This window comes from Mauremys mutica, chromosome 1 (genome assembly GCF_020497125.1).
Source record: "Mauremys mutica isolate MM-2020 ecotype Southern chromosome 1, ASM2049712v1, whole genome shotgun sequence".
Classification (NCBI taxonomy): Eukaryota; Metazoa; Chordata; order Testudines; family Geoemydidae; genus Mauremys; species Mauremys mutica.
The window spans coordinates 86,138,309-87,252,373 of record NC_059072.1 but is presented as its reverse complement, the minus strand read 5'-3'; the positions used below and the strand labels follow the sequence as shown (position 1 = coordinate 87,252,373).

The 1,114,065-nt window shown below is 42.8% G+C and overlaps 6 protein-coding genes and 2 long non-coding RNA genes across 24 annotated transcripts; 3 read left to right on the top strand and 5 right to left on the bottom strand.

Annotated features, from left to right (window-relative positions):
* Nucleotides 1-31,577: 31,577 nt before the first annotated feature.
* SLC17A8 (solute carrier family 17 member 8) lies at nucleotides 31,578-71,053 on the bottom strand. Of its 2 annotated transcripts, XM_044983660.1 has the most exons (12): nucleotides 70,953-71,053; nucleotides 57,881-58,133; nucleotides 54,051-54,169; nucleotides 45,994-46,108; nucleotides 45,346-45,433; nucleotides 40,641-40,727; nucleotides 39,713-39,852; nucleotides 37,183-37,332; nucleotides 35,969-36,101; nucleotides 34,260-34,370; nucleotides 32,692-32,819; nucleotides 31,578-32,101 (listed from the first exon to the last, which is right to left on the bottom strand). In XM_044983660.1, exons 1-12 carry the CDS (start codon nucleotides 71,051-71,053, stop codon nucleotides 31,763-31,765), a joined length of 1,764 nt encoding a protein of 587 aa, XP_044839595.1. In that variant the 3' UTR covers nucleotides 31,578-31,762. The 2 variants fall into 2 exon arrangements, with proteins under 2 accessions (XP_044839595.1, XP_044839600.1); XM_044983665.1 differs by lacking the exon at nucleotides 37,183-37,332.
* A 23,099-nt stretch (nucleotides 71,054-94,152) lies between these two features.
* SCYL2 (SCY1 like pseudokinase 2) lies at nucleotides 94,153-153,646 on the bottom strand. Its single transcript, XM_044981922.1, has 18 exons — nucleotides 153,427-153,646; nucleotides 147,938-148,142; nucleotides 136,764-136,921; nucleotides 132,656-132,800; nucleotides 129,669-129,818; nucleotides 128,513-128,734; nucleotides 126,977-127,093; nucleotides 126,247-126,372; nucleotides 124,230-124,406; nucleotides 122,862-122,984; nucleotides 121,559-121,672; nucleotides 116,150-116,282; nucleotides 108,327-108,445; nucleotides 106,615-106,715; nucleotides 105,209-105,275; nucleotides 104,986-105,075; nucleotides 103,285-103,404; nucleotides 94,153-100,093 (listed from the first exon to the last, which is right to left on the bottom strand). Exons 2-18 carry the CDS (start codon nucleotides 148,112-148,114, stop codon nucleotides 99,443-99,445), a joined length of 2,790 nt encoding a protein of 929 aa, XP_044837857.1. The 5' UTR covers nucleotides 148,115-148,142; nucleotides 153,427-153,646; the 3' UTR covers nucleotides 94,153-99,442.
* Nucleotides 153,558-175,974, top strand: DEPDC4 (DEP domain containing 4). 2 transcript variants are annotated; one of them, XM_044981935.1, is made up of 9 exons: nucleotides 153,558-153,715; nucleotides 155,788-156,208; nucleotides 158,744-158,889; nucleotides 161,325-161,511; nucleotides 164,281-164,507; nucleotides 166,975-167,117; nucleotides 167,364-167,489; nucleotides 170,711-170,789; nucleotides 173,611-175,974. In XM_044981935.1, exons 1-9 carry the CDS (start codon nucleotides 153,637-153,639, stop codon nucleotides 173,784-173,786), a joined length of 1,584 nt encoding a protein of 527 aa, XP_044837870.1. In that variant the 5' UTR covers nucleotides 153,558-153,636; the 3' UTR covers nucleotides 173,787-175,974. The 2 variants fall into 2 exon arrangements, with proteins under 2 accessions (XP_044837870.1, XP_044837879.1); XM_044981944.1 differs by lacking the exon at nucleotides 153,558-153,715 and adding an exon at nucleotides 154,422-154,561.
* A 7,293-nt stretch (nucleotides 175,975-183,267) lies between these two features.
* Nucleotides 183,268-204,534, bottom strand: ACTR6 (actin related protein 6). 3 transcript variants are annotated; one of them, XM_044981956.1, is made up of 11 exons: nucleotides 204,420-204,534; nucleotides 201,043-201,160; nucleotides 199,490-199,558; nucleotides 197,615-197,738; nucleotides 192,375-192,510; nucleotides 192,236-192,292; nucleotides 190,913-191,011; nucleotides 190,359-190,437; nucleotides 187,048-187,219; nucleotides 185,804-185,942; nucleotides 183,268-184,318 (listed from the first exon to the last, which is right to left on the bottom strand). In XM_044981956.1, the coding sequence occupies exons 1-11, from the start codon at nucleotides 204,485-204,487 to the stop codon at nucleotides 184,189-184,191; spliced, it is 1,191 nt and encodes a 396-aa protein (XP_044837891.1). In that variant the 5' UTR covers nucleotides 204,488-204,534; the 3' UTR covers nucleotides 183,268-184,188. The 3 variants fall into 3 exon arrangements, 2 of the variants coding, with proteins under 2 accessions (XP_044837891.1, XP_044837899.1); XR_006572760.1 differs by lacking the exon at nucleotides 183,268-184,318 and adding an exon at nucleotides 186,515-186,649 and having other exon boundaries at nucleotides 185,811-185,942; XM_044981964.1 differs by lacking the exon at nucleotides 183,268-184,318 and having other exon boundaries at nucleotides 185,810-186,649.
* Nucleotides 204,535-216,897: 12,363 nt separating this feature from the next.
* UHRF1BP1L (UHRF1 binding protein 1 like) lies at nucleotides 216,898-293,584 on the top strand. Of its 4 annotated transcripts, none has more exons than XM_044981788.1 (22): nucleotides 216,898-216,912; nucleotides 224,252-224,398; nucleotides 239,783-239,945; nucleotides 241,345-241,383; nucleotides 245,591-245,682; nucleotides 251,637-251,826; nucleotides 253,662-253,802; nucleotides 255,124-255,294; nucleotides 256,943-257,123; nucleotides 257,591-257,674; nucleotides 259,959-260,141; nucleotides 260,253-260,371; nucleotides 262,503-262,644; nucleotides 264,273-264,466; nucleotides 267,874-269,378; nucleotides 270,444-270,619; nucleotides 272,269-272,405; nucleotides 274,117-274,267; nucleotides 279,839-280,095; nucleotides 288,422-288,530; nucleotides 291,268-291,449; nucleotides 292,349-293,584. In XM_044981788.1, exons 3-22 carry the CDS (start codon nucleotides 239,883-239,885, stop codon nucleotides 292,475-292,477), a joined length of 4,245 nt encoding a protein of 1,414 aa, XP_044837723.1. In that variant the 5' UTR covers nucleotides 216,898-216,912; nucleotides 224,252-224,398; nucleotides 239,783-239,882; the 3' UTR covers nucleotides 292,478-293,584. The 4 variants fall into 4 exon arrangements, with proteins under 4 accessions (XP_044837723.1, XP_044837700.1, XP_044837710.1 ...); XM_044981775.1 differs by lacking the exon at nucleotides 216,898-216,912 and adding an exon at nucleotides 220,473-220,605; XM_044981781.1 differs by lacking the exon at nucleotides 216,898-216,912 and adding an exon at nucleotides 223,187-223,287.
* LOC123345173 lies at nucleotides 272,850-279,117 on the bottom strand. Of its 3 annotated transcripts, none has more exons than XR_006572743.1 (4): nucleotides 278,398-279,117; nucleotides 277,597-277,686; nucleotides 275,073-275,263; nucleotides 272,850-273,079 (listed from the first exon to the last, which is right to left on the bottom strand). It is a non-coding gene; the product is annotated as an uncharacterized LOC123345173 (long non-coding RNA). The 3 variants fall into 3 exon arrangements; XR_006572742.1 differs by lacking the exon at nucleotides 275,073-275,263 and having other exon boundaries at nucleotides 278,398-278,518; nucleotides 278,699-279,117; XR_006572741.1 differs by lacking the exon at nucleotides 275,073-275,263.
* Nucleotides 293,585-333,233: 39,649 nt separating the features above from the next.
* ANKS1B (ankyrin repeat and sterile alpha motif domain containing 1B) lies at nucleotides 333,234-1,097,472 on the top strand. 7 transcript variants are annotated; one of them, XM_044981810.1, is made up of 27 exons: nucleotides 333,234-334,134; nucleotides 440,658-440,738; nucleotides 451,292-451,448; nucleotides 464,241-464,537; nucleotides 470,861-470,936; nucleotides 472,321-472,422; nucleotides 489,460-489,576; nucleotides 492,821-492,993; nucleotides 535,400-535,540; nucleotides 604,575-604,740; nucleotides 605,939-605,983; nucleotides 637,647-637,783; nucleotides 656,877-657,045; nucleotides 749,487-750,067; nucleotides 753,229-753,301; nucleotides 789,038-789,144; nucleotides 815,821-815,919; nucleotides 835,367-835,519; nucleotides 1,019,037-1,019,144; nucleotides 1,022,762-1,022,941; nucleotides 1,037,316-1,037,390; nucleotides 1,043,227-1,043,355; nucleotides 1,046,202-1,046,273; nucleotides 1,068,455-1,068,541; nucleotides 1,071,814-1,071,951; nucleotides 1,088,764-1,088,931; nucleotides 1,095,649-1,097,472. In XM_044981810.1, the coding sequence occupies exons 1-27, from the start codon at nucleotides 334,001-334,003 to the stop codon at nucleotides 1,095,754-1,095,756; spliced, it is 3,873 nt and encodes a 1,290-aa protein (XP_044837745.1). In that variant the 5' UTR covers nucleotides 333,234-334,000; the 3' UTR covers nucleotides 1,095,757-1,097,472. The 7 variants fall into 7 exon arrangements, with proteins under 7 accessions (XP_044837745.1, XP_044837736.1, XP_044837753.1 ...); XM_044981801.1 differs by having other exon boundaries at nucleotides 333,235-334,134; nucleotides 1,095,646-1,097,472; XM_044981818.1 differs by lacking the exons at nucleotides 333,234-334,134; nucleotides 440,658-440,738; nucleotides 451,292-451,448; ... (3 more) ...; nucleotides 489,460-489,576; nucleotides 492,821-492,993 and adding an exon at nucleotides 528,502-528,588 and having other exon boundaries at nucleotides 1,095,646-1,097,472.
* Nucleotides 645,706-670,577, bottom strand: LOC123345161. Of its 2 annotated transcripts, XR_006572738.1 has the most exons (5): nucleotides 670,446-670,577; nucleotides 664,043-664,163; nucleotides 661,097-661,173; nucleotides 659,038-660,138; nucleotides 645,706-646,919 (listed from the first exon to the last, which is right to left on the bottom strand). It is a non-coding gene; the product is annotated as an uncharacterized LOC123345161 (long non-coding RNA). The 2 variants fall into 2 exon arrangements; XR_006572736.1 differs by lacking the exon at nucleotides 645,706-646,919 and having other exon boundaries at nucleotides 658,073-660,138.
* Nucleotides 1,097,473-1,114,065: the final 16,593 nt, after the last annotated feature.

Genomic DNA, 1,114,065 nt, shown 5'->3' with positions numbered 1-1,114,065 from the left:
ACTTTCCTTCAGTACCTCAGTTATTTTTACATTGCTCAGGAAAGAACGAACATTTCAGAGTGTTACTGCGCTTTAAGGAAAGGTTGGTGGGGAACAGTAGTTACAGCCCTGGACTGAGACTCAAGCAATCTGGGTTTAGTTCCCAGGTCTGCCAAAGACTTCCTTGATGACCTTGATGTCACTCAAATGCTTTGTGCATCAGTTCCCCCATCCCTACCGTGTGATGATAAAGTCAATCTTTAAAGTCTGTGAGGAGTTCAGATACTTTGGCCACAGTGGGGGCCATTTAAGTACTTAGATAGAAGAGCTAGAAGGCAGCTGTCAGCCCTGAGAGGTGATCTCACTTTGATTTGCTCCTTCTGCCCTCCTCCTTACAGCATTTGCTCTGTCCAGTCCAATTCAGGAAGCAATGGCAGGAAGGCAGAGCCTCACAAGGAAAGTTTCTTGCTGGAGAAAGGAGGAGAGGAGAGCTCATGCTTTGCTACAAGAGGGAGCTGGCCTTGAATTCAGTGACAAAACTCCCCCCACCTCTTCTCCAGGCCCCAGCGTAGCTATTTATTTAAAGGGGGAGAGGGAAGTTCTTCTCCCCGCATCTGGCAAGCTACCAGATACTGCCTGTGGCAGAGAAGGAAACAGGGGTTCCTTCCCGCCATCACTCTCCAAGTACATCTGAAGCATTGGAAACAGCTTGCTGTGTTCTCTGCTCAGGCAGCTTCTTCTGCTCTCTCTGGTGCTCCTGGTGGCTATGCTGCCTACAGATGACACAGATCTCAATGCTCAGCAGGGGCTGAGGCTTCGGGGGAGGGGCAGGTAGCAGGGCCTTTGGGCCCCCCCAAAGTTCCCCAGACTCTAAAACAACCATTAAAAGAAAAAAATATTTTATTCATCCTGATCCTCATTCTTATGGAATTTGGAGTTTTGATGTCTCTCCCTGACTCTCTATGACTGTAAATAATAATAACCAATCAGCATCATTTGTATTTCCTAGCAAATGCACCCAATAGCAAGCCATATGCAGAAGAGGTCATCATAACTTGTAGAAAGATCAATAGGGGACCAACGTCATGAGGCTAATACTGAACCTTGGAGTTTCTGACTCTGCAACCAATAAGCCCCAGGTGAGCAACAAATGAGTGACTGGAGTCAATGTGGGTCTGATAACAGTGCTATCACGCCAGCATGCACTTCTTGTGCACTAAGTATATTTTAAAACTGGTTTATATTTAGATATTCATTGCTCACTTTCTAAAATACGTCTCCACTGCAGTCTTTGTGACTGGTGCCTTTACAAAATTCTGAAAGCTTCACTAAAATTATGGATTTAACAAAGCCGATACATTGCTTTTGAAGAAGATAGTTCTTCCAACAATCCTTCTCCACAAGGGATACTCACTTTCCTCCAGTGTCTTACTCAGGATTAGCCATCGAAATAGCCACTCAAGGGGCCTTGGGAGAAGGGCATGACACAAGGAGCCCCTCAAAAATTTTCACAAGAGTATAGCATAGGGGGTGGAATTTGTCTCCCACGCCACAGGAGGAGCAGCAGTGCTGCTGCAGGAAGCCACAGATATCTCAGGAGGCCACGCTCACAGACACAACTTTGCCTTGTGAGGCCTCATGCTTCAGTGCAAGTTTTGGAGCCCTCCAATTCCCCAGTCTTGTACCCATAACCTTGCAGGATTGGGCCCAAACGTCTGGTGTCACAGAATATCTGTAATTTAGAGATAGATAGCAGCTAACTCTTTAAAAAGGTCTAGTATTTAAAAAGGCCTTCTCCACAAAGTCATGCACTTGGAAGCTGCTTTACAGCCAATAGCAAAGGAGCTGGATTTTATAGGGACAGTCCCGATATTTGGGAATTTTTCTTATATAGGTACCTATTACACCCCCCCCCCATCCCAATTTTTCACAGTTTCTATCTGGTCACCCTGGGCCACATTCACTTATAACTGTTTCATTAAATTATTTTTCTTCTCTCTAGAAACATGAAGAGGCCAATGACAAAGTTTGCTTCACCAACCAATCAATATTTATACTGCATTATTGAGGAGAACAATGCAAGCATCTACGGGATCAAAGGAAAAGACTGTTGCCTATAGCAACAATATGTGGAATTACTAGTTCCCTGAGCCAGGTGTTCATATTTTATTGTGGCTAGATGTGCAAATGAAAAATCAAGCAGAAAAGAGAATTAGATCAAATCAAGTGAGTCATCTATAATGAGACGAAGCTCTTTACAAAATGTTAAGGGAGTAAATTCAAGTCCATCTATTCACCAGTAGGATATCTTAATTAAAATAGTATTGTGCACTAATAAAATGTACCTCACTAAACAATAGTGGAAATAGATGTATAACTGAAGATAGCTTCTGTTCTAAAAGTCTCTTCAGATCGTTAACAGTGAGAATACATCTACAGGGCATCCAGGTGATGAATATTGGATCTCAAAAACTAGCTGTGATACTGAACTCCTCTCTCAAGTTTGTTTTCAACAAGAAAGGTCAAGTGAAGAAATGAGGAAGACCTTGTAAAATAAGTTCATGAAGGAGAGATGAAAATTCAAACTCTCTTTGTGATTTTAAGCCTTTGTATAAATAGGACAAGTTAAGAGACAACAGTTCAGCCATGCAGAGATGTAACATCTATGATAAGAGTCATCTTCAAAAAGGGTTAGTCCTTTAAAGAGGTAAGTGAAACAAAACACAAAATGGGACTAACTTGGTTCTGTACTCATATGCTTTCCCCAATACAGAACTCCCATATGTCAGTTTAAGAACCCTAGGAAAGTAAAGAATTAGTAACTTATATCTTGAGAACTGGTTAAAGGACAGGGAACAAAGGGTAGGAATTAATGGTAAATTCTCAGAATGGCGAGGGGTAATTAGTGGTGTTCCCCAAGGGTCAGTCCTAGGACCAATCCTATTCAATTTATTCATAAATGATCTGGAGAAAGGGGTAAACAGTGAGGTGGCAAAGTTTGCAGATGATACTAAACTACTCAAGATAGTTAAGACCAAAGCAGATTGTGAAGAACTTCAAAAAGATCTCACAAAACTAAGTGATTGGGCAACAAAATGGCAAATGAAATTTAATGTGGATAAATGTAAAGTAATGCACATTGGAAAAAATAACCCCAACTATACATACAACATGATGGGGGCTAATTTAGCTACAACGAGTCAGGAAAAAGATCTTGGAGTTATCGTGGATAGTTCTCTGAAGATGTCCACGCAGTGTGCAGAGGCGGTCAAAAAAGCAAACAGGATGTTAGGAATCATTAAAAAGGGGATAGAGAATCAGACTGAGAATATATTATTGCCCTTATATAAATCCATGGTACGCCCACATCTCGAATACTGTGTACAGATGTGGTCTCCTCACCTCAAAAAAGATATTCTAGCACTAGAAAAGGTTCAGAAAAGAGCAACTAAAATGATTAGGGGTTTAGAGAGGGTCCCATATGAGGAAAGATTAAAGAGGCTGGGACTCTTCAGTTTGGAAAAGAGAAGACTATGGGGGGACATGATAGAGGTATATAAAATCATGAGTGATGTTGAGAAAGTGGATAAGGAAAAGTTATTTACTTATTCCCATAATACAAGAACTAGGGGTCACCAAATGAAATTAATAGGCAGCAGGTTTAAAACAAATAAAAGGAAGTTCTTCTTCACGCAGCGCACAGTCAACTTGTGGAACTCCTTACCTGAGGAGGTTGTGAAGGCTAGGACTATAACAATGTTTAAAAGGGGACTGGATAAATTCATGGTGGCTAAGTCCATAAATGGCTATTAGCCAGGATGGGTAAGAATGGTGTCCCTAGCCTCTGTTCGTCAGAGGATGGAGATGGATGGCAGGAGAGAGATCACTTGATCATTGCCTGTTAGGTTCACTCCCTCAGGGGCACCTGGCATTGGCTACTGTCGGTAGACAGATACTGGGGTAGATGGACCTTTGGTCTGACCCGGTACGGCCTTTCTTATGTTCTTATCTAGCTCTAACTATGGTTCATTTAAATGGCTAATGCTCTGCAAATGTGCTTTTTTTTTTTTTTTTTTTTTTTTTTTTTTTAAAGATATCAGGGTGAATTCTTGGTCCCATTTAAGTCACTGGCAAAACTCCTCCTCTGGGGTCAGAATTTCATCCCAGCTCTTCATGTAGCTTATTTTACTCTGAGATTTTTGGGATCATATCTCACTGGTCCAAAGTAGATGAAGAATACAGATAGCCTGTAAAAAAGTATTCAAATATGAAGATGTGGATATATATGTATAATACTTGAAAATAAGTAACATCCTGTGCTAAAAGTCAGCATGTATAGAAAATACTGCTTCATAAAATCCACACTCCATGAAAGGAGAGGGACAAGATTAGCTGTGATTTGTGTTTTCCCATTCTCCCATCTCCTTCCATTAAACTTCTTCTACTCTCAAATAATCCCAGTCCCATTTTTGCTGATGTTCCCAGTGCAAAGGTCTGCCACATGCTGCAGCCACCTCCCCACAGACAGGATATGTCTACATTGCAGTGCAAACCCAGGGTTAGTGGGACTCAAGTCAGCAGATCCTGGGTTAGCGTCTACACTGATTGTCAATGCTAGGTTAAGAATTTTTTAGCCTGGGCCTCAACCCGGGGCACTGATGTCCACACTGCAGCACGCAGATCTGAGTCAAACCAACTATGTCCAGACCCTTTGTACCCTCCCGAAATGTGGCTGCTCTAGCCCTTTGGCCATGATGCAGTTTGGGAAAACTTGACTGTCCACTCTGCATGTCACATGAAGTTTGAACAGCCCAACAGCAGAGCCTCCCAAACAGTCATTTTGGACTGCATGTTGCCAGCAATCAGCGCCAACAATATGGTGGAAGCGCCATTTTCAGAACTTCTCTCGGTTGCGCTTTCACTCCTGTTTTAGGGAAAGGGAAGACATTCCATGAGACACTGTGGACGTTTTAGCAGCGTTTTCTGACCCATCGAAGACAGCTGACTGAGCAGGAGGAGATAGAGGAGGACACAGACATGGCAGACTCACACTGGTGGATGCTGCTCAGGATAGCCTCTGATGCCTGCTATGTACACCAGCACTGCTGGAACAGGGCCACAAGCACAGATTGATGAGATCACAGCACCTTGCAGACCTAGGATGACCAGCAGTGAGTCCAGAAATGTCTCATGAAGAAAGCTACATTTCTGGAGCTTTGTGAGCAGTTTGTCTTGTCCCTAAGGGTAAAGACACCCACATGGGGGTGGCCATGCTGGTCCAGTAAGATGGTGTTGGAGGTTTCTGAGGCAATCAGGCGTGTGGTTTACCCCAAGGTGGTAGACATAAAAGATATCCCTGAAATAGCTGCTGGCTTTGAGAGAATTGGGTTTCCAGACTGCACCGGTGGCCATTGATAGAACTCATATGACCATAGTTTATCCTCCTCAAGGAGCTCGTGTGGCTTGCTATGCTCTTCTCAATCTTTGTGAAGCCAGAGGTGAGTCATTTCCCTGTGAATGGACCTCTGACAATGAGGGGCCACTGAACCAGTACCCTCAGCCAGAAAGTACAGCTATCCCAGCTGGCGCTGGATGCACCCAGGCAACAGAAGTCAGGGATGCTTTGTGTTCCCAGTTTATGGGCTTGCATGGGCCAATGGAAGAGGGAGAATAGTACATCTGTGAACATACTTGTGTTGGAAGAAGGGGCTGATTGCTTGTGGAGGGTTTCAGTGCTTAGAGATGATGTTGGGGGTGGATTGCCATGCAATGTACTTATGAATGATCTGACCACTTATTAAATGTGGGGGGGGAGTGGGAGTTGAGTCATAATATGGATTAATGTAATGAAGTGATCGATGCATGGATCAATGTGGCTAACTGTGCTGAGGAATACAGTTACTTGCATACAAATTCCCAATTGTCCCTGAACATGTGTTTACTTTTATTAATTGAAATATGCATTGTATGATATGATGCAATGATAGCACTACACTTTCTTGATAAAATATAAAAAGTTTTATTGATTAACATGTATTAGAAAAATACAGCATCTACCCAATGCCAGGCAGGCCAGCTGCCATTACTACACCCAAACACCAGTAACAACAAAACCTTTTAAAAAAAAGTGCATGAACAAGTCCAAACAGTAATATACAAGACCAAAAAAAACAAAAAAACCTACTGTTGCATGTTCCCTCCCACCCTCCTCTCCATTCTGTTACAATGAGGAGGGAGAAAAATTGTTCTTGTTAATCTCTGAGGATAGGACAAGAAGCAATGGGCTTAAATTGCAGCTAGGGCAGTTTAGGTTGGTGTGGTGGGGCATCTGCCCCACACTGGCAGAAGAGGGGTTAAAGCAGTCCGGGGGAGACTGCACAGGAGACAGCCAATTAGGAAAGGGCTTGTAGAGTCAGCCAATTGGGAGAAGGTTTAGAGAGACAGCCAATCAGGGCCAGGCTGGGCCATATAAGAAAGGCTGCTGAACACAGCAGTTTCAGTCACGCCCTGGAGTTTGAGGAGGGAGGACTGACTGCCCTCAAGGAGGGAGAAGAGACAGCACCATGGTCAGAGTAGTGCTTGGTTTGTCAGGGGAGCATGAGTGAGCTTCCTGCTGACTGCTGCCAAACTGAGGCCCTGATACAAAGATGGAGAAGGTGCTAGGGCTGTGGGGAAGTGGCCCAGGAGAATAGATGGCGGAGGTTGGAGGTGATGCAGTATGTGACTGATGCCTCCCCCACTTTGACGCCATTTGCCAGGTGGCTAGACCTTGGACTGCAGCCTACCACTGAGGCAAGTGGCTGGACAGACGACTGCTGGCCCCCCTGGAAGGGGAGCGGGGAAGAACTGTGTGGGGCACAGCTGGAGGGCTGTGTCCAAAAGAGGACACCGTGGTCCTAAGAGCAGTGCAAGTCCTGACGACAGAAATGGTGGTGGTGAGATGCCATTAGATGAGGGTGCACCAGTGAACCAGAGCTAATTCCCAGGATGGCCAGCAGGAGGCACTCTAATAGTAAGTCACACCCTATCACAGTTGGACACTAGAAAAAACTTCCTAACTGTCAGAGTGGTTAAGCACTGGAATAAATTGCCCAGGGAGGTTGTGGAATCTCAATCATTGGAGATTTTTAAGAGCAGGTTAGACAAACACCTGTCAGGGATGGTCTAGATAATACTTAGTCCTGCCCTGAGTGCAGGGGACTGGACTAGAAGTCATCTTGAGGTCCCTTGCAGTCCTATGAGTCTCCTTTCCCTTCCTTCCACTTTTCTCACACACTTGGTACTGGGGGGAAGTGGGTAGAGGCATCCACAGTGAAGGGGTCAGTTTGGAGGACTGCATGCAGAAAAGTTGCCCTGTCCAGCCACTCATAAGCTCAATTGCATGGACCACAGAGTTGTCCAAGCTGTTTCTGGACTGCAGCACAGGGTACTGTGGAGAGGACTCTGGCCATGGCATGATACGGCAGGAGCCAGTACTCTTGCAGCCATCAGTGATAGTAGCTACTCAAGCAGTTCTTTCTGGTGAGCTCTGTCACACTGACTTTGCTACCATTTCTGTTCCAGGAACTGTGAAGCTTGTGCCTGCTCTCAAGGCTGTGCAGCCAGCCTGAGCCTTTCCTCTTGCTTCTCTCCATGCCTTTCCTGTTGCTGTAAGTCCCTTGGTTTTTGGTACTGAGCCTGCTTGTTGGATCTCTCCAGAACTTCAACCATAAGTTCACCATGGAAATACTTCCTCTTGGAGCAGTCTGTGAAGGTACATTAGCCCAGGTTTCTCCTGCAGCATGGGTGAGTTGTGGAGGTACTGCAGCTCATAGAGATCAAGGGGCCTGGAACAGGAAAAGACACAGAGGGTTATTGTCTTAAATAGCTCAGTGCAGGAGCACAGAAAAAATCCTTGTGGAATTTCAAGGACATAAAATTTTACTCTTCCAAACTGAATTTCAATATATTGTGAGAGGATGCTTTAGAACACAGAAGCTCCCTGGACACATACAGGTTAATTGCAGTGAAAGAAGTGCAAAGAAAATGGTACATTTAAAAAAAATCAAAGCCGTTGGTTTTTTTCCTAAAAATTGCAACAACTTGGATTTGGGGGGCAGTCAGTGGCCATGCTACAAAAGGTTTTCCTATCATTTCAGGCCTTCCACATTTTGGAGGCTATAACAGTTCTAGTGGTGCCTGACTAGCAAAGGGAGATGTTAGTCCAAGCTGCCAGAGGGAAACCAGCAGTGTATGCAACTAAAGTATTCAAACATAGAGTGACTGAACAGTACATCTACGAGTGGAGTGGACTGGTCAGCTAAGTGAGGTGGCCATAGAAAAATACGCCCTTCCCTGAAATGTTACTATCTTCTGGAGTTCCTGTTATAGGGAACGATTGCAACTATCAGCACCCGGGATTAGGTCAGAATTCATGAGGGACTCAACTGGATGCTACATTAGCTTCCACATGGATTACCCCGTTACACCTGTACGTAAACATACACAACTCCACAGCCTTCCTCCTCCCCATCCCTGGCACATTTCGGCACAAAAATTCAAATCTCCGTCGTATTTGGAACAAATAATGTTGTCACCTATGGACTGCATGTACTACATTTGGCTAAAATGGATTAGATCCGTAAATGGACCACACTTCCACTTCCACCTCCACCCCACCCTGACAGTTCTCTACTTCCATGCAGCTCGTTACATCACTGAGTGGTTACAGGGCCACATACTTACAGAGAGAGCAATGAAAGGTTATTATTTTTAAGAAAGGAATGCCCCAGCAAAAGTCTGCCCCTTTCCAGTAAAAATTTGCTTTCATGGTGTTTTTATTGTTTGCATTTCCCAGTTGCCATTTTGAATTTCACATGGTGGGGAGGAGGGGTGGGGCACCAAAGCACTGGCATACAAACTGCCATTAATAGACATATGCTCTAGCCAGGGCTTCTAATAACTTCTGCATTGGTTCATAGAGTGTAAATCTATCCCATTCCTATATTCAGTGGTGCAAATGGAATCCATTTCTTACCGGTACGGAGGGAGAAGGGAGGGCAGCAGCTAACAGGAGGCAGTGACCCTCCATGTGACTCCTCCTCACCCCCAACCCGGGGCCCCCACGCTTTCCCCGTCCCCTCCCCATGATCCACCCCCCTTACCTGGAGAGAGTGGGGGGCTCTGTCCTCCTCCTGCTGCACCGGAGACTTCAGAACTGCAGTGGGGAAAGGAAAAGAACGTCGGGCCGCTGGGCGGCCCCATACTTGCAGCTCCTCCGGTGCGGCTCTGCTGCCCCAGCCCTTCCATGCAGGGTCTCTTCTGTCTGTACAGCAGCCCCGTCAGAGGGCGGGTGCAGGTTCTGCTCCTCCTGTGTCTTTCCGGTACACCGTACCGGCTATAAATATCTTGCCATTACGGCGTATCGCCCTACTTGCACTGCTGCCTATATTAACAAACATTAAAATGGAGCCAGAAACTTACAATGCTCTGGGTGGCTTCTGTCCCTTCCATGTCTGTTGCCAGTTCTGAAGAGGGGCATCAACAAGTTCCTCTGAGGACAGACCCAGCATGTGCTGCAGCTGCTTCTGTGGCAAAGCCTCCTCTGGGACCAGTTTCAGCCCCACAGTTACCTTGCTGGCTTCTCTTGGCGCCTGCTGCTGGCTCCCATCAGTGCCTATGCTGGATTCTGGGGCCAGCAGGGCACCATCCTGGCTGATCTGAACATCATGCACCACCACTGGCTTCATTCTTGGCACAGTACCCAGTCAAACACCCTCGTGTGATGTCAGAGAGTTGCACGAGGTTCACTTCTGCTCCCTGGTTTTCCAGTATTTGGTCTTGAACCACTTAACCCACTCCCTGCACTGGTCTGGTAAATTTCCAACACTGTCATCTTCTCTATTTTCTGATATGGGTGATCATTCCTGGTACTTTTACTGAAACCCAATGTTTTGCTGGCCTTGCAGCAGAAATTAACCAAAATCTGGCTGTGCTTCCCTGACCATGAAGCAGCATGCTTTGCAAAGGACTTCTTCTGGTCAGTCTTCATTGCAAATGCAGAAGGTGTCTTTGCAGCGTGGTGGTCAGAAAACAATGGAAAGTTAAATGCTGCTGCAGTACAACAAGGGGGCTTGCTTCCATTTCCCTAGAGTCACTTGGAGAGTCTTGGGATAGAGAGACAAAGGAAGTCAGCCCATGAAATTGTGGGATACCTTTGGTGGACTCCCAGGATGGGCTGCGTCTACACTGAAAAGCAATAGGGATTGAACCCAGGGTTCTGGCTTGACTCAGACTCAAAATTTTCACCCGCACAGGGTCCTAGGACCCTAGGTCTGAGCCAGAGTCTGAGAGATCTGTGTGTAGACAGAAGTGGGAGTTTGGCCTCAAGCCTGAGCCTGGGCTTATCTTGCAGCATAGACATTGCCATACTAATCTTGGCAATCTGCAATCCCTAGTCCTCAGAGTTTCCCCTATATATGCAATGTGTTCTACGTGGGATAAGACATATCTCATGGAGCTCAAAATCTCTGTGGTGCTAAATGTAAGATTCACAATAGCCATTGCTTAGCCATGATGAGGCAGGAGGCAAATCATGGCATCAGAAATAGTTTTTCAATCAAAGTATGAATAGGACAACCTGGTAAAGGAAGAGGAAGGGAAAAAAGATTAACTCTCAGTATTGAACTGTGTTTCTCCTCTCCAAACCACCCTCATTGGCAATACACACCACAACAGCCATCCAGACCACTACAGACCAATTATATTTCACTCTGCATAGCAACATCACCTTGTGCTATTCACATTTCAATGTGCAGCCTTCTGAAAACTTCATGGATTGGTGTTTGGAGCACTAGCACAATACTCGTACAAATTACAAACCAGTCACTGCTAGAGACCAAACCTGAAGTTGGACTCTGATGATAGACTGAGGGATTCTTTCAGACTTGTTCAAGGAGCACGTCCACCCAATTCTGCAGTCCCCAAAGTTATGGATAGTGCAGATTTTTGGGTGCCTGTCCAAATGGAACCTTTTGACATTTTTCCAGGGCCCTGGATTAAACCACTGAACACAACCCAAACATACATGGAGATAATATCTTAGGTGCTGAGGTAGTACCGTTATCTGCCTCCTGCCATTTTTACACCCCTGCATTATTATTAATAATCTGTATTGGAGTGAGTAGATCTATTATTTAGCTCACTATGAAAATCCCTAGTTAGGGCCTTGAACTGATTTTTCTTGAATCTCAGGATGTCAGAAATGAGGACTTGCAGCTATGCCTGCCCAGTCTGTTGGCAGCCAATGAGCACAGCTGAGACACAGTAGGGCTCCCTGATTGACCACTCCATCTGATTGGCCGAGGAAGACAACAAGCCTGCTTTTAAGCCCAATGGCAACAACTGTTCTGTGGCTGCTCAATAAACGTACTTGCAGCTTTGATCTCTCCTGTGCCTGCTCTGCTCCTAGCCTTGTTCCTTTCCTGCCCAGTCCACTCCAGCCCTGTTCAGTTCCTGACTTTGGCTATGAGCCTTGGCTTGACTTGTTGCCCCTTATGCTGTCCTTGACCATTGGCTCTGACTCTGGTCCCTGACTCTGGCACTGATGTTTGTCACTGTTCCTGGCCTTTGACTCCAGCCCCGAACACTAGGCCTGACAACCTCTGCTCTGACCATTACGCCAGATCGCACGTCCCAGTTTGCGACAAGGGCCCTACTTACATTACCATTATCTACCACTTTAGTGAAGAAAGGAAAGATTTTTTTTTAATTATGGCCAAAATTATCACCAACTTACAATAAATTTTATCAAGCTAAGATAGTCAAGTAATCTTCATAGATAAGGCTGCTTCTGTAGGAATAAATAAAAGACCAATGTGCAAAGTATCAGTTTATTCCGGTAGACATTCCTTTGCCCTGAATTTTGGAAGTGGAGAGAAGACTATAATAAACTCAATGTTTAAGATTTATTTACCTCATTGAATAATATTTTCATTAAGCCATATAAAATCTGTATAATAATTGATAAACCTCCTATTATAAGCATTTTCTTCTCCTAACTTGATCTCTTATGTTTATCCTGTCTCAGAGATGGGATACTGGATCACTGCAGATAAGAAAAGAGGATTGTTGGATGACAGGATGCATGCAACAATCCTCTTTTCTTCTCTGAACTGATCTAATATCCCATCTCTGAGAGTGTCCAGTTCAGATTCTTCGGAGGAAAGGTCAAGAAAACCTATAATGGTCAATTATGGAATAACTTGCCCAGCGCGGAAATTTCTTCCTAACCATAGACCAGTGGCGTTGGAACATTTTTAATAGAGGAGGTGCTGAAAACTAGCCCCTTCTCCCCTCCCCCCAAGAGCTGAGGCTGAGAGCAAAGCCCCAGGTGTGCGGGGCTGGCAGCCAGGAGCCCAGGGGTGTTGCAGCACCCTCAGCACCCCTAGTTCCCACGCCTATGCCAAAGGCAGTTAATGGTCAGCCAATGCCCCGTAGCAAGTAGAAATATATTCCTTACAAGCCCCAGTCTTGCAATGGAAGCAGTGCAGAAAGAACAATGGGCCCATGTAAAATCAGTTGCAGGATTGGGGGCCTAAATTTGTATCTATTTAAGCATTTAGGACCTGAGCCAGTTCCCATTGATTTCAACTGGAGCTTTATATATAAGTAATTTTTGGATATTTCGATATCATTATACTATGTCCCATTTATTTTAAGTATTGTTCTTTTAGATAGCAATTCTCTGGCATTATTGTTCAGGAAATTATTTTGTTTCTAAAAGGTTACAAGTTTACAAGCTATTGGAGGAATAATTGCTTTGAGCTAAATATGTTATCACTATATTACTGATAAACAGTTATACCAGAGTCCTCAATGTAAATATATATTTAACTGTTTCACATTTTCCCCACTGACATTTTGATGTTAGACAGCTTGGTAGTGAATGATTTCAATAAAGGTTATCCTTAGTTTATGTAAATATTTGGAGAGCTACAAATATTGTGAAATGTTGTTATTCCAGTAAATTAATTTGCTTTCCTTTTATTTAATAAATAGCTGTTTGAAACTAAATGTCAAAAGTGATCCGTGAAGTATTATACAGTAGAACCTCAGAGTTACGAACAACAGAGTTACAAACTGGCTGGTCAACCACACACCTCTCATCTGGAACCAGAAGTACACAATCAGGCAGCAACAGAGACACACACAAATAAAGCAAATACAGTTCAGTACTGTGCTGAACATAAGCTACTAAAAAAAATAAAGGGAAACTTTAAAAAAAGATTTTACAAGGTAAGGAAACTGTTTCTGTGCTTGTTTCACTGAAATTAAGATGGTTAAAAGTAGCATTTTCCTTCTGCATAGAAAAGTTTCAAAGCTGAATTAAGTCAATATTCAGTGGCAAACTTTTGAAAGAACCATAACATTTTGTACAGTTACAAACGACCTCCATGCCTGAGATGTTCAGAACTTTGAGGTTCTACTGTAAATAAATCATAGGATTTTTTAGATAGATTTTGAATCTACGGCTAAAATTTCCAAACTTAGGAGATCATTTCAGCAAAGCACTTATGCATATGCTTTACTTTAATCATGTCCTTAAGCCCCAATTATTTAAATGGGGTCTGTGTGTGAGTGCCAATGTGTTTGAGCATGCAAGACAAGGCAAATGGTAGCATGGTGGCAGCCAAAAATTGTAAGCCACATCCTGCAGTCCTTATTCAGGCAATGAGGACTGCAGGATGTACACACATGATCTTGGAACTTGATAGAGCACTTATTGCTGGAGCTGGTCAAAAATAGGAATCCCTGTTCCCCTAGAAGTTCTGAAATGTTTAAAAGAAATAATTCCATTTTGGAATGAAAAGTAGAAATTTCAAAATCTCTCAAGTCAGGGAAAATTCCAAAAAAGTTCATTCTGAAATAATCAAAATGGTTTGTCTCAAAAATTTCAAAACACAATTCCTCCTGGGAGTCCAATCTCTAAAGCTCAGGCTTATAGGGAGCTGGGAGCCTAGAATCCCTGGGAGCCATAGCTGAGCTCAAAGCCTGGGAACCAGAGTTCACATGGCTTGCAGGCTCCCATTTTGGCTGACTCTGCAGGCTGCTGAGGAACCGGGGGGCAAGCTGGCAGGAAATCAGGCAGATTTCCATAGATGACCTCTCAGGCAAGTGTAGAAAACTGCCTGACAGGCAGGGTTCCATCAAAATGCTGCCCCTGTTCTGTGGGACAATCAGTTGAAAACAAAAGTTTTCTGTTTCAATCAATCAGCATGTCCTGGGATAACTTTTTCCTGTCAGAAAATTTCAGACTAGCTTTACTAGTTGCCAGTCAGCTGCATTCTTCCTCTGGAAGTGGGATCAGTGAGAGGGAGACCACTGTCGGTTATTGGTGAGAGGAGTAGAAAGAAACATTTTCCTATTGAAAATAGAGACTTGTTCTGGAGCAAAAAAAAATCTGAAGTTCCTATCCCTGGCACCTCTGGGCTTGCTGCATCAGTTATGAATGTAAAAAAATGTCTAAAGCCCTGGCACATCTTTCATTACAAATTAAGCACTGCCCACCCTTGCCCGGTATGACCAGGAGGCCTGGGCCTGGCTGTCAAGGAAAGGGTAGGAGATTTAACTGTAAAGAGCGTCATTCCACAGCCCTGAAGTTTCATTTGGTGGATAGGGGTTGTGTTGGGCTTTTCCTTCTTCAAAGCACAAATGTAAGGCTCCGGTTGTGCTTCCATAAACACCTAGTGGCTCTGTCTCTGTTTCTTTTCAGACTATCATCAGGGAGTGAAGGTTATTTCTGGTCCCTGTTTCAGCTGAGCAGAGGAGTCGCAGCAGCAGAATTAGAACTCGAACCTCCTACTTAGGGCTCACACAGACTTTCTGTTGGCGACTGCATTGGGGTGCATCTCTAATCAGCTTGCGCGGAAAATGGATGCAGTGAGTCAAATGAAGACAGTCTATGAATTAGACCAGGGCTGAGAGGACACAGAACGGGGCTGGAGATGAGACAATGATGATTCTTGCTTCAAGACAGCTGGGGCACTGCCACACTCAGAAAAATAAGGGAAAAAATCAGAGGGTTTTTAAAAAAAAAAAATACCTTCATCCTAATTCTATGCACTATGTCCTTCCATCTTGTGCAGGAGAGCTCTGGTTAGGATAAGTGCTCCCTGGGCCAGCGTGGTGTATTGAACATGTGGATATTCCAGCAAAGAGCTCCAAAGCTGCAGCAGTCTTCTAAGACAGACAAGCAACCACAGCTGAGAATGGAAGGACATTTAAAAAATGCTCTATGTAATGAGTGCATGTGTACCTAAGAGGTTTATGGTGCCCCACTGACAGTGTTGACTTATAGCTCCTGCTGGGTTGAGAGAAAGGTTTGAAGGCCTTGGATAGAAAGAATGGGAGTTGGGGAGCTGAGGAGAGTTAGGGCAGAATGAATGAGGGGACTGAGAGGATTAAATTTCTTCTTTCTTTACCTTTTTCTTTCTCCCCTTAGCCTCCCTTTACAGCTTTCCTTTTAAAGAACAAATTAGTTCCCTTTAAAAAAAAGACATGTAATATCAAGCTTATTAAATTTAAGCTAAACAAGTCCAGAAATGCAGACATTAAGTATCTCATAGTATTATTAATGAAGAACCTTCTTATCTGAAAATCTTATTATTCAAAATTGGGTCATAGCCTAAAATATGTCTCCTTTGCACTGGCAAATCCCTCATTTAAAGTCCTGCAAAGTCCGTTGTTGTTCGGCCTGCCAAGCCAGCAAAGCTTGCCTCTCCAGCTGGTGGGACTGCTGAAAGGCCTGCAGTGTTTTCTACATCTCCCCATGATGCTCTGTGAGCCACTGCAGAGTGCCCTCCATCTCTAGGTCACCAAACTGTGTGTCTGGCAAAGGATCCCAGACAAGCCCCCACTTGTAAGAGGGTCCACGACCTGCCCCTCTTCCTGGGGTCTGCTTGCTGCCCCCAATAAGACTCAGAGAGGCTTCAGGGTTGTGCAACACCCATGTCTTTATTTACTGACAGTTATCCCACCACCAGTGTCTATCTATTTACAAGCTTTATAGGATTATTCAACCTCTTTTACAGGCAGAGTCAGCTTTCAGAGAGGCAGCTGTTGGTTGGTTGACTTCTCCCTGACTGCCCCGCAACCTTCTAGCTCCCTCCCAGCCTTTATAGCCCTTGGCTTGTCAGGCCAGCAGGTGTTGCCAATCCTCAGGCCAACATCAGGCCTTTTCCATCAGCCCCAATCTGTTTCCCCTGATTGGAGCTGACCAGGCAGGGGCTAATTAGGTGCTTTTGCACCAGCACCCTGCTACAGGCCCACTATTTACATTTTTTCACAAGTTGTTTTTTTAAATATCTGAGTGCTCAGTTTTGTGCACTTTCTTCTGAGTTGATTGTTATTGTAGATAGGTGAGTGACTGGATACAGGAATTGGTGTGGGAGTGTCCAGTTAGAGTTCATCTAGGTTTACATGGAGGCAATAATATTTAAACAGAAGAAGGGTGGGGCAAACTTTGGCTATCACACATTACATGTCCCTTTTACCAGGTAATATCCATTCAGTGATTATTGAGAAACATCTGTGCTCTCCACCTGTTCAGACACTGTGCTCTTTTCAAGAAAAGAAATGAGATCTCATCCCACAATCAGCTGGAAAGCCAGGAGATCTAAAGTCATCATATCTTCTTCCTCTTATGCAAACTCTGAAGTCATCTTGGTTTTTATGTCTACAAATGGTGAATTATTCAGAAATTTATCCCTCGGGGCAACTTCTTGAGGGAATACTGGTAGTTTCGATAAAGAAAACACCAACAGAAGAAAACATATTGACTCGTTTCTTTCTATCACCTCCTCTGAGCAATCTCTGTATTTTTTTGTCTTGTGTTTAGTGATCTGTTGCACCTTTCATGCCATCTCCTGGGCACAGAAACTGATTATTTTAGGACAAAGGAGGTAACAAAAGGCACGTTATAAATTACTGATAAATATTGAAATTCTCCATAGAAAGATCTAGACATAGGGGAGTTCCTGCCCAGATGGTGAGTAGCCAGCTCCAAAGGACACTGGATATAGACAAACATGTTTGACATTCCTTTGTTTTGTAGAATTGCTGGACAAAAGGGGTGCCTAGGCCCACATGAACTAGCTCGGGCTTTGTGCTGAGAATGCTGAGGCCCATATGACTTAGGCCAGAGGGGGGTCCAGTTTGAGATCTCATAAGGAAGGCTTAACAGGAGCAGACAGTGTGCTGGAAGCAGGACAGAGAGACAAAGGGTCAGAAAACAGGGACTTTCTTTCTGGTTCCAGCATCGGCTCTAGCGGTTGGTATAAGTGGAATGCCTGTAGGTGGGGTTTTGCTCTTGTTTTTTCAATTTCTGTTCATGGTAAACAGGACCTTTGTGTAAATTTCGGGAAGAAATTAATTACCCTAGAGCAGGCCCTGAACCTGTCGTTAATTTCTCGAAGTGGGAAACTGACACACTGCAAAACCACAATATCTGCTCGTGGTCAGCAGAAAATTGCACCCTTTGCATTCGGCTTTTCCCAGCAACATCAACTGATGGCAGAAATGTGAAAGCAAAAGTTTTATACTGCATCAAAAGCGGAAAACACAGGAGTAGTAGCATGATTATTGGATGCAAATGAGACTGCTCTACGTTTATTAAACTAAGGAATTCCTGGGTGTACAGGAGATTGTAAGGAGAGTTTTTGTCACATGGGATATGTCTACACTGCAATTAGACACTCGCAGCTGGCCTGTGCCAGCTAACTTGGGCACGCAGGGCTCAGGCTAAGGGGCTGTTTAATTGTGGTGTAGACATTTGGGCTCAGATTGCAGTCTAAACTCTGGGACCCTCCCACCTTGTAGGTTCCTAGAGCCCAGGCTCCAGCCCAAGCCTGAAAGTCTACAAAGCAATTAAACAGCTTCTTAGTCCGAGCCCCACAACCCCAAGTAAGCCGGCATGGGCCAACCAGGGGTTTTTAATTGCAGCATAGACATAACCCCAAACACAAGAAAGGGGGATTCCTTTTCACATGCCTGTACTGAAATAACCCCCTAGAGACATTAGCACATGGCTTTGTACTTCAGATAGTCTATCTACTGTATGATGTGAAGCCAACAAATATACATCCTGTCAAATAAAAGACTGATGGTGAAAAAAAGAATTCAGAAAACAGTTATTTGAAAACAGAATCCAGCCCCTGTTGAATATAGAATATTGATTTGGAATTACATGTAAACCACATAATTGCATTCTGTTTTCTACACATCAGATTCATTTAGCAGAGAGTTAAAGAAAAGAGTAACTAGTTCTTAGCACTTTCCGTTGAATCAAGGAAAGAAAATAACTCAATTCAGAAAAGCCTGACTAGAGTGTTGATTAATTAGATACTTAAAAGTAATGTAACTTTGATTTGTGCTGAACCTTAATACCACTAACACACTACCATGCACTCTGAAGATATATATAAATTGTTTAAAACACAACACCTCAATCATTTTAGGAAAGTGCCAAAGAGCTACCCACCTCTGCTGTAAAGATTATCTAAAATGAAATTTATGGAACATATGTTTCTACTTCATTAAAATCTAGAAATACTTTATACAAACAATAGTTGTCTGAAGAAAATAGTAGTTTAGAAACAACAGAGTCTGTAAATAGGTATTAGGAACTGAAAAACATGTATTGCAATAGCAAATTTTACTGGCTCAGCCTCTTTGCAACAGAGATTTTATATTTTTTTATAGTTGTAGCATAAAAGCTCTTTAAACTCTTTAAATGAGTACTGTTCATACTTATTGTATCCGTTTAATAATTGACTAGTTGTTGCTTAATCTGTCTCTAGTACTTAGGCCTTTAAAAGTCAACAGATAACGTGAAATAAATAAAACCTTTGTCACTCACTGCTACATCAGGTTTTACGTAACTGTCCTAAAAATGAGTTGCAACAGAAACCTTTGAACAGCATGCCAGTAAAATGTACTGTATTCCAAAGAAGCTGATAACATCTTGTTTGGAATTCTGTCAATTTATTCCAGGAATTTAACAGTAATTAACCCAACACTTTAAGCCTCTTGGCTGTTTTATATGTTTATGATGTAAATAATACCACTCTTTTGTTCATCAAGTGACAAAACTTGATGATGTGGTGGGTCAGTCAGCTCTATTTCTGGTTTTCATTTTGAAAGGCAGATGGAGTGTGTTCCCAAGGCTTCTCTTCTGCAATTACAATAAGAGTCCTCACTGGAGGAATGATGGTTGTAAAATGGGTGCCTCTCAAAAAAGGCACTAAAAGAAATTAAGTTGCTTAGCCAACCAAACAGTCATCTACATTGGTTCACACAACTGATCTTAGGTTACTTAAAGCCAGCAATGGAGTTGTGATAAGCTCTCCACTCCCTTACCAGTCCCCAGATCCATCTAGTTGCTTTCCTGATGTAACAAATTGACTGCATTTAGCAATATTCATCATGGCCAAGATTTTCAGAAGTGACTAGTGATTTGGGGTGCCTCAATTTTGGGGGTTTCAACTTGAAACACCTTAAAAGAGCTGCCTTTTCAGAGGGTGGGTGCTCAGCACTCTCTGACAATCAGGTCTCTCTGAATTGCCTTAAGTTGAGAACCCCAAATCACTAAGCAGGTTAGAAAATCTTGTCCATAAACATATTCCTTAGGCACCTATTTGTTCATCAGCGATAGTCTAGGTGCCTTGCAAACAATACAGGTGGGCATTTACTGAGTCATCATGAGTCCTAAAAGTTATTGATCATGGCAAGTCTCATGTTGACAGTCTGGTTTTATTAACGGTCATATAAAAATAAAGTCATATGTTGCGATAAAAAAGTGTCAATTCTTTAGATTGTTTTGCTGACAGAAGTGTCCTTGATTATATGAGCAGGTCCTTGAGCATTTGGCCTTTTCAGCTCAGATGAAGCTATTCAACATTCTAAACCCCAGATAGTTTCAGTTGGTTCATTGGCCTTTTTTCCATAGTGGTGTATATTGAATTATAGATACATCGTGTACTAAATTCCAGAGCAATTTTCATTTAATCATGGAAACCCTGTATATAGAATTGCAGACATACAAGAATTTTGTAAATGGCCAAATCACCAGAAACTCTTATATAATCATTAAATATTTTCCATCCTTACCCCGCCCCCACATAAACTCTGAGGAACAGAGGGAGAAAAAAATTTCTAGCAATATTTTTGTTCCCAAAAAACTGAGTTCCATGGTTTGCTCAGCACTATCCAAACATATTGAACAGCACATTGATCTGCTCCAAGGAGCTTGTAGTCTATAGTGCAGATGGTCAAAACCAAATCAAACATGTATAGAAGAACAGCTGCCAGCACTAGCCAGGTATGTTATGTTGTAAGAATTTGTACACTTAATTTTAAACTCAGTGGGTTAAAAAATACTCATAATTATACACTAACAAAATGTAGTCTATTGACTGTTCCAGATATTCCATACACAAATGAAAGCCGTTTGCAAACAATTCAGCTGAGCTGACAGTTCGTATGCCAGATTGTATCATGTTGGAAAATTAAAATGCCGGCATTATAAGTTTTTAAGTTCTTGGGAGAAAGCATGTTCAAAATCGGCTCTTTAACTACACTGTTTCAAAGGCAACTTTGTACAGATAAACTAGTCAATCAAATATTACTGCATTTCTAACAGTAACATGTGAAGCTATTTCTTTATGTAATCTAGCAGATACAGAAGCTTTAAAAACACCATATGCTAAATAACATAAACACTCCAGAGAACATGTTGTGAAAAATGCTGTGATTAATAAAAAACAGAATGAATTTCTTGCCCTGTCTAAGCATCATTATCAGATAAAAGTTAAGAAATAATTAGTTTCAGTATGTCAGTAATTCTAGACCGCTTTAAAAAGGAAAAGTTTAGCTGGAATTTCTACTACTTAGCCCTGGTCTATACTATGAGGTTAGGTCGAATTTAGCCACATTAGGTCGATTTTAAAATGAATGCGTCCACACAACCAACCCCGTTCCGTTGACTTAAAGGGCTCTTAAAATTGACTTCTGTACTCCTCCCCGGCGAGGGGAGTAGTGCTAAAATCGACCTTGCTGGGTCGAATTTGGGGTAGTGCAGATGCGAATCAATGGTATTGGCTATCTCAGAGTGCTCCATTCTGACCGCTCTGGACAGCACTTTGAACTCCGCTGTACTAGCCAGGTACACAGGAAAAGCCCAGGAACTTTTGAATTTCATTTCCGGTTTGGTCAGCGTGGCGAACTCAGCAGCACAGGTGACCATGCAGTCCCCCCAGAATCGTAGAGCGTAGAATATTCTACACTACCCCATCATCTCCATCCCTGAGGTTATTGCAGATTAGAAGGCAAAAAAACCCCACACTCGCAATGACATGTTTTCCAAGCTCGTGCAGTCCTCCCGCACTGATAGGGCACAGCTTAATGCATGGAGGCATTCAGTGGCAGAGGTCAAGAAAGAATTAAGTGAGCATGAAGAATGGAGGCAGGATGTGATGCTGAGGCTAATGGAGGAGCAAACGGACATGATGAAGCATCTGTTGCAGCTGCAGGAAAGCCAACAAGAGCACAGACCCCCCTGCATCCACTGTATAACTGCCTACCCTCCTCTCCATGTTCCATAGCCTCCTCACCCAGATGCCCAAGAATGCGGTGGGGGGGGGGAGGCTCCGGGCACCCACCCACTCCACTCCAGAGGATGGCCCAAGCAACAGAAGGCTGTCATTCAAACAGTTTGATTTTTAGTGTGGCTACAATAAGCAATGTGGCCTTGTCCTTCCCTCCTTCCCCACCCGACCCAGGTTACCTTGTTCGTTATCTCATTTTTTTTTAATTAATAAAGACAGAATGCATGGTTTCAAAACAATAGTTACTTTATTTTGAAGTGGGGAGGGTGCTTGGCTTACAGGGAATTAAAATCAACAAAGAGGAAGGGTTTGCATCAAGGAGAAACACCAATAACTGTCACACCGAAGCCTGGCCAGTCATGAAACTGGTTTTCAAAGCCTCTCTGATGTGCAGCGTGCCTTGCTATGCTCTTCTAATCGCCCTGGTATCTGGCTGCTCAAAATCAGATGCCAGGCGATTTGCCTCAACCTCCCACCCCACCATAAATGTCTCCCCCTTACTCTCACAGATGTTATGGAGCACACAGCAAGCAGCAATAACAATGGGAATGTTGGTTGTGCTGAGGTCTGACCTAGTCAGTAAACAGCACCAACAAGCTTTTAAATGTCCAAATGCACATTCTACCCCATACTGCACTTGCTCAGCCTATAGTTGAACTGCTCCTTACTACTGTCCAGGCTGCCTGTAGATGGTTTCATGAGCTATGGGAGCAAGGGGTAGACTGGGGTAGGTGCTACCGCGCGGTGCTGCCGGCTGGGAGAGCAGCCTGAGGGAGAAGTCTCTAGCTCACATGATATTCCAGGCAGGATTGAATCTCCATGAGATAAAATTTAAAGAAGAGAAAGACCTCGAGTCTCTGGCTCCCATTTGGTGCTCTAAGAGGAGGATAGCCATGTCTGTCCAGGCGCCCCTGTTCGACCTCACCCAGGAGACATATGATGGTTGTCAGTCCTACTGCACCATCTGCCACGAAGGCAAGGAGCTGCTGCTGTGTAGCAATGCAGTACCACATCTGCCAGCAGCACCCAGCAGATGTACGGTGATGGTGAGCTGAGCAGGCTCCATGCTTGCCATGGTATGGTGTCTGCACGGGTAACCCAGGAAAAAAGGTGAGAAACTGCCGTTGCTTTCATGGAGGGAGGGAGGGGGGCCTGACGTCGTACCCAAAACCACCCGGGACAATATCAGACACTGGGGGCTTTACCCAGAATTCCAATGAATCTGTTTTGCCAATATTCCCTGCTACAACTTGTTTTTAAACTGATAACTAACCTTCCAGCATCTCTGTAACCAGTTGACAGTAAGATCAGAGTAAAGCCTGGTCTACAGTAAAAAGTTAGGTCAACCCAGCTACGCCGCTGAGGTGTCAGAAAAATCCACGCCCCTGAGTAACATAGTTAAGCCAGCCTAATCCCCAGGGTAGACAGCTAAGAATTTATGCATGCAGCACAGCATCTGAGTTGAAGGACACACTCTGCATGACCCTTAATTAGTTTTACCTTGCTAATTTCAATTCAAGTTATGTTACATTCATGGAACCATATGAGACCCCTCTGGGCAGCTCAGTTAACATCTGGTTGCTTTTGCTATTTTTTGACCAAAATTCAGTGTATCTCTTTAGACAAGGAGGTTATTTCTGTGGGTTCCATTCCTACTCAGCTGATGTTTCCATTCTTTCATCTTTAATCCATGTTTTTCCTCTCAGTGCGAGTGAAATCTCATTTAACTCCCACTTTTAGTTGTTTCCAAGCATAAGAAGAGGGAATATTTGATTGCATTAAACTTCTACCACATAATAGCTAGAAAACATCAGTTGCACAGGGAAGCAATATCAGCTATTCCAAAAATAACCAGTTTAGTAAAGAGATAATCAATGAATTGTTAAACAGGGCTAACCCTCTCTTTCCCTCATCACCCCCGTTATTCGTTAAGCTGTGCATGGATGAGGTAATGGATAATTATCCTTCCCAATTTTCACTATGGAGAGATGATAGCCATCTATAGCTAAGTTTAAGAATTGCTTCCATTATAACCCAATTTAGGTTCTCACTTCTTCTTCTAAAATCTTCAACAACAAAATCATTTCCTGTTCAAATTCTGCATGTGTGGCTGACAGTCACTACTTTGCCAAATGCGAAGACATTGAGATAGAGGACAAAAAAATACTGAAAAAATAAGAGTTAATCAAAAATAAAAATTTTCACTGGAAAAAGTTTGATTCAAATTTTCAATGGGAAGTTTTGAAGTGAAATGAACATTTTCATGTCATTTCACTTTGAATTGAAATTTTCATTTCTTTTTAGTTTTCAAAAATTGAAACAAGGCTAATTTAGAATCAAAATGAAAAATTCAGTTGGACTCAAAATGAAAATTTTAATTTGAATCAAAACTAAAAGTAAATTTTGTTACAGTTTGTTTCAAAATTTCCCCTCATAAGAGTCTTTTTTTATTCAGGGAACCATAAATGGGTTTTACAACCAGCTCGTGTTTTGATTGCATCATGAAAATTCTTTTTGTGGTTGTTTGTTTCCTTACATTTTAGCTCAAAACCAACTTGTACTAGAAGCTTTCCAGGAGTTTATTTAAAAAGCCTCATTATGTCTAACCAGGTGGATACATTCGTCCTAGCAGGGCTTGAGCTAGTGTGCTAAAAATAGCAGTGTGGACGTTTCAGCTCAGGATCTCAAGGCCACTCAACCCCCTGGATCGGAGATCACATAGCTAACCCAAGTCTCCAATGGAACAGCAAAATTCACAGAACCAGTTTTGAGATGAAGAAAGGCATATTTGACGAGATATTTACTAGAAATCAGGTATGGTTCATTTGACAGATAGTTATGTTTAGTTTCTTAGACTGTGCCAGCAGTATCCCAGAGAGAAACTGTTGCTGTCCCTTCATGCGTACCTGAGCCAAAGTAGTTTCCCTAGAGAAATGAAGTCCTTGTTAGTAGCACGGTGAAGGACGAGTCTCCTGCCAGTGGTGGCTCCAGCCACCAGCGCTCCAAGCGCCTGCCTGGGGCGGCAAGCCGTGGGGGGCGGCCTGCCAGTCCCTGCGAGGGCGGCAGTCAGGTAGCCTTCAGCGGCATGCCTGCGGGTGGTCCGCCGGCCCGGCGGCTTTGGTGGCAATTCGGCAGCGGGTACGCCGAAGCCGTGGGACCAGCAAACCTCCTGCAGGCAAGCTGCCGAAGGCTGCCTGACTGCCGTGCTTGGGGCGGCAAAAAAGCTAGAGCCGCCCCTGTCTCCTGCAGGCATTTCTTGGTGCTGAGACAGAAATAAGGTCCTGGAAATAAACATCTGCCTCACATTGGAAGTTTTGTCTATTTGTTTAATTTGGCAGCATACGGGTGGATAGAAGCAAAATTTCTAATTTCCTGCCCAGGTGCTGAGCTGGTTGCAGAAAGCATGTGCCAGCCTAAGCCCCTAGCAGGCATGAAATACTGCTAGCTGCCACAATAACTGAATGATTTTAACCATGTGGTATGTCATCTGTGTTGAGATCCAATCATCTTAGTAACTAATGACACAAATTTAGTTGTAAGTTATAGTGTGGACAGAGACTAAAGATCAGCCTGCCTTTTTTACTGATAAGCAATTGGATCGCAAACCCACCTGAAGTGATGATCTTATTGCCAAGATTCAGTGAATAGGTATATGGCTTCTACAGCTAATTAAATCTGTTAATTATAATCTAAAATTCACTGGGCTAGGCAATAATGTTTCACATTTATACTCTGCCTCAGATGGGCATGATTTGATGTTTGCCGTACTAAAGGGAACAAAAACCAGCTGAATCACTTCAGAACAAGTATGTATGAAAAACCCTGAATGCTGTGAGTTTGCAATAAAATGTATATTCACAGGACATATAGTGTCAGGTTTTTATTTTGTCAAAATGACTGCCTAAACTCACTGTTCTAAGAAAATTGATTTAATAAAAGGCAGTTCTAGGGTCATGAACCACATGGCTAATTCAAGTTATTTGCATCTTGTGACTGAGTCGGCTGTTTCTCACCACGAGGAACTTCTGAATAATTGTGCTCAAATCCAATTCAAGAGATCTATAGCCAATATGACAGAACCATGTCTTGTAGAAACAAATGCATAGTCCTCTTGTCAATGTTCTAGAGGTATTAAGACAGCAATGGACTATGACCTGTGGGTTAGAGCCATGCCTCTCTTAGCTACTGGGGATCTGATGGGGCTGTTCCTGGAGTTGGTTGTAAGTGCACCAAAGGCTGACTTCTATTAAAGAAAGAACAGGAGTACTTGTGGCGCCTTAGAGACTAACAATTTTATTTCAGCATGAGCTTTCGTGAGCTACAGCCCACTTCATCAGATGCACAGGATGGAACACACAGAAGTGAGCTGTAGCTCACGAAAGCTTATGCTGAAATAAATTTGTTAGTCTCTAAGGTGCCACAAGTACTCCTGTTCTTTTTGCGGATACAGACTAACACGGCTGCTACTCTGAAACCTGTCTATTAAAGAAGAAATTGTTAGAAGAAACACTCTTTACACTGACACCCTCTGCAATCATTTCTCTGTCTTGAGTCTTGTGATAAGATAGTTGAAAAGGTTGGGTCCAAATAGCTCTGGAGTTCTCAAGACTGCTTGAGCCCAGTGAGTTTGGTTTTAGGCTTGAGCATACAATCATACAGAGACACACTGGCTGTGCTGGTCAATGATCTCCTCGTAGTGATAGATAGAGGTCAGGTGTCCATGCCAAGGCTTTTACTGGCAAAAACATTTCAATGCTTGGGATTTCTTTCACTCCCTCTTCACTACTATCTGATGGTATTGCTCAAGGCAGAAACTTCAGCAGATGCTAAAAGTTATTTGCCTTCTTGGGAAATTTTGCCTTTCAGCTGCAATATATGATTTTGATATGATTAAACTACTGAGTATGGGGACTTACATGAAGTGCCACAGTTCTGAGCTTGTAAGGATTATCATACCATCCCCTGCCCCCGCCAACATGTGCACAACATTAAACAAAGTTAGCAATAGCATAGTGGTTAGTTTGGGTTTTATACCAGAGAAGTTTGATTCAAGCGAACCTTCAGGTATAAACACTGTTCCCTGCCCTGTATCCGTCTCCGCCTTTCTCTTGCTGCCCCACCTCCCCACCCACACACCCCTATAATTGAATGGTCTTTAAGGAGCTCAGTCCTATTCTTTTTGGCTATCGGGCCTTATTTGAGGAACAGAGGAGTGGCCATAACACATTAGATCATTGAGCCTTGTATTTTGCCTGTGACAACCATTAGAACTTCCAGAGGAAGGTGAAAAGACTCAGTTGCACCTAACAGCTAAACCTGAAAGGGACTGACCCACTGTGTTTGAGGTGCTGACAAAGGCTCAGCTCCCACTGAAGTCATCTTGAATGGATTTTCCATGGAGTCAGTGCAATCTATTTCCCAGTTAGGATGGAGTTCCTAGCCAAATGTGTAATAGTGTACAAGGAGAAGAAAAGGATTTCTAGGATGATCAGTCTATAACAATAAAAATAATAATAATCATTAGAGATGGCCCTGAGCTACGAAGTTCAGATATGTTGGTTCCCAAACTGAGGAGTGTGTCTCTCTCTTTATTAATAATAATTTGCACTTAATGTCTGTGCCCTGTAGATAAGGATTACCCTTAGCATGCAGAAGTGTAACTATTACAGTTCATAAAGTAGTTTATCCCAGTGATTTTCAAATTATGGAATGCTGGCTGGCTGTCTGCCTTGTTCCTCCCTACCAAGTTACATTAAAAAGACAGATATATATATATATATATATATATATATATATATATATATATATATATATATGTGTGTGTGTGTGTGTATATATGTATAACTGTTCCATGCTGTTCCAGGTTGTCTGTGCAGTTGTGAATATGAAGGGAGATAATGCTCTCTCTCTCTTTCTCTCTCTCAAGTAAGATATGATGGACACAAAGGAATAATTTGAGAATTGTTGATGCAACCCTTTTCGTAATCTAATCGCAATATTTGACTCTACCTCCTGTGACGCTAAATCCCCAAAGGTTGACTATACACCATAAGAAAAACCTCTCTTGTAGCTATTCCAAATTTAATCAAATAAGTAGCCAACTAACCCTTTTAGAATTTAGTGGAAAGGACCCTAAAAGAGCAAAAATAGAACAGGAATTACTTGTGGTATTTTTAAATGTATAGGAATTTTTGAGAAGGGTTTTGTATGATTTGGATAATAAAATTAATATATGACCATTGCTTTTTAATGGACCATATTGTGTAAAAGGAGGTCTATATTTTTGCTGTAGCAGTAAAGATACTAGATCAAATTCTCTGCATTTATTTACATCAGCAGAGAATTTGGTCCATTCTATTTGGTTTTATCTATATATTCTAGACTGGATTTTGCTGTACATGAAAGCGATTATAGTCAGGGAAAGAAGATTGGCTGACTTCCTTGTCTCTCTTGTTTAATTATGCGTGTGGAAGATAAGCCATCTGTGGATTCAAATGATTATGTCTCAGGGTGCATCTACACTGGAGCTGGAAGGTGTAATTTCAGCTTGCTGAAACATAGGCTGACCGGATAGCAAGTGTGAAAAATAAGGAGAGAGGGTGGAGGGCAATAACCACCTATAAAAGACAAAGCCCCAAATATTGGGACCATCCCTATAAAATCAGAAAACCTGGTCACCCTACTGAGACATACCTGCACTCTCTCTGATCCAGCTAGTGCACTAGAAATAGAAGCGCCGCTGCAGCAGCGTGAGTGGCAGGGTGGGCTAGCCAATCTGAGACCCTTGGGCAGCGATCCTGTCCTGCTTCTGCCACCACACTTATTTTTAGCCTGGGTATGTCTACTTTAGCTGAAATTCAGACCTCCCACCTTCAGTGTACACATACCCTAAGGATAGTTCCACCTATACACTCAATTGCACTTCAGTAACATAAGAACATAAGAACAGCCGTACTGGGTCAGACCAAAGGTCCATCTAGCCCAGTATTCTGTCTACTGACAGTGACCAATGCCAGGTGCCCCAGAGGGAGTGAACCTAACAGGCAATGATCAAATGATCTCTCTCCTGCCATCCATCTCCATCCTCTGACAAACAGAGGCTAGGGACACCCTTCCTTACCCATCCTGGCTAATATCCATTAATGGACTTAACCTCCATTAATTTATCCAGTTCTCTTTTAAATGCTGTTTTAGTCCTAGCCTTCACAACCTCCTCAGGCAAGGAGTTCCGCTAGTTGACTGTGCACTGTGTGAAGAAGAATTTCCTTTTATTTGTTTTAAACCTGTTGCCCATTAATTTCATTTGGTGGCCCCCCTAGTTCTTGTATTATGGGAACAAGTAAATAACTTTTCCTTATTTACTTTCTCCACCTCACTCATGATTTTATATACCTCTATCATATCCCCCCTTAGTCTCCTCTTTTCCAAGCTGAAAAGTCCTAGCCTCTTTAATCTCTCCTCATATGGGACCCATTGCAAACCCCTAATCATTTTAGTTGCTCTTCTCTGAACCTTTTCTAATGCCAGTATATCTTTTTTCGAGATGAGAACACATCTGTATGCAGTATTCAAGATGTGGGCATACCATGGATTTATACAAGGGCAATAAGATACTCTCTGTCTTATTTTCTGTCCCCTATTTAATGATTCCTAACATCCTGTTTGCTTTTTTGACTGCCGCTGCACACTGCATGAACGTCTTCAGAGAACTATCCACGATGACGCCAAGATCTTTTTCCTGATTCGTTGTAGCTAAATTAGCCCCCATCACATTGTATGTATAGTTGGGATTATTTCTTCCAATGTGCATTACTTTACATTTATCCACATTAAATTTCATTTGCCATTTTGTTGCCCAATCACATAGTTTTGTGAGATCTTTTTGAAGTTCTTCACAGTCTGCTTTGGTCTTAATTATCTTGAGCAGTTTAGTATCATATGCAAACTTTGCCACCTCACTTTTTACCCCTTTCTCCAGATCAAAGGCTTTCTGGAAATCTAAGTACACTATGTCCACTGGATCCCTCTTGTCCACATGTTTGTTGTCCCATTCAAAGAACTCTTATAGATTAGTAAGACATGATTTCCCTTTACAGAAACCATGTTGACTTTTGCCCAACAATTTATGTTCTTCTAGGTGTCTGACAATTTTATTCTTTATTATTGCTTCAACTAATTTGCCCAGTACTGATGTTAGACTTACCGGTCTGTAATTGCCGGGATCACCTCTAGAGCTCTTTTTAAATATTGGCGTTACATTAGCTATCTTCCGGTCACTGGGTACAGAAGCCTATTTAAAGGACAGGTTACAAACCATGGTTGATAGTTGCGCAACTTCACATTTGAGTTCTTTCAGAACTCTTGGGTGAATTCCATCTGGTCCCGGTTACTTCTTACTGTTAAGTATATCAATTAATTCCATAATCTCCTCTAGTGATACCTCAATCTGTGACAATTCCTCCGATTTGTCACCTAGAAAAGCCGGCTCAGGTTTGGGAATCTCCCTAACATCCTCAGCTGTGAAGACTGAAGACACAGCCAGATTAGTGTCTATAACATGTTTTAAATTTCTAATCTTATCATGCACTTTACATTGGCTATAAATGATGCATCATAAACCGAAATAACAAGATTGAGATATGACATAAAACATCACAAAGTAGATGGGGTCATTTTACTTGATTTTACTAAGACATTTATCATAATGTAAAACAAACAGTTTACTGAAATTCTTCATTAAGAAAATATTATTATTGCCACAATGAGCTTTCGACTGCAGCTAATGGTTTAAGATGATATAGCACGCTCCATTGTAATCTTGGTAGCTTCCAAAGATGGTAGAAAAAATCTAAAGCCATTTTATGATATCGAACATATACTGATGGCAGAGAGACAGTAAGATTAGAATATCTGAGAATCAGGTCATTTCTTTAAATAGAAACCCTTTCCCCCCCAAAAATATACTGTACCTCATTCACAGCAATGGAGAGATTGCAGCAATATGTAAAAGGAAAGAGTTATAGGCCGAAAACTATAGACTTTACTCACATAAGTGATCTCATTCACATAAACAAAGGCTGCTAGGCTGAGGCCTATAGTTTTACCCAAATTTTACCCTAGAAAAATATATTTAAAGCGCTTTACGATAATGAACTGAGTGAAAATCTTATCTTTATGGGACTATGATGAATGGGAAGATGATTTTTGTTTCAAAATTATTTTTTCATGCCAACACAAAATCAGGGGTGGGGGAGGTTGAGGGAAATAATCTCTACAGTAGCCATTATATTGCTTTATCCAACCTGGGTGCATCATGTATAAAGAAAAAAGTTTCTCTCCTGGAATGAAAGCATTGTTGGAATAATAGTTTCAGCAATCTTGGTTACACATTCCCCTCCTGCTGTTCAGTGACCACATTTTAATTTAATAATTTTAAATTTCCTTCACTCTCATCTCTCAGCAGGAACCTAAAACTTGACCTAACTTTTGTACTGGTGACCCCTTTCACACAGCAAGCCTCTGAGTGCGACCTCCCTTATAAATGTAAAAAATGTGTTGTTAATTTAACACTATTATAAATGCTGGAGGCAAAGCGGGGCTTGGGAGGGAGGCTGACAGCTCGTGACCTCCATGTAATAACCTCGCAACCCCTGGAGAGGTCACGACCCCCAGTTTGAGACCCCCTGTCCTACATGGACAATCATGGCCAGACTTCTGTGTCTATGGGCTTCCTAGTAAACACACATTGTGGTAGGGGGAATGTCATTAAATTACCATGAATCCCACAACCTATTATGGCCTTTTCCTTACTTGAAGGGCCCTGCTCCCACAATCATAGCCAAGCAGACAGACCCATTACACCAATGTGGAACTCTGCTAAATTCCGTAAGGCTGCACAGGGAGCCCTCAGTCCATCCTACACAGATCTGATTGAAAGCCAGACTTAGGTTTGCCACTTATATTTCTATTAGCTCTTTTTCTGTGCTACAAGGAGAGAATTACCTTACTACATCTTACATCTAGCCATTTGGCAGGATTTTCCATGAATGAATAAGCAAGTACATATGGATACTGTCTGATTAGGAAGCGGTTGGGCAGGAGAGGATGGGGGCACTTGCCACACGATCACACATTTTCAGATATTATGACCTATCTTGAAAATTTCCATTTTCATAATGGTAGGAAGTCTGTTCCTCTATATCCTGCGTTACTCCCTTTTGCTTTCTCCATGCCTTTTTCCGCACATCGTTGTTTTGACTGGTAGCGCCGTACGTTTTCTTTGGACTAACAAAAGTTTCACTGTTCAGTTCCGTTTCTTCAGCCAGTTCATCTTGGTCAATTATGCCACATTTCTCTTCGCTGAGGCTTTCAGGGTCAGCCCATTCTTGCTTCTCACCAGAAGCAAAGATAGCATAGAATATCACTCCACTGTAGTGCACGAGAGCTGCTATCAGAAAGACATTTTGCCACTCTTCCCGGGTCTGAAAGAATGATATAGGACTCATTAGGTTTGCAGTAAATGGAAATACTAACCTCTGGATTAGACCAGGAGTTAGCACACATTGTACATTGATTGATTGTCGGATTCCTAGTTTTATAAATAAAACATTTGAAGAAAATAATTGTAAAGAATATTTCTTTTTCCTCCATAATGATAGCTAATAAAATACTAATGGGATTTCCCCATGGGTTGTAGGACACTCATGAAGTTAGAAGGCCATGGCCCTTTCTAAACGTGAGAAGTCAAACCCCATTTCAGAGCGATGATTGCTCAGGAACCTCAGCAGTCTTACACTGCAGTTTTCCAAGTAACTCTTGCGGGTTTTTCTGCAGGAGAGCATGATACCACCCTAAGACAGAATCCTAGTGAAATTTCAGGGCAAGATGCTTAGCAGGTGTAAACTGTATCCCTCTTCCATTGATACCAGCTGAGGATATAGCACCTAGTATTTTGGTAAGGGGAAAAAAAAACACACAGCTGAAAAAAATTAGAGATCCAATAACCTTTGAAATGATCTTAATCTTGCATGTAATTTAATCCTCATTCTAGAACCAGGTAAGGAAACATTACCTTGTGTTTAGTCATCGCACCAACAATGAGTGGGCACACCATTCCCGACAGTGTCCCCACACCATTGGAGATCCCCATCAGAATGCTGGCGTACCGGGGTGCAATATCCAAATGGTTGACATTAAATCCTGTAACAGCAGCAGCAACAATCAACTGCACAGTCAGTTTCACGCCACGGGGCTAATATGATTTGCTTAACAGTGGTTAAAGGAGATTGAAAAAGGAGAGGGAATCCACAGTGCATTAACCAGGGAGAATGGGGAGCTATCCCTCTGCTTTTAGCAAAGGAAGGGGAGCTGCACCCCTTTATCCTGCTTCCCCCTTCTTTTAACCCCTGCAGCTCCACTTTTAGGACATAACAGGAGATATTGCTTATTTTTACGATTTAATCCTTTAAGGCTTCAGTGCCTGCAGTCACCTAGCATCTGAAGTGATCCACCCAACATTGAATTTTTAATTAAAGAATTAACAACTCATTAATTTGGGTCTCTTTAATTCTTCAACTCAGTTTCATGCTTTAATTTAGGAAGCGTTTTCAGAAAAAAAAATTCCCTGTAGTTTTAGTGACAATTTACCAGACAGCCAGAACATATAGTAGAAAGTTTAATTACATTTCCTGTAGATTTCTAGTGGATAAATATTTTATTAGAAAAGATAAAAAGCAATTTAAGTGATTGTCAAGCAGTGTAATACTGTAGGTAACAAAAGCTGTGCGTATCAGCTGTGGATACCTGCAAGGAAAAGCCAAATTGTATTTTCTCAAGAGTTCGAGGGAACTGAAAGCACTAGAAAGGCTGGGTATTGGTAAAATTGGAATCAGAAATAAAAACTCCTCTCTGCTGAGAAAAATCCTGATATTTCTGCAGTGGAACACAAGTTTCCTCTTTATCAGGATATCTCTGTGGTCAGCTTTCCATGCTCATTAACAGGAATTCCTGATGAACAGAAATCACCATTTGAAAAACAATGGTGTCCAAGGAACTGCAGAGCCCAGCATGTTGCTGGATAAGCCCATGGAGTTGAAAGGAACTACCTGCACCGGGGCAGAAACAGTTATAAAGACACACAGCTTGATGACCCAGCAGGTGCAGCTGGCAGGGGAAAAGCAAACTGACAACTAGGGTACAGCAGTAGAGAGGTAATTCATACACTTTCTGCAAGTATCAGAGGTATAGAAGGACTGGGGTGGGGGGCTGTTAGAGGAGCAAACAGACAGAACCACATGATTACAGTCTGAAAATTATACTGGCTGTTTAAACCACATTTCAAATCTTCTCATCTTACATTTGAATTTCAGAATAGTTAGCTCTATATCCTATTAGGTTTAATGTTTTGAATGATAACAGCCTAATCTGAGGTAAATGTGCATTGCAATCTGAAGAGCATGGAGGTATTGTAAACCCTAGAGTGGTAAAGACTCAGATTCTCACAAACTCCACTCTCTCTCTCTCTATAAATAAATAAAATGCGGGTACTGCAGTAATCATTCTGTTGCAGCAGGAAACAGGTCTTTCCCATAAGCAGCCAGGTAAGTAGCTAATATGATGATTAATGAGATGAAGCTTTACCTGAAATAGCAAATCCACTAAATCCTACTGCCAGCACCAAGAAGGAAATAGCCACACCTCTTGTATGAGAGTAACCAACCACCAAAAGCAAAGTTGCTTCCATGCCAAAACCTGCAAAGGAAACACAGGACTAGATTAAGTTCTATAAAATATACTGGTTAAAAAGACACCAATAAGGACTAATCAACCTAGTGAGTTTTAAAATACGAGTTAAGGCACTTTGGGGCGTTACAGTTCCCACTGAACCCAGTTGCCAATTTTTTGTGGGTCACAATAACATTTTACTGTTTGTATGTTTATTTATTTTAATAGTTCTTCTTTTCCCTGTTGCTGTGTGAGAGACCCAGACAAAACAACCAGGGAAACTGACACACTGACACACAGGGGAAACAGTGGAAGTAATTACAGTATATGCAAGGTGCTGTCAAATGCCTAAAGTAAACAAACTTGGAAAAAAGAGAAATATTTCTCTCTTCTAATTCATTTCAACTCTAGTGATCTGAGATGGCCTTTGTAATAATAGTAAATGGAGATTTTCTCAAACAGCAGTGAGACATTAATATTATAAATCGTCAAGCACCACATACCCTGCCATGTATAGGGACATAAGAACAAAGGAACTGACAAACTAGAGTAGTTCCAGGGTCCATCTAGCTTAGTAACTTTTCTCTGACTGTGATTAGTACCAGATGTTTCAGAGGAAGGTGTAAACCCCCAGCTGAGCAATTACACAATAACTAAGGCTACAATTTTGTCATGGAGGTCACGGATTCTGTGACTTTAAGAGATGCCCGTGAGTTCGGGTTTCAGCCCTGTGTGGTGGGGCTCGGGGATGGAGTACCACCTCCACCCCTTGACTCACGCCGGTGGTCACCCAGCCTGTGGGTCAGCGTCAATGCCTCCAAATTACACTGTAATACTTTATTGTTAAATTGTTACCCATTTTTGTTGCCTTGACTGTACTCTGATTTTGTACATTTTTATGACTGTACCATGAATTTTGCCTAATTTTACTACGACAAAACTGTATCCGTAGCAAGAACATATCTGTGATGGGATGTTCATACCATACCACCCCATAGGGGGGCATGGAGGGCCAAGTGTCCCTCCCCTGGAAATATGCTGGGATGGAGGGCGGTAGTGGTTCTGGGAGGGGCTAAACATACCCAGGGTAGAGGTGCAATGGAGAAGGACAGAGCCCCTCTCTTCCTTCCTCCCCACTGCTCGGCCCCTCCCAGAACCACTACCACCATCCATCCCAGCATATTTCCGGCTTGCCTCGCCCCTCTCCTCAGTAGCCAGGTCTTGGCAGGGAGCAGAGGGGGTGGGACACTGCTGCCTCCCCAGCAAGGCTCTCTCTCAGGCAGTTGCTGCACTGGACAGAGGAGTCAGCTTCAGCCGGTGTGAGAAGTGGTTCCATCCCGCTCCCTGCCCAGGCCCAGCTGCCAGGGAGAGCAGCCAAACATGCCATGGGGTAGACGCAGCAGAAGGACAGATCCCCCAGCGGGTAACTCTGGCAGGGTGGGGAGAGCATGGCTAAGATATAAAGCCAGGAATTTTGCAGCAGAAAGGAGCTGCCGTGTGGAAGTTGGCAGTCACTCTCTGGGCGTAGAGTGGGAAAAATAGGAAACCCGTGGAGAGAGAAGTTGTGATTTGTGCAGAAATTGCAACACATGACTATATGTTTTATCTGTAAAAGCCAACAGTACCTCCACAATTCATTATTTTTCTTACAGTGGTAGTGGTTAAAATCTTTCTGCTTCGTAAAAAGTCAGCTAATTGCCCACCAATGGGAACAATAATTGTCATGACCATGTGTGGAACTGCAGACAAAAGGCCAACCTGAAATTAAACAAAATATATGTAAGCCCATGTATTCTCTCGTTCTATTTTTATCCTTTGTTCAGCAATATTTTTTCTTCTGGAATGTATTTGTTTAAACAGACGCTAAGGCAGAGGATTCTGGGCTGCACCTCTTACAGAATTTTAAGCCCAGGGAGAAGAGGGTTATGGAATCTTTAAGCCACCTTTGTGACATCCCAGTTTTGTGCTGTTCTAGGAGCTGGAGCAGCCTTGGCATAATTTAGACAGCCCAGGAGCCCTAAGTTATGGCAGCCTCCTTTGGCTGGCCAGTAGGCCACAGCACTGCCAGAAATCTATGGCCCCATCCTGCCTTTGGGGGGTCCCCTACACCAGGGCTTGTGAGGGGGACCTTGGTTGGCAGCTTTATGGCTCTCTCCATAGCTTCTGCACCAGGGGAATTCTCCCTCAGCCTGAAATGGGGATTTTAGGGCCCTTTTATGCCACTCTGTCCCTCTCTGTCAGCTTAGAGGAGCCAGAGAAAGTTTGGGAATCTCATCCTAGTATTTTCATACATTTTTCTGGTTCTTATAGTTACTCTTGCCTAGGAATTAATTAGAAGAAAGTTTAAATTCCACTTATCCCTGCACTTGTTATAAATAGGCTTAGAAGGATTAGATTGTTATTGGTAAATGTCAGTAAACGTTGTTTTCACCATATACACAGCAACCAACAAACATAATTCCATCTATAATAATTGAAATTTACGGCTAGGCAGAGAAAGAAAAATGCTACTTGAGAACTTATTAGGGTTTGATTTAAGGATATTTACTTTGTATATTTTGACAGGTGATGTTGACAATTTGTGTTTTAATGGTTATAAAAGCTTTAAAATTTTCAATCTCAATATCTGCTGTCATTCAGTAATTATTGTCTGGACCCCCTCCCCCCCCACAATAATTTCCCACAACTGTGAAAATTTAAATAGATAAAAATAAGGGGAAAAAAGCTTTAAAATAAATATTGATATCATCAGCTATAACTGGCATTGGAGGGAGTTGAGGTCTCTCAGCACCTTGCAGGACGAGGTCCAAAGTGCAAGAGCTGGAATTAAGAAACTTACCTTACTAATTGCAAAGCCAAAGACCTCTTCAAAGTAAGCAGGCTGACTTATAAGCAGCAAATAGAAGGTCCAGCTTCTACAAAAGTTTGCCACAATGATTGCATACACCGGCATTGAAGTGAAAAACTTCTTCCAAGGGGTACTAAATTTCTAGAACAGACAAATTGAAGACTTTTTGTATAGGTAAAAGCAAGGCAGAGACAGATTTTCCTTTCATATTGGTTGTATCCCCCAGTGCAACTTTACTGATTTACACTGGTCTAAGCAAGTGGAGAATCAGCTCCTAGGTTTGTGGCTGGGAGCAAGAAAGAGCTTCTTTCTTTGAAGGGTTAGGACTCTAGAGATACTGTGTAGAACAGTGGTTTTCAAACTGCAGGTTGCGACCCAGTACTGGGTCACGGAATAGAAGGCACTGGGGTGTGCTAGCTCTGGTCAGCACCGCCAACCGGGCCATTAAAAGTCCCGGCGGCGGTGCTGCCTGGCTATGGCAGGTTAGTCCCTCCCTTTTCTCACACCGCACTGTGCCCCGGAAGTGGCCAGCAGCAGGTCTGGCTCCTAGGTTGGGAGGCCACAGGGCTCCACGTGCTGCCCCCGCCCCGAGCACTGGCTCTGCACTCCCATTGGCCAGTTTCCAGACAATGGGAGCTGGGGGGGGCAGTGCCTGCAGTCGAGAGCCACACGCGCGCCTTCCCCTAGGAGCTGGACCTGTTGCTGGCCGCTTCCAGGGCCCAGCATGGTCCACGGTGCCAGGACAGGCAGAAAGCCTGCTTTAGCAACCCACTGGGCTACTGACCGGCAGATGCCAGAGTTAAGCCCACACCTCAACCCTGTGCCCCAATCCCCTGCCCCAGCCCTGAGCCCCCCAAACCCAGCGCCATTTCCTGTACCCCAAACCCCTCATTCCCAGCCCTACCCCAGAGCCTGCACCCCCTGCCAAGAGTCCTGACCCTCTCGCACACTCCAACCCCCTGTCCGAGCCCTGAACCCCCGCCCCCAACCCAGAGCCAACTCCTGCATCCCAACCCCCTCAGCCCCAACCCCAGCCCCAGCCCAGAGCCAGGACCCAGAGTCCTGACCCCTTCCTGCACCCCAACCCCCTGCCCCACCCGAGATCCCCTTCCCACACCCTGAACCCCACATTACCAGCCACAGCCCTCACCTCCACACCCCAACCCTCTGCCCCAGCCCTGAGCCCATCCCACACCCCAAATCCCTCATCCCCAGCTCCATTGGGTCGTGGGCATCAACAATTTTCTTCAACTGGGTCACCAGAAAAAAAAGTTTGAAAACCACTGGTATAGAGCAACAGTGGTACAGACGTAAGAAGAATTATAAAGTAAATTGCAGGGAAGCATTGATATGTTCCTCACTGTCTTCTGGTGTGATTCAATCTGATAAATTCCATATTGTAAATATGCAGTAACTAAGTGACAGGCAGATATCAGTTTTAGTCTAAATTGGGACTTGAACTAAAGTCCTTGGGATCAAATAGAATTTATGCAATTCACTCTTCTCACTTTGAGTTTCCATTTATGCTTCAGTAATCTGTTCAGCAGGAAGAAAATTATGTCAGAACCACACTTATTGACAACAGAACTCCTAAAAGAAACAATTTGTAATGATGGCAAGGTGGATATTTTTTTTTCCTTCTCTTAAAAATGGATCATTATGTACACAGTGTGGTATGAACTCCACATGGATGTATATATGTTGATCCAATTAATATTAAGGGTGCAGTGGTGACCTTGGATGTGCATGTGTGTCTCCAGCCAAGGTCTGATTGATTTCAATGAATGCATCAGGTGTGCATCCAAGGGTAGAATTTGACACATTATCCAATCACCACGATTGTTAGCCAAATAATCCATAATCAAAAGAGGATTTGGGGTATTTTGTTACAGAACGTTGACGAATGTAAGCCAGGAAGGAATAGGTTATCAAGAAACAGCTTTTGTTTTTACAAACAATAGCAAAACCAAGTTCCATAAATGGAGGAAGACAAGTTTGATTGGAAAATATATTTTGGGATTAGGTTTCCAGGATGCTACTGGTAACAAAGCTAAGAAAAGGTCTGGGGAGTGGGAGAAGGGGGCAAAAACAAAAAACTTAGGCTGTTTTAAGACCAAGAGTGTCAGCGAACCCTGACTGTGCATCCAGAACTTCCACTAACACGAGTTGTAGGCAGCTTCTGATCTAGGCAGCAACATTGACTTCATTTTTTCTGACCTCAGTTGGATTACTCATAAGCGAGATCAGAATCTGGCTCCTTACGTTTAGACAGGAGTAGAAACCTTGAGCTGAAAGGACATTGAGTTGTGTAGATTGATTAGATGTTTATATTTTTATGCATGGGCCGGATTCTGTAGTCTTTAAGAAAAGAAAAGCTGCCCTTCTGCACGCTGAAGTCCTACACTGTATCCCTATCCACACACTGATATAATGCAAAGTCTTAACATGTTTGTTTGCCATAAATGACAATGGCCACCAAAACCCAGGCATTTTCTGTCTATGACCATTAAATTATACTTACACTTGCACTAACTAGGCTGGATCCTTCTCCTATACTTGTTTCTATGTATGTTCTTTCTTCACTGGTTATTGTTGGATGTGCAGCAGGGCTCTCATAGGCATGAAACAACCAGAATATGTACCAAACAATTCCAAACATTCCTGCACAGGTGGAAGGAAAACAGATTGGTTTCAAACGCCATTGGGTAATGGTAAAGTATCTGTAATGCCTAACGTTTCAATTATTTATCTGAGGACCAAATCAAATCAAAGTCCGGCAGGAAGTCTGCACAAATTCACACGGAAAAATTATAGCTGCCTATTTATACTGTCCCCATCACAGTGGTATCTGAGCAGCTATTCAGCACACTGCACTTATGTGCCTAGGGAGGATGGGGGAAGGCAGAAGCACATATCTGCATGGGATGTGGGTGAGGGGGAGGGAATCATGGTTAATCCAAACTAAAAAATATATTGGTATGGGCTATGTAAAGACATAGTAAGCAGATCCCGATTGGCAAACCTTGCAGCACACTCTGTGCAAAGGATCAAAGTGAATTATGCCACCTCTGAAACAGACAAACAAACATGCATGGGTGAGCTTCCCCACTGTGTGTGGCTTTTGGAGCCCCTACTGTTTTGTGAATGGGTAAGTGTTTAGGCACAAATAAGAGGCAACTTCAGGGATGTATCAGCATGCTTGGGGCATCGCTGGGTGGTTAAGTGGGCTTTCACAAGGACTCGCCAGTATGTAGCCCTGCACTATATGTTGAAATCATTACAGTTGAAAAGCATTTTACAATATGTTACCATAGTATCTTTTAATACTTCACAGAAAGCTGACAATAAGACTGTACAATTTTGATCAGTACCACTTTTAAAATAGATTTGTACTACACTGTCTAACAGTGCTGATCCAACTGTGTGCCATTTTACAGTAAACAACTCACCATAAATGTAAAAGACTGATGGCCATCCTATATACTGCACCAATACCCCTGCCAAGGGCATGGCAACCACTGCCCCAGCATAAGAACCTGAAGATCAAAAGGATTGAGAAACCATGTCAGCTATGTTACCCAATTCCTCCAACTCATTTCGTATAGGTATTAGAACAACTACACAGGGAGGCTGGAATAATTTATGTACCAAACTGTAAACCCTGTATATGATGGAAACCACGTCAGCCAGCACCCCTAGTTCCAGCACCCAGCAACTACAGTGTGCACTTAAGACCAGCATCACAAAGTCCAAGTGGTACCTTTATCATGCAGCAGCATATGTTGAGGTAGGTAAGCTGTATTACGCATATGGATTAATTGTGCTACAGAGAAGTTAACAGCCTGATTTTCAGAAGCACTGAGCAGTCACAGTTCTAGACTGAGAATTTAAATACATTCTCCCATCTTTATGCTAGCACCTGTGAAACTCCACCAATGCTAGTAACAGTGGATTGCTCATCTAGACCTGCCATCAGTATGTTAAACAATATGTTGACTATAGCTGTGTTTCTCAAACTGGGGTCCATGGACCCCTGGGGCTCCTTGGGAACCCCCAGGGGGTCTGCGAGCCCCACTGATCAACTCCTCCCCCACCTCCTCCCTCCCAGCACCTCCTGCATGCCAAAAGTCCAGCGGCACAGTGGGGCTAAGGCAGGCATCCTACCTCCCCTGGCCCCGTGCCACTCCCGGAAGCTGCTCTGCTGACCCGGGGAGGGGGAGCAGGGGCAGTGCCTGCAGGCAGGGGTGGTGCCTGCAGGCAGGGGCAGCGTGTGGAGACCCCCTGGCACCCCTGCCTAGGAACCACTGCCAGAGGAACGTGCACCAAAACTCCCTCCCAGAGCCACACCCCTCACCCCCTCCCACACCCAAACTGCCTCCCACAGCTGCACCCCCACACACCCCTCAACCCCTCCTGCACCCAATCTCCCTCTCAGAGCCCAGAGTCTGCACCCAAACTCCCTCTCAGAGCACAGAACCCACACCCAAATTCCCTCCCACAGCCCTCACCCCTCCTGCACCCAAACTCCCTGCCCCAGCCTGGTGAAAGTGAGTGAGGGTGGAGGAGACAAAGTGATGGAGGGAGGATGGAGGAAGTGGGGGCGGGGCCTCAGGGAAGAAGGCAGGACAAGGATTGAGCATGGGACTTGGGGGTGCCTGAAAATTTGTAAATCAAAATGGGTGTCCTCAAGTTGCTAAAGTTTGAGAACCACTGGACTATACCATTAGTATGAAGAAACAGTCAAAATAAAGTCAATTTTCAACCTGGCAACAGGTTAAGAAGTCTGATTTCCAGACCAGAAGAGGTATGTGATGTATTGGTTAGGGATATGGAAAAGGACATGAGCATTTAAGTGTCTGAAAAAGGAATTTCCACCTAGAACTTATATAGACTAATGATGAAACTCTAGCTTAGCACTGACAACTGGGTATCTGATATGTTCTGGGCAGGATACCTAGAACTGTGAACCACTGGGTTACCCCTCTGCCTTAGCAAGAGTGAGAGCTTTGCTGCTGCTAAGATGTGGGTCAGCTCCCTGACACACCAGCCTGTCTGCCTCACCAGCAAAGTCTTCAATTCTCTGCCAGTCTAAATTTTGCCTTGCAGGTAACAATCAGCAAAACCTGGTTCCCCAGAGATGTCTCCTTTCAGTGTCCAGTCCCTCTTACTGTACCCTCACAGAAATTATTAGGATCGCTGCCTCCAAAGAATAGAGCATACACACGCCTGGTAGATTAGCTGGAGTCTTGCACTTCACTGTAATACACAGCACTGAGATCGTTTTGTAATAAAACAAGAATAAGTTTATTAACAAAGACCAGAGATTTAAGTGACACTAAGCAAGAACAAGAGAGACAGGTATGGTTACAAACAAAACAAACCGGGATTTCTAGTGACTAGAAAACTTAATCCTCGCAAGTTACAGTCTTCACCTAAGCAGTTTTGTTACTCACATCAGGTTACCAGCAACTCCAGGCCAAGGCACCCAGAGCTGAGAGAATCAAAAGGTGCTGCTCCCTAAGTGGTAGATCACTAAAAAGCCTGTTTGCTCCCCTTGTATTACCCAAAGTCCATTGTCTTTGCCTCAAGAGCCAGGAAGGATTCCTGGGGTGCAGACTCTGTCCCCCAGTGTGCTCTCTAAATTGCTGTTTGACAGCTTCGTTTACCCTATATGTACCTTTACTTTCTTGGTCCTCTGCCTCTAACCAAGCTTGCCTAGGGCAAGCTGGGTTTTTGCTCTGCCTCCCAAACACATTTTAAGAACGTATTTCCAGCACACACACATCATTCTTTGAACACAACCTGTACACCCATTACAAATGATATTCGGGACCAGCGTGTCACCAGTTTATGTACGATTAAGGCTAAGATTTTGTCACACATATTTTTAGTAAAAGTCACAGGCAGGTCATGGGCTTCAATGAATTTTTCTTTATTGCCCATGAACTATCCCTGAGTTTTACTAAAAACATCCATGACAAAATGGGGAGCTGCTGGGCAGCTGTGGGGGCTGGCCAGGAGCTGCGGGGTCCCCTGGTGGTGGCTCAGAGCCCTGCGGTGCCTGCGGCAGCCCAGAGCTCCAGGGTCCTCCCACACCCAGGAGTTGTGGCTTGGAGCCCCCCACCGCCCACAGTGGCCGGGAACTCCAGGGTCACCCCACCGTCCATGGTGGCCGGGAGCTGTGTGGGGACCCCACCAGCTGCTGCAGCTCCCAGCCACTGTGGGCTGAAGTCACGGAGGTCTTTGGAAGTCATGGCTTCCATGACTTCTGCAGTCTCTGTGACAAAATCGTAACCTTACATATGATGCCTTACATGGCACCTTTTAGATACATATTATGACAACAGCATGTGGGGGGCAATGGGTGTCCGGCCTGATTGAGTTATCGTACAGTGGGCTGTCTGCCAGTTGGCTCTGAGGTCTTCCTGGATTAACTCTGCCATAGGTGAGAAGTGTTGCTAATGAATTATTCTGAGGAAGGAGCACACTCAGGTCTTCACTGTTTGTTTGACATTAGTTCATACTTTGTTAATGAACACGTTTGACCTAAGTACAAACTATTGTCAGACATGCAGAGAACACCTCACTCTACTAGTTTCTTGGAATAACTCATTAGCAAATACTTTTCACTGATGACTATTCAGACTGGAGTTTCATATCTAGTCTACATCCCAGTTACTCCTGCAGGATTAACTAAACTGAATGCAAGGATTTGGTGTGACAAAGTGGGAAATTTTTTAACATTTTTATGAAGCCCATGTGTGCCTCAGTTTCCCCTACATGCAGCATTGTTACAGAGTGGGTGCAAAGAGATTGTGTGCTCTCAGGGCAGGCTAAGACACAAGTGCAAATGGTGCCTAGCTGTCTGGGCTCTTAGGTCCCAGGTCAATGGAGCTCTTGAAAAGAAAGTGGCAAATTCACTTGCCTGAACATGGACACCAAGCAACCAATGATGCAGAGAGATATGGACGTCCCTTGCCTCTCATCTCCCCAGCTTGGGAACAAAGAACTATGTCGGGAGGGGGGGAAGAGATGGAAGGTAGGTGTTGGCTGGGGGAAGCAGTGGGGAGCACACACCTGGGAGTCTGACAAAGGAGATCAGATGGACAGGGTGACAGAGTTTCAACAATAGGGTTCACTGCAGCTTGGCTGGGCTCTGGCTACCCAGAATAGACTGTGCTTTAACCTTCATTTCCCTGTGCTAACCAAGGACTTTTATGCTGTGCTCCAGGTGACTAATAGACCCTACTGTTTGACAACGCTGGCTGAGTGTCACTGCAGATGCTTGCAGAGGTGCATTGCTCCCTAAGATTGTACAAGTCTCCCTCAGGGGTCTGTCTCATTGGCACTGGTCAAACAGGGCTCACAGTGTGAAGCAGCAGAACTGAAGGCCCAGAGGTCCAGTCTAAGGAGGCAGTGAAGCTGTGTGGCTTACCCAAGAGGAAAAGTGAGACTCCTAGTGGGGCCTAACATATTGAAGGGATCCTCCCAGAGACTGTTCCAAAGCTGGAGCCATAGCACCAATCCTGTGGATCTGTGATGCTTACCAGTTCCCTTTTCAAAAATAAAATGGGGGTGACCCATAGCATCCAAGGTGGTTGGGGGTCTGAGGGAGGTTGCCAGGGTTTTCCCATCCATTAAATTGTAGATTAAACATGTATACAGCAAAATTCCTGTACATTCTTTAAAAAAAATCTCCCTTTTTTGCACTTCTTTGCCTTTTCCTAGTCTCCCTCTTTTCATCCTGTGTTGATATTACAGTCCCCTGGTCCCTCAATGCCTGCATTTGCTAGCAGACTATTTTTTTCGGTGATTTTTCTATCTTTTCAAATTTTTTGTTGAATTTTCTCTCTTTATCACGTCTCCATCTTCTTCCTAGTTTTTTCCCCCACTGTCCACTTTTACCTTCACTGCTTTCACTTTCCTCTTCACCTCTCTGTCCCAGCATCTCTGCAGCATTCTCTCCCCACCCACTGACCCACCAGTTCTACATCTTCTTCATCCTCTCTCCTCCCCATCACTATCCTCCCTCCTTCTAATGAGGAGGATCATATTTCACTTGCAAACCAATATGACTAAGTACAATAAAGAATTTCTAAATGGAAACACCAATACATCAGAAACACAGAAAAATCTAGAAATCACTAAACTTACCACAGAAAGACGTGGTTGCCAGCCTGCTTCTCTCCAGTGGGGGAGCCCATTTGCTCCACATCCCATGGCACGCTGGATAGGTCACGCCCTAGCAAATATTTCATACACACACATCACATCATTTTGCTTTTACTGTAGACAGTTGCAGTTATTTTCAACTGGTATAATTGCTCTTCAATAATAAGCAGTACGGGAGGGGCTGAGGAGAGCTATGAAGAACTTTGTTGGTTGCTTATGAAGATTGTGAATGGCTTTGAACAAGAATTTAAGTGGTAAATGCTCTGGTGGAAATGTTTATATATATAGTGCAGGCAGTGAATGATCCTATTAAAATGTGGTAGATCTACTTTCCTTTCCATAATCCTGGTCTTTTGAATTTATAGTTTAGACTAACTGAAATATGTAAATGGGTATAATTAAAATTTAATCATCTTACAAAGCATAAAGAAATGTTATAAAGATGGGGCTTTTCCCAGTAGTAATACTTGGCAGGAGTAAAACAAACTAACACCGCTGAATAAAAATGAACAATAAGGAGCAACGTGGATTATTTAGAAAACTTGAGCAAATCTTTTTCTGACATTATAAAACTGGACCCCCCCCAAAATGAGTGAAATATAATCAGGCCAAAATGCTGAGTGCTCCTACCTCTACGAGACCTTGCAAAATTCTTACAAACATAACACAGCCATAATGTACTCTTGCAGCAGACGGGATGAACATATTCAATGTAGATGTTAGGAAAATAGCTGCTCCAAATACCCTGTGGAAAGAAACAGAATAAGGGGAGATATTTATTGTTCGCTGGGCAGAAAAGACATTGGCCCATACTTTGTGCCATTTCACCTGCAAAGGACTTGCACAATGAGCCAAAGTCAATCCTGATTATGAAGTCAACAGAGTTGCAGCTACAGACACCAGAGCTGAATCTATCCCTGGTATGAGTCCTCTACCTAAAATAAGAGTTTTGCATAAACTCAAAAATTGGTACAGGAAAGTCTACTGGATTTTTTTCTTCTTCTCAAACTGGGGTCCTTGGAGCACTTTCTGGAAGTTCATGGTGAACTGATTGGTTCCATGAGTCCTGATTCAGGAAAGCATCCCTGTTTAGGAAAGTGCTTAAGCCCAGGCTTAAATCCTACTGAATTCAAGGGAATCTAAGCACATGCTTAATTTGAAGCACTGGCTCAAGTGCTTTCCTGAGCTATGTTGCTGGTTCTGCTAGTTTCCAGCAGCTAATCTGAATTAGAAAACAGTTTAAAAGATACTACTTTCCTAATATTACTTTTCCATATCAGCAATTGCCATAAAGATTTTATGTGATAGTAACTGGGAGGGAAGGTGTCTAAAAGGCAGCATCTTTAGTAAGATATGATGCACCCTACAAAAAAAATTAAGAATCCCTACTCTTGAATTCTTAATTAGGCCGGGCACAGCTATGTTCAAATTTTTCAAGAATCTGAATTCACATAGGTCTAGATGAGTTCTGAAAATGATTTATGTTGGCTGCAGTCACCCAACCTATATATTCAATTTCAGACACAAAGAAAAGAGTAGCAGAAAGGTCTGTGGCTATAGGCAACATTCTTGTGTGCCCAACATAGTTGGAGTTGAAGGACAGGACAACCCAACTTTCCAGCGCAGGTTTATCTAGAATACCTGAGTCTGACTGTGAATCCTTTCAGGCAGGGGACCCTGGAGTTTTTTGAGTGTAAATAGAGAGCAGTGCAACACTTACTGCACCATAAAAACAGTAACAATAGAAGTGACAGAAAAAGTGTCTGAAACTGAATCACTGACAGTCATTTTCTATCAGGCATAAACTGGATGCTTGCCAGCAATGCTTAATTTATAATGAAAGAGGTGCCATGGTTCAATCAATTAGGTGCCAATGCTCAAGCAATTGTTTTACTTTCATAACTGATGCAGCAAGCCTAGAGGTGCCGGAGCTCTGAACTGCCGAGCCCAGAGGTGCCGGGGCTGAGCCCTGGCACAAATTAAGCCCTCCAGGGCCATGGCATAGATGAAGCATCTGCTTGCCTGTCTGAGTCCTCATATATGGCATTTGGATGCCCTCTTAAAGAATTCATTTAAAAACTGGACCTACAATGCCACAGGGAAGAAAACAGAAAAAACAGATAGTGGGAATAATAAGGTGGAAAGAAGGTCCCTGACCAAAAATGGGAATCTTTATTTAGTTAGTATTATTAATATAAGAATTAACTAAAACTTACTGTATTTATTATATTTTCATACCTTGTTGACAAAAATCTATGAATTTCATTTCTATACAACAAATCAGTTCTGTGGATTGCATTACATATGCTATGCATCTCCTAGGTTCACTAATCCAATGTCTCTGGAAATTATTAAACTTCATATCACCAAGAACCAGCTTAATGATCATGTCACAGTAGCGATCCCTGATAAGATGTCTACAGTAGTAAGAGGACATTTGCAAACCACCTTTTTAAATTTAATGAGCCAGATTCTTGGCTGGGTTCTGTCCCCATTGCACTGCCGGAGTCTCTAATCAACCAGATCCAGCTCAATGAGAATTATCCTAGTCCGGGGGAGCTCTCACCTGGTGCAAAGTTGAAGCATCAGGCCCCTGTGACACGATCCACTCATGCACATATTTGGCCCTGATGCACAGGGACCATAGCCAGTTGGCAGACATTAAAGCAGCCCCCCCAGGCTACTGCCTTAGAATCACAGAAATGTGGGGCTGAAAGGGACCTCAAGAGGTCCTCTAGTCCCTCCCCCTCATGCCAGAGCTAGATTTATACCGAGCATGTCTTCACCGCTCTCTGGGTAGAACCACAAGTTCTACCACTCTCAGACTGGATCTGAGGGGCACCCCCCCACACCCATTTACCAACCCCGTTAATCTGACAGGCCCAACTGTCTTTAGCACCTGTCAGCCCTTTTCATTCTGTGACAGCAGCTGATTAAAGTGACTCAAAAACAACTTCTTCCAAACAAAGCTTTATGTATTCACCCAAATGCACAGAGCACACAAAGCAAAGGGATTAAAAAAAAAAGGGGGGGGGGTGTTATCTGACTGGGGTCTTACCTACACTCTATTGTTTCCTTGCCAGCTTTTGTAAGTTCCCCTCAGTCCAGCCCCTGCCCCCTCACCCCCTCTGTCCAAGAAAGTCAGCCCACTTGCTGCCATTTCTCCCTCTCTCAGTGTCTGTCAGTTGCTGTCCCAGGGCACTCAACTCCCTCTCCCCTTCTTTGCCAGACCAGCATCATTAAGGTTTTAGCATCCCATCTGGTCCTAGATTCAAGTCTGGGAAAATAAACCTTGCCAGCCTAACCGTAACTACACAGTGGGTATTGCCCAGTTAATAACTTCCCCATTGTTTCCTCAAGGACCTTTGCTATTACCTGGACTGTACTTATCTTTGCCATTGTTTTGTTTCTTGTTTGTCTCCAAACAGACTCCTTTGATTTAGCTCCTTGTAGTCTGGCCTGATAACAGGTAAATTGCAGTGCACCTAGTCTTCATTAAATTAAAACACATCACTCCCTCATTCTCCACAATCACAGTAGTGCCTACGAACCCAAGGTCCCTTTGGGTGCTGAGTGTTGTACAGACATCAGCAAAGAAGACAGTCTCGGCCTTTGACAGCTCCCGTGACAAGCAGGACTCAGCTGAGGGACACAACAGACAAATGGGCTGGGAGGGCACAACGACAATAAAATGAACAGAGTCAATATGAAAAGTGTTCTAAGAATCACAATGCCAAAAAATGGCGGTGGAAGCAAATGGTCACCCACGGACATTTAAGGGACCATTTTCAAAGCTGAGTGAATATTTAGTTGTGCAAAGGTAATAATTGGAGATATACCAATCTCCTAGAACTGGAAGGGACCTTGAAAGGTCATCAAGTCCAGCCCCCTGCCTTCACTAGCAGGACCAATTTTTGCCCCAGATCCCTAAGCGGCCCCCTCAAGGATTGAACTCACAACCCTGGGTTTAGCAGGCCAATGCTCAAACCACTGAGCTATCCCTCCCCCCTACATCTGTTATCACCAAAGGAGGTGAGGGGTTTGGCTACACTGGCCACTCCTTGCCATCAAGAGAAATGTATTCTTTATCAGACTACTGTAGGAGTCCTCACACTTCAGGGAATTACAGTGCATTCAGAGGTGAAAGTAAGCCAGTACGCCCCAGTACAGCATACCGGCAAGAGCTGGTGCGCCGTACCGGGGTGGATCGGCTTCTCCTGGTGACAATTGCCACCAGAGCCCTGCTGCCGGAGCCCTGGGGAAGTGGCAGCAGAGCTCGGGCAGTGATTTAAAGGGCCCAGGGCACCTGGTGCAGCTACCACCCTAGGCCCTTTAAATCATCCCTGGAGCCTGCCAGAGCCCTGGGGTAGCAGCGGCGGGGCTCCGGTGGCTATTTAAAGGATCCTGGGCTGCAGCTGCCACTACCACCCCAGTCCTTAAAATAGCCGCCAGAGCCCTGCTGCCACCTCCCCAGGGGTCCAGCAGCAGGGCTCCAGGGATGATTTAAAGCACCCAGGGTGGTAGCGGCAGCCAGAGCCCTGGGTCCTTTAAATCACCACCTGAGCCCCCGTCTGCCGCTGCTACCCCGGTGCTCTGGCAGCACGGCTCGGGTGGCAATTTAAAGGGCTCAGGGCTCCCACTGCCGCTACCCTCCGGGGCCCTTTAAATTGACACCTGAGCCCCGCTGCTGGAGCCCTGGGGTAGCGGTAGTGGGACTCTGGTGGTGATTTAAAGGGCCGGGGCTCCTGGTGGCCACTACTGCAGCGGAGCCCCTGGCCCTTTAAAGCTCTGCCAGAGGCCGGGGCCCCCTCCGATGGTGATTTAAAGTGTATAAGGCTCTGCTGCAGTAGCAGCAGCTGGAGCCCTGGGCCCTTTAAATCATCCCCGGGGATCCCAGCCACCTCTGCAGCTGGTAGCTCTGGGGGTGATTTAGAGGGCCTGGGGCTCCCAGCTGCTGCTACCACAGCCCCAGCCCTGGGCCCTTTAAATCCTGATTTAAAGTGACTGGAGATTTATAGGCCCCGCCTCTTCCGGTTGAGGCCCCGCCCCCTTCTACAGACTCTGGAGTACTGATAAGTCCTTTAAGTTACTTTCACCCGAGTGCATTCCATAGGAATGTAGATAAAAAAGCGAGGGAAAGAATGATCCGCAGGGAAAGAGTAGGATTTATTTTCCACTTGCACAATTCTAATAACTGAATTCACGTTATGTATTGTTTCATTCCATATAATTTCTTTGTATGCCAAAGAGCTAAATAAGAGTGGCTGAGCTAGAATTAGCTAGTGTTTTGCTACTATTTATGAGGGTGAGGAACGTTTGCAAAAACAGCCATCATCTTGCCAGCAGTGCAGTACCTTGTATCTAAGATAAACTGGTCTCTTCCTTGGCTAAAAATAGCCCCGTGTTTCTAATTCATTCATGTATTCTTTTCTCCTCACCATTCAGGGCCCTGGCAAGCTGCCAGTGTGAAATCAGAACAGAGTTCTTAAATGATGGACTCTGCTAACCAATGGTGTTCTATTCCTGAAAGCCAATATCGGGATGCGCCTCAGGTTCAGTGTCTCTTTATTAGTAAATAACAATGGACAAGTTAAAATGGTACTTTACAGTAGTCATATTTTGTAATGGTGAGCAGTAAGTTAAGGGGACACTGTTATTAAATGGTTGATGAACTTTTCAAGTCAATGTGGATCTGTGGAAACATTGGGTAATTTATGATTTCACATCAAATTGAAGGGAAATTTGTGGGTTTGGGTGGTTTTGAATTACTTCCAGTGCAAAACCAGGTTACCCAGTGTGTTTTCAGCTCAGCTTTGCACTGAGAATTGAAATTATTATTATACATTATTTGTATTATAGTAGGGTTTAGAGTTCAGCTGAGTTTGAGGTTCCATGGTGCTACACTCAGTACAAACATGTGGTGAGACAGTCCTTGTCCCGACCAACAAAGGATAGGGGAAAAGAAATAAATACTATCACCATTTATAGAAGGGGCACAGGGAGATCAAACAACCTCCCCAAGTTCATAAAGAGAGTCTGTAGCAGAGTCAGGAACTGAGCCCAGATCTCCTACATACTATCCAGGTCCTTAACAACAAGACCATCCTTCCTCTTCGAAAAGAGAAACTTGGATGGGTGGTGAACCCACCTGGACTAAATCTGGAAAAAATGGTTCCATGAACACAAGCGAAAACAAGGGAGTTTGGAGTATCTCTGGATATAAACCTTAATACTACTACTGCAAATAGAAATTCTCTTGTAGGGAATTTTCAGGGACCTAGTCTGTCTCAAGAAGTCCTGAGTTCTAAACATAGTTATCATGTCAAGTCCTTGAGGCCACAGTATACTGCATAGATGACAACTATGAAAGTCATGTGGCTGCAGAAGTATTATATTGTGTGCATCAATAGCATCATATGTGCCTAGGGATGGATATAATAAATGCAGTTAGGTCACAATTACCTAAGATTTTGTTATTTACAAGAAAATAGAGGAAACAGAACCAAATTAATTTGACCAAAGAGCAAAGTACAAAGTATTGCAATTTTAAAAAGTCAATAAAAGCTGGAGAAAATTGTAACATCGGTATCTTTTTCTCTGATAATCTATTCTGCAACTTAGAAACAGGATATGGAGGCTCTGATGCAAAGTGAACATGGTAAACAAGTAGTATAATTAATGCTAGAAACTGTAACAGTAGCTTGCCACTTACTGTATAAAACCTAACTCACTTCTTGCCTGTGAGGTCTGGAAAGTGATACACCCATTTAAGGTTCCCATCCCAGCACCAATTTCTCTGTTGAATTGGTAGAGTTTGGTTATTAGAGTTCAAATAGGCATATTGAGACCATAAATTAGAATCACGAGTCACAGAATTACATACACCAGCTGATGTGGACATATTCTGTACTTTTTCAATACAAGTACATGGAAACCCCTACCAAAATGTCACAAAAGTGTTTTTGATGCTGTTTGTTGTTGTTGTTTTTTAATATTACAAGCAATAACTTTATGTTGTTTAAAATAGGGACATTTGATACACTATAAATTTCACTACAGAAATAATGCTCTGCATTGATTTCACATTTCCATTAGATTGTGTGTAATTTGCAGCATATTTGGATTGTAGAAATGGATACATGTATTTTAAATCAGCTGTAAGGTCTCACAGATTTATCTCCCCACCAAGAGTGCTATTTCTCAGACTTTAAAAAAAAAAAGATTTCTTCAGCTTTACTCAATAAAATATTGGTAAGTTTGTGGAAGTTTGAGTTGGTCCATTCTGTGGGTAGCTCAGAGAGATCAAGAGACTGGTGATACAGCTATGGTCGGGCTAGCTGGTTTGTGGACTGAGTGAATAAGATAAACACTGCACTCAGGCAATTTTGTCTGGTGGAGGAATCAAGAGTGGAGGATGCTAACTTTGTAGAAGGAATAATGCAAACTAAACCCAGAGTACATTTTGGAAGAGGCAATCTTTGGAGAGGGGTTGGAGCCCCGCCCCTTTTCTTACATATATATAGTTTAAAAAACCTGGTTAACAATATTAGAGATAGCGCCACCCTAAAAACCACCAGACATTTTGAGACAACCTTATCCATCCATCACCTATGTTGATGCTCCAAATCCTGGAAACTCTTCAAAGAAATGTTTGAAGATACTTTTTACTTTAATAAAACTAGCTATTTTTCATTAAGTTCATTCTGAAAACAATTGTAGGGGGGTTTTTTAACTTAAATTTTATTAAAAATCAGCAAGCTTGGAAAATGGCTGCACAAATTCGTAAAGTCTGATGAAGTTACAAGAAACTGAAAACAGAGGTTTTAATGCAAAGTGCTAGGCAGCCTTAGCCATAGATATTACTACTAGCTCAGACCATAATACAGGTATGTAAGTGAAGGTCTATCTGTATTTTTGTGCGTGCGTTCGCTTTCAGGATAGCATCTTTAAATAGCTCCACAATTCCAACATGCACCTCTTCAAAACCTATGCAAGGCATCTCTATACATTAGGGACCCTTGAAGAGAAAAAGCTAAAGTTTCTTTGTGAATCTATTTCAGAGATAAGTTGAGCCAAAACAGCCTTAGGAAAATCTTTGAAAAGCAAATGACAGGGACATGTTTAAATCCCCTGGTGTGATTTGCCCAAAACTTTTCAGAACCCATTTTCTGGGATGACATGATACACATAAAAAATTCAGATAGACTAAGTGGTTTGGGTTATATTAAGAGTGCATTTCTCTGACCTTGCCTACTCTAACACAAATACAAAGTGATATGTATATTAAACACCTGCAAACCCACTCCCACCCCCAACAAAAACCCTACCAAAACAAGACACTCCATTGCACATATTTCTGTCCCCTGGGGAGAGGATGAGAGAACAAACAACATGTGATAGATGTTAGTCACCTCACATAATTTGTACTGGAATGCACTCAGGTACTATGGTGATGAGCGCAATGTAGTAACCTATTAGAACAGAGTCGGAAATCAAGTTTAGACTGGGAAGCTAGCTCCAACTTTAGCTACATAGGGAGTAGCACCACTCGGTAATAGATATAAGTAACACATATTGATTTCCACCCATAATATCCCTGAAATACATTTATCACAATAAAATGTTAAGTTAAATGATGTAACAGTGATCATGAAAAATTATTTATATGCCCCATTATTTTATCTTACCTGTTAGCAGCTAGTTTGTTTGAGATAAACCCTCCTGGAATTTGTGTCACAATGTAACCCCAGAAAAATGAGCCATGTATAAGTCCTACTGTCTCTGGATCCCAGCTGAACTGAGCTTTCTGCAAATGAAACAGCATTTTAATGATAAGGTGAATATTTAACATCTTGATTCCAGGATAAATCCTGTTTGGAAGTTGTTTAAAAGTCACCATTTGAGCCACACTTCTCATAGTACTATGGATACCATACACTGGACATGTACAGACTTCTTCTCAACCGGTTACAGCAGGGGTATGACAATTAGCTCACTAAATAGTGCCTCAAAACACATTTGAGATAATCTCTTTAGAAGTCAAGTTCTGATTCTGAGGTTCAACCAGGATAAAGCCAAGGACAGGCCTTCCTCAATCAAGTCTTTGTGCAACTACCTCCTGGTACTGATCTGCCTTGACCATTTTTGAGGCCCTAATAGCAATCCCCTTTTTTATTCCTTTTCTTTGCATTAACAGGGAACTGATCTCTTTCATCTGCTGAGTTAGGTCCCTGGCAGTTATGTTTGCCCCGTGCCACATCCTTTGTGTTGGGTGGGATGCATATTTGGACCATTTGGTTCTTTTTAATTTGATGGCAGTGTTTTTACTGTTGAGCCCGTAGATTCCTAGCATGAAGCGCGCGTGTGTGTGTGTGGAGGGAGGGAGATGGGGATGAAACACCCAAAGAGGAGACACTCTGCTGGCTAGTGGGGACAGATGGCTCCTTAAAACAAACCTGGAGAAAATTAGCTAGCTAGGTATTTTATATTAGATTAAATGTGATAAGAATTATATTAGTTTTAAATTAGGGTACCAGTGCAATCAACACAGATGATCCGTAGCCTACAAATGTTTGATGAACAGATACATGCCTGAACTGTCCCTTTTTAATGTAATTGCATTAGGAGATATTTTCAGTCTGCTTCCCAAAGTTCTCCCTACAAGGGGCTGTTACCGTTCTTTATGAGCATGCTTAAATGAGCCTGTGTGACATCCTTTGTTTGGATCAACTTTCTATTGCTGGGCAGAGGAGAAGTGTAACATTCTGTTTCGCGGTCATCCTCATAGTATGGAAACAGAGAGGAGGGTTGATTAGCCTTCAAATGAATCTTTTGAAGACGGCACTGCCATTTATATTGTGAATCAGGAAGCCTCACTAAAACACTACCCAAAAAATGGAAACTAGAGTCTTTAGCAGTGACATTTGGGTTTATGTTTGTGCCTTTCTGCATGCTACAAGGCAGACTCAGTTCGCCCGGTTAGATTTTTTCAAACAAACAAAATGCAAAACAGTTTCTCATTTTGATCAGACACTTTAATTAGCCAGTCACTCTAACAAAGAGCTGAAAACATTGCTCTCAGGCATCAATACAAAACTCAGATGAGATCATGCTAGTGGGCTGGGGTATTTTTTATGGTTATTTTTTCCAAGTGCATTAATTAACTTTGCAGAATGTCCCCATGTTCTATTAATGATTTCTAGTTTAAAGCTTAAAATAATGGTCAGTCCTGAAAGCAAAAAGGACTAACCAGTGTCTTGGTGTTTGAAAGACCTATAAGGGGCACCTTGTCGAGGGGATGGAAGGATTTGTGCCCAGAGCAGAGTAAGGAGTAAATCAAGACTTGTGGGCACAGGCAGTCCCATCTCAACCTGCCTCTTCTCATCTGGGCACTCCTGCTCTCCCCTGGCCAGTGTAGGAGATATATTCTGCTTCTTACCAAGTCCTGCCTCATTGGGAGAAGCAGCATAGGCTGGCTGGATCCTAGAAATCAGGAATTAGACAGAATAAGCACACGTCCAGCATGCAGCCCCCGGTTCAGGGCCTGGCCAATGGTGACTACCAGTGGGGAAGAAGTAGTAGGCTTTCCATCCACTTTTGTGGGGCTCATTTGGTGCTCGCAGAGTCTGATCAGTTTGTTTAGCAGATGGGAGGAGGGAGAACAGGAAAGGTTGTGGAGCCACAGCATGATGGGAAGGGTTTATCCAGCTGCCATCTTCCACTTAGAACCATAAGAAAGAAGCTTCTTGTCTTTAGAGCCATGGGGGTGGGAAGGTCCCTGTGATCACAAGTAGAACTGATCAGCATTGTTTAGTCTTGAAAAATACTATGGGCCCTTTTTAAATTTCTAAAAACTGGTGGAAATTTTGAAAAAAATTCATGAAGATTTTGACTTTTTTCAAGCAACTCTAATAACAAACTGTTTGGTAGCAGCAAGAAAGTGCCTGCTTCCCATTAGAGCTGAGTTGATGACTTGGAAAAGTGCATTCAATGGCAAAACAAAGGCTATCCTTAGGCAGGCAGGTAAGACTATGTTGCCCTGCCACATCTGGAAGTAATATGATGCTTTGCACTTCCATAGTGAATGGCCTTTGTCCAAGGAGCAAAAAGCACATTAAAAATGTAAGTTAAAGCTTAATACTCCTGTGAAGTAGGTTATTATCCCCATTTTAGAAATCAGTCAAAAGACACAGAAAAGGTAAGTAACACAGTCAAGTTCACACCAGGAGCCAGTAGCAGAGCCAGGCATCGGACCCAAAAGTCTTATGGCAAAATTTTCACAGGAATTTAGGTGCCTAGTGAGATTTTTCAAAGCATCTCGATGCTTAATTCAGATTGAAATGAATAGAAGTTGGGCAGCTAAGTGGTTTTGAAAATCCCACTAGGCATCTGTCTGCACCTGTAGGCAAATCTCTTTAAAAATCTGGCCCTAAGGTACCAGTCACATGCTCTAAGGACTTGAAAAACTCTCACTGATGTTAATGGAGCGGAATCAAACCCTGACTACTGGACTTCATTATTTCTCCAATAAAAGCAACAGAACAACCTGAGAAAGGATTATTTTTCTACTTAAATAAAGACACTCCTTTAAGACCTCACATCAGTCACTCTGGTTGTGGGACCAGCAGCTTTGATTCTGGGGTACTTGATGACAACAAACTATTTTTTCCCCTCACTGCAGTTAAGTTAAAGACCCAGCCACTGATGGAATGATGGAAGACATCAAAAGTAAAGAATAATTGTAGGCTTTAAAAAAATAAATCAGACATTGCTGATCAAAATTTTTTTAAAATTAATTTTTGTAAAGTTAGGCCCCTAAAACCAAACTGAGGCAGTAGCCTGATTCTCAAAAGTACTGGGCACTCTATTGCCACAGTTGCCAACTTTCACGTGGTAAATAAGCACCCCGACTTTCTCAATAAAGACAAAACAACCCCCAAAAAAATGTCAATTGTACCTTGCATGGAAAAGCTAAAAATCTTTGCATGTCAATTTCTTGGCTTAATCTAATGTTAAACTAAGCAGTTTGGAACTCAGAAACAGCCCACTGGACTCGGAACAAGCACTGTACAGGCCACAGCAAGGCAACCTTGTCTATATGCTGCTCCATGGTGTGCTCAACCCTGACCCAGAGGGACCAAACCCCGACCCACATGGGGACCACCTCTGGGACTCAAAGGCAATTTTGGGGGAAGCCATTATAAGTAGAGGGTGTTCAGCACCTTCTTTGGACCAGTGTATGCCCATGGCATTGTGTGAAAGATGTAGGTTTCTATAAGTAGGCCCAGCTTGTGGTTAAGATATTGGACTGAGACACACAAGACCTAAATTCAATTTATGTCTCTGCCACAGACTTCCTGTGTGATCTTGGGTTAGTCTCTCTGTGTCTCCATTTTCCCATCTGCAGTAGCACTTCCCTACCTCACTGGGGTGTTGTGAAGGTAAGTATTTGTGAGGTACTTGGATGGTGCGGTAATGGGGGCCAGATAAGAACAAAGACCAATAGCTGCTTCTTTACCTGAAGCTCTGGTTTTCCATTCACATAGACGGTGCTGTTGTTAACCATTTCCACTATGGCAACACCCAGATTGCACCTAATTCCAAAAGAAATGCAAAAGCCCAGACCACTCATCATGGCGATGATGTAGCGCTTGGGTAGTCCACAGCAATAGCAGTCACATAGGGGAGGTTTGTGAGTGGTTGCCAACACAGGCCTTCCCTCTTCAGTCAATTCAATGTGGTCGTCTTCTGTGTTGGTTCCATCAATTTTTCTAAAAGGATAAGAAGGAGAAAAGGAAAATCTATTATTCTGTCAGTAAAACTCTTTCATATGTGCCTGGCAGCAACACACTCTAATCGGACACTACAGCTATATCCTTATAAGAGATTTAATTCTTGCTATAATGCAGTGAATTAAAAATCAGTTATACTTTTAAAGGGCTCTATCTTCAAAAGCTGCCTGAAATTTTTGCATGTGCAACCTTCCAAGTCCATAGACCCACATCAGGTAGTTGGACATCTAACCGGCCAGATGCTGATGCAAATGCTGTTTGCAAGCACAAATATGGAAGCTGTGTTGAGGTTATCAGAAATGACGAACTTCACAAAGGAAAATAAAACACATTGCTAATGTTCTCCATGTTAACCATAATTACCAAATGTTGTAAATTATACCGGAAGCGCACACGAAGCTCTTTTTATCTGTAGATCTCAAAGTACTATACAAAAAGAGGGAGTTATTAGCCACATTTTACAGATGGTTTTGTAACTGTAGGGGTCCTGACCCAAAAAGCAGCTGTGGGGGTGGTCGCGAGGTTACTGTAGGAGGGGCTGCGGTACTGCTACCCTTACTCCTCAGCGGCTGCTGGTGGTGGCACTGCCTTCAAAGCTGGGCAGCTAGACAGCGGCAGCTGCAGGCTGGGAGCTCAGTTCTGAAGGCAGAGCTGCAGCCAGAAGCAGTGGAAAAGTAAGGATGGTATGGTATGGTATTGCCATAGGCGGCTGGTGAACTGCCAGGTGGGGAACACTAGCCCCCAACCGGTCCCTCCCCCCGCACCTGAGGACTCGCCCTCCTTCCCCCAGCCACCGGCCCCTGCCTCAGCCCCAGAGTGCCGGGCAGGTGGGCCAGCAGTGCAGTCACTGAGAACAGGGCAGGCGGATAGTGCGTGGCCCCCCCCAACCCCAGCCCCGGAGCACAGGGCAGGCAGGTGATGCGTGGCCCGCCCCCAAGCATGAGCCAGTGGTGCGGCCCCCAAAAGCAGGGCGGGTGGGCAGGCATCTTGCGGCCCCATCCCCTGGCCTGCTGAGCACAGAGTGGGTCAGGCGTGGGCCCCTCTGGCTCCCAGAGTGCAGAGTGTGTGGGCCCCCCTTTCCAGCCCCAGTGCCTCCAGCCCTCCCCCCCCAAGCGCCAAGCGACACGGCCTCAGCACCCTGGGGCCCCCAGCCACCCCAAGTCCCGGACACCCCAGCCTCAGCAGACTTCCCTGAAGAGGAGCAGCCTGTCTGGGCTGGGCAGGGGGAAGGACAAGCAGGATGTGGCTCACTCAGGGAGGCATGTGGGTGGGGCCATGCTGGGCTGTTTGGAAAGGCAAAGCCACCCCAGCCGCCCATGGGTATTGCCACCCTTACTTCTGCGCTGCTGCCTGCAGAGCGGGGCCCTCCGTTAGCAGCTGCCACTCTCCATCCACCCAGCTCGGAAGGCAGCAGCGCACAAGTAAGGGTGGCCTGGTATGGTATTGCCACCCTTACTTCTGTGCTGCCGCTGCTGGCGGGGCGCTGCCTTCAGAGATTGTCCCCTGGCCAACAGTCGCTGGTCTCCAGCTGCCCAGCTCTGAAGGCAGAGCAGAAGTAAGGATGGCAATACCGTGACCACCCCCTGCAACTCTCCTTTGGGTCAGGACCCCCAGTTTGACAAACGTTGGTCTCCTCTTGTGAAATCTGTATAGTATAGGGTAAAAGCACACAAAAGACCAGATTTCATGGCGGGAGACCAGATTTCACAGTCCATGATGCATTTTTCATGGCCATGAATTTGGTAGGGCCCTACTCATTATAGAACACACCACCCGCTTTGGGTGTCTGCCCTGTTTTCTGACAGTCGTCCCTGAGATTGGCACTCACAAACAGAATGACAGAGCATTACTCAGCTCTCTAGACCTGTTTCAGTTTCAAATAATTTTTTTTTTGGAAAGAAGGCATGAAGAGTATTCAGGTTACACTATTATACAAATATCTGGATACCATTTACAAAAACTTCCCAATACATGTGGCGCATAATTTGTCTAATACAAAAATGGTGTAACACCTCTTAACAACAACCTTTCTGGGCACTCTCAGATTGCTCTAATACAGTGTGTCTCAGCGTTTTCAGATGGGCAACCCCCTTATTCAATATCAAAAATGTTCGTGCCATCCTTGCATGTATTATAAAAGTAAGAGTAAAAAGTGTATCAATACTAACAATTTATTTGTGTGCGTGTTTTCAGAGGTTGACGGAATACTAGAACCTGAAGGGTAAGGATGTGCAGGGAGTGGGGAAGCAAGATTTTCTTTGCTTTCAATTGTTATCAAACCCTCCTGAGCCCTCGAGGGTCATGACCAAACAGTGGAGAGACACTGCTCTAAGACATTCTTCTCCCCCTATTTGTTCAGACAAAACAACTTTGCTTTATTTAGTGCATCATCTCTTCTGATGAATTCATAGCTATCAGAAGTATTAATTCTTCTGGGCAATGACTGCAACAGCTTACAGCACTTAACACCATAAGGGCCCTGTCTTGATGGAGGCTCTGGGTTCTTCAGTAATGTAAGCAGGGGTTAACTTAAAGGACTTACAGATATGCAGGGCGGCCAGAGTCCTGGGCAAGGTGGGGGGGCAGCTCTGGGCCCTCGGAAGGAGCATGGCCTCAGGCAGAAGGGGCAGAGTTAGGGCCAGACTCCCTCAGCCAGGCCTTCAGCGCTGCCCAGCCTATGCCGCCAGGGGCTCTGGTGATGATTTAAAGGGTCTGGGGCTCTGGCTGCAGCCGGGAGCCCCAGGCCTTTTTAAATCACTGGGCCCCGGGGCAGCTGCCCCTTTTGCACCCTCCCCCGCGTCAGCGACCCTGCTGGTATGTTGCTTAAAGCACTAACGCTGGCTGCGTACCAGCCCATACCAGCAGCCACTTTCTAACCAGTATGCCGTACCAGCACGTACTGGCTTACATTCACCTCTGAATGTAAGTATTAGAAAACAACAACAACTTGTGGGGGATATTTTTCCCCACTTCCTGTGAACTCAGTGCTGGTGAAAAGTGCCAAACTGGCAGCCTGGAGCTCCCAAGCCCTCTGTTCAGCCACATGAAAGATCCAGTGTCTGCAGTGACACTGCAAACTGTTCCTATATCATGCCTTGAGCGTGCTTTGAAGGGTAAGAAAATAATTTAATCTCCTGGACCTAGCCTCTCTGCTGAGATTGCCTGTTGTGCGGATACATTTTGTGATGTACACACCTGTCCACTGCAACCAGCTTGAAACTTAATTCACAGTCGGCAATAAACCACCATTAAATAATAACAATTTATTGTCCCGGGCTGGATTTGACCCAGTGAGCTAGTGGTGACAGGTCCACTTCCACAGCTCACTTAAAATTCCCCTTAAATCCAGTGGTTCCCAGCCTTCTCCTGGAGGAGCCCCCATCGTGCTGGCATGATTGGCAGATGTGCCTCCCTCCACTGTGCTTCCTCACACTGTGCCCTGGCACCATTCCTGCAATCTCATTTTCTGTCTCCTGGCCTTTAGTCCTTTCTTTTTCCTTTGCATCTTTTACATGTGTGTGTGTTGTGTGCATGTGCATTCTAATTCTTCTTCCTCTGCTCGGTTGCTTTGTCTCTCCCTCCTGGATCCCCATTCACTAGAAGGCACTATGCTATCTGGGTTGGAGGCAGCTATTGGTGGCTGCATGGGGCCGGACTATATGTGCTCCCTTGGGCCAGGGAGAGATTAGTACTCTACGTGCAAACTATTCCTGTGGCTGGTTGCTTTAGGGGTCATTGTGGAAGCAGGGCCGCCCAGAGGATTCCGGGGGCCCGGGGTCTTGGGCGGTGGGGGGCCCCCGCTTCAGCGGTAAGTCGGCGCGAGGGGGGGTCCTTCCGTTCCGGGACCCACCGCCAAAGTGCCCCAAAGACCCACGGCGGGGACCCCCCGCCGCCGAATTACCGCCAAAGCGGGACCCATCGCCAAAGTGCAGCCCCCACCGCGGGTCTTCGGGGCACTTCGGCGGCGGGTCCCGGAACGGAAGGACCCCCCCAGCCGCCGAATTACTGCCAAAGACCTGGCTGCACTCCGGTGGCGGGACCTGCTTCGGCAATAATTCGGCGGCAGGGGGGGTCCTTCTGTCCCGGAGAGGAAGGACCCCCCGCCAGCGAAGACCGGGAGCGAAGAAGCTCCGGGGGCCCGGGCCTGGGCCCCATGAGAGTTTTCTGGGGCCCCCGGAACTAGTGAAGGACCCCGCTCCAGGGGCCCCGAAAAACTCTCATGGGGGCCCCTGCTGGGCCCGGGGCCTGGGGCAAATTGCCCCTCCCTCTGGGCGGCCCTGTGTGGAAGTAGGGAAGGAAGCTGAGTGACTTTCAGGGAGCCAACTGCTGCTTCAACTATCATCACATGAGCACATTTGCAATGAGAGTTGGAGCTGATCTGGGGTTATTCAGCTTTCTCCCCCTCCTTTGCTCTTCTCCTAGGTCCTGAGCCCCATGGCTAAACCTTCCTCTTCCCCAAGGTGGCCTGTCCTCCATTGCTGGGAAGCACAACCCTAAGCCACCCCCCGATCAGAAATCATTAAGCCAAGAGAGCATTTTCTGTTCAGCTTAAACTATTGATAAAAGAAACGTCTTTAAAACCAAACCTCATTTGGCTCATGATTGTATTTACATTAACTATTGTTAGTATTATTCCTTTCAAAGCACTCTTCTATTTCAGATAATACTCCTGACCCTAGCATAAGTGCGTCAAATCTCTTACATTTAGACAATGCTGTTATATAGGACATTGCTTTCCAATCCAACCAGAAGCAGGAATTTTTAGAAATATTGAAAAAAAAATACCGTTAGTGTGAGATTTCCAACCACATTTTGCAGACCGAAGAGGTGTGAATAAGTTTTGGAAAAGCATCTTTACTTTGGGGGATTCATCAGAGCTCCGCACCTCTTGCTATTCACCCAACATAAAACTATACATAGCAAAATTGAATCTTAAAATCTAGCTAAGCAAGGATTTTCATGTTTAGCCAAACTAAAAAGTTGCAAAACCAACTCACATAACATTCTAGTACTTGTCTTTTCAACAGCAAGTTCATTTTTCTGTGGTCATGCAGCTCATATTCCTCACGCCCAACCTATAAGAATATCGGTGGTAGAACTGCTAGTAACGTTAAGAGGAGAATGAACTTTAAGTGCACTCTCTATACGTAAGCTAAATTTTTCCTTTCCCAACATTAACTTTTTATTCATTGCTTTAAAATGGTGGATTTGGGCCTTAGGGCCCCAATCCATCAAAACACTTAAATGCACGATTAACTTTGAACATATGAAGCAGCAAAGAGTCCTGTGGCACCTTATAGACTAACAGATGTTTTGCAGCATGAGCTTTCGTGGGTGAATACCCACTTCTTCGGATGCAAGTCTTGCATCCAAAGAAGTGGGTATTCACCCACGAAAGCTCATGCTGCAAAACGTCTGTTAGTCTATAAGGTGCCACAGGACTCTTTGCTGCTTCTACAGAACCAGACTAACATGGCTACCCCTCTGATATTTGAACATTTTATGTTATTTTGTCACCTGGAAATTGGCTCTGAAATGAGACTCAGAATATGACTCTCTTTGCATCTGCTGAGGAGTTACTATTGAAGGATTTTATCACTGTGAAATGAGGAGCAGAATTACTTATAAACTCCGAGGTGCTTTGCAAGATTATGAAATGGTTTAACTCTTTCTGATAAGAGCTAGTTATTTCCTTCTTCCAGGTACCCGGTCTGTAGCATATTTGCAGTACATCACTCTTCTATTTTCCCTTGTTAATATCTCCTGCTGTATAGCCAGTTCAGAGACAGGAAGTGAATAGCCAGCCAACAACAATGTGCTGAGGCTAAGAAAAAGCCTTTAAAGCCTGGAGCTTCACAGCTCAGAAGACCCTGGGGAAGGAAACATTCAGGGTGAAGATAAGGAAGTAGCTCCTGGCAGAGAGAGGTATCACCTTTGGCTGATGTTCATTCATATAAAACAGTAAAAAAAAGTATTTGATATTTCGCATAATTCTCAGATAAGATGTCACAGTGATCTTGGTCTGGTTGCTTAAGAAATGGCTAATTTACACCATTCCATAGGCTTTAGGGGCTTGTCAGAACTGTTTACTCACAGTCCAAATAACCTCTGTAATTACGGGAAATGATTAAAACAGAACTAATTTCATACACAAAACTGTGCTGAGGGCCATCCTGCTGGCACAAGGCAACTTCAACTTAACTGTAGCTTGCTACATTTTTTTAAATAATCAATTCTTCTCAAAACTAACTAAACTTGCTCGTCAGAAGTAGGCATGTCCCGTTCCCCCCCCCCCCAGCCCCCGCTTTCAATAGACACAAGAGTAGAATTCAGAGTTTGAAAAAGTGGAGATTCCTGAACAAAAAGCCATAGCAGATCTTACATATTTTGTATTTAAATGATGAGTTTGTTTCCTGATTATTTTGGGCTCATGTAAAAGAAATGGTTGTGTCACTTATGTGAACAATATGAAGTTGCTTTTTCAACACTCAGCATTAAAATATAGCTGTCTGCCGGTGGAACCTCCATAGCATCTCTTAGCTGGGTGTGTGGCAGAGAAGCTGTTCTAGAGACAACACATTTAAATCTTGGAGAAATTCAAGGGCCCTTTTGAACCTTCAGTCCTGCCAAAGCTTTAACAGCACCATAGCTGTAACCGTACCGATTGCTTCTATTCCGTTACCACACTGAAATCAGATACAGAGAAATCTTGCAACAACACATGCAGGTGGGCTGTCTCCAGCTGATCTACCTGTAGCTAGTTGAAGCATCCTGGGAGAGCTGTAATGCCTTAAGCATAACATCCTCCTGACCACTATAACTTTAACCTACCATCCCTCCCTAACCAGCATGAAGTGTCCCACGCAAAAGACTGTGCAAATCCATAATGCAAAAATAGCTTTAGCAGTTTCCTATTGATTTTACCATATCCTTTAAAACATGAGATTTCATTTAAAAACTCTGAAGTCTCTACCCTTTGCAATGATGTATCATCACACACTGTATGGCTCATGTTCTCACTGTAACACAAAATTTTAACTCCAGCCTCAGACTTACCCATGTCATAAACAACGTGTCAATGTCCACCATTGCATGGATTTCTAAGAGATCGTGATAAGGTTGGAGTTAAAAAATTGTTGTATAGTGCTATCACAAAGAATGTAGGATGTGTAAATGTTGGAGTTGTTTAGACTTCTAGACAAAGGATCAGAGTTTGTCAGTAAAAGTAGTGTGTGCAAATTAAGATATATTCTAGGAGGACACATTCAATGGACAGTTTCTTGCTTTTAAGGGATTGTGTGGGTTGGTTTGCCCCTTAAGCAACTGGTTTTAATTACTTTTTTCCTTTTGGGGGAATTGTATGTAAAAGTGAAATTGATCAGTCTGGTTTCATTGTCCAAGCTGAGTGAAACGCCAAAAGTAAACAACCACAGAAAGTGAAAAGGTTAAATTATTAAGACTGCTGTGATGTAAAAGTAGTTATTAGTAAGTCAAAGTATGTATCAGAGGGGTAGCCGTGTTAGTCTGGATCTGTAAAAGCAGCAAAGAGTCTTGTGGCACCTTATAGACTAACAGACGTTTTGGAGCATGAGCTTTTGTGGGTGAATACCCTCTTCGTCAGATGCAAGACGATGTCACAGTGACCTTGGTCTGGTTGCTTAAGAAATGGCTAATTTACACCATTCCATAGGCTTTGCATCTTGCACTTGCATCCGACGAAGTGGGTATTCACCCACGAAAGCTCATGCTCCAATACGTCTGTTAGTCTATAAGGTGCCACAAGACTCTTTGCTGCTTTCAAAGTATGTAATTATCTTCTTTTGACAATCTAGGTCAGAAGTTATTGATCAATAAAGTAAATATTTCAAGGAATTTTCTTTTGCCTGCCTCTCACTCTACTTTCTTGGAAGAGATAAGATTTTAAGTAACAGCAGTATTTTGGGCAGCTGGCATAGATGAGATGTGCAAAGCTGAACCATCTGTTCACACCTATATCTTTTCAGCTGACTGACATAGACATGAAAACATTCCTTTGACCCAAGACTCAGTGTTAAAAGTAGTGCTTAGTGAACCAGGAAAACTAGGACCTTGGTGCTTCCACTTTTACTATGGACTTTAATGAGAGCCTGACTGGGCCCTGAGAAGATATAGGTAGAATATTCAGAACTCCCTTATAGCAAAGTAGCCCAATTTAAAAATATGTGTATGCCTTACATCTGAGGTATATTGCAAGATGCTTCAGAATACATGCAATGCCCTATTTTGTCTAGTTTAATTTGAAGAGTGTGCTGTAGGATGTTGTTCCACCTGGGCTCATACTGTCCATGATCACCCCATATATCACTCCATTTCTTTGCCCTTCACACTATTTTTTTTTTCTTTTTGGGATTAAGTTCTGAAAAATAAAATATGAGAATGAACATTTGGACATCGAGCCTGGATGGGCATATTTCCACAAGGCATGGTCTCGCACACTTACTAGCCCTTTGTACGCTGGTACTTCCTAAAATTCAGAAACAAAATGGTGGTTACAACAATAATTTAAAATAGGGCTTTGTTTAAAACACATTTGTGGCCACCTGGCATGCATGACCTCTCTCTCTACACAGCCCCTGGATTTTAAGGCTATTCCCAGTTGTGCATTGTAAATTATTCATCTTCAGATCTGATCATGTTTCTTCTTGAGGGACTGCCAAGCTTTCACCCCTTCAGTCTTATCTTGCCTTGTCTTCTGCCCTACCTCCCTGCATGCAGAGCCTTGGGCCTTAGGCTTTACTCACTTGTTCCATATAGGTGGATAGTCCCATTCGGGAAGAGGAGCAAGCAAAGAACACTCCACATCTCCTCTCCAGTGGGAAGGTTCCACTCCTCTCAACTGGGACTACACGTGGGTCCAAGCCAGAAGAGGGCTTAATGCTGCATGCTGGGATGCATTTGCCAGTATAGGTCAGACTTACTATACAAAAGTCTCTTGGGTTTTCTTACAAGCCTTCTTAAAGATTGATTTTCATCATTTATGAAGGATTATTTTCAGATGTTCAGAAATGTCCCCTTTTAGAATGTGTACACTTCTCAGGGGCATTATCCACAGACTTTCAGATTTATTACACATTCATCTACCCTATAGATAGCCATCTAAACTTTTGGACACAATCCACCTGAGAATTTTAAGGATATATGTATCCCAATCTTAAAGTTCATACACAAAATATTTGAAAATCTATTCAAAACAGAACATCAGTATAGCTCCAATATTTAGTGTTCATAGACACTGTACTCATTTATCCATTGCTGCTTTCTCTAGTCATTTTCTTTCATCTTGAACAAGGTCTCTTGATTTTTCATACTTAAAACTACTGATTAAACAGCTTGAATGAACTTTTAACAAGTCCCAAAACTACTAAGAAAAAAATAATTTTTAGAGCAAGTGCACCTTCACCTTGTTGTATTTATTTTGGTGTAGAAACTAAACCACATTTGGCAAAGATAGGCAATCACATAAAAGGAGCAGAATTTAAAGTTTCATTTTTTTAATTATTTAAAATTGCATAGATGCTGTAGTGATGGGAAAATTATAAATACCTACAATAAATTAGATCAGATTGATACATTTCAGAATAACCTTTACATGATACAAGGGGGCTGTAGCAATATGAGACAATTACACAACATTCAAATCTCACATCTTCCTCTTTAACATCATTAACCATCCTCAACACACTCATCAGTTTCATCATGGCAGCAAGAATTAGCAGATTCAGTGTAACCTCAAGCATTCAAATATCAATCAACTGAAACCCTCATTTATCCAAAGGTGAACACAACTTCTGAGGTCTTGTTAGATCACGTGGTATTTGTCCAGGTTCTAGCCATTGATTGCCAACTCTTGGTATAGCAGCACCAGTGCAAAAACCTTAGTGTAGATAGGCAAACCCTATGCAAACTGATTTGCACCACAGCAGCTTACCCCTGTTTCAAGCAGGGGTAAACTACACTGAGTAGCACTATAGCAGATTTGGTTGTCTAAACTAGGGGTGCAGCTATACCAGTGGCTGGTCAAAGATCGCTGAGATCCTCATGGTAGACAAAGCCTGAGATTGTGCTGTAGTATATAACGTTTTCTACTCGGAAAATTTAATACACTGAAGTCCTTAAGTGCATACGTCTGCAGAGTTTAGAAGCTTTGCAGAAGAAAGCCTGTTTTCCTGTGAAATGTAGAAAAGCCTGCAGACTCCTGGCCCCAACACCCATTAATCCAAATCCAGAATCAGCTGAATGAATTTCAGGTGCCCCATTATATTAGGCTAATCAAGAATGTGCTATTATTGCACTTTAAGCTCGTTCTAAATTGGAATGGTTAACGCCATTTCTAAAACCTCTAGCAAAGTTATTCCAACTGACAACAAGCCAACAGCAACTTGAGCTTCCATAAGATCACATAGGAGGAAATTATTTGTGTCAATGGATCTTAAATCGCTAGGATCATTTTAAAATATTTAAATGGAAAGTAGAAGAATACTATTTATACAATTATTTTGAGAAAAAAAATCACACCTTTAACCCATCCTATTTTCCAATGCCCGTAATTTTCTTTACAGGTTGCTAGATAGCAACCTGTAATCAATCATCAACCAAATATTAGAAAATGTATAATATTCTGTGCTGATTTACATACTGTTGAAGTCAGTGTGGTTGGATGGGGAACAAAGTCAAGGCTGAATCTGACCCAGCAAATTACCATAATAAAAGCAAATTTCATATTTTTAGTTTGTGTTTTAAGTAGCAGAGTGTGAAGCTCAAGCTAAACAGCTACATGTTTTAATAGTTTACAGAAGTTTTTCAAACAAACAAACTAGTTTGGGCTCCAGCTATCCCAAGAATAGGCTTTGTCATTAAACTTTCAATGCTTCTTGGTTTGGACCTGGTTATAGACATGGTGAAAATAGCCTTGCATTGTATTTCTCTATTTCCTTTCTCTCCCTTGGCACTAAAATTGGGAAGGACAGAAGCATGTGAACATTTAAAAAGAAAAAGTTTAACAGATTTTTCTCTCTGTCAAATATGGCTTGGTTTGGCTCACTACAAGTTTTGGGCAAAGCTTGGGGCCAGTTCTTACTGATGGATATTTGAACCAGTTTGCCAGCTCTTGTTAGAGTTCAGCAACATTTGGGTAACAAAGACAATTCAAAGCTTGCATGAGTTTTCCACATGGCAACCAAATGCACTGCCAACAAGCCACATGGATATGCCACCTGAATGTTAGACTATAAACCATAAGTACATTTGTTCATATGGATCAGCAGGATTCACAGCAAAATGCCTTGTGATTTAGTTGTATAGCCATGCTCCTTGGTTGTGTGTGTGTGTGTGTGTGTGTGTACGGTTTATATAATTTGCAAGTCAAAAAGCAAATGCCTGGCTTTGTATAAAAGATTGTAAATGGAAAAAAGTTAAGGAGAAACTATACAGGGAATAAATACTGAGTATGCTTCAATGTGTTTACAAGGTGTAGAAGTCCTCACAATAGCAAAAGATATATGAATTCATATTAGTGACTCCTTAAAAAAAAAGCATTCTCTCCCACTCTTCTGCATATATATACACACACACCACAGTGTAATATATAAATTAATTCTATTTTCTTTCTTTCTCTGAATAGAAGACAAGCACAGATGCACCAAGAATTATACCTGGACCAGCACTCCCAACAGAAAAAGCAGAAATTTGATCTTTGTATGTAAAAGCACATACAAACTGAATAGAATAAAATAAATTAAAAATAAATTAAATTGCAAACAGTGGCCTGATCTTGTAAACATTTAAGCATGTGATTAACATTAAGCATGTGAGTAGCACTATTAAAGTTATTGGCACTTTATTATGCATAAAATATGTAAATAAATGAAGTCAATGGAATTATCCATGTCTTTAAAGTTAGCGTGTGTGTAAAGGTTTGCAGGATAGAGGCCTTTACTGATAATGTTACTATTTTGTACTGATATCCATGTTTCTCCTTTACTTATCAATTTGATTCCTTTGTGTGTATAGTTTTTTTGGGGGGGGGGTGTAATTATTATTCAAAAGTAAAAATGTTCAAGCTTTTGTTTTATTTTAAACTTCCAAATTAAGGTGAAAATGGTGAACTTTTTTTCCTGTCCCTAATAAACCCCAGATTCTCTTTTTTCTCTTTCAAACTCCTGTTTGCCCTAGCTAAAATACACACACACACACACACACACACACCCCACATTTTCACTGGATGGCTTTTCTGTTATTGATCAAGGGTAAAATTTTCAGACGTACCTAAGCAATTTAGGAGCCTAAATCTCATTGAAAGTCATTAGGCTTCTAAGTCAATTGGTCATTTTTTAAAATGTTACCCTAAATCTTTTTAAACATCTACCCATAAAGTTTGCATGTCATAATTTGCAATATGACCATCATTTCTCATGCAAGTCAAAAGTAGAAATCACTTCCGTTAAATATTTAAAACTGTGTTTAACTGTGGTCCTTTTTCATGCTCTACATAACACTAGAGTAATGTTTCATAATTTACTTTCAACTCTTGTTCAGCATAACATACTTTATAGTCTATATAGAGTCAATGCTGTAACGTTATTTTATGTACTAATGTTTGTATCTTCTCATGTGCGTGCAGCTATTTTTTCTGCAACCTTAACTCCTATTTTTATTAACAGATTTTTCTTCACATCTTTCCTTTTAATAAACATAACCCCAAAAATTTCTTTAACTAGAACAAAATATGAATCTTTCTTGGATGTTTCCATCAGATTTTACCTTTGCAGATTCCCCAGAGAGTCACTAACAGTGGTCTTCACGTCTTCCTTCCCTGGTTTCAAAAATCTGTCTTTCAGTGAACTAAACCCTTCAAAAGGCATCTTGTCTGTCTTCTAAATAAATCCTTTCGGTTAACAGTTATTCACTGCTGCAGTCATATTTGCTGTTTTCAGACTTGTGGGTCCCTGTTAGTCACCTCGATGATCTCTGGGACAACAACCAGTTGCGCTAGAAAGTAGCCCAGAAGGAAAAATTCAATGCAGATCCTCCAGAACAAGAAAGTCAGGCAGGCAGAGCTCCAGTGTGAAATCTTCTAAGAAGTAAGGGCTCAGCAGCACAACTGCTGCAGCTTCACTGTGTATGTGCTATAGGGGCTGGCACCTGGCAAGGAGGCGGCTAGTCCAAAGGGCTGCAGCTGGAGGAGCTGGAGATGCTGAGGTTCGTATTCCTGGACCTGGTGTCATTGCCTGCACCTCATGCTGACTTGCTCAGTCTCATTCTCCCTCCCTCCTCTCGCTGCCTCTCTCATGCTGAGATCCTATGCAAGGTGATGCTATAGTAACGGACACAAAACCTGTCCTCAAGCCACTCAAGTTTATTAATAGGATCTCATCCAAAGCAAAGGGAAGAAGCAAAGTTTATTAAACATTTACAAGTTCTCTCTGATGCAGGATGGGAATTACAGGCTACAGTTCCCAGTCACTGTTTATCCCCCTGTCCATATGAGCCCCCTGCCCACATGCACCTGCCTGATCTAGGCTCAGAAATGTCTTCCCAAGACATGTCATTTATTATTGATATCACTAGGACCTCAGGCAGGCAAATGCAGAAGAGTTCTAAAGTGCTGCTCTTTGAACAGGCAATAAAAGATTGGCTGTAAATTGGGTTAATTTGTTGTTTTTATTTTAACACAAAGAGGGTGAGGGAAGATGACCCTTTCCCACTCAGCATGGCTTTGCTATGACAACATGTCTTTTCTAGCATTGAGTTCAGACTTTTAACAAAAGCTCTTGTAAAAACGCAACTACCTGGCAAACCCCTAACGCCTGCATGCTACAGGCATTGAGCTGGGGTGACCTGAGACAGCCTGGCTTTTGGCAATGCCTCAGTTGTCAAGCTTTGGTTATGGAAACAAAGGCAAAAATGTTGCCCCTTTTTAGTTGGTGTTGGGATGCTGCATGTTTTGCTTTCCTGGTGATGGTGGGGTGGGGGGACCCAAAACACTCCTGGTTTTGAATTCACAATCAATAGAAAAATAGGTGGATTTATACATTCCAAGATTCCCCTGCTCCCTTGAGATATAAAGTTAAATGAGCAGCCTCTGTGACTGATGGTCGATGCCGCATCAGATGATCAGCAGACAGGGAATTAACTTCCAGATTAGATCTTGCCCAGGTGTAAAGAGTAGCACAAAAGGCAGTGTGGTCAAACGGACAGGGCAATGGGCTAGGACTCAGGAGAACCAGGTTCAACTTCAATTCTCAGCTGTGTCATGGACCTGCTATATGACCTTAAGCAAGTCACCTCACTTCCCCTCCTGTCTTACGTCTGTCTTGTCTATTTAGACGGTAAGCTCTCTCTCTCTTTGTACAATGACTAGCACAATGGGATCCTGATTTCCATTAAAGCCTCTAGGTGCCAAATAATGACTAAAGACCCATAATCTCTGAGGCAAGTCATGGAATGCCTCAAAAGCTGCTCTCGTAGTTGGTGGAGAAGATGCCTCTTGGAAGACAGAGTCTCACTCAGTTGTTAAAAGGCCAGTCAGTAATCTGAGATGAGCTTTTTTGACCTTCATATTCATATAAGGTATTTGCTTCCTTTGCCATCAATTAGACATCTTTTACCTAAAAAAATAAAGCCTCAGGAAGAAGAGATTGTTGGCTGAAAGGTTTTTGTTGCAGAACTAACTGCTTCACTCTTCCTGGTTATAGTCTCCTTCTGCCCTTTAAATAATTATTTTCCTGCTTCTAGGGCAATGACAGGAAACCCCAGGCTCAGAATATCATGTATCAGCCCCCCAAGCAAACATGCAATATAGGAGGGGCCTAGTAGTCAGCCAGCCCCCAGCACATTCCAAATACTTATGCTGTAGGGGATGCAGCAAATCAGCCCCAAAATTGACAAACTACAGGTAGAACCACACAGCAAATGAACATCCCCCATAGCTAAAATTCACAGCATAAATCCATGCAGGTGCTTCCAAATTTCAACTTTTTCCTGCAGACATTTTTCAAGAATCTTTGTAAAACCACAAAATTTGTCACTGGGATTCAAGATCAGGTTTAATACTGAAATTACTTCTAACTCGTTTTATAAAATTGACTAGATTTCAGGATGGCGGGATCCCCTTAAAAATACTGGGCATGGGAATGTCAAAACCACCAATAAGAAATACTGCATTGCTGTATACATACTTTGTACCTTGTTTATAAAGGGAAATCGTGCTTCACCAATCTATTAGAATTCTTTGAGAGTGTCAACAAGTATATGGACAAGGGTGATCCAGTTGACATAGGGTACTTGGACTTTCAGAAAACCATTAACAAGGTGCCTCATCAAAGGCTCTTAAGCAAAGTAATCTGTCAAGGGATAAAAGGGAAGGTTCTCTCATGGATTAGTAACTGGTTAAAAGATAGGAAACAAAGAGTAGGAATAAATGGTCAGTTTTCACAGTGGAGAGAGATAAATAGTGTTTTCCCCAAGGATCTGTGCTGGGACCAGTGCCGTTGCCCATATTCATAATGGATCTGAAAGGGGGTGAACAGTGAGGGGGCAAAATGTGCAGATATACAAAAGTATTTAAGATAGTTAAGTCCAAAGCTGACTGCAATGAGTTATAAAGGGATCTCACAAAACTGGGTGACTGGGCAACATGATTGCATTTATCAACATTGAATTTCAACTGCCAAGTAATGCTGTGACATTTCCAAGGGAACAATCTGGACTGATGGACAGCTGTGTTCCCTCAATTTACCAACCTAGGGTGCCTCTCACACTGCTTCGCTGTGAGAGCAACCACTCCTGGTCTGCTCTCAGAGCCTCCAGCATGTAAATCACTCCTAGCTATATTGTATGAGTGCTATGGCCAGCCACTTATGAATTATACTGCAGAGCCACACCAGCAAATTTCCAGGCCCAGACTTTCCCCCAGAAATGTGCATCTTGTACTGCCCAGTACCCTCCTGGACAATACAAGCTCATATAAAAATCTATCATGTCATTAATATGCACAAATCTTCATATCCCAAATGGAGTTTTAAACACTTCAACCCAACCACATTGGTTTAGATAAAACAATAAAACAAGTTTATTAACTACAGAAAGATAGATTGTAAGTGATTACAAGTAATGAGGCATAAAAGTCAGAATTGGTTACAAAGAAATAAAAAGTAAAATCCAACTAACACCTAATTTAACAAGCTACGTAAATTCAAAGCAAAGTTTCTCTCACCACATGGACTAGTAGTCTTACTGGCTGGAATCCTTTCAGCCAGGATCTTCCCCCAATCTAATGATGCTTCCTTTGTCCTTCATGTGCTGTTGATGCAGTGAGTAGAGATGATTTGGGGCCACTGTTCCTCATTTTGATCCTTTTCCACTTATTTGAGAATTATCTCCAGCTGGGGTTCAGGAGACAGTCTGGGGAGATGGGAAATTCCAGCTGCTTTTTTGCCAAGATGTAAAACAATCACTCACACCCTTTTTCCTGCCAAAGAATAGCTGCTTAATCAGGTGATAGTCCATTGGATTTTGTTGACACCTGGCTGAGGCATCAGTTTGTCTTTTGTCTTCAAGAAACCAGCTTTACTGAACTTTGAATATGTCTCAGTAATGTCATACAGTAAAATCTTATCACTTTACATACAATGTTGCCACACATATTTTACCAGGATAACAAATATTGGCAAATTATTTGTTTTTAAATGATACCTCACAAGTAGGGCCCTACCAAATTCACAGCCATGAAAAATGTGTCACAGACCATGAAATCTGGTCTCCTGCCATTAAATCTGGTCTTTTGTGTGCTTTTAACCTATACTATACAGATTTCACAGGGGAGGCTAGCGTTTGTCAAATTGAGGATCCTAACCCAAAAGGGAGTTGCAGTGGGGGGGTCACAAGGTTGTTTTAGGGGGGTAGCAGTATTGCCATCCTTACTTCTGTGCTGCCTTCAGAGCTGGGTGGCCAGAGAGCGGCAGCTGTTGGCAGGGCGCCCAGATCTGAAGGCAGTGCCCTGCCAGCAACAGCACAGAAGTAAAGGTGGCAATATCATACCATACCATGCCACCTTTACTTCTGCACTGCTGCCTTCAGCACTGGGCGGCCAAAGAGTGGTGGCTGCTGACTGAGGGCCCAGCTCTGCAGGCAGCAGCACAGAAGCAAGGGTGTCAATAACATACCATTCTACCCTTACTTCTGCACTGCTGCTGGCGGCAGCTCTGCCTTCAGAGGTGGGCACCCAGCCAGAGCTACCACTTTCCAGATACCCAGCTCTGAAGGCAGCACTGCTGCCAGCAGCAGCGCAGAAGTAAGGTAGCAATACTGCAACCTCCCCTACAATAACCCTGTGACCACCCTCACAACTCATTTTTGGGTCAGGACCCCTACAATTACAACACCATGAAATTTCAGATTTAAATAGCTGAAATCACAAAAATTAAAAATTTTTAAATCCTATGACTGTGAAATTGACCAAAATGGACTGTGAATTTGGTAGGGCCCTACTAACAAGACATACTTTGTGAAAAATCCAGTATACCTTTATTAAAAGGGTGAGTATAGGGCTACAGACTGTAACAAATGTACATTAGAAAACATAATCCCAACTATACATACAAAATAATGGGGTCTAAATTAGCGGTTACCACTTAGGAAAGAGATTTTGGAGTCATCATGCATAGCTCTCTGAAAACATCTGCCCAATGTGCGGTGGCAGTCAAAAAAGTAAACAGAATGTTAGAAACCATTAGGAAAGGAATAGATAAGACAAAAAAACCCAAAATGCCACTATATAAAGCCATAGTACACTTACATCTTGACTACAGTATGCAGTTCTGGCTGCCCCATCTCAAACAAGATATACTACAATTGGAAAAAGTACAGAGAAGGGAAACAAAATTGATAAGGGGCACGGAACAGCTTCAATTTGAGGAGACATTAAAAAGACAGACTGTTCAGCTTAGAAAAGAGATGACTAAGGGGGGATACGATAGAGGTCTATACAATCATGAATAGTGCAGAGAAAATGAATAAGGAAGTGTTATTTACCCATTCACATAAGACAAGAACCAGGGGTACCCCAATAAAATTAATAGGCAGCAGGTTTTAAACAACTGGAAGGAAGTACTACTTCACATAATGCATAGTCAACTTTTAGAATTCATCGCCAGGGGATGTTGTGACGGCCAAAAGTATAACTGGGTTCAAAAAAGAATTAGATAAGTTTGTGAAGATAGGTTCATCAATGGCTATTAGCCAAGACAGTCAGGGATGTAACCCCATGCTCTGGGTGTCCCTAGTCTCTGACTGACAGAAGCTAGGATTGGACAACAGGGGATGAATCACTCTATAATTGCCCTGCTCTGTTCATTCCTTCTGAAGCCTCTGGCATTGGTGACTGTGGGAAGACAGAATACTGGGCTTGATGGACCATTGGTCCGACCCACTATGGCCATTCTTATGTAATACTTACCTAGAGGCTGGCTACTTTGCTATCGTATTTGTTGCGGGGGAAAAGTGTGTTCATTGAAAGGACTGGAACATTCTTCACACTGAGAGCACTGATTTAAAAAAAAAATCAAATCAAATTCAGACCACGGGTGAAATCCTGGCCCCATTGAGCTCAATGGGAGTTTTTCCATTAACTTCAGTGGAGGTAGGATTTCACCCCAATGTGTAGGTAGGTGCAATTCCATTGACATCCTTTGTTATGTTCACTTTCTATGTTTGTTTGCTGTAGTTTATAATATCTTGAAGGCAGGTACTTTTTTAATCTCTGTAAAATATACAAAGTTCTAGCATTTTATAAATACTTAATTGTAATATCAACCCAAGCACTGACGCTGACTCACAATGAGATTGTGCAAAAGTTACTTCAACTTTTCTGTGCCTCTGTTTCTCCATCTGTAAAATGGAGATAATACTAATCCACTTCATAGAGTGTGATGAGTCTTTTTAATATATATAAAAGGTTTTGAGGGCCTCCAATGGAAAGCGCTGAGTGCTAAGTATTATTCAAATTGTAACAAACATTTAAATTAAGAACAAAATAACTTAACTTTCCTTGATATTTGATTGTTTTAATCTGAATTCTGTGACCAAGCATGTGGTGACATCACCGGTACCTGCAGTTAGATGGCTGCTTGTTGAATCACTCTGCAGTCGCTTTGAGGGAGTACCAATGGCCTATACACCGTACAGCATACACAGATACATGAAAATGAGGGAGTTTGCACACACAGAGAGAGAAATGAGTGTCTTGAACCTAAAGCTGAGGTTCTTGCTTGGGAAGTTCCTACATAAAAATAGTACCTTTTGAATCAGGAGAGCTACTCCTAAGGGATGATGCACCTACACTTTTTGCAGCACACCGTACTGCTACATACTTTACTCAGCCGGAGCACAGCTCCACATCTGCTCAGAACAGAGGCAGCCCTCAGGGCCCCAAGAAAGGAAGGGAAGAGAAGGATATTGGAATCAGTGGATGGAATTGTTGAGGAGCAAAGGGAAAATGTCAAACAGTGGGAAACACAGCAAAACGTGAAAGACTTGAGGGGGAGCAGGCAGAGAAAAGGTAGAAAAAATTATTTGGAAAAAAGGAGAGAAAACATGGAAGGAAAAATTAAATAAACAACACAGAAAGCAAGAAAAGCTGAATTTCACTGATTCAAATTTTCTACATTTATTGTTTTTCCAGTATTGCCAACCAGAAACATTAAAAGAAATCATGAATTAGGTCCCAAGGATTCATTAGGTTGGCTTAAAATTCATGCGGGTTTTTTAACTGTTATTTTGTTTGCCTTTTGGTTTTTGAGCCTTTGGGGGCATTCAGGGCATATTTTCAAGCTTTCCTCAGTAACAAGGCTGACCAGAACCCACCCCCACTTTCTTTCTTTTTTATGTGAAAGCTGGGATTCTCATGAAACCCGCTGGTTTTACCTAAAGCCCCTGCTTCTGAAGACATCAAACACTGCAAGACTCACAGTACAATTTTGAGAGTTGGCAACACTGCATTTTCCTGGCAGACTAAGTCAGGGGAAAGGAGGAAATAGTTGATCTTAAGCTTCTGACCAGTTGCATCTGTAAGCATGAGTTCTCACCTCTAGGTGCCCCTTTCTGCCTGGATGCAGCATTCTGAGGGACTTCATCTCTTCATTGCAGGCCAAGGAACTGGCCACCATGAGTGATCTCTCTAAGCCTGCGTCCTCTCCCAATTCCCCCTGTGGGTGTTCTATGGTTTGGCCCTCCTCCAATCAAGTCACATAAAAGTCTAAAACCCGTCTAGGCATAGCATAAACAAATCCTTAATGAAAATCCAAGTTAATTGTCAAACTAATAGACCTTCTGCCCTTCTCAGGCTTCACTAAAGTTCCCTTACTGGCCCTACCTCCAGGCTTCCCCTACAGGAGCCTATCTTGCTGCTGTAGTGTTTTTTCTCCATTGTATCCAGCCTATTAAACCCTATTCCAGAGCTTTTCTCTGCAAGAGACACCTGCTGTCTCCTCTGTTATCTCCCCCCACTTAGCTCTGTCAGTCTACTTATAAGGTTTAGCTGCACATCCTCTGGCCAGGAGACAATTGGTTAGTCACCTCGCAGGTGCAGAGCATGACTAAGTGGGTTCTTTCCTTTGCCTTGTAGATTATGGGGAATTAAAACCCACTAGAGCATCCTTTTGGATATGAATGGGGGAGCCTTATTTTTCTTCTCAAACCACGTACTTAACAAAAGAAATTCTTAGAAATGGCAGCCATCAATTCCAAGGGAGAAATCTCACAGCTCAACAGCAGAACTCACTAGTATGCCATCAAGAGAGAGAACAGGAGTAAAGACATTAAATGAAATCCCAAGGGGAGGGGGACATCACATGAGAAAGAGCACATATTCAGACCTACTGCATTAGAAGCTGTTTCATAAAAGTAGTATAATGCGAGACACTCAGTCAAGTAGCCTGCCCCACTACTTCTGAGTTTTGAAAGTCAAGCCTAAGTGAAAATATTTCTAACATCACAAACCATATCAGTCTCTGCCTGCTGGAGCTTGCATCAGCAAAACAGCCACTGTAACACAAGCAAAACCACCAGAAATAATAGTAATATTGTTCTTGGACATTAGAGATTAGGATCATAGTTTGTATCTCAGGCTATGTCTACACTACCATGGTAAGTCGACTTATGCTATGCAACTCCAGCTGGTCAAGTTACTGCAGGGTCAATAGGAGAAAATCTCCTGTTGACTTACCTTACTCTTCTCATCGGGGGTAGAGTACAGGAGTCAACTGGAAAGCAATCTGCAGTCAATTTGGTGGGTCTTTACTAGTCCCGCTAAATAGACCACTGGTGGATCGATCTGAGTGTCAATCCCCACTGTAGTGTAGACCTGCCCTCAGTTTCCCCAACTGTAATATGGAGATAATTCTTCCCTACCTCAGAGGAGTTCTATGAGGGCTAGTTTGTTTGTTTTAGTCTTTTGAAGATGTAAAGCTCTATTTATGTGCTAACTATATTTATTATTACATTGTAAGCTCTTTGGGGCAGGAACAGTCTCTTACTATGTGTCTGTACAGCACCCAACACACTGAGCAGGGCCGGCTTTAAGTCGATTCCCCGGAATCAGGCCCCACGCCCACACCTGAGAAGCCCTGCGCCTTAGGCATCTTTTTTTAAATTTTTTTTTACTCACCGGGCAGCGGGGGGGTCCGCTCCGGGTTTTCGGCGGCATTTCGGTGGTGGGGGTCCTTCGGTGCCGCAGAAGACCGAGAGCGGACCCCCCACCGCTGAAGTGCCGCCGAAGACCCAGACTGCCGCCGGGTATTTGAATCGGGCCCCACCATTCATAAAGCCAGCCCTGACACTAAGGGCCCCTATCTCAGTTGCGGGTCCTTTATGTGCAATCACAACATTGATAAATAATCACGTACACAATGGATTCCAAAGTTATTGAGCTTGATGCAAAAATTCTGTTCTCTTGGAACAAATGCTCACTATCTGAAGATGGATTTTAACTGGGATTTGGATCTCTAGGTTACTCTAGTAACTGAGATCAGAATCTAGATCTTTTATTTTTACAACTTGACCAATGCTTCCTGCATGGGTTCAACCCAAGTCACAATTTTAGATGAAATCCCAGCCCCTAAGATTTTACCCCTAGGCTCTAGCATCTGTTTCCTGACCAGATCACAAATATCAGAGATTCAGCCATAGTTATCCAAGGAAAACAGAAAGTGCCATGATATTAACAATAAATTAATAACTACAAATATATAATAAATAGGATATTGACTAACCTACCTGAAGCTACTAATGTAATGCTAAGTTCCTTGCATCTTATATGCTGGTGTGTGAGATGTTTTTAATAAGTATCTCCAAAGGTACTCTTCCAAAGGTATGTGGATGCTATTACATAGACTACTTCAACTTCCTCAAAAATAAAAAAGCTCCCTATCCTGTTTCTAAAGGCAGATAACTTGCAATCACATTTACAGATGCTAAACATGTATGCTAGAAAGACATATTCTTTGTTGTTTTATAGCCGTTTTAAGACCTTGCAATGTAATCAAATATACTGAGCAAATACTGTAAAACAGCTAAAAAGGAGGCAAGCAAATTACCTCTACAGTATATGAAGAAACATGGCCTTCATTTTCAAGTGATGAGATTCATAGTTCCTCAATTTTTGAGTTGTCCAATCTGAGACATTAAAAAAAGAGACTCATTTTCAGAAGGCGGTTACTCAACACTTCTGAAAAATCAAGCCACCTTTAAGGTCTGGCAAGTTCAATATCCAAAATCATTAATCATTCTTGAAAATGTAGACCCACAGCACACTAGAATCTGAGTGTCTGGCTATGTCTACACTGCACACCAGCGTCAGTGGCAGCATTTAGAGTATGTTTAACTACATGAACCAGTGAAAAGCAAAATGCATCCACACTGCAGTGTGTAACTACATGTCAGTGAAGGGTTCTGGTAGGGTGAGGCAGTGGGGAAAGCCTTCTATATCTCCCCTCTCCCAGAGCCTCTCTCTGCTGCTGAAGTCTTTCCCCGCAGTGGGAAAAGGCTCCTGGAGCGGGGAGGCAGACGAGACACTGCCCTGCTAAAAGTAGCAGTATAGATGGAGATGCACTGCTTGGGGGTGTACAAAGCAGTGTAGGGTACACACACGGGTACGTACCCACAGGCTTCAGGCATGTCTTTACTATACTCATCTAAACTGTGCATCACCTTCTAGGCTATTTATAACTATGCTAGGGTGGCTACCCATGTACTTACCCCTTTACATGCTGCCAAAAGAAGTACGCATTCTAGACATACCTTCTGTGTGACTATCTGTAAGTTATATCTGTTTGGCAGTTCCTCACAAGACACTAGACCTGCATGTTAGGTTAGGGTGAAAAGTGACAAAGGTAACAGATCAAAATAGTTCACAAATTCAGATGGATATTTTCTGTATAAATATACACACTTTCTTTCTCCTATGACATTTTAAAACATGGCCTTTTTCAGCCACACAAACAAGACACGGTAGTTGGATAAAATAATTTCTACAAAGTCACTGCACATGATTGAAAATCTCTGCTACATTAGGTTGAGCATCCTCACTTAATTGTTTAGGTTATAGTGACATCTCATGGTAGTTTTATTGTTCTCTATTGAAGTCACAGAACATGTCAGTGTTTCCCAGATTCAATAAATATCATTAAGGAACAGGTCTTTGTGCATTTGAAAAGCTTTTGTTTTTAGATGACTCAAAATGTGGTCTCATTCTGGTTCCTTCAGAATTGCCTACGATTTCTGTTTCACCCTCACCCTGGGGAAATGTTTCAAAGGGAAAATAGTCTTCCATACGGACGTCTGCCCATGATTATTAGAAAATTTATTTTAAGTAATGCAGGTGTAGTCCTCAATTCAAACGCACCCATAGCTGCTATTTGAAAATACAGGAAGTCAATTGAATGATTGACTGGCACACTAAAAGGGTTCCTCCAATCCCAGATCTGGGTCTTTTAAAGTGTATATCATTGCAACAGCTCTTGTAAAGCATCCATGTGCTTTGAATGCTAGAGAAAAGAAAACCGTGATACACTTAAACAAAATCCCAAAACCAGCTATTGCATAAGGAAGTACGGATAGCCCCAGGGTTCGGAAGTTTTATTGCAGTGAGACATTGTGGTTTGAATCCTGAACTGGCACCAAAACATAGTTTATAATGGAGGATTAAGATTCAACGTTTTGCTAACAAATATGCTCTGGTTCACCCACAAATTAAAATTGATAAAGCAATCACTGGGTGAAATTCTGTGCCGGGGGTTTTGCAGGTAATCAGACTAGATCACCATCATGGTCTCATCTAGCCTTAAAGAAAATCTAAGAACCATTGCGGAGTCTTTTGTTTGTGCTGCTCTGAGGCTATACCTGGGCCAGGTTAGAAATGGCACTGACTGGAGTATTAATCTAGTTCTTTTTCATTAAGGGAGTTCACAATAACATGGGCTGAAGGTGAATTTAAAAAAAAATTTTAATCAATGAGTTTTTAAATTTTTAATTTAAATTAAATACATTTTTCTTTTAAAAAATCAGGCTATTGAAAATGATTTTTCAAATTCTGACAACCTATGTTAAGGCCTAAACTTATTATAATCTATCAAAATCATTTAAATTAAACACAAAAAGTGAATATTCATGTGTCACAGAGCCACAGGATCTGTGCATTGCGGCAGCTTTGGAACAGTCTTTTGGAGGAACCCTTTTAGTGTGCCAGATTGCCAAGGGGTCTCACTCTTACTTCAGGGTAGGCCACACAGCCTCACTGCCGCCTACGTTGAGCTACTGCACTCAGACGCTCCTGCTTCACACCATCAGCTCTCCTCAGCAAGTCCAACTGACAGAATCATCTGGTAGAGACTTGTACATTCTTCAGGGACTAATGGTCCCCAGGCAGTATTTGCAGCGACAACTCAAACAGCATTTTCAAAAGAGTAGGATTTATTGGTCAAGTGGAACACAGCAGTGGAAGTCCTTCGGTTAGCCTAGAGTAATAAAGGTTAAGCACAGTCCATTCTGGTCAAGCCACAATTCACCAGACAAGTTGTAATGAACTTATTTTTAGGCTCTAGGCTTCTCTACACTTAAAATGCTGTGGCACAGCTGTAGTGCTTCAGTGAAGGCATTACATATGCCAACAAGAGACAACCTGAAGGCGTAGGTACCCCACCTCTTTGAGAGGCAGTAGCTAAGTTGAAGGGAGAATTATCCTGTAATCTTAGTGCTGTCTACACTGGGGGTTGGGTTGGTTTATTAACTGCATTGCTCAGGAGTGTGGATTTTTCACATCCCTGAGCAATATAGTTATAGTGTAATTACCTAGTGTAGACCAGGCCTCTGTGTCTCTCTGACTTTCTTCCTTAGGCCATGTCTACACTAACACTTATGTCGGCAAAATTTATGTCGCTCAGGAGTGTGAAGAACCCACACCCCTGAGTGACGTAGTGACACTGGCATAAGTGGTAATGTGCACAGCTTCTCCTGCCGACATAGCTACTGCTGCTCATTGGTGATTGTTTAATAATATTGACAGGAGAGTTCTTGGCATATAGCAGCTACATGAGAGATCTTACAGTGGCACAGCTGCATCAGAATAGCTGGCCCACTGTAAGCTCTCTAATGTAGACATAGCCTTAGTCAGTTTCCAGGTGAGAGAGCTCCCGGCTTCTTCCAGAGCTCACACTTTATTCCCCCACCTCACACCTCTCAGGCCCTTTTTCTCAAATTGGTGTCACTGCTCAGCTTCCCTGCTGAGTGTGTCAATCAATGAATCATTAGAGCCTGCATTGTCTCTCTGGACCCCTGGTTAATTGGTTTCAGACAGTTTTATTTATTCTATTCATTCCAACCAGACGGGAAAGTGACACACACATCTGTCTCTTAGACTTTGTCTACACTGTGCACTGTTTAGCAACACACTTGTGCTGCTACAGCCATGCTGCCAAAAGTCGCAGTGTAGCCGCTGTTTGTCGGCAGGAGAGAGCTCTCCCACTGACAAAAATCTTCCACCCCCCAACTAACAGCAGTAGCTTTGTTGGCAAGCGAGCACCCCTGCCGACAAAGCGCTGTTCACACTGGCACTTTTCGTTGGCAAAAACTTGTGTCTTTCAGGGGGATGGAGACAGGGGGCAAGGAGGGTGTTTTATTCACATCTCTGTATGACAAAAGTTTTGTCATTCAGTTGCCAGTGTAGACAAAGCCTTAGTCTGCCTGGAGAGCAAACAAACAATCCTCCACACACACACACACACACACACACACACACAACTGGGTAGCAATGCAAAGAGTAGGGGGAAACTGAAGCAAATGTAGGCCTCAAAAATATTAAAAATTCCCCACTTCATCACATCAAACAGCATATGTTTGCTGCCAAAATTTTAAAGAAAGTCAAACCATTAAACTGATGGAAGTCACTGGCTAAGCACCTAGAACCAGAGTTTGTTGAAGTGCTAAACCAGCTTTTGACAGCAGTAGTCTCTTCTGCAAGTGCAGAGAATATTTTCTTCATTTCAGTTTATTCAATTAGTTCAGTTCAAAGACTAAAGCCATGTCTACACTACAGAGTTAAATCGACTTAAGTTACATCAATGATCATAAACCGCTGTAATTATATCGCTTATGCATGTTCACGCAACGCTCCTTGTGTGGCGGAGTGCGTCCACAGTTGTTGATCTAGCACTGACAGAGAGAGCAGTGCACCATGGGTAGCTATCCCCCTGTGGAAATCATCACCTTCCCCCACTAGGAGTTCTGGGAATGGATCACAATGCATCATGGGGGCAGGATCACTGCCCCATGATGCAGTTTTATCTGACCCATAATTCCAAGAGCCTCTGTGTTTTGTGCCATTTTTCAACTGCCCCTGTAAACTTTTGTGCCTGCTATCGCTACCCAAAAGCATGGCTCTTGCACTGCTCTCCAGTCCTATGAGGAGTGTTATGAACACAATGCAGCTGATCCTGCAGTATTTAATGAGCTGCGAATCTGAACAGGAATCAATGGTGCCTGCCCTGCTGTGTACCATGGAAAGAAACAATGGCTGGCATTCATGGAGCAGCTACATATGGTGGACCATCACTACTGTGCTCAGGAAACAAGCACTGAGTGGTGGGATCAGATTGTGATACAGGTATGGGATGATGAGCAGTGTCTGCAGAACTTTTGTATGTGCGAAGCCACCTTCCTTGAACTCTGTGCGGCGCTCACCCCTGCCCTGTGGTGCAAGGACACCAGAATGAGAGTTGGTCTAATGATGGAGAAGCGAGTGGCGATCACTGTGTGGAAGCTGGCAACTCCAGACTGCTACCGGTCAGTCACAAATCAGTTTGGAGTAGGGAAGTCCACCGGGTGAGTTGCGGTGATGGTCACCAAATGAAATTAATAGGCAGCAGGTTTAAAACAAATAAAAGGAAGTTCTTCTTCACGCAGCGCACAGTCAACTTGTGGAACTCCTTACCTGAGGAGGTTGTGAAGGCTAGGACTATAACAATGTTTAAAAGGGGACTGGATAAATTCATGGTGGCTAAGTCCATAAATGGCTATTAGCCAGGATGGGTAAGAATGGTGTCCCTAGCCTCTGTTCGTCAGAGGATGGAGATGGATGGCAGGAGAGAGATCACTTGATCATTGCCTTTTAGGTTCACTCCCTCAGGGGCACCTGGCATTGGCCACTGTCGGTAGACAGATACTGGGCTAGATGGACCTTTGGTCTGACCCGGTACGGCCTTTCTTATGTTCTTATGTTCTTAAGTGTTCAGGGCCATTAATTGTTTTCTGCTACAAAGGACTGTGACTCTGGGTTATGTGAGGGAACAGTGGATGGCTTTGAGGCACTGGGATTCCTTAACTGCAGTGAGGCGATAGATGGGGTACACATCCCAATTCTGTCCCCAGACCATCTTGCGACGGAGCACATCAACAGAAAGGGTTACTTCATTACAGCATTGCAGGCACTTGTAGATCACTGGGGTCATATTTCACCTACATGAATGCAGGGTAGCCAGGGAAGGTGCATGATGCATGTTCAGGAACACTGGCCTATACAGAAAGCTGCATGCAGGGACTTTCTTTCCAGACCAGAAGATTCCAATAGGGGATGTGGAAATGCCCATAGTGATGCAAGGAGACCAGCCTACCCCTTACTCTCCAAGATCATGAATAAGGCTGCGAGTTTGCCACAGAGGTCACTGAAGTCAAGCACTGGCAGTGCCCCACAAAGTCTTCCCCACAGCACCTCCCGGGCCGCCCACCGAGCATCCCCCCCCCCACACACAGCACCCCTCAGGCCACCCACCCAAGCACCCGCAGCACTCCCAAGATTTAGTCGGGTATAGTACAAGCCATGGACAGGTCACAGGCTGTGATTTTTTGTTTACTGCCCATGACCTGTCCAGACTTTTACTAAAAATACCTGTGACTAAAGCATGAAGCCTTACTCTGGAAACCTTGACAGCAGCAAGGAGCGCTTCAACAATAGGCTCAGCAGGTGCAGAATGACCACAGAATGTGTGTTTGGCAGATTAAAGGGTCACTGGCGCTGCCTTTTTGGCAGGTCAGACCTCAGTGAGGAAAATATTCCCATGGCCATAGCAGCCTGCTGTGCTCTACACAATATTTGTGAAACCAAGGGGAAAAAGTTTCCCCGGGGTGGAGCATTGAGGGCGGTCGCCTGGTGGGAGATTTTGAGCAGCAAGACACCAGTGCTATTAGAGGGGTTCAGTTGGGGGCTTATTCAAATGAGGGAGGTTTTGAAGTAGCATTTTGATAATGAGCCCCAGTAATGTGTCTTTCTGTAATGAATTGAGCCAGGCATTGTTTACTTGCCACACTGAAAGACCACTGTAATGATTCCTGCCTGAGCATTAATTGTAGTCTGCAAATGTGCCAACTGCCACTGTGTATGAATTTCTGTTGCAACCACCCTGTATAGGTCACAAATAAAGATTCACTGTCTTCGTAAGACACAATTTTTATTAAACAGCAATACACAGATTAACATTTCTTACAAGAGATTGACAGTGAGCAGCACTTGCTGAGGTGAGGCTCTCACAGCTGTGTGTAAGTCCAGTTGTTGTTATGGAAAATGTCCCTGGGGTGAGTGCAAAGGGTACTGCGATGGGCCAGGAACATGAGAGGAATGTGGTGGTGGTGGCGGGGGAGTTTGGGAAGGACAAGAAAGAAAGTTCTGTATGGGCTCTAGGGGGAGTCGAGCATGCATGCATTCCGCCTGCAGCGCAGTCAGGGACCTCAGCATCTCTGTTTGGTCTTCCAGGAGCTTTATTATCCACTCATGGCCCTGTCTCCTCTCCTGGCTATCCATTTCTAGTTTTTTGTTTCTCTCTCTCGATGCTCTATGCTCACTAACTGGCCTGATCTGACGATTACAGTAATTGGCAAAACATGTCCTCCTTACTCCTCCTCATTCACTTCCTTACCTGACGGAGGTGCTCTGCTGGTGTACAGGAGCTGGCCCTCAAGGGCACATCTGCAGAAACCAAAGAAACAATACACAGTCAGTATTGTGTGTGTCTTGAATCACGCCTCTTGCTCACTTTCCCTTGGCAAGCACGCAGCACGGCCAGAGCACTAAACATGGTGAGTTTGGCCTGGGGGGTAGGGGAAGGACAGTACAAGACAGGACAAAGGGTCTGGGTGGTTTCAAAAGGGGATCAGTACAAGTGCATAGGGACACTATTCTGAATACTGGCACCATTTTCCACAGTCAGGGGTAATCAAAGCTGAAAACACGCTACTGAGGGTAACTGAAGATGCAAGGGTGCATATCCTGCATGCGTGCGGCTTCAGACCAGGTCCATATGCTGCTCGCTTGTTTGCTGCTTTGGTTCCTGCAGAAGTAATTGCTTATTGGTGGGGCAGTTTCCTACAATAGGGGAAGAAACAAAGCTGCTCTGCCAAGGAACCTTTGGCAGAGGATTGGAGAGTATCTGCAGGAAAGTTTCCTAGAGATCTCTGCAGGATTCTCAGAAGACTTCGGTGTGCATTAACAAACTTTTCCACAGGGCCTCCACTGGGTAGCTGCATGTGAACGTGAAGCAGATGCAAACAGTAACTAGTGTTGTTAATTTCAATCCCTTCTCCGACATGCACCACGCAAACAAAAAGGACGCTGCTACCTTACGCAACCGTGCACTATCAAAGCAAAATGAATACTTACCAGAACTCCCCTCTCCTGCTTCAGTTATGCCAGAGGCAGACTGCTGGCACTGGCTAGACCCCTCCGGAGTTAAAAAGATGTCCTGGCTCACCACACCTCCAGACGAGCCCGTCACCTGTCCCACATCCTCCTTGTCCACCACTTCGTCCTCGGAGTTGACTCTGCTGGCCACTGCCTCCAGACACCCCCCACCTAAAGTATCCACAGGGCTCTTGGCGGTGTAGGTGGGGGTCACTGCTGAGGATGGCGTGCAGCTCCTTGTAGAAGTGGCATGTTTTCAACGCCACACCAGAGCGACAGTTGGCCTCCCTTGCCTTCTGGTACACCTGCCTCAGCTCCTTGATCTTAGCATGGTACTGCTGCGTGTCCCTTTCATGCCCCTTCTCATCCAAGCAATGAGCAATCTGCTCAAAGTTCCTACAGCTAGACTGGCATGGCCAGCTGGGAAGATGTGATGTAAGCGCTCCATGCCAAGCAAACAGGAAGTGGAATTTCAAAAATTCCCAGGGCTTTAAAGGGGGAGGGGCACATGCCTGTGTACCTGGGCTGCAGGGCAGAGGAGTAGAAACTGCTTACCAGAGCCAGCTCCAGCATTTTTGCTGCCCCAAGCTGGGGCGGGGGGGGGAGCCACGATTGGTGGCACTTTGGCAGCAGCTCTACTGCTAACGCTTCATTCTTCGGCGGCAATTCCTTCCCTTCAAGAGGGACTGAGGGACCTGCCGCCGAAGAGCCGGACGTGCTGCCCCTTTCCATTGGCCACCCCAAGCAACTGCTTGCTGCGCTGGTGCCTGGAGCTGGCCCTGCCAGAGCAATCACAATGGGTATTGTGGGACGCCTCCTGGAGACCACTTAGGGCGACATAAGGAAGAGCAGTGTCTACATTGACACTGCATCACTCTGTCCCAAAAAACTCTATGCTGCTTGTTGATGTGGTTTATTATGTAGATTTAGCAGGAGGGTTAAAGCGGCAGGAGGAGTATTGTGTGTACACATCTCCACTGTTTTGTCAATGAAACCTGACTTTTGTCAACAAAACTATGCAGCATAGAGAGGCCTAATTCATTTGAAGTTAAGAAACCAATTGGGAGTTGAAAAGGCAGGAAAGCTTTTCCTCTTTCAATCTATGAATAAAAATGAGGTGGAAACGAAGAGATCTATTAGTTCTAAAATCTTGAATGACAGGGTGATCAGAAACAATTCAGTTTACTAGAGCTAAGCAATGTTTTTCAACAAATAGTACTCAAACTATTCATAAATTCAAGTTAAATATAGCAAATAGTTTCTGCCACAAAGAGCAGAAAACAAAAATTTCAGAAAATGTCAAACTGTTTGTTTTGACATTTTAATTCAATATTTCGGAAATTAAAGGACTGAATTCTCATTTTGAAATGTCAGTTCAAAAGTGACATTCTAAAATGTTCTGTTCAACCTGAACAAAGTGTTTTTGTTTTTCATTTTGTCAAAAGCACACGCGCACCCCACACTAAAAAAAATCAGTTTTGGTTGTAAACTAACCAAATTTTCTCTCAGATTTTTAAAATCAATTATTTGCTTAGCTCTATGAACTACAGTTAATGTTTCCTTTGGTTAATAAATCAATTAATTTTGAATGCAAAACATGGCTTAATAAACTTACTTCTCCCTTATATATCGAGCATATTTGAGATAGTATTTCATAGTTTTATTAAAGAAATCTATGAAATACTGTTTTGTGCATTTTAATTTTAATCCAATTTCTATCCAAATGCAGCTGGACACAAAACATGCATAAAAAATTACTCCTCTAGCAAATAAGAAATGTGTAATTCACCTAACATAATAAATGTAAAAATTTGGAATTTGAATAAATATGTTAAGAAACATAATTGCTTACATAAATAAAGCTATAATGCATCCCTCTGGTGAGCAAAAACTACCAAATTTCGTTTTTATGGTTACCAATCATTAAGAATCAACCGTTCTTCAGAAATCTAACTACAAACAAGATTAAAATTGGCGATTTAAATCAATCCACCCTTCATGGGACATCAATGAAAGAAGTCCTCTATTATTGAGAGCACACAAAACCCAGAAACTGCATTTAATAAGAGTATTCTTCAATTACAAAGATTAAAAAAAACAAAACTCTATTTACCACCCACTAGTGATTCTGATTCAATAGGAATGTCTACACAACAAGCATTACAGAAGCATAGTTGCAGCTATGCCACCATAGAGTAGTAGTGTAGACACAACAGCCGGGAAGGGGCTCCCTCTCTCAGAGACATGCTAGTTAGGTCAATGGAAAAATTCTTCTGTCATCCTAGCTGCACCTACAATGGGGATTAGTTTGACCAAACTCAGTCACACAAGGTGCAAAATTGTTCCACATCCTGAGTAGCTAGGTCGATAAAACAGTTACCTACGTTTTTTTAACTGTTGTTCTTTGAGAAGTGTTGCTCATGTCCATTTCATTCTAGGTGTGCGTGCGCCCATGCGCAGTGTCAGAGATTTTTGCCTTAGCAGTATTCATAGGGTCAGCTGTGGCACCCTCTTGAGTGCCGCGTGTGAAGGGTTGGATCACAGAAACCCCCGGGGAGCTGCCAACTGATGTGCCAAGACTACCTCTGCTCCTGTCTTCCCTGCCAGCTCAGGACTCCAGCACCCTGTGTTGCTGAGCCAGACAGTCCTGTCTGCTCCAGCAAAGACCCAGGGTCTGAATTACTTGCCTCAAAACTGCAGGTTTACCTGAAAAAAGTGTGCTTGTCTTTAGCACTGAGATGCCCAACTCCTAATGGGGTCTAAACCCAAATAAATCCCTTTTACCCTGTATAAGCTTATGCAGGGTAAACTCAAATTGTTCGCCCTCTATGACACTGAGATATGCACAGTTGTTTGCTTCCCCAGGTATTAATACATACTCTGAGTTAATAAGTAAAAAGTGATTTTATTAAATACAGAAAGTAGGATTTAAGTGGTTCCAAGTAGTAACAGACAGAACAAAATCAGTCACCAAGCAAAATAAAATAAAATGCGCAAATCTATGTCTAATCAAACTGAATACACATAATCTCACCCTCAGAGATGCTTCAGTAAGTTTTTTTCCTCAGACTGGACACCTTGCAGGACTGGGCACAATTCTTTCCCCTGGTACAGCTCTTGTTCCAGCTCAGGTGGTAGCTAGGGGATTCTTCATGATGACTCTCCTCCTCTGTTCTATTCCACCCCATTATAGATCTTTTGCATAAGGCGGGAATCCTTTGTCTCTCTCTGGGTACCCCCCCCCCCCGCTCACTGGAAAAGCACCAGGTTAAAGATGGATTTCAGTTCATGTGACATGATCACCTCACTGTAAAACTCCAAGCCTTCATTCCTCCCAGCCTGACTCACAGGAAGGCCTGCAAGCAAACAGAGCCCCAGTCAATTGTCTTGGTTGATGGGAGCCATTAAGATTCCAAACCACCATTAATGGTCCACACTTTACATAATTACAATAGGCCCTCAGAGTTATATTTTATATTTCTAGTCCCAGATGCAAGAGTGGTACATTTATACAAATAGGATGATCACACTCAGTAGATTATAAGCTTTGTAATGATACCTTACAAGAGCCCTTTTGCATGAAGCATATTCCAGTTACATTATATTCACTTATTACCATATTTTTATAAACCCATATAGACTGCACAACGTCACACCATGCTTGTGTGTTGATATAATAGGTGCCACCTGTCCTATACCCTCTCAGTTCCTCCTTGCTGGTAACTCTGACAGAGGGGCAGGAGGGTGGGTAATGGAATGGACATGAGCAACACAAAGAATAACAGTTACAAAAAGTAGGTAACAATTTTTTTCTTCTTCGAGTGCTTGCTCATGTTATTTCCATTGTAGGTGACTCACAAGCAGTATCCCTTGAGGTGTGCTCAGAGTTCACAGTCACACAGCTTGTAACTCTGCTCTACCAAAGCCAGCATCATCTTGGGCCTGCTGGATAAGTGCATAATGAGACAAACTATTTACAAGGTCCTAAGGCTTGAAGACCGAGAAAGAACTGCTAACCCATCTAGGCAAGGTAAAAGGTGCTCCGACTAACCACTACTGGTGGTAAGAAGGACCTGAGAAGGTGGAGGGCCGGCAGTGCCTAATATACTGATGCATGAGCATGGCACTCAAGAGGGCGCCACAAAGGCAAAAAACTCTTACAACTGCACACATGGGTGCACACACACCTAGAATGGAATCGACATGAGCAAGGACTCGAAGAACTAATATTTAGGTGTAGACTAGACCATAGATTCCAAGGCCAGAAGGGGACCATTATGATAATCAATCCAGGGGTTCTCAAACTTCATTGCACTGTGACCCCCTTCTGACAATGAAAATTACTACATGACTCCAGGAGAGGGGATCAAAGCCTGAGCCCTGAGACCCAGGACTGAAGCCCTGGGGTAGTGGTGCTGGGGCTTGAGTCCCTGGCCCCAGCAAGTTTAACACCAGTCTCGGAGACCCCATTAAAATGAGGACACTACCCACAGTTTGAGAACCACTGAGTAGTCTGATTGCCTGCATAACATAGGCCATAGAACTTTTCCAAAATACTTCCTAGAGCATATCCTTTAGAAAAACATCTAATCTCAATTTTAAAACTGTGAATGATGGAGAGTCCACCATGATCCTTGGTAAATTGTTCCAATGGTTAATTACCCACACTTAAAAATTTACAGCTGATTTCCCATCTGAATTTGTCTAGCTTCAACTTCCAGCCATTGGATTGTTATAGACTGAAGACCCCATTATCAAGTAGTTTCCCCCCCGTAGGCACTTAGAGCCTGTAATGAAGTCACCTCATTTCTTTCTCCTTGTTAAGCTAAATAGATTGAATTTACTGAGTCTCTAGAAAGTATGTTTTCTAATCCAATTTATTAACATCCTTCTTGAATTGCGGACATCAGAGTTGAACACAATATATCAGCAGTGGTTGCAGCTGTATGTTTAGGGCTTGTCTACACAACAGGAGGAGAGAGGTTTTTCCTGAGGGCCGATTGAAAAGCCAGGGATTGTATACGTGAGAAGCAGAAAGCCACCAGAAAAAGCCAGGAGACAGCCAGAGAAGCCCTGGGAGGAAGCCACTGAGTGAGATTTTATTGCACAGTGTGCTGGCTGGAAAGAGGCTTGGAACTGTAAGCAAGCAAATGGGCTCGTTTGTTTCTATTGTGTTTAGGGAAATAGGACATTGTTGGTACAATCCTGTTATTTATAAAGAATATACTCAAATACCTGGACTTTCATTAATTTCTCCTGATAACAGAAAGAACCCCCAAGGACCCAAATACTGGCTAACTGCTCAGATCAAAAGGAGCTACAATATCAACAGAAATTTTGCATTGGGAAGACAGATGACAGAATATGGCCCTTATTAATACGCAGTGATGGCGAGAGGAGACAGAAAAATTAAATGCTAATTTTTAGGTTTTAATATTCGTGAATGTTTTCCAAAGATTGGCTGTGATTCTTCAAACTTCTTTTCTGGCTCTTTGCTGAATCTCATGATGTCCATTCTGTGCATGTGTGCAACATGTGCTCCACATCCACAGATGCCTCAGCAGCAACCACGTGAAGGAAAACTGAATCCAGGACTAATCATTCCGTGGTTGAATTATGCCCTTCTTATTGGATCAATGGCAGTGCAAACAGAAACGTGATAATTAAAGTTTTCCACATAGGTTAGCGTTGCTTGCTTTTATGGAATGCTGGGAATAAAAATATTCACTTTTACTTCCAACATGAAAATATGAAAAATTCATTTATTTTAGTACGCAATCTTGTTCAGATTTCAAAACTACACCATTTTAATTCACAGTACAAAGTGGTATGAATTTCTTTAAACTCTCATTGTGCATTTTACATTTTTTAAGATTACTGATCTAAAAGTTGATACAAGAATAAATTTATTGAAGAACTGATATCCAATAAACCAAAATACGTCATGCTATGTCAGTTCTGCTGATCGTGAATTGCAGCTGACACTATAGTAACATCACTTTACACACTTGAGAATTTTAATGCTTTACAGTCTAAACATAAAACTGCCACTAAATACAGACTGTACAATTAGACAAGTAAACAAATACTCTATTAAATATCTTGCCCAAGGCCTGAGTTCCCTATAATACATTAAAGCAGTTTCGATTTACAACTTCAAGCCTGAAGATCTGTACAGTGGTTAGAACAGCCTGAATTTAGCACTTATGAGCACAAACCACTTCCAATTCAATATCGGGGACCCACTTATTCTATTGATTTTTGTTTCCAGGACTGGAATGATAAGGGGACTTGGGGGTATTAATCCTAGTCTCTAATGTCTCATGCGACTTCCTTGTACATCAGTCAAATCCTATTGGAATGAGAGGTACAAAGCAGAATCTCATTGCAAATCAGATAGTTTGGGAGAATTTACCCGGAAAGCTGTTTCAAAAGAGAAATTATCAGTAAATAAAATTAATCTCACACTGCAGAGACAAATATAAAATGGACACCGGATTACACACACACACACACATTTTTACAGGGCATTTCTTTAACCTTGAACTGCACAAGCCAATCAACTCAAAAACACCCACAAAGAAGTTACTTCTGAAGTCCGACTGAGATCAAGTGTTCATAAGCTTATTTTAGGAAGAAACTCTATTCCCTTTCTGCTGCAATTCAGGTAGATATAGACATACTAAACACATTTACACACACAAATCATAACACAAAGAAAATCATCCTTTTTCCACATGGAAGATGGGTGAAATTTGACTTCAATCTAAACTCTCACATTTCATTTTTGTTCTCACTGTGAAATGTAACCAAGACAAGTGGTATCATGGCATCTAAATACACGTACGTACAAAGCATGATACAAAAATCAGCAAATGCATCTTTCCCTTGCCATATTTTTGTTTCTTACTTAAAAAGACAAAGGCAGTATTTAAGAAAGCTCCAAAACAGTAACGTGTCACAACAGTGTAGGTCACTAGGAAGACAAGACTTTAAAGAAAAAACTCTTTCAATGCAGAAATTGAAATATGTGACACCTATTTGTCCAAAGACCAAGCCTGCTGAGCCTCAGTGTAAAGTACCTGTACTGTCAAACCCCTCAAGACCCTGGTACCCCAAGGTCACACCTGTTTTGTTCACGTTACCACATCTTCCCTCCCTCATGATAACCAACTGTGCCCCCAATAGTCAACTGATACCCTACCCACCCCCGCAATGAAATCTGCCCTCCTTTTCAATAATGGATGCTCAGTACCTTTTTGCAAGGCTCTGATGCTACTACCCTTCTGCATATGCAAGAAGTCCTTGGTCTTCCACATAGGCAACTCCACTCCATATCCTCCACCCTTATGGGAAAAGCAGCAGCTCTGTTCCCCTCCTCCACTCTTGGATTCCCGAAAAAGATATCAGCTCAGGAGCTACTCAGCTCCCTCCCTCCCAGGAAAGGAGTTGGCAGTTCCATGGCCCCCCCTCAGCTCACTTGTCCAGGCAAACTTTCTATCAGCCCTAGTCGAGCAGGTTCTTCAAGCCGCTAAATGCTGTGGCCCCATTTAAAAGGCTAATTTGTTTTACTGATTTTGTTTGTTTTTCACAGAATTCTCCAGACTTTAAAGTACAAAAGGGTCTGAACCAGAAGCCTATGAATAGGCTTATAGTCACTAATTTATACTGCATGGCAGAACAGCAGGAGGACAACTAATGCTCGCACACAGAGGAAATGCATCTATATTTCCCCAGTGTTTATATTTTGTCTTTTACACTAAAAAAGTGGCAGTGAAGTGGATCAAAGGGAAACTTGCTCCCTTATCCCTTTTTTGCTTTGATATATTCACTCCAGTTTTCAGTTCTAACAAATACGAGTTACAACACACCTGGACTGCAATCCTCGACTAAGAGCCAGACCCACGCAGAACTCTACTGCAGTCAATGGAGGTCTGATCGCACAGATGTAAGTGCAGGATTGGGGAGTTACATAAACAAATGTACTTGATGCATGCAATGTTTGCACATATTTTTAAAGTTCATTTCAGCGTGAAGGGCAGAAACGTAAAATCTGCATTAATTGTTCAAGACAACACAACACCATTAATTTTACAGTGCATGATTATTTTGGTGATACAAATATAAATATTTTCTACACATTGCCTACAGCTAATATCAATTTCAAAGCAAATTTCCATTCCATTTGAGGGCTAAATGCATGGAGAGAAAAAAAATAGCAGATACAGAAAATAAAGAAGGGGCAGTATAGGTGTGACCCATCTTCCCGACTTACCTCTGAACCCAAGGAATTCCCTCCTTTACTAGGAAAATGGCAGGCCTGAGGCATGGCCATCTTCTGTAACATTGTCTCTGTATTTCTCCCCTATCCTTTCCCTAATACCTCTGCAGATTCCAGATATGTATCTTACTGCTGATCCAGTAGTATTAACTTAGACTGCATGCTATACTACTATCTGCAGTTCAACCCATCATTGTGGCTTGGGGGTGAGCAAAAGCACCTGGAGATAGAGTCATCTTCGTAAACAATCCCTGTTGTTACAGAGCCCAAGAAGCATTGCATAGGCATAGAACTCTGGATTTTGGATGCTATGCCTCATTTCACAGGGAAACAAATTTTGCACCAAAGTGCTGCACAAAAAAAATTCAAAATTATTCAAGCCAGACAGAAACATTTATCCAGTATATTACCTCTTGTACAATCTTTCTCTCTCTCGAAAATAAACCCTTCAGGGCATAAAAATAGTTTACAAAGAACTACCCTATATACTTGGAATTGGAGATTGGCCCAACTAAAACCATGGACACAAAATTCCAAATTTTTCAACTGTCCCCCCTCTCTCTAATAGGCTGAACCAAAATCCTAATGCCCTGAATGCCCCCCAACTCTATGTGTGGGACGGTCACGAGCACAGGAGTGGTCAAAACCCAGATTAGAATTTTTTGGTTTGAGTGCATCTCTTCCATGGATGACAGATTTTACAACAAGCTATATTAACAGTGGTCATTTTTAAACACTGTTTTATTTCCCACATAATTCAGGAGAATGCAGACTCAAGTAATTCTTCAAAATTTTGCCTTAGATTGCCCTAATAAAGTACATCTCACAGAAATCAGATGTGCAAGTTGATTTATATAAAAAAAGACATTAGGATCACCCACAGTATAGAATGTCATTAACCATATATGTATCGAAAACGTTTAGTAGTCCTAGTATCGCATTTAAATTATGCTGCTAATTCAATGTAACCTACAATATCTACCAAAAATATCAACAGCACATACAATGTGCGTTTAAATGTTTTTTTTTCCCCACTGGTCCCAGATATTTTAAAACAAAAGGACTAAGGCAGTAGCTATAATACACAGGTATTTTAAAAAGATTCATTTTAACGTTTTTACTGCTTAAAACTGTGGAAATATAATTTAACAAAATACAAGTCACATTTACAGCATCAGGCCCTTTGGTTTCTTAAGCAGCAACTGAAAGAACAATTTCATCAGCGAAAGGCTTTGAAAAATAAAGTACAAGTTTTCTATAAAAAAAAGTGAACTAGTTCTTTCCTTCTCAAAATAGCCAGTCTTCTAAATAGTCTTCTAAATATTACACAAGAAGGTTCCTGAATTTCCTAGGAAAGAGTTAAAAACAAACTGTAGTAACTGTCAGACAAAAGATTCTATCATGGGCAAGCTGAACATCTACCTGTTTGGAAGCAGAAGAAACTACTGCTTAAATTTCTGGAGAACTTTATTAAATTTGGAGCAATACATTAAAAGGATTTAGTTATCTAGTCACCAAATCTAGTGCTTACAGTTTTGCTTTTGAGAATTCACTTCATATGCATTTGTCCTTCATAAGAGTTTGGCAGAAAAAAAAATCTGAGTAATTGTTTATTTTAAATCAAGGCAATCATGGCAGACTGCTTTTTCACATAACTATACACAGCACTAGTTTTGAGCAGTCCTCTTCAGTCTCCTCTAATATATATAGAAAATGTTAAGTGACCAAAATGTTTCCATGTAACTATGCAAGCTATATCCAATTTTGAGGCAGATCGTCTTAGCCACTAAAACACAGAAATATTTCACTTACAATATACATGATTGACTAAGTTACCCACCATGTTTTAAGCAGGATTTAGAAAGGCTTAACATCAATGGTACATGGCTCTTGCTCTGGTGCTGAAAATCGGGAATCAAAAATCATGAAGCAAGTTATAATCTAGCATGACTATTGGAGCAGTGCTTTTCTGTGTCCTAAACTGGATATTGCTTAGGAGTTAATATCACAATTTCACCCCCCAAAATCTCCATTCTGTTTTAGTGAGAATTAGAAGATCACCATTATCACTTTACTCTTGTTGAACACTACTGCTGTATTAACCCTTCTTACTCTCTAACGAGATAAAGTGAAAGCCAAAACATTTCCCTTCAAAACCTTAGTCTCTTATACATGATTAGAGACATTTTCATTCAACATGGCTAAAAAAAAACTAGACAATTGGATGCAGTGTAATCCCATGGTGTGTCATAGTACAACTCAGGGTCATACCAAATTTATGCTGTCCAAATCAATACCACATCAGGATTTAGCACACATTGAACAGAGACTTGCATATTGTGGGGGCACTAAACAATATAAATTAGCTTATCACAACTTAACCATTTTTGTTCAATTTGTGTAAAACTACACAAATCCAAAAGCTATTTGGAACAAATCTCTGAACAATTATGAAATATTTAGCTTCTGCTTTTGTGCATGGATGTATGCAGATTGATGTATACTGACTTAAAACCCTGAAGTTGGGGGAAAAAGGTCCAAGATTATTTATCACATAAGACAACTTGACAATTATGAGATTCTATTGCATTACCAGGTCAGCCTGAAAACAAAATCTTTTTCCAGTACAAGTCTTTATTTTGCTAGGTGGAAAGTTTCCCCAAGTCAAATTTTTACCAATCATACAAAGATGTTAATCAGCTTACCCATCATTCAAATTGTATCAATCTTTGAAAAAGAAAGCAAAACATTTTACCCAAAAAGATCTTTTAAGTCATTGCTAGCTGAGCTGCTGTTTGTCATGGTGTTTGTTGGCTGTGCAAAGTTCTGAGGGTTAAAGAAAGGATTACCCTGCATACCAAAACCAGGTTGTCCAAGAGTGTTCATCTGTGGTCCCAAAACAGAACTGCTTGCACCCGGGGAACCTTGAGGCGGTACAAATTGAGTAAGCCACTGGTTTGGTTTTTGTTGTGACAATTGGTTCATACTAACTTTGGGTTTTTGAGGACCAAAAAGACTATCTAAAGCAGACATGTCTGGGGATCTGTTGTGTTGTGTCGGCTGTGAGATTCCAGAGGTAGCACTCACAGGGCTGTAGTTTGGCACGTTGGCAGTTGGTACCATGTTCATCTTGGTCATTCCAGTTGCAGCTGGACTACTGAAGAAATTCTGGTTTGTAGTACCTGCCCCAAGGCTGAATCCAGAAGTCTGAAATCCCATATTAGTATTTAGTCCATTTGCTATGTTTCTCTTTGTGCTGTCAACAGGTGATAAAAATCCCATTCCAACACCCATAGATGGGCCAGAAGAGAAGCTACTTGAAGAAGCAACTTTAGGTTTGCTGATGGAATGGCTGGTCAAAGACGACATATTATCTATCAAGGTATCTGTCAAGTCCTTTGTCTGCAAAACATACAAGTGTAGTTACATGCTTTTGATGCTTACAGACACACAAGCAACACTTTATTATATTGCTTCTGCAGTTAAGATACAGGTGGCACTCTTTTAAACCCCAATTTTCAGAAGCTGAAATTAATTCTATTCCATGTTTCACTCAAACTTGGCATAAAAGTTAATTTCTTTACCTTATACAAGGACAATTTGGTTATTTTGGTACTCAGGTGTTTGAGTTGTTCCACAAATTTGGCATCCGAGTCTGGCAAATATTGTTTTTCTAAACTAACACTTTTAAGACTGCTTGAGAAGAATTTTCAGCACAGCTTGAGGGAACTGAACACAATTGATTCCATTAAAGTCAAAGTGAGTCACATGGCTAAATACTCACATACAGTATCATGCTGAAAAATCTCTCTATGAAATATGTGCACTGAGATCCTTTGATATTTTGAAGAAGATGCACTAAGTATATGTTCAGTAAATCAATATTCTATACGATAAATTACACATTTTCTACATATATGGGTCTAAATTTAGCCTTCACATGTATGTACAACTCTTGCTGAGGTCACTGAAAGTTGCATGCTCCTATCTGAGGACAGGCATTTTGTCCTCTTCAAAATGTATTGGGCTGCACCAATATATATATTGGTCTGAAATCATAAAAGTTGCACACAGACTTCAAATATGAAGAATAACTAAGATGTGGTTTTATGGTCTTTAACCATAGGTAAAGGAGCGCTGACACCCATTGCTGTAAATATGGGAGACATTCACTGATCGGCAAAGTGGGTATACTCAGATTAAAGGGTGTAAAAAAACAAGTCCATCCTAGTTTAGTGCTGCACAGAAAGGTTTTCAACAACAACATTATTTTTCATTTTGTAATAGAGTGAGAAGGAAAAAATGATTTTTTTCCCCCACTACCTTCTCCTCCCCACTTGCCCCACAGGAAGGTGTGTGAAGACAGACAGACAGACAATGTCTTCTCCCTTCTTTTCCCCCTCTCTGCGCTCCTTCCCTCCCCCGTTTTAGAAAAAATGGGGAAGGAAACAAGTCCTCCTGCCCCAAGTTTTTCCACGACCAACTCTACTTTGAACAGAGTTTAAATTAATCGGAAAAGCCACGTTTAAGTGAAATTACTGTAATGAGATCTATCAAACTTTTAAAGAAAACTAAGGTACACAAAATATTTACATTAATATGTAAATCATGTTCTGACTATCCCACCAAAGTGAAGAAAAGGTTGCTGTAATATTCTTAAAGCAAGATAGTAGCCAGAAAACATCTTTTGTGTGTATCTACCATCAACAACAGCCACAAACAAATCAATGTAACTTTTTCAAATATCAACACTGCAAGCTCCTCTTGTATCTAAAAATCAAGCTGGATTTTTTCCCTCTGTTGTACATAACCAGACAACAAACTAACTAACTTTCTGGAGTCATGTGAACTGACAGAGGATGAAACAGCACCCCAGAACAGACTCCCCAAGCCAGAACCAGGATGAGACTGGGACCCCAACTCCGGGACCATGAATATTCTTCCAGGAGATACTGAAAGCACCCAGGAACCAGATTTCTGTGCCAGAAAAGGCTTTCACAATCCCTCAGGACATCAGTGATCAGGAGCGGATTTACCATGAAATAAACCATGCGGTGGCATGGGGCCCCCAACGACAAGGTGCTCCCAAAAATGCAGGACAAATATCTGACAACCTGCCCCCAAATCCCAGCTGGCGGTGCAGCAGTGCTCAGGCAGGGAGGTTGCTTGCATGCGGTGGCCGGTGGCCCCACGCCGCTCCTGGAAGCGGACGGCTGCTGGCACGTCTCTGTGCGCCCCTGACCTGGGAGGCAACTCCGCGTGCTGCCCCTGCCCGCGCACAGAGACCCGCAGTCTCCTCCCCGCCAAGGGGCACACAGAGATGTGCCAGGAGCAAGGCTAAGGCAGCTCCCTGCCCGCTCTGCCTCCCTCCCTCTGTGCCACTTCGCTTCACTCCCGTAAGCAGCCAACGTGTGTGTGTGTGTGTGTGTGTGTGTGTGTGTGTGTGTGTGTGTGTGTGTGTGTCCTGCCCCCGCCCCGAGCACCGACTCCGCAGCTCCCAGTGGCTGGGAACTGTGGCCAATGGGAGCTGCGGGGGTGGCACCTGCGAGCAGCAGTGCGCGGAGACCCACTGCCGCCCCCCACCCCTCCCGCCGCCTAGGAGCCGCTGCCGGAGGGATGTGTGTGCTGGTCGCTTTGGGAGCCATGCTTCCCAAGGTCCCTCGTCCCTGTCCCGCACCCCAACCCCCTGCCCCAGCCCAGAGCCTGCACCCTGCACCCGAACTTTCTTCCAGAGCCCACCCCCTACAGCCCCTTCTGCCCAGTCAAGGTACCTCACTTTATTTTCATTTACTTCCCATTACTTATAATATAGGAGGAGTATGAAGAAAAAAAGAATGAAAAATAGGGGGGAGAGAGATGAGAGAATGTTCTTTTTCTTGGCTGAGTCCCAAGGGGTAGGGGGGTGCACCTGAAAATGAAGCTGCGCATAGGGCACCACTAACTCTAAATCTGCCACTGTCAGTGATCTCATCAGGCTTTGCTTCTGTAGGCTCAACTCCAGGAATTCTTTCCTTTACTGAGTGACTATTTGCTCCAATCTCATCTTCATCAGAACCCCTCTGATGCCAGCCTTGCTCTACCTACCCTCCATGCTCCTTGCCCTTCTGTCCTCCCTCTTTCCTAATCACCTTTTTGATCCTTTATCCTTAAATATCCTTAAAAAGTGTAATGAACAGCATGCAAACCACCACTCTGCTTTGCTTATGTGCTGCATTCCTGTCCTCCTCCCTCCCTTTATCTTTATCTATTTAGGCTGTAAGCTCTTTGGAGCAGAGACTGTCTTCCTGCAAGCTTGTATTGTAACTAGAATAATGGGACTCCAAATCATGTTGCCGCCTCTGGACACTACTGTGTCATAAATAATAAATACTATTAATATTGCTATTGAGACACTGGGCAGAAAATAACACAATTTGTTATTATTTAGCTACATTGACTCTATAGTATTGACACCACTGAAAATGGGGAGTGGGGAATGTCAGTAAATCAAGAAGGTACGACAGAAAATGATCACTTTTATAACACATACAGTACTTGCAAGGAGGTAGGGGCAAGGTTACCATGGAAACTGTTCAGTAAAGATCTTTTCTCACCTGTTTGACTGGAGCTGTGATTGTGTGTGACTGAGGCTTAAGTGGTTGCTGGTTTTTCAATTTTTGTGCCTGTTCTTGTTCTTTTGCTAACTTTTGCTTCTCTTCAAGTGTAAGTGACACCTTTAAAACAAAAAGTATTAGCATTAACATTGGATAGTATGTCTCATGACTAGTTACCTAATTTATAATATATTAAATATAAATGACAGTCCTAGCTATTTAATGATACAGTACATACTTTTTATTCCAAAAATAAACTTCATTTCAAAACTGGCTAATGTTGCTAAGTGACAAAAACTTATCACAAAAATGTATCACATTTAGAAAACCCAAGTAGTTAAAAAGCAAGGAAATGAATTGTTAAGGGTATCATAAAATTAACACTGCTCACATAATTTCTTAACGAGTATAAAGAAATGGCTATTTCATTACAACACAGCTGCCTTACCTCTGACCCATAATTTGCTGGGTTTTAAAAAAAATCAACATATTTTATGTAGGTATTCTCATGTATTCGTTGAAATAGAAATATCAGCTAATATAATCTGACAAAAAAAATTTGTGAAGTCATTGTAATTGGTGTTTCTTGGAAGAATTGGTGTTGATGATAAAATCTAAACTACTAATTTACTGTAAAATTATGTTTGTATCTGTGGATTGCAGAGGTGAAAGTAAACCGGTACGGAGTACCGGTAAAAAAAGGTGCAGCAGCGTACCGGCAAATAAGTGGAGCACTGAGTACTGGCTTACTTTCACCTCTTTTGGCTGAATAAAAAACAGTTTAAAAAGCTAATAAAAGCTTGGAAAGGGAAAACTCACTGCCACATTCGTTTCTCTCCTCCCTCCTCCTCCAGTCAGGCTGCCGACATGGCTAGACTCTGTGTTCCCCCAACCCCTCGTACTCAGCAGAGGCTGCAGCGGCTCCCCTCTAAATTGCAGCAGGGAGCAGGGGGACTGGCTGAAGTCCCCAGGATGCCTGCTGCCTGCATAGGAACAGTTTAAACTTAGCTGTTCACTCCCTGGTTCAACCCATGGGATTAGGGGCCATTTCTAGTATCCTTGTTAATTTCACTCACAGTTGGCGGGGTATGAGGGGGTGAGAACAGGCATGGGCAGAATAGAACAGGCATTTGGCTGCACAGCTTAAATCCAGAGCTAATAAAAGCCAGTGGAAGGGGAAAAGTCACTGTCACATTGGTTTCTCTCCTCCCTCCTCCTCTAGCCCCAACAACTATGAGTGAAATTAACAAGGATGCCAGAAATGGCTCCTAATCCCATGGGTTGAACCAGGGAGTGAACAGCTGAGTTTAAACTGTTTCTATGCAGGCAGCAGGCGTCCTGGGCAGTTTTGTTGGCGGTGAAGTAGGAAAGAAACTAGTTGATAATAGAAAGAAACTAGTTGATAATATTACTTGCTGCCTATACTGCTGGTGTCACAATCAATGCCAGTTTTCAGTAAAACTGTTTCAAAGAGACTCAGGAACATAATGAAGAATTTAAACATTTCTCAATGTTCCTCACCATGTGGACATTCAGAGTGCAGTGCTGAGCAAAACTGGTCAGTTATTTTCTTTAAACATTAAAATATATGATAGGTGCTTACATGCATACTTTTTCGTACAACACAGGCCTTTGGCTTCCAACACATTTGCCTTTTACACAAGGTATTTGCATAACAAAACACCTTCAGAAAGAGCTTACCTTTTTCTGTTTTGATGACAATCCATTTTCTTTATTATCTGATCCACTAGTTGGAACGTCATTTCCAGTATTGTTAAACACCTTGTCAATCTGTTTAAATTGAAAAAGATTATCCATGAACAATTTTAAATTTTGTAATTTATGATAAAGATAAACCAAATATTTCAGAGATAATTTCAAATTTGATGCCTGTGTGTAGCCAATGCAAAATGTTGTCTCTTACCTGATTACCTGTACTATTCGATTTTGACTCTTCAGATACGTTCATTTGATTAGTTATATCCAAAGATCTGTAGTACAGAGTACAAATATTACAAAAAGATGGCTCCCAGTCAAAGCAATGACCCTAATTCAGCAACATTCATAATTCTAAAGAGAATTAACTAAGAACACTTTTCTTATCACAACACTGTTGTATTTAGAGTGAGCACGCATGCATGAGACAGATTAGAAAAGGCAGTATTTAAAATTGTAGTGAGTTATTTAATGCCAATTTCAAATACTCTTTGTTTCTCTCCTAAACAGGAGTAGATATGTATAGCTAGTTTAGCTTAATTTGATTTAAACCCATGGTAAATCCCATACAATATCCCTAGAGCAGTGGTCCCCAACGCAGTGCCCGCGGGCGCCATGGTGCCCGCATACTGGCCAGCAGATGAGCATCCGCCGAAATGCCGCCGACAAGCTGCGTCATCCAGAGGCATCGCTGACGAAATCGGCAGCATTTCGGCGGCGACGCCTATTGACATTGCTGCTTGTCAGCGGAATTTCGGCAGATGCTAGTCTGCCGCCATGGTCCTCCGTGGCTTGTCGTCTGGCGCCCGCCAGACGAAAAAGGTTGGGGACCACTGCCCTAGAGTCTTCAGTAAGTTTTGTTTTTGAAAGAACTCAATTTTTCTCCAATGTAATTTTTCAGTCCTCAACAATTACTGAAAACCAACTGTTTAAATATATTTTCATATTCCAGAACTATATTAAATAATGGAGCTCTATAGTGGATTACCATATTGCATGAATAGGCTAAGAAACTGAAGGAAAAAAATCTGACAAAAATGTTTTATTTTTATTACAATACTTTGCAGTAAGTGTACAGTATTATATTTTATAAAACTAATTACTTTTTAGTTACAATACAAGACCTCAATACAGGACTCAAATCTTTGCTGAGAAAGTGGTGGTGGTGGGGGGGGGAGATAAGACTGCCCATTTGTGAGAGAGTGATCAATGATTGTATGACTGAAGGCTCTACTGCAGGGATCGGCAACCTTTGGCACACGACTCGCCAGGGTAAGCACCCTGGAGGGCCGGGCCGGTTTGTTTACCTGCCATGTCCACAGGTTCGGCCGATCGCGGCTCCCACTGGCCGCAGTTCGCCGCTCCAGGTCAATGGGGGCTGCAGGAAGCGGCACGGGCCAAGGGATGTGCTGGCCGTCGCTTTCCGCAGCTCCGTGGCCGAACCTGCAGACGCGGTAGGTAAACAAACCGGCCCGGCCCACCAGAGTGCTTACCCTGGTGAGCCGCATGCCAAAGGTTGCCGATCCCTGCTCTACTGCATGTGCTGCTACAGCTAGAGATGTTTCACATTTGCTCATACAGGTGGAACTGAGATGCATTACAACACACACTTACTTTTGCTGTTCTTGCATAATATGAAGTTGTTCAAGTTTGCTCTTATGTTCAACCTCCAATCTACTAAGCATCTCTTTTATGACAGAAATGAAGGAATTGAACTATAAAGGAAATGGGTGAAAAGTTAAGATTTGCATTGTGATGGTAAATATATAAAAAAATGCATTGTGTTCCAACATCATTTATTGCTAGAAATCCAGTTATATAGAACTTTAAACAACTGTTCAGTATGTTAATAAAACCTATGTTAGGTATGCACAGATACAGTAATTTTTCTAAAAGCCTGTTAAGTTTATCTGGTTTTGCTACTTTGCATGCGGTATACCCCCACTACGAGCAGAGTAATGTGGTGCTGAAACTGAAATACATCACAGCAAGTAGCCAGTGACAGGGTCTCTCCAGCAGCTCCAAGTAAAAGATTGGGTGTTACTTAGCCAAAATTTACTTTCTAAAAGTTTCCTCTTAGGAATTCACCTTTTTTTTTTTTTTACAGCAATATATTTGCATTGCTACACTACTGGCAACACTTGTAAACAAAGCTTAACAAACATTAAGAATGCATTCTAGCTTTTGATTTGTATTGTATTAATATTAGGTGGTTAATTACATTACCAGGACATTTAGAAGACATTGCAATACACCTCTACCCCGACATAACGCGACCCGATATAACACAAATTCGGATATAACACAGTAAAGCAGCGCTCCGGGGGGGATGGAGGGGCTGCGCACTCCGGTGGATCAAAGCAAGTTTGATATAACGTGGTTTCACCTATAACACGGTAAAATTTCTTAGCTCCCGAGGACAGCATTATATCAGGGTAGAGGTGTATTACTCCATGGCCCTTTTGTTTCTGATGCTTTGATTAAATCCCATTACATTTTGTCCTGATTATTTTTGTGGCATATTTGAAAGGTATCATATGTTTGCTAATGTAAAATTTTCCAACAGCCTTGTAAAGTTAATCTTGTTTAAATATTTCCATAGTGTTTATTATAGTCTACATCCATCATCTGCAAACTCAGACAAGTTTTTCGTCAGTCTCTTGATTAAATCATTGTCTATAGTGTAAAAAACAACAGATGAGTAGAAGGAGTATGGATCAGGGAAGTGACATGCTGACTTCAGTTCCTCTATTTTTAGTCCCACAATTTGAAATATTTACTTACTTTTTTGAGTGCTGACATTATGGCTAGAAAACCAGAAATGCTCTAAAATGCCAGAAAGTAAACGTAGGTCTTTTAGATGTTATTCTGAACTACATACTCTCTCATGCGTCTATTAACTATAAGTCAAGACTATCAGCTGACAATTTCTTACATTTGAAGATATGTAATTCAGTTACTAAGCTATACTGGATTTTATTGGCAAATATTAGTGAAAATATTCTAGGATAAACTTTAATTTAAGATAGAGTGAGAGGAAAACTGAAGATCTAGTGATAACTAATGGATGCAACATGTTTAAAGATGAAAACATCACATTTAGAATCTTAAATTAGAATTACTGACCAGATCCACTATACAAACACTGCTCTTTAAGCTGATCAATTCTGACAGGATCACTGGAAGCCTTTATCATTGTTTATAGTCACATTGAAATGCACTAACATATAAACTATTTTGTCAGAGAACTATGTTAATTTTGTATTTCCTTCTAGACCAGCTCATTAGGTAAAAGTGTGCAAAAACAATTAAAACGGTGTTCGTACCTGATTGAGATTAAGATTGTTCTCAATACTAAGAGGAATAAGATGCGGCAATACTTTTCCCGCAAGTTGTTCTTTGGTAATTCCCAACTTCTTATGAGTAAATGTACATTTGTAAATACCTGGTATAGAAGGTCAAAATAGCAAGATCGGTAGTTTAGTAGTTAATATTGTGAATGAGCTCCAAGAAAACTATACATACTATACGTACTGATAATAAAACTGAACACAGGACTCAAAAGTCAGAGTACCAGGGAAAAATCTGTACATAAAGAAACTGATTCATTTGCAACTAAACACAAAACTAGAAAAAACAAAAGGTGAAGGACTGAAGTATTGAAATCCAGTGTAATCTGGGCACAAAAAGACAGGAGCCTGGTCTACACTAGGCGATTAAACCGGTTTTAGGAGCGTAAAACCGATTTAACGCCACACCCGTCCACACTAGGAGGCACCTTATATCGATTTTAATGGCTCTTTAAATCGGTTTCTGTACTCCTCCCCGACGAGAGGAGTAGCGCTAATATCGGGATTAACATATCGGAATAGGGTTAGTGTGGCCGCAAATCGACGGTATTGGCCTCCGGGCGGTATCCCACAGTGCACCACTGACCGCTCTGGACAGCATTCTGAACTCGGATGCACTGGCCAGGTAGACAGGAAAAGCCCCGCGAACTTTTGAAATTCATTTCCTGCTTCCCCAGCGTGCAGAGCTCATCAGCACAGGTGACCACGCACAGCTCATCTGCACAGGTAACAATGCAGTCTCCTGAGAATCGAAAAAGAGCCCCAGCATGGACTGCACGGGAGGTACTGGATCTGATCGCTATATGGGGAGAGGATTCAGTGCTAACAGAACTGCGTTCCAAAAGACGAAATGAAAAAGTATTTGAAAGAATTTCTAAGGCTATGACGGATAAAGGCCACAGCCGGGACTCAGTGCAGTGCAGAGTGAAAGTTAAGGAGCTCAGACAAGCCTACCAGAAAACCAAAGAAGCAAACGGAAGGTCCGGGGCAGGTCGAAAAACATGCCGCTTCTATGCTGAGCTGCATGCAATTTTAGGGGGCTGCGCCACAAGTACCCCACCCCTGACCGTGGATTCCGAGGTGGGGGTTATAATCTCTGCCATGGCTGAGGATTATGCAGACAGGGAAGATGAAGATGAAGAAGAGGACGACGACCTAGCAGAGAGCACACCGCACTCTGTGAGCCCCAGCAGCCAGGAGCTTTTTATCACCCTGACGGAATTACCCTCCTCCCAGCCCTCCCAAGCAACTATCCCAGACAATGACGCCATGGAAGGGACCTCTGGTGAGTGTACCTTTGCAAATAGCAAACATTTTTTTTTAAGCAAGCGTTTTTTAATGATTGATTTGCCCTGAGGACTTGGGATGCATTCGCAGACAGTATAGTTACTTAGAAAAGTTTGTTAACATGTCCGGGGATTGAGAGGAAATCCTCCAGGGACATCTCGATGAAGCGCTCCTGTAGGTACTCCAGAAGCCTTTGCAGAAGGTTTCTGGGCAAGGCAGCTTTGTTCCGCCCACCATGGTAGGACACTTTACCACGCCATGCATGTAGCAAGTAATCAGGTATCATTGCATGGCAAAGCATAGCAGCGTATGGTCCCGGTGATTGCTGGCATTCAAGAAGCATCCGTTCTTTATCTCGCTGTGTTATCCTCAGCAAAGTGATATCGTTCAGGATAACCTGGTTAAAAATCAGGAATTTAAGTAAGAGGGATGGCCATTTTCCTACTGGGTTCGTGGACTGCAGCAGCTTAAAAAAAAATCCTTTCCTGCACGTAGCCAAGCGGGGGGAGGGGAGGAGTGAAATGCCGATGATCTTTTTTGTGTTTGGTCAGCGGGGCTTCCCCAAGCTACCAGCCACGCAGGGGGTGGGGGGGTGGGAGGGAAGGGTGTTGATTAGCAGGGAGCTAGCGTGGTATTAGCCATGCGTTGGGGGGAGGGGTAAATCACTACAGACGCAAAGACAGTGGCTTACCATGGCCGCATGCAAGCTGAATTCTGATGCCCGGACCTGTGTCTGTGAGATCTGTAACTCCAGAGCTGCAGGCACTCAGTATTAAGATGAAAAATGCGACCTTGTAGGGAAATCACATGTGCTATGTAAGGTGAATAGTGCTGTTCACTGTGAAAGAGTATAACCATTGTTCTGTAAAATGTATCTTTTTAAATATTTCTCTCCCTCATGCAGCTGCAAATTTTTCAAGCGTCCCTCCTCCATCCCAAAGGCTAGCACAGATAAGGCGGAGGAAAAAGAAGACGCGAGATGAAATGTTCTCGGATATTATGGAAGTTACACGCAATGAAAGAGCTCATCTGAATGAGTGGAAGGACGTGGTATCAAATTACAGGAAAGATGCCAGTGAACGTGAGGACAGGAGGGACACCCGAGATGAGAGGTGGTAGCAGGAAGATCAGCGGTGGCGGGATGCAACTCTGGGGCTGCTGCGTGATCAAACTGACATGCTCCGGCGTCTGGTGGAGCTTCAGGAACGGCAGCAGGATCACAGAGTGCCGCTGCAGCCCCTGTATAACCACCCTCAACCCTCACCATGTTCCACATCCTCCTCACCCAGACGTGTAAGAACGCGTGGGGGGAGGCTCCGTGCACCCGCGCACTCCACCCCTGTGGACAGCCCAACCAGAAGGCTGTCATTACTGTGAAATTTTTTTAATGGCCTTCTCCATCCCTCCTATCCTCCTCCCAAACCACACCCTTACTTCTCTCCCTCTTTTTATAATGAATCAATAAAGAATTCATGATTTTTAAACAAGAGTGACTTTATTTGCATAAGTAAGCTGTACTCGAAGGGGGAGGGTGAGTTGCTAACAGGGAATGAGTCTATCAAGGGGGTTGGGTGTTCATCAACAAACACAGCAGTCACACTGTACCCTGGCCATTGATGAAGCTCGTTTTCAAAGCTTCTCTGATGCGCACCGCTTCCTGGTGTGCTCTTCTAATCTCCCTGGTGTCTGGCTGCGCGTAATCAGCGGCCAGGTGATTTGCCTCAGCCTCCCACCCCGCCATAAAGGTCTCCCCCTTACTCTCACAGAGATTGTAGAGAATACAGCAAGCAGCAATAACATAGGGGACATTGGTTTGGCTGAGGTCTGAGCGAGTCAGTAATGTGCGCCAGCACGCCTTTAAACGGCCAAATGCACATTCCACCACCATTCTGCACTTGCTCAGCCTGTAATTGAACAGATCCTGACCACTGTCCAGGCTGCCTGTGTATGGCTTCATGAGCCATGGCATCAAGGGGTAGGCTGGGTCCCCCAGGATAACGACAGGCATTTCAACATCCCCAACTGTTATTTTCTGGTCTGGGAAGTAATTCCCTTGCTGCAGCCGTTTAAACAGAGTAGTGCTTCTGAAGACGCGAGCGTCATGAACCCTCCCTGGCCATCCCACGTGGATGTTTGTGAAACGTCCCTTGTGATCCACCAGTGTTTGCAGCACCATTGAAAAGTACCCCTTCCGGTTTACGTACTGGGTGCCCTGGTGCTCCGGTGCCAAGATAGGGATATGGGTTCCATCTATCGCCCCCCCACAGTTAGGGAATCCCAGTGCAGCAAAGCCATCCACTATGGCCTGCACGTTTCCCAGAGTCACAACCTTTCGTAGCAGCAGCTTAGTGATTGCTTTGGCTACTTGCATCACAGCAGCCCCCACAGTAGATTTTCCAACTCCAAATTGATTCCTGACTGACCGGTAGCTGTCTGGCGTTGCAAGCTTCCACAGGGCTATCGCCACTCGCTTCTCAACTGTGAGGGCTGCTCTCATCTTGGTATTATGGCGTTTCAGGGCAGGGGCAAGCAAGTCACAAAGTTCCATGAAAGTGCCCTTATGCATGCGAAAGTTTCGCAGCCACTGGGGATCGTCCCACACCTGCAACACAATGCAGTCCCACCAGTCAGTGCTTGTTTCCCGGGCCCAAAATCGGCGTTCAATGGATAGAATCTGCCCCATTACCATCAGGATCTCCAAAGCGCAGGGGCCCGCGGTTTGAGAGAATTCTGTGTCTATGTCCTCATCACTGTCATCGCCGCGCTGCCGTATCCGCCTCCTCCTCGCCTCGGTTTGAAGGTCCTGGTTAAACATATACTGCACGAGAGTGCGCGAGGTGTTTAAAACATCCACGATTGCGGTATTGAGCTGAGCAGGGTCCATGCTTGCTGTGCTATGACGTCTGCACAGTTCACCAAGCAAAAAAGGCGCGAAACGGTTGTCTGCTGGTTTCAGGGAGGGAGGGGTGAGGCTGTACCCAGAACCACCCGCGACAATGATTTTTGCCCCATCAGGCACTGGGATCTCAACCCGGAAATTCCAAGGGGCGGGGGAGGCTGTGGGAACTATGGGATAGCTACGGGATAGCTACCCACAGTGCAATGCTCCAGAAATCGACGCTAGCCTCGGACCGTGGACGCACACCACCGATTTAATGTGTTTAGTGTGGCCGCGCGCAATCGATTTTATACAATCTGTTCTGCTAAACCGGTTTATGTAAATTCGGAATAATCCCGTAGTGTAGACGTACCCAGGGTTTCCTAACAGGGGCAGCATTTCAGTTTTTGGTGGTGGTGGTGGAGGAGATGGGGACTTTAACCATGATTCCAGGGGCTATTTAGGCACCTGAAAACTCTAGGATTTGTGGGGGGGTTTTGGGCAGATAACTTAGAAGTTAGATACAGTGCTCCTATCAGCTAATTCCTATATATAAAAAAGAGAAATAAATATTAGACCCACTCAGCTCTAATACTAACATGTTCTCACACCTTGTGTCAAGTCACTTAAGAGACACTGGTTAGATTTAAAAAAATTAATATATAGTCTTACTTTGTTACTAACTCTTGAATACAATTGAAACAATTGTGGAAAAAATCTAGATTACTTCCTATCACTTTTTTGCAGTTCACCAAGCTTGGAATAGATCATTTAACTTTGGAAACAACCTACTAGGCCAAGGCCCTACGAGTTTATACTGCACGTGCCTGGGGCTCTAGGGGCTCTACTTCCATTTAAAGGCTAGTTACTTTCCAGAAGGCTCTTAAACACAACACTATATAACACTACCGTGATTGAGTTGCAGTTCTCACAGGAGAATATGTAAAACCAAACACCAAGAAAAATCCACATTTTAAAGTTGAGAAAAAAATTGAGACTTCTGAGGTATATCAGGGCCACTCCAGGCAGGAAAAGAAAATAAACAGGCACAAGAACTCTGGGCAACTCTTCCTCTTGAAAGGAAGTTGGAGAGTCAAACCTTCTAGTCCTCATCCAGTAAAACTTCTATTGCCACCAGTGCCTCCACTCACAGATATTAACATGTGCTTAATAACTATACACTTCATACTTAAATATCTAAGCCATCTTATCCAGGGCTACACATTTAATACACATTGTCTCAGGGACTACGTTTTCTGGCATATTCTGAACACTGCTGAGCACACACATGGTCCCCAGTGAATAATACAAAATCAATGTCATAATAATAGTCAACTTTTTTGACTCTGTGGATGCAATTTCTGTTCTTTGTTCTGGAATTGGCCTGAATACAGCTGAAACCCTAAGAATTTGAGGCATAAACACATCTGATACTTATATGACACTTTTTGATTCCTTCCTTTTCTTGAACTCAGAACAAAAAATGACAAAACAAAATGTTTTTTCTTTAAAATGTAAAACTGCACAGCAGTCATTGCTCTACAACCCAGCATGGGGCAGAACCTGTCACCCCTTGGGAGTTGAGTGATCTCCTCTCATCTGACTCTCATTCTCCATCCTTCCTGACCTCAGTGCTGCTTTTCATGCTGTCAACCATGACATCCATCCCAATCACCTGGGACCATTTGCCTCTTCTGTATAATGGGGATAACAACAGCACTGTTCTACCTCACGAGGGGCTGTGAGGAGAACTAGGCGCTCAGATACTATGGTGATGGGACCACATAAGTACCACAGGTAGAGTGGGAACTTCTCTATACCACTGCTATCCATTCCCTTGGGTTTGGGCCCTTCTTTTCACCTATGCCCCCAAATCTCCCCCCTTTCTGAATGTAACCTTGGCTCCGAGGGCTTGGCTATGTTCTCTCTAAAACAACCCCTCCTCCTTCCCACCCACCCACTTTCCCAGGGACCCTTGTTTTACAGGCTAAACTTCCAGATCCTTAATTTAATCACCAGCCCTTTCTTATCTTTAATCACCCTGCCTCTGTAAATAAAATACTGACTCTCTGCCCCACAGGCACCTCTCCACTGTAGAATTTACATTTCACACTAACTCAGGGGTGAAAGTAACTTAAAAGGCTTACCAGTACAGAGGCCCAGCTCTGGGCCCCCAGAAGGGGCAGGGCCTCGGGCAGAAGGGGCGGGGCAGGGGGGTCAGCCTCCTCCAGCCAGCCCTTCAGTGCTGCCTGGCCCATGCCCCCTGGGGCTCCAGCAGCAATTTAAAGGGTCTGGGGCTCCGGCCACTGCTGCGGTAGCAGTGGCCAGTAGCCCTGGGCCCTTCTAAATCACTGGGCCCTGGGGCAGCTGCCCCTCTTGTCCTTAGGGTCCCTATTGGCAGGGCCACCGACAGCGGGGAGCAAAAGAGGCAGCAACATTAAAGCGCTGTCGTCGGCTGTGTTCTGGTGGCCTGTTCTGGTGGCCACTTCTTACCAGTATGTTGTACTGGCCCACTTTCACCTCTGTTCTAATTGCAGTTAAGAGCTCCACTTGAGAGCTTGCACACCTCCTGTACAAAACTTGGGGGGAAGGGTTCCCAGCCCCCCTCAAATGGTACCTTGACTTCCCAACATTCAGAACAGAAGAAAGGAGTAACTGGGTGGCTCAAGGTAACTTCTTGTGGCTGTTGAACCCAAGTGACACCCATATACTGAGAGTTCATGACCTGCCCTTGGCAACCGTGAAAGTGTTGTGGTCTACTTGCTTTCTGGAGGGGTTCCTTCTGGAAGCTTTGACCTGTATTAATCAAGAGGTCTGACTACATAATCCAAGAGGTCTGCACAGTTTATTTCTGCACACCACTCCAAAATTAAGGAGTTATTCTCCACGGTGTCTGAGCAGAGCTTGGGCACAGTGCAGATGGGATATCAACAGGGAGAGAATTATGACTCCTTTATTCTCAGCCAGCCAAGATCAGTCATAGCTGAGCTTCACTGTATGCCCCTCTAGATATGCCCCTGCTCACTTGCCCCCTCCTCTTGCTGGGGGATATAAGTGGTGGAGCCACCCATGGCAATGGAGATTCCCCTCTGAAGAGGAGGAATTCTCCTGGGACATTTTTCAGTCATTTTCAGCTCATTTTGTGTAACCTAAGTGTCACAAAGTAAACTTGGTGGATCAAAGAACCCAGCCCATTAGCATCCAGAAAGAAACTGCTTAAGAGAAATGCAACTGGGCGGTGTAAGGGGATTCTTTACTGGACAGCAAAGCTATTTGGAAAGTCAGATTTTACAGTTTAACTACTGAAGAGGAAACAGAGGTGGCAGTGATTTATAGTGCTCTCAGGCAGATTCAGATAGCCCCTGCAGCTGTGGAGACCAAAGGACCCATAGAAGCTCCATAGGTCAACAACTGTGGAGAATACTTGTGGCTGAACTGAGCCCATAGACTACAAATACATCTAACAGAGAACAGAGGAGCACTGGGAATACAAAAAAGAAATCTCTGAGAAGTCCAAAACAGCTAATAGGCTTTTACATAAATTGTTAGCTATGAAACACATACAGCACTACCAATATGCCATATAGAGATTACAACAAAACCGTAACAAGAAGGGAAATTAAATATTCATTACCTAAAATTCCCATAAGCACTGCAGGTTCCTTAGATGGAATTTGTTGTAGAAAGGGTAGAATGTCATCAAGTACAAACCACTTATCCAAATATTCCAAAATCTTTCCTAAGCACACTAAGGAGTTCACACGGACCTATTAAATATGTAACAGAAGTTAAGTAACATCTCTAACCTCTAATTTTGACTAAAAATTAACATTTTGAAAGACATGAATTTTAAATCTTTATAAAAACAGATTAAATACAAAAATCTTAAGTTCTATTTTAACAAAAGTGTTAAGATAAAGACTAAAATAACTGGACAAACTACATTTTTACAAGATTGAAACAGACAGAACCCAAAGTCCTCTAATACAGTTATGATTAAACATTATTGTAAAAATAATATCTTGAACCACAGAATCACAGAAACGTAGGGCTAGAAGGGACCTTGAGAAGTCATCAAGTCCAGCCGCCATGCTAGAACGGGACAAAGTAAACCTAGACCATCCCTGATAGGTGTTTGTCCAACCAGTTCTTAAAAGCCTTCCACAACCTCTCTTGGAAGCCTATTCCACTGCTTAACTACTCTTAGAGTTAATATGTTTTCCTAATACGTATCCTAAATCTCCCTTGCTGCAGATTAAGCCCATCACTTCTTGTCCTCCTTTCAGTGGACATGGAGAACAATTGATCACAGTCCTCTTTGTAACAGCCTTTAACGTGTAAGGTTATGCATTTAGGGATGACTAACAGGAATTTTAGTTATAAGCTGGGGACGCACCAGTTGGAAGTAACGGAAGAGGAGAGGGACCTCGGAGTCCTGGTTGATCGCAGGATGACTATGAGTTGGCAATGTGATGTGGTCGTTAAAAAAGCGAATGCGGTCTTGGGATGCATTAGGCGAGGTATTTCTAGTAGAGATAAGGAGGTGCTAGTCCCGTTATACAAGGCGTTGGTGAGACCTCATTTGGAGTACTGTGTGCAGTTTTGGTCTCCCATGTTTAAGAAGGATGAATTCAAACTGGAACGGGTACAAAGAAGGGCCACTAGAATGATCCGAGGAATGGAAAGCCTGTCGTATGAAAGGAGACTTGAGGAGCTCGGTTTGTTTTCCTTAACCAAAAGAAGGTTGAGAGGAGATATGATTGCTTTCTTTAAATATATCAGAGGGATAAATACCAGGGAGGGAGAGGAATTATTTCAGCTCAGTACTAATGTGGACACGAGAACAAATGGATATAAATTGGCAGTCGGGAAGTTTAGGCTTGAAATTAGACAAAGGTTTCTAACCATCAGGGGAGTGAAATTCTGGAACAGCCTACCGAGGGAAACAGTGGGGGCGAAGGACGTCTCTGGCTTTAAGATTAAGCTTGATAAGTTTATGAAGGGAATGGTTTGATAGGATAACGTGACTTAGTCAATAGATCAATAATGTGCGACCACTGGTAATTAGTACCGAGGGTCAATGTTGGGATATTGAAAGTCTTTTTCCTGAGTGTCTGGCTGGAGAGTCTTGCCCGCATGCTCGGGGTTCAGCTGATCGCCATATTTGGGGTCGGGAAGGAATTTTCCTCCAGGGTAGATTGGCAGTGGCCCTGGAGGTTTTTCGCCTTCCTCCGCAGCCTGGGGCAGGGGTCGCTTGCTGGAGGATTATCTGCTACTTGAAGTCTTTAAATCAGGATTTGGGGACTTCAACAGCTGAGTCAAGGGAGAGAATTATTTCAGGAGTGGGTGGGTCAGCTTTTCTGGCCTGCATCTTGCGGGAGGTCAGACTAGATGATCATAATGGTCCCTTCTGATCTTAAGTTCTATGATTCTATGTCTGAAGACAATTATTAAGGTCCCCACTTCAGTCTTCTTTTCTCAAAACTAAACATGCCTGGGTTTTTTTTAACCTTTCCTCATAGGTCAGGTTTTCTAAATCTTCTCACTTTATTGTTCTTCACTGGATTTTCTCCAATTTGTTCACATCTTTCCTAAAGTGTGGCACCCAGAACTGGATGCTATACTCCATCTGAGGCCTCAACAGTGCCAAGCAGAACACAACAGTCACCTCCCATGTCTTACATACAACATTCCTGTTAATATACCTCAAAATATTAGCTTTCATTCCACAACTGCATCACATTGTCGACTCATGGTCAATTTGTGCTCCACTATAACCTCCTCATCCTTTTCAGCAGTCCTATTACCTCACAAATTATTCCCCATTTTGTAGTTGCGCATTTGATATTTCCTTCCTAAGTGAAATACTTGGCACTTGTCTTTATTGAATTTCTTTTTTGAATTGTAGATTTCTGACTAATTCTCCAATTTGTCCATGTTGCATTTTGTAAGCACATATTCTGCTCCATTATCCAAGTCATTAATGAAAATACTGAATAGTACTGGAACCCAGGATTGACTCTCCAGTGGGATTCCCCTACATATCCCCTCCCAGTTTGACAGTGAATCGCTGATAACTACTCTGAGTATGGTCTTTCAAACAGCTGTGCACCCACCATATAGTAATTTCATCTAATCACATTTCCCAAGTTTGCTTCTAAGAATGTAATTTGAGACTGTGTCAAAAACCATACTAAAAATCAAGATACATCATGTCTACTGCTTCTCTCCTGCACCTCAACCCAACCACTAGGTCAGTTACCCTGTCAAAAGAAGAAAGTAGGTTTTTAGCCTGATTTGTTTTTGACAAATCCATTCATCCACCCACCTTATTTTATTCTATGTGCTTACAAACTGATTGTATAATAATTTGTTTCAGTATCTTTCCAGGTATCAAGGTTTGGCTGACTGTATTCCCTGTCCTCTTTACTCCCCCTTTTAAAGATAGGTACTCTCTGTTTGCCCTTCTCCAAGTCTTTTAGGACCTCACCCATCCTCTATGAGTGTTCAAAGATAATTACTAATGGTTCAGAGATTTCTTCAGCTAGTCCCTGAAGTACCTTAAGATTAATTTTATCAGGTCCCGCTGACTTGAATGCATCTAATTTATCTAAATATTCTTTAACCGGTTCATTCCCTATTTTGGCTTGCGTTCCTTCCTGCTTCTTGTTAATATTAATTGTGTTGAGTATCCAGTCAGCATTAAGATAGGCATTAAACAACTCAGCCATCTTGATGTCATCAGTTATTAGCTCTCCTTCCCCGCTAAGTAGAGAACTTACACTTTCCTTCATCTTTCTCTTGCTCCTAATGCATTTCAATAAGCTCTTCTTATTGCCTTTTTTGTCCCTTTCTAGGTGTAACTCATTTTGTGCGGCCTTTCTGATTTTGTTCCTACATCCTTATGCTATTTTTTTGTACTACTTCTTATCAATTCATCCATGTTTCCACATTTTGATTTTCAAGTCATCCAAGAGCTTCTGATGGAGCCATATTGCCTCTTACTATTCTTCCTATCTTTCCTTCGCATTGGGATAACTTGCAGTTGTGCCTTTAATAAAGTCTCCTAGAGAAACTGCGAACTCTTCGGAACTTCTGTATCCCTTAGATTTTCTTCCCTTAGGACCTTACCTACCAATTCTATGAGTTTGTTTGTTAAAGTTTCCTTTTTTGAAGTTCAGTCTTCTTAATCTGTTGCTCTCACTCCTTCCTTTCCTTAGAATCTTGAAATCTATCATTTCATGATCATTTGCACCAAAATTGCCTTTCACCTTCAGATTCATATCCAATTCCTCCTGTTGGTCACAAACAAGTCTAATATGGCTGTCTCCCTCATTACTACTTCCACTTTCTGAAACAAAAACTTGTCCCCAATTCATTCCAAGAACTTGTTGGAAATTGTGTTTTGCCTTATTACTTTTCAATAGATGTGTGGGTGAAGTCCCCCATTACTACCAGGTCTTGTGTTTTGAATATTTTCATGTTCCATGCAGTGTATATTCTCCACAACCCATTTGTTTTGCTGAAATGTCAGAACAAGTTTATTTTAATTTCCAGTACTAAACATAACCTGCTTGGGGAAAAACAACACATTGAAAACATTCCATTTTGCAAGAGACCAATTCTAATATTAGCTCTTTTCCATTATCAAAAATTTAGAGTAGGAACATATAGACTGTACAACTCTTCAGTACAGTTCATCAACTTGTGTTTGATATAGTCTCCCAACAGAAAGTGTATTAGAATTAAACTAATTCTACACTTGATACTATACACTAGACAAACGATGATAGAATTTAGTGTTCTGTTGTGATATTGCCTTTGCAGAGATCATGAACAATACACTCTTGCTGTAGTTTAGTAAATTAAGCAGATGTCACTTAGAGTGATACAGAACCATAAGTGGTGCAACTCACAATGTAGAAACTGGAGGAACCTGCAGTATCCTGCAGGACTCCTTCCCACACATCACACCTTATGTCTTGGATTTCCTCAAAGAATAAGGGTACATCTATACTGCCCGCCGGATGTGTCCGATGCATCGGAGATCGATTTATCGAGTCTCGTCTAGACGCGATAAATCGATCCCCGAATCGACACTCGTACTCCACCTCGGCAGGAGGAGTAAGAGGAGTCGACGGGGGAGCCGCAGCGGTCGACTCGCTGCCATGAGGATGGCCAGGTAAGTCGAACTAAGATACTTCAACTTCAGCTACATGAATAGCATAGCTGAAGTTGCATATCTTAGTTTGAAAACCCCACCCCCCAAAGACATTTCCCATGGTTGCTAAGATGACTTAAACACAGCTGCTTTGCTTCAAAAAACCTTTTCTGAACATAAATAAGGCTCAAATAAATGTTAATAAAGACAGGATTTTTTATAACTGGTGTCTAAAAGTTAGGATCCTAAGTCCATATTTAGGTACTTATGATACTTGATGGGTACTTCATTTTGAAAAATATCTCCATTCTAATCAGAGAATCAAATAAGGCTTAATGCAACTCAGAAAGTATGTGTGAAATCTACTTAACTGAAATGGCATATTACTTTATCAAACAGACTCAACTCTGAATGCAGTATACCTAATCACTCTAATTATTCACATTTTTGACAGGACATATCTAAAATGGGGAATTGGGGGGAGAAACCCAGAAAACTACTTTGAAAAAGTTTATATAATTCATATCAAGGAGCACTAGACAATTACTTTTCACATTAGCTAGAGTTTTCATATAACAAAAAGAAGTATACAAAGGAAAATCCAGAATAGTTCTTTTTAAAAACACAAAAGAAAGTTTTGCATCACTGAAACACAAGTGATTGCATATTGGTTACTGAACAAACGGCAATACTTTTAGAAAAACCTGAAGAGAATGCACAGTATCATGGTAGGGGTTGCTCTGTTTTTTGAACAAGGCTCTTGTTTTCCTGCAGCATGTTGATAATAATTAAAGCAACAACAGAAAAGCCAAAATTACCTGAGCACTATTTTAATGTTTTGGGAGTAGGGGATGGAGAGATCAAGAACATTAGTTTACTTACAGCAAGAGAGGAAGTTTGCAAACAGGCATTTTTAATTCTTGGTATTAATGCATTTTTCATTGATGGGTAGTCTATTAGGTTGGCAAATGTAGGAATTATGTTAAGGCAAAGTTCCTGTAAATAAACAACCATAGGAGTTTTTAAAAACTTCACTTTACAGTAAAATTAGTAATGTGTGTATGTATTTTATAAAAATACACATACACACACGTACTGTTCAGAGCAAAAATACAATATTAGTTAAATTCTCAATACATCCTCTTCAAACAAACAATAAACGTGGTCACCTAATTGATCCATAACTTATTTTTAAAAAGCTAAAACTTCAAATAGTCTGATTTACTAAAAATATGTTTTTATATTATTGATACATCATTCAGTTACTACTACTACATGCTACATTAAAGTAAACCACACTGGTACTACTACTACTAATAATAATAATAAAGCATAATTTGAGGATTCATGCCTGGGAAGTGCTTTGAATGGAAAGAGCTACATTTGTATCATAACTACAAAATATCTGGATCAAAAAATGTCTTATATTTTCACAAAGCAGCACTTTACAGAGAGCTAGTTTTTAAATCACAGAAAATCAAAGAATTAAAATATATTTCACTTGATTTGTTACATGAAAATTAAATTCACATCAACATACGTGACAGCACCTAAAATGCCACCTGACTACTATAAAAAGTGTCTCCGCAGTAAAGAAATATCCAATTATAATAATTACTTAGACTAAATTATGAATAGTAACACTAACCTAAGATATAGACAGGTTAATTTAACTCCAGTTATCCAAAATTCTAGTTAAGCCACAGGTCAGTTACTTTCCCCCATGATTTCTAAGCTTTGCCGGGCTGAAGCCCCCATTTATCCAAGGATTTTGTGGAGACTTCTGGATAACTGGTGTTTGGCAGTACATAAAAAGTAAATTCCAAAAGGCAAAAGACAAAGCAATAAAAGATCCATTAAATACTTATTTAGGCAACAGGCCTGAGCAGAAAGTGTCACTGTGCTTGACAAAATTTTTCATACACTGGAAAACAGTGAATAAACAACATCTGGCATGATTAGGTGAACATCCATGTTTTATTAACTGATCTCTTTCTAGTCAGGAGGGAGAAAGTCCAACAACACACTCTGGAATTAATGCATAATCCTTCAGGTATGTTGCACAAGTTTTAACGTCCTCTTCTACGGAGAGAAAAGTTGTAGGGAATACATAATTTGACAGTATCCCTTCACGGCAAAGAGGAAAGTTTTATACACTATTAAAGAAAAACCATAGTTACTACACCTGAATCTGAATTGAAGGTGCTTCTAAAGCTCTGTAAACCATTGGAAGGACACTATTCTTTATTTCATCTGGTGGAGTCTTGGTTAGGAGCAAGTCCATTTTTTGCAAGAAAATCAACAAAATCTATAAAACAAGATGACAAAATGTTATGAATACCACATATTTTAATTCTGCAACATTACACTTTCAATTTGAAGTTTATTATAGCAATATAGTTTGGAAACATTAAAAAAGCTTTCTTATAACAGAGTCAATGGTATTTACACTCACCATGTTGCTAGCCTGAAGGCATGGAAGATAAAAAGACACTTAGACATGTTATTGCATTTTTGAAACAGCAAATAAAAATTAAAACAAATATACTGACCTTTAAAAAAAAATCACAAGGCTTATGGACTTTTGTTTTATAATTACAAAATAGTCCACTATTAAACTTTAGCTATAAAACATACTCTTGACATACATGCCATTATGGAAATCACTAGAAACCTGGAGTCAAATTCTGCTCTCAGATGTGTATGTGCAATTCCCAATTACTTCAACTGGAGTTGTACTTATGCATCAGAAGGCAGAATTTGGACCTTACTGAAGGAGCACAGCATTACAGTGACAGTATTGGCACAAAATAGGTTTATTCCTAAAGTGAAACCAAACTTGACATAAAAATGTGTAATTCCCCAAGCAAAATACGGTACTTCACCAAGGTAACTTCATTTCTTCTTTTGAAAAGCAACACTAGAACTTGTAATAAAACCCCCAAAACCCAACAGCTTTTCAAGAAGGCAGAAAGGGTTGAGGAAGTATCTGTTTGGACATTTGACATATACCATCGGATTGCCAGACACACTACCACCTAATCATCTGAAAGTTCTTAAGAGGGGGGGAAAAAACCCAACCTTTACCACAGATTCCTATGTTCCCTCTTTGGGCTTGTCAATACCAGCAAAAAATAAAAATAAAAAGTGGTAGCAAATTTATCCAGTATTGTTTAGTTCTCCTCAGAACAGGTCTGATGGTAAATTAGAGATCTGATTTTTGTAACTCTAGACTCACCGTATCAATACAATATTATGCTTAATGAAAGGTCTATTGCTCCCTTAGAGGGGGAATGGTCTGGCATGCTAAAATTGCATTCCAGACCAGTCAAGGGCAGGTGTGCTACAGAGGCAATGGGCTCAGTGCATTTCAGGTGACAAAATGCCTTGCTTCACTCAAGACTGATCTCTCTGGAAAGCTACAGAGCAGAACTGAGGTTTGGAAGTTTGTGTTAGATTGGAACAAGGAAATGAATAGAAAATTGATTAGGATTTTGTCAGGAAAAACCTTGAAGGAAAAAATGAGATTTACTTTTAAACAACATTAATCTACCTGGATTGGTTCTTGCTGTTTAAAAACAGGGCCAAGATCAGGCAGAATAAGCTTGACGTACTCTTCTTTGGTGCACTCTTCAGCAATCAGCAGAACATTAGGCAAAACAAAGGGTACCATATCAGGGTTCACAAACTCTGAGGTCAAGTAAGGCAAAATTCGCTGCACTATAACACGCTGAGAGAGAAAGACAAAGAGGTGTGGTTGCTTTGCATTGCAATAAAATACTATTTTCTAATTTTATTTCAGCAAAGATTTTTTCATAAAAGTCACGTTTATACAATGGTAAACAAATGCAACAATCAGTTCTGAACCTTACTTTAAGAGTAAACTCGAGTTTTATATATTACAGTGCTTTCTTTTCTGTTTGTATTTAAGACACAGTCTGTCCAAATGGACCCTCAATCATCTTATTTTAATGCCACTTAAAAGCTATTATAATTTAATGAGGCTGTATATAGGATTTAAAATGATGAATACAAATTAAGGAAGCCACTTACGATACCGTTTTTCTAAAGACTAGATCAGGGGTCGGCAACTGGTGGCTCGCCAGTGTAAGCACCCTGGTGGGCCGGCCCGGTTTGTTTATCTGCCGCATTGGCAAGTTCGGCCGATCGTGGCTCCCACTGGCCGCGGTTCGCGGTCCCAGGCCAATGCGGGAGGCAGGAAACCGCGGCCAGAACATCCCTCGGCTCGCGCCGCTTCCTGCCTCCCGCATTGGCCTGGGACCGCGAACCGCGGCCAGTGGGAGCCGCGATCGGCCGAACTTGCCGACGCGGCAGATAAACAAACCAGGCCGGCCCGCCAGGGTGCTTACCCTGGCGAGCCGCGAGCCACCGGTTGCCGACCCCTGGACTAGATAAAGTTATTAGCATAAAATTCAGCTTTTGCAGGACTCCAAGGTTCATTAGCTTTGAAGCCTGTAATCCCAATACAAAAGAAAAGTGCTTCCTTCCTACAGCTGACCACCACCTCCAACCTTTGGTTCTACTTCTGCTTGCACGAATCTTGCAGACATACCTAGCCTGGATAAGCATATGATAAATGGCCACTGATGGTGATGATTCTAGAAAGCCTATTCATTGAGATGTATTTAATATTGATATACTACCACCAATGGAAATGGGGGGGAAATAAAAATTTAAGGCTGAATAGCTTCCCTGTGTCTTCCTGACTTCTCTTTCATAACTCTTGGAAACTTTGTCCAACTCTAAAATGTCACAAAAATAATTAATCAAAGGAGAAAACTGATAAGTAAAAAAACAAAACAAAAAACAAACAAAAAAAGACATTACTCAACATTAGATCTTCCTGCAGTAGGATTGTACTTGTATTTGTAAATAGTTCAAAAAGAAAGTTTAATTAAAGATGAAGAAATTTAATCACATGGGTCACAAATGTTATTCTATTATGTGATAAACAAGGATTTTTTCCTTCTTATTTTCTTTGGGACTACAAAAACTAAGATTAACAAAAAAGGGAAGGGGATGGGGCCAGTGTTATCATACCATCTGCCTGCCATACAGGAGAAGAAATTTTGACCGACAGTCTCTAGCTTTCCAGGCTGTCTGTGAGCACGAAAAGCACAATGGGCCAAGTGTCCTTGGGAAAGAAAGCTTTGCATCATTCAACAATAGAGAAGCACCGACTAGCTCTAAAAAAAAGAGTTCAGTCGGTCCAACTGCACTGGAAGGATGGGGACTACTTCACAGAGCCTTGAAAGATGGAGATTGTAAAGCAATGGGAAGGGGGAAACATAGGGCGGAAGAGATCTTCTGTTCCGAGCGGGATGAACCCAGAGGAACTCTTCAAGGAAAATTTCGCTACCATGAGAGTTCCAGGTTGCCATTTTTTCTCATCTCCAGGAGTATCAGCAGCTGCAGGGTATTCCCACATAAAACAAATTTGCTATACTTCATCTTCCTTACTATATTCTACTGCAGCCCAGTATAGAACAGAGGTGCACAGATGCCAATACTCTTCATTTAAAAATATTAAAACATAAAGGAAAACAAACCTTAGGCAGTTTTGGCAGAACCTTTGGTAGCCCTTTAAAAAACTGTGATTTCTGAAGATTATCCCTTTGGAATAAAGAATCAAAATATTGGAGTGTCATTGCCCCAACATCATCAAAGAATGGTATCTAAAAATAAAGGATAAAAAAGTGTGATCTTGGAGAGAAACCACCACCAATGCTATTGTAAATGTAACATGTAAAATAATCTAAATTTACCCTCTCAAATGCATTATAAATCAACAAAACTTTTATAGTTAAGTGGCTACATCTAATAAATAGAAAAGTACATTTTTACACAATAAGTAGTATTGTGACTGACAGGTAAACTTCATCATTAAAACAATTAACTGCTTGAGCCTAGCTTTTTAAAGGAAAACTGATAATATTTATATGGCTGATATGGTCTGTCTAACTTGGTTTATTTTATATGGAAGAGAATTATTTTTTGCATTACAAAAGCTCTAAGAATGAATACAAGTTTTAATAAAAGAGCAAGCTTACCAAGAAGTAATGTATACTTATTACTTCTACATTATTAGGCTACTTCCTAGACTACCCAGCCTCCCTGGGAATTTACAGCCCTGTTTTGATACATCAAGTGAATGTGACAGTCATAAAACAAAAGGAAAAGTAGTACCTTTAAGGACAACTAACAGAAAATAAGCATTTTTTTAAAAGTGCATGTTATTAGCCCTGTTTATTGCAGCTACGGTATTTTCTAGGCACTCACCTTGGTCATTTGATCTGCATCTGGTCTGACTGCAGGAGCTACATTTAATAGTAGTTTTACATGTTCGCGTACTTCCTCTGGTATATTCTGAAGTGTAGTGGAGCCTAAGCGACTCAGCTGTACAAATAATTCAAGGACATGATCCATGAATACAGAAAATTCTGCATACTCATTATTTTAAGACAATTGATTTGATGACTTTTTATTTCTACTTTAATTAGGCAAATTTTATTAAATGTAATTTTTATAAATGCAAGAATCTTAAGCTGTGGTCATTCCTATCTCTTATCTTACAGTGTCACTGCATGCTGGCACTAGTTTAAAACCTGAGTTTACTAAGGCCATGTCTACACGTACAGTGCTGCAGCGGCACAGCTATACTGATACAGCTGCACCACAGCAGTGTGTGTGGTGAAGACTCCCTATGCCGACAGGAGAGAGCTCTTCTGTCAGCATAATGAAACCATCTCTGCGAGCGGCAAAAGCTATGCTGTCAGGAGAAGCTCTCCCACTGATATAGCACCGTGCACACTAGCGCTTATGTTGGTGTAACATGTCACTCAGTGGGGTGGAATATTTATACCCCGGAGGTAGGTAAGCGGTAGTATAGACATAGCCTAGTTCTGTAGCGTTACGGAGCTCAACTATATGGCTCCCTGGCTCTTTAATAGTGCATTGTGATCTGTATGTCATGATAGAGCATTAAACGTGACTAAGGGCTTGTCTACCCTGGCAATTTGCAACACTAACTTTCTTGCTCAGTTTCAGTGCTGTAAAGCGCCAGTGTAAACAGTGCACCAGCGATGGGAGCTACGCCTCTCGTGGAGGTGGTTTTTTAGAGCACTGGGAGAGCTCTCTCCCAGTGCTCTGCCGTGACTATACAAGCTACATTAAAGTGCTGCCACGGCAGCGCTTTAGCGTTGCCACTGTAGACAAGCCCTAAAGAACATCAGTATAACTTAGCATCTCTTTTCTTCCTCCAGCAGACAAGAGGTGGAGAAAGAAAAGTTAATCTCTTTCTCTGAAGGTAAGTGAAGGAGGGCATCTTTCCAACTCAATTGTTGGGATGGGAGGGGAGGGAGGAGTCACCCACAATTTCTCACCTGTGGGTGATTTCATCACCTTTTATTTAAACTCAGCAATTCTCATATGGCTAACACAGTTGTTCATTGTCCTGTGGTTGATATTCTGTTTGCTCTACTCACAGTCAGAGTGGCACATCATATGTCTATCCCATATTAGCAGCATACGAAGGGAGACATAAGAAGCCCCATGTAGAATGTCAGCACTAGTAGTTTATTCAGGCATTTTGAATTATGCATCTATTTTTATTCCAAGTATTTTGTAAAGACTGATTTTAAAGAGGTAGCATGTATGATGTGACCTGTTATTGTAACTACAGTAGCTCTCGATGTTGTGTACTACACTGAGATATCCATTTCTTTTCTTTTTTAAAAGTAGCAATTGCTTTAAAAACTTGAGACATTTAAAAAGTGAAAATCAAATTCAGAACGTATTGCCAAGTATAGCAGATACCTGATCCAGCTGTCTACTGAAACTTTTATAAATATCTTTCTTGTTGACCTCAAAAATAGGTTTCCCTTTATTAAATACTGCATACGTGACAGCTCCTAAAGAGTACATGTCACTGGCAGTCTCGCAGCTCACTGAAAGGATGTATTCTGGTGCCAAATACTCAGGATTTGGAAGACACAAGGATGGCAAGTTTGGGTCCCATTCTTTACATAGGAACTTCAGCTGTAAGAACAACAGTGAAAGAAAATATAGTGGTTGAAGAATTTAAATTGAAATTACTCAATAAGCAGCAAACAGTCAAATTCACCATGAGTAAAACAACAGGGACAGAGTGAAGCAAAACTGACTAAGTGGCTATATAAGCTAAATGGGTATGCTTTGAATGTTGCAGATATCACACCAAGATGATTTAGAATTATGAAACTTGATGAACATTTCAAAGAATGCTTTACATATTTAGGCACAAATTCATCTTTGGAATAAAGAGCTAGAGAAAATATGCTACCCGTTTTACTTTAGGAAATTAAATGTATTTTTGGATAAGAATCATCAGTAATCCCAAGGACACTGCACAGGGAGGGTAGCCCTGTCCACTGGGCTGTTGTTGGTTCATCTTGGTGCCAAGACTGGTTGGTGACCTGCTGCTAGGGAAAAAGGTGGCGTCTTCCTGTACTGACCTACCAGTAGATGTATATGCTGTACTCTACACAAACTCCACATCCAGATACTAATTCCCTGAACTATTTAGTCCTTGTTAATCCACTCTTAAGTTTCTTTTGAGCAACAACTATCAAGCATGTAGTAGTTCTGCAACAAATGTGCATGGGGCTCAAGGATGAAATCACACTCGTTTTCAAAGTACAAGGAATTTTTCACTGACCACTATACTAGGATTAGAACCCAATCCCTAGTCTAAGGAGCCAGCTCAAACTCATTTTCAGTTGTAACCCAAGGCAGAATTTGAACCTAGACCTCCAGAAATAAAGGGTTGATGACCTATCATGTCATATAGCCTCCCCGCTATTTAAAAAAAAAAAAAAAAAAGGTGTAGAGAAATTAGTAGGTGATACAGCACTAGAATTAGTAGATCATGCAGCCTGCTTCAGACACTAACTGCATTTAAAGTAAAAAGCAGACAAAAATAAAACCTTATTACCTCTTGTTCAGATGGATTTGTTGACTGAATACAAAAATCAAATCCCATAATTTTCCATGCTCCACTTTTATTCAAAATTATATTTTCAGGAGTAATGTTTCCATGGACCATTTTCACACTGCTGTGCAGAAAGGACAAACCTTCAGAGACCTGTTAACAAGGAAAGATTATTTTTTGTAAATATTCTTTCAAGACACTTGCAAAAATATTTACATTAATTATCACGTGTCATTTGTCACAGCAAAGTCTCACTTCCCATGCTCAACTGGCATGTGTTAGTTAAGAAACCGTCAAGCCAACCTACCACAAGGGAAGAAAATATTTCAGACTAAAATCTTTGAAAAAATTAAACATGCATCAAGCAAACCAAATTCAGGTTGAGAACTTGCTCATGGAGTTACTAATGCCAAGTTAACCATCACAGGGCTTGAAAAACCCACTTGCCCAAGGATGACTAGAATGTTCACCAGAGGAGTTGGCTGAATGAGGAGCCACTGGCTCCTTCTCTAGAAGAGAAGGAACAAAAAAAGATGCAGAGCAGCATATGTGCTTGTGCTCCTTTAGCAGACGGGAAGGTGGGAACAAAATTGCCTATGCATAGCTAGTTTTTAAGGAGAAGAGGGGACAGAGCAGTTTGCTTTGTTCTTTTCACACACCTGTGTGGGGAGGAGGAGTGTGAAAGACCAGAGTGGTTGGAGGCTGCTTTAAAAAAAAAACAAAAAAAACCCCTAACAAACAGAATGGGAGGATGAAGCAAGGAGTAGTGACCCTCTGTGCCAGGGCTCATTGACAAGGGGAGAGGGAGATAGCAATAGAGTGCTCACAGACAGAAGGGCTCCTGAGCATCTATAAAGGTAGTAGCACAGGGGTGGGCAAACCTTTTGGCCTGAGGGCCACATCGGGGTTGTGAAACTGTATGGAGGGCCGGGCAGGGAAGGCTGTGCCTCCCCAAAAAGCCTGGCCCCCACAACCTATCCACCCCCTCCCACTTCCTGCTCCCTGACTGCCCCCCTCAGACTCCCGACCTATCTACCCTCCCGCTCCTTGTCCCCTGACCTCCCTCTGCCGGGACTCCCCCACCCCTAACCACCCCCCTGGAATCCCTTCCCCACACACACACTCTCCCTGTTCCCTGACTGCCCCGACCCTAAGCCACACCCTCACCCCCAAACAGGCCCCCCGGGACTCCCATGCCTATCCAACCCTCTTTTCCCCATTCCCTGACCCCCCCAACCTCTGCCCCAACCCCTATCCACACCTCCGCCCTCTGACAGCCCCCCCGGGACTCCCACTCCTATTCAATGCCCCCTGCTCCCTGTCCCCTGACTGCCCCCGGGAACCTCTGCCCCTTGCCCCGCTGGAGCCAGCCACTCCGCCCAGCAGGAGAGGCGGGCCAGAGTGCTGACGGCGCAACGCTCTGAAGCTGCAGGGAAGGGGGGAGAGCAGGGGAGGGGCCGGGGACTAGCCTCCCCAGCTGGGAGCTCAGGGGCCGGGCAGGACGGTCCCGCGGGCCGGATGTGGACCATAGGCTGTAGTTTGCCCACCTCTGCAGTAGCAGGAGCAGCATCAGGTTGGGGGATCATCTATTCACTTAAAGACAGAGCACTGATTGAATTATGTGGGTGGCAGTGGTATGACTGGGGAAAGAAAAAGGCAAATTTAAGTTTGCCACCCATTTCAAATTTATTTAAAAAAGACAAGAGGCCACAAAGCTAAGACTCACAGGAACTGACATTACTCTTAATTAAAAAGAAAGGCAGGGGGTGGGGGGCGGACTAGAAGGGAAATGGTGAAATGTGCAGTTCTAAATTCTCTAGTGAGATTGGGCAGAAACAGTAGCAATCCAGAGCATGCCATCAAGCATTCATCCTTTCCGCAACTCTGTTTATAAAAGGGTCTTCAGAGCATTGCAGACTCTCTCCTCATAATTATTTCATTTACTATATGCTCTTTTGAAGCTGGGACCTGCCGTACAGCAAAATATCCATGACTAGTGTTTGCTCCAGTTTCTTTGGTTCATCTCTTACCCCTTCTCAAATATTAATGCAGAGATGGCTCAAAAAATATTTTTTTTATGATCACCATCATTGGTGTTCAGATTACTTGTCAAACGTTATGGCCCACAGGTGATTTTTTTTTTTTAATTTCTATTTCAAAAGGGTAACTCCAGGCTGAAACCTTGTAGAATAGTATTTAACCTAAAATCAACTACTATAAAAATGTACAATCCCCTGAAAAACTGTATGTAATGGAACTGATAGCAAATCCTTGAATACCTCAGTGATAAGCAGCACCACTATAATGTAGTCTGTCCGGAACTAACACAGGGTTCTGTGCCCTCACCTCACCTTTCTCCTCCAAGAGATGGATTTACACTAAACAGTTCTCTCAAGGAGAAAAAAATAGACCAAATTTACCAAGGATGGCAAGAGGAAAAAACAGTATGTGGTTAAGGCATTGGATAGACCCAGACTTAGGCTATCTATGTTCTATTCTCAGCATCACCACAGACTTCCTGAGCAACCTGAAGCACGTTACTTAACTTCTTCATGCCCCAGATCCCTCTCTCTTACATAGGGAAAATAGTTCCCTCCTCAAAGGACTGTTGTAAGGATAGATTCATTAATCTATTTAAGGTGATCAGATACTATGGTGATGGCCATTATAGAAAAACCTATAAATAAATTTTAAAAAAATTAACACTAATATAACTGGGTTTATAGACTTAAATGGAGTTGAATGCACTTACATGAGTGTGATTTTTTTTAAAAATCTTATTAATCCTGAATGCTCTGATAGAAAGGTCTTGTGCTTTTAGATAAATAATTCCAGAATTCCTAAGCAAACTGTTACACACATGTTTATCTTTACCCACAATTACTCACATAGGTAAACATGTGCATAGCTGTTAGCACGATCAGGGCTTAAGTTTGTAAGCCAATACTAGACATATAGAAAAAAATATAAAGATAAAACCATTAACATACCTGAAGCAAGCCATATTTGGTTTCCACATCATAAAGTTTGTATTCCTTAATATCAGATGGTAAAGGAGAGGGTAGATTGTCCCAGTTGCCAAGAACATTAGCTAAACTTGCAAAGACTGGTTCTGTACAAAATGCCAGGCAATCTCTAAAAAGGGAAGAGGTATCCAATATATCCAGTAAATACATTTAATAAGCTCTTAGTCATGATTTTGAATGACAGAAAATAACTTTCACATGATATATCACCACAATAATCACTATTACTTAAACCATGCTGTATGTCAGCTTTTGAAGAATAGATCTCAAATATTTTAATTCTGTAACAAGATGTCTTAGAAGCACTATATAAGTCTGAAGGTGGTATTGGTCAGAGTAAGGCATTTACTACTCTGTATATAGTACTAAAAGCGTGCATAGTGTTTGGTAAAGAATACGAATATTTTCCCTGTACTGAGCCAACACAACAAGGGGAGTAAAGTAGGAATTCACGTACAAGTTGCAGGATCAGGCTTTTAGTTAGGACCAGGATTGATTAGATTCTGAGTAAAGCAGCCTTTGTGTACACCAGTCAGCCATAAACCAGAACATTAGGGTCAAAGCCCATGAGACAAAAGTCAGCACCAAACTAGAGCCTTGTTCATAGTGGAAGGCAGAGAAAATTACTGAAAATAAAAAATTCAGTAGAGCAGAGAACATGTGCTGACCAACAATTAATGAAGCAATTCTTGACTATTTAGTGGCACTACAAAGTATACAATTTTTTTTTATGGCAAAGGTGCTTGAGACACTCATCAGAACGACTGCAAAATAAACAGTGTTACTGCATCTTCCTTACTCTCTCCCTTCATCCCTCACCATGTCCCCATCTCCTCTTTCCCTCTGTGGTTTCACTTCTCCTCTAACATTGTGTTGTAATGTTCACGTACTATCCTCTCAATAAATTAGGTTGCTCCCTGTGACTATGCTCAAAACGGCTCTTCATTTCGCCTCTCCCTTAGTGGCTGTAAGAGGAGTACACATGTATGTGTACACAATTACAAGCCTTCCAGCTACTGTCAAGGAGCAGGGGATCATGGTGACTCTTAACTCTCCATATCAATCTCATGATGCCAGCAAGTTTGCTGTCCACACTGCCTCACAGGTAGAGGCTTCAGGTAGCATAGTCATACTGTTCTTAAGACCCCTGGAACAGCCTAGCAACTTAAGAACCGTGGGTTAAGTCTCAATTGTTCTAAAGTCTACAGGAAAAAGCTTTAGCTAGCTGGTAACACTTGAGCCTGTTGTGAGAAAGAACTAGCAGGTTATATATAAGAAAATACGAATACTGCCTCCACCTGAGCAAGGAAAATTGAAACGTAAGAAAACCAGTCAGAATATATTACTCAGGGTGATGAAGTCTCATGCAAGAAAAGAAACTAAGTATTTGTTGAGTCATTCAAAAATATCACAGGGAACACTATGTAGTAGGATAAAACCTAATGGATTGTACACATCAGAAGCCAACAAAATTGCTCTCTAAAGCACAATAAGGCCAAAGAAACAAAACTAATGAAACATGAAAGATCCTTGCTCATCACCTTCAAAGACTAAAAGTTATAGCTTCAGTTCTCCCTACCACTGCCTTTGTGAAGATGCAAGAATCCTAAAGCAGAATACAAGCATCAGAAAACCCAACTGAAGATGCTCAACCTTGGTGTTAGTTGGCTTCCAATTAAACCAATGCATAGTGGTTCCTCCTGACCCTGCACTTTTTTTTTTTAAATATAAAAAACAACGCCCTCTACAGAAACTCAGTTTTGTACTGACCCACTAGGTAAGACCAGAACAGGGGGATGACAAAGTCACTCAATCTTTTATTCCTATTCATCAACAAAAAACAGATTTAAGTGCCTGGTGATACTTAATACTGTTACAAAACATCAACTTTAGCAAAACTCAAACTTGTATAAACCAGGAAATACAGGAGTTAAGGTACATGCCCATGTAACCTTAACTCTACTCTCGTTGAGCAAAGACCTATAAGCCCATAGCACACATTCTTTCATTGTACTGAACAAGAGCTATCTATACCTGCCTTACACTCGAACACCTAGCTTACTCCACAGAAAACACCATATCTGCTAAATTTTACAACCTTTACTCATATGCACAGGATGCCACCTAATACTATCCTTTCCTCTTATCCTTCATCTCCCACCTAACTGATGACAATGGCCATAGTCAGAAGACACCTGGACCCTGCTACTGACACAATCCACACAATGCAGTGCTGAAATGAGGCATACCGAATCCCTCAGGGTACATAGGCACCTCTTTCCTTAGATCACAGTCAGGGGTCAGGCAAAGGGATTCACACACTTCCAGAAAGTCATGACTCCCACCCCAGATCTCCTATCATTATCACACCTCTGCCAAGCTGCGCCAACATTTAATACACCTACATCTACCCCTACTCTTGTACTCCCTGGCCACCATTTCAAGTTCACCTTCCCCTTCCTGTCCCATTAAGCCACTAGCACTTGGGAAGCCATTAGCATGTAATACGTTGATCCCTGCTGTCTGGTGACCTCTGAGGGTGCATATGTATCACAGGCAGCAGCTTACTGGAGGTATGCATGCTTCCTTGAATTATGTACCCTGTGCTGTACACTGAACCAGGCCCCATACTGCCACTATGAGCCACCACCTAGCTGGAGTCCCCATCTGCTTCAGCCAGTCTTCCCCAGCCATGCCTTTGACCCACCCAGTCTACCTCCCCTGCAAGTCAGCCTTCCCTCCCCTGCAAGATATGGCATATACCTTAACTTTGTATTTTCTGATTTTCAGAGGTTTAGATTTGTTACACCTTAAAATCACAGCACAGTCACAGCAGAGAAGGATGTGGGGCTGACAGGTCCCCCCTCCCCCCACCTTGGCACCCACCCCACATATCACCCTTCCCAGTGTTCCATCCCTCATCTCCATCTTCTCCCGTGACCTGAACCTCCCAACCCCTCTCCCCTACCCCAATTTATCCCCCACGCTGCAAGCCCAAGCCCCTTTCCCCCATTCCTTCTCTTTTCCTCTGCCCCCAACGCCACCTCCCAGCAAGCGTTTTCTTTTCAAAAACTGTCTGAGCACCTTCTGAATTTTCTGCTGTACTCAGATGACATTTCCCCAAAACAACAACAGACCTCTTTGACAAAGGCAGATTGTAGCAACGTGACTATATTTCATTTCCAGATTTCCACAAAGAATGGGTTCCAGATTAAAATGCCTAGGTGTTGCTCATATTCAATAGCCATAGCAGGTCCCATTCAGCCATCCAGATCATGTGAAAACTGGCTGACTAGTAACTCACTTGGGTACCATGCACATACACAAGATAATCAGTTTTGTGCATGAGTGTTAGGCTCAAGCCTGTAGAGATTAATTTTGTTAAACAACACTTTCAATACTGCTTCCCCAAAGGAGGCTACATCTCAGGAACGTTTTGATGAAAACAACCCCAAATTTATATCACTATCTCTACCCCAGCACCCCATGAGGCACACTAACTTCCCAGGGAAAGTGAGTAACTATGCAGATACTTACAAGAACTGACCTCAAACCGTAAAGTTTTCTCAACCTTAACTATCCGGGAGCTGGCACCTGCCTATAATTTTAACTTTTTTAAGCATGGGCAAGGTCTCCTGCTGTAGTTCAGGCAAAGAGAGTGGAAAAGGACTGGGGAAATGATGGTGGAAAAACATGGCTTCTACTTTGTAAAAATTCACAAATAATGCTAAAAAAAAACTAAACCAAACCCAAGAAAAGCTCTTTGCTTTGGCAGTTACCGTGACTTCAGCCCTCTTTCAAGTGAAGTATAATTGCGCAAAACAAGGTTTTAATGAATATTTTAGCAGTTGAAGTAAGTCACATACTGTATCTTCAACATCTGTGAATAATATCAGAAAAAGTGACCATTTGGGCAACAGTGCAACTAGAACACGGTGGCATATGACCTGTTTTTATTTATTTTGTCTAATTGCCAAATCCATATCTTTTATTATTCCACCACGTTTTTCCAAATGCTCCAGACCTCTATCTCCAGCAAAAAAACAATTCTTACAATTTTACTAAAATTTACCTGGATTCTTCTAATGGATGTTGGACAGTAACTAGTCGAGGATGTCGAAGCCTTGTTAGTTGTTGAACTCCTCGCTTTAAAGAATCAATAATCTGATCCTTTTCAAATTTCTGATATTTGTCTATTAACTTTTTATCAAAGACGAAAACAGCAACTTCCTAAAAATAAGCAACAAAACTCAGTCAGTACTACCTATGCCACACAGTAAAGTTAATATGATCCATCAAAGCAGAAAGTAGTTCATTATACATCCATAGCCAAATGCTAGACTAATTTATTTCAGTTACAATCAACATGATTTTTTTTAATCTCAATTCAAGAATATATTTTTCCTGAGCCAGTAAACTACTGCTACATACTTTATACAAAATAATGAATTGACTATTACCACAAGCTTGTGTTAATGGCATAGGCGCCGACTCCATGGGTGCTCTGAGGCTGGAGCACCCACAGGAAAAAAAAAAATGTTGAGTGCTGAGCACCTACCGGCAGCCCACCTATCAGAACCTTCCACTCCCCCCAGCACCTCCTACCCACCCGTGGCCCCACGGTTCAGCACCTTTCCCTCCCTCCCTGTGCCTCTTGTAGATCAGCTGTTTCGTGGCATCAGGAGGCACTGGGGGGGGAAGGGGGAAGGAGCGAGGGTGCAGCGCACTTGGGGGTGGAACTGGGCGGGAAGAGGCATGGTGGGGGCAGGGCAGGGGTGGATAGAAGCAGGGTGGGGGTGGGGTATTGGGGGAAGGGGTGGAGTGGGGGCAGGCCCTGGGCAGAGCCTGGGGAAGCACCCCCTGGCAGATTAGAAACTTGGCACCTATGGTTAATGGTACCAGCACTACTTATGCAATTACTAAGCAGCACATCTGAAGACAGCAACTGGCCTGATTTTAAATAAATGGGAGTTTTGGATACTCAGCACCTCAAAATCAGCTCAGGTATTGGTAATTTAAATAGTTTGAGAATACACTTATTTATCTAAACTCAGGGTTGAGAGTTCAATTCTTGAGGGGGGCCATTTAGGGAACTGGGGTAAAAATCTGTCTGGGGATTGGTCCTGCTTTGAACAGGGGGTTTGACTAGATGACCTCCTGAGGTCCCTTCCAACCCTGATAGTCTATGTTCTATTTGTTGGAATGATGCTTTCTGATATACATTTGTATTTTTTCTTGAGCACATTGTAGAGAATGGAAAGAATAAATTCTTTCCCTAAACAATATTTTCCTCAGTGTTTTTTTCCCCCTCAACTCTTTTTTAAAAAATTACTCAGAAGAGAAAATGCAAATTCTACTGATTTCAGAATGTTTTGCTGTATCTTAAAAATTAATTTGGGGGAGGACTACCTAATTTGGTAGGTCGTATTCAACAAAAAATTAAGGAGTCTGATAATATTCTTAGCAAAAATCCTAATTTAAGGGGAAATAAGGAGAACACGTTATCTCTGGAACTTTTCTTGTGTGATCACGTGGCCTGGACCTTGCTTCCAGTTGTGATGTATTCAGCAATTAAAAGGTGAGGGGGGTACTTAACCCTGAGCCTTTGCTTCCTGACTCCCAATGTCCAAATAAAATAAAAATTCATTAACTGAACTTCTATTTTATATATGTCTGCTCCTTGTACAGAAGGAAATATGTTCATAAAATATAAACTAATATAAAAGCTAGAATTTATATTATTTACCAATATTAATTTGTATCCAAAATGCTAGGTTTCAGCCCAAAGACAAGACAAGGAGGCAACTGTTGGTGTAAATTTGGGCACAAGTGCTATTTTAATGAATATGCATATTCAGCATGTCAGCCTGCTATGCAGCAGGAGGTCACACATGCAAACAGCACAATGCTAATAACAATTTTCACTATGTATATAGACAAAGCAAAAGCAGCAAAATGACCTTTGCAGAAAGTTATGTGAATAAATATTACATTTTATTTATCCATATGGAAGTTATTTATAATGGACCCACCCCAGGTCTGAGGCCTCAAAAAAACCAAACCAAACCAAAAACAGTTTATGCATAATTAAATACTGCAGTAAAGACTTATGTTGCCCCTCCCCCTCCCCTCCAGAAGGGTCAACTTTATTCCAAGGAACTGCAGTGGGAACACAAACTAACCTGAGTTTTAGTGATATTACAGTTCAAGCAATATGTCCTATACTTAAAATGGGAAATACTACTAGAATTGCTAATATTTCTAAAACAAGCATGAACATTTTAGGTGCATCCATTGTTCAGATTATTTCACGCAATCCATTGGGTGAAAGAGCATACAGTGTTGGTTATTTAAGATGAGATAGCCTTTTCCATCTTCCTCCTCCATCCAGCATGATTCTTTGAGATATCTAGTAAATTCATCTCAACAATCTGCCATTATGAGTGCCTGGAAACTGTTACCATTAAACAAGAAAATGCACTCTATATATAGTTCTTTCTAAAGAAAATTGAAACATAGTTGTTTGGTCCCATTACAGTTTCTTCTCTTCATGAAAAGTTCTTATGAAAAAAGTTAGTCAAGCTACAAGACAAAAATAGTGCTATATTTATTTACAAAACTGAGAGTAACATCTTGCAAAGGCTTACATAAGGGTTTAACATTATGGACTCCAAGTAGTCCCTCTGAAACCATGAAGTCTTATTTCTTTTAATACTAAAAGAAATTCAAGAATATCCTTGTCAACTGAAAATCTTTGTATGCTAGCCACTTCTCATCTGCTACAGTATAATTGTTTTTCTGACTAAATCTCCTTTCAGTTTACTTCCACTCAATCATGAAAGATAGCCCTCATTAGAAAACAGCCCTCAGTGTCACCAACGGCTCAGGATTTAAAGCATTTAAAGTAATTCACACATTGTTTGCCGCCTTCAATTTTTACATAGCAGAAGCCTTATATAACATATTAAATCAATACTATTAAATATTGATGCTATGATACCAGTCAAATTTGCCTAAAACTTCCTTTTTCAGAAGTTATTTTGTGTTTGCACTAGGATTTTTCATACCTGTAATTCCCTAACACATACAAGATCCACCTACAGTAATGACAGCAGAAACTGCAGTGTACATAGAGCTTACAAGGTTCTAATCACTGTCAGAAGGAGCAGTAAACACCCCCAAGCTCTGCCTAAACTGCAGATACCACCAGAAGAGTTTGCACACATCTGCTAAGAATTACAGATCCGTAGAAAAGACCTTAGTTACTTTCTGACTGCCTCTCATCTTTTAACCTCATAAAGCAAAGGGACAGAAAACAACTGTGTTCTTCTCTGGAATACAGTTCAATAGCTCAGTGTCATTCACAATGAAGACCAAAGACACTTGATTTTCTCATAGCTGATCAAAGCAATTAACCCCTTCGCAAAAGCGGTACAAGACATTCCTCTAAATCAGGGGTTCCCAAACTGTGGTATGCATACTTGAGACATCTCCCGGGGAAGTGGGGGAAGGGGGTGTTACACAGGAAAAAATGTGCAATGGTGGATTTTATTTTATTTATTGCATTTTTATAATAGGCTACTCAGGTGAAGTTTTAAACTCTATGGAAATTTGTTATATAAAATACAGTAGTTATTTTACTTCAAGATGTATCAATGAGAACACAGATACACAGAGACGCTGACTTATAGAGCCCCCTCACCTCCAATCATCATACAGCACAGGTTCAGTTACCCAGCAACTGTCCAGTCTAATTGAGCTCAGAACTTAGGGGTTGTTTTTTTCAGTTGTATATGTCACACTATAACTCTGTTTGTAAAAATGAAATATGGACAGGTTGTATTAAGAACACCACAATGTATAAGTGATGAGAAGGGCAAGGATATGTGGGCAGTTAGTAGATCTGGAATTATAATAGCAAGTTATTCATATAGTCCTTTTCGCAGACTCAAAATGAAAAGTTAAAAACCAACAGGTGCCTATCATCTTATATATTTGTAAAGTGCCTAACTTAAAGGATTATATCCTATACACATTCAGGGACAATTTCATCCACTACCAACATGCAGTAACCATTGGAAAGGAACCATGATTGCTATACAATAGTTCAGGGATAGGAAGTGAATGGTATATTTTATGCAGTTATAAAATTAGATAAACATGTAGGTAAGCAAAATATAACAGACTTCACTGAAATTTGGTCAGACACTGGGATAACATCAGCTAATCACAAAAGAAATTATAAACTGAATTTTATTTAATGGTCAGCCTAGGCCCCAAATAAAAATACAATTCTTTGTTTATTACTTTCTCTTCCTGTTATAAGAATTTCTGCATTGAGCAAAGGTGAATGGAAGACTTCAATTGGTTATTAAAAATTAAATGAGAAAATATAGGCAACAGGAAATTCAAGTTATGTCTATTATTTAAACATATACTTGACACCATGACACAGAGATGGATGCATTCCTTAAAAGAAGACTCTTCTCTTTAATATAAAATTATGTAATTCACAAAAACTTTCAGTGATTATGGCAGAGTTAAAAAGCAATGCCAATCTTCTTTCCAACCAGCAACAAATAAGAGGCCAGAGTGGGGAAAACAAATGGCTTCAGAAGTTTCCAAGGAGTTCAGATACATATTCCAGGCCCGTCATTCAAATAACTAAAATGTCTGTCTAATCTAGAATGCAAGCCATTAGAGAGAAGGTTTAGGTGCTTGGGAAAGGATATTTAAAGAAAGGAGACAAAATAAACCAACAAAGGGGATGATAATCCAGAAAGATGACCAGCTTTTACCAGAGAACCTTCAGAGAAAAAGAATTTACTGTCAAGCAAAACTGGCAATCTGTCTTTTATTCTTATAACCATATTAGGAAAAGTAATAAAGCAGCCTACAGTCTAGAAGTGAAGAAGCAAAGACAAAAACAACATACAATATAAGATGGATATGTTTTAAGTCCCCACAGAAAGACTCTAATGTAGTTGCCAAATATTTTATAAGGGTCATTTCAAGTTAAATCTCCCCGTGTAGTTGCATGATGACTTAATTTTTAAGAGACAAGCAGTATACAAGCAGTAAATAGAAAAACCCAGTCCAAGACATTAAAAAAATAATTTCTGAAATTTTTTTTTTTGGCTGCTGTATAACTGCTTCAAAAAATTCAGCTTCTACGCCAGATACTCTTCTTCTGGAAGATTTCACTGAAATTTGACAAGTAATTGTCTTGAAAATTGTTCAAGGTGTTTGTTGAGGACTTCACTTTAACAAATTGTAAATACTAGTGTTAAACATTTGTTTTTTCTTTTATGTTGATTTTTACCCAATATTTTTAAATATAAGTAAATACAATAAAATAAATAGGTGTGCCATTTTCCAGCACACAGCCAAGTGTGAACATATATAAGACGACTAGTGACTGACAACCTGGATCTCCACACAAACCAGTACAACATTTCTGGTTTCTTTTTTGCCTGTTTAATGATGCCTTTAACATTATCTGAGCATTAATACTTGGAATTAGTAACAACAAATGTGTTTTAAAAGGTAAAGTCCATAATATTTTGGGTATTCTCTGATTGCCAGAATAAGTCAATACTTGTTGCAGTTTTACATAATTTCTTTGCTGAAATGCTATAGAAAACATTTATCTTTATAGGACTTTACAGGGACATAAAAAAACCAAAACGCACATACAAAGGAGTTCTCTCCTAAACCAATAAGGAAGTTTCTTTACAATAATAAAACTATTACAGTTTTAGATCTGCAACTGTTGTTTCTACCATAGCATGGAGGCAAAGGCAATTGTGAATATTTTAAAGATTCATGGAGATAAAAAACCTGAACTTTATGGCATTTAGATTAAAATGCAAATTGAAAGCAAACCCCTTCATTACACAAAGTGGTATATAACCACATTAATTACAGTCTGCACATGAGCACAGCTTTGTTTATGTCTGGATGCACATTCAAGTGCTACATTTGTTTTTATTAGTTACTTAAAATGAAGCACTCTTTGTCCAGAGTTCTTTAAATTTCATAATGGAAATTGATTTTTCATATCAGCATTGGCACAATGACTCAAGCAAAGTCAACCCCCAAATATTCTAGTAGAGAAGAGGAAATGTTAGGCAAAAATATTTTGCTGAACCACAGGCCTCTAGAAAACACTTCCTTGCACAGACATATTAGTAAGCCCATAGGTGAACTGAAAATATTTTGAAAGAAAGAAAAGAAAATGTAGGATTATGTGACAAATGCACCAATAACCTAGGTAAGAATACAAGATTCTCCCTGCAATTGTAGCTCTGGGCTGCTGCAGGCCTTGCTGGGTCCTAGTTCAGGTCCAGGCACAGGCACCAGAACTGAGAGTAGGAAGCCTCTCTCTCCTGTGCTCTTAAGGATTCCCCTCCTGGTCTCAGGCAGTTTGGAGGAGGAAGCTGCTTGATTCGGATGCAGAGATTACAAGAGCAGGACCTACTGAGTAGACTGGGATGGGGGGGGGGGGAGAAAGGGGCAAGGGGATGGAGATGGTAGATTGAGACTAGAACCCTACTGAGAGGAATTTAAACTGGCTTGGCAAGTAGACTGGGACAAAGAGATGGGTGGATAAATGCTGAGAGTGGATGAGGAGCCCAGGGTGGAAAACGGACAGGAAGCCAGAGGGGATAGGGAACTTGGGGAGAGAGGAGTTGACTGGGGAGATAGACAATCAGATGGAGAGCTGGGAGGAGGGAAAATTAGGACTGGGCGGGCAATGTGCTGGAACTGGGAGGAGGAGTCCAGAGGGGTGAAAGTAGGGACTGATAGGGCAAGAAGACTGGAGTGGGGATGAGAAGCCTGTGGAAAGTGGGCCTGGCTCAGTGAAGAGAATGAGACAGGGAAGAGGAGCCTGGTGTGGGAAAGAGACAGGACTGGGAAATGGACAGGTTCGAAGGGATAGGGCAAAAGAGATGACACTTGGGAAATGGGCAGAAGAATCTGTGCCCACTGGAGCACACATCCCTCCTCCAAAGCCTGGAATGGAACCTAAGTCTCACCATTCTCTTATGCATGTGAAATCCAATGGCAAAGTGTTCTATCCCCCTCTAGACCAGTGGTCTCCCAACTTTTTTGATCGTGCACCCCATCAGTAAAAAAATGTGCTCTTCCTGCCGCACACCCCACTTTGGAGACCCCTGCTCTAGGGCCGCAAGCAGGTTTCAGGGAGTCTGTCAGCGGGGCCAGCAGAAAGCCGAAGCCCCACTGCATGGGCCTGAAGCCTGAGGCCCTGAGCCCCACCACCTGGGGCTAAAGCTGAAGCCTGACCAGCTTAGCTTCACGAGGCTCCCTGTGGCATGGAGCCCCAAGCAATTGGCCTGTTTGCTACCCCCTAATGCTGACCCTGACTTTTATATGCAGAAAATCAACTGTTGTGACACTGGTGAGCCATGGAGGTTTTATAGCATGCTGGGGGAGGGGGGGCACCTCAGAAAGACAAATGTTGAGAACCCCTGGTCTAGAGGTTCATCCACACAGAGGAGAGAACGACTCCTAGGGGAATTCTGTGCCATTGCGCACGCGCAGAAGTCATGTGCTACACACAATTTGTTTTCCTTAGCAGATAATGCATTTTGATGAGAAGTGCTGCAGTTACACCTTTCACTGACCAGGGGCCACTGTGGTGTCAGGACAGAGAGCAGACGATCCCTGGCGGGAGCAGCCCGAGCTGTGAATAGGGAAGAGAAAAGTCTGCGTTCCTCACAGCGCTCTGCCCATAGGGCCAAGTCAAGAGGCAAGGGATATGTGGGGTACATGGGGCTAAACGGGGATACATGGGGCTACCGGGGGGGCACACACGAATGGGAGTGAGGGTGCAGGCACACAAGAGGACGGGGGAGGAGGTGGCTGAGTGGGGGTGCAGAGCCAGATGGGGACAGTGGCAGATGTGTCTGACTCAGAGAGGCTAGGGTCAGCATGGGGAAGGCAATCGATCCCCTCATTCCCCCTGCTCAAAAACAAACAACACCAAAAACGTTCCATACTTCTATCAACCATACACAACCCTCCCAGTTCACACCCAGGCTCCTTCCCAGCAATTGCTTCCCTCTCCCTCAGCTCCTCCCTTACCCCAGACTCCCCCAAGCTTTTGCACTGCTTCTGAGGGGTGCAGGAAATACGTTTCTATATTGTAGTCTAAAGAATTATTACTCAAAGTTCTTTATTAATATACCTAGTAAGGAATCTATTTGTCAAAAAACGTTTCCTGAATCTTTTTTGTCGTCTGTATTGCTACAGACATACTTGCTGACTGGTATTTTGAAATAAATTACCAAAATAATTGAAACTGGCATGTTTATTTTGTGTTATTTTGACTAATAAAATATGCAGAATTTTAAAATATTGTGTGCAGACTTTTTAATTTTTTGGCACAGAATTCCCCCAGCAGTAAACTACTACTGCTATAAATTACTCCTTTTGCTCAAGTGGCAGAGATCTGTGTGGTGGAGCTAAAGGTCCCAACCCTGCTGACGACCCACATGACTGAATTTGTTCCTTCAGTTCGTTTTTTAAAAAACCGTGGAAATTACACATAAAACACTAAATTAAGGTTGCAAAGTCAAGCATTCAAAAGTTAGGAAATGTCAGAATTAAGACTGCCTATGAATATAAAGTGCTTCTAATTTGCCCCCATCCCCAAACTTATGCATGATAGCATGTTATCATGTAATTAAAGGCAGCGGTCTTGTGAGGAAAATATAGTATGTCATAATGTAATTAAAGAATGTATCACAACGCATATGCACATGGTGACCAGATTTCAGTTGTACAGGCAACCTTAATTCTGGCACTTCCTAACTTTTAAGTGCTTGACTTTGCAACTTTAATAATATTCTTTTAATCAATGTACTTTTTTGGGGAGTGTAATAGATATAATTTGGCAAATCATTCCATTCAGTAACTGAACACATACCCAGCATTTGACTACATGATGCGCTACTCAGATTTTCTGGAACCTCAATTAAAGAGAATTCTCTACTTAAGTCACAGGTTAGTATTCCAATAGTCATCTGTTCTTTTTCCAAAAAGAGATGCCCCATTCTCCCATTCTTTCACAAGTCTTTTTTAAAGTAGGAGTCTCTTTTAAATTACATTTCCTTCCAGGTTGTTTTAGTAATAGCCTCATTCAACTGTGATTATTCTGAAACTCATCTCCCTTCCTCACTTGACTTGTTAAATAAATCAATAAATAAATGTTGATTCCAACAAGATTGTGAGAACTAACGGATTCTCTGAACAAGGAACAGAAACTAAGTGTAGCAGGGATTCTAGTGCCCAGATGATTATCTCCTTACACATTTTGCTAACCCTTGAGATGGACGAGGTGGTTTGGTAAGAAAGTTCTCTCAAGTGCCCCCATCCCTATCTGTGCCTTCCTAACTGCATTTTAAGAAGAGGGGAGGGAGGGAACTAGTGCTTCCTTAGGCCAGGAAAAAATATATATATATAAAAAGATGTTCAAGGCAATATGGAGTAAGTAAACAACAAATCTCAAGATGGGCTGAACAACAACAAAAAAATAAAAATGCTGGGGCCTAAATAATTTTTACATATTATATATATAAAATGTGTGTGTGTGTCAGCTACATAGGACGATTCATAATACATATACACAAATATTCATACATGCATATCTATATTATCTCACACATTTATTTGTGTAAACCAGACAGCAAGCAAGCAAAAACCTGATAATCAAATATTAGACTATAAACATCCTTGTAAACCAGGACAGACAGTAGATCCAGGAGGGCAGTAACAAGTTTCCTTCACTTAGAGTTTCAGAGTAGCAGCCGTGTTAGCCTGTATCCGCAAAAAGAACAGGAGTACTTGTGGCACCTTAGAGACTAACAAATTTATTTGAGCATAAGCTTTCGTGGGCTAGTGGAATGCTAATACTACTGACAAAAAAAATTGGAGCTATTTGAAACAGGACACTCATATATCATTTTGGGGAAGTTAGTGATGTCACTGGCACAGATGATAAACAGCCACTCACAAGTTGCCAGAAGGGTGGACTGGCAGAACAAAGGAATAAAATAAATTACTAATGAACAGATAGCATGCAATATAATAACCACAATATATCTTGCAATTCGCTGTATATCTTAGCAATGTTCAGAAGGAGTCTACCAAAGAGTATAACTCCTCACAAACATCTGGAAAAAGACATCCTTCAAGAAATTATTCTTATATGAAAATAATTATTGGAAGCCCTTTCACATACAAAATACTTACCACACTGATTAGTTTTGTTTTGCAGCATCAGACTGATGCTGACGTGATGACTGGCCAAAAAATGGACTAATGATAATCATGTGACTATTAGTCAAATACAACTAATCATCACACAATAAAATGCTGACTCCTTGTAACATGGAACTGGCAGTGTACTTTTAGCCTTATCAGTGACAAAACAGTTTGCAGAAACATTAGTCAGGGTTTGCTTTACCACTTTTGGAGCCAAATCACGCAGACTCTACTGTCAGAAGACCCAATCAAGACTTGAAAAATGTACCTAAGCTTAATTCCCTGTCTGGAGTGGCTTATTAACCAGGTGAAAGATACCCATGGTGCCATAGCTCATGTCCCCACAGCCATACCCATACTGCCTTTCTCCATGCCCCCCACAGCCGCATCCATTGCAACTGAAAGAAACAGAAGAGTTATCCCATCTATTAAGCACTGTTTCCAGTCCGTTTTTACATTATTTAAAAATATATATATATATCGGCTTACAAGGCAGCTGTGGGGGTGTGGCGAGACTTGGACCCATTCTGGGCACCACCAAAAATTATACAAACCTGCCGCCTCTGAGTGAATATAGTGTTTACGGGAATGAGGGGTTAACAGCAATGACCTGAAACAGGCATGGTGACGGCAGTTAGCATGAGGCCATCCCCAGCATACTTTTGGTCAACATACTTCATGTCTAACATTTCTTACTGCTCAATTTCTGCATATCTATTGAACCAGAAATTAAACTGTACCAGTCTGTTGTGATTAAATGAGCAGCGGGAACCTTAAATTAATTAACACATTTGGATACCTTTTCTGTCTTCGTTTGACTTCACAAATTATAACGCTAGGAACAAAATGTTTACCGAACAAAATGTTCTTCTAAACCTTTCCTAACAAAACATGCAATTGTTATCATTCCTCAAGTATGATTTTAATGTAACCACAGGCCTTCACCTGAGATCTCACCTGTTTTGTTGACTTTTTAGTTCCATTAAAGATCTTCCAAGCAAGCCCATTGCCACCACTGGCAATATGTCGGCCAACATCAAATTCCCTGGTAACAGGATTTCCCATGACCGCACTGGTGACATCAGCTGTTACCTTTGTAACGGTACTTTTCAACTTATTCAGCATGGACTCCATTGTCCCAACTATATGCTATCACGTTAGCCTACAAACGTGAAGGGGAAAAAAAATCACAATTCTTTCAATTTCTGTTAATGGAAGGTACTGAAAATGGTTAGTTTACATTAGTTCATATTATTAAAAACACAGAACACAAAGCCAGCTATGGGAAATCTATATTTTAAAAGGGAAGAGTAAAGTTTTATTTTTTTCTTAAAAGAGTAAACCTGCCTAAGATCTCAAATCATCAGCAGTATAAAAGTATATTTAGACTGAAGACATTTTAAAAATGAGTCCTCGCTCTCTCACTGTACCTGCCAAAACCCACACTCAAAATTCAGTGTTTTACCTAAAATAACTGCTGCTGTTACTAACCTTTTCGGTTCTGATGTGTTAATGAGTTCATCAGCTGCTGCAGGGAAAGTGGAGAAACTGCTTTTTCTATGCTTTGCTTTAGAATTAGTGCTTCTACATGGTTATTCAATTTAAGAGATGCAAGTCTGGTTTCCAATAAAGTTCATTTTCACCTGTACTATATTACTGTACTATAATTTCCTCACTTAACTGAGGTAGTTAATACAAACAACTGCTGCCAGAGCCACCAAGAAAGCACTACTGTCCAGCAGCTCAAACCATTAACACGAATATCTTTCTGCTGCTGAGTGTACTATTAGAGGAATAGGACAAGAAACTCATACTGAAACAGGGAGAGAGACATACACACGTCTTGTTCCCTACCTGCAGTAAGAAATGAGGTAAAGATGGAACACAAGGAGAAATTAATTGCTAGTAACAGTTAACATACATAGAACACCCAAAAACAAACACTAAATCAGGGGTAGGCAACCTATGGCACGCGTGTCGAAGGCGGCACGCGAGCTGATTTTCAGTGGCACTCACACTGCCTGGGTCCTGGCCACCGGTCCAGGGGGCTCTGCATTTTAATTTAATTTTAAATTAAACTTCTTAAACATTTAAAAAACCTTATTTACTTTACATACAACAATAGCTTAGTTATATATATTAGACTTATAGAAAGAGACCTTCTAAAAACGTTAAAATGTATTACTAGCACGTGAAAACTTAAATAAATGAAGACTCGGCACACCACTTCTGAAAGGCTGCCGAACCCTGCTCTAAATTAAGACAGTCTCCAACTTCATCTCAAAGAGAGTGTATGGAGGAATATTCATTTCTCCACCAGACAAAGGTGAAACAAACTTGAAAAATAGCGTGCAGACATATTGTTTAAATTTATAGCCTTATCGATCATGTACCTAGGTCACCACAATATTATTCTTACAATAACTAAGTCATTACCTTCTGGCCAACTAGCCTCATAAGGTGGTTTAGTATATTTAGTTCCTACCATCTTCTTTGACATTTAAGACATATTTACATGGATTCGGAGTATCATTTCACCCACCACTCTAAAGAGTACCACTGTGTTTTCCAAATGGAAGAGAGGATATTTTGGGGGTGATACAGCCAATGTTTTCAAAATTATGGAAAACAAGTGATAGAAATAAGCGGGGGACACAATATCTAACTAGGATTAAATTGAAAATTGGAGCTGTTTTATGCAGTTACATTTCATTTCAATCACCTGCAGGTAAGTGAGTTTAAGTAATTTGTTTTCAGAGGTTAGAATTGTGAATGAGGGTACTGTGGGAAAAAACCAACAAAAAACCACCCACACACATCTGGATGACAATACTCCCTATAAAATTCTTATAAATGTATTGTTAAATATATTTATTATTAAAATATATTGTTATATTTGTAATACCTTTCAGTTTTTTAATTTCTGCTGAATACTTCACCCCACTTGTGCTGGTTGGAGAAAACATGTTGTAGAAAGGAAGGGAGTTGCCTACTTAGGTTTCAGTCCTATAAACATTAAGCTTTAAGTTCCTGAGTGTCCCCTGTGGCTTCAATGGGACTAACCACATGCATGAAGTTAGGCATGTGTGTAAGCATTTGCAGGACCAGAGCCTTAATTACTTAGGTATGAAGAGTTAACTATTGGTAAATACATTTCATCTGAAGCAACTGAACTTCATGATATGGAACCACGCCAACAAAACAGAAATTTCTTGTTCAACCAGCTACTAAACAGGAATAGAGAGACCAAGGGATGAGGCAGACAATTATTTCACAGTAATTATGTACTAAACTGTCAAGTATTCATGCTCTGTTGGAGGGGTTAGTGAAAATAAGCTAGAGAAATTTACTTATATATACACACACACACACACACCCACACACCCTTTGTGTATTGAGTTAAGGTAAGATGTTATATAAATTGTAGTTGTGTGTCAGCCAAGATAAAGACTGATTTCTTGTATCTAAACTCCCCAACCTAAGGAAAAGCAGTTGCCTACCCGATAAGTATGGAAAAACTCCATGCCTCATAGATCATAGGACAGCTTGAAATAAAGAGATGCTGGTATCTGTAGTCCTTCAGGACCTTATTCTACAGCCATTCTGCATGGGTGCTCCGCATGCAAAAGGACTACATAATCAGGCCCCAAGCAGATACCAAGATAAAAATATATAGTACTGTATTTGATTTCCTGATATTGCTTTTTCTGTAACTGAAGACTTCATTCAGATAGGCAGAAACAATATATTCCAGTTTAATCCCTTCTAAGTGTCTCCATTTCTGAAATGCCTTTTCAAGTAAATTTGGGCCCAAACATGCAAGGTCCTGAGCGCAGTCTATCCCCACTGGGATCAACAGGGTGGCAGTGCTCAATACCCCACAGAACTTAGCCCTTTACTAGTACAGAAATATGGTAAGAGCTATACTGGTAACTTTTTAGCTGCACCCTGTTGGATTCTCACTGTGGAAGGACAGCATATAGGACTCCCATGTTTACTGGTCTTGGCTCAAAAGCAGAGAAATTGTATCTCCCAAGAATGTGCAACACAGAATCTCAGGGTACAGAATGGGCTTAGTGGGCAAAGGACTGATGTAAAACAAGTCTGTGACACTGGGATTAAATATTAAATGAATACTTATGTGTTACCTCAAGCTTGTTAAAACGACAATAATTTAGGTCTAGTTTCCTTTTTGTCATTTATATTACTTACTTTTGTATTTCATTCAACATGGATAATGAAACTAGAACAGTAAGTTTCTTTTTCTGGTATTAACCCACTAGCACAGGGTCTTTGTGTTTGAAGACACAACATGGGAGGGGCATCTTTAAAAACTTGACTACACTGAAAGTAAACAAGTTCCTGTTCATATTCCCCTTTACATGTTCAAATTCCTTATCTGTGCTTAAGTTTGAAGAAGAGTCTCTCTGTTGAGAGGTGGAAGAATGAATGAAAATGCTTTCAATTAAACTGCAGAAAGCATTCTCTGCTAGAGGTGGCAGTTCCATGTGGTAACTGTATTGAAAAGATTGGAGAAGGCAGTAAGGGAGGATACTAACAAAAAATCATTATCAAAAGAGTGAGAATTTACAAATAGGCCTGATATGTATGATCAAATCTGCTCCTTCCCAACTTGGCTCTGCACAAAGTTAAACCATTGAATAATTCAGCAGAGGAAAGAGATAATGAGCCAATTTTCTCTCTCAGCATGCAGATTGTTTTCATAAATTAATGTCGGTTAATATTGTCAGTATATTTTTATAAATCCTTGTGTAGACAATCTGACTGAAATCTAAAATGGGTTTTGTTCTATAAAAATAGTTTATTACAAATTTCAATTACACCATATTAAATGTCAGTTGAAATAATATATCTAGAAAGACAATCCACATGGAGCAAGTACATAAAAGATTTTAACCTGGGGAGTGACAATTTCAATAACACAAATTACAGTCAAAGCAGTTGTATATAAAATATGAAAGTTAATATCAGCTTCTTCAGCAGTATTTTCAAGTCTAAAATTGAGCTACTATACGTAGAAAAAGTAACACTCAAAAGACAATGATGTAATAATGTCAAGCATCCACAAGGCATAAAGCATTTTACGCTTTTAAATTAAAAATGTAGAAGAGACGAAAAGCAAGAAAACGCCAGTATCTTAGTAACTATAATACTCAAGGGAACAAGGAGTGGGCACTCTAGAAATATTTAAGATAGAACTTTTTTTCTTCCTGTTTGACATTTGAGTACAATATCCATACAAAAACAGACCCCCAATCCTATAAATTGATGGGTGTAGAGGAGCCCTTATGCTTGCATGGAACCCCAATACAGTCAACAAGGGCTCTGTGTAGGCAAACACCAGCACAGATCAGCTTGCAGAACTGGAGCTTTACAATTTTGCTAAGGCAACATGTGAGTAAGTGGCACAAGATAGGGGAACATTAAGAATACTGAAAATAAAAATAAAGCCAAAACAAATAAGCCCCCAACTCCTCCTCAGTTTTCAGTTGAGTAATCACTTTGAGCTAGTTTATTCTCTTTTCTATTGTGGTAATGTAGGGGGGTGTTTGTGTGAAACCCATGCCACCCATCCCCCATGGCTGTATCAGTGCTCTGCTTGGTTTGTGACCCCCCGCGCAAGGCTGATCCCCCTTGCTCACAAATGGAGTAAAAGGGCTGAAAAACCTAACTCCACCCTATCATAAGTGCCATTCCACAGAGCTGGCTAGATACACACAGTGGTGCACCCTACAAAAAGTAGATTACGCCCCAGCAGCTCAACAGTGGAGCACAGGAGAAACTGGGCCTCAGTGAGGTATTTTTGATACCCAGTGGTTCCCAGTATTCTCCTTACCATCAAGCCTTCCTTTACTTGTAAAAACAATTCAAAGCACCTTTTTGAAAAGTATAAATGTTATGGACCATGTACAGTACCAATGATAACAGGGCAAAGCACATCCTGATTTCCATCACGAGTTCTGTACCACAGGGCAAGGCTGAAAACCCCAAACCCTGCAAGCTACCAAGTCGACAGACAACAGACCAAAGTTATTTATTACAGGCCCCCAGCAGGGGGTCGGGAGAGGGCGGGGACAACCTGAACTGTCACACGAGCCACGTGGGCACAAGGGCCCTTCGGGCGTTGGGAGGGAATCAACTAGCCCCTTTAACGGGTCACGTGCTCCTCGCCGGCGTGTCCTGCCCGCCAAGCCACGTATCGCCCCCCGCGGGGAGCTCCTGTCAGTCGCCACCTCGCCTGCACCCCCCGGGCTCCGCCCCCCGCGGGGAGAGGCGCAGTGGAGGGCAGCTCCGCACCCCCGCCCGGCCCGGCGCTCTGGCCCTGCACAAAACGCGGCCCGGCTGCCGGCCCTGCCCGGGAGCGGCTCCTGGGCCAGCGGGCCCCCGGTGTCGCTAGGCCGGAGGCCGCCGCTGCCCCCTCTCACCTGCGCCTACGGGAAGCTGCGGGGGCCGCGTCCCGCCGTGTGTCCGTCCGCGTCGCGCTCTCCAGCCGCGGCTCAGCCCCGTGCCCCCTGCGGCTACTCCATGGCGACCGAACCAGCGCCCGGGCCACCAGCCCCCACCCCAGCGCCACCTCACTTCCGCCGCGGGCCGGAAGTGACGTTGCGGGAGGCGGGGTGGGAAGGTGGCTGGCGATGGCGGCGCATTTGACTCCGCGGTTCAGGAGGATTCACAGCCAGAGCGAGCTGGGCGCGCGGCGGCGGCGGCGCGGAGGTGAGCGAGCCCCGGCGTGGGCCCTGGGGAGGTTGTTGTGCGGCCCAGGCGGGGGCTCCCCCTGCGAACGGCCCGGCCCCGCCCCGCCCCGCCGCGGGCGGCTCAGACCCGCCGGGGTTTGGCTGTTGTCGCCGAGCCCCGGGTCGCGTCCTCGACTAGGGCTGCCGAGTTGCACAAACTGAACAGCCCCGCCCCGCCCCTTCCCTGAGGCCCCGCCCCCGCCCCCTACATTCCCCCTCCTCGGTGGCTCACTCTCCCCTGAGTCCCCTACTCTCACTGGCCTGGGGGCGGGGCAGGGGGTTGGGGTGCGTGGGCTCCGGCTGGGGGTGGGGCCAGGGATGAGGGGGTTGGGGTGCAGGAGAGGGCTCTGGGTTTGGGGGTGCTCAGGGCTGCCGCGTGGGCTCTGGCTGGGGGTGGGGCCAGGGATGAGGGGGTTGGGGTGCAGGAGAGGGCTCTGGGTTTGGGGGTGCTCAGGGCTGCCGCGTGGGCTTACCGCGGGTGGCTCCCAGTCAGTGGTGCAGCAGAGAGGCGAAGGCGGGCTGCCCGCCCTGGCACCACAGTCTTTACAGAAAGTAGCCAGCAGATCTGGGTCCTGTGCGGGGGATCAGGAGACTCCATGTGTTGCTCTCACCTGCAGGCACCAGCTCTCATTGGCTGGGAACCTTGGGGAGGGGGCAGCGCGGAGCCAGGACAAGTAAGGATTAGCCTGTCTTAGTGCCGCAGTACCGCCGACCGGACTTTTAACAGCCTGGTTGGCAGTGCTGACCCGAGCCGCCAGGGTTCTCTTTCAACGGCGTGTTCCAGTCGAAAACCAGCCGCTTGGTCACCCTATCCCTGGCCCAGCCTGTGAGTGAGAGCTCGGACAGCTGAGCCTTTGGGTGTGCACGTGGGGGCGTATGAGCACTGCTCAGGAAAGGGTGCAGGGAGCTTCTGTGAGTCCTGGTCTTGGTCAGGCCTTTTGGTCTCAATGGGATGAGGAGAGACTCTCAGCAATGGGGGGGGGGGGCGGGGAGGTGAAGGCGGCGTCTTTGGAACAGCACTCCTGGGGCAAGGGTACTAGAACTAGGAATGCTGGAGGTGCGGCAGCACCCCTGGCTTGAAGTGGTAATAACATCCAAATACATGGTTTCTGCCTTCAGCACCCTGTCCTGGGGGAAATAATGTACCCATTTCTGAGCTCCCTTTGTAACTCTGGGTGCAGCTGCCTGCTCTTGCAATGTCAGTACCTAGACTGGTATTTTGATACTGTCATAGTAGGTTCTGGAACTAGGGGTGCTGCTGCACCCCTTGGTTTGCAGTGGTTTCCATTATATACAGGGTTTACAGTTTGGTTAAATGGTTCTCAGCACCCCCACTGTAAAAATTGTTCCAGAACCCCTGGATACTGTAGGATATAAAGGGTTAAAATAGTTTAAGAAGAAGAAGAAAAATATTTTTGGAGGCCATATAAGGTGGCTCTGTTAGCAGTTGTGGGAAGGTCTTGAAAGAGTTCATTGCTAATATATGCCTAACCAAGTTGGAGCCAACCAACATGTGTCTAAGCACCCATGGATCTAGTTCTTTCTTGAGTATCTTGATCAAATACTTACAAATGTTTGTTACTGTTTGAATGTAGTAAATGCTTATGATTTAGGCTTTTATACAATTGCTCTAAATGTGTAACTCCCCTTGGGCTTTTAGATTTAATAAAGGAATTTATGGTTAAACTAGTATCTGATGGTGCACTGTCTTACTTTTATCTAGAAGAATAATTCCAGCAGATACATTGAGATTGTTTGGGTAAAATGAAAAGAAATGCAATTTTTTATTTAGCATGTTCTTGTTTTCCTTTCCTGGCATAAGCTTGCCTGTGTATCACCTGGTGTCAAATCATTGCAGGAATTAGTTTGCTATTTTGCTACCACTTATCTCTGGCTGTGCTTTGAAAAGTTAAATTTCACTTCTGGAGAATGCAGCCAATGCACTTTCAAAAGGAAAATTAAAAATAATACACTTAAATGTTACAGTAAGTGTTTACAGTATGCAAACATAAATAATGTTTTAGTAACATGAATGCTTAAATATTTTTGCAGGAGATAGTGGTCCTTTTCAAGCAACTCGGTTATGGAATGGTATTATTCATGCTCTTCAAAGCCAGGTGGAAATAAAAAGAAGACGACAACATCTAAGGACGTACAGAAACTGCTTTACTGGCTCCAATGCTGTTGATGTGGTGCTGAGCTATCTTATGCACAGTATGTATCTAAGTAGTAATGATCTTTCTCGACTGAAAGGAGTCCGTCTCTGCCAGGCTCTGATGGATCACAAGGTTTTTGAACCAGTTGGACCAAAACTATTCAAGAATGAGAGAGAGCTAGAGTTTGAAGACACAAGTAATAGTCTTTATAGATTTCTGGACAGCCATCTTTCTCCTCTTTTACTGAAACGGAACGGATATATTGAGAATTTGTCCTCTGACAAAATACTTGAACTTAAGACGAAAAAACTTTCACGGTTAGTAATGCAGATGTATATATTTAAAGAGTCTTTCAAATGTGGGCCCAATAAATACAACAGAAATGCCGTCTTACACAATCATGAATGGGAAGAGGTGCTCCATGAGACACACTGTTTAGATGTCATTCATGCTATGAAAAAATCTGAGACCCAATTCAAAGGCAGTATATTAATTACGGAAGAATAAAAATATTTCTTGATTGTTACCTTGTGAAAATACTAAGTGACTAAAATATTTACATTAGGACTAGAAAGACCCACTTGTTCAGACCCAGATTGGGGGAGCTGTGATTTTTAGGGACCTAAAAATGTACAAACTAATTCCAATTTTTTTAATTATGTTTTTAGTGCTTTGTCTTCCAAAGAGATCCTTGAATGTGAATACACCAGTTGCGAGTGCCAAACATTCTCTGATGCTTTTTTGTTTCCTATTAAGTTATTAACAATCTCCTCTATAGCCACCCTTGGAATAGACCTTTGAGACCTGTGAAAAGTGCTGTGACACGTTCTTTGACACTTTGGGGAAATGCCACACTTAATTCACAATGATACCACTGAGGATTTTACTGGTAATACTAGAGTCACTTCAAGCTCCCACCCCGTTGACTGCATTCTTCAGTCTTTTCTTCTGAGCAGCCAATATGCCTTCTGGTAGTGGGGCAGTTCAGTAATGCAGAAGGGAGTTGGGGTAGTTGGCTAAGCATGTGACCTGGACTCTTGTGTTCTGACGCAGGCTCTAACACTGACCTCTGGCTTTAGTCAAATTACAGCCTCTCTTCCTCAGTTTCCCCACTTGAAATGTTAGTTGTTAATGTTCACGATGTGTTGTGATTATTTATGTTTATAAAGCATTATGTAGGTAGTAATATTCACCAGGATTCTTCTGCAGCCCCGAGACTCCCATCCCATATACAAAATAATCTCTTGGAAGTGTTTAAAAAAAAAATAAAAAGTTGACACTGATGCATAGACTCCAGCACAAACAGTTGGACTCCTCCCTCTAATCCAGCAGCCACAAGAGAGCATGGAAAGGGAGTCAACTTAACTATCCAGAGGCTAATAAAAATGCAGCCCACAAGCAGGATTCAAAGTAGAGTTTGTCAGGAATTTCTTCATCAAATGTTTTTCATTAAAAAATGCTGAATAGTCAAAACCCAAACTCTTTGCAGAAATGTATTATTTTTTCCTAATTTTCACTAGGAAAGTATTTCAGGTCCAGGGTGGAATGTCTAAAGAGAGACCTAAGAATAGCCAATAGTCCAGTGGTTAGGGTACAAGCAGGTACAAGTCCCTATTCTGCCTGAGTCAGACAGGGACTTGACCCTGTGTCTCCCACATCCCAGGGGAGTACCCTAACACTAGACCAGACCTGCACAACTCGTAAAGTGGCGAGGGCCATATTACTCCAAAGAAAACAGCTGAGGGCTGCAACACAAACACAACACCCCCCGCCAGCGCCGCCTAGCCCCCCTGAAATACCCCTCCCCCGGCACCACCTGCCCCGCGGAAACAAACCTTCCTTCTCCAGCGCTGCCCCACTGAAACAGCGGTATTGAACCTTGGAAATATGTTCTAGCGAGCCCCTAAGGTACTATAATTAAGGTAAAAGAAAAATGTCTTTTTGCTAGTAGAATAAGATCTTCCCCCAACTTTGTAATCAATTGCCCTGTTGAATGAATGAGGTGTGAATGAGGAAGGCATGGAAGGCAGACACCTCCAGACAGCTGCAACCCTTGGAGAGGGGATGGGAGCCAGACCAGATCAGTAGAACAGGTCAGCCACTGACTCCTCGCTCATCTCCTAAGCCCCCGCCACTGCCCACCTGCTCGCCTCCTCAGTCCCCCACTGCCCCAGTTCGCATCCTCACTGCCTGCCCGCCCCTTCAGCCCCCTTCCCTCACCTGCCGCTTGCCTACTCACCCCCCGCGGGCCGCACAGTGAGCCCACGCGGGCCGCATGTTGTGCAGGTCTGCACTAGACTGTTGGCTATGCTGGGTTGGATTTCTGTGTGTCTGATTTTTTTTACCAGAAATTCTGTCCTGGACCTGAGAAAAAGTTTGGTCAGAACCAGTAGAGGAGTTTTAAAAGGGGTGTACTGTCTGATTTGGCACAGGGATTTGAACTTCAGTCTACTGCATTGCAAGTGAGCGTCCTAACTACTGGGCTATTGGCTATTCTCAGGGTAGGGGCAGGGGTATGTCTGCACGTGCGTACCTTGCTCTCATTGTTTCATAAAAAAAACTTGGAAAGGCCTTGGTTTCAGTCTGCAGAAACAAATGTCAAAATTTTGCACAAAATGGAATTCTTGTTTTCCAGCCTGTTCTAATCCAGACAGAGCGTCATTGGTTTTTCCTTGTGCTCCTCCGTCTGTCTGTATCCATCTGTTGTCTCTTGTCTTATACTGAGATAATCCCTGTCCCAAAGAGTTTAGAATCTATGTTCTGTGTCTGTACTGTGCCTAACACAATGAGCACCTAAATGCTATGATAATACTACTAATAATTGCTGTTTATCAATGCTTTTTTCATAACAGAGCAAAATGTGAAACAATTTCAAATCCCTTAGCACTAGAAGCTGTTGATAAAAGGATAGAGGAACTTCTGCAAACTATAAATGTACATCCATCTTTACCTTTAAAGAACATAGTTAATGAACCAGTCTGTCTACTTTCAAAAGAAGGTGATTATATTTTATTTTATGAATATAATATATTTTGTGCTATTTAATATTACCACAAGGTATTTATGAACATTAAACTATAATTTGTTTTGTTGAAACAAGCAATGAATAATAGATGTTTTGAAAATTAGAAATATACCCTTTTCCAGCCTCTTAGAAAGAGAACTGGCATATCTTGCTGAAACATCATTTCCTGGCATTATTATTTGAATTTTGTGTATCTTGCTACTTTTGTAGTTGAAACAAATCTTTTGAGTAGTGCCCAGGATGTTGCAGAAAGTGACTCTTGCACTGAAACCAAGATTTTTTAAAATTACTTGCACAGAATTCAGGGCTCAATCCGTGAGCCCTTACTCACACAGTCCTATTGAAATCAGTGTAGCTATTTATATAACTAGATTACTTCCATAAGAATTTCAGGATTGGGCCCTAGTTTAATAAATTACAAAAGCATTATACACAGTTTTTGTTTGCTTTAAATTAGAAGCATTTAAAATCCATATAACAAAGGCCCATCAAAGTTCTTGCTATATTAGGAAATAAATTATAACACCAACTAGATGTTTGTGAATGGTGGGGAGACCTCAACTATTCATTTAAAAAAGTAGATACTTAATCTATGTTTAATCTGAAGCAACTATAACCACAATGCATGGAGTCTACACTCCTGCTCCCTTATTTTATTGAAGAGAAGTTATCCCTACCAAGTAGATTACATTGTGTAACACACTAAAGCTATCTAGAAATATTTTCCATTGAGGTCAAATGTTTTTGCTCTTCTTTGTTTGAACCAGGCTTTCCCTGGTGAATGTGCTTATGCCCAGTCTTTTTCCGGGTTGTGCTTATTTGATCTCTGAGGTTGTAGCCTAGAACATAAAGGAACTCTGCCAACTAGAACTTTTTAATTGACGAATTTGAAAATCAACACCCTTTCAGTAACAAGTCTAGATGCTTTTGGGAAAAAAAATGGTGGGTTTTTTCACACTTTTCTGATCACACTGCTGTTTCTGAAGGATTTTCAATGGCGGATAATGGACAAACTTGAGAGAGACAACAACAAATGTGGTCAGGAGCTGTCCTCGCAACTCCCTGCAATTGATGCTTGTCAAGCCACTTCCCTTTCAGTGTCCTTGGAGTTAGCAGTAAGCAACTGTCCTCGCGTATTCCTAACATGAAGGAAACTGAGGATCCCTGCTGCTTCTCACTGCTCCTAGATCCTCAGTTTCCTCCATGTTAGGAACACTCGAGGACAGGGGAAGCCAGGCCAGTGGATTCCCACAGCTCCTCCCAGACTCAGTGATTCCTATCTCCTGCCTGGACTGCTATTTCCCTCTTGGCCCCAGGTTGTTCCTACCTCTGAGTAGAGGGTTACAGACAGAGGATGCTGCTATTTTCCTGGTGGTCCTCCTATGTAGGTGATGGAGGATCATCATCACATTTTCCCAGCCTAAATCCAGAGAGAGGGTCTTGTTGGGGAATTTCCTCTGGCTCCTATTCCTACTGTCTCCAGTCTTGGGCGCAAGGGACAAGGTGGGTGCTGTCACTTCCTTCTCCCTGGTCCAGCTGAGGAACCATGTACTCCTGAATCCTGTTGTGTAGTCTGGCTGTGAAAGAGGCTTGCCTGGCCTCCCTGACTGGCTCCCAGCCCCATCCAGAAGTCTTGGGATTGAGGGGAGACTCTCTCTCCTAGTCCCTTCTGCCCTAACAAATGTTGGCTCCATGCACATATCCCAGGCTTCTTTGTGCAGGAGTCCAGGAAGAAAGAGCCCAAGTCACACTCCTAAAGCCACACACCAGCAGTTCTTGCAGAGCCTGGGGAAGAACATTCCTGTGAACTCCTCTCAAAAGCATACAAGACTACAGTGCAACTGTGATCAAAACAGTGAAACTGATTCTATGCAGAGTAGTCCTGCACACAGCAATCAAATTGAAAAAAAACTGAAAAGAATATTCTCTCTAAGCACCTTAGGGACTCATGTAAAATAGCCCATACCAAATTTTCAGATGGATATATGATTTGCAGGCTTACATTGCCCTTCTTAAAAACACAATCTGTTGGGAGTTTTTTTGGTTATAAGGGTCTTTCCTTTTTAAAATGTATTTATTCTCATGTATTTTGTTACTGTATATATTAAATGTTGTTAGAGCAGGTAGTTATAAAAAGTAATAACTTAGAAACAAAAAATATTTAAAAGCTTTTTGCCCAGTTTCCTTAAGACACTCACCCCCTAAAAAACAAAATAACATAATTTACATCTAATGAATATATTATATATGTAAGATGGGCTGATTTTATTTCAAATCAATCAAAAATTCCTCTTTTGGTATTTACATATATGCTATGTGTATCTACTCTTGTTCCCAGTAACCGTGACTTCTGTGTTTTTTTTTTTTGTTTTTTTTTTTTTTTTCCATCTTCCTGTTTGTACTCCTAGTTATAGATGATGTCTGGAAACAACAGACTCTGTTACGGCTACTGCAGTTAATTGATCTTCCAGTCCTGGAAAATATTTTGGAGTTTCCAGACAAGAGGAAAAATGATCATCTTGGCAAAGAGGAAGATCTGATTATCTCAAATACTTTCCTTGACAGAGAGGTCACGTGCAGCCTAAATTTGCCTGAGTTAGTTATAAAAATATATATTTTTATAAAAATGTGAATAATTTAGCATTTCACTGTTTGATCACACATTAATTTCACTCTGGCTTTCAAGACTTCTGCTTTAAGTGGGCAAGGTAGGCTTTGTGGGTGAGGCAACACCTTTAGATTAGAATAGGATGAGCATGGATTTCTCTCTACTGCCTTTCAGAAATAGCAAGGGAATTCACTGAGACTGCAGCTCAGAGCACTCAGAAGCTAAGAGGTGTTTAAATAAGCAAAATTACATTTTTAACTTGAGAGGATGGGTGAACACTTCCCCTTCTTCTAGACTGGATATTTCACAGCTAAATGCTTCTTTCTTATACAAATATGGGGAGTGAAATATGTGAATTTTGGTCTTATTTTAGGGCTTTCGTAACTGAGGTATCTCAAAGGGGTATATACAGTCCTTTTCTTGGTGGTTTTAAGTGGAGGTGCAGTGAGTGTGTAAAGCAAATGGAGCAGCCATTATTACAGATAGCAAGGGAAAGCCCCTGCTGTGACAAAAGGGTCATTGTACCACAGAAAGAAAGATGTGGCGATTTGGTGCCAGCCTGTTTGCTTTTCCAAACCTTCCAGTATTTCTAAACTATTCCTGATGATCACCATCTGGGTTGTTTTACCACATGGCAGTACAGCTGAAGAAAAGTTTCATTTTGTAGCATGGAACGTGCAGCCTCTTGCATGTGGGTAGCCTGAGGTCAATTCATAAGAGGAATTACTCTGCCATTATGCTAGTATTTATCCTGAGCCATGTTTTGAAAAGTTAGTGTGGCTTCACTTCAGAATTCATCCCAGTTTTGATAAATTTTGGTCAGTCTGTGTACCCCCAAAAAAGCATCTGCATTACAATAGTCTGTTCACATGGAAAATGTTTGAGAATCAAAGCAAAATACATTGAGAGTTTAGATAACCAGTGAAGCTCCAGTTGCTGCTAATTTCTAACTGGTATAAGCTGTTCAAATTAGTTTTAGGTGGTTGAAGGTGGCCTGAATTGATTCTAAGAAACACCTCTGGTCTTGAAGCCAGTTTTGTAAAAATGGGTGTCTTCAACCATCTAAAACCCATTAAAGCTGTAGCATAGATCCAGTTTTAAAATCAAATTAAGCCGAGCTATTTTTCTTTCAGCAACAGTTCCATTTGAGAACTCACGGTATATTCAAACAGTTGATTACAGTTCCAGTATCGGTATCTCTGAACCCACTAACCAAGGGTATTTTCCAGATTCATACTGCAATGAAGTGGTGTCTCAGGATATTGGAGAGAATGGACTGAAATCAGGATCTCAGCTGCGCCTTTTCAATTCTGTGGCTCTCTGGGTTGCATGCTTTCTGGCAGCCTACAGTGAGGTTTACTTATGCCTGGAAAAACAATTACTGGTATTCCCTTTGCTTATGCTGCCATGTGGGATGTGTGTACCCATACTTAGCCATGAACTATCTAGAATGGGCTCTCAAACTTCATTGCATCGTGACCCCCTTCTAAAAACAAAAATTACTACACGACCCCAGGAGGGGGGTCTGAAGCCTGAGCCCAAGGGCTTCAGCCCCAGGCAGTGGGACTTGGGCTTCAGTTCTGGGCCCCAGAAAGTCTAAGCCAGCCCTGGTGACCCCATTAAAATGGGGTCGTGACCCACTTTGGGATCCCAATCCACAGTTTGAGAACTGCTGATCTAGAAGAATATTTCCTATTGGAGCCATAAATGTCCGTTTGTGGGACCTAACATTACAAGAAGAGAGTTGCTACCATTCTTACCGCATGCAGTGGTGGTGTAGCTGTGTTAGTACCAAGGTATTAAAGAGACAAGGTGGGTGCGGTAATATCTCTTACTTGACCAACATCTTTTGGTAAGAGATCTTCAGGTCTGGGCTGCAGAAGAGCTCTGTGTAAGCTCAAAAGCTTGTCTCATCAACAGAAGTTGGTCCAATAATAGAGATTACCTTGCCTTGCCTTGTGAGGTAACTCCCTTCTCTTCATGTGTCATTACATTAATGCCTGCATCTGTAATTTTCACTCCATGCATCAGAAGTGGTTTTTTACCCACGAAAGCTTATGCCCAAATACATCTGTTAGTCTTTAAGGTGCCACCAGACTCCTTGTTGTTTTTGTGGATACAGACTAAGATGGCTACCCCTTGATACTTGATACCTCGCCCACCTTAGCTCTCCTTTTGCCCCAGGCAGTTGACAGTCTTGGATCCATCTGTGTGCAGTGCTTTTGCCTGCAGTGGCAATCTTTAGTGCTTATTTCTTGTTCTTTCCTAGTTAGTTGTTGGCTTCCTTTCATTTGTCAGGGTTTTAAGTGTTTGGTTTTTGTTTTTAAATTGAATGTCTAGTTTCTTTGCTCCTTTAAAGTTTCAGCCAGTGTTTGGTTGTGTAGCTGGATAACTATTTTTCCCTTGTGATGGCTGAAACTGACAAGGCAGGACTGTACTGTCACAACTTGCATTTCTGAAGTGTTTGTGACAGACCGCACCATTGTGGCTTCCTTTGTCTGAGGGAAGGCAAACCTCAGCCATATTGTTGTAGTCTAGGGAGGTGAGTTAGTTGTTAATTGCAGTAGTAGTTCAGTGGACTTATAACTACAGCATCCAGCTACATTATTTAATTGCTTATTAAGTAAGTTGTATGATGCAGTTGTTCAAATATGCATGTAGTTGTAGGTGTCTGGTTAATTTTTCTGAATGTTAGTTTAATAAAGTGTTTTACCTAACATTAAATGTAACTACTAAAACTAACTTTCTCTCCCCAGGCTTGACAAATGGCTTTTTGCAGCAATTGAATGCTTGGAGTATTTTCCAGACCAGCTAATAGTGATGGTTGGTCAGCAGTTACTTCAAATCAGTAATGAACCAAGTCACTTGAATATGCATAAGAAGATACTTTTTGATGTGATAGCAAAATATTATAATCAAGTGAGAGACCCCCTTTTCAGCAATCATGATCTTGATATTCATTCAGGAATTGTTGAACTTATAGGTAAGTGCATAATCTTTATTTACACATTAAGGAAATTAAAACTTCTCTTAACTTAATACTAATACAGACATCTTATGAGTAGAATCACTTTATGCTACAGTTTCCCTGTCAACCAAAAGAGGGATTCATAGCTTATGGACTCACGTTTCCATTAATAGAGAATAAACTAACAAGGTAAGGGACCAGAAAAATTCTCTTAATTCTAAGATTCAATTCAGGCTATGATAAGTTCTTCCTGATTCTGAAACCTTTGTGGCAAACAAATCTTCCCAAAACAAAATAACAGCAAGGGTTATCTTAAATTTGGATTTAAATGAAACTCTAGCATGAGTTTGTCTTTTCTGTACACCTTAGGTCTTGCAGAATGTATGGAATGTTACCTGAATGCTCAGTTTTCAGAGATGCTTCACAGAGCTTAGTGCCACATGAGCTCAGTGATGATACGGAAGACATTGAGCATGTTCCTGCCTAGGACTGACACTTGGCAAAGAGACCCTTTTTAATTAAAATAAAGGGAGCATAAAAAGGAATCTGTGGTAAGACTACAGTAAATTCCCAACCCACGATTACTTATTAGAAATAGTTGATTTACTTAAAAAGGAATTCTAGCCTACCATACTTTCACATAAAGGGAGGCGGGGGAAAGGCTCGTGACATAAATCACTGAAAGAACTCCATGCTTTAGCTCCCTCATTATTCCCCATTTATTTAAAATCTCTTCTTAAGCTAAACAGTATGTTCTATGAACATGCCACGCTAATTTGTGCCAGTCCTGTGTCACTTCCCAAACTTTAGTCAGCTAAAATCTGCCTGGGGAACAGTTTCTAATATAGGCCCAGCTTAGTTTCGGACAGGTGGTGGTCCTAACTTCATAATTAATATATTTAGAAGTGGACCTCTGTTTAAGCATTCCAGTTCTTTAGGTTTGATTGTCTCCTGCTGCTCATCAGTCTATACAAGAGGCACAGCTCATGCATACATTAGGAGGAGGTTATACTTATTTTACCACTGGTTGCAAAGTGCAGGCTATAGAGTTGCCTAGGGTTGCCTGTATATTAATCTTTATTCTGCTGGCTGATGCTTTTGAACAAAGGGCCCTGTGCTGTAACCCTTATTCAGGTAAACATGCCATTGATCTTACTTCAGTAGGACTGCAGGACCAGGCCTACTTTAGTTGTTGGCTATTCCAGAGGGCAAATTTGGCCTGGGGCTGGGGAGGGATTGTTACATGCTCACACAGTCACTGTTGCAGCCAATTGAACACAGTCTACTCTTGCTGTGTGTGTACTGCAGATGCTGAAAACTTGTATCTCCATGAACCCACAGCCAGCTTGATTTCAAAAAAAATTTTTCACTGTCAACAGAAAGCTGAAATAATCTGTTTTTAAAAATGAAACTATAACAAACACAAATAAATCAACCCCGCCCCTCACCACCACTACCCCTAAAATAAAAAGGGCACCATGGTTAGTGTGTGCATGCAGGTGCAAGTAGTCAAGTGCATCATAGACTTTAAGACCACAGACTTTAATATCACATGTCCCTTATTGCTTTTAGCACACACGCTCCTTTCACTTTCCTCCAACCCACTTAAAGCATCCCAATAAAGCTTTTACATTTTTTTTTACAGCTCCTCCTGATCTGTGATTAAACCTCTGTGGCAGCTGGAAACTGTCCTTCATCAGTTATCTAATCTGTCAACTTCTCCATATTTTCCTTCACCTTGGTCTTCTGATGCTCTTCTCTTTTCTACATTTGCTCACTCTCTCTGCTTTCTACCTTCATTCATACTTTCTTCTTTTCCAAGTCTCAGTGTGCTTACATATCAATTCTAGTTGCTTTTATTCTTTCAAAGAAAATAATTGGGCCAATCTTCTTTTAATTATAGTTTGCATTTTGCTAGACATAATTATCTGGACCAGTGACTAGAGCAGAGGACTGGGAATCAGAGATTGGTGGCTCTGCCGCTGACCTGCTGTGACTTTAATCTCTCTGCCAGTTTCCCTGTTTGTTAGATGGGGATAAAGATACTTACCTTTGCAAATGCTCTGAGATCTACAGATGAAGAATGCTATATAAGAGTTTGATTCCTGCCTTGTCCCTTTACCACACAAAGGGTGTAGCTTGGTGGTTTAAAAAGCTCATCAGCAATGGGAATGGTGCAACAGTGAGGCACACTGGTCATGTTGCATCACATCATATAATGGAGCAGTTAAGGATTCAGTCAAAGGTAGGGAAACACAAACTGTACGCACATGGTAAAATGGAGGTTCTGCATCTGGTACATGTAAGACTTCATGATATCCAGAGGATGTTGTTTTAAAAATATATTACTTGCCTAGCTCTAAGACAAAGGCTATATGGTTTTAAGCCTAGAATCCGAAACTGACTCCTATTTAATTACATTTTCTTGATTCTGTTCAAACGACTAGACTGCACTATATACAATATTTCACTAACATTGCAGAGAATGGAAAAACAGCACAAGCCCTGGAGGCATCGCAGCTTTACTTAAGATTACTAGTGCCAAACATCCGAGAAGAACTGCGTAGGCTACTGATGTTTATGGCTGTTGCGTCAGAACCTGGGGGCTACAGGTTACAAAAACAAGTAAGTATTGCATTGAAACGTAGTGTATAAATTATCACTCCCCCATAGTAACATTAATAGACTTTTTTTTTAACAGCCATAGAAACTGACCCGTTACAACATTTCAATCTGATGCTTTTAAAACTAACTTAAATGGATTTTTTTCACAGTGTAGATTTTTGTCACCTGTTTATAACGATCATTTAGCTAACGCCTAGAATAACTGCAAGCAAATCTAATCCAGGTCATTATTCTTCTGTTTTATAGTTTGATAATAGATCAGTGATCATCAAGACTTTTACCAAGGCCGTTTTACAAAATAAAGGATTGTCAAAAACACAGACTGAACAGCTAATCCAGTTACTGATGATGTATCATACTGAACTCTTCAAGGTATTTCCTTTTCATCTGACACACTTTGACCGTGTCATTTTAGATATTAATTGTCAAAAAGCAGCTTTATATGAATGTGCTTGTTTGTATATGTCATGGCAACCTGTAAAAGCTACACAGTCTTGTAGGACCAGAAAATGTTCCAGACTAATTCAGTTTTTGTGGACTACAAGGGGAAATCTTCTAAAATCATTGGCCTCTACTTTCATTGTCCCCACCCTCAAATTCTCAGGCTCATTGTAGCCCTTCTCTCTCTAGCAAAGCAGTGTTGGAAACAACTCCCTGCAGAAGCCAGCTAATGTACTTCGAGTGCTAACTAGAGGGAGTCATTCAAAGGTGAACTTCTGCAGAGGCTGAGCACACGCTGGCAGCGTCTCTCGGCCCCAGGAATTAACTTAGTATTTTAAAATCTTTCTTACTTTTGGCAGTTAATATATAAACCCAGTAGGTAAATCATATATTTCCCATTTGTCAATGATAAATCCATTATGAATAAGCAGAAATACTTGTATAGCTTTTTCAGTTACATTCAACTATCTCTTGCATATGAAAAAATGTACTTTTTCTAGCTATTTAATTTAAGTTTTTAGCTAACGCATATTAAAACTACACTATTTGTTTTAGTTATTTTTCCAGTTGCAAAACTAATTAAAAAAGACAACTAGGAAAATGTCTGGTAGTTCAAACTCCATCTCAGCTGCCTGAAAATCAAATGGTAAATATTCTCTGGATAGTGTATATTGGAAAAAAATGCTCATATTAAACCAACGCACTGAGGCACACAAATATTCACATGTCCCTTTTTATTTCGTATCAGCTGGGGTCAGAAATGGAAGCATTAAAATAGCATAGGAAAAGCTGCTATTGCACTATTTCTGGTTCAGTTGAAATTATCAAGTATTAGAAATAGGGAAAGACTCTCTATGTGAGATGTCTGTGTTTCTCAGGTAAATAATTAGATAAACAGTAGAGGTTTGGGATGTTTACTAGAATTTTCAAACCTTGTGAGTTTTGCCAGAAGGGCACAAGCAGGGAATCTATTCCCCCTGAAGGGAAATGCATGTGGATGATCATCAGTACTTATCTCCCAAACCCTCTTTTCTTCCCTCATACATACAGAATCACTTACTTTAGCACATCCCTTGCTTTTCTAGGACGCTGCAATTATGAGAACTTGGCCTCCAGTTCTGCAAAGAGTTGCACACAGATGGACCTTTGCACCCACACAGAGCCCTTTTAAAGTCAAATGGGCCTGCCCCCGTACAATTCATTTAAGTATTGAGGCCTTAAGCAGCTGACTCAATGCTATCTTGAAATGTTGCCAAACTGAATTAGTCTATTTAAAAAACATGAACTTTTTTAGTGTAAGGTTATGTACAGGGAGAGGTTGAAGCTACTTTTCCATGATAAGCTGAGTTAGAAACCACACTTCTCAAGCTTTGACCAAAAAGAACCAACTTGCTTGAAATTTCACTTGCAGGATCTTAGCCCAGGATAGAATATTTCTGGATACCTTGGGAGAAATTTTAAAAAAGCTGCTTGGGAGATAAAATATGTTTCAGTTCTGGGATACTTTCCAGATATTTATTTGGTTTGTCATACCTCCAGAATGGTTTGGCTTAGAAACTTCACCTTTGATTTATTATCTTGGCCTGTGTGGGGGGAAGGGGATTAGCTAGTTTAGACATTTCCACATTTCTTAAAGCTACTGAAGCATAATACAGATGGCCATAATGGAAGTGTGACACTAGCAGGTAGAGTTGGTCTGATCTGACAGTTCCCATCCAGCTTGCTATCTCTAAGGATACCTATCAGCAAACATTTAAATCTTTAATAAAAAAAGATTTTTAGTTTCTCTAACTTAAGTTGTAGATAACACCGAGCAGATGAATTTTAAGAACAGATTTCCTTAAAAGAATCTTACAGTTTTATAATCAGTCTGAACTTTTGACAGTCTGGATATACAAAGTTAATAGTATCTGAACAAAAGAAAGAGGTCACCCAAACAATTTGTATTTTTATCACCACCCCTAAAACAACCATAAATGTAATTAGTGCAATAGGCTCAGTTATTAATGATTCCAACTAACAAGTCGTCTTACTAGGAAACCAAACTCTGAAATTGCTGTTAATTTACAGCTTATGGCCCTGATCCTGAAAACATTTTATGCGCATGCTTAACTTTATAATAAAGAGTAGACCCCTTGAAGCCAGTGAGATAGTGAAGTTAAGCATATGAATGTTTGTAGGATCAGAGCCTAAGGTTTCATTTAAAACAAAACTACGCTGGTCCTTCTGTCACTAATTTTCATGACCTTTACTTTGTTTAAAATACAGTAGAACCTCAGAGTTACGAACCACCTCAGGAATGGAGGTTGTTTGTAACTTTGAACAAAATGTTATGGTGGTTCTTTCAAAAGTTTACAGCTGAACATTGACTAAATACTGCTTTGAAACTTTTCTATGCAGAAGAAAAATACTGCTTTTAACCATCTTAATTTAAATGAAACAAGCACAAAGAGTCCTTACCTTGTCAAATCTTTAAAACTTTCCCTTTATTTTTTTAATAGTTTAACACAGGACTGTGCTGTATAGCAGGGGTTCTCAGCCTTTTTCTTCCTGAGGCCCCACAACATGCTATAAAAACTCCACAGCCCACCTGTGCCACAACTGATTTTCTGCATATAAAAGCCAGGGCCAGCGTTAGGGGGTAGCAAGCAGGGCAATTGCCTGGGACCCAATGCCACAGGGGCCCCTGCAAAGCTCAGGCTTTGGCTTCAGTCCCGGGTGGCAGGACTCAAGGCCCCAGGATCCAGCCCCATCTGGTGGGGCTTTGGCTTTCTGCCCTGGACCCCAGGGAGTCTAACACTGGCCCTGCTTGAAGGACCCCCTGAAACCTGCTCATAGCCTCTCATGGGGCCCTGTACAGTGTTTGCTTTTTTTTGTCTCTGCTGCCTGATTGTGTACTTCTGGTTCCAAATGAGGTGTGTTGGGTTGATTGGTCAGTTCGTAATTCTGAGGTTCTACTGTACATTACTACTTTTTGAATAAAAAAACCACTAACAATTTACTTTGGGTTTTTAACACATGTACCAGGAGTGCCCATTTATATGCTCAACTTTAACTTCATCTTTAAGGGTTTTGCCTATTGTGTAAGTATGCATTTTATAATGAACTGTATGAACACCAACTAAATATCTGAAAATTTTGTTCTTGTGCAGACCCCTTTAATTCTGTTGGAACTAATTAGCAAGAAACTTACGAGCTTGCTGGAAGGACAAGATCCTGATGCCAGTTCAGGTAGAAAGTCTGATATTGTGCATTGTTATATGAGTAGTTGCATGTAAATGAGTTTAATGCACTACATATCAAATTATGGTGAAATGCTTTTTCTGACTGCCTCATCCTCTATTGTTCTGATAGTAGGGCTTTAAGTGGTTTAATTCATTAAATCATTTAATGATTACCCACCTAAAACAAAGCATAAATTAAATGGTGACCGAGGCCATATTCTATCTAACTTCTCTGCAGTCCCGTAACTGATTATGTAATTTCCTTCACAAAGTTAAATTCAGTAAAAAATAGTGTAAAATATGATTTGGCTAAGGACATATAAACTATTACTTTGGTAGAATTTTTTGTTCACTTTTCTACTTAACATACATTATTAAAAGGGAAAATTACTTACTGTAATTTGGTTTCTCTGAACATTTCTTTTGTCTGTGTTCCTGTTGTGCTTCTACCATAAGGCATGCACAAACTACCCTAGCACTCAAAGGTTTTTGGGTTTGTGCTGCAACAGTAGATGTCTTGTGCAAAGACCAGTTGATTCCTTTTTGCTTGCAAGAACATTGTCCTTCAATTTCTTGATGAGCAAGAAGCAAAGAGTTCCTTAATTCCTAAGCATAACTTAGGCTAGAGCAGGGGTAGGCAACCTATGGCACAGGTGCCGAAGGCGGCATGCGGGCTGATTTTCAGTGGCACTCACGCTGCCTGGGTCCTGGCCACCAGTCCAGGGACCCTGCATTTAAAATTAAATTAAAATGAAGCTTCTTAAACATTTTAAAAACCTTATTTACTTTACATACAATAATAGTTTAGTTATATATTATAGACTTATAGAAAGAGACTGTCTAAAAACGTTAAAATGTATTACTGGCACGCAAAACCTTAACTTAGAATGAACAAATGAAGATTTGGCACACCACTGCTGAAAGGTTGCTGACCCCTGGGCTAGAGTATGTATAAAAAATATTTTAATCAATATTTGTCTGGGAATAGATTTTTTTTTCCAGTTAATTCCTTTGCTTCTGGCCCTGCTTCTAAAAATGTCGTCCTCCATAATTGTCCTTTAACCACTTTGCTATTTCTATCATCTGGTTATAAGTGGCCCTATCTTGGTCTATACATTTGTTAGATAGTACAATTTAATAGTTTTAGTAAATAACACTACTAACCAAATCCTCTATGAAGCTGCAATTAAATGGACTTTGTGTAGGGAGAACAAAAGGAACTCTTCTTTTCTGTGGGTCTTAGGCCTCTGAGTATCCACCTAGCAGATCCAGACTCTACTTCAGCCCATGGATTATAACCAGTATCTTGACATAGATGAGCACTGGCCTTATCCTATGCCGGGGTGGGCAAACTATGATCCAAGGGCCGCTTCCGGCCCGTCAGACATTTTTATCTTTCCCCTGAGCTCCCATTGGAGGCTTGTCCTGCTCCGCCCGGCCGGCACTCCCAGCAGGGAGTGTGTTCAGGGGCTTGCCCTGCTCCAGTACTCTAGCTGGGGAACGGTGCCAGAGGTTTGCCCTACTCAGCCCCCGTCTCACAATTCCAGCATCTTCAGGCACATGCAGAGCCACACTGCACAGGCACGACTTCACTACGCTGTTTCCAGGATCAGAACCCCGCCCCTACATGGCAACACCCACCCACCCTCTCCATGGCAGAGTGCCCAATTCCCTCCCGGTCTCCTAAGGCCCCACCCTTGAGAGCCTCAAAACCACCCAGGAGCCGCACCCATCCCAGCTAGGGTGCCTCTGTCCATGGCAGTGCCTGGTACAGCTGCCTTGGTGTCACTGCCAGTAGGTCCCCTAGGAGTCCCTGGCACCCCCCCCCCCGACCCCATGATTCCATCCTCCCTCAACTTTGGTAACATCCTTTATAGAGCTCCCCCATGCTACACCCCATAAAGTCCCCCCACTGGGCATTCATGGTCCGCCATACAATTTCCATACCCAGACGTGGCCCTCAGGCCAAAAAGTTTGTCTACCCCTGTCCTATGCCAAACTCTTCTGTCCAGTGGTGAGGCCAGAATGACCAAGTGAAGAGTTAAGAACTGTCTAGTGTAGCTCTATTCAGCTTTGTACAAATACAAAATGGGAAATAACTGGCTAAGCAGTAATGCTGCAGAAAAGGATCTGGGGGTTATAGTGGGTCATAAATTGAATAAAAGTCAACAGTATGGTGCTGCTACAAAAAAGGCAAATGTCATTCTGGAATGTATTAACAGGAGGGTCATATGTAAGACACACAAGATAATTGTTCAGCTCTGCTTGGCACTGGTGAGGCCTCAGGTGGAGTACTGTGTTCAGTTCTGGGCAGCACACTTTAAGAAAGATGTGAACAAATTGTAAAGAATCCAGAGGAGAGCAACAAAAATAAGAGAAAATATAAGGAACCTCTGAAAGAATTGGGCATGTTTAGTCTAGAGCAGAGAATACTGCGGGCAGGGTGGGAGACATAGGTCTTCAAATATACAAATGGTCGTTATAAAGAGGGTGCTGATCAATTTCTCCATGTCCACCAATGGTTAGGACAAGCAGTAATCAGCTTAGTTTGCAGCAAGGGAGATTCAGGTTTGATTTTAAGAAATACTTTCTAACTATAATGATTAAGCCCTGGAACATACAGGGAGGTTATGGAATTCCGATCACTGGAAGTTTTTAAAAACTGGTTACACAAACACCTATTGGTATACTTAATCCTGCCACAGCATCAGGGGTTGGAGTAGATGATCTCTTGAGGTCCCGTCCAGCCCTACATTTATATGATTCTGCTATTAAATATATAAAGGTGTAATATCCGTAAAATAATCCTAACCTTTTTTCCTATTAAGGCTTCACCTTTTGTCAGCGTTTGACTCCTGAAGAATTTGAAGACCAAAAGCAACAAACAAGGCACCATCTTCTTGAGTTGATTCAAGAGATGGACAGTAATCCCACCATTTCTCTTAAGCAGAAAAAGAAGCTATTCAAAGAATTCCAAAAGCATCATTCTGTAGCACTGTTGTAGTGATTTTGACACCAAATGCGGTTTTGCACTGTAGCAGAATGTTGTAAATGAGCCTTGTCAACTATTGTTTTTATAATGCTGATATCATGCTTATGAAGAGGACTCCTTTTCATAAGCATTCATTGTTAAAGGGTTGTATTTTTTGAACGACCCTAGTATTAGACATTTTTTTCTACAGTAGGTAAGAATGCTGGGCCTCTATTGCTGCTCTAAGTTTAGGGTCTGGTGACATTTCTATTGTGAAAGTTGTCTAGGTTTTATAGTCTGGCTGAAATTCTGCATTCAAAGCACTTTTACTCTGACCTAAGTTAGAGTTACTAAATTTCTGGGTATTTTAAAATTTTGTATGTCTTTAGTTCATAAATTTAGTCTAGTTCTAGGACTTATCTACATGGTGAGTTGGTGTGCATACAGTGCATTAGTTGGGGAGTATGTCAAAGTGGACTATGGAACTTTTAATGCACCGTAGCAGCATCCAAATGGAAAATTAGTGTGCAGCAATCTAGTGTGCTGTATGTTCACATCCTAGCTTGCCACATGGACACGCCTCATGGATCTATAGGGCACAGATAGAACAGTAAGAGTGTGCTGCAGAAAACTGACTTATGTTGGTGTACACTAGAGCCCTGCATGGGACTTTTTTTTTTTTTTTTAAATCCTGCTTTCATCCCTCCCTGCAATTCCCACTCCCTCATTGTTTCTTGCATTTTTATCCGACTCCTACCTTAAAACCCACAAGAGAGACAGATTCCTCTATTCTACTGGGGGAAAAACCTGTCAAATATATTATATAAAAAAAATGGAATTCAGCCAGAATTTTACCACCAAACGAATAAAACAAATATTACTTAAACCATGTAAAAATACTTTAACTCCTGGTATAATAAACATCAAATCTTTCTATCCCTCACGTACATTTAAGCATTAAAAGGTTTAAAGTGTTTTATTGCAAATTACCACAGTTGTGTGGATTTTTGTTTTTTTGCCCACCCAATCTCACCCACAACAAAGCTATTATGACAGCGGGACCCATGGGATCCCAGTCCCACTGCAGAGCTCTGGTCTACCCCATAGATACAGGGATGGGCAGGTTTGTGTAGTAAATGTCTGATACAGAAATATTTGATTCCTGATTATAGCTGTATATGTGTATAGTATGTTACCATAATGGTTCTTTGAGTAATTCTTAAATTATATTGTCCTATTAAGACTTAAATAATTGCCTTAACTGATCTATTTAAAGTGTACATGTACCAGTTAAACACTTTAGTATGAGGCGATAACTCTTACCTGTGGAAATGTCTTACACACCCTTAGTGTTAGATTCTTGTTACCTCAGATTTTTTATCTGTTTAACTTTCTTCAGTTATTTTAGATTTGGCTATGGCAGCTGAGTCCTTAGTATTTGAGGCTGCAAACATAGCCTTGTATGCACAGCTTGTGTTTTGTAAAATCCTGATTTAAAAACTTGCATAATGTTGAGTAAAAGTTGAGGAGTAGATTACTTTATCTATGATGACCTCAGAAGTAGTCTGCGGGGAGGATGAAGTGTGTGTGAGGTATAGCTTCAGTTCTTTATCCTCTATCTGCTACTATAATGCTGTGAAACATCATTTTTTGGAAAGAAATAGGATTTAGACATCAACTTTGAAATATACATAACAATGGCTAAAATTTACTAAGAGACAATCTAACATTTTGAGCTGCAGCACAGATGGTTTTGAGGAAAGTTTTGGAACTTGAGTAGACTGCATATGTGCACTTTTTAAAAATTTTTATCCTTGAATTGGTTGATCTACTGGAATAATCTTGCTTTAGGAATTTAAAAATTAAATGTTAATGTATCGGTTATAAAGATTTGTGTAAGAAGATTGGAAAAAATCAGTGTTTTATATTATGACTTTAATTTCACATTAAATAAGTTGATTTGTACTAGTATTAAGTAGGTAATCATTATCTACAGAGGCTTAACATCTTTCAAGATAGATGACAAATTAAGTACATTGTTTCCAAGATACTCAAACACTGCAAATTCCAAAAGCACATTAAGCTACTTTAAAAAGGGGTTGGAGCATTTAAGTTGCCATTTATTTAAATCACTTACAATTATACAAGCAAGATTACTACTGTATACTAAAGGGTCTATAGTTTACTAATTCAGTAAAATAATAACGCCATGAAATAAATCTCTTCCCTTAAGCTATTGCAGTGGCTTTCCTTTGACACTTAATTTCAAAAGTGTTTGCTTTACCTTAGTAGGAATTTACTGTTTCTACCAGTCGGATGAACAAATCTTATGTAACATCTTGGCCAAGGAGAATGCTATATTAGTGGGGCCTCATTTTTCAGAGGTGTTGAGCTCCTACAGCTCCTGTTTGTTCTTTTATAGTACAGTTTTGGTATTCAGCCTGTGAAACATCAGGCCCTTACCCAGTTAGGTACTTAGAGTCCTACAACATTTGAGTCATGTCCTCTATGAGGGAGGAAAAAGCAGCCTCTCCATGTTAAGCGTGAGGCTTTCTTCTAAATGAAGTATGAAGATGGGTTCTATTGGGGGAAAGGGAGCCTGGCAAAAAATAAGTTACTATACTTTCAGTTTTTCCACCATCAGTTATAATTTCAGCCATACACCAGCATTCAAGGGAACTACATTAGACTTTAAGTGCTTGTTTTTCAACTATCTTTACAAATATTTGTGGCAGAACTACCTAGTTAAGGAATACTGCCTTTGCATCTCTTTATTGAGAATGTACTCCCACCATGGCAGCTACTAAATATGTTAATTAGACTAAAGTAATTATCCTAGGACCTTTCAATTGTCCGCAGTTTTGTGGTGGTGCTAGGGAAAGAATTAGATTGAACTGACCTTAATGCAGAGGAACAGCTTCTCTCAATAGTGATGGATAAGGCTACGATTATGTCATGGAGATCATGGAATCCGTGACTTCCATTGACTTCTGTGACATTTTCTGCCCTGGGCCTGGAGCTCCCAAACAACCCTGCTCTCACCCTGAACTTGGTGGGGGGACCCAGTGCAGCTGCCCAGCTGCAGCAGGACCCAGTTTACCTGCAGCAGCCGGCCGGACCTGGCACAGCTGCCCAGTGGCAGGTGGACCCCCCGCATCTGCCCAGCTACAGCCAGAGCCAGTGGCTGGGGGACTCTGCAGCTACCAACTGCTCAGGCAAGGGGACCCCCCGCAGCATCCCAGCTCCAGGAGCAGGGGGACTCCAGACATACCACGCACCACATCAGTGGGGGACCTGGGAGCCCCAGCAGCAGCAATGGGTGCTGAACTCACCTCTCTCTCATCAGGGACAGGTCACAGGGTGCCATGAATTTTTGTTAATTTCCCATGACCTGTCCATGACTTTTACTAAAAATATCCATGACAAAAACTTAGTGATGGATAATGTTCCGCTGCTAGCAAGAGGGCTGAATACCTATTGCTATGGAAACAGTATCTTTACATTTTTTAAAAGTCTCAGCTAAAACTCATTTCTGCCACTCCTGACATTATCAGCTTACAAATGCAGATCATAACAGATATCCACAAACTTTAAAATTTCAAAAACATGGTAAGTACACTTGATATAAGATCTTAAGTGAGACTGTGTTCTGTAACTACTTGGTATTCTCACATACAGAATTTAACCTTCACCTTGTAACCAAATTTGTTAATTCAGAACTGAATGAAGTCTTAGGCTGCACACAAAATGGAGCTGTGGAAGAGACTTTAAAATGGAAGCTAATGTCCCTGCCTAGATTCCCACTTTCCTTTGGGAAATAGAGGTTTTGCTATTCTTGTCTTGCCATTGTTTTGTCCCCAAGTGCCTGCTCTTAAATAGCATTAGCTACAACTTGTATAAAGTAGCAATTCTGAATGAAGGCACAATGAAACTCTACGGAATATGTAGACACCTAACCCAGATCTTCAGACCCAGCTAGTGGCCCACGAGTTGCTCTGCCATGTCATTTCCATCTTCTAGAGAGCCCTGCCCCTTCCCTTTAAAAGAGGGCCAAAAAACATTTTGCCACTCAGAGGCAGTGCATTAAATGACAAATTCTGGCCTTTGTATCAATACTTAAAGACTTTTTAATTTTGACAGGAAATCACTGTCACTTAACCTTTGCTCCTCTCCCTATGTTATAGTTCTTGGCTGACTCTTCTGGACTTTAAGGTTTGTTTGCCTTGTTAATCCACCTATTTGCAATTGTCTGTCCGTGAGTGGTAGTCTAATTTTTCGAATACTTACATGACCATCTGTGATTCCTACCCATTTGATTTTTTTTGGTAACTGATCTAGTCTCACTGACTAATTATTCATAGTGCCTTGCCCCTTAATTCACTAATCATAGTCTGATGCTACTCAGAGCTCTCTTGAATCACTTAGTTACTTCCCTTTTACCTGCCCAGCAGCCAGTACCGTGGGTGAGAAACGAACAGCAGCTCCCCATGCAGGAGGAGGAGATGGAATAACCGTTCAGGCCTAGCATGGCTGCTGTGGTTCGTACCTCCTGCACCCCACGTGGGTGCTTGGCTGTTTCAGGCTTTGTGAGAAGTAGGGCAAACTGCCCTGGACTTGTTAGTGCTGTGCCTTTCCGGGGTTTGTGTCCAGCATTCATGCTGGTTGCTGCAGCATTAGATCTGGCTCACAACTGCCTAAGCTCTGGCCTCCAATGTCAGTTTATTTCAATGGTAAATACATCTTCAGTTCAAAACAAAACTCTTATCTCCTTCTCACTCTTTACCCTCCACTCCAGTCTGAAAACTCTGCCACCTCATTCCCACCAACAGCCAGCCCACCCTTTCACCACCTCAAATGGACTATATCTCTCTGAAGATCAGAGTCCAGCTTAGTGACATTTATGTTCTTTACACAGAACTAAATCTGTAGAACTCACTCTAAATTATTTAATTCTACCATTACTGGATTGTTCCATAAATCACTTCTAGTATTTTGTTGTAAAGTCACACACACTTTGTTCAGTAACCAACGATTCTCTTCCTTTCCGGTACATACAATACTCGAGAGATGGGGCAAGGAAAGAATGCTACAATATATTGCATGCGAAATGCAAAGGTGTAGCCTAGCCTAGATTATTTTTAAAAAAAAACTAAGGAAACAGGCTATACATTTCAAATTAATTAAATTATTACATGAGAGAGTTAGATTAAGATGTTTTGCAAAGGCCAACTGGAAATATGTTTAATTTTAATGTAGGAATATTAAAGAAGGTTTATATTAGACATGGTTTATATGAAAAATGACTTATTGTTAATTGATGCCTCATAACTAAAGGTTTATGTTAAAAGTAAATTTGTAATTCTAACCTGCAAGCCACCAGCTGTGTCTGTGTGAAGCCTGCTCAAAGAAATACTTTGTATAAAACTTGTTAAACATTAATTAACTCTAAGTAAGCCAAAACAGTGAAATAGATGTGATTAAAATAGAGAATGTATGTGACTGAATGGTTAGGGAGTTACCAGTCTGAAGAATTCAGTGTTGGCTGAAGAAGGTGTCAAGTGGGATCAACCAGATGACCCACCACACCTCAAAGGAAGGAAAAACAAGCATCTGACAGAATGGAGCCAGCCATCTGCTGATTGATTTAGCAACAGCAGAATGAGGCAACTCCTATGAACTAACATAGGGAAAAATCCCTATAAAACTGGACTCTAAAGACTGAGGACTTTGAGTCTATGGTTCTGATACCAACCTCCAGGAGCATCAGATGCATCTGACACAGACTCGGCTCCATCCTCATGACCAAGATACCTGGCCAGTAACTTGGCATGAGCAACATCTAGGCTGGTAACTATAACATCTATACAGAACCTGAATGAATGATTGTGTGAATGAATATGTGTGTGTGTGTATAAGGAATAAGTAGTAATAGAAATAAGTAGGAAAACATTGCCTTTTGTTTTGTTATGGTATTTACAATAAGTGTGGCATCTTTGCCTTATCCCTCTTAATAAGATCCTGCTGGTTTTTATTATATTGGTACAACATTTTGGTGGAGAATAGCGAAAGGGGGATTATGGTATTTTTGCCTCACTTATTGTAAACCAATCTGTGTGCACACAACCGGCTCTACAGAGCACGGTTCTATTATTGGTTAACCAAAACTGCTGGCCCCCGTGTGGGTAGCAGGAAAATAAAGAGCTCATAAAATTGTTAACAAAACCTGCTGGCCCCCGGGTGGGTAGTAGGAAAAGTAAAATTGTTAACAAAACCTGCTGGCCCCCGGGTGGGTAGTAGGAAAAGTAAAATTGTTAACAAAAACTGCTGGCCCCCGGGTGGGTAGTAGGAAAAGTAAAATTGTTAACAAAAACTGCTGGCCCCCGGGTGGGTAGTAGGAAAATTGTTAACTAAATCTGTTGGCCTCCGTGAAGGTAGCAGAAAAAGAAATATATATATATCAGGAGCAACAAGAGGGTCCCAGGGACCAGACAGTGCTGCTCGCTGAACAAAATTTAAAATGTTTAAGAAAAGGCAAGGGAAAACAGTCCCAGAGGAAGAAATGAAGTCAAAAGTAGCTTCTACCTCACCTTTTATTAAAGAGATAATGCCTTTTCAGCAAATTCTCCAAAGATATGGGCACAGTCCTTGGACTGAACAAGCCCTTGCAGATATCTGCACCATTTTGGACCTAGAGGATAGATTGGCCCAATATATCCTCATATGCAAACCCCTAAATGCAGTAAAAAGAGATGCTGCAGGGATCTGGCTGCTGTGGAAGGCTTGTAATGACAGCTACCTCCACCTAGCAGCCTGTAAAGAGGAGAAAATAGCTCAAAGAAAAACTATCCCAATTGGAAAAAGGGGTAGAAAATTGGAAAGTAATGGCTCATTGGGAAAAAGAGGCTTGGGACCCCCGAAAAACATGGGAAGAAAATAAACAACCATTGTAAGCTGCTCTTTTAGGAATTAAGGGTTATAGTGCTTAATATTTATCAGTTTGGTTTTTGTTGTTGTTGTGGTTGGTTGTTGTTCACAACTGTTGGGAAAATGTAAAAAAAAAAAAAAAAAACTGCATTAAGATTTACAAGCCTCTGCTGCAAAAGCAGAGAAATAAAAATGTATGTAGTACCCAAACCCAGTTAAGTGCCCTTAAGGTTGGGTACAGAGAGTTAAAACAGCACTCTCACATCTTACAACAGCAGTAACATCAGAAGAAAAAACATTTAAGACCCCAGAAGGGTCAGGTTTTTGGGACCCCTCTGGAGAGTGGGAAGGGGGATATTTGGGTAGATTCCTCCTTCCAGGGCCAGAATGCCATGGCAAAGTGGCTGGGAATTCCTGCATCTGCCTCAAACCTCCAGGCCATGGCAAAGTGGCTGGGGATTTTAAAATGAAATCTATTTATTTTTTTTGCACCACTTAATTAGCATTTGTGCAGCCCCAAGTACCAAACACACTGTGGCAGAGACTAAGCAGGGTCTGCCATGTGGAAGCACTGTGCTAATTTATTTTTAAGCTTTTATCTTTCAGGCTCTAAAACCAAAACATCAGGAGAGCTGGTACCAGCTGAAGAGTTATAAAATACCATGGTTATAGTGTCGCGACAAAGTCTTTGTTCAGTGTTCTGTGTTGCATGTTCTCTGTTGCATGTTCTGTGTCTGTCTCTAGTGGTGTCCTGTGCTAGCATTGGGTCCAGAAAAAATATACTACACTAGACAGAGCAAATGTCTTTTTCTCTCTCTACTTCCCCCATGTCCATCCAACTTATCAATCACCACTTGTGTCCAAAAGACTTTGGTCCCCAGTGCATCAGGTTTATTTTTTGTTAGGTTTTCCACACTTTTTCTCTATACACTCTGGTTCTACTTCCCCAAGTCCTAAAGGGTAGTTCTTGGGTCCCCATAACCTGTAAGACCTTGGCCCATAATTGCAGGGCCCCATCTTTCAGGTCCCCAAAAACCTCTTAAGTACAACTGTTAAAAATAGGGAATTCTGCAACATTTTAGCAAATAAATGTTAGTTTAAGTCCAAATCAGCTTAATCTTGCATGACAACTGTGGTCCTCCTACAAAATCTTATTTCTTGTGTGTGCTTAAAAACCTCAGAAACTTTTATTGTTTGATGGCTATTGCAGCATCAAACTTAGACCTCATCTTATGTGTCAATGTACCCAATTATTGTAATGGTTATGGTTTTTTTTTGTATTCCCAATTATAATAACTATAATTGTTTGGATTTATGTTTAGGTTATATCTGGTGTTTAGTCAATTGTAATGGTTTTAGTTATATTCACCTGGTTATAATTGTTTGGTTTGTTTACAACAAATCACCTGTGCCCTACCATGACAACAACTACTGTAATGATCATAGATCAAGGGGCAGAGTGTTAGCAGCCCCCAGTAGATAAATGTAAATGCAATATCAGTACTGTTTTTACTAAACAAATAACTTATTACTGGTATAATATATTCTTTGGATGGTCCCCAACCACTACTGGCATCCTATCAGTAATGCTACATCCCTTAATAGTTGTCTTAGTATTAAATTGTATTTGTATTATTAAAATGTTTAGCATGTGCTTTTGGATAAAAAAAATGTACAATAGATTGGAATCACAAACCCATGTTGCCTCACAGTACCTTCTTTTAAACAGGTTACATAGAAAGTGACACTAACGAATATATGTATATCGTAGTGTCAAAAGGGGGATTATGTAGGAATATTAAAGAAGGTTTATATTAGACATGGTTTATATGAAAAATGACTTATTGTTAATTGATGCCTCATAACTAAAGGTTTATGTTAAAAGTAAATTTGTAATTCTAACCTGCAAGCCACCAGCTGTGTCTGTGTGAAGCCTGCTCAAAGAAATACTTTGTATAAAACTTGTTAAACATTAATTAACTCTAAGTAAGCCAAAACAGTGAAATAGATGTGATTAAAATAGAGAATGTATGTGACTGAATGGTTAGGGAGTTACCAGTCTGAAGAATTCAGTGTTGGCTGAAGAAGGTGTCAAGTGGGATCAACCAGATGACCCACCACACCTCAAAGGAAGGAACAACAAGCATCTGACAGAATGGAGCCAGCCATCTGCTGATTGATTTAGCAACAGCAGAATGAGGCAACTCCTATGAACTAACATAGGGAAAAATCCCTATAAAACTGGACTCTAAAGACTGAGGACTTTGAGTCTATGGTTCTGATACCAACCTCCAGGAGCATCAGATGCATCTGACACAGACTCGGCTCCATCCTCATGACCAAGATACCTGGCCAGTAACTTGGCATGAGCAACATCTAGGCTGGTAACTATAACATCTATACAGAACCTGAATGAATGATTGTGTGAATGAATATGTGTGTGTGTGTATAAGGAATAAGTAGTAATAGAAATAAGTAGGAAAACATTGCCTTTTGTTTTGTTATGGTATTTACAATAAGTGTGGCATCTTTGCCTTATCCCTCTTAATAAGATCCTGCTGGTTTTTATTATATTGGTACAACATTTATACATCAATAACAAATATTCATGGCACTTGATGGGTCTATATCAAAGTTTACTATCTAAACTAAGTGCAACAGCAAGGGAGAATAAGGGGGGGGGTATGGAAGGACAAGGATTAAAATAGAGACCTCAGATGGTGGTGTACTCTACATAATTCTAACTTTTTTTTTAAAATCATTTCATATTCAAAGGTGAGTCCAGTACTCAAAATAAAGGGCAGAGTTAGAGTCAGTGCTGGAAGGCTAACAAAGTAGTTAATCTGAAGACTTAATTGTGTTTTGTTTTTTAAACTACAGGTGAGAGCTGTGCAAAGGGGTAATCTCTGTTGTATAGATTTATCCTAAACTTATAAAAAAAAAGAAAATATTCAGAAAGTTGGGGTACATTCCACAGTGGAATAATTACACTTTGAGTTTAACCATTCACTGAGATAATTACAAGAAGTCAGAGTAAGCCTTTCATAGGATTTTTTCTCCCAGGACATGTTAAAATGAGCTCCAGGTTAAAGAGTATTTGATGCAAATTATTCTGCATACTATTTCAGTAAAAAGACAACAGCATTCATGGTGGAAGAGAAAAAGTTTAGACTAGTGCTTCTATACAATTGTTTTACACTAATCTTCAAATATTTTTTTTTCATGCCATTAATAGGTAATTCACTTTTTTAAAGTAAAATAACACAATTATTGAAAAATATTAGTAAGGATGGAATACAATAAGATAAAATGACAAAGCACAATATATAACAGTCTTTAGTGCTAGTTTAAAATCTGTGAAAATAAAGCTATTTACACTAATTCATTGTACATTCCTAATTATAGGAAAGAAAGTTAGAATACAGTTCTAATTTACATAAAATAGTTTGTAGTTCAAATAAGTTCCATTCAAAGTGAAATAGTGGAGTATCACTATCTCCAAATGTGCCTCTTAAATATCAAATTTCTCTTCACAAATACAGTGTCCATTTTCTTCATAATCTTCTCTAGTTACTACCATATCCTCAAAATCATCATTTTCAGAAATCAACTTTCCACCTTCCCAAGAATAAGTAATAGGGCTGGGGGGGAAAAAAAAGTTACCACACACGTTAGTTTTAAATACTTCAAATTATGTAGTATTTTGAAAAAGTGAGACCATCATTTTAGGGCTTTTATTTAGAAATTAGCCACAGCCATTAATAAAATGTAAAACAAGACATTATGCCTATACATTAGGACAATCTGCTGAAAAATTGCATCCCTTAGAAAGATGCAAAGGGGGCCCGGCTCAGAGTATTCCAGATCTTTTTAGTGGGTTTATGAAAATTTTAAATTGGTAACCATGTATTTTTTAGGAATGGTAAGTGAGTCCTGCATTGAGCTTCAGCAACAAATATTTGATGAAAACTTTTACAAGTTCATCGTTGGTGCCATACTTCACCCAAGTTATATTTTCAAAATGACAGTACCCATTTAAGGAAATCAGAACAACTTAATTGGGCTAAAGAATGGTGGTGAATTGGTATCAGAACTCATGAGATGACAACAAGAGCATGATTTCTATTAAACAGAAGAACCTTTATATAGCTATATCACAGATCTATATAGGTTTAGCAGAAATAGAGGCTTTAGTTTAAAACTGTTTTATTATAGCAGGCATGTACCAGTTATTTGATTATCATGTTTTGAGGTTCCTCAAAGAGGCCAAATAACTAATTTCCATGGGTAGAGACTGTTTTCCTCTAAAAATCACACTTCACATTTATAAGGCTAACTAAAATAAATAAATAATTCTGATTAAGTTATTCTTCAAAGGTGAATGGCTTGTACTAACAAAACTGGTTTGGAGCCCGTGGGTATGATACAGTGATCTAAGCATTTGGTTCAAATGAATGTTTCAAACCTAAAGTTCAAATCTGAGCTGGACTGACCAGTCTTCCATCCTTCCACAGTAGATAAAATTCCCATACAATGTATTTATTTGGTGGGGGAGTCTTTAGGATGAGTTTTTGAACCTACATTCTCGCTAGTCTGCACAGACATTAATGATTCCATAATTAATTTTAAGAGAGGGGAATATCTCTCCTGGAACTCCTGTCACTGTCAGTCATCCACCCTGCTGCTACTCTCCAAATCCCAGAAGTGCTGCAGGTATCAGTGATATGGTATGTATAATGTTTATAATACTTGGGAATTCTTCAAAATAAGAGAGATGAAAATAATCCCCCTGATCTTGCAAATTCATAAGCAACTGGTTAACTCTGCTGCTGTGAATGGTTTCGTTAATTTCAATGGAACTACTCACAGAAGTAAACTTAAGCACACGTGTAAGTGTCTGCAGGATTGCAGCAAGCACAATATAGCTCTGCAAATGCACTTTAAGTACTGAGTTACAACATCCTTCCAGTCTAGTTTTGGGCCACTTGAACAGATTATGGAATATAAAGATGACACAGATAAGAATCTTTAATTAGCAGAAGGAATCCTACTTTACAATTTCTATTCTGTTAGGAGAACCAAACAGTAAAATAGATGCATTTTTATTTATACAGTTTAGGACTTACTTTTCTGGCAGAACAACAGAAACATCATAATCAGTTGGAGTGAGGCATCGAACTTCAGAGTAGACTCGATCCCTGAAGCCTGGGAAAAGGGTATTTCCCCCAGTCAGTACAATATTCTTGAAGAAGTGAGGCTGCATTTCTTTAAACAAAACCAAAATAGATGTATTTAGCTTAAGATTCTCCAATTTCTTCATGTACATTAAGTTAAAGTGGACAAGAATTAAAACTAATGTTTTTAACTACACTTTAGATAATGTTCTAAATATATTAAATACATACTGGTTATATTTAGATAAAGGATATTGCATGGATAACTGTAAGCCATAGGATGTGCACATATCAAGAGGCGCCACTAATTAGGTGATAATCACAAGTGTGAAACTAGTTTTCTTGTGTGACAGGTGAATTTGATGAACTGCACCCTTTTTAAATATGAAAACTTTCATTAGTGTCCCTCTGCTTTGTGAGGCTTTCAAAATTTGTCTTTTAGAAATTTGTTATTTAAAAATGTTGGATTTCATGAATGCTCTCAAACAGCCCAGTTTAGGGGAAAGAAATAGTATCAACATACAAGAGATTTTAATTTTCATATTTTTAGAATGAATGTAGTTTTGTGGATCTGATGCTACAGCTGTGAAGTGACACCACATAGTCATGAAAATTTTCCCCTGCAGAAGTTTGACCATATTAATTAGAAATGTATCTACATACCTATTAACACGTGCATTGTCATGTTACAATTGTTGCTTCCACAGAATACAACACAGCCAGAAGGGTGATTAGTTTTCATTTTTAAGATTCAGTGGCCTCATTTGCCAGCATGAATTATTCCCTCCTCTCCCAACACTAAAAGGCATTTTAAAATAAAAATGAAATTAAGTTCAAGTGCAGTCATGAGGATTCCATCCTCAGAGGAAAGAATTCAATGTGGTTGTGTTTTGTACTAGAAAATGAACTCATGAGGTTTCCAGCCATACTGTTATATTTTATCTGAAGCACAAATAGAAACCAATCAGCTTACCAGAGTAAGCAAGTATTTCCATAACAGGAAATATTAAAGAAAACTACAAAAGAGCTCTGGATTAACTAACATTCACAAGGAGTTAAAACTGTTTCACTTTTAATCAATTTTTAGTTCCTTAATTCCTGGCACATAAAGTATGCTAGGCTTCTGATACACTTTGGATTCTAACAAAAATATTCAGACTGCAAGAATACATTTCAAAACATTGCAACCACTATACCTTCAGGCAAATTCTGAATTGAATAAACAATGGCTTCAGGAATTCCCATTTCTTGTATGCCAATATCTGAAGGATGGAAGAGAATTTCTGGAACAGCAAATCTCTCATTTGCTAGACGAAGTATTTGTTCCCCAGTCTTGTATTTTCCACTTAACACCATTTCTTCCCTTGGCTAAATTAGGCAGACATGAATGATAACTATCTCTTAAAAAGGGAAGAACACACACCAGAGTAACAAATTTATCTGATCTCATTGTTTACATATTATTCACCTGTTATGGATGGTTCTGAAGGTAGTATCTTCTATATATCGAGTCACGTATCATGCACAAGTCTTAGGGAGCGGACATCTGTTCCAGAATGCTTTGTAATCCCTTACTCTAGTCTTTAAGCATGAGAATTGTGTCCGATGTTAACTTTTTACTGTCGTACTGAGCAGACAGTGGTGTCAACTTGAATAGCATATGAAAGCATTTTGGTGCTGCATTTTTGAAGGAGCCCCATTCCAGACTCTGCACTGACACCTGCAGTTTTGCCTATGCAAGATTAGTGCGCACTTAGGTACTTCTGAAAATTTTACCCTCTCTCTCTCTAAATTACACATTTACCAATAAGCAATTTTTCAAAGTCTGAGTATTAGATTTGTGTTATTCTAGCAGGAGAATATTTTTTCACCCTCCTAACTCAAAAAAGATATTTGATCCTTGCAAAAAATATATTGCCTTAGGATGGAGTACAGGCATGGAAAATTTCAGCCCTAAAAGGTGAGTTATTAACAAAAGAAACAGGCAACTATAATGGAAGACAGTCTCCCATTCTTAATTATCGCAATTTCTATTGGTAACCATGCTAATACACCTCTACCCCGATATAAAGGGACCCGATATAACACGAATTCGGATATAACGCAGTAAAGCAGCGCTCCGGGGGGCAGGGCTGCGCACTCCAGCAGATCAAAGCAAGTTCAATATAATGCAGTTTCACCTATAACACAGTACGTTTTCTTGGCTCCCGAGGACAGCGTTCTATCAGGGTAGAGGTGTAACATTTATCCACAACACTTACTGACTATAACTTAAGTGTCTGAGTTCCAAGAAGTAGCAAAACTTCTCAGGATAGCATGTGAAACAGTTGAAAGATACCAGAATCAGAATTGTGCCTTATGACTGCACTTTGATATAGAACTTTTAAATTACAGCAAAGGAAGTTATATTTAACTAGTCTTGGCAGCATTCGATCTTAAAATTGATAACTGTCAGCAAACACCATTTCACCTGATACACTGAAATCAACAAAAAAATAATCACTAATAGTTGAGGTGCCTGCAAAGATCAGTTGTCACTAGCCATGAGGAGAGCCTTTTGCAGCTCTGCTGTTATAGGAGTGAGTGAGTGGGTGGGTTCCCTGTGCTGTCTCAAGGCTGGTGACACCTGATTCATGCAGGCACAAGGTGCAGTGGCGAGGCTGCAGTCCTGGCTAGGCAGAGCAGAGGCTCCTAGCGACAACGACTGCAAGGAGGAGGCGGCCAAGGCCACACAGCTGCTGAATGGCTTCTGGGGCAAAGGGAGCCCTCTGCAGCCCCAATGGCACAGACCCCTCTCATTTACAAGCTGGGAGTCTGCTCTGCCCTGCCAGGACTGCAGCCTTCCCCACACTGGACCCACGGTCATGCAGGGAGTCCTCTGCAGCTCCACTATCATGGGAGTGAGGGAGGAGGGCCATGACAGCAGAACTGCAGAGGGTTCCCTGCACTACAGTGGGGCCGGTGAGAACTGATCCCGGCATGCTCAAGGTGCGTGGGAGGGTGCAGTTATCCTGGCTTAAGGGAGCAGAGACCCCTGGCTAGGACTGCAAGGAGTATGATGGAGCTGGCAGCTGCAGGGGAGCAGTTCCTGCCTGGTGAGTTAGTGGGGCCAGTGACACGGGATCCCTGCAGGCACAAGGTTCAGGGAAAACTGTGGTCCTGGCTCTGCAGAGCAGAGATGCCCAGCCAGGACTGCAAGGAGGAGGAGGGAGAGGAGGAGTTGTCATCCCCAGCCACAGGGGAGGGCACCCTGATGCTGAATGGCTCCATCCCCAGGCAGGAGCCATTCAATAGCAGATGGCCTCCCCTGCGGCCAGGACATGTCCTCCTCCTTGCAGCCCTGTCCAAGGGTGACTGCTATGCCCCACTAGGAGCCTTCCCCACACCATGTGCCTGCAGGGATCCAATCTCACTGGCTCCACAGCTGTGCAGCGAGCACTCTGCAGCTCCACTGTCATAGCCCCACCTGCTCACTCACCAGCCAGGAGTGTGGGCAGGAACTACACAGCAGTGGGGTGGTCTCCCACACAGCCAGAGCCTCATCCTCCTGCTTATAGTTCTGGGCAGGGGTCCCTGCTCCATCAGGCCAGGCCAACCACAGCTTCCCCCGCACCTTGCGCTCTGGTGTCTTGGGCCCTTTGGCTGCACAGGGAGCCCCCTGCAGCCCTGCTGTCAGCACTGCCTTAACCCCAGCCCTACCCCCAACTGCAAAAATAAAAAGTTAAAAATTGAAAAGTATCATTAAAAATCATATTTGAAAAAAACTGAAAATCAAATTCTGCCATGCCTAATTATAGCTAAGGCTGCATGTCTTTCCGGGAGGTCACGGAGGTCCTGGGGAAAAAAAATCACAGAATCTGTGACCTCTGCAGTGGCTGGTGTGACTGACCCTGGGGCCACCTGAGCAACCGAGGCAGACCTGGGACCAGCCACACCAGCCACTGGTCAGCTGGCCCCAGACAGCTGGTCCTGGGCCGGGCCCCGGGCTGCCCCACCCGCTCCGAGCACCTAAGTTTTAATTACGGGTATTTATATAGTACAAGTCATGGACAGGTCAGGGGCTGTAACTTTTTGTTTTTGCCCGTGACCTCTCCATGACTCTTACTAAAAATACCCGTGACTAAATCATAGCCTTAAATTATAACCATATAACAAACAACAGGTAAGACAGTTTTGAGAAGGTGATCAAAATTAGGACATAACATACTTCATATTTTACACTGGAATGAGAAATACAGGGCTAGATTGAGATACTGAGCCTATGGTATTCTAGCTGATTTTCAGATGTTGGATAAAATATCTAAGAATACCTATGTGACTTTGAAAATCTGTTAAACTTGAACCCCTCTGTCACTTACTTTTTTTGGAAAATTTTACCAATTAATTCCTAATGCAGAAAATATTCCCAGTCAGTATCATATAAAAAAAAATTCCACCCCTCCTCCCTCACTACCAAGGAAGACGACGAAAAGAGAGTATTCCAGAAAAGGCTGACAGTCATAATTACCTTACAAAACCCTTTTTTGATTGTGCTGAAGTCTGGCAAAACATAGTCTATCATTACTGTATTTTCTTCCCCTTTCAACCTGGAAAAGACAACAAGCTTAGAATAGAACAGAGGTAGGCAACCTGCGGCACGTGAGCTGATTTTCAGTGGCATTCACACCGGGTCCTACCCACTGGTCTGAGGGATTCTGCATTTTAATTTAATTTTAAATGAAGCTTCTTAAACATTTTAAAAACCTTATTTACTTTACATACAATAGTTTAGTTATATATTACAGACTTATAGAAAGAGACCTTCTAAAAACGTTAAAATGTATTACTGGCACGCAAAACTTTAAATTAGAGTGAATAAATGAAGACTCGGCACACCACTTCTGAAAGGTTGCCGGCCCCTGGAATAGCTAAAGTATGCCAAATCCTGGAGGCCGTACTCAGGTAAGAGTCTCTTTCACTTAAGGGGGAGTTTTGCCTGAATAAGGATGGTGTTATTTGGCTCTACACAATTAGATTATTTGGAACTACCTCCTTTCAAATTTGGCAACATAGTAAACTTACTTAGCAATCTCCATATCCTTGTAAAAATCCTGAGACACATAACATACATCTTCTTTCACTTGATTAATTACATGAGTTTCATCCATAACGTGTAGCTGCCTATAAAAAAATTAAAAAGTTAGAAAACAGATCATCCTGAACATACATTTATAATTATTCTTTTTCACTATTGATCAGTTCTTGCAGTTTTCAAATTGCAAGAAGTTGACATTTTAATATGTACATTAACTTATATATAAGCAGTTTTGACATGTAGAAATGAGAGGGTATTTTTACTCTTTAATCCAAACAACGTAAAGCCGTCAACACTAAGAACTGTGGCCACGATCTTGCATCCAGTCTGCTAGCAAAGATGCCTGCACAGGGTCAGTTATAGAGGATCCCAATACAGGATGCGAGCCTTAGTGCAGTGGTTCCCAAACTTTTTACTAAGATGACTCACCAACTGCCTTTTGTCTTTTTTTGTGACTCACCATTACATATAAACACCTCCGCTTCATCACCATAACCCTAATTCCCACCCAGTGCGGAAGGGAGACGCCAAAAGAGGAGAGGTTGGAGAATGAGCCTGCCACACACACTCTGCAGCATCAGCTCCTGCCTTGCGGGACTGTGCTACACTCTGGGTGGCCAGGCCAACTGGTATTTGAGCGAGTGGTATGGATGAGAGACAGCTGAGCCAGACCTGAGTGGCACTGCAACCCCATGCACCTGGTCGCAACACCCAGAACGGGGAGTCAGGCCCAGCCCAGTGGGACAGAAGCCACTACTATGGGGTGACTGCAAGTCAGGCTCACTCTCTGACTGCATCCCTTCCTCCCAGGGCATCTCCTCCACACTGGGCTGGGGAAGTGTATGTTTACTTAGGGCTCCATGACCCATCTAGACCCTTCCTGCAAACACTGGCTTAGTGAGTTCTACTCACTGTTCAGGTGGAATTAAACTGTCAATTTCTCAGAGCTGTGCCATCTTATCGGTCAAGTAGAAATCTGGCTACAGCTTTATTACTATAATGACATCTCAGAAAAAGTCACAGGGCCTGATTCTGTAAGGTACTTAAGCATATGTGTAACTTGAAGCACGCAAGTAATCCCAGTGAATGGGATTACTGACATCCTTAATATTATGCAACTGCTTTTGGTACTTTGCTGAACTAGAGTCTTACGGTGTTAAAATGGTAGCTGAAGCTCAAGATGTCATTTTACAGGCTTTCCTCTTCTTCAAAGAGGGCTTAATCCTAAACTTAATTTAATTAAAAGACATCCATTGACTTTAATTGGCTTCTAACCAGGCCTCAAGTGTCTACAGTTAGCACAATTTTACCTGTAAGAGATTATCTCCTTTAGATGATTGGTTAAGAGCTTTCCTCCAACATTAATCCTAAAAAGAAATAAATATTTTCTGTCATCATTCGCTTCAGACATATCAAAAAAGCCACCTGTAAAGAAATAACGCAGTTTACCTAATAATTGCCTCTTTCTTCTTTTTACTTCTGCAGTAAGGTACAATATGTGTAAAGGAGTAGCCACTGTCCACAATGATACAACATAGCTCGGATGGATTGTCCCGGAAATATCTATGTGCACTGAGAGCCCCGGCTGAAACACAAAAATGCCAACCCATATTTATTTATAAATCTAAAATTCATCTAAATAGATATAGTTCCTATCCCATATTTTAGGTGCCTTTGGCAGAACTTCGGTAACTCAATACAGAATAGCTCCAGCAGCACAATTTCACCCACAGCCAAAGTTAATCAAACATAATACCCCACCTTCTCTCAAAAATAACAGACTTTATTCAGCTTTGTCCTTCCCAAAAGCCCAAGTAGATAGATTTTGCAGTGTGCCCAGGTGATTCATAGATTCCAAGGCCAAAAGGGACCGTTCTGATCATCTAGTTTGACCTCCTGTCAGAACTTCCCCAAAATAATTCCTAGAGCATATCTTTTAGAAAAAGATCACACCTTGATATAAAGGCTGTCCGTGCTGGAGAATCCACCACAACATTTGGTAAATTGTTCTAATAGTTATTACTCACTGTTAAAAATGTATGTCATCTTTCTAGTCTCAATTTGTCTAGCTAGTCAATTTTCAGGTTATTTTTGACCAATTATATAACATCTTTCATTCCCACAGTGCTTTATATAAAGGAGTAACTTAATCAGGCATTGAAATACAGTCACTGCTGGGGTGGAATGTGATAACAATTCTAATAGAAACACTACACAAACTCAAGGGGGATGTTGGAAGGGAAGCATACCTTTTAAAATGCTTGTTGTACAACAATTATACAGCTTTCCACACATACTCCTCGACCAAGAAGCTACACTTTCAGTTAGAGGTAGTATTTGAAGATTATAATTATTTACCTCATTAATCTAAAAAAAATTCTGAAAAAGTTAGATTACAAGTGCTCTTCACTATGTATACAAAAAGATTCTTCTTTGCATTTATTTAAACTAAAAACCATCAAGATAAGGAAATACATCTCTATGCCATCTTTTAATTGTGGTATTCCATTTGGCATTTTAAGATCTTGTATAAAAGCTCTTAACAGTTCCATTGCATTCCCTTGTTAAAATACATGTAAAGAAATCCATTTGAGAGCATGCAAAACAAAATATTATTTTTCCCCACTTGAAAGAACTGACAATCTCAAGATGATATTTTCAAAAAAGGGGAATTAAAAGTGGTTTGAGGAACCACACTGCCCGTCCCCTAAGTCTCCATTGGGTATTTGTGATTTGACAGTCTCAGAGGAATTTAAATACTGGGTAAAACAAACTGGAAAAAGGGAAATAGTTCTCCTTCTCCACCAGCTTTCTAGTTACACTAGTGTGAATATTAACTTTGTGCCCCTTTAATTATCAATTATAGCTATACTGATTTCTTAGTTTTGGCTACAAACATCACAAACAGACACAACGTCCCTGAAAAGAAAGAGAATCCACTCTAATTCTAATTATGCTGGGTATTCTGTAGAACTATAGGATCAAGAAACTTTACAAACTCACAAATGGATTAAAGAAGCTTTTTTTAAAAGACAGCAGAGTGCATCATAACCAGAAGTTATCTTTATGAGAAAGACTGTCTTTTGAACCATAGTTTTCCTTAGTATATATAACTTAAAAAGTACAGTAGAACCATGGGCGCCAACTTATATGGGCTCTTGGAGCTAAAGCCCCAGGAATATTCATAATCAGGGGCTCTGCTCCACCAATATTTGGAGCTAGATTTTTCCCCCTCCCCGGAGCTTCCCTGCCTGAATGTAAAGAGAGCGCACAGCGCGTCTCTCTCTCCTTTGCTGCTGCTGCCGTAGCCTAAGGGCTGCAGCATTAGCATAAGAGGAATGCTAACTACTGCTGAAGCACTCAGGAGGGGGAGGGGAGTGGAGGGGGCCTCCCCTCCCCTCCCCTGCCCCTACCTGGAGGAGACACAAACGGGCCAGGAGACAGACATCATTCACCTTAGCAGCTGCTGGGGCTTCCGTGAGTGTTTGACCCTATGATTCCCCCCCTGCCCCAGCCCCAGCCCCTACTCCTACCCCCAGTGAGGCACAGCAGGCTGCACAGGGGAGGCAGGAAGCCACATGTGAAGGCAATGCCCCCTCCCCCAGCACCCACCAACCCACCCGCCACAGGAGGGATGGGAGAGGGAGGCTTCCTAGACCTGAGCAGCTGGGGCTTGGGTGAATTTTATGACACCCTGCTCCCCCGTCCCATAGCCAGCCACCACCCTGCCTACCCCACTTCTGCCCCATGCTGGGCAAGGGGCAGCCCCATCCCCCATCCACAGTGAAGTTATGGTGAGGGACAGCAACATGGAAGGCCACCTGTGCCCCCCCCCCTGTACCCATCATAGGGGAGGGGAGTGAGCTTTCTGGACCTGAGAGGGGCTCTAGGAGCATGTGCAGAGTGTGTGCCCCGTGGGGGGCAGGAGGGGTCCCTCCCCTGGAGCTTGCTGCTGCCAGTGGTGGTGATGGGGAGTCCTCTCTGGCCCTAGCCCTGGGGCAGCCTGTCTGCACCCCAAGTTCCTCATCCTCAGCCCTGCCTCACCCCAAAGCCTGCACCCCCAGCACCGAGCACGCTCCTGCACTGTGAACCCCTCATCCCCAGCCCCACCCCAGAACCCTCACCTGAGGGGAAAAACATGCAACTTAAATTTGGTGGTCAGTTTGGAGTATCATTGTATTTAGCACAATATTTGATTATTTTACACCCTTCAAAGTATGTAACTGGTCGTATACAGGTGTTTTCTCTGAATACTGTCTGTGTACCTCAGTTTCCCCAATGCATTTCTTAAGGCTCTAGATGGTGGGATAAGCGGGTGTGATTGTTGTAAAGCCCTAGAGGGCCAGTGTGATGCCATCTGCACAGAGAATGGCTGCAACCCTGCCTCCAGGCAACTGATGGCCTGGGCCACTCTCCTGCAAGGTGCCAACTGAAGGTGTTGGAGAACAAAGAGATCAGGTGGCCTCCTAATGCTTGGAAAGGAGACAAAGGCCAGAGGAGGGAGTGTCAGTGCCTGTGCAGACTTCCGGGAAGTGCATGGTGTGGAAGGAGATGCTGGGATGCTTTGGAACAACTCCATACAAAGCCAGTCAGGACTCTGGGGGAGCCTCCTCTCTGAGCATACTGTCTCCAGGGCAAGAAGCTTACACCTTCCTGGGTCTGACCTCGGAGCATTCAGCATGCCCTTCCACACTGTGCACTTTCCGCAGCGAGTCTGCCCAGGCAGGTCCTGGGGCAACCAGAGGTCCCTGCACCCCAACTCCGCAGTCAGATGTGACTCTCAGCCAGACAGTAAAACAGAAGGTTTATTAGATGACAGGGATACAGTCTAAAACAGAGCTTGTAAGTACAGAAAACAGGACCCCTCAGTCAGGTCCATCTTGGGGGGTGGGGAGCCCAGACCCAAGTTCTGGGCCTCTCCCGATTTCCCCAGCCAGCTCCAAACTGACACTCCCTCATCTGGCCTTTGTGTCTCTTCCGGACAAGGAGGCCACCTGATCTCTTTGTCCCCAACACCGTCAGTTGGCACTTTGCAGGGGAAACTGAGGCACCCACACAGTATTCAGAGAAAACATTAAGAACATTCCCACTTTGTCACCACAGGTGCAACAAAATTTAATACCGTATATAAGGTATTAATAGGCAAGTGCTGCTTCTGACTTTCCACTTTTAATTGACCCTTGTAATCTTGTGGTGCTGACGCATTGTAGCTTCATTTTATATCAGCTTACAGGGTGAGAGCGCGGGGGGGGGGGGAGGGACCACCATTTTGGGCCCCACCAAAAATTATACGAACCTGCCGCCTATGAGTAGAACCTCAGAGTTATGAGCACCAGAGTTACAAATGACCAGTCAACCACACAACTTATTTGGAACCAGAAGTATGAAATCAGGCAGCACCAAAGACCACCCCTCACCCCCCAATAAAGGCAAATACAGTGCAGTATTGTGTTAAACATAAACGACTAAAAAAAAGGGGGCAAGTTTAAAAAAAGATTTGATAAGGTAAGAAAACTGTTTCTGTGCTTGTTTCATTTAAATAAAAGGCAGCATTTTTCCTCTGCATAGTAAACTTTCAAAGCTCTATTAAGTCAACGTTCAGTTGAACACTTCTGAAAAAACACCCATAATATTTTGTTCAGAGTTACAAACATTTCACAATTATGAACAACTTCCATTCCCGAGATGTTCGTAATTCTGAGGTTCTACTGTACTTCCAAAGAGGAAACATACAAACACAGAGCCCATTTATATATTCTGCTCCCATTTATATCAATAAAAGCATGATTAGGCCCACAGTGTCCAATGTGTAATAAAAAATTAACATGAATAGTTTATATTAATGTCTATGTTCAGTTACTTGAATTTTTGAAATATTTTTCAAAAACAAAGAAAATTGGGACTATAAAACATTCCCCAGAAAAAAAGGTAAAACATTTATTTTATATGTTCAAGTCTAAGACAGATGACTATTATTTCAAGGCCAGTTTTAAAAAAAGAAACCAACACATCTTTCCTGTAATTTCAGCATAACACTACCAGTACTAAAATTTGTTTAGAATTCATCTAAAACCTGACTGAATAGCTTGCAAAGACCCTCCCCACGTGCACTGACAACTCATCCCTCCCCTACTTTTATAACATCATCAGAAAGGGCACTGTATGATGATTCATGTCACTAATTTCATGTGTTCTGCAGGATAGGAAGTAGTATATAATTGTAGCACTGTATTTCATGGGCCACTTCAAAAAGTGAATGAGAACTGTCAGAAACTCCATACAAATATAGCCAAGAAACAAGTAGTAGTGCAGTCTCTTTCACATACTACCTCATCTCAAGAAGTCTCAAACATTCCTGTCATCAGAAACCAACTTAAAAACAGAACCTTGACAGAAAGGAGCGTCAAGACGAAAGTGACTTTCTGCCTACACTGATTCCCCCCCCATTTCACTTTGTGTTTCTTGCTGTTACATATCAGAATCCTCTCACTTAATTATTATAAATATAGAGAATATAGAAGAAACATTAGATGTGTATGCACAACTGAATATAGGTTAGAGAAATAAAAAGTTAAATACTACTCTATAGAGTCATGGAAACAAATGAAGTAATTTCTTTGGCACATTATTTTTAAATTGGGAAGTTAGCCTGGAGCACATTAATGCAGAGCAACAAAATATATACTCACCATTTACTCTAAGAACTGCTTGAAACTGATATTCTTCAAATAAAATTTCATTCATAGAGTCTTGTATTGAACTGAAGTTAAAATAAGGTTCAGTAATAATAATATTTGTATCTACAAAGTCCACCTAGGGGGAAAAAATAAAGTTCTGTTCCCAAACAACATTTTAGAAACTACTATCCATATTATTTACATTTTGTGGTATGTAACAACCACCATGCTGTATAAAATTTCTCCCAGGCCTATTACAGATATGAGTGCTACCAGCTGCTTGTGGCACATGGGTTTTGGAGAAAAAAAAATTTATAAGAAACACTACGTGCACTGTCACTGCTACACCACACAATGTGTTAACATTTTTCAGGGCAGAATAGAATTATTTCATTTCCCTGTCCTATGCCGCCATTTTTAATGTTGTGGCTCTTAAGAACAACCTATCCCTTTATCTTTCCTCTACACTTCAATGGGTAATAATAAAAGAATATTTAACGTGTATACAAGAAACTTTACCCTAGTCCTACTAACTACAGAACTCTGCCACTTATATAGAAGCTTGATTCTTCTAGTAACCTGGGTAATATCCTGGTCTCAGTGAAGTCAATGGCAAAAATCTCACCGACTTCAGTAAGGCCAGGATTTCTTCCCTGCTCTTTCTACACTTACTCAGTTCTCAGACTTTCTAAAACAGGCCTTCACTAAGGGTACGTCTTCACTACCCGCCGTATTGGCGGGTAGCAATCGATTTTTCGGGGATCGATATATCGCGGCTCATCTAGACGCGATATATCGATCCCCGAACGCGCTCATGTCGACTCCGTAACTCCACCAACGCAAATGGCGGTAGCGGAGTCGACATGGGGAGCCGCAGATGTCAATCCCGCGCCGTGAGGACGGTAAGTAATTCGATATAAGATACTTCGACTTCAGCTACGTTATTCACGTAGCTGAAGTTGCGTATCTTATATCGATTTTCCCCCGTAGTGTAGACCTGCCCTAAGGTGTTTTCACCATAATGGGACTCAATGGGAACTAGAACACACAAGTCAATAGTTCCTTTCTTCAGTGCTCATTCTGCAAACTAGTACAAAACCATGGTAATAATGAGTTTCTTTAATGAACCCAATAGTTTAAAATCTTAAACCAGCCCAATTTCCCCACCCAGATCTATACAAAGAGATATTTTGAGGAGTTATTTTGGCTCCCAACATGTTCCCCTTTAAGTACTGTAAAGACCAGCCTTATAAGTTAGCGTCATCATATTTATTTCTCATAAAAAAAAATTAAGGCTAGAGCCGCCAATGCTCTTTTCATGCTAAACCATGTTGGTGAAGTGAGCAAAATAATATTCTATTAATACACTTTATAAATTCAACTTATTCATCGTAAAAATGAGAAATTCATGCACAGAAAATGACTACTTGATCCCAAAAGACTGTCAATGTAAATCTCAGCCCTTCTTCCACTTTTGTAACTGTCTCCTTCATGCAACAAAACCTGGTTCTTCAAATAAGTTATACTAATTAAGTCTATGAAAACAATTATCAAGTAACTTTTACTAGCTGAAGCGCCAATCTTGCAAACACATGTTTAACTTTACTCGGGTATCTAGTCCTACTCAAGTCACCACAACTACTTGTGTGAGTAATGTTAAACATGGGCTCTAGTTTGCAGAGTCATGGCCTGAATGAACTGAGCTCAAAATCATAGGTAACTCAACTTCCTAAATTTTAGATGTGAGCCCTTGTTGAATACTCCTGCAAAATTCATAAATTGGTGAATTCACCATTATATTCATGATTTGGAATATTTTTGTATTACCTCTAGTAATTGTTTTAAATCTGTATTTATAGATTTTTGTTTCTTAAGTGTTTTAGTTACCTGATACATTTCCTTCCCAAAAAGGTAATCCCAAACTTGTCTCTGAACATCCCAGTTCACCAAGTAACCCTATGGAAGTTTGTGGGGAAAAAAAGACATTCTTTATAAGACAATATTGCATATTTATTAACTATTCCACATCTGCAGAATTTCAGGCTTCCATCAGTAATTGTTAGATGGACTGATAACCTAACAAAACTCAGAAATAAGAGCTTCTTCTTTAAGATAATGGAAGCCCTTCCAAACCTATTTAAAGGGGTAAATGTTGTACAGCTACAAGCAAGAAGATCCAAAGATAAGTGATATTGTACCTCTGTTGTTCCCTATCATTTAGTTTAAATTATTGCATAGTAAGTTTACTAAAATATGAATCATGCTTCCTAAATTAGTATCTGGTGGCAGGTTATGGAAGCCACACTTCAGGCTTGATACTGAAGTTACACTGCTCTATCTGAAGTTTGTTTTATATATTGTTTATGCCTCTACAGTTGTAGCATATTGCATATATTAAACATAAACATTCATAGAATATTAGGGTTGGAAGAGACCTCAGGAGGTCATCTAGTCCAATCCCCTACTCAAAGCAGGACCAACACCAACTAAATCATCCCAGCCAAGGCTTTGTCAAGCAGGGCCTTACAAACCTTGAAGGATGGAGATTCGACCACCTGCCTAGGTTACCCATTCCAGTGTTTCACCGCCCTTCTAATCAAATAATGTTTCCTAATAGCCAACCTAGACCTCCCACACTGCAACTTGAGACCGTTGCTTCTTGTTCTGTCATCTGCCACCATTGAGAACAGCCTAGCTCCATCCTCTTCGGAACCCCTCTTCAGGTAGTTGAAGGCTGCTATCAAATCCCCTCTCACTCTTCTCTTCTGCAGACTAAATAACCCTAGTTCCCTCAGCCTCGCCTCATAAATCATGTGCCCCAGCCCTCTAATCATTTTCGTTGCCCTCCGCTGGACTCTCTCCAATTTGTCCACATCCCTTCTGTAGTGGGGGGACCAAAACTGGATGCAATACTCCAGGTGTGGCCTCACCAGTGCCGAAGAGGGAAATAATCACTTCCCTCAATCTGCTGGCAATGCTCCTGCTAATACAGCCCAATATGCCATTGGCTTTCTTGGCAACGATGGCGCTCTGCTGACTCATATCCAGCTTCTCGTCCAGTTTAATCCCCAGGTCCTTTTCTGCAGAACTGCTGCTTAGGCAGTCAGTCCCCAGCCTGTAGAGGTGCATGTGATTTTTTCTTCCTAAGTGCAGGACTCTGCACTTGTCCTTGTTGAACCTCATCAGCTTTCTTTTGGCCCAATCCTCCAATTTGTCTTGGTCAATTTGGATCCTATCCATACCCTCCAGCATATCTACCTCTTCTCCCATTTTAGTGTCATCTGCAAACTTGCTGAGGGTGCAATTAATCCCATCACCCAGACCATTAATAAAGATGTTGAACAAAACAGGCCCCAGGATCAACCCACAGCCTGTAATAGACCCTTAACCCACAGCCTGTAATAGACTGCATTGCTAAATCTAAAAAGCATCTTAATTACCTTCTGAAAAGGGAGAATGTAAAAGAGTCCGGAGGGATCTTTAATTTCATCCAGTTGATTGGCTGTAAAAGTTTTCAAGCGTGCTGTTTTTGATCTAAACTGGCAGTTGGGAATAACACTGAAAAAAAGTTAAGAATGTTTTCCTGTACATCATATCATATAGTAAAAAAAAAAAAATCATATTGTGCATTTTCACGTCAATTCCATAAATAGTTCCTTTTCCATAATATTCTGTGACTGTATTTTTTAGAAAGTAGCAGTTACCCTGGTTATTGCAAAACCACAAGATTGTTTTATTGTCTTGCCAATGACTCAACATACCGAATCAAACAGTAAAGTGCTAAAAGAAATTACAGAAACTTCCAACCACAGGTTAAGAACATTTTCCTTCCTTAACGATCACATTTTGTGGTTGCAAACTGGCCTGAGACAGTTGTCCAACACTAAATGGTCTGGGCCTAAGATACATGAAAAGATCACTTAAGGCTATAAGATAAAGGACCATAATCAATAACATGAAGTTAAAGCAAGAAAAAAAATCAAATTAGAAATAAATTCCCCCCCCTTTTTTTTTTTTAAAACAGCGTGGGTGATTAACCATTGGAACAAACTGCCAAGGAAATGATGGAATCTCCATCTCCTGATGTCTTCAAGGCTGGAAGATATGTTTTAGTTGGCAAGATACAGGGTTAACTAACTGAAGCTTTGCTGGTGCATCTCTCCAGTACCGGGAGGAGAATGCTGTTGCTACACTTTGTGTGAAATCTAAGCAGAAAGGAGCCCCCGTTTTGAAAATTCCCTGAGCCTTCCCTAGGGTTGCCAACTTTCTATTGGCACAAAACCTAACACCCTAGCCCCGCCTCTTCCCCAAGGCCCCACCCCCCACTCACTACATCCTCCCTGCCTCAGTGGCTCACTCTCCCCCCCACACACTCACTTTCACTGGGCTAGGGCAGGGGGTGGGCTGGGGCCAGAAATGCAGGGTTCAGGGTTTGGGAGGGGGCTCTGGGCTGGGGCAGAGAATTGGGGTGTGGGAGGGGGTGAGAGCTCCAGCTGGGGGTGTGGGCTCTGGAGTGGGGCTGGGGGTGAGGGGTTTGGGGTGTAAGAGGGGGCTCCAGGCTGGGGGTGGGGCTTTGGGATTCGGAATGTGGGAGGGGGCTGTGGGTTGAGGCAGGGGATTGGGATGTGGGAGATGGGAGGGCTCTGGGCTGGGGGTGCTGGCCCTGGGGTGGGGCTGGGGATGAGGAGTTTGGGGCGCAAGAGGGGGCTCCAGGCTAGGGGGTGGGGACGAGCAATACAGAGTGCTGGGGGGATGCTCTGGCCTAGGGGTGTGGGCTCTGGGGTGGGGCCAGGGATGAGGGTTTTGGGGTGTAGGAGGGGGCTCCGGGTTTGGGGCGGCTCAGAGTTGGGGCAGGGGGTTGGGACACAGGCTTACCTCCTGTGGTTCTTGGTCAGCAGTGCAGCAGGGCTAAGGCAAACTGCCTGCCTTTCCTGGGGCATAGCGCTGCGCCCTGGAAGTGGCCAGCAGGTCCGGCTCCTAAGCGGGGTTGGGGGGAAGGGAGGGGGCAGGAGGCTCCACCGTGTGTGCTGCTCTTCCCCGCAGGGACTGCCCCCAGTTCCCGTTGGCCGATCTGGTGCTCAGGGTGGGTGTAGCACGTGGAGCCCTGTGCGCCCCCAGCCTAGGAGCCAGACCTGCTGGCCACTTCCAAGGTGCAACGCGGTGCCCCAGGACAGGTAGGGACTAGCCTGCCTTAGCTCCACAGCACCACCAACCAGATTTTTAGCAGCGTGGTTGGGTGTGCTGACCAGAGCTGCCAGGGTCCCTTTTCGACCAGGTGTTCCGCTCGAAAACCAGACACCTGGTCACCCTAGCCTTCCTGCTCCTGGGCTGCCCCACCTGCAGCCCCAGCACTTGTTCCCCTTGAGATGCAGACAGCAGCGGTATTGCCAACTTCACGAGATCAATAATCATGAGTTGAACCCTCAAAAATAATGAGTTTGACCCAAAAATCATGAGGTTTTTTAAAAAAGAGGGCATTGTGTTTTTAGGTCAGTCTTAAGTCTACCCATCCCCAGGGTGTGTGCATGTGACAATTAGTAGTGTTGCCCACTCTCCCACATGTACTGGATAAGGTGATTTTGGCCCCCGCTACAGGAGCCCAGCTATTAATCTTGTCACCACCCAACCCACCTCATCTCAATTCAACCTCCCAGTCCCCATCATCACCACCCCATTAGATCAGCTCCCTAACTAATCAACCCTCACTGCCCTCAATTCACCCTCCCAGCACTCACCCCACCTGCTCAGAACCCACCATTAATACAGCCCTCCAACCCCATCAGCCCTCATCCTCCTCACTTCAGCCCCCCTGAAGTCACCAGGCCATAATTCAACCGTCCCAGCCTCACCCCTGCTCCTCTTTGGGTTCCTCAGCCTCCCCAGGCCTAGGGAGGCTACAGTGGGGTCCCCTCTCTCACTTCCCAGCTGACATTGGGGAGCCTTGGCTGAGGCTGACAGCAGGGAGCCCCAATCAACCAGGGCTGGTTGACAGCGGGCACCCCGGGGTGACTGTAGCTCCTACTGTTATCCCTAGCACCAACCAGGGCAGGTTGACAGCAGGAGGCTCACCTCACAGGGACTCCATGAGGAGGGATTCCTGCGGTCACCCCCAAGTGGCTGTGGCGCCTGTTGTCATGCTGACAGCAGGCGGTCCGGACACCGGAGATAGACTAAGGACCAGGGCTGGCTGACAGCAGGAGCCCCAGCCGCCACAGCACTTTCTAGGTAAAATTAATCCTGACTAATGACCTGGGGCACAGGCCCAAGCACCCATGGGGAAAAAAACAGGGGTGCTCAGCACCCACCAGCCACAGCTGTTTGGGGGCAGGGTCTCCGATCCGCTGTTTGGCAGCTGGGGAAGGCGCTTGGGGGAGGGCAAAGAGCTGGAAGCGGGAGCGGGGAGCCTCGAGGGAGGGAGGGAGCCACCGGGAAACACAAACGTCAGCGACTGGGACGTGGGGGCAGAACACGGAGCTGGCAGGATTTGTATTTTCAGCCGCGAGTCAGGCCCCGTTTTACTCTATCACGCTTGACTCCGGGGCGGCGGCAGGACCGGGGCGGGGCTGGATCATGTCCCGGGCTCACAGACTCCTCAGGCGGGGCCGAGCAGCAGCCCGCAGCGCAGGGGGCCGGGCCTGCAGCAGGAGCCGCCCCGCCACCTTCCGGAGCTAGAGCCGATAAACCAACGGAGCCTGAGAGGCGCAGGCCGCCTCACGGGCTCTCTCGGGAGCAGGGACCCGGCGGCGGCTCTACCGTGCGCAGCGCCGAGCACCGCAGGGAAGCGGCACGGGGACCGGGCTCTCGGCGGGGGACTCACGTGACGTGCGCGTGGCTGTAGCCGATCTTGGCATTATAGGCGCCGTTATCCAGCACCAGCGTCGCCATCTTCCTTCCAGCCCCGCCTCCACCTCCTCGGCGAGCAACTCATAGCGTCTGAGCGGCGGAACGTGTGCGCGCTGCATGATGGGGACGGGGAGGGCGCGAGAGGGCTGGTCACACGTGGTGCCCAGTCCCGCCCCCAGCTTTCCGCCATGACACTGGAGGCAAAGCCTGGCGGGGGGAGAGGAAGAGCCGCCCCCTCCGGTTCTGATGCGTCTTGCGCGAGGCCGCGGCTCTGCACCTGCGGGATCGTTACCCGGGGGAGGCGGCGCTGCGTCCCCACGGCGGCTCGGGCGGGGAGGCAGGGCCGGGGGCGCAGAGTCTCTCCGCCCCCGCCCGGGTCTCGCCGCCCAGCCCCTGGCAGGTCCGCCCCGCGAGCTGCGCCGCCGCCGCCGCCTGCTGCTTGTGGGCTCTGGCGGGGACTCAATTCTGGGATTTCTGATGGTAGCGAGAACAGCACCGGGTCGCGCCTCTGCCCGCTCCCTTCTTCCCTGGGGGTCCCTGATAGAAACGGGTCTGTGGTGAAATCTCTGTGCTACGCTTCCGGCGTGCTCAGGTGGGGAGAGGCAAATCCCTCTCCGCAGCCGCGAAGAGGAAATTATTGGTTCAGCCACAAAACAGCCTAGGGAAACCCAACCAAGTAACCGCATCCGTTGCATTAAGGAGAAAACAATTGAGAATCGCTGCTCTGTGGTATAGCATCAAAGGTACTAGAGTCACTCAGCCAAGGGTCAGGGTGAGTAAGGTAGCAGGCACTTGAGAAATTCTGAACATAAGATTTAAAAAAAATGCTTCTGCAGCAGTTTAGATACAGGACAGGTGATAGAATTTAATATCTTAAATGAAACTACTGTTATCACTAACTACAAGGTAAGAAATATGTAGTTAAACTTACAAACTAGAATAGCTTTAAAGGAGAGCTGTAGAGGGTAAAGTGAGTTTCTGCTATTATTGCTTCTCTTTTCTTAATGGAAAAAAAGAATGATTGAAAGGTTTCTGTTAATTCCCGGCCCCCCCTTGCTTGGGTTTTTTTTGTTTGTTTGTTTTTTTTACAAGAGAAATTCAAGTCTTGTTTATCCTGGCATATTTTGGCTAGTGATATGTCAATGTCAGTAGCACTCCAAGAGACAAGGATAAGAGCAGTCAAAAGAGAAAGGAACTTTGAGTCAGATTGTTAACAATAAATATGAAGCAAAATTTTAAATACCTATTTAATTCATATTCTGAAGTAACTCATGGGGGGGGGAAGGATTCAATATCTATATGCTTTCAATTACGATCTGATTGCTCATAATATACTTATCCTTTGACAACAAAAAATTATCCAGAAGAACCAGGAAACATCAGTCTTGACTTTCTGAGGTGTGTTGTTTTTTTTTTTAAATGAACATACTCAACTTTAAAGTCCCTTATAGGTTTTCTTTCACTTGAGTGGAAACCTTACTATTGCTGTTTTTTGAGACACTTCTCTTTTTGGTCCATCTGCTATTAAAGTCAGTGAGAATTTTGCCATTTATTACATACAATGGGGTCAAGATTGATCCCTCTGTCTTCCCTCTTGATTTCAACAGAGAGACAAGGTGCGTGAGGTAATATATTTTATTGGACCAGAAGTTGGTCCAGTAAAATATATTATTTCACCCACCTTGTTCTAGTGTCCTGGGACCAACAAGGCTACACTAATATTGCAAACAACATTGATTTTAATGGAAGTTAGGAGCCTAAATATCTTTGAGGATCTGGGCTTTAAAGCCATCCAGGTTATCAAGCTGTTCTGCAGTGGCTCAAGAGTATGGATTCCAACCTCAGAGCAGGCTGTTAAGCAACAGGACACAGACCCCAAATTGGTTATGAGTTCTATACTTAGACTTCACCAACAAATTATCAAGTGTAAATTCTTTAAGCACTATAACAGCCTTAACATGGAGTCACGGATAGTTTCCCCTTGGGTACTCTGATCTATTTTGCCACCCAGGTAAGTTTGTCTTTGTGACAGATGGTCCCTTACACCAAAAATCACAGCAATATTCAGGTTACTCCCAGTCCCAACGAATCAGTCACTTACCCCAGGTCACCTGCACCTGAGATCTCACACTAAAAACAGTGCTTGTAGTTGATTATAGCCAATCCTATCTAAAGCTTTATTAGCTAGGAAAAGAAAATAAGAGAATTTGTTTACAAAGTTAAAGTCGGTAAACATGTATAAACACAAAAAGTAATAGACACTTCCCTAATAAGCAAGCTCTATATGTTCTTTAGGGCTATTCCAGGCCAAGCATTAGGGATCTTTTGCTTATGCTTACTAATCCTGGCTCCTCAGAGTTCAAGCAGCATACAAGATAGTTGCTGCTTGTTACGGCCTTTTATTCTTTCCCTTCTTCTGCTTCACATTGCGAGCTCAGTTGCTGGGAGGATTTCAGTTGCTCTGTCCTTACCTCTTCATTGGGTGGTGGGGGAAATGGGGCAGGGGTTGGGGAAGCAATCAGCAAAGTCTTTTGTCCTCATGTTCCACAATGGTTCATCTGCCGGTGATGGATCTTTTTTTGTTGAATAAGAGATAATGCCTCCTGTGGCAAACTAGTATTTCATATTTTATAATGCTTCTCTTCTGGCTGGTGATTTGCTGTTATGGACAGCAACAGTCATGGAACAAACATTATTACCTAATAACATCGGATACAGATGATATAAGTGAGATAAATACATGCAGCAATTGACAAGTATTCCATAAAGTCTAAACACTAAGCAAATTTGTGTAATTCTAATACTTATTTTAACAATACTAACACACAGGTTCCAGTTATGTATTTTCAGTGTTCAGCTGAGGCCTAGGGGCCTTGACATGATTTGGCACCTGGTCTGCCAGCATTACACAGGCTTTACTTTATCAGGGCTGGATGTGTACAGTTGTTTTCTTTGGCCTCTGCTGCTATAGAACAATCCTTCAACTTGGTTAACATTTAGCCCAGAGCAGCAAAATTAAGATAGCATCAAAGGGGTAAATACTGTGCAGTAATTCAATCCTTGGCACACAGTGTAAATCAGTGGTTCTCAAACTGGGGGTTGGGACCCCTCAGGGGGTCATAAGGTTATTACATGGGGGGGGTTGCGAGCTGTCAACATCCATCCCAAACCCTGCTTTGCCTCCAGCATTTAAAATGGTGTTAAATATGTTAAAAAGTGTTTTTATAAGGAGGGGTCGCACTCAGAGGCTTGCTATGTGAAAGGGGTCACCAGTAAAAAAGTTTGAGAGCCACTGGTGTAAATAATTTTAGGTGAGTTGCAGCTTGCAAAAGGATGACAATTTTAGATTGAAGCAAAATATATTATATATATACATTTTGTGTTCAATATGCTTATGTATGTGAAACTAATAATTACAGTTTCTTGTCTTGAATTCATATTTCTAAAAGTGGTAACCCCAAGAAAACCACTGAGTGTGATGCCATGTTATGGTGCAGGTAGGAGCCAGGAGCACAAAAAGGAAAGTGGTTTCAACAGAGGGAATTAGTATGATAACGATAACAGAAGTGGCACAACAGTCAGCACTGTTTCTGGGTGCAGTCAGATCTGCAATATTAACTCCTTCTAGCACAAGATGGTATGTCTATGCAGCACATTTTACTGAGTGGGAGCTAGCCTACCAGCTGGGGTCAACAGACAGGCTAATGAGACTTCTGCTAGTGCTCTAAAAATAGCTGCTTATACAGTGCTTTCAAGTTGCACCTTGGGCTCTGAAATCTAGGGAGGGGAGATGTGCTTCAGAGCTCGAGCTCAATCTCCAGCCAGAGTCACAACATCAAAGCACCGTCTATGCAGCTATTTTTAGATTGTTAGCACCAGCCCAGTTAGCCTAAATCAGGCCCCACTGAGATTCATAAAACCCCAACTTAGCTGCCACTGAACCCTGTATGTGCCTAAACTTGCTCAGCACCCAAAGTTTTGCAGCAAAAAAGTTAGGCACCTATGGTTATTCCCCTGTACATGTGCACTGCAGGCCCACTGTAGGTGTCCAGATGCCCAAGCCCCAGAGCGATGCATGAACCAAGGGAAGATGGGGTTTTGCCCTCTAACTCATCTGCAGGGCCCAATCCGATAAGCATGCTCAGAGCTTGTCTACCAGATCGGTCCCAGACATGAACTTGCACAAAACGGGGAGGGAAGAGGAGGACCTACCTCAACAGTGTTTAGAGCATTCATCTGGGATGAGGGAGACACCCAGCTGAAGTCCCCACTTGGGAGAAGGGATTTGAACAGTGTTCTGTCACCCCTCAGGTGAGTGCTCTAACCATTGGGCTATAAGATAGTCTCATGTGGGGCTTCCTCAGTCTTTTCTGTTGAAGCTGTTCTACTAAAAATTAACAACTACAAAGCCATTGGAGCAAGGGAACTAGATTGTGGGTCTCCTATGTGAGTGCTCTAATCACCAGGCTACAGAGTCATTCTCCTGCTTGCAGTTTCTCACGCTCTCTCTGGGCCAGTGACTTTTTAAATTATTTATTCACAGTGGAACAGCTTCCACAGAAGAGATAGAGGGAGCCCCCCATCAGAATATCCTATAGGCCAGTGGTTAGAGCACTCACATGTGACACATCCCTTCTCCCCCTGAGGTGGAGGGGGAACATGAACTGGGGGTCTTCCACACTCCAGGTGAGTGTCCTAACCACTGGACTAAGAGTTACAAGGGTGGTGGTCTACCTTCTTCCAGACTTCACTTCGAAAACAGCATAGGCACCTAACACCAAGAGCTCAAGAGAAGACACTTTCCTGGAGCCTGGACTTAGGCCTGGTCTGCCCTACACAGTTAGGTCAACATAAGTTGCTTTGCATTGATCTATTTGTGAGTGTGCCTATGCTCAAATTTGTCTCCAGTCAATGTAAGTGCCCTGTTATGGCCACCCAGTAAAACCAACTCCCTGAATGGCATGGAGCCATGATTGACACTGAGGTGAAGGCAGTGCAAGCATAGACAATATGACCTGTTTTGACCCTAAAAGTCCTCCAGCACCTGTCCCACAATGTCCAAAAGTGACCAATGTGCTCACAATTGTGAACTCCGCTCCCTAGCGGGGTGGGAAGTGGGAGGGAGTGGATGGGGTGGGGCTAGGGCAGGGCTCTCCCCTCCTTTTTGACTGTTGAAATATGGTAACCCTAGGTGAGGGGGAAGCCGGGGGGCGCATGGGGGCTGGCCCACATATATCTACTGCAGCCTGCAGGAGCCCCCAGGGGGGCACCGGGCTGTAGCCTGGGCGGGGAGACACAGCTGCTCCCCGCTAGCGGCGGTGCCGGTGCCTTTGCAGGGCTGCTGCCCCCTGCATCGCGCTGGCTCCTCCATGGCTGGGGCTAGCTGCTGCTGCAAGCAGGACGCTCTGGCTCTCCAGTGTCTCCGGAAGGTGGCTCCTCCCTGCCGAGCTGCTGCAGCGGCCCAAGCCCGGCAAAGCCAGTGGGTGGACTCGGGGCGGGGGCCACCTGGGTGGGGTGGATGGGGAGGGCTCACGGGGGGCTATGCACCCTCTAGGGGAGTTCAGGGGGTGGGGAGAGGGGAACCTGGTCTGGGGAGCAGCCCCTGGGCACGGCTGGCCCCTGGGGTCTATAAAGGCTCATTGGGATTTGTCCCTCAATGAACTGATGTGCAAGGGGCGGGGCGCAAGGTGGAAGTTTCACCTAGGGCGCAAAATATCCTTGCATCAGCCCTGCCCCAGGGGGTGCGTGCACCCCAGGTTAAGAACCACTGCACAAAACTGATAAGATCTGCAGTTTAATTTAATTTTAAATGAAGCTTAAACATTTTAAAAAACTTGTTTACTTTACATACAACAATAGTTTATAGACTTATAGAGAGAGGCCTTCTAGTTAAAATAATAATAAACAATAATAAATGTATTACCGGCATGAGAAACCTTAGAGTGAATAAATGAAGACTCGGCACACCACTTCTGAAAGGTTGCTGACCCCTGGTCTAGCCAGTCCCACCAGCCAAGCATGGAGGAGCCTGATGAAAGGGAAGGAGCCTTAGATAAGGGTGTGCATGCAGTTTTCTTTACAATGCTTACATTTAAAGATGGAGCCCAGCCCAGCCCCAAGTTAACAAGACACAGGTACTGACTTTTCATTGTTTTATGAGAAGAGAGAGAAGTACAACAAACAGAGGTAGAGTTTCAGAGTAGCAGCCGTGTTAGTCTGTATCCGCAAAAAAAACAGGAGTACTTGTGGCACCTTAAAGACTAACAAATTTATTGTAGCATGAGCTTTCGTGAGCTAAAGCTCACTTCTTCGGATGCGTAGAATGGAACACACAGACAGGAGATATTTATACATACAGAGAACATGAAAAGGTGGAAGTATGCATACCAACAGGCAGAGTCTAATCAATTGAGATGAGCTATCATTAGCAGGAGGAAAAAAAAACTTTTTGAAGTGATAATTAAGATGGCCCATAGAAGGTGTGAGGAGAACTTAACATAGGGAAATAGATTCAATTGGTGTAATGACCCAACCATTCCCAGTCTTTATTTAGACCACAGTTAATGGTATCTAGTTTGCATATTAATTCAAGTTCAGCAGTCTCTCTTTGGAGTCTGTTTTTGAAGTTTTTTTGTTGCAAAATTGCCACCTTCAAGTCTGTCACTGAGTGGTTAGGAAGGTTGAAGTGTTCTCCCACTGGTTTTTGAATGTTATGATTCCTGATGTCAGATTTGTGTCCATTTATTCTTTTGCGTAGAGACTGTCCGGTTTGGCCAATGTACATGGCAGAGGGGCATTGCTGGCACATGATGGCATATATCACGTTGGTAGATGTGCAGGTGTACGAGCCCCTGATGGTCTGTCTGATGTGATTAGGTCCTGTGATGGTGTCACTTGAATGGATATGTGGACAGAGCTGGCATCGGGCTTTATTGCAAGGATAGGTTCCTGGGTTAGTGTTTATGTTGTATGGTGTGCGGTTGCTGGTGAGTATTTGCTTCAGGTTGGGAGGCTGTCTATAAGCAAGGACTGGCCTGTCTCCCAAGATCTGTGAGAGTGAGGGATCATCTTTAAGGATAGGTTGTAAATCTTTGATGATGCGCTGGAGAGGTTTTAGTTGGGGGCTGTAGGTGATGGCTAGTGGTGTTCTGTTATTTTCTTTTTTAGGCCTGTCCTGTAGTAGGTGGCTTCTGGGTACTCTTCTGGCTCTGTCAATCTGTTTTTTCACTTCAGCAGGTGGGTATTGTAGGTTTAAGAATGCTTGATAGAGATCTTGTAGGTGTTTATCTCTGTCTGAGGGATTGGAGCAAATACGGTTGTATCTTAGAGCTTGGCTGTAGACAATGGATCGTGTGGTGTGTCCGGGATGGAAGCTGGAGGCATGTAAGTAAGTATAGCGGTCAGTGGGTTTCCGGTATAGGGTGGTATTTATGTGACCATCGTTTATTAGCACAGTAGTGTCTAGGAAATGGACCGCTTGTGTGGATTGGTAGAGTTATCTGTTTTTCATTCCCTTGTTGGGCTAGGTGGATGGGCGGGGCATGCAGATGACTTTGTTTATATACATAGGGAGGTCCCTTTTATCCTCCAGGTGAAAGGCACCTCACTTTACCCAAAGAACTTTCTTTTGGACCCCAGTTTATATACCTTAACAAAGATAAAACAATACAGAAATGAGGATTTCACAATCACAACTGTGATAAGTGTTTTTTTTGTCTGTTACATAGTTAATTTTGCTAGGTGTAAATCAATTAAGGTGGTGGGGTCTGACTAGCTATAAAATTTTGTTACGATATGTTAGGATTGGACAGAAACAATCAAAGAACCAGACAGAGATCATACAGACAAACAATAGGAAAGTGGGGACCAGAAAGATAAAACAATAAAGGAATGAGGATTTCACAACCATAACTGTGATAAGTGATTTTTTTTGCCAGACAGAAAGCTATCAAACTAAGTGTTCTTTAACCATCTTAAGTTCTGTGTCTTTATCTGGTGATAGTGGGTGGTATTAGAACAGGACTGCCTTCTTAGCAGCCTGATATTACATTGGTTTAATGCAGTGATGAGCTGCCAAAATATTAACAACCGGTTCCCTCCTCCTCACCCCACGAGGGGGTCGTGCCCCCCCCGACTCCCGGGACTCCTGCCCCATCCAACCTCCCACGTTCCTTGACACCCCACCCCCAGGACCCCCACCCCATCCACTCCCCTTCCCTGTCCCCTAACTGCCCCCTGCCGCCCCATCCAACTCCTCCTCTTATTCCTGATGGCCCCCCGGGATCCCTGCCCCATTCAACCACCCCTTCTCTCTGTCCCCCTTGCCCCTAACTGCCTTCCACCCCCCATCCAACCCCTGGTCCTTCCTGACTGCCCCCCCCCCAGGACCATTGCCCCCATTCAATTTCCCTGCCCTCTGACCGCTGGGAGTCCCGACCCTAATCCACCCCCCGCCCTCTATCCAACACCCCCTCTCTGTTCCCTGCCCCCCTTACCGCACTGCCTGGAGATGGGGGCCGCGCCACCCAGAGTCGGGGCTGGGAGCTGTGGGCGCCAGGCCAGAGTTGGGGGCCGAGCCAGAGCCGCTGGCCAGCCCGAAATCGGGGGCCGGCCTGCAGTCGGGACCGGGGGCCAGCCCAGAGCTGGGGGCCGGAGTTGGGCACCAGCCCGGAGCCACTGGCCAGGCCAGAGTCGGGGGCCGGGGGCCGGCCCGGAGCCATGCTGCCAGGCCGGCCAGAGTCGGGGCCAGGGGCCGGCCTGGAGCTGCGCCGTCCGGTCGGGGCCGGGGGCTGGAGTCGGGGCCGCGCCGCTCTGCAGGAGTTGGGGTTGGGGCGGGGGCCGGGCTGGAGCCGTCCGGCCGGAGTCGGGGCCGGGGGCCGGCCCGGAGCCGCGCCACTCAGCCGGAGTTGGGGTTGGGGCCGGGGGCCAGCCCGGAGCTGCACCACCTGGCCGGAGTCGGGGCTGGGGGCCGGCCCGCAGTCGCGCCGCCCCGCCGGAGTCAGGGTCAGGGCCGGGGGCTGGCCTGGAGCCGCGCCGGCCAGCGCCGGGGCCAGGGCCGGAGAGGCGTGGCGCCTAGAGCCCTCCTCGTGCCCCCCACCCCAGCTCACCTGCAGGAAGCTGCTGCTTCCTTCTCAGCCCTCCCAGGCTTCCCGCACTAACAGCTGATTGGCGGGAAGCCTGGAGGGGGAGCCTTCAGAGGAGGAGGCAGAGGCAGAGCTGGAGCCAGGTGAGCTGGGACCGGGGGCAGGGCAGGGCAGGGCAGGGAGCTTCTGGAGCTTTTGTTAAATTTAAAAGCCCTTTACAACCGGTTCTAAAAGGGTTTCTAAATTTAACAACCGGTTCTCGCAAACCGGTGGGAACCAGCTCCAGCTCACCACTGGTTTAATGTAATTTAGATGGAATGTGAGGATGTGACTTCCTGCTTCTTAGCTAATGGCTGCTGCTCTTTTAATATGGCTGCAGAAAAAGGCCTTAGGCCTTACAATATGGCTACAGGAAAAGGCCTTATCCTTACAGCACGACATAATTCATAGCTTCAGGAAAACACCTATTCATACTTACAAGTGTTCAGCAAGTACTACACAGTTCCTAGCAGCACCCAAAGCTCCACACCCATAGAACAGCCGTCATTTTGCACCTATTGAGCTGGTAATTGAATCTTCCTTTGGTGCTGTTGAGTTGGCCACAGTATGGCTTCATGAGCTGGGGGAGCACTGAGCAAGTGGTAGGCCAAATCCCCCAGAACCGCTATTGGCTTTTCAATATTCTAATGATAATCTCAGATTATATTGATATCAGTGAAGTGTTCCCGGTGATCTACCAAGGTTTACACAACCACAGAGAAGTAGCCCTTTCTGCTGATGTACTCTGCGGTGAGGTGGACTCATACCAAAATAGACATATGCGTGCCATCTACTGCCCCGCTGCAATTTGGGAACCCCACTGCTACAAATCCATCCACTGTATCCTTCACATTGCCAAGAGACACAATCCTGTGCAGCCTGTCATTGTATGCCAATGGCCCCCATTTTGGATTTTACAACTTCAAAATGATTTTCAACGGATCCAGAATGTGATTGCCACTTCCTTGTACACTGTCAATATAGCTCTCATTCTGTTGTCCCTGCACTGGAAGGCTGGGGCGAGTTTGGCACACAGATCCAGGAATTTGGCCTTTTGCATCTGAAAGTCTGGCAGCCACTGCTTGTTGTCCCAAACCTGCATTATGATGCGATCCCACCAGTCACTACTCATTTCTCAGGCCCAGAAGTGGGACTCCACCATCTGCAGCTGTGCCACGAATGCCATCAACGACCTTGAATTGTTTCTCTCTCTGTCCTGCAGCAAACTGTCTTCAAACAAATTGCCATATCCCACACTGTTGCAGTACTTCCTGAAAATCTGCAAATACAGGAGAATCATGCGTTCCATATTTGCTACATTCATGAGAATAGTGAAGAGATCTGCGGCCTCCATGCTTCTGTCAGAGATGCCCGATACCAAAAAATGCTGCAAGGATTAGTGGGATTTAAAGAAAAAGCACAAAAATTGAAGGATATGGATAGCATTATGGAATGGAGAAAGTTGCATGCTGGGAATTTGATTCTAGCTCCCAGAGATCCCTGAGCAAGTCATTTCTATTAAACACCACATTGCAAAAAGTTCCCAAAAGGCATTGTGCCAGATGGCAATGCGTGGCACCTTGGGATATCTATACTGCACTTTGCATTGACACAAGCACTCCTGGTGAGTACACACTGAGCCAATGCACGCAGCAAAGTATTCACAAGCACAAGAGATATACAAACTTCAGCATCTGTACGCAGACATAACTTGCATTGACCAAAGTTTATAGTATAGACGTGGCCTTAGGTGCTGAACTCTGAGATGGCTGGGGCTAAGGACATGCTCCAGCACCTTGGCATCTCCCTTTGACTAGCTTAGGTTGGGTACCGCCTAGCGTGCTGGTTTCTGTGACTCCCATTCTGAGGGACCTATCTTTCCCCATTCATTGTATAGGGATCCTCGATGCCAAATCTAGTCATTGTGGAGCCCAGTGATTTTCTAGGTGCCTCAGTTTATTTGTCAGTGTGACTGGAGTCCTAGGGGGCCACACTGAGATTGCTCAATTAGGGTAAACTGCAAAGAATGGGTCAGCTGATCCCCAAAACTAGTGGTTATTCTAATACTTAAATTTGCAACAAAACAGCTTCTACAATACTTTACTGGTTACACAGTGCCCTTAAAGCAACCCAGTCTATGGACTTCCTCCCAGATAGCCAAGTCAAATATGATGAAGATTACTGACAATCTTGTTCACTCATATAAAAAAGTTCTCCCAGTTCCAAAATATTGGACACATTACCTCCCAGGTCAATGAATATTTCAGATCTTACCCAAATACATGCTTACAGCCAATTCTTATTAACCAAACCAAGATTTATTTTAAAAAAGAGCGAGAGAGAGTATTGGTTAAAAGATCATTATTCATTCAGACTTGAATATAATTCTTAGATCAGTTTCATAGTTGAGATGGTAGACTTCAGAGTTGCATAGAGTTCTTTCAGAATTAGTCCATAGGTTATAGTCCAATGTCCAAATATTAAATATCAGGGCGGTCCAGGGTGTAACTGGAGACCACAGTCTTGTGACTCAAATTTCCCCTGACTAAGCTTAAGCAGATCTAAGATTAAAAGGATCAAATCCCAAGTGTTTTTATAGAGATTTTCACAGTCTCTTGACAGCACGCAGTCCTTGGGTGAACAATAGGCTTTTGAAGTAACCTATTTCCTAAGCATCACCAGTAATTAGTTGCATTCATTAGTATAAAGTAATTATTCATTAAGCAATTTATATACAGTTTACTACATACTTCAAAGAGAAGTATAGACAATGAAATTATTACACTCAAGTTTTATCTAAATGTTAATATTTCCTTTTTATCTTTGAATTAACAGATATAGTAACAAACAGGAACCATCTGTTTACATGGTTAACATCTAATAAGATATAAATAAACACATACAATTAGTATTTCCTTTAATTCTCTAACAATACAGCTTTGCTTTTCAAAGTCTAGTCTATTTAACAAGGCTATATTAACTATTGATAAGAAATAGCCCTAATTACCATCTATATACTTCTCTAACATGTCTTTAAAGGTTGAATTTGAGTCATTTAGCCTGCAAGGTGCTTAACCCCTTCTGGCCCTGTGTCACAGTGAGTCTAGCCTGAGGTGTCTAACTGTAATTGTAAATTTGGAATTTTGAAAGAAAGTTACAGACATTCTAGACAAGTCATAGGTGGGGTGCATTTTTATAGCTTTGAATCAGCAATACTATATTAGAAATAAACACTTAGAGAATGATAAAAACATAAATTCCATTTTTAATTCTCTGTCTTTTCCTTTTTGTTCTGCTGTGCAGTTGTGAGAAGGACAAAGAGAGGTATATCTAGTTCTAACAGAGGTAAGTGCTTTGTTCTTGGTAACTGACGTTGCACTCCATACGCTTTATGGAAGTATGCTTATGAATATGATGTAACTGGAATATGCTTTATGCTAAATACCCCTTGCATGGTGTCATTAGAAAGCTTTTAATCTACTAAGTGTGTTCATCCTATTTGTTTGCATGTATTATTTCTATGTCTGGAGTTAGGAGAATAAGATATAAACTTGTATCACTGATGTAAACATATTAAATGGAGGCCATTAAGGGTGCCCCAGAAAAAAATCAGTTGTAAATGGCCTTAGTTACTTGAAAGCCTTCCTGTGTACATGTGGGGCCAGCCCATGAGGAATGGAGACTAGGGGTCTTACAGTGACATGTCACCATGGCACCTGGTAATGAAATCCATCTTAAATCTGGTACTTTTCCATTTAGAAGGAGGGGTGGGGACCCAGAGAGACAAAAAAATTCCTGTCTTGTGCCAAAGCTATAAAAGGGGGTGGAGCAGGACAAAGGGTGGCTTCCAGTCATGAGAAAACTCCCTGCTTACCACCTGAGATATCTGCTGGAACTAACAAGGACTGTACCAGGGGAAAGGATTGGGCCTGGACTAGGAAGGAGTCTAGTCTGTGAAAGAAGCTTATTGGAACATCTCTGAGGGTGACATATTACCTGTAATCAGTTTCTTAATGTATTAGGCTTAGACTTGCGTGGTTTTGCTTTATTTTGCTTGGTGACTTACTTTGTTCTGTCTGTTAGTACTTGAAACTATTTAAATCCTACTTTTTATACTTAATTTGGAGTTTGGAGCCCATTGGGAACTGGGTGTCTAGGTGCTGGAGACAGGTAACCTGCTGAGTTGTTTTCAGTTAAGTCTGCAGCTTTGGGGGCATGGACCGGACCCTGGATCTTGTTGCAGCAGGCTAGCGTTTCTGGCTTAACAAGACAGGGTTCTGGAAGTCCCAAGCTTGCAGGGAAAACAGGCTCAGAGGTAATTTCAGCACATCAGGTGACAGTCCCAAGGTGATCTCAGTGATCAAACCCATCACAGTAACCCGAAAGTGACACAGATAGAGACACAGAGCAACAATATTAACCCTTTCATTGCCTACAAGCAGACCATTTACCCCAAATATTGTAAGAACAATGGTAGTGCCATTTCTTGTGGTTGGTGATTGATCAGATCTTGTTTCGCTGCAGTCCATGCCAAACTCCCAGTGAGTACAATCCCAGTATGATGAATTTTATATATTTTTTTCTAGTTTAACATAGTTTTCATTTTTGTTGTTATCCAGTAATGTAAGAAAAGCATTATAATATTCTCATCCCTCTTTAATATAACTGACTTTCTTGCAAATATTGGCCTTAGAAAATGATTGATATAGAATGTTTCAATATGATTCACAAATAGAGGTCTCTTCTCTCAAGCCAGGATTGGCAGCAGAATGCACGACATTCTGTTTTTAGACCAATCCTCTTTATGTGCTCCAGGTCAGTGACTTAATGACAGCATACTTAATCCTTGCTCTAACTGATCTATTTTTTGGTTCTTGAAGGGAGGTCACTGGTATTATCAGAAGTCTATTTTCCAGTTCAGCAGTTTCTGGTTTCCTCTTAACATTAAATGAAGGACACTTTAAAATGTGGGTTCAATTAAGGTGAAAGTGGGCTAGTCTCAACAGTTGACAGGGGTGGAAATCACTTTTGTAGTGCTAATGAGGCCAATGCAATCAAGGTGGCCCATTTCAAACAGTTAACAAGAAGGTGTGAGTAGCCCACTTCCTCGTTAATTGAATTGGCTTGTTAGCACTGACCGTCACTTAGTAAGGCAACTCCAATTTTTTCATATGCTGCCTATTTATACCTCTACTGTATTTTCCATTCCATGCCTCCGATGAAGTGGGTTTTAACCCATGAAAGCTTATGCCCAAATAAATTTGTTAGTCTGTAAGGTGCCACAAGGACTGCTCATTGTTTTTGCTGATTCAGACTAACACAGCTACCACTCTGAAACCTTTTGTACTGAGGTACTCTTATTTAGTTAACTAAGGTGTTTCCCAAGGCCATCGGGATGTTTTTTGTATATTTTTGGGTGGGGAAGCTCTAGAATGAAAAGATGGGTTGTTAGAGAGACAAGGTAGGTGAAGTAATATATTTTATTGCACCAACTTCTGTTGGTGAAAGCTACAAGCTTTGGAGTTTACAAGAGCTCTTTTTCAGGTCATATGGATTGTAGACAGATGGCTTGTTGACAGAGTAAATAAAGCGGTTAGAGATCACCTAGAAATTAACTATAATTTTAGGTGAATTGGTCTCCAAAGAAAGGAAGTAATCTATCTGTGTATTTAATCTCACTGTGTAGAGCCTCAGTAAGATTAAGAGAAGATCTTTTTTAAAAAGTCTGGCACTTGAGTAATTGTTGGGAAATTCAGGTCATCAGAGGCACAAGTATCTATTAGTGTTGAAGTACTGAAGAAGTTTCTCCTTTAGTAGTTCTTATTAGGGCAAAGTTTACAGGTTATATCTATATCTTTCTTTGGGCCTTTGTATATATTTATTTTGCTTTTGGCATGGTGTTCCTGGCATAGATATTTTTTTTTATTTGTATCATTCCAGTTGGAAAGGAGTACTGTTTGTAAATAAAGGGTCTAAAAGCTTCACTTTGGTCCATTACTGAGATAAGATGTATTAAAAACAGAACTGGAGGAGTATGAAGAAATTCCATTCTGCCTTGAAATATAACAAAACTGTGTATTGCTAGTGTGAATGAAATAAAAGAAAGTTTTTCTGCTCCACCCCGACCAATCATTAGGGCATTTGTGGGAGATTACCATGATAATATATATAATTATGGGCATAGACAATTAGAGTCTGGCCAGGGGAGGTTAAAGCCGGGTCCCCAAATTAGGGATTGCAGTAATAAAGAAAGAAAACACTGAGCTTGGACCAGAAGTTAATTTCTTATTATTAAAAGCGGACAAATGTAGTCATTGTACAAAACTACTCATTGAAGTGATAGTCAACAGCTATTATCTTTTAACTCTAGGCCTCCCCCCAAATAAAATAGTTGTCCACATTCAATCATTCTTTTTATCAAGACAAAACTCTTATGTTTGAAAACAGTAGACTCCTAGCTCCCTTGTGATGTCGCTCGCATAGTGCATCTGCCTTAATCTATTGTTTGTATTTCTTATTTTCAACAGAAGTAACAGGAAAAAAATGCAGCGTGATTGATACTCTCCCCCCTCAAAGTCGAGGGATGGAAATATGGGAGGGGGGTTGGGAAAGGGTCCTGGGGGACTAGCTGACACAGCGACGGAGGGAATGGGAAGGGGGCAGGCAGGATGCAGATCTGGGGGAAAGGGAGGGAGGCGCAGGCTGCGGTGACTCCCTTCCTCCGGGATCCCCCAAGCGCCTGCCTCATGCAGCCAGGTACGAGCGGGGTTTCGGCTCCTCCGACAGCCCGGGGGAGGTGGCTCTGCCCGGCACCGCCCCCTCTCCCGCCCCCGGCCTCTGTCACTAGGTGATGGTGCAGCCAAGATGGCGGCGGGAGCGTGAGCGGAGGCGGCTCCGCTCCGTGAGCCCGGGAGGAGGCAGCGCAGGGATGAGCCGCGTTCCCGGCCCCGTTTGGTTCCCGTGAAGCTCGCAGGGAGCGGCCGGCGCCCGGGCCATGGCGGGGATTATCAAGAAGCAGATCCTCAAGCACCTCTCCAGGTGAGCGCGGGCCGGGGGTGCGAGGCCCGCCGGGTTCCCCCTCGCCTCGCCTCGCCGGGACCGGGCTTCGCTCAGCTCCTGGTGGAGATGGGGGCCCACGAACGCCCCCTCCGCGGGAGCCCGGGGGCGCTGGCAGCTGTTTTGTGGGGTGGGTTTAGGGTAAGAAAACCATCTCCTCGCTTGGTGCCAAGGGGCGGGCGGGCTCCTGGGAAACCCCCGCGCGAGCGAACAGCCCCGGGGGCAGAGGGATTCGCGTTGGCTGGCGTAGGAGAGTCGGGGATGAGTCACACTGGCGGGGTTGGTTCCCCTCCAGCGACCCCCAGATCCCTGAAGCGTCCCCGTCCCCTCTCCTGAGTGCTGCAGGGTACGAGGCGGCCTCGCAACCAGCCTGGCCAGTTGCGCAGAGGACAAAGATCAGTCTGTGCCCCTCTGCTCCAGCATCAGTGCGTAGTTGGAAAGGCAGAAAGACAGCGGGTGAGGTAATATTTTTAATTGGACCAACTTCTACAGGTGAGAGAGACAAGCTGTTGAGTTTACACAGAGCTCTTCTGCAGGGCTGGGCACTGTCCTTAGAGTGTCACAGCGAAATACAAGGCGGGGCAGATTGTTTGGCATAAATAAGTTATCGCGGATTTCAAGAGGAGTAGCCAGGAAAGTGACTAACTGAGGGATGTGAGAGGGAGAGCTGAGCTACAGTCACTGGCCAGGAGAAGAGGGAGCAGCTTGGTGGGTTGTAAATTGTACTTGACACGTTGTATGTGGGAGGAGCAAGCAACAGCATGGCTGATGTCATGGAGTCCAGTGCGCACAGTCTTTGCTGCCTATTCCAGACAGCTGCACAGACACACCACATTTGTCTCAGATGACAAGGAATCCAGAACAGTGGTGACATTTTAGTAGGTGCCACAGCTCATGGGGCAAGTGAGTAATCTGGGATAAGAAAATCCCTGACATAGAGAAGGATTACTATACTAGGGAGCTGGCTGAGTGAACAAAAGAGCATTTTGAAATCCAATGTAGTTAAGATGCAAAACACCTTTGCTGGTCTCTTGAACCCTTGACTTATTACAATCTAAACAATACATGTGTAGCCCCACATGGGTGTGAAATCAAATTCTCCTGCACGTTTGCACAGCGCAGGGAGATGCTTTCTAACAATTCATGCCCACTATGCCAGGCAGTCAAAAGGTTACAATTTTTGTACTGTCTCTGTGATTGTTGTTTAATTCACTTCATGGTAAAGACCAACTCTGTTGTAAAATATGCGCTCAGTCCTGGGTGTGTACATGCATATGTACACAAACATGTGTGTGAAAGATAAAAACTGTAACCAGAGGTGCCAGCTGTTATAGAATGTAGTGAGATGATCTGATTAATGGGAGATTTTTTTAAAAAAATTCAATTGAATAATTTGGTTTCACTGTTTTAAAAGGGGGAACCAAAAAGTTTCACTATGTAGTCAGAATCTGTGGTGATGCACAACATTGGCAGCCCTTCAGTGTGCGTGTTTATGATTAGAAAAACTGCTCTGGAAAGATAGCCTTTATTACTCTTCTTAGTTGCTCCTTATGTGTCTTTCAAGTCATATATGATTTACAGAATATGCATTTACTGCTGCCAATAGTAATAAATAGCAAATAAAAAAAAAGGAAAAACAAATACAGCTTTGGATGACAGCTGAATTCTCTTGTGCCATATGCATCAACAACAGATTTGTTAGCTAAACTCTGATGCAAAATCTTGGCTCTGTCTACTCCTTAAAGATTAGTAGTTGTGATGTATGAAGCAGAAATGATACAACTTTATTTTTTTCTGATTTTTATAATTGCATTTATGATTATTGTTTGAGAAATCGTGTTATGACCTGAACATAATAGACCACTTTGAGAATGGAAATGGAATACCAAGATATCATTTGTGCAGAATCAGCTCATTAACCATGAGCATACATGATATTGCAGGCCTTCATTTAGGGCCTGACCCTCTGTGGTGCTTGGCTTCTTCAGTAGGAGCTGATGGAGTTCAACATATCGTAAGATCAACCCCGTCATTTTCCTCAAGACATGGTTGTTCCATATGTAAAGATCAAGAAGTTTGTAATTCAGAAGCTCTAAGTTCCTGTATACAGTAGAGGTTTATTCTTTTCGTAATACAATATTATATCTCCTGTTAGTGATGTGTTAAATTTCATGCACCAGGAAAGGAGAAATAGAACCACAATCTTTGTAGTTTACATTAAGGCATGCCTAAAATCAGCTGTGTGCACAGTAGTTGGTTTTATAATATAAATCCATATCCAAATGTTCGGTCAGAATTGAGCCCTTAGATTTTATTGTTTCATGTATTATAGAGGAAGCTGATAGTGACTTCTATCTATATTTAGCTTGCTTAGCACTTTCCATTTTTACAAAATTGTTATTTTCTTTGAGAAGCTTTTGCAGCAGATCTTTGATATTTGGTAGGAGAATAACCCTCCGGCTACACAAATGCCTTTTCTTTGACCCATAACATTTCTATTCAGCTTTTGCTGTGATATAAATTTTAAGATTGCCATTTTCCGTCTCTCATTTGTGTTCCTCAGGAAAATGTTGCAGAATGTAACAGTAAAAACTGAATGAGCACTCTAAGGCTGGACCATGATGCTGCAACCTAGCAACATAGGCTATTGGGAATGCCTGAGAGGTACTAGAGAAACTATAGAGGGGGAGGGCTGGGAGGAAGAGATCTTGGCACCACATGGGGATGGAGCTCCCTCAGCCCTCTATGTGGGGAGGAGAGCTGATCTGGACCTTCTCTCACCCACCTTCTCTCCCAGGCCACACTACAGACCCAGCATCTAGAGAGAAATCTTTTTGCTTTAAATTCACTTGGCTTGTTAAGTTAGGTATTTGAGTTTTACCTTTTATTTTTTTGTAACCAATTCTGACTTTTATGACTTTCTTGTAATTTAAAATCTATCTTTCTGTAGTTAATACACTTGTTTTATCTAAAACAGCATGTGTTTGGATTGAAGTGTTTGGGAAATTTCACTTGAGATAACTAGATTTGTGCATATCATTTTCTATTAATGAAATGACAGACTTTCTATGAGCTTGTATTGTCAAGGAGGGTACTGACCAGTACAAAACTCACGTTTCTGGGGACAAGTCTGGGACTGGGAATTTGCTGGTGTCTCTCTTCAATATAATTAATGGGTAGCTGGCTAGCTAGCTATAGCACTCATACAGTGTAGCTGGGGGTGATTTACATGCTGGAGGCTGTGCGAGACAGATCAGGAGTGGTTGCTCTCCCAGTGAAGCAGTGTAAAAGGCATCCCAGGTTAGAGAATTGAGGGGACACAGCTGATCAGCCATCCAGATTGTACCCTGGGTAATGTCACACATAGCGTCTGCATTTTTTAAATTCTACATCAGCTGTTTGTTTAAATGTAGTTGAAACTGTGTAGCATCAGTACAGTGATGGATCTTCTCATGACCGTCCTTCCTTTACACTTTATACAAATTTGTCATTTCATTTTACAGAATGTCATAATGTAGAACGCCATAATTATTGTTCTCTTTATTTAAAATTCTCTCATTATTGTATCATTCCTCTTCCCCCTTTAAACTCGCTCCCTTGTGTGTCCCCTGTGTCCCATTCCCTGCAGCGATCCCTGCTTGCTGTGGTGGAGATTGATTTGCTGTGAATATCCTTACTACCAAAATGAGTGCCAGAAGCTCCTAAGAAACCATGGGAACTGACCACTTGCTTTCACCAGGAATAGGGGCCTTTTGCCTGAATTTCTTGCCCTCAGGTAATTCCCCCTTCCCCACCTTTTTAAAATAAATGTTAGAGGTGGTTATACATTTTTTTTTATAGTTTGTTTTGGGGAGAAAACTGTAAGTTACTAGTTGGATGCCTTTTGTGTGAAAAGCAGTAGTTCGTTATGTGTCTAGGTTTCAAAAAAAGATCGTCGGTGGCAGAACGAGCGAGCTGAGGCTGCAGGGAAGGGGGAGCAGCAGGGGAGGGACCAGAGGTAGCCTCCTGGGCCAGGAGCTCAGGGGCCCGGCAGGGCAGTCTGCCCCGCAGGCCGTAGTCTGGTGTCATGCCGTATATGGGGAGACTGCCTCCCCACTTCCTCCAAAAGTGAATTTATTTGAAACTGTCATGCTTTAAGGACCTGAAGACAATGTATAATGGAAACCATAGTGAAACAGATAGTCCTAGTTGCTTAATTACAGTGAAAGAATGGCAGCAGTTTAGAGGGAACACATGCTCACACTCAAACGCATGCCTTTTATTTTTCAGTGTAGAATCACAAGAAGCTAGAATTTTTCATCAGTGAAAGAGAAGAAGAGATGCATCTCGAATACAGCTGGGCAAATTTTTTTTAGCCAAATAGTTCATTCATCAAAAAAATGCAGTATTGGATCCACCAAAACTATTTGTGAATTTGACACAAATTTGCTTAAGAATTTCAGCACACCTCTCTCACCCCTCCCTTCCCCTGCTCCCCAAAAATTCAGGATAGATTCACAAGGGTACTTGGGTGCCTTCCTAAAAAGTCAAGGAGGTGGTGGTGCCCCCTTACATTCTGTAGCCCAAAGGTTAGATACTTGAGATGTGGGAGACATGGGTTCAAGCCCATAACATGCCTGATTTAGAGAAGGAATTTGAGCTTGGGGGTCTCATGTTGTTGGTGAGTGCACTGACCACTGAGCTTTGGGGTATTCTGGGTTAGGGCTCTCTGTCTGTTCTGTTGAAGCTGTTTCACGCTGTATAAATTAAATATGTATGGCAGCAGGGACTGGAGCCCAGGTGAGTGTGCTAACCACCAGGCTATGGGCCAGACAGAAAAAATGACCCTAATGAATATTTAATTATTTATACATAATGGAATAGTTTCAGCTGGAGAGGTTGAGAGACACTCTACTCAGAATACCCTATAGCCTATTAGTTGGGGCATTGACCTGCAACATGGAAGACTGTAACAGTTGGCCCACCTCTCAAGCACCACCTCTGTTTCCCATCTTCAGGGCTCCATAAATAGACTCCACTATTCCTGAATCCTTAAAATAATACTTTTGTTTGTCTTATTTATTTATATATAATTCCAAAATAAAACTCAGTCCTGGGGCTTCTCTCAAAAGAGAATGCTCGTCTCTCCTCAGCCACTCCCAGGCCTTCCCACTTATAGTCTTTTGTCCCTAGTACCTCAGTCAGTCCTGGGGCTTTTCTTCTTTTCCCTGGAGGTGATCTGAGCCTTCCAGCTTCACTTTGGTTCTCTCCTGCTTTTTGCAGGCCAGTCCTAGCCCAACGTGGCTGGAGTCTCATTCCGCTGGTGTCTCAGACTCTCCTGCATCCTTCTGCTTTGGCTATGTCTGTGCTTGTGAGGGCGTGTAGAGTACAGGCACTGCACATGTAGCTTCATGCTATGGTGAAACGCTGGCTGTGTCCAGACTAGACACTAATGTGTAGCTAAAGGCCACAGTGAAAGCACCTCCAGCAGTGCAGGGAGGCAGTGGAACACTACTCTGCTAAAAATAGCAGTGTAAACGTAAGAGGTACTGTGTGGGTCTGTAGAGAGCCATATAGGGTATATAACATGGGGATCAGGAGTATAGGGCACGCTCTCTACTTGCCTAAACTGCGTCTCATTGTCTACACTGCTGTTTATACTAGGGTTAGCTGGGCATGCAGCATCTGAGCTGTACACACTGTTATATGTGTAGGTGTACCTTAAGCCACAGCTTTCTTTCATGTTTCGTGCTGCTGTCTCCTCAGTTATAAGGCCCAGATGCCTTCCCTTAAGCCCATTTGGGTGGCAGGTAATAAATTACAGGTGCTTTGGACCCTGTTCACTCTGTTCTGTGACAGACAGCCAAGTTCAAATCCCTGCTGGCAAAGTGGGAACTTGAATCTGGGTCTTCTGCATCTCAGGGCTATAGGACGTAGGGGCAGCAGCAGCAGCAGCACCACCACCAGTTTCTTCCCTCTCGTCTGATTTTGTGACTGGCATTTCCGTATTTCCTTTGCTTTTAATAAATAAATAATAATTTTAAAAAACCTTAAAATGCCCTGAAAGTAAAATGAAGCATTTAGGGTCAAACGAAACATTTCATTCAATACAAAATGATTTTTGTCTGTTTTTTTTTCGTCAGCGCACCAAAAAAATATTTACTTACACAGGTGTAGTCCAGAATCTATACACAGCCCATCTTCCTCAGATACTGCTGTATCCATCTGAATCACTTCAGCACTGTCTTCATCATGATAGGCAGAGAAGGGGAGAACTAGCGTTGCCAACACTTAGGATTTTATTGTGAGTCTCACAATTTTTGTTGGGGTTCTTTTAAAGCCCCAGCTCTTAGAATCTTCTGGTTACATGAGAATCTTGGCTTTCATTTAAACAAACAAATAAACAAAAAAAAAAGTTTCTGGTCTCCATAGCTATGGAGAAAAGCCTGACAGTGGGAACCGTAAAGCAGTGGCTCTCATCCTTTCCAGACTATTGTACCTCTTTCACAAGTCTGATTTGTCTTGCGTACCCAAAGTTTCACCTAACTTAAAAACTACTTGCTTACAAAATCAGACATAAAAATACAAAAGTGTCCCAGCACACTATTACTGAAAAATTGCTTCTAGTCTCATTTTTACCATATAATTATAAAATAAATCAATGGGAATATAAATTATACTTCTATTTTAGCATATAATATATAGAGTAATATAGAGCAGGGGTCGGCAACCTTTCAGAAGTGGTGTGCCGAGTCTTCATTTATTCACTCTAATTTAAGGTTTCACGTGCCAGTAATACATTTTAAGGTTTTTAGAAGGTCTCTCTCTCTATAAGTCTAAACTATTGTTGTATGTAAAGTAAACAAGTTTTAAAAAATGTTTAAGAAGCTTCATTTAAAATTAAATTAAACTGCAGATCTTATCAGTTTAGTGCAGTGGTTCTTAACCTGGGGTGCACGCACCCCCTGGGGCAGGGCTGATGCAAGGATATTTTGCCACCTAGGTGAAACTTCCTCCTTGCACATCAGTTCATTGAGGGGCAAATCCCCAGTGAGCCTTTATAGACCCCAGGGGCCAGCCGTGCCCAGGGGCTGCTCCCCAGACCAGGTTCCCCCCTCCCCTGGACTCCCCTGGAGGGTGCACAGCCCCTCTGCGAGCCCTCCCAACCCCACCTAGGTGGCCCCTTCCCTGAGTCTACTCACTGGCTTTGCCGGGCTTGGGCCGCTGCAGCAGCTCGGCACGGAGGAGCCACCTTCCGGAGGCACCAGAGAGCCAGAGTGTCCTGCTTGTGGCAGCAGTGAGCCCCAGCCATGGAGGAGCCGGCGTGGTGCAGGGGGGCAGCAGCCCTACAAAGGCAGCGGTGGCACCGCTAGTGGGGAGCAGCTGTGCCCCCCCGCCCCTCCTGCCCAGGTGGCGGCCTGCCATCCCCCATGCGCCCTCTGGCTCCCCCCTTGCCTAGGGTTACCATATTTCAACAGTCAAAAAAGAGGGGAGAGCCCTGCCCTAACCCCCATCCACTCCCTCCCTCCCTCTTCCCACCCCCCACTTGCTCCGGTCAGAACCCCCAACCCACCCCTGCTCCTTGTCCCCTGACTGCCCTCTCCTGGAACCTCTGCCCCTAACTGCCCCCCCGGAACCCCACCCCCTACCTAAGCCTCCCTGCTCCTTATCCCCTGACTGTCCCCTCCTGAGACTCTCCCACCCTAACTGCCCCCCTAGGATCCTACCCCCTACCTGACCCCTGACTGCCCCAACCCTTATGAACACCCCCACCCCCAGACAGACCCCCGGGGACTCCCACGACCCATCCAACCGCTCCCCACCCTCTAACAGGACCTCCAGAACTCCCAACCCATCCAACCCTCCCCCTGCTCTCTGACTGCCCCCTGGGACTCCCCTTACCAGGCCTATGCAGGTGAGACACTGGCTCCACGTGGAGGCAAAACTCCACATGGAGTGCTGAGGCAGCGGGACGGGGGGAGCTGCGGGAGGGGTGGCGGTGGCTCACACTTCCGGGAGCCACAGAACCCGAGCGCGGTGAGGGGGGAGCCGGGAGGGGGCATGCCTGCCCGGGCTGTGGCCCGGTGGGGCCCCCCCCGGAGGGGGGGGCTTCTGCAGTGGATGCATGCAGGCGGCGGGCCTCATGCACCCCCCAGTTCCCCCTTCACTGCGCTTGGGCTCTGCAGCTCCTGAGAGTGTGAGCTTCCTCCGCCGCCCCTTCCGCAGCAGGCTAAGGGCCCCGTGCCCAGGCGGCTCTCACTCCCGGGAGCCGCAGAACCCGAGTGCGGTGAGGGGGGAGCCAAGGGGCGCGCTGGCCGCTGGTCTGGGGTTCTGGCGGCTGGCCACGCTGAGCAGGGCTGGCGGCCAGGACCGCGGCTGGCAGCTGCGTGCCAGGCAAAATTGGCTCGCGTAAGTTGCCGACTCCTGGTATAGACAATAACTTGTTTATGTGAAATTTTAGTTTGTACTGATTTTTTGCTCATGCTGTTGTAAAACTAAACAAATATCTAGATGAGTTGATGTACCCCCTGGAAGACCTTTGCGTACCCCTAGGGGTATGTATATCCCAGATTGAGACCCACTGTCCTAAAGGTTCAAAATCCAGTAGGTAAACAAACCTCCACAAATTTACTATTTCTTAATAACTTGTGATTTTGGGGCAGCAGGGCTGTTGCATTATTTTTGAATACTTAGGGTTGGCAATAATGAAACTTGGACACATGGTGTGGGAACCAGGAAGGAGGAGAAAAGAAATAAGGGTGGAAAAAACTCAAACCTACTGCATATACAAGATAAAAGTGTGTCAGGGAAGAAAAACATCCATCCTGCCAGAGGCATATTTACGTAATAAGATTCCAGGCTTGTCACTATGAAGCCTATAGGCAGCAGGTTTAAAACAAATACAAGGAAGTTCTTCTTTACGCAGCACACATTCAACTAGTGGAACTCCTTACCTGAGGAGGTTGTGAAGATTAGGACTATAACAGCATTTAAAAGAGAACTGGATAAATTCATGGAGGTTAAATCCATTAATGGCTATTAGCCAGAATGGGTAAGGAATGGTGTCCCTAGCCTCTGTTTGTCAGAAGATGGAGACGGATGGCAGGAGAGAGATCACTTGATCATTGCCTGTTAGGTCCACTCCCTCTGGGGCACCTGGCATTGGCCACTGTCAGTAGACAGGATACTGGGCTAGATGGACCTTTGGTCTGACCCGGTACGGCCCTTCTTATGTTCTATTATATCTTTAGAGTCAGTGCGAAGAGATGGAAAAATATGCAAGTGTTGGTGAGTGCTCTCTTTGTTTAGAATATCACCAGATTCAATCATCACTTGCATTTGTGATCTGTTACCATCCAGTTTTTAAGTTCTCAGCCATTTTCAAGTTTTTATACACATGATTTTACGAATTACACCTGTACAATAGCACAGGCTTTCAGCAACTACTTCTCCAGTAAGTCACAGACAAGCTTGCTATCTGCAGAAAAAGCCAGTGCTTCACTGTTATTTCATAATTTTAAATTCTTCAGACTTTCCCCACTATCAATCCTTTTCTGTGTGAAATTGTCTCTTAGCTTGAGTTCAGGAATGTTATATTTTGAGCAGAAGTTAATAAGCCTTCAAGTACAGTCCAATTGTCAAAATGTGATCAGTTTATTATTTTTGCAGTGCTCAAATGTGCTAGCTGTATTACAGAAATTACATAAATTATATGAGTTTGGTAAGGTATCTGTTTTTGTATATAGGAGAAACTTAATGTTCATAGTGTCCTGTAGTCATTGTGTTCATTAAGTTCCTTATCTATAGGACTACTATATTTGTAACAGCCCAGATGGATTTGATAACATCTCTAACAATTTCCAGGCTTTCGTAAGTGAGCTGTGAAAAGATTATTGTGGGATAGGAAGGACAATTAATATGCTTCTGTGAGGACTTCACATTAAACGAAACAGAAAAAGAAGTAGATTGAACAGTGTTTTATATTTTTGAAAAGTGATTCCCATTCTTGTAGTGTAAGTGCCTCATTCGTGTGCAGGCACTGGCTGGTGTCTTGGAGATCTGCAATGTGACAATTAGATTATAGCCATTGGTAACAGCAGCTGTTTCTGCTCCATCTATTTGTATCTGAAGAAGAACCAACATAGTTTTTCAAATACAAACCATTCTACAAATATTACATGGAGAAGTGGGATTTGTTGTAATGGAGGAATTGATATTTGCACCGAAGCCAAAAGATATGGGAGGGAAGTCAGAATATATTAAGCATGGGGACAGGACTCCTTATGCTAGGATGTAAATCTGAGGGCAGTTTGGATTAGTTATGTCTCCAGAAAGTAAGTTGAAGCAGCAATCTACACGGAGGCCTGGTGTGTGGTAATTGAAATGGAAGCGATTATTTGAAAGGGGTCAGTTTCTTTGAATGTAGAAGCAAAGGATGAAACTATGGTCCCATTGACATCAATGTTTTGCAGTTGACTTCAGTGGGGACAGGCTTCATCCAGTGTGTGCAAAATTGAAGCACAAGTTATTTTAAAGGAAAATCATGGAGGTGTAACCCACTGGCTAGCATATGTTACGTATCCACCTGAGCACCTGATTCAGAGCAGATACGATTCTCTTATGGCTCTGGGATGGAGGGACACATACTTTTAGCTGTGGAGGTGCCCAGTTCAATCTCTGGCATGTTAGGATGGCAGCCATCATAAGTGAGACTCAACTGGAATTCAAACTGTTGTGGGCATTAAACTCTTGAGACAAGCTACCTTCTGTCCAGTGTAACCCACCGGTGAGTGTGTTTTATTTCTTTATCTCTGTACCCTGTTCCCAGAGAATGTGTCTCTGTTACAGCTCATGGCTACAGAACTTGGCCCTTGGGATTTTCAACATCTTGAGTTAGCTTTCAGTTCTGGAGGTTCCCTGTTCAGTCCTTGGAGTTGGCCAAGATGGTGGCCATCTCAAAGGCATTTACCCTTATTGACATTCATATAATAAATGTATGTTGCATGACAATATGTGATACATTTATTAATAAATTGGCCTCCAAAGACCTGCCAACATTTGAACTTTATCAACCCCTGTTCCTCTGGGGAATGGAATTTTCTTTCCATTGTCTGTAGACTTTCCCAACTGTACTTGAACGTAATGAGAAACAGGAAGTCTTACTATACCCAAAGCACGTAAATGTGCCATGGTGTACCAAGTACCCTGACACACATGTCCATTGCTGCCACTCTTCCTGATCAGTTTTCTGTAGGGTAGATTTTTTAAATGTAAATTGGATTTTTCAATTACATTAAATAAATTTTTCTTTTAAAAAAAATATGCCTATTTAAAATTAAACTTGAAATTATGACAACCAATGCTAAGGCCTAAACTAAGTAGAATTTATTTTTTTATTTTTTTCTAATGTAAACAACTTCATTTTAAAGGTTTTTTTTCCCCAGCTGTGAAGGATAGGAGTGGGGTTAGGGTCAGGGCAGTGCTGACAGCAGGGCTGAAGGAGGCTCCTTGTGCAGCTGAGATGCCCAGGGGCGTAAAATGCAGGGGTTTCCCTTTTATACAAGGTTTTCCAGTTTGGTGCAATTGCTCTCAGCACCCCGACTCTACAAATTGTTGCACCTCCCCTGGACCGCTCTCTCTCCGGAGTTTCAGTGCACAGTCACAAGGGAAGAAGGAAAAGGTGTGGCACATCTTTGATTTGATATGGGCCCTTAAGATTTGTTTAGACAGCACTGAACATTTGTGTAGAGTGGACTTGTCATTTGTTCTATCTGAGGGATTTAAAAAAGGGTATGTTTTGGTCTATCTGGCCAAATGCATCAGATCATGTATTCAGCAGGTCTTCAGAGTAGAGGAGACTCAGATGCCCAGATGTGATCCAGGCTCACTCCACTTGGGCAGTCTCCTTATTCAATCTGAAAGGTGAAGTTTAAATTGATGAATTATGCAAAGCACCTGGCATTCTCTTTCCAGACTTCCACTAACCACCAAAATCCACAACTCTCTACATCTAAACATCAGTTTTGATGGGTTGGTTGAGGGCTTAAGTTACCACCCCCATTCTTACCTGCTGCAACAGATTGCATGTCTCCTTTGCTTTGGTGACTATCTTGCTCTTTTTCGTCAAAACTCGGAACACATCATTACGGACAAGTGAGTGTTGGAGCTCATTCTACAGGATATTCTATCCATTTTACCTCCCTTTCCACCCTGCTCCCTGTCCCTCTTCAGGGACCATCTCACAAGCACCTTCTGTGACAGGAAAACAACTCTCTACTGAAGCTGGGTTCTACCGAACCTGTTCCCACATAGCACGGAGTGGATTCTACTCCAAGTATTTCATGATAATGAAAAAGAACAGCAGTTGGAGACCCATTCTAGATCTAAGATCACTGAACAAATTTGTAAAGATTCAGCAATTCAAATTGGTAACTCACATAGCAATAATTCCATCTCTGGACCCAGGGGACTGGTTCTGGGCCCTAGATCTACAGCAGTGGTGGGCAACCTGCAGGCCGCATGTGGCCCATCAGGGTAATCTGAATGCTAGCCACGAGACATTTCGCTGATGTTGACCATCTGTAGGTACGGCTCTCTGCAGCTCTCAGAGGCCGCAGTTCGCCGTTCCCAGCCAATGGGAGCTGCGGGAAGCAGCGGCCAGCACATCCCTGCAGCTTACCACTGATCTATAGGATGCTTACTTCGATATTGTGATCCACTCAACCTGCAGAAGGTTACTGTTCATTCTGAATCAGGATCACTTTCAATACAAGGCGCTCCCATTCGATCTATCATCCATTCCCAGAGCATTCTCAAAGGTCCTTTCTGTGGTAGTGGCACATCTTTGCAAACAAAGAATGAATTATGCTCTTCCCATACTTAGCCAATTGCCTGCTTAAAGCATACTCTTTCGGTGAGGGTTTGATGGGCACACAAAAGGCCATGGACCTATTCCTCTGACTGGGACTACAATTGAATGTCCACATTAACTCCAAAGCATTCCTCCCCTCACACAGGTTCAACACTGTGGTAAATTTGACCTGGACTGTCAAGATTGGCCCTCACACAACGGCCAGAAACTGTCTCCAGCTACTGGAGCACGTGACTGTGAGCACCTTTGTAATAAATCACATGAGACTTTACATGCACTGCAGAGTGGCTCAGAACAGTCTACTTATCAAGCAAACCCAGCTTAAATAAACTTCTCTCAATGCCCTTGATAGTCAAAAAGTCCCTCAACTGGTGAAAAGACCCTCACAATGATCGTTCAGGGGTTCCCTTTTCTCAGCCCCCCCCAACATTGGTATTAACATTGGGTGCATTCTTATTGGGATGGGGAGCCCACCTGAGCATCCACGTTATTCAATGCAGGTGATCTCCACTCGAGTCCACTCTACATATCAATTTGCTGGAACTCAGAGCAGTCAGAAATGATTGTACGCATTTCCTCCCACTGATCAGGGGCAAGCATATAAAGAACATGATGGATAATCTCTCATCTATATATTATATAAACCACCAGAGAGGAGAGACATCGCCTTCCTTCTGTGCCAAAGCAGGGAAATTCTGGAATTGGTGCATTCGTCACCACATCAACATCTCAGCAGTTTTACCTTCTGGGTATACAAAACACCGTGGCAGATACTCTCTGCAAACACTTCTCCCAGGATTATGAATGGGAAATAGACCCCTCCATTCTCCACCACACATTTCTATGCTGGAGCGTCCCAAAGAGATGTATTTGCAACAGTCAAAACCAAGATATGCTCCTAGTTCTGCTCCAGGGCCAGTTAGGGTCACCACTCTCCTGGAGATAACTTTCTCCTGCAATGCAACAGATGTCTCTTGTATGCATTTCCACCAATTCCTCTAATACCCAAAGTCCTGATCAAGATAGAGGGAGAAAAGGCCAGGATTATACTGGTAGTTCCCACGTGGTCAAGACAAACATGGTTCTCCTACCATACTTAGCTGGCTGTTTGCCAGCCAGTCACTCTCCAACCTGTTCCTCATCTCCTCTTCTAGGGTGCTGGCCAGGTCCATCATCTCAATCTCCAGGTTTTCCAGCTCAAGACATGGCTGGTCAGTAGTTCGAGGGGTTAGAAATGAGGATGTAAAGGTGGTGCTTTTACATAGCAGAAAACACACTACTTGTGATATACATACATATCCAAAAGTGGAAGAGATTCAAATTCTGGAGTGACTCGAGGCACATTCCTCCAACATCCTTCCCATTGTCATTTGTGCTAGATTATATCCTAGAACTAAAAAGGTCAGGATTATTTCTGAACTCCATAAAGGTGCACCTTGTAGCTGTCATGACCTTCCATCATAAGATAGAGGGTTATTCTTTTTTGCTCATCCCACAACAAGAAGTTTTCTCAAAGGTCTAGGTGGCCTTTTCTCAAAATCAGCTGCCCCACACTGGCAGGGGATCACAACTTTATCCTCAGGTATATTACAAGACCTCCCTTTGAACTCATGGCCACCTGCTCCCTTCTACACCGCATTTCTAGCAGCTATTACTTCTTCTCAAAGAGTGGAAGAGATAAGGGCTCTAATGGTGTACCTCCCTTTTACAATCTTTAAAGACAAGGTCACACTATGACCACCCCCCATATTCCTAACAAAAATATCTTTGGACTTCCACATAAACCAATTAATCCACCTCTCAGTTATCTTTCCGAAGTCACGAGACAAAAGAGATGCAACATTTCACACACTTGATGTCAGGAGAGCATTAGCCTTTTATTTAGATAGGGCTAAGCCCTTCAGGAAATCTCCCAGACAATTTCTCTCCATTGGAGACAGATCTAAGGGATCCTCAATCTCCAAAGAGACTTTAGATGGATATTGAGCTGCATTTCCTACCACTATTGGTCTCACAGGGATATTAGAGGAATTTTCAACCTTCTTCTAGAGTATGAACTCACTCCATGAGATTCCTTGTCACTTACAGAGCCTTACATAGCCTTCCTCCAAAATGTTCCAGTCACAGAAATATGTAGAGCCACGACCTGGACATTTGCTCATACATTTGCTGAACGTTATGCAGTTACTCGCAATTCAGTATCCGATACCATATTTGTCTCTAATGTCTTATCCTCATTTCTTAACTTGACTCTGAAGCCCCACCCCTTCATTAGGGGTACTGCTTCAGAGTCGTGTAGTGTGGAGCATCTATAGGGACACTACTCGAAGAAGAGGAGAAGGTTACTCGCTCTGTGCAGTAACTGTGGTTCTTTGAGGTGTGTTCCCCGTGGGTGCTCCACTACTCGCCCTCCTCCCCTCTGCTTCCAAGTTGATTCCAATGAGCTTCGTGGCAGAAAAGGAACTGCGGGTGGTTTGCCCGTTTCATGCCCTGCACGAGGGTTATATAGCGCTGTAACGGGGACAGTGCATGTGCAAGCCGAACGGACGCTGCTACCTAAAATCTCTGTGCTGAGGCACAGGGGATGCAAGCATGCCTAGAGTGGGGCACCCATAGGGACACATCTCAAAGAACCACAGTTACTGCACAGGGTGAGTAAGCTTCTCTTCATAACCTTGAAAATAATTGTGGTCACCTTTTACAGTAGCTCCAGATTTTGTTTCTTAATGATAGTTATTAAGTAACTAAGAAATAAAATTATAATTGAACCAGAAGCAATTTGTCTAGGTTTATCTACTTTTTAAAAAAAAATGGAGTTGCTAGGTAATAAAAAACTTGACATATTCAGAAAAGAAATCTCTTTAAACAATCTTTAAGGAATGAACAATCTCTCTCTTTAAAAAAAGAAAAAACAAAACCCATCTCTCTAACTAAATGAGTTTCAGTTGGAGCACTGGGGACGTTCCAGAAGACTAGAAAAAACTAATGTTGTTCCAATTTAAAAAAAAGTATAAATGGGACAACCTGTGTAATTAGAGGCCTTTCAGTCTGATATCTATCCCAGGCAAGATAATGGAGTGGCTGATATGGGACTCAGTTAATAAAGAATTAAAGGAAGCTAACGTAATTAATGCAAATAAACATGGGTTTATAGAAAATGAATACTGTCAAACTAACTTGAGATTTTTTTGGGGTTGAGATTACAGGTTTAGTTGATAAAGGTATTAATATTGATATAATGTACAGAGACATCTGTAAGGCATTTGACTTGGTAACACGAGACATTTTGATTAAAAAATTAGAATGATATAAAATGAACATAACACACATTAAATGGAATAAAACCTAGCTAACTGATAGGTCTCAAAATGTAATTGCAAATCTGGAATCATCATCAAGGTGTGTTTCCAGTGGGGTCCCACAGAGATTGGTTCTTGGCCCTATGCTGTTTAACACTTTTATCAATGACCTGGAAGACAACTTAAAATCATCAGTAATAAAGTTCCCAAATTACACAAAAATGGAGGTGTGGAAAATAACAAAGAGGACAAGGATTCCTCAAGGAATCAATTCTGAAGCACTTAGAGGAGAGGAAAGTGATCAGGAACAGTCAGCATGGATTCACCAAGGGCGAAGTCATGCCTGACTAACCTAATTGCCTTCTATGAGGAGATAACTGGCTCTGTGGATGAGGGGAAAGCAGTGGACGTGTTATTTCTTGACTTTAGGAAAGCTTTTGATACGATCTCCCACACTATTCTTGCTGGCAAGTTAAAGTAGTATGGGCTGGATGAATGGACTATAATGTGGATAGAAAACTGGCTAGATCATCAGGCTCAATGGGTAGCGATCAATGGCTCCATGTCTAGTTGGCAGCCAGTATCAAGCGGAGTGCCCCAAAGGTTGGTCCTGGGGCCGGCTTTATTCAGTATCTTCATTAATGATCTAGAGGACAGTGTGGACTGCACCCTCAGCAAGTTTGCAGATGACACTAAACTGAGAGGAGGGGTAGATACACTGGAGGGTAGGGATAGGATACAGAGGGACCTAGGCAAATTAGAGGATTGGTCCAAAAGAAATCTGATGAGGTTCAACAAGGACAAGTGCAGAGTCCTGCACTTAGGACACAAGAATCCCATGCACTGCTACAGACTAGGGACCGAATGGCTAGGAAGCAGTTCTGCAGAAAAGGACCTAGGGGTTACAGTGGACGAGAAGTTGGATATTAGTCAACAGTGTGCCCTTGTTGCCAAGAAGGCTAACGGCATTTTGGGCTGTATAAGTAGGGGCATTGCCAGCAGATCAAGGGACGTGATCATTCCCCTCTATTCGGCATTGGTGAGGCCTCATCTGGAATACTGTGTCTAGTTTTGGGCCCCACACTACAAGAAGGATGTGGAAAAATTGGAAAGAGTCCAGCGGAGGGCAACAAAAATGATTAGGGGGCTGGAGCACATGACCTATGAGGAGAGGCTGAGGGAACTGGGATTGTTTAGTCTGCAGAAGAGAAGAATGAGGGGGGATTTGATAGCTGCTTTCAACTACCTGAAAGGGGATTCCAAAGAGGATGGATCTAGACTGTTCTCAGTGGTAGCAGATGACAGAACAAGGAGTAATGGTCTCAAGTTGCAGTGGGGAAAGTTTAGGTTGGACATTAGGAAAAACGTTTTCACTAGGAGGGTGGTGAAGCACTGGAATGGGTTACCTAGGGAGGTGGTGGAATCTCCTTCCTTAGAGGTTTTTAAGGTCAGGCTTGACAAAGCCCTGGCTGGGATGATTTAGTTGAGAATTGTTCTTGCTTTGAGCAGGGGGTGGACTATATGACCTCCTGAGGTCCCTTCCAACCCTGATATTCTATGATATCCCATGTCCTTAATAGGAAACTTGAAACTGTTGAATGTGTGTTGGGCATTTTGGTTTTTGTTAAGCAGGTTAGTGTGCTTATAAATTTTGATACCCCCAGAACATGATGTAACAATCAAACAGGGAAAGTGACTGCCAGGTATTTTCAGCAGTAATTGGAGATTGATGGGGAAAAAAAGCATGAAAAATAAAAATAAAAACCTAGCTTAACAAGAAACCTGACAGTTTTCTTAGGAACCAGGCTCTCTCAGTTCAGAGAAAACACATGAGCTGTAACTGGCATGGACACGGCAGCAAAGTGGTGATTCCTAGAATGTTTTCCCCATTCTGGCAAAGACCGACAAGTGGCAATCTGCTACTGAGAGGACCCAAACCACATTCAATGGATGTGGTGATGTACTATCTGAAGCTGTAAAATGAGAGTCCAGGTTGTGAATCGAAAACAAACTTCCATGGCAGAAAGTTAGGCACTCAGGCCCTGATCCAGCAAAGCAGATAAAACATGCTACGTGTGATATAAGAACTTAGGTAGATAGGTAAGTTTCGCCAGGCACCCCTCGGCTTTGCTATACATCACTAGGCTGTGCGCTGATTGGCACAATCACATGGACTGTTATGCTGATTTAAGTAAATTATTGTGCCTTTTAATAAAATAGTAATATGTACAGTATGTGTGTCATCTTTGAGATTTCTCAGTTTTAAAAATATATAGAAGACCTTGCAGTGTAGTTGGATCATGACACTTCAAAGTATACTCTGACAAAAAAGCACTTATGGTAGGATTTATAATCCTCTATTTGAATTGTTACATTGTAAATACACTAGAATCCTATGAACAAAACAGTTTCTACCATATGTTTTTGATAAATTCTGAAATTAAACCGTAATGAATGTTTTAAGTATACAAGATTTTATACAAGATTTTTGTCAAGCTTAAAGTGCGAATAAGGTTAGAAAAGCGACTTTGTAAATATAAAACCTTTTTACTCTAAAGATCTGCCACCTGAGTTTATTCATAGTCATATCTGCTTATTTAAGGAAAAAATACATTTTCACTAGTTTTTCTCCTGTTAGCCCTACAGTGCCAAAACAGTTCAAAGGAGAATGAGCTGGATTCTGTTCTGGCTCATACAACGTCAAAAGAATTGTTAGCTAAATTCTAAGTACAGAATCTTTATTCCTGATGACCGACAAACCAGAAAGAACACATCTTAATTGTTGAGTCCATTTGTTTACTTGTAAATGAGCAGATTTGATACGGAAGTCCTTGAGGGACAAATAACAATGAAACCCCCGGGCCATTTTTACCATGTCAGTTTTAAGGTCAAACTGTACTTTGAAGTCTGTTCTTTTCAGATTATTTCTGTGCTGATTATGAGCTATGACATGGATAACTATTTGCTTTTTGTGACATTAACTTAAGCTTTAATGCATATTCTCTTTTAGGTTCACCAAAAACCTGTCACCTGACAAGATCAATCTAAGCACATTAAAGGGGGAAGGTCAGCTGACCAATTTAGAGTTGGATGAAGAGGTGCTTCAGAACATGCTGGATCTTCCAACATGGCTTGCTATAAACAAGGTTTTTTGCAATAAAGCAGCTATTAGGGTGAGCATTTTATTCTGTTGAAACAGTAATTAAGAAAGACTCTCACTTTTTCGTCTTTTCTGCCTTCTTAAAACTTATTTCAAGAAGTCTGAAAATTGCTAATTCTGAATTTCATAATGTTAAACATTTGTTGTAGGTGTTTAACAGTTTCATAAAAAGAAGATGGAGGCATTAGATAGTAGAAAATTTTCTTAATTGTTATCCCTTGTAAGACTATAATCGAAGCAATGAAAATGAACAGTGATTTAATTTATTTTTTCTTTATCCAAGTGGAATTTTCCTCATATGCACTTTGAAATGGAGCAAGGGATTGTATATTTTTGCAGAGAAAGCTACTGGAGTTTCCTTTGGCTATGACATACCATCTGCTTTAATTATTCTTTGTTCTTTTGTGTGTTACAGTAGAACCTCAGTTACGAACACTTCAGGAATGGATGTTGTTCATAATTCTGAAATATTTGTAATTCTGAACAAAACGTTATGGTTGTTCTTTCAAAAGTTTACAACTGAACATTGACTTAATACAGCTTAGAAACTTTGCTATGCAGAAGAAAAATGCTGCATTTAACCATCTTAATTTAAATGAAACAAGCACAACCAGTTTGTCAGATCTTTTTTTTTAAACTTTTCCTTTATTTTTTAGTAGTTTATTTTTAACACAGTGCTGTGCTGTATAGTATTTGCTTTTTATTGCATACTTCTGGTTTCCAATAAGGTGTGTGATTGACCAGTCAGTTTGTAACTCTTGTATTTGTAACTCTGATGTTCTACTGTACTTTTTCTGCCACTTTCTTTCATGTGGTATCACTCCCCCCCCCCCGCCCCCTTCCCATCCCTCAGAGGCCATATATTATGGTCACATACTCTGGCGGAAAACTGGACATAACTCTCTGGAGCCAGTGGACAGTGCTCCTTCAGCCTCTCTTGCTAGGAAGTGATGTGATACACAACCCTACTACTGTCCTTTTTCCTCAGACCATGCTAGAATGGGAATTGAGAAAGCAAGCTATCATGATTTATATCATAACATAGCAAATATGGGTTTTTGTTTTGTTTTTAAGGAAGGAATGTGAAAAACAGTTGGACTTTTCTTATGTCTGGCAACACAGAATTAAAGAGACAGATTAATTTTTTCGATCCTTTTTCTTTTCTGCCACCAGTAGCTCCTAAGCTACCTTTCCCTGTGGCCACATGACTTTGTTATGTGATGTATATTTCTCACATAAAATTATTTATTATTTGTATACTAGCTTCAAAAGATCACATGCAAGTCCAGCAGTTCAATGTAAATTTTATTTTTATATCTAGAAAATAAAAATGACAAACAGATATCTTGATTACTATGCATTTTCTTCGATGTTTATTTTGATTTGCTTTAGCATAATGTTTTCTCTTTCAGATACCATGGACAAAATTGAAAACTCATCCAATCAGTCTGGTAAGTTCTGAAATCAACCCAAAAAGTAGATATATAAGATTCCAGGAATGACATTCTGTATGTCACTCTGAAGCCTAAAATATCTGAGTCATTGTGAAGTGATGGAAACAGCTACAATCATAGTTGAGAACTTCTTTTGTTCAGCACAGCACCAGGCTGAATCATCACTGGGTTCTGTGGTCTTTTATTGTCCAATTTTTAAGTTCTCAGCCACACACCTCTCCCAACATAACACAAATCATATACAAATAAACACAGCCACCTACAGAACAACACAACCAGCATGCACAATAACCTCAGACATCACTCTGAAGACTAGAATGTCTGTTGAGTCAGTGTGAAGTGGTGGAAACAGCTACAAACATGCTTAAGAACTGCTTTTGTTTAGAATATCACCAATCATAAATTATCACTGGAATTTGTAGTCTGTTACAATCCAGTTTTTCAGCCATTTTCAGCTTTTTTTACACATGACTTTGCAAATAATACCTGTCATGCAGTATATGTACCCCACGCGGGCTCAGCAGTCAAAGGGTTAATAGTGGTACTGTCGGACAGTGCTAATTGGTAGCCTCACAGCAGCTGGGAGAATAAAAGGTCTGGGAAGCAGAAGGGCATGGGAGGAGTGAGCAGGCTGGAGAAAGGAACTCCTGTCAGCAAACTGCTAAAGAGCTGCCCAGAGACAACACTCCAACAAGGCATGAACAGACCAGCAGTTGAAGAGCCTGCAGAGGCCCAGGGGAAGGTAGGAAGGAGCTCAGGCCACTGTCAGAGTCTGTGAACCCTGGTCCTGCTTTTCCAGCTTGAGGGCCTTGAGCTGGAACCCAGTGGAGTGGCTGGGTTCTCCTACCAACCCCCTGATGGACCTGAGATCAGAGAGGATTTTCCAGATTCTGGGGTAGCCAGAATCGACTGACAGACCCACTGAGCTGAGTGAGCTGGGGCTATGCCCTGGTTGGCCTAGAAGGGCACTGTTGCACTGGCATACCGACTCTCAATACCTTTTCGATAGCATGGGCTTTCAGATAGTAGTTGTAAATACATTCCTTTTTAAAAAATGCTTTACAGTTTCCCTGAGGTTATTTAGAAATAATTTAAACCTTAGCTGGTGTGTACAGTGTGTCCTTTGTTTTCTCATCTCCATCTGCTGGTATTCATTCTGGCGACTGTATCCCTATCCTATAAACGATGAGGGTCTCTAGGTGTTGCTTGATTCCTATTAGAAAAACTGTTTTTTCCATCATTTCTAATTATTTCAGCTTTACCTGAAATATGGATTTTTGTCTTTTAGTCTCATTGCAAGTTCCTGCCTCCTTCTTGTCTGACTTTATTTTCTAAGGCCCTTTCCACACTATGACTATAACCTAGCCCTGGGACTCAGTGACAGCATGGTTGTCCCCCGACCCAGTTGCAACACAGTTAAAACATGTCCAAGGCTTTAGCCCGGTTTTTAGTTGTAGACAGAACCCAACAAAATTAGGAGATGCATAGAACTGGATTGCTGCCATTTGTCAGTTCTCCTCTCTACAAGCCTCTCAGGAGAGGTTGGAGAAGCCAGAACTAGACTAGCTGACAGTCACTGGTTGTCATTATTCAGTTTCCATCTGAGTTTATTAATAGAGGTACTTATTCATTATTTGTGTAAGTTGCCTGCAAACAGAGTTAGTGAATGGGAATTGGTAGGAAAAGTTAATAATTCAATGATAGAATGTACCAGGAACTCACTGGTTGTTCTAGAAAGCAGTGTATTCACCAGGATGGGACACTTCAGGCTATTGGCTGAATTCTGCCCTCAATTACATCACCACAACCGCATTATCTTTGGTGCATGTGTGTAATTGAAGACGATTGTCACTGGGCAAGGCTCCTCTCTTGCTTTCTCCCCTCAGAAACTGCACAGACTCCTGTGGTTGTGCCTTCTCCGTGTCCTTTTATTTTACGTTCCCTCCATTCTTTTCACAATGATCCCTGTGCAACAGTCTATTTACAGTGTTAACCAAGCTTTTGGCCCTCTTGCCAGGGCCTAAGGGACACAGAGGTATCCCTATTTTGAGCCTCTCTGTGGCTAGGCTTGGCACTTCCTTCTTGTGCCTCTGCTTGTCAGCCAGCCAGCTTGATTGATTACTTAGATATGAATTAGTTCTCCTGGAAAAAGCTGAAGGGGTAATCAGTCAGAGTGCAGGCTCACCTGTTTAAGCAAGGTTGAGCTTAAGTAGCCTTCATTTAGTTGGCATACTCTGTATACATGATTTAGATAGCTCGAATAGTTAGTGGTGCGCTTGCCAGAACTCAATGGTCTTTTGTTAAAAACAAAGGCTTTCAGGAAATCAATCTTTTAATATGGTGGCAAATGTTTTAAGTGCCTTTGCTCACGATTAAATTGCCCTTTCTATTTGTACTTGTTAAGCAAAATAATTTCAAGGAGGACTCTTGCACAGACTTTATGTAGCAGTTTTCTGTTCTAAAATAAAAATGATTACCAGCTCTTTTAGTGGAGAACGGGGAGGAGGCATCAAGCATCTATTTGAGAAAGCCCATAGTCAAGCTGTATTGTTTATTTGTATTACAGTAGCCCAATCAAGTCGGGGCCCCATTGTGCTGTGTACTGTACAGGCATATAGTAAAATGCAGTCCCTGTTTCAAAGATCTTATTACCTTATTTTAAGAAAAGGCCTAAGAGATTAGTGAAACAAACAGAGAGGGCAGGGAGGCTGAGTTAGATAATTATGTTTTTACTTTTTTCATAAAATGATTGTGTGCGCATTAGGCGTTTCTTTTGTTTTTGTAGGGTTTGTTTGTTGTTCATTGAGCTAGGTGAGCAATTAGCTGTAGTTTCAGCTCACCATATCAGCTAGCAGCACACTGTAGGCATCATAGTAAATGAGTCTTAAGGAGGAATCAGGTAATAAGCTTATGAATTTTGGGGGAGGAGGGAAGGCATTCCATGTATAATGGGCAGCATGAAAGAAAAGTGCAAAGGTGTTTATGGGAGAAGTGGACAAGTGGGAGATAGAAGCTGATGTAAGTATGAAGGCAATGGCTGATTGAGATAATAGAGCCATTCGGTACAACAATGCAAAATTGTGAAGGAACCTGAAGTTAAGGGCAAGATGTTTATATTTGTGGTGGAAATGGCAAGCAAGTGGAGAGACTTATAATGAGTGTGGTGATGTCAGAACGATGGGCCAAGAAGATAATCTTAGCAGGAAAGTTTTGAATGGATTTAAGAGGAGGCAAAGTTACAGTAGCCCAGGCCAGAGGGAAAGAGGTTGCAGGAACCGAGTTTTAAAAATAGGGATTCTCCTTAGCCATTATTATAAATTTAAACCATGACCATTTTTAATATCGGGGGCAAAGAGACTGCTTCTGCATTTAGATGGTCTCTTCCTGGGAATAACACATTGTGTGTTTTGTTTTTTTTATCATTTATTAAATTATTTGGCAAGGTGCAATTGTGCTATTTTATTATACCCTTCAATATCAATGGGATTTGAGTGCCTCACTCCTTTAGTCTCCTTTTTGAGAAGTCCAGCCTCAATAATGAAAAATAATGGCAAAGATGACTGTTAATCTTAAATATTTTATTCTCAAAAACTACCCATTATAGCAAATTTATTGACAATTCACCTCTGTCAATTTTCTTATAGATACAAAATGTTTTAAAGATATCAACAAAACATCTAGTGGCCACTGGTGCATTTCAACAATAGACCGGTTTCAAACACTTTCCAATAAAAATGTCTGAAAAGAAAAAACACTATCGAGAAAATTGAAAGGGCATGAAAGCTAATATTATGTGAACCTTCACACTGAAAGACTGACTGTATAGAGAAAATCAAATGTCTTCCTCATTTTATACTCATTCAGAATTCAGCCTTTGAGAAATATACTACAGTGTGATGAATAGACTATTTCCCTGACTAGAAGTCAAGAAGTATACAAAGTTTTTATATATGACCGCAAAAGTCTAGGAGAGTTGCAAAAAATGATATCTGATATAAGCACTGTATAAACAAAAGTCCAAAAATGTAAATGGTTATGTATTCTATTAAAGGTTTTCTAGAAAATGCTATGGCCAGAGAATATTTATGAAAGATTTTTACTTAATGTTCTTACTACTTTTTAATTATGAGGTATCTAAGTTATCTATTAATCTACTGCAGTAAATTGAAATTTGTATCAAATTTCTTTGTGTTTTTTTTTCAAGTCCCTGGATAAGGTAATAATGGAAATGAGTACTTGTGAAGAACCACGTGCCCCGAATGGACCATCACCTATAGCAACTGCATCAGGACAGAGGTCAGTTGCAGTTTTTAAATATTGACATGCACTTGATACAAAACATTTAAAATTATCGGATCTGTTCTCATGAACCAGTGCAGGTTGAAGGATATATGTGCATCCGAAAGCAGGTTAGATCCATTTGTCTAAAGGTAAAGTATAATAACTTTTAAAAATTTAGGGTCAGGGCCTGCTTCCTCGGCACCCCTAAAATCAGGCCACTTATTTAGGTGATTTAATGTAGATTTAGATGTATAATTTTAGGCACCCAAGCTCAAAAATTTATCCTAAATATATATTGCATGTTCTAGTTCATAGGATTGTTTAATCTGCGTAATGCATTTTAGGATGGAGGAATAAATCTCAAGCACCATAAGAACAACATACTTTTGGATAGGCCCAAGGCAAAATCGCTTTAATTATTTGGAAAACAGATATGCTGCTTTCAAAATATTAACTTTTGTCTAATAGCATTAAAGACCAGATTCTCATCTGGTGTGAATGTTCATAGTCCTGTTTTCTTCAAGGACTACATCAGCCAAATCTGGCCTAAGAGATTTGATGTATAATCCAGTCTGACTAAAATATCAGATAATTGGTGGGACAGGGAGCCCCAAACTTGTGGTCTCATAATTTCTAAATCTGCCTGAAAGAGGAGACTGTAGTAGAGCTCATGGAAGTATTCCTTGAGTCTTCATGTTAATATGTCACCATTAGAAGGTAAAATAGAGAGTAATGTTGTAGTTACTAAGCTGCATAGGCAGTTATATTGAGCAGAAAATGTCTTCACTACACAAGGGGGTAGTTCAGGGTCTAATCTGAATATGTTCTGACTGCTGAACATAATTTGAAAAGGGTCAACAGGGTGAAAGTGTTAGAAAATCAATTAAGAGCTAGAACTAGTTAAATCCTGGGAGTACATTCAAATAAAGAAAAATTGAATAACAGTCTGTGAACTCAGCCTAATTGATTTTGACATTGAAGATTCAATCCATGCTAAAAAGAAGGAATGACTAGTAATGGATGTGAAGGGCAGGAACTTAATTGGGACTCTTCAACATCTGTGACAGAATTGTTGCAACTGCCAGGAAAAGAGACCTGTGTTTTGAGAGCAACAGAATAGATTTTAAGGCCAGAAGTAACCATTAACAGCATTAGATTTTAAGGCCAGAAGGAACCATTATGATTGTGACGGGTTCCCCCGGGGTGCCACCTGGAACTGGGGTACTGCTGAGCCTGAGCCCTCTGACCCACCAGTCTGGGCTCCCTTTCACACTGTGCTGCTGTGACAAGCTGCAGACCTGCTCTCGGTCCTACACTTCCATCAGCATTCCCACAGGCAGGGACATACCCAGCTGCAGTTACATGCAAGTTTCCTGACCAGCCACTGCATGAACCAACAACAGAGAGGTTACAGCCAGGATAACCACCAGCTTCCCAGGCATGCACTCCCTTCTGGAGTATAAACCCAAAATTATACCATCTTGCTCTGCAAAGGGAATTGTACAGCATAAGCTCCCAGAGTTCATCCCTCCCTCAATGTGGAGAGGAAATGCAGCAGCTCCTTGAGCTAAGATTCCCAAGCACTTCACTCCAAACTTACTGGTTTAGGTTAAAGCATAAAATAAGATTATTAATTACTTAAGATAAATTTTAAGTGATAGCAAACAGATCAAAGCAGATTACCTAGTAAATAAACAAAAATGCAAACTAATCTAAAAATACTAGAAAGAGAGGATATGAATTAGCAAATTCTCACCCTGGCTGATGATACAAGCAGGCTGGCAGATTCTCAAGGTACAAGCTGCTCTTGCTTTGCAGCTTGGAATCCCCAGGTTTTTCATACGCAGGCTAGAAATCCCTTTAGCCTGGGTCCAATACTTCCCCCAGTTCAGTCTTTTTACTTAGGAGCTTCTCTGAGGTGTTCTGTTGTGGGCGAATGAAGAACAATGGATGATGCCACTCCCTGCCTTATATAGCTTTAGCGTATGGCGGGAACCCTTTATCCCAAACTCAGTTTGTGGAAAAACACTGACATCCCAAGATGGAGTCCACAGTCATGTGGCCTGGCATAACTTGCTGAGTCATAACAGCCCTGGCATAACTTGCTGAGTCATAACAGCCATTACTTATAGGTTGTCTGGGAGGTTTTCAGGAAGGTTAAGTTCTTCGAGGAGCCATTGTCTTTGCTGTTGGCCCATCAGCACTGTCTGGCTTCTTCATTGTTGTACCAGAAAGGCTAGTTGTGGGTGTCACTCAGAGTAAGCATGTTTGAAATACAGTTACATTGTCAGTATTCCTAACTTTAGATACAAAAATTATGCATGCGTACAAATAAGATAATCATATTCAGCAAATCATAACTTTTCCAGTGACATCTCCTGTGACCTGTCTTGTACAAAATGCATCATAATTATGCTATAATATCACTGTGAAGAATATGGGGTGCAGTGATAATCTACTCTGACCACCTAGATCCCACAAGCCATAAAATGTCATAATTAGGAAGAATCTGGGAAAGATAAAATAATCCTTCATATATGAAAATGTGGAAGCCATAGTTTTGTATCTTAGCAACTTCATGTGATGCCAAAAAGGGAAACATCTCTGTTTTGGGACATACTATCGGCTTCCCATTTGCTCAATAAATAGAATATCATCGTCAGGTATCAGGGTCTGTAGCAGAGTCAGTCTGTGGGCAACCTAATGAAAGCAGCTGGGCTATAGTAGGCTGTCTAACTGGCTACACTGTCTGATGGGTTGGAAGAGTCAGCAGACCGGCTCTGAAGCCCAACAGCAGCAGCAGTTCAGCAGCTGCTCAAAGCATTCGCCCATGGCTGAGATAGTTCCTGCTCCTGCCTTGTTCACAGTCCTGCTCCTGCCTTGAACCCCATTCCAGGTAACCTGGTAATGATCTTCAGCTCCAATCCTGACCTCTAACTTCAGCTCTGACTGCTTCTGATCCTGAGCTCTGACCCTGGGCTCTGATGCCTGCGGTAACCACTAGGTCCAATACCTGTGTCAGGGTTCCTTCCCCACTCTGAACTCTGGGGTTCAGATGTGGGGACCTGCATGAAAGACTCCCTAAGCTTATTTTTACCAGCTTAGGTTAAAACTTCCCCAAGGCACAAATTCCTTCCTTGGCTTAGTATCGCTGCCACCACCAAGTGATTTAACCAAACATTCAGGAAGGGCCACTTGGAGCCCAGATATCCCCCCAAATCCCTACACCCCCTTTCCTGGGGAGGCTTGAGAATAATATCCTCACCAATTGGTACAGGTGAACACAGACCCAAACCCTTGGATCTTAAGAACAATGAAAAATCAATCGGGTTCTTAAAAGAAGAATTTTAGTTAAAGAAAAGGTAAAAGAATCACCTCTGTAAAATCAGGATGGTAAGTACTTTACAGAATAACAAAAGACTCAAAACCACAGAGGATTTCCCCTCTAGGCAAAACTTTTTAAAGTTACAGAAACAGGGATAAACCTCCGTCTTAGCACCGGGAAAATTCACAAGCTAAAACAAAAGGTAATCTAACGCATTTCTTTTCTGCCATTACTTACTATTTCTGCAAGACTAGATGCTTAGTTCAGATATAGCTAGGGAGATGTATTTTCCCCTGCCCTGTTTCCTGGCTGGCTCCGAGAGAAACAGACAAAAAACCTTCCCCCACAGATTTGAAAGTATCTTCTCCCCTTATTGGTCCTTTTGGTCAGGTGTCACCCAGGTTATCTGAGCTTCTTAACCCTTTACAGGTAAAAGAGGAATTAACCCTTTACAGGGTAAAGAGGGATTTTATGCTACCTGTAGCTGCATGTTTATGACAGCCTGCTCTAAGCACTAGGCATGACCACCCATGTCCTGGTTATTGACAGTTTGAGCAGCCCCAACACAGACAATAAGAGAACTAGAGCTTGTACCAGGGGTGGGCAAACTTTTTGGCCTGAGGGCCACATCTGCGTATGGAAATTGTATGGCAGGCCATGAATGCTCACGAAATTGGGTTTTGGGGTGTGGGGGAGGGGGTGAGAGCTCCGGCTAGGGATGCGTGTTCTGTGGTGAATCCATAAATGAGAAGTTCAGTGTGCAGGAGAGGGCTCTGGACTGGTACCAAATGGTTCGGAGGGCAGGAGGGGGATCAGGGCTGGGGTTGGGGCATGTGAGTGAGTCGGGTGCAGGCTCCAGGTGGCGCTTACCTCAAGCAGGTCCTAGAAGCAGCGGCATGTCCCCCCTCCACCGAGGTGCAGCCAGGCAGCTCTGCATGCTGCCCCGTCCGCAGGCATCGCCCCTGCAGCTCCTATTGGCCGTGGTTCCCAGCCAATGGGAGCTGCGGGGGCAGTGCTTGGGGCAGGGCAGTGAGGGGCAGCCAAGGGGCTCAGCAATGTGTAGGAGCCAGAGCGGGGACATGCCGCTGCTTCCGGGAGCTGCACGGAGTGGGGCAAGCCCCCAACCCTGCTCCCCGACTGAAGCGCCAGAATGGGGCAAGCCTTGGACTCTGCTTCCCGGGCAGGATCTTGAGGGCCAGATTAAAATGTCTGAATGGCCTGAGGGCCGCACACAGTCCTAGTTTGCCCACCCTGGCTTATACAGTGTGCGTGGATTCTTCAAAGGTCATTATCTCTATGGTGGACATAGTGGGAGCCCTATAGACATTGCAGGCCCAAGTTGCTGCCCTACAGGCATAGATTACAGTCCTGCAAGCTCAAGCTATGGAGCCTTCAGCTCTTACCCCTGCTCCCCACAAGGCCAAAGTCCCCCTGCCTGACAAGTTTAAGGGTGATTGCAACAAATTGTTGGGGTTCCTAAATCAGTGTCAGCTCCTATTTCTGCTATGCCCAGAGTCCTACACCACTAACCATAACTGAGTGAGGTTATCAGCTTTCTTACTGGCACCCCCATTCCCGCAATATGCTGGATGATAAAGTTTTTACTGTATATACAGGTATAATTGTGGTCCCAGTCATTTAATTGGATCTGCTTATGTCAACTCCTTTAGGGTATGGCTACACTGCACCTTGGAATGGGCATCCCAACTTGGGTTGACAGACTTGTTTGAACATAACTCACCTTAGGGTGCTAACACAGGTTGGTGGACCCGGCTTGGGAGGCTCAGTCCCAGAAGCATTAGACATATCCTTAGAAAGCCGGCTCACCTTGACAGAGGATTTGCCTGCATCAATCTAGTTGCAGGGCTGGGACCTACATTAATAACCCTTATAGGTTCTATTTACTATTTAGAGCACTGTAAAAGAATAAAAAGTTGCAAACTACTTTCATTGTCTAAGATGACTGAAAGCTTTTGTATTTAAAAGGAAAAATAGTGGAAAAGTAATTGGATTTTTAAAATTCTTTAACTTTTAGTATACGAGGCATTATTTGTAACACAAATAAGAAAATTTCCTTTAAAAACAAGTTTTAACCAAAGTGTCCCTTTAATCCTGAAATTCAGCTCCTTGAGTATATGCATTTAACCATATATGTTTAAGCACAATTTGCCTATATTATGCCTTCCCATCCTCACCTCACTCAAAAAAGCATAATATATAAAAGTAATTATAGCTTTGTTGTACAGATAAATATTAGCAAGGCTAATATGCTATTGTGGTGGAATAATGTTAATTCATTTGACATTAATTTTTCCTAAAATGTACATAAATAGATGCTAGGTTGGTGAATAATCTGAAGACTACTGTAATATTTAAAATGGAAACTTGCATGTGTTATACCTGATTGACGTTCAACTGCATGAAAAATTGTTTAGTCAATTTTAGATTAGGAACATACAATGTAGATTATACTATATTACAAATTTTTCAGAGTTAAATATTTTTAATGAACATTTATGAATAGTATTGGGTGCACTACAAGTTTTGTATTGTATGGTATGTTTCATGTCTTATTGCTTAATAAGTATCACTTTATGCACTAACATTAGATCTGTAATTTAAATCTTGGCATTTCACTTTCCAGTGAATATGGCTTTGCTGAAAAAGTGGTAGAAGGAATTTCTGTTTCTGTGAACTCCATTATAATCCGGATTGGAGCGAAAGCTTTTAATGCTTCATTTGAACTTTCCCAGTTGAGAATATATAGTGTAAATGCAAACTGGGAACATGGTGATCTAAGATGGACTCGAATACAAGAATCTCAGCGTGGAGAGGTAAAGAATACCTTTTGCTATTTGCTTCTGTCAACTTTGTAGTAAGGAAGGTAATTAAATTGTGACTTTATAATTTTAAACAATCAAAGGAATGTGCCCTGGGTGTGGCTCGAGCGCTTGTGCACTCCAGCTAGTCTCAGCTGCTCCCAGTTGCCCCCAGGACTGTGGGCAACCCATTGTAAACTAGAGCAGCCTCTAATTTATAGGTTGTTTATAGAAGAGTGGAATCTGTCTGTGAAGGTAGGGAATATGAGATTTGGGGGTGTGCTAAAGAAAGATCTCTTAATTGGACATGTCCTTGCTTTTAAGGTTTTGCATGGGTGAATGTTCTTCTTAAGCAACCTTAACTCTTGTCTAACCAAGTTATTTCTTTGTAGGAATTTACTAGTATACTGTACTCTTAATAGTCAAATTAAGCCATTCCAATATCTCCTAATTGCTAGTTCAAGTAACAAGGTATTATAATTTTTAAAAATTATAAGAGTACTAGATTAATGGATACCCTTCTCTTGTTTTCTGCCCAGTACCCAAGATAATAATGTGCAATTGAGCTCAAAGTTAGACTAAGAGTAGCAAGTTTATATTGAAAGATTGTTTCTCTAACATATTTTGTTATAAGTCAAGTGGACTTAATATTTTGAACTTTGACCATATTGTTTTATTTAGAGTTGGTTATTCCAGCTAAAAAACTTTCAGCCAGCGTTAACGTGACTGATGTCTATCATTTACCTAAGGGCAGAAACCCAAAGTGAACATAGTAATGATCTTAAAAACCCAACAAATGTTATCTGAGAAGATCAAAATTAGTCATCCAGACAAATCTTAACTCCCCTTTTTTACTCTTTACCCAGTGTACCTCTTGTAGCTTATATGTAAATTAATTACCTGTTAATGAGAGTTTGTATCTATATGTGTGGATGTTTGAAATACACATTATTTGCTTAAAATGTATGGGGAATTCCTTAGTACATGGCTTTTGTTGTATATGAACCTTATATACACATGTACACTACTTTATAATCCTAGTTTGTAGACTACCTCATTTTTAGTCCAGGCATTAAGATGTTCATACTCCTGAATAGGTTTTGAATGTGTCACTCCTAAGGTAGGAGTAGTTTTCTGCATCTTCATCTGATTCCTTGCCTGCTGTATCCCTCATCAACTCAGAGTTATGGATCCCACTGAGTGTATAATGTATGTAGTAATTCTCTTTAATTAAAAAAAAATTCTGCCATCAAACATCTCCCCTTCCCCAAACTAATCAACAGCACTAGACTTGAACATTCTGAGACCAGTTGAGGAGTCCAGTCCACAGAAGAAACCAGCATAAGACTTTTAAAAAAACTAAATGCTATAGAAGTGAATGAACAGACATTATAATTAAATATACTACGAAAAATATAAAAATAATCCCTGATCTTAGAAGTGACTGTGTTGGTGGGTGCAAGGGAGGGATAGCTCAGTGGTTTGAGCATTGGCCTGTTAAACCCAGGGTTGTGAGCTCAGTCCTTGAGGGGGGCATTTAGGGATCTGGGGCCAAAAAACAAAACAAAACAAAAAAAACCCTGTCAGGGACCGTACTTGGTCTTGCTAGTGAAGGGAGGGGACTGGACTCAATGACCTTTCAAGGTCCCTTCCAGTTCTATGGGATATATATGTATGTTTGGGTTTTTTTGTTTTGGGTTTACTTGAAGGGTCAGAGCTTTAATTACCAACCATTTTAGTCAGAATATGAAACATGTCTTTTCTGTTGCTACTAAAACTCCAGAAAATGTTCTTATTCTTACTGGCTAATAAATTGGCATACTAAATTAACAGGCTTTGTTTTGTTTTAGGTATTAACTTTTAAAGAGATCAACTGGCAAATGATCAGAATAGAAGCAGATGCAATCCAGAGTTCTCAGCATGAAATCATGAGTGCTCCAGTTCGACTGATTACTAACCAATCAAAAATCAGGGTTACACTTAAAAGAAGGGTAAACTTGAAAACTTGTGAATCTGTGATATGTTTATAAATTCTTTCATTTGTTTTTGTATTTGACATTTATTTTTACAAAACACTCTGTATAGGTGTGACAAAGTTCCTCCTCTACCTTGGTGAGTCCTGCGCTTATTTGGCAGATTTGCTCACCTCAGTGATCTTCCCCGCAGTCTGGGTCAACTTCTCCTGTGTCTGATCAGGAGTTGGGAGGTTTGGGGGAAACCTGGGCCTACCCTCAACTCCGGGTTCCAGCCCAGGGCCCTGTGGATTGCAGCTGTCTATAGTGCCTCCTGTAACAGCTACATGACAGCTACAACTCCCTGGGCTACTTCCCCATGGCCTCCTCCAAACACCTTCTTTATCCTCACCACAGGACCTTCCTCCTGGTGTCTGATAACACTTGTACTCCTTAGTCCTCCAGCAGCACACCCTCTCACTTTCAGCTCCTTGCGCCTCTTGCTCCCAGCTCCTCACACACACACTTCCTCTCCTCTGACTCCCCACTCCCTGGCTGGAGTGAGCTCCTTTTTAAACCCTGATTAGCCTGCCTTGATTGGCTGCAGGTGATCTAATCAGCCTGTCTGCCTTAATTGATTCTAGCAGGCTCCTGATTACTCTAGTGCAGCCCCTGCTCTGGTCACTCAGGGAACAGAAAACTACTCACCCAGTGACCAGTATATTTGCCCTCTACCAGACTCCTGTACCCCACTGGCCTGGGTCTGTCACAGTAGGCACACAGCAGAGATTCTGCACTAGGACTACATAAAATATGGCACTCTATATATTTTAAGATATTTCATCTTATTTTTCTGAGGAAGCATCATCAACAGAATAGTTTACCAAGCTCTGATTACAGTAGTTAGACCTATGCAATGGACAAGAAATAGAGCAGGCAAAATGTGAAGAGCATGGAGTTATATAGGTTTAGCTAATGGTCTAATTTGGCCTGTATTGCCTTTATTTGTGTTGATGCATAATGAGGAAAGAATTCAGCTTTACTTCTCAGGGTTTAGGTTGAGTATGCAGGGTAGGCAGGTAGAAAACAGCATCTTTTTATTTGTAAATTGAGCATATTTGATATGAAAATCCTTGAGAGACAAACACAGAACTTCATAATACTATTTTACGGTCATTTTTACTTAGTAGGCAAATCACACTTAACATGAAATATTAATGTAATCTTATGGAAAAAGTGTCACATTTCTTGTGTACCACGTCCTTTGCATTTTAACTGATTTCTTTTCAAATACTCATTTCTTGCATCAACTGCAATATTCCCACTTAATTTTTAAAATTCATTTTCATTTATTCAACAGTTAAAGGATTGCAATGTAGTGGCATCAAAACTGGTTCTAATACTAGATGATTTGCTATGGGTATTAACTGATTCCCAGTTGAAAGCTATGGTACAATATGCCAAATCTCTTAGTGAAGCAATAGAGAAATCAACTGAACAAAGAAAAAGCTTGGCTTCTGAACCCACACAGGTAAGCTAATTGGTTGTCATAGTAAAGTTTTAGTAAATACAGATACTCTAAAACACCATAATAAACAATTAGTTGGTTTAATTTATTTTGGAGAGCTCTTAGGTTATTCATTTTTGATCAAGAGTATCATATTTTGCATCTTAAATCATGCTAAAAGTTATCATAACAGCTGTCAATTCTGAGTATCATGACAAGGAAGTAAATTATACTTATTAAATCATGTATATGGAATATTTAGACTTCTGTATTTATTTCAGCGGTTGATTAAATGTGGTGTATAGTGCTGTGTTTACAATGGGAACCATTTTCTGCGTTTGAATTCCAAAATATGTTTAAAGAGAGACTTGCACACTAGAGCAAATTTTGAGAGAAAGGGAGGATACTTACACAAAATTGAGAAGTACTGGTATAGTTTTATTTCCCTTTAGTGTTACTGAAAAATTGTGTTTTAATACGAGCTTTTCCTCTAGCAACCTAGCCTCTCTTGTTTGAACTTGGAGTGAAATCATAAGTCTGTATTTGATATCATAATCTGTTACCATGGAAGTGATAATGATGTCACAAATAGAATATCGTATTATGCTGAAAACTTCCGCATCCTATAACATACATAGCAAGACAGACTAGCTGGGCTTTTGAAATTTTTTCCCTCCTTTTGCTGTTCATGAGGAAGCAGCGAGACTTCTCTAACACCACTACTGTGGTCTGAGGTTGAAGTAGCCAAAGTGTCCCTCAATGAAGAATAATGGCCAGTGAATCTGCATACTGACAAATCCACTTTCACGTTCTTCCATCCAACCTTACTGCATGGACATGTAGCAGGCTGGCACAGGGACGAGTTGGGGAACACACTCTGTACACCAGCTGCATAAATCATTTATCGCCCTCTCTCACCATCATACAGCAGAAATCCTGCTGAGTTGGGGGCCTTCCCAAACAAAGTAAGATTTGGCCAATCAGATGTGACTGCAAAATCAAGTAGTAGTAGATGTGCTGTAAGGCCTGGTCTACACTGCGGGGGGGTGTCGAACTAAGGTACACAAGTTCAGCTACGCTATTCGCGTACTCGAACTACCTTAGTTCGAACTACTCACCCGTCCAGACGCCGCGGGATTGAAGTCCGCGGCTCCCCCGTCGACTCCGCCACCGCCGTTCGCGATGGTGGAGTTCCGGAGTCGACGGGAGCGCGTTTGGAGTTCGAACTATCGCGTCTAGATTAGACGCGATAGTTCGAACTCCGAGAAGTCAAACTCTACGCGTCGACCCGGCAGGTAAGTATAGACCTACCCTTGGAGAGCAAGCTCTCAAGCATAAGTAGCACTGATAAGTGGTAGACGTGATAAGGAAAAAAAACAAACATAAAAAGATGTTACTATGAAGGCTGACTAAATGAAGTTGCTGGTGTTGAGTACTTGCAGGAAATGCAGTGCCTTAATCAGTAATTAGGGGTGAGATTTTCCAGGGCACATACAACAAACAGTTGGGCATCTATCTCCCATTGACTTTCAGAGGGAGTTGGGAACCTAACTGCTACTTGTGCCTGTGAAAATCTCCCCCTAGAATTGTTTTTACATTTCAGTCTTAAAATGTTTGAAGTTCATGCTTCAATGAAAAGTTTCTCTAAAGTTATGTGACTTAATTTTTTCAGAGTTCCACCCCTGCACCCACCTCTCAGCAAGTGAAAACACACCAGACTTCAGCAGCACCCGATCAGAATGATGCAATTGTAAAACTGTTCAGTGATTTTGATGTTAAGGAAACTTCTCACCACTTAGTAATTTCTCATTTGGACCTGCATATATGTGATGATATTCACTCTAAAGAAAAAGGTAACAAAAATTTCCTTTTCCAAAATTGTTTATATCCTCAAACTTATTGTAAATTGGAAGACAGATTGAGAAGTCTATTAATGTTTGTATAGTCTCTCTTAAATAACCAGAATAAAACTATATACAAATGTACATCCAAAGAGCCACATAGTCATTTTTTCTGTTGCATAGCAGGCTGCTTTATATTTAATAGACATAGAAGAGATTAATAGGAATTAAAGAATCAGGATTTTTCAAAAGTATTTCCTTGATAGTAGCACCAGAGTTTCCAGCTACAAATTTATTGGCCTTATCTTAGGCATTGGGAGCCCATCCTGGCCAGTTAGGCCAGGATACGCTACTGCAAAGTTATTTTTGTGATACCTCATTTTTTGATCCAATACTTTTGGCCATGGTGATTCACTGTAATGAAAAAGTGAAAACTTACTGATGTAGGTCAGGCATCTAAATACTGCCTTCTTTCACAGAATCAAACAGAAGTATTACAGGAGGAGCTATGCAGATTTCCTTTAGCCAATTAGCTGTGGACTACTATCCTTTTCACAAAGCAGGTATGTGATAAATATTTATTAGTATATTTATTAATTGTATTTTGGTTTTAAAGATTAAAAATTAGTCAAATGTACAGAAGACATGGGCAATAATATTTCTACAAACAAGTGTTTGAAATATATACTTTTAAGGTCAGTTCAGTACATTCATATCTATTACATATGAAATAAAAATACTGAGAACTGAACCAAAATTTTATACACTAGCTCTTTAAAGCATAACACTTTTGTTTAGTTAACAAAATACTTTGGACATAAATACAGTTGTGTTGGAACATTGTAATCCATTTCATGTGAAGAAAGACGACACCAAGATTTGAATGTATTAATTTGAAATTTAAGGGAGAGCAAGGTACAATCTACTAGATGAGCAGTTCTCAAACTTTTTGTTGTTGATTCCGTTCTTGATTCTATAAATGTGGTACAGAGATTCCCCAGAATTTCTTTAGTGCTCTTAATTTTGTTAGTGTGCTACTATGGAAATGCAATGAGCATGCCATGCAGCCATCATATTAAGTCATGGAAGAATTGATTGACTGGCACCAGAATTGAAGCTTGACTTGCTAGTAGTAAATTCCAGACTAGGATTTGTTGTAAATCATTTTGGGCTAATAGATTTTTCCAGAAATCTAAACATTAAAAAATCATTTTTTTTAATGTCCATTGTTAAATTTTGGCCAAAAGTTACCTTTAAATTTGGGATTAGCTACAGCTTGATATAGTGGACCTTCTTACATGGACTAGGGCAAGCAGTTCTTTTCTATTGTTTGTCTGAGAGGAGAAGAAATTGAGAAATTTCAGTCTGAGCTACAGTTATATTAAAACAGAAATTCAGTATAAGTTGCTGGATAAGAACTGATACTGTTGTGTTGGAAGGTGTTAATGGCTGCCATCAGTCACAGACCTGGTTAAAGTCAATGGGTACAGTAAGCATCATTCGTTCAGGCTAGATGAAAGAGGAATTAAATGCCCTTACTGAAACAGTAGAAGCCAAGACATTGACCAGCATGGCAAGGCTTGAGCAGAAGCTAAGCCAGAAGTTGGGGCAATTGGTTGGTTGCAGCTGTGTGTCAGAGGTAGAAAGGGACCAGAACAAGCCAAGAGAGAGTAAACCGACAACAAGAGAAGCAGTCGTGAACATGTCCCTGAGAGGGAGCAGCGACAGTGCTCCTTGGGGCACAGGAGTTGCTAGAAAGGCAGGCTGGAAATCAGTGTTCCCTCTAATTTTTTTCCATCCATGTGCGGAATGAATTTTGTTATGTGCACCATATCGAGGTAATGTGTGGATGTGTGCCACCAGTAGAAACAAAAAACCTAGATATAATATGTATTTTTAAAAGTTACCATAGGGATAATTACTCCAGCCAGGACAGGTTAGGCATTTTAGAACTCACTACTCAAAGAATTAAGTTTAAGCATAAGAGAGAAATAAAAATTATGAAATGCATAGACAAGTCAAAAAACTAAATCAAGATACTTTGAAAGAAGTATCAAGTAACAACAGCAATCATGCAAGTATGTGTTGGGAGGTGAGTGTGAAAGAGCGTGTGTGTGTGAGAGAGAGAGAGAGGGACACACTGTTTCTCTGTGTGACACAGAGAGACATGCACTGCCCCTTTAAGTATACTGCTCTTTTAAGTAGACCGGCCCTCAGCAGTCCAGCCTGCTTGCTCAGACACAGCAACAGCTTCCAGCAGGCTCTCTCCGGCCTGAGCCCTGCCATGTCCGTCCGCCCTGCTCTTGGAGATGGAGTACAAGGGAGGGGGACATCCTGACTTCAGCACCCCTCCTCCTACTCTGCACAGCAAGCAGGAGGATCCTGGGAGCAGCTGGCCAGGGGCTCCAAGGCAGAGGGCAGGAGCAGCGCAGCAGTTGGGGGAGAACACCTGAAGTGTACGGCACTTGATAGCCTGTTGGTCGGCTGTGCAGTTTAGAGGGAATTTAGCTGGAAATTGTGATCAAGGAAACAGCACTTTGTGTACAATCTTTGTAGATGGCACTAAAAAAATGCCTGACTCATATTATCAATCTCTTCTCTTAATGGATACAGTCTAGCAAGGCCCTGAATATTGCCTAACCACTCAAGTCAAGGAGCAATTCTGTTCTTGAGGTCAGTGAGGAGTTTGTTAATTAGTGCTATTACTTTCCATAGTCACAAGATTTAGTGCAATCACATTTTGAAGAAAATCTGAAAAGTTTTCAAATGTTTTTTCAGTCTGTTAGAAATATATTTCAAATGGAAACTTTGTATTAGTTTTGGGCCACATACGTCTCTCTCTTGTAGAAGACAACTGCAGTCACTGGATGCATTATAGTGATGCCACCAAAACCAGAAGCGGATGGGCCCAAGAATTATTACACGAGTTCAAAAGCAATGTTGAATTGCTTAAACAGGCTGTGAAGGATCATAATATAGATACTCCTACTAAATCCCCGCCTCATGGTTCTCCTCCAAACATACAAACAGGTACTTTGTCTATGTTCACATGTTTTATTGCTTACATTTAATGTTCACTGGAGACACAGTGTATCCTAACTTAGGTTATTTTAAATGACTTTGCCATTCTGTTTCTTACAGGCAAGGAACACCAGATACCTGTAACTTCTAGGGCTTCTTCTGTATCTCCCCAACAACCAAAGGATAAACTCATGTCCAGTCCTGTTGTTGTTAGACTTGCAGATTTCAATATATACCAGGTATGGTTCCCCACCCCCCACAATTGGTGAATTTGAGGTCGCTTTGTCCCTTGACTGCTTTACCTCTCATGTATATTAGCCATAATTTTTAAGGGCCTGATCCAAAGTTCATTGATGTCAATAGGACTCTCTCCATTGACTATATCAGTTATTGGACTAGACTCTTATGACTTGCTCTTGTTTTATATTAAAATATGAATATCAATGGAATTTTTGTCATTGATTTAATGAGAGTAAGACTTTGGATCTGCGAGGGATCTGCTGTAATATAAAGACATTACCTACAGATGCTGTAGTTTAGAATCTTATCCTTTCATTGTGTCATGCGGCGTACTCAAGGGATTCACTGTTTTAGTATGTCGTTTTAGATTTCTCATTTTTAGGGTTTCATATTCCCTGTTTAAATATATGCTGAATTGATTTTCCAGTGTAGTGTTTAAACTGATTTAACATTTCATTATTAATATTTTACTTCAAGTGATATTTTTTTAATGAACTTTTTGACATTCTTTTTATTTGTTATTTGTTGCTGTTTTAATTACTCTCTCAGGTCCAGATTCACTCTCACAGGCATAGGAAGGGGGCAGCTGCACCAGAAGAGTACTTATTGCCATTGTCTCCTGGAGATGGTATTGGGGCGGTGCTCTGCTTGGGAAGGCAGCTTTAAATTTCAGCTGCCAGCAGAGGATGCCTGAGATGTGTTCCAGCCACCCTAACCTTGCCCCTTCTCAGGCTTTTGGTGCTATGCCCGCGCTAGTCTCCCTGTTAGAGTGGAGGTTGCAGCTTGCTACCAGAATCTCACATTTGGGTTTAAAAATTTTTTTATACACTTCAGTATTTGCATAATTATTTTATGAAATGTTTGTTTGTTAGTTTGATAGACGTTTTACATTTAATTTGCTTCTTTTCAGTTGCTTTACTCTCTCTTTTTGCCCTCTCTCTATTATTACTTCACATTGTTTTTGTAGGACAGCTAGGAAGCTACTTATTTTAAGTTGATGTAATTGTGAAAGTTAAGTTTTGTATTTGTGAAATTATATTTTGCCATAGTATTATTTAGAATTATTATAGGTATTAATACAGACATGTGTGAAATTTAAGTTATCTGAACTGGGTGAGAGGTTTATACAATTTTACTTGTGTATAATTTCCAACTATACTTCTTCAAAATCAATAAAACAGAAACCAACCAGGACTGTACATTTAAACACTTATTTTAAAGCTATTTTGAAGGTAGGAAGCTGACATACAAAAGCACTGGATGCGAGCATTTTTGGTTTGGCAGATATTTCTTAAGTTAGTCCACACTCAAATCTTAAGCCATCAGAAGAGCCAGATAAATTATGTACCAAAAATAACACTTTTTTATTGTTGCATAATTTACTTTGGATGCAATTAATGTAAAGTTTGTGTAACATTTATATTGTTTAAAGCACAAGTGGAGAGATGTCGTTCTACTAGGACTTGATTCTGCTACTCTGTGGCCCTCGGTGTCACTGAGCCCAAAGAATCCTGCAGTAGCATACTGAGCACCCTGCAGAGCAGCATGTGATCCAAAGCTTGTCCCTGGAGAGATGGCGCACAAGCTGCAGTGCACATGGCTCCAGAACAGTGCAGAGAGAGGGGAATTTTGTCTGTAGTCGCCTCTCCAGCTGGCTGAGCTGGGAACACCATGGACTGGCCATCTTTCAGGCAAACCCCTTCTCTGGCAGACCTGCCTGTATTTTGGCAAAGCTGCTGGGTCACTACAGGTCCTTGCCTGAATCTTGTCTGTGTGGATATCCCCTTGTCTGCTGCATGCACCTGCTGCTTCCCATACACGCATGCACAGGGACTATAGTGCCATGCCCTGACTCCATCCATCACCGTGACCCTTCTGTCCTCTGTGCACTCTCTTGGAGATGAGTGCATGCAGACTGCCTCTATTACGTGATAGTCATGTATGCATTGCTCTCTGCGATGGGTGTCATTGGGAATCTACATCAGTGGGGTTACCATGCCAGTGCTCAGTGTGTTGCAGATCCCATATGTGAGGTTGCACTATCTCTTGCACCACTGGCAGAATCAAGCATTTTTAATGACTCACAAAAATAGTTACATATTGAAAAAACTGAACATTTGTCTTTTGCAGGTCTCTACAGCAGACCAATGTCGTTCTTCCCCTAAAACTCTGATTTCTTGCAATAAAAAGTCACTTTATCTTCCACCAGAAATGTCAGCTATTCATATTGAATTCACTGAATACTACTATCCAGATGGAAAAGACTATCCTAGTAAGGTTTTTGTTCTGAAAAATAAATCTCTTGCACTATTTTCCCTTTTGCGAAGCCTAATGGTAGCTTGAGACCTAATGGAAATATTGATTCAAGTTTGACATTCAAAAATGGTGAAAAGCTTTTTGCACTGAATTACTTGTAAAATTACTTTTGTGAACATAACCCTTCACTATTTTACTGATGTTTGTTCCTAGCAACACATTTAAAGCATTGATTTTTGTAAATACTACATTTTAAGTACAAAAATGTGCATGACATTTTTACCAAGAAATAGAATACTGATTCTACAATATATATACATTTTTTGAATGTTTGCACACCTCTGCTCTACAAAAGAAATCAAGCTATTGCAGACCTGCCAAAGATGTAACAAAAGGTCTGCTAGAGTTATTTTAGTAACATGTGACAGGGTTCAACATTCTCTCATGTAAGGAAATCCCAGCAGGCTTCCTGGGGATGATGCTCAGGACAGAGGCTCTTCTGTGGCCCTGCCATTTTCTTTTAACTGTGGTGCCCACCTCCTTTTTATTCTATTTTAATTTAAGTTTTTACATGCAGTGATTGAGACATCAAAGAGAGTTAGGAGTGATACACTTAGGCTCCTTCAGCCTACCCTTTCCCATGGCCAAAGGAGTGGGTTTTCCACTCACTGGTGAGACCTCATCTGGAATACTGTGTGCAGTTCTGGTCTCCCATGTTTAAGAAGGATGAATTCAAACTGGAACAGGTACAGAGAAGGGTTACTAGGATGATCCAAGGAATGGAAAACCTGTCTTATGAAAAGAGGCTCAAAGAGCTTGGCTTGTTTAGCCTAACCAAAAGAGGCTGGGGGGAGATATGATTGCCCTCTATAAATATATCAGAGGAATAAATACCAGGGAGGGAGAGGAATTCTTTAAGCTCAGTACCAATGTGGACACAAGAACAAATGGATATAAACTGACCATCAGGAAGTTTAGACTTGAAATTAGACAAAGATTTCTAACCATCAGAGGAGTGAAGTTCTGGAACAGCCTGCCAAGGGTAGTAGTGGGGGCAAAAGACATATCTGGCTTCAAGACTAAGCTTGATAAGTTTATGGAGGGGATGGTATAATTCTGGCAATTAATTGGTCTTTGACTATTAGCAGTAAATATGCCCAATGGCTTGTGATGGGATGTTAGATGGGGTGGGATCTGAGTTACTACAGAGAATTCTTTCCTGGGTGTCTGGCTGGTGAGTCTTGCCCACATGCTCAGGGTTTAGCTGATCGCCTATTTGGGGTCGGGAAGGAATTCCTCCAGGGCAGATTGGCAGAGGCCTTGGGGGTTTTTCACCTTCCTCTGCAGCGTGGGTCATTTGCTGGAAGATTCTCTGCATCTTGAAGTCTTTAAACCATAATTTGAGGACTTCAGTGGCTCAGACACAGGTTTGATACAGGAGTGGGTGGGTGAGATTCTGTGGCCAGCGTTGTGCAGGAGGTCAGACTAGATGATCATAATGGTCCCTTCTGACCTTAAAGTCTGTAATTCTATGATTCTATGATTTCTTCGATGGAAGAAAGTAGAGGAGATGATATCGCTTTGCATTATTAAGCTAAAAAAAATGTTGTTGTTTGCTGTAATTTTGTTTTGTCTCTTCCTCAGTTCCATGTCCGAACCTTTATGTGCAACTGAATGCTCTGCAGTTCACTCTGGATGAAAGAAGTATTCTTTGGCTAAATCAGTTTGCGTTGGATGTGAAACAAAGTCTCAGTCAGTTCATGGCTATGTATAAATTAAATGACAATTCAAAATCTGATGAGCATGTTGATGTTCGAGTGGATGGACTTATGTTAAAGGTACTGTATGGAAGGAGTATTTGGGGATTTTTTGGAGCAAAACACAGTCTCTTTATCTCTGAAAAGACTTATTAGCCAAGTAATGAAAAAAAGGAGAATATGATGGTCTAAGGAAAGATGTCTGAGCAGAACAGAGGACATGGTGTAGCAGACCACCATCTCTTCTGGACATAGCCCTTCGATGCAAAGTAGTCAGTAGGTTTGGCTAAAAGTCTCATTGGCAACAGGCCATCCTGGCATCGCTGAGAGTGGAAAGTATGCCTGGATCGCATATTTACGGTTCAGATCTCTATGTGTGCAATTGTACCTCTAATATGCAGAGAACAGTAGTAACTTGCCATCGTTTTTTAGTTTGTGAGATCTACAGCTTTTTGAAGGGTGTCATATGTTATAAGAGTGTCTTCTTGACAAGTCTGATCATGCCTTTTTCCTCTCTTTGTAGAACTGCAGCTGTTTGGTGATGATCCTTTAGCATTGTGGCTCTTGAGGGGAGAGTGCAGGTTAAGCAGTTTTGTTATGCACAGTGAAAATTTTTCCTTTTTTGTAGTAAGATGCTACAGACTTCTCCCCTCCGCATCATGAAGCTGTAAAAGCCTTATGAAATTGATGTACTAGAGAGATGCACTCCTGAAATATAAAGATATGATCAGTTATGAGTTTGACTGTGCACTTTTGAAATTAATTTTAGTTGGCTTTCAGCTGAGAAACAAACTATTTCAAAATGCAATTAAATTGTCATAAATGGCACCGCATAATAAGTTTATCCCTGTGAATGGCAAGGAAAACTCAAAGAAAAGGGGAAACAGACTCCATAACTGCCATTTTTACAGATATTGCAATATTTAAGGCTTATCCGAATGAGGAGGTAATGTGCTTTACCACGGTGTGATTTCTAAAGCATGCTAATGTGTTGCACTTTAATTGGTCTGTGTAGACCCTGCTAATGCATTTTAACATACTGCTATTTCAAACAGAATTACATTAAAGTGCTCTAGGGAACCTTTAGTGCACACTAGCAGGGTCTACCCAGACCAATTAATGTGCAACACCTTAGTGCACTTTAGAAATCACACTCCTGTAAAGTACATAACCCCACTATGTAGACAAGCTCTTAGTATGAAAGTGTGATGCTTTAAATGAAACTTCCTAAATATGCATTTGATATGTATATGTAATAATAGATATTGTAAGTTACCCAAATACTGATTATGAAAATATACTTACGGTGTAATGAATACTTACTTACAAATTTGGGATTTTACCCAGCATCCAGTTAATTACATGAGTAACTTTACTCACATGAGTAATTCAATTTAAGATAATAGGACAAAGTTACTTATGTGCTCCACTGTATGATTCCCTAAGCCCTAACGTTGCAAATGGATTCAGCCATGAAGATCCATATACAGTAAAAGCTGTGTTATGTGGCACTTTACCAGCCGGAAAGCTCTGTACACCAGCATTTCTGCTCTTCATTGAAAGTTTGGTTTATAGTCTGGGTGGCGCCAGGTTCCCTACTTGCCTCCACGTCGCTCTCCAGAAGTGGTGACATGTCCCTGCTACTCCTAGGTGGAGGAACAGCCATGAGGGGTTCGGAGTGTGGAAGGGGGTACAGGGCACTGGCTCTGGGAGGGAGTTTGGGTGTGGGAGGGGGCTAGGGGCAGGGGGTTGGGGTTACTGGGTGCTGGATCTGGGCAGCGCTCACCTTGGGCAGCTCCCCGCAAGCGGCAACATGTCCCTGCTACTCCTAGGCAGAAGCGTGGCTAAGTGGCTCTGCACACTGCCTCCACCTGTAGGCGCTGCCCCTGCAGCTCTCATTGGCCACCGTTCCTGGCCAATGGGATCTGTGGAGCCAGCGCTCAGGGTGGAGGCAGCACGCAGAGCTGCCTAATCACACCTCTGCCTAGGGCAGTGGCTCTCAACCAGGGGTCTGGGGTCCCCTGGGGGGCTGCAAGCTGGTTACAGGGTGGCCGCCAAGCAGAGCCAGTGTTAGACTTCCTGGAGTCCAGGGCTGAAAGCTGAAGCCCCACCACATGGGGCTGAAGTCCAGGGCCCTGAGCCCCACTACCCAAGGCTGAAGCCAAAGCCTGAGCAGTGTAGCTTTGTGGGGCCCCTGTGGTATGGGGCCCCAGGCAATTGCCCTGCTTGCTACTCCCTAACGCTGGCCCTGGCTTTTATATGTAGAAAACCAGTTATTGTGGCACAGGTGCATAATGGGGTTTTTGTAGCATGTTGGGGGGCCTCAGAAAGAAAAAGGTTGAGAACCCCTGGCCTAGGGGACATGTCATCTCTTGCGGGGAGCCACCTGAGGTGAGCGCTGCCGAGATATGGCACCCCGTGCCCCAGCCCCCTGTCCTGAGCCCCCTCCTGCACCCAAACTTCCTTCTCCCTTACTTAACCGGAATTTTTCACTTACCAGCACTCCCCACTACCCCAACAGGCCGGATAACAAAGCTTTTACTGTACCTGGGTGGTGTCCCATTGATCCCACTGGGATTATGTGTGGTGTCAGGGATCTGTGTTAGCAGATCCTGATGCAAGATCAGGGTCTAAAATATTATTTCCTTTTACACTTGGACTGTAAAGATGTGGAATTCGAGATTATTCTAGCACACTGTGGAATACTTCAAGGTTTTAAGACTTCTAATAAATTTACTTTTATAATAGCAAAAAAAGTTGTTAATGCAACATTAAGGCTGAGATTTTAATCATACAAAACTTTTGTATTGCACAATACTGAGCAATCATGTAATGAAAGTTCTTTTTGTATGCATGTGGAAGGAGAGTTAAGATTTCATGTTCAGCTCACTCAGGGGTGCTCAAACTGGGGGTTGTGAGGTTATTACATGGGGGGTCGCGAGCTGCCAGCCTCCACCCCTTACTCTGCTTTGCCTCCAGCATTTATAATGGTGTTAAATATATTTAGAAGTGTTTTTAATGTACAAGGGGGGTCGCACTCAGAGGCTTGCTGTGTGAAAGGGGTCACCAGTACAAAAGTCTGAGAACCCCTGAGCTAACTTTCAAACAGTTGACCAGATTTTTCATTAAACTGTCTACAAAATCACTTCTGAGCTGACCTAAAGCATTAGAAACTTCACCCCAGTGTAACCATCCTGCATATTTCAAAAAAGAAAAGCCAGAGGCCCTGTCATGGACATTGAGATTCATGGCAATTTTCTTATGAACAGGTTTGTACGAGGTGGCCTTGGTCAAAATTTGGGGAACCCAGATGAAAAGGTGCAGAATCAGGAGCCTGGCCTCTCCTGTTCTATATTAGTGTACATGTCATCCTACAAAACTTTAGTTTCATTTGTTTATTTTACCTCATATAACTATTGTTTTCTTTAAAACTGTGTGTACCTTTATAATCTATTTTGTAACTAGATGAATATATTTTTCTATTGCAGTTTATCATTCCTTCTGAAAAGAAACCTGAAATCCATAAAGATCAGCCACGTGCAATTTCTATTCAGAGTTCTGAAATGATTGCTACAAACACAAGGCACTCGCCAAACTGTAGACACTCTGACCTGGAAGCCTTGTTCCAGAACTTCAAAGATTGTGAATTTTTCAGTAGAACTTTCACCAGCTTTCCCAAATCTCATGACAGTTTTAATCTTCTGCACCCAATCTTCCAGAGACACGCTCATGAACAAGATACTAAGATGCATGATGTTTATAAAGGTTATGTCACCCCAAAGCTAAATAAATATGCACTAAAAACATCTGCTGCCACTGATGTCTGGGCTGTGCATTTTTCCCAATTTTGGATAGATTATGAAGGAATGAAAAGTGGGAAAGGCCGACCAATAAGCTTTGTGGATTCATTCCCACTCTCCCTTTGGGTTTGCCAGCCAACAAGATTTGCACAGTCACAAAAAGAACTCTTTTCTTATTATCAGACACCTTTTAACATTCCAAGAAGTGACTCTAGTGACCTAGCTAATAGACTTCAGCGCAAAAAACTTTTGAGGGAATATTATAGCACTGAGACAGAGCCCTTGACCAATGGCATTCAAAAGCTTCATCCTTCAGACAGCACTTCAGGAGTTCTGTCTGCAAGTTCTTCCTCTGATGCAGATGTACATGTCCTTGTTCATATTCAAAAACACGTGAGCTTGCAAATCAATCATTACCAGTTCCATTTCTTATTGTTGCTCCATGACTCCCTTGTATTGCTCCTCGAAAACCTAAGGAAAGATGTAGAAGCAGTGACAGGAAAACCCGCACAACAAACAGATGTCTGCATTGGGATCTTACTTGAAAGTGCAGAAATAGCTCTATTGCTCCATCCAGTGGCTAAAGCAAAACCCTGCAAGTCTCCAGTTTTGGAAGAAGAAAGTCTCATGGCAGAAGATCTTTCACCTTTGGAAAATGAGGAAACTCTTGTATCAGAGAGTAAACTAATAACTAATGATATAACACAGACTGGTAGTGTGGATATTAATTATGTAACTGAGTCCGTGAGCACTGAGGTTAACAAAGTCATTTTGATGGACCCCCTTCTTTTAAAATCAGATAGTGATATGGATTTTCAGAAGGGAATATCATTTTCAGATGATGCATTGGATACGTGTTTGGGGAAAACAAATGAAGATGATTGTAGTGGACTTTTTAGTAGGAGTGATTCAGAAGACGTTTGTGTAGCATTAAGTGACAAAAATAGCTTGTATTCTAGGGATTTGGTGAATGTTTTAAATAACAGAGAAGATTCTATTGAGTTATTCACTGATAAAGAGGATGACAAACATATTTTTTCAAATAAGTTAACTGATCAGAAAAGTGGAACTGAAGGCTCTCCTGTTAAAGTGGCAGACTTAGAACCAGAAACAGCCTTACAATCTGAAGAGCTTGAAATCAACAAAGAAAAAGTGTCTACAGTTAGAATGCTTGCAACCCAGTCTACATTAAGGTATAAAAGATTTTATATTTTAAGTAGTGAGTTCACTCTTTGTCCCAGGAAAAGTTAGTTGATAGTACAAGTCAAATAAAATTAATAATTGCCATAGATCAGGGAAAGCCGCTGGTGGGCCGGGATGGTTTGTTTACCTGCAGTGTCCGCAGATTTGGCTGATTGCACCTCCCACTGGCCGCGGTTTGCCGCTCCAGGCCAATGGGGGCTGTGGGAAGCGGCACAGGCCGAGGGATGTGCTGGCCGCTGCTTCCCACAGTCCCCATTGGCCTGGAGCGGCGAACTGTGGCCAGTGGGAGCTTCAGTCAGCCAAATCTGCATATGCTGCAGGTAAACAAACCGTCCCGGCCTACCAGTGGCTTTCCTTGATGGGCTGTGTGCCAAAGGTTGCCGCTCCCTGCCATAGATAATAGAACTGAGAATTTAGTAGTTCAAAAGAGATATCATTTTAAGCATTAATAAATTCTGTAGATATGCAATGACAGTGGAATCCCTCAATAAATTATGGTTAAAAATTGAACATTCTGTTAACTAAACATTTAATTGTTTACAGAATACTGTAATTTCATACTCTTGAATAAATAGTTGTGAAAAATCTAAATAATTGACACGTCTACAACGTAATTTATAGACGACGGTGAATGAATGCTCTACTTTGTTTACCTCTATTTTTTTCCCCCTAAGGCAGTGTTTGCCAAACTTGGGATGCCGCTTGTGTAGGGAAAGCCCTGGGCGGGCCGGGACGGTTTGTTTACTTGCCATGGCCGCAGATTCCGCCGATCGCGGCTCTCACTGGCCACGGTTCGCTGCTCCAGGCCAGTGGGAGCCGCGATCGGCGGAACCTGTGGACAGGGCAGGTAAACAAACCATCCTGGCCCATCAGGAGCTTTCCCTACACAAGCGGCGTCCCAAGTTTGGGAAACACTGCCCTAAGGATTACAGAATTATTTTGGATTACATACCAATGTTTCTTTAATTTTGTTCCTGTGTTGGAGGATTTTGATTTCTTTTCTAGAATTCTTTTCATTTTAAGTAATAATTTCCTAATATCTTTATATTAAAAAGTGGAAAGCCTAAGGAACGCTGCCAGTCCAACCTCCCTGCATTCTCTGTTTCTTATAAGAACATGAAGAGAAGTCCATCACAAGTCTCTTTGGATACTATTTCTATTGATAGTATGATGTTAGAAGAACATTTGCTAGAGAGTGATGGAAGTGACAGCCAAAGCTTTATGGAGAAAGGTAAACAAATTTAACAAAATAATTATATATAATACATGAAAGTATTATGTAATAGTGTGCCAACAGGATATAGCGGGCTAAATCCTGTTTGGTTTACTCAAGCAGTTCTACTTACTGCACCAGTTGGTGGCACCAAATATTTTCCTACTTAGATGAAAGATATAATTTAAAAATAAACTGAAAATTGACTCAGTTATTACCTCTTTCAAGGGTGGTGGTTCTGGTTTATTTTTATTTTTTGGAGGAGGGAACCAGTTTATAGTGCTGTTGTAGGACCAGGAATTCCTTGGAACTACTCCTATTAGTGGACTGTAGGCCAGCAGTAGATGTTTGCAGGATTGGACTCTAAATTATGGTGTTGTTTTACCATTGCAAATGTGTATCAAGATTTTTGGTTTTTAAAAATGAGGGGATGGGTAAGTGGTTTTCTTTGGCATTAACAAAAGCAATTCTAATAACCCAAACAGACACATTTGACTCTCTCCTCATGGTGCAGTTTGTATTTATTGGCTGAATTCTGCTATCAGGTGGATGTCCAGCTTCTGATTATTTCAGCAGGAGCCATTTGTGGGTATCTGAGGGAAAAATTTGGCCTGATGTTGAATATCTTTTAGTTTTAGATAATCTGTAGTACTGTGGGGTTATGTAAATGCGCTTCTAAGAGAAGGCCGATGAAATAATTTAGTTAAAAAGTAACATGTACAGTAGCAAGACTCTAAAAAGGTCAGTTTCCTCTGTACTCCTATCTTCCATCTGAATAGAAAACTATTCTCAGCCCATATGTTCTTAACAAAATAAAGCTTTAACAAAAGAAAATAATATAGCCTGACTGAGTATTTCTATAAACAGAAGAACTGTAGCCATTTACACTAAAGGCTTTGAAAATGTATCTATACATATTTGGCAGTTCAGTGACTTTTAACAAACTTCTCACAGAGTGAAATTCACTTCCGTTGTGGAAGACAAGAGCCAGGGCCCTTCTCACCTCTCCAGAAGTACATGAAATGGCCACACGGGGGCTTGTACATCCCCTCTGCACTGGAAAGATCTCTATGCCAGCCCATGTATACTGGCATGGAAGCCACAATGAATTGGCTGCGGTAGGCAGGAAAGGGGTTACATGTTCATGTGGTTCCAGTATCCTGTGTAAAAGACATGGTAGAGCTATACGTTCTATTCCACCCTACAGGCTGGAATAGCAAGCAGTCCACACCATGGCTGCATAGGTTGAAGGGGTGGATTTCATCTCCCTAATTGCTCCATTGTCATACAGTCTGAATACTTGGACTCTATGTAGATGGAGTGGATTTCACCCAAAGAGAATATTTTGTGTGAGAGAGATTAGGTGTATAGATAGATAGATCAATAAGACCATAGACAAATTAAGACATTTCCTTTTGTGTTGCCAGTGCTAACTAACAATCAGTTTGCCACATGAGCTTAGTGACATAACAAAAATCAGTATACCTATTATTTGGCCAATTTATTTTATTAATTATAAAGTTTTGTTTATTAATAATTATCAAAATAAAAACTTTTTATAAAAGGTTTAAATATTATTACACATAGTATCTTAATATTAATGCATGAACAATTCAGATTATATTATATTGACCTTTCATATTTTTCTGATGATATGCATATGGAAGCTATCACAGGCATGAATTACCAAAGGCCAGCAGAAGGCATGCAAGACGAAGTCACAGGAGTTGACAATTATGGTGGGTCATCTCCAGATGCCATCAGTGCAGCTTCAGAGAGTGCTCAAGAGACTAATGAAGAAATGGTAATGTTAATGAAATTCATTAAAGGGGCGAGTTTAGTAAATTAAACAGTAACTGACATTAAAGTGGTGCTGAAATATTTGTTTTTTTCTTTTAAAGATGACTTGAAAATAGTTTTTAAAATTCATTAGCTATGTAGATTTATATTCTGAATGCTCCAATAACAAGTAAGGGTGAATTAAAACACATAATTTATTTTAGATTTATCTTCTTTTTAGGGTCTCTGAAGTTGAAGATTAACTACTTCTGTTCCAAGTAATGCTCAGTATGTACTATGCTGGTGGCATTACACCCACTTTGGAGACCTGGAGTATGGAGATGTCCTCTTGAAAGGTCAGTTAAGTGGCTTTTTTCTTTTTTAATATATGGCATGGTTTTGTGAATGTTTTAAATATGAATATATATATATATATATAACCCAAAGTATAGAACATATTTACTGTAATCTTTGTATCACCATGCCCTGTAGTAAAAAAAAAAAAAAAAAAAAGCCACTTTTCTAACCATCTCCCCTCCCAAGGCAATCTCCAGGCACTGATAGAGTTCCATGGTGGTTGCATCTCCTCTTTCTCTTTAGCTGTCTATTTATACCATGCTCATCACTGTGGTTATCTGAGTTTCTTGCATAGTAAATTATCATCATAATTGAGCGTAGTAATCTTAGGGTACAGGGCACCTAAAAAAAAAAAAAGAAAAGAAAAACATGCTTTTGAAATCAGTTTTGTGCATACTTCCCTCCTACACTCTCTTTGGAGACATTCAGCATATAACTACAGTTGCTGAGTTTTTAAAAAACACTTGCAAATTATCTTTTTAAAGAAAAGCCCTTACTTAACTAATGATTAGATATATACACTTATGAGTAAGTATCCTTTTGGGTCAGTTTTCAATAATAGTCTTTACATTTGTGCATGTAAATAATAAAGAATGTGTGAAAACAGAATCTGTGTGTGCAAATTAAGTGTGTGCAAATTCCATTTTAACTTGTAGTTTTCTATTTGTAGAAGATGAGTTGAGGCCCCTTAGAAAACTTGGCCCGTAATAATAAAAATAATTAGCATATATTTAAAAAAAGTGGCACCAAGACTTGACGTTTTGCAGCTGTTGACTACATTTGTTGCCTGACAACAAGATATAAAATTTAATAAAATAAGAGGAAAGGGCAGACTAGTAGAAGAGCACAGTGCATGACTGTGCAGTGTCAGAGTTTGGGACTCTAGCTAGGGTTCCTCTCTCTGGCTTTGATTCAGCATTTGAATGGTGTCAGCTACTCACATGCTTAATATAAAGCACATGCTTAAAGTACTATAGGTATGACTAAGGCAGCATATTCAGTGTCTTGGGGGAACCATTTCATGTTGTTGTGACCCTTCTGACTATTTCCAAGTCAGTATTGATGGACTGCAGCGGGGAATAGCATCTGCTTTTCATTGTGCATCAACTAGTTTATTATAGGGTGGAAGGTGAGAAAATAAAGAGAGAAAAATAATTGTTGTTTGGGTCTCTGAGTAGCTCTCTGGTGAGTGGGGGAAAAAGTGGGTGAATAAGGAGCTTGAATTCCAAAATGTTTGTTTGAATTGCATTAATACGAGTTTCCTTTGGTAATATTTGAATGTAAGCTCGTTGCATTGTTTATATTTGCACACTAATAATTGAAAGTTGTAATTTAAAAAAATAATTTATAATCTCAGTTGTATCTTAACTTGTTGATAGATGTCTGTTGTGGTTTTTAAAATCTTTGGCGTTAATGGTGAAATTGACATCAAAGGTGAAGACACAGAAGTATGCCTTCAGGTGAATCAGGTGATACCAAGCCAGTTGGGCAATATCAGTGTTCGACATTATCTTTGCAACAGAACTGTGGGTAAGAATTAACAAGAGATTTCAATTCCACTCTCACTATTGAATTTGAGTTGAAAAAACATTTGTTTTTACTATGAAAGAGTTATTGGAAGTTTTATGGTTGTCTTCCCTCTAATACATAATCATATAAAAATATCTGTATTAGCCTTGTGATTCTGTTCCAATTACCTTCTTTCCTAATTATTAAGCAGTGAGTGGGAGGGGAATAAAAATAGAACTGCTCAGGATGGTGTGAGGAAAAAAACAAAACTAAAACCAAATGAATTACATTGAATTCTGCTGATTCCCTTTTTATCAAATATCCCGCATTAGATTGTTGATATTTGATAAAGCTGGAACTTCATTATTATCACTCTCTAACTTTTTTTAACTTTTGAGTATTTCTTGGTTTGGTGAGCTTTCAATGAGATCAGATCATTCTTTACTTCAAAATAACTTTAAAAATTCTAGTCTATGGAACTACATCTCAACATCCACACTTCTTGTTAATTTTAAATGTCTTATTTAAGGAAAGTTACTATCTAGCCCTGTACCCAGAGGGATGAGGTGCAATTATATGATTTTTTTTTAAAAAGCTTGATAAGATTCTGATGCTTAAATGCTACAGCTATGAATGATTATAGTATTGCATTGCCAGTTAACAGCACATTAATCATGCTGTTGCAATGAATATGTCCACCTGGTCCAGAATCACTTTTACAGTAGGTCCAAATATGTCTCTATATCTGGAGCTCTACATATCAAAATAAGTAGAACTCTGTAGTGGTATGTGTCTCTTGAATGTATCATGTGAACATCATTGGTACCTTATTTCAATTAAATTCATTGCCTCTGTCCATAAATCAGATGCACAATTCCATAGAGATCACTAGTTCCGTGGAGCATGGTTTCGCTTCTTTAGAGGCATCCCAGGGTACATTGCAATGAAGGAAAATCCCATGGAGCTTGGGATGCGTATAAGGGTGTAACCTTGGTAAAAGCAATGTAGCAGAAGGAGCTGGAAGACACTTAGAAAGTTACTTTCCCGGCAAATGCATAGTCAAGTATAGTTGGGGAGGATAAGGGATAGCACAGGGAAAGAAATGAAAATAGAAATAGGAAAAAAAATATGATCCAAAATCTGGTTCCTGGTTAGTCGTACTTGAATGACTTTAAATTAAATCCACCTGTAACTGTTTCTCATTTCCCAGTTTGAAATTGTTGGGAATGTACCTAGAGAACTGGAGAGGTTTAATTGAAAACATCTAAATTAATATTTAAAAATAATCCCTGTGTTGTGAAAAGGATAAATTTGAAGTAAGGGCCAGAATTTCAGCATAGTTCAATTGACTTCACTTGAGTTATATCAGCAAGCATACTTCAATTGCCTACCATCTGAGCGTCTGGGCCAGTAAGTCTACTCTTTAATCATGGTACTCAATATGAATAGTATAGTACAGCTTAAAAATATTTGAGTGCAAGCCTTACAAGTTATAGCTACATAACAATCAGCCAGTAAACTGATTCAAAAGGATTTTAACTATTCTTTTTGGTACTAATTATTTTTAGTGTGTTAAACCTGAAGAGATAATAAGTAGGGAAAGGATCTATTTCTTTTGCATAGCAAATGGATGAATATTGAAATTTTATCTAATATTTCTGACTATCTTCCTCTTATAGAAACGCCCAATTCAGTGCGTCAGTTGCTCTCTAGTGGGTAGAGATATTGAGACTAATAATCAGAAACTGCTGCTCTATTTTATTAGTACACACTCCTGTTCCCATTGAAGTAATGGGAGCAGCATCTAGCCCTTTATTCTAGCTATTAAATTGTTTCAGTTTTCTTAGTACCAGTTACTTTCTTTTTTGCACATTAAGGCTTCGATTCAGGAAAATATCCTTTCTTCAAGTGGTTGAACACTTGTATTCCACTCAGGTTTATTCATGTCCAGCACACCAGAGCCAGAGAGTTTTCTGTAGCAGTACCCGGTGGGGTGGCACACATGCCTGGCACATCCTTGTGGCCTCTCCTGAGGCTATATAAGGGTTCTACTGCCCTGACCCCCTTCAGTTCCTTCTCACCATCTGTGGCCTGAGTCAGAGCTACCTGTGAGGTTTACCTCACATTTTTTTTCTTTTGATGCCTCATAAGTTTATGGTGGCGTTACAGCAATAATGCTGGTGCTGGAACAGTGTCAGCGAATTCTCTTTTCCTGTAAATAGTACCCAGTAGTTATGTTTCCTTTATTGTTTTAACTAGTTATGAATTAGTTTTTGGTGTGATGCACCGATGGCATGCAGCGCTCACCGAGCTTTAAGCGCTGCTTGTCTTGAGAGGTGTCTGTTCGCAGTAGCGACCCCTCCATGCTCTGCCTTTTGTGCCTCAGTAAGGAGCATATTAGAGAGAGTGCAGTGTCTGCCATTCTTTTAAAAAACAGAACACAGATATCCAAAAATCTAGGCCTCAAGCAACGCTTTATGAAGCAAGCACTGAAACCTGCCTCGGAGTCAGGGCCTTCAACTGCACACCCTGCCTCTTACATGTAATCTGTTATGGAGGCTGCAGTGATCTCTGACAGATCCCTGGACTCAGACTCTTTTCCTTGGAAAAAGAGAGGTCAGTTGTCGTCAGGGCTTCCCAGAAAGAGGACCCATAAAACATATTGGAGCCCCTCCAGACTGAAGATATGTGGTGGTGGTTCTTCTTTGAAGAAGGACTGGAAACATTGTCGGGACTCCTTGGGTACTCATGTACAACTGAGCCGTCAACCTGTCTCTCCCCAGCACTGCAGCGGGAAGGTATTGGTACTGTACCATCAACTCTGGTACTGGCTATGGGATAGCTGTTGAGTCTAGTACAAGAGACACAGTTCCAGCACCAGCATTATTGGTGGTACCACCATCACAAGTTTATGTGGCATCAAAAGTCTGTCTGTCTTTCTCTCATGGATTCTTCCTGTGGTACAGGAGTCCTTTGAAGTGAAGGCATCTCCTGCTGCTCCCAGCCCATCTGGATCTTTGGCTACAGTACAGAGATTTAGTGGTAACAGTGCCGGTATCAGCCAAGAAACATGACAAAGACTAAATCCTGGCATCATCTTCAGCACCGATGCATATTGTGTTGGTACCAGTGTGATCTTCGGCTTTGGCATCGGCCCTCAATCAACAAGTCACCTACTTCCATATGTAAGTGTTGACAAGTGACAAGATTCTGAGATTAGTAGTGGCAGGTCAACATTATCAATACACAGTGCTTCTTTTGTCCTGTCCTCAGCCCCACACATATTTATCAAGTACATGGCAGTGGTGGTGGCCTACTGAAGGAGAAAGGGGATTTATGTCTTCCCTTACCTAGATGATGTGTTAGTGCAAGGTAGATCCAAGCCCCAGGTTCTCTGCCATGTCCAGCTTATCTGTCTTTTCCATCGTCTAAGACTCATGCTGCACAAGAGAAAGTCCACATTAATTCCCACACAAAAAATAAAATTAATTAGGCCCTACTCAATTCTACATATTCGATGGCTTTTCTCCCACAGGACAGGTTTCAGACTATTTGCCAGTTATGTGCCTCTCTCAAGTTATACCCTCTCAAGTTATACCCCACCACCACAGTCCAAGCATGTCTAGCGTTACTAGGCCACATGGCCTCATATACTTAAGTGACCCTGCATGCCAGGCTATGCATGTGCATCCCTCAGGGGTGGCTGAAGTTAGTCCATTGACTGAACAGACACTGGTTGTACAAGTTGATCCAGGTTCCTCCTGGGTTCCCAATAATGGTGGATGGATAAGAAAAACATATGCAGAGATGCGGTATTTGCTTGCTGCCACCTGATCAAGACAATCATTACTAATGCCTCTCTGATAGGGTGAGGTTCTTTCAGAGGTGGGTGTAGAACCCAAGCTTCGTGGATAGAGCAAGTAGCAGCTCTGCATTTCAATATCCTCGAGCTTCGAGCATTCATAGTGCTTGCTGTGCTTTTCTCCCTCACATCAAGGGCTCACCAGTCCAGATGCTTATCAACAATACAACTGCAATGTACTGTCTGCACAGACAGGGAGGGGCATGATCTGAACAGCTTTGTCAAGAAGCGATGAAATTCTGGCACTTTTGCATCAGGGAAGACATTGCTCCCATTGCTGCTCACTTACCTGACTCCCAGAATCAATTGGGCGACCATCTCATCAGGACATTCTCCTGGAATCACAAATGATCCTTCAAGAACAGTGGGCTGAGGACCATCTTCAAAGCTTGGGGTATTCAATAGTTGGCCTATTCACAATGAAAGACAATAAGGAGTGCCATCAATTTTTCCCTCAAGTGTGTGAGCTTCAGGCTCTAACAGCAGGACCTCCATGTGTGTTGTTTTCCAAGATAAAGAGCCTTGAGGCCTCAGTCTAAATTTTTAACCAAAATAGTTCCAGCGTTGCATCTTAGCAAACCAATACTTACCTGTTTTTTTTTTCCCCTGAAGCTGCACTCAAGTAGTGATGAAGAGCGACTTCATACTTTGGACATAAGGTGAGCACTGGCCTATTATCTGGACCGAACCAATCCTTTTAGGTTATCTCCTTGGCTTTGTGTCTCATTTGCTGACAGTAGGAAAGGTAAGGCAGTTTCAGCACAGACAGTTTCCACGTGTATTACTTCCATGACGGCATTGAACACCCCTTTCTGGAGAGACTGTTAGCCTGAACCCTCATTGAATGGGCCATCTCAGCAGCCCTGCAAATGTCCAGCATGGGGATGGCCCTAAGAAATACTACCATTTGGTCCCTCTGTGCATACTTTCATGCATCGTTATGTCATCATGACTGCTTCAAGATCTGATGCAAATTTGGGAGAGCAATTCTGCCATCACTACTTAAATAGACTCCGAGCCCTACCTCCTAATAGTACTGTTTGTGAGTCATCTGAGTGAAATACATGTCTGCAACCACTTGAAGGAAAAAACGGTTACTTATCTTTTTTATGACTGTTCTTTAAGATGCCCATCTCAAAGAAAGAGAGCTACAATACAGGTAAGTAATCATTTTGTTCAAGAGAGCACTTAGTTAAATGTATTAAGTACTCTCCTGAACATGGATAGACCTAGTGCTTTCCTGAATCATAGTCTTAAGTAATTTATTAAAAACAAAACAAAACAAAAGCTTTTGATGGGCTTGGTTTTGTATTTACCGTGCATACAGATCTCCCACTGAAGACCACACAAGTTTTGCATGCTGAAGAAGGCAGGATCCTTATATATACATGTATACTGTTATGTCTATTACAAGCTACTTGTATGTACCGTTTATTGCTCCTTGTACTACTTTTAAATTAGAAATTAAGAGATGAGAAAAAAGGTGATAGAAAATTGCTCACAATACATTATGCGTATGTACTATTAAAACTCTGATTTATCTCAACTTTGGGGTTTTCTGAATCAAAAAGTGAAACTGATTAATTTGTTGGAAAACTAGTTATGTTTCTTCTACTCCTGTGATTATGTAACTACAATGCGGGTAGAAATGATTGCATACTGATTGCTTATTGGAGTGCTTTTTGTGTGCTCTAAAGTTTTCATCCAAATTTTGTTTTCTTCTACACTAGGTTCAGATCATAAATCTGTGGCTGGACCAATTAAGTCATCACCTGAAATTAATTTGAGATGGGAAAATGGGCCAAGTGCTGTAGTACACTCTCTGCTGGCTGTAAAAAATGGCTTTCTACAGTGTCACGTGGAGAATTTTAGTGCTGAATTCCTAACGTCTTCCCTCACGAACATTCAGCACTTTCTAGAAGATGAAACTGTTGCAGCAGTAATGCCTATGAAGATTAAAGTTTCTAATACAAGGATTAATTTAAAAGTATGTTAACTAGGAGCCATTTTGCTTCTCTTAACTGTTTAGACTGTATGTCCTTGTGTCTTTTCTGATAAATTAGTAATCTGGATATAGTTAACTTCAAAGAAACTCATATCTTATTCTTTAATGTCTTAATTGGATATTTACGATTAGATAACACTAAAGCAATTTTAAAAATCCATGAACTGGGTTAGCTCAATGGCTTGCCTAGAGGTAAATTTGGTGCATGACCAAACTGGTTATAGGAATTAATGTTTTATACTTTGTGTCTTTTTTTCCTTTACCATGTCACGGTCCCCAGAATAGCAGCAGCTGGGACTGTAACAGATAAGGTGTTCCAATTTCCCAAGGGTAGAGTGAGCCTTTTGTTGCTTTGCACTAGCACCTGCTTTCAAATCAAAATCAGCATTAACAGAGAAGTACACTATAGGCTCATCAGCCCTCCTTCGAGGATAGTTGTGGTGATGAGAGCTTAGCATAGAAGGAGGAAAGAGGTTATGAGGGCTCAAGTTCAATCCAGCTTGCCTACTAACTAGAGCCCAGATTTCATGTTCTACCCTACCTAGAAATATTTACTAAATAATACAAGCCTTTCGCACTAGTGTGGCTTAAAATAGCAACATTAAGAGAATACTGCAGTGCAGTCTCCTAGTTTTTCCCCTAAAACACTTCAAGCAGACAATGATTTCACTGAGGGGCAGCCAGAAAGGCTATGATAAGTGTAAAGAAGGTTTTATTTGTTTGTTTGTTTTTTTAAAAGAGATTTAGGGTTATAGTGTCACTGCTGCCAAAACCAAAAATAAAAAACCCTCAGAGACAAATAGCCTTGGAAAATTTCAAAACAGTGAGAGATGCAAGGGACTCAATTCCCAAATTTGGGACCCAAGATAGGAGATGCCTAAATCTACATTTGGGGCTCAAGCATAAACTGTGCCACACTTAAGCTTAAATTTAAGCGCTGCTTTAAGTTGCACCAGCTAGGGCAGTCTCCATTCTGCCAGCTCAGGGATGCGGCAAAGTTCTGATTCCCTCTCTGTTCCAACAGCTCCTTGTATGGTGGCCTTACACCATTTTAGGATTGTCTGTGCTAGGGAAATTTTCAACTGCTTGCTTAGGCAATTTTTAAGTGCCATTTGTGCCACTGGAGCAGCACAAAGAGCACTTAGTGAAGGTGTTTGCAGCACAAATTGTCACTTAAGCACCAAGCTGAGTGCCCAAATTCAGAAATGAATGCTTTAGCATATATTCCCCTAATTTTGAAAACTTCTTCGAGTGATTGCTCCTATGCATTCCAGTTAGGTGTGCGCGCCGTGCGTGCACGGCTCTTCAGAACATTTTTACCCTAGCAACTCCGGCGGGCCGGCTGGGCGCCCCCTGGAGTGGCGCCGCTATGGCGCTGGATATATACCCCAGCCGGCCCGTCCGCTCCTCAGTTCCTTCTTACCGCCCGTGACGGCCAGTTGGAACAGTGGAGTGCTCTTTTACCTCCACAGCCCTAGCGTTTCTCTGTTTGCTACGTGTATATAGTTGGTTAAGTTAGTTAAGTAGTTAAGTTAGTTGAATAGTTTAGTTAGATATAGTGTAGTAAGGGAATTAGGGGGGTTTACCCCTCTTCTTCCACAACCGGTGCGGGCTCATGCCCAAGGCACCGGGGTTTAAGCCCTGTGCGGCTTGCCAGCGGCACATGCCGATCGGGGACCCGCACGACTCCTGCCTGCGCTGCCTCAGGGAGACCCATCGGCCAGACAAGTGTCCGATCTGCACGGCATTTAAGCCGCGAACTAGGAAGGAGCGGGACTCTCGCCTAAAGCAGCTCCTTATGGAGTCGACACTTCGCCCTCCCGCGCCGACCCCAGCGGCACCGAAGTCGTCCTCGGTGCGCAGCGCACCAGCGGCCCCGAGCCGCTCTGGTACCGAGACTGCTCGAGCTCCGCAGCCGGCACCGGCGTCTCGGCACCGTTCCCTCTCTCCCGCGAGGAAACGGAAGACGGCGCAGACGGCCTCTAAGCCTCATGCTCCGGGACCGCTTGCCCAGCCACCACCGGCACCTCCGGCACCGGCTGTGGTGGTGCACAAGCCGTCCACGGTACCGTCGACTCCGGCGCCGCAAGAGCCGTTGAGTCCGGTACCGCCCTGCTCCCCGGTGCCAAACGCAGTCGAGCTACATCTCCTGTCCACGCCCGAGACCTTCTCGACGGCGAGAGAGCTCATTGAGCTCACAGAGGCACCGAGCCTCCGGCCCCCGGCACCGCCGGTGCGGGCTGTTCAGTCAGCGGGCAAGCCGGCGATGATGCGGCCACCTTCCCCTGACGGACGGGATAGACAGCGCTCCAGGTCCCGGTCCCGCAGACGGTCACCGCCACGCCGATCCAGGTCCCGGCACTGTTCACCATCGCGGTACCGCTCCCCGTCTCGGCGCCGGCCGCAGTCCCGGTACCGCTCGATTTCGAGGTACCGGTCGCACTCCCGGAGACGCTCCCGGTCCCGGACACCCAACCACCGGTACCGCAGGAGGTCCGGCTCCCGGTACCGTTCCTGGCACCGCGACTCCCGAAGCCGCTCCCGACACCGTCGGTCGAGATCGCGGTCGAGCTCCCGGCACCAAGGTGGTCGATGGTCCCGCTCTCCATCCCGGTACCGCGACGACCGGCACCGATCCTCGGCACCATCCAAGGACAGACTGCTGGCATCCACGGCGCAATCTATCAGCGCCTCTGCCCCCCCTTGGCCTTCTCGTCAGCCCTCAGTCGCCTCTCAGGCGGGCAGTGGGAGAGATCTCCGGGCCGACCCCCAAGGCCAGGACATCGGTCCGCAGCAGTGGGGTTTTTGGGTCCCCTGGGCCTACCACGAGCCTCAAGGGCTCCCCTTCCCCCCGCAACCCGCGGGCGCCGAACGCAGGGTGACGGAAGCCACGGTGAGCAGGCCTCCCCCATCACCATCGGGTGAGGCCCCGTCGCCACCTGGTCCCACAGAGCATCCGGGGTCCGAGGCGGCTTCCCACCCCATGGAAGAACCACCTCCAGAAGCGGTGGTCCAGGGTCTGTCCTCGTCATCCTCGCCGGATGAGGCGGTGGCGGGGGCTTCTACGGCGGACCCCCCTCCGATTGACTTGCGGGCCCACCAGGACCTTCTTCGCCGGGTGGCGAAGGCTATTGACCTCCACGTGGCGGAGGTCCCGCAGGATGACGACCCGATGACCAATGTGATTGCAGCTGAGGCCCCGCTGCGGGTGGCCCTCCCATTCATCCATACTATCCAAAGGAATGCCACTACCATCTGGCAGTCACCGGCGTCCGTCCCTCCCACCGCACGTGGAGTCGAACGAAAGTACTCGGTTCCTCCCACTGGCTACGAGTACTTATGCACCCACCCCACTCCGGACTCCCTCGTGGTGCAGTCCGTCAATGACCTAGAGAGACATGGGCAACCAGCCCCGGCGCCAAAGTCTAAAGACGCTAGGCGCATGGATCTGTTGGGCCGGAAGGTCTATTCGGCAGGGGGTCTCCAGTTCCGGATTGCCAACCAGATGGCTCTCCTCGCTCGCTACACCTTTGACATCTTGGTGTCCCTGTCAAAATTTTCGGAGCTAATCCCAACAGCCTCACGTCAGGAGTTCTCGGCCCTCCTCGAGGAGGGCAGGAAAGCCTCCCGGTCCTCCATCCAGGCCACGCTGGAGTCGGCGGACTCAGGAGCCAGAACCCTGGCCTCAGAAGTGACCATGAGGCGCATCTCCTGGCTGCAGTCCTCCATCTTGCCGCCTGAGGTGCAGTACACCCTGCAGGACCTCCCCTTCGACACTCAGGGTCTCTTTTCGGAGAAAACGGACTCCAGGATTCAGACCCTCAAAGATGGTCGAATCGCCATTCGCACCTTGGGTATGCACACACCGGCTACCCAGCGGAGGTCATTCCGGCAGCAGCCCTACCGGCCCTTTACTCAGGCCAGGTCGCGGCCGTATAATAGTCGGCGAGGCAGCCTGAACCGCCGTAGACCATCGGGCAACAGGCGCAACCAAGCCCAGGCACCTTCCAAGGCCCCTCAAGGGCCTAAGCAGGCGTTTTGATGGGACGCCCGAGGACGGCCCATCAGTCTCTTTCCCGGATCCTTCCCCATTATTTTGCAACCGCCTTTCCCACTTCCTCCCGGCGTGGTCCCAAATAACAACGGACAACTGGGTACTTCGTACTATCCAGTATGGTTACCGCCTTCAGTTTGTTTCGCCCCCTCCCTCCCACCCACCTTCCCTGTCCCTCTTCAGGGACCCCTCTCATGAGCAATTCTTCTTACAAGAGGTCGAGACTCTGTTGAGCTTGGGTGCCATAGAGGAGGTGCCGCATGACATGCGGGGCAGGGGATTCTATTCCCGATATTTTCTCATCCCCAAGGCGAAAGGAGGTCTCCGACCTATACTAGACCTCCGGGAGCTCAACAGGTACCTGGTCAAGCTCAAGTTTCGCATGGTAACCCTGGGGACCATCATTCCCTCCCTGGATCCGGGAGACTGGTTTGCCGCCCTCGATATGAAGGACGCGTACTTCCATATCGCGATTTACCCTCCCCATCGACGCTACCTGCGCTTCGTGGTCAACAGCGCGCACTACCAGTTTGCGGTACTACCCTTCGGCCTGTCCACCGCACCGAGGGTCTTTACCAAGTGCATGGCAGTGGTTGCCGCCGCCCTCCGCCGTCGTCGCATACACGTCTACCCGTATCTCGACGACTGGCTGGTTCGCGGGCCATCCCAACAGCTGGTAGCAGATCAAATGGCCGAGATACTATCCCTGTTTCGGTTCCTGGGCCTTCTCATCAATGCCGAGAAGTCCACTTTAACTCCATCACAACGAGTGGAGTTCATCGGAGCGGTCCTCGACTCCAGTTTGGCCAGGGCCTGCCTCCCTTGACCTCGACACCAGACGATGGTCTCCATCATCCGGGACCTGCACACCTTTCCCACGACAACGGTTCGGTCCTGCCTACGCCTCCTGGGCCATATGGCGTCCTGCACGTTCGTGACCACGTACGCGAGGCTGCGCCTTTGCCCATTTCAATCTTGGCTAGCGTCGGTGTACCGCCCGCACCGCGACCTCATAGACATGGTGGTCACAGTCACGAAACCAACCCTCGATTCGCTCAGCTGGTGGCTGGACCCAGAGGTCGTGTGTGCAGGAGTCCCGTTCCGCCCTCCCCGCCCATCCGTCACCCTGACCACGGATGCCTTGGCGTTGGGATGGGGGGCTCACCTGGGAGACCTTCATACCCAGGGTCTCTGGTCGCCCCAAGAGCTCTCCCTCCACATCAACGTCCGGGAGCTGCGAGCGATCCGCTTGGCGTGTCACACCTTCCGCGCCCCTCTGCAAGGCCGCTGCATGGCGGTGTTCACAGACAACACGACGGCGATGTTCTATGTGAACAAGCAGGGCGGAGCCCGCTCCTCCCTGCTCTGCACGGAAGCGATGCTCCTGTGGGACTTCTGCGTGACCCACTCGATTCGCCTGGAAGCGTCCTTTCTTCCAGGAGTGCAGAACACACTGGCCGACCATCTCAGCAGGTCGTTCCTCTCCCACAAGTGGTCTCTTCGTCCAGATGTGGTGCACACGATTTTCCCGAGGTGGGGGTTTCCCCAGATAGACCTGTTTGCCTCCAAGGAGAACAGGAAGTGCCACCAGTTTTGTTCGTACCAGGGTCGCTCTCCTGGCTCCCTGTCGGACGCATTCCTCTGCTCCTGGACGGATCACCTCCTCTACGCCTTCCCTCCGTTCCCGCTCATACACCGGGTGCTGCTCAAGCTTCGCAGGGACAGGGCCCACCTAATACTCGTTGCTCCGGCCTGGCCGAGGCAGCAGTGGTACACCCTGCTGCTCGAGCTCTCCGTTCGGGATCCCATTCCCCTTCCGTTATGGCCGGACCTCATCACGCAGGACTTCGGCAGACTCCGCCACCCGGACCTACAGTCCCTCCATCTTACAGCTTGGTACCTGCGTGGTTGACCCACGTGGAGAGGGACTGTTCGGCGGCGGTACAGCAAGTCCTGCTTGAAAGCAGGAAGCCTTCCACTCGCTCCACCTACCTCGCGAAATGGAAGCGTTTCGCGCTCTGGTGCGATCACAGAGGCCTTAATCCCTTCCTAGTCCCTATCCCTACAATCCTGGACTACCTCTGGTACCTTAAGGAACAAGGACTCGCGGTCTCCTCCTTGAAGGTACACCTGGCAGCCGTGTCTGCCTTTCGTCCATCCATGGGAGGTCGATCCATCTTCTCCAACCAGATGGTTTCCCGCTTCCTTAAGGGCCTGGATTGCTTGTACCCGCCGATACGGCGTCCTACCCCAGCCTGGGATTTAAACCTCATTCTGGCCAAGTTTATGGGAGCGCCCTTCGAGCCCCTGGCCATGTGCTCCCTACTCTATCTCTCCTGGAAAACGGCCTTCCTCGTCGCGATTACGTCGGCAAGACGAGTTTCCGAGCTCCGTGCCCTAACGGTTGGTCCACCATACACCGTCTTCCACGGAGACAAGGTGCAGCTTCGACCACACCTGGCCTTCCTCCCTAAGGAAATCTTCCTTCCGGTCTTCTTCCCGAAGCCGCACGCCTCACCTCGTGAGCAACAGCTTCACACCCTGGACGTCCGCAGGGCCCTCGCTTTTTATATCGAGCGGACGAAGCCCTTCCGGCGTTCGCCACAGCTGTTTGTAGCGGTTGCTGATCGCATGAAAGGCGAGCCGGTCTCCTCTCAACGGATTTCCTCCTGGGTGACGGCATGTATCCGGACATGCTACGAGCTTGCTCGCGTGCCACCATGCTGCCTCACCGCTCACTCGACAAGAGCGCAAGCCTCGTCGGCCGCCTTCCTGGCCCATGTTCCCATCCAGGACATCTGTCGAGCGGCCACCTGGTCTTCTGTCCACACCTTCGCTTCCCACTACGCGTTGGTGCAGCAATCCAGAGAGGATGCAGCCTTCGGCTCAGCAGTCTTATACTCTGCCACGTCCCACTCCGACCCCACCGCCTAGGTAAGGCTTGGGAATCACCTAACTGGAATGCATAGGAGCAATCACTCGAAGAAGAAAAGACGGTTACTCACCGTAGTAACTGTTGTTCTTCGAGATGTGTTGCTCCTATCCATTCCAGACCCGCCCTCCTTCCCCACTGTCGGAGTAGCCGGCAAGAAGGAACTGAGGAGCGGACGGGCCGGCTGGGGTATATATCCAGCGCCATAGCGGCGCCACTCCAGGGGGTGCCCAGCCGGCCCGCCGGAGTTGCTAGGGTAAAAATGTTCCGGAGAGCTGTGCACGCGCAGCGCGCACACCTAACTGGAATGGATAGGAGCAACACATCTCGAAGAACAACAGTTACTACGGTTAATAACCGTCTTTTCTGTATTTTCCTGGCAGGAAGGGCAGGCTCAGGTAAACTTTTTTGACAAAATAGTCAGTTTTGTAGGTAAAGACTGTACATTAAGCTGTTATTAATTAGAGGTTATGGGCAGTGAAGAATTCACTGTATGTGCAACCCTCACCAAGTCACCATGAAGTCAATCAGTTCTTCACTTTATGGCTGGATTGCCCATTTAGTGGGATATTTTCTTTGCATTGAAGTTGGCATACTGCTTCCTGAGTGAGTTTTGAGGGTTGTTTTTTCATACTGTAGTTTTTGCTCTTTGAAAGAGCCGTCACACTTTAACCATTTTTTTTAGTTATTTATCTGCTGATGCTGATAATGCTGTTGATATGTTTTCTTTCTGTTGGCATTAGACACGTTACTCTGCTTGACAGGAACAGTGAACCGTAATTGAGGCGAAACCACCACAAGCAGTTTGTGAGGTGTCTTTTGGCTGCAGTGGTATCGCTGAACTATGACAGCTACCATCCCAATGCAAATTAAAAAAAAAAAAATCTTCCCCCGAAGTATAGTAGGTGCAGCCCTACTGTCTTTAAAGAGTTCAAGGGACAATCAGATGAGAGATTATATAGCACTGGTTTGTTAACTCCATTTCTGGTGAGGACTCCTATCTTGCTTTGCTTTGCTTTGCTTTGTTCTCATTGAGGTATTCTAGTCAAACTATATATGCTGACTTCAGTGGACTTTCATCAGACATAAATTTGGCTCTTTGTGTTTCTGTAGATCATAGTAATTTTAATGGTACTGACGTTTTGTAGATATCTGATTAGCAAATTCTGTCTGAATGCACTTCTAATGAGAGGGGTTTGGGGGTTTCATTAAGTCCGTTCAAATATGTTTAACTGAAGTTTCTAATTAGCTGGTTTGATTTCCTATCATTGATAAAGAGAGACAACATTAAAAATCCTATTTTTATTACTTTTATTCTGTAGGATGACAGCCCACGTGATAATCTCTCAGCTCCTGAACCAGCTCCTGTAACACTGCATATTGACCTACTTTTGTTAGAGAGGAATGACGATGGCTCTTTTTGCATCAGAGGTGTGTATTGATACATTCACCCCAAAATCTACCATGTTAACAATTGAAAGTACATGCTGCTATATTTATGTAATGTTTCTACTTTGCGTGAACATTGTTTTGAACATGTAGCTAATAATTAAAAGTGAGTTACCCCACAGAATTGCTAATCACACTGTGGCTATGTCTATGCTATGAGCTAGGGGTGTGATTCCTAGTTTGTGTACATGTACTGGTACTAGCTCAGAGCTAGTGTGAATATAAGAGGAAACACACCCCTAGTTCATAGCGTAGATATAGCCACAGTGTACATTGTGTATATATAACTGAAACTGAATAAAGTCTAGCCAGGGAAAACAATCCCCAATTGCAGTGTTTTGACTGTGGCCCTGGTCCTGCAAGTCAAACCAATGGATGCATGGTGGTTTATATCACTTCGTAGTACATGTATTCAATTCCAGATTCTTTCAGAGATGACTAAACACAATTTAACTGCCTAAATGTTGCAGAGAAGTGGTGACTTATCTCAGCTATTTCTTGTTCATTATGTAGTTACCTGTAATATATATGTATAACGAATTACTGTTATTTATTACTACCTATTTGCATTGCAGTAGCACCTAGAATCCACAGCCCCATTGTGCCAGATTCTGTACATATAATAAGGAAATAAGTTAAAGCATTGTATGACAGAATGCTGAACCAGCACTCTCATCACTGATTAACCTGTTAGCCCCCTTCCCAGAGGGGTGATTAAGGAAATGAGTCCTTGATTACCAGATCAGTTTGGAGATCACAAACTAATTAGCCCATTAACAAGGAGAGTGGATAGAAGAGCACAGGAAGGAAGTGGAAGACAGAGAGAAGCAGAAGAGAGAGAGGGAGGCTGGGCCTGACAAAATGGGGTTCTCTGGGGGGAGGATAGACACCTTTTCTCCCCCCTCCCTTTTGGAGAAAAGACAGTAAAACTGGATGACGTTGTAACTGCTGTGACTAATCGAATGTGGAAGGTGGTAGAGTAAAACACTAAATAAACTTAACAGTGGTATCTACATGAGGGAAGACCTCTGAGCGATCTGTGTGAAGCAAAGAGGACAGGAACAGTAGATACCTTATCAGATGTAGTTTAAAACAAAAAAAATTCTCTGTCTAGAACAAGTATCTGTTTGTGATTCTGTGCATTATGGAGGTACCATAGCAGATCCATAGGAAGAATTGCATTGAGATTTGCATCTAAAACTGGGATTTAACCCCTCTGTTACATATGAAAAACATACCTGTGTGCATACACTCATTTGTGTGCAAGCACGTAGTTTGTCTGGGTGTGTGGACATACACTATATACACACAAATCATACTGCATAACAACATGTAATAAAGACTTCTGTTTAGAAGATGGGTCTTCACCACTTACCTTGCACAGATACCTAATGAATCCACCTACACTAAGTGAGGATAGCTTGCATATTTTTTTTTGTTATACATCATCTGGTACATTAGAATTATGCTTCTTAGTCATCTTAGATGCTTCAAAACTGAAAGCTGTGAGTGTTTATTATTGTATGTGCAAATATACAATTCTAAGGTCTGTTTTAATCATTTGTATTCTTCTCCCCATTTGGTAAAATGTATTTAAGTTATAAGTTCACTCATGTTTCCCTATTCCTTTGGTATAGACGCCTCAGGTGTAGTGGATGCCAAAGTGGAGGTCAAGTACCTTCAGCAATGAAGAGATGTGTGTATCTGTATACATAGTCATGAACCCTGAAGTATGGGTTTTTTTTTAATACAATGGCAAATTCATGTAGTTTAGAGAGAAATGTTTATGGAGATTTAGTTTACTAAAAAACTGCACCTCTCATTTTGCCCTGCCTGCAAGTACGTTAAACGCACAAGTGTGTCTTTAATCATATTAAATAGGAGAAAGTTACTTTTAATGTTAAACATGGAAATATTTAAAATTTGTCTTGTGTTAAGGACCTGGTCCAGAAGGCTTTTCACACCATGTCTTCATATGTAAGTACAGGCCCCATCCTGACTAGAACCCTTGGGGTATGTCTACACTTCAGTTAAACACCCACAGATGACTTGGGTTCATGGGGCATGGGCTGCGGGGCTGTACAATTCCAATGTAGACACTCAGGCTGGAGGCCAAGCTCTGGGACACCATGAGGCAGGAAGATCTCAGTCTTTAGGCTCCAGCCTGAGCCTGAATGTCAACACCACAACTTTATAGCCCTGAAGCCCAAGCCCCAGGAACCCGAGTCAGCTGAGACAGGCCAGCCGTCGGTGTTTAACTGCAGCCTAGACATACCCTTAGGCACTATTGTAATACTATTATTATTATTATTATTAATAAATGTGTAACAGACAAAACTCCCATTGACTTGAGTGCAAGTTACATGCATGTGACAATCCCAGTCTAAAATATTATTTAGATATACTTTTTGAATAGTTAGTTTCCTTATGTTTAGTTAACTAATCATTTAAAATAATTTTTCCATGATGATTATTTTCGTCATTGTTCATATTTACTATTTCTTTCTTTAAGCTGCCATATATATATATATACACACACACACACACGCCTTTTTTCTCCCTTCTGAAATATATACCTTTTATTTTAATGTGATATTGACAAGAAGATGTAGGTATACTTAATGTTAAAATTGTACTTGTTGGCCGTTTTAATTCAATATTAACAAGATTCAATAAAAACTAAACATTTCAAACTTTCTGCTGTGTGTCTATGAAACAGATAATCAACCACTAAGCAGTGATGTGTTGAACTACAAGAAATCGAGTGCTACAGTGCAGCAAGTGGGTGGCGTTACCAGAAACAGAACGCAGGATTATGTGTCTCAAGCCACACAGACTTCTCCAGAAATCCCCAGACCACCTACATCAAGATGGGCTACAGCTGACTTCCTCAGAGAGGAGGTAATGATAAACCTACGTTAATTTTATTAAATTGCATTGTAGTAATAAGCAATCAAAACTGTTTAATTGTTACAGATTATATATTCTGACTGTTAGAATATCATTTTGCTTGAGAAACTTGTTTTTGGGTGAACTTAGAAACAACAAGGCATAGATACTATACTATGGTTAAATGCAGAGGATGCAACTTTATTTAAACTATTGTCTAATTGGGTTACCCACCCCAAAATAGCCGGCAGAGTTGTTTAAGTGTGGATCTCAAGTGTGGTACCAATGTCCTGGGTATACCACAAATCTTAGGGGGAGTGTGAAGGCCATTGTCCCCTCTATACCCTCAAGCCTGCCCAGAGATTCATCCTTTGCACCAGAGGTATGAAGGTTAAAATGAGATTGTGTGCCCAGGACTCATGCCCAAACAGCTCAGTCACACCTTTCCTAATCCAGCCACACCGGAACCTGCCAAAGTTGAAAATGTGATTTAAACTTCCCAAACCAGACCTCTTGGATGCTTGGTGGCAGGTGAGAACCCACTCAGCAGTTTGCCATATCGTAAAAATCCCTTCTTAGACCCCAAAACTGGCAATCAGCTTAGCCCTTGGCGTCATCAGAGATCCAGCTACTAGATTAAGGGTGGGACTGACACAAGGAGCCCACAGTGGCCACCTTTCCTTGGGAGCAAACTGTTGCATCAACCCCCACCTTGTGCTGCACTATCAGCCAATGTGAGCCAATCACCTAGCTCCAGAACATGTCTCTACTGCATCCTACACCATCACAGTTGCACCTCAGCTAGCAGGGTGAGCATCTGCACCCAGCATTTGTAAATGTTACTGTGATAGTAGTTCTGTGTATTGGCAACTTTCTCCTAATACCTTTCTTTTTCAATTTAATCATTTCAGCTTATTGAAGAAAACGAGTGTCTTAAACAGGAACTAGCCAAGGCTAAAATGGCTCTGGCTGAGGTCCACATGGAAAAAGACACACTGCTTCATCGTATAAAGAGGATGACTATTGAACATCAACAGTAGTGGATGATATGTTCCAAAGATTGTACTGGAGTAAGAAGGGCTGTATTTAAATACTGTTTGTGAATTAGTGGAAGAGTCTTTTGACACGAGCATAGAACAATGTATTTATGGAATAAATACTATTCTGAGAATTTACGAAGGATTAGGATTAGACACTGCAATTGTGTTTTTCTGTTTAGCCCTGTTTAAACTGCAGTGATGCAGGAAAAATCAGTTTATACTGTACTTTACTAATTTTCCTAACAACAAGGATATGTTTCTCTTAATTCTAATAATATTGGAGGAAATGTTATTTGGGGAACAGATCTGATAATAAGATAGTTTGATGGGCAAGGGAAGATGTTTACATGAGTAATTGAGTAAAATGTGTGCCATTCATCATTGATATATGGTATCTTTATTTGCTAAGATTAAATGATTTTACTGTTAACATATTTTAAAGGAGATTACATTTGCACTATAAACTGAATGGATCCCATTCTATGGCCATTAAAACTTAATATAATTGGCCTCAAACTGGCCTAAAGTCAGTGTAACTGGCCCAGGCAGGATCACCAAGTTTAAGAGTAATCTTCCTGTGGCATAGAGACTTACACTGATCTCTTCCACTGCTGGTATACCTGAGTAAAGGATTGGGACCTTAGGACAAGGATCGTAGTATTGGATACCCCTACCAGGTGAGTCCTTGGCTTTATTGTGGGTATTACAGTCTGGTGTAATTCAGATCATCAATTAAACTGTTCTCCCCCATGCAAAAGGACTTGTCATGCACAGAGACAGCAACGGATCAGGGGTCTGTGCAAGATGAGCTTTAGCCATCTTTATACACACCCCTGACCCACATGCTGCATGGATTAGCCATGCCCAATGTATTTAAATATGTAACTGTTCATTTGTTAAAACAAAAACTTACTAGGATTCATAAATTGTATATTACTGTGTTTGAAAAAAACTTTAGAGAATCATTAATTACCCTGTTGAACTTGTGAAGTTACATGAAAGTGTAATTATGCAGTTTAAACTGTGGGTGATTTGTACAAATTGAACTATAATTTTCAGCTAAAAGAACTGATACAAATGTATAAATAAAAAAGCACAGAATACAGACTTTTAGAGTGTGCTTCTATCCGTTTTAGCAACAACAAACAAAAACATGTACATTCCCTTGAGACTTTGTTTTTGCTAGATGTAATTCACAGTGACCTTGTTGCATCTGGCAACTGAAGACATTTTAATTGATACTACACTTGTTGTTTCTGCACCATAGGTTATTTGAGGGAAGTTTTGTTTGCAGCTATGCAAACAAATCTGTCATAGTCTTTAATATCCTATGCTTTCACTTTGCATATTCAGACTATTGAACTGTTTTTAACTAAAATTTAATGTAGGACATCTTGGAGTCACTGGAAACATCCATTCAGTGTACAGTGGCAGTCAAAAAGGCCAGCAGAATGTTCGGAAGCATTAGGAAAGGGATAGATAATAAGAGAGCAAATATCATAATGCCACTATATAAATCCATGGTACGCCCACACCTTGAATACTGCATGCAGTTCTGGTCGCTCCATCTCAAAAAAGATATATTAGAATTGGAAAAGATACAGAGAGAGGCGAGGCAACAAAAATGATTAGGGGTATGGAACTGTTTCCATATGAGGAGAGGATTGTTTAGCCTGGGAAAGAGATGGTTAAGGGGGGGATATGATAGAGGTCTATCAAATTATGAATGGTGTGGAGAAGGTGAATAAGGAAGTGTTATTTACCCCTTCACATAAACAAGAACCAGGGGTCACCCAATAAAATTAACAGGTAACAGGTTTAAAAGTAAAAAAAAAATAAAAAATAAAAAAAAGGAAGTACTTCTTCACACAACGCACAGTCAAGCTGTGTGGAACTTGTTGCCAGGGAATGTTATGAAGACCAAAACTATAACTAGGTTAAAAAAAGAATTAGATAAGTTCATGGAGAATAGGTCCATCAGTGGCTATTAGCCAAGATTGTCAGAGATGCAGTCCCCTGCTCTGGATGTCCCTAAGCCTCTGATTGCCAGATGCTGGGAGCTGCCAAATTTTTAACAACGGGTTCCCTCCTCCCTCCAAAATTTTAACAACGGGTTCCCTCCTTCCCCCTCCTCCGGGGGGGGGTCGTGCCCCATCCAACCCCTCATGTTCCTTGACACACACACTCCGAGACCCCTGACCCATCCCCAACTTCCCTGTCCCCTGACTGCCCCTTGCCGCCCCACCCAACCCCTCCTCTCATTCTCAATGGCCCCCCAGAACCCCTACCCCATACAACTACCCCTTCTCTCTGTCCCTGAGTGCCCCCACCACCTCATCCAACCCTGCTCTTTCCTGACTGCTTCCCCGGACCCTTGCCCCCATTCAATCCCCCTGTTCCCTGCCCTCTGACCCCCCCACCCCCAAACTCCCCTACCCTCTCTCCAACACCCCCTCCCTGCCCCCTTACCGTGCTGCCTGGACGTGGCTGGGCCAGGACAGGAGTCGCGCGGCCGGAGCCGGAGGATGCGTCGGGAGCCCAGCGGCCGGAGCCAGGTGGCTGGCCGGGTGGAGCCAGGGAGGGCTGCGGCCAGAGCTGGAGCCGGGCAGCTGGGGCCGCCGCCACTCCCAGACCCGCGCTGCCGGAGCCCGGCCCCCTGGCAAAACAGCAGGGGCGGCTGGAGCCACGGGGCCAGGCCGGGCTGGAGGTGGGGGGCCGTGTCCAGAGCCGAGCATCCCGGTAGGTGGGGGAACAGCAGGGCCGGGGGGGGGTGCGGCCGGAGCCGGGCGGCCGGGGAGGGGTTCGGGGGGGGGGGTCGGGGACGCGGGGCCGTGCCGCAGCCGGTGAGGGTCGGGCGGGGACCCGGGGACGGGGGGGGGGCCGGGCAGGGCCGCGGGGGGGGGAGGGATGCGGCCAGGGAGGGTCGGGCGGGGACCCGGGGATGGGGGGGGGGGCCGGGCAGGGCCGGGAACGCGGGGCCGGGAACGCGGGGGGGGACGCGGCCAGGGAGGGTCGGGCGGGGACCCGGGGCCGGGGGGGGGCGGGCAGGGCCCCGGGGGGGAGGGTGCGGCCAGGGCGGGTCGGGCGGGGACCCGGGGACGGGGGGGGGGCGGGTAGGGCCGGGAACGCGGGGCCGGGAACGTGGGGGTGGGGGACGCGGCCAGGGAGGGTGGGACGGGGGAGGGGCGGGTGGCCGGGCAGGGTCGCGGCCGGGAACGCGGGGGGGGACGCGGACAGGGAGGCCGGTGAGGGTCGGGCGGGGACCCGGGGCCGCGGTGGGGGCCGGGCAGGGTCGCGGCCGGGAACGCGGGGGGGGGGGGGACCGGGACGCGGCCCGGGAGAGTCGGGCGGGGACCCGGGGACGGTAGGTGGGGGCACGGCAGGGCCGGGGGGGGTGGTGCGGCCGGAGCCGGGCGGCCGGGGAGGGGTTCAGGGGGAGTCGGGGACGCGGGGCCGGGCAGGGTCGCGGCCGGGGAGGCGGGGACGGGCCGCGGCCAGGGACCGGCCGGGGCACACGCCCCCCTAGTTTCCTACCTTAGGGTCGTCTTCCTGGGCCGGGGAAGCCTGCTTGCTTCTCAGCCCTCCCAGGCTTCCCGCGCGAACAGCTGATTCGCGGGAAGCCGTGGGGGAGGAGAAGCAAGGAGGAGCTTCATGGCAGGAGGTGGAGGTAGAATTCGCAACGGTTCGCGCCAACCGTTTGCTAAAATTAGACGCCGGACAGAGAACTTTAGCATCCGGTTCTCTGTCCGGCGTCTAATTTTAGCAAACGGTTCGCGCGAACCGTCTGCAGCTCACCCCTGGCTGGGACTGTATGAAAGGGAATGGATCTCTCAATAATTGCCATGTTATGTTCATTCCCTCTGAAGCTTCTGGCATTGGCCACTGTGAGAAGACAGGATACTGGGCTAGATGGACCATTGGTCTGACCCACTATGGCCATTCTTATGTTCTAATACAGAATTTGCACTGATAAAAATAGTTGGTAAAAATCTATGATTTTTACTAGGAATTTTTAGGAAAGGAGTAGATTGTATGCTATTTAAGAGCCCACATCCTGAAACCCTTACACTGGTGAAGCCTCCACTCTACAGTGGAAGTTTTGCCTGAATAAGAATTTAAAAATGAATTCAAGACTGGACACTAAAGGAGAAACTAAATATAAATCATAGGCTATGTATTAGGACAATGAAGTGTTGATAGTATAGTCTGAGACTCAACTCACCAGCTCCTCAACTGGTATAAATCTGCTTAAAGTTAATGGAGTTAGGCCAGTTAACACCAGCTAAGGATCTGGTCCAAATATCTGAGAGAGAAATGTAGAGTGCTTGCAAATGTGCTGCTGGGTTTTGGAGGAGTACTTTTCTGCTTTAAGGTATTGTTCATTATAAACCATAAGGAATAAACCAGCAATACCAAACACATCCTTGCTAGCATGAGGCAATTTCTCTTTCACTTTAAAAAGCTACTTGTGGCAATACTGAATATTGGCACTCTGGCCCTGTTCCATTTGCATTCCAACACTGAATATTTAGAGCTAGTTCACGGTAATGGGCAGTGTCTGGGAATAATTTAAAAGATACGGGTATTGTTGTTTGTGCTGCCTTCTACAACGTACTTGATGTTACTGGAGAAGGATAACATCCTGCCATTTAAATCCATGTTTTCTACTGAAATCATGTATAGGGAAAGTTAGCTTGCTAATTTTTGAAATGACAAAGTTTAAAAACTAATTCTTAATATGTTAAATTATAAATGGAAATTGATGACCTCAGATTAAGTACAGAACTGTAATTCATGCTCATGCCTCTGCTACCACTCGTAAACCACTGAAGTCCTAGTCTTAAAATTTGTATCAGCAGCAGAGCCTCTTGAGCCTTCTATTCATTGAAGGACCATCTATTATCCTTAATACAGGTGATGAGGGTGTGGGGGGGGAATGAAATTCGCACTGAAAATTGACTCCAGAAGGCTCATGGCTGAAGTGTTGCCGTGACTCTATTTGCTGTTTTTCATGTGAATTTAAATTGGCCTTAAATAAATTTAATGCTAATCCACCATCTTTGAATGCCCAATAACTAGGCTAAGAGTTACAGCTTAACTCACTTTTAGATCCCATGCTAGCTCAAAGAACCATCCCAGCATGTACTATGCTTATGATATTCACATCAACCATGGTGGCAGATCATTGATAAGCAGCGATTTAAAACAAATGAACAAACAAACAAAAAACAAGTCTTGCAGAATTCCTTGTGAAGAGGCACACCAGGAATGCAGCTTCCTGGGTCTACCCACTGCCCCACAGCTCTCCAAGCTAACTCTTTCCTTTACTGTCCCCTGCATACATGCAACAACCCAGCTTGCCCTGCCACCCAACTCCTATGGCTCTTCCAGTCCTCCCTAACATACCCGAACAACTTCCATGACTCTCCCCATAAATCCTGGGTGGTTGGCCCTGCTCCTTAAATCCACACCTGCTGTTTGCTGTAACTATTCCAATCCTTTGCTGAATTTGTAGTGCTAACAAGTAGGTCTAACTTCTGAGGGCCTCATAATTATCTTGGAATCTCATATTTGATCTCTGTTGGCTAATTCCAGATGACAGCAGGTTTCCTCTGGCTGATGTGACATGTCCTTTAAATTTATTCACTATTAGTCTCATTGAAGTCAATGATAATACTCACATGAATAAACATGTCAAGTATTTTCAGGGTTGGGGGCATAGCACATGTGAAGACATTGCAGGAATCAGGAGCAAACAAGCCACAATGTGACTGGATTTGGTGGGAACTAAAGTGAGTAAAAGGACTCTCCCTCTCAGCCTGGTTGTTTAGCACAGAATGCTAAAGAACGACTTTAAGTAAGTTCATTTACAGCCAAGTGCTGATGCATTAACTCTCCCTTTTGAAAACAATGTCTCTTCCCTATTGTACAAGCTGAAAATGGTCTTAGTAACATGTTAACGAATAATGAGCAATCAATCAGCTCTAAGTATTTGCTGAAATCTGTAAATCCATCCACCTCCAGCTGGGGCCATGGTGTGGGACTGTACCACAAGACAGCCTTGCCCTTTCCTACCCCTAACCTTACAATTTGAGTTGGAATAGCAGCCCCAGGTCTTTTGCATCAGTTGTTAGAACCCCTATAGTCACAGAATCATGGACTTCGTAGCAGACCTGTGAGGTGCTGAACTGGAGACACTCTCCAGTCCATTGTATAGAGACTGATCCATCATGAGGATTAATGATGCAGAGCAACTCTGCAGTAGTGTAAATTTCACCCTCTGTGGTTTTGTACCAGTGTAGGGCCTGATTCTGCATTCCTTACTTAAGTATAAAACTCCTGAAGTAAAGAACCAGAGTCCATACACATGATTACCACACAGAGAAGTTCATTTAAATAGGTGCTGTATTTATAAAGAAACATGTAGCCAAAGGCTAAGAAAATTGTTCTCACTTCAGCTGAAGAAGAGGATCACAGGGAATCAAGCCTAATTAAAACATGCCTGAATGTTGATCCTGGAATTAACGAGGAAATACGCTTAAGTTTGAGCTATATATTGCATATATACTCTTATATTCATAAACTGGTATAAATCAGCAGTAACTCCACTGAGGGCAGTGGAGTTACACAAGAGAAAAACTAGTGTAAGAAAGAAAAGGATCAAACCCTGTTTCTTTAATTTCTCTTGGCTGTTAAGTAAATTCTGGGTATCTTAATGGACAAATTATTTGCCAGATTTAATCGAAAATTCACAATAATTTTAATTGTAAAAAGATATTTTTAAAATATTTTAAATGTAAGGATAACTTTTTTTTTTCAACTTTCAGATTCCGCCAATCTTTTAGTGCAAGTTTCAAGAATGTGCTATAGTGTTCTTTTGGGTAAAACAAATGGCAGAGCTAAATTGTTCAAAAACATCCTTCTGTCAGCAGGTGCAGAATCTCCCCAAATAAAGCATTTCAAAAGAAATTAAGGCTATAGACAGGTGTGTGATACCAGATTGTAGAAAGGATGTTTCATAGGGAATAACTAAAAGTTACCCCAAAACATACCCAACCTGATCCAATCACAGCAAACCTGGGCAACAACATAATCCTATCCCTATTTGCTTGTCATCATCCTGCCATATCTCCTGCCTTTCCCTCTGCTTTCACTCATTTTTATATCTAAACTTAGCAAATGTTAAAGCATGTACTTACCACATCCTTACCCAGCAATAATTTCAGTGCTAAATATTGTGTTGGTTAAGAAAACTTCACAGCATCATTTTGGAAGAAAAAAAGGGAAACCCCACAATAGACATTTTAAAATGGTTGGAGTCCATAGACAGAGCATAGCAGTTACTACATATATCTTAGGTGGTGAGGAGCACAGCTGGGCCATCTGTTTGCACAGGAAAATGGTCTTGGCTGGAAAAGAACAAATATGTGAACTGGTTGGTTCATACGTTCACCCAGCACAAAGTACTTTTTGAACCACCATGACCTGATTCAGTCAATTTGTTAGTATCTCATAAATTGACCAGGAGGCCTACTGAAGGAAGTGATACTCTGGTCCAGTAAAAGCTAAATAGGGAATGCCACCTTTAACAATTTGTCCTGGGGAACAAACTTGCAAGTCGTGACATCGTGGTCATATCTCATTACGACGTCATCATGCAATGGTCCAGGGTTACTGTTGTGAAGCAACATCAACACAATGTAATGACATTGTACTGGTCAAGAAGTATGTTTCAGAACATTGGAATGCCCTGTTGAAACTAGAATTATCATGCAAAAATTTAGACACTTTTGAAGGAAAAACACAGCTAGACCAACTAATTCTCAGCAGTAGTAACTGTATTAAAGTATGCTTCTCCCCACATAACACCCCCAAATACACATAAGTACCATAACCTATAAAATATCCTATCTGAAACCCCCACTGGATGGTAGTACAAGAAATCATGTTGTTTTACTGCTTCATTTCCTTATGGTTACCATATACTGTCACTGCTTGACTTCTTGTCTTGTAAGCAGTCTTGTTAAATCCATGAAAATCTTATCATGCACATTTTGAGTTTTTATCTTGTGGCAATGATTAATTTTTATGGCAATATTTAAAGTAAGGACATTTTTTATATATGCTGCTTTTATTTCTACTTTTTATGATATGCTCAGTTTTGCTCTGCTCTTTAAAATATTTTGCCAGTTCATATGGGTTTCTAAGAAAAACTTCAGTTCCTTTGCCTAGATTTATTTTAAAATATATTATCTGTGATACAGCATGGCCAGAGGGCAGCAGGAGAGGGTTTGAAGGGAGCCTTATTCCCTATAAGGAGAAGAAAGTTTGCTATAGATTAATTAGAGCACCTGAAGCCAATTAGAGCAACTGCAGTCAGTCACATGATAAAACCCCCCTGCTTCAATCAGACAGTGTGGGAATTGGAGCAGAAAGAATTGGTGTTGAAGCAGAGGACAGTTTGGAGAAGTGCTGCAGTGGGCTAAGACGTCCTAGACCCTAGGTGAGGGGCACCTGGCTTGTGCAGAGGGAGGGCAGGAGAGGGAAGTAGCCCAGGGGAAGGAACCGTCAGTTCAAGTGGTTCACCACTATCCTCAGGGCCCCTCTGCTGGGACCTGGAGTAGAGGGCGGGCCCGCATCCCTCCCTCTCCATTCCCCTCCTCTAGGACACTAGTGGGGCAATTAATATTCCAATTTAGGGGCAAGAAATGGCACCCTGAACTCCCTCCCCCCAAAGAAGAGAAAGCGCAAGACCCATCATAATAGTGCCGGCAATTTGCCACATATCTTATACATTATATTCTTTCTTACAATAAAATATTCATATTTACAGCACTTCATCATCTCTGCTGTTGAAATGCAAAGTCTTGGAAACTTGTTCTACTTCCTTTATCATTGCATAGATAAGCCACTTTGCTTATACATTTTCAGTTTCTTTGTTTAGCTTTGTAGCTAGCTGGAAAATCTTTGCTTTTCATTCCACTCAATTCTAATGGAAGATATGTGTGTAAATCTCCTATGCTACTTTGAAAATGTCAGACACATTAACTTTATAACTGACTACATTCACCACCACTAGATGGCAATATAATAAGGTATTTTGCTATTAATATTAGCATGAATGGAAAGTTATGTGGGGGTCATTTCTTTCTAGATCATGTTTGGTGTCTCAGGAACTTCCAGAGAGAATGACTAAATAGGAATAAAACCAGCCCTTGGGAATAGTGTCAAACGCAATCTCCATGAAATTTACCAAAAAAGTCATTTCAAATAAAAAAAATAAAATAATTCCCACTCCACCACAACCCTACGCAAGTAGCTGGAGAAAACAGCATAAAACACAGATGCATTTTCATCCAGGTTAGCTCCTTTCCTCTAATCTCTTTAATAACAAAAATATTTTCTGGTCAAGACACACACAACAGTAATAATCTACCTAGTAGCCTTTAAGGTCATAGTAACTGGAGAAACGTCTTGTAGATATCCTTTCCAATATCTTGGGAGACATGACGGGTTTGGTCACAGAGACCCCCTGGGACTGTCACCTGACCTGCTGAATTTACCTCTGAGCCCATTTTCTCTGTCAGTTTGGGCCTCCAGAGTCCTGCCTTGTTGATTCAGACACGCTAGCCTGCTGAAACACAGACCCAGGGTCTGAACCATGCACCCAAATCTACAGACTTAACTGAAAACGGATTTATTTGGGGTTGGACCCAACTAGGCATTTGGGTGTTGGAGACAGGAACACTTCTTAAACTGTTTTCAGTTAAGCCTGCAGCTTTTGGGGGATGTTGTTCAGCCCTGGGTCTGGGTTTGTAGCAGGCTAGCATGTCTGGCTCGAACCAGGCAGGGCACTGAGCCCCCAAAACGGGCTCAAAGGTAGTCTCAGCACATCTGATAGTAGTCCCAAGGGGGGTCTCTGTGATCTAACCTGTCACAGACCTAGACAAGGGCTTACCTACCAGGCCTCTAAAAGTGTAATCTCCAGCTTTTCAGTGCTGAAATGGTGAGTACCACAAGGATTCTGCTGAGTTGACAACTAATTGCTGTGAAAGTCCTCAGAGGAGCATATTAAACCTATTAATTATCCTGAACCCTACTGGCCATGTACCAACCTTTTCACTAACAACTGACAGTTTACAAATTCAAATGAGGACCTGAGTCAAAAGCTTTCAAACCATTTCCATCTGAAGAAATATCTCAAGTGGTGATGACCTGAGAAGTGATGTGAAACTTTCCTCTTGCAATTATCAGAAGCATTTTCAATTTAGATGACAGAAAAGGTGTCCTTCAAAATTATAATGTTAACAAGAATTGAAGAGATTCCTTGAAATGGGAATGGAGAAACTGTTTCAACGGACAAAGACAACAGGGAGTTAATCTCATTGCCTTTTAATTTTACAGCATAACATGCCATATATTTGGCTGTTAGGAGTTAATGCCCTCAGTAAGGGGCATAGGTGGAAAACATAGAAAAGAAGGATTTGAAGTTCTTTCAGTGGCTCCATAAGCCCGCTGATGGGTATTGCGCTGACTTGTGGGGTCTAATGGTAGAACCTTCCTCAAGCAGCATCCATTAGACCATCTGTGCACTCTCGCCTACCTCTCCCCTCAGCATCTCCAAATGTTTTGACTGCTAGGCTTTATAAGGAGGTGCAGCACTCCTGACCAGCTCAGTTCCTTCCAACTGCTGTGTAAGAAAGAAGTGAACTGTTCTGGTCCCCTCAGATCCGTTTTCTTCAGTTCTTAGTGTCTTTATAATTGTTTTAGTATTGTTATTTAGTGATAAGTATAAGTTAGTTAACTTAGTGGGATGTGGGTTATGGCAGAAAAGAAAAAAGAAAGAGGCTGGGTGTAGGTGGATGGGCCAAGTGGGCAAAGCAGTGGATGACCAGGCCTAATGGACACAAATATGGGCAGCCAGGCCTTGTGGTTGGAGCCAAAGTTAGGAAACATGAATCGGAGCCAAGGGTCAGAGATGGGAGTCAGGAACCAGGAGTCAGAGCTAAGGGTCAAACCCAGAGTCAGGAACAAAGCAGGAGCAGGATTAGAGCAAGGTTGGTAACAAGGGAGGCACAAGAGCGATTGCAATTGTGGTAATAAGTATTGAGCAGTTGTTGATTTAATGCTGTTGCTGAGTTTAAAAGCATGTCTGTTGGTTCCTCCAGGCAATCAAGCTATCTGGCCAATCAGGTGATTCTGCTGCAAGCCAACTGTAATTTAGCTGTGAATCCTCTTTTGCTCAATAGTGAGGAAAAGCCAGCTGGTCCCAGGCTCAACTGGAAGCTATACTTCCTTACACCAGGATTCAAGAGATATGCTTCATGTCCATCTGTCTTCCTGGTATTGGACGACCATGTTAGATGCCTGAAGTGCTGGGAAGAGAACTATTCTCCTTCTGGGTGTTCCATCCGTCACACTTTCATACCCAGAACTCACAAGGAGAGGAAGAACATTTTGCAGGTGCTTCTCCTTAAGGAGGCCCTTAAGGCTAAACCTTCCAATTCTGGGCATGCTTCACATCCAAGGTCTAAGAGGCTAGTCTTGGCTCCTGTGATTTCCATCAGAAAGTTGAAGCAGCTTAAAGGTTCAAGGAAACCAGAACCTTTGTCAGGTCCAGCTCTAGATTCTGCTACTCAAGCACACAGGGCTTTGAAATCACCAGTGTTGGAGAAGGGCAGACTGCCTGTTATGGAACCGAGACCCACGTTGTTGGCTCCAGCTGTGTCAGTTCTGAAGAAAATGGCAAGGGAAAACTTGGCCACTGTTAGTAGTGCCAGATCCAGCACATCAGATTTGTTAGATCTGTCTAATTCTGACAGGGTCTCTACAGTTCTGGCTCTGAAACCTGGGCCAGCTCCAGCTTCAGCTTTGAGGATGAAGGGGGTGGATCTGAGTATTTCACTTGATCCTGCGCTGTTCTGATCTTCAGCGCTGGTTTCAACCTCTGCTCCAGTTTTGGGTCTGTTTTCAGACCCAAAGAGGATTATGTTGTACACCATTCAGCTTCTGAGTGTTCCTTGGATCTGAGTGAGGGTCTCAAGGAAGAGATAGGTTTCATTGGTTCCAAGGTTGGCAGCATCTTCATCTGAAAGGAGAACAGGAGATTATTAGTTTTTCCCCTGATCCTTCTTTATCTCCTCCTCCAAAGAATCCTACAGGGTCTCTATAAAAGCTCTCTCTCCATTTCTCTCCACCCTCCATGTCCACTGCTGTCTTCAGTGTACTCCATCATGGATCCGAGGCCAGATCCAGGACTAGAGGAGGACAGAGGAAGAATAAAGAAACTTGTTTCCTCCTGGTTCATGCTCCCTTTTGCTCCTTTTCCTGCAGGTATGTTCCCAGATCCCAGTTGCTGGGGAGACTGGCAGTCCTGGGCTCCATGGCCTTATTAGATGCTGCCCCAGGAATTTTTCAATTGTCCTCCTTATGGATGGAGAGGTGATGTTTCATCTGCAAAGGATCTGGTAATGGAAAAATCCTTGGATCCAGTTCCAGTGGATCTGGTCTGCATCTCAGACAGTGGTGCCTGATAACTGTCAGAAGAGGTAGATGAGGATATAGCTCCACTTTTTGAACAAGAGCATGCTGACACACACTACAATTCTGATTTGTCACCAGATGAGCTTGTGAGAGTGGCTTCTGCCTCTTCCCATTCTGAGGATGCTCTGCAGTTCCATGGCCTGCTGGCTCACATGGCTTCCACACTGAACTTACCTTCAGTAGCTGTGGAGGAAAAATCCTATCTGGTGTTCAACATTCTTGGGGCTATCTCCAAGAGCAGGCTATTGTTACCGATTCTTGGTGGCCTGCTGCAGCCTTAATGGTCTGCAACCTTGATGGTCTACTGCAGCTGCAGCCCACCCCTGCCTCTTGCCAGCCTATTTCCAAGAGGACAGACAAATTATATACCCTTGGAGGGGTTTTCATATTTTCAGAAACATGCTGTACCTAATTCACTGGTAGAGGGGTTTAAGTCTGGACAAGTACCTTTCATCCCTTCTGTTAGAGAAAGGAAGATGTATTCTCTTGGGAGAAAGGTGTTTTCCTCTTCCTCTCTTGATATTAAGGTGCCAAATTATCGAGGAGTTATAACCCACTATCAATTTCATCTATGGGAAAAGATGGCACTGTTTGTTCAGGTTTTGGTGGATTACAAAAAGAAACAGGAAAATGGAATTTTAATGGAGGATCAAAATCTGACAAAGCACACTCTCAGGGTTTTATTTGAAGCCTCAGATTCTTCTTCCAGAGTGTTTACTTCTGCAGTTACTCTCAGACATGCTTGCCTTCGCTACTTGTTTCTGGCTCTGGATACAAGAATTAAAGTGGATGTTTTCCCCTTTGAAAGGGAAAGACAGATGAGTTGCTGGAAAAGCTGAAGGAGAGAAGATCAGTGGCTTGCTCTTTGGTCTTGAGCTCTTCTATCAGGAAAGAAACCACCTACTCTTTCTTTTCATTATCAGAGACAGTATCATCTGCAGTATTCCTTGACTTATTTTTGTCAAATCAAAGACATCAGCAATGACGCCAGCAAGCTATGACTTTCCAGAGCCAACAGAAGAACAGGTCTTTTAAATCAAGGCCTAACTCTAAACAATCTGCTGCTTCTATGTTGTCTTTGTTGAACATAAGGCCTCAAATTTGATGGGAAGATTGAGAGAACTTATCAGCAAGTATCCTTCTCTTTCCCTGTTTGGAGACAGGCTAGTCCATTTTATCAACAAATGGGAGACTTATTACATCAGACAAATGTAGAAATTATAGAAAAGGGCTAAATCATTCAACTGAGAAATGACCCTCTTTCAATTCCCCCTACCAATCCCTTTTCAGAGAACCTTCTTACAAGGCTATTCTACTTTCAGAAGTGCAAAAATTGCTGCTGACAGGTGCTGTTGAGAAGGTATCCCATCACTGGCAGGGTTAGGGGTTTTATTTGAGATACTTTCTGGTATGAAATAAAAGATGGGGTGCAGGTGTTTGTCCAATTTTAGATTTAATGAATCTGGACAAATACATTTGGAAGTTTTGATTCCCTATGTTATCTTTGGCCCCCATAATCCTTTCACTTTCAACTCTGGATTGGTTTGTGACTCCTGTTTAAAGGATGTATATTATCATGTTTCTATTTGACGAAGTCATTGAGAGGACCTTCATTTTGTGGTAGCAGGATGCCATTTCCAGTACCAGGTGTTCCCATTTGGCCTATCCAGAGCACCAAAAGTATTCACAAAGTTTCTCTCTATGGTAGCTGCTCATTTGAGAAAGCAGAGTATTTTTTTGTTTATCCATATTTAGACAATTGGCTGTTGAATGCTATTGTTTGCGACCATCTAGTAAGCCACATTGCCTATACAACCACTCTTTTTTCAGCCCTGGGGCTGCTTATGAATGTCAAAAAGTCAAATCTCTGTCCAACTGAGAGAATTTTATTCATAGATTCCATATTGGACTTGGTAGCAGAAAAAGTCTCTTTTTACCAGAGAACAGATTTTTTAAAATAGTGCAATATGTTTTAAACATTCAAATATGTCAAATTCAGAAAGCAATTTTCTTCTTGGGTCTCATGGCAGCTACTACTTACGTGACTCTATTTGCACATCTCAGAATGGGGCCAGTGCAGCTTTGGATGTCTCAGGTCTACAGGCCAAACCTCAAATATGCTTTGAGATATTCTGGACTTGATGTGCTGGTCAATCAGAGCAAATGTCCTCAGAAGCATCCACTTCAATCCCTCTTCACCATTTGTGAGGGTAAAGCAGATGCATCGAATTGTGGTTGGGGATAGGTGGGCGGTGCATCTGAGTCATCATACAGTTCAAGGTCATTGGGTTTCTTAGGAGAGGGGCTTACATATAAACGTCTTGGAGGTAAGAGCCATTTTTCTGGTCCTCAGATCATTCCTCCCATTCATACACAGGAAGATTGTTGAAGTAGTGATGGACAATACATCCTCTATAGATTACATCAACAAATGGGAGTGCTCACTCTGCTCAGCTATGGTGCAGACAATCAGACTTGGGACTGGTGCATCCTCCCCTACCTTTACGCAGCGGCCCTGCATTTAGCAGGACAGAACAACGTGATTGCAGATCATCTCAGCAGTTCACAAATAAAGGATCAAGTCACCCACTGTGATATGTTCACTATGAGCTTTAACAGGAAATGTCACCTCATTTCTTTGAGAGCAGAAAGAGACAGTCAATCCATCTCGATGCTTTCCTTCTGCACTGGGGAAGGTGCTTTCTGTATGCTTTTTTCCCCTTTCTGTTGATCCAGAAAGTGGCCAGCAAGATTCTTCAAGACAGAGCAAGGATAACTCTGATTGCCTTGGGTGGGCCACATCAGTAGTGTTTTATGGATCTTCTTCAACTGCACAATGGAGTCCTCATTACATCTTTCTCTGTGTCAGTAGCTGGGCAGGATTCTTATCCAGATCTGCAGTCCCTTCACCTGACAGCTCAGGCAATTGGACTTCGACACAGTCTACTCTTGAACACACACATTCCTCCTTGGTGCAGAATGTGCTACTTAATTCTAGAAAACAGTCTACCAGAAAGTGTTGTTTTTTGAAATTGTCCAGTTTTGTGTATTGGATGCAGAGAAAATCCAATTATTGCATAACATGGTTAAAAAGTTTATGAAGGGATTATCTAATATATATATCCCCCTATGATGGCATATTTTCTCAGCATAGGCCCTCAGTGGTAAATCAGATGGAGAAGTAACTATCAGAATTAGACATGATCTGATGAAAAATACTAGCATTTGAAACAAAACAAACTGACTCAGAATCTAGAGCAAGGACAGCAGAACAGAAAAACAATGGCAGCAGGATAGAAAAACAACAGAGTACTATTCTAATTTAGGGGTCTAATTTAGTAGCCAGGGAAGCGTAAAGAACCACTGGGGTGAAGAAGACTCTGGTGTTGCACCCTGAAAGATGGGCAGGATTTGAACTGTCAGGGAGAGAGTTCTGTGGTGGAACATAGTAAGGGAAATAAGAGACTGAAAGATGGGCAGGATTTGAACTGTCAGGGAGAGAGTTCTGTGGTGGAACATAGTAAGGGAAATAAGAGACTTAAAAGGGCAAGCCTGAGGAAGGCGGAAGTTGATTTAAGTTCATACTTTTATGCTAGGACTTGGTTAGGGTTTTCCAGGGGAGTGCCCTAATGTAGGGATAATACCCTCTTTTTCTTTTTTTCAATAAGTTCATTCCCTTGTTTTCCATGAGTTGCCCCATGTAACCTTTGGTTGTCCTATGATATCTATTCTGACTTTTAACAGAGAGAGAGAGACCCAACCCTTTTTGGTGCCATGTGCAGCCCAAGAAGTGGGCTGGGTGCAAAAAGTCAGTTGGCTGTCAGGATACTGTCAGGTCGCAGATCGCTGCTCAGGGACAGCTACGGTGGAGCAATCAAGATGCTGCTGTCTATTCCACCACTTCAGAGGCAGACTAGGCCCTTGAATTGTACTTACCCATACGCATTGCCCGTTATAGCAGTAGCATACTGCACTCACTCTGCCCAACTGGGGTAGTTTGCTCAACCTCTGGAAGAAGAACAGAAGACTAGGAGAAAAACTTACCTTGTGAAGGGATGAGGTCCACCGGAGGAGCCAGAGCCTAGCTGTACCTGGATATTGAGACGTCCAGAACTTGGAAGTTGAGTGATTGTGAAACCTTCTCTCTCCTCTACCCCCTTCTCTTTCTCTTCTCTTTTATCCCTGCCACTATCATTTGCTTGTTAGGGACTTGGTAACCACCAAACGTATTATCTTTGTTATTAAGGTGTTAGTTAATAAATGTTATCTGGTTTACGTTATTTACCTGTCAGTTTTGATTTTAAATACACCCAGTGACAGATACAGAAGAGTTTGATCCTGTAAAAAGGGGTGGGATTTGGGGCCTAGGTTTCATTTCTCCCCTGAATGTTATGAATTTTAAGTGGCCTGTCTGTAACACTATGAGTCCTAACCCTGAAAAAGGATCAATGTAGAGAGGTTGTGGGGAAGAAGCCTGCCAAAGGCTTTGTAAGAAGGAGCCCAGGAAGATAGTGGAGATGTTGACTGCTGTTTATAGGGTCCCTGGGCTGGAACCTGTGTAGTGGGATGGCCCAGGTTTCCCTACCAGCCACTGGCAAGTTGATATGAGTCCAGAGAAGGGTACAAGGATGTTGAAAGCCCTGAGGCAAGAGTGTGAGAACCAAGGGCCCAGAGTTGGGGTCACAGACCATCATGTTGAGGATATTTGACTGTTTTATGTTGGATTTTCTGCTACCCCAGAAAGGATGGACTAAATCATTACATACTCAATGGGCCAAGTTAAGGGAAGAGAGACCAATGCAGTGATGATACAACTGTCAGCAGGAGTGCCAAACAGGGGGAGAGCCACTATGCCACACCTGGCCACAAGGATGCACTCCTCCAGTGAGTGTGCACCTTCACAACCTCTTTGAGGGATCGTGTCCCTCCTTGGGATCTTAATTTGTTGTCATTTACACTCAGAAAGCTGCCTTTTGAACCCTTGGCTAAGTGTTGTTTATATTATTTATTTATTGAGGTAGCTTTCATTATTGCCACAATATCAGCCAGAAGACAAGTGAGTTAAATGGCTTGATGGCTGATCCACCATTTACATCTTTTCATAAAGATAAGGTGGTTCTTAGATCTGATCCAAAGTTTTTGCCAAAAGTAGTTTCTGAATTTCACATCAGACAATTAATTTGCCAGTATTTTTCCCCCAAGGCCACATACTAAAAACATGGAATGTTTTACATATTTTGGATGCAAGAAGAGTTCTTGCATATTATTTAGATAGAACTACAAGTTTTTGAAAATCATCTGGATTATCACTTATGCTAAGAATCACATGGGTCTTACTGTGTTTCTCTAGACTTTCTAGATGGATTAAACAATGTTGAATGTGACACATTAGCAGAAACTCCTGTACCTACAATGGTATGATCTCATTCCACCAGAGCTGTGGTCCTATCTTTTGCTTTCCTTAAGCAAGTCCCTATTGCTGAGATTTGCAGGGCAGCAACCTGGAGTTCTGGGCACATGTTCACTAAACATTACGCTCTCCATTTGGCTTTAAGGACTGATGCTAGATTTGGTATGCAATCTCTAATTGTGTTTCCTCCTCCAGCTCATTTTTGGCACTGCTCCTCAAACTGCCCATAAATGGGAATATGCAGAGCCACTTGAAGAAGAAAGTAAGGTTACTTACTTTTAACCAGAGTTGTTTGAGATGGCTCTGCACATTCACAGTTCCCTCTCTCCTTCCCCTCTCTCTCCAAGTCCTTTTGTTCTTTCTCTGGGTTGGCAGTGGATGGTGAAGGACTCTGTATCCCCTTATATAGTCTTGCCCTGACAACATTCAGAGATGCTGAGGGGAGGCTTAAGAAAGGAGCACAAGCACTCTAATGGATGCTGGTTGGAGGATGTTCTACTGGTAGGCACGTCCAGGTGGTGAAATACCCATAAGTGTGAATATGCAGAGCCATCTCAAAGAACTCCGGTTACAAGTAATATTAATATAATCTTTCAACAAATTTTAAATCACTTTACGCAAACTAGCAAAGGATATTAAACAGCTCAGTCAAAAAGTGCACAAACTGTACACCAAATCTGAGGGCCTCCCTCAGGAAAACACATTTCTATCTATCTGTCTAGATTCATATATGAGCCTCATTATCATTGTATCTGAATGCCATTAAATCTGTGAGAGTTTGCCTGAGTAAGGAATGAGTAAGGGCTTCAAGATTTTACCCAATGACAATAATCAGTGATTTAAAAACAGTGTAATCTCATACCTTATGATGAATGTATGAGACACACACAATCTACAACTTGTATAGCAGGCAGTAGCCCACTCCAGAACAACAAAAGCTTCAGTGAGCATATCACTGCAGTGATCCTCACTTAATTGGCTCTCCAGTCACTTTGTCACCAAATGCAAAGTTCTAGTCCTAGTCATCAAGACCTTAAATGAAGTAGGACCTAAATAAATCAGAGACCACCCCCTATCGGTGAACCCCATCCTCACCAAGCATCCTGCACTTTACAAAGATGGTACAGTTGGAGAAACCCTGGGTCAGACTGTTGGGCACTGGAGGCAGAGCATTCTCATTGATAGAGACCTTGCCTGAACAATAGGCAAGACCCACCTTTTCACTAAACCAGTGTGCTTGATTGAAGTATTTGGGAAATCTCTACTCAGGTCAACAGGGCTGGTTCATATTCATTACCCTTTGTTAGAATGATGGACTAAATTATGAGCTTGTACCAGTCAGTGGGCTACTGAACAGTAAAAGATGCACATTGTTGGGGGGAAAGGCTGGGACTGAGGGATATGCAGGTGTGTCCCTGTATTTATTCATGGATGCCTGGGCATAGCATTCATTTATTCAGCTGGGAGTGACTTTACATGTTGGTGGCTGTGAGTGAACAGATCCAGGAGGGGTTTGCTGTTTTCTAGCAAAGCAATGTAATGGCCATGTGATTATATGCTATGCAGATGTGTACTAGGGACTTTATAGAACAAGTAAAGCCAAGGTGCCTACCCTGAGTAATTTAACATCTACATTTTAGATGTGAAGAGATTAAACTTTCCTCTTACTGGCTAGAACTTCAGGTCAAGATGAAGGCATATTAACATGGTGATGAGGAAAACTTACACTGCTATTGCTTGTGCTGTGTATCTCCTCTGTACATCCATAGCTAACCTTCAGTCTCCATGATAGAAGGCCAGATGCTCAGTCCCATTAGGCTTGCTGCACACTGCTCTTGGGGCCAGATCCTCAGATGGTGTAAACTGTCATAGTTCCAGTGAAAGAAGCTAAGACAATTTTCACCAGCTGAAGATCTGCCCTACTAGCTGTACAAAGCAGACTTAAAATTAGCTTAAGTAGCCAGCTGAGGATTCGCCTTGTGTAGAGGAATCTTCTAGTGATGTAGAGCCATCATAGCCAGCTCTATTCCATTTTCCCAACCATCTTCCAACTATAAGGGCGTGTCATGGGCATGGCTAAAAATCTGGGGGTGTGGCCAAAGTCCATCTGTGATCCAGCAAATGTTTACTTGCCACAACAACAGGACTAAAGCAGTGAAGTGTCACTTAGAGCAGTCCAGCGCCTTTTTTTAAATTAAGGTGCGGGTTGAACTGACCCTAAGATCAGGAGTCATAAAGGTGACTGAGAGTCACACTTCTACACAGGATACCATGCCAAAGAGTGTTTGGCCAGGCCCAGGAATCTACTCCAGATTAGTTAGCTTCTACATTCTTGCTCTTTAAAAAAAAATTGCAGAAATTAGAAAAGATTTATTTGATCATCTAGTTAATTACACAATCTGTGCAGGATGGTTCCTTATTGAATATTTGCTATTGCTTTGCCCATGCTAGTTTTGAATACTTTAGATGATGAGATTTCTACCATTTCCACTGAAAGACTATTCCCAACTCTCACTGACACACCATTTGGAAGTTTTCCTAATTTCATTTTGCATTTTTCCTATTTTAGATTTTTTCCCATTATTCCCAATTATACCACTTTATACCATGTAGAGTGTTATGTCCCTTCCTTAATCAACATTAACCAAAATGTATACTTTTGAATCTTTCTTCATAAATCAACAGTTCCCTCACCTCCAGTTCCTGACTCATTTTGGGTCAAGTGATGCCCATAAGGCACAGTCTTGCATGTAGTGAGGTATCAAGCCACACCCTCTGCAGTGGGGGCTTTAAAAAGATTCTGCCTCAAAGGTTTGTGTACAGAGAAATTTGGTGTACTAACCACCATTTGCTCATCTAAGCACATGTCCAGACATTCAAGTGCACCCAATGGTGATCACTCCACCCTGTGTATTAGACTTGATTTGAGCAAGGCTAATAACCATGTAGTTTTCCACTATCTAGTCTTCACCAGTGGAAAGGCAGTGAGGATGGGAATCACTGGCAAAATAGCCCTAGCTGTGCAAACAGTCCTCTTACTACCATCCCACAGTGCACCAGTTACTGCTTACGTGGCTTGTCTGGTCTCCTTTGAGTACTCTGCTATGCAGGTATCATGTTTGTCCAAATACATTTCTACAAATAGTGCTGCACACACTAAGAATCTCATGTGTGTTTTGTCTTGATGGTAATCTGTTTATTCAGCTCCGTTCTATGCCATTCACTGCTAGCATGTCTCAAGGAAGGCTTTCCTCTGAATGTACATCCAGCTGGCCAAAAGCTGGTGTGTGGCATGGGTGCACAGATTTAAAATGGAAGACAAGCCGGGGGAAAAATGTTTTTAAGTCACATAGAAACTGCAATGTACGAACTGAAAATATAGGAGATTTGTATTGCAATAAGCTACATATTGGGTAAGTTTTTACAGTATACTGTATGTCAGCCCCTGTGCTGTACTGAGGCATTTAATCAGCATGCTGCTCTTTCCTACCAGCAATCACATTTCATTCTGCATTTCCATTTAATGCATGAAAAACAGTCAGGCATATTCTGAGAGCAAAGTGATGTAAAACTAGCACAGCACCTGAGGGCTGTGGGAATAATTATACTGTTCATTCGACCTGCTACAATACACCAAATGCATGTAAAGAAATTTAGTGGATATGCTCATTAATTTTAGCCTTGATTATTTAGGCAAAATTGCACCAGGTACAGCATGGCTGATGGAGACACCATTGGTACTTACGTCAGTGTTACCCCATCGGTTCACTTACCAGTGGTTCAATTCTCTAGTGTAGGCACAACCATGCAGCTCCAGGGCATGCAGGAACAGCAAACTCACTACTATTAGAACCTTATAAGTAATGCAGCACATTCCCCATTGTATGTTTAGCCAGCTCTGCTAGCCAATATCTGAGGAAACAGGGCCCTGACTCTTCCCCTTTGGGGTATCTTGAGCCACAATGGGCACACACAAAGAATAGCCTGCAATTGCATCCTGCTGCTGTGTAGGGTTACGGGGGGAGGAGGGAAATAATTTTCTTACATGCCTTCCTTGCTTGTACACCTGGAGAAGGGCATAATTTGAGCTGTTTGGCTGTTTGTTGAATTCCCTCCACCCTCCTGATAATGAGGTGCCCAGAACTGAATGTGAATTCAAGGCATGGTCTAATCAGAGCTGTATAAACAGAAACTATTATTTCCATGCTCCATTATATAACACTTCTGGGTATACCATCAAAATGGCATTGTTTTTCCCCATATGGTATTGTGAAGGGACACATCCTCACTCTGGTGGAGAGGAGTCTAATGAGCTCTTCTGGGCCTGTTCAGCTCTAAGAAGGCACACCTGCAAGGCTTGTTCTGCCTGGACGGCGGTGAGTTTAAGAATGGAAATTCTGCCAGAAGCAGGCCACACGTATCCTGAAGCCACATAGTGCAACTGCACTGCAGTACTCCCCAAGAGGAGGGGCTGGAGGTATACCCCATTAAAAAACAATAAACCTGCTGATTAAGTAAACCCAAAGGGTGGAATCCAGAAGACTGCCTGATAGCCAGACTTTCTTTGTTTTCATACTGAGCCCCCTCTCTCATAAGGGAGAGGAGAGGAACTCTCTTTTGTCTATTTGTTTTATTCAGAGAAGCCCTTGTGTTCTATGAATCTGGAGGGGGGACATTATAAACAACTGGAAGCAGGGTCTGGAGGGAACCCAGGAAGCCCCGACCCCCATAAATGGCAGAGAATGCTGGCATAAACATGCCTCATACAAAGGGTTAAAATAAAGCCTTAGAGGGGATAGAGCTCAGCTGCTACATGCAAGATGGAACTGGAGTGGTGGTAAGTGATTAGTGGAGATGCAGCAGCAGCAAGCAGTTCAGCAACAACAGTTCCAACAGCAATTCCTGCAACAGTGGACCACCCAGCATTAGATTCAGACCACACAACAACAACAGCTACTGAAGGAACTGATGGCCCAGCAGCAGGAGTTTCAAAAGGAAAGCAAATAGTGCCAGCCCTATGACCTCAGGGTGGCCCAATGGGTCATGCTTCCGCCAAGGGGGTTTTCCCGCCAGTGCCAGTGAAGCTAACCAAGATGGAGACAGATGATGACCCTGAAGCCGCCTTAGTTACATTTGAGAGGGTGGCAGTAGCAGACTGGTAGCCCCCAAAACAATGGTTCTTCTTCGAGTGATTGCTCCAATGCATTCCAGTTAGGTGTGCGCGCCGCGCGTGCACAGCATCTCGGAACTTTTTTCCCTAGCAACCCCGGCGGGCCGGCTGGGCGCCCCCTAGAGTGGCGCCGCTATGGCGCTAAATATATACCCCAGCCGGCCCGTCCGCTCCTCAGTTCCTTCTTACCGCCCGTGACGGCCAGTTGGAACTGTGGAGGGCTCTTCGTTCTCCACAATCCCTAGCGTTTACATCTCTCTTGTATATAGTTAGTTTAGTAGTTACAGTTTTGGATAGTTAGTTAGTGTAGATAAGGTGAAAGGGGGGGGTTTCCCCTTTTACCTGACCCGGTGCGGGCTCATGCCCAAGGCACCGGGCTTTAAGCCCTGCGCGGCGTGCCAGAAGCCGATGCCCATCGGAGACCCGCACGACGCCTGTCTCCGTTGCTTGGGCGAAGGGCATAGAACGGACAAGTGTTCGATCTGCTTAACTTTTAAACCGCGGACCCGGAAGGAGCGGGACATCCGCCTGAAGCAGATCCTAATGGAAGCCTCGCTTCGACCACCGGCACCGTCCGCGCCGGCACCGCGAACTGACTCGGTGCAAAGCGCACCGGCGGCACCGAGCCGCTCCACCTCCGCGGCGCCGCCGACGCAGAAAGCAGCTAAGAAGTCGCGGCACCGCTCGCTTTCGCCTACAGGAAAGCAGAGACTGGCGAAGGCAATAGCGCAGGCTAGCGCTGAGGCCTCGGCGCAAGCAGCGGCGCGCCTGGCAGCTCCTGCGGTGCCCGTACACAAGCCGCGCACAGGACCCTTGACTCCGGCGCCGCAAGGGCCGTCGAGTCCGGCGCCGCCACGCTCCCCGGTACCGTCCGAGGTCGAGCCCCGGCTGCCGTCAACGCCGGAGACATTCGCCTCCGCGCGAGAGCTCATCAAGCTCATAGAGGCACCAGGCCTCCGGCCCCCGGCACCGCCGGTGCGGGCTGTCGTGTCGGCGGGGAAGCCGGCGAGAATGACCCGGCCACCGTCCCTGGACAGGCCGCATGGACGACGCTCCCGGTCCCGGTCCCGGTCCCGCGGCAGATCTCCATCCAGACGCTCGCGATCTCGGCACCGCTCGACTTCGCGGTACCGGTCGCCATCAAAACGCCGGTCGCAGTCCCGGTACCGCTCGTCATCGCGGTACCGGTCGTACTCCCGACGCCGCACGAGATCCAGGTCGCCATCGCGTCGGCGCCATCAAAGATCGCCGTCCCGGCACCGTTCCCGGCACCGCGACTCGCGCGGACGTTCGTGGCACCGTCGTTCTCAAACAAGGTCAAGCTCCCGGCACCGGTCGAGCTCCCGGCACCGGTCGAGCTCCCGGCACCGCGGCGGACGTCACTCCCGGTCGCCGTCCCGGTACCGGCCGGAGCAACCTCGCACTTCTTTGCCTCCCGGGGAAGGTCGGCCCCATTCGGCACCACACTCTGCGAGCGCTTCGGCACCGCCATGGCCTTCTCGACCCGAGTCGGTCGCTTCTGGCGCGGACGGATACGGACTCTTGCCGCCCACCCCACGGCACCATCCTCAAGGGGCACAACCGTGGGGCTTTTGGGTTCCATGGGCCCAGTACGAGGCCCAGGGGGTGCCTTTTCCACCAAGGCCCCCCGCGTCAGAGCGCAGAGTCCCAGAGGCGACGGTATCCAGACCGGCCCCTTCGCCACCGGCGGCGGATGCTGTAGCGTCCGAATCCCAAGGCCATGTGCAGCCCGCGCCCTCCGACGGACAGGTGGCAGGCCCCTCTTCGGAGACGGTCGTCCAAGGGTTGTCCTCCTCGTCCTCGCCTGATGAGGCGGTGGCCGGTGCAGCAACTAAGGAACCTCCACCCATTGACGTGAGAGCTCACCAGGACCTCCTTCGTCGTGTGGCGACGGCAATGGCCTTGCCCATAGAGGAGGTACGCGAGGACGAGGACCCTATCACGAACGTGGTCGAGGCTGACACGCCGGTGCGAGTTGCACTTCCGTTTGTCCGGACGATGCAGAAGAACGCCACCACTATCTGGCAGACGCCAGCGTCCGTGCCCCCTACAGCCCGTGGGGTTGAGCGAAAGTACTCTGTCCCTCCCACGGGGTATGAATACCTGTATATACATCCGACCCCGGACTCCTTGGTAGTCCAGTCGGTTAATGACAGGGAGCGGCACGGTCAACCGGCTTCGGCGCCCAAATCGAAGGACGCGAAACGTATGGACCTGCTAGGCCGGAAGGTCTATTCTGCAGGAGGCCTGCAGATGAGGATTGCCAACCAGATGGTACTCCTCGCCAGGTACGTCTTCGACATCCTGACGTCCCTGGCGAAGTTTACCGAGCTCCTGCCGTCAGCCTCCCGACAGGAGTTCACGGCCATGCTGGAGGAGGGAAGGAGGTCATCTAGATCCTCCATCTCAGCCGCCCTCGACGCTGCGGACTCGGGGGCGAGGACCTTGGCCTCAGGAGTCACGATGCGGCGTATCGCCTGGCTGCAGTCTTCTACCCTGCCGCCGGAGGTCCAATATACGTTGCAGGACCTTCCCTTTGACACTAAAGGGCTGTTCTCTGAGAAGACGGATTCTAGGATCCAGTCTTTAAAGGACGGTCGTATCGCGATACGGACATTAGGCATGCATACGCCAGCGACGCAGCGTAGGCCATTCCGTCCGCAGCCCTCCAGACCGGCCTTCCAGTCCCGGTATCGCCCTTACAACAGCCGACGTCCGGCCCAAAATCGCCGTCGTCCATCCGGCAACCGCCGCAACCAGGGCCAGGCCGCTTCGAAGACCCCTCAGGGGGCCAAACAGGCCTTTTGATGGGACGCTCGAGGACGGCCCATCACTCTCCCTACCGGATCCTTCCCCTCTGTTTTGCAACCGCCTTTCCCATTTCTTTTCGGCGTGGTCCCGCTTAACATCAGACAACTGGGTGCTTCACACAGTCCAGTTGGGATACCGCCTGCAATTTGCTTCGCCCCCGCCTTCCCACCCACCCTCCCTGTCCCTCTTCAGGGACCCCTCTCACGAGCAAGTCCTCTTACGGGAGGTCCAGACTCTGTTGACCGTGGGTGCCATAGAAGCAGTGCCTCAGGACAGACGGGGCAGGGGATTCTACTCCCGTTATTTTCTCATCCCCAAGGCGAAAGGCGGGCTACGTCCTATTCTGGACCTTCGCGAGCTGAACAAGTACCTGCTCAAGCCCAAGTTTCGCATGGTCACTCTGGGGACCATCATTCCCTCTCTGGATCCGGGAGACTGGTTTGCCGCCCTCGACATGAAGGACGCCTACTTCCATGTCGCGATCTATCCTCCACATCGTCGTTACCTTCGGTTTGTGCTCAACGACACCCACTACCAGTTCACGGTGTTACCGTTCGGACTGTCCACCGCCCCGAGGGTGTTTACCAAATGCATGGCGGTGGTCGCCGCAGCCCTCCGACGTCGTCAGATGCACGTTTATCCGTATCTCGACGACTGGCTGGTTCGAGGCCAGTCCCGGCAACTTGTGATGGGCAACATGGCAGAGATCCTGTCTCTCTTTCAGCGGCTCGGTCTTCTCATCAACACAGAGAAGTCCACTTTGATTCCGACGCAGCGGGTGGAGTTCATCGGAGCGGTCCTCGACTCCACGACGGCCAGAGCCTGCCTCCCTCGCGCTCGGCACCAGACGATGGTCTCCATCATCCGGGACCTCGTCGCCTTCCCAACCACGACGGTCCGCTCCTGCCTCCGCCTCCTGGGCCACATGGCTTCGTGCACGTATGTCACAGCATACGCGCGGCTCCACCTCCGCCCGTTCCAGTCTTGGCTCGCGTCGGTGTACCGCCCCCATCGAGACCCCATCGACATGGTGGTCACGGTCACCACGACGACCCTCGAGTCCCTCCGCTGGTGGCTCGACCCGGACGTCGTGTGTGCGGGAGTCCCATTTCACCCTCCTCGGCCGTCCGCTACTTTGACCACGGACGCCTCAGCGCTCGGTTGGGGGGCCCACCTGGGCAATCTCCACACGCAGGGCCTGTGGTCGGTCCAGGAGCTCACACTGCACATCAACGTTCGCGAGCTACGCGCCATCCGCCTGGCCTGTCGCACCTTCTGCGCCCGCCTCCAAGGTCGTTGTGTGACAATATTCACGGACAACACCACCGCGATGTTCTACGTGAACAAGCAAGGCGGAGCCCGCTCCTCCCCCCTCTGCAAGGAAGCGATGCTCCTGTGGGACTTCTGCGTGACCCACTCAATTCACCTGGAAGCATCCTTTCTTCCGGGAGTGCAGAACACGCTGGCCGACCGTCTCAGCAGGTCGTTCCTCTCCCACGAGTGGTCTCTCCGTCCAGATGTCGTCCACACTATCTTCCGGAGGTGGGGGTTTCCCCAAGTAGACCTCTTCGCCTCCAAAGAGAACAGGAAGTGCCACCGGTTTTGCTCATTCCAAGGTCGCTCGCCAGGCTCCCTGACGGACGCCTTCCTTTATCACTGGACGGATCGCCTCCTCTACGCCTTCCCTCCGTTCCCGCTCGTGCACCGAGTGCTCCTGAAGCTTCGGAGGGACAGAGCCCACATCATTCTAGTGGCGCCAGCCTGGCCGAGGCAGCACTGGTACACCCTGCTGCTCGAGCTCTCCGTTCGGGAGCCCATCCCCCTGCCGTTGTGGCCGGACCTCATCACCCAGGACTTCGGCAGACTCCGCCATCCGAACCTGCAATCCCTCCATCTTACAGCTTGGTACCTGAGTGGCTGACCCACGCGGAGAGGGGCTGTTCTGCAGCGGTTCAACAGGTCCTGCTCGAGAGCAGAAAACCTTCCACTCGCTCCACTTACCTGGCAAAGTGGAAGAGGTTTGCACTCTGGTGTGATCACCAAGGTCTTAATCCATTCCTGGTACCGGTCCCTACCATCCTGGACTACCTCTGGCACCTTAAAGAGCAAGGTCTGGCGGTCTCTTCCTTGAGGGTTCATCTATCAGCGGTATCCGCCTTTCGTCCCTCCGTGGAAGGTCGGTCCATCTTCTCGAACCAGATGGTTTCCCGTTTCCTCAAGGGCCTGGACCGCTTGTACCCGCCAGTGCGGCGCCCTGCCCCGACCTGGGACTTGAACCTCGTGTTGGCCAAACTAATGGGTCCTCCGTTCGAGCCTCTGGCCACGTGCTCCCTGCTCTACCTCTCGTGGAAGACGGCCTTCCTTGTTGCCATTACTTCAGCGAGGCGAGTTTCTGAGCTTCGCGCTCTAACGGTTGCTCCGCCATACACGATCTTCCATGGGGACAAGGTACAGCTGCGCCCTCATCCGGCCTTTCTCCCGAAGGTGGTGTCAGCATTCCATCTCAATCAGGAGATCTTCCTTCCGGTGTTCTTCCCGAAGCCGCATGCCTCGCCTCGGGAACAGCAGCTACATACGCTCGACGTCCGTAGGGCGCTCGCCTTCTACATTGAGCGGACTAAGTCCTTCCGGCGTTCGCCCCAGCTGTTCGTCGCGGTGGCTGACCGCATGAAGGGAGATGCGATATCCTCCCAGCGGATTTCCTCCTGGGTCACTGCGTGTATCCGGACCTGCTACGAGCTGGCTCGTGTACCACCAGGCCGTGTCACTGCACACTCGACGAGGGCACACGCCTCATCTCTGGCCTTCCTGGCCAACGTCCCAATCCAGGACATCTGTCGAGCGGCCACCTGGTCTTCGGTGCACACCTTCGCCTCCCACTACGCGTTGGTGCAGCAGTCTCGAGATGACGCAGCCTTCGGCTCTGCGGTATTACACTCCGCCACGTCTCACTCCGACCCCACCGCCTAGGTAAGGCTTGGGAATCACCTAACTGGAATGCATTGGAGCAATCACTCGAAGAAGAAAAGACGGTTACTCACCTGTAGTAACTGTTGTTCTTCGAGATGTGTTGCTCCAATCCATTCCAGACCCGCCCTCCTTCCCCACTGTCGGAGTAGCCGGCAAGAAGGAACTGAGGAGCGGACGGGCCGGCTGGGGTATATATTTAGCGCCATAGCGGCGCCACTCTAGGGGGCGCCCAGCCGGCCCGCCGGGGTTGCTAGGGAAAAAAGTTCCGAGATGCTGTGCACGCGCGGCGCGCACACCTAACTGGAATGGATTGGAGCAACACATCTCGAAGAACAACAGTTACTACAGGTGAGTAACCGTCTTGCTTTGATTCTGGACCCATATTTCATGGGTCCAGTGCACGTGGCCTGTTGTGATTTGGACTTGGAGAGGGAAAACTACTACAAACAAGTAAAGTCTGCCATTTTGGACTATTTGGATATTTCCAAAGAGACCCACCATCAACAGTTTAGGGTTGAGATCTACCCCAAGATGGCAAGACCTCTTTGTAGCACAACTCTTGTGAGAACACTGTTGGAAATGGCTCCATCTGGAAGAACAATCAGGGCCCTAAGTGGCCAAGACCATTGTGACAGAATAATTCCTAAAGATACTACCCACAAAAGGCAGGAAGTGGGTACTATGGCAGCGTTCGGGAATGTTATCAGAAGCAGTAAGACTAATAGAGTATTTTGTAGAAGCCAAAGGATCACTAGAGGCAGAATCACGCAAGCATCAGCAAGGCAGGGGACAGAATGGAAAGTGACCTGGGAGGGTGAGCCAGCATCATTAACAGGGGCCTGACCCTGAAGGAGTCCTTCCAGATGGTCAGACCACCCCTTAAACCAGAAGTAGCCTCAAGGAGGCAAGGCAGTTGGGCACAGATACAACACTGTCAGTGGGCCGGCCAGGCACCTCAAAGGGAGCAGGACTCACAGACCAGGGTCCAGCTCACCCTCACCTAGGAAAGGTGCCAGCAGTGCCAGCCCATTAACGTGCTATTCCTGTGGACAGACAGACACACAAAGTGGGAATGCCCTCTTATGAAATGTGAATATGCTCAGGGATGGATGGCAGAAATCTGGGCATGGAAAAAGACTTTCCCTAAGTTGATGGTACTGGTGAGGGGCCAAGGGAAGATGGTTCAAGGACTCTTGGATTGTGGCTGCAGTCAGACGGTGGTTCAGGCCTCCATTGCATTGGGTGACACCATTCGTAAGAATACAATCCACCTGAAATGTATACATGGTGATGTCAAAACATACCCAAGCCAGCGTCTAAAACTGACAGTGGGAGCCCATGCTGCAGTGGTAGCGGAGTCCTAGCTGAAAAATTGGCCTACCCCATAATCAGAGGCCAGGACTAGCCCTTTTTCTGGCAAGTCATTAATGCACAAGTCTGGGTAGTGAGCGAGAATGCAGGGCCATTGTACAGCCAGTGTCCCAGAGCTTGGTGAGCTTTGGGGAAGCAGACGACCCTGAAGTAATGTCCTGAGCAATGTCACCACTGACTCCCCCAGGGAAAAAAGAGGTAACCAGTCGGGTCTTGGAAACTCTCCTACAGAGTGGGAATTTTGTCCAAGAACAGTGCAACAACCCTACATTAAGCCGTGCATATGAACAACTGGGCTCCATAAAAGATTAGGTAAGAGAGCCTCACTAACGAGCAATATCTGCACTTTTCACTCAAGAAAGAGTGCTTATATCAAATTTAAAATACTGGGGTGGTGAGGGCCAAGTTACTGGTGCCGCATTGGTACCACTGGGCTTTATTGCAGCTTGTGCACAATATCTCATGTGCTGGACACCTGGGGAGAGAGGACATTGTCTTGGATATTAGCCCAATTCTACTGGCTAGGCATGCATCATGAGGTGAGAGAATGTGGTTCCTCCAGCTCAGACTATCACCTAGCCAGAAGCAAAGGGATCCCTAAGGCATCCTTGGTTTCTCTGCCCTTGATTGAAACACCCTTCAAGAGAATGAGAGTGGACATGGCTGGGCCCCTAACATTGGGGCATCAATACATATTAGTGATTGTTGACTATGCAACCAGGTACCTGGAAACTGTGCCTCTGCTCTTCACAAAAGCTACGGTGATAGCTCCAGAGTTCTTGAAGCTCTTCTCACATATGGGATTTCCACGCAAAATATTAACAGATCAAGGGATTAACTTCACCTCCCAGCTGGTAAATGAATTATGCTCCCTTCTGAAGGTCAAGCCCCTGAAAAACTCAGTGTGCCACCCACAGACCGACAGCCTAGTTAAGCAGTTTAATAAGACATTGAGACGCTTTGTCAGTAACAATCCCAAACAGTGGGACTGGGTACTCCCACCACTCCTGTTTGCCATAAGGAAGATCCCATAAGCCTCTACAGGGTTCTTTTCATTTGAGTTGCTTTATGGTGACCAACCATGAGCAATCTCAAACGTGTTGCAAAAAGGCTGGGAGGAACAAGATGTGGGGGCTTTAAGTGCAACCCACTATGTCTTACAATTAAGGGAACAACTCATAAATATATGGCTATTTGCCAGAGAGAATGAGAAAGACCCAACACACACAGGAAAGAAATAATAGAGGAGCACGACTACAGACTTTCCACCTGGCTGATCATATCCTTCAGCTACTACTCTCAGCTGAATCTAAATTAATGGTTCTATGGCAGGGTCCATTTGAAGTGGTGCGGCAGATAGGGCACATGGACTATGAGATAAGACTACCAGGAGGAGAAAGGAAACCAAGATCTATCATGTGAATCTTCTCAAACCTTGGAAGACATGGGAAGCTCTGCTGATAACTTCCTCTCCAACAGGCTCTGAATTAGGGCCCCAAGTACCTAGCAGCCAAGAACCAACAATAGTACCAGGAGGTGAGGGGCTCTCCCCATGCAAAGGAAGGAGCAATTTCAATTGACCAAGGACTTTGCAGCAGTATTCTCCACCTGCTCAGGGAGAACACAGTAGCTCCAACATCACCTAGAAACCACCCCATGCCAGCTAATCAGGGAGAACCCTAGACCACTGCCACAGAGGATGTGGGGTACAGTCTGAGAGGAAGTGTGAGAGATGCTGGAGATGGGAGTAATTGTAAATCCAAAATTGAATGGAGGAGCCCCACCAAATGGTTTGGTTTGGGAACCCTAGACCACTGCCACAGAGGATGTGGGGTACAGTCTGAGAGGAAGTGTGAGAGATGCTGGAGATGGGAGTAATTGTAAATCCAAAATTGAATGGAGGAGCCCCACCAAATGGTTTGGTTTGGTTCTGCATTAGCTTTAGGAAGGTTAATTCCATCTTGAAATTTGACACATACCCAATGCCAATGGTAGATGATTTACTAGAGTGGCTGGGACCAGCAAAATGCCTGAGCTTTGTCAACTTAATAAAAGGTTACTGTCAGAACCCTTTATCCCATTGTTTGAAAAAGAAAACAGCTTTCTTCACTCCTTTCAGACACTTCCAATTCAAGACTATGCCTTTTGACCTGCACAAAGCCGCCAAGACTTTCCAACAGATCATGAATAGGATCCTCAGCCCCCACCATCAGTATGCCACAGCCTACATGGACAACTTTGTCATCTATATTTCTACCTGGGAAGACCACATGCAGCAAGTAAAGGTGGTGTGAAAAGCCCTGAAAGTGGGACTTATGGTCAACTCTGCAAAATGTAAGTTAGCCACAGAGGAAATAATCTATTTGGGGAACTGTGTAGGAGGCACCCATATGAAACCAGTGATCAACAAGGCACAGGCCTTAAATTACATTCCCCACAAGAGGCAAATGAGGCGTTTTCTTGGCCTTGCAGGATATTACTGGAGGTTTATCCCCAATTTCACCTCAATCACAGGCCCTCCTTATGGACCTCATAAAAGGCAACAACTCTAAGGGTATGTCTACACTTACCGGGGACCAACACTGCGGCAATTGATCCACCGGGAGTCAATTTAGCGGGCCTAGTGAAGACCTGCTAAATCAACTTCAGATTGTTCTCCCATCGACTCCAGTACTTCACCGGAATGAGAAGCATAAGGTAAATTGACAGGAGAGTTTCTCCCATCGACCCAGCACAGTGTAGACACCACAATAAATCGACCTAAGTTACGTTGACTCCAACTGTGTTATTCATGTAGCTGGAGTTGCATAACTTAGGTTGACTTAGCCCTGTAGTGTAGATCAGGCTTAAGAAGATCCAATGGGATGAGAAATACAGGGAAGCTTTTAGTAAATTGAAAACATGTGCTCTTCAGCCCTGATTTTTCCTGGGGGTTCATACTGTACACAGATGCCTCGGACGTTGGACTCAGTGCTGTATTCTCACAAGACTTCAGAGGAGGAGAACACTCAGTTAGTCCTGTATGTAAACAGAGTCTGGATGAGCTCCCCCCTGACATCTAGTGGTGAGCTGTGGAAAAAGACTTCAGTAGCTGATCTCTTTTGCATGGACACACCCATGGTGCCTAGGTGCTCAGCATGATGGGACTGCTTGCCCAAATGATCACTTGTAGCTGGTGTTGGATCCCCAGTCTCCTTGTTATTGGGGCAGGAGTAATAAAGGGTTGCTATCCTTTTTGTGTGAACCGAAGGCAGCAGAACTGTACCTGGCATACCACAATGGAGGGACTCACCCTCAACTGAACAGCACTTGCTAGGCAGGGGACATGGGTTTCAAAGCCCAATGAGTTGAGAGAGGCTGCCTGAGATCCCTAAGTGGCCCCCTCAAGGATTGAACTCACAATCCTGGATTTAGCAGGCCAGTGCTCAAACCACTGAGCTATCCCTCCCCCCCAAAAGGTTATTAAAAGGTTTTGCTACACTCAGACTCTGTGCTTGCCTGAGGGGAAGTATTGTCTCTTAGAGGTGCCCAGGGGGTGGTGTGTAATTGTCTCAGGTCACTGGTTGGGGGCTCGAGCTGGTTTTGTGTTGTATTGTTGAAAAGGAACCCTAGATACTGAACCTGGCCCTTGTTGCTGCTGGCTTCATCTGGCAGAAGGGTTACATATACTTGAGTAGGAAGCTGTTTCCTAGAGAAAAGCTTACTCAATTATCGAAAAGGAGGAATTAGCGATTAAATGGGCCTTGGTTTCCCTCAGGTATTACCTGTTCAATAGCCCTTTCTCCCTTGTCACGGATCATGCTCCCTTATACCGGATTCACACCATGAAAGGCATAAACGCACATATAATGCAATGGTAGTTTGCACTACAAGCTTACAATTCCAGAGAACAACACTGGGCAGGAAAGGACCATGCTAATGCTGATTTCTTTTCATGGGAGAATAGGGATGGAGACAAAGCACCCCAGAATTCCCTTTCCAGCTTGAGAGGTGGAGTATGTGAAGGGAAATACGCTCACTCTGGTGGAAAGAATATTAATGAGCTCTTCTGGGCCTGTTTAGCTCTAAGGCACCACCTGCAAGGCTTGTTCTGCCCGGAAGGCTTAAAAACAGAAACCACGCCATAGGAAGGAGAAATGAATGGGAGGAGAGCTGCTCCACCTCAGAGAGTGCTGACAGCAGAGACCCACCAGCCAAGAGGGAGACAGCAGCAGGCCTCACTGCTCCCAAAGCTGTATGGCGCAGCTGCACTACAGTCCAACTCACGAGGAGGAGTTTGAGGTAGACCTCATTAAAAGACAATAAACCCACTGACAGACTTAGCCCAAAGAGTCAAATCCAGGAAGACTGCCTGATAGCCAGCCCCTTTGCCTTTCTTTGTTTTCATGCAGAGCCCCTTATAGAGAGAATTTCTCTTTCATAAGGGAAAGAAAGGGAAGAGGACTTTTCTTTTATCTGTCTGTTTTATTTAGAGAAGCCCTTGTGTACTACAAACTGAGGGGTAGAACATTATAAACAACTGGAGCAGGACCTGGAGGGGACTTGAGGGAGCCCCTACCCCCCATTCTTATCTATGTCTGTTGTACTCAACCACATGCATGGTAGGTCTCTTAAAACTATTGCTTTCTAAGGTCTGGTCCACACTAAGAAGCGGGGTCGAACTAGGGTACGCAAATTCAGCTACGTGAATAGCGTAGCTGAATTCGAAGTACCCTAGTTCGAACTACTCACCCGTCCAGACGCCGCGGAATCGAAGTCCGCGGCTCCAAGGTCGACTCCGCCACCGCCTTTTGCAGTGGTGGAGTACCGGAGTTCGAACTATCGCTTCCGGAGTTCGAACTATCGCGTCCAGATTAGACGCGATAGTTCGAACTCCGAGAAGTCGAACTCACCGCGTCGACCCGGCTCGTAAGTGTAGACTAGCCCTAAGTGTCTCCCTTTCAAAAATGGTTGTGGTTTTTTCTCTAGCTGTATTAGCTGCATTTGTCTAATTTTAATTTAATCTAATTTCTCTAGGGGTCTGATCCAGCAAAGTGCTAGGTGTCTTATCCTGAGAGGTGCTGACCATTTCCATTTATTTTCTCTATGGAAGACAATCCAGCCGTCTCATGGCACTTTCTGTGTTCTGTTTTGAAACCTGCTAGAAGAGCAGGGTGTATACGAAGCTAGGCTTTGCACATTGTGTATGGTGGTCATTTGGACCGTACTGTGCCTGTTTGGTTCCTTCGTAGTATGCTTGTTGTGTAGAGACAAAAACACACAATGCTTTTCAAAATCTTTGGGGTGATACTCCCAGTCCCAAGGTGGTGCATATTTGGGAAGCAGCACCTTTAATACCTTGGGCACAAGGGCAGCAATTGTCCCTGACCTCATCCAGGGTATGCAATGTTGGGGAGAGGGACAACAAGATTTTTTTTTCATTGCCAAAATTAACTTGATGGGTTGTTTCATTATTTGTAGCTGTCTTTCATAATGGCTGCCAGCACTCCTGATTGAGTTCTTTGCATTTCTTTATATAATCTTGTGTTGGAGAATTGATGAGACCTTACCTTTTTAATCATTAGTTTTAGTGATATGCTTATGTATTTTATACAACTGTTTGATTTTGTTATCTATAATTTTGCTTGTATATAAAGGGGGAAAAGGAGGGAGAGAGAGAGAGAACCCAATTTAATCTGCCTTCAAATTCATATATTAAAGGACGAAGGGGAAGTCAAGGAATTATATTCTGTCCTGATGAGATAACAAAACTGTGTAATCGTGGCAGTGTAAAAACAATTAATTTTAAAAAAATGCCCTAACACACTTGTAACAGTGATATCCAGTATTTTGAAGTGACAAACACATTAAGAAGTTTCTAGTTATGGTAACTGCTGTGTCTGCTTTTTTGGCAAATAAAAAAAATGGAATGTAAGGCATCTGTTTCTGCTACAGAGAAATTTTGGAACTCTTTGAATGATGCCACAATGGACATAAGTGAAAAATGCCTGCCCAAATACTAAAATCACATAATCAAAATTCGGCTCAGGTATGGAACAGTATTATTCTAAAAGCATAAAATGGATTGAAACATATTTTGGCTGTTTTACAAATTATCCTTATCTCTTAGAATATATCACCAAGCTGTACTACATTTTAAGTCTCTTGAACCAGTTCATGGTGCATGTAACACCCACAATGCTGTGCTTATACCATAAATAATTAAGAATATAAGAACTTTTAAGAATGGTGAGGCCATCTGATCCAATCTACCTGCATTTCTGGTTCAATTTAATCCCATAATTCTGCTTTTTTTTCACTACACCAGGGCCGCCCAGAGGGGGGGGGGGGCAAGAGGGGCAATTTGCCCCAGGCCCCGGGCCCCACAGGAGCCCCCACGAGAGTTTTTCGGGGCCCCTGGTGCGGGGTCCTTCACTTGCTCCGGGGGGCCTGGAAAACTCTCGCGGGGCCGGGCCCAGGAGCTTCTTCCGCTCCCGGTCTTCGCTGGTGGGGGGTCCTTCCGCTCCGGGGCGGAAGGACCCCCCACTGGCGAATTACCGCCGAAGTTCAGCCCGGTCTTCGGCGGTAATTCGGTGGCGGGGGGCCCTTCTGTTCAGGGACCCGCCGCTGAAGTGCCCCGAAGACCCGAGGTGGGGGCCCTCCGCCGCCGAATTACCGCCGAAGACCAGGCTGCACTTCGGCGGCGGGTCCCGCTTTGGCGGTAATTCGGCGGCGGCGGGGGGGGGGCCCTGCTGCGGGTCCGCAACAGAAGGGCCCCCCGCTGCCGAAGATCCCAGGCCCCCGGAATCCTCTGGGTGGCCCTGCACTACACTCTACTATCCATGTCATCTCTAGAAACAGATCAAGTTGTGTCTTGAATTCTCTGCTTCAGCTGCCCTAGACCAACATTTCTCAAATGTGGCCACCGTGGCTGTATGCAGCCACCAATGGCTTTTCATGTAGCCATGACAGCCCCTGGCACTGATTTCCTGCTCCAGCTGCATGAAAGCAGGCGCCAACTCACAACTCTGTTCCCAGAGTTCTGGCCACACAGTAGTGGGAGCTGGCCCTGGGTGCTGACCCTGGCTTTGGCCGTGCAGCAGTGAGTGCCGGCTCCAGTCATACAGTGGCAAGTGCTGGCTCTTGGCTCCAGCCATGCAGCCCTGGTCTCTGGCATCCAGCTCCGGGCTCTGGCTGTACAGCAGCAGGCACTAGCCTCGGGCACTGACCCGCTGAGTGGCAGTGGGTTCTGATCCCTGGTTCCGGCCACACAGTTCCTGTCCCCAGCTCCAGGCTCTGGCCGCAGGCACTGAGTCCTGGCCCTGGCTGCATGGCAGCAGACACCAGGCCCTGGCTCTGGCCCAGGGGTGGGCCACATTGGGGTTGCAAAATGGTATGGAGGGCCAGGTAGGGAAGGCTGTGCCTCCCCAAGCAGCCTGGCCCCTGCCTCCATCCACCCCCTCCCACTTCCCGCCCCCTGACTGCCTCCCTCAGAACCCTCCACCCATCCCCGCATCCATCCCCCACATTGCCCTGGGCCTCAGCTGCCTCCCCCAGCCCCGCATCCATCTCACCATCGCCTCTGGCCCTGGCTGCCTCCTCCTTCAGCCCCCACATCCAGGGCTTAATGGGTCCTGGGACTTGCTGAGAAAGGTGATATTAACAAACATGCAAGTATCACTTTTCACAGTAGACTTACTAGCTATCTGTGAAAAGTGATACTTGTGTTTATTAATATCACTTATCACTTTTCATAGCCTCCCAGGTAGCTACTAAGTATGCTGTGATATTAACAAATATACAAATATCACTCCTGAAGGGGGAGGCAGCATTATTTTGATTACTGAGTCTGCCAAGACCCCCTACAAATATAAATTTGGATGTGTATATTTCATTGTTTTTCCTAAAGTTAATTAAGTATTTTAGGGAAAATTGTCAGTGCGGCCACCAGTGAGAGTTGATGGCCGCAGTCTAAGGCCACCAAAAGATTTGTTGTGAGAACCCCTTCCATTACATAATTTGGCCCAAATTCCTTATCAACTTTGCTTTCTAATTTTTAGAATAATTATTTTATATTATATCTGCTAACACAACCTAATGCTCTGTTTGGATTTTTTAGTGCTGCTGGACACTGGGCTGATGGCTTTAATGGGGCACATTCTGAACTCAGTTACATCCAAGGCACCACACTGAATTTGCCAGTGTCAATGAGGGACAATTTGGCCCACTGACATTTCCACACTTGTCCTCTATTTTTTTCCTGATCAGTCTCATGGATGGTATTTTCACTTAGCACATAGTCTGGGGAAAATAAAATCTAAGGACTAATTATGTAACATTTGTTTACACTGAGTCATATTTGCCATCTGCTGGTTCAATCACCTAAACAATCCAAATTCTTAAAATCTGGTTGTTCCTTAGTATTTGCTCTGTTTCCAATCTTCTTATCTGCAAACATGCACATTTTGGCCCTGATGTTGCAATGAGCACCACACAGACAGACCTCTGAGCCAGTGTGGAACCCCATTGACTTCAAGAGAGCTCAGCACAGATGGAAGAGCCTGCCAGTGCAGAATTTATTGCATGGTCAGAGCCTCTATTTTCAGTACCTTCATACACATCATGTGCCACATTAGCCACTCAGATAGATGCAATCCCATTATCTGATGGAACTAAAGGCTACATTTGGCCAGCCATGTAATGGACAACAAGCCTAGATTTAGATACTGGAATATGGGGGTTACTCCATTTATAATTACTTTCAATGTTGGAACTGGATGACTCAGGTGTTCAGTAATAAGCTCCGCATTTTATTAGCTCTACTTTAGATTGATGGTTCAAATCTGACCCAGATCAGTTGTGACTAAGGGCTCAAACTGTAAAGCTTAATTCATGTATTTGTTTATTTATACAAAAATAAACTTTAATAGAAACACTGACATGAGTAAAGGCTTGCAAAGTCAGGTCCTAAACTGTATGTTGTTTATATCAAACAATGGTATGTATTCAGTCAGGAAGGCAAGAACTATAGAGAGTCTCCATGCCTAATAATTAGATGCCCTATTAAGTGTTGTACTACTATTCTGGGGGAAAACATCACTCATCATTTCACATCCTAAAAAATTTAAAATATGTAGGATTCATGTTCTGGATAGAAACTAGATTGTATTTGTTTAAATATGCTGCAAACAGCTATTTTTGCAGCATTATGGGTGGGCTGTGATTCCAAATGGTATATTTTTACAGTTACTGGAGAGTTAAGCAAATATATGAACTTAAATTCATTTTTTAAAAGTTCCAATGTAATTAACTAAAACATATGAAATAAAACAGTTATATGCGTTACTATATATGGGGAAAAAACATGGCTTCCTAAAAGAGCAGTATTCCCCACCAAGGACTTAATCCAACTCCTTTTGAAGTCAACAGGTAAATTTCCTTTGACTTTAACAGAAGCTGGATAAGGCCAGGAGTATTTAATATGGCCTCCCTCCCTAACAATCTCTTGCCTACCATGATATGTTATTTTTGGTTGTTAACTAAGGCCTTGATCCTGCAAACACTTACATGCATAAATTTACTCACATGAGTTTACTGGATCAGGGCTTAGTTTATGACCTGATCCTGCACTCATTGTTAATGGGTGTTTTGCCATTGCCTTCAATGAGGCAGGACTTCTAAGGGTGTTGTCTTATTTGCCTGTAACACCTGTGTTGTTACAGAAATAAATAGTAAAGGTAATCTACTAAATCAGTTGGGGGGAAAAGGCTATTAATTGGCTTTTCGTACATAAACAGTATCAAAGAGTGCATTAGACAAGGATGAGCTAATGATTTGGGCAAGAGAGCAAATTTTCCATGTAACTCATAAAACCCACTGGAGTTGTGGAGAAAAATTACCCTAGCTGCCAAGGCAGGAGAAAAATCATCATCATCATCATGATGGAAGAAGCCTCCCATTAAAAACACTCAGTGTCAGCTCCACTAGCACCAGGACAGGGGAAGATCAAGTCTAAAGGGAGCCAGTTCCATCAGCGTTCCCCCCCTCCTTTGCCAAACGTGAGACAAACTCAGTGGACCCCTGCTGACTCAGTGAGAGAAATCCTGACCCCAACGAAGTCAGGGGGAGTTTTGCCATTATTTACCCCCACCCCAGTCTGCTGTGTGGCTCGTAGCTATAGTGTCCCCTCCCGCCCCATGGGCTGATCTGATGTCTGAATCCCACCGACCCCTCCCCCACGGTGTCTGGCAGGGAGCTGGATGTTGCCACCCCAACTCATGCGCTCCTTACTGTCGGTCCCCTTTGCAATCCCGAGCCCCTTGCTCTCTCCCTCTCCCCACACAGGCGAGGCAGCCCCGCCCCACCACGGGGAGGGGGGGAGAGAGAGGGGGTGTCACGCTGCCCTCTGATCCCAGTGTGGGGCTCCTGCCCTGTGCCTCAGCAGCACCCCGCCCCGCAAGCTCCAGGACTCACCCAGCTGCAGTTATCCCGAGGCCACAGCAAGAACCACCGCCCTTCCCCTGCCTGAGCTGCAGCGGGAACACCTGCGTCTATCACCCCCGGGAGCGGTCACCACACAGAGCCACTGCCTACCCCGCCCCCCTTGCACGCGCAGCGCCTTGTCTTCAGCAGCCGGTAACGGTCCCGCCGCGCGGGGAGCTCTCGCTCTTGTTGCTGGGCGGGCCGGGCCGAGCGGCTGAGGGGACACAATCCCCAGCGCATCGCTAGTAGCGGGAGCAGCAAGGCGAGGCGCTGGGACTAGGATCCGGGGAGGGGGTGGGACCAAACCCAGCCAGCCACTCAGAGAGAGAGATCTGTGTCTCCCCAGCAACGGGCCTGGCTGGCCAGGGCTGCGCCTCCTCCCTCCGTCCCTCCCTGCTGGTCATTATCTCGCCCGCCCCCCCCAGGCTCTGAGGCTGAGCCAGCCCCCCTCACTCACCCTGCAGGCTGGGATCTGGTGTGTGTGTGGCAAGGTCTTTTATTGGCCTAATTTCCTCTCCCCTAATCCCTCCTCCCGCTTTCCTGCCACACTCCACCCAGAATTGAGCTAGTGTAACTAGGAGGTGATTCTCCTGCTCCCTCTTGCTGCTGCTCTGTAGGGGCTGCAGGGATCTCCTCACTGCCCCGATTTGAGGCAGGGCTTTCAGGCAAGGAGGAGATTATTTGATCGAGGGAGGGAATTTTTTGAAGGGGTTTAGCTATATCTATAGTATTTTGCGAGGAGGGAGGGAGTGTTTGGTTACTGACCATGGGGAAGGACCAGGAACTGCTGGAAGCTGCTCGCACTGGGAATGTGGCTCTCGTGGAAAAACTCCTGTCGGGGAGGAAAGGAGGGATCCTGGGCAGTGGATCTGGAGCTATTCCCCTATCCAGCTTACTGAGGTAGGGACATGATTCCCCAGCAGCTGCTAGGGATATTAACCTCCTCCTCCTCCTCATCACCATCATCACCTCCCTCATCCTCATGCCTGTATTCTTCATAGTAACCATAAATTGTTCACTCTTGCTAACAAGTACAATGTGTCAGTATTTAAAGTCACAGCCATTCATTATATTAATATAGTAATTTTGAATTCCCTGCTTTCAATGTGTCAGCAGGGTACTTGTTTCTGATATATTACTAGCATTGGTGCAGAATTTATGCATTTATTGGGTGGATTGCTTTGCACAATGGTGTAGTCACTCACATTTTCTTTATATGTTATCTTTTCTTCTTTGAATGCTTTTTTAATATGTGATCCAGTTGTTAATGACAGAGAAGCTATTGTGTGTTTGTAGTTATATGGAAAAAGCCACAACTTCCCCCCACACTCTCACCCATAGTTACTACTGTCACTTGCAGAAGAAATTAACCATGCCATGGTAATGAGTCTATAAAATGAAGAAAGTGAACCGTTTGATGAGAGGTCATCAACACAGAGGAGGTGTAAAACTTATGGAGCAGGTTAGGTAATGGCAGTAGTACTTTCAAGGTATCTGGACTTAGTTGAGTAAAATTGGGATACTGGTCATATCTAGCTGAAAGGAGTCAACTTTCGTCTTTAGTCATATGTCATGCAGTATGTAACAGGGCTTTTGATGTTAAGTTTCATCATGTTGTAAGTGAGAAGTGCATTATCACAAGCATTTGTGACATTTGACATTTTTCAAATAAGAAAAGGTCTGCAGCACACAATCTGCTGCCAGTGCTATACACTACACTAGACACAGCAGAATGAATTGAAACACTATTGACCTAAAACTTGAACTAATCATTAAATGTGCTCTACTGGAAGAAAAGAAGCAGACCCAGATTAATGGAAATTCTTTAAATGAAAGGCAAGAAAGGTTAACTTACTTGAGATTCTATTGCCAGTACATCTCTATTTTCCAGGGCCCAGGCCACTTTATTTATATTACATGTGATATTCTCCATAGTAGGAATTGTAATATTCCTGTCAAATTATAACAATCTAACTCTATTTTAAATTTATTTTAAAATTGTTATGGCAATAAACAACAGTTTACATAACCCACACAATTTATCAAAGTTCTGTGATGCCATAGTGGCCACAGCACAATTAACTTTTATTTAATTACTACTATGTTGGCCAAAGTTAAAATGCATTTGTACAATTACTTTTGGTATTGTAATTGAATAGCCTGCTTAGCAAGAAAAATGTGAGACAATTGGTTGAATTTAAATGATAAGCATCACTTATTAAAATGTGATACATATTTCTTTGTAACAACATCATTTTTACCAGAATGAAGTTCATTTCAGTGCAGTGATTATCCATTTATGAACCACTTCAACTGGATATATTTATGTAGTTAATTTTTTTAGAGCTGTCCCCTCTGCACTGCTGTTGCACTGTTACTTTCTTATTGTAAATCACAAGTCCTATAAATCTCTGCAGGAAAGTGTTTGCTTGTATTTTTCTGATTATAGCAAATGGGTATATTAGGTGCATTTACAAAGTGGTTTTTGTAATGTACAAATGGATATAACAGAAAACTGGTTAATGGGTGATGGTAGTAATTGATTATTAGTGACAAAGTAAACATTTCATACTGTATAAAGTCAGATATGGTCAGATATGTTCTTTCTCTACAGTGGGCACCTTCATTTGTTTTACTGTAATGAAAATAAAACTAGTATATTATTGTGGACTATGAAACGTCTAATGTTATGTCTCAAAACAAAGCAATGGATAAGCTTTTTAAATCTTTAAAAAACAAATAAATGTAAACAGGAAACTTTAAACAATTCCAGAAATAAAAATGCAACATACAACAATTTAAAAAAAAGTTATGAAAGAATTAAATAGTGAACTGATAGATACAAGTGCAAATCTATGGACTCAATCTTGCAATCACTTACTACTGAGCATAGCATTTTCTATAGTGAATAGTACTATGACTTTGTCACCTGGACTACTCATAGTAGTAAGTAGAGCTGAGCAAAATTTTTCAACCAAAACTTTTTTTTTGGTGAAAAATGTAGATTTGGCAACATTAAAACATTTTGCAATTTTGTGTCAATTTTCCTGCAACGTTTTGGTTTAAAAAAAAACAACAAAAACATTATTAAAATTCTTTTGTTTCAACTTTTTTTTTAAATGAAATGTTTCAGTTTTTTAATTCCAAATGGCATTTTGTTTAGATTTTTATTTTAGAAAAAAATAAAGTGTAAAAAATGCTCCAAATAAAATATTTCAGGTGAAATGAAATGTTTTGTTTGACACAAAAATAATTTTTTACAACTTTTCAATTTGCCCAAAGTTAAAAAAAAAAATACTGCGGGACCCCATCAGGCACTTACCCGCTGGTTTGCCCGGTGGAGCCTGGGGCTCACAAGTAGCCAGCCCTACTGTCTCCAGGGAAAGCAAAGAACAATTTGAATCAGCTCTGCCATCTGATTGGACTGCAGAGTGAGCATGCGACACCCCATCATCACTCCCTGATAGGAGGGGCAGGGTGTAGTGGAGACACATTAGGCTGCCCACAGAGGGGTGGAGATGTCCCCCTGCAAACATCGCGGTTCGCCCCCTCCATCCCTGCACTACAGCCGGTGGAGCTGAGGCTGTACGAGCAGCTGCCCAGGGACACACTGTGCCCCACACCTCAGCCCAGCTGCCCACCCCCTGCTGGGTGGGGGGTGGGGGGAAATCCAGCACTGGGATGCGGGCATGGTTCCAGCCCTGGATCAGCTTCATGGTCCGCCTATTGACTACCCCTGCTTTAAGCCATTTCAACACGTTTTTATCCACATCTATCTAGAAATGGGGTCCAATTTTCTTCTAATTTATATGATGCTCTCTATGTGATAGGCTATTCTTTCTTTTGGCTGCTAACTCAGACAGTTCCAAATACCACTACTATATTCTAGGCATAAGCCTACTCTTCCATTTTTGTAGAAGAATGTGCTTGGTGATCGTTGCAGCCCTCAAACACCAAAGTCTTTGTGGTGGAGCTAAACCCAACTTAGCAGGTAACTAACCAAGGGTATAACTTTTGGCTGAGGTTTGGCTGCTGAAATTGAGCACTATTTTAACTCTTGTGTCCACTTCTTTCCACACTTGCCTGGCTGTTGGACAGTCCCAAAGAATATGTGTCAAGGTTCCTTTTTTTTTCTTCAAGTGCCAACAGTCATCAGAAGATAAGGCCTTTATCTTGTACAACCTCAGTGGCGTCCCAATTCCTTTTGAAAAAATCTTTTGTTATAACAAGAATATATTGAGATCCACAGAGACATTTCTAAAATTATGTAATATGCCGTGGCACTGGGATTCTTTTAAGGGCTGTGATAAAGCCGCTTCCCATGCTTTCACCAAGAACTCCAGACTAATGGAGTTTCTCTTTATTAACAAAATATACATGGTGGACATGAACCTGGGGAATTTATAAAGTATTTCTAAAGTTCCCAGTAGTTCTGGGGCCTCTGGACAAAATGGATAAATTATCAGATGTCTTAGTTGTAAGTACTGCAAGTCCACTTAGGAAGGCAGGTCATAACATTGTTTTAGCGATAGAAAAGGGACAAAGGCCTCATTATTGACCATCTGAGAAATCTACATGATACCCATACTCAGCCAGTTCTTCTAATTTATAGGTTTGTTCCCAATTTGCAAATCTGAGTTGAGCCAAATGCGTGCTTTTGCATGACTGTGAGGGTGAATTTGGTACCTCATGGCTGGGAGAGCCCAGACCCTTGGTGCAGCCACCAATCTAGTCACCTTATTTTTCTCCATTGGGCAAAAGAGAAATTGAGGAGACCAGCAGGCTGAATAAGATGTATTAATGCATGTTCAGTTTCCACCCACATGGGTGTAAGGGTATTCACATGTTGGAACCAGTTTGACATCTATGACATCATGAAAGTTGAATAGTAATTTTGTAGGTTGGGAACCCAAACTCCCCCTTCTCTATAAGAGTTGGAGTGTTTAAAACAATAGGCATAGGAGTTGACCAGGGCTCCACAGGAAGGCTCTAATAATGCTATTTAATTTTCTAAAATAGGATTGTGATACTCTAGGTCTCAAACCCAGGCCTATGAGTTCCTACACAGCAACTACATCCTGGCCTCCACCCAATGTCTACTGAAACCTGGTGGACCAAGACGCTACTAGGTCTACAGCCTCAGCCAAGGCACCACCCACAGGATCCCTGATTGGAGGATTGCCCAGCTTCACCAGTTGGGCCAACCATGATATTTAAGCCAGAAGGAGGAACAGGAAGTTGTCTGAGCTGCTAGATGATTCTCTGTTGCTGCTGCATTGGTTCCTGTTTGTGCCTGCATTCTGCCCACAACACTGTTCCTGATTCCTGCTCGGGTTCTATCTTACCCCTGCCTTTGCTCCTGGTTCCCACCCTGCTCTGTGGCTGTGCTAGGCTAGGCTAGTGACCCGGCTAGGCTAGGCTATGGTAACTGCCTCTTCTTACAGAATCAAACAAAAAGGTTATTTAAAATGTATAGAACTTTATAGGGGAAAACCCAAAAGTTGTACCAGGAGGCTAAATAATATAGAACATTATCAAGTCCTTGCCACATATATTAATAAACTATAGGTTACGAACACAGTAACCTTTGTGAGCTTGTACAGGCTACTCTTCCTTGCTCTGTGCAGTTAATACCAAATACATTGTTATTAACAAGAACAAAAGAAGTTACTCAACGATATACCAGGTCACTTTAGAGAAGCATGAACTTTTTCTCCCCTTGGTTGTAAGTCCAGCTCTACTCTCGCAGTCTGATTCTTTGCTTCTCTTCAGCTGGAAGTGCTCCTCAGATTCAATGTTTCTGTGACTGTACCTCTTTGTGCAAGTTTATCCACAAGCAGAGTTTCTTTAACCAGTGGCCCTCCTTTGTCCTATTAGGCACCTTTGACCTTTCTTTCAATAGATGTTCAAAGAGTCATTCTCTCTGTTTGTTTACTTTAGGTCCTCTGTGAGGAGCTTCTCATTTACTGTTTTCAGGATCTGTTTTCATTTTAACACAGCTTTTCGAGCAATTTGCTTTTTCACCAATTATATTTCCTTTCAGTTTTTTCCCTTGATATTCTCTTGGCAAGTCTGTAGATTTTGTTTCCCTCTGCTTCCCTTCTTTAATAGTGTCTGCTCATGTACCCAGGTCTATTTTTTTCTGCTTCTCCTGACATGAAACCTTTCCTATTTTCTTTCTTTCCATCTTCTCACTTCCCAGTCCCCTACTTTTATTCTCCTATTCTTTTATCACCTCAGCTCGTACCCCAGCTTTGGTTCATCAGTCAGCTCAGCATCTAGATTGTTCTCCTTCTCTCCTTCTCTAACAGCTTTTTCCAACTGTCTCCTTCGGTTGGATTCCGAGACTCCTACCCAGATTGAGCTGCCCTCTCATTGACCATCTCTCTCCCCAGGATAGCATTATGTGCTGCTGCATCACAGCTGCCGCAGGTGCCCGTGCCAGGGTTACTACACCTGGCCCTTGCCTCTCCTCCAGTTCCTGCCTTTTATGCCTCGCTTCCAACCATTAGTTACCAGTCCTGGTTCTAACCTCTAGCTTCGACTTCTGACTCTGGCTTGACCCTGGACTTTGTCGTTTGGTATCTGATCCTGGTTCCAACTCTCAGCTTCGATTCCTGGCTCTGACTCTGGCATGACCCTTGGCTCTGGTAATCAGCAGTTGACTTCTTTCCCCTTCCTGAATGCCTGCTCTGTCCACTAGACCTGACTCCTGCTCTGACCACTAAGATACACCACCTATGTCCCATTCCCTAACACTTTGCTTGGACTGCTGTTGCAGAAGGCCCTGCAGAATGGAATCAGTGAGGCTTTCTTCCCAAAGGGAACCTGAAAATACCGAGTTGGTAGCCTGCCTCCAGACAGACTGCCAGGCAACACAGGCCCATTTTACCCAGTTGACACAGAGAATCAGGCTGGCCTCTGGACTGCAACTGCTGTGGCACTCCTCGTGCAGGGACCTGTGACTCTGTTGCTGGAACGTTTCAATGGGCGTGGCGTGAAGTTCTGTGGGTTTATAAAGCATTGTTGTCTCCAGTTCTTACTTCAGCTGCAAGTGTACTCTTCTGACCAGGGCAAGGTAGGCCTGGTACTCAGCCTGCTAATGTGGGGAGCACTGGATTGGGTATGCCCCCTATTAGAGGGCAACAGCCCAGTACTAACCGGTTGGGATGCCATAAGGCAGGCAATGTCAACAGTCTTCAACAACCTCATTGTACCTGCACGGCTGAGGATGTCCTCAGGATCCTCCAACAGGGGCAGGGTACTGCGGCTGCCTATGTGGTTTACCTTCGTCCACTGACATAGGACACAGAGTGGAATGAGGCAACCAGCTATTCCATTTTCGATGGGGTCTGAGTAACAAGGTCAAGGACGTTCTGGCTCCAGTGGAAACTCCAGCAAGCCTGAACACCTTTACTGTGCTGATTATACAACTTGACAACCAGTTGTGGGAGCTGTGCAAGGAGAGAAGGGGGTGGTTCCACATCCCCTGTGTCAACCACAACCATGTGTCAACTACAACCATGAAATTCTGTTCAGTGTGCTAAGCAGATATAGGTGGACTCTGCTCACTGGCAACTTATCCCAAGAGAAAAAGACAGATGGTGACACCTCAGTCTATGCTACTATTGTGGTGAGCCAGGCCACTTCATCTCCATCTGCCTGACTTGAAGCCCAACCCAAAAGATCTGGAGGACAAGCCAACCCAGTTCTGGTCCAATCTGTGCATGAAAGTAATGTATAACCATGAGTCCCAAACACAAGTCCTGAGAGGAACATGAACTGGATGCCACCAGGAGGTGCCACAACTCCAAGTGCCTGTTAGGCTATGGATCCCGGGCCAGCCTTGGCAACTGCCCATGCAGTGAGCCCTCATTGATTTGGACACCAGCAATAATTTTATGGATGAGACAACAGCCCTGACTATCCAGGTTTCCTTAAAATCAAAGACCTGAAAAGAAAAATGCAGACTCTCTCCACATCGGGATTATGATTGTCCTATAGACTTAGAGCCCAGGGCAACAGTCCCATTCAGCCAGATTTATGCCATGTCTGAATCTGAGCTAGTAACCTTATGTGCATACCTTTGAGAGAATTTGGCCACAGGTTTCATCTGTAAATCCACCTCACCTGCTGGGGCACCTGTTCTCTTTGTGAAAAAGAAAGATGGCAGCCTCCTTCACTGTGTAGACTATCAGACGTTGAACCAAATAACAGTTAGGAGCAGCGGGTACAGATTTCTGATCCAGAGATGTTGGACTGAGTAGGGGGCCACTTGAATATTTACAAAACTAGTCCTTCAGGGGGCATATAACCTTGTGCGCATTAGGGCTGAAGACGAGCGGAAGATTCTCGGACCTGCTATAGCCACTTTGAATTTTTAGAGATAAGGCCTGACAAATGCTCCTGCTACATTCTAGCACTTCATTAATGACATGTTATGGGACATCCTACATCAATACATAATAGTATGCCTTGATAATATACTTATTTTTTCAGGCAATACCAAACAGCACACAACTCATGTTTGAACTTCCTGGAGGGACATCGCCAACATGGACTGTATGCCAAATTGAAAAAAGTGAGCCTTTGTCAGTGTTTCTACTGACTTCCTGATTCATCCTATACCCGGAAGAAATCAAAATGGATCCAGAAAAGGTAAAAGTGGTCCTCAGTTGGGCAGTACTCTGGAACATCTGCAAACTGCAGTGCTTTCAGGGCTTTACAAATTTCTACCGCTGGTTCCTCTCAAAATTCTCAGGGCAGATCGGCCCTTGAACCTGTTCTGTAAGAACACCCAGTTCAATTGGATTCAAGAGGCCCAAAGAGTATTTGAGCACCTACAACTTGCATTTACCATTGACCTTTACTAGCTGGTACCACATAAGTCTTCATTGTGGAAGCAGATACCTCCAACCTGGCAATTGGAGAAGTGCTCTCCCAGAGACCTGAGTCCCAGCAAGTGATGCACCCATGTGCCTTTTATTCTAGAAACCTCATTCCCATTGAGCAAAATTATGAAATTCTAGACAAGGAACTTCTGGCCATCAAGACTGCCTTCAAGGTGTGGTGACACTACCTCGAAGAGGCCCAACACTCAGTCCAAGTATACATGGACCATAAGAACTTGGAATATTTACAGAAGACCAAACCCCTCAGTCAGAAACAACTGTTCATCCTGGTGCTAGGAACAACAAAGCAGACACCCTATCCCAAAAAGGGGAGCACTATGCTGACCTGAAGGGACCCACCAAAGAGACCTCCTACATCCTTAAGTCCCATAACTTCCTTGGTACAATGCTGTAGTCAGATCTGTTTGCTATAATCTGCTCAGCCTCTACCAAGAGGACTTCCCCTGATGATCAGGTAGCCACCAACTGGGAAGTGCATGATGTCCAAGATGGACTGACCTTTGTGAAGGGACACACATATGGTTCCCATGGTTGTCCCCATGTGGTAGCCCTGCAGATATGCCATGATTATCCCCAGTGGTGCATTTTGGCTGTTCCAAAACCCAGCATCTAGCCTCCCATTTCTTTTGGTGGCCCCAAATACATGCTATAACACAGGCATATGTAGCATCCTGTGATGTATGCGCCCGTTAGACTTCATCATGGAGCTACGTGAGTCCAATAGCTATACAACAGTCTTAACTATTGTTCACCAACTCACAAAGATGGCCCACTTTGTGCTCTGCACCCAGGTACCCTTGCCTGAGGAGACTGCCTAGCTATGGGTAAACCAAGTCATCTGCCTCCTGGAACTCCTGGAGCACATTATATCTGACCGGGGTACTCAGTTCATCTCTCACTTTTGGCAGGAGACCCTCCGATTGTTGGGAGTATGCTCTTGCCTCTCTTCAACTTATCATTCCCAAACAAATGGCCAGATGGCAAGGATGAACCAAATCATGGAGCAGTAGCTCCAGTGTTACATCAACCACCATCAGAATGACTGGTCCTTGCTGTTACTTTATGCAAAGTTCACGTATAATAACGCCAAACACACCTCTTTGGGACAAAGCCTATTTTTTGCGAACTAGGAGTTCCACCCCTGCTTCCATCCTGAACTATGCACAGCTTCCCCCAACCTGGCAATGTCGGAATGGGTACAACTTATCCATTGTATTCAGGGGGAGCTAAAGACTCACATGGAGGAAGCAAACAGGAATACAAGAAGTATGCAGACCAGTGATAACAGAAAGACCCCAACTTTGCTGTAGGTCAGAAAGGTATGGTTCTAAGCAAGACATCTCCATATTGACAGACCATCCCATAATCTTGATCACCAGTTCTTTGGCCCATATTGAATCTGTTGACAGATCAACCCTGTCACCTTTGAACTCCCCCTTTCTCATTCTCTCAGAATCCACTCAGCATTTCATGTATCCCTGTTGAAGCCATATGTGGCTAACCCTTTTCCACACAGGACCCAGCCACCTCACCTACTGGTGCCTGTTCAGGACCATAATGAGTATAATGTTCACAAAGTCCTTGATTCTAAAACTAAGCGGGGAAAGCTGTGGTACTTGATTGACTGGGAAGGTTACAGGCCTGAAGAGCGTTCCTGGGAGCCTGCTGAAAAAGTCCATGCCCCCAAACTGTAAAAACCTTTCACAAGAAGCATACTGAGAAGACCAGCCCATTGACATCCTGAGGATGTGTGTGTGTGCTGTGATGTCCTGGGTCACAAACCTAGGCCTGTGTGTTCCCAGATAGCTGTCACATCCTGGCCTCCACCTAATGTTTGCTGAAACCTGATTGGCAGAAGAGCTACAGGAACTACACCTAAGCCCAGGCACCACCCACGGGCTCCCTGATTGGAGGATCGCCTAGCTCCAACCATGCTATTTAAGTCAGGAGTCACAGGAAGGTGTCTGAGTAACTAGGTGATTGTCTGTTGCTGCTGCATTGGACCCTGCTTGTGCCTGTGTCCTGCATTCTGCACCGAACCCTGTTCCTGGTCTGTACCCGACTCCTGCCTTTGCTCCTGGTTCCCACCATGCTCCTGCTCTGTGCCTGATCCTTGCCTCTCCTTGGGTTCCTGCCATTATGCCTCACTTCCAACCATCAGTTACCAGTTCTGGCTCTGACCCCTGGCTCTGACTTCTGACTCTGGCTTGTCCCTTGGATCTGGCATTTGGTACATGACCCTGACTCCGACTCTCAGCTTCAGTTCCTGGCTTTGACTCTGACTTGACCCTAGCTCTGGTAACCTGCAAATGACTCTGGTGCTGATCATCAACTTTATTCCCCACCCTGGACCCATGCTTTGTTCACTAAACCTGACTCCTGCTCTGACTACTAGAGCAGACCGCCTATGTCCCAGTCCCTAACACAGAAAGAGGAATATACACAGGTAGGTTGTTTAGACTATAGAGGAGCCTAGAATATTCATTTTTATTGTGTTAACCCTTCTCCACAGGATCAGGGAGAAAGTGAGAGAGAATCTACATTTATCTTCACTAGTTTGTTAATAATTCTTGATACTTTTATACCTAGACACTTAATTACATCAGTTTGCCTTTGGAAACTCCATTGAGAGAAAGCATCACTACATGATAACTAGACCAGTACAGTAGAACCTCAGAGTTACAAACACCTTGGGAATGGAGGTTGTTCGTAATTCTGAAACGTTCATAACTCTGAACAAAATGTTATGGTTGTTCTTTCAAAAGTCTACAACTGAACATTGACTTAATACAGCGTTTAAACTGTACCATGCAGAAGAAAAATGCTGCCTTTCCTTCCTCAGAGCTCAATCCTGGGAACTCAGAAAAATGTCTCATTTACTATGGGCCACAATATTAATAGCTTTGAGCATTGATATCATGTCATTACCAACCAACAAATCAGCTGGTAACTTCTCAAGAAGCCCCACTTTCAAAGCACCACTTAAAACTTCCCCATCCAATTCAATGTAGGCTAAAGACACCATTGTTAAATAGTCCTAAAGCTGGCAGGTTTACTTCCTCTCCTGAAACCAAGTGACTCTTCTGATTCACATTTCTCCTGACCAGGGAAACCTGAGCACTAGTCTTCCCACCCCAGGCACACTTTGCTAGTTACTTTGGCCATTTTTATAAATTCTTTGTCTACCTCCAAGAGGTCAGACCTGACAAAGTTAACCAAAGTTCCCTTTGCCACTATTGAAGTCTCTGACTCAAAGGTAGCTGCATTAACCTGAACAGATCAGGGAGTGAAATTGGACATCCCTCCCCCACTCTTAGGGCATTGCTTTTTCATGTGATCGAGGGACCCACATGACTCGCACTTTCTTGGGCTCCTTTCTTGGGCTGGGATCCGATAACAGGTTTATTAGGAAGACACCAGTACTGGGGTGGTAGACTTCATTCCCTCACCCCCTCCCTGTTCCCAGGGACAAACCAGGAACCCACTTTTACTCCAGGGTTGCCCTTCCTTCTGGGGCTTGCACTCCCTGTATAATCTCATTTGTAAGTACAAGTCAGCTATTTTGGCAACTGCTTCCACTGATATTGGAGTTTTCTCCACAGCAGTTAACATTTCCTCAGTGCAGACTTTGCCCATATGTACATGCACAAGAGAGAGAGAGTGCAGACCTCAATGAACTGCTTCCGAGCAAATAGATCTATCAGCTGGCCATGGGTGTTTGTTCCTTTACTCTTTATATATTTTTTCAACTAATCCACCATTTAATGCACATGTATCAACCTTCTTGAATTTCCTGAATTTGAGGTGATATGCCCTGGTGTAATTTGAAACTTTTTAAAGAGATATTTAAAAAACGTATTTCATAGCCTCATTTACATCCATATAATTAAACATCTGTAAAGTTTTACAGTTAGCTTGGAGATCAAAACAGTCATTCTCCAGACAGCAGGGATGTTATATACACTGGAGATCCTTTTGAAGATGCTTAAATATTCTTCAGTGCAATCAGTCGTCCTGTAATTTGGGCACAATTTGTCTCAGTCATGTGGTCTTTGGAGTGGAGGAGTACCTGGTGCCTGAGAGAGCTCTCCTTTTTCCAGTATGCTTATGGCATGCAGCCTCTCCTTTCTTGGGTTTCTGCTTCTCGGGCTTTGCACCTTTTGGCTTTCAGCTCCAAGGCTCTCTGATATGCAGCTATCTCTGCTGCCTGTTCTCTGTCTGCTGCTGCCTGTGCTCTCTCCACTACTGCCTGTTTCTCTGAAGCCACCCACATCTGGTATTCCTAGTCCTTTGCTGCTTTAGCCATCTCCAAGCTGCTCAGCTTTATCTGCAGAGCTCTTTTCACTGGGGGCAGTGTCTGCATTCATCTTATCTTGCTTCATGAAGGAAAATCTCAATTCCTCAATGTTTTTCCCTGCAGTGACTAAACCCTGATCTGGGCACTGCTCCTCTAGCTGCTGCTTATTCAGTTTGGAGTATGTTTCTGGTCTACTCATTTTGGGGTTTTTCTTCATTCTATTTCCCTTACCCAAAATAAACAAATAGAAAATACCTCACTTTTTCTTTGCCTGTTCCCAGTTGTCTCACTTGTGAAACTCTGAGGCTTTGTCTACACTGCCAATTGAATGGCAAAATTTTTGTCATTCACAGGTGCTTAAAAAAAGCTCGCCCCTCCTCCCTGAAAGACAAAAGTTTTGCCACAGCAAGTGGTAGTGTAAACGGCTCATTGTACTCTCCTGTCGACAACGCAAACCCTGCTTTTGTCGGCCGACAAACAGCATTTACACTGCCCGACTTTTAGCGACACGGCTGTGTCCCTAAAACCTGTGTAGTGTAGAGACAGCGTTAGACTCTAGTTTACAAGTGCTTGTAGTTCTGATCCTTAGCTAATCCGCAAAGTGGATGTAAGATTCTGTCGACTATGCCATTGTGACACTCCTTAGGTGTACGTGTACCCATAGGCGCCGACTTATATGGGGCTCTGGGGCTTTAGCCCCATGAATAAATCCCAAGCAGGGGCTCTGCCCCACCAATGTTTTTTCTCCCCTGCTTGCCTGCAACCACGGAGCCCAGAGTTTTAAATCCGAGCCCAGAGCCTTTTAAATCCCAGCCGCCGCGGCTGGGATTTAAAGGGCTCTGCTGCCTGCAACCGCGGGGAGCCCAGAGCCTTTTAAATCCCAGCCGCGGCCGGGAATCAGAGGGCGCTGGGCGACCCGCTGCAGCCCGCAGCCCCGAGCCCTCTGATTCCCGGCCGCGGCTGGGATTTAAAGGGCTGTGGGCTGCCTGCAACCGCGGGGAGCCCAGAGCCTTTTAAATCCGAGCCGCGGCCGGGAATCAGAGGGCTCTGCGCTGCCCGCTGCGGCGGGCAGCCCAGAGCCTTTTAAATCCCAGCCGCCGCCGGGAATCAGAGGGCTCTGGGCTGCCTGCTGCGGCGGGCAGCCCAGAGCCTTTTAAATCCCAGCCGCGGCCGGGAATCAGAGGGCTCTGGGCTGCCTGCTGCAGCGGGAAGCCCAGAGCCCTCTGATTCCCGGCCGCGGCTGGGATTTTAAAAGCTCTGTGCTCCCCGCGGGTGCAGGCAGCCCAGAGCCCTTTAAATCCCAGCCGCGGCTGAGATTTAAAGGGCTCTGGGCTCCCCGCCGCAGCGGGCAGCGCAGAGCCCTCTGATTCCCGGCTGCGGCTGGGATTTAAAAGGGTCTCAGCTCCCCCCGGTTGCAGGCAGCCCAGAGCCCTTTAAATCCCTGCCAAGGCTGAGTTTTTAAGGGCTGCGGGCTCCCCGCGGTTGCAGGCAGCCCAGAGCCCTTTGAATCCCAGCCTCTGTCCGCTGATTGCCCCCTCCCCAGACCCCTGCCCCAACTGCCCCCCAGAACCTCCACCCCCTATCTAAGCCCCACTGGTCCTTGTTCCCCAATTACCCCCTCCCGAGACCCCTGCCCCTAACTGCCCCTTGGGACCTCAGCCCCTATCTAAGCCTCCCTTCTCCTTGTCCCCAACTGCCCCCTCCTGAGACCCCACCCAACTTCCCCCCCCCCAGGACCGCACCCCCTACCTGTATAAACCTGTACCCAGTATTATGAGGCACCTCACCAGCACCATCCCTTAGCATGAGGGAGTCTTGCCTGTGACTGCTGTGGATCTGCTCCCAGCACAAGCAGGCCTCACTCTCTTTGTTCAGGTTAGCGAAAGGCACACACCAACCCTCAAGACCTCAGAGAGTTCCCTGTCATGTGCAGCCCCTTATGCACTGGATTACTCCTGGGGGAATTCTGCACCAAAAAATTAAAAAGTCTGTGCACAATATTTTAAAATTCTGCTCATTTTATTTGTCTAAATAACACTATATAATCATGCCAGTTTCAATTATTTTTGTAATTTATTTCAAAATACCTGTCAGCAAGTATGTCTGTAACAATACAGACACACAAAAATTCTCTCAGGAGCAGTGAGTTAAAGAAACCTGTAGGACAACCCAGTTCTGTTTCTCTGCCCCCACTTCCCAGAGCCCAGTCAGGGGGCCAGACACTCATACCCTCTATCCTCCTAGTGCCCAGGGATCCAGAGGGAGAAACAGCCTGATGCTGGGTCCTGGGCTTGCACGGAGTTTCCTGAGTGCTGCCGTTTCCTTCCTTCAGGATGTGCTGGGAACTGCAGCTGTCGGGAACCCTCCAGCTCCCTCCCCCTGGCAGTGTCTTCTATTTGTGAGCTGGGCTCTGCCAGGTCCAGCATCCCCTAGTGGCAGCCAACATCTCTGCAGCCCATTTCTTTGGGGAGAAAAGGAAATTCTGTTCACACATTAGTTTCTGCAAAATTCTGCATTGCGCAGTGCTGCAGAATTCCCCCAGGAATAACTGAATGCTCACAGAATTAGTAGGCCTGCTGTTCCTGAAAGGACAGTACCTACCAGCTTGTACAATTCAACTCATGAACACCACTTTAACACCATGACACTTAATTATATGTATAGTGAAAACAAGAATAAGTTTATTTTTAAGGCTATGATTTTTTCACGGAAGTCGTGGAAGTCATGGAATCTGTGACTTCCAATGACCTCTGTGACTTCAGCCCATAGTGTTCGGGAGCTGCAGGGTTCTCCTGCCACCTGTGGCAGCTGGCGCACCCACCCCCAGCTCTTGGCTGCCGCGGCCAGCAGGGCCCCCACAGCTCCCAGACAGAGGGGCCTCTCCGCGGCTCCTGGGTGCCACAGGGCAGCGGGGGGAACCCTGGAATTCCGATCCCACACAGACAGTGGGGCCCCTGGAGCTCCAAGTGGGCGGTGTGGGGACCCCCAGCTGAGCTTTCCATTTTGTCAGATATTTTTAATAAAAGTCACAGAGTGGTCACAGGCAATAAAGAAAAATTCATGGAACCCCAGGACCTGTCCGTGACTTTTGCCTATGACCTCTCTGTGACTTTTACTAAAAATATCTGAGACAAAAATCTTAGCCCTATTTATTATCAAAGAACAGAGATTCAAGTGATAGTGAGAATATTGGAAACAAATGTTTTTTCTTCAAGGAGTGTCTGTGTGGGTGCTCCGCTTTAGGTTGACTCTGCATCCCTGCACCTGCAATCGGAGAATTTCAGTAGCAGCGCTTGTTTAGGAGTCACATTCGCTGTCCCTGCCTTGCCCTGCCTCTTGCAGTTATATAGTGCTGTGCGATCAAACCCCCGCAGTTCTTTCTCTACCATCCTTGGCTTGAGATGGAATAATCAGCAGTGCCTCTGAGTTTGCCTTTATCTTAAAAATTAGCTTTAGCTTTAGTAGTTTTAGAGCCCAGTTAGTCAGTTTAGCCATCCTTCTCTTTCTTGTTTGTTTGTTTATTGAAAAATTCTTAGTGTATTAAGTATTATTTCTTTATTATTCCCAGTTACCCCCTGTAACGATGCTGGTCCTGGTGGGACCCAACTGAGAGTGCCAATCCAATATTCATAACTTCAACTACAAAAATGATACACACATACAGAGAGCATAATCATAACCAGCCAACCATAACCTTGTCTTAAACACCTCATTTGACCCCCTTTATACAAGATTTGGTGCTGCTACAGGACCTTGGTTGCAACTATGTTCTATACGGTCCCAGTTCAAGTCAATAACTTGACACCCCCTTAGCATAGTATAGATACCCCCCTCCTCCCATAGGGGAAATGTTATTTTTAGGGGCATACCCGGATCTCCAGGTTTTAAATGCTGCCTAACTTGGTCTCCAACGGACACCCACAGTGTGTCCGCTGTCTCAGCGAGACACATATTCCACAAAAGTGCTCAGATTCCCATAATCTTAAAACCTACACTAGAAAAGCAAGGGATCTTAAGTTAAAACTTCTTTTGATGGAGAAGTTTCTGCACCTGGCTTCCAATCCAGGATCATGGATCCCTCCTGGACACTCATCTTCAGCGACAGCATCTGACAGACATTCCTCATCACCCTCACAGAGGAAAGAACACTCCTCTAAAAAATTGACAAAAAATGGGATACAACCTCTCCTTTCCGGGAATCAACTAAAAAGAGACTATACCCAACTCGTCAGGCATGCTGGTTACAGACTGGGGCCCTCTGGGACCGTGACAGACAAAGACCCTAAATGGGCAGGCTCAGAGAGGAGTGGCAAAGGGAACTTACCCTCCCTTTCATGGTACCGCTGGAGCCGCTCAAACATGCAGCACTGAGAAACTCAACAGCGCTGTTGTCTATGGTGCCACCTTCTGCCTCGATAGTGCATAGCGCTCAGTCATCGGTACTGCAATTTCATTGGCACCGCCAACAATGTCCTCCTCAGTACCAACATTCTCGGTACCACAACAGTTTCTCCAGCACAAAGACCTACTAGTCTGTTCAGCACTGGAATCTACCCTCCTCTGTACCAGTGTTACTACAGCATGCTCGATACTGTGCCAAGTTACACCACCGTCCAGATCAGCTCCTTCTTTCTCCAGCGATGAGTATGATGAGGAGGAAGGGGAGATCTACTCATCATGTCAGTCTGTGCTTATCCAGACAGCCACCAGACTGGATCCACCAGAACAACCTGGATACCAGCCCAGAATCGAAACCCATGAGTGGTATAAACATCCATGGATACCACCACCAATGCCATTCCCCACACAGTGTCCCTACTGGGATCCATGGGCGGTGTACCAACAGCATTACTCTAAGTCTGCCAGTACGCACAGGGAGAGATTGAGACAGTCTCCATTTCCCTCAATACCTGGACCCTCTGAGCCTCCAGAAGAGGCACTCAAAGGGCTGGAGCAGACTTCAGATCAGGAGGTCACTCCAGGAACCAATTTCTCCTCCCCTGCTCCGGACGAAGTCATCACCCCCCGTGATGGGTGGTGATTTTAAACAATTCCAAGAGCTATTTAAGAGGACTGTGAACTCATTAGAAATATCACTGAATGAAGCTGCAGAGTCTCAACACAAACTTTTGGACATTTTACAAATGTCAACTGCATCCAAGATTGCTCTCCCTATAAACAAAGGGCTTGTGGACCCAGCCAAGACCATCTTGCAGACCTCTGCAACAATTCCACCTGCTTATAAAAGCAGACAACAAATACTATGTCCCCGCCAAGGGAATGGAATTTTTGTTTTCACATCCCACAACAACTCTCTAGTGGTAGAGACTGTGAATGAACAGGGAAGATAACATCACTCCAGATCCACCCCATATGATAGGGACTGGAAGCGGTTAGACATCTTTGGATGTAAGGCCTATTCGTCAGTGACCCTACAATTCAGGATTGCCAATTATGAGGCACTGATGGCCAAATATAACCATTCAAATTATTTGAAAATGTCTGAATTAATTCATTATCTCCCTGAGGACAAAAAAGAGCAATTTAAAGCAGTCATTTTGGAGGGTTTCCTTCTTGGCCTTACAAGCCTCACTTGACATGGCAGACACAGTGGCACAATCCATCACTATGGCTATAGTCAAGTGATGGACTTTCTGGCTCCACTTCTCTGGGTTTCCAAAGAGGTACAATCCACTGTGGAGGATCTCCCATTTGAGGGACTGAAGCTGTTCACAGCTGAGACTGACAAGTTGCTTCACTCTCTAAAAGATTCTAGGGTGATTCTTTTATCTTTAGGTATCTATACACCTACACAAAGAAAGAAGAAAGGGAAATATTACTCATTACAACAAACAATATCTGCACCATATGTACAATCACAGAGGCAATATGACCCACAGAAACATAGACAGAGGCCTACAAGACATAGACCACTCCCATCTCAGCTATCAACATCCCAGCAGCCCTTCTTGAAACAGCAATTTTGAAGGTTTGGTCGAGGACCTGAGATGCCTCCCCCATTTCCAAGTGCTGGAACCATCTATAACCATCCATCCTATTGTAGACAGTCTGAACCCCTTCCACCCAGCATGGCAGACTATTACGTCAGACAACTGGGTATTAGAAATCATTGAGACTGGCTATTCAATCCAATTCACGTCCATCTATCCTCCCCACCCTCCCTCCCCGTCCCTCTTCAGGGACCCTTCTCAGGAGCACCTACTACAACAGGAAGTAAACCATCTCCTGCATTGGGTGCCATAGAACCAGTGCCAACACAACACAGAGGAAAGGACTTTTATTCCCATTATTTCTTAACCCAGAAAAAAAATGGAGGATGGAGGCCCATTCTTGACCTAAGGAAACTCAACAAAGACCCAATGGTTCAGGATGGTCACGCTAGCAACGATAATCCCAGCAGTAGAACAAGAGGACTGGTTCTCGGCTCCCAACCTCCAGGATGCATATTTTCACATTACAATACACCCATCACACAAGAGGTTTCTCAGATTTGTTTTGGGACCAAATCATTACCAATACAAACTACTCCCTTTCAGCCTGTCTGTCTCCCTGGGTGTTCTCCACAGTTCTTGTTGTGGTGGCGGCTCACCCCATATTGCCCTACTGGACGCTTCCCGCAGCCCCAAAGGTGCCAAAGCATGCCAAAGGTTGCCGATCCCTGATGTACAGTAACACAATACATACATTACATTCCTCATGATCACACTATAATTCAAAACACTTTCAATACAGAGTACTTCCATTCGGTCTCTCCTCTGCTCCTAGAGTGTTTTCACAGGTTCTATCAGTTGTAACGGCTTACTGTTTCAGAAAATAAATCCTGATATTCCCATGCATGAACAACTGGCTGCTGACGGGACACTTCTACAGCAAGGCCTTTGTGGCCACTCAGAAGGCCTTACATCTACTTTTCAGGCTAGATCTGCAATTAAACACTGAAAAGTCCACCTTGACCTCAGTAGTGTATAAAGATTGGACAGGACTGAGCCATACTGAAAGTCTCCCAGACTGTTTGTGTCTATTGCAGACAGATCTAAGGGATCTTCAGTTGCCAAGCAAAGATTCTCTACCTGGATATCCGGCAGCATTACCTGTTGTTATCAGTCTCATAGTCTCCAGTGTCCTTTGAGAATATGAACACATTCAATGAGATCTCTCTCTACTTCAATAGTCTTTCTTAAGTATGTCCCATTGCTGAAATATGTAGAGCTGCAACTTGGACCTCGATATATACCATCTGTGAACATTATGCAGTAACCCATGACTAAGCTTCCAATGCTATATTTGGCTCTACTGTGCTATCTTCAGTTTTGGACTTAACCCCTAAGCCCACCTACTCTCATTACCGGGGTACTGTTAGGAAGTCATCTGAAGTGGAGTACCCATGGAGTCCAGGGGCAACAAATTCTTCCTATAAGTGGGGGTTGGGGGGTGGGCATGAGGCCCCACCCTTTCCATGGCTCCGCCCCTGCCCTTCCTCTTCCCCCATGAGGCCTTGCCCCCTGGCCACGGTGGAAATCAGAGCTGGGCTGGTTAGCCTGGGTCCTCCACCTGTCTGGGCTGGGGGGGGCCTGAGAGCAGCCCCTGGCCCATATCCCCACCTCCCAGGTCCACTGCCAGGGCAGATGGAGGGTCTGTGGCTCCCCACAAGTGCCCATGTGGATCTTACCCTGACCTGGCTCTGACTTCCAGTCTGGTTGGGAGTGGAGCCTCGGGGGCTGAAGAGCCACAGCTGGGTCAAGGTAACAGCCACCCCGATGGGGTCACTACTTGAAGAAAAGCAAGGGGTTACTCATACAGTGCAGTAACTGTGGTTCTGAGAGGTGTGTGTCCCTATAGCTGCTCCACTACTTGCCCTCCTTTTGAGTTCTCTACTGTGGAGCTTTGCAGTAGAGAAGGAACTGAGGGCGGTATGTCCACGCAGCTCTATATAGCCATGGTGCTGAGCACGGGGCCAGATAGGGCATATGCACAGGCTGAATGGGCATTGTTATCTAAAATCTCTGATGAAAGGCACATGAAGTACATGCACCCTGGAAGTTGCACATTCATTGGGACACACATCTTGAAGAACCACAGTTACTACATAGGGTGAGTAACCCCTTTTTTGTGCTCCAGAGAACTTTTGAGCCTAATGCAACCCTAACTATGGAACTACTGTCAGTGCCTCCATAATTTTACTATAGAGTCATTTATATTTTGAATTAAGAATCTGGAAAACAAGGGAATACTATATATAAAAATAAAAGAAGCAAGTACATTTTCTAAAGAAGCTGTCCAAGTTTTATATAGGAAGAAAAAGTATAGATAAAATGTTCTGAATGCTTTTTACTTATTTCCAAGTACTTTATGACTTTTACCTATACGCATTTGTTGTACAACCATACAAGCTACCAATATATAGGATATGAGACTGTACTTTACAGATGAATGATAGTTCTGAAGGTTAAGAGATTATGATTAAAATTCTTTTAAATGTAATTGCTGCCTTGTCAATGTTCATTGGTTTCCATTTTAAGGTACCTCTAAATATGACTAGTTGATCTTTACATCTAGGTCAGTGCTGTAGGTAAAAAAAAAAAATTGGAAGTACTGACCCCAGGATCCCAATTAAATCTGGTTTTCTCAATAACATCACTGCCACTTATTTTTAGTGTTCTATTTTCCCAAGTAATTATTTATCCACTTCCATATCCTGCTTGGCAACCCTGTAGCTAATTTGTGAAATTATGCACATAAATAATTTGCAATCGCTTTGCTTCCTGTATTGTACACATATTGCAGTGTAATATCATATGTAGTCAAGTGGCCAAATGATCTTTCAGAAACTTTCTTGCATAATGGTGATAAGTAACATTTCAGTGCACCAGATATAAATGTTATATATAAACTAAATTAATTATATTAATATATGTATATGTTATCAACCTTCTTTTCTGTTATGAGAAGGTTTCCATTCTGAGCTAGATTGTGTATTGGACTATGTGCCTGTGTAAGGGAGGAAGTAGTCCCTACCCCTACACTTGTGTGCTACCTGGATATTGGGTCCAGGAGCATAGGAGTAAGTGGGGAACTCACCCATTATCCCTGGAACAGGTGGATAATGTGTGGGAGGCAAGGAATAATTGTGTAATCTACATTGGTGCTCCTCTTCCCAACTCTCTGGCCAGAGTAGCTGAACTAGCATATGTGAAGGGGATGAAGGAGGTGAGAGAGAGAGGAAAGGGGAAAGAGTAGCTGTTGGTTCAGGTAGTAATTTATTGCTGGTATAGGCCAACACTAAATTACTACCTTCCCAAAGCAAGAAGGAAGCAGGGGAAGAATTGTGACTCAGAAGTGTGTGTCTGAGTCACACTAACATCTGGGGCTACTCCATTGTGCTTGCAGCTAAGGCAGATATTCAGGGCTGGGAGCACCACCTATTATTAAGGTTCCCTGATACTTTCCATTATAAAGATGCAGTTTTCAGTTGCTGCAAACTTTGCCAAACTTTAACCTATTTGGGTTGAAATTTTCCATGCTGGGTGTCTGTCTAAGTCTGTATTTTTAAAAAAAAATTTCAACCAAAAGAGGTCCGCCATTTCCAATAATGAAGCCAGGGGAAAAAAATTGTTTTGCCCAAGTTAAAACATTCTGGCAACCTTTTCTTTGGGAAGCTCTAGTGATATGCTTTGGATCAGGGATCTGAAACATGGCAGGGTGTGGTCTTTGTATCAGGAATGTGCACTTTGCCATCCCTGTCAAAATCTGCCTAAATGTGGCCAACTTAAAAATCATAAAATAAATTAAAAATAAATTAGTTTGGACATGCTCACTAGAGACTTCTTAAATTTTATTAGCTAAATTCCCCAAAGATTCTGCCTGCACTGGGCATTCTCTAGCTCAATGGTCTGCAACCTTTTTATGCCCAAGATCACTTTTTGAACACCAGGGCAACCCAGGATCTACTCTGTCCCTTCTCCAAGGCCCCACCCCCTCACTCTATTGCCCCCTCTCTTGGTTGCTCACTCTCCCCCATCCTCACTCACTTTCAACGGGATGGGGCAGGGGGTGGGGGTTCAGAAGGGTCTGGGGGGGTCTGGGCTGGAGCCGAGGGGTTTGCAGTCTGGGAGTGGGCTCTGGGCTGAGCCTGTGGCAGGGGTTTGGGATGCAGGGGGGGGGTGAGGGGTGCAAGCTCTGGGAGGGGGGGGCCAAGGCTGGGGTGGGGAGTTGGGGTGTGGGAGGAAGTTCGGGGTGCAGAAGAGGGTATGGGGTGTTAGCTCTGGGACTGGGCTCAGGGCTGGGGGATGGGGTGCTGGCTCCAGGAGGGGGGCACTTACCTCAGGCAGCTCCTGGTCAGCAGCACAGCAGGGCTAAGACAGGCTCCCTGCCTGCCCCAGCCCCACTCAGGCACCTCAGCACCTCCTCCCTATCACAAGCCAGGTCACCCTGCGAGCCACTAGTGCCCCACATGGCCACACTGGTCCTGGAAGGGGCCAACGCACCTCTGCGGCCCCTGGGGGCATGTGGCTCTGCGTGCTGCCCCTCTCTGCAGGCACCACCCCTGCAGCTCCTATTGGCCACAGCTCCCTGTTCCCAGCCAATGGGAGCTGTGGGGGCGGTGCCTGCAGGCAGGAGCAGTTCGCGGAGACCCCTGCCCCTCACTCCCCCACCACAGGGCCATGCTGATTGCTTCCAGAAGCAGCATGGGGCTATGGCATGGAGCCTCGCTGCACCACTGCGGCCAGAGATCGTGATTGACTGGGAGAGTCTCCAGGATCGAACAGTTGATCGTGATTGACAGGTTGGTGACCACTGCTCTAGCTTCAAGCTGAGCAGAAATGTTCCCTGCAATTGTTGCATGCTGTTGTGGGCTGTGCAGGATCTGGGGTTCTGAATGGGGAACCTGTCCCTTCTCTGCACTCAGTGCCTGCATGGCTGGGTCCAAGCAGTGTGGAAAAGGGAGCTGCCTGAGTTGAATGCAGAGTGGAGAAGAGCCAGACCTGTGGGATGGGGGGCAGGGAGAATAGCTTGGGACAAGGAATCTGGGGAGGGAAACAGATTTGGAGCTGGGGTGAAGGAGGGAGACTGGGAGATGAGGTGGGGAATGGGATTGACTGGGCAATTAGTATGGGACTGGAGGACAGGCAGACCTGGGGAGCTGGGAGGGAGACTGGAACTTGCTGGGCAAGCAGATTGGGGCTGATAATCAATAGGGTAGAGAGAGGAAGACAGACCTGATGAGGAGAGAGAGTGTGGGGGCAGGGAAAGAAGTGGGACTGGCTAGGCAAAGAGACAGGACAAGCAACCAGGGCATGAGATACTGAGAATATGTCTACACTGCAATCAAAGGTGTGATTATACCCAGGCTAGCTCTAATCTAGCTACTGTGGCTAAAAATAGCAGTGAATACTCGGTGGTGCAGGCTTTAGAATGGGTTCTAGAAGTCTTCACAGAACATGAATATATCATGTTCGTGGTCCATGCCAGTGCATCTCCACTGCTACTTTTAGCCATCTGTAGAGTGGTCACAACTGTCCCTCTATCCGTCTGGGAGGGAGGCCACACCCCCTCGCTACCAAGCCTCTGGAGGAGCAGTTCAGGGGGAATTAGCACTGAGGCCTCTGTCACTCAGCAGAGTAGAACAGTCAGTAACCTCAGCCCAGGCCCTCAGGCACGACGGAGGACCAAACAGAGGGCTCTGGCCTGTAGTCAGGACAGAGCAGTAATGAGTCTATAAGCCCAGTCCCTCAGGCAGGGCGGGGCACCAAACAGTTGGGGGTCCTGGCTCTGGCGGACCATTGACAAACACAGGCCTTTTGGCCTAGAGTGGGGAGCCTGCCACCTCCGGGTGGAATGGCAGAGGGTAGGAGGATCTAGGCCCACTTGCCTCCACTGGTTCCAAGCCCAGGGTCCTAACAGTGGTGGACTAGTCCGCCTCTGGGTCAGCGGGTAATCTGGCTGCAACACGCTAGCCAGCTGTCAGTTAGCATTGCAGCCAAACTATATTCAGCTTCCCTGGGCCACTTCCTACACTCCCGTTCAGGGGGTACCTGGGTCCTGGAGTCGTCGTTTGTCGACAGGTCCTCGGTTTCTTTGGTGACCAGCAGCTCCAGCAGTCCCTTCGGGTCTCGGGTGCTGAAGTGGCCATCATTGCATCTGAGCTCGCAGCAGATGGGGGATATCCTTCTTCTCTGGTAGCTCCTCTCCACCTGAGCTAGAAGGCCCACCTTTTATATTTCTGGTTCCTGTACCACCCCTCTGCTTCCAGAGGGGCAGGCGCGGATGTCCTGGCTCTGCTCACCAGGGGGCGGTTGCAGTTATCCCTTCCTACGTCTGGGAGGGAGGCCACGCTCCCTTGCTACACCATGATAGCTAGTAGTTTAAAACTAGCACAGGTATGCATACACAAGCTGCAATCACACCTCCAATTGCAAGGAGTCCAAGGAGGAAGACTGGGACAGGGAGCCAGTGGGGAAAGGGAATGTGGGTGAGGTGTGCGGTCACTAGTAGTCAGTGTGGAGACGAGAAACTGATTAGATGAGGAACTGGAAGGGGAGGAATTGGGACTTGCTGGGCAAGCAGACTGGTGACAAAAGGCTGGAGGGAGTGGGAGATTGGGAATGTCAGAGCAAAGAGACTAGCACTGAGTGATGGGTGGGGGAGTTTGGGAGTCCAGAGCGGTGAGAATAGGACTTGCTGGATAAGGCAGCTTGGACTGGGATGAGAAGTCTGAGGAATAGAGACTGGGACTGGCTAAATGAGAAGAATGGGACTGGGAGGAGGAGCCAGAAGTTGGGAAGAGACAGGACTGGGACAAGGACAGGGTGGAGGGACAGGACATATTTATAAGGGGGCCGCTTTAAGGTTACACTGGCAACCTTAAATCTCCCATTTACTAATTTTTGAATACTTGACTTTGCAACTTAAATAATGTTCTTTTAACATAGATTTTTGTATGTAATATATATTTATATTGCAAATATGGCTTAATTATATGGAAGTAAGGTAAAGAAATGGAACATAGTGTGATGAATTTGGAGCTGCCTATAATAATGTATGAATACTGTATCTTGCTGCCTGCTTCTAGCCAAATCTCTGTAGAGACCAAGGAGGATTTAGGAATGTTGCTGATGAGAATATTGGAGTGTATTCCATTTGATATTTTGTTGGGAAATAAAGTTACACAATTGAATCAGACTTTTGTTCTGTTGCCTGAGAAAGCTAAGTTGGGGTCGGAAGATCAAGTGCTGATTGCTTGTCACAGCAGAAGGTCATTTGTGAAAATGCATATGATGGAGCTTGAAGTGTGGGGGTCTTTCACCCCCCTGCTTGTGAAAAGAGAGGGAATAATTTCTGGGGAAACAGAAAAGGATTATCTCCAAGAGAGAGGATGGTTCCTCATAGTCACACAGCCCAGGGATAGAGACAGACACCCTGAGGTGTGCCAAAACTGGAGAATGGGGAGGCTAGGAATTACTGCTTGGTTAAAACCATCTTTAGCAGAGATTAGGCCTGTCCTGACCAAAGGGAGAGAAAACCCAGCATACAGTCTCGATAGTTAGCACTGTGAAAGTAGAATAAATTATATTGTAAAAATAAGAATGGATTAAAGAAATGTTGTATGTACCTTTAAGCAGAAATAAGAAATGTTGAAATACAGGTGCCAGTAAAAGAAACATTAGGCATAAACAATGGTGCTAATGGCAAAACATTAACAGAAGATGGGTAGTAGTTAGTAAGGAAATAAAATATGCATGCCTAACCCAGGTAAACTTATCTGATTCTGCTCCCTTTGTTATCTTGTTAAGTCCTCATCCTTTTATCTGTATAAATAAGATAGTTTGTGTCTTGTATGGGGCTCACATTATCTGGGTGTTATTAGCAGAAGCGCTGTGCTAATAAAACAGAGTGGTCTGACAAACTGTGAGTCGAGAGTCTAACTTTGACAGCACATAAAGCATAAGTGATCACTGCCCACCTCAATCTCTAGTAGGTGAAAGGAAGGGGGAAGTGGCCAGTTCAGGTCCCCGCTGCAGAATCAGAAATTTTGGGGTAATGGTGGTATGCAAGGGCACATAAAAACTTCCCATATATGCCTAGAAGCATATTCATTCAGTTTGATATAAAGAGGGGAAATATGTGATGGATTTGAAGCTGCCTGTAGTAATTTATAAATGTATGTTGACTGGGTTATTCTGATGTTTAGTGTATTTATATTTAATTATATATACGTAAATGAGAGAGAGACAGACAGACCGAGAAGAAGTTAATTCAGTAGCAGGAGTATCAGGAAATTCAATCAGGAAAGGGACAGTAGATATACTATACTTTTCAGCAAACACCCGAGAGACAACATAAGTGCCATTCACTTTGATACCCTGTCTCAGTCCCCTGTGGAGTTCATCAAACTGGTTTTGACAGCACATCTAAGCCTGGAAAACTGGTAACAAAGAATTCTACTTTTATTTAAAGATAGGGCTTCAAGGACAGAGGAGAGAGAGAGTTGAGGGGAACAAACAGACACAAATCTCAAGATTGTAGGGCTCTGGGGTAAGATAGGTCTACCTAAGTTTCTAGGTAAGAGACATATATGTAGACCTCTTGTTTTAAAATCATTTTCTCTTATGCAATGCTTTGTCTGTATGGTTAAATAATATATTAGTTTTAAGAAGGCTGTTTGGGATCACTAACCCACTGGTCACTGGCTCTTAAAAGAAAGAACTGCAGGTTCCAAATCCAGGTGGACCTGCTGGGTGAGCACAGTTGATAGACAGGGTACTGTACCCTGGGACCTGATCTAAGAGTGGGGGAATTGCATGATTCTTCTTTGAGAGATTACACATATGCATTCCATTCTTGGTGTGCAAGTAGGGTGACCAGACATCAAGTGTGAAAAATTGGGACAGTGGGTAGGGGTAATAGGCGCCTTTATAACAGGGGTCAGCAACCTTTCAGAAGTCGTGTGCCGAGTCTTCATTTATTCACTCTAGTTTAAGGTTTCGCATGCCAGTAATACATTTTAACGTTTTTAGAAGGTCTCTTTCTATAAGTCTATAATATATAGACTTTACATTGTTGTATGTAAAGTAAATAAGGTTTTTAAAATGTTTAAGAAGCTTCATTTAAAAATAAATTAAAATGCAGAACTGCCCAGAATGGTTGCCAGGACCCGGGCAGTGTGAGTGTCACTGAAAATCAGCTTGTGTGCTGCCTTCAGCACACGTGCCATAGGTTGCCTACCCCTGCTATATAAGAAAAAGACCCAAAAACCGGGACTGTCCCTATAAAATTGGGACATCTGGTCACCCTATGTGCATGTGCCCTGCGCACAGTCATCAGAAATTTTCCCCTCAGTGGTACCCATTGGGGTGGGTTGAGTGCGGTCTTTTGTCATGCGCCACTGCATGCTAGTATAAAGGGCTCAGCAGCCCACGAGCTCAGTTCCTTCTTACTGCCCGTGATGGTTGCTGGAATCGTTTGGCTTGCCTTAGCAAATGCTTGTGGCGTGTTCATTGTAAATTAATTGTAGATACTGTAGTTAGTAGTGTAGATAATGTAAGTTTTCTTTTCTGGCCCCAATTAGGGTTCTTTTCCATTACTTGGTACCAAGGGATGCCTCGATTACTGGTCTTTTGCAGTGGCCATGCACAAGAGCTCTTGGCTGCAATCCTCAGGGCTTCCACAAGAGGTCCAACAAACTTTATAGGATCTGCTGTTTGAAGGGTCTTTGCTGTTTTCAGAGCAAACTGACTAAGCTCCACTGCTTGAAGGACTCTAGGGCAGCTCTAAAATCTTTGGGGTAGTACACTCCAGCCCCATCCAGAAAGCACTTCCACCCATATCTGACCACTGTGACTACCCTTTCTCCTTGGCAGAACCTGCAGAGAAAGAAGAGCAGTCATTTTAGACATACAGACATAGACCTCTTCCTTCTTCTGCCTCTGCATCAATGCCTGCTCCATCTAGACACCTAGGGGGTGCTAAACAAGAATTCTGATAGAATGCTCAAGGTTGCCATGCTTGTTTCCAGGATGCCAGATTCCATTTTCCCAGGTTTGGAAACTGCATTTCCCACTTCCTCAGTGTTTGGTCCTGGATTACCTCAGACTACTGGATATTAAGCACTGTGGAAATGAGATATATCTTTCAATTTATTTCTACCTCTCTCTCCCAGTCCCTCTTCAGGGACCACTCTCACGAGGCGCTCCTAATCCATGAGGTTCAGTCTCTCCTTCAGGTAGGAGCAATAGAAGGGGTTCCACAGGGTCAGAGGGAAGGGGCTTTATTCCTGTTATTTCCTAATCCTGAAACCAAAGGGAGGTGATCTCAGACCAGTTTTAGACCTGCGCCAGCTCAACAAATATCTCAAAGAGATAAAGTTTTGCATGGTTACTCTGGCTTCCATTATTCCCTCAATGGATCCTGGAAACTGGTATGCTGCCCTCAAATTAAGAGACACCTACTTTCATGTTGCAATTTATCAAGGTCACAGAAAGTTTCTCAGGTTCATAGTGAAGCACTCTCATTATCAGTTCACTGTATTGCCTTTCAGCCTGTCAGCATCTCCTTGGGTTTTCACAAAATGTATGTCTGTGGTAGCGGCATTCCTGAGGAGACTAGGAGTATAGGTCTATCCTTACCTAGATGACTGACTAGTTAAGGGCCAGTCCAGGGCTCAGATTCTCTCCAATGTTAAACTCATCCAGTCAACCTTCAAAGTTCTAGGTCTACTGATCAACTTAGACAAGTCTACCCTTTGTCCAGTGCAGAGGATAGAGTTTATTAGAGCAGTCCTGGACTCTACTCAGGCCAGAGCTTTCCTTCTGAGTACAAAATTCCAAACGAGCTGATCTCTTGTGGCAGATCTCAAGGTTTACCCAGTCACAACAGCTCAGAACTGTATGCTACTCCTGAGGCATATGACTTTGTGCACATATGTTGTCAACATGTTGGGCTGCACTTCAGAACTCTCCAAAGTTGGCTGGCCTCTACTTGTTCACCAAATTGCCACCATCTGAACACTGTGCTCACTGTTTCCTTGCAGGTACTGACTTTGCTAGATTGGTGGTCAGACCCACTCAGTGTTTATGTGGGCATTCCCTTTATCTGCCTTCGGCCTTCACCGACACTGGTGATGAACGTATCTGTCCTGGGGTGGGGAGCTCATCTGGTCCCCCTCTGAACTCAGGGCTTATGGTTTTCAAGTGATCTCTTTCTTCATATCAGTGGCAGAGAGCTAAGGGCTGTTTGCCTTGCCCGTCAGGCCTTCCTACTACACGTCAAGGGGAAAAGCCTGTTTGTTCTCACAGACAACAATGCAGCAATGTTTTACCTCAACAGGCAGTGGGGCGCTCGCTCTTCCTTGCTTTGTCAGGACACAATTCACCTATGGAACTTTTGCATTGCCAATTCAAACAATCTTAGGGCCTCTTACCTTTAAGGGGTGCAGAATGAGCTTGTGGATCACCTAAGCTGATCCACCCGGGTATAGCCAGATGCTTTTTCCAGCAGTGGGGGATTCCCCAGATAGGCCTATATGCAAGCAAGGTCAACAGGAAATGCCAACAGTTTTGCTCCTTAGAAGGCCACAGTCCTGGTTCCATCACAAATGCTTTCCTGCTACCCTGGATGAACAAGCTCTACTGTGCTTTTCCCGCAAGCCCACTCCTACACAGAGTGCTGCTAAAGATCAAGCTGGACCAGGCCAGAGTTATATTAATGGCCTTGACAGTACTGGTTCTCCACTCTATTGGATCTGTCCATGGTAGCTCCAATTTCTCATTTCCCTGCTGGGCTAACTGATGGCACATTCCACAAGATTGCAGGAACCACAATGGCATTCCTTGCGCAAGTCCCTATCCAGAACATTTGCAGAGCAGCAACCTGGTCTTCAGTTCACACCTTTGCATTCCATTATACCATTACTCAGTACTCAGAAATGATGCTAAATTTGGATGATTTGTACTCCAGTCTCTGTGCAAATGAACTCTGATCCCTTCTCCTGTGTTATGGCTTGTGAGTCACCAAGAGTGGAATGCATATGCAATCACTCAAAGAAGAAAAAACAGTTACTAACCTTTTATAACTGTTGTTCTTTGAGATGTATTGCACATATCCATTCCACGACCTGCCCTCATACCCCTCAGTGTTAAAGCTGTCTGGCAAGAAGAAACTGAGGGGGCTCAGGGGTCACTGGATCGTTTATAATGACACACAGTGGGGCATGGCAGCTGAGGGCACTCAAGCCACACTGACAGGTACCACTGAGGGAAAAATTTCCAACAACTGTACATAGGGTGTGCACACCAAGAGTGGAATGCAAATGTACAACACGTCTCAAAGAACATTTACAAAAGGTTAGTAACCATCTTTTCCACTCCAGGGCAGGTAAAGGCATGTGGCCTAAACCCTGTAAGGGGTGTACTCAGAGATGGGTCAGAGATGCAGCTTACTTTATAACTATAGCACATACCTTAAAGAAATGTATGATATGTTTTGAATGACTATGAATACATGCAAGTATTAATATTAATGTTCTCATTTGAAAATCTATTTATAAATTATATAATATTATGAAAATAGAGTTTATGCTGGTAATAATTACTCATTTTTTACTAAATTTCTTTTATGAAGAAGATGCAGTAGCCTCTTCATAGTTAAGGTTGCAACCAGTTTCCTTGATAAAATCTCTTTGTAACTCTGGCAGGAGGACAATGGGGGAATGAAACAGGGATTCACAGAAACCATTGTTCATAAATTTGCTCCTTTCTGCCATTTAAGTAAGGGAAGGAGGTAGAGTTATGACATGAACAGATATGAATGCTGCTCAGCCTGAGTTAATTACCACAATTTGATATACTCTTTTTTTTATCCTGAAATAATAAGCTAAGAACAAAGATTCTAATATGTTCTCAATACATAGCAACATATTTTTGTCTCTGGCTCAATAATTATATTAGCAGGGTTACAGCACACTGTCATTTAGGGCAAAGAAGTAAATGTAAATTAAACGAGTTTTCTTATTCTTATCTAGTAAAACAGTGGGATAGTCAATACAACAGATGAACAAATACACCTGTAGAACAACTAGCCAAACATCTGAAACATTAACCCTATAATCATGTAATACTTTAGACCCCGATTCAGGAACACACTTAAGCTTGTGCTTAACTTTAAGTGTGTTTAAGTCTCATTGAAGTTAATTTATGTATAGAGCATCAGTGAAAGCTTTTTATGCTAGATGTGCAATTTTTCTTATTTTTATTTTTTATTAATTTTTTAAATGAAGAGCTGGGTATCATGATTGTAGTGTGCTAAGGCTTAGGCTATGTCTACACAACATCTTTTACAGTGGCGCAGTTGCTCCGATGCTGCTGTGCTGCTGTAGCACTTCTGGTGAAGACACTCTAAGGCAACGGGAGAGAGCTCGCCCATTGGCTTAATAACTCCTGCTCTGTGAGCAGTGGTAGCTATTTCAGCGGGAGAAGCTCCCCCATCAACATAGAACTGTCTACACCAGAGTTTAGGTCAGTATAGCTTACGGTCACTCAGCAGTGTGGATTATTCACATCCTTGAGTGATGTAAATTACACCAAAGTAATTTGTAGTGTAGACATAGCCATAGAGATTTGAATTGTGCTGGGTCTCAATGTTATCTAAACGTTTTATTGACTTGTCTGTTAATGTTTGCATAGTAGTGAGGAAATACCTTGAGCAAACTTAACTTCACTTAAAGTTTTTGGTGGGGGAATTAGGTTAAGTGAGTGATTAACACTGTCCAAGATAATATAATTTATAAATCACTGACTTTAAAAAAAGGAAATGCTTGTTTTAGAGCAGTTATGATACATATTTTCTCTTATGTCTAATTTATTGAAAACTGATAGTTTAAAACAACCTAGACTTTTATAGGTAGGAAGAACTATTTCTTAATTTTCTATACTGAAAGTGTTATCAACTACAAAATCCAAATATTGGTTAAAATTTGAAGAAGACTTCTTGAGTGTTGACTTCTGAAAAGAAGATCTAGAAATGCTGAAGTGAGAGAACTAGCTATCCTCACCAAAGTATCTTCATCAGTACATTAGGTTCTGTTCTCCTGTGCATAGGCCAGATACTGTTAGGACTAAGACTTGCATGCTTCTCTAGCTGGAAGAATACACTCATCTGCCTCATACTTTCTTCAAAACTTTGCACTTCTGCTCCAACAGAGCTTGGTAGTTTTAGTATTCTTGCTTCTCTTAAAGAAAATGAATTTTACTGTACTTACATTTCAGCTTTCATTGAAATTGGCCTTCGATGAGTTCAGTTAATTGAGGAAATACTTTCTTTTAAAAAATGTTATCTTCAGTTTATTTTCCTTTTGATCACAGTGCGCAGGAGTGTTCAACTAGTTATTAAAATCTTGGGAAAAAACAAAAATAGACTTGTCTACATTAGTGGTCAAGAACACTGATCTTTAAATCCACTCTGAAAACTGACAGGGAAACGCAGTAATGACCTGACTTTGTCACCTGAAAGACTGCACATCTAACAGTTCAACTAGTATTGCATCGCAGTGCTAGCATTGGCTATACCTAATATACTATCTGCTTCCCTTATGTCTAAGTCGTTCTTTGATTTAGTCTGGAAAAGAGAACACTGAGAGGGGACACAATAACATTTTTCAAGTACATAAAAGGTTGTTACAAGGAGGAGGGAGAAGAATTGTTCTTCTTAACCTCTGAGGATAGGACAAGAAGCAATGGTCTTAAATTGCAGCAAGGGAGGTTTAGGTTGGACATTAGGAAAAACTTCCTAACTGTCAGGGTGGTTAAGCACTGGAATAAATTGCCTAGGGAAGTTGTGGAATCTCTATCATTGGAGATTTTTAAGAGCAGGTTAGACAAATATCTGTCAGGAATGGTGTAGATCAGGGGTCTCAAACTCAAATGACCCCGAGGGCCATGAGGACCCTTGCTGCCCTGGCCCCACCCCCAATCCAATAAATATATACACTCAGTAATGCACCTCACTCAAAGGACAAAACACGCACTTAGATTTACTGCCTAAGGCTCTGGGAGGGAGTTTGGGTGGGGGAGGGGGTCTGGATGCAGGCTCTGTGCTCGATGCAGGCTCCAGGCTGCGGCAGGGGGTGGAGTGCAGGCTTTGGGACAGAGTTTGGGGATAGGAGGGAGTGCAGGGGTGAGGGCTGTGGGGCTGAGGGCGAGGGGTACAGGATGCAGGAGGGGGCTCAGGGCTAGGGAAGAGGTGTGGGCTGTGGGGTGAGGGCTGTGGATGAGGGGTTCATGATGCGAGGGGGCTCAGGGCTAGGGAAGAGGTTTGGAGTGTGGGGTGAGGGCTGTGGATGAGGGGTTCATGATGTGGGGGCGCTCAGGGCTGGGGCAGAGGATTAGGGTGTGGGGGATGAGGGCTCTGGCTGGGGCTGAGGATTAGGGTGCAGGGGGATGAGGGGTTCATGATGTGGGGGTGCTCAGGGCTGGGCTGAGGATTAGGGTGCGGGGGGAATGAGGGCTCTGGCTGGGGCTGAGGGTTTGGGGTTGGAGAGGCTCAGGGTAAGGGAAGCCTGCCTTGCCAGTACTGGCGGAGGGCAGGCACTAGGACCCTGCACCCTAATCCTCAGCCCCAGCCAGAGCCCTCATCCCCCCCACCCCCTACTCCTCTGCCCCCGCCCTGAGCGCCCCCACATCATGAACCCCTCATCCCCCCGCACCCTAATCCTCGGCCCCAGCCCTGCGCGCTTCCCTCCCCCCCCCCCCCCGCCCGGCCCCGGCGGGTCCCGCTTTCCCCCCCCCTTACCCGAGCGCGTCTCCGGCGGTCCCGCTCAGAGCCGCGTGGTGAGGGGGCGGGGCTGGGAGCTCCACGCCGAGCGCAGCGCTCAGCCCAGAGCTCCCAGCCCCGCCCCCTCCCCACGCGGCTCAGATCGGGGCGGGGCTCAGGTGCTCGGACGGAGACTCGGCGCTCTATGCGCCGAGGCTCCAGGAGAGGGGCGGAGGCGGGAGCCTCCGCTTTTCTCTTGGGGGCCCCTGCGGAGCTCCCCTGGGGAGCTCCGCGGGCCGCAGGGAAGAGCTCTGCGGGCCGCATGCGGCCCGCGGGCCGCATGTTTGAGACCCCTGGTGTAGATAATACTTAGTCCTGCCATGAGTGCAGGGGGTGGACTAGATGACCTCTTGAGGTCCCATTCAGTCCTGATTTTTTGGACAATAAATGCCTACTGGCTCGCAGTATTATACTGAATGTAGATCTAGTTTGTACCACTTAAAATTGTCTGTCAGGCTTTAGCTAACACCCTATTTATTTAGCACAGCATTCAAGGAATACGGCACTATTAAACAATTCACATTTCATTCATACCTGTTGTACTTGTTAAGCTGTCTAGAGTGGCTCACAAATGTGTGTGCCAACCTCAGCACAGACTGGTACAAACCAGGGCACAAACCCCAAATTGACTCTGTGTTCTATAATTAGATTTCACCAACCATCAAGTGTGAATTCCTCAAGCACTATGACAGCCTTAACATGGAGTCATAGACCGGAGTGCCCATGGGGACTGTCTATCTTCCACCTAGGCAAGCCTGCCTGTGTGATAAATGGTCCCTTACACCAAAAATCACAATAATATTCAGGTTACTCCCAGTCCAAAAGGACCAGTCACTTACACCAGGTCAATTGTACCTTAGATCTCTCACCAAAGATAATGCTTGTAGCCAATCCTGTAATAAACTAACAAAAGATTTATTAACTAGGAAAAAGAAATGAGAGTTATGTACAAGGTTAAAGCAGGTAAGTATACACACACAGATGAGTTACAATCTTAGGTTTCAAAAAGCAACAGAAGCTGCTATAATGTGCAAGCTCTATATGTCCTTAGGACTAACCCAGGCTAAGCTTGCTTATGCTTAGAAATATTTCCCTCTCCAAATTCCAAGCAGCATAGTGATACAGTCCCTTCTGGTCAGTGATTTTTATTCCCTTCCCCCAGGGTTCAAACTGTGATGGGACGAAGGTTTGTGCATGTCCCCTCATCATGGGTGTGGGGGGAGCAATCAACAGTCTTTTGTCTCTGATGTTCCACAATGGGTTGTCTAGTGTCTATAGGCCTTCTTTTGTTGGACAAGAGATGACACCTCTTGTGGTAAACTAGTATTTCACACTTGGTAAGATGTGGGGAGTGAAGGGGGTTCCAATTTCATAGCAAACATTTATATAGTTACAAAGCAAATACTTAAATATTAACTTATAACATGGGATACAGGTATAAGTGAGAATACTGTAGTGCATGCAGCAACTCACAAGCATTTTAGGAAGTCCAAACACTAAAGACTTTCTTAGAAACTTTACAACTATTTTAACAGTGCTAACACACAAGTGAGCTAGACTGGTTTCCAGCTATGCATTTGCCAGTGTTCAGTGAGGCCTATGGGCCATAGCACAAGCTGGCACCTGGTCTGCCAGCGTCACAGTACTCTTAGAATATATTTTTGTGTGTGCTCCTTTTGTTCACTATACTTTTGCTTTATACTCTTCCAAATCCTCTGAGAAACTTTATGCAAGAATTTTCTGATTTTTTTGTTTTTCATATACTTGGGCCAACTTTCCTCAAAGTATTAGTGTTAAAGCATTAGACTTTAATGTTAGCTCTTATAGTCCAGTTGAACCACTTTCAAAGAAGACCAGCAATCATTTGAAGTTATTGAATTCTGTAATGACACTGTTACTGCACCCATTTGGGCTAAATGTCACACATCAATTTTTGTATCCCTTACTTTGATTGTTAAGTTCTTTGTTTTTTAAAAGAGCTTTGATAGTTCCCTCATGTATTCCACACTTCATAGTTAGTAGTCAACTGTCCTGTCAGTTCTTTGATAACATAGATTTTCCACTATAATTTGAGTTCCTTCTTATAAAACTTCCATAAAAAATTTGCAGCATTTACTGATCCACCTGTTTCTTTGAAGCACTGATGTCACTTATATGTACTCATGATTTAGGGCTAAATGTCCTTCTTTCAGAAAACTAGAACAGGAGTAAAAAGTGCTTAGAAAACATTGCAAATGAACTTGAATAGGTCGTTTCCTTATAGCAGAAACCAGGCTGCCTTTGGGGAGGGGTGAGGGCATGACCTCTAGGATGGAGGCTGGCACAACTGATTAAGAGAGCTTTAAACTAGGGGGGAATTGGTCGGGAGATGTCCAGGTAATCTCCACGCTGGATTTTAACACTGAGAGGGAAGAAAACAAAGTAAGAAAGGATACAGCCATGGGTACAAGAATGGACATACGGAGGAAGGGTAGTGTAGATATCATTCTAATAGGTAGTACTGATGGTAGAATGTCTGGGCCTAATCAGGTAAAGAATGTGAGTGAAGCCAAACAGCAAGAATTAAGATGTTTGTACAGCAATGCAAGGAGCCTAAGTACCAAAATGGAGGAACTAGAGTTACTGGTGCAGGAAGTGAAGCCGGATAGTATAGGGATAACAGAAACATGATGGAATAGCAGTCATGACTGGAGTTCAGGTATTGAAGGGTGCTGTTTAGGAAAGACAGAAATAAAGGCAAAGGTGGTGGAGTAACATTGTATATCAATGATGAGGTAGACTGTAAAGAAATAAGAAGGGATGGAATGGGTAAGACAGAGTCTGTCTGTGCAAAAATCACATCGGGCAAGAAAGCTACTAGAGCTTCCTCTGAGATAGTGCTTGGGGTGTGCTATAGACCACCGGGATCTTATTTGGATATGGATAGAGACCTCTTTAATGTTTTTAATGAAGTAAATACTAATGGGAATTGTGTGATCATGGGAGACTTTAACTTCCCAGATATAGACTGGAGGACAAGTGCTAGTAATAAGGCTCAAATTTTCCTGGATGTGATAGCTGATGGATTCCTTCACCAAGTAGTTGCTGAACCAACAAGAGGGGATGCCATTTTAGATTTGGTTTTGGTGAGCAGTGAGGACCTCATAGAAGAAATGATTTAGGGGACAACCTTGGTTCGAGCGATCACTTAAACTAAATGAAAGGATAAACAAAAATAGATCTGTGACTAGGGTTTTTTATTTCAAAAGGGCTAATTTAAAAAAAATAAGGAAATTAGTTAAGGAAGTGGATTGGACTGAAGAACTTGGGGATCTAAAGGTGGAGGAGGCCTGGAATTACTTCAAGTCAAAGTTGCAGAAAATATCAGAAGCCTGCATCCCAAGAAAGGGGAAAAAATCATAGGCAGGAGTTGTAGACCAAGCTGGATGAGCAAGCATCTCAGAGAGGGGATTAAGAAAAAGCAGAAAGCCTACAAGGAGTGGAAAATGGGAGTGCTCAGCAAGGAAAGCTACCTTATTGAGGTCAGAACATGTAGGGATAAAGTGAGAAAGGCCAAAAGCCATGTAGAGTTGGAGCTTGTAAAGGGAATTAAAACCAATAATAAAAGGTTCTATAGCCATATAAATAAGAAGAAAACTAAGAAAGAAGAAGTGGGACCGCTAAACACAGAGGATGGAGTGGAGGTTAAAGATAATCTAGGCATGGCCCAATATCTAAACAAATACTTTGCCTCAGTCTTTAATGAGGCTAATGAGGAGTTTAGGGATAATGGTAGGATGACAAATGGGAATGAGGATATGGAGGTAGATATTACCACATCCAAGGTAGAAGCCAGACTCGAACAGCTTAATGGGACTAAATCGGGGGGCCCAGATAATCTTCATCCAAGAATATTAAAGGGACTGGCACATGAAATTGCAAGGCCATTACCATGAATTTTTAATGAATCTGTAAACTCAGGGTTGTACCATATGACTGGAGAATTGCTAATGTAGTTCCTATCTTTAAGAAAGGGAAAAAAAGTGATCGGGGCAACTTTAGGCCTGTTAGTTTGACATCTGCAGTATGCAAGGTCTTGGAAAATTTTTTGAGAGAGAAAGTAGTTAAGGACATTGAGGTCAATGGTAATTGGGACAAAATACAACATGGTTTTACAAAAGGTTGATCGTGCCAAATCAACCTGATCTCCTTCTTTGAGAAGGTAACAGATTTTTTAGACAAAGGAAACACAGTGGATCTAATTTACCTCGATTTCAGTAAGGCATTTGATACGGTTCCATGTGGGGAATTATTAGCTAAATTGGAAAAGATGGGGATCAATATGGAAATTGAAAGGTGGATAAGGAACTGGTTAAAGGGGAGACTACAATGGGTTGTACTGAAAGATGAACTGTCAGGCTGAAGGAAGGTTACTAGTGGAGTTCCTCAAGGATCGGTTTTGGGACCAATCTTATTTAATCTTTTTATTACTGACCTTGGCACAAAAAGTGGGAATGTACTAATAAAGTTTGTGGATGACACGAAGCAGGGAGGTATTGCCAATACAGAGAAGGACCAGGATATCATACAGGAAGATCTGAATGACCTTGTAAACTGGAGTAATAGTAATAGGATGAAATTTAATAGTGAAAAGTGCAAGGTCATGCATTTAGGGATTAATAACAAGAATTATTGTTATAGGCTGGGGATGCATCAATTGGAAGTAATAGAGGAGGAGAAGGACCTCGCAGTATTGGTTGATCACAGGATGACTATGAGCCACTGTGTGATATCGCCATGAAAAAAGCTAATGCAGTCTTGGGATGCATCAGGCAAGGTATTTCCAGTAGAGATAAGGAGGTGTTAGTACCCTTATACAAGGCACTGGTGAGACCTCATCTGGAATACTGTGTGCAGTTCTGGTCTCCCATGTTTAAGAAGGATGAATTCAAACTGGAACAGGTACAGAGAAGGGCTACTAAGATGATCTGAGGAATGGAAAACCTGTCTTATGAAAGGAGACTGAAAGAGCTTGGCTTGTTTAGCCTAACCAAAAGAAGGCTGAGGGGAGATATGATTGCCCTCTATAAATATATCAGAGGAATAAATACCAGGGAGGGAGAGGAATTATTTAAGCTCATTACCAATGTGAACACAAGAACAAATAGATATAAACTGACCATCAGGAAGTTTAGACTTGAAATTAGACAGAAGTTCTAACCATCAGAGGAGTGAAGTTCTGGAACAGCCTTCCAAGGGGAGTAGTGGGGGCAAAAGACATATCTGGCTTCAAGACGAAGCTTGATAAGTTTATGGAGGGGATGGTATAATTTTATGGAGGGGATGGGATAGCCTAATTTTGGCAATTAATTGGTCTTTGACTATTAGTGATAAATATGCTTAATGGCTTGTGATGGGATGTTAGATGGGGTGGGATCTGAGTTACTACAGAGAATTCTTTTCTGGGTGTCTGGCTGGTGAGTCTTGCCCACATGCTCAGGGTTTAGCTGATCACCATATTTGGGGTCGGGAAGGAATTTTCCTCCAGGGCAGATTGGCAGAGGCCCTGGGGTTTTTTCGCCTTCCTCTGCAGCGTGGGAGATGGGTCATTTGCTGGAAGATTCTCTGCATCTTGAAGTCTTTAAACCATGATTTGAGGACTTCAATGGTTCAGACACAGGTTTGATACAGGAGTGGGTGGGTGAGATCTGTGGCCTGCGTTGTGCAGGAGGTTAGACTAGATGATCATAATGGTCCCTTCTGACCTTAAAGTCTATGATTCTATGTGTTCCTCTTGTGGATTCTGGAACATCAGTGAAGAGAGCCAGTCCCTCCCTCAAGAGCATAGCTTCCTCAAAAGCCATGATGCCATTGGCTCTCCCTGATATCCATATGCCCAACCTTCTGGCAAGGGGTGTGCATGCATGTGTGTAAGGCACTAGAGAGGGAGTTAATTCTGGTCTAATCAGTATTTAAATCCCCTGGGTTGTCAGGGCACTATACTGCAAAGACTATACTGTTTTCTGGCTCCATCGCTCCTGCTCAAACTTTCAGTTCTTCTTGGAGTGATTGTCCATATATATTCCACTCTCTGTGTGCATACGCCCCAGCTGCTTCAGATTGGGAAATTTTGGTCAGCAATATCACTTGAGTCTGAGGAGGTGTCTTGAATGTCCTTGTGGTCTGTACCAAGGGGAATAGCAAGCCCAGCTGCCCCTCAGTTCTTTCTTACCACTTGTAGCTGCTAGATTGAACTCTAGGGTCTTCATCTCACCACACTTTTTTCTGAGCTTTAGTGTAGATAGAATGTTACTTAGGTTGAGCAGTTGGGGTGGCTTGCCTGCTGGCAATTCTTTCACAGTTGAGCTATTTTGTTTTTATTTTTGATAGAAAGATTTTCGCTGGTACCATCGTTTAGCTAGGTCCAATCCTAAATCCACAGGATTAAGAACTGTGGGTAGCTCTCTTAATGATGGTCACATTGAATTTCTTGTCTGCCTAGGGGAGGGTCATATCCCTGATACATATTCTATTTGTAAGTCCTTTTTCAAAAGGCAAGAGAAGTGTGCCATACACTATTACTGTTAGACTGCCTCATATAGCATGCCTCCGATCAGGGAAAGTAGACCACCTGGACCACCTCCATCTAATTCCAGAAATGCCTCCATGAGCTCCAGATCATCATCTATCTCCCAAGCCCAGTCTTCTAAGACTGCTACAACTGCAGACTCAGTAGGACTGTTAAACCTTGAGAGAAAAAGGAGCATTGCTCCTTGGGAAGTACAGGGAGTCATCCCTGTCACAGCAAGAACAGGTTCAAATCACCTCACTACTCCCACTCTAAGGGGACTTCATGACCCAAATTGGGTACTACTGGAGCCCTGTGGGAGCACAGTACCATATCCCTAACCCTAACCCTGTGGGAGCACAGCACCATCTTGGGAATCGAGACTTCCTGGCTTGGATACTGAGTTCACTGTACAGATCTCTACCTCAACACCACCCACTTGTGCACCAATTCCTATGGTACCACTCACCTTGACACAAACTACTTTGGCATCATTCATTTTGGCACCACCCACCCCAGTGCAGTGTACTCCTGCACTGAGGTTTAATGAACTGTTTTTCTCTGTACCAAGGACCTTTGTGGTAGCAGGAGAGCTCCATGTGAGGAAGAAAGCAGAGTCTCTTGTGCTCTCCGTGGTGCTGAATATTTTCACCAAGACAATAACTACCACTGCTGTGGTAATACCAACTGCCTCTATAGCAATGACTAAGACTCCTGGCATGGCACAATCAAGCCCTCCATCCTTTGGATGAAGAGTGTTCCTCCTCACCTGATTTTAAACAGAGTGGTGAGAGATCCCCTATAAATTTCACAAATTTCATTTTATTCTTATGGGTTGGAAAGATGGTCAAGGGATTCCTCTATGTCCCAGTCGTATAGGGTAATAGAGATAGGCATGTGTCTTGCTAACCTTCTCCCTGGCCCTTTTCCATACACCATTCAATCATGGCCCTATTGGAATCTTTGGGATTTGCACTACATGAAACAAAGTACCTTGCATTTTCTAAAGTGATAATTTACTGCCCTTGACCTGCCCAGATAGCATGGATGTCTCAAGTGGCGATCTACCAATCTGATCAACCAGAATAGCTGTCTGAAAAGGGAGCACTCTCAGATAGAAGAACAAACCAGGCTAGCTGTTATATTTTCATCCCTGGATGAGGCAGTGGTTCCAATTATCCCAGTGATTATGAGAACTTTCAAGATTTGCTCAGGTGTATAGCGGATTCTCTAGAAATCCCAGTGAGGTGGTAGAGGAGAGCTCCCACAGACTTTTGGACGTACTCCATACCTCCTTACTTGGTTGCCTGGCATTACCCATAAATGAATCCTTGTTAGAGCCAGGACAGTTTATCTGACAGAATCCAGCATCAGTGACACCTACCTCTAAGAAGGCAGACTAGTGGTATCAAGTATTGGTTATAAGTACCTGTATGCTCATCTAAAACCTGTCTTGCTGATGGTTTCAGTGGCTAATGAAAGAAACAGGCAACCACCAAGAATGATACAAAAAGATAGAAAGCCAAAGTGACTTAATTTATGTGGAAGAAAAGGCTATTCATCAGCTACTGGCAATTTAGGATCTCAACATACCAGACATTGTTAGCAAGATATGAATTATCATGAATTCTTGGATTTTGTTGAAAAACTCCTGCAGGAGTGCAGGGAGCAATTTAAATCTTTGATTTTAGAAGGAAAGTTGATAGCCAAAACACCCATCCAGGCAGCTCTAGATGCCTTTGACACCACATCCCATTCTGTGGCAACTTGCATCATCATGAGAAGAGCATCCTGGCTCCAATCTTCCAGCAACCTGATAGAGGTGCAGTTGATGGAGGAAGATATTCCCTTTGTGAGTCTGGATCTTTTTAGTGCAAAGAGGTATGAGGCTTTTCATTCACTCAGGGACTTCTGGGTCATGCTTTTATTCTCTTGGCGCGCATACACGCGTGCGCAAGGAAAGCCTCCATCAGGCAGAGATCATCACCCAGTATCTTTTACCACCAGAGGTCCACTGAATGTCCATGAATATGACAGTGCTTTCAAAAGAGGGAGATATTCAGCCACAACATCATCCAATCTCGTACTGCAACTACTTCAAAACATTCATTTTTATGGGTTGGTTGAGAGTGTCTATACAACCATGCTGATAGATCTTTACCCCACCTTCGCTACATTTGAAGACCATCTTTATTTATTTCAGGGAACATGGAAACTGATAACATCAGTTTACTGGTTTCTAGAAATAATTTCCCTGTAGTCCCATATTGCTCCTATCTCTCCCTGCCTCCCCTCCCTTTTCACAAAGTGTGTTAGAGCAGGAAGTGGAATTGCATCTCTCTCTGGGAGCAACAGAGGAAGTAGCAATCCAATATAGGGAAAAGGGGAATTGGAAAATAATTGGAATAAAAACCAAAGAAAGGAGGATGATCCCCTATTCTGGAGTTGAGGGGACTCAGTGCCTTCATTCGTCACTTCAGATTCAGAATGGTAACCATAGCCTCCATAATTCCATTGTTGGATCCACAGGTCTGGTTTGTGGCTCTTGACCTGCAAGATGCTAACTTCCATATCTCCATACATCCCAGGCACAGAAGCATCTAAGGCCTGGTCTACACTAGGGAGGGGGTTCGAACTAAGGTACGCAAGTTCAGCTACGCGAATAGCGTAGCTGAACTCGAAGTACCTTAGTTCAAAGTACTTACCCATCCTCACGGCGTGGGATCGAAGTTCGCGGCTCCCCCGTCGACTCCGCCACCGCCGTTCGCGGTGGTAGAGTTCCGGAGTCGACGGGAGCGCGTTCGGAGTTTGATATATCGCGTCTAGATGAGACGCGATATATCGAACTCCGAGAAGTCGATCGCTACCCGCCGACCCGGGCGGGTAGTATGGACGTACCCTTAGGTTTCAAGTAGGACAAAACCACTGTCAGTACAGGGTGCTACCCTCTGGGCTGTTGTTCTGTCCACAGCAGAGAATTTTCACCAAATTCAGAGTTCTGGTGGTAGCTCATTGCAGAAAATAAGGGACAACAACTGGCCAATCCAAGGAATGTCATGTAAGCAAGTGGAGAATTATATTAATCAAATTCTCCATCTTTTCAGTGAGCTAGTCCTGAAAAAAAGAAAAAAGAAAAAAAACCTTTTGACTCTAGCACAAAGAATAGAATTCATTGATAGACACCACCACAATCAGAGCTGATTTGCATGAGGACAGATTTCAATCCATGACCACACTTATCAGCCAGCTGCAGCATCAGCCATATACCTCAGTGAAAAGGTGTTTGAGTCTCCTCAGGCACATGGCTTCTTGTACATACATCCACAGCAGGCCAGACTTCACCTACACTGTAAAAACAGCTGGCTGAAGTCAGTGTACCTACCAAATAGACACCATATAGACATATCAATGCTAGTTCTTCCCGCGGTTGTTTCCTCCCTGAATTTATGGAAAAATCCCAATCAGGTATGCAAATGAGTACCATTCTCCCCACCTCTTCCCACCAAGACCCTAGTGACCAACACATATCTTTTAGGGTAGGGAGCTCATCTGCACTACCAATAGGGTTTAGGTCTATTTACCTGTGAGAAGAGATTGGACATAAATGTATTAGAACTCAGGGTATTCATTGAGTCTTCATGGCATTTCTTCCAATGATTAAAGAATTCAGTTATCAAATTATGATTGACAACATAGCATTTGTGTTTATATACACAGACAGGGAGGAATTTGTTCAACCTCTCTATGCTAGGAGACTGTTCTGGAATTGGTGCATCCACCATCAAGTCTCTCACATAGCACTGCACCTCCCAGGTCTACAAAAAGCTCAAGGAAATTGCATGAGCAGACAGTTCTCCAGGGGCCACAAGTAGACTGTCAATGAGTCCATAATATGAAGCATCTTACAGGAATGAGGTCAATCATCAGTAGATCTCTTTGCGATAGACAGAAACAAGAAATGTCACAAGTTCTACTCAAGGGGAGGCCTAGCCCCCAGATCCCTATCACACGCATTCCTCATTTCATGGTCTCCAGGTATGATATATGCTTACTCTCCAATCCCACTGATCTTGAGAGTATTGAGGAAGATCACATGGGATTTAGCCACAGTCGTCATGATATCATCAGCTTGACCATGGCATTTTTGTTGCTCGGAGCTGATGATCTGATCAGTTCATTCTCTTTACCTTTTCTGTCAGACTTAATCTCTTAGGATGATGGGGACATCCTGAACCCAGATCCTGCTTCCCTCCACCTCACAGCCTGGATATTGGATGGATTACTGACAGACAGATCCTGCTCTGTAGATGATCAAAACATTTTTATTCAGAGTGGGAAGGATTCCTCCAGGCTAACATATGCTGCCAAGTGGAAGAGATTTTCAGTATGGGCTGAGCAACATCACCTCCTATGAACACTTAACTCCCAGATATCCTGGATTTGTTTGCTGATTTTAAAGAACTCAGGACAATCTGTTTGTTCTGTTTGGGTGCACTTAGCTGCTGTTTCAGCATATCACCATCATTACCCCAGGATGCACAATTTTCTCCTATCCAAGTGTGAGCATTTTCCTGCGTGGGACCTCAGTGTGGTCCTAGTAGGTCTGATGGACCCCTGTTTGAGTTCTTGGCAACCTAATCTGTTACATTTATCCATAAAAATAGCATTTTTAGTAGCAACTACATCTGAACTGAGAGTTGGAGAAATACAGGCTTTTATGGCAGGCAGCCAATAAACTGTGCACACTCATGACTGCATAGCAATATTATATATACTGCACAGGTCAGACACTGCTGCTCATGTCTCCTCTGTGCAGCCCCAGCAGCAATTTGGCATGGCCCTTTAAGAACTTGCTGTGTTCTGTTCCCCCCCTTCCCACATAACAGACTGTGTGGCCTCACCTTCTCACTGGAGGGCAGTGGAAGCACTTCTGGTCTCTGGGTCACACTCAGCCCAACCGGTAAGAGGCTATGGCTCTGGGACGCCCCTTGCTCAGGAGCTCAGGTAAGGGACCTGTCTGGGCTCTCCACTGCCATCAGAGGTTCTAGAGCTGCAGCCTGACGGCCAAAGCACCACCCCCACCCTCTGTCCAGCAAGTGGTTTCCAGGGGGATGGACATGGACACTAGGGTGACCAGATGTCCCGATTCTGTAGGGACAGTCCTGATTTTGGGGTCTTTTTCTTATATAGGCTCCTATTACCTCCCACCTCCTGTCCTGATTTTTCACATGTGCTGTCTGGTCACTGTAATGGACACACACAGCATTTTGTGTTTGGGCAAATGTAAGCCCAAAGAAAATGTAGAGGGAATATTGACTGCAGGTCATCCATATACAATTTTCCATAAGGATAAGGTCACCTTTAGGCCCCATACCAACTTTTTCCTAAAGTACTTTAATTTAAACCAAATGATAAATTTACCAGTTTTCTTTCCCAAACCACATTCCAATCAGGGAAATGCTAGATTAGTCCTTTGTAAATAATAATAGTGCTCTGAGAAAAGTAGACTCTATAGCCTATGCAGACAGGTTGAAGGGGCAAGCTATTTCAACCCAGAGACTCTCAAAATGGGTGTCTAGCTGCATTTGACTATTATGAATAAGGTTAAGATTCTGTCATGGATATTTTTAGTAAAAAAGTCATGGATAGGTCATGCACAATAAAGAAAAATTCACAGTAGCCTGTGACCTGTCTGTAACTTTTACTAAAAATATCCATGACATAATGGGGAGCTGTGGTGTCCCTACACTGCCTAAGGTGGCTAGCCAGCTGCAGGGGCCCTGGCTCAGTGCTTGGGGGCCCCTGCAGTTCCCAGCCACCGCAGGCTGAAATCATGGAGGTCTCTGGAAGTCACCAATTCCATGACTTCTACAACCTCCATGACAAAATCATAACCTTAATTATGAACTAGCCAGTTTAGATGTGCCAGCTCAGATTAGTACTTGTTGTACTTGAGCTCAGGCAGCACCTGCAGCTTCCTTGAGAAGCATACCTATCTCAAAAGTATACAGAGTGTTTACCTGGGCTTCAATCCATATTTTTACAAAACACTATTCCCTAGTTGCATCATCAAGATCTGATGCGTCTTTTCACAAAGCTGTAGTGTAGTCTTTGTGTAGGTAGACTAATCACTCACTTCCACCTCAGCAGGTTACTGCTTGTGAGTTGCCAAGAGTCGGATATATATGGACGATCAAAGAAGAAATGATTACTTACCTTACAGTAACTGTGGCTTTTTGAAATGTTTTCCACGACCCACATTCCACAGACACCATATCTCAAAGAGCTGTAGTTACTGTAAGGTAAGTAACTATTTCTTTCCCAACTACATGATGTTTGGGCATAGGGGCTTTTGTGGGCTCTCAGGAAACAACATTGTGCTACCTTCAACTTTAGCACAATTTGAGGTGGATTTTAGACTTCATTTCCCCCACTTTGTAGTATGGAAAGGAGGGAAGCATGGGACCCTTAACTGCTCTATGTATCTAAAGTATTACTACATCCTTATGGAATAATCAAGGACTTCACAATATTAAGTGCACTGGTCATAGCCTTCAGTTGGTCTGGCAATGAACAACCCTCGAGATAGTGCTGAGATGGGATCAGTCTATCAATCCATTCTTGTTCATAACAAGGTTTTTATATTTATACAGTAATTTTCATCAGCTTAAATGACTTGTGTCACAGTGTGTGTGCTTCTTAATAGTCAGGAGAAAAGTATTTGTTTCACCAAAACAGCTTAATGAAGCATTACAGCAGAGAATTGCCTGTTAAGTATTTCTAGCTCCAATTTTCTTTTTTTTCCTACAATCTCACCACTCTTATTTTATTTCATCAATATTTCAACATTAGCATCCAGTAGCACTAAACTTGTATGCAACATATTGCCATTTTTTTCTAATTTCAGTTTAGTAGACCCCCAAAAGGGAGTGATAGTGCTACTTTGAGTCAGTTTCTTTATGGATTAAATTGTTTTTCATCTTACTTGCAATGAGCTCTCAGTATTGTCACGTTATAGTATATGAGGATATCTTTATGTCAAGCATAATTACTTAAGATGAAAATACAAGTACAACATTTGCAGCTAAAGTCACAAGGAGCATCGTATGAAACAAAATCAGAGAAGGAAAAAAAGCAAGGAACATTGTCAGTTGAAAGAATAGATGATCAAGTAAGTAGGAGGAAGAATATGACAACAAGCAGTAATAAGAGAAGGTGAAGCTTTTGTCTAGTTACAAAAAGATTGGTGTTTTGGCCTTGGAGAAACAGGTAAGTATCATCAGATTGAAAATAGGTCAAAGCCAGACATTAACCCTACCAGTAACCAAGAAGAATGGCGTGAAATGAAAGAAAGAAGGGGCAAGTAAAACTTACTGGCGACTTCATAGTGTTGAGTTTGGATGGAGAATTTTATGTGATTCATACTAAATAAATATATTTGGATATTATATTGTCCTCTGGGGACCAGGGCTGCTATTATCACAATCAGTGAAAAATCCCAGGAATTTTCCATTCTTATTTTACTAATGTTCATGAGGGAACAAAAACCAATTAAGAAAGATGTGATAGGAACAAAGTATTTCAGTCATTTGAAAAGGGAATTTAAGAACAAAATGAGACAGTATCTGATGACAGTTGCAAATCAAGAAAGATGAATACTGACACTATGAATTACTGATAGTGAAGAGGAAGGTTTGGCTATGTAATCATTAGAATGTCTTTTGTGACATAAGCTTGCTTGCATTAGATGGGCACCGTCTAGGTTCAGAACTGGGAAACCGTGTTAGTGTACTATAGGCAAAGATGACAATAAAAGCCTTCACTTAACTGAAATGGTCTGGTGTGGACTTTGAATTTATAATGGAAGCAGGAAGATGGAGTAGTTTTGTTCCACAACATGAAGAATATTAATGTGCTAAAGGGAAGTGCAGGGAGCATGGGGAAGAACAACATCAATGGCTATAATCTAGTGGGCTATAAAAAACTTTCAGTGATGATTCTGATAGCTAGGGTGGAATATAGATAAATTCATAGTTTATTTAAACCCAAAAGAAGCTTTATGCAGGGGTGTAATGGTCCTGACTCAGGGTCTGGTTGGTGAGCATGGCCTAGTGGTTATGGCCACAACCCCTGACTGCCAAGGGGGTTGTGGGGAGGTGGGGATCCTGGGCTACCAGTGGTCTGGCAACCAAAGCTGCTTAAGGTTGTCCTCCCTGGGCCTTTTCCTCTTGTTTCCCTCCCCCCCCCCATCAGCTTAGTCCAAGACTTTCCTCTGTTGGGGCAGCCCAAACCAAAATAAGTAAGAGGGGGTTACCAATGTCCAGGGTCCACAGGCAGGGGAGAGGGAGATAGGTCCCTTTCTGATTGTCTCTGGGGTGAGTCCAGCTGTGTCAGAGCCTTTAGGCTCAGCTCGGCTGTGGCTGTGACTGTGGGCTGCCAGTCTGTTCACCCTCCAGCTCTGCCATCCGAATGAGCTACCGGTAATTCCTTGTCTTTTAATTTCTCCAGCACAAGAGCAGCTCTGTTTTTTGCCTCCCCAAGCACGGCAGTCAGGCAGCCATCGGCGGTGTTTCTGCGGGAGGTCCGCCAGTCATGCGGATTCGGCGGCAGTTCTGCGGATGATCTGCCGATCCCGCATGTTCGTCGTACCCACTACTGAATTGCTGCCAAAACCGCGGGACTGGAGGACGTCCCGCAGAAACACTACCGAAGGCTGCCTGACTGCCACCCTCACAGCAACCGGCAGGCTGTCCCCTGCGGCTTGCCGCCTCAGTCACGCGCTTGCTGCGCTGGTGCCTGGAGCCGCCCCTGCTCCAGCAGATGGAGCATTTGCTGCAGGTGGGGTGGGATGGGGCTGGCTGAGCCCAAAATAATCCTGTAATCCCTTGTTGCCCAGTGTGGGGTTTGTACACCCCATCACAGAGGGGAATGATTGCCTGGATATCTGATGAGTAACAAATATGAATGCTCATAGAGGTTCCTAATTTATATAGAAGATTTCACACACAAACTATATTAAAATAATTAAGATTGCAAATTAAAGCATTCAAAAGTTAGGAGATGCCAGAATTTGCCCCTTTTGTGTGTATGCTTTATGATCCAGTCTTTAATTACATGATCACATACTATTTTTTCCACAGGACCCAGACATCAGTCAGTGCACAGGATGGAAGGTGCACACTCAACAAGCAGCTGTTCAGTATTTTGTTCTTTTGTTGTTCAGTGTGTGACCTTATGCCTTATTTACTCCACACTATTTAAACCCTGCTCTGAAAACTAACTTATTGATACCCTCATTGGCTTTTCTATGGTGCTCATCACTATTTGAGTGCTTCACAAACATTAATTTATTTTCACAGTAATCCTTGTGAGATAAGGTATTATCCCCATTTTATCGATGTGGAATTGAGGCACAGAAAGGTTAATTAAGATCAAAAGTATTACTAATGTTGGATGCCAAATTTGAGACTGGGACCTGATTTTTCAGAGTACTTGACATTATATAATACTCTGTATGTTCAAAGCACAGCTCCCATTGACTTCAGTTGCAGATGTAAGTACTCAGTACTACTTCACATCAGACCCCAGGGTCTCAAGTCAGGCATTCAAAAGATGAGGAACACCACTTACTACTTAAAGTCATTTGCCTAGCATCACATAGGAACTCTGTGACAGAGGCAGGGATAGAATCCAGTTCTCCAGGGCAGAATTCAACAGCCTTAGCCATGAGACTATTCTTTGTCTTCCAGCTCTCCCTTTCCTCATTCAGTACACACATTCCAACTTGGTCCTACATACAGCAATCTTCTTCATAACACAACTGTGATACTGCCCTAGAGCAGGTCCTGTGCACTGAATGATGCAGGGGTCCTGTGGAAAAAAATAGGAAGCAATCCTGTCCTAGTTCCCCTCCCTGGAGAGATGCCAACCTGTTGGAAGTAGACTCAACCACTGGATCCCATGTGCTGCTAAGGTTCTGGGTCCTGGTGGTGACTGGTCTCTGTTCATAGCTCTGGGACTCTCAAGCACACTCCTAGGTGCAGACTCCAGGAGTGACACCCTCTAGGCAGTGTGACACCATAGGCTAGCCACCTTAGACCCCTGAACCAATGCTACAGCCCTCCCAAACCCCTGTTTACTTAGGCATGTTTCCACAAAGAGTGCCTGGTTGTCGGAGCTCTGGTTTATAAACAAATCCTTCAGGAAAACAAAGAACACGGGTTTAACAAAGGAAATTCTTAGCCACATTCAAGAGTAAATTGTAAGTCCACTAGAGAGTTACAGATCTTTGAAAAAACAGCAAATTAGTGAATGCAACCTCCTTGGTCTAATCTCATCCCTTTTGTGAGTTTAAGGTCTGGTCATGGGTGATGGGTGAAGCTTCCCCTTAGGGAAGCTAGCTCCCTGTCCCACTTCTTCCGGCCAAGGCCATATCCCCATTCGCTGCTTTCAGCCCCTCTTTGGCCCTGGCTAGGGGAGTGGGGCTGAGAGCTCAGCCTCAGTCAGTGTTGAGCTCTCAGCCCCAGCTGGGACCACAGCGGAGCTCTTGGACCTGGCCAGAGCTTTGAGCCTGGAGACCCTCTTCCATTCCGCCCCTTCTGCCGGCGGTCCTGCCCATGGCCCCACCCCATTCTGCCCCTTTCCTCATGGCTCTGCCCCCATTCTGCCACCACTCTGCCTCTTCCCCCAAGGCCCTGCCCTCAGCTCACTGTTTTCCGTCCTCCCTTTCACCTCCTGATGCTGCGGCCCTGAGACTGGAAAAGCTCTGTGGCTGCAGCAAGGAGAGCGCTCCTCCAGCCCAGGGGCCATGGTGAGGGGAGACTTTTCTGGAGACTCCAAATTGGCTGCTAATTTGAGGCTGCCTCCCCCCCAACCCCCCGGCGGCGTGAGGTTTGGGGAGGCTTAACTTCCCCCAGCCTCCATAACTTGGTCTGGTCAGCATCTGTTGCTTGCTCTCCCCACCCTCACTCACTCGCTCATTTTCTCTGGGCTGGCTCAGGGAATTGGGGTGCAGGGTGGGGAGGGGTTAGGGATCCAGCTGGTGGTGCGGGCTCTGCGGTGGGGCCAGGGATGAGGGTTTGGGGTGCACGAGTGGGCTCCGAGCTAGGTGGTGGAGCCAAGGGGTTCAGGGTGTGGGAGGGGGCTCTGGGCTGGAGCAGTGGGGTTGGGTGCGGGGGGGTGAGGACTCCAGCTGGGGGTATGGGCTCTGGTGTGGGGCCAAGGATGAGGGATTTGGGACGCAGGAGGGGGCTCCGGGCTGGCACTGAGTGGTTCAGAGGGCGAGAGGGGCTCTGGGTTGGGGCAGGGGGGTTGTGGTGTGCAGGGATGAGGGCTCCGGCTCTGGGTTCTGGGGTGGGACTGGGGATGAGGGGTTTGGGATGTAGGAGGGGGCTCTGGGCTGGGATTGAGGGGTTTGGAGGGCAGGAGGGGGATAAGGGCTAGGGCAGCGGGTTGGGGCACAGGAGGGGGGCAGGCTCCGGGCAGTGCTTACCTCAGGCAGCTCCCGGAAACAGCAGAATGTCCCCCCTCTGGCTCCTACATGGAGGCATGGCTAGGCGCCCCATCCACAGGCACTGCCCCCACAGTTCCCACTGGCCGCGGTTCCTGGCAATGGAAAATATGGAGCTTGCATTTGGGGCATGGGCAGCGCACAAAGTCCCCTGGCTGCCTCTATGCCAAAAATCTGGAAGGGGGACATGCTGCTGCTTCTGGGAGCCCGCCTTAGTCCTGCTGCACTGCCAACCAGACTTTTAACGGCCCGGTTGGTGGTGCTGCCCGGAGCTGCCAGGTTCCTTTTTGACTGGGCATTCTTGTTGAAAACTGGACATAGAATCATAGAATCATAGAATTCAAGATCAGAAGGGACCATTATGATCATCTAGTCTGACCTCCTGCAAGATGCAGGCCACATAAGCCGATCCACCCACTCCTGAAATAATTCTCTCCCTTGACTCTGCTGTTGAATGCTCCAAATCATGATTTAAAGACTTTAAGTAGCAGATAATCCACCAGCAAGCGACCCCTGCCCCAGGCTTCGGAGGAAGGCGAAAAACCTCCAGGGCCACTGCCAATCTACCCTGGAGGAAAATTCCTTCCCGACCCCAAATATGGCGATCAACTGAACCCCGAGCATGCGGTCAAGACTCTCCAGCCAGACCCTCTGGAAAAAGGCTAACAATATCCTATCATTGACCCTTTGTACTAATTACCATTGTGGCATGTTATTGACCTATTGACTAAACCCGTTATCCTATCATACCATCCCCTCCATAAACTTATCTAGCTTAATCTTAAAGTCATGAAGGTCCTTCGCCCCCACTGTTTCCCTCGGTAGGCTGTTCCAGAATTGCACTCCTCTGATGGTTAGAAACCTTCATCTAATTTCAAGCCTAAATTTCATGACTGACAATTTATATCCGTTTGTCCTCGTGTCCTAACTTATCACCCATGTAATTAAAGACCATATCATAATACATACACATGGGGAGGGCAAATTAAGGTTACAGTGGCTCCTTGTTCCCAGTCTCCTTTTCTAGACCAGCTTTCTATCCACTTTATAGTCCATTCATCCAGCCCATACTTCTTTAACTTGCCGGCAAGAATACTGTGGGAGACTGTATTATCAAAAGCTGTGCTAAAGTCAAGGAATAACACGTCCACTGCTTTTCCCTCATCCACAGAGCCAGTTATCTCCTTATAGAAGGCAATTAGGCTAGTCAGGCATGATTTGCCCTTGGTGAATCCATGCTGACTGTTCCTGATCACTTTCCTCTCCTCCAAGTGCTTCAAAATTGATTCCTTGAGAACCTGCTCCGTGATTTTTCCAGGGACTGAGGTGAGGCTGACTGCCCTGTAGGTCCCCAGATCCTCCTCCTTCCCTTTTTTAAAGATGGACACTACATTAGCCTTTTTCCAGTCATCCGGGACCTCCCCTGATCGCCATGAGTTTTCAAAGATAACAAGCCAGGGCTTTGCAATCACATCCGCCAACTCCTTTAGCACCCTCGGATGCAGCACATCTGGCCCCATGGATTTGTGCTCATTCAGCTTTTCTAAATAGTCCCGAACCACTTCTTTCTCCACAGAGGGCTGGTCACTTCCTCCCTATGCTGTGCTGCCCGGTGCAGCAGTCTGGGAGCTGACCTTGTTCATGAAGACAGAGGCAAAAAAAGCATTGAGTCATGCCCATCCAGTCATGCTCCTCCCTGCCTTTCCACGTCCACCACAGAAAGGTGTAGCTGTTACCATCTCTACATACAAATCAGGCAGCTTTCTCCTCTGCACTATCTGAGTCCAGCTGGGGGATCATGGAGAGCACAGAAGAGATAGACGTCCTGCTCTCAATTCAGATGTCTGGACCTGGTATCGTTCACAGCAGCTGAGAGCTGCAATTGCAGGGAAAATCCTGCTCAGTCCCAGGCTGGAGCATGTTCAATATGGATGGAATCTTAAGGGAATTTAGGCGCTAAAATCTAAGAAATCTCTTCTGAGCATGTGCAATCTACAATTCTCAGAAGGTTTTAACTTGGCCAAATTTGTGCCAATTTTTCCTGGGAAAGTTAAGACATGTCACTTATACAAAGGCCAATTTCAGGTCCAGAGCTTCACAGAAAAGGTTTCCAGAATTTTTTAATATGTGCAAAACAATGTATTTCCCTTATTTTCTTTCTTTGATTTGACAACCATTTTTCCAAATGTTTCCAAAAAGAAAGACACCCAACATAGAAAATTTCAGCCCAAATGATAGAAGTGTGGCAAAGTTATAAGCTCCTGAAAACAGGGTCTTAATGGGAAGTGTTGGTCAACCTTGATAATAGGAGCTACCAGCCCCACCTATGATGACTTTACCATCCAGAAGGTAGACAAACCAGCTAGAGAAGTAGTATTATTGAATCTACTTTTTATGGGTAGGGAGAAATTGATTGAGAAAATGTGAGATATCTTAAGAAGGTTGGCCCAAGAGACCATGAACTACTTGAATTCAGTATAGTAGGATGAACAGATTCACACAGCGAAGTAATACATGGGTATTACTCTCAAGGAAAACAAATCCTGGAGAACAAAGAAATCTGGTGAGTAAAGTGTAATAGAAAAAGTCTTAAATTCAACTAGTGTGGAAAAAGGCTGTGGAATCCTAAAAACATTGTTAAATGATGGACATTTCAGAAATGGAATAATGAAAGAAGCTTCCAATATGGCTTCACAAAAACCCCTCAAAACATTGTAATAGAAAAAGTGAAGAACCCATAGAAGACTACTTAGCCAGTAGAGGCTAGCAGGAGAAAGTTAAGAGCAGCAAAAAAGCAATAAGATGATGGTCCACAAAAGGATTTAAGGAGGAATAAAAGGACACTTACAAATGTGTTAGGAGGGAAACAAAGAAGGTAGTAGGGAGAAAGCAAATCCGTCAATAAAAGAAGAGGAGAATTTAATTAATGTTGACTCAGAATGGCTGAGATATTGAATTCCTTTATTAAATCGGACTTTAACATGAAATATACATTTAAAAAGTTTTTGAGCAACTGATAAGGAAAGAAGATACTGTAGAAATAACCATTGATAAAGATGATAGAACAGAATACAATATTTGAATATTTGTTTATTCTGAAGGATAAGCATCCTATGGTATTAAGGAATTAGCTAGGAAACCTACTCTGACATTTATTTTTTGAAATACCAAGGAGAGCTGGGAAGATACTGAAATACGAGAGCAGCAAATATGATACCAATTTGCAAAAAGGCAAAGAGATCCTAGAAGTTGCTGTATCTAGAATAAATATTCAATTAGATTTATTATTATTAGGATTATAAGAAAAATAATCACTAATTTTCTATAAATTGAGCAATTAGCAGCAGTGATTTATGAAGAAAAGTTGCACCAAATTTGGGTGCATGTTAGGATAGAATTATAAAATTAGAGGAGGAAGAGTATACAGTAGGTATAATGTATTTGGATTTTAACTTATAATGATGCAGTAGCTTCACTATAGTTAAGGTTGCATCACGACCTCTGTTTCAAGATCAACCTAAGTCCTCTAAAGTTGACAGTCAAATTTCTTTGAAATTTGCTGTGCCTCAGGAGGGTGCAGGGCAGGGATAGTGACCCATATTTGGAGTCATCTGAGCCAATGGTTCCAGAGATATAAGCCCCCCAGAAAATAACCATTTTAAAAAAGTTTCTAGGTGGGGTTTTTAGCCCAGAGCCAGAGATCAAACTGTTGGTGCAGATCAAAATGGTCTCAATCTGTTGAGGTTTACCCAAAGTAGTGCATGGTGCCCACTAAATCTCGGGGGGACCCAAATTGAGAACAGTATTTTAGAAAATGTACATTTTTACACTGTGCTTGTGCCAATACAGAAAAAAAAATCTAGTGTTTCTGTTCCTGCTAATTTATATTCTTTAAACTTGACACCTAAGAACTTTAATATCAGAATGTTTACTCAGATTGCTTTGAAATTTGGTGTGCCTCACAGGGGAACAGAGTAGCATTAGTGATCCAAATTTGGGATCATTTACAGTCTTCCCAATAAACCAGTTTCCTTTTGCTGCTTTGTAGTGTTAAACTGGGGCTATGTACACACTGTAGATTAGATCGGTATAAATTATGTTGCTCAGAGGTGTGAATAAGCTACCCCTCTCAGCAACCTAAGTTACACTGACCTAAGTGCCAGTGTGGACAGCACTATGTCGACAGGAGAGCTCATGGGGTCTGGAGTAATTAGGTTGATGGGAGAGCTCTCTCTCTTTGGCTTAGAGTGTCTGCACTAGCAGCACTAGAGCGGTGCAGCTATGCTGCTGTAAGCTCTGTAGCGTAGCCATAGCCTGAGAGGTACTAATAATAACTGGCTGAATCACAGACTTCTTGATGGTTGTGCAGAGGAACCGACTTCCCCAGTTCCTAATGGGTGCTTGACACTCGCTCTGCCCCCACTCCACTCCTTCCCACAAGCCCTCACCCCTCGCCCTGCCTCTTCTTGCCCTTGATCCGCCACACCTCTTCCTGCCCCTGCTCTTCCTCCTCCCCCCAGCACCTCCTGCATGCCACTGAATACCTGATCGCAGCAGTCAGGAGACACTGGGAGAGATGGGGAGGAGCTGATTCACAGGGCTTCTGGTGGATGCTGAGCACCCACCATTTCTTTCCTGTGGGTGCTCCAGCCCTGGAGAACCCATGGAGTTGGTGAATATGTCTTTGTGAAATCACCCTTCAATTAACATATATAAGGATAAGTTAATCACCATACCCTACCTATGACTAAAGGAGTTTTGAACTGAGTGGCTGGAGGATGCTACAGTTTGTGAGTCATGAGTGGCAATTTCACTTTGGGAGGAATGTAATCAAAATATTTGGGGGGAAAATTAGACATGTGAATGCTTCCAGGGAGGGGAGGGTATTAGGAAGCAGAGTGGGGAAATGGGGTAAGAGGGACTTGGGGCTGCAGTGAAGGAAGGGGGGGTTTATGGTAGGCAAGAGAGGGAAGCACCCCAACTTCCCAGAACTCTCAGCTCTGCCAGTGTACCACACTCTCCTGCTCCCCAAGCCCTCTGCAAGCCACAGCTATGCCAGTACACCCCAAAACTGCGTGAAAGCTATTAATGAGTGTTGGAAGAATGTTAACTGGGAAAGCAGCCTTTAATGCCTCCAGTGAAGGTGGAAAGCAGCATATTCATTAGATTTTCAGATAATGCTAAATTGGCAAGTGTTGTGAATAGTAGCAAGGAAAGAGAAATGATAGACATACATTGAGATTAAAAGCATGGGATGAAACTAATAAAGTGAGATATCTTGGCAAAATGAAAGCTAATGCATCTCTGGGAAAATAATCTGAAATACATTTTCTATCGGAGTCGTAAACCTTGAAAGCAACAATGCTAAAAGAGATTAAGAGATGATATTGGTTATCTGCTTGCTATACAATTGGTTGCAAAAACGGTCAATGAAATTAACTGCATATGCAACTGTATCATATCATGCAGAGGAAGGTAAAATAGACACTTATTTTATGTCTCTGGTATGACCACATGTAGAATGCCATGTAGAGCTGGCAAAGTTGGCTTAGTTCAGGATAAAAAATAATTGAGAACAATTTTAAGAAGTTAAATATATATTGCAAAGAGATGCATACTGCACAAAATATTTGAAGCATGTGAACCCCCACAAAGATGGAAAGGAATGACTGATAATGATACCAGGGGATATGACCAGAGGTAATGAGAGTAAATTTAGAAAAGTTAAATTAAATATCATTAAGAACTTTGTGAGGGTGTGTAAAGTCTTCAAAGGGAAGTGGTGAACCCTGTATGGTGTAGGATCTTTAAAACTTGACTGGACAAAATACTAAAAAAAGTACTATGAAGAACGTGAAGTATATGACCTAAAATGTCTTTTCCATGTGCAATCTCTATGCTAAAACTGTGATGGTATACAACAATCAATGATTTAATGAGAACCTCTCTCTATAAGTATAATTCAAATACCTGGTAAATTAGATCAAAACTTAACCAATTTGTATGCACTTAGGGGAAAATAATTTGCTAAATAATAGGCAGTCATTGTTCATTAAAAAAGAATTCCTAGGTAATCTAAATATATTATTTGATAGAGCAACAAGATTAGTGGAGAAAGATGTTATGAACATAGCATAATAAATATCTTGGCGTTAGTCAATTATTTTATACTATTCCATATGGCATTCTTCTAGGGTAACTAGAGAAATCTATTTTCTGCGTATACAATTGGCTGGAGTCAGGCAGCTTAGAAACCTAAGTCGTTTTCTTGTCAGAATGAGTTAGGCACCTGCCTTACTCCACACAAAATGGCTGAAGGAGGAGGCAGTGTTGTTGGTGTCTACATTATAGCTTTTTAGTCCAGTGACTAGAGCACTCACCTGAGATATGGAAGACCCAGGTTCAATTGCTCTTTTTTGCCTGATGGGGAGATAGGATTTGAGCTGTGGTCTCCCACCTCTCAAAATAAATAGAGCTGGCTGGAAATGGAAATCCCTTCCTGCAAGGGGTTTTTAATGTTTTGTCCCAGTGTGGAATGAAAAGAATTACAAAAATGCAACACTTTTTGTGGAAAAGGATTTCCATTTTCCAACTAGTTCTACTTATTTATTTATTTTGATTGATTTAAAGTGCTGTTTTATACTGAAAAGTGTCTCTGTATAAATGGCATTGTGAAGAAATGAGCCTTGCACCAAGTAGTTCTCTGTTGTGTTGCACCATGTGTAGCTTCGAGCTTTCTGGCTCCTCAGAGAGGCTGAGGGACAGAGTCAAAGAGCTCAGCCTTGGTACTGTGCCTGCTACTGCCTTGCCCCTAGCCTTGCCTCTGTCCTGCCCTTTCTTTCAATTTCACTGCTAGAAGAAGTTGCAAATGGGTTGTGTTCTTAACAAGGGCTAGTTTAATTAAAAAAACAAAAACATATGCCCTAGTTTCTAGCAATATCTTCCTTACTTTAGATCTACATTACCTGAGATCTAATTAAAAAGATAGCGATACTGGAAGAAAACCAAAACATCTCAAAGTTCAATTTTCATTTTGCACAGAATACAAGCTAGTCCTGAAATGTTTTGGCACCCTCACTATTATTAGTATTTGTATGACGCTAGTGCCTAGAAGCCCTAATCATGGACCAGGACCCCATTGTCCTAGTATCAGGAATCAGGGCCTGCAGCAGAGCCAATATTTGGGCAACCTCATCAGTATAGCTGCAGCAGACTGCCTGATTGGCCATGCCACCATAACGGCCAACCGGATGGCTCTTAAGTCAGCAGGCAGCAGCAGCAGAAGCTTCCTGGCTTCTCAATGCTCATGCTCACCACTGTGCCTGCTCCTGCCTTGAACCCCTCCTTGTCTACTACCCAGTTTACTCCTGTTCTTGCCCTCTGGTTTGACCCTTGGCTTTGTCTCCTAACTACTGACTCTGGCTTGACCCTTGGCTCTGGTAGCCAGTTCCTGTCCTCTGGTATGACTCTGGCTCCAGGTACTGACTCTGACTTGACCCTTGGCTCTGGTATCCAGTTCCTGCCTTCCACTTTGACCTTTGGGGTTGGTTCCTGTCTACTGACTCTGGCTGTATGGGGTGTGATGCCTGACTCTAGCTCTAGGGCCTGAGTGCCCTCATCCTGGTTGTCTGAAACCTAGGTGCTGAACAGACACAGAGAAAATGGATGGTCCCTGCCCCAAGGAGTTTACACTCCCAGTAAGGCGCTTACACTGGCTTGTTTCCAGATGTTGAAAGTAGTAGGCAGTTCTGTGCCAGAAAGGATGGTTAATCTAGATAATGCCCTACCCTGCCTTTGATCTGCAACTGGCCTCCCCTCCTCCCTGTCCTGAGTAAAAAGCTAATTCCAGTTCCCATTGCTGCCTGGACCTCATTTCAGGAAACACCAAAGGTGGGCAATTCTGAAAATCTGCAAGGAAAATGATGAGGCAGAATAGGCATAGAGCCCAGAGTACCTTTGCATGAAAGAATTCAGCCACCAGGAGAGTGAAGAAAGGTGAGGAGCAGATGCATCTCCTCCTTCCTTTTTTGATTCTTGCTGGAGGAGGTAAATTAGTGAGGCAGTAGGCACCTCTTTCAAAAGGAAAGGAGAGTGGTAAAAGGGATGGGAGTTGTGTTAATATAGAATTCCAAGAACAGATACACTTGTCCTTTGGGATTTAAGGGTTAAAGAAACAGACATCATCACTGCTGTCAGACTTCAAATCTAGCAATTATCCTGAAGCCAGCTGTCCCTAAAATTCCATTCTAAATTTAATATCGTCTAGAAAATGTTATCTTTCTGAATTAAAATGATTTGCAAAAGACATGGGTAAAACATAGCCAACTAATACATCCATACAGTCACAACCCCCCCCCGCACCATCTTTACTACACCATATCATGCATTAGCCCTCACAGAGTATTTACAATTTTATTGAAGATACTTTTGTCTTTTCTCCTGCACCCTCTTCTTCCTGCTCTGTTTCCCTTTTTAAAGTTAAATCTAATCTAAGTCTCAGCGCTACAAGCACGGGGCATGTGTTTAACTTTATGCATGAGACTAGTCCCATTAACTTCAATTACATTACTCACATACATAACTTTATAAAATAAAAGTACATTTGGGTGCCTACAGAAAACTTGTTTTGAATTTTCAAAGTTCTTGCTTTACTGTGTAGTGCCACTCCCCCACCAGCATGAGCTACTCTCATTTCTATATATTTTGTACCGTGGTATTACGCCATCCCATTGATTATTATTCCGTTAAGTTTCTGTGTTGCCTATTACATCAATATCCTCATTTAATACCAGGCACTCAAGTTCTCCCATTTTAGTATTTAGACTTCTTGTATCCATATACAAGCACTTATACAATTTGTCAATATTTAATTGTCTGCCTTCATGTGATATAATTGAATGGGACTCTTTTTTGTTTGACTATTTCTTTTCAGTTCCTACCTGTACTTTATCAGCTTTTAACCTCTCCTCTTTACTAGGATATAGAGTATCCCCTCCCCTTAGGCAGTTTCTCAATCTTTTTCTTGCTGAGCCCCCCCCCCCCAACATGCTATAAAAACTCCAGGGCCCAGTGAGGGCGGGGTGGGGAAAACTCGGGGCTTTGGGCCAGGGTGGGAGGACCCTTGGGCATAGGCATAGTTTTACTTCTATTTTTGGGGGGGCAAGGGCTGGCAGGGCTTGAGCCAGCTCTGCAGTGGGGAGTCCAGAGAGGAAGCGCCACCTCCACCCCCGGACTCACTCAAGAGCCCACTCAGTCTGTCTGAGCTGTGGGGGGATGCAACCAAAATATAACTCAAAGGAGGGACTCAGTTCAAAAACTTTGAAAACCTCTCAGAGTGCAGGGAGGGGATAGCTAGGGGCTGTGTGCAGGCAGAGGGGTAGCTCAGGGTGCAGGGAGGGGGTAGCTAGGGGCTGTGTATGGGTGTGGGGGGGGCTCCCAGTGCAGTTCGCAGCTTCAGCAGGAGGGGGGAGATGCTGGGGCTCCTGGCTTCAGCCCCCCCCGCCCCTCTCCCTGGCTGGGGGGCGGAGGGTTTGCCGGCTTCAACCCCATGCCGCTTCCGGCTTCTGGGGGTGAGCAGGGGGTCTGGTGTGTGTATGCCGGTGTAGTGGCACAAACTGCTTTGCTACACTGGCTTCTGCCCCGTGCTGCTCCCGACTTGGGGCTGGGTGGGGGCACCGGTTTAAGCCCCTTGCTGCTTCCAGCTTGGGGGACAGGAGCTGCCGGCTTCAGCCCTGTGCTGCGCTCAGCCCCACACCACTCCAGGCTTTGCGGGGGGGGGCGCCGGCTTCAGCTCCACGTGGCTCCCAGCTTCAGCGCCAGGGCTCAGGGCACCAGATTTCAGCTGTGGGGCCCCGCAACCCTGGTGAAAGGGCTCATGGATCCCCTGGGGGCCATGTAACCTTGGTTGTCTCTGTTCAAATGTGTGTATGTCCACACCTGTTGGCTTTCCCCCAGCCCTTAGTTTAAAAACTCCTCTCTGATCCTTTTAATTTTACATGCCAACAATCTGCTTCCATTTTGGTGTAGGTGGAGCTTATCCTTCCTGGCTCCTCCTTTCTCAAAAGATTCTCCAATTCCAAATAAATCTGAATCCTCCCTGCCAACGCCATCATCTCATCCACGCATTGAGACTCCGCAGTTAGGCCTGTCTAACTGGCCCTGCGCATGTAACTGGAAGCATTTCTACTATGGAGACCCTGAACTTCAATCTCTTACCTAACAGTCTAAATTTAGCCTCCAGGACCTCTCTCTCCTGCCTTTCCGTATGTCATTGGTACCTACCTGTATCACAACAACTTGCTCCTCCCTACCACTGCACATAGGTCTACACAGATGTCTTGAGAGGTTCGCAACCTTTGCACCCAGCAGGCAATTCACCATGCAGTTCTCCCAGTCATCACAAATCCAACTATCTAGATTTCTAATAATCAAATTCCCCATTACTATTACCTGTCTCAATAACGGGAGGTTCCCTCACATGGAGATATCCTCAGTGCAAGAGTATATCATGACATGATCTGGAAGGAGAGTCCCAACTATGGGATCATTTCCCTCCACTCCAGCTTGTTCTCTTTCCCTGAGACTTTCATCCTCTTCAATAGTGAAGAGGTTATCAGACTTTGTCCTGGAAAATCTCATCTATGTTCTTCTCAGTTTCCCTTAGCTCCTCCATATTTGGTCTCTGAGGAACATGAGCTGCTTGCACTGAATGCACATATACACTTCCTGCCCCCACTCGGCTGCTGTACTTTTGCTTGCATTAATTTTACTCATGCAGGGTTTTTTTGTTTGTTTGCTTTTATTCCTTGTTTTTTGGGGGGAGAAGTAGTGGGGGCGTATTGCCCTGAATTTACAGCATGTTTGTGAGGTGTATCCGGCTCCCTCTCTAAACTCTCTTGCAAAACTCCTGTTTGCTGCTGCTGGTAGCTAGCTCCTCTGGCTGCACAGGAGCTGGCTTTTTAAACCTCTGTTCTCCCAGAATTTGCCTGGCCCCCCCTTGTCAAGGGTTACTATAGGGATTAGGGATCAAAGGACAGCAGGCTAGAGCCTCATTAGTAAGCTCTCAGCCTAGCCTAGCAGGGCACTTGGCTCAGCACACAGCCCTCAAAACAGACCACACTATAAACTTGAATCAAGCAGGCACATGGCAAGCAAGCAAGCACACAACAAACTAACAGACACAAACTCACCCCAAAGGTCATGTAGTTACTCGTCCTTCACCTGGAGAACTCCCTCACAAAACTCCCGTTTGCTGCTTCTGTTCGCTAGCTCATATAAGAGTATTGCATTTTTAGAAGGAGTGTGTTATCAAATTTTCTGTGCAACCACATCACATACCCACTCTTCTGATATCTTTGCATTGATCTGTTTTACTGGTATTTTTCTTGATGTGGATGGAAGATCAGTCCATCTGAATAGGTTATGAAATGGTTGAACAGAATGAGTGAGGGAGTCAAGTTTGAGTTTAAATATAACCATCACGAATACTTTCTGAAAGTGAGGCAAGCCATGTGAGTGGCCGGTATTTTTGGGTAATTAATTCTAGATCTGTTGTGAATAAGCTTTAATAGTTTTTAATTGTCTGGTCTCTCTCAAATCTAGCATGTCTGATGTCACTCAAAACTAGCGTGAACACTGAGATTACTTTCTTATCCCTTCTACTTCATTGCCTTTTACAGAAGACATAAGATCTCTACTCACATTTTTCATAAGTTTTCCATCACACACCTGAATAAGTGTATTCTACAATCATCTGGATGGAAACAGACCTGTAATATACCTTCTCATCCATTCTCCTGCATTATGGGTCCAATTCTGTAAATCACTTAAACACGTGATTAACTCTAAGCATATTCTGAAGAACAACCCTATTCAGCCAAGCATTTGAGCATGTGCTTAAATTAATTGAAGTCAGTGGCCTTCAGCATGTGCTTAAAGTTAATCTTGTTTATTGTGGTTCGTAACAGGATTTCAGTAGTCTTATGCCATTTCCAACTGACAGTTCTCAAATTTAGCCTTGAATACCTCCAGTGAAGGTGCTTCAGTAACTTCCTGTGATGTAACCACCAATGGAGGAAAGATTTAAAAGGACAACGGTAGCCCAGGAACCTGCAAATGGTACCAGGAAGCAAGGCTGATGCTAAAAACTGTGTTAGGGACGGTAATGCCTTTGTGAAGGTTGCTTTAGCAGCCGTGGTTTGGTTTCCCCCCTCTCTTTGGAAGCTGAAAGCCCTAAAGAGATTAAACAGGACACTAAGAGACAGAGGGGAGTCTGCTAAGCCAGTGACCATGCCCCAAACTGAGGAGCTCCATTGGGCTGGATGCTTTGATAAACCCCTTTGGCCCTGGGGTGGGACTTGGTGGAGTGGGTGGGCTGTGGTCCCCCTACTTTGCCCCCCTCCCTATTCATCTGTAGTGACAACCTGAGGGTGGTTGAGGCTCTAGTTGGGGCCCCCTCTGGAATGACTAGGCTGGCAGAAACCATAAGGCTATGATCTGACCACTACACCAGCTGGTCATCAGACCTTCCTGCTATATTTCCCTTGACAAGAAATGGGGGGAGTTTGTTTTTGGTTTTTTTGGAAAAACAAATTCTGTGTGGCTGATCAAGACCTATGTTCTCATTTATTACCTGACCTGTTTACTTTATTAGTAATCTCTTCACTGTATTTGTGCAGTTAGTGATCTTCCTTTTTCTTCTCAGCAGACAGAACATGCCCAGTTTTTTCAGCCTTTTGTCATAGGTCTCATTTCCAAACCTCCTGTCATTTGTTTGTTGTTCCTATCCTATTTTCAGTTCTATTTTTTTTAAAAATAAGGTCTCTAGATCTGAATATAATATTCCATTTGAGGTCCAACTATAATTTAAATCTACTAAGTAATTATTGTGATTATTTTACATTTAATAATCCAATTAGTACAAGACCCTTTAGGCTTTTTTTTGGCAACAGCATCATGTTTATTCATATTTATTTTATCATTAAAGGAAGGATAGTTCTGTTGTTCTCAGACTCAGAAGATCTGTCAGTTTGTACTTCTATCACTGACTTCTTTGGTGGCCTTGGGCAACTAACTTAGTTCCTCTGTGCCACACCTGTAAAATGGGGATAATTTCTTTCTCACTTCCTTTCTCACACCATTCTTCTGTCTTGTCTCTTTAAACTGTGAACTATTTTATTGGGAAGAGGGTGATGTAATAGGGTCCTTGGTGGGGTAGTGCCACCTCCCTGTGGGCAAGTCTTGCAGTCCAAACCCTCCTTTCATCAGTGTGGTGAGGTGGCCAGTGGTAGGGGAGCCCTGGCCTGCTCACTCCACCAGGCTCTGACCGAGAGCTTAGGAGGGTCTCCAGTGGCTACCAAAAGTGCCCTCTGAGTTACCCTCCTTGGATTACTTCCTACCATCTGCTTTTCTCCTCCAGCTACCAGTCCAAATTTAAGGTGAAAAACAAAAGAAAAGGCAATCAAACCATCAGCACCAACCAGACTCAGTATAGTCTGTGTCCCTCAGGGAGGCTTGTCCAGCACCCTTGTCAGGAGCCTTCAGGGTAGATCTCTCCTCCTCCCCATTTCTGAGTTGGGTTGCTCCCTTTTCAACCTTTCCTCCAATTGGAGCATGCTCTGCAGGGCTGGAGGTACCTGGGCCCAGCACTATCCTTTCACCCCGTCTAGCCCAGGGTGGGGTTTGTATACCCATCACAGGGTGTCTCTATTATGTGTATGTGAAGTATCTAGCACAGTGAGATCCTGATCTTGGCTGGGGTTTAATACAAATAAATTATAATAATTATAACCCCTGGATGCTTCTGTGTGGTAACTACTGCCTAGTCAGTACTCTTTCCTCATTCTGTATTTGTGCATTTTCTTTATTCTTCTTATGTGACCAGTTTTACAATTTTCTTTATCAAATTTCATTTTATTGATTTCAACCCATTATTCTAATCCTATCCTCTAAAGTATTTTTGATCCCTTCCAGCTTTGCATCATCTGTAAATCTGAGTAACCTACCCTCCATTCCATCCTCCAAGCTGTGAATGAAAATACTGAACTGGAAATAAACCCTTGCAGGTCCCCATTTGACAACTCATTCCAACTTGACACTGAGACACTAATAATTATTTTCTTTGTTTGATTTTTTTTTTAGCCAATTGTATACCCAGCTAAAATAGATTTCTCTAGTTTCCCTAGAAGAATGCCATATGGAATAATATAAAATAATTGACTAACGCCAAGATATTTATTATGCTATGTTCATCACATCTTTATCCGCTAATCTTGTTGCTCTATCAAATAATATATTTAGATCACCTAGGAATTCTTTTTTAATGAACAATGACTGCCTATTATTTAGCAAATTATTTTCCCCTAGGTTCATACAAATTGGTTAAGTTTTGATCTAATTTACCAGGTATTTAAATTATACTTATAAGAGAGAGGTTGTCATTAAGTCATTGATTGTTGTCGTCATTGATTGTTGTCGCCATCACAGTTTTAGCATAGAGATTGCATGTGGAAAAGACATTTTAGGTCATATACTCCATGTTCTTCATAGTACCTTTTTCAGTATTTTGTCCAGTTGAGTTTTAAACATCCTACACTATACAGCAGCCCAGACTTAGGTGCCTAATTCCCCGAGAGAGGCAGGGTTTAGGATACATCCGTGTCATGAGCATCTCCCATTGGCTAGCTTAGGCTTTGCCTAGCATGCTGGCCTTTGGGAATCTCATTCTTAGGCCAGATCTACACTACAGACCTATATCGGTATAACTATGTTGCTCAGGGGTGTGAAAAATCCACACCCCTGAGCGATGTAGTTATACCAACCTAGCCCCCCATGTAGACAGCGCTGTGTAAACATAACTACAGCCTCTCAGGGAGATGGATTAACTATACTGGCAGGAAAGCTGCTGTAGCACTGTACATGAAGACAAGCTCTTAGACACCTATTTCTCCTCATACATTGTATAGGGAGCCTAGGTGCCTAACTTAGGCTTTGGTAGATCACAGTGTTGTTCCAGTGATTTTCTAGGTGCTTAAAAGCTAAGTGTTGCTACACTGTGCGTCACAATGCCTAAGACCCTTGTGGCAAAGTACCTGCTTCTCCTCAGCAGGCTCAGTCCTTTTTAGCCTTGGAGACCCAGGCTTGGGTCCCTTGTGCTGGTTTTCTCCCCTTCTGGGGATAGACTGCAGCCTTCCTTGCTGGAAGAGATCAGAGCCTTGCTGCCCCTAACTTGCTGGCAGCTTCTCTGCTTCTCTCCCTCTCCGCTTCTCTCCCTCTCCGCCCTGCTTCCATGCCAGGGAGAGTTTAAAAAGGTCTCCAGCAGTTGGGGCCAGCTGAACCTAATTAGTTCCCTGGTAACTCCTTTTCCAGCTGAACCTTATTTCCCCATGGCTATCTCCCCTCAGTGGAGAGGGAGAGGCCTTTTAACCCCCTGGGACTAATTACTACCCCTCACTTTATAGCCATTTGTCCTGGGTTTGCCACATATCCCCCCCTCCCCCGCTCAACACTACGGGGTTGGGCTACTTGGGTCGGAAAGCAATGCACCCTCGACAGGCCAGCCGCATTGCCGTGTTGGGTTCCAGACCTATGTCGTACTGTGAACTGGAAGGGTTGAAGTGACAGAAACCATCTTGTTACTCTCGCGTTTTTGTCCTTGTTTTGGTGCATCCACCGCAAAGGGGCATGATCCATGACAAGGGTAAACCTCCATCCAAGTAGATAGTAGCGGAGGCTTTCTATAGCCCATTTTACTGCCAGGCATTCCTTCTCCACTATGGCGTATTTCCGTTCCCTAGGTAGGAGCTTCCTACTGAGGAAGAGGACGGGGTGTTCGTCATCTCTGACCATTTGTGAAAGCACCGCCCCCAGCCCTACTTCAGAGGCGTCCGTTTGTAGGATAAACTCCTTCCCCCAGTCTGGGGCTACTAGTATGGGATCTGTGCAGAGGCCGTCCTCAGATCCGCAAAGGCGGCTTCGGCTGCAGCAGACCATTTTACTATGTCTGGGCCCCGAGCTTTGGTTAGGTCCGTTAATGGGCATGCCCTAGTGGCGAAGTGGGGAATGAACCGCCTATAGTACCCCACTAGTCCCAGGAATGCTCTGACCTGTTTTTTTCGGAGTGGTCGGGGCCACTTCTGTATACCTTCTAACTTGTTGAGCTGGGGCTTCACCATGCCCTTCCCCACTATATACCCAAGGTACTTGGCCTCAGCTAACATGATCGAACATTTGGAGGGATTTGCCATCAGTCCTGCCTTCCTCAGGGTGTCCAGGACCGCTTCTACCTTCTCCATGTGCATCTCCCAGTCGGGGCTATATATGATGACGTCGTCGAGATAAGCTGCCGCGTACTTTCCATGGGGTCGTAACAGTTTGTCCATTAGCCGTTGGAAAGTAGCGGGGGCCCCATGCAACCCAAAGGGGAGAACAGTGTACTGATATAGTCCTTCTGGAGTTGCAAAGGCTGTCTTCTCCTTGTCGGCCTTGGCCAGGGGGATCTGCCAATAACCCTTGGTAAGGTCAAGGGTAGACATAAACCGTGCCTTTCCCAATCTGTCAATCAGCTCATCTATCCTGGGTATAGGGTATGCATCAAATTGGGACACCTCATTCAGCTTGCGGAAGTCATTGCAGAACCTCATACTGCCATCCGGCTTAGGCACTAAAACCATGGGACTGGACCATTGACTATGAGATTCTTCGATGACTCCTAAGGCCAGCATCTTCGTGACCTCTTTCCTAATCTCTTCTCTCTTGGCCTCCGGGATCCGGTATGGCTTGACATTCACCTTCACTCCAGGCTCTGTGAGGATGTGATGGTGAACCTCAGTACTCCTGCCTGGCTTCTCTGAGAACACATCCTGGTTGCGTTTGATCAGGTTGATCACTTCTGATCGTTGTTCCGGAGTCAACTCCGGGGATATTCCCACCAGGTCAGGCTGGTTGCTTTTAGGGGATGATGCCCCCAGCGCAACCACCGGAGCTTCTCTATCCTGCCAAGGTTTCAGCAGATTTATATGGTAGATCTGCTCCTGCTTCCGGCGACCTGGCTGTTGGACCTTATAGTCAACTTCTCCTATAGCTTCTATTACCTCATATGGTCCCTCCCACCTGGCCAGGAGCTTGCTCTCCGCTGTGGGTATGAGCACCATCACCCAGTCCCCTACCTGGAACTTCCAGGTCATTGCTTGACAATTATAGTACGTCCGTTGTGCCCCTTGGGCCTTCTCCATGTGTTCGCGCACAAGGGGGCGACTCGGGCTATTCTGGTTTTGGGCATTGGGCAGTGATATGCCCCAATTCTCCACAGGCATAACATCGGTACCCTGCTCGGGGCAGCCCTCTATTTTTTGGGCTGCTGGGATTTATCCCCCGAGTCTTTCTCCCCCAGTCCTCCAGTCTCTCTGGGACTGCTGGCTGCTCTTCCACCTCCTTCCTCCCCTCCATTGTCCGGCCTGGCGCTAGGGCAAACCGGGGCCTCGGCGCAGAGACTGGTCTCCAATTCTGGCGCCTTCCTTCCCTGGTGGTCCGAGAAAGTTCTTGGGCTGCTAAGTGTCTCTCTACGAGAGCAACTAGTTCATCATAAGAGGAGGGATCATTTTGGCGGACCCACCCTCATATGTCCAGCGGCAACCCCCTCATGTACCTGTCCAACACCAGGGTTTCCACTATCTTCTCTGGCCCATGGATCTCAGGGCGGAGCCACTTCCGGGCGAGATGGATCAAGTCAAATAGCTGGGACCTTGGTGCTTTGTCGTCCCGGTAGTTCCACTCGTGGAAGTGCTGGGCCCTTATGGCTGGCGTCACGCCTGACCTCACCAGGATTTCCACCTTCAGCTGGGAGTAATCCATAGCTGCTTCTGTGGTCATGTCAAAGTAGGCCTTCTGGGCCTCCCCACACAGGAATGGAGCCAGGAGGCCTGCCCACTGGTCTTGGGGCCAGGCCTCCCGCAGTGCTGTTCTCTCGAATGCAAGGAGATATTCCTCTGTATCATCATCTGTTGTAATCTTCTGTAAATAGTTGCTCGCCCATAGGGTCCCCTGGGCCCTGTGCGTCAGCGTGGTCAGGGCTTTCAACTGGTTCACTACTTCATTCAGAGTGGCTCGATCTTGGGCTGCCTGGTTCATCAGCAACTGGTTTGTCTCCTGTTGGACACGTACTGACTCTTGCTGGGCCGCCACCTGTACTCTGGTAGCCTCTTGTTGAGCCGCAGTGGCCTGTATCAGTGCTTTCACTACATCCTCCATTTTTTTTTTGGTGATTTACCTTGCCCTGAGATGGCTTGCCACAGACCCTCACTCACTATCACATCCCACTCCTGAAACCACGTGTGGCAAAGTACCTGCTTCTCCTCAGCAGGCTCAGTCCTTTTTAGCCTTGGAGACTCAGGCTTGGGCAAAGGCAAATCCTTCCAGGTAGCACAGGGTCTGGCTGATCCTTCCCTCAGTCAGTCCCTTGTGCTGGTTTTCTCCCCCTCTGGGGACAGAGTGCAGCCTTCCTTGCTGGAAGAAATCAGAGCCTTGCTGCCCCTAACTTGCTGGCAGCTTCTCTGCTTCTCTCCCTCTCCCACCTGCTTCCATGCCAGGGAGAGTTTAAAAAGGTCTCCAGCAGTTGGGGCCAGCTGAACCTAATTAGTTCCCTGGTACCTCCTTTTCCAGCTGAACCTTATCTCCCCTCAGTGGAGAGGGAGAGGCCTTTTAACCCCCTGGGACTAATTACTACCCCTCCCTTTAAAGCCATTTGTCCTGGGTTTGCCACACCCTTTTTGGATCCAGGACAATCCCGATATTTGGGGCTTTTTCTTATATAGGCACCTATTATCCCCCACTCTCTGTCCCGATTTTTCACACTTGCAATCTGGTCACTCTACCCATTCTATAGATATGTCCTGCATTCTTTTTTTCCCTACATGTACAGCCATGCATTTAGCTATATTAAAACACATATTTTGAATAGATCCATCTTATCAGGAGATCCAGATCACTCCGAATGACTGCCCTGTCCTCATCATAAATTTACCACTTCTACAGTCTTTGTATCATTCACAAATTTTATCAGAAATGATTTTATATTTACTTCCAGATCATCGAAAAAAATATTTAATAGCGTTGGGCCTAGAATCAATCCCTGTTGAACTCTATTAGAAATACCCTCATTTGATGATGATTCCCCAGTGATAACTGAGATTTGTCTGTTAGCCAGCTCTTAATCCATTTAATGTTTGCTTTGATGTTTTATAGTGCTTGGTTTTTAATCAGAATGTTGTGCATAGTAAGTTGAACATCTTACAAAGTTTTAAATATATTACATCTATTCACTTATCTTTATCAACAAATCTTCTTATTTCATCAAAGAATGAAATCAGGTTTGTTCGACAAGACCTATTTTCCATAAAACCATATTGGCTGGCATTTCATTATATTCCCATGCTTATTTCTTTACTGATTGAATCATATATCAGTTTTTCCATTATTTTGCCTGGGATTGATGTCAGGCTAACTGGCTAACCCAAGTCATTTTGCTCGCCCTTTATGAATATCGATACAAAATGAGCGCTCTTCCAGTCTTCTGGAATTCTCCCAGTGTTCCATGATTCATTAAAAATTAACGTCAAAGTGCCAGAGATCTCATCACTGAACTCTTAACATCCACATTAGTTACATGCTGTTTAACATCCTCCTTGGTTACTAAGGCCTGGATCCACCAAATTACATCCTTAGTTATACTTGAGCTGTCCTATTGAAGGCAACCTCGGTTTGCACAAGTTGAGGTGAAGACATTATTTTGTCAGAATAACCTTATATGCAAGAAGCTCAACTCAGTGCGATGTCATCTATAGCCAGATTTTTCTATGTAGTTTTAAGATGTAGCTTCAGGTACAATATATTGCAGTAATCCAGTGTAGAGGTGATAAAGGCATGGATTACTGTAGAGAGGTCTGCATCTAAAAGAAAGGGGCACAGCTTCACTGCCTGTACTATTAACATTCCAAAGAGTACAATGATTTCAATAAATGAAAGAATGGGCAAAATAATTTTGCCTGATTTTTGAACCCACTTGAATATTATGGGAATAAACAGAGGAACAGAACTTGTACCTTTTGGAAGTTCCATTGAGAACTAACATAACATCACTTCTGGCTGCGGCTGAGAGCTTTGCACAGACATTTCACCTCCTCCTCCCAACCAAACATAGACTGGAAGACAAAAATTCTGACTCTGAACATTCACTCACACATGTGTGCATACATCCATGGCCCTCCACATCATGCTTCCATAAAAATAGGAAGGGGGAATATGAATGGGTGGAGTTATTGAGCTGCTCTAAACTGATCTGTTCACACTAGCATAAAGGGGTAGCTATTTACACCAGCTGAGGATCTGTCCTACTATATTTAGTCTAGACTTAACCTCTTCCTATGATTTGTCTTCAGTGATAACTCAAATAATAAAAGAACCAAAACTTAAAACTCATCCTAAGGGTCACTCAGATTTCTCATGACCAGGATGGAATTAATGAGCAAGGCCTGTCACAATGAGTCAGTAGGAAACACATCTCCATATAGGATTCCAACTCCAGCTAATAAAGTGGTTTAACGGAAGAATCCTATATGCTTCCCCAAATGTTTAGCCATATTTTAGGGTAATGAAAATGGATGAGGCAACTAATAACTCCAGAAGATGATGGATTGGATGGGGTATTGGTCACCAATTCTTCCCCCAAATGACAACCAAAGGCAAGAATGTGGAAGAACAGAATCTGTTTGAAAAGGAAGGTTTGGAGGGAAGAGATATTGGCATTTTCACCTGTCCCTCACAGTGGAAAGAAAGAAAGAAAGAAAAATGGATCTTTGTTCATTCCTCCTTCTTCTGAAAGGGAGTAGAGAAGGGAGTTAGGAGGAAAGGTACGCGAGGAGAAAGCTGGAAAATTTGCAAGCCTCTTATTTTGTTCCTAAAGTTTTGAGTTTCATAAACCTCAAACTCATTTAGTACAACTTCAAAATATATTTTTAATGGCTCGACAGGCTTGTGAACCTTGAAGTTTTCAAGGTTCACTCATCCCTATTTTAAAACAATCTAGTAGGTTTCTTAGAAAGATTATATTTGTTTCTGTAAAATTCAGTTAGCACTACAGATGAGTGAAAGTTTTCTCTCAGAATTTTGGCAGTAACAAAGTTAATCTTTTTAGATATATTTAAAGTTGTAAAACTTTAACATTTGAGCTCCCTTTTTTTCTGAAAAAAATCTTTGTTTAAAGGGGCTTTTCCCCATTATGTAAAAAAGAAAGACCAGACATACATCTTCATTGTGTTACTTACTTCAGAGTTGTTATTTATCCTCAGATTATTTCTATGTTCATGTAACTGTCAAAAAGAACAAAGGAAAAAGAAAAAACAAAACATTATTTAGTCAGACTGGTCTCATGCTGGTCTGGTCTCATATCTGTAGTAGTATCTTCTGTTCTTGAATTATCTTGAACCATAGACAAAGTAAATTAGCTGATTATATAATTTACATCTGGTAAGATTGTTCCAAATGCTGTAGTAAAATGCCAACGAAAGCCTTTGTAGTATCCTCATGTTGAAATCTTGAAGTGTTGTTTTCTATAGTAGATTTATTGACCTTTATATTATTTCTCACTTGTAGGAGGTTTGAGCTATTTATGTCCTGGTTAGTAAGTCTCTGAATGGGTTCCTGTACAAAAGCAAAGTACCAGTATTTTCTTCTGGAGAAATTTGAAGCTTTTTACCAGAGATGTTAAGAATGTAATTTCTGCTTGGCATAGCTTAATGTCTAGGGACAAGACTGATTTCCAAATACAGGTAATGCACCTTTGGCCTTAGGAAGAGACAAGTAAACTTACTGCCCGTTTATATTTATTCAATTACAAAGTCTTCCACAGAATGTAATATAGAGAAGATTGTCACACTAAATTTGTGGGTGTGTGATTTTGTTTATAGCATCTACTATATTTAATTAAAATGAAGTTTAAGATAGAGTCACATCATATAGTTAGTATGCAAGGAGAGATGTAGTTTCCAGTTCTGAATTGTATGTCTATGGGCTAAATTGCTGTCTGTGAGCTGCTGTTTTCTTTTTCCTTTTAACTTTGATCCATGAGCTGTTGTATAAATTTAAGATTACATACTTCCCTTAACACTATCTTTTATTATTTAAGTGCCTTATTGTTACATTCAGTATCACTCAGTAGGACCACTACTCTTTTAGTTTATTGCTTCTTTTCCTTCCCCATCTTTCTCAGTTTGTTTCTTCTTTCCTTGTCTTTGTATGTCTTCCTCCTCCTTTCTTTTCTTTATATTGTCCTTCCTGCATCAATGTCCAATACCACCCATATGGGCTTCACTTCCACCGCAGTCTTCATTCTGTGTGCTAAAATGAGCAATAACATATTAAATATTGACTTCTAAGTGTCATCTGTTGGCTGTAGATTGTATTGAGTTGAACAATGAGTTTGCTCCTCTAAGAGCAATTGTTTCACACAGTGTCCAGGCTCAGGGAAGACAACACAGCGTCAGTTTACGCTTGGTTCAAGTGTGGAAGGTTTTCTTCGTAATCATGAGGGCTACACATATTTTTTTAAAATGAAAGCTTAGATTCTACAGATTCTGAATATGTCAACCAGATCACATAAATACATCAAGCAGCTTGGCTAGTACTTCATCTACTATTCAGGTTTTGTTTGTTTGTTTATTTCTACATTGTTTCTGGATGTTGTGCTAGGGGAAAAAAAGAGTATTTACCTGGAGGGTTTCAGATACCTCACTGCTGCTTCCTTACTCAGTGTCGTTCCAAGCTTCTCTACCACACATTTAGTGTCTGTGGCCTCTCTTAGATTTAGAAGGCCCACATCTTCCTTTTCTATTTTAGATTTAGTCGACCAACTTCACTGCTGGTACAAATGGGTTATTTATACTTATTTCATGCCTGCAGTGAGTTTTGGCCAATAGCTAAATTATATAATGTCTCTGAGCCAGGGAGCAATAAATTGTGTTTGAGTGGCCAGGCAACAAGAATGATCATTAAGAATTGTCACTCTCTCACCTGAGACTGGCAAATGAGTTGATTAAACTGTCAGTCAATAGGAAGGAGATCATTATCTCAATTGTTTAAAAAAATAACAATCTGTCAAGAAACAGATGATACTCTGAAACAAGCAGATCAGCCTGGTGGAGACTCCTGTTGAATAGAATGGAAGAAAAGTCTCTAGATTGAGATCTTCAGCAATGTTATGAAGCATTGGATTGTAAATGAGTTTGTAGTCATTTGTTTCACACAGTTATTACATATATTTGAATTCTCAGATATTTTAAGTGAGCTCACAAGTTGCAGCTGTTAGTCTTTGGAGAGAAAAGCATGTACTATCTGTATGGTTTGTCTTATCCCAGTTCAATTTTAAGCCAAATACTTTAGTTTAAGTTACACATAACATATCAAAGAAAAGGAAAAGAGAAGCATGAGTTTTGCTATATAAATAGGATGATATTATGCACAAACTGAGATGTAAAGTTTCTAACCTGCCCATTTCCATTGTCTAACCTTCTGGGGACATTTTTTAGCACTTAAGTCTAAAATTCCTCTTGACATTTAAAAATAGCCCCCAAACCTTCTTCTTAAATCAATTCATTTTATGTCCTGAGTTTGATATTCAACTTGTGTCTCCTACATGACTACACTGTACTGTCAAAGAAATATACAGTTGCATGTCTCTGCCCTGGGAATCCATTGCTCCATCGGCCTTTGAACTGCTGGTTTTTTCCATCTTTTCCTAACGTTAGAGGTGGACAAGAGATATTTTGGGTTGGCTTATTTTTTTCATTTCAATGTGGTTTGTCCATCAGTGCTTTCTGCCTTTCTATAACACATCTGGTGAATTGCACAGACTATGCATCCCTTCTATTTCCATGCTCAAAGATGAGTTAGCCTCAGTAGCTCTCTCTGCAGACTCTTTTCCTGGAGAAGTGTTTGCTTGTTCTTTATCTGTCCACACTGGTCTCCATCTGGCAGGATGAGACTCTTTGGGGGGAACACTTTGATGAAAGCTGGGAATCCTATCCCTATCCCTATCTGCTTCAGGGTCCCAGCTAACAACATCAAAAAGTTCCTGTTCTGTTCCCATGTTCAGCTCCTTTCACCCTTTCACTTCAGTCAAGAGCTCCCCCCGCAGAGTTCCTCAGGATCTTCAGCTCTGGGACAATCCTCCTCTGCCCCTCAATCTATAAGCGGTTCACTAACTCAACAGCTCATATGAATCTGAGGATGAGCCTGACTAACCCTTGCCCCCAAGCTGCTTAAGGTGCCAGCTCCACGCAGACACCCTCAAATCATGTCACACTGTGTTCATATAGCTCCCTGCAAATCCCCACCACATGGACATCCCTGGTTATTGGTTCTTTAGACAGTTCCCCTTTTGCCTGTCACCTCACTTAAAACACCAAGGATGGGGCTCTCTTTTTTGAGACCCTTCATGTGAGGGCCATAAACACCATCCTCCTTAAAGAATAAACCAGTTTTCTGAAGATTCACCTAGATAATACAAGTATTTGTCCCGATTCTCAGCACATGAAGGGAAATTATTCTCCTACTCTAAACATCTGAATCATTCAGGTGATTCAGGTTGCCTATTGCCAAATGCAAATGTGGAATTCTTGGTTGAACTGAACTATTCTGCTCTCAAGATACCTGAACCAACAACCCAAACTCCCCTTGTCCAGGGCACCCTCAGAATGAGATGTAGGAAAGATAGATCTTTTTTTCCCCAATATTGCAATCCAAATGAAAGGGCCTGTATTATTTTCCTCTGAATTCCCCCAATAATTGCTATCCAGCCAATTATCTTTTCATCCAGACGTTTTCCCTCTCCTCCTTCAAATCCCTTCTCAAAACCCAACTTTTTCAATAGTTCTTCAAACAATGACTACTCTCCTGTGTGAATGCTCTCAATTTAATACCCTTTAAAATAATAACAAGAAATGTATATTATATAAATGTTTTAAGAATAGCAGGAACTAATGTGAAACCTCCCATCCCACCCGAGCAACCTCGTAATCTTATTTTGGGTATTGCTTCCCTCTTGCCTGTCATACTCATATGCACTTGGAGAGTGGATTGTGAAATGGACCTGCATTTTAATACTAGCAAATGTAATGTCTCAAAGTTATAAATCATAAAGCAACTATTATGTATCTTAGATTTTATCCTTCCCATCAGCCACATACACCTCTACCCCGATATAACGTGACCCGATATAACACAAATTCAGATATAACGTGGTAAAGAAGTGCTCTGGGGGGGCGGGGCTACGCACTCCAGCGGATCAAAGCAAGTTCGATATAACACAGTTTCACCTATAACACAGTAAGATTTTTTGGCTCCCGAGGACAGCGTTATATCGAGGTAGAGGTGTACTATCAAAAGTCATCATTCTTTTTACCATTCTTTGACATGTGACTTTTCTGATTGTCAGTAGCTACAAGAACTTTTTCAAAATATTCCCTATGGGATATTTGTTTTTTGGAACCCCAAAGACATGAGTCTTCTCCTCCCCTCCTGCCCCTCTTCCCCCCAAAAAAAAATTAGTAAGAGGACTGGATCAGAGCTGGTCATAATATTTAAGGACAGAATCATGTACTCTTTTCTGTAGCCTCTGGCCCTGCCAGACAAGATATTTGTTCATCAGAATCACACCATCCACAATCCATGTAAAAACACAGTGTTGCATTACATCCTACCTTGTCATACTCAGTTTAGATTCTAAACTCTTTGGTCTGGGATTGTGCTACCATATGTATAGTGCTATGAATACTTATGGGACTGCATACAAATGTTAAATACAAATAGTAGTAAGGGCTTCATCATTCCTGCAGGAGCTGTGGGGCCAAGAGTGGAGGTTGGAAAGTAAAGTCCACAGTGCCTCCAGGATGGCTTCTGTTTCATTGTGTTAGTGGGCTCCTTTCTCTATGGTTTCTTAATCAGTGGGATAGAGAGGGAGATATGCCTCCAAATTCCAGTCCCCCAAACACCTCCTTCAAGAAGAACACTGTGACATTCCTCCCTTGCTGGCTGATTCCCACAGACTTTTTCACAGATGGGAGTCTGATACAGACAGGTTTGTGGACTGTCCTACCAATTCTGCTTCATATTGGAGCATGGATACAAGGTAACAAGAGCACCAACAGTCTATTCGATTAATAGATTAGACATAATCTAAAATTTTGTATAACCAAATTTAGCATGTATCTTCTGCTGGATTGCTGATATGGTCATGGTCAATAAGACTACAATCTAACAGCACTTACAGTAGTTATGGACTTGATGGTCTTGCAGTATTATTTGGAGATATGCAGTAATAATGGGTTCAGTATTCGTAGTTCACAGGTTTTTTTGTAGACCCCAAAAGCAGGGTGTTTATTATAGATACATTTATTCAGTAATTATACGTTCAGCATTAGTTCATAATATTTTTACAGAGCCCAAAAGTATGACATTCTTTTTAGATAAATTTAGTAATAAGTCATTCGTAGACTTTTTTTCAGTTTGGGGTATTATCTTAACATGAGCCAGATCTTGTTCTTGTAGTACATACTGCTGTGCCATTTGAACATCTGAGTCTTGGCTTTCATGCCTACATTTGATAAGTGTTTTTTAATAGAAAAGAAACAATAACCCATAATGGATCTGAATGAAAAACTTGAATGTTAATTGACTACAAAGCAGATTCAGTGAATGTTTCCTGCTGTAATTACAACATTTTGCCTTGCAAGTTGTATTATAAATTATTTGTTAGTTTAATAAAAGACATTAGTATCTACATTTGTCTTTTTCTGGGTCATCCAAATGGTTACAAGCATTTTATGCACAACATTTTATTGGTGATTTGACAGCTTTGACCTGCAAATCTTTCATTAAACAGTACTGTATTATTATTTTAGAGAACAAGTTATGAGACATTTGTGAAAGTCTTGTAAACCACCCAAAATACACTGAAGAAACCTAGTGACACCTATAAACCTTTAGTTTCTCCTTTTAACTTATATTATTCAGCTTTGTTCTTTAAAAGGGGTTTTCTGCTGTTAGGATAATCCAAATCATGCTCACTAGAGTAATAAGAAACATGAGGCTCTGGGTGTCACTGGGCTGCCTCTGGCCTCTGTGGATGATGCAAAAGCAGGTCAAGCATGTGCTCTGTAGCATCCCTTTGCCTCAGCAGTATTCCAGATATGGGATATGGCTCACTGGAGAGATGGAAGAGATCTATCCTACACTCGTTATTCAGGGAAAGCTCTCTTTATCTGCTCCCTTTTTCAGCTTGAGTATGGTATGTAGGAGCTGACCCCAAATTACCCTAGTTTATTACATTTCATGCCTGGTGTAGTGAATACTTTTGTCTTAGAAGACACTTTGTGCTCTATGCAGTACCACGGTGAATTTACCAAATTATGACTATTTGACATATTAAGGAATTACATTTTGAAAATTTCTGTGGAGATTGTAAAGATGACATTTTAGCTTATGCACTATGTCTGATCTATTTTATAGCTGGCATATTGGAATCTGATATTCAAGTCTCTTAGAAAACATGGTCAATGACTTGGTTTTGATCAACTCTAAATGATTGTAATAACCAACTTCACATAATGTCAGTTCAATTAAAAGAAATGAACAATGAATTATTAAATTAAGGGTGTCTGATTAGGTATTATTATTTGCTATTTTATGCAAGAATAATAACTTGAATGCCGAACTGATGTACAGATGCAATTATATCTACTGAATTGTCATTTATTCAACATTAATTTCCATTATTTTGATGTGTCATTTATTATATCTTTCTGTTTTACAGATACCTGTCATAATTTTCTTTGCTTAGGAATGGTAGTGTGGTGTTAATAAAAGGGAGAGAGGGTTAGCATTGGTTGGGACCACATACGGTATGAACATATGCTGTGAACTCTTTCATACAGTTTTTACAGTGCACCTGTAATATGTAACACTCTGTTATTCCAGAGAAGACACTACTAATTGTGGCAAATATTGTAGTGTTTTTGCGTCATGGTTCAGTGTTAAGTCAGGACTAGTTTGAGACCATTCTGCTCAAGGGCCATTTTGAATTATTTATAGCCCTGGAAATGTATTCCTTAGTAGGCTACCAATAAGCTCTGCTCAGCCGTGGCTCATGACCTCCTTAGGGCTACAGAGGCGGAATAAGTAGGGAACTGTTATTGGAAAGAGTAGGAAAGCTCACATGCCATTTGTATTTTAATTTATTTTCATATATTTCTGGTATTGTGGATCTTGAAGCCTGCCTCAGGATTCTTATATAGGCAATCAACTTCCGCGACTTCACCCATTCATTGTCCTCGTGGGCAACAGGCCCAAGCAACACTGCTTTAATTAGGAGATATGGAGGCTTGGGCATGAGGTACAAGGTTATTGTGGGTGCTTGAACTAACATGCTTCAGATTTAAAAATCTGGGGTAAGACTTTCATCCCCACTCTGGTCCCTGTATGCTAGATAAAGAGAATTTCCCTGATGTAGGAATTAAATGTTACAGTCTGTTTTCTGAAGACCCCTTTGCAAACCTCAAAATAAAGGGTGCCAGGCTTGGAGCTGGAGGTGGGAGGGGTGCATTGGAGGCTGGAGGTGGCAAAGGGTATTTAAAGCCAGCTTATCTTAACTTGCAACCTATGGACAGTGATGTGCTGTACCTTTTAGTGTACATTGCAGTCACATGTGATTGCATCTCATGTAGACATACCTGAGTTAGCTTTAATCTCACTAGCTCAGATAATGAAGCAGTGAAGCCATGACAGCATGGGCTTCAGAGCTGGGTGTCCAAGCACACCAGGAACCCTGGGTAATTACTTGGTCAGCTCACCAGAGCAGAAGCCTGAGATGCCATGGCTTCACTGCTCTGATAACCAAGCTAGCTAGATTAAAGCTAGCTTGGGTATTACTACATGAGCTGCAATCACATGCTATGACTGCAGTGTAGACATTCCCTTAGAAGTGTAGCACAGACTCTCACCCCTGTAGTTTTGTGTCAGAGTAAAGGGCACTTTACTCTGGAATTCAGTTACCCCATCCTTAGTCCAACAGTGCCACATTTCGGGAGCAAAGGAAAAGCCCTGTCCTACACAAGTAGTTACAGGCTTGAGTATCCATTACAGGCTTGAGTATCCATTACTTTCTAAAGAGTGCTAAACCTACTCATAACCAGAACTTCAGGATTCTAGGCCCCATCCAATCAAATAGCATAAATGTTCCACAGTTCTTAACTAGCTATTTGGAGGATATCCTTGTGGAATAAATATTAACATTTTCCTGTCCCTGATGGACCTAATCATCATGAAAACATGATGGTTCAACATTATACAGTGGAGCTACAAAATCATGTTTTGAGAAAGCCAAACATAATTCTCTCCATTGAGCTTTCAAATGCATCACTATTAGGAAGTCCAATCCCTTCTAATAAAAAAATAAGTCATCAAGCCTGCGCCACTGTGAGAAAGAGGGAAGGGATTTATTTCAGGTGATGTCTGATATGAAAAATTGCAGAAGGCTTATGACTCATTCTGGATCTTAGCCTGCTGCAACACACACCCACGGTCTGGTTCATGCCCCCAAAGCTGCAGACTTAACTGAAAACAGCTCAGTAGGTTACCTGTCTCCAGCACCCAGACACCAAGTTCCCAATGGGATTCAAACCCCAAATAAATCCGTTTTACTCTGTATAAAACTTATACAAGGTAAATTCATAAATTGTCCATCCTCTATCTCACTGATAGACAGATATGCACAGCTGTTTGCTCCTCCAGATATTAATCACTTATTCTGGGTTTATTAATAAACAAAAGTGATTTTATTAAGTATAAAAAGTAGGATTTAAATGATTTCAATAACAGACAGAACAAAGTAAGTCACCAAGCAAAATAAAACAAAACACGCAAGTCTAAGCCTAATACATTACGAAACCAATTACAGGTATTATCTCACCCTCTGAGATGTTCCAATAAGCTTCTTTCATAGACTAGACTCCTTCCTAGTCTAGGCCCAATCCTTTCCCCTGGTACAGTCCTTGTTAGTTCCAGCAGACATCTGGTAAGCAGGGGTTTTCTCATGACTGGCCACCCCCTTTGTCCTCCTCCACTCCCTTTTATACCTTTGGCACAAGGCAGGAATCTTTTGTCTGTGCTTGTCCCCACTCCCGCCTCATCAATGGAAAAGTACAAAGATTAAGATGGATTCCAATATCATGTGATATGGTCACACGTTTCCTGGGTTGACCCACACATACACAGGAAAGCTTGCAGGTAAATAAACCATTTACAACCAATTGTCCTAGTCAATGGGAGCCATCAAGATTCTAAACCACCATTAATGGCCCTACTTTGCATAATTACAATAGGGCCTCAGAGTTATACTTCATATTTCTAGCTTCAGATACAAGAATGATACATGCATACAAATAGGAGGCATATATTCAGCAGGTTATAACCTTTGTTATGATACCTTACAAGAGACCTTTTGCATAAAGCATATTCCAGTTACATCATATGCACAATCATAAGCATATTTTCATAAAACATTTGGAGTGCAATGTCACAAACCAGTTCTCTTTAAAAAAGAAATTCAGACTAGTTTCTCTAGGAGCAATTTTACTATTGTTTGAAACAAAATACTGATGATGTGCTCTAGAGCTTATGGATGTTTACAATCATGTAAAGATACTTCCCAGTCACTAGATACACAAACACGTTCAAATCCCTTCTCCCTTTTCCACTGCTATGCCTACAAGAAACCAGCCACCATTTAAATAAATGGGTTGAGAGACAGTTATCTGACAGAAATTTAGGGAAGTCAATATTTATTTATTGATGTAATTACAAAATGAATACATGTACATTACAATGTACATAGTCAAATATATTGTATTGCCTCAGTCTCTCCTCACCCCTGGTATGTTTCTCAAATGCTTGTCTTTTTAGCTTGTAAAATGTTGATGGCAGGGACTATGTTTGTACAGCATGTGGCACAATGAAGCCCTGAACTGGTCGATGTTTTGGGGTGTTACTCTAATAATAATAGTAGTACCTGGTAATATGTATTTCAGACTTCTGAAAGATGAATATTGTGACCAATTCAAGTTACTGCCTGTTTGGTCTGGCTTTGGCACTGCATGTTTTTACAAAAAAGTTAATAGTTGTTGAAGGTAGTTAACATAGAATAGGAGTTAACATTTCCCTCTATCTGGATGACTGGATGCTTAAGGTCACCCCTCTTGAATGGATCCAAGCAGGGGCGGCTCTAGATATTTTGCTGCCCCAAGCACGGCAGGCAGGCTGCCTTCGGCGGCTTGCCTGCGGGAGGTCCCTGGTCTTGCGGATTCGGTGGCATGCCTGCGGGAGGTCCGCCAAAGCCGCGGGACCAGCGGACCCTCCGCAGGCATGCCACTGAAGTCAACCTGCCTGCTGCCCTCGTGGCGACCGGAAGAGCGCCCCCTGGGGCTTGCCACCCCAGGCATGCGCTTGGCGTGCTGGTGCCTGGAGCTGCCCCTGGATCCAAGAAACTGTCTGACTCATCACTGGCAAACTGGAGTTACTAAGGGTTACTATAAACTGAGCAAATTCCCAGCTTGTCCATACAGACAACTGGAATTTGTTGAAATCCTCCTGTCATGGCTCTGATGAAAGCCTACCTCCTTTAGTCATTCAGGGTATATTGGACCTGACTTTTAGACTAAGACAAAGCCAGCAGATATTATCCAGAAACATACTATACTATGAATATTGGGTATTATAGCCACATGGTATCTAACAGCCATGCTTCCTGTTGAGACATCCATAAATGTCAGAGGTCATACACAAAGTTACCCTATCTGTGTGACAGGGTTCCTTTAACAAAATATGACTTTGTGGGATTTCCTGCACCTTCGTGCTTATTTTTACATAATTCAGCTAAAGTGAAAATGTGCCTCTTTCATTTTACTTTTAAAGGGCCATATTTTTATCTCAGTTACACTGATATAAAGCTACTATAATTCCACTACAGTGGAGTCATATCCACCTAAATAAAGTTATTCCTGAGTTAAGGTACACTGGTCTAACACAGTTCAGCACGAGACTGAAAATATTTCCAACAACTTTTGTCCAGACTTCCATTCATTAGTTGTAACTCTATCTCAAGTACTAAACTAGAAACACCAAGTTTTCTTTTCTTTTCTCCTCCTGCCCCCTTATCTTGCTTGCCATTTTCCCAAGCAGAACATTTCTGGATTAAAAAAAATACCTATCAATACGTAAGCTTTATAATTTGTTGACTTGTAAAACACAGCTCAAAATGGAATACAGTTCTTATATTGCTGATGTTCTAAATTCAGATTTGTCATGTAGGCAAAAAGAAAAAAAAACCCAGCTTCTGCAGCAGTGTACTATACATTTTTTAGACTGCAGAGTTTAATCTTCATGCAGATAGAGACAACAGATTCTTGATTGACCAATCATATACTGCAGCTGTCTTTTGCCTTATATAAGTCTGTTTTGCTTGCCAGTAAGAATGACAGCTCTGATTGATTTTAGGCTATGTCAACTGAACTAGCAAAGTGTTTACAAAAAATTCTGCCAATTTCAATAGATTTGCAAGTGTGTGTAAGTATTTCTTTTTAAGGTGGCTACATGAGAGCTAGTAGATATCTGTTGTTTCTTTCTGATTTAATTGAGATTGCTTTCCATTTTCTAATGGGATATCAGTCATTTAACCATTAAGAGAGAAGATTCACAGCAGAAAGTTTCCTGAATGTTGTAAGCCATTTAAACCTATCTAGTGTTGATTTTTTTGTATTCTGTAAACAGATCTTAAGCAATTTAGACAGAAAATTTAAATACAGTGATGTTCTTCTATAATGAAGGCTTTTTTTTTTTACTGAATAATTAGGATCTCTAAATTTAGGGATTATTGGTGGTATGCTCCACAAAGAACATTTTTGAGATTTTTCAGGAAGATTGATGTACATAGAAAAGAGCAAGCATTTTTTGAACAATAGTCCTGAATTCTGAAAAGAAGCACAACAGTTATGGCAGGAAGATTCTGTGAATATTAACAAGGTTATTTTGTAGATAAAATAGATTAGAATGATCTGGCTAAAGCTGGGCTAAATTTTTCACCCAAAGCTATTTTTCACCAAAAAATGCACATTCAGGTTGACTGAAATATTTTGTGAATTCATATCAAATTCACTGAATTGTTTCAGTTGAAAAAAAAATTAGAAAAATCCTAAAAAGACTAAATGTTTCATTTTGACATTTTCACAACAAAACCTTTTAATTTTTCACTTTTTTTCCCCACTTACATTTTGAAATTTACTTAATTTTATTTTTAAAAAGTTTTACAAAAGAACAAAAATGAAGCATGTTGTTCAACTGAAACAACTTTTTTTAATGATTTTTGAGAACAACTATCAAACTGAAAAATCAGTTATTTGCACAGCTCTAGATCTGGCCCTATTTGTTTAATTTGTCTCTCTACACCAGAGGTGGGCAAACTATGGCCCGCAGGCCACATCTGGCCCGTGGGACCCTCCTGCCCAGCCCCTGAGCCCTCGGACCCTCCCCTGTTGTTCCCTCTCCCCCACAGCCTCAGCTCACTGCACCGCTGGAGCAACGCTCTGGGCGGCAGGGCTGTGAGCTCCTGAGGCAGCGCAGCTGCAGATCCGTGGCTTGACACGGTGCTCTGTGCTGCGCGGTGGCATGGCTGCCTGTCCTGGTGCTCTAGGCAGTGCGGCTGTAGTGCCTCCAGTCACCCGTACTCCAGGCAGCACGGTAAGGGGGCAGGGGAGTTCGGGGTGATGGTCAGGGGGTGGGGGTGTGAATAGGGGTCAGAGGGTGGGGAACATGGGGGCAGGGGTCCCTGGGGGGCAGTCAGGAATGAGAGGAGGGTTGGATGGGGCGGCAGGGGGCAGTCAGGGGCAGGAGTTCCAGGGGGTGGTCAGGGAGAAGGGGTGGTTGGATGGGGCAGAGGTCCCGGGGGGGCAGTCAGGAGTGAGAGGAAGGGTTTGATGGGGTGGCGGGGGGCAGTCAGGGGCAGGGGATCCAGGGGCGGTCCGTGGACAGGGAGCAGGGGGTGGGGTGGATGGGGCAAGAGTCCGGGGGCGAGCCATCAGGGGATAGGGAGCAGGAGGGCTTGGAAAGGGGGCATTGGCCAGGCCACCCTTGGCTGTGTGGGGAAGCACAACCTCCCCTAACCGACCCTCCATACAATTTTGGAAACCCAATGTGGCCCTCAGGTCAAAAAGTTTGCCCACCCCTGCTCTACACTCTTCTGTTCCTAATGAGTAGCTCAAGTAAGTATGTTGTGTGCTGGAGATCTCTATGGAAGCTGGGAGGAAGGCAGTATCTCCTGTGAGGGAATGGTTATTGTATCAGCATAATGATGGATCAACTGGCTCTGTCCTTCTTCATTTCCTCATCTGTCCCTTTTCCTCCTCCAGGTTCCTGCTACATATTGGAATGAAGTAAATCCCACTGAACACAGATCCATGTTGGGAAGGGGATGCAGACCCTTGACCAGTGTCAGGTTATCATATCTATCCACTGCCCAGTGGAACTGAATAATTTCCTTTGGCATCAGGAACCTCCATGGCCAAAGAAATGGGGAAGCAGGATTTGCCTTTTAACCATTAGAGTCAGGGTGTCCAATTCTGCTCTCATTTACACCAGTAACTTCATTTACTTCAGTCAGTATACAACAGTATATCTGAAAGCAGAATTTGGCACAGGGAATATGTGGCCATATCAGCAACCCTTTTTAATAAATCTTGGTAATATTTAAAACCCAAATATTCACAAAAAATACAGTAGGAGCTGCAGAACTTTATCAAAATCATGCAATTTATTAAGTTAACACCTTAGGTTAAATTGTACTCTCTCTTACACCAATCAGGGCCGGCTCCAGGCACCAGCAAAGGAAGCAGGTACTTGGGGTGGCCAATGGAGAGGGGTGGTACATCTGGGTCTTCGGCGGCGGGTCCCTCATTCCCTCTCAGAGGGGAGGACCTGCCACCGAATTGCCGCCAAAGAATGAAGCGGCGCAGTAGAGCTGCTGCCTAAGTGCCGCTGATCGCGGCTTGATCTTTTTTTTTGGCTTTGCCACTTGGGGCAGCAAAAAAGCTAGAGCCGGCCCTGACACCAATATAAATTAACTGAGGAGTTACGCCGAAATCAGTGTTCTAACAGAACAGTGTTTTGCCCCTTCCATCCAAATCCTGCAATCCTTACTCTGTCTTTACTCAGGCAAACTCCCATTGTCTTCTATGGGAGTTTTGTCCAGGTAAGCTCTGCAGGATTTAAGCTATGTAACCATATCTCTATAAACAGAAAAAACAATCTACAAAACATATTCTTGCTGACTCTTTATGGCTTCATCATGGGCAGTATACACGTATGATTAAATTCATCCAGGACATTCACCCATTCAAGGTGCATCAAGAGAACAGTCCCTGGATCCAAGAGCTCAGAGTTCTTCTCAGTTGTGACAGGCTTTTACATAGGCTGCATAAGAAGGGGTTTGGTGGCTTCCTGCACACACTCCACCTCAAACATAATCCCTGCATTAGGGTCACTTAGAACATGATCTTTCACTTTTTAAAATACTTTGATATTTAGCATTTTTAGGATTATATTAAACAGATTTTGTCTAGCAATCTATCAGACATCCCTCATAAATAACATCACGGCTCAGTGGTGTCCTTTGATGTCCCACCGTTAAACATATGACCAAGGATTGTAAAGAAATCCAGATTGGAGGAAAGTAGTAGATCAGGAGAGTATTTTGTGACCTGGATTTGAATGATATCCTTAATCCAGTAATTTATTAGCAGACACATTTTTTTTGGTATTATTGTTACTGATATAGCTAGAAAACAGAAATCAAAACAGACTACACATGTGCCACACACACAATTAGTATTAATTGGACCAATAATGACCTCCCCTAGAAAAATCCAGGCTGGGGAACAGCAAGAAATTGCTGCAGAATCTGTGAGATTCACCTCATTGAATTTCCCTCCCATTCTACCCAGTGAAGGAGGGAAATTCTAACCTAGTACTAGTGTGGAGTATGTTCTAGAAATTATTCTAGTCCCTAGGCTTCTAGGGAAATCCCATGATTGTAGCACAGAGAGATGGCCACTTTCAAGTGGTCTCTTTCACCACTGGTAGCACAACCTTTGGTTATTGGCTTTCCTACATCCTGCTTCTGAGTAAAATTAGCACTGCAAACAACATTATTTCTCAGGTGGATTTTAAAGCCCAGATCAGCAAGCTTTGCTTTTCCTTTCCTAGTATAGATTGAATGGGGCATCTGACTCAATATTTGCTAATAGAAAGGCTGTGATATTACAATCAATACTTTGCTCCAGTTATTTCTTTTACTTACTGCCTGCAGGATTTCACTGAAAAATGTTCCAAAAAGAGGAAAATAAAGAAGAAAGCATAATATCAACAGAGACAAAGTATTAACTCTGAGGGACTGTCCCTCCCCAAGTGCACAACTGCTGGCTGAGCTTTCCCTAGGGAGGGTCAGCACTTACAAGGTAGCTGGTTGGGAATTTTTGACCAAACTTTTTTTTTTTTTTTTACACAAAATGCTGCATCATTGAAACCAAAATAGTTTATGAAACAGGATTGATTTCAACTAATTTTCCTACTCGAAAAATTATTGGGAAAAAAGTTTTGAAATTGTTGAAATGTCCTGGCTTAACATTTTCAAAACAAAAATTTTGAATTTTTCATTTAGAATTTCTATGAAATGTAGACTAAAAAGAGTCTAAAAGAGGGGAATAAGTTGAAATCGATATGAAATGTGTCAAAACTATCAAAACAAAATGTTTCAATTGACCCAAGCTAAAAATTTTTTGGTTTGTCAATTCCCAAATTTTTTTGAGATTGTGACTTTTTGTCCTGATTCAGGACACGAAATTTTATCAAAATCTCAAAAATTCTTGTGGGAAGGGAAACCTTCCTACCATGCCCACTTTGCACTGTACCACACTCAGTGTAGTGCTTAAAGCAGAGGTGGGAAAACTACAGCCCACGGGTCACATACGGCCCGCAGGACCCTCCTGCCCGGCCCCTGAGCTCCTGGCCCAGGAGGATAGCCCCCGGCCCCTCCCCCCGCTGTTCCCCCTTCCCCACAGCCTCAGCTCACTATGCCGCCGGCACAATGCTCTGGGTGGCAGGGCTGCGAGTTCCTGGGGCAGCACAGCTGCAGAGCCCGGTCTAACATGGTGCTCTGTGCTGCACAGTGCGTGGCTGTAGCGCCGCCAGCCACCGGTGCTCCAGGCAACGTGGTAAGGGGGCGGGGTGGTTGGATAGAGGGCAGGGGAGTTCAGGGTGGTGGTCAGGTGGCGGGGGTGTGGATAGAGGTTGGGGTGGTCAGAGGGCAGGAAACGGGTTGAATCGGGGCAGGGGTCCGGGGGGGGCAGTCAGGAAGGAGGGAGGGGTTGGATAGGGGGTTGGGGGGCAGTCAGGGGCAGGGGTTCTGGGGGCAGTCAGGGGACAGGGAGAAGGGATGGTTAGATGGGGCAAGTGACCAGGGGGACAGTCAGGAATGAGAGGAGGTGTTGGATGAGGCGGTGGGGGGCAGTCAGGGGTGGGGGTTCTGGGGGCTGTCAGAGGACAGCGGGGGTGGTGGTTGGGGCCGGGGTCCCAGGGGGGGGCCCGTCAGGGAACAGGGGGGTTGTATGGGGCAGGAGTCGGGGGGGCCATAAGGGGGCAAGAAGCAGGGAGGGCTGGATAGGGGGTGGCAGCCTCCCCTAACTGGCCCTCCATACAATTTCTGAAACCCGATGTGGCCTCAGGCCAAAAAGTTTGCCCGCTCCTGGCTTAAAGGCATCATATAACTTGAAATTAAGAAAGAACTTTAAAAAATGTAAAACCATAAAGTAATAATAAAAGCCTTACTTTAGATTTCAACAGGTGACAACAATATCACAACAAGAGGCTCGAGTGGTGTCTCAGTTTCAAAGAATCCCTTTGTCAGTCTATATTTTGGTTTGATGATGATATCTATTGAAATAAGGAAAAACTTCTAACATTTATCTTTTGGACTGTTTTCTCAGTTTTCAGTTATGGTTATTTTTGATTCATTTGTCTTTTTAACACTCTATCTGTGTGCAGTAGCCCTTTACAATATTTCAGTGAAGATTTAAAATAAAAAGGATATTTTCTGCCTTTGTCAGTTCAAAATTTCTCGCTGAGCTTGCCCACAAAGAATCGCACTATGCTTTTTTTTTTTTTGGTCTCTTTGCATGCACAACTTTTGAATACTCTGCATTGTGTATAAAAAACATGTTTGTTGGACTATATTGTATGTGAAAATTGTAGCTTGTCCAATTTCATTCACTAATGGCATTCATTAAAGCTTTTAAACCTACTTTCTTGGGAAGCAATTTGAAAAAACACCCCTAAAATTAAATGAAGTAGTCGAATTATATATAGAGCTATGAGAAAAAGAAAGAAACTAACTATTTTTATGAAGAATAATAAATGTTATTTAATATTGGATTCCTCAAAGCTGCCACTGAAGGAGGAACTCTAAAAAGTTTAGAAGACATTTAAACTTTTTGAGCACTTTATCTCAGGGCCGCCCAGAGGATTCTGGGGGCCCGGGGTCTTCGGCGGCGGGGGGCCCTTCCGTTCCTGGACCTGCCGCCGAAGTGCCCCGAAGACCCGCGGCGGGGGCCCCCCCGCCGCCGAATTACCGCCGAAACGGGACCCGCCGCCGAAGCGCAGCCCAGTCTTCGGCGGTAATTCGTCGGAGGGGGGCCCCGCCGCGGGTCTTCGGGGCACTTCGGCGGCAGGTCCCGGAACGGAAGGGCCCCCTGCGCCGAATTACCGCCGAAGACCGGGCTGAACTTCGGCGGCGGGTCCCGCTCCGTCTTCGGTGGTAATTCGCCAGCGGGGGGTTGCTGCAGTTGCTGATGAGTCTGGGCAGGCGCCAGGCAGCGTCCAGTTACGTGTCACCTCTGTTGCCCACCCATCAGCCCTTTATGGGTTCCCGCTCTCATTGTCCTCTCCCTGCTTTGCCCCTTCACTACCCCAGCCCCTCTGGTCCTCCACATCCCTACTGGTGGGGCTCGTCCTGTTCCCAGCGCTCAGTGGAAAACCAACCCCTGGTCAGAGCACTCAACTTACCAGCAGCCTGGCCAGCAGGCTCCTTCCTTTCCCCACTTCCACTGGGCAGGCACCCTGGGAAAGACCAAGACAACTCCAGCTCGGGGTGCTGGCCATGAGGTGCTGAGACCTGCATGTGCCAAAGCCCTGCACAGCGCTGGCACCGGGAAGCTAAGCTGTGGAGTGGCGGGAGGGAGGGGTAGCAATTTCCAGCCTGTTCATGCCCCAAACCTGCAGGCTCCACAGCAGCCCCCGGGGCAAGAGCTTACCACCCTCTTCGCCCTCCACCCTGGGTCCTGCCCCCAGGGAACATGGGGCTGCTCTGTCCTGTAGGCACCCTTCCCTACTGAGCCACCTCTCTGGATAGTTCGCTGAAGCCCTTGCAGTCAGGTTCCCTGGCCCCTGGTGAACAATGCATTCTTAGAGATTAACCCCTTCCTGCCCACACTGTGGCCAGGGGTGACATGAGGCAGCTGACTTATGTTGGTGGCCAGCAGTAGCCTGGAGGTGTTAGCTGCCTTTTGACACTGTGTGGGCAAGAAGGAACAAGCTGCTTCCAGCCATGGGTTGGGGGGGGGGAGAAAAAAAAAGAGGTGAGCTCTGCAAAGACACGGGCCAGGGCATCCCTTGCTCCACTCCTTCTCCTCTGTTACTGGAATCAGTTCCTGTCCCTTCCCTCCGTACAGTGCCAAAAGGCTGTTGCTGGCCACATTCTGGTGTGAATCTTGGCAGAAATTTGGAGTAATGTGACTCTGCATGTCCCCCACGTATTGCCTCGGGAAGATGTGGCACCAGGTGCCAGGAGAGGTGGGTCTTTCCTGGGGGCCCAGGCAGGCATGGAGGGCGGAGAGCACTGGGCAGGCAGGGTCAGGTTGGTTGGTTGGTCAAACCCCTGTATGAGAGAGGTTTTTGGGAGTGTGTGTGTGGGGAGCCATGTGTGTGTGTGGGGGGAGAGGGGTGTGTGTCATCCCTCCCAGAGAGAACCCTAAAGCTTTAAAGACTAACAGATTTATTTGGGCATAAGCTTTCGTGGGTAAAAAACCCACTTCTTCATATGCATGGAGTGAAAATTACAGATGCAGGCATAAATATACTGACACATGAAGAGAAGGGAGTTACCTTACAAGTGGAGAACCAGTGTTGACAGCGCCAATTCAATCAAGGTGGATGAGGTGTCAATACAAAGAAAGGGAAAATTGCTTTTGTATTAAGCCAGCCACTCCCAGTCCCTATTCAAGCCCAAATTAATGGTGTTAAATTTGCAAATGAACTGTAGCTCTGCAGTTTCTCTTTGAAGTTTTTTTGTTGAAGTATGGCTACTTTTAAATCTGTTATAGAATGTCCAGGGAGATTGAAGTGTTCTACTGTTTTGTATGTTACCATTCCTGATGTCTGATTTGTGTCCATTTATTCTTTTACGTAGAGACTGTCCAGTTTGGCCAATGTACATGGCAGAGGGGCATTGCTGGCACATGATGGCATATATCACATTAGTAGATGTGCAGGTGACTGATCCCCTGATGCTGTGGCTCATGTGGTTGGGTCCTCTGATGGTGTTGCTAGAGTAGATATGAGGACAGAGTAGGCAATGGGGTTTGTTACAGAGATTGGTTCCTGGGTTAATGTTTCTGTGGTGTGGTGTGTAGTTACTGGTGAGTGTTTGCTTCATGTTGGGGGGCTGTCTGTAAGTAAGGACTGGCCTGCCTCCCAAGGTCTGTGAGAGTGCGGGATCGTTTTCCAGGATAGACTGTAGATCGTTGATGATGTGCTGGAGAGGTTTTAGCTGGGGGCCATACATGATGGCCAGTGGTGTTCTGTTATGTTCCTTGTTGGGCCTGTCCTGTGGTAGGTGACTTCTGGGTACCCATCTCGCTCTGTCAGTCTGTTTCCTCACTTCCCTAGGTGGCTATTGTAGTTTTAAGAATGCTTGTTAAAGATAAGAAGGTAAATAAAAAGAAGCCAACTATGCAGTATTTCTTTTTCATGGGGGTTCAGTCAACTTGATGTTAATTTGAACATTTGTACTGCATAGTTCTGATTGATTGCCATTGAACTCGTTTGAATATGAGTAATTTTACCAGGTTTCCCGCATTCAGCATAGGGAAATATGGTCACCCTAATTGTGGACCATGTGGTATCTATGTATCAAATAAAAGAGGGATGGGAGCTAGTGGACATTTCTTCACAGTGAGACAAAATTATGGTTTTGCATTTTAATAATTTGATGGTGTGTATAATATGCAGAAAGGTCCATATTTTCAAAAGTGCTCTTCAAAAGTGTGTGCACATTTTTGTGTGTGCCCAGCTTGTGTGACTGCAAATATCAAATGAGCATGTCAAATCAGAAATTTTTGCAGGCACATAACTATGCACTCATGTGACCCTAACTTGGGTCTGCATATCAGGTGTATGCAAAAGTGAACATACACATTTGAAAATATGGGTCATAATTCTAGCAATAAAAGAAATCTATGTCTTTTGCCCTGTGAAAAAATGGACAAATGAAGGGCCTTAACCTTCTCCCATTGAAGCTGATGGGGTTTTTGACAGTAGCAGCAGGATGAGATCTAGGGTTGAAATTCACTAGTTCCATGCCTCTCTGCACCACCTTATCCCTCCATTTAAGGTCTTAATTGGGACTCAAGGAGCAGCCTCAGCAGATACTACAGTATTAGGGGTTAGGGACACATGAGGCACAACCAGAGCCATCCCAGCTCAGACCCAGTAATGTGCAGTGGCATTGACACTTGAAGTGCCACCTTCCTCTTCCTAGCCATGTGGGTCAGAGAAGAAAGTAATTCCATGGAGGAGCTAGATAGCTCAGTGGTTTGAGCATTGGCCTGCTTAAACCCAGGGTTGTGAGTTCAATCCTTGAGGGGGCCATTAAGGGATTTGGCAATTGGTCCTGATTTGAGCGGGAGGTTGGACTAGATGATCTCCTGAAGTCTCTTCCAACCCTAATATTCTATGATTCTGGGACCAGAGAAACTTAAGCTGGCAAGAGCAATTTAGTGAGCAATCTCAGCAGGGACCACTGGCTACCGATGTTGTCACTGGACTGCTTTCTACAGCATTTACTCTGGACATTCTTATTCCTGTGCTGATTGCCTGTTTGCTCCAGCTACCTCACAGTCTTTTCACCTCAGCCTTATTCCACTCGTCCTCCATGCTCCCCTCTTTCCTTCCTTCCCTCCCTCTTCTCTTCTGCATTAGTCCACTTACAACCTCTGTATTCTAGGTTTCCTCTCCCTTCCTTTGTCTTTCTGTTTACCTAATTCCCTCCTGACAAAACCCCAGCCAAAAGAATTATAAGATAAAACAACCTGCTATCAAGCTTCCTGCCTCCCCTAAAAAAACCCCAACAACATGGAACTAACGTGATTTTTGCAAACCTTTTCTCTGTAATTCTGCTTATCTCTTTATATCCTTTTCTCTTACCTTTTGTTTAGTCTATTTAGATTGTAAATATTTGGGGGATGGACTATCTATAATTCTGTTTGTACAGTGCCTAACTCAGTCGGGGTTCATAGGCTTTACAGTAAATAATAATTAATAAAGTGGTGCATAGGTCCTTGTTTGGGTCCTTTCCACAAGGGTGAATGAAGTGACTGTCTCTAAAGAACAAATAAAAGCAGTGAAAAAACTGCTATTCACTGTGGGCTAACCAATTTCTTTCATACGTTTATCTCCAGTATGACCTATACAATGTATTCATAGTTGGAAGTACATTGGATTTGATTCTCATAAAGGAAGTGAGCAACTTGGTGAGAATAGTGAGTTAGTAAGAGTGTAAGTCAGGGGTTGGCAACCTTTCAGAAGTGGTGTGCCGAATCTTCATTTATTCACTCTAATTTAAGGTTTTGTGTGCCAGTCATACATTTTAACGTTTTTAGAAGGTCTCTCTCTATAAGTCTATAGTATATAACTAAACTATTGTTGTATGTAAAGTAAATAAGGCTTTTAAAATGTTTAAGAAGCTTCATTTAAAATTAAATTAAAATGCAGGGCCCCCCGAACTGGTGGCCAGGACCCGGGCAGTGTGAGTGCCACTGAAAATCAGCTTGCATGCCACCTTCGGCACCCGTGCCATAGGTTGTCTACCCCTGGTGTAAGTCATATGTCAGTAAAATGCTGCAAACATCAACATACCCATGTGAAACCCACAGGACTGGTTGTGATCATGATTTTCAAGCTGTCACAACATCTTTCAGTGAAACTGTGAAAGCTTTAGCAGTCAACTGAGAATGAAACATGGTGAAAGACACAGCTTGAAATCCAGTTCCATTCTACTCTTATCAAATGACAGTCTCTGAAATCTTTGGACATTGTGAAGATTAGATTAGTGCCAGAGTTGAGAATGCCAACTTGCAAACTGTTATGATATTGAAGGATATGGGCACTTTCATTATTTTATCACTCATCTCTGAGAATTCATTTACTGTCCACATTTTAATACTATCTCTTTCCCTGCAAGTGTAGTTGTGCAACCGTAGGGCCTTATGTGGACCTAGAACTCTCTTGAATGCTAGCTGGGGGGTCCAGCTAACATGAGAGGGGACATATCTCATTGTTGTCATGATCCCCTGCACACTACGAGGAAGTGTACACTGTTTTTTTGTTTGTTTGTTTTTTTGGTGTAGGTTCATAGATTATAAAACCAGAAGAGACCGTTATGGTAATCTAGTCTGCCTGCTGGAAAACACAGGCTTCTCTGAATTAATTCCCATTTGGATTAGAGCATATCTTTTAGAAAAAACATCCAATCAGACATTAAAATTTTCTAATAATTAAGAATCTACCAGAACATTTGGTAAGTTGTTCCAATATTTAATTATCCTCATTGTTAAAATTCTGTACTTTATTTTATTGTAGTCTAAATTTGTCTAACGTCAACTTTCCCGATTGAAGACCCCTCTATTATCAAATTTCTGTTCTTATGTAGGAATGTATAGATTGTGATCAAGTCATTGCTTAACTTTCTCTTTGATAAGATACATAGATTGAGCTCCTTGGGTCTTTGTCATTAAGGCATGTTTTCCAGTCCTTTAATCATTCTCAAGACACTTCTCTGAACCTTCATCAGTTTTTCAACATCCTTCTTGAAGTGTGGGCACCAGAAATGGACACTATTTTCCAATAGCAGTTGTACTGGTGCCAAATATAGAGGTAATATAACCTCTGTACTCTTACTCAATATAACCCTGTTTATACATCCAAGGATCCCATTAGACTTTTTGGCTATTACATCACACTGAGAGCTCATGTTCAGCTGCTGATTATCCACCATGACCCACAAGTCTTTTTCAGAGTTACTGCTTCCCAAAATAGTCTCCCATCCTGAAAGTATGTCCTGCATTCTTTGTTTCTAGATGTCTGACTTTACATTTGGCTTTGTTGAAATGACAATACAATGTAAGAATATAAACAGAATAATTCCCTCTCAACCACATTTAGTCATTTTGTTTTTCACAGGAACTCTCTGCTCAGCCATCCAGTCCTCCAAATGCACCTCATAGTTTAAGGGGAAAATTTTGCCCTTTCTACAGATAGTAGCTAAAAATTGCAGTACTATACACCACAACCATAAATATCACCCTAGGAATGCCAGCCTTTCATCATTGTGTTCACCAAACTACTCACTCCCAGCACACCAAACTACTACCAAAGCACCCATAACTACTAGAGTTGGGAGAAGTTAGTATAGTTAAGGGGTTTCTGTTGAGGGGGACAGATTCAAGCTGTGATGTATGGTCTGTACTGTATGGTAGGTTGTGGTAATGGTAATTACGCCTGGTAGAATTCTGCACCACTGCACATGCACAGAATTTATGTCCCCCACAGATTTCTTTGCTTCCCTGCAGAAAAATGACTTTCTGATGGGGAAGCAAAGGGAAGACACAAGAGTGGTCATACGGCCCTTCCCAGCAGTATGTTTTGGGTGCGCAGGACAGCCGGCAGAGATGTAAATCACTGTGGGGCAGGGGGCGGGACTGGGGAAGACCCGACTGATGCCTCCTGTCCTGCGCTGGGCTCATCTGCTGTTCCCATCTGGGCTGGGGAGGACAGGACTTTCTCTTCCCTTGGCTGCACAGTATCCGGGGCTGTGTCAGAACCACCCCCAGATTTCTCCCCTGGCTGTAGGAAGCTCTGCAAACTGCCCCTCCCTCCACTTTCTGCATCTATCGCTCCTAAGCTGCAGGGGGAGGGATCACTGTACAGGGAGCTGCTCCCCCATACACCCAACCCCCATGCATCCAGATCCCCTCATACCCAGACCCTCCCGCTGAGCCTCACTCCCTCCCACACCCAGAACTCCTCCTGACAAGCCTCACTCCCATTGTACCTGGACCACCCCAATGAGCCACCTGCACCTGGATCCCTACCCTAATGAGCCCCAACTGGCTGCACCTGGATCCCCATCCCACTGAGCCCTATTCCGCAGCATCTGGAGCCCCCCACTGAGCTCCCCACACTGACACCCACCTCCCAAGCTTTATCCCTCCACACCCATACCCCACCTGCCGAGCCGCAACCACCTTCACGTGGACCCCCCTGTAGAGTCCCATTACCATTGCACCCAGAACTCCACAACAAGCCCTTGTGCATCCAGATCCCCCACTGAGCTGCCCACACCCAGAATCCCCCATACAGAACCCTCTCAAACCACACCTGGATTCCCCCACACAAAGCCCCTCCACACTTGGATCCCTCCTTGCTGAGCCCGCATTTCCACACCTGGTGCACCTGGCACAGAGGGGCAAGGCCCCCTGTGGGGTGTTTCTGGGGCAGGACCAGTCCTTGTGGTGTGTCAGAGTTGTGTGTAGCCTCACCGCTGAGTCCGTGTCCTGGGTGAGCTGCACAGTGATCTCCCACCTTTGTACAGCAAGTGGTCTGTGCTCTCCAATGCCATGATAGAGCCTCCACATTTATTTGAATAATAAAATTTACAGAATTTTGCAGAATTTTAAAATACTGTGTGCAGAATTTTTAATTTTTTGATGCAGAATTGAATTTATAATTTTTTGGCACAGAATGCCCTCAGGAGTATGGCAAGGTGCAGGCCTGTGTGTGGAGGAGTATAGAGTATAGTGTCATGTGGCTTAACTTCTAATTTCCTTGCTTTTGTGTTAGGTATGTTGCATGTGTAGCGACACTTACTTCACAATGAAGATTTTCTGGTGTATTAATATATACAGGATTTGTGATATGGCTCAGTTAAAATGGTTAAATCAGCTTTAACTTTTGGAATTTCCTATCTCAAATCCTTTTTTTGCGATTTTAACATTCTAGAAATGCTAGGTTGTTGGGTTTTGTTGGTGTTGTTCATTTTAATCTAATTTATTCAGCCTTAAAAAAAGTGTTTTTGGTTAATATTTTACATCTGCTTGAAAAGGTCAATTCTGTTTACACTAAGAGTAAATGACATAAAAAGTCATCATATTTCTGCCAATGCAGTTGAAGCAGCACAAGAAACACAATTAAGTTCCTTTTTGTTTCTCTTCAGGAAATAGTTAATAGGAGAAATTCATTGTTGGATTCAATTACACAGTTTTTATTCAGCATCAATTAAAGCTTTACTTCCTTGAAAAAAGTAAAGTCTCCAAAAAGGAAATTTGCTTCATAAAATAAAACTACAATTTCATTATATTTTAAAAGTACTAGGACAGGCTCAATAAATTTCATAAAACTCACTCTTAAATTAGTTAACAGCAAGATTTTCCAGACTTTACTAATGTTTATAAAACCTTGTGAAAAGTTTCTGTTTGCTAAATGCACATGGAATAGCATGTTTGAGTAGTATTAAATACAAACACACTTAAAGACTCATTCTTCTGTCAAGGAATATTCTTTCCTGGAGACTAAATGGTAACTTGATTTGTTCCACATTCCCTTTAGAGACAAAGGGTTGTCTTCCATAAGACATAAGCTATTAAATGCTTCTCATATATAGGTATCCACTGGTTTTGTCACTATTCATGGGTTAGACTTGCTAATTTCACAAGGAAGGCAATTTATGCTCCTCCCCTTCCTTCTTTGAAATAGGACTTCCTCTGGTGACTGCTGCAGCACTGCTCTCCTGTACCATTGACTCTAACTCTGAGAACAGCTTTAAATTAACTACTGGACACACCAGAGAGCTTTAGAGTGTGAGAATTTCCACTCACAGACTGCTGGAAACGTCAAATGAATTAGATTTTCAGTAATTGGAGCCTTTTGACCTTCCTTTTAGGGCAACCTGAAGATCCTCTGTGCTGAATCAGCACTAATTCTGGCTCCCTCAGTATCTATGTGTGTCAGTACAGTACAGCCTAAGCCAGCCTGTAATGTCACCACACTTCCCTTGGGCTTCCTTCAGCAACATAGCAGAGTGGTCTGACCAATAGCGACAGCTGGCCTGCGCCAGTAGACTACATTCTTTCTGGCTCCCTCCAACAGTGTGGCTCAACTCAACCCACCATGTTATCACATCTTCCATAGGCTTTGTACAGGAGTGTAGCAAAAGTAGTCTAGCCATCACACTAGCTTACCTGTGCTAGTGGATCTTCTGTATTCCGACAAGTTCCATAAAGTTTGGGTCTGTGAGTGTGTCAATGCAGCCTAACCCAGCCTGCCATTTAACCACTCCTTTCACTGGCTTTTCTCAGCAGCAAAGCAAATCAATCTAGCCCATACTACCAGCATGCCTGTACCAGCAGACATCCAAATAGCTGGAATCTGCAGGAAAAGGTAAAGGTAAAATTTTCCCCTTCAAGGTTCCTCCCTGTGTGTGTCATGGCAGTTTAGCCTAGGTTTCCAACTTATTGGTTGTGCTGAGAGTTGTCCCAAAAGCAATGCAGAAGAGAGGTCTAATATCTCATGCCACCATCATGCCAGTGGACAATACAAATGGCTTTAATCCTGAAGCAGTAGGTCAGTATTAAGGGAGAAAAGTGGCCCAGATATGACATAGTTTTAAAGCCACTGTAGCATGCCTGTCTGAGCAAGAGAAGGTTTCCAAACACCAGTGCTACTGCCCAGCAATTCTAGTCTCTCAGTCTTAACCTCCCCTTTGTCAGGGGATGTTCCTCTCTTAGGCCTGGTCTACACTAGGCGTTTAAACCGGTTTTAGGAGCGTAAAACCGATTTAATGCCACACCCGTCCACACTGAGAGGCCCTTTATATCGATATAAAGGGCTCTTTAAACCGGTTTCTGTACTCCTCCCTAACGAGAGGAGTAGCGCTAGTATCGGAATTACCATATTGGATTAGGGTTAGTGTGGCCGCAGATCGACGGTATTGGCCTCCGGGTGGTATCCCACAGTGCACCACTGACCGCTCTGGACAGCAATCTGAACTCGGATGCAGTGGCCAGGTAGACAGGAAAAGCCCCGCGAACTTTTGAATATTTCCTGTTTGCCCAGCGTGGAGCTCCGATCAGCACGTGTGGCGATGCAGTTAAAAATCAAAATAAAGAAAGAGCTCCAGCATGGACCATGTGGATGTGATTGCTGTAAGGGCAGGCAAATCTGTTCTATCAGCGCTCCGTTACAGAAGACGAAATTCAAAATCATTTAAAAAAAATCTCCAGACAGACGCCATAGCAGGGACTCAGCGCACTGCTGTGTGACAAGCGTAACGGAAAGCCAAAGAATCAAATGGACGCTCATGGACTGGAGGACTCAAGCTATCCCACAGTTCCTGCAGTCTCCGAAAAGCATTTGCATTCTTGGCTGAGCTCCAAATGCTTCTAGGGTCAAACACAATGTCCGCGGTGGGTCAGGGCATAGCTTGGCAATTTACGCACCCCCCCACTCACCCCCAGAAGTGAAAGGGAAAACAATCCTCTCTTGACTCTTTTACATGTCACCCTATCTTTACTAGCAGCAAAGAATCCTGTGGCACCTTATAGACTAACAGACGTTTTGCAGCATGAGCTTTCGTGGGTGAATATTCGGATGCAAGAAGTGGGTATTCACCCACGAAAGCTCATGCTGCAAAACGTCTGTTAGTCTATAAGGTGCCACAGGATTCTTTGCTGCTTCTACAGAACCAGACTAACACGGCTACCCCTCTGATACTTGACACCATGCAAGGCACTGCATTTAGCCTATCTTTACTGAATGCTGCAGATAGACACGATGCTGCAGCACTCAACACCAACATCCTTGCTCCTCCCCTGCCATGGGTGGCTGATGGTACAATATGACTGATATCCATCGTCATCATCAGCCTATTGGCACATGGGGCAGTGCAAAAGGACTGGTAACCATGCCGACTAGCATCCGTGAGGTCGATCAAGGGCGCCTGGACCTAATTTTTCCTGGTAGATGGTGCAGTATGGCTGGTAACCGTCCTCATCATAGCAACAGGGGGCTGAGCTCCATCAGCCCCCACCCTTCATGTGTAAAGAAAAGATTCAATTGCCCCTGGACTAGCAGCGGGATGCTGGGCTCCTCTCCTCCACACTGCTTAATGTCCTGTCTGGACTATCATAGCAGCTGGAGGCTGCCTTCCACTCATTTCTCACTAACAAGTCACTGTGTCTTATTCCTGCATTCTTTATTACTTCATCACACAAGTGTGGGGACAATGCTACGGTAGCCCAGGAAGGCTGGGGGAAGAACGGAATCAACAGGTGGGGTTGTTGCAGGAGCACCCCCTGTGAATAGCATAGAGCTCATAATTTCTGCGGGATCTGACACAGAGCAGCTGTGCTCTCTGATTCTATGATACAGTGGTTCTCTAGTACACTTGCCCATATTCTAGGCAGGACTGATTCTATTTTTAGATACCAAAAAGGAGGGATTGACTCAGGGAGTCATTCCCAATTTTGGCTTTTGCGCCCCTGGCTGATCTCAGCCAGGGGCACTTATGACAGCAGCAAATGGTGCAGTGCAAAAGGACTGGTAACCATGATCATCTTATTACCAATTTATGGTATGGTAGATGGTACAGTATGGCTGGTAACCATCTCTGCTGTCATGCAAAAGCAAAAGCATGCTGCTGTGTAGCGCTGCTGAATCGCCTCTGTCAGCGGCATCTAGTACACATACGGTGACAGTCACAAAAGGCAAAACAGGCTCCATGATTGCCATGCTATGGCATCTGCCAGGGCAATCCAGGGGAAAAAGGCGCGAAATGCTTGTCTGCCGTTGCTTTCCCAGAGGAAGGAATGACTGACGACATTTACCCAGAACCACCCGCGACAATGATTTTTGCCCCATCAGGCACTGGGATCTCAACCCGGAAATTCCAAGGGGCGGGGGAGGCTGTAGGAACTATGGGATAGCTACGGAATAGCTACCCACAGTGCAACGCTCCAGAAATCGACGCTAGCCTCGGACCGTGGACGCACACCACCGATTTAATGTGTTTAGTGTGGCCGCGCGCACTCAATTTTATACAATCTGTTTTGCTAAACCGGTTTATGTAAATTCGGAATAATCCCGTAGTGTAGATGTACCCTTAGTTCAAACTGTGCATGGATTGTGTTAGCAGCAAACTGCTGTAGATGTAGAGGAGTTTAACATGCATCCTGTGGCTAGTGAAACCAGCAGCCCAAGTCACACTGACAATTGCCATGGCTTGCTTCCTGTCAGACCCTCACTGTGCAGTCTGCAGGAGAGGAGAAGCCAGAGGGGCAGGAGGAGGCAGTGGTAGAGGAGAAAAGTGGGAACATGAGAGATGAGGGAGAAGAAGATTAGAATCATCCCAGGAAAGTGGCCAAGGCCAAGGACTGGCCAAAGTAATTAAGGTCCCTTGGTGGCATAGGAGAGAGGCTTTCCCCGGGCTGATCCTCTCCTTCTCCCTTTTTGGGGCTGGAGGTCATGGGCACAATGGGAGAGGGAGCCCAGACCTCCCACCCCCTGGCAACATACAGGGATGGGAGGGGAGAGGAGCAGGGAGAAATCCTGGTTTCTCCAGGGACAAGGGAAGTGAGAGAGGAGGGGACTGGGGCAGAGAGGTCCTGGTTTCTGCAGGGGGAAAGAAGGGGAGGAGGTGGGGGGAGAGAGAGAGGTCCAAGCCACCTCCCTAATTCCTCCCTATTTTTTTTCTTAAACAGCCCTAAAAGTTTCAGAGCAAGGTTGGCATCTCTGACATCTACAGTGTCTGAATAATTTACTGCTGAAAATGTATTTAAAGAAAGGGTCTCTCCACATAACCTAATATAGTGGTTCTCAAACTTATTTCATCGTGTCCCCCTTCATTGTGCCTGTAGTCATTTACATCCCCACCCCACTCCTGCCACACAAGTACATATACAGCCACGCAGCTCTGAAGGCAGAGTGGGGAGTGGTGGTGGCTGTCTGGGCACCTAACTCTGAAGGCAGTGCTACCAGCAGCAGCAGCAGCACAGAAGTAAGGGTAGCAATACCATACCATGCCACCCTTACTTCTCTGCTGCTGCTGGTGGCAGTACTGCCTTCAGAGTTGGGTGCCCAGCCAGCAGCTGCTGTTCTCTGGTCTCCCAGCTCTGAAGGCACTTGGAGAGAGAGAGAGCAAGAGATGTTCTGAGACCTGACTTGAAAACCTGACCTTTTCAATCCAAAACCAGACTTTTTGATACAATTTCATTTCACAAAAACGTTTGAAAGGTTTTGTTTCAATTCCATTCCAGAACAAAAAATATGCAACCTCGAAATCATTGCAAAATGGAATTATTGTCCTCTGGTCAACTGTACTTTTGAAAACTTTAGCTATGACCCTTGGTACACAATCTGGCCTTAACAATATAGGCCCTGATTCTACAAACAAGCATGTGCTTTACTTTAAGCATGTGAATAGTCCTATTGACTTCAATAGTTTTGTATTGAGCGTACATAGTTTGTACAATAGTTATGGATCTCAAGTACTTAAAATACATATGTACTTAAATATAAGGACATGTTTAACTGTTTTCAGAATAAAGGCCTTAATAATAATTCTAGATTTAGCTGTATTTTGAATATGTTCTTTCAGTGTTGTGTAAAAAAAACCTAAAACCAGTAAAATATTAAATACTATATTCATAGCTGTAAAAATACAGTTACTAATCATCCCCCACCTTTTAAAGGATATATTTAGCCTAATGGATGTGTTGATTTCAGAGAAGAGAAATTAAATGGCAAGAATTTGTTTTTAAATTATTCCATCATTCATCAGTTGTCTCTAAAGCAAAGTAATAAGCAATGAAAGATAACTTTTAGGGAAAGTAATAAAGCAAAAAAGCGGAAAAGTTAGTATCCCTCGAACAACTATTTATTGAATTGACACTATAAAAATAAGGAATCAAATAGGTTGAAATGAAAACAATTTTTGGTCTGGTCTTTTCTACATAGCTTCAAATTAGAAATACTCCCTCTTTTTTCTATTGAATGGCAACAATTTTTGTTCTTTGATTTGTCTGGAGGCTAAGCCTAAGTACAGCCATCAGTGACAAGTTAGTGGATATGTCATCTTTAGACGAAAGGAATTAGCATCTAATAATGTTTCTTTTGTCAATTTTTTAATATGCCAAAATTCCTTTCAATTCTTCCTTCTTCAGGAAGCTGAAATTAACTATTTTAATTGAAGGGTCCAGAGATAAAGGTGACTCTTATACCTGCAAGTTGCTCTCATGACACATTGAGTAACATTTTCAAAGTGGCTGGAGTTCCTATTGTTGGATACACAGAGAGAATCTCTGGGTAAAAAAGAATAGACATAGTGCTTTGTATGTATAATGTTAGAACATAGGAAAATTGAAATACAGCTTTATAATTCTTGAAGGACACCAAGAAATAGATTTTGCTTCATAATAACTTCCAAGAAGACATTTAAAGCCTGAACCTGCAAGGGGCTGTGTCTCCTCAATTCCTATTGATTTCAGTGGGAGGTGAAGTATTTAGCACTTCATAGAATCAAAACTGTCCATAATGTAAGGTGCCATTTATACAGAATGGCTATAATATTCTTCTGGGAAAAATACAATTATTTATAATTTGGAACTAACTAATCATTCAGGCACAAATACTGAAAAAAGACTGAAATATGGACATAGGTAATCTCTAGTCAACAAATACAGACCTTAATATAAGAGAATTTAAAAAAAAATCTTAGACACATCTAGCCATTTTTACAGCCATATCTGGTGACTTTGATCATAGCAAACGCAGAATTTGATTTTTTAACAGAATTGCTTCAGACCATTTTCTTTGAAAACACAGCACATAATTCCCTAAGGAAATAAAACAAGAATATTGTTTGTCTATGAAGGCTGAAAATTATGTTCATACTCGATATGAACCAGGACAGCTGCTTAAGTCTCATAATTCCATGCACTGAAAGTTAAAACATTAATTTTTGAAAAGTCTGTATTGGATAAAGTAATATAGTACTAAATGCTTTCACAATTTAAAGGGACATAGTTTGAAATTTAATCAATTAAAAATGAATTGAAAGTACTTTCAGGTACTGCATTGATTTTTGTAGTTTTACAATCATATTTTCTTACTTTAAAAAAAGTCCCCCCCCATATTGTTTTGTGAATAACAGGTAATCAACAGGGAAACTGATTGTAAAGGACAAATAATGAAGCTGACTATACACAAATTACTGTCAAATGTGCAAAGTTAGCATGCTGAATAAATAGAGAAAACATTTTTTACTGATTTTTTGGTTATATAATCTTAGTAGTTATTTGTCAAAACAAGAAGTACATATAACAGGCAGAGTGTGATTTTTAAATTGACAGTATCTCTTTAAAGGAGGTTATTGGCAACAACTAATCTCACACTAGTATAAATTAGGAGTAACTGAACTGAAGTCAACAAAATTATACTGGTGAAAAACTGGTGTATATGAAATCACAGTGTATCTCAATATATTCAGTAGAGAATTGCAAGTAACAGAACCTTATTTCTGGAAGAAGAGATCTGACTGGAATTACAGAATAGTCATTAATCTTTAAGAATTGCCCTACATGAAGTTCAAGATTGCTATAAGATGAACATATGCAAAATGATTTTTATAAATAAATATGTCATCAATATGTCACTTCCACATACAAGGCATTTCTAGATCATTTGTGCCTGATAAATTAGCCACTTACATTGCAGGAATCTTTACATTCATATTATAATTTCACCTATCTTCAAACATTTTTGTTTGCCATTACGAACAATAACTTTACAATTGTGTTTTATTTGCAGCATCTGGCGAGGCCCAAATATAAACTGCACAGACAGTTCGGGTTACACTGCTTTACACCACGCAGCTTTAAATGGACACAAGTAAGTGCCATGTGCCCAATATTTATGGCCATATTTCTCTGGGTAAACTTAAAGCTTGTAGCATAACACTGACTTCTTCTTTGAGTATTGTCCCCTTGGGTTTCATTTCAGGTGTTCCTGTACCCCATGTGACTTTGATCATAAAATTTTGGTAGCAGTGCCCAGTGTTCCCTCTAATTTTTCCCACCCATGTGCGGAATGAATTTTGTTATGTGCACCAATATGGAGGTGATGTGTGACATATCACCTCCATATGGATGCACATAACAAAATTAATGTGGTGGGATGGGGCCAAGGGGTTCAGAGTGTGGGAGGGGGCTGAAGGCTGGGGCAGAGAGTTGGGGTGTGAGGGGGTGAGGGCTCTGGCTGGGCGTGTGGGTTCTGGGGTGGGGCCAGGGATGAGGGGCTCAGGGCTGGAAGGAGAGTTGGTGTGCAGGGGTGGGCTCTGGAGTAGGGCCAGGGATGAGGGGCAGTTCCGGGGCTTGGGGAGAGGCATCTCTCCCCACCGCAGCCCTGAGCACCTGTGCAGCGCTTAATAAGCAGCTGCTTGGCCACGCAGCTTAGAGGAAACTTAGGCAGTGCTCGTTTGGTCTGCATCTGTACCCTAGTTATCCTCATGCCCCATGTTGAGTATATATAGGGCAGTGTCAGGCGAACTGCCCTCAGTTCCTTCTCAATAGCTTCAGCCTCACATGGAGCAACTTGCAGTGTGCACTTCTTTACAAGTCTGCTTTTAGAACTAGTTTTTCCTATAATTTAGTAATTATATATTGACCTCCTTAGTTTTATTTTTTGTTAGTGTTTGAGGGGATTTTTTCCAAGATAACTTTAATCTCTGCCCCATGCCTGCCCTTGTTTGAAGTTGCCCCTCCAACTCCCTGAGGGGTTTCTCTTTCTTTTTTTGAAGGAAATTATTTTCCTTCCTTGGGTTATGCCTGGATCCCAAGGTTTTAAGTATTGCCGAAGTTACCAGCAGTGGGTACTACAACACCAGCCAAGGACCTTCTCAGATCCAGTGCAGTTAATGGAGAGCTTTCTAGAGGCCAAAGGGTTGCTAGTGGCAGAATTTCCCAGGGCCTTGACATCACACAGGTAGGACCTGAGAGAGACCTCGGAGGGCAACGTCAAATCAGTAACATGCACTCCAAGGGGTCCACCCCCAGGGAAGTCCTCCAAGATGGTCAGACTGACCACTAGGCCATGGGAAATCCAAGGGACAAGTTGTTTGGGCTTGGACATGAGACCATCAGTGAAACAACCAGTTATCTCAAGCAACTGAAATAGGATCTGCAGAAGGGGGTACTGGCCACTATTCCATGGCCGAGTTCACCCCAAGCTAGGAAAGATTCTGTCAGTGCCAGCCCCGTTAACTTAATAATCCTGTGGGCAGACAGGGTATATCAAGAGAGATGCCATCTTATGGAATGTGAATACATCCAGGACTGGACTGCAGAAACCCACCTATTGAAAAGGGTTCTCCCCAAGTTGATGGTGCCAGTGATGGTCCAGAGGAAGGGAGTTCAAGGACTCTTGGATTCCACCTGTAGCCAGACAGTGGTCAGTGGTCCAAGCCTCCTTAGTAGGAGATGATGGAAGTCCTAAAAGTTTGAGTCACCTATAGCGTATACATGGCAATGTGAATGCTTACCCCAACCAATGTTTACAACTGACCGCGGGGACACATACCAAGGTTATAATCGTAGCTCTGGCTGAGAAATTGGCCTAGCCTATAATCATAGGCTTGGATTGGCCATTTTTTGGCAAGTTATTAACGAACAGGCCCACCGAGTGAACAGGGGTCCAGATTGGTCATTGCAGAATTAACCCCAAAGCCTGGTAATCCTTGGGAAGTTGGAAGACCCTAAGGAGGGCACATCACAAGCAACATGGTCATAAACCCTATAGGGAGGGAGGGAGGGAAGGAAGGAAGGGAGAGGTAATCAACTCCCAACAAACTTGCCCCCTGGATTTCCCATGGCTTAGGTCAGTCTGACCATCTTGGAGGACTTCCCTGGGGGTGGGAGTTTTGTGGAGGAACAGAGGAATGGCCCTATACTTAGAGAAAAGGAGGCATTAGCAATTAAGTGGGCCATGGATTCCCTCAGGTATTTCCTGCTGGGCAGTCCCTTCTCCTTAATCATTGATCATGTTCCTCTATGCTGGCTCCATACCATGAAAGATCTGAACCCGCATATAATATGGTGGTGTCTCATGTTACAGTCCAACGACATCAGAGTGCAACATCAGGTGAGAAAGGACAACACTAGAGTCAATTTTTTTTCTGTGCGAAATAGGAGATGGAGGTGACCTGCCTGGAGACTGTCCTTACAACTTGAGGAGTGGGATATGTGAGCTGGCATGCCTTCACCCTATTGAGGAGGAAGCTAACAAGCTCTTCAAAGAAGGAAGCCAATGAGCTCTTCTGGGTCCAGGCAGCACTAACCAGGCACACCTTCAGGGCTTGCTTGGCCTTAAAAATAGAGAAACCTGCCACAGAAAGGAGTGACAACTCAGGGAAGACTCAGAGACTGCTGGTTCTTCTTTGAGTGATCGTTCATGTCCATTCCATTGTAGGTGCGTGTGCTTGCCATATGCATTGGTGCTGGAAGTTTTTTCCCTCAGTGGTATCTGTAGCTACCAAAAGGAGGAGGGGTGTCTAAGGATGGACTCTAACCCTGATCAGCACAATAAAAAACCTGACAACAAGCTGGGCTCCAAAAGGTTAATGAGAAACTGCCCAAGAGCACTCTTTTCCCCCATTTTCCTTTCTTTACTTTGATCCCCCCCATCCTTGGGGGAGGTGGGGGAAAGACCTTTATTTTGTCTGGCTATACTCTTGTATACCTCAAGCAAGGGAAGGACTCTGAGTGCCAGAGAAGGGAAGCAACCCAAACCGTGGTCTGGTGGGAACTCAAGGGGTCTCCACCCATCACAGGGACAAGTGTAAGACTTCCTAAAGACAGGCGTTCTGCTCTGCCGACAGGACTCATTCAGTAACAGCCTCTAGACTTGTTAGAAGTATGGGGAGCTGTAGTTAGTACCCACAAGTGGTATCTGGCCGGGAGAAGAATGTCAGGCAGCACTGGAGGGGACAGACACAAAGGGTTTTTACCAAAGGCCCAATGATGCCATTTCTCTAATATTACTATAGATCATATACATCTTACAGTCCATAAGTGCTAATTTTATTTCTAAATTAACAGACACAAGAGAAAATAATGCTAAGGTCAGTATTGTGAATCCTCCAAGTTTCACTCCTGGAGTTAGGTTCAGAATAGTCAATTACTGTAATTTATCTCCCTGGAATTAGCCAAAAGTAATTAATGTAGTCCACTAAACTTTGAAAAAACAGAAACATCAGGGGTCTTTTCCTATGATTTATTCCTACCTGACCAGGACAGTAATAGTGATGATGAAATGCTAAGGGAAATTAGAGAGGCTATCAAAATTAAGAACCCAATAATAGTGGGGGATTTCAATTATCCCCATATTGACTGGGAACATTTCACTTCAGGACGAAATGCAGAGATAAAATTTCTCGATACTTTAAATGACTGCTTCATGGAGCAGCTGGTATGGGAACCCACAAGGGGAGAAGCAACTCTTGATTTAATCCTGAGTGGAGCGCAGGAGCTGGTCCAAGAGGTAACTATAGCAGGACCGCTTGGAAATAGTGACCATAATACAATAGCATTCAACATCCCTGTGGTGGGAAGAACACCTCAACTGCCCAACACTGTGGCATTTAATTTCAAAAGGGGGAACTATACAAAAAATGAGGGGGTTAGTTAGACAAAAGTTAAAAGGTACAGTGACTAAAGTGAAATCCCTGCAAGTTGTGTGGGCCCTTTTTAAAGACACCATAATAGAGGCCCAACTTCACTGTATACCCCAAATTAAGAAAAACAGTAAAAGAACTAAAAAACAGCCACCGTGGCTTAACAACCATGTAAAAGAAGCAGTGAGAGATAAAAAGACTTCCTTTAAAAAGTGGAAGTCAAATCCTAGTGAGACAAATAGAAAGGAGCACAAACACTGCCAACTTAAGTGCAAGAGTGTAATAAGAAAAGCCAAAGAGGAGTTTGAAGAACGGCTAGCCAAAAACTCCAAAGGTAATAACAAAATGTTTTTTAAGTACATCAGAAGCAGGAACCCTGCTAAACAACCAGTGGGGCCCCTTGATGATCAAAATACAAAAGGAGCGCTTAAAGACGATAAAGTCATTGCGGAGAAACTAAATGGATTCTTTGCTTCAGTCTTCATGGCTGAGGATGTTAGGGAGATTCCCAAACCTGAGCTGGCTTTTGTAGGTGACAAATCTGAGGAACTGTCACAGATTGAAGTGTCACTAGAGGAGGTTTTGGAATTAATTGATAAACTCAACATTAACCAGACGGGACCAGATGGCATTCACCCAAGAGTTCTGAAAGAACTCAAATGTGAAGTTGCGGAACTATTAACTAAGGTTTGTAAGCTGTCCTTTAAATCGGCTTTGGTACCCAATGACTGGAAGTTAGCTAATGTAACGCCAATATTTAAAAAGGGCTCTAGAGGTGATCCCGGCAATTACAGACCGGTAAGTCTAACGTCGGTACCGGGCAAATTAGTCGAAACAATAGTTAAGAATAAAATTGTCAGACACATAGAAAAACATAAACTGTTGAGCAATAGTCAACATGGTTTCTGTAAAGGGAAATCGTGTCTTACTAATCTATTAGAGTTCTTTGAAGGGATCAACAGACATGTGGACAAGGGGGATCCGGTGGACATAGTGTACTTAGATTTCCAGAAAGCCTTTGACAAGGTCCCTCACCAAAGGCTCTTATGTAAATTAAGCTGTCATGGGATAAAAGGGAAGGTCCTTTCATGGACTGAGAACTGGTTAAAGGACAGGGAACAAAGGGTAGGAATTAATGGTAAATTCTCAGAATGGAGAGGGGTAACTAGTGGTGTTCCCCAAGGGTCAGTCCTAGGACCAATCCTATTCAATTTATTCATAAATGATCTGGAGAAAGGGGTAAACAGTGAGGTGGCAAAGTTTGCAGATGATACTAAACTACTCAAGATAGTTAAGACCAAAGCAGACTGTGAAGAACTTCAAAAAGATCTCACAAAACTAAGTGATTGGGCAACAAAATGGCAAATGAAATTTAATGTGGATAAATGTAAAGTAATGCACATTGGAAAAAATAACCCCAACTATACATACAACATGATGGGGGCTAATTTAGCTACAACGAGTCAGGAAAAAGATCTTGGAGTCATCGTGGATAGTTCTCTGAAGATGTCCACGCAGTGTGCAGAGGTGGTCAAAAAAGCAAACAGGATGTTAGGAATCATTAAAAAGGGGATAGAGAATAAGACTGAGAATATATTATTGCCCTTATATAAATCCATGGTACGCCCACATCTCGAATACTGTGTACAGATGTGGTCTCCTCACCTCAAAAAAGATATTCTAGCACTAGAAAAGGTTCAGAAAAGGGCAACTAAAATGATTAGGGGGTTAGAGAGGGTCCCATATGAGGAAAGATTAAAGAGGCTAGGACTCTTCAGCTTGGAAAAGAGGAGACTAAGGGGGGACATGATAGAGGTATATAAAATCATGAGTGATGTTGAGAAAGTGGATAATGAAAAGTTATTTACTTATTCCCATAATATAAGAACTAGGGGTCACCAAATGAAATTAATAGGCAGCAGGTTTAAAACAAATAAAAGGAAGTTCTTCTTCACGCAGCACACAGTCAACTTGTGGAACTCCTTACCTGAGGAGGTTGTGAAGGCTAGGACTATAACAATGTTTAAAAGGGGACTGGATAAATTCATGGTGGCTAAGTCCATAAATGGCTATTAGCCAGGATGGGTAAGAATGGTGTCCCTAGGCTCTGTTCGTCAGAGGATGGAGATGGATGGCAGGAGAGAGATCACTTGATCATTGCCTGTTAGGTTCACTCCCTCAGGGGCACCTGGCATTGGCCACTGTTGGTAGACAGATACTGGGCTAGATGGACCTTTGGTCTGACCCGGTACGGCCATTCTTATGTTCTTATGTTCTTATGTTATGTTCTTGTGCAACTGTGTATTCCCAGCTGTCAGAAGACCAAGGCTTAGCTTGCAAAAACTGCCCAGTTTTTTTAGTGTAGCTGTGACTATTTCAGAAAATATGGGAGTATTGAACACAAACCATCACTTTGCTACTTTAAAAAGTGAAAATCTTAGCAGAAGCATAAATGTTGATATGATATGCAGAAGCAGCCATAGATTTCAGGCTAATCATAATAACATATTAGCATTCTCCAACATAAGGAGGGTATGATGCCTCTTTAGGTCTATTTACATTATCTATTTAGTTAGTGTTTTCATATATTAAACAATTTTTTCTTTCAGAGGTTAGGATATTATTTTCAAACACAATCATTGTTAACCTAACTCTACTTCCATTGTAGTCAAAGGCTGGTTTAGACAGGATTTTTTAAAAATAGGATTACAGCAAAAATGGCTTGAATTTGAAACTTGAAAGTTGATATAGACATAAGGCACAATCCTATGGGGTATAAGTACCTCCTGACAGTTGCAGAGCATCCTCAACTCCGACTGACTTCAAAATCAATTCTGAGCATGCTCATTATAATTTGGTAAGAGTTAGGAATACCTAATGAAGCCTTAGTCTCCCCATGACCACTCTGAGAGATCACAATGCACATTTATGCTGCCCATTTTGACAGGCAAGAGGACAGCTGCTTCCTTGAGCAAAGGGATGAGCAAAGCAGGAGCGTCTGCTGGGAAAATTTATATGAGAGAAATTGTAAATATCACACTGGTACACACAGGTTTCAAAATTGTCCAAAAACACTGCCTGTCTTATCATCAGGGACAGAAAACAAAACAAGAGTGCATTTTTTCTGAAGATCCCGTGATTGGGTATCTACATATTTGTTACATTCAGTAGATTTTTCCAAATATCTAGCTTTTACTATTTTTTCAAAAAAGGAAATATCTCTCTGTGTTGTAACAAAAGAGCTGTCACAATGTAAACCTGTTAAAAACAGTCTCCAGCCAAACAAAAAACAACCATCTGCAAGTGTGGAAATTAACTCTTCCCCCTTCCCATTCACCTCAATAATTTTTTTTGTAAATTTCACATGTAAATGAAAACAATTTACAGTAAAATTAAACAAAGACAATGTCTTTTTTCCCTTTTAATTTTAAATAGCAAAATAAATGAAATGACAAAAGGTACATTAAAATGTTGGGGTTGCAAATTAAAATCACAAATAGTCAGAAAATTAAAAAAATAGCATTTTCGACAGCAACATTAATTGGCTGTATTGCAGATATATTGCATTGTCTGTTCCTGGTTAAGCTTGTAGGTTATAATAAATATATTCGTATTTACTATAAAATGTACAGGATACACAATGGAGCTGAATCAACATTGTTACTGGAGTCTTAATTTTGACATTTTCTGATTGATTGTGATTTTAAATACGTACCTTTAACATTGCTTTAATGTGGTTATTCACATTTATGTAGAACATTTCTCTTAAACTCCTTTAAAGCTATTTTTTAGCTTTAGTCCATGACCTCTGATTCTTGTGTTCTATCAAAACAGCTTTTATCCTATCAGTTTCATGGCATCCACAGTACATACTCTTCAAATGAGCTGTTAGAAAGACATCCATTCTTTACATTTTTGATAGATGTCTGTAGTAAGTTAAGGTTACCTTGGCACTCTTTGAAAGAGTAGAAGATAACAACCAACCTTGAACATCAAAGTCTATTTTAGTAAAAGAAGAAATGTTGGCCAGGACATAGAGGTTATTTACCACCAAATGTGTAATATGCTATGTTAGACCTCACAATAACTATCCTATCAGTAGCAAACTCAGTGCTTTGTAAAGTGCTGTGGGAGACCTAGAGCATGAAAAACGCCTTCAAATCAAATTCAGAACTATTCTAATTACACCCTTTTACCAGTTCATTCTATCATTTCTATCATTGTTCTATTCTGTACCTTTTATATCTCACCAATGATCTCTTTTTTACTGCCAGTGTTCATCATTGTGTACTGCAGCCTACTAGTAGTCTAATAAGTTATTCAGGGGATGATATAATACATTCCTTTAAGATGTTATTTATGGCCATCCAATATTTCTGTTGTACATCCTTATTTTCTATTTGAAATCGTTCTTGGTTATGTTTGTTATCACTCCCAGGTCTTTTTATTGCTCAGTGTTCAGTTAAAAGTATACTCTTTAGGCAACTTTTACCCCCCTAGACTTCATTAATTTGTATCTGCCGAAACAGCAACTTCTGAGCTATCCATGGTCATAAACACTATAGCTTTCCCTGAATTCTGATTTCATTGTTCTACATCATTTGCTGGTTCATCTGATTTGGAGAAAACAAAAGTATAAAATATATATTTATTTACTACTACATCTTAGTTGTATTTTGATCAAAATATTTTGTTTATAGAATGAATATTGAACCTAATCCCAATTGCTGCAGTACTCCATTCATTATCTTCTATGTTTTTTAACTTTTTACTAGTACAGTATGCTACCCTTTAAACAGCGTATTATATTGTCTCAATCGAGTGGCTCTACTGTTGTCCTGAAGCACAACTCCTAGGTTAACTAAGTCCATCAGCCACTTGAGGCCGTTCAAGACACACATTTTTGCTGGATGTCAAAGTGTTGGCCTCCTAAGAGCCCACATCATGCCAAACCTCTCAGTCATTTGCTTCCACCAGGAAGTAGTTGAAACACAGCAGTGATTGGACTTGTTTCTTGGGTCCACCCCTTTTGGATCAAAGTAGTAGTGGGGCTAACCTTGCTTCCTGTGGCCTTTTTTCACAGTTTGACCTTCTCAGTGGTAGGTAAACCCAGCATAAGACGTCATTCAAGACCCAAGTGCAACGGTCCATTGGACTGCACAGCCTTTATTTGGCCTCTCTGTGCCAGATTTGTCATGTCTTCTTCTGAAGGCAGCAGTGCTCTTTCAGTGGCAAGATATGGGTGTATCTCAGTCACTGGTATGTTTTCTCCCTCTTTTGTCCAGTCTCTCCGACAGTATGCCATTGTTCTTATTGCAGTGTTTGGGACAGATTTAGGGACCACAGCTATTTCCTCAGGGTTTACATTTGCCTGTATTTTTAGTCAAGTCCGAAGTTCTTAATGTATTAAATAATGTTTTTTGCAGTCTGCTTTGAAAGTACTCCTAAGATTTTTGATACTGCCAGTTCTTAAAGACAGGGCCAGCTCAGGCTTTTTTGCCACCCCAAGCGGCGAAGGGGAAAAAAAAAAGCATGATCGGTGGCACTTTGGCAGCAGCTCAATGGCGCCACTTCATTCCTCAGCAGCAATTCGGTGGCGGGTCCTTCGCTCTGAGAGGGACCGAGGGCCCTGCTGCCGAATTGCCGCCAAAGATCCGGATGTGCCGCCCCTCCCCGTTGGCCGCCCCAAGCACCTACTTCGTTCGCTGGTGCCTGGAGCCAGCCCTGCTTAAAGAGCCAGTGTTTGCTTGCCAAGAACTGCCTCTACTAGCTTATGGGTGTAGTTAACTTATTAATTATTCAGGGCTGTCAGAAGATCATTCCATCCATGAGAAGACAAATTTACAGGTAGGTCACAACTGATTTATTTTTTAGCATACTTGCTAACTGTAGCTTCTACCTTACTATCATTTTTAAGCAGAACTTCCTATTGAAATCAATATGGAATTTTGCTTAAAAACCAGTGGCTTAATATAGCACCTTCTATTTAATCTTTTATTGTAAAAGATTGTATGGTAAATCCCTACAAATTACAATTTAAAAATGCTAACAGGAACCAGATATACATGAAAAAATAATAAAGTTGTTTTGTTCCTCATTCATCTTGGAAGATGGAGAGTAAGAAGCCAAAAATGAAAACAGGATTTCCAGGGAGATTAGTAAACACCCAAGTGTGGTATTGTTAGATGATCTCTTGCTATGAGACTCTGTGGAGGCAATGTCATGAAGAAGAAAAAGGGGTTACTTACCAAGAGTAACTCTCGTACTCTAAATAAACTGCCTTCCACACTGACCCTCCCTCTTGCACTGTGCTTCAGAGCTCAACTCATAGCAAGACTTCTGAAGCGGAAGAGGAACTAGGGAGTGGGATTCTTATGCCTTCATTCTGTGGAATGTAAGTCTGAAGGGACATGCATGTGATCTCTTACTGCCAGCTACTGATTTAAAAGGTTGAGTAACTATGTAGGCTCATGCGTCTTACAGTGTGTGTCTGTGGAGGCAATGCATTAAAAGAACCAGCATTACTGTCAGTGCGTAACCTCTTTATTCAGTCAATAAAATAAAGAAGAAACATGAAATTCAGCATTTTGTTCTATGTTTTGCAATCTGTATTCAGTTCTTAGGCAAATTAATTTCAGTAGGTTTGCATGAATGACTGTGGGATTTGGCTCATCTGTTATTAAGAATAAACATTTTGACAATGTGTACAAACTTTATAAAACAAGCTGTCCTCTCAATTTTTAGCTTTTTTCCTTCCTTCCCCCCTGTTTTCCAGGGATATAGTTCTCAAATTACTTCAGTATGAAGCATCAACTAATGTGGCAGATAACAAAGGTTATTTTCCTATACACTTGGCTGCTTGGAAAGGAGATGTAGATATTGTGAAGATTCTCATCCATCATGGGCCATCACACTCCAGAGTGAATGAACAGGTGAAGTGATTAAAAATCTTTGTTTATGTCATCAGAAAATAAAAGTAAGTATTGTTTAGGTTTGACAGAGTTATAGCCAGATTCAGCAAAATATGTCTGTTTTCCATGCAATTTAATGCTCTAGAAACTTATTTTGGGTTTGGTAAAGTCTTCCACGTTGCATGTGCAGAATATATTTTCTGCTGAATTGGGCATAGGCACTAAAGAAACTATATTTAAGGAAGATTGAGACATTGCTATTTGTTTCTTGAGTCCTTTTGAAGGCAAAACTTAAGCTTTCACAGTACCCTGATTGTACAATCAAGTACAATAAGCAACATACTCACTTGTAACATATTCACTTCCTTAAAAACTTTTATGCAGTAAATTACAATATTTTCCTATCTATTTGGAATGTAACATAAGACAAATTTATTGTGCATACATACTACAAAGAAATATGATATGTGTATATATATATGTGAGTAACAGGGGCTAAATGATCCATCCCTTCAGCTGGATGGCAAATACTGGCAAAAAAGATATAGTAGGTAGGGGGCAGGGTCTATTCAACAGGCTGTTAACTGGTGATATAGCTGCTGCAAAACCCTCTGTGACTGTTATGCATGTTTCATAATAGTTGCACTTGTGGGATTCGTGGCCAGACAGCAGCCAATCCTTGAGCAGAAACCATATCAACTGACCCCCAGGCTCAGGTATTTTTCTAATCCCACCAGAGCTGTAAATTAGTCTGTCTAATGGCACTACCTGGCCAGGAAACCTCTCAGTGCCTTACAGTATAACAGATTCTCAAGACTCCCAGCCTGCTCTGGAGATGGTTCCTGTTCCTGCCCCAGCCTTGCCTAGGCCCCATTCCAGCCTTGTCCATGGGCTGTTCTGATCGTGCTCCAGATCTGTTATATACCCACTTCAGCTTGCATCTGCCTCCTCACCCCCAGACCCTTGGACTCTGACCATCCATCTTTGACTTTTGGCATGTAGCTGGACTTCAGCTACAATATTTATTTGGCTTTGTCTACGGACTCTGATTTCAGTTTTGACCCCAGCCTGTGTCTGTACCCTGGTGCCAGCACTGCCCTTATCCCAGTCCGGACCCCTATGTCTGGCTTCATCCACAAGGCCTGACTATCTGGAACCAGCACCTGACAAGGACAAGACCAGTTGAGTTACGGGATTAGCACACTGTCAATGTGATGCACTCTTCTGCAGTGTGAGTGCTGCTTCTATGAAAGAAAGAAGCAAGGAAATCTCTACGGCTAAACCTGGCCACCATCTTGAAGAGACTTCTCAGGCTTCCTTATAGTTTCTGGGTTCTTTCTCAGCACACTTTGAGAAGTAGGGCTGGTTGGAGAAGATGTTGATTTTTTTCATGAAAAAATTAGAAAGAAATGGAAACTTTTCATTTAATTAGAAATTTTTTTTTCATTTTTAAGAAAAACATTAAAAATGAACTAAATGAAAATATTCATTTTGCTTCAAACTGAAAAATTGTATTTTGTGGGGGAGAGGGAGTTCCCACCTTTTCAGAATTAAATAAAAATTGCATTTAATTTGTTATTAATTTTTTTCATTACAAAAATCAAACCAAATGAAAATTTTTCATGACAAAAATTTTGACCAGCTGTACTCTAAATCTGAAGAAAAAGGACATTTTCTGCTTCCTGAGGTAATGATTTTCCAGGAGCTGCTGCCAGTGCACAAAGGAAAAATGAACAGCTGCTTGCCTTACTGAGGCTTTGCAGGTTCCTGCCAAAGGGCAAACCATCTGTGTTAGCCTGCACAAAGGCAAGAAAAACTCACTTGCTAGAGAAGTGGCCCTCTCTGAAAGAACAGATGAGTCAGAAGATGAGGTAAGGGTTGTCAGCCCCTTTCAGTCTATGTCCCTACCACCAGCAATCATTAGGCGAAGTAATAAATGCTTCATGAAGGCTTATGCTTTTTAAAAATTATTTTTTTCTATCCTCCAGAGAAAAATCCTAAGAGTCTGGCTAAGACCTTCCTTGGAAACTTCCGTAACTTTGTTCAGACAATTATTTGCCTCAGTCCCTAAGACTAAATTCATAAGTATAAGTGCCCAGGCTTTGGCACTCCCTAAGTCTTATTGTTTTGTTGTGTCAGATTGAGCTTGAGGTGCATCCTGCTGATTTAGCAAGGAATCTCAAATGAAGACTGGGAAAATGGTCTGAGGACCGTCTGAACCTATGAGACTTGGAAGGCCAGAGCAGAAACTGGATCCTTCAGAGACACCCTTTTCCTGGGGGTGGAAAAGCAAGAAGAAGCTTGCTCTGTGCCTGAAATTTTATGTAGACAGCATTTATCTTAATGGATGACAAACAAGATTGTTCAGAAGATGTAACTGTCACAATGCCTGGAGTGGCTCACAGCTAAGAATGCCAAATGCAGGACCGACTGTCAGAAAATAGGGCAGACACCCCAAAGTGGTGGTATATTCTATCATTAGATTTCACCAAGCCAGTAACAAAAGTGTACTCCTGCATCACTATATTAGTTTTACCCTGGAGTCACAGACAGTCCCCTTAAGCATTCCAGCCCCCTTTTACCACCCAGACAAACTGGACTTTATTCTGAAAGGTTATTAAAACCAAATTCACCATGCATTAGGTTACTTCCAGCCCCAGAGGGCCAGTCACTTACCTGCAGGTCAAGGTATACTTCAGATCTCACCAAAGACAATGCTGTAGCCAATCCTTAGTAACTAAACCATAGATTTATTAACTAAGAAAAAAGAGAGAGTTATTGAGAGGTTAACGCAGATAAAACTACATTACAGTGGAATCAGAGTTGTAGTCCAAATGATACAGAGATGTAGTGTCTGCTTGCTTTCCATAAGTTCCTCAAGGTTTCCCCAAAATAATTTTGGGGTCCTCTATCCAATCGCATAAGATTCCCCCTGTCAGAACCCAAGCAGTCCAGAGATGAACAATCTCTCCCAGGATCCAATATTTTATAGATCTTGATCACAGCAAGACAAGCTGAAAACAGTTCGGCAGGTGTTCCCAGCATAGCATAGCATGTGTCCATAGATTTCCTATTGTGGGACACTCAATGACCTACTCTTTGACACTAACCTTCTACTTCCCATGCATATACATGTAATCCAGTTACACAGATTTACATAAGGTAATTGCCAGCCATTCATTATAATAGAGATAGATAAGTGAAAACAATACAGTTTCATGCAGAATATACACATCTTTGATCTTAAGGTTAATTAAGTACAGGATACAGACAGATGAAAACAATACATTCATCAATACATTTTCCTTGATTTCTTATCAAGATCAGGGAATGGGTTTATGCCTACCAATTCATTTAACATCTCTTTGATATCCACTCACAAGTGAATGGGTACAATTAACACTTCTTTGGGGTTGTGACCTGGGCCAGCTAGCTATCAGCACCACAGTAGCTCCCTCAGGAATTTAATTTTTAATTAAAAAAAAAATAATAAAGTAGCTCCCTCAGGAATTTACAGGTTATTTGACCTGTCAAGTGGATTTTATAATCCTGCACTGATCAAAGATAGATGATTTAATCTTGGATTCTAATGTCACCTTCAAGGATTCCTTAGATAGAATGGTGGTGGAAGTTACCAGAGATATTTTTTTTATCAAAATCCCATTCACTTCTTGGCTCCTAAAGATTCTTCCTATGTATTCAGATCTTCTATCTACTAGTTGTCTAAAATCAAGCGGAATCTAGAATTTTGTGCCACTAACCCTAAAAATGATGGGAAATCTCTCAAAGATTTTGCTTGCAATTAATAGTTTAAATGAAATCAAACACCCTGCTCTCCTTCTGACAGCTAACACATTAAGTTTGTTCCTGATGGCATAGGTGGGGAGAACTTTCCTTCTGGAATCATGGTCCTCAAAGCATCCACTTTTGGGGTAAAATATTTTATCCTCTCGGAAAACAAGGTTTCCCTCCCATGTTATAAAACTCAAACCTTCTGGATTTTACACTAAGGGTTACTACTTTTCCATCCCTGAACAAATGACTTATCCAGTATTAATATCTTGTCCCATAGTGCAGTAAATGACATGGTAGATGATGGGACAGTGAGCACTTCCCCTCTAGTGTCTAGTATTCTGAAACATTCACTTATTGAGACTCCCATTTGGTCCTTAGTTTCTCCCTCTTGTACTAGAGAAACTAGGTAAACCATCACTTTAAGCCATTCAGTGCAACAGACCAACATCTTTTTACCTTGGAAGTGGTGTTTCTAGTGCCATTTAAATAAACATATTATGTGCATAATTATAGTGCCTCTGGACCCTGATCAGGATTTTGCTAGACACTAAGAAGACACAGTCCAGACCAACAAATCTTACGAACTAATTAGAAACAACTTCAGCTATGAAGGTTGTGGAAACTGTGGCTTTATCTTGCCATCCACCATAGTTAACTTTTCACAGGGATAAAGTATTAGTTAACACTTACTCCTGTTTTCTTCCCTCAGTTTTATCCCCTTTTCATTTGACATTTCCTTCCCAAATTTCTGACTCTGTCTCCAGGCAAAGATAAAATGTGGCACAACTAAGATTTGAGAAGCAGCCTTAATTTTTACTTAACCAGGAATGAATACTTCCATAGTGTGGACTGACTGTTTGATCTTTTACTAGCTATCTAAAGAGGGAGAGACGGTGTAAAGCTATGTCATAGCCAGCTGGAACAGATACGGTTTTCAAGAAGCCTGTGCAGCAGCTGAGACCCTGTGCCAGATCAGAATTTGGGCCCATTCCACTTGGGTTATTGCCATCTCCTGCACAGAAAGAGGAGAAATGATAGTTGATGAGCTGTGCAAAGCAGCAACTAGGCTTCTCTCTATACCTTTACTAAGCACTAACGGCATTTTATCACATCAGTCAGAGTGCTTTCAGGATGGAATGGGAATGGAAACTCAGTCTTCCTATTCTATGTCCCTCCCCTTTCCCTGTGCCCTCTGCTCAGATTAATTTTAGGTGTTCTGGCTGGCCCTCCCCCAGGGTTTGTGGTATGCTGCTATATGGAACCCATGTTTGTGTTGTTGACTACAGAGAAATGAATTTTAAATCCATTTAGCTGATTGTTTTTGTGTGTGTGTAGTTTGTGCCATCACAGAGGCCCTCCCTAAGGAATATTTATTGCAGCAGAACTCACTATTAGCAAGAGTAGGCTAACAACTTTTCTTTCAGATTGAGAGGAATCAAACTGGAGGGGAATGAGGGGCCTAGAGAGTTCAAAAAAATCCTGTAATTTAGTTGTTTGTTATTTTGTCTACGCCTAACAATCATGGGAATCCCATGCTGTCTTGGCCAAATCACATCCAGCTAATTTATAGGTAAGTGGGATTCAAATAATTATTAGGCCTCACAAACTAATGCTCAAACATATGAAATGAGATTAAATATAATTATGGTGCAAATGAAAGGTAATAACAAAATAAGAATACTTAGGCTTGTGGAGGAAAAATAAGATTTTGAAAAACAAAATACCAAGTGGGATACATGATATCTGTTTAGAAATTCTTGATGGGAGTAACAAGGAGAGAGACCAATTTTTAATGTGGTACAAAGGGATGTAATTAGAAGTAATCAAATGAAAATAAGAAAAAAAATCATGGTGCGATCTGTTAACAGTCCCCCAAGGAAAGAAGTGGAAGCACTATAGTTTGACAGGTTTTAAAACTGATTGGAAGGAGCACTAGATAATATATTGTAGGGACCAGGCCCTCATTGGCAGTGGATTAGACTTGACAACCATATACCGTAGATCTTTTCCGACTCAAATATCTATGAGTCTATGGATTTATGTGGCAAATTGCCATATTATTTAATGTTCCATGCAGCATTAAGTCTTCCATGCAGCTTCATCTTCCCTTGGAGGGAGAAGTAAGGCACAATCACAGGCAGGTACCCAATGGCAGTGTGGCAAGGCAACTGACCTGGCTATGCTGTCAGAAAGGTAGGGGTCTGAGTGAAGCACAGAGGATGGTATTCCACATAAATGCCTCAAGATCTGTGGAGTTAAGTATATAATTTCCCACACATCCTCAGACTCTTCCTTGTTTTATAGCCATGCTCTCTGCCACTTCTTGGCCATCACATATCTCATCCACCCACCCAAAATCAGTTTTTTGCATGGCTTACATTAATATTTTCTCTTTTGTGGGTTTTTCTGCACAAAGGGATAATTTTGCCCATGATTAAAAATTATTTACATTACTTTTGTAACATACCCTTCTTTGTCACATAGTTTATTGCAATGTTATGTAAAATAAATCTTTTTGAAAAGAAAACAATATTAAAGAGCAGAGCAAGAATCAAAGATGTACAGCAAATGAGAGCAGCATGTTCTACATAATAGTATTACATACACAAAACATATCAATTAATAGATTTCAAATATGGTATTGTAAGTAAGCAGAAGTATTTGCTACAGATTTAAAATATAATCTGCTAATATTATAGAATCATATCCAGCATTTTAAGCTCTGAATGCCCCCTACTGTTCCAGTTATATAAAACTATGTCTTAAAACCAGTAAGGAGGCCAACAATTGCATGACAACTGTGGGGGAGAGGGAAATGTAGACTGACAACACTCCAAAATAAACATAGATCAAATACTGTAGGGCAAATAATATATGATTAAGATTAGTGAAGGCATTATTTACATAGATATATTTTAGCTAATGTGAAAGGTATGTAGATTGAGTTACAAAATGTAAGAGGGTTGATATTGAAAAACGGAAAAATGTTTAAACCAAACTGATGTGGAATGCTGAAAATGTTTAAACTATAATTTGGCTGTAGACTGATTGACAAATGAGAGATCTGGATTCATTAATAAATTAATGCATCATATATCATTTAAAACTATAGGTACTATAAAATATATAATTGTCAGTATATGTTCAGGCTAATACTTTCATCAATATAGTTCCATCTATTCAAGCATTTCTTGTGGCAATTATAATTCCTCATCAAAATATATACATCTATTCAGAAGCCAAAATATATTTTTTAAAAAGTTAACATGCACCAAAGGACAGCCACCAGATGGCTCAATATGTAAATGTGAGTAGTGCAAGAAAAGCGTGAAAACATAATCAGGTATAAAAAATGAAAGATATGGAGGATGACTACCTGGTTCAAAATTGTGATCGTTCTACATTTATTGACAAAATATGAATATTAACACATTTAAAGAAATGATTTGGACACTGATGATGTTTCTAGGTAATTTTCCTCTCTACAGTCTGTAACTCTCTCTGCCCTTTTCTCTGCATCTGACACAGAGTTTTCCAGAACTTTATGCATTTAATTTAGAACAGCATGCTTCAGTGCATCAGATTGTGTTTTTCATTACAAAAGTAATCTTGTTTTATATTTCTGTAGTGCCTCTAGTACCTGTTCAGAAATTTGCTCTAAAGTGAGGAAAAGGAGTGCTGGATGTCCTTATTGCTGTAAAACATGTTAATAATTAACTTTTGATACATTTATTGAGGCCCCTGAATCATCAGAATGAGGTATAGGTATTACATGTTCTTATTGATGTCACTTCAGTGACTTCAGTGGGTGCGAGGATCAAGCCCAAAATAGGCTAAGAAAATGTCTTTTTTTGTATTCTGTATTCAATAAAAAAAAATTCTATTCTTTCCTCCACCCTCCATTTTTAAATGAGGATGTGGATTGTCTTCTCCAAAGCATGACCTCTGCCGCATTCAGGGTATGCATAAAGCAACTTGAATGGCACTTACAAGAGCTAAGTGTGATTGATTAAAAAAGCTTGGTACCTTAATATGAGATAGTTGCTGCCCTAAAGGAGAGAAGTGAAGAGAAACAAAATATCTTGCAACAAGAAGAGTAAATGGCCCTTGGCTCTTAATTAAATGATTATTTAAACGTATTTATCTTCTTGCAACTGGCATTTGAAGCATCTGGTAGATTATTCTGGAATTTTACTACATTTCTGTTGCAAACATACTTAATCTACAGATACTTAGTTTTCTTAAACGTCCTTGTGCTGGTTTGTTTGATCTTCTGATCTGGCTAACCACTGGACTTAGGTTTTCTTATTGGGAACTATCCAAGGCTAGTTTATGTGAAAACAACCTTTCACCATTCTCTCATAATCTCTAGAGAGCCCAAATCATCCCTTTTCCACCCCCCGATTATGTTATCCAGAAAACTATGATAAGTTAATGGAAGCCACATATATGCATCCAAGAGCAGAGAATAGTTGTGGAAATGCAGACATTTTCTTAATTGAAGGTTAACATTATTCTCATCTCTGTATTTAAATCACCCAGTGGTTGATCTGTCATAAAATATTTGTAGTTTTCTGGGCAGACCAGGCCTTAGCAGGTAATGGAACCCTATTCCTCGACAAAGCGAGATAGTCAGCAGAAAGTTCAAACAGCTATGGAAGCCCCTAAATAAACAAATTGAAAGAAGCACACAAATCTTTGTAAAAATGCAGACCTCATATTAGAGAGCTCAAATAAGCAAGCCTTTAAGGTCCCACTTTCACAACTCTTTACATTTGCTCTAGGCTGGAATAGTTCGGTGAATGAGAGTTACTGGAGGAGTGAGGAGAAGATTGGGTCTTTAGTCTGTCTTAAAATACTCTGGATTTTTAATTTAAAAAAAATACTTGACTGTATTGGGCATGGGGTGAGTTCTGATTTCTGTTTGTTTTTGGATGTAGGCAGGCTGTTTGTGTGGAAATATATGGGCTCTTCCTTAGTTTACTGGTCCATTTCTGAAGTAAGGAAAGAAGAAGGGCAGGTGTCTTTCTAAACTTACTGTAAAACAAAGTCTGCACACCAAAAGAGTCAAAAACAAATACCTTCCTATGCCATGGCTTTAACAAAGAAATTAACATCAAGCTCAAGAGTTCTCTCCAGTCATAGCTGCCCTTAGGGTTCCTACTACAGGATTAATCAGCCATTACCCCCTTTTAGAAAGACACTCCCAACTCCATTATAACCAGATAGAGTAACAAGCCCTTTGCCTGAGTGACTCAGAAGAACCTGCTTAACTTTTTCCAGCAGGATCAACACTTGATAACAGGATGGAGTGCTCCAAGCAAGCACTGTCAGCCTGTTATATGGCAGGAGGTAAATGTGGTCCATTTAGGATCACCCATTTATCTGTCTAGTATGTGTACCAACTCATGCTTTTGATGTCTCTAAATCCTTGTTGTCACGTCCCTCAGTGGTTCACAGCCATGTTAGATTTTTACTTACCATTCCTATGGTAAACATGACGGGTCTCTGGGGCAGGAAGTTTGTAAGGATCCCAATTGCAAAGTTCCTTCCCATTATTTCACTGGAGAGCAAGGTTTGTCCCACCCTGCCTGGTGGATCGCAACAGTTTGGCTCGTGTCATAGAAGGTCAGGGCTGTTTGTGTGGATACCCAGTGCTGCTTCACTGGCTCTAGTTCCTGGTCGCCCGTCCCCCCCTTCAACCACATCCCGGCAAGACTGTTCTCAAGATCCTCAGGAGGGGGCTCAGTGGAAAATATAATACAGACCCAGGCTATATTATTTTTTCCACCTGAACTCCATGGGGCTGGAAATGGTAATCCCCCTTCCCTCTGACCTGCCCCGTTTCTCTTCCAGCCAATCCAGTCTCTACATCCTCCCCAATATCACCTTGCAGAGTGCATTCTGTGGCTTCCAAATGGCAGGGGATGACCACCCCCAGCTTTTTTCTTCAATGCACAGATCTGGTGGGATGATTCAATCCTTGGTGATGAGCATGCCATTGCCAGTATGTTTTCAAATACAGTCCACACCTTATGTAGAGTCCAAACTCCTTCCTTTATGGGAGCTGATTTTATTAACAAAGAAATGAACACAAATACATTAAGTTCAGCTCAGATCTTATTTCCAGGATGGGCAGACAAGTTGGGTGGAACTACTCTATACAAATCCTGTCTTCTGTCTCTAGAGAACCTCTCCCACCCCTCCTACATTCAGAGTATTCTGACTCTATAAGAATCCACTCAATGTTCCCCACTAGCATCACTACTTGCTTGCAGGATAGAGTATTTCAGGGGAATACTGAAGTCTGTCAAATTAGATAGATAAATATTGTACAGGGTTCCAAAACAGGTTGGAACACTCTCTTTAAAATTTAATTATTCTGTCTCTCATTCATGAATGACTCCATCCATTGATATTTTTTAGGGGGAAATGGGGGGGTTATTTTGTATTATTAAGGTTAATTAAAGGTATAACAGTATATACATTACCTGTTCTGTCAGCAGATATATATTGTTTAATTAATATCAGATCTTTTCCAAATTGGATCTATTTCTAGTTCAGAAATGCCTATTTTTTTAATTTCAAAATCAGTTTGTTTTATCTTTAATCCAAGTATAATTTTACTTTTGCCAGTGGGCACATGGGTTGTTATGCAAAAAATGAAGAACAATATTTTTCAGAGAACTGTGGTTTACAGAAGCTTTTATTTAAAACTAGTGTTTTAAAATCTATTTTTCTTTAAATATGTTCTCATATAACAATTCAGGTCAGGTATTCATTATGCAAAAGGAGTTAATTTTCATCCCATCCTACAGTATTAGGATTTTGGACTAACTGGTATCATTAGATACCTATATGTTTGCAGCTGAACACATTTTGTTTGAATCATCCTTAGGAAAATATAAATAGCCAGATCATTAGGGATGTGTGAACTGTAGATGATTTAATTAAAATGGAATTGAATTGTTTTCAGACAAATATATCAAAATATTGACATGAGATTCCAGATTCTTTTATATATCATCCATGAATGACTAAAAAAGTTATAACCCTTCAGATTAAATATTCAATTGTATATTTGATGGGTAGCTATATCTGATTTATAGTTTTATGTTAAACTTCTGAACCTTTATAAAATTTCTAGGGCCCACATTTTTAATATTATCCATACAAAATGTGCATGCAACTACACATCTAATTTCTATGTGAAACTACTTCCATTGAATATGCAAATAAGGGAATTGCATGCACAATGTATCATGATTGGCTATTTTATTGCAATTATCAGAAGTGCATACATAATTGCAGTAAGTGTGCGTGAAAATTAGGCTCCAATTCCCTGTTTATTTTAGTGCAGTTTTGTTCACAACGTTTTGAAAATTTAGGCCTGTATGAATAACTCATGCTTGTGGTTTGTGGTATGGTATTGGGGACAAACTGTTTACAAAGGTTTTCTTAACCAAGACTTGTATCACTAAAGATGCACAGGGAGTCATTAGAGCATACAAAGGATCTCGAAAATCTCAGCCATTGTAGTTTATCTACAAGACAGGAAGAGTACAGTCAAAGAGGATATTGCTTATTCTCTATATTGGTTAGGAGGTTGACCCAAGAAGGTATTTGATCCAAACTGGTTGTGGAAGACGAGTCCCCCAGTTATCAGCTCACTTTAGCATGCAGGTTCCACCTAGCTTGCACACCAGATACCTGCTTGGGGTAAAAATAAACAAAAGGTTTGTTTAATAGAGAAACCACACATTCAAAGATGAAATAGTAAGGGAGAGCTAACATACAAGTTGCACAGTAAATAAGCATAAAGACGCAGCCTCAGGCTTTGCACTTCTGTCTTAGATAAAATCCCTTTTCTAATATAAGTTGCCTATTGACTTTGCACATTTTGCCAACCTACCCCCTAACTGTAGGGGAGAATCTGGTGTTTCACAGACAGTTTTTGGATAAAAGCTTCAGTTTCTATTCTCCTTTTTGAAAGGCTTCTTCCCTACCTGCCCTTGCCCCCCCCCCACCGTCTCCTGGCATGATGACTCATGGTTATTCAGATTGGGGAGAATTCCCAGTTGTCTCAATAACTTTCCATTAACTCTAATGGCCCATCATTTGTCTTTTCTTGGATGGTACAATGATAGGGGCTTGGAGCTAGTCCTGTCTGGTTGAGAAGGCCTCCCCTCCCTGCCTAGCAACCCACCACCCTGCTGTGAGATGGTGGTGAAGCTGCACTACAAATTATGAGAATGGTTTTCTGTAAACACAAACACATAAATCATAACCACAGTCTGTATACAAATTTCATAATAACCATTACGTTTAGAACATTAAATACTTTCATAAAAGATCTTACTCCACATATTTTAATAGCACAATAACATTATATACAATCAGTTGATTCAGCAGCTTATTCTTTTGGGTTCAAACCCCCGTTCTCCCCTGGGGGTATCTGGACTCTGATTATCACACAAAGATCTTGCCACAAAGGTTTATAGTTGTCTTTAGCAGCAATATTTATAGTGAGATGCTAAATGATTAAAATGTTATTTAAACAATTTTCATTTTCCAAGTTTTCTCTGTATTTCTCTACTATCTTAATAAACGTTGGTTTTATTTCAAATGACCCATTGTGGCAGGGCAGACTATTAAGTTAGTGTGCTGTTAGAGCATTTCCGAGCAAAAGATCTTGAACTGTAATTTCAGAGGAAGCTGGGTCAAGAGAGAGATAACATGTCTTAGCAGATGGTCAGGGCAACAGGCACTGAAATTCCTTCCACTAGCAGTGTGGTAAGGAAGATAGCTGGGGCCAATGTGGGCAGAGCTGAATTGCTGGAGGGTCACCAGGCTTGGTTAGAGACGTTCTTACTAAATTAGGAACACTCTGGTAGATTTGTTTCCCTGTGTTTAAATTGAATCATATTTCAAACCTTTTATTTACAATGGGTTAGTAAAGGCAGAGTTAGCATTCTGTGTTGTTGAACATGAACGTCTTAAGATTTTCTTTTTTAACAGAACAATGAAAATGAAACGGCTTTGCACTGTGCAGCTCAATATGGACATTCAGAAGTAGTTGCTGTTTTACTGGAAGAACTAACAGACCCTACAATAAGAAACAATAAATTAGAAACTCCTTTGGATCTGGCAGCACTATATGGGCGTCTGCAGGTAGTGAAGATGATCATCAATGCATATCCAAACCTGATGAGCTGCAATACTAGGAAACACACACCTTTGCATCTTGCTGCACGTAACGGCCACAAAGCTGTTGTACAGGTGCTACTAGAGGCTGGAATGGATGTCAGCTGCCAAGTTAGTGTCCTATTTTCTGCCAGTCTTTATATATAAATTAAGCTCCCAGTCATTTCTGTTTTAAAATACATTTATATGGCATTTTTAAAAGAAATCATGAAATTCTGCAAGGTCATGTATAAAATAGACTAATATTTGCAATTTATGGCATGTACTTAACTGGATAATATAGCCCTGATTCAAGAAATTGTCCCTTGCTTAAATCCCATTATTTTTTAAAGTTAAGCATGTGCTTAAATGCTTCCCTGAACCAGGGCCTATGAAATTAATTGTATAGTATGTGCCAGATCCTCATCTGATGTAAATTGGCATAGCTCCATCCTCAGCTGGTGTAAATTACTTTACCTCCCTTGGCCTCAATGGCACTATGCTGATTTACATCTATTGAGGCTATGGTCCTTTGTGCTAAACAGAGTATGAAAGCTAGACAATAAGTTTGCCTGAGATTTTGCTTTAGATATACAGATAATCAGTTTATTCAACATACATAGACACGAAGAATATATAAGAATGCTAAAACACAACTTAAGCAGAGAGCTGTTGGCAAGTTCAACTGCATCCACTAGTTTGCCTGCTTCACTAGACCTCTTTGGTTGTCACACATTTCTAACTCCACCAGTTAAGTGAAGGTTGCAATGGAAGCTGTTTTGTTTTGTAGAAATGATTAGAGCCACATAGCTTCAATTTCCAACGGTCTATCCAGCTCTAAAGACAAAGATATGGATGCTCAGGAGTTGAATTTTCTGATTTTTTTTTTTGGTCTTCTTACATAAGCCTAGTTCAAAGCAATATTCACTGCACCAAAATTGTACTGCAACAGATTCCTGAAACTTCTGACTCAACATAATTATTTTCAGTAGCATACAGTTCCATATTTAATAGGGTGCCAGTTTTAAATAAAAAACTATCGGAAGGTAAAATATATACAGTACTGTAGCAATAAACCATGTACAGCCACTCTTCAATGCGGGGAAATGATCTGGCTTCTAGGTTAAAGGTAGGAGTAGAAATGTACTGTTTGACCCTGTCTTACCTAATATTTGTGATTTCTCTTGTTTTGTATGGCTGGACTATGTTTGGGGTAAAAATAATGTTTTTACTTCAAATATAAAATTGCTTGCTGGCTGCCAGGATTATCCTTTTTAGTTCCACTATTTGAAAGTAAGAAAGCTAGAGCAAGGAGTAACACATCCCTCCAAAAAGTATTTCTGATTATATATCTCCTTTTGCATCTCCAGAAAATGAATGGGGAAGAAACAGACTGAAACTGCATTAATGCTGGCTAGCATAAGAAATAGTATTTTGCTCTGAAAATCATCCCTGTTGTAGAGCCATATATATCAACAGAATTATGTCAAGGATGAATTTTTATCCAATAGCGCCACAAGATATTGGATATTCCCTTGTTATATAACTGGAATAATTTCACCACTGTTTTGAGTTCTCCTAAGTCAATTTTATACAGTTTCTACATCAATATGATACATATTAACTTTCATATAAATATCTAGTTATAATGTATAAAATACTTTATTGAAAACATTCTTCAGTTTATGCCTACTTCACCCCTTGACTCTTACTATTGCTGATTCTCAAACAAGTTAATTAAATTTCTTAAATGTGACGTCATTTTAAATCTGTGCTGTTTTTGAGCATTTTGCAGATGTTGAAGTGTTCCACATGATGTCATACTAGAAACTAGAAACATTGATGACAGACAGTGTTTAAAAGACTTTAGTTTCTTAGTTTTGACACTGATCCTCATTTAAATATAGGTTTTACTTTAGTTTCTTGCTAGCCTTTGTACAATAACTCACCTATTTTTAGTGAGGAGTGAAAAATACTCACTACTTTTTAATGTTATTTTGTTTGCCATCTATGTTAGAATCCTACAATTGCCTTTATTTTCAGGTGCTCTAATTTTTCTTAACCAGTTTTGAAGCAACCTTTAGTTTGTTTCACTTTCCGCATTATGTGCTGGGTCAATTTCTGTTTCTGCCATGTTTGCTCTTCTGTCCACGGTGAGGAATTTATTTATTTCCCCAGCAATATCCATCTTCTCTGTCAATAAATTCCCTTCATTCTGCATCTTGGTACATTGCCAAGTTGGCTCTCTCTATATTCTTAACTTATTACTTCTGTAACTTCTGAATACTTTTTTGTTGATAATTACTATCAGATCATTAAACTGAATATCAGTCTGTTACTTAAAACTGAACTCAGCTGTTTTAGTCTTCATTAAATTGCTCTGCATCACTAATTGGGAGAGAACAATATAAAAATTTTTAATCCCGTGTGGTAAATTAAATTGTACATGTTCATACTCTTTAAACAAATTCAGCTTTATCAGCAGTAAAGAACTCTCAGAATGTAGAGACACAATTATAGAAGTATCTGCAATCTTCTTTGTGTTTGTAAACATTTATTTGTGTAAATGGAAGGTTTACTTTAGCCATTTTATTAATCTCTTCTGTACTCCCTGACCACTTTTAATCTTAGCAAATATTTGGGCTAATAATAGACAACATTTAATTTTGGATTGAATTAATCACACATTTTATTCGTTTCCCAGGTCTTTCCAATGTCCTTCAGTCTGAAATTATTTAGAAGTGGGCAATACAAATCTGCTTCAACTGTTTATGCTTTGAAGTTTTCATTTTAATTGAAACATATGAAAAATACACAGGTTTTGGTGAGTGATAGACTTTGGGCCCTTAGTCTTAAATGACATTGCACAATACAATGTGTTCCATGCAAGGATTATTTGCATAGTTGTGAAGGCCCTTCACAATTTAACTACCTCTGTTTATCCAATCTTTTATCTTACCCTGTTTTCACCTTCCCACTCTGTTTCATTAATGATGGCAATGTCCATTGCCTGTCAGTCCATTTCTCCCACAAACGCCAATGCCCCACCCTTCTTGCTGACACTTGTATGTGGAACACACTCCCTGAATCAACTTGCAAAGCTACCACCCTGTACTTTAAATCATCTCCTCCAAACCACATCCATTATGAACTGCCTAATGATAAGGACTGGGCACATTGCCTATTAGAGATTCATTAAAAATCTCTTCTTTACTTATATATTAAAACTAGGGCTGTCAAGTAATTAAAAAAATAATTGCAATTAATTGCGCTGTTAAACAACAATAGAATACCATTTATTTTAAATATTTTTGGATGTTTACTACATTTTCAAATATATTAATTTCAATTACAATACAGAATATAAAGTGTACAGTGCTCACTTTATATTTATTTTTATTACAAATATTTGCAATGTAAAAAACAATATTTTTTTTCAATTTTCACCTCATACAAGTACTGTGGTGCAATCTCTTTATCATGAAAGTTGAACTTAATGTAGAATTATGTACAAAAAAATCCTACATTCAAAAATAAAACAATGTAAAAACTTTAGAGGCTAAAAGTCCACTCAGTCCTACTTCTTGGTCAGACAAACAAGGTTTGTTACAATTTGCAGGAGATAATGCTGCCTACTTCTTGTTTAGAATGTCACCTGAAAGTGAGAACAGGCGTTTGCATGGGACTGTTGTAGCTGGCGTTGCAAGATATTTACGTGCCAGATGTGCTAAAGATTTATATGTCCCTTTATGCTTCAACGACCATTCCAGAGGACGTGCTTCCATGCTGCTTGGTAACAATCCAAAGCAATGCGTACTGACACATGTTCATTTTCATCATCTGAGTCAGATGCCACCAGCAGAAGGGTGATTTTCTTTTTTTGGTGGTTTGGGTTCTGTAATTTGTGTATCAGAGTGTTGCTCTTTTAAGACTTCTAAAAGCATGCTCCACACCTCGTCCCTCTCAGACTTTGGATGGCACTTCAGATTCTTAAATCTTGGGTCGAGTGCTGTAGCTATTTTTAGAAATATCATATTGGTACCTTCTTTGCGTTTTGTCAAATCTGCTGTAAAAGTGTTCTTAAAATGAACATGTGCTGGGTCATCATCCGAGACTGCTATAACATGAAATATATGCAGAATGTGGGTAAAACAGAGCAGGAGGCATACAATTCTCCTCCCAAGGAGTACAGTCACAAATTTAATTGGCGCTTTTTTTTTTAAATGAGCATCATCAGCATGGAAGCATGTCCTCTGGAATGGTGCGCGAAGCATGGAAGTGGCATACGAATGTTTAGCATATCTGGCATATAAATACCTTGCAATGCTGGCTACAAATGTGCCATGCAAATGCCTGTTCTCACTTTCAGGTGACATTGTAAATAAGAAGCAGACAGTAGTATCTCCCATCAATGTAAACACACTTGTTTGTCTTAGCGATTGGCAGAAGAAGAAATAGGACTGAGTAGACTTGTAGGCTCTAAAGTTTTACACTGTTTTGTTTTTGAGTGCAGTTGTGTAACAAAAAAAATCTGCATTTATAAGTTACACTTTCATGATAAAGAGATTGCCTTATGGTACTTGTATGAGGTGAAAATTGAAAAATACTATTTCTTTTGTTTATCATTTTTACAATGCATATATTTGTAATAAAAATAATAATATAAAGTGAGTATTGTATATTCTTTATATTCTGTGTTGTAATTGAAATCAATATTGAAAATGTAGAAAAACATCCAAAATATTTAATAAATTTAAATTGGTTTTCTATTGTTATAAATGTGATTAATCACAATTACTTTTTTTAATTGTGATTAATTTTTTTGAGTTAATCACGAGTTAACTGTGATTAATTGACAGCCCTAATTAAAACACTTAACTAATAAAAAATCTTGCAGCTCGCAAATGAGCCTGCAAATTGTACACGACATAGGTGATCTATGTGGTGTTCCTATAAAAGTTATAAAAGTTCTCTTTTCCATCCCTCCTGCGTTGTTTTCCATGACCACCTGTTATGTATTCTCTCTGTTTAGCTATAAACTACTTGGAGCAGGGAGACTGTCTTCTACTATATACCTAGTACAATGGGGTCTCAGTCCTGATTAGGGCCTCTGTATTTACTGCATGGAAAACTGAAATCAGTGGATTCACTCCAGATTTGAATGATGTAAATGAGAGCAGAATTTGGCCCATTGTGCTTATGAAATATGATTGGCATCCTTTGCACTGGATGTCACTTTAGGAGGATTTCTAGCCACACTAATAATGCTCACTTTTGAGGTAACATATACTCCAAAAGGATATAAAAGCCTGCAGGGAATAAGACAGAGAAAGTTGACTGTAAGTCTTGACTTTTACTTGCTATAACATCGAGATTAAAAGTGTGCTACTATATTTGCATTATCAGCTGTAAATGAAAAAGGACTTCACATTTGACACTTTAAAAAATTCTGTTTTATTTCAAAATAATGCCATAGCAAGCAGGGGCGGCTTTAGGCATTTTGCCGCCCCAAGCATGGCAGGCAGCCTGCCTGCCACCCTCATGGCGACCGGCAAAGCGTCCCCAGTGGCTTGCCGCCCCAAGCACGTGCTTGGCGTGCTGGTGCCTGGAGCCGCCCCTGATAGCAAGAGGTATTTCCAGTTTTTGCCATTTATGTGAAACTAAGTTTCTTGCAATTGCAAATCTGTGTAACCCTCAATGTTAAGTTTCATGCTGTGTTGCACCTGAAAGGAATATAATTTGTGTCACAAGACTGGTACATTCTTATATTCAGGAATAACAAAAGTCAATAGTTTAATGCACAGAATAAAAGTATTTTTTCATTGAAAGTCTTTCCACCATAGCACGAGAGAAACTCATAACACTGATACCCCCTTCTACTCAAATACACCCCTCCAGAAAAGTAAAAAAAGAAACAACAACAACAGATTTAAAACACACACACAAACAAATCTTTCCTTAAGTAGAGTTTTTACCCTGAAAATGGAGAAGAGCCAGAGATTCCCTGGGATCCACTAGGGATTTCACTATTGCTATTGATTTGTATGGAAGGCACCCAGATACTTTTGTGATGGGTATCAGTATGAAGATAGATTTATTTACTTACCCTAAGTTTTGATGTCAGACCTGCAGTTTTTACTCAGGCAAAACTCCCAGTGATTTCACTAGGAATTTTGCCTAATAACTGCTGAATGAGGGCCACGTTTATTTACTGCATCTTGTTTTTATATGGTTATTAAGTGATCATTATCATAGAACTTTCTCTACTCTTGTATGTTGCAGCCCTGTATGAAAGATTTTTAATAAATATTATTGGTAATTATTCTTGCCCAGACAACAGTCTTTTAATATAGTTGGGAGCAAAAAGTAAATGTTCTTTGTCTAAATATATTATTTTTTGAAAGGATTTCTTGGTACTTCAGTGTTTTTAATGCATCAATATTGTTCTATTCCAGACAGAAAAGGGGAGTGCACTTCATGAAGCAGCTTTATTTGGAAAGGTGGATGTAGTACGCATTTTACTAGAAACAGGTATACCACATTTCTCATGTGATTTCTAGACTATCAAGTGTCCTTGATGTTTCTGATTTCAAAAAGTGCTTTCTTTTTTATCTTCTGTGCTAGCCTAGATGCGTGGGTATAGTTCCTCCTTGCCAGCAGGTAGAGATTGTATGTATGTTGAAGCAGCAAAGAAAGTATGTATGTTGAGACTTTTTGGTGATGTCAACTTTGCATATTAGGGGCTCATCAGCTTCCAGAGAACATGGAGTAGACCACCGAGACTTGGAAAGTTTCTAGCTGCACACTGGTGTTCAGGTGCTGCAGCAGCACTGTGTGATGCACTAACAGCCTATTCATGCAGTGAGCCAGCTCTCCTGCTCCAGGGCCAGAAAGTGACCATTCTATCTGGCTTCCACATACTAAACAGACCCTAAATCAGGTTCTTCACCAATCCAAGTGGGTAGCAAACCAGGAAGTAAAACAGGTATGAGGTTAAGCTCAGACCATCTTTCCTACAAGAATCCCTCAATTGTGAAGGAGTCCCAAGAAGGGCAGATTCCTGAGACCCCCTCAATTGTAAGGAGATTTAGGCAGATGAAAGCAGACCTCTCACCTCAGAGGATTCATGCTTCCTTCAGATGGATTGTTAAAGAGTTTCCCCTACTTTTTGAGGTACCTCTCACCCTGGCACCCTACCTGCCCCAGAAATTCCAACTCATCCTACAAGCCCCTCAGTGTCTGAACCAAGAAATCCCCTTGTGCAACCTAGCAACACTACCTATGCCCCTAAAGCTCAGAACTGTTTGCTTATGAAATATGATTGGCATCATTTGCACTAGATGTCACTTTAGGAGGATTTCTAGCCACACTAATAGAGCTCACTTTTGGGGTAACATATACTCCAAAAGGATATAAAAGCCTGCAGGGAATAAGACAAAGTTGACTGTAAGTCTTGACTTCACTTGTTATAACATGGAGAATAAAAGCCTTCCTCAACCCTTGTTTTTTCATATACACAGAGTAAAGCATGTATGACAGTCTAAATTAACTTTATTTTAGATTAAGCAAATACTACAGACAAGAAGAAACAAAAGTAACATCTCCACTCAAGGACTCAATGTTTGTGTGACTCAGTTTATATCAAACTAGAGGCAAGTTTGAGAACAAAATGTCTGTTGTGCTGTACACACAGGAAGAGAACCAAAATGTATGGATTCAGCACACAAAAAATAAAGGACATCAGCAACAAGTCCCCCATCCCTCTCCATCCACAGGAAACTCTGATAATCTGAAATCTGGGGTGGTTTGTGTGGAATAGGCTCACTGTTTGAATATAGCCCAGATATAGGTAGCTCTATTTTGCTATGCCACCTTTTTCTCTTTCCACAGTACATTATAGTTCTTTTTATTTCAGGAATTGATGCCAACATAAAGGACAATTTAGGTAGAACTGTTTTAGATATCCTTAAAGAACATCCATCTCAGCAGTCACTACAAATTGCTACACTACTTCAAGGTAAGTCATATTAAATCATATACTAATCATATGAGAGATAAATTAGAATAAAGTGACAGGTAAATTAAAATGTATACTATTCTATTCTTGTGTTACTTCATGATTTTCTTGTGAATTAAAAAGACTGCAGTACATGGTTATTGTTTGGAAAGCACACACATTTCAGGGGTCACATTTTGTTGTACCGTGTTAAAAATTTCACCTTTTTCTCCCTCTGATAACAAAATGTAAGAAGTCACACTTATTTGATATATCATTTGCACTTAACATTACATTACTATTTGTAAATTAACTATTGGTAATATCTCACTTCAGTTTTATTCTTTGTAGTGTTGTAGCTGTATTGGTCCCAGGATGCAAGACAGACAAGGTGGGGTAATATCTTTTATTGGACCAACTTCTGTTGGTGAAAGAGACAAGCTTTAGAGCTCCATTGACTTGAAGAAGAGCTCTGTGGGGCTTGAAAGCATGTCTTTTCACTACAGAAGTTGGTCCAATAAAAGATATTAACTCACCCACCTTGTCTCTATCAATTTAATTAAAGTTTATTATTTTAAAGTACTGCAGAACTGGTTGGTCAGTACATTAGAAGTAAAACTGATTGAAAAATGAGGAAGCCAGGCCCGTGCCAGTGTATGCAATGCCAGCACTGAGTAGGGGCAATCAGCAGTCTTCACCAACTCAAGCTTTATCTCTGAGAGTTTGTACTTCACAGGATTCCTGGCTGGCTTTATGCCGGACACAGAAATCTCAGTGGGGTGCATATGGAGAGTCTGAAGGTGCTCCTCACATTTCCTCAATACACAGGATAACATCTGCAGGCAAATTTGGCATCCACTGTTGACCCTAAGGCAGGCAAGCAATGAACATAGCTGCCATTATGGGCACAGTTGTTGCACACAGAAAAATTGAAGCCTCTAAGCAACCTTTGCTCCTTTAAAGACATACTTGCCAGAACAGATTGGATGGCAGAGTAGCAAAAAAACATTAAAATGGATTTAATTCTTTTTGATGTTTAGAATTCAGAGCAGGCATTGATGCACCAAAAGACATGAGAGACACTGGAATGCCCTTATTCAGGGGCTGATGTACCAAGTAAAAGAAGGTTGCATAGTTCAGGAGCACTTTGAAGAGAACTGGCTTGTGCATGGAGCTGAGGTTACAAGAATATGGTTCTAAGGAGATGAGACAGGCACCAGGTTTGACATCAAAGTGCCAGAGAAAAAACACAGGAGTGAATGTGCCAAGGTATGCACTGGGATGCTAAAGCATAGGCTGAAGTGGTTGAGGCAACCACTTAATAAAAAAATATATGCAACCATACAGAATTGAGCATGTATGAATATACTGATCTTCAGTAACACAGTTGGAGCAATGCAAAAATGAATTCTCCAGCAGGGAACTGGTTTGCCAATTACAATCAAGAAATGAATGGAACATTCAAAGGTCAATATTTATACTTGGCAAATGATAGTCTATAACATTCAGTTGCAGGGCCAGGCTCATGTTCCACACTTCTACAGCCATCCTCTCTAGGGTCAAAAACTTAAATAATTGAAGGAGTTCCATCAGTCTCATTCTAGGGAACTAAGATCCAAGAACAAGAATCCTGCCCAGATGGTATCTTAAAAAAATTATAATATCACTGTCATCAGCACAATTACAAAAATTGCTGCTAATTAGAGAGGGTCAAAATTTGAAATTTCAACAAAAAATGGAAAGAAAAATGTAGATCGTCCAAGAAGAGGATTTAGGTGGCATGGGACCTTCACGTTAAACAGCACCTGCTTGAACTGGCCTTGAGGCCTGAGCCAGTACTGAAGGCCTTCATCGAGATACAAATCGCCCTCTGATTCAGAAAGTGCTGCTGCCTCCTGTTCTGAGGCAGAGACCTCTCTGAAAAGGCACAGGAGTCATTCTTCTTTGTTGCAACAAAGAAGAAGTTGAGTAAGACCAATCGGGAGCACTACCGGTTCCATGGAAACCCTTCTGCCTCCCATAAGAAGAGCATGGACTGGCACAGGGCAGCTCTGGCATGTGGGTTGGCACAAGTGCCTCTGAACTTCTCTCAGTACAGAGCAGCGAGAGCAGAAACCCCATACCGTCGATTCCAATTCTGGCCTCTGGGTGTCCATTGAGTCCAGTACCAACGGAAATGATGCCAGTGCTGACAGTGTCAGTGACATCAGCGTATCAGGCTGCAGAGGACCTACTCTGCTTTTTGGTCCCAGCCTTGCATTCTGGGCTTCAGCTGCCAGAGTTGGGAGGTCGGGGCTTGAGCCCTGTGGGGTGGAGGGCTTGTGGCTTCTGCCCCAAGTGGCAGGAGGTGGGGCTCAGGGCTCCAGGATTCAGCCACTGGATTGAGGGGCGGGGCTTGGGGCTTCAGCCATGAGGGACTGGGGACTTCTGCTCCGTGGGGCATTGGGGCTTGGGGCTTCTGTCCCACAGGGTGCCAGGGCTTGGGACTCTGGGCTGCCAGCATTAGCCCCGTAGGGTGCAGGGACTCGAGGCTTGTGCCCCATGGGGTTGGGGGACCTGAGGTTTCTGACCCATGAGGTGGGAGGGCTCCTGCTTTAGCCCAGTGAGGTGGGGGGGGGCTTGGGGCTTAGGGTTCCCGGCTTTAGCACTGCGGGCTAGGGTGGCTCGGGGCTTCTGCCCTTTGGAGTACCGGGGCTCAGGGCCTTCCACTGCAGCTGGCAGTCGACTCTTCTGTTCTTGTTCCCTCCTATCCTGATCCTTCCTCAGTTCATTGCCCAGGCATTGCCAAGGCAGCACTAGTTCTTGGACCTTCTTGCTCTGTTTGTTCAGTTTCACAAGCCAATTCCTCTCCTTCCCGAACTCCTCACACAGGACCGTGGCCACACCCAGCATCCGGCAAGCAGTTCCCTGCACCTTACGGTGTGGCTGTGAATGACTGAATGAGGAGGAATGGCATAGCTGCTATCCAATGGTTGAACTTAACAGTAGGAAGCCTTCCACTAGAATCGCCTACTTAGTAAAGTGGATAAGGTTTTCCATGTGGTCCTTGGCCCGTGGGATCCATATGATGGGGGCTTCCATCCAGGACATCTTGGAGTACCTGCTACACCGCAGGGATCAGGCTTGGCACACAGTTCGCTGAGAGTTAACTTGGCAGCGATATTTACGTTTCATCCTCTAATGCAAGGGAAGTCGGTTTTCTCCAACACCAGGGTGATGCGATTTGTGAAAGTTCTCTGTCTACATCCTCCAGTCCAAGAACTGGTCCCCTTGTGGGATCTGAACACTTTGGGAGAGGGATAGCTCAGTGGTTTGAGCATTGGCCTGTTAAACCCAGGGTTGTGAGTTCAATCCTTGAGGGGGCCATCTAGGGATCTGGGGCAAAAATTGGTCCTGCTAGTGAAGGCAGGGGGCTGGACTAGATGACCTTGCAAGGTCCCTTCCAGTTCTAGGAGATTGGTATATCTCCAATTATTACCTATTACCACTGTGTTAACAGGTCTAATTTGGCCTCCACTGGAGCCCATTGTGTCCTATCCGCTGCCCCTCCTCTCTCAGAAAATTGCATTCTTGATAGCCTTTACCTCTGCCAGGAGCGTGTGTGAGTTACAGGTCCTGATGGTGGGACCTCCTTAATATGCAGTTCTCCAGGGACGAGGTTATGCACCAGCCATACCCAAAGTTTGTATCCAAGCAGATTTCTCAGTTTCATTTAAACCAGGCAGTGTATTTGCCTGTATTTTTCCCCACATTCTTCCCCACAGGAGCAACGCTTCCATATGCTAGAGTATAGACACTGTCTAGCCATCTATCTGAACAGGACTGAACAGATTCATGCTTCGCCTCACCTATTCTTATCATTTGCAGACCGCATGAAGAGACAAATGATCTCTGCACAGATGGAAAACATCTTGCATCGAGACTGCGTATGAGATAGCATCGGCTGTGTCTTTGCAGCAGATATGAGCGAATTCAGGGAGACTTCAGGCAGTATCAGTGGCATTCCTCAATAACATTTCCATATCGGACATTTGTAGGGCAGCCACATGGTCATCCATATATTTACGGACCATTATGCAATCATGCCTTCTCCCAGAGTGGACGCTAATGTTGGAAGAATAATCCTGCAATCCTTACTCAAATAGACTCCGAACCTGGCCTCCAGTGTGGATACTGCTCACTAGTCACCTACTTGGAATACACATCTGCATTTTACTCAAAGAAGAAGAAATGGTTACTTACTGTAACTGTGGTTCCTCAAGATATGATGCAGATGTGTGTTCCACAACTCACCCTCTGTTTCCTCTGCATTGGAATCTTCCCCTGGACATTCGGTGCCAAATAACTGAGAGGAGTCAGGGCGGCACCACCTCATATAGCCTGAGGAGGTTCTACAGGCATGAGGTGTGAGTGCCTCCCCTCTATGGGTACTGCTAGGCAAAAGTCTCCACCTCCAGTGTGCAAGGCACGCACACACCTACTTGGCATACACTCTACATCACATATTGAAGAACCATAGTTGTAGTAAGTAATCGTTTCTGTTCAGGAGTGAAAGTGTTCCAAGATGTTCTTCCAAGAAGCGAAAATCACTTATCTATAATACTCCTTCTCAAGGAATGTAATCTTGAAGGATTCTCACATACTCATCCATCACTCTTCAGAGTTTATCTTATTTTTCAGTTGTCTTGATACTTGCACCGTGTTTTGATTTTTTTTCTTTGAGGCATATTTTTAAATACAAGTTGATCATTTTACATTGGCTTATCATTCTGGGTCTGTCACCTGTTATGCAGTTGAAGGAACATGCAGAATAACACTTGAGAAAAGAGCAGTGAAAGTTCTCTTTTTAAAGATTCTGTTATTATTATTTATATTACCTAGAAGCCCAGTTTTGGACCAGGACCTCATTGTGCTAGGCACTGTACAAACACAAAATGATAGTCCATACGGTATCAAAGAGAGCAGTGTCAAATCTAAAGACAAGAGACAACAGATGCATATAGACAGATGAGGGAGTACCAGGAAACAACGAAATAACATGGGTCAGCATGATAGGCAGTGGTCTCAGCACATCAACAATGTAGCCATTGTTAAGTGTTTTGTAGGCATCACAGAAAAAGAGAGTTTTAAGGAGGACTTTGAATGAAGATAATGCATTACTTTTACAGACATCTGCAAGGTGCTCCTCTCAAGCTGGAAGGGTAGCGTGGGAGAAAGTGCAAAGGTGCTTATTTGAAAATTTAACAAAAAGATGATTGGAGGCATGAGGTGTGAGTGCCTCCCCTCTACGGGTACTGCTAGGCAAAAGTCTCCACCTCCAGTGTGCAAGGGAGCCTCGAGCCCTTTAAATCCTGGCCCCAGCCTGGCTGCTGGAGCTGCGGGGGGTGGGGGGTTAAAGGGCTCTGGGCTCCCCGCATTTTTGGGAGCTCTGAGCCCTTTAAATCCCGGCCCCAGCCCGGCTGCTGGAGCTGCGAGGGGAATTTAAAGGGCTCTGGACTCCCCGCAGCTTTGAGAGCTCTGAGCCCTTTAAATCCCGGCCCCAGCCTGGCTGCCGGAGCTGCGGGGGGGGGGGGGGGATTTAAAGGGCTCTGGGCTCCCCGCAGCCGCGGGAGCTCTGAGCCCTTTAAATTCTGGCCGTGGAAGCCGGTGCGGTCTGGCACAGCGTAGTGGCTCTTGCTGGTACGCCGTACCGGACCGGCTTACTTTCACCTCTGGATATAGGCCTCCTCTTACATGAATAAAAAGGCCTATCATTCTTGACAAGATCATGGTATTCCTGCAAGAAGGTCTCCAATATTTAAAAATCAAAGATGAATGTTTCTGTGGGCATGGTGGCCTCTGTTATCATGCAACCATTCCCAAAGTGGCTTTTGAGAATTTGTATGTTTAAAACAAGTAAAAGCTGTTGCATATAAGAATTTGGAAGAGATTCTAGTAGTGGTTGTGATTTTTTTACCTCACAGTCTTTTCCATCATCTTGATTAGTTAAAGCTCTTGCAGTGATAGTTTTATTGTGTCCCTCATTTGGGGTCTTTGTTTCACTTTGTATTCAATATTTGAGGCTTGGGTGGTAGAGGAGTCTGCCCACATCTGCAAAAACATCTGCCCATTTTTTGCTCGAAAGAAAACTGATTAAATCACTTGCAAAAGCAATCAAATACAAAATGACCAAACTCCACATCTGTTTAAGTATTCTGTTGTAGTTATTAATCCTAGATGGATTGATTAGAAATGACAGTTCAATTTTTAAATATTTCTCATATGCTAGATGGAGTCATTTTCTGTGGTTTGTGTAGATGCGAGTTGCATAAAACTTCAGAGTTAAAACAAAAATTGGAACTACTTATTGCAGTTTAGTTGTCTTCACTTGCTGCTGAACAAATGCCTTTATAGGCATTCTCCATTCAAACAATAAAGTATCAGGATTTGCCAAGTAAGGCCAGTTTACTGGATATTTATTCAATGGATATAGCAAAATGATACCATTAAATATTGAAGTAGTTAACAGTGCTGGCATTTAGGGAATTATAATTAGGCTTTGAAGATGAAAGGAATTCTGCCAAGGCTGGGAGACCTAAAATTAAACCAACCAGCTGTGTTTTAGTTTTAGCACATGCTAATATGACGCAGGTGCATGTTGGACCATCCTTTAATTCTTCTCTGCAGCCTGCCCTATTCTATATTAAAATCCTTTTCTTTGACTAATTCAGGCAACAGGATTCTTGCTATTATGAAAAAAGGAGAGAGTAAGCAGGCAGCTCAGAGAAATGACAAGAAAAGAATGTGTTTTCCCACAAATGCAAAGAAAATCAATTTTCTTTTGCTTGGTGTAGGATTATATATTACAACAGTGAGGCCTGTTTTACCTTCTTACTCTTTACTCTCATTGTATACAATAGGACTGCTTCCAGAGTAAGAGACCTAGATGTATAGGTCAAAGAGGTTAGAGAATCTTCACATCACCTTGTCACGTCACATCACATTGACATTTTATCATTGTTGGGTCCCTCCAGGATAACTATTGGGGTGATAGAGCCTATAAGGCTCTATGACAGTCTCCGTCTTCATTGCCTCCCACCTCAAAAAGAGCAGAAAGAAAATATTATTTGCCCTCCCAAGGTTTTGAGTACCTCTGTACTCACCCACCAACAGGCTCATTATTCATGATGGCAGCTAATGAGAGAGCACCAAGCTACCACCCCAAAATAGAAGGATGCTAAAGAACTGGATTTATTTGACAGGAAGATGTATTCAACACAGCAGTTGTATATCACTAAACAACAGGCTTTGCTGGTGTGGTACAATTTTAATTTATAGAGCTCCATGGAAAAGTTCAGAGAGCTGCTTCTGGAGAATGCTAGACAGGCGTTCTCTTCCCTAGTCAGTGAGGGCAGGCTAGTCAAGAGAACATTGCTGAAGGTGGGGCTCGATGCTGCAGAATCAGCAGGTAGAATCATGGCTTCTTTCAATGCTGCCCCTGTGGGTGACGGTGCATCCCGGCGCCATTGATCGGAGATTTTCGGTAGCAGTGTCTGGTCGGGATGCAAGCACTCAGTTGGTATGTCCCTTCTTGTTGGAATCTTCCTGAGTGCGCGTGTACTGCACCCTCCTCAGTTCCTTCTCAACTGTCCTCGGCTGAAGATGGGACTTGGGGCAGTGCTGCCTTTTCTTCCCTGGTCTCTATAGGAAACAGTAACAAAGAACATAGAAATAGTTATTAGTTACATCCCAGTTGTTTCCCTTCCCTTAGTATAGTTACATAGTTAGTTACTTAGTTTTAAAAAAAATCGTCTCAGGCTTGTCTCCCATTGAGACTCTCTCCTGCCATTTCTAATTCACAATGCCAGGGGCTTCAAGATTCAAAAGGTGTGTTTCCTGTCAGGACTCCATGCCAACGTCAGATGAGCATTCCCATTGTGTAAAGTGCCTTGGAGAAACTCATCTCCCCGTGAAGTGTCTCCATTGCATGAGCCTCAAGTCTAGGGCTCGGCGCGACAGGGACCTGCGGCTTAAAATGCTGCTGATGGAAAAATCCCTACAGCCACTTTCAGAGACGGGGAAAATTAAACTTGCTCCCACATGCTACCCGGCGAGATCCGAATCAGTTGGGGGGGCATTGCTTCACCCTCCCTGGAGCGGAGGCAAGAAGCACAACAGTCTCAGACTAGAGACTTTAACAAGGGTAGGGGCTCTCCCGCGAGATCCCCGCCTTCTGTGCTGACAGGGCCAAAGGCAGGCACCTCAGCTTTTTCTAATGCCTCAGCTGCAGCTCCAACAGAGCGCAGAGGCAGGGACCTGACCTCCTGTGCCGGGAAGGTTCCCGTGACACCAGTCCCCTCGGCATGGACAACGGATGCGGTGCTGACAGCGTGCTCGTCCTTGGCACGGAAAATGGATGCGGTGCCGACAGCGCGCTCCTCGGCACCGAGAAGAACATTGGCACCGAGCCTGTCTTCTGCCCAGGCATCAGCAGCAGACCCCCTGCAGGGCACCTCCAAGTGGTCTGCGGCGCTGTCACTTTCACTTTCAATAATGCACTAGAGCACAGAGCAGGCTCAGCACAGCCCAGGGAGCAGGAGCAACAGTTTCTCCCTCAACATGACCTCCTTCTCCACTCCTAGATACACAGGGCTCACTTTTTGAACAGCTGCTCTCTCCACCTGAACTGGCTACCTTTACTGACAGCAAGCTCAATTTACAGCAGCAGGCAGAGTTCTCCCTTCCTGCTTCTCCTCCTCCACTGGAACCTCTCCCACATCAGGTCACAGCTCAAGGCCACCAGCCTCAGTTTCCCTACTTCACCCCTCCGTGGGTGGCACCTGGGTTCTTCTATCCTATGCCTTGGCCTCAGTGGTACCCTTGGCCACATCCTCCTACCAATCATCCTCCTTCTGTGCTTCGATCTACAGCTCCGTCCACTTCTAGGGTGCCTGAGCCCCCTCCTGAGACTGCAAACTACACACCATATCTTGACTCACCATCAGCTAACTCTCCATCAGCCCCGGACGGAGCCCTCTTCCCTCCGCCTCCACAGAACGTGGATGACTGTAAACAATTTCAAGAACTTTTCAGGAGGGTGGCACTCAGTCAAGATATCCCCTTAGAAGACGTTCAGGAGACACAACACAGACTCCTCAGAATCCTTCAACCATCTTTGCCCTCAAAGATAGCGCTTCCTATAAACAAAGCACTCCTTGAACCAGCTGACACTCTCTGGTAAACCCCAGCTTCCATGTGGCCTCTGAGGGAAGGTGTTTTATTCCCAATATTTCCTAATTCCAAAAGTGACGGGGTGGGGGGGGGGTCTAAGACCAATTTTAGATCTGCATCAACTCAACACATTCTCAAAAAGGATAAAGTTTGCATGGTCACTCTAGCTTCTATTATCCCTTCCCTGGATCCTGGGGACTGGTATGCTGCCGTTGACTTAAAAGATGCCTATGTCCATGTGGCAAACAATTAAGATCACAGGAAGTACCACTGACTTCTGGCAAATCAAAACCATTACCAGTGCACTGTACTACCTTTCGGCCTATCAGCAGCTCACAAGGTTTTACAAAGGTCATGGCAGCAGTAGCTGCATTCCTTCGAAGAGCAGGAGTGCAGGTTTACCCCTACCCAGATGACTGGCTTGTCAAGGTCTGGTCCAAATGGCAAGTGCAGAGCAGTGTTGCTGTGATGCAGTAAACTTTCAATGCTCTGGGACTGTTACTCAACACAGAGAAATCTCTTCTGTCCCCACTCCAGAGGATAGAGAGATAGGAGCTGTATTGGACTCAGCTTAAGCCAGGGTCTTTCTTTCACATTCCAGGTTCCAGGCAATTTGTTCAATTGTCATTGGTTTGAAGGCTCACCTGGTCACAACAGCATGCTGGGTCATATGACCTCTTGAACTTACATGGTTCAATACGCCAGACCACAACTCTGCAGGGCTGGTTGACATCAGCCTACTCGCCAAGCTGCCATCAATTTGACTCTGTGGTATGGGTGGCCTCTCATGTCCACACCTCCCTAGATTGGTGGACACATCAACCCACTATATAGGTAGATATTCCATTTGCCCGCCCACAACTGACTCTCATGCTAATGGCAGTTGCTTCAGCCCTGGGATGGGAAGTCCACCTTGGTTCTCTAAAGATGTAGGTTCTATGGTCCTCAGAGGTCTTAGCTTTATACATCATTGTAAGAGAACTGAAAGCTGTCAGACTGGCTTGCTATCTATCACAGATCAGGGAAAGCAGCCTGTTAGTCCTCACAGACAATGTGGCGGAAATGTTTTACCTTGATAAATATTTTACCTTTTTTTTCCAATGTCCATAAGATTTTTAAAGGGATTAATCAAATTATACCCTCAAGTACAAGACCCCATTCCCCTTTGGGTTCTAAACTTAGTATTGTCAAGACTTATGAGTCCCTCATTTGAACTGTTGGATACCCGCTCTCTGATGCTTCTACCAATGAAGGTGGCTTTTCTGGTAGCTGAGCCAGAAGTGTAGGGGAGCTGCGGCCTTGATAAGCAGGGGAAAGCCCGCTTTTCTCCATTCTGTCAAGAAGTGACTCTACTCTGGGAGCTCTCAATTGCCCACTCAATATATCTAGAAACATCTTACCTGCCAGGCATACAGAATGACCTAACAGATTACCTGAGCAGATCGTTTATGAGTTATCACGAGCACTCTCTTCGCCTGGTTGTAGCCAGCTACATCTTGCAGCTGGGGTTTTTCCCCAAGTAGACCTATTTGTGACAAAGTCCAACAGGAAGTGCCATCAGTTCTGCTCCCTATGGGGCCACAGTCTGGGTTCCATGACAGATGCTTTTTTACTGGTATGGTCAGTCATGATCCTTTAAGCTTTTCCACCAATCTCACTCATTCATAGAGTATTGCCAAAAATAAGACAGGACTAGGCCAGAGTCAGACTTGTAGCCCCAGCAGGGGTCCATCAGCACTGATTCTCCACTCTCCTGATGCTGTCAGTCAAACCTCCAATCACTTCCACTGGACTTGGACATAATCTCCCAGGATCATGGTTGCCTTCTCCATTCAAGCCTGCAATCCCTTCAGTTAACAGCATGGATGCTCTATGGCTAGATACTAGAGAGCAGGCTTGCCTGAAAGGCATTAAAGACATCGTACTAAATAGTAGAAAGCCTTCTACAAGAGCGACTTACCTGAATGGAGCATTTCTTCATCTGGGCTCATCAATATGAGGTATGAACTTCTAGTTCTTCAGTTCAACATATTCTGGATTACTTGTTATACCTGAAACACCAACATTTGACGATTAGTTCTATCAAGGTACATCTGGCTGCTATTTGGTCCTAAGGTGGACAATTACTTTTTTTTTTCCAATGTCCATAAGATTTTTAAAGGGATTAATCAAATTATACCCTCAAGTACAAGACCCCATTCCCCTTTGGGTTCTAAACTTAGTATTGTCAAGACTTATGAGTCCCCCATTTGAACTGTTGGATACCCGCTCTCTGATGCTTCTACCAATGAAGGTGGCTTTTCTGGTAGCTGAGCCAGAAGTGTAGGGGAGCTGCGGCCATTAATGTCAGGACCTCTATATACAATCTTCTTTAAGGATGAGGTTTGCTTACATTCTCATCAGAAGTTCCTCCCAAAGGTGGTTTCCTCTTTCCACATCAACTAGCCAATTTAAGAACATAAGAACGGCCATACTGGGTCAGACCAAAGGTACATCCAGCCGAGTGTCCTGTCTACTGACAGTGACCAGTGCCAGGTGCCCCAGAGGGAGTGAACCTAACAGGCAATTATCAAGTGATCTCTCTCCTGCCATCCATCTCCACCCTCTGACAACCAGAGGCTAGGGACACCATTCCTTCCCCATCCTGGCTAATAGCCATTAATGGACTTAACCTCCATGAATTTATCTAGTTCTATTTTAAACCCTGTTATAATCCTAGACCTCAGCCAAGGAGTTCCATAGGTTGACTGGGCACTGTGTGAAGAGCTTCCTTTTATTTGTTTTAAACCTGCTGCCCATTAATTTCATTTGGTGGCCCCCCTAGTTCTTATATTATGGGAACAAGTAAATAACTTTTCCGTATTCACTTTCTCCACACCACTCATGGTTTTATATATCTCTATCATATCCCCCTTTAGTCTTCTCTTTTCCAAGCTGAAAAGTCCTAGCCTCTTTAATCTCTCCTCATATGGGGTCTGTTCCAAACCCCTAATCATTTTAGTTGCCCTTCTCTGAACCTTTTCTAATGCCAGTATATCTTTTTTGAGATGAGGAGACCACATCTGTACGCAGTATTCAAGATGTGGGTGTACCATGGATTTATATAAGGGCAATAAGATGTTCTCTGTCTTATTCTCTATCCCCTTTTAAAATTATTCTTAACATCCTGTTTGCTTTTTTGACTGCTGCTGCACACTGTGTGGACATTTTTGGAGAACTGTCCACGATGACTCCAAGATCTCTTTCCTGATTAGTTGTAGCTAAATTAGCCCCCATCATATTGTATGTATAGTTGGGGTTTTTTTTTCCAATGTGCATTACTTTACATTTATCCACATTAAATTTCATTTGCCATTTTGTTGCCCAATCACTTAGTTTTGTGAGATCTTTTGAAGTTCTTCACAGTCTGCTTTGGTCTTAACTATCTTGCCCAGTTTAGTATCATCTGCAAACGTTGTCACCTCACTGTTTATCCCTTTCTCCAGATCATTTATGAATAGGCTTGGTCCTAGGACTGACCCTTGGGGAACACCACTAGTTACCCCTATCCATTCTGAAAATTTGCCATTTATTCCTACTCTTTGTTCCCAGTCTTTTAACCAGTTCTCAATCCATGAAAGGATCTTCCTTCTTATCCCATGACAACTTAATTTACGTAAGAGCCTTTGGTGAGGGACCTTGTCAAAGGCTTTCTGGAAATCTAAGTACACTATGTCCACTGGATTCCCCCTTGTCCACATGTTTGTTGACCCTTTCAAAGAACTCTAATAGATTAGTAAGATGATTTCCCTTTACAGAAACCATGTTGACTTTTGCCCAAGAATTTATGTCCTCCTATGTGTCTGACAATTTTATTCTTTACTGTTGTTTCAACAAATTTGCCCAGTACTGATGTTAGACTTACCAGTCTGTAATTGCCGGGATCCCTTCTAGAGCCCTTTTTAAATATCGGCCTTACACTAGCTATCTTCCAGTCATTGCGTACGGAAGCTGATTTAAAGGAGAGGTTACAAACCATAGTTAATAGTTCTGCAATTTCACATTCGAGTTCTTTCAGAACTCTTGCGTGAATGCCATCTGGTCCCAGTGACTTGTTACTGTTACTGTTAAATTTATCAATTAATTCCAAAACCTCCTCTAGTGACACTTCAATCTGTGACAATTCCTCAGATTTGTCACCTGCAAAGGACGGCTCAGGGTTGGGAATCTCCCTAATATCCTCAGCCATGAAGACTGAATCAAATAATTCATTTAGTTTCTATTGGAATGAAAGGCAGTCAGGAGTGCCTGTCTTCATTTTCAGTTTCTCATTACAGGAAAGTCTATCAAAATCATGGCAGACAATGTAGCCTGCATGTTTTATATTGACAGGCAAGGCAGAGCAAGGTCCACCTCTCTGTGTGTCAAAGCAGTAAAGATATGGAATTGGTGCATAGTCCATCACATTCACATTTCAGCAATATATCTTCCTGGAGTGCAAAACTCCCTGGCCAGTGTTCTCAGCTGGCACTTCTCTCAGGACTACAAATGGGAATTGGATCCATGAATACTAGATGATATATTTTGAACAGGTGGACCTCTTCACCACTGCCACAAACAGGAAGTGCCATCTGTTCTGTTCAAGAGGGGATTGAGACCCGCATTTCCTGGGGGATGCCTTCCTTTTATCTTGGTTGAAGGGTCTGTATTACATGTTTCCCCCAATGCCTCTAATTTTAAGGGTGATGAACAAGATCAGGCAGGATAAAGCCAAGGTTATCCTAATAGTTGTAACATGGCCAAGACAAACATGGTACCCTTACTTGTTTAAACCGTCTCCTTGTCTGGCAATCAATCTTCTGTGCATCCCTTGTCTCCTCTATCAGGATGTCAGCCAAGTACTTCATTCCAACCTATACATTCTCTGTTTCCAGGTGTGGCTCCTCAGGGTTTGCAGGGATAGAATCTACCTGTTCTGAAGAGGTACAGCAGGTATTTTTAAACAGCAGAAAAGAAGTTACTCATAATATTTACTTTTAGAAGTGGAAAAGATTTAACTATTAGTGCGAAAATCAGCGACTTGCATCTGAATCTTCTTCACTTTCACTTATCCTGGATTATCTGCTACAGCTGAATAATACGGGTTTATCAAGTAGCTTAATCAAGGTTCATTTGGCTGTGATAACAGTTTTTCATTTTCTAGTGGAAGGGTTCTCAGTGTTTTCTCACCTTACAACTGTAAGGTTCATTAGAGGACTGAAGAACCTCTTCCCACTCCCACTCTAGTTTGTTATCTTAATCTAGTTCTCAGAGGTCTCACAAGACCCCCATTTGAACCAGTGGCAATCTGTTCCTTACTGAACCTGTCTGGGAAGATTGCCTTGTTAATAGCCATTACATCAGCTCTCAGAGTTAGAGAAATCAGGGTGTTGATAGCTGATCCTCCTTTACAGTATTCTTTAAGGACAGAGTTTCTCTATGTCCACACTCTAAATTCCTACCTAAGGAGTCAACTGAATTTCATCTAAACCAGACCCATTTTTTCCCCAAAAACCACATAGCTCAGGACAGGAAGCTTCTTTGCATACCTTATATGTCAGAAGAGTATTGGCCTTCTATCCAGATAGGACCAAATCATTCTGGGAGTCTCCTAGACTATTTATCTCCATTGTGGACAGATCTAAGAGATCCACTATTTCTACACAGAGACTATTAAGATGGATTTCAGAGTGTATTATCACTTGTTATGTTTCCCACTGTGATGGTCTTCACTTGGTCAGGCCTTAGGCCTTTTGATATGCAGAGGGAGGGTTTGGTAGGGGAGCCTGGGCCTTCCACTCCATCAGGCTCTGGCCCAGGGCCCTGTGAAGGCGACAGACAGGTCTAACATCCAGGAGCACCTTAAAGCTGCCCTCGCTGTGCCACTTCCTACCACCCCCTGTTGTCCAAAGTTCACAATCTGTAACAGGAGGCTGTGAAGGGGGACAGCTGATCACTTGGCGACTCTGAACAGTCGGGCATGGCATAGTAGTTCTCTCCCTCTTGGGGTGGTGGCTGCCTTCTCTCATGCCCTGGCCCTACAGCCCCTATATCAGTTCCAAGTCTCTCCACTTCTGGGGTATTCCATAAACAAAACACAGGAAGCCAGCACAAATAAACTTGATTAGTAGATGGGGCGTGGGGGGAATGCCTCCCTCTCTGGGCATAATAGAAGCAGGTCGTCTCTTCCATCAGGGAGGGACCTTCAGGCAGTTGTTGAGGGAAGAGCTTCTGTCTTCCCTCAGCCCTTTTCTTACAAGCTGCAAGTTAGATATCCTCTCTCTTCTCTGGACTGACCACAAGTGAGCTTTTCTGCTCCCTTTTAACTCATCCTCCAGTTTATGCATCTCTTGCCAGTGTGACATGGCAGGGCAGGCTGAGCCCAGAGCAGCCCTTAACTCCTTGTTGCCCACTGTGGGGTTTGTATACCCCATCACACCCTCATTCTATAAAGAAAGGGGAACATATGACAGTCCAGCCAGGAGACAATTGCTAGTCAAGAGAGTTTATAAATGTCACCCAGGAAACATACACTTGTAAAAATCTTCAAAGAATTCTGAAAGATAAGATGCTTTACTTGGCATATATTATTTCCTTGCTAGTCCCAGTCTTTGCCTCAGAGGGTTATTTTTAATGTTGGGTTTTATTATTTATATTATTATTACTGTTGTTGTTGTTATTACTAAATTTCATAACCAGGCTAAATTAATATGTTGCTGACCGTGGATATTAAACAGCTTGGGAAGATTTCACTGTCAAGGAAAAAAGACAGTTATTGATTTATAGAATAACTGCCCACACTACAAGTGAGATACCAGTGAGTTAACGTCTTGTGGTTCTCTTCTATATGTTACAATATGTGTAATTATCTCCTCCTGTTATTAGTGTATCTGCATAAGCATATAACATGAATCCAAAAGGGTGAGGAGTCAAAATATCTTTGTCTAAACTAAGTCTAAACTATCTTTGTCTAAACTGAATCACTTAGAAAAATGAAGTCATGTAGCAGAAGTTAACTTATTATGTATTGTTCTTATTTAATGTTTGCATTACAATAGCACAGAGAGGCCCCATTCAGGATCAGTATCTCATTGTGCTAGGCAGTGTACAAACCTGTATTAAGACAATCAAATATATACAATATGTACATTTGCATATTTGTTATAATAAATTAAATCTAGCTTCATCTGATCATCATTCTAGCTATAATAAACTGGCTGATCTCTCATAAGCATTGCAGCAGAGTTGAGTCTTGAGGAGAGATTTGAAGGTGGAAAGGGTATGGATCAAATCAAGGAGTTAAACTTTAGAATACTTCATTTTCTAGACTGCCAGCTAAAATAAAGTTTAGGAGGATGTTGTGCGTGCATGTGCATGTAACATGGTATATTTGATCTCCAAAGTATTAATAAGCAATATAATTTTTTTTACATTCACTAGCTTATTTTAATAAAAATAATTACCAATTTAAAAAACAAAAATTGAAAAATGTCTTTCAACAATAATAATAGAATAGAGCATTTGATGTGTGCATTTTAAATACAGAGAGAGAGAGAGAGAGAGAGAAATCATTGCAGAAGTCAAAATTGATTAGTTCTAAAATGAGGTTTTAATATTTTCAGCAAATTAAATGAGGTGACTGGTTGGCCATTATGATGCTTTACAATATTTAAAATAAATAACACTCTACAGCAGTCATTTGTGAATGATTGTGTATGAGAAAGTGAAAAATAGAAATACCTTTTCATGAGAAAAAAGTTAACATATTTTTGGTTGGAAAAATTATGAATTTAAGAGTTGTGGTGTGTGTGTGTGTCTTTTTAATTACAGAATACATAAAAACAGGAAATGCAACCATTTTGGAGGAACCCACACAGGAATGCCTAGTGACAGAACATCAGTCTTGCATTTTATCCCCAGAAGTTTCTCCATCACAAACGACTAAAAGTAAATATTTCTGTTTTATGACTGCAGAACCTATGCCAAAGATTATCTCTCTAATAATATATTTTATACAACTAATAAGAGTTTATTTTATACTAATATACATTAGAGAGAGAGGAAATAAAGGAAGATATTGACATTAAGAAGCTTTACTCCTCAGGGAGACTGATGAGCTTGCCTCCACACTCCAATAAATAGAATAGCTGATTTTCTAATATTTGCAATATACACCATAATGAGTGTAATGTAGGAAGTAAAGAGCTACTAATGGACCATAATACATTATAATGAGTCTGTCTTATCTCTTTTTAATTTGTTTAATGTTAAGGTACAACTTTCACACCAAAGCAAAATAGAAACATGCTCTATGTGCTACAGGGCTTTGCTGGCACTTCCCCTTTAAGTGCCCAACACAGTTTATTCTTGCTCTCCCATACAGCTAGCTTCCCCTTTCCCCCCCTCCCCCCCGCCCCGTAAAGATATGATGCACTCCCATTCTCCATGCAGAGAACTTTTACACCATCACTTTCTTGTACCATAACCATTACTGTGGTCCTTGGGTGCTTTCCCCTCAGGTTACACACTCGCACACACTGCACAGGACCAGAGTTTAATACTTCCCTTCCCCCTCATCCTCTTCCACAGTTAAGCACTCTCCTGTTATGATGCACTTCCATTCTCTATTTAGAAACATCTCTGCTATAGATGCTCCCCATAACTCGGGTAGAAACAACCCTAAGCCTGGCTCTTGTCACCCCAAAAAGAAACATTCCCCCAAGTGAAATTCCAAAGTACTCTCTAGCAATAAAGCTTTATCTTTTCACTTTTACTGCTTTCTTCCCCTACAAGAAGGAGCTAGACCAGTGGTCGGCAACCTTTCAGAAGTGGTGTGCCAATTCTTCATGTAAATTCACTCTAATTTAAGGTTTGGCGTGCCAGTAATACATTTTAACGTTTTTAGAAGGTCTCTTTCTATATGTCTATAATATATAACTAAACTATTGTTGTATGTAAAGTAAGTAAGGTTTTTAAAATGTTTAAGAAGCTTCATTTAAAATTAAATTAAAATACAGAGCCCCCTGGACTGGTGGCCAGGACTCAGGCAGTGTGAGTGCCACTGAAAATCAGCTCGCGTGCCGCCTTTGGCACACGTGCCATAGGTTGCCTACCCCTGGATCTAGACTCACCAGAAAACTCAACTTACTCCTGAGGGCCAGATTCTGATATTCTTAGTCAAGTTGAGTAGTACCTTACTACACAAGTAGCCCCTTTGACTTCAGTGGGATCATTCTTAGAGTAAGGTTCTAGTTAACAAAAGAGTATTAGAATGTGGCCTGAAATTAATTAATACAAATTTAAGCATAAAGTTTCCTTTCTTGTTAATAGTAAGATCTTGGTCTTACATTTCTTGTTTCCACATTTAGGATGTGAATAATGTAAGAAAAAATGATTAATTTTGTTTGTTTAGTTTTCTTTAACTGGACTTTTAAAAAAAGACACAGAGACATGGTTTTAAATTTTTTTTAATAGTGATCTCTCTAATTTTCATCTTATTTTCTTTATTACAACATGCATGTTTATTAACTTCTGTTTTCTAATCAGAAAGCGAAATATGAAGGATTAAAAATCCTGATTCTGAACCATGTTCTACCCACAATTTTTGTGCAAAAATCCCATTGTAGTTAATGGGAGTTTTGAATATAAAAAATCCATGGATTTTCAAAGCCAAATGGGAGAATTTAACATATAGCTCCTGCTGATGATTTTGAAAATTTCAGTCATAACTTTGGCCTTCTTCGGATTTTTAAAAATTATCCTGAGCTAGATCCTGACATTTATGCCTTACCCTGCATAGGGGGCAGTGCAGAGCTGCACCAGGAAGCACACCAAGGAGATTTTGTCTCAGACAGGCACAGTTTGAGGCTTCTTTAAGCACCCACACATTGTACAAGCTGCTCCATCCATTTGGAGGCATTAGATTGCTCTTCCTCAGTGCACTGGCACCACTCTGTGGATTGGTTAGAAAGTGGAGAAGTCCCTCTTTTTCAGCATCTTACTCCCCAAGGGGGAGCAGAATGGAGCAGTCCTTGTACTAGCTAGAGCAGAGGTGGTGCTTGCCTATTGGGGTTCTAAGCAGGAATATTTTTGAGTCACCACACAACACATACTAAAAAAGCAAATGGGGGGGTCACTTTGAGCTGGTTGGGGCCCTAAGCAATTGCTTAGTCTGCTTATGCATAGCGCTGGCTCTGAGCTAGAGCAAAGGGAGTAAAGGGCCTTCTACTGAGGGAAACCCTTGCGCACTTGGGCAAGTGAAGGAGACTTCTTGTGTGGCCCCTTACCATGGTCATTTACAATCTGGTCCTTCCCGTTGAAGGAAATGGTTTTGTACATACAGTGGAAAAGACATTTGTTTAGGGCCAGATTCTGATACTATTACTCATGCAGAATAGCACCTTACTCCGAAAGAGGTCCTACTGATTTCAATGGACTACTTTCAGAATAAAGTGCTATTCAATGTGAGTAAGAATATTAGAATCTGGCTGGCCCTAGTTAATTCATGGTTCCCATTGGCTCATCAGCTGTGGACCTTGCATCACTAAAGGCAGCCATTAACAAAGGAATAATATCTTCAAAGTAAAGAATTTAATAACTGGGCTCTTAATCCTGCAATACCCTGAAACTCACCTAACTTGGATTTTTGGTAGACTGATAGAGGGAGCAGGTTCTAGTATTATTTGTTTTTCACTGAAAACATCTTGTCACAAATCCCAGAGAGTTTGATCCTAGGGACAGACAGATGGAGTCTTATAGAACCTAGCCAACACCTTAATTGCCCACAGATATAAATAGGTAGACAATGCAAAGCATTTTGCGTGGTTATAGCAGGTTCCCCATTCTAGAGATGAATGTTGGCGTTCTTCACTAGCTGCAGTTTTTCAGGCTTACAGGGCAGAGAGAAGGTGGAGTCATGGCCAATGCCCCATCCACAGTGGCACACAATGTACAGGGGAAAGCAGAGGATGTAGAATGCCTCTCAGTGCTCATCTGATGGCTTCATTACACTATCCTTTATTCAGGGTGGTCTGTCAGAGTCAAGATATAGACTATAAGGCATGCAATGTAAGGAATAATCTTGGTACCAGTATATCTATCCCAAGATTCAAAAGTTTTGCATTACTTTTTAGCAACAAAAATCCCCCTTAAATTCTAATTATTCTGACTAATTATATCTATTTTTTAAAAGGTGAAGCTGTGACTGGAGAGTTATCAAAGCTCTTAGATGAAATCAAACTGTGCCAAGAAAAAGAATATTCTTTTGAAGACCTGTGTCATACAATATCAGACCACTATCTGGACAATTTTAGTAAGATATCAGAAGAAGAATTTATGAGCAATGGAATCCAAACTAAACTTATAGTAAGTAAGATGGGATATCAAATTAACTTTTTCAATTATATTTTACATTACTTATTGTACATGTAAGAATTTAAAAAAGGAAGTAATATAAAGAAGACTGATATAAGAAATCTAAGTATCTGTAAAAGTATATAGTGTGTGTGTCTTACAAATATAGGACCAGATTATGAACCCCTTACTGATGAGCAGTTACTCAGACAATGACTTCAATGGCACGGTTTTGGTGAGAAACTGCTTGCCAATGTGAGTAGAGGGTTTATAGTCTAGCTTATAGGCTGCATCCTCCAAATAGTTACAACAGAGCATAGAGCTTTCTGTTATGAGGAATATCTCTGAAGTCAGTCAGCTATTATACTAGTACTAAGTGCTCACAGGACCACACACAAATTACTCAGTCCTGTAAGATGCTGAGCATCTTCAACTCCATCCTCATACAGGATTAAAAATATATGGGTATGCAAAGGAATTAATAGCATTAAAGGAATAGGATCTGGTACTGTACCTCTTTATTGACATTAGTAGCCATTGACTTCAATGATTTTAGATAGGAATTTGACTTAAATAGGACTATTCCTGTGAATAAAGGTTCTCAGGATTAGTTTCTTATTGTACAGTAACAAGATTGCTTCCTTTAAACCTGATTCTGCCACAGTTATTTATGTTGAATTGTACCCTGCTCATTGAGTAAAATCAGTGGGACTGCTCTTGGAATAAGGTGGCTAAACTGGGGGCTATTTGTGTTCTCAGAGGAAACAAAGTCAGCTGCCACCTTCAGATAATACAGTTCTAATATAAGAATTTTAACAGCTATGGTAAATACAAAGATAAATACAAACAAAACATACTGAAACAGATTTTCTTTCACTTTACTAGGCAGTGGTATCCCTTTGATGGGCTAATTTGATAAACAATATCATACCTTGGAGGCAGGAGGCTTTGGAGGACATAGACGCTGTTCTATAATACTGCCCTTCTTCAGTTTCTGGTGGGAAAAAGTCTCTTTACCCTAATGGGCTGCTGTCCTCTCTTCACCTGTCAGCTCCATTTCAGATTCATAACAATATAAGAATGGCCATACTGGGTCTGACCAATGGTCCATGTAGCTCAGTTTCCTGACTTCCAACAGTTGCAAGTGCCAGATGCTTCCGAGGGAATGAATAGAACAGGGCAGTTATCAGGTGATCCATCCCCTGTTGTCCACTCCCAGCTTCTGGCAGTCAGAGGTTTAGGAACACTCAGAGCATGAGGTTGTGCCCCTGACCATCTTGGCTAATAGCCATTGATGGACCTAGCCTCGGTAGACCTACCCAATCCTTTTTTGAGCCCAGTTGTACTTTTGGCTTTCACAACATTCCCTGCAATGAGTTCCACAGGTTGACTGTGCATTGTGTGAAGACATACTTCCTTACGTTTGTTTTAAATCTGCTGCCTATTAATTTCATTGGGTGACCCTGGTTCTTGTGTTATGTGAAGGAGTAAATAAATTTTCCTATTCACTTTCTCCACACCATTCATGATTGTAGAGACCACTATCATATTACTCCTTAGTTCTTCTCTTTTCTAAAATGAACAGTCCTAGCCTTTGTAATTTCTCCACATCTAGAAGTGTTCTATACCCATAATCAATTTTGTTGCCCTTCTCTGTATTTTTCCAATTCTAATATATAAGATGGGGCGAGCAGAACTCCACACAGTATTCAAGGTCTGGGCATACAATGGATTTATATAGTGGCATTATGATATTTTCTGACCTAGTATCTATCCCTTTCCTAATGGTTCCTAACACTCTGTTAGCTTTTTTGACTGCTGCTGCACATGGAGCAGATGCTTCCGGGAAACTATCCACAATGACTCCAGTATCTCTTTTTGACTGGTAACAGCTCATTTAGACCCCCTCATTTTGTATGCATAGTTGGGATTATGTTTTCCAATGTGCATTACTTTGCATTTATCAACATTAATTTTATCTGCCATTTTGTTGCTTAGTCACTCTGTTTTGTGAGATCTCTTTGTAACTCTTTGCAGTCAGCTTTGAACATAACTATCGTGAATAATTTAGTATAATCTGCAAATGTTGCCAACTCACTGTTAGCCCTCTTTTCCAGATCATTTATGAATATGGTGAACAGCACAGGTCCCAGTATAGGTTCTTGGGGGACCCTGCTATTTACCACTCTCCAATGTGGAAATCAACTACTTATTTCTACCCTTGGTTTCCTGTTTTTTAACCAGTTACTGATCCATGAGAAGACCTTCCCTCTTGTCCAATGACTGCTTACTTTGCTTAAGAGCCTTTGGCGTAGGACATTGTCAAAGATTTTCTGAAAGTCCAAGTACATTATATCAACTGGATCGCCCTTGTGCACATACTTGCTGCCGTCCTCAAAGAATTTTAATAATTGGTGAGGCATGATTTCCCTTTACAAAAGACATATTGATTCTACCGCAACAAATCATGTTCATCTGTGTTTCTGATAATTCTGTTCTTTACTATAGTTTCAACCAATTTGCCTGGTACTGAAATTAGGCTTACTCACCTCTAATTTCACCTGTAATTCATAAGGTGTCAGTCCACTCAGTCTCTCCCTGGCTGCCAATCAGTCTGGGAGCACTTTGTCCCCAGTGTTCATAGATTCATGGATTCCAAGGTCAGAAGGGACCATTGTGATCATCTAGTCTGACCTCCAGTATAACACAGGCCAGAGAACTTCCCCCAAATAATTTCTAGAGCAGATCTTCTAGAAAATCATTCAATCTTGATTTAAAAATTGTCAGTAATGGAGACTACTGTAGTAAATTGTTCCAATGGTTAATTACTCTCACAATTAAAAAATTATGCCTTATTTCTTGTCTGAATTTTTCTAGCTTCAACTTCCAGGCACTGGATCATGTTATACCTTTCTGTGTTAAATTGAAGTGCCCATTATTAAATATTTGGTCCCCATATAGGTACTTACAGACTGTAATCAAATCATTCCTTACTCTTTGTTAAGCTAAATAGATTGAGCTTTTTGAGTCTGTGAGTATAAGGCATGTTTCCTAATCCTTTAATCATCTTTGTGGCTCTTCTCTGAATCCTCTCTAATTTATCAGCATCCTTCCTGAATTGTGGGCACCAATATTTCAGCAACAGTCACACCAGTCCCAAATACAGAGGTAAAATAACCTCTTTATTCTTACTCGATGATTGGATAAGCCCTTCTGGCCACAGCATCACAGTGGGAGCTCATGTTCAGCTGATTGTCTACCATGACCCCCAAGTCTTTTTCACAGTCACCTCTTCCTAGGATAGAACCCCCCTCCTGTAAGTATGGCCTACATTCTTCGTTCCTAGATGCATACATTTAACCACATCAAAATGCATATTGTTTGCTTGCTCCCAGTTTACCAAGTGATCCAGATCGCTTTGAATCAGTGACCTGCCCTCTTTATTATTTACCACTCACCCAATTTTTGTGTCAGTTGCAAACCTTATCAGCTCATTTTATGTTTTCTTCCAGGTCATTGGTAAAACGTTAAATAGCATAGGACCAAGAACTGATCCCTGTGGGATGCCACTGGAAACAACCACCCTCAATGATGATTCCCTTTTTATAACTACATTTGAGATCTATCAGTCAGTTTTTAATCCATGTAATGTGTGCAATGTTAATTTTATATCGTTCCAGCTTTTTTAACAAAATGCCTTAGAGAAGTCTACGTATATTACATCACCACAGTTACCTTTATCAACTAAATTTGTACTAATATAAAAAAAATATCGTTAGTTATATAGGATGAGTCCCCAATTATCATTCACATTTTTTCTGAGTAAATTCTTCCTCACAGCTTATTTGGCTCATAATTGTTTTCAGCTTTGTGAAATTGGCTCTCTTAAAGCACCTTATATAATACAAATTTGATCAAGTCATGATCACTTGTACCTAAGGTACCATTAATTTTCTGTGATCATTTCTTCTTGATCTGTTAGAACAAAGTCTAACACAGAATTCCTTTGTGTTGGTTTCAACACTTTTTGAGTTAGGAAGTTGTCATCTATTATGTTTAGAAATTCCAATGATATTTTAGTACTGGCATCATGAGACCTCCATCATATGTCACTCAAATTTAATTCCCCCATGATCACACAGCTTTTTTTTCCTATATGTTGTAGATAGATGTGCAAGGAAGCAGTCACCCTGTTCCCTAGTGAGATTAGATGTTCTGCAGTAGACACCAACTAGTAATCTTCTGCTTTATTTATTAAGACATTCTCCAAAAGCATTCAAGGTAATTTTCTTCAGAGCTATAAATGATTTGGAAACAAGTAATGCCACTCCTCCTTCCCTTTTGCCCACTCAGTCCTTCCTAATTAGGTTATAACCATTGATTTTAACAGTCCAGTTGGGCAGATCATCACATCAATTTTCAGTAATACCAACTAGATAGAATTTATATTCATAAATGAGCAATTCCAATTCTTCCTGTTTGTTACACAGGCACCTAGGATTGGTGTATAGACAATTAAGGAATTTCTTCTCTTCATGTCCTTTGGTTCCTTGATTAATTTTGTGCTTAATTAAAGACTGTATCACAATTCATACACACAAGAAGGCCAAATTAAAGTTACAGCTTAATTCTAGATATTCCCAACGTTGAGTGCTTGACTTTGCACCTTTAACTTTCTTTTAATGCAGTTTTTTGGATTTAATATTAGTTAAAAGTAACTATTAAAATAACGGATTTGTTAATCTAAATTAATCTACCACAAAAATATCCATAGTACAAGTTGTTGATTATCAATTCCTTGCTAGTTAATGGCCTATTTGAGCCTTTATTTGAAACCCTGGCTGTGGGATGTTGTTCAAATGAGCCGTTCCAGGAGGAATTGTAACTCCAAGGCACCCTTCTGAGTCACAGTTCCCCCTGAGCTCCTGTGTTGGCCAAGGAAGGGGGAATGTGTTGAGTTGGCCTGTTGTCAGACACAGCATACTCCCTTCTCTCTGTGTTGTGATAGGTGAAGTCATGGCTGTTCTTACTCTACACTGCTTTCTGCCCATTTGTTCACACTGGGACATTGCAGCCCTGTTGAGTATACTCTCCCTCCATAACCCCATATAGACTCTCCATCTAGGGTAAGCACTGGATGCCTATGCAGGTGAGTTAGAAGGGCTTTATACTCCCTTACTGCCCTACGAAGGCACCTAAGTCCATGTCACAGTTATCAGATAACATGGTATTTGTATCGGAAGAAATTGCTCAACGAATAATTGACATTGACTAAGCAACAAGGAATGAAAGGAGCACTGGACTGATGCTTGTTTGAAAATGTATAATAGAAATCTGAGTAGAAAAAGACATAGGGCAAATCTTTCACACTATATGTAGCCTAAGTAAACAGGCTTTGCATGTACAAGCATTCCTTTTAGGAGAAAATCAAGGCTATCTTAAGCATGATTGAATAGATTGGTGTCAATGACAGCCTTCGACAATGAGATTTCCTAGTTTCTGTTGTATTTCACTTTTCCTTAGAAACAGTATAATTTAAAAAATCTTTATTTTCCAATAGATGGCAGTCTGGCTCAGTACTTTAAAGAACAAAAGCAGCCATCTTATATAAGAATTTTTCAACTTATATTTTTTTTCATTACTATGTTAAGGTGATAGGTTTTTACACAGAATTTGCTGGACAAATTGCTTAGAAATAAAAAAAAATCTTTATTACTTTTAATGAGAAACTCCATTGATGTAGTAAAAATGAATAGCATAGGTATATAAGAAGCAAGCTAAAATCTCAGGGACAAATTTAGGGGTGTTGTGTACAGTAACTTACATATCAGTAAGTGGATGCTAAAGGAGTCTAAATGAATCCAAGGGAAGCTAAGGATGTCTACTTGTATTCCAGGGAGCCAGAAGAAGGGGATGTAGCAAGAGACCTAACATAGGGATGTAAACCTACACATGCAACATTTTCTTTTCCATCCCCTCTGTATGTATATTGCTTCAGTTTAGATGCCACTTTCCTTAAAGTCTAATATATAGCTTACACCAATACAAGTTTATGTGCAGGTTTGATATTGCTGCACACATTTTTAAGCTCCAGAGTCAAAATAGAAATGTGCAGTATTTATAATAATGGATTTGTTTAGCTATGCTTATGTGAGAGCAAGAGCAGAGAAAAAATAAAGAGGAAAGGAGAAACAGTGCAATTTTGTCCAGACCAAAAATAAGTCATGTGAGTACCCTGGAACTATGTGTGTACTTTTTGTTTGATATGGGTAGCCTATAGGGTTGCCAACTGTCTAATCACACAAACCCAAAAACCCTTGCCTCGCCCCTTCCCTGAGGTCCTACCCCTTCTCTGAGGCCCTGCCCCATTCACTCCATTTCCCCTCCCTCCATCACTCCTGCTATCCCCCACCCTTACTCACTTTCACTGAGCTGGGACAGGGGTTGGAGTGCAGGAAGGGATGAGGGCTCTGGGCTGGGGCAGAGGGGTTCAGAGTGTGGGAGGGGGCTCCGGACTGAGCCTGGGACAGGGTGTTGGGGTGCAGGAGGGGGTGTGAGCCAGGGTGTGAGCTTTGGGAGGGAGTTTGGATGCTGGAGGGGGCTCAGGGCTGGGGTAGGGGGTTGGGGTGTAGGAGGGGTACTGGGTGCAGGCTCTGGGAGGGAGTTTGGGGGCAAGAGGGGGCCCAGGGCTGGGGAAGGGGTGGGGGTGTGGCAGAGGGTGAGGGGTTCAGGCTGCGGCTGGGAGTTTGGGTGCAGGAGGGGGCTCCTGACTGGGGTAGGGGGTTGGAATGCAGAAGGGGTGCGGTGTGCAGGCTCCATCCGGGAGGCGCTTACCTGCGGTTCCTGGGGCGGGCAGGGGGTTCTGCACGCTGCCTGCAAGTGCTGCTCTGCAGCTCCTATTGGCTGGAGTTCCCAGCCAATGGGAGCTGCGGAGTCGGCGATCCAGGCAGGGACAGTTTGTGGAGGTCCCCTTTCCCCCCCACCCCCACACAGGGGCCACAGGGATGTGCTGGTTGCTTCCAGGAGTGGTACGGGGCCAGGGCAGGCCAGGGAGCCTGCCTTAGCACCACTGACTGTTAGTGACTGATCTCCCAGTTTGGCTGCAGGAGCCCTCAGGAGATAAAGCCCAATTCCAGGAGACTCCCGGCAAAACTGGGAGGGTTCGCAACCCTAGTAGCCTATGGAATCTACTGATTCATAGAACAGAAATGTGGTATCAAGGAAACTGCCACAACTCCCACACATGTATGCACAAGTTTTTCATACTGCATCCAGTACTTCAATCCCTTTCTTTCATAAATGTGATATCATACTTTAATTACAGTATTTTTGATATGTTGATTATTCAAGACAAGGACTTGTATAATAAAAAATAAATAGTTAAAAGTGTAAAGTTTAAATGTATGCAGAGGAAAAAACCTAACTGGTATAATACATAAAACCATTCATTTCTCACGCTCACTTCCCCTGCTGGTCCTACCTACCTGTAGATTGACAGCATCCTAATGATAGGGCCCCAACAGCTGGGCACAAAAGAAAGAGGAATCTTGGGGCAAGGAGATTGCTTTTTGCAGGATCTTTACTGCCTGACAACCATGGTTTGGGCAAGGGCTCTACCTCTTTCCTCATGCAGCTCTGAAACTGTATCTCACTCCTGAATCACATCACTTTTCCCTATTCCAATTTATTACTTTCTTGATAAAAGACTTTCTTTTGTTTCAAATATTGTAGTAGCTGTCTGATGGGTAAATGGGGTCTAATATGGGACAATTTTTATTATTTTTATTTAGACCTTAACCCAAGTCTCTATAGGTGAAAGACTAATTAATTAATCTACTGTGCTACCTGGTCCTTCCACATACTGCCTTTGAGATAGTCTGCTCCAATCTGTCCTTAATTCTTTCATATCCATGCAGTCAGCTGAAAAGTGGGGTGTCTGCACACACACACATTAGAATTTTAACCACTGATATTGCAAACTATTAAATAATGCATAACCTTGATGTGTTTTTATGTAATGTGAAATTCCATAAACAACACAATGATGGACTGTAATTTTATGGCTGATTGAATTATTCATAGTCCCCTTAAATATATAGGCTGTTCATATCTCTTGACTCGACTTTGGTGGTTCTTGGCTTTTTCTGGGGGCTATATTTAGGCACCTAGTTACCATTAGCCAGATTTCCAGAAGTGTTGAACATTGTAGTCAATATAGCTTCCTGGGCATGATGAAATTGCAAATCAGGAATTCTTTTGCAGGTAAAGGACACCTGTAATAAGAACAGGACAGTGGTCAGACACTGACTGGGAAAGAGTACAATTAAAATAAAGAAAAGTATATTAACAGAGATACAGAATTATAGACATTAGAGCAAGAAGGATCCTATTAGATCTTTTAGTTGACCCTTTGGCCAGGTCAGGATTATTCCTTGCAGTACGTTTTCTTATACTGTGTCCAGTAATGTGTCCCAAGAAATGAAGTTCCATTATTTCCCTTGGAGGGATTCCATGGTCTGATAGATCTAATTTTCAAGCATATGTTTTGATACTCAGTCTAACTTTCCCTTTTCTTAATTTAATTCCATGATTCTAACAATATCCTCCTCTTTCCCCATATCACCCTAATAATTCGTCTTCATCCTTGATAATTATACTCTTTAAATATTAGCAAACTGTTAGGTGACTGTCACTTATTTAAGCTCTTAGCTCTATTTATATTATTATAAATGTATACACACACACAGACACACACACATATATAATTCAAGCTTTTAGCTCTATTTATATTCTTTCTGTAGCTAACCAGGCCATGGGCAGTCAGGCTTAGTGGTTGAAACAAGAATTTGTCCTACTAGTTAGAGCTGGGTGTAGAGTGATCAGAGTCCAGGAAGAAGCCAAGGGTCAGTATTGGAGGGACAAAAGCCAAATGCCAGATCTGGAGGGTAAACCAGAGTCATAAGACAGAGACAGAGCTGGGAACCAAAGCCAGAAGTCAGAGGGGATCATGGGCTGGAACAAGGGTTGTAACAAACCCAGAGCAGAGACTGGAAGCAGGATGGAGCAGGAGCTGGAACAAAGCAGAGGCAGGCAAGGGCATAGTACATGTTGAGCAGTCACTAAACTGCGGTGAGCGCCAAGTTTAAAAGTATAGCTGCCAAACCAGCAGCCTGTCAGGGGCTCTGGCTACTCCATCAGTTCCAAGGCAGTGTGGTTAGTTAGGGAGCAGGTTAGCAGCTGGTGTGGCCCCTGACACTTTTTCCTTAAATCAATCCAATTTTCTAATATTTTTTATTGTTCTTCTTTAAATTCACTTTACTTACTTGTATTTTCTGGTTCTGTGATATTTAGAACTTGAATGCAATAGTCCAAGTGTGGCCTCATCCAGCTCACAGAGAGAAAAGGACTATCTTCTCCCTGTTATGTGTCATAATATCTCTACATCTGAAGACCCAAATAGGGCTGATGGTGGTGGTTTGCTTCTTTGCACAGTCAGTCTGATTTTCATTTACATGAAGGCCGCTCATATGGTAGGTCTACATTGCAATCAGAGGTGAGACTTGGAGTATGCATAAACATATCTGAGCTAGCTTTGATCTAGCTAGCATGAATAATAGCAGAAAAGGCATAGCAGCACAGGCTAGCAGCTTTAATACATGCCCACAGTCCTGAGCAAAGTTGTTCGGCCCATACTGCTCCTGTGCTGCCATAGTTTCGTTGATATTGCCTATGTCTATGCTGGAGCTGGAGTATAATTTTTCTGAGCTAGCATACTAAAATAGAAATGTAGCCACAGCAGCACAAGCAATAGGATGGGTTAACTGCCCTAAGTATGATCCCATCTGAAATCCTAAAGATTTTTGGTATCAGTGTCTGTTCAGCCCACACATATCCACCCTATATATCCTCATGCCCTGTAACAAGGCTATATAGATCTGCACAGGCGAACTGTTCTCAGTTCCTCCTCATCAACCTTTGGCCAGAGATAGAGTTTAGTGTATGCCTGTTTGCTCTTCATATTAGTAGTTAGTATTAGTAGCTAGGTCTTTATTAGTAGTAGGGTTAGTACAGCATGTCAGACATCTGAAATTCAGGATGGTGTCCCTAGCATCTAAAATTCCCTACCTGGAATCTGGGGATTGGTTTGAGACCCCTGAGACCCTTGACCTCAAAGATGCCTACTTCCACATAGTGATTCATTCCTCTCACATGAGATTTCTTTGTTTCACATTTCATCATAATCATTACCAGTACTGGGTACTACCCTTTGACCTGTCTTCTGCTGCAAGCATGTTCTCAAAAATCATGGCAGTTCCAGCTGCCTACCTCCATCATCTAGGAATAACAGTCTTTCCTTACCACGACAACTGGCTTTTCAAAGATCATTTTATCAAGAAGTGTCATTGGCTGTTCAAATAATAACTTCACTATTTTGAAGTATAGGCCTTCAGAAAAATCTTGAGAAATCAATCTTGACACCTATTAAGCAAATACTCTTTATAGGAGCGTTTCTGGATTCTATAACAGGCAGAGTGTATCTCTCCCAACAGGTTTCTTGCTCTAAAGAACCATATGCAAATAATTCAGCTTAGTCTTGAAGTTCCAGCAAGGACATGTCTGCAACTGATGGAAGTCATGACAGATTATGATTTTGTGACACACAACACCAGTTGCATCTTTGATGTCTCCATGGGTGGCTCAGGACACTTTATGTATCCAACAAACACAGTCTGAACAAACAGATGTCTGTACTCCGAACCAATCCTTGACTGTGTCTCAGGATGCAGGTCAGACACTTCATTCCAATCTGAACATTCTGCAACTAGAAGCATGGTTCCTCAGTGGTTTTCAGCACTAGAACCAGCCTGTTCATTGGGAATACAAAATGTACTTTTAAATAGAGGAAAGGAATCTAAAAGACACACTTACCTTCAGAAATGGAGAAGATACATCTGTCCAGTTTTCTCTTTGAAAAAGATTACCCATTGGAATTGAAAAGTTCTTTTCTATGTGTTCCATTCAAGGTTCGTTTAGCAGCAATAACAGCTTTTCATGTGCCAATAGAAGGTTTATTGATATTCACTCATCCAACTACAATGAGATTCCTGAATGTGAATCTTTTTCCATAGATTAAAGCCCCTATGCTGCTTTGGGATCTCACCCTTTTTCTTAACCGGCTCATGAAACAGCCCTTTAAACCCCTAGGTATGTGCATACTGCTACATCTGTCTATGAAGACAGCCTTTTTGGTGCCCATCACTTCTGCTCGAAGGGTTGAGAAGATGGAGGCACTAATGGCGGGCTCTCCATTTACTGTGTTCTTCAGGAGAAGGTATTACTCTGACCCAACCAAAATTTTTACCTAAGGTTTCTTCTGAGTTTCACATTAACAAAACTATTCACCTTTCAGTTTTCTTTCTTAAACCGCATCAGTATACACAGGAATCTGCCCTCATACACTACATCTTAAGAGGTCATTAGCCTTTTACTTGGACAGAACTAGGCCATTCAGGAAGACCCTAAAGTCTTTGTTTCTATTGCAGATAGGTGTAGGGGAGCCTCTATCTCCATGCAGAGACTTTCTAAATAGATTGCTGGATGCATTATTGCTTGTTTTGGGTCTTCTGAGGTTCCACCTCCTTTAAGAGTGACTGCTCATTCTATTATACCACAATCTATAGCCCTACTCAAGGATGTTCCAGTTCCTGAAATCTGCCAGGCTGCAACATGGTCCTCAGTGTATGTTTTCCACTCTTTATTCTTTGGTTCATCTTGCAAGATCAGATGCTGTAGAAAGCTGTCCAGTTCTTTCTTCTGTGATAGACTCTGTTCTGAAACCCCCACCTCCTAAGGGTTACTGCTAGGAAGTCACCTGAAGTGGAGCACCCACAAGTATACTACCTTAAGAAGAAGGAGAGGTTACTCACTTTGTGCAGTAAAAGGAGTTCGCTGAGATTTGTGTTCCTGTGGGTGCTCCACTATCTGCTCTCCCTTCCTCTGCTTTGGAATTTCTTTTGTGGGACTTTGCAATAGAGAAGGAATTGAGAGCGGTTCACCTGCGCAGCCCTATATATCCTTGGTATGGGGCTCAAAGATATATGGGGTGCATGCATGGGCCAAATGGGCACTGCTACCAGAAATCTCCAATCAAAGGTGTATGGTGCATGTGCACCTGAAGTGGAGCACCCACAGAAACACACATCTCAAAAAACTCCAGTTACTGCACAAAGTGAGTAATCTCTCCCTATCAGAGCTAACTAGATCAAAGTTAACTCAGGTATGTTTATGCCTATGCCTACACTATGAGTAGTGTTCCGCTTTTTCAATTTTTACTGATTTTCACTGATAATTTACCAGTTTTTTATTAAAGGAGTTTGTTTTTTACTGATTTACACCCATTTATGACTCCACTCAGTATTTTTGGGGGTGCTTATTTTTGTTAAATGCTAATGCTTTATGCAGTGGTTGTGTACTACAGCTCTGAGATTGAAGCAGTTCCGCAGGGTAAAACACAGAACACACACATGGTGAAGGCTGGAAAATCAAACAGTGTTAATATCGCACTATGATTGCTCACAGGGAGATGCTGCTCACCTATTTTTTTGCATCTGTTTAGTGTTGTGCTGAATTTAAACAATCCATTCTCTACAGATAAAGATAAGGTAAACATGTGGCAAAAATGCAAATCTGTGCCTGAATACCAACAAGAAAATCAGTGCTTAGAAATTTTCAAGAAAAGTAAAGACAGAAGTGAAGAGGATGCATTGCACTGCAAGTACTGCAGCACTGAGGTCAATGTTTGCACTGACAGAATAAAGGAGCATGTTGAGAGCAAGCGACACAAGAAGCTTAAAGACGAAAGTGAGCTTCAGGATAAACAGTCAATATCAGGAGCTTTTGCCAGGGCTTTAATGAAAAGAGGAAACAGCACAATTGTGTAAATGAATTTGTGAATTTGTCCTAATGCAGACAACCTCACTCGTAAGTATATGAAAGAAAATGATGCTTTAGTATCTAAACTGATGGAATGAATTGATGGAAATATGGCATCTAGTCTAATTTTTAACAAGTCTCCTGATGCTTTGGAACACCCAATTCTTGGTCTTTTGTTTTTGTTTCTTGATCTCAAAGTGAACAAACCTTCATTGTTAGTGCTGACGACACATTCATCCCCTCTGCTGACACCCGTTTTATCAATGCAGCAATAACTGACATGTTTGAGACATACCAACAAAATTGGGAATATGTGGCCACAACTAATACGGATTCTGCTTCCTACATGTTTGTACAGGAGAGTAAACTCAATCAGAAACTGAAGCTGCTATATATTACCTATTCTGCTCATCTGATTAACGTTGCGCTGTCACCAGCTACTGCTACAGAGGAAATGAAAGATGTGAAATCTTGCATCATTGGATTCGGGGCCATTTTCAAGCATGCAAACAAGTTGAAGTCTTTGTTTTACAGAGTGCAAGATGAGTGCAGAGACGACAGCCGATTACCTATCCCTGTTGTGCTACATCGGCGGATGAGCTTGTACTTCGCTACCTGTCATGTAAGTAATGCATGGACTGTGCTAATGTGGACTGTGGATGATTTCCCAGATCATCCTGAGTTTGTTGGTTCTAAACTGTGAAGAAACTGGCAAATAACCAAAATGACCACCAGATTTTGCACACCAAAGTAATATTCATTGTTGAAAACACTGGAGTTTTCTCTGACTACTGCCAACACATTTGCCAATACAGATGTTTACTGGATCCTGGTAACCAAAATCTCAGCTGAAATGAGTATAGAAGCTGCAGGAGAAACATACCGTGAGAAAACCCAGCTGTTTCAGGAAATCCTTCCAACCCCGGAACATGAGAAAACCAAAAAAGTGTTCAAAATCTTCAACACAATGCTCAGTAAGAAATGGGAGACAACTGTTCCCCATAATCTGAACCCTGAAGTGTTTGGTGCTGAAGTTTCCTTTTGGAATGTCGTCCAAGTGTAGCACCCCTTCCTCAAGGTGAATTTTGTGGCAGACTATGAACATTATGCCAGAGTGTTTCAACCATTTGCCACTAAAGATGAAATTTCAGATCTGAAAGGGGAATTTACTACTTACATGCCTAACCCTGACAATGTGAAACTGGATGTGCTGGCTTTTTGGAACAGTCATCAAGACACACTTCCCAACTTCAACAAAATGGCACTGTGAGCTTTGAGTGTAGCCCCTGGATCTATCGATGCATAGCACTTATTTTCAAAGTTGGACTACCACCAAGACAGCAAGAGGCTCAACATGAGTGAGGATACTTTGAAGAAAATTAAGCGAGCGTACGCAAACCAGGATTTCTGGAAAAACTACTAGCTCTAAGAGAGATTTTAAAAAACCTTTGTACATAAAAAAGGTTTCAATTATACTGTAGTAAACTGTATATTGTGAAGAGATTTTTTTCTTTTTTCCTGGATTTTTCCTGATTTTCTTTATTTTTATTATTTTTAACCCAATTTTATCCCAGTTTTATTGTTTGGAAAATAAACACCAAAAGATTTTAGGATTTTTTTTTTTACAAATAAAAACTGAAAACACAGACCGCTAACTATGAGCTAGGGATTTGACTCCCTATCATCAAAGTAGTGTGAGTATAAATAGCAGTGTAGCTGCAGAAGCACTGGTAGAGGCAGCAGATAAATGATTGAAATGTACTGAGTATATACCAACTAGTTTCAGGGTAGTTTGTACTTGGCATGGCTCAGCCATGCCTTCACTTCCCCTATGACTACTACCGGAGCTACACTGCTGCTTATACTCATGCTAGCTGGATGAGCTTCAGTGCAAATGAGAATCAGGCTCAGGATCAACCAGATCAGAGGCTATTCTATATCTAATAATTGGAAATGAACCAAGAAGTATGGTTGAATTAGAAAAGCATCAATGCTCCTTCTCACTTCACTAAAAGTAAATGTCTTATGAATATATGATTCATAGTAAATCATCTCTTCTGACCTTAGGTCAATCTGGCCCTTAGGTCAATCTTCTATCTCTATCTTCTATCAGTCTTCAGTCATTGCCAGTGCTATGAGCATCCGTAGAGAGATTAGTAAAATATAAGTTTTGGAATTAAAACTGATTTTAAAATAATTCAAATCTGAGATGTATGCTGCTGAAAATTGCAATTGTACAGACACATTCTTTTCTCTGCCTCCTTCCTAATCTTATATTTGCATGTATGTTGTGCCCACAAATTTAATTTCACTGAAACTCTACTTCATATACAAAATGCTAGGTACTTAGATTTGCACACCTAACTGCATTTACAAGTCACCACCTTTACATATGTGAAATGAATCCAAGCTTTATAAAAGTACAGCTCTAGGGAAGTTTTTTGCCCTATAAACAGTGAATTATATAGCAATTAAAGGATTCTATATAATGATCTGGAATATAAATTGACTAGTGAGCTTCCCAAATTTCCGGTTACAGAGTAATATTCAGGATAGTAAAAAATGTAAGATTATAAGACCTACAGAAGGATTTAATGGAAGTGGGGGATTGCGAAACACAATAACAGATTAAATTGAATGTGGTTAAATGCTAGGTAATTGTAGCAGGGTGGACCCTGCTCCGGGGTTTTAAGGGGTTTAAAATGTGGCCTGACAGAGCTGAGCTGATTGGGGAAGTGGCTACAGCTGGGGGCCACGCCCCAAACTGAGTAGCAGGGCCTTATAAAAGGCAGGGAAGCTAGGAGCCCAGACAGTCTCTCTTCTGCCTTCAGAGAGAGATGGGCCTAGCTGCTGGAAAAGAGAGACCAGGTACCTGAGTGCAGCAGGGCTGGGGAAGGCTGAGGAGCCGGGGAGCTCCAGCCTAGAAAGCCCCAGGCTGTGGCCTAGGAGTGGGCCGATAGGTACTGTGGGTTGCAGAGGGCGGCCTAGGGGTAGGACAAAGCAGCAGGTCCAAACCCTCCTTGCCAGGGATGAGTTCGCTGAGACTGCAGTCTGCCCAGAGTGGGGGGCTAGACAATGACTGGCAGTAGCCATACACTGAGGCAAGGTAGGGATAGAGGGTGAGGGTTACCTAAGGAGGGGAGACCCAGAGAGACGGGGGTTATTGTCAGGGGGCAGCACCCCAGAGAAAGGGGCACCGGGTCCAGGGAGAGACACGGGGGGGCCAGACGAACAGATGGATCACCGGCCTGCAGAGGGCGCTCCGGCGCTGAACAGAGTAAGTTCGGAGAGCAACCAGCAGGAGGTGCCGCAGGGGTGAGTCCGACCCGTTTACAAGTGGCAAGCCAGGCAGGAGAAAGAACCGCCCCTGATATAAGGGGCCAGGGCAGGGAACCCAAGGGAGTGATGGATCCCTGTTATCCTGGGGTCTTCTTTGCGGAGACTCCAGGCATAGTCCATGGGTGGGGTTTGGAGTCAGCACCCCAGAGGAAGGGGACTGATGACCCACCGGGACTGCAGGAGGCGCAATGGGCCCTCCAACGACAGATGGCCCAGCTGGTGGAGGAACAGCGGGCCATGCGGAAACTCCTGCGGCAGGTGTTCAGGAGGGACCGCCAAGGACCAAGGGAGGAGCCCGGCCCTAGGGCCAGGAGGCCTAGGGCAGAAAGAAGGACTTGTTTTGTCGGTGCCAGGAGTGGGCACATAAAACGAGACTGTCCCTATGGGGCTGGGGGCAGGGTGCCTCACCCCAGATTGGGACAAAACCCAGTCCCTCAGACGGCACGCTGGGTGAGGGAACCCAGGCGGCTGCGGGTGTGTTGGGCCTGTGAGAGGCGGGGCCACTTTTGGCGGGACTGCCTGGCCCGGAGGAACACGACCCAGGGCAACCCAGGAAGGGTTGGCCCAGAGAGGGACAGTGGGAAGAAGCAGGGGGCCCAGGCAATACCGAGGCGGGGAGCCTGTTGGCATTGCCGGGAGCGGGGCCACCTGAAGAAAGACTGCCCCCTAGTGGGGAGGGCAACACAGCTGGAGGCAGCCGAGAGAGTGGCTGACCGGCCAGTGGGCCACCCAGGGGAGGTGGTGAAGACCGCAGCTGGGATGGTGGGGACCCTGCGAGAGGGTCAGACCCAGACTATCGCCAGGGAGGTCATTAACGAGAAGACCCAAACAGAGTGGGCCCAGCAAGAGGCTGGGGCCCAGGAGAGACTGGTCCAAGAAACCAAATGGACCCAGGTGGTGCTGGGACAGACCACCACCGGAACCCAGACCCTGAGGGAAGAGGGCCTGGGGGATTCAGCCATGGAGCAGGCTTGGAGAACGGCCGTGGCAGAGCTCCGAAAAGTCCGCCAGGAGAAGGAAGCCCTGGGCGGCAAATTAAAAGACAGTGAGGAGAAGCAGGCACGGCTGGCAGGACACCTCCGGGCCGCACAGGCCAGAAGGCCCCATGTTCCCCAGGGGTGGGGGTTTTAAGGGGGGAGGTGTGTAGCAGGGTGGACCCTGCTCTGGGGTTTTAAGGGGTTTAAAATGTGGCCTGACAGAGCTGAGCTGATTGGGGAAGTGGCTACAGCTGGGGGCCACGCCCCAAACTGAGTAGCAGGGCCTTATAAAAGGCAGGGAAGCTAGGAGCCCAGACAGTCTCTCTTCTGCCTTCAGAGAGAGATGGGCCTAGCTGCTGGGAAAGAGAGACCAGGTACCTGAGTGCAGCAGGGCTGGGGAAGGCTGAGGAGCCGGGGAGCTCCAGCCTAGAAAGCCCCAGGCTGCGGCCTAGGAGTGGGCCGATAGGTACTGTGGGTTGCAGAGGGCGGCCCAGGGGTAGGACAAAGCAGCAGGTCCAAACCCTCCTTGCCAGGGATGAGTTCGCTGAGACTGCAGTCTGCCCAGAGTGGGGGGCTAGACAATGACTGGCAGTAGCCATACACTGAGGCAAGGTAGGGATAGAGGGTGAGGGTTACCTAAGGAGGGGAGACCCAGAGAGACGGGGGTTATTGTCAGGGGGCAGCACCCCAGAGAAAGGGGCACCGGGTCCAGGGAGGGACACGGGGGGGCCAGACGAACAGGTGGATCACCGGCCTGCAGAGGGCGCTCCGGCGCTGAACAGAGTAAGTTCGGAGAGCAACCAGCAGGAGGTGCCGCAGGGGTAAGTCCGACCCGTTTACAGTAATGAAGATTGGAAGCAATAATTTAAACTACTTGTACACAACGAAAGAATCTGTAAATTCTCAGGAAAAATGTTTAGATTTCATCATAGATATCTCAGTGATTATGTCTGCTTAATATACAGCAATTCAAAAAAGGGAATCTGATACTGAGATTTATTAAGAGAGAATTTATAATAATGTTGTATACATAGATCATGTACTTTCACTTTGGATACTCTTTCACTTTTAGTTCCCTCATCTCTAAAAGCAAAGAGGTGAAATAGAAAAGGGCCAGTTAAGGGCATTGAAAATGATTAGAATCAGTGTGTAGTTCACATCTAAGATGAGGTTAAAAAAGCAAGGATAATTTAGTTTGAAAGCAAAAGATTAAGAAGTGATATGATAGAAGTGGATACAAATAATGGATGGTACTGTACTGTGAAAGCCAATTGGTGACTCTTGTTCAGTCTGCCCTATAATACAACAAGGAACTTTTGATGAAGTTAAAAGACTACAAATGTAAAATGAATACAAGGAAATAGGTTTTTTTAAATTATGCAACATATAATCAGCCAGTGGAATTTACTGAATCCACAGAATCTGATTGAGGCAAATGGTTTAGTGATATTCATTAAAGGATTCAATATTTTGGATGATTAGGAATAACATTTAAAATAACACTAGCCAGGCTAAAATGTCACAAAGTCCGTATGTGTCAAGGAATAAGGTTATTACGATTTGGGGCCTATGCCAAGGTGAATAAGGTTGCCTTCTGGCTGGACTTTAATTTGCCTGGCTGGTTTTTGTACTGCCTTGCAGGTGCTGGTGAAGATGTGCTGGTTCTGTTTTGTATTTTTCCCCCTTCTCCCTACTTCCCATGATCCCACGGTGAATGGGGAGGAAATGCATTGTAGGGGCTTCCCATGGGCCTGTCCCTTTAAGAGTTAGGCCTCCCTTGGAGGACTCAGCTGACTTCCCTTCCATCCCAGCATGCTCTAGGGTCGGCCAGGTACTCTAGCTTCCATTTCAGTAGGAGAAAGGAGGTGGGTGGGTTTGTGGCTGTGGGTTCCCCTTCCTCTCTGGCTTCTTGTGAGTTTGTCAGGAGTCCGGAGCTGCCTGTCTCCCCAGCAAGACAGGGGTGAGTGTGAGGCAGGGAAGGTAATAACCAAAGTGGCCTTGAACCATTCTCAGCTCCCCAGCTGAACCACTGCCTGTGTGAGAGGGCAGAGGAGTCAGGCTGGTGTGGAGAGTGGCAGTAGCCAGTTTTTCTGTGTTTCAGAGATGGCAACCCTACAGAGGAAACTGAGGCAAAAGTTGCTGCAGTGCCACAGCCAGTCAGGAGGGGGTGTGTTGGGGCAGCAATTTTACCACAATCAGACTTCCATTTACGCTAAACTCTTCTAGTCTCCTCTTTCAAACCTTGTGATTTACCTGTGAAGATCAGATTCTATAAACTGTTTGTGCTATTCCGGGATGCTTGTGTTATCTAGATGTCTCAGCACGTGAAATTATCCAAATAGATATGCATTCAAATGTATTGCCAGGTAGGGATCCAGAAACAAGAAGGCCTCACTAAACTAGGATTACTTCAGGACTGAATCTATAATGGAAATTTGCCAAGTGGCTGCTTGGAGCGTGATTGAACACAATTCTTTTTATGTTGGAGTCTGATAAGATACCCAATTCAGGAGAACAGTCCTTCAGTTTCTTTTTCTCTTAATGTTTCTCAACTCTTTCTAGGGGATTGACACTGCTATTTTTAATGAAGGAAGACAAAAGGTTAATTTACAGTAAATAGAATTCTCCACAACATTGCTTCAGCAGTTCCACACTTGCCCTCCCTCTTTCTGTGTTTCTTCAGGAGTTTAATGAAATTCTTTCAAAGAACAAGAACTGAAGGGCATTTGGTAAACATAATTCTCTTCATAGCCTCTGTTTTTAATATACTTGGACCCATGACAAAATCACAAACCTATGCCCCAACTGCTTCAAATGGTTCTGTGGCATTATGTGTAAGCTAACACAAGTGTATAGATTTGCCAGTCTGCTGAGCTAATAGAGTACCTTCAGACAACTCGAGATCAAGAGAACCTTCCTTTCTCCTCTCCTTCTCTCATCTTTCCTAGTTTAGAAAAGTTCTGAGATCACCTGGTATCTTCCCTTGTCAGTGCAAGATTGTGCCCTATAGTATGGTGCTTTGTCAGCTGCATTTTAAATTTCTCAAGCAATGGGGTTTCCTCCTTCTCTCTTGGAAGACTGTCACACTCTAATTGGTCTCACTGTTTATTGAGAAACAGTATACATTCAAATTTCCATTAGTACATGGCATTATCATGAGAAATGTGAAATTGATTAAACAATACAGTTCTGCTGTGTTTTTGGTGGTATTCAGAATGGATTTCTTTACCCAAAAAATTGTCAGAGAGGAGGTCCGTGTTTGCAATGATATTACCAAATGTAATCTCTTTGTATTACTTGGGACAAATTCTATATATGCTATCAGATCCCCCTCTCCCCCCAGGGCAAAAGGACTGCTCAAGAATAATGTATTAGTTTGGTCTTTTATTCTTGATTCCAGTTCTGGTTTACCAATAACAGGTCTCCTTCTACAGGCATATGATGATTATCATTTCCACTCAAAATAAAAATTATATCCTTCCCTCCCAAACAATGGAAACATCATATTTAAAATGCTTTCCTCATATGGAAGGGTCTATCCACTCTCAAAACATAAGACTAGTACTCTTAAAATGAGATATTTTAGAAGATACCACCTAATTACAATTCATCTAGGAGTCTTGGTTTCTAATGCACATGACATTTCTTCATAGAGAAGAGTTCTGTGTAAAGTCATTACATTATAAGTACTTCAGAGCTAAGAACATGTTTGTCTTTATGGTTGTAAAGCATCATGTACCTTTGGGATGCTTTAGAAATTATTAATATTTATGTACTCAGTCCTATTTGTTTTTATTGCTGCATCCTACAGGACAGATATTTTTATCAAGTTAATTACTGTGGTTCTTGTATCTCTTTTCAAAGAAGATCCTACATTTTCAGAGCCTTACAATAATGCATATATATGCAGTAGAAGACTAAGCTCCGCTCTTAGTTACACCTGTGTAAATCCAAAATAATGACACCAACTTCAGTGGAGATAATCTGGATTTTCACAGCTGTAATGAAGAGCAGAGTTTGACATGAGATTATTTTTGCCAGTATGCAGTATGTTTGTTTAACTGAGATGTCTTATATTGCCCAGTCCACTCCTTCATAACTGCTACTAACAGAAATTTTGCATCATTGGCAAACTTCCTTCCTTGTCTGAGAAGTTTCCATTTATTATGATTCTGTTCACATTCAACAACTTTTTATATACCCTGCAGACTTTGCCCTTTATTCTGTGCTAATTTATCCATTTTCAAAGACAGCAGGTTTAATTATTATAGTTCTTCGAGTGTCATCAACATATTCCCACTCTTGATTATGTGCTGACCAATCCTATTGAATGGTGTAGCCTTCTACTAGCAATGCCTCTCTGAGCATTCATGCATCCCCTTAGTGCTTGAGCATGTTCTGAGGGCAGGGCTATAAAAGGGAGTGCAGCAGTGGTTACTGCCTCAGTTCCTTCCAATTACTACCACAGACAGATGTGAGCCTTCTTCAGGATTCAGGATCCTTAGCAAGTTAGATAAGTGCCTTCTGTTTTCTGAAAAGTTAGTTAGTTATCATAGTATTCAAATTAGTTTAGTGTTATTCTTAGTTAGAATGGTAGATCTGAAGAACAAGAAACAGAGATTTAAGCCATGTGCATCATATGCTGCAGTTTTTCCAGCATCTGACATCCATACTCAATGCCTGAAATACTTAGGAGAGGGGCACGCTCCTTCTCAGTGCACTGTGGGACATTTACACCATGAGCCAGAAAGAAGAGGCAAAACAAATTCCAGGCCCTCTTTCTATAGGAAGCCCTGTCAGCTAAAACCTCTGGATCCAAGGCTCTGAGTAACAGAAATAAGAGGCTTGGATTGGCTCTGGGACCTTCAGGTTCCAAGAAATCCTCTTCATCTCAGTCTTCAGTTTTGGCTCCAACCTCAAGATCTAAAAAGACTGACCAATGAGCAACATAAACCTTGGACCTGCTTCCTAATAAGGGTACAGCTGGTAATGGAAACAGGCATAGACAATATGCATTCCATGCTTAAGGTCTCTACAGAATCAGGAGCTTCAGTTTCAAAGAAAAAGAAAGCCAAGACCAAGCATGTTTTCGGGCCTGGCATTGTCTCCTATTCAGGAGACTCATGGGATTCTTCTGTCTTTGGTCAGATCAAAAGCATGCAGATCCGAGCCTGATATCTCTATATTTGGTTGGGCCCTAAGAAATCGATAGATCCCTCTATTGTATCAGCACCGATACCTTCAGTGGTGGTTTCCACTCAGGTATTTGCAGAACCGCATTTATTGGATCTATTTTGCACTTCTCTGGCAGGAAAAGGAAAAGCTAATATAAGGATCTGACATAACACTTTTTCTCTCTCTCACAAAAACACAGCATAGATATCTCATCACATGGATCTTCTGTGATGCTACTGTTTCCTCCACAAACACCCACAGGTTCATCTAGAAAAGCTATCTCACCCTTGTCACTACTTGTGGATCCCTACCTCTGTGGTATCATAACTGGTCCCTTGTCAGATCCTGACTTGGATTCAGGGGCGGCTCTAGACATTTCGCCACCCCAAGAATGGTGGCATGCCACGGGGGGCACTCTGCTAGTCGCCGGTCCTGTGCCTGCGGAGGGTCCGTTGGTCCCGCGGCTTCGGTGGACCTCCCGCAGGCGTGCCTGCGAAGCCACGGGACCAGCGGACCCTCCGCAGACATGCCGCTGAAGGCTGCCTGCCTGCCGCCCTCCCGGCGACTGGCAGAGCGCCCCCCGCGGCATGCCGCCCCAAGCACGCGCTTGGCGTGCTGGGGCCTGGAGCCGCCCCTGCTTGGATTCACATTCAGAAGAGGAGATGGATACTACAGTTTACCTGGAGCATCAAACACAAGACTGTTTTCATGAAACAGGCAAGTTCACGTTTCCTCATGAGTATGAGATGGTACAAGACTGGACAAATTGGCATGAGTGGCAAGTACCTCCCTGGACGCATTGGCTATACTGGCCAACTCCATGGTTTCCATTTCAACCTCCTTCAACTGTGATGACCTTGGGTTCACATCGAGGCAAGGAAGCTTCAGCAGATCTGAGGCATTCAGATCTGAGGCATTTGGATCAAAGCAACTTTTCTGAGAAGACAAAGGATTTTTGTGTATCCATATTTAGACAATTGGCTCCTAAAAGCAGATTCCAAACACTATCTGGAAGTGGACACTTGATTCACATGCTCTCTGTTCCGGAGGTTGTAGTTTTGGATCAATGAAAAGAATTTTCTAAGAAAGCCCTGACAGAGTATCCCTTTTATAGGAGGCATTTCTAGAATCCAGAATAGTAAGGGCTTACCTTCGAGAGGAATGTTCCTGAAGATGTCAGATATCATTCAGTTCCTGCTTCAGAATCCATCTCAAAAAGTGAAGTTCTTCCTTTCTCTCTGAACCATGTATGTCACACCCTATGCAAGACTAAAAATGAGACCTCTTCAACAGTATTAGCCAGGATGGGATAAAGAATGGTGTCCCTAGATTCTGTTTGTCAGAGGGTGGAGATGGATGGCAGGAGAGAGATCACTTGATCATTGCCTGTCAGGTTCACTCCCTCTGGGGCACCTGGCATTGGCCACTGTCGGTAGACAGGATACTGGGCTAGATGGACCTTTGGTCTGACCCAGTACTGCCGTTCTTATGTTCTTATGTTATGTTCTTATGGGTGGCAAGAAACTTGAAACCAGCAATAAATGACATGACGATAATAATTACTATTCCAAATAAAATCCTGAAAAATCTCTGGGGATGGATGGATTGAGACCATGTAATGAAGGGAGTGAGGTTCAACCCTCCCTCTCCTTACATGATAATTACAACAAATCCCTCAAAAACAGACTGAGGTGCACGTCACAGCAACCTTGTAACAAGAGGACTCTGGAATCAGCATATAAGTGTTCTGGAGTTAAGACCAATCCGGTTGGCATTCAGATCTTTCCTCCCCCAGGTGAAAGGATATGTGGTTCAGGTAGCCTCAGACAATATGACAGCAAATAGGAAGGAGCCTGCTCTTCACAGCTTTGCATGGTCTCTAACAGATATTTCCATCCTCAGTTGGGGTACAGATCTGATGTATGCTTTCCGACCATTTTCTTTAATGTTGAAGGTTGTGAAGATCAGACAGGACTCAGCCAAGGTGATACTTATCACCCCAGTATGTCCAAGACAGCAGTGGTACAAGGACATTCTCCTTCTTTCAAAGGGAAACTACAAAGTATTACTACTGTATCTGGACCTTCTGTCACAGCAGCAAAGGAATGTGTACAGCTGATCCACTCTCGTTACATCTGACAGCATGGTAATAGGCATTTGAGAACTAGAGAAACTTTTCTGTGTACATTTACACAGTATGTGTTACTAAATTCAAGAAGATTTTAAATTTGAAAATATTATGAGTTGAAATGGAAAAGATTTGCATTATGGGTAGCTAATAAGGATATTGATCCTGTGTCAGCTCCGATACAATCCATATTAGAGTATTTGTTGGTTCTAAAGAACAATGATTTATCTGGTATTACACTTAGGGTACATTTAGATGCAATTGCAACATTTCATATACCAATAATTGGTAAATCTGTATTTCCTCATTATATCATTAAGAAGTTTCTAAAAGGTTTACTAAGTCTTTATTCCCCTATTAGAAAGCCTGTTCCTGCTTGGAATTTAAATGTAGTGTTTTCATGGCATATGACTCCTCCTTTCGAACCATTATACATAGTGGGACTGGGGCCCACATAATGCAATGTAGACACTGAAGCCCTAAATTGGGACCCAGGAATCGACAATTCCTAACCTGGAGTTCAAATGAATGTAGATGCTCAAGCCTTAAGTTACCAAACTCAGGTTCTGCTAACTCAAGTTGTACTAGTCCTGGGCTTACATCGCAGTGTAGATATACCCAAAGAGTTTACAATCTAAGGAAACTCAACAATTTCAACAGACCATCAGATTATCCATGGATATTTTACAGGTCCTGGGGACAGTACTGTATTATTTGTTCATCTGTATTTTACGGTACATTTGAATGTACTGTGTGATCAAGTTGCTGAAGAAAGATGTTAGTATTAACCCTCTAGTTTCCCAAGAATCCATGACAACCAAAATTACTGTGAAAGCTTATAGTCTAAAGGACAAATCCTGCCCTCTCTGTTCTTGTTATTAAGGTCCTTATTTACCACCTACATTATTTTTATTTTACAAGTATGTAGTATTGCTAGTTCTTACAAACTGATAGAGAGACAGAGATTTTTTGAAGCCTTCAGAAGGGGCTGTCATGATGATGCAAGGAACTCTTCTGTTCCCGTGATTTTCAGGGCTAGGTATGCAGGCAGAGCTCTGTGTAAGAGCCTCGGGGAAGAGGACATGACTGCCTGCCACTATGTATCTGCCTTAGCAGAAAGCAAGTTGAGCAGCAGGAGGTAGGGAAAGGGGGGATTGTAGAAAGTTGCTGCTGGTCCAGGCTCAGGTTGCTGCCACCCCATTGCCTCAGAACTTCTCCTCTGCACAGGACCAGTAGCACCACTAACCCGAATCCTCTGTGACCAGGTCAGCAGGGGAGAAGGGGACTCAGGGAAGTGGTATTGCTGGGACCCAGGCAGAGGAGGAGCTCTTGGGCAGTGGGATGGAAGACTATTTAAAATAATTAATAAAGAAAGAATAATTAAAATAAAAATTATTTTAGCTATATAATTTGGACAATTAATTATAATGGGATTTTAAAAATTATTTTTGTAGTAACTACATAAATATATATTATCCAGTAATCAAAATTATAGGAAGAAAGTAAAATAATTATATATATATATATATACACACACACACACACATTTCAGGATTATAAATATCATCACTGCACTGAGATATAGAAGCTCTGCGTGGGTTAGTTTTCAAGAGTTAGCAAGGTGATTTGATTGATTTGATGGTGTAAAGGTCTCTGCAGCTCACATAAATATTTATTAAAAATAATTGGAAAACTTGGTACACAGAGTATTTTATGTTTCTTGGATGTTCATTTTCCAGCTCCATGCTATAGTACTTGTACAGTAGAATTTAAAATAATGATGATTTAGGAAATTTGTGGCAGTTCCCCTATCTATGGGGCGAGGAGAGGGTAAGTGGATTCTTCATCTGAGTAGCCAGGGAGAGGTGTGCATTTTTGTATGCATTGGGAGTTGACTCTTCAACATGAAGTTATCATACCCACATTGTCAGAGATGTGGAGGGAAGTCAAAAGACTGAAAAACATGATTAGATTTTTTTAAAATCATGATTTTTGGCATCCAAATCATGGTTTTTGATTGTCAATAATGCATTACATGATATGGTGATGAGAGGGTGCTGTGAGCGTTAGGCTGCCAGTGTGTTTTTTGCTTCCAGTCCAGTGCTCCACTTTCCAGAAAGGAGGATGGTGTCTGGTTTTTGTAGCCTTACTCAACAATCACAGTTACTTCTCAAAAAGAACAGGAGTACTTGTGGCACCTTAAAGACTAACAAATTTATTTTAGCATAAATTAATTATGCTAAAATTAATTTAGCTGCAGCTCACGAAAGCTCATGCTAAAATAAATTTGTTAGTCTTTAAGGTGCCACAAGTACTCCTGTTCTTTTTGCAGATACAGACTAACACGGCTGCTACTCTGAAACCAGTTACTTCTCAAACTCACAGGATTTAGGTACCCCATTACAGGGGGTAGACCTCAGCAGTAGTGGCTGCAATTGCCGCTGTGGACCAGCAGGTACTGCTCTGTGGTCTGTGCAGTGAGCAAAGGATTTCTTCCTCACTCTAATACTGTGGAGAAGCCCAAGACCCCAGCCTGTTTACTGAGACAAAAGGCTGGGTTAAGAATTTGGCCCTGGGCATCATCCTTTGCTAGCTACACTTTCAGCTACCTTACTGTGCTTGGCAAATAGTGAGAGCTCTCACTCAACTGATTCTCAGTTGTTCCCATCACCAATTTAATATAGTCATATTTATCATGTACGATACAACACAGCAAACCCCAACCAGCTTGTCACTAATGGAATCAGAGTTAATACAGCATAAGTGTTCTTCAAAGTCTTTTTGACTACCCATTCTTATCCAGCCTTCATCTTCAGATGACTAACCTGTGACTCTTTTGAATGGCTTTGCCCATTCAGACACGATTTCTTCAAGACCTTTATTAGAACAAAGACTTCTTAATCAAAAACAACTGCACTTTCAGTAACACACTTCTGTTGAGAATATGTATTTTAATCCAAAAAGTGTGTGAGCAATTAGGAGGATAATAAAATGGTGACTGCTGCCCACTCACTTATTGCATAATTTTCCCCTGCTTCTTTAATTTCTGTTCCCTGCTGCTGTATTTCATGAACAATAATGCATTTTCTATAAGCTCCATCATTCTGCCACCCACCTATCCCTCCTTTCTTTCACAATTTAAAGCAAAGGAAAAATATACATTTTCCAGCTAATTTGCTTTTAAGCTGTGTTGAGTTTTACAAATGTTTGTATGAGGATACCACTCAGATATTATAGTGATGGAGGATATATAGCAACATTCTTAGGCGTTTTACATGAAATGTTTTGATTTTTTTTGCTGGGTAAGTGCATTATAAAAATATTATTATGTTGACCCCAAATTACTTTTTCTTATGTACTAAAACTAAACAAGCTTCAGTTTTTCCTCACACTTGATTAATATTTCAAAAAATATTAACCCTTGATTTCATTTTTCTTTAGGCCCTGATACCCTTTATTGCTAGTCTCTTTTTAATGGTAAATACTACACTGGTTCCACACAGTGAGTCAAATTTTGGCATGATTCATTCAGAGTGAACACTCAGGCCTTGATGCAGTGAGATACTTAAGCTCATGCTTACTTCAAGCACATGAGAAGTCTGATTAACTTCATTGGAACTAGTCATACTTCAACAGAGCCCCCCTACAAACACTCATTTTCTGCTACACATGTGTGCATTTACACCGTGCTTATGCTTGCTAGCTGAATTTCACCCCAGGGCTTGGTCTGAAAGGTGCTGACCGCTCTGTCATTGATCCAGCAAAGCTTTTAAGTATAGAATCATAGAATATCAGGGTTGAAAGGGACCTCAGGAGGTCATCTAGTCCAACCTCCTACTCAAAGCAGGACCAATTCCCAACTAAATCGTCCCAGCCAGGACTTTGTCAAGCCTGACCTTAAAAACCTCTAAGGAAAGAGATTCCACCACCTCCCTAGGTAACCCATTCCAGTGCTTCACCACCCTCCTTGTGAAAAAGATTTTCCTAATATCCAACCTAAATCTCCCCCACTGCAACTTTCGACCATTACTCCTTGTTCTGTCATCAGGTACCACTGAGAACAGTTTAGATCCATCCTCTTTGGAATCCCCTTTCAGGTAGTTGAAAGCAGCTATCAAATTCCCCCTCATTCTTCTCTTCTGCAGACTAAACAATCCCAGTTCCCTCAGCCTCTCCTCATAGGTCATGTGCTCCAGCCCCCTAATCATTTTTGTTGCCCTCCGCTGGACTCTTTCCAATTTTTCCACATCCTTCTTGTAGTGTGGGGCCCAAAACTGGACACAGTACTCCAAGTGAGGCCTCATCAATATCGAAAAGAGGGGAATGATCACGTCCCTCGATCTGCTGGCAATGCCCCTACTTATACAGCCCAAAATGCCGTTAGCCTTCTTGGAACAAGGGCACACTGACTCATATCCAGCTTCTCGTCCACTGTAACCCCTAGGTCCTTTTCTGCAGAACTGCTTCCTAGCCATTCGGTTCCTAGTCTGTAACAGTGAATGGGATTCTTCCGTCCTAAGTGCAGGACTCTGCACTTGTCCTTGTTGAACCTCATCAGGTTTCTTTTGGCCCAATCCTCTAATTTGTCTAGGTCCCTCTGTATCCTAGCCCTACCCTCCAGCGTATCTACCACTCCTCCCAGTTTAGTGTAATCTGCAAACCTGCTGAGAGTGCAGTCCACGCCATCCTCCAGATCATTAATGAGGATATTGAACAAAACCATCCCCAAGAACGACCCTTGGGGCACTCCGCTTGAAACCGGCTGCCAACTAGACATGGAGCCGTTGATCACTACCTGTTGAGCCCGACGATCTAGCCAGCTTTCTATCCAACTTATAGTCCATTCATCCAGCCCATACTTCTTTAACTTGCTGGCAAGAGTACTGTGGGAGACCATATCAAAAGCTTTGCTAAATTCAAGGAATAACACATCCACTGCTTTCCCCTCATCCACAAACCCAGTTATTTCCTCATAGAAGGCAATTAGCTTAGTATATGCTAACATTAAGCATGTGAGAAGTCCCATTGACTAGAATGGGACTATTTACATGCTGAAAGTTAAACATTTGCTTAGATATTTTGCTGAATCAGGGACAGTGCTCAGAACATTACAGGTTTGAGCCCTTAATACTTAATCCTGCTTTTTCAGATCTGAGCACAAACAGATTATCTCCTTCTCAAAATATTTAAAAAAAAAAAAAATTCCACTGACTGCACTCATGATGTCATCCCTAACCAATACCTGCTTAATATAATCAAAATATAATTACTTTACTAAAAGCACTTCAATATGCCACCCAGAGATAAATCTTCACATTGTTTATTAAAATCCTTCTTAAATTCTTCTAGCGGTTGAAAATCTTGAGTAATATACTAGTGTACCCACATCAAGAATTCAGAAGCTTCCTTTTAAAATTCTCTTCTACCATACAACAAGAGATTCTGTGCAGGTTTACAAAACTTATAAATGTAAATAAAAGTTATTCTGGACAAGTACCCTAAACAGTTTATCAGCAGTCCTTCAACTTTAGTACACAGCAAATTTCTTTCTGTATGATCTCTCATACTTACTGTATCTTAAAATACTTTTGGAATGTTACAACACATTTGGAGACAAACTAATGAGTAATAGAGGAAGTGAAAAATTAAGGAGAAAAGATTTTTGCTGGGGTATATTCATGTGCCCTTAGCATTTAATACACAATAATAAATCAGCACACTAGAAATAAATTTCATTGTAGAAGAATTCATATATGAGAAGAAACAGTGTTTTATGCCTTATTTAATTTTACTAAATTGATACGCCATCACCTTTAGAGAAAGGACCATGGGACAAATTCAGATGTGGTGTAAATATATGCATATCAGACTTCAGTGGTGTTAGATCTGCCAATTTGTACCTGCATCTAGTTTTTAACAAATAAAAAGTAGTTCTCTCTTGTAAATGTGATAATTGATTTGCAGTTTAAGAAAAGGAAACTCTTGCATTTTTACACTTGCCATTTCCCCACAATGATTCAGTAACAGTTTGTCCATTAGGCTTTTTAATAGATGAAGATTTTGTCACTTTGAACATATCCTTTCATACCTTCAGTAAATAGATTCAGAAATGTTTTCACTTTCACTATATATTACACAAACTACATTAAAATATGACATTAGGTTAAGGTTGAAAAGTCAAGCACTCAAAGGGCTTGTCTACATTACTGGCTGGATCGATGGGCAACGATCGATCCAGTGAGGGTCGATTTATTGCGTCTAGTCTAGACATGATAAATAGACCGCTGAGCACGCTCCCGTCCATTCTGGTACTCCACCAGGGTGAGAGGCGCAGGTGGAGTCGACAGGAGAGCGTCAGCTGTCAACTTACTACAGTGAAGACACTGCAGTAAGTAGATCTAAGTATGTCGACTTCAGCTATGTTATTCATGTAGCTGAAGTTGCATAACTTAGATCAATTTCCCCTTCCCTCCCCCCAGCGTAGACCAGGCCAAAGTTAGGAAATACCAGAATTAAAAGTGCCCATGCAACCTTTATTCATCCTTCTTATGTGTATGCATTATAATACAATCTTTAATTACATGATCTCTTACTAGTTTTTCCAGAGAGCCCATGCCTCATTCAGAGCACAGGTGGATGGTGCTTGCTTAGTGAGCAGCTATTCAATATTTTGTTTTCTCCTGATTGTTCAGTGTTTGGCCTTATTTACAGCACACTATTAAAATTCTGCTCTGAATACAGAACTAATGATTTCCTCATGGGCTTTTTCTATGGCACTTACCACTACAGTATCTGAGTGCTTCATAATAATGCATTTATTTTCAAAACACCTCTCCAAGGTGAGGGATTATTAATATAATCATTTTATAGATGGGGAACTAAGGCACAGTGAGATTAAGGTAAAAAGTGTTCACTAATTTTGGGTGCTTAATTTGAGATGCCTAGGACCTGATTTTTCAAAGTACTTAGCATTATATTGTATGTATACCTTCAAAGCTCCTATTGACTTCAGATTGCAGCTGTGAATGCTCAGCACTTCTCCAAATCAGACCCCAAGGTCTCAAATTGGGCATTCACATAATTAAGAACACACAATTACGGCCATCTGTGAAAAGTTTCACTTAAGTGATCTCTCCAGCATCTTGTAGGAACTCTCTGGCAAAGGCAGGGACAGAATCCAGTTTTCCAGAGCACTATTCAGCTCCCTAAACCATGAGAGCATCCTTTCCCTCTGTGCAATCCCTCGCCTCATTCCCTGCTTGTATGGCTCTGTGTGGGGAGCTTACCATTGCTGCTATGATGTTGCTGGAGGAGAAGGCTGCTGCTGCAACTGAGCTACCCATGCTTTATTGCTGGGTGGGGGGGAACTGTGTGGAGCCCCCCCCCCCATCCACTCCCCCTCTGCTCCTGCTCCAGCTGTGAAAGACCATCTGCTTGCTGGACTGCAAGTCTGCATGCCTGTCTCCACTAACCTTCTCTGGGACTGTTGCAGCAGACTTCGCAAGCACATGTGGGTGCACATGACCCCCACCCCAGACTTTCCCTCCCCTTCAGTTTGCCTCCTTCTCGTCCCCCTGCTTGCCCATCAGCCCCTCCCCTTCATGATTTGCCACCGCCCCCCAGTTTCGTGTGTAGCCCCTTTCCCTTGCAGTTCACTGCTCCTCCACCCAGTTTCACATGGTCCCCCTCCTTCCCTTGCATTTGCTGCTGACCCCCCTCAGTTTGTTACATGTTTTCCCTGCCCCACCTGGGGCTTCCCCCTTATTGTTTGTTACCTGCCTCCTCTGCCTCACCCAGGACTCCCACGCTTGTTTGTTTGCCTGCCTCCCCCACCCCATCTGGGCCCCCTATCTGTTAGCTTGCCTGCCTTCCTTAATGTGCCAGGCTCCATCCTTTGTGGTTTGTTCCCTGTCTAGGCCCCTTCCCCATATTGTTTGTTCCTTGCTTCCCATGTCCCCATCTAGCCCCACTTGCTTCTATGCACCTGCACATCTCTATGCTTATGAATTCTTCCTCCACCCCATTTTTGTTTGATACCCCATCAGGGCCGGTGCAAGGATGTTTCGTGCTCTAGGTGAAACTTCCACCTTGCGCCCTCCCATGTCCCCGAGCCCCCACCCTGAGGCCCCCCGCCGCGGCCAGGGCTGGCTCCAGACTCCAGCGTGCTAAGCGCGTGCTTGGGGCAGCATGCTGCGGGGGGCGCTCTGCCTGTCGCCGGGAGGGCGGCAGGCGGCTCCGGTGACCGCCAGAGCGCCTCCCGCGGCGTGCCGCCGTGCTTGGGGCGGCAAAATTGCTAGAGCCGCCCCTGCCCGCGGCAGCTCCCTACCTCCCACCCTCTGCCCTGAGGCATCCCCCTCACCCCAGCTCACCCCTGCCCCGCCTCCTCCCCGAGCACGCCGTCGCTGCTTCAGTTCTGCCTCCCAGGCTTGTGGCACCAATCAGCTTAGGTGCCGCAAGCCTGGGAGGTGGGAGAAGTGAAGCAGCCACAGTGTGCTCGGGGAGGAGGCGGGGCAGGGGTGAGCTGGGGCGGGGAGTTCCCCTGTGTGCCACCCCACCCCTTACTTGCTACAGGCGGCCCTCCCTGCGTTCCCCTGCCCCAGCTCCCTCTGCCTAAATGCCAGCGGCGACCGGGGCGGCCAAAGATCCGGCTGTCGTGATTGCTGCCGGAAAAAATGCTGCCCCCCAAATCCTAGCGCCCTAGCGGTCGCCTAAATGGTTTTACCGACCCTGTACCCCATTCACATCACCCCCTCACACCTACATCTGTCCCTCACGCCCAGTGCAGCCAACGGAGCTGGTTTACCCCAAACTGCTGGTTGTGGTCCCCCCCTTCTTTTATTTGTTTCACTAATTCTCCTCAGTTTCTGTTTGCACCCTCCTCCCCCACATGCAGCTCAGTGGGGAAGAGCCTCCAGACTCTGTCTTCCCTGACCCCACTGTTCCATTTATTATTCCTATCCGCACCCCCTCTGGGGGCTGTATCCATCACCTGCCACATGTGAAGCTTCTGCTCCAGTGCCTTCATCCATAGAGGGAGAGTGGAGACTGCAGGAGGGGGATGATTTCATTGGGGATTGGTCCTGCTTTGAGCAGGGGGTTGGGCTAGATGACCTGAGGGCCCTTCCAACCCTGATATTCTATGAGGCTATGACCCTTGGCCTCTGTTGTTGCCCCACCTCAGCTTTCTCCCTCATCCGCCCTTGCAGCAACCACCATTAACACCACTGCCAGTACCATCAGTGCCTCCAGTGGGGTGGCGGCAGCAAGCACAGGAAGGGATTCCTCTGCCAAACCTCCTAACTCCATCTAGGGAGACCCCTTGGCCAGCAGAAAGGGCCCGTGGAAGAAAAAGGGAAGAGCACAGCCCAGAAGGCTATTTTAGTATTTTACTGTAGTGACCACACCATCAGCCATGGCTCCCCTTTCCCCACCATCCTTTCCACCTCAACCCCCAGAATGTGTGGCCAGGTTGCCATGGCCCTTCCTGCCACAGCATCGCTATCTGTCATGGCCCTTCTGCCCACCCCTGCTACTATTGCCACTGCTGCTGCCTCCTCTGTCATCAGTGGCAAACATGGCCCCTTCCCCAGTCCCCAACCCCATTGCCCTTGCCCCCTAAATCCACCCTCTCTGGCCAGCCACCGAGGGAAGAATTGGCAAAGATAAGTCATGGAACCAGCACTTCCCTCTTGAGGGGTGGAGGAGGCCTCCTCTAAAACATCTCAGGGGCCCACCACTGGACCTACTTCTGCCCACTTCCCCCACCCCAAGAAATTTCAGCGGGTGGAGCTGGTTGAGGAGTCTTTGGCAGGATGATGTTGCCCCCCCCATGGAGTCTTTTATGGATGAGGTCTTGAAGGGAGTCACACACTTCTCTGTCATCTGTCCCCCCGCCACATTGGCGATGAGGTGGAATTCCCAGTGGATGCTTATGGGAAGGCCCCCATTTTGGATGGTGGAGGCCTCCAAACAATCTTCAAGGAGATTAAGGCCCTGGGTCTGATCTCAGTGCAGGTAATATTCATATGAAATATTATGCACAGTTTCGTGACTGCCAAATTATTTTGTCAGATATATACAACTCCCATTGACTTCACTGTCAGTTGAAAACATAGCTGGTGATGTTGTTTGGCCTTTCATGTATTTTGCTGCTTGTACACTGCCATCAAACAGGAATAATGCAGTCTTCCAAGAGGCAGGGATCTTTGTATCAATGTTACTGTAGTTTCCAAGGGGTTAAATAAAATGTAGAAATACTGGCAACTTGGGGGAGGTGGAGAACAGAGTTAGAGGACAAATGTCTTATAGCTGGATGACTCTTGCAGCCCAACCTCCAGCTCTGAAATCGTTGTTACAACTGATTAGTCAATCATTGTTCCTAACAAGGCATCTGTTGCAAATGTAAGTTAATAAGTAGGCATCAGAATTATATGATGAAAAATGCTAAAAAACTCCAGTACCAAATCAAACATTTTTGCTGACACTGAATTATTATGATGGATACTGATTTAAAGTCAACGTATTAGCCACACTTCTACAGACTGAAGGTAATTATGCTAAAATGGAGATAATATAAGCAGAGAGACAATTTATTGTTTGGTTTTAGATCTCAGCTGTGTGGCATGCATTGCTATATCTCTATTGGGTACACAGTAGCAGATTATTTTTTAGCTACAGAGTGGTCAAAGATCAGAATTTCATGCTGACTATTTTGAGGGAAGCAACTGAGAATCAATCTTTATTATAAGAATTTTAACTGAATGTGATAGAGTGAATGCTGGACTACGATAAGGAGTTAATGGAGTCCCTTGGAACTAGATGATTAAATCAGGTCTGCCCACCAACACCTGCCACAATTATCAACCTAAGCGGGGTGGGACCACCAGCTGTAGTTAATAACTGAGGGAAAGACAGGCACATAAAAGGGAGTAAAGCAGGCTTATGGGTAATAGATATTTTTTCTTTGGAGAAGGTCTGTCTAAGAAGTGAAGTATATAGCCAATGGCTTTGACTAATATGAGAGTTGGTCCAAACTTTGGACTGTTATTATACAAGGTGAGAAGGAGAGACTGTAGAGGCTGCCCTGAGAGGATGGAAAAGCTGGGTTATGAATTGAGGGGAGTGTTTTTATTTTTATTTGGACTGACTGTAAACTATAATTGAGAGAAGTAAAGAGACTGTTTTGTTGAGTCCAGGGATGCAGAAGTTTGGATTAGTAAAGAGGATTTTCTCCTGCCTTCCTCTTCCCACTGACCTTTGGGTGCTGGTTTGTGCTCTTAAGTGCTGGGAATGGCCAATTGCTGTGATGATCATTGTGCACACTGGCCAATACAAAAAAACCTCTCATGGAGACAGAAAACCATGCTTATAACTAAAAACACCTGTTTAATAAAGTTATGGCTTCTCTAGAATGTTGAAGAAGGTGCAGATGAGCTTCCTGGTAGATGGACATTCCATGCCTACCTTCTGGAGGAGTAATTCTGGGTTCTCAATATCTGAGATGATCCGGAGTCAAATTCTGGCCCCATTAAAATAATAATAGCTTTGCCATTGATTTCAGTAGGGCCAGGACTTCACTCTAAATTTTTTACTGTTATGAATATCCAATACTTATTTCATGTATTGGTAACCAAAGCAGCTGGCTGCTTTGAGGCTTTTATTAAACCTTTGTACACATTAATCTCTTGTGGTTTTCTTTCTGGGTATTCCATTCTGGGCATCTTGTACAATTTCTCAAGGTTTTTCATTCCTTTATTTATTTTTAGTACATATCCTCTCCTGATCCTGATAAACCTTTTAGGTTAGGATGATTTAGTCTTCTGGAATTTCAGCATTTCTATTAAGGTGTAATCTATTGTTAATATCCTAAACTCAGTTAATTTAGGATCCCTGACCTAATGGCTTTACATGTTACTAATTCTTTTCTGGTGGTGACTGCTATGTATAAGAGTCTCCTTGTTTCTATTTTAATCTTTTGTAATTCAAAACTATCCTTTATGAAATGGAAACATTTATGGTGGACTTATGCTTCACTAAAGATTCCCCCTCCCACCGCCAACAACTATCTGGATAGCTGGAGTCACCCAAGAGCACTAATTCATTTATTCTAGCCATCTGGCTAGTATCCGTTAGACTCTATTTGTCCTTATTTGCTCTTTGATGTGGAAGTCTAGAAACAATCGGCCTACAAAATATTTTCCATTCCTCTGATTTTTTTTTGTATCAATAGCATTTAATTCACACTACTGTGGGCCTGACTTACCTCAATTTCATGTTTTACATAAAGTAAATCACCCCTCTCCTTCCTCTATTTTATGTAAACAATTTATATGAATCTGCTGTTCATTAGCATTTCATCTATTTGTCCCACTGTATTTCTGTAATGGCTAAATGATCATATTCTTTCTCTACCATAATTCCCATTCATCTAGTTTATTATGCATATTCCTTGCAGGTATGTTAAAGGAGCCTCTCATTTTATATAGTCTTTATATTTTTTTATTTAGATTAGATTATGTTCTGTGAATTACTTTCACTTGCCTATGAAGTTAGACTAGTTATCAGGTGTGGTTACAGTTCTTTGCCACTTACTATAGGGGGCATCTTTAATTTTGGTCTTTGGGCTGGGAATGCTTAAAATAACTTATCCCCTTTGCATGTAGTAAACCAGAGTTATTTTAGTAGTGCAGATAAATTGGACACATTGGTGGGCTTAGACTGCCACCCATCTTAAAGATCAGTGAAATATGTAGAATCATAAAATATCAGGGTTGGAAGAGACCTCAGGAGGTCATCTAGTCCAACCCCCTGCTCAAAGCAGGACCAATCCCCAACTAAATCATCCCAGCCAGGGCTTTGTCAAGCCTGACCTTAAAAACTTCTAAGGAAGGAGATTCAACCACCTCAATGGGTAACCCATTCCAGTGCTTCATCACCCTCCTAGTGAAATAGTGTTTCCTAATATTCAACCTAGACCTCCCTCACTGCAACTTGAGACCATTGCTCCTGGTTATGTCATTTTGTATCACTGAGAACAGTCTAGATCCATCCTCTTTGGAATCCCCTTTCAGGTAGTGGAAAGCAGCTATCAAATCCCCCCTCATTCTTCTCTTCCGCAGACTAAATAATCCCAGTTCCCTCAGCCTCTCCTCATAAGTCATGTGCTCCAGCCTCCTAATCATTTTTGTTGCCCTCCACTGGACTTTTTCCAATTTTTCCATGCCCTTCTTCTAGCGTGGGGCCCAAAACTGGACAAATCCAGCTTCTCATCCACTGTAACCCCTAGGTCCTTTTCTACAGATCTGCTGCCTAGCCACTCGGTCCGTAGTCTGTAGCCATGCATGGGATTCTTCCTTCCTAAGTGAAGGACTCTGCACTTGTCCTTGTTGAACCTCCACAGATTTTTTTTGGCCCAATCCTCTAATTTGTCTAGGTCCCTCTGTATTCTATTCCTACCCTCCAGCATATCTACCACTCCTCCCAGTTTAGTGTCATCTGCAAACTTGCTGAGAGTGCAGTCCACGCCATCCTCCAGATCATTAATGAAGATATTGAACAAAACCAGCCCCAGCACCGACCCTTGGGGCACTCCGCTTGCTACCAGCTGCCAACTAGACATGGAGCCATTGATCACTACCTGTTGAGCCCGATGATCTAGCCAGCTTTCTATCCAGCTTATAGTCCATTCATCCAATCCATACTTCTTTAACTTGCTGGCAAGAATACTGTGGGAGACCATATCAAAAGCTTTGCTAAAGTCAAGGAATAACACATCCACTGCTTGCCCCTCATCGACAGAGCCAGTTATCTCATAGAAGGCAATTAGGTTAGTCGAGCATGACTTGCCTTTGGTGAATCCATGCTGACTATTCCTGACCACTTTCCTCTCCTCAAAGTGCTTCAGAATTGATTCCTTGAAGACCTGCTTCATGATTTTTCCAGGGACTGTGGTGAGGCTGATTGGCTTGTAGTTCCCCGGATCCTCCTCCTTCCCTTTTTAAAAGATGGGCACTACATTAGCCTTTTTCCAGTCCTCCGGGACCTCCCCCAATCACCATGAGTTTTCAAAGAGAATGGCCAATGGCTCTGCAATCACATCCGCCAACTCCTTTAGCACCCTCGGATGCAGTGCATCCGGCCCCATGGACTTGTGCTCATCCAGCTTTTCTAAATAGTCCTGAACCACTTCTTTCTCCGAAGAGGGTTGGTCACCTCCTCCCTATAGTGTGCTGCCCAGTGCAGTAGTCTGGGAGCTGGCCTTGTTTGTGAAGACAGAGGCAAAAAAAAAAAAGAGTACATTAGCATTTTCCACATGTATAGTCCTCTTAACAATATAAGTGAACCTGCTTTGTTGCAAATTCATTCTCCCATCTTCTCTACTCCACACCCTCCATCTTGTTCTTCACTCTTCCTTTGTAGCTGAGCAGTATAGCTTTGGGATCATCAGCTGCACTGTTTATGCCTTCATTTCCCAATCTAAGACTAAGAAGTCAAGTCAGTAATGATTTTGCTTAGTGTGTTACCCTCTTATTTAGAAGTAGGTAGTGATTGGAGATAAGGAGGGGGAGAGTGTTGCACAAAGTTCGCCTTATCAGTTCAAGTTTCTTGAACTCAAACCTTGAAGCAAACCTGCAGGTATCAGTCAAATTTTAGTTCTGGATCCAAGTGGCAGACTAACTGGCAAACACCAAGTCAGATTACTTGTTACATTATATTTGGAGTACAGTGTCCAGTATTAGTCACCTTATCTGAATCAAGAAATGAAGTTGGAGAAAGTAGGACTCGGATATGAGAAGTTGAAGATGAGATGTTATGATTAAAGCACTTAGAGCTGAGTAGTTATGAAATTAATCTTTACTTGTCTGAGGTCAGTGGACAGACTGGAATGAGAAGACTAGAATTGGAGACAGTTATTTTATTATGCCAGCAGTGGAGGGAACTTTTTATTATATCTTCTAGGGAATGTTTCTTTATTTTTGGAGTGGCATAAGCAATCTTCCATAGTTATGAAAACAAAAGCAAGTGTTCCAAAGCATGTGATAGGCATTGTTTATTATATAAATCTAAATTTTTTGTGACTAGAAGTAGATTGTCACCTTTAGGGAATAGGGGGCAAGCTGTGGGGGGGTTTGTGTTTTTTTTTTTTTAAGGGAGTGCTTTGTTCTTTGTCACAATGGTTAAAGTTTATATATTTCCAATGTAAACATATAGGATAAAATGACAGATGGTAGCATAACAATTCTAGATAACAAGCCCCGGGGCCTGCTTCTGATCCTACACAACTATATAACAATAGAATTCCTTCATGACCCAAACCATGCAAAGTTCATCCAATCCTCTTAATAATGCATGCAAAAATGCTGTTGCTATAGTAACACATTCTGTAGCACTACTTGACTGTCAAAATAACCTCATAAAATAACAGATTTAGAAAATGAATCCTAACATGCAAAGTAAACAAACATGCGCTCTTAAACGCTCCCTATCTCTTCCCCCAAGAAAAAACAACTAACCAATCAAAATGAAAACAAAAACAAACAAACAAACAAAAACCAACCCACCTAAGGTGTGATGCTCCAGTCTTGTAATGGGTGGTACAGTGAGTTTAAACCAAGGGAGTAAAAACTGGTGGAGAGCAATACATTCTGAATTTAATCTTGGGTCAATGGGCTGGAATCTGAATTTAGGACTATTTACTCTCTTTAGGCTACAGTGGAACTCCCATTTGTGTTTTTGGGAGGTTAGCATAAAAAGCAAAGGTTGAATGATACTTAACTAAATTCATACTTACTGTATGACATATATTGGTACAGTACCTTATTGATACTCAATATCAGTCAGTGGGAAAAATAAGTTCATCATCAGAACTACTGCTATTTCTGTCCTGTTTCTTTTTTTCCTCCATTCTTTCTCTTGCTTTTTGTCTATGATCTCTCTGCATTTTCTTCCATAGAGCAAGTCCCACCCATTTCCCCTTTCTATCTGCTCAAAAGGTCTTCAGTGAACTTGTCAATGTTGAGATTTGCATCATCTCTTGCCTTTACAGTTGATATGTGGGGGTGTGGGAAGCCATACTTGTCAGTCATTGTCTCAAGCTGCTTGCAGACTCAGAAAGACAGACTTACATCCGAAGAAGTGAGCTGCAGCTCACGAAAGCTCATGCTAAAATAAATTTGTTAGTCTTTAAGGTGCCACAAGTACTCCTGTTCTTTCTTTAGACTTACATTGGTTTACACTCCGGTCCAACTCACATTTGGAAAGTATTTTTGCAAACGTGAGAGCGCCAAACTTTTTTCTGTTAAATGAAAGTTTAGAATCTGAACGTTAGTGGGGCCACATAAACATATCATGCAGGCTGGAACTGGTCCAGGGGGCAGGTATTCTATACACGTGAGTTAGGCATGAGCAAAATATCCACATGGGGCATGGAATTAAGATGGAAGTGTAACTTGGGGCTTGTCTTCACTATCACACTACATTGGCGCAGCTGCATTGATGCAGCTGTGGCTGATGTAGCATAACTGGTGAAGGGTGCTCTCCTGTCAGTGTAATTACTCCACCTCAACAAGAGGCCGAAGCTATGTTGGCGGGAGAGTGTTTGTCACTGACATAATGCAGTGTAGACACTGCTTTAAATCAATGTACTTATGTTGCTCGGAAGAGGGCGGGGGTTCAAGTTACATCAACTTTAGCAGTAGTATAGATAAGCCCTTAAAGGTGTGTAACTTTATTTAGTGTAACTTTGTTCTAAGGGTAGGATTTTTCAGAAGTGTTCAGCATTGACCTATATCATCTACTGAAATAAATGATAAAACCGTGATTCACTTCAGTGGGATCAAAGATAGGCTAACACAGTATAACTGAAAATCTACCCTACAACCCCTTGCTAAGGATGGGGGCAGGAGGTAGGATCACAATCAAGAAAAGGGGGATGATCTGTGTAAATAGAAAAATGCCCACCTTTTCTCACAACAACCATTATAGAACCATGACAGCGTTTAAAATGAAAACATATAATGTGTTATACATATCCTCAGTGGCTCCACAATAGGCATAATTTTGACTCTGTGTGCAACAAGGACTTGAAGAAGGAAACAAAATGGTAAAATAGAATCACTTTCCCTGAAACCCCTTGCCCTTGCTGTTTAGGGCAAACAGACATAGCAGGTTTTTAAAAAAAAATGAAAAATCAATAAGTATTGTTTACCATACATAACAAGTTACCATTTTTCATCATTGGTAAACATCAGACTAAAAATGAAATCCTAAATTGTGATTAAATTTCTACTACTTCTCCGCAAAAGCCACTGGCCAATCCAAGCTAAAATGGTTGTAGTTATATATATTTTTAATTAATATACTATTTGGCTATGGAAACAAGATCCCATTATCTTGTGGTGTTTGTGCAATATTCTATCTACTGTACAATTTCTAAGAGCAGTAAAAACTTAATGATGTTAGTTTTCATTCTCTGAAGGCTATAGTGAAAAATAATAATGTAAAAGCTAAAATTTAAATTAAAATACATTTTATTTTTCAATTGAAAAGTTGCAGGGTGTCTGGTGCTGTACATTATACATAATCTGAATATTATTTGTAGACTGAAAGTGAGTAATAAGAGTCATTGTCTCTGAAATCCTATTTAAAATACAGCTTACTGTAGCTCATCACATCTTTTTTCTCTAGGTAATATAATATGTTTTACTGATTATTGATTGAATAGATGCACTATATTAAGTTGAAAATGCAGTATATTTATCAGTTTCTGGAAATGTGAAGTTTCTCAATCAATCTTAGCATTTTTAACTATGGTAAAATAAAGCAAAATGTTTCTGCATAATGTTCCAGTAAACTTAATTTTCCACAGAGACCTTCATCAACAAACCTCTCACCAAGGGAGGAGGAAGAGGAAGATGCCCGGGAAAACAGTTGTGGTCCTGCAGGTTTATGGGAGGCACTAACACCCTGCAATGGATGTAGAAACCTTGGATTCCCCATTCTTGCACAGGTATTTATCTTTCTATCTTAAAATCTGTAAGCTATAGAGAAATGGTTCTCAAACTCTTTTTTTTTGCGGACCACTTGAAAATTATTGAGGGTCTCGGCAGACCACTTAATGATCTTTCCAAATGTTGTTTGTACCATTAGTTAACTATTGTAAAGCACTTTGGATAAAAGCGCTATATATAAAAAACTTAATAATGAACTTTTTTGTTCTACAAATAAAAGCACACAACTCATATTTTAATATCAGTAGTCTTACCTTTCTAATGTGATGGATGTGCCCTTTCTCCCCCGCTGTGGCAACCCCTGAGCTGGGGCTGTGAAGGATGAGGGGGTGTCTCTCCCTCTCTCCCCCGCTGCAGCAGACCCTGAGCTGGGGCTGGGAAGGAGGGCCATCTCTCCCCGGCAGCTGCAGCCCTGGAGCTGGGGAAAATTGCCTCTTTCTCTGGCCACCGCAGCCCTGCAGGTCCCAAATTCCTCCCACCCCCTCTTCTCACCCCACTATGCCCTCCCACCTACCACCTATTCCCCCAAAGGCCACCACCTCACCTTACGTGTGCATCTTCTCCAGGGTCCAGGCACCTAATTAGTGGCCCTTCATTCTTTCTTGTGCAGCCAACCAGGCGGGCACCTTAGAGGGAACTATCCACGGACCACCGGAATGGAGCAGTGGTCCGCGGACCGCAGTTTGAGAACCTCTGCAATAGAGTATTCTTACAATCTTTTTCTGCCAGATCTTTTGCAGCTCTTTCTATTATCATGTTCCTAAGTCCACAGAAGTGCAATACAGTATCATCTAGATCAGTGGCTCTCAACCTTTCCAGACTACTGTACTCCTTTAAGGAGTCTGATTTGTCTTGTACCTCCAAGATTCACCTCACTTAAACTACTTGCTTACAAAATCAGACATAAAAATACAGTGTCACTGCATACTAATACTGAAAAATTGCTTACTTTCTCATTTTTACCATATAATTATAAAATCAACTGGAATATAAATATTGTACTTACATTTCAGTGTATAATATATATATATATATAGCAGTATAAACAAGTGATTGTGTTAAATTTAAGTTTGCACTGACTTCGCTAGTGCTTTTTATGTAGCCTATTATAAAACTAGGCAAATATCTAGATGAGCTGATGTACCCCTGGAAGACCTCTGCGTAGCCCCAGAAGTATGTTTACCCCTGGTTGAGAACCACTGATCTAGATTATAGATTTAATCTACTGGCACAAAAGTATCTACTACACACCTCTATTTATACAAAATAATAAACCTTTTTCCTATGTTTTCCTCTAGAAAACAGTAACATTTTGACCTAGTTTCCACTTCTTATATGACTCTTTTTGAGTTTTCAGATCATTGAAGATCTCCTGGTTAAGCCAGGGTTGCCTCTTACCATACTTATCATCTTTCCTATGCATTGACATAGTTTGCTCTTGTTCCCTTAATAATGTCTCTTTGAAAAACTGCCAACTCTCTTGAACCCTTTTTTTCCCCTTAGACTTGTTTCCCATGGGATCTTACCAACCAATTATCTGAGTTTGCTAAAGTCTGCCTTCTTGAAGTCCTTTGTCTTTATTCTGCTGTTTTCCCTGTTTCACCATTCCCTAGAATCATGAACTCATCATTTTATGATTCCTTTCATCCAAGCAGCCTTCCACCTTCAGATTCTCAACTAGCTCCTTCCTGTTTGTCAGAATCAAATCCAGAATAGCCTCTCCCCAGTTGCTTTCTACACCTTCTGAGATAAAAAGTTGCCTATGTTGCATTCCAAGAGCTTGTTGGCTAATCTATGCCCTGCTGTATTTCCCAACAAATGTCTGGGTAGTTAGTGGTGATGGAGGACTTCACGTCCTTTGGTTTTGGATGATTTTGTTGTTTTAAAAGTCTCATCCATCACTTCTTCCTCCTACTTAGGTGGTCTATAGTAGATCCCTACCATGATATTACCACAGTTTTTACCCCTTTTATCCTTACCCAGAGACTTTCAGCTGGTCTACCTCCCACATCTCTATCTCAACCTCAGTGCAAGTGTATACATATTTGATATACAAGGCAACACCTTCTCCCTTTTTTCCCCTACCTGTCATTCCTGAACAATCTGTACCCTTCTATACCAGAATTGCTGTCATATGAATTATCCCACCAAGTTTCTGTGATGCCAATTACCGTATTTGTGATTATTCAATAGTATTTCTAGTTCTTCCTGTTTACTTCTTGCATTAATATACAGACATCTAAGATGTTTATTAGATTTCCCCTCTGTATTTCCTGTTGTGTTTCCTTTGTCTGGGCTGCGATTTCCGATATTGACCCCCAGATTCTGACCTCTTACCCAAGTCTCCATGTTTTGGATTTACCTGTGGGCTTTTATCTCCTGCCCCCATTAAACCTAGTTTAAAGGTTAGCCAATCTGTATCTGAAGATACTCTTCCCCTCCTTTGACACGTGGACCCCATGTCTGCTCAGCAGTCCGCCTTCTCAGAACAGGGTCCCATGGTCAAAGAAGCTAAAAAGCTCCTGTTGACACCATCCGCGCAGCCATGTATTTACCTCTAGGATGTATCTGTCTCTGCCCAGATGATTTGGAGTGATTTCATAATTTAAAAATAATTTTCCTTGCCTATTTTTAACATAAGACAAATGTAAGGGCTATTATAATAGCAATGAAATTGGTTCAAGATTGTTTTCCAGATATGGGCTGGTCCCTTTTCCTTTTTAATAGAGGCGGTTCATTTCAGGATTTACTTTAACTGGAAGACAGTAATTTCCTGAACTAGTTTGCTTCTTTTACACTTAAATTGTAAAATATTAAGCAAATTCTGTTTTACTAAAAATCATCTGTCACTCACTAAGAGGATAAAAAGGCTCTTTAATTGTGTACACTTAACTCTGTCTCTTTATTTTTGCCCAACTCCTCCATTAGGTCCCAAAATATGTCTAGACAAGTATTATAGAAAAATGAGCTTTTGTTTCTTCTATTTTTTTTCCTATCGGACTAGAGGGGGAAAAGCCAAAGGATAATAACTTTCAAGAAGATACAGGGATGAGATCTGTGGTTGAAATGACAATATACTGTATCTCAGTATTACTGCAGAAATGTCTATGTTGGTATTAATACTGCACAATTCTATCGGAACATCTGTAATTCTTATCCAAATGCTTCCATGCTCTAAATAGGAATCAGCACTGCATGTGCACAAAATTCATAAAAGGAGAGTGTTTGTCAACAGAAGAGGCTGATTGCCTTGATAAACCCCTATTCTAAATTTGGCCAAACTAAAGCCCATGCCAGACACAAAAGAAACCACATCTCTAGTGTGTAATCAGCTACCACAGGTAAAGAGCCACTAGAAAGATTGATGGGCATTCATTTATTGCTTCAGATATGGGTGTCTGCTCATGGTTGCTTACCACATAATGACTGTGGACACTTCCTGAAAGGTATGGCTGTAACTCTAGAGAGATGTGCAAACCTTGCTCCAAGTTAAGTGTTTGTACTTTGTGTGATACAGCATGGCCAGACGGCAGCAGTAGAGAGTTAGAAGAGAGCCTTATTCCCTGTAGAGGGAAGAAAGTTTGCTATAGATTAATTAAAGCACCTGAAGCCAATTAGAGCACCTGAAGCCAGTCACCTGATAACCTCCCCCACCCCGCTTCAGTCAGACAAGTGGAGGTGTTGGAGCAGAGAGCAGTTTGGAGGAGTTGGAGCAGAGAACAGTTTGGAGGGAAGCAGAGGAAAGTTTGGAGAAGTGCTGTGGTGGGCTAAGAAGACCAAGACCCTAGGTAAAGGGACACCTGGCTTGTGCAGAGGGAGGGCAGGAAGCCCCCACAAGCTGAAGGGCAGGAGAGGGAAGTAGCCCAGGGGAAGGAACCGCTAGTTCAAGTGGTTTACCACTATCCCTAGGGCCCCTGGGCTGGGACTCGGAGTAAAGGGTGGGCCCGCATCCCTCCCTCTCCACTCCCCTCCTCTAGGACACTAGTGGGACAGTTAATATCCCAGTTCAGGGGCAAGAAACAGCACCCTGAACGCGCCCCCCAGAAGAGAAAGTGAGAGACCCAGCATAGTAGTGCTGGCAATTTGCCACATTTGTATCTTTGATGTATCTTTTGTATGCATATCCACAATTAACATGGCCCAAATGAAGACTATCATCATTCACACACTTATAGTGAGCCTGGGAAAACAGATGAACTTTGGAGTGTGACTTGGTCTGCAGATCTGGGCTCTGGAAAAACAAATTCCAGAATTGAAGGCTCCTCACTGAGAATTTAGAGCTGTTAACTCAGGCACCCAAGTTGATTTAAACTATTGCAATAGCTAATGAAGAGAGAAAGAAACTGTATTCAAGGTATCCAAGACATAAATCATTTAAAGTTTTTTAGATTTAAACGAACACCTTGATTTGGTTCCTCAACTTGTGATGGGTTCAATCCAACTCCTATATTTCTCATGTAACACTGCAATAAGAAGTGTTCTTACTAGTCATGTCAGTACATTTGACATGTCAAAGATTCAGATCTCATATAAAGACACGTACAAATATAGAAATAAAGTATTTAGCTTCATCCTTTCAAAAATGCACACACTTTTTCCAGAGAAACCAAATAGGAAGAATGGTCTGTCAATTACTGAACACCATCAGTTAGTCCATTTTGCATTTCTGTTCTAGCTGGGAATAAATCTTAACTGTTCTATAAACACTGTATTTGTAGGTTAAAGGGGAATGGCATATAAAAGTTGATTTCTACTTTAGATAGGCAGTTGACAGAATAATTTTAATTAAAAAGGTAAATCTTGAGTGAGATGAAGACATTGTTTGTCCCTGACCTAATGAGCTAGCAGTATTAAGGGAAAAGGATTGATTTCCAAGTTTGAGACTTGTTTGATTTCTTTACTGTATTTCTATTTTAGTTCAGAAAAAGAGGTTGGCTGGCTGTAGTTCTGAGCGTGCAATAGCTAATATCATATCCATGCAGAATTCCGCTGCAAAGATCAGTTTCCTAGCTCAGTTTGACCATGTCACCCCTCGCTTTGAATCCCTCAACTGGTTCCCCCTTCTCTATCGCATCAAACATAAGCTACTTTTATTCATTTTCAAGGTCCTTTATATTCAGTCCCCACCTATCCGCTCTCATTTGTTATCAATCTGTCGATGCTTGCCTCCAGTCAGCCTACGATGACAGCCTTCACTACCCACTTGCTAAATTTCAGACAAGCACCTTTGTGCTTTCTTTCATGCTGCTCCACATGCTGATGTGGTGCTCATGTAAACATCTGCAAAGCCACCTAGTTAACCACCTTCAAATCCTTCCTCTGAATTCTCCTTGTGATAGCTACAAAAAAAACTTGACAATAGTCAGGCTGTTGGTGTGCAGGGACCATTACCTGTCATGCTGACCAGTATTATCGCATTGTATTCTTGTACTCCCCAATCTGTTGTCTTTTATCTTATACATAGGTTGCAAGCTACTGGGACAAGGACCATCCTTTTGTTCTGTTTTAGCACAGCGCCTAGCAGGGTTGTGGTCCATAACAAGGTGTAGTGGGTGCTACAGTAATACAAATTAATAATAATAATTTCTATTGCACTATGTATAGGTTTTTTAAATATCTGACAATAATAACTGAACTTTCAAGAAAGTAGCTCTTGAGCCACTAGCATGGAAATCTTGCAGTAGCAGCAATGTAGTTGTCTAAGCACTTCTCTGCAGAGATGTTTAGTCAGTGAGGACATAGCAGCTCCCTACCCACTCCAGTTCAGTGTATCTGCATAACAGAAACCTTCCTTTACCCCCTCCTAGACCCTGAGATAATCTTAAATAAAATAAAACCCAAATTAAAAGTTGGCCAGAGGATGACTTCAGCTTACAACCCAGAGCTCTCCGTTCCCACAGCACTCTAACATCTAGTGCCAAAGGGTTTTTTGGCATTTGTTTACCCTGAAGCAAGCTTTTTGGTATGTTAGTACCAGCCTTTATACAGGTGCAGCGCTGTTAGCATCTCTTCCTGCTGCTAGTATGGAGCATCTGTAATTAGAGTACTTTCTAAAATAACTCTTAACATTTTAGTGATTGAATCTAATACTGGCTCTATCTAGCCTTCAAACAAAGTATGGCACTAATGAAAATTCTGCTGTCCCAAGAGCCAGGCTTAAAGAGAAAGGTACTGTACACCGAGTTCTCTCTTAAAATTGACTCAAAAGTGGGAAATGAGTAAAGAACTTTTATTTTTCATTATCTGGAGAAATCTCACTCCACTAGATCAGCGAGTGAAGGAGAGGACACTGGGAGGAAACCCTAGTCAAATAACCATGAACGATGCCTGTTAATATGTTTTGTACAATTGAGAACAAAGTAGCCAGCTGAAACAGGGAATCTTGAATCAAGAACATGCGCATATGTGTGTCCAAATTGTGGCAATATCTATTGGCTGAACTGTTCCCAAATATAGGGAAATATAGAACCCCAAAGTCTCTTTTCATACCTAGATTAACGTTTATATTTGATCAATAGGAGTATTTCCAAATGAGAGACAGCTGGTCTGCTGGCTTGGTCCCCACAGGTAATGGCTTTACTTTGAGACTATGGCCTATTTTTCAGAGGTACTGACTACCCGCGGTGCTGCCATTGACTTCACCTGATGTTATGGGTTCTCAGCACCTCTGAAAATCAGGACTGTTGTCTTTATATTGGAGTGTACAACACAAACTCTTTTCTTCTAAACTTTTTTGTGAAGAGACACATTTTCTCACCCAGCTGCCCTTCCAACAGAGCTGCAGTGAAGCATCATTCAGGCATGCAGCAACAACCCAGCTGCACTAACATGCCCTTCCAATAGAGCCTGCAATGACTCAGCCCTCAGCAACTTATCCCTGAGTTGAGCCTGGGGCAGATGACCCCCAGGCTCAGGTATTTCCCCAACCCTGACAGAGTTGCAAATCAGTCCGTGTAACAGCACTACCCAGCCAGGAACCTTCCTGCTGTCTCGGACTGTATCAGACTCTTGAGACTCCCAGCCTGCTTTTGCTCCTGGTCCTATTCCTGCCCATACTTTTCCTGAGCTCTGTTCCAGTCTTGTCCTTGCCATATTCTGACCTCACTCCAGTCTTGTTACTGACCCGCTCCAGCCTTGCTTCTGTTTCCTGACCATCCCTGGACTGTCAGACTCTGACCACCTGGCTTCAACTTCTGGCTTGCACCTGGACTTCAGCTATGGCACTGGTTGTCTATGGATTCTGATCTCAGTTCTGAACCTGGCTTGTCCCTGTATCTTGATTCTAGTGCCACCCTTGGCCCAGTCACAACCCTATGTCCAGTTTTGACTTCTGCTCCAACAGCTAGGTCTGACTGCCAGGAGACAGCACCTGACAATCCTGCTCTTAACCATCAGTGCAAAGCATTTGTAAACAAGCCACAGATTTACAGCAAATAATTCTTCTCTGTAGGGAGAACCTCTGCTGGCATAGAGCTGGCAGAAGCAGTATAGTCACCTCCTACACTGGCAGCATCTCCACCCCCTGACATAAGGGAGAGGAGAAGATGCGAGGGAGTGTGATGGAACTGAGCTCTGCTAGGATCAGTCTTCCGCTGGTGTAAGGAACCTTACACCAACAGCATAAGTTAAAGCAGGATCCCTGTAACCACACAACTCAGAACATATGGTTTCTAAGTAGAAATTTGTCATGTAGTCACTTATTCCTCTTTTTGTCCTTGCTTTGCTGCATAGATGTGTCAGCATTGTGGAGCTACACTAATCTAGACCAGATGACAATCTGGCTCAGTGCCTTTGGAAACCAACAATTCTGACTGGAATTCTTATTCCTTTATATGTTTTCCTAAGTAATGCTTTAAAAGGTTTTAAGAATATGAAGAATGAATGATTGAAATAGGTAAACCTCTTAGTCCATTTTCTAGATTTTTTTTTTCATAGGCATTCTCAATTTTAGCAAAAAATGAACTTTATAACAAATATTGAGATATTCTTCATATATATATTAATCTTGACAAGTTCAGAATTTTATATTTTGTTATCTTAATCTCAGGGCATTCTTCTCAAGGTATCTTAAATTTTAATTATATATATATATATATTCACTTTTTATTATAATCTCCTGAAATCTTGAGATTGAAATCTGTCTACTTACAGAATGTATTTCCCTACTTGATACATTCTGGATTGCTAGTGCTTATGATTGCAAGGCTGCTTATACTGCTTTTTCAGAAAGATCATTGAAACATTTGTTTGAGGAAGTGGGTGCGGGGATGGGAGTGGGGAGAAACATGGTTTCATAGACTTTGAAAACCAATATACTGTGCAAAGATATGCTTTTGGCCTGCCAACCTTTAAGCGTCTGCTTCTGGATGAGTTTCTGCTGAACTCCAGAGGACCAGTCCCCTTCCTGGAAATAAGGTCACTGTTAGTGTAACTGATTTTTAATTGATTTCTATTGCCTTAGGATTGAATTATTTCCTCAGAGATGCGCACACTGAACCATTGATGTCAGTGGAAATAGCATGCATGAATCTTAGGGAAGCATTTGTCCCTTAAATTTACTTCATTGTAACATCTTGGTTTGTTGACAGTTATTTTATTGTTAGATATTTTCTAGTCTGATAATGCATAGTGTTTCTACCTATTAAACAACTTACGAGGCCAGTAATGATAATGACTTGGGCCTAAATGTAGAATCCAACATCCAGCCTGAATAACAGCCAGGAACTGATCATATATAGAGAGGCTGTGGGTTGGAATTCTTCCTTCCCAACCTCTTCAGCTATAGAATAGTTGTGCATACAATCTCTCTCTTTTGCGTATACATCATGAAAGTCTTTGTTCTGCTTTATTTCAAGTTAAGACCAGCTTTCCATTTAAAGCTTGACCATTCTAAGTGCTCTAAAATCTTCAGTTACTTTGGTTGCCTTGAAATTTGGTGTACTTTACTGGGGTTCAGCATAGAGTCAGTGATCCAAATTTGGGGCCATTTGGCCAAGGGGTCCTGAGATACAGCCTCCTGGAAAAATGTTTCTTAAAGTTAATCTATTCTGGCAATGCTTTTTTTCCTCATAGATAGGAATCAAATTAGGGTGACCAGACAGCAAATGTGAAAAATCGGGACGGGGTAGGAGGCAATAGGAGGCTATATAAGGGAAAAAAACAACAACAAATCAGGACTGTCCCTATAAAATTGGAACATCTGGTCACCCTAAATCCAATCATCATACCCGGGTCTCCAGCACTTGAAGATTACCCTAACAGAGTGCATGGTACCCACCAGCCCTTTGATGGAAATCAAATTAAAACATTATTTGAAAAAAGAGTTTGCTCCTCCAGTGAGTTACACTCCAAGCAGTTTTAAGGCTCATGCGACACTGAGCATGTGTGGACAAAGTTGCTAACAGAGTTTTTAGTATTCAAAATTTCACACCATCTGGATAGCCCAAGGAGCTAATCAGTAGTCCTTTGGATTTGACCCAGCCAGTGTCAGTTCAAGTCCTACTTTGCACAAAAATCTGGAAAAGTTTGGGGGGGGGCTTATTGATAAAATTTGTTAGCATGTGATTTAAAAAAATAGTGTGTGGGGAATGTAATCAAAGTTTTTACAAAATTAGACATGAATGCTTGGAGGGGTATTTAGAGAGTGAAGGAGTGGGTGAGAGGGGCTGTGGGCTGCATCAAGGGGAGAGAGGGTTTATGGGGATTGGGACAAATGAGTGGTAGGGGTGGTAACACACACACACACACACACACACACACACACACACTGGGAAGGGTACATGGGGGTGAGTGGCAGGCGGATTGGGGAGCACTTGTCAGCCCACATTTTCCCCTTCTCTGCCAAGAACTGGGAGCCTAAGTCCCTCTCCCTATCTTCATGTGTGTGCAAGGATCTGGTGGCCTCTGCCCCTCTATGAGAGTCTGACACCCCCACTTCCCTAACGTCCCTACTGTGAGCCAAGTTCTGGAGGTGGCTTGCCTGTCTGGTGTGGGTCTGACCCTTCCCATATCCCCTTATGTGAGCTGGGATCTGAGGTTCCTTGTCCTCTAATTGTGTCTGAGCCCATCTCCCATCCTCTCACCCACACATGTGAGTCAGTTTCTGGGGAAACTCTCTCTCTTTGGGTGGGGAAACTCTCTCTCTTTGGGTAGGGAGATTAGAACAGGCATGCTTTACACTCATCAGACACCATCCCTAGCAAAGGGATGGGGAGATGGGAAGAGCCACTGACATGAATGGAATGACATGAAGGTTTCTCAGAACTATTGTTTTGGGCTGTATTAATCTCCACTGGGTGTTCTTAACTGAGAACATCTCATTGAGATGAATGGGCCGCTTCACACCTCTCTGGACCTGCTATACTGATGATGGATGTGTAGAGACCCTCCCCCTCCTTCTCCCTCTAATTTGGATACAGTATCATAGCTGAGCGCCAGTTGTGCACTAGCTAAAGTTGAGAAGCCCTTCCTGTTCAAAGGACAAGTGTTTTAAGTATTCTTTGTGCTTACATGGATTGTTTTGAAATTTGCTGTGTCTCATGTGTGGGGAGTGTAGGATTATCCAAATGTAGGGTCATTTGAGCAAGATTCACAAGATACAACTCTCAGGAAAAAATAACATTTCATTAACTTCACGGATTCTAGCAACTTTTGACATTTGAAACCCACCCAGGGCAGAAATCCAAGAATGAACCGTAAACACTTGGGAAATATCTGTCTCTTCCAAGGTGTTTGGTCTTGTTGGGGAGGTATTTGTGGGGGGGGGGGTTAGAGAAATGTAATTTGAGTAAAGAAGAATATTCAGAAGTTACTGAAACTATTTTTGAAAATAAAATAAATTACACATGTGAATGCTCACTGGGAGGGGAGGGGTGATTGGGGTGGAAGAGTAGATGGGAATAGGGGGAGGGGAATATGGGTCTGCAGCAAGGGATAGGGATACTATGGGGAAGGGGATAAATGGGAAGAGGGTTGGGGACCTCAGGTAAAGGCAAGGTGGTAGGGATTGGGTGAATGGGAGGGCAAAGGATAAGAGGGGGTGGAGAATGTGAGGAGCAACAGAGGAGGTTGGGAGGGGGCTGTCAGCCCTGAATTCTCCCCTTTTGTGTGTTTCCTGGGATCTGAGGGAGCCCTATCCTTCTACAGGGGTTTGAACCCCTCTCTGAGCCCCTCCATGTAAGCTGGGATGGGAGGGATTGAAGATAATGCAGATTTAAACATCTGAAATTCAGAAAATAGTTAAGTCACATTTTAGCCCTGTGTGAGGTGGCAGGGGTGAGCCCAGTTTGGAGGAGGGAGGAGTAGACTACGTGGACCTGAGACATGGATGGGGAATCCTGGCTGAAGCAGAGGCAGGAGTCCCAGCTGGGGATGGGTAGTGGGAGTGAGGAGTCCAGCTCAGTGTACAGCTTGGGCAACATAACCAAGGTAGTGTAAGTAGTAGTATAGGACAGGAGACAGCAAGATGGAACTTATTACATATAATTATAAAAATGTAGGCCTGGGAGAGACTTCAAGAGGTCATCAAGTCCAGTGCTTTGGGCTGAGGCAGCGCCAAGTAAAACTAGACCGTCTCTGACAGGTGTTTGTCCAATGTGTTCTTAAAAACTTCCAGTCATGGGGTTTCTACACCATCCCTTGGAAGCTTATTCCAGAACTTAACTACCCTTATAGTTAGAAAGTTTTTCCTAATGTCTAACGTAAATCACCTTTGCTGTGGCTTAAGCCCATTGCTTCTTGTTCTCCCTTCAACAGTACTACCACTTAGCCACTCATTCCCCATTGTGTAGTTGTGCATTTGATCTTTTCCTTCCTAAGTGAAGTATTTTGCACTTGTCTTTATTTAATACTATCTTGTTGATTTCAGACAAATTCTCCAATTTGTCAAGGTTGTATTGAATTGTAATCCTGTCCTTCAAAGTGCTTGCAACCCTTCCCAGATTGGAGTCATCTGCAAGTTTTATAAACATACTCTTCACTTCACTCCATTATCCAAGTCAATAACGAAAATATTGAATAGTACCAGGTACAAGACTGACACTTGCAAAAACTCCACTAGGCTCACCCTCCCAGATTAACAGTGAAACATTGATAATTACTGTTTGGTTATGCTCTTTCCACTAATTTTGCACCCATTTTATAGTCATTTAATCTAGATCACATTTCCCTAGTTTGCTTTTCTCAGGTGGGACTATGTCTAAAGCTTTAAAAAAATCAAGATGTATCACTTCTACTACTTTCCCCCCATCCACTAGGCCAGTAATCCTGGTAAAGAGGAAAATTAGGTTGGTTTGTCATGATTTGTTCTTGGCAAATGTATGCTGGCTATTCTTTATAACCCTCTTATCCTCTGCATGTTTTCAAATTGATTGTTTGATAATTTATTGCGGTATCTTTACAGGCATATAAATTAGGCTGACTGATCTATAATTCCCCAGTAGATGTTAATAACTTCTACAGTGCCTTAATAGGATGGGAAGGGGAGTAGGGGCTCTACATATTGTAGGGATTGATGGGGTGGGGGTTGGAGATGGAGAGAGACTCACCAGTCTTCTCTTATATGCTTAAAGTTATTGTAAACACTATATAATAAACCTGTCAAGTTTGGATATATTGACCCTGGATGAGATTTCTCTCATTAGCAATTACACATTGCAAACATTTTAAAGCATGACCATTATTCCTATTCCATTATAATAAAAGGTACCACGAAGGAAGGAGTACTTAGGAATCACATAGCAATTGTGTGGCAGTGGAAAGACCACAGGACTGAGAATATTCCCAGGTCTGCCACTGGCTTGTTGAGTGACCTGGGACAAGTCACTTCACCTATATGTGCCTCAGATTCCCATCTATAGAATGGGGATAATAATGGAAAGCTCTTTGAGATCTACTGATGAAAAGCACTATATAAAAGCTAGGTCTTTTGATTATTACCTAGTCACAGTAGCATATCAACTGCAAACCTAGGTGAGAACTATAACTGTCTAAATGACCATTAACTCCTACTAAGGAAGATTTTTCTTAGTTTAAAAAAACTAGGAATTTAAATGACAAAAATCTTCATTAGAATCATAGAAGATTAGAGTTGGAAGAGACCTCAAGAGGTCATCAAGTCCAACCCCCTCCTCAAAGCAGGACTAACGCCAACTAAATCATCCCTGCCAGGGCTTTGTCAAGCTCCGCCTTAAAAACCTTTAAGGATGGAGATTCCACCACCTTCATAGGTAACCCATTCCAGTGCTTCACCACCCTCCTAGTGAAATAGTTTTTCCTAATATCCAACCTAGGTCTCCCCCACTGCAACTTGAGACCATTGTTTCTTGTTCTGTCATCTGCCACCACTGAGGACAGCCTAGATCCATCCTCTTTGGACCCCTCTTCAGGTAGTTGAAGGCTACTATCAAATCTCCCACCTTCTCTTCTGCAGACTAAATAAGCCTAATTCCCTCATCTTCTCCTTGTAAATCATGTGCCCCAGCCCCCTAATAATTTTTGTTGCCCTCCGCTGGACTCTTTCCAATTTGTCCACATCCTTTATGTAGTGGAGGGCCCAAAACTGGACGCAATACTCCAGATGTGGCCTCACCAGTGTCGAATAGAGGGGAATAATCACTTCCCTCAATGTGCTGGCAATGCTCCTACTAATGCAGCCCAGTGCGCCGTTAGTCTTCTTGGCAACAAAGGCACACTGTTGGCTCTCATCCAGCTTCTCATCCACTGTAATCCCCAGGTCCTCTTCTGCAGAACTGCTGCTTAGCCAGTTGGTCCCCAGCCTATAGTAGTGCATGGGATTCTTCCATCCTAAGTGCAGGACTCTGCACTTGTCCTTGTTGAACCTCATCTGATTTCTTTTGGCCCAATCCTACAATTTGTCTAGATCACTCTAGACCCTATCCCTACCCTCCTGTTTATCTATCTCTCTCCCCAGCTTAGTGTCATCCGTGAACTTGCTGAGGGTGCAATTCATCCCATCATCCATATCATTAATGAAGATGTTGAACAAAACTGGCACCAAGACAGACCTCTAGCTGGTTGGCTGCCAACTAGACATCCAGCCATTGATCACTACCGGTTGAGCCCGACGATCTAGCCAGCTTTCTATCAACCTTATAGTCCATTCATCCAATCCATACTTTTTTAACTTTCTGGCAAGAACACTGTGGGAGACCGTATCAAAAGCTTTGTTAACATCAAGATATATCATGTCCATCGCTTTCCCCATATCCACAGAGCCAGTTATTTCCTCATAGAAGGCAATCAGGTTGGTCAGGCACGACTTACCCTTGGTGAATCCATGTTGACTGTTCCTGATCACCTTCCTCTCCTTGCTTCAAAATGGAGTCCTTGAGGACCTGCTCCATGATTTTACTCTCCTGACAGAATACCATACTATACCAAGTGTGAAGTGGTTATTAAATTTCACATGTGGTATTCTGTTAGGAGAGTAGCCTAAGTATTTTAGTGCAAGCCTGTGCAAACTTAATTCAGTCTCTTTGTATGGATGCATTATGATATGGTCTTTAACTACATGATAACATACTATTTTTTTACACAGGACCCCTGCCTCATCAGTACATGGGATGCACCTGGTCTGGGAATGAATCAGGGTTATAAAATGAAGGAGGCTGTCTGTAGGACCCCGATTCATTTGTTGCTGAAATTGGAAGGTTTGTAGTGAATGAGGCAGGGGACTGCAGAAAGAAAAAATATGGTATCATGATTAATGTGGTTGAATGTTGCCCTGGGGAACTGGATTCTATCCCTGCCTCTGACAGAGTTTCTATGTGATGCTAAGCAAATTGCTTAAACCAGGTTTTTCAGAGTGGGTCACTAATTGTTTATTCTGCATTTTCTGTGTACCCAACTTGAGGATTTGAGGCCTGATTTGCAGAATTGCTGAGCACTCACAGCTGCTACTGAAGTTAATGGGAACTGTGCTTTGAAGATATAAAGGGCGATATAAAGCTGAGTAGTCTGAAAAATCAGGTACTAGATGTCTCAATTGGGTAGCCAGAATTAGTGAACACTTTTGACTTTAATGCTGTACTTCCCTATCTGAAAAGTTGTTATAATAATAATACCCTCTCATCTCACAGAGGAGTTGAGACGATAAATTCAGGAATGTTTGTGAAGCACTTGGTTACTACAGTGATGAGTGCCATTAAAAAGTCCATAAGGAAATTCAGAGTCTGCAGACAGAATTATTAATAGTGTGGAGTAAATAAACATGGCCCACCTATGGAACAGTGAGGATTAAAAATATTCTGTAGGCAGGGGTGGCCCTAGACTAGCTGCCAGCAACTGGTGCCCTAGGCGAACCATGCAATCGGCACCCCCAAACCCCAAGGGCAGATCTAGACTGGGGTTTTTGGTAAACTGGGAAACATTTTGCCCCATTTTTCTTTTTAATGTTTTTTAAGTTTTTTTTTTTTAAAACAGAGGCTTAATTATTTGGTTTGTCCATCCGTCCGTCTGTCTAACAAATGTTTCTGAGATCAGATAAAATAGAGACACAACATTTTCAGAATAGATTTGTACATGACAGCTAGATGATATTTCAGTCCAGTTTCAAATAAAAATGCATTAAAAATGTTAATTACAATTTTTATTATTACAAATCCAAAATCATCCATTACGCTATCCTGCTTTGACTGTCATTACTACCACTTCCAATATAGAAAGAAATAAGAAAACTCTTCAATGAACTTTAACCTGTATTTACAAAACACTCTGAATAAAAAAACACTCTGTGCTCTTAAAACATGACTTTTCTTGCTTTAAGTTTTGAAAATTCAGTCACTAGTTCTTTTAGATCCAGTTTTCCAGCTATTTCATGCTCTGTTGACATTGTGGCAAGCCCAACAAGTCTCTCTTGCACCATTGTTGAACGCAGATATGTTTTTATCAATTTTAACTTTGAGAAGCTACGTTCCCTACTAGCTACAGAAACTGGCAAAGGTAAAAGAATGCTTAGAGCTATAAAAATGTTTGGAAAACTGTCTGAGAGTTTATTTTCACAAACAAACTTCAGTACTTCTTCTGGAGTGGAATGTTTCTTAAGTCATCTTGAAAAAGCCTGAAGCTCACTACACAAATCTGTAGTATCAATGTATTTTGAATTTTCATGAGTCAATACCAACTCCTATTTTATACAAAATTCTCTTATCTGTTTTCTTTTGCAAGTTGTGGATATCATATAGAAAGCCAAATACTGACTCTATCTGCTGCATTTGTTGAAATCTTTCGTCAACCGAGTAAATAGCAGTATCAAGGACTGTGAAGTAGAAATTCACTTTGAACCTTTGTTTTGGGTTCTGAATGTGTGTGTCTCGTCCTTCATATGAAAACTGCTGTTTCTTTTGCCAAATGTGAACTGGCTCTGGTTCAAATTCTGTCATAAAGTCTATTTCTTCAGCAAGCACGAAAGAATCTACCAGTGTTCTTTCGAATCCTTCATCACTTCTGAATTCCTCTAGAATATTTTTAGTTTGCTGCAGTTTTTGAATAGCAGAATGTATGTTTAAGTTCTTTTCCTGAAGCTGCTTACTAGTGAGGTTAATCTTGAAAAGGCTATTATACCACAAAATGGGTGAAGTCATATATTTGAACTTGGAAAGGCCATTTGCAAGAGCTTCTGCATCTGAACGTGCCATATTGCCAGATGATCCTGTAATGGTAGTATCATCATAAATTTCAATTAGGGCATCATAAATGTTTCCAAGTTCATAGCGAAGAGGCTTCAAAGCATCAATGCGATTCTCCCATCTTGTCTGACTAAGTGGTTTCACAGTTAGAGAATTCACATGGCAAATCCGAATCTCCTAAGGGTGTGTTGAGCCTGAGAAAAACACATACACATGTTGCACCAGGTCAAAGAAACTGCTTACCTCCAAGCAGCATCTAGAAACATCATTGACAACCAAATTCAGAGAATGAGCACTGCAAGGAATGAAAAAGGCCCTAGGATTGATTTCCATCATTCTCCTTTACACACCATTCTCTTTACCCTTCATATTACTTCCATTATCATAGCCTTGGCCACGTAAGTTTTCAACAGATAATGACATTGTTTCAAGCTCTTGTAGAATAGTTTCAGTGATAAATGCTCCAGTCATCTTCTTCAGTGGTATGAAACCCAAAAAATGTTCCTTTATGAGCACTTCAACATTATCTTCATCTGCAGACTTTTTTCCATATCCACAAAACGAATGATAGCCATTTGTTCAACATGACTCACATCTGGTGTACAAAAACAATAAGGAGTCTGGTGGCACCTTAAAGACTAAGATTTATTTGGGTATAAGCTTTCGTGGGTAAAAAAACCTCACTTCAGATGCATGTGAGGTTTTTTACCCACAAAAGCTTATGCCCAAATAAATCTGTTAGTCTTTAAGGTGCCACCAGACTCCTTGTTGTTTTTGTGGATCGAGACTAACACAGTTACCTCCTGATACTTGATCTGGTGTACAGTCCAGTATTATTGAAAAGTATTTTGCAAAATGGGCAGCTTCTACAATTTTCTTTTTAATGGCATTTGCTAGGATTTGAATCAGTTCATTCTGCATATTTTTTTCTAAGTAATGAACCTGTGTTTTATTATCTGTTATTTTACATAGATGCTCCTTCATGACTGGATCAAACAAAGCTAGATATTCAACAAATTTTAAAAAGTTTCCATTATCTGGAGTGTATAATTTTTCATTTCTACTGCAGCCGTGGAATGCTAAATTTTGCCCATCAAGAACTCACTAAAGAAATCAGATGCTCTAATATTTGTTCCCAATATTCTTCTTTTTTCTTGATATCACGTAAATGTTCTTCAATCATAATTCAAGTTCTTTCCAATTTTGAAAACATTCCAAATGTTCTGTTCTTCTTTCATGTGAAGAGAGAATTGAAGGTATGTTTTTCCAGTCCTTCGAACCATTTTCAATAAATGATGTACCAACTCCTTGATTTCTAAACAACTTGCAGCAAAGGCAAAACACAGAGTCCTTTGACACTGAATATTGTAACCAGTTTCAATTAATTTCTTCCCCATTAATGAGTTTCCTCTTGTAATGCTGAGCAGAGAATTTTCTTTTATTTCCATCCTTAGGGAAGGGAAATTCGTGAACTTGTTCGGGTCCATGTTCCACAAGAATTTGCTGCACACTGTCATCGCATCTGGGCCATGAAGCTGGGTCCCCATACTGTAACTTGTTTGTAACTTCCTCATCCTTTCTTCCTTCTACTTCATTTACTTCAATTTTTGCATGTCTCTCTGAAGGTGAATAAATTTTCTCCACTTCCATATCAGTCTGATGCTGTGAGCTGCCTTCATCTAGAAGTACGTTTCCATCATCTTGAGTTTCCAAACTGCTTTTTTGTTTCCAAACTGCTTCCATGCGGATGTGAGCTAACCTCCTCTCCAAGTAAAATTCCTTCATCTGGATGCTGTGAACTGCTTCCATCTTTATTTGGATTAAAGAGAAGCTATTTCAGGAAGGATCCCTGCTGTTTTGCTTGGTCCTTTTCCTTCTTAGCCTTTCGTTTATGAAACTCAGCTCCTGAGTTTTCCTCTTTCCGCCATGGGGCATTTGAATATTGTTATGTACCGTGTGCCCGACTGCAAGCATTATAGTGTTAAGGATGGCTGACACACCACATGGCTGACGATTTAAAACCACATTGCAGTCATCCCAACACGTCTTTTCACTGCTTAAAGGTTCAATGATTAGTAACATACACTCACTTGCCTATTAAAACAGTTACAGTGTTTACATGGAAACAAAATGACCTTTTTCGATGTTATAACCTGACACTGGTTGTTTGGAAAGAAATCCCGTTCCTCATGGTTACCCGCTTGGAATGTGACATCATCACTTTCTTAGCCTATTAAGCGTTAACGCTGTTACTTTTCTTTTATGGACCTTATTTATTACATGTGAACCAGTTATAACAAAGAAAAGTTCATAATTATACAGCCCGATAATAACGCTAAAGTTTAACACTTAAAGATGCTCACATTTTGGATTTATAATGCTGAAAGATGTTCTTCTTTGGCACCAAGAAACACAATTTTTCACAGTATTCACTCAATTCTTAACCATCTACTTGCGAGGTGTGTTAAAATGATCGTTTGACATGTATCAACTCACGATATCTCTGCTCTACATGAATTTCTGGCTATGCAACCTTGATGTATATTTGAGTTAGGTGTCACTAGCATTGCAGCTCTTGCTGCTGGTGGATGTATTTCATTGTGGCTGAGTTATTGCTTATCAAAATTGCGGAGTGGGTCATCTTGACCCTATGTCGCAAATTGAAAAAATTCACTAAAATTATTTATTTTTCCAGTAAATAAAAGATTTGACATATTAATAAATTCTCAGAAATGTAGAGAAATGAATTATAATTCATAATCCTTCCGTACATGCACAGGTATTGAAATAATGACATCTTCGTTATTTTATTTGTTTTTTTCATCTTTTTCATTTTTTTCATTTTTTTTATTTGATTTTTTTCCCCTTGAATTTGGCGCCCTATTTAACTTGGCACCCTAGGCAACCGCCTAGTTCGCCTATATGGACGGGCTGCTCCTGTCTGTAGTTGCTCATTAAGTGAGTACCACCCATTCTGTGCACTCAATAAAGAAGGGATCCAGCGGAAAAAATAGTATGTGATCATGTAACTAAAGATTGTCATAATGGCATACACACAAAAGGGGCAAATTAAGGGTGCAGAGGCAACCTTAATTCTAGCATTTCCTAACTTCTGAGTGTTTGACTTTGTGCCTTTAAAGCTCTTTTAATGTAGGTTATTCTTCTAGTGATTGCACATGTGCATTCCACTCTTAGTGCATGCACAGTTAGTGACCCCCTCTGAAAAAACCTGATTTAAGCAACTTGCCTAGTATCACATAGAAACTCTATGACAGAATCAGGGATAGAATCCCATGCATGGTCACCAGAAACTTTTTCCCTCAGTGGTACCTGAATCTGTAGGGATTTTAAGCCTCATACAAAGAAAGATTGTGAAGCCAGGCTAAGGTTTCTACTCCTTGGAAGCAGCCTTGAGATCTCGATCTGAGCCAGGTTGGTCAGACTGGGTACCAAGTGCCTTGGCGTCGATAAAGAGTGTGCCTCCTACAATACCTCAATCCCAACACTGCTCACCATCCCCAATGTCTAAAAAGAAGTATTAGAAACAGATTGCCAAAAGGGGAAGATCCCTGGCACCAAAATCTGCTAGACATGGGAATGAGAGTAGAGTGCGGTCTAAGTCTAAGCACTCCTCTGCTTTGTTACTACAGAAGACTGCACTGTTGACTCTGGTGCCTAGGCAGATTCGGTTGACTCCAGAGTGAGAAGGAGCTCTGTCCATATTTGAGGCACTGCATCATACTGACACTGTCTTGATACTCACCATGCTGAAGACATTTGCACTGGTAGGAACCTCCCGACTGTTGGTGCCGGTATCACTGGCAGTACAAGAGTCAACACTGTCGATACCAGGGGAGAACCAGCAGGATTGCTACAACACTCAGTACTGTGCCAGCCTCATGCACCCCTGACAGGTCGGCCTTCAGTACTGTCACAGTGGAAAACCTTGATGCTCGCTTCTCTGTAGGCTTCTCCACCTCTGCTCCGTTTGCTGCTGGAACTGCACCTCTGTAGTCAGTGGAAGAAGATTTGTCATCTTCGAATCAAAAATTGGGTCCTACATTTCACATTCTTGGAGTCACTCTCACTACTCCTCCTCCAGACGTTTCCACCCTTCTATGGATCCGGTCACAGGATTACCATTGAGTAGTAGGCTAAGAGGTCCCTGGGGGCTTACACCCATCCAGTGGCCTTTTTTAAATCTGTGGGGTTTTCCCCGTTTCCAGATAATTTTTCCAGGCACTCCTATTTGGTGATCTCAGAAAGGCATGTGGCACCTACCCACTGGGCAGCACTCATTCCTGACTCCAGTATTGAACCCGGTATTGGACTACAACAGCTAGCTCAAAGGGCCCTGCAGATCAAGAGAGAGAGGAAGAGCATTTGCAGACAGTACTCTGGCCTCCTCTTCCTCCTCCCCTGATGAGGCAATCTCGGGGGAGGAGAACATATCACTATATGACTATAAGGCTCACCAAGAATTGTTAAAGAGGGCTTCCTTAAGTCTGGGCATACAGGTGGAGGAAGTAAAATAATCCTTTCACCACCTGGTTGATATTTTAGCTGCTGCAAGTCCTTACAGTCCTGTCTCTCAGTGAAGGCATTATATGGACCCACTTAAGGGACTGTGGCAGATGCCTACATCCCTTCCCCTAACTTCTTCAAAGAGGACCGAGTGGAAGTATTCTGTAACCATCCAGGGCTATGTGTTTCTTTACTCCCATTCCCCCTCTCTTACCCCCTGGAGTCCCTGGTGGTATCTGCTGCCAATGAGAGGGAAAGGCAGAGATATCAGGGTGCAATCCCAAAAATCAAAAGACTCAAAGAAGTTAGACCTGTTTGGTAGGAAAGTTTATTCTACCAGTGGGGCTGCAGCTCAGGCTTGCAAATCAGCAATCACTTTTGGGCAGGTATGACTTTAACCTATGGGGCTCCATGCTGAAATTTAAAGATGTGCTCCCAGAAAAGACTAAGCAGCTATTCTTGCTAGAGGATGAGGGAAAATTGGTGGTAAGAACCTTGCTGCAAGCTGCTCTGGATGTGGCTGACTCAACTGCCAGGTCCATGGCTTTGGCAGTGGCCATGTGTAGGTCCTCTGGGCTCCCACAAGAGGTCTAACAGACTGTGCAGGATCTGCCTTTTGAAGGATCATCTCTTTTCAAGCAGATTGATGCTAAATTCCACAGGTAAAAGGGCTTGAAGGCAACCCTAATGTCTCTTGGGTTGTATTCCTCAGCCCCTTCCAGGAAGCATTTCAGACCACAGCAACCCCTTCAGTATTGTGCTCCAGCTGTCTGTCAGGACCTGCAGAGAAAAAATAGCAGGTGCTATTAGTGTAGACCACCTCCTCCTTTTACCTCTGTTTCAGTGCCTGCTCCATCTAAACATTTGAGGTTTCTAAGAGTGCATTTTTATGGGAGTTTCAAGGATGCCGTACCAGTTCTCAGAATGCTAGATCCTGTTTTTACTTTGTTTGCAAATGCCCTTTCCCATTTTATCAGTGCTTGGTCATGTATCACCATGAACTGCTGGGTGTTGAGCACTGCAGAAGTGGGATACACCTTTCATTTTATTTCTATTCCTTCTTCCATTCTCCCTCTTAATGGATGCCCCTCACAAAAGACTTCTGGTCCAGGAGATTCAATCTCTCCTTCATGTGGGAGCCATAGAAGAGGTTCCTCAGAATTTAAGAGTGAAGGGTTTCTATTCCCATTATTTCCTAATCCCAAAAGCCAACAGAGGTCTCAGGACTATTTTAGACCTGCGTCAGCTCAAAAAAATCTCAAAAAGGTAAATTTTCTCATGGTCACCCTGGCATCTATTATTCCCTCTCTGGATCTGTGGAGACTGGTATGCTGTCCTCCATTTAAGAGAAGCCTACTTTCAATATACCAAGGGCACAGAAAGTTCCTCAGATTCATAGTGAAGCACTCGCATTACCAGTTTACAGTGTTTCCATTCAGTCCATCTGCAGCTCCTCGGGCATTAAAAAAATTTATGGCCATGATAGCAGCATTCTTCAGGAGAATGGGAGTGCAGATCTCCCCTTACATGGACTGGTAGTCAAGGGCCGGTCCAAAGCTCAGGTTATATCTATTGTTCATCTAATTCAGTCAGCCTTCAAGGCATTAGAACTACTGAAAAAATGCACACAAATCTATCCTTTGCCCAATACAGAGGATAAAGTTTATAGGTGCTGTGTTGTACTCTACCCAGGCCAGAGCATTCTTCCAGACTTGAGATTCCAATCTATTTGATCTCTCGAGGAAGACCTTAAGATTCATCCAATCACAACAGCCTGAAACTGTATGAGGCTCCTAGGGCACACACAAACAGGAACAAGCACCAGCTGCACACACTTTGGATGTTAGATGAGTGCTGGCATTCTGCACAGACAGGACCAAATCATTTCAGCAGTCTACCCAACTGTTTGTGGCCATAGCAGACAGAATGAATCAATAAATGAATCCAATCACTGCACAGAGAATTTCATCTTGGATATTTTCTTGTATCTGCACATGTTATGATCTGGCAGGCCTCTATCCTCCAGACAACCTGACTGCCCACTCCACAACATTGCAAGCATTCTCAATGGCATTCCTACCCTGGACACTTGCAAAGCAGCAAGCTGGCCATTGGTGCACACTTTACTCAAGAGATGATGCCAAATTTGGTCAAGGTGTACTGCAGTCTGTGTATACATGAACTTGGATCCCACCACCTTTTTAACTGCTTGGGAGTGCAATCACTTGAAGAAAAAATGGTTACTAACCTTTCATAACTGTTGTTCTTTGAGATGTGTTGCCCATGTCCATTCCACGACCTGCCCTCCTATCCCTCGGCATTGGAATTTCCAGAAAGAAGGAACTGAGGAGGCTTGGGGCTGGCTGGATAGTAAAGGGTGATCGAGCTGTCCCAACGAGTATCACTAAGGGAAAAAATTTCCAGCATGGAATGGACATGTGCAACACATCTCAAAGAACAACAGTTACAAAAGCTTAGTAACCCTTCTTTGGTTTGGTTTTATTGCATGTAATTGCCTAGGTTTTTGATAAAACAAAGTAAAAAAAAAACCCCAGAAATTCCACCAGGTGGCATTATTTTGACACAGAGGTCATCAGCTGGTTTGTAACCTTTGATCCTCTTACACTTGAGTTAGCAGAGGGTATGTCTACACTATGGGATTATTCCAATTTTACAGAAACTGGTATTTGGAAACAGATTGTATAAAGTCGAGTGCATGTGGCCACTCTAAGCACATTAATTCAGCGGTGTGCATCCATGTACCGAGGCTAGCGTCGATTTCCGGAGCGTTGCACTGTGGGTAGCTATCCCATAGCTATCCCATAGTTCTCGGAGTCTCTCCCGCCCATTGGAATTCTGGGTTGAGATCACAATGCAGGATGGGGCAAAAACAGTGTCGCGGGTAATTCTGGGTAAATGTCGTCAGTCAATCCTCCCTCTGAAAAAGCAACGGCAGACAATCATTTTGCGCCCTTTTCCCTGGATTGCCCTGGCAGACGCCATAGCATGGCAACCATGGAGCCCGTTGAGCCTTTTTTCACTGTCACCATATGTCTACTGGATGTTGCTAACAGATGCGGTACTGCAGGGCTACACAGCAGCATTCACTTGCCTTGCAAGTTAGCAGAGACAGTTACTGGTCCTATTGTACCGTTTGCTGCTTTGGAAATTGGCGATGACGGTTACCAGTCCTATTGTACCGTCTGCTGCTGTCATGGGTGCTCCTGGCTGGCCTCCGTGAGGTCGGCCGGGGGCGCATGGACAAAAATAGGAATGACTCCCCAGGTCATTCTCTTCTTTATGTTTTGTCTAAAGGTAGAGTCAGTCCTGCCTAGAATATTGGGCAAGCCTACTAAAGAACCAGAGAGGACAGCTGTTCCGGGTCAGAGCCCCAGACATCCCGCAGAAATGATGAGCTGCATGCCATTCTAGGGGGTGTCCCTGCAACAACCCCACCAGTTGCTTCCCTCCTCCCACACCCCTCCTGGGCTACTGTGGCAGTTATCCCCCCATTGTGTGATGAAGTAATATAGAATGCATGAATAAGAAACACTGACTTTATTGAGATAAAACCGGGGGGAGGCAGCCTCCAGCTGCTATGATATTCCAGGCAGGACTAAATCTCCATTAGACATTAAAGGAGGGATGGGGGAGGGGGAGCGCAGCCTCCAGCTGCTATGATATTCCAGCCAGGACTGAATCTCCAGGAGACAAAGCTTAAAGAAGGGAATGACCAGGAGTGATTCCCATTTTTGCCCAGGCACCCCGGCCGACCTCACCGAGGCCAGCCAGGAGCACTCATGGGATGATGAGGACGGTTTTCAAGCCTATTGCACCGTCTGCCATCAGGAAAGGAAGGGGAGGGGATGCTGCTGTTCAGCACTGCAGCACCGCGTCTACCAGCAGCATCTAGTAGATATACGGTGACATTGAAAAAAGGTGAGAAACAATTTTTTCCCTTTTCTTTCACGGGGGAGGGGAAGGGGGGAGATTGACGACATATACCCTGAACCACCCACAACAATGTTTTTGACCCTTCAGGCACTGAGAGCTCAGCCAAGAATGCAAATAGTTTTCGGAGACTGCGGGGACTGTGGGATAGCTCGAGTCCTCAGTTCCCCCTCCCTACCTCCATGAGCATCCATTTGATTGTCACACAGCACTGTGTTGAGTCCCTGCTGTGGCCTCTGTCTATTATAGCCTTGGAGATTTTTTCAAATGTTTTGGCATTTCGTCTGTTGGAATGGAGTTCTGATAGAACAGATTCATCTCCCCATACAGAGATCAGATTCAGTATCTCCCATACGGTCCATGCTGGAGCTCTTTTGGGATTCTGGGACTGCATGGTCACCTGTGCTGATCGGCGCTCCACGCTGGGCAAACAGGAAATGAAATTCAAAAGTTCACGGGGCTTTTCCTGTCTACCTGGCTGGTGCATCCGAGTTCAGATTGCTGTCCAGAGCGGTCACAATGGTGCACTGTGGGATAGCGCCCGGAGGCCAATACCGTTGAATTGTGGCCACACTAACCCTAATCCGGAATGGCAATACCGATTTCAGCGCTACTCCCCTCATCGGGGAGTACAGATACCGGTATTAAAAGCCCTTTATGTCGATATAAAGGGCTTCGTTGTGTGGACGGGTGAAGGGTTAATGCGGTTTAACGCTGCTAAATTTGATATAAACTCGTAGTGTAGACCAGGCCAGAGTAATTGATAGAGGATGGACAACCTACAATTGCTGTGTTGACCATCCCTGGAGGGGGATGAGACATACCTTTTGCTACTCAGTTTCACAGCTATTTACTGACAGCAGAAGAATGCTTACACTCAGCCATCTCGTTTTCCATTCCAAGCTATAGAACTGAAAGTGCTCCAGTGATTACAGATCCTTTTGCCTGTTCTTCCCCTGCCCCAAAATTTGACCCCTTTTCCCCAAGCTCTCCAACCTGTCCTTGACCCAGTCCTGTCTCTTCCTTACCCCAGCTCATTGTCCCAGTCAGATTCTTGCCTACACAGTCTCAGTCTCCATTCCTCAACCTTCTTGTCCCAGTCCCAATTTCTTTGTCCAGAGAGTACTAGTCTCCCCATTAACGCTTGCTGTCTGAGTCCAAATCTCCCATTCTATTTTCTTGCCCAACTAGTCCCAGTTCTCCCCCTCCTCCATCTCTGCTCCTTGTAAGATCTGTGCCACAGTACAGCTGGTTCCCAGTCCCACCCAACCCCTCACCGACTCCCAGTCTCATTGCCCAAACAGTCCCAGCCTTCCCTTCCTCTGGTTCCAATCCCCATTTCATTGCCCAGTCAGTCTCAGGCTCCCCGTTCCAGCTCTGTCTCCTTGTCCCACTAGTCCTAGTTCTTCCCAAATCCCAGTCATTTTCTCTTTCTCCCTCCACCTTGGCCTCCACTCCCAAGCTTCTTGTCCCAGTCTACTCCTTCCACCACTCTTCCCCATCCCCAGTCTGGTTTTTGTCCCCTCTGCATTTGTGAGGTGGCTTGTCCACATGTTCTGGGTACCAGCACGGGAGGGGGGTAATTGAGAGCAATGCATGGATAGTTGCCTGGTCCCACCCCAGCTTGGAGAACTTGGAGCAGCAATGGAAAGTCTGCCTTTATCTCATACCCCTGGGCTGGACCATATTCAATTGTCCCATGGGGATGGTGCATGCTCAGTCTGGTAGGCAGTAGGAACTATGAGGGAATGGTGCATGCTCAATGAAGACAATCTTCAGAGATTTTTTTAGCTGCTACATTTTAAAGTCTCAACTGAGCATGTGAAAACTAAGATTTTTCAAAGGCTTGTCATTTGGTAATAGATGGACATATTTTCACAGGGATGTCAAAAGGCACATCCTTGACAAAAGATCCACCCCCCTGCTTCAAAGGATGACGGTGTGCTAGAGCTTCTATTGAAAACAACCTATTCTTCCCTAACCTCACTCTCAGAAATAGACGAATATTGTGGCTTAAAGTCCCCCACACACACACCAATCAGCCTGAGGCAGACACTCAGCATGAAAAAGTTCAGCCCAAATGGTTAATATTTGACAAAGTTACATGCAACTGAAAATAGGGTCCTGTAAATAGGAAGTGTCAGGCAACTTTAACTTTACCAGCCCCACCTATCATACATATTCTTTACAGTTTTAGGGGCTTGTGGGTAGCCTTTTGTATTTTCATTGGTTTTTTTTTCAATTGAACTAATTTCACTGTCAACATCTAGTATATCTTTATTGATGTAGGACTAGATTGTGGACTTTAGGCACAGTCTGAGTGAGGAATGGCAAGTAAAATGCACCACCGTAGGAGTAGTGTCAGAAGACACTGTGCCTAAGACACATGCTTCTGAAGCACAATGTTCTGCTCCAGAGAATATTAATTTGCTCTTGGCCAATACCAGCAGCAAATGTCGAAACCTCCCATAGTGGCTGGCACATGGAGAGGGAGAGGGCATGGCTAAGGCTCTGACTGTCTGTCTTGATGTGCAGGGGAATAAATAGGTGTTATGCTTCTGGACTCAGGCTCCAGGAAGCCCATGCTTTGATGTAAGAGAGAGGTTCTTCCTCTGCCTTATTCTTCTACTTGGGTGTAGTGCAAGTTATAGTATTAGCCCTTAGTCCTTTTCTATAGGGTCTCTAACATGCATTTTAACAATTTAGTCATTAGATTCATAGAGATTAAGGCTGGAAGGGACCACAGATCGTCTAGTATGACCTGTATATCGAAGGCCACCAACACTAATACAACCAAAATTAGACCAAAATATGACGCTCACAGGACACTAGACTATTTACTGCACATTTTGTTTTGAACCAAGCAGCACAGGTCTAAAGATCTTACATGCAGACTTCATTTCTTTTTCTTGATTATGAGTAGTTTATATTTGATGTACTTATACCCTGGTCTGGTCAGCCATACAACATATTATGCTAATTGCATGAGGAGCTGGGTTTGACTGTTCAGTGTTGCACAAACTGTTTGTTTAGACTCTTGGTAGATCAGCCTTATTGCAATATGTTCATTGACTGTACTGAATTAAATACTGTACATTTAGCTTAAAAATCTTGACACTTATTCCCCACATCTGATGTGATATGCAAGTATTAAGGTCCTATTCATTTAAATGTAGCAGCATGAACTTAATGCTTCTCTAGAACACAACATCTATAGTAGCTGCTGTTAAAAAGCTGAATTTAAATAGAAGTGTATATATCAGTCATAAGCTACTTGTGAGTTCACCATAAAGAGATGCAGCTGGAAAGTTTACCGAAATATTTTTATTACTGACTATCCATATGTAAATGTCAGTTTTTATATTTTTCTAAGACACATCTATATGATGATTTGGTGAGCCGCAAGCTGGGGTATAAATCTACAGCGCTCTAACCTGACATGAGTTAAGTGGCAGCGTGGCCCCCACCGCTGTGCAGTAAAAGTTCTCTAGGTTGAAAAATCAGCAGATCAAGTGCACTACAAAACTACTAGCATGTGGCAGCAGGGGCCACACGGTCACTTAATGAGTGGCAGGCTAATGCGCTGCAGATTCACACCAAAGCTTGATGGGCACTAAATGTCACTGTATAGACTTGCCCTTAGATGAAGTGCCATTATAAGAGAGCTTTACATAGCTTTTATCATGAAGATTAATAACAAAGCTGTCTGCTTATATAACTGTTTCATTCCTTAGGAGCAGTAATACCCGAACATTTTGGCGCAAAGTTAAGATGTGCTACACTTTCATATATTTTGCCATGGAAGTGGAATTTGCTCCAGATGCCTCATTCTTGGATTTAGAGGAAACAATATGACAAAATTGACCCCGACTTCATTACCAGGAAATAACAGAAGTCATGCACAATACTTCTCCATGCATTTCTGTATAGTTACAGGCTGTGATGGAGGAGAGTGTTGCTGACAAATTTATGGCATTGGGAATATTTAGACTTCAGAGTTTGAGGCATTAATTAATAGGCTTATGTCTCCTGTCCTACTTTATCAAGTCTGTGTTTTCATTTAGATCGCTGCAGAAAAAGGAAATGGGATTTCCTCTCTCCAACTGAAGCAACCCCCCCCATCCCACATCAAGATACATCTATTTCCATACCGCTAGGGTTAATGCTGGCACTAAGAAAAGTATGATATTGATAATGATTGTGTTGAAGTTTTTCCATTCTAAAGACATTTCAGTTTACATGGAAAATGACTAAGGAAACTAGGTCAGAGGATGACTCATTTGTCACATCCATCAAATCAACTGATGTATGTTGCTGGACTCTAGGGAGTATCAGTATTGGTTGGTCTTCATTCTTCTTGTTTACTTTAGCATATTTTTCTACATTAAGTTTTTCCCCTTATTATTTTCAATTGCATTTAAAAATTTTTTTTAAGATTTGATTTGTCAGAGTCTCCTAGCCATCTCCTTGTTAGTCTGCTGAGGTGCACGGGGTAGCATAATAGTTGAATGAGCTTTCATGGTCCTCAGTGAAAGCAGAAATAGAGAACACAATAATTTATTACTATTTTTGGCTAAAGTGCTTGAATGGATTGTACCCTAGCAATTGTGTCATCACTCTGCTGACACTATCTCCTAGTGTATTTAATAGAAACACACTTCAGGTAGATTAATACAGAAACAACTAAGCCCTGGTCTACACACAGCCCCTGGTTCGAACTAGGGTACGCGAATTCAGCTACGTGAATAACGTAGCTGAATTCGAACTACCCTAGTTCGAATGACTTACCGTCCAGACGCCGCGGAAGCGAACTCCGCGGCTCCAAGGTCGACTCCGGCAACTCCTCCTGCTGCGGTGGAGTACCGGAGTCGACCGCGGCGCTTCCGGAGTTCGAACTATCGCGTCTAGATCAGACGCAATAGTTCGAACTCCGAGAAGTCGAACTCGCCGCGTCGACCCGGCGGGTAAGTATAGACGTGGCCTAAGACTACCATTTCTTAATGCTGATGATCACAGAAGTCAGAGATGGAAAAATCACACTACCTGGGTAAATATATATTAACTAATCGGGAAATCTCTCCTCTTGTTTAGTGAGCCATACAACTAATACCAGCTGCAGAAAACTTCTGTGGGTGTACTTTATATTCTTGATTTGACAAAAGAACAGGAGGAGTCCAAGTGGTACTGTAGCTAAAAAGCCATCACTACCTATATAAGGAAAACAAAGTTCTGAACAAAGACACTTCCTACAACATTCCCAGGCTATTTCCTACTCATAATAGCTCTAGTTGAGACTTACTACGTTTGCATGCCCATGAGAGAATGTCAATTGCAACTTCCTGAGATTCACTTCTGGAGGTACTCACTTTCAATACCAGATACTCCCTTTCTGCCTCTCCTCAGTTCTTTGAGTATTTTCAAGTGTCTTGATACAGTATGGGACCAAGAAACTCACTTTCTGGATTGCATGCTTATTGTGTCCATTGTTCCAGAGAGGAGTTTGCAATCTAGGGACACTACACATTCTCCTTACTCATGGCTTCATCATAAATTTGAAAGAGCTTCTCGCAAATACCCAAAGCCTGAAAGCGGAAATTACAAATATTTGCAGTAATTTTGTTCATTTTCATGTGTTTCCCAACTTTGAATGCCTACCTAGAATTGCAGTGACACTTTTTTCTCACTGCTGCATCATGCAAATGCAACCGAATAAAAGGATTTTGATTCTGTATTTACCATCAATCTGATCAGTTGCCAGAATGTTTATTTTTCGTTGAGGTATGAGTGAGAGGTCACAGTCCCTGCATAGAAAAGGGGGGAAAAAGTGGTTCATGCCTAAGAGTGCCAGGGATCCACTATCCAATATTGAATATTATGACTGAGTTTCTCAGGTTGTCAGCCTGTTGCTGCATCATTAGTAATAAAAATTCTACAACCTGATGATGTGGGGGAGAGAGGAGAATCCAGTTCACCCGTTCAAAGCTGTATTGAGTCTGCAGTGTTAGTAAACAAACACAACACAAACTTAACACACATGACACCAAAGACATACATTTCCTTCAACCCAAACGAAGCTATTTGTCTTTCTGACGTCTCATGGACATCCAGCCATCAACTTCAGCTCAACATGGCCAAAACAAACACTTTCCCCTTTCTTAATCACTGGGGACAACACCACCAGTCACCCAAGCCTATAACCTGGATGCCATTGACTCTGCCCTTTCCTTTCTCTAGTTCCACACATCCAAGTCACATCCAAAATTTTGCAGATTCTTCCTACAGAACATCTCAAAGATCCAGCTTTTCCTCTCCATCCACCAGTTAAAATTAGTCATTCAGGTCCTCATTATCTGATGTCTTAACTAACTGCAGTTTCTTCCTTTCTGGTGTTGACAAATTCTATCTTACTTTCTTACATTTGTTCAGACTACAGATGCAAAAATAATCTTCCTGACTCATTACTTTGACCACATTACTATCTCTCTTGCACCATCCCCTGGCTTCCCCTTTTCCATTTCATTAAGCACAAACTGCTTGTCTTCACTTTTAAGGCCTTTCATGGCCTACGCCCTCTCCTCGAAGCGTCCCTTGTATGCTATTAAGCTATTGACCTCCTGTCTCTGCTCTGCTAATAATACCATCCTTGATCATCCATTTGTGAATTTTCCAGCAGCTTTGGACTTTCTTCTATGCCACCCTTATGGATCAAAGGGATTACTGTAAAAATCCTCAAATCTCTCCTTAAAATTCACCTCTGCCATGATGCCTGCAAAACAATTACAGTGGCTAAGGAGCTAGTGTGCTGTGACCACTGCTTATTACATAATCATATCTGTCTCACTGTTTCCTTGTACTCACTCCATCTGTTTTCTCTTCGCTGGTCCCGTTCCCAAAAAGCTTAGACTATCCTTTCATTATCTATGCTCAGCCATGTAACACAATGGTGCCCTGATATCAGCTGGGGCTTCAGGCATTTCTGCAATATAAATAACCACTGTAGTAAATGTTTTTGCAAAGTCACTTTTCTGACAGTAATTGCATTTTAAATTGATCTCCATAATGTCCCACACTTTCTAGTCTTCACCTAAGGAGATGCAACCCTATTAGCTTAACTGAGTTTGTTCCAGAGTCAGATTTTGTCCAAAATCTTTACTCCTTTTTCCTTCAGTTGATAATATGTTGTCAGCTATATTGTATTTAAGCATTTGGGGATATAGTTTATATGAAAGATGTGAGAGGGTCAGATCTTCTACTGATGTAAATTAGCATAGCTCCATGGAATTTGGGGCTATGCCATTATAAACCAGACAAGAAAATCTGGCCCTAAGAAGTTCAAGGTACAGTATAGTCTTTAGATATTACTCTTATTTTCAATTTGGTGTCATGTATTATGATAGTTTATCCAGCTCACAAGAAAAAATGAATAAATGGTTGCTGGGCTGTCTAATTCACAGAGAGATCAAATGAGACAGGAAGACATTTATAGGAGTATAATTCTTCACTGTCTTCTTTCCCTGTTAAATTGCTAGTTATAGCTTATTAAGATAATTATACCTATTTCACTAGTGTTGTATCTGCCAGTTCATGTAAGTAGCCTGAACTACTTATCATGGTAGGGAATGGAGACAGGTGCCAGAGAGTGGTGGGACTAGTACAAGAAACTCTTCTACCTAATGGTGTTCTCATTTGCTGCAAGCCAGTTGAACAATTCTTTCTAGCATGCACTTAATCTGCCTTCAGCTTGGCAGGTTCTCTATTAGTCTTATGAAAATTGTTGCTAAATTAATTGTGTTATCTTTGTAATTTTATAAAATTAGATTATAATTTTATTTAAATGAATTTCATCTGGGAAACTACAATATCCATAAAAAAATTAAGATTATTTTTCATTGAACTCTTGCCTTAATAGTGTTTCTTCTACAGTTCAAATTAAACTGAAGGTAATTTCAAGAACATACCACCCACACATTTAAGCAGCTACTGAAAAGTGCAATATGTATTCTGCGCAGAAAGAATCAGCAGGTGATGATTATACTTTGCTGAACAGTGATGTAAAATCAGCATATTGAAGAAAAAAAGTTGTGGCTTATTTTAATGCTACACTACATTGGTTGTGCTTTTTGAAAAAAAGAATTAAACTAATCACTAACTTTTTGATTTAAAATATAAAAATCCAGTTGTATAAGCTTTCTGATGTATTGTAATATATGCATTCTACTGTAGCAATTTAAAAAAAATCTATGGGACATTTAAGACACAAATTGAATGCAGAAAATATTCTGCAAGATTTTGTAAAACACAGTAACTATTGTCACTGAATTATAAATACACTCACTTCAGTCATGTTGTGTAAAAAATCACATGAACATTTAAGGTCTAAGTTAGAGCCCTGCAGTGGGACTGGGATTCTGCAGATCCCGCAGGACCTGTTGCCATAATAGCAGGAGCAGGATAAAAATTCAACAATCAATGTGGGAGCTGGTGGAAGCGGTAGTGGGCATTGTGGCGTGGGATGGGAGCAGGATTAAAAAAATAGTCCCATGCAGCGGTCTAGTCTAAATTGCCCTAACACAAGAGCATTTGTAGTAGGGAGTAATGTGGATGTACACTACCCCAGCAGGAGCTCCGAGAGCCCTGTGCCTGGAGAGTAGAGAGCCAACATGGGCACTGCACTACCCTTGGTTGGGATACAGATAGCTTCCTCTCCTCTCTTGTCCTCTTCCCATACCGGCTGTTGTGCAGAGGCTGGGCTTTGGATCTGTTTCCTTCCCATCACTTTTGAGAATGCTAGTGATGACAGCTGTGCTGACCTTAGAAAAGTGCAAGAACAGCCAATGTGACCCTCCCCCCCCACACCTTTGCACTCCTACACAGGGTCTGGAAGGTTCATGATACCCTCTCACCTACAAAGAGGCCGATCACAATCTTGACTCAAATATAAAGGTCAAATCTTGACCACTGGATTTGGTTCACAGTATTATGACTATGCTAATGCAATATCAATAGTTAAAAGTAGCCAAAAAATATATGGGAGATGAGGTCAATCTCATGAAGGCAACTTAGTATGAGAATATACATATAACTTAAACAAGTTGAATTAAACTAAAACTGTCTTATTTTAGGTATAAAAAAGCCAAGTGAACAAATAAGGACCAGGACTGTGAACTATTTCAAGTAGGTCAAGCATATACACTGAAATTAGAATGCGATGAATCTCTAATTCTTTCTCATTTTTGTGAATTACTGGGTGTTTATGAGTAACAGTCAGTGTTCAGCAGATATTAAATCTGAATCCAGATACTGACGTGGCATGGTATAGTATAACTGTAGTGGTAGATGTATTGGGAGGATGCCAAAGTATACTTTAAATGGCCATTTCCATGTGTCGGTAGTTATATTAAGTACTGGTTGTTGCACAGACTTTTAAAATTAAGTTGTATAAGTATAAATCTACGAAAGTAGCCATATTTCATCTCCACATCAATTCTGAATCACAAATTGTCATGTTTGCAACTGAAATATGGTAAGGCACTCCACTATGAGGATATTCAATATTGTAATAAATATGTTTTATTATGGTACTGTATAATTTGCAATTTTGTGTTAAACATAATGAAATGTTTTCATAGAATGTCTTTTGCTTTCTGTACAGTTTTTTGCCTGACAAGTAATGTGAAAAAATCTACATTAAATTTTAATATTGAAGGTTAGAGTCATGGATAGCAAATAATTTTGTATGCATACCACTTCCACTTTTTACTTAACACTTATGCTTGAATGCCAGCAGCTCAGAGTTGGGGCTGATAAGCCATCAAAACAGTCAATTGGAGCACTGAAACTTCCTTAGCGGTTTGCTTGTTCAGCTGCCCAACTTTGGCTAATTATTAGTTTACAGTTATGATATAAGGTAGAGTTATCTTCTAGCTATTGCTGCTGACTGGATACTGAAGTGAGTGAAGAGCCACTGGCCAAGAGACTAGCATTCTGGGTAGTTGGAACTGCGAGACAGCTGAGGGTGCTGGTACCCAGGCAGGAGTAGCACTGAGGTTACTGAAGGTATTGGTAATTAGTTTCTGGTCCTATTGGGCTATTGGAGATGCTAGTGTAATGGTTGCAGATACTGAGCAGCTCCCAGTTAATCAGCATTGGATTTTTTGGAGATTTTAACACTTTTGGGTGTCTTTTTTTGGTTTGGCAACGTTCCTTTTTTTGCTGGTGGGGCAAATATATTTGAGAACAGTTGATGGGGAAATACTGAAAACTGTTGGGTAGTTTGTGTTTGTTTTTTCAGGAATTATCAGTAGTTGAGGGATCTTGGCTCCAAACAGCAATAAGAATAAAATCCCCGAGAAGGCCAAAAATTGACAGGAGTTGGTTGACAATTTTCTGGTTGCAATATTGATGTTTAAAGAGGACACCTTTGTATTATGGAACTTGCTGTAGATCCTGTTCTACTGTACAAAATGAGCTGTCCTCTGAGGGGTTACCGCTATGCCTGCCTTCTCAATTTCACTAAAAACTCTTCTCACAGCTTTTATTACTAGAGACAGCTATTCTGACACTAAAAATTGATGGCTTAAAGTAAAGAATATGCTTAAGCATTGTGCTAATTTTGGGGGGGGTGTCAATTTTCTAGAAGCTTTTTTTATGTACTAGAAATTGCAAGGACTTTCTAAGATCAGAAAATGATTCTGTTAAATTAGTTTCTTCCAATGTTAATAAATGAAATATTACATAAGCTCATAAATCAGAAGTTACAGAAAACTATATTGAAGTCAAGAATCTTCCAGATTTGAGATTTCAAAGAAAATTATGGGAGCCTACTTTGTTGTTTGGTTTTATGTTAAAGTATGTTTGGTCTAATTATTGATTCAAAATTTAATCCACTGATTCTAATGGGGAAAAGTCTTTTGAATTCCAGGCTCTCAGCCCTATTTATAAAGCTGATTCAGCAGGGAAATCAAGGTGCTTCCAAAGATGAATGTTATACTTAATTTTTTTTTCAAGCTATGATGGTGATTTATTATTTATTAGGGCAGTCTATTAATCACAGTTGACTAATGCTATTAACTCAAAAAAATTAATCGCGATTAAAAAGATTAATCGTCATTAACTGCAGTTTTAATCTCACTGTTAAACAGTTGAATACCAATTGAAATATATTACATATTTTTTTATTTTTCTACATTTTTAAATATATTGATTTCAATTACAATACAGAATACAAAGTATACAGTGCTCACTTTATATTATTTTTATTACAAATATTTGCACTGTAAAAATGATAAACAAAAGAAATAGTATTTTTCTATTCACCTCAGACAAGTACTGTAGTGCGATCTCTTTATGGTGAAAGTGCAACTTACAAATGTAGATTTTTTTTTGTTACATAACTGAACTCAAAATAAAACAACGTAAAACTTTAGAACCTACAAGTCCACTCAGTCCTACTTCTTGTTCAGCCAATCGCTAAGACAAACAAGTTAGTTTACATTTACAGGAGATAATGCTGCCCGCCTCTTATTTACAATGTCACCTGAAAGTGAGAACAGGCATTCACATGGCACTTTTGTAGCTGGCATTGCAAGGTATTTATGTGCCAGATATGCTAAACATTTGTATGCTCCTCCATGCTTCAGCCACCATTCCAGAGGACATGCTTCCATGCTGATGATGCTCATTAAAAAAATAATGCGATAATTACTTAGTGACTGAACTCCTTGGAGGAGAATTGTATGTCTCCTACTCTGTTTTACCCACACTCTGTCATATATTTCATGTTATAGCAGTCTTGGGTGATGACCCAGCACATGTTTTTTGTTTTAAGAACACTTTCACAGCAGATTTGACAAAATGCAAAGAAGATAGCAATGTGATATTTTTAATGATAGCTACAGCACTCGAACCAAGGTTTAAGAATCTGAAGTACTTTCCAAAATCTGAGAGGGAGGAGGTGAGGAGCATGCTTTCAAAAGTCTTAAAAGAGCAACACTCTGATGCAGAAACTACAGAACCTGAACCACCAAAAAAGAAAATCAACCTTCTGCTGGTGGTATCTGACTCAGATGATGAAAATGAACATGCATCAGTCTGCACTGCTCTGGATCATTATAAAGCAGAACCTGTCATCAGCATGGATGCATGTCCTCTGGAATGGTGTTTGAAGCATCAAGGGACATATGAATCTTTAGTATATCTGGCACATAAATATCTTGCGATGCTGGCTACAACAGTGCCATGTGAATCCCTGTTCTCACTTTCAGGTGACATTGTAAATAGGAAGAAGGCAGCATTATCTTCTACAAATGTAAACAAACTTGTTTGAATGATTGGCTGAACAGGAAGTAGGACTGAGTGGACTTGTATTCTCTAAAGATTTACATTGTTTTGTTTTTAATGCAGTTTTTTGTACATAATTCTACATTTGTAAATTCAACTTTCATGATAAAGAGATTTATGACAGTACTTGCATTAGGTGAATTGAAAAATACTATTTCTTTTGTTTTTTACAGTGCAAATATTTGTAATAAAAATATTAAGTGAACACTGTACACTTTGTATTCTGTTATAATTGAAATCAATATATTTGAAAATGTAGAAAACATCCACAAATATTTAAATAAATGGTATACTATTATTAACAGTGCGATTAATCATGATTACTTTTTTTAATCGCTTGACAATCCTATTATTTATATTTCCATAGAGCTTGAAAATGTTGTAGGAACTTTCCAAACACAGAGGAATACTCATTCATGCCTTGAAGAGCTTATAGTCTTAAAATAATGAGTAGTAATAATGAAAATGAAAGATAGTATTAGTTTTAGTGTGACAAAAAAGGGGACATTTTCCTTTTGAAACGGATCCATGTTTTCCTTGATATCACCAAAACAACCCACTAAAGAATTTGTGGATTCCTTACTATAAAGGAATATTTATGCACTAGTTAAATTGTCGTTCTAATTAAATGTACTCTGGATGATTTTAGATGGTTGCTGTGCAATGCCTTTCTGCTGGAGCTGGTTGGAAAAGTTTCAGTAGAACAAAATTTGAATGAGAGAGAGGGGAATTTCATGAAAATCTTGGTAATTTTTCCCCAATTTTCCTGACCAGCAATACTTTCTCACTATGGAACTATGTAAGGCCCAGATTTAGTAAAATATTTCAGAACATGAATAGCCCTATTTATTTCCATTTAGAAACACATATACTTAAAGTTAAGCACATTCTTAATTGCATCACTGAGCTCAGCTTAAAGCTACAAAATCATCAGAGCTAGTTACTGGTATTTTAATGTGTTCTCTTTGTCTGGGAAACTGATCCGGTACTCATGCTCACCGCCTATTTGAATTTAAAAGGAGATCTCTCAGCTTTAACGTAGAATACTTGACTATAGTCACAGCACCCAGTACTCTGCAGCAAGTGGGACCTAAATTCTGTGGTAAGATTGCTGGACTCTACTGCAGATAGAGAGAAAATTCTGCAGTAGCTTTATTTAAACTTAAAAATGTTCAAGACTGGGATAGGCACCCATCCCCCATCAAATTTCAAATTTCAATGGTATTTGGGTGCTTAACTCTCTTAGGATCCTTCAAAAGTCCCGTCCTTATCTAATTAAACGTACAATATTAAAAATATACAAATACAAATTATTTCTATTCAAGTCTTCTAATATTGTTTCCCACATTTTTATTTTCTGCTATGAAAAAAAATAATTGAAAACACATAACTGCATCATAGGAATTATCAGTGTGAAAATGAAGGTTTTGTTATTTGGGGAGTCATGGGAGACAGTTTGGGATTGTGGGGTATTCGTATTAGTTGGATGTTTCTGTTAAAATGATGAGCAGTGAAATATTTTAACAATCTTTAAGTTTCAGATTTAACAGCTTATTGAGGTGAATGAGACAGTTCATATCTCAGAATTATCAGACTGCCTGCATACTCAGTAAGACAAAACCACATCCATTTACACTTAGGGTATGGCTACACTTGCAGCTGTACAGCGCTGCCAAGGGAGCGCTTTGAAGAGCGAGTGTGGTCGCGGCGCCAGCGCTGGGAGAGAGCTGTCCCAGCACTGCAGGTACTCCACCTCCCCGTGGGGATTAGCTTACAGCGCTGGGAGCGACTCCCAGCGCTGGGGCACTGTTTACACTGGCGCTTTACAACGCTGTAACTTGCTGCGCTCAGGGGGGTGTTTTTTCACACCCCTGAGTGAGAAAGTTGCAGCGCTGTAAAGCTCCAGTGTAGCCAAAGCCTCAGTTCACATTTTCTATATATTCTTCATAACTATAAGGCCTAGAAACATTTTTAATGGAAGCTTGGATTCTGGAATAGAGCTCTCTGGCAAGGGCTGGTTGGTAGCAAATTCTTTGGTCAAGAAATGGCAGAATGCCTAGGGTATAGTTCTGAACAGAAATGATCAGACTTACACATAGTGGGAAAATACAGTGGATTTCTTGCAACAAAGAGCAAATGTGTTAGAATGCTATTTGAAGATCTGCCTACTCTAATGGTGCATCTCTCATTGACTGTTGTAACAGCCCATCACCCCTACTTATCTGACAAATTGGGAATATTGATTCTACCTTATAATGTGTCTTTACTCTCTCTCTCTGTATTGTATTCATCTCTGACTGCTAGATTAATTTTTTTAAAAGTTCCCATAGATATTCACCAAAAATATTGTGTTATCGGCAGACATTTAAATAAAGATCTGTGCTGTAATTTAGAGATTTCATATAAATTTTAAATACGCTGTAGGATGTTTAGAGGATAACTTCAGGATGGTCTATTTCCATTCAATTTGCATCTAATTGTCTATGCAATAATTAAGTATAAATTAAAGGTATTACTCATAACAAATGTTTATTCTCATGTTACTTTTTGTTTGACTTGACTTTCAAAGAATTAAAAATTTTAGTACTTGAAAGAAAAATATTTTGGAGCATTTCCTTGTTCCTGTTGATTCAGTGTGGGAGCCTGTGTAGGAGTAGTTAATTTAAAGGAAATACCTTGTTATGCTTGGCTACCCTGTTGCAGTACTAATTTGTTAAACTGAATATCATTAGATTTGCATTTCCTCAAATCAAACTGGAAAAGTAATTAATGATGGTGAATCCCTCTTTCTGAAAAAATAGTTTTCACCTGCAACTTTTAAATCCAGTGATCATATCATCAGTTTGTTGGTTGCTGAGAGTGAAAGAATTTATAAAATACTTAGGTTAGTTGAGAACAAGCTGTACTATTTCCCCACACAAATTTCTAATAATGCTAGAGCAGATGCTGAAGCATCTCTAGAAATGCAGACAGTTATACGGAGTAACAAAGGATGGAGTAACAAACTTTGTGTTGCAGAATGCTGGAAGGAAGAGGGAAGTGCTTCAACCATCCCTCACTACTGAGGTCATCTGCCCTTCATAGAAGCACCCCCCCAGCATTTCTGGACTGTTTATCCAAACAGGTCTCAGAGCCGAAATATATATGAAGAAAAGCGCATGTATTTGTAGCAGTCCCTCAGAAAATGAAGAGTAGTTTTTCTCCTGACAGCAGCAGTCTTCCTGAGGCCTGGTCTACACTAGGACTTTAATTCGAATTTAGCAGCGTTAATTCGAACTAACCGCTCAACCGTCCACACCAGGAAGCCATTTAATTCGAACTACAGGGCTCTTTAGTTCGAATTCGGTACTCCACCCCGACAGGTGGAGTAACGCTAAATTCGACATGGCTAGCTCAAATTAGGCTAGGTGTGGATGCAAATCGAACTTAGTAGCTCCGGGAGCTATCCCACAGTGCACCACTCTGTTGACGCTCTGGACAGCAGTCGGAGCTTGGATTCTCTGACCAGCCACACAGGAAATGACCCGGGAAAATTTGAATTCATTTTCCTGTCTGGGCACTTTGAACCTGACGTCCTGGCTGGACATCGGGGCGAGCTCCGCAGCACCTGCAACGATGCAGAGCTCTCCAGCAGAGGAGTCCGGCCAATCCAAGAATAGAAAGAGGTCCCCAGCATGGACAGACCGGGAAGTCCTGGATCTGATCGGTGTGTGGGGCGAGGAGTCTGTGCTGTCGGAGCTGCGCTCCAGCAAGCGGAATGCAAAGACCTTCGAGAAGGTCTCCAAAGCAATGATAGAGAAAGGATACAGCCGGGATGCAATGCAGTGCCGCGTGAAAATCAAGGACCTGAGACAAGGCTACCAAAAAGTCAGAGCGGCAAACGGACGCTCCGGAGCCCTGCCCCAGACATGCCGCTTCTACGAGGCACTGCATGCCATTCTAGGTGGGTCTGCCACCACTGCCCCACCAGTGACCATGGACTCAGTGGATGGCATAGTGAACCTGGACAGTTCCTCCTCGATGTTCGCCGATGTGGAAGATGAGGAAGGGTCTGTGGAGGACGGCGCAGGCGACAGTGCTTACAATACCGCTTTCCCCGACAGCCAGGATCTCTTCATCACCCTCACAGAGATCCCCTACCAACCCTCCCCGGCCGTTAACCCGGACTCAGAATCAGGGGAAGGATCAGGCGGTAAGTGCTATAAACATGTAAACATTTATTTTTTATAAAACAGGTATAAAAAAATAGAAATACTATATATAAAATTTTCAATGAAAAACTATATGAAAAGTAGGTCTACACATATAGGGATTGAACAATAATCCTCCAGGGACAATTCAAGAAAGGTCTCATTTAGGTCCTCGAAAAGCCTCCGCAGGAGGTTCCTGGGGAGAGGTGCCTTGTTGGGTGCTCCGTGGAAGCACACTCTTCCGCGCCAGGACATCCTTATGTAGATGGGAATCATCGCCTCCACAAGCATGGCCGCATATGGTCCTGGTCTCTGCAGGGCTTCCCTTAGCATCCGCTCTTTGTGACTCTGAGGGACCCGCATCAGGGTGATCTCGTTCATGAAATGCTGCATCTAATTAGGGCAATTAGTGTATTGTTACTGTTGTGAATGGTTGACTTTTACTTTGCATAACAATGACCCTCGCTTAACAGCCACGTGTTGTAGGCCACATAGGAAAAGCATACATTGATCTTTCCCGTGCACTGGCGGGAGTGGCTGGAAAAGGGTCAGAGTATATGATTTCCAGATTGCCTTTAGCGGGAGGGCACAGCTATCCATTAACTGATAAGCAGAATGTACTGTAAGGCTTACCAGGACTGTCTGCTAGACGGATTCAGCTGTCTCTCCCCACTTGTCCGCTCTCCTGTGCAATGCCGCAGCCAATGAGAGCGTATTCCGAAATCTCGAACTTGTCCTGAGATCTCGTGAGACTTGTTGCCCTGTATGGTCTTGTTCAGAGAAACTGACTAGACTGTGTTCACTGTTCGCAAACATGTATCTGTTCAAGGAAATCAGTTACTTTTCCCATCACACAGCTGCGGCTCTTTCCCGGACTGCCCCGGCATCCCCCTCGCAGAGGCTGGCGCAGATTAGGCGGCGAAAGAAAAAGACTAGGGACGAGATGTTCGCGGAACTGATGGCCTGCTCCAGAGCCGAGGCGGCAGAGCATTGACAGTGGAGGGAGATCCTATGTCAACAGCATCGCACACACATCGAACGGGAGGACAGGTGGCGGCAGGAAGACCAGCAGGCGACTCAAACGCTGCTTGGGCTAATGAGGGAGCAAACGGACACGCTCCGGCGCCTTGTTGATGTTCTGCAGGACCGCAGGCAGGAGGACAGAGCCCCCCTGCAGTGTATCTGCAACCGCCCTCCCCCGCCAAGAAGTCCTGCCCCCCCCTCACCCAAAAGTACAAGACGGAGGGGCGGTAGGGGCCGTGAGAACTGTCACTGCACCACTGCATAGCGCTAATGTACCCCACACCTCTCACGCTATAAATTTGTAGAAGTGCTTCCCTTACAGGCTCACCCAGTCCCAAATCCAAGTTTCATCCCCCCACTGTGTATTAGATTATTAAAAGCTGTTTGCTGTTATTCACTGTTTCGGTCACGTCTTTCGTGTCAGAGGATTTTTTTGTGTATGGGGGGGGGAGGGGATTTATAATTGCACGGTATAGCCTACATTACCAGGGTACAGACTTGGGGCCATGATCAACTGCAGGGCACACACACACTGCAGTCAGTAGGCACCAGGGTCACTCTGTGTGGTGTATGCTGCCCCGGGTCATTCTGTGATGTGTATGCTTGTCCAGGGTCCTAGCGCTTGCCACCCCCTTAATGTTAAGGCACGCTGCCCTTACCATGAACTTCCACCGTAGCAACGAGCCTCTCCGCTGCCCTGAGCCCCAACAAGAGCCCTCATCCACGGACAGATACTCACCCTTCCCTCACACCCCTCACCCCTTCCTACGCCCAAACCCGCAGCCCAATGCCGTCATCCAAATCCCTATCCAAAGAAGGCACCACTCGCCCCTTCCTGCAAACCCACCCCTTCCTGCAATCCCTCCCCTTCATGCACAACCACTTGCAACCGTCCCCCACCCCAGAGACCTATGTAGGAGCAGGAGGATGTCATTCCTCTATGGAACAAGCGGTCTGTACATCAGTGCACACCGTGCCCAGCACAGTATGCGTCCATGTTTCAATACCTGAACAGAAATGCAAAGTAAAACAAAGATTTATTAATAATGAGTGTAACAATTAATTTGCTTTAAAACGTGCTTTGGAAGTGGGGGAAACTTTGAGAACGGGGTATGTAACCGCAGATCGAAATCAACACATACAGACACAGGCCCAGGGTCAGTTTCTCTTGAAAGCAAGTGGAGAGTCATAGGTTACCCTGCTCTCCGAGGAAACTTGCTTTCAAAGCCTCCCGGATACACAGCGCTTCCCGCTGGGATATTCTCTCGGCACGGGTGTCTGGCTGAGCGTAAACTGCAGCCAGGCGATTTGCCTCAACCTCCCATCCGGACAAAAAGGTCTCGCCCTTGCTCTCACACAGATTGTGTAGCAAGCAGCAATAACTACGGGGATATACTTTTCGCTGATGTCCGAGCGAGTCAGTAAGCTCCGCCATCTCCCCTTGAGACGTCCGAAAGCACACTCCACCACCATTCTGCACTTGCTCAGCCGGTAGTTGAAGAGTTCCTTCTCTCTGTCCAAGGTGCCTGTATAGGGCTTCATGAGCCAGGGCATTAGCGGGTAGGCTGGGTCCCCGAGGATCACTGTAGGCATCTGCACATCCCCAACCGTTATTTTGTGGTCCGGGAAGAAAGTACCTGCCTGGAAGCGTTTAAACAGACCAGAGTTCCTGAACACACGCGCGTCATGAACCTTGCCCGCCCACCCAACGAAGATGTTGGTAAAACGTCCCCTATGGTCTACCAGTCCTTGCAGCACCATTGAAAAGTAGCCCTTTCGGTTAATGTACTCGCTGGCCTGGTGGGCTGGTGCCAGGATAGGGATGTGAGTTCCATCTATAGCCCCACCACAGTTTGGGAATCCCATCGCGGCGAAGCCATCTATGATGTCCTGGACGTTTCCGAGAGTCACTACCTTTGAGAGAAGTTGCTCAACGATTGCGTGGGCTACTTCAATCACAGCAACCCCCACGGTAGATTTGCCCACGCCAAAGTGGTTCGCTACTGACCGGTAGCTGTCTGGCGTTGCAAGTTTCCAGAGGGCTATGGCCACTCGCTTCTGCACACTCAGGGCTGCTCGCATCCGGGTGTCCTGGCGCTTCAGGGCAGGGGACAGCAAGTCACAGAGTTCAAGGAAAGTGCCCTTACGCATCCTGAAGTTCCGCAGCCACTGTGATTCATCCCAGACCTGCAGCACTATGCGGTCCCACCAGTCCGTGCTTGTTTCCCGGGCCCAGAATCGCCGTTCCACACCATGAACTTGACCCATTGCCACCATGATCTCCACTGCGCGGCGTACCCTGCTTTGTGAGAGGTCTGCGCCACTCTGTGAATTCCTGTCCTCACCGCGCTGCCGGAGCCTCCTCGCCCGATTTCTCAGCAGCTGACTGTGGAAGAGGTGGACGATAAGGTGCGAGGAGTTGACAACGGACATAAGTGCAGCGATGATCGCAGTGGGCTCCATGCTCGCAGTGCTGTGGCGTACGCACTGTAACTGACAAGAGAAGGGCGCGAACAGATTTCCCGCCGGAGCTTTCAGGGAGGGAGGGCGTGATTGACGGTTCAATGACAACAGTTACCCAAAAGCACCCTCGACACATTTTTCCCCCAGGAGGCATTGGGAGCTCTACCCAGCATTCCAATGGGCAGCGGGGACTGCGGGAACTGTGGGATAGCTTCCCACAGTGCACCGCTTCCAAAGTCGACGCCAGCCCCGTTACTGTGGACTCAGAAATTCGAATTAGTGTATTTACTGTGGATACACAAATTCGACTTCATAAGGTCGAATCCACAAATTCGACTTAAGTAGATTCGAAATAGTCTTGTAGTGTAGACAAGGCCTAAGAGACTGCCCTCTTTATATGTGCTTTTGAAAGTTAGGTGTAGCTATCCTTTAATCTTTTTGTGTGTGTGTTTGTGTGTGTGCGTGCACATGGGGTTGGGAGGTGGGGGGATGGGAGTCCTCCGGACCTTAGCTTCCTAACGCCCAAACAAATGTACTTCCATTCATTAGAGAAATTGGCCCATGCCGACACCTTGTTTACAGGGGTCCTCGTTGATGTCCCAAAAGATATGTACAACTTGTCAGAGCGCCATCTAAGTACTTGTATAGATAGACAGGGATTAAGTTACTTTATGTATTCCTAGTATTCTAAATAAACAGTAATATGTAGGATTTAATAATTTTATTCTAAATCTTTTTCTATATACTGATGAGTTTATTTTATTTATATTTTCTGTTAGGGCAAATATTGCACATTTAAAGATTACAGAAGAATAAACAATTACCTGAAATAAATATTGTTAATCAATTTCCATGGAACTAATATTTTAGTTAATCTTATCTTTTCAAGGTCATACTTAATCTTTCCATGCACTTCTCTATAGACTGATCTGCATTTTGTTTAACGTCCGCTAATGAAAACAAATGCAAAAATGCTCAGATATCTAGTTTGGAAATGCTATTATTGCTTTTTGATAGCCTAAATTAAGAATTATTGTTTGAAGCCAGTTGCTGTATTTTGCCACATTAATATACATAATCATCAGCATTTGCATGAAACAATACATTATTTGTAACAGTGAGTTATTGCAGAAAGCTCGTTTTCATTGCCTCCTCTTTGTATGCCTGAAGTGGCATGTAGGAGTCTACAAACAATCTAACTGAATTTAAACATTTATCAGTTAGAATTATGAAACCTCTACTCTAAAAATGATGGGGTCCATTCTATAAAGATCACTCGTCTGCTGTGGTTAAAATTGTACTGGCATTTTCACAACTCACTCCTGTTTTCAGATACTTATAACTAGAGCTATGCTTTTGTTTTGTTTTGCAGAGGTTTGTGCAAACGTTCTTTGGTTTCAATTTGCAGGGATTCATCTCCATGTAGTTTTGCTTTGAGACGTTAGGTTTGAATGAACTTAAAGCCTCTAAGAAAATTCACTTGTTTTCTTACATGTTGTGGCATAGAAGTCAAGTGCAAGCATGTTTTGGAGTGCTATATAAATAATCTTCAATTTTCGAAAATGCAGAGTCATGCGTTAACCCAACTTTGTGTGAACACTTCTATGAACATGATCTGAATTTCAAATTTATAACAATCTGTAACAAGATGAGTCTTCTTGTTCAGAGTTTTGTTGGGAACATTTCGCTCAGCTCTTCAGATGCCAATGTATATTTACAAAGCCTGCTCCAAGTGTGGGAGAGGAAGAAAATTCATTTCAGCTAATCTTTGGGCATTAATTCAGATTGCTGCCTGTGGTGTGGCAATGTTGGTTGGTTGTCCCTTTTTAGGGTGCTGTTTTTGTGTAGTTTCTTAGCAGTTTGCTGGCAGGAGTTCCCTTCTTCAGCCTGCTTGCTCTTCTGGCAGCCACCCCACCCCTCTGCTTCCCATCTCTTTTATTCTCCTAGTTGTTGGGGGGATGCCAGTCAGTCTTGGCCAATGGTACCTGCATTAACCCCTTGATTGCTGGGCCACCATGGAGCACATACACTGCCACAACAAATCCAGTGGTTCAGCCCTTATGCCTTTCCTGAAACGGGTATGACAAACTCTTTTTAAATGAGTTCTATGAATTCTTAGTGCAAGCCAGAAGCAAATCCTGTAGTCCAAGTGATTGCTTCTAACTGATGCCATATCACCATCGGGGTTCTCTCAAATTCTGTTATACAGCAGGAAATGAACCTTATTACTAATTCTGTGATAAATTACATATTCATGTAGCTAGCTGTCATAACAAAGTACATCTAACATAGTTTGACTCAGTTATAAAAATGGTTCTAATTACAATATTACAAAAATTACTTGCATTAAATTACTAACAGTAGATTAAAAAAATTATTCTTTTTACTATCCATAAAATTACAGCAACTCTGCTACTTTCAGATGAATGAAAAGCCACTCAGAATGAATTATTCGCTATGTAATTATATTCTTGGGTTATTTTGAAATTGGAAATATTTTATATCAATTTTACTTCCACTATTATAACCGTTTTAAGGTTTAAGAAACATTCTCCTGAACATCATTGTAACTGGAAAACAGATTTTCTAAAGATATCATGTAGTATGGATTCCTACTCTTGGGTCTTGGCTCCCTAGCAGGAGTTATGCTAGCACGTGTGTCCAGGAACATTTAACACCCAGAAAAAAGGGAACCTTTCTCAGATGAGTAATTCTGCTCCTCTTCTAATTATATTGTCTAGAACCAATCAATATTTACGACTGTATCTCTAATTTAATGCAGTCTTAATTATCTGATACTATAATCTAAAATTAGTATTTTTACCTGCTTTCCCATTCTAGCCCAATGACATCCCTCACCAGATAAGAGTATCGTTGTGCAATAGTATTATTTGCAACTACTTCTATCCGCGTAAGTTCTTTAATTAATGTCCAAGTTAAAAACATAATGAGGAAGATTCTATCCACTCCTTATAGAAAAACAAATCTCTCCCCATATTTCTGCAGTAACCAGAAACTGTGTATTGTGGCACTGATTATCCCTGAAAGATATGCCTAGACACTTTTGGAGCCACTTCTCCTGACAGAGAATTTTATTTGTAAATTTTATTTTATAAATATGTTGTCTGGGTAAAGTGTAGGCTATTGATTGGTAATGCTCATCAAACTGTGCTGCTTGTGGATTCCAACAGCAAAGCAGCTCACCTGAGATGTAAGTTAAAATATTAGAAATGGCACTATCAATCATTATAAGAATTTTGGCCAGTAGATGATAGCAAGTAAAGAAATTTTTTTTTAACTCAGTGACATTTTCAAGAATAAACATGGTTAGGAACATCCACACGCCTATTTGTGATGCTTTCTAGGTGAACCTTGCTATCACCTGCCTTTAGTGTGAGGAAGCTTTGTCTGTGCCTGCTGGGGATCAGCTCCCCAACTCCACTGGCCAAGAGCAACACAAGCACTCCCGTCTAGGCCTACTCAGTCCCCTCTCTCTTTCTCTCTCTACAGGTTAGCAATAGGCACTCTCCAACCCTTGAGACCTCTAAGCATCTCCCTGGAGCATAGGTGCTGGAACTAGGAGTGCAGGGGGTGCTGCCACATCCCCTGACTTGAAGTGGTTTTCATTATATACAGGGTTTACAGTTTGGTTCAATGACTCTCAGCACCCACTATACAAATTGTTCCAGCACCCCTGCCCTGGAGCGTCTATCCCCTGTTCCAAGGGACATTCACAATAATCACAGATTTGCTGCTCTCAAAGAAGCAGTACACCTCGGTTTACCAGTTTCACCTCAGATCACCTCTCTGTTTAACACACAGCATGTGGATATGTTTATAGTGAAAATAAGCAAAAGTTTGTTTAATGAAGAGGAGAGAGTCAAATGATAAAAAGTAGAAATATTGGAAACAAATGGCTACCTATAAAAATCATAACATGTATTTTAGAACTTAGATTACTACTTTGCACATGTCTGTCCCACTGTAGGGGTGTGTGTGTGCCCTGTGCACAGACACTGGAGATTTTTTCCCCCTCAGTGGTACCCATCAGGATGGCTCTGCTGCCACAGCCACTTCATGCTGGTGTAAGAGAATGGAGTTGCCTCTGATCCTCCTCCATTTCTTCTTATTACCAGTGATGGCAGTTGGAGCGATTCCAGATTTGATTAATTCAGGTACTTTCCTCACCTCTTCTTTGTATAAATTAGTAGTTTGTTAGTTATAGTTAAAACTGTCTAAACTGACTAAAATCAAAGCTAGGTTTCTGAGGAGGGGGGTTGGTCTCTTTTTGACCATTTTTTCCTCTTTCAGGACTGGTATGCCTTTCTTGCTGGCATTTAACTCCGATTGGACTTGCACAAAGCCTATGCTGGTCAGGGACCTGCATCCAACCTGCCTGGAATGTTTAGGAGAATCCCACATCAGTGACGTATATCCCATCTGTAAAGGTTTCAAGCCCAGCTCAAAAAAAGATAGGGCAGTGAGCATTAAGTGCTTGCTTATGAAAGCAGCATTTCGACCTCCATTGGAGTCATCACAAGGGAAGAGTGTCCCAATTGTATGGAGCGCCCCACTGGAGATGTTTACTTCTTGATTTTGTTTTCTGCTACCAAAGAAAAGATTCAGGCCTTCTTTGTGTTCCACTTCTTGCTCTTGTGTGTCTATACCAAAGCAAGCCAGAGGCAGGGACACCAGGAAGTGTTTGGGAGAGAGGCCATCCCTAGAATGCTCATCACCTATCAATAGGGAAGGGCTGCCTCTGGAGCCTGTGACAGGTCTGTCAAAGCTGTCCCCTTGTGGCAGGGTGGAGTAGAGCCAGAGGCCCCCTGCTGGAAGCCTCATGGCCCTGCACCACCCTGTCCCAGAATAGAGCAGCAAGAAATCCTCCAGGAAACCTAGAGTGGCTGCAGATGAGTGGCCAATCAGAGGGGCTGATGGAGCTCGAGGCGTGAAGACTGGGTGACTGGCTGGCTGAAGGACAGGACTGAAGCCCAGGGAAGGCTGCTGAAAACCGGGTACCTGGCTGGTGGAAAGAGCAGCAGGACCAGCGGAAAGTCAGTGCTGGCAGGCTGAAGCCAGGGGGACTGAACCCAGGACTTGGCCAGACCAGGTGAGGGTACCGAGATGGGCTCTGCTGGTCTGGTTGCAGACTGAGCCCAGGGAGGGCTGCTGAAAAGGACACCAGCTGAGGGTACCTGGCTGGATGGTTGAAGAAGGCAGTGCCTCAGAGAAGAAGCCTTAGAGATACAGCCCCATACCAGGGCTGAGAAAGAACTTGGACTACATACCTCAGAAGGGGGGACAACGCATGTGGCTTGGCCGGAGGGCTGAGCTGCCAGAAATCAGGTGAGAGAACCAGTGGGAGGTGGTGGTGGTGGTGTGTGCTTGCAAGAGGCAGGTGCCACCCTGATGTAAGACCAAAAAAGAGAAAACAGGCTCACACCTAACTGAGAGAAAGGGGGCCATCCACGAGAGGTGGGTGTCTTTCCCCCTCCCCCCCATGAAAAGAACTGTGATTGCAGGTATATCGGCCAGAGAAAAGGGGGTCACACACAAGAGGTGGGTGCTGACCCCATTACACCCCTTAAAGACATTTGTGGAGCCAGAAGACAGTGCAGATCCCAAACACTCCAGAGGCATGTGCAGCTTCAAGAGATTTGCTTAGCCTCTCGGTACCGCTATCACTAGCAACTTAAGGCCTCCAACCAGTGCCGATGCCTGTTGCAGATACCTCACTACACCAGGATCCTATGGTACCACTACCCAAACCTGTGCAGAAGCCTGTCTTGTTGAAAGGAAAACCTTCCATGATTTTCTTGGTACTGCCATCCCCGGGCTCATGTACCTTTCATCAGTCCCATCTGAATTGGGCCCTCCTCTCTCACAGAAGCATCTGAGTTCTCCTCAGACAGAGATGAGGTTCTCTGTATCCAGTACAGGACATGGCACATACCCCCACAATCAGAGTCAAGGCCCTGGGCCATGCAGCAGTGCCGACACTGGCCTCCTGCTAAAGATCAATGGCCAAGACAAGGATGAATCCTAGGCCCGTATCAGTGGCCACTTTGTTGACTGTCAGGCATTCCCCTTCAACCATCTTGGGCACAGCTGTGGCGGGCACACTGGAGACACCAGCACCGAGAGCACCATCCCCCAATAACCAGTGCAGAGACCAGTACTGGTCACTGAGAGGAACATTCTCTTGTGCCTGCTACCGAGACTGGTACTGAGTATCCAGAACTCATTTAGGCAGCCTCACACTGCAAGTTGTGGACAGACACCACCTCAGATGCCTGTTGTGTTCTCATCACCAGATGAGGTTATTGAGCTGTCAAGTCATTTAACACCACTGGAGGACTTCAGAGCCCGTCAAGATCTTTTAAAAAGAATGACCTCTGTATTTGACATTCAGGCAGAAGTGGTGTCCAAAATCTCTCTCATGTTGGTGAACATCCTGGTTGCTGGTTCAGCAACTCTAGCTAAGGTGGCTATGCTAATTAATGAAACTATCATGGAGCTGGTCAAGGCTTTTTGGCAGACACCCACCTCCCTGCCTCCACCTCCACAGCAAAACAAGCTGAGAGGAAGTACTTTGTCTCCTCTAAGGTGTCTGAACATTTTTACTCTAACCCCCCTGCCTGGATTCTCTTGTGGTGGCAGCAATAAGCGGGAAAGATTGGGACAAGAAGTTTCCACACCAAAAGGCAAAGATTTGCAGAGGCTGGATCTGTTTGGTTGCAAGTTTTATTTTTCAGGAAGCCTGCAGTTCAGGATTATAAACCAACAGGTGCTCCTGAGTAGATTTGACTTCATTTTCTGGGAGAATGTGACTGAATGCACCCCTATATTCACACCTTACACACTATTGTAATAATCTTTGTACTAAATATGCCTTGTGAAGTATCATTTGAAAACAAATGATCACTGGTTGTTAATATCATGGTGAAATGTATGTAGCAACATTTATAATGTACAGTTATGAGCATAAGCTGAAATAACTGAAATGTTACCAGACAAGCCTGGGGAGTGGATAAACCAGATTCTCAAAGACAAAGGATAAGCTGACGCCTTTAGCCAGGTGTCATCAAAACTGATGGATAATCACCTGTCAAGTGGCCATTCTTTGGTAAATGATCTGCATTTTAGCCAACAACAACATGAAACCTCTTTCATCATAAGCCTCCTTGTCTCCATCCTCACAGCAGGAAAACTTTATCTAGAGGTAACCCTCAGGAAAATGTGCTGCAAAAGGGGACTGGCGTGTAAAGTGAGGGCAAAACACCCCAAAGGAATCTCTCACTATCCACCTCTCTCTCTCTCTCTCTCTCTCTCTCTCTCTCTCTCTCAAGAAGACAAAGGAAGCAGACATCTGACTTTGGGAGAGATCCTGACCTGAAATTTGGTCAGCCCAGTTTCTGAGAGCATGTGGTAAGAATTTTGTCTTGAACCAAGTCTAGTTTGTTAAGTTTTAGCACTAGAAAGCACTTTTATCTTTTTCTCTTGTAACCATTTCTGCCTTATACTTGTACTCATTTAAAGTCTGTCTCTTTGTTGTTAAATAAACTTGTTTAATTCTTTAATGAAATTAATCCACTGCTGCATTCAAACTGAATTGTGTGGGTAGCTCCATTTAAAATAGCAAATTGTTGAATATTGTTCCCTTACAGGAGCAATGGATCTAAAATATCTGAACTCTCCAGGAAAGGGTTGGATAGTGAAGAACACAAATTTTGGGGAAAAATTCAGGACTGGGAGTGTGTTGGAGTCACCCTGCAAGTGTTAACCGAGGCTGTGAAAGCCAAAGTGTGACTGAAGTGTTGCTGGCAGGCTGCAGCTATACACAGCCACTCAAGGTGTGACCTACATCAGGGGTCCCCAACCTTTTTGGGTCCAGGGACCGGTTTCGTTTGCCGGACCCTCCGCAGTCGTGCCTGCGGGAGGTCCGCTGCTCCCGGGGCTCAGCTGGAGCTTTCGCAGGCACGCCTGCGGGAGGTCCACCGGCTCCAGTGGAGCTTCCGCAGGCGTGCCTGCGGAAGCTCCAGCTGAGCCCCGGGAGCAGCGGACCTGCCGCAGGCACGACTGCGGAGGGAGCGCTCGTCCCGCGGCTCAGCTGGACCTCCCGCAGGCACGCCTGCGGAAGCTCCACTGGGTCGGTTCGCGGCCCGGTTTCTAAGAGGCCGCGGACCGGTACCGGGCCGCGGACCGGGGGTTGGGGACCCCTGACCTACATGCTGTCTGGCTGTTTGTGAGGGGGCCCAGGTTGGCAGCTACAGCAGCAAAGGATTGTGAGGCACTCCAGCTTGCAGGGCAAGTGGTGACACAACCTCTCACTGGTCTGAATTGCACCCCAGAATGTCAGAGAACATTAAAAAAAATTCAAAGGCCAGTTACCAGATGACCATAGACACAATTTTTCAGTAATGGCTGAGGAGGGCAAGCTGGTCGCTAGGATTGACTTCCTAGACAGTTTGGAAAGTACAGATTTGGCAGCTCAAACAATGGTATCAGCCATTACTATGAGAAGGTGTTCATGGCTGCAGTCATCTGAGCTCCCCGAGAGGTCCAACGGACTATCTAAGACTTCCCTTTCAAAAGCATTTCTCTGTATTCAGAGAAAACTGATGACAAGATTCATAGCCTCAAAGATTCCAGGGTGACACACAAAACCTTTTGAATCCCCCAGAGATTAAAAGAAATCAATTTCATTCATAGCAGCCATATAGACACCAGAGTTTTACTCCTTTGATACCAAGTTCCAACAAGAAAAAAAGGAAGGGGTCATAGGAGGCAATCTCTACAGCCCTCCTCTTCAGCATCTGTAGGCTCATCCCATCCAGCTGCCTCTTCCAAACAATCATTTTGACAGGACAGTTGAGGACAGCATACCAGCTATCTACGTTCCATCTGTTCCCCATCTTTTATGTACCAATCACTTACGAAGTGGGATAAGTGCTTGGGCCCACATAACATCAGTCCAGTGGGTCTTAAGCATGGTAGAACAGGGGTTTGCCACCCACTTCATTTCTAACCCCCTTTCCCATCCCTCTTCAGGGACCACTCTCACTAGTTTTGTCATCCCTAGATTGATGGATGGACCCTCTGAAAGTTTCTGTGGGGGCTCCCTTTCTCCCCGCGATACCAACCTTCATGCTTGTCACAGACGTGTTTTCTCTGTGTTAGAGAGCTCATATGGGGTTACTCCAGACTCAGGAGTCTCACTCTTGAGACTCCTTTGGTCATCTCAAGATCTAGAATCTCACAAGTATCAAGAAGTTAACAGTGGTACAGATAGCCTGCTTGGCCTTCCTCCCCACATAGTGGTGAAAAAAATCTATTGATTCTGACATAATTTGGTGACCACGTTTGACATAAACAAAGAGAACAGTCAGACCAACTCTGCCAGGAGGCAGTCTGCCTCTCGATTTCTGTGTCACCCACTCAATCTCAAAGCTGCTTACTTTCCAGGGAAACAGATCATGTTAATGGATCAGCTTAGCAGATCCTTCTTCAATCAACACGACTGATCATTATATCTAGACGTGGCCACGTTCATCTTCCAGTTATGGGGGACTTCCCAAGTGGATCTTTTTGCAACAAGAACCAACCGAAAAGACCATTGGTTCTGTTCCTGGGGAGGGTTCAGCCCAGGCTCACTTGACAGATGCTTTTCTCCTATCCTAGAAGACTTCCATCCTGTACATCTTCCCTCCAATTCTTTTACTTCCCAGAGTTATATTCAAAATAAAACAAGACCATGCACTCCTCATCCTTATAGCAACAGGGTGGCCTTGTCATCAATGGTACTCAACCCTACTAACCTTGTTGATTGAGCCTCCTCTGCCCCTTCTGTTGGATGCAGACATAATCTCCCAGGACCATGGGTGCCTGCTTCATCACAACCTCTGAGTTCTCCATGTCACAGTGGGTGTGCTTCATGGCCAACACCCTTTGAGAAGTCCTGCTCTATGGATGTCCAAAATGTGCTTCTGATAAGCAGATAACCCTCAACTAGAAACATTTACCTAGCTAAGTGGAATTGCTTCTCCATTTAGTCTCATAGGAAAGATGTATCTCTAGAGTGGGCACCCCTGGACCTCATGCTGAACTATCTTCTAGATCTAAAACAGAGTTTGGCTATTAGCTCTATAAGGGTGCATCTGTTATTTATTTTGGCCTTCCATGTCTGGATGGATAATAGATCTCTTTTCTCCAACCCCATTTTTACCCAATTCCTAAAGGGTTTTGTACCCTCAAGTAGAAGATGCCATCCCTCCTTGGGATCTGAACTTAGTCCTAGCAGAACCTCTCATCGAACCTCTTACAACTTGTGGCAATTACCTCAGCCAGAAAGGTGGGTGAGTTGAGAGCTCTGGTGTCTGAACCCCCACATACAGTTTTCCATAAAGTTTATCTCTGCCCTCACCCAAAATTCCTTACAAAAGTAGTGTCTAATTTTTATATTAACCACACAATTTGCCCACATATTTTCCAAAACCCCATGTGCATAGTGATGAGGAAAAGCTTCACTCACTGGATATCAGCTTTCTACCTGCAGCATACTAAATCTTGCAAGTCCTCTACACAACTGTTCATAGCAGTTGTAGACACAGTTAAGGGCTGATCAATCTTCACTCAGAGAATCTCTTCCTGAATCCCTTCATTCATTTGCTTATACCATCCCACCAGCTACACTGTTGGCACATGGAGCATAGCCAGCTGGAGCATAGCCAGCCTCTGCAGCATACTGGAGCATAGCCAGCTTCTGCAGCTTTCCTGGCCAATTGCAGACATTTGTAAAACAGCAACTTGGTCATCAATCCACACTTTTTTTTTTTCATTATGCCATTTCCCATCAGTCCCGAGACAATGCCATTTTCAGACAGGTTATCTTACAATCATTGTTCAGGTATACTCTGAACCCACCTTCAAGGATGTTTGCTTGTGAGTCACCTACAATGGAATTGACATATGCAATCACTCAGAGAAGAAAACGTGGTTATTTATTCTTCCATAGGTGTTATTCTTCGAGAGAACATAAGAATGGCCATATTGGGTCAGACCAAAGGTCCATCTAGCCCAGTATCCTGTCTTCTGACAGTGGCCAATGGCAGGTGCCTCAGAGGGAAAGAAAAGGACAGGTAACAAAGTGATCCTTTCCCTGTTGCTCATTCCCAAGCTCTGGGAAACAGAGACTATGGACACCATCCCTGCCCAACCTGGCTAATATCCATCGATGAACCTATCCTCCATGACTTTATCTAGTTCTTTTTTGAACCCTGTTATAGTTTTGACCTTCACAACATCCTCTTGAAAAGAGTTCCATAGATTGACTGTGCATTGTGTCATTTTGTTTCTTTTAAATCTGCTGTCTATTAATTTCATTTGGTGACCCCGAGTTCTTGTATTATGAGAAGGAGTAAATAACACTTTCTTATTTACTTTCTCCAAACCAGTCATGATTTTATAGACCTCAGTCATATCCCCTCTTAGTCGTCTCTTTTCCAAGCTGAATAGTCCCAGTCTTATTAATCTTTCCTCATACAGGCGCCATTCCATACCCCTAATAATTTTTGTTGCCCTTTTCTGAACCTTTTCCAATTCCAATATATCTTTTTTGAGATGAGGCGACCACATCTGCACACAGTATTCAAGATGTGGGCATACCATGGATTTATATAGAGGCAATATGATATTTTCTGTCTTCTTATCTATCCCTTTCTTAATGATGCCCAACATTCTGTTCACTTTTTTTTACTGCTGCTGCACATTGAGTGGATGTTTTCAGAGAACTATCCACAATGACTCCAAGATCTCTTTCTTGAGTGGTAACAGCTAATTTAGACCCCATCATTTTATATGTATAGTTGGGATTATGTTTTCCAATGTGCATTACTTTGCATTTATCAACATTGTATTTCATCTACCATTTTGTTGCCCAGTCACCCAGTATTGAGAGATTTTTTTGTAGTCCTTCACAGTCTGCCTGGGACTTAATTATCTTGAGTAGTTTTGTATCATCTGCAAATTTTGCCACCTCACTGTTTACCCCTTTTTCCAGATCATTTATGAATATGTTGAACAGGATTTGTCCCAGTACAGACCTCTGGGGGAACACCACTATTTACTTCTCTTCATTCTGAAAAACTAACCAATTATTGATGTGTTGCACATATCCATTCCACAACCTGCCCGCCTTCCCCTCTCTAAGAGTCTGTCCAGTACGAAGGAACTGAGGCTCCATTCTGTCATACCAGCATGCAGAGGTGCACAGCAACAGAGGGCGCTCGAGTCACCCTCATGGGTACTACTGAGGAAAAAAACCATGTGAACGGGACGTGCACATACCCACTGTGGAATAGACATGTGCAGCACGTCTTTAATTAACAACAGTTATGGAAAGGTAGGTAACCATTTGCTTATTTAACTAGATACTGTCATGTCATATAGAACAAAGCTCACCCCAAAGTCCTTCCAGTGTTTTTCAGCAAAGTCTGTCTATGATCCTTTTTTCATGGGACAAAACACACTGCCAGCTTCTGCTCTAGGTAAAGGATACTGTATGTTTCTTTGTAACCCCAGTTATATCAAAAACAGTGCTTTGATCTTTATTCATAAACTGCAGTCAGGCCAAGTGGTTAATGCTGGGCTGGTGCCATGGAATCAAGAGGTGACCACGAGGCAGTGGTTGGTTAGCAGGGGTCAGAGGAGTTGTGACAGCTGAAATCAGTAGGGAAGAGTCAGGATCAGTCAGGCTGACGTTGGAGACCAGAGATCAGAAATAGCTACTAGGCTGGAGTCAGAAGATAACAGTCAGGATCAAAGTTAGGCTCAGGTCAGAGATCAAAGATGAGAAAGTGCAGCGAGGTCTGGAGCATCAGCAAGCTGGACATCTGCATGGTTGCCTCTATGTGTTAAATAGTAAGCATGGGCCAAGGCTCTGGTGTCCTGCCTTTAACTTCAAGGCTTTAAGAAAATAATTTCCAGTATTGATATATTACTACTTAAATATTATCCATACACACATTCCCCAATGATCATGATGACCAGTGGGTTCCTGTTTCTTGGTAGAGAACTTACATGCCACTCTTTGGGGAATATTTTGTGCAAATAATTGGCCCCGGGGATTCCACAAAACTTTATCCCCCCTCCTTGTGCTCTCTGCCAGTTGGCACATATTGGTTACTGTGTCACACTATCCCATTCCTCCAAGGATGTCTCAAGGCTAAGTGAACTATTTCCTTTAATCTTTGATTTTTATTATGTGTCATAGGTAAAATATGGAGGCAACATTTAATTACATTGAAGTCATATATCAAAATAGAAACTTATGCACATGTTGGACTAGTCAGTTTTCAAATGACAGAGTATGCTTTGGCCTTCAATGCCTAATAATCTAGAAGGAGTTGAAAGTAAGTGTTCATAAATTTAGAGTCCATAAATTATAAATAAGATATTATATGGTGACTCACGACACAATTATGTGAATTAACATTGTGTAGAAATTGTGAATGAGTTTTAATACCACATTTTTAGAAAGGCAGTATATCTGCTATTACTTTCCTGGCAGTAATTCCTGATTCTACTATTTCCCATGTTCCATAAGAGACTAAAGAGGCTTCAACTGGCTTGACTTCTGTAGGATAGGAGACAGAGAATATAAAAAGCCTACCGCCAAATGAAAATTCTTTCTTAATGTCAATTCAGACTAGAGGCTCCTTAACTCTCCACAGTTGGTGGTGGGTTTTGTATTTAAGGTCACTTTTTAAGAGCACTTGATCTTACCCATGGTCCTAATTCTGCAGCCCATAAGCATATAAAATTCATATTATTAAAATGGGAGTTATGTGCCCATAAAGAATGCAGGAGAGTACAGTTTGCACTGAACATCTAAGCACAAAGGCATGACAAATATGGAATAATGAAGTCTTAACTCCAAATTTCCTACTTTGAGGATATTACCTGAGTTGTATAACATTATTTTTTGCATTTTTATGTATTTAATTTGCCCTCAAAGGGTTTATACAGAGTACTGTCAAGTGAAGCTGTCCTAAACTGACATTTTAAAATATTTTATCTCCTGATAATGTTCACAGTATCAGCTCTCCAAAACAAGAGCTGCCATGTTTAATATCTCATCTTCACAGTGGCTGATCTGTTACCATAGATTTAAGTGAAAAAAAAATCACTCCTGGAATATACTATGAAAAAAGGTTTTAAATGGATTTATTAACAATTTTGTCTTTCCACACCATTTTGTACTGTCAAAAAAGCAGTTTTCATACGTAAAAGCTGCATATTCTATGTGAATGATGCAAAAGTAAAAAATCCTTAAAAGTGGAACAACTCTGTTCTCTTTCCAGTTATCATTTTGCTTTGTACCCTCTTCCATGCATGTTATGAAGTTTTGAGCCCACCGGCTCACACAAATAGAAGCAACAGGTGAACCAGAAAGATAAGATGTTCACACATGTCCAGGAACTAAAACAAAGCTGACGTGGTAGTTATGATTTTAGACAACTTTTAAGGCTCAGTCAAGAAGAAAATCAAAGAAAATATGGGCCCCTTACTGAATGAGGGAGGCAACCTAGTGACAGAGGATGTGGAAAAAGCTAATGTACCCAATGCTTTTTTGGCCTCTGTCTTCACGAACAAGGTCAGCTCCCAGACTACTGCACTGGGCAGCACAGGATGGGGAGAAGGTGACCAGCCCTCTTTGGAGAAAGAAGCGGTTCTGGAGTATTTAGAAAAGCTGGATGAGCACATGTCCATGGGGCCAGATGCGCTGCATCCGAGGATGCTAAAGGAGTTAGCGAATGTGATTGCAGAGTCATTGGCCATTATCTTTGAAAACTCATGGCAATCGGGGGAGGTCCCGGATGACTGGAAAAAGGCTAATGTAGTGCCCATCTTTAAAAAGGGGAAGAAGGAGGATCTGGGGAACTACAGGCCAGTCAGCCTCACCTCAGTCCCTGGAAAAATCATGGAGCAGGTCCTCAAGGAATCAATTCTGATGCACTTAGAGGAGAGGAAAGTGATCAGGAACAGTCAGCATGGATTCATCAAGGGCAAGTCATGCCTGACTAACCTAATTGCCTTCTATGATGAGATAACTGGCCCTGTGGATGAGAACGCAGTGGATGTGTTATTTCTTGACTTTAGTAAAGCTTTTGATACGGTCTCCCACAGTATTCTTGCTGGCAAGTTAAAGAAGTATGGGCTGGATGAATGGACTATAAGGTGGATAGAAAGCTGGCAAGATCATCATGCTCAACGGGTAGTGATCAATGGCTCCATGTCTAGTTGGCAGCTAGTATCAAGCGGAGTGCCCCAAGGGCCGGTCCTGGGGCTGGTTTTGTTCAATGTCTTCATTGATCTGGAGGATGGTGTGGACTGTACCCTCAGCAAGTTTGCAGATGACACTAAACTGGGAGGAGCGGTAGATATGCTGGAGGGTAGGGATAGGATACAGAGGGACCTAGACAAATTAGAGGGTTGGGCCAAAAGAAATCTGATGAGGTTCAACAAGGACAAGTGCAGAGTTCTGCACTTAGGTCGGAAGAATCCCATGCACTGCTACAGACTAGGGACTGAGTGGCTAGGCAGCAGTTCTGCAGAAAAGGACCTAGGGCAGGGGTCGGCAACCTGCGGCTCCCGAGGCAGGAAGCGGCGCGAGCCAAGGGATGTTCTGGCCGCGGCTTCCTGCCTCCCGCATTGGCCTGGGACCGCGAACCAAAGCCAGTGGGAGCCGCGATCGGCCGAAGTTGCCGACGCGGCAGATAAACAAACCGGGCCGGCCCGCCAGGGTGCTTACCCTGGCGAGCCGGGAGCCGCAGGTTGCCGACCCCTGACCTAGGGGTTACAGTGGATGAGAAGCTGGATATTAGTCAACAGTGTGTCCTTGTTGCCAAGAAGGCTAACGGTATTTTGGGCTGTAGAAGTAGGGGCATTGCCAGCAGATTTAGGGACATGATCATTCCCCTCTATTTGGCATTTGGCTTTGAAGCCCTGAAAGCACTGTAAACAGACATGGCAAAACCTCACTTTTCAATGGTCAACAGCTATCACACACAGACCCAAGAAGATACCTGAGGCCCACTATATCCATGATGGAGGACTAAAGATTATTATGAAAGCCTACCAAACCATTGACCAAGTAGTCTGTAAAAGGAACAATTGTATTTCTGTGAAATGCTCAATTTTCACCAGTCTGACATAAAAACAGGTATTTTGCCCCAACAAGAAAGGTGCTACCTAACCTCAAACCACAGCAGATAATGGTCAATCCAAGACATGGATAAAATATTTTATTTCCTCAACTTCCAGTCCCAGTCCCATCCCTAGCCCTAGAATATGAGCGTGGCCACCCGGGTGTGTGGTACTTGTGAAATTTTGAATTGACTTAGTATACATGTAGGCAATGAGTCTGAGCACAACTAGCCTCAGCAACTACAAGACCAAGACAATTGAGGCTTCTTCCCAGAGGCACTGCTTTCTTCAGATCTTCAGACACTCAGCTATGCCCATCTTGGTAGCCTCGTTTGGTCTGGCCAGGTTTTATGCTCAGTCCCCCAGGCTCAGCCTGCCTGCACTGACCATTTGATGGCTCTGCTGCTATTCTATCCAGCGAGCCAGGCATCTAGTCTTTGGCAGCCTTTGCTGGGCTAAGTTCTGTCTGGTGAGCTCTCTGAAGTAAGCTATCCGCAGTCCTGCTATTCATCTAGCCAGCCAGGCACCTGGTCCTCCCTCATCAAGCTCCACACAGCAACTGAAGGTTCTGTTCTGCTGTTTGCCTTTTATCCAGCCCTTCTGGCCCCTTATTGGTCACTCCAGCAACCTCCGGACGTAGTCTACCCTGCCACAAGCACCTTTTAAATGTCTAGTTCAGATCAGGAAAGTTGTGCTTTAGCACATACTAACCTAGTCAAGATAAAGTATACCAGGCAGCCTAGGCCTTTAACTCAACCAGCTTACAAGTGTGCCTTGTTTACAGTCAGCCTTTAAAATGTGTCTGCATTTAAGCCATAATATCTTTTGAACCCTAGTCAAGGCAGGAGAATCAGGAGAAGATGAAGTCCTGAAACTCAAGGCTCTACAGTGTCAAGAGCAACAGAGGTTTGGTTTGTATGTTGATATGATCCCATGAAGCATTGTTATTCGTAAGACCAGAATTTGTGCCATAACTTTCCAATTGAGAGATTCTCTTAATGTAATATTTCGTTGTTCTGTTCTTTTTTTTCAATAGCATATAGTGATGTAAATTAGATAGACTATCTCCTTCTTCATGGCTTCCTAGCATTGTTTTTTTATTTCTGTCTAGGAATCTATTCCCACATATCTCAACCTTTTTTCCTGTTTCTGCTCTTCACCCATCTTGCGCTCTTGGCCTAGATATGACACTTAAATCATGTAGTTGAAAAAAATGAAACAGCTAATCAGTTGATGCCTAGAACCGTGCAAATTGTCTGGAGGTCTTCCAGTCAGGGGGACTGGTTGCCCCTGGCAATCTTTCAGCAAATGCAACCCAGCACACTGCTGTCATGACTAGGAGCAGCAAAGGCCCAATATGTTTGCTTCACCTGCTGCACTACACTCTTCCTAATGCTTTTCCCACTGGTTGCAATATTTTTCCTATTATGTTGTTTATACATGTTCATCCTCTCTACTACACTACTAACTACAACATGTTGCCAGCTCACATAGTTCTTATTCCAAATTAGAACTAATTCTGACAACAGTTAGCTACTAAATAGTTGATATGCAGTTATGTATATAGCTTTTCTATCAAATCCTAGACAGCTCTGACATTTCAGATTAGTTTATAGAGATTCAAGATTGAATCATCTCTAACTGGTTAAAATTCAACCCAAATACAAGTGAGATTTTGATTCTATGTATTAAAGATTACTCAATAGTAATGCAACTATCAGGGCCGGCTCTAGGTTTTTTGCTGCCCCAAGCAAAAAACATTTTTGGCTGCCCTCCACCCAGCGCTGGGCTCCCCCTGCCCCGCACTCCCCTGCTGCCCCAGCCCTGGGTTCTCCCCACACACACATACCCCAGCCACCCCAGCACTGGGCTCCCCCCTTTCCCTCCCACCAGTGCCTTCCCCTCCATCTCCCTGCCACCCCAGCCCTGGGCTCTCCCCCCAACCTGCACCCTCCTGCTGTCTCAGGGTCACTAGTAACTCGCTCCCAGGGCAGGTCATTTAGCAGGAATTTTGGATGTGCACAGAACACAGACAGGATTGGTTCCCGTATGGTTATAGAACTGCAGTAAAGTGGAACAATTTTCAGCTTGTGTGACTGGAGGATATCTGGATGCATATTATAAGACTGTCCTCCATAAATGAGGAAAAGTTGAGGTGCCTTTATTATTCTTTTGTTCTACTCTTTCTTTCTATGGGGAATTTGCCAATGCAATATCACTGTCTTCCTTTTAAACAATTTTTTAAAAAAAGCAATGGCTGTTGAAAATAGCAATTCCAGTCCTAAAAACCACTGGGAAGCATTTCTTGTTCAATTTTATCCTACTTTTTCTACAGCAAGTTACAGTGGTTCGGTATATTTGATTTGGGAGAAATGAAGTAACAGCTGCCCGAACTGAGCTTGAGCACTCCTGAATTTTGAGGGTGTTCAAATCTGAAAGGCAGGTGCTAGATTCCCTTTCTGAATATTAGTTATATCTGGAAAGGAAAAGTCAATTTCTGCTTCCACGGCCCAGAAGTGGAAATCCTCCTAAGTGCCTGGTACTGTATCTAAAGCTGCCCAGGTCCAGAGCCTCCCCTCCCTTACTTTTCATTTTAAATTCTAGTGGGATCCACGTACCTCCCTTGCTAGGCTTCAGATAGACAGGTGCATTGTCCATTTAGTCCCCCCAGTTCCTTCTTTGGGGGCTGCAAGGTGAGGTCACACCAGTATCCCTAATCCAGTTTGGGGAAGTCTTCTGAAGGGGATATCTGGGCCAAAGCCTTCTACTCCTTGGGCACACTTGTTCCCCATTCACAGTGCCACCCCTTTCTACTCACAGCAAGCTGCACCATGGCTCAGCTACCTCACTCCCTACCCCTCCCTTTCTTGTTGATAGCTACCACGGGATTGCTGGGAAATGTAGTTCTTTCCCTACTCCAGGGCTGGCTCTATAGGCAGGAAGCTAGGCAAGGAACTACAGCTCCCAGGGTCCTGTGGGTTCTCAGCTCCCATGCTGGATCCCCAGCTGCTCCTTGGCTCCACTTCTGCAGGGTTGTGAGAGGGGAGGAAGTGAGTAAAAAAAAAGGATGGCCAAATGCTGCCCCCTGCAAATGTGCTGCCCCAAGCACCTGTTTGTTTTGCTGGTGCCTAGAGCCGGCCCTGGCAACTATCATTTTAATGGGATTTATTATGTGCATTTGTATATTTAGGAAGTATGTGGGACCAGTGTGGACTTACTACACACTAAAATTCCATGGGGTAGGGGGTGGGGAAAAGGGAAACAACAGCTCCTAATACTTAAGATTACTGCACACAGCTTTCCATTTTAGAAATAAGTGAGGATTAAATGCTTGGTGCCTGAGACTTGAAAATAATTTTATGTGATTTGCTAACATCTAGCTGTTTAAACTGTATGTAACTATGCAATTTCAAGAATGAACCTTGGCACATACAGAAAGGAACATATTACACCAACCATGAAGTCTTCCCATTGACCTCTTGGTTCAGCAGAAATTCATCTTATAGTTGCTTTTTTATCTACATATTCTTTATTGAGTTGAGGCTTAATTTTTTGAGTGAATTGCTCATCTGATACTATTCCAGATGTCTTTGGATATTGGTTAAAGACAATTTTTGCCTTTGGCATATGTAACTTACACTGGTCTTTTTATTGGCATTATTTGTACTATTAGAATATTAGGGGGAATTTACTTGTTGGTAACTCAGCTTCCACCAACTTCATTGGTAACCCTACCACCTTTAACAATTTTGCCTGGCAATCTTGCAACATGAGTTGCACATATTTGTCCTGAAAGCAGAATTTGCAAACTGGAAATGGACATTTTGGGCATCCCCAGGCACCTTAGGCATGGCCACTCTCCAAACAGTGCCAACAACTTTTAGAACAGTGTTGGTGCCTGTGGGCCCCCAGGTAGCTTGTGCTGCAATCCACTCTAGGCAGATTTGTCATCACCATGCGCACTGCACCCTGTATTATTCCAGCAGCAGATGTCATGTACAAGGGCTAAATTGAGCTCTGCTATTGTATTTGGTTGCCATGGAAAATAAATTTGTGCTGTCTGTCATTGTAGAATACAGTCATAAGCACAAAGGGGCAAATCCTTCCCCAGAGGTCATGGGAAAGAAATCCTTTCCTTTGCAATGGAGTAGCAGCATTTGACAACCCTCTGTGAAGGAGCAGTGGCCACTGGATCTGCAATGCATCAGAACCATCCATGCTAACCCCCTCCTCCTCCTTCAAGTTCCCTTGTGAGACTACTTGCAGGGAACCTCTGTGGAACAGAGTGCCAGGGGATGCACACCCTTGGAATGGGCTCTCAAAATCTCCACCTTCCAGGAAAGTGGAACCATATGGGCTCAGCTGTCTCTGAAGACTGTACATCTCTGTGTGGGAGGGGAGACAGAGTACAAGCTTTATCGGAAAGTCAGGACAACTGTTGTTGTTTCTAAATTCAGAAGAAACCATGTTGTTTGCATCCCTACACTAATTTGAAAGATTTCCTCTCTTCTGTCCATTCATTAATTTCATATACACAAAACAAAACAACAATAATCCATTAGGATGGGAGTTAGCATAGGTAGAAGAGGTATTCTGACTGAAAGAAAGGAAACACTTTACTAGTACATTGCTATCATTTCCATAAGAATGGCCATACTGGGTCAGACCAAAGGTCCATCTAGCCCAGTATCCTGTCTTCCGACAGCAGCCAATGCCAGGTGCCCCAGAAGGAATTAACAGAACAGACAGTTACCAAGTGATCCATTCCCTGGCACCCACTCTCAGTCTCTGGCAAACAGAGCCTAGGGACACCATCCCTGCCCATCTTGGCTAATAGCTGTTGATGGACCTATCCTCCATAAATTTATCCTGTTCTTTTTTTAACCCTTTTATAGTCTTGACCTTCACAACATCCTCTGGCAAAGAGTTCCACAGGTTGATTGCTGCCTATTTTCATTTGGTGACCCCTAGTTCTTGTGTTATGAGAAGGCATAAATAACACTTCCTTATTTACTTTCTCCACACCAGTCATGATTTTATAGACCTCAATCATATCCCCATTTAGTCGTCTCTTTTCCAAGCTGAAAAGTTCCAGTCTTATTAATCTCTCCTCATACAGAAGCCGTTCCATACCCCTAATCATTTTTGTTGCCCTTTTCTGTGCCTTTTCCAATTCCAGTATACCTTTTTTTTGAGATGAGGCGACCACATCTGCACACAGTATTCAAGATGTGGGCGTACTATGGATTTATATCGAGTCAATATGATATTTTCTGTCTTCTTATCTATCCCTTTCCTAATGATTCCCAAGATTCAGTTCGCTTTTTTGAGTGGATGTTTTCAGAGAACTATCCACAATGACTCCAAGGTCTCTTTTGTGAACAGCTACTGTACACCAAATCATTTTATATGTAATGTTGGGATTATGTTTTCCAATGTTTTCTAAGATTCCTTTGTAACACTTCGCAGTCCCTTGTGCAAAATGCAGGATTTTGCAGGGTCCTATGTGAGCCATATCTAAGGCACCAATCCTGCAAAGACTTGTCTATGTGCTATATTTTTCTCACTGTGAATAATCCCATTGTCCTCAACTGGACATTTTACCATATTTAAAGCTAAGAACATGTGTAAATCTTTGCAGGCTTAGTAACAAAAGCACCATTTTATATGTTCTTCATCTGGGGAATGAGACCATTTTGAGTTTAAAAAAATCATACTTGACAATTCAGGAGGTCCAGATGCAAAACTTGCCCAATTCTTTATTTATACAGTGCCCTAAAGTGCATTAGGCACTATACAAAAATATAAACAAGGATACTATCCCACAGAGCCTACACTCTGAATAGACAAACATACCGACAGGATGGAAGGGTAAAAGATGTAACAGGTTTTTTTCCCCCCATTCATTGTTTCCTTTTCTAAATTTTATTTTGAACTCTATTTGCTTTTGTTTCTCAATGGAAATGATCAATTTTTAATTATTAATGCTAGCCTCTTTGTTCTCTTGCATATATTCTATATATTTATTTTCTCTGAAAAGCATTTCCTATATTTAGTTTATAGTTGTTTAATCTGCCATTTTCCATGATGCTGCTTTTCTTCCAGCTTCTTCCTTATACTTCTCTTTCAATAATCATCTCCTCTTCCATGAATCCCCTTCTCCTGTATAAACAAACAGTTCACTGAAATTTGGTTCTGCTAATGTTAATATGTGGAATCATGAAGAGGCTATGAAAGTACTCATGCTGCTCTTGCCATGACACTGGTGCCGGAGTCTCTGCCTCCCAGTAGGTTCAGAATTATAATTTGCTTTTGAACTTCCATATGTATCAGGCAGAACTGAGTAAAGTAAAAACTGCAGAAGGTTCTAGTAGTTTAAAGGGCCAATCGATGCACAAATCTTCCACAGCAGAAATGGTCTGGTTATCTACAGCCATCTGTTTGCCTTGAGCTGGATGAAATATTTTTTAGTCTATGGGGAAATTGATATGCCATGACCTCCTCTGGGTGGCACAGTCTTACATTGTTTGCTGGGAAGTACTTTGCTTATGTGTTGTGACTCTTATGAACACATGGTGTTTTCTGGCCTGTTGCATAGTTTCTTGTCATATCAGATTTATATGGTGTCTGATTTCTACATGCATCCATATGGGTGACACAGAATAGCCAAACACTGTGTTCCTGTGAGAGATTGTCTTTGAATACTTTATCATATTTTGCTGGATTGCAACCACGAAATTAGAGAAATTCCTGTACCAGACTGCTATTTTCACTCATGTTTGGAACCAGCCAAGCCCTATTTAATTTAGTGGTTTTGAATACTGAGACCAATCTCATGATTTGGCAGAGTGAACACGTCATATCTTCTATCTGTTTGCTTCTTTCCAGCATTAGGAAAGGTAGAGAGCTCATGCTCCTAGAATTCATCACTAATATTTAAATATTAATTTAAGGCACAGCCTAACTCCCCTTGAAGTCCAATAAGAGTCTTTTTATTGACTTCAGGGGGATTTACATTGAGCATCTAGCCTATAGATATCAAGGGATTCCTCTTATTTCTTAGGAAATCACAACCAGTAAGTATCCACTTCTAATTGTTTCTATTCACAAAAAAACACACATAAAAGAATAACCAAAGAGAGCCCTAGTGCCCATACGCTAGCCATTCAGGATATTCAAAGGAAACTAACCTCTTCTGGGTTCTGCCATCAAACAATAGATCAAGTTATCCATGTGTTATATGTATAGTATGAACAAACTGACAAAATCCCTGAAAACAAAGAAATTCCATTTATTAACTGTATATAATTCTGTTTCTTTCACAAAACACACTTTTAAAATCTGATCAGGATGTATACCTGAATCAGAACTTAACAAAAAAGGTACAGTAAAAGCAACTGCATTAGAGTGCTTGCCATATGTCAAATGAAGAATTAAAGAAATCCATACACAATAATCACAAATAATAAAAAAAGTAATATTCAACAGTGAAATTTATTTATTTATTTATGATAGACTATAAGTAACCCCTTCTAGTCACTAAATTTAGGGTTTCAATAGGAAGTCATTTATTTAAACTGTTGAATTTTAAGTTCTATTTTTGATGGAGTTATTGAACAATTTTCTTTTTTCCAGTTTTACTGCATCCAGAAAGGCTATTTTTATCATGTAGTTGCATTTCTACTTTTCAGGAGTCTTACCGAAAGAAAAGGAGCTATACACTGGAAGTAGTACCTTCTGCGTCTCTTGATGTTCATTCTTCAGAAAATGAAAACAACCTTTGTGATTTCATGGACATAGCAGTTACGAAGAAACCTTGTTCGTTAGAAATAGCAAGAGTACCTTCCTCAAGGACAGGTAAATCACCACTATTATCTTATCTTATGACTGGTACAGTCTGATGATATGTATAATATTTCACTGTTGACTTATAATATTTTTCACTACTATCCAAGAATCTCAGGGTGATTTATACCATTAATGAACTTCTGTGAGGGATGTAAATATTATCCACAATTTATAGAAGGAAAGCTGAGTCAAGAGTTAAATGACTTCCTAGATTCCCATGGAAGTCTGTGGAAAAGCCAGGAATAGAAGCCAAATTTCTAGAGCAAATTTCCCAGCCATGTTCAGTAACCTTCTCACCATCCTATTTTTACCAAGTACTTAACACTAATCTGCAATAGAAACAACAAAATAAATTTAAAATTTCGGTATATCTAACTACTTAACAATTAACAAAATAACCACCAGAGAATAAAATTAAAGTACCTTTGAATTAATATATATGAATACAAAATAAAAGCCCAAAGCTCCCATTTCATATAGAAGCAGTGAATAAAAACGGAAAGAGACATGAAATGGCAGTCTAAAATATTTTTAATTTGACAAATTACTATGTGGATTACACAGTTCTGAACAGCAGTGAGTTATGTTTACAAGATAATAATTATACTGAGTCATATGAATAATATTATAAACAAGGACTCTGTTTACATTTTCCAAAATTACATACTTCTCCCAGTTGCCCTTGTTTTGACTTTTTTCCTGTGTCACCACTTTGTACCCATTTATACCAGATTTGCAAGGTATAATCTTCTAACTACAAATAATTGGAATGAGAGTATGTTTTGACAAGTAAGAAACCACAACGGTATATGGAACTATTGGGAACAACACCATTGACTTTTTGATAATCATAATGTTGTTCATGAATCATGGTTTTGAAAATATGTATGAATGTCAAATTATTAAGGGCTAGATCATGAGTTAATTATCTACTCTGAGCAAAGGGCAGCTCCTTCTTTTCCCTGCTGTTCCACTGTGGATAAATAAGGCAAGAGTGATTGGAGCAAGTGGACTGGATCTTGGGGCTCCCACCTTCTAGCTGGGTGCCCTAACCACTGAACTGTAGTCCCTCTCTCTCTCACTCACTCTTGTATTTATCCACTGTGGAACAGTCATCAGGCCAGAGAGAGAGAGAACGACTGTCATTCAGTGGGGACACAGGGTCCAGTCCCCATGCTCCAATCACTCTTTTGTTGTTTGTCCACAGCGGTACAGCTTCAACAGGAGAGATGGAGGGTGCACCACACTCCAGGTGAGTTCTCTAACCACTAGGCTAAAATTGGACACCTCTTCCTTCACCATTTTGTGTGGAGTGAGGCAGGTGTCTAACTTATTCCTATAAGAAACAACTTCGGTGCCTAAACCTCCAGACTCTGGGCGGCTGGCTCCCAATTGTGGATTGCTAAACAGAAATAGGCACCTCACTGCAATCCAGATGTAGGTGCCTAACTCCAAGAGAGGGGTGGGATTTAGCACACATCTTTGTTGTCACCAACTCCCAGTGGCTTAGCACCTAGTGTGCTGGCTTTTGTGGATCTCATTTTTAGGTGCCTATTTCTCCCCCATTCATTGTATAGGGAGCCTAACTTGGCTTTGTGGCTTCCTGTGATTTTCTAGGTGCCTAAAACTTACACAGTGTGATGCTCAGCACTGCAAGATCTAAGTCCTTTCACAGATCCCACCTTCTATTCTGTTCCTGACTCTGCAACAGGCTTGCTGAATAACCTCTCTCTGACACACCTTTCCCACATCTGAAATTAAGATACTTACCTTTCTCACAGCAATGTTCTGAGGCATTCATTAATTTTTCCAAGGATAATTTTGCAACTTTGGATTGAGGGGAAGTTCTATACTAAACAAAGTTTTAAAAAAGAATTCTTTCAGGCAATTTTTTTTTGTTAGGTAGACTGCAAATTGGGAGTTGAATTGCCTTTCTCATAACGGATCAGAAAGGTTAATTTGACCCACCTACCTTGGCTTTTTTCCTGGGTAAGACCTGGATTGCCTGTACTAGACACTTTTATTAGGCATTTTAATTTACTTATTGTCTATCTTTAAAAAGATCCATGTATGTGACATACTTAACCTTGTGAAATCATAAAATCATAATAGTTAATAAGTCAGACATTAATATTCTCCTTCTGATCTTAAGGCTGTAGTCAAGCTTTGTGAACTTTTATCAACATCCATTGAAAATGTGTAAAAGTCTAATAAATCTCTAAGAGGCCTCAGGCACTGGATAATTGCGTTGCTAAAATAGTAACTACCAGGCACCTGCAGTGATGTAGAGTTTGCCCATTTTACATAAAAACCCATTAACTGGTGTCTAAAATACCAGTAAAAGATGTTAACTGCATTGTGTGAGAAAATGTAAATATGCTAAGTTCTGCTAGTGTGCTAAATGCTCTGTTAAACACTTTAAAAAGTCCACACTGTAAAATCTCAAGACTATTTAGCCCAATAGCAACATTTTATCCTGTGACAGTGGGCTTTGAGGATTTGTCAATTTATATTTCATAGCAATGGGACGCTGAGTTGGGCCATTTGATTTAAAGTAGGGGATTTAAAAAAAAAAAAGTCACACCCAAACTCTGTGTTCTGCAGTAATGAAGATTGGTCCTGGTCTAGTCTCAAAAGGATTATGGTTTATAATTTTAGTTAGGGTGTGATTTTTTTTTAAAACAAAATAGGTATATCAGGAAAAAACCTAGTGTAGGTGCAGTTAACTGATAAAAAGGTGACATATACTAGTATATTCCTATATATATATATATATATAGTGTGTGTGTGTGTGTGTGTGTGTATACACACACACACTAGTATACTCTATACTATATACATCTTCATACAAAATCTAGTTGCATCCACCCTAAGGTCAGTTGTACCATGTTAACTATATCAGAATAGTTAAAATGTTACAAGCTTTCTAGTATAAACAAGTCCTGGGTGTATGCAGCAGAGAGGTGCTATCTGAGCTGGATTGCTGAGCATTTGAAAGACTACTATTTATCATTATTAAAGCATTTTTGTATGCACATTAGTCTATCTCTTAGGACTCTCCCATACCGTACTGCAGGTGATTGGAGAAAACTGGTTTTGAAGGTAGAGATGGCTGCCCTGGGTCATGGGACGGCTTGTTGAGTGATGGAGACATGCATCTCTCTCTGAACACTACACCCGGGGCTGACTCTGAGAAAGGGATGTCAGATCAGCGACCTGCTGCTTAGATACATAAGAACTTTCGTTTTTTCTTTGTAAATATTGCTGAGAATGTCATATCTAGTTTATGAGAAGTGTACATCTAGGTATGTTAAAAACAGTTTATTTTGATTTAGTTCACTATTTCTGCTTTTAATAATTCTTGGCTTGGGTAAGATTACAGTTTGTGTAATTTTATGTAGTCCATTCTTGGAGAAAAGAGAACCTTATAACCTCTTAAGGAGAGGTGCTGAAGAGGGAAGAGTTTCTGGAAGTTACATCCTCCCTTTCAGTTTCAGTGGGAGACAAAGATGTCTGCTTGCAGTGCATTGTGCTGCTGGTAGGCTGCAGAAAGGAAACACAAGGAGAGAGGTTGAAGGATTAAGCAGGAAATGAAAGTTGGTGGTAGTATTGGTCACATACCTCAAAAATGTGTTTTGGGAAGAACTTATTGTTCATTGGTCCTGATAGACCCACAAGAATGTTGGAAATATATTTTAGAATTGTCTTTAGATGGCAATAACTTGCATGAAGAGCCATTAATGAAACAAGGTAATGAGGTAACTACAACCAAGTAGAAGCAGCAAAGAATCCTGTGGCACCTTATAGACTAACAGACGTTTTGCAGCATGAACTTTCGTGGGTGAATACCCACTTCTTCATATTCACCCACGAAAGCTCATGCTGCAAAACATCTGTTAGTCTATAAGGTGCCACAGGATTCTTTGCTGCTTCTACAGAACCAGACTAACACGGCTACCCCTCTGATACTTTACAACCAAGTACATTTTTTACTTATTTCTCATCTGTTCATAATCCACATTAGAGAGACTCCAACAAAAAAGCTTATGATCCATTGCTTTTAATGGATTATTAAAATATGTTAGGCCTGCTCACTACCATATCAATAGTTCTAGTTGACTCTAATATATGTAGATGATGTCTTCCTCACGCTGTTCAGTAAAAGTGAATCTGGGATGGGTTGAGAGCTAGCAGTGTATCTAGTCACCTGTCTGCTATTTGTTCCTGTGCTCATTGCACAATACTGTGCTCACGTATCTCTGTTGTGATCTAGGAGATAGCTGCTTAGAGACCTGGATAAAAAGATAACCTAGCAGCATTAACTTCATTATCCAAATTAAAATACCAAGCTCCTATATGGTTGCCAGAATCATTAAATAAACAGTGCCCTGACAAATAGTGCCATATATTGGTCAGACTGCCAACTGTCCTAGTATCCTCAGGATCAAATCCTCACAGTATCTGTCTTGAATATTTGAGCTTTGTAATCCTCTGAATGGAGACCCAGATAGGAAATGCACATTATTAAAATATTAAGGAACTGATATCTACACTAGGTGATGGAAAAAGTGAATCTGAAACAGGGGATGCAAAAAGCAATTCTCAGAATTCTCAGTGTTCATAAGGAAGGAATAGCACATTGCCAGAGATACAAATTACCCCCACCCCATATGGTCTGTTTTAGAGAACCTATGGTAAAGTGGACACTCTTAATCACCCATGCCTGGCCATTATGAAACAGTGATCATTCAAAAATGTCATGCACTAATCTGGTTAGTAGCTCACTCCTCTAAAATTCTCCAAAGAGATTAGCTACAAATACAGCACCAAAAAGCACTTTGATTTAGAAAGTTCAAGTGAAACAGTGATAGCAAGACATACAGAACTTGAGTAGATGAGCTGCTGTGTATTGCAACTCTCAACCATGGACACTGGTTGACATTCCCTCCAGGGGTCAGGAAAGTCCACCATAGACATAAAAGCCAAGTTTGGCTATGATAGGTGAAAAAATGATAATCCTTGATCAAGCAGAGTAACTTCCTAGTGTATCAACTGGTCCAAATCCACCTTGGAATGAAATTGCAAAAAAACTAATTTGACCTCCAGGTTTCTGAAGCAACTGATTTCTCCAGGAAACTTTTAGCCAATATGTGCCAGTACTCCACAGATGTTGCAGCACTGCTGAGAATTTCTTGGCTGCTACCAATATCAACTCTGAAAACCTGTCCACCTGGAAATTGTATAAAGCATTAGCACTGCTATTACCACACCACATCTTGATAAGAACAGTAGGTTTAACATGTCTAACTCAATTTACCACACCACAAGTTGTCACCAACCTTTTATCGGTCAACCAATTGCTTAATAATCGTGTGAACAATATCCTACTTCTCCATCCAGAATCATAGGCACTGATTTTTATTTTTCCCAGGGGGTGCTCCACCCCTGCTCTGCCCACGACCCTGCCCCCACTCAACTCCTTCCCCCAAGGCCCCACCATTGCTCTGCCTCTTTCCGCCCCCACTCCTCCCCCTACTTGCTGCTCTCCACCGTTCCTCAAGCCCCTCCCACAGCTGCCAAACAGCTTTTTGGCGGTGCTGTTGATCAACTATGGGTGGTGGGTGCTGAGCACCCACTAATTTTTTTTTCCTGGGTACTCTAGCCATGCAGCATCCATGGAGTCAGTGTCTATGTCCAGAATAGTTTGTCTGTTGCACAGTTAATCCCCTTACATGACCACTGCTATCAGAATTGGAAAGAACTCCTAAGAGCATGTCAGTAACCACTTCATCCTCCCAAAACAACAAGAAAAATGATATAGCTCAGAATACTATGCACTTTGGAAGCACATGCCAAAACCTAGGCTTGTGTGCTGGTTCAGACTGAGAGTTTCCCATTTGATCCAACTGCAGGGTCAAACAGTAGATCGTCCAATGTAAATAGTACCATTTCTCAGATTGCACAGTGCCTAGCCATAAGCAGCAGCTTTTGAAAGTGGAACCCAGGCAAGACTGAGGTGGAACGGGGGGGAAAGGAGTGTTCCAAAGAACTTGCCATTTCTTCAACATTCCTCCCTCACTCCATCCCCCCAAGGCACCTGCCTTCATATTGTTCAGTTGGTCTGCAGCCTTGGGGTCTGCAGAATAAGTGCTTCTGGATACCCCAATAGCCATGGCAGCAAAACACTCACTTTAATTTGTGACTGACCAGAAGGCCGCAGCCCATCCACTGAACTGCCATAATGCACTATTACATGAACTATTTTTCTGGGAGAAGGTAGAGCTACCATATCTCCCATAACACCTTGAGCTTCTATGCTTGTACTTGCATGTGGACTGAAAGTGATGGTCTTAGTTAAAGGCCTAGCAAATGAATTTGATGACTACAGGGTGGCTGAGGGACAAAACACACGATATCTATAGTAACACAAGGCATTACCCAGTCTGTCCATGTCTGTGGATACTGCAGATGCAAAGATATGGATGGGTCATCTGTGGCTCCAAGCCTAAATTCAGCATCACAGCACACCCAAAATCTTCTTTTCTCTTCTTTTTGTGTTTCCATGTGTATTCATTTCAAGCATAGTCTCTGTAGAAGACAGGGAGATAATATCCATGCATTATTCCCCACCACTACCATATTTTAATTCTGATTCTCTTAAGCAGATGGAATCCAAGATAGTTTATGAGACCCACATATGCTTTTATCTGATCTTGATTAGCCCTTTGAGCAGTTTCTGAGCTCTGTAGAGAGTATTTTGGTCTTAACAAAGAATCTCACCATTTACTTGTCCTCAGAAGTTAATTTATAAAGAGCTCTGCATTCAGAGCTCCAAAATATAAATCATCAGCAGAACACAGTGTAATAGATTCCATACTAAACTCCTCCTAACTGGGTGACAACGATGGCACACTTCATTTTTGATCATGCTCACTACCATAATGTAGAGTGCACATTTCCATATAAAAATATCCTAGATTAATGCACCAGAATTTGTTTCCAAGGAGAACTTTTAAAAATTCACACTAAATGTTAGTGACGTTTGGTGGAGGTTGAGGATTTTTCCCATGAAGTAGCATTGTTTCTAAGCACCTAATCTCCAATTATATAACAGGTTTTCTGACTGTTCTCAAAATGATGCCTCAAGAACCTTTACTGGTCAGATATTCCCTTGAGTATATAATTTTTCTCTTTTTAAGAATTTGCTGACATTTGCTGAAATCATTTTTCTTTTACTTCCTCTCATATTACCTTCTCTTATGTGTGGGAGGCAGAAGATTCTAGGGTTGCAATTTCTCTTCACTAATCATCTGAAATCATCCCCATTTATTTTGAATAATATTTTTTCAATGCAAACACAGATTTTGTAGTGTATCTTCCTGTTTTATTTACAATGGTTTGTCCCTGGAATGAGTAGTATTGACCTTTTCTGTGTACTTCTCAAGTTCTATAAAATCTCATATAAATGGTAGTGAGTAGTAGACAAGAACTGACTACAGATATACTTAATATTCTTCAAATACAGTGGAATCATAATGTAACTTTCACCTTGCTGTCTTCTCACATGCTGTTCGCTTAAATTAGTGGAGCATTTAGAGGAATACTGGCAAACGCTAATTTTCTTTGTCTTCTTGCATTTTATTAATTTTAAATGGTAAGTATTCTTATTCTGCTTTATTCCTACAATACAATTAAATGTCACTAACCATATTAACCAGCTTTTATTTGATCTAAATGAACATTCTTGCTATTGGGCTTGCAATTTCATCTGCCAGTTCCTTTAATATTCTTGGATGGAAATTATCCAGCCCCACCCCGATTTAGTGCCATTAAGATGTTTGAGTGTGACATCAGCCTCATATGTGGTAATTTCTACTTCCATGTCCTTGTTCCCATTAGCCACCCTGCCACTACCCCTAAACTCTTCATAATCCTTATTAAAAACTGAGGCAAAGAATTTGCTTAGGTGCTGGGCGATGCCTAGATTATTTTTAATCTCCACCCCATCTTCAGTACTTAGTGGTCCCATTTCTTGTTTTCTTGTTTTCTTCTTATTTATATGGCTGTAGAACCTTTTGCTGTTGGTTTTAATTTACTTTGCAAGGTCCCAATCTGTCTGGTTTTTGGAAGTTTTCACTTTATCCCTACACTTTCTGACCTCCAGGAGGTAGCTTTCCTTGTTGATCCTTCCCTTCTTCCATTCCTTGTAAGCTTTCTGCTAAGACAGTTGGCAAAATATTGAGATCTCACTTGGTAACACTTCCATTAAGTTACACAGGGAAAATGACAAAATTTCAGTTATTTGAGTAATGTCCCTGTGGGCACCCCACTTTAGGTGCATATATGCCCCTATGCCTTTGCTGAGAATTTTTGGTAGCAGTGCATGTGCCCTTCACATCCTCATGCCCCATACTGAGGCTATATAGGGCTGCACAGGTGAACCGCCTTCGGTTCCTTCTCAACTACCTTCGGTTAGAGACTGAATTTAACGTGCCTCTTTATTATCTGTTCTGTTCATTCCCTCTGAAGCACCTGGCATTGGCCACTGTTGGAAGACAGGATACTGGGCTAGTTGGACCTTTGGTCTGACCCAGTATGGTCGTTCTTATATTATGTTCTTATATTCTCTTTGCTGTGTGCCTGTTCCTATTTTAGCTTTGATAGTTAGTTCTTAGTAGTAGTAGGTTTAATACCTTAGAGTTGTTGAAACGTTTCTTCCCCCTTTCTTTTCTTTTTTCTTTTCTTAATATACATATATTTGGTTTTTCTTTTTCTCTTATTGAGGGGCTTGAACAAGTTTTCTTCTGCTGCGGATGCTGGGATCCCTGGGGTTTAAAGGTGCCTCTGATGTTGAGATGCAATCCCCATTAACGATGGGCATTCCCAGTGCATTCATTGTTTGGGGGACTCTCGTAGTCCCAGCAAGTGCAAGATCTGCACTTCTTTAAAGGATATACACTCTTAATGATGGAGCAACCCTTCTCTTAAGTGTATAGGCTCTTACTGATGGAGCAGGCCTTAAGACTGGCTTCTGATCCAGGTGCAGAGAACTCCCTTGACAAGGACCCTGAACCTCTGTCAATGCATGATCACTGAGAGCTTCTAAGGGGAAGATGGCATTGAAACCCCAGTCCCAAATACTCTCCATGAGTGAGGTGCTGATAACCATACCAGCAGTACTGAGAGCTTCCCACTCAGAATCTAGGGAGGGGGGTAAGAGGAGGAACAGAATGTTCCTCATCAAAAAAGATCGAGTCACAGGAGACCTCAGGTCCCAAGAGGAGTGCTAGTGAGGCTCTGAGCACTTTGGGTACCATCAGGGCCGGCTCTAGGCACCAGCAAAACAAGCAGGTGCTTGGGGCAGCACATTTGCAGGGGGTGGCATTTGGCCATCCTTTTTGTTTTTTTTTTAAACTCACTTCCTCCCCTCTCACAACCCTGCAGAAACGGAGCCATGGAGCAGCTGGGGATGCAGCATGGGAGCTGAGAACCCATGGAACCCTGGGAGCCGTAGTTCCTTGCCTAGCTCCCTGCCTATAGAGCCAGCCCTGGAGCAGGGAAAGAACTACATTTCCCAGCAATCCCTTGGCAGCTATCAACAGGAAAGGGAGGGGAACAAGTGTGCCCAAGGAGTAGAAGGCTTTGGCCCAGATATCCCCTTCAGAATACTTCCCTAGACTGGATTAGGGATAGGGTGTGACCTCACCTTGCAGCCCCCAAAGACGGAATTGGGGGGACTAAATGGACAGCGCACCTCTCTATCTGAAGCCTAGCAAAGGAGGTACATGGAACCCACTAGAATTTAAAATGAAAAGTAAGGGAGGGGAGGCTCTGGACCTGGGCAGCTTTAGATACAGTACCAGGCACTTAGGAGGATTTCCACTTCTGAGCCATGAAAGAAGAAATTGACACTTCCTTTCCAGATATAACTAATATTAAGAAAAGGAATCTAGCACCTGCCTTCCAGATTTGAACACCCTCAAAATTCAGGAGTGCTTAAGCTCACTTCGGGCAGCAGTTACTACCTTTCTCCCAGATCAAATATACTGATCCGCTGTAACTTGCTGTAGAAAAAGTAGGATAAAATTGAGCAAGAAATGCTTCCCAATGGTTTTTAGGACTGGAATTGCTATTTTCAACAGCCATTGCTTTTTTTTTTCCTTTTCCTGGGCATTCCATGTGCCATTAGAAGGTTTGTCAATATTCACTCATCCGACCCCAACAAGGCTATATGAATTTTTTCCACATTAGTTCTTCTACACCACTTTTGGATCTCAACCTGATCCTCAATATTCACTCATCCGACCCCAACAAGGCTATATGAATTTTTTCCACATTAGTTCTTCTACACCACTTTTGGATCTCAACCTGGTTCTTAACTGTCTCATGAAACAGCCCTTTCAGCCACTAGCTACATACTCACTGCCACATGTGTCTATGAATACCTTTTAGTAGTCATCATTTCGGCTTGCAGGGTTGGGGTGATGGGGCCTCTAATGGCAGGCCCTGCATTTATTGTGTTCTCCAAGGAGAAAGTATCACTATGACCCATCCAAAGTTTTTACCTAAACTTACTTCTGAGTTTCACATTAACCAAACTATCCACTTTCTGTTTTTATTTTCCCTAAGCCACATCAGTTTACACAGGAGTATGCCTTTCATATGCTAGATGTTAAGATGGCCTCTTACTTGGACAGAACTAGGGCATTCAGGAAGACTCCCTAGACTCTTAGTCTAATGCAGATAGCTCTAGGGGAGCCTCTGCCTCCACATAGACCTTCTAAATCGATCGCTGGATGCACTATTGCCTCTCCTGAGTGTGATTGCACACTCTGCTAGATCACAGTTTGTCTGTGGCCCCACTCAAAGATGTTCCAGTTGCTGAAATCTGCAGGGATGTAACATGATCCCTGGTGCACAGATTCTCTGACTACTGTACAAGGGAGTCACTTGAGGTGGAGCACTCACAGGAGAAAACCTTTCTCGAAGAACTCCAATTACTGCAAAAGATGAGTAACATCTCCTATACGTCAGCGTTCCTATGGTAACTGCACCCCTGATCCTTTCATGGGCTCCTTGAGGGTAACTCACTTACGTCTCAGGACTTGAGCTGTCACCTTTCTTGGTGGGGAGTCCTGTGACACACTCCCTCTAGATCTGAGCCTTAAACTGCAGAATCCTGCAATTTACTGTGATTATCTCAGCAGGTCTGACTTTAATTCAGCACCTGCAGTCATGCTCTCTGAGGGTATATCTACACTGTGATCAAAGACCCTTGGGCATGGCTGCGGCTGTTGACTTGGGTTTGCAAGGCTTGTGCTGTGGGGCTATAAAGCTGCAGTGTAGACACACAGGCTCAGGCTGGAGCCCAGGCTTTGAGATCCCAGAAGGGGAAAGGGTCTCAGACCCTAGGCTCCAGCTCAAGCCTGAATGTCCACACTGCAATATTTAGCCCTGCAGCCCTAGAGCAATGAGATCGAGTTAGCTAGCCCACACTCTGAGACCCAGTGCCATGTAGACATACCCACAGGGCTAATTATAAGGTTAGCCAGTGATCACTGCCAGCTTTCATAAATTAAAGTATTTATTCACAACCCAAACATTGCGGAGAAAACATGTTTTAAAAACAATAAACAAATTGTACGCAGGTCTTATCTCATCAGGCATTCACCCATCTTCCATATGGAGACCCTGATTGGGTTAAGAACTTCCAAGTAATTTCTGAGGGCCCTCTCTCTCTTTTCCATAGTTTCATTCAGTCATTGGACTGAGAGAGAGAGAGACCACCCTCCCTGTGTCAGAATGATTGCTTTATACCGTGTACAGTTCTTTGAATGTCAGGCCTCTTGAACTAGGTCAAATCAATACGTGTTGTTCTCCCCAAGGAGTGAAACTTCCAGAGGCTTGTTACTAGCATACCGATTTGCATTAATTCCTGTCCCTCCATCCCACTCCCCAAGATTTTGGTTCCTATCAGTAGAATAGTTTAGCTCATCCATTTAGCCTGGAATACAATCACTAGTCAGCACATAAAGATACATATTAACATCAGATACAATAGTCTTTGAATACTCCCATGTGCTCCCAGCATCATATCTGTCACACTGTGACAAATATAAACACCTATTTCACTATGTAGCTCAGTCTACATATGTATACTCATAACAAATGGATGAGAAAAATCAAATTATAAATTTGTCCAGGCAGTATGCTGCTCTTTCTCCTGAGTAGACCAAGGAATAGAAGACCCCTCCCATCTGCTGTTCTCTCTTAACCTGCATTTTAAACACCAGAAATATCCTGTAACTTGGACAAAAATTTATCATGTGAAATGTGACTGAAGACCTGAAATCCTCAAATTATTCCATAACTAGAGAGTGGTGAGGCGCTGCGAATGCAAAACATTACTTGAAATTTTTAGTTCTTTGCTGGATTTGAAAAAAAGGCAAAACCGTTCTTTTCTCTGTTTCACTTAGCTATTTCTTGCCTCTAGTTTAAAGCAGCATTTACCAGTTAAACTGTTTTGCACTAAGCAAAAATGAAACTTACATGTCACAAATGGGGTAGCAGTCAGTGGAAGCTTTTGATTAATACTGCTTCTTGCTGTGTCACATTTTCATGGGCTGAATCTTACCCATGTGATCAGTGATGCTCAAACCCCTGACAGAAAGCATTTGAAGAAGGAGAGAGTTTATGTAGGCTTCTTGGAAGAAAAGCATAAAAATAATGTATAAAATTCATGTTCATAAATTGAAATAATAAAGTCATAAAACTGTCTGTAATTATGATTTTGTTTTCATCACATTTATGTTTCTCAGGTTTCCTGAGAAAGAAGGGATAGTATGCAATAAGAAATAGTGGTGGAGATGGGTGCAATTACAATCTTATTTAAATATGGAAACAGACCCATTTTTTAAAGCACTTCAGCTGCATGCACAGATTATGTAAATGTGTGTGTCAGTGGCCATGTGTGCACTGTGGTGCCTGTCCCTGCCAGCAGGTAGGGGACCTTGGGGGACAATTACTGCACTGGTGGGGTGCAAAATAAACTTTATTAAGAAAATGCAAAAACAGGGAAAATTCAATAGTGAGGGGTATGGGGTTTGTTAAGGTAGACAATTGGGGAGGGGTTTCTTTTGGTGAACAGTATAGGGGGTTTCAATAGTGGGGTATAATACAGTGGGGTACAATACGGTTGGTAAACAATTAACACTGAAGTATAAAAGTAACAGGTAGCTAACAATTTCTATGTAAAAAGGTGTGTCACAGCAGCATATAACCAACTAACAGTTATGGAAAAATGTTAAATAACAAACAATTTTAGGTAAAATGTGTCACAGTGGTGTAAATGTAGAATGTGAGGTGTATCAGAGAGGAAAAAGTAACCAATGGGGTTTTGTGCTAGACTTCAGCAATACAATTGAGGTTTGGCAGTAGGAGCACAGAGACACAGACACACAGAGAACAAGCAGGCTAGGAAGACACAGAGAACAAACAGGCTGTAAGTTTAAGCAGCAAGGACTTCTGGGAAGTTCAGAGGGTGATGCAGACGTGGGGGAAAAAGCAGCAAGGGGTTTGGGAAGTTCAGAGGGTGATGCAGACGTGGGGGAAAAAGCAGCAAAAACCTTATCTATCTTCTAACTTAATCAAACTTATATAAAATGACAAGCAGCTTATACAAAGTAACAAAACAGATACAGAATACAACCAGGCAATGGCTTTTTAAATCTATCTTAACCAACGACTAGGCAAAACAACAAATATCACAATTCTAAGCAAACTATAACAAGCAGCTATATGGAGCAACAAAACAACAAACTATAGCAAGGCAGGTGAGACTTACAAGCTTTACAATCTTAACAAACTATGACTTATCAAACTAAGAAAGAAAAAACAAAACCTATGGTGCACCTTATGCTATGGGGAAGTTACAGAGGGCAGAGTGGTATGTGCCCAGAATACAGCTCCCAAGGCAGCCCCCAAGGAAGCTAAGGGATGGTGGCTGCAGCAGTGGATACAGCTGAAAGCAGTGAGCCCGAGGCAAAGTCCACGGGAGCAGAGCTTAGCAGCGGCACAAACTTATTTTTTAGAGTTTAAGAGAGGTTTTAAGACACAGACCAAGGTTTAGCTTGAGTCTGTGTGCTGGGGAGACAGAGCCAGCAGCTAAAATAATAAAATAAAAGTATAGAAAGTTTCACAGAGGGATTCTTACCAGCCCCCAAGGCAGCAGCAGAGGCAGAAGCAGGCACAGCATCAGAGGATGCAGAGAGGACTCAATTCATTCACAATAATCAGGAGATCTCCAGGCAAAATTCGTTGTTCGTGGGAGGGGAGTTTAAAAACGGGGGTACACTCAAAAATAAAACGAGAGCGGAGAAAGGAACCCCCAGAACCCCTGGCTGATCAGACCTGGCAGCAATGCAGGAATCTTTCTGCAGTTTGATCAGAAAATGTCTGGTTATAAAGACAGACTCAGGCAGCTTCCCGCCAGTAACTCTGATTGGTTCCCCTTCTTACAGGCAGGGAAAAAACTGCAGGTAACCACAGAGGCAAGTCTGGGCAGAGTCCTGTGCAATAGGTGACTCAAAAGCACATGAGGTCTATGACTCATGCCCAGGATCTTAAAAAACACAATAGGTCTTGCAGCTCTGGACATTGCCTACCCTACACCAAGCCCAGGTTTAACAAGGTGATAACAGGACTAACCCTTTGAACAGGGCAGTGGTCCCACTTAGCACAAGTGGCCATCCCTTGGAGAAGGGCAATGGCTCTTGGTAAACAACTTAAGGAGCCCTCCCTTTGAGAAGGGCAGAGGCCCTGGTAAACAACTTAACAGCCAGGGCGGGGCGGCCACAGGAGGAGAACAAAAACAAAATGGAGTAAGGGGACAGCTGTAAGAAACAAAATGGAGCTGTAACAGACAGTGCCAAATTCAGCAAAACATCTAATCACATTCTTAGGTCCCACTGAAATGTGCCTAAGTGCTTTGGTAAAAAATATTTAAATAGAATAGGGCCAAGAACCAATTCCTTTGGGACCCCACCAAGAACACCTGCCCAGAGACTCTCCACTTACAATTACATTTTGAAATCTATCATTTAGCCAGTTGTAATCCATTTTGTGTGCACCATTCTGAGTTTGTAACATTCTAGTTTATTAATGCAGTACCAAGTCAAATGTCATGCAATACCAAGTCAAATGCCTTACAGAAGTGTATTACATCACTATTTATTTTTATCAAGTTAGCTTGACAAGATCTGTTTGCCATAAAACTTGTGCTAATTTCCATTAATTATGCTACCCTCCTTTAGTTCTTTATTAATAAAGTTGCATATCAACCATTCCATTATTTTGCCTGGGATAAATGTCAGGCTTCCAGCCCTATAATTACTCAGGTCATCCCTCTTTCCCTTTTTAACTGTGCCAATATTAGTTTTTTTCCAGTCCTCTGGAATTTCCCCAAGTGTTTCCAGACTTACTAAAATCAGTATTAATGGTCCAGAGAGCTTTTGGCCAGCTCTTTTAAAACTCTTTGATACAAATTAACCAGACCTGTTGATTTTAAATGTGTAATTTTAGTTGCTATTGTTTAATATCCTTATGAGTTACTGTTGGAATCAAAAGTTTCATTTTCATGATGTGACTGTATCATCTGTGTGATAGGGTGCTATCAGCCACACCCTGATCACTGAGAATGCGGCAGCCTGGAGAAGGCTGCAGGCCAAGCTGAGGGCAATTATACACTTTCTCTTGGGGAATTGTGAGCACTTGCATGTCAATCACTGGGTTAACAAGGTAATTGGGGAGACTATCAGGAGAGGAAACAGGAATCAAAGCAGGCTGAGGATGGAGTTGAGAAGGAATCTCAGAGGGTGAACATGGGCTGGGGCGTGAGGGCTGCAGAGAAGCTTGTTCTTGCTATAAGTCTGTGTTGCATATTATGGGGATATAAGGGAAATAAATGCACGCCTTGGTGAAGGATAAACAGCCTGGCATGTGTTTATGACTGTGGAACTACCTGAACTAGTCAGGCAATGAGGTTCATCAGGTAGCAATGGAGGTATCCTGTGACAATCTGTTTTTTCCCACTGCCATCTAGTAAATGGACCAGTATCATTGTTAGAATTCTTTTTGTTCCTAATATACTTTAAAACTGGCTTCTTATTGTCCTTGAGTCTGCTGGCTATCGAGTTCACCTTGTGTCCTTTTGCTTCTCTTATATATCTTCTACAGTTACTAGCTTCTAATTTCTATTCATTATAATCAGCTCCCCCTTTTCCCATTTGTTATATATTTTTATTTTTTTAAATGCTGCTTTCACATCCTCACTAAGCCAGGCTGATTTTTTTGTTTTGTTTTCGTTTGTTTTTTAAACTAGTGTACCTTCTTTCACAATAGTTGGATTGTGGCTTTTGGGTATCTAGTAAATTGTTTTTAAAGTGTTCCCAATTATCATTCACATTTTTATGTTTAAATATTTTCTTCTACCTGATTTGGCTCATAATCATTTTCAGCTTTGTAACTGCCCATTTAAAGTACCGTGTGTGTGTGTGTGTGTATATTACTAGTTGGGACTTCACTTTGTTTCTTCATAACAAATATATCTAGTCAGGATCACTTGCACCTAAGGAACCACTGATTTTTAGTTATTGTGATTAATTCCTCTTTATCTGTCAAACTGAGGTGTAATAAAAAAAAATTCCCTCGTACTGGATGCAACACTTAGGCCTGGTCTACACTACGCGTTTAAACTGGTTTTAGGAGCATTAAATCGATTTAACGCCACACCCATCCACACTAAGAGGCCCTTTATATCGGTATAAAGGGCTCTTTAAACCGGTTTCTGTACTCCTCCCTAACGAGAGGAGTAGCGCTAATATCGGTATTACCATATCGGATTAGGGTTAGTGTGGCCGCAGATCGACGGTATTGGCCTCCGGGCGGTATCCCACAGTGCACCACTGACCGCTCTGGACAGCAATCTGAACTCGGATGCAGTGGCCAGGTAGACAGGAAAAGCCCCGCGAACTTTTGAATATTTCCTGTTTGCCCAGCGTGGAGCTCCGATCAGCACGTGTGGCGATGCAGTTAAAAATCAAAATAAAGAAAGAGCTCCCACATGGACCATGCGGACGTGATCGCTGTAAGGGCAGGCAAATCTGTTCTATCAGCGCTCCGTTACAGAAGACGAATTAAAAAACATTTTTAAAAAATCTCCAGACAGACGCCATAGCAGGGACTCAGCGCACTGCTGCGTGACAGGCGTAATGGAAAGCCAAGGAATCAAATGGACGCTCATGGACTGGAGGACTCAAGCTATCCCACAGTTCCTGCAGTCTCTCTGAAAAGCATTTGCATTCTTGGCTGAGCTCCAAATGCTTCTAGGGGAAACACAGTGTCCGCGGTGGGTCAGGGCATAGCTCGGCAATTTACGCACCCCCCCACCCACCCCCAGAAGTGAAAGGGAAAACAATCCTCTCTTGACTCTTTTACATGTCACCCTATCTTTACTGAATGCTGCAGATAGACGCGATGCTGCAGCACTGAACACCAACATCCTTGCTCCCCCCCCGCCATGGGTGGCTGATGGTGCAAAACGACTGGTACCCGTCCTCATCATCAGCCTATTGGCACATGGGGCAGTGCAAAAGGGCTGGTAACCATGCTGACTAGCATCCGTCAGGTCGATCAAGGGCGCCTAGCCCTAATTTTTCCTGGTAGATGGTACAGTATGGCTGATAACCATCGTCATCATAGCAACAGGGGGCTGAGCTCCGTCAGCCCACACCCTTCATGTGTAAAAAAAAGATTCAATTGCCCCTGGACTAGCAGAGGGATGCTGGGCTCCTCTCCTCCACACTCCTTAGTGTCCTGTCTGGACTACCTGCCTTCCACTCATTTCTCACTAACAAGACAGTGTGTCTTATTCCTGCATTCTTTATTACTTCATCACACAAGTGGGGGGACAATGCTACGGTAGCCCAGGAAGGCTGGGGGAAGAACGGAATCAACAGGTGGGGTTGTTGCAGGAGCATCTCCTGTGAATAGCATACAGCTCATAATTTCTGCAGGATCTGACACAGAGCAGCTGTGCTCTCTGATACAGTGGTTCTCTAGTACACTTGCCCATATTCTAGGCAGGACTGATTCTATTTTTAGATACCAAAAAGGAGGGATTGACTCAGGGAGTCATTCCCAATTTTGGCTTTTGCGCCCCTGGCTAAGAGCAGCCAGGGGCACTTATGACAGCAGCAAATGGTGCAAAACGACTGGTAGCCATGATCATCTTTTTACCAATTTATGGATTGGTAGATGGTGCAGTATGGCTGGTAACCATCTCTGCTGTCATGCAAAAGCAAAAGCATGCTGCTGTGTAGCGCTGCTGAATCGCCTCTGTCAGCGGCATCTAGTACACATACGGTGACAGTCACAAAAGGCAAAACAGGCTCCATGATTGCCATGCTATGGCATCTGCCAGGGCAATCCAGGGAAAAAAGGCGCGAAATGCTTGTCTGCCGTTGCTTTCCCAGAGGAAGGAGTGACTGACGACATTTACCCAGAACCACCCGCGACAATGACAATGATTTTTGCCCCATCATGCACTGGGATCTCAACCCGGAAATTCCAAGGGGCGGGGGAGGCTGTGGGAACTATGGGATAGCTACGGAATAGCTACCCACAGTGCAACGCTCCAGAAGTCGATGCTAGCCTCGGACCGTGGACACACACCACCGATTTAATGTGTTTAGTGTGGCCGCGCGCACTCGATTTTATACAATCTGTTTTACAAAACCGGTTTATGCAAATTCGGAATAGTCCCGTAGTGTAGACGTACCTACAGTTAACCATTTTCTAATTCAATATCTTCTTCTTTTTCCTTTTTGCCACTTTTCCTGGTGAGGGTCATGGCAGCAGCATGGAGAGTAGGGACCAGACCTCGTTTTTCTCTGAAGCAGGTTCTGGCTTCTCCTGGGGATTCCCCAGCATTCCCAGGCCAGCTGGGAGATATAATTCCTCCAACGTGTCCTGGGACAGCCTCTGGGCCTCTGCCCAGTGGGACATGCCTGATAGAGTTCCAACAGAAGCCTCCCAGGGGGCATCCTTATCAGGTGCCCTGGGGCCAGTTTCCTTGCAGAGGGCCAGTCTGTTGTGGTCTGTCCCTCCTGCTGTCATTCTGGCATCACACCTGACCCTCACCCTTCACTTCGCGGATGGTGAGCCCGCGAGATGGGTCCATGTCAACTTTTCTGGCTGGGCATGGCTGGGTTACATGGGTGGCCCAATCCCAGACACTCACCTGACACTACCCCCAGAGGTAGGTCCCAGTATCCGTAGTCCAGGTGAGGTTCACGTGGACATTTTGAGGCTTTTATGAGGGTCTTGAGGTTGATTGGTTTTAGTATGGAACCTCTCCCCAAACCTGTTTGCCTAGGGTGACCCTACGAGGAGTACAAGGCTCCAAATGACATAGCCCTGGGGTTCTTCGGAACATGCAAGCCCCTCCATCACAACAAGGTAATGATCCTCGGAGGGATGTTAACTATAATCTTTAGAAATTCCAAGGACATTTTTAGTACTAGTAGCATGAGATCTCCAGTGTGTGTCACTCAGATTGTAGTCCCCCATAATAACAACTTCTCCGCCCCCCCATACACATTATAGAAGGGTGTTTATAGAGCCCATCATCCTATTCTCTAGTGTGATTTGGTAGTCTGTAGCAGTCATCAAATATCCCATCTTGTGCTTCATATGTTAGAAAATAGATCCATAAGCATTCAAGGTCACCTGCTTCTGAGTTGTCAGGAACATGGAAACAGGTAATCCCATTTTTTATATAGACTGTCACTTCCCTTCCCCTTTTGCTCACTCATTTGCTAACTAAATAGGTTATAACCAGTGATTTTAATGTTCCAATCATAAGAATCTTCCCATTAAGTTTCAGTAATACCAACTATGTTGAATGAAATTTGCTCATAAATGAGCAATTTAAATGTATCTTGTTTACTACTCAGGCTCTGAGCATTGGTATACAGGCAATTTAAAGAATTTTTTCTCTTCACCTCCCTTGGTACCTTAATTAATTTTGTGCTTGAAATCTTCGTTTTGTGCTACATAAGTGCTCATTTGTTACTCTTTCTCACCTTCCACTGAATGCATTGAATGAGGCAGGATCCTGTGGAAAAAATAGTATGTGATCATATAATTAAAGCCCGTGTCATAATGCATTTGCGCACAAGGACCAAATTAAGGTTGCAGAGGCTGTTTTAATTCTGGCATTTCCTAACGTTTAAGTGCTTGACTCTGCAACCTTAACATTCTTTTAATGTAGTTTTGTGTGTGTAAATAAGATGTGTTATGTTCTAATGACTCTGCTTAACATGCTCCTCCAGGTATGTGCTATGCTGCACAAAAAGAGTTACCGGTATTCCAAAAAGTACTGTAGCATTTTCCCAAAGGTAATAAACATAGAAATGAAGTAAGAACCTTTAATGGCACTCGTGCAACCAATTATCAAAACACATAGGTGTGCATCTATCCCAATGTGTGCCCATAAACATAGTTTTATATGGGTAGAATGATCATTCCATTTCCATAGTAGTGACAGTCTTTCTTTTACCAACAAAAATGTCAATCTGACATATTGTTAAACATTCCATTATGATTAATTATTTATTATTATCCATTAAACAACAATCAAAGGAAACATAGCTTTCAGGGTAGATTCAAATAGTTTTAGGCACTAAGTAGTGAAAGTATAATTTTTTCCCTCATCAATATGCATAAATTCTGACCAGAACTGGGCTTCATTCACCCAAGTGTGATTACTATGCAGAATGATTTTGTTGTAGACTTGATTGTACTCTGTTCAACAAAACCACTTTTTCAAATCAAGGAAGTGATTCAGAGACATGTAATTGTTTTTGAGGTTCTCTATATTTGAGTTTTACATAAATGCTTTTCATCAGATTTACTTTTTTGTTAAATAGCTATTAGTTAAGTTCTTTTGCTAGTTCATTTTAATTAGGGATGAAATGCACAGAGGTGCTATATAAACCAGTTTAGTGTATTCAATAACTGCATTTTTAAAAAGCCTCTCAACCATTATTCTGTCTGTAATTTAAACAGATATAAAACTGATGGTTAATTGTAAATTAGAGCAGGTATATGGAGGATAATGTTGTCTTAAAATCTTATCTGATTACCATGATTAGTAACAGTAGTAAAACTCTGTCTATTTTGTCTCTAATTTATTTTAATTTAACAAGGTTCCAGTTTGTTCTGTTGAGGCCAAAATTGTGTAAGGGGGAGGAGAGTTGCATAGGTGGTCCACTCCATGAAGAGCCCCAGGAGGCATTTGACCTGAATTATCTATGCTTCCTGGGTACCCCAGCTGTGCAGGGAAGGAGTAATTTGCTGCAGCCCTTTTCAGAGTGTAGGTTACTCCTCATGCCTGTGTACATCCCGCCAGCGCCACTGGCTGGTGCTTAGGTGTGGCAGAATTATGGCCCTGTACACTCCCCACCACTTCTGCTCCCATCACTTCTGCCTGGAGGGAGAATCTGTCGTGTGGTTACTGTGTTCCTTTCACCCCCCAGAGCTAGGATACAGTTGCTTTGATATGACTGCATAAGTGTGGTGAGTAGTAACTATATTTCTGCTACTTCCCTGCGCAGTTGCGTTAGAGCTACTCACAGTCTAACACTTAAAAAGTTAGGGCCCAGTTCTGAACTTCTTACCCAGAAAGATCCCTTATTGTAAGTGTTCTCTGAGTAATGGCAGCACAATTGGGCCCGTGTTGTTTTAGCATAATTCACTAATGTAGCTATCAATAATGTTAACTTCCATTTCCTGCTGAGCTGAGTCAGTTCTGAACTAGTAACCTAAGGGTGAAATGCTTCATATCTCCCTGCCAATCTTTTCATTATCCAGATGCCTACAATTAAAAATTTTAATTTAGGATTTGTCTGAATTGTTAAGGAGATTGGCCTCAAAGGGCCAAAAGATTTGGCAGTTCAAATTGAAAGAATTTTTATTGTGTTATATCAGGAACTGACTTCTTATATTAGCATAAAAGACATGTTAGTAGAACTCTAAAGTAAACTTTTCTGTAATTTTAGTAGACTTAGAAGCCAAAAATCTTGGCACAGTTTGCTTTATGGTGTTAAATTCAAAATATTAAAATGTTTACTAATTACAGCAATGAACCACTTCTGTACATAATGAACAGATTTATTTGTTTTGTATAGTGTTGGTGACTTGGTTTAAAAACACATTGGTTCCCAATGAAGGAAATCAGTATTATATCTTGTAAAAAACAAAACAAAACAAAAAAACCCTCTTGTTATATTTTAAGTTCAATAATAACAAATCTTGTTTACTTCCATTTTCTCTGTTTCTCTCTCCCTTGCTGCATCTGCTATTCCTGATGGCAATATGCAGCTTGCTACCAGAAAACTCTTTCTTCCATTTCTTTCCCTACATTTCATGTTTATTTTTATCACTTTTATTTTATGCAATGAAGTCATGAACCAGATTTTTGCATCTATTGCACACCCAAAACTCCCACTGACTTCAGTAGTAGGCTTAGGTGTGCAAAAAATACAGGCTGAAGCCACCTCATGTGGAGATTTTGATTGCACAAGGAATACCATGCAGAAGGGATAGCACTGGGGATGCTACTGCATTATTATAGATGCAGAATATTTTTACTAGGTGGAATCATTAGCAACTTCAGACAGAATAACAAGTTAATCAGCATCTCCTTTCTCCCCAAAATGTGTCTCTAAATAGTGCTAATGTGGGAGAACCTCTCTGAAAGCACATCAGAGAAAATGTGTTTTTCAGGATCTTCAAAAAGATCATTCCCTTTGCTCTGCACCAGTCTGTACTACCATTTACATCAGGGTGGGCAAATTTTTTGGCCGAGAGCCATATCTGGGTATGGAAATTCTATGGTGGGCCATGAATGCTCATTGGGGTGCAGGAGGAGGTGAGGGCTCTGGCTGGGGGTGCAGGCTCTGGGGTGGGGCCAGAAACAAGGAGTCCAGGGTGCAGTAGGGGGCTCCAGGCTGGGGCAGGAGGTTGAGGTGCGGGGCCGGGGGGTGCTGAGGGCTCCGTTTGGAGTTGTGGGCTCTGGAGTGGGGCTGGGGGTGAGGGATTTGCGGTGTAGGAGGGTGCTCCAGACTGGGACTGAGGGGTTCATAGGGTGGGAGGGGGATCAGGGCTGGGGCAGGGGGCTAGGGCATGGGAAGGGGGATGAGGGCTCTGGGGTGGGGCCAGAAATGAGGAGTTCAGGCTGCAGTAGGGGGATCCAGGTTGGGGCAGAGGGTTGGGGTGTGGGGGCAGTGCGCGGAGCCGCCTGGCTGCCCCTAAACGTAGAAGCTGGAGGGGGGACATGCCACTACTTCTGGGAGCCGCACGGAGCCACAGAACGCGCGGAGTAGCCCCCGACCCCGCTCCCCGGCTGGAGCTCGAGGGACAGATTAAATCAGCTGATGGGCCAGATGTGGTGCATGGGCCACAGTTTGTCCACCCCTGGTTTACAAAGTACATCATATCACCCCATGCACTGGAGCCCACCCTTCCAGAGAGGTGGTACCTAGATCAGCCAGCAATAAAATAATTCTAGTGGAGCTAAGCAAACCCTGCTCCTCCCTTTCTCATCCACATACCATTCCCCTCCACTTACTGGAAGAGATTTGAGTGATGTATGTGTGTGTGTGCATGCAGAGAATGATGCAGATGCTGGCCTGGCAGCCACTGGGCCCTAGCAGCTGTGACACTTGCAACAAGAGCTACAAGATTACTGCACGCACAGCCATCCAGCCTCACAGCAAAATAATACCTGGCAACAGTGTAAAACAAACAACACACAAAACAACTGGCATAAAAAAAAGCCAGCCACATCAGTCAAAACCCACCAAGGTGGCAATCCTAGTTAAGAAGGGAAATAAACTATAGTGGCATGTCACCTTTTTATCTGTACAGTTGTGCCCACACTAGGTGATGTAATGGTATAACTCTTTCAGAAGAAGTCACTTCCCTAGCTGGAGTAGTTCTCTTGGTTGAAAAATTGTATGTAGAGCAGGCTAAACCTTAACTAAATTGATATGCTAGTCTTAGACCCATTTAGTAATGTTGAAGAAAAGTGTTGCAGTGGACATCCGCCCCACTTCTATAATGAGTTGTGACATACAGCCTACCACCCTTCATGCTATGCCAGGCATGAACAAAGCCCTTCCTGAACCTACTGTGGGGAAGGTGAAAAAAACCCAACTCCACCTAAGCCAATCTGGTGGTAAGGGAAAAATTCCTTCCCAGTCCCACTAAAATAGGGGCGGCCTGTGCAATGCCCACAGCAGGTCTTGACCAAACCTGGTATTTCACCACCTAAATAGAAACAATAGTTTTTTTATAACCAAGGGTTGTAGTTAGCTTTCCATTATAAGCTTGATTTGAGCATCTTCTCCTTCCATTCTCTGTGACTTTTTTTTTTGGTAACGTTGGGCAAAAAGATAAGATGTCAGATTTTTTCAAACTGTCACGCATTTCATTTTGGTAAAAAAAATTTTTTTTTGCAACATTGTAAGCCAATGTCTCTAGTCTGGCTAAACTGTGCAAGGCCAGAGGTTTGGAGGGGATACGTATGCTTCCTCTCTCTTGGGGGACAGGAACACTCCCTATCCTGGTAACTGGATGTGATGAGTGGATAGGATCTGCCACTGTGGCTCTACATCACTGGAGGATTCACCTATGTTGGGGGAATCTCTGCTGCCTGGATCCACCAGGTTTAAGTCCCCTTTGCTTCAAGGAACCAGGCCCTCTGCTGGCAAAGCAGCCTTAACAGACTAAAGAATCAGGTCATATAACTAAAAAAAAAAAAAAGTTTATCTAAGGATTCTGCATTTGATTTAATTTTCTGCCACTGGAAATGATGCCTTTGAGTATTTTGCAAGTTTTGAAGGTTAATTTTTAAATTATTTGCTGTAGATTTTTGCAGCTCTTAAAAAACCCTGAGCTTTATGCAGACTTCATATAGTCTGCGGCCTCAGTGGGAGACTGTAAGCTCCACTAGTTGATGTGAAGAATTTTTAAACGTCTCCAAGGTTCACTTCTAGATTTTAATCTTTTAACTTTCTTGCTTTGGCTTTGAACTTTACAAAATCCACTCGTACAATCTACAGTATTCCTTAAATCTGGAGCTTAATTCACTGGGTTGAAGGACTTATAAGATTCTGAAGACCTAGAGTTTAAGAAATTGTACTGCTGTTCTACCAAGCAGAAGATAAATTTGACAAGAGTACAGCAGTGTTAGCTAGTATATGATGTTGTTTAATTTACATTTACTAACCTGATAGAGAAGGTTCTACATTACATGGACTATTTTGTTCTTGGCATATCTATAAAAAAAGAAAAAAGACTAAGGAAATTCCCAGGAAAAAAATGTTAAAACAGAATTAAAATTGTAAAACCTGTGAGAAAATCTTACTAGGATGTTAATTATAAAAATACTTAAAATTCTGGATTTTTAAAAAAGTTTGTATATTTAGATAGGTAATGCGTACATCCACAGATACATCTGATATTTTTTATCAGTGCTATAAACACTCATGTTTTAATATCATAAGCTGAAAACTAACAGTATTCCTTTCATCTTCCTCTGAGGCATCTTGTCAGAGAGAGAATACTGAGCTAGATGGACCACCAGTTTGACCTGATATGTCAACTTCTATGTTGCCATGAAATTCATAGTACAGAATCAACAAATTATTAATTTTGACCGTGTATCAGTGGCTATCCCTGTACGTGTACAACAACCCCTTACTCTTAATCAGTATACCAATGTACAATTAACCAAAGTACTACAAGACTTCTTATGCATTTTTAATATGAAAAAAACCTCACTGTGAATATTTATACAAAAAATATTAAAATAATGATATTAAGGTTGTAAAGTCAAAATCAGAAATAAGGTAGCTAAATCTTAACTATAACGTGAATATCTCAACCTTAACCAATAGTTACCAGACTTTGAAACACTTAGTTATTAAATTTCATCCTTATTTTAGAACTTTCAAGCTTCCAAATATTTGGTTTATTTTATAATTGCAGTGTTTTTAGAAGGAGTTTTAGTCAGTGACTGATACTTGTTAACACAGAATGAAGGTTGTACATATGTAATGTTGTCTGGAAACTACATTGCGCAGTTATACAGCAGACTGGATACAGGCGAATACTTCAGACTCTTACTTTCAAGACTGCTGAAGTTTGCTGATTACCAAGAGCAATCATTGGAGGCTACTATCAACTCTGCTAAAGTAGATTAGGATGGCTGACTCTGATGACATATCTCTGGTTGCATTCTGAAATGGACTGCAAATTCAATGGCCCAGTCCTGCTCTCACTGCAATAAAGGGGAGTTTTGCTATTAACATAAATACGAGCACAATCAGTCCCCAGTAACATCCTAGATTGTTCTCTTTGGGGGACGGTTTGCAATACAATATCAATAGGATGTTCTATTTTTTAATGAATTACTGACATAGTCGAACATTTTGGCATCTGTAACCACATTGTGTGCTCTTCATTCACCTTCTAGAAAGCTAACAACTAGAATACCGAGACAAAGAAAATGTGCGAGGTTATGAAATGTCAGTTGTAGACATTGCAAACGTGCCATGTAAACATGCAAAAGCCAGTGCTAAACACTCATAATTTTGAAGTTACAAAAAACAAATATAGGATAAATAACTGTAGCATTGTTTTGGAAATTTCTGTTAAGCATCTACTGCTTGCAGAGGCAGAGTACCAAAAGATTATTCAGGAAATAGTGTAAATGAACAATCATCTCTAATTAGTACTTAATGAGAGAGGTCTTTCCAGACCGTTGTCTGGCTCTGTTAGGGTTATGCAAATTTGAAAAAATTGCAAGGTCTATTTTTGCAGGTGGGTGATGAGAGGAAATAAAAAGTTGATAATCATCATATCCAAACTCTCACAGATGATGCAGAAACAACTAACCAGACTCCCTGCTGCCACTGGAATGCACTTCACTAGTAATTAATTCCAAACACTATCTCAAAATAGCTACCAGACCTAATACCGGGCTAGTTATAGCTACAAGTGATTTCAACAAAACAGTTGCAGCTATATATTTACTATCCAGCTAGGAACAATGCTAATTCAGGTTTAAGTACATAGGAAACAAAAGAAATTCAAGAGAACAAATACATATAGTTAAGCGCAATCTGTTCTTCCCACATATCAAGTTTAGCTACTCACTGAGTCTTCAATGTGCTCTTTTTGCATTTTCTCGAGTAATGTTTCTGGTGTCTTTAGATTCTAAAATATGTAATTTGTCCCTGTCTTTAATTCTGAGTTTTGTACCCTGGGGATAGCTATGCATTGGTTGGTTGGTTGGTTGGTTGGTGGGTGGGTGGGTTGGGGGGGAGGATTCACCTATGGGATTCTGCTAAGGAAGGACAGCTTTTAAGTCTGAAGCCCCACACCAGAGGAGTCTGCCTGGAGGAGGTACTGAAACAGTGAAACTTCCACCAGTTTGGGAACTCCTCTGCCCAATTTTGGGCCTGTGCTTGCTGGCTCCAGCATCTTCAGTGGCTTGGGCCACTGTGCCTCCGTTCCAGGGTGCTTACTATTGCTGGAAACAGCAGTCTGGCTTGCCTAATGGATCCCAAGGGATAAATCAAGCCCATGTTGTATGGGACTCCCACTATTTATTTTATTTTCAGGTAAAACAAATTTTTAAACATAGCTTTGTTTGAGAGCAGAATCCTGTTCTTTTTCATCACTCGGGCACAGAAGTCATCATTTTACTCATTTTCCCTTTGTACTGAATGTGAAATTAATTGATGTCTATGGAAGCCTTCATTATTGAAGGCAGTGGTTTCATTTTAGCATTCATTGTGCTTTGTCAATGACTTCATAAAATAGTGGTAATTGTTGTACTCAATTCCTATAGCACTGTATGGATAATTGTGTTGCAAATCATTAAGGCGAAAGTTTGTGATAAAATCTTTTCAGCGCTAGCATAGTTATTTTCTTTTTTAAAATTTTTTAAAAATCTTATGATTGCCTTTGTTCTGCAACTTGCTGAGTATCAGGAATATTTAATTTCTTAATCTAAAATTCAGATGCGATCTAAAATGTAGACAAAACATCTATGGCCAGATTCACCAATATGCTCTAGTTGTTTTATACAACTCCAGAGACAGTGTGACACAAAACAGCTGGAAATCTGCTACCAGCTAAACCATATTTACATCTGATTTGTGTCACCAAAGCAGCACACCAGTTTATCTGGCCCCAAGATGCTATATTTAAAAACATCAGTACAAAGCTGTGGAGAGTGTCTGATTTTAGCAATGTTGTTTGTCAAATATTTACTGAATTGGTTAGTCATTTTTTTAAACAGTATATTCAGGAATACTCAAGTGCAGCATTGTATTTTAGAAATGGCCTAGCTTTCTGCTTGGTACTGGCATACTTGTTGCCTACTTAATAATAATAATTAACAATATAATAAATAGGCACTATATGAGTGCAATGCTATCTATCATTTAGTTATCTTGAAATACTTGGCAAAGATGAGAATGACCTTCTGGGTCAGGAGATTTTCAATGTGCAGTTGTTCACCCAAGTACATGAATAATGGGATGAAAATAAAAAACTGCTTCTGTATAAATTACATTAATACTTTGTGTACTACTGTTCATACAATAAGTTTTCTTTCTTCTAATATTGTAGCACATAAAAGGACACAGGCATCAGTGAATTCATGTTTTAATTGAAGTTGTAAGGTCTGGTTTCCACTTGCCTGATTTCTTTATAATTCTAATTAAACCATTAATGTGTTAATGTTCCTTTTCATGTGTAACAACAGTTCATTTACACAGCAAGGGGAGAACAACATAGTTTGCAGCTGTAATAAAGAAGACAAGCTATTTTTGATTTGTTATTTTGCTTTTTATAATTTTGGGGGACAAATATAAATTTTCCTAGATATAAGCAACCCTACTAGGTATAAACACTAAGCAGTCACCACTAGCATGAATGAGACCTCCATGGCTTTTATTTCCTGTTGATCTCCTGGTAGCCTGTAAACTCTAGAAAAGGGTCAGAAATATTTCTCATATTGTTTATCATTGTAATAATAATAAGTAAGTTCCAGCTTCAGTTAGACCTTTGGAGATAGTGGTCAAGATTTTCAAAAGATTGAGCGCCTATATCTCAGCTCCTAAATTACTCAAGAATATGAGAGCTGATGGGTACTCAGTACTTTTGAAAATCAAGCACAATTTATTTAGGTACCTTAATATGAACATAGAAGCCCAATTGTAGGTATCCATTTTGGCTCCCAAAGAAACATCCAGCTAAATATTAAATGCTATTAGAAGGGCATTTAATTAAATACGCCACATAATCCAAGATTTATTTTATCCTAAAGGTCATTGTGTATTTGAACGGATGTTGCAACGATTTGAATCACTTTGGGTATTTATCTTGCAGTTGTGTAAATGGAAAGTACGGATGAAGAAATTAACTCCCAAATTTATTTTCTTATGAAAAGATTAATTATAGTATTAATTCTTGTATGTTTACTTTGTTAGAGACATGTTAGTGTATACTGAGAACTAAACAATTTTTTTACATGGACAAGATATCTGGATGACCATATTAATTACGTCTCAAAACTGTGAACTAGGGAGCAGAGAGGATTAGCGTCCCTACCTTTCTGCTGTTACATAGAACAAACTGAGGTTATAAGGTAACTGTGTTGACATAATACACTTACACTTCTGTAACACTTAGGGTTGCAGAGGCATTTGACTTAGTCCTTCCTGACATTCTGCTTTAAAAAACAAAAAAGCACTATTCAAAAATCAAGGTAATCCAGATTAAGTGGATTAAAAACTGGTTAACTGCCAGATCTCAAAGTAATTGTAAAAGTGGAATAATCATCCTGTGGGAGAGTTTCCAACTGGGTCCCCACAGAGATTTGTTCTTGGTCCTGTTCAATATTTGAATCAATGATCTGGAAGAAAATATGAAATAATTGCTGGAAAAATTCCTACATAATGATGGAGAGAGCTCAGTTATACATATAGATCTGGACTGGCTGGTAAAGTGGGTTTATTTGAACAACATGCTTTTTACCACAGCCAAGTGCAAGTTGTATATGTAGGAGCAAAGAATGTAGGTCATAATTAATTGAGTGGAGACAATATCCTGGAATGCAGTGACACTGAAAAGGATTGAGGGATAATGGTAGGTAACCAACTGACTATGAGCCCCCTAGTATAATTCTGTAGTTTAGAGGGCAAATGTAATCCTTTGGTACATAAGCAGGGGAATTTCAAGTAGGAGTAGGAAAGTAGCATTACCCCTATACATGGCATTAATGAGACCATTACTGGAATACCATGTCCCATTCTGGTATCTGCGCTTCAGAAAGGATGTAGAAAAATTGGAAAGGGTTCAAAAAAAAAGTTGCAAGAATAATCTGAGACATGGAAAATGTGCCTCATAGTGAGAGATTTAAGAAGCTCAATCTATTTGTTTTTTTCCAAGAGAAGGTTAAGAGGTTATTTGATTATGGTTTACAAGTATTTTAAGTGGGCAAGAGATTTCTGAGAATAGATGGTGCTTTAATGAATCAGAAAAAGACATAACTAGATCAGGTGGTCAGATGCTGAAGCTTTCTAAAAGAATGCTATATCAAACAGAAGTTATGGACTTGATGCAGAAATTAGAGGGTGAGATTCTATGGTATGTGTTATGGAGAAGGTCAGATTAGATCATAATGGTCCTTTCTCCTCTTAATCTCTGAATCACATCATATGGCTAAATTCTGTGCTGACATGCACCCCTGTGCAACAACTCAGTGAAATTAATAAGACTGCCTGGGATGTAAATCAGCAAAAAAAAAAAAAAGTTTCTTTGCTCTATCTGGGCCTATGTTTATATATGCTCTTGTTTTAGAATTGTTTTTTAATAATTTTGGTTATTTTTAATGTAAGAAAATATCTTATGGGGCATATTCTCAGCTGTGCTTCTCTTCTTTTGTTCTGCTCATGTGTCACAAAGGGAGCAAAAAATGACCACAAGCCCCTAACATGGGGGAGTTCATAGTGGGCACTGAGTCAGAAATGGCTTCTATGACACCCTACTAATGACAGCTAGTGTGTTAGGGGTAGGGACAGAACAAGACTGGAGCATGGATTATCCACTGGAGATTACTGGAATGCATGCTTGGGGACCATTAGCAGCTGGTGCGTGCTAGAACAGTCCCCAGACTACTATAACTTTTCCTGGAACTGGCAGAGAATCAGAGACCAATAACTGGCTCACTGTCGGTTTACTCTCCGGCTGCCAGCCCACTTTCCACTGGATGCAGCAGAGTCTGGCCCTACTGTTTCAAGGATAAATTGCTTTCTTTTGTCATGTATTGCTGCACTGAAATTTATATTAGTTTGAATGTATTTACAGTTAGGGCTTTCTTAAAAAATACATCCTTCAAATATTTTCTTTGGTCCTATTCTCAGCAAACAGAAAGGGAAAGGAAATTAGAGCATTATAATTATGCAATAATTTATATTACAAAATAAAATTAATTCAAGGCTTTTTATTATTAATGAAACTGCATACCATATACTTAAACTAGAAAATCCCTTTGCTACAGTTGAATTGGTAATGATTCTCTCTCTTTTATGGAGAAAACCCATGTGGTACATTATTATTGGTCATCTGATGATTGGTCATACAGTGAAAATAAAAAGCTGTTCACAATAAGGAAATTGTTTATAAGAAACAGCTACATATCTGGTGCTTTATTCCCTTGAGAAAGGACAGAGGGTCTGAAATTTTGAGCTGTTGGGTTTTTTCAGGGTGCTTGTATAATTGAAATACATTGTTTGTAGAATTTAGTATCTAAGAATATAAGGTATTCCAATAAACACAAAAGGACCTGATTCTTATCTACACTACTTCCAATTTTTGCTGCTCTGGCAGCATAAAGAAGATTTAAAGTGGGAATACTATATTTTTGCTCACTATACTATACTATGTATTTTTGCTCATGCCCCTTGCATGACTACAGTGGTGTAAACTGACTTTATTGGAAGTGAAGAATCAGACCCTAGAGACTGCACAGGTTTTACATATACTGTAGGCCTGAAGATTGCTTTTCACTGCTCTGGCGCTGTAAAGCAGATTTTAAGTAGGGGTAAATTATGTTTACACTCACTATAAGGCTTTCTATACACTGCGAGAGCAAGGTAAAGGTGCTTTAGTGTAATTAAGAATCAGGCCCTATATGTATTTATCTTCCTAGAAATGTTTTATTACATCTCTCCCTTACTCCTCTTACCGGCTTCATACTTTGATGTGTGTATTTTCAGTGGTGAGTCTGTAACATTAATATTCCCTAACCCATAGGAGCATATGGGCCTCAGTCCAACATAGCACTTACATGCTTTAAATTAGGCACATTTAAGTACTTTACTGAATTGGTGCCTTGATGGTGTTATTACAGCAAAGCTGAACAAAAAGCAATATGACCTGCAGTTGATATTTAGCCTTAGATTATCCTGATTATAAAAGCAGTATTAGGAACTGTAATGGGTAATTCAGAAAAACGAATTAAACAATATTTTTTTCATTTTGTGTGCACTAATATTTAGGTACCATAGGGGGTGATATACACCAGCTTAAATGGAAATAAAACATGTACTAAAAATATAGGATAAATATGCAGTATTTTCCTCACTGTCTGTGCTCAACAATGTTAATTTTTCAAAGTTGAAATATTGCTCTGTTTTCAAAAGTATTTTCTGATTTTAAAAGACATATACTGAACTAGAATAGTAGGTTCATCAAAATGCTATTTTTATTCACAGATAATGTACCTCAGGTAGCAATTACTGCACCAGGAACTGGTAACCATAGAAACAGCTCTACAGGCCCAACACCTGACTGCTCTCCTCCATCACCAGACACTGCACTTAAAAATATAGTAAAAGTTATACGCCCTCAGGTAGGTCATCAGAATAAACTCTCTTGTTAATTGTTTCTGATTCTGTGAACAGTTGACTGTGTGTGCGTGCACATGTATGTATGCATGTACTCTTTCTCTAATAAGGACCTTTTGAATATATAAATGTAGATAATTAAAAAATGGAGAAACAGAGAGCTCCAAAACATTTTCTGAACCCAGAAAAAGATCTTGGTTATACATGGTGAAGTTAAAACCTCTGGTATTATGGCCAGAGAGATGTACAATGTGTTAAAATAATTATACAACTATTTCTTGTAACAGAATTAATGACAAATAAAATCTTTGTTTAATGCTAGCGCTAAATTTGACTGCCATTAGTTTTCCTCCAAAATTTTTATTCTCTTTTCATCCTTTTTCCAGGCCTCTTTCCCTCACTATATTTCTGTCCTCTTGATTCCATAACTTTTGGTACATTATTTATTTTATTTTCTCTTATATTATTGTTGAGTCTACGTAACTTTAAACTTTTCCACATATTTCTAATTCTGTGCATAGAATAGATGAAAGGGTCTTATATCTGCTTATCACTATAGTACCTAAACATCTTCCAGTAGGGCATTAGAGCAACGTGACTAACACCTGTCACAAGTTGTTTGTTTGTTCTCTCATCCTTTCTTCAGGAAGAGAAGCATGTGCAGTGGGGTGTCTTGTTTTGGTTGTTTTAATTTTTTTTAAGACGCATGTTGCTATGTGTCTGTTACAGAAGGCAAAGTCAAAGAAATGTCTTCTATTTTGAGTAGAAGGTGATGAGGTTTGTGATAATCTTTTAGTTCCTGGAGAATTCACTCCACAGGCTGGGATCAGCTCCTTCCCCCCCAAATTCTGTCTCCCACATGGATGAGCTTTGCCCTTATTGTAGAGAATTCTGTTGTGCCAGAGAGCAAAGTGTTGAGTACAGTCTTCATCACAGAGCCTTAGGTGGTCTATCCAACCCTGATATTCTATGATTATATAAGTCTATGATCTATTAGCTAACCTGGGCCCAGGCAGTGCAGTGCCATGAAAATAAGGACCTAGACTTTGAACTTGATTCAGTAGTCCATGGGAAACTTGTGGAGAGAGCAGAGAGGCTGAAGACTTCATGCCAAGGTATATCATCACATTGCTATAGTCCAACTGAGAGGTGACACAGACATGAATAACTGAGTCCAGGTCATCATCCACCACGATGAAACTGAGTCTCCTAACCAACTGCTGCTATGTGAGATAAGAGTTTAGCATCAGCAAGGAATTCAAGATTATTCTTAAACTATGGACTGAACTGATCAATTGTGACTTGGTACCTTCAACCAAAGGAGATTGTACCATAGCTGCAGACTTTGCAACATGTTTCCTCTATCCTCCTTGTGGGACTCCATGGTGAGGGTCTAGTGGTAGAGGTGCAGTTTCTCATCAGTACTCATTGGGTGCATGCCTCTAGGAAAAACTCAAACCATTTTAACACATTACCTTGCACCATGGCCACCTCTCATATGAGAAGCAGTATCTCATGGCTGACAGTGTCAAATGCTGCAGATAGGTCCAGAAGGATGAGAAAGGATGTCAGTCCTCAGGGGCGGCTCTGGACATTTTGCCGCCCCAAGCACGGTGGCATGCCGCAGGGGGCGCTCTGCCGGCCGCCGGAAGGGTGGCAGGCGGCTCCGGTGGACCTCCCACAGGCATGCCTGCGGAGGGTCCACTGGTTCCGCGGTCCTCTGGAACCAGTGGACCCTCCGCAGGCACGCCTGTGGGAGGTCCACCGGAGCCGCCTGCCACCCTTCCGGCGGCCGGTAGAGCGCCCCCCACGGCATGCTGCCCCAAGCACGCGCTTGGCATGCTGGGGCCTGGAGCCGCTCCTGTCTGTCCTCCATCCGTTGACAGCTGGAGATCATCTATTAGTGCCACTATCGCAGTTTCAGTTCCATGTTCTCGCCTGAATCCAGATTGTACTATTATAGAATATTATTTTCTTGTCCTTTTTTGCCTTTTCCCAATTGTCTCCCCATTTTTCTAATTCTGTAGACTCTCTTTCTTTCTCTATCTCTCCCCGTCTACATCACAGTACTAATGAAGTACCTTCTTCCCTCTTAGTTGTTTTTTCTAGTAGGAGGCAGGCAGACAGGCACTGGAAATATTGTTGGAACACGTTGTTGTGTGATAGTTCATTGAAAATAGCATTTAAAAATCTGTTTTCATCATGATATTGCCAACAGATGGACCCAGAACACTGAATGGTGGTGTTCTTGTGCTAGTTCATCTTGAATAGAGTTCATGGGGACTCAGGGGAGGAGTTGTTTGGATTTAAATCAGAGCCATTTGCACAATCTCAGTGTATATGGTATCAGCACTGCTCTCATCCTACTGCAGAAGAAAAGGGATTATGGTCAGAACTTCACCATTCTTGTTAGAATGGACAGTCAAAATAACTTTAACATGACATTTAGCCACCCTTTTTGCTATGTAGAACACTTCAGTAGTAGGAAGTATGTAACCTATTGGTCAGCGCGTATTTATGTATCTGCCTCTGTGCCCAATCCACGTGGAGATGGATCTGTTACAGCTCTCAGCTCCCCCTTCTCTTTTCTTTCCCCTATCTCCATTAGATCCCTATGTGCTATGTCCCCTCACCCTTCCTTTGTCTTTCCATTTAGCTAATCTCCTCCCAACAAAATCCTACCCTACGAATTTTTCAAAAAGAAATTGTGGAACTAACATTATGTTAGTTATGTTAATTCTGGTTATATGTTTACACCCTTTCCCCTGCCCTTTGTCTGTCTTATCTCTGAAGATTGCAAGCTGGTTTGAGCAAGGACTATTACTCTGACTCTACAGTGTGTGCTTAGTACAATGGGGCCCTGATCTTGGTTGGCCTCTATGCACAATAAACAATAATGATAATATATAATACATATATAATTATATATATAATATATAATACATATATAATATATAATACACGCAGATTAATTCATTTTAGGAGTATATTTTGTTCCCTGCTAGGGCCCCTTTACACCATTCTGACAGAGTAGAGAGGTTTTAAGGGGAACAGAAATAGCCTGCGGGGAACAGAAATAGCCTGCAAGGAACAGCCCCAGCACAAGAGTGGACTTAAACTGCTAGGCCACTTTTTTCCTCTTCTCTATCCAGCATAGGGACATACCAGGGGAGTGACTGGATGGGGCAGCGAGTGCGAGAATGGAAAGCTCTCTGGCTGTTTTGGGCTATCGAGCTGCCCCAGCCCCTGCACTCAGAGCTGCTTTGTCCTTTTGCAAAGGCATACATCCTCCTTGGTCTTCTAGGACCCCACTTTGCACCTCCCCACCAAATCCCTTCTGGATACTCACTTCCTTCATATTCCACTGCCTTCCCAAGTCCTCCATTCCCTCTAAAATCGCCCCCTTTAAGGCTCTTTTATGTCTGTTAGACTCCAGGCTACAGACAGCCTCCCTACGCAGAAAGTTAAGAAGCTGCCTCTGATATGTGTAGGCAGCAGAAGACAGCACCCCACGGATTCCTTTGCCTGCAGACGCAAGCGCTGTGGAGGCCCTGATTTTCCTCTGAATCAAGCTTTTCTGGTTTTCCAGTTTTCACCATAATCAATAGGCTTATGCCCATTGATGTCTAGAACATTCTTTGAAATTGATTCAAAGTTATCATGTTACATACAAACAAACAGAAAAATGGTATGAAATTCAGCATATGACTGAGCAAAGGTGAGAGCTGTGATTTTTTTTTCATCTTATTCAGACAAATTCTGCCATGGTCTAACTCCATCAAGAATTACTTTGATTATTAAACTTTAGCCTGGAAAAGGAAGTACAGCTCCCGTTCATGAGTTATGCTTCTATGAAACACCAAGCTGTCACTCTGGAGTGTTCCTCTCAGTCTGGAGTTACTCACAGTCCTTTGTGCTGAATGGAATAATTGGAAACATTTTGTATAAAATGCCATGTGACATCAGAGTTTTGAATATGATTGTTTCATATTTGTGTGTTTCATAAATAATTGCTGGTTTCCAAACACTATCAGGGTGATTCTGTAAATGAACAAAGTCCCACTTTTGGAAACTGCCATAACATAGCTTTTCGTTTTGTCTGCTTGATTTTATTTGAACCCCTTATTCTTTTATTTTCAACTTCGGTTTTGTTAGAGTGATAGGAGCTCGTTTACACTGAGCCCCCCTTACACTACTCTGGCAGTGTGAGAGCTCCTTAAAATGGTCGTAAATTACATTTATGCCCACTTTATGACTTTCTAATATTGGCAGAGTGGTGTAAAGGGGCTCTGTTTAGACTATGATTTAAAGGGGTGTTGTTAGATTGTGAAAGCTAGCTTGATCTAAGTAACACCTTCTAAAACTCTAGAGTCCCTTTTGAGCTTCATTTTGACCACTTACCATGTGCTAAAGTACATCTTGCCTTGTCTGCACTAGAGCTGAAGAAGGTGTTAGTTAGATTGATATACCTTTAAATTGTAGTCTGACAGAAACCTAAATGAGACTAAGCCCATATGTAAAGTCTTATGTGCATTAGTCAGCACACTGAACAAAATACTCTGGATTTACAGCAAGTTACTTGTTAATCAGCATTTGAATAGAGGTATGTCTACACTGCAGTTAGACACCTATGGCTAGCCAGTTGACTCCCAGGTTATTGGGGCTTGGGCCACGGGCAGGGATGCCTCAACCCATTAGGCGACCTAGGCGGTCGCCTAGAACACTAACATTTGGGGGGCAGTGACCGTGGCGACCGGACCTTCTGCCACCTCTGTCAGGGGCGGCATTTCAGGGGCCAGACCTTCCGCTGCCTAGGGTGGCAAAAAAGCTGGCGGCATGCCTGGACACGGGGCTGTTTAAGTGCAATGTAGGCTTCCAGGATTGTACCACAGCCGAAGCTCTGGGACCCTGCAGCTCGAGCATTGGGAGCTTGAGTCAGCACTAGCCAGCTGCGGGTTTTTTAATGCCATGTAGACATACCCTAGGTGAGCCAAATTCTCTTGTAATGATGTCTCTATAATGTTCCAAGACTCAGACGTAAGGAGCAACCATCTCAGCATCTCCTTTTGTGAATTTTTTTTCTTGGCCTAGCCATTTATTTGTGGAGTCTTGGGCAATAATCATGAATTTCAATTCTGAACTCTCAGAGAAACCTTTTAAAATTCTTCATTTATTAATATAATGTATTGACTGCTTTTTCCTCTTCACGTCTTGCTAAGATGGGTTTCACGTGGCTAACTGCAGTTTTGGTTTCTGGTGTCCAAAGTGTGGACTATTTAAAAAATGTCTCATTATCTTCCAAGAATAAATGCTCATTTCATTTTATGTGAACAAGACTGTTCCTTGACATTGTCGTAAGTGATCTGGTATTCAATGAGTGGGGTTTTTTTTGAGGGGGATGGGAGGCTAGAATAAATTTCAGTATTTGTGATAGATCACATCTGGATGCAGGGTTTTTTTATCCATCTGAATATAACTGGCTAAAATGGCCTTCCTATCACACTTGCTGTTTATATTGCTCAACTCCCAAATGACCACCTAGAAGAATTCTTTTTAACATCTGTTCCACTGATTTTGAAGTACTGTCTTTAAAAGAATGGTAATCTCATACACTAGCAGCATATGGTGAACAAGTCTGAGTGCCAGACATGGTCCGTCACAGCTGGCAGGGCTAAGAGCAAAGTGGAGGTAGTTTAGCTCTTTAGAGGAGAGAGCAAATTATTTCAACCATTGTAGAGCCTCTCTGGCTGACACAATGAGTGGCACTGATTTACATTTGCAGAGGAAATTGGATCCAAATGTTTTACAGGTAGATGTGAGAGATTCTTCCTTACTCACACAAGCATGCTGTAGAAAGGTCTTTAAAAATGGCCATGGGTAAGCAAAGGAGACATTAGGATCCCAGAAGACCATTTTCCCTCAAAAAATATGGCTAAAGACTAAGGACTTGATCATGCTTTATGAGACTGCACATATTACCATGTATTCTGGGAAATGACTTACCATGCTTTTCCATCAGTATGTAGCAAGTCATTTTTAAGATGCAGCAATTATCATTAATCTGTGTTACAGTATAGCTTAGAGGTCCAAACTGAAACTGAAATATTTTTTGAGATGTTAGCAGCCATCTTATTAACAATTTTATTAACAGATAAACCACAAAGATCAATGTCACTATCTCCCAGCACATCAAAAATTCCTAGTAAATGTGTAATCTAGCTGTGATTTTTTTCTATTTGTCTGACATTGAGTCAGGATTACTTGCAGGCAAAGCTGCTTCAGAGAAAACTGGTGTTTAAATTTAAATTTTTTGCTTGTTTCTTGTACTTTTAAAAAAAAAAAGAAGAAGAGCATAATTTGTTAGATACTGCTCTGTTGCTGCAGGCTGGTCATCCCATCCTCAGCATTACTCATCTCCACTGATTTCAACTTCCTTTAAGAGATTGACCAAAAATCATAAGAGAATAGCAGGGAACAGATAAGAAAGCTTTGTGAAATATCCAGTGGAACAGCACTGCACGTGTGGAAATACTCTACTGCCAGAAGACCCATTTTCATGGCATTTCATATCACAAGAAAGATACCCACAAAGGGCCAAGTTCTGTGAGATTCCCATTAAAGTCAAGGTACTTAGCATCTTGCATGATAGACCCAAAGCCTAGGCATGGATTTAGGTTACATCTCCACTGGAATAAAAGACCCACGGCTGGCCCAGTTCAGCTGACTTGGGCTTGCGGGGCTAAAAATTGCAGTGTCACATTCAGCTCAGGCAGGAGCCTGGGCTCTGGAACCCTTCCCCTCACAGGGTCCCAAAGATCGAGCTCCAACCCAAACCTAAACATCTACACTGCAATTTTACAGCTCCAGAGCAGGGCCGGCTCCAGACCCCAGCGCGGCAAGCACGCGCGTGGGGCGGCCCTTTCCCGGGGGGGCGGCAGGCTGGGCCGGCGGACCTGCCGCAGTCATGCCTGCGGGAGGTCCACCGGAGCCCCGGGATGAGTGGACCTGCCGCAGGCATGACTGCGGAGGGGGCGCTCGTCCCGCGGCTCCAGTGGACCTCCCGCAGGCATGACTGCGGAGGGTTTGCTGGTCGCACGGCTCGGCTGGACCTCCCGCAGGCATGCCTGCAGCAGCTCAAGCGGAGCCGCCAGACCTGCGAACCGTCCGCAGCCGCAGGAGGTCCAGCCGAGCCGCGCGACCAGCGGACCCTCCGCAGTCATGCCCGCGGGAGGTCCACTGCTCCCGGGGCTCTGGGGCACCTCCCGCGCATGACTGCTTGGGGCGGCCAAATAGGTAGAGCCGCCCCTGCTCCAGAGCCCGAGTCAGCTGACCCAGGCCAGTCATGGGTGTTTAATTGCTGTAGACATAGCCTTTGTTCCTGATTCTCAGACAGTTGTATATGTTTATGTAGAATTATTTTTAAACCTAAAGTGTTTTCCCAAATCTACTGGGAATAGTTCAAAACCTTCCTTATCCTAGTAATAATGAAAGCAAGAACGCTTTCTGAAATAGTCAAAAAAGAAATAACAGGTATGCTATTAATGTCTATTTAAAAAGCTAACAATTCGCATACATATGATTGCAAGTAGAACAAAAAAACCCTTCCATGGTATTCCAAAAATATGTATACGAGTCATACGTATTTAGAAATAAAAGTACACTTTATAATACAATTAGTGGGGAGAAGGCTGATAATATCTCCAGAGCAGAATATTTAGAAATCCTTGTTTAGATACTCAGTGCCTACTTAACACCATTAACTAAAATATTATTAATTGTGCATATTGTAATAGACCTTATCTTTTGACAACTCATTACAAAACATTATTCCAATTAGATGATTTTAATTAGAACTGAGCAAATATGAAAATAAAAACATCTGTTCAATACACAGTAGTGATGAAAAAAGAAAACAAGCTGTTTGAGTGCATTAAAGCTTTGATGTGTCCTTGGTTCAGCAAGGAATTTAAGCACGTATCTAAGTTTAAGCAAGTCAGTAATCCTCACTATTAGTAGTGATCTGTTTAGAGAATATTGCTTCTAAATAATACTTTTCTCTTGCTGAAACTGAATTGCCTCTCCGGAGCTATCCTGTAGTTTTAGTTTTCTAATTCAATGTGTACATAGTCAGAGTTATTCATATCTCTATTTACAGTATATAGGCCCAAGCTTGTGTGGTACTGAGCATCCTCAACTCTTTGAAGTCTGATACTTGACGATCAGGCTTCTTATAGGTAAATGGTTGAACTGTGGATCACAGAATATGTAAAAGCCTCAATGAATAATTCAATAAACATTTTTCAGTGAGTATAGTGCATATAAAGTTTGTGAATATGGCACTTTCCGTAATCTCAGGGGCTAAAGATCCACTGTTAATCCTAATCCCATCCTTTACAAAGGAACCAATACCCACAAAAATGCAACAGCTTTAGTGCATCAGAACAAAGTGGGTGTCGCCAGAGGTATAGATAGTACAACGTAGTGGTTGGAGCCAGGAGTCTTTCTTAGTGGTCAGAACAGCACCAAAAGGAAGAGCCAAAGGCATAGCCAGGAGGCAAGCCAGTGGTCAGAGCCAGGAGTTCAGACATAGGCAGGAACTAGGGCTGGAGCAGAACTAGCAAGAATCAGAACAAGGGCCAGCCAGGAAGCAGGCCTAGTACAGATATAAACGTGGAATACATAGCGCAGCCAGAGTGCTGCTGTTGCTATATGGTTTAAATGATGATCTGTTGGCTCTTCTGACCAACTGGGGAGCACAGTCACTTAGTGTTTATTGGGCCCAGCTGAGCTCATTGGGTTGCCAGGTACCTGGCAGTAGGTTGCAACACAGAACTCATTGCTGCTCGCTGGCTGAAATTAAGAAATGAGAACTGGGGGCCAAGGAGGAGGAGAGAAGCATCATTCGTACCCTCCTTCACTCCCAACCACTTGTGTCAAGCAAAGTGGTGGTCTGAGCAGGGCCGGCACCAGCGAAGGAAGCAGGTGCCTGGGGCGGTCAATAGAAAGGGGCGGTACTCCGTCCATTGTTGGGGTGGCACATCAGGGTCTGCGGCGGCAATTCGGCGGCGGGTCCTTCAGTGCCTCGCTTCCTCTTTGGCAGCACTTAGACGGCAGGTCCTTCAATCGGAGCCAGCCCTAGGTCTGAGATAAAGCAGGGGAGGAGGGAAGAACAGCACAGGCTGATTACTGACACTTGGTTACCTCATCCAGCAGAGGAGTCAGGAAGAGGAGGTAGGATAACAAAGAGAAGAAACACTATGAATGCACAAGAGAAGAAAGCACCGTGGATACACAATGCACACAAAAATACACAAAGGGACAATGGCAGCTGTGCCATCGTTGTGTGTGTCAATAACTTGCAGATGTCCAAGGAAGTACGCTAACACACTGTCAGGCCATCCTGAGGAAGTGTGGACCAGCTGACTGAGCAGCATGCAGGAGGTCACATTGTATCAATTCAGAATCTCTTTAGTAGAAACAGGTGCCACAAGTACTCCTGTTCCTTTTGCGGATACAGACTAACATGGCTGCTACTCTGAGAACTCACTAGGAATCTTTTGATTAGCAATAAAATTAAATAAATTTAGTTTGAGTTTATCGCCCTTATAGTAGAGAATAATTTATGGTTAAAGTAATGCAAACATTTATTTATCCTTCTTTCATTTTTTAAATTCCCATGATGTTATGAAGTCTCTCTTGTAGCTCCTTGGGACATATTTGCTGCTAAATACAATATAATTACTGCCTGCTGCTCTGAATTAAGATATTAGAAGGCAAAAAAATCATGATTATCAGTATGAATGCTGAAACTTGCTGCTTTTTTATCTTTAATTTTAGTCATATTTATAATTTGAGATAAAGTTATATGAAATTGTAATATCCATAGCCATGAAAACATTAATGTAGATAATTAAAAAGACAGTGTTTCTTCTACTTGTTCATTTATTTTGATGTTTGAAGAACTAGTTATCTTGGAAGACTGGTAATAGGACAATCAAGTCTTTTCAGCTCTAGATTACTAGTTTGACTCAAACCCAGTTCAGTAGTGACTAAAAGTTGTTGCCATCTGATGACTATTTGATGCTCTCAGTCCAGATCCTAATAAGCAGATGTACAATTAATACACAGCTCGCACTCTGTTGCTGCTAATCTCAGTAATTAGGCTGAGAATGAAACAGGCATGTTGAAGCTTCCAGGTCAAAATTGAGGTTCATGGGAAGGCACAGGTGTGAAGCCTGAACCATCACTGTCTATGTTGTACCTGTTCTTTGGGTAAACAGGGGTATTCTCTAGCTTCTGTGGTAATTCTGCACCTTTCATGAGCAAAAATTTCATTTTATGATTATTTACTTTGTATTTAAATGGCAAGGTTTGCAATCTACTTTTCTCTATTTTTCATCATACAAAATGCACATCTTTTTATAATGCAAGGAAATATGAGACTGCTATTTAAATAGATGAGTTGAGAAACCATTATGCCTAGTATACTTGCCTCTTCCAAGGGATCATAAACCTATAGATGGCTCTAAACTGAGAAGGGAGAGCCAAGTTAGATATCTGAATTTGTAGTTGTTCTGTGTTACTATTTTTTAGCATGTGAAATGTTTTGGATCAAAAAGCTACAGAAAATTGACTTGCAATGACATTGTTTCATTTTGGACTGATGTCTAATCAAGATTGTGATGTGGTACATATGAAAAGGGGTGTCTAGACTTTCATTGTTTCTCCACCACTAGCAATTTATAAATGAAAAAATACTTCTTTTAAAAGATATGCTTTAGTTCACACAGGAACTAATTCAGGGAAGTCCTATGGACTGTGTTATTCAGCCTTTCCCCTGAGACCATGCCTCATGACTCCAATATTTTGATCCTAAGCTCCTGCAGAGAAATATTACAGAGGACCTTATAGGCCTTCAGTTTTCTGATAAATCAAAATTTTGGCAGTTCTTAATAGCAGCAGATTAGGCTCAGGCACTTCGGCAGCAGGTCCCGGGGTGGAAGGACCCCCCGCCGCAGGTTTTCGGGACCCGTTGGCAGCAGGTCCCGGAGCGGAAGGACCCCCGCCCGCCGCCAAATTACCACCGAAGACCCGGCACTTCAGCAGCGGGTCCTGGGGCAGAAGGACCCCCCACCGCGGGTCTTCGGGACACTTCGGCGGTGGGTCCCAAAGCGGAAGGACCCCCCGCCGCCAAATTGCCACCGAAGACCCAGAGCGGAAGAAGCTCCGGGGGTCCGGGCCCCGCGAGAGTTTTCTGGGGCCTCGGAGCGAGTGAAGGACCCCGCTCCAGGGCCCCTGAAAAACTCTCGTGGGGGCCCCTGCGGTGCCCGGGGCCTGGGGCATATTGCCCCACTTGCCCCCCCCCCCCCCGAGCTGCCCTGATTAGGCTACCCTGTCAATTTTCATTCTCAGTACTTCTGCTGTGACTTAACTTTATACTAGGTAGATTTGTGCTTCTAGCCACAATTAGCATATATTAATGAACTATTAGCAGATTGTAATAGCTTGACATTTTCTAGGACCCTAGATAAGAATCCTCTATTGTGCCACTAATGTTTAGGTGCTAGAACCGTGCATAACTATACTAATTGCTGCATGCTGGCAGGTGGTTCTTGTTAGCTCCAATCAGTAGATAACAGAATTAGACTGCCTGCCTGCCTCTCTAGGGAAAAGGGAATTAGAGGCTGAGATAGAGAAGGTTCTGCAGAAGAACCCTAGGATTAGAAACAAATCTTGTTATGTTTAGGTTTAGTTGATTTAAAGAATAATGTCAAAGCCCAGGAAGAGGGTAAACTTGAGCTGTGTGTGTGTAGACTATATTCAAAGCAGAGTAGGAATGGTACCTGCTTACCCATCTGTTAGTATGTTAGGTGGATGTGCAATCCCGATGTTCTGCGTGCACAGGAATATTGAAGGAGTTCTGAAAATCAGTCCTTTGTGTGGCTGTACTGAAAGGCTCCTAGTTTAGATCTAAGTGCTCAGGCATCTTTGCCATAGTAGGGTGAAAGCACCTACAGAGTGACTACTGAGGCTATAGTTACTATCCAGCTGCAGGGTAGGCCACCTTATGAAAATAATCAAATTTATTATTAAATGGTTATTTAAAGCAGCAAAAAGTGTTTCCTAAAACCAGGAAAGCATCACCTGTGGTTCCCTGCCATGCAGCTGTGCCCATCCTTCCCCAACAGTTGTTTAATGTGACCAAAAGGGAACCCTTCTGGCCTACTGTAATATCCCCCTCTCCCCTTCCCCATACACTTCCTTGCCAATTGGGATTAATGATCGTGGGCCCTTAGTATCAGTGTGTGTGGAATTTAGGATGAGGACAAATACTAGGATCAGCAAGAGATCACTTCTTATCAGGTAAGTCCTGGAGACTTAATTGAGCAAAACACTTAAGTGCATGCACCCATCCCTTTGAAATTAACAGAATAGTTTTTCAAAGGCCTGGTCTACACTAGGACTTTAATTCGAATTTAGCAGCGTTAATTCGAACTAACCGCTCAACCGTCCACACCAGGAAGCCATTTAATTCGAACTAGAGGGCTCTTTAGTTCGAATTTGGTACTCCACCCCGACAGGTGGAGTAACGCTAAATTCGACATGGCTAGCTCGAATTAGGCTAGGTGTGGATGCAAATCGAACTTAGTAGCTCCGGGAGCTATCCCACAGTGCACCACTCTGTTGACGCTCTGGACAGCAGTCCGAGCTTCGATGCTCTGAGCAGCCACACAGGAAACGACCCGGGAAAATTTGAATTCCTTTTCCTTTCTGGACAGTTAGAATCTCATTTCGTGGTTGGACATCGGGGCGAGCTCAGCAGCACCGGCAGCGATGCAGAGCTCTCCAGCAGAGGAGTTCATGTAATCTCTGAATAGAAAGAGGGACCCGGCTTAGACTGACTGGGAACTCTTGGATCTGATCGGTGTGTGGGGCGAGGAGTCTGTGCTTTCGGAGCTGCGCTCCAACAAACGGAATGCAAAGACCTACGAGAAGGTCTCCAAAGCCATGATCCAGACAGAGGATACAGCCGTCATGCAACGCATCGTCGCGTGAAAACCAAGGACCCCAGACAAGGCTACCAAAAAATCAAAGCGGCAAACGGACGCTACGGAGCCTGCCACCACTGCCCCACCAGTGACCATGGACTCTGATGATGGGACAGTGTCGACGGACAGTTCCTCGGCGATGTTCACGGACGGGGAAGATGAGGAAGTGTTTGTGGAGGACGAGGCAGGCGAGAGCGCTTACAACGCTGGTTTCCCCGACAGCCAGGATCTATTCATCACCGTCACGGAGATCCCCTACCAACCCTCCCCGGCCATGAACCCGGATCCTGAATCAGGGGAAGGAGCAGTCGGTAAGTGCTTTAACCATGTTAACTTTTATTCTTAATATAACAGGAATCTGAAGTGTGTGAGAAGGAGGTCTCTCTATATATGGTGATAGATCAGAAATCCTCCTGGGAGATCTCCACGAAGCTCTCCTTCCGTTAATCGATAAGCACAGCAGGAGGTTCCTGGGGAGAGCTGCCTTATTGGGTGCTCCGTGATAGCATCCTTTTCCGCGCGAGGCTTTCATGCGGTATTCAGGGAGCATTGCCTCCCCGACCACGGCTGCATCGGTCCGTGGTTCGTGATAGATTTCACGCAGCATGCGCTCTCTATCTCCTTCAGTGCCCGTCCTCACGGTGATCTCGCTAGGAGACTCATGCATCTAATTAGGGGAATTACTGTAATCTTACGCCTGGTCCAAAGTATTTTTAAAAAATCTCCGGACAGACGGCATAGCAGAGACTCAGCACGCTGCTGCGAGACGAGCGTAACGGAAAGCCAAAGAATCAAATGGACGCTCATGGAGGGAGGGGTGACTGAGGACACAAGGTATCCCACAGTTCCTGCTGTCTCCGAAAATGATTTGCATTCTTGGCTGAGCTCCAAATGCTTCTAGGGACAAAAACAGTGTCCGCGGTGGGTCAGGGCATAGCTCGGCAATTTACGCACCCCCCCACCCACCCTCAGAAGTGAAAGGGAAAACAATCCTCTCTTGACTCTTTTACATGTCACCGTATCTTTACTGAATGCTGCAGATAGACGCGATGGTGCAGCACTCAACACCAACATCCTTGCTCCCCCCACGCTATGGATGGCTGATGGTACAAAAAGATGGGTATCCGTCCTCAACATCAGCCTATTGGCACATGGGGCAGTGCAAAAGGACTGGTAACCATGCCGACTACTATCTGTCAGGTTCCCCAGTGTCAGGTGAACCTATAAGTTTTCCTGGTAGATGGTACAATATGGCTGGTAACCATCGTCATCATAGCAACAGGGGGCTGAGCTTCATCAGCCCCCACCCTTCATGTGTAAAGAAAAGATTCAATTGCCCCTGGACTAGCAGCAGGATGCTGGGCTCCTCTCCTCCACACTCCTTAATGTCCTATGTGGACTATCATAGCAACTGGAGGCTGCCTTCCACTCATTTCTCACTAACAAGTCACTGTGTCTTATTCCTGCATTCTTTATTACTTCATCACACAGGTTGGGGGACAATGCTATGGTAGCCCAGGAAGGCTGGGGAAGAATGGAATGAACAGGTGGGGTTGTTGCAGGAGCACCCCCTGTGAATAGCATACAGCTCATAATCTATGCAGGATCTGACACAGAGCAGCTGTGCTCTCTGGTTCTCTGATACAGTTCTCTAGTACACTTGCCCATATTCTAGGCAGGACTGATTCTATTTTTAGATACCAAAAAGGAGGGATTGACTCAGGGAGTCATTCCCAATTTTGGCTTTTGCGCCCCTGGCTGCTTGGCCAGGGGCACTTATGACAGCACCAAATGGTGCAGTGCAAAAGGACAGGTAACCATGCCCATCTTATTACCATCTTATTACCAATTTATGGTATGGTAGATGGTACAATATGGCTGGTAACCATCTCTGCTGTCATGCAAAAGCAAAAGCATGCTGCTGTGTAGCGCTGCTGGACCGCCTCTGTCAGCGGCATCTAGTACACATACGGTGACATACACAAAAGGCAAAACAGTGTCCATGGTTGCCACGCTATGGTGTATGCCAGGGAAATTCTGGGGAAATGGGCTTGAAATGATTGTCTGCCGTTGCTTTCCTGGAGGAAGGAATGATTGGCGACATTTACCCAGAATCCACCGCGAAAATTATTCGTGCCCCAGCAGGCACAGGGGTCTCAACCCAGAATTCACAGAGACAGCCTAGACTCAGTTAATTGTTCGCAAAAATGTATCTTTGAAAGGAATTCACTCCCTGTTTCCCATCTCACAGCTTCCACTGTCTCCAGACCTGCCACAGCATCCCCCTCGCAGAGGCTGGCAAAGATTAGGCGGAGAAAGAAAAAGACAAGGGACAAGATGTTCGATGAAAGTATGGGCTGCTACCTAGCCGAGGCAGACCAGCAGAGCCAGTGGAGGGAGACCGTCTCTCTGTACCAGCGCTCACACAGCGAACGGGAGGAGAGGTGGCGTGAGGAAGACAAGCAGGCGACTCAAACAATGTTTGCACTAGTGAGGGAGCAAACGGACACGCTCAGGCGCCTTGTGGATGTTCTGCAGGACCGCAGGAGGACAGAGCCCCCCTGCAGTGTATCTGCAACCGCCCTCCCCCGCCACAAAGTCCCATACCCCCCTCACCCAAAATAACCAGAAGGAGGGGCGCCAGAGGCCGTGTAAACTGTCACTGCACCCCAGCAGAGTGCTCAAGTACCAAAAAGCTCTCATACCCTACATTTGCAGAAGTCGTTCCCTTCCGGACTCACACAAGTCCCAATCCCAGTTCCATCCCCTAAGTGTCTACTTAAGTAATAAAAATACTTTGCTGTTAATTACTGTTTCCGTCATGTTTTTTCAAAGAAGACTGTGTTTGAATGGGGGGCGTGGGGAAGGGGGTTGTTAATTGCATAGGACAGTCACCTTTCCCAGGGTACAGACACGGGGGCAGGATCAGCAGCGGGTCACACACACAGTGCAGTCAGTAGGCACCATGGTCGGTATGGGAAGTGGTTTCCAGGTTCTGTGTGGGCGGGGGGGGATGTGAGTTTGTAGCGGGGGAGGGCGGTTACAGATCTTATACAGCGGTCCTTGTCCTGGACCGCTGAGTCACGCAGCAAAGGAATCTGTATCCGTACTCCTCCGCCACAAGGTCACATATCCCCCCGCACACAGAATTCGAAAAAGAGGGATGGCAGGCTCCGTTGAAAGAAGCATTCCGGCACTGCGGACCGCTCTAGGAGCAGGAGCCTGTCATTCGTTGAGTTTAGAGGTGGTCTTTACATCACCGCACACCCTACCCAGCACAGTCTGCCTCCCAGTTTCAACCCTTTAACGCAAAGTCATGCATAAAGAAACCTTTCTTCAGTAACAATGGGACATGTATTTTATGTTTACACGTGTGTTGGAAGTGGGGGAAACAGGGTGAACGGGGTATGTAACCGAAGAGGAGAGTCAACAGTCAGTGGGTAAAGAAACAGGGGCAGGTTCAGCTTCTCTGTAAAGAAACTGAACAGTCACAGGTCACGCTGCTCGCTGGTATTTGAAGAGTTCCTTGTCGCTGTCCCAAGCGCCTGTATAGGGCTTCATGAGCAAGTGCATTAGCGGGCAGGCTGGGTCCCCGAGGATGACTTTAGGAATCTGCTCATCCACAACAGTTATTTCGTGGTCCGGGAAGAAACTACCTTCCTGCAGGCGTCTGAGCAGCCCACAGTTCCTGAAAACACACGCATCATGAACCTTGCCCGGCCACCCGACGTTGATGTTTTCAAAACGTCCCCTATGGTCCCCCAGTGCTTGCAGCACCATTGAAAAGTAACACAATTTCTCATCAGCTGACTGTGGAAGAGGTGGACGATAAAGTGCGTGGAGGAGAAAATGGTGATGATCGCAGCGGGCTCCATGCTTGCAGTGCTGTGGCGTCCGCGCTGTCACTGACCAAAAAAGTGCACGAACAGATTGCCCGCTGGCGCTTTCAAGGAGGGAGGGAGGGAGGTTGTGATTGACGGTTCAATGACGACACTTACCCAAAACCACCCTCGACACATTTCTCCCCCCAGCAGGCATTGGGGGCTCTACCCAGCATTCCAATGGGCAGCGGGGACTGCGGGAACTGTGGGATAGCTTCCCACAGTGCACCGCTTCCAAAGTCGACGCTGGCCCCGTGAATGTGGACTCAGAAATTCGAATTAGTGTATTTAGTATGGATACACAAATTCGACTTCATAAGGTCGAATCCACAAATTCGAACTAAGTTGATTCGAAATAGTCTTGTAGTGTAGACAAGGCCAAAGATTTGTGCATGAGGTTTGCGCTGAAACCTTCAAAGAAAAGCCACTGTAGTGTATGTTCTTCTAAACTAATATATGGTAAATCAGCTGAGCAGTAACAGGCTATCTGGTGGCAGTGTGGTGAATCTGCTGCTACTCTTCTGACTGGCAACTGATATAGGACAGCCAGGAGGGGAAGGTTCCATGGCAGCTAGGAGGATGACTAGAGGCCTGGAAGAACAAAGATGGATGTGGCTGCTCAGGGTGACTGTGTTGGAGTTTCCAGAGCTGCCTATGTGGGGTTGGACCTGTCTCAGTTTAAGAGTAACTAGAGTCCTGTATATCCTGTGAATAAACCAATTACACCTGACATAACTCCATGACATCAGCTTCTCTCAACAGAAGAAACTGACCTACTGCAAGGCCCCCAGATCAACCCCTGGTTGGACATGGGGCAAGAATATTTATCTGATGGATGAGAAACCTTCTTTTAACATATCCCTTTTAAACATAATTATGTCACTGGTGAATCTTATTTTAGCAAAAATAAATGGTGCACTTTTGTTGTATTTTTGTCCAGATCAGTAGTTTGGCTAAGACCCATACCAGTACCTCTTACTTAAAGCTGTTTGATGCGGGAATCTTCACGGCAATTAGTAGTCCTAGGAATGAGCCTTGCAAGCCATAAATTATTTTTTGGATTATTAAAGAAGTTAATTTCCCTCCAAAGACTGAAAACGAGTCCCTACTGGGTGCCTGTCTTTACCTACACAACTTTTTCAGTTTTAACAGGACACAGTTAATTAATATTATGCCCAAAATTTTGCTATTGAACAAGAAAACTTTTACAAAACCTGAGCCAAATTACATTTCAAGATATTTTTTTTAAACATTCCAATGAAAACAGTTGTTTTTTTGCAAAATACATTCGGTTTTCTGTTTTTGTAATACAAACATTTCAATATTAATAACCTCAAAATAAAATGGGCCATAAACAAAAGTGAAAATTACTTCATTGGGCTAGATTGTACTTTAGCATTTTGTGCTGAGCAAGGGGTCTGAGTAGCTACATGCCCTCAGGAAGAGCCATTGTTTCCTAGGGATAATCATCTGCTACTGGCCCTCACCAGGAGCAGATTCTTTTCTTCAGATGATCTCTACATATGCTGTGCTACCCTGGCATGTTGAAAGGCTAACCATTTTTGTACTTTCAGTTTTAATAATATAGAGTATTATGAAAATAGGTGAAGGAATGAGTGTTTCCAATATATGGCTTTTAAGCTGACATTGTCTCTTTAGTTCTAAATAAGCTTTTAGATCTTTGAGAGTCTTTGACTAATTAAAATCAGCCTTGCCTGTATGAATAAATATCAGAGGGGCTGCCTGACCATGCTGAGTGGAATTTATTTACTAATATTACTGGTTTGCTAGTTTCTAGACATCAGTAAGATAGATCTAAATGTTTTGCAGAGCAAAAGTTCGGAGCCAGCTATCTAGCTGCTGAAAGGAGTACACCTCTGTGTTTTAAAAAAAGATTACAATGAATATAGGTAAACCTGTAGAAGCATGTTATGTTCCTAAGCAAAAATGTATTGTGTGATTAAGGTGACAAGTATCCAAAACTGCTGTTCAGATTTTGGAGAAAAAGTTGGATCTAGATCACCACAGCTTGTCTTGTCTTTGGCTAAATAACATTTTTAGAAAGATGAACTCCAGTTATGTGGGGGTGAATGTCAAATAATGAAGATGCGGGAAATAATCTTATGTCTGGGTTACATTAATTACACTTTGAACTCTTATTTTTTCAGCCCAAACAGAGAACATCAATAGTATCTTCTCTGGAATTTCACCGACTAAATCACAGCCATGATTATTTTGAAATCAACTCATCCATTGGATATGCAAGCTTTACTTCCAGTCCTTCAATCAGTCCAGCTAATTTTTCCATTGGATCAATTGAAGAGAATGAACTTTCAGGTAAGAAAACACATAATTTCTTATGAAGCTAGGGAAAGGAGAGGCATTGGATACTAAATCAATTGAGCAAGATTTCAGTTGTGTACTTGGAAAGGTTTTCATGAGAAAAGAGAATATAGCTTGGTAATATTCCATATAATTTAAGAGAGTACAAATTGGCAATATTTGTACTGAATTTTTTTCCTCAGCAAAAGAGTGATGGAGCATCTAGGTTTGACTGGGGTGGCGGGGAGTAGGAGTTTGACTGTGAAAGGGCAAACCTGTGTCTGACAATTTTCATGGAACTCTACAAGTCATCTCACAAAACCGTACCACTATGATTAAAATATATTAGCTTTTCCTGGATTTTGTTTTTAACAAGCCTAGATTCTTTTTACATAATTGCAGGAAGCATTGATATTATATGTGTGGAAAATACATTGAAGGTTTACAAATTCTGTTTGCATTGGAATACTCTGGTTCCAGAATATGAACTTTAGGTTAAGGAAAAATAAATTGAATTAGAAATGATAAATTTGCCTCAATAAAGATAGTGAAGGGAAGGCAAATTTCTTATTTCTACTATTGCAATAGAGTAATACTTTATTCTCTTTTAAATATACTGTAGAGAGGTATAATGTTATTCCATAAACAAAATCTTTATTTAAAAGGGATTTAGGTTGGTTAAGTGTGAGATCGCCCTTCCTCCCAATGCAAAACCTAAGAAGCAGAGAAATGCCAAGTTATGGGATGCTTCTTAACTGTACACCAATGCCCGCAGAGCACATTTACACTGATAGTAACAGACTCTGTGTTATCATAAGGAACTTCCTTCTGCTTCTAACTGATAAGGAATCACACTACAGGCAGCACATTAATCTCCCTTGCAAGACCCTAATTATGAGTTCATGCTTCCCGCACAAACACATATCAATTCTAAATATTTTCTTATGTTCCTGCAACTGTGATTAAGGTTTCACATTATACTGTGAAGACATTTTGAATAGGGGAATGTTGGTAATATAATGGAAAGGATATGAACAAACAATCATTAATAATGATTTTTTAATCACAACCTAATTCATTCAAATGTACATTTATGATAGCTGACATTGAGTTGTTGTAATATGAAAAGTTTGAAAGATAGAAAGCCAGACACTGTTTAGTAAATGGAGGTTAAAAAAAAAAGTCAGATACAGGACATTTAAAGGTCCCATTTTTAAATCAGTTTCAATTAACTCATAAATTAAATAACGATTCCGTTGAAAATCCATAGGGAACTGAATCTTTACTCATAGATTGTGCTATAAATTACACTATATTTTCATACAAAACAAAGGGGTTGAATCCTTGCTTTAAGTTAAAAGTTGAACCCATTTTTAATATGTACAACTGCTACCCTATCTCAAAAGTGTACTTAACATGCAATTATTTTTGTCTTGCACCTATTCTGTGCACATTATATCAAAGTACCTGATACTGACAGGTTAGTTTAACAATATAACTGAAACTGTGTACTGTGTTTTAGGTTTAAAAAAAAAACAACTACCACCATCACTCTGCTTGAGCTAGGAGTATAATTTTAAATAATTTCATACACAAATTCTTACATCAGGAACACTTTCAGTTAAACTAAAAATTGTTTTACTTTGTACTGACCAAAAAGAGAACAATACTTGGAAATGTAAATGTATTGGGAAAATCTTTCTGATAAATGATCTACTTTCCCTATTAATTGGAAGTGCTTATTGTAAAGTCTTACTGTAGTGGAGTATTATATAACTCATTTTTATTAGCGTCTTTTGTTTTTGACATATATCTGCCTCTGCTGATATACATAATTTAAAATCTGTTGTGGTTTAAACTGTCTTTCACTTTACTAGCTTTTCTAGTATATCTTAAAATTACATTTTGGTTTAGTTAAGTATATTGGAATGTGGGAATATAACTAATATATAACGAACTATCAATATTAAATAATAAAAATAGACTCAGCAAAGAATCCTGTGGCACCTTATAGACTAACAGACGTTTTGCAGCATGAGCTTTCGTGGGTGAATACCCATTTCTTCGGATGCAAGTCTTCTCTCCATGGCACAATAAAGAACTCTCCATCTTTAGACACATCCTGGCACCTGTGGGATGAACAGAACCTCAATACTCCCCTCTAAAAATAACAGATCTTTAACAAAATACTAGTACCTGATTAGCAAGTCATAAAAAGGAAGATATTCCCCAGGAAAGTATTCTTTGAGGCTCTAATTAACTTTTTCCTAAATCAGCAAGTTTTAGGATAATCAATAACAAGATCCAGCTCAACTTTAAATGCAAAGAACATCTTATCATATATTTTGTTGTTTATTTTTTCCTACTAAAAAATGTCAGTTATTCAGAATAACCAGGGAAAAATCAGACCTCTGTTCTTTAATAAACAGTTGAGTGCCTGAAGCACTGTGCTATTGGCTTTTTTGGGCTTTCTTTCTCTGTCTCTGACCAGAAATTCTATCCTGGACCTGAAACCCTTCCTAACTGAATTTTAATTAAAACTGTTACATTTCCATGAGAAGTTTTGTTTTTGAATCAGCATTGTCCAACAAAAACATTTTGTCAAAAAATTCCCAACCCCAATTTACAGAAAACCTCCAAGCACTCAATTATCATGTCAGGTCTCAAACCTCATAACATTGGTTTAAAAATCATAATTTTTAATCATAATCAAAAAGATATGTGTTGGTTCTTTTTATTTGCTTCCTTGCTTTGTTTTAAGGTTTTCTCCACAACCATGTCAACTAGAAATTTAAATTTTATTAAATGAAAGCTGAGGGTCTCATGCATTCTTGTGATTCCAGCAGCTGGGGCTCTAAGAAAAATTCCAAATATCATAAACATGTGACAGAATCATGGGAGTTGGCAACAGTGGGATATTCTGATTCAGCTTGTCCCTTGGACAGTTTTTGCTCTATTGGCTACCGCAACTGCAACTTACAGCTCCCCTCCCCTGACAAAACCCTCATGGTGGGCACCAATGCAAACACTTCCTGCCTTCCCTTGAGGGTGACTTCTTCTCTCCATGGCACAATAAAGAACTCTCCATCTTTAGACACATCCTGGCACCTGTGGGATGAACAGAACCTCAATACTCCCCTCTAAAAATAACAGATCTTTAACAAAATACTAGTACCTGATTAGCAAGTCATAAAAAGGAAGATATTCCCCAGGAAAGTATTCTTTGAGGCTCTAATTAACTTTTTCCTAAATCAGCAAGTTTTAGGATAATCAATAACAAGATCCAGCTCAACTTTAAATGCAAAGAACATCTTATCATATATTTTGTTGTTTATTTTTTCCTACTAAAAAATGTCAGTTATTCAGAATAAGCAGGGAAAAATCAGACCTCTGTTCTTTAATAAATCACCCTGCTACCATAAGTGAAATGCAGATTGTTCTATGGAGATTGAGATGAAAAGGGTTGCTGAGGTATAAAAGTTAAATAGATATTTAATCCTGTGTTTACAGGATTATGGGACTATCATCAACTGGAATTTATGATGGGTAGATAGACTAGATGGGACAGACTTGGTGATTGCTGCTGGCTTCCCCAGCATCTTTTTCCTCTGACAAATCTGTCTTAATCAAACACAAGAGTCTATTAAAATCTTCTGAGTACCCTTTCTTTCAGAAAATCTGAAAGATAACGAATTTGTTGCTCTTAAATTGTCTTTTTTAGATAGCGATAATTGATTTGAAAAAATTTCATCTGTCTACTACTATAGACAGATAAAAAGAAATGTTTAACCATTTTTATACATCTTTGGACAAAAATCTCCTAGCACCAAACAAAGAATGAGAGACTTAGTCCAGTGGGGAAAAAATGGACACTTTCTGGCAATCATAATTCTCTGTCTCCTCTGAAGAAAAGGACAAGCTTACATATTCAGTTTTGAAAAAAGGACATGTTTTATCAAACCAAGTGCATACATGCATTCATGAATATAGCAAGTCTATTCAAGCTCAGCAGAAAATATTTACTTTAATGGTATTTTTCAGTTATTAGTGTTTTTAAATGTCTTACCCCTGCCATGCTACAAATTCTTTCCAATGATCAGAAGTTTGTGTAGAACTGCAATGATGCTAAGCATGTCTTGAGTACTTGAAATTAGAGAGAAGAAATACAAAATTAATTAGAGTTGGATAATGAATTTCTGAAAACTTCTTGTTCAGTGCTTTTAACCTGAATACTGTACTTGCTTTAACTTTGCTTAGGATGTTTGTTTTATGTAGGATAAACTGTAATGTTACAGATTGACTATAATCAGTACTTTTCTTTTAATATAGATTATTGTATAGTTTTATTTGCTGTAATAACTAACCTATAGCTAAACTATATGGAGCTATAGTACTTTCATGATGGTACACTTCCTTTTAACCTTAGAACTGTATGGAGATTTTATGAAGGCTATATTTCTACATTTATCTCCAGTTGTTTTGTTTAATTTAGATTGGAGCTATAGTACTTTCATGATGGTACACTTCCTTTTAACCTTAGAACTGTATGGAGATTTTATGAAGGCTATATTTCTACATTTATCTCCAGTTGTTTTGTTTAATTTAGATTTATAATACAGGCCAAATGACCTTATCCTAAGATCTGGGCATCTTTGACAGTTGTTTTAAAAGCACAATTGAACATATAAACACCCAATGGAACCTTTTAAATAAGATCTATTTCCTCAAATACCCCCATAAAAAAAAGATTAGCTTGACACATGCCCTGACTATTTGGGCTCTTTTCTACCATTAACATTTTAAATTGTTTATGCATTCATTAAATGTATTCAAACAATAAAATAAAATAAAAAACATCTAAACCATTCCTCATCCCAGATGGAATCTGAATATTTTTGAAGTTAATGAACATACAAAGTCCTTAACCAAAATCTCCCTACTAGATGAGGAAAAAGAGGAAAAGGCCCAATCCAGTCTTTTTTTAATTTAGGGCTAATCTGGTAGCCCACTTCCTCTACCCCACATTTTACTGCAATACACCATGATATTTTAATCCCTTAATCAGGCCATGCTAACTTGAACCTTTTAAATTGTAAATGCTGTGTGCCTTTCCCTCACAATTTATTCACAAGAATGAACTGAGTGCCCATGTAAATCCAAGTACTTTCAAAATCTCCGTTGTCTCTAGGACACTGAAAATCAATCAGGTTCTTAAAGGAATAACTTTATTTAAAGAAAAAGTAAAAGAATCACATCTGCAAAATCAGGACAGAAGGTAACTTTATAGAGTAATAAAAAGATTTTAAAACACAGAGGATTCCCCTCTAGACTCAGCTTCAAAGTTACAAAGATAATCTAATGCATTTCCTTGCCCTTACTTACAATTTTTGTAATCTTAGATGGATCATTTCAGGTATGTTTTCAGGAGATGATTTACCTGCCTGGTCTCTCTCTCCATCTGGAGAGGGAACAAAACAAAGAGAGCCCAAACAAAACCTCCCCTCTCACCCCACCAGATTTGAAAGTATGTTCTTTCCTTATTGGTCCTTTTGGTCAGGTGCCAGCCAGGTTATTTGAGCTTCTTAACCCCTTACAGGTAAAGTGATTTAGAACAGCTTCCCAGGAGGGATTCTATGTTACCCTTATCTGTATGTTTATGACAGGGCCCTTTGTAAAGATGGTTGGGAAGAGATATTCCTGGACTCTCTTTATATGGGCTTCATACCCAGCCCCCTGCATGTGTACAGCCATGTAAAGCAGAGGCACAGTCTAGCCCATAGGATTAGAGAAAGTGGGGTATCTTTGAATGTTTGTGACAGTAATACTTAACAAATGGAAATTCATCATTTTAATGACTTATTATTGCCTTCAGATCCTCCAATTTGGTAAGAACATCTTTTTGGCAAAGCAGGATATTATTATTTTTAAGGTCAATATTAAATCTAATTTTACAAAGAAGAATGTCAGGGAAAGCTCAGTCTAGTAAGAGACTGCAAGATCCCTGAAGAAAATCTAATAGGAAGTCTGGTCTCATAAGTGAAGAAGGGATAGCTCATTTGGAACTGCAAGATTCAGTTTTCTCCTAAGGCGAAATATTAAGCCTTTGCAGGAGAATTTTGCAGTAGGTTTTAATTAAAAAGTTACTTCCTTTAGGTCTGTAAGTCCCATATTTTTGAGTGTCAAAAGAATCTTCAGTATCTTTTGGGTGATACATTAATATTCGTCTCCAACATCAAGTATATAGTAATTTATTACCTAGCTTTTCTAGTAAAACCCATAAGGTGAAATCCTTCTGTCAATGCCTTATATTCTTATCTTTGACTTAAATGAAGTCTGTTGTGAGCTGAACTGTGTAACAGTTGCTCATGATTCCTCTGCACTGAGTATACTTGTGACCAGATCCATACATCTGTTCTGATTGTTAAACTGGTATTAAAACAGGTTGGTTTACAGCAGGCATATTCAAGCAGTGAAAGTATACTATCATTCTGTGTTTCTAATATGTTTATCGCAGTTAGAGATGGTTGTGTAGGTAAAACAAAAACTGGTATGAATATTTGACATTTTCCCAGATCAAACTCCTGAACCTTCTGACCATTGCTTTGCCTACAGTTAGAGCTGGGGGTGTGATTCCTGGCTCAAGTAAACACACTCACGTTAGCGCTCATTGAGCTAGTATGCTAAAAACAAGAGCATAGTCATGGTGGCACAGGCAGTGGCTGCCCCAAGCCTATACACCCAGAGTTCAGGTGGGTTTGTACTGGGGGTGGCTAGTCCATGCTGCTGCTCACTGCTGCTCTTGCTTCCACAGTGACACTTCTAATTTTGGAGTGCTAGCTCAATGAAAGTGAACATGACTATGTCGATTCAAGCTGGGAATCACCCCCCTAACGCCAATTATAGTTGTAGTCCATGTGAAGGTCACAGTCAGGTTTTAAGTTATGTGAGTGTAGTTATGTTTTACTCAAACTTGCATGTTTGAGCATGCTTGATCTTTTTTCTTCATACTTACAATGAACCAAGTCAATCAGGAATCAAGGGCTGGGTACCCAAGTAAAAACTCCTAATGAAATGAGTGGAAGAACATTTCTTAATTTTGAAAGAGTGCCATGATAGAATTCCAGGCCTTCATCCTAGGACAAAAAACAAAAGACCAGATTAGACAATGAAATATAGCATATAATGATGCAGTGCTTTTTCAGGGGCAGCTCAAGACTGTGGAAGAACTCCCACAGGAATGATGAGCCATCACAACCCTCACTACCTTCCACTCTAAATGCAAGGTGCATTTCTTTGATCTTGCCTCCTCTAGCATAAACCATAGCTCCATGTGTGTGTATTATATAAAAAAAATCCAAAACAAAACACTCCACTGCACACACTTCTACCTTGAGGAGAGTATAAGAGAATAAACCACATGTGACAGATGCTGGCCACATGGAATCGCAGAAATGTAGGGCTGGAAGGGCCTAAAGAAGTCAAGTCCAGTCTCCTGCACTGTGGCAGGATCAAGTAAATGTAGCCCATCCCTGACCGCTGTTTGCCAATCTGTTTTTAAAAACCTCTGATAATGGAGATTCCACAAATGCCCTTGGAAGCCTATTCCAGCACTTAACTATTCTTATAATTAGAAAGCTTTTTCTAATATCTAACCTAAATCTTCCTTGCTGCAGATTAAGCCCATTACTTCTTGTTCTACCTTCAGTGCATGTGGAGAACAACTGATCACTGCCTTCTTTATAACAGCCCTTAACATATTTGAAGACTGTTATCAGGTCCTCTCTGTCTTCTTTTCTCAGGAGTAAACATGTCAAGCTTTTTTATCTTTCACATTGCACAATGCACTGCTGGAAGATACTCAGATACTACAGTTAAGAGGGCAATAAAAGAACCTATATAGAGCCTATGTGTACATGGACATGATTATTATTATAAGAATCTCAAGCAAATACTTCAGTTGTATATGTATTTGTAATGCACAACTTCTACAATGAAGAAAAGAATAAGAGAACTGAGTTCAAACCTAAACTTGAATCAATTGTTAATCATTTCCATATTCTGAGTAGCTATGTACAATACTCAAATTTCTCCCTGTTGTTGTCTCAGTCAACTCTCCACTTGCTGCTCTTCTTGTCAAGCTGGAAGTAAAATAGCCCTGTAACTAGGTTGTCATGGAGTGGGAGCACTGCAGAGACAGATCATTCAGTCCACAGGCAGCCAGCCAGCCTGCCTTGCATTGTTCTCTTACAATCCCTGTGGCCATTTGGGGAAAAAGATTGACCAAGACTAATGAGGAAGCCTCATCTAAATTTCCTCAGCCAGAAGAGTTGTCAATGGGAAGTAAGGGCCTCGAGAGTGAAAGCTGCAAAACAATTAGGGTTTTTTTCAATTATTAATAAGTGTAAAGGCATAAAAGAGCCTGAGAGAGAAAAATAACCTTATAGTAAACAGTCTCAATTTCTCCAGTATTGGTATGAGTAGATCAGATTTCCCTCTCCTCTTGTTTGTTGTGAATACGTTTGAACAATCTTTCATTATTAGTTAGAATATTCTATGGAATTTATATTCAATATGTATTTTTCTCTAATTAGCCTGCCTACTTATTCTTATTTTGATAGAATTTCTGATTCTTCCCATTGCCAGATTGTTTATAACTTTTTAAAAAGCTTTCTGCTTATCAGTTATGTTTGTGTGGCATATGTGAGATGACTGGACCAGAAAGAACTGCCAAAACCTGTTAATTTTTTTTTAACACAAAACTTCAGTAGTCTTTTTTAGTTATTCAATTGACCACCTGAAAAAAATCATATCCATCTATCTTTACATAGACTAACCAGTACTGAAACGTGTTACTCTCGGTTCCCTTTTACTCTTAGTCCTTTTGTGGAGGAGGGCAAATCTTTCCTGTTCTTTCTCCCAACTCATCTACACTGCTCTCATCATCTTAATGACCATTCACTGGAATCCTTCCAAGGGTAATGAATATGACTGAGGATTTTCATTTTTTGTATTGGTACATGAGTCAACCCCAAGGGGGGGAACAATTTTTTAATGAACCTAAATAAGTGAACCAAAGCTTAGAATTTCTTTTTAAAGGCCATAGAGCATTAGAGTTGAAAATTAAGTCAAACACCTCACTACAACTTCTGTGCTTAATATAATGTGGAATATCAGGGCAAACTACACCTCTACCTTGATATAACGTGGTCCTCAGGAGCCAAAAAATCTCACTGCCTTATAGGTGAGACCTCATTATATCGGGTTCGGTCCAGTACGGCGTACTGGCAAGAGCCAGTATACCATACTGGACTGGACTGGCTTCCCTGGCGGTGATTTAAAGGGCCTGGTGCTCCAGCCGCTGCAGGGAGCCCTGGGCCCTTTAAATCACCGCTGGAACTCTGGCAGCAGGGCTTGGGCGGGGATTTAAAGGGCCCAGGGCGCCCCGCAGCGTCTGGAGCCTCTGGCCCTTTAAATCACTGCCCGAGCCTGGCTGCCAGAGCCCCGGCGGGGATTTAAAGAGCCCAGTGCTCCAGCTGCTGTGGGGAGCCCTGGGCCCCTTTAAATCACCGCCAGAGCTCTGGCAGCGGGGCTCGAGTGGGGATTTCAAGGGCATGGGGCTCCACACAAATTTGGATATAACGCAGTAAAGCAGCAGGGCTCGGGTGGTGCTTTAAAGGGCCCGGGGCTCCCCGCTGCTTACCGCATTATATCCGAATTCGTGTTATATCGGGTCGCGTTCTATCAGGGTAGAGGTGTATATAGTACTTTTCCTGCACAAGCTTAATCCTTTTTTGAAGCACAGACAGACTTCTGTCTTTTTAGGACTTTTCAGAAAACATTACAAAGTCAAGGCTAAAGTTCTCTTTTGAGTGACTGTCCATCTCTATATATTCGATTTATGGTATGCATGCACCTGAGATCAAAGTCTTTTAACCAGCAGTGTCCATTGTGGCTATGCATGTGTTCTGAGTATCTTCATGCCTCTCATTGAGAACATTTCAAGATGGAGCTGCTTGCTGACCATTCTTTATGTAGTGCTGTCTTGTGTATAGTCCACCCCAATTAGCAGTTAGTGTAAAAGAGATTTAGGTTAGTTATTTGTCCATTGGCAAAACTTTTTAATAGGTTTCCTTTTGAAAAACAGGAAGAAAATATATATGAGACCTGTCGTGTGACTGTTGCATTTCTTAATTTATTTAACATATGAACCAGCATACTCTGGCATGCTAATAAACCTAGCTCCAACTATAAGAGCCATTCCCATTAACATTTTTACAGACAACTACCAAACTCAGGCCAGCTATGCCAGTTTTTCATGAAAGGGAATATTGCTTCCTGACCCCCCCAGATAAAGACATCAGTGCTATCTAGTACATCAGTGCTATCTAGTACTAAGAGCTCAGATCTTAAATGTATTCTTCTTGGGCGTCACCCATTGTGACCTATATACAAGCCCATGAGAGAGGTCCATGAGGCCTCTCCACCTGCTCGCTGGCCTTTTATTTCTCTCCCCTCACAAGAAGCCAGTTTGCTGTTACCAGCTTACATACTCCTCACAGGCCTAGATCAAGCAGGAGAAGAGAGGTTTCCTTTTGACTAGGAAAATTTTATATTTGTTATTTCTTGGTACCAAGGTGTAGGGATAGCGATTGAAATATTGCCCCTCACAAAAGGCTGCTATGTTTGTTAATGATGGGGACCCAAGAGGCTCATTTAGTTTGGGAAATTATACATCCCTGGTAAAATGTGTGATGCGTGTGTCCTTTTCAAAAAGGATGTTGAAATCCCGGGCAGCCCACCTTCAAATGTTTTTAATGGACAGATCTATGAGACTGGCATCAGATCCTGGTGTGTATCACTGCTTGTGCATGGCATGCCCCTCGGCAGGAGTGCTCCTATCAGCATAAGGCCTACCAGCTCCCAAGCCTCGTCAGTCAAAACTTCAGCTCCAAGCTCAAGAAAGTCCAATATGAAACTTTCTGCCAAAAAGGCACATAGCTTGGAGAAGGTTAGAGGTAGATCCCCAACAATTATGTTCTTGATAGGATGGCTTCCCCAGACCATTTGAGATCTAAGGAGACTTTGCAATTCAGTGTGGTTACCATTGAAGATCTCGGTTCTGAGGCTTTGGCAGTGAAACAGTATATGCAGACTATGGCTGCGCTGGTACTGACTCATACTGTCACCTCTGCTTAACTCTCAATACCATCAACCTTCAGTATAGTTTCTTTGGCAGTCCTTGGGACTGCTACTCTGATACTGATTATATCAGTACCGATAATAACAGCATTGCTCTCCCTTCAGCTCCACTTTTTGCCCCATTGCACTGTACAGGACTGACAACATACACGGTACAAGGGGACCTGCAGGTCACGCAAGAGCATGAGTTCCCATTGATTTCTTGGACTCTAACATCAACGGTATCAAGATCATCTTCATCTATGGTACCAAGTACGTTTAGAGCTGTGTTTCAATGACTGATACCTTGCTCTGTTGCTCCACTGCTAGACCTAGAATGCTCCTTTTCATCATTGTCTTTGTCATCATCTGAAAACAGTATGAGATACTCTCATATATGCTCTTTCACAGGACACTCTGATCTCTGATATTTTAGAATACTTAATCAAGCTTAAACTTCTCAGTCTTTCGATTTAGTTGTGGTTCACCCTGTGGCCATCTATGTGCCTATATATGTGGAGTTAGAATAATTAAAATTTTGCTGTGCTTTTGCTTTGATAGAATTTATAAAATTCAGTATTAAATTTGAATGTGGCTCTAAACTTGAGTCACGTCTGATTATATTTATTCAAGTACTGATGTGCATTAGATTCCCTAATGTAACTTCCAGATCATTGACATGTTTGGTCCTATTAATTTTCAGTTGAATCTTATTTTTCCTATGTTTGCTATAATTTTACATTATCGCTTTTTTGATGGAAATACTAAAAGAAGTCAGAAATTTGAGTGTAGCCATAGGTTTTTCTTAGATTTAAACCTGTAAACTTTATTCTGTCTTTATGTTCTATAACATATAACAGGAGGTATCAAGTGCTTTATTTTCTGAAAATATATAAAACCAATTTGATGTGTGTTATGATGAGGCCCAAAATTTGCAACACATCTCTAAGATCTTTGTGAAAAGTGTCTCCCACTCTTTGCATTGATCTTGCATGCACTAATTTTAAAATGATTGGTCTGTCTCATCTTTGGACTTCACAATGGGTTCTGCAAGGCCGGGATCCATACAGCAGGTATGGGCAGAGACTGAGTTGGCCAAGTCTGAGGAGAGGACACATCACCTCCCCACCAGACCCACAGAGATTGCCAAGGAAAGGTAATACTTTCTGGGTTATATTGCTTTTTCATGCCCCCTCTACCCGCTAAAGGGGGAAATCCTTTAAAAGGTGGCCTTTGCCTTTTGTGGATATCCCACACCTGAGAGTCACTCTACAAGGAGGCAAACCCCATCCACAAAATTGAAGAACATAGGGAAAACACCACAAACTCTTCCAGATTTTATGGTGGGAAGGAGAAACTGTGGCCTTCGCTTTGGAAGGGTCCACACAACTCCCCTGCCATTCCATGTGAGATTATATTTCCAAAGTGGGGGTGAAGAAAACAGAAAAAGAAAAATGGAAGCAGCTAGCCCCAACAAGGATTGTTACATGTTTCCTTTCCTTACCTTTAAAAACCAACATGAAAACTTAAAATAATTGGATGCCCCAGTTAAAGTTTCCCCTAATCAGCTTTAATTTGTGTGACTAGCATCTGGCAGATTGTGACAGCAGCTGATGTTTATTGGGGTCATTTTTCATAGTCATAGTATTTTAATTTCTCCACTGCATTGGGCACAAGCAGTGTTTTCTTTTGCACCAGGAATTGGTTTTCCCTTTCCAACTATTTTTTTTCTTGAGCAACCTTAGCTATTGTAACCACTGAAATACAAATTCTTCTTTCTATTACTGTTGGTGTTGTCTTGTGCTACTTCTGCAGATCTCAGTGTTGATTTGTGACTGTTCAGTACTTGGAAACTTACTGAAAATGAGAGCAGTGAAACTAAGAGATTTACAGTACTACTGAAGTATTCATGTAGTGTTATTAAGTTGTATTACAGTAATGCACAAAGACCCCAGTTAGGATTAGGGGCCCCATCATGCGTCGGCACTGAACAAACACAAAGGGAGATATTATCTCTACCCCAAAGATTTAATTTTGGAGACGACATCTTTTGAAAGGGTAATTCTAATCTTGGTAGGAAGATCCAGAGTTTTTCTTCGTCCTTGTTCCCCAAATTGTACACTGCCAACAATAGACAATAACACGAATGTGGTATTAGTTTTGTATGATCATGGACAGAATGTGCAGAGGCATACTGTCCATTCCCCATTAATTAAAGAACAGTTTGCATTACTTACTAGTGGAGGTGGTCTTTCAATGATCTTGAGGTTCATTAAGTAACAAAGTAGTGAATGAGAAAGTAATAAAACAAACTGGAGAGTTACTGTGGTGAACTGCTGCACACAGCCATGTCCTGTTCCCAGCCCCTGCGTCCAGGGTACATCTCCAAATTCCAGCACTCGCATTACTGTCCCTTATGAGGGAGCATCTCCAAATCACAATCTTTCTTCTCGAAATAGATCATATATTTTGTCTTGTTGAGAACATGATTTCTCCCTGAAGGCAGCTCTTCTGCCTATTAGGCACTGGCTCCCACATGGACTCTCACTGAAAATAATGTGGTTTTGGGTGGGTGCATGAGCATCTATCCTCACAAAACAGCTACAGGATTGGGAATCCTCTTGATTAAGTTGAAATCTGTTTTGAAAAATTCCATCAACCTGATCTGTATGGAAAGCTAGTGCATTGTCCCAATTTTATTATCATAATTATTTAACTGAGTCTGGTTTAGCTTAAATTCAGTTAAATTGAATAAATTATGATTCAGTAAGTTTGAGAGTTATGACTAATTTAAGTATAGAAAAGTCTGTTTTAAGGCTTAACAGTCCTAACAGATTGAGATATTCTTGCTGGCTCCTTGGGGGAAAAAACACACACACACACACACTTGCTCATTTAAAATATATATATGAGACCTGTCTTGTTACTGTTGCACTTCTTAATTCATTTAAAATATAAGCATTAATAAATCCTCTAGGAATAAAGTGGATAGATTGATCACAGTTTTAGAATAAACCAGTAATACAGTGCATTTTCTGAGATCTGCTACTGCTCAAAATAATTAAATCTACAATGTCAATTTCTTTTGATATTTAGTCTTCAGATCTCTAAATTGTATATTTCTTTTGATAAATTGATTTGTATCTAGAAAAATACTGTCCTATATGGGAGAAAAGTGTAACTGTTATCCTAATTCTTAGTAATTACTTTACTAAAGCTATTAGCATCCAAGCCTGGCTTCCTAATGGATTCAGCTTGTCACTTGCCTTTCTGGATATTCAATGTTTGTGTCTAAAGGGAACAACAAGGAAAATAGATACCAACTTTGCTTCACCTGGAGGCATATTAAAAAAAATTGATAGGCAAATCACTAGTACTCTTCACAGCAAAGCCACATTGGTGGGAGTGAGTTAATTTCTGTTGTACTATATGGTGAGTAATAAGCTTCTTCCAGTGGGCATACTTCTCTTTTATTCTTCCTGTCAGCTACACTGTATTCTAAATGATACATGGTTGTCAAGTGCCACTCCAGGCTTATGCAACCCACACAAATAAATACACTGAACACAGGTGTTTGGATTTAAGGTCACTGGCTGCAATACTTTTTCAAAATCAACTCCTTTAAAACAAATTGTTAAAACAGTAAATAGTATCCAGCTTTGTCATAGCTAGCAAGGGTGGTGGTACTAGGGCTGGCCTTACCATGAGGCAAGCTGAAGCGGCCGCCTCAGGTGCCAGACTGTGTGTGTGTGGGGTGCCACTAGGACCCAGAGTGTAGAAAATTGTGTCTGCTGCTGGTGTATATGTATTCTCTCTGCTCTCAAGAAACATAACAGGCAAGCAAGAGAAAAGATGAGAGGGAATAACAGAAAGCAGCAGGAGCTGCTGGGAGAGAGAGGAGGAGGAGCCTCTTATGTACCTCTCTAGCACCCCCAGGAGCCTGGACTGATTAACACCAGCTTCTCAGGGAGCTTCCTGTTTCCTGCTGCTTCCCTGAACCCACTTGATGAGAACAGGCAGTCAACTGAAGTAATAGAAGCTAGTTAGGCCCTTAAGACGCTGATATCTTCCCTCACTCAGGCCCTGCTACCAGCCTGCTTATTTGTCCCCTTCAATTGAGTGTTGAGAGCCACTATAGCTGGCACAGAACAGCAGTCATGAGTGAAAGAAGAAAATGCCCCTCTGGGGCAGCATTCAGAAAAATAAAAAAAGCAAAGGAAGCTTTTCTCTCCATGCAGGAAGGAGCTCTCCTGAGATACATAGACACAAATGTTCACGGTGAGCCTTCCGGCGCCAGTGAGGATGTGAGTGGTGAGGAGATGCCTGATCTTCCAGTTAGTCAGCATGCAGGTGACCTGGCAGCTACTGTAGCATCCATATCTCCATCTCAAATGGATGTAACCATGCACATTCCTGAAGAAAAGTGTAGATCAGAGAAGAGTGTGGTGGAGGCACAAGAAACAGCTGCTGCTGAATTTAGTTCCTTAAGTTTATTATCCAGGACTGTGGACCCACTTGAGCAGTAGCCTGAGGGACTTCCTTGTACTCCATGGGCCACAGCAAGCGAAAAACTTCATGTTCCCCAAAGACAATGAAAATAAAAGTTTCCATCCAACACATTACTGGCGTGAAATCCCCAATGGTGACAAAGTGGAGAGGGCATGGTTTATGTACTCAAAAATCCAGAATGCTGCATACTGTTTTTGTTGCAAACTCCTCCAGTCTAATGTTCCAGCTACATTGGGTTCTACAGGAACAAAGGACTGGAAAAATCTGGCTAGAAATCTGGCATGCCATGAGAAGGCAGCAAATCACCAGAGAGCATTCCATAAGAGGGAAAGAGCTTGAGATGAGACTAAGGTTAAAGGCCACCATAGATGATCAGCATCAAGAAAAGATTGCATCAGAGTCTCTTTCCTGGCAAAATGTTTTGAAAAGACTCATTGCCATTGTGAGAATGCTTGCTACCCAAAACCTAGCACTGCATGGCCCTTCAGATCAGCTGTATGTGCCAAACAATGGACGCTTCCTTAAAATTGTGGAGCTGATGGCTGAGTTTGATGCTGTACTCCAGGACCATCTAAGAGTCATCACTCAAGAAATGTACACACACCGCTAACTTGAAAAAACAATCCAAAATGAGATCATACAGTACTGGCAACAAAAGTCAAATAGCAGATTGTGGCATATCTGAAGTCAGCAAGATATTACTCTGTTATTCTGGACTGCACACCTGACATCAGTCATATGGAACAAACAACGTTAATGGTGCATTTTGTAACAACCACAGAACCTAGTGAAAATGTCCCTGCAATGGTGACTGTCAGAGAGCATTTTCTAGAATTTATTGACATTGATGATACTACAGGAGCTGGTATGACAAATGTGCTTCTTAAAAAGCTGGAAGATACGGGAATTGTGATAGCTGACATGAGAGGTCAGGGCTACAATAATGGTGCCAACATGAAAGGAAAGAACAGAGGAGTGCAGTCACGGATCCGAGAGTTAAACCCTTGAGCTTTTTTTGTCCCATTCAGTTCTCATTCATTGAACTTGGTGGTCAGTGATGCAGCATCAGTGTCTAGTGAGGCTGCTGAATTTTTTAATGTAATTCAAAGCATTTATGTATTTTTCTCTGCATTAACTCATTGATGGCAAATTTTGAAGCAACATCTGGGAACATCCTCTCTGACACTGAAACCACTGAGTTCCACATGATGGGAAAGTTGAGTGGAGGTGATAAAGCCTATCAAAAACCAAATTGGGAAGATAGTTGATGCCATAGCTGCCATTATGGAGGATAATGCTATCAGGGCTTTGGAGCGGAGCCCGAAGCTGGAGCACGGAGCAGCTCCGGAGCAGTGGAGCTGCAGGTTTTTGCCTGGAGCTGGAGCGGAGCCGAAGCACAGCTCCAAAGCCCTGAATGCTATGACAGGAACTGTTCGTGGGAGAACAGTGGCAGAGGGAAATGGAATCACCAGAAACATACATAACTTCAAATTTCGATGTGGCTTAGTATTGTGGCATTACATACTGTTTGAAATAAATGTTGTAAGCAAGAGAATCCAAGGTGTTGACTTGATATATCTGGAGCAATAGAACAACTGGACAAAGCAAAGTCATACCTACAGTCTTACCGGTCAGATGGGGGATTTCAAAACGTTCTGAAGAGTGCACAGAAGTTGGCAGAGGAACTTTACACTGAAACTATTTTTCCACCCATTCAAGAATACAAGAGTCACTGAAGAAGAAGACATTTTGATTATGAGGCATGGGATAATCCCATAAGAGATCCCAAACAACAATTTAAAGTTGAATTCTTTAACCAGATGCTAGAATGTGCAATACAGTCAGTTGAACATTTCTTGTAGCTCAAGGAACACAGCAGTATATTTGGGATGTTCTATGATATATTCCAAAACTCCTCACTATACCTGAAGAAGGCCTACACCAGCAATGCAGGGCACTAGAGACAGTGTTGACCTGCGTGATATTGATGCGAGTGATTTAGGTGATGTACTGAAAGCCCTTTCAAGATACATTTCAGCAGGATCAACTCCAAAGGCTGTTCTGGAATATATGTGCACAAATAAGATGACCATCCTCTTTCCAAAAGCTTTTGTTGCTCTGCGCATACTTCTAACATTTCCTGTAACAGTTGCCAGTGAAGAACACAGCTTCTCCAAGCTGAAGTTAATAAAAACACATCTACGCTCCACAATGACACAGGAGATGCTGGTCGGCCTTGCAACCATCTCAACAGAGCATGAGCTGGCCCAGACTGTGGACCTGCAGGAAGCAGTTCAAATCTTTGCAACCAAGAAGGCACGAAAAGCACTACTTTGATTATTCAAACAGATAAAAATGCCAGTGTTTACTATGCAGACAAGAAAAGTTACATTTGCTGATCAGGCGTTTGAAAGTTAAATGTTACTTAAAATTTTTGAACAAGGCATTTTAAGTTATTAGTTCTCCTTTATTGGGGTAGGTAGCAGAGCAGTACCATGAGAGGAGCAGAACAGGACGAAGGCAGAATTGAGACCTTTCAAAGTTTTGGCCCAAGTGATAGGGCATGGGGGCATCATTTGAGCTCCCCGTGTCAGGTGTCAAAATGTTGTGGGCGGCCCTGGGTGCTACCCCTATTTCCCTGCCTTTTGTGTGTAGAAAAATGGGCATGTTAAGGGTGGGAGTTCTCAAACCTGTGCCACCACTGAGGCCTGTCATTCCCAGTTCGAGGCTGGCTTTGTTGTGCGGGGTTAACTTCCGTCATATACTGCAACATGGTCACTGCTTTTTAAGTTGTGACAAAACATGAACAAACCACTTACCTATGCCCTGTCAGTAACATATCCAAAACAATCACTCCATTCAACATATGAACCAGCATTCTCTCACATGCTAATACATCTAGCTACATCTATAAGAGCTATTCCCACTGAAAATTCTGAGCAAAGATCTTAAATGTAATGGATATTAGCCACTTTAAACCCTGCTTGGGTGGTACCCATTTTGGCCTGTAGACAGGTGCATGAGGGAGATCCATAATGTCCCTCCACTGCTTGCTGGACTTTTATTTCTCTCCCCTCACAAAGTGCCAGGTATCTCTTGCCAGCTCACAAACTCCTCCAAGGCCTGTGCCAGCCAGGAGAAGAGGGACAATAAAAGGGAAATAGATGGATGTTGAGCCACAAAGGAAAGGTAGCACTGAAATATCTGGTTTCTGGAGACCTGGAAAAGCCCTTCAGTCTCTGTAAATTATCAGGGAGACTTCTAAAAGTGGTAAAAATCCACTTGATTTTCATAGAGCAACCTGGGCAAAATACTATCCATTATTTTTGTTGTAGTTTTGCAAATAGTTTTGTGTCACCCTTAAGGAGTGATACAAGTGAATGTTGAGCATTCAAAACAATCCTTGTTTTATACAGTAAAATAATCACCAAATTATTAGGGCTTGGTTGACCCCAGCTTAGCCCTCCCCAAGCCAGTGGCAGGAGGATTATGGCCAAAGTGAGCTGTACAATAACAATCCCTGAAGGTAAAATGGCCTCTAGGGTGTCATTACAAGTCAGTGAAACTTACAGTATCTTCTAACTGCTATCCATGGACAGAGAAAAGAGGTATTATTAACCTCATTTTACGCATGGGAAAGATAGTCCCAGATCCTCAAAGGTTTTTAGGCCCCCAGCTTCAGTGGAAGTTAGGATCCTAAATATTTTAGGGGATCTGGGCCAGAGAGATTCTTCTTCTCAACCATGGGCAAGTCATTTAATGGACTAGAGATCTCCTGAGTCCCAGTCCAATGCCATAACCACAAGACAATCTTTCAGGAAATGCTTAACTGTTATATTGTATCTTTCACTCATCAACATTTTTCCATGTTCTGCAGCATATCACAGAGATTTCAATATCACCAATAGCAACAGTAGCCTAGGGGAAGCAATTTTCCTTTTCAGCAGTGAAAGCACACCATTGTCACAAAAGCTGTGCTACGTCAGTATTAGAACAATAGCATTTTGCCATCATGCATTGCTGGAATCTTGACCAGGTATGCTCTATTACTGCACAATTTAGCTCTTTAGATTTTAGAGGGCATCTCTGTAAATTGAACAATGTCACATATATTGGACTATGGTACACTATCACTTCTTACTTTATGGATGATCATGGGTTATATTAGTACCTGTTTCAACTATAAAATACTCAGTGTAATTGCCTCTGGAAGTATTGTAAAATAGTTTCCTTTCTTCACCTTATGGGATTTAAATAAGGCAGAGCTGGATACCCCCTGAATCATTTTTGAGATTTTCAGTATAATTAAGCACTGTGTTGAGATTTTTCTCTGTATTGCTTTTATTGTAATGGTTCATGGAAAACTACTAGATTTGACTTTTATGGGAGTCCAGAGATGGAATTTGGTTCATGGCTATTTGTCAGAGCTAGCTAGCTATTCACTTTTGTGTGCTGGTGCAAGTGTGTAAATCATGCACTTAGCACTGAGCACAGTTATTACAAGTAGTCCCATTGCAACAAATGGGACTACTCAAGTAATAAGCACTACATTCGGGGCTGATAGTCAGCTGGTGAAGTCAATGTAGCTATGACAATTTACACCAGTTGAGGATCTACTCCTTACTACTTGCAGGACCAGGCTCCAACTCCTTCTAACTCAGATTACAGCCACAGTGAGCGCTGCAAAGCTAAGTTGCTTAGGCTTCAGCACCACATTGCAGGGCTCGGAGCCCTGGGTTGCAGTCCTGTGTGATAAAGGTTTGACTTTCTGCCTTGGGCCCAGTGAGTCTAATGCCAGTCATGCTTCACAGACCCCCTGAAACCTGCTCGCAGCCCCCCAGGGAGGCCCAGACCTCTGGTTGAGAACCACTGCTCTACTTGATCCAATGCTTCTCTTGTACTGTTTCTGACAAATTTTTGCATTCTTTTATTTTTCATGTTCAATTCTATGTAGACAGTGGAAATCAGAAAAGGTCCCTATGGTACTTGAATGGATTTCAGAAATTTCATTGTGTGCCACCTCTATGGACTGGTTTGTAGACTGAAAACTATTAATGAAATGTCTCAAAAAACTTTGATTAGATACAGTGCTCTAGAACACTCTGTTCCTTGAAGGCAAGAGGACTCCCTATGGGTGGATATAACCAACTATTCAGATGCTTTAGATATGGGCCTATGTTTGTGCTATTTATATTTTTAAGCCCTGGTAAATGTAACAGAATCTTTGACAGAACCTATATATTCTATTAAAATGAAAAATTCTGATTACTAGTCAAAGCATATTTACTCTTTAGGGTAAAGTCCATTGAAGTCTATGGAAAGACTTCTACTTGAGATGTAGTGGGCTTTGGATTGGATTAGACCTAGCATCATCAAAATTACATGGGTGGCTGTTTCTTTATCAGGTCAAATTTTTTAAGTAAAAAGTACTAGAGGCAAATGTATGCATTAAAAAATACTAGGGGAACAATTCTAAACCAGATTGATATGTGAATATATGTTTGAAAAGTTACTTAATATTGGGTTTTGTTGGACTGGAACACTTAATCGATGAGCCACAGGATTCTGTCATGCTCTATAAGTGTTTAAATCTGCATGCTTTCCATGTTTCTGAGGTTAAAGATCAAAATGAGGCATTTTAGCACAAGATATCGCTTTGGTTTCATATTCTAAAAATTGCTTTGAAGTACATGCCAGAAGCAAAAATTATTTCTGACCTTAGATGAAATAACTCATTTTCTGCAGCTTCATCAGATGTGAAGTCAGTAATTGCTCAAGAAAAAATAAATTTGTATAAACAGTAACATAAAAGCCCTAATGCCAGCTTTAGCATTCTGAACATTATGTGCTAAATTGCGGCATGCAGTCACAAGTCCTGCCCAAGGAGGAACATCAAGGACATTGTGTCTCAGGCAGGTGCAGTCTGCTCCAGTGCTGTTTCATGTTTATGGGAGTAGAGGGCTGGTACAGAATGTTTCCTCTGGCAGGCCAGGCCAGCCCTGCTGTGCAGGCTGGTGGTGGAAAAACACATAGCCATGGCCTCATCCTCCTGTCCCTAACCCCTTTTAACTACCTTCTTGGTAGCGGTGGACGGGAGAACAGGAGCAGTCAATCTCTGCATTACCAAGAATACAAGGAGCAAGGGATTGCCATTGTGTGCTGTCCTTGAACAGCTGCACAAGCTTCTATCCCTGAATAGCTGAGCAAAGGCAGCACTCAGTCTGGCCCTGTGTAGATTTAGAATGATCCCTGAAGATCTTTGAGTCCATAAAATTTTTGGCAGCTTTTGGCAAGAGTAGAATTAAATGCTATTTGAAAGGAAATACTGTACTAATTTTCCTTAGATCTTCACTCTGAAATACCAAGCCAGCATCTCTACTGCTGTGAGAGGGAGGGGTAAATTAGATCTCACTGTGCTAGCAAGGCTCACTTGGAGGTTTCACCAAAAGGAAGGCCAGGACTTGTTATCAGAATCCTTGGAGGGGTTCTGCTTGGGGACGAGGAGGCAGTTTTAGTTTTGTCAAAGATTCCAGAAAGGCTCTACCAGCTGCTTAAGTTGGTACTCTGAATCAATGCATCTCTCAGCCATCCTGAATACAAACCAGTGATATTCAATATTTAGCTTACATTGGCCACCTCTGGCTTCTGTTAAAAAGAGGTTCCTTTTTGTCCTGACTCTTCATTGGAGTTTTTGCCATCATAAGCCCTGGATGAATCAGCCAATTATAGAATCATAGAAGTGTGGAAATGTAGGATCAAAAGAGACCTCGAGAGGTCATCTAGTCCAGTCCCTTGCACTCAAGGCAGGACTACATAATAACTAGATCATTCCTGAAAGGTGTTTGTCTAACCTATTCTTCAATACTTCCAATAGTGGAGATTCCACAGCCTCCCTTGGCAGTTTGTTCCAGTGCTTATCTACCCTGACAGGAATTTTTTTCTACTGTCCAACCTAAATCTCCCTTGTTGCAATTTAAGCTCATTGATTGTTGTCCTATCCTCAGAGATTAAGGAGAACATTTTTTCTCCCTCCTCCTTGTAACAACCTGTTATGTACTTGCAAATTGTTATCATGTCCCCACTCAGTCTTCTCTTCTCCATACTAAACCAACCTAATTTTTTCAATCTTTCCTCATAGTCATGTTTTCTAGACCTTTAATCATTTTTATTCTGGACTTTCTCCAGTTTGTCCACATCTTTCCTAGAATGTGGTGCCCAGAATGGACACAATGCTCCAGCTGACACCTTGTCAGCGCAGAGTGGAAGAATTACTGCTTGTGTCTTGCTTACAACACTGCTGCTAATCTATCCCAGAATGGTTTGCTTTTTTTGCAACAGTTTTACAATATTTACTCATATTTAGCTTGTGATCAACTATAACCCCAGATCCATTTCCACAGTACTCCTTCCTAGGCAGTCATTTCCTAGTTTGCAGCTGATTTTTCCTTCTTAAGTGGAGTACTTTGCATTTATCCATATTGAATTTCATACTATTTATTTAGGACCACTTCTCCAGTTTGTCCAGATCATTTTGAATTTTAATCCTATCCTCCAAAGCACTTGCAACTCCTCACAGCTTGGTATCATCCACCATCTTTATAAGTGTATTCTCTATGCTATTATCTAAATAATTTACAAAGATATTGAACAGGGCTGATTCCTGTGGGTCCCCACTCTATATGCCCTTCCAGCTTGACTGTGAACCATTGATAACTACTCTTTGGGAATGATTTTCCAACCAGTTATACACCCACCTTATAGTGACTCCATCTATGCTGTATTTCCCTAGTTTGTTTATGAGGAGGTCATGTGAGACAGTATCAAAAGCCTCCTAAAGTCAAGATATATCACATCTTCTGCTTCCACCCATCCACAAGGATTGCTACCCTGTCAGAGAAAGCTATTAGGTTGTTTTGACATGATTTGTTCTTGACAAATCCATATTGACTGTTACTTATCACCTTATTATCTTCTAGGTATTTGCAAATCGATTGCTTGGTTATTTGGTCCATTTTCTTTCCAGGTACTGAAGTTAAGATAACTGGTCTGTAATTTCCCGGTTTATCCTTATTCCCCTTTTTATAGATTGGCACTATTCTTACCCTCTTCCAATCCTCTGGAATCTCTGCCATCTTCCATGAGTTTTCAAAGATGATCATTAATGGCTCAGATATCTCCTCAGTCCACCTCTTGAGTATTCTAAGATGTATTTCGTTGGGCCCTGCTAACTTGAAGACATCTAACTTGTCTACATAATTTTTAACTTGTTCTTTCCCTATTTTAGCCTCAGATCATACCTCATTTTCACTGGCGTTCACTATGTTAGACATCCAATTGCTGCTAACCTTTCTGGTGAAAACTGAAACAAAAAAAATCATTTAGCACTTCTGCCATTTACACACTTTCTGTTATTGTCTTTTCCCCCCTCATTGAGTAATAGGTCTACCTTGTCCTTGGTCTTCCTTTAGCTTCTAATATATTTGTAGAATGCATTCTTGTTACTCTTTATGTCTCTAGCTAGTTTAATTTCATTTTGTGCCTTGGCCTTTCTGATTTTGTCCCCCAATGCTTTTTTTTTTAAATTCATCCTTTGTAATTTGACCTAGTTTCCACTTCTTGTAGGAGTCTTTTTTTGAGTTTCAGATCATTGAAGATCTCCTGGTTAAGCCAGGGTGATATCTTGCCATACTTCCTATCGTTCCTATGCAGTGGGATAGTTTGTTCATGTGTACTTAATAATGTCTCTTTGAAAATTGCCAACTCTCTTGAACTGTTTTTCCTCTTAGACTTGCTTCCCATGGCAACTTACCTACCAACTTCCTGAGTTTGCTGAAGTCTGCCTTCTTGAAATCCATTATCTTTATTCTGTGGTTTTCCCTCCTACCATTCTTTAGAATCATGAACTCTATCACGCTGAGAATAATCATGCTAAGAAACATGGAAATTAATCTTGATCCTCTTTTTGAGACTCCAGTTTTCTAGTATGAGCAAAATGGATACAGGGTTCTGCTAAATGATTTAGAACACCGTGTATGAGAGAGTAAAATAGAATAGAAGCTGCTTATTCAAAATGTGAGAGGCATTTATGTTTTGTGGCATGTGGCATTCTTGTCAATGAAATGAAAGTGTCTAGGATAGTCTGTTATGGAATTACCGGTATCTTTTTGATAATCTTTTTGTTCTTTGATCTATCAGCAGAAATATACAATTAATATCTGCTTCAGATTATCTTTATAACTGGGGATGACAATATAAATGTGCTTTAGAAAAGGTAATAACTAAGGTTGTGTATGGTAGCTGAATCCTTGAATAAACAAAACACACTTAAGTGTGGTCCCAAATGTGGTTCCAAGTGTGGTTCTTCACTATTTCTCATAACTAGATCAGCAAATTGAGAATACATATTTGTGATAGAGAAGGATTTGATAAAAACTGTGCTTTCCTGATAGTATGCAGAGTTTCTGAAAATCAAGTTAAATGTGAGACTCTCCCAGATGGTAAAATTTCACTCCAAGGAATTTAAATTGGTACTCAAAATGTCATTGTGTTCAGGAAGATTCTTTTGCATTTCTAAAGTGAAAGCTGCAATGTATTCTAATCACTACCACTTATTAGAAAGAAGAGTAAATGTGCACAAAAATTGCAGATGTCAATTTACCCTCCTCCTCCCTTTAAAAAAAAAAAGTGTCCTGTAACGTCTCCTGCTTTTCCTGTGTTGTAACCTATATAATGCGACATTACTTTCTTCTGGGAAATAGAAAAAAAAATCTCTGAGAGACAGACATCCGCACTGTTCCGTTATGGACAGATTTCTTTCCCCTTAAATACCACCTGTCACAATCTCTAGATGTAGGTCTTGGTCCTAAGAAGTATTTTTTTTAATCAAACACTTTATTACATGGTTTGTAGCACCGAGTCAACATTTGATTACCAATAATCATCAAAATACCATTTAAGAGTATGATGTAATAGATAATATTTTCTGTTGCCTTGAGGTCTTCTGTCTTTCTTCAGATTCCTTGTCATTTTAATACTTATTTAGTAAGTACTCTGTTTCGATATATTGTGTTATAACCAGTGCAATTTTCTTTTAAGTTTTGCATAACTTTTTGTTATCTCAGGTTTGATATATGCATTATGCTATCTGTGAGTCAATGCAAATTAAGAAATGCTTACTTGATTAAAATATTGAAATTCAGAACTTTACTTTGCTATGTAGTATGCAGTATTGACAGCTAATTCATATAACAGATGTCACTTCTGTCTCAAAATCAAGCTAATTATGTTAAAAATATTACATTATTTTTCAAAATTGAAATCTTGACAAAGTCTTCTGAAAGAAAAATGGAAATGATTGTTCTGACATTAAACAGATATTTTTGTGTGCCCTTACATTAATATACGCCATTGTTTCACATTTGTTCCATAATTCATTAATGTTTTGTGAAAAACAGTACTATGGATATTCTTCTGTGTCCCATATTTTGGGTATGTAAAGGGAAAAACTATGAAATGATTGTGCTTAAATAAAAAAAGATACAAATTAGCAATTAAATTTGAGCCCAAAAACGTAACAGATAGTACATGGGTCCTCAAACTTTCTCATAGTATAGACAATATTGTAGTGTGTCTTGTGGACCACCACACCGCCCATTCACAATTGTATAATGTTGCATGGCAGCTCCAGTAACATCTTATGTGGAAAGTATTGTGAAAAAAACTTGGTTCATAATTCTGTGTAATTAAAAAATGCTCTTTAGTTCATGTGTCCCTCCTATCTGTTCTGTTCCTCTCTTCTTCCTGCTTATGTTTCCATGTTGCCTGGTCCTTCTCTCCACTGCACATGACTCTCTGCCACTTGGTTCTCTTCTTCCCTAGATATTTCTTCCCTTACTAGACCTCTTCTCTTCTTTGTCCTCTGCACACATTGCCTGGCTGCTTCATTCCTTTCTTTACTGTTCTGGTGGACTTTTCTCTCCTGCTGGTCACTGGCAACTCCAGTCCCACCTGAGAGCAATTCCTGTTTCTTCTCCTCGTAGTTGTTGCAGCAGCAACTAGTGGAGGCAGCTAGGGTAGATTCTCCCCTTTGTTTCAGGCTGCTAATACAGAGCCCTAGGCTCTTTTTTACAGTGAAGACCCAGGGCACTTGTAGAAGCAGTTAGAAATGAGAAGAGCTAACACCATATGACCTGCTAGTTCTCAGCTGACGGCAAGTGATCATTGTTACCAGCTCTTGGGATTTTATGACAAGTCTCTCAATTTTTGGCCCCAGCTCCTGGAGTCAAGTGACTGTGAGAATCTTCACTTTCATTGTTTTTAAAAAGTAAGTTTCTAGCCATCATGCTTGCAAAGAAAAATGTGTAAACGTGACCTGAGTACATCTTAAAGCAGGGGTGGTCAACCTGAGTCTGAGAAGGAGCCAGAATTTGCCAGTGTATGTTGCCAAAGAGCCGCAGTAATACGTCAGCAGCCCCCCCATCAGCTCCTGCCCTCCAGCCCCCAGTGCCTCCCACCTGCCGGCAGCCCCACCAGTCAGCGCCTCCTGCCTGCCACAGTCAGCTGTTTCCCATGCGCAGGAGGCTCTGGGGAGGAGGGGGAGGAGCAAGGGCATGGCAGCCTTGGGGGAAAGGACGGGGCCTTGGGGACAGGGGTGGAGTGGGGGCAGGCCCTGGGGCAGAGCAGGGGGTTGAGCAGTGAGCACCCCCTGGCACGCTGGAAAGTTAGCATCTGTAGCTCCAGCCCCGGAGTCAGCACCTATGCAAGGAGCTGCATATTAACCTCTGAAGAGCCGCATGCGACTCCGGAACCACAGGTTGGCCACCCCTGCCCTAAAGACTCAGAAAGCAAAAGAAAGGAACTGTTTTCTTTTTGATGTCTAACTTATGATTTTAGAGTACCTGGGGTTAGCAGTGCTGATTGGTACATTGACTACAGTTTGGGAATTGCTGAGATAAACTAGCCTGCAGTGAAAGAGAGAGAGAGAATCCAAAATGTCGAGGTGGATTTGTACTAGGATAAAGATCTATACCCTTGACTTTTGAAGAAATTCACTTCCAGAATTTAACTTAATGGACCAGGCCAATCTCCACCAAAAAGTGGAGCCATCCCATGTTTCACATGACCACTGACAGCACCGCGTTCTGAATGGAACTCTCAGACAAATGTAGCTTTCAGTATAGTTTCCGATGAACTCTTCATTTTTGGAAACAATCGCTGAAAGATTTTAAGAATATTAAACTGTTCAGCTGGGAACCTACCATATATACTCGTTCGTTAGCCCATTCGTTTATAAGCCAACCACCAAAATGGTTAGGTAAAAATAGCAAAAACTGCATGACCCTTTCATAAGCTGACCCTATATTTTAGGGGCTGGCAAACTTCCCGCAGCTCCCATTGGCTGCGGCCACAGGGAGCTGAGGGGCTCCATGCCTGTATATGCTCCAGGTAAACAAAATGTCCAGGCCTACTAGCAGCTTACCCTAACGGACCAGGAGCCAAAGTTTGCCAACCCCTGAAATATAGGGTCGGCTTATGAAAGGGTTAGGGTTCAGTTAAACAAAACAACAGTGTATTAGATATTCAATTCAATGATTCCATAGACTTTAAAATCATCAAATTTTGGTGTAGACCTGTTTATAAGCTGAACCCTGTTCTTTGATGCATCATTTTTTTACCAAAAATATTCGGCTTGTGAACGAGTATATACAGTATTCACTTTTTTTGGAACTGCAGCATATCCTGGCACCAAGTCACCGTGAGCTAGAAAATTAGATATATATATTTTTGCAGAAATGAAACAATTATTGTAAAATAAATATATTAGCAAAATGTTAATTGCCAAGATCCCAATCTTCTTCCCATTGAAATTTGGCCATTATTTAAACAGGAACTGGATCATGCACTAAAATAATACTTAATATGAAAAATAATTTACTGTACAAATGAATTTCCTCACTATCTTTGTCTCTCAGTAGTACAGGTATAGTCAGCCAGCCAGCTCTAAAAGGCCAGTTTTAAAAAAAGGATTAAAAATCCAAGACTAGATCTTGCCCTTGTCTTATGTATGAAGAGAAAGGAAAATGACATAGAACTGGGGAAAGGAGTGAAGTGCATGGGCAGGAGCGGGGAGGGAGAGAGAGGAAGAGAAATGATGGCTGTTGTGGCTTACTTTCTCCCATTCTGAAAAGCCACCATAAGAATAAGTATTTCCCCAATGCACACGTTGAGCACAGATACTGCTTCATCCAGCCCCCTCCTTGCCCCTCTTCTTTTTGGAGTGGTTAGAGTCATGCAGAAGAGCTAAAGGACATGAAAAGTAATTGCCTGTCAAACAAAATTATTATTTTGTTTTCAGGTACCTTTTTATGGCTATTTTTAGTTAAATGTAGATACACTTCTAAATGAAACATCATTCTGATATGTAAGCTGCCACATTTTGACTTTTTTTGGACATTCTTTCCTGTGTTTTTGTTTTTGTTTGACACTATTTGCTGAATTTGGCCTGAATTTTCAAAAGGTTTCAGTCAACCTGAAACTGTTTTTCAGCAAATAAACTATTGGATGAAAATTTCTTTGCCCAGCTCTAGTTTTGTCTGATCTCTACACAGAGGACTCAAGAGGGAGAAGCTCCTAGTACCCTCCGTCCTCTCATGCACCAGTCCAGGAGCTGGTCACAATCAAACCTATGTAAGTAATTATGGTTTGCCTATCTAAAATATCTGTTCATTGTAACTGAAGGTGGTATATTTTTCACCTTCTGTCCAGGACTATGATGTAATTAAATGGCAAAAAACGTTGTTATCATATAGTTAAGGTTGTTCAGGGATAGCTTGTGCCCTTCCAGAATGTTGAGTTCAGCAAAATTCAAACCTCAGAAAACCAGAAAATATGGAGTTAAGGTAAACATCCATGTAACCTTTACTCTGCCCCCTGGATCTGGTAATAGGAATACTAGGAATTACCTGCATGCTCTTGAGCTGCATTTTCTGTATGTGAGTTGTATCTGTATTGAATGACTTGAATGGGAGAAGATGGAGATTATTTTGAGGTGCATCTGTAAGAAACTGAGAAGTGTATGGTCAGGCCTAGTGGTTGGAGCAGCGGTTGTCATTCCTAGTGGTCTGGCCAAGGACTCGAGCCAGGGTCAGAGCAGGAATAAAGGACAGGCTAGAAAAAGGCTGGATCAGGCACAGGCTGGGCTGGAACAGGAGCAATCTGTCAGAACCACCAAATGGTGGAGGATATTCCTGGCAAGGTAGCGACGATGAGCAGACTGGAGTGGCTGCTCTCGTTGGGAGCTTATATCCGTGACCTTGGGGTCACCTGGACAGAACTGTACCTCTGGATTGTCTGAGCCCTGGTTAATTGACGGAGCCCTCAAATAATCAGGCTGAGTGATGACTCATCAGGCTCAGCAGCACTTAGGCTCAGAGAGCACTCATCAGGATCAGAGATGACTCATTACAGCATTACAGAGCTGTGGTTGTGATATGAGGAGAGCAGGGTTTGTGCCCTCCCATGTGTGTGAGTAAAGGAAAGGGGAGTATGTTCATTGCCGGGGATGTTGTTAAGGCCAAAAGTATAACTGGGTTAAAAAAGAATTAGATAAGTCCATGGAGTCCATCAGTGGCTATTAGCTTAGATGGTCAAAGATGCAACACCATGCACTTGGTGTCCCTAAACCTCTGACTGCCAGAAGCTAGGACTGGGTGACGGGGATGGATCACTCAATAAATTGCCCTGATCTGTTCATTCTCTCTGAAGCATCTGGTACAGACTCAGCCACTTTCAGAAGACAGAATACGGGGCTAGATGGACCATTGTTCTGACCCAGTGTGGTTGTTCTTATGTATTTTAGCATATGAAAAAGGAATTGGGTTTAGAACTTTATCTTCACTTAAATTATTGATGTAAACAGGGCTTACAGGCATAGTGAATATCCATCCTCACTTTGACTCATTCTCCAGTATCTAATAGTTTTAGACTGTCAAAACATTAAACATAGCAGTGCAGTTGCTTATTCTGATGTGGGGTTGCTGGGATATTGTGAGTGGTTCCACCGCTAAGTTGCTTACTTATATGGCATATCTCCCTCTCTAAAAGGAAATAAATGCTCTTACCCCATCTAGGGTTGCCAACTTTCTAATTGTACAAAACCGAAATTCTTAGCCCTGCCCCTTCCACGAGGTCCCTCACTACATTCCCCCTCCCTTGGTGGCTCACTCTCCCCCACCCTTACTCACTTTCCCTGGGCTGGGGCAGGGGGTTGTGGTGTGGGAGGGTGTGAGGGCTCTAACTGGGCATAAGGATTCTGGGGGTGGGGCCAGAAATGAAGGGTTCAAGGTGCAGGAGGGGGCTCTGGGCTGGAGCTGGGGTTGGGGTTGAGGGGTTTGGGGTTTAGGAGGAGGCTCCAGGCTGCAGAATGGGGCTGAGGGATTCAGGGTGCAGTTGGGGACTTCGGGTGGAGGGGTGGGGCTCAGGGCTGAGGCAGAGGGTTGAGGGCGGGGCTTACTTTGGGCAGCTCCCGGTCAGTGGCACAGTGGGGCTAAGACAGGCTAGTCCTTGCCTGTCCTGGCACTGCGCTACACCCTGGAAGCAGCCAGCAGCAGGTCTGGCTCCTAGGTGGAGGGGTGAGGGCAGGAGGCTCTGCACACTGCTCTCGCCCGGAGGCACCGCTTCCCCCACCCCCCAGCTGCCATTAGCCATGATTCTTGGCCAATGGGAATGTGGCGCCAATGCTCAGGGTGGGGGCAGCGCGTGGAACCCCATGGTCCCCCCTCCTATGAGCCAGACCTGCTGGCCGCTTCCAGGGTACAGCACGGTGCCAGGACAGGTAGGGACTAGCCTCCCTTAGCCCAGCAGCACCGCTGACCGGACTTCTAATGGTTCAGTTGGTGGAGCTAACCAGAGTTGCCAGGGTCCCTTTTCAACCGGCCGTTCTGGTCGAAAACCAGACACCTAGCAACCCTAACCCCCATTCTGTGGCATTCTAGCATGCAACTGCTTCACTAAAGTATACTCAGTTCTTGCTGCTTCTTTGAGTCGCGTCCCTATGGGTGCTCCACTGTAAGTGTGCTTGCATCCCTGTACTGCTGATCAGAGAGAGATTGGTAGCAGTGTCCATTAGAACTGCACATGCACAGTCTCTCCTTGTGCCTTACCACGAGGCTAGTCAGTGTGTTCAGGCTAACCTCCTTCAGTCCCTTCTGAACTGCCCCTGGCTAGAGATGGAGCTATTATCAGTCAGTTCTGACATTGCTTTGATTTTTGCATTTCTATAATTAGTTAGCCTCCTAGTACTTAGTGTAGTTATAGTCATAGTTTTCCCTTTTTTTTCTTTAATCTCTTAAATTTTTTTTTAAAAAGACTTTATTTTCCCAGGGGTTTTCTTCCTCATTGGTGACCCTTCCTCTAACGGGGTTTGCCTGATTCACTGGCTTCAAGTGCCTCTCTTGCAAAGAGGAGATCCCTGTCACAGACAAGCACTCCCAGTGCATACTTTGCCTCAGAGAAGGACATAGTCAACAAAAGTGTTGTTTCTCCTAGCAGCTCAGGCCCAGATTTCTTAAGGATAGAGAGCTGTCGGAAGATCGTCTCCATGGAGGCGGCTCTCCAGCTCTCTCCAGACCTGCTCCACAAGTCACCTGGCAGACATGAGTCTTCCCCACAGTCCTCAATGTTTAAAGGCTGTGGGTAGAAGAAACAAGCTGCTGACCCCTCTCAGAAATTGTTGAAAAAGAGAGCAAGAAGTCCCCATAGTGAGCCCTGAGAAAGCCACAATCTCTGGCACACTTGGTATCCTCGGTACCATCAGCACCAAGAAAACCCCAGCCCAGTACCCACGGCTCATGGAACCGTACAGAAGCAGGTAACTGTTGACAAGCCTACGGACCCAATGGGCTTGGGCACTGAGTCAACAAGGACAGGAGGGTGATCTCTCATCTCTGTGCAGCCAGTGGCCTGTGTTCCCCACTGCCATGCTGGAGCCTCCACATTTATTTATTGACCAATAAAATTTGCAGAATGTTGCAGAATTTTAAAATATTGTGTTCAAATTTTGGTTTCGGTCCAGAATTTTAAATTTTTTGGTGCAGAATTCCCTTAAGAGTAGAACATGGAGACAATGAAGAAGATCTTAACTTTTTTTAAAGCTTTCTCCTACTATAATTTGGAGAGTTTGGGATCTGATTCTGAAAAAGGCTGCCCGATCTTCATCTCTTAAACTTGTTGTGTGGGTTTTCTTTTTATTACCAATTTTGCTAATAGGTAGCTGAGTTTGTTAGTATTAGTCACTAATACTGAGAGAGTTCTGTTTTTTCATAATTGGCAAATTAGTTTTAATGTTAGATCCTAATTTCTATAGAGGAGTGTAGCTCACTGCCTTTCAATTATTTATATGGTTTATTATGTGCATTTGTATTTTCAGCTGAGCGGTGCCAGAACTGTGACAGTTGCAGTCTACACCATGTTATTTATTTTGTTTTCAGTGGCTATCTATTGCAGTGGTGGGTGAGTGATCCTTATGTAAAAAAGAGCAAAGAATCAGATCTTTACTTGAAATCAACAGGAGTATTGCCTTCTGCAACAGGGTATACAAATCCCACACTGGTAAGGAAGGAGTTAAGCAGCTGCTCTGGGCCTAGGCAGCTCCAGCCCACCAAAACTTCAAAGCATACATGTCTTGGAGGAGGAACTCAAAAGAAGAACAGACCAAGAGTGCAGAGGGTAGAGGTGAGCTACTGAACTACATTCTGAGCTCCTGGGAAGGAGCACTGCAAGGAGTCCAGGTGCTTGAGATCTCTGGCTGTGGGGACATTGCCAGACTCACAGAGAAGATACTTTTAACACTTAGAAGCTCTGAGACTTTATCTTTCATTTTAGTTGCTCAATGTTTATTTGATCTCTTGGGAAAGAGTGGACAGGGTAGGAAGTGATCCAAGGAAGCAGCAGTATAGCCTCTTTTGGTGCAGGACTTAGCTGCCTGCCACTGGGCCCTGGATGGGAGCCTAGTAGAGAGAGTGAGCCTACCAACCCCTAGAAGATGCAGAAGGCAGAAAGCCTGCCCCTGTTATGAGGGAATCTGAACAAGAGAAAACCCTGAAGTCAGAAGGATCAAGACTTTGAGTTCCTCAGCCAGGGGAGGCCTGGAGCGCCTCACCTGATAGATGGGGCTACCTTTTACTGGAATTTATATATACCCCAAAATGGATAGACATAAATGTGACCTGGCTTGAGGGCGGAGTCACAAGACAGTCAAACCATTGCAGGCCCAGAGTGGCTGTCCATAGGGGGTGCCTGGAAAGAGGGAGAGCTTTCGACACCCATGACCCACCACAAGGGGACACCTGCAGTGAGTGAACACCTTCACACCTCACTAAAGCTTAAATATGGATGGCAGGATTTGATCTCTAAATGTTTTATAATATGATTATTCTGGATGCTGTATTAGGACTGAGGATATTCTCTGAAAAGAATAAGTATGAACTGTAGTGTGAACTGTAGCTTTTTGAACAAACTGATGCATTTTGGAAATATTTATATAATTGTTTAGGGTTAATTCTTTTTCAGCTTATTGGTTTAAAAATGCTTAACAAAAAATTAATGGACAGTTAGTCTGATCTTCTAAATAATTTTGTGGTAAATGTAATCACCAGTAAGATGAATACTTCTGATTTTGAATGGACTTCCATACATTAATATTACTTTTTCATTTTTTTATAATCAGCCTCATAACATTGAAACTGGGTTTCCTAAGCAACCAGAAAAACTCAAAGATAGGGTTGCCTTTTTGCTACCTTGTATAATCTAAGCAGATCTACTCCATTAGAGGTGATGTGACTATGTAAATTAACCAGGGTTTGTCTACACATACAGTACTGCAAAATGCTTGGGAATTTTAAGAATTCTACAAAGCACATTTCTAATATAATGATAATACTTAGCTCTTTTCATCCATAATTCTCAAAGAAATTTACAAAGCAAGATAAGTAAAGGAAGACTGATGGGAGGGACCTGTTAAGTCTTCAAATAGGTTAAGGGTTGCTATAAAAGGATGGGGATCAATTGTTCTCCATTTCCACTAAAGGTAGGACAAGAAAGTAATGGGTTTAATCTTCATCAAGGAAGATTTAGGATAAATATTAGAAGAAACTTTCTAACTACAAGGGTTGTTAAGCTCTGGAATGAGCTTCCAAGGGAGGTTGAGGAATCCACATCACTGGAGGTTTTTAAGAACAGGTTGGACAAACACCTGTCAGGGATAGTCTAGGTTTACTTGGTCCTGCCTCAGTACAGGGGGCTGGATTTGATGACATCTAAAGGTCCTTTCCAGCCCAACATTTCTGTGATTCTATGATCATTAACCCCATTTGACAGATGGGAAAACTGAAGCACAGACAGGTGAAGTGAACTGCCCAAGGTCACATAGAAGGTCAGTGGCAGAGCCAGGAACAGGGCAAGTTTTCTTACTCCAAGTTCACTGTCCTATGTATTAGTCCATGCTGTCTCCTTATGCTGTCTAAAATGAAAATGTTGACCCATCTATCTTATTCTTCACATTTATGTCTAAACTTATACCAATACTTATCGGAGGACAGATTACAGTTAGTGATCTGAATCACTTTCTTAAATGGTCACAATTAGAGCTGTTTGAAAACTTTCCAACAATTGGCTAGATGTATTCTTTGATGGTGGTGGAGGGCTGGGGTTTGCTTTCATCTGAAGCATCAGAGATTGTCCACAGCTGGAGACGGGACACCAGACAGGGTGGACCAGTGTTCTGAGATGGTACAGAGAATCCACTTTTCAGATGCTTGTTTGGTGTGTCCTGGTGACATGCTAAAGATCATATTGATTGCCATATTTGTGATTGGGAAGGAATTTCTCTCTTGATCAGATTGTCAGGGAAATTGCAGGAGGGCAGGGGTGTTTGCTGCCTTCTGTAGCATGGGACACGAGTCACATGCTGGTATTATTGGGGCATATCTCACCTAATCAATTCCCTCTGATTGCATAAGACATCACTGGCACCTTGGTGACATGCAGTTTAATCTCCTGAGGGCTGCTCACAAGGATGAAATACTTTGGTCTAACAAGTTTTTGGGCTTGATATTGGGGTATCTTGGTGAAATTTAATTCCTTGAGTGGTGGTTTCTCCTCATTTATAGATTCATAGACTTAAGGTCAGAAGGGACCATTATGGTTATCTAGTCTGGCCTCCTGCATAACGCAGGCCACAGAGTCTCACCCACCCACTCCTGTAACAACCCCCTAACCTATTTCTGAGTTGAAGTCCTCAAATCCTGAGTTTAAAGACCTCAAGGTGCAGATAATCCTCCAGCAAGTGACCCATGCCCCATGCTTCAGAGGAAGGCGAAAAACCTCCAGGGCCTCTGCCAATCTTCCCTGGAGGAAAATTCCTTCCCGACCCCAAATATGGCGATCAGTTAAACCCTGAGCATGTGGGCAAGACTCACCAGCCAGCCCCCAGGAAAGAATTCTCTGTAGTAACTCAGATCCCACCCCATCTAACATCCCATCACAGACCATTGGGCCTATTTACCTGCTAATAATCAAAGATCAATTAATTGCCAATATTAGGCTATCCCATCATACCATCCCCTCCATAAACTTATCAAGCTTAGTCTTGAAGCCAGATATGTCTTTTGGCCCCACTACTCCCCTTGGAAGGCTGTTCCAGAACTCCACATTTAGGGGCTCTTATCATGCCAACAGCTTCAGTGAGGTGGTGTTATTGCCCATAGAGCACAGACATGCTTGTTGGGAGTTGCCGAGCCTTCAGCATAATGTGGATATGCTTATATGGCATCTGAGATCAATCAGGGCTCCCTAAATGCAGTTTCCCAAGCAAATATTCATATTCTTAGCAGTTAAAGTGTTTGTGAGAGGGAATACATACAAGTCTGGTGTCTGTCAGGAAATAGATGCATATTTAGGATACATACACGTGTCTGTGTGTGCATTAGGATGGGGGAGGTGTTATGTAAATGTCCTCATAGAAAACGGAGGACTGAATTCTTTCTACTATCAAATGATATTTTAAATATATTAAAGTTGTATGAAATAGTAGTTCTTCTTCGAGTGATTGCTCCTATGCATTCCAGTTAGGTGTGCGCGCCGCGCGTGCACGGCTCTTCGGAAGATTTTTACCCTAGCAACTCTGGCGGGCCGGCTGGGCGCCCCCTGGAGTGGCGCCGCTATAGCGCAGGATATATACCCCAGCCGGCCCATCCGCTCCTCAGTTCCTTCTTTCCGCCCGTGACGGCCGTTGGAACAATGGAGCGCAGCTTAGCTGACCTCCACTTCCCTAGCTACTCGTAGTTTTCTCTCATTCTGTTTATAGTTGTAGTTAACTGTGTTTGTTTGTAGAATAGTATAGTGTATTTATTTTACAGGGGTTCGGGGTTTATCCCCTTCCCCTCACCCGGTGCCGGGTCCGATGCCCGGTCCACGGGGTTTTCTAATGCTCGGCCGGCCACAAGCCGCTGCCGACAAGAGATCTTCTCCTAAGTGCCTCGAGGGATCTTACCTCACAGATAAGTGCCGCATTTGTGAGGCCTTTAATCCGTGAGCAAAGGGGAGCGGGGCTTTCGTTTTAAACAGCTCCTGAGGGAGGCAGCTCTTGCTCCTCCGCTCTCGGCGCCGAGCGCTAGTTAGTTTTCAAGGCGCGCTCCCTCGGCACCGGATCGCCGGTACCGCAAAGGCCTCCTGGCACGACCGTCGCTGGCTCCGACGTACCCTCGGCATGGATCCCTCTCCTGGAGGATGAAGAGGCACAATATCCTTGCTGCGTCCGAGCCGCCGCCTCTGCAGCCGAGCGCTATGCTCGGTCGGATCGTCCGGCACCGGTGTCTGCCGCGGCACCGACAATACCCGCACCATTTACTCCGGCCAGGCAAGAGCCGTCGAGTCCGGTGCTGGAAAGCTCCCATGTACGGACCGTGGTCAAGCTCGCTCTGAAGCTGCGTCCGAGATGCCTGCTCCGCAGCCGAGCGCTATGCTCAGTCGGATTGCCCGGCACCGATGTCTGCTGCGGCACCGACAATATCTGCACCTTTCACTCCGGCCAGGCAAGAGCCGTCGAGTCCGGTGCTGGAAAGCTCCCCGGTACGGACCGTGGTCGAGCTCGCTCTGAAGCTGCGTCCAAGCCGCCTGCTCCGCAGCCGAGCGCTATGCTCCGTCGGATCGCCCGGCACCGATGTCTGCTACGGCACCGACAATATCCGCACCATTAACTCCGGCCAGGCAAGAGCCGTCGAGTCCGGTGCTGGAAAGCTCCCCGGTACGGACCGTGGTCGAGCTCGCTCTGAAGCTGCGTCCCAGCCGCCTGCTCCGCAGCCGAGCGCTATGCTCCGTCGGATCGCCCGGCACCGATGTCTGCCGCGGCACCGACAATGCCCGCACCATTAACTCCGGCCAGGCAAAAGCCGTCGAGTCCGGTGCTGGAACACTCCCCGGTACGGACCGTGGTCGAGCTCGCTATGAAGCTGCATCCGTGGTGCGAGCTATGGTTGAGCTCACTATTCCCTCCACGCCGGAGACAGTGTCCACGGCGAGGGAGCTGATTGCAACGATAGCATCTGCGCTGCCTCAACCCCCGGCACCGCCGGTGCGGGTTACATAGTCGATGGGCAAGCCTGCCTTGATCAGACCACCCTACGTCGGCACCGCAGAGCGGCACCGTTCAGGGTCGTGGTCCCGCAGATGTTCTCGGTCCCGTCACCGATCTAGGTCTCGACGCCGCTCACAGTCTCGGCACCGTTCTCCATGTTGGTACCAGTAGTACTCGCGGCACTGGTCAGCATCCCGTTCGCCGGTCCGGGACACTCAGCACCGATCCAGCTCCCGGCACCGCCCCAGACACCGGGACGCCCGTAGCCACTCCTGATCATCGAGCCTCGCACCCTCGGTTGACCGCCCGGCACAGCTTCGGTGGCAGGTCCCGTTCTCGGTACCGGTCTGTCTACCGGTACCGATCCCTGGTGCCGCATCGAGCGACGTCAATTACAGACGGAGACTCTGCCAAGAGCTTTCAGCTCCTCCAGGGCCATCCAGCCACGCATCAGTGTCGTCCCGTGCGGACACTTCATATGCGTAGCACTCTGTTTTCCGATGTGCCCTCCAGAATTTTCCAGGAGACCTTTCAGTGGTCATTCTGGACGCCTTGGGTGTACTACCACGCCAGAGGCGTACCGGTGATCCCATCTCGCTCCGTTCCCTCGGAGCTCTGGGTGCCAGAGATGACAATTAGTCGTCCCTGTCCGACCGGTACAGAGCAACCCCCGGTTCGGCACCGGGCTCCCAGATCCCACCGGATCAGGAGGTCGTCCAGGAGCTCGAGCTCACACAGGACCCGCTTGTCCCTGGCCTTTCTTCTTCCTCCTCCCCAGATGAGGCGAGGGCAGGAACATACCCCTCCGGCCCTCCTCTAATCGAAATGCGACCAGCCCTTAGATCCAAAGAGGCTGGGCGTGTGGTCTTACTGGGCCGTAAGATGTACCCGGAGGGGGCCCTGCAACTTCGTGTAGCGAACCAGCAAGCCCTGCTTATCCACTACTGTGGGTGGCGGTGGGCAAATTTACAGAGTCGGTTCTTCGGAACCCCGGTCAAGAGTTCGATGCCCTCCTGCAGCAAAGGACGGAGCTGGAGAGAGCTTCCCTCCAGGCCTCGTTGGACGCAGCTGACTCTGCTGCCATGACTCTGGCCTCGGGTGTTGCCACGCGGCGCGTTTCATGGCTCCAGTTGTCGAGCCTTCCCTCGCAGCTGCGGCACGCTATACAGGACTTGCCCTTCAATGGCACAGGCCTGTTCTCTGAAAACACTGGCCCTAGGCTGCAGAACCTAAAGGGCAGCAGGGTCTTTTTGCTCTCTCTCTCTCGGCATGCACGCGCCGGTGATTCAGCGCCGACGTTTCCGTCCCCAACCTCCGCTCTTACCCTGCGCCTTGACAAAGTCAGGACTTGGCCAGCGGGCGTGGCTTACACGGTCGTAGCCATCAATCCGCACCCCAAAGAAGCCGAAATTAGGGTCCTTCTGACCACCAATGGGGCAAAAGCCTACCCATCCTCGCCCCTCCTAAGGACCCCTCTCATGAGCGATTCCTCTGGCAAGAGGTGCGGACGCTCCTCTTCATTGGAGCTATACAGGAGGTACCTAAGGGCGAAACCTAATACCCTAGGCGAAGGGAGGTCTCAGACCTATCCTAGGCCTGCGGGAACCCAACAAGTCACGATGCAGATGAGTTCCGCATGGTACCCAGGGCGACCATCATCCCATCCTGGGATCCCGGAGATATGAAGGGCGCGTGTTTTCACGTCGCCATTTCTCTTCCACACAGAAGGTACCCTCGGTTTGGGGCCTACCATCGTTATTCCCAGTATGCGGCCCTCCCGGTTGGCCTCTATACAGCCCAGGGGTATTCAAAGTGCATGGCTGTAGTCGCCGCCTTTCTTCGCCACCGTCGGATACACGGTCTCCGTATCTAGACGAGTGGCTCATTCGAAGAACCACCGGGCCCAAGTTACTAGTCATGTGGGCATCGACACGAACCTATTCCTGTGTCTAGGCCTGATGATCAATAGTAAAATCCATTCTGATTCCCATACAGGGAAGGGAATTCATTGGGGCCGTCCTGGACTCCAGACTCGCCAGAGCCTGCTTACCTCAGCCTTGGTTTCAGGCGAGGGTAACAATTGTACAAGGTCTATGGACCTTCCCGCCAACTTGGGCTCACACTTGCCTAGGTTTCCTGGGTCACATGGCTGTCTGCACGTTTGCAACCAAACATGCCAGGCTTCGCCTCTGTTCACTTCAATCGTGGCTCACCTGGGCGTGCCACCCGGACAGAGATGGCATACTCGTGGTCGTCTCGTTTCCCCCGGGCAGCCTAGGCTCCCTCGACCGGGAGTCAGCATCCTCCCTGGTGTATCCAGGGATGCTGTTTCATTCACCCCTTGGGGTCCCTCATGACAGACAGCCCATCTCTCGCCTGGGTGCGCACCTGGTGTAGTTTCGCACTCACGGCCTTCGGTCGGCGCAAGAGCTGGCCTTACACATCAATGTTCGAGAGCTGAGAGCAGTCTGCCTTGTGTACCAGGCGATTCAGCTGGCGGATCGTCTCAGCAGATCCTTCCTGTCTCACAAGTGGTAGTTTCCTCCCGTCTTTATCTATTCCGTTTTCCAGAAGTGGGTCTTTCCCCGCATAGCCCTCCTCGCTCTCGCGAGAACGGAAAGAGAGAGAAATTCTCCTCGTTCCAAGGCCTCTCCCCAGGCTCGGTCTTGGAGGATTTCCTGAAGCCGTGGACCAGCCATCTGCCGTAAGCTTTCCACTGTCCCCGCTGGTCCACAAGGTCCTGCTAAAACTCCGCAGGGACAGAGCGCCCCTGATCGTGATCGCTCCAGTGTAACCTGGGCACCACTGGCACACCATGTTGCTACACCTGTCGGTAGCAACCCTCTTGGCACAGACCCCATGACGCGGGATCACGGCAACCTACACCACCCGGTCTTGTAATCCCTGCATCTCACAGCAGGACTCCTGCGTGACTAAACCGATCTGAGTTACGTTGTTCTGCCTCGGTTCTACAGGATTCTCCGGGGTGGTAGAAAATCTTCCATTCGGTTAAAGTATCTGGCCAAGAGGAAGCGTTTCTCCTGCTGCTCCGAAACGTGCAATGTTTCTCCTGCCGAGGTCCCGCTCCATTCCATCTGGTTCCTCAGGGCTTGGAGCGTTTATACCTCCCCCCCCAGTGGGGCCCCGCCATAAACCTGGCTCTTCAATCTGGTTCTAACCAGTTTTATGACTGCCCTATTCGAGCCAATGTCAACATGCTCATTGATATACCTGTCCTGCAAGACAGTTTTCCTGTAGCCTTTCCTGCGGCCAGACGAGTCTCCGAGCTTCAGACTCTCACAATAGGCCCAAGGTATACTGTGTTCCTCAAGGACAAGGGCAGTTATTACCATGTCCGACCTGCCTCCCTAAGGAGGTGTCGGCCTTTTATATCTACCAGGATATCTTCCTTCCGGTCTTCTTTCCGAAGCCACTCTCTTTGCAAGGAGAGCAACGGTTGCCCTCCTTCGACATCCGTAGGGCATCCGCAATCTATATCTAGCGGACAGAGCCCTCTCGTAACGCCCCCAAAACCTTCATCGTACCGGCATACCAGACGAAGGGCATACCTGTCTCCTCCTAGAGGATTTCATCTTCAATAACGTTGTGCACCTCCTCTGTTTTGGCCCATGTTCCATAGAGCCACCTTGCTGCACATTCCGCCAGGGCTCACGCTTCTCAGCTGCCTTCCTGGCTCGCATACCCTTTCGGGGGATGTATTGTACACCTACCTGGTCCTCGGTCCACACCTTTGCCTCATTGGTCCAGGAGTCCAGAGCTGATGCAGCCTCTGGCTTAGCGGTTGCGTTCTGCAACATCTAACTCCGACCCCACTGCCTACGTAAGGCTTGGGAATCACCTAACTGGAATGCATAGGAGCAATCACTCGAAGAAGAAAAGACGGTTACTCACCGTAGTAACTGTTGTTCTTCGAGATGTGTTGCTCCTATCCATTCCAGACCCGCCCTCCTTCCCCACTGTCGGAGTAGCCGGCAAGAAGGAACTGAGGAGCGGACGGGCCGGCTGGGGTATATATCCTGCGCTATAGCGGCGCCACTCCAGGGGGCGCCCAGCCGGCCCGCCGGAGTTGCTAGGGTAAAAATCTTCCGAAGAGCCGTGCACGCGCGGCACGCACACCTAACTGGAATGGATAGGAGCAACACATCTCGAAGAACAACAGTTACTACGGTGAGTAACCGTCTTTTTCCTATTTCTATTTTCTACCTACAACAAAAGTTCACTGATACAGAATATATCAGAATTTGTAGCATATTTGCAATAGTCATAGTGTGCCAAACACTGTCCTTACTAGCATGCAATACGATTTTATTTAGCATTCGATTAGATTGTATTTATGTAACTATCCATAACTGTTTCATTTTACAAATGGGAAAATTGAAACAGAAGTTAAGTAGGTTAACTAGATCATGCTACAACAATATGTGAGTTAGTCACTTGGGTGGTGTTTAGTTTTGTCTTTGATGTTATTCTATAGCATTGTTTAAATTTAGATTGTCCTATTTACATGCAAGAAATCAATATCTATATCTGAGCAAACATTTGTTTCAAATGGCCTTTCTTCTGAGTAAAATATGCTTAAAATAATTCTACAGAGTACTGAGCACCATTAACAATTATTTTTTAACTGAAAGCCTAAGATCTGATATTAGAATTCAGTGAAGTCAGTCAGGCTCTGTGCGGATGGTGCAATGCACTTGTATACAGTTAATTATAGGATCAAGGGCCTTAGATTTGCAGAGAACATTGATCTTTTTCTAATTTTACATATATATTAGCTATATTATCATTAAAAATCTATTCATAGTTGAGGGTCTCTACGTGGTTAAATGTATTCCTTGAATAAACACCTCTTGTATTATAATCTGAAACATTGACTAATGATATGATAAAAAGATACTATATTTTCTGGCATATATATATACAAAGGGGAAAGTGGAAGTGTCAACTCTAATGCTGCATTTCCTGATTTTGAGTGCTTAATTTCTCATCTTTACTATTATAGCAAATTATTTCATGCAATTTTTTACATTGATTTTTTTTCTTCTTGTTTATATTTCCTATAAAGCTGTATGGGAGGACAATATTTTACAAAAGTGTAAAAAATGGAGGCATCATGGAGGTGTATTAGAATGAGGAAGTTTAGAAAATGGGAGGGAAGGAAGAAATGGGAGGTTTTAGCCCTTATGATGGTGAAGAAATCCTTCCAAACATGACCTAATGTAAACTAATGCAGAGTTCTCTTTTGGAATATTCAGATAGGCAGCCTGAAACAATTGGCTCAATCCCCTGAGTTTACAGTAGACACTGTTGGAAGGAGGAGGTGGCTTTAAACCCCTTTTTTGCTCTCCTTATCTTGGGCCAGCCATGAACTAAAATTGCCCTTAGTGTAACATAGAGCAGCTATATGGATGCTCTAAACCAGGGGTAGGCAACCTATGGCACGTGTGCCAAAGGCGGCACGTGAGCTGATTTTCAGTGGCATTCACACTGCCCGGATCCTGGCCACTGGTCTGGGTGGCTCTGCATTTTAATTTAATTTTAAATGAAGCTTCTTAAACATTTAAAAAACCTTATTTACTTTACATACAACAATAGTTTAGTTATATATTATAGAAAGAGACCTTCTAAAAACGTTAAAATGTATTACTGGCATGCGAAACCTTAAATTAGACTGAACACTTGAAGACTCGGCACACCACTTCTGAAAGGTTGCCGACCCCTGCTCTAAACTGTTCTACAGCAAGAAGCTCTGCAGGCCAAAGATCAATTAGAGTAATGTGAGCTCTGCCCTACTGCCTCCTATCCCTGACATGCCTCCTCCCTAGTCCCAAAGTACTCCCTGCCTGAGTAGCGTTCTCTGTGCTGGCTTTGCACCCATAGATTCCTTTGTGTCAGGGAACTACTCAGCTACTCCCATAGGGCAGCTCTTAGGCTGTTTTCAGTTGCTGAACATGAGCTAAGAGCTCGTTTTAATAATTCTAGAAAATGGGTGAACCAACCCACATTCACTTTTGTCACTGTTGTAGCCTGGAGGGGGCCTCACTGAGATTGCTCAATCAGGGCAAACTGCAAAGAATGGGGCAGATGGTCCCCAAAACTGATGGTTATTCTAATACATAGATTCACCAAGCCAGCAACAGAACAGCTTCTTACAATACCTTACTGGTTACCCAGAAGCCAAAAACACAGCTCCCTTAAAGCAATCCAGCCTTGGGCTCCCACCCAGACAGCCAAATCAAATATGATGAGGATTACTGAAAATCTTGTTCAGCATATATAAAATTCTATCAATACCAAGGGACCAGACACATTACCTACCAGATAAATGAATATTTCAAATCTTACCCAAATACTCACAGCCAATTCTTATTAATTAATCTAAGATTTGTTTAAAAAGAAAAGAGAGTATTATGATTAAAAGATTGTTATACATACAGATATGTATGAAGTTTTTAGGTCAGTTTCATAGTAGAGAAGGTGAGCTGCTGAGTTGCAAAACATTCTTTCCAGAATCAGTTTTTCAGGTTATAGTCCAAATAGGGAGTCCATATAGAGTTTGTTCAAATTCTTCCATGATAATCCAGGCTGGAGCTGGAGATCTGAGTCTTGTGACTCAATTTTCCACTGGCCAAGTTTTTCTTTTATAAATTTCTGGCAGGCTATCCATAGCCTCTTGACAGCCAGTATTCCTTGGGTGAAGCATTGTGGCTTTGAAGTAAAACCTCCTATTTCCTATATATACACAGGTAATTAGTTCCATTCATCAGCATAAGATAATTATCCATTAAGCATTTCATAAGCCGTTTACTACAAAGTTCAAAGAGAAATATAGACAATGACATTATTACACCCAAGTTCCAATTAAATGTTAATATCCCCCTTTGAGCTCTGAATCAATAGAATATAGTAACAGACAGGAACCATCTGGTTTTGTTGTTAACATCTAACAAGATATAGGTAAACACAGACCAATACAGTCACTATCTTCTTCCACTTCTCTAACAATACAAGTCTACATTTCAAAGTTCTAGAGTCTAACATGGCTTTAGGTTTCAGAGTGGTAGCCGTGTTAGTCTGTATCAGCAAAAACAATGAGGAGTCCTTATGGCACCTTAGAGACTAACAGATTTATTTGGGCATAAGCTTTTGTGGGCTAAAACCCACTTCATCAAATGCATGGAGTGAAAAATACAGTAAGCAGTATAAATATTACAGCACATGAAAAGATGGGAGTTGCCTTGATTGCATTGGCCTCGTTAGCACTACAAAAGTACTTTTCCCTCTCTTGATATTCATCCTTCTTGTCAGCTGTTGAGAATAGGCCATTTCCACCTTAACTGAATTGGCCTCATTAGCACTCACCCCCCACTTGGTAAGGCATCTCCGATCTTTTCATGTGCTGTAATATTTATACTGCTTACTGTATTTTTCACTCCATGCATCTGATGAAGTGGGTTTTAGCCCATAAAAGCTTATGCCCACATAAATTTGTAGTCTCTAAGGTGCCACAAGGAATACTCGTCAGGGCCGGCTCTAGGTTTTTTGCTGCCCCAAGCAAAAAATTTGCTGCAACTGCCCAAGCCAAAAAAAAAAAAAAAGGGTTGGAATGCCGCCCCTGGAATTGTGCCGCCCCAAGCACGTGCTTGCTTTGCTGGTGCCTAGATCTGGTCCTGCTTCTCGTTGTCTTAACATGTCTTTGTTAGCTATTTATAAGAAATGGCCTTCATTACGATTTATATACTTTTCTAATATGTCTTTAAAGGTTGAATTTGGATCATTTAGCCTGCTGGTTGCTTAACCCTTTCTGGCTGAGTGTCATAACTTAAATTTGAGTTAATTCTGTATTCTTTTGATGGTAATTTAAATATCAAGATTATTATATGGTCGTATCCTGAAAACACTGAAGCAGTGATTTCAATGAGACTACTGAAGGAGGTAGGGTACTACTGAATGGGAGTAAGGGTGGCAGATTATGACCCAAGATAATCAAAACATTTGACAAACAATGGTTTCTCCTTTGTACATGTTATAAAATAAATATTAATTTTAAATTAAAATGTATTCTGCACATTTAGAAGAAGCACTCCTTCCAGAGGGCCTGATCCTGCTAACAGTTGTACAGGTGTAACTTCACTCACCTGAGTTGTTCCATTGGAATTAATTTGGCTACTTGTATGCGTAAAATTACACATGTGTAACTGTATGCTGGCTTGGGCCCCCATGCAGGAGATATGTCGAAATGCATTGTTTTCTCTTGGAAGAATTAACTAAACATTTTTTCTACATTTTAATACTTTTGAAAACAGCAATGATTACCATAAGAAAAATGCTGCCTGTTTAAGAGGTAATTACAAGGATATGGAATTGACAACAAAATTAGTGCTCTTAGTTTTTATCACATTATTAGCATCATCTACATGCAGACTGAATAAATCTGTTTTGTGCTGCTGCTGGCTAATTAGAAATATTAATATATTTATTGCAGGGAAAAATACTGATTGGTCATAAATAAACCCCATTAAAAATGATTATCAGTAGTCAAATATAAACATCTAAGCAGATTGAATATAACTGATGTATTTAGTTCCTGTTGTCTGAAAGTTTAACAAATTACATCCTAACCAGTATTAGTCAAGGGTTTTGTTTCGGAGCAGTTTCATTTTATAGTCTGTTTTATAAAGCACTGTGTACATGTACAACATTATGTTAGTTATAATAAATAGGCAGAAGCCTGTGAAGAACTTTTCCATGCTATTAGTATATAGATGTTACAGAATGGTAACCTGACATTTCCAAAATCTAAACGGTTAAACTACCATATATCCAGTGCAGAAAAACAATGCTAGATAATTCTGACAGTTATAATTGCTTATTGCTAGAAACAAGTAACTTGGATCTAAAAATACTTTGCTTTACAGCACTTTGACAATCCATTTTATTTATAATTATCGAGAAGTAATGTAACCAGTATTAAACTGTGAAAGATGGTTAATATGTATAGCAAACATAATAATTATAAATATGAAGCAGTTTGTCATATAAAGAAACTGATTCTCTTTAAATTTTTTAACAGGAGATTAAGGGCCTGATCTAGGAGAGTGTCCATTTTCTTAATTGGGTTTTGGATCAAGGCCTAATTGAAAATGTTTAACTTCAAATGCTGATAAATGCACTGAAGTTTTCTCAAAAGTAGAATTATAAAAGCATTGTCTATACACACATTCACCATCTCTCACCACCATTCATATCATCCCAAACTCATGGTCACAAAACCCCGATAGAACACACTCATGTATTCCTTCAATTCCCTTCTCTGTGTTCCTTCAACAATCACGATGCAGACCCTTTTACCTCTGTTCTATATTCTCAGCCTCTTTGCAGTAGAAGTGCTATATTTTCATTGTATTTTGGGCCTTGCATTCTCATAGAGGGCCTAGACAATTTGGCTCAAGGAGAATACCAGACACCATCTGTCTCTGATTTAGTTTCGTTGTGTTATCTGAAGAGTAAAATCATCTGTCTTTTTAAAGTATATCCAAATTAAAAGAAAAATTCACCCCATTAAAGGGACACTTTTGAATAATTATATTTCTGTCTGAAATGTGTATATCTACTATATTTACAAGTAACACTTGTAATTACTAAAACTGAAAGGAGTTAGCAAAACATTTTTTCTAACGTCTCAGTTCACTTTGTACATTCAGCAGCATTTTGTGTATTAATTTCAGTTTTCCTTTTATAGTCAATTTTTTACATGCAAAAATGACTCTTACAAACATCATCATGGGAGCAGAAAAAGTCTTTAAATGTTTTAAAAAGAATTTTAGCATTTGTGGCTAAATCATCAGGTGATATTATTTATTCCAGCTGAGGGCCTGGCCCATTATTTTTGGAAGCAAATACCACCTGCCTTTTATATAGCACTTTTCAATATTAGATCTCAAAGCGCTTTACATAGAAGGTAAATATCATTATCCCCATTTTACAGATGGGAAAACAGAGAGATACATAGGTGAAGTGATTTGCCCAAGGTCCCCCAGGAGATCAGTGGTGAAGCCAGAAACCAAACTCCTGCGTCCCAGACAGTCCTTTATCCACTAGGCCACACTGCTGCCTTCTGATACTGTATCAGAAATTGGACTTCAAAAAAATCTGTTATAAACATTCAGCTTGACAGTGCCCCTGTAAGATAAACTACCTGGAAAATGTAATAATTTAACTTGTTGTTTCTATCACATAAGGATTTTTAATTACAAATATGTATGCTGGTTAGGCATCTAACTCCCTTTGAAAGTCCCAAGCATCATTTTAACCTAAACTGTGTCCCTCTAAGAAGTGTTGGTTTTGTCCCACTCACTTTTTTATCATCCATCATTTTCTTTCTCTTGTCGTGATTCAGCTCTGATGTTGAATGTTAATGAGTAAGAACTTGGTGCAGCCCATGCATTCCTTTTTAATTTTGATAAATTGATTTCCACAGTTTTTTTTTCTGGTTTTGAGACAGTCCTTTAGAAGAGATAATGTTACAGTTCGTATAATTGGAGATTTTCCTGTTAGTGTACACTAGAGGGGATTAATACTTACAAGAGAGAGGTATTTTCTTCTTAGTATACCTTCATTTTAATCACTGGGTCTACTTATCTCTTCCACTTATGACATGACCTGGAGAATCCAACAGCCAAAAATATGATCTGTGGTCAATCATGTGATGTTTGAAAATTTGTATGGCAAAGCTTAGGTTGGTACCTAATTTAAGTTCCTTACCCCTCCACTCAGTACTTCATTGAATGTGTTCCATTAGGAATAAATGACCTTGAGATTGACCTTTTGATTGCTAGATTTCTTGGATGTTTGCCAAAATGTAATAGATAATTGCTGTCTTCCAAGTAATTTGACTCCACTTGTGTAAAATGTGTACAATCAACTATCTTTCTAAAGACCTAATAGCTTCCTTCAGTTGTTGCTTGGACAATTGTTGCTTGATTACTGTTCTTACAAGGAAAAAAATTAGCTTAGCTGCATTTTTTTTCTTTCACTAGAAAAAGGGGTAGATGAATTTCTTCATTCTGGTGAAAGTAGAGTTGAAAGGAATTAATTACTTTATTTAAATGATTGATTTGTTTGATACTATAAAAGAGAGAACTTGCAGGAAAGCACCTATGGGTTTCTTATTCATCAAGCAAAGCAAGCTGTTACTCTTAAGGATGATGTTAAATCAGGGGAATTGAAAATTGACATGACAGATTGAGGAGAAAGTTATATCATAGTGAGTGACAGAAATGCATTACGGTAATCACCCATTGAAATTGTGGAAGGGGAGTTTTTTGTCAGAAGAGGACAAACGCATAGATCTAGATATAATATCCATAATAACAGCAACATGATTATTAACACCCGGAACAATATACATAGGATGTAACACCAACAGACCCTGTCACCGGTGATTGGGATTGGACCTGGGACTTCTGGAGCTTAGTGCATGAGCCTCTACTGTGTGAGCTAAATGCCAACTGGCTGTTAACTGCATCTGTAGAGCAAACTCATTAATCTCTCTTGCACTCTCTCTGCCACTATATGGAGTGAAGACCACACCAAGGAGTAGTGTGGGTTACATAGTTTCCCTAGCTGAGGAAGCGCGTCCCAAGCTTCAGAGACTTCCCAGTTGAAATCCTGGATGAGCTTCCACTGGTAACACTGACAGACCTCAGTCGTTGGAGAGCAGGATCGAACCCGGGGCCTCTGGAGCTTAGTGCATGAGCCAAAAGCCAAGCGGCTGTTAGCTAAGGCTGTAAAACAAACTCATTAATCTCTCTATCTGTCTCTGTCTTAGAGTCACTAGATTGATCAGAACACCACACCCAGGAGGTGTGTGAGTTACAAGTAGACTAACCTTCACTGCATATTTAAGGATAAAAGCATGGACAAATTGACTGGAATGGGCCCAGTGGTAGGACCTAGCATCCCATAGCATTGATTGCAGTGGAATTAAGGAATCCCTTCCTCACCTACCTATAGAAGAAACTTACTCCAGGGATGGACTAGCAAGTAGCTGTGGCAACATCTTTTCGCAATCACAAAATTCTCCCAGATAGTAACACCCCTAACTTTACCAGAACCAACTGTGCATATATTAAGTGCACATATGCTGGTAAACGGAGGGGTCTCGTGATAATGCTCTGTGGATTGCACCAAAGATGATACTTGCATATAAAACAAAAAATTGTATTTGTAATATTTTGGCATTCAAATTGGAATAATGATTTCAATTTGCGTTGTTTTCCTATGTTTTTGTCTTTCTTCCTTTTTCCATTTTGTTTTTTAGTGTTTTTCTTTCTAGAATCCACCATCTTTCTTCTTTTCCACTATCCGGTTCCTTTAACAAAAAAATTTATCTCCCTTTTCCCTCTTGTTTCTCTCCTGTTTTCTCCCACGCCTTTCTTTTGTTCATTGTTGAGAACTCTTCCTTCTGTTCAGTCCCTACTTTCCTCTTTCTTATCTTGTCTCAAGCTCTTTCCTTCCCTTCATCTAATCCTCTTCTCTCTCCACTGCCTGCCCACAACCTTCAATCACTAATTGCAAACAAAACATCTCAGGCATCCATGCACACTCTCACTGGACCCAACTACAGTCTCAGGGTGCATCTTCACTAAGAAGAAAAGGTTTGTTCTTGTGTTAGCTAACAGGAAGTAAAATCCTTGTAGACAAGGCAGTTTGTAGTTTTCACATGTGTTAGCAGATGAAGGTAAACTGTAGTCTAACTGGACCTGCTAACTCATGTGTAAACTAAAACTGCCTTAGTTAGGTCCTGCTAGTTATCTAGGGTTAGGAACGCACCTTTTTTCTAGTGAAGAAAAGGCCTTAAGTTATGTCCTCATTGCAGGCTAATTACAAATTGGGCAATTTTGGGTAATCATCTCATAGTAGTCTCATAGGCACCGACGCCGTGAGTGCTCCGGGGCTGGAGCACCCACGGAAAAAAATTGGTGGGTACTCAGCACCCACTGGCAGCTCCCCGTGGCCCCGCCCCCCTGCTCCAGCTCTCCTCCACCTCCACCTCCTCCGCAAGCGTGCCACTGCATCCTGCTTCTCCCCCCTCCCTCCCAGAGCTTGTGCCACGAAACAGCTGATTTGTGGGGCAGGGAGGGAGGAGGAAGAGGGGGAATGTGGCACGCTGGGGGAAGAGGCGGGGCCGGGGTGGGGATTTGGGGAAGGAATCCAATAGGGGCAGGGAGGGAGCAGAGTTAGGGCGGGGACTTTGGAGATGGGGTTGGAATGGGGGCAGGGATGGGGTGGAGTCGGGGCAGGGGGGTGCAGGCACTCACTGGCGCTGGAGAAAGTTGGCACCTATGAGTAGTCTAACTCACTAGTTAGTTCTGTCTAGTTCCTCATGCTGCTGTCACACCTATATCTGCACTGGTGATGTATCTGGGTCATGAGAGGCAGTACAAATATCTGGTTGCATATTTTGTGTTTCATAGTACTACAACTCACTATCCTGCTCCATGTGTGCGTTTGTGGGACAACTTGTCTGCCCACTTTGGGGATTGTGAGAGGAAACAATCTAGGGCCAGGAAATGCATTGGGCATTTGGGTAAGACCTAAAGTGCTGTAGTGGTGTGCATTGTGTCCTAGTGCTGAAACTATAGATCCCACTATCATAAGATCTGGGACCAACCACTGCTGACTTTCATGGAGGAAATGTTTCTTTGGCATGTTTCTGCAGAAGCTATTGCCAAGATACAGAGGCGGGTGTTTCCAATGCATCTTTTTGCCCAGAGAGGGCAGAGGTAGTGACTTGAAGTTACAAGCAGAAGTGCAACAACAACGGACTCTGGTGGCATATTCATGGATACCCACATAGGATGTGCTGTCCAAGTGCATCGTGCCAGGGTGATCTCGAGGTCTGGCCTGTTTTGACATGGAAAAGCTGATACGTTGTTCTTCCTGTAATGACACTGTCATTATTGGGATGTCTGTGAAAATTGTGATTTTAGGTGATCCAGCCTTACTTTCTGTTACCCTGGTTTGATGAAGTCTTATCCTGAATTGTACCCACTGGGCAGGAGGCAGTTCAACTATATGCTGAGAAGGTGCAAGATGGTGGTGGAATGTGCATTTGGCCACTGAAAGCAATGTGGCGCTGCTTATGGTTTTGTAGTGTATATAATCCCATTCATGGAATGGGGGCTTGTTGTGTACTTCCCACTATATGTGAGGACAGTGGTGGTTTGGGGGTCTCTTAGAGACTATTGCCTTGTGCCTGCTGATGCTGGTGCAGGGTCTGTTACAGCAAAGGACATAAGAGATGCCTCCTGCGCTTACATTCCTGCACTGAATAGAGAGTACTCAGAGGATAATTAATGGGACTGGCACACTGGGGCTGTTGCCTTGAAATCAAATGTAGTGTTTGAACATGAATTAAAGAAAGAAATATGGTTCATTTGGCATTTTTCTTTTTCTTTACTTACATTCATTGAAGGTAAACATATGTAGGCAGTCCAGCTGCCCTAACACAGTTTAAAAATGGGGGGGGGAGGAACAATTGCAAAACAAACCTCCCAGACATAACACAAAACCTTGATGCATCACAAATAATGAAACTGCACATCATCAGTGTATCTGTTCTATTACCCACATTGGAATGGGCATGGAGTGCAGCAGATACTGGTGATGCATTTCCATGGCTTATTGATTGCCTCAGTGACTGGCTCGCACAGCCATTGTTTCCATAGGTTAGAGGACATGGTAAAAGGGCTAAAACCTGTCCACATATTTTATAATATTCCAAATAATAATACAATGGCTGCACCCATCTTACTCAGCTGAGATGCTGTGTTTTCCTCTGGTTCTTCCATGAGGATCCCCTCAATACCTCTATGCTCTTCCTGGTCCGAACCTCTTAAAAGTCCCTGTGACTTGGGACTGAGATCTTCTTCCAGGGGGTTGCTGTTTGGAGGGATGGATTCTTTATCCTTGAAGACATCTGGGTTTTGAACCCACTCCTGTACTCGTTCCACAAAGGAGTCCATGCTGTAGTCAGGCTCTATGCTCAGGGATCTGCTCAACATGCAGTCATCACCTCATAAAATGAGGAGCTCATCAAGGTAGCACTGGACTTGTGATTGTTATTCTTAGCTTTCTGGTAGCTCACCCTGATATTCTTAATCTTCTCCCTTCATTTTTGTCTGGTACAGTTGACCCCATGATCAGCTAGTAATTGTCAATGCTCATTGTTATACAGTTGAAGTGAAGGTTCCTCTTCAGGGATCCAAATCATGGGTTTTGCATGCTTCAGCCCAAAGATCACCCAAGACTTGGTGTCAGCCTCCAGCCAGGTGACTGCATGCTGATACAGGGGCTTGTTAGCAGACAGTCTTTCAGAAACCAAAGATAACCAAAGCAGCAGAAGTAGCATGGGACTGAAGACCCTAAGCAGAGGCAGATGAAGGTAGTTGACTTCTGGTCAGCGCACAGATAGATGACAATACTGTACCCAAGTTTGGGCACACACAGGGCTTGTGAGAAGGGATTGGTGAACCATCATCTACTGATTGTTGTCATTGGTCATATATTTTCACTGCAGTTTCTTTGGGTTAACAAAATATTTGAGAAGCTAACTCAGGCTCTGCCCTATACCTCAGGGCATGGTGGCTGCCTTGTCACGTGGCACAACTATGGCATGACTGAGGGGTGTTGTATGAATGGGGAGTGCGTTAAGGAGAAAATTCCTGGTGGGAACATAGTTAAATTTCCAATGAAGACAAAGCCTCAGAGTCTACAAAGAGATCTACCCTATGCCTAGGGAAAGAAACCAACGCAACATATCGCTAAGTATCCAGAAAGCCTTGTGGTTCTCCAAAAAACATGTTTTTAAAAGAACCAGATACCTGGTTTTGCAAAAGTAGTTTAGCTGCTACAAAACCTTTCTATGACTTTTTATAATTTTCCCCATGATTCCCAAGAGCTGTGATATTGACAATGTTATCATGACTCATCCACAAAATTGTCCATGACAAATCCACAGCCTGAATTTATAGCAGATGAAATAAAATGGAATACTGAAAATAATGCCATTATAATTTGAAAAGAAAAAGTTGCATAATAGCATAATTAAACATGTTCAAGGTACACAGTGAAACTAATGACCCCATGCAATGCACTTCAGTTACAAAGACACAGGCGGAGATTGAGAATTAAGTATTTGAAAGCCTTGGTTTGCCCGTAGACAATGATTTACAACAGATGTGGGAGATGATGGAGGAGAGTGGCTGAAAGAGTCAGTGACAGCTAATTTCAATTTTTGTTAATCAAATGAGTTACTTAGCAGGAGATATAAGTGTAGTAGTGCTAAAGTATGTGCAAAGTATACAAGGTTTGCTTGAATGCGGCCTAGTATATGGATAAAGTTCTTGATTTATCCCTTGCTTAGATGAGAACCAGAAATGTGTATGGATAGTTAGGAATAGGAATTTAGAATCCTTTAAGAGTCTTCCTTAAATGCTATTTTTGAGTTCTTCCACTTTCAGCCTCTTATATATGATACCCTATGCCTGGAATGCCGTCTTGATTCTGATGCACCAAACAACTTCAGTTTCAAATCCTTCTTTATAATCCTCTTGCTTTGCAAATTCTTCCATCATTTCTCTTTAATAACATCTGCTTTGTAGAATTGATATCTGGTGTATCATAGAAATGTAAGTTACATTGTAAGCCCCTTCATGTAAGTGTCTTTAATACACTTTTGAAGAGCCATGTAAACTTTGAGGTAGAATGACCTAATATGAAAGAAAAAAACTGTAAGTCAGAAGACAGTGATTGTGTTCCTGACTCTGCCACTAACCTGCTGTATGATCTTTAGTCTTAGCCTTTGTGTGCAGGAAAACAATACTTAATCACCTTTGGAATGTTCTTCAGAGGATTCTTTATATTGCAAAGGTGCTATAAAAGGACAAAGTATTATTTGTTATGTAAATAATGTGTTGTACATAAGTGGCATTAGCAGAAATACCACCTTGATTAAATCTTATAACTTGTTAATAAAGTAAGGTCAGGCCTTCTCAGAATTTGAGTGATTTCCCCCCCCCCCCAATTTAAAAAAAAAATAAGGTCCTCCAGGAAGTTGATATTCAATATATCCTCATCTTTCCTGTGAGTCAACAGTAAACTAAGGTCACAAAGTGGTTATGAGCCACTGTGCTGTTGAAGGTACCATGGTTCAAATTTCAATTACCTCTTCTAAGCCAGGCTTATGTTTCAATGAATTAAGCCCAAATTAAGGCTAAGGATGTAGTTTCATTTCAAATCTGCAAAAGGTTTTTAATTTAAATGAACAATCTGTAACAAGTATGTCCATCATCTTTTGGCTGAGTGGTATGCTACATTGGCTCCATGCTCTCAGAAGCTTGATCATTATTCCTTAAGTCTTATAAGGTCATCCTTGTTGAGATGTTTGCTATATCCTCCCACAATGCTATTAAACAGCTGATTTTAGCAGTTAGAGTGATCTAGATTTGTATGGCTCCTAACTTCAGATTCCATTGAAGAATTAGTATGTTTTCTGATAGGTGAAACCTGTCTGAGAGGACATTTCTTGTCAATATTTGAGTGACCTGTATCTGAGCAAGAATTGCCCTCTCAGTCTTCTCTTAAGAGTGCAAGAGTAGTCTCAGGGATTTATCAAAGACTGCCCCCAAATTTACTCATTAGAAAAGAATCAACTCACTCATATCTGGTTAATTACAAACCTCAGGTTAGACCATAGCACCATAACATTCTGAGTCTCTGGCAAGACCACCGCCATAATGGTTTATAAACACCTTGGGAGCTCAGCATATTTGAAAAACAGTTCATCTCCCACTACAGCCACAGTATTTCTAGGCAGCAAGAGAGACCCTCAGAAATAAGGCATCAGGTCTGGGAACTTTGAATCATAGAATCACAGAAGATTAGGGTTGGAAGAGACCTCAGGAGGTCATCTAGTCCAACCCCCTGCTCAAACCAGGACCAATCCCAACTAAATCATCCCAGCCAGGGCTTTGTCAAGCTGGGCCTTAAAAACCTCTAAGGATGGAGATTCCACCACCTGCCTAAGTAACCCATTCCAGTGCTTCACCACTCTCCTAGTGAAATAGTTTTTCCTAATATCCAACCTAGGCCTCCCTCACTGCAACCTGAGACCATTGCTCCTTGTTCTGTCATCTGCCATCACTGAGAACAGCTGAGCTCCATCCTCTTTGGAACCCTCCTTTAGGTAGTTGAATGCTGCTATCAAATCCCCCCTCACTCTTCTCTTCTGCAGACTAAATAACCCCAGTTCACTCAGCCTCTCCTTGTAAGTCATGTGCCCCAGCCCACTAATCGTTGCCCTCCGCTGGACTCTCTCCAATTTGTCCACGTCCTTTCTGTAGTGGGGGGCCCAAAACTGGAAGGAATAATCCAGATGTGGCCTCACCAGTGCCAAATAGAGGGGAATATTCACTTTTCTCAATCTGCTGGCAATGCTCCTACTAATGCAGTCCAATATGCCATTAGCCTTCTTGGCAACAAGGACACACTGTTGACTCATATCCAGCTTCTCATCGACTGTAATCCCCAGGTCCTTTTCTACAGAACTTTTGCTTAGCTAGTCGGTCCCCAGCCTGTAGCAGTGCATGGGATTCTTTCATCCTAAGTGCAGGACTCTGCACTTGTCCTTGTTGAACCTCATCAGATTTCTTTTGGCCCAATCCTCCAATTTGTCTAGCTCACTCTGGACCCTGTCCCTACCCTCCAGTGCATCTACCTCTCCCCCCAGCTTAGTGTCATCTGCGAACTTGCTGAGGGTGCAATCCATCACATCATCCAGATCATTAATAAAGATGTTGAATAAAACTGACCCCAGGACCGACCGGCTTGATACCGGCTGCCAACTAGACATCGAGCCATTGATCACTACCTGTTGAGCCTGACAATCTAGCCAGCTTTCTATCCACCTTATAGTCCATTCATCCAATCCATACTTTTCTAACTTACTGGCAAGAATACTGTGGGAGACCGTATCAAAAAAATTGCCAAAGTCAAGATATATCACATCCACTGCTTTCCCCATATCCACAGAGACAGTTATCTCATCATAGAAGGCAATCAGAGTCTGTCCTACTGTCATTTGGGATGGAATTTAAGGGCCATTCTTGGGTCCAGGAGGTCTCCATGCCACCTCCTTCCAAGAAGGCTAAACCTTCCTATGACCCTGTTCCTGATGCTCCAGTTGATTCTTCATCTCCCTTGACAACTTCTTATCATGGGGACCCACCCTATCATTATGGTGCATGAAATTGGCTAAATTCTGCAGCCAGCTTGAATATAGTCTCCAACTTCTGCATTTGCCATTGGATGCCCATCTGATTCAGGAAGACATACCTCTCCTCAACTTCATGCTTCTCTAAGGAAGCTGGGCAGACTAGATAATCATAATGGTTCCTTCTGGCCTTAAAATCTATTAATCTAAATGATTAGATATTGAGCTTTTTTTTAGACATCTTGCTATTTATTTGGTATCTTAGAGTTCCAGCGAAAGAGCAGATTGGCTGTTCCCCTGAATCTCCTTTCACCAGCTGGGAACCTTTAGCTAATGCCTGCCTTTATCCTGCTCACATCCAAATATGTGGAGAGACTTAACCAGGTCCACTATGATGATCTGATAAATGTTTATGCTCGCTCCAAGTCAGGCTTTCTGGTTGTTAAGGTAATTTAATGAGTAGTGAAACCACTAAAGAGTTAATTCTTCACCCTCAACAAGGATTTTAGGGAGAAAATTATATATCTCTGCCACACTTCAAATGAGACTTGGAAAATTATCAGCAAGAACTGATGTACAGTTTCTTGTCCTGGGACAGACAGCTTTTGTTACTGAACCAGCTTCCAGAATTGACAAAAAGACACGACAACAAGCATTTGAATTCTATGGGTTTAGTTTACACTAACATTTGTCTTTACATTTTCCGCCACTGTACTACCACTGGTGCAGCTCCACCAAAAATAGCAAACAGCAGGAACTCTACTTGTGGACAGGCTGTCACGGAGTGTGGGGGAGTCCGGCCCTGCACCCCTTTTCCTGAACTCACAGTGACTCTCAGCCAGCCAGTAAAACAGAAGGTTTATTGAACAACAGGAACACAGGATACAGCCCAGCTTGTGTTCAGAGCCAGGACCCCTCGATCTGGCCTTTCTGGGGGGTTCAGGGTGCTTGGATCCCAGCCTAGGATCCCCTGAAAACCCACCACCCAGCTCCCAAAACCGAAGACTGACTCAACCCTCCCCCTCAGCCCCTTTCCTTTTCTAGCCCCTGGGCAGAGGTGTCACCTCCCCTCCCCCAGGCCTAGCTCATGTTACAGGCTGAATACCTGCATCTCACCTAAAATCCTCCCTTGCTCTCCCATCCCCCACACAGACAGCCCCTACTCCATCACACAGGCCACTAGGATTCTAACCACTATCATTCAGACTTGGGTTTGGGTTTGAGGGACGTGATGGCTAAAATGTGGGCAGGTGATTTACATTAATGTTGACACCATTGCTAAAATCAGTAGCGCTAAATCACTGGAAATGCAAGGTGGAAAACTTGAAGAAAAATGCTATGGAAAATACAACATTAGTGGGTTTTAAATAATATTGTGATCTGTATATCATGGAGGTTACTATTAAAAACAAAATGTAAATACTTTTGCGATATTTCTTTGCAACATTGTTTAAAATCCTCTTTGAAAGTCATGTATTTAATTTCTTGGTGACAGATCTTGTTTTGCTTTCTCTAATTAGGGTGACCAAACATCCCGTTTTCAGAGGGACAGTCTCATTTAAGCCCTCCTGCCATTGTCACAACTTTTTCTTAATAACGGGCAAATTGTCCCATATTTTCTGTCTTCCCCTCATCAGTACTAGCGAGTCCTGCTGCTGGCCAGATCCCTGCTCACCAGCTGCCTGCCGACCAGCAGAGAGTGCGGGGGTCCAGTGTAAGACGATGGGGGTGGGTGTCTAAAGCTGGTGGCAGGACAAAGATGCAATGCATAGGGTTGGGCACTTCCCCTGCTCATCTGTCAGCACAGCCCTCTGTCCCATTTCTGAATGGTGCTGGCTGCGAGCTGCGGCAGCTGGTGAGTATGGGCAGGTGCCAGGTGGCAGCCAGTTACGTGTCGCCTCTGCTGCCCACCCATCCGCCTTTTACATGCTCTCTCTCTCGCTGTCTTCTCCCTGTTTTGCCCCTTCATCACCCTAGCCCTACTGCTTCTCCATATCCCCCCAGTTGGATTTATCCCTCTCCTAGTGCTGTGGGGAGAACCAGCCCCTGGTCGGAGTGCGCAGCTCACCCTCATCCTGGCCAGCAGGCTCCTTCCTTCCCTCCTGCCTCTAGCTGAGCTGGCACCCTGGGAAAGCCCAAAACCATCCGGCCCAGGATGCTGGCCAAGAGGAGCCGAGCCCTTCATGTGCCAAAGCCCCGCACAGCACTGGCACAGGGAAGCTTCTCCGCGCCCCTCAGCTAAACTCTGGAGTGGCAGTCGGGAAGCGATTTCCAGCCTGTTCGCACCCCGACCCTGCAGGCTCTACAGCAGCTCCCCGGACAGGAGCTTAGCACCCTCTTCACACACAACCATGCCCTGGGTCCTGCCCCCAGGGAGTGCGGGACTGCTTCATCCCCTAGGTACCCTCCCTTGCTGAGCCACCTCTCTGGACGGATTTTCTGAAGCCCCTGCAGTCAGGTTCCCTGGGCCCTGGAGCACAATGCATCCTTAGGGCTTAACACCTTCCTGCCTGCACTGTAGCCGGAGAACAGGAGGCAGCTGGGTTATGTCGGTGACCAGCAGCAGCCTGGAGGTGTTAGCTGCCTTTTGACACTGTGTGGGCAGGAAGGGACAAGCTGCTTCCAGCCACAGGGGAACATGCAGGGGCATGGGGTGGGGAAGAGATGAGCTTTGCAAAGACACAGGCCAGGTCATCCTCCCCCGCCGCACTCCTCCTCCCCTGCAGCTGGAAGCAGCTCTCATCCCTTCCCTCCCACACAGTGCCAAAAGGCTGCTGCTGGCCACATTCTGGTGTGAACCCTGGAAGAAATCTGGAGGGGGGGGTGCATGTGACCCTGCATGACCTCCCACATGTTGCCTCAGGAAGACGTGATGCCTGGTACCAGGAGAGGCAGATGGAGAGCGCTGGGTAGGGAGGGTCGGGTCAGTCTGTGTGTGTGTGTGTGTGTGTGTGTGTGTGTGTGTGTGTGTGTGTGTGTGTGTGTGTGTGTGTGTGTGTGTGTGTCACTCCTTCCCATGTGAACCCTAAAGCCTTAAAGATAAGAAGGTAAATAAAAAGAACCCAAGTACACAGTATTTTTTTTAACAGCCTCAGTCAGCTTGATGTTAATTTGAATGTTTGTACTGCGTAGTTCTGATTAATTCCCACTGAACTCACTTGAATATGAGTAATTTTACCAAGTGTCCCAAATTCAGCATAGGGAAATATGGTCACCCTATCTCAAATACTACATAGTCTGAAATGTATTCATAGTAGCTTGATAGTAATATTAAATATTACGTATTTTCCGTTATGCCAGATACTAATCTGAAAGAATAACAAACAGCAACATGGGTTTAAAATTAGGGATGTGTGAACTGATTTGGATACAATCAAAATATACCACAACCTCAAACCTTCTCCCATCATCATTATTATTATTATTATTTATTACTTTTTTCGGTAGTGGAGGCAGGCCCCAGTCAAAGTTTACGTTCTAATGTGCTGGGTTCCTTACAAACATTTTAAAAATATCTTTTGCACCTGAGTGTGTAAAATTATTAAAAACTCAAATCAAACCTAAACCCAACCTACTTTGTGGTTTAAAAACTTCAGCTACTTCTCCCTATTGTGTTTTTTGTTTGTTTGGTTTGGTTGGTTTGTTTTTAAATTTTTCATCACATCTTTGTAATTCTGAGTCCTGGCTTGGAGCAATAGTGTCAAAATAGCACAAGATGGTGGTTCTTACAGTGTTTCTGGCCTGAATGGAAATGAAATAGACTGGAGATCTCATGTAGAACCCTCCCCTTGTGGACTCTGCAACCCATAACTTCAGAACTAGGAGTATCAACATTTACCAATAGTTAACTCTTAGTGTATCCCTAAGGACAGGGAATAACTATGATATCTCTGATGCTGTTTGGTCAATATTAACATTGTAATGGTGACCACTGTGTGCATGTTTAATCTTAGTGGAGCCAGTGGGAGCTGCATTTGTATATCAGAGGGGTAGAGTTGGACCCCAAGTTTGGATTAATGGTGAACATGGAAATGACCAAGTTATATTGAGTCTTTCTTTGCAAGTAGTAAAAATGTGAACATACAACATTTGAATTGAATGGTATTGGAATAAGACAAATTACGTTTTAGTAGAAAAACCTTTAGAAGCAGTTGCATTGTTTGTGCTTTGATGCACGGACCTGTCTTGTGTTGTGCTCTTTGATGTGCCTAGTACACATCTGGGTTCTGTAAAAATAATAAATAATAATGAAAGCTCAGAACTGGGTAGAAATATTTAGATGCCATTTACAAATGTATTATATGCCTGCTTTTTCTTTATGCTGCCAAAATTTCTTTTAATCAATCTTTAAAATAAAGTTCATTTCCTCATGAAAGCATGTGACATGTTCACCCCATAAAACACAGACTGCTAAATTGATATTTTTATATATGTGACTCTCATTAGAAAGTTTTCATTGGCACACAAAAGACTTATTTATGAATTACTGTTATTACATAGAACCACTGGAGAGAGGTACATTAAAGACCTCTAAATAACTATTGCATAGCTGGTTTAATCCTTTTTACAACGTCATCAGACTCAAATGTTCTATTTTTTTCAAATGTCATAGTCTGAACTAGTGATTTTGAATATAATAATATGCTGTTAACCCAGTCAGTGTTGTATTTAAAAGCCCTTAGGGATTTAGTATTGGATTCTCCTCTGAAAGGTCATTTGTGTCTTCAGCATCCTTGGGATTACGTTGACTGGGTGATATAGGTGATATACAAAAGAGGCCAAAATTAGGTAATTTCTTAACACTGCCATTATAGTATTACTCAGTTAATGTTTGATATTTGGAAATGCTTTTGTCTATTCAGAAATAGTTCTGTGTTTCTAGTAAGCAAATAAAAAAGCAACTGCATAATGCCACTTTAAATTATCTATGTAAATATAACAGATTGCACTTTTGTGTCTGAAATACAACTTTAACAGCACAGCTTGTTTCATAATCAACATACCGTGATGTGTGCAAGAATACAGACGGCATCTTACCTCCACTTGTTTTGTTAAGTGCTTTGAGTTCTATACATGGAAAGAGTTTATTTATGTTAGACAACTGCCATTTTCGTAGGGTGAAAATTGTTGGTATCTTTCATGCACCAGAATGCATCAGAGACTTTATAAACAACCGCTCCCATCTCCTAACCATGCAAAAACAGAATGGGAATACAGTCCAAACTAGATACTTAGTCCAGCCAGGTCAAGGTTGATGTACCGTGACTTTTGTCTCCAAGGTTGTCAATCCTGCACTGTGGTTGATTAAGTACTTACATGGAAAAAAGAACTTCTGGTTTGCCATAGTGAGGAGTACAGAGAGAGTTTCTGGCTGGTATATTGATGAGTTATAGGTTGGAGAGAGGTACATCTGGCTGCAGGCTCAGAAAATAACCTTATTCTCTAGAAACCTTGAAAGATGCTGTGAGATGTTGATTCTTTGCTTTAGGGAGGGAGAGGAGAGCTGCCTCATTCCATCCTCAGATGTGGAAGTGATGCTGAGTGCTCTCTGGCTTCTCTTGAGAAAATATTGCTGCAGGTAATTTCTTGTAGGCTTAATTTGCACATCCATCTATTGGGTTAACAAAATCCATATTTGCATGCTCCAACAGCCATTTAAGGTGCTCATACTAGTGTAATTGCTTAAGCATTTAGATATTTAGAGGTATATGTACATGTTTTCACATGCAAGGATGTCATGTTTTCAGAGCAAGCTGCATCTTACACCCCTTTTCACAGTTTGAAATGTATCCCTCAGGTGACAGACTTCGCTTCCCTCATCTTTCTCCAAGATGGAACCCCACAGTTCAACCACTGTAGGACTGGATTTCTGGGCTGCAGCCCCCCTGTTTACCAGTCATGTTAATACAGCGGCCCTAACTGTATTTGGCACTTGCAGGAAACTTCTCTCGGGAGCCTGTAACTCCAAACCAAAACTACTGGGTAACTCCAAACAATTTTTTCAAACAGAAAACAGAAGATTGTTTATTCACTTATGGTTACATAGCAAATAGAGAGAAGGTTAAAACACTGCAAGCCAATATGTGTCTGGTCTCACCTAAATGTTATCCTTTTCTTGCAAGTTTTGGAGTTTTGGTAAACTTCATTTAGCCCAGCTACCTCCATCTGTGGGCTGAGAAAGGCAAATTGCTCTATGGCAGTTTCTCTCTCTCTCTCTTGCTGAACAGCTGCTGCCTGATCACCACCATTCCTCTTACTCTCCAGGCAGGAGTTACTAACAGCTCAGTATTCATTTGATTTTAGGCTCAGGCCTTGGAAAAATAGCCTTTTCACCTGGAAAGAGACAGGCAGGTAGGCATGTCCCAATTAATAGTTCCCTCATTGTTCTCTTATAAACCCTTGGTATTTTCTCTGTCATTGTTTCATGTCCTGTTTGTTTCCTCTTAATAGCCTCCTTGGATTCCATGCAGTCTGGCAAAATAATATCAAAGAAATAAACTTAGGTACAGATAATATTCATATGATATGATAGATATCTATCTTGTTCTCCATAAATGGCTGTATGCACAAATTTGTATTAGTTCATTTTACAGTGGATACCTATATATTAAGATTAAATTCTCAAGGTTCAAACACATGCAGAATACTTAGAATCACAGTTTTATAGGTTTGTTAGTTTTGCATAGAGCTATCAAAAATGTAAAACATTTTTGTGAAAACTTGTCATTTCAGTTCCATTGATTTTGAAAAGCTTTTTTCATTCATTTAAAATTTTGATTATAGAAATTTCAGGCAGTTTTTCCTCCACTTCTACCATCCCTACCTTCTTTTTTCTTTATTTCTCTTTTCCTCAATTTTTTCTTTTTTCCATTTGCCACTGAAAAGGGGATATGGGGCAAGGGAGGGGAAAGAAAAATGATAAATTTAGAAAACTGCTGTTTTTTCCAGTTTTATCCAGAAACTGATTTATTTAAAAAAAAACATCATTTTTTTCAAAAACACTTTTAATTTTTCTTAAAAGGCCATTAAAGTAACTAAATGAAAAATTTCAGCCAGCACTAGTTATGTATTGGTGCCCATCACTGTGGTATCTGATGAAAAAGTAAGTTTTGTGAAAGATCTCAGGAAACTGAGATCATATGATTTCCAATTTGTTCCAAGTGAAGAAAATGCTAAATAAAACAACTATAATATTTTTTCTGCAATTATTTGTTAATTATGATTGATTCAATAAACTTCTGCCACATGCTCAATCTCTCCTACACGTTTGGTAGGTTAGAGCAATTTGTCAGAGCTAGCAGTTCATGTTTGGTTCAAAAAAAGCATTGGAACAATTAGTCTAATTTCAAAGCAGAATGATCACAAATCACTGCAGCAACAATAGGTTATAAAATCTGCAATAAAGGGTCAGTTTAACCTAGCTATAGGTGTAGAGAGTTATTTTTTTCACAGTTATTTGAACAATCCATTCAAAATTAAATTTTAAATAAGATGTTTGAATCCTAAAGTAATGGACAGGTTTAATACCTTAATGGATTTCATCAACCAGCTGCAGGCTCAGCTTCAAACATTGATAAGAGTTTGTCTCAGACCTCTTGGTCATATGGCCTCTTGTACTAATATCAAACAGCATGCCAGATTTCACCTGTTTTCTTTGCAAGGGTGGTTGAAATCTGTGTATCTGCCAAACAGACATCACATGGAAATGAGAATGCAGGTCCCCAGAGAAGCCTTCTCTCTCATTGTTAAATTGGCGTAAGGGACCCTCTCCAGGTATGTAAAGGGGCATTGTTTTCTCCACTTCTACCTACCAATACATTAGTGACCAATGCTTCTATGCTCTGATGGAGAGTCCACCTGGACTGGATCACATACAGACTCAAGATATCTGAACTCTCAAAGAGACTCACCTTCACATAAACTTTCTAGAGATCAGAGCTATTCATTTGGTGTCCACTGCATTTCTTCCCATGCTATTGGACAAACAGTACAGGTCATGACAGACAACACAACAACATTTTATATCATGGACAGGGAAGACCTCAGTCATCCCTCTTTAAAAAGCAAAACAAAAAACCTGTCCCTAGAACTGGATTTGTCACCAAATCTCACAAGTAGCTCTGCACCAGTCAGGCTTACACAGCATCCTAGCAGACCAGCTTAACAGGCAATTCACAAGTGATGGTGAATGGACTATCAGGAACTCAGTTCTGCAGAGCAGCTTCTCCAGGTGGAGATACACATCAACAGACCTGTTTGCTACAGACCAGAACAAGAAGTGCAGAACATTCTGTTCAATGGGCATGTGGGTTCGGGAGATGAGGGAGGGGAGAATCCTGAGCCCCTGAGCCCAAGTTCTCTGTTGGATGCTTCCATTATCTTGTGGAGTCCAGGGATAACATACGCTTACCCATCAATTCCTTTAATCCTGAGGAAACTCAGACAGAACTCTGCAATAGTGGTTAGAACTGGGCCGAAAATGTTTTTCCTGTCCCGTGAAAAATCTTGAGATTTCAAAAACCTTTCCTGTTCCACATCAGGCTGAAATGGCAATCTTTCAAAATTTGTCATGAAAGAGAAGAGAGACAGACAAATAGACACACACACCCCCAATGGCCCAGTGGTTAGGATGCTCACTTGGTATGTGGGAGACCCTTGATTCTTAATTATTCCACATGAGTGTCATAATTGCTGTGCTATTGGCTATTCTGCAGTGTCTCCCTCTCTTTTTTTACCAGAAATTCCATTCTGGACCTGAGCAAGTATAACAACAAATGTGGTTTTTTTTAAAGCAGATACCTTTCTGTGAAAATGTTTAGTTTCAACAAATCTAATTGTCAGCTTAGCCCCAGATAACATTCCTGGTCTTACCCAATGTGATCGCCCAGCATCATTGCTTCTGACAGCATGGACACTGGCTGGTTAATTCCCATTGAAAGAAGCTGCTGAAGTTCAGAATATATTAGTGTACAGTAGGAAGGACTCTACTAAGCTGACCTATGCAGCTAAATGAAAGAGGTTCTGTGTCTGGGCAGCACAGTACCACCAGTCTTCCTTTCAGACTCCAGTCCCTGTTGTTCTGAACTATTTTCTGTCCCTAAAGAATGTACAGTTATACATCAGTTCTATAAGGGTATACTTAGCAGAAATATTAGAGCACAATCCCCCCGTTCAGGGACACACCGTATTTGCCTACCTTACAGCTGCTAGATTCCTTAAGAACCTAATTCATGTTTTCTCCTTGTCCGGGAAATCCCCCCTTCCTGGGATCTTAATCTAGTTTTAGCCAATTTAATGGGTCCTACTTTTGAGCCACAAGCAACATGCTCACTGTTGCATCTATTCATGAGAATGACCTTTTTTTAAAAGTGGGTATAACATCTGCCCAAAGGGTAGGAGGAATTCAGACACTTATGGCAGATCCACCTTACACAGTGTTCCATAAAGACAAGGTGACTCTTAAATGTCATCCAAAATTCTTTCCTAAGATTGTTTCAGATTTTAATTTGAAACAGATGATTCACCTGCCAATGTTCTTTCCCATACCCCACTCCAACCAGGAGGAAGTCAGACTGGATAACCTATAATGTAGTTAAGGCTGTTTCATATTACCTTGAAAGAATGGAGCCATTCAGCAGCTTCCCTAGGCTATTTCTAGGGAAAGGTCAGGCAGTATCTACCCAAAGACAATCTAAATGGATTTCTAACGGCATTAAATCATGCTATGCGCTAGCTAGATTAGATCCATCCATGTGGGTTACAGCCCATTCCACCAGGATTCAGGCAGCTTCTGTTGTTTCCCTGAGAAACATACTGTCACAGTTACAGGGAGACTTGCCCCTCGTACCCCTCTGCAGTCACTCTCAAGCACACCCCTCAGGTGACAGGTTTTGCTACTTTCACCTTTCTCTGGGTGGAACCCGAGTTCTACCAACCTTAGTCTGGTTCACATGGTAACAGACCCCCTGTTTCAACCAACTCTATTTGGCACCTGCAAAAAACTTCCCTCAAGGAGCAGTTGATTAAAGTGACTCAAAACAGCTTCTTCAAAACAAACACAATGTTTTTTCACAAAAAGATACGTAGCAATCAGAGAAAAGGATTAAAACAACCAAAGTCTATACACATCTGATCTTGCATAAATCTTAATCCTTCCTTGCAAATTTTGGTAACAAACTCCCAGCCATAGGGTATGGCTACACTTGCGAGTTGCAGCGCTGGTGGAGGCTTTCCAGCGCTGCAATTAGTAAGTGTCCACACCTGCAGGGCACATCCAGCGCTGCAACTCCCTGGCTGCAGCGCTGGCCGTACACCTGGCTCAGCATGGGGAATAAAGATTGCCGCGCTGGTGCTGCAGCTCTGGTCATCAAGTGTGGCCACACACCAGCGTTGTTATTGGCCTCCAGGGTATTAGCAGATATCCCAGAATGCTTTTATAAATTACTCTCTTTGTTTTGTTATGCAGCCTCTCTTTGTTTTGTTGTGAACTCGGAGCTCCGTAGCTCCATTGATCCGTTGATTCCCGGAGATGCTTATCTACAAACACAGCTCCTGTTTGCTGTGATCAATCTGTGAACAATCAAATGAGATAATGAGGCAGGCAGGGAGTGAGTGTTTGCTTGACAGAAACGGGGCAGAGGGGAGAGAGGGAGTCCGTTGGCTGCAGGCTGTTTGCAGTTAAGAGTTAAGGGTAAGGGATTGGGAACATGTTCTGATTTTTCAAGGCAGGAAGGTAACACACAGTGTTGGCTCCAAAAATCCACTCTCTCTCTCTCGCCCGCTCCCTGTCACACTACGCCCCACCCCACCCCCCTCTTTTGAAAAGCACGTTGCTGCCACTTGAACGCTGGGATAGCTGCCCATAATGCATCACTCCCAACTGCAAATGCTGCAAATGTGGCCATACACCAGCGCTGGTAGCTGTGAGTGTGGCCACACACCAGCGCTGGCCCTGCACAGCTGGACGACCAGCGCTGCAACTACCAGCGCTGCAGATTTGTAAGTGTAGCCATACCCTGTCAGAGGCTCCCCATCAATGTCTCCCGTAGAGCAGCTGCTGACAACTCACTCCTCCTCCTTTTCTGTAGGGGGTCCTTTTAACTATTAAGGGTCCTTTCTATCTGGTGGCTCATCACCTTGGCAAAGCAGCTGTGTCATTTGTGTTGGATCCTGGAAGTCACCTCTTCACAGCTGATAGCATGGCTATTGTCTCTCAACTGTTTCTACTGCTGTTCCTTGTCTGAGTTATTGTGTTGCCTTCCTGCTTGTTGTCCAACAGGGCACTATTAAATTGAACCAGTACATTCCAATAACCCATTATAGTTATGGACTGATTATCTTATTAGCAAGGTCCTATGTTCTCCACACATAACTGTTTCGGAAATTTGTAAGGCACCTAAATGGGGATCAGTGCACACTTTCACCCAGCACTTAGTTGAAGCATGAAGATCTGATACCCATGTTGGTAGTACTGTCCTGTAATCATTATGTGAACAGATTGCAAGCACCCACTTCCTGTCTCCAAAGTCACTGAGTCAGCAGAAGTGGAAATTTATAGACAATCACTCTACCGTACAGTAACAGTGTCCTTTGAGATGTAGTTCCACATGTATTCCATGACATGCATGCCTTCTTCATTACTACGTAGTCCTATGACACCTGGATTCTGTGGTGGCAAAGAAACTGAGGGCCAGTTCCACCTTTTGTGCCCTTTGGTGGGGAGACATGAGGGCCTCCAAATGCACAGGCCTGGCCCCAACAGACACTGCTGGCTAAAGGAATCTAATCTTGTATGCATGGGATGCATGCATACCAAGAGTGAAATATATATGGACAATGCATCTTTAAGAACCATAGCCACTGTTGGGTAAGTAACCATTCTTTTAGAGAACTTTACTGTTTTTGTCCAGATAATCAATATGTTTTAGCCAAATTCCCTGATGATATATTTATGTAGCTTGATGGATTTTTTTAAGGTAGATTAGAATTTTAACCATCTTTAGAGAGGTTCTGCATAGTTGCGCACATTAAATTTCATTTTGTCTTCCCTACACAATGCTTCATAGCCTAGGGGAATGTACAGTGAGCAGCAAGTCAAAAGACTGTGATTTCCACTCCCAGCTTTTCCAATGATACATTTTAAGCTAATGTTTATGGATATATGTAAATTAGCTCATTAAATTTGCATAAAATATCACATGGAGTTGCACAAAATTTGCAGCTATGGATACTGTGAAAAATGTTGGAATTTTGGTAATATTTTTATGATTCATATGCACACCTCAGTTTCCCTCTGTGCTTTGTACTGCTATGCACTGAGTGTAAAGGGAAGGGAGGAGATATTTGACTCACACATCCATCTGTTTGGAGACCAGAATCATTAACAAACTGAATAGAGCCTATGAATGTGAATGGTGGATTTGGAAAAGACAATAAAAACCTCAATGGCTGGGACATTCACATCTAGGAACAATAGCCAAGAGGAGGAGGTTCCCTCTACCTTTCTGCAGGGAAGCAGAGCAAAGGCCCTGAGCTGGAAAACAAAGGTGGAAGGTGTCAAGTGTCTGTGTTAAGAACTAGGCTCACAGAGGCATTCTGAGACAAAGGGGACAGAGACAGTAGGGATGGAGCACAAGGAAGCAGGGAATGAAGAATGCCCTGTGTTGCACTTGGCTTCTGCCTTTCTCCTGCTAACCCAAGGACTTTCAAATTCTGTATTCCAGGTAACTAATTAATTGTTACCTTGTTTTTAAAAGGCGGACTGGTGTTTCTGCAGATACTTACTGAGAGCATTGTGCCCTGAAAAGGTGGGAAAAGTCTCTTGCAGGAGTCTGGGGTGGCTGGACTTGCTGCAGGGAGCCACAGAGAGAGACAGGCATTTCTGGTGCCTGAAGGCCCTGTTCTGGTGTTGTACAGGTCATGGGCCTGTTCCTGTGGGGATCCTTGGGGTCCAGCATACTAAAGGGGTACTCCCATGAGACTGGTTAAAGGTCATATAGACCAAACCCTGTGAATCTGTGATAGGTCTGAACATGTAAGGGAGGATGTAAGACTTCTAGACCCCAGTCTGAAACCAGTTCTGAACACTGTTGGTACAGAGATTTCTTTTGTGCTGATGGCTTTATTTCCTGCTACCTACCAAAAATCAACTGGTGAGAGAAATTTCTTAACGCTTCTTGGCACCAGAGAAACCTCTAGTTAAATGAAGCCTTTTAGATTTTGGGCCTTATTTGTTTCTAGCTCTTATAGGGGGCATTGATTCTTCTCTTGCCTTCCTTGTAAACATAACAGTAAGAGGAAACAAAGCATGACGTGAGAGTCCATGTCTCATTGACCAATCACACTCTTGGGCCTTGTCTACACTACAAGACTATTTCGAATCAACTTAGTTCGAATTTGTGGATTCGACCTTATGAAGTCGAATTTGTGTATCCATACTAAATACACTAATTCGAATTTCTGAGTCCACATTCACGGGGCCAGCGTCGACTTTGGAAGCGGTGCACTGTGGGAAGCTATCCCACAGTTCCCGCAGTCCCCGCTGCCAGTGGAATGCTGGGTAGAGCCCCCAATGCCTGCTGGGGGAAAAAATGTGTCGAGGGTGGTTTTGGGTAACTGTCATCATTGAACCGTCAATCACGCCCTCTCTCCTTGAAAGCGCCTGCGGGCAATCTGTTCGTGCACTTTTCTGGTCAGTGACAGCGCGGACGCCACAGCACTGCAAGCACGGAGCCCGCTGCGATCATCGCCGTTTTCTCCTCCTCGCACTTTATCGTCCACCTCTTCCACAGTCAGCTGATGAGAAATTGGGCTACTTTTCAATGGTGCTGCAAGCACTGGGGGACCATAGGGGACGTTTTACAAACATCAACGTCGGGTGGCCGGGCAAGGTTCATGATGCGTGTGTTTTCAGGAACTGTGGGCTGCTCAGATGCCTGCAGGAAGGTAGTTTCTTCCCGGACCACGAAATAACTGTTGTGGATGTGCAGATGCCTATAGTCATCCTCGGGGACCCAGCCTGCCCGCTAATGCACTTGCTCATGAAGCCCTATACAGGCGCCTGGGACAGCGACAAGGAACTCTTCAAATACCAGCGAGCAGCGAGCAGCGTGACCTGTGACTGTTCAGTTTCTTTACAGAGAAGCTGAACCTGCCCCTGTTTCTTTACCCAGTTACTGTTGACTCTCCTCTTCGGTTACATACCCCGTTCACCCCGTTACCCCCACTTCCAGCACACGTGTAAAAATAAAATACATGTCCCATTATTACTTAACAAAGGTTTCTTTATTCATGACTTTTCGTGAAAGGGTTGAAACTGGGACACAGGCTGTGCTGGGTAGGGTGTGCGGTGATGTAAAGACCGCCTCTAAACTCAAGGAATGACAGGCTCCTGCTCCTAGAGCGGTCCGCAGTGCCGGAAGGCTTCTTTCAACGGAGCCTGCCATCCCTCTTTATGGAATTCTGTGTGCGGGCGGATATGTGACTTGTGGTGGAGGAGGACGGATACAGATTCCTCAGCTGCGTGATTCAGCGGTCCAGGACAAGGACCGCTGTATAAGATCTGTAACCGCCCTCCCCTGATGCAAAGTCACATCTCCCCCGCCCACACAGATCCTGGAAACCACCTCCAAAAACCGACCAGGTTGCCTACTGACTGCACCGTGTGTGTGACCCGCTGCTGATCCTGCCCCCGTGTCTGTACCCTGGGAAAGGTGACTGTCCTATGCAATTAACCACCCCCTTCCCCACGCCCCCCATTCGAACACAGTCTTCTTTGAAAAAACATAACGGAAACAGTAATTAACAGCAAAGCATTTTTATTAATTAAGTAGACAGTTAGGGGATGGGACTGGGATTGGGACTACTGTGAGTCTTGAAGTGAAGGACTTCGGCAAATATAGGGTATGAGAGCTTTTGGGTACTTGAGCACTGTGCTGTGGTGCAGTGACAGTATTCACGTCCCCGGCCGCCCCTCCTCCTGATTATTTTCGGTGAGGGGGGTATGGGACTTTGTGGCACGGGAAGTGCGGTTGCAGATACACTGCAGGGGGGCTCTGTCCTCCTGCGGTCCTGCAGAACATCCACAAGGCGCCTGAGCGTGTCCGTGTGCTCCCTCACTAGTCCAAGCATTGTTTCAGTCGCCTGCTTGTCTTCCTCACGCCACCTCTCCTCCCGTTCGCTGTGTGAGCGCTGGCACAGAGAGACGGTCTCCCTCGACTGGCTCTGCTGGTCCGCCTCTGCTAGGTAGCAGCCCATACGTTCCTCGAACATCTTGTCCCTTGTCTTTTTCTTTCGCCGCCTAATCTTCGCCAGCCTCTGCGAGGGGGATGCTGTGGCAGGTCTGGAGACAGTGGAAGCTGTGAGATGGGAAACAGGGAGTGAATTCCTTGCAAAAATACATTTTTGCGAACAATTAACTGAGTCTAGGCTGTCTCTGTGAATTCTGGGTTGAGACCCCTGTGCCTGCTGGGGCAGAAATCATTTTCGCGGTGGATTCTGGGTAAATGTCGCCAGTCATTCCTTCCTCCGGGAAAGCAACGGCAGACAATCATTTCAAGCCCGTTTTCCCAGAATTGCCCTGGCATACGCCATAGCGTGGCAACCATGGACACTGTTTTGCCTTTTGTGTATGTCACCGTATGTGTACTAGATGCCGCTGACAGAGGCGGGCCAGCAGCGCTACACAGCAGCATGCTTTTGCTTTTGCATGACAGCAGAGATGGTTACCAGCCATATTGTACCATCAACCATACCATAAATTGGTAATAAGATGGTAATAAGATGGGCATGGTTACCTGTCCTTTTGCACTGCCCCATTTGGGGCTGTCATAAGTGCCCCTGGCCGAGCAGCCAGGGGCGCAAAAGCAAAAATTAGGAATGACTCCCTGAGTCAATCCCTCCTTTTTGGTACCTAAAAATAGAATCAGTCCTGCCTAGATTATGGGCAAGTGTACTAGAGAACCACTGTATCATAGAACCAGAGAGCACAGCTGCTCTGTGTCCGATCCTGCATAAATTATGAGCTGTATGCTATTCACAGGGGGTGCTCCTGCAACAACACCACCTGTTCATTCCGTTCTTACCCCAGCCTTCCTGGGCTACCATACCATTGTCCCCCCACTTGTGTGATGAAGTAATAAAGAATGCAGGAATAAGACACAGTGACTTGTTTGTGAGAAATGAGTGGAAGGAAGCCTCCAGCTGCAATGATAGTCCAGGCAGGACATTAAGGAGTGTGGATGAAGGAGCCCATCATCCCTGTGCTAGTCCGGGGGCAATCGAATCTTTTATTTACAATGAAGGGTGGGGGCTGATGGAGCTCAGCCCCCTGTTGCAATGATGAGGACGGTTACCAGCCATATTGCACCATCTGCCATCAAAAATTAGGGACAGGCGCCCTTGATCGACCTTACTGATGCTAGTCGGCATGGTTACCAGCCCTTTTGCACTGCCCCATGTGCCAATAGGCTGATGATGAGGACGGATTTCCATCATTTTGTACCATCAGCCATCCATAGCGTGGGGGGAACAAGGATGTTGGTGTTGAGTGCTGCACCATCGCGTCTATCTGCAGCATTCAGTAAAGATAGGGTGACATGTAAAAGAGTCAACAGAGGATTGTTTTCACTTCTGGTGGTGGGTGGGGTGTGTGCGCAAATTGCCGAACTATGCCCTGACCCACCGCAGACACTGTGTTTGACCCTAGAAGCATTTGGAGCTCATCCAAGAATGCAAATACTTTTCGGAGACAGCAGGAACTGTGGGATACCTTGCGTCCTCATTCCCCCCTCCCTCCATGAGCGTCCATTATATTCTTTGGCTTTCCGTTACGCTCGTCACGCAGCTGCGTGCTGAGTCTGTGCTATGCCGTCTGTCCGTAGATTTTTTAAAAATACTTTGGACCAGGCGTAAAATTACAGTAATTACCCTAATTAGATGCAGGAGTCTCCGAGCGAGATCACCCTGAGGAGGGTCACTGAAGGAGATAGAGAGTGCATGCTGCGTGGAAGCTAGCACGAACCAGGGCCCGATACAGCCGTGCTCGGGGAGGCAGTGCTCCCTGAGTACCTCATGAAAGCCTTGCGCGGAAAACTGTGCTACCACGGAGCACCCAATAAGGCAGCTCTCCCCAGGAACCTCCTGCTGATGCTTTTCGATTAACGCAAGGAGAGCTTCGTGGAGATCTCCAAGGATGATTTCTGTTCTATCCCCATATCTAGAGAGACCTCCTTTTCACACAGTTAAGATTCCTGTTATATTAAGAATAAAAGTTAACATGGTTAAAGCACTTACCGACTGCTCTTTCCCCTGATTCAGGGTCCGGGTTAATGGCCGGGGAAGGTTGTTGGGTGATCTCCGTGACGGTGATGAATAGATCCTGGCTGTCGGGGAAACCAGCGTTGTAAGCGCTCTCGCCTGCCTCGTCCTCCACAAACCCTTCCTCATCTTCACCGTCCGCGAACATCACCGAGGAACTGGCCGTCGACACTGTCCCATCGTCAGAGTCCACGGTCACTGGAGGGGCAGTGGTGGCAGGCTCCGTAGCGTCCGTTTGCCACTTTGATTTTTTGGTAGCCTTGTCTGGGGTCCTTGATTTTCACGCGGCGCTGCGTTGCATCCCGCCTGTATCCTCTGTCTCTCATGGCTTTGGAGACCTTCTCGTAGGTCTTCGCATTCCATGTTTTGGAGCGCAGCTCCGAAAGCACAGACTCCTCGCCCCACACACCGATCAGATCGAAGAGTTCCCAGTCAGTCTATGCTGGGTCCCTCTTTCTATTCACAGATAACATGAACTCCTCTGCTGAAGAGCTCTGCATCGTTGCAGGTGCTGCGGAGCTCGCCCCGATGTCCAGCCAGGACGTCAGATTCAAAGTGCCCAGACAGGAAAATGAATTCAAATTTTCCCGGGTCATTTCCTGTATGGCTGGTCAGAGAATCCAAGCTCCGACTGCTGTCCAGAGCGTCAACAGAGTGGTGCACTGTGGGATAGCTCCCGGAGCTACTAAGTTCGATTTGCATCCACACCTAGCCTAATTCGAGCTAGCCATGTCGAATTTAGCGTTACTCCACCTGTCGGGGTGGAGTACCAAATTCGAACTAACGAGCCCTCTAGTTCGAATTAAATGGCTTCCTGGTGTGGACGGTTGAGCGGTTAGTTCGAATTAACGCTGCTAAATTCGAATTAAAGTCCTAGTGTAGACCAGGCCTTGGAAAACTTGAGATGCTTTCATAAACCATGGATCCAAGGCGAACCTGGGCTGATTTGGAAAACTTAGTTCTGGCTTCATCAGCTCCGGTGGTGTCATCAGCTGTCCAATCCCTAGGACAGTGGGAGGCTCTCTTCTTTCGTAGGTCATATGAGATCATCAGCTGTGCCATTGGCATGATCTGGAGGGGATGAGCAAGACTCTTGTTCAGTAACTTGGTTCTGGGAGCCATTTAGGTGGGCCTTGTCACCATTTGGGATGTACTTTGGGGCTCAGCTAAGCAGCTTTTGGAGACAAAGGAGCTTCAGCCTCCAGGCAGTACATGTTCTTTCTATTCAGAGGGTTCTCATGCCTCTTGGTGCAACCCTTTGGAGATTCTTTACTTACCCCAAAGGTTAATCTGAAGGCATGTGACCATATTAGCAAAAGCCTCACAGCACCTCTCTACTTGGAGGAAGACTTATTCTTTATTTTCATTTGTTTTGTGATGATGGGTTAAGGGGCAAATTCATTGGACTTCACTGGATCTGTTCACAGAAGAATTTGGCCCCTGGAGCACAAGTTGGCCACACTGGTATGCATCATTGGATTGATTGTTAAGTGCTACTGACCTTTCTTCCTCCATTGCTATTCTCTGATGCACTACATAGTAAAGAATAACTGGCAGTCTCTGAGCATAACTGCTTCCTACTCAACCTTCTCTCTCCCACAAGCAAGACAGGCTGACAGAACTTCTTAATGCATTTATACTGTGTATTAACTTTCTGCAATATGCATAATATTTTGCAACAATTTTCACTCATTTTGTAGATGTTCTCAAATTTGCAAAGAAAAAAATAAATGTTTCCTCTTGCTGTAGTGTAGAGTTGAGCTACTCAGTCAGAACTTTAGCATCAGCAAGTTATTGAAATGTGTATTTCTCATGGGTGATATTGTGCAATATTTCATCTATCTGAAATGATGTGAGCTATGATGAAATCCATGCACTGGATAGCCAAAACTAGCTTTATTTCTATATATCAGTGCTTCTTAAACTGCACTATAATGTGCTTGTTCATGATCTGCAGAATATTACATTTTGAAAAGCAAAAAATGAGGGATTGTGGTGCTGGAAAATGAGATGGGGTAAAATACATGACGGGGCATTGTAATTATTCCAGAAATAAACATCATAAACCTAGGAAATTTCAGAGTTATGTTTAAAAGTAAGAAATACAAACATATTACAATATGGAAATTCACAGTTGGGATGCCCAAGCAACCTTATTCTGCCCTGTAGTGACAGGCAACAGACCATGACACGGGGGGAGAAAACCAAAGGTGTCTTTAAAAATCAGTTTAATCTAATTCAGGACCACAAACGCTAAAATGCCTTCATCATAATCATATGGTTATTGCATGGTATCATTAATTTATTAATGACAAATCATTTTTGCATCAATATTGAGGTTTCATATGTGCACATTACAGGGCAGACTGCCATGTTGCCAGTGTTGTGAACTTGTAGGGGGAACACAGATACACAGATTCCTTGGGAACCAGCCTGTGATTGCTGTGTATCTTAGCCCATCCATATACTGATCTTTGCAGACTGAAAGAGCTATTGACTATGACTTTTGGCTATTCCACAGTGACACTGAATCTTGCAACCAGCAGGGGCTATGTGACAAAGCAGGGACTCCATAAAGGCCACACAACTGTGGGAACCAGAATGCCCTTTCCATGTAGTTTTTCATCTGAAGGGGAATATCTGGTCCAAAATGTATAGTTTTTTGTGTAGTTTTTTTAAATCTTTTGCCAGCATGCATACCTTAAAGACATTAATATTTTACCCTCTCTGTAATATTAGGGCTGCATGCTTTGACCAGCATTTGTCCATTTCATATAGATGCATCAGTGCACTGTGGCATGTAGGTGGAGTTTTTGGGTGAAGTCCTGTCCATCCATTATCCTTATGCTGCTGCCCTTATCCTTCCCCAGTCTCTCCAGGGAAGATTTAATACTTCATGAACCTGAACCCCAATTCTGAGCCCCATTTTAGGGAATTGTGTAAAGTAATTCTATTTTTTGTTTGGTTGGTTTACCTTCAAGACCATTCAAGGCAATTTTCTCATTAATATTTATTCACTGCATGCTCCAAAGTATGGTAGGTTCTATAAATGGGACCAGAGTCTATGGTCTGCTAAGGCCACTTTGCACTTTATGCAGCACAAAGTGGCTCTAAACATACCAGAGATTTCCAGTAGAGAATTCCTACTCTGTTGGAGAAATCTCCACTGGCATAGAGCTGGCAGAGATAACATAGCTGACTTCTTCATCAGTCATCCTTCCATGCCTAATGTAGAAGAATCAGGGCAGGTTGAGAGTGTATCAGCGATGGGAAGGAGCACTGGGGAGCTGAGCTCTGCTGTACTCAATCTGCTGCAGGATCTTTCCATTCTAATTTATGCTGGGGCTGGGCAGCCCTGAGTAAATCTGGGTAAAACTCGAACATATTGAAGAATCAGGGTTATGGTCTGTATCCCAAAAAGCAAAGTTTAGAGAAGACATGACTAGGAGAAAACAAATAATAGGGAGGGATTGTGGGAAGAGAGGACAAGGGTTACTAAAAGAAGGGCATTGAGCAGCTTTCTAGAAGAGATGATCTAGCTCAACCAGAAATTATGGTCTTAATGCAGAGGTTACTGGGCGAAATTCTATGGTCATGTTATTCAGGAGGTCAGATTAAATTATTATAATGGCCCCTTCTGGCTTTGAAAACTATGAATCTAGGGATGTCATGAACAGATCTTGAAGATGAATATAACTCTACAGCACATTTTTAACTGATTGATTTTATCGGTAATTTTTTTAAATGACTGAGTTTATTTTCTGTAGTAAGGGAAATGATTTTTTGTGTGGAGAAGAGAGGTTACTAATTGGTTGGACTAAAGAGCAGGAGAAGCAGGGAAGGATAAACAGGGAGGTCAGTGATGCAGAGAAGATGGTCATGAGTAGGGCCCTACCAAATTCACAGTCCATTATAGTCAATTTCACAGCCATAGGATTTGAAAATTGGTAAATTTCATGTTTTCAGATGTTTAAATCTGAAATATCATAATGTTGTTACTGTGGGGCTCCCAACTCAAAAGGGGATTGTGGGGAGGTCACAAACCTGTTGTAGGGGGGTCATGGGATTGCCACCCTGACATCTGTGCTGCCTTTAGAGCTGACAGAGTGGGGAGGAAGGGACGTGGAGCTATCTGCAACTGGGAGAGATACCCAAGAGCAGCCCTCCAGGGAAATAGCAAATCCTGTCCTGCCGCAGCCCTGCCTGGACTAGCAGCTAGGAGCCCCCTTTGCTGGGGCACTCCCAGCAGCACAGGGAAGATCGGACCCAACTCTATAAGTCTTGCTGCAGGAGCCTCTGGGTCTGCTGCCCAGTCCCAGAGCATCCTGCAGCAGGTGGAGGCACCCAGAGGTGGGTCTAGTCCCTCCATCCCCTCGAGCGGCTGTGCAGGGGATGGACAAGTCCTGTCCCTCCATAACCCAGCCAGAGCTAGGAGCCCCTTTTGCTGGGGCACTCCTAGGAACAAGGGGACATTGGATTTCATGGGGAAGGGCTTATTTCATGGTTATGGTGCGTTTTTCATGGCCGTGAAATTGGTAGGGCCCTAGTCATGAGTGATGAAAAAGAGTACTAGTACATACCAGAAGGATAAAGACAAGCATCAGGATGAGGCACGAGAGAAAAATGGTGGCAGTAAATGCCATTAGATAGGTGTCAGTAGTGAACCAGTAGTTAGGTGGAGGAGTCCAGTCAGGTGCCAAAGTGCAACTAAAATGAAGGCTAAAATGATGTGGGATGGAGCAAAACAAAATATTATTGGTGGCTCAAAAAATCTGGTAGTGACCTCTGGGAGACTTAAGGGCTTGTGCTGTCCGTGGCAGTTGATGTTTGTGTATATAGCTTTATAGAGTAGATTCCCTTGGAGTCAGGTTCCTTTGGCTCTAGTGGGAGAGTTTGAGGTAACACAGCTGGCCATTGCTGCTCCTTATTTGTGTTGCTGTTGGTGACTAGAGTTTCACAGTAGAAAAAATACAAGCTTGTGTAATATCCCATGTTCTTGATACACTTCTTAATAATCACATTACTACGTCTCCTATGCAGATCAAGTGTACCTAGCTATAACATTTACTAGAGTGAGAAAATACTGCAGCATCTCTTTAAAGAAATCTGCAGCTACTATATTGCCTTCAAGTAGCTGGCACTTGTTCAGAGCACTGTTGTCTGCCGTATGAAGTAATGGGTTGCTGTTCTATTGATTTTCCATTTCAGGGCTAAAATACTGGAAATTTGTGACTTTATCTGGCTTATCGTATTTTATCACCTTGAAAATACAAGTGATATCATTGACATGCAAAGTATCTCAGTATGTCAAAGACATTTTTTTTGCCAAGAAGCTGCCATTCGCCTACCATCCTCCTAAGCAGGTGGCTCCAACTTGCATAAATATGTAAGAAAGCACAAGAAAAGCTCACTGGAAACACTGCTAATATCACTGAAATTGGATTGCCAGGTTTGTCAACTGAGTGATTATATGGAATTCAGTGCTGAGGATACAGTTTTGGATAGCTATTACACATGTGCAGAATATATTGCTAAAAGCATCTTTCCAGATCAAACACAAGCAGAATTTGAATAGATTAGAAGCACAGGTGTCGTAATTTGGTTGTTACCATAGCTATACACAAATCTCTAACAGCGGATTTTTATTCTACATTAGAAACCCTTGCCATGGCAACAACAGTACTTGTTAAAGATGTAACTTGGTAGATAGAATGTATCCATTACATTTTTGAACATTTTTCCTCTCTCTTCACCCCTATTAATAGGTACTACTCTTTTGCTAAGTCTACTTCTGTTTTGAAATGGGCATCTCTTGGGATGCAAGTATGAATAAGTCAGTTATAAGAAGTCAGAATAGGAAATTCACATAATGTATTTGAATTTAGAATACTCCTGAACTTTGTTTAATAAATTCTGCAGTCTCTGAGTGAGATTCAGAATGTTGCATTAGTCTGATGAGGTATTTGTAAGTTACTCAAGCAGTGTAAACAGGAAATGGTAGTTAGCCAAAATCCATATTTGTACCAGAGGAGGTGTACTGTGATGCACCCATGTGTAAATAGGTGTTTAAATTGCAAACTGTTGTCTAAATCAAAAGCTGCTTGTATATACCCTAGTGATACCAGCAAAATAGCAATATGAGGCTGTGAGATAATGGCAAACCTAGATTATTTAGTGTTTGTAAATGGAAATATGTTCTAAAATGTTTTACATGCACTGCGCACACAGTAATATCATGGACACTTCCATAACAAAGGCAGTCAGATAGGCAGGCAATACATGCACTGCACCCAAGAATAATGATGACATCAGAGGTGCTGAAATAAGTACACCTATATGTATTTTTGCATTTCAGACATTGTTCATGACCGTAAGCTTGTGGAATGGCACAGCAGCATTAAAAACAATATCCTCTTCATAAGCAAGATCTCTTCCTCAAGGTTTTTTCTTCGGGGTTAGAAAGAAAAGAAAATAGTTTAACATAAACAGAATTCCTCCAGGTGAGATTCAGCTGAGGAACTCAGCCTTCTCCAAGTATTCTCTTTCTTGGGTATCCCAAGGACCTGCTCATATAGATATTTCTCTGAGTACCTGTGCAAAGGTAGGGAAGGCTGGGCTGGTGATGGTAACTTTCTGACAAAACAATGCCCTTACTTCAATGCCAATTAAACAGGTTGAAACAACAATTAAAGATAGTTATAAAATACCGAGTGAAGACTGAAGAGCTTTAGAGGGGCCTAAGAAAACTAGGGCATTGAGCACATTGGGAAAAACAATTTTAACTGTTCATATATGTGATGGATTTAAAATTAACTGTAACCATTCAAGAAACAACTCTAGGCCTCTATAGACAACTCCATGAAAACACCTTTTCAGTGCACAACAGCAGTCAAAAAGCAGGGTGGATTGATTTAAAGCAGCAAACAGGAAACCTTCGTTTAAATTGCATTTGTACTTTTTAGTTATTTCCCTGAAGTAAGGTTGATTATCATTAGTTGGAAACCATTAAAACATATTGATCTGCAACTAAACATAGCCTTCACACAAAAGTTGGTGCTGCTCTTTGCTAACCAGGAGGATACATTATTTCTGTACACATTTATTTAAGCAATTACATGAATTTAAAATTAAGAATCTGACTAAAAGTAAGTTTGTTTATATTAAGTTAGAAAATAGTGAATGATGCATTTTTTATTTATAATGATTAATTTTTACTTGTGATTTGTAATCTGCTTGGTTTGGAAACTCAAATGCAAAGTAAAAAGTACAAAAATATCATATTTTTAAATTAAATAAAACTACTTTAAATATGCTGGATACATATGTTTAAAAATGTTTTGCATTTAAAATTGATTTATTAAACAAAGGAAGTATTATCTGTAGTTAGTAAATTGAACTGATTGTTTCCAGTCACCATATTTTTCAAGCTTTTAAAACTAGTAGATCTCATCCTCTCAAACCCAGTTTTTATTCACAGACTGGAAGAGGAAAACAAGCGTTTCTGATTTTTCAGCTCCCACTGTTATCTTAACTTTGAATCAACTAATCATTGAATTGAACTACATGAATTAACTGAAATAAAGAAAATATTCTCTCTGTACCTGCGTAAGAAGCTTCTGCTGTCAAATCTGGTTTAGCACTTCAACAAATTCTGATTTCAAATACTTAGTGACTTTCTTTAAAACTTGGTTGCAAACATGTATTGCTTAATATTATTTTTGTATTTAATTTAAATAGATTATAATAAGGGTTTAGGTCTTAACATAAGTTGTCAATTTCAAATTTATTTTTAAATGGGTTAATTTAAAAATAAATAAATCTGTATTTAAATTTAAAAATTGATTTTTAATTTTTTTCTTCAATAATCGATTTTATCCACCCTGAAGAGGGGCAAGCAAAATATTGGCAGGGGTGAGCTGCAGACGGTTCGCAGCGGTTCGCGCGAACCGTTTGCTAAAATTAGACGCCGGACAGCGAACCGCTTGCTAAAGTTCTCTGTCCGGCGTCTAATTAATTCTGCCTCCACCTCCTGCCATGAAGCTCCTCCTTGCTTCTCCTCCCCCACGGCTTCCCGCGAATCAGCTGTTCGCGCGGGAAGCCTGGGAGGGCTGAGAAGCAGGCAGGCTTCCCCGGCCCAGGAAGACGACCCTAAGGTAGGAAACTGGGGGCGGGAGGGGTGTGTGCCCCGGCCGGTCCCTGGCCGCGGCCCGTCCCCACCTCCCCGGCCGCGACCCTGCCCGGCCCCGCGTCCCCGACTCCCCCCAAACCCCTCCCCGGCCGCCCGGCTCCGGCCGCACCCCCCCCCGCCCTGCCCCCACCTACCTCCCCGGGTCCCCGCCCGCCCCCCCCTGCCTGCCTCCCCCCCCCCCCCGCGTTCCCGGCCGCGACCCTGCCCGGCCCCCCCCCCGTCCCCGGGTCCCCGCCTGACCCTCCCGGGCCGCCTCCCCGCCCCCCGCGGCCCGGCCCGGCCCGCCCCGGGTCCCCCCCCCGCGGTCCCGGCCCCGCATTCGCGGCCCTGCCCGGCCCCCCCCTGCAGTCCCGGCCCCGCGTTCGCGGCCCTGCCCGGCCCCCCCCCGCGTTCCCGGCCCCCCCCCCGTGTTCCCGGCCCCGCGTTCCCGGCCCTGCCCGGCCCCCCCCCCCGCGTTCCCGGCCCCGCGTTCCCGGCCCTGCCCGGCCCCCCCCCCCGCGGTCCCAGCCCCGCGTTCCCGGCTGTGCCCGGCCCCCCCCCGGCCCTGCCGTGCCCCCACCTACCGGGATGCCCGGCTCTGGACACGGCCCCCCACCTCCAGCCCGGCCTGGCCCCGTGGCTCCCGCCGCCCCTGCTGTTTTGCCAGGGGGCCGGGCTCCGGCAGCGCGGGTCTGGGCATGGCGGCGGCCCCGGCTGCCCGGCTCCAGCTCTGGCCGCAGCCCTCCCTGGCTCCACCCGGCCAGCCACCTGGCTCCGGCCGCCGGGCTCCCTCCGCATCCTCCGGCTCCGGCCGCGCGACTCCTGTCCTGGCCCAGCCACGTCCAGGCAGCGTGGTAAGGGGGCAGGGAGGGGGTGTTGGAGAGAGGGTAGGGGAGTTTGGGGGTGGGGGGGTCAGAGGGCAGGGAACAGGGGGATTGAATGGGGGCAAGGGTCCCGGGGAGCAGTCAGGAAAGAGCAGGGTTGGATGAGGTGGTGGGGGCACTCAGGGACAGAGAGAAGGGGTAGTTGTATGGGGTAGGGGTTCTGGGGGGCCATTGAGAATGAGAGGAGGGGTTGGGTGGGGCAGCAAGGGGTTAGTCAGGGGACAGGGAAGGGGGGGATGGGTCAGGGGTCTCGGAGTGTGTGTGTCAAGGAACATGAGGGGTTGGATGGGGCACGACCTCCCCCCCGGAGGGGGGGGGGGAAGGAGGGAACCCGTTGTTAAAATTTTGGAGGGAGGAGGGAACCCGTTGTTAAAAATTTGGCAGCTCATCACTGAATATTGGTATGTATAAATAATTGGGATAGGAAATAATATGTAAACTATCCCATTTTGAGCATCCTTTGTAGGTATAGTCTAGAATACTGTGTCCAATTTTGGTCATCCATCCAAAATATGATTAAATAGAAATAGGAGGGCTTTCAAGACAAATGATAATTATGAAAAGCTATGGAAAGACATCTTTCTGAGAGTGTTTGAAAAAAATAGGACTGCTTATTTTGGAGAGAAACAGAAAAGAGGGACATTATATGGGAGTATTTAAAATAAGGAAAGTATAGAGATGTTACATCTGGCACTCCTATGTACCCTCTCTCATAATTCAAGAATATGGGGATGCACAATGAAGCCAAAAGGTAACATTTAAAATTGATGACAGGAAATACTGTTTCGTACAACATATGATTAACCTGTAGAAGGGATCAGACGTTAATATGGATAATGAGAACATCCACAGCTATATTAGATGGAATAACATTTAACGATTTATATTACACCTCATGTTTCAGGCTAATGACTAGCTGTTTTGCGTTCGGAAGAAACTTCCCATATGGGCAGGTTATTCTGTGATTATCCATTACTTGCTTTCTTGTGCTTTCCTCTGATGCATCAAGAATCGGCCACAGAGAGAGGATATTGTACTAGATAGAGCACTGGTCTAGTCCACTGTTGAACTTCCTATATTCCCTCAACAAAGTGGCACTAAGCACCCACAATACTGATGCTATAGCAAAATAATGTATTACACACAAAGAACTGTGTTAAAAGATAAATAAGCTTGAAAGTCAAGCTTTCAAAAGTTAGGAAATGCCAGCTTTAAGGTTGCTTCTAGTCTTATCTGTCTTTACCCTCCTTCCTGGCCTCAAGTGGTCTCCCTCCTGCTCCATTCCACCCCCTACTGTTTACCAGTTCCAGTTTCCTTCTCTGAGCAATCATAGTCTCCTCCCCCAGTCATAGTTTCTCTCTCTCTCTCACTTCTTGTCTCAATCTATTCTCTTCCCTTCTCCTAGTTCAGCTCTTATCTCCCCTGCATTCAAGTCAGGCAGCTTCTTCATTCATGCTGCTTGGGCACCAGGAGGGTGTTCCTTGATAGCATGGGAGAGACATGCTCCCCACTCTCACTGGTGGTCCCTGACCCCACAGTGGCCCAGAGTAACAGTTACAGAGAAAATCCAGCATGATCCCTACAGCCCTAGACTGGAGCATGCTCAGTTCCTCTGTGTGTAGGGTGCATGAGCAATCCAGTCAGCATTAGGAGTTGTGGGGGCCTGAAGCATGCAGTGAGGATGAAATCTTCAGAGATTTTAGCTGCTGAAATCTGAAATGTCTCTACTGCATATGTGCAAACTAAGATTTCTTCAAAGGCTTTTAACTTGGCCAAATGTGGGCTGATTTTCACAGGAACAACAAAAGGCACTTGCCTGGCACAAGGGCCACTTCTCTGCAAGATTTCCAGTGCTTATTCCAAAGCATGGGGACACTAAAGCTATTTGAAAAAGGTTGTTACGTGTTGTTAAATGTCAGAACTTATTTTTCCCCTTGCCTCGTTCTTGGAAACAGTTGAATCATTTTGGCTTTAACATTTAAAAAAAATAAATAAAATCAGCCGGAGGCAGACAGCCAGCATAGCAAATTTGAGCTCAAATGGTTAAAGTTTGGCAAAGTTATACTCATCTGAAAACAGTGTCTTATCATAGGAAGTGTCACAGAGTCTTAACAATAGACAGTGCTACCATCCTTGCCTATAATGCACACTACTAAAATGACATTCAGGTGAAACTGTTATATTCAATATTCACATTACTCTTCAGTAACATCAATGACCATAAGTGGTATGTAAAAACAAAACCAAAAATCTGCTTTTCAGTTCCTCTCCCATAATAAATCTTCATTGGGTAAGAAGTGAGCACCCTTCCACCAACATTTTATGTACCAGTAGTTTTACATACCATTGTGGCCACCCCACATTGGCTACATCAGTTACGGACACTGCTTTGACCTTTTGACAGACAAATGCAGATATCTGCATGTGTGCATGAATGTAGTTGCTGTTTGTTTCTGTTTCTTTTGTGTTTGGACTACATTAGTGAAAAATGGATGCATCAAAACTACCAATGCTTTGCTAGTCATCAAAAAATGTACATAAAAAGATTCACATGTGAGGGAAAAAAGGAGTGGCTGTAAGATTTGAATCTTATTCCTAATCACTCAGCTATTTTTAACCTTTGTTAGCTGCATACCCTTTAAATTTGGGAAGCTATGTTCAATAATTTTGTTATTTGGGTAAACCACACTAGAGGAAGTGTTGAAGGCTAAAATCATAGAAATATTCCTACTTTTCTTGCACTTTGTATTTGAAAAGTACAGAGAAAAGAATTCAATGCTCAGTACACAAAAGCACACTCAGGGCTTGTCTATACCACCACTTAAATCGATGTAACCTATGTTGCTCTGGGGGGTAAAAAAACACACAGACTTTGGGCCTGCTGCAACTTTAGACATCTTTTCATCTCCTGATCTCCAGCCTCCCATCCTAGCCTGACTCTGAATCTTACCTCCTGATTCCATCCTGGTGTTGTCTCTGACTACAGCCTGATCCTGACCCTGATTCCAGTCTCTTACTACCTCTGATCTCCAACCCTGGCCTGATTTTGATCCTGATTCTTGCTTATTGAACTTGGCTCTAGTGATTCCTTCAACTGCTTCTCACCAACTACATTCTTGACATGTGGACCCCAGCCCACCTGTGACAGCTAGGCAAGACTGGCTAAGCTCCGGTCCCTTACATTTTACCCAGACCTACTTCCAACCCCCTCTGTGGGAGCCCTTTAATAGGTATATGAGAGGGGCAGGTCTACCATCACCCATTGGACCCCATGGGATACTAAATCTGCAGGAGCAGACAATGCAACTCCAAACTGCGAACAATCTGCTGTGGTTCCAAGTAGCGCAGCTCTTAGCAGAAAATCAGGCATTTCACAAGCAGCTAGCACAGCTCTGGGAAGAGAATACCAGGCTCAGGTTGGGCCATTGCCCTCTGAACAAGATCCCGCAGTACCACCACATGAACATTTTGATGGGAACCGCCAGAAATTCAAGGGGTTGCTGGAGCAATGCTATCTTCTTTTCTTGCTCTGCCCTCAAATGCATCTCACTGATGAGGCCAGGGTGGGACTAGTTATCAGTTTACTTGCTAGAAAAGTGCTGGATTGGGTTTCAGCCCTGCTGGAGCAGGACAGCCCAGTGTTAGCAGACTGGAATTCCTTTCTGCAAGCATTTTCAGCCATTTTTGATTATCCTCATCGCTCTCGCTCAGTGGAAGCTGCACTACGAAAGCTCCAGCAAGGGCCGGCAGCCTCGTATGCTCGCAGTTAACATTGAATGGAATGAGGCAGCCCAACTGCATCATTTTCAGTGTGGACTTAGTGAGGAAGTAAATGATGAGATAACCCATGTTGAGACCCGTTTGGATGGTAATAATTGGAGATATACCAATCTCCTAGAACTGGAAGGGATCTTGAAAGGTCATTGAGTCCAGCCCCCTGCCTTCACTAGCAGGGCCAAGTACTGATTTTGCCCCAGATCCCTAGGTGGCCCCCTCAAGGATTGAACTCACAACCCTGGGTTTAGCAGGCCAATGCTCAAACCACTGAGCAGGGCCGGCTCCAGACCCCAGCACGCCAAGCACGCGCTTGGGGCGGCATTTTGCCAGGAGGGCGGCAGGCGGCTCCGGCAGACCTCCCGCAGAAATGCCTGCGGAGGGTCCGCTGGTCCCGCAGCTCCGGTGGAGCATCCGCAGGCATGCCTGCGGGAGGTCCACCAGAGCCGCGGGACCAGCGACCGCCAGCGCGCACCCCGCGGCGCGCTGCCCTGCTTGGGGCGGCGGAATTCCTAGAGCCACCCCTGCCACTGAGCTATCCTTCCCCCCAATGTGTTCATTGACTTCTCTCTCTCTCTCTCTCTGCATTGACAACTGGCTGAGCGAGCAAAAGGAGGAGAGGAGAGGCATTCTGCCACTGCTTCACCCACACCAAAAACCCCAGGGTCCAACCATGAACTGCTGTAGGTTGATCTGGTCCACTGACACTAGATCCTGGAAGAAAAGGAACAGTGGTGGTTTTTTTGTTTTTTTTTAATTGCAGAGCACCAGGACGTGCCCTCACCTCATGCCTGTCATGGACCTCGATCTGCAAGCAATCAGGAAATGAGTGAGCCCAGGATATATGGCAGGTATAGTCTGCCCACCACCATGGCACTATGCACTGAAACCACCCCCAGCCCTCAAGAGAAATCCAGTATAGGACATGCAGGTCCTCCACACACTTCCAAGTAGGCATAGAATTATGTACCATGGATGAGGCCAAGCCAATTCCCCTCCCCTGAGTCCTGATTGATTTCAGGGCTATTGATAACTTCATAGATGCTTGAGCACTACAAATTCCCCTCCATTTAAAGCTCACATTGGTTCTCATAGAAATGATAGAGGGGTCCCTCCTGTCCTTGGGGCCAGTGATACAGAAAACAATACTTCTAGAGGCCATAATCTAGGGCTATTGAATAGTACTGCAGTTCAATGTGATGCATTCTCCATGTTTCCCCCTAATTCTTGGCATCACCTGGCTGGAGCAGCATGGATCCTTGCATCTCCTGGTAAGAAAAGAAGATCAGCTTCTCCTCTGAATGCTGCCCCAAGTGGCCTCACCTGCCTATGTTCATGTGGCCCCACCCCCCTAGTCCAGGACTCCTGCAGCCGGTCAGAAGTGACAGCACCTGTTTGGGAATGCCAGATGGCAGCAGCTAGAAAGAAGGGGTCACTCCCAAGCCTGAGGCCCCATCTCCCTGAAAAGTATGGGGATTATGTGGACGTTTTAGGGAAGAAGAGCGCAGACACACTACCTCCGCACAGGGACTATGACTGCCCCATAGACCTGGAACCCGGGTGAAGGTCCCTTATGGATGGATCTATGTAATGTCCAAGCCCAAGTTAGGAGCCCTTCATGCGTGTATCCAGGAAAACCTGGCCTAGGACTTCAGCTGGCATGCCATCTCCTTAGCAGGGACTCCAGTCCTTTTCGTTAAGAAAAAGGATGAAACGCTATGCTTTGCATAGAATATCAGACCCTAAGCCAGGTGACGGTCTGAAACAGGTATCCTCTCCACATGATCTTGGAGTTTCTGATCTGCCAGAATTTTCACCAAACTGGACCCGTGGGACACATAACTTAGTGTGCATCAAGGCAGGAGACAAATGGAAGACTGCCTTTCAAACCCGCTTGGGCACTTCAAAAATTGAGTTATGCCATTCCGGCTGACCAACGCTCCTGCAATCTTTCAACACTTCATGAATGACTTAATTAGAGATATCCTTGACTAGTATGTAATCAGCTATCTTGATGACATACTTGTCTTTTCAGATAATCCTGAGCAGCATTGTTATGATGTTCATTCCATCCTGGAAAGATAATGGACAGAATTCTTGGGTTACATCTTTTCCCCAAAGGGTGTCAAGATGAATCCCCAGAAGGTGGAGGCTGGATGCAACTGAAGTCCAGCCACACAAATCTAGACCACACAAATAAACCAGGCCCAGCACCCACCTAGAGGAAGGGTGCCCCTGAAGAGGTGTGTAACTAGGATACAGGGATTAGAACCTTGGTCTGGAGAGCCTGGGACAGCTGATAGTCCCGCAGTGCCCCCACATGGCCATACCAAGCCACAGACAGTGAGTATTGTAAAGAGTAGGCACCACAGGAAGCGCAAGAGATCCAGAGTAACAGAACCCTGTGAGCCTCTGATTGGCCAAGTGCCCTATTTAACCCCGGAGTGTGCCCCACGAAGTTGTCTGGGCAACCACACAGACTTTGGGCCTGCTGCGACTCCAGACCTCACCTTGTCTCTTGGTCTCTGGCTTCCCATCCCAGCCTCATGCTACCTTTGATCTCCGGTCTCCTACACCAGCCTGACTTTGACCATGACTCTTGCTTATTGAACCCAGCTCTAGTGATTCCTCCAACCCCTGCTCACCAATTACTGTCCCTAACATGTGGACCACAGTCCAGCTGTGACTGCTAGGCCAGACCACCTACGCCCAGGTCCCTTACACTAAAATCCCTCAGAGTGAGCAGTAATAAAACCAAGCAAATATATATATATATAAAATAGGATTTATTTAGAGAATATTCAGTGTTCAACTCAAACGGGGAAAAGAAAGGATTGTATACAACAAACTATTAGAATATTCTATTTAAAGCAAACTATAGAAAGGAAAATGCCTAAAAAAAGAAAAGGCAAACTACCAACTAACACTTCTAAGTAAATTAGACACAACCAGAGAGAGAGAGATCTCACTGTCATGGTTATTAGGTGCACAGAGTGTTCCTGTTCTCTCAGTAGAGTCAAGTAAGTCATCTTATATACAGCTGCCACCTTCCGAATTTACCCTCCAGGTGACACCTCCACAGAACTCACCCAGCAAATTTCAAAAGTTGAAAGAAAATAAGGGGTTTGCTCTCTTTTTTATCCCCCAAAACAGCCTTCCTGATGTCATTGATTCTGCAAACTCTATCACATCCCACGTCCACTTCTTTGCCATAACATTCTACAACTTCTCTGTTCCAAAATGCTCAGGTCTGCCTAACAGATATATTTTAGGCATCTGTTTTTCAAAGGAGATAAAGACTTTTTTTCTTTAACAGGGTACTACATTCTTTCTAGTTCTGCTTAGTATTGTGCAATAGTGTTAAGCAATGTGCTTGGAAGAGTAGTTCTCCAATTTTTTCAGACTATTAACCAGTGAAAGAAGAGGGCCTCTTGTGTTCAATCTCCTCTCCCAACTCTCTAGATCTCCCACTGCTTGTTTCTCTAATTTTGTTTCATTTTATAGACCATCAGGAAGGTTTCTATGGACCATAGTTTGAGAACCATGGTTTATGACAAGTTTAAGCAAATTGTAGGAAACTGATCGACTTTCTTGCAATTTATGATATGGTGATAAATTTTATTCCTTCTGATAGCTTCGCTATGTGCAAAATCAAATTTACTTTTAAGTTTTTTACATAGTTTTTACGCTGATACAATTATTTCCATTAGGGGTGTGATATTTGGTTTGTTTTTTAACTGAAATAGTTATACAGGTACAACCTTAGTGTAGCCACAGTTATGCTGGTATAAAAGCACCAGTAATAATAAGGTGCATCTTTCACTGCTATAACTGCATCCATACTAAGGTGTGTGGTACTGCTTTAACTTTACCAGTATAGTGAATGCAGTACAACTTTTGTGTGTGAAGAAGCCCTCCATCCTTTCTCTTGGCCTATGTAGATACAAGTTTACAAGGGCAAATACATTCCTAGTGGTTGCTAAAAAAGTATGTTTTGTACTAAATCATACAGAAAGCTTATTTTTAAAAGAGAAGAGACATGGGATATTTTGGAGACAATAAAATGTATTTGATTTCCTATTCTTTTTTTACAATGGCTGCTGTTACTTTGAAACTCTTTTTGCAAATTTGCAAGAAATAAAAACAAAATCCAGAACTGTTCTTTTGCTGTTGTCAGGAAAAGTGAATCCTAGTTTAGATGCAAAGTTATTAACTAGGCTGTAGAAAGAGTAATTATTGACAGTACAATATCTGTGTCAATCATAGTTGCACATGCATTTTACCATATAAAAGTGTACACAAATAATTTAGTTTATACCAGATTGTATCATTTGTACCTATTTCTTCTCAACAGCAAATTTAGAGAAACCATCAAGTTAATAGATTAAAATGGCCATTAGTATCTTAGCAATTCCCCTTTCTACTAGCTGTTTTTTACAGCACTCCCAAGGTGCTCATGTTTATTTTTCAACCAAAGCAGACCAGTTAATCAAATTTATCAAGAAAAAAACAAAGTGCAACTTTCTAACAGATTAATAATAAACCGGTGCATGATGCTATGATAGGAAATATCAAGCTTCTGTTGCCATACATATTTAAGTACCAAAGAGCATACAAAAAATGTTCCTGTGTTCAGACCAGTATGATTTTTAAAGGTATTTGATGCAAATTATAAACAAAAAACCCCTTACTATTTTGCAGAGAATCTTTGTCAGCAAGAAACATCTACTGAAAACAAGCTTCCCAAAGGACACCCCGCTGAGCAATTTGCTGGTCTACTTCATGGGTCTTCGCCTGCATGTGACCCACCTGAAAATCCACTTCAACTGTATAGTAAAGCAAACTATTGCAGCGATCCGCAGGAAAGCAGTTTAAACAAGAACGCAGTACAACAGAGACAGCTACAGCAGGAAAACAACCCTGATCCTCCAGCTAAGAAAAAAAAACCACAAGTTGTAAACAGAACCATATTTCATACTAAAATTAATCAATTAGAAAATCATACATTGGTTGGCACAAAAACAAGAATAGGCGAGCAATGGATTATTACTACTGGGGGATTTGTGGAGCGAGCGTGCACACTTGGGAGGATTCGATCTTTGCCAAAGACACTGCTTGAAATGCATTTATCCAAAAATGTTTCAAAGTCTGACTCTAATCTCATCTCCTACCCACCTAATGGGAAAAAAGCAGGAAGCAACTGGAGTGAACCCACACAAAGCCAACAAAATTCTAAAGGAAATTCTGAAAGAACACCATCCTTCACTTCAGAATGGGAAGAAGTAAGTCTTTGGTCACTTTACACACAAACAAATGCATAAAATTGTGAAGAAACTATTCTCTTATCAAAATTACTGGAGGAAGAAATTATGAAGTGAATATGCCCCAAAACAAATCCTCAGGGAATGTGTATCATGGGGTAATACTTAGTGGTTTGACAGCTGGGACAAAATGGAATGCACTTTTGCTCTCAGTGCCAAACACTTAGCGGAGTCTATTGTTTCCATAGGAAATTAAGTCAACCAGAAGTAATCCTGTAACTTTCTGTGATGTTCAGGAGAAAGCATATGTTTTATCCTACTAAACCTCTTCACTACTGGAGTTTATAAACCTGATAAAATACCTTCACATTGCTGCTCCTCCTTGCTATTTCTATGCTTGTTGATTATTTCCATTAGCCCCTTTAGGGCACCAGTTAATGCCCACAAGGGACAATAGAAAATGGCAGATATGAAAAATCTGTAGATCCCACTGGAACAAAACATGTTGAGTTTCCACAAGCCCTTGATATATAACAGATCCTCTGACAGTCAATTGCCCTTGTACACAGCACTTCATATTTTCCTGGTCCTCACAGGAATGAGTGGGTGTTGGAGGGGAGCTGATCCTAGGGCTGTTTTGATTTGGGATCTGAGTACACATTATTACTGCTATTGTGGTGCGTTTGAAGGACATTTTTCTGTAGTTTCAGAATTTGGTTTAGAAGTTTTCAATATTTTTATAGCGTCTTTACGCTAATTGAGTTTTTTCCTTACTGCTGTGCTAAGTGTTAAGCATATAAATTGTCCCCAGTAGACACTGAAGTTCCCATCTTATTGTGGTGAATGAGTTGGGAGAGGGGGACATTTGAAATTTTGCAACTGTTGTGTAGCTGCAGTTGCCTTTCTTTAAGAGTAGTATCTCTCCTCACACATACACCCCCATGTCATGACCTATAAAGAAGGCATGAAAGGTGTGGAGGGGTTTGGGGGTTTGGTTTGGTTTATTTTTTACACTTGTTTTTCAAAATTAGAAATGTATGTCCTGTCTTCCCTGGAAGATTCTCTAATGACTAGTAAAGTGATGATATTGCAAGATTCAAGAGGGTGAAAACTGAGCAGTTGAGAGGGGAAGGCCTTTTAGTCCCTGTTTAAATATTCTTTTAAAAATAATATTATCACCTATTTGATGTCAATGACTAACTAACAGAGAGAGAGAACATTTTAGTTAAAGTTATGCCACCTCTTCCTTTCAATTGAAATGTAAAGATTAACAGTGCATACCCTCGAGATACCCATTAGCTCTCTAGTAAAACCAAGGACAACAGAGACTGATATTCTAAAGCTTGTCTACATTCAGGTTTTGTTTGCTTGTTTTGTTTGTTTGCTTCTTTTGCATACAAGGGTTTGAAACTGGACTAAGCCATTTTCTGGTGCAAGTCATTTTTTACACCAGTGCACCTCTATCATCTACCCTCACTGTTTGCACTGTAATGCTACTACATGAACTAACTCCAGTGGAGACAAGCTCCAGGGTATTTAAAAATATTAAAAAGGCAAAAAAAAATTGAAAATAACCCCAAAACTGTCACACTCTCCTTTTGTCTCAAAAAAAGCCCTCAATTTTTAAAAAGGTTATTGCAAGTCACTTTTTACAGCTGATTTAATAGGGTCCCAACAAGGTGGCTTGAATTGTGAAGGCTATCTCGTCTCAATGAAAAGATGCTTAGAGTCACATTATAATCTCAGTCACGGGTATACATTTTAGGGAAATCATGACGTTACTGAGATCAAAATTTGACCCTTTAAAAATGAAAACTTCATTTACCAAAAATTGTGTAGTGGTTCTAAAATTGCAGATGCTGGGATTTTTATATCATCTGTCTGATTTTTCTCCTGTCACTGGTATTATCACATAGGAAAAAGTAGAACTCTTCTTTCCTAACATTAAATATATGAGCAAACAAACAAAAAATTATTCTATTTCCAAACACTTTTTACTTATTGTCATCATGCTTTCTCACTTATTGTACCATGCCAGCCCTTGGGCCCACTTTTTTGTTTTATGGTCTTTCTTGGAAGGGAGCGGGGGGAAGAATATAGAATTAAATTAATAAAGAATTCAAAGAGGGTATATAGTTAATCAAAATCAACATGGGTTTATTAAAAATAGATCCTGTCAAACGAACGGTCTCTTTTTTTTTATGAGATTACAAGTGTGGTTGAGATAGGTAATAATGTTGATGTAATATACTTCTGTAAGGGGTTTGACATTTTGTTTTAAAAATGACAACAATTTAAAATTAAAATGGAACACATTAAATGGATTAAAAGCTGGCTAACTGATAGATCTCAAAATGTCATTTAGTGGGCGTGTTTCTAGTGGGGACTGGGTCTTGGCTCTATGCCCTTTAACATTTTTATCAATGATATGAAAGAAAATATAAAATCATCACTGATAAGATTTGCAGATGACATAAAAAGTGGGGAGTGGTAAATAATAAAGATGACAGGTCACTTATACATAGTGATCTGGATTGCTTGGTAAATTGGGCACAAGCAAACAAGGTGTGCTTTAATACCACTGAATGTATACATGTAGGAACAAAGAATGTAGGCCATATTTACAGGATAGGGGACTCTATTCTGGGAAACAGTGTCTCTGAAAAAAAAGTTGAGGTTATGGTGGATAATCAGCTGAACATGAGCTCCCAGTGCAACCCTGTGGCCCAAAGAGCTAATGCAATAATTGGATGCAAAAATAGGGGAATTTCACATAGCAGTAGAGAGGTTATTTTACTGCTGTGTTCAGCACTGGTGTGACTGCCACTGGAATACTAGGTCCAGTTCTGGTGCCCACAATTCAAGAAGGATGTTGATAAATTGGAGAGGGTTCAAAGAAGAGTCACCAGAATGATTAAAGGACTAAAGAACATACCTTATAGTGATAGACTCAAGGAGCGCAGTCTATTTAGCTTAACAAAGAAAAGATTGTTACAGTCTATAAGTGCCAACATAGTGAACACATATTTAATAATGGGCTTTTCAGTCTAGCAGAAAAATCTATAAAATAATCCAGTGGCTGGAATCTGAAGCTACACAAACTGAGACTGGAAATAAGGCTTTTTTTTAACAATGAGAGTCATTAATCAGTGGAACAATTTTTCCTGCTTTCTCTTTTGCAGATTGATAAAATAATGAGTTCCATAGATGCTGGAATTAACACTGGACTAGAGGAGATGAATGATGATACCGCGGGTAAGAAAGAAAATCTTTCTTTTCTTTTCTAAATATTACTTAATAAGCTTGCTTTTAGGACACCTAGGAAGATTGGTGATAGAATTCTGCTAAGTAACACAATATTTTGAAATCATCTTACATTTATTTTAATACCAATGGACAAAATTCATTTCATTCACTTTCACAGATGCAGTATGCCAGATATTCTAGAATCATCACTATAAATGGCATATTGGAATCATTAATGTTGTTTTGAAACCTTAGCAGAGAAAAAGTTATTGTCTTCAATAGGGAAAAGATATTGTCTTCAATAGGGAAAAATGTTAAAACTCATTCAGATGAGTCTTTGTTGTTAATGTTGGGATCCCTAGTGTAGACAGCCCACCAGCTGGTGACACTGTTTTAAGCACCATGTTATCTAACCCTGCTTGAAGCAAATCTTCGACACTGCCGAAAATGGTGCTGACAGCTTGTGCTGACAGTCAGAGGCTGGTGTTAGCAACAGTGAGAAATTTTTCAAACTTTTCCTAGTATAGACAAAACTGAGGTATCTAAGTCATAGCTACCATGTTGGGCAGGGATTATGCATTTTCTCATTTAGGTAAAATAAATAAACCAGAGTATTCCAATAGCTAGCTTTTTCATGGAGCAATACTGGTGTCTATACTAGAGGAGACTATGCATCTTATTAATTAGGCAGAAGTAATTGCTAGTTAGTAAAAAGGAAATCTGGGAAAAATCTGGGGAAATAACAGACTTGAATACAAATATGGTTACAAAAAAGTACATGGCACATGCAGATTTGTTTCTGGAAGAGAATGATCAGTATGGTGGAAAAACCAGGAAGGTGAAATTAAGAGAGACTGAAAAGGCATGTTATGCTGACTTTCTAGAATTTGTATTGCTCTTAAGCAGAATTATGGGTAGAGGACCTCTAGGCAGTGAATTGTTTCCTAAGCCATGGTAAGGCTTTTCCAGCCAGGATGACAATGATTGTTATTAGTTTGGACTATAGTAGCACTCAGAGACCTCAACCAAAATCAGAGCCTCAATATGAAGAAACACAAGAAAAGGGGTGGGGGGTGGGGGGCTAGGGAAAAGGGAACAACAAAAGAAATGCTAAAAGGCACATAAGGTTACATAGCTTCGTTATATGCAGATAAGCCCCCATCACTTCTTGTGACCAGATGTTCATTGTCCCTGTGACCTTTTTTTTTAAACTGTGTCAGGTAAGCCTCCCAATAATTCTAGCCATCGAGCACATGTGCTTTATGCCTTATCAGGGGCCATTATGTTCCATACTCTTTCCTGACACTCACATGTGACATTTGGTTCTCCAGCCCTTTCAACTAGCAGGCGATCTACTGTGTTGTTCACTCTTCTGTTCCAAAAGAGCCTCCTTCCTTTCAGTTTGCAGCTGGCTGACAACTCAGCTTTTCCTGTACCACCTTTTCTTTATCAGTGTAAGTTCAGCTGAGCTCCATTATATAATTCCACCATCAGTGAAGAATCAGAAGTCTACAAATGAACAAAGACTATATTTTTCTAATCTAACCATCTTTAATGCAAACAAAGCTCCCTTTAAAGAAGTGCCAGTCTCTTTCAGAGCTTGCTACAAACAGCATCACCATTACAGTTTTCACTTTATAAGAATTCTCTGTAGTAACTCAGAGCTTTCTCCATCTAATGTCCCATCACCGGCTTTTAGCAGTCGCAGATCAGCTACATGTCATAGGCAGTTTCATCATACCATCACCTCCATAAACTTATTATGCTCAGTCTTGAAGCCAGGTAGGTTTTTTGCCCCCACTGCTCCCCATGGAAGGCTGTTCCAGAACTTTACTCCTCTGATATTTCAAGCCTAAATTTGTTGATGGCTAGTTAATATCTATTTGTTCTTGTGTCAACACTGGCACTTAAATAACTACTCTCCCTCCCTGGTATTATCCCTCTATGTTTATAAAGAGGAATCATTTCTCCCCTCACCCTTCTTTTGGTTAGGCTACACAAGTCAAGTTCTTTGAATCTCCTCTCATGAGGTAGGTTTTCCATTCCTCGGACCATCCTAGAAGCCTTTCCCTGGACCTGCTCCAGTTTGAATTCACCTTTCCTTACACACTAAATTTGAAAAAGACTTCAGCTAGATAAGGTTACGCTTTTTAAAACACATACATAGAAAGAACATTGTTTGATTTACCTGTATCTTAGAGGGCTGTGATAATGGCACCTTTTCAAGAAATATCAGTGTACAAGACAGAAACTCCTCTAAAATCAAACAGATGGCTTTTATTGTCATGCTTCAAAGAATGCATGCAGGTAGAAAGCCATCTAAAAAAGGAGTAAAGGGAAAAAAACTAATTTAGCAGGGAGAACTCATCACAGAATCATCTTGTATATCCAAAAGCATATAAAGAAGCAGCAAGATCTCAGTGATATTAAACAATTCTTATTACACACTCTAACATTTCCAAGATCTATCTTCTTTCTTTCTTTCTTTCACTTATTTTATTATTTATTTATATATAGTTGATATGATATGATTACATCTTTTAAAACTATTATATCTGAATGAGATTTAATGTGAATGCTAGCAGTATCCTCTACTTTGGCCTGTCTCTTTGCTCTGTTTTGTGTAGCTCCGATCACAACAAGGTCCTGGTCTGTGGCTGGGGCTACTAGGCATTACAGTAATACAAATAATAAATAATTAGAGATGAGTGAAAATTTTCGGATAAATACTTTATTCATCAAAAAATGAAGTTTCATGTTGACTGAAACTTTTCGCAAATTACTGTCGAGTTTGCCAGATGTTTGAGCTGAACTAAAAAAGTCAAATTTTTTCAGTAATTTCAAAATTAAATGTTTTGTTTTGACCCCAAAAACTAATTTAGATTTTCTTGTTTTGACAAGAACAAAGCAAAGAATTCACAAAACAGTTAGAGGAAGAGGTGGTGTTGCAGCTGCTTTCCTTGTAAGCTTTACAGCAGTGGATAGAGTGTGGGAATATGACTCTACAGCTTTGTACTTAGGGCACTCACCTACAATGTTGTAGGAGACCCAAATTCAAGTCATGCACAAAGGTAGAAGAAAGCCATCATGTCTTTCCTCTTCCCCTCCCAGATCCTGCACTGAACACAGCTCAACCACTTATGAGGCTCAAGCCTATATTTATATAGGAAAATTAATGTAATATTAAGTGACAATTGTTTTATATAATCTCATATTTTAAAATAGTTAATTTTCTAAATTGCATAGATATATCAAATCTCCTGTAGTTTTATTTAAATGTCTTTGTAAGAGAATTATAGAGATGCAGACTGAAAATGGTGAATTACTATTTAGAGTTCACTGTAGAAATCAGAAAGATTTCTGCGAATGTTACGTTCATTTGTTTGAAAGTGGTTACATGTTTTCTGAAAATGATATGAAATAATCAGTTTTCTTTTATAGTAATTTAATTTAACAATCAATAAACATTCAAATAATATACACTCTGAAATGTAATATGAAATGGCACACTTCGTTTTTATTTGTCTTCATGTATTAGTATGCTATGGTATTTTCAATATATGTTAGTAAAGACAGCAGTTAAAGGAAATTTACACACACATACACTTGGTTTAACAAGTATGAAAAGGTTTTCGATATTGCATAGTATCTCAGTTTCATTGAACGATATTTTTTCTGTATGAAATATATGACTTGCATTAATAATAGAATGGCTAAATATAAATCTGCACTGTGATGATTGTTATGAAAATGTGAGTTAACTGCAGCCAATCTAGAGGTGGAGTTTAATCAACTAAACAGCTGTTTTTTATTTTTGGCAGACAAGATACTTAAATTTGATTAGTAATATGCATCCTGCAAGTCTTTAGAAAAGCAAATAAGTTGAAATATCAACCATCTGCACTTCCCTGTAAAATAATAATAATTAATAATAAGGTTCAAATTCACATTTTCTTTTGCCGGATTTTAAGCACATTTTTCTACATATTTTTTTCTTTCAAGGAGTGCAAAGTAGTGTTTCCAGATTAATGAGAGACTCATGGTTGCCCAGCAGCAATGCAGAGATATGGGGCTCAGATTTGTTTATTTCTGAAAGTTACTTGAAAGGGAATAACTAAAAGACTTAGCCACTTTGGGGAGAAATGACTCTTGAACACTAGGAATAGGAAGTACATCATACTAGAAATTAGAATGCTTCTGGGATCTAGTATTTAAATGAGTGATGAGTTAGGCTAATCCTGGATGGTTCCACATCAAAGCGAGTTTGAAGAACATAAGAATAGCCATAGTGGGTCAGATCAGTGGTCCATATAACCTAGTATCCTGTCTTCCAACAGTGTCTGGTGCCAGATGCTTCAGAGGGAAGGAACAGGACAGGGCAATTTATAAAGTAATCATCCCCTGCCATCCAATCCCAGTTTCTGGCAATCTGAGATTTGGGGACACGCAGAGCATAGGGTTGCGTCCCTGACCATCTTGGCTAATAACCATTGATGGACCTATTCTCCATGAACTTATCTATTTTTTTTAACTCAGTTATGGTTTTGGCCTTCAGAACATCCCCTGGCACTGAGTTCCACAGGTTGACTATGTTGTGTGAAGAAGTACTTCCTTCTGTTTGTTTTAAACCTGTTGCCTATTAATTTCATTGGGTGACTTCTGGTTCTTGTGTTAGGTGAAAGGGGTAAATAACATTTCCCTATTCATTTTCTTCACACCATTCATGATTTTATAGACCTCTATCATATCCCCTGTTAGTCGTCTCTTTTCTAAGGTGACCAGTCCCAGCCTTTTTTTATCTTTCCTCATATGGAAGCTGTTCCATACCAGTAATCATTTTTGTTGCCTTTCTCTGTTTTTTTTTCCAGTTCTATTATATCTTTTTTTGAGATGGAGCAACCAAAACTGCATGCAGTATTCAAGGTCTGGGTGTACCATGGATTTATCTAGTGGCGTTATGATATTTTCCATCTTAATATTTATCCCTTTCCTAATGCTTCATAACATTCTGTTTGCTTTTTTTTTACTATGACTTCACATTGAGCAGATGTTTTCAGAGAACTATCCACGATGACTCCAAAATCTCTCTCTTCTTCATTTTGTATGGATAGTTGGGATTATGTTTTCTAATATGCATTGCTTTGCATTTATCAACATTGTATTTCATCTGTCTTTGTGTTGCCCAGTCACCCAGTTTTGTGATATCCCATTGTAACTCTTTGTGGTCTGCTTTGGACTTACCTGTCTTGCATAATATTGTATAAACTACCAACTTTGCCATCTCATTGTTCACCCCTTTTTCAGATCTTTTATGAATATGTTGAACAGCACTGGTCCCAGTACGGATCCTTGGGGGTCCCTACTATTTACCACTCTCCACTCTGAAAACTGACCATTTATTCCTACTCTTTGTTTCTTATCTTTTAACCAGTTATTGATCCATGAGAGGACCTTCCCTCTTATCCATGACTGCTTACTTCGCTTAAGAGTCTTTGGTGAGGGACCTTATCAAAGTTTTTCTGAAAGTTGAAATATGTTATGTCCACTGGATCACCCATGTCCACATGCTTGCTGATCCCCTCAAAGAATTCTAATAGATTGGTGAGGCATGATTTCCCTTTACAAACGCCATGTTGCCTCCCCAAACATATCATGTTTATGTATGTATCTGATAATTCTGTTCTTTACTATAGTTTCAACCAACTTGACTGGTTCTGAAATTAGACTTATCAGCCTGTAATTAGAAGGACTGCCTTTTTTAAAAATCAGCATCACATTACCTGTCGGATAGTCATCTGGTACAAAGGCTGATTTAAGCAATAGGTTACATACTACAGTTAGCAGTTCCGAAATTTCATATTTCAGTTCTTTCAGAACTCTTGCGTGAATACCATCTGGTCCTGCTGACTTATTATGGTTTTATTTATTGGTTTGTTCCAAAACCTCCTCTATACCTCAATATGGGACAGTTCCTTGGATTTGTCACTTAAAAAGAATGGCTCAGGTGTGAGATTCTTCCTCACATCCTCTGTAATGAAGACCAATGCAAAGAATTCATCTAGCTTCTCTGCCACAGCCTTGTGTTCCCTGAGTGTTCCTTTAGCACCTCAGTAGTCCAGTGGCCCCACTGAGTGTTTGGCAGGCTTCTTGCTTCTAATATTTTCCAAAAATTGTCTGTTAATTTTTGTGTCTTTTGTTAGTTGCTCTTCAAATTATTTTTTCACTTCCAAAGTCACAATCATCTTGGGGTCCACTTGGAAATTTGAGGGACCTACGTGTATAGAATAGATCCCAGAGGTTGTGGTTCATTTTCAGTTTAATAATTATAAGTGTTATTGTGTTTGCTCCTGCCTATATGTACTGAAAGAAGGTGTGAAATGGTGCAGGAAGCCTCTCTCTCACATTCCATGTACCCATACAAGAGGTATCTTCCCCTTGAGCATTAAATTGCTTGGCTGGCTAATATACTAGGTGGTGCTCCTTACTGCAGAAAGGCATATCCTTAGCCACATTTCCCCACTACCTTTTGCACCTGCCAGAGTTAGGCTGTGGGTGTTTAGAATAGCACACACTATTCTTTTTTAAAATCTGGATTGCTCCTAGTCAAATGGTGTGCTGCAGGTGAGGAAAGATTGCAACAAGCCACCTTTTTACTCTGCAGGGACCAAACACTTTTTTTAGCACAAGGAGTGGGAGAGTAAAGTGGAGATAGCAGCACTAGGTTCTCCCATTGGGAAGGAATGGAGTGTGTGGCTGGGACATGGCCAAAGAAGGTGAATGAGAGCAAGAAGAGCTCATGCTACATTCTATAAGACTATAGCCTGTAGATGAGCTTTTGAGACCCATGCTTCCCAGAAGCTGGGAGTCTAGCTTCCTCGCCTTCCCTCATCTGTTGTGCACATGCTAAATGACGGGATACCAATACTCAAACATGGAATCTTCCCCTCCTTCAGGGTGCTTCTGCTTGTAAATTCTGCTAGAATTTGGCTTAAAAGATATCAAACTTTCTTTGTACGAAGGAAGACTTGTTGGGCTGGCCCTTTTCTCTGTTTGCTGCCATATGGTTGCAGCTTTGGCAAAGCAGTCTTCCTCCAAAGCTGTTAATATCCTTCCTCCTCAAGGGCTGAAAACAGATAAATTATAAGTACTTAATTAAGGCAGTATTTTAATTAGATATGTGTAGGCATGTTGGCATAAGGCTGTTTTCACAGTGGTTAGTTATATATCTGCAATGCTATACTTTAATTGTAGTTTAGTGTGTTTAGTTTATAGTAATTGCTTCCTGTCTTTAATTGACAGCATCGTTAAACTTAGCACCTTGATATAATGCATCCAGTTCACATACTTTAATGAGAGGCGCTCTGCTCATCTGTATTCCTTTGTTTAGATTTACCATAACTGTCTGCTTCTCCCATTAGAGGGACAAGGTGGATGAGGTAATATCTTTCATAGAATCATAGAAGATTAGGGTTGGAAGAGACCTCAGGAGGTCATCTAGTCCAACCCCCTGCTAACAACAGGACCAACACCAACTAAATCATCCCAGCCAGGACTTTGTCAAGCCAGGCCTTAAAAACCTCTAAGGATGGAGATTCCACCACTTCCCTAGGTAACCCATTCCAGTGCTTCACCACCCTCTTAGTGAAATAGTATTTCATAATATCCAACCTAGACCTCCCCCACTGCAACTTGAGACCATTGCTCCTTGTTCTGTCATCTGCCACCACTGAGAACAGCCTAGCTCCATCCTCTTTGGAACCACCATTCAAGTAGTTGAAGGCTGCTATCAGATCCCACCTCACTCTTCTTTTCTGCAGATTAAATAAGCCTAGTTCTTCTTCGAGTGCTTTTGACACAGTCCCATATGACATTCTCATAAGCAAACTAGGGAAATATTGTCTAGAGGATGAAATTGCTATAAAGTGGATGCAAAACTGGTTGAAACACCATGCTCAAAGAGTAGTTATCAATGGTCCATTGTCAAATGGGGGGGACATATCTAGTGGAGTTTTTCAGGGGTCTGTACTGGGTCCAATACTATTCAATATTTTAATTAATGCATTGGATAATGCAGTGAAGAGTGTGCTTATAAACATTTGCAGATGGGAGGGGCTGCTAGCACTATGGATTAGAATTCAAAACCATCTTGACAAATTGGAGAATTGGTCTGAAATCAGCAAGATGAAATTCAATAAAGACAAATGCAAAGTATCCAGTGTAGTTTTACCCGTATTGGTCCCATGATATTAAAGAGACAAAGAGGAGAGGGAACCTGATAAAAGTCTTCAAATATGTTAAAGGCTGTTATAAAGAGAATGGTGACCAATTGTTCTCCATGTCCACTGAAGGTCCAAGATGTTATCCATCTCCAACATGTAATCAGCTTAATCTGCAGCAAGGAGATTTAGGTTAGATATTAGGAAAAACTTTCTAACCATAAGGATAGTTAAGCACTGTAATAGACTTCCAAGCAAGGTTGTGGAATTGCCATCACTGAAGGTCTATTAGAACAAGTTGGAGAAACACCTGTCAGGGATGTCTATGTTTACTTGGTCCTGCTTCAGCACAGGGGTCGACTAGGAGACCTCTAGAGATCTCTTCCAGTCCTTCACTTCCATGATTCTATAAGTGCTCAGCAGTTTTGAAAATCAGTCCACTTAAATGCCTAAATTTGGGTTTAAGAGCCAAACTTCACAACCAGTTTTTTAAATTTTGACCATCATATTCTGTATGTTCGAGTAATCTACTGTCCCACATAGGGAAAGAGATTTAGGATGAAATCCTTGCCCCATTGACTTCAGTGGATTCAAGATTTCACCCCTAGGGTTTAAAGTAGACTCTCTTGTAATGAAAGCGTGGAGTCATCTGAAGTCTTCACTTATAATTTTCTTCTCTCTTTTCACTGTTAAGGAGTCAGAAAGTGGAAACCTAAGGAATTACTTACTAGTGAAGGACAAGTCATTTGACATTAGCATTATGTACCAGTGTGCATTTGAGTTCTTGACTCTGTAAGACCTAAAGTCAAAGAGAGAGTTTCACTCTTTTGCTGTGTTGTTCTGCAGGAAAACTATGATATATTCTGCGTAACATTCGTTTTTAATGCCTGGGTCAATAATCTGAGTGGAATTTCAGTATTGTTATTCAATTTCCATCCTATTTGGATGTCCATATCGGTGGATGTTGCATGGGAATTTGCTGTAAAGGGAAAATTACCTGTAATTCTGCTTCTCTAAATATATGTTGCAAGTTTCTCGCTCCTGGGCCTTAGCTGTAAGCTTTTAGAACATGTACAGTACAAAATGAGACACCCCCCCCAAAACACACACACACAGGCCAAATCCAAGCTATAGTGCATTTGTAAATATGTAGAAAGAGGGGCATGGAGCTGTTTTACAGCTGAGTGATGGAAAAAGCCCTTAGGCAGGCCTTAATAACAGCCTTGGCTCAAATCAGCTGAGCCTTGACATGAGTCAGACTAGCCAGGTCATAGCTATGTGAAATTCAGTCAAACATATTGTTAGATATGGTCCTCTTGTAGTAACAGCATTGCCTAATGACTAGAAGAAGCAAAGACAAATAAGAATCAAAGAGTTAGGTGGACTTTGAGTATAAGCTCACTGAACATTTAGCATCAAACTTATGGAGAAGAGATTCCACAGGAACATTAAAATAATCTTGGCAGGACAATATGTGCTTTAATTTTAGAGATGAATCTAGGATGAAGTCACAGTACCACTTTATCCTTATAAAAATGGGTATAAGGTGGACCAGTAACTAGGGCTTAAAGTTCATTTACTTGGCGAACTGAAATCATTGGCACCATGGAAATTATTAGTCACGGACCAGAACCCATTGGACTAGGCACTGTATGGACACAGAACAGAAAGACAATCCCTGCCCGAAAGAGCTTACACCATAAGTATAAGACAAGAGACAACAGATGAATACATATTGATAGATGAGGGTTACAAGGAAATAATGAGATAATATTAGTCAGCATGAGAGTCAGTGGTCATAGTACATGAGCAGCCTAACTGTTGTCAACCTTTTTGTATACATCAACCAAAGGAGAATTTTGAGGAAGGATTTGAATGAGGCTAACAAAGTAGCTTTGTGGATGTTTATAGGGAGTTCTTTCCAAATACAGTGGGCAGCATGGGTGAAAGCCCAGATGTGCTGGTTTGAAAAATTAGCAAGTGGTCAATGGAGGTTTTCTCATTGGCCAATTGGAGGCAGGAGTTGACAGCACGATAGTGAATGAAAGGTGATAGATAGGGTGGGGATAGACTGCAAAAGTGAAGACAAACAGCTTATGTTTGTTGCACTACAGAACTCATACTAACATATTAGTTTGAGAGCAGTAACTTTGCAGCAATCTGCTGTCCCATTAATAAAAAACTAGACTATGTATAGTTGGGTTCTGAATTAATTCTCCCTATGTTAAATTTGTCTCAAGATCTAACCAGTGTATGATGAAATTGGAGGTTGGGAGGGATTTCTATAATGTTTGGGGTTCCACCTAAATATATTAGTTCAATAGCAAATTTATAGTGGCATCTAAATAGATGATAATAACCATCATGAGTCTAATACTAATTTTTTGTTTTACTGATATTGGGGATGTGCATGACATGTATGTGCTCTCCTTATGGGCCAAATTCATTCCAGATGTAACTTTACTCTAATTTAGTGGCGTTTCACCTGAGATTAATCTGATCTATGATGTCCAAAATGGGTTTAGGATGGCTTTCATTTACCTCGAAGAACCTGTGTGTTTACCATTAGAGCAGGGGTCCTCAACGCGGTGCCCGTGGGTGCCATGGCGCCCGTGGGGACATCTAAATCCCCCCGCGTCCTGGCCGGCGGTTGAGCATCCACCAAAATGTCACCGAAATTTGGCGGTATTTCGGCAGCGACACCTCTGGATGATGCCGCTTGCTGCTGACAAGCGATATCATCCAGAGGTGTCACCACCGAAATGCTGCCAAATTTCGGCAGCATTTCGGCGGATGCTTGACCGCTGCCACGGTCCTTCGTCTGGCGCCCGCCAGACAAAAGAGGTTGGGGACCACTGCATTAGAGGGTTTTTGAAGTCTGGATTTGTCACACTAAGAAAAAAAGATTTCTTTCTTAGAGGTGTAATTTTATTCTCCTTTTCCCCCAAGTATATTACACCACCATTTCAGCAAATGTTTTAGGAGGTTGTGGATTTATTTTTAGACATATGACCCTGTCAGAAAGGTTTATGCTATCACACACAATTCATTGATATGACATGCAGAGCTCCCCTGTAGGCTGATTGCCTCTTCTTTTCATGCAGCTTGTAACTGGGAAGTTCTCCCAAAGTTTAGCAGGTCACTTGAAATGAGTTCCCTCCTCAGTAGTTACCTTCGGTTTGAGATTTATTTATTTTTTATTATTTGCCACAGAAATACATAGGTAGTTCGTAACTATTTTTAAATGGTTAATGAAATTAGAATTTAAAAAACAAGGTAGATGGGTGCATTAATAAAGAGACTAAAATAATAAAAAAGCTTCCTGTAGTATATTAATCAATGATATAGTATTTTCTTATTTTGAATACTCTGTTAATTTTTGGTCAGAGCACCTTATAGTTTTATATTTTATATAAATATTTTTGAGAGTTAGGCATACTCAGTGCTGTACAAACAAGAGAAGACCCAATTCTTGCCTCCAAAGAGCTTGCAGTCTGTCAGACACAGACAATAGTTCAGATGCTCATGGTACATATACTGAATGTCTAATCTCAAAGCAGTGGTTGTTTTTTTTTAAATCTGGTTTTGGGTTATACTTGAAAGTCTTTCCTTGAAAAAGCTATATCCCAGATTTAAAAGATCCCGAGAAAAGATCATTAAAGATATGGAGGGGCTCACACACAGTATAGGGAGATTTAACGCAACCAGGAATTAAGTAAGCTTGAAAGGAGAATACATAGAATTTATGTGAGGGAATTCAGTGAGGGGTTTAGTAAAAATAAATAAGTCCCTCCTTTTAATACTGTACAATATTAGGAGAAAAAGGGGGCTCTGATGGGGTTTCCAAATCCCATGCTAAGGCTGGGACAGGAGATGGGCTAGAGCAGTACTGGGCTAGGGGGGCCCTGCACCTAGGCACTGCCGAGCATACTTCTGAGGAGAAAACCAGCATAAAGGGAAGGAACTTCATCAGCCCCAGGCAGTGGGGAAGGACAGAGGCCATTTACTAGAGGAGCCCTACTTTGCACTAAGGGAAGAGGAAGTTTCTGCCAGTGAGACCTGGCTGTGAGTCCCCCACTCTTAGACACTCCCCAAGAGGGAGGGAGAACAGGGGTAGGGACTTGAGAATCCCATGGGCATCGGCCCTAGAACGTGAGGATTTTGAAGCAAAGACTTTAAGTCTGCAATGACTGCACTCCAAACTGAGATGAAGGGGTAGCAGAAAGTGGCCCAGGGGAAGGTGAGCAAGTGGAGTGGTTGAACATAGGCCAGTGCACACCACAGGGCCGCCCAGAGGGGGGGGCAAAGGGGGCAATTTGCCCCGGGCCCCGGGCTCCGCAGGGGCCCCCAAGAGAAGAGTGGAAGCTCCCGCCTCCGCCCCTCTCCTGGAGCCTCAGCGCATCAAGCGCCGAGTCTCCGGCCGAGCCCCGCCCCGCTCAGAGCCGCGTGGTGAGGGGGCGGGGCTGGGAGCTCCAACGGGGCCGGGGCCTGAGCCCCGCCCCGCTCAGAGCGGCGTAGGGAGGGGGCGGGGCTGCGAGCTCCGGCCTGAGTTCCCAGCCCCGCCCCCTCACCACGCGGCTCTGAGCGGGACGGAGCTCAGGCCCCGCCGGAGACGCGCTCGGGTAAGGGGGCGGGGCGGGAAGTGGGACCCGAAGCCGAAGCGCAGCCCGGTCTTCGGCGGCGGGGGGCTCCTTCTGTTCCGGGACCCGCCGCCGAAGTGCCCCGAAGGCCCGCGGCGGAGGCCCCCCCCGCCACCGAATTACCGCCGAAGACCGGGCTGCGCTTCGGCGGCGGGTCCCGCTTCGGCGGTAATTCGGCGGCGGGGGGCTCCCGCCGCGGGTCTTCGGGGCACTTCGGCGGCGGGTCCCGGAACGGAAGGGCCCCCGGCCGCCGAAGACCCCGGGCCCCCGGAATCCTCTGGGCGGCCCTGGCACACCATTTCACTTTCAGGGCCCTGGGTTGGGACTCAGTGGAGTGGGAGGGCCCAGGTCCCTCTGTCTACTCCGGACTATAAGCCCTGGTTCCCAAGAAGGGCAGAGCTAGGGGTTTCCATCAAAAAGGTCAATCCAGGCAAGACCTTATCCAGCAAGCTGGGACACCTTGAACTAACAGAAAGACTGGGATCAGAGGCCTAAACCACTAGGCCTGCTGACGGATCCAACCACCCCGCTATAGGTGCACTCAGAGTTAACGGCAGGTAAATTTAAAACAAATAAAAGGAAATACTACTACATCATCTGTGCAATTCATTGTTTTAGTCAAATGGCCAAATTCTACTCTCATTTAAACCAGAGTAAATTCAAAGGAATCTATTGCAGTCAGGAAAGCTATTCTATATTTGTAGTGATGTAACTAAGGTCAGAACTACATACTGTAGTTGGATTTTAAAAGGATCTGGGATAATTTTATGACTAGTAATAACATTGATAATTAATGCTAATAGTAAGAATTCTTTGTTTTTATTTAGCACCTCTCATTGGAGGGTCTCAAAGCAATAAGATGGGGTATTCAGTAGTCAAGCCTTAGGGTATTTGCTGATCACTGCAGATGAAGGAAGGAATTTTTTCCTCCCGTATTGAGCATTGCATGATTTATCAGGTGCATTATGGTGTTCCTTCACCTTTCTTCAAAGCATCAGACAACACAGGCTACTGCTAGAGACAGGACTTCAGATTTTTCTTGCCATGTCACATCTGTTTTGATAAAGGTATCCCAGATACAACAGATGTACTGTAAGTTACATTTAAGTTTTTAATAAAGTGATTGTGTTAGTAAAAACAATGAGGAGTCCTTGTGGAACCTTAGAGACAAACAAATTTATTTGGGCATAAGCTTTTGTGGGCTGTAACCCACTTCATCAGATGCATGGAGTGGAAAATACAGAAGGCAGGTTTAAATATACAGCACATGAAAAGATGGGAGTTGCCTGACCAAGTGGGGGGTCTGTGCTAATGAGGCCAATTCAGTTAGGGAGGATGTGGCCCATTCCCACCAGTTGACAAGAAGAGATGAATATCAACAGAAGGAAAATTACTTTTTGTAGTGCTAACGAGGCCAATTCAATCATGATGAATTTGGCCCATTCCCAACAGTTGAGAAGAAGGTGTGAGTATCAGCAGAGGGAAAATTATTTTTTGTAGTGACCCAGCCACTCCCAGTCTTTATTCAGGCCTAATTTGATGGTGTCCAGCTCTGCAGTTTCTCATTGAAGTCTGGTTTTGAAGTTTTTTTGTTGAAGAATGGCCACTTTTAGGTCTGTTATTGAGTGTCCAGGGAGATTGAAGTGCTCTCCTACTGGTTTTTGAATGTTACAATTCTTGATGTCTCATTTGTGTCTGATTTGTATCTCTACACAAAAGAATAAATGGTAAGAATCAAGGTAACAGAAGCAGAAATCTGCATATATAGGAATTAATTACAAGTACTAGAATAGAAATACTGGGTGCCCACTAAAACTGTTTAACTTGGTCAGACAATATATGAAAAAGGAGACCTCCTTATTGAGACTAATAACTTAATGATCTCCTTTTTATACTTGGTTTAAAATTGAAACATAAATGGGAATAAAAACAAAGCTCCCCCCATCATAATTACAAAGAAGGGGTATTTCACAATGCGCTGAGGGATGTGCTGGCCACGACTTCTCACAGCCCCCATTGGCTTGGAGCAGCGAACTGTGGCCAGTGGGAGCTGTGATTGGCCAAACCTGCAGACGCGGCAGGTAAACAAACCGGCCCGGCCTGCCAGGGTGCTTACCCTGGCAAGCTGCGTGCCAAAGGTTGCCGACCCCTGATTTAGAGGAAGGAACTGCAAAATTTAGCAACAGCCTAGATGGTGGTGGTTGAGAAGAAAGAGAAGTGGAATGTGGCAACAAGGTTGTGAGCCTGAGTGACAGGAAAGATGGTTAAATGGTGGGAGGGAATAGCGGGTGTGGGAAGGTAGAGACTATATAGTCAACTATTAATGTAAAAAGTAGAAGCTGTTGGAGTCTCAGAGGCTAATAAGTAGTGTAAGAACTCCCAGAAGTATTACTGTATATCCAGATTTTATAGTTTTCTTCATCTAGAGATAAGTGAGTTGTACAAATAAGGCATGGGATGAATATTGCAAAGTATTCAGCCTGTATCTCTCCAGCTTAGCTGTACATTGTACACAGATGGCTTATGTCACTTGTTATTTATAGATAAAATATCCATATGAGTTTTCCAATTGTTTAAAATGTGGGGCTATGAACTATTCTCTTCATCACCATTAATATTTAGGAACTAGCCAACATATATGGGCCTGATTCTCCTCTGCTTTACATCAAGTAGAGGGGTTAATAATATAATAATAATATATGGAGATATACCTATCTCATAGAACTGGAAGGGACCCTGAAAGGTTCTCAAACTTCATTGCACTACAACCCCCTTCTGACAACAAAAATTACTACATGATCCAGGAGAGGGGATGGAAGTCTGAGCCCACCTGAGCCCTAGGTTGGGGAGGGCCAAAGCCAAAGCCCGAAACCCACTGCCCTGGGTTTGGGGACCAAAGCTGAAGCCTGAGGGCTTCAGCCCCAAGCAGGGGGCCTGTAAACTGAGCACAGCTGCCCAGGGCTGAAGTCCTCAGGCTTCAGCTTCAACCCTAGGAGGTGAGACTTGGGCTTCTGCCTCAGGCCCCAGCAAATCTAAGTCAGTCCTGGTGACCCCATTAAAATGGGGTTGTGATCCACTTTGGAGTCCCGACCCATTGAGAACCGCTGATCTAGTATATTCATTTACACCCATGTAAAGTGAATGTAAAACTCTACCATATCAGAATGGTTACATTTTAAGATTTTAAGTGTAAATGACTACATAAGGTGTGAGGCAATGGAGAATTAGGTCTATATGTTTGTAAATTACATGAGATAAAGTGCATAATACATTGTATGCCCCTGAATATATCATTAGGATTATATAAATTTGATAGAACAAATTATAAATAATTGGACTATTGTGCTGCTGGCAAGTACACTGTAGAAGCTTGAGAAGAAGAAATAAAGATATTCCTATATTTTAATGACTTATTGAATCCCAAAACAACCTTTCTAGATGACAAGCAAATTATGGGGTAAATGTTCAAAGCATTTTGTGGGTTTTAACCACAAGCTTCCTATTAAAGTCAATGGGAGTTAGGAACCAAATTTATATATTCCAGTTGCACTGGCAAATTTCATCCCGAAGGCTCCTAAACATAACAAACACATATATATTCTCCAAACACCACTGAAATGCAGCCACCTTTGCAAAAACATGCCACAGGTAAGGAGGAAAAAGCAAGAATACTTTATCCAACTGAAACTAAGGGGGAATTTTAGTATCCAAAATACATTAACTCAGGTTTTCCACATCTCTGCTATGCTCTTCTTTTTTATTCTCCTGCTTGCCACCAATAATTCCAGCCTCAATACCCCCTTTACTTCTTTCTCTCTTGTGCCTTTTATTTTTCTGTTCTGCCCTTTATGTTTAGAATTCCTTCTCTGAACTCTGTCCGCCAAGCTAATTCCTTCACCACATTCAAATCCCTACCAAAAACCTCACTTCTATGATTTCACATAGTACAAGCCAGGGGGTTCAGGTGAGGTAGAGTAGAGGTTAGGTAGTCAAGAAGTATTTTTAAAAAAAATATCATGGTATACCTCGCTGGGTAACTGAGGGCTTGGCTACACTTGCAAGTTGCAGCGCTGGTAGAGGCTTTCCAGCGCTGCAATTAGTAACCGTCCACACCTGCAAGGCACATCCAGCGCTGCAACTCCCTGGCTGCAGCGCTGGCTGTACACCTGGCCAGGTTGGGGTGTAGCGATTGCAGCGCTGGTGATCCAGCGCTGCTCATTAAGTGTGGACACACACCAGCACTTTTATTGGCCTCCAGGGAATAAGGAGATATCCCAGAATGCTTTTAACTAAATTACTTTCTTTGTTTTGTTATGCAGCCTCTCTTTGTTTTGTTGTGAACTCCGATCGGAGCTCCGTTGAAATGCTTATCTAAAAAACAAACACTGATCACAGCAAACAGGAGCTATCTATACCTGGCTGTGAATGATCAAATGAGAGGCAAGCAGTTTGCTTGACAGAGAAACAGCGTTGGATGCAGGCTGTTTGCAATTAAGACTAAGGGTTCGCGAACATTTTGTGATTTTTCAATCCAGGGAAGCTAACACACAGTGTTGGCTCCAAAAATCCACTCTCTCTATCTTCCCCGCTCCCTGTCACAGTACACCACAGGGAGTGATCTCTCTATCTTCCCCGCTCCCTGTCACAGTACACCACCCTCCACCCCCCTCTTTTGAAAAGCACGTTGTTGCCACTTGAATGCTGGGATAGCTGCCCATAATGCAGCACTCCCAACAGCGCTGTAAATGCTGCAAATGTGGCCACACACCAGCGCTGGTAGCTGTGAGTGTGGCCACACACCAGCGCTGGCCCTGCACAGCTGCATGACCAGCGCTGTAACTCCCAGCACTGCAACTTTCAAGTGTAGCCAAGCCCTCAGTGATCTTATTGTCAGTCATGCCCTTCCTCTACCTCTTGGCCATTTGTGACTCTCACTTGTCATCCTAAATTCAGACTGACTTCAATAGGACACTGTATGGGCAAAAGGGATTTCTGCCCACGCCACGTTAATTGGAGGATTAAGGCTTAAAACTGCATGATTTCAAAAGTCATTATTCTACTGAAAGTGTCATTTTTGGAGGAGAACTAAAACAGAGATCCTAACCCACTTCTGGTCATCATTTAACTTTTCCCAAAAGAGAAGGTATTAACTCTGGTGCTCTAGTCAATTGTATAATTTTTTAGCATCCAAAATAGGGCGACCAGACGTCCTGATATTATCAAGACACTCCCTATTTTAACACATTTGTCCCACATCCCAACCGCACATCAGTCGGGATGCCCTTTGTACCAATATCGGGGACCACTCACCATGAGTCACCGCCAAAGTCCCAGGGCTGGCGTGGTGGTGCTTTGTGGGGCAGCTCCCAGCGGCGCGCCCGCCTGCCGGCAGGAGACAACAGTGCTGGCGGCCCCTAGGCACAGAGGCGGGGGCGGGGGGTCTCTGCATGCTGCACCGGTTCCCTCCTGCCCAGTCAGAGCTGCGGGAGCGGGGCTTGCAAGCACCGGAAGTGGGCAGAGAGCTCTCTGCCTCCCCACTCCATCCACCCGACCTGACCCGACTCAACCCTAGGAGCCAGAGGGACCTGCAAGATGCTTCCTGGGAGCTGCCCCAGGTAAGCACCGCTGGGGACTCCCCACCTCGCCCCCCGGCAGGTCCCTCTGGCTCTTAGGGTCGGGGCCCCTTGCGTGGCACAAAGAGCCGGAGAGCGTCACCCTGGACTCCCACCATCCCGGGAAGCGCAGTGAGCCGGTGCGGCTGCAAGCTGGGGGAGAAGCCTGCCCCGAAGCAGCGGCGCAGCACCACTGGTGGAGCCGCCGCCGCCGCCTGGCTCCGGGTGTGTCTCCCCAACTATCCAATGTGCCTCCCCAACTATCTCCCACAGCAGTGGTGAGGGTGGTTATAAAGCCAGGCAGGAGAGTCAGTGGCCACTTTGAGTGAGTCTGCCCTGCAGTTTAAGTGCAGGGTTAGAGGGACCTGAGTCAGCTGAGCTGTGTTAGGGAGCCCTGGACTTAGGGTGACCAAAGGTCCCAATGTTAGAAGCTTTGTCTTATATAGGCAATTATTCCCCTCCCCCACCCCCGAAAAAAAAAGTGTCCTGATTTTTTACACTTGCTATCTGGTCACCCAATCCAAAAGTGTGTTAAATGCCTCACAAAACAAGTAAAAACATGGATTATTTGCTGAAGAGCATACATTAGTACTATGTGGAGACATAAGGATCTACCTATAGGAATGTGATTGTAAGACTGAGTCCTTACGGAGAAGAGCACTGTCTACTATATCAACATATATGGAGCTGGGAATTCTCCCCAGGCCAGATTGGTAGTGATCTTGCGGGCGGCTTCCCTTCCTCTGTAGTGTCAGGTATCATTTGCTTGCCAAGGTAATCTGGGGATCTCTCACTTAATTGGTTTCCTACCATTGCAGAGGCCTTGGGCATTTGTGTACCTCAGTCCTTCCTGTTCTCTGCCTGTGGCACATTATAGTTTAGTTTTCTGAGGGCTGTAATACTTTGGTCTAATTTCAGTTGTTGGGTTTAGTGTGAGAGTGCTGGTTGCCTGTGATATACAGGTGGTCACACTATATGATCTGGTGGTCCCTTCTGGCTTTAAAATCTATAATTCAATGACCCAGATCATTAACATAAGAGCATGTTCATCTCATTACAATCAGCAGTTTACTGACAGTTTATTTCTTAATAAATCCTTGCAGCTGAATCCCCTAAGGTCCTGTGAGAGTTATACTTGCTGTGCCACTTAATGTCTCTGCTTCATAACCCATGATGCCACAAAAACTACCAGAACTTTGCTTTCCTGGCAAATGTCACCTGATGCTTTTACGTCTTAATTCAAGTTAGAAGTGATTGCATTATATAAGTCCTCCATAGTTCTTGTTGAATTATTCATTGCTAATAATGTTAGAGAAAAAATTGTGAATTATTCTTGAACCGAATTTAGTTTAAAATATATATTTATTTATTCATGACTAATCACTGGATAGTTTGGATGGATAAACTTCGTTTTATTGTTTAGGAATTGTCCAATTTGAGTATTTGCTAGTTGTGTTACTTAGTTATTTCTTTTTTCTGATTGGATGTCTGAAACTTTTAAAAGAGCATAATTGCAAAGAATGTATTCTCTTGTTCAGGCACAAATAACCTTATTTGCATGTGATTATGGTATTTGTATAAAGATAAGCCATTCCCCCCAAAATTTATGCAAACACAAATCCATTCACCAGGAATGTTTGCAAACAGTTGAATAACAAGGGAATATGAATGTGGCTGAGTCAAACAGTGGCTCAGAATTTGAGTGAATGTCTACAAATGCTGATTTTGAGTACCCAACCAGCTCTAGTCTTGGGGCTTGTTTACATAAGACGATAAGAATGGCAATACTAGGTCAGACCAATGGTCCACCTAGCCCAGTATCCTGTCTTATTACAGTGCCCTGTGCCAGATGCTTCAGAGGGAGAGAACAAAACAAGGCAATTTATTAGTGATCCATCCCCTGTCATCTCTGACTGCTAGAAGCTGGGACTGGGTTTGGAGACACCCAGAGAATGGGGTTGCATCCCAGTCCATCTTGGATAATAGCCATTGATGGACCTATCCTCCATGAACTTATCTAATTCTTTTTTGAACCCCATTATGCTTTTGGCCCTCACAACATCCCCGGGCAATAAGTTCCACAGGTTGACTATGCATTGTGTGAAGAAATAATTCCTTCTGTCACATATTAATTTCATTGGGTGATCACTGGTTCCTATCTTATGTGATGGGATAAATAAGACTTCCTTATTAACTTTCTCTGCATCATTCATGATTTTATATATCTCTGCCATATCCCGCCTTAGTTGTCTCTTTTCCAAACTGAACAGTCCCAGTCCTTTTAATTTCTCCTCCACTAATCATTTTTGGTGCCCTTCTCCATATTTTTTCAAATTCTAATATATCTTTTTTGTGATGGGGTGACCAGAACTGCATGCAGTACTCAAGGTGTGGTTGTACCATGGATTTACATAATGGCATTATGATATTTTCTGTCTTATTATCAATCCCTTTCCTAACATTCTGTTAGCTTTTTTGACTGCCTTTGCACATTGGGCAAATTTTTTCAGAAACTCTCTGCGATGACTCCAATATCTCTTTCTTGAGTGGTAACAGCTCATTTAGACCCTATCATCTTGTATTTATATTTGGAATTATGTTTTCCAATGGGCATTACTTTGCACTTATCAACATTGAAATTCATCTGCCATTTTGTTGCCCATTCATTCAGTTTTGTGAGATCCCTTTGTAACTCTTTGTAATCTGCTTTGGACTTAATCATCTTGAGTAATTTTGTGCCAGCAAACTTTGTCTCCTGTTTACCCCTTTTTTCAGATAATTTATGAATATGTTGAACTGCACTGGTCCCAGTAGAGATCCTTGGGGATCCTGCTATATAGCTCGCTCCACTGTGAAAACTGAACACTTACTCCTACCCTTTGTTTCCTATCTTTCAACCAGTTATTGATCAATGAGAGGACCTTCCCTCTTATCCCATGACTGCTTACTTTGCTTAAGAGCCTTTGTTGAGGGTTCTTGTCAAAGGCTTTCTGAAAGTCGAAGTATGCTGTGTCTATTGGATTACCCTTTTCCACGTACTTGTTGACCCCTCAAAGAATTCTAATAGACTGGTGAGGCATGATTTCCCTTTACAAAACCTTTGTGACTCTTCCCTAACATATCATGTTCATCTTGCGTCTGATAATTCTGTTCTTTTCTATAGTTACAGCCAATTTGCTTGGTACTGAAGTTTGGCTTGCCGGTTTGTATTTGCCAGGATCATTCCTGGAGTCTTTTTTAAAAATTGGTGTCACAGTAGCTGTCTTCCAGTCATCTGGTACAGAGGCTGACTTAGCAATAGGTTACATACCACAGTTAATAGTTCTGCAATTTCATATTTGAGTTCCTTCAGAACTCTTGGGTATATACCATCTGGTCATGCTGGCTTATTATTGTTTATGCTACAGAATTTATAATTGCTGACAGTATGCGTCAATGATGGGTGGAACTACCTTGTAGATTTTCACCATGTTTTTTGAAAAGTTACTGAAACCAGTTTATCCATGCCTACATTTGGAGCTAAACTGTGTTCAGGACCAGTTTGGCTGTTGCTAACACCCATTACCTAGTTTCTGTATTTCAGTCTTGACTTTTATACCTAGTTCATTATTATTAGAGCTGGTCTGAAATTTTTCACCACGTTATTGTTTTTCATTGAAAAGTGCTGATTTGTTGAACCTGAAACTGAAACAGGGTTGGGTTTGACAAATTTCTCAACTGGAAAAAAATGTTGGGCAAAAAAAAAGTTTCAAAATTATCCGACTGTTTCATTTAGACCTTTTCAAAATGAAAAAATTGAGTTTTCCAGTTCAAAATGATTTTTCATTTAGAAATGTAAGCTAATTAGACTGAAAAAAGGTTTTTAAAAGTCTAAATCAAAACAAAATGCTTTGAAATTATCTAAATGAGATGTTTCAACTAACCCAAAATTAAAAAAAATTGTGTTTTTTATTATTTTTTAAAATATTGACTTTTCATCATGATTTGATCTTTTGGAGCCTAGGGTTGACTTTGACCAACTAAATCAAGGTTAAATGTGCTAACCTGCATCTACACTATGAAAAAAGATGAGGTTAAATTTGGATTAGCTCAAACACGTTAGCAAAACCCAACCTGAGCTTGACCATCTTTCCTAGTCTAGACAAACTCAGAAGTGGGTTAGCTGCCTTGAGGTAACTAGCTCAATTAAAAATAAACAAACTAACTCACTCTTTTTTTCCCCTTTATTCTAAAAAAGGCATGAGAAAGGAGATGAGAGCAAAAGGAAGAGGGCACATATAGATGTGATAGATATTGTGAGTGATGAGACACTAAAAATCTAGGGCATGGCAGAAAAAGAGCCAGTGATAAAAGCTGTTAAATTGGGAAGGTGGAAATAAAAACAAATGAGGAGAGGTAGCTGAAAGAAGAGAGGGAAGCATAACATTCCATTTGAAAGAACAAAAAGAGGAGGGGTACTGAAAATAAGACAAAAGGAAGGTGTCCTTCCAAACTGACATAACACAAAAAAAATTCATTAGAAATATCTAAACATTCCATCTTGTATAGATTTAAGATTCAACACCTTTAGATATGAAGTTGGCTACAGTGTCATACAGGCCTTTCTGCCAGTGCCACTGGACCTTATTAGAAACCTAAGCAGCTTTCAAGTTCCTGAATGTTAAGGCTACCATTTATTTTATGGACTTGCAAACTTTCAGCCTGCATGCTCCTCTGCTTCAGACATTCCTGTGCAGGAATCATAGAATCATAGAATATTAGGGTTGGAAGAGACCTCAGGAGGTCATCTAATCCAATCCCTTGCTCAAAGCAGGACCAACCCCAACTAAATCATCCCAGCCAAGGCTTTGTCAAACCAAGCCTTAAAAACCTCTAAGGATGGAGATTCCACCACCTCCCTAGCTAACCCATTCAAGTGCTTCACCACCCTCCTAGTGAAATAGTGTTTCCTAGACCTCCCTCACTGCAACTTGAGACCATTGCTTCTTGTTCTGTCATCTGCCGCCACTGAGAACAGCCTAACTCCATTCTCTTTGGAACTCCCCTTCAGGTAGTTGAAGGCTGCTATCAATCCCCCTTCACTCTTCTCTTCTGCATACTAAACAATCCCAGTTCCCTCAGCCTCTCCTTGTATGTCATGTGACCCAGCCCCCTAATCATTTTTGTTGCCCTCCTTCTGTAGTGGGGCGACCAAAACTGGACAAAATACTCCAGGTGTGTCCTCACCAGTGTCGAATAGAGGGGAATAATCACTTCCCTCGATCTGCTGGCAGTGCTCCTACTAATACAGCCCAATAGGCCGTTGGCCCTCTTGGCAACAAGGGCACACTGCTGACTCATATCCAGCTTCTCATCCACTGTAATACCCAGGTCCTTTTCTGCAGAACTGCTGCTTAGCCAGTCGGTCCCCAGCCTGTAGCAGTGCATGAGATTCTTCCTTCCTAAGTGCAGGACTCTGCACTTGCCTTGTTGAACCTCATCAGATTTCTTTTGGCCCAATCTTCCAATTTGTCTAAGTCACTCTAGACCCTATCACTATCCTCCAGAGTATCTACCTCTCCCCCCAGTTTAGTGTCATCTGTGAACTTGCTGAGGGTGCAATTCATCCCATCATCCAGATCATTAATAAAGATGTTGAACAAAACCAGCCCCAGGACCCACCCCTGGGGCACTCCGTTTGATACCAGCTGCCAAGTAGACATTGAGCCATTGATCACTACCCACTGAGCCCGATAATCTATCCACCTTTCTATCCACCTTATAGTCCATTCATCCAATCCATACTTTTTTAACTTACTGGCAAGAATACTGTGGGAGACCGTATCAAAAGCTTTGCTAAAGTCAAGATATATCACATCCACCACTTTCCCCATATTCACAGAGCCAGTTATCTCATCATAGAAAGCAATCAAGTTGGTCAGGCATGACTTGCCCTTGGTGAATCCATGCTGACTGTTTCTGATCACCTTCCTCTCCTGCAAGTGCTTCAAAATGGATTCTTTGAGGACCTGCTCCATGATTTTGCCGGGGACTGAAGTGAGGCTGTCTGGTCTATAGTTCCCTTTTCTTTTTGGATTCTCTTTCTTCCCTTTTTTAAATATGGCCTTTCTGCCAGCGCTCTTAATTCTTTTTTGAGCATTTTGTTCAAAAATTCCTCTATGGTCCACTTCTACTACTTTGCCAGACAAGTGTTCCTGAGGACAGAGCCTCACAAAAATGCTTTTAAAAATATATTTTAATTATAATGTTTTATGCTGCCATAAACTATAGTATAAAATGTTCTTTTCCTAAAAACAGTATCTCAAAATGCTTTACTGAATTAAATAATGCATTTTGAATCAGGTTGTCATGCCAAATTTGAAGATTTTTTTCTTAAAAGTAGTTAGAAGCAATGACAATAATTACTCATAGGTGGTGGGCATACTGTTACTATTATCCCTAAGAACTTCCTGAGAATCTCATGCAAGCAGCAGGAAAAACATTCTCAGTATTGATTTAATTGCTGCCTCACCACAGCACTTTCTGAGAAACAATCTCTTTCTTCCTCTGAAAAGACTATGGTTCGCTTTCACTGAAGCTGAAGCATGAAGGAGTAAATTATACCTCCTGTGCCCCAAGGAAGATTTCTCGCAAGGTTGGCAGGTAGTTATGCTGCTGCCGCTCTTCTTCAGGGATTTCTATTAGAGGGAAGAATTTTAAGTTACACCTAGGGCTCCATTAAGACATGATCCTAGTGTCCCATGCCTCAAACCCCTGGGGGAACAACATGGGGCATGACCTCCACCCAGCTTAAGGGGGAAAGAGCTGAGCTGGACTTCATCTGTAACCTCTCTGGACCCAACACATGGTCCCAGCACATGGTGCCAGCAGCCAATCCTACTACACTGGGATAAAAGCCTTCTTCCCATTGTCAGCTAGTGTCCTCAAGAAGCAGCAGTTTGTGTGGCAGTGCTGAAGGCTCAGAGTTCAAACCCGTTGATGAAGCGTGATGAAATGGTTGTTAGAATTGTAGTAACAGAATTTGATTTTACCTTTGTTCTGAAAACACACTCCTCTCTCTCTCTCAGAAATTACAAACAAAAAAACTACATTTAAAATAATATTATTTAGGTTGCAAAATCAAGTGCTTGAAAGTTAGGAAAATATCAGATAATCTGATATTGCCAAGTACGCTTAATTCACCCCCTTTGTATGTATGCATTTTGACCTTTATGGCAGGATTACATACTATTTTTCCATAGGACCTTAGTCAAGGCAGAGGATGAACACACTAGGGGGCTGAATTAAGGTTGCACTCACAAGTGTAAATCTGGCATTTCCTAACCTTTGACAGTTTGATTTCACAGTCAAAATTTTCTGTTAGTGGTATATGTATGTAATAAATATATATTTACTTGATAAACAATATTTCAAATGAGTTGTTGTTTGGGTAAATAATATCTGAACAAAAGCAGTTCATATATACAAAAAAAGCCAACTAGAAAAAATTATAATTCAGTCAACCTTTGACAAATCATCCAACAGGTTCCTAGCCAAAAGATTAATTATCCTAACAACTCATGCATGTAGGAGTGAAAAAAAAGGAGAGCCAGAGTCCCTCATTTCTTCATCCTGGGTCAGAAAGTCCCAGGATGGATTGATTTAAATCATTGATTTTAATTGTTTTGCATTTGTACGTTTTAATTATTTTCCTAAAGAAAGACTGGTTCTTATTGGTTAGTAACCATTAAAATATATTGCATTAGTACTAACTATAACCTTTACACTATATTTGGTGCTTCTTTTTGCTAACCAGGATGATACACTATATCTGTACACATTTATTTAAACAATTATATAGCTTAATTGATATTTATTCAAAGTCTTAATTTTTAATTATGTTAGAAAATGGTGAATGATGCATCTCTTATTTATTAGATACCTAGCTCTATTTGGCTGGAAATTCAAATTCAATTAAAAATGCACAAAAACAGCATTTTAATTTTTTTCATTAAATAAACTACCTTAAATGTGCTGGATACATAAACATTTTTCCTCATCAAAACAAGTTTTTCATTAAAAGCTGATTTTATTAAACAAAAGAAATATTATCTGTAGTTAGTGAATTGAACTGAGTATTTCTGGTCACCATGTGCTTCAGGATTTTAGAACTAGTAGAGCTCATCCTCTTACACCTAGTTTTTATTCATAGATTGGAAGATATACTGTATTAATTTAAATTGAATATATGGGCCCAAAGAGTAAAAGATGTTAACATGACCCAGTCACTGTGCTGGTCCAGCTTGATTGTCTCGTATATGAGTCTGTCCCCTGTAGGAGCTTGCATTGGCCCCGCACCCTCCTTCTTCTTCCTCTCTGGATGACTCTACAGTACTGGCCTCTTCCTCACCTGTGCCCAAGGATTGTAAGTCATACCAGGACCTCCTAAGGCCTATGGCTTCCTCCTTGAGCATTAAGGCTGAGTTCATGCAGGAGAATACACAAAAATTGCTGGGTATTCTCCAGTTATCCGTTGCAGGGAGGGTAGCTCCCCTGATAAATGAAGCCCTCTTGGACCATGTGGAATACCCCAACTTTATTATCCCATACAGCAAAGCATTCTGAGAAACAATATTATGTTCCTATGCAGAACTTTGAGTACTTTTACTCCCATCCAGCCCCTAACTCTCTTATGGTGACAGCAGTAAATGACAGGTCACAGCAGGGGAGATATAAATCCACCCCCAAGGACAAAGAATCTAGGGGCTAGTCTACACTTACCAGCCGGGTCGACGCGGTGAGTTCGACTTCTCGGAGTTCGAACTATCGCGTCTAATCTGGACGCGATAGTTCGAACTCCGGAAGTGCCGCGGTCGACTCCAGTACTCCACCACTGCAAACGGCGGTGGCGGAGTCGACCTTGGAGCCACGGACTTCGATTCCGTGGCGTCTGGACAGGTGAGTAGTTCGAACTAGGGTACTTCGAATTCAGCTACGCTATTCACATAGCTGAATTTGCGTACCCTAGTTCGACCCCGCTTCTTAGTGTGGACCAGCCCTAAGAGGCTGGACTTGATGTGGACAAAAATTTAGCCAATTTCTCCATTGCAGATGCATATTGCAAATCAGCATCTAAGTATGATTTCATCAGTTGGGACGCTATGTCCAAATTCATGGATAAGTTGCCAGAAACCTCCAAGAGTTTAAGGTGTTTATTGCAGAGGGTCATCTTGTGGCCAAACTTGCAATAGGCCCTGGCGAATGCTTCTTCCAAAATTACAGCATCAGCTGTGACCATAAGAAGGGCCTTGTGGTTGCAGAATGCTGGTATAGATCCTGATGTTCAGCAGAGTATTGAGATTTTTGATGTTTGGTTTTTGTTTTCAGAGTAAACTGATGAGACTTTACACTCATTTAAGAACTCCCAGGCTACTTTGAATTTGTTGGATGTTTATATCCCAGCCACAACAAGGCATCACTTATGCACATTAACAGCTATGGCAGCAATACCTCTCAAAGCAGTTTTTCCAACAGTCATCCTTTCCTGTAAGACAAAGATTTTTCCAGGAAGCGTCATAGGTCAGAAAGCAGGAGAGCTTCTGGGCCCAATTTCAACCAGCCAGTTCGCCCTCTTCCAATGCTGAGGAAGCAGCCATTTTGACTTGCATGTCCAGGACAGCATTGCAGTTGACCTCTCAATCCCTGTCTCAGTTCCAGGACAGGCTGTCTTGCTTTTCCAGTGCTTGGGACTCAGTAACCATGGACAAATGGGTCCTAAGCACCATGAGATCAGGTTATGCCGTCCAATCTCCCCTTCTCATCCCCCTTATCCCATCTCTCTTCAGGGATCCCTCTCACAAGCCCCTTATCCTTCAGCAGGTCCAGACCCTGTGTGCTTCAGAAGCTATCGAGGAGATCTCTCTGCAGCATTGAGGGATGAGAGTCTATTCCTGGTTCCCAAATCTAAGGGAGGAATGAGACCTATTCTCAATTTCTCCACAGACTCAACAAATACATCAAATATGTGAGATTCCATATGGTCACTCTAGCAATGATTCTTCCTCAATTAAATAACAATAACTAGCTTGCTGCCCTGGATCTTCAGGATGCTGACTTCCATGTAGTGATTTTTCCCAAGTCACAGGAAATTTGTAAGGTTTGTCCTGGCAAGTCAATATTATTAGTACACTGTGTTTCCCTTTGGCCTCTCCTGGGCTCTTTGAGTTTTTACCAATGGTAGTAGTGACTACATATTTCAGGAAGAGAGGAATTCATGTCTTCCTGTACCTGGACGATTGGTTAGTGAGGGGCAAGTTAAAAAAAAAAAGTCCTTTTGCGTGTTCAGTTCACATTATGTCTTTTCAATCATCTGGGCCTGATCTTGAACAACAGGAAGTCAATGTTAATACCAACCCTCCAAAATTTAGTTCATTAGAGCCCTACTAGATTTTATGAGCTCAAGTCTTGTAGTCAATCTTTAAGTAGACTCTGAGTCCCACCTCCTTCTGATACTGCCTGTGAGTCACCTGAGTGAAGTATACATCTGCAATCACACAAAAAAGAGACAATTATGCACCTGCACTATAACTATTGTTCTTCGAGATGTGGGTGCAGACATGTATTCCACAATCCACCCTCCCTTCTCTGCAACAGAGTCTCAATTCTTGATGTTCAGTGCGAAGGAACTGAGGTGCTTCAGGGTGGCACGACCCTTAAATATCTAGGGGAAGGGCTAAGGGCCACAGGGCATAAGCACCACACCTGTGGGTATAGCTAGGCAAAGTTTTCTGGCTTTGATATGCTCAGTGCATACACACCTGAGTGAAATACTCATCTGCACCAACCTCTCAAAGAATAACAGTTACAGTACAGGAAAGAAATTGTCATTTTTTAACAATTTAATTGATTTTTCTATTATGGGTTCTTATTTGTGAAATGTTTAATTAGGTATTGCTTTTTAAATTTAGAAAAGTGGTAATTAATCTGTAAAAACTATAACGGAAAAAATAATATACATTTTAATAAATATATACCACCAACAAAAATACTGGAAATTTAGGACTAATACCATTTTTGTGAATGTGTATGTGGTAGAAACAAATTTATTAGTTTGAACAAATGTCAGTATATATTGATGGTACATAGGATGCTACCCATAAGCAAAATGTAATGAAAACCAGTTAATTACTCTATATTGGACCATATCTTACCCTCATGTGGCCTACTACTCTCCCCTCTTAGGATTTATGTTGTCATTGGAGTTTCTGACCATATGTGTACTATATTCCCCTCCTCAAGAAGGGGTATGGGTATATAATATTAGCTAGTGCTGCTAAGATCAGCATTAATTCTTATCTGGATATCCGCATGGCTGTAACGGAAGCATTTTATGTAGACAGGTTTCAGAGTAGTAACCATGTTAGTCTCTAAGGTGCCACAATGACTCCTCATTGTTTTTGCTGATACAGACTAACAAATTTATTTGGGCATAAGCTTTCATGGGCTAAAACCCACTTCATCAGATGTATGGAATGAAAAATACAGTAAGCAGTATTTATATTACAGCATATAAAAAGATGGGAGTTTCTCTACCAAGTGGGGGGGTCAGTGCTAATGAGGCCAATTCAATTAAGGTGGAAGTGGGCTATTCTCAACAGTTGATTACTTTTATAGTGCTAACGAGGCCAATGCAATCAAGGTGGATGTCGCCCATTTTCAACAGTTGACAAGAAAATGTGAGTATCAGCAGAGGAAAAATTACTTTTTGTAGTGACAATTCTTCAATAAAAAAACTTCAAAAACGGACTTCAACAAGAAACTGCAGAACTAGAATTAATTTGCAAACTGGACACTATCAAATTAGGCCTGAATAAAGACTGGGAGTGGCTGGGTCACTACAAAAAGTAATTTTCCCTCTGCTGATACTCACACCTTCTTGTCAACTGTTGGAAATGGGCAACGTCCACCTTGATTGCATTGGCTTCGTTAGCACTACAAAAATAATCAACTGTTGAGAATAGGCCACTTCCACCTTAGTTGAATTGGGCTTGTTAGCACTGTCCCCCTACTTGGTAAGGCAACTCCCATCTTTTCATATATATACTGCTTACTGTATTTTTCACTCCATGCATCTGATGAAGTGGGTTTTAGCCCATGAAAGCTTATGCCCAAATAAATTGGTTAGTCTCTAAGGTGCCACAAGGACTCCTCATTATTTTATGTAGCGTGGGTGCTATCACCTATTAATGCCTTCAGGCACAACCTTTACCAGAGCCCCATTCCAGCAAACTAGAGACAGAGCCCCAGATCCACAAAGGTGCTTAGGCACCTAAACCCTAGACATCTCTTCAATCCATAGAACTCCCACTCACTTGCTGCCTAATCATGTAGGTATCTAAACTCACTCAGCAACTAAATTTTGCTATAAAAGTTACCTAGTTACCTATGTTTCTGCCTCCAAGCATGAGTGCCACAGCCTCCCTCCAGGGATCTGGCCACATATCTCCTACCTAAGCCCCAGAGCAATTCACAAACTGGGGGATGATAGGTGGAGGAGCACCTCTCTCTCCCACGTGGCCTAATCTGCTAAGCATCTTCTCAACACCTCTACTATATTGGACTCTGTTCAAAATCTGGCAACTGCAGCAGGAACAACCGCCACTGCCCATCTTATACATTTTAGCCCAATGGTTAGGGCTCTCACTGGGATGTGGGAGATCCAGGTTCAATTATCCTCTGCCAGATGGGGAGAAAAAATTTGAATAGGGGTGTTTTACATCTCAGGAGAGTGCTCTAACCACTGAGCTTTGGGATATTCTAATGTGGGGCTCCCACAGTCTTTCCTGTTGAAGCTCTTCCACTTTGGATAAAATAACTAAAAAGTCATTGAGCCAGGGAGAGTGACTCTACAGTCCAGTGGTCAGGCATTCACCTGGGAGGTGGGAGACTCAAGGTCCAGTCCCCCTGCTCCAGTGACTTTTTAATTATTCATCCAAAGTGGAACAGGACAGATAGAGTGAATCCCATGTCAGCATATCCTATAGTTCAGTGGTTAGGGTACTCTCCTGAGCGGTAAGAGATGCCTGTTCAGAGTCTTTCTACCCATCAGCCAGAGAGGGGAATTGAACCCTGGTCTTCCATAACCCAGGTGAGTGCTCTAACTGCTAAGCTAAAAATGATTAGGTGGGCATGACCAGAACCACCTCCTCCATCTGATTTGTGTAGAACGAGGCAGGCACCTAACTCTTCACAAGAAATGACTTAAGTGCCTAAGCCACCTGGCTCCAGGAGAGGAGTTCCTGATGTGGATCACTAGCAGAGATAGGCTCTGGCCTGCAGCCTGGACTTAGGCACCTATATCTGTGATAGGGGTGAGGCTCAGTGTACGCACCTCTCATTGGCATCTCCAATTTGCCAGTATAGGTGGTTCCCTGCCTAGCATGCTAGCTTTTGTGGATCCTATTCTTAGGGCTAGTCTACACTTACCGTCCGGGTCGACGCAGTGAGTTCGACTTCTCGGAGTTCGAACTATCGCGTCTGATCTAGACGCGATAGTTCGAACTCCGGAAGCGCCGCGGTCGACTCCGGTACTCCACCACTGCAAACGGCGGTGGCGGAGTCGACCTTGGAGCCGCGGAGTTCGACCCCGCCGCGTCTGGACGGGTGAGTAGTTCGAATTAGGGTACTTCGAATTCAGCTACGCTATTCACGTAGCTGAATTTGCGTACCCTAATTCGAACCCCCTTTTTAGTGTAGACCAGGCCTTAGGATCCCATCTCTCCCCATTCATTGTATAGGGAACCTAGGCACTTAACTCAGACTTTGTGGATTGCCATGTGGTTCCATTGCTTTAGTAGACACCTAAATGCTTAAGCCCCTTTGTAGATGTGGGGCAGAGATATTTCCACAAGTTCTCAGGAGGAAGACATAGTGCAAAATTCTCTGCTGATCTCAATCCAGCAGTTAAGTCTCTTGGTGGACCCTGTACCTGGACAGAGCCAGTTGCAGGATCAGGAACATATCGAGCGATGTAAATTAGTCATGAGGTGCAAGATAGTCAGGAAACAGATGGATGTGGCAAAGATGCACTGATTTGACATTCTGCAATACTGCAAAATGAGTCATAGGTTTTATCTATACTAAAAGAGTCCCCTGGTTCAAGGACATTGATTTTAAAATTGATTTAGTTAAACTAGTGCAAACCCCTAATGAAGACACACAGTTAAACCCTCACTTATATCAATTTGGTTTGTGTTATTAAATTACCAGTTTAGGTTAAATTGATATGAGCAAGGGTTAAGTGTTTCTAGATTAGGGATTTGCACCAGTGTAACTAGACCAGTTTTTAAATCTGTTTTAGTTAAATTGATCAACTTTTCTGTTGTAGTCAAGGCAATTGCTCCTGTTACAGAAGAAGGAGAAGGCAGGTAATAGGAAAATGAGGCATGACTAGTAAAAAAAAGAGGGCCTGCCCAGTGAGAAAGTCCCACTAAACCTAAACTATGGACTTGCAAATGTCCAGAAGTCAGTAACTGAATGGTGTAAGATAAAGCAGCAACCCCAGAGACAAGCTGTAAAATCTACCTGCACCACTGTCGATCTCTCTAACACTCCAGGCAGCACACACAATGGACATGGACTATCTGTGTGAGCCTCTCTATGGTTCCTTTGTGCAGTGCCCTGAGCACAGGTAGTACACTAATGTACAGCTTCCACATCAGAATTGGTATTAATGTTGCATAATGGCCATGTGAATAATGACAACAATTAATTTTAATAACTTGAACTCCAAAGGCCTTTATTTATGTTTCCTGGGTCATAACTAGGACTACATGTGCACAAAATATAAAAACTAAATTTTATTGTTTTGCTTCTTCCACAAAAAGTAAGACAGACCAAAAAAAAAAAAGATTTTTGCCAGCAATTTCTATACAAATACAGCAAAAATTAAAATAATCAAGTTCAGTCCTGCCCAGTAGTGCAATTACTATCATATATTTTGAGAAATACATTCACAGTGATATCAGGACTTTTATTAAGAATTATAAAAATTGTTGTTTGTACTATTTTTGTGTTTCTCCCAGCAGCATTAGTGCCAGGAGTCCAGCTAAAGAGATCTCAGAGAAAGAAATAAGAAGAAATTCCTCTGGGTAAACTAGTTCAGAATAAATCAGTGTGACATCGTTATTGCTAGATGCAAATGCTGTATATCATGGAGAGAAAGGGGATTTTCTGTTGTGTTTCTAGCCCTGGAAGGTCATGAGATATCGTATCTTGAAATTTGAATGGGTCCAGGCGTGAAACTTGTCAAATGAGAAGTCATTGGTTTAAACACACTTTTTATTGGATTGTATAGCTAACAACACCTTTAACTGTTAAAATTCAGAGATGTTAAAATCTAACCAACTTTTTAATACACATGGTATAGCTTACTTTAATATTTAATTAAGCTTGGATGATGAAATTAGATTTGGTCATGATCTGGCAAATTAATGCATTGGTTCAAATGCTTATGCCTGTGCATATTCCCCCTGTTCCTGACTCTGTTCTGACTTACACAGCTGTGAATCAGCTGTAACACCTTTGGAGTCAATGAAATTATTCATGTGCAAAGCCAGTGGAAGTAAGGTGAACCATTATTTTCAATGCGACTCTGTATGAACATAGATGTTAGCACCAGTATATCTGTCTCGGGGCTGGAAGTTTGAGGGTGCCCTTTGTAATCAATAGGTGTCTTCCCATTGACTTCATTGGATGCTGAGTTGGGGCTTTAGTTGATCGTACTTTCTGATTCTCATACATGAGCAAAGTGCTGCAACATTTAGGTTGTAAATGCTGCAGGGGAATGTTTAAATTCAAACTATTTGCATTGATTTTGTTTGTGTGTGTGCCATGAAAACATGCTGGTTTAATATTAGGTTTAGTAAAAATAATTTCTAACAAAACCTAACATGGTCATCCAAAGTAATAGAAAGCTAGCCTACTGGCAAAAATTGTTGGCTTTAAATAATGCATCTGGTTAGTTCAAAGTTCAATGAAAGGAGGAAAGCCAAAGTCTAAGCACTTGAATAATGTAGTTCTTTTGCATTCAATTTATCATTTGTGTCTTTGACTTTTCCCTTCTATATTAAGAAAGAATACACAACCTCTCTGCCATTCATTCAGACTCACATCTGTTATTATTCAACATTCATTTTTTGAGAAAGGATCTGTACTTTCAATTTTACTTTGTTAAAAATATCCCTTTAACTGTTAATTTGAAATGGTAACCTTTCATGTTGAATCATAAATAAGCTAGAATGAAGGTTTTCTTGTGTCTAATAATATTTTACGGTTGAAAAATCCTGGAGATAGTAAACTAATTATTTTGACTAAAGGTTGTTGCACAGTTTGTGTCTTGTGGAGGGTTACAGGAAAAACATTCTAAAATGTATTCATTTGTTGTTGGTTCATTAAAGAAAATGAATGCTTATTTTCAGAATAATGTAAGTTGATCTACAGACCAGTATTTATGTTGTATTTAAAAGGGAACATGTAGTAAACCATGCTATAGACTATGGTTAATGCTTTGCATTTCCTGATGTCTTTTGAAACGTAAAAAATCTACAACAAACAGATCTGTAATGCGTAACTGGTATGAAGATTCTATTCAGATTTAAGAGCTTTAGTTTGCTTTTGAATCTTTCTATTTTCTGCATTTGTTTTGACTGCTCTCATCATTCAAGATTGACACTTGGATGAGTGTGTAGGAGGAAGCAGCAGCAGCAGGCTTACAGCTTGCAGACAAAAAAAATCTGCCTTATCTGATGGCTATTATTGAAAATGCGAGGTGTAGCCTAGGCTGGGTAATGAAGGGGAGCGAGCGAGGGGGAGCAAGGAGCATGGAGCTGCATACTGATGAGTGTAGGAGTACTTGATAAAAAGAATTCTTGCTGCTGGCAGTGCATTGCTCATTGTGGAGTATTCCAACAATCTCATATAACGGCAAACAGCTTAGCTGACAGCTTGATATGCCTTTTTTTCCCCACTCTGTGACGTTATGGTATATAGTAAAGATTAATAACTGAGAAATGTTGAGCTAGGATCAGATCATACTCTATAGACTGCCCTGTAAACTATGTTTTACTTCTGACTTTCTTCCTTGCTGAAAATATTAATCTGTCAAGCTGGCGGGCTCCTTTGATAACAACTTTTCCAGGAACATGATGTGGCAATGCCACCTCTCAGCCCAGGACTACCGCTACTATCCGGTGGATGGCTACTCATTGCTTAAACGCCTCCCTCTTCACCCTCTTACAGGACCCAGATGCCCTGTCCAGACAGTGGGACAATGGTTGGAAAATATTGGGCTACCTCAGTATGAGAACCACTTGCTGGCTAATGGATTTGATAATGTGCAATTTATGGTAAGAATCCTTCTCTGTATTGCTGTGTATAGGCACTGTGGCTGCTTTTTTTGTTTGTTTTCTCTGTCTGTGTTTCTTATGTGATCTTAAATAGCTTAGAACTATTCTGCTTTGCACTGAAATCTGGTAGTGCTTCAGTTTTCTACATACGGCTGAATCAATATGTAAGGTGTTCTCAGGATAAACTTCCAAAATATACATGTTATGAAATAATATCTATAACCAGGGACATGGCCAAGGAGAAGCTGGGGGTTAAGGTTCTCTCCCTCCCCCATATCAATCTCCAGGTTTTTTAAAAAAAGTGGAAATTCATAATACTTGTACACCATCATAGGGAGGGGGCAATCCCCCCGTATGTAAAGGTTTGGCCACACCCCTATCTGTAGTACATCACATGGTATTACTTTTATTTAAACATTAGCACCAAGTTAATTAGATAGCATGACATGCCATTGTTACAGGAAGATATATTTTAATTATGGATAATTATTGAACAAATTGTGCCAACTCTAACTTATTCTGGATATCTTAGTAAAGTGGGGTTGTTTGGGGTTTTTTACGTAATCAATTTATGGGATTCACTTGTTTGAACAGGGAAGCAAGAGTATTCCTTTAAATGGATACCAAAAACTTTCCTAGCTTAACTATAAATATTTCATTGAGGTGAAAAAAAGGACCAAATTATTTCAGATACCTTAGAATCTAGGGTATCCACATGTGATATGGATGAAAAACCTCATGTATACAATCTTTCCACTTGAAATTAATATGGCTAAGGGAGGAAGGTAATCTATACAATTGCAACATAACCATGAATATACCTCTTCCAATGTTTATAATTTTTATTTGTGGTGAACCTACTCACCATACTTGTTGTACAGTACCAGATCTCATCACATTATTCTTTGTCCCTAATTAAGGTATTTTTCTCTGTAAATATTTTCATCCTTGGATAGCTCCAGAGCTACTATATTAACAAACAGCTTACATACAGTATGTAAGATGTACAAGTGGACTTTGTCATGAATATGTTATGATTACAAAGGCATATTTGTACATCAGTCATATTTTCCCCATTTAAATTTTTTTTTGGCGGTACTAATGTACACTTGTGGGTTATTGATAAGAAAATTGTGAAAGACCCATCTATTTTTATTTCCATATGTATTTTTGATTTTTCTTCCTGCCTCTACATGGCTGCTGTGTGTTCTTTTGCTTATACCAACAAAAATCTTAGCAGTTTTTGCTCCTTTTTTAAATGTTCTTGATTTTAAAAGCAGAAAAATTAGCCCCAAATAAAAAATAAAATAAAAAAAACACAAATGTAATTTGTAGGCTTCATCCATCCAATAAAATTTCTTAAATCGATTTCATTGTAGCGAAACTTGCAACCACTAGTATCTTACATATTCTGTAGGTTTAGAATGACTAGAGCCGATAAGCATAAGTCATAAAAAGATTACAAAAGGGAAAATGTTCACGAGGGGCAGTAGATGGCATAACAAATGTGTAGAGGTGCACCCACCACAAGTAAACAGTGAGCCAGCAGGAGCTAGAGAAATTGACTCGGATTGCTTTCCAAACATTTACTAAAGCTGTAGGGCCTGATCCAAAGTCCATTGGAGTCAATGCGGACACTGTCATTGACTTCAGTGGGCAAGCCCTAAATCGCTCATTGACATAATTATGTAAATGTACCTATTTCGGTATGAAGTTATTTTAGTAAATACCCAAACCAAACTTTTTCAGGTACCATGTCGGTGAAGTTATGGCGTGGGTGTTTGTGTGGTAACCATAGCATTCTGGTCAGCTTAGTCTACTAGTTCTTTTCTAATTTAGTTTCTTCTTGAATACATATTCCATGTAAAACATACAATTTCCACTGATGTTATTTGGAGTTCGGTGCATGTATGAATAAGAGATTAGACCCCTACATTGAATCTAGTAATTAAACATATTGCTGTGAAATAATGTTGTAATGAAACAATAATGATATAATAACTTTTCAGTATTTACAGTAATTTGATATGCTATGGTTTGGGCCACAATATATCAAATATTTTATTGCAGCAAAAAAGTGATCATAAAATCATAATTTGCTGGTTTATATATTATTCTTTTGCATACATCATCATTACATAATGTAAGAGGTTTCTCCTGGCATAATTCAAAAAATTTTTATTGTCACTAAAATACTTTCATTGCTGTCCAAAATTATAGAAGAAAATTAAACCTGGAATATAGATATTTAAATTGGAGAATAAAGGTCTGTTAAGGTAATAGGAAAAATTAGATATCTATTAACCTTAAATGTGCTGTGTTACATTTTTCTATAATATCAGAAAATTGTTTACTTTAATTAAAATTGTTCAGATATTCATCTATTTTATGTAAGCTTATTTATTCTGTTGTAGACTTGGCTAAAATCAGTTGGCTGTCTGCTTTTGAACAATATTATTGTTTTAATTCAATGAAAAATCAGTTAGACATGTCTGTTCTTCATTCTGTACCATATTTCTGCTTTTGTTTTTCTGAAAGCACATTCTGACCTGCATTTATTCATCTTGTTGCCTAAGCAACAGCCACTGCACTCCTATTATATATGATGTAGTAGTACAAGTCTTACTAAATGTTTAGAACAAGAAAGGGAATATCATGATGATATAATTAATGTTAGAAATATCATACCATATCTGAAAACAAATATATTATATTTAGGCAACTCTCAGCAGCAAAATTCTACTAATTAAATTAACATTCTGGTAACTAAGGTAATTTTTAGATAAAAGGATTTCATGCTAAATAATTAATTAGATTCATAGAAATTATATCCTTAGGTTTATTCTCCGTTCAGTGTGCAGGGAAGATAGGCACTTAACTACCATTAGAATTAAGAAGATTTACTCTCTCAATATTCTGTGCATGGACTCAAGAAATAAACTCTTTACCTATAAACTTTAACGTCTGAATTATTCTTTTCCAGTAGTTGTCAGTTCACATAGGAGTTGTTACAATTGTTTTAAAATGTAGCATTTAAAATCAGTATTTGAAAAATTGCTCTTGCTTTTCTTACCAAACCTGTTTCTTTTTTTAGAGTATTTGTGCACATAGCAAGAAAAATTCCTGTCATATTATTATTATAATAATAGAGCAGCAGCCATGTAACATTTAGTGGGACATACATAGGTTCAGTACCAAGACTTGGCTCATAGCCACTTGTAGAGATAGAATCATGCTCAAACATATCCAGTCATCATCATCATTATTATTATTATTATTATTATTATTGTAATTTGTCAAACGAAGGGTTGTTGTATCCTTTTGGATGTACAAACTTGCAGTAAAAGTTTGGTACAGTGCTGTGGAAGTGTTGTAGAGACACTGATAACAGAGAAAATCTGACAATGTGAAGATTCATTTGCAATTAAACTGACTCCCAGACAGAGGAGGATTTATATCCTGACAATCAGACCAGTACAACTATGTTGTCTGGATCTAAGTGATGAGGAAACCAAATGAACTAATGGACACCCTAATGAATGGATGAAAAATATGAGAGATCATAGGGTAGTTTGTTGGTTGGTGTCCTTGCATATGTCTGTTTATAACTTTGGAGATGGATCATAGACACTTTCATTGTGGATTAGGGAGATGGATGCCCACAGACAATTGCAACAGATCAGCTCACGGTATCTACTGGGGACTAGTTCTGACTGAGGGTTGCATATGAGCATGCATTTATACATTTTCCTAATAATTTAAGTTCAAATGTTTAAGTCATATCACTTGCTTAATATTACAATCTGACTAAATTGAGCTCTCTGAGACCTATAAACATTATGTGAGAGGAATGTGGACCAGACCACCAAAAAGAGGCAGAGTTCATAGAAAAATATGGGACATTTGATTTGTTGGACAAATTATTTTTATCTTCCAACACTTACTGTTCACTAGTATCCAAACATTTAACACTCCATTAACTTGAATTGGCATTTTGACTCTGGAACAATGGTTTGCCCAACGTTTTATCCTTCTACTACTTACATACATGGGCCCCTATTTGTCCAGATACTTACATGGCCTCCAACACCATAGTATCTGGCATCTCCCAAATATTGAGGAGATATATTGAGGAGAGCCAAATATCAGGCTGCCTAGAACCAGACAGATGTTTTTTAAATATATTTCTATAAATCAAATAATGTTATCAGGTGTAAATGCAATATATTCTCTCTTTACCGTTTTCAACCCTTGCTCATTTTCAAAGGAGTAAAAATCAAGCATATCAAGATTAAGGGGTGACATGATAGTGGTCTTCAAATACTTGAAAGGCTCCATAAAAAAGACGGAGAAAAGTTGTTCTCTCTTGCCACAGAGGCCAGGACAAGAGGCATTGGGTTCAAACTACAGCATAGCAGAGTGAGATTAAATCTCAGGAAAAACTTCAGTAAGAACAGTAGGACAATGGAACAGACGGGCCTAGGGAAGTTGTGGAAGCTCCTTCACAGGAGGTTTTCAAAGGGAGGCCGGATAGCCATCTGTCTTGGATGGTTTAGACACAACAAATCCTGCATCTTGGCAGGGGGATAGACTAGATGACCCTTGCTGTCTCTTCTAACCCTATGATTCTATCTGAGCTGCCTGGGAGAGTGTCTGGCTGCAGCAGCAGGCTGCCTCCTCAGGCTCAGCTTCAGGTGACTGTGGTCAAGCAAGCCGGAGCCCCCTCCCCAGCATGCTCAGAGTCGGCTCCTATCACCAGAAGCTGAGCCTGGGCAGGGAGAGGGTTGCCACTGTCACCGCTCCCTGCCTTGCCCAGGCTCAGCTTCTGAGGACAGGAGCTGACTCTGAGCAAGCCAAGGAGGGCTCTGGCTCACTTGGCCACTGTCCCTAGACAAGCTGAGCCCTAGGGCAGCCACTGCACTACACCAGGCAGTGTGGCCAGAAAAGGAGAGGCTCTGGCCCTGCCTCTTCCTCTCCCCAGCTCGGGCTGGCTGCTGTGTCGAGTGCCACAAACAGGTGTCTGGGGAAGGCAGGTGGCCAACCCTTCCCCACCCCGACCCCCCAGTGTCGCCCCTGAGCCCTGCGGCCTGCCCAGGCGATTTAAAAGGGCCCAGGGCTCCCGGCCACTGCCGCCACTACAGTGGCAGCGGTGGTGGCTAGGGGGCCTTGGGCAATTTCCCCCTTTGCCCCCGCTGTCAGCAGGCCTGCATCAAGTGGTCAATCTCAACTGGTTTATTAATCAAAGATTAGACATCTAGGATTAATTAGCATGAATATAGAAAGGTAGTATATACCGATTCGGGGTCCAGGTTTGTCCACTTGCACTGGTCCACATTGTTAATATTTTCATGTATTACATTACTTGGTAACCTCATAACACGGTTTGTGGTTGGCTGCATTACTGAGCATTATCCAATTATCATCAAATGTCAACATATTCCATTATGCTCTAAATTTCTGGTTACAAAGAATCATAACAACTTTTAGCCTATTTAACAAGAGCTTAACATGAGTTTAAAACGAGTGCCTTAGCGAATTATTTCATTTTGCTCTTTGCGGTTGGTTACATACTCAAATTTAACATTTTCTGCAAGGTGAATTACATTATTTTGCTAGCAGTTTCCCATTTCTCCTTTTACAATGTGTCTACCTGCTTCTCCCTTTCTTGTGGTTTTGGTTAATTTGTTATTCACTTAGCAAAAAAACAACCTTAAGCAGCTGCAAAAACAGGTTATAAATGGGTCATGCCCTTAGAGACATTTCTGTTCTGTCAGTAGTATATTTTACGAGCATTTATATACCAATATAAAGTCAAATATATCTTTTAGTTCTTGTGACAAAACTTATGAGGGATTCTGGAAATGCTTAGGCCTACATGACATTTTCATCTGTAGAACTCACAGCACTTTACAAAGGCCGGTAAGAACCATTCTCCCAGTTTTACAGATAAGGAAACTGAAGTGCAGGCAGATGAAGTAGCTTGCCCTGTGTCACCCAGCAGGCCAGATACAGAGCCAGGAACAGACCCCAGCTCTTCTGAATCTCAGTCCAGTGTTCTTTCCTCTAAGCCAGCAGTTCTCAAACTGTAGATCGGGACCCCAAAGTGGGTTGCGACCCTGTTTTAATGGGGTCGCCAGGGCTGGCATTACACTTACTACCTGGGGACCAAAGCCCAAGCCCCACTGCCAAACAGGGCCGGCTCTAGGTTTTTTGCCGCCCCAAGCAAAAAATTTTTTGGCTGCCCCCCCCGCCCCCAGACATGAGGCCCCCCCGCCCACCAGTACCCCCCACTCACACCCCCTGTTGCCCCAGCACTGGCCTCCCCCCCAAATGTGGGATCCGCTAGCAGCACACTGCAGCCGAGCCCTGGCCCAGCTGCGACTCTGTCCCCATGCGGGTGGAGCTGCTGGGCAGCACGGAGCGGGAGTACTTCCAGGTGGCGGCACGGCTACGGGGTGGCGCAAAGAACACGGCCCCCTCCCTGGGCTTCGCAGCACTGCTGGTGGCCAAGGTGGATCAGTTCGTGCTCACCGCCCTCACCCTCGACATGCTGGCGGCCAAAGACCTGGAGAGCCCCCTGGACCTGCTGCTCTTCAGCCTCACGGTGCCCTGGCCCAGCCCTGGCAGGAGGGAAGGCAAGGATCTCCGGCTGCGGGGCTACCTGCTCAGCACCGACGAGCCCAGCCGGCCGCTCACCTCCTCACACACTCCAGGAGCCCCTCGCCACCATCGCAGCCCGGGCTCGGCTCCAGGGGACCCCGTTTCCCTCCCTCCCCGGCTCCTTACTCACACTGGGTAGGGCCGCCCAGAGGATTCAGGGCAAAGCAATTTTGGGGGCCCCTTCCATAAAAAAAAGTTGCAATACTATAGTAACATGTATTTGGAAATGTAAAAAATAACTAGTGAAAATTAATTTGTAATAATTTGAAAATACACCAAATACATTATTTAAAAACATTAAATGCTTTACTGGTCTGTCTACATTTGCAATTACAAAATGGGCTGTTGCTGGGTGATGGTGATGGTTGGTGCCAATGGGCTGTCACTGCCTGGAGGTGGTGCTGCTGTTGCCCAGGGCTGGGTGGGGAGCTGGGCTCTGGGGGGTGCCCGGCTCACAGGGGCTGGGCTCAGGACTGTGAGGAGATGGGGTCAGAGGTTGTCTGGCTCAGAGGGGCTCGCCTCAGAGCGGGGGGTCTGGGGTGGGGGGATGGAGCCGGAGGGTGCCCACCTCAGAACAGCTGGGCTCAGAGCTGGGGGTCAGGGCTGTGGGGGGAATGGGGTCAGGGGGGTGCCCAGCTCAGAGCAGCTGGGCTCAGAGCTGGGGGTCAGGGCAGTGGGGGGAATGGGGTGAGGGGGGTGTCTGGATCAGAGGGGCTGGGCTCAGAGCTGGGGGTCAGGGCTGTGGGGGGAATGGGGTGAGGGGGGTGTCTGGATCAGAGGGGCTGGGCTCAGAGCTGGGGGTCAGGGCTGTGAGGGGGATGGGGCTGTGGGGGTGCCCAGGTCCTAGGGGCTGGGCTTGGAGCTGGGGGTCAGGGCTGGGCCTGGGGGGTAATGGGGTCAGGGGGTGTCTGACAAACACCTCCCTGAGACCCCCCCATCCAGCCCCCCTTCCCTGGCCCCTGACCGCCCCCCCCACAGAACCTGTGCCCCCTCCCTGCCCCCGGGACTCCCTGCCCCTTAGCCACCCCCGCCCCGGCTGCTTACCCCCGGCTCACGGCGCGGCAGCCGCATGGCTCCGGAGGGGGCTGAGCTCTTCCCCGCTCAGAGCCGCGTGGGGAGGGGGCGGGGCCGCATGCTCTAGGCTGAGCTCAGCTGTCTCCGCTCGGCCCGGAGCTTGTAGCCCCGCCCCCTGACCACGCAGCTCTGAGCGGGGCGGGGTCAGCCCCACCCCCGCAGACAAGCTGCTGCCGGGCTGTTTAGGACCCGGGGAACAAGCGGAGGAGGAGTGGCCCGTCCCCTGCAGCCAGGCGGGGCCGTACTACCGGTAAGGGGCCCCCCCTCTCCCCCAAGCGGAGCCGGTAGCGCGGCCCTGCCTGGCTGCAGGGGACGGGCCGCTCCTCGGCTCGCAGCGGCAGGATGAGCTGGGGCCCCAGCCCCAACCTTTTGCCGCCCCCTATATTTTGCCGCCCTAGGCAGCAGCTTGTTTTGCTGGTGCCTAGAGCCGCCCCTGCTGCCAAAGGCCAAAACTTAATCACGAGCCCCACCACCCAGATCCGAAGCTGAAGGCCAAGGGTTTCAGCCTTGGATGGCAGGGCTTAGGTTACAGACCCCCTGCCTGGGACTGAAGCCCTTGAGCTTCGGCTTTGTCTCCCCCCACCACCACCTGGTGCAATGGGACTTGGGCAGGCTCAGGCTTCGGTCCCCCCTCCTGGGGTCGTGTAGTAAGTTTTGTTGTCAGAAGGGGGTCAAAGATTAATGAAGTTCGAGAACCCCTGCTCTAAGCCACACTCTTCCACAGTGACATATTGTCATTGAAGTCAATGACAACATTCCCAGGGCTCAGAAGTGACTCTACCTGGAACCAGAGGTGGCTCCAGGCACCAGCACAGCAAGAGTGTGCCTGGGGCGGCAAGCCACAGGGGGTGGCCTGCTGGTCGCTGTGAGGGTGGCAGGCAGGTGGCTTTCGGCGACACACCTGTGGGAGGTCCGCCAGTCCCGCGGCTTCGGCGGCAATTCGGCGGCAGGGATGCAGATGGTGCAACACCAGCGGACCGCCCGCAGGCATGCTGCCGAATCCGCGTGACCAGCGGACTGCCCACAGGCGCACTGCCGAATCCGCGTGACCAGCGGACTGCCCACAGGCGCACCGCCGAAAGCCACCTGCCTGCCATGCTTGGGGCGGCAAAAAACATAGAGCCACCCCTGCCTGAGAGATACTGTAATCAAGGCAGAGTAGATAACTATCCCCCTACAAAATAAAAGTAGGTAATATGAGGGAAAAGCTGGGTGTACCAGCTGCTGCTTAAGGAGTGGAAGTGAAAAATAAATCTAAAATAAAAAAGAGAGACTACAAAGCATGAACAGGTAGTAAAAGCAGCAAAGGACATTAAGAGAAAAATTAAGCAAGCAAAATGATGTCATACTAACTAGGGAATTAAAATGAAATAAGAAAAACTATAAAAATATGTCAAAGTTAAAACAAATATTAAGGAAAATATATGACTGCTGCTAAGTTGAGATAATACAAGACACTGAGAACGTTCTGAAATACTGGAGAGTTATTTTGCTTTTTTTGCATAAAGAATAAAGTAGCAGGCTGAGTGAAATACAGTAAGTATTAATGAAGACCACTGGGATATTAGGGACACAGAATTTACGGGAGACAGATAAAAGAATACTTAGATAATTAAAACATGAATCATCAGGGTCAGATGATATTTATCCAAGGGTTCTTAAGAAATTGGCAGAGGAAATATGAGATCTATTGGCAATCATCGCTGAGAATTTATATGGAAGAAGTGAGGGACTATAGGACTAGCAAAAATGCAAAATAGGACCAAGATTCATTTCAGAGTGCAGGATTGCACTCTGGGTACACAGTCACACTTTACTGATCTATTTGCACTGAACCCTTCTCACTGGGACAATCTGGTGCACCATCCCAGCAGGAAATTGGTAGCAACATTATTACCACTACATAGCTACTGCCAGTAGTATTGGGCTTGATGGTGAGGGACGGGAGGAGAGGATAGTATGTAGCAGAGGGAAAAGATTTATTGTACCAGAGTCAGTCCCTCTCATCAGTAAGACAAGCAAGCATTACCTCTATCAAAGCCAGTTCAAACATCAAGCAGAGGGAGAAGCTATGGAGAAGGGCCTGCCCATAGCTAAGGGAAATAGGGGAAATTGTGACATTACCCTTTTAAAATAATTTTCTTTCTTCACATGCCTTTATTTACTGCACACCTTGCTAGGAATACTGAATTATTAATTTACTCATGGGCTTATATAAGTTTTCACAAACATTAACAAATGTTTTCATAACACTCCAGTGAAATGAGGGAGTATTATCCCCATTTTACAGATGGGGAGCTAAGGCACAAAGAAATTCAGGTCAAAAGTGTCCAATAATTTTAGGTGCCCAATGTGAGACATTCAGGACCTGATTTTTCAGAGCACTTAATGTTATATGGCACTTTATATGTTCAAAGCACAGCTCCCATTGACTTCAGTTGTAGATATGAGTGCTTAGCACTTCTGCATATCAAACTGTAGGGTCCCAAATTCGGCATCCAAATGCGGAATACACAAATATTATTGACCATTTGTGATAAGTTTGGTTTAAGTGACTTGCTGAGCATCGAATAGGAGCTCATTGGCAGAGACAAGGATAGAGCCTCATTATCTAGGATATCATGCAATAACCTTACCATGAAACTATCCTTTCTCTTCCTGGAATCTCCTGCCTCATTCACTAAACACCTTCCAACTTCTGCAACAAATGAGGCAGGTGTCCTACAGATAACAGCCTCTTTTATTACACAATCCTGATTCATCTTCAGAGCAAATCTAGCCTGTACCCTGAATGAGGCAAGGGTCCAGTGAGGAAAAAATAGTATGTGATCATGTAATTAATTAGACTGTAGTATAATGTATACATGCAACCAGGCTGAATTAATGCTGCACAGGTAACCTTAATTCTAGCATTTCCTAACTTGAAAGCTTGACTTTGCAATCTTTATAATGCTCTTTTACTTCATTTTTGTGTGACATTACCTAGGTTTTTAAAAAAGCAAACTTTAAAAAACCCATATATTTTATCCTGTGGCATCATATTTAGACCTACAGGGTTCATAACCAGGGCTGGAACCTTTAGATCCACTATTCAGACTTCCACCACTTGAGCTAACAGAATAATGAATACCAATAGTAGGTTGTCATCTTTGTGTGGACCAGCACTAAAGGAGGATGAGACATATTGCCAGTGTGGTTTACAGTTATTTGCTGACAGTAGAGGAATGGTTGAGACTCAGGAATCTTGGGTTCTATTCCACGCTCTGGAGGGGAGTGTGCTCTAGTGATCACAGACCTTTGTGCCTGTTATCCCCAAGCTTGACCCATTCTATCCCATCCCCTCCAACCTGACCCTGTCCCAGTCCTGTTGCTTCCCCGTCCAAGTCTCATTATCCTTTCCTTCCCAGTCTTAGTCTCCCCTCCTCAGACTTCTCTTCCAAGTCCCAGTCTGCTTGCCAAGCCACTGGCTCCCTTTTCTCTCCCCAGGCTCCTCCTCCTCCTCTCTCTCTCTCTCTCTCTCTCTCTCACACACACACACTTTCTCAGTCTCCTTGTTCAGGCAGTCCCAGTTAACCCCCTTTCCCCCAGCAGTTTGTCTGATCTCAGTGTCCCTCCTTCCGAACTGGCTCCCAGTCTCCATCACCCCTATTTCCCTCACCAGCTCTGAGGCCCAGTCTCCTTGCCCAATCAATCCCAGTGCTCTCCTTGGCTCCTACTCTCCCCATAATTGCCCCCATGAGAGACTGAGACTACGGGTATGTCTACACTTTGAATTGGGAGTGCAGTTCCCAGTTCAAGGAGATATACTCACTCTAGATCTGATCGAGCAAATGCACTAAAACTACTGGATAGCCACAGCAGTGCAAGTGATGCGAGGGGCCAGCTGCCCCAAGTATACACCCGTCTGAGATGCTAGGCATGTACACAGGGAACCTAGCCCCTCCGACTACTTGCACTGCCACAGCTAAACTCTAATTGTAGTGCACTAGCTTGATCAGAGCTCATGTGGTACATGGGATCCCTGCTCTTAGTTCCACTGCCTGGCTCCACCCTGGCCTGGAAAAGCAATTACAGGGAAAGCTGTCTTCATCTCTTTTCCCTGGGGCTAGAGTATGCTCAGTCACTCTGAAAGAATAGCGCATGCGAAGTCCTGTCAACACTAGGCATTGTGAGGGGCTGGAGCATGCTCAGTCAGGATGAAATCTACAGAGATTTTAGTTTTTAAAACTGCATGCGGTCTCTACTGAGCATTTGTGAATTGATTTTTAAAAAAAGCTTAGAACTTGGCCCAATTTGCAGATTTTCACCAGAAAAGCAAAGGGCATACTCCTGACACAAAAGTCAACTCCGGCCGAATTTCTAGTTCCTGCTTCAAAACACAGCAATGCCAGAGCATTTCAAAGAAAAGGTCTCAAGAATTAAAATGGACAAAACAATGAATTTTTTCCAAACCTCATTCTCTGCAATCATGATGGCTGAATTTTCCTCCCCTTAAAAAAGTCAGCCTGAAGCAGATGCCTAGCATGGAAAATGTCAGCCCAAACAGTTAAAGTCTGGCAATATTATAAGCAGCTGTAAACAGGGTCTTATAATGGGAGAAGGAGCAATCTTAATAGGTGGTGCTACCAGACCTTCCTTTAATTTAACTCAAAATTATCTGGGTACCCAATCTTATTAATATTCATCCTCCCTCTGCCATTTCTTCTAATTGATCTTCTGACTGGTAAAGCCCCAGAGTCAAATTCACTGCTGGTAAATTCATTTGGCTTCACTAGTGTTGTACCTGCTTATACCACTAGTGGCCAGTTTGGCCTCCAGTCTTTTACTTAATCCACTTTTTCTGGTAGTATAGTTTCAAGAAACAAGTAATGCAAACAATTTTGCAAAATTCAGGTTCTTTAATTGTTTGCTAAGAATTATTTATGTATTCTTGCCACTGAGACTAAGAGGTGTTATCTTCCCACTTCACCTTGAACTGTCTCTTACAATAGTGTTTCTCAATAGGGTTACCCAGAGATCTTCCAGGGGGTATATCAAATCATCCAGATATTCACCTAGTTTTACAACAGGTTACATAAAAAGCAGTAGTGAAGTCAGTACAAACTAAAATTTCATACCGACAATGACTTGTTTATACTGCTCTGTATACTATACACTGAAGTGTAAATATAATATTCCAATTGATTTATTTTATTATTGTATAGTAAAAATGAAAAAGTATTTTTCAGTAATAGTGTGCTTGAACACTTGTATTTTTATGTCTGATTTTGTAAGCAAGTAGTTTTTAAGTGAGGTAAAACTTGATGGTATGCAACACAAATCAGACTCTTGAAAGGGGTACGGTAGTCTGGAAAGGTTGAGTGCCGCTGTCTTACAACATGCTAACTCCTCATGCTAAACAATCTGTTCCATCTTGTATTTAGCTGTGACACTGAGTACCCTTCCTAGACCTGAAGAAGAGCTCTGTGTATGCTCGAAAGCTTATCACTCACCAGCAGAAGTTAGTCCAGTAAAATATTCTAATTCACCTTGTCTCTCTCATTGTTAGGTTTATATGTTAACAGTATGTTGATGTTAACAGTTAACACACTTCTCAGGCTGCCTGTTGTCTCCAGACAACACTTCATTAGATACGTGTGATTCATGTTTTCAATACTCTCTTCACTAACATGAGGGCAAGAAATTGTATATTACCTCGTGGGTTTTCCTCTTCAAATCTCCATTATAAGTAGACCAAAATGGCATACCCTTAGAGAAGAATAGAAGGGCTGTGCGGATGTAGGATATCTCCAGGTTATGTAAAGTATAAAACATGAGAGAAAGTGATAAATGCCTTTTAGGGGATGAGAAATTACTGAGAATAGAATTCTTGAATTGGAAGGAACTTTTCTTTCATTCACCAGCAGTGAAGGACTAAGTCAGTCATGACATATGTATATAATTTGCACAGCAGCATAAAAAGTCATGTCAGGTAGCTAATTCCTCAAATATTTACAACTTCCAAGTACCCGAGCTGCTCACGTATGGGAGGAGGGCCCCACTTGTAGTGCAAAGGACTGAGGTATTAGTAGTGACTGCTGTTTTTATGGTATATCTGAGATACTAGATACAGGAAATATGTGTAAAGGGGTGGAAAATTGAATACTGTGTGGTTGTGAATGAAGGGGAAAATGTGGACAGAATGAGGGGTTGGACTAACTGAACCAGGTGTGGAAGCATGATTTAGATTGGGAAGAACTAAGTGCTATAGGAAGAGAAGTAGATGTGGGAGTGGGGTGAGAGAATTGGAAGGGAGGAAAGAATTTAATGTAATGGGCAGCAGGCGTGGCCAGGAGCCTAATCAGGTATTCCTTCTCACATTTGAAAGTCAAAAGATTTATTGCTGCTGGGCTAGACAATTAAGACTATGAAAAATCTGTTTTGATGTGTGTAATACACCGCTACCTCAATATAACACCACTCAATATAACATTAATTTGGATATAACACGGTAAAGCAGTGCTTGTGGCAGGGCTGTGCACTCCGGTGGATCAAAGCAAGTTCAATATAACACGGTTTCACCTATAGGGCGGTAAGATTTTTTGGCTCCCAAGGACAGCGTTATCTCGAGGTAGAGGTGTAGTTAATATACTAGATGAGATCAACTTAATAGTTTGTGATTTAGTTTGCTGTAGGTGATGCCATGTGATGACACTTGACATTTTATTAAAAACAATGTCCTGGCGCAACAGTGAAACAATAATACAATAATCAGGGTCCAATTTGTAGAGGGATTTGCTGCAGAATTCACCCCTCACCTAGCCCTTGCCATAAATTATTTTCCAAAATCTAACCTTTCATTTTTAAACAAAGTAGTTCTCTGATTGGCGTATCCCATTCCAGGACTCATTAAGCAAGTCTATCTAGTTTGCTTCCAATTCTTAACCCTTGGATGTACATCATCCCAAAGAAGATGGGAAGGGAGATGGGAAGGAGGCTGAGCCATGGCCCAGCCACCCTATGCCAGTACAAAGAGCAGGCCTAGCAGAACAGGAGACAATATGTTGCAAGCCTGAAGGGGTGCGATAGCTACAAGTTCCTCTGAGCACTGGAGAGTAACTGAGCTCCAAATAACCAGCAGAGCTGAGCAGGAGCTATGTCCCTGATGATTATGGGCTCAGTGCTGCAATGCATTTAACACTCAAGTCCCAGTTCCACAAAGCTGTTAAATAAAACAAGTTTAACTTTACTGACAGGGACATTGGAACAATTTGTACAGTGAGGGTGCTGACAGCCATTGACCCAAACTGTAAACCTGTACATGATGGAAACCACTTCAAGCCAGGAGGTGCTACTGCACCCCCAGCACCTCTAGTTCCAGCACCTATGTTTACTGATATCAGTAGAGTAACTCATGTGCTTAAAGTTAACCATATATTATGTACTTTGCTGGATCAGGATCTGAGGACTAAGGATCAAACCTAATACAGAGAGAAGGCCAACTGGTTAGTGCTCAGTACATGCTACAAGGCACATGTCTACCTTCCTGGAGTCTCCTTCTCCAATGGCTCCTAGTACAATGATGTGGCCTGTGCACCAGTCAAATGCTAATTAATCTTGTTTTATCAGAATGTGGATAGTCTCAAAAATATTATTGGAGAACAATAGCACGGTGTATCGACATAAAGCTCATGGGATCATATTACAGCAACCTTGTTGTTGCCACGGTAACTAGAGTGGGCCAGCAAAATGAGCCACTCAGCAGCTGAATTGGAAAGAATAAGAAAAACACAGCCCACTTCCTGTGTGAAATGAATTACAATAACAAGTAAAGAAAGAAAAGAAAATTGTCAACCCTTAATCAAATGTTCTTATATTTTTAGAAAGAGTATGGAGGAAATAGAGATCATCTCCATTTATCCCTTGGGTTTCAGGAACTTGGAAGGTAAAATTTCTGTGCACACTGTGAAAGTAAATCACACCAGATTGTATAACAGAAATCTCAGGAGTGTGCAATATTAGATGGCAGCTCATTCAATCATACTATGTGTTGTGCCTGCCTTTAGGAGCAAAGGCCCAGATTTTTAAAGATATTTAGGTGTTGCTTATGCTCAGCATTGCAGCGCCGAACTGATTTAGGAGCCTGAGTCCCTTCTGAAAATGAGACTTAGCCAAAATTCTGCTGGCTCCTAAGCCAAACTGAATATTTTCCCATTGACTTTCATGTAAATTAGAGACAGCATTTCTCAGTTGCTTTGTGGCAGCCCTGTTGTGCTTGCAAATGTGATTATCTTTAATTTCTGTTTATTTCTTTAATGTCAATGTTATAGATTACCGTAGGCATAGCAGAATGTCCAGGAAACATAATTAAACATGCTAAATCAACTATACAGCAAAAGCACGTTTTTGTTTCTAATATTTCTCATTTTCAGAGTTAATTTATCAGATTGTTTTTAAAAGACTGAAACATCAAAGAAAACAATCAGTTCAGTTACTAAATTCCTTACTGATGCTTATTATTTTTACTATCATACTGTGGAACTCAAATTTGAGCTAGCCACTTTTAATAAGACGTAGTCCATGCCCCAAAGAGTTTACAATTTAAGTCCTTGATCTTGTGTTGTGATCGTCACAAATGGACTGCTGTCTCTGCATATATCACCGTGAGTTATCAGGGTCAACATTTTAGATCTGATACAACAACTGAGGATGACAAATTATAGCAAGGCCAGAAATGACAAGTTTGATAGAAATAAAATGTAGTTATCTTAAAATGTACATGTGAGTAATCCTGTGGAACTTTTCTAGAGGTGAGGGATGGTTTAAATTTATTACAGACACACTAGTCTCATCTTTATAGTTGAATTCCATTTTTCACTTAAAGCAGGGATTAAACATCTTTGTTATGTGTGAAAAATACAGTGTTTTCTACCCAAACTTACAGCACTTCTGAAATGAAGAATATTTTTTCTGAGAATTTGTTTATTAATTTAACTTCAAATTATTTTTAAATGAATCCTTTAAGAAACTTAGCATCTAATTTAACTGTCTTTTCCTTTGTCTCCAATTATCTTAATTATGTAATAATACGGACTCTTCAAAATTAGTTAAAATTAATTTAAATATTGTGCATAGTCTACTTTTGAATAAATTAGTCTGTAATTAAACTAAATTATTAATAATTGTTATAGCTAATTATTGTGATTATATAGGCTACATACAGGGTTAGCTCAACAGTTCAGGTAATTCTTAAGTGGGTCACTGTGACATCAAAAGTAATTCATCTTTTCTTTATAAATAATTTACATGGAACAATTCTGTTGGTTGTAATGAGGAAGAAGTGTCAACGGTTCTCATTGGTTGATTACTTGGTCCAACTGTCACTGCTGTTTGAAGGTTTCTGGTTGATGCTAGTTTGGGCATCTGTACTTGAAAGACTCCTGAAGGCATTGCTGCCTCAGCTCCTGTGAAGAAACTTTGTGAGGAAAACCCTTAAAACACGGACAGATTGGGACTCAGGAGCTACTGGGCTCCTCTCATCCTCCCTTTCACGTAATGCTGACCTCACCAACATAGCCCTCTAAAACAATAAATTATCTGCAATTGTAGGGCCAGATTTATTAGGAAACTTTGGTTACTTGGAGTTGTTCTACTGGTGAAAAAACCTAGAAAAACAGTTTAATTAGTCAGTGCACACTGGCTACTTTGCACGGCATTGTATACAGGTGAAAATGCCCTGAAAAATAATTTAAAAAAAAAAAAGAATGTTGATACTACATTTCTTTAAACCGTTGCTTGGTAACATCCTCTTCAGGTTTCTTGTTTAGTGTTCATGAATGAATTTTTAAGAAATAGGAAAACCCAAGGCCAAAAACTACAGTAAGTTGAAGTTAAGGGAGAGAGTATGTATCAGTACTGGTAATTTAAAGGTACAAGAATTACAGTTATGATGTAATTATTCCCAAGACAAAAAATTACAAAACCAGAAAAATCCAAATTAAGATTACACCTAAAAGAAATCCAAACACATTGAGATATAGAACTGTACAGTTAAGTCACCTGAAAAACCTTAACCTGCCTGTAGTAACAGCATGGAGGAATTTTTTTTTAAATCTGATGTCTTTATTAATCAATTTAATCTAATTTAGGACCACAAATGTTAAAATGCCTTAATCATAATCAAATGGTTATTGCATAGCATATTAAATCCATTTTTCCTCACCACATTTTATGTACACTCCATCTTTTACTCACAGCTAAGACAAAGTTTCATAGTTCTTCAGGGGGTTTCTCATCAGCAAAAATTTCTATAGTAGCCCTAGAGATCTGATAAATCTTGACCTTCCAGTTCAGATCAAGCATTTCATTTAAGAATGATTCTTACAGAGCTCATTTTCTATTAATGGTGACATACTAGAGAGATGCAAACCTTTTTTCACCTACATTGAAACAAGCAAATTTCTGGTTGTTTGCCCTTTCTGATTTTGAAATGAATGAATGATGCATTGTCTGAAATCGTCACATTAAAAAGAAGCAGTTTTGTGACTGAAAACTCCATTTACCCATTTCCTGCTCCCCAAATAATCTTTTCTGCTTTGTGGAAAAACTATGCCATGCCAGAAATCTATAGGCCTTCTGACAGAGGACTTAGAAAATGAAAAAGAAACAGGTCTTGAGTAATCAGGACATTCCTAAACATTTTGTGAGTGTTTTCCAGCCTTGGATAGTCAAGGACAGCACAGTTCCCTAGGAGATTGTGCTTTAACTTCAGTAAATATACTGTATTTGAGTTAGTAGCATTGGTGGCTGCTAGAAACTTCAACACAAGATCAGGGGCTTACTAAAGAGTCAGTGTAGAATCCTAGGATGAGCTAATCTCCTCTTCCAGTAAAGGGATTTAAAAAAATAGCCCTTTGCCAAAAGGTGAGGACTTTTTGGGTCATGGTTGCATAATCTCTTAATTGTTTTCACAGAGCTTCCTGCTAGAATTTTTCTATGGAATTTTGTGAAGTTAAAAAAGAATATCATCGATTCTCTGCCCCATTCTATTCACTTTGCACCATTCAGGTGGCAATAACTGGGAGGGAATTAACCACAACCCCCTAACTGGTGTATACGAGTCCATAGCAGGCATAGAGCCCCTGTAACTGGCTGTTCTGCCTCCCTTCCTGGAGACCCAAGCACAGGGAGTAGAGATGTGTGAGCAGTCATGGCTCAATGTACTCCAGCAATGTATATGTAGCTGGTGGATAGTCCCTTGGCTACTTGACTTTCCCCTCTTTTTTATCCCTGTGCCCAACATGAGCTGGGCACAGCAGAGAGTTTGTCCCAATGTATTTGCCCAGCTATATTTGGAACCTTCTGTTTCTTTCTTTTTTTTTTCTTTTCATGTCTAACAGGCTTAGGTTTTACAACTCAATTGTTCTCCATAATCTGTGATTTCCTATGAAACAGGCTGTTGTTTTTCTCAAAGGACCTTAAGATCTAAGATGTCAGATACAGAGTTGTCTTTTACTTTAATTTGTTCTTTCTATTCTTATTCATCAAGTTTCTGCCCACTTTTCACATACGCATTTATCTTTGCCTCAAGATTTCTTTCTAGAGTTGTAATAGCACTGAGAACATTTTTATAGACTTATATCAGATGGAACTCTGTTAACAAAGGTAGAACAAGAGTCAGACCAAAAAGCTTCTGCAGGTGATCTACACCCATCCACCCAGAGTCTCTTGCAACTTCATTGATTCAGTATTCAGATGGCATAATGATTTCTCTGGTTGCTGCTTTAAAGTTTCTCTGCCATTTTTATTTTAACTAACAGGACAGAACCAGACATAAGGAATGTTATACTAAAATATTTCCAGCAGAGAAAATAAGTGAAGAATAAGTGAAGGAAGATTAAAGATGCATATTCAAATTGAGTGGCAATGAAAAACACACACCCATGCCTGCCATTCTGAAATGCCTTCTTAATCATCATGTTTTGATGTCTTAAGAGGCAAATCTTCAGAGGGTTTTTGTTCCTTAAGGATATAGTGAACATAAACTGCTGTACTGGTTCAGACCAATGGTCCATCTTGTCCAGTATCCTGCCAGTGACATACTTCAGAGGGAATGAACAAAACAGGGTGATTTTGAGTAATCCATTCTCTCTTGTCCAGTCCCAGTTTCTGGCAGTTGGAGGTTTAGGAACACCTGGTGCATAGGGTTACATCCCTGACCATCTTGGTTGATAGCCATCAATGGACCTATCATCCATCAACTTATATAATTCTTTTTTGAACCCTGTTATAGTTTTGGCCTTCCCAACATCTCCTGGCAATGAGTTCCACAGGTTTACTGTGCATTGTGTGAAGTACTTCTGGCTTCCTATTAATTTAATTGGATGACCCTGGTTCACGTGTTTCATGGAGCAGTAAATAACACTTCCTTATTCATTTTCTCTACACCATTCATGATTTTATAGACCTCTAAAATATCCCACTCCCTTAGTCATCTCTTTTCTAATCTAAAGAGTCCCAGTCTTTTTAATTTCTCCTCATCTGCAAGCTGTTTCATACCCCTCATAATTTTTGTTGCCCTTCTCTGCACCTTTTCCAATATTAATCTATCTTTTTTGAGATGAGAAGACCAGAAGTACACACTGTATTCAAGGTGTGAGCATACCATGGATTTATATATTGGCATTATGATATTTTCTGTCCTATTATCCATCCCTTTCCGAATGGTTCCTAAAGTTCTGTTAGCTTTTTAGACTGCTACTGCATATTGAATGGATATTTTTAGGGTACTATCCATGATGACTCTGTCTTGAGAGGCAACAGCTAATTGAGACCCCCATCATTTTATATGTGTAGTTGGTATTATGTTTTCCATTGTGCATTACTTTGCCCTTATCAGCATTAAATTTCATGTATCATTTGCTTGCCCAGTAACCCAGTTTAGTGAGAGCCATTCACAACTCTTCTCAGTCAGCTTTGGACTTAATTATCTTGAGCAATTTAATATCTTCTGCAAATTTTGCCATCTTATTGTTTGTCCCCTTTTCCAGATCATTTATTAGTATATTGAACAGCACAAGTCCCAATACAGATCTTTGGGGGATCCTGCTATTTACCTCTTTCCATTGTGAAAACTGACCATTTATTCCTACCCTGTGTTTCCTATTTTTTAACCAGTTACTGATCCATGAGAGGACCTTCCTTTTTATCCCATAACAGCTTAGTTTGTTTAAGAGCTTTGGTGAGGGACCTCGTCAATGGCTTTCTGAAAGTCCAAGTACATTATACCAGCTGGATTACCCTTGTCCACATGTTTGTTGATGCCCTCAAAGCATTCAAATAGACTGGTGAAGTGTGATTTCCCTTTACAAAAGCTATGTTGACTGTTCCCCAACATATCATTTTTATGTATGTATCTGAAAATTTTGTTCTTTACTATAGTTTCAACCAATTGTCTGGTACTGAAGTTAGGTTTACCAGCCTGTAATTGCCAGGATCACCTCTGGAGCCTTTTTTAAAAAATAGGTATTACATTAGCTATCTTCCAGCTATCTGGTACAGAGACTGTTTTAAGCAATAGGCTACATACCATAGTTAGTATTTCTGCAATTTCATAGTGGGCATATTGTTGTTTAAAAGGAATATTGAACCTGTTTAGTTTGTGTTTAAAGTGAATAAATACTGTCTACAAACCTAGAAATCTTTTGCTTAGTCTGGATCTTAGAATATCTTTGAGCTGTTTAGTGCATTAAAGGTAGGCCATTACTGACAGAGATGGCGCTCTATTGCAACTCTACTGACCTAGTCAAAGTAAATTTATGTTTATAGAGCGTATATATATATATATTATATCCACATATATCACCCCTGGAATAAAGGGACATATTTGGAATGGCTATATTAACCATGGGTGGAGAATGTCATAATTGATATATATGGGTCTGTGATGGGGTATATTCAGCCTTTGCAGCTCCCTATTGTGGGCCCATAGTCCTACTACACTGCACCCCAAAGAGGAAAAGAGCAGAGAGTGAGAATCCTCCAAGCTTGCCTAGAAAGGACTCCCCAGAGTGGCCATTTTTGAAACCAGAGAGACCTGGTCCTCCAAGGGATAGAGGGGCTAGCAACAGCCAGTCAGGGCCCTGCTGCCCTGACCTTAGCAGTTCAGTTCCTGGCTGCGACCAGAGAGGCAAGGAAGGGTATGCCTCTCTTGCCAAAGGAACTTGAAGGATAGACAGAATTTGTTTTCTCGCTGCATTTTGTGTAGCTGGGTTTGCAGGGAGAGGGAGGACCTAAGAACCTTAATGCTGTGATGAGGGTGAAACTAAAGGGGCTGGGTAGGAAAATGCCAGGAGAGTAGCCCCTCTGGACCTAGGCTGGTTGTTGGAGGCTCCATCATGGTTGGCACCTACCCTCCTATCATGGAGCAGCAGCCCAGAAATACCAAAGAGAAGAGGTTAGGCAGACCATACTAACAACCCGGTGGTATGTTTTCACTGTGGGAAGCTGGGGCACTTCAGTTGGTCATGTCATGGAGTATGATTTCCTTCATTGCACCACGACCCCCTTCTGACAACAAAAATTACTACATGACCCCAGAAGGGGGGACGGAAGCCTGAGCCTGACTGAGCCCTGCTGCCCTAGGTGGGGGAGGGCCAAAACCCAAACCCAACTGCCTTGGGTGGGGGGCCCAAAGCCAAAGCCCAACGGCTTCAGCTGCAGGCAGGGGGCCTGTAACCTGAGCACTGCTGCCCAGGACTGAAGTCCTCAGACTTCGGCCCTAGGAGGTGGGGCTTGGGCTTCTGATTCAGGCCCCAGCAAATCTAAGGCAGCCCTGGTGACCCCAATAAAACAGGGTCTGGACCCACAGTTTGAGAACCACTGTACTACACCCTGCCCAAAGAAGCAGGAAGCTGAGAGGAAAAGAGCAGTGATGGTGGGTCCTCCAAACTTTTCTAGAGAGGAGTCTCTAGATCAGCCATTTTGCAAACCACAGAGACCTGGTCCTCCAAGGGCTAGAGAGTCAGGACCACAAGAAGAGCAGGGGCAAACCTGAGGCTGGAAGTACTGGAGGAGTTCACAGTGAGGTTCCAGGCCAGGGTCGATACCAAGGGTCAGAGTCTGAGCCAGATCCTGAAATCTGACTCAGGAGACAAAGTCCAAAACAAGCTGAGGTCAAAGCCAGGAATCTGGAAGCAGGAATGGTTGTGGCAGCTACAGGAGATCTGCACTGTTGCCTGTACACTTCCTGGAATGCCCTTTGGGTTTAGATAGGGTGGGGAGCCAACCAAGAGCAATGAGGCTGCTGCCTGTCCAACCTCTTGAGACAGGACTTCCCATAGTCTATCTCCAAGCAGGTCAGGGGCAATGGAGCGTAAGCTGGTTATAGCTGCCACTGAGTGGCAGCGTGGAGATATTTGCTGCCTGGCAGCTATATAAGCCTGGGTTCTAGACCTGCTGAGCCTTTTATTGAGGGTCTAGCAACAACTAATTAGGGCCCCGCTGGCCTAAATGAAAGAAGCTGCCTGGCCTTAGCAGATCAGTTGCTGGCTGGGACCAGAGGAGCAAAGGAAATTGAAGGATAGCCAGAGTTTTTCTGGCTGCATTCTACATAGTTGGGTATTCAGGGAGAGACAGGACCTAAGAACCTTAACCCTGAGATAAGGGTGAAGCTAATGAGGCCCAGGGAGGGAGCAGCAATGAGTTGAATCAAGTAGTACATGGCAGATGTTTGTAGGGTCCTTGGGTTGAAACCTGGAGTGGTGGGTGGGTCCTCGTTCCCCTACTGGCCATAGGAAAAGTTCCAAGTGGGGGACAGACCTTTGTTTGGGAGAACATAAGAACAGCCATACTGGGTCAGACCAATGGTCCATCTAGCCCAGAATCCTGTCTTCTGACAGTGGCAAATGCCAGGTAATTCAGAGGGAATGAACAGATCAAGTGATCCATCCACTGTTGCCCATTCCTAGCTTCTGGCAAACAGGGACACTTCAAAGTATGACTTTGCATCCCTGCCGATCCTAGCTAAAATTGTACAGGCTAAAATTCAGCCCGAACAAATGGCTGAATTTTAAGGGCCCAGAGCCAGGGCTGATGACCCTAGCAAGGGCAGAAAGACTCTTTATTTATTGGACTCTTTAATACGCTGGGAAGGTGTTCATTCAGACTTTGTGACTTGCTCGAGGGCCCAGCCATTAAAGACCCACCAAAGCCAGTTGGTAGCCTACAGGGGGCATCAGAGGGAGAAAAGGACTACGAGCATTAAAGAGGTGAGTGCCCTGTTACAAGGTCATCCCAAATGAATGCCAGTAAAATCTTTATACTACACTATTGTGCCATTTGTTTATTACTTATTTACAGAAACTATTTTAGAAATTGAAGGGGGGATTAATATGATTTTTCATACCTCTCCATTTGAAAAGCCAGATTGTCTTTGTCATGAGTCCAACTGCTGTGTAAAAATGGCTCTGTCTTACTCAGCAAACCTTCCTGTGTATTCAGAGTTCTATCTGCTTACTTCCATGGAAACAAGTAAGATCTTACTACTGACAGGTATGCAGAACCAAAAGACCTCTGGGAGAGTGAACTGCATTCTTTCCTGGCCTATGCATCATTAATAGCTGAGGCTAGACAAATTTACACTGGAATAACAGTGAGTCTAATTAACTATTGGAACATTTTACCAAGGGTTGTGGTGGATTCTCCATCACTGACAATATTTAAATCAGGATTGGATGCTTTTCTAAAAGTTGTGCTTCAGGAATTTTTGGGAGAAAGTTTGATGGCCTGTGTTACACTAGATAATCACAATAGTCCCTTCTGGTATTGGAATCTCTGTACAGAATTGCTGTCCAGAATTCTTATGCAAGACCTCCCCTTTGTGTTCAAATTCTGATCTGTTATACCTGGGTAATTCCACTGAAGACAATAGGGTTGCACAGGTGTAATTAAGGCATAATTTGAGGCTAGACATGGGACTGCCAAAAATCAGCATTTAAAACCTGATTAGACAGAAAAGCAACCTCATAGGAAAGGCTGTTCTCATAAGATTTCCAGCCCAGGTGCACATTTAAAATGAATATCCAAGCCTTATGAGATTCATCCATCACTAATAATGCATATTCAGTGTGTTCACAGAAATGCTACAGTAAGTCGTGAGTAAGTAATGTGTTTGCTTTATTGACGTGTTAGCAGCTTTGCTTGAAACAAGTACTTCCTTCCAACACTGATTCACATGCAAAAAGTGTTTATTGAAGGAAAACGCAGCATAAAATGAAAAATATTTGATAACTACTTTAATTGCAGGGAACTGTAAATAACTAATTTTACAAGTCTTACAATGCCTTAAATGTAATTTTAAAAGACTAATTATCAAACAGGAAATTGCTATCTTGATAGTTTGATGCAGATTAGGCCTGAAGAAAAAAGTGCACTGTTTGAAAGTTTATTGTAAGATGAGTTTTATATTTTTAAACTTTGGATGGTTTATTTAGCAGTGTTTTATCTTAACTGTTAAATTAGCTGAAGAAATATTTTTAAAAGAAGAGTAGAATTTAACTTACAAAAGCTTTAAAGCATGCTGGACCTTAGCTGGTGTAGATCACCATAGTTCTATTAAAGTCAATCACGAGGAAATACGTTCAAGGGAATGAGGTCACATTAATGTAGAACTGGAATAAGAGGGATCTGAATCTGGCCCACTACAAGCAGTCTCTACAGATCTTTCCTACTTCAATTCAAAGCTGAAAGAATTTGCTAAGGACTATAGAACAGACATAAGAAACCTACAGCATCAAAGCCTTTGGTGTTTTCATTGAAGGTGGATCAAATAACAATACCAATAGTTAAGATTGATTGCATATGTCTCTTCCAGTGTAGGTGTGTGCACGCCTTGTGCACAGTTGTCGGAGAACTTTTTCCAAGCAGTACCCATTGGGGCAACTTGAGCACCCTCTGTTGCCACACACCTCTGCATGCTTGTACACCTCTACCTGTCCTCAGGAGCCAAATATAATGCTGTCCTCGGGAGCCAAAAAATCTCACCACATTATAGGTGAAACCGCGTTATATCAAACTTGCTTTGATCCACCGGAGTGCACAGCCCCACCCCCCTGGAGCACTGCTTTACCGCATTATATCCGAATTCGTGTTATATCGGGTCACGTTATATTGGGGTAAAGGTGTATAAGGACAGAGCCGCCCTGACACCCCTTAGTTCCTTCTTACAGCCAGTGATGGTTGTTGGAGCACTTCCAGTCCTCTATCACACGTTTATTTCCCTCACACTTGTATATAGTTTTTTTGTCATTTAGTAGTTACTTAGATATAGAGTATAGTCAGTGTTAGTGATGGGTTTCAGTTTTTAGGTCCTTTTTGGACCAAATTTTATTCTTGGTTCCACCTTTTGCTCTTTATAAGAAATTGCTTGACTTCCCTCAGATGGAGCTCATTCTGTGATCAGGGTTTGCTTTGCCCCAGTCTCTCCAACCCAAGGGCAAGCCATTTTACTAACAAGGCATTTTACTAACACATTACTAAATAATTCTATCTAACTGCATCCACTGTGTTGATCTTATTGTATGTGACATTTTTTCTAACTTGAGGAAGAAAGGGTATGGGGGAGGGGGAAAGAAACAGATGAGGCACTGTATGCATATACAGTAGTTACATTTTATGATTACGTCCCTGTCCTCAATCAAATGACAGAGGGTAGAGGAGAAAGATTCACTTATAGGATTTGTTTTTAGTGGGAACTGCAGTTTCTCCATTGGCAGCACTGTCAGCACACTAGTAATTGTCCAGGAGTTCAAGGTCCTTTCACATTTTGTAGACCTGGAAATCAATGCAATCATCAGTAATTTATTATTCTTGTCATACTGTATGTTAAATAAAGTTATTCTCTTTTAAACACAGTTTAAAGGTTTGTTTCAGGATCGTTTCAGATTTGAATATCTCCTTTTTCAGGGAAGCAATGTAATGGAGGATCAGGATCTGTTGGAAATAGGAATACTTAACTCTGGACACCGGCAAAGAATTCTACAGGCAATCCAGCTCCTTCCAAAGGTACAGTTGCTTTTATTATCTGGATTCCAGTAGTATCACCAAGAGCTTTTAATTCTTAAACACTTTATACCATTCTTAAATAGAAATGTGGACATCGTGAGCCTAATTCTCCACTGCCTTATGCTTTTCCTAGTCAATTACACCATGCAAAGTGGGTGTAAAATGCTACCATTCTGGTTTGGTAGTGATTTACGCCCACTTTGCACAGACGTAAATGACTACACAAGTGCAAAGCAGAGGACAATCGGGTCCCATATTCATGATGCTAATTATTTTAGAAATTATTATAGAAATGTTTGTTTTTTCAATATGTTAGCGCATAAAGCCAAAAACAAATTAAGTGGGGCTAGGGATGTATTTTAGGACAGATTTTGCCTATAGATTCTTGCGTCACCTCCATAAATACATTTCTCTCTAAATCCCAGACCAATTTTTCTTAATATAGAGGTAAGATTGGAAATACAATTAAGTAACCCTAGAAACTCAAGATATTCCATTATGGATGCAATACACATCTTTCGTATGTGGATTGGAGACTATCAGTAATTGCTATATTTTATTTGTTTGTCCTGCTGAGTATGTGAATTCTGCTCTTCAGGTGTGCGATCCTGTAACTTGTACCCATTTTTCCAATGGACTTACGGTGTAGGATGGTGTTCATTGCAGACTGAGATTGTGTCAGGCATGTTAAGAGACTATGCTTGTATCTTTGGGATTTAAACTACATGCTAGATAGAACACCAAAATTGCCAGTGGGTAGTTCACAGCTGATTGCTAATGCCTGCTTTTTGCTAGCTTTGCCTTGTGCAGCTTTGCCTTGTATGAGAAGATGCACTGGGCATATTGTGACCCTGCAGGTTGTCATATGATTTGGGAAGCCACCTAAAGGAATGATGTCAGGCAGAAGCTGGAGTTGTATTCTGCCTGAGGCCAAGCAGGCTGCCAAGCAGGGCCCACATGCATATTGACTCTATAGAAGATAGAGCAGGAACAAAACCAAGTGTAAAGTGCATGAGTGCACTGGAGTTTGTGGACAGCATGTATAGAATGATCAAGGTAAAGATGGAGCTCTGTACCCAGTCTCTGACCCCTACGGGGAATGTGTGCAGAGCAAATAAAAGATGTTTGCCGTCTGTACAATGAAGATGAATTAGGTGAAATAGGCTTTCTGGTGCATGGATGGATAAGGAGGGGTATAGTCTTGGGGCAACTTGTGAAGATAAGATGATCTGGCCTGTATTGAGAAGATGGACTGGAAGAGTGAGCTTCTGGTGCATCCTTGTATATAGATGGTCACAGTCTGTATGTAGTGCAGGAAGCATGGTTAAAGATAACGATATATATTCCATGGACTGTATTGGGAATATAGATGGAGGTAAGGAAGACTAGGAAATAGATTATTTTGGTTTATAGGCAGAGGGTACGTGAGGTGCTGAATTAAGTTTGGTGTTTAAATTTTAACTGTGAATTTCTTGAGTTTCTGACTTTTTTTAGCTATAACATTATTTTAACTTCATTTTTTACTTTTATTGTTAGCTCTCTACATTTAAATATTTTGTCTGTATGTTTCCTTTTTTTTTTAGGGGAGGACATGCTTTTTCTTCATCTAACTCAAAAAACCTAACAGGATTTTGTAATATTATATGTTAGTGAGATCTGCACTTAATAAATGGTACTCATGAAGATTACAAGCTCTCAAGGCTAGACTTGAAACAGTATACAAGAAATGCCAAAATTAATTCCCACTATCCTGGTTATTTTTATTATTCAGCCCTAGACGTGTGTGAAGTTCCTATGCTAAATCCCATCATCTGTTCCATATTTGCTAAACAAATTTGACAAAAAATCCACAACTTGCACAAATACAAAAAATGATAAACGTCCGTTTCTAATTGTGCTTGCTGTATGTGGAGCTAGAGATTGAAAGATTCTGCCACACATACTCCCATTGAATAGTTACCTTACTTTAGAAGTAGGGATTCCCTGAGGCATGAGGTACTACTCAATATGAGTATGGATGGCAGAGTCAAGCTCTAAAGGAACCCTCGAAACCAGCTGTTTCTGAGAACAAATGAGTCATGCAATTTCCTGGTAGAATCCACATTCTGTAAATCTGAGATAGTTAAATGCCTTTGAATGACTGGAATCAGTGCTGTATAACAGTCAGAGGTGTTTAGAGGTTGCCAGCTGAGGCAAAAAATAGTCCAAAAAGATCATGTTCTTAATGCATCTTTAATGCAGAAATATTATACCAAAACGAAGGAGGATGGAAGCAAAAGCTGTGCATCACAACTCTTTATTTAAATGACTTGGCAACACAAGAGAGCTATACAGAAACAGTACGTCATTTTCTATTCAAAACCCAGGTTTTTTTAAGACAGAGCTGCCAAGGAAGCTATATGACCCATAAATCAGTATTATAACAACTCTTATCTAATAGAGCTCATCCTGGTTATATTCTCAATAGCACACTGCAAATTTTGAAAATCCTTTCACGTCCTGCAGGGAAACATACAGTGCTAGTATATTTGTTAATCTGTTGATTTTCATATTTTCAAGATAAGTATATACATTTTTAAGTGTTTTAAGATACCCAACCATGTAAGAACAGTAGGACAATGGAACAGACTGCCTAGAAGGCTGTGGAAGCTCCTTCACTGGAGGTTTTCAAAAGGAGGCTGGATAGCCACCTCTCTTGGATAGTTTAGACCCAACAAATCCTGCATCTTGGCAGGGGTTTAGCCTAGATGACCCTTGCAGTCTCTTCTAACCCTATGGTTCTATGAGTGATGATAGATAAAAAGCTTTTAATTTAATTGGCTTTTAAAACTTCCCTACTTCCATTCACAATTCTTTTAAAACTTCAAGGGGTTCTTGTGGGGCTTTTTTGTATTTCTCCTCTTGTGATTGTCTATAACTAGAACACCGAAGGAAGGGGAAGTGTTTTTTGAGAAACTCTTATGTCTTGACATTACTTCAGACCCAACTTTTTGCATCCGAAACTACTGGATAAGCTTAGAGAGTAAAATAACAAGTGACAAATCTAATGTTAGACTTTGAAAATGTTGATTTTTTTAAAAGCTTTCCTTTACCTGATCCAACCTTCATTTTTGTGGAAATAGGATTGGAAATGCAGCAGAGAGCCAGTAGTGCAAAATGAAAACTGTCCTTTGATGCTTAGATGCTGGTTGCCTGCTGAGTAATGAAACTTTTGCATTTCTGACACCAGTGAAACATTTAGGAACTTACCTGCTAAAGTTTATAATATTTTAAAAAAGAATTACTTTTTTTAAAATAGACAAATTTCATTCTGTATTTCCCTATACTGTATTTATACCAGTATAACAAAGAGGATTTAAACTAGAATCTTAAAAATATGTTACTATTTTTCCCTTAGTAATGATTTATCTGAGGAGAAATTGGTTGAAAGACCAGAGTATAGTATGGATATAACAGATAAACATAGTTGGAATCATCCAATCAGATTACTGCTTTCATAGTGCCATTTTTTATTATAGTGTTGGGTTGGAGATACTGGACCAAATTCTGGTCACTCACTAATGTATGTGTGGAGTAACTACACTGAAGTTAATAGAAAGAACAGGAGTAGAGGCATGCTGGCACATGATGGCATATATCACGTTGGTAGATGTGCAGGTGAATGAGCCCCTGATGGCGTGGCTGATGTGGTTAGGTCCTATGATGGTGTCACTTGAATAGATATGTGGACAAAGCTGGCATTGGGCTTTGTTGCAAGGATAGGTTCCTGGGTTAGTGTTTCTGTTGTATGGTGTGCGGTTGCTGGTGAGTATTTGCTTCATGTTGGGAGGCTGTCTGTAAACGAGGACTGGCCTCTCTCCCAAGATCTGTGAGAGTGAGGGATCATCTTTCAGGATAGGTTGTAGATCTTTGATGATGCGCTGGAGAGGTTTTAGTTGGGGGCTGAAGGTGACGGCTAGTGGCGTTCTTTTATTTTCTTTGTTGGGCCTCTCCTGTAGTAGGTGGCTTCTGGGTACTCTTCTGGCTCTGTCAATCTGTTTTTTCACTTCAGCAGGTGGGTATTGTAGTTTTAAGAATGCTTGATAGAGATCTTGTAGGTGTTTATCTCTGTCTGAGGGATTGGAGCAAATGCGGTTGTATCTTCGAGCTTGGCTGTAGACAGTGGATCATGAGGTGTGTCGTGGATGGAAGCTGGAGGCATGTAGGTAAGTATAGCGGTCAGTGGGTTTCCGGTATAGGGTGGTGTTTATGTGACCATCGCTTATTAGCACAGTAGAATCTAGGAAATGAACCGCTTGTGTGGATTGGTCTAGGCTGAGGTTGATGGTGGGATGGAAATTGTTAAAATCATGGTGGAATTCCTCGAGGGCTTCTTTTCCATGCGCCAGATGATGAAGATGTCATCAATGTAGTGCAAGTAGAGTAGGGGCGTTAGGGGATGAGAGCTAAGGAAGCGTTGTTCTAAGTCAGCCATAAAGGTGTTGGCATACTGTGGGGCCATGTGGGTACCCATAGCAGTGCCGCTGACTTGAAGGTATATATTGTCCCCAAATGTGAAATAGTTGTGGGTGAGGACAAAGTCACAAAGTTCAGCCCCCAGGTTAGCTGTGATATTATCAGGGATACCGTTCCTGACAGCTTGTAGTCCATCTTTGTGTGGAATGTTGGTGTAGAGAGCTTCTACATCCATAGTGGCCAGGATGGTGCTTTCTGGAAGATCACCGATGGATTGTAGTTTCCTCAGGAAGTCAGTCATTCACCTGCACATCTACCAATGTGATATATGCCATCATGTGCCAGCAGTGCCCCTCTGCCATGTACATTGGCCAAACCGGACAGTCTCTACGCAAAAGAATAAATGGACACAAATCTGACATCAGGAATCATAACATTCAAAAACCAGTGGGAGAACGCTTCAACCTCTCTAACCACTCAGTGACAGACTTGAAGGTAGCAATTTTGCAACAAAAAAACTTCAAAAACAGACTCCAAAGAGAGACTGCTGAACTCAAATTAATATGCAAATTAGATACAATTAACTTAGGTTTAAACCGAGACTGGGAATGGTTGGGTCATTACACTAATTAAATCTATTTCCACATGTTAAGTTCTCCTCACATCTTCTATGGGTCATCTCAATTATCACCTCAAAGGTTTTTTTTTCTCCTGCTGATGATAGCTCATCTCAATTGATTGGCCTCTTACAGTTGGCATGGCTACTTCCACCTTTTCATGTTCTCTGTATGTATAAATATCTTCTTTCTATGTGTTCCAGTCTATGCATTCGAAGAAGTGAGCTGTAGCCCACGAAAGCTTATGCTGAAATAAATTTGTTAGTCTCTAAGGTGCCACAAGTACTCCTGTTCTTTTTGCAGATACAGACTAACACGGCTGCTACTCTGAAACCTGAAGTTAATAGAGTTACTCAAGATTTATGAGAGTCTAAATGAGAGCAGCATAAGGGTTATTACTATTAGTTTAGGGTGAGAAGGGATTTCTGTACAATTATAACTTGTGAAATTATTGCTTTACAATTGAAATGTATCATATCTGGTCCTAGCTTGATGTCAAATTTCTTAACAGAGTTTGACAAAATCTGGGTCATTTGTTTCTGAGTGAAGGGAAATATATTAAATATATTAAATAAAGGGCCCAAAGAATTAAAGGTGTTAACATAGCCCAGTCACTGTCCAACATTAAATAGTTTTAAACAAGTTTGGGGCTTGGTATACAGAGATCTTAGCCTGCTTACCGTGATGGCAAATGCACCATTAAATATTCTTTTAAAGTTTTATTAAAGATACAGAAAAGAAAGAAGAACAGTTAAAGCATTTGAAATGTAAAGTATTAAATAGTTTTTATTTTAACAACATCCCTTGTTCCCTTTCCCTGAAGAGTTATCAGAAAGAAAGGCTCCTTGTTCAACAGTTTCTTAGATGGTATTAATGATGGTAACTGCTATCCTTTCTGGGGAAAGGAGAAATTAGTTGAGATGGGCTGGAGCTGTGGATGATGATGTTACAGACCAGTCCTGTTTCCTATAAAGACAAAACAAGACAGACACACACAAAAGGGGATAGAAAAGAATAGCAAAGATAGAAAATGCAGCTTCTGTCTCTGGTGTTGCAGCCTCACTGCTGGAAAAACACAGGCCCAGCACATAGTCTTATCACTGATCAGCCACTCTGGCAAACTTGTACCAGCTGTTTTAGGGCATTGTTTTTAGTTGCCTCTTTAGTCACAAGCTTACAGCAATGTTGCCAGCTAAGCCAGACTCTTATTACACAGAAGGCAAAAGAAGAGAGATAGGAAAGAAAAGAAATAAGGTGGGGAAGGGAAAGGACATGGGGGGGAGAAGTGGGAGATGAAGTCCCATCCCAGGTAACGTTTGGGATTTAACCAGTGCCAGTGGAGGTGGTGGTGTCATTTGAGTCTTTCTTTTTGGCCCAGTCTGGTCAAGACATTTCTTTGGATTAGGATGAAGAAGGTCCCTGAAAATAGTGGAAGTGATGATAAAGCTTGCTGCAGTGGTTATTGGCAGACAGTTGCTTCTTCTGCTAATCTTTCCCAAAAGTCTTTTCTTTTTAAGAACCCCAAAAGGAAGTGTTAGGCAGAAGAGTCTGTCCTCTTAGTATTTTGTCCACCAATTGGCCTAATTTCTGACACAAAGACTTTGGTCCATTGATTTCTGGTGGCATTAGTCACGGGATGGGTCCAAGACCAATGGGCCACCCTCCTGGCCCCATATCTGACCAGGACCGCCCAAACCATGTACTGAGGGCTATCGATGGAGGAGGCATGGGACTACACCCGGGTAAAGGCAGCAATACTCGATGCATTGGATGTCAGCCCGGAAACCTTCCAGCAGCAGTTCCGGAATCTGACATACCCTACGGGCGCCCGACCCCAGTTGGTGGCACAGGAGCTGAGGAAGCAATGCAAGCAGTGGCTACAGCCCGAGAGGCAAAGCCCAGTTGAGCTCACTGAGCAAGTTATTCTGGAACAATTCATCCACATCCTCCTGCCGTGAGGAAGGGCCTGGGTCCTCCACCATCAGCCTGCGATGCTGGCTGCTGCCATCACTCTGGTGGAGGATTTCCTCGTGGCTGAAGCCCCGGGGAGACCAGCTATTCGAGCCCACCCACCAGGGCCCGAGTACCCTAAACTAAAGAAGAAGGGGAGCACCCAGACTGAACTGCAGAACCCTTAATGGGGCCAGAAGCCCCGGTATAGATGTCCCAAGGTGCCAGTTCAACAAGTCCCAGCGCCCTCTGAGCCCAGGGATCAGGGGGACCAATTGAAGCCCCCCCAAGGGGCCCAGTGGGAGCGTCCGGCCTGAGCGTCCAAAGATCGGACCATGTTTCTCCTACGGGAAATACAGACGCTTGCAATGTGACTACACTGAGATGGACTGCAGCTTCGGTCATGTTTCTGTGGGAGAAACCCGTGCCCGATGGCCACAGGCCACCAAGATTACAGTGCCAGTAGTTGTCAGAGACTGCCCAACCCTGGCCCTGATTGAGTCAGGCTGAGGCCAGACACTAACCTGCCAAAGCTTAGGACTCCCGGCTGATCCACACCTGGGGATGATCCGACTGCAATGCATCCATGGTGATGTATGGCCCTACCTCAGTGCCTAAGTCTGGCTAACCATGGATGGAGTCACGCGGCTGATGATGGTTAGCCTGGCTCCTCAACTAGCCTACCTGGTGATTCTGGGCTGTGATTGGCCCGAGTTCCCAGAGGTCCTTCGCTCAAATGCCGAGAAAGGCCCTGAGGTCACCCCAGCACTGGAAGGGGGCTGCCCCGAGACCCGCTCCAAGGAGGGGGAGGAACCAGACCCCAATGACAGGGAGGAGAGTCTGAGGACCCCCCACTGGGGCCCGCTGTCAAACCCATGCTTAGCACCAACTTTTTCCAGGACCGAAGGGAGGACCTCACCCTCAGTCAAGTGTATGAGCGGCTAACAGCCGTCAATGGGACCCTGATCAATCTGTACCGGGCAAAGCTGTGACCCCATTTCGAGTTGCACCACAATCGTGTCTATCAGGTGGAATAAGACCCCTGCACCAGAGAGCTCCAGACCCAACTGCTCAGACCTCGATGTCACCGGCGAGCTGTAATGAAACTCACTCACGACATCCTGGCTGCAGGGCACTTGGGCCGTGAAAAGACCCTCGCCCAAATTCTTATGCGGTTCTTCTGGCCCAGTGTGCACCAGGAGGTAAGGAACTATTGCAGTTCCTGTCCAGAATGTCAGCTAGCTGCTCCCCCACAGACACCCATGGCCCAGTTGATCCACCTGCCCATTATAGAAACGCCATTCAAGCGAGTGGCCATGGACTTGGTGGGCCATCTTCCGAAAAGCATTGCCGGATTTCAGTACATGCTGGTCATTGTGGACTATGCCACCCATTTCCCCGAAGCAGTACCTCTACGGAGCATCACCGCCTGAACCATCGCTAAAGAACTCGTGAAGGTCTTTGCCTGCATGGGCTTGCACTGGGAAATCCTCACTGACCAGGGCAGCAACTTCACCTCCCAGCAGCTGTGGCAGGTGTGCGAGCTCCTGAGGATTAAGCAGCTAGGCACATCCATTTACCACCCACAAACCGACGGCTTGGTTGAACAGTTTAACTGCACCCTGAAGGACATGCTGCACAAGTTTCCCCCAGAAGACCTACGCCGGTGGGATCAGCTACTCCCACCCTTGCTTCTGGCAGTCTGTGAGGTGCCCCAATCCTCCATGAAATTTTCTCCTTTTGAGCTATTGAATGGACGTCGCCCACGGGGGCTGCTGGACCACATGTGCGAGACCTGGGAGCAAGCCCTGTCACCAACCCAGGGCCTCCTGAAGTACGCCCTCCAGCTCCAGGAATGCCTTGCTCAGGCAGGAGCCCTAGCTCAGAAAACTTGAAGGCCGCGCAGGAAACTCAGGCCCAAGCCTGTAACCGGGACACACAGATCCACGGCTTCAAACCCAGCGATCGGGTCCTGCTCCTCCTGCCCCCAAGTGAGCCAAAGCTACTGGCCCATTGGCAAGGACCCTATCAGGTGGTCGGGCACGTCACCTTTGAGATTGACCAGCCCGACTGGCGCAAGAAAACTCAATGATACCATGTCAACCTTCTGAAGCCCTGGCGGGAGCAGGAGGACCTATTAATTAACCCTTATCCACCGGAGCCAGAGCTGAACCCCTGTGTACCCCTGACAGAAGACCCTGCAGTACCCCAGCTCAGAGAGACACTTACCGAGGGGCAATGTAAGCAGACCCAGTGCCTCCTGCAGGCGTTCCCGTGAACCTTCACAGTCCAGCTGGGCACAGCCCAGTAGTGCTGGTACTCAAGCCCGATGGAACACAGCACTTCTGTATCAACTTCCGACGCATAAACACCATTTCAAAATTCAATGCATATCCAATGCCCTGTGTAGATGAACTTCTGGGCTGTCTAGAGGAGGCCCGCTTCCTCACCACACTTGATCTGAGCAAAGGGTACTGGCAGATCTCCCTCGACCCTGCCTCCAGAGAAAAGACTGCATTTGCCACCCCAATGGGCCTGTATCAATTTACTCAGATGGCCTTCGGCCTCCATGGGGCACCGGCAACATTTCAACAGCTGATGGACCACATCCTCCAACCCCACCGAGACTATGCTGCAGCATACCTGAATGATGTGGTTGTTTACAGCTGCCATTGGGAGGACCATCTAGGGCGGGTAGCTGCGGTCCTGAGGTCCCTGTGGGCAGCTGGGTTAATGGCCAATCCAAATAAATGCCATATAGGATGGCAAGAGACCACATATCTCGGGCACGCCATAGGGAAAGGAGAAGTGAAGCCCCTCATGGGAAAGGTTCAGGCCCTGGCAGCCTGCCTGCCACCCGCCACAAAGCACCAAGTGCGCCAGTTCCTGGGACTTGCCGGCTACTATCGGCACTTTATTCCCCAATTCGTGTCCATCGCAACCCCCTTGACCAGGCTTTTGACCAAGGACAGCCCCAGGCATGTGGTTGGACCCCGGAGTGCGAAGACGCCTTTCAGACACTCAAAGAGAGTCTCTGCCATGAACCTGTTCTTTATAGCCCAGACTTCGACCGGGAGTTCATCCTCCAGACAGACACCTCAGAGGTAGGACTTGAGGCCGTCCTGTCCCAGGGGATCGACGGGGAACACACCCGGTCTTGCATATTAGTCGGAAGTTGTTTCCATGAGAGAAGAACTATGCGGTTGTAGAGAAGGAGACCTTTGCAGTGAAATGGGCTTGTGATGCCCTGCATTATTACCTCCTTCGGGGCCCGTTCATGTTGGTCACGGACCACGCCTCACTCCAGTGGCTGGCCAAAATGAAAAATAATAATGCTTTTACTGTTCGCCATAAGGTGGGTAAGAACCATGCGAATGGGGACTTTCTGTCCTGCCTGGGATGTATGGAAGAGTCTGTCCCCAACGAGCAGGAGCCAGACTTGGAGGGCAGTGGGGCTGTAACAAGGCAATGTGGTCCCCCGCCACCCCGGAGAGGAACAAGCCCCTCCAAACACCAGAGTAGGCGGGGCCAGAGAGCTCTGAGTCCGCCTCCCAGAGGGTCAGGCGCAGGACAGGAAGTAGAAAAGCATGGGGCAGAGCTCACTTGGGACGCAGCTGCTGGAGAGGCCAGATGCCTCCGGCCTAGCTCCTGGCTGGGAGACCCCGGCAACAGCGGCAGACCCGAAGACTGGCCCACCCAACCAACACCCTGACGCTGACCAGAGCCCGGAGGAGCTGTTAAGCCTGCCCCTCACCAGTTACCTGGAGGAGCTGCCAAGCCTGCCCCTCACCAGTTACCCAGAGGAGCTGCCAAGCCGACCCCAGGGTGCTTGACCCCCCTGAGGATACCGTCCTGACCCAGGTACCTCTAGAGGGGGAGTTAGGAAGTAGCCCGGGGGCAGCCAACCCTAGTCTGGCTGCAGCATTGCCAGTGCCAATGTCAGTGTGTTGCGGCCAGGATCCCCACTGACTCAGCAGCAGTCCTTCTGCCACTGGTAGGTCCCCGGGCTGGGACGCAATGGAGTGGAGGGGCCTGCATCCCCCCTGCCACCCAACTTGTGGGTGGCAGTCTCCCCCTCTCCCCAGCCGTTCAGAGCCAAGAGTCTGGGCTTGTTGTTAACCTGGCTGAGCTCAGCCCCTGCCTGAGCGCTTGAGCCACTGACTCCTTGCTGCCCCGCCCTGACTCCGGGCCTGGGCCTGTTACTTATAAACTGCTGCTCAGACCCTGCCTAAGGGCCAGAGCCATAGACTAATTGCTGCCCCGCCCTGACCCAGGGACTGGGCTTGGTAATTGTAGAACTGTTGCTCAGCCCTGCCTGAATGCCTGAGCCACCGCCCACTGCCACTCACCACCCATGATTGGGCACGAATAACTGTTTTGTGGCATCTCCCTGGTCACCCCTGTGAGAGACTCCCGCAACCAGACAGATTCCACGCCAGCAACCATGAGGACATAACAAGGTGGTGTGGTCCCCCACCGACCCAGAGAGGGACAAGTGTGGCTAAGTCCCTCTACAGTCCCCAACAAAGGCATGGACTTTTTATTCTCCCACCCAGAATCAATTTCATGGGTGGTGGATGCCGTAAATCAGACAGGTAAACAGCCCCAATTTAAGAACACACCTCAAGACAAAGACACCAAGAGATTAGATCTTTTTGGCCAAAAAGCATACTCGTCAGCGACACTCCAATTCTGCATGGCGAACTATACCACCCTATTGGCGAAGTATGACCATGACAACTACCAAAAACTCAACGAGTTCCTACCAAATATTCCAGAGGAAAAGAAGGAGCAGTTCCAAGCCATCGTGATGGAGTAACAACTAGTAGCCCGAACTGCACTACAAGCTTCCCTTGATACAGCAGACACAGCAGCCCGTACAATAGCTACTGCCATAGTCATGAGGAGAGCCTTCTGGCTGCAAGCCTCAGGAGTCCCACAGGAACTGCAAACCAAAGTAGAGTTTGATGGGGAGAAATTGCATTTGATGGGGAGAAATTATTTTAATCAAAAACAGATGATGTCCTGCACTCAATGAAGGACTCCTGTGCCACACTCCATACTTTCACTTTGTGGTGTCACAACAAACACATCTGCACATACAACACCAATCTATGAGATCTTATCAGCAACAAAAGATAGAACCCCCGACAGGGATCAGAGCCCATTCAACAAGAGCTGTTTCTACCTCGACTGCTTTTCTACATTATGTCCCTATCAAAGAAATATGTCAGGCTCCCACCTGGGCTTCAATAAAACATGTTCACAAACCACTATGCAATAATGAAAAGCTCTGAGAACAATGCAATACTCGGCCTTACGGTATTATCATCAACTGTTCAACCTGCTCTGGAACCCAACCTTCCATAACAGGGTACTGCTCTACAGTCACCTAAAGTGGAGCACCCACAGGGACTGCACTCAAAGAAGAGAAGGTTACTCACCTTGTGCAGTAACTGAGGTTTTTGGAGATGTGTGTCCCTGTGGGTGCTCCACTACCCACCCTCCTCCTCTCTACTCTGGAGTTCCCTATATGAGCTTTACGGTAGAGAAGGAACTGAGGGGGTTGGGACACGCAAGCGCCAACAGTACCACAAGGTGGCTACTGCGCACACACATCCGGATCAGGCACTGCTGCCAAACTGGCAAAAGTAGATATGCTGCACGGAGGGTCTTCCGCTGTATTCTCTAGCTCTTTGTTGCAGGTGCTGGATATAAAAGTTTATGGTGATGTGAAATTGTTGTTTTAGATCATAAAATGGGGATTGGAGATAAGTATGGAATAAGTAATAAGCTACCTAGTCTATTATCTCTACTTCTGTGACTGAAGGGCTGTATCTCTCATGTCAATGAGTGAGATTTAATGTAGAGCAGGCTTACAGTAAAAACTGAGTTATGGATGGCTGTAGTAGAGCTGGGCAGAGAACAGTAATTCTGTTTCACAGAGGATTTCAAAGTCTGGTTTCACTCCAATTCAGAACAACCTCCCAAAATGTTGAAGTTCTCCATGAATTGGAATTGTCATTCTCCTCCAATCTGTGCTAGGAGACCTGGCTCCAGGGAAGGCTTCCTCAGAAACTGGGGTATAGAGAGGGTTCGTCAGGGTTTGTCCCTCTCCGGGACAGCGGGGAACCACACCGCCTCCCTTAGTCCTGACACAAGCCATCCAGCAGGGGGCTGAGCAAACACAGGTAGCAGTTAGCAGTTAACAAGCCCAGGCCCTGGATCAGGGTGAGGCAGCAATGAGTTCAAGGCTCAGGCCCTCAGACAGGGGCCGAGCAAATACAAGTAGATAGTACACCCACGCTTCAGGCTCCGAACGGCCTGGAAGAGGGGGAGACTGCCACCCACGCGTTGGGTGGCAGGGGGGACACAGGCCTTCCCACTCCACTGCGTCCCAGGCCCACTGTGTCAGTGGGGATCCCGGCCGCAACACACTGACATGAGTTTCGGCTGTTTCAGCCAGACTCGGGTCGGCTGTCCCCGGGGCTACTTCCCCTCTGGAGGTACCTGGGTCAAGGTGGTGTCCTCGGGGGGGACGATCACCATTGGATCCTCGGGGTAGCTGGCGAGGGGTAAGCTCAGCGACTGTTCTGGAGGGGTAGGCTCAGCAACTCTCCCACACGCTGATCCGCGTCGAGTGTCAGCCGGTCAGGCCAGTCTTCACGTCCGCTGCTGGTTGCTGGAGTCTCCCAGCGGAAGCTGTACCACAGGCATCTGGCCTCTCCAATGGCTGTCTCTCGAGTGAGCTTTGGGGTTGGGCTCTTATACTTCAAGTCTGGCCTCTGACCCTCTGGGGGGCAGGCTTGAAGTGCTTTGGCTCCGCCCACTCTGGTGTCCAGTGGAGCTCGTCCCTCTCCAGGGCGCCAGGGAACTACACCACTTCCCTACATGGGGACACTGGGTGCCCTACTCAGGCACAGCACTCCAGGTGGACTGCCTCAGAATCAGAGCTCTCAGCGCTTCCGTGGTCCCCTGCTCTGGGGAACCTGCCAGTCACTGTTTTATGATCTAAGACAACAATCTCACATTCATCGTATAAAGTTTTATATCCAGCACATGCAACAAAGAGCCAGAGAACAGACTGACAGACACCCCCCACCCATCCCCGCAGCGTGCCTAATTTTGCCTGTTCCTCCAGGAAACTGCAACAAAATAGGATCAAGATCATGATGTGCTAGGTATCTGCCAAGTATTTGAAGTGACGGCATTGTATATTTCGGTGAACAGTACTCCAGCTTTCAAAAGCAAACTAATTTTTTTTTCTACTGCCTTGCATTCAAATTACATTTCAAATAAACTATAAAGAAATACAATTGGTTCAGGCAAGATTTTAAGTTCAGCAGTCTCTACTTTTTAAATTACGTTGTCATTCACTTAAAACTTAAGCTCAAAAGCATTATGCTCCTGTCACTCTTGTTTTGTTCCCTTAAAGTAAAAATATGTATAGCAGAGAAAAGTAGGAGACTGCCAGTGGCTGCCAGCACTGAGTGTATTAAAGTTTCAAACATACCATAAATTCTATGCAAAATATAAGGCCTTCTAAACCTCCTAAATCTTCTTAAAAATGTACTACTGTAATATATGACTAAGTTAGCAATCGTTACACTTTTGTTTAATGATGTGATACTTATAATATTATTGCACATTGATGCTGTTGTGTAATTCATTCTTCTCACATATGCAGTTTGATCCAGTACTTACAGCTGTCGATTAATCACAGAAAACTCACACGATTAACTCAAAAAAATTAATCGCGATTAAAAAAATTAATTGGGATTAATCGCAGTTTTAATCACACTGTTAAACAATAGAAAACCAATTGAAATTTATTAAGTATTTTGGATGTTTTTCCTACATTTTCATATATATAATATTCTGTGTTGTAATTGAAATCAAAGTGTATATTATTTTTGATTATACATATTTGCACTGTAAAAATGATAAACAAAAGAAATAGTATTTTTCAATTCACCTCATACAAGTACTGTACTGCAATCTCTTTCTCGTGAAAGTGCAACTTACAAATGTAGAATTTTTTTTGTTACATGACTGCACTCAAAAACAAAACAATGTAAAACTTCAGAGCCTACAAGTCCGCTCAGTCTTACTTCTTCAGCCAATAGCTAAGACAAACAAGTTTGTTTACATTTACAGGAGATAATGCTGCCCTCTTCTTATTTACAATGTCACCAGAAAGTGAGAACAGGCATTTGCATGGCACTTTTGTAGCTGGCATTGCAAGGTATTTACGTGCCAGTTATGCTAAACATTCGTATGCCCCTTCATGCTTTGGCCACCATTCCAGAGGACATGCTTCCATACTGATGAAACTCATTAAAAAACAATGCATTATTTAAATTTGTGATTGAACTCCTTGAGGGAGAATTGTATGTCCCCTGCTCTGTTTTACCAGCAGTCTGCCATATATTTCATGTTAAAGCAGTTTCGGATGATGACTCAGCACATGCTGTTCATTTTAAGAACACTTTCACTGCAGATTTGACAAAACACAAAGAAGGTACCAATGTGAGATTTCTAAAGATAGCTGCAGCACTCGACCCAAGGTTTAAGAATCTGAATTGCCTTCCAAAATCTGAGGCATGCTCTCAGAAGTCTTAAAAGAGCAACACTCTGGTGCAGAAACTACAGAACCCAAACCACCAAAAAAGAAAGCTGCTTTGCATTGTTATTGAGCAGAACCTGTCATCAGCATGGATGTGTGGTTGAATGGTGGTTGAAGAATGAAGGGACATATGAATCTTTAGTGCATCTGGCACGTAAATATCTTGTGAAGCCAGCTACAATGGTGCCATGAGAATGCCTGTTCTCACTTTCAGATGACACTATAAACAAGAAGCATGCAGCATTATCTCCTGCAAATGTAAACAAACTTGTTTGTCTGAGTGATTGGCTGAACAAGAAGTAGGACTGAGTGGACTTGCAGGCTCTAAAACTTTATATTGTTTTATTTTTAATGCAGTTTTTTTTGTACATAAATCTACCTTTGTAAGTTCAACTTTCATGATAAAGAGATTGCACTACAGTACTTGTATTAGGTGAATTGAAAAATACTATTTCTTTTGTTTTTTACCGTGCAAATATTTGTAATAAAAAATAAAGTGAGCACTGTACACCTTGTATTCTGTGTTGTAATTGAAATCAATATATTTGAAAATGTAGAAGACATCCACAAATATTTAAATAAATGGTATTCTATTATTGTTTAACAGTGCGATTCTTTTATATACTTGAAAACTGTTATCATGTCACCCCTCAGTCTTCTCTTCTCCAGACTAAACATCTTTACTGAAATGTGGCGCCCAGAACTGGACACAATACTCAAGCTGAGGCCTAATCAGTGCAAGTAGAGTGGAAGAATTACTTCTGGTGTCTTGCTTACAACACTCTTGCTAATACATCCCAGAATGATGTTTGCTTTTTTTGCAACAGTGTTACACTGTTGACTCATATTTAGCTTGTGATCCGCTATGTCCCCCAGATCCCTTTCTCCAGTACTCCTTCCTAGGCAGTCACTTCCCATTTTGTATGTGTGCAACTGAGGCCTGGTCTACACTAGGCGTTTAAATCGGTTTTAGGAGCGTAAAACCGATTTAACGCCAAAACCGTCCACACTAGGAGGCACCTTATATCGATTTTAATGGCTCTTTAAACCGGTTTCTGTACTCCTCCCTAACGAGAGGAGTAACGCTAGTATCGGTATTAACATATCGGATTAGGGTTAGTGTGGACGCTGATCGACGGTATTGGCCTCCGGGAGCTATCCCACAGTGCACCAGTGACCGCTCTGGACCGCAATCTGAACTCGGATGCAGTGGTCAGGTAAACAGGAAAAGCCCCGCGAACTTTTGAATATTTCCTGTTTGCCCAGCGTGGAGCTCCGATCAGCACGGGTGGCGATGCAGTCCGAAATCAAAATAAAAAAAAGAGCTCCCGCATGGACCATGCGGATGTGATCGCTGTAATGGCAGGCAAATCCGTTCTATCCGTTCTATCAGCGCTCCGTTACAGAAGATGAAATTCAGAATCCTTTTTTAAAAATCTCCAGACAGATGCCATAGCAGGGACTCAGCGCACTGCAGCGTGACAAGCGTAACGGAAAGCCAAAGAATCAAATGGATGCGCATGGACTGGAGGACTGAAGCTATCCCACAGTTCCTGCAGCCTCCTAAAATTATTTGCATTCTTGGCTGAGCTCCAAATGCTTCTAGGGTCAAACACAGTGCCCGCGGGTCAGGGCCTAGCTTGGCAATTCTATCACCCACCCCCACCCACCCCCAGAAGCGAAAGGTAAAACAGTCCTCTGACTCTTTTACATGTCACCCTATCTTTACTGAATGCTGCAGATAGACGCGATAGTGCAGGACTCAACACCAACATCCTTGCTCCCCCCCCCGCCATGGGCGGCTGATGGTACAAAATGATGGAAATCCATCCTCATCATCAGCCTCAGCTGATGGTACAAAAGGACTGGTAACCGTCCTCGTCATCAGCCTATTGGCCCTAATTTTTTCTGGTGGATGGATGGTGCAATATGGCTGGTAACCATCCTCATCATAGCAACAGGGGGCTGAGCTCCATCAGCCCCCACCCTTCATGTGTAAAGAAAAGATTCAGTTGCCCCTGGACTAGCAGTGGGATGCTGGGCTTCTCTCCTACACACTGCTTAATGTCCTGTCTGGACTATCATAGCAGCTGGAGGCTGCCTTCCACTCATTTCTCACTAACAAGTCAGTGTGTCTTATTCCTGCATTCTTTATTAATTCATCACACAAGTGGGGGGGGGGACAATGCTGCAGTAGCCAAGAAAGGCTGGGGGAAGAACGGAATCAATAGGTGGGGTTGTTACAGGAGCACCCCCTGTGAATAGCATACAGATAATAATTTCTGCAGGCTCTTGCCTGTATTAGGCAGCACTGATTCTATTTTTAGATACCAAAAAGGAGGGATTGACTCAGGGCGTCATTCCCAATTTTTGCTTTATGACAGCAGCCAATGGTACAAAACGATGGAAGGTGCAATATGGCTAGTAACCACTCTTGGCTTTTGCGCCCCTGGCTGATTGACCAGGGGCGCTAGCAGCAAATGGTACAAAAGGACTGGTAGCCATGATCATCCTCAGTTCCAATTTATGGAAAGGTTTGGATGGTGCAATATGGCTAGTAACCATCTCTGCTGTCATGCAAAAGCAAAAGCATGCTTCTGTGTAGCGCTGCTGAATCGCCTCTGTGAGCGGCATCTAGTACACATACGGTGAGAGTCACAAACGGCAAAAAAAGCTCCATGATTGCCATGCTATGGCATCTGCAGGGCAATCCAGGGGAAAAAAGGCGCGAAAATGCTTGTCTGCCGTTGCTTTCCCAGACGAAGGAGTGACTGACGACATTTACCCAGAACCACCCGCGACAATGATTTTTGCCCCATCAGGCACTGGGATCTCAACCCGGAAGTTCCAAGGGGCGGGGGAGGCTGCGGGAACTATGGGATAGCTAGGGAATAGCTACCCACAGTGCAACGCTCCAGAAAATCGACTAGCCACGGACCATGGACGCACACCACCGATTTAATGTGCTTAGTATGGCCGCGCTCCACCCGATTTTATAAATTCTGTTTTACAAAACCGGTTTATGCAAATTCGGAATAATCCCGTAGTGTAGACGTACCCTGATTCTTCCTTCCTGGGTGGAGCACTTTGCATTTGTCCTTATTGAATTTCATCCTATTTACTTCAGACCATTTCTCCAGTTTGTCCAGATCATTTTGAATTTTAATCCTGTCTCCCCCAAAGCACTTGCAACCCTTCCCAACTTGCTATTGTCTTCAAAATTTTTGTGTACTCTCTATGTCATTATCAAAGTCATTGATGAAGATATTGAACAGAACTGGACCCAGAACAGATTCCTGCAGGACCCCAGTCAATATGCCCTTACAGCTTTACTGTGAACCGCACTCACTTATCACCTTATTATCTTTTAGGTGTTTGCAAACTGATTAGTTAATTATTTGCTCCATTATCTTTCTGAGTACTGAAGTTAGGATGACTGATCTGTAATCCCCCGGTTGTCCTTATTTCCCTTTTTATAGATTGGCACTATATTTGCCCTTTTCCAGTCCTCTGGAATGTCTCCCATCTTCCTTTACTTTTCAAAGATAATCACTAATGGATCAGACCAGTCAGCTCCTTGAATATTCTAGAATGTATTTCATCAGGCCCTGGTGACTTGAAGACATCTAACTCGTCTAAGTAATTTTTAACTTATTCTTTCCCTATTTTAGCCTCTGATTCTACCTATCTATTAGTCAAAAGAAGATAACTCTGACCCAAAAACGTAGCATATTTTATTGCTGTCATAAAAGGTGCTTAATAATATTTCTAGTAATCCTTAGTCATTTGTATATTTCAGATGAAGCAGATTGGTAATGATGGCTACAACCCCATCTCTGTGGCAGAGTGGCTGGACTCCATTGAACTGAGTGACTATACCAAATCCTTTCTGATTAATGGCTATACATCGATGGAACTTGTGAAAAAAATCTGGGAGAGCGAATTAGTTAATGTAAGTTGATCTATTTGTAGCATGAAAAGCAATTCTGCAATGAACACACTTTTAAATACCCTTTGATGTGTCCCATTATAAATCAAAGAGATAATATGAAAAGAAATAGCAATATAAACTGTTCCTGTCTCTTATTTATTGTTAAAGATTACAGGGTTCTCAAACTGAGGGGTCATGACCCATCAGGGGGTCATGAGCCATCAGCCTCCACCCCCAAACCACGCTTTGCCTCCAGCATTTATAATAGTGTTAAATATAAAAAAGGTGTTTTTTAATTTATAAAGGCGATCGCACTCAGATGTTTGCTGTGTGAAAGGGGTGACCAATGCAAAAGTTTGAGAATCACTGGATTGCATCTTTTATACCTGAGATTAATATACCTTTCATTTCCATTTATTTGGTCCTTCTCTTAATCATGCAACTAAATTAGTATGGTATGAGCTTTGGCTTCAGGAAGACTAACAACTCTTTTAAAGTATGTTTTTCCAAAAGGTACGTGAAAACAAAAGTGATAACTATAAAACATATTGTCTCCAGTTTGATTGAGAAGAGTATAGCAACAATACTTGCAAGAAGGTTGCTTATAATTTATTTTTTCCATATACTCAGGCTAGATGAAGCATAGATAAAACAAACCTTGAATGTACTCAAGAAACTATATTTAAGGAACAAAATATTTTAACTCTTCACTTCTGATTGTAACCTTGTTTTCTTATCTCTCAATTGCGATAGATTTGGTGATGCACAAATACATGGAAGTAACTGTAAAGGTGTTATATATTGTCTGTAGAGCAAGTCCAATTTTGCACTGTTATAATGACTAACTTGACAGGAAAACATTATCATATATAACTTCCACAGAGGCTAAGGTATCTGCAACTGAATTGTTGTCTATTTGTAAAAGATGGTTGCTACAATTGCTCCAAGCATCCATACAGACAGGTGAACTGGCCTGTAGGCGGTTCCCTGGATGGCAAAGACCGCTTATGTCACACGCTTTCTGCCCTCCCCACAGAAACAGAAGAAGTACTCCTCTCTCTGGTGAAGAGGCCATTGCCATAGTGCTTCTATGCCCCATCAACCCCTGACTGCCAGAACAGTCCGTTGCAGGCCATAGGCAGGCAGGCATAAGTTAAAGTAGCTGCTCTAACTTATGCTGGGGAACAACTCTGTGAACCCCAGGGCTAGGGAAAGGGAGGGCATAAAGATGGTATAAAGCCATCTTCCACTATGTCCTGAGCTGCACAGAGCACAGCTCAGATGCAGCCCAGAACAGGGATTTGAAAAAAGAGAATTCATAAATTGAAAGATAAAATTATTATGTGATACAATTTCTTCTCCTCACAATGGTCCCATGAAAATCCCATTACATGCATTTATTAACATGAAAATGGATTGATGTAAGGACCAATTTCTCCCCAGATGTTCTACACATGCATAATGCCCGTTGAATTCAATGGGTATTGTATGAACATACCTGAAGACAGTTTAGAGGCTCATGTCCAGATCCTAGCTCTAAATGTGACTTCTTTTTTTTTTTTTAAGTATAACTGTGAAGCCTGAGACAGAGTCAGAGAAATCAGATCTTGGAAAAACTTTATTTCAGAAGTTTACATAGACAGTTCACCAGCACTGAGCTCAACAAGGTAATGGATGGAGAACTTTGTCTCACAGGGCTCCCTGTCCATGCTACCTACTCTAAAATAATTATGCACTCTGAACACTTTGCCAAAATCAATTTGGCAAAAAATTACCCTGTAGCTCCCCCCAGTGGCTCTTTAAACCTCATTAAAGGCTTCTGGCCTGATTCTGATCTCATTTAGACCAATGTAAATGAGGAGTAACTACACTGAATTCAGTAGAGTTGCACTACTGTAAAGCTGGTGTAAATCAAATCAGAATAGGGCCCTAGAATTGTTAAAGATTAACCTTATGTCTCCTTTGAGCATTGTCCCTGCTCATTCCCACTTTGGCAGACACCTTCCTTGATGCCATCAGCTCTAGAATTATTTGAAAAGCAGTAACTGTCGTGGCCACCCACCTCTTACCCGCCAAACTGAACACTGTAGATTAAGTTATACAAAATTTCTTATCCTAACAGTTCTCTGTTCCTAACCTTCTGCCATAAGCAGTAGAGGCTCAGAAGTGTCATCTCAGTCTATTAAATATATGTTTTACTAATTTCTTTTCTCTTTTCTTCTTTTCTTGTTAATTCTTGTAGATTAGCCTATTAACAACTGTATAAAAATATAGTTCAGTGAGCAAACTTGTAATTTAGGTGAGTATCTACTGTTATGTGCAGTTGTAATTTCCCATCTTTTCTCTCAGAAATCGACACGAATATTGGGTTTCAGGCATTGTGCATCCTACTAAAACAAGATGTCCATCTCAGACCAACATACCTGCTGTTTAAATTGCTTCTAAGAAGGTTCCAGCACAAGCAGTTGTTTAGTATATACTGGCTTCACCCTTGGGCCATACAAAACAGGAATTTATAATAACAATTTTCTTAATGAAGGAAACTATAAAGGCAGAATCCTATAATTCTGGAACTATAGCTTCTGTTTTAATAAGTCAAAGCCCAAGTACTTGAAAGAGAGCAAAGAATCACATCTGAAGCTCTAAAATCAATTCGAAATATTCTCAATTGTGCTGTCCTCAATTGTGAAGTTCCAGAAGCATGATAAGAAGAAGAAACACTTCATTTGAGCCCAGCACAAATATCCAATAACAAATATATTAGAGACTGCAGATCTGAGTACCCCTTGATGTTGTCTCCACGTGTATCCAGTGGAGTCTTTGAATCTGAACCCCTCCTTGGTTCTGTGCAAAGTGTCTTTGAGATCTCACTTGGTACTTCATTCCTTTAAGTCAATGGGAAGCCCTCCAGTGCTTTCTGAGAGGTGAACATTCTTCATTCCACAGACCTCTGTGTCAACATCTGTTTCTATGCCTGAGGCTCAAATTCATGAGACTTTAGGTTCTGCTTCTGTTCCATAAAAATAATAAGTGTATGATATGAGTCTGAGATCAGTGGCCTCATCTGTTACTTTAAGATGTCGCTCATGATTGTATGCCTTGACTTCCTCATGAGGTACTCGCCAAGGATACCTTACTTCTTTGAGTGACTGCACACATCCATTCCACTGTAGGTATGTGCATGCCTTATGCACAGTTGGAGATTTTTCACTCCGCGATACTTGTCAGAGCAGCCCTCTGCTGCCTCATGCCACTGCACTCAGGTATAAAGGGCAGAGCCACCCCGATCACCCTCTCAGTTCCCTCCTAACACCAGTGATTGTTGTTGGAGCCACTATCCTTGCATTTGCAATTGTTACCCTATTTAGTGTATATAGTACCTGTAGTGTTAATTTTAGTGTAATTTAGAGGCTTTGTACATAGTATAGATATAAGAGTAAATTTAGATAAGTATTTAGCAGCGTGAAGTCACCAGTTCCCATTTGAGTATCAGCACTGGACTCACACCTTATGTAAGTCTTCAAAATCTTCGGTGAAAGCCCCGAGTGGAAGCAAGGACATGGAGGCACTCAAAGAAGAGAAACTCCCGGCACAATCTTTAAGCCCAGAGGGGTTGCTGACTTCCGAGCCTAGGAAACTTCCATTGAAACCAATTCCTGAAGTGCCAACACAGTATTACCACAGAGCCAAGAGCCCTTTCTAGAGCTGTCTACTCCCAAGGCTTTTGAGGCAGCTCAAGAATTATCAGATCTGTTGGTACTAGTTTCCCCAGCTATTTACCACTTCCACTTGGTACTGGCATACACACTTCAATGGTTCTGGCTTCAGCCCCGATGCACCATTCAGTACAGGAGGCGGCTACAGTTAATGCACCTCTCAAGAGGATTCCATCTAGGGAGAAAACAGCAATGATCTTGCCAGTACTTCATCTCCAGACTCAGAACTGGTCTCCCCTGTACTGACAAGGTCACCTTCTCACCAAATTCTGAGTTCAGCTCTTATGCGTCTCAGCCCAGATATGTTCAGCAGCCCCAGTGGGGTGCCTGCCCACTGTGGTACAGGCCTCAGCATTCCAAGGACCAAGGGCCCAGACATAACTGGTCCACCCTCCATATCAATGGCCCTTTTGGAACCTGGGGACTTCCCTCCACAGTCTAGAGCATCTCTGCTCCCCCTCTTGTGTTACTCCATCGGCTAGGCATCAGGAGTATCTACAACAGGGTCACTATCTGCCCAAACCATTCCCAGGAACAGTACCATGCATGGGGAATTACATCTTCTGGATTCTCCTGTGGATGACTCAGAGAAGGCTTGACCTCAACAATCCTTAGCTTTCTTTTCTTCATCTCCTGATGAGGCAGTAATAACAGAGTCTGCCTCCCCCGCCCCAACAATTACAGAGTTCATCAGAGCTTGTTTAGGAGGATGGGCTGCAACTCAGGATATCCAACCAGGAGAGTTGCAGAAAAAGTCACACAGGTTGATTGACATTTTAGCCTCAACAGGACACTCTAGGGGAGCTCTCCCTATTAATGAGGCTATCTTGAAGCCTGACAGGGCTTTATGGCAGACCTCATCTTCTATGCCTCTTATTGCAAAAAAGGGTGGAGAGAAGATATTATATCCCTTCATAGTGGTTTGAACTTTTTTTATACCCATCTCCTCCTTTCTACCTACTAGTCTCGGCTGCTAATGAAAAAAAGAGTCAGTGACACCAGGTCTCAATGCCAAAAGGGAAAGAAGCAAAGAAGCTGGGCCTATTTGGAAGGAAGTTTTATTCCACATGAGATTTATAGCTTAGAATCGTGAACCTTCATGTTCTGCTGGGTCAGTATGATTTTAGCCTGTGGGATGGGTACCTGAAATTTAAGGACAGGCTTCTGGACAAGGCAAAGCAAGAGTTCAGTGCTATAATGGAGGAGGGCAAGCTAGTTGCCAGAACAGCCTTGCAGGCAAGTCTATATGTGGCTATGGCTTGAGTTATGACTTCCTCCATCACTATGTGGCCTTCCTCTCCCCAGAGGTGCAACAAACCATCACACACTTCCCATTTGAAGGCTCTTTGCTTTCTGAAAAGACTGATGAGAGGCTACATAGTCTTAAGGATTCAAGGACAATCCTTAAGTCTCTGGTGATTTATACACCAGCAACAACAAAAAAGGCTGTTCTGCCCTAGCAGTCTCAAAAGTTTCCACTTTTCATGCCTCGGACCCAGACCTGTCCAGAAAGAGAGGCAAAAGATACAAGAGTGTCCTCTGTCTCTTCTGTAGCTGCCTGTTCATCTAAGCAAACATCCTCTAGACAAACATTTTTTACCCTTTGGTTGAAAGCAGTGTGCCTCTCCCCAGAATACCATCTTTCTCCACCCCAATATTTAGGTGGTACGTGAGCTGATTTTCAGTGGCACTCACGCTGCCCGGGTCCTGGCCACCGGTCTGGGGGGCTTTGCATTTTAATTTAATTTTAAATGAAGCTTCTTAAACATTTAAAAAACCTTATTTACTTTACATACAACAATAGTTTAATTATATATTATAGACTTATAGAAAGAGACCTTCTAAAAACGTTAAAATGTATTACTGGTACGCAAAACCTTAAATTAGAGTGAATAAATGAAGACTCGGCACACCATTTCTGAAAGGCTGCTGACTCTTGCTCTAGGTGTTAGAAGAACTTTAGCTTTTTACCTGGATCAGACTAGGCCATTTAAGTCTTCGTCACAGCTGTTCACTGAGGGTTTGGACAGAATAAAGGGCCATCCAGTATTGACCAAAAGGATCTCTTCCTGGATTTCCAGATGTATTCATCTTGCTACTGACTGGCTGGTATTGCACCACCAGGTAGATTTTTGGCTAATTTGACTGGGTTGTAGGCAGCTTCCGTGGCCTTTCTGGCTCGTGTGCTCATCCTGGATATTTGTAGGGCAGCAACCTAGTCATTGATCCGTATGTTTGCCTCTCACTATGCCATCTCTTATCAGTCTAGAGATGATGCCAGATTTAGACAGGTGATACTACAATCCCTGTTCACGTGGACTCCGAAGCAGCCTCCAGTTCAAAGTACTTGTGAGTCAGCTACAGAGGAATGGACATGTGCAATCATTCAAAGATGAAGCAACAGTTACTAATCTTTTTCTGTAATTGTTGGGTTTGAAATGTGTTGCACATGTCCGTTCCACATCTTTCCCTCCTTCCCCTCTCTATTGGAGTCTTTCTGGTAGCAAGGAACTGAGAAAGGTCAGTGACAGCTCCCTGGTTTATACCTGCATGCAGTGGAGTGAGGCAGCAGAGGGCACCCATGCTGCCCTGACGGGTATTGCTGAGGGAAAAATCTTCAATAACTGTGCCTGAGGCATGTACGCACCTACAGTGGAATGGAAACGTGTAACACAGCTCAAAGAACAACAGTTACAGAAAAAGGTCAGTAACTATTTCTGTCCATTTGAAGGTACAGACCTATTCAGCACTAAGACAAATGATTTTTTTTTTTTTTTTGGAAAGCAGACGTAGGTTAGAACTGTCAGACCTCTGAATTTTACTGTACTGCTATAGAGTAGCTTTTGTTCTGGTTTCAACATCAGTTCTAGCAATCCCAGAGCAGTTGCCATTTGAGTTACTATACCTAACAAAATGGATATTCTAAGAAAGTCTAAAGAGGAGGGCAGTTTGAGTCTTTGTCCGCAATAGAGGCCAACCCATTTAGCTACTCTAGTTCCTCACTCCATCTTACTGGCACAAAGCAACTATTTTGATATGCAACTTAACAGCTATGAACTAGTGCCTACTACTGTGTCTGTTATTCTTTCCTGAACCTTTTCAAAATTCTCTCTCATTCCCTTGCACCACGGAGTAGAATAGTTTCAAATAGTTGAATCTTTGAAATCACAGGAAAAAAAGCACTATTCTCTTCTTCATGCTGGCTTAAAGCTTCCTTCTCTGTCTTCTTTCAGGGACCCTGACTCTGTGATTTAGACTCTGTTAGATTCACTTCTCCTACATTGGAATCAAAGATTTATGACAGCCTCTCAATCCTCCTCTGTTGTGAATTTCTCGGGATGATGAGATAGGACAGAGCTCACATTGTTTTAACAGCCCTGATCTCGGCTTGTCAGTACACAGTTCTCCTTGCCCTGAAAATGGAGTTTCCAGTGCTTGTGTTCTTATCTTTCAGATTTCCTAGTCCATGAGCAAGGTGAAATTCTATATCCAGATTTAGGTTCACTTTATCTAGCTTGGGTGGATGTTTAGACCTTTTCTAGAACTCAGTCTGGCTTTCTGAAAAAGGTTAAGCACATTCTTCTGAAATCACCTAATCTGTCTAAAATGATGACCTATGCTTTCAAGTGAAAATGCTTTTCCATGTAGATTAATAACAAAATGTTCCTTGCTCTTGCTCAGTGTCCGAACTACTGATTCTCTCTGAAGAAATCTTGTTCATCTTTCATCTAGATTCATTTATCTATTAGCCACAGCAGCAGTATCCCTACACGACAAGAATCTTCTACTTGCATACATTCTAAATTATTTCATATATGGATGATTCATTTTTATCTTTATCATGCATAATCATTTAGCTTCATGTGTTCTTTAATTTAATTCTTACCAGACTTGTATCTCCATAAGTTTGAGCCTATGGGGAGTGCTCTTTATACTGTCTCTCCCAAATTGCATTATTGGTTTAAATTATTTCCACAAGGTGGGTAAAATAAATTCAGGCACTTATGGCAGATTGATCTTTCACAAACATCAACAAGAAGGAGATGGTGTTACTTTAAGGATGAATTTAGGGTGAGAATGTATTTTTACAATTTCTCTTGAATTCATCTACTAATCTTCCACTCTTCTTCCCAGAATCACAAAGCTTGCCTGGGAAAGCCAGACAGCACAAATGAAGTTTTAAGTGCTGTAGGCTACCATTTGAAAAATTTCAACAAGAACAAATATTTTAAAAAACCAGTTGTTTATTATTTTTGAAGCGAACTCAAGGAAGGAAATAATCTCTGTTTAGATATTTTCAATATAAATCACAATCTGCAGAGATTTTCAAAATAAATCTCGCTCTGCACTCAGATTTGCTATGACCAGGTAGGTGTCCCACTAAGCAGTGTCAGTCTACTCCTGTAGAACAAAGGCAGGTTCCACAGCTTGACTGAAAAATGCAAACCATATACTGCTGAATTTTGTACGGCTGCTATATGGTTATTCAGCTTTGCTCTCTGTATTCTGGGCCTAGATGAGATGCTTTTTTTCTCTTTTTTTTAGGAGAGTATTCCATCAATCTACATTCAATTAAGAATTTCTGAGTTTTTCTCCTATGGCTATTTTTACTGCTTAATCTCCCGAGTGCCAACTTCAGAAGCAAGTCTGGAAGGAAAATGAAAGGTTTTTTTTACCAGTTACTTACCAGCAACTGGCATTCTCAGACAATATTACCTCCTGTACTATATTTTAAAAGAGTTAAAAGGAACTGAGAATGTTTGGAAGCACAGCCCTTTAGACTCTCTCAGAACATTCATTACTGACTCTAAAGGTTGCAATTGCTTTTCAAACGATTGCAGGACTTTTGGTGCTGAGAAGTGCTTCCAAGATTGTGGGACTTATGTTAGTAATATTCTCTGGGAACTCAAGTTATTGGTAAGAAACTTTCCTGTTAAAAATGACTGGAGTTTGATGAAAATTATTTTTCTTTCGGATAACTTAAGAGCTCAGAGAATTCTGCCTTCTTTTCTGTGGAACTCTTTCCAGATGTTTAGGAATTTTTCTGTAGGTTTCTGTTCTGACAACGCACATGCTGTTGCCTGAGTCAAATTAGCCAAAGTTGAGCTCTGTGAATATGGACTTATAACAAATATATGTAGTTAATAGATATCAGAGCTGGTTTAGTGACAATATTTTTAAGGTAGGCAGATAACTTTAGGAGAGGCAGCCATTTTGATGTCCCTCGTTGGGAGTTCTGCTCTGACCCAAATTTTGCATTGTGATCATATGGATACATACATTTTTGCTTATTAAGAAGGTTTGGTTCTCTGCTAATATTTTATACATTTGGGGCCTGATTGAAAGCCCACTAAAATCAATAGGAATCTTTCCACTTACTTCACTAGCATTTCGATCAAGCCTTTCCTGAAGGGCTGTGGTGGATATGGACATGGTATAATACCGATAGTGACATTTTTTTCCTAGAAATTATGCTTTTAAGATACAGACACAGTACTTGTCCCACAGGGCTTTTATTCAATGGGATGTACCAATTTTACACTCCAGTAAATGATGGTGGAAGAAAATGCAGAAGGCTCAGAGAACCCATTCACACTCACCCCTTCACAGGAGTCAACCACAGTCTTTGTAGTCCCAGTGTGCAATGTCCAGGATAATTTAGAATAGGTGATAGTGCTTGATTCTGCAAAAGGAGTGAGATGCATGCGAGGCCATAGACTGACCCCTTTATGCACCAAGCACAATTTAGGCACAATGCCTTCAGATGCTGCTGCTTTGTGGGGTTGGGTGGATTGTATTACATTATCACACACTATGGCTTAAATGTCATAAGAGTCCTTATGGTCTGGGACGTATTTTCGCTTCATCTTATTACATTGCCTCTTTGAATCCAGGATTCCCATAACTACATTAAAATAATACTTAAACCCATCAAAACAAAGTATGTAGATCTGAAATGCATATTTTTTTTCTTCCACTTTTTTTCTCCCAACCCTCTTGTTTTTGAAAATATGAAAAGCTTTTGCAGAATACACCACAAGGCGTTTCTTAACAGATTTTCAGTCACACTTTATTTTTAGATGGTATTTGTTTCTTCCAAGGCTCCTATCTCTGCTCGAATGCCACTGTGCTAGTAATGTGCAGGGCAGAGCCAGCATAGTAGCATTGAGGGAGAGGAGACTGGGTCCAGCATAGGTTAGACTGGGACGTGACATTTCCCATCTCTCATTCACACACTTCTGGCTCTGACCCTCCCTACCAGCAGGTTCCTTCTCATTCAAACCTAGGACTATTGCCTCCTCCCCCAAGTATCTTCAATTTAGAAGGAGATCATATAAATACAGCCACTTTTCAGCCCTTAACTCAACAGTTTCCCATGTTTTAAATAGTAGAGTCTAATCCAAATTGTTATTAATGCTTTGCAATTTTTTCCAGTAGTAAGAATTTCAAAAGATACTTCATTTATTTTGCACTCCTATAATTTAAAGGAAGTGTATCAAAAGCCCAAAATTTAACCTATCTAACTATTTTCAGTATTTTACAATTGTGATTTCTGATCTTGAAAAGTTTGCAAACAAGTCATTTTGTTCAGCTGTTCCAGTGTAGTATGTATATTGGACTCTTGGTTGCACACAGCTGTGCTAGATCTTCAAAGATTACAACCAACAACTATTATTCTCTGATAGTTAAATTAGGAACCAGGTATTTCTTGCCTGCCTCGTTATTATGGGAATCTTTAAAGATTTCTAGCAGGCAGCTTGAGTTACAGTTCTTTGAGCTACTAGTTATGTAGTCTCTATATACAGGTGATTAGCATATCTAAGTATCAGAGAGGTAGCCGTGTTAGTCTGGTTCTGTAAAAGCAGCAAAGAATCCTGTGGCACCTATAGACTAACAGACGAGAAATTTCCACTCTTGCATCCGACGAAGCGGGCATTCACCCACGAAAGCTCATGCTGCAAAACGTCTGTTAGTCTATAGGTGCCACAGGATTCTTTGCTGCTTTAGCATATCTAAGAAATTCCTTTGGGTTGTATTTTGAGATGTTTTATATATAAAGAACCCCAAATGTATACATCCACATGTGGGTATATATGTAAATAACCTTAAGTCTGAAACAATGAATTCATGTATATGATTGATTTGGAGGAATGTGTAGTGGGAAAAGCTTCAAAATTCGTTCAAATACATGTTCCCAGCTTGTCTGTTTGCAAACACCTGCTATATAGTATAAATAGTAGGACCAAATACCTACAGTTAGGCAGTTTTTTGTGGATGTTTGACAATAGGATGGTTACTCATACACATAAAACATGACATTTGCAATCACATTTTCATAACACTGCAAAGGAATTGAATGACTGTTATCTTGGCATGTTTTTTTCTTGATGAGGCTAAGCTGTGTGTATGAATTTGCTCTATAGCTCCTGGGAGTAATAAAATTCTATTGCATAGATTAAATTAATTTGGTGCAAGCTGGTGAACTGTAAATCCAAATGACAACTCTTAGATGACTAGTTCTTTTTGAAATAGTATCGGTAATATGTTGTGTTCAATAAGCAAATTGTATGAAAACTATGTATACTGTAATTTGTTTCCCATATGGTTAAGTGTTCAACATGTCCAGGATACGTACTGAGATCCTCAAAGATCCTTGTATTGTACTGGGTTGTTTTTTGGTTTGGGGTTTGTTTTGGGGGGGGCTTTGGGGGGGGACGGGTAAGGGGGCTGTGTTGTGCAAGGATGGAAATGCTCAGCTACTGTACTCGTATAGGTCAATTTCTTCTATTGGCTCTTGCCTTCTGGAATCCTTTTCTTCCCACTTTGAATAATGGTAATGGCCTTATCAGTCACTGAGTCCTTGAACATCTATGGTTGTTGCTGGTTTTTCAAAAGCTATTGTTATGCTTTTAATATTGCTGTCTTCTGCCAGATGTCCTATTGGAAGTTAACAATACTTGATATCCCGCAGTCATGTGTCTAATGTGGCAACAAGTTACTTCACTACCTTTGGATTCTCTGCTGAGGTGATGCTTGTTTTATGAGTGTCCTGCGCTGACATTATCTCCTGTGGATTGTGATTACCTCACCTGTTGTCTGGCCTGATGCACAAACTGTTTATCCTGCTCTTGATGGTAATACAAAACACCTTTTAAATATATCCGCAACTTTAGCCTGTGCTGTTTCTAAGTGAAGGTTAGGATACTGTGCAAGCCCTGGCAATTTTTCCAAGTTTTCCCCTGCACTACCATCTGTTCCCACTTCATCTTGGCTCTCAACAAGGCTCAGATTCAGGGGAAAGTGGGTGGAAAAATAGTTCCTTTTGTTAATAAGAAGTAGTTTGTTCAGTTTTACAATATACATAGGAGGAAAACAGAAGGTAGGGAACATTTCCACTGTGGATGTCATCAAAGGTATATGTAGTTTGCTGGTGAAATAGTGAATTTCTTTTCATCTATCTTGTGCAATTCTTCTTCAGAAACTAATTAATGAGACAATATCTGTAAATATAACATAATCAGTTTACCACTATATTTAATATTCTTTGGAGTTTGTCAATTTAATAAAAATGGTTCACTCTTTCTGATAAAACTTACAAATAACATGACCATTATAACAAGTTTGATTTAGCAAACCTTGTAATTGAAAATGTCATATTTCTTTAAATTAGTTTTCAATTTCCCTGTGAAATTTTTAAATTTAAGATCGTCAGTAACATAACCATGCCTTATAACAATGCCTCCTACTCCTCTCCTGATAGGCAAATGTTTGTTTTTATATTAGGACTGTTTTAAAGACAAGTTACAGGGTTTTTTCCTGTCTGTCTTTCCTTAACACCCCCGCTCTTTCTAAGATCTGTTACAATCAGGTACTGAAACTGCTGATTGGCAGCAATTTTAAGCACTAATAATCAAAGCTGAGCAATGTTCGAATCTATTGTTTTTTACCTGCAGGAGCATTTTCTTATAATTGAACACTGTGCAGCACAAATTAGTCATTTATTATGTAAGATGTGTTTTTATTATAGAGAGTTTCTCTGTTTGTTGAAGCAGAGGGTGCCCTCCTGGAAATATCATAATGAAGTCTTCCATCATGGAGAAAAAAAATAATCTGCCATATCACCTAATCAGCTCTATTAAATCTCAGTGTTTTCCTTCTGAAGTTTCAGCATAGTGTCTCCATTCTAGGAAGCGCAAGAGCAGGATAATAAACTCAAGAGCAACCTAAGCATTCCCACTGCCCTTAAGCAAGTAGACAATGACTGACCCCCACCCCCCCACACACACACTTCACAGCCCACAGTCGCACAGACAATAAACAAATAAAATAGTTACCGTAGGCAACTATTTGTTCTGCCTATAGTATAAAGTAATTATACTTTACCTTCTTAACCCTTTTGGTATCAGTGAACATAACCTGCAAATACAATAAAATGGGACATGCAGTCAAAAGATGTGTCCCCTGTCCAGCTATCTTAATTCACATTATTTAAGACATTTAATCACCAGAAAAGCCTCATAAGACACACATCTCCTTTTGTTCAGGTCCTAGCAAACATGCAGTCATACAACAGTATCCTTCAGAACCATAAAAAAAAATTATATAATAGTAGACACTCTCTCTAAAATCACTGAACAGTGATTATTTAAGTTTTGTCTTTGGATTCAAAAGCCTTTTTATAAATTCCTTAAAGTCAGATAATGTTTGTGCTAATTTTGATGGAACAAATTGTTTGTCAGATTGAGGATGCTACCTCCCATAGTTTTGGCTTCAGGCATTTAAAAATAGATTAGGTTGTGTGAAGACTGTATTTGAAGTCCATGGTAGATTATGTCAGCACAAATATACTGGGGCTAAAGTTATGAGCACATTTATACAATGTTGTAAACCAAATTTGCTGCCTTTGTGTGGGAGAAACTTTGGTCAGTTGTTGAGGTCACAATGAAGAATCCCCAGTTCATAGGAAAGTGAAACCCGCAGAGTTTATTTATATAATGCATCCACACACTGCAGTACCACCCCTTGCTTTTACAGGGACACTGCCAATTTTCAGAGAGTGCTCCCTTTGAATAGCTTTCTCAGGGGGGGGAAATGTTAAACATTAAAAATAATGTTTTTAATTCAGGTTCTTCTGTTCCTTCATAGTTTTGAGAGATCTTTATTGTGGGTCTCAGCCCATCTAAAACATGCCCAGAACCACGTCTTTCTCCATCCCCTTCCTCCTCATTGTATATGTTGCTACCTAGGCTTCTTTCCCTTTCAGTTGCTTTGGCAGGAAGCAACACAACATTCCTAACCACCCACCTCACCTCCCTGCTCTATCCCCTGCCAAGGACTGGAAACCACCACCCTGGCTCCTCAACCTGCTGGCTGCTTGGGCTTCACCAGCTCCTGTGCAGGGAGCCCAGTTATGAAATAGAAGAGTTATGAGTGGACTCTGGCTCCTGTGGAGGAGGACATGAGATCCTGAACTTTCCAGGTGCCCTTCCCTGCCTCTTCCCAACCAGATTTAGTAATGAAGGGTGGAAATAGAAAAGAGCTTGGCAACAATTTTAGTCACAGAGATAGTGAGGAAAAGACAGATTTTAGAGACCTTAGTTTTTGTTCTACAACAGGATTTGGGGGTGATAACTCCTCCCTCAGGTATCTACAAACACCAACATTGTTAGCATAGGTGAGGGCAGCATTTTGGAAATGTCAACAGTGGTGTAACAGGGAAGAGGAGAAGCTGTTTTCACGTTAGCTGGAAAAGGCCTATTGCATCCCCAGAAAGTGAGAGATTGTAGCCATCAGTTCATTTGAGATTTTGACCATTTTCTTTAATGTCCTAAGCAATGAAGCTTCTGTCACTACTCATGGGAAACTATTCCATATTCTAATAGACCTCACTGTTGGGAATCCTTTGATATTCAATCTGCATTCGCTTTCATTAATTACATCCCATTACCTCTAGTTCTTCTTCGAGTGCTTGCTCATATCGATTCCAATTAGGTGTGCGCACGCCGCGTGCACACTCGTCGGAAGATTTTTACCCTAGCAACACTTGGTGGGTCGGCTGGGTCGCCCCCTAGAGTGGCGCCGCCATGGCGCTGGATATATACCCCTGTCAACCCAATGGCCCTTCAGTTCCTTCTCACCGCCCGTGTCTGTTGTTGGAACAGTGGAGCGTGGCTTAGCTGATCTCCACTTTCCTAGCTACTCGCAGTTATCTCGTTAATTCTTGTGTATATAGTTCAAATTTCTATAGTTGTAGTTAATTTTATTAGTTCATAACATAGTTAGTGTATATAGTTAAGAGGGGTTTGGGGATTATCCCCTTTCCCGCACCCGGTGCCGGGGCCCATGCCCAGTTCACCGGGTTTCAAACCGTGCTCGGCCTGTCACAAGCCAATGCCAACAGGAGATCCCCACGACTCCTGTCTTAAGTGCCTCAGGGAATCTCATCTTGCAGATAAGTGCTGTATTTGCAAGGCCTTTAAGCCAAGGACAAAAAAGGAGCGGGACTTTCGTCTCAAGCAGCTCCTGATGGAGGCAGCTCTTACCCCTCCGCCCTCGGCACCGAGCGCTGGACAGTCTACAAGCAGAAGCGCTTCCTTGGCACCAGATCGCACCGGTACCGCTAAGGCCTCTCAGCAGCGACCGTCACCGGCACCGACGTCTGTTCGGCACCGCTCCCTCTCCCCGAGGGTGAAGAGACATAAGACTCCGGCTGCTTCTGTGACACCTGCACTGCAGCCAGAGCACTCGACTAGGTCGGACCGCCCAGCACAGACACCTGCCGTGGCACCAACAACGTCAGCACCGTCGATTCTGGTCCCGCAAGGGCCGTTGAGTCCGGTGCCTGAAAGCTCCCCAGCGAGAGCCGTGGTTCGGCTCACTATTCCCTCCACGCTGGAGATATTTTCCATGGCAAGGGAGCTGATCACAATGACAGAGTCTGCACTGCCTCAACCCCCGGCACCGCCGGTGCGGGTCATACAGTCGATCGGCAAGCCTGCCTTGATCAGACCACCCTCTGTCGGCACCGCAGAGCGGCACCGTTCACAATCGCGGTCCCGCAGACGTTCTCGTTCCCGTCACCGGTCCCGGTCCTGACGCCGCTCGCAGTCCCGGCACCGTTCTCCTTCTTGGTACCAGTCGCACTCGCGGCACCGATCAGTGTCCCGTTCGCTGGCCCGGTACTCTCGGCACCGATCCAGCTCCCGGCACTGCTCCAGGCACCGTGACTCTCGCAGCCGCTCTCATCGTCGAGCCTCGAGATCTCGGTCGACCTCCCCGCACTGTTCCAGTCGCAGGTCCCAATGTCATTCCCGGTACCGGTATGGCTCCCGGTACCGATCCCCGGTGCCAAGTAGAGCGAGATCGGTCAGAGAGGGAGACTCTGCCCAGGGCTTTTCAGCCCCTCCATGGCCATCTCGACACACATCGGTGTCGTCTCATGCAGACAGTTCCTATGCTCAGGACCGTGATTCCGATGTGCCCACCAGAGTCTTCCAGGAGACCCAGGCCCAAGACCAAGGCCTCCATCAGTGGTCATTCTGGACACCTTGGGCTTACCACCAGGCCCAAGGTGTACCGGTAGTTCTGTCTCGCTCTGTCCTATCAGAGCACCGAGTGCCAGAGGCTACTGTTAGCTGTCCCACTCCAACCGGTATGGAGGAAGCTCCAGTTCAGCCACCAGACTCCCAGATCCACCTGGAGCAGGAGGCCGTCCAAGAACAAGAGCCCACACAGGACCCGCTTGTCCCCGGCCTTTCCTCTTCCTCCTCTCCAGATGAGGCAGTGGCAGGAACATCCTCCTCGGGCCCTCCTCCAATCGACCTGAGGGCCCATCAGGACCTCCTGAGACAGGTGGCACTCAATATGAACCTCCAGGTGGAGGAAGTCCCAGAGATAGAGGACCCAGTAGTAGATATCCTGTCGGCTGACGCACCCACAAGAGTGGCTTTACCGTTTATCCGGACGATCCAGGACAATGCTGATACCATCTGGCAGTCTCCAGTCTCTATCCCGCCCGCTGCCAGGGGAGTTGAGCGCAAGTACATGGTGCCCTCTAAGGGGTACGAGTACTTGTATGTGCATCCTCCTCCCTGCTCCCTCATAGTGCAGTCTGTCAATAAGAGGGAACGCCATGGCCAGTAAGCGCCGGCTCCAAAATCAAAGGAGGCTAGGTGTATGGACTTACTGGGCCGTAAGGTGTACTCGGCAGGGGCCCTACAGCTCCGGGTGGCAAGCCAACAAGCCCTGCTTAGCCACTACAATTATAACACCTGGGCGCCAGTGGGTAAATTTACGGAGTTAGTTCCTCAAGACTCCCGTCAAGAGTTTGCTGTCCTCTTGGAGGAGGGGAAGAAAGTGGTGAGAACTTCCCTCCAGGCCTCGTTGGATGCAGCCGACTCCACAGCCAGGACTCTGGCCTTGGGTGTTGCCATGAGACGCATTTCATGGCTTCAGGTGTCAGGCCTCCCGCCGGAGCTACAGCATACCATACTGGACTTGCCCTTTGACGGTAGAGGCCTGTTTTCTGAAAAGACTGACCCTAGGCTACAAAGCCTAAAGGACAACAGGGTCATTATGCGCTCTCTCGGCATGCACACGCAGTGCAGGCCTTTCTGTCCCCAGCCTCACCGCTCCTACCCTGCGACTAGATAAAAGACAGGACTTTGGCAGAAGGCGTGGCCGAGGCGGTTGTAGGCGACAGTCAGGGCCCCAAGGGGGCCAAAATCAGGGTCCCACCAAACCACCAGCTGGGCCAAAGCCAAACTTTTGAAGGCATGCCCAAGGACGGCGTACCAGTTATTACCCAGGATCCATTCCCTCCCTTTTACAACTGCCTCTCCTTTTTCCTCCCTGCGTGGTCCCATCTAACCTCGGATCGTTGGGTCCTACGCACGGTGGAACTTGGGTACCGCCTCCAGTTTATTTCGCCCCCCACCTCCTACCCTCCATCCTCGTCTCTCTTCAGGGACCCCTCTCACGAGCAATTCCTCTTGCAAGAGGTGCGGACGCTCCTCGCCATCGGAGCTATAGAGGAGGTACCAAAGGACAAAAGGGGCAAGGGGTTCTACTCCCGCTATTTCCTAATTCCCAAGGCGAAGGGAGGTCTCAGACCTATCCTAGACCTGCGAGAACTCAACAAGTTCATGATAAAGCTGAAGTTCCGCATGGTATCCCTGGGGACCATCATCCCATCCTTGGATCCCGGAGACTGGTATGCCGCCCTCGATATGAAGGACGCGTATTTTCACATCGCCATTTATTCTCCACACAGAAGGTACCTCCGGTTTGTGGCCAACCGTCAACATTTCCAGTTTACAGTCCTTCCGTTTGGCCTCTCTACAGCCCCAAGAGTATTCACAAAGTGCATGGCTGTAGTCGCCGCCTCCCTCTGCCGCCGTCGGATACACGTTTTTCCGTATCTAGACGATTGGTTCATTCGAGGGACCTCCAAGTCCCAAGTCACCCGTCATGTGGGCATCGTCAAGGACCTATTCCTGTGTCTAGGCCTGATGATCAATATAGAGAAATCCACTCTGATTCCCACACAGAGAATAGAATTCATTGGGGCCATCCTGGACTCCAATCTCACCAGAGCCTGCTTACCTCAGCCTCGGTTTCAGGCGATGATAACAATTATACAAGGTCTACGGAACTTTCCAACAACTTCGGTTCGCACTTGCCTCGGTCTCCTGGGACACATGGCTGCCTGCACATTCGTGACCAAACATGCCAGGCTACGCCTCCGTCCCCTCCAATCATGGCTCGCCTCGGTATACCACCCGGGCAGAGACAGCATAGACATGATCGTCACGATCCCCCCGAGCATCCTAGGCTCCCTTGACTGGTGGTCGATGCCCTCCCTGGTGTGTGCAGGGATGCCGTTCCATCCGCCTCAGCCCTCGGTGTCCCTGACGATGGACGCCTCATCTCTCGGCTGGGGTGCTCATCTTGGTCAGCTTCGCACTCAACGCCTTTGGTCAGCTCAAGAGCTGGCCTTGCACATCAATGTCCGAGAGCTGAGAGCAGTCCGCCTTGCGTGCCAGGTGTTTCAGCAGCATCTACAAGGCCTTTGTGTCTCAGTGTTCACAGACAACACAACGGCCATGTATTACATAAACAAGCAGGGAGGAGCACGGTCCTCCCCTCTTTGTCAGGAAGCCATCCAGCTCTGGGACTTCTGCAAAGCCCAATCGATAGACCTGGTAGCGTCCTTTCTCCCAGGGGTTCGGAACACTCTGGCGGATCGCCTCAGCAGATCCTTCCTGTCTCACGAGTGGTCGATTCGTCCGGACGTTATCCATTCTGTTTTCCGGAAGTGGGGCTTTCCCCGCATAGACTTCTTCGCTTCTCGCGAGAACAGGAAGTGCCAGACGTTCTGCTCATTCCAAGGCCTCTCCCCGGGCTCGATCTCGGACGCTTTTCTGATGCCGTGGACGAGCCATCTGCTGTATGCTTTTCCACCGTTCCCGCTGGTTCACAGGGTCCTGCTAAAACTCCGCAGGGACAGAGCGCACCTGATCTTGATCGCTCCAGCGTGGCCCAGGCAGCACTGGTACACCATGTTGCTAGACCTGTCAATAGCCAACACGATTCCCCTGCCTCTTCGCCCAGACCTCATAACACAGGATCACGGCAGACTTCACCACCCAGACCTGCAATCCCTGCACCTCACAGCATGGCTGCTGCGTGGTTAAACCAATCCGAGTTACGTTGCTCTGCCTCGGTACAACAAGTACTCCTGGGTAGTAGGAAACCTTCCACTCAGTTAACATATCTGGCAAAGTGGAAGCGTTTCTCCTGCTGGTGCGAAACGCACAATGTTACTCCCACCGAGGTCCCGATCCATTCCATCTTGGACTACCTCTGGTCTCTCAAACAGCAGGGCCTGGCGGTATCATCATTGAGGGTGCACTTGGCAGTCATCTCTACCTTCCACCCAGGGGAGAGTGGCCACTCCGTATTCTCGCACCCTATGGTTTCTAGGTTCCTCAAGGGCTTGGAGCACTTATACCCCCAAGTTTGCCGCCCCGCCCCAACCTGGGACCTCAACCTGGTTCTAACCAGACTTATGACTGCCCCATTCGAGCCTCTGGCAACCTGCTCACTGCTATACCTGTCCTGGAAGACAGCTTTCCTCGTAGCCATTACGTCGGCCAGACGAGTCTCCGAGCTTCGGGCTCTCACGGTGGACCCACTGTATACTGTGTTTCACAAGGACAAGGTACAGTTGCGGCCACATCCGGCCTTCCTCCCTAAGGTGGTATCAGCCTTTCATATCAACCAGGATATCTTCCTTCCAGTCTTCTTTCTGAAGCCACACTCATCGCGAAGGGAGCAGCAATTGCACTCCCTAGACGTCCGTAGGGCACTCGCATTTTATATCGAGCGGACAAAGCCCTTTCGTAAAACGCCCCAACTCTTCGTCACAGTGGCAGACCGAACGAAGGGCCTACCTGTCTCCTCCCAGAGGATTTCATCTTGGGTGACGTCGTGCATCCGTACCTGCTATGACTTGGCCCATGTTCCATTGAGCCACCTCACTGCACATTCCACCAGGGCTCAGGCTTCTTCTGCTGCCTTCCTGGCTCACGTACCCATCCAGGAGATATGTCGCGCAGCTACCTGGTCCTCAGTCCACACCTTTGCCTCACATTATGCACTGGTCCAACAGTCCAGAGATGATGCAGCCTTTGGCTCAGCAGTTTTGCATTCTGCTTTCTCACTCCGCGTTTCTCACTCCGACCCCACTGCCTAGGTAAGGCTTGGGAATCACCTAATTGGAATCGATATGAGCAAGCACTCGAAGAAGAAAAGACGGTTACTCACCTGTAACTGTTGTTCTTTGAGATGTGTTGCTCATATCCATTCCAAACCCGCCCTCCTTCCCCTCTGTCAGAGTAGCCGGCAAGAAGGAACTGAAGGGCCGTGAGTCGGCAGGGGTATATATTCGGCGCCACTCTAGGGGGCGACCCAGCCGACCCACCGAGTGTTGCTAGGGTAAAAATCTTCCGACGAGTGTGCACGTGGCGCGCACACACCTAATTGGAATGGATATGAGCAACACATCTCGAAGAACAACATTTACAAAGGTGAGTAACCGTCTTTTCAGGGGTTCTCAACCTTTTTTTTTTCTGAGGCCCCTCAACATGCTATAAAAACTCCACGGCCCTGCATATGCATAGTTTTCTGCACATAAAAGCTACGGTAGGTGTTAGGGGGTAGCAAGCAGGGCAATTGCCTGGGACCCAGGGCTGGTGCAAGGATGTTTCGCGCCCTAAATGAAACTTCCACCTTGCACCCTCCCCCATGCCCGAGCCCCCGCCCTGAGGTGCTCCCCCCATGGTAGCTCCCCCCCTGCCCTGAGGCACCCTCCCCCCACCCCAGCTCACCCCTGCTCTGCCTCCACCCCGAGGACGCCGTCGCTGCTTCACTTCTCCCGCCTCCCAGGCTTGCAGGGCCTAAGCTGATTGGCACCGCAAGCCTGGGAGGCAGGAGAAGTGAAGCAGCTCACCCCTGCTCCACCTCCTCCCCGAGCACGCTGTCGCTGCTTCACTTCTCCCGCCTCCCAGGCTTGCGGTGCCAATCAGCTTAGGCGCCACAAGCCTGGGAGGCGGGAGAAGTGAAGCAGCCACAGCGTGCTCGGGGAGGAGGCGGGGCAGGGGTGAGCTGTGGCAGTGAGTTCCCCTGTGTGCCGCCCCCACACCCTTACTTGCTGCAGGCAGCCCTCCCCACGCTCCCCTGCCCCAGCTCCCTCTGCCTAAATGCTGGCGGCAACCGGGGCGGCCCAAGATCCGACTGCTGCGGTCGCTGCTGAAGAAAATGCCGCCCCCCAAATCCTAGTGCCTGTGGTCGCCAAAATGGTTGCACCGGCCCTGCTGGGACCCCATGCAACAGGGGCCACCGCAAAGCTAAGTTGCTCAAGCTTTGGCTTCAGCCTCTGGTGGCAGGGCTCAGGGTCCCAGGCCTCAGCCCCATTCAGTGGGGCTTTGGCTTTCTGCCGTGGGCCCAAGCGAGTCTAGTGCTGGCCCTGTTTGAAGGACCCCCTGAAACCTGCTCGCAGCCCCCTAGGGGGTCCCGGATCCATGGTGGAGATTCACTGCTCTAGTTATACCTTCTTCTGCAACGCCAAATAATAAATCTTCAATCTTAGCATCTACACCATTTAAATATTTATAAGAAATTGTTATTGTTCCCTTCCCTTAGTAGTCACAATGTAACCAAACTATGCATATTTAGCTCTTTTGATCTTTTTTTATCTCAGTTTCTCCAGCCTCCAGTTTTTGGGTTTTATTTTTTTAGTTCTAAACATTGTTCTCAAACTCATAAAGAAATTAAAATACTATTTTCTTCAGAAGCAATATATGGACTTAAAAATTCCTTTCTTGTATAATTTGAACAGGAATTTAGGAAAGCGGGGGTAGAAGTGTGTGCATGTTCACTGATACACAGACCAGTACTCACATAATGAGTTTGCAGTATGGCTGGTTTAATTCTGCTTTTCTTAGTTTGCTAAAAGAACTGGAGAGAGAGCTTTCCACTTAGTCATGAAAAATGGCACCAATATGGTTCTAAGCACTGGGAAAATGCTGTACAATGTTAAATCTATGGCTGTTCAGGATCAGAAAGAAAAAGTAAAATAAACATTTTGATTTGAGTACCTAGTGACTAGCAAATGGTACAAATACTGAGAAAATGTAGTCAGATTCTGATCTCATTTACACTGTTGTAAATCCATTGATGGTGGAGTTACTGTGGATTAACAACAATATAACAGATCAGAATCTAGCAAAGTAGTATTTATATTTGTCTCCCATAGCAATTATTCCTAGTCAAAAAAGAAAACCTAATTACATACCCATTCTCCTAACTGCTATTTTTATTATACATACAGGAATCAGCCCAAGGTTTTGGCCATCCTGCTTTCCTCAGGGGTTACACATCCAAGATGCTACACTACTATTTAAAACAACATCAGAGAGTCAAAACTAAACATCAGGGGTAGACGCAGCTGAGCTGCCTCACAGCTGATCGGCCAGCTACATCATCAAAGAGGATCCCCCCTCATCATCCCCTCTTCATGCGTAAGCCACCTGAAGAAACAAAATGCAGCCATCATAATAACTACTGAAAATACTTGTCCTTTCAATAATCAACAAAGGAATCCATATACTGTACAGCAATAGAGCAAGATTTATGAAAATCTATATAAGTGAATAAAGTGAATTAAACATTCATGTTCCCCAACCCAGGATGTTTCTACAATGTTTTCAATAAATATAACTAAACACAAATCAGTTTGTGCTTCCTGTCTTATGAGTTCAACATCTGGAAGACCTATATTAACAATAACATTGATGCAGTACCTGAGGAAGATTGGATGGCAAAACTCTGGGCCGATTCCTAAATGTACATTTTAAAAAGAGTAATAGAGAATGGATATATATGTGATTTCTTTTGTTTGAACTAAGAACAATAAGCTAGGGGATGTAATAAACTTAAATGCTGTGGAACCTATTCTCTTTCTTCTTACTAATCTTATTAGCACTGGGGTGTACAATGGATCTTGAATGGGATCACATAGGTTAATGGTGTCTATATATACCATTAACCTATGTGATCTGGTTTGATGTGCAATTTTGTTTTTGTTAGTTTGTGGCTCCCTCGAAAGTGGAAATACAGAATGTGAATTAGATGGAGAAATGAGATTGAGGAGTTGAATGTAATAGTAGTATTAAATGAGCTTATCATTGCCTCAACCAGACTATAACTGAAACACAAAATACCTTATTAATATCTAATGATTGCCTTTTCATTATGTTACAAATTACCATGCAAACCCCAGCCTGATGGATTAAAACATTCTCAAATTAAGTTTTAGATATGTTCAATTTGTGTTGTATGTGCCAATGTGATCAGTTCCATAATAAGGAAATCACCATGTTAACCTGGCTCCCCAATATTTGTCATGTCACTGTCAGAAGACAAAATGATGCAGGTGCCTCATAACATCTGTGTGTTTTAAAAATAGTGGCATGTAATAAAATATTGAAATGTGTTTTATAATGGAGTGCTTCATAGTTATGGAACTCCTGGTCCTGAGAAGAATATAAGCATAGTGGTGATTTAGCATTGGGGCTTGCACCAGCCAGGCCTTCATATACCCACCCTGGTGATGTCCAGTGAACTGTTCAGGAGTCCTCTGACATCATCAGACCTCATCTACATGGTGTGACATGACTAGGATAAAAACATGGAGAAGAAGGAAAGGAAAGAGGATGGCTGTTGGGTGGGGTAGTAAACTATGTGATCATAACATAAAGCAAAGGTCAGGGTCAAACGTAGGAGGAGATGGAAGGGGTTGTTATTAGGTTAGTTAGAATACCATAACAGGAAAGAATAAAAATAGGCAAGGGACTAACATGTGAGGATGTGTCATACAACACAGAGAGAAAAGTATCAAAAGGGTAGCCGTGTTAGTCTGGATCTGTAAAAGTAGCAAAGAGTCCTGTGGCACCTTATAGACTAACTATAGTATTCACCCACGAAGGCTTATGCCCCAGTACGTCTGTTAGTCTATAAGGTGAGAGAGAAAAGGTTTATTTAAAAAAAAGAAAAAATAGATGTGGGTTTATTAAATAAGCAAAAAATTGAAGATATATAGTAGCAGTTAGTTGTGAAGTTCTATCACATGCAAGATTATTTTCCCATCTCCATTTTCCTTTGGTCTGTAAATGGAGTCGTTTGCAAGCTCTTTGGGGCAGGGAACTATCTTCATGCATTTCTTGAAAGCCATTAGAACACTATACAAGATATTACCCACAACTGTAGACTGTACTGCTGAAAATTAATCAATGTTTATATAATACCAAAACCGAGCTCTGGAGAAAACTGGAAAGACCCAGACCATGTTTCAAAGCATCTACCATGTATCAGACAAGACAAAACACAGGACCTCATATCAAGTGGTATGGCTTGCATGAAGAGTTCACTGGAGAGTAGACCAATGCAGGAAGGATGGTTTGAAGAAGTGGATTTTAAGGTGCTATGCTTGCTAGGAAATTTTTATTTTGGGTGGTGCATTAATCTAATTTGATTTTTCACTGTAAAATTTGTGAATGGTCTTTGGAACTCTGATAAAGAGCAAAAGGGCAACTGCCTGCCTCCTTCTCTGCATTTCCTCAGGCATGCTCTTTGCATACAGCTATTCCCATTTCATTTGCGTACACTCCATTTACACTCATGAAGCAGGGTGCTATAAGCAAATCAGAAGGGAGTTCATGTTTAGTGTTGCCCATTTACTTTATTTCCACAAATAAGCCAGTAAGCGGGGAGGGATAGCTCAGTGGTTTGAGTATTGGCCTGCTAAACCCAGCATTGTGAGTTCAATCCTTGAAGGGGGATGCTTAGGGATCTGGGGCAAAATCAGTACTTGGTCCTGCTAGTGAAGGCAGCGGGCTAGATTCAATGACCCTTTGGAGTCCTTTCCAGTTCTAGGAGATAGGTATATCTCCATTAATTTTAATTTTTTTTTAATTTTAGGTTTATTGCTCTATTTTGTAGCTCTAATATGTACTGTATTTCAGTTTAAGTATGCATTGGTTCTTTGTCTCTCTCTTGTAAGGAGCAAAGGGGTAAATTTTGCTCACAGTTCAGTATAGTGAACATTTTTATTTGATTTGGTAATCATTTATTTGATTTGAGTGTTCCATGTCACAACCTACAAGACCAATATACAGTAGAACCTCAGAGTTACAAACACCTCGGGAGTGGAGGTTGTTTGTAACTCTGAACAAAACGTTGTGGTTGTTTTTTCAAAAGTTTACAGCTAAACCAGGGATCGGCAACATTTAGCACGCAGCCCATCAGGGAAATCTGCTGGCGGGCCGGGCCGGTTTGTTTACCTGCAGCATCCACAGGTTCGGCTGATTGCAGCTCCCACTGGCTGCACGCGGTTCGCCGTTCCAGGCCAATGGGAGCTGTGGGAAGTGACGCAGGCTGAGGGATGTGCTGGCCGCCGCTTCCCGCAGCAGCCATTGGCCTGGAACAGTGAACTGCAGCCAGTGGGAACTGCCATCGGCCGAACCTGTGGATGCTGCAGGTAAATAAACCGTCCCGGCCCGCCAGCAGATTTCCCTGATGGGCCGCGTGCCAAAGGTTGCCAATCCTTGAGCTAAACATTGACAATAGAGATTTAAAACTTTACTATTCAGAAGAAAAATGCTGATTTAACAATCTTAATTTAAATGAAACAAGCACAGAAACAGTTTCCTTACCTTGTCAACTCATTTTTTAAACTTTCCCTTTATTTTTTTAGTAGTTTAGGTTTAACACAGACCTGTACTGTATTTGCCTTTTTTCCCTCTGCTGCTGCCTGATTGCATACTTCGTTCCAAACGAGGCGTTTGGTTGACCAATCAGTCTGTAACTCTGGTGTTCGTAACTCTGAGGTTCTATTGTATGTCAAGGCCAGGAAATATAAAACTTCTAGCAGCACGAGGTCAAGGTGAGGGTAAATGACTAAGGATATTCAGAAACTTATGTTTACTGACATTATAGGTAATCAGTCATCAGAATCACCATCTACATCATTCTCACCATCTGAAACCTCACATTAAAAAAAAATCCTTGTAAGATTCTACTGGTTGTTTAAAAGAAAAGAAAAAGTATAAAAAAACCCCTATAGCTGCCAATAAGTGTGTTTGGGTGGATGATTATTTGATGGAGGAAATACCTCTGGGTGAGAATGCTACTGCTGTTTAAGTAAAAAAATTATTCTATCACGCTGTAGTGCCTGAAATAGACAGGTATTACAAATGATACCTGGTCAGTCTCCTGCACATGAAACTAACCTGATAACTATAATTTAGCATATTTTATCTATTAGAAAGGGTAGCTGACTCCTGAAAAGCTTTGAAGAACACGGTTCAGAAACAATTCTGTTGATATGTCATTTTGGTTACACACACACACTTTTTTTTAATCTCCAGGGATATTTTCATGAAAACAGGAGCTTTTGTTGCTTCAGAGTTTTTCTGTTCCTAGTGTTAGTTTCTTACTTGAATTCTTAATCCTGTTTTGGTGACATAATTCTAAAAGCAACTCATTGGGATTTTTTTTTTAAGTATGGATTAATGACTGCAGTGAAGCTGTGCCCATCTAAGATAGCTGACAGCTTGGCTTCTGTATATGCATTCATGTCAGTGTGTGTGTATATATCCCTTTCTAGCTATCTAATTTACCTACTTATATGGGTCATCAGTATTTTAGTAACCCAGGATGGATGTTCAATATATTACTTGTTATGCGATGCTCAAGGAGGTTTAAAATGTGTGAACTATTTATTATAGTAAGGCAGTCTGAGGAGTATAGATGTTTAAAAGCTACATACAAATTAAATAACATGAAAAGGGGGCATTATACTCACTAAACAAGGTGATGTAATTTAAACCATAGCTATCTGATCTGCTTCTTATGTTATGGATATCTGGCTCACTTCCTCCCTCCCCTACCTTCTAATGTTGAATACTTCTCAGGCCTGGTCTACACTAGGACTTTAATTCGAATTTAGCAGCGTTAATTCGAACTAACCGCTCAACCGTCCACACCAGGAAGCCATTTAATTCGAACTAGAGGGCTCTTTAGTTCGAATTCGGTACTCCACCCCGACAGGTGGAGTAACGCTAAATTCGACATGGCTAGCTTGAATTAGGCTAGGTGTGGATGCAAATCGAACTTAGTAGCTCCGGGAGCTACCCCACAGTGCACCACTCTGTTGACGCTCTGGACAGCAGTCCGAGCTTCGATGCTCTGAGCAGCCACACAGGAAACGACCCGGGAAAATTTGAATTCCTTTTCCTTTCTGGACAGTTAGAATCTCATTTCGTGGTTGGACATCGGGGCGAGCTCAGCAGCACCGGCAGCAATGCAGAGCTCTCCAGCAGAGGAGTTCATGTTATCTGTGAATAGAAAGAGGGACCCAGCATAGACTGACTGGGAACTCTTTGATCTGATCGGTGTGTGGGGCGAGGAGTCTGTGCTTTCGGAGCTGCGCTCCAAAACACGGAATGCAAAGACCTACGAGAAGGTCTCCAAAGCCATGATACAGACAGAGGATACAGCCGGGATGCAACGCAGTGCCGCGTGAAAATAAAGGACCCCAGACAAGGCTACCAAAAAATCAAACTGGCAAACGGACGCTACGGAGCCTGCCACCACTGCCCCACCAGTGAGCATGGACTCTGATGATGGGACAGTGTCGACGGACAGTTCCTCGGCGATGTTCGCGGACGGGGAAGATGAGGAAGGGTTTGTGGAGGACGAGGCAGGCGAGAGCGCTTACAACGCTGGTTTCCCCGACAGCCAGGATCTATTCATCACCGTCACGGAGATCCCCTACCAACCCTCCCCGGCCATGAACCCGGATCCTGAATCAGGGGAAGGAGCAGTCGGTAAGTGCTTTAACCATGTTAACTTTTATTCTTAATATAACAGGAATCTTAAGTGTGTGAAAAGGAGGGCTCTCTATATATGGGGATAGAACAGAAATCATCCTTGGAGATCTCCACGAAGCTCTCCTTGCGTTAATCGAAAAGCATCAGCAGGAGGTTCCTGGGGAGAGCTGCCTTATTGGGTGCTCCGTGGTAGCACACTTTTCCGCGCAAGGCTTTCATGAGGTACTCAGGGAGCACTGCCTCCCCGAGCACGGCTGCATCGGGCCCTGGTTCATGCTAGCTTTCACGCAGCATGCGCTCTCTATCTCCTTCAGTGACCGTCCTCAGGGTGATCTCGCTCGGAGACTCCTGCATCTAATTAGGGTAATTACTGTAATTTTACGCCTGGTCCAAAGTATTTTTAAAAAATCTACAGACAGACGGCATAGCACAGACTCAGCACGCAGCTGCGTGACGAGCGTAACGGAAAGCCAAAGAATATAATGGACGCTCATGGAGGGAGGGGGGAATGAGGACGCAAGGTATCCCACAGTTCCTGCTGTCTCCGAAAAGTATTTGCATTCTTGGATGAGCTCCAAATGCTTCTAGGGTCAAACACAGTGTCTGCGGTGGGTCAGGGCATAGTTCGGCAATTTGCGCACACACCCCACCCACCACCAGAAGTGAAAACAATCCTCTGTTGACTCTTTTACATGTCACCCTATCTTTACTGAATGCTGCAGATAGACGCGATGGTGCAGCACTCAACACCAACATCCTTGCTCCCCCCACGCTATGGATGGCTGATGGTACAAAACGACTGGTATCTGTCCTCATCATCAGCCTATTGGCACATGGGGCAGTGCAAAAGGACTGGTAACCATGCGTACTAGCATCTGTGAGGTCGATCAAGGGTGCCTGGCCCTAATTTTTCATGGTAGATGGTGCAGTATGGCTGGTAACCGTCCTCATCATTGCAACAGGGGGCTGAGCTCCATCAGCCCCCACCCTTCCTGTGTAAAGAAAAGATTGATTTGCCCCTGGACTAGCAGAGGGATGATGGGCTCCTTCATCCACAGTAATTAATGTCCTGCCTGGACTATCATTGCAGCTGGAGGCTTCCTTCCACTCATTTCTCACAAACAAGTCACTGTGTCTTATTCCTGCATTCTTTATTACTTCATCACACAAGTGGGGGGACAATGGTATGGTAGCCCAGGAAGGCTGTGGGAAGGCCGGAATGAACAGGTGTTGTTGTTGCAGGAGCACCCCTTGTGAATAGCATACAGCTCCAAATTTATGCAGGATCGGACACAGAGCAGCTGTGCTCTCTGGTTCTATGATACAGTGGTTCTCTAGTACACTTGCCCATAATCTAGGCAGGACTGATTCTATTTTTAGATACCAAAAAGGAGGGATTGACTCAGGGAGTCATTCCCAATTTTTGCTTTTGCACCCCTGGCTGCTCGGCCAGGGGCACTTATGACAGCACCAAATGGTGCAGTGCAAAAGGACAGGTAACCATGCCCATCTTATTACCATCTTATTACCAATTTATGGTATGGTAGATGGTACAATATGGCTGGTAACCATCTCTGCTGTCATGCAAAAGCAAAAGCATGCTGCTGTGTAGCGCTGCTGGACCGCCTCTGTCAGTGGCATCTAGTACACAGACGGTGACATACACAAAAGGCAAAACAGTGTCCATGGTTGCCACGCTATGGCGTATGCCAGGGCAATTCTGGGAAAACGGGCTTGAAATGATTGTCTGCCGTTGCTTTCCCGGAGGAAGGAATGACTGGCGACATTTACCCAGAATCCACCGCGAAAATTATTTGTGCCCCAGCAGGCACAGGGGTCTCAACCCAGAATTCACAGAGACAGCCTAGACTCAGTTAATTGTTCGCAAAAATGTATCTTTGCAAGGAATTCACTCCCTGTTTCCCATCTCACAGCTTCCACTGTCTCCAGACCTGCCACAGCATCCCCCTCGCAGAGGCTGGCAAAGATTAGGCAGCGAAAGAAAAAGACAAGGGACAAGATGTTCGAGGAACGTATGGGCTGCTACCTAGCAGAGGCGGACCAGCAGAGCCAGTGGAGGGAGACCGTCTCTCTATGCCAGCGCTCACACAGCGAACGGGAGGAGAGGTGGCGTGAGGAAGACAAGCAGGCGACTGAAACGCTGCTTGGACTAGTGAGGGAGCAAACGGACACGCTCAGGCGCCTTGTGGATGTTCTGCAGGACCGCAGGAGGACAGAGACACCCTGCAGTGTATCTGCAACCGCACTTCCCGTGCCACAAAGTCCCATACCCCCCTCACCGAAAATAATCAGGAGGAGGGGCGGCCGGGGACGTGAATACTGTCACTGCACCACAGCACAGTGCTCAAGTACCCAAAAGCTCTCATACCCTACATTTGCAGAAGTCCTTCACTTCCAGACTCACAGTAGTCCCAATCCCAGTCCCATCCCCTAACTGTCTACTTAATTAATAAAAATGCTTTGCTGTTAATTACTGTTTCCATTATGTTTTTTCAAAGAAGACTGTGTTTGAATTGGGGGCGTGGGGAAGGGGGTGGTTAATTGCATAGGACAGTCACCTTTCCCAGGGTACAGACACGGGGGCAGGATCAGCAGCGGGTCACACACACGGTGCAGTCAGTAGGCACCCTGGTCGGTATGGGAGGTGGTTTCCAGGATCTGTGTGGGCGGGGGAGATGTGACTTTGCAGCAGGGGAGGGCGGTTACAGATCTTATACAGCGGTCCTTGTCCTGGACCGCTGAGTCACGCAGCTGAGGAATCTGTATCCGTCCTCCTCCACCACAAGGTCACATATCCGCCCGCACACAGAATTCCATAAAGAGGGATGGCAGGCTCCGTTGAAAGAAGCATTCCGGCACTGCGGACCGCTCTAGGAGCAGGAGCCTGTCATTCCTTGAGTTTAGAGGCGGTCTTTACATCACCGCACACCCTACCCAGCACAGCCTGCGTCCCAGTTTCAACCCTTTCACGAAAAGTCATGAATAAAGAAACCTTTGTTAAGTAATAATGGGACATGTATTTTATTTTTACACGTGTGCTGGAAGTGGGGGTAACGGGGTGAACGGGGTATGTAACCGAAGAGGAGAGTCAACAGTAACTGGGTAAAGAAACAGGGGCAGGTTCAGCTTCTCTGTAAAGAAACTGAACAGTCACAGGTCACGCTGCTCGCTGCTCGCTGGTATTTGAAGAGTTCCTTGTCGCTGTCCCAGGCACCTGTATAGGGCTTCATGAGCAAGTGCATTAGCGGGCAGGCTGGGTCCCCGAGGATGACTATAGGCATCTGCACATCCACAACAGTTATTTCGTGGTCCGGGAAGAAACTACCTTCCTGCAGGCGTCTGAGCAGCCCACAGTTCCTGAAAACACACGCGTCATGAACCTTGCCCGGCCACCCGACGTTGATGTTTGTAAAACGTCCCCTATGGTCCCCCAGTGCTTGCAGCACCATTGAAAAGTAGCCCAATTTCTCAGCAGCTGACTGTGGAAGAGGTGGACGATAAAGTGCGAGGAGGAGAAAACGGCGATGATCGCAGCGGGCTCCATGCTTGCAGTGCTGTGGCGTCCGCGCTGTCACTGACCAGAAAAGTGCACGAACAGATTGCCCGCAGGCGCTTTCAAGGAGGGAGGGAGGGAGGTTGTGATTGACGGTTCAATGACGACACTTACCCAAAACCACCCTCGACACATTTCTCCCCCGAGCAGGCATTGGGGGCTCTACCCAGCATTCCAATGGGCAGCGGGGACTGCGGGAACTGTGGGATAGCTTCCCACAGTGCACCTCTTCCAAAGTCGACGCTGGCCCCGTGAATGTGGACTCAGAAATTCGAATTAGTGTATTTAGTATGGATACACAAATTCGACTTCATAAGGTCGAATCCACAAATTCGAACTAAGTTGATTCGAAATAGTCTTGTAGTGTAGACAAGGCCTCAGTTTCCTGCTTTTAAACCAGGGCCGCCCAGAGGGGGGGGCAAAGGGGGCAATTTGCCCCGGGCCCCGGGCTCCGAAGGGGCCCCCAAGAGAACAGCGCAGGGCCGCCCAGAGGGGGGGGCAAAGGGGGCAATTTGCCCCGGGCTCCGCAGGGGCCCCCAAGAGAACAGCGGGGCTCCCGCCTCCGCCCTCTCCTGGAGCCTCAGCGCATCAAGCGCTGAGTCTCTGCCGAAGCTCCTGAGCCCCACCCCGCTCAGGGCCGCGTGGTGAGGGGGCGGGGCTGGGAGCTCCGGGCTGAGCTCTGCTCCCTCCGCTTGGCCCAGAGCTCCCAGCCCCGCCCCCTCACCACGCGGCTCTGAGCGGGGCAGGGCTCAGGCCCCGCCGGCCACACGCTGCGGCTGTCGGGCGAGGCGCTGAGACTCCGGGTGAGGAGGGAGCCAGGGGTAAGAGGCTGAGGCTGGGGCCGGGGCGGGGGGGAAGCGGGACCCGCCGCCGAAGCGCAGCCCGGGGTCTTCGGTGGCGGGGGGCCCCTTCCGTTCCGGGACCCGCCGCCGAAGTGCCCCGAAGACCCCCCCCGCCGAATTACCGCCGAAGACCGGGCTGCGCTTCGGCGGCGGGTCCCGCTTCGGCGGTAATTCGGCGGCGGGGGGTCCCGCCGCGGGTCTTCGGGGCACTTCGGCGGCGGGTCCCGGAATGGAAGGGCCCCCCCGCCGCCGAAGACCCCGGGCCCCCGGAATCCTCTGGGCGGCCCTGTTTTAAACAGTATTGAAAGTAGTAGTGCTGACAAATCAGGAGCAATGCCATTCTCATGGGGTTTCTGACCTAGTCAGAGCTAGGAAGAACACATTTTTTCAGTAGATTCACAGCTAAGATATTTAATTCAAGTATTTTAGAGTCTGAAATATTTAACTGGACATTCCCAGAATTCCTTCACACTGCAAAGGGTGTTTTATGCCAAATCCACACCTTTTCCAACTGATGCCCAAAGGGGGCATTGTTTGGCAAAATGTACCATTAAGATAATCATCCATGCACGCACAAGAATAAGGCCAATTCAGGTTAAAATATATTCCAATCATTAGGTGAAATAACTGAAGTGTAATAACGCAGAGCCACTAGACAGATGGAAGGCTGCATGTTTTTCACAGACACAGCTGTTAATGTAAAAGGCTCAATGCAAATATTAACATCCAAGCACATCATGGAGAATATGGGACACTTCCCAGATGATTTTATTTCTATTTACAAAAAACTGGCTTGAGAGACAGATGATTTTCTCCCAAAGGTGTCATGTTTTTGGAAGGGAAAATTCAACTCTCTTCCTGAAACTATCTTCCAGAAGTTTCAAAAGCTAAGAAGCATATTTCTGCATGAACCATCTTGGAATTATATTTTATGTAGGAAGATCACCTTTTGAAATTTAAGATATTTGGAATAAGCAAATTATTAGTGTTTTCTTTAAACTGGTTGTGAATACTGTGAGTCAAATTAAGTCCTGGCATAGATGGGCCTTATGAAATAAATGGAGTTACATCTTTTACAATCGGGCTGAATGTGATTCCATGTGATAAAACAGAATAAAAATTATTTATCCAAAATATGAGAGGCTGGAAGTATTATGGCTATAACATACTGCAGAATATAGCACATCTATTAGGGAAGTGGGAAAGATTGTGTCACATCTGTTTTTTAGCCCTGCCAAGCTATACAGTGTTAATTTTCATGGCATGCGTGACACAAAATATCGCAACTACTACCGCTTGCTTTTGTACCCTAGCCTTTTAGTGATGGTAATGATGAATTGACAGTGTCCTCCACAGGCATTAATTGAGGATTAGTCTTATTTTGTATTATATGTTATATTGGGGGGGGGAGGAGAGAAAAGTGTAGAATAATCCAGTGTAGAACAGACTTTCATCTGAGCTGTTGTGTTATGCTTGTCTCATATCCCAAATATTTTCTGCCAAATCCTGCATTACTTACTTGGGAAAAAATCACATTCAGGTAATTTGGGGCCTTACTTTCAGAGGTACTAAACATCTACAGCTTGCACTGACTTCAACTAAAGATATGGGTGCTCAGCAGCTCTGAAAATCAGGCCTTCTGAATTTTGCCTGAAGGAGTACTGAAAGCTGGACCAAACTGTACTTCATACGATAAGTTCAAAGAAGGATGATGTTCTTTGTGAATTAACTGCAGAGTAGTCAGAGTCCATTCTGTGGTTGGCAGCAAGAATAAGACACCTTATACCCAAACACACACTGAAAATATAGATCCCAATGTGTCAGCTATATTCAGTTGGCTATGTGCTTCAATTTTCCAGATATGAAAACCCTTCTTACCTGCAGATCCATATAGTGAGCAGAGCTGGGCAAAAAATTTTGTCCAAAACTTTTTTTGGCAGCACTAAAACATTTTGCAAATTCATGTCTGTTTTGCCAAACTGTTCATGTAAAAAAAAAATCCAAAGTGTTGAAACATTTCATTTTGACATTTTTTAAATGAAACATTTTGATTTTTCGGTTTGAAATTACTTTTTGTTTGACATTTCCTTCAAATTAATTTTTAAAAAGTCAAAAATGTAAAATAATTCTCAATTGAAATGAAACATTTTGTTTCAGATTGAACCAAATTTTTCATTTGACCCAAAACATTTTTACTTTTCACCTAATTTTGATGTGCTTGACCCCAATTTTTTTTTTTTTAATTTACACAGCTTTGGTAGTGAGATCTGTCACAGGCTCATAAGGATTCCAGTTTAATGCGGTTGTCCTAGTCACAGAAAAATCAGGAGGTACACATGTAAAACTCATCAACTTTAGGGTGCACCCCTCTGTTTAGTTAATGGTTGTGAGGCAAGCCTGAATATGTTGGTTAACTGTTGTAAAAATAATGACTCAGAGCCAAATTGTCAAAATGTATCTTAAGTCAGGCTCAGTCTGTGTGTGCACCAAGTTACATGCATGCACAGTTTGTGTACATTGTTGTCTGGCTATACCGAAAGGAGAACAGGAGACATTTGACATGGGTTTAATCAGGCTGCAGCTTTATTATTAGATGTCTGGGACTCTCCAGCATATAAAAGTATACAGTGCAGGTAACCCCATGTTTAGTCTATAATTACCTGGGGGGCTTTTACCAGCTTTTTCCATCTAGGTCCCTCCAGCAAATCCATTGCTGGGACCATACCATCCACTCTCTCCCCCTCATAGGACGGTTAAGGTGGGCTATAAGAATGGGGGATTGGCTCCCTGCTGTACCAATCATAGGAGTCCCCAACCACTCCTCATTTGTTCCTTTAACTAACACCTCTTTTTAAGTCCTTTTCCAGGCCATTTATCTGGTCACTGTATACCTTCCCTATGGAGTACCTGCACTGGACATCCACCCTACATTTAAAAAATGAGTTGCGACATACAGCCTGCCACCGTTCATGCCATGCCAGGCATGAATAGAGCCCTTCCTGAACCCGCTGTGGGGAAGGCAAAAAAACCCCAATTGCACCCAAGCCAATGTGGTAGTAAGGGAAAAATTTCTTCCCAGCCCCCCTAAACAAGGGGCAGAAGCTAGTGCAATGCCCACAGCAGGTCTTGATCAAACCTGGTATTTCACCACCTAAACGGGAGGGAGGATGGCTCCTGCTTCAGCCTGCTCCGTATAAAAGGGAGGCTTCAGGTGCAGAGCTGCCCCTTTTAAACCTTCATTCCTAGGGGATGAGTCAGCAACCACGCTGACCCTTTTGCAGCAGTTTTCATCTCCCCCTGCCATAAAGCTAGCCAAATACTCCCCACACTGACCCCCGTGCTTAAAGGTGCAGGGCGGTCATTGGTGACCATATTACTTATACAGTGCACAGTTGATGTGTGTAAATTGTTGGTGCCTGAATAACAGTGTGCAAAAATGTTGCCTAAGGTTGGGTATGCACAAGTGGGTTTTTAAATGTGGCACAGAACACTCTGTGTCAACTCTATTTAAGAGCTGTAATAATTGCTTCTCTCTTGTCTCCTAATGTTCTGAACAAGAGAGTAAACACCATGCTATTGAAATTTACAGATGATACTATGTTTGGAGGCATTGGAAAAACAAGTGAGGACAGAGAAATAGTACAAAGAAACCTAGATGGACAGAAAATAATAAAATGGGATTCAACCTGGAAACATGAAAGTTATAAATATCTGTGGGGAACACATTCACATCACGGAGGGGGAGGTGTCTAAAAAGCAATAATGCTGAGAGTCTAAGGAGTGACAGTGGGTATCTTGCTAGACATGTGATAGGGCACCAAAAGAGAAACCAAAGTAGTTTTCTCACTTATGAAAAGTATCACAGTGCTAGGAGCTAATTGTCGCTAATGTCACTACACCTGGGAATATTTAATTTAGTTCTGGGCACCCCATTGTCAGAAAGATATTGACCAGAATTCAGACGAACAACAAAACTTACAAGGTGATCAAAGAAAATTATTTACAAGAAAAGGTTAAAAGAGTTAAATATCTATATCTGTGTACAGATGCCCCCCGGGTTACGCAAAACTGATTTACGCAAATCCGCACTTACAGAAAAAGTTCTGTAAAAGCAGCAAAGAATCCTGTGGCACCTTATAGACTAACAGACGTTTTGCAGCATGAGCTTTCGTGGGTGAATACCCACTTCTTCGGATGCAAGAAGTGGGTATTCACCCACGAAAGCTCATGCTGCAAAACGTCTGTTAGTCTGTAAGGTGCCACAGGATTCTTTGCTGCTTTTACAGAACCAGACTAACACGGCTACCCCTCAGAAAAAGTTCTGTAAGCTAGAAATAGGAGTTTTGGTTTGGTTTTTTGTTTTAGTTTGGGGGGTTTTTTGCTTAATTGTCAGGTATATGTTTCCGACTTACACAAAATTCGAGTAACGCAAGGCATTCCGGAATGGAACACTTGTGTAAGTCGAGGAGCGTCTGTATATAAATCTTCACTATGCAGTGTGGAAGGAAAGTGATAAATCTACATATATGAAGAGTATAAACACTAAGGAGGAAGAGGAATTTATTTAGAACAGTACAAGGGGGCATGACTGAAAATAATAGGATTAAATTAAGAAAAAGAAACACTAAGATGAATTAAAGTAACTTCCTGACATCATGAAGCACTCTCCCAAAGCAAGCAGTGCATCTATTGGCACATATAAAACCAGAGGAAAAAACAATAGTGTGCAGTAGGGGAATGGTCCTGCAATGGAAGGAGATGAACTAAAGACCTAATATGTCTTTTACATCCCTAACTCTTACGTTTCAATTATATTATATATTAGTATCTACCATTGCCTTAATGGAGCTTACATTTGCAATTACGGTTTACAAAATGGCATTAAAATTCACTGTAGTAAATGAAAATTCCACTAGGTGGTTCTGGTGTTCTTCTAACAAGAATCAGAGGGATAGCCGTGTTAGTCTGGTTCTGTAGAAGCAGCAAAGAATCCTGTGGCACCTTAAGGTGCCACAGGATTCTTTGCTGCTTCTTCTAACAAGAGTGTTCTAATTGTAACTTCTTGCTTTGCCATCAAATACTAACATCTCAAACGATGCTACATATGTCAGAACCTAAAAATGTGGATATTTTCCCAATGGATATATTAATATATGCTTCATAATTAATCTGGTTACAGGTATGTCAGTATGAGACAGCTTAGTATTGTTAAATTGCATTGGTGAGTTATAGTGTAATGCTTATCAGTTAAATCACTGCTGGAGCTACATTCTCCCCCCCCTCCCCCAAGTTCTACCTATGCAGCTTTGCTGAAGTCTGTAGTGTTGCATGGATGTGAGTGGAAACAGAATTTAGTCCAGTAAACATGACCATATCATTTCAGTGGATGTTGAGCCAGTTTTATTTTGTAAAGCAGCATTAATCTGCTATTATATTTAAATGACTGGAATATTTTTAGAGGATGCTGCAAATTCTACCAGAGTTAAAACCAGGGGATTTTCCCCTTTTATATCAGGTAGTTATTGGTGGCCATTTTCTTTTCTTTTCTTTTCTTTTCTTTTCTTTTCTTTTGTGCATGCAGTTAGAGCTAGATGACAATTTCAAAAATTTTGACAAAACCAGTATTCACTTGAATAAAAAATTGAATTTGCTTCAGCTGTGTTTGTTGCTCACATATATTTGGGTGAATGAATTGACTCTCTGGAATGTTCACATGAATTTTAAGCATATGTTAGAGAATAGTAATGAAAATAAATATTGAGTGTGCCCTCAATAGCAGAAATCATGCTAGATGAACTATGTGTCCAGTCAAAATTAACCAGCAAACAGTAGCTCTCATGTAGAATTTTCAATACTCACAACTAAATGCTTATAAACAAATCACAGAATAAACATTATTTTATGTTCTTAACAGACAGTGCAATCTACAAACACATTTAGACCAAAAGGAGCACAATCAGCCCTTCCAATTTCATCTCCTACGCTTCATTCATTTCTCCCACCCCAGGTAGCTGCTGAATCCACTTTTTGAAGAACATTGACACCAGTTGCCTTTTTTGATAGTACTTTCTACAGACATTTCAGACTTTGAGTAAAACAGTCTCTGTTAAAGTGCCTTTAGGCCAAGCTTCTCTTAGTTTACATTTGTTCTAGCAGCTGCAGTAGTTCATATGAGTAACTTCTCAAAACTATGTGCTCCTTGGTTAAGTCACTTTTCATTTCTTTTGGTGAAATTAACCCATTCCCTCACAAAACCTGAGAAATCGGATTTGCGCAAGGTACAAAGCCACAAGGTTACACCAGCTGGCTTCATCTGCTGTGCCAGCCCATTTCCTCTGCCTCATGCCCAACAGCTCTCCTGAACAGGGACTAAATTGGCTGACAGCTGTGGAGGGGGCGGGGCGGGTTGTTGTATTTTGTTTTTGTAAGGTGGCTATAGGAGGGACATTTATTTCAAGCAATGGACAAGACTGAGATTAGAGGCAATTTGCTGGCAAATATGACATCAAAAGAAACTGTCACACCAATCACCAGCATGATGACATTCAACATGCAAAATAAACAAATATAAAAAGCATTGGGATGTGCTGATTTGGCCAATGTTCGCAAAACTCCCTATTTTTTCTGTACAAAAAGAGAAGAAACCTTAGAGAAATTCTTACCACAAGAAAAGGAAACAGTTCTTCTGATGCCACAATCCCTCTTTTATCTTGCAATAGCCAACTATCCATATCAAAAGTATAGAAAGTGTGTGAGATGAGATACTTTTTAACAATCCCCAGGGATCCAGGCAAAAAATACAACATAAATAGAGGATCAAATGTACAACAGATTATGATATGTGTGTTGAAATTGTGGCACTGGCAGACCTGGTGCCAGCTCATGCCAAGGCCTCTAGGCCTCACTGAACATTGAGAAATGCATAGCTGGAAACCAGTCTGGTTCACCTGTGGTAGTACTGTTAAAATAGATTTTAGAGTTATAAAAATGTGTTTAGTGTTTAGACTTGATAAAATGCTTGTAGGATGTTGCATATATTGATCTCTCTTATAACATCCATATCCCATGCTATAGTTATATTGAAGTGTTTGCATTGTAAACCTCTAACTGTGCAACTCAACAGGAAAGAAGCATTAATTACTGTAAAGCTTGCACGTTACAGCAGCTTCTATTACTTTGTGAAACCTAAAACTGTAACTCATTTGTGTATGTATGTTTTAACCTTTAAACTAGTAAATAACTCTTATTTCTTCTTCCTAATTAATAAATCTTTAGTTAGTTTATTATAGGATTAGCTACAAGCATTGTCTTTGGTGTGAGATCTGAGGTGCAATTAATCTGGGGTGATTGGTCCTTTGGGACTGGAAGTAGCCTGAATATTGTTGTGATTTTTGGTGTAAGGGGCCATCTATCACAGAGGCAGGCTTGCCTGGGTGGCAAGATAGGCTGGAGTGCCCAAGGAGACTGTCTGTGACTCCACGTTAAGGCTGTTATAGGGCTTGGGGAGTTCACGCTTGATACTTGGTTGATGAAATCTAAGTATAGAACACACAACCAATTTGGGGTCTGCACCCTGCTTCTCAACAGTCTTCCCTGAGGTTGACACTCACGGTCATGAGCCACTCCAGACAGCTTGACAGAAATACCTTTGTGGCTTGTGTTATTTTAGAAGGACAATAAGACCACTTAGAAGGAGAGAGATTAATGCAGAGAGATTAATTCTCCTGTAGCCAAGCCCTTTGTGTCCTGCAATTAATCACCCGATAACCAGTTTTAAACACATAAATCTTGAAAGTCCATGCACTTACCAGTGCAAGATGTGGCAATTGAGGAGGGCATTGGTGATAAATAGACCTTCCTTTGTTCTTTGTGCTTCAAATGTCAACATATGCCCAGAGATCTGATGAGTTAAATGAGAATTGGATGTTACTACTTTAAAGATCATTTGATCACTATTGTTGTACATTATTGGCTACTGGGGAGTATCATTATGACCAATGCTAATATATGGAGAAGTGTGAGGAACCAGTAAAGGGGAGTACATGACGTGAGGAGAACCAGCAAGCCTGATCCACTATGCTTCACTTTAGACCACATGTTATCCATTGGACAAATGAGTGGTACAGAACACTAGAATTCCAATAGCCATATTATAAAAAATCCACATGATGTGTGAAAGCAAAATAATTTTCAGCCAACACTTGGCGTTTAGAGTGTGTCTCACTTCTGGGAATAAAAACAATAGAAGTGTTAAAATAAACAACCCTTTCACTGTGACTTTACCATCTGCACTTCCATAACTGGAATCATAGTCAGTAAACTGAAAGGTTTTCTGTTCTTTTCTATTGGTATGCTCAATGCAATGCTTTTATTCTGTCTTTAATAATGTCTGTCATTGTGTACTATTATTACTAGAGTGCCCACCTATTGTATGCAGTTTCCAAGGAGAGCATATAAAATGTCACCTCCAGAACTGGCAAATTTTACATTCTCTTGATAGTTTCTAACATTGTACTATCTTAGTGTGCCACTAAAAGTCATCAAGTCTTTAAAGAGTAGCTTCACTCTGGATTCTGATCTCATACTTGTTTTTCAAAGCTGTAACTCCTTCAGTGACACTTCTCCAGATTTACACAAGTATAACTTGGACTGGAATCAGGCCCATGCAGTGTACAAGCAAACTTCTGTGACTTTGCTGGCAGATTTGCAATAGTTGCTATGCAGGTAGTCCTCTGATTCCCCTCAGTTTATGATAATTGTCTGAGTTGAGACTTGACAATGTCAGACTCCCTCAGACTCTTTAGATGTGGAAGGAATCTGAACACTGACCTTGTTATCAGATTAAGTGGACATTGTCAATTTGAAAAAACATATTTTTCAACCATTTATTTTTAGAATATTTGCCTTTTACATCCTGTTTGTCTATAGTTAGCAGTGTTTTATTTTGTGACCTTTTTTTGGTGGCCCTTACATTTTAGAATCATAGAACATTAGGGTTGGAAGAGACCTCAGAAGGTCATCGAGTCCAATCCCCTGCTCAAAGCAGGACCGACACCAACTAAATCACCTCAGCCAAGGCTTTGTCAAGCCAGGCCTTAAAAGCCTCTAAGGATGGAGATTCCACCACCTCTCTAGGTAACCCATTCCAGTGCTTCACCACCCTCCTAGTGAAATAGTGTTTCCTAATATCCAACCTAGACCTCCCCTACTGCAACTTGACACCATTGCTCCTTGTTCTGTCATCTGCCACCACTGAGAACAGCCAAGATCCATCTGCTTTGGAACCCCCCTTCAGGTAGTTAAAGGCTGCTGTCAAATCCCCATCACTCTTCTCTTCCGCAGACTAAATAAGCACAGTTCCCTCAGCCTCTCCTCCTAATTCATGTGCCCCAGCCCCCCTAATCATTTTCGTTGCCCTCCGCTGGACTCCAATTTGTCCACATCCCTTCTGTAGTGGGGGGCCCAAAACTGGATGCAATACTCCAGGTGTAGCCTCACCAGTGCCAAATAGATGAGAATAATCACTTCCCTTGATCTGCTGGCAATGCTCCTACGTATACAGCCCAATATGCCGTTGGCCTTCTTGGCAACGAGGGCACACTGCTGACTCATATCCAGCTTCTTGTCCACTGTAATCCCCAGGTCCTTTTCTGCAGAACTGCTGCTTAGCCAGTTGGTCCCCAGCATGTAGCAGTGCATGCGATTCTTCCTTCCTAAGTGCAGGACTCTGCACTTGTCCTTGTTGATTTCTTTTGGCCCAATCCTCCAATTTGTCTAGGTCCCTCTGTATCCTATCCTGACCCTCCAGCATATCTACCTCTCCCCGCAGTTTAGTGTCATCTGTGAACTTGCTGAGGATAAAATTAATCCCATCATCCAGTGCATTGATAAAGATGTTGAACCCAGATGTTGTGCAGCCCCAGGACTGTCCCCTGGGGCACTCCACTTGATACCAGCTGCCAACTAGACATCGAGCCGTTGATCACTACCCATTGAGCCCAACCATCTAGCTAGACTGGAGTATGTATCTCAACAAACACCAATCTAGGAAGATGTAATTGTTTATCAGTTGATGGAGGGAAATTCTACATTGATGCCCACCTATTGCCCCATTCCTCCCTACAGTGTTTCTTTTCAAGTCCAGCCCCTTTTAGATTTTTTTTAAATATAGGTGCTTTTAAAAAATATATACATTTTATTTTTGCTTAAAAAAAAATAAATTGAAAATATACCTATCTCCTAGAACAGACTTTGAAAGGTCATCAAGTCCAGCCCCCTGCCTTCACTAGCAGGACTAGATCCCTAAGTGGCCCCCTCAAGGATTGAACTCACAACTCTGGGTTTAGCAGACTAATGCTCAAACACTGAGCTATCCCTCCTCCCTACTTCCTAGTCACTGTCCTCTACTGTCCTAGTAGAGACAGTTTGTGACACCAATCTGATCTTTATGTTCACATGTTTACATGTATACCTAATTGTGCCACCTTAAAAATCAACAGCAACCAGGACACATACTTAACTATGGGCATTTTCCCCCCTCAATTTTATTAAATTCCATCTATTCACTGTCTTGCTGTAACAACAGTTCATTATGAAAATGAAAATGCCTGGATCTCAGCAGGGATTTAGGAGGATGAAGTCTGGCAGCAGAGTGGTGGCTATCTAGTTTATTGCACTGAAGGGAGCATGTATGATTACCTGCCTTGTAGGCAGGTGGTGTATGTGTGCATTCAGTGCAAGCGACTCATGGCCACCAGAGACTGAGTCAGTATGGGCTCTTGATACCAATATGGCTGAACAGGAGGAGTTAAGGGAGACGGGGAGGTACGTAGACAAGACTTTCTGTGACACAATAAAGCAGTTCTGGTTTCACCTCCCCAGTCTGACAACCTCTATGCTGTTGAGGAGGAAAGTCTCAGGGAAAGAGGACACCAAGCAGGAGTGGAGGGAAACAATCCCATAGTTGGGAGCCTCCTTCCAGATGTCATGGGAATCTCTCACACTGAGGATACCCCAGTTATTAGGAAGAGACAGGTAACAGTAATGGGGGATTCGTTTATTAGACATATAGATAGTTGGGTTTGTGATGACTGGGAGAACAGTATGGTGAATTGCCTGACAAGTGCGAAAATTACAGACATCTAGTTAGATTTATGTGCAGTAATGGGAAGAAGCCAGTGGGCATGGTACATGTAAGTACCAATGACATAGGGAAAATGTAGGAGAGATGTCCTGGAGGCCAAATTTAGGCTGTTAGGTTAAAGTTCAGGACCTCCATGGTAGCATTCTGTGAAATGCTTCCAGTACTACACACAGGGGCAGGTATACAGGCAGAACTGCAGAGTCTCAGTGCATAGATGAAACAGTGTTTGGAAGAGGGATTTAGGCTTATTAGGAACTGGGGAACCTTTTGGCAAAGGAGGAGCCTATACAGGAAGAATGGCATGTAAAATTAAAAAGGTTGTAGAGGAGTTTTAAACTAAGGGCTGGGGGAAAAGCAGACATGGAGGAGCACATGGTTCAGACAGACACATCCCTTAGGGGAGGAGTTATTAAAGGAGATTCTCTAGATCCTAGTAAAAAGGACAGGATAGAAGTTCATAAAGCATAGATAGAAACTGAAGAGAAACAGATGAAAAAGAGTCCCATTCACTTACATCACTTGAAGGCAGATAATTAAATATTCACAAATTGTATACGTGCTTGTACACAAATGCTAGAAATCTAAATACTAAGATGGGTGAATTTGAGTGCCTCGTATTAAATGAGAATATTGATGATATAGACACGATAGAAACTTGGTGGAACAATGATAATCAATGGGACATGGTAATACCAGGGTACAAAATATATTTTGGAATGACAAAGTTGGTCATTCGGAGGGGGTTGTACTATATGTGAAGGAAAGTGCAGAGTCAAATATAGTAAAAAATCTAAATGAATCAAACTGTGTACCGTGGACTCTCTTAAATAAGATTATAGCAGTAGGAATATACTACCGACAACCTGACCAGGATGGCGATGTTGATTGTGAAATGCTCATACAGATTATAGAGGCTACAAAGACAGAAAACTCAATAATAAAGAGTGATTTTCAGCTATCCCCATGTTGACTGGGTACATGTCACCTTAGGACGGGATGCAGAGATAAAATTTCTAGATACCGTAAGTGACTACTTCTTGGAGCAGCTTGTTCTGGAACCCACAAATGGAGAGGCAATTCCTAATTTAGTCCTAAGTGGTGCACAGGATCTGGTCCAAGAAATGAATATAGCAGAACTACCCAGTAATAACAACCATAATGTAGTTAAATGTAACATCCTTGGGGGGGCGGGTGGAGAATACCAAAGAAACCCACCTGAGCAGCATTTAAGTTCAAAAAGGGATACTGTACAAAAAATGAGGAAGCTAGTTAAATGGAAATTAAAAGGAACAGTCACAAGAGTGGAGTGCCTGCAAACAGCATGGAAACTTTCTTCAAACCCCATTAGAGAGGTTGGAACTAAATGTATACCCCAAATAAAAAAAAATGCCACCCCGGCTAAACAGAGTAAAAGAGATGGTTAGAGACAAAAAGACATCCTTTAGCAATTGGAAAAATCCTAGTGAGGAAAATAAAAAGGAGCATAAACTCTGCCAAGTCAAGTGTAAGAGTATAATTAGGCATGCCAAAAAAGAGTTGGAAGAGTAATTAGCAAAAGAAATAAAAACAAACAGCAAACAATAATATAAGTGCATCAGAAAAAGGAAACCTGCCAAACAATCAGTGGGGCCAGTGGATGGTCAAGGTGATTAAAGGAGCACTCAGGGAAGACAAGGCCATTGCAGAGAAACTACATGAATTCTTTGTATCGGTCTTCACTGCAGAGGATGTGAAGGAGAGTCCTATTCTTTTTTAAGTGACAAATCTGAGGAACTGTCCCAGACTGAGAGATCAGTAGAGGAGGTTTTGGAACAAATTGATCAATTAAACAGTAAGTAGTCACCAGGACCAGATGGCATTCACCCAAGAGTTCTGAAGGAACTCAAATATGAAACTGCAGAACTACTAACTGTGGTATGCAGCCTATTGCTTACATCAGCCTCTATACCAGATGATTGGAGGATAGCTAATATAATGCCAATTTTTAAGAAGGCGCCAGAGGCAAGCCTGGCAATTACAAGTCGGTAAACCTAACTGTAGAACCAAGCAAATTGGCTGAAACTATAGTAAAGAACAGAATTATCAGACACATAGATGAACATGATGTGTTGGGGAAGAGTCCCAACATGGCTTTTGTAAAGGGAAATCATTCCTCACTAATCTATTAGAATTCTTTGAGCAGATCAACAAACACCTAGACAAGAGTGATTTAGTGGAGATAGTGTACTGGACTTTCAGAAATCCTTTGACAAGGTCTCTCACCAAAGGCTCTTAAGCAAACTAAACAGTCATGGGATAAGAGGGAAGGTCCTCTCATGGATTAGTAACTAGTTAAAAGATAGAAAACAAAGGGTAGGAATAAAATATTCATAAATGATCTAGAAAAAGGGGGTAAACTGCAAAGTGACAAAGTTTGCTGACATAAAATTACTCAAGATAGTTAAATCCAAAGCTGACTGTGAAGGGATCTCACTAAACTGGGTGACTGGGCAACAAAATAGCAGATGAAATGCAATTTTGGTAAGTGCAAAGTAATGCACATTGGAAAATCTAATCCCAGCTATCCACACAAAATGATGGAGTCTAAATTAGTTGTTACCAGTCAATAAAGAGATCTTGGAGTCATCGTGGATAGTTCTCTGAAAACATCTGCTTGATGTTCAGAGGCAGTCAAAAAAGCTAAGAGAACGTTAGGAACCATTAGGAACGGGATAGCTAATAAGACAGAAAATATCATAATGCCACTATATAAATGCATGATACACCCACACCTTGAATCACTGCATAAAGTTCTGGTCACCCTAGCTCAAAAAATATATTAGAATTGGAAAAGGTACAGAAAAATGAAACAAAAATTATTAGGGGTATGGAACAGCATCCATACGAGGAGAGAGGATAAAGACTGGGACTGATCAGCTTGGAAAAGAGACAACTAAGGGGCGGGGGGAATGATAGAGATCTCTAAAATCATAAATGGTGTGAAGAAAGTGAATAAGGAAGTGTGATTTACACCTTCACATAACACAAGATCCAGGGGTCACCCAATGAAATTATTAGGCAGCAAGTTTAAAACAAGCATAAGGAAGTACTTCTTCATCAACCTGTGGAACTCATTGCCAGGGGATGTTGTGTTGGCAAAAAATATCACTGGGTTCAAAAAAGAATTAGATAAGTTCATGAGGCAAGGGCCATCAGGGGCTATTAGCCAAGCTGGTCAATGAAGCAACCCCATGCTCTGAGTGTCCCTAAGCCTCTAACTGACAGAAGTGAGGAGTGGATGATGGGATGGATCACTCGATAACTGCCCTGTTCTGTTCATTTTCCTCTGAAGCATCTGGCCCTGGCCAATCTTGGATGACAGGGTACTCGGTTAGATGGCACATTGGTCTGACCTAGTACGGCAATCCTTACATTCTTAACGGGGAATTTTCATTAGTGTGAAAAATATTCCGTTTTTGTCTCTCCCAATTCAGTCATATAAGCATCAGTTTGAAAGGTTTAAATTTTAATTTGGACTCTAATGTACCCTTTTGCCATTGTCCTGTAAATACCACCTTAGCCCATTATAGTGATTTACTTTATTACTGTATATTCCTCTTAAAAGCTGAACTTTAAAAAACTTGGGCACAGCAAGGATATGGTAGTGTCTAGATCAACGGTCCCCAAACTTTTGAGGATTGCGCCCCCACTTACCCCTGTCTGTGCTTCCCCGGAGCCAGCAGGGCTGCAGCTCTGCGTGGGGGGACGGGATGCAGACAGTGGTAAAGGGGGCCAAGGCTGGGGCCAAAGCCGGGGGTGAGTCTAGAGCTGGGAGGCAGGCAGTGGAACCGCAGCCGGGCTGCAGTGGGGGCCAGCAGCTGGGCCGTGGCTGAGTGCGGGTCCGCTCCTGGCCTTGCCCCCAGCCTCGGCCCTGGGCCGAGAATGGAGCTGTAGCCAGCAGCTAGACTGGGAGCTGGTGCGGGGCCATGCCGAGGCTGAGGACGGGGCCAGGCACAGGGTCGGAGCCGCGAACCGGCTGGACCAGAGGAGAGCTGGGGATGAGGAGGAGCTGGGTGGCACTCCCTTCCCGCCTCTGTGGGGGCTGGCCAGGCCCCGCCACACCCTTCTGGACATTTCTCCACACTCCCATAGGGGAGCCCATCCCACACTTTGGGCACCTATGGTCTAGATGCTTGCGACATACACACAGATAAAAACTCAGATTATTTGAAATTGTACAATTTGTTAAAGTGGTGTATCTAATTACCAATTTACATTCCATCAGTCTTCTGTTTCCCAACAGGCACGTGTTCTGAGATACCCCGATTTGCTCCCTATGAGTATAGTTGCTTGCTTTAGTAGCAAACAATAACTCCATTTGATAAGTTTACATTGATTTTGTAAGAAAAAGTCTGCTGCTTTTTACTTCTGTCAGCTCTGTAGAGTCAACCCAGTCGTGGAAGAATGAATTAAATTCTTTCTGGTGTGCACATTAGCAGAGTCATTAAGTTATAATTGCGGAATCTTTGCTACTATTGATGATGCATGAGCCAGAAAGGAGTCAGCTTGACTTTCAGGTGCCAGGCTAAGTTTTCAGTACTGTCATTTAGAAAAATAATTTTTTGAAATTGCAAATTAAGTCAGTATGAAAGACACAGAACTCCATGATCCAGTTTTATGGAGCTGCTTTGCGGATGGCATGGAACAGTATTTTAGCAGAAGCAAAGAAGAGAAAATAATGGATTTTTGGCGATAGAGAGAGAAACAGCAAGATTTAGCAACAACCTGGAAATATGAAGGGAAATGAATGATATATGACACCATGTTTGTGAGCCTGGGTAAACAGGGCATGGGGTGAAAGATTGACATCTCCTTAGATATACTACAATTTGATTGTAGGTCAAGGTCATTGTTTGTCTTTGTTTTTTACATGTTACAATTAGCTCATTGGCTAAAACCCAAAGTCCCTCTAATTGTCTAATCTGAACAGTAATTTGTTATATCCCTCATATGTTGTTTGGTCAGAGTATGATGCTAGCGTTTTTCTTGTGAGGCAAAGCACAGTGAAGTATTTCCTGTTGCTTTTGTTAAAATCCCTTGTTGTTTTATAAGGTTGGGGAAAGTTCTCCCAGAATATAATTGGCTGGATTTTTATACAAGTACGTTGATGAGGGGAAGGGATAGTTCAATGGCTTATGCATTGGCCTGCTAAACCCAGCGTTGTGCGTTCAATCCTTGAGGGTGCTATTTAGGAACTGGGGTTTAAAAAAAAAACTGTGTGGGGATTTGTCCTGCTTTGAGCAGGGGTTTGGGCTAGATCTCCTGAGGTCCCTTTCAACCCTGATATTCTATGATGATTTTCTGTATGCTTTTTTGTATCAGTGACCAAAATATTTGGATCTTTGTGCAGTTTTCTACATGCATGTGCAGTGACCTATTTGCCCATATCCTCTCCAGAAAACATTGGGAATGTTAGACATCATTTGGTTGGTGATTACTGGATATAGATGTAGCATGTAGTCATTTTCTATTGAGAATCTCTACATGATGGAGGTAGTGATGTGTACATTTTTGAAGTGTATCTGCCCAAAAGTCATTTTAGAGTATCTTGAAATTTCATTGTTCCTTTCATTTCACTGTGTGTGGTAACTTAACTATTTCAGCTGTATTCAGAGCTTTATAAAGTATAGTCATATCTTTATCTGGTTGTCTGAATCTTTTCAATATATTTTAAAACTTTAACATGGGTTACTGAATGTCTGTCCATCTGTGATTGTACTGTGGTTGCCATTAGAAAGCCAACACTTACGAACAGATATCACACAGTTACCACAATTATTTCCCATTCAGTTTTTGGGGGGGGGGAATCTGGGTATGTGTTAATTGTTAATGAATCAGGACTTTTTAATGGTTACTAATGTAATAATGTCAGAGATCTGAGTTCAGGTGAATCAGACATGAAATCATTTACATGTGAAGGGGTTGATCTAAGTGTATTAGTTTATTGTGCTCCCATTAAGCTATGGTCTTATCAAGGCAAAATCTGGGATATCAGAAATGTTTATCAGAAAGCTCAGGAAAGTTTTGTCTCATAGCAAATAAATGTGTTATAACTTGGCTTTTGTATATTGCACCTTTGCATATCTATGGGATAGATCTAAGTACTTATAGGACCCCATCATTTTAATATCTTAGCATCTCCTAGGTATTTGAAATAGATATAACAATAACTAGTTCTCTCTCTCTCTCTCTCTCTTTCTTCTCAGGCTATAAAAGAAATAACTCCATTAATGTAATTTTGTGTGCATGCTGTCCTTGTTAAACTGAAGGAAAGCTAAAGCAAAGAAAAGAAAAGAGTTTTTCATGTAGTTCTGGAAGTGATGAGTTTGGTATTCAGTATCTTTTGTCAGATGGAGTCCATAGTCTAGGCCCCGGTCCTATGAAGGTTCTGTCTGTCACAGTCACAAGCCTCTCCCTGTTGGTTGATAGGTTTCATTGTTTCAGTGGAATGTAGCTGAATTTTACATAGGCATGGGCATGGGCATGGTCACGGAGACAGAGTTGATTTCTTGGATAGCTAGGGACAATCATGGGGGAGCAGCGACTGTCAGGATGGAGAACTTGAATTGGAGTCTGTATTCATTGGGGAGCCAGTGCAGAGATCAAAGCACTGGGATTATGAGTTCACAGCAGTTTTTACTGCTAAACAAAGTGTGTGTGACTTATTCTAAGCGCCATAAATTGTAATAATCAAAGCTGGAGATCACAAACGTGTGGATCCCCATGGCCAGATTTATGTTCAGTAGGATGGAATACAGCTGGAAGTGAACCATGGCTATTTGGGCATCCACTAGTACTGAGGAGACCAAAAATATCCCAAGGCTGTGGCCTGATTTAACAGTCTGAGGGGAAATGCCCACAACAGTGAGAGATGTGACAGATGAGGCTAGTTCTTCCAAGTGCTTTTCTCTTCCTAGCAGCTTCACCTCAGTCTTGCCTGAGTTCACATTTACCATTTGCTGATTTCAGTGAGGTTCGGGAACGCTGGGACATAGTGCTGTTTACATTTGGCAAGGAGTGGTGTTTAGATGTGCTTGTAATTATTAGAACTGGGAGCACTGGCTGTTGGGAGTCTGAAAGGACAGGAAACAGGAAGGAGGGGGAGGAGTTGAGGAGGCTGAGTGAGAGTTACAGAGGGTGCAGCAGCAGCTTGGTACAGAGGATTCCACTGTAAAAATAAAGTCCTGTTGAAGTTGTTAGTACCTTGCCTGGCTGATACAACAAAAGGACGTGCAGAGCTGCAAGTTGTCTGCATTCTGGCACTTCAGCCGGTGTTGGCTCACCAGCTCGCCCAACAGCCTTTTCTAGATACTACTTATGGTGCAAGTCACCAGACGTCGCTGTTACACACAGTCTTACACGTTCTTTTTCTTAGCATTGTAGTTTTTTGAAGAAATACTGTATCGTTGTTAGTTTGTTTTGTGGTTGGTTTTTTGTGGGGAGTGTTGTGGCAAACAGCAAAATAATTTGTTCTCTGCCATAATCTCTCCATCTGAATCCATGCTTATGTAATTGCTTCTTGGGAACTGGACATTGGATTTTGGACTGAGATTCCTGAAAAGTGGGGTTGCCTGTGTGCTGTTTGGGATGACCTCTAGTCAAAGGCTGAGGTATAGTTTAAAATGAACAAATTGCATTAAGAAAATATCTAGACGCCATGTCACTGATTTCTCCTCAAAAGAGGAAACTGACCCACATGGCCCTGGCATCTGCTATATGGCCCCTATCACTATGATATCTGGGCAACAATTCTTATAGGTATGGAATAATGTGGGAGAAAATGACTGAGTTTTGTGGATCTCAACAAGTGAGTGGTTTGGTTTGGTTTGGTTTGGAGGTGGAGGAACAGTTGCCCCTAACAACCCTCTGGGTTTGATCTGACAGGGAAGACATGAACAATATCAGGCCATTTCTGATCATCCCTGCAACCGTTTGGAGGTGCGACAGGAGTATTTGGTGATCAAAGTATCTATACTGCAGAGAGGCCATCCAGATGAGTAAGGATGTGTTTTCCTTGTTTTCCAGAGAAAGAAGGTAATGAGCAAAAGGAAGAAGAATGTTGTGTTTCTGGATTTGGTCTCGGCTTGTTGTTCTGGATGGCTTCCTATGATGCTATCTAGATATAACTGATCTTCCATATGAAAGGACAATAATTCCTCTCAGTGGCCAGTAGTATGTTCTGTAGTTGAGTGGGCCTAGTCTAGGTTTGAAAGTGATTTTACAGTCCAGAAAAATTCTGTGGGTCTTGACTTTGCTGTCTCTGCAGCAGAGAAGAGGTTTGTGCGCTCTCCTTCTTTCATGGCAATAACAAAGGTTTGTAGAAATTCTTTGCTCTGTATTTCTCTATATCAAAGTGTGTTTCTGACACTGAAGCTTGAGTTTTGTTTCTTCCTGTTCCTAGCTGCTCTGTGTACTCTCTCATGAAGATCCAACTTTTGTTCTAATTTTATTTTACTCTTGTTATACAATAAAGGTCATTTCTAACTGAGAGTACATTATATGTTTGTTCTTTCTGTATGTAAAATATTAATAAAAATTTGTCTGAACACTGTCACAAATTACATTATACAGAAAATGTTGTTTAAATTAGGGCTGTCAATTAATTTCAGTTAACTCAAGCAATTAACACAAAAAAATTAACTAGATTAAAAAATTAGTTGTGATTAATCACAATTTTAAACACACAGTTTAACAATAATAGAATGCCTACTTACATTTATTAAATATTTTGGATGTTTTTCTACATTTTCAAATATATTGTTTTCAGTTACAAAACAGAATACGAAGTGTACAGTGCTCACTTTATATTATTATTTTTATTACAAATATTTGCACTGTAACAAAGATAAACAAAAGAAACAGTATTTTTCAGTTCACCTCATACAAGTACTGTAGGGCAATCTTTTTATTGTGAAAGTACAACTTACAAATATATAGAAGGTACATTTTAGTCTTAACCGTCAAATGAAAGTATGATTGAACAACTGACATTTATTGGCTCTTCCAGTTCTAAGTAATATTTCATGGTTATGACAACTTCTCAGTTTTGCCACTGCCAGTCCAAGCTCCACTCCCCAATCCAGAACACTGTGGTGTATGTGAAAATTGCTCAGAGGCTGGCCAGAGCTTGACCACAGAACTAAACAGTGCTAGGACAAAAGATAAAGCCTTTCAAGTGCACTTTAACAAGGTCTTGGACAACAACCAAACCTCCAGGCTGGGAAGGCACATCTGCTCTTTCCTAAATGAGTTGAAGCAGATTCTGAAGCGTATTGCATCCACTGAGCCTCCCATGTTATTGAACAGCATCCAGGAACAATCTGGTGGCATGTGGTGGAGGGGCACAAGTTGGCAGCAGGAGTAGCACAAAGGTGAGGACTATGACAGGGATAGGGACTCGGAACGCTCCAGATTATCAAAGCTCACTGCCGGGAATGGAAGAGAGAACTAAGGAGAAGAAGGACCCTCCAGACAAGGTATTTTGCTCATTATTAAAATGATTTTCCTGTGTGTGCTTTTGTGGGGCCAGCAGCCGAATTCATTGATTCACTGTGCATAATTTTTGTCTTTTTAAGTATGGATATGGCCTCCAGTAGGAAAGAAAGTTGCCCTGCCCTGCCCATCCATTTATAAGTCATCAGTAGGGCCCTACCAAATTCATGGCCATGAAAAACATGTCACGGACTGTGAAATCTGGTCTGCCCTCATGAAATCTGGTCTTTTGTGTGCTTTTACCCTATGGCAAACAACGAGAGCATAGAAATCCTAGTGTGTTGTTAATTAATGCCTAGAAGACCAACTGCTTACATAAAGGAAACAGCTCAGCCCCACACAGGACCACTACCAAACTTGTGGTCAGTTTCCCACCTTTGCTATGAACCTGGCTCTTTGCTATGAACCTGGCAACTGCTATGTTTGCAACTGTGTTGTTTCTTCTGAGCCTAGAAGTACATAGGCTTCCCCACTGGTAATTGAATTTTGCATGGTTACTGACACCAAAAAGGCACTAGAATGGCACCATTTAAAAGTTTCAGAATAGACACAGGTTTCAGAGTGGTAGCCCTGTTAGTCTGAATCAGCAAAAAGAATGAGGAGTCCTTGTGCACCTTAGAGACTAACAAATTTATTTGAGCATAAGCTTCCGTGGGCTAGAACCCACTTCATCAGATGCATGGAGTGGAAAATACAGAAGCAGGTATAAATATATGAAAAGATGTGATTTGCCTTACCAAGTGTGAGGTCGGTCTAACGAGACAATTCAATTGACAGCAGGATACCAAGAGAGGAAAAATAACTTTTGAAGTGATAATGAGAGTGGCCCATTTCAGACAGTTGAGAAGAAGGTGTGAGTAACAGTAGGGGGAAATTAGTGTTGGAGAAATTAGGTTTAGGTTTTGTAATGAACCAACCACTCCCAGTCTTTATTTAGGCCCAATCTGATGGTGTCCAGTTTGCAAATTAATTCCAGTTCTGCAGTTTCATATTGAAGTCTGTTATTGAAGTTTTTCTGTTGAAGAATTGCCACTTTCAGGTTTGTTATTGAGTGACCAGGGAGATTGAAATGTTCTCCTACTGGTTTTTGAATGTTATGATTCCTGATGTCAGATTTGTGTCCATTTTTTCTTTTGCGTAGAGACTGTCCGGTTTGGCAAACGTACATGGCAGAGGGGCATTGCTGGCACATGATGGCATATATCACATTGGTAGATGTTCAGGTGAACAAGCCCCTGATGGTGTGGCTGATGTGGTTAGGTCCTATGATGGTGTCCCTTGAATAGATATGTGGGCAGAGTTGGCATTGGGGTTTGTTGCAGGGTTTGGTTCCTGGGTTGGTGCTTGTGGTGTGTGGTGTGTGGTTGCTGCTGAGTATTTGCTTCAGGTTGGGGGGCTGTCTGTAAGCGAGGACTGGCCGGTCCCCCAAGGTCTGTGAGAGTGAGGGATTGTCCTTCAGGATAGGTTGTAGATCCTTGATGATGTGCTGGAGAGGTTTTAGTTTAGAGCTTTAGGTGATGGCTAGTGGCGTTCTGTTACTTTCCTTATTGGGCCTGTCTTGTAGTAGGTGACTTCTGGGTTTTTGAATGCCTTCTGGCTCTGTCAATCTGTTTCTTCACTTCACCAGGTGGGTATTGTAGTTTTAAGAACGCTTGATAGAGATCCTGTAAGTGTTTGTCTCTGTCTGAGGGATCGGAGAAAATGCAGTTGTATTTTAGAGCTTGGCTGTAGACAATGGATCGTGTGATATGGTCTAGATGAAAGCTGGAGGCATGTAGGTAAGTATAGCAGCCAGTAGGTTTCCGGTATAGGGTGGTGTTTATGTGACCATCGCTTCAAAAACAGACTCCAATGTGAAACTGCAGAACTGGAATTAATTTGCAAACTGGATACCATCAGATTAGGCCTGAATAAAGACTGAGAGTGGTTGGTTCATTACAAAACCTAAACCTAATTTCCTCAACACTAATTTCCCCCTACTGTTACTCACACCTTCTTCTCAACTGTCTGAAATGGGCCACTCTCATTTCACTTCAAAAGTTATTTTTTCTCCCTTGGTATCCTGCTGTTAATTGAATTGTCTCGTTAGACCAACCTCACACTTGGTAAGGCAAATCACATCTTTTCATGTATTTATATCTGCTTCTGTATTTTCCACTCCAGGCATCTGATGAAGTGGGTTGTAGCCCACGAAAGCTTATGCCCAAATATATTTGTTAGTATCTAAAGTACCACAAGGACTCCTCGTTGGTTTTGCAGAATAGACACAGCCATCATTAAAGCCTATTCACAAAGCCAGATCTATTTCTCACACTAAGCTACTTAGCAAGTACCAATGGCCTAGCTGGTCATTGCTATTAATGTGTCAGCCCAGTTGCACTTAGGTGCTGGGACTGGACAGCTGTCTAATACAGGTAACAATTTATCTTTGTTTTAACCTTTCTCTGTTTACCAGGTTTCAGATCAGTAAGCCACTTAAATATCCATTCTGCCAAGATAGTACTGAGTTTGCAAGGCAAAGTAGCCTTTTCCTCTGTTGTAGCTGACAAGGCCTGTCTACATCACCAGAATGTCAGCACTTAACATCAACTTATGTAACTCAATTATAAATCGAACAGGGCAGATTTGTCCAATACAAACAGATCTCTTAGACTGGTGCTGGAGCATCCAGGGCTGCAGTATCTACCACTGTGCTTTCATTTAACATCTGGTCCCATAGGAATGAGTGTATGTAAGATCCTAGGCCGAACCCCATTCCAAAAAAGTGATAAATATTAAGAGCCAGATCCTCAGATGAGGTAAATCAGTATAGCCCCTGTACCCACATATCTTTCATGTATTTCATATCTGAAACAGTCAGGAAATGCATTGCACTGAATATCCTTCATGCTTTTCATTTCTGTTCCAGATGCTGCTGTCAAAAGGGAGAAGATAGCACAAGACAATAAAGGCCACACACCAGTAAAGAGAGGCCAAAATAAGGGTCAGCTGCAGAACAGCACTGCAACCTTCATAAAAAGAACAGAAGACTGGAAAATGGCATCTTCCTCGGCCAAGGAGGCCGTCTGATTTGCTAAAGGCTCTGGAGCAAGGGAGAGAGGAAGAAGAATAAGCAAGGAGAGGAGGAGGAGGAGGAGGATGACCCTCTTTGGTTGCCTATTGAGATCAGTATCTACCAGCTCTTATTTAATATGTGGTCCCGGAGGAATGAGTATATGTAAGACCTAAGACTGAACCTTTTCCCACCCCAAAGTGGTAAATATTAAGGGCACCCAGGATCGCACTGAAAAGAGAGAAAGAAGAATGGAGACTGCAGAAATCTACGCAACACAAGGAGAAAATGGGATGGATGAAAATTGAATTATAGTTTAGACTCTGTGGCCAACCATCAGATGACTGAAAATTTATGTCAAATCTGTGTACCAAAAAGCTCAGATGCAGCATGCCAACAGCATTGCCTAACTCCAGCATTCGCTCTCAGGCCTCCTCCTGCAGGACCAAAGCAGCGAGTTAGGATGCCTCTGCCCACCACAGAAGTGGTGAGATAAAGAACAAAGGTGAAAGACGATTTTCATTAAACCCAAAGTGTTTATTAGCTCGCAAGACACACAAATAGCTAACATACTGACCCATCCTCCAAACTGCAAAGTAACTTATCCCAAGAGTATCCACAATACAGCGGTTGTTAGAGATCAAAAACCATGTGGGAAATGAACTCCTCCAAGCCTCTACAAGCTCTCTTCACTGGCTCTGCTACCTCTGGATCATTCTCAATCAAACAATTTCCTTTTTCTGTGCTGTCTTCCCTCCAGCTGCCCTGAGAGGCAGAAGAGTCTATATTTTTAAGGACTTTCAAGCAATCCTAACATGCTTTGCCATTTGCCATTAAACAATTGACATCCAAACCTTCTCCCCTCACTCCTGAAATGGCATACTCCTTCCTCACTGTTGCAGAGCCAGTCTTCTCTGAATCAGGCCCTAAATCCACCCTTCAGGTAAGAGAGGGATAAACTTTTCAGGGCTAGCTTCCTGTCTTTCAACCCCTGGAACTGGGTACCCCAGATTTTCTGTCACTGGAGGAAAGGGAAGCACTGATCCACCCTTTTCTCAGACCTACAGTCTTGGGGCCTATGATGGCGTTCACTCACCAGAGTGGCACTTCCTGCTGGTTGTCTCAAGGATTAGCTCTCTCAGCTGGCATGCCCTCTTATGGTGATGTCTCCTGCTGCCCTGTCCATCTGCAGACCCATCTCAGCCCAGGAACCTCAGCGTTCTTTTCATGACTCAGCCCTCCAGCTGTGCCACCATACATGTCTTCCCCTTCTGAGGGGGGAATTAGTATCACAGTCCAAATCCTGCCACGTCCCCAGTGGTGAGTGGGGGAAGACCCAGGCCCACCTGCTACTCCAGGCCCTGGCCCAAAGACCCTGTGAATACCAGCCTCCTGCTGCACCTCTTTAACCTCCACCTCTGCTGCTTCAGTTCCCTGGGCCACTTCCCTGCGGCCACAGCATCTGCTTCGCCTTCTCAGGGCTTCCAGCCAGCAAGTTGCAGCCAGCCAGGAGCTCCCTCTTGCTCCTCCATTCCTTGCCAGCAACTGCTCTGTCTAAGGTGCTTCCTTCCTGCAGCCTGTTAGGAACACAGTCCTCTCTCCTTGGGCTTTCTGCAGCAACTGACTGTCTCTGGCCCTGCAGCTTCCTTTTATGTCACCCACATTGGGCCCTGATTGGCTGCTCCCTGTTTCTGCTTTTAAGCCCTTCCTTTCTGGTGTGGGGTGAACAGCCCATCACAGGGCCCTAACAAAACATGAACAGGGCTATAAAGTGCAGCTGTTAGTGAGCACTGATTTGTTCTTTCCTGAGACCCTTTCTTTACTCCCCACTGACAGCTTGTCCTGTCACATTCTCCTTTCTGCCTTCTCTGGAGCAAAATCAGAGGTAAACCAGGAGACACAATCTCTGAGCACATTTAATGCTCCTGCTCATTTCAAATAGCAAAATTATGTGTCCACATTACAAGGTACCACCTACTTTCATACAAGTTGTGAGCTTTCATGTTTTGCAACCACTGTAATCCTTTTACTCTTCATTTTGAGAATAAAATGTCACCCTTGGAAAAAAAAATTGATCCACTGCACTGCCCGTTCTCTTTCTTAACTGGCCTATATTGTTTCTCTCTGAAAAAGTTTTCCCCACATATAAGCTACCTGGCATTGTCCTCCTTTTCCTATAACAATGCTGCTCTCAGGCCATCTTCAGAGGCATCTACTTGAACTCTGAATACGAAAAAAACCCCAAGCACTGAAGTACAAACTGCTCGTGTATATTCTTTTTTAATGCTTTTCAACCCAGGTGTACTGACTTGCAACTCCCAACATGCATCACAGAAATAAAGAGGAGCTTCTTTTTCATAGCTCCTTAATGGAGGCAGCAAATGAAGAAGAGGCATAATTCTGCCTATAAATACTAAAGTTCAGACTGAGCTCCCATTGCTAAAAACAAGTTTCCTCCTTCCTTCTGAGCATATCTTAAAACAAATAGTACACAAGGCTTTCTTTCATGTGGGACAAAGTATATGATGGGATTCACAACTCCCTCACAAGGAGCTATCACATTAGTCTGTAGTTTGAGCTTTCACATTTTCATTAATTAAATTTGAGGAATGAGAGGAAAAACTATAGTGAAACTAGTGCTTCCCCAGAATAGAGGCTGCCTGCCTCACTCAAGGTTCTTTCTAATTGTAGCAGCTGCCCAACACCAGAAGCTTGTTAGCTTTACTGGAAATTAAGTGAACCATCTGCAGAAGCACTTCTGCTCAGTCTTGTAGGTTATAAATTAAGGCTTCTTGCTAAATGAACAACTTTCCAAGACAAATTGTTCTGCTGACTGTCAAAACAAATACATTACTGCTTCTATTTTGTCCCAATTTGTTTGGGTAGGCAACAATGGTCATATTGTCCATAAATGATCACCTTGTCATTTATATTTTTATGAGCTGCTGGAAACTTAACAAAAAAATTCTTACGATAAACTCTTTGGGGCCAAGTTTTTGTGTTTCTATTTGTACTGTACATCATCCAGCACACTTTTGCCAGCAGCAACAATAATGAGCTGGTCAAATACAACAGAATTATTCAACAACAACAAAAAAGAAAAAATTGACAAAAAATAGTCAATTAATATTCAGACAGGTCTAAAAAGAATAAGTACTCTGAATTTGAGGAAATGTATGTGCATTTGCTATTCTGAATTAAACTACTTTTGCTGTAATGTACTGTTAGTTTAACTAAACTCGCAAGCTTAGCACTCTGGTGGTGACTCTGACTAAAGCTTTGCAAATAATCCATGGTGAATAATATATTCAATTAATTTTACCTCAGTTTCTGTATGTGAATTAGTCAGGAGAATCTTCCTATGTTCTCAGATGTATTCACTATTTGAAATATTTCATGGAATAATTTCTCTAAATAACTCCAGGTCTACAGATTGTTCACAATTGCAGGTATTCAAAATTCAAATAATAGAGACATACAATTAGAAATAGTATGTTTCTGTTCCAGGACTAGTTGAAAGAAACTCTTAAAATCAGATTTCTATTGTGAATATTCATATTTTCAAGTTCAAAATTTGCTTTGTGTGAACATTCTATAATAAATGCTTAAAATGATCTGTTTTTGCAAACAATCCTACTATTAATCTCATTCACTGCAATATGCACAGAAAGTAAACATAAAGGACTGAAAACTCAGCCAAAGTAGATTCACTGTGTTATTCAAGCAAATCTTAATGGAAACGTTGAGCTATTCTATGAGATCTAGTTATGACCCACTGATCAACCCAGATTTCCTTGGGCGTGCTTACCTGGATGTTTCTCTGAGCTGCCAGCAGGGCCGGCTCCAGACCCCAGCACGCCAAGCGCGCGCTTGGGGCAGCATTTTGTCGGGAGGGCGGCAGGCGGCTCCGGCGGACCTCCCGCAGGCATGACTGTGGAGGGTCCGCTGGTCTGCGGCTCCGGTGGACCTCCCGCAGACGTGCCTGCGGAGGGGCCGCTGGTCCCGCGGCTTCGGTGGAACATCCGCAGGCATGCCTGCGGGAGGTCCACCAGAGCCGCGGGACCAGCGGACCCTCCGCAGGCACGTCTGCAAGAGGTCCCCCGGAGGCGCGGGACCGGCGACCGCCAGAGCGCCCCACACAGCGTGCCGCCCTTCTTGGGGCGGCGGAATTCCTAGAGCCGCCCCTGGCTGCCAGGGTAGAGATGACTTCATTTTCTTTAACTGGAAAATGGGATCACCTAGATCCTGAAATCTATGGACCCTTTGAAATAGAGGAGATAATCTGTGAGTTCTAGATAGCTTGTGCTGGGGCTAAGTGCAGGTCTTAGTCCTCCTTGTGCCTCTGAGCATGTGTGTAGTCAACTTTACATACTAGCCCAAAGCATTTAGCTGTTAGTAAATATTCTTTCTGCACTAATTTTACTGACTTCAGTGGCACTACATTGATTTACACCACCAAAGGATCTAGCCTTGATTTTTTATTTATCTATTTAATATCACTTTTCAGGAAGTCTTCATAGAATTTTGTAAAGCAAATAGCTTAAACATGTATGGACTTTTAAAAATTAAGCTACATTGTTAACTAGGCAAATGTAATGTTGTTAGGGTGAAAATCACACACTAATCCCAACAGACTAAAGTTAATGGAAAAGATGTAGAATAAAAATAATTTGCATGGCTATAATTTTGTAACACCTAGCAGATTATAGGCAAAGCAGATACTTCCCTTGATTCATTTCTTTGCTAAATTTGAACTAGATATTTATCAGCTATTACCATGTGAAAGGCATCTCCTGTGTAGCCTTGTCTCAGATACCACTTGATGAAGCAAACATTAGAGGACTAGGGAAGACAGGGTATATGTAGACTTTTCAGGTGAGCAGAGAAATTCAGTTCAGATAATTTCTGCTTTTTTTCCAAATGAGTTTATAGACTGGCTTCAAACCTTCCTGACTGATAGTAGTGCTAACCTTGTTGGTAACATGTTTTACCAGTAACAATCATTTGCAAATTCTAAACAATATACGTCTCCCTCAGTGAATTAATTGTCTTCATGATCTAGGGCTAGAGGGCTAAAAGTTGAACATCCCATTTCCAACTTAACATATGGGGGTTCTTTATCTATCTATCTATCTATCTATCTATCTATCTATCTATCTATCTATCCACGTGATAATAAAAACAAACAGTAATGAAAAACAAAAAAACTAAACCAATCACTGTTCACCACCCCCTCTGTGTCCTTTATTAGCAAAGTACAAGAACTCCAAGACTGACTGCAGGATAAAATTAAGACATCTATCACTGTTCCTTGTCCTATAGGGCCACAATTAATTCAAAGATAATATTTTTGATATGTGAGTAACTACATACAGTGATTAAAATTTAAGTTCTGGGCCACTACTGTGTAAAGTCTGCTTCTCTGTTTTGCTGATACATGATAACTTTTTGCCTGCTTGCCCAAGACCCCACGGTATCATTTGATATGAAACACTTCATTACATTTTGGTTAACCTGCCTCTACCCCTAATAATATGCAGCAAATATAGCTGATTGTGATCCCCACCACTGTGCACCTGGTATGAAAAGAGCCATGTATGTAAAAATACTAATCATTACAGAATATTTTCCCAACCTCTATTAGGGCACCATCCAAAAAAGAACATAAGAATGACCATACTGGGTCAGACCAAAGGTCCATCTAGCCCAATATCCTGTCTTTAGACAGTGGCCAATGCCAGGTGCTTCAGAGGGAATGAACAGAACAGGTAATCATCAAGTGATCCATCCCTTGTCGCCCATTCCCAGCTTCCAGCAAACAGAGGCTGGCGACACCATTCCTGCCCATCCTGGCTAATAGCCATTGATGGACTTTAAAAGCACTTAAGCACCTGTTTATCTTTAAACGTGAGTAGTTCCACTTATTAAATAGACTTGAATGGAACTACTCAAAGCTTAACTGATTTGCTGGAATCCGGCCTATGAGCATAAGAAGACAGTATAATGACCCAGATTTTCATTTTGGCCACTCCTGAACTGTAGTAGCTAGAGATAAATGCTTGTGCCAATCTAATCAGAGGCAATGATATTTTTTACAGCAAGCTTTAATAAATTAAGTAAAAAGTACCTAATAAACATTATTGTTTTGGAAGAATGCTTTGTTTATTCTGCTCAATGCAGCATTCTGAAATCTTGCAGGGTAAGAACCATTTCTTGATACATATAAACTGCCAGTTATATTTTAGAAGTATTTATTTTTATGTTGGCATTTCTGAGCCTCCTATCATCAGCAAGAATCTTGTTTATTCAGTTAGATATACCAAAATTGGTATCATTTACACTCCATTATCATTAACACTTATATTCTAAGATGCAGATTAACTATAAGGTTAAAAGTTTTAAACGTATCTGGCCAAATTCTGCCCTTTCTTACACTGATTTGATTCCAAAGTAGCTATCGACTTCATTCTGGAATAACAGAAATGTAACTGAGGGCAGAATATGGGCCACAAATTCCATCACAGACTGCCCTTCTTCTGCTCATATATCTTCATTGCAGGTTTTCATTTCTGAAGCTAGTGGATGCTGTTTCTGGAAACTGGATGCAAAACTATTACGATATTCCCTATAAACAAATTGATGTCTAAAGTGTACAGTGGATGCACTTAAAATGTGACTCTGATTTTAAAGATTTTGCATTTATACATATTTGCTAAAAAAAATACTTCAGATAGCAATTCCATTTGACAACCAAAAGGAAAATTGCCATTTTCTCCTATACAAATTAATTTAATGAAAATAAACACTAAGAAATCCCTTATGTTTTATGATGGCTTGTTCTTCTGCCTTTTTTCCAGGCAGAGGGACAACCATACCTAACATAGGACCCCTGAAGGAAAATCTCTAGGAATTCCTGGAAGCACTGCCACCTGTTGGATCATAGCAGCATGGGAGCCCTCAGATATGTAGATGTTAATGATCCACCACCTCTGCTATACTTACTGTAAAGAACAGAAGATACACACAGCCCTCCATTTGAATTTTGGGTAAGCCTCTTTAACATAACTTTTATGAAAAGATGTTGTTGGCTTACCTGAGGCCCTCTGGGATCACTAGCATGTGATCATCATTATTTGATGTTACTAAGTAAAAATGTAATAATAAAGCTAAATACCACCAACTGAAAACATTTTTGCATTTATGAGTCACATCTCCTCAGACAATTGCCAAAGATTATTATCTATCAACATAAAAAACGTATGAATATAAAACAAATATAAAAGCTATTCCTTCAATGAGTAGATAAGCCAAAATCTAGTATCCCTAAAAGACCTCTTTAATAATAAAAAGTGTTGACAAAAGTTCCCATCATTCTGGAAATCAAAAGAACAAACCTAAGAGCCCAACTTCCCTTCCTCCCTTTATTAAAGCAAACTGAAAAACATACCAAGACTGACTTGAGGCAGAATTAAATGACTGTGCAGTTGTTTTCACAATACTACTGGAAATAAACTCTTATAGATACTAAGAGCAACGCTCCCTGTCCCAATATAGTCACAAGATAGGTCATATTTGTTATGAAGCATCCGATAGATTTTTAAAATGTGCTTCCAAAAAGCAAGATGAAATGAGAGTAGAAAGGTCACATTAGACAGCATCTGAGTGGCTTGTGAAAGGGAAGGAAGAGGGATGAATGACTGCTGTTAGAAGAAACACTCTGAGAAGCCTATAATCATCATTGAAACCGTGATTAAAAATAGCACTCTCAGTCATGGTGCATCCACCAATCTCGAGGTAGCAGCTATTGTACTGGGTTGCATTCATATATGTAAAGCATGAAAGCAGCTCTGTGAAACACCTGCAGCAGGACTTAAGCAAACTGCCTCCTGCAGACAGCTGTTCTGTAGTAAATCAGAGCACTTTGACCAATTCTCCCCAGTAGCAAAAAATCTTCCACATCATGATTGAACAAAACGTTGCTGATATTTTTCAAGGCAGAACTTGATCTGTTCATGAAATCTCTGTGTTTGTGCTCTCTAATAGAGCTGCATAAGTAAGTGAGCTTTTCGTTCAGAGACCAAACCAAAAAAAAATCTGAAAAAATATTGCTCCTGGTCAACCTGAAATAACAATTTTTAGTTTTTTCTGGCTGAAGTAAAAAACAAAAAAAATGTTTCAGGTCAAGTGAAATGTTTTATTTCATTCCATCATCTCAAATGTTTCATTTTTGGGGTGTTGTTAACCGTTTTTGTGTCTTATAGTTAAATCTTGACAAAATTTGAAATGAAAACTAATTTCGAAATGAAAAGTTGAAATGTTACATTTAGAAAATATTGAAATTAAATGTTTCCCATGCCACCATCACCATTTTTCCACCTAAATCTATTTACTTTGTCTGTCTAGGCAGACAGTTTCACAGACAGTTTCAGTTGACCAAACCCACATATTTGGTCAACAGTTTCAGTTGACCAAACCCACATATTTTGGCAAACTAACTATTCACTGAAAAATGTTACCTAGCTCTGCTCATTAATTTATCCAGGCCTCTCTGTTACAATTTCTGGATGTGGTCCCTGTGATTTTCATTCAGATACTTTACCTGATAATCCCTTCATGCATCTCAGACTTGGAACATTGGACTATCTCAATAGATCTCCATTGCTTTAACCAAGGTTGTCCCTTTTACTGTCAGGTCTAAAATCCCCCTCTGCTGTTCCTCCTTAATTTATTATTCTTCAGACCTTGTCTACTCTTCACAAATGCAACACTAAAAGTGAGCATACTACAGCCTCTAAGAAATCCAAGAAATAGTTACAAAACATTAAAAGAAATCTACCCTATTTTTTTCTATAGAAGTGAATAACCTGCATCTTGTGTCTCATCTTCATCCTCTTTCCTATCAGGTTCTGATTTTGACAGTACATCAAGACTGTTTAGGAATAAAAATGCCAGTTTAATTGAAAATATTACCAAAAACATGTATAAGGAATCCCCTAATGGGCCTTTTAAATAAAAATCTCAAAGATAGACTTGGTTTTCCAAATTGTGGCCTGGTAATGGTCTCACCACCAGCAAAAAATAGCTACCTGCAACACTTGGCAAAAGCTGTTATAAAATCTAAAAAGATACCATAGAATAATATTCAACTTTCCCTTAGGTAGATGCTTCTATTGCTCAGCTAACCAAGAAAACAGTTAATCATGGAATATAATCTCAAAAGCGCCTCTGTGATGTTTTGGTAAATCCATGTCTGCTACAGTCTCAGTAAGAACTGCCTTATTCTGAATCTGAAAGATTTTCTCTTCTCTCACATTCAAACTTTAGGATAAGCAAGTACAAAAGTGTTTTGAATCATCTTTTTTTCCATGTATGATTTTGTAAGTGATATTACCTGTTTTCCATCCTACAGTCTCCTTTATTCCAGTCTCACAAGAAGGAAATTCTGGTGAAAAGCCTGGGGAAATGACTCAATCGTCAAGAGTCATTTTTCTAAAACTCCCTTTTATAGCTAGAAAGTTTTTAGAGATTATTTGGGCAATGCCAATAAGAATGCAAGAAAGGACAACTTCCTGAGGAGCCAAAGGAGAAGAGTTACTCTTGAAGCCAAAGGGACAGACTTAGAGCATTTTTCTCTTCTAGTCAGATGAATAAAAAATAAAAACAAAGACCGGCATTGTTAGCCATACGTAGGGTGCAGATTGAAAACTGTTTTCTCAAACCTGTACTGCTATTACTCAAATCAACAGCCAACTGTAGATTATTCAAGATGCCTGCTCCATTAAATTTATCTCTCTCCTTTCCCCTTATTTTGTAAATTCTTCAACTATTCAACCCAAACAAGAGACTAGCCTTTCTACAGAGGATACGGAATCACCTATCCCAAGTAGCTATTGTTCTGATCCATTCTCAAATCACGTCCTGTAAAGGTTATTTAAAATAATGTCTATCCTTCAAGAGGATCTTAAACCTGGATGATTTAATCAAATATGTTCTGAGGCTTCACTTCCAGATGGAATACATTTCCTTTTCTCATGCAGGATGTTTCATCCGAGAATTTCTGCTATTCATAAGAGCTGAAGGTGGTCATCTTTCTTGTCTCTTCCCTCCATTCCCTCTCCTCACATCACCTGGTCATGTGGTCATCATTTCCTCCCTTTGGAATATTATCAGATTTTTCCAAGCTCATGGTAAACCTCATACAATATATTCCTTCTGGTTGGAGGGCATTCATGTGTTTTACTATTTATACAGCTGTGATGGGATTCCTGGGGTACAACCTATGTCTCCTTAACTCTGCAGCCTGGGCTGTCTTTCACAATGCTTTTTTAGTGACAAGCAACAAAACCTTCCAGGTTCTATTATCACTCAGCCACTAGCATACAGAGACACACCCAGCTAAATTGCATGAATGCTCTCCAAGTCATGAACTATATAGAGAGAAACACCAGCAAATTCCCCAAGCCCCCAGCCTTGCTCTCCAGAAATATATTGTCTTACCCAGCTCAAGACCTTCCCTTGAACAATACAGGCTCATTAATTAGTTCATCACTTCATCAAAGATTAATGGATATGCACCAGCCTTTGTAACTGAGCAGATTCTCCAAGCACTTCAAACAAATTCACTGGTAAAGATAAAACATTAAAATAAGTTTATTAACTACAAAGATAGATTTTAGTGATTTTAAGTGTAGGCATAAAGGTCAGAGATAGTTATCTAAGAAAATAAAAAGTAAACACGCATTCTAAATCTTGAACTTTCAGACTAAGCAAGATTTTAATCAAACAGTTTTTCTCACCCCACTGGAAGAACATCTCACAATTGTTAATACACAGGTTGAATTTCCTTCTCAGCCCAGAACCAGTCTCCTCAGTTCAAAGTCTTTGTCTTCCCAGCATTCTTGTTGCCTTCAGAGTAGGTGGGGGAGGAGAGAGGTGGTCTCATGATGCCACTGTCCCTTATTTCATACTCTCATTTCATGTCTCTGGACAGATACTGGCCCAGGCATGTCCTGGTAGGCCTAGCTGAGTCACAGAGTTGAGCAATCCCCATTATGTGGTGCTTTCAGGACTGTCTCTTACAAAATTGTAAATCTCTTATTTACAATTCCCCTGCTGATCAATGGTCATTTAATATCTGCCTGGGTGTGGGTCACCACCCTTTTAGTCACTGGAGAGCTAGCAGTGAGCATCTCCCAAACTCACAACATAGTTCAATAACAACCATGTAGCATAAATCTCACAAATTCATAAACACTAACGATATACATATATACATAACGATATAATATTTTGACAGAACAATGACTTCAGCAGATCATGACCTTTTATATGGTATCTTATATGACATGCTCTGTATGAAACCATGTATAAATTATGTACAAACCATGTACATATTACAACCATGTACAAATTATGAATATGGAGATTACAGGATGCTACTTTGAGGTACAGTGTCTCATAAAAGTATTCTAGAAGTTGCCACAGACTCCAGAAGTTCATGCCTTACAATCCATGGTTTTGTGATAAATTTTCAAAAGAGCTTTCTTGTTCTTACTCAAAACATCCTACACCAAGAAGGACCCAATCCTCCTTCAAATCAGGTTTCTCAACTGAATTTCTAGATCCCCATATTGCCTGTTCTTCAAATGTTGAATCATCTGGTCTCTTGCACACTGGAGACATTTATAGAGCACTCAGCACAAGGGGATCCTGGATCCTGTTTCGGGCCTTTGGGCACTAATCTGATATTAATTCATCTGTAATAATAATAATAGTTCATTATGAGACATCTACAAGACTTTTTTATTTTCTCAATGAGTTGATTGGGAAGAAAATCTGCACTAGAACATAGTCCTTCCCCTACTCTGTAGAGTCCTCCCTTCCTTATGCTGGTGGACAAATAGATACAGTCCTAGAATCCACTGAAGATCTTCCTTTCTCAAGAAATACCACTACCTCTAATCTGGTGGGGGTTCCCTAACAGGGAATGAGACAACTTTATCTACCTATAAATTGGTCCTGTCAGAGTGAGTGCAACAAACAGAAAATATTATAGAAATTAGAGACAAGACAGGATTTTCTTTACCTTACATTTCCTAGTGTTTTGACTAGATTAGCAATGGGGCCTCCCCACTTTACCGGGGCAATCTTGAGGATCCATGCCTCTCACTTTTTTTCTTGTTTGTCTCTTATTTGTATGGATCATATTCTCCATCTGAGCTACATTCACTCTCTTTGGAAATAGTCTCCAGAGAGGGTAGAGGGACGTAGTCTTTGTGCACTTCATGAGACTGGAATACATCCAATCACCATGCTATGGACCACCTCTGTGTCCAGGATGTGTGACAAATATAGTACCAATGCATCCAAATTAGAAAAACAAAACTGAGAAAACAAAACTGCCTCTACAACAAAAACTATCTCAATGACAGCAATGGGCAGACATATCAAGGCTACCTAAGAGTAAAATCAGTATTTTTAGATTCTGTAGTGACATTCTTCTCAGATGACTCAAGAATAAATATCTGTGATGAATACATGAATGATGATCCCACATGCTATGGTTTTCAACAATTAAAAAGTAGTAGTAATTTTGGCAGCCTCACATTACAAAGATATTGCCATTGATGAATAACAGCCATCCCTTGAAAGCAGGAAGAGAAGCTTGAGAAACATTGCTCCCTAGACTGAATCACTAGGAAATCCCATGGACCACTCCCTCCACTCCTTCTGTTTGAGAGTTCTGAGGATAGAAAACAGAGTTAAATGCAAACTTCAAGATGTCCATTAGAAAGGAGTGGGACACAGCTCAGTTTGCTCCCCGTTTAAGAGAGAAATTATACTATTTTGACTTTTATCAGTTAAAAAAAGGTTTACAGAGAGGAGTAGAATAAGCTGTGAGCAGGGCTGTCCCTAGCCATTCTGGGGCCCTACACAGCCTCCCTGTGGGGGGACGATGGGATCAGACCTCTGGGGGGGGGCTGGCTTGGTGGGCAGGGGGGAACTGGCCACTTCCTTGAGCGTTTGGAAAGTGAAAGAACAGGAAAGCAGCAAGCAACAGAGAAATAGAAGGAAAGAGAGAAAAGTGAGGAAAATTAAAAAGATAGTCAGAAATAAGGAAATAAGATATAAAAGGAGGGAAGAGGAGGTTGCTAACAGCAATTGGACCAGACGTCAAACAAAACATCTTTAGTAAAACCTTCATCTGGAGTAATATAGGTGGAGGTCCTCTCCCACTTCAAGTACAATTAAAATTAAAGCCCTGAGGGACTCAGCAGCCGATTGCTTAGGAGCTGGCATTCTCAATTTTTACTTACAAAAACTAAAAATAACCATTGCTCAATATTAGAGTGTTCCCTCTCTTTCCTGCACCCTTTCAAGTCTAAGCTTTGGGGCAGGAGATTCAGACGATTCTCTTTTAACACCTACTTGAACACCTGATCACCTTCATCTGCTCCCCACCTCCTCTCCAATCTGTAGTGTAACATTTGATATGTAAATTGAGAAAATGGATCAGAGAAGACAACAGAATGAGCTTAGCAGATGAGAGGTACACCACGAGCATATCACCACTTACAGTAATGTGGAGGGACAGAAATATCAACACATCTTGCAGATCATAAGATTCCCTTTAATGTTTGCTGACCAGGTAGCTCAGGGTGCTAGCAGTAGCACACAGCCTTTTTCTTCTACTTCTGGGTGAAGGCTTCTAGTCTGACACAGGTTGTTAATACCCAAAGTCATTGTGTAATGGCTGTTTAGTGGTTTGTGTGAAATGAGTTTTATGGTCTCAGTTCCAGTTTCCACATAGGGCACAAATTGTCGGTCTTGCCAGAAATCCAAATATAAGACCAGGGATTGAATGGACACAGAGGCAAAATTGTTCTCATGTCTGTTGAGATGATTCCTCCAGAAATGAGTTGAAACACATTGTCAGGCCTGTTGCTATGCTTGCAGTTCCACTGCTTGTGCTGTGCCTGTTCTGTGAAGAAACATTAGGATGGGAAAATGAAAAAAAAAGCCAGGGAAGAAGTTAAGAGATACTGATACAATGGGGAGTGGTTAAAAGAGAGATGGGATAGCTGAAGTAAGCATGAACCCGAATAAAAAAAATGAAAATATAATATTAAATTGAAGGAGAGCTTCTGAAGGAAAAAATATAGGTAAAGAACTATTCATAGGAAACTAAATAATGAATTGCATCAAAAGGGGAAATAGTCTAAAAAAGAAATGAAAAATTGTATGAGATAAAAGAAACTGAGGGACACTGTAAAATGTATTAAACATAAAAATATGAGGGAAAACAAGAGCATGAAAAGCCTGAATAAGGGACAGATGCAATGGCCAGGGAGCATATCATCTGACGTGTGGATGCATTTCAAATGACTGTTTGCACTCCTGAGAATAAATCATTGTTTTTATCAATTCTTATTTTCTCTAAACAAGTTATTCACAAGCACTGTACATCAGAGTTGCTAAATCATATTTGGAGTTTTATGATATTTGGCAAGGAAGTTGGAGTGTATTTATGGGTATGAAAAAATAAACATCTCTTTTCACATTTGATAACTGAAAATTTCATCTTCTGCCGAATATGAAAAAAAAATTACTTTTTTTATTGGTGAGTGTGATGTTGCATTCCATATGATTTTACGAAAATATGCTAATGAGTGTGAATATAATGTAACTGAAATATGCTTCATGCAAATGTCTCTTGTAAGGTATCATTACAAAGCTTATAGTCTACTGAGTGTGGTCATCCTATTGTATAAATGTATCATTCTTGTATCTGAAACTAGACTTATGAAATATAACTCTGAGGTCCTATTGTAATTATGCAAAGTGTGGGCCATTAATGGTGGTTTGGAATCTTGATAGCGCCCATCAACTAGGACAATTGGTTGTAAATGGCTCTATTTACTTGCAAGCCTTCCTGTGAGTCAGGCCAGGAAGAATGAAGGCTTGGGGTCTCACAGCACATTTGACCATGTCACCTGGTACTAGAATCCATCTTAGACCTGGTGCTTTTCCATTTAGAAGGAGAGGTGGGGAACCCAGAGAGACAAAAGATTCCCGCCTTGTGCCAAAGCTATATAAGGGGGTGGAACAGAACAGGAGGCTGCAGTCATGAGAAATCCCCTAGCTGCCAGCTGAGCCGGAACAAGGACTGTACTGGGGGGAAAGGATTGGGCCCAGGCTAGGAAGGAGTCTAGTCTGTGAAAGAAGCTTATTGGAACATCTCTGAGGGTGAGATTTACCTGTATTCAGTTTCTTAAATGTATTAGGCTTAGACTTGCATGTTTTGTTTTATTTTGCTTGGTAACTTACTTTGTTCTGTCTGTCATTACTTGGAACCACTTAAATCCTACTTTTTATACTTAATAATCACTTTTTCTTATTAATTAACCCAGAGTAAGTAATTAATACCTGGGTGAGCAAACAACTGTGCATATCTCTCTATCAGTGTTATAAAGGGCAGACAATTTATGAGTTTACCCTGTGTAAGCTTTATACAGAGTAAAACGGATTCATTTGGGGTTTGGATCCCATTGGGAACTGGGTGTCCGGGTGCTGGAGACAGGAGCACTTCTTAAGCTGTTTTCAGTTAAGTCTGCAGCTTTGGGGTGCGTGGTTCAGACCCTGGGTCTGTGTTGGAGCAGACTGGTGTGTCTAGCTCAACAAGGCAGGGTTCTGGAGGCCCAAACTGGCAGAGAAAACAGGCTCAGAGTTAGTCTCAGCACATCAGGTGACAATCCCAAGGGGGTTTCTGTGACTGAACCCTTCATAATGAGGTAGAAAAAAAAAGATTCAGATATTATGGAGAACACTTCTCTCCATCATTAAGGATGAAGCAAGGATCCCATTATAAATCCATCTTTCACATCCATACACACATTTTTGCTCTAACTTTTCAAAACAGAAACCAACTATTTGATATTTAGTAGGCGACAACCTTATATAACACACATTTATGTATAAATGTAGGTGAAATCCATCAAAATGCCATGAATGTATTAATGTGATAAGTTTTCCGGGTTTGAACTTTTCCAGAAATTTTTCTGCTCTCAAGAGGAATGCTGATGGAGAGCTCCTTCCTTACAGACTTTAGGTTGTTCATGACACTGGAGCTATGCTCCTGTGCATCTCCTAAAGGAGTTTCTCTTCTGACCATTTTGTGCACCTGTGGAGATGCACAAGAGGGTAACTTTGCTACACCAGACCTCCTGAGCAACACAAGCATATTTAAGTTACAAAGTGGTTAGCTTGAGTCCATGAGTCCAGTCAAAGTAGAAACATACATAGAAACTGTTCTACAGGTTACAAAAAACACACTCAAAAAACTCTGTAATGCCAAATGAAAAGCTCCGTTAAGTTTGAAAGGGTGTCTACATGCTTTATTGCCATCAATCCAAAGAAAAGCACTCTGCAATGAAAGAAACATAAGTTTTCAAATGTTTAATATTTAAATATCAAAAAGTTTGGACATCAGTAATTAAGGTATCAAGTTGGAGCCACACTGCCAGACCTTCCCTATTCATTAGCTTGAACCTAGCCATTTTTTGAACTAGAGGAATCTGAAGGAAAAATTTAAGTCTAAAGCCTTGTTTACACAGGAAAGGTTTTTTTACATCGTTTTATAGATATAACCAAACTAAAAGAGTAAGTCCACATTGTTTTGTCTAATGTGGTTTAAGCTACTTTTCTGGTGAATCATATACGCAAACCATTCTGGGCAGGTATCCCAGGGTGCAATGTTCTGCTGCTAGGCTGAATGTATTATGGGTTGTTTATCATGGTAGATTCTTAGATACCCTCCATAACCTACCGGAATACTGGGACTTGGAGCTGAAGTCTGAAGGTTCCTTCCATGGTTTCCCATAATTTGTCTGGGTTTTGCTAGCCAGCAAGTATTTTCAGACTGTTTCCATTTCAAATAAATTTTAAAACTGCTGTCAGGCAGCATAGAGGACGCACTGCTGAGCACTAGATTCCTGACCATCATTAATATGAATAGGCTACTCCAGATGTATTGGCAATCGCACAATTGGGTGGCTTTGAAGGAAATGGAAGATCACTGCTGTCATGATGCTACATGGACATTGCTAAGGGAAGAGGAAGAAACTGAGAAGTTATTTCTGCATGATATTTTCCTGAACTGACTTCACTCAGTTGAGCATCGTCAGCAGTGGGCCTGGCCAACCAGCATCAACTGGACAGGATAGTGCTGCAGACCTGGGATGATTAGTAATGGTTGCAAAACTTCAAGATGCTGAAGGCCACTGGAAATCTGCACAGAGCTCAACCCAGAGCTGCAGAGTCAGCCCACTAATGTGAAGAAGCAAGAGGTCATTGCTATCAGGAAGATTGCCAGCCCTGATTTCTATGACCCAGCAGCTAACCAACATAGTCTTGGTAAATCAACTGTTGGAGCTGTTGTCTGGGAGATGCACACTATTATTGAGAGGCTGCTGCTGCTCCACTTCATAAATCTTGGCAATGTACGGGGGTTGTTAACAGCTTTGAAGACTTGGGGTTCCCAGATTGTATAGGGGCTATTGATAGGATGCATGTGCCTATTATTTGTCCTCTCTTCCCCAGCAGGCCTTGGAGTTCATAAACAGAAAAGGATTATTTCTCCAGGGTACTGCAAGTTCTGGTTGATCACAGGGGCAAGTTCACTAACATTAACATGAATGTGGGTGGTCTGTAATAGTCCATGATGCCAGGCTCTTTTATGCAATGAAAAATGGAACATTTGCTTCCAAAACCAATATGGACATTAATGGTGTTGGGTTCCAGCTATTATTCTGGGAGATCCCAGTTTCCTTTCTGCTTCCCTATCATATGAAGCCTTTTACTGTGCATTTGGATAAGAGTAGCTGTGGAATGACTGTGAATTGTGCGTTTGGAAGACTAAAAAGAAGGCAGAGATGCCTCTTGACAAGGCTGGAGACTTTTGAGAAAGATCTGCCTTTTGTTATAGTTGCTTGTTTTGTTTGCATGGCATCTGTGAGAACAAGGGAGAGACCCTCACCAGTGGGGGGGTGGGGGGAGGGAGGAGGAAGGGGATGGAAGTGGAGAGACTTTCAAAATGCTATGTACAGCCAGAGATAGTGTGTCTCTCAAATGTTACTACGGGTCAGGAAAACAGTCGTAATTTGAGAAGAGAGTGTAGGAGAGGGAAAATAATACACTGTAATGATATAAATGAATACAATATAATACATACTCTCTGAGAATTTATTATATTAGCAATGGATGTTATAGAGGAGAGTTGTACCTTAATTAAAATTCTCAGCCAAGTGCAACTGTTAATAATGAAAAAAAATTATATGACACATAACAAGACAGTACACATTTTAAAACAACCATAACAGTGCAGACATAGCCAAAGTGCAGAGTGAACACGTGTTTGGGCGGATTGCGTCACAAAAATGCATGGGAGGGATCATAGCTGTTCTTCTTCGAGTGCTTGCTCATATCGATTCCAATTAGGTGTGCACGCGCTGCGTGCACGTTCGTCGTAAGATTTTTACCCTAGCAACACTCAGTGGGTCGGCTGGGTCGCCTCCTAGAGTGATGCCGCCATGGATATATACCCCTGTCAACCCAATGGCCCTTCAGTTCCTTCTTACCGCCCGTGTCGGTCGTTGGAACAGTGGAGTGCGGTTTTGCTGACCTCCACCTCCCTAGCTACTCGTAGTTCTCTAGTTATTTTTGTGTATATAGTTCAAAGTTATATAGTTATAGTTAATTCTTATCGTTCATAGTTAGTGTTATAGTTAAGAGGGGTTCGGGGATTAGCCCCTTCCCCGCACCCGGTGCCGGGGCCCATGCCCGGTTCACCGGGTTTCAAACCGTGCTCGGCCTCTCACAAGCCAATGCCGACAGGAGATCCACACGACTCCTGTCTTAAGTGCCTCGGGGAATCTCACCTTGCAGATAACTGTCGCATTTGCAAGGCCTTTAAGCCGAGAACAAAAAAGGAGTGGGACTTTCGGCTAAAACAGCTCCTCATGGAGGCGGCTCTTACCCCTCCTCCTTTGGCACCGAGCGCTGGACAATCGGCGGGCAGAAGTGCCTCCTCGGCACCGGACCGCACCGGTACTGCCAAGGCCTCTCAGCACCAGCCTTCGCCGGCACCAAAGTCGACTCGTCACCGCTCCCACTCCCCGAGGTCGAGAAAGCCTAAGACTCCTGCTGCTTCCGTGCAACCTGCACCGCAGCCAGAGAGCTCGTATAAGTCGGATCGCCCGGCACCGACTCCTGCCACGGCACCGACGACGTCGGCACCGTCGATTCCGGTCCCGCAAGGGCCGTCGAGTCCGGTCCCTGAAAGCTCCCCACCAAGAGCAGTGGTTGAGCTCACGATTCCCTCCACGCCGGAGACATTCTCTACGGCGAGGGATCTCATCGCAATGACAGAGTCTGCGCTGCCTCAACCCCCGGCACCGCCGGTGCAGGTCATACAGTCTGTGGGCAAGCCTGCCCTGATAATACCACCATCTATCGGCACCGCAGATCGGCACTGCTCACAATCGCGATCCCGCCGGCATTCTCGGTCCCATCGCCGATCCCGGTCCCGTCGCCACTCACAGTCCCGGCACCGATCCGCTACTCGGTACCGGTCGTACTCGCGGCATAGATCAGCGTCCCGATCGCCGACCCGGTACTCTCAGTACCGATCCAGCTCCCTGCACCGCTCCAGGCACCGTGACTCCCGTAGCTGCTCGCAACGTCGAGCCTCGAGATCTTGATTGACCTCCCGGCACAGCTCCGGTCACAGGTCCCGATCTCATTCCCGGTACCGGTATGCCTCCCGGTGCCGAGTAGAGCAAGGTCCGCTAGAGACAGAGACTCTGCCCAGGACTTTTCAGCCCCTCCATGGCCATCCAGACACGCATCAGTGTCGTCCCACGCGGACAGCTCTTATGCACAGGACCGCGATCCAGATGTGCCCTCCAGAGTCTTTTCTCGTCTTGGCATGTGGAATAGCATTGGAACTGTCTGTCCCTTGCAGCTGAGGGAGGGGGCTCCCAGTATCCTGTGTTCTCAGCATTCTGCATGGCAAGGTTAGGGTGGGGTGTTCACATGAGCACAACAGAAAAAGCATTCTCCTTGAAACTTACCTGCTTATGTATCATGTCCAACATCTATTCTTGCACATCCCTTTCTCTGTCCCATTGGTCCATGTGTAACCATGACAACTTCTTGGCATGTTCCTTGTACTTTTCTCTCTGTTGTCCTGCTGCATGAATCCTTCCTTCCATTTTTCTGAGGGGTTTTTTACCTCTGTTGAGGTCCATTCAGAAGGTCTTTAAACATCTTCTTCCTCATCCTCTTTCTCTTTCTTCAGCACTCAGCTATGGATACACACTCCTTTCCCGGTGGGCCGTGCCATGCTAAGAGAACAAAGAAACCAGACAAGTAGTTACTGTAACAATATTATAACCACCATGCCAACAATGATGAAATATTACTTCTTTCCAAAATTTTCTCACTTTTGGAATTTCACTGTGTTGTTCTCTTCCCAGTCTGGGGCGCACTTGGAAATAGTAAGACTTTTTAAAAGTTATTTCCCCTCCAATGTACTCCTTGCACCAGGGTGTACCAGTACTCTTTAAATTACCATTATAAATTTTTATGTAGGTGGATTCCCAAGAAACAGGCTAGTAATTGCATGTATACCCTGCTATAGCTGTCCTTACACTGGAGGATATTACCTTGAGGTGTGTCCCCAAGAAGCAGAGATGAGTCTGGTTCAGAAAAGTAAAGGGACAACTGGGAATACATGTGTGACGTGAATATGTTTTATGCAAGATGGGTATTGTGAGATATCATTGGAAAGGTTATGATTTACTGAATGTGATTATCCAATTGTTATGTATATATCATTTCTGTATCTAGAGTTAGTTATCTAGGTAACAATTAAAGTTATCTAGGTAACAATTACAACTCTGTGTGTACTTGGGAAACACCCACTAGACAGCAGGCCATCAGCCTTAATGGGCCATTAGGAAGAAACAATAAGACTTTAAAGATACTAATCTCTCTCCTTCCTGAGAAGCATCCTGGGGCATCGCTTTGACACTAAAAGGAGGGGGAGGTCAAGACTGGGAAACAAAAGGTTCCTGCCTTATGTAAATTCTATTTAAGGCTGGAGTGTAAGTTGATCTTGGTTCACTCTTCACTGAATCCCCACTCAAATGCTGGAAAGATCTGAGAAACAAAGACACAGGGAATGGGGGGAGTTGAGCCCATGCTGGAAGAGGGATCTGGTCAGTGAATATGGTGTCTGAAGATTTAAGCTACAAGCAGGGTAGCTAACCTTCAAGAATTTCTGCATCCTGCCCAAAAGCAGCATTTAGGGTGAAAAATTACTTCTTGAAACCATTCTCTTTAAGATCTTAAGCTTAGTATGCCTGTTTAGTTTTATTTGCTTAGTAATCTGCTTTGTTCTGTTTGCTTAAAATCTGCCTTTTGTAGTTAATAAACTTGTTTTTGTTTATTATAAAACCCAGTTTGTGCAATTTATAACTGAGAGGCATGAAGTTGTGCAGATCTTCCTCCACATTGAGGGAGAATATATGAGCTTACACTATATAAATTTCTCTACAGAGCAAGACAATATTATTTTGGGTGTACTTTCCAGAGGGGAGCTGCATTTGAGTGCTGGGCAATTTCTTAGCTGACTCTTCCCATAGAGAGCTGCCTGCAGACTCTGTGTGATTCTACAGCTGGTACATCCCTACCTGTGTGTGTGTGCTGCCAGAGGCTGGGGGGCCTGATTCAGCAAAACAGGGAGAGGGAGCCCAGGCTAGTGGAGCAGGCAGGCTCGGTGAAACCCCAGTACATCAGGTGGCACCCTCAAACGGGGGTCCAACCCGTCACAATGTGATGCATTGATACATGCCAGAATGGTGCCCCTCAAGCTGTTGTTGGAATGGAAGGCAAATGCTACCTATATGGACAGCCCCATGAAGGCAACATTGCCTTGTAATGTGCATGCCAAACTCGATTACTATCTTTGACTAACATTCTAGTTTATAATACCAGCTGATCAGCATGAAGTGTGCTACAAATAAACAGATTTTTGCAGCTGCGATGCATGGCCTGTAATGAGTTTACAAATGCAATATACTGCAACAAATGAGTGCTTGTTGAAAAGTCTTTTTAACCCTTGCAACTGTGAATGCCTTATAGAGTCTATGCAACATGAAATGCTTAAAAGAACCTTTCTACGCTCAAGTGCCCAGTTTACCTGGTTTAACTTTACATGTACGAAAATCTTAATATTTATAAAAGTTCAGGGCAATGACCAAATTGTGGTTGTAGGTGAATTTTCTACTCGTGTATTTCTTGCTTTTTCTTTTGCTACAATAAATTGCCTTGGATGGAATGAATTTGTCTTTTAATTTTTTATCTCTACTGTGTGGCTGCCAAACTTGCATGGTGCCATATAGCCAGAGGCAGGGAAAGGGGAGGCAGAGGCAGTTGAGGAGTAGGGAACATCAAGCAGCATGGGGAAGGGGAGGGGGCCAGGATGTTTGGGTGTGAGATTAAATATTTATTGGGGAAAAGCCACTTTCAACTGTTAAATTTTCTGGCTTGGGCACCATGTTGAGGCTACAGGCACTGCACAGGGATGCACACATCTGCCTTCTGCTGTAGCAATATCCACCAGCCATGGCAACATGTAGCCAATACCAGAAGAAAGGTTTCCAGATGCCCCTAGGCAGACACAAATGGAATAGATAGTTGTAATCCAGCCCTTTATGTGGTCCTCTCAGCTGTGCTGTCACTCTGGGTCTTGGGCGGGGGCAGCTGCAGCTGGTTCCTGGCTGGCTCTATAACATACTGAAGAGATCTTGGCTAACTAAGGAAATGTCCTCCTGTTTGAGCCTGTGGCTGGCTGTGTGCTTTTAGTGCTACAGGCCATTGGCAAAATGTTCATCATATATAGGGTTGTGTGGTGGCATTTCTGACAAAATCTGGTCCAGCTCCTGCTAGTATGCACAGGTACTGAGATTGTTATTGGAGGTCTTGGTTTTGTCTTTGTCTTTGGTATTTTTGTAATTCTGCCTCAGCTCCTTGGCTTTGGCGCAGCACTGACTCATATTTTAGAAGTACCTCGTCTCCTGCATTTGCTCCAATAGCTGCTAGCAGATCTTGGGGTTCTGGTGACTACAAGAAAGATGAGACTGAACATGCACCTCTCCCCAAAGGCAAGGAAGTCCAGGATCTCCTGATGAGACCACACAGAAGCGCAGGCATTGTGACTGTAATGGACTCAGGGCCTGTGGACTTCCCACAAGATGGAATTGCTAACACATGCACTCAGACATGTGCCAGCATTTAAAGAGAGAAGGTTCAAGATGACTCCAGATTGTGGAGAGTGCATAGGTAACCAGACAGGCCATCCAGACGCCAAGCAGTGCAGTGGGGGATAGCCGTGGGAGGACTACCTGGTAGTATTTGAAATCTGGCTGCATCCACACAAACCTTATCATGCTATAACTCATTCTCAAATAGTTATGATGTTCCCATAGTGGGTTAATTATAGTGAGATAAGATGCACAGAAAGCAAAACAACAGATTATTTGTGTGTGGAAGCCAAGCAGTTTTTTCCAAAAAAAACTTTCCTCAGGAGACAAGGCCTACATTTCAAAAAGAAGACATTTTTAATTACTGAAAAGGTTCACTTGTTCTGTACCTTTTCAGAAAACTAACGCTCTAAGCATGTTGTAGCATCACCACATTTGCACATTATTTTTTTTCCGCATAACAAAGATTTAATCCCCTCTAAAACTTCTCAATACAACTTTTGATATGGAGTCACCAACACCACCTCTAATTAAAACAGAAAATCTCTACAAAGTCTGGAGTAGCTGGCTACCAGAGAGGGTAAATCAAACCAATAATATTGAAAGTAAAAACATAATTCAGTTCAGAAAATAATTTGTTCATTAATAGCATTTTTTAAAATAGCTTTTACTTTCTGACACTGAATATGCCATCTCCTTAGTAAAAAAATGAACAGCATTATCAGTAGTTTTTTATATCAGTATCTAATCCAATATGAAAAATTGTAAGCAATAACTACGTTTTTTCTTTAATTCAATATGGGCTTCATCCAGGGCCGCCCAGGAGGGAGGGGGGCAAGAGGGGCAATTTGCCCCAGGCCCCGGGCCCCCCACAAGAATATAGTATTCTATAGTATTGCAACTTATTTTTTATGGAAGGGGCCCCCAAAATTGCTTTGCCCTAGGCCCCCTCAATCCTCTGGGCAGCCCTGGCTTCAGCTAAAGCCAATGGCAACAGTACGAAAAGTAATATTAGCTCCTTAAATTTCATTAGATTATTATGTATTTAGTCTCTTTGAAGATGACATCTGAATCCTCCTCTACTGAAAGTTCCCTAGATCCAGGCTAAAGTGTCTTTGATTGGCTCCTTAAAAAATGTAGCAAGTATAAGAAATTGGTCTGTTTTATCGGATATACATTGTTTACCTTAATATTTGCAATTAGAAAAGCTTCCTTGAGAAAAAATTACATATATTCTTCATACACGATCCAGTTTATCATATAACAATGTCATTGCTGGTATGCTTCTATCTATCTAGTTTGTGATCTGGCCACTGTCACAGAAGTATCTGAGCATTTGTTTGTGAATTCTCTTCTTACTGATCAAGTTAGTGCAACATGGCGTGGCAGGGTGTGTGTTGTGCTGAGACACTGCTATGTAGGGTGACCAGATGTCCCAATTTTATAGGAACAGTCCTGATTTTGGGTCTTTTTCTTATATAGGCTCCTATTACCCTCCACCCCCTGTCCCGATTTTTCACACTTGCTATCGGGTCACCCTACTGCTATGCCCAGGTCTGTTGTTTGAGTGTAACTACCATTCAAGTCATATGTGGTGATATTTTGCCTAGTGCACGCCCTGGAATGTCTTACTGAGATTAGAAAAAGACCCTATATAAATATTACTATTATTCTAAACTAAATACAAACAAAAAACCAAAAACAACCAGGAGTCCAGTGGCACCTTCAAGACTAACAGATTTATGTGGGCATGAAAGCTTATGACCAAATAAATCTGTTAGTCTTTAAGGTGCCACCGGACTCCTGGTTGTTTTTGTGGATACAGACTAACACGGCTACCCCGATACAAACAAAAAAGACATTTTTATAAAAAGTAATTATTATATAGATAAAAACCGTTTCTAAAACTTAAATGAAAGTTAAAATCAAATGAGTAAAATACTTGTTTGTTTTTAATAACTTTTCTTTTCTTATTTTTAGGTTATTGTTTTCCTGCTATGGACAGCCCTTCCCCCTCCCCAAATGCACCAGCACCCCAAGACTCAGCCAGCCCTTAAATGAGACTTTGGCTTACATTCTTATCTCTAAAAAAAGCTGAATCAGGAGTTGTGTTCTCCTGATTCATTATATCCCTGTGACATACAAGGCAAACATGGCCACATTATTTGTGTAATAAAGTGCGGCTCAGAGCCACATCTCAGTTTCCTGATTTCAAATTGCCACTTTTTCTCTTTCTAAGAGTGTTTCCAGGACGAGACCCTGAATAACACTTCAGAGCGGGTTATTGACTTCTGGCCCAGGAAAAATAGGACTCCCTTCAGAGACCATTAATATTACTACTTAATCAGCCAAAAGAATTACTATTGGGTGACATGAGACATTCTTTCTCCTTAAAGGCCTAAGCATGCTGTCTGCACAGTGTTTCCAGCTTGGAACTGAGAGACCAGGCCAAGAAATTGATCCCAGGTCTCATTTATGGTAATGCAGAGCACTGATCAGACAGCCATTGGGCCAGCTTTAGCCTCAAAGATTGATGGCATGTACTTGGTTATAGGCAAATATTAAACAGTAGGATACAGCCTTGATTTTATTCTAAATTGTTATCAGTCTTAGGTGACCTGTTCTTATTTTGGAGTCCTGTTGCTCAATTTCAACAATTATTAGCATTGCATGGTTCTCAGTACATCCAAGCCAATTATTATTAGGAGTCATTAAAACACAGTTCAGTAGTTAATTAATTTTGTCATCCAAAGAGATTATCATTCATTGAACAACATCCTTTTTTTCCACTAATGAAATAATTTAACTATAATACTTAGGAAAACTGGCAAATAGGGAAGAATTCAACACAGTTGCCTTCTTCCACTGCAGTTCATAGGAGGAGGATTGGACCCTCTATCCCACCTTGAGGGAGAAGGGATGCCCTCAGCAGTTAAATCACTGTTTTAACATATTTTTTTTAAAATCTTGCTTTTTTCCTTTTAGTGTCTTTTAGTAGACTTTCACCTAGTACATACAGGAAACAAGTTTCAGTGAAAAACAAAGTATCAAGGAGCAGGATGGTTTCAGTTGAGCATGTTAGCCCTGTTGTTGATGGTGGTGGTGTAGGCATGGGCTAATGACCACTTTCTACTTCTCACTGTCAGATTGCTTGCCTTGACCCTCTTTGTGGGTTTGTCCTGCAAAGTGCTGAGCAGCTCCTCGAGCACCCTTGGCTCCCATTGTCTTGCTCAGTTCCTTATGTGTTCAAGTTCTCTTAGAGCTGGAACCTAGGGTGATATCCTGGCCCTCTTGACAGTGGGAAACTGAAAGACGGGATGGGGAAAAAAAACCATATTTAATAAGAAAAGGTCTGGAAAGGAGATTGAACTGGAGTTGATATGGTTTTGTCCTCTGGGTCCTAGAGCTATTTGATATTTCTGATATTTGTTTGCATTTTAATTGCTTTCATGGAGAATGAACATCCGTTATCTTCCCTTCCCCCTCCCCTGCCATGCAAAATGCCAGTTATTTTCTGATTATTTGTAAGGTGTTGTTGATTAACCCTTTTACTGATGAGCAGAAGGATTCATTTATAATAACTTACACGTCATTGACAAAGTGCTATAATTATAGCCCACTGGTTCTCATACATCTGCAACGCGTAAAGTGCATTTGCTTTATTTTTAGAGTTTGCATATAAATTGCCAAATTGTGTCATCAGGTATAAGAGCACGGCTCCCATTGACTTCCATCAGGGCTTGAATTGGAGGCGGTACATGATGGTATGGTTTACTGGCACGTCTGTATTTTAAACATTAACACTGTTAACTGTTTAACTGCTCATCAAAGCAAGTATAAAGGAAATGAAGACTCACATTATGAAGATCTACACAATCTATTCTAAGTGACAGCTCATTGTGATGCACAAGTGGGTGGACTTGAGAAATACCTTTTTATTTTTATCCCCAATCCAGGAGGAGCTAAGCAAAGCCCAGCAGGGCATTTGAGCATCACCAACGGGGAGCCAAGCCAGAGTTGCTTAGCAGAGCCAGGGAGCACACAGGCTCATAATTTCAATACCAGTACACTCTCTTGAGCATATCATTTTTGGCACCACATGGGCACAACTTATTTTGTAGATGGTGCTTGGAAAAGAGCCACTACTTCCCCTATCACCCCCCCCACACACACACATACACACACACTCACACGCACAATCTCTGACTTCCATGCAAGTATTACTAGTTATATGCCCAGTGGTAGAATTTGTCCCAGTATGTTTGCTATGCTATCTATAGAATAGTGAAATGAGAAAAAATAAAGTTAACCTGTAAACAGGGGCAACTGACCAGTAATAATTACCCTGGTGTATCCTAGGGCTTGTAAGCCCCTAACAGTGGACAATCTGCTAGGAGGTGGGGGACACAGTGGTGCAAAGTGCTGACGGCCTTCACTCTACTGGGATCCTGAAGCTGGCCACCCAGCCCTTATAGTGGGCAGTGCTGGCTAGAGACAGGTCACGTTGACAGGGTGCCTGTATGATGTATTAATTTAGTGCACACTCCCTACAGTCTCCACTGATAGGTCTCCTGTGGAGCCTCAGCCATAAATTAAAGCTGTCCTCCCCAGCAGAACCCAGAGAGGATGATAGCAATGTATGAACCACCCACTCACCCTTGGGGGTGGCTCTTCTTGGAGCACATGTAACACCAACAGATCCCAGTCGTTGGTGGGATCGAACCTTGGGCCTCTGAAGCTTAGTGCATGAGTCTCTACTGCACAAGCTAAAAGCCACATGGCTGTTAGCTAAGGCTGTAGTAGACTCATTAATCTCTAAGTGGTATGGTGTCACTACATGGGACACAGCACCACACCCAGGAGGTGTGTGTTTTATAAACAGTTGACCCAGTGACAGCAGAAGCCAAGCAATCCTTGAGTAAAGTATCATAGAAAGTGTGTAGACTGGAAATATTCTCTAATCATCCTTGAAATGCTTTATAATGAAACAGATAGCAATTAAAATTAATATGCAATAGCTGTTGTGCTGTAACTATTTGGTGTGACAAATATTTCATATATAAGTTATTTATGTATAACTGTACTCTGTAGCTTGCTTAACACTTTATAATTCACTGATAGGCAACCCTTCAAATAAAATATTACCTAGGCCCAGGCATGTTCATATAGGCATTATATAAAGACAGTAAACATAAGACAACTATATGGTGCTAAAATGTAACTTGCAGACACTTCTAGGGAACAACATTTTGAGAGCCACGAGATTAATGGTTGAACACTTATTAATGAAGTAAAAACAGCAATTTTTTCTCGGACTATGTTTTTCATATCAGTGCCAAGATAGGGAGTTTATGTTTAAGCACAGTTCTACTTTAAAAATGATTCAGGGCTATATTCTGCCCGCCTTACTTACAGTGAGTAGAAAGTTCACTTCAGAAGATAATGTATTACCACTGGCATCAGTGGGCCTAGTCATGGAAAAAGGTACTAATCAACAAAAAGTGTATCAAAATCTACCCTGAGTGGTTTTCAGAATAGAAATACATTTTAACATGAATACCCAAGAGTAAATTGGCATGGCAGGGTTCCATATGTGGTGGACCACATTGTGTCCTGGTTTAAGCAAGTACCATTGCCACAGAAAGTCAGTGGGATGGCCCCAGTGTAATGGAGGGTAGAATTTGGCACACCATGTTTCAGTGATTTCCACAACTGTGCTTAATTTACAGATAAGTTTTCCTAAGTGCCAGCACTGCAAACTCAAACTGGAGACATTCTTTTTTACATATCATCACCAGCAATAAAGGTTCTGCAGGTTCTGTTATGCCCTCAGTGACTCCTGTACCATCCTAGTGCTGTCAGTGGGGTTTGCCTGGGTGTAACTGATTGGCACTTAATAAACAACTGTGTTAATGGTGCATAAGAATGAACAGAATCCATCTTGCACTCTCTTCATTACATTGATTCTACATGACTAAGAGAAAAAGGAACTAGTAAAACACACATGTTGTGTGCTAAGATCAGACGATACAACTCAGAATACATACAGGTAGCTGAACTGTTCACTAAGAAGGTGCCATTTTTATAGCCTCTTTTCAGTGTAGACCTGCATTTTAATTTTAAATGCCTTGAAACTCTCAATAGATTACAGCAAGACAAGATTTTCTTGATCAGTTGTACCGTTTCTTGGTCACTGGCTATCTCTTATCATATAAATATGTTAGTACAGGAAATACTGAGATTCTATCCTTCTTGAAGGATGAAAGTCTTATGATATTTCCAATTATATTAGTATGTTATTTATATTTGGGAACTAATACACATTAAGTACAATAACAATTTCCATAAAATACTTGTTAAGGTACCAAATTCAGGCCAGTCATTGAGTGGGTTATGTCTGGCTCTAGAACCAGATTGACGACCCTGCAAGTACAGGGAATTGCAATTTGCAAATAGATGAGACCAGTCCAGGAAGGGTGGGGCCAGCCACCCAGGAGAGGCAGTGAGTATATCCTGGGCAGTATTTGCTGGGGAAGGGCAGCTCTAAGTCTGGTCAGGACTTAGGTGTCTGCTGGTGGAGACTGCTCTGCTACCTCACCCAGATTTGAGCCTACACTGGGTAGGACTTTGCCCACAACTGGGATTGTGAAAAACTTGCGCCACTGCACCTTGATCTGGCCCCAGCTATTGAGGGGCAAGTAGTGCTGCAAGATTGGTATTGGGAAGGGCTCTGCAATAATGGCAACAAGTTTTTTTGCTCCTATCAAAGCCAATTAAAAATGTTTTTTCAGATGTCTAAGTACACTTCATCTACTGCTGTCCCTTCATCTATTACTTTTGTAATTGTATCAAGAAAGGAGTTATGTTGGCAAAAATTTATCGTTTGTTAGACCAAGTGGCCTGTTATTCGTGAATGTTTAGTGATTTTTTTTCTGTTCAAATTTCTAATAATACTTAGGATTTCTATAGTCTCTTAGAGCTAAGAAAATCAAAGCACTTTATGAACATTAATGAATTAAGTCTCATAACACCTCTGTAAGATAAGTAAATATTAACAGTCCCCTTTTGCAGGTAGGGAAACAAAGGGACAGAGAGGTGAAGTGACTTGTTCAAGTTTATAGAGTGAGTCTGTGGCAATGCTGGGAATATAGAACTCACGTTTAGTGGCTACTGGTTCTGCGCCTTAGTCACGAGACTCCTGTAGGGTAAACAAACTTCAGTCTCTGGCAGAAGTAGCAGGGTGACTCCTCACTATACTGTCAAGAAGGGAGCTAAGGATAGAAATATTATTAGGGATAAAAATTAGATGCATAGAACAGTGTATTGCCAGGTTAGTTCTTCTTTTCTGTTTGGAAAATCAGTAGCATGTTTGCTTTTCTTTCCAATTGTCCAGGATTTTTCAAAAATAAGTGCCAGTGTTACAGTAAGTTCATTAGCTAATTTCTTTAACGTCTTAAACATTGAAATAGCTGACTTGGACAATTTCTGTTTCTTATTTTCTTTTTCAGGATACAAAGTAGTCTGTTGCACTTTAAATATATTGGGCTGAATTCTTTGGTTTGTCAAATTCACATTGTACCACTTAATGAACTTAAAGCAGCTGGAGATTTCCCCTGGAGAATTCCCCCACAGTAAAGAGAATCTCTGCCAGTATAGAGCTGATGAGAGCAGCTCCCTGCCCATCTCCACTATACTGAAACCTCCCGCCTACACTGAAACCTCCCTCCTACACTGAAACCTCCCTCCTGGCATGAGGGTAGAGGGGGTGGAGAGGGGCATGGCAAAGCTCTGTCAGTAACATTTTGAATATCCTCAAGAAACACAGAGCTAGGGTCCAACTTGACTTTGTTTAGATGTCCTCTGTTCCTGTTGTAGGAATGAACCTCTGGGATGATTTTGGCAAATGATCGTGGTGTGCATGGCATAGCTATTAATCCTTGTTGCCAACCTCTTTCTATTTGAAATCTAACATTCTTCCTCATTAGCGGTGGCAGTAACTGGTTGGTATTCTTGCTGTAGGGTATCGTTTGCTCTAGTTTCTTGGAATATAGTTCTTTTGTATCTATTTCATAATTAACTCTCTTTGGCTCAAGCAGCTGGTTAGATATTGGCACTAGAGTTTTGTCCTTCTGTCCAAAGGTCTTTATATTGGTGAGCCTAATAAAAGATAGCTGTCCATCAGTTTTAAAACTGATTTAGCTGAATCAATTTTAAAATGTATTAGAATTATAGGGTGAAATTTCCCCATTTTTGACCAGAAATATATCGACAAATTGGAGGGAAACAAATAAACGTAGGGCTTGAAGAACTGATTTATGAGGAAAGATTAAAAATTAAATATGTATAGTTTGCTAAGTCCCAAACACTGTGAATACTTAACATGTGTAACTTCACTCACATATATTAACCTGCATACTTGCTTAAGTATTTGCAGGCCTATGTGGAAACATAAGAGTCTGCAAATAGCTGTAGGGTGTAAAACACCAAGGAGGAATAAGGATGATTTAGTATGCTACACAAAATTATAAGGAGTAAAGGGATTAAATTAATACAGGAAAAATTTAGGTTGAATATCGGGGGCGAAATTGTGTTATAAAGATGCATTAGGCTTTGGCATTGCTTCCCGATAGAAACGATAGAAGCCTCATTTGTTGGGACCTTTTAAACTAGACTGGATAAACACTGGAAAAACTATTGCAGGGAATAATCTTGTATTTGCAGGGAGCTGAATGGGATGATCAAAGCGACCTTCTGCATCTCTAACTTCTATAAATCAATTTAATATAGAAAAGTGTGAAATAATAAAGTGAAGGATGGAAAATGACAAAAGATATTAGCTTTAAATGGTCACAGCTGTGGGCACTGATAGGAAAAAAGATATGGATGTAATAATAGACTGAATTTTATAACCCTCACCTCAATATCCAGCAGCGTTTAGGAATGCAAACGGAACACGGGGATGTGTCAACAGAGAAGCAGAGCTAAAATCAGAAGCAATTACCATACAAAGAGCTGGTGAGACCAATCCTAAAGTACTGCGCACAATTTTGTAGGAAGGATAGTACAAAAATTAAACTGGTACAGATAAGTGTCTTGAGGGCTATACTTATGGAGAAATATTAGTGAAGTTAAATTTGTGTTCACTGGAAAAAAATTAAAATGGCTCATTATTATAAAATTCTGATGACAAAACTGAGGTCTATGCAATTCTGAGATACAAAATCTGATTGTTAAAGCCCTTCACTTTGGAAGCCTGGACTCCATTCAGGACCCTCCTCTGTGAGCCTATCCTGATGAATGTCTGTGCTTCCACACCACCTGTCATCAAGTTTCAGTAAGCATGTGATTGTACCTTTGATATGGTGGGCTCTAGGATGCTGTACTTCCTCCCCCATGGCAGCCTTCCCATTTTATCTTTCTGCACTCCTAAAAATACCTTGAAATGCTTTTTTCAAATGGTGTTTTTAATATGACCATGGTTAGCTGAGATATTACTTTTATTACCCTTTTCTCCATTCCCTTTTTTTGTTCCTTTATTTTGTAGTGAATTTTCTTGGTTGTTTTATTCATTTCAGATTTTAGTGGTGTATTTTTTTAATCATCTTATATTGTAGGTTTTTAATAACATCCAGAAACTCAATAAATTTGTTGGGGGTGGGGGACACTTCTTTGGCAATTAAATTATTTTTTTCATAAAGTGAATGTCAGCAAACTATTTGAGAGAGAATACCAGGGTCAAAAATAAAAGGACAAAAAGCAAAAGCAAAGAATGGTTCCCTGTTCCTGAAGAGAAATCATTAAAGTGATAGTCTGCATCCCTGACCCTAATGCAAAGAAGCAGCAGGTTGGTAGCAATATTTTCTACAGCTACTCATGAAAACTTCCTGAAAAGTTTAAGCCTTCCAACTGTTTAGAGGCCTTCAGTAGAAGGATGCATCCAAATAATTTTGAGCGCTTATTTACTTACATAGACTTCTCAATAGCACTTTATATGTGTCCTCTTTAGAATTGTTCACAATGCTAAACCTGATCCTGCAAACACTTACACATATGAGTAATCCCATTGATTTCAGTGGGTTACTCACAAGTATAAATGTTTTGCGAGATGGGGCTGTATGCGTGCTCTGATTCTTTTGTAACTTATTTATTTAAATCTCTGATTTACTTTCCTTAAACTATGTTCATTAATATTTCACCCGTCCTGAAGTTGAAACCAGAAACACTTTGATAAATGGATTGGGTGATTGCCTAGTTTCTGTAAGTGCCTGTGTACCCTTCACTGAAATGCTACTGTGTAACTGAAAGAATCAAAACACTAGTGAATTAGCAGAAATATTTCTTTTTTATCATTTGATTACAGATTAAGTCTTTGCATATATTCTAATTTGAAACAAAGACCTAATGTTTTAATCAGTTATCTGGAATATAATCACTCCAGGGGTATTTAAGAATTATTGCTGAAAACTTTATGGGACTAAAATAGTGATTTTAAACACTCTTTAAAATAGGTCAGGCTAGGTGCAGAGAATGGGAACGTGTACAGTAGGCCAAAAAAGAGAAGAAAAGAACAGAAAGAAGACATTTGGCAATGATTAAGGAACTGGTGTTGTATATCAAATGGAGACAATAAGTTATATAATAAAATGTATTCATCCAATTATCCAAAATATGAATCAATTACAGAAATTTTCTAAGCAAGAATTTTAAAGTATTCAACTAATCAGAGCCAATTATTTGTATAATATGGAATATGGAAATTGTACTGGTTTGTTACTTACTCATAAGAAAGAATAGAACTCACTGAGCAACCAAAACAATTCTCTGGGTTTTCTTTACAGAATTTCCATCCAAATACAGAGGCCTGATACTATTTTAGTAGCATATGAGATCTGACAAGATCACAGTCCAAGATGATAAAGTTACAAGCTGTAAAAGGACAGTTCCAGCAGATTAAGATCTGAAATAGTCAACAAAAAATAAAGTGCTTCATTCAAGATTGTGATCCTCCATAGACGAGTTTGAATTCATTTGGATTTTCAGGAATTTTTAAAGAGATGTCATCAAATTAAAAATCTGAAAATTGTTTCCCACTATTATATACTAACCGGAAAAGAATAGAGAAAAACATTAATGTTTCTATTTTCCCCCCCTTTGTTTACTTTGTGCACTTGATGGCACTGTGTATAGTCATTTTCATTGTTTTTCCTAGATGTTATTTATATTGCAGTTGATGGCCAAATCCTATTGTGCTAGGCCCTGAACACAAACAATGTAAAAATGGTGCCTGCCCTGAAGATCTTACAGTCAAAATACGGTAATCAGTGTAGACATTCAGTTATCCCTGGTTTTATTATGGGGCCTTTAATTTAGCAACGGGAGAGAAAAACATTATTTTTAAAATAGGAAAATATGGTTCTAAAACTTCAAGGTTTGCTTAGGGAGCTCGAGGATAGCTTCTATACCTGAAACTACTTTTAACTCATTTCTTCAAACTAACTGGATTTCAGGTTGAAGGTGTCCCTTTAATGCTTCCTCTAACAGGCAGTTCCTGTATGATTTCAAAAGCAAAACAAAACAAAAACACAACTACTAAGGAATAAGGGGCAGTTGGAGATCAGGTAAACATATGGGTGAAATCTTGGCCTATTGAAATCAAGGACAAAATTCTTCTTAACTTCAACAAGGCCAGGGTTTCATTCATGGGTTTTAAAGAGTTGCATCACTCATGCAACCACTGGGAGAATAAAAGGGACATGCCCTTTTTACTATCTTGTTGATTTTCCCCCATGATGTTGATTTCCCCACCCCCTTAGTTTCTTCTATTCTTGTCCTTTTCTCTCTCACACACACACACACAGACACAACTTTTTTTTCCCATGTAGTTGCAACTCTAAAAACAAAAAGTACTTGGAATGATATGGGCCAAATTTGCTGCTGGTATAACTTGCTGCAACTCAGTTGACTTCAATAGAGCGTCATCTCTTTACACAAACAATGACTTTGGCTTGCCCGTGTTAAACTAGGATAAATGGCTAACAGTCTCTTCCACAGTCAATGAACTTCTGTGCAATCTAATCTGTTTCTTTTGTGAACCCACTGCTCCATCAGGCTTGGAAAACAGCTGGGTTCTTCTACAGTGTCCAAACACGTGAAGCTTTTATTTCCTTTATCAGCCTACTTTACCGTGCTCTTTGGTACCACATGTATAAAACTGTATGTACATCTCCTCAGGGTTCTCAAAGCCAGTGGCTCATCTGAACTCTTTTCAGGCAATTATCTTTAAATATTTTCCCTCTCCCTCCAGTTTGACCCTGTCTAGTAGGCAAAGGGTTTTCACAGAACTGCTAGAGGCCGACCCGATGACTTCCCTAGCCTAGCTGTAGAACCCAGACTCCTTATTAGCACCAACAGCTGCTGAGTTGGACCAACAACAACTTTATAGGGCCCTGGCTCCCGTACTCAGCTCTTTGTGCTGGTGCCCCCACCCATTTCAGTTGGCTGACCAGTGTCTGGGGAGGTTCTGTTTCAGCAGGTGCCTTGCTTTTTGGCAAAATTTTGCCAAGAACCTGCTTTATTCCTGACCTTTATTCCCTATACCTGACAGCTAGCACAGGATGGGTCATTCAGAAAGGAAAGAAATGTGGACTGTGCACCTGCACCTCTTGCAACCCTATCAACTGCTATACTGGTGGGCTCCTACTGCCTCCAGTGCTCCTGTTCTTTCCTTACCTCACTCTCTTGATGTTCATCCTCCAGTTTGTCTCCCTCCCCTCAAGTCTCCCTGAGGATGTCTCTTCACAGAGTCAGCCCAGCACTGGCTCTCAAACCTCCAAAATCTCAATGTCCCTTTTGAATCAGAGGAGGATTTGCAGGTTCTCACTCTTTTGAAATACCTTAAGAACTCCATATCTTTTAGATGTCCTTGTGAGACCTAGCAAGCTCTTCAGCCATCTCCATGCAAAGTTAATCATGTAAATGTTTCAAGTACTCCCAGTCTCCTTCACTCTCATCCAAACCACCACTTCTAGCCTGTTCCAAATGGTGTCCATGGGAATCTCCATGCCTTCTCTAGTCTTCCTTAAGCAGGGACACAAACAGAATTCCAAGGGAAGCAAGCCAGTCTCTTCTTCCAAGGATTCCCCCAGGCACCACAGATAGTAAACAATGAGGTGGCAAAATTTGCAGACGATACAAAATTACTCAAGATAGTTAAGTCCAAAGCAGATTATGAAGAGTTACAAAGGGATCTCAGAAGACTGGGTGACTGGACAATAAAATGGCAGATTAAATTCAATGTTTATAAATGCTAAGTCATGCACATTGGAAAACATAATCCCAACTATACATACAAAATGATGTTGTCACACTCAACAAAAAGATCTTGGAGTCATTGTGAATATTTCTCTGAAAACATCTACTCAGTGTGCAGCAGCAGTAAAAAAGCTAACAAAATGTTAGGAACTACGAGGAAAGGGATAGATAATAAGACAGAAAGTATCATATTGCCACTTTATAAATCCATGGCACTCCCACATCTTGAATACTGTGTGCAGTTCTGGTTGCCCCATGCCAAAAAAGATATTAGAATTGGGAAAGGTGCAGAGAAGGGCAACAAAAATGAGTAAGGGTGTGGAACACCTTACATATGAGGAGAGATTAAAAACACTGGGACTTTTCAGCTTGGAAATGAGACAACAAAGGAGGGATATGATAGAGGTCTATAAAGTCATGAATGGTATGGAAAAAAGCGATTAAGGAAGTATTATTCACTCCTTCCAATAACACAAGACCCAGAGATCACCCAATGAAATTAATAGGCACCATGTTTAAAACAAACAAAAGGAAGTACTTCTTCACACAATAAACACCAAATATGAATGAAATTATGCTTAACCAACCCTCATGTAGATATGATTAGAGGGGTGTCTGGTCATTTTGCCACAACAACAGCTTACAGCAACAGCTGAACTATCAGTCCTTTTGCCTTTTTCGTTCCACTGGGATCAGGAATTTTTTCTCCAACAAAAGTTCTCACTGAAAGCTCCTTCATGTGGGAAGCTTCTTTGTACTTATTAATCTTAAAGTTCACCTTCCACTTGGTGATCATATCAGCGAGGACGGTTAGTGATCTTGGAAGATTTTTCTATCATGCAGCATTATCTGAAGATAAGGGCTGAGTTCTATGCAATGACCCTCAATTTTCCAAGCCTGACTGACCAACAGATTTCCATGATGAATAATAAAATTATCCATAACAGAGCAATAAAATGAGTTTCCTTAACTATTGTTTTGTCACTCTGGAACAGTAATCTGATACTCCATCAGGACCTACCCTGTGTTGGTTGCTCTTGGCAACTTTGTTCAGTTTAACAGTGTTGATCAATGTCATTCTCCTCAGAGGATTTTTGGTTGTAGAGAGAAGGGAATATCAAATTTATCCTGCTTGCTACCCATTTTTCGTTGAGAAACTACGTTGGCATTGATGAGACGTGAACCGGCACTGAGTTCCTCTCAGCGCCATTCCATGTCGCTGGTACCAGCCAAAAGGCATAGGAAGCACATGGAAAAGGGATGCCCCCCCGGTACTTGTATGATCAATGACAAGGCACAGACAGAGTCCAGACAGATTCGGGCTATCTCACTGCCCCCAGAGCTTAGCCAGGCAGCAGCCTCGCCCACGGGACCCAGTCTGCCCCACAAGCTGCCCCCCACTCCTGAAGGTGCTACAGGCATGCAGTACCTTATGATACCATCCATCCTGGAAGCCTTGCAGGCGGCAAGAGATATTTTCTCTCTCCCAGTGCCGCCAACTCAATGGGAAGAGAGGCCCAAGGATCGTGTCCTCCCACGCAATTCAAGGAGAAAGCTGTCAGTGGTGCCCCTGCACAAGTCACCCCAAAGGTCCCCAGGACCATGCCAACAACCTCCAGAACTACATCTCAGACCACAGATCCAAGACTAGGCAAGTTCCAGGCACAGATTGCTGAACCCCAGGCACTCATCGCCGGGGCCTGACAACAGTCACTGGACCCATGGTACCGGGCCACAGACACATATCGGTCCCTGGAGCCCAGGAACCAGTTGCCGGAGTCCCTTTGGCACTCTCACGAGTCCCAGCACCGGTCACCAGAGCTGCAACATTGGTCGCCAGAGCTGTGATGCCGATCGCCGGAGCCCCAACACCAGTCGCCGGAGCTTCATTGCCAATCACTGCAGCGTCATGGTCACCGGAGCCAGCACACCATGCCCGAAGCAGGTGGCATTGCTCCCCAGACTATTACCGGGCTGATACACATCGCTGACAGTCGTCAGAAGCACAGCATGGCTCAGCGGGCTCCCAGTACCGCTCTCCAAACGGCAGGCGAGAGGCTGCCGAATACAGTGGGAAAGCCTACCTTATGATGGCAATGGCGTGGTCACCAGAGGAAGAATATTCCTCCTCAAGTCAGAGAGTGAGGAGTTGCTGGCCCCCACAGACCTGCCATCACTGGCGCAGCCAGCAGGCCAGCCTACGAGTGTGTGGCCACAAGGTCAATGGCCGGGGCCCTGGCAGGGGTGTAATCCATGGCCATGTCCACAAGCTGTGGGACCTCAGACCCTGAGGTCAATCTTGGGACAATTGGAAAGGCCTTCAGCATCAGCGTCTTGACCCTCTCCCCCAGGCTCACAAATCAGGTCGGGCCAAGGGACCCAGGACCAACCCCCTCCAGGACAGGTGGCGCCTCAGGCACAAGACACACAACCTATCCTTTCCTCATGGCTGGCCTCCTCCTCCTCCTCCTCCTCGCCTGATGTGGAAGTTGTAGGCCCCTCATAGACGGTGTCCCAGGATGATGTAAAAGCCCACCAGGAGCTGCTTACATGGGTCGCAGAAAACCTGGGACTAAAGGCAGAGGAGATGCCCGAACCAGCAGACTCCCTGTTCGACATGCTGGCTGCAGCAGCACCAGCAAAGGTGGCCCTGCCAGTTCACAATGGGATGGTCAAAATCGTAAAGGCCCTGTGGCAGACCCCGTCATTCTTGCCACTTATGTTCAAAAGGGCAGAGCATAAGTACTACATTCCTGCAAAAGAGTTCAAGTACTTGTATGCGTACTCCTCCTCCAGGTCTTTAGTAGTTGCGGCTGCCAATGAGCATGACAGACACGGTCAACCTAGCTCAACCCCTAAGAATAAAGATGCCAAGTGGCTAGATCTGTACAGAAGGAAAGTTTATTCCACAGCCAGCCTACAGCTTCATATAGCCTATAAAGATTTTTAAGGCCGGGCTTAACAAAGCCCTGACTGGGATGATTTCGTTGGGGTTGGTCTTGCTTTAAGCAGGAAGTTGGACTAGATAACCTCCTGAGGTCTCTTCCAACCCTAATCTATGATTCTATGATCAGGCCCTGCTCGGCAGATATCATTTTAATGTGTGGCAATCCACAGCCAAATTTGCTGACTCGCTCCCACAGGATGTTAAGCAGGAGTTCAATGCCATGCTGGATGAGGGCAGGGCGATTGCGAGGGCCTCCCTCAGATGCGGTTGATTCCGTGGCCAGAGCAATGGCATTGGTGGTCTCAATGAGATGGGCGCCATGGCTACAGTCGTCTGGCTTCTCAGCAGAAGTCCAGCAATCAATCCTGGAACTCCCGTTTGAGGGCTCGGCCCTGTTTGCTGAACAAACACACAGCAGGGTTACATGGCTTGAAAGACTCTAGGGCCAGTCTTCGCCCGCTGGGCCCATAGGTGCCAACTTCCTGCGGCGCCGGTGGATGCTCGCACCCTCCCTCCTCCAGCCCCACCCCAACTCCACCCCTTCCCTGCCCCCATTCCCCACCCCCATTCCAACCTTTTCCCCAACGTCTCCGCCCCAACTCCTCTCCCTCCCTGCCCCTATTGGACCCCTTCCCCAAATCCCTGCCCCGGCCCTGCCTCCTTCCCTGAGCGCGCCACATTCCCCCTTTTCCCCCTCCCTCCCAGCTGCGCAAAACAGTTGTTTCACGCTGCAAGCACTGGGAGGAAGGTGGGAGAAGCAGGACCCAGTGGCGCGCTCAGAGGAGGAGGCGGAGGTGGAGTGGAGTGGAGGTGAGCTGGGGTAGGGGGGCGGGGTGCTGCCAGTGAGTGCTCTGCACCCACCAATTTTTCCCCGTGGGTGCTCCAGCCCCGGAGCACCCACAGAGTCAGTGCCTATGGCTGGGTCTATACACCCTGGGCCATGCCAGAATGCAATTTAAGCCTCAATACACCCAGATGTTCCCGAACCAGGCCAGAGCAGAACCATACCGCAAGAGAAAGAAGGGCTATAGGTGCCACCAAGGTCAGCCCACAGCAGCGGGAAAGCATTCAGGTTTGAGTCACGCCCCTCCTAAGAACAGGCAGTCATTTTGAAGGGATGCTCGAGGGCGACCTCCAAGTCTACAACCAGGATCTGTCTTGTCACTTATTTTCCCACCGTTTGTTGCCTTACCTCCCAACTTGGACTGCCATAACTATGAACATTGGGTCCTCAATACGGTGGCAGTGGCTTATACCCTCCATTTTTGTTGTATTCCCCCATCCCATCCCCCTTCCCTGTCCCTTTTCAGGGACCCTTCTGATGAGCAACTCCTGCATCTGGGGGCCGTGGAGGAAGTTCACACAGAATGAAGAGGGAAAGGTTTTTACTCCCAGTACTTTTGCATTCTGAAGGCCAAAGGGGGCCTACGCCTCATCCTGGACCTGTAAGACCTCAACAGATATCTCAAGAAGTTTAAGTTCCACAGGGTCTCCCTGGCCTCCATTATCCCCTCCCTGGATCTTGGAGACTGGTACACTGCCCTTGACTTAAAGGATGTTTACTTCCACATATCAATATTCCCTGGACACAAGAGATTTCTACCATTTGTGGTTGGGCAAACGCATTACCAATTCGCAGTGCACCCATTTGGCCTAGCAACAGTGCCAAGGGTGTTTACAAAATGCATGGCAGTAGTCGCAGCCTATCTCAGGTGTTGGGGGGGGGGGTCCAGATCTATTCCTACCTGGACGACTAGCTTATCAAGGGCTGCTCTGAGACACAGATACAGCACAGTATAGAGCCATTTGTCACATCCTGTGCCTGTTGATAAACAAACAAAAGTCAGCATTGGTTCCCATTCAGAGGATAGAGTTCATTGGAGCAGTCCTCGACTCTGCTCAACCCAGAACATTCCTACCACAAACCAGGTTCATGTCATGTCAGATCTGATTGCCCAGGTCACCACATACCTGCTCACCACATCTCAGGTCTGCCTCCGACTCCTAGGGCACATGGCCACATGCATGTATGTAGTCCAACACACAAGACTGCAGCTGAGGCCTCTCCAAATGTGGCTGTTGTTGGTCTACTCCCCAGTCAGGCACCCCTTGGACAAGCTGCTCACGATCCCACCCCAAGTACTCAGCTCCCTACAATGGTGGTGCAACCCAAACCCAGTGATGGAAGGGGTTCTGTTCGTGACTCCACAGCCCACTGTGTCCCTGGTGTTGGATGTGTCCAACCTCAGCTAGGGAACACACCTTGGTACCCTCCTAACTCAAGGACTATGGTCACGGGAGGAGCTGTCACTTCACATAAACGTAAGAGAGCTCAGGGCCATTCACCTAGCATGCAAGATGTTCCTGCCTCATCTGTCTGATCGGGTGGTGCAGGTTCTGACAGACAACATGGCCTCCATGTTCTATGTCAACGGCCAGGGGTAGCCTGGTTGTCAGCCCTGTGTCAGGAGGTCCTTCACCTCTGGGACTTCTGCATCCAGCATGCTATCCGCCTGAAAACCTCGCATCTCCCCAGCATCCAGAACACGGATCACCTCAGCAGGTTCTTCTTTTCTCACCACAAGTGGTCTCTCCACTTGGAGATTGCCCGAATGTTCTTCCCCAAGTAGACCGATTCACTACCAGGCAGAACAGGAAATGCCACCAATTCTGCTCGCTACAAGGCCTCGACAGCGGTTCGCTGTCCGATGCATTCCTTCAGTCGTGATCAGACTATCTCAGGTACACAGTTCCGCCAATCCCACTAATCAGCAGGGTCCTCTCCAAGATCAAGAGGGACAAGGCACGAGTCATCATGATCATGCTGACCTGGCCTCGCCAGCATTCGTTCAGCATTCTCATGAACTTGGCAGTGGCACTCCCATGGATCCTGTTCGACTGCCTGGACCTGCTCTCTCAGGATCACAGGCAATTGCTGCACCTGAACCTCACCTCTCTCCACCTCACGGTGTGGATGCTATGTGGCTGAGCTCCGAGAAGCAGGCCTGCTCCACTCAGGTCTAGCAGGTTCTTCTGGAAAGCAGAAAGCCCTCCACTAGAGTCATCTATCTTGCAAAGTGGAGGCACTTCTCTTGCTGGGCTTCGGAGAGCAATATATCCCCAGTTGGTGCTTCTTTACAAGCCATCCTGGACTACCTCCTGCACCTACAGCATCAGGGCCTCATCAATCAATATGAACTTGCGGCCATATCCACTTTTCACCTGCACATTGAGGGAAAATCAGTATTCTACCATAAGATGACGATAAGGTTCCTCAAAGCCTTGAGAGGCTGTTTCCTCTGGTCTGGGATCCTATTCCCCATTGAGACCTCAACCTGGTCCTTTCCAGGCTTACACGTCCCCCTTCTGAGCCTCTAGCCTCCTGCTCTTTCTCACACTCATTGTGCAAGGTCACATTCCTGGTAGCCATTGTCAGCGAGTCGAGTCGCTGAGATTAGAGCCCTCACTTCGGAGTCTCCGTATACAGTATTCTACAAGGACAAGGTGCAGCTGCGGCCACATCCAGCCTTCCTGACAAAGGTGGTGCCATACTTCCATGTCAACCAGGATATCTTCCTTCCAGTGTTCTGTCCGAAGACTCACAAGATCAATGAGGAAAGACACTTGCATGCTCTAGATGTCAGGTGCACCTTAGTTTTCTACTTGGAGCGCACCAAGCCTCTCCACAGATTAACTCAACTCTTTACAGCGACTGCTGACAGAATGAAGGGCCTCCCAGTGACCTCTCAGAGGATTTCAAACTGGATCACCACCTGCATCCGCACCTCTTATGAGCTGGCGTGGGCTGTGCCTGCACCGACAGTGAGAGCTCATTCTACTAGGGCTCAAGCATCTTCGTCTGCCTTCCTGGCGCATGTCCCTATTCAGGACATCTGCAGGGCTGTGATGTGGTCTTCAGTACACACGTTCACCACACACTACGCCACCACCCAGCAAGCCAGCGATGACGCTGAGTTCGGCAGAGCTGTGTTGCTCATGAACTCCTACCCACCTCCAATGGTACTGCTTGGTGTCTGAATTAGCTGGGGGTTCGTTCAAGCTTGGTATTGAGTGAGGAAAAGACAGGCAGGACCAGGGTAACACTGAAAAGCCAAGTGGCTGCGTTTATTTAGGGGATAATTACAACTTGGGCTGGGGGAGTAGGCAACTTTGGCTGGGATGGTATCAAAAGTACAAACACACCCCAAAACACAGTAATAATACACTTTATACTGCTCACCACACCACACCAAATAGGCAGACACACCAATCACACAGATAGGAATCGGGTTCGTCAGGGCGGTGCCCGGTGCAAACACAGAAAAGAGACCCACGGGCCACTGCCTCAGCCACCCTTGCTTTCACACAGAGGGTAAACCCAGAGTGTGGTGCGGCTGCAGCTGGGCAGATTCCACTCACTCAGACCGCGGGGACTGGACCCCCTTGGTCAGCTACCCTCTAAGTAGAGGCAGCTCCCAAGTTAAACACACACACACACACTGGACACAGACAGAGCAGTGATTCAAACACATAAAGCAGTTGGCAATTAACAATTTAATAACAACTAGAACTATTATACAAGCTAGCTAAGCAATTGTGCAATTCTGAGCTCACTAATGCAATCCTGATATCCTGAGTAGATATTTGGTACCAAGTTAGGGAGGGGAAAAAATAAGAGGCTAAATAAGCTAACTGTCAGATATCAAAAAGCAAATACCGCACTCCAGGCGCAGCTGACCAGCAGAACAGACACCAGAAGCATGACGAGCTGACAGGGATCAGGTCCAAACGACAACGAATCCAAACGATATGACACGAGTGCACTTTACCGGGAGGAGACCCTGGCCGAACGAGTGATCAGGTCCTTCAGCTAACACGCGGATGCTCCACACAAATTTTGGGGGGAAATCTAGTTTTATAGACAGGTCTCACTCCCTCGTGTCAGTATCTGATTGGCTCCCTGGTCCCTCCTCCCTTCAGGTTTCGAGCTGTTGCCACCCCACGTCAGAAGGGTTTGCACACGGCACACTGGAGTTGACGAGTAAACAAACCTGACCCTTAGATGACTGGGTCCAAAATGAGCAGGAAAGTGAGTCTCTGGGCAGAATTAACCTGACCTCCAGACGACCGACCCAAAAAAAACAGGTTGCTGGGCAGAATCAGGCCTTCATACACAGAACTAGCCTGACCTTTAGATGGCCCAGCAACAGAAAAAGAAAAAAAACAAAAAACACAGGAGAGCATACACAGCCAGTGTTGCTGGGCAGGATTGAGTTTCTGCCCTCTCCTATACAACAAGAACCTGGTCCAAGATGGAGGCTGCCTTGCCCTTTTAGTAGGACAAGATGGCCGTGGACCGACAATTGGCCATACAGAGCCATAACTATGAATCGGATTGCGACACTTGGGAGTCACCTAACATGGAATGGATACAAGCCATCACTTGAAGAAGAAAAAAATGGTTACTAACCTTTCATAACTGTCATTCTTCTAGATGTGTTGCTCATGTCCATTCCATGACCCACCCTCCTTCCCTACTGTCGGAGTTCTGGCAAGAAGGAACTGATGCAGGGAGGGGGCCAGCAGTGCCCATTATACCAGTGTGTATGCGTGCCTCTCCAGAGGGCGCCAGAGCCGGTCCCCTATGGATACCACTGAGGAAAAACTTCCAGCACCAGTGCACATGGCAAGCACACACACCTAACATGGAATGGACATGAGCCACACATCTTGAAGAAAAACAGTTACGAAAGGTTAGTAACCATTTTATCCTGATGCTTCAAGATTTTATCTGGTTTTGTTTCATTTTAAGCTGCAACACTTATGCACATGTATGACTTTAAGCACACGCATAGTACAGTACCACTGAAATCGGAAATACTACTCATGCTTAAAGTTAAGTTTGTTCCTCAAGGTTTGCAGAATCAAGGCCTTTGTTTCTGTATATTTGGCAATATGGCCTGGGGCAAGATGTATCTGCAGTTCCACAACAGTGCCACTAGAGTATACTATAGAGAAGGTAGTGAAGGAGACTGGGAAAACTGCAAAGGCACCCTGTTGTTCTGTTTCTGAGATGAAACCGAGACGTTTTCCAAGCCTGACAGAGTACTGTATTCCCATTCAATGGAAAGAAAACAAGAAAATGTGAATTTTACTTTTACAACTGTTTTTGTTAGGTTTTTAACAATATATATATTGAAAAAAGATGAGAGAGAGAGAGAGAGAGACTAGAAATACAGTAGAACCTCAGAGTTATGAGCTGACCAGTCAACCACACACTTCATTTGGAACTAGAAGTACGCAATCAGGCAGCAGGAGAGACACACACACAAAAAGCAATACAGTGCACTACTGTGTTAAATGTAAACTACTAAAAAATAAAGGAAAAGCAGCATTTTTCTTCTGCATTGTAAAGTTTCAAAACTGTATTAAATCAATGTTCAATTGTAAACTTTAGAAAGAACAAGTATAACGATTTGTACAGAATTATGAACATTTCAGAGTTAGGAACAACCTCCATTCAGGGCTGGCTCCAGGCACCAGCAAAGGAAGCACTTGCTTGGGACGGCCAATGGAAAGGGGTGGCACGTCCGGGTCTTTGGCGGCGATTCAGCAGCGGGTCCCTCAGTCCCTCTCGGAGTGAAGGACCCGCTGCCGAATTGCTGCCGAAGAATGAAGCGGGGCGGTAGAGCTGCCACCGAAGAGCCTCCTATTGCGGCTTTTTCTTTTCTTTTCTTTTCTTTTCTTTTCTTTTCTTTTCCCACTTCGCTGCTTGGGGCGGCAAAAAAGCTGGAGCCGGCCCTGCCTCCATTCCCAAGGTGTTTGTAACTCTGAGGTTCTACCGTCTTTTAGTTCCAAAACCAAATTATTATAGCTAGATCCAAAGAGAGTGGAGGCAGAATTTGATCTAAATTACATGCCTATCAATCTGGTATGATACTCCAGTCCATATATACTTATTCCAACAACTACTAATATGGGGAAAAATAAACACAGAGATGCTGGTTTGGCTGCTGTTGATTCTTACTCTGCAGATTGAAAAAAAGAAGAAGTCTAAGTTGCACAGCAAGTTGTAGTCTCAAATCTTTTATAAAAATAGTCCAAACTAATTAAATTTCCTTATGACAGAAACCAAAAAACCCCCAAAACAGCTAGCCTTAAAGTAAAGCAGAAAACAATACTCCACACATTGTTTTGCAGGTACAGGTTTTCCTCCTCTTAATTGTCTGCCACAAAGGGCTTGGGTATATTTACCAAAATATTAGCAGAGGGTTTTGTTGTGTTCTTTTTTCTTTCTTTCTTTCTTTCTTTAGGCAGATACAGCATGTGATTTCAGTCATGTCCTTTGCTTTTGACTAACTTCACAGTTGTGCTGACTGAAGTAGAAGCTCACGTAATGTGCCGATATCACACATTAAAAGTGGCTCAACCTAAATTTGAACCCCAAATACTCAGCCCTTCACTTTAATCACTCTTAAACCACACTCTTTACTGATGGAGAGAAATTTGTGTGTGTCATTCCATTTCACTGCACTAGCTCAAACCTACAAGGATGTATATATGGTAAAATGACAGTAGTCTAGACAGAAAAGGAAAGATAAACAAAATTAACTGAAATTTTAAAAGTACTACATTGTTTACATCAAAAAACTTAATTCAGGTTTTGTTTCCTACCAAGTACATTTAATTGTTAGTCTTTTGTTCCTTCAATTTGTCTTACTGAAATAAATAAATTATCAAAACTTATTTTTGTTACCATTGTCCTGAGTGTTTTGATCTCTATAGTTATAATTTATTTGATAAGACCATAATACTTTAAATGGGATATACACCATGCAGTGAAAAATTATACACTTTATACTGTATTCATCAGTAACAAAACTGCCTGTATCAGTGATGGACAGGATCAGATTGATTTCACACTCCAGTCTAGGCAAGCATCTTCAAAATGCTGATTATCCTAAAGCTACTTTTTCTGATATCCTAAAAATGGCTGTTGCATAATTGTCAACTGTCAGTGCCACTGCACATTCTCAGACAATGGTGCAAGTTGGATCTTCCTGCACTATATCAGAGGCCTGGTCTACACTGGGGGTGGAGGGATCGAGCTAAGTTACTTTTTTATTTTAGTCAGCATTTTCCCACTGGTTTTCAGAAGCAACAGCTGAATAATTTTCTGCTGATTCATTACCAAACATTGTTTTTATAGTTGGAGTTTTCAGTCTGCTTCATTATCGTTAATAAAGAAATTGCATCATTAAAATATTGTGGACAAGATTCAGAAAATCTGGCACAGAGAAGTGTGGTACCCCCATTGCTGAGCATGCTGGTTTCTGATGGGAAGTGTTCTTTAAAAAAAACCTAGGAAATTACATCCAAAAAGTTATGTTAAAAGAATGTTATTTAGATTGCAAAGTCAATCACTCCAAAAACTGAGAAATCCTAGAATTAAGATCGCCAATGCAACCTTTATTTGGCATTCTTGTGCATCTATGTTATGATACAAGAGATACTGTGCCAGAGACTCAATGGAAGACCACTAGGGACTTCGCTATCAATATTACGAGAAAGGCACTCAGATACTATGGTGATGGATTTTTTTAGTATAAAATCCTAAAGTAGATGGATACATGGATGCATGGTACATTTCTGTGGGCACATACTTGAGTGGCTAGCTAGAGCCACCACCACTGCTACCACCGGTTACACTTCTATTTTTTAGCTTGCTAGCTTAAAGAGAGCTAATGCATGTCTGGCTACCTAAGCTAGAAAGCATTCTCCCAGCTCCATTGTAGACATACCCACAGTCTTAAGTTACATGATGACATACTATTTTTCCGCAGTGTCCCTGCCTTATTCAATGCACAATTTGGACAGGGCCTAGTGAATAAATTAGGGTTGTGCCGTGAATGAGGGTCTTGTCTAGAAGGTTTGGAGTGAATGAGAAAAGAGCAAGGACAGTCTTTTAGATAAGGCATTTGAAAGCCACCCCAAAAGATGTAGCAAACCATCAGAGGGAATGTGGCAGGAGAAGGAACGCACTAATAAATAAATGCATTTATATAAGCCAGGTTAAGTGCACAACTAGACAGTTCTGAGAAATATTTAAAATGCAAATTAAGGTATAAATAAATAAATAAGAAAAATATCATAAACAGAAGTCTCTGCTGGCCAACTACCTAGTCATTGCCACTTAGCAATTTGCCTTTATTCATGGTGCTGCTGTTCTGAAATAAAATCTAAGATGGCAACACTAAAAAGGAAATGAAGGAGGTGCAAACTTGGCTGCTTCACATCTTAACTTGAATATCTGACCAAATTTCATTTAATAGTTAAGTATTACAGCTTTAAATTGAAGTTCATTCAACTATGTAGGCATCTCAAAATTCTTCAGCCCTCCATTTCATAGCAATTTGCACAGAAATGAGAAATTCAGGTGCCAGCCATACTAACTTGCAAGGGACTAGTATAGAGAATTCCCCTTCTGCTTTCTGTCTTCTTGTTCAATAACTAGACTTGGAAGAATTAGATATTTATTGGTAAATGTTAGTAAAAGTCACACACAGACAAAAAATATTTCCACTGATACATAATTGAAATTTACAGATAAGCACAGTAAGAAAAATGCTGCTTGAGAACTTTAGAGTCAAAATCCACTGATTTAGATTTTTTAATTAGGCTTATTACAAATGGACTAGCAAATGAATACTAAAAACAGGTATGATTTGTTGATTTAAGGATATTTATTTTGTATATTTGATATGTGATGTTGACAATTTGTGGTTTAACAGTTTATAAAGCTTTAACATTTTGAATCTCAACAACTACTGTCATTAAATAATTATTGTCTGCCCCCACCCCCACCCCCGCATAATTTCCTGCAACAGTGAAAATGTAATCAGTAAAAATCTAAAAAGAAAAGTTTCAAATAAATATTGATATTATCTGTCCAAAAATATTTTAAAAATAAAAATCAAATGCTGTGAGGTCCTTCAATAACCTTTGCTCTGGTTTATAGGTCCCAACACCTGTGAATAAAGTCCTGGGCCTGTTCAGGAATTCAATGCAACCATTAATGAGTTACTGAGTTTTTAAGGGAATTAATTTAAATTATATCCAAAACAAATTTTTAACTGAGAATTAGGTTTTATAAACCTACTGAATATTGATCACATATCACAGTCTATAAACCTGTTTCTTTGTTTCATTTACTGCTGAAAGGGTTGAAAGACATTCCTCATCATTGTCATGTTCCTATTATGCCTCTGGCGTTTAGAGCAGTGACAAAGCTCCTCCACTCCTGTCGGTTTCTGGCAAGTCTTTCAATGGTTCCCCAGCTCTGCCTCAGGTTTTTCAGGTTGGCTTCCACAGCTCTTCGCCATGTTGTTTTTGGGCAGCCTCATTTTCACTTGCCTTCAGGTGTCCATCTTTTTGCTACTCTGGTGATGGAATCAATTTCCATTAAAAGCACATGACTGATCCCTCTCCAATGCCTCCTGGCAATGATGGTGCTCAGATCCTCTTGGCTGCACTATGCCAATAGATCTTGGTTTGAGACTGTTCTGGGCCAAAAGATATGGAGGTTTTTTCTGAGGCAGGTTGTACGGCATGAAGACAGTTTGGACATGTCATACTTTCTCATTCCCCAGCATTCTGCACTATAAAGTAGTGTTGAAAGTACGCAGCTCTGATAAATCTTGAGTTTGGTTTTGGTGTTGTATTTTGATGATTTCCAGACTGTATTTAAGCTCCTGAAGGTGTTCCTGGCTTTATTGATTTTGTTCTGGGTGTCCTGGCTTGTTCCACCATCCTGACTAATGGCACTGCCCAAGTATGTGAATGTTTCTACATTGGTGAGAACATAATCCTCTATCCATACTGGTGATGGTGAGGCAATATTAAAGGTTATGATATCTGTATTACTAGGGATGATTTTCAGTCCAATTTTCTGGCTAAATGCATTGAGTTGAGTTGTTTTTTCTTGTATATGGTGTTGAGTATGTGATAGGAGAGCTACATCATCTGTGAAGTCCAGGTCTACAAGGAATGAGAAGAGTGTCCATTTAATGCTTCTTGGTATGTTTTCTGTTGTACGCCACATTAAAAGAAATTACAGTATTGGAATTTTTTGTTTTATCTGAAAGCAATCTATTGCTTACACTATTAATATATAGATTGAATTATAATTGTTCAGCTAATTGGATAGCAAAGGAAAGATATTTAGCGATAGTATTCATTAATCATGAGAGAAAGAGGCCAAATTATGAATGGTTCTAATTCCAGACTGATGAAAGAATGAAGATATGAAGTAACAAAAGTTTTGTTTGTGTGTTTTAATTCAAAGTTTCTCCAAAGATGTCCAAGTAATTCTTGTTCCATTAATAATTAAAAGGCAAATTCTGACCTGATGTAATTCCACTGACATCGATGGAGTTACATCGAGAAAGAATATGGCCCTAAAATTTAAAGAAAACTGTAAAAACTTGTAATAGTTGAATATATACAAGAGGAGAGAATACTTGAGATGGGAAGTGCAGGTTGATATGCAGGTTATAAGGGACTGCTCACATAGAGCTCTTTACAGGACTGGGACATAAGCGGTCAATGTCATCTGTGGACTAGTACTGAATTTTTTACACCATTTTAGCTCAGCAAAAAAGGATTCTGTCTCCAAAATCAGGTATAGGTTTTACATCTGGCTCTGTAGCCTGTTTTTCATTTAATCAAGTCCATATTCATTATTCTCCATTTATATCATAGACACATTAATGTTCTTAATGTAACAATTTTTGAAGCAAAACATTTAACAAAATTAATGACTGGCTTGCTTATGAAATGGTAAAAAATAAAATACCAGGTTTTTTTTAAAGTACAGTAGTAATTTATTATCGTAGCTATTATAAAAAAGAGAAATTTGTCTCATATTTTGCTGCCTTTGAACAAAAGCTTTATATTAATATATCTATAGAATCATTTTGGCTGGAGGTGACTTCTATGGGGTCATCTGATACATCCTCTTGTAACATGCAGGATTGATTCAGTTATTTATAAACCATACCCAAGAATAATAAATGGACTTCTTATACAATAGTTCAGTCTAAAGTGGCAATGTCAAAACCTCCCTGGGTTGTATCATCACCTCACTGTTTGTATATTTATACAATCTTTCCTACTGTTTAACCTACATTTTCCCATCTACATGTTAAATTAATTGTTCATTCTTTGATTAATCAGAAAAATTGGCTCACTTTATGACATCCCTTTAATTTTTTGTAAATAGTCTTTTTTGGCTAGAATTTAACTCTAACAGTCCCTCATAGATCTTGTTTTTCAAACCTTTTCATTTGTATTGCTTTCTGCTGAGCTTTCTCCAACTTGAACGCATCTTTTCAAAAGTATGGTCCCCATATTGCTCAGTATTTGTGATAGATTTTTCAGGGACCTATAGGAAGTGGTATCTGAGGCTTAGGGAACCCAGTAAGCATGGAGAAAGAGGCCAAAGTGCAAATCATGGGGAGGACAATGAAGTGAGGGGTAGCAGTTGGAAGAGCAGTCTGGGAATTCCTTGCCATTGCCTACTGGCACCAGTGTCCAGTGGAACCACACACAAGGAATAGGTGGTGATGCTCTGGCTGGCACATCAGTGATATGTATGTTATGGAATCCCTGGAAGAGGGGTATTTTGTGCAATCACAGACTTAAGGCGAGCCAGGCCTTAGTTTGTTATCTATGTGATATTCCTATTACTTAAGACAATTAAATATAGCATTGCTATCTTCTATACCAGCTTTGAATTCTTTACTTAGGGCTTGTCTACACTACAAAATTAAGTCGACTATCTAATTCAACTTTGAGCCTCCAAATTAATTAAGTTAATTGTGTGTGGTCACACCATGGTCATTGTCTCAATGGAGTGCGTCCTCACTAGCAGTGCCTGCACTGATGCACAAAGCAGTGCATCGTGGGTAGCTATCCCAAAGTGCAACTTGCCACGGTGTGTTCTGGGAAGTTTGTGCAATGGGACCAAAACATTATCTCAGGGGAGAACGGGAACATTGCATCGGCATCCCATGATGCTCTGTGCTCAACAGCAAACAACCCAGTGGTTTTAGTGCCTTAAAACTGCCATGCATATGCCATAGCCCCAGAAGCATGGAGCCTGCTCAATTGTGCACTCTTGCTGTGAGCATCTCCGATAACTCATGCTTTCTCCTGCAGCATTTCCAGAGCCAAAGTAGGATCCACCGCGCGGAACATAACGATGTCCTGCAAGCAGCCCTGCTGCAAGCCATTGAAAAAAACAATTCACAGTTGCTGCTGGCAGTCACAGAGCAGCTGCACTCTGTTGAGTGTCATTTCTGGTCCCATGAAACAAGCATTGACTGGTGGGAATGCATCATTTTGCAGGTATGGGATGACAAGCAGTGGCTGCAGAACTTTTGAATGCAGAAGGGCACCTTCCAGGAACTTTGTGCAGAGCTTTCCCTTGCCCTGCAGTTCAGCAACACAAAAATAAGAGCTGCTCTGACAGTGGAGAAGCTAGTGGTGATTGCTATTTGGAAGCTGGCTATGCCAGACAGTTATCAATCAGTGGAGAATAAATTTGGAGTAGGTAAATCAACCATGGGAGCTGCTGTGCTCCAAGTGTGCAGGGCCATTAATTAACTTCTGCTACGAAGGGTAGTGAGGCTGGGAAATGTTCAGGACATAGTGGATGGTTTTGCCACGATGGGGTTTCCTAATTGCAGTGGGGCGATAGATGGCATGCATATGTCCATCTTGGCACCAGACTACCTTGCCAAAGATTACATAAACCTAAAGGGATACTTTTCAATGTTGCAAATGCTAGTGGATCACAGGGGGCATTTCACCGACATCAGTGTAGGATGGTCAGGAAAGGTTCATGACGCGTGCATCTTTAGAAACTCGGGTCTGTTCAAAAAGCTGCAATCCGGGACTTTCTTTCCGAATCACAAAATTAACATCGATGACATTGAGATGCCTATAGTTATCCTGGGGGACCCAGCCTACCCCTTGCTCCCATGGCTCATGAAGCCATACACCGGCCATCTGAAAAGCAGTAAGGAACGGTTCAACTATAGGCTCAGCAAGTGCAGAATGGTGGTTGAATGTGCCTTTGGTCATTTGAAAGGGCGCTGGAGAAGTTTACTAACAAGGTTGGCCCTTAGTGAAGAGAACATACCCATAGTTATAGTTGCCTGCTGTGTGCTCCATAATATCTGTGAAAAAAGGGGGGAAATTTTCCGCAGGGGTGGGTAGTTGAGACAGATCGCATGGCAGCTATTTTTGAGCAGCCAGACACCAGAGCAATAAGAAGAGCACAGCAAGAGCACTGCGTATCTGCAAGGCTTTGAAAAGCCATTTCAATAATGAGTCACAGTAATGTGAGCTGCTTGTCTGCATTGTGCTTCCCCAAACCTTTACCTGCCTTATATCACTGTCCCTGTAAAGCCAACCCCCGCAACCCGAGTCCACTGATTCTATTAAATAAAAAATATTTATTTCTCGAATCCATTTACTTTATTTAACAAACATAAGTAAAGAGGGAGAACAAAAAAAAAAGGTAACCTTGGGGAAAAGGGGTTGTAAAGTTGGAACGGGAGAAACATTTTCAGCCATGTAACATCATACCGCATTCCAGACCATCAAAGGTCTGTGAATGGGTGCCTTCTGTTCCTTGTGCCCTCCCCCTGAGTTAAGTGAAAGGGATAATGGATTTTTCACCCATGCCTCAGGGAATGCTTGTGGGAAGGTGATTCTGCACCAGGCGATGCTGGCTGGCCATCCACTAGGATCTGCAGAGGGACTCTACCTTCCTGCTTCTGTTCCTTCAGTTCATCCAGACACCTCAACATGTCTGCTTGGTCCCTCATAATCCGAAGCATCTCCTCCTGCGCTGCATGCTCTTGCTCATTGGAAACTTTCCTGCTCTCCATGTCCACATCTAACTTCTTGGACAGTGAAATCCTCCACGCTCTCAGCTCTGTGACAGCTGTCCTAGAGATGTTCATTATCTTGGTGAACATGTCCTCCTGTATTCTCTTTCTCCTTCTAATCAGCAAAAGTCTGCTTTCAGGTGTTGATGACATGCCAAAGGACACTTTTCCAGCTATAAGTTATGGGAAAAAATAAACGAGCCATTGTACATGAATAAAATGTTTCCATAGCAAGGCTGTGTACATAAAAAAACCACCCTTATTACACTAGGTGCAAGCCATAACATAATCAGAATCCGTAATCATTCACGGTGCCATTTTGCTGCTCCAACCAGGGTGAGTAGGCCCCCTCGGATCATGGGTGACCACACTTTTAATTAAGTTTATGGCAGGCTTATGTCGGGAGCAGAGGTAGCTAGTCGAACAATGGCCCTTCCCCATAGCACCACAGGAAGCTGTTTATGAATGGGGTGGGAGGGAATGTTTTCATTCCAATTAAGAATCTCACATGTGGGGCCCCAGTCCCCTATCAGCCACTTTAAACTACTTGCTGACCCATGCCGAGCACAGTAAAGGCACATTAGCGGCCACATGGTTTGGTGATGTGGAATGTGTGTGGTGGGGGGGTCTACATGCCCTTTTTTTTCTTGTATGAGCACTTTTAATGAGAACTTCCCGCATTTCCCCTAGGCAACCCTATATGATATCAGTCTCCTGAGGGTAACAGAGGTGGAAAGGAAGGAGATGCTGCAAGCAACTGGGTATAGACCTGGTCCTTATGCTGCTATGCTGTGTACCACAATAATGCCAGCAATTCAGGGGTTGCATGGGAAAGTACCCTACCATGGTGGAAGAAATAAGACTGCCCTGCCCACAAACCTTCTGCAAAGGATTGCAGAGTACCTCCATAAAGGTTTCCTTAAGATATCCATAGAAGATGCCCTGGCTATCCCAGTCCACATAAACAGTCTTTTCCAGGGGCCACCCCCTGCGTAGCTGGAGTGGCTCTTGTAAGCAGAGACCCACAGCACCTCGCTTTTTCTTCCCGGTAATCATGCAATACCACCAAATCTGTGTGGTAATGTTTAACTGGACTTTGATTGTAACTGTATACTCACCAGAGGTGCCTTCCCCGGCATCATGGTTGGCCACCATGATGTCCTGCAACTCACAGGGCTCCAGGGTTAAAAATATTTCCTGGCTCTCAGGGAGAATGGATCCACCGCTCACCTGTCTCCCATTCCCCTCCTCCTCTTCCTCATCCACCATATCATCCTACTTGTTGTCTCTAGACTCACACACCTGTGAGATGTCCACGTTGCTTGTGGGGGTGCTGGTAAGGTCACCCCAAAGAATCGCATGCAGCTCATTGTAGAACCGGCATGTGTGGGGTTCATCATCAGAACGACTGTTCACCTCCCTTGCCTTCTGGTACGCTTGGCAAAGTTTTTATTTTCACATGGCACCACTTAGTGTCCCTCGTGTAGCCCTTCTCCCCCAATCCATGAGCAATCTTTGCATAGATGTCAGCATTTCTACTGCTGGATCGGAGTTCTGCCTGCACAGACTCTTCTTCCCACATAGTGACGAGATCCACCACCTCCTGTGCAGACCGGGCTGGAGCACATTTGGGGCATGTAGTCTCCATGATCAGCTGTGCTCAAGCTGGCATGCTACCAATGCTGATCAAACAGGAAATGAGAAATCAAAAATTCCCGGGGTGTTAGCAGGGGAGGGGCTGTTTCCTGTGTACCTGGCTGCAGTGCAGCAGAGTTGAGAATGACCTCCAGAGCGGTCACAGATGAGCATTGTGGGACACCACTTGGAGGCCTATTAAGTACGAATTACACAACGCTGCATCTGCACTACCTCGCAGTCAACCCATAAAAATTGAATTAAGCAGTACGCCTCTTGCAGCAGTGGATTACAGAAGTCAACATTAGAGGCAACTTAGGTCAGCATAAAGTGTAGACACATACATTAACAGGTCAATTTAAGGTGGCTTCCTTCAACCTAACTTTTAAGTGTAGACCAGGCCTTAGATTCAGTTTATATGTAATCCTGGAGGAGAAAGTGGCAATTGTTGGATCTTTAATTTTGGCCTGTACTATGCAAGAGGTCAGACTAGGGGATCATAATGGTCCCTTCTGGCCTTAAAATGTATGAATTCTCTGAAGTAATACTAACTCCCTCTATTTTTCCAGTTATGTCTTTAATAATTCCTCACTCTGTAAAGTACTTTACATTTGTAACTGATTCTCATTTTATTGATTTCACTAGAGCTGAGCAAAATGCAAAATTTCTGTTCTACCAAATATTCTAATATTTCAGCATTTGCCTTTGTCCCAAATTGGGACAAAACTTTGAAACTCTGAAAATTGTCAAGAAACAAAATATATAAAAAATTCATATGGCTCACTTCAAAAATTTTCAATCAGAACAAAACATTTTGGCATTCCCAATACTGAAATGTTTGGTTTCAGTTTGTTTCAAGTCAGTTTAACATTAAACTGCATTTCTCCATTTGTGGCACATTGCCTCATGGGAGTTGTACTTTGAGATCCTGATGCTGCCGTCTTCTCCTATGTGCTACACTCCTTGGCCAGACTACTTCTCCCATGAGGCACCCATAGTCATGTGTCTCCTATGATGCACCTTGCAGTTTGGTCAGAGGGGAATCCACTTCGCATTAAGTGAGATGTAGTCCTCCAGAAAGCCTGGACCATAGTAGACAAAAATGCGGTCATAGGGAAATGCAATGTAATATTTTATTGAACTGATTTTAAATGAAACACTGTGGATCAGTTCAACAAAACAATGGAAAAGGGAATACTTTCATTTAGATTTTCCCAGTGGAAAACTGAAATTTTTTGGCAAAATAGAAATTTTCCCATGGAAAATGTTGATTTTGTGAAAACTGCATTTTTTGTCAGAAAATCATTCTGACTGAAAATTGCTGACCAACTGAGTTCATGCAAGCTTGGTCCTAATAATGATAATAGGTATAACATTATTTTCCTGTAGGTGCTCACATATTGACTGCTTATTTGAGCAATTTACCAGGTATTTAAGTTAAACTTACTGAGAAGCAATATACTGTCCTGCAGTTCTCAGGCCATGTTCCACACTTAGGCCTGGTCTACACTACTAGTTTATATCGAATTTAGCAGCATTAACCGCATTAACCCTGTACCCATCCACACAACGAAGCCCTTTATATCGATATAAAGAGCTCTTAATACTGATATGTGTAATCCTCCCCGACGAGGGGAGTAGCGCTGAAATCGGTATTGCCATTTCAGATTAGGGTTAGTGTGGCCACAATTCGACGGTATGGCCTCCGGGCACTATCCCACAGTGCACCATTGTGACTGCTCTGGACAGCAATCTGAACTCAGATGCACCGGCCAGGTAGACAAGAAAAACCCCGCGAACTTTTGAATTTCATTTCCTGTTTGCCCAGTGTGGAGCGCCGATCAGCACGGGAGACCATGGAGTCCCAGAATCAAAAAAGAGCTCCAGCATGGACCGTACGGGAGATACTGAATCTGATCTCTGTATGGGGAGATGAATCTGTTCTATCAGAACTCTGTTCCAAAAGACAAAATGCCAAAGCATTTGAAAAAATCTCCAAGGCTATGATAGACAGAGGCCACTGCAGGGACTCAACACAGTGCTGCATGACAAGCGTAATGGAAAGGCAAAGAATCAAATGGACGCTCATGGAGGGAGGGAGGGGGGACTGAGGACTCGAGCTATCCCACAGTCCCCGCAGTCTCTGAAAACCATTTGCATTCTTGGCTAAGCTCCCAATGCCTGAAGGGTCAAAAACATTGTCCCGGGTGGTTCAGATATATGTCGTCAATCTCCCCCGCCTCCCCCCCTTGAAAGAAAAGAGAAAAAAATTGTTTCTCGCCTTTTTTCAATGTCACCGTATGTCTACTGGATGCTGCTGATAGACGTGGTGCTGCAGCGCTGAACAGCAGCATCTCCTGTCCTTCCTTTCCTGATGGCAGACGATGCAATAGGCTTGAAAACCATCCTCATCATCCCGTGAGTGCTCCTGGCTGGCCTCGGTGAGGTCAGCCGGGGGCACCTGGGCAAAAATGGGAATGACTCCCGGTCATTCCCTTCTTTAAGCTTTGTGTCCTGGAGATTCAGTCCTGGCTGGAATATCATAGCAGCTGGAGGCTGCGCTCCTCTCCCCACCACTTTAATGTCTAATGGAGATTCAGTCCTGCCTGGAATATCATAGCAGCTGGAGGCTGCCTCCCACCTTCCGTTTTATCTCAATAAAGTCAGTGTTTCTTTTTCATGCATTCTATATTACTTCATCACACAAATGGGGGGATAACTGCCATGGTAGCCCAGGAGGGGTGTGACATACCCTATGTATTCACTAATCAGGATTAATTAAGGCCTCAATCTTTTTGGTGGCTCTCTTTCAGTGCTTACCTCTTGATCACTGATTAGACTACTGATCTCCCTTGGTCTCTTTGTTTAATTCTCCTCTGTTTTGTCAAACATGGAATATCTATCATTAGTATAAGCTTAAATGGCTCTATCATGCATTGTTCCCTTTGTTCTTCACCCAGCTTCTAACTTTGTTGATGCCACATGTCTACATCGTACTTCTCTCCAATTCAGGAGCTTATCATAGTTTGTCTCGTTTAATTATTGTTCTTTGTTCTCTTTGTTCTTTGTTCTCTCTCCGCAGGTCTTCATCTCTTTTAGAGATTTCAGCAGCCATTCAAGTTCTGCTTTTTCCGTCAAAGTAGAAACTATCTTATACTTCGTACCTATGTAGACCTCACAGTCTTCATTCGTAAACAGAAATGTTGCATAGCCTTCACATCAGACTACTTAGGGTCCTTTAGAAGTCATCTTTGCAGCAGCTTTTGCTTGGATTTCAGGATACTTCCTCACTTGCTGAAACATGTTAATGTAAAAAAAGAAAAAAATGCTCCTGTTCACTACTAGGATAACTTTTTGAATGTTCTATGTTTTTTAGCTCCCATACAGAGCCAGTGCTAGGCATAAGCTGACTAAGCAATTGCTTAAGGCCTCCAGCAGCTCAAGGGGGTTCCCTATTTGCTTTTAATTATAAGCACGTGCCTGTTTTAGTATTGGGGCGGGGGGGGGGGGAGTATTCCAGTTTAGAGTCTTCAATGGGCCAGCACCAGCTCTGCTCCCATATATGCTAATCATGACATTATCTCAGTTCACTTCTCAGCACCTAATTCCCACTCAGGTTAAACTTGTTGGCATTCATTAGATTCCTGTCTCATTCAGTTGCTAGCTAGCCTCTCAGAGAGTAAATCTCTTGTTCAATTTCTTGTTTTTAAGATGATCAAGGATTAGGAGCCTTGCTGAAGTGTCAAAATACAAGAAGTATGTGCACACCCTATTTCTTAACAATCATGTTCCCTTCTGTTTACTGCTCTATCACTGTGGTCTCTATCCATCTTACTTCTCTGATGGTGTCTCTTATGGTAATTTGTCAATATCTTCTTCTGACATCCTCATCTGCTTCAGAGTTTTCAGATAGTGCTCAAATCTATGTGTAAAACCCTAGTTGTCATTGAATCTGGGAACTCTGAAGCTTAGTAAATGAGCCTGTATTGCATCAGCTAGAAGCCACATGGCTCTTAGCTAGGGCGGTAGCATACTCATTAATCTGTAGATGGTCTAGGTGCCACTAGAGAGAGACAGAGCACCAAACCAAGGAGGCATGGGTTATACACGCACCTTCTCTTCCAAGGTAACTTGCTTGCATTTTATGAAGTGAAAGTTAGTTTTAGGAGGGTGCCATTCTTTTATAGAGTTTCTCAGCTCAAGTTGGTAGGTATCTAATCCATGTTTTTCTGAGGTGCCTTTTGCAGTGATATTTAAGCCCTACATAGCAATTAAAGACAGCCCTACATAGCAATATCCCCGTGCCTCTCTTGTTCTCAAAATGCAAAGTAGTGGTCACCAGAGTCACCAGGTTAGGAGAGTTCTCCCCTCCCCCTCCCGGAAGACAGTGAGCATTCTATACACCTCTTCATTTTTCTTTCATGCGCTCTATCAGGGATGAATGTGAGTGAAGCATCCTTCTCGGCCAAAGGGACAGGGCTGTCACCAAGGGAGGGCAAGTGGAAACACTATCTAGGCTGGCTCTTCTATTGAGCTCCCAGAGCAATTTTTTTTTAAATTAGCAATAGCAGTTCCATGCAGTACCAACAGGGGGTACCTCAATCAACTCCCTCTCCAGCATGCTACCACTGGCAGGGAGGAATCTGAACCCAGGTCTGCATAAGGGTTCAGATTGTATGTATGTATGTATGTTTCTGTGGAAGGTGAGGTGTGAAATGGTGTTTCTCTCACAATTGTCTATCCAAGTGGTCTCAAGAATATGCTGAAGAAGAGCGGGAATGATTTTGACCTTTGCAGAAGCCCACACATGAGAGCTCTTGGAGTGGCAGCGCTCATTCTCTGTATTCCATCTGACAGGAATGAATTGAGTCAATAAGTGCTGTTCCATCCTAACTTCTTTTTAATGGTCGTTTCCTGTCCTAATTTATGCTGTGCAGTTAAATATTTCCCTAAATCCTACCCCTAAAACTTGCTTATGATGCCTTCTAATGGATGGGGTGTGACTTAGAGATACAGCTTGCTTTGGAGGGGAAGGACTATGGGAGCCCCCCATGAGGAATCCTGGCTGATTCAGATTCACCTCTCTCCTGTCAAATTGGGCAGCCATGTTCATATAGGACCCTTAGACAAGGGTGAAAGTAACTTAAAGGACTTAACAGTACGCCGGAGTCCTGAGCAGAGGCATGGCCTCAACTGGAAGAGGTGAGGCCTTTCAATATTTAAACCTTTAAATCACCCCGGAGCTACCAGATGCAGAGGCGGCTGGGAGCCCCAGGGCTCCAGCCACCATGGAGCTCCGGGCCCTTTAAATCACTACGGGAGCCCTGCCGCAGCTACCCTGGGGTGGCAGGGCTCCGGCAGTGATTTAAAGGGCCCGGGGCTCCAGTCACTGAGGGGAGCCCCAGGCCCTTTAAATCCCCATGGGAGTCCAGCCGCTGCTACCCCAGGGCTCCAGCAGCTGGACTTGGGCGGGGATTTAAAGGGCTCAGGGCTCCTGCCACTGCGGGGAGCCCCAAGCCCTTTAAACACTGCCAAAGCCATGCCACCGCTGGGGTAGCAGTGGCAGGGCTTGGGCGGGGATTTAAAGGGCCCAGGGTTCCCAGCAGCGGCTGGAGCCATGGGCCCTTTAAATCACTGCCGGGGAAGCCGGTACGGTACGGCATGGCGTACTGGCTCTTGCCAATACACCGGACCAGACCAGACCAGACCAGCTTACTTTCACCTCTGCCTTTAGATTATACACACTCTTCATGATCAAAAAGGTTAAATGACTCCCTATTCATACTCACTCATCTATTGTCCACACCAAAAAGCCCTCTCCAGCAATACCACCACTATTCAGCAGCAGACAGTAAAATTTCTAAGGTTAGCAAATTGGGCCCTCATTGCCTTTCTATTCTGTTTCCTTACTTAAGGAAAACATAAAGAAAAATATAATCCAATAGTAACAAATACAGAGATATCCCAAGACCAATAAAGAAGAGTGACTTTACTCCCTCCTCTGGTTACCCATTCAACTCTGGTTCAGATGCCTAACTCATTCAGTGCCTAACTCTCTCTCAGAGCAAACTCCAATTTAGTAGGACTAGTACTGCTGCTTTTTCTATTCCGGTGGCTTCTCACGGCTGTAAAGGTTTAAATTAGTACAATATTTCAGTACAAATAAGCAGTACTTTATATCATTGAGATTGTTCCATTCAAGTCATTTTTCTATTGTCTCCCATCTTCCATGACTTTTCAAAGATAATTGCTAATGGCTTAGATATCTCCTCAGTCAGCTCCTAGTGTATTCTAGGATGCATTTAATGAGGCCCTGGTGATTTGAAGACACCTAACTTGTCTAGGTAATTTTTGACTTTTTCTTTCCCTATTTTAGACTCTGATCATACCTCATTTTCACTGGCATTCACCAAGTTAGACGTCCAATCGCCACCAACCCTCTTGGTGAAAACTGCCATTTCCATATTTTCTGTTATTGTCTTTCCCCCCTCATTGAGTAACAGGCCTACTCTGTCCTTCGTCTTCCTCTTGTTTCTAATGTATTTGTAGAATACAAATGTTTTCTTGTTTCTTTTTATGTCCATAGCTAGTTTGATCTCGTTTTGTGCCTTGGCTTTTCTAATTTTGTCCCTACATATTTGTGTTCATTGTTTATATTCATCCTTTGTAATTTGACCGAGTTTCCACTTTTTGTAGGACTCTTTTTTGAGTTTTAGATCATTGAAGATCTCCTGGATAATCCAGGGTGGTCTCTTGCCATACTTCCTATCTTTCCTACACAGTGGGATAATTTGCTCTTGTGCCCTTAATAATGTCTTTGAAAAACTGCCAACTGTCTTCAATTGTTTTTCCCCTTAGACTTGCTTTCCATGGGATTTTTCCTACCAATGCCCTGAGTTTGCTAAATTGTGCCTTCTTGAAATCCATTGTCTTTATTGTGCTGTTCTCCCTCCTACCATTCCTTAGAATCATGAACTCTATCATTTCATGATCACTTTCAGCCCAAGTTGCCTTCCACTTTCAAATTCTCAACCAGGTCCTCCCTATTTGTGAAAATCAAAACTAGAACAGTCTCCCCCCAGTAGCTTTCTCCACCTTCTGAAATAAAAAAATGTCTCCAATACATTCCAAGAACTTGCTGGATAATCTGTGCCCTGCTGTGTTATTTTCTGAGTAGTTGAAGTCCCCCATCACCACCAAGTCCTGTGCTTTGGATGACTTTGTTAAAAAAGCCTCATCCACCTTTTCTTCCTGGTTTGGGGGTCTGTAGTAGACCCCTACCATGACTCACCCTTGGTTTTTTTATCCCTTTTATCCTTACCCAGAGACTTTTGACAAGTCTGTCTCTTATTTCTATCTCAACCTCAGTCCAAGTGTATACATTTTTAATATACAAGGCAACACCTCCTCCCATTTTTCCCTGCCTGTCCTTCCTGAGCAAGCTGTATCCTGCTATACCAATATTCCAGTCATGCATGTTATCCCACCAAGTCTCTGTGATGCCAACTATGTCATAGTTGTGTTTATTTACTAGCATTTTGAGTTCTTCCTGCTTTTCCCCCATACCTCTCGCATTAGTATAGACATCTAAGATACTGATTTGATTCCCTCCCCACCACTAGTTCTGTCTTGTCTCTCCCATATTTCTGCTATAACAGCCCATGCTCCCCCGAGATTCCGAACCTTCTCCCAGGTCTCCATGTTTTCGACTTATCTGTGGGCTTTGGTCACCTGCCCCCATTGAACGTAGTTTAAAGCCCCCCTCACTAGGTTAGCCAGTCTGTAGCCAAATATGTATCCCCTTCCTCGATAGGTGGACTCTACATGCCAGAGCTCAAGAAGCCCTGAAACATATTTAGCCACAACCTGTGAAATGGATCTCTGCCTCTCCTTACTGGTAGAAGCAAAGATCAACTAACCTCGCTACTAATGAAAATTGTTAATGCCTTCCTTAGAGAAGCACACTTGCCAAACTCACTGAAAAATACAACAGTCCCACCCAATCTTCAAGAAGTGGACTTAACTCCCACCCCATCTCCAGCTGCCCATTCCTGGGCAAAATAATTGAAAAAATAGTAACACTAAGCTTCAACAACATGTGACATCAGCCAACATCTTGGATGTATGACAATCAGGGTTGTAACTGATCATAGCACAAAGACAGCCATCGTATTACTGAAAGACTGCCCTCTTATGGCCATGGAAGCAGGCATGATCTCCATGCTCACATTGATGGATCTCTCTGACACAAGGCACTGCTGACTTGCCAACATGCTATACCAGGAGTAGCTTGCCTCACATTACAATGGTTTCATTCATTCCTTTCTTGCTCACCTGCAGTATCCCACAGGGATCCCCCCTCTTCTCTTCAATATATAATTGAGATCCCAGGGAGAGAGTAAGACACCACCAGCTCAGCTGCCAGTAATATACAGACAACACTCAGTTATTTCTCATTCACCATTGACACAACCTCCATCACTCCTAAGTTACCCGAATGCCTACAAGAGATCAGATCTTGGATGGGAAGTCACTGACTCAAGCTGAATCCAGGTATCAAAGTGATGATGGTGGAAAAGGGGAAAGATGTTGACGAATTAGCTACAATACGGAAGAATTAGCGACAACATTGAATGAGTACAGCCCCCATTCATCAAGTTGGTGCAAAGCCTTGGGGTCCTGTTTGACACCTCACTACGCCTGGAGGGCAAGGTAGTGTCAGTTTTCTAAAAATGTCTTCCTTCACCTCCAGCTTGCTAAGAATCTTCACATCTTTCTAGGACCTGGCCATTTGTTACCTCCAGGCTGAATTATTGTAAATCACTATATTTGAAGCTAAATATGAAGATGGTGCCCACTCAGGCTGTAGCTGGAATAGAACATGGTTGCCCACCTCTTCCATGGTCTAGGTCATAGCGATCATATCAGATCCATGCTCATGTCCCTCTATACAATGATGGGGTCTAAATTAGCTGTTACCACTCAAGAAAGAGATCTTGGAGTCATTGTGTATAGTTCTCTGAAAACATCCACTCAATGTGCAGCAGCAGTCAAAAAAGCAAACAGAATGTTGGGAATCATTAAGAAAGGGATAGGTAATAAGGCAGAAAATATCATATTGCCTCTATATAAAGCCATGGTATGCCCACATCTTGAATACTGCATGCAGATGTGGTCGCCCCATCTCAAAAGAGATATATTAGAATTGGAAAAGGTTCAGAAAAGGGCAACAAAAATTATTAGTGGTATGGAACGACTTCCGTATGAGGAGAGATTAATAAGACTGGGACTTTTCAGCTTGGAAAAGAGACGAGTAAGGGGGGATATGATTGAGGTCTATAAAATCATGACTAGTGTGAAGAAAGTAAATAAGGAAGTGTTATTTATTCCTTCTCATAACACAAGAACTAGGGTCACCAAATGAGGTTTAAAACAAACAAAAGGAAGTATTTCTTCACTCAATGCACAGTTAATCTGTGGAACTCTTTGCCAGAGGATGCTGTGAAGGCCAAGACTATAACAGGGTTCAAAAAAGAATTAGATAAATTCATGGAGGAAAAGTCCATCACTGGCTATTAGCCAGGATGGGCAGGGATGGTGTCCCTAGCCTCTGTTTGCCAGAAGCTGGGAATGAGCAACAGCGAATGGATCACTTGATGATTATCTGTTCATTCCCTCTGGGGCACCTGGCATTGGCTACTGTCGGAAGACAGGATACTGGGCTAGATGAACCTTTGGTCTGACCCAGTATTGCCATTCTTGTGTTCTTATTTTGTAGTGGCTCCCAGTCAGTTTAAGGCCCTGGTCCTAATCTTCAAAGCGCTTAATGGATCAAGCCCAAGCTAAACTAGACACTGAATTTCAATCTATTAACTACCGAGACAATGCAGATCACAAAACTCAAGACAAAGCACATGAGACCTGAGGACAAAGCATACTCAATCAAAAGGATTCACCTATGGAAACAACTTCTAGGGGAGATGAGGCAAATTGAGAGATTGACCATCTTTAGCAATGGCATCAAAATGTTCCTCTTTAAAAAAGCCTTTCCAGCAGAGCAAGAATGACACTCACAACATAGACAATCCATATACTATATTTAATATTTAATATTTTTAAAAAATATTGAAATGATACATTTCAATAAATTTGTTTTCATGTTTCTGAAATTTAAAAAAAACACATTTCTATTCCACAAAAATTTCAACATTTTGATTTTTTTCTCTAATTCAGGACAAAAACAAATTTCAAAATGTTGGCATTTCCCATATGATGGAAATTCCATTTTATGATCAGATCTACTCAGTATAGATTTGTTTTAAAAAATAGGTCCAATCATGCAATCCAATCTGCACAGGTACAAGAGTCTGCCCATGTGGACGCAATTACAGGATTGGGGCCTTAGGAAGCAGCATAAGATATTCAGTCAAACAGAATGACTCCTCCAAACCCCTTCCAGGATTTTGTATTGAATTAGGCTTATAATTGTCAGGAGTTTATTTGGTAGATCTACTTACATAAATTCAGTCATTATATACAGAAGTTGTTTTTAAAAAAAAATATTGTGGAAGTGCCTGTCTGCACATCTATTCCAGCACTTTAAACCACACCAGTAATCAGCAATTATACAAGTGGGCATTTACAATAGAAGTAACTTTGTTCACTTTTGTCAAACTGTATTACTCTATCCAAAGTCAATATTATGCTTTACAATTTTTTCCAAAGTGTGGGTCAGCGAATTAATCATTAATTGTCATATAACTTTTCTATTTATGCCATATCAGTTAGGGTTTTTTTGTGGAGGGTAGGGAGAAGGGAATGGTCTGCATCGTAAACACATTTTATTGTTATTAACACAGTAATGAAGTAAGACTTTTATGAACAGTAAACATTTACTGTTTGAGTTATGGTGCTTTTCAAAATGTTTCAGCTCAGCATTGGTTTAAGACATAATTAAGTCTTTGAGGAATAACATTTCAAAAGGGCCTCAACCAAATGGTAGTCCTGTGCACAAAATAACTAATGTCTGCAATTCTGTGCACATACACATATAAAATGAGAATGCCAGCGAATTTCACTTTTGTTTTAATTTGTAAGTGAATTTAGTGACTTTGCAAATAACAAACTCAAGAGTACTGGCTTAGTGTGTGTAGGAGCTGTTGAAAGGTGGCTTCAACAGCTCTGTCACTGCACCTCAGCCCTGATCTTCTACATCCCTCTCTCCGTTAGGTCTGTTCTACACTATAGAGTTAGGTTGACATAAGCTAACTCTGTAAGAGTCTATATTACAGTATTGTACCCGCCAATGTAAGTCGCCCACTACACCGCCATAGTAACTGCACTTCTGCAATAGGCATAGTGCTTAGGCCGATGTAGTTAGGGTGACGCAATGTCCATGTAGACACCGCATTACTTACGTTGCCTCTTGGCTGCCAGCCCTATGCGGGGCTAACAGCTTGAGCCCCCCTGCTCCACTTAGGTTGGTGCAAGCGCCCCTGGTGAGGACACGCCTCACTCACCAGTGGCAGGACGATAGTGTGGGCACCAACAGCCAATTGAATTACTGTGGTGACTGTACGCTGACCTAACCTAGCCTGGTAGACTTAATTTTGTAGTGTAGACAAGACCTTAATCTCTCTTTTGCAGAGGCTGCAAATCATACTGAATTTTAGTGTGGTGTCTTTGGATGTTTAGAAATTGAGAATATAGGCCAAAAACATTAAATTCACGTTTTTGTTTTGTTTTGGTAAACCCAACATCTAGAAAGTTAGGCCCTGACCCTACAATCCACATGGGCGGACCTGTTGAGGCTGTGTGGGTCCAATTGCAGAATAAGGGCCTAAATTCTTTAACCCACAAGTTCCTAGAGTAAACCTTGCATCATTGGAACGGTACCAAAGTAACGTAATTTTCAATAGAAACCACATACATCACATCATTGCACTTAGCTCATTATAATAAGATATTTTGACTTGGCAAAATTCTGCTCTTAGACCCACTGGGCAGACCTTGATTGATAATGTGCTTGTCTTACCTACATAAAAATTCCCTTGCGGGAGCAAAATAACATTTGAGAGCCACCATGGGGATCTGCGAGTGCAATTCTGCCCTGAGACATTTTTAAAAGTTAAATATTAAGGAAATTATCCTTTGTTTTATATTTCCTTTATTAGTGGATGCTGTTGGTGCTGAGGGGGACGCCTTTACTGAAGGAAACAATCCGCCGGGGTGGTTATTTGTTCACATTAACTCATGAATTTTAGATTTGCTAAGACGTATTTAAACAGTGATGTACAACAAAGTGGCTGAGCTGAGAGGAGAAACAGGGAAGCTGTTTGGCTGCTGGTAGGAAGCAAAATGGTTTTCTCCTCTTCTCTGTAAGTTGCAGCCGCTGCAGCCAGTGACTTTCCCCTGGCCCTGCACTTTCGGGGTCCCGCTGTTCCCCGCTAGAGGAATGGGGTGACCGGTCTCTGGCCCCCCATTGCGGGGGGGGGTCAGGTTCTACCTCCAACCCCACCTGTCTCCTCTGTGCCCCACCCCCGCCCTGTGCCCGGCTGCCTGCAGCCGCCCCGGCTCCTGCGCGGCAGCCCCCCCGGAGCCCCAGGTGCAGGCAGCGGCGCGGCCGGCTCCCCGGGGCGGCATGTGGGCGCCTGCAGAGCGGCCCCCGCGCGGGGGAGCCACCGAGAATAACCATAGTAACGGGATGCGCGCGGGGGCCGGCGGGGCCGGGGGGCGCGCAGCAGCCAGCGCGGCGCCGAGACCCAGCCAGCCCCGGGGTGCGGGGCAGCGCGCGCGCCCCCCGGCCCGGCCCCGCCCCCCGCAGCCCAGCGCGAGAGCAAGCGGGCGCGGAGCGAGCTAGCCGCTGCCCCCGCCCGGAGCGCGCCGCGGGGGCGCGCGCAGGGAGGCGGTGGGGAAGGGGGGCGGCGCGGGGGCGCGCGCGGCGGTGCCGGCTGGCTTGGGGAGGGGAGCGGGTGAGCGCTCAGCTGTGCTCGGCTCCGCCGCGCTCTCCCTGCCTCACTCCGCGGGGCCAGGCAAGATGCACAAAGGCGAGGGATAAAAGCTGCAGCATAGAAATAGCCCTGAGAGCAGCGGCCTCCCGCCCACCCCCACCTGCCGCCGCCGCCGCCGCCCCTAGGTGAGTAGCCAGCGCGCCTGAATTGCCATTGCATGGACCGCTGTTCCCCTGCCTCCCTCCCTCCCGCACCCCTCCGCAGCCCCCCGGGTTTGGTGGGGAAGGGCGATTTCTGCAAATGGGTCAGGAAGCTGAGCCCGAGCCTGGAGGGGCACCCCCCTTCCCCCCCCCCCCCAACCACCCCAATTTGCTGTAGTTTGGGTTGATGGTGGGGATTATTTTACGTTAACCTGTGCTGGCTGTCTGTTTATGTGCCCGCCTTGCTCCAGCTTTGTGGGGTTGCAAAGTGCAGGCGATCCCAAGGATCGGTTCTTTCCCCCCACCCAAATGCTCCGTCTTCAGGAATGTCGGTCGTTCCTTGTTTTGTAAAAAAATGAAAAAGGTAAAGCGAAATGTTAATCGCGTGCGATGTAGTTTCAGCTGCCTGATGGAGATGGTCCTGTCGTCTGGTGAGTTTTCATCACCTCTGAGTGGTACTGGGAGGAAGAGACACTGAAAAGCTTTATCTACACCGTGCTCTCTCCATGTATTTTTAAGCAATGATTAATCTTTTGGGGTGGGGGAGAGTGGGCATGTACTTTCAAGTGATACACCCCGGAGAGCTATAATATAGCATGGAGAGCCTGCAATTGCTGTTTTCATGACGGTTGTGTCAGCATTTACATTGTAAACCTCTATTTTCAGTGACTTTATAACTTGGATGTAATTTGCTCCGGACTAAAACTTGTCAAAGAAGGTCTCAGCTTTATAGCCATACTATGTTGCCCTTTTTGTTTAGACATTGTCAAGAAAATCAGTTCAGCTGTTTAGGGCTATGAATGTGAAAAAGAAAGAAACAGCAATGTGTACAGGTGGAAATCATGATTCATACTTTCATAATTCAAAAAAGCTTAGATTTTAAAAATAAAGTATAAGAAGCCATTATTTTATATTCTGGAATTAAGGTTGGTAGTATTGCTATTAGCATATTATTTAGAATGCTACTTACTGCACATGTGCAGTGATGTTTTTCTTTGAGGATTTTAAGCATTTTCATGTATCTTGCAAAATTCCTTTCCACTTTTGTACATGTATGTGAAGTGGTTGATTGCTGGCAATGCATGCCCACATACATGAAATCAAGATTTAGTCCACAGTGCTCTGGACAGCAGCAATATTAACAAAATAAACCACAATGTCCAGTTTGGGGAACATTACTGACAAAACAGATCTTATGTCTCCAAAGGAACCAATTCTGGTCTATTGTGTCAATGAGCTACAAACTAGTCTGAAAGTAGCCTTTGCTGTCACAGTCAGTAACTGGTCTTTTGGATCCATGTTAAAAATCTGCATGCAGTGTTACACTGTATATGCGAAATAATAAGATATAATATTCTGCTGAAGAGATAAGGTCAGCAGAATAGAATGTTGTCACAGTGCAATGGTTTCCAATTTCTAAATGAATGTCAATACAAATCCAAGGCATTTACGTAAAATGAGTAGACGTTTATTTTCAAAGCAGGATGCCTTGATCCTGCAATGTGTAATTACCATGACGTTATAAAACTCCATTCTGATGGTATCACAAAATGTTTAATGGTGCTATAAAAGCAATGGAGATTTAGTTATTATAGCTGATGAATTTTGGTGTAGTAATTTGACACTTGTTCACTATGGGGGTCTTTTCTCTTTGATGTGGATTTGTAACTCACACAGGCCTCTTGATCTTTCAGTTTCTTACAGGTGTGCTTAACTTTAGGCATGTGGGCTGTCCCAATGATTTCCTCTGTTAACCATGTGTGCAAATGGTTGCAGGACTGGGACCAGCAAATATATATATATCAAGGGGGGGAAAGAATCTCGTAATACTACTGATCTGTTAAATTTTGATTGGTTTAAAGGAAGGAGATGTGGTGATCAGCCAATGCCAGACAAGCTTATCCATAAAAATGCAATTACAAAAAACCTACTGTGCTTCTGTGTATTAATTCAAGGCATTTATGGGTCACCTATAACAATACATCTAAGCACTATGTGGTAAAAAACAAAGTCAGATGATTAAGGACTCAGTTTTCCTCCTTGTGATGCCATCTTAAAAAAAACCCTCCACTTTCAAATGGATTAATTTCCAAATTACTTAGAGGAATGGAGGAAAAAATGGGTAGAAGATGCAAAAACAAGGCAAGGGAACTCTAGCTGCGGTTTGCAGCCTTCCCTAAATGCAGCCAGTGATAGAATAAAATAAATCTCTGGGTAGTAGTTCTGTAACTGAGGCCGTTCAAGAAGGACCATTGCCTCAGCTCAATTATGATTAAACTTAAGTTCCAAGAACAGACTACCATTAACTGTGTTTCCGTGATGGATGTTTTTATATATTTATTTGTTTTCTTTTAAATTTTGTCAGCAATCTGGGTGGTACTGATTCCATTTTGTTTAATCTGTCAAAAGTACACATTTTTGAAAAATTCTTCCTCTGTTAAACCATAATGATAAGCATAATGAGCTGCAGTCTTCACGTATATATCAAACTTCCACAGTGCTCTGAAGTTTACTGCGATATTGTCAAGTTGTGTACTGAAGTCCCCTGGACAGTTAGTCCTGGGAGATTTCATTTTGCATGCAGGATAGGGGTTGAATTGATGGGGGACGGGGAGGAATGAAAGGTACCTTTCTAAGCTCCATACATAGCCCAGACTTCACCCACTTAAGACAACTGAGAAACAAAACACCACTCTCTCTAGACTGTAGGTTCATATTGTTGCCCCTCTCCCATGATTTGCTCAGCCTTGATTAACAATGTTGAACATTTAAATTATAATTAGGCTTCAAAGTTAGCACACCTCTGAGATGAATTGACCAGTTCATACCTCTATCAGAGTTATTGTTTCAGGTTGTCTGCAGACTTAGGCAGACATCAGTTTATACTTGATTCACATTTTGAAAGTTTTCTTCACAATTATAAGAACTAGTGAATACTTTTTTTCATTGTAAAAAGGTGAAAGTTAAATTCTGGAGAACAAATGACACCTCAAGAGAATTGCACCAGCTTTCTGAACCACCACAAATCAACACAATTCATCCATTTGAGTAGGCAGTAGCAGTGAGTTGCTGGCACAAGGTCTCTTGGTCCTCATGCCAACTCATGTCTATAACAAATAATCTTTGGTCCCAGGTGTTCAAGATGTTCCAAACCTTGTCACTGCCAAGGAAACAGAACTAGGGAAACAATTGCTGTCATGGTTTGATCACTGCTTTTTATGGAGATTTATTGATCCTATTAATTTTCAGATACCCTGGAAGATAAGTCTTTTCTCATCCAGTACAGGTTGTCTGGTATATCTCTGCAACAGTTCAGCTCTACACAACCACCAGCATGTTCCTTCCTTCCGAACCATCTTCAGTAGGTCACCTTGATTTGATTACCTGTAACAAATGAAAAAGTGAGAAGAACACTAGGGAGTTGCTGTGAGAGGTCCAACGATTAATCTTTCTCTGACATAAAGAGTTCTTGTAATGCTGTGCAGCAGTCAGCATGGGGAGAAAGACTTTTTTTCTTCTGTCTTTGTATTTGCGTAATCTGCAGTAAATTGCCCAGAGTTAGGGATTGAAATCTCCCTCATGAGATCCAGAATAACAAGGTGAAGGTGAAAGAGGGCAGCCATACTGTAAACCTGTGTCCCAAGTGGAGAACTTGCAACTTTGCAAACAGTATGCCTGACTTCATGTTAACTGTATCTGTGCCCATTGTGGCTGAGAGGAATGTCAGCTACTGTGAAAAAAGTATTATCAGGGCTCTGCTAAAGAAATCCGCTCTGGACCCCAGTGTGCTGAATAACTAACCACCTCTTTCTGGGAAAGATGACTGAAAAAGTGATAGCAAACCAACTCCAAAAACATCTCAGATCTGACACATTCAGCATTGGGTGACAGCATGGAAATGGCTCTTATTACTATGGTTGATCTTCCAAGGGCACTGGAAAAAGGTCAGTCATCTTTGCTGACATTCCTCCATCTTCAACAGCCTTTGACACTATCAGTCATGAGATACTTCTTACACAAACTGCCTGCCATAGCAGGTGTGGATGGAATACTTTAGAGCGATCCTGCTCATTTCTTTCTTGTCGTTCACAGACGGCAATGCTGGGTGTCTGCTCTTCCTTACCCGGGCCCTCATGTGGGGTTCCACGGGACTCTATCCTGTCACCTTTTCTATTCAACACCTTGTGATTCTTTTGAGGGAATCATGAGATGATATGGGCTCCAATGTCATCAATATATTGCTGATATGTCTGACCCAGACACCACCATACAAGCCTCACAGAAGCAGGGATCTAGATTGAAATTTTTGCTTTTTGTCTGGACAAGACAAAGATGATGCTAACGTTCAATGGGAATAGCTTCAGGACCTGGTAAAGTCTGTAACTTCTCCATCAATGAAGGGTATCTGCTGAGCCATTATCAAAGTGGCCCACAACATAGGGACAATGCTTAGAACCATCACTGCTCCTAGGCTCCCAGTCTACAAATGGCAAAGAGATTTTGCTGCTGCTGTTTTTCCCCATATATAGATCTTGTCTCAGTTACACACGCTTTAATGACCTCTTGGCCAGATTGCTGAAATGGACTCTAGTAGGATTCTTTGTTAAAGCCAGCTGGAAATTCCTGCTAGTTCATAATGCAGCCACCCTTTGAGTGGGGTGGTCAAATGAAAGCATATCACACCCGTACTTGCGCTTCTGCACTGCCTGCTATTCAGCTGCTAGATGAAATTCAAGATGCTTGTGTAATATACAGTTACCTTAAGTGAGGTGCCCATAATGACCATCAGATTATTTCCCAACCCATCACCTGATGTAGATGCATCTGCAATGTTTGAACTCAGTGGCCCATGGGTCAGATCTAATGGAGTTGCAGGCAGGGCATTCTCTCAAGCAGGCCTGTGCCTTTTGGAATTTGCTCCCCCCAGAAATATATTTAAGCACATACCTGGACACACTTAGAAATTGCTCTAAAATGCATCTTTGTCCAGGTGTTTCCATCTGCTTCACTTAGGAGATCTTGAGTCCCCATGTGATTGTACAGATTCTTCTCCATTCTCTTTTAAAATAGCAGGCCATAGGGAATCAAGTGGTTCTACTCTTATTTGAAATACTGAAGACCAGATACCATGGTGCTGGCACTTTTGTACTAATAACAAATGAAGTCAATGGAGAGTCTTACGTGTTTGACTGCAGGATTTAGCCCATTGATTAAATTCTAAAATACTTTCCTCAGGCAGTATTTTTCTTTTGGGGGGGGAATAAAATAGTTTAAAAATCAGAGGAAAAATAAGATGAGAAATATTACATAAAGGAAGGTGAATCATTCTTTCACTTGTCCTGCTGTAGCTAAATATTAGCTTGGGAGCCGATCATGTAATCCCTTAATTAGGTGAGTGGTCCCACTGATTGCAATGCAAGAGCAGACCCTTAGTGTAGTTTGTGACACAAGCATGTATTACTTAGAACTCTGTCCTGCTATGATTGAAGTCAGTGGGAGTTGTCTCAGAAATCAGTGGAAATAGCAGACCTATTAGTGTATATGTGCTCCAAAGAGCATGGTCAGGGCAGTTTCTTTCTTCTGATTCTATGTTGCAGTGGTGAACATCATATTATACCTAATTTGTTTTAATTTCTAAGAGCTATGAATGATTGCAAACTCACAGGTAGAATAATGAGTCAAAGAAATGAGTGAGTGAGTGTTGTTATCCCTGTATATGAAAATACAAAGTGAATGGCAATGTTCATCAGAGTTTGTTGCTATATATCTAAACATTACCAAAATGTATGGGTGAAGAGCAGCTGTAGATTAAGATGATGTGTTTATAATGTTTGGACATCTGTTTGTTTGATTATGGGTCTCATCCTGCTATCATGGATCCACAGGATTGGTGCTGTACCCCCAACTTTCAAACAGTCTCTAGGAGGAACCCCTCACATGTGCCAGACCCCCCTATGGGTCTCATTTATCCTGCAGGGTAAGCCATGCAGCTTCACTGCCTCCTTAGACTGCACGTCTGGGCCTTCAGCACTCATGATTCACACTGTGAGTCCAACTGAGACAGACTCCTGGTGGAGACTTGAACACTCTTCAGGGATTAATACATCTCACCAAGCATTTGCAGCGACACTCACACAGTGTTGTCAAAACAGTAAGATTTATTTGTGAACTGGAAACGCAGGATAGGAAGTCTTTACAGTAGTATAGAGAACTGAAGATTAAAGAGCATAGTTCATTTTGGTTAGCCCAGAGCCCAGCCAAGGTGCAGTGAACCCTTGGTTTAAGCTGTCTGTCTCTCCCTCTAACTTCCTTGGTCATACTGCAGAAGTGAGCCCCGAGTCCTTCCAGAAGTCAACTCTTATCTCCCCACCTCACACCTTCCAAGTCATTTGTTATCCTGCTGGGGAATGTTCCTCATCCTATCTTCTGAGCGGTGGGTCGATCCAAATCCCTTGAGTCCTTGGTTGCTAGGTCTCAATATCTGGGCAATTGGATTTGCCTTTGTCTTCTTAAACGCTCCATTGATATGGGGATCTAGCTACAGACAGATAGGCAATGTCCACACTCTTGTCTCTTAGCCTGCCCTGAGAGCAAACAGTCCCTTTTCACCCCCACCGTGTAACAATGCAGCACACAGGGGAAACTGAGGCACAGACAATAGTACAAATAGTACTATTTTGTAAAAATAGTACAAAAAAATTCCACTTTGTCACACCTGCTTTCATTGAAGTCAGTATCAAAACCCCATCAACTTCAAAAGGCTCCAGAACATTTTGCAGAAACAATCTAATATACTGATGTTTTATTCTGCTTTATAAAGTCTTACATAGTTTCAAGTGTAGTTTGAATTCTTGAGTAAGCAACAATTTAGAAATAGTTAAAAATTAGAATTTAAAATAACAGAAGGCACCTAAGCAGAAAAGTCAAGTCTATATAGAAAAAGTAAAACATTTATGCCATTTAGTTGTTTTGATATTTCATAGATCATACGAAAATGTAATAGAAGTACAATATTACCAATAATGCAGTCACCTAGAAAGCTAATTAAAACCTGATTCATCTGTCAAACATCTGTACTGTAATTATATGATAAATGTAAGTAAAACTGTAACACTTTCCATTAACATTAATAAACTACCATTGGAGTCAGTGGGCTCAAAATGCATAGAAAAAGATTTTAGTAAAAAGTATTCTGTTAATGTTTAGTTAAAAGAGATAGCACAATAGGCATGCTATGGAGTTATAATTAAAGCACATTACCAAACTGTATGCACATAATTATTTTCCTTAAAACTATGAAAGTGAATTGGTGTTCATGAAAGTGAGGGGAGAGAGTCTTAGCACTAGCCTGAGTCAAGAAACCAGGAAGAAAGGTTTTTCACAGAACTGTGTTAGTGCACCTTAGTCCTGATTGGCAGTGTCCTGTGTTACTTCATTCTCAGACCTCTTGTAAGACTGATTATGTATTTACTGGCTTTCCAAAATACCCAAATAGAGACTCAGATGAAACAGCCAAACTCATTTTCACTTGCAATCTGATATGGGAGCTCAAGTCTCTAGGGATGTAGTTGCCCGTTTCACCAATCTGTTTACTAGAGGATTCCACACCACTGAATAACTTTATAAACGGAGCCTTGATGATAATTTTCATATCCATACATGATGGGAATAAATCTTTGAGTGCATATAATTTTTGTAAAGTTTCATTTATTCCAGGAATAAGAGGATGACAGCAGTGCAGGAATAATATGCATTATATAATTTTCTACTTTTACTCAATCTACTCTAGTTGTTTTGTTATAATTTGAGTAGGCGTCTTTATGGCCAGGTTACATAACAGGGGTAACAGGTGGAACTCCTATTTAGAGTCTGCCTGTGAAACTTTTGAGAATGACATTCAGTGATTTAGGGCTAGTACATAAGACCAATTTCAGAAATTCTGTTCAAGCCTTACCCATCTCAGAACACATCTATATTGCTCCACTCGATCCAGTCAAATGCTTTTTCTACATTAAGCGTGATCACTGCACAATAATAACAAACAATTATATGATGTTTTCTATGTTGAGGGCACTTCCAAAACATTCTCTAACACCACCAACCAATCACTATGTGATGTTCTGTAAGACTGGAATTCATGGAGCACATCAACTGCTCTATATTATCTGTAGCTGTTACGTTTTTCACAAAACTTAGGTCTTAATTATGCCATTAAAATGCAGAGCTGCACAGCGAGGTTCGGGAGAGGATCACTATCTTAAGTGGTGGTGCTTAATGGCATTGGGCCAGATCCTCAGCTGGTGTAAATTGTCATAGCTCCATTGATTTAAATTGAGCAACAATTTGTGTAAGTTGAAGATCTGGCCCATTTATGCCTTTGTCAAGCATACTATGCTTGGATATTGATGGGAGGTGGTGCTGAGCAACATCTCTTGCCGTGTGTTTTTTTAAAAGGTTGAATCAGCACTTCCCTCAGCAAAGCAGGTGCTGGTGGGGCAGCCTATCCAGATATATCCTTTCTGGGGCAGCAGGCATTGCATTAGCTCGCTACATTATGGCTGCATCCAGCATGGTGTGCTAGGGCAGAAGGGGCTGCCTGAGCCCTCTGCTGCCTCCTGTGTAACTCTGCTAGGGAAGACGTGATCATTCGAGGGACATGGTCATTCCCCTCTATTTGACATTGGTGAGGCCTCATCTGGAGTACTGTATCCAGTTTTGGGCCCCACACTACAAGAAGGATGTGGATAAATTGGAAAGAGTCCAGCGGAGGGCAACAAAAATGATCAGGGGGCTGGAGCACATGACTTACGAGGAGAGGCTGAGGGAACTGGGATTGTTTAGTCTGCAGAAGAGAAGAATGAGGGGGGATTTGATAGCTGCTTTCAACTACCTGAAATGGGGTTGCAAAAAGGATGGATCTAGACTGTTCTCAGTGGTAGCAGATGATAGAACAAGGAGTAATAGTCTCAAATTGCAGTGGGGGAGGTTTAGGTTGGATATTAGGAAAAACTTTTTCACTAGGAGAGTGGTGAAGCTCTGGAATGGGTTACCTAGGGAGGTGATGGAATCTCCTTCCTTAGGGCAGGTCTACACTAAGGGCGGGGGTCGAACTAGGGTACGCAAGTTCAGCTACGTGAATAGCATAGCTGAACTCGAAGTACCCTAGTTCGAACTACTTACCCGTCCAGACGCCGCGGGATCGAAGTCTGCGGCTCCAGGGTCGACTCCACCACTGCATACGGCGGTGGTGGAGTACCGGAGTCGACCGGAGCGCGCAGGGAGTTCGAACTATCGCGTCTAGATTAGACGCGATAGTTCGAACTCCGAGAAGTCGAACTCACCGCGTCGACCCGGCAGGTAAGTGTAGACTAGCCCTTAGAGGTTTTAAGGTCAGGCTTGACAAAACCCTGGCTGGGATGATTTAGTTGGGGGTTGGTCCTACTTTGAGCAGGGGGTTGGACTAGATGACCTCCTGAGGTCTCTTGCAATCCTGATAGAATCGTAGAACCATAGACTAAGACATAATTTATTTACTATTGAAACTGTCATGTGGAGTAAGCAATCAACTAGAACTTCAGAGAAAATGTCTCTGTTTAATCAAGATACAGGCCAAAAATTTCAAATGTTGTTGCCTAAGGTTGCCTAAGTACCTGAATAGAAGCGGCATGATCTTTCAAAAGGGGTTGAGTACCTGAAGCTCCAGCTGACTTCAGAGGGACCTGGGGTAGTTTAGCATGTCTGAAGTTCAGGACAAAGTCCTGTATTTAAAATTTTTGGCTCAAGCTTGCTAACTCAGGTGATTTTCCCCTGGGCTACCCTCCTTTAAGTATATACAATCAGGCAGCCTGTCTGGCTGGAGAATTTTACTGAAATCCTTTTGTGCTTCCATTTTGAAAATTAAAGGATAATGTTACAGATCATGTTTTCACAATAATAAAATAAGAACAACAACATAAAAATATTAATTCAATAAAATCTTATAATGTTTTGAAATAAAGTCTGAACTAATACATATTGTATAAAAAGTGAGTTCTCAGTGACAGATTTTCCCCTTTGACTATTTTGAGTACATTCAAATGACATAATTAGTTGGTGTTTTTTTTTAGTGTAAATATGTATTTTATCCTAATTTTTTCTTTCTTCATGATGTCCTTGATTTTTGTATCCTTGACATTGATGGGAAACCCTGTACTGTGATTCATTCCTGGCTCAAAGTATCATTTGAGTCAACAGAAAATTGGAAAGCTTCCCTGTTTCTAATCAAGATAGGGTCACCATTATTTTCACAATTAGAGGACATCTAGGCCCTAGTCCTGCTGCCAACTGGTGCTGATGGCATTGGACACACAAGGTATCCTGGGTTTGTCAGTGCTCTGTAGCTGGCAGTCCACACCTGCTGGGGTCCCAATGCATTCGGCAAGGTGGTAACTGGTTTCCCAACCTACCTGTCCTTGTCCTGCCTTATTGTTTTTCAAAGGGAACAATTCCGATTCCCCTTCACTTGCACAGCAGAGTGCAGCACTTGTTCCCGAAGAATGTTTGTTTGTTTCACTTTTATAAAAATATTTATTTCCTTTGCAAAAAATGCTTAGAGTAAAAATACTCTATAAAGAAACAAGTGCATTAGACATGGTGAACAGATACAAAACAAAAATTTCCATGTTTTTGTGGTCATACTGACATGTATGTTACATATTTTGAGTTATGCAATACTTACATAAAACAGTTTTGTTATTATTACAGAAATAATTACAGTATATTTATTTCTGGAGGTACAAATATAAATTTAAAACTTTGTCCTAACAAGTCTCTTTCTTTAAAGATTTCTGCCCTTACCAGTATATTTTGATTTTCAGTTTAATGTGAGAATATGAAGTTCACATATCAGTCCTGTGTTCAAGTGTTGTGTCTGCTGTTGCTACTAGTGTAAAGAGTGGAAGTGTCTCCTAAAAATGAGACTTTATAAAGAGCATTTGTATTTCAGCCACAAGCAAATATGTTGATTGAAACTCTGACATATTACTCCAAATTCAGCAGTGACATAAATAGTGGTGTCCGTTTGGCAAAAAGGTGTAGCTGAATTTTAAAAAAAGTATAATTTGCATTGGTTTGAGATGTTACAGGGATGCAAAATGAATCTAACTTTCATGTAGAGGGAGCACAAAGTGGTGATGTACCAAGAAAAGCATTGCACTGGAGAGTGTAAAATAAACGGTTTAGCACTTGTAGTTTATATCTTCCTTTTATACAGTCCCCTTCTGCTTCTTCAGCATGCTTCCACACACTGCATGCCAAACCAGTGCAAGTTACTCTGCTTTATATACACTAACTCCCACAACCATATCTTGGTTTTTGTTCTGGTCCTTTTGTGCTTCAGCAGTGGTGCAAAAGGACTGGAAAGCTGCCCTATCAGGCCAGATGAGGTTTTCTTCCTTGGCATAGGGGAATCTCTGGCTAGTGCAGAGCTGACTGTACCAGCTCTGTGCCACAGCTGCTGGTTCTGCTGCCTCACCATCAGCATGGGGGCGTGTTGGGGAGAGAGTAAAGGGATTGCTGGAGCTCATTCCTAATGGGCTTTTATGAGCCAATGAAAGTTAGAGCAGTCCTGATGCAGCTGTAAGTGATGTGAGCGTCCTATCAGGCCCCAACAGCCCTGAGGATCAGGGGAGCACAAATATGGGTTAAAGAAGCCTTTGCACTCCAGCACTGATGCTGACAGAGATCTGGACTCTCAGTGTGCAACTTGCATCACCACTTTATTCAGACCAGTGGTTTCCATAGCTGGTGCATCTGCTTATGCTAGCTCTGAGTTTGCCCCACAAAGTCTTACCTGGGTGCACATGTATATAACTTTTTAAAACTCACTATAGAATTTTTTAATAACAGAAATGCAAATAATTTACTGATATTGGAGATCTATGTGGTGCTGTTCCTCAAAAATATCTTTTGTTAAAAGAAACCTTATGCATATTGTACATTGTGGTATGTAAACTGTGTCCAGAATATTTTTGTTTACACTGTAGAGACATTCCAGAGAGCTGAATGATGAATTCATAATGACATTCACAACAGCAACCACTCCTTCCTGCTTTTTCCACCCATCCCTAAAAACATGTGACCAAGCAGAAATTTCTGTAACCTGAAAAAGGAGAAGAGTAAGATTCCCAAGAAATTCATGATGGACTTTGCTATTACCAGTCTATTTGACATGGACAGTGTCAAACCCATGGAACTGGACAGATATAACTAGCCTGGTGTTTTTAGCTTCCAGTCTGAATTTTCTTGCTTTTGTAAGTTTAAGTTGGTGCTTTCATGTAAGATGGTGATATTACTTTACAGTTTGTTAAAACGTGTCATTCGTGCAATTTAACAAAGTCAGATAATCCTAAACAGGTGGTTCTTTGAGCACTGCCTGTGTGGATCCACAGTCTTGCATGATGAGGTTGCTTATGTGCTGAATTCAAGCCAGAGACCTGAAGTCTGTTAAGGATTCTGACTCTTGGTGCTGTGAGTCATTATCATCCTCTTCAGAGCCCAGGAAGTAGAAGCGTAACTATGTTGCAAGTGAACCCCACTGCAGCAGACACCATCAGTTTGGTCAACTTAACATACCCTCTCCACAATCATGCATATTATACATCATTTGAAAGCTTTTAAGATGAAGTATGATGTAGCGCTGTCAAATGATGAAGCTTCCATAGATATGGGGATAAACAACGATACCATCAATAGGTTAAAATGGCCACTTTGAAATACACCTCTACCCCAATATAACGCTGTCCTTGGGAGTCAAAAACTCTTACTGCATTATAGGTGAAACCGCGTTATATCGAATTGGCTTTGATCCGCCGGAGCGCACAGCCCCACCCCCTCAGAGCACTACTTTACTACATTATATCCGAACTTGTGTTATATTGGGTCGCGTTATATCGGAGTAGAGGTGTATTTGCAGTTGTTTTTGTTAGTTTAATGACTCTCTTATTTCAAGACATAAAATTGGATTTCTTAGTGACCTCAAATGTGTTGCAGAAGTCAAAAATGAGTGCATCACTGATTGCACATACAGGTCTGAAGCAACACTTGTCACTTAGGCACTGTTAACATGGACTGAAACATGCTGGTATCTGTTTGTTCTATTTTGGAAAGCAGTAAACAGCAAGAACCAAAACATCTGTATCAGGTGACCTAATTACTATGGTTCTTTTGACACCAATAGACCTGTAGCAGGGTGCTGGTGCAAAGGCACCTAATTAGCCCCTGCTCAGCCAGCCTCAATCAGGAGAAATAGACTGGGGCTGGGGAGAAGTCTGGTGCCTGGCCTCTGGAACTGGCTGCACCTGTGGGCCTGCTCATTGAAGAGCTATAAAGGCTGGCTGGCAGCCACTGCAAGGTGGGAATGGCCAGGGAAGGGGCAGTCTCCAGGCTGAAGGGAGACTCCCTGTAAAAGAGGAGATAGGAAGACCTGTCTGCTTGTAAGTAGTATCGCTGGTGGTGGGAACTGTATGTAAATAAAAGCCACGGGTGCTGCAGCAAGAAAAGCCTCACAGTGCTTTATTGAGGGAGCACAGAGCTCAGCAAGGGGGGCGGCCCAGGAAAGGACCCGGTTACAAGACCCAAAAGCCATATTGGCAAATTCAGCATATGGAAGCATGCTTGTGTCCACTTCCTCATGAGTACTGTACAAATCTTGGACTTCTTCAACATTTCTATTGATGATGGACTTTGCTACTGTAGCAAGAAGACGGTCTGTGTTGGGTGTGCTCTTGTGCTTGCATGTACATTTTGAACCATATAGGAACAGAGGAATTTTACAAGTGGCTGCTTCTTGGATGCCACTTTAGAAACTTTTCTATGGAGGCACAGGGTATTCACTTGGTATTTCTTGCATCCAACCTTCAATCTAGTCCAACGCTGTCTTTCTGAAGTTTTCACAGTTACTGTAGTCAGATCTATCAAGACTTCAATTACAGAATTAGCTTTGTCAAATCCATCTTAGATCTGTCTCAAGTACTCATCAGCCAGTTCATCGAATGTGTGGAATTTGTCTCCAGGCATCATTTGTATGACAGACATGGCATTTCTGATGTAAACTCTGGTTTCTTTGTGGCATGCTCTTAGTTTGTGGGTTCTTTCAGCTTGAGCTTCCAGGTGATGCTAGGATGACCAGACAGCAAGTGTGAAAAATCGGGATGGGCAGGTGGAGGTAATGGGAACCTCTATAAGAAAAAGACCCAAAAATCGGGACTGTCCCTATAAAATCGGGACATCTGATTACCCTAGCTGATGCCCTAATTCAGCTTTGTCTGTTCTTCTCATTGTTCCATCAGCATGGAAGAGGGACATAGGCACAGGTTCTACTGGGTGACTAAGAACAGTTGCTGTTGAGATGTCATCTCTGCATCTTGCTAAGGACAGGGCTCTGCAGAAAACAATGTCTAGAGTGAAAGCTTCTGGCCATATCAGCAAATGTTTTGATGCCAAATTTCTTGACTGGGCTGAAGAAGCTACATGTCCCATCAGAATCAAGTGCACCTCTCACAAATCTCTCCATTTGTTCTTCACTAGCATCTGCTATTTTCAGTAGAGACTCTTGTACATCTGATGTTACATGCAGTCCAGTAGATTTTTCTAAGCACCTGTGGATATGATCCAGGGTCAAATGGGTTTGTCATATTGTGGATGATATAGGTGGTAAGAGCTGTAACATGCTCTTTATCTCTCTTCAGTGCAGAGGCAAGGACTTATTTGTGGATTCTGTTTTTACTACTACTTTTTAGGTCACTTCTTTCCCTCGTTTCCCTTTTGCATATTCATAATATGAAGCTGTGTATTGCCACTAACACTGACCTGCGCCTAACTGTCACTGAATTAAAAAGCTAGTTTCTAGAATATTTTATAGACTAGTAGTGCGATTACAAATTAAAACCTTCTATCAGGCAGACTAGGGAGTTGAAGTGGAACTGGTTCGAGACCGTATTTTGAGGTGAGCTGGAACCAAACCTGAATCATAATATTGTTCTATCTACTTAACCTGAACTGGAACTGAACTGGGGAAAAAAATGGGTTACTGATTAAATGTTGATCACTATTTTTGCCACATGCTAAACAGCTTCATAATTTCTGGGGAAAAAATACTCGCCCATCAAAACTAATAAAAATCTTTCAATACATTGTTATTTGGTAGCTTTGACTAATAAGCACCATATTAAGGTGTTGAAATTAGCTTAAAAATTACAAAGTTTAGCCATAGTCATGTTACTATGTTTCTGGAACTATGCATAAAATGACACTTTCTTAAATTGGGGAACATTGTTTCACTTTGCCTGTAGGCTTACAACTCCACTTGACAGCTCCATATCATACCCCATCTAAACGTACATAAAATAAGCTTTCAAATTATATTTGATGTGGGTGTATGGAGGGTGAGTACGTTAAACTAAAAAAATATGGTCCTTTTTAGAGAATTGCTGCATACCTACCATGACCGAGATCTTCTGGTTTTCTCTTTGGGGTGCTAATAGTAATAGACAATCTCTCCTTTGGAAGTCTTGACTCCTCTGTCAGAAGGTAGATAAGAGACTTTGGAAGCTGAAAGATTCAAGAGCTGCTTTTAAGATCTCCAGGTTTCTATGCTCCATATTCCAAGAAACATTCTACCATCTTCTATTTACAGAGATAGGGGTCATCTAGACAGTGTAGAGGTTAATGGTCTTCTCAAATACAGCTAGCTTTTACTAAACAGAAAAGTAGATGTCTGAATCTGCTTTTGCTGGTTTGCCTCTTACCATGTCTAGAAGAAAACATCAGGTTTGACAGTTCTGTCAAGAGCCTTGAAACAAGTTTCACAAGAAAGTACTGAGGAACAAAATAATCTCTCTCCTCCAAATAGGAACACTAGAGAAGATCTCTTAGTTGTACAAAAATAAGGAGCTTTATTCAATTACTGAAGAGAGGGTTTATGTTGCAAATTGGATCTGAAGTTCTCAAAAGTTTATGTCAAGCAGAAATTCTATATGGTGACATTGGCATCCATATTTCACCAGGACTGGTTTATAGCTCTCAACTTGAAAGAGAGACATTTCCCCATCATGAGTAGCCTTGCTCATTGGAAACACCTCCGATTTTTGTGTGGGTGATTTGTCACAACTTGCCCCTTCCAGGGAACACACCTTGTTCAACACCAGTGTCTCTGGGTCATGGTTGCAGCCCTTTAGTCTCTAGCATCTTCCTCACAGAACACTTGCCAGTAAATATCAGGTGATCCAGGCTGCTTTTCTTAACTGTATTTTGAGGGCCCTGCAAATGCTTTCAGAACCCACTGATTGACTATGCCTCTGACTTCTGGGTTTAAAAAACCACTAAACTTTGATTTAAAAGAGTAAACATACCATAAACATAACAGCAGTCAGTAACCCTTCTTCTACTTACTCCCAGAGAGAGAGCCTAATCTTAGAAGAGTTTGGCACTGCTTACCTTCCTGATCTCAATGTAGCTCCTAGACCTCCTCTGTGACCTTGACCATTTTTTCCTCAGGAGCCAGCCAATGGTCTTTCAAATACAAACCCCCTAAAGTTCCAAATGCAAAGTCTGAGTGGATCTTCCATCCAAGAGTCCAACCCCTCTGTGTCTTTGTGCAACAACATACTCCATCATACAGTTTTGCTTAACAACACTTACTTATAACAACTTATCATTTTATACAATTTCAGGTAATTACCATAGTCCCTGCTCCCTGGTGGAAAAACCACCAATTTCATGTTCCAACCATTTGGGCTCTCCATAGCCCCAAGAATTTTCATTAAGTTCTTGACAGTAGGGGTATCCCACCTTAGAGATAACAAGTCATTAATAACTAGCCATATTTTGATATTTCACTGACTCACAAATGAAATTTCTTAAAATAATCTGCATGATTATTCCAGTCCCTGACCCGCAGAATAAACATTGAAAAATCTACTTGCATCCTGAAAAAGATAGTGGAGCTTCCAAGGGTGATTGTAGATGCCAGACCTGCAGGATGGATTCCAGAGAATTGTCAAGATACTTCTGGTATTTGACATCAAACAAAGCTCTCAAATGTCTATAAGTTTCTGTCCCTGGCTTCATATCTTCCTGCACATATGTAATTCTCAAAGCCAGATTCCAGTTTAATGTATTGCAGGGTTGGCTGAGAACAGTATCTTGACTGCATCTAGGTTAAATGAATTGACTGGTTACTGTGCCTCTCGCAATTTTGGGTTACCTTCTGTGGTGGATAGAATCATACCATATCTGCCAGGATGTTCTCTTCAGCTCTACTCCATCTTCTACAATATTAGTAACAGACACTTCAGATCTGGGCTGTGGTACAATCCAAGGGCTCTGAATGCAGGTTTCCAAACTCTGTAAAAGCATCTTGGAGGTGAGAACAGGTTTCTTGGCATGCAAGACATTTCTGCCTTGTAGAAAGTGCATATTAATGGAAACCCTGACAGGTGCATTGCTCTTTGTCTTAAATGGACACTCCTTTATAGGTTTAATCCAATTCCTTTTATCCCTAGGATTCGCCAAAATATTAGAAGCCCAGTATCAGCTCACTAGCTTTGGGTTTCTGTTTTGGTAGCGTAGATTCAAATCCTTCTGCTCATTGTGCTGAATCTTCTGTCTCGGGGGCAAGGCCAAATTCTACAACCTAAATCCAAAGTCTCTGTCTCTGGCTGGCTGAATAATTTGAATTATGATTGTTCCTTGGAGATGTAGCAGATTTTATTGGAAAGCAAAAATCCTTCTGCCAGTAATACTTACTCTTCAAAGTGGAAATTGTTTTCCATTGGGGTGAGACAAAGGACTGGATGCCCACCAGTCAGCCCACAATTAATAGGATGGATATCTGCTTCCTTTTAAGTAATTTGGACTTTGTCATCTTAGAGTGCGTCTGGCTGTAGTATTGGTCTCTGTCTGTCTGTTTAGAACTACGTTTGTTTATCCTACAGAGAAATTCTTGAAGGATTTACTTCATGAGTTTGCTCTGGTGCATGAACCATTCCTGTAATGTGGCATTTCCCAAAGTTATGGAACCCCAATTTGAACCACTGTCAGGGTTATTTGCACCACCTCTCACTAAAGACTGCATTCCAGAGAGGGATAACTTCATTGTGAGGAGTCTAAGATACAGGCATTGATCCTGACCCACTCTGTGTGGTGGTCTGTAAGAATAAGGTGGTCCTTTGCCCACATCGCACATTCTTATCAAAGTTGGTGTCTGATTTCTACTGCAGACAGTCCCTCAACCTATCTGTGTCTTCCCCAAAGTTCCATTCACCACCAGATGAAGCCAGACTACACTAGATATTGAAGGCTGTAAACTACCTTCTAAACAGGAGTAAGCCAATCTGGATTGTTGGTAGCACTTGAAGATAATAGTAGGGGCCACTCAGATTGCACTCAGAGACTGTTCAAGTGTGTTTATATTCTGCATACTCTTGCTATGAACTAGCAAGACCTAGAGGGTGTATATATTCCTGTAATGATTGACCTAGCCAGCATCACAATACTGACAGAGATTAGGGCACTTTTAACCACTTCCAAGGCAACTTTTACTGTAGGTCTCAGAAATGTTTCCATTACAGATGCTGCTACTTGGAGTTGTTTATTACTTTCCATGGCATTACTCTTTTGGTTTAGTCTCTAGATCTGTGGTTCAATTTGGGAGAGTAGTCCTGCGGTCAGTCTTTAATTGAGTCCTCAGATCCACTTCCCTTAGGGCTTTGGGGCTGTTCGTTAATCACCTACAGTGGTGATCATAGCAGACAATGCTATGATAAAAAAAAATGCTTTTTTACTCTAGTAACTGAAGCCCTTCAAGGTGATCATTTTCATGGATCCACCGTCCCATTATTTCAGAACTTTCCTGTAGATTCTTGGTATATATGTAGAGGAACCTGAGTAGCAGCAGGGGCCATGCAACCTTTTATACACTGCCTAGTGAGGGTGCATACATGGGCCAAAAGACAAAACTAGAAGGCTCCAAGCCTGCCCTGCAGAAGTCACGTCTTGATCTAGAATATGAATCCGAACCAGAAATCATCTTGAACGATTGTTCTTTCTTGGTTACTGAGGAATTTGCACAGTATAAAAAAAAACACCATAATCTGTCAAAATGGGGATGAAATATAATGCAGTCAAGGGTGTGTCTTTTTTTTCTTCTTTTAGAACACTGGACATAATTTTGTACACCTGACAGTATGCTAAAAAGAGCTAAAGATTCTGTAAAGAATGGTATTGTGCAATGGTGCGTTGAAATAAGAAAGAAAGGAAGTGCATTTAGTGTTAATAAAGCTGACATTTTAAAGTTCCTATTGAAGCAACACTAAAAAAAAAATCAGACTTGGCAATATTAATAGTATACTCGTGCTCTCTCTCTCTCTCCCTCCTCCCTCCCCCCACACTTGTGTCCATAAAATATTCCAAGAAGCACCTCAGCAGGAACATGAAGATATTGTCAGTATTGTGTAATGCATGTTTTATCTAAACCCAGCCTTTGAAGATACGAGGATCAAGCATATTTTATTTAAATTTTGAATTCCTGAGCATTGGAATGGATTATTTTGTGTTCTTTCTGAATGTTCTGTCGACATTCAGATTGTTTTTTCAGTGTAGCAGTGACTTTTCTCAGTTGCTAGGTAACAAGGTATTGCATTATTTGCAGGAGCAGTAGATGGGTTGCTATTCATGGCAATGAGTTATACAAAATGTATTAGTATATATTGTAGCAGTAATAATAATTGAAGTTGCTGATTTTATTTATTCCTGTTATTAGAAAAAATATAATTAACCCATTAGAATAGTTTCCCTCCTGTAGGGAAGAAAACAGATTTCCAGTTTTCCAGCAAACTAACTAAAGACACACTATGTATTTGGCATACTTTCAGATAGATAAGCTTAAGATAAAATTATATAAAATGCTACAATAAAGTGTTAAAAATACAGGGAATTTTATTAGGACAAGTTTTCGTAGATGATTATATTAGTTTTCCCTTTCACAGCAATGCTTGGTTTTCCAGCAACATTAAGTTTCCCTCTACAGATGAAGACCAGACCTGTCAGTCATTGGGTTAGAAGTTGGTTCATCCCCTCTGGCAGCCTGCCATTTCAGTTCTGCCTCCAAGCAGACTAGCCGGTGGTCTACAGACCTTTCAGTGTTCTCCTTTCTTACAAAGAGGATTGAAAACTGAGAATGGACCTGTTTGCCACCATGCTAGACCATATACTTGTACTCCAGACACAAGAACTTGAGAGCGCGCCTTGGATACTCTCTCAGCCATTTCCAAAATTTCTCTACTGTGCATTTTCTGATTCCACTATTATCTATGCTTAGGGTGACACCTGTGAGTGAAGTGATTTTTTTTTCCCCATGATCCTGATGTTCCTCTTTCTCAGAGCTGGGAGACTCTTCTCCCATCCTCCAAAGTCTCTGCCTTTCAGACAGGATCTATTAACTCAGGGTCCAGTCCAGTTCTTAGATCCTGAAAGACTCCACTTAACTTCATGGCTTTTATGAAGAGCCAATTAAAGAGGAAAGGCTGTTTGGTCTAAATTATGGAAGCTGTATTATCTTAGAAGTAATTGCCTATCGCATATGCCAAAATATGGAAGAAATCCGTGCATGGTATAAATCTAAACAATATTAAGCTAATCAATCAATATTGCTCAAATTCTTGATTTCCTCAAAGATGGATTTTCCTAGAATTGAAGTTAAACATACATTACGTGTATATTTCTGCTGTTTACAGCTTCTGGGATGGACAAGCCAAGCCTGATCTCATTATCCCCTTGTCAATACATTTCTAAGAGCTGCAGCCTTTCTTAACCCATTAGATCAGGGATCAGCAACCTTTGGCACGCGGCTCACCAGGGTAAGCCCCCTGGCAGGCCGGGCCGGTTTGTTTACCTGCCACATCCGCAGGTTCGGCCAATCGCGGCTCCCACTGGCCACAGTTTGCCGCTCCAGGCCAATGGGGGCTGCGGGAAGTGGCGCGGGCTGAGGGATGTGCTGGCCACCGCTTACCCTGTGCTTACCTTGGTGGGCCGTGTGCCTAAGGTTTCCAATCCCTGCATTAGATACACGCAAGTTAGCCTGTTGGAGAGTGAACATTGGTTTTAGACATTCTCACAAAGCTATTCTTTTGTACTGCTACACTCCAGCTCCTTGTATTGTCTTTCTGTTAAAGTGGCATTCATGATGGTAATCACCTGAGCCTGGTGGCTCTCTATTCTAAGAACATTATCTATGGACTTTGGTGTGTGTGTGTGTGTGTGTGTGTGTGTGTGTGTGTGAGTGAAGAAGACCTATTCTAATGTACCTAAAGAAGATTAAAGTGATGCTTACTACTCGGGTGGAGGCAAGATTATTCTAACCCCACCAGAGCTTTAGATCAGTCTGTGCAATAGTAGTACCCAGGCACAAACCCCCCTGCTGCCTCACAGTGTATCAGACTCTCAATTCCCAGCCTACACTTGATCCTCTTCCTGCACCAGCCTTGCCTGAGCCCTGTTCTAGTCTTGTCGTTGCCCTGCTCTGACCTCGCTCCCGCCCTGTCACTGACCCTCTCTGGCCTTGCCTCTGCTTCCTGACCCTGTCCAGACCCTTGGATTCTGACCACCCGGCTTCACCCCTAGCTTCACCTGGACTCCAGCTACAGTACTGATTCTGGCTTGTCTATGGACTCTGATCTTGGTTCTGACCCTGGATCTCAATTCCAGCACCACCTTTGGTCCAATCCCAACCTTACATCCGGCAACAACCTCTATTCCAGCCACTAGTCCTGACTCCCAGGCTCTGCTGCTGTCCCCAGAAACCCAAGACTCCCCATGTTCCAGGTTGGGGTCCTCCTCCAACTCTTCATTGCCTGATCAAGACTGGAGACCATTCTTGGAGCTATATCAATACAGAGAGCGACACTGTCCATGTCATCAGGACAGGGGTTCCTGGCCTGAGGCCTACTTGTCACCAATGCCTTGTCCATACCCACAGTGGCCTCCCTGGAATCCTTGGGATGCTCCTTGGTCTCCGATCTCATTCTTCATCCCGCTCTAGAGCGAGATCACCAGTTCTGTAATTGGTGAATGTTGAGACAAGTCTGGAGGCCCCGAGAGAAGAGTCTTGCCCGGGTCTGGCAGTTCAGGAACAGGATCTATCCAATCTTAAATCATTTTCTCCTCACTTTTCTCTATCTGATAAATGTAATCAGTTATTTTAGATAATACACTTAGGAATTAATACCGGTACTTATCATTTTTTGTATTCAGTATAAAGATTACACTTCTTACTCTGAAAAAAAGTCTACATCTGTATAATGTCACTCTTCTATTTTGTCATTTGCAATAAAATCTGGCCATTTGAGATGTCTGTCAGGAAAGCACCAACTTCTTCCTCTTAAAGTAGAGTTGTTTCATGAGGGAGAATGCTTTGATTTTTTTTCACAAGGACTGTGTTTAGTTTATGAAAACAAAGAGCAGAATAAGAATACAAAGCATATAGTTTTATATTTATATTCTTTAAGACAGACAGTGAACGTTGTGGGGCAGATCCTGGAATGTCTGGCCAAACTGCATACAGTGCAGGTTGGGGTGGGAGTACGAAGTTTCATAAAGCGCTGCTTTGCACTGTCCTGATTTTGGGACTTGTGTGTAGGGCCAGCATGGTCTTGTGATTTAGGGCATTGGATTAGGACCCAGGAAATCTGGATTAAATTCCAGGCTATCTCAAAGACTTTCTTTGTGCCTTGGGCAAATCCCTTAATCTGTCTGTGCCTCAGTTCCCCTTCTGTGTTTAAAAAAAAAAGTGTAAAACTTCTTATCTCCCACCCTCTACCCATGTGTGATCACCCTGCACCTAGACACACTGTGTCTACAAACAGACTCTACCAGTGTTGTAGCACAAAGTGCCACACTGAATGAGAGGTTCTGGTCCTGGATAGAATTAAAGTATGTGCATTTAAACAAAAAAAGGGAGTATGTGATCTGTTATAAAACTCTCATGTGGGGGTCTGAGATAATTGTTACAGGAAAATCAGGGTACAAAACTAGATTGCATGTAAAATAATGTGGTGATCGAAGATTGTTAGTGATTATGAAAAGTAATTCTTCTGGCTACAGGGGGAGTCAGAAGGCTGAAATGCAGCTGACCTGCCACAATTTCCTAGTCCCATTCTCCTTTGCAGTTGTCTCTATGGAAGCATCTTGTAGGTTGTGGAAGGGCCAAAGGAGTAGTCATGGCATGGTTATCAGATTCACAAATTGCACAGATCCAAGGAAACTGGCTGCACAATAGTATGTTCTGTGTCTCTGCGTGTCATTCCACTGGTGGTATTCTTTTAACCCAGATAAATTTAGTTTTTCACTGTTTTTCCTCCTCCTCTGTTGATTTCATATGTGGGCTCTTTTCACGTGAGTCTGTTCTCCCTTTTTAAGGCCTTTGCATAATTTCTTTGAATATTGCAATATATATTAAGGCATTGAGAAGAGAATAGACCCCCTAAACTTGGACTGTTCTCACTGACCTAAATTCCCATTTTACCTTTCATAAGCTATCAGTATACAAAGACTCTGCTATCTGCAGTAAGATAAAACGTGTAGGTTTGTATTCCTTTTTTCGAAGAAGCTGGATAATGGGCATAGAATGGATGCATGCAGCAGCCCATCAGAGTGGTTCTATGTTGTATTAATGTATATGAAAGTAAAGTTAAAAGAACATGTCATCTTTTGCTCTTCACTTTTCTTTAATCATTTTTTAGCCTGCTGTGAAATAAAACATCGTCTCATAATTTTCTTATTCTTAAATCACTTTGCTCAGCCCCACTTTCATTTATCTTGTGAATCAAGAAGCCTTGTCTGAGAGCATGTTGGAATGTTTGGAAGTAGTTTCAAACACAAATGTTAACACTGACTGGAAAAAAAATATATTTAAGCACATATTTTGTGATGGCTAACAGGGAAGGGGTTATATCATCCCCTACACAGGAAAGCTCTGACAGGTTCACTTCAGGGTTTTCTATAGATGATTCAACTGGAGTGCTCATTTGCCTCCCTTCTCCCCACAGAATGAGGAGTTTTGTGCTCCAAATCTGTGGATATCCCAGACTCTGTGGGGAACATCTTAATGATCTTGGGCCATCCATGAAGGCGTTGGGGTTGCTGCCTGAATACCCTGGTTCCCCTCTTCTGACATGGCAGCATTTTTCTTAAGATCTGTACCACCATGGTCTCCCTGCTTGCTTCTGCCCCAGCAACACACTAGTATTCACAGTTCAGACAGGGACGAGAGCTCATAATATACAGTGGAAAGCAGGTAAAGATAATATTGACAGTGACCTTATTATTTTATGCTATGTCCCTGCTGGTGTGAGAGTCATGAGAGATGCTGCTTCATATAATGGCTATCACCCAGCATCGGTTCCAACAGGGTGGGTTCCAGAGGAAGGAGAAACATACCTCAAAGGTGCATATCTCCCTCTCACCCAGAGTCCCTCTCTGTTTCGCTCAACTCATCATCGTAACTGGAGGGGCACATGGGATCCAATAATGAAAATAATGCTGGAGGGTGTTGGTGGCTGCCTACAAGCATGCCTTGGATCTAAGGGCAGTCACAAACCTCATTGAAGCTTCTGGGCATGGCTAGCCACGCTTCATTCAGGCTTTGTTTAGTGCCCCTTTGTTTGGTGATAGGGCCCTACCAAATTCACGGTCCATTTTGGTCAATTTCATGGTCTTAGATCACGGTCATTAAAAAGTAAATTTTGTGATTTCAGCAATTATATCTGAAATTTCATGGTGCTGTAATTGTAGGGGTCCTGCTCCAAAAAGGAGTTGGAGTGGGAAGCACTGGGAGGTAGGCAGAGGATCAGGGACGTGGCGCACTCGGGGGGGGGGGGGAGGAGGTGGGGCGGAGGGTGAGGGGAGCTTGGTTATTGTAGAGGGGGGTTGTGGTACTACTCCCCTTACTTCTGCGCTGCTGCTGCTGCTAGCAGAGGTGCTGCCTTCAGAGCTGGGCAGCTAGAGAGCAGCGGCTGCAGCCCGGGAGCCCAGCTCTAAAGGCAGAGCCATCGCCAGCAGCTGTGCAGATGTAGGGATGGTATGATATGGTATTGTCACCCTTCCGTGCTGCTGCTGACGGGGCGCTGCCTTCAGATTTGGGCACCCAGCCAACCGCCGCTGCTCTCTGGCCGCTCAGCTCTGAAGTTACCTTAGAAGTAAAGGTGGCAATACCAAGACCCCCCCCAAATAATCTTGTGACCCCCTGCAACCATAGGCACCGACTTCCCCTCTTTCCTGTGGGTGCTTGACCCCCTCCCCGCCCCTGGCCCCACTCCACCACTTCCATGAGACCCCCACCCCTGCCCTGGCTCTTCTTACCCCTTCCCCACCCCCATTCCAACCCTTTCCCCAAAGTCCCCGCCCCAACTCCGCCTCCTCCCTGCCAATATTCCAACTCCTTCCCCAAATCCCTGCCCTGGCCCCGCCTCTTCCCCACCTCCTCCCCTGAGCGTGCCACGTTCCCAATCCTCCCCCTCCCCCCCCGAGCATGCTAATGCTGCCAAAAAGCTGTTTGGTGGCGGCTGGGCGGGAAGCACTGGGAGGTAGGCAGAGGATCTGGGACGTGGCGCACTCGGGGGGGAGGAGGAGGTGGGGGGGAGGGTGAGGGGAACTTGACTGCCAGTGGGTGCAGAGCACCCATTAATTTTTCCCCGTGGGTGCTCCAGCCCTGGAGCACCCATGGAGTCAGCGCCTATGCCTGCAACTCTCTTTTGGGTCAGGACCCCCAATTTGAGAAATGCTGATTTCCCCCATGAAATCTATATAGTATAGGATAAAAGCACACAAGACCAGATTTCATAGGAGGAGACCAGATTTCACGGTCTGTGACGTGTTTTTCATGGCCGTGAATTTGGTAGGGCCCTAGAGATAGCTCCTTCCTGTTGCTGCTGCTGCTTTCACAGGTCTCCTCCCTGATTTTCCACTCAAGGCACTGACCAGCAAGGCAATGCCTGAGTAGAAGCTGAGCCATGTGGTCTGAGGGTTTTCTCTGGAAACTAATGGCAAATGCTGGGGCTCGGCCATTGATTTGGTTACAGCTGTTTGCCTCAATGTGTGTGAAAGGAACCAGAAAGTGAGCAGATGGCAAGGGAAACTGTGTGAGTATGGTCCTGGGAAGAAGCCTGGAGAGAGCTTCTTTTGGGCAGAGTACTCCCTCCTCTCCCTTCCCATTCTTTCTCCTTTTGTGAGCGGCACTACATCCTGCTCGTCTCTCCTCTCTCCCTCCAGGTTGCTTGTATCAGCCCTCTGCCCATTTCCTCACCCTCACTGCTTCATTTGACCTGCAGCCCTGGTTGAACTCTCCCACTCACCAAAAGAGCCATTAATTTGATTTGTTCTTCACCAAACACTGCTGTCTCTCTGATCTTTCTTTGGCTGAATTCCCCTCTCTCCAACCATCACCTGGTCTCTTTCAGCATCACCCATCAGTTCCCCACTCCCTGCTTCCTCAACTCCCTGTCACTCACTCTTTCCATGACTTCCAGTCCATCAACACTGATGACTTGTCTCGTCTCAGCCCTCTATCCCCTTTCTTCCATTGATATGGTTGTTGATTTTCTCCATTCTTCTCCACTGTTGATTCTTTTGCCCCACTCTCTCATCACAAGGTCTGCCCTGCCAGCCCTCAGCCCTGGCTCACCCCTAACATCCACTCCCTATGCTGCTGTTCATATGCTGCAGATAAACTCTAGTGGAAATCCTGTGACCAGGCTGATGTCTTCCATTACAAAATCGTTCTCTCCTCCTTCAGTTTTGCCATCTTCCTAAGTAAGCAACTCTAAATGTCTAAATTAATTGACTGCCATACCTGCCATTACTGTCACTTTTTCACCGCCTTTGACTCACTCCTCAAGCCCTCATGACTCCATTGCTTTCTTGGCACAGGATCTTGCTGACTTCAAGAGAAATTGACAAAAATATAATGAGATCTTCTCCCTCTTTTCAACTCGCCATCTCTTCTCCTTCTACAACTCTCTCCTTTATTGCATCAAACATAAGCTACTTGTCATCACTTACAATGCACTTCTCAATCTATCCTCACCTTACCTATCATCTGTCTTTCACTACTGAGATGTCGCCTCTCACCTTTGATCAGCCCATGAGGCTAGCCTCCATCACCCACTTGCTAAATTTTCAAGCAAGGACCTTTGTGTCTTCTCCCATACTTCCCCTCAAGTTTGGGAGATGCTCCCTGTAAATAGTAGTAGGCATCCTCCAGTCTCGAGAGACCATGGGGATGTGCCCCTGGGAGGTAAAGAATTTACTCCATTGGTTTTATGGCAGCTGTGGCTGAAGAGACCCACTTGAGAGAGACAATCTCTGCTGTACCTGTCACATTTAAAAGTGATGTTTCAACCCATTGGGCTCTGCCTTCTGCGAGCTCTTTTCTCCTCTGCTAAGCTGGACTGCTTCCACTTGTACTCCAGAGACCTTTGTTTAGCTCTTGTTTCCAAATGCTACGGTCTTGAGTATGATCTTCCCAGTTGTCCACATCCATGTCCATTTCTTTGAGGTCTCGCTAGCACACATTCATGAAATGCAATTTTGGGCACCCCTTGGGTCTTTTTCCAGATGCCAATTCACCGTAGAGGATGTCCTTTGGGATGCACCCATCATTCATTTGGCACACATGCCCAAGCCAGCAGGGGTGTCTCTGTTTTGAGGAGTGTTTGCATGCTGTGTATGCTGGCCCGCTTGAGCACTGCAGTGTTGGTGACTCTGTTCCAAGGATTCAACAAGGACAACACACATGAAAGCTGTTGAGCCTCTTTTCCTGATGAGAGTATAAGGTCCATTTCTTCTTCGAGTGCTGTCCCTGTGGGTGCTCCACTCTAGGTGACGGTGCGTCCCGGCGCTGTCGATCGGAGATTTTCGGTAGCAGTGCCTGGTTGGGGCGCACGCACCCAGATGGTATCTCCCGTCTAGTTGGAATCTTCCTGAGTGCGTGCGCCCCACACCCTCCTCAGTTCCTTCTCAACCGTCCTCGGCTGAAGACGGGACTCGGAGCAGTGCTGCCTTCTCTTCCCTGGTATCTATAGGAAACAGTAACAAAGAACATAGAAATAATTATTAATTACTTCCCAGTTGTTTCCCTTCCTTTAGTATAGTTACATAGTTAGTTACTTAGTTTAAAAAAAAATCACTTCAGACTTGTCTCTCACTGAGACACTCTCCCCTGCCATTTCTAATTTACAATGCCAGGGGCTTCAGGATTCAAGAGGTGTGTTTTCTGGCACTACTCCATACCAAGTTTGGATGGTCACTCACATTGTTTGAAGTACCTCACGGAAGCCTACATCCCCGCAAAGTGCCTCTACTGTATGAGCCTCGAGTCGGGGGCTCGGGCACGACAGGGACCTGCGGCTTAAAAAATGCTTCTCATGGAGAAATCCCCGCAGCCGCTTTCGGAGATGGGGAAAGTTAAAAACCCACTCCCACATCCTCCCCAGCCAGATCGAAAACCTGGTGGGGAGCGTTGCTTCACCCTCCCTGGAGCGGAGGCAAGAAGCAGAGCAGTCTCATTAGGAGAGACTCTAACAAGGGTAAGGGGTCTCCTGGAGATCCCTACCCTCTGTGCTGACAGCGCCCAAGCTAGGCGCCTCAGCCCCGGATCACGCCTCAACAACGGCTCCCACAGACCGTAGAGGCGAACACAGAAGGATTCCGCGGCACCAAGCGTCTCAGCGTAAAAACAGCCGCGGAGCCGGCTGCGCGCTCTGCCCTGGTGCCGACAAGGACGTCAGCACCGCAAGCCTCAGGGCTAAAAATAGCCGCGAAGCCGGCTGCGCGCGCTGCCCCGGTGCCGACAAGGACGTCGGCACCGCAAGCCTGAGGACTAAAAATAGCCGCGGAGCCGGCTATGCGCTCTCCCCGGTGCCGACAAACCCGTCAGCACCGCAAGCCTCAGTGGGGAAAAAAAAAAAAAAAAAAAGCCGCGAAGCCGGCTGCGCGCTCTGCCACGGTGCCGACAAGGACGTCGGCACCGCAAACAGTGCTAAAAATAGCCACGGAGCCGGCTATGCGCTCTGCCCCGGTGCCGACAAAGCCGTCGGCACCGCAAGCCTCTGGGCGGAAGAAGGGAAGGGGGGAAAAAAAAAAAAGCCGCGGCTCCGACCGCGTGCTCTGCCCCGGTGCCAGGTAGGACATCGGCACCGAGCCTGCCTTCCGCCCCTGCACCAACAACAGACCCCCTGCAGGGCACCAACAACCGACCCACTGCACTGCTCACACTTTCACTTTCGCTTCTTAACATGACAGCGCAGTCCCACCACCTGAACTGGCTACCTTCACTGAGCGCGAACCTGATCTACAACGGCAAGCAGAGTTCGCCACACCTCCATCTCCTCCCCCACTGGAGCCTTTTTCCACCTCAGGCTAAGGTCCGCAGCCTCCAGCCTCAGTTTCCCTACTTCGCTCCCTATAAATGAGGCACTCTTGGAACCAGCTGACGCTCTCTGCAAACTCCAGCTTCTTTTATTACCAACCTGCAGAAAAGCCGAACATAGATACTATGTTCCTGCTAAGGACGCTGACTTCCTATTTTTTTTTTTCACAACTGAACTCTTTCATTATCAATGCAGTCGCACAAAGAACGAAACAGCCACAATATCAGTCCACCACCGCAGGACATGGACCGTAAACACCTTGACGTATTGTGTCGCAAGGTTCACACATCCTCCACTCTACAATTCTGGATCGCAAAACTACCTTGCACTCCTTGCCAGGCATGACTTTGATGACTACAATAAACTTTTGAATTTGCCTCTTACATTCCAGAGGACAGGACCCGGGCTTTTAAATCAATCCTGAGCGAGCGCCAATTGATTTCCAGAAACAGCCCTACAAGCCTCTGTAGACACGACAGGACACAGCAGCCGTACAACTGCACCGGCTGTGATTATGCGCAGATCTTCATGGCTTTCTGCATCTGGCATCCCTAAAGACCTGCAGAACAAAGTGGAGGACCTCCCCTTTGATAAACATAAACTGTTTTCTTTAAAAAAAAAAAATACAAAACTACACCTGATGAACTACTTCATACGATGAAAGATTCTAGAGCGACACTGCGCACCCTGGGCATTCACCCATCTCTTCCCAGGGGTCAACGATATCAACCCAAGCCTTACCACATAAATAGGAATCGCGCTAGACCCCCTAAGCGCAGACAAGATCAAGCTCAAGCAACCACTTCCCATCCATCTGGGAATAAACCATTTTAAAAGGTTGGTTCAGGATCTGTGCGACCACTCCTTGATTCCACAGCCTATTTGCCCATTTCGCCACCGCCTCCAGAGTTTCCAACATGCCTGGTCAGCAAATTACACAGGGACCGCTGAGTCCCCGAGATAGTTCAGTCCGGTTACTCTAGCCCATTCATATCCTATCCTCCTCCCCTTCCCCGTCCCTCTTCAGGGACCCCTCTCATGAGCACCTGCTTCGCGCAGAAGTTGCTTATCTTTTACAGCTAGGTGCAGTGGAGCCTGTGCCAATGCTACATCCAGGGAAAGATTTCTACTCCCATTACTTCCTGACCCAGAAAAGGACTGGGGGCTGGAGGCCTATACTAGACTTACGCCAACTGAACAAATTCGCGAGGATACAAAAATTCAAAATGGTCACACTGGGCACATTAATTCCTGCACTAGATCAAGGGGACTGGTTTTCAGCCCTCAACCCACAGTACGTCTCTTTTCATATATCAATTCATCCAGCTCACAGACGCTTTCTAAGCTTCACAATCGGTCACGACCATCTCAATATGGAGTTCTTCCTTTCGGCCTCTCCACAGCACCAGGAGTTTTTTTCCTAAATTCTAGCTGTACTCGTGGGCTCACCTCCACAAACATGGGGTCACGCAGTTCCCCTACCTGGACGATTGCCTCATCAGGGCAACTCCTATGGCGAGACTCTCCCAAGCTACTCTTTCACTATCGCCCTCTTTCACAGCCTAGGGCCTCCAAAATAAATGCCCAAAAAATCCACCCTGACACCTACACAAAACAGATTGAGTTCCTCGGAGCTCATCTCAACTCAATCCAGAGCAGAGCCTTGCTCCCATATCACAGATTCCCCGCTATCACGCAGCTCAAACGCACGCTCTCTATTCATCCAAGGACACAGGCAAGACTCTGCCTACAGCTCCTTGGTCATATGGCAGCCACTACCTTCATACTCCAGTACGCCAGGCTGCACACGAGATGTCTTCAGGGCTGGCTCAATTCCAATTTTCAAACCCAACAGACACACCTTACGGATGCTGTTAACTCCGCCTCCCAACTTTCTAGCTTCCCTACAGTGTGTGGACAAGACCAGAGAACCTCTGCACTAAGGTTTCTTCCAGAACTGATCCCCAGCACTCGTGCTCACCACGAACGCTTCCCTAATTGGTTGCGGAGCGCATTTAGAGGGACACAGGGCACAAAGCTAGTGGTCTGCATCAGAGTCGCACCTACACATAAATCTCTTATTGTTCAGAGCTGTGAGATGAGCGTGCTTTCATTTAATTCCCCTCATAAAGAACAAATACCTGCGAGTCTTAACAGACAACATAGCATGTATTACTACATCAACAGACAAGGGGGAGCACGCTCACATTCTCTTTGCATGGAAACCATCCGTCTATGGAATTGGTGTATATAACGTCAAATACAGACCACCGCTTCCTACCTGCCAGACTGCCACAACACTACTGCCGACGCACTCGGCAGGCACTTCTCGACGGAACACGAATAGGAACTGCACCCCACAATACTTCAACAGCTCTTCTCCCTCTGGGGCACCCCGTCAGTAGACCTCTCTGCCACAACCCAGAACTGAAAATGTCCCCAGTTTTGCTCCAGAGTGGGACTCAGAAACTCCATCCCCAGGAGACACATTCCTCATCCCGCGGAACACCTCTCTCCTGTACGCCTTCCACCAATCCCTCTGCTACACGGGGTTCTTCGGAAGATTGTGGACCATAAGGGAGGGTCATACTTATTGCCCCGGCTTGACTGAGACAGACGTGGTATCCCTACCTACTCTGCATGTCCTCCCATCACCCACAGGCTCTCCCCAACAGGCCAGATCTCCTTTTCCAGAACAATAGACTGGCTCTTTACCCTGAGCTCCTCAAGCTCCACCTCACAGCGTGGTTCCTTCATGGTTCCAAACCCATGAACTAGCCTAGGAAGTCCGATATGTCTTCCTGCACAGTAGGAAAGACTCCACTCATAAAACCTACCCGCAGAAGTGGAAGAATTTCGCCCTCTGGTGCTTACGTAAGCACTTAGCGCCCAATATGGTAACCCTCCCTATCATTCTACGCTACCTCTTGGAACTAAAACAAGACAGACATTCGCTCAGCTCCACCAAAGTGTACCTGGTGGCACTTACCACCTTCCATGACCTCTTAGCAGGTTATTCACTCTTTACTCACCCAACCCTAAAACGATTTCTCACAGGCCTGCAAAACCTCTACCCTGAAATTCACCCAATAGCTGCTTCATGGAATCTATAACCTCGTTCTACACGCTCTCATGAAGCCTCCATTCGAGCCCTTGGCTACCTCCTCTCATCTCCATATATCCATGAAGGTGGCTTTCTTAGTTGCCATAACATCGGCAAGGAGAGTAGGTGAAATGAGTGCCTGATGGCCCACTCTCCCTACACAATCTTCTCCAAAGACAAAGTCACTTTGAGACCACATCCTAAATTTCTTCCTAAAGTGGTATCTACCTTCCACCTCAACCAACCTATATACTTACCTACTTTCTATCCCGAACCTCACAAGACTCCACAAGAGGCAACCCTACATACTCTCGATGTCAGGCGAGCAATTGCCTTTTATTTAGACAGGACTAAACCATTTCGCAAGTCTCCGCGACTCTTTGTTTCCATTACAGAAGAAAATCAAACGGTAATGACTATCTCTAAACAACGTCTGTCCAAGTGTGATCTCTGACTGCATCAGATTCCTGTTACCGTGCGATGAATCTTCAACCGCCTGAAGGTGTTAGAACTCATTCCACTAGAGCCCATGTCGGCATCCATTGCCTTCTTACACAATGTTCCCATTCCTGATATCTGCAAAGCGGCTACATGGTCATCTGAACACATGTTTGCAAAACACTGTGCTCTAACGCAAAACACCACGGCAGACAACAATAGTAGGTCATACAGTACTATCTTCATTACTCCCTGCCGTATCTCCAAAGTCCCACCAACCGTAGTGGGGTACTGCTATACATTCACCTAGAGTGGGAGCACCCACAGGGACAGCACTCGAAGAAGAAGAGAAAGTTACTCACCTTGCAGTAACTGAGGTTCTTCGAGATGTGTGTCCCTGTGGGTGCTCCACTCCCCGCCCTCCTCCCCTCTACTTTGGAGTACTAAGATTACTCTCCACGGTAGAGAAGGAACTGAGGAGGGTGTGGGGCGCACGCACTCAGGAAGATTCCAACTAGACGGGAGATACCATCTGGGTGTGTGCGCCCCAACCAGGCACTGCTACCGAAAATCTCCGATCGACAGCGCCGGGATGCACCGTCACCTAGAGTGGAGCACCCACAGGGACACACATCTCGAAGAACCTCAGTTACTGCAAGGTGAGTAACTTTCTCATCTCGCTCCCATACAAAAGTTATCTCATTAACTTCCTTCAAGTCATTCCTTAAAACTCTCCATGGCTATGAGGCCTACAAAAAGCTTGACTGCGGTTAGGCTACTGATGTGCTGAGATTATTGCCTATCATGCTGATAGGCATAAAATTGTAGAAATGTAGGGCTGAAATGGACCTTGAGAGGTCAAGTCTGGCCCCCTGTGCTGAAGTAGGACCAAGTAAACCTAGACTGTCCCTCACAGGTCTTTGTCTAGTCTGTTCTTAAAACTTAAAACTCTACAATTCCACAAGCTCCCTTGGAAGCCTACCGGAGTTTATCACCCTTATAGTTAGAAAGTTTTTCCTAATATCTAACCTAAATCTCCCTTGCTGCAAATTAAGCCCATTACTTCTTGCCCTACCTTCAGTGGACAGGGAGAACAATTGATGACTGTCATCTTTATAACAGCCCTCAATCTACTTTTCTCAAGGCTAAACATGCTGGGTTTTTTTAGCCTTTCTTCATAGGTCAGGTTTTCTAAACCTTTTACCATTTTTGTTGCTCTCCTCTGGACTCTCTCTCCAATTTGTCTGCTTCTTTCCTAAAGTGTGGTGCCCAGAATTGGACAAAGTACTCACACTGAGGCTTCACCAGTGCCAAGTAGAGTGGGACAATTACCTTCCATGTCTGTTAATACACCCAGAATTATATTGGCCTTTTTTGCAATTGCATCACATTGTTAACTTCCATTTGATTGGTGATGCAGTATAACCCCCAGATCCTTTTCAGCAATGCTACCATCTAGCCAGCATTCCCTCACTTTGTAGTTGTGGATTTGATTTTTCCTTCCTAGGTAAAGTACTTTGCACTTGTCATTATTTAATTTCATTTTGTTGCTTTCAGACCAAATCTCCAATTGTCAAGGTTGTTTAGAATTCTAAACCTGCCCTCCAAAGTGCTTACAACCCCTCCCAGCTTGGTGTCATCTACACATTTTATAAGCATGCTCTTCACTCCATTATCCACATCATTAATGCTATCTCACTGTTTCCCTATACTCCCCTGTCTCTGTATCCCTCTGTTATCTCTTGTCTTCTACTTAGATTGTAAGTTCTTCGGGGCAAGAGCCATCTTTTTTTTCTCCTAGGCACTATAGTAATACAAATAATAAACAATAACAAAGAACTGGAAAGTCAAACTTAGAAATTGTGGGCAAGGAAATTGCCCCCTGTTTTTTGTTCCTACTATGTTCAGTGAAACAGGCCTCTGTGTACATTTTGTGTAAATAAACAGGATGGCACCAAAGAAATACCTAACTCATGTAAAGAATTTCTATTCCTAACAGAAATAACCTGGCAAGCCCCCAAATACTGGCTAACCTCTTGGGCCAAGAGGCACAATAATTTCCATCATGTCGTCTCTATAGTAATCTCCCTTACACAGTATAGTCAAAAAGGAATATAAATATGTCATTTATTTGCATTACATACAAGGCCAAATGCAATACAGAAAATATTAGACAAAAAAACTTCACATTTCAGCAAAAAGGAGCACACAATCAAATATCTTCCTATTATCCCTTAAAATAGAACTAGTGACCATTTATTCTCATAGTGTGTGTGTGTGTGTGTGTGAGAGAGAGAGAGAGAGAGAGCCACTTAACTCCATCCACAATGTCAGTGTTAGGTCATGTTTGGTAAATGTGGCATGCGTATCATTTAATTTAAAGGACTATGAATGACATACATGAATTACAGTATGCTGTCTTATATGTGTACTATATAGTAACTCTTACCTTTACTGTGCAACAATTAGCTTGTGGCATGAAATAGTCTGATGGAACTATCACAATGGCTTTTGCCTCAACAGAACTGTTAATGATGGAACAAGCAAAGGGTCAAATTGTGCATCCACTTATACTTGAGCAACCCCACTGTAAATTTGGTCTGCAGAATCTTTATTATTGCCAGTGATGTAAGAGCCAGAAAGAACATAACTTACTTTTCAGATCCTGTGTTGCATGTGCAAGCTGATTATTAGGAACACCTTTTTACTTGTAAATTTAGCAAACTTGACCTGGAGGTCATTGAGAAGCAATAGAACTGAAAAGCGATTATGTAAAAAGCGTAGAATACACTCACATTTCAGTGTATTCCCAAATCTCACAATGTTATTGTCAGTCTTGCAGTATTTGGTATTTTTACTAAAAGCCCCAGCAGTTCAGCTTTCATGGGGAGTGGGGGAGAAAGAGGCTTCCAGTCCTTGTGGTTGCAGAGAAAAGCTTGAAAATGTGATGGAAGTGTAACATAAAGACTCAAACAAGAATTCAAATAAAAAGAACTCAACATTTATTTATTTAATAAATGGTGCCTATCTCAAGTTTTTGAATGCTTGGGGTACAGTATTGAAAAATCAAGAGAGTTTTTGAAATAAATGGTAAATTCTTTTTATTTGTCTTCTAATCCGAGCCTTTAAAATTAACTTGCTTCACATTTTTAAGCTTTTCCCTGTAACTGGGGGGGCTAGAAACTTCCTTTCTTTTTACACCTCAGAACTGAAATTCTCATGCAATCTCCAGATTCCAAAATTTGGGTTTTTGAGAAAAGAGTCACTATAAAAAAGAGTCGCAATAAAATCAAGAGACTTGGCAACACTGATCAGCCTCACTCTCATGTAGCTCTGTTGGCTCTGGCATGATAACACAATAAAAATACAAACTTCTTTAGTCTCTAATGTAAACAGATATGAGATTGAATATACTCATAAAGCAGGTCTGCTGAATAAGGAAGTACCATAGTCAGTTTTCATAGTAGAACCGCATTTTGAATGTGTCCCTTTCTGTAATGCAGTGCAATTTCTATTTCTTTTGGAACACAAACGCTTGGGTGAAATCCTGACCCCACTGCAATCAAGAGGTGTTTTGCCATTGATGTCACTGGGACCAGGATGTCACCCTTGGTGACATGAAGCATGACTTGACAGAGGGTCCTGCAAAGAAATGTATATCTAATCTCTGAACTACCTGTATGCATATAGGCTTGGAAGTATTAGAGTTTTATCAGTAAATGTCAGTAAACATTGATTGTTCTGTACACATGCAAACCAACAAAAGTATTTTCATTGATAACAATCAGAAATTATAGATAGACAAAGTAAGAATAATGCTACTGGAGAGCATTTTTTTAAAAATATTTTTGACGTGATGTTGACAATTTGAGTTTTAATAGTTACAAAGCTTTAACTTTTTGAGTCACAACATCTCAACATCTACTTTCATTAAATAAATAATTATTGTCTCCCCCCCCAAAACTGTTAAATTTAAATTGATTAAAAATAAAAAAGCTTAAAATCCATAATTTGCACAACTGTGAAGATTTTTACATAGATAAAAATTTAAAAAGCTTAAATATAAGCATTGATATTTTCTGTTGAAATTCTAAAAAAAAATTAATTCTGCCATCTATATATGTAACATTTTCTGAAAAAATCTTGTGTTGCTAATGTAGATATGCTTCAGATAATGTTAGTCTCTGTTAAAAAGATAGTCTGTATACGCTAATATGATAGAGTAATTCATTTAAAAGCAGGGCCTATATTTGCCTTAAGAAATACAGAATCTTGGACCTAGAACACATGCATAAACCTAGCCCCAGATAAGGTACTGTGAGTTGAATGCTAACCATGTAAATCGGTCTTGTAGATCTCCTACCTCCCTTCTACACCAGATCTATAATACTCAGCTCCAAGGGGGAGGCAAACAAGCAGCTTTTCAGTAAGATGCATTTCCTTGCTCATGCACAGATTTCCACAGGCAATGGGGAGAAAAAAAACATTTTCCTTCTGCCAGCAGGATTTTGTCCTTAATGTTTGAGTTAATGAAATGTCTGACCTATTGAATTACTTTTCTAACCATTACCTCACTTTAAAATGCATGAAAAATTTAGGTACTACTAACATAGCAAAAATGATTTGTGTCTTGAGTGTTCATTCAGTGCATAATAAACAGAGAGTAGTATTTGGGTAACTTTTCAGTTTGGTGCACAGAGATTTAGCCATGCAAGTTTGATCAAAGTTAAAATGATAATAAAAATGTTTCCCATTTAATTCTAGATAATATTTCTCAGTAAATAAATACATAGACTAAATTCTTGGCCCAATTTGTGTCATCCTAGTGGTGCAAAGCAGCTTTAAAACTATGCTATTATCTTCCTTGCGTTTCTTTCTTTTAAAAAGATTAAATTACGTATGAGATTTTGTTTAATTCTACAACTACCCAAATACTGTTTTAAAGTAATTGTTATCTTGAAATCTGCAAGTTGTGGCTTTCCTAACTAGTCTTCTATTGATGCATCCCTGGAATATTTTATTCTTTGAGAATTATAAAACTTATGGTACCTTTACAAAGAAAAGAAAATGCCTTTCCTCTCGTTATATTCTCAGAGAGTTTCTAATTTTGTCTCCCGTCATCTACCAATCCACCTTCCCCACAGCACTGGGGATGCATAACACACAATAGGCTTTCTACATTTTGCTTGAAAAATGAAAATTGCCTTGGTTTTAAACTTGGAGTAGGCTATATGAACAACCCTATGCAAATCTTAATTACTAATTGTTCACTCCCTAAAATGTTGCACATCCAAGAAATATCTGAGATGGCCCTTGTCCTACCCCTCTCTGCCCATTTTGGGTGGTGGCTAGTCCTGCTGCTAGCCAAACACAGGCACATATGTGCAGGGGTTTAAGGAAGGGGAGAAGAGTCCTTGCACATTTTCCCCACCCCTTTGTGTACACCGGTGTGCATTCCCCCAGAAACCAGTGCAGAATCAGCTCAAAGGAGTAATACGGCCTCAAGTTGCAGTACAATTTGCAGGGGTTCCTAAGTGCCATGGAATCTCCCCTTTCGGAGATAGAGGAGGAGGAGTTAGGGGAAATGTGTGAGCATGGCTCCTTGGGAGAAATGGCTAGGACAAATTTTTCAAAAAGGGATGCAGTCCAGCCTCTATTTTTGTCCATGCAACTTTTTGCACATGATTACTGTGCATGCAAATGATAGCATTTGTATGTGCACCCTCAACGTCCATTCAGGATTGGCTTTGTACATGGACGTATTGTCATTTGTATACATAAATAATAGTAAACAAATAGTTACATGCACAAGTGACTGCCCATGCACATACAGAGGCCATGTTCTGTAAAATGGTGGAAATAATCATGACTGGTCCAGGGGAAAAATTACTCTCTCCCCTGCCATAATTTAAAGTGATCTGTGTGAAAAAGAAATTCAGCTGTTTTTTGGTGTATGGCTTCTTAGTGTTTTTTGTTTTGAAAAAATAATTCCATGGACATTTTAAAGTGTAGTTTGTGTAATAAGGCATCCTTCATTCCCTTTAAGAATTGTATTCTGCTTGTCAATTGTTTCACAGTTTTGTGCATATTTTAAATGAGAGAGCTAGACTATGCCTCTTTAGCATTTAAATGAAGCCAAATAAGTATTCCACCAGCAAGCAGAAGGAAGGGGTGCTTATAATACAATGGTGTAGGAGGAGATGGATAATCTTGCTGATACAAACACATGCCGTGTTTTCTAAAAAATAAAATTCCAAACTATTGCTGTAGGTATGCAAAAGCTGCCTTGGGTGGCTTTGATATGCATGCCAATTCTTGGCCTTCACGTTTCACTTGGTCCTAAAATAATATGCTGTTAAATTAGAGTATTTTATTAGTATTTTCTGCATTATGTCATAATACAGTTCAGTTTAGACACTGACAAAATGCAGCAGCCAATTAAGCAATTTTGCAAAAATCTCTTCATTTGTTGATACATTTTGACAAAGCTTTTCATATCTAAAAATTAAGGTTCAGAACCTTTAAAAAAATATATGACATTAAATGGTGTTAATAAGTGCACTCATGCGAACTTTTATAAGGGATTATTTAAAAGCCATTCTGCGGAATGCCTTATATTGGTAAAACGTTGGATATACAGACGCCCAAGGGTTATGCAAACTCAACTTACGCAAATCTGCACTTACAGAAAAAGTTCTGTAAGCTAGAAATAGGAGGGGTTTTGGGGGGTTTTTTTTGCATAATTGTCGGGAATACGTTTCCGACTTACACAAAATTCAAGTGACGCAAGGCATTCCGGAATGGAACACTTGCGTAAGTCAGGGAGCCTCTGTATACTATTTACATTTTATATGCATCAGTAATAATAAAACAGTAACATTGTTTTTAATAGTGAATTAAGGCATCCGAGGACCCAGTTCATAACAAGGATTTGTTGCAGTATTCGTAGCAGCAGCATCTTGAGTGTAGTACAAGACTGATGATACACAAATTCAACTTTCAGAGTAGAAATTGAGGTGTTCACCATTCTCTTTCACTTGTTAGCTGTATTTTTGGGTGCAGAATAAGAACCAAAGATTGCCATGCAGGCCAAATCCATATCAAGATGGTCACCACAGTAAATGATGCATACAAAGGGAATTAAGTACTAAGGTAATACATACATTCAAAATATTTATTATATATTATTTCACAATTTAAAAGGATAGCCTCAATTAACTCAAATAATATTTTATTATTAATCCAGCAGCTTGCCTTTCATTTTCTTTACAGTCTGTTTTGCCTTGCCACCCCATCTAGTCTGTGTTTTTTCTCTTACGCGCCTTCAGTTTTGCCTTTTCCCTCTTACTCTTCTGTATTGTTCAGCTGGTTGGGATGGCAAAATGAGATATGGACTCAAATTAAATTGCTGAGCCAGGTGGGAGAGTGCAAAGAAAGAGAATGGACCAAGAATAGACCAAGCTCCTGGGTGAAAAGGAACTAGGGTGGGCTGCTGAGCTGAGTAGGAGAGAGAAAGTTTTAAGAGAAAAGGTTAGCAAATGAGAGAGAAGGAACTGGAAACTACAGAGAGGGGAGGGAGAGGTTAAAGTAGTCTGAATAGCTAGAAGAGGCAGACAAGCACATTATTTACTGTGATTTACCGCATACATCTTATAGATGTCACGTCTTTCAAATCTTTGTCTTTACATTTAGTCGTACCAATGCTGCGTTAGTTATTTCTTATCTGATTACTCTAATGATCTCCTTGCAGATCTTTCTGTTTCTTCTATGTTAATTATACAGTGTCTTGACTTTTCTGCTACTCATTTATCATTGATCCCACAATTCCCATTTTACCTCCTTATTTCAGGGACTTACATTGGTTGCCTCTGAAATTAGGTAGTTTCATTTAACATTTTTTTTTTAGCATTTAAAGGTCTTCATGCATAAACCTATTTGTATGTTCAGAATTTTTCATGTTCATGGGTTTTGGTTTACACTGCCTTTTCCTTTGTTGTCTGTGTACCTTTGCCTTTGTTCATTTAACACTGGTATGGGGGAAATTTCTGTCCTATGTGAGATAGCTTTACTAGAATCTCAGTTTATATATGTCCATAAAATAAGTTTGCTTTTTTCTGTTGTTGTAATGCACCTTATTAGTTGTAAGGTGTTGTGTATTGTTGGCTATGTGCCCTATAAATTCATAATGAAGCATACAGAAATGTACTCAGTACACCCACAAGCAAACCAAGACCTTTCAGTTTGTTCCCAGAGGTTAGATTCCAGCACTGCTACAAAACAGCTCTGAGCTGGAAGGGCGTTCTGGGGTGGTGATGTGGAAATGAGAACACTAAGCATCCCACTCTGCTTCAGAATTCTCCTATCCAGCAGTATCACAACAAGTAAGTTTTGAACTGGAGCCTCCATGTCAATATCCAGAGGGTTATTCCACCTGAAAGTTATTTCCTAGCTACTCTGGAGCAAATGAAAAGATTTGGGTGTGGTTGCACCATGTTCACTTCTGTGTGTTCTAAGTTAAAACATGCAGATTGTTTCCCAGTTTGAGACTCAAGAACTTTATTTTGCATCCTAGATGTTTTCTTTAAAAATATTCCGTTGATATTGCATCACATACTAAATCTCCAAGCATGATACATTTGGCAAATGATTTCTAACTGTACATGGTACACTGTGATGATAATAACTTCAGCTTGCACCTCCAAAATTGATCATGTACTCTTGGTTCATAGCAAGAGAGGATACCTGAATCTAGAAATCTCAGTGGGAATACTGGGACTCAGTAAAATACAAAAGATATAGACTACAGTCAGAAAAGATGAACTGTACATTAATTCTATTAAGAAATGTATTAAATATTGAATGAATCCCTAAATATCAGAAAATTAAACCTACCATATGTCATAATGTGATACTTTTAAAAGACATCTTAACCTTCTCCTTGAATATTTTTTCAGTACTTGTACTTAAACAACACAGTCACTTTCACTGCAGTGCAGAAATTCTGTTCTCTTGCGCTATTGAGTCTCCATGACATATCTGTAACAAAAAAAAAAATATGAACGCAAATCAGGAGTAGAAATATTTTGAGCTCTACGAGTACAGAAAGTGTGTGTTATTGCAGGAGCAGCAAGAGCTTAAATGTCAGTTTTCTTGGATTTATCCCGTTTTCTTGAACTACACTTTGCTGCACCCTAAATATAAGAAATACATGGAGAATTTAAAGAAAAATAATGTAAATTGGATGTGCACACAAATAATTGCATATTTGAAACTATACTTAATTAATAGTGCCTAGATTTAGCCTTATTTATTTATTCCAAAAAAGAAATCAGTTATTTAATATTGCAGTTCACATCGGACATAAAATTTTAACCTAAAGACACATGTAAATATGTCCCAAAAAGTTATACATTAACACCTTATGACTACCTAAATTACATTATTATTTCATCATTTTAACTTAATGAAGTCTTTTTTCTCTTTTCTTGTTATTCATACTGTCTCTGCACTTCTGATTCATTATTAATCATAGCTCATGTGGTGACTTGCTATAAAATGTTCATGACAGGTTGTTGGTTTTTTTTTTTTCCTGTAGTGAGTTAATTTAATATGTACTGTAGCTTACATTTGTGGAGCGATGATGTGAAAACCTGTTTGGCTTCACAAGAATATTGTTGATTAATATTCCCAGTGCTGTATGTTCCACATATAAATTTAATACTTTTTTTCTTTTCAGATTTATAGTTTCAAGCTCTAGCAAAGATTCACGTTCTGCTATCTTGTCACAATAAATGCAGATCTGTAGTGGCATTATTTCCAGTCCAAAGACTGATTCTCTTGTGCTGTAGTAGCATTTGTAAACTAGGATTTATTAGAGAATGGACTGAAATTAATTACATGAGATTTAATAAGAGAAATGTAAATGATTGATGTAGGAAGCAACATATAGGAAGGGCTGTAGGGTCATACACAGTAATACCAGGAGGAATGACCTGAGGGCTGTAGTAGGTATTGAATTGAACATGAGTTAACAATGTGACACCAAAAAAAAAAAAGCCAATTCTATACAATTAATGGGAGTAATACGTAAAATAATAAGACCAATTATTCTACTCTTATGGTACAGCTTAGGTCTCTGTTGGGGTACTCCACGCAGTCCGGGGCTCTTTTTCATTAAAACAATTACAGAAAATTCAGGGGAGATTAACATATAAGATAAATGTTTGAAAAATAAGATATATGGTATCAGGAAAGGACAAAGGAAAAGAAAATTGGTCTTGTACTCACTTTTTTTTTGCTGCTTTATCATGTATAACTGTAGAAGTCTAAAAAAGGGTTTTTTTGCAGGGAGCAGTGGGTTTCTTTTTTTATCTGTTTGTTTTGTACATTAGAAACTCAGTCCTATCTCGCCTGGAAGACTCTCTGATAACTGGAGAATTAGTGCAATAAGCATGCTCCATCTAGTGAAAACAAGACTGAAGGCAATTGCAGCTCTCTGCCAATATGTAGAGGGATGTTTATAAAGGAAATAATTATTTTCATAACTCAACAAGAAGAGAACAAGAAGCTACAGTAGAGAAAATTTGGGTTAAATATTAGGGGAAATGTTATAACTCCACAATAAGACTGGCTAGGCATTGGATCAAGGAAGTTTTATAAATTACAATATTGGACATACTCAAATATAGGACTAGTTACTCAAAAAGGAATGGTTTGGTAATAATCCTGGGCATGATTGTTGTGTCCCTCCCCCTCCCCCCGGTATTCTCCATACATGGGTCTCAATCCAGCAATGAGAAGAGTGCCTAGTAGGGTTGCCAACTTTCTAACCACAGAAAACCAAACACTCTTGCCCCGGCCCTGCTCATTCCATCCCCCCTCCCTCCGTCGCTTGCTCTACCCCACCCTCACTCACTCGCTCATTTTCACCAGGATGGGGCAGAGGGTTGGGATGTGGGAGTGGGTGAGGGTTTGGGCTCCAGGATGGGGTGGAAATGAGGGGTTCAGGATGCAGGAGGGGGCTCCTGGCTGGGGAAGGGGATTAGGGTGTGGAAGGGGGTGAAGTCTCCACCTACGTGTGTGGGCTCTGGGGTAGGGCCAAGGAGGAGGGGTGCGGGAGGCAGCTCCGGGCTGGGACCGAGGGGTTTGGAGTGCGAGAGAGAGCTCAGGGTTGGGGCAGGGGATTGGGAGTTTGAGGTGCAGGCTCCAGGTGGTGCTTACCTCAGGCGGCTCCCAGGAGCAGTGACATGTCCCTTTGGCTCCTAGGCAGTTCTGCGCACTACCCCCACCTGCAGGCACTGCTCCCGCAGCTCCCATTGGCCACAGTTCCCGAGCTGCAGAGCCGGGACTCGGGATGGAGGCAGCGCATGGAGCCCCTATGGCTGCCTCTATGCCTAGGAGCTGGAGGGACATGCTGGCCGCTTCCCAGGAACCACGTAGGGAGCCTGACAGCCCCATGTCAACTGGACTTTTAGTGGCCTGACCAGAACCAATAGGGTCCCTTTTCAACCAGCTGTACCAATCAAAAACTGGACACCTGGCAACTCTAGTGCCTAGGCCCACTGCAGCCAGTGGGGCACTGTGCGGATACAGAGGTCTGACCATGTGGAGCTCATTGCAGAATTGAGATAATGGATTTGATTCTTCTATGTGGAAGGGTGAGAGGCCAGTCTTCCTGCCACTTTCCTGCGTTCCTGGGACTTCACTCCAAGGATCTGCGCAGGATGAGGAGTAGGAAGTGGGTGGGCCTAAGGTGGTGAACAAGACATGCACACCATTCCCACACAGCCTCATGGAGATCAGAGTCTTCCCCCTTTAGGAGAGTCCTTTAAGAAGGCCTCTGAAAAAGATCACAAAAATGAGAAAGCTATGGAGGGGGGAATTCTACAGCATTCTATGGTAAAAGCCCATTGTAGTAACTTTTTTATAAGAGAAAATCGGGCTGAAAATCATTGAAAGTGAGGCTTTCCCATGATAATGGGTTTGTGGTTTTGGCCTAGATGGAAATACTCCAAGAATAGCCCTTCTCACTGTTTGTCTGCCAAAACTCTGAAACACAAGAACATGCAAAAGGCGTGTGTGTGTGTGTGTATGTATGTATATATATGTATGTGTGTATATATGTATATATATGTATATATATGTGTATATATATATATATGTGTATATATATATATATGTGTATATATATATATATAAAGAAACAGTTTCATAGGGATAGCCAAAGACTTGGGGTTGGTTGTTTTTTTGTTTTGCTTTTTAATTACCCAAAGGGGTTAATCCATCCTTAATTGTAAGTCACAATCAGCCTCCAGTTTTGAAAGCACCTCAGTAAGTTCTGCCTAGTTTCTTCCCAGTTTGCTTCAAGACCAAAACTGTGTTTGCTTACGCCGTGTTAATGTTGAAAGTTTAATGAAGAAATCTGCATAAGATGTTTATGATTTTAATGGCCTTATGATATCAATTTATCTCAAATAGTGCAGGCTGTGAACCTGTTGTGTTGGTATTTGTCATGTTACTTAGAGCCACAAGGGAGAATTCTCTTCAGCTATTGATGGATGAATATTTTTGCCATTGTATTTGTATCCTTTTGTAACCCCTCTTCTCTGATAATGTTCACCTCAAGGCATGAAAGGAAAAGATATTTTGAGAAATACTTTTGCTGTCCCCTCACTGCCCCTGATGGAGTTAATCCAACTGTCCTGCTGTGCTCACAGAGTCTGTTTTCTCCCACCCACGGTGCTTCCTCCTCACAAATTAAGAGTCAAAGTACAGCATGATACCAGCCTGTGGTGTACGAGATTAACTGGCAATGATGAACATTGTCTTTCAAGCTAGTAACTTCATGTAGTTCAGCTGATTCTCTCGGAACACTTCTGTGATATTTCGGGGTATATGTGAGGATGATACTTGTCATCTTCTTGCTGTGACTTCCCTATGTCAGCATATTGACATTGTCGAGGATGATTCTTCTTTCAAAATGTACAAACAAGTTTCACATTTTTATTTTTTTAAGCTCTTCCTTTGTAAAGTGACTACACTTATACTAGAATATTAATGCAGTGTTTGATCAAATATTGAATTCAGAGACTTAGCAGGTAAGGATGAGTAACAATGGCATTTTTTGGACAAATGTGTCATTTGTTTTTTATTCTCTGCACATCACAGGTTAACACAAAACAGCCTGAATACAGGCGAAAATTATCTTCACTGACAGTAAGGCATGCAAGGTTTGGGTCCATACTGTTCGGCTTAATTCAGTGCAGGGACCCAATCATTTACTAAATGGAAAATTCCCAAACATAATAATAATTAGGTTATCAACCAGAGAGCTGTCTGACCTGTAAATGTATCAGCAAATGGAAGCTACCCCTCCTAAATTAAATGACGTTTTTCAAAAGCATTTATTTTGATGATTAACAAAATTTGTCATGTTGGATATTTGATTTTCTCTGTGCACACTGAAGATGGCTTTTGTAGTGTTTTGTGTGATGTCACCATGTTGACAGTTGATCGTATGCATAAAATTTTAATGTTAGGAGGAAGTATCCAACACTATATTGTATTAGTTTTTTATTGTTTCATTACCATTTTTACCATGATATATAATTGCATGATGTAAAAACAAACTTATATAATCAAATTTCTATTCTAATATATTTTTCACTATAAAATATTACTATCATTACCCTGATGTTAAAAAAAATATTTTTGTTCCATATGTATCAAGTGTTTGTTTTAATATAGTTGTGAGCTACAGTAAGTTGCTCTTTCTGTACCAACTGGCAAATCATTATTTGCTCCCTTTGGTATTCATTGGAATAATCATCATCATCAAATTATTTTGGCACTTGTAATATATAATTCTATTTAGTAATTCAGTGACCACTTATTAAAAGAATGCGCACTTTCCTTTTACGTGGAATCTCTAATCTTGATAGAACTGTGTCATACTTAGCAAACGCATCCATTTTACCCCAGTGAGTATCAGAGATTGCTATAGAGATTCACATTTCATTCTTTAGATTTCACCACCCTAAAGGCTGTTCATCTTTGTATACAGATTTCACGTGCTTTGCTAGCAGCAAACTATTTGAAATACTGTCAAAGATTAGAAGAACAGTGTGGGATTTGTTATGTTGTCAGTGACACAAATTATGCTTTTAGATTATCTGTTATACAAATAATATTGCAAGGTACAATGGGATAACACTGGGGTCTCTGTGCTAGCCCTACAATAGGAGTAGGCCAGAAGAGATTCCCCAGGTCCATGAACCCATCTACTCTGCACATCTGGATCTGAGGGGTTGGAGACATTATTTCAATTCTCAGGCAGGAAGAGAAGCCAATGGTAGGGGTTAGCTACATAGCAATTCCATGTTCTAGTACTGGATGGGAGGTGGATTTCACCTGTATAACTGCACCCACTCCACCCACACGGAGCCTGAATAATCTAGCTTTGTGAGGATGGGAGAAGTGCATTTCACTGTTTGTGTCTATAAAACAGTTCATCATTAAGTGCTGTTTAAATAAAATGATAAATCATTTTTGGCCTTGTGACTCAGAATAAGCCAGGTTGATCATGATTCTAATAATTCTGGGGTGGAGAGGATATTGTTCAATGGGCTTTTTCAACATCTCAGTTTAATGTTTTTGCAATCTTCAGATATAATAAAAAATTCTTTTTTATATATATACACACACACACACACACACACACACACACACACACACTATATATAGTATTTTATACAAACACTGTGTGTGTGTTTGTGTGTGTATGTAAGTAAAACAAGAATTTATATATTAAAAATATATAAAATATTTGTGTGTGTTTTTATTACAACTGTGGTTTGCAAAACTATGAAATCAAGATGTTTTAAAAAGTCCATAAATGTGTTCATTAAAAACTAAAGTAAAAGTTGTTCTAAACAAGTGATTCAATATGCAGACTGAGACCAGTCATCAGGGGATATAGTGAAAATTTTTAATGACCAGATCTAATTTAATAGAAATTAGGAGAAGGCCATGATAAAGAAATGAAACTAATAATTTTCAGTTGGAACATTTAAAGATCATCAGTTACAAGCACAAAATCAGCAGTATTATTATTTTTATATAGAACTCAATAACATGAAGAGCTTACAATCTAATATATTTTCTTAAGACAAATCTGATCCTACCACTGAAGTTAATGAGAATTTTGAAATCAGGTTGATGGCAGGATGGGGCCCAGAGTGTATATCAAAGTTTTTCTATTGAAGTCAATAACCAAACTCCCAGTATCTTCAGTGATACAGGATAATGCTTAAATAAATAAACATAAGATGCCTGGATCTGAGCTTGCATTACACCAGTTTTACAACAGTGTAACTCAACTGGCTTCAGTGGATGTATTTCTAATTTACACCAGCACAGATGAGACCAGAATCAGGACCCATAATTCCAGATACTTAAAGAAGACATAAGCCTATTGGCCCATCAGAACCCTTAGAATGCTGTTCTGCAGCTGAGTTATACTTGAGCCTTATTTTTCCAGGTAGATTATTTATCTCTCTTCTTCATGCCTGATTTGTAGAAACAGAATTTATTAGACAACCATCTGTCTTTGTGGAATGTTGTTGTCACCAAGACAACTTGACATCTGTTTCCAAATGGTTAATATATACAGTAGAATAATGACACATACTGTGTATCATTTATAAGCCAGTCTGTCACCAGCTTGATGTACATGGAAGTAGTGACTTCCGCTGAAACAAGGGCAACCAGAAATATTGTCTTGTTGTGTCCAGCTGTGTTTCAACAGCTCTTTTACCTCAAGATAACGGAAGACCGGAGTATTCCTTTTTTGAGTGCATACATCGTGCATGCACACCAAGGATCCTTCTACTGCATTAAGCATGCAAACAATCCGCTAATGTTTTGGGGTAAGGGTTGTGTTTAGGATGGAGAAGAATAAGGAACTAGCCACTCTACAGTACTATCCCCTGCAGGCTGCCTGGATTTCTGGGTAAAAAGGTGGCTAGGAGTTAGCACAGCATGCAGCTGTAAGAATGTGCATTGTCTATGGCTGTTCCTGAGGAGCTACAGGAGCACTCTGCTGATGACAGCAGGGCCATGATTGATTCTCAATACCACCATACTTCTAAGAGGAAGAGAGGCCCAGCAGAGTAGCATGGAGGGGCAGGTATCCATTGCAGACAACTCCTACTTCCATGGATCTAGCGCAGGGGTGGGCAAACTTTTTGGCCTGATGGCCACATCTGGGTGGGGAAATTGCATGCAGGGCCATGAATGTAGGGCTGGGGCAGCGGGTTGGGGTGCGGAAAGGAGCGTGCGGTATGGGAGGGGGTGCGGTGTGCAGGAAGGGGCTCAGGGCGAGGGGTTGGGTGCAGGAGGAAGTGCGGAGTGCGGGAGGGGGCTCAGGGCAGGGGTGCAGGAGGGGGCTTAGGGCAGGGAGTTGCCTGCAGGAGGGGTGCAAGGTGCAGGAGGGGGCTCAGGGCAGGGGGTTGGGGAGCAGGAGGGATACAGGGTGCAGGAGGGGGCTCAGAGGAGGAGGGTGTAGGATGTAGCAGGGGACTCGGGGCGGGGTGCAGGAAGGGTTCGGGGGGGGGCTCCAGCCCAGCTTCGCTTACCTGGAGCAGCAGCGGCATGCAGCAGGGCTAAGGTGGGCTCCCTGCCTGCCTGGCTCCACCCACTGCCCTCGCCCGCTGGTACCTGCCCCAAAGCTCCCGTTGGCCACGGTTCCCCGTTCCTGGCCAACGGGAGCTGTGGGGGTGGTGCTTGCAGGCAAGGGCAGCGTGCGGAGCCCTCCCCCTCCGCTCCCCCAGGGGCTGCAGGGACGTGGTGCTGGCTGCTTCTGGGAGCAGCCAGGGGCCCACGGTGCCACAGGGGTGCAAATCCTGCAGGCTGGATCCAAAGCCCTGATGGGCCAGATCTTGCCCACGGGCCATAGTTTGTCCACCCCGATCTAGTGGGTCCCTTCTTCACCAATTCCTAGGATCCCTGGGGTTGAGACACCTCACTCCATGCAAACCCCAGGAGCCTCAGACCACATGCCCTTGAGAAAGGAATGCCTCGCAAGAAACCTTGCAAAGCGAATATCTGTTTTATCCTGCGTCTCTACCACCCTACAGCAAGTTTCTCAGCAGGACAGAGCAGTAAGGCTCAGTGTAATTGTATCAGTGTTGCAGTTTGCATATATATGTACAGTAACCATTGTTCAAAATGTAACGGTTCAGCCATATTTATTTGCCAATAAAATGGAAGTGATTTGCCCCATGTAATGGATACTAACTTTCAAGTTTTTGGGGTAAATTATAGATCAGGAAAGATGGACGTGTGCACTAGAGGGACTGCTGTACTTCTGTTTCTTACAATTTTTCCTCAGGAAAGACTCTGCTGTGTTATTACTACTGTCTTGTTAGACCCTGTTATGACGTGAATCCTGTGCTCCAATGTTTTAAAATGTATTTAAAAAAACACACTGGAGGAATATAAATGCTTTAAATTTTAAAAATGTAAAATATATTTTAATACTTTAAGTGTATAAAGTTGCACTGTGTATATGGGGTTATCACACACATTCAGAAACTGCTATATCTTAATGCTCTAATGGCTTACAAAGACGACTCAGGTTTGCCACGAGCAGTTACAACCAAACGTGGTTTTAACTATATTTGAAAATAGATCCAAATACAAATTACAGTACAAGTCCCAGTGTGGTCAAGACCTGAATTTCAGGGTTTGGCAGATCTTTTTCTAATCAGCTCCAGTGCTGTGGTAGAATGTTGTAACACAGTTTGTATCCATACTTAATATGATCTCATACCATAGGATGATCATATCTGGAAAATGATCTAGCTATTTTCCTTGGAGGTTCGCTTATGACAGGAGTTCTGCTATCCAGGCTGTGCAATTTATAGATGTTTAAATTTTCCAAATCTTTATAATACCAAACCCTGTACCCATCACCTAGCTGAGTAAGAGCATCTGCAGAGGAGACGTAAGGGAGGAATCATTTCTACAGGCCTTCAACTACAAAACTAATTATCTGGGTGTGGGTGTGGATTGAAATCCAATTTGTTTTTACATTTTACAGGTCTCCTTTTTAGACCCTCATGGCTCCACACTGGCTGATTCTTGTTCCCTGGGTTCTTTCTTTTCACAAGAATCCTAGCCTTACGCATGCATTTCTAAAGCACTCATTGCTGCAGTTTATGGGGGCTCTGGACACTTAACTCTGGTGGTGTTTGGTATTATCCAACCAGGAGCCACACTGTGGGGGGGAAAATGGTGATACTCAATTTACTATCTGCACACAATCCCAGAAAGCTTATGGTTTCACCTAAAGTGATCAGCAATAAAATAGTTAACAGTGTTGAATTTCAATTAACATTTCAGATGTTTACCTGCAGGCTCAGGAAGACAGCACCTGATTGATTCATATTTACAAGGTTTCCTTCACAACCCTAAGGCCTTAGAAACATTTTTTAATTAAATGAAGCTTAAATTCTGGAGGAACTGATTATGCCACTAGTAAAATGTTAGTACTGTTCTGAGCTCTATTTACTTTCTTGTACTGCTCCCAGCTCAATGGCATCGGGGTGCTGTTGCCTCCTAACTGAGTCAGTCCCCAGCCTTCTTACACAGCCATGGCTGTTAGTACTGCTACTATGTTCCAAGTACGTGCCTGTTCCAAACCACTCCAAAACCAAGTCAGTACACTATCTAGAATAAAAAACCCACCCCCTTTCTAGGGTGTGGATTTGTTAATAAAGAAATTAAAAGTAAGAGAATATTCCGCTCAAGCCTTCTACCAAGGATTGGCTGCTCTTAGGGTTTCTAATTCAGGACTGCCCAGCCCAGACCCTAACTTCACTGTCTCTAGAGAAATGCTCCCACCTATCTTAGATCTGCCTGGGGTAAGGAGCTACCTGCCTCAGTGACTCAGCAGAACCCACTTATCCCTTTTCCAGCAGGATCAATTTCTGCTAACAAGGTGGGGTGCTTCAGGCACACTGACAGCCCTATTAAACTGTTCTTACATAATATTCACCAGAGTTCATAATTTTTCAGGATTTGTTTTCTTGAATTCTGTTAGCCTTTATAGTCCCCCCCAAAAAAGTATTGTGTAAGTTTATGCCAACCTTAGCAGACATAACTTTTCCTTTTCCAGCATCTGTATGTATGTAGTCACCAGAGAGTTTTCAGGGTGTGTGTGTGTGTGTGTCAGCTAAATCAAAAATCAAAATGCAAAATGTTGTAGTCATGTTGTAGTTATATTTTGTGAATTTGTAACATTCTCTGGTGGAATGAATGGAGAATATGGAGACATAAATACAATATTACTTTATCTCTTTGCCTACATTTTTTCTTTTGACGAATGACTTTCTCTACTCTTCTTGTAATTGTATTACACCACCGAGTATAAGCAAACTCACTACAATGGAAGTTATGCTTAATCCAAAAATGTGATATGGGCTTGCACTCTTTTGTGGCATGTATCATGGTTGTCGGCAAAGTGAGAGGCATATCACACACATGCTTTTTTGTCTCTGATATGAAATTTAGGCTGTCTTAATGCCTTAAGCTAGTGTAGCAGTGTCATGACACAATCTATATGATTTACCACAGCCAAACTGCAAAAACTCGTTCCGCTGCCATGTATGACATATGCTACAATCTTTACTGCGTAATGCTAAATTGCATAACAATTATATGGATGCTATTAATTGACTATAGAATTCAATATTTGCCTATCAGTGTTACCTGATTTTGAAAACATTGATGGGGCACTAGTTTGCTATGTGCACCAAGTAAGTGCAAGTCTCTTATGCCCTTTTGGTATGAAACATTAGAATGCTTGTAATATTATGCTGTCCTAGGCCTCATTCCCATTACATACTATTGACCCATATTTCTGATATTTGACATTTTTGCTAAATACTGTCAGAGATCATCTATCACAGAATATTTTTGAGATTATCTGTGGAACTCTCTTCTTATAACTCAAATGTATAAGGGCTTCAGATAATGACATTTCTTGTTGGGAAGATGATCAATGAATCTCCAGGTAAGACAATTATGAGGGAGCCATTGTGCATTTTGAGACCAAAAACAAAACATCTTTCATTAACAAAGTGGTTAGTCCCTGAACTGTGATTAGATTTTCCTAATGGCCAAATATTATATGTTTCTGTAAGGTGCATCTTCAAACCCTTCCACATCCAGATTCACAGTAAGATCCACTTTTTGTGAAAGAACAAAATGTGATACAGGTTATGTGGTGTTCCTGGTATTCTTAGATCGATGCAGTTTTCAGTTTAAGCCCACTCTTTTCAAAAGAGCATAATCAATTGGAGACCCACCTTCAGAGCCCTGACCTGAAAAGTTCCAGGGACTCATTCCTCCTCGGTCACGGTGTTCAACAGTTGCATGAAGCCACAGGAAGAGCAAGTGACACACAAGTCTGATTTATTAGCGATCCTGCTAATGCTTCTTAGACATCAGTTTCACTAGTCGTGGGGTGAGAGGCAATTTCTCAGACTGCTAGGGCCAAGTCCATGCAAAGCTTTGAATATCGAGACAGAGACTTTGAACTGGACTCTTCATTTAATTGGGAGTCAGCAAAGAGACCAGAGCACTGGAGTTATGTGTGCAGAGTGACCTGTTGTGCTAAACAAATGATCTGCTACCTTTTTGTACCAATGTGAGTGTTTTGGGATGTTTTCGTCTCATTCCTAGATATGAGATGATGTGATCAAACATGAAGGTCATGAATGTGTATATTGCTTTGGCAAGGACTGATGTGATGGGGCCCAATCTTCAAGCAAGTAACAAGTATAAGATGGACTTTTTTTCCTGCCATTGATAATTGGACATTCAAAGCTTTGAGGAGTTCAAAAAGACCCCCAAGGCTGCACAGTGACTTAACAGTCTGAGGGCAAATGCCCTCACTAATGGAAGATGTTCTCTCTTTCTACCAGCATCACCCGACTAATGCCTCGCTGAGCTTTAACAAGCAGCAGTTCCTCCAGGTGCTGCTTATGGCTAGACATTGAGGAAGATGGTAATCATAGAAACGTAGGGCTGTGAGGGATCTCAAGACATCATCTAATCTAACCCCCTCACTCCCTGCCACACACACACACACTGAGGTAGGACCAAGTATACCTAGACCAGTGGTGGGCAACCCGCTGGCTACACACAGCCCGTCAGGATAATCCGCTGGCGGACTGTGAGACAGTTGGTTTACATTGACTGTCCCCAGGCATGGCTCCCCGCAGCTCCCAGTGGCCACGGTTCGCCATTCCCAGCCAATGGGAGCTGTGGGAAGCAGCGCGGGCCATAGGTTGTCCACCATTGACCTAGACCATCCCTGAAAGGTCTTTGTCTAACCTGTTCTGAAAAACCTCCAATGGATGGGGATTCCACAACCTCCCTTGGAAGCCTGTTCCAGTACTTAACTACCATTATAGTTAAGGCTACAATTCTGTCACGGATTTCGTGACAGAAAAAAAAAAAAAAAAGACTTCTTCTGGGGCAGGGCTGGAGCAGCAGCTGGTGGGAATAGCTGACCAGCGGCCAGCCCCGGGATTGGTGGGAATAGCTGGTTGGTGACCAGCCCCGGCGCTGCTGGAGCAGCGGTCCTCTGCCTGCCAGAGCAGTGGCTGAGGTTGGCTCAGCCCCCTTGGGGCTGGAGCAGCAGTAGTCAGCCCCTGCCGCAGGACCAGCAGTGGGGCTGGAACAGCTACAAGCACGGCAGCGCTCTGTTTGTCCCCCCCCAACCCCCCCACCCCCAGGGTATTTTTAGTAAAAGTCAGGGACAGGTTGCAGGCTTCCATTAATTTATGTTTATTGCCTGCGACCTGTCCGTTACTTTCACTAAATATACCTGTGACAGAATTGCTGAAGATAGAGCCGATTACGTCTTGCTTCTTGTCCCACCTTCAGTGGACATAGAGAACAATTGATCGCAGTCTTCTTTAGACAAGTCCTCAACATATTTGAAGGTTATCAGATTCCCCGCACCCCAGATTTTTGTCAAGAATAAACGTGCACAGTTTTTTTTAACCTTTCCTTATAGGTCAAGTTTTCTATACCTGTTATCATTTATGTTGCTCTCCTCTAGGCACTCCAATTTATCCACATAATTCTTCAGGTGTGGTCCCCAAAATGGGACACAGTACTCCAGCAGAGGCATCACCAGTTACAAGTAGCACAGGACAATTATCGCTTGGATTTTACATAGAGTACTAGTGTTAATATACCCCAGAATATTTGCCTTTTTCGTAACTGCATCACATTGTTGGCTCATATTCAATGTGTGATCCACTATAACTCCCAGATCCCTTCTAGTCATAGTACTGCCAAGCCAGTTATTTTGTAGTTGTGCATTTGGGTTTTTTTTACCCCCTAAGTGTACTATTTTGCACTTGTCTTTATTGAATCTCATCTTGTTGATTTCAGACCAATTCTCCAATTTGTCAAGATTGTTTTGATTTCTAATCCTGTCCTCCAAAGTGCCAGCAAGCCCTCCCAGTTTGTCATCATCCACAAATTTTATAAGCATACTCTTCACTCTGTTATTCAGTATTTTCATTTAATGACTTGAATAGTACCAGACCCAGAACAGATCCCTGCAGAACCTTTGTAGATACGCTCTCCCAGTTTGACAGTGAACCATTGATAGCTACTCTTTAAGTATGATCTTTCAACCAGTTGTGCACCCATTTTATAGTAATTTCATCTAGACCTACTTTTCCCTCATTTGCCTTCAAGAATATCATGTGGGATTGTGTCAAAAGGCTTACTAAAATCAACATATATCACATCTACAGCTTCCCCTCCTCCCCCATCCATTAGGTCAGTAACCCTGGAAAGAAATTAGGTTGGTTAGGCATGAGTTCTTGACAAATCCATGTTGGTTATTACTTATCATACCATTATCCTCTAGGTGCTTACAAATTGATTATTAAATAATTTGTTCCAGTATCTTTCCAGGTATTGAAGTTAGCCTGATTGATCTATAGTTTCCTGGGTCCTCTTTGTTCTCCTTTTTAAAGATAGGTTCTATGTTTGCCCTTCTGTGATCCTCTGGACCTCACCCATCTTGGTGCTGTTTATATTTGATGTAAAGTGGATGGAGACTTTAATGTCTCCTGCATACCGCTGGCGTTTCAGCCTGTGTTGTCTCACTGGCTTTCCTAATGTCTTCCTGTATATCTTGAATAATATGAAGATAACAAGCTTGTGGGACTCTGCAGGGGGGCCTGCTGTGGGGGAACAGCTACTCACAATGATCCTCAGGGTTCAATCTGAACAAAAGGCCCTGGTTTTGTGGTGTTTCCCGTGACCTCTGTAGCTGCAGGCAACCAGACTGTTAGATGCTCAACAATATGAAATAGCACAGACGGGACCAGCAGGCTGAGTGTAAATGTAGTTCCCCGGTTTGTGGACAGGAGGAGGTCAACTACCAAAGCAACAATAGATATCTCTGTACTGTGCCCTGTTCTGACACCAAATTGAGTGGGATCTAAGATACTGGTTGCTGAGAGGTTGCTGACTTCTTGATCAGGTTGCTTAAGGGATGCTAGAGACCAGGCAGTAGTTTGGGAGATCACCAGGGTCGAAGAATTGTTTCTCAATACTGTCTGGGCCATTGCCTGTTTTAGTGTGAAAGAGAAATCCCCTGCATCCGTGTCAGTGTTGACAGTCTCTATTAGTAGTGGACCCACAATGGAAGGTGATGAGTTCAGGAAGAAAGGAAGCAATTTGAAGCCTGGAAGGATTCTGCAAAGGTGTAGTTTTGCCACATCTATGACAGAGCAGAGGCTGGATCTCTGCCTCCTAGCTCATTGGCATAGATTTGTAGAAATTTTTTGTATCAGACTTTATTTTCTGCCACTAATGCTCAAGTTTTCTGCCTTGTCCTTACACCCCGCTTCAGCCCCCAGCCATATTTCCAACAAGGGGGGGGGGGAGATTGAGAGAGATCTTGCTTTGATGCTAGAGCATCAATAGATGTATTTAGGGAGTTGTAGTGACTCAGTAATTATTCAACGCTTGATCAGCTATCATTTTTTATAAATTAAGGTTTGGAATTTGGCAAGTCCAAACACTTTTGGTCAGTCCACTGGAGGTAGTTGTTTGTTTGTCTTGCTGTGGAGAGGGTTTTTATTTCGATCTAGAGGAGGATGGGGTCTGACCAGGATTGGGGGGAATCAAATCTGTGTTTCTTATGTGCACACCCTGCCTGAGGGTGTTGCTGACTCTGTGTGGGGAGTCTGAGATTGCTTCTGAGAATCCTATGGTGCAAAGTTATTAGAAGTACCAACTTTTCTATTTGCTGCTCACTTCCTCCCTCTCTTATTTCTTTCCTTTCCCCTTTTCTTTTAACCATTAGTCTGGCCACTCTTCACTTTTCTAGGACCACTATTCCTCCATTTCAGTTGCTCCTTTATTCTCCATTGCTCACTCTTGTCTGCATTCCTACATTTTCTGTCCCAGTCGTTTCTTACTGGTTTTACTTTTTTACTTTTTTCAGGTACTGCTGTTCCATCTGTAATTCAGTCTGTAATTCTCTCCCCTCTCCCTCTTTGATTTCTCTCTCCTCCCTACTCTGCTGCTCTGTCTTCGCTTTCTATAACTGTACCTGCTTTGCTTTTCTCCTCATTCTATATCATTCTCACCTCCTTTTACTCTCTGAATCCTCCTCTCTGACCTGTAACCCCCTCTTCTAATCTTTGTACACCTTCCACTGCTCTCTTTCTATTTCTTTCTACTTGACCAATGCAGATTATTTACCTGTTAAAAAGTTTATAGAAAAGGTGTTTGTTTCTGACTGGTTCTTTGTTTAATGATTTTAATGAATGTTCTTACCTGAGCTTTTATTATTTTTCAGGTTTTAAAAATCAGCTTGGTTGGCCACAGGAAACGTATTTTGGCATCTCTGGGAGACAGGCTTCACGAAGACCCTCCTCAGAAACCACCTAGGTCAATAACCCTCAGGGTAAGTTCCTAGCAAATTTAGTATCTTGTAAAGTCATCAATCGTTTTATAAAAAAAAACAAACCTGAAAGTTAGTGGCTAAGCATATAGAATGAGTTTTATCCCTTTCATTTTTGTTTGCTCTCTGTAGTGCAAGTTTGTGCTTTAGGCATGTCTACACTTACCTCTGGTGTGATCGATCCAGCAGGGGTCGATTTATCATGTCTAGTGAAGACACGATAAGTCAACTGCCGAGTGCTCTCCCGTCGACTCTGGTACTCCACCGGAGCGAGAAGCATACGCAGAGTCGACGGGGGAGCGTCAGCAGTCGACCTACCACAGTGAAGACACTCCGGTAAGTAGCTCTAAGTACGTCGACTTCAGCTACGCTATTTTCGTAGCTGAAGTTGCGTAACTTAGACCGACATAGCTCACCTCCCCCTCCAGTGTAGACCAGGCCTTAGTTACACAGAGCCAACTGAAATCAGTGAGATAAACACGTATAGATATCATGTGTTTCTGGGTATCTAAAGTAACTTGTCTTACTCAGTTTCCATTAATAACCCCACTCCTGCAAGCCTGGTCATGGTGCCTTTTAGGATTTTCCACATTCACTGATTTTTATATTCCTCCCATTGCAATAAATTCACTAGATTTCTAATCCCAGAAATTTTGCTTTCTTGATATCTATTATCCTTATTACGTTATGGTCTGGGGACCCCGTCTTTACTGTGTTGTGTTCAAGGTAGTTCATGCTCATTAGCACCTTTTACTATGACATTTTCATTCAGTTCTTCCCTGTTTGAGTAGATTTGATTTGAGTATTTCCATGGTGACTGCTCCTCTGATTGGAATTTCATTCTGGAATGGATTTCTAGTTGTCGGGCATAATGTGCTCCCTAGTTGTATTTATTGGTGTTAGGTGGAGAAGGTAAAGCTAGAGTGGGAGCTGCTGCTGCCTTTTATAATCTTATTTTAACAGAAAATTATAGATTCTATGACCTCCCTGTTTTTACCCTTTTTAGTCTCAAAAGCTATATACAAATACTTGGATTTAGAAATCTATAACCTGTTTTTTAATATTGTGCTAGCAAAAGTGTCTTTCAGTTCATGATGTCCTGCCCTAGAGGATTGCTCAAATATAGATATTTTTAGTTACATTTTATATCTTGGTTTGCTGTGTGAGTGGTCTCCTGGCACAATGCAAGTGCTAAAATAAAAAAGAAATGGCCAATAGCTGAAAGTAGCACACTCTCACTCAGTGGTTTCGATGCATTGGACTGGAAAACTATTTCTGTAGGTGGGGATGTTTTCTCTTCTGCTGGTGGAAAAGCTTTCACATCCTATGTTACTAGTGGCATTGTACTTCTCAGGGTACAGTGAAAAGTACACTAGATCTCCTCCTCATGTAATCAGGATGAGGAAAAATATTTCACTGCCCAACAGCTAGAATTACTAATGCAGACAGTAACTAAATATTATTCATCACTTTATGTACAGTTGTCTTCACTGGGAGTCCTAAAGGAAAGGACATGAGTTTGGATTAAGATTTTCTACTCCTTCAATAACTGAGGATACTGTACCATAGAAATACTCAAACAAAAACATAGGATAGTGTTTACCTTATAATATGCACTAATGATTTTATTTCAAGCTGAAGAATAGTTTGGATACGGTGAGATGTATTTCTGCTTCTTTAGGAAGATCTGTTTGTGTCTAGCACATTGAAAGAACCGTTTTTTGTGTGAGGATTGTTCCTAAAAGGATGCCAATATAAGTCTTAGGTGGGCTAATCGCCTCATACCACCACTTCAGTTTTTCTAGTTCCTATGGTAGCTTTAAACGTTATATTTTTTTAATGAAGAAAACATTGGTAAATATTAAAGCAAAAGTAACAAAGATATGGTATGAAATGCGGAGATTTATCACTCTTATCTATGACCAGAAACCTTCCATTGGAAGAGCAACCAACGACATTAGACCACCCCAAGCCTCCTTACTTTCCTCCTGGTCTCTCAGCAGCTTGAAATAGGGTGCCTTGATGCGGTCCACAATCTAGTTTGGCTCTGTGGAAAATTGCACCAAGAATCCACTTTAATTACTCCTCTAAAACAATAAAATAAGAGGTAGGTTTTTGTCCCTGCGCCAGAGCAGCCGTTTGCATCTCGGCAGTGTTGTACGGTACCTTAGGCCCATTGTTGTTTAATATTAAATACTTATATTATAGTTATGCTTCATACACACAAACTGTCACATTCCCTGCTCCAAAGAACTTAATCTAAGAAAATTATCTACTGGCACTGTTTCCTGGTGCATGTGATACCAAACTGGGCCATCTGCTCAACACCAGGTCAGAAACCAGACTGTTCCTGATAGTGGGGTTCATCTGTAACTGTATCTCCTGGCCACCCCGGATCTGGACAAGCACTCTTGTCAACCTCAGGCCAACTTTAGGTATCCTTGATTCAAAAGCAGCTTGGGAAGCTAACACTGAAATTTGATGATCACACAGAAGTGGATGCTGGCAAACAGGGGTATGCACATGGAGACGGAAGGTGTGCTGCCCAGTTGTGCAGGTGAGGGCTTCTGGAGAATTTGACCCTACAGCAGAGTCCAGAAAATTGATCAGAGTCCACTTAAGAAGTGTCTAGTGCATTGTGGGAGAGACATGGGAGGAAGAATTGATCCAGTGCCGTTGCCATGCTAGTGCTTGCAGTCCCTACTAGTACAGCACCCGTGCAGATTGACAAGGTGATAGAGAGCATGCTGTTAGCTTTCCTAGTAGCAAGTGGAACTTTGCTGGTAATATGAACACCCGGGCACTAATGTTTGCAATTCTGTGTTTGGATGTGTGGTGTGTTGTTGGATGTACAACTCCCAAACTACTCCAGTGTAGACAAGGCCACAATGTCGTGCATCTGTTACACACAAACAGTTTAGCTAGATACTCATACACTGATGTTTTCTGGAGCTTTTGAAGTTGTAATCTGTGTTCTGTTTCTCTCTAATATCCCCATATAAAACTGTATTCCGTAGGGCCATTACAATTGTAAGTAAAGTATGAATCTTACATCTCTGCACACTTATTTTCTCTCCCAGCAAAGGGAGACATTACTGGAGTACAAACCACCTTGCTGCTCCAAAGTGATGGCATATTGCCCCTTACAAATAGTTCAGGCATCAATCATGCCTTTACCTGGACCATGACAAGGGCTGGCGTGTAGCTGCATCTTCCCAGCAGCAGCTCTGGGAGAGGACTTGACTCAGAGTTGGGAAATGGGGACATAATTTTCTACTAGCCTATACCAGTAGCAGATTTCTTCCCTTCCGCGCTGCCCATTCTCCACCCACCTCCATCAACTTCCACCTACACAGGAGGAATAGTGTCTCCATGGAGCCTGCTCACAAACCGGCGATGTGGGGAGGCCATGAGGAAAATAAGGGTGCATTACTGCCCTCTACAAGTTGTGTAGGGCACGTCACATTCTAATACAATATAGCATTCACTCATCATAAATTCTTTCTTCAGGAAATGCTCCTAAATTTTGTACTGACAATCGTTCAAATATAGTTTTAAAGAGGTTGCTTGTAGACATAAAAATGGTATTCTACCATGCTACATTTTCCATTTCTATCTAGGAACCCAGCGGTAACCATACTCCTCCTCAGTTGTCTCCCTCACTTAGCCAAAGCACTTACACTACTGGTGGCTCCCTAGACGTTCCTCACATTATCATGCAGGGGGATGCAAGGAGAAGAAGAAATGAAAACTATTTTGAAGATATTCCCCGGTCAAAACTGGAGAGGCAGATGGCACAGGTAAGGTTAAAAAAGCTGTCCTCATGCTGTTGATCAAAGAATTATATCTAGTCATTGCTGCATATTCAGATATTGGGGCCAGATCCAAATCAGCAAATGCAGTATCCATTTTTGTTTTTTTTTAGTTTCAGAGCAGTGTATGCCAGGTTTCTGAATCCTAAACTAGATTAGTTTTTGCACATAGATATATATATAATATTTTCAAAAGTGTGTGCGTGTATTTCATTTTATACAGATTTTTAAATATATGTAGATGCCCCTAAATACAGGTAAATGCCTATGTGCATTTGAAAATCCCATTAGGTGCCTATTTGCATCTTTAGGCATCTAAATACCCTTAAAAAATGAAGCTCACAGTCCTGCAAAGAATTAATCTTATGAATGAGTCTTTTGTAGGTTCAGGACCTACATTTTTAAACTCATAATATTGAACCTTTTTTTTAAAGAGAGAAATACATAGTAGTAAGGAAAACAAGTGGCACCTTAAAGAGTCCAGTTGCACCTTAACACGGCTACCCCCTGATACTTGACAGTAGTAAGGAAAGAAATTCTGGAAAACAACTTCACTTATAGAGAAATAAGTGAGAATAGGACATAGAAAAAGATCTAGGCCCTAATCTGGGCAGATCCCTGTAAAATGGATCCACACTCTTCTGTCTGAAGAAGGGCACCAGGGAGGCATTAGTTATTAGTGAGGATTGTTTATACTTCCTTCCAGGAGGCTAAGATATTGACTAGCCTTAAACAAGTAATTGCTAGGCCCTTGCTCAAGAAATCATCACTTGATGTTAAAGGCATCCCTGTCCTATTTAAAAGTTTCCCTTCATGGGGAAACTTATTGCAGATTTTCTGATAGCAGCCCAGGTGCTGCTGACATGCCTGTGGGATCTGGCAGAGCTGAATAGGGTTGTTCTTTGCTGACTCTATCCCATCCTTGTTGATGGGTCTTAGAGCAGAGTTTAGGAGTAGCTCCTGCTCTCTGAGAGTCCTCTTATAAGCGGTTCCTTGTGGTTCCATTCTATTGCCCTGCCTGTTCTATACAGACAGATGTACAAGCTCCTGAGAGGAAACTCCATTTTAGGCTGTGTTTTCATCAGTATCAGAAGACATTAGTTTCACCTCTCCTTTTCATGAAAAGGTGCCAATTCCTAGCCCTGGCTGAGAGAGCGACCCAGGTAAAAATGAACTGGCAGAACCTCACTATAGAAAAGACAAACATGATACAGGTTTGATGGAAAACTAATGAGGGCTGTGACTGCTTCCTGTACTGAGTGTCCCTGCCCTTTTCTAAGGAAGTTTGTAATCTTGAGGTTTATTTGGACATACTTAAAAGGATTGTAATTTATTTATATAATGACTTATGTGCCCATCACCGTAGCACTAAATGCATCCCGACATTAAATCAAACTGTCCACAAAAGACAGCATAAACCAGCCCCCTTCCCTGTACTCCTTCAACTAACCAGAAATAATGTACTGATGATTTTAAATCAAGCATATGCTTGACCAAAAAGATATGTCTTGTACCACTCTAAAGGTCAATAAAGTTAAGCTATCAGCAAAAGTGCCTCAGGATGATCTCTGCTGCTCTTTGTGCATAGGGAGAAAGATACCATGTCCTAAATCATGTAATGCTTTGCAGTGTAGATCAAAAATAAAACTTGGAATTGCACCCAAAAACAGATGGGAAGCCAGTGCAGTTCATGGAGCACATTTGTAACATGAACAGTTCACTTCACTAAGCAGGCAGGCTGCTACATTCTGCTCTGTGTGAAGCTTCCAAGTAGTCTTCAAGCATAGCCCAAAGTAGAGCGTATTTCAGTAGTTCAACCTTAAAGTGGCAAAGACTGTGCAAATAATTGTGTTACGGTCTACATCATAGAGAAAAGGCTGCAACCTCTTTGTTAAATGCGTGTAGAGAAAAAGCAATTAAAAATGTAAATGAAAAATGAAACCCATCTGCTACCTGGGAATCCAAGAGCAGTTGATGAATTCCATTTGTTAAGGCAAACATTTCTAGGAAAGTGAAATTAGATTTTTTTTTTCCAAGAAAAACTTGGCTGTTGTATAATTTTATCCTACTGAATTAGGACTCTCATTCTAATCCAGAAACTGGGGAAAGTTGCCCGGTGTGCAAGCTTGCTTTCAAACATAAACCTGCTAGGCTTTCACTGTGAGGGGAAGTTTAACTGAAGTCCACGTGGAGGGGAAGGGGATGACCCATTTATCCCTGTACCTACTTAACAACTTTACCTACTGTAAAAATACTTCTTTGAAGGTCACAAAACTTGGATGTCTGAATATGAAATATCTCATTATTTATGGTTGAATAGACTGATTTGTGCATGTTTTATCACTTGGTTCACACTCCCCTCTTCCTCTTTCAGTCTCTAATGTTTTGGGGGGGGTTAAATACCATTTTAGCAGCCCAGCCTGCCTCCCTTTCGCTTTCCTCTCTTCCTGTCTTAATGTCCTGACCCTCCAGCAAGGTCTGAAACATCCCTTCCTCAGATACATAGGGACTTTTCAGGAAAAAATACATTTGCTTTTCTGGAAAGGCCATTAGATGTGCCTCCCATCCAAAGAGAGAAGAGGGCATTCAGTACCTCTTCTGCTTCAATGCATTTGAAAAACCACTTAAGTGTTGTTTTTTTCCTGGGAGTTGGTACCCAGTGAATGTCCTTCTGTCCCTTCTCTCTCATTTTCTCAGTGAAAAACTAGGACTAGTCATCCTTCAGGATTCCTTCAGATACCAAATGAAATCACAGCTTAGAGTGGTGGCTGTGTTAGCATCTGAACTCAAATCTGCTTGGATTCTCTGCTAGCTCTGCATTCGGTTCTGTGGTACTGGTGTATGCAGAACTCCTGTTGACTTCAATGGGAATATAAATGACTCCATGTGGTGATCATTCTCAGTTTGTCCACATCATGCTTTTAAGAGGTTAAACTGGGCTTTGCTCAGCCAATCTGGTCTCAAAATAGACATATTAATTGAGTTTTTTTCTCATCATCTTGCACGTGCCTCAAATGCTTTGCTGAAATGAACTTTATCTAGAAACATAAATTCTAAATTTATGGAAGGGACCTTCTGGGTCATCAAGTCCGGTCTCCTGCTATCATAGGCAAATCCATTATGTAAGCCATTCATAAATTTACTAAGATCAGTTTTAAAACTGGTTAGTCTGTTGTCCCTGAAGCTCCTAATGAAAGGCTGTTCCAGATCTTTAATCTCTCCCAAAAATTCCTCTTGAAAGTAAAGCATTCAGTTTGATCCTAAGCATGGATATGCTGCGCTCTGTTGTATCTAGCATTCTCTTCTGATCCAAACATTTGTAGGTTCCTTTGGTTTGTGCCAGACTGACTTCTTTGCAAGCAGTTATTGAAAGCATCCTGCCCCCAGCTAGAGTACTTCTCACAAACAAGTCCTTTTTTATTCTACCACATGTTAATGGGGCTAGTTTGCATATTTCCTTTTTTCCCTTAACCCTTTCTCTGCCAGGTTCCATTCAAGGGATATACACTCCATCGTAGAGAGATTCATGTACATGAGGACGGCAGAATCAAGTCCTCAGTGCTGTAATTTTGGAGGGTTTTTTAGATTCATTTTTCATCACATATTTAATGGGCACATTTTAGCTTACATTGAAGAGAGGCTACTGGATGAATGACAGTTTACAGATTTATAGCTTACTAAAAAGAGTGCATGGCTCTGTCACATTGTTCACTTTAGCGCTTTTCTCAACTTTATTTGATTTTGTAACTTTCTGGTAAGTCTATTTTGAGCCTTAATTTAAAATCCAAAGAAAATATTTTAAAAGAATCAATGCACTCTAGTTGTTCTGTCATTTATATGACACATATTTTCACTATATGCTATGTATTAATCATCAAGCATGCTAATTATTGCATTAGATATCAACCCTCCTGCTTTTGTTCAAGCCATTTAATACTTTAGAGGACAAAAGATTTATGTCATTCTTCTAAATCATACTCAGATCTTATTTCTAAATAACTATAACTTATTTGCTTGATTGAGACAAGATTGGATTAAATTAGTTTAACACAGGTGAACCTGCCACTACAGGAGGTCAAACGAGATGATCATAGTACTTACTTTCTGGTCATTTTGTAGTACAGAGAGTAAAAAAGAGTAATGCAGAGATTTTCAAAGGAGCCTAACCAATTTAGAAACCCAAATCCTATTGAATTTCCTTCTAAAACCCAGCCAAAATATAAAATCTTGGAAGTCCTAGAGATTTCCAAAATGTAACACAGATGATTGTGAAAAGGACTTTGTGAAACCTATCAAGATAAGACTGACTAGCCTTTGTATCATTGGTATTGGAGGCAGAGGATGATTTAGTGCTGAGCCTGCAAGTTATAGATGAACGTGATCAAATCAGCATATTCAGTGTAGCTCCAGTTACACTCTAGAGTACTAAACCTTGAAATTGGAATGGAAATCACTGATTCATTTGTTTGGGAAATTAATGAAATGATTTCTGAAGGTCAGCAAAAGGCAGCTTGTCACAGGCAAATGAACTCTTTTCAGAGGAGAATATTAATCTGTGTGCTCAAAGTGTCGATTTAGAAAATCAGGCTAGATATGTAACTTGAAGATCCTTAGTTTGCCATAGGGGTCAAATAAGCCTAACTGGGGTGATGTAAGGCTAAATGAGGCTCAGATTCATCCAAATGTCAGGCCCTTCTTCCTGCCTTCTCCAGTATGAGTGGGAAAAAGTTCCGCAGCTCCAAAATGTCGCAGCCACTTAGCAGCACTCGGCTCTGTTTGTTTGCCTTCTCTCTGACAGCTGGAGCCAAGCACCAATCAGTTTGCTGAGCATTACAGGAGATCATAGTGATGGAAGCTGCTGCTTCTGAAGTGTAGTTGGCAAGTCTTTGGAGTCCAGTGCCTTCTCCAGTGGGGCAAACATCATGGTGCACTTACCATCAATCCTAACTGATAAACTTTATAGAAACATCGTTTTTCCAGGGCAAAGACTAAGGGCCAGCTGAAAAGCTCATTGATGACAATGGAAAGAGTCCTCTTGAAGTTAGTGAGGTTAAGATCAGGCTCTAAAACCTCTAGAAGATCCGACATTTGTGGCAGGGTGTCAAAAGGAAGCCTGGTTAAGTGCCTTAAGAAAAGCTACCGACTAAAGATTCTACAGACAACAAAGAAACTCTAACACCTAGAGTAAAAATGCATCAAAGATTGCAAGATCAGGACATTGTTGTTACTTCATTATTTTGGCCTTTGTTTATTATAATACTGTTGTAATGGGAAGAAAGACATTCTTTCATATCCCAAAAGGGTGGGGAAAAATTTGAGTTCACATGTTCTTGATCTAGGAAATTCACTGAAGAAGGCACCAAGGGCTGAACCCTATGTCCACTCCATTTTTAAGCCTTTCTGGGTTCTTTGTTTTCATTATTTGATTTGATGTTCTATTCTAGAACTTAGGGGCTAAGTAACGTAAGAGGATAATAGTTTGAGTGTGCATTTGAAGTAAAGTCATTCCTATGAGTGTGGTGCTACCGTGGAATGTGAAGTTTTGGTAGATCTGTAATTGATTGAAGGATTAGGACTACCACACAGGAGCCTATACCATAAGTAGAACTATACCTACTAGCAGCAACTAAATATTATCATCAGTTAAGTAAAAGTGTAATAAAAGCTAGAGTGAGAGATACAGGTTTCTATGAAAAGACCTGAGGGAGAATTTTTCAGCTCTTTATACCTTGAACTTCTACACTGTCTTCCAAGAGTTTTACGAATATTAATTTATCTTCACAATGTCCTTGAGGCTACCCTGGGTAAATATCATGTCCTCCAATTTACTCCTAGGAAAACTGATGCACAGAGAGATTGTGATGTGGCCAGGGTTACACAGCAAGTCTGTGGCAGAGTCATTAATAGAACCCAAACCTCCTGAGACCCAGTCGTGGGTTTTAACCATGAGTCTGTAATTTTTGTTCGTTCATCTGTATTGTGTATTTCTTTTTTTCTTTACCCCCACTCTCACCTCTGGAGGGATTTAAAGATTATGGAGGAAATTAAGGATTGAATGTCTAACGGAGGAGACCAATGTGCAAGGTGATCATCTGCAAGAAGCAGTGGATTAAAGTGAGAATAATGTGTTTTATCAACAGTTGAAATTGTTGATGAAATATATTATGGCAAAGAGTACTTTACTATTGCAGTGGATTTAAGAAATGGTAAGGATGAGGCCAGTGTGGATGAAAATCTTTTGTTCTGCTTTTGGTTGAGAGTTTGACTTCTGTTTCAAAATGCAACCCACCAATGGAAAATATAAATGTTGAAGAACACAAAACAGACGTAATGTAAGAAAACCCCAATAAGAACCTAATGAAATGTTTAAAGTTTCACCTTTTTAAAATGTATTATATTTTTAAATACTGAAAGATTGCTGAACTGTGAAGAACTTGAATTTACAGGAGAGGAAAAATGACTATATAAGATTTTTGACTGAATGATAAATATGTTGCTGAAAGAATGTTGTCTTTTTGTATACTGTTTGATCTGACTATCACAACCGCAAAATTTCACCAAACTCACTTCTATGAAGCTCTAAATATCACCTCCTAGTATACTGAATATGGCTAAGTAAACTATAAAAAAAGGAATTAAGAACTAACTCAGTAATTTCAAATTGAAAAATCTTAATATTTTAAAAAATGTGACACACTTTTGCTTTTTGAAATAATGCAGTGGGATGCAGATTAGATCTGCACACTGCTTCAGCATACAGAGTCCAAGAAGAATGTGCAGCTTTAATAGTTGGTGTTAATGGCGCAATTAATGCCACAAATGCTAAACCAAGATGGGGACATATGTGATAATTACTCATTTACAGGTTTTCTCACTTATACAAGCATTATTTTTGTAAGGGTGATCTGGAAGATCCAGGGAGAGTGGCAGTTCCTCTTGACAAAGTAACTCAGATCTAATAAAATAAAAAATGCAGAGTCCAGAGCTCCAATATCCAAATCTTTTAGCTCCCAGAGAAGACTACGGCCCTCCAGTGAAGCTATAGGTGCTTTTTTGAAAAGCAGTCCATATATTGTAGCTGCCTAAATATGGATAATTGGTGCTTGACTGTAGGCAACCAAATTTTAATATTATGTCCTCTGATCTTAAATATTGGTTGTTAGTTCAGAATTTTGTGTCACATTGGCTGCCAATCTCCACCTAAAATCATCACCTGCACAGAAAGTCAGGGTAGCTACGGTGAAATGTCTTCAGTCCCGAGATTATGAAGATTTCGTTTGTTAAATTCATCAAGATGTTGACAGTCTGTTTTTTCCTTGTATATAGTATTAGCATTGAGATGCATACACACAGGAAGCCCAGCATGACAATCTCCAGAGATGTCCAGTCAGGGAATAACTGGCAGATGCAAAGATAACAGGCAGGGGAGTATTTGTGGGAAAAACATTAGCATAGGGGAAGTGGTCAGTCAGCAAAAAATTTGCTGTACACTGTATATCAGTGCACTAGTACTCTGAGCTGTAACGATGCATCTTGCTCTGAGGAAACTCGTGTATTTTCTCAGATCACACAAGGCAGTAATAGTGTACAAAAACTGACAGGAGGAACCTTAAGCAATCTCCCCTGGAAGAAACCAGCTCCTGTTTAATGGGATGAAAACAAATCTGGAATCAGCTTGTAGTCTACCAGGTCTCTCTGCATGTACCAGTTCATCTCAACCACAGGCACATTGGTTGAGTGGAGAGGAATTCCATTCTGGGGATCGGAGTCAAATGAAGGAGGTCTTCAGCTGGTTCACAGACAACAAGGGAGTCCCTTTGTTCTCTTTATATCAAAGGACAACTACAAGGTACATACTTCTGCAGCAGATGCCGGGAACAAGTAGTCATGGCTCAAATTGCTTTCTTAGGAAAATGTCACTTCAAGATGGCCTGCACTTTTCTGCAAATCATCCTCATGTGAAGAATTATCAGGAAGGCAGAACTCCCTCCCCCTCCATTTTCACTCAAAAGGGCTTGTTCATGAAAGTAACCTGTGGGAGTTCCTACTTGTGAGGTGCATTCCCCGACCCCCACCCTGTCCTGAGAGCTTGGTGACCCTCTGGAGAGCAATGCATCCACTGCATGAGTCCTCTCTCTGCTCTGAACATTTATTTTCATGAGATTATAAAAGCACCATGCAAGCCCAGGCATCCCATTTCATTCCTTTCTGTGGCCACCTGCAGCTCTAAGGACCTGCTGTCCACTCCCAGAATGATTTTCTGCGGGTTGAATCCAAAATTCCCTTAATTTTTAGTGCAAAGTTGAATTATAATTAGTTAGCTAGTTTGTGTCAATGTACATATCGTTTTTATTCTGGGTTCTGTAGACATGAGTGAGAAGGATGTATTTTATGCTTCGTGACAGACATGCATACCCATGGTTTGTTGGGCCTGGGAGAGGAGCAGTGGAAACAATAGAATGTTGCTGCTGCATGTTCATGCCAACTACTCACCTGCCCCTCTTCCTCAGAGTTCTTTCATGTGACTTCTCTTGGACTCAGCTGAAGGAATTGAGATAGCTGGATCTTCACAGCTCTTTTATAACAATGGCGCTGTAAAGAGACTGCTCAGTGCACAGGAAACCCACTCTACTTACAGTAATGCAAGCTGGGAACATGCTGCTTTATTCAGCCACATAAGAGAGTGGAGGAAACAGCCACTAACTAAACAGGAAGGAAAGGAGGGGTGGAACATGGCTCCAACCCACAATACTCTGAATAACTCGGTTACCCCCTTAAGGACCGTTTTACTACAGGCTCCAAACATTTCATGCAGCAAGGGAGCACTCACATGGCCCCAGTCCCCTCTGGGGAACTGCTTTCTGGATAGCTCTCAAGCTCTGTTCCACCAGGGGGTTGCATCACACAAGCATGACTATGCAGAGGCAACTCGCTGCAAGATCCACAGTTACCCTAGTGTAGATATTAGGACCAGGTTAAGAGATCATTATGATCGCATTAGTCTGGCTTTCTGCTTAGCAGACTGGACATTTTTTACCCCATGATTCCTGCATCAAGCACATAATCACTAGCTGATCTAGAACATATTTTTAGAAAGATATCCAGTCTCGATTTAAAGTTGTCAAGAATTCACCACATCCCTAGGTAAATGGTTCCAATGGTTAATTACCCTCACTGTTAAAAAAATTGCATCTTATTTCTAGTCTGAATTTATTTTATCTTCAGCTTCTGGCCACTGGCTTTTGTTCTGACATTGTCTGTTAAACTAAAGAGCTTTCTGCTTTCGGAAATCTCTTCCCCATGTAGTACTGTGTTCAAGTCCCTTGTTAACCTTTGGTTGGATAAACGAAATAGCTTGAGCTTCTATAGCCTCTTGCTGGTGGGTTTTCCAGAGCTCAAATCTTTCTTGTAGCTCTTTTCTAAAACAATGTTGCCAACAATCTTTTTTAAAATGTAGACACCAGAACTGGAATCAGCATCCCTGGAATAGTCTCACAAATGCTGTGCCCAGGGGTAGTATCCTTACACCTACTCAGTATTCCCTTGCTTATGCATCCAAGAATCCCATTTGCTCTCTTAGTCACTGCACTGCACTGTGAGCATCTGTTCCAGGGATCGGCAACCTTTGGCACGTGGCTTGCCAGGGTAAGCACCCTGGCGGGCCGGGCCGGTTTGTTTACCTGCCGCGTCCGCAGGTTTGGCCGATTGCGGCTCCCACTGGCCGTGGGTCGCCACTCCAGGCCAATGGGGGCTGTGGGAAGCAGTACGGGCTGAGGGATGTGCTGGCTGCTGCTTCCCACAGCCCCCATTGGCCTGGAGCGGCGAACGGCGGCCAGTGGGAGCAGCGATTGGCCAAACCTGTGGACACAGCAGGTAAACAAACCGGCCCAGCCCGCCAGGGTGCTTACCCTGGCAAGCCGCGTGCCAAAGGTTGCCAATCCCTGGTCATTTCAGTCACAGAGACCCCCCAGCCTCCCCCCACACACACGGATGCTGAATAAAGGGGCTGCAAGCTTCTTCCCATCCATCCCTGCACTACATGAATATGTCCCGTAGATCACAAGCACTGAGCATTATTCATTTTTCCCATGGCTCAGCAAGATGTCTGTAATTACACTGCAAGGATTAGATCCTGCTTTGAATAAGTCTACAGGACCTTCAGTCTTTCATGACTAGCCAAGGTTAATGCAATGTTTTGGTAGCCAGGTTGATCTCAGGATATTAGAGAGACAAGGTGGGTGAGGTAATATCTTTTTTTGGACCAACTTCTGTTGATGAGAGAGAGACAAGCTTTTGAGTTTCTTCAGATCACCTGAAGTTGGTCCCAGAAAAGATATTACCTCAGCCACTTTGTCTAATAGCCAAGTTTAAAGCATTTTTCAATTCCAACATTTACCATTTTATTTGAGGGTAGGGGGATGGAGTTACAGCAGAAATTGTATAAGGTGGTTGCCTGTTAATCCTTCCCAAATTCTCAAAATATTACAAGCTCACTCTCAGTATTTTATTAGATGCAGCCTCTACTTGCTGGCGTCAAAGGGCTGTTTGTCTTGAACTCCATATGTGGCATTTATGAGGGAAGTAGGAAGAAGGGAGAGAAGTGTACAACCTTTTCTCTTCTCAGCCTCTCCACCTGTTCTCCCCTGTTAGCTTGAGTTAGAATGATTCATAACTGGGTTGGGTACTGCAGTTCTGGTGGATAGGGCACCTGGAATGCGGAGACCTGGATCATAATCCTGACTCTGCCATTGACTCCTGGGATGATGGACAAGTCACTTACTTGGACTGTGCCTCAGTTTCACCATCTGTAAAATGGAGATAATGAGGCTGGTGAAGTGCTTGCAAATCTACAAATGAAAAGCACGACCTAAGTGACAGATAAAAGTACACTTACACTCTGCACCAGTATTTTGGTTACACCAGTGCAGATGTGTCTCAGGATTTATGGGAACATTCTCAGACAAGCTTTAGATGTATTTTAGAGAGCAGAGCTACCATTTTTTTTAACCTATGGAAATACTGGACTGCAGGAAAAAGGAGAGTAGATTAAAAGAAAACTGGGAAAGAGTGAAGTGCTCAAACATTTTGTGGTATGATTGGCCACTACCTGAACAATGGATGTCTGAGAGGATTAAGCCTCACTGTCTGAAATATTAGAGGAAGTTCACAGGAAAGAAATAGCTAGTAATAGTTTTTTCTTTGTGTGAATATATTTTATGAAAGTAAGGCAATGTTGACAGAAGCAATGGAAGTTCCTTAACACAATTTTTCTAAAGGGTTCCAAGTTGTAACGGGACAATGATCTGGGGAACTTCCTTTATATATAATCTATCTGTATATATTTTGGGGAAATGTGATTTCATATGAATATGCATGTTTTGTTGTTTAGTTTGAATGTTAATAGTTTGCATTTATTTCTTTGTGTATTTGGTAATATTTATTAGGAATAGCTGATGACATTTTTTTCTGTCCTTCACAGTATCCCTTTGCAAAATGTTGCTAGTTGTTAACCTTTTCTCACAAAGCTCTGTGTCCTCAAATTTTTTGATTGTGTACATTGTCTATTGTTCAGTTAGGAGGGTGGCTATACATTTTGTTCTTTTCTTGTTTTGAGGTAGCATGTTCTAGGGGACTGGGAACTGGTAGCTCCTGAATTCTAATCCCAACTCTCCTACTAACTAGTTTGTGACCTTGGACAGTCACTCTCAATCTCTCTTCTTTGGACAGTTTCTCCATATTCAAAATAGAAATAAGCAAACTTACTTAGCGGCTTCTCAAGGAATTCAATACTTCATTGATTGATGTTTGTTCAGCACTTTGAAGCCATAGAAGATATATACAGTAAATGCTAAATACTATTTTCTTCAGAGGCAGGAAAATCTTGGTTTCTGCATAAAACTCATTGTCCTTTAAAACATTAATATTTCTGCTGTGCCTAAATTTTCTATCCACTGAAACATTAGTAGGCACAGAACTGGGTTATGAGAAGTGCTACATTCCACTGGATGTTGCTATAGTCATATAGAATGCTCTTTAAATCACTTTAGTGCCTCTTTTCAGAACTTTTTTTTTAATTCTCTTAAGTCCTGATCCTGCAAATATTTATTATTGGGTGTATGACTGATTACTGTGAGTAGCCTGCTCACTGGGACTATACAAAGGAATCAGTGTCATATCTGGTAGTAAGTTTGTGCAGGATCAAGCTGTTAGTCACTATGGACATTTTGTCCAAATCAGAACTCAATTAACAGTTTGATTCACACCTGGCTAAATGAGATATGTTCTACAGAAGATTGTACTCCATTACATAGCGTAAAGCTGGGCTGAGGTAATTCTTTAGGAGAATTAATATTAACTGTAAAAAGTACTTTTGCAGACTAGTGCACTATAAATAGATTTAGTTTTGCAAAAGCATTGTTTCCTTCCTTTACCGAAGTGTCACTGCAGGCAGTCACAAACTCATTCTGGAGTGCCTCTTCAGTGGAAGGCTAGGCATGAGAAGATCTGAGAATATGAGGTAGATAAAAAGAGGAATCAAGTGACCAGAAAGAATACTCTGTGAAACAGCTTATGAATATGTGGGCAAGAAGAGTATTTGGGGTTGCATTAACACCTGACCCTGCTACTGGGGAAATGTATTTCAAGTAGGGTAACCAGATGTCCCAATTTTATAGGGATAGTCCTAATTTTTTGGGTCTTTTTCTTATATAGGCTCCTATTTCCCCCCACCCCCATCCCGATTTTTCACATTTTCTGTCTGGTCACCCCAATTTCAAGATAGTTAGTTAGTAGCAGGGTGAGTCTGAGGAGGACAGGAGGTCCAGAAGCAATGTCCTTAGGTGTGGGGATATGTTTTGAGGTGGACAGCAGAATCAGGATGGACAAGATGGAAAGGTCAAGGCTATGTTTTCATTAGATATTTCATGACATCAAAGGGTAGTGTCCTGTGGATCTTGGAACTCAAATTATTAAAGTTACCAGTGGGATACGGGGCCAGATGTGACTTTTGGGAAACAAAATGGGGAGGCAAAAAGTGAACAGATATGGAAGGATTTAAAAGATACTGATGCGGGGAGATTACATTTTAAACAAATATCTGTGGAAACTTGAGGGACATAAAGACAAGTGAAAGATACTAGTTTGCTACCAGCCAGTCTGGGAGGACTTGCAGGTTAGCCCAGAGAAAGCCCATCTGCTTTCACCAGTCGGTGACCTAGCCTGTCACCCTGAAAGGCATCCAGGTTTCAGACAGCGAAAGGTAAGGGCAAGAGTCACTTTCTTGCGCACAGTTGTGTCTATTTGAATGCTAACTTTTTTGGACACTGATATTAAATTCTTGGTGTTGTCTTTAGCTGCCAGCTATGCTGTGTATATTGTGGTTAAACTATTGATGTATTAATTGCTAGCTATTCTAGAGGCTGCGGTTGCATTTCTCATGTGTTTAGTGCCTTTTGTTGCTGCCTGCTCCGGAATACTGTGGGCAGTTCCCATGTCTGGCGCTTATTTTAGTTGCTTGGCTACTATGAAATGTTATCTTAGCATTTCTTGTAGTGTCACAGTGGCTTTTTTGATGGCATCCCACTAAGGAAATATGCAAAAGGGGCCGACAGATGCTATGCCTATATTGTTCTGTTGCTTTTGCTACAGTTACTGCAATATGATCCTTACTTTACTGTTGTTAACGCAGGTTTCTTGTAAAATATTGGATGGACAGTATGAGACTAATGCTGCCCATTTGATTAACTTCAGAGGGATGCAGTAGAGGGCAGTATTTGGCCCTATATGTTTGAATGAAAGAGAATTACTATTGGAGGGAGATGGTGGGTGATCACTTCACTTTACTGTCTTGCATTTTCCTCTATTAATAGCTACAGTGCACATGGAATTTTAAAGTTATTTCACTGTTACTAATTTTTCCTGATTTCACCCCCACCCAAAAAAATCTCTATGACCCCTCCCACCCCAATGTGACTCAAAAAACAAAACACAACTGGCCTTTTGACTAGTAAAAAACAAACTGAAAGCAACCCATTTTGCCTCCTCTCTATACTTTTCCCATTTCTTTCTTTCTTTGTTTATTTATTTTCTATTTACAGAGCTGTGTTTCACCAGCATTTCTGATTAAATTATTTTTATTGTATGCACAGTGTGAAATCTCGTCTGAAGTCTTAAATAAACTATATTTTTTTAAGTAAGCCCGAAAAATGTTTTGTCAGCAAATAAATGAAAACTGACTCTAAGTGCTGCCATTTTTAAACTGTTGTTGCAATCTTTTTCTTTTCATACTTATTATTCCTGCTTTTTGATGGTTGTAGTGCATTAATATTTTACAAGATGAGATGTAGTTTTCTGTTTATATTAGCAGTCCTCTGTCTGTGAGATATGGACCAACCAGAATGCAGGATTTCCTTTCTCATCGATGCATCAGGTTCATAATGTAAGATACTGCAATAAATGGCTACATTGTCACTGTATGGAAGTATAATGTGTTGCCATGGTGTCGTTAGTACTTATATATGGGTGTCATGTTGAAATTGCAAAACAATTTGTACTGTCTGCTGATGCGTGGGATTATGTATGTGTACATTCATTTATCATGGTGTGTGATTAGTTTTATGTTGATTGTGTGACGGGAGATGAAGGAATTTTTAGTTCTAGAGTTAAGTTAAAACTTACCTAATGGTAGATTTGATGTCTGTTCCAGCACTTTTTGTTTACTCGTCTTTTTAAAAGCAAGAATGTGTAAATTGCTTAGTTTGTGCACCCTGTTTTGTGCATCAGCCTTCCTGTTAATAAGTAGAATTTACATTCCTCATATCTAACTGATGAACTTTGAGATGATGCCATCTTTGCTGCGGCAGTAAGCCATTTCTTGTGAATTATATGTGACCTTGATAATGCCCCAAATTTTTTGTAACTTATGTGCAAAACTGTGCTATTCAAGTGATAGTAAAAAGTTATCTGTAACATGCTATACAGAACTCTCTCTGTCAATAGTCTACGTCTTCCCCATATATATGATACTTTTAAAAGGCTCGTGAAGGTCCCATACACATGACGACTGCCATCTTAAATTACCTTTGTGATAGGAGGATATCTCAGCTACCATTCTTTAGAAAGTTTCAGAGTTTCTTCAGGGATACCAAGAAACTTTTTCGAATCATTTAAAAATGTACCTTTGTTTCAAAAAACAAAGATTTGAAAGGTTCTGAAGTGGCCATAGGAAATCTATCTTCTGACAGTGGATATTAAAAAAACTGAACTAGATTTTGGCTAGTCCCACAGAACACTTAAAATTCCTCCAGGGACAAAAAAATTAAAATTTCAGCTAAACGCACTGTATTGTGCGTGCTCCTGTTTATAGTCCTGGTAACTAATGCACAGTGCTGGAACTAAGGCACCTGGCTTTACCAGTGGACAGTTACAACAAATAGTCCCAGTTAAAAAACCAAATTCAACCCCCTCTAAAACAGGCCTACTCAAGCTGTTCTGTGTCAAGTTTTGTACCTTCCATATTTTAGAAAGAGATTATGAATGGTTTAGAGAGTTTATAAAAAATTGTTTGGGGATTACTTCTGACATCTCTGTCTCTGCAGTCAGATTCCTTGGTTACCTGGAGTCAAACTGCAGGAGGGAAAAATTAAAACTAGCGTATGTGCAGCAATTCTAAAAATGCCCTAATAGTTTTAATCTACTTTTTCAGAGTCACTTAATTAATATCCAATAAATCAGTCCTTTCTAGGGCTAGAAGCAAGAATGGTTTGTTCCACTGGGAAGCTGAAAGTCTCCCCATTCCCAGAGGTATAAAGTACTGTAGGAACATGAGATACCTGACTTGAAAGCTTTGACATTTATGGCTAGAAAATCCATCACTAATGAAGCATTGAATCTTGCCCCACTGAACCTTGGCTTGGGGTAATTTTGTGAGAGAAAATCCATATTTGTAGGGAGGAAGAGAAGGAAACATTTCTCTCTCGGGGTAGCTAGGAAAAACAGACAAACAACAAAGTGGCTGTTGGAAGCTGCTGGGCGGGAGGGTATGGAATGTTAAAATAAGGCCCAAGGAGACAAGAGTAGTGGGCATGGAATGCTACCACAAGCTTGTGATAAATTGCTCTGGTATGTGACGAACTAAAGACATGCAATGAATACATTTATCACATGTCTCCAATTCATCACAGCTATATCACCTCCACATATATGGTGTGTTGTAATATGAAATATTTAGTTTGGTTATCTCTGGGTCTTACAAATAAAAGTACTGAAATCAAAAGATTTATAGGAACATTGTGTGCTAGTAAAAACTAAATTAAATGTGGTAAGTCTAGTGTCTTAGCTTACAAATGGAGACCATTGTATTATTTTTATAGTGGCTGAAAATGCATTAGGTACTTGTGAATGGGCCTGAATCCCAATATATGGACCATGAGTTAGTATCCAAACTCACCCCTCAGGTTTTGCATTATCCGTAACTCAAACATTTAAGTCTAAGCTTCCTCCTCAAGCCGTACAGTTTCCCTTTAGGCTCTCCTCTTGCCCAAAGACCTGCTTATGCTCCTTTATATCCTGGATGAAATTAACTAGACTCCCCTGACAACATGACTCAGCTATAATTGTCCTAAATTTCAGTTCAGAATTTTAGTGACTCAACAGAAAAGCCCTTTATTACTACATAGGGTCTTGGAGTCTGCCCTGTTACCCCACCGAATAAATAGAAAGGCATGGTTCCTGTCCTGAAGAGTTTACAATCTAACTTTGGACATGATGGGACAAGTGAAGGTGAAAAGCAGTAGGGAAACGATGGAATACGTTTAGACAAAGGCGGCTGCTCTGTTTATACAGGCACGCATATTTGTTCCAGTCTAAGTATTTTCAAATAGTAATTGTTATTATTGAATTAGGAGAAATAGTGGGTATTGGTAATAGCGTTGTCTAAAATTATAAGGAGTTTGGTAGGAGGCAATCAAAAAAAATGAGATGAAAACATAGCTTCAGCTGAATATTAAAGAACGCATGATATAGTTGCAAAAGAGCATTACAGGGCTCTGTGGGTAACATGCCTTCTTTTTTCATCTGTCAAAAATAATCCACACTTACAGTGTTTAATTTTTTGCCACATTTCTTAATAGTTGCTATCTCTACAAGAAGATGCTGATTGGAATACACAAAAGGTCTTCAACTCCAATAGTCTGTCTGTAACAGTGGGTTTCTGTAGCTCTCTCAGCTGTGTTACGTATTTAGATCCACCATTCTAGTCCCAAGCACTTTTAGGGTAATTTTATCAATTATTTTTTATCTAAATTGAAAGGGAATAGGGTCTTTATTTCGATGATTGTACTTATTAATAGAGTGATTAATACAAAGGAATGATATCTGCACAGTCCCTCTGCAAGTATGTCATACTTGATCTTTATTGTTTCAGCTCAAGATTATTTCTCATTTCCTCAAGATTGTCGCTTCTTAGGTCCTTTATACATTAGACCTGTCTGTTAGCAATATTCACTGTTTCTCCTGCCACTGCTCTCCATTTACAGACTGAAATATTGGTTCCTGAACAGCTTTTAAAATTTTTTTTAATACTTTTACTTTTAATATCTTTTTTGCAAAAATAGTCCAAAGTGTAAATTCATTTACTCATTTTACTCCTCATTTAATTTCGTACTGCTAACTGTCCTCTGTGTATGGGAGTAAATCCTTAGGGTCAGTGCAGCATGGGGGTCTAGAGACATGACCCAGTGTCATCTCTAGTATGGGACTCCTGTTCCTGCCTTATTAAGATCCTTTGAATAGCCAGGGTTCAAGGAGCAAGGATCAAAGGCTTTACCTTTATGGCTTCTTTACTCCATCCATCCTTTTATCAGGCCTGGTCCATGGCAATATCCTCTTGCTAAATGCATGAGGCATGTCCCCCTGATGAACAGTTTCCTCCTATAAATTTTCCAGCAGATCTTTAGTTCATTAAAAGCCACTGTTGGGGGAGGGATGGGAGTCTTAAGAGAAGAGGATTTCAAGTGTTCTGACATCTAGGGGCCATTGAACAATTGACTATTAAGGACGACATAAACTCTCCTGAAGGATTCAATCCTGCTATCCTTGTAGCTGGTAGTAAATCCCCCATTGAATACAAAGAGAAGAAAATCAGGCTCCCAATCCCTGCTCTTTCCTTTTAATCATATTGAATCAGCATTTCTGTAAAAGACGGTGGATAGTCTCTGAACACATCGCAATATGCCATAACTGGAACAGTGGCAACACTGCTTTCCCTCCAAAATGTGAATGTTGCAGCTATTCAGTCTATACCACTAACTTCTGCAGAGGGACATTCCATATATCTGACTAGGTACTTATAAGGTCCCTATTTTTGGAGTATCTAAGCAACATTAAATAGGCAGATTGTGAATTACTGTACTGTACCATCTGTGGATGGGAGCAATAATCTTGGCGTTAAGTGGCTTCTACTTGTTTTATGATGTGTACACTTGCTTTAAGTTATCACATTGGCAGGGTAATATTGATGTTTCCAGATATACCTCTTGCTTTTCATTGTGAAGTTGTGCAAGTTTCTGTCCTTTCACTACTGTGTGACACATGAAAATGGATGTACCGTCCTTGTTTTGTTTACTCTGTCCTGGTTTAATTGATAAGGTGGTGGTTTGCTAGACTTTTAAATTGCTCTTTGATTAGAATATTTCCATATGTTTTACATCAATTATCAAGTGTTTCCATACCTTTTAAAAAAGGAATCCTAACCCAATTCCATTTTTCTATTAATAGCTTAAATTACATGTTAATGAACTGCCAACAATTTGTTGCCAATTCCAACCCAAACTGAAAAAGGTATTGCAAAGTTGGAAAATATCTTTGTAGCTGTAGTGGTAGAGAAAATGGTAGAACAAATCAAAGTAGAAAATAATCACATAGGAGAGGAAAATGGTGAGACAGAGATCTGTAGCAGAAAATGAGAGAATTTCTGAAGGTCGATCGTAGCCCCAGAATTATACATGATGGGGAACATCCATGTCTGAATCATCAAGTTTGTGATGACCTTTCGGACTGGACCTCTACAACCTTTTCGTCTGGGAGCAAACAATGACCCTGATGAAATAATTAGGAGAAAACTACAATCTCACTGATTATCCTCGAGTGGGTTGGGGACATATCTGGCCCTGAGAAAAATGTCAGAAGGGGGGAACAGAAAGATACAGAAAGGTAGTCATTAATACAAATGTTAAGCATCAATGTGAAAAGGAAATAGTGTTAAATATATAGGCAGACATCAATAAAAGGTGATCAAAGTAAATGTATAGATAGAGAGATTAAAGAGGAAAGAATAATATAGACTATAATGTTTCAAAAAATGAGTAAAAAAAAACCCATAGCTCCTAGCTCAGGAGACTAAAATTTGGGGATAGGGAGAAACTAAAAATGATATAAAAGAGTAAGAATTATTCACAGCAAAGAGCATTGATACACACATAACATTTACAGTAAATTAAGCAATTGGGCTTTCAAATGTCTGCTTATAATTATTTTTTGTTAACCTGAAAAATAATCATATTATGAATTTGCCTCATTCCATAGTGAATTGTTGATGACTGTTGGTGGCAACAAATTGTCCTTGATTAGCTAGTGGTGGCTCACTGTCCTGGCACAAAATTTTACTCTTCAGAATCATTTTTTGCTTTCTAATATGTGAAATTGTCCCTAGTTACAACAGCATATTTAGCTTTTTAGCCTTATATGTTTGTAGACAATAAGTATTTAAATCCTATCAAGGTCTGAATTATTTGGATTGTTTTGGAAAATATACATATTATATTATCAATTAATGACATAAATTGGGGTAATAGGAAATTTGTTAGCTGTGTAGAAAAGTCTGCAAAACACAAAGCAGAATTATTTTTCTATGAATGGGAGGGATTTTTCTGTATCTTGTGACTTTTCAAGAGCTCTCATTTTCATACATATCTTTCAAACTTAATCATGTTTTTGAAAGAATACAAGTGTTTAATTATTTTATTCAAAAAGTAAACAAATTAAAATCAGGCGTCACTGAACTGTACAGAAGGTGACTCTTGGATTATAAACTAAACCATGAAAAGTACTATACAAGTTGTTTTCATATATTATATTATTTACATAGCATAGGGATAGTAAGTACACAATACATGTAAATTAGATACAGCAATAGAGAGCTTACTTTATAGCAACCTGCAACCTATGTTACTTTTGCCTGCAACCTATGTTACTTTTAGAATAAATATGATTTTCAGACAGGAGACTGGGGAGAACCTTCAATTACTTTACGACCGCCTAATGAAGCGACCGCATCAACTCCAGTACAGTACTGGCAACATCACCCAGAGAAACTCATCTTCCAGTCATGTGATTATAAAGCATTTGTAAGTATTGGTAAAATCAGTGCTTTGGTTTCTCATAGACTACATATATATGTGTTTCTGATCATGTTAAATGCTGACGGTGTTGAGTTTTTTTAATTTATAATATTTTCCAGTAACAGGAGGTCATTCTGTATTTTTAATGAACCAAGGTATTTCCTCTGAAACAATTCCATACTTAATAAATAAGAAGCAAACATCAGAAATATTTGTTGTTTTGGTTCTCTGATGTATTACAGCCCATGCATCCATAGCAACTGAGAAATGATGCCATCAGAAAAAGGCTCAAGGGCTATCCAAGTGACAATGAAAGCAAATGGCTCACTTTCTGTGACCATGCTGCATTCCCCAATCTTATAACATATGCTTTTATACACACAGCACACAAGTTCAAATGTTCAAATAGTAATGTATCTATTACAAACATGTTACAAACACAGGTAAAATTTCAAGGGCTCATGTCCCCATATCCTACATGTATCGGGGGAAAAAAAAACGAAATCCATTTCACTTTTCAGCTTTTTTTCATATTTTTCCTTACAAAGTTTACTAATTGACAGCTCTTTGTGTTTAATGAAACCTTTCCTCTCAAAGCTCATCTTCCTTGCTCTTTGATCTAGCAGTCAAGTTAATCAAATATAACCATTGCCCATTATTTCCATGGCACTAGATGAAAATGTGCATAAACCAAGGATCATGAGTTCTTTGCCCCTGCAGGGTCAGTCAGAAGATAGGCTATTAAAACACACAGGGCACCAACGTTCTTTTATGCACAGGCTCTGATTTGGGGTGGAGCAAAGGTGCAATGCCTCAGCTGTAGCTCCTAGAGGCTCTGTGACAAAGGCTTCAGGGAGCCCAAGCTGTTGTCACTCTAAGAGGATGCAGCATTCCTTCTCCTTCGCACCTTGGCCACCTGTGCTTTGTCCTCTGCCTTCTTTTGGGCGGGAGCTCTTCATCCCCTTTGCTGTGAGCACAGGCAGTAGAAGGAAGTTGGATTTTCATCCGTATGGCTCTCCTGCAGGCAGCATCTGGCCACCTCTGCTCTTCAGCTGGTGTGAGGAGTCTTCTCAGTAGCTGTTAGCCCCACAGGGTTGCTAGTGCGGAGAGTTGAGCCCGCTGCTGCATGTCTAACAGCACTTCAGGGGCTGGGACTGGCTTTCCCTTCTTTCCCTTGCCCTCCTTTTGCCATGGGCTCAAAATTGACATTTTTTCCATGCCTGTCTGCCCATGTGAAAGTTTTGGAGGAGATGTCAAGTGGCTGTGCCTGTGCCTTGCTGTCAGAGCAGCACAAGAGCCATGTTGTGCTATGCCCCCGCACAGGAGCAAAGGAGGAGGGGCAGCTCCTGTGTGCCCTCTCCCTGGGCCTGTACAGACAGGGAGGCCCAATCTTGCCCAAACTGTAGATAAACAATGGGTCGGTCTACACTTAAAATGCTGCAGCAGCACAGCTGCACCACTGCAGCTTCAGTAAAGACGCTACTACACAGATGGGAAAGCGTCTCCTGCCGACACAGTTAATCCACCTGTGCAAGAAGCGATAGCAGTCGACTGGAGAAGCCAGTCTACACAGTGGGTTAGCTCAGGATAACTGCGTTGCTCAGTGTGGATTTTTCCAATATTGATGTAAGTTTATGGTCTTGAGTTGGCCTATAACAGCAAAGGGAGCACAGAAAGACATTAGCTGAGGGCTGGTTCTACATTGAAAATTTACATTGGGGTGTGAGAAATCCATGTCCCTGAGAGACATAGCTATACCAGCCTAACCCCCAGTATAGCCAATGCTAGGTCGATGGAAGAATTCTTCCATCAATCTAGCTACTGCCTCTCAGAAAGGTGGATTAAATACAGCGATGGGATAACTCCTCCCATTGCTGTAGCAAGTGTCTACACTGAAGCAGTACAACACAACTGTACCAGTTGCAGTGTAAGCAAACCCTAAGACTATATGCTTTAATTTAAATGTTCTTAGATCAAAGGTTGTTCCAATATGAATGTTTTTCCCTAAGGGCCCAATCTTGCTTCCACTGAAGTCAATAACAAAACCCCCATTCACATCACTGGAGCAGAATCAGGCCCTAGCTGGGACTTGATCCAAGACTTAGATAGAATCACAGATGTTTAGCTTAAATGCTTCAATTTCAATTTATTTTATAACCTACCATACTTAACTGAATAAAACTAGGCTACACTATATTTATGCAGTTGCATCAGGCTTGCTTACCTTTCTATCTTAGCTGTAATGCAGCAGGTAATGGTCCTCAGTACTGTACTGTGCTCCACTACTATCTATCCTGAAATGTGTGGATATTTTTGCCTTTTTCCGGTCAGTATATCTGTGGCACACAGGTGTGAACTAAAGTCTTTAAAGAGACTCTGACTGTAGGCCTAGAAACAGTATATTTTAACTATCTGTGCATCTCTATTGGCTCACATCAGCTGCACGTAGCTTAGCTTTACTGTCTTCTGCAACCCTATAATTATATACAGTGATGTGATTTTTGCAGATGGCTGCTTTAAAAGAAGCTTCGTTTTGCAATCAGATGCAATTTTTTAAGATGGCACTCTGTAGTGCTTTCTGTTTAATTTGAGGGACTACTTGCTGGTACCACTTATAAGTTCTCCCTCTAAATTCATTTGTTAGTAAATGTTCCTGTTTCATACAGAATATGTAGTAACAACCTCCATTTGAAATTCCAGTATATCAAAAGTATATAGTAAAAAAATCTAAATCATGTAATATTTAGGCTACCTACTACTATTCTGGTTTCCTCAGCTTTTTAGCAGTCTATTGTAGATTTATCTTTGCTCTGGATTTTAACTACAGAAAATTGAATGTATTCTTATTTTAGTATTTAGGTTCTATGCTGGTAAAAGAGCTTAGAGGCACAGAGTCAACACAGGATGCCTGTGCAAAGATGAGGGTAAGTCAATACATGTATATTTTCATGTCTAATAATTGAAATAGTAGATACTGTTGAGTGAACTAAAGTTACCACTTTATAATGCTACATTATCCATCTTTAATATTACTTTGGTATTCAACAGAAAGTCCATTCTGCCCTTGATCTTGATTTTAAGTAATAGATGTTTTATGTAAATTTCAATTATCACACTAAGGCTAAAAGAGTTGTATGTATATATTTGCTTTATGTGCCATGTTTGCTATTAATTCTTTGAAAATATTTCAAAGTACTTTTCATACATTTAAGCATGCACGTTAGTGAGAATAAATCTTTTTTATTTCATTAATGTTATGGCTCGTGCACAGTGATATAAATATAATTTACTAAATGGAAATATATATACTAGTGAATAATTTATTAGCATGTTACAAAGTCATTATTTTGTAATATAGAGCACAGTCCTGCAATCACTTAAACATTTGAGTAACTTTACTTTCATTAACAGTCCTATTCTGTTAATGAAACTACTCACATATTTAAATTTTTGCAAGATCAGGCCTATGGAGATAAATTCTTTTCTACCCTTTTACAGGAAAAAATGGCAGATATTTGCAAACTATCAAGAGCAAGTTTTTGTGTTGACTTTGTGCCTCATTCTAGCTGCTTAAAGAAATTATTAGGAAGCCCGATTTAGATCTGACAGGCATCATACTATTAGAAACACAAAATGTAGACAGCCTAGCTATACAATATCTATCCAATTGTAACATAGTTTATTATGTGTACATTACAATCAACTGTGTTCTCATACACATGGTAGTCTGGAGTGGTTAAGAAAAATGAAGAATATAATTATAGTGTAATCTATTGCAGATGAATAATTACGTTCATGGATGAGTATAATCCATTCATTGGTTTATGGATCTTAGAGGCGTCATGCATGATGCCTCTTCAGTGCTAGATTTAGCATTTGTATCTGCTGTGGAGCTAGAAAATGTGTAAAACTCATGCAGTCAGACAACCATTTCCTTATTGGTTACATATCTACAGCACACAGGCTTTCACACAAGTTAGTCTAGCTAAGGGCTGACAGTAATTTATGCTTTATAAATGCCTGAAGATCTGTGTTTTTTCAGCTGACTGCATACTAATAATCCTTACTCGCATTGGAAACTCCCCCTCTTGGTGGAAACTCACTCTTTTTTGAAGGACCCACAATCACACATTTGTGATTGTGGGGGCTAGAGAAAGGGAAATTTAGGTTTTAAGCCCATCAAACTCAGTATTAACTTTGTTTTTCAGAAATATGCATATACAGATCTGAGGGCAGAGTTTGACACCTCAGTAATATATGACATCCTCAATAAATTTATTATATTTGACAACTCAGAACAACATTAAAATCATTATAAATATGCTATGGTCAATTTATAAGTGTTTAAAATGTGCCATCACTTTGATTCAGATTTAAATTACATTCCTTGAAGATGAATCTTATGAAAATCAGTTGAATAGGAATTTTAGATTTTCCCTGACAGTAACATAGTTTTATTGGTAAGGTATATCGAACATGATACAATTAAATACTATTCTGTTGCTTTTCTTTTAAAAACATTTTATTTAGACAAAATTCTGCTGATGGTCTTATTTTTCATTGCAAGGAATATTCGCATGAAAATAGAATCTTTCTTGTTTAGGATTTCACCTACTCGTGCTTCTTACTCTTTGGGCTTTCTCCTATTCCTATTGAAGTAAATGACAAAAAAAAAATCATTGATCTAAAAATCTTTTAATGAAGGCAATAGTATCTGGCATTCAAAAATTTCTCCCTCTGTGTGTAGCAAGGTGGTTCCCAAACTGTGGGTCAGTCCCCACAGGGGGTGGGGAGGGAGCACCACCCAGCCCCATTCTACCTCCAGTTGCAGCCCCAGCTCCACACCCGGCTCCAGCCCCAGCTGCCAGCCCCTACTATGGCATGGCCGCGGCTCCAGCCCAGCCTCGACCACTCCTCTCCTCTAAGTGCTTCAAAATTGATTCCTTGAGGACCTGCTCTATGATTTTTCCAGGGACTGAGGTGAGGCTGACTGGCCTGTAGTTCCCCGGATCCTCCTCCTTCCCTTTTTTTAAAGATGGGCACTACATTAGCCTTTTTCCAGTCATCCAGGACCTCCCCCAATCGTCATGAGTTTTCAAAGATAATGGCCAATGGTCCTGCAATTACATCCACCAACTCCTTTAGCACCCTTGGATGCAGTGTATCCAGCCCCATGGACTTGTGCTCGTCCAGCTTTTCTAAATAGTCCTGAACCACTTCTTTCTCCACAGAGGGCTGGTCACCTCTTCCCCATACTATGCTACCCAGTGCAGTAGTCTGGGAGCTAACCTTGTTCATGAAGACAGAGGCAAAAAAATCATTGAGTACATTAGCTTTTTCCACATCCTCTGTCACTAGGTTGCCTCCCCCATTCAGTAAGGGACCCACACTTTTATTGACCTTCTTCTTGTTGCTAACATACCTGTAGAAACCCTTTTTGTTACTTTTAACATCCTTTGCTAGCTGCAACTCCAAGTATGATTTGGCCTTTCTGATTTTACTCCTGCATGCCTGAGGAATATTTTTATACTCCTCCCTGGTCATTTGTCCAATCTTCCACTTCTTGTAAGCTTCTTTTTTGTGTTTAAGATCAGCAAGGATTACACTGTTAAGCCAAGCTGGTCGCCTGCCATATTTACTATTCTTTCTACACGTTGGGATAGTTTGTTCCTGTAACCTCAATAAGGATTCTTTAAAATACAGCCAGCTCTCCTGGACTCCTTTCCCCCTCATGTTATTCTCCCAGTGGATCCTACCCATCAGTTCCCTGAGGGAGTCAGTCTGCTTTTCTGAAGTCCAGGGTCCGTATTCTGCTGCTCTCCTATCTTCCTTGTGTCAGGATCCTGAGCTCGACCATCTCATGGTCACTGCCTCCCAAGTTCCCATCCACTTTTGCTTCCCCTACTAATTCTTCCCTGTTTTTGAGCAGCAGGTCAAGAAGAGCTCTGCCCCCTAGTTGGTTCCTCCAGCATTTGCACCGGGAAATTGTCTCCTACACTTTCCAAAAACTTCCTGAATTGTCTGTGCACTGCTGTATTGCTCTCCCAGCAGATATCATGATGATTGAAGTCCCCCATGAGAACCAGGGCCTGTGATCTAGTAACTTTTGTTAGGTGCCTGAAGAAAGCCTCATCCACCTCATCCCCTGGTCTGGTGATCTATAGCAGACTCCCACCACAACATCACCCTTGTTGCTCACACTTCTAAACTTAATCCAGAGCCTTTCAGGTTTTTCTGCAGTTTCATACTGGAGCTCTGAGCAGTCATACTGCTCTCTTACATGCACTGCAACTCCCCCACCTTTTCTGCCCTGCTTGTCCTTCTTGAACAGCCTGTAACATACTTAAGTTTATGCTGTAAATGAACTGTTGGTCTCTTTATGGAGTCTGGCAAGTCTTGCTTTCGGAAAAGGATCTGTGAAAATTAGGTGCCTGGAATTTTCCTTAGTGTGGCTTGTGATGCTTACCTTTGGCCTTATAACAGAATAAGCAATTTTGATGTTCCCTGGATGAATGTTACCTTCCCATCAGTAGAGGCACAAGTTTGAAAAAAGACCCATCAGGAGGAAAAGTGTCTTAGTCTTCCTTAACCCTTCATAGAACCAGGAAAATTAGGAATGGACATAACCTACTTAGTATGAGATCTGATTTATCCCCTGCCCATGCTGGATTATTCCCTACGGTACACTTTGTAGTTGTTTGTGTTTCTAGTTCTGAACCTGGGGGTCGCAAGCACCAGATCCAAGGGAGTGGCAACCACTCTCTTGTGTATGTTGGTTGCAGTATAGAAAAGATCAGAACCACTGTTTTAATAGGGACCTCTTTTTTGGTCACCCATTGTACTTTTCAGGTTTTACATCCTAGTAAATCAGGTGATGAATTTGTTAGGAAAAAACGCTTCCGAGGCTTCTGAAAGTGATTTTAACATGGCACTGCCACCCTAATTTTGGATTGCTTGCTTCTGGGAGCTTATCGCTGCTCTTGCATTCATCCAGAATTATGGACATTTGGCAAGAACTGCACCCATGAGATGGATTACTTTTTTTTCTCCCATCCACATAATTTGATTGGACTGGATTTATTTTTTATGTCTGCATGTTCAATTTCAGATGACTTCTCTTACAACATCTCTCCCTCCTTCTGCAGACCATAGCACACTCTCCTTCTCTTCTTTCCACACCTGCTATAAGGTGACCTTTGGTATTTCGAGATTAAATTTTTCTGTCCTGGCCCAAGATGCTTTTATTAATGATATTGAGAGATACATCCAAGAATTTAAGGACTTTCATCCCTCTCAGCATGAACCGGAAGATAGTAAAAGCTGTTCTTTTAGATTTATTGCCTTTGCTTCAAATCTCTGTAGGAACAGGAAGACAGAACAGAATGCCTTTGCCTTTGAAAAAGAAGTCTCCTATCTGGAGCTGGGCAGAGTCCTGTTTCTACTCTAGGCTCACACTGGTGTCCACATATCTGAATCCCTTGAATATTGACTGTGCCAAGAGGGCACTATGTTATACTTGCTACCAATTCTGTGAGCACATAAGTAAGGGTGCTACGCTGCCAGTAATTAAACCCTAAAGTTGCACAGTCAAATCATTCAGATTCTAAACAATCAGATCTATAGGGGCATTTGAGGATTTATATGAGAGGATATATTCTTTGGATCCCAGGACCTCTCTAGACAATAGGAAGACTTTTCTGGGTGTGGGGATATGAAGAATCAAGGTTCTAGGGTCCCGATTCAGCAAAGTGTGTGCTTAAATGCTTTGCTGAATTGGGATTTAAATACTAGAGTTGGAAGTGTTACACAGCTCAGTCCTTCCATCTTCAGTGATAAGGATAAGCAGAAGGTGGCCTTTCTCAGCTGATGTACCTTATATGAAATGGAGAAATGGAATAGACAGGGGCAGCCTGTCAAGGCCCAAATCTTTTCCTCCTTGCCATGTAAAGAGGAGAATTTGGATGGAGAATGTGGCCTCTTGGGCTCAGTCATTCCTTCCCCCTGCCCCCAAACAAAAGTGAGATAAAGAGATCATTTCCTCTCCCCCTACATGTGCCAGCCATTGGAGCTGGCAGGGCATGCGGAGGGAGGGAGAATGCTGCATGCTAAAAAGTCTTAGCAAAGTATTTCCTAAGTACCCCTGCCACTCTCCCCTACTCCCATATGGGATTTAAGTAATGTAATTGCCTAAAATGTGGGTTCTGTAATTTCATCTGCTACAGCATGAAACTCACATATTAGAGCTGTGTTTGCATCTCAGAGGGGTAAGATAAACAAAATTGATTAAAAAAATCATACTTGACAACTTGAGGCAAAAGGGCAGCATTTGTCAGATGCCTATAAAAAGTATTTAGCTCCGAGTGATTAAACTGCCTTGTGCAAAATATGATCTCAACCGGAGGCTGAATGGTGTTTTGTTCAGGCTAAAACAAAAAATATGAATATGAAGAATGCGCGGGAAAATTGTTAGCAGCACAAGTCAATGTTCATCAAGCACAATGAATAATACCTATCATTATCACATCAGATGGCAGATTTGTACGTAGTTTGTCAGGTATTAACTAGAGAGTTTTTGTATTCTTTATTTTTTTTAAAAACTTTATGAATCAGAAATAAATGGTGACTGTAGCTTACTCACATTTTTAGAGGGGTTTGATATGGCTTTTATTGCTGAAGATGAGCCAGAATCTCTAGAAAAGCTTGTAAGGTAGGAGGAAACGTTGACAGCTGTATACTTGTTGAGCCCTGGGAAAATTCTGGGTGATGCTATTCAGAATTTTGCAAGATCTACAATGATTAGCCGACCCAAGTCTTGGGAATATTTAAGGAAGCTGACAATAATCAACTTTTCTTGATATATCTGACTAAAGTAGTAATGTCATTAATACCGAAACAAGGTAGCGATGTGCAAAGTAGTATCCAATATAATTCATTAATGTTGTGTTTAAAGTATTGCAAGAGTGCTTACGGGCTTAATGGAGGATCTTGGCACCAAGATTAGGACATAATTTCTGAAGTGGTTTATAAAAGAATGAATTCTGAATACCAACTAATGAGGTCTCTTCTAGCTAATGTGGCACATGAAAGATTCACACTACACTGTCATCATGATGCTGGATGTGGAGAAGGCATTTGACAGGGTGGAGAGGAATTTGTTTGCTAATCTCAAAAAGCATAATTTTTGGTTAATAGTATGCATTTGTTTTAGCTAAATCCAACAGCTTCTATTCTGTGTACTAATGTTGATCCCGATCGTCAAATTGGATCCACATGGACTCAAGGAATCTGCCTGTGAGTCTGACTGCAAGTCTGGGGCACAGTTTCTCACCATTTGAGATATCAATAGATGTAAGGCAAGGATGCTTTTAGTATCCTCTTTTGTTTGTTATGGCCTTGGACCTTTTTGCCATGGCCATTAGAACAAATACCTTATCCAAAGAAATTACATTAGTATTATATCCAATAAGAATATAGGTGATTTTGTAAAAACTCATGGAACCAGAGAAGCTGACTAATTTGATAGAATGTATGAAGTACTTTCAAAATTGCCTGGCTACAACACTAATTGAACAAAAAGTGAATGTTTGTTACTATTTTCTCTCTCACGCAAACAACATTGTCCCGGTGGACCACTCAGAAAGTCAGTAAGGATATGTAATCCCCAGAATAATTATAAGTAAGGCACCTGTGGGTAAGATAAGGGATAGTGTGATTCCTGTACTGAAACACTAAGCTTTGGGGGGGAGGGAGGGAAGTGGAACAAATTGCCACTAATAATGTAGAGTCACGTTTAGACTTTTTCAGAAAATGGTATTGACTCTACGGTTTAATTACATATTTAGTAATCTCCACCTATATCTTCAGATAGCTATTGAAAGCAAATACAGGCCATAATTAGCAGATTCATTTGGGAAAATGGAAAGCCTGGATTAAACTTTTAAGATTTTACAAACTCATAAACTTGTACTCCCAATTTATGTATTTATTATGTTGCTAATGGCTTGGTATAATTGAGTAATCTCTTTAAATAGTATATGCAACATTCAGTTTTATTAGTTATAGAGGAAAAATCTGGAAATTAACATGATTTTATATTAGCCAGTATATTTAATTAAGTTGTTAACAAATGATAAAATATAATAAAATTATTAGTCTTTTTATTAGGGCTGTCAATTAATCGCAGTTAACTCACATGACTAACTCAAAAAAAATAAACTGTGATTAAAAAAATTAAGTGATTAATTGCACTGTTAAATGATAGAATACCAATTGAAATTTATTTAATTTTTTATGTTTTTCTCCATTCTCAAATATATCGATTACATTTACAACACAGAATATAACGTGTACAGTACTCACTTTATATTATTTTTTATTACAAATATTTGCACTGTAAAAATAAGAAAAAGAAATAGTATTTTTCAATTCGCCTCAGACAGGTACTGTAGTGCAAACTTTTTATCATGAAAGTGCAACTTAAAAACATAGGGTTTTTTGTTAAATAACTGCACTCAAAAACAAAACAATGTAAAACTTTAGAGCCTACATGTCCACTCAGTCCTTCTTGTTCAGCCAATCGCTAAGACAAACAAGTTTGTTTACATAAACAGGATATAACGCTGCCCACTTCTTAATTACAATGTCACCTGAAAGTGAGAACAGGCGTTCGCATGACGCTGTTGTAGCTGGTGTCGCAAGATATTTACATGCCAGATGTGCTAAAGATTCATATGCGTCTTCATGCTTCGGTCATCATTTCAGAGGACATACTTCCATGCTGATGATGCTCATTTGAAAAAAAACCTTAATTAGATTTGTGACTGAACTTCTTGGGGGAGAATTGTATGTCTCCTGCTCTGTTTTACCCACATTCTGCCATATATTTCATGTTATAGCAGTCTTGGATGATGACCCAGCACACGTTATTCGTTTTAAGAACACTTTCAGCGCAAATTTGACAAAATGCAAAGAAGATACCAATGTGAAATTTCTGAAGATAGCTACAGCACTCGACCGAAGATTTAAGAATCTGAAGTGCCTTCCAAAATCTGAGACGGATGAGGTGTGGAGCATGCTTTCAGAAGTCTTAAAAGAGCAACACTGTGATGCGGAAACTACAGAACCCGAACCACCAAAAAAGAAAATCAACCTTCTGCTGGTAGCATCTGACTCAGATGAGGAAAATGAACACACATCAGTCTGCATGGCTTGGATCGTTATCGAGCACAACCCGTCATCAGCATGGACGTATGTCCTCTGGAATGGTGGCAGAAGCACGAAGGGGTATACGAATGTCTAGCATGTAAATACATTGCAATGCCGGCTACAACAGTGCCATGCAAACGCCTGTTCTCACTTTCAGGTGACATTGTAAATAAGAAGCAGGCAGCATTATGTCCTGCAAATGTAAACAAACTTGTTTGTCTGAACGATTGGCTGAACAAGAAGTACAACTAATTGGACTTGTAGGCTCTAAAGTTTTACATTGTTTTATTTTTGAATGCAGTTTCTTTTATACATAATTCTACATTTGTAAGTTCAACTTTCATGATAAAGAGATTGCACTAGAATACTTGTATTAGGTTAATTGAAAAATGCTATTTCTTTTGGTTTTTAGAGTGCAAATACTTGTAATAAAAATAAATATAAAATGAGCACTGTACACTTTGTATTCTGTGTTGTAATTGAAATGAATATATTTGAAAATGTAGAAAACATCCAAAAATATTTAAAAACATATTCTATTATTGTTTAACAACATGATTAATCCCAATTTTTTAATCGCTTGACAGCCCTACTTTGTATTTTTATTACAGTAGCAGGTCAAAGGTCCCAGATTGGATTGAGATTCTCTTCTGCTAGTTGCTGTACAAACAAATAGAAATATATGGTCCCTCTCTTGAAAAGCTTACCGTGTAGGAACAGTGAGGTGAAAGGAGATAGATGCCACCAAATATGTTTTGTTTATGCATACATTTCTTTTTTTTTAATTACAAATAAAATAAGATACAACATACCCCATCTGCCTCTCAAGCAATCATTAATAAGATGATTTTCAGGGGTATAATGGCCAGGTGAGTCTCAAATGAAATGGACTTGAACAGAGTTCATTTTCTAAGTAAACAACTTCCCGTACTCTCACAGCAGGTGTTTATCTGGGTCAATGCCTAAATCAAAATATAGGAGGAAATGATTTATTGGTTGAGGACAGGATTTATAGTAATGTGGAAATCTATTTTCTGATTCCTAGAAGATGATTTTCAGGCCTCAGTCCCATATTTCATTGCACGCAGGAAGCGTAGAACATAACATAGATATAACATAGCAGAAATTAAATCTAGAGGATTTATAAGATAGTAACAGCTGGGACACTGCATTATTAAGTATATATCCATGTTTGCCAAGCCCTTTCTAGGCTATTTATTGTGCGACTTTCCTTACATGCATCTCAAAAATATATTGATGGAGTGTTGCTTTCCAATTACACCTCTACCCCGATATAACGCTGTCCTCGGGAGCCAAAAAATCTTACTGCATTATAGGTGAAACCTCATTATATCGAACTTGCTTTGATCTGCCGGAGTGCGCAGCCCCCCGCCCCGCAAGCACTGCTTTACCGCGTTATATCCGAATTTGTGTTATATCGGGTCGCGTTATATCCGGGTAGAGGTGTAATTCACTTCAGTCTTTAAAGGTTACGTGGAAGAAAGAACTGAGAGTTCAGATCTACAGTAGCCATTGGGGAAAGATTTCAAATTCATCAGGACAGTCACAAATGAAAATAATGTTTAAAATTATTCACAGAGTACGTTGGACACCAACACACCTTAAACTGTGCAAGGTAATTGACTAACAGATGCTGGTGATGTGACAGTGAAGGGGATTGTCTGATACAAATTCTATAGTGATGTCCTAGAATATTGAATACTAAGAGGCAAATATGTAACATACGGGAAGATACGGGATTCTCAAATACCACACAAGTGTGAAAAATATGGTAGATTATTGTATCTGAGCGGATGTCTCCAGATCTTTTCAAAGATTATTGAAACTATGATTATATTAACTGATAAATACTAAACGGGGTTTAACTGTAATAAACAGTTATTGTTTTACTTTTATGCATAATTTGTTTCCATGTGTGTCCACATTGTGCTATGTCCTGTACAAATATAAAGGAAGCACAATCCCTCCTCAAAAAAGATGAACAGATGAACGGTAGAGAACATGCAAGTGGTCATAGTGGTAAATGACCATCTCATGGTAGCTTGAGGATTGATAACACAACATTCTTTGAGTGTATTTTAGTGTGGATCCCAGTGTAGGTGCATCAGTGTCTCGTGTGCATAAGATTGGATTCTTTTGAAAAACAATATCCATTAGGGCCACATTTGTGCCCTGTGACTCCTCATGCTCCTATGTGAGGTCATAAAGGGTGAAGCAGTCATCACCATCCCTGAGTTCATCCTGGGAGCAAGATGAAACCCAGTGAGTGTCCGACCCACTATTTCTCAAACTGAACTGGTGAAAAAAAAATTATCTTCCCCCTTTGTTTTTCCTTGTCCTTGATTGGGTGCTCTAAGTGTGTGGTCAAATGTGTGTAAGTACAAGAAAGAAGAGATACACACACCCTTTACAGCAGGGTGAGATGCTTTGCATCAACTGCCAGCCACAGGGTAGTCACCAAGCTGTCAAGGTTCAAATCCTTCCCGTCCTGTGACAGACTCCCCTCATCGATGGGCACAGCCAGTGCTGCCTTTGCCAGGGGACAGCTTGGCATGCAGGTAGTTTTCTTCCAGAACCCACAAGTCCAGGGATGGTTGACTTGTGACATCTGCTCAAGTAATTTATGTGAGTCACTTCAGACTCAGAAGAAATGAAAACTGAAGTGAAGTCAAAAGAGTGAACATCAGTCAATGTTTCCCCTAACAGAAACCATATCCCTAATCAGTCAGAAAAGGGATGGCAACAAAGAGGACGCTATCAAAGCCAGCACAGAGAACCTCAGCACCGGCAACCTCAACACCAGAGCTAGCACATGTGCCCTGACACAGAAGCGTGATGCAAAGAGAAAAAGCCACACAGTGCATAAATATAGTTTCAACCACCACACAGGACCATCCCACAAGGAGGTTGTAAAAACATCACTCCATGGATTAAGCCTCCAAATCTTCCACAAAATTGGGAACAGCACAGAGTGGAGGATTCCCAGTACAAACGTCGACAAGTGCTGACAAGCTTTTTGGTATTCTAAGCTCAACAAATCCAGCTAGGATTGTTCTCCCCATCAACGAGGACATACTTCAGCTGGGTAAGGAACTCTGGCAAACCCCAGCCAGTCTTTGTCCCACATTAATTTTTTTAGAGCTGTCTCCTCTGCACTGCTGTTGCACTGTTACTTTCTTATTGTAAATCAGAAGTCCTATAAATCTCTGCAGGAAAGGGTGTTTGCTTGTGTTTTTCTGATTATAGAAAATGGGTATAATAGGTGTATTTACAAAGTGGTTTGTGTAATGTACAAATGGATATGATAGAAAACTGGTTAATGGGTGATGGTAGTTCTGGAACAGCCTTCCAAGTGGAGTAGTGGGGGCAAAAACCATATCTGGCTTCAAGACTAAGCTTGATAAGTTTATGGAGGGGATGGTATGATGGGATAGCCTAATTTTGGCAATTAATTGATCTTTGATTATTAGCAGGTAAATAGGCCCAATGGTCTGTGATGGGATGTTAGATGGGGTGGGATCTGAGTTGCTACAGAGAATTCTTTCCTGGGTGCTGGCTGGTGAGTCTTGCCCACATGCTCAGGATTTATCTGATCGCCATATTTGGGGTCAGGAAGGAATTTTCCTCCAGGGAAGATTGGCAGAGGCCCTGGAGGTTTTTTGCCTTCCTCTGCAGCATGGGGCACGGGTCACTTGCTGGAGGATTGTCTGCACCTTGAGGTCTTTAAACCACGATTTGAGACTTCAATAACTCAGATATAGGTTAGGGGTTTGTTACAGGAGTGGGTGGGTGAGATTCTGTGGTCTGCGTTGTGCAGGAGGTCAGAGTAGATTACCATAATGGTCCCTTCTGACCTTAAGTCTATGAATCTAAAACAGATGGAAAAAAGAAATACCAGACGATCTCAAAAGGCTTTGAACATTTTTATACCCACCCAGATCCAGGGTCCTTGGTACTATCCACAGTCCAAGAGAAATCCAGGTTCTCAGAGGGCACACCTTAGGACAAAACAAAGGGAGCAGATTTGATAGCAGTGTTGAGAGCCACATCGGAGCTGATCCAAAGCCTCCCACTACTATCGCAAGCCACCTAACCTCTTTCCACCATGTTTGATCCACTACTACATGAGACAAATGGGTGTTAACAGTGGGCAATGATGTCTACCGTGTTCATTTCCACACCGTATCCCTGTCCCTCTTCAGGGACCCATCTCACTGTTACAAAAAGAAGTGACCTTGTTGCTCCTTCTAGGAACCATAGAAGAGGGACTTAAGCAGTACAGGGGAGAAGGCTTTTACTTCTGATATTTCCTTATGCTCAAGTGGGGGGAGGGACTTTGTGCTATCCTAGACCCAAGGATAATGAGCAAATACATGCACTGCATCAGATTCAGAATGGTAATGCTTGCCTCTTCATACCATCTCTGCAGACTCAGAACTGTCTTGTGGCTCTTGAGTTACATGACACATACTTCCATAAAACTATCTTCCGGGCTCACAGGAAGTATCTGAGATTCAAAGATGGACCAAATCACTAGCAGTACAAGATACTGCCATTTGGACCCTCTATGGCACTGACAGTCTTCACAAAATGCCAAGTGGTGGTAGCAGAATTCCTGAGGAGACAGAGCATCCATGTCTACCCTTACATGGACGACTGTAAAGCAAGTCTCAGCAGGAAGTGGCAGTGAGCCTAGAATATGCTACCTCTCTGTTCAGCCAGCTAAGTCTCTGACTTGAAATATGAAAAATCATCTCTTACCTCATTACAGATAGAGCTGATAGGCACTATGATCGACTTCAGAGAGAGAGAGAGAGTACCTGCCACAGACAGGTTTATGTCACTGCAATCACTGCTTGTTAAGATAAAAATCAACCCCCACTACATGGTACAAACTTGCCTTGAAGTGTTAGGCCATATGTCAGAGTGTACATGTTTGACACTGCTTGCCGGACTTCACCTGTAATCCCTACAATTCTGATTCAGTTCCATTTACTCTCCATTGAGACACTGCAGTGACAGGAAGGTCTCAGTACTACCTCATGTAGCTACCTCACAGAGTTGATAGGGATGATGGAACCCAAAAATCTTTGGGAGGTGGTACTGTTCTCATCCACCTTCCCAACAAAGATTGTGATCACAGAAACATCTGGGGCAGGGTAATGTCACCTGGACCACCCACAAATGAATGTGACCTAGTCCCCAGGAAACATAGGACTTCACATAAACACCCTGGAACTCAGAGCTGTCAGACTAACCAGTATAATGTTCCTACCTGTCCTCCAAAATTTCATAGTGCAGCTCCTGATGGGCAACATCTCCATGATGCCCTACATAAACAACCAAGCCGATGCCCACTCATCACCCCTCTTCCTGGAAGCTATCAAACCCTGGACATGGTGTCACCAACATGGGAGAACCCTGTTGGCTCTTCACCTCTCAGAAGTCATCAATGACCTGGCAGACTTCCTGAGCAAACAATTGTGACCAATCATGAGTGATCCCTGCAGAGGTCCATCAAAGCCAATATTCCATTGGGGGAGAAGGGTCCCATGATAAACCTGGTCACTATCAAAGACAATACCAAGTGCCAGAATTTTTGTTCCAGAGGGGCATGAACCTGGGATCGTTGCCAGATGCCTTTCTTCTGCAATGGAATCCAGGCCTCCATTTGCCTTTCCACCAACTTCTCTGATCCCCAGGTGACTTCCAAAATCAAAAAACAAACCCACAGTAATTCTCATCATTCTCCCTACTGGCCAATGGCTGACTGACTTAAAGACGCCCATTCACCCTTTGATTTAGTTCCAAAACTGCCTGATTCTCGTGTCAGAGCACCACAGTCAGATAGTCCATCCAGACTCAAAGTCCCTTTACCCGATAGCTTGGATGTTGGCTGATTAAGTACCATGGACAGGGAGTGCTATAGGCAAGTCCCAGAGATCCTGATATAGACAAGGAAAATATTCACCAGAGGGACTTATTTGTCAAAATGGAAGAGGTTCTTGATATGCAGGGCCAGCGTGGCTTGGCCCCTCTGCATGCTTCAATACCAAAGCGCCTGGACTGTTTGCAGCAACTGAAACGGTCTGGCCTTTCATTCAGCTCCACTAAGGTTCAACTAGTAGCAATATCTGTTTGCCATCCACCTGTGCAGTCATGTTCCATCTTTCACCCAGAGCTATCAGAATTCATCAAGGGCCTGTTACGTACTTACCCACTGGTCAAAAGAACCTGCTCCTACCTAGTACCTCAGCATCATCCTCTCAAGGCTTTCAGGATGCTCCTTACTTCATCTCACTCTGAAGACTATCCTTATGGCTCACCCTCTTATTAGGACATTTCATAGGACAAGGTGGTGCTGAAACCTCATCAAAGGCTCATCCTCAAGGTGGTATCAGAATTCCATCTGAATCAACCAATCAATCTGTGTGCCTTTTTCCTGCTGCAAGGCGGCAACATAGAGTAACCCACTGACATTCATCAAATGCTGTGCCCTGGACCAAAGAGCCAAGGCAGATGCCAAGTTCAGGAGAGCGGTACTACCATCTCTGTTTGACTAATGCAGCTGATACTACTCTTCCTACCATCCAGAGAGAGTACTGCTTGCCAGTCACCTATCATGGGATTTACACTGCTATCCTCAAAGCAGAAAGAATCATTATTTACTAAAGAATGGTTCGTTGAGATTTTGTCAGTCTGGATCCTATAATCTGCTCTTCATCCCCACTTTCAGAATCCTCAGTGAACACAGGTTTCAGATTGCAAGAGCACTGAGAGAGGGTCATGCCCACTCCACCCTTTATGCCTTCCTGTTGGAACATGAGGCTGCACAGGGCCTATGCATAGCCCTGACAAATGCTGGTATTCAAAAGAATCCAATCTTGTGCACATGAGGCACACGGGCACCTACAGTGGATTCCACACTGGCAACATCATCTCAAAGAACCACAGTTACTGTAGAGTAAATAACGTTCATTCTTTGTTATTGTTGATTTTCTTTAGAAATAATCTATCCCCTGTTACCTCTCAACCTTCATAGAATCATAGAATATCAGGGTTGGAAGGGACCTCAGGAGGTCATCTAGACCAACCCCCTGCTCAAAGCAGGACCAATTCCCAACCTTGACATTCAGATCAGCTAGTTATGCAGGTGTTACATAGAATTGGCTCTTCAGGGAGGATTTAAATGCAGATAGTGGCCTTGCAGACCAGATCTGAGTGGGGGTGTTCCATCCATATCCGTATGGAAAAAGGCCAAAGGACTAATGAAGTGGACTAATGACATGTAAAAGCTGGCATCACTGATAGATTAAAGGGGATGGAGAGGAAAGGAGTGACATTGAAACAGCCAGGATGGAAAAATAGGAAGGGCAGAACTATGCAGTGTTTCGAAGACAAGGACATAAAGTTTGAACTCGATGTATTTGAGGAAGGGAGTCCTGTGGAGAGACTAAAAGAGATGGTGATGTGATTGGACCAATGGACAAAGAAGATGAATTTAGTGGGTGTGCTTTATATGGATTAGGAGAGAGTGGATAGTGTTGTTAGGAAGGCCAGGCAGGAGGCAGTTAAATTAAGATAAGAGACAGAGGCCTTGTCTACACTACAAGACTATTTCGAATCTACTTAAGTCGAATTTGTGGATTCGACCTTATGAAGTCGAATTTGTGTATCCACAGTAAATACACTAATTCAAATTTCTGAGTCCACAGTAACGGGGCTGGCGTCGACTTTGGAAGCGGTGCACTGTGGGAAGCTATCCCACAGTTCCCGCAGTCCCCGCTGCCCATTGGAATGCTGGGTATTCCCAATGCCTCCTGGGGGAAAAATGTGTCGAGGGTGCTTTTGGGTAACTGTTGTCATTGAACCGTCAATCACGCCCTCCCTCCCTGAAAGCTCCGGCGGGAAATCTGTTCGCGCCCTTCTCTTGTCAGTTACAGCACGTACGCCACAGCACTGCGAGCATGGAGCCCGCTGCGATCATCGCTGCACTTATGGCCGTTGTCAACTCCTCGCACCTTATCGTCCACCTCTTCCACAGTCAGCTGCTGAGAAATCGGGCGAGGAGGCTCCGGCGGTGAGGACAGGAATTCACAGAGTGGCGCAGACCTCTCACAAAGCAGGGTACGCCGCGCCGTGGAGATCATGGTGGCAATGGGTCAAGTTCATGGTGTGGAACGGCGATTCTGGGCCCGGGAAACAAGCACGGACTGGTGGGACCGCATAGTGCTGCAGGTCTGGGATGAATCACAGTGGCTGCGGAACTTCAGGATGCGTAAGGGCACTTTCCTTGAACTCTGTGACTTGCTGTCCACTGCCCTGAAGCACCAGGACACCCGGATGCGAGCAGCCCTGAGTGTGCAGAAGCGAGTGGCCATAGCCCTCTGGAAACTTGCAACGCCAGACAGCTACCGGTCAGTAGCGAACCACTTTGGCGTGGGCAAATCTACCGTGGGGGTTGCTGTGATTGAAGTAGCCCACGCAATCGTTGAGCAACTTCTCTCAAAGGTAGTGACTCTCGGAAACGTCCAGGACATCATAGATGGCTTCGCCGCGATGGGATTCCCAAACTGCGGTGGGGCTATAGATGGGACTCACATCCCTATCCTGGCACCAGCCCACCAGGCCAGCGAGTACATTAACCGAAAGGGCTACTTTTCAATGGTGCTGCAAGCACTGGTAGACCATAGGGGACATTTTACCAACATCTTTGTAGGGTGGGCGGTCAAGGTTCATGACGCGCGTGTGTTCAGGAACTCTGGTCTGTTTAAACGCCTCCAGGCAGCTACTTTCTTCCCGGACCACAAAATAACGGTTGGGGATGTGCAGATGCCTACAGTGATCCTCGGGGACCCAGCCTACCCGCTAATGCCCTGGCTCATGAAGCCCTATACAGGCGCCTTGGACAGAGAGAAGGAACTCTTCAACTACCGGCTGAGCAAGTGCAGAATGGTGGTGGAGTGTGCTTTCGGACGTCTCAAGGGGAGATGGCGGAGCTTACTGACTCGCTCGGACATCAGCGAAAAGAATATCCCCGTAGTTATTGCTGCTTGCTGTGTGCTACACAATCTCTGTGAGAGCAAGGGCGAGACCTTTTTGTCCGGATGGGAGGTTGAGGCAAATCGCTTGGCTGCAGTTTACGCTCAGCCAGACACCCGTGCCGAGAGAATATCCCAGCGGGAAGCGCTGTGTATCCGGGAGGCTTTGAAAGCAAGTTTCCTCGGAGAGCAGGGTAACCTATGACTCTCCACTTGCTTTCAAGAGAAACTGACCCTGGGCCTGTGTCTGTATGTGTCGATTTCGATCTGCGGTTACATACCCCGTTCTCAAAGTTTCCCCCACTTCCAAAGCACGTTTTAAAGCAAATTAATTGTTACACTCATTATTAATAAATCTTTGTTTTACTTTGCATTTCTGTTCAGGTGTTGAAACATGGACGCATACTGTGCTGGGCACGGTGTGCACTGATGTACAGACCGCTTGTTCCATAGAGGAATGACATCCTCCTGCTCCTACATAGGTCTCTGGGGTGGGGGACGGTTGCAAGTGGTTGTGCATGAAGGGGAGGGATTGCAGGAAGGGGTGGGTTTGCAGGAAGGGGCGAGTGGTGCCTTCTTTGGATAGGGGTTTGGATGACGGCATTGGGCTGCGGGTTTGGGCGTAGGAAGGGGTGAGGGGTGTGGGGGAAGGGTGAGTATCTGTCCGTGGATGAGGGCTCTTGTTGGGGCTCAGGGCAGCGGAGAGGCTCGTTGCTATGGTGGAAGTGCATGGTAAGGGCAGCGTGCCTTAACATTAAGGGGGTGGCAGGCGCTAGGACCCTGGACAAGCATACACATCACAGAATGACCCGGGGCAGCATACACCACACAGAGTGACCCTGGTGCCTACTGACTGCAGTGTGTGTGTGCCCTGCAGTTGATCATGGCCCCAAGTCTGTACCCTGGTAATGTAGGCTATACCGTGCAATTATAAATCCCCTCCCCACCCATACACAAAAAAATCCTCTGACACGAAAGACGTGACCGAAACAGTGAATAACAGCAAACAGCTTTTAATAATCTAATACACAGTGGGGGGATGAAACTTGGATTTGGGACTGGGTGAGCCTGTAAGGGAAGCACTTCTACAAATTTATAGCGTGAGAGGTGCGTGGTACATTAGCGCTATGCAGTGGTGCAGTGACAGTTCTCACGGCCCCTACCGCCCCTCCGTCTTGTACTTTTGGGTGAGGGGGGGGCAGGACTTCTTGGCGGGGGAGGGCGGTTGCAGATACACTGCAGGGGGGCTCTGTCCTCCTGCCTGCGGTCCTGCAGAACATCAACAAGGTGCCGGAGCGTGTCCGTTTGCTCCCTCATTAGCCCAAGCAGCGTTTGAGTCGCCTGCTGGTCTTCCTGCCGCCACCTGTCCTCCCGTTCGATGTGTGTGCAATGCTGTTGACATAGGGTCTCCCTCCACTGTCTCTGCTCTGCCGCCTCGGCTCTGGAGCAGGCCATCAGTTCCGTGAACATCTCGTCCCTAGTCTTTTTCTTTCGCCGCCTAATCTGCGCCAGCCTCTGCGAGGGGGATGCCGGGGCAGTCCGGGAAAGAGCCGCAGCTGTGTGATGGGAAAAGTAACTGATTTCCTTGAACAGATACATGTTTGTGAACAGTGAACACAGTCTAGTCAGTTTCTCTGAACAAGACCATACAGGGCAACAAGTCTCACGAGATCTCAGGACAAGTTCGAGATTTCGGAATACGCTCTCATTGGCTGCGGCATTGCACAGGAGAGCGGGCAAGTGGGGAGAGACAGCTGAATCCGTCTAGCAGACAGTCCTGGTAAGCCTTACAGTACATTCTGCTTATCAGTTAATGGATAGCTGTGCCCTCCCGCTAAAGGCAATCTGGAAATCATATACTCTGACCTTTTTCCAGCCACTCCCGCCAGTGCACGGGAAAGATCAATGTATGCTTTTCCTATGTGGCCTACAACACGTGGCTGTTAAGCGAGGGTCATTGTTATGCAAAGTAAAAGTCAACCATTCACAACAGTAACAATACACTAATTGCCCTAATTCGATGCAGCATTTCATGAACGAGATCACCCTGATGCGGGTCCGTCGGAGTCACAAAGAGCGGATGCTAAGGGAAGCCCTGCAGAGACCAGGACCATATGCGGCCATGCTTGTGGAGGCGATGATTCCCATCTACATAAGGATGTCCTGGAGCGGAAGAGTGTGCTTCCACGGAGCACCCAACAAGGCACCTCTCCCCAGGAACCTCCTGCGGAGGCTTTTCGAGGACCTAAATGAGACCTTTCTTGAATTGTCCCTGGAGGATTATTGTTCAATCCCTATATGTGTGGACCTACTTTTCATATAGTTTTTCATTGAAAATTTTATATATAGTATTTCTATTTTTTTATACCTGTTTTATAAAAAATAAATGTTTACATGTTTATAGCACTTACCGCCTGATCCTTCCCCTGATTCAGAGTCCGGGTTAACGGCCGGGGAGGGTTGGTAGGGGATCTCTGTGAGGGTGATGAAGAGATCCTGGCTGTCAGGGAAAGCGGTATTGTGTTCGCTGTCGCCTGCGCCGTCCTCCACAGACCCTTCCTCATCTTCCCCATCGGCGAACATCGAGGAGGAACTGTCCAGGTTCACTATGCCATCCACTGAGTCCACGGTCACTGGTGGGGCAGTGGTGGCAGACCCACCTAGAATGGCATGCAGTGCCTCGTAGAAGCGGCATGTCTGGGGCAGGGCTCCGGAGCGTCCGTTTGCCGCTCTGACTTTTTGGTAGCCTTGTCTCAGGTCCTTGATTTTCACGCGGCACTGCATTGCATCCCGGCTGTATACTTTCTCTATCATTGCTTTGGAGACCTTCTCGAAGGTCTTTGCATTCCGCTTGCTGGAGCGCAGCTCTGACAGCACAGACTCCTCGCCCCACACACCGATCAGATCCAGGACTTCCCGGTCTGTCCATGCTGGGGACCTCTTTCTATTCTTGGATTGGCCGGACTCCTCTGCTGGAGAGCTCTGCATCGTTGCAGGTGCTGCGGAGCTCGCCCCGATGTCCAGCCAGGACGTCAGATTCAAAGTGCCCAGACAGGAAAATGAATTCAAATTTTCCCGGGTCATTTCCTGTGTGGCTGGTCAGAGATTCCAAGCTCCGACTGCTGTCCAGAGCGTCAACAGAGTGGTGCACTGTGGGATAGCTCCCGGAGCTACTAAGTTCGATTTGCATCCACACCTAGCCTAATTCGAGCTAGCCATGTCGAATTTAGCGTTACTCCACCTGTCGGGGTGGAGTACCGAATTCGAACTAAAGAGCCCTTTAGTTCGAATTAAATGGCTTCCAGGTGTGGACGGTTGAGCGGTTAGTTCGAATTAACGCTGCTAAATTCGAATTAAAGTCCTAGTGTAGACCAGGCCAGAGTCTCAGAACAAAGGATTTAGCTGTAGGGGTAGAAAGAACAGGACGGAAGTTAGAAGCTGGGTTGCTAGATGATTAAATCTATGTTGTCATGTTTATGAATATTTTGTCTGGAACTTAGTGTAGGCTGGGTGTATTGCTTGCTATTCTGATGGATGGATATACAGAAGCTTTCATGAATTCACTGTCGTGTTCTGTGAACTGTCACTGAATTTTATGAAGAAGCTCATATTTGACATCTTTTTCACACACATGTTCCATTGGCATCAGTATTCTTTTTTTTCCATGCTCAAGAGAAATACAGATGGAATCAGTACCTTCATGCAGATTTTGATATATTCTCTGAAATTTCTATTTAAGCTTTCCTTTTTTAAAAAGGATGGTTTTAGCCCTTTTTTCATATATGGAGATATACCTGTCTCATAGAACTGGAAGGGACATTGAAAGGTCATTGAGTCCGGTCCCCTGCCTTCACTAGCAGGACCAAGTACTGTCCCTGAACAGTACTGTTACAAGAATCTTTATCCAGTATAGATTGTCTTGTTCAGTCTACCACCATTAATAAGAGAGATGCAACCATGCGCGCGCGTGCACGCACGCACACACACACACACACACACACACACACACACACAAAATATATATAGGGGTTAACTACGAAACTTGATTAGCAGAGACAGTTATCCTCATTGTTCATGGAAACAGACATAATTGCAGAATCTGGTTGGCTCTTTGGTTTTGAATTTCATGTTGTCACAAATGTATAATTCTGTTTGAGTCCTGAGGGAGCAGGAGCTGATTAGAAGATCGGATCATTGGCCCTCTGCTCCAAGCTCATGATTATTTTGCTATCTACTGTTAACTCTACTTTTTTCTGAAACACATTATTTCCAGATACAGCAGCTATTCCTTAGTTTAGATCTGTACGTATGATCTTATGTATACGACACTCCATAAACATTGGATTTCATCTTATTTAGTTGCTCTAATAATCTGTCTAGGTTACTTTGCAGTTTGGATCTCTCTCACTGTTTACTCTTTCTGACTTTGGTGTTATCTCCATATTTGATTGCAGCTGAATTTGTTTTCCCTGTCCAAAAAATAAATCACTGAATATTCTCTGAACCCTATTTACCAACCAACTACTAATCCATACTACGATAGTTTTATATGGTAGAGTTTTGGCCCTACTTGTATTTCACCTTACTAAAGTGCAGATGTATCCACTGCATTCCTTTACTCTAGCAAATCAATATCTGTGTTGTAGGCTGTGTTGGCAGCTGTTTCAGAAGCCCAAAGCATAGTCGAGAGAAAGGGACAAATATTTAAATTAAGTTTTGTTTTACTTTAATTCACATATATTTTAGCAGCGGGAGAAAAAGAAGAAGAAAAAATTGAACAGGCTACACTTGCCAGTGCAGAACAAACTGTTCTAACAGCTGTCTCATTTTTATTTCAGAAGTCTACAGAGCAAATGAAGAAAGTCCCTACTATTGTTCTATCAGTTTCTTACAAGGGAGTCAAATTTATTGATGCAACAAATAAGGTATGTGTGATTTTTGGACATTAGATTTTATTCCTCATTGTGCTAGATAGCTTATCTAGTAAAAGCCACATGGGGATCCGGGCTTGGATTCCAAGCCCCCCCGCCCCTTTTTTTTTTCTTTTCTCTCCTGCGCTTAACAGGGAGAGTACCTCTCTCACTCTCCAGAAACCCACTCTTGTGGACAAATAGAGCAGCACTGATGGCAGTTCTGGAGGGAATTGTGTCCAGTCTTCCCCTATCAAAGGGAAGCTCATCACAAGAAGGGTTTGTCAGGATGCCCCTCCTCACCTGGGCAAAATCCCCCAACCTATTTTCCCATTGCAGTACATTATGCAGAAAAGTATGTGCTCCTTGCTTTTCAAAACACAAAATATCCCATATGTGGTCTTTCCCCACCCCCTTTACGTGTACTCAAATTGTGGGTTTTCATACAAGACCCAACGTAGCAAAGGTCAAGAGGTATGAGACTGGTATAATCGTCTTCCAGCTTCCAACCATTTTAAGGGAGTGTCATAGGTTGTGCCTGCCCTTTAGTGCCCCTTTCTGGCCAACTGTGGCTCTGCTGAGGCACTCCTCAGTTTCACCTTAACTCAGGCTCCCTTAAAAAGTCCACACAGGCCAGATATACAGAATTTGCCCCCTTTGGGGGTATAATTTAGTACTTCCAGCATGGTTTATAATGGTTTCAGTGGTTTCAATGCCTACACAGCAAGGGTACAGTTCTGCTGTGGCAGTGTCCCAAGGGAACTCTAGGTCATTGCAGGCAACCCCTTATGGAGTGAGAGGACTTTCTACAAACACTAGATAGAGTGAAACTCAGCTGTTTGTTTTGGACCATGGAAATTCATGGACTTACTTTCTTTCTTTCCTTCCTTCCTTCCTTCAAAGGAAAAATCTCAGTATAGATAAATGCCAAAAACCACAAGATTTCAAGTTAAAATGCTGCAAAAGACTCTCATGAGTTTCAACTAGTTTCAAAACACAAAGCTCTAAACCAGTGCAGGTTTACTCAATGGTCACTTAAGAGCTTTACAAAGGTTAGCACAAGGGTCGGCAACCTTTCAGAAGTGGTGTGCCGAATCTTCATTTATTCACTCTAATTTAAAGTTTCACGTAGCAGTAATACATTATAATGTTTTTAGAAGGTCTCTTTCTACAAGTCTATAATATATAACTAAACTATTGTTGTATGTAAAGTAAATAAGGTTTTTAAAATGTTTAAGAAGCAGTGTGAGTGCCACTGAAAATCAGCTCGCGTGCCGCCTTCGGCACACGTGCCATAGGTTGCCTACCCCTGGGTTAGCAAAACTTTCAGTGAGCTGAACCTGTTTTCAAGCGTATATCACACTTGAAACCAGATGAGTATTATGTGGCTTCTGATTTGGGGATAAATATTTCATATAGTTCTAATATCTTTTGAGCATTAATCCCTTTTCATCTTTAATGCAACATTGGTAACATACCATGATCATATGGTACTGTATTACAGCTTTATTTGTAGGAAGCTAAAACCTTGCTTTTTAGTATCATTTTAATTCTGATAAAAATCTTTGTCCAGGCCAACAGTTCTCAAACTGAGAACAAAAGAAATATAAAGAAAACCATATTATTGTGTTTTGCCTAAAGCAACGTAAAGTCAAATGAACATTAAATATAATTAAGTATAAAGATTTTCACAGATGGGTGTCCATTAAGGCATAATAATTGTTTATTGTCATTTGGTATGAGTAATACATTATACAGAAATAGAAAGCAAATAATATGCTACAACAGTTTAAGATTAAGAGGATTATTTTGTGTCTTCAGTTACAATTTCCTTATTTTGGATTTTTGCATAGTTTGAATATAAAAAAGTGTTGGAATGCTGCTCTTTTATCCAGAGTTTACTCACTCATTATTTCCTCAATTAGATATTAATAGGCCTTTCAGAAAACTTGCCAAGTATTCAAGTATATCTTGGCAGGTTAGAAGAAGACAGGGGAGAGTTATTCAAGTGACCGAGTTACATATACTCTCCCCTCCAAAAAAAGAGACCTGCTCAAAGAATGCTTTTAATTTACACAGATGTTACTGACACAACATTTAGCCATAGATCTCACTGACTGTGACATTAGACATCATATATGTTATGATAATACTGTATGCTTAGTGCCAAAACACAGTGTGTAGCAGCACTATAGTATTTTGATCGAGTAGCGATGTCATCCTGCAGACAGGAATATTCTGTGTTTGTGGAAATGCAGTAGCCACATTGAATAAGGCTGATTTAGGAAAGCACTTATCCATATGGTGAAGACCATCCTTATTCATTGACTCACTTTAAGCATGTGCCTTTGCTGAAATCGAGGCTTAAATCTATGACCATAATTCAGCCTCCTCTTTGGCTTCCTGGGTCCTCTGGCCAAAACAAGGTAAATATACAACAGTATTTTTACACAGGTAAACATTCATTATTTTCTCCAAAGCTTTAGGCAAAGTCATCTTTTCATACATCAGGCAGACATGTCTTGTCTTTGCCTCAGTACCATTCTTTAGTTTAATTTGGCCATTACATAAGTGTCCTCTGCATGTACAGTTTAATTTCTCTATATCCCTCTTGCAGGATGGCCTTGTCAGTAAATTGAGATATATTGCCACATCTTTCCAAAGTAATCCTTTTCCTGAAATCCCTTTAACAGTACCATGCTTATAAATTGATGAGTATTGTTCATTCTATTTGAGGTGGAAGAGTCAGATTGAATTTCTTCAACCTGTGCGTGCAAAGAGAATCCAGAGAATGCACCTTCATTGTCCCATCTACCTGTGGGCTGCAGTGGTACTGATTGTTAGAACAGAAACAGCAGCATCAATGGGCATAGAAGTAGAAAACTAGTGATCTATTATAGTTATTCTCTCAGCTGTGTCCCATGAAAGATGCCTCTTTGCCACAGGATACTGTATAAATTGTACAGTGCTGTCATTTGAAAAGTGACCCAGAACTGGAGGAAAGCTCCAGGATTTTGCAGTTTCCTGTAGGATTCACTATTGATGCTAGATAATACTTTGGATACTGTTGGAGGGGCCAGAATTCAGTGGTCTGTGTAAGAAGCTGAACATGTGGTGTTTTAATCATATTTGAATTAAAAGACAAAGTACCTTTGAAATATTTTAGTACAGAGGATGACTATAGCCTTAAAATGCTAAAAACAAATAAAGTTATTATATGAGGGACATCTATACTTAATTCCTGTGTTGACTGAAAAATAGTGATACTTTAGTTCTTTTTTTAACAGAATATAATTGCTGAACATGAAATCCGCAACATTTCCTGTGCTGCACAAGACCCTGAAGACCTCTCGACATTTGCATACATCACTAAAGACTTGAAGACTAATCATCACTACTGCCATGTATTTACTGCATTTGACGTGGTCAGTTTACGGAAGCTGTTTCATTTGACAATTTCCTTTATAAATCATTTTCATTAAAAATTATCAGTATAAAATTAGTAATAGTAAATGTTACATATATTGAAAAGGTTTAGAAAGAGCCAGCTAGGTGATGAAATGACACAGCTGCAGGGTTACAAAGTATTGCTCTGAGATGTTAGCTCATTTCCCTTCACTCCTCTATGGAATAATTTTTCCTCTGCAACAAGTTTTGTTCTTGTTTCTCAGCTGTTGATTCTAATGATCAGGTTTGGCACACAGCTTTCTCCAAAGCTATGTAATACATACAGTTCCTTTAACTGGCTGCTATGGTAGTGGCTCATAAAAGTTCTCTACAAAAAGTTTGGTCACCCTTTCTGAAATCTCAGGGTACTACAAAGAAGTAAAAATCTTAAATAGTCTCAAACTCTGATCTATTTCCATGAAAACAACGTATTGCACAATTGGACTGATGTACCTTACGCTTTTTGGGCTTATCCAACAAGCAGTCAAGTAATTTGGCTCAATCCAGGAAAGCACATAAACTTAACTTGAAGCATGTGAGTAGTCCCATTGAAGCCAATGGCACTGTGAATCCTGGAAATGAATGCATAGCTGAACAGATGGTGTTGACAGGAGGGCTTTGGCTTCCTTGACCATGGGATGCTGTTCCAGGAAGGAGAACTGCTGGAGGGAGATGGTCTAACGTGTGCATCTTCACACACTGCATCTTCACACACTGATTCACCAACCTAGTGAGGAGGACTTTAAACTAGGTTCAAAGTGGGAAAGTAACAAAAGCTCACATGTAGGTATTAAAAAGATAACCTTAAGAAAGGGCTAAATGTTGGGTGGGGAAAGGAAAATTACAATAGGGACATAGGAGCATCAAGAGGGATAACAGTGGGAGAATCTGCTCAACTTCTTAGGTGTCTGTACACAAATACAAGGAAACTGGGGAATAAACAGGAAGAACTGGAAGTATTAGTCCATAAGATAAAATTATGACTCAATGGCATCACAGACATTTGGTGGGATAAATCTTATGACTGGAATATTTGTATGGGGGGGGGTATAGTTTGTTGAGCAAGGACAGGCGGCAAAAAAGGAAGGAAGTGTTGCATTATACATTAAGAATATACACACTTGTTCTGAGATTCAGAAGGAGGTGAGAGGCAGAGCAGCTGAAAGTCTCTGGGTTGAAGATAAAAGAGGAAAAACAGGACTGACATCATGGTACTAGTCTTCAGACAACCAAATCAGGGGGAGGAGGTGGATGACACATTTCTAGAACAAATAACAGAAATATCTAAAACACAAGACCTGGTAGTAATGGGGGACTTTGACTACACAGAATCTGTTGGAAAAGTAATGTAGCAAAACACAAAATGTCCAGTAAGTTAGTTCTTGGACTGTAGTGGGAACACCTTTTGTTTCAGAAGGTGGAGGAAGTAAGCAGGGAGATAGCCATTTTAGATTTGATGCTAACTGACAGAGAGGAATTGGTTGCTAATCTGAAGGTGGAAGGCAATTTGGGTGAAAATGATCATGAAATCCTAGATTTCATGATTCTAAGGAAATGAAGGAATGACAGCAGCAGAATAAGGACAATGGACTTCAAAAAAGCGGACTCAGAGAACTGGTAGGTAAGGTCACATGGGAAGGAAATCTAGGAAAAAAGAATTCAGGAGATCTGGCAATTTTTTAAGGAGACAGTATTAACGGCGCAACAGCAAACTATCCCAAGGTGAAGGAAAGATAAGAAGGCTAGTTAAGAGGCTGATATGGCTCCATCAGGAGTTCTTTAATGACCTAAAAATCAAAACGGAATCCTATAAAAAGTGTAAACAAGGACAAATTGCTAAGAATGAGTACAAAAAATAGCATAAACATACAGGGACAGAATCAGAAAGACTAAGGCACAAAGTGAGTTACACCTAGAAAGGGACATAAAAGCCAAGAAGAAGAGATTGTATAATTAGTAGCAAAAGAGAGATGAAGGAAAGAGTAGGTTCTCTATTTATTTAGCAGGGAAGGAGAACTAATAATGGACAACATCAAGACGGCTAAGGTATTTAATGCCTATTTTGCGTCAGTCTTTACTAAAAAGGTTAAGGGTTCCCAGATACTTAACACAATTAATATTAACAATAAGGGGGGAAGTAACACAAGTCAAAATAGAGATAGAACAGATTAAAGAATATTTAGATAAATTAGCTGTTTTGATGGCAACAGGACCTGATGAAAATCACCCTAGCGTAATTAAGGACTTAGCTGAAGCAATCTCAATTATCTTCAAGAATTCATGGAGGATGGGTGAGGTCCCAGAGGACTGAAGAAGAGCAAACATAGTATCTATCTTTAAAAGGGGGAACAAAGAGAACCCAGGGAATTATAGACCAGTCAGCCAGACTTCAATACCTGGAAAGGTACTGGAACAAATTATTAAACAAAAGCACCTAGAGGCTAATAGGGTTATAAGTAGTAGCCAACATGGATTTGTCAAGAACAAATCCTGTCAAACTAGACTAATTTCCTCCTTTGACAAGATTACTGGCCTAGTGTATGGGGAAACCTGTAGCTGTGATATATCTTGATTTTTCTGTAAGCTTTTCGATACAGTCCCACGTGACATTTTCATAAGCAATCCAGGAATATGTAGCCTAGAATAGATTACATTACTATAAAATGGGAGCAAAACTGGTTGAAAGACCATATTCAAAGGGTAGTTATCAATGGTTTGCTGTCAAAGTGGGGGATGTATCTAGTGGGGTCCCATACTGGGTCAATATTTTCATTAACAACTTTGATTATGGAGTGGCAGGTATGATTATAATACTTGCAGATGACAGAAACTGAGTGGGGCTGCTAGCACTTTGGAGCAGGATGAGAATTCAAAACAAATTGGAGAATTGGTCTGAAATCAACAAGATGAAATTCAGCAAAGACAAATGCAAAATACTGCACTTAGGGGTGAAAAAAATCAAATGCATAACTACAAAATGGGAAATAAGTGGCTAGGTAGTACTACTGCTGAAAAGGATCTGGGGGTTGTAGTAGATCACAAATTGAATAGGAGTCAACAATGTGATGCAGTTTCTAAAAAGGCTAATATAATTCAGGGGTATATTAATAGAAGTGTTGTTTGTAAGTCACAGAGGTAACTGTCCCGCTCCACTTGGCACAGGTGGAGAACTGTGTCCTGGGTTGGGTACCACACTTGAGAAAAGATGTTGATAAATTGGAGAGTCCAGAGAGCAACAAAAATGATAAAAGGTTTAGAAAACTAGACCTCTGAGAGAAGGTTAAAAAAAACTGGGCATATTTAAACTTGAAAAAAAGAAGATACAGGGAGACCAGATAAGTCTTCAAATATGTTAAGAGCTGTTAAAGAGGGTGGTGATCAATTGTTCTCCATGTACGCTGAAGGTATGACAAGAAGCACTGGAATAGGCTGCTAAGGGAGGTTGTGGAATTCCCATCATTGGAGGTTTTTAAGAACAGGTTAGACAAAGACCTGCCAAGGATGCTGTAGATATACTTGTTCCTGCCTCAGTGCAAGAGACTGGACTAGATGACATCTTGAGGTCCCTTCCAGCCCTACATTTCTATGATCGTGTGTATTTCAGAGTTTTCCTGTATTGGGCCAGAGTGCTTAAAAATAAGGGGCTTGATCTTGCAATGTTCTAAAAGTTATATCTTTAGATTTTTACAGTGTGTTCAATTAATTACACACTAAAAAGCTGAAGGTATAAAACTTTCTTTGCTAATATTTACAATGACATGAAAATGTTTGCATCAAATGTTTACATTTACTTTGATAAAATATATTCTATATTTAAAGAGGAGACCACATAGATAGCTGAACTACAAGGCTATACACCTCTTAAGAGATCCTGAGGACACCATGGTAACTAGCTACCACAGTGAATATCAAGTGGTTTGTAAACACATCAGAAAAAAATGGTTACTAACCTTTCTGTATCTGTTGTTCTTCGAGATGTGTTGCACATGTCCATTCCAATGTAGGTGTGTGCATGCCCCAAGCACAGTCACCAGAAAATTTTCCATCAGTGGTATCTATGGGAGTGGCTCTGGCACCCTCTGGTGCCACGCACTCATAGCGCTGGTATAAAAGGCCCAGCCGACCCCACACCTCCTCTGTTCCTTCTTTCCGGCCAACTCCAATAAATAGGAGTAGGAGGGGTGGAATGGACATGTGCAACATATCTTGTTGCTCAACAACAGTTACAGAACGGTTAGTAACTCCTTTTTCTTTGAGTGATTGCATATGTCCATTCCAATGTAGGTGACTTCCAAGCAGTTGCAAAGGAGTGGGATTGGAGTTCATAGACATGCTGACTGTAAAACAGCTCAAGTGAAACTGGCATTGTCCCTAGCCTGTTGAGTAATGGCATGATGACTAAAGAACATATGCACTGATGACCAAGTCACCACTCTGCAAATGCCCTGAGTAGGACCTAAGCCAGGAATGCTGATGATGATGCCTGCGCTCTCATGGAATGGGCAGTCAGGATAGCTGGTGGCAGAACACCTGCCTGCTCACAACACGTATGAATTAATACTATGATCCATGACGAAAGTCTCTGAGCCGAGATAGGGAGACCTTTCATCCTTTCAGCAATTGCTATGAAGAGTTGGGTAGATCTACAGAATGGTTTGGACCTCTCTAAAGAACACTTGGGCATGTCTAATGTCCAGTGTGAAGACATTCCTCCCTACTGGGAAACCACCTTTGGGAGGAAGCTGGGGTGAAGACGCAGCTGCACCTTATCTTTAAAGAAAACCGTGTACAGAGGCTCCAGCGTGAGGGTGTGGATCTCCGAGACCCTTCTGGCCGTAGTAATGGCCACTAAGAAAGTCACCTTCCATGAAAGCTATGACAAGGGACACATTGCCAATGGCTCAGACATTTTGATAAGACCAGGTTTAAGTCCCATGGAGGAACAGGTTTTTGTATTTGAGGGTATAGTCTTTCCAGGTCCTTGAGGAAATGAATGGATATCTCGTATGAAAAAACAGAACAACTTACCACCAGGGGGGTGGAACACCGAAATTGCTGCAAGGTGGACCTTAATTGAGGGAATCGCTAAACCTTGTTGTTTCAGGCAAAGCAAATAGTCGGGAATGTCCTGCAGAGATGACTGCATGGGCAAGACTCCACGCTGGGAAGCCCATATGGAGAACCACTTCCATTTTGAGAGGTACATAGCCCTGGTGGAGGGCTTCCTGCTCCCTCATACTACCTGGCGAACCTGCTCCAAGCAAGCCAGCTCTCTGGGATTTAGCCATGGAGCTTCCAGGCCATCAGGTGGAGGGAGCTGAGGTTCAGGTGGAGCAAACGACTGTGGTCCTGGAAGATCAGGTCCAGATGTAGAGGGGGCAGAATTGAAGCAGCCACAGAAAGGCCTAACAGGGTGGTGAACTAGTGTTGCAAGGCCACGCTAGGGTAATGAGACTGACACGTGCTCGATCCCACTTGATTTTTAGCAGAACCTTGTGCATGAGTGGGATGGGGGGAAAGCACAGAACAGGTGATTTGTCCATGGGAGCAAGAAGGCATCCGTGAGCAAACCCGGGCTGTGGCCTCGCAGGGAGCAAAACTGGTGACACTTTCTGTTGTGCCTCGTTTCAAACAGGTCTATCTGGGGAGTCTCCCATCTCTGGAAAACATCCCTCACGATGTCCAAGCGAAGTGACCACTTGTGATGATTGGAGTAAGATCTGCTGAGGCAATATGCCAGTTCATTCTGCCCTCTTGGAAGGTGATAAGGCTCAAAGTGAATTGAGTGGGCTATGCAGAAGTCCAGTAAGAGGATAGCTTCCTGACACAGGGAGAGAGCAAAACCCTCCCTGCCTTTTGAGGTAGAATATGGCTGCAGTGTTGTCCATAAGCACCAGCCCAAAATGGAATGCTTGACAGGCCAGGCGAACTGCTCTGAGCTCTCTGCCATTGATGTGTAGTGAGAGCTCTTCTGGAGATCACAGGCTTTGAGTCCTGAGGGGCCTTAGGTGAGCTTCCCAGCCTAGCGCTGATGTGTCTGAGACCAGGGATATTGAAGGATGGGGTTGTGCGAAGGGAACGCCCATGCAAACCACCAGCATGTCCAGCCACCAACTCTGAGAGGCAAGAACCAGGGAAGGAATCGTGAGGACCGAGTCCAGATGGTGGCCGTTTGGCAAGTACACCAAAGCCAGCCATGTCTGAAGGGGCCTGAGGTGTAACTTTGCAAGCTGCACCACATAGCCGCAAGAGGCCATGTGACCCAACAGACTCAGACAAGAATGGGCTAGTCCCTGAGGTGTACCATCATCTGAGACCATCCTTCTGGGAGGAAGGCTCGGGTGTGGGTGGAGTCAAACACCACTCCAATAAATTCTATCCTCTGTATTGGAATGAGGGTAGACTTCTGTGCGTTTATGAGCAGGCCAAAGGCCTGGAATGTGGAGTGAATGAGGTGGAGGCTGGACACTACCTGAATTTTGGACTGGCCTCTGAGTAGCCAGTCATCCAGATATGGGTAGAATTGCACACCCCGCCCCCGTCTCCTCAAGAAGGCTGCCGCTACCACCATGAATTTTATGAACACCTGTTGGTCTGACAACAGGCCAAACGTGAGTACTGCAAATTGGTAGTGCATCTTGTTCATGAGGAATCTGAGGAAACTTCTGTGGCCTGGGAAGATGGAAATGGGAAAGTAGGCGTTTTTCAAAGTGAGGGCAGTGTACTAGTCCCCTGGATCCAGGGAGGGAATAATGGAAGCCAATGATACCATATGGAACTTTCGCTTCTTGAGGTAGCTCCCTCCCATAGGAGTGAGTGAATCTCCTGGGTCAGAAGTTGCTTGTGAAGAGGGTCCCTGAAGAGGGATGCAGAGGGAGGGTGGGATGGGGGGTAGAACTGAACTGGTGGGTATATCCCACTGCTGCTGTGGTCAGCAACCAACGGTCCATAGGAATACGCGACCATGCCTGGAGGAAGTGGGACATGTGGTCTGCAAATGAAGAGGAAACAGGATCCAGAAACTCTGAGAGTGGTACGAGTACTTGAGCATCCCGTCAAAATGTCTGCTTAGAACCCCCTAAATGTCTGGGAGAGGCAGGCATTGATGTCGAGGAGGAAGAGGGCAGTGGTCTGTGTCTAAAGCCCCTGCTCCTTTTCCTCTTTGGGTCCTGCCAGGCAAGCACCAAGAGGATTGCTGAGGCCTATAGTGCTTCCTTCAAGTTGCCGGGGTATACAAACCAAGGGACTTAAGGGTTGTCCTGGAATCTTTCAGACTGTGGAGCTTTGCATCACTCTACTCTGAAAAGAGTGAAGCGCCCTCAAAGTAAGATCCTGGAGGGTTTGGTGAACCTCCTGCATGAGGCCTGAGAACTGGAGCCATGAGGTCCTATGCATGGCCACTTCGGACCCTCACTATGGACTTCCCCTCCTCCACTAGTGAGGAGAACTCCAGCCTGGCCTCTTGTGGCAGCAAGTCCTTAAACTTCAACATGGAGTTCCACATGTTGAAGTCATATCTGCTCAGGAGCACCTGTTGGTTAGTGTTCCTGAGCCGGAGATTCCCAGTCAACTAGACAGTTCTACCAAACAGGTCCACCTTTTTTGAGTCCTTTGCACTGGGCGTCACCTCCTGCAAACTCTGCCAATCTCATTCACTGGCAGCAGACACTATCAGGGATCTGGAGGAGGTGGGGGCACGAGTATACAGGAACTCATATCCTTGAGCCAGAACAAAGTACTTCATCTTGGCTGTGGGGCATAGGGCAGCGGGGGTTTGCCACAGGGCATTTATCAGGTCCATGATGGCTTTGTTGAGAGGCAGGGCCACTCTCATTGGGCCCACTGTGGTCAAAATGTCAGCCAGACTATGGGAGGATTCCTTTACTACCTCCACTTGTATGCCCAACTTTTTGGCCACCCTATTCAACAGCTCCTGGTGGGCCTTGTAATCATCCCGGGAAAGTGACATGCCCGTTCTCGACACAGCCTTGTCAGGAGAAGAGGACAAGGATCTCGTGGCACCAGCTTCTGCTACTCAGTACCAGAGTCTAGATTGCCTTCAGAGGCCATTGAATAGCAGCACCTCGACTGCGGTCCCTGCACTGGGGGAAACGCCCATGAGTTCCAAAGAGGCCACTGCATGTGTACCGGTCCCTGCCAAGGAGGCCAAGTACCCGATGGCATTTCCTGGCTCGGGTTCACCACTGAGTAATACCGACTTGAGGAGTGTCGGGGTCGACTCCTCAGTAAAAATTGCACAAATATGTAAAATCCTCAAAGAGTATATTGTGCATGTGTTCTTGAAACACATTTCCCATGAATATAGATCAGTTAGATACATCAGAACCAATTCAGCTATGTCTGAACATGCTGCTGTAGCTGTTAAGACAGGCTGTGTTGCTAAGTGGTAAAATAGAAAGGTTTAATTATTTTAAATAGCTGTTCAAGGCATTTAGAAGAAACGTTAGTTTTCATTAAATATTTGTATTGATTTGTTTCTTAATGCTGAGATTTGATGTGAATAGGGAATAGAAAGAAAATTAAATTTATATTTTAAAATATTAGGCCTTGGTCAACAAGATGTGTTATTAATTAAAGAGGGTGGAATTAATGAAAAGTGAACCAGCTAGAACAGCCCAGATTGAGTCAATACGGATTATTAATTTTCCCAATCATTTGAAAAGCTTGTAATAGCTACAGTGTACTGTCTCTTGTCAATAAGGCTTAACCACAAAAATGTAGGAATCCAGGTGTAGTAAATATAATTCAGTTTTTCTCTGCCTGCCAAGTAGAGACTAGAGATTCAGGATAATTCCAATATCTTCCTTACCATGGGGGTAGGTAAGCACTTATAATAGCTATATTAAGATGTATAGATAGACTTTCATGTCTCACTGTTTTAACATAGTATTCTCCTGCTATATAATTCTCACCAGGGTGCCGCCTGTTCAAATGTTCTCTCTGTGTTATTTTTTTCCTTAGGATGTAACATTTCTGATGCAAGCATAAGCTCCATCAAAAAAAAGCTAAATATGCACAACATAAACATACAGTAGATGGAGATCACCTTTTCTATTTAAAGTACAGTACTTGTTTGTTCCTATGGTAGCTTGATCTTTCAAGCAGATTTTTGCCCATAGAAACAATACAGTCCTGGGCTACATACCACATTTATGAATAACTGCAGAAGTTGTTCTTATATTCAGCATATTACAATAGCTCTTTCCAGCAAATCCAACTGTGTCAGTAGAAGAATGTGCATTTGTATTTATTTTTTATTTCTAACAATATATTTCGGCAACTATAAAATAAATATTATAGAGACACAATAGTTTAAAATCAATGACTTTTGCTTCTCTTTTATCTTGCAAAAAAGGCTTCTTCTAATTTCACATTTTTCTGGAGAGAAGAAATCAAATTTAATGTAAGGAGAGGTAAACGACAAGATTTGATATTTAGTATTCAGGGCTGACTATGTGCAGCTTAGCACACTCATGTTTCTGCATGAAAATACCCAAAACACCAGACTTTGAGAATATCGTACAAAGGTGGGACCTGATTCATCAGTACAACAAAGGCTGCTTTGCACTGTCCAGTAGCACAAAGCAGTCTTAAACCTGATTTCACTTGCCACTGAAGCAAGTCCTCCTCCACAGAGGGATCCTCCAACATAAAAAGTCACTGTGGCAGATCCTGTGCCAAACTCCAGTTCACCACAGGGCACAGGCCCTTAGCTCGGCTGGTCCGTGGCTCCTGGGGATAGAAAGCAGTCGGCACAGATCAGAACAGCCTTCAGCCTGCTCTAATTCATGCCAGACCAGACCAAAGCCTGCACAACATAAAGCCACCTTCTCCTTCTTTTGCATCCCTCTAGACTTGCACTGAACACTCTTAGGCTGGGTCAGAGAATTGGGCCCTATATATATCCATATCACATGGAAAAGCAAGAGCAATGTTAAAGGTGACCTTCAAAAGGAAAAACTGGACTTGTTCTGTTTTATTGCTTCATTACGGTGAATAAAGGCAGCCTGAAAAAATTATTTAAAAAAAAAGTTTCCTGATTGCCTCTACATTAGAAATTCTGGGCTCGTCTGCTCTTGAAGACGCTATTGTGACTGATAACTAGGGAAATTATGAAATCCCAAGAGACAAGAAACTGAAAGTTAGCAGTTGAGCAGGGGAGGGATTTTTAGTCAATTGTTTAAAACGCCGCTGTATTTTTGTTGGTTTTGCTAATACACCTCTCCCTCGATATAATGCTGTCCTCGGGAGCCAAAACAATCTTACCGCACTATAGGTGAAACTGCATTATATTGAACTTGCTTTGATCCACCAGAGTGCACAGCCCCGCCACGCCCAGAGCACTGCTTTACCGCATTATATCCGAATTTGTGTTATATTGGGTTGCGTTATATCGAGGTAGCGGTGTACTTATTTTCACTCCCATATTTGGGACACTGGATGGCCTTATTAACCTGCCCCCTTCTTTCTACTGAGCTGTGTTAGCTCACAGTAAGCTTTTAGAGAGACACACATACATTCAGAAAATCTTATCTAGTAAAACCAGGCAGCATTCCACCACACCAGTGAAAACCAGACTTGACAATCCTGAGCTTTAAGAAAAAGAAGTGGAAAAAAAATTTTTAGGGAACAGCAGAAACCCTTCAGATCCTCCTTATACCAAAAAAAAAAAAAAAAAAGATTCACCTCATACAAGTACTGAACTGTAATCTCTTTATTGTGAAAGGGCAACTTACAAATGTAGATTTTTTTTTGTTACATAACTGCACTCAAAAACAAAACAATGTACAACTTTAGAGCCTACAAGTCCACTCAGTCCTACTTTTTATTTAGCCAATTGCTAAGACAAACAAGTTTGTTTACATGTACAGGACATAATGCTGCCCGCTTCTTATTTACAATGTCACCTGAAAGTGAGAACAGGCATTTGCATGGCACTTTTGTAGCCAGCATTGCAAGGTATTTACATGCTAAACATTTGTAAGCCCCTTCGTGCTTCTGCCACCATTCCAGAGGACATGCTTCCATGTTGATGGAAAAAAACATTTAAAACAAAAAATATTAATTAGATTTGTGACTGAACTCCTTGGGGGAGAATTATATGTCTCCTGCTATATGCATTCTGCCATATATTTCATGTTATAGCAATCTCGGATGATGACCCAGCACACGTTGTTCATTTTAAGAACTCTTACACTGCAGATTTGACAAAATGCAAATAAGGTACCAATGTGAGATTTCTAAAGATAGCTCCAGCACTTGACCCAAGGTTTAAGAATCTGAATCCAAAAGCTAAGAGAGATGAGATCTGGAGCATGCTTTCAAAAGTCTTAAAAGAGCAACACTCCATGTGGCAACTACAGAACCCGAACCACCAAAAAATAAAATCAACCTTTCTGCTGGTGGCATCTGGCTCAGATGATGAAAATGAACATGTTTCGGTCCACACTGCTTTAGATGGTTATTGAGCAGAATGTGTTATCAGCATGGAAGCATGCCCTCTGGAAGGGTGGTTGAAGCATGAAGGGACATATGAATCTTCAGCACATCTGGCATGTAAATATCTTGTGATGCCGGTTACAACAGTACCATGCCTGTTGTCACTTTCAGGTGACATTATAAACAAGAAGCAGGCAGCATTATCTCCTGCAAATGTAAACAAACTTGTTTGTCTGAGGATTGGCTGAACAAGAAGTAGGACTGAGTGGACTTGTAGGCTCTACAGTTTTACATTGTTTTATTTTTGAGTGCAGTTTTTTTGAACATAATTCTACATTTGTAAGTTCAACATTCATGATAAAGAGATTGCACCACATTATTTGTATTAGATGAACTGAAAAATTACTATTTATTTTGTTTTTTACTGTGCAAATATTTGTAATAAAAATAATAATATAAGGTGAGCACTACACTTTGTATTCTGTGTGGTAATTGAAATCAATATATTTGAACATGTAGAAAACATCAAAAAATATTTAAATACATTGTATTCTATTATTCTTTAACAGGGCAATTAATAACAATTAATTTTTTTAATCGCTTGACGGTCCTAAATAAAACAAATACACTCTAATTGTTCTATTACTATTTTATAAGTGACAGGAGACTGTTGGGTCAGGCTGGCATGCTGAGGCATGTACGTGTTACAACTTGAACTTTAAAAATTACAAAACAAGACACTCCACCTCTTCTGAATTTCTTTGTGATGTTCTGGACATACCCTGGCAGGATTAACTTACTTACTTTCCTTCTCAATCATCCTTGGGCGAAGGTTGGGCCACCAGCCATTGCAGGAGTCCCAAGTAGCGCATGAGTCCAACAGCTGTGCTTCCCTTCCAGGGAGTTTGAGGGGGCTGTGGAGGCAGAAGTCCTCCACAGATATTGGGAGAGCCACTGATTATTCAGTGGTGAACCTCCTGGTCATGCCACTGGAACCAAACCTGTTTTCCCCCCCCAAAAAAACCCCAAGTAGAAATCTCTGCAAGGGAGCCTTGTGGCATTTCCACTCCCCTACTCAGGCGTAGGACATGTAACGCACTCATATTGGTCAACTTCAATACAGTATTCCCATTCCAGTATTGAATACACACCGTAAATGAGAAATCCCCAAAACTAACCCAGTTAGTATCTAGATATTTTTCTGCAGTTGGCTTTTTCTGTTTTAAAAATCCCCAGAAGCCTGAAGACTCTTAATTCCACTGCATCCTTGCCTGGTTTCAAGGTGCTCTCTAACTTAATACATAATGTATGACTCCTTTCCCACTTACAGACATAATATTCTTTAATGTAATATGCTCCATGCTCTCTACTAGGATACAGTTGAACATATTTACCAGGCACACCTCTGTTCACATGTGACTACTGCATGCAGGGCCGGCGCAAGGAAGTGTCGCACCCTAGATGAAAGTTCCACCTTGTGCCACCCCCTGCCCTGAGGCACCCCACCCCCCAGGGGCGGCTCCAGGCACCAGCAAGCCAAGTGTGTACCTGGGGCGGCAAGCCACAGGGGCGCTCTGCCAGTCGCCGCGAGGGCGGCAGGCAGGTTGTCTTCGGCGACTTGCCTGCAGAGGGTCCGCTGGTCCCGCGGCTTCAATGGACCTCCCGCAGGCGTGCCGCCGAATCCGCGGGACTGGGGACCTCCCACAGGCAAACTGCCGAAGGCAGCCTGCCTGCCGTGCTTGGGGTGGCAAAATACCTAGAGCTGCCCCTGCCCCTCCCCTCCCCCCCCCCAGCGGCAGCTCCCCTCCCTGGGAGCCGTGCAGCACCTCCCCACCCCAGCTCACCTCTGCTCCGCATCCTGCCTGAGCACACTGCCCCCGCTCTAATTCTCCTCCCCTCCCAGGCTTGCAGCAAGCCTGGGAGGCGGGAGAAGTGGAGCAGCGACCACGCGCCCAGGGAGGAACCCCTGTAAAAAAAAAAAAATTGGGGGCGCCGCTTTTTGGCAACCACCTAGTTCACCTTAATGGTAGCACCTGCCCCGACTGCATGTCTAGCGCCTCTGTGGATTATTCAGGTTCTGGGCATGGCTGTTGTCCCACTATATAATGTGCTAAAGAGGAAAATAATTTGCAGCATCTCTTGAACTATTTTTAACTATTACTGGAGGCAGGGTCCCAGACTAGCTGGACATTTCTTCTGTCACTGCATGGCATATTCTATGGTCCCAGCTACTCTGTCATCTCATAATTGTCCTGATGACCTTGTATGCCACGCTATAAATACTGCTGGACTTACTTTTCCAGGGGCATTATTCTACCCAGGCCTGTCAACTTATTCCTTATCAATATATAATCTTCACTACAGTTAATCCAATCTTGTGGGACAGTGCACTGTCATGCTACTACAACAGTGCAGGATGTGTCTCTAAAGTCTTAATCTTGTGACATTAACATTCGCACTCCATTGGGAGTCATAAAATGTATCATTCTATACGTTTGTGGCAAATATGGCCAATGGGTTTCTCAATTTGTTGCCATTGTTCAGCTGGATTCACACTAGATTGGCATAACGATCCCTTTAGGCCTTAAAACCTGTGAATTTTTTGTGGCAAACTGCAGCTGCAGCACTGACCAGGTTTCCCTACTCTTGTGAGTTCACGTAGGTGATTTCAGTGTCAAAGGTATGAAGCAGCTTGTTGTGGTGGATGTGATCATAGCAACTGTGATAAACTGAGAAAATGTCTGTGTTATTTTTCATGAGTGCTATGGATGAGTTGGTTTCTCTGTTCAATTTTTGTATTGCTGCCTACTTGAATGCAAAGGGTTAAGACAGATTGGAGCTTGAGGTTGGCCTAGGGGCAGGAACCACGGCAAGTACTAAGATATAAGACAGATTCAGGTACACGCTTTCAAAGCAGCTAAGAGAACAGTGACTGGGCCCTCAGCTAGGGGGAGAAGTTACCTGTTGGCTCCATCTAGTTTAGAATGTCTTTACACTGCCCAAGGCTAAGCCGGGGAACAAAGGAGACCTGAAACCCCAAAGATCCTAGAAAAGGGAAAGGGAGGGTGAGTGAGCTGGGAGAACTGGCCCTGGGGGTATCAATGAAAAAGCTGACATGCTGGATGAACTCATTCACAGGCAGAAGGCGCATGCGGCATGAAGTGTAGACTAGTTCTCCCATCTCAGAGATGGGAATAAGCCAGACCTTCCTGAGCTATGGAGCTAGAGGTTAAGATTAGGTAAGGAAATATGCATATAGGTCATTTTGTTATTTTAAATCCACTTCTCGAGGCACTTTGTACATTTTGGCCAAATAAATCCTGCTTTGTTTTAAATAAGCGATTTCTGTATCACTGCAAACATATGCTGTTACAGCATGATTGGCACCTAGCGGGGTGTGTAACCCAGAGACCAAGTCAGAAAGTGTTTGGCTCATGAGATCCCATCCCAAACAGAAGTGAAGGCATGGGCCAGTCACTTGAAAAGAGTGCACTCAGTGGACTGGAAAAGGGTCTTAGCAGGGACAGCCTACCCAGGGAGATTGACAGCAGCTGATCACATTTGGATGGACAAATTAAAAAGTAAATTTTTCTATCTAGTCTATCACTGGACAATGACCAGTGCTGGATGCTTCAGAAGAAGGTTTTATAATGAGCCAAATGCAAGTCCGGGACCCAATTACAATTAATCTCATCATTTGCATGAATGCAACTGTCACATAAGGCAGTCGGAGTTGCACCTGTGCAACTGATGGACTAATTGGCCCCTTTTGTCAGCAGAAGTGATTGGAGATGCACCTGCTTTCAGAAGGTCTGAATTTGGTACACGGTTCCTAAAGTGAGTGTTACAAGAGCATGAGAGAAAATACCTTCACGGCGACAGTGGGGGTTTAACTTATGGTTTGAAGTAAGAAGATAGGATAAAATTATAAAGTCTACCTAGTGAAGGGCAGATTTTATATTAATGCAAATTGTGTATGGCTTCATTGTTGTTAACTAGAAACATACACATGGTAAGCTGAAGGATTCACTAACCTTTTCAATGAGCTTGTGCAAATGTATGGCTGATTGGTTTAACATGGTTTCAACCTGAAACTGAATGAAGCATGGTGGTTTCCAATAAATTTCACTTTGAGATATGTATTTTGTGCGTATCTGAAGCTCAGAGGTTCCACAGGGGAGTTGAACTCACATTACTCAAAACCAAAGGAAATGGTCACACTAATCCCTTCATGGCAAATTCCCAATTCCCTTTTTGAGGAAGCACCTATTTTAACAAATATTCTATCCTACATTTTGCATATACTCAATGAATGAGCACTCATATTATTCTAGGTATGCTGTCACCCAGTGGTCTTATTCTTAAAAATCTGATTTATTTGATAACAAACACATTACAGTGCACAGTAACCTCCCAGGATTCTCTGATATTCTAGTTCTAAATGAGAATTTGACCACCCAAGTGCCCTTTGGCCAATTCCTGCAGAAGACAAAGCCTGAGAGTGCTGCTCACACCATTTTCAACTTGCAGCCCAGTAAAGTGAAGGGTGCACTAGTAACATTTTCCTTTAGATTTTCTGGAAATGCTCACTGAAGTGGCGTTCCCTCCTGCTCCTTTGCTATTCTCTGATAGTGCAGCACAGAGTGTTCAGAGCCACAAGAGAAGGGAAGTAATGACTCAGACTGCAGATTTTGAAGGAGGGCATGTCAGGAGATCAGGCTTGAAGCAGAGCTGGATAAAATGTTAAACAATGGAACAAGATGGGTGGCATCTTGAAGGCGAGTCAATCAAGGTTAGCTGGGGGATGATGCACACATACTTGGTTGAGGAAGCATGTGATTTGGCTCACCCTCCCCTTCCACTGGCTCAGTTCTGTGATCTGTCACTAAAATAAAACTTACAGGAATTTCCCTTGAATTATCATGCTGGAACACAGAATGAAACCACAGAGAAGAAATACAAGAACATCAATTTATGTATTGGTAATGTGGTGTCAGCAGGCCACACCAACCTAATCTGGTCACTGTTTTAATGTTTAGCAATTGATTGATGTGTACAATAATTGAATAATGACTTTCACTAAGACCAATTACACTTTGGTTGCCCTTTGATAGATATACATTGAATCACAGATGTTGAAGATAAAAAAAATCTAGCAGGCCATCTTCAGTGTATTTGTATTACTTATATATTCATATGGTAGCACTGACTTGTACAGTATAGGCATGTAAAAGTCCACCCGACTGAACTAGGCAGAATTGTCCTTAAGTAATATTCATAAATGCTAATGTATCCTAACTCTATTTTTGAATGTTTTGTTGTTGTTCCAGAATTTAGCCTATGAAATAATTCTAACACTTGGACAGGCATTCGAGGTAGCCTACCAGCTCGCACTACAAGCACGAAAAGGAGGCCATTCTTCAACCCTCCCAGAAAGCTTTGAAAATAAACCCACCAAACCAATTCCAAAACCACGTGTTAGTATTCGAAAGTCTGTGGTAAGTAGCAGATAAGAAAATCAAAACCCAGCTATACAAAAAATATGTTGGCATGAATCTGATAGTAGTTTACATATTTGTTTGATCAGAAAAGCACCTCCCAAGATAAGCTATGCCGCATCCACTCACCACTCCAAAGTCAGTCTGCAAGGAGTTGTAGAATCTCAGCATGCCATCAATTTGCAACACTTTATCTCAGACCCTTCCATCTTAAGGAGTTGTATATGTAGTACTAGTCAGGCATCTCTTATGCTGTTATTCCACGGCTTGATATGTTTCAGTGTTTATTTCCATGTGTTAATGTAGCTGTTTTAAATGCCATTGACTACAATCGGCTCTGATTTACAACCTGTGTGATCACATTGACTTCACTGAGATTGCGACAAGGTGTAAATCAACACAAAATGTAGCTTGATGTATTTTATCCCTTTTTGTTTCGCATTGATACCAGTATGAGACCATAACATTGATATCTTCATCTTTCGAAACTAACCAAAAAACAGACCTCTGAGGACAATCAAGTATTAGCACAATAATCCTGATGTGTCTTCTAACTGAGTGCCTGTGACTTCCCCCAATACAGGATCACTGCAGATGCAAATCAGTGACTGGCAAATTTTGAAGGCACAGAATTTTGGTTCAGATAAGGCCTCTGACAACTGAATCCTAATTTGACTTGACTGAACTTTCAATTATCTTCCTTTCCCCCTTTCTTCATATTCTATCCTTTTACCTTTCTCCTCCCATCAGAACCACCTTATTCTCTTTTCTTCCTGTCTTTTGACCCTCAACACTCTCCCTGCTTTCAAAGCTCCTCTTCTCTGGAATCCAACCTGCCTTTCTGATACACCTCTACCCTGATATAACGCGGTCCTCGGGAGCCAAAAAATCTCACTGCCTTATAGGTGAGACCGCGTTATATTGGGTTCGGGCCGATACGGCCTATCGGCAAGAGCCGGTACACCGTGCCGGACTGGACCGGCTTCCCCAGCAGTGATTTAAAGGGCCTGGTGCTCTGGCTGCTGCGGGGAGCCCCAGGCCCTTTAAATCACCACCGGAGTTCTGGCAGCAGGGCTTGGGCGGGGATTTAAAGGGCCAGGGCTCCCCGCAGCGGCTGGAGCCTCTGGCCCTTTAAATCACCGCCCGAGCCTGGCTGCCAGAGCCCTGGCTGGGATTTAAAGGGCCCGGTGCTCCAGCTGCTGTGGGGAGCCCTGGGCCCTTTAAATCACCACCGGAGCTCTGGCAGTGGGGCTTAGGTGGGAATTTAAAGGGCCTCGGGCTCCCCGCAGCGGCCAGAACCTCTGGCCCTTTAAATCACCACCCGAGCCCAGCTGGCTCTGGCGGTGATTTAAAGGGTACGGGGTTCCACACGAATTCGGATATAACGTGGTAAAGCAGCAGGGCTCAAGTGGCACTTTAAAGGGCCTGGGGCTCCCCGCTGCTTTACCGCGTTATATCCGAATTCGTGTTATATCGGGTCGCGTTCTATCGGGGTGGAGGTGTATTTTCTCTGTAAGCCCAAACAGGTTCCCTGATCTGATCACTCTCCACAATTCCTAACAAAACCACTATCTATCGTGACATTCCACTTAAGAAGGAAAGTTCTTCAGTCTCATCTTTGGGTACTGGTTGTACTAGTCAAATATTATTTGGGGCATGTAGAACTTAAAGATGTCCCAGAATTAATTGGCCCCCACCACACACACACACAACTTCTTTCCTGGAAACTTGGGAAAGAGCTAGAAATTGTGAGACATAAAGACAGTCGGCAGTCCAAGAGATTGCTAATATCTAGCTTGAGTAGAGCTAGTCAGGAATTGTCCAACTAAAGAGTTCAATCAAAAAAATGCTGACTTGCTTAAATGTTTCACAAAAACGCTTTAGCTTTGATGAATTTTTGTCAAATTATGGATACGGTTCTGCTGGGAACAGTGGGCTTCAAGGGTCCATGGTTCCTGGGCAACCATACGGTCTGGCCTGGGTCCAGGGACCTCAGGGCTTCCAGGCTCCCTGTAGTGGAGCAGGAAATCCTGGAAGTCCCAGCATTAACTGGGACGCAGCTCCTACCTCCAGCAGCAGGGAGCCTGAAAGCCCTAAAACCCTGGCTTGAGCCAGGGCTCTCAGGGTTTCCAGGCTCCCTGCTGCTGCTGTCAGGAGCATGGCATCCCTGGAAGCCATAGCACAAGATGTGGCTCTCAGGGTCTAGGCTCCCAGCACTGCAGGAGGCAATCTGAAAGTCCTGAGAGCCCCAGCTTATTTGGGAGTCTGGGGGGTTTCAGGCTCCTTGAGGCTGAGCTGGACTCCCAGGGCAGTTAGCGCCACAAGCTACAGGAATGGGAGTTGGGAAGTTCGGGGAGCCAGCTGGCCTGGGAGCTTGGAAGACTTGGGGTTCCTACCCCAGGAGCACTCTGCGTGGCAGAGCTGCCCCAGATCCATGGCTATCAGGATCCCCAGCTGCTGCTGACATGAGTCATGTCAGTTCTACTGGTGGCCACCACTGAATAGCAGCAGTGAAACTGACCTGTCCAAATCAGGCTGAAACTAAATTGCAAAATGTCAAAATTTTCTGTGAACTGGAAAGTCTGAAATTTGATCAGCTCTAATACTGAAGTCTCAGAAGATATAATAAGCATCTGTCGGGACTGAAAAGAAGGCAGCCACATTTCTAATCTAAAATAAAAATTGTTCAGATATAGTTTGGTTTTTGGTGAAGTTGTTATTTCATCTAAACTGATACCCCTTCCCAAATGAAGGCTGATGAAACAATGAGCATGGCTAGCATATATGTTATTAACGTAACTCAATTTAAAACTCCCTTCTAAAGTGTGTAAATGGCACAGAGGTATTGTTCTTCTTGGAGTGCTTGTCCCTATGTGTATTCCACGGTGGCTATGCACGCACTCCACACGCATGGAACCAGAGAAATGTGAAAGCAGTGTCTGTTGGTCCGCACATGTGTGCCTGGCTCACCTCGTGCCTCCAACTAAGGAGATAATAGATGGGGTGGGGAAACCACCTCCCCAGTTCCTTCTCACTGCCACGTAGTCCGGTTTGGAACCTCCAGAGTCCAAAGCTTCAGCTTTCTCCTTTTTCTGTGAATATATGTACATATCTGTAAATTGTTTTCATAGTTCTAGAGTTTTAAAGTTTGTATCTGATCATTTTAGTGTTTCAGAGTTACTTAGTCTCCCTGCCCGTGATTCTTCTTGATCAGCATTGACCACCAACACTGCTTGTAGTGCCTCAGGGACACCCACATCATGGCAAGGTGCAATACCTGCCCTTCATTCCCCTACCAGACCCAGGAAGTGTGGGAACTTCACCTGAGGAAGCACCTAATAGCAAAGGCCATGAAGCCTCAGTCAGATCCAGGCCAGGGAACCCCTGGCCCCTCAGATCTGATTGACTCAGCAAGGAGTGCACCTCCTGCCACAAGGTCCAAGTCCAAAGCAAAGGAGTCTACCCCCACAGATCCTTCAGTGGGTTCTTGTCAGAAGAGCTGGGAGAATTCCCATAAGCATGAGGCTAAGTCTTCCTCCAGACCCACTTAAAAGAAATCAGATTCATCCCTGCCTAAACTGTGCATGCTGAAACCAAGATAACTTAGTATGTTCCAAACCATGACTAGAAAGCCCTCAAGTCAAGGGCGTCCATCAGCACTGTATTGTGATTGAGGACACTGGTGCCTCTGGTACCCCCCAAACACAAACCCTGGGATCCACCAACACCAATGAAGACCAATCACCCAAGAGCATCAATTACCCACAGTACCATCTTTGTCTTCAATAGCTGTGGCACAGACTGTGGTTTGGGTGGCCAGGACCTTTCTCACTCCAGGAAGAGCTGAGACCTACACTCCTGAAGATATTTTCACTTTCCCCCAGACCCAGAGTCTCCCACACCATTGGGTCCCTCCCTATTGAGAGAGGTTATAAATCTATGAGGGGCAGAGGTGCCAACTTCCCCAGTTCCCAGGGGTTGCTTGACCCCCTGGTCCCCCCAGGCCCCACCCCCACTGCACCCCTTCCCCCAATCCCCCACCCCTGCCCCACCTCTTCTTGCCCCGCCCCCGCCATGGCTCTATTCCTAGCCCTGGCCCCAGACCCACTCCCAGCTACAGCGCCAGCCTTGCCCCCCTTTACCCTGTCTGCATCCCCCACTCTGAGTCACACCAACACTCCTGGCCCCAGTTGTGTGGGAATACAGACAGCAGTAAGGGAGGGCATGACTCTGAAAAGTTTGGGGACCACTGCACTAGAACAGTCTCAATCAAGAAGTGTGGAGTGATAGAGTGGGTTGCTCTGCAGCACTAAGGGGGTGGTTTTTACTTGCCAAACTGCCTAATACCCAAAAAGGACAGTTGGAGACCTATTCTGGACCTCTGCCATCTCAACCTCTTTGGTCACAAACTCAAGTTCCTTATAGTGATGTTGGCATCTATAATTCCATCCCTGGAAAAGGACATGTTATTTACAGCTCCTGACATGGACGCCTACTTTCACGTGGACCTGCTCACAGACACTTTCTCAGATAGATTCATGGTGGGCTCTGACCACTTTCAAAACAGAGTACTCCTTTTCAGCATTGCTACCTCCCCAGGGTAGTTACCAAGGTGTTTTCTGTGGTAGAAAACTATATGAGACATCGTGGTTGCACCATCATCTGCACTTTGACAATTGGCTCCAGGTCATGCCAAGATGCCTATCCATTGACTTTGACAGTGCTGCAACTCCTCTCTTCTTTGGGGGGGTCAGTGTAAATGCTGAAAAAATCCATCATGGCCCCTACACTGAATTTAGACTTCATCGAGGCTTCCTTAAATTCAGCCACGGCAAAGGCTTACCTGCCTAGGACAGATTTTAGGCTATGAACACTATTATGGACCAGGTCATAAGCAACCTACAAATGCCTGTCAGGACCTGTCTCTGTCTCATAGGCCATATGGCCTCATGTCTTTATGTCATGCTATTTGCAAGACTCTACCCTCATTGCCTACAAGCATGGCTCCAAACTGTGTACTTGCAAAACCAACAATTCATGAACACCACAGTGACTGTTCCCACCAAAGTGAAACTGTCCTTGTTATGGTAGAAGAATCCTCACCAGGTATGTATTGGTGTTCCCTTCCTTGCTTCTGCACCAGACAGGATGATCATTACCTGTTGGGTTGGGGAATGCACATGGACAACCATAAAGCACATCAATGACACACACTCCTAGAAGCTACAGGTATTACTCTCATTCTGGACTGTATCCTTTCCATAAAGGCAACAGATATATCTGTCAGCTCCTAACGGGTCCACTTGGTGGCAATCAGTGCATACCATCCACTTTCACAGGGCTACTCGATCTTTGCACACCCACTGACTAGCAGATTCTGGAAAAGCCAAAGCGGAACCTTTCCGCCTTTAAAAGATACTCCTCAATGGGACTTGAACCTTGTTCTCTCAATACACACCAAGCCTCCTTCTGAACAATTAGCTTCCTGCTCCATGTCTCTCTTATGTCCATGAAGGGTGCATTCCTGGTAGCCATCATCTCAGCTGGATGAGCTTGGAGTGCTGATGGCGGCTCATCCTTTCATTATATTCCATAAGGACAAAGTTTCATTATGTTTACACCCTAAATTCACCCCCAAAGAAGTCTCTGAGTTTCACCCGAACCAGACAATTCACTTACTTGTGTTCTTCCCAAAACTACACACATACTCAGAAGAAAAGAGGGTCAGGGATCAGGCTATTAAAAAAAATCTCAAAACAGATCACAGGCTGTATTTTGCTCTATCAACTGTCTAATCTTCCCCCACCTCCTGGGGTAAGAACTCATTCCACAAGAGCACAAGCAATGTCTATGGCATCGCTTCAAGAGGTGCCTTTACTCAACATCTGTAAATCACCTGGGTGGAACTCTGTCCACATGTTTGAGAGACCCTGTGCTTTGGTACACGACTCCTCTGCTGATGCATCTTTTGGAATGGCAGACCTTCATTCGGCTCTGCCACCTGTAGCCTCACAACCTCCTCCTAGTTGAGTACTGCTTGTCAGTCACCCACAGTGGAATACACTTAAGAACCAGCATGCAAAGAAGAGAAGGTTACTTAACTTATAAAGGCTGCAGGTTCTTCGAGATGTGTGGTCCTTTTCTGTATTCCACTACCCACCCTCCTTCCCCTTTGCTTTGAGTCTTCTCTGATTTGCGGTAGAAAAGGAACTGGAGAGGGGTCAGTTAGCCCTGCTCTTTATCTCCTTGGTTGGAGGTAGGAAGTGAACCAGGGGGCATGCGTGGACCAATGGACGTTGCTTTCAAAATTCTCCAGCTCGGGTCACATGGAGCACATGCGCACCCACAGTGGATTACAGATAGGGACCACCCATCTCAAAGAACCTCCAGTTACTATAAGGTAATTAACTTGCTGTTTTGTGATGTGTGACAGAATGCTCTGCTTTGTAAAAGATTATCTTAAGAAAGAAAAAATTTTGGCCACTGGGGCTGTCATCTGGCTCTATATTAAAAAAGGTTAGCGCATATCTCAGGATCAAGCCCTGATTAAAGCTTAGTTATAAGTGACAGCCCCGTATAGATTTCTCTGTGATGGTAAAACCATGGGATTTATTCTATGACCTCTTCAATGGACGCAAAACTAGTACTTGAGATGTTTTGTACAAAAGTGCTGATCCAATTAAGTGTGTGTATTTATTTGTATTTGTTTTAAAGCAGATAGATCCATCTGAACAAAAGACTCTTGCCAATCTACCGTGGATTGTAGAACCTGGACAAGAAGCCAAAAGAGGAATTAATACCAAGTATGAAACTACAATCTTCTGATACAAAACTGTCCTCTGGTTCTTGTTGTGCCTTGCACTCCAAGTAGTCACAGCACAGCCTTTCCTTTACGGCAACGTTTCAATCCAGTACAGAGGAAGACTGCACTGTAAGAGTGGCCTTGTAACTAACAAAAAAAAAGGCTGGTAATCATTTCTTCCTGCAGCACTGACAGGAGAATGACTCTATATGAAGACTTTTAAATTACAGTCTGCAAGGAGAGTGAGGAAATATTTTTCAAGCAGTCCTCTTGTGACTCCGCCACAGTGCTTTCTTTGATTTCTTATTTTAGGATTCTACTTTTTAAAAAGTTCTCTAAACTAACATTAATGCTGCCTATGAATATGAGATTTGGTTGGTTATTTAAATCTTGGCAGGTTTTAATTAAAATAGAATTATTAAATACAATATTTGTGAAACCCCTGAACTCCTAAGAATTAATTACTCTTTATTATATTAAAAATAATAATAAAATAACAAGAAATTAGTTACCCCAATTTCTGTGTGTGCCGGTTTTATATGTAATCATTAATGTCCTTTGATCCTCTTTAAAAAATAACCTATCACAGTGTGACAAAGGATGAAAATTTTATGATTAATTAAAAAGAGGAATAAATAATGCACAGAAAATGTGTCTTGTATTAGATATTTTTATGGAAAAGAATACTATGGGAGAACATAGAAATATTTATGGGAGATGAAGTCAGATTAACTATGAAAGATTTTGTTTATTTTAAAGTTGACTAAACAATTGCTACTGTACCTTTAGCAAATTATCAATGGTGGATGCCCTAGTTGCTTCATCTGATGGGAGTAGAATGGAAGCAGACTAGTCACTGCACTACACATACAACAATTTACACAGTTTAATGTTGCTATAGTCATGAATTCTACTAGTATTTTTAAAAATCTCAACAGCGGTTCTAGAGAACATAATCAAAACTACAGATTTTGCTATCAAGGTTTCCGTCAAAGAAAGCTTGTTTGAAAGAAGAAGTTCTAATGGCAGACATTTTTCTAAATAAAAAAAGAAAGAGAAAAAAATTCCAAAGTAATAAATTTGTTTTCATGAAACAAAAATGGTTAAGCATTTGCTTGATGAAATGAAATTTACTTACATTTTCTTTAAAGTGTTTTAATTTTTTTAATGTCTGTGGAGTATTTGTATAATACCATAATGTATATTTATGTAGAACTAAATTATAACGGTGCAAATATCATTATAGGAGAAAAATGACATTTTAATGTATATTGTTCTATCCAGTCAAATTGTGAATCATTTTGAAGTTCATTATAGAGATATTGATAAATTGTGTGGTTGTCTTAATGTTTTTTTTATTATTATTATTTCATATCTAACTGAGCTTTTCAATTACAATCATCAAGTGGTGAATTCCAAAAATGGATAACTGGACTTGGTTTAAAATTGATAATTGTATATGGTTTAATTAAGCCTATAGCTCTGAGTAATGAAAACCTTTTAATACAGTATTCAATTTACTTGAACAAATAGTTCCTTGTACATATTTTGCTTATTCACTGTTGATATGTATGTAGTAAATTGACAGTAAAAATAACTGAAAAATATGGTACCAAAAGGAAAATTGTATAGGAACAAAGTAAATAATAGCCTCACTGCAACAAATACTTATATGTAAATATGCTTGGGCTTCCAGTTATAAATTTTGTAATTTTGTCATTTATTTATATCCTATAAAAGCACACAAAATAAAATGAAGTTGTACAGTCACTACTGCTTTGTGCACCATTCTGTTATTCTTGTAGCACATAAAGGGCCTGTTCTGAAGTCTAATGAACTTAGTACAAGTACTCCTCTTGAAGTCAATGGGTTTTGCATCAGACAAAGTGTTCAAGGGGAAAATGCACATGCATGCACAGGGTCATACATTCTATTGACTAAAGTTTACACAATTTTTGCGTTAAGGGCCCAGTTTTAGTTAAAAGTTTTACCCTTTTAAAGTCCTTACATATACTGGTTCTCAGGTACATTGCTGAGCCGTCAACTGGCTATCCCACCCTGAGAGAGGCACAGAGATGGGAGGTGTTGGATCATGTTGACTGCAGATGTAGGAGGTACAGGGTGACCAGATTTTCAAGCAGGAGAGTGACACTTAGCCCATGGGGACAAGGCAGGAGGAGTGTTTTAGTGGAGGTTCTGTCTAGATGAAAGCAAAAGGATTTGGGAAGGGGGTGGAGCAAGATGAGGGCATGATTGCTTGGTGGCAGGGTGGACAGTTATCAGGGAGAGTAGGTGAGTGCCAAGTATGGTGGATGGGTGGGTGCCAAATATCCAGGCTGGCTTGATGAGAGGTTGGATTTGTGCCAAGCAGACTTGAGGGTGACTGGCTAACTAGAAGGCAGAGTGGGTAAAAGGCTGCTGGGAGGGTAGGGACTGAAGCTAGGAGAAAGGCAGGGAGGCAAGTTCAATTAATGAATGATGGTGACCCTCCCAATGCTGTAAGTGAGGATAGGAGACAAAGGCAGGAGTTCATAGCTCTAGGCAGTGGTGGATTTAGAGTTAGTGGGGCCCTGTGCTCAGCTTCATTTTGGGGCCCTCCCTCCTTGGGACCCAGCCAAAAAAAAGAACATTCTCTCTCACCTCCCTCCCACCCCCGTTTTTCATTCTTTTTGTCTTCATCCTCCACCTATAAGTAATAGGAAGTAAATGAAAATAAAGTGAGGTACCTTGATTTTTCCACAGACCACTTGAAAATCGTTGAGAGGCTTGGCAGACCACTTAACGATCTTTCCAAATATTGTTTGTACCATTAGCTAACTATTGTAAAGCAGTTTGGATAAGAGCACTTTATTAAAAAAAAGTAAAAAAACATTGGGGTTCAGGGTCTGGCCAGCACTTAGGGTGCAGGAGTGGGCCCAGGGCTGGGGGGTGCAGGGTCTGGGAAGAAGTTAGGGTGCAGGAGGGGGCTCAGGGCTGGGGCAGGGGGTTGGAGCACTTACCTGGGGTGGCTCCCATTTGGTGCAAGTGGGGATGTGGGGTGCAGGAGTCAGAGTGGACTGGATACATGTCACCTCAGGACAGGATGCAGAGATAAAGTTTCAGGACCCCATAAATGACTGCTGCTTGGAGCAGCTAATCCACAAGAGCAGAGAAGAGCATTCTTAATTTAGTGCTAAGTGGAGCACACCATGTGTTCTAAAAAACATAGTAAAAGGGCCAAAAAAAATGCCACTATGGTTAAACAAAATAAAAGAAGCAGTTGGAGGCAAAAAGACATCCTTTAAATGTTGGAAGCTAAATCCTACTGAGGAAAATAGAAAGGACCGTAAATTCTGTCATGGGATAAGTGGGAAGATCCGCTCATCAATCAGTCACTGGTTAAAAGAGAGGCAACAAAAGGTAGGAATACATGGTCAGACTATGATAGAGGTCTATACACTCATGACTGGTGTGGTGTGGAGAAAGTTATTTACTCCTTCACATAACATATGAACCAGGGGTCTCCCAATGAACTTAATAGGCAGCAGGTTTAAAACAAACAAAAGGAAGAACTTATTCACATAACACACAGTCACCCTGTGGACCTTGTTGCCAAGGGATAATGGGTTTCAAAAGGAAATTAGGTAAGTTATTGGAGGATAGGTCCAGCAATGGTTATTAGCGAAGATGGTCAGGGCTGCATCCCTAGGCCCATGTGTCCCTAGGCCTGGAGTGCCAGAAGCTGGGGTTGGACGACCGAGGCTAGATTACTTGATGATTGCCTGTTCTGGTCATTCCCTCTGGGGCACCTGGCACTGGCCAGTCAGAAGACAGTTTACTGGGCTAAATTAACCATTGGTCTGACGCAGAATGGCCGCTCTTATGTTCTTAAGAGAATTGAACCTGAGTCGCCTACATCCCAGCTGAGTGTTCTAACCTCTGGGCTGAAAGACATACAGTCACTCCTGCCTCCTGCAGCCCTTTTGTCTGGAGAGCAGCAGGCACATTTAAGTCCTTCTCACAAGAAACAACTTTGGCCCCCACGTTGCCTGTTTCCAAGAGAGGGGTTCCTGGCTATGAATAGCAAGCAGAGTGCAGTACCTCCCTACAGCTTGGACTAAGGTGCCTAACTCAGCAAAGGGAGGGAGTAAGGACACTTCCCTCTCATTGGATCTCAGGTGGTGAGCTGGCTATCATGCTAGCTTTTGTGGATTGCATTCTTCACCACCTCTCTCCCCTTGTTTTTTTGTATAGGGAACCTCAGGACTCTGTCAGGCTTTCTGGATCCCATTGGTGTTCAATAATTTTTTTAAGCACCTGAAAGTTAGCCACTGCAATGCTGAGTGTTACAACCCCTAATTCAGGCTTTGTGGAGCCTAGCCTGGGGCTTTGGGACTAGGTCACTGACCTAGTCTAGGAGCTAGAAGAGCCATTGTTGCACAGAAGGTACAGAGTGACCCAGTGTGCCTGCACACCCAACAACTAGGGGACATGGGCTGCAGCTCCTGCTGCGCCACAGTGTTACACAGCAACACCCCTGTACATTAGCTCCCACAGCTCAACAGCAGTGGCCATGACCATCAGTCTGTGACTGTAGGGAAGGGAAGGTCATGCTGGATTTTTGTCATTATTTGCAGAAGGAAGCCAGAGCCTGGACAGAAAGTGGAAAGCAGGAGAGGGAGGCTTAAAGAGGCAAGCGAAGGTGAACCTGTGACAATAGGATGGGTCTGGGTCAAATTGTGAACTCCATTTTGTACTAGATGACACCTGTACAACACACCGGGCCTTAGGTCTGGTCTACACTACGGGGGGAGGTCGAACTAAGGTATGTGACTTCAGCTACGCGAATAGCGTAGCTGAAGTCGAACTACCTTAGTTCGACTGACTTACCCGTCCAGACGCGGCGGGGTCGAACTCCGCGGCTCCAAGGTCGACTCCGCCACCGCCGTTCGCAGTGGTGGAGTTCCGGAGTCGACCGGAGCGCGTGGGGAGTTCAAACTATCGCGTCTTGATTAGACGCGATAGTTCGAACTCCGAGAAGTCGAACTCACCGCGTCGACCCGCACGGTAAGTATAGACCTACCCTAAGATATAAAAAAGCCAAAAAATGGCTGAGAATTTAAACATTGGATGGTAACAGATCACAAACCCCAGGGCTGATTCAATGTGGTGGTATTCTAAACAAAGGTGCTCTCAACCATGGTTGTAGCTGTTTCTGTCACATCACATTGACTCGTGGTAGGCTGCACAGTGACACTGATTATATAGCTTGTAACTTCCCTTTTGGATTATGTGCTGAACTCATGCACAGGTATCTGAGACCTTACACTGATGAGGCAATTTCACAGGTGTAACTGAGGGACTCTTTTTTTAATGTACAATTAATACACTGTAGCCTTTAACACCACAGGCACATCTACTTGTAAAATATTATGGAGCCACCAGGGTAACTCTCCAGCATGGCTACTTTGCACTCTGCCTGTTCAGCCGAATCTCGCCCTAAAAGTTAAGATTGACTGTTGATACATCATCACTTCAAATTATTAGAAATATTACATAGTAAGATTCTCTTTGGGTTTCTTGTCCAGTGTTTATGTATTTTTGACATTTTTAATCTTTTAAAAAAAGACAAATTCCAAGACAAAAACTGTTAAGAATAGGGAAAGGGCACATTAGTAACTTAAAGTAAAATACATTACAGAGATGTTTAATCATCCCCAAAACAAGCATAAACCCTGGAAGTTCAGAGTTAAGGTTAACATCCAAAGAAATCCAAAAATGCTAGGGTATAGAAATGCACAGTACGAGTACTTAAACAACATTAACTCTGTCCTGTAGTGACACCATGAGGAGAAGAAATTGATTAAACTGGTTTTTAAAAACAAGTTACATTTTGGAAACTATGAACACTACAGTGCCTTATGCAATAACCACCCTGTATTGCAGATTTAAGGTTGTTTGGGTGTCCTGTGTTTTACCGTACCTTAGCATATTTGAATCTATGTTCAAACTTAAACCTAGGAAATTCATGGTTATCAGACAACCCTGTAAGGTATTACCCCCAAATTACTGTTATGTACTCTTACCCTTGTTTCTATTTTAATGCCATTTTTATCTGGGAGTATTAATCTGGCTGTGGTTGGAGTTATGGTTTTGTGTTTGAGGGGGACTGTCAGGAATCAGATGTGTGAATGGTTCTGTATCAGAACTGTAGAGTTTGTGTTGGGATGCTGGATTGTGTTTGGGTACTATGGCCTCAGAGCAGAGATTGGTGTGAATGGCAATGCTGGTGTAACTGCTGATCTTCCTCTCCCCCCGCCCCCTCCCCCAAGTGATTATACTGATAGGAAATGCATTTGCGCAGCCTTAACTCTAAATTAAGAACAATTTCCTGTGGGAACACAGAGGCTACTGTAACGTCCGTCTTTGCTTAATGTGTTGATATTTTCCTGGCCCTTATCTCCAGTGGCACTTGAATCTGATCACATTTGAATGACCTTTCATACCATTTGTTACCCCAGAGTGCCTCAGTTGCTGAAATGCCATCCATGTGGGTGGGAGAGGGTGGGTGGAAACAGTTTCTTGTCTCTGTGTCATTTTTTTAGAGCTCTGAAGAGACAACTTCCCCTCAATTTTTTCAGCCTTCTTTTTTCCACAGGTCCGCAGACCACAGGCTGGAAACCACTGAGAGCACACAAGAAGAAAAGCTTTGTTCCGACTGCAAAACAAGCAATGCTTATGTTTTTACTGCTGCTGTCACTTACTGGAAATTCACCAATGTAGAGCGCACCGCTGTAATGATTACAGGGCTAGCTTCACCTCTGTCCTCTTTGTGGTTTCTGACTGCATCCTCACAATTCTCCCACTCCTACACTGGGCTACTGTAACTTGTGCATCAACCACCTTTACCCAGTAGGTCTGGCTGAGTTCAGGCATCTGCTGTTCTTCCCTTCAGAAGCTGTGGCCAGTGCCACACCCTGATCAGCTAGCCTTCTTAAAACAAAAGTAGTGGTTTTAGAACCCCTTTTCTCTAAATGCTTTGTTCCTAATGAGAAATAAACAGTCTACACACATTTCTATCGTATCAAGTCTGAAGTGCAATAGCAACTCTGCAGTAGCATCTCCTCACAGCACTGATTCCTCCACCAGCATAGTGAAGTTACCCATTCTGAAATATGAACCACCCTTTGCAGGAATGTTGGGGCCAGTGGCAAAGGACTTAACAGGAGGCACATCTGTGGCATAGGCAGCTTTGCCAAGTCTGTGGAACCCACAGCTCCTAGGACATCTATGGGTTTAAAGAACCAAAGCCCCTGTGCATTCCAGGGGCACAAAAAAGGAAACCCTGCCCTGACAGAGTTTGCAAGTTTTGTTCCCTTCAATAGGTATTGCTGTGGAAAGAGATATGGTCATAAATTTGCAGATTTTTTACTTGTTACATTTAATACATTTCCAAAGCCAAATTAAAATTTCCTGGCCAGACTGTATAATAAGTTAGCTAAAAGTTAAAGGCCCTTTTTAGTGGCTTCCATAAGCCAATCAGTTTGCATCTGTCTCCAGCAGCCATCCCCTGAGAGCATCTTTCTTTGGATACTGTGATAGTCAATGACATTAAAAACTCTAGCAGAGATTTCTATCTTGCCACCCACCACAACACGTAACTTTGAAAGGAAGAACATTGTACCCTGAAGATTTGCCTCAATAAACTTATTGCTTCCAGTGACCAGCTATTGAGTCACAGCAGCAGTTTGACAGCTGACCCCCTCCAAAACCAGCTAAATGAGTTTTATTCAGTCCCTCTTGTCACTAGTTTTAGAGCAGAGGAAAGAACATAGTTTTTTTGCTTCTGTTTGATAAATTAATATAGTGAAGCACCTATCAGGTATTTCAGTGTTTTAAAATAATTTATGAAAATGTAGGTACCTCAAAGTAGCAAAGAAATTATATTGTGCCTATTTTTAAAACGGATTGAAGCTTTCCTAATATGTCAGCCAGAAGCTTACCTCACTTCTCTTAATCAGCATGAGTTCAGATCCTAATATGTATAGTATTTACACCACTCGTACTTCTCATCCTCCCTGATTGAACTAACCTCGTTATCTCTAGCTTGCTTCTTGCTTGCATATATAAACCTGCCCCTGGAAATTTCCACTACTTGCATCCGAAGAAGTGGGTATTCACCCACGAAAGCTCATGCTGCAAAACGTCTGTTAGTCTATAAGGTGCCACAGGATTCTTTGCTGCTTTTACTTTTAGAAGTTGCTTCCAATATCTGTTGTTCACCCATCTGGATCTATAAGCCTCAACTGCAGCCCTGTAGTGTCCTAAGTGAACTGCACAGAACATCCAATCGAGTCACATGAACACACTAATGCTATTGCCTGTGCGCTCACCAACAGAGAGATGCAAACTTCAGAGGCTTTAAAAAAACAAACAAACGAACAACACAGGAAGTAATTGCTCTGTATTCTAGAGCTACAGGCCTATGGAAAGTTATCTATACTAATTGATCATCCGTTCTTTCCACAAATGTTCTGTTAAAAAACCACCACACACTAGGCATTTTCTAATCCTATGTTAAAAACATGTCAGCTCCTCCAGGGATCGATTGTTAAACCAAAAGCAGATTTCCTCCTACTTCCCTAATCTTTCTCCTTACCCTTCGGAATGAGGTATGTGAACATGAGCAAACACTCATAGTAATTTTGAGTTTCATTCTTTTCTTCATAAACTGTTCTAACTCTGACATGCCTGGGAAAAGAAAATTACCTGTAATGCGCTCTTTCTGAAGGTAGTAGTTCCATACTCCCGATGCATAACAATATTCAGAATGCTTCACACAGCTAAAGTCTGAGCCAGTAAATCTCCCTAAACCAGCAGGTTTTCAAGCATACAAACATTTAATAAACTTTGAGTCTAATAGGGAAGAATATGGATCTGCTATAATTACTACCAATTATAAATACAACAAGAATTACAGGTAAGTAATCTCCATTTTTAAAAGCGTAGTATAAGTGAACTGCACAGAACATTCAATCGAGTCACATGAACACACTTATCTATTAGAATGCTCCAGAAATACTTATACAAACAATTGTGTAAGATGAAAAAAAATTGCCTGTTCCCCTACAGATACATTATAGTGAAGTAGAATAGCTTTGTTAATAGGAGTAAACTACTTCCAAACAGTATATAATATTTACATATGCAGGTGTGTATTATAAAATATTAGTATATACTATATAGGTGGTATAGCTCTCAAACAGCTGGGAACTATAAATTTGGTTTGCCTCATTTTGAACCAATTTAAACATCACGGGTTCAAAATTTCAATCTGAGCTCCTACACTACTATTGAGTTTATGTTCATCTATGAAGAAACCGGAAAACTTTGAAGAGAAAAAAATAGATACATAGACATACTGTGGGGAAAAGAGCACAAAAGAGAAAAAGACAGAATAAAAGCCTCAATATATACTGCAGGGGTCGGCAACCTTTCAGAAGTGGTGTGCCGAGTCTTCATTATTCACTCTAATTTAAGGTTTCGTGTGCCAGTAATACATTTTAACAAGGTCTCTTTCTATAAGTCTATAATATATAACTAAACTATTGTTGTATGTAAAGTAAATAAGGTTTTTAAAATGTTTAAGAAGTTCATTTAAAATTAAATTAAAATGCAGAGCCCCCCGGATTGGTGTGAGTGCCACTGAAAATCAGCTCGCGTGCCATAGATTGCCTACCCCTGATATAGTGTATACAAGGAATCCATTTGTGACAGCCTAGCTTGTGAGATGGAGCTCTCTCTAGTACAGAGCATAAGCTTTTCAGCTAGAAAAAAAATAAAAGTCTTCAATTGCTCTTGGAGCAGGACCACGTACACTGGGTTGAAGTTACAGGGAAACAAGATTAACAAGCTAAATAGTTTTGTAACCATCACCACTCCAAAAAATAAATCGTTTGAAAGCATCACAAGACACTGAGATTCTCCCATCTGTTACACACACAAAGGCTTTAAAAAAAAAACTCCAAACAACTCATTCAACAAGACACAACCCACAAATATAATATAGAAATCAGGAGCAATGAGCTACGGTCAACCAGGAAATACATTTTATAACACCAATAGCCAAACTTTGGTTTATATACCAATGCAGAGTATATATGTAAAAATGGTTTGTAAGTTTATGCAGAGAACACTATGTGCTGGCTCTAAAAAACTCTTGGATGGAAATGGAGCTGAGGTGCCTCTGATCACGAGCCTTCAAATTATTCAAGATTAGGAAAAAAACATGGAAATATGTAACAGTCACTATGAGTTAGCAGTCTAGTTAGACAGTTGGAGAATTTTTTTCAAAGAATCTTATCTTTGGGTAAGTTTGCCCTATATAACTGGGATTCAGGCAATAAGGGAAACTGTTTATTGCCTCTCATCTTGGGCTACATCTGGGAAGTCCAGTTATTCCCCTGCTAGGAGTGGGGCATTGAAACTGCATTGAGAGAGCGAGTTAACAGAGCCTCAAAAAGGGAGAGCTACACATTGAGCAACAGAAGCTGAAGTACTGTGTAGAAGCCTTGTATTGACAGAGCCATTAAGGAAACAAGCATCCAGGCAGGGAAATTCTGCAGTGAGAGTGTTATCGGACGCAGCTCTGGATTGAGAAACTTGGAACTCTCAAAAGGAGATACGGGGCAAGACCCTCACACTGCTCAGACCCCTTTCTGAAGCATAAAAGGGCCAGACTGGTGGCACGGGGCTCTGAAAGCTCCGTATCCTCCTAGGGGAGAATTCTCCCCAATGCCTACCCTGGGATGACAGCCATGAGGCTGCTTCCCAAGGCCTCCCTTCCCCAAGCCCTAGTGTAGGGATGTGTAAGAGATCAGGGGCATGGCACGGGAAGGGAAGGAGCTGAAATGACCCCATCTGGCACAGCCTGCATCTTGCTTCTGGCTCTCTTATCCTGGCTCACTCCCTAAAGCCTGCTGGAGAACCAGCTGCTACAAATGCCTCAGAAGAAGTGGAACTGAGGGAACAATCACCCCAACAATCAAATGCAGCCCTGTGACACGGCTGAGAATTAGACCAACACATTATTAAACTGAACCGTTAGTCTAATCATTTGAAATAAAATTTGGAATTTCCCTCAGGAAAACTCTGTAGTGTGTGTGGGGGGGGTGGGGGTGATGGTGTCTGCCTGAACCACGTACTTCTATGGAGGCAGCTAAAACTGGAGGGAACTTCAGGAGGCAGGGCAGTCCCCTGCTATCTGTGACTGATAGGATTCACTGAGCCTCCAAATTGCACACACGTTGAAGTTCTCAATAGATTTGGGGTCCTCAGCACAAAGAAGAAATTAGAAGCAGTAATCAGTCTTATTAAAATGAATGTGTGATATAGAACATCAGATTAGAAGGGACAAAACAATGAGAAATGAAATTAAAGTGATAGTGCAAGTTAAGGCAATGTAAGGTTTCTTGAAAACACTGGTATTAGTGGGTTTGTCTAGCCTTCCTCCTTAGTAGGGAAACTCAAGAAAGCAAAGATTTGTGAAAAGTGTTAAGGGCAGCATTTAAAGATAATGAAGTGACAGAAAACCTCTGCAGCAACTTAGATAAGGAAAGTGGTTTCTGAAAAGAATATTTAAAACATAGCATCATCCAGAGACTGAGGATGATGATGTGATTGATTTTAGCTGACGATAAGGAGACTAGATAACAAAACTGGAGATGTTCATTAATTGGTTTATTAGTTTTTGGAGGGAGAAATGTTTCTATTTGATCTGACACTACAAGAGATAATGGGAGTACTAACGCGGTCTAGATAAGTTGCTTCTGGCTAAATTTTGTTCCTTGTGTGTTAATTGGAATATAGCTAAGCATCAATGAAAACTACTCAATTTGCTGACCAAGCTGTATTTCCCCCACCATATGTTGCTATAAAACTATGTGTCTTAACTGTGTTATTGCTTTTCATTAAAAGAAATTGCTGGTATATTTGGCCCCTATTTCATTTTTTTTTTAGCAATATGATTTTAATGTGAAGCAGCATGTAGATGTGAGCTGTGAAAGGAGAATGAGAGAACATAACATCTTCTATGTGTCTCCTCTGTTCAGAAACTTGAGCAATGTTATTGACTCTTCTCTCATCAGCTATATTTGCAAGGCTACCGATTGCCAGCTGTTGGAATTACTGTCAACAGAGGGTGCCACCATGACACAAATTCAACCATAAGTTCCTTTATTAAATCCAAAGGCCAAATGGCATTTACATAAATTGCTCTAACTATGCCTAAAAGCCTAAATAATTACTACATCTGATCAGTAAAAGACACTCAGACATTTAATTAAGATACTCACAAAAGGACTAGACCTCAGGGGTACTCTCATCCATGTTGGCTGGCTCCAACTTGGTTTAATGACCTCTTCAAGAGTTCACCATTTATACCTTTCAATGAACAGCAATGCCACTGCCAATTGCTGACTTCTGCAAAAACAACAGTTTTGGGCAATTTGGGATTGGACTTTCTCTTAGGCCAGGAACAGACAAAAATATGACTAGGCTTCTTTCCTCAATATAGCATTGGTATGTTAGGGGTCAATAAAAGTTTAATACATCACACAACCGTTGTCTGTTAGAACAGGTTTGGACAATTAGAGGCTTCTTTTATCAGTTACATTTTGAACTCAGCATATTTACAGCTTATCTTGCCAGTTACATTTTTTTCTTTAAGGCCTTCTCACAACTGCTATAGATCTTTAACTACAAAAGACATATTTCCCTTCATTCCTACACCAATGCCTTATGTTTGCCCATATGAACTACTGCTTTGACTCCACCTTTACAGATAACCTCAATCATATAACCTTCTATTCTTGCCTTACAACTTCCTACGCATACTTTTCCAAGATTTAGCTGTCCAGGTTGCAACATGTGCAGAATGCTACAGCCTTGCCTTCATGCACAAAACAGTGTATCCACATCATCTCCTCCCTCAAATGCCTACATTGGCTCCCTATTCATTTTAGGACCCAGTTTAAAATTAAAATCCTCCAGGGATTCACTCCCATCTCTCACAGACTTTGTATAGCTCTACTTTGTTCCTCGCTTTCTCTACTAATATAGCACCAGGCTTTTTCCTGTGCCCACACCCCATGATCTCACTGCTTTTAGTGTGAATGTCTTTCTGTCGTAGCTCATGTGACACATCCTTCCTGTAGCTCATTACCTAATTGGCTGTCTGCTTTCAAATACATTTGAAATGCTGGCTGAGGCCTTGTCTACACTACAAGACTATTTCGAATCAACTTAGTTCGAATTTGTGGATTCGACCTTATGAAGTCGAATTTGTGTATCCATACTAAATACACTAATTCGAATTTCTGAGTCCACATTCACGGGGCCAGCGTCGACTTTGGAAGCGGTGCACTGTGGGAAGCTATCCCACAGTTCCCGCACTCCCCGCTGCCCATTGGAATGCTGGGTAGAGCTCGCAATGCCTGCTGGGGGAAAAATGTGTCGAGGGTGGTTTTGGGTAACTGTCATCATTCAACCGTCACTCACAAACGCCCTCCCTCCCTGAAAGCGCCGGCGGGAAATCTGTTCGCGCACTTTTCTGGTCGGTTACAGCGCGGACGCCACAGCACTGCGAGCATGGAGCCCGCTGCGATCATCGCTGCACTTATGGCCGTTGTCAACTCCTCGCACCTTATCGTCCACCTGTGCAACAGTCAGCTACTGAGAAATCGGGCGAGGAGGCTCCGGCAGCGCGGTGAGGAGAGTGGCGCAGACCTCTCAGAAAGCAGGGTACGCCGGGCAGTGGAGATCATGGTGGCAATGGGTCAAGTTCATGGTGTGGAACGGCGATTCTGGGCCCGGGAAACAAGCACGGACTGGTGGGACCGCATAGTGCTGCAGGTCTGGGATGAATCACAGTGGCTGCGAAACTTCAGGATGCGTAAGGGCACTTTCCTTGAACTCTGTGACTTGCTGGCCCCTGCCCTGAAGCGCCAGGACACCCGGATGCGAGCAGCCCTGAGTGTGCAGAAGCGAGTGGCCATAGCCCTCTGGAAACTTGCCACGCCAGACAGCTACCGGTCAGTAGCGAACCACTTTGGCGTGGGCAAATCTACCGTGGGGGTTGCTGTGATGCAAGTAGCCCACGCAATCGTTGAGCAACTGCTCTCAAAGGTAGTGAACCTGGGAAACGTTCAGGTCATCATAGACGGCTTCGCCGCGATGGGATTCCCAAACTGCGGTGGGGCTATAGATGGGACTCACATCCCTATCCTGGCACCGGCCCACCAGGCCAGCGAGTACATTAACCGAAAGGGCTACTTTTCCATGGTGCTGCAAGGACTAGTGGACCATAGGGGACGTTTTACCAACATCAACGTCGGGTGGGCGGGCAAGGTTCATGACGCGCGTGTGTTCAGGAGCTCTGGTCTCTTTAGACTCCTCCAGGCAGGTACTTTCTTCCCGGACCACAAAATAACGGTTGGGGATGTGCAGATGCCTACAGTGATCCTCGGGGACCCAGCCTACCCGCTAATGCCCTGGCTCATGAAGCCCTATACAGGCGCCCTGGACAGTGAGAAGGAACTCTTCAACTACCGGCTAAGCAAGTGCAGAATGGTGGTGGAGTGTGCTTTCGGACGTCTCAAGGGGAGATGGCGGAGCTTACTCACTCGCTCGGACATCAGCGAAAAGAATATCCCCGTAGTTATTGCTGCTTGCTGTGTGCTGCACAATCTGTGTGAGAGCAAGGGCGAGGCCTTTTTGTCCGGATGGGAGGTTGAGGCAAATCGCCTGGCTGCAGTTTACGCTCAGCCAGACACCCGTGCCGAGAGAATATCCCAGCGGGAAGCGCTCTGTATCCGGGAGGCTTTGAAAGCAAGTTTCCTCGGAGATCAGGGTAACCTATGACTCTCCACTTGCTTTCAAGAGAAACTGACCCTGGGCCTGTGTCAGTTTGTGTCGATTTGGATCTGCGGCTACATGCCTTGTTCTCCAAGTTTCCCCCACTTCCAAAGCACGTTTTTAACCAAAGTAATTGTTACACTCATTATTAATAAATCTTTCTTTTACTTTGCATTTCTGTTCTGGTGTTGAGACATGGACGCATACTGTGCTGGGCACGGTGTGCACTGACGTACAGACCGCTTCCTCCATAGAGGACTGACATCCTCCTGCTCCTACATAGGTCTCTGGGGTGGGGGACGGATGACAGTGGTTCTGCATGAAGGGGAGGGTTTGCAGGAAGGGGCGAGTGGTGCCTTCTTTGCATAGGGGTTTGGATGACGGCAGTGGGCTGCGGGTTTCTGCGTGGGAAGGGGTGATGGGTGTGGGAGAAGGGTGACTATCTGTCCGTGGATGAGGGCTCTTGTTGGGGCTCAGGGCAGCGGATAGGCTCGTGGATCCGTTGCAAGTGCATCGTAAGGGCAGCCTGCCTTCACAGTAATGGCGTGACAGGCGCTAGGACCCTGGACAATTATACACATTACGAAATGAACAGGGGCAGCATACACAACACAGAATGACCCTGGTGCCTACTGACTGCAGTGTGTGTGTGCCCCGCAGTTGATCCTTTCCCCAAGTCTGTACCCTGGTACTGTAGGCTATACCGTGCAAGTATGAAACCCCTGTCCACCCCATACACCGAAAAATCCTCTGACAGGAAAGACATGACGGAAACAGTGATTAACAGCAAACAGCTTTTATTAATCTAATAAACAGTGGGGGGATGAACCTTGGATTTGGGACTGGCTGAGCCTATAAGGGAAGCACTTCTACAAATTTCTAACGTGAGAAGTGCGGGGTACACGGCCGCTCTGCTCTGGTTCAGTGACAGTTCTCACGTCCTCTACCACCCCTCCGTCTTGTACTTTTGGGTGAGGGGGGGCCAGGACTTCTTGGCTGGTGAGGGCGATTGCAGAGACACTGCAGGGGGGCCCTGTCCTCCAGCCTGTGGTCCTGCAGGACATCAACAAGGCGACGAAGCGTGTCCGTTTGTTCCTTCATGAGACCAAGTAGCGTTTGGGTGGTCTGCTGGTCTTCCTGCCGCCACCTATCCTCACGTTCCATGAGTGTGCGATGCTGCTCACATAGGGTCTCCCTCCAGTGTTTCTGCTCTGCAGCCTCTGCTCGGGAGCAGACCATCAGTTCAGCGAACATGTCGTCCCTAGTCTTCTTCTTTCGCCGTCTAATCATTGCCAGTCTCTGCGAGGGGGATGCCTGGGCAGTCCGGGAAGGACCCGAAGCTGTGTGATGGGGAAAGTTAGTGATTTCCTTGTACAGATACATTTTCGCGAACAGTGAACACCGTCTAGTCAATTTCCATGAAGAAGACCGTACCGGACAACAAGTGTCACGTGGTCTCCAGAGAAGCACAACATTTTGGCCTACGCTCTGATTGGCTGCGCCATTGCACAGGAGAGCGGAGAAGTCGGGAGAGAGAGCAGAATCCCTCTAGCAGAGAGTCCTGGTAAGCCTTACAGTACATTATGCTTATCAGTTAACGGATAGCTGTGCCGTCGTGCTAACGGCAATCTGGAAATCAGATACTATGACCCTTTTGCAGCCACTCCCGACACTGCAGGGGAAAGATCAATGTATGCTTTTCCTGTGTGGCCTACAGCACGTGGCTGCTAAGCGCGGGGCTTTGTTATGCAAAGTATAAGTAAACCATTAAGAACAGTAACTATTCGCTAATTGCCCTAATTAGATGCAGCACTTCAGTAACGAGATTACCCTGAGGCGTGTCTCTCGAGTGCAGAAAGAAAGGATGTTAAGGGAAGCACTTCACCGACCGGGACCCTACGCGGCCATGCTGGTAGAGGCGATGGTTCCCCTGTATCTGAGGATGTCGTGGCGTGGAAGAGTGAGCTTCACCGGAGGACCAAATAGGGCACCTCTTCCTCGAAACCTCCTGTGGAGGGTATTTGAGGAACTGTTTGACGCATTTGTGGAATTGTCCATGGAGGACTATTGTTCCATCCCAATCTGTGTAGACCTACTGTTCATTTAGTTTCCCTTTAAAAAGTTTTAGATATAGTATTTATAGATAGAATTTATATTTTTGGTATACATGTTTTCGAGCAAATAAATATTTTCTTGTTTATACGACTTACCGCCTGATCCTTCCCCTGACTCTGAGTCCGGGTTCACGGCCGGTGAGGGTTGGTAGGGGATCTCTGTGAGGGTGAGGAACAGATCCTGGCTGTCAGGGAAAGCGGCATTGTGTTCGCTGTCGCCTGCGCCTTCCTCCACGGACCCTTCGTCGTCTTGCCCATCGGCGAACATCGAGTAGGAACTGTCCTGGCTCACTATGCCATCCACTGAGTCCACGGTCAGTGGTGGGACAGTGGTGGCAGACCCACCGAGAATGGCATGCAGTGCCTCGTAGAAGCGGCATGTCTGGGGCTGTGCTCCGGAGCGTCCGTTTGCCGCTCTGACTTTTTGATAGCCTTGCCTCAGGTCCTTGACTTTCACGCGGCACTGCATCGCATCCCGGCTGTATCCTTTCTGTGTCATGGCTTGGGAGACCTTCTCGAAGGTCTTTGCATTACGCTTGTTGGAGCGCAGCTCCGACAGCACAGACTCCTCGCCCCACACAGCGATCAGATCCTGGACTTCCCGGTCTGTCCATGCTGGGGATCTCTTTCTATTCTTGCATTGGGCTGACTCCTCTGCTGGAGAGCTCTGCATCGTTGCAGGTGCTGCGGAGCTCGCCCCGATGTCCAGCCAGGACGTCAGATTCAAAGTGCCCAGACAGGAAAATGAATTCAAATTTTCCCGGGTCATTTCCTGTGTGGCTGGTCAGAGAATCCAAGCTCCGACTGCTGTCCAGAGCGTCAACAGAGTGGTGCACTGTGGGATAGCTCCCGGAGCTACTAAGTTCGATTTGCATCCACACCTAGCCTAATTCGAGCTAGCAAGTGCGAATTTAGCGTTACTCCACCTGTCGGGGTGGAGTACCAAATTCGAACTAAGGAGCCCCCTAGTTCGAATTAAATGGCTTCCTGGTGTGGACGGTTGAGCGATTAGTTCGAATTAACGCTGCTAAATTCGATTTAAGATCCTAGTGTAGACCAGGCCTGACTTTCTGTGCTATGCCTTTATGAGCAACAGCATGGAAGGAGAATTAAAGCCACCTTTGGGATTCTGGGCTGCTAGTATGGTCCCAAGTGTAAATTAGAGCTGCAAAGGGCTGCTGTAATTTATAGCCGCTGTCTATGGGCTGCTCTGTAGCCTGGAGCAGCCAAGAATCTCCTTTGCTGCTCAGTGCTCCAGCTTCCACTTGCTGCAGTATGGCTTGTGAGGGGCCAGCACAGGGGTGCAGTGGAATACATGTCAGAATC

What these genes read in the sequence shown, in the direction of transcription:
- SLC17A8 (XM_044983660.1), bottom strand. Translation starts at nt 71,053, where the DNA reads ATGCCTTTTGAAGGGTTTAGTTCACTGAAAGACAGATTTTTGAAACCA. An exon ending in AACAAACTAGCTGCTAACAG is followed by an intron (nt 46,109 to 54,050) that starts GTAAGATAAAAT and finishes TTCTTTCCACAG; the next exon opens with GGTATTTGGAGCAGCTATTT. An exon ending in TAGTGGATTTGCTATTTCAG is followed by an intron (nt 32,820 to 34,259) that starts GTAAAGCTTCAT and finishes CTGCTGTTACAG; the next exon opens with GATTTAATGTCAACCATTTG.
- SCYL2 (XM_044981922.1), bottom strand. Translation starts at nt 148,114, where the DNA reads ATGGAGTCCATGCTGAATAAGTTGAAAAGTACCGTTACAAAGGTAACA. An exon ending in CAAATCCATCTGAACAAGAG is followed by an intron (nt 128,735 to 129,668) that starts GTAATAAGGTTT and finishes TTGTTCTTACAG; the next exon opens with CTGAAGTTCCTATGTAAAGA. An exon ending in TTCTGCCAAAACTGCCTAAG is followed by an intron (nt 124,407 to 126,246) that starts GTTTGTTTTCCT and finishes TTTCTCTCTCAG; the next exon opens with CGTGTTATAGTGCAGCGAAT.
- DEPDC4 (XM_044981935.1), top strand. Translation starts at nt 153,637, where the DNA reads ATGGCGGCGCATTTGACTCCGCGGTTCAGGAGGATTCACAGCCAGAGC. An exon ending in AAGACGAAAAAACTTTCACG is followed by an intron (nt 156,209 to 158,743) that starts GTTAGTAATGCA and finishes TTTTCATAACAG; the next exon opens with AGCAAAATGTGAAACAATTT. An exon ending in AGATCCTGATGCCAGTTCAG is followed by an intron (nt 170,790 to 173,610) that starts GTAGAAAGTCTG and finishes TTTCCTATTAAG; the next exon opens with GCTTCACCTTTTGTCAGCGT.
- ACTR6 (XM_044981956.1), bottom strand. Translation starts at nt 204,487, where the DNA reads ATGGCGACGCTGGTGCTGGATAACGGCGCCTATAATGCCAAGATCGGC. An exon ending in AAGAAAGAGGCAATTATTAG is followed by an intron (nt 192,293 to 192,374) that starts GTAAACTGCGTT and finishes ATTTCTTTTTAG; the next exon opens with GATTAATGTTGGAGGAAAGC. An exon ending in AAGGATATGGAGATTGCTAA is followed by an intron (nt 190,438 to 190,912) that starts GTAAGTTTACTA and finishes TGTCTTTTCCAG; the next exon opens with GTTGAAAGGGGAAGAAAATA.
- UHRF1BP1L (XM_044981765.1), top strand. Translation starts at nt 220,562, where the DNA reads ATGGCGGGGATTATCAAGAAGCAGATCCTCAAGCACCTCTCCAG. An exon ending in AAGAATCTCAGCGTGGAGAG is followed by an intron (nt 251,827 to 253,661) that starts GTAAAGAATACC and finishes GTTTTGTTTTAG; the next exon opens with GTATTAACTTTTAAAGAGAT. An exon ending in TGGATGGACTTATGTTAAAG is followed by an intron (nt 264,467 to 267,873) that starts GTACTGTATGGA and finishes TTTCTATTGCAG; the next exon opens with TTTATCATTCCTTCTGAAAA.
- ANKS1B (XM_044981801.1), top strand. Translation starts at nt 334,001, where the DNA reads ATGGGGAAGGACCAGGAACTGCTGGAAGCTGCTCGCACTGGGAATGTG. An exon ending in CTAGGTCAATAACCCTCAGG is followed by an intron (nt 1,019,145 to 1,022,761) that starts GTAAGTTCCTAG and finishes ATTTCTATCTAG; the next exon opens with GAACCCAGCGGTAACCATAC. An exon ending in ATGCCTGTGCAAAGATGAGG is followed by an intron (nt 1,046,274 to 1,068,454) that starts GTAAGTCAATAC and finishes TTTTTATTTCAG; the next exon opens with AAGTCTACAGAGCAAATGAA.